Below are 1153433 nucleotides of genomic sequence, written 5' to 3'. Positions count from 1 at the left end.
GCAAAGCACTGTTCTAAGCGCTGGGGAGGTTACAAGGTGATCAGGTTGTCCCACGGGGGGCTCACAGTCTTAATCCCCATTTTACAGATGAGGGAACTGAGGCGCAGAGAAGTGAAGTGACTTACCCAAAGTCACACAGCTGACAATTGGTGGAGCCGGGATTCGAACCCATGACCTCTGACTCCAAAGCCCGGGCTCTTTCCACTGAGCCACGCTGCTTCTCTAAGTGCTTATTTGCTAAGCACTTACTATGTGCCAGGCACTGTACTATGCACTGGGATAGATACAAGCCAATTGGGTTGGACACATTCCCGCCCATGAGGGGTTCCCAGTCTCAATCCCCATTTTACAGATGAGGTCACTGAGGCACAGAGAAGTGAAGTGACTTGCCCAAGGTCACACAGCTGACAATTGGTGGAGCCGGGATTCGAACCCATGACCTCTGACTTCAAAGCCCGGGCTCTTTCCACAGAGCCACGCTGCTTCTCTAAGTGCTTATTTGCTAAGCACTTACTATGTGCCAGGCACTGTACTATGCACTGGGATATCTACAAACCAATCGGGTTGGACACAGTCCCTGCCCACGAGGGGTTCCCAGTCTCAATCCCCATTTTACAGATGAGGTCACTGAGGCACAGGGAAGTAAAGTGATTTGCCCAAGGTCACACAGCAGACAAGTGGCAGAGTACGTATTTATTCTAATTATTTTATTTTGTTAATATGTTTTGTTTTGTTCTCTGTCTCCTCCTTCTAGACTGTGAGCCCGTTGTTGGGTAGGGACCGTCTCTATATGTTGCCAACTTGCACTTCCCAAGCGCTTAGTACAGTGCTCTGCACACAGCAAGCGCTCAATAAATACAATTGAATGAATGAATGGATGAGTGATTAGAGCCCATGACCTAACTCCTAGGCCCATGCGCTATCCACTACGCCATAATGGTGATGATGGAATTTGTTAAGTGCTTAATTATGTGTCAGGCACTGTAAGCAGCGTGGCTCAGTGGAAAGAGCCCGGGCTTTGGAGTCAGAGATCGTAGGTTCGAATCCCGGCTCCGCCACGCCTGCTGTGTGACCTTGGGTAAGTCACTTAACTTCTCTGAGCCTTAGTTACCTCATCTGTAAAATGGGGATTAAGACTGTGAGCCCCACGTGGGACAACCTCGTTACCTTGTTTCCCCTCCCCAGCGCTTAGAACGGTGCTTTGCACATAGTAAGCGCTTAACAAATGCCATTATTATTATTATTATTATTATTATTACTAAGCGCTACTACCCATAAACTGACCACAGAACAAAGTGGTGCCGCTGCTGTCCCAGTCACTCTCTCCCCTCTCCCACTTTAATGATTTCAGGAAGCCCCTTTGGCAATGTGGCCTAGTGGAAAGAGCATCATCATCATCATCATCATCATCAATCGTATTTATTGAGCGCTTACTATGTGCAGAGCACTGTACTAAGCGCTTGGGAAGTACAAATTGGCAACATATAGAGACGGTCCCTACCCAACAGAGGGCTCACAGTCTAAAAGAGCACAGGCCTCGAGGCAGGAGTTGGAGGCTTTGGGTTCTAAACCTGGCTCTGCTACTTGTCCACTGCCTTGGGCAAGTCACTTAATTTCTCTGTGCCTCAGTTACCTCATCCGTAAAATGACGATTAAGACACGAACCGTGTCCAGCTTGAAAAGCTTGAACCTCGCCCGGCGCTTAGTACGGTGCCTGGCCCACAGTAAACGCTTAACAAATATGTTATATGTTGCCAACTTGTACTTCCCAAGCACTTAGTACAGTGCTCTGCACACAGTAAGCGCTCAATAAATACGATTGATTGATTAACAAATATAATTTGAGGGGAAAAAAAAAAAAGGCCCTGCCCCAATGCAAACTCCTGGATCCTACGGACCAGCCCCACTCCTGAACTGTAGCATTAAAGGAGAGAAAAGCATCTACTTTCAAATAATTTCCACCAGAAGAGCTGTCCCGGCGCTAATTATTTTAGCACATCATGCCAATTTGTACTTCCCAAGCGCTTAGTACAGTGCTCTGCACATAGTAAGCGCTCAATAAATACGATTGATGATGATGATGCAGCTCTGGCTTACTTTGGCCACTGATCTGTGCTGGCCAGGCAGGCGTCCAAAAAACAGCAGGAGGCCAAAGAGCCTCCTCAGGGTTCCCTATGAAGTTGGCAGTGTGATTTTTTTTCCTCCAGAAAGTTCGATTGCTTTACGATCTTTCCGAAAGACTGCTAATAATCATCATCATCATCAACCGTATTTACTGAGCGCTTACTATGTACAGAGCACTGTACTAAGCGCTTGGGAAGTACAAATTGGCAACATATAGAGACAGTCCCTACCCAATAATAATAACGATGGCATTTATTAAGCGCTTACTATGTGCCAAGCACCATTCTAAGCGCTGGGGAGGATACAAGGCGATCAGGTTGCCCCACGGGGGGCTCACAGTCTTCATCCCCATTTTCCAGATGAGGTCACTGAGGCCCGGAGAAGTGAAGCGACTTGCCCAAAGTCACCCATTTGACAAGTGGCGGGGGCGGGATTTGAACCCCTGACCTCCGACTCCAAAGCCCGGGCTCTTTCCACTGAGCCACGCTGCTTCTCCGCTAATGAATCCGAAAAGTATGTTTTAAATTGGAATCCACAGAAAATCATTCTTAGGGACCCACTTTCTAGACTGTGAGCCCACTGTTGGGTAGGGACCGTCTCTAGATGTTGCCGACTTGTACTTCCCAAGCGCTTAGTACAGTGCTCTGCACACAGTAAGTGCTCAATAAATACGATTGATTGATTAGGGACCTAATAATAATGATGGTATTTGTTAAGCGCTTACCATATGCGAAGCACTGTTCTAAGCGCTGGACTGGTGTTCTGTGCACGTGCGGCAAAGCAAACTAAATATTATTTTGTGATGGTGTGAGGGGAGTCACTTCTAGTGCTTAGACTATAGTAATAATAATAATGACAATAATAATGATGACAGTATTTGTTAAGCGATTGCTATGTGTCAAACACTGTTCTAAGCATTGGGGTAGATACAGGGTAATCAGGTTGTCCTACGTGGGGCTCACAGTCTTAATCCCCATTTTGCAGATGAGGTAACTGAGGCCCACAGAAGTGAAATTTATTGCTCTACTTATTTTATTTTACTTGTACATATTTATTCCATTTATTTTATTTTGTTAATATGTTTTGTCGTCTGTCTCCCCCTTCTAGACTGCGAGCCCGCTGTCGGGTAGGGACCGTCTCTATCAATTGCCAACTTGTACTTCCCAAGCGCTCAGTACAGTGCTCTGCACACAGCAAGCGCTCAATAAATACGATTGAATGAATGAATGAATGTTTTGTTTTGTCATCTGTCTCCCCCTTCTATCAATCAATCAATCGTATTTATTGAGCACTTCCTATGTGCAGAGCACTGTACTAAGCGCTTGGGAAGTACAAATTGGCAACACATAGAGACAGTCCCTACCCAACAGTGGGCTCACAGTCTAAAAGGGGGAGACAGAGAACAAAACCAAACACACTAACAAAATAAAATAAATAGAATAGATATGTACAAGTAAAATAAATAGAGTAATAAATATGTACAAACATATGTACATATATACAGGTGCTGTGGGGAAGGGAAGGAGGTAAGATGGACTAGACTGTGACACTAGACTGTGAGCCCGCTGTTGGGTAGGGACCATCTCTGTGTGTTGCCAACCTGTACTTCCTAAGCGCTTAGTACAGTGCTCTGCACAAAGTAAGCGCTCAATGAATACGATTGAATGAATGAATATATATATTTGTACGTATTTATTACTCTATTTTATTTGTACATATTTATTCTATTTATTTTGTTAATATGTTTTGTTTTGTTCTCTGTCTCCCCCTTCTAGACTGTGAGCCCGTTGCTGGGGAGGGACCGTCTCTATGTGTTGCCAACTTGTACTTCCCAAGCGCTTAGTACAGTGCTCTGCACACTCAATAAATACAATTGAATGAATGAATGAAATGACTTGTTCAAAGCCACACAGCTGCAGCGTGGCTCAGTGGAAAGAGCACGGGCTTTGGAGTCAGAGGTCATGGGTTCGAATCCCTCCTCCACCACGTCTGCTGTGTGACCCTGGGCAAGTCGCTTCACTTCTCTGAGCCTCAGTGACCTCATCTGTAAAATGGGGATGAAGACTGTGAGCCCCACGTGGGACAACTTGATCACCTTGTATTCCCCCAGCGCTTAGAACAGTGCTCTCCACATAGTAAGCACTTAACAAATGCCATTATTATTATTATTATTAAGTGGCAGAGCCGGGATTAGAAGCACTTAGACAGTGCTAAGCGCTTAGTACAGTGCTCTGCACACAGTAAGCGCTCAATAAATACGATTGATTGATTAGAACCCACGACCACTAACTCCCAAGCCCAGGCTCTTCCCACTAAGCCATACTGCTTCTATGATTCCAGGTCATCCTGAAGCAGCTCCAACTTCTAATCTCACGTTTCCTGACTTCGGGGTGTGATCCATGAAAAAGGCAAAATTTTTAATAAATGAAGGGGAAAGTCAACAAAATGACTCAGGTAATAACGGGTATTAGTTTGTCAAAAGGCCAAGGGCACCACAAGACTCCCTGCCCAGTCAGTTAGACTGTGAGCCCACTGTTGGGTAGGGACTGTCTCTATATGTTGCCAACTTGGACTTCCCAAGCGCTTAGTACAGTGCTCTGCACATAGTAAGCGCTCAATAAATACGATTGATGATGATGATGATGCCCATCTCATAGCAGCAGGTAGCGAAGCGAAGAGCCAATAAATCAGCCTCTAGCAGCCCCAGGAGAGTCAGCCCACTGTTGGGTAGGGACCGTCTCTATATGTTGCCAACTTGTCCTTCCCAAGCGCTTAGTACAGTGCTCTGCACACGGTAAGCGCTCAATAAATACGATTGAATGAATGAACATTGCATGACTTTATTTCACCAAGGGATGCGGCAATGCTCATGCTAGTAGTTAAGACTCTTTTGGACAGACTCCTAAGTGTCATTCAACCAATCAATCGATGGTGCTTGAGGGTCTATTAATAATAATAATAATAATAATAATAATGATGACATTTATTAAGCACTTACTATGTGCCAAGCACTGTTCTAAGCGCTGGGGAGGTTACAAGGTGTTCAGGTGGTCCCACAGGGGGCTCACAGTCTTAACCCCCATTTTACGGATGAGGGAACCGAGAATAATAATAATAATGATGGCATTTATTAAGCGCTTACTATGTGCCAAGCACTGTTTTAAGCGCTGGGGAGCTTGTCTATTGCGTGCGAAACTTAGAGAAGCAGCGTGGCTCACTGGAAAGAGCCCGGGGTTCGGAGTCTGAGGTCATGGGTTCAAATCCCGGCTCCGCCAATTGTCAGCTGTGTGGCTTTGGGCAAGTTATTTCACTTCTCTGGGCCTCAGTTCCCTCATCTGTAAAATGGGGATTAAGACTGTGAGCCCCCATGGGGGACAACCTGATCACCTTGTAACCCTCAGTTCCCTCATCTGTAAAATGGGGATGAAGACTGTGAGCCCCATGGGGGCAACCTCATCACCTTGTATCCCTCAGTTCCCTCATCTGTAAAATGGGGATTAAGACTGTGAGCCCCCCGTGGGGGACAACCTCATCACCTTGTATCCCTCAGTTCCCTCATCTGTAAAATGGGGATTAAGACTGTGAGCCCCCCATGGGGGACAACCTGATCACCTTGTATCCCTCAGTTCCCTCATCTGTAAAATGGGGATTAAGACTGTGAGCCCCATGGGGGACAACCTCATCACCTTGTATCCCTCAATTCCCTCATCTGTAAAATGGGGATTAAGACTGTGAGCCCCCCCATGGGGGACAACCTCATCACCTTGTATCCCTCAGTTCCCTCATCTGTAAAATGGGGATTAAGACTGTGAGCCCCCCATGGGGGACAACCTAATCAACTTGTATCCCTCAGTTTCCTCATCTGTAAAATGGGGATTAAGACTGTGAGCCCCCCCATGGGGGACAACCTGATCACCTTGCATCCCCCCAGCACTTAGAACAGTGCTTCACACACAATAAGCGTTTAACAAATGCCATCCTTTATTATTAGTAATTGCTTGGGAGAGTACAGCTTAGTACAGTACTTTGCATGCAGTATGAGAAGCAGCATGGCTCAGTGGGAAGAGCATGGGCTTTGGAGTCAGAGGTCATGGGTTCAAATCCCAGCTCCGCCACTTGTCAGCTGTGTGACTTTGGGCAAGTCACTTCAATTCTCTGGGCCTCAGTTACCTCATCTGGAAAATGGGGATGAGCCCCCTGTGGGACAACCTGATCACCTTGTATCCCCCCAGCACTTAGAACAGTGCTTTGCACATAGTAAGCGCTTAATAAATGCCATTATTACTATTATTATTACTACACAATCCTTGCTTACGAGGAGCTTACAGTCTAGCGGGGAGGTAGACGAAATAAATTACATTATAGACGAACCACCGGAGTATAAGGCTGTGTACATTAAGTACTGTAGGGACAGGTGCCATAGAGCCCACTGTTGGGTAGGGACCGTCTCTATATGTTGCCAATTTGTACTTCCCAAGCGCTTAGTACAGTACTCTGCACACAGTAAGTGCTCAATAAATACGATTGATTGATTGATTAGCAGCATGGCATAGTGGATAGAGGTGCCAGGCCAACTCAGCCACTTTTCTGCTGGGTGACCTTGGGCAAGTCACTTCATTTCTCTGTGCCTCAGTTTCCTCATCTGTAAAAAGGAGGTTGAGACTGTGAGCCCCACGTGGGACAGAGACTGTATACAACCCGATTTGCTTGTATCCACTCCTGCCTTTAGTACATTGCTTCTAGACCGCGAGCCTGCTGTTGGGTAGGGACCGTCTCTATATGTTGCCAACTTGTACTTCCCAAGCGCTTAGTACAGTGCTCTGCACAAAGTAAGCGCTCAATAAACACGATGGAATGAATGAATTGCTTGGCGCAGAGTAAGCACTTCACAAATACAGTTATTACTATCATTATTGGTGGACACAGGTGTACCCTCAATGAGCAAACAGCTCATTGAAGAGCTCTCTGAAATCAGTCAATTGTATTTACTGAGTGCTGTATGCAGGGCACTATACTAAGCGCCTGGGAGGGTTCAACTTGTACTTCCCAAGCGCTTCGTACAGTGCTCTGCACACAGCAAGCGCTCAATAAATACGATTGATTGATTGCAATATAACCATATAACAGTACATAGTGCTTAGTACAGTGCTCTGCACACAGTAAGCGCTCAATAAATACGATTGATGATTGATTGATTGATATAACAGACACATTCCCTGCCCACAACGACCTTACAGTCTAGAGGAGAGACAGCCATTAATATGAATAAATAAATTATAGGTAGACTGTGAGCCCGCTGTTGGGTAGGGACCGTCTCTATATGTTGCCAGCTTGTACTTCCCATGCGCTTAGCACAGTGCTCTGCACACAGTAAGCACTCAATAAATACGATTGATGTATATAAGCACTGTGGGGCTGGGGGCGGGGAGGAATGCATGAAGGGAGAGGGAGTAGAGGAAAGGAGGGCTTAGATAGGAAAGGCCCCCTCCTTCCTCTCCCCCTCGGCCCCCTCTCCATTCCCCCCATCTTACCTACTTCCCTTCCCCACAGCACCTGTATATATGGATATATGTTTGTACACATTTATTACTCTATTTTATTTGTACATATCTATTCTATTTATTTTATTTTGTTAGTATGTTTGGTTCTGTTCTCTGTCTCCCCCTTTTAGACTCTGAGCCCACTGTTGGGTAGGGACTGTCTCTGTATGTTGCCAATTTGTACTTCCCAAGTGCTTAGTACAGTGCTCTGCACACAGTAAGCGCTCAATAAATACGATTGATGTATATAAGCACTGTGGGGCTGGGGGCGGGGAGGAATGCATGAAGGGAGAGGGAGTAGAGGAAAGGAGGGCTTAGATAGGAAAGGCCCCCTCCTTCCTCTCCCCCTTGTCCCCCTCTCCATTCCCCCCGTCTTACCTCCTTCCCTTCCCCACAGCACCTGTATATATGTATATATGTTTGTACATATTTATTACTCTATTTTACTTGTACATATCTGTTCTATTTATTTTATTTTGTTACTATGTTTGGTTTTGTTGTCTGTCTCCCCCTTCTAGACCGTGAGCCCGCTGTTGGGTAGGGGCTGTCTCTATATGTTGCCAACTTGGACTTCCCAAGCGCTTAGTACAGTGCTCTGCACACAGTAAGCGCTCAATAAATACGATTGATTGACTGAGGAGGGGCTCACTCCCTCACCCTTACTTTGCCCTTCTCTCCATCATTTCCCCACCTTCTCCTCCCTCACTCCCCTCGTGCCCCCCGAACCACCAGCAGCCGTGACTTGGCCGCGGGCAGGAAAGTGCCAGGGCAGGGGGTGAGTTCATCCATTGGGGGAGAATGGCGTCTACACTACTCCCAGGCCCCCAGGCACAGTCGCCTGGGAACAGCGGGAGCAGAGCGGCTGCATGGATGGAGCACAGGCCCGCGAGTCAGGAGGAGCTGGGTTCTAATCCCGGCTCCGCCAACTGTCAGCTGTGTGACTTTGGGCATTCATTCATTCAGTCGTATTTATTGAGCGCTTACTGTGTGCAGAGCACTGTACTAAGCACTTGGGAAGTACAAGTTGGCAACAGATAAGAGACGGTCCCTACCCAACAGTGGGCTCGCCGTCTAGAAGGGGGAGGCAGACGACAAAACATATTAACAAAATGAAATAAATGGAATAAATATGTACAAGTAAAATAAATAGGTAGAGTAATAAATATGCACAAACATATATTCATTCATTCAATCATATTTATTGAGCCCGCACTGTGTGCAGAGCGCTGTACTAAGCACTTGGGAAGTACAAGTTGGCAACAGATAAGAGACGGTCCCTACCCAACAGCAGGCTCGCGGTCTAGAAGGGGGAGACAGACGACAAAACAGATTAGCAAAATGAAATAAATGGAATAAATATGTACAAGTAAAATAAATAAGTAGAGTAATAAATATGCACAAACATATATTCATTCATTCATTCAATCGTATTTATTGAGCGCTTACTGTGTGCAGAGCACTGGACTCAGCACTTGGGAAGTACAAGTTGCCAACACACAGAGACGGTCCCTACCCAACAGCGGGCTCACAGTCTAGAAGGGGGAAGACAGACGACAAAACTCGATTTATTTATTCATTTTACTTGTACAGATTTATCCTATTTTATTTTCTTAATATGTTTTGTTTTGTCGTCTGTCTCCCCCTTCTAGACTGTGAGCCCGCTGTTGGGTAGGGACCGTCTCTATATGTTGCCGACTTGGACTTCCCCAGCGCTTGGTCCAGTGCTCTGCACGCAGTAGGCGCTCAGTAAATACGATTGAGTGAATGAATGTTGCCGACTTGTACTTCCCAAGCGCTCAGTCCAGTGCTCTGCACACAGTAAGCGCTCAATAAATACGATTGAATGAATGAATGAATATATGTTTGTGCATATTTATTACTCTACTTCTTTTACTTGTACTTCACTGCTCTGTGCCTCAGTTACCTCATCTGGAAAATGGGGATTAAGACTATGAGCCCCACGGGGGACAACTTGATCACCTTGTATCCCCCCCAGCGCTTAGAACAGTGCTTTGCACATAGTAAGCGCTTAACAAATGCCATCATTATTATTATATCCGCTCTGTGACCTTGGGCAAGTCACTGAACTTCTCTGCGCCTCCATTACCTCAACTGTAAAAAAAATGGGGATAAGAGTGTGAGCCCCATGTGGGACAGGGACTGTTTCCAACCTGATTAATTTGTATCTTGTATTTGTATCTATTTGGATTTGTAAGCAATCCCGGCTCCGCCAGTTGTCAGCTGTGTGACTTTGGGCAAGTCACTTCACTTCTCTGGGCCTCAGTGACCTCATCTGGAAAATGGGGATGAAGACTGTGAGCCCCAGGTGGGACAACCTGATCACCTTCAATCCTCCCCAGTGCTTAGAACAGTGCTTTGCACATAGTAAGCGCTTAACAAATGCCATCATTATTATTTTATTATTATTATTATTATTATTATTATTGTTATCTACCCCAGCAGCTTAGGACAGTGCTTGGCAAACAGCAAGCGTTTAACAAGTACCGCAATCATACCATCGCAGCAACATCCAAATTAAGCAGCAACCTTGGTGTTGGCAGGCATGGGGCCTCGCTCATTTCCTATAACCTAGCCGGCTCACATCTCTAACACCAACCTACTCACTGTACTTGGATCTCCTCAAGCGCTTAGTACAGTGCTCTGCACACAGTAAGCGCTCAATAAATACGATTGATTGATTGATGGATCTCATCTTTCTCTCTGTCAAGTCCTCACCTACGTCCTGCCTCTAACTTGGAACTCGCTCCCCCTTCATATCCAACAGACCCTCACCTTCAGAGCCTTATTAAAATCAATCAATTGTATTTATTGAGCGCTTACTGTGTGCAGAGCACTGTACTAAGCGACGAAGCCCTCTCTCCCATTCATTTATTTTACTTGTACATATCTAGTCTATTTATTTGATTTTGTTAATATGTTTTGTTTTGTTGTCTGTCTCCCCCTTCTAGACTGTGAGCCTGCTGTTGGGCAGGGACCGTCTCTATATGTTGCCGACTTGTCCTTCCCAAGCGCTTAGTACAGTGCTCTGCACCTAGTAAGCGCTCAATCAATACGATTGATTGATTGATTGTCCTTCCCAAGCGCTTAGTCCAGTGCTCTGCACACAATAAGCGCTCAATAAATACGATTGACTGATTGATTCTGCACTGCCACTCGGAACTGTACCTTTTTATGCGACGCTGGGCAAGTCACTTCACTTCTCTATGCCTCAGTTCCTTCATCTGTAAAATGGGGATAAAGACTGTGAGCCCCCCGTGGGACAACCAGATCACCTTGTAACCTCCCCAGAGCTTAGAACAGTGCTTTGCTCAGATTAAGTGCTTAATAAATGCCATTATTATTATTATTATTATTTTTAAAAGCACTTGATATTCACCCCAGCCCCACAGCACTTAAATAACATATATATGCGATGTACTTTAACGTCCGTCCCTCTAGGCTGTACACTCCTGTGGGCAGGGAACATGCCTACCGACTCATATTCTGTACTTCCCAAGCGCTTAGTACAGTGCTCTGCACACAGTAAGCGCTCAATAAATACGATTGATGATGATGATGATATTCTCCCAAGCAATCAGTAGAGTGCTCAGCACCCAGTAAGCACTCAAAAATTACAATTGATTGACTGGTTGATTGAAGGAAACAACCAGATGGAAGTCGAGAAGGGGGGATCAGAGCTTCAAGGAGGGTCTCCTCAGCCCCTTTTTGGGACAAAAGGATGAAATGTCCAACCATTTCATGCCCGGATTCTCGCAGTGCTTTTTTCAGGGAAGGCTAAATTAAGTAGGGTACTCATGGTGCCAAATCCCCGGGGTGGTAGCTTCAGATTCACATTCGATTCCAGGATGAGCCACGTCTAATTCACAAGCAATACGTTCTTGACCCAGCCCTTTCCTTTTTCATAATAAAAAATAATAACGATGGTATCTGTTAAGCATTTAACTACGCACCAGGCACTGTACTAAGCGCTGAGGTGGATACAAGCGGATCGGGTTGGACACAGTCAATCAACCAATCAATCAATCGTATTTATTGAGCGCTTACTGAGTGCAGAGCACTGTACTAAGCGCTTGGGAAGTACAAGTTGGCAACATATAGAGACAGTCCCTACCCAACAGTGGGCTCACAGTCTAAAAGGGGAGATAGAGAACAAAACCAAACATACTAACAAAATCAAATAGAATAGATATGTACAAGTTAAATAAATAGAGTAATAAATATTTACAAACATATATACATATATACAGGTGCTGTGGGGTAGGGAAGGAGGTAAGATGGGGAGATGGAGAGGGGGATGAGGGGGAGAGGAAGGAAGGGGCTCAGTCTGGGAAGGCCTCCTGGAGGAGGTGAGCTCTCAAAAGGGCTTTGAAGGGAGGAAGAGAGCTAGCTTGGCAGATGTTGGGAGGAAGGGCATTCCAGGCTCAGGCTCCCGGTCTCAATCCCCATTTTACAGATGAGGTAGCTGATGCCCACAAAAGTGAAGTGACTTGCCCAAGGTCACAAAGCAAACAAGCGGAGGAGCCGGGATTAGAACCCATGACCTTCTCTGACTTCTATATCCACTACGCCATGCGGCTTCTCTACTTCTAACAACTCTTCTTAGTGCCAATACGTATGCTCTCTGTAGGTGTAGTTTCTGCAAGCTCTTACAAGACTCAAAATCAGGAACATATGCAGCCATTTTATTCCATCACAAAAGACTTATTTCATATTTCTTTCATATCTTTTTCAAATATTTGGATGCTTACATATAACCTAGTCAAACAGAAGAGTCTCTTCTTCATTTTCAGCCATTTTCTTCATTTGATCAATCATTTTTTTTCCACTTAATTTCCCCGGTTTTAATCTAATTTTTGTTTTAATCAAAGGCTTTTTTTTTATAAAAAAAAACTTCAGATTTGGTGAACCTGGACTTCGTTTCTGTTACACTCCACTCTAGCCGTTCCATCCCGGGAGAAGGCTTGCTAGAGACTGGTGGATTCCAAGTAAAAATGTTCCCTGCAAATCAAGAGACGCATCATGACCGCTGTATAATATGACAAGAAGATTTTAACAGTGAACACCCCACGTAGGTAATTTTGAAGCAAGGAAAATATACGATACTTCCCTTGCCTGAGGAAGTACCAGCATCTTTGACCCACTAAACGGAAGCACCGAGAGCCAACAAAGGACTTGTTTGTAGGAAATCTGGGCCTGGGAAAATTTGAAGGGAAGAATCACAGAATCACTCAACATGTTATCACCAGGTGAGGACACAGTGGTCCCCTCTAGACTGTAAGTTCATTGGGGGAAGGGACTATATCTGTTTATCATCATAATGTACTATCCCAAGCGCTTAGTACAGTGCTCTGCACACAATAAGGGCTTCATAAATATGACTGAATAAATGAATGAATGGTGGGATGGCAGGCAATCTGACTGCACTCCTTAGAGATGTGGTAGCACTTAAAAATAATAATCAACGAGCCCTTCAGCAGTCAGCCGTAACTCAAAAAGCACTCAAAATCAACACTAATAGTAGCAAAACCATCTTCAATTTACATAGCATCCTTCCTAAATATACATAGGTGTGTACGTATATATATATGTGAATACACACACACACAGTGTGTGTGCATATGTGTTAATTGAAGGCTGCAGGTTTATCTCATGCATGCTCACATCACCCAAGCAAAAGAGAAGGTATTATGCCCTTTTAACCAAAGAAGAAATTGAGGTAAAGAGAGGTTGAAGTGATTCACCCGGGGTCACAATTAATCAAAGTGAAAGCCTATTCCTATATTACACTGCTTTCCTATTAAAGTAGAAATCATATGGTGCCTTACCCTCAGCTACTAAGACATTTTGTAATGCAGTTTCAATTTTAAACGCAAAGCCCCTTTCTCAACTGTTAGTTTTCTCTCTGTTAAATTCGGTACTTTCGTTTCTTCAAAAGAGTTCCAGAATTATTTCTACATTTTAGTTAAGCAAGGAAAGGTGAGAGAATGAGGGGAGGTATGACTCCTTAATAACTGGGGCTCCTTGAGACCCAAGAACTACTTAATGGCAACTGTTTGGTATCTACCAGGGGCTAGATTTTTTTTAAATCTTCTCCCCCCATACCTTTACTTAACAATGACATGAATTTACATTCCAATCGGGAGAATAAATATCTCCAACACGTGGGCTCCTATATATAGCCATGATTACATACTAAAGTCAAAAAGAAGGGAAAATGAAATTAAAACTTTTAAATTGTGGTTCTCCAAATGGGAATGCTCTCTTAAAAACATATTAAGAGTAGGATTTCTTTTTTTTAAAGTGCATTCCACGCTGATAAGCACAAGATGAAAAGCCTTACCACCATTCCCAACTTAAAATACTAGTTTGTTTTAGGTTTTTGGCTTTCTTCATGCCTTCTGAACACTTAACAGTAATATGTTTAACAGCTATCCAACATCTATGGACAGATCGTAAGCCCTTGGTGGGTAAGGATTGAGTCTTTTGCTCCCGGTGTATACTCTCCAAACACTTTATACATTGCTCTGCACCCAGTAATAATAATGATGGCATTTATTAAGCGCTTACTATGTGCAAAGCCTTAGGCACTAAAAAAATAGCATTGATGTTAATCAGGTCAAACTGATTAAAGCTACACAAACTTCTTGCAACATTATTAAATGACATTTATTTGTCTTCAAAATAATGCTTTTTCTTAAGAAGGATATCCCATTAAGGAGTTTATTATAAATCATTCTATTGGCTGGATTAGAGTATATTCTTGATATTCTAACCTGCCCATTAAAAAAAAAACCAACTGCACGCAGTTAAGACACCTTTTCCACAGCCACAGTGCAGGTGAAATAAATAAAGCCCCTTTGACATTGTAAACATTTTTTTAAAGGTGGCAAAAAGTTATCTGGTTTTAGATATTTTCTCTCCAAAAACTTGCCACTCAGTGCTTTTTCCAGTAGGAAAACTGTTTCCTAAATAGTTCAGAGAGAATTCAGGTTTTTCTACAGAATACACTGAAATAATGTGTGAGAAGATTTCATCATGGCAATTTCACTGAAGCTTTATTGCCTCCGTTTGCAGGATGACAGGGATTGTCCGAAATCACAGTTGACTTTACAGAGATATGCAGGTGATGATATTCACTAAAGATATTCTTGATCTTAAGTATTTTTATATGTGGGCACTTCTAATTTTATACACTGAAGTATTTGAAAGCATTACAATTCACGTGTGTACCTCTGGCGTTTGGCAAAAAGAAAATGGTACCTTTTGGGACAGTTTGAAAAACAAAAATTATGGGGTGTTTATTGTCAGACAAGGACTGCAGCAGTTATGAATGAAAGCAATCTTAGTTTTAACTCATGCGCACACACATACACACACCGCACTAACACACGACCATGTAAGTGAGCACTTTTCCATACAAAATATTCCCCGTAACCAGGCCTTGATCTCTAAAATAACCACACCACCTTAGATCAATCTTGCAATTTCAACGTAATGGCCGTGTTAAATTCTTATGTGCCACCACTGCTTCAACAATCTTAACTCTTCTGCTACATCGTTATTCAAAGATTTAAGTATTTTTCTTTTATAATTACACAGTAATTATAAATGTTTAGTACCACACTGATGACAAACACTAGTTTGTTGTAAAGGTCTCACGTTCAAAAAGAAAAATCTTTAAAACACCAAGGCACTGGGCCACTAACCAATATCAGACTTTTATGAAAGACAAAATCTATATTGGAATAAAAATTAATGTGATCTTATTTCAAAAACAGCATTCTTGAATTAATCAATCTGAAACTGTACCAAAACTCAAAAACCCTCAAGACGAGAAACAAACCAGCACACCGATATACCATAAAAGTTTTCATAATTCAAGTCCCCATTCATATTTACAAAAAACGAAAAATGAAACACTGAAAGCAGCAAAATTCAATTTCTGGCATAGCCAATTCCAGTAGCTTGAGTAGAGATTTGCAACCCTTTTTCGGTACGACTGTATTCTTGAAATAAAGGTGTGACTGGATTATTAAAGCACCACTGCCACCTATGAGAGAAGTCTTTTAGTCAATTTCAAAGCATGTGTGTAAAAAAAAAGCAGTTTAATGTCATTTTTTCCTAAAAATTTTTTCAGCAACTGCATAAAAATGAACTGCACGCTCTATTTACTAATTACATTGCAAATTATGACCTTAACAAGAGATTGCCTGGATTTACCAAACATAATAAATTTCTATCCCTCGGACACTAGTAATTTAACATTTGAAATTTTATATTTTTAAACCTGCTTTTTGAAAAACACTTTATTTCAAGAAAACAATAGCCCCTTCTCCCATCAATAACTGAACATTGAAATTACCGTTTTCAGCGAGAAAGCAACTGTGTCTTGCAATGTAAACATACAAGATGAAATTCTGCTTTTAAGTGAAAACAGTCCTAATTAGCCTGCATTGAGACGAATAAAAGTAGTGGAACAACTAAATAATTTAAGGAAATAAAAGAAGCCAGTGTGGTATTCTGCATCTAATCTGTGACTGCTTGAAAAACTTTACTTCTGAAATATTTGGCAACCACAATCAACTGTAGTTATTTACACAAATGTTCAATAGAAGTCATCGAAAGCAGGCTTTTTTTTTTTTTGAAACAGTAGTACCTATGTGTTATAAAGATTGAACTTTAATGACCCATCTCAACCACTTCAGGTATTAGATTCACATTAGACTCTCCAAGTTTTCATAAATTAGGGGTAGCTCCTTGCTGTCCTATTGTGTCATGACAAAAAAACCTCATGCCTAAATTTAGAATACTGTGTTGTACAGCAATTTAAAACATTCAAAACAAAATTCCAATATCCTAACTTAGTAGACAGGCAGATAAGCATTTCAAAATTGCAATAAAATCCAATTACATATGGCATAATGTAGAGAGCAGTACAGTCTAACATTACGCGAGAAACTTTTTGTCGGCAAAGCACACTGTAGGCCAACTTATATATTAAACGTGGGTAATTAAGTGCGGAGTAGTTCTGTGCTACCTTTGTTTTTCAAACGACGTGGTGAAGGTACAATTAACATTTCAGCGAGGCACCTAGTCGTCCTAATAATGTCTTTATATTTGTTGTTTCTACAACTGTTTTCTTCAGACACTCGAAATCAATTTGGACAATACAAGTGATTTGCCGGGGACGGGAGGGTGGTAAAATGAAAAAAAAAAATCAAACAAACGAACAAAAAAAAAAACACCCCAGAATTGGTACACTTAAATATATCACTTTTTTAGGAAGTGCTATCAGCATAGTCCTTGCAACTAGCCCAAAGCATATACTTAAGGAGTTTTAAATCAAGTGTTTGTGATGCTGATCTATTTAACTCTTATGCCAAACAGTTGTCTGATGATAGCATTTGTGCTTCATGTGACAATGGAAACCTCAAAATAATCACCACAAAGCTTCTAAGATTTATGTTGTGAGAGTAATCTAGGATGGTCCACAGATATAAGATGAAATCCACAATGTTGGAATTATAACTGGCAAAAGTGGCCCAGACTAGAAGACAAGCCCAAACCACCAGTAGAAGAGTGAAATATGACATGGTCCAAGATGTATCCTTAAAGTTTTGTCTCAACCCTCAGCCCTTATTGTGAGGATTGATCTTCAGTTCAGTCCAGCCAGCAGAAATTGACTGTGCAATTTTCCGTTGTATTTATTGTACACACTATGTACATTCTAGAAGGTTCCTTTAGTGCTACACTGTTGTACTTTTTGTCCCAGCAATTTGAGGGCGTGCAAATTCCACAAAGTCATCGATAAGAACGGGCCACGCTCCTAAAAAGGGGAACGGGGGAGAAAGGAACAGAGAGAGAAAAGTGGCATATAAATGTCATAACCGGGTATTTTATTTGTTCCTCGTGAATCAAAATTCAATTATTATTGATTTTCGTTAACAGCATTTCTTAAGCACCAATATTATGAAAAGCACTGCACAAAGCACCGGTGAAACAAGCAAATCCCTGCTCTCGAGTTCACAGTCCAATAGGGAAAACAAGTTCCCGGGGGATCCTGAGAATGGAAACAAACCATAGTAAACAATACTAATGAACGATGAGGCCTGATAAACCGGCTGATGGATCACGACTGAAATTAATCAGGGACTACCTCAAGGGAGTTTTTCAGACGAGCTTTGAGAGTGGGCAAAGGATATGGCTTGTCAAAGCCGAGTATGGAGGGTGGCCCAAAATGGGGGAATTTTCGAGCAGTTGCTCAGAGGCAGGAGAATCGAGTGTGAAAAGCTAGAAAGAGGGCGGATGTCTGCTCGTGTACAACCTTGAAACCAATGGTCAACAACTTTTGTTTTTTGTAGGGAACAACGGGGAACCAATGAATGTTTTTGAAGAGGACAGTAGTGTGCTACGATTGGAATTTTTAAACTATGTTAATAACAGTAATGATGATGATGGTATTTGTTAAGCGCTTAGTATGTGTCAAGAACTGTTCTAAGCGCTGGAATAGATACAAGGTTAATAGGTTGTCCCACTTGGGGCTCACGGTCTTAATCCCCATTTTACATATGAGGTAACGGAGGCCCAGAGAAGTGAAGTGACTTGCCCAAAGTCACGCAGCTGACAATTGGCAGAGCCGGGATTAGAACCCATGACCTCTGACTCTCAAGCCCGCCCTCTTTCTAGACCGTGAGCCCGTTCTAGACTGTGAGCCCGCTGTTGGGTAGGGACTGTCTCTATGTGTTACCGACTTGTACTTCCCAAACACTTAGTACAGTGCTCTGCACACAGTAAGCGCTCAATAAATACGACTGATTGATTGATTGATTTCCACTAAGCCACGCTGCTTCTCGTATGCTTCTCTGCTGCTCGTATGCTTCTTGAATGTTGCTTCTCTGAATGTTCATTCAGTTGCATGTAAACAGGCTGAAATGGGGGGAAGTCAATAAGGAGGCTGTTCCTAAGGTTTGTACTCGGGACAGAAAACCTGAAGAGGAAGGGATCCACGACAGAGTACTAAGAATAGAATGTCTTAGTAAGAGACTGAAAATGGAAGGCAAATAAGAGAGTAATTCAGGACTCTGAACTTCTGGGAGCAGGACAGGAATGATGTATGTAGTCAACGGGTGTTGGGAAGGTGATTTAAGGAAGGACTACGCTTAGTTTAAGGAATTCTAGACTGTGAGCCCCCTTCTAGACTGTGAGCCCACTGTTGGGTAGGGACCGTCTCTATATGCTGCCAACTTGTAGTTCCCAAGCGCTTAGTACAGTGCTCTGCACACGATAAGCACTCAATAAATACGATCGAATTGAATTGAATTGGTGACTAGCCAGAGGAAGCTGCCCACATCTAGGAGAAAAGAATGGAATTTATTTAGCAGGAGAGAAGACAGATGCTCATAGTAATAATGATGGCATTTATTAAGCACTTACTATGTGCAAAGAAAGCATCATCTTCATCATCATCAATCGTATTTATTGAGCGCTTACTATGTGCAGAGCACTGTACTAAGCGCTTGGGAAGTACAAACTGGCAACATATAGAGACAGTCCCTACCCAACAGTGGGCTCACAGTCTAAAAGCACTGTTCTAGGCGCTGGGGATGTTACAAGGTGATCAGGTTGTCCCACCGGGGGCTCAGAGTCTTCAACCCCATTTGACAGATGAGGGAACTGAGGCACAGAGAAGTGAAGTGACTTGCCCAAAGTCACACAGCTGACATTTGGCAGAGCCGGGATTTGAACCCATGACCTCTGACTCCAAAGCCCAGGCTCTTTCCATCCCACGACTGGACAAGGAGGCCCCCACTAAAGCTGGATGGTGATAAGCAGGCACTGTACTAAGCGCTGGGATAGATACAAGCTAATCAGTTTGGACACAGGCCCTGTTCCGCACGGGGCTCCCAGTCTTAATGATGATGATGGCATTTGTTGGGCACTTGCTATGTGCAGGGCACTGTTCTAGGCGCTGGGGAGGATATACAGGTTGTCCCACGTGGGGCTCACAGTTTTAGTTCCCATTTTACAGATGAGGCCCAGAGAGGTGAGGTGACTTGCCCAGGGTCGCACAGCTGACAGTTGGCAGAGCTGGAATCTGAACCCATGACTTCTGACGCTCAGGCCCGGGCTCCTTCCACTGAGCCACGCTGCCTCTCTTAGTCCACATTTTACAGATGAGGGAACTGAGGCACAATGAGGCGACTCGTCCAAGGCCACACAGCAGACCCTTGGCGGAGCTGGGATTAGAACCCAGGTCCTCTGACTCCGAGGCCTGGGCTCGAGCCCCTAGGCCACGCTGCGTCTCCATTCGTGTTAAAGGAGTCCCTTCTAGACTCTGAGCCCACTGTTGGGTAGGGACCGTCTCTATACGTTGACAACTTGTACTTCCCAAGCGCTTAGTACAGTGCTCTGCACACAGTAAGCGCTCAATACAATTGATTGATTGATTGAGTCGGGAGCAGAAAGCGAGTGAGCCATCCCCTCCTCCTCCTTACCTCCTTCCCCTCCCCACAGCACCTGTATATATGTATAGATGTTTGTGCGTATTTATTACCCTATTTTATTTGTCCATATCTATTCTATTTATTTTATTTTGTTAATATGTTTGTTTTGTTGTCTGTCTCCCCCTTCTAGACTGTGAGCCCGCTGTTGGGTAGGGACCGTCTCTAGATGTTGCCAACTTGTACTTCCCAAGTGCTTAGTACAGTGCTCTGCACACAGTACGCGCTCAATATGATTGAATGAATGATAAAAGCCAAAATAAATGAAAGGAAAACATCATCATCATCAATCGTATTTATTGAGCGCTTACTGTGTGCACAGCAGTGTACTAAGCGCTTGGGAAGTACAAGTTGGCAACATATAGAGACAGTCCCTACCCAACAGTGGGCTCACAGTCTAAAAGGGGGAGACAGAGAACAAAACCAAACATACTAACAAAATAAAATAAATAGAATGGATCTGTACAAGCAAAATAAATAGAGTAACAAATATGTACAAACATATATACATATATACGGGTGCTGTGGGGAAGGGAAGGAGGTAAGATGGGAAAAAACATTTCTTCACATAGCAGGTGGCAAGCCCGTGGAATTCACGAGCACCAAAAGTTGTGCCGGACAAAAACATCAGCAGGTTCAAGAGGGGTTTGGATACACTTATGGACAGTACCTCAATATGGGGTTACTATAGGAAAAATCAGGGATTCTAAATGATAGGATGGATGTCAAGGAAGGCAATCATCACACAGTTCTTCGAAACAATCCTACGGTCACTTTCAGAGATAGAATATGAAACGAGCCGGACCACAGGTCTGAGCCAGAAGTAGCATTTCCTGCATTCTTCTGATAAAGGACACAGAGAGGAATAGATGCCAGCAAAATAAACTGAAGGGTGGTCAGGGGTAGAATGAGAACCAAGTGGGATGTCCACAAAAACGAAGACCAGAGAGAATTTCAATTGAGGGAAGGATGGGGAACTGTACTACAAAACAGCAAGAGGTGGAGGAGGGGAAAGAAGAGGCACCGGGCACTGAGCTAGGGGGAGGATATCGGAAACTCTAGTGAGCGTAGTCTCGCTGAAACAAGCAAAGTTCAGATTGTCAGGGTTCTTAAACTCAGGCAGAAAGAGGAAGGAGTGGAGATAATCGGTATGTACAGTCCATTCAAGGAGGGAGGACCTTTGCTCCACCGGAGTGGTCTGCAGACAATAAACTTAAGAAACACTGCAAAGGTCACTGAAGAATTCTGCTCGGTGACAAATAAATGGTCAATACTCTAAATCTGTGGGGTGGCCCCAATAATCACAATAACCTTGCTGTTGCCAGCATCGACTGGGTCATCGGGATGAGGAGAGAGGGAGATTACTTAGGTTGAAAGTCTATGACCTTGGTCCTTTCTCTAGCACTGATTCCCAGATATTATGGAGAATGGTAGACCAAAACGCTAACCCTTCCTTATTTAGTGCCATCTAGTTGCTGTGAGCTTGTTGTGGGCAAGGAATGTGTCTGGTTACTGTCATACTGTACTCTCCCAAGCGCTTAGTACAGTTCTCTGTACACAGTAAGCACTCAATAAATATGACTGACAGCGAGTAAAAAAAGTATCAGCCTACTGAAGAGATACCTGTAAAATGGGTATTACCAGTCACACAATGTGTCTGGTTACTGTCATATTGTACTCTCCCAAGCGCTTAGTACAGTTCTCTGTACACAGTAAGCACTCAATAAATATGATTGACAGTGAGTAAAAAAAGTATCAACCTACTGAAGAGATACCTGTAAAATGGTTATTACCAGTCACACAATGTAGCTCCTTAACATTACAGAATTGTTTAGAAAAGATGCCTCTACTAACAAAGAAAACCAGAGAAAAATATTTACCTTCTTCATCATAATTAGACATATCATCTGCTATCATTGTACTGAAGTCTAAAAGAAGATTCCAAGTATCTTTAGGTATTGATCTTTTATGATGTTCCTATTGGAGGGGGAAAAAAAAGATTCTTAGAGGATGAAAGGAATACCTGAAAACGTTTAAGTGTATGGCAATACTAAAATACCTTCTGAGCCTAGCCACAAGGTCCTAACAGTCAGTTTTCTCTTCTAAAAACAACATAATATTCTACACAATGCCTGAATGAGCCTTCGCGACTTTAAACACATGTACTTCAAGGAAAAACCGATGACTTAGCTAGTACAAACAGAAAACTGCATCCTGTTACAAAGTGTAAAACTTACCAACAAAAATTTGTTCCACAAGTCTAGGAATTTAAATCTTCCATTAAGTACTAAATTCCAGTAGGCAATGGCCATTTCTAGATCTGCAATATTGAAATATATTACAAATTTAGATACCCGAACCACCTGTTTCAACACGTAGTCTTATAAAATCCATAGGGACAAGCAAAAGTTCCTGGCACGAAAACCAGAAGTTTTCTAATACATATATATATACTCAAAAGATTTTCATTTGTGAAAAGTTAATACCATGTTGATAACATTTCTCTACCAGACCTAGATCCCCAAATGCTCTTAGATATCCTAAACTTCCAGTACGGCTTGAGAAAATGAGAGTTCTAAAATTCTGAGACGATAAAGGGCAACTGGGTTAACAATGATGACTAGAATTAGCAGATGGTCAAGGAATTTAACTCCTTTTTCCAACAAAATCAAGTTTAACGAACGTATACATTTTTTAGTGTTTGAATCTTACCACTAGACAAGAATTTTTTAATAAGGCATTTGCCATTCCCTGTGAAATCAGCACTTGTCATTTGTAATGCTGTACTGAGTTCCAATGGAAGACAAGTCACAATAATACCTGAATTTGTTCCCTGTTATTATCTCAAACGACAGCCTTGTTTGGCACTTCTTTGCTTTCATTTTAAATCTTTTGGGGACATAATCCATGTTTTAGCCAGAGACAAACCAACACAAAATAAACTCGTGGAAAGGTATGGAGCCCTGCTGGGGACCTGGTCTGACTCTCTGGAGACCCACTTCTGACGTCACCTAAGGCATTCCCGGTAAACATCAAATCTCCAGCATCCGTGTTCAATCGGTATTTGTGGAATTGGGGGTGGGGTGGGGGATGTGATGGGGTTAGGAGGGTATGACACCCGCGTAGTGCAGTCCCATGGGCTAGGAAAATCCCTCTGCTAGGGAACCTTTAAAGTCCCACCACGGCCACCCGCAGATGCAAGCTTATCATGCACGTGCGGTTGTTTTCCCGCCTTCCACAGAGCAATGGGGTTCAAAACCAGGGAGAGAACGCTCCACTGGAGCTCCAGTGCAGCCATCCACATCCATTATATTTAAATGCACATGGCCCAAGGTGGGCCACAAACCAGTCACCCTCATAAGCCTCACATTCCTAAGACTGTGCTGAACCAAGTCCAACCACCCTCACTTGGGAATTTCAGGCTGAGGGGGGTCCAGTTAGTCAGCTGGGTGCTGCTGGCCCACAACAAGCTCAAAATGAATAGGAAATGGCCCATTCCTCGCTTCCAAAAGGCCTGGTCATATACGTGTGGATACTCTGGCCGAAAGGACTCAACTACTCAACAGCCCCAAAGGGACTTTGGCACTTGGGACATTGCTTTCAAATAGCACTTGGGACATTGCTTTCAAATACACAGCAGCCGCCCCAAGCCACGAGAACTGACTACTCTCAGTTCGGCCTAAGCTAGCTTCTAATCAGGCATGGATTGCGACTGAACTCGGATGTTGAAGTCAAAGACCCCGCTTTGGCCAGGTGGTTTGCATAAAATAAACTGGAAGGGGTTTTTCTGGAGGAAATAGAAACTCCGAGAAAGGGGGGAAAAATAACCCAGAAAATCCGGTAGTCAGTACAAGCTAATTTGAAAAGTGCACTCCGACATTTACTGGTAATGTACGCCTACGATTACGTACATCTTTGCTTACCAAACCCAAACAAGCAATGTTTCATTTTACTGGCACCAAAATATAATCAAAATTACTACCTAATCCTTTTTGTCCTGGATTCTTTGCGAAGTTGAAAGTAAACTGGTAAAAATCCTTAAATCGTCCCGGCTCTTTCAACTCTTGTTCCATCTTGGGTAGCTGGGCCTTTAGTTTTTCTATGCTGTCACATCTGTATTTTGAAAATTGACGTTAATCCAAGCATTACTCCTTTTTATACTATGAATTCAGAATTTAGCATTTATTCCTGTGAAATCGAACTTTTATTATGAAGGAAGTAACTGATATCGCAGATGGAATTTCACCCTTCCATTAGCTACGGCAAGTATTAAGCTGAATTCTCCCCCCTTGCCACTCCAGAGAGATAGAGGGGAGACCAACCTTCCTCCGCTCTCTCCTCTCCCATATTATCCACTTGAATCACACCGAGCATTGGTGGTCAGGAAACAAGGCACTCATCATACATTTGCACCACTGAGAATTATACAGGAGGAGAAAAAACACAGAGCACCTGCTATTCCACCCCCTCAAAACACAATTACCTGGAGTATGCATTAGAGTATGCATCAATCGTAAATACGATTGATGATTAGAGCTGCATAGGCGCGTACCATGAGTAATGTCTAAGTGCTATGCAGGAGAGGAATGGAGGACACGCCTCTCATAGGCAACTACCCACTAAGGATTTATGACATCATTAACCAATTTCTCAACTGCTTATTATGTATCGGCCAGACGATACACCCTCCAATACACATTCAGAGCCGGACTCCGTATGTAATTATGCAACATCCTGATTCCAAGGTGTATAAAGGCTGGAAGAGCGGAGTACAAAGGTGCTATTCCATGAGGCTTCCAAAATGTTAGCAGGCCATAACAATTTTTACCAAGCTATTTTAACTTATACCTCCAATATTCCCTTGCATAACTTCCCTCCCCAAGCTTCTTCCGAGATTGAGGTTTTCTGTTTCAGAATTCGGCAAAATTCTTATTGCACGTTAATTACATGTTGTTTTGCTGCCACTTTATGTATGTGGGGACGGTAGAAAAACGTTGCGTTTTCTGAAATTCTAATCAAATTTCCCAACTTGTAAAGTGGAAAACTGCAATGATGGGCCCTAAATTTATATATGGCCCAACAAAAGCTTTCCTTTCTCCCTCTGCCTTTCCCCACCCTTTTTCAGGGGCTTGACTGTGAATGGTGTAAGTTGTTTAAATTCTCTCTCCCAGTGGCTGCTGCCGCTGCTTCTGCCTGGGAGTCAGAAGGACCTGGGTTCTAATGTTGACTCCGCGACTTAACTGCTGTGTCTGAGTGACTGTGTGACTTTGGGCAAACCACTTCACTTCTCTGTGCCTCAGTTACCTCAGCTGTCCAATGGGGATTACGACTGTGAGCCCCATATGGGACAGAATCCGATTCGCTTGCATTGCTCTCAGCGCTCAGTACAGTGCCTGGCACAAAGTAAGAGCTTATCAAATACCACCATCATCATTATCGTTTTTATAAAGGCTTGGTATTGCTTTATACAGAGTTATATACTTAGTTTCGTAGGTCACTTGTATACTTACCCTAGTTCTGTCATCCCATCCATGAACTCCTGCTTTGAGAACTCACACTGTGTTGCCGCTCTGAATTTCCACGCAATGATGAGTACACTGATGCTGGCTGGGTCAAGTGCCAAGTCGTCACAAAACTGCTGTATACCATCTATACCAATCTTATTCTCATCCTGAGGATCTTTGGAGCACAAGAAAAATTACGAAATACAAAGAATAACGAAACAGTCTCACTCCTTTTGCTACTATCTCCCCAGGACCACACCACATCAGCAATTGTATTTTTAAATAGCGCCTGATTTTTCCTGGAACTGACTTTCTAGGATAAATTAACACTTTGAGGGGACGGGGGCATGAACATTTTCAGACCTCTAGGGGACTAGATCAGTGCACCGCTACAGCTTATGTGCCATGTAAATAATATGACGATGGAGTCTCCCGTCGTAAATGATGATTTAAGCCCTGATCCAGTCATGAAAACTCTGGGACCAAGAACCTGCACAAAGGAATTGATTATACTACAGGTGGTTTGCGTGGCACCAGTTGCCCTCTTTCATCCTTTGCCGATCACGTGGCCACTGGCGGTGCACTAAGTGGGCAACACGTAAAAAAACGCGCTACACAAACCTCTGATAGCTCAGTTAGGTTCAAGGCTCCGTCTTTCTGTAGTTCATTTTCAAACGGTCCAAAAACATGAAGACAAGGCAGCATTATGCCATTAAAACACTTCCCGTCCTATATCATTTAAGAGAGCCCCCTAAACAGCACCCTGAAGAAGTTTTGAATCTTGTGGAGGCCGAGCACTTAGTGATGACTGTTACTACATTTCTGGGAAGCACTTCCGTGCAAAAGTATGGCTTATTAAAAAGCCACGAGCCTTTAAATGGGGGCATGTGCCTCTAATTTACAAGCAAAACCTCTACATACAGTAGTCCCTGGGCACTGGCGGATTGTTTTTGTTTGCCGTTTCAACCATTCGTGGTTAGCCAGACCCATACTCAGTTGCGGCAGCAGGCCCTGCCCCGGCTTCCGCTGGTGGGGTGTCTCTGGCCACCAGTAACGTGGCCCTGATGCTTCAGGGACTGGATGGCCACCCCAGAAAGTCCCACTGGCCCAGAGTTGTTGAATGAACCTTCGCCGTCCGACTGCAGATGGAATCCAGGATTTCACCTCATTAGTGGGGGTTGGGGGGTTCGTGCGGAAATCAATCTTCCGTGAACACTGAGAGACTACTGTATATTTAAGTTTAAACTGTTAGTCCAAATGCCAATGTTCTTCTCTCAAGCATAACCATCAAAAAATAAAAGATTCCTCCGCTGATCACATTGGCATTTCAACTCCTAACCGGAAGACATCATTAACACGAAGACAAACTGCGGTTTTAAACAGCGTTCCTCAGGAAAAAAATCCGGTCAAATTAAACAGGCGCTACTTGCCGGCATTCTTTGAAAATCGGGAAGGAATAAAGGAAGGCGGTGCAGGTCGTCTAGAATTTTTTCTAAAAGGCAAAATGGGTTATATACGCCACTTTCCTTGAGGAGGTCAATGCAAATGATTCAGTACCTGGCCTGATGATAATTCATTCATTCATTCATTCAATCGTATTTATTGAGCGCTTACTGTGTGCAGAGCACTGTACTAAGCGCTTGGGAAGTACAAGTTGGCAACACATAGAGACGGTCCCTACCCAACAGTGGGCTCGTGGTCTAGATGGCCACCCAATCAAAAGAAACTTCCTTACAAAGGCCAAAAATCTCAGCTTGGCCCAATCCAGGTCTAGGAGCTTGGGACAGGGCAAAACAGATTCAAAAAGCAGTCGGGGTCTCCTTTGACGGTAGGGATGCCAGGACCACTACTAGCAAGAATAGCAGGCCCTGGGGAAGGGAAAGACTTAAAAGACCAATAGTCCATCTTAAAAATTTCTTCCCTTCTCCATAGCAACCCCCTCCAAACACAACCAGGGCAAGCATGACATCATTGTCTTCCCATCCCTCCTGACGTGATTCCTCCAGGAATTCCCTAACTCCACACCTTCGGGGGCCCTAAATCTCCCAATGTGAGCGTCCCCAGACAGCTGCTACCACTCACTGTCCAGGGCTCTGTCAAAAAGGCGGTGACAGTGGGGCACGGAGGCGGTGGGAGAATGTCCGTCTGAAGGTGGTGGGTCACGGCAGAAAAGGTTAGAGCAGGAGAGAAGATTTAGAGAGTAGAACTACTTCTCCTCCCTAGACCAACCCTTCGCTGCCACTTTTCCTAAGTCCTTCAAGTGAGCAGGATTCTGGAAAGCACTGTGGTCCGGGAAGCTGGGGAGTTGGGGAAGATGGGGGGAAAATGGGAGTCCCAAGGATATGAAGGGCAACTGCTCCCACTCTCCTGTAGGGATAAGGTTTTTAGACTGTGAGCCCACTGTTGGGTAGGGACTGCCTCTATATGTTGCCAATTTGTACTTCCCAAGAGCTTAGTGCAGTGCTCTGCACATAGTAAGCGCTCAATAAATACGATTGATGATGATGATGATAAGGTTCTAATCTCTAATTAGTCTGCTGCGCGACCTTGGGCAAATCACTTAACTTCTCTGTGCCTCAGTTACCTCATCTATAAAAGAGGGATTAATACTTTTGAGTTCCATCAATTGATCAAGCAACATACTGATTGAGTGCTTACTATGTGCAGAGCACTGTACTAAGGACTTGGGCGAGTACAATAACTTGGGAGAGTACAACACAACAGAATTAGCAGACACGTTCCCTGCCCATAACGAACTTACAGTCTAGTGGGATTTGGACTGTGTCCAATCTGATTATCTTGCATTTGCCCCAGTGCTTAGTTCATTGCCTGGCACTTAGTAAGCACTTAATACTGTTAAAAAACCAACCAGGAGATGTCCAGTGGTTCCCTAGGGCTACAGCCCAGAACAACTACCCTGATGGGCCCTTCGCTGTGGATGCCCCTTGACCCTTCACAAATAATGATCTTTGAGGGCTGTGGGATGCCCACTTTGGCCTACCTCTCTGAACCTCATTGGCCCTATACAAGGAAGGAATCTGGGCCTGGCTAAAATCCAGAGGAATTCTTTTTTGGCCCGACCCAACGAATGAGCGAGATAACTTCAGGACCGGTGGGCTACCTCAATCTCTGCGGGGGGTTCTACCATCCAAAACACAAGCACCACCACTATGGGAAGCCGCTTGGTGTAGTGGACAGAGCAAGGGCCTGGAGTCAGAAGGTCATGGGTTCTAATCCCAGCTCTGCCACTTGTCTGCATTCATTCATTCAATCGTATTTATTGAGCGCTTACTGTGTGCAGAGCATTGTACTAACTGCTTGGAAAGTACAATTTGGCAACAAATAGACACAGTCCCTACCCAACAAGGGGCTCACAGTCTAGAAGGGGAAGACAGACAACAAAACAAGTAGACAGGCATCCAGAGCATTAAAATAAACAGAATTATAGACATACACAAATCATTAATAAAATAAATAGAATAATAAATATGTACAAACATACACAAGTGCTGTGGGGCGGGGAAGGGGGTACAGCAGAGGGAAGGAGTGGGGCAATGGGGAGGGGAGGAGCAGCAGAGGTAAAGGGGCATCTTGGGCAAGTCACCTCACTTCTTTGGGCCTCAGTTCCCTCATCTGTACAATGGGGATTAAGACTGAGAGCCCAGTGTGGGACAGCGACTGTGTTCAACCTGATTTGCTTGTATCCACCCCAGCACTTGGTACAGTGCCTGGCACATAGTAAGCGCTTAACGAATACCACAATTATTATTCTTAGGATTGCAAGAAAAAAAAATGGGGTCAACACTTTTTTATAAATGCCAGGGATAAAGTACAAGCAGACACTAATCCTCTCAAAGTTCCTCCTGACCCCATATGAGAAACCAAGAGGAAAGGAACAAAAGCGAGTCCACAAAAAGATCGTGGTATGTCCTTTGAAAAGAAAAAAACTCTAACTTGTCAAATACTAAAAGCAAACTAGGAAAAGAGAGGCATGTAGAACTGCTCAATACAATATCAAAATCTCTAGGCTAAATCTTCATATGTGGGTAGAATCTGTTCACAGCCTTCTATGAATTATCAATGCCAGATTAATGTTTCCCGATTGAGATGCACAAATTCAAATTACACAGGAAAAAGAGATCGACAAAGGAATAGAAAACTCACCTTTGTATCTATTGTATAGCTGTTCTAACTTCTTTCTGTCCAGTGATCCTTTAACGCTCTCTCGAATATAAAGCTCAGGATTTTGAAAAAAATTGTCTGTGGCAACATCTAACTTCCAGTCATTTTGAGACAGACAACTCACTGCAGTCTTTTCGCTAGATTGTGTGAAGATCATAAACTGACGAACTTTATCCTTCTGCGAAGATTTCAACTTGTTCTATTGAAATCAAGGGGAAAAGAGGCTGAAACAACACCCAGAACTTCTTCGAACTGAGCACAACTGTTGCGGTCTCCCATTCCAAGCAAAACTCCCTTCTTAATAAGAAGCTAGAATGAGTTATTTTAGATACAGAAAACACTGCTTTATCATCACCAATCGTATTTATTGAGCGCTTACTATGTGCAGAGCACATATCCAACGTTCTGCACAGAGAAAGGTTATTTTCTTCAGTTGGAAACTTCTTTCTGCAGTCACATCGATACCGAACAACGCAGCATATAGAATCTCAGGCTGGCGACTGTATTTAACAAGAGAATTTAAGGGTACGCAGCATTGAACAGCTGGCGGCAAAACATCAAAACACACGGATGCACCCGTGCGTCCATCATAGGCATCTAAAAGATTACATCACTGTAGGCAGGATGTCACGGTCACATGGTCTTGTGAGAGAAATATCCATGTTGTCTGATCATCATCTTGTGGCCAACAGTACGAGACCTGAGCTGATACTGTCAAGACACCATCATCGTAAGCCACCTATAAAGAAGATCAACGCGTGAGCTTTGGCTCTGGCAACCAAACATTGCGAGCTAGTCAACAGAATGCACCGGGCTCCTGGCTCCTTCTCAACATCCTGACAGCCCAGGTCTCGATACCACATGGTCGGTATTCAAGGGCGCCGGCTGTAGATGGTCTGGAATTCACCAAGAGAAAAGACCACGACTGAGTCGATGAGAATGGGCGTTAAGACCGAGCAGCTGGAAACCGTGGATAATCATCAACGTCGACGGCAATTGCGCGGAGGGAAAAAAGTGGCCTTTTAGCTCACTAAGCAGCTGTCACATGCCTGACGACGCCAGTTGGAGGAGAAGCAGTGGGTGACAAAAAAAAAAACAACTTAAGGAGCTGCAAGCAGCAGCTAACTGCAAACAGGGCAAGAAGATTTTTTACTGAGTTACACAAAGTCTACAGACCAAGATCCGCTGGGGCTAATCCCATCCTAAACGCTGACAATCACAACTATTCATTCATTCATTCATTCAATCGTATTTATTGAGCGCTTACTGTGTGAAAAGCACTGCACTACGCGCTTGGGAAGTACAAGTCGGCGACATATAGAGACGGTCCCTACCCAACAACGGGCTCACAGTCTAGAAGGGGGAGACAGACAACAAAACAAAACATGTGGGCAGGTGTCATCAGAATAAATAGAAGTAAAGCTAGATGCACAGCAATAACAAAATAAATAGAATAGTAAATATGTACGAGTAAAATAGAGTAATAAATCTGTACAAACATATATACTGGTGCTGTGGGGAGGGGAATCAATCAATCAATCATATTTATTGAGCGCTTACTATGTGCAGAGCACTGTACTAAGTGCTTGGGAAGTACAAATTGGCAACATATAGAGACAGTCCCTACCCAACAGTGGGCTCACAGTCTAAATGGGGGAGACAGAGAACAAAACCAAACCTACTAACAAAATAAAATAAATAGAATAGATATGTACAAGTAAAATAAATAAATAAATAGAGTAATAAATATGTACAAACATATATACATATATACAGGTGCTGTGGGGAAGGGAAGGAGGTAAGATGGGGGGGATGGAGAGGTAGGGCAGAGGGAGGGATGGGGAGGGGGACGCATCGCTCCCACTGCCCGGCTGCGTTAGCGGGCTGATCGCTTCAACAAAGTTCTCAATTGACCATCAACAGTCTCGGGTGCAGCTCTGCTCCAGAGAGTGCAGAAGGATAAAGTTCGTCAATTTATGATCTTCACACAATCTAGTGAAAAGACTGCAGTGAGTTGTCTGTCTCAATTCAATCAACCACCGTGCATTTCTGCCCTCTAGATCAGAAGAACCGAAGGCCAATACGTTGGGCTTCAGACAGAAGAGCCATCGGCCGGTGGCATTCCTGCAGAGGTGAACAAGCGTGGAGGACGTGAGCTCACCTGAGGGCAGGGGATGTGTCTGCTTATTGTTATATTGTACTCTCCCAAGCGCTTAGTACAGTGCTCCACACCCAGTAAGCACTCAATAAATACGATTCAATGAGGGCTTACTGATTGGGAAGGGAAGGAAGTTCCACAGGCGCCACACAGGAAGGGCAATTCGTTGTGTCTTATGTGCCTTATGGGACACGGATAACCATCCCGCTGATGGAAAAATCACTTCCCGTAAACCGGCGAAGCTTTCAATCCAGAAACTACACACGGCGAGACAGCTGCAGGAGAAATGCAGAGAAAGAACAGGACCCGGAACAAGGTTTCCATTAACCTCCCAAAGGCTTACGACTTTAACTAAATTGGAGGGCCATCCTCTGTAAGCTTGGGGGTCCGGAAAGGCTTGACGACAGCTTATGGTCACTCAAAATGTGTGGCCTAGTGGAAAGACCACGGGCCCGGGAGTCGGACGGCCATGGGTTCTAATCCCAGCTCCAGCTCCTGTGTGACCTTGAGCCAGTCACTTCACTTCTCCGTGCCTCAGTTACCTCATCTGCAAAATGAGGATTGAGACTGTGAACCCCACATGGGACAGGGACTGTGTCCAACTTGATTTGCTTGTAACTGCCCCGGCGCTTAGTACAGTGCCTGGCACGTAGTAAGCGCTTAACAAATACCATTATTATTATTATTAAAATTGAACGACAGTCACAGGTCTAGGTCAAGGCTGGGTTACAGTCAACCCTTCACTATGACAAATGTTGTCAAGCAAGGACTGTGTTCCTGCACTACTGCGTTTCACAACAATTTTTTTAAAATAGCATTTATTAAGCGATTACTATGTGCAAAGCACTGTTCTATGCGCTGGGGAGGTAACAAGGTGATCAGGTTGTCCCACGGGGGGCTCACAGTCTTAATCCCCATTTTCCAGATGAGGTAACTGAGGCCCAGAGAAGTGACTTGCCCAAAGTCACCCAGCCGATAACTGGCAGAGCCGGGATTTGAACCCATGCCCTCTGACTCCAAAGCCTGGGCTCTTTCCACTGAGCCACGCTGCAATGTACTTATCTCTGCTGGATGATTTAATCACGCATGGTATTTGTTACACACCTTACTGAGGGCTGCTGGGTGTACACTCAGGGCAAAATGCACGCGCGCACACAAACACACACACACAAATCCAGACAATCTTCATCACAGTGACACATTCGAAGGCACGGAATGTGGGGTCTGCAGGCAATGTTGTCTGTACAGTGGACTGCAGCAACTTCAGGCAAAAAAAAAAAGGTGGCAAAGGCTTTCATCTTTGAGCTATTTGCTGATAGTTGCACACTGCAACTCAGCACTCCGCAAGAGTTTAAATTGTTCGCTACCATTTTACACGTGCTCAGAGTCAGTCGGGAAAAGACCCAGGGTCATGTTTCCATCCAAGCCCAATTCCACAGACCCTGCTTCAGTGATATCCAACGGTGCATGGTTTAAAGTTGATTAAAAATTCTGCTACTTAGGCAGGCTGGTTTCACAAATTAGTTACTGACGATGACATCTCGAGATGCACTGGCGAGGTCAACAGAGCACCCGGAAAACTGAAAACTTGACTCCAGAAAGGAAGGGGAAGCAGCCTAAAATCAAAGGTCGACAGTAGCGTGGCCTACGACGGCACGGGCTTGGGAGTCAGAGGTCATGGGTTCTAATCCCGGCTCTGTCTCTTGTCAGCTGAGTGGCTTTGGGCAAGTCACTGAACTTCTCCGTGCCTCAGTTACCTCATCTGTAAAATGGGGATTAAGACTGTGAGCCCTGCTTCGGACAACCTGATAACCTTGTATCTTCCCCCAGCGCTTGGAACGGTACTTGGCACATAGTAAGCGCTGAACAAATCCCAACATTATTCTTATTATTTTCTACTGTGCTGTTGCCATTACGGCTGGGAAGGTGGACATCGCGGAGACGGCATATACAACACCTTGGCCCTTTCCATCTGGCTGAGGTGGAGCCCACAAAAAAGGGGACAACTGTACCCCAAACTGTGGAGTCAGGTGACATTGTGGGATCACAGGCCCTGAGTGATGATGATGATGATCAGAGACAGGAATGGATGACAAAAGGATTCTCAAGATGACGTTTCACGAAGAGCTCAACGCTGAAACACACTCCACCGGTGATGGGAGGAAAGTGTACAAAAACAAACTGAGGGCGACTCCCAGGCTGTGCTCCTCTGCTACCAGCGCTGGGGACTGCAAGGACTGGGACAAGGCCTCTTGGCATAAGATTTTCAGGACTTTAAGGACAAACACCTTGCTGCAGCTGAGGAGAAATGGGCAAGGTGAAAAGAGGCTTTAAACACCAAAGAATAACTAGTGCTGAATTTCTCATTCAGAATTCGGACGTGACAGGCCTGAGGCAGGTCTGTCGTTCTTGATGGGAGATTATTATTGTTTTTATGCCATTCGTTAAGTACTTACAATGTGCCAGGCACTGTACTAAGCACCCAGTCCATGTCCCACATGGGGTTCACAGTCTTAATCCCTATTTTACAGATAAGGCAAGTGAGGCCCAGAGAAGTTAAGTGACTTGCCTAAGGTCACACGACAAGTGGCAGAGCCAGAATTAGAACCCAGGTCCCCTGTCTCCTAGGCCTGTGCTCTTTCCACTAGGCCATTCATTCATTCAATCGTATTTATTGAGTGCTTACTGTGTGCAGAGCACTGTACTAAGCGCTTGGGAAGTACAAGTTGGCAACATCTAGAGACGGTCCCTACTCAACAACGGGCTCACAGTCTAGAAGGGGGAGACAGACAACAAAACAAAACATGTGGACAGGTGCCAAGTCATCAGAATAACTGCTTCCCCATCGTAACCCCCACTTATCTGTATTTGGATTTGTATCTGGATTACCGCATCAGCCTCCTCTCTGATCTCCCATCCTCCTGTCTCTCCCCACTTCAGTCTATACTTCACGCCGCTGCCCGGATCATCTTTGTGCAGAAACGCTCTGGGCATGTTACTCCCCTCCTCAAAAATCTCCAGTGGCTGCCAGTCAACCTACGCATCAGGCAAAAACTCTTCACTGTCGGCTTCAAGGCTCTCCATCACCTCACCTCCCTTCTCTCCTTCTCCAGCCCAGCCCACACCCTCCGCTCCTCTGCCGCTAACCTCCACACTGTACCTCGTTCTCGCCTGTCCCGCCGTCGACCCCCGGCCCACGTCCTCCCCCTGGCCTGGAATGCCCTCCCTCCGCACATCCGCCAAGCTAGCTCTCTTCCTCCCTTCAAAGCCCTACTGAGAGCTCACCTCCTCCAGGAGGCCTTCCCACACTGAGCCCCCTCCTTCCTCTCCCCCTCCCCAATCACCATCATTATCACGAGTCTAGTTGCTGCCGTTACTGAAGGCTGCTGAGTTTGGTCACCTTATTCCAAACCAAAGGGGTAGAGGGGGACGGGAGCAGGGGAAGGAGATGAAGCGTTGTTTTGGCATCCTGATTCTATGTCGCTGTATATGAGACCATTTACATTTACATCTTTATATATTTTGTACATCTGTAACCATTCTGGATATATGAGTTGGTCTGTATTTTGGACAGGTAGAAGGGACTGATTAATATTTTGAAAGTACCTTTTTCTTTCACAAAAGCAAATTGTAAATCCAAATTATTTTCATAAAACACAATAGGATACTACAAAGAAAGATAAAATGATTGCTGTTTTAAATTGCTGGAGATGCATATAAGCATGAGATTCAGTAAGAGTATCCATTAAGCCCTTGTTTACAGAGCCCTATATTAAGCACTGGGAAAGAATATATCGGTGGGAATTAGACACGCAACTGTCCTTCGAGGGACACAGAATCTATGAAGGCCAAGTTTATTCATTCAATCATATTTTACTGAGCACTTACTGTGTGCAAAGCACTGTTCTACGCACTCGGGACAGTACAATGTAACAACAGTCATTCCTGCCCACAATGAGCTTACAGTTTATGTGACTGAGAAACAGCATGGCCTAATGGAAAAACATGGGCTTGGAAGTCAGAGGACAGGGGTTCTAATCCCACCTCTGTTAGTTGCTTGCTTGGTGACCTTGGAAAGTCACTTCTCTGTGCCTCAGTTTCCTCCACCGTAAATGGGGGAATAAATACCTGCTCTCTCTCCTATTTAGACTATGAGCCCCATGTGGGGCAGGGACTGAGTCCCACCTGATTAACTACCCTAGCACTCAGAACATAGTACGTGCTTATCAATATAATGATAATAATAATAATGTGACATCACTATGACCCCTTAACTTCCAAGTGTTAGAAATCACTTAATCCATTGAACTAAAAAGGCCTGTGTACACACGCATTCACATACACACAGGGCCCACCTACAATGCATCTCTACAATGTTCAATTTACCAATCACTGCTATTTACTTAGCACCTACTGCGTGCAGAGTACTGTAATAAGCACTTGGAAGAGTGTAATACAATAAAATTGGCAAATATGCTCCTTATCCATAACAAATTTACAGTCTAGTGGGGTATGGTAACAATAATGTGTGGCTTTTGTTAAGCACGTAATTAGTAAGTACCAAACATCGTCTCAGGGTCACACCTGGAGAGTTTCTAGTACTCTACCAGTCTCAGCTATGGAAGGGAGAGTCAAAGAGAGGCCTACCCATTCCATTCCTAGTTTGGCCAGCGGCTAGCGAGTGGAAGGCAATCTGCTACAAGTCAAAACTCAACCATGCTGGGCAGCAGCGGCGTGGGAGAGAGTCGAGGGCGGAGACTTGAGTTTACTGCATGGAAGGCGACCATGGTAAGCCACTTCTGTATTTTGACCGAAAAAACTCTGTGGATACACTACCAGAAGGATTGCGGATGGACAGCGGGGCGTTCTGGGATAGATGTGTCCGTGGGATCCCTATGGGTCGGAAACGACTCGAAGGCACGTACCAAGAATGGGCTGATTCACGATCATCAGGTCCCGTATGGGGCTCACAGTCTGTGTAGGAAGGAGATCATTTTGCAGATGGGGGAACTGAGGCACCGAGAAGTCAAGGGCTGTATCCACGGTCACAAAGTGCGCAAGTGGCAGACCCAGGATTTGAACCCAGGTCCTCTGACTCTCTGGCCCGTCCTTTTTCCGCTGCTTCTCTGAACACGGGCTTCTATCACCGCATTACGGCAGACACTCCTGTACTTACTTTCAGCTACCACAGTTTCAGTGTGGTTGGGAAAGAGGGATTCTCCTACTTCTGCATGAGTCAAGGTTTCGCTACTAGATTTGTGACTTCCTGGCAGAAAATAGGACGTAAAAAGAATACCGGGACTGCAGGGGTGAGAAAATGCTTTAAATGAATTTTTCAGACAAGAGGGGTAGGAAGGCAAGGGACAAATACCAGGGCACCATAATAGCATTCAAAAAAGGGTGTGCCGGATATACTAATTACTTTAAACAGGTTCACCTATCATTTTGAAGCTATGGGGGGAATCTCAATAACAACTTAAAATATTTTACAAATGTTTTTAAAGCGTTTAAGGGTAGGGCTGCATTGTCAATATCTCCCGCCCATCTCCCTTGGGCATCTAAAAAATGCCTAGGAGGGAAACTGACAAGTTTCAGGAACCAGATTTACAAAAATAGGGAAGTGCCACTTTCTATCACTTCCATGAGCTCTCTCTGCTGGTTCTTAAATCATGCCCAGGGGCAAGGGAGCACTTATCAATTGCTTCCCATTGTTGAGGCTGGAGCCGATCCCCCAACTTCAGTAAACCTGGGGTTGACAAGTTTTACCTGACTTCCAAATCCTCCATCCCACGAAGGCATTATGGCTTGGCTTCAGGAACCTCAGAGAATTACAGCTTGCCACCCTGGTTCTCCCATTTAATATGAAGGGGTGGGGGGAAACATCCATCACTGATTTCTCCAATCCCAGTGAGGGCAGAAGATAATCAAAAGAGAGCATAATAATAATAATAATAATAATTGCGGTATTTGTTAAGTGCTTACTATGCCAACGTGAAGAGAAGCAGCGTGGCTCAGTGAAAAAGAGCACGGGCTATGGAGTCAGAGGTCATGGGTTCAAATCCTGCCTCTGCCAATTGTCAGCTGTGTGACTTTGGGCAAGTCACTTCACTTTGCCTCAGTTACCTCATCTGTCATATGGGGATTAATATTGTGAGCCCCACATGGGGCAACCTGATCACCTTGTATCTTCCCCAGCATTTAGAACAGTGCTTTGCACATAGTAAGCACTTTAAAAAATACCAAAATTATTATTATTATTATTATTATTATTATTATTATTATTATTATTATCTGGGCCTCAGTTACCTCATCTGTAAGATGGGGATGAAGACTGTGACGTGGGACAAGCTGATCATCTTGTAACTTCCCCAGCGCTTAGAACAGTGCTTTGCACATAGTAAGCACTTAATAAATGCCATCATTATTATTATTATTATTATGCCAGGCACTGTATTAAGCAGAGCATTAAAGCTAATCAGGTTGGACACAGTCCAAGTCCCACAGGAGGCTCACAGTCTTAATCCCCATTTTACAGATGAGGTGACTGAGGCACAGAGAAGTTCAAGTGACTTATCCAAAGCCACACAGCAGACGAGTGGCAGAGCCAGAATTAGAACCCAGGTTCTTCTGACACCCGGGCCCATGCTCTATTCATTCATTCAGTCAGTCGTATTTACTGAGCGCTTACTGTGTGCAGAGCACTGCACTAAGCGCTTGGGAAGTACAAGTCGGCAACATATAGAGACGGTCCCTACCCAACAACGGGCTCACAGCTCTATCCACCAGGCCATGCTGCTTCTCCAGAATTACGATCACCTTAATGGTGCACGCAGGTGAGTACTGGAGCCCACTGTTGGGTAGGGACTGTCTCTATATGTTGCCAGCTTGTACTTCCCAAGCGCTTAGTACAGTGCTCTGCACACAGTAAGTGCTCAATAAATATGATTGATTGATTGATTGATTGGAGTCCACATATCTCTTATCCTAAAAAACAAAAAACCCTCCCTCGATCCCACTGCCCCTTCCAGCACCGGCCCCATCTCTCTGCCCCGGCCAAACTCCTTGAACAAATGTTTACTCCAACTGCCCCTACTTCCTCTCCTCCAACTTAGTCAATCAATTGATTTATTGAGTACTTGCTGTGTACAGAGCCTTATACTAAGCACTTGGGAGAGCACTACACAACAGCCTTGGTGTGTCCATGCTCTCCTCCAAATGAAACTGCTCTCTCCAAAGTCAAAGACGACTTTGCCAAATCGAAGGGATTCTGTTCCATCTTGATTGTCCTTGTCCCGTCAGCTGCCTTTGACACTATGCCCGTACCCCTTGGTTCTGGAAACTCTAGCAAACCTCGTTTCACTGACACGGTCCTCTCTCCTAGTTCTCCAAGGTCTCTGGCTGCTTCTTTCTGATCTCTTGCCAACTTCTCTTCTGTCTCCTACCCTCTCATTGCGGGGGTCCCGCTAAACTCCATCCTAGGTCCCCCCTACTCATTTTCCCTTAGTTCCCACAGTTTCCTACCAAGCAGCTTGGCTCAGTGGATAGAGCACCAGCTTTGGAGTCATCATCATCAATCGTATTTATTGAGCGCTTACTGTGTGCAGAGCACTGTACTAAGCGCTTGGGAAGTACAAGTTGGCAACATACAGAGACAGTCCCTACCCAATAGTGGGCTCACAGTCTAAAAGGGGGAGACAGAGAACAAAACCAAACATACTAACAAAATAAATAAAATTGATATGTACAAGTAAAATAAATAAATAAATAAATAAATAGAGTAATAAATATGTACAAACATATACATTTATACAGGTGCTATGGGGAAGGGAAGGAGGTAAGGGGGGGGGATGGAGAGGGGGACGAAGGGGAGAGGAAGGAAGGGGCTCAGTCTGGGAAGGCCTCCTGGAGGAGGTGAGCTCTCAGTAGGGCCTTGAAGGGAGGAAGAGAGCTAGCTTGGCGGATGGGCAGAGGGAGGGCATTCCAGGCCTGGGGGAGGACGTGGGCCGGGGGTCAATGACGGGACAGGCGAGAATGAGGTACGGTGAGGAGATTAGCAGCAGAGGAGCGGAGGGTGCGGGCTGGGCTGGAGAAGGAGAGAAGGGAGGTGAGGTAGGAGGGGGCGAGGGGATGGACAGACAGCCTTGAAGCCCAGGGGGAGGAGTTTCTGCCTGATGCGCAGATTGATTGGCAGCCACTGGAGATTTTTGAGGAGGGGAGTGATATATGCCCAGAGTGTTTCTGGACAAAGACAATCCGGGCAGCAGCATGAAGTATGGATTGAAGTGGGGAGAGACCCGAGGATGGGAGATCGGAGAGAAGGCTGATGCAGTAGTCCAGACGGGATAGGATGAGAGCTTGAATGAGCAGGGTAGCGGTTGGGATGGAGAGGAAAGGGCGGATCTTGGCAATGTTGCGGAGCTGAGACCGGCAGGTTTTGGTGACGGCTTGGATGTGAGGGGTGAATGAGAGAGCCGAGTCGCGGATGACACCAAGGTTGCGGGCTTGTGAGACGGGAAGGATGGTAGTGCCGTCAACAGAGATGGGAAAGTCAGGGAGAGGGCAGGGTTTGGGAGGGAAGACAAGGAGTTCAGTCTTGGACATGCTGAGCTTTAGGTGGCGGGCAGACATCCAGGTGGAGATGTCCTGAAGGCAGGAGGAGATGCGAGCCTGGAGGGAGGGGGAGAGAGCAGGGGCAGAGATAGAGATCTGGGTGTCATCAGCGTAGAGATGATAGTTGAAGCCGTGGGAGCGAATGAGGTCACCAAGGGAGTGCGTGTAGATCGAGAACAGAAGGGGACCAAGCACTGAACCTTGGGGAACCCCCACAGTAAGGGGATGGGAGGGGGAGGAGGAGCCTGCAAAAGAGACTGAGAATGAATGACCGGAGAGATAAGAGGAGAACCAGGAGAGGACGGAGTCTGAGGTCATGGGTTCAAATTCCGGCTCCGCCAACTGTCAGCTGTGTGACTTTGGGCAAGTCACTTCACTTCTCTGGGCCTCGGTTCCCTCATCTGTAAAATGGGGATTAAGACTGTGAGCCCCCCGTGGGACAACCTGATCACCTTGTAACCTCCTCAGTGCTTAGAACAGTGCTTTGCACATAGTAAGCGCTCAATAAATGCCATTATTATTATTATTATTATTATATCTACACCCATGATTCCCAAATCTATATATCTTCTCTAGGAAGCCTTTCCCCACATCTTATTTTCCCTCCCTCCTGCCTCACTCAGGCTAAGCACTTAGGCACTTAAGTTCATATCCATAAACTCCATTGTTTGTCCTTATGTGTGATGTATTAACATCTATATCACTGATATAAACTAATTCTTTGAGGACAGAGATTACATCCACCAACTATACTGTACTCTCCAAGCACTCAGTAATCAATTAATGCGTGACTCACATTTACTGAGAGCGTACTCTGTGCAGAGCACTGTATTAAGAGCATGGAAGAGCATAAGAGTTGGCAGACACATTTAAGAGTTAGTAGACACGTTCCCTGCCCACAGGTTTCCAGTGTTTAGGGGAACACAGAGATTAAAAAAAATAAATCACAGATAGGTTTATAAGTGTTGTGGAGCAGAGGTAGGGTGAATAAAGGGAGCAAATCCAAGTGCAAGGGTGACACAGAAGGGAGGGGGAGAAGAGGAAAGGAGGGTTTAGTTGAGGAAAGCCTCTTGTGTAAGGCTTTAGAGGTGGGGAGAGCCTGTCGGACATTAATGGGGAGGAAGTTTCAGGCCACAGGCAGGACATGGGTTGGTTTTAGAGGAGTGCAGTGTGTGGGCTGGATTGTAGGAAATTAGCGTGAAATAGGTGGGGACAAGGTGACTGCGGGCTTTAAAGTCAATGGAAAGGTGTTTCTGCTTGATATGGGCGTGGACGGGTAACCACTGAAGGTTCTTGAGGAAAGGTTTTGTAGAAAAATGATTTAAGGCAGCTTAGTGATGTCTGGTCCGAAAGGGGGGAGAGACAGGAGGCAGGAAGGTCAGCAAGGAGGCTGGTGAGTAATCCAGGCAAAATAGGATAAACGCTTGGATTAATGTGGTAGCAGTTTAGATGGAGAGGGAAGGGCAGACTAACCACGTGAAGGTTGAACCGACAGAATTTGGTGACAGACTGAATATGTGGGTTGAATGAGAGAGATGAGCAAAGGATAACGTCAAGGTTACAGCCTTGTGGGATGGGGCGGATGGTAAGCGCTTAGTACAGTGCTCTGCGCACAGTAAGCACTCAATAAATTCGACTGAATGAATGAAGGAAGGGTGTTGTATACAGTGATGGGGAAGTCAGGGGGAGAACAGGGTTTGGGTGGGAATATGAGTTCTGTTTTGGACATGTTAAATCTGAAGTTTCAGCGGGACATTCAAGTAGAGATGCCCTGAAGACAGGAAGAAATATGAGATTATGGGGTTTATCCAATTTGGTATTTGGGGTATTGAGATCATTTTCCCAAAAGAGGATGGGATTTGAAGAGGGATTTAAAGACGGGGAGGGCTGTGGGGTGGCAAATTTAGAGGGAGGGAGGGTCCAGGCAGGGGGAAAAGTGTGAGCGAGAGGGGTCATTCACTCATTCAATCATATTTATTGAGCGCTTACTGTATGCAGAGCACTGTACTAAGCGCTTGATTACTTTAATGTATTAGAGTAACGAGACGTGTGCCGAACAGTGTTTCAGGAAGTTGACCTAGGCAGCAGTGGGTAATAATAATGATGACGGTATTTGTTAAATGCTTACTAGGTGCCAAGCACTGTTCAAAGCACTGGGGGGATACAAGGGAATCAGGTTGTCCCACGTGGGGCTCACAGTCTTAATCCCCATTTTACAAATGAGATAACTGAGGCCCAGAGAAGTGAAGTGACCTGCCTAAAGTCACACAGTTGACAAATGGCAGAGCCGGGATTAGAACCCATGACCTCTGACTCCCAAGCCTGGGCTCCTTCCACTGAGCCATGCTGCTTCTCTGGGTAGTGCAGAGTGGGTAGTATTGACTGAAGGGGCAGAGGTTAAAGGCTGGGAGACCACTGAAAAAAGGTTAATAGTCCAATCAAATAGTCAACCAATAATGGGATTAATTGAGGTCTTACAATAGGCAGAGCACTGTACTAGGCGCTTGGGAGATTACAGTATAACAGAGTTGGTAGACACGATCCCTGCCCATGTGGAGCTTACACATTTTAGAGGAGAGCTACATTATCAAGAAGCAGTGTGGCTTAGTGGAAAGAACACAGACTTGGGAGTCAGAGGTCGTGGGTTCTAATCCTGGCTCCGCCACCTGTCAGCTGTGTGACTTTGTGCAAGTCACTTCACTTCAATCAATCAATCGTATTTATTGAGCACTTACTGTGTGCAGAGCACTGTACTAAGCACTTGGGAAGTACAAGTTGGCAACATATAGAGACAGTCCCTACCCAACAGTGGGCTCACAGTCTAAAAGGGGGAGACAGAGAACAAAACCAAACATACTAACAAAATAAAATGAATAGAATAGATATGTACAAGTAAAATAAATACATAAATAGAGTAATAAATGTGTACAAACATATATACATATATACAGGTGCTGTGGGGAAGGGAAGGAGGTAAGATGGGGGGATGGAGAGGGGGACGAGGGGGAGAGGAAGGAAGGGGCTCAGTTTGGGAAGGCCTCTTGGAGGAGGTGAGCTCTCAGTAGGGCCTTGAAGGGAGGAAGAGAGCTAGCTTGGCGGATGGGCAGAGGGAGGGCATTCCAGGCCCGGGGGATGACGTGGGCCGGGGGTCGATGGCGGGACAGGCGAGAACGAGGTACGGTGAGGAGATTAGCGGCGGAGGAGCGGAGGGTGCGGGCTGGGCTGGGGAAGGAGAGAAGGAAGGTGAGGTAGGAGGGGGCGAGGGGATGGACAGCCTTGAAGCCCAGGGTGAGGAGTTTCTGCCTGATGTGCAGATTGATTGGTAGCCATTGGAGGTTTTTGAGGAGGGGAGCAATATGCCCAGAGCGTTTCTGGACAAAGATAATCCGGGCAGCAGCATGAAGTATGGATTGAAGTGGAGAGAGACACGAGGATGGGAGATCAGAGAGAAGGCTGGTGCAGTAGTCCAGACGGGATAGGATGAGAGCTTGAATGAGCAGGGTAGCGGTTTGGATGGAGAGGAAAGGGCGGATCTTGGCAATATTGCGCAGCTGAGACCGGCAGGTTTTGGTGACGGCTTGGATGTGAGGGGTGAATGAGAGAGCGGAGTCGAGGATGACACCAAGGTTGCGGGCTTGTGAGACGGGAAGGATGGTAGTGCCGTCAACAGAGATGGGAAAGTCAGGGAGAGGACAAGGTTTGGGAGGGAAGACAAGGAGCTCAGTCTTCGACATGTTGAGCTTTAGGTGGCGGGCGGACATCCAGGTGGAGATATCCTGAAGGCAGGAGGAGATGCGAGCCTGGAGAGAGGGGAAGAGAGCAGGGGCAGAGATGTAGATCTGGGTGTCATCAGCGTAGAGATGATAGTTGAAGCCGTGGGAGCGAATGAGGTCACCAAGGGAGTGCGTGTAGATTGAGAACAGAAGGGGACCAAGAACTGACCCTTGGGGAACCCCCACAGTAAGAGGATGGGAGGGGGAGGAGCAGCCTGCAAAAGAGACTGAGAAAGAACGACTGGAGAGATAAGAGGAGAACCAGGAGAGGAGGGAGTCTGTGAAGCCAAGGTCAGATAGCGTGTTGAGGAGAAGGGGGGTTGAGGAGAAGGGGACAAGGAGTTCAGTCTTGGATATATTGAGTTTTAGGTGGCAGGCAGACATCCAGATGGAGATGTCCTGAAGGCAGGAGGCGATGCGAGCCTGGAGAGAAGGGGAGAGAGCAGGGGCAGAGATGTAGATCTGTGCGTCATCAGCGTAGAGATGATAGTTGAAGCTGTGGGAGCGAATGAGGTCACCAAGGGAGTGCGTTTAGATCGAGAACAGAAGGGGACGAAGCACTGAACCTTGGGGAACCCCCACAGTAAGGGGATGGGAGGGGGAGGGGGAGCCTGCAAAAGAGACTGAGAATGAAAGACCGGAGAGATAAGAGGAGAACCAGGAGAGGACGGAGTCTGTGAAGACAAGGTCAGATAGCGTGTTGATCGCAAAGGCGATCAGAGTTTAACCAGGAAGGTGATGGAGGCACTAGGTGCTACAAAAGGGAGTTAGAGGTTTGGGCTAGTTAGTAGGGGCTGCATAAGTGGGAGTGGCTGACGGAGAACTATATGCATCCTCGAATTTATCTGAACTTCTCTTGAAATTACGTTCAGTCTGCACAACATCATGCAGTTGAAATATTCCATATGACTAGGACAGGCATATTTTGGTGAGGATCAGGGAGAGGAAGAAGAGAAATACTGATTTTTCTTCAAAAAAATCAAAACCAAGTCCGAGCCTAAAGACAGTCTCTGAGACAGTCTCTCACACCTATGAAAGTTCAATCAATTCAAATCTAATACCAAGTGCCTTGACCATACAGTCTACTTGCTTTGCACTAGGCAGCTGTTAAATTAGATTTGACAATCACAAACAGTCGTTCTCTCCTCTCCCGCCTCCGTTCCCTTGACCACACTGTTCCCCCAGCCTGGAACTCCCCTCCCATTGCAAACCCAACACACCCCAGGGCTCCAAATTCAAAGGTCTCCTGAAATATAACCCGCTACAACAAGTCTTCCTCGGCATCCCAAGTCATATAAACCCATCAGCTATCTCCAGCACTTCCAGTCCTGAGCGTTTTGGGATGCATGCTATTCAGTCGTGCATTTGATTGCTTTATTTGTAAATATTTTCATGCCGGGTTCCCCTTGAAAGTCTAGGTTCTTTGTGGGCAGGAAAGGTGCTGATTGCTTATGTGCTACTTCCTGTGCACTGAACCCAGTGGGAGGTTGTAAATACTATTATTACTTCTACAGAAATTGGAAAGGTTATGGAAAATGTCAGAGTAAGGTACATATTAATTCAATCATATTTACTGAGTGCTTACTGTGTGCAGAGCACTGTAATAAGCGCTTGGGAAGTACAAGTCGGCAACATATAAAGCAGCGTGGCTCAGTGGTAAGAGCAGGGGCTTTGGAGTCAGAGGTCACGGGTTCAAATCCCGGCTCTGCCAGTTGTCAGCTGTGTGACTTTGGGCAAGTCACTTAACTTCTCTGGGCCTCAGTTACCTCATCTGTAAAATGGGGATTAAGACTGTGAGCCCCCGTGGGACAACCGGATCACCTTGTATCTACCCCAGCACTTAGAACAGTGCTTTGCACATAGTAAGCGCTTAATAAATGCCATCAGGATCATTATTATTATTATTATTATAACCCAAGGCCGGCAACATATATAACCCAGGGCCTCAACTATCGCTTGTTACTAAGAAAATAAACTCTTCTTGCCAACAGTAATAGAAATATTAAATTCAGTACTGAAAACCAAACTACTATTATAATTTGGACACCTGAAAAGGTACACCTACCTACACAACAAAAACATACATACGCCTGCACAATAATAGTAGACAGTCTATTTTAGTTTCTATTCATTTAACATCTAACTGGTATTTTTTGAAAGTTCTATTCAAGAAATAAGCACAGGGTTTAAAGTAAGTTCAGTTTAACACCTTGAATATTAGTTAAATATGGCATTTCACAATGTTTTAACATCAAACACGAGAAGTAATTTTTCTTACACTAGCCTAGAGAAGTATTCGTATATCTCTTAATTTTCCAGGTTATCACTAGTTTCTTCCTTGTCCCCATTCCTAGTCTCTAAAGCACATACAAACAATACCCACAGTACAATGGTCCTAAAGATAAAAGGTGTCTGTTAAGTGCTTCAGCAGCCCAGCCAGAAGTCTTTAGAATGCAAAGACCAGAAAAGGTGATTCTGATGAAAACCAACATACTAATTCAGTCTAAAACAACATTAAAAATGATTTAACTTTCACATCTTTCCATTTGAGTTTTCCTAGAGCAGAAGTTTTCTCTGGACGTCCCACTGACACCTCAAACTTAACCCGTCCAAATCAGAACTCATCTGCCCCCCACAAACCCTGTTTTCCCGCTGACTTTCCCATCACTGTAAACCGCATTACCATCCTCCGGGGATGGAACCTTGGCATCATCCTTGACTCATCTCTCATTCGATCCACATGTCAATCTGCCACCAAATCCCGCCTCTTCTAACTTCACAACATTGCTAAATTCCACCGTTTCCTCACCATCCAATCTATAACTACACTGATCCAAGCACTTATCTTATCCCACTTCACCTACTGCATCAGTATCCTTGTTGACCTCCCTGCCCGCTGTCTCTCCCCAGCAGCTTCACTCTGTTACCTGGATCATTTTTCTAAAAAAAAACAAAACAAAAGCAAAACAAAAATTCCCCATTCAAGAAACTCCAGTGTTTCCCCAACCACCTCCACATTAAACAGAAAGTCCTTCCACTGGCTTCGAAGCACTCAGTCAGCTTTCCCCCCACCCTCGCACCATCTTATCTCACTGATTTTCTACCACAACCCTGACGTTCACCTTCTTTCCTCTAACACCAACCTACGCACTGTACCACGATCTCATCTATCTCGTCAACCCCTTGCCCACATCCTCCCTCTGGCCTGGAACTCCCTACCCCTTCATATCCAACAGACCATCACACTCCCTACCTTCAAAGCCTAATTAAAATCACAAGTCATCCAAGAGGAAATCAAAAGTCATTCAAGAGGAAATTACAAATCAGCCAAGAGGCCTTCCAGGGTTAGGCCCTCATTTCCCCTACTCCCTCCGCTTGCAGTTGGATATGTACCCTTTAAGCACTTGATTTTCACCCACCCTCAGCCCCGTATCACTTCTGTACATATATGTAATTTATTTTAATGTACTTCTCCCCCTCTAGACTGTAAACGCCTTTTGGGCAGCAAACAGGTCTACAGACTCTGATGTACTGTACTCTCCCAAGCACTTAGTACCTCACTCTACACACATTAAGCACTCAATGTCATTGATTATTTTCGTTTATAGTAATTTTATATGACTATCCCAGTTCATCTCAAATTACTTCCCCCCAGGTGAATCTGACTCCCCTCCCCCAACCCACCACCACCAAAAAAGCCCAACATTATAATTTTAAATGTGACAAAAACACTTATTAAATTGCTAAGATTTAAATTTACTTCAACTGAAATTCTGGTTGGAGAGGAGTTTGCCCAGATAGGAAAATATCACCTCCCCGACTCCAGCCAACAGATAAAACTGCAAATGAGGTTGGTGCGGGTCTCATCTCATGATTAATAATAATAGTTTTGGTACCTGTTAAGCGCCTACTATGTGCCAAAACACTGTTCTAAGCGCTGGGGGAGATACAAGGTAATCAGGTTGTCCCACATGGGGCTCACACAGTCTTAATCTCCATTTTCCAGATGAGGTAACAGGCACCGAGAAGTGAAGTGACTTGTCCAAAGCCACACAGCTGACAAGTGGCGGAGCCAGGATTAGAACCCATGACCTCTGACTCCCAAGCCCATGCTTTTTCCACTGAGTCACGCTGGAGAAGCAATTTTTTTCTATTCAATATTTTTAATATTCAAATATTCAGTTGCTCTAACAAGCCTCACAGCTGCACACTCAGCCCTGATCACTCAAAGGGGACTTTCTCCCCTGAACCCCAAAGGCGGAAAAGGATCCCGCCTTGGGAACGCCAAGGTCGTCTTTCATAGTCAGAAGCCCCAATTTTGAAGTTTAAAACCTTTCAGCTTCTTTTTTATAGAAATTAGAAGAGAACTTTTTACACTCCTCAAATAAAAATGACGCTTTCATCCTAAATTTCCAACTGAGAAAAACATATTTAGACTTTGAGTTGAAAGAATGGCTTTGAGTAATGACACGGCACTTGCTCTACTTTAAAAAGGAAGATTAGAATACTTTTTAGGTAAATGCATAAAATCAAATGGTATTTTACCGTGGCTTGCAGTTTTAAAAAGTGCAGGGCTGTTAAGAGGCTGCAAACTGAGGCTTTAAAAGTGAAAAAAGAGATTGGCAAAGGGCAATATCATAAAAGAGTTCTCAAGACTCTAACAGGGATATCTGGAGAAAAAAATACAATTATGATTTCAAAGTATATGAAATTGTGTACAACATGAGTGACAGTATTTTGTTACTAAAAACGATTACTTTCTCTTTTCTTTGTGGCACGCACCTACTTGCTTTTCATTCATTCAGAATTTTCTGAATAATACTTAAATTTAATTCTGCTTTTAGAAACGCATTTAATTGTTACTAGAAGCCAGACAGGCAATACAGAGACTATATAATTAAAGCAAAGAGAGCGCATAATGGGAATCTACCTGGGGAATAATGACTTCACTAGACACACAAATGAGCTTCGTTATAGTGTTTTCTATTCCATTTCTGATTTCTACTCCATACGCTTTCAAAGAAGGAATTAGCAGACGCGCTCCCTGCCCACAACGAGCTTACAGTCTAGACAAAAAACACAAAATTTGATTTTAAGGAAGGTACTCAAGGATTTCCCTCTCAGCACCTGGAGAGTTTCCAGTCTCGGCTATGGGAGGGGGAGTCCAGCGGAGAGTCATCCCTGTTCTGTTACTAGACTGGGCAGTGGCTCGCGAGTGGCAGGAAATCTGCTACAAGTCAAAACTCAAAACTCACCCATGCTGGGCAGCGGCATCGGAAAGAGTGGAGGGCAGAGACTCAAGTTTATTGCGCGGAAGGCGGCAATAGTAAACCACTTCCATATCTTTACCGGAAAAACTCTCCGGATCCACGACAGTGCTCTGCACACCGTAAGCGCTCAATAAATACGATTAATTGATTGATTGATTGATAAGAATGAATGCAGATGGAGAGCGGGCCGTTCTGGGAGAGACGTGTCTGTAGCGTCGCCACGGGTCGGAAACGACTCGATGGCATAAGGCAAGACTCAAGGATTGCTTGTGATAACACACACCCGCTGAATCCTATTTGAAACTACGCCAACAAATTTCATACCCAAACCCACTACGACCAGAAATACAAACCCAATTAGGAAAGAATGCTTTTTTCAATATTTTCTTCACGTCTGGAACTCACTGATCAGGCCCTTAATCAATCAATCAATCAATCGTATTTATTGAGCGCTTACTGTGTGCAGAGCACTGTACTACGCGCTTGGGAAGTACAAGTTGGCAACATCTAGAGACGGTCCCTACCCAAAAGTGGGCTCACAGTCTAGAAGAGAGAGAAGAGAGAACAAAACAAAACATATTGGTATCTAGTTTCATAACTTGACCTTTCAGTTCACTCATTCCCCTCCGATGTGGGGGACGTATAATAATAATAATAATTTTGGTATTTGTTAAGCGCTTACTATGTGCAAAGCACTGTTCTAAGCCCTGGGGAGGATACAAGGTGATCAGGTTGCCCCATGTTGGGCTCAGAATCTTAATCCCCATTTTACAGATGAGGTAACTGAGGCCCAGAGAAGTGAAGTGACTTCCCCAAAGTCACACAGCTGACAATTGGCGGAGCCGGGATTTGAATAATAATAATAATAATAATAATAATAGCATTTATTAAGCTCTTACTATGTGCAAAGCACTGTTCTAAGCACTGGGGGGATACAAAGTGATCAGGTTGTCCCACGTGGGGCTCACAGTCTTAATCCCCATTTTACAGATGGGGTAACTGAGGCTCAGAGAAGTTAAGTGACTTGCCCAAGGTCACACAGCAGACATGTGGTGGAGTCGGGATTCGAACCCATGACCTCTGACTCCAAAGCCCAGGCTGTTTCCACTGAGCCACGCTGCTAAGTGAAGTGACTCGCCCAAAGTCACACAGCTGACAATTGGCGGAGCCGGGATTTGAAGAATAATAATAATAATGATGGCATTTATTAAGCACTTACTACGTACAAAGCACTGTTCTAAGCGCTGGGGAGGTTACAAGGTGATCAGGTTGTCCCACGGGGGGCTCACAGTCTTAATCCCCATTTTACAGATGAGGTAACTGAGGCCCAGAGAAGTGAAGTGACTTGCCCAAAGCCACACAGCTGACAATTGGCGGAGCCGGGATTTGAATAATAATAATAATAATAATAATGGCATTTATTAAGCGCTTACTATGTGCAAAGCACTGTTCTAAGCACTGGGGGGATACAAAGTGATCAGGTTGTCCCACGTGGGGCTCACAGTCTTAATCCCCATTTTACAGATGGGGTAACTGAGGCTCAGAGAAGTTAAGTGCCTTGCCCAAGGTCACACAGCAGACATGTGGTGGAGTCGGGATTCGAACCCATGACCTCTGACTCCAAAGCCCGGGCTGTTTCCACTGAGCCACGCTGCTAAGTGAAGTGACTTGCCCAAAGTCACACAGCTGACAATTGGCGGAGCCGGGATTTGAATAATAATAATAATAATAATGATGGCATTTATTAAGCACTTACTATGTACAAAGCACTGTTCTAAGCGCTGGGGAGGTTACAAGGTGATCAGGTTGCCCCATGGGGGGGCTCACAGTCTTAATCCCCATTTTACAGATGAGGTAACTGAGGCACAGAGAAGTTAAGTGACTTGCCCAAAGTCACACAGCTGACAATTGGCGGAGCCGGGATTTGAACCCATGACCTTTTCATTCATTCATTCATTCAATCGTATTTATTGAGCGCTTACTGTGTGCAGGGCACTGGACTGAGCGCTTGGGAAGTACAAGTTGGCAACATATAGAGACGGTCCCTACCCAACAGCGGGCTCCCAGTCTAGACAGTCCATAGTCTTGGACCTCTGACTCCAAAGCCCGGGCTCTTTCCACTGAGCCACGCTGCTTCTCGGTACTTAAAGAAAAGCTTGTGGTGGAGTCCGGGTGGAAGTAAGACAGAATGGCCCGGAACGGGACCCTGGAAAAACAGTGCCAGGGTGCCGACTGAATTATTAGAAGCAGCGTGGCTCAGTGGGAAGAGCGCGGGCTTGGGAGTCAGAGGTCATGGGTTCGAATCCCGCCTCCCCCACTTGCCAGCTGTGTGACCTTGGGCAAGTCACTTCACTTCTCTGTGCCTCAGTTCCCTCATCTTCTAGACTGTGAGCCCGCTGTTGGGTAGGGACTGTCTCTATGTGCTGCCGACTTGTACTTCCCAAGCGCTTAGTACAGTGCTCTGCACACAGTAAGCGCTCAATAAATACGATTGACTGATTGATAAAATGGGGGATTAAGACTGCGAGCCCCGCATGGGACAACCTCATCTCCTTGTGTTCCCCCCCAGTGCTTAGAACAGTGCTTTGCACATAGTAAGCGCTTAGCAAATACCAACATTATTATTATTATTATTATTATTATTATTAGAAAGCGGGCCTCTGCCGCGGCACGGGGGCTGGACCACCCCACGGACTTAAGCGCTTAGTACAGTGCTCTGCACATAGTAAGCGCTCAATAAATACGACTGATGATGACCAGGAGCGGATGGAGCCCAGACGCCTCTCCGGTTTCTAGCCGAGATGGCCACCTGGGGCCAAGCTGCCCGTTGGCCGGCAGCGGTGCCAACTCCCGCGGCGGGTGGGCACAGGGTGCAGGGAGCGCGGGAGCCGTTCCAGCGTCCGAAAGCCAGTTTAGGCAGAACATCCCGTCGGGGTCCCGTCATCTCCACCGGGCTGCAGGGTGAATTGGAATCACGGCCGTAGTCTGAAATGCCTTGCTTCTTCCCCTCTTGTCCCCACGCGCCTGGTCTGGTCAGAAAGGCCGGGAACCTTTAAATGCCTCGGCCCAATATAAATCCATTTATCGCTTCAGCTTTGGTTGCGGAATTCGCCCCGTAATCGATGCCGCGAGCATTCCCAAAACGGGTTCTTCCGCCCCCCCGTCGCGTTGTATCCTGGCGGATGCTCGTTACTGGGAGGACGGTCCCTTTGGTGCTGCCATTTTCTAGCCAAAACATGTAGTGGTAGCACAGGTTCTGGCAGAATGGAGTGTACAGTCAGATTTTATTTCAGAACGTTTAAACTAAATGAACCACTTGGAGAAAGTGTAGGTCAAGTAATTTGGGGGTACAATTATTACATAACCAAAGCTAGGCACCATTCCAATGAGCTGAGAAACAAATTACACCGAAGCCCGCCTAGGACATCAGAGCTATTGGAAGGGCATCCAGGAGACTATATTTTCTGAGCACGAATTTTAGACTATATATTATAAATCTGCATTCAAAACACCTCCTATCAAGAAGATCAATTTTTGCTGGAATAGCAAGTGATCTATCTGCTTTAGTTGGTTTTAATGTAGTTTCTTCCCTAAGTACAATGGTTCTACATTAATTAATTAATGATGGCATTTGTTAAGAGCTTACTATGTGCAAAGCACTGTTCTAATACATACGAACAGTTATGAAAATTATTTTTTAAATTCTACACACACTGAAAAAATAAACGGTCATCAACTAGGTATGCCAAGAAGTTGGCTTGATTCTTTTTTGCCTTTTAAAGCATTTCATGATTCTCAAAAGTATTTCCAACTTACTAGCAAGCATTTTCTATAGTATATGAAAATCCTATTTATTGCTCCATTGCAGCCTTTTGACATGAGAAGGCTAATGATTATGATCGGCAGGTGAAATGAAGGTCCTATAGTCTTAGAAGAGATCAAGTCAACTAGAAAAAAAATTACTGTTATCCACAACACTGTATCGGGACACCAGTGGACAAGGTGAGAGAATGACCAAATCCATCCAACAGAATTCACTCATTCATTCAATCCTATTTACTGAGCGCTTACTGTGTGCAGAGCACTGTACTACGCGCTTCACGAAATACAATGTTGGAAAAAATGGTATCACGCATGAGCATGGCATCCGGCGAGGCAGTAGAAACTAAACTTTAATTTTCCTTAAAGTGGAGATTGCCAAGAACCTAAACTCCATGTAATAGGAGGGTTATATGCATTTATTTCCTTCAGAGAATAAAGGTTTTTGTCAAGAACATAACCCCCACATTATAGGAGGGTTAACTGTATTTATTTCCTTCAAAAAACAAAGGTTTCTGTTAACATTTTAGCTATTAAGACCTTAGATGCTAAGCCTCTTTGTAAAATTTTGGTTTAGATTTAAAAACATATATATATGAATATATATGAACACATATATACATATATTTATTAATACACATGTATATATATACACACACAATATATATAAATATACACACACACAACATGAAAACAACCTAAATCTACAGAGCATGGTGTTATTATGCATTATTCCACCCTTCCATGTGTCCAAAAAAATTAACATTCTATTACAGTCAGAACACCCTCAAATTCAAAGGATACCTGACCAGACTAAAACGTGTTTGTACCTAATATATACAAACAAAATAACTGACCATCACATCCCCTAAGCTTGATGCTTCATTCACCGCAATCGTAAACCCCTTGATTTCTACAGTCTTTATCCTTCACAACAGCACACAAAAGCCAACAAACTTTTCGGATTGCTGTTTTTTAACCACAAAAGTAAGGTTACTGAATAGTTTTTAATTGGAATGGTTCTAATTTAAATAGAGTCTTTCTTAAACAGAACATTTTAGTTTTACTAAGCCTGGAGCATCTCTTAAGGAAAAAGGAAGTGACTTAAACCAATTAATTTCTGACTATGAAACAATGGGATGACACATCTCGCAATATCAGATTTGGGTACACTGTACCTTCACATCGTAAAGCAATAGTACTTTATCAAGTACTGTCATTTGCTGTGTTTTCCTAAGTCTTCCTCTAGACTGTAATTCCCTTATATGCTCCTTGTGGGTTGGGAACAAGTCTGTTTTACAGTATATTCTCCCAAATGCTTAGAACAGTGCTCTGCAATCAGCACTCAAATACGATTGAGTACACTGTACTGATGCATAATAATAATAAAAATAATAATAATAATAATGGTATTTGTTAAAAGCTTACTATGTGCCAAGTACTGTTCAAAGCAACAATATTTATCGAGCACCATGCATGCACTCTATTAAACTCTCGGGGAGAGTACAACAGACAAGATTCCTGCCCTCAAGGCGCTTACAATCTAGCAGTTTTAGTGTGATTATTTGGAGTACCATGTCCTAACGGACAGAGCACAGGCCTGAGGGTCAGAAGGATCTGGATTCAAGTCCGGGCTCTGTCACTTGCCTGCTGGGTGACCTTGGGCAAATCACTTCACTTCTCTGGGCCTCGGTTACCTCATCTGTCAAGTGGGAATTAAGACTGTGAGCCCCACTCTATTTGTTGCAAACGTGTACTTCCCAAGCGCTTAGTACAGTGCTCTGCACACAGTAAGCGCTCAATAAATATGACTGAATGAATGAATCTAGCTTTACCTCTATTTATTCTGATAATTATATCAGAATATCACCTGTCCTCATGTTATGTTTTGCCGTCTGTCTTCCCCTTCTAGACTGTGAGCCCGTTGTTGGGTAGGGACCCTCTCTATATGTTGCCAACTTGTACTTCCCAAGCGCTTAGTACAGTGCTCTGCACACAGTAAGCTCTCAATAAATACGATTGAATGAATGAATGAAAAGTGGCTTGCCCAAGGTCACACAGCAGGCTATTCTATTTATTTTGTTAATGATGTGCATCTAGATTGTAAGCCCGCTGTTGGGTAGGGACCGTCTCTAGCTGTTGCAAACTTGTACTTCCCAAGCGCTTAGTACAGTGCTCTGCACACAGTAAGCGCTCAATAAATACGATTGAATGAATGAATGAACGTGGGACATGGGCTATGATCAACTCGATGTGCTTGTATCAATCCCAGCACTTTGTGCAGTGCCTGACACGCAGGAAGCGCCTAATACCATTAATAATATCATTATTATGATTATTGAGTATTCTGTGTGGTGCGCTGAACGAGGCACGTGTGAAGTACAGATCAAAAATATTTTGCTACAAGACAGGAGAAATTAGCAAAGTTGGTGCCTAAGTAACGGTGTGTAATAATGTAAGTGCTACCCACGGTTTGGGGTAGTAGGGCGCTGGGATACAGCAATTAACACAAACAGGTTGAGAAATGAAAAACTCTTAAGTTACATGACTCATTTACAGAACTGGAATTTCAAAAAACCCCACACATTTTAAGTATAAAGAATATCTGGAATGAATATGAAATTTAAAGGCAGGAAACGGCACTGAACATAAAAATTACCTAGTAATTTACATCAACGCCCGGACGATATTAAGCGATAACTTTCAAAAGGTTTAGTGTGCTTGAAGAGACTATGCTGAGAGTATACTTTCCTTAAAATTCAAGGAAAATGTTTGGGAGCTTATCTTCAAAATAGAGATTTAAGGTTACATTCAGAATGGCGTCACAGGCACGTAGGGATGCTGAGAGTAAAGCGCAGACTATATTCTCTCTAGACTGTCAGCCCGCTGTTGGGTAGGGACCGTCTCTATATGTTGCCAACTTGTACTTCCCGAGCGCTTAGTACAGTGCTCTGCATACAGTAAGCGCTCAAGAAATACGATTGAATGAATGAATGAATCTGTGTTTGCTGTAAGTGTGTGTGACATAAGGGGAAACTTGGTTTGCTGAGCTACTTTTAAAATGCGTTCTTATGTTCACCAAGGGAACAGCTCAAATATGTGTATAACTGTACCTATCTATTACTCTATTTTATTTTATTGATGTGTACATAGCTATAATTCTATTTATTCTGATGGTATTGACACCCATCTACTTGTTTTGTTTCGTTGTCTGTCTCCCCCATCTAGACTGTGAGCCCACTGTTGGGTAGGGACCGTCTCTATACATTGCCAACTTGTACTTCCCAAGTGCTTAGTACAGTGCTCTGCACATAGTAAGCGCTCAATAAATACGATTGATTGAATGAATGAATCTGTGTTTGCTGTAAGTGTGTGTGACATAAAGGGAAACTTGGTTTGCTAAGCTACTTTTAAAATGCATTCTTATGTTCACCAAGGGAACAGCTCAAATTTGTGTATAACTGTACATATCTATTACTCTATTTTATTTTATTGATGTGTAGATAGCTATAATTCTATTTATTCTAATGGTATTGACACCTGTCTACTTGTTTTGTTTCGTTGTCTGTCTCCCCCACCTAGACTGGGAGCCCGCTGTCGGGTAGGGACCGTCTCTATACGTTGCCAACTTGTACTTCCCGAGCGCTTAGTACAGTGCTCTGCACACAGTAGGCGCTCAATAAATACGATTGATTGAATGAATGAATGAATCTGTGTTTGCTGTAAGTGTGTGTGACATAAAGGGAAACTTGGTTTGCTGAGCTACTTTAAAAATGCGTTCTTATGTTCACCAAGGGAACAGCTCAAATTTGTGTATAACTGTACATATCTATTACTCTATTTTATTTTATTGATGTGTAGATAGCTATAATTCTATTTATTCTGATGGTATTGACACCCGTCTACTTGTTTTGTTTCGTTCTCTGTCTCCCCCACCTAGACTGTGAGCCCGCTGTCGGGTAGGGACCGTCTCTATACGTTGCCAACTTGTACTTCCCGAGCGCTTAGTACGGTGCTCTGCACACAGTAAGCGCTCAATAAATACGATTGATTGAATGAATGAATGAATGAATCTGTGTTTGCTGTAAGTGTGTGTGACATAAAGGGAAACTTGGTTTGCTGAGCTAATTTAAAAATGCGTTCTTATGTTCACCAAGGGAACAGCTCAAATATGTGTATAACTGTACCTATTACTCTATTTTATTTTATTGATGTGTACATAGCTATAATTCTATTTATTCTGATGGTACTGACACCCGTCTACTTGTTTTGTTTCGTTGTGTGTCTCCCCCACCTAGACTGTGAGCCCGCTGTCGGGTAGGGACCGTCTCTATACGTTGCCAACTTGTACTTCCCGAGTGCTTAGTATAGTGCTCTGCACACAGTAAGCGCTCAGTAAATACGATAACGAATGAATGAATTAGGAGACACTTTAAATGTCAAGAGAATTGAAATGCAAAAGCTTAACTGTACTGTACAATTTGTACTGTTTCTAAAAGCTGCGACTCTGAAGGTGCTTCTCATAATCAGGACATCCTTCAGAGTGGCCATACATCAGTCTCACCGTTTAACATCACAAACCGTTCTCAAGTATCTCAGAGATTGAACCGTGTGGCATTCATTCATTCAGTCGCATTTATTGAGCGCTTACTGTGTGCAGAGCACTGTACTAAGCGCCTGAGCACCGTACTGAGCATTCTAGCAACAGTCGAAAACAATGAGTGGGTGAATGAGATTGATGTGCGCGGGCCCCTGAATTTAAGACGTGGAGGAGGCTTGAAGACATCAATCAATCGTATTTATTGGGCGCTTACTGTGTGCAGAGCACTGTACTAAGCGCTTGGGAAGGACAAGTCGGCGACACATAGAGACGGTCCCAACTGCGGGCTCACAGTCTAGAATACATGTGCAGCAGCGTGGCTTAGTGGCAAGATCACGGGGTTGGGAGTCGGAGGGCGTGGGTTCTAATCCCACCACCGCCACCTGACTGCTGTGTGACCATGGGCAAGTCGCTTCACTTCTCTGTGCCTCGGTTACCTCATCTGCAGAATGGGGATTAAGACTCTCTGAGTCCCACCTGGGACAACCTGATTACCTCCTATCTGCCCCTGTGCTCTGAACCGTGGTTGGCACGTAGTAGGCGCTTAATAAACACCGTAATTATTATTAGTCATTAGGGACAAATGAACCGCTTTCTAATCCCAGTAAATTGCGGCCACGTCTAGGGCCCAAGTGTGCGTTCAGCGTGAATGAACCAGTGTGGCTCAGTGGAAAGAGCCCGGGCTTTGGAGTCAGAGGTCATGGGTTCGAATTCCGGGTCTGCCACATGTCTGCTGTGTGACCTTGGAGCAAGTCACTTCACTTCCCTGGGCCTCAGTTCCCTCATCTGGAAAATGGGGATGAAGACTGTGAGCCCCACGTGGGACAACCTGATGACCTTGTATACCCCCGGGCGCTTAGAACAGTGCTTTGCACATAGTAAGCGCTTAACAAATGCCATTATTATTATTAAGTTTGCACAAAGATATGGGGGTATTTTTCTCATCCTTTCTAAAACTCCTTCTATTGGCCCTGGACACATGGACCATTATTCTTTGTCTCTTCCAAGGTTAACTACATAACACTGTAGAAACATTGTTGGCTTAGTGGAAAGAGGCTTGGAAGTCAGAGGACATGGGTTCCCATCCCGCCTCTGCAACTTGTGTGCTGTGTGACCTTGGGCAAGTCACTTCACTTCTCTGTGCCTCAGTTACCTCATCTGTAAAACGGAGATTAAAAGGGTGTGCCCCACGTGGGACAACCTGATTAACCTGTATCCATCCCAGCACTTAGAACAGTGCCTGGCACATAGTAAGCGCTTAACAAATACCAACATTATTATTATTATTATTATTATTATTATTATTATTATTATTAACGTGCATTCATACATCTTTGCACGGTTATGCAAGTCACTTCACTTCTCTGTGCCTCAGTTACCTCATCTGTATAATGGAGATTAAAAGTGTGCACCCCACATGGGACATCCTGATTAACCTGTATCCAACCCAGCACTTAGAACAGTGCCTGGCACATAGTAAGCGCTTAACAAATACCAACATTATTATTATTATTATTATTATTATTAACGTGCATTCATACATCTTTGCGCGGTTATGCGAGTCACTTCACTTCTCTGTGCCTCAGTTACCTCATCTGTATAATGGAGATTAAAAGTGTGCACCCCACGTGGGACATCCTGATTAACCTGTATCCATCCCAGCACTTAGAACAGTGCTTGGCACATAGTAAGCGCTTAACAAATACCAACATTATTATTATTATTTAACGTGCATTCATACATCGTTGCGCGGTTATGCAAGTCACTTCACTTCTCTGTGCCTCAGTCACCTCATCTGTATAATGGAGATTAAAAGGGTGCACCCCACGTGGGACAACCTGATTAACCTGTATCCATCCCAGGACTTAGAACAGTGCTTGGCACATAGTAAGCACTTAACAAATACCAACATTATTATTATTATTAACGTGCATTCATATATCGTTGCGCGGTTATGCAAGTCACTTCACTTCTCTGTGCCTCAGTCACCTCATCTGTATAATGGAGATTAAAAGTGTGCACCCCACGTGGGACAACCTGATTAACCTGTATCCATTCCAGCACTTAGAACAGTGCCTGGCACATAGTATGCGCTTAACAAATACCAACATTGTTATTATTATTTAATGTGCATTCATACAACGTTGTGCGGTTATGCAAGTCACTTCATTTCTCCGTGCCTCAGTTACCTCATCTGTATAATGGAGATTAAAAGTGTGCACTTAAAACAGTGCTTGGCATGTGGTAAGGGCTTTAAGAAATACCATCATCACTATTATTGTTACTATGCCAAAACTCTTCTTTGAAAAAAATAAATTATCTATCCCATGAATAGGGTCCACGGTTCATTTCGGCGGAGACTTGTCAATGGATACCTATCTACTCGTTTTGCTGTATCCCTAAACTGTGAGCCCGTTGTGGGGTAGGGATTGTCTCTCTCACCGAATTGTACTTTCCAAGCGCTTAGTACAGAGCTCTGCATAGTGAGCACTCAGTAAATATGACTGAAGGAATGAATAAGAGTTTTGCCCCCCCATGCCATGACGTTTGTAGGCTTAAAACAAACAAACCACCACCAAAATGGGCCCAGTGAGACAGAGAAACTTCAACTTGTACTTCCCAAGCGCTTAGTACAGTGCTCTGCACACAGTAAGTGCTCAATAAATACGACTGATTGATTGATTGATTCAACCAGCCCTTCATCTGTTGTTACAATATAACAACTGACCCCACAGCATCTTCACAGAGAAGCAGACTCTGTGAAGGTTCTCTGACCCCACAGAAAAGCAGCGTGGCTCAGTGGAAAGAGCCCGGGCTTAGGAGTCAGAGGTCGTGGGTTCAAATCCCGGCTCCGCCGCTTGTCAGCTGTGGGACTTTGGGCAAGTCACTTCACTTGTCTGGGCCTCAGTTCCCTCATCTGCAAAATGGGGATGAAGACTGTGAGCCCCCCGTGGGACAACCTGATCACCTTGTATCCTCCCCAGCTCTTAGAACAGTGCTTTGTACATAGTAAGCGCTTAACAAATGCCATCATTATGATTCATTCATTCATTCAATCGTATTTACTGAGCGCTTACTGTGTGCAGAGCACTGTACTAAGCACTTGGGAAGTACAAACGGGCAACATCTAGAGATGGTCCCTACCCAACAACGGGCTCACAGTCTAGAAGGGAGAGACGGACAACAAAACAAAACATGTAGACAGATGTCAAAATCGTCAGAACAAATACACAAAGCTATATGCACATCATTAACTTCTCTGGGCCTCAGTTCCCTCATCTGCAAAATGGGGATGAAGACCGTGAGCCCCCCGTGGTACCACCTCATCACCTTGTAGCCTCCCCAGCGCTTAGAACGGCGCTTGGCACAGAGTAGGCGCTTAACAAATGCCATCATTATTAGTATTATCATCTTCACACCCTGGGGAAAAAGCAACACAAACCAAAACACAAAACAGCGTGGCTCAGTGGAAAGAGCCCAGGATTGGGAGCCAGAAGTCATGGGTTCTAATCCCGCTCCGCCACTTGTCAGCTGTGTGACTTTGGGCAAGTCACGTCCATTCTCTGGTCCTCAGTTCCCTCATCTGTAAAATGGGGATGGTGACCGTGAGCCCCCCCGTGGGACCACCTCATCACCTTGTATCCTCCCCAGCGCTTAGAACAGTGCTTGGCACAGAGTAAGCGCTTAACAAATGCCATCATTATTATTATTATGATCTTCACACCCTGGGGAAAAAGCAACACAAACCAAAACAAACAAACACAAAACAGCGTGGCTCAGTGGAAAGAGCCCGGGTTTGGGAACCAGAAGTCACGGGTTCTAATCCCGGCTCCGCCACTTGTCAGCTGTGTGACTCTGGGCAAGTCACATCCCTTCTCTGGGCCTCAGTTCCCTCATCTGCAAAATGGGGATGAAGACCGTGAGCCCCCCTGTGGGACCACCTCATCACCTTATATCCTCCCCGGTGCTTAGAACAGTGCTTTGTACATAGTAAGCGCTTAACAAATGCCATCATTATTCCTATCTTCACACCGTGGGAGAAAAGCAACACAAACCCAAACAAGCCACAAAACAAACAAACAAAAAAGCCCACCACGTGCTCCAAAAGTGGCAAAACCCCGTGTTTCTGGAGAGGCTGACAGGAGGGTCCGGCCCACCTCCCCGGGCGGTGCCCACCTTTCTCAATTTTTGCTGGAATAGCAAGTGATCTATCTGCTTTAGTTGGTTTTAATGTAGTTTCTTCCCTAAGTACAATGGTTCTACATTAATTAATTAATATGATGGCATTTGTTAAGCGCTTACTATGTGCAAGGCACTGCTCTAATACATGCGAGCAGTTATGGAAATTCGTTCATTCATTCAATCGTATTTATGGAGCGCTTACTGTGTGCAGAGCACTGGACTAAGTGCTTGGGAAGTACAAGTTCATTCATTCATTCAATAGTACTTATCGAGCGCTTACGGTGTGCAGAGCACCGGACTAAGTGCTTGGGAAGTACAAGTTCATTCATTCATTCAACCGTGTTTATTGAGCACTTACTATGTGCAGAGCACTGGACTGAGCGCTTGGGAAGTACAAGTTCATTCATTCATTCAGTCGTATTCATTGAGCGCTTACTGTGTGCAGAGCACTGGACTAAGCGCTTGGGAAGTACAAGTTCATTCATTCATTCAATCGTGTTTATTGAGCACTTACTATGTGCAGAGCACTGGACTAAGCGCTTGGGAAGTACAAGTTCATTCATTCAGTCATATTTATTAAGCACTTACTGTGTGCGGAGCACTGGACTAAGTGCTTGGGAAGTACAAGTCCATTCATTCATTCATTCAATCGTGTCTATTGAGCACTTACTATGTGCAGAGCACTGGACTGAGCGCTTGGGAAGCACAAGTTCATTCATTCATTCAGTCGTATTTATTGAGCGCTTACTGTGTGCAGGGCACTGGACTAAGCGCTTGGGAAGTACAAGTTCATTCATTCATTCATTCAATCGTGTCTATTGAGCACTTACTATGTGCAGAGCACTGGACTAAGCGCTTGGGAAGTACAAGTTCATTCATTCATTGTCGTATTTATTGAGCGCTTACTGTGTGCAGAGCACTGGACTAAGCGCTTGGGAAGTACAAGTTCATTCATTCATTCAATCGTGTCTATTGAGCACTTACTATGTGCAGAGCACTGGACTGAGCGCTTGGGAAGTACAAGTTCATTCATTCATTGTCATATTTATTGAGCGCTTACTGTGTGCAGAGCACTGGACTAAGCGCTTGGGAAGTACAAGTTCATTCATTCATTCATTCGTGTCTATTGAGCACTTACTATGTGCAGAGCACTGGACTGAGCGCTTGGGAAGTATAAGTACATTCATTCATTCATTCAGTTGTATTTACTGAGAGCTTACTGTGTGCACAGCACTGGACTAAGCGCTTGGGAAGTACAAGTTCAGTCATTCATTCATTCAATCGTACTTATTGAGCGCTTACGGTGTGCAGAGCACCGGACTAAGCGCTTGGGAAGTACAAGTTCAGTCATTCATTCAACCGTGTTTATTGAGCACTTACTATGTGCAGAGCACTGGACTGAGCGCTTGGGAAGCACAAGTTCATTCATTCATTCAGTCGTATTTATTGAGCGCTTACTGTGTGCAGAGCACTGGACTAAGCGCTTGGGAAGTACAAGTTCATTCATTCATTCATTCAATCGTGTCTATTGAGCACTTACTATGTGCAGAGCACTGGACTGAGCGCTTGGGAAGTACAAGTTCATTCATTCATTCAGTTGTATTTACTGAGCGCTTACTGTGTGCAGAGCACTGGACTAAGCGCTTGGGAAGTACAAGTTCATTCATTCATTCAATCATGTCTATTGAGCACTTACTATGTGCAGAGCACTGGACTGAGCGCTTGGGAAGTACAAGTTCATTCATTCATTCATTCAGTCGTGTTTACTGAGCGCTTACTGTGTGCAGAGCATTGGACTAAGCGCTTGGGAAGTACAAGTTCATTCATTCATTTATTCAATCAGTTGTATTTATTGAGCGCTTACTGTGTGCAGAGGACTGGACTAAGCGCTTGGGAAGTACAAGTTCATTTATTCATTCAACCGTGTTTATTGAGCGCTTACTGTGTGCAGAGCACTGGACTGAGCGCTTGGGAAGCAGCGTGGCTCAGGGGAAAGAGCCCGGGCTTTGGAGTCAGAGGTCACGGGTTCAAATCCCGGCTCCGCCAATTGTCAGCTGTGTGACTTCGGGCAAGTCACTTCACTTCTCTGGGCCTCAGTTCCCTCATCTGTAAAATGGGGATGAAGACTGTGAGCCCCACCGTGGGACAACCTGATCACCTTGTACCTCCCGAGTGCTTAGAACAGTGCTCTGCACAGAGTAAGCGCTTAATAAATGCCATTATTATTATTAGTAGTAGTAGTAGTAGTAGTACAAGTTGGCAACATCGAGAAGCAGCGTGGCTCAGTGGAAAGAGCACGGGCTTTGGAGTCAGAGGTCATGGGTTCGAGTCCCGACTCTGCCACATGTCTGCTGTGTGACCTTGGGCAAGTCATTTAACTTCTCTGAGCCTCGGTTACCTCATCTGTGAAATGGGGATTAAGACTGGGAGCCCCACGTGGGACACACGTGGCTCAACGGAAAGAGCACTGGCTTTGGAGTCAGAGGTCATGGGTTCAAATCTCGGCTCTGCCAATTGTCAGCTGTGTGACTTTGGGCAAGTCACTTCACTTCTCTGTGCCTCAGTTCTTTCATCTGTAAAATGGGGATTAAGACTGTGGGCCCCCCGTGGGACAACCTGATCACCTTGTAGCCTCCCCAGCGCTTAGAACAGTGCTCTGCACAGAGTAAGTGCTTAATAAATGCCATTATTATTATTATTATTATAAGTACAAATTGGTAACATCTAGAGACGGTCCCTACCCAACAGCGGGCTGAAAATTATTTTTTGAATTCTACCCTCAAACCACACACACATTCATTCATTCATTCGTGGCTCAGTGGCAAGAGCCCGGGCTTTGGAGTCAGAGGTCATGGGTTCAAATCCCGGCTCCGCCAACTGTCAGCTGGGTGAATTTGGGCAAGTTACTTCACTTCTCCGTGCCTCAGTTACCTCATCTGTAAAATGGGGATTAAAACTGTGAGCCCCCTGTGGGATATATTTTTTTTTTTTAAGAGAAGCAGCGTGGCTCAGTGGAAAGAGCCCGGACTTTGGAGTCAGAGGTCATGGGTTCGAGTCCCGACTCTGCCACATGTCTGCTGTGTGACCTTGGGCAAGTCATTTAACTTCTCTGAACCTCAGTTACCTCATCTATAAAATGGGGATTAAAACTGTGAGCGCCCTGTGGGATTTTTTTCTTAGGAGAAGCAGCGTGGCTCAGTGGAAAGAGCCCGGGCTTTGGAGTCAGAGATCATAAGTTCGAATCCCGGCTCCGCCACATGTCTGCTGTGTGACCTTGGGTAAGTCACTTAACTTCTCTGAGCCTCCGTTACCTCATCTGTAAAATGGGGATTAAGACTGTGAGCCCCACATGGAACAACCTCATTACCTTGTTTCCCCTCCCCAGCGCTTAGAACAGTGCTTTGCACATAGCAAGTGCTTAACAAATGCCATTATTATTATTATTATTATTCATTCAATCGTATTTATTGAGCGCTTACTGTGTGCAGAGCACCGGACTAAGCGCTTGGGAAGTACAAGTACATATTTATTCTATTTATTTTATTTTGTTAATATGTTTTGTTTTGTTGTCTGTCTCCCCCTTCTAGACTGTGAGCCCGCTGTTGGGTAGGGACCGTCTCTATATGTTGCCATCTTGTCGTTCCCAAGTGCTTAGTACAGTGCCCTGCACACAGTAAATGCTCAATAAATATGATTGAATGAATGAATGTTGGGTAGGAACCGTCTCTATATGTTGCCAACCTGTACTTCCCAAGCGTCCTTCCCAATCGTCCAGTGCTCTGCACAGTAAACGCTCAATAAATATGATTGAATGAATGAATGAATGTTGGGGAGGGACTGTCTCTAGATGTTGCCGACTTGGACTTCCCAAGCGCTTAGTCCAGTGCTCTGCACACAGTCAGCGCTCAATAAAAACGATTGAATGAATGAATGAATGTTGGGTAGGGACCGTCTCTAGATGTTGCCAACCTGTACTTCCCAAGTGCTTAGTCCAGTGCTCTGCACACAGTAAACGCTCAATAAATACAATTGAATGAATGAATGAATGTTGGGTAGGGACCGTCCCTATATGTTGCCGACTTGGACTTCCCGAGCGCTTAGTCCAGTGCTCTGCACACAGTCAGCGCTCAATAAATACGATTGAATGAATGAATGAATGTTGGGTAGGGACTGTCTCTAGATGTTGCCGACTTGGACTTCCCGAGCGCTTAGTCCAGTGCTCTGCCCTCAGTAAGCGCTCAATAAATACGATTGAATGAATGAAGTTGGCAACATCTAGCGACGGTCCCTACCCAACAGCGGGCTGAAAATTATTTTTTGAATTCTACCCTCAAACCACACACACACATTCAATAGTATTTATTGAGCGCTTAACTCTGTGCAGAGCACTGGACTAAGCGCTTGGGAAGTCCAAGTTGGCAACGTATATTCATTCATTCAATTCAATCACATTTATTCAGCGCTTACTGTGTGCAGAGCACTGTACTAAGCGCTTGGGAAGTCCAAGTTGGCAACGTATATTCATTCATTCAATTCAATCGCATTTATTGAGCGCTTACTGTGTGCAGAGCACTGTACTAAGCGCTTGGGAAGTCCAAGTTGGCAACATCTAGAGACGGTCCCTACCCGACAGTGGGCTCACAGTCTAGAAGGGGGAGACAAGACAACAGAACAAAACATATTAACAAAATAAAAGAAATAGAATAGTAAATATTTACAGGTAAAATAAATAGGGTAATAAATCTGTACAAACATATATACAGGTGCTGTGGGGAGGGGAAGGAGGTAGGGCGGGGGGGATATTTGTCTGAGGCATATATAGAGATGGTCCCTACCCAACAGCGGGCTGAAAATTATTTTTTGAATTCTACCCTCAAACCCCACACACATTCATTCGTTCATTCAATCGTGTTTATTGAGCGCTTACTGTGTGCAGAGCGCTGGACTAAGCACTTGTTGGCAACATATAGAGACAGTCCCTAACATTCATTCATTCAATCATATTTATTGGGTGCTTACTGTGTGCAGAGCGCTGGACTAAGCACTTGTTGGCAACATTTAGAGACAGTCCCTACCCAACATTCATTCATTCATTTGATCGCATTTATTGAGCGCTTACTGTGTGCAGAGCGCTGGACTAAGCGTTTGGGAAGTCCAAGTTGGCAACATCTAGAGACGGTCCCTAAACAACAGCGGGCTGAAAATTATTTTTTGAATAATTCTACCCTCAAACCCCACACACATTCATTCGTTCATTCAATCGTATTTATTGGGCGCTTACTGTGTGCTGAGCACTGGACTAAGCACTTGTTGGCAACATCTAGAGACAGTCCCTACTCAACATTCATTCATTCATTCAATCGTATTTACTGAGCGTTACTGTGCGCAGAGTGCTGGACTAAGCACTTGGGAAGTACAAGTTGGCAACATATAGAGACGGTCCCTAACCAACATTTATTCATTCATTCACTCATATTTATTGAGCACAGCAGGCTGAAACTTATTTTTTGAATTCTACCCTCAAACCACACACACATTCGTTCGTTCATTCAATCGTGTTTATTGGGCGCTTACTGTGTGCAGAGCACTGGACTAAGCGCTTGGGAAGTCCAAGATGGCAACATATAGAGACGGTCCCTACCCAACAGCGGGCTGAAAATTATTTTTTGAATTCTACCCTCAAACCCCACACACATTCACTCATTCATTCAATCGTATTTATTGGGCGCTTACTGTGTGCAGAGCACTGGACTAAGCGCTTGTTGGCAACATCTAGAGACAGTCCCTACCCAACATTCATTCATTCATTCGTTCATTCAATCGTATTTATTGGGCGCTTACTGTGTGCAAAGCACTGGACTAAGCGCTTGGGAAGTCCAAGATGGCAACATATAGAGACGGTCCCTACCCAACAGCGGGCTGAAAATTATTTTTTGAATTCTACCCTCAAACCCCACACACATTCATTCACTCATTCATTCAATAGTATTTATTGAGCGCTTACTGTGTGCGGAGCACTGTACTAAGCGCTTGGGAAGTCCAGGTTGGCAACATCTAGAGACGGACGGGCCCTACCCAAAAGCGGGCTGAAAATTATTTTTTGAATTCTACCCTCAAATCACACACATTCATTCATTCATTCATTCATTCATTCAATAGTATTTATTGAGCGCTTACTGTGTGCAGAGCGCTGTACTAAGCGCTTGGGAAGTCCAAGTGGGCAACATACAGAGACGGTTCCTACCCAACAGCTGGCTGGAAATTATTTTTTTAATTCTACCCTCAAACCACGCACACATTCATTCATTCAATAGTATTTATTGAGCGCTTACTGTGTGCAGAGCACTGTACTAAGCGCTTGGGAAGTCCAAGTGGGCAACATCTAGAGACGGTCCCTACCCAACAGCGGGCTGAAAATTATTTTTTGAATTCTACCCTCAAACCCCACACACATTCATTCACTCATTCATTCAATAGTATTTATTGAGCGCTTACTGTGTGCGGAGCACTGTACTAAGCGCTTGGGAAGTCCAGGTTGGCAACATCTAGAGACGGACGGGCCCTACCCAAAAGCGGGCTGAAAATTATTTTTTGAATTCTACCCTCAAATCACACACATTCATTCATTCATTCATTCATTCATTCAATAGTATTTATTGAGCGCTTACTGTGTGCAGAGCGCTGTACTAAGCGCTTGGGAAGTCCAAGTGGGCAACATACAGAGACGGTTCCTACCCAACAGCTGGCTGGAAATTATTTTTTTAATTCTACCCTCAAACCACGCACACATTCATTCATTCAATAGTATTTATTGAGCGCTTACTGTGTGCAGAGCACTGTACTAAGCGCTTGGGAAGTCCAAGTGGGCAACATCTAGAGACGGTCCCTACCCAACAGCGGGCTGAAAATTATTTTTTGAATTCTACCCTCAAACCCCACACACATTCATTCACTCATTCATTCAATAGTATTTATTGAGCGCTTACTGTGTGCGGAGCACTGTACTAAGCGCTTGGGAAGTCCAGGTTGGCAACATCTAGAGACGGACGGGCCCTACCCAAAAGCGGGCTGAAAATTATTTTTTGAATTCTACCCTCAAATCACACACATTCATTCATTCATTCATTCATTCATTCAATAGTATTTATTGAGCGCTTACTGTGTGCAGAGCGCTGTACTAAGCGCTTGGGAAGTCCAAGTGGGCAACATACAGAGACGGTTCCTACCCAACAGCTGGCTGGAAATTATTTTTTTAATTCTACCCTCAAACCACGCACACATTCATTCATTCAATAGTATTTATTGAGCGCTTACTGTGTGCAGAGCACTGTACTAAGCGCTTGGGAAGTCCAAGTGGGCAACATCTAGAGACGGTCCCTACCCAACAGCGGGCTGAAAATTATTTTTTGAATTCTACCCTCAAACCACACACACATTCATTCGTTCACTCAATAGTTATTATTGAGCGCTTACTGTGTGCAGAGCACTGGACTAAGCACCTGCTGGCAACATATAGAGACAGTCCCTACCCAACATTCATTTATTCAATCGTATTTATTGAGTGCTTACTGTGTGCAGAGCACTGTACCAAGCGCTTGGGAAGTACAAGTTGGCAACATAGAGAGATGGTCCCTACCCAACAGCAGGCTGAAAATTATTTTTTGAATTCTACCCTCAAACCCCACACACATTCATTCATTCATTCAATAGTATTTATTGAGCGATTACTGTGTGCAGAGCACTGGACTAAGCACTTGCTGGCAACACATAGAGACAGTCCCTACCCAACATTCATTCATTCAATCGTACTTATTGAGCGCTTACTGTGTGCAGAGCACTATACTAAGCGTTTGGGAAGTCCAAGTTGGCAACATCTAGAGACGGTCCCTACCCAACAGCGGGCTGAAAATTATTTTTTGAATTCTACCCTCAAACCACACACACACTCATTCATTCGATCGTATTTATTGAGCGCTTACTGTGTGCAGAGCACTGTACTAAGAGCTTGGGAAGTACAAGCTGGCAACATCTAGAGACGGTCCCTACCCAACAGCGGGCCGAAAATTATTTTTTGAATTCTGCCCTCAAACCACGCACACATTCATTCATTCATTCAATCGTATTTATTGAGCGCTTACTGTGTGCAGAGCACTGGACTAAGCACTTGTTGGCAACACATACAGTCCCTACCCAACATTCATTCATTCAATCGTATTTATTGAGCGCTTACTGTGTGCAGAGCGCTATACTAAGCGTTTGGGAAGTCCAAGTGGGCAACATCTAGAGACGGTCCCTGCCCAACAGCGGGCTGAAAATTATTTTTTGAGTTCTACCCTCAAACCACGCACACATTCATTCATTCGATCGTATTTATTGAGCGCTTACTGTGTGCAGAGCACTGTACTAAGAGCTTGGGAAGTACAAGCTGGCAACATCTAGAGGCGGTCCCTACCCAACAGCGGGCCGAAAATTATTTTTTGAATTCTGCCCTCAAACCACACACACATTTATTCATTCAATAGTATTTATTGAGCGCTTACTGTGTGCAGAGCACTGTACTAAGCGCTCGGGAAGTCCAAGCTGGTGACATCTAGAGACGGTCCCTACACTACAGCGGGCTGAAAATTATTTTTTGACTTCTACCCTCAAACCACGCACACATTCATTCATTCATTCAATCAATCGTATTGATTGAGCGCTTACTATGTGCAGAGCACTGTACTAAGCGCTCGGGAAGTCCGAGCTGGCAACCTCTAGAGACGGTCCCTGCCCAACAGCGGGCTCAGAGTGTAGCGCAAAGCTCGCACAATCAATCAATCAATCAATCAATCGTATTTATTGAGCGCTTCCTATGTGCAGAGCACTGGACTAAGCGCTTGGGAAGTACAAATTGGCAACACATAGAGACAGTCCCGACCCAACAGTGGGCTCGCAGTCTAAAAGGGAACAAACACACACACACACACACACACACCGAGACAAAATGCGAAGCGGGGGGGGGGGGTCGGGGGTCAGAGGTCAGGCGGAGGGCCCGTGTGTCGTCCCCCCCCCCCCGGTGTCGGGGGGTCATTCATTCTATAGTATTTACTGAGCGCTTACTGTGTGCAGGGCACTGTACTAGGCGCTGGGGAAGTCCAAGTGGGCACCACGTAGAGCCGGTCCCTCCCCCACAGCGGGCTCGCAGTGTAGACGGACCAGAAAACACCACCTATAAATACCGACTCACTGTGTGCAAACGGGGTGAATGGTGGGGGTGGTGTCCGTGTGGGGGGGGGGGCACAATGGCGGGGGGGGGGGGGGGGTCCTTCCCGCCGGGCCCGGCCCGGCCCCACGACTAGGCCCGACTCCGGTGTCGCGTAGTCCCCGTGGCCGCCGAGGGCGCAGGGCCGGCGGGAACGACACGGCGGCGTTGGCGGAGCAAGGACCCCCCCCGACCGACCGACCGACCGACCGAGCGAGCGCGCGAGCTTGTGTCCCCCGTCCCCTCACCATGTTGGTGTCCTCCAGGCCTCTCTCCTCCTGCTCCTCCTGCTCCTCCTCCTGCCGCTGGTGCCGCCGTCGCCCCCCTCCCGCTCCTCCTCCTCCTCCTCCTCCCCGGCCCCGCAGCGAATGGAGGACGAGTTGGCGTCGGCGTCGGCGTTGGCGGGCTCCCGGTGGTGTCCCCCGCTCCCGGCGGTGTCCCCGCTCCCGGTCGTGTCCCCGCTCCCGGTCCCCCCGCCGCCGCCGCCGCCGCCGCCGGCCTCCCCCGTCACGGGCTCTTCCTGCTCATGCGCAGTCGGGGGCTGCCGGTCGGCCGGCCGGACTGCCGGCCGGACTGCCGGCTGGCTGGGCCGCGAACGGGGCCGGGCCCGGCGGCGGCGGCGGCGGCGGGCTCCCCTTGGCTGCCCTTCAGGCCCCCTTCACTCAGCCTCCCCTCAGGCCCCCCTCGGCTTCCCCCAGGCCCCTCCTTAGCCTCCCCTCAGCCCCCCGCCGCCCCCGGCTTCCCCTCAGGTCCCTCCTTAGCTTCCCCTCAGGTCCCCCCCCAGCCTCCCCTCAGGCCCCCCTGAGGCCCTCCTCAGTTTCCCCCAGGCCCCTCCTTAGCCTCTCCTCAGCGCCCCACCCGCCCCAGCTTCCCCTCAGGTCCCTCCTTAGCCTCCCCTCGCCCCTCCCACCTTAGCCTCCCCTCAGTCCCTCTCCTCAGGCTCCCCTCAGGCCCTCCTCAGTTTCCCCCAGGCCCCTTCTTAGCCTCCCCCCACCCCCAGCTTCCTCTCAGCCTCCCCTCAGGCCCATCTGAGCCTCCCCTGAGGCCCCCCTGAGGCCCTCCTCAGCTTCCCCCAGGCCCCTTCTTAGCCTCCCCTCAGCCCCCCCACCTCAACCTCCCCTCAGCCCCCCCACCTCAACCTCCCCTCAGGCCCCCCCCACAGCCTCCCCTCAGGCCCCCCTGAGGCCCTCCTCAGTTTCCCCCAGGCCCCTCCTTAGCCTCCCCTCAGCGCCCCCCCCCCCCCGCGCCCCAGCTTCCCCTCAGCCACCCTCCCAGCCTCCCCTCAGGTCCTCCTCAGTTTCCCCCAGGCCCCTCCTTAGCCTCCCCCCACCCCCAGCTTCCTCTCAGCCTCCCCTCAGGCCCCCCTGAGGCCCTCCTCAGCTTCCCCCAGGCCCCTTCTTAGCCTCCCCTCAGCCCCCCCACCTCAACCTCCCCTCAGGCCCCTCTTAGCCTCCCCTCAGGCCCCCCCCAGCCTCCCCTCAGGCCCCTCTTAGCCTCCCCTCTTAGCCTCCCCCCAGACCCCCCTCAGCCTCCCCTCGGGCCCCCCCCAGGCCTCCCCTCGGGCCCCTCCCCAGGCCCCTCTTAGCCTCCCCTCAAGCCCCTCTTAGCCTCCCCCCAGCCTCCCCTCGCCCCCCCCCCCAGCCTCCCCTCGGGCCCCCCCTGAGCCTCCCCTCAGGCCCTCCCCTCAGGCGCTCCCCTGAGGCCCTCCTCGGCTTCCCCCAGGCCCCTTCTTAGCCTCCCCTCAGCCCCCCCACCCACCTCAGCTTCCCCTACCCACCTCAGCTTCCCCTCAGGTCCCCCCTAAGCCTCCCCTCAGGTCCCCCTCAGCCTCCCCTCGGACCCATCTCAGCCTCCCCTCAGGCCCCTCTTAGCCTCCCCTCGCCCCCCCCCCCCCCCTTAGCCTCCCCTCAGGCCCCGCCATCAGCCTCCCCTCAGTCCCTCTCCTCAGGCTCCCCTCAGGCCCTCCTCAGCTTCCCCCAGGCATCTTCTTAGCTTCCCCTCAGGCCTCCCCCCAGCCTCCCCTCAGGCCCTCCCTTAGCCCCCCCCCCCCCCCCAGCCTCCCCTCAACTCCTCCTCAGCCTCCCCTCATTCACTCATTCATTCCGTCGTATCTATTGAGCGCTTACTGTGTGCAGAGCACTGTACTAAGCGCTTGGAAAGTACAATTCAACGAGACAGATGGAGCCGGTCCCTCCCCAACAACGGGCTCACAGTGTAGAAGGGGGTGGGCAGACCACCAAACAGAACAAGTGGAGGCCCAGGGCCGGGCCCAGGACCAGCCAAGGCCAAGGAGGAGGGCACGGCCCGGTCAGCGCCTTCCTCCCGGAACCCCCGGCCTCCCCTTCCCTGCCCACGATGGCGCCTCACCTCAGGGGGAGCCCCCCGACCCCCACCTTGGCTCCCTTCCCTCTCCCCATCCCTCAGCACTCAACCTGGCAGCTGGCAAAGCGCTCAATAAATACCAATGAATGAATTTGATTCATTTCTATTGATGGCTGTTTATTTCTATGGATGTCTGTCTCCCCCGGGCCCCCTAGACTGTAAGCCCACTGTGGGCAGGGATTGTCTCCCTTTACCGCCGTATTGTACTTTCCAAGCGCTTAGGATAGTGCTGGGCACACAGTAAGCGCCCAAAACAATTACGGTTGTACAGTTACAATACAGTTCAAGACTGTGAGCCCGTTGTTGAGTAGGGATTGTCTCTATCTGTTGCCGAATTGTACTTTTCAAGCGTTTAGTACAGTGCTCTGCACACAGTAAGTGCTCAATTAATACAGTTGAATGAATGAATGAAGCGTGGCTCAGTGGCAAGAGCCCGGGCTCTGGAGTCAGAGGTCATGGGTTCAAATCCCGGCTCCGCCAACTGTCAGCTGTGTGACTTTGGGCAAGTCACTTCACTTCTCTGGGCCTGCTACCTCATCTGTCAAATGGGGATTAAAACTGTGAGCCCCCCGTGGGACAACCTGATCACTTTATAACCTCCCCAGCGCTTAGAACAGTGCTTTGCACATAGTAAGCGCTTAACAAATACCATCATTATTATTATTACACACACACACACACACTCTCATTCACTCCAGCCACCACCCTTTAACTCACCCCCCAAATATAATAATAATAATAATAATAATAATAATAATGGCATTTATTAAGCACTTACTGTGTGCAAAGCACTGTTCTAAGCGCTGGGGAGACAAGGCAATCAGGTTGTCCCATGGGGGGCTCACAGTCTTAATCTCCATTTTACAGATGAGGGAACTGAGGCACAGAGAAGTGAAGTGACTTGCCCAAAGTCACACAGCTGACAATTGGCGGAGCTGGGATTTGAATCCATGACCTCGGACTCCAAAGCCCGAGCCCTTTCCACTGATCCACGCTGCTTCTCTATGTCCTGGCCAAGTGTTCAAGACCAAAAAGAAAATAAATAATTGCCTGTTTGGTTGTTGGGGTTTTTTTAGTAAAATAAAAGAAGTTTCCCTTCACTCTCCATCTGCCCATGAATCCCCATTTTACAGGTGAGGTCACTGAGGCACAGAGAATTAAGTGACCCATCCAGGGTCACACGTCGGACAAGTGACGGAGTGAGCCCGCTGTCGGGTAGGGACCGTCTCTATATGTTGCCAACTTGTACTTCCCAAGCGCTTAGTACAGTGCTCTGCACACAGTAAGCGCTCAATAAATACGATTGATTGATTGGGATTAGAACACAGGTCTTTCTCCTCCCAGGAGTAATTTATTTTGTTCCTGAACCAGCAATTGCTCAGTGCTGAGCACTGTACTAGGCATTTGAGGAGAGCACAATAGAGCTGATACACACAATCCATGCCCTCAAGAACACCTTCTAGACTGTAAGCCCATTGTTGGGTAGGGACCGTCCCTATTTGTTGCCGACTTGTACTTCCCAAGCGCTTAGTACAGTGCTCTGCACACAGTAGGCTTTCAATAAATACGATTGAATGAATGAGTGAATATAATCTAGCAGAGAGAGACAGACTAAAATTAAAGGAAAAGATTCTAAAGATCTATTTATTCATTCAATTCAGTCGTATTTATTGAGCGCTTACTGTGTGCAGAGCACTGGACTAAGCGCTTGGGAAGTCCAAGTTGGCAACATATAGGGACGGTCACTACCCAACAGCGGGCTCACAGTCTAGAAGGAGGAGACGGACAACAAAACAAAACATATTAGCAAAATAAAATAAATGAAATAAATAAATAGAGTGATAAATATGTACAAACATACATCATCAATCATATTTATTGAGCGCTTACTGTGTGCAGAGCACTGTACTAAGCGCTTATACACACATACATACAGGTGCTGTGGGGAGGGGAAGGAGGTAAGGCGGGGGGGGTGGGGAGGGGAAGGAGGGACTCAGTCTGGGAAGGCCTCCTGGAGGAGGCGAGCTCTCAGTAGGGCTTTGAAGGGATAATAATAAATTCATTCCTTCATTCAATCGTATTTATTGAGCGCTGACTGTGTGCAGAGCACTGTACTAAGCGCTTGGGAAGTCCAAGTTGGCAACATATAGAGACGGTCCCTACCCAACAGCGGGCTTACAGTCTAGAAGGGGAAGACGGACAACAAAACAAAACATATTAACAAAATAAAATAAATAGAATAAATAAATAGAGTAATAAATATGTACAAACATACATATATACAGGTGCTGTGGGGAGGGGAAGAGGAAGGAGGGGGGCTCAGTCTGGGAAGGCCAGAAGCAGCGTGGCTCAGTGGAAAAAGCCTGGGCTTTGGAGTCAGAGGTCATGGGTTCAAATCCCGGCTCCGCCAACTGTCCGCTGTGTGACTTTGGGCAAGTCACTTCACTTCTCTGGGCCTCAGTTGCATCGTCTGTAAAATGGGGATGAAGACTGTGCACCCCATGTGGGACAACCTAATCATCTTGTATCCGCCCCAGCGCTTAGAACAGTGCTTTGCACATAGTAAGCGCTTAATACATGCCATCAAAGAAAAAAAGGCCTCCTGGAGGAGGTGAGCTCTCAGTAAGCACTTAGTCCAGTGCTGTGCACACAGTAGGCGCTCGATCGACAGGATGGAATGAATGAATGAATGGGGGGAGAGGAAGGAGGTGAGGTAGGAGGGGGCGAGGGGATGGGCGGCTTTGAGGCCGAGAGGGAGGAATTTTTGTTGGATAGGCCGGGGCAGGCCAAGGCCGGGGCAGGCCAAGGCCGCTGGGGCTGGGGCATCTATATGTAAGTGCTATGAGGGGATTGGGAGTGGAGGTTACAGAAATAATAATTATGGGATTTGTTAAGCGCTTACCATGTGCCAGGCGCCATACTAAGCACTGGGGTGGATATAAGGAAATCAGGTTGAACACAGCCCCTGTCCCACGCGGGGCTCACAATCTCCACCCCTCATTTTACAGATGAGGAAACTGAGGCACAGAGAAGTGAAGTTACTGCCCAAGGTAACACAGCAGACAAGTGACAGAATTAGAACCCATGACCTTCTGACTCCTAGGCTTGTGCTCTAGCCACTAGGCCACAATGCTTCTCTACTACATGAAAGGAAGGAAGGAAGGAAGGAAGGAAGGAAGGAAGGAAGGAAGGAAGGAAGGAAGGAAGGAAGGAAAAGGAAAGAAGGAAGGAAGAAAAAGGAAGGAAAGAAGGAAGGAAGGAAGAAAGAAAGAAAGGAAAGGAAAAGAAAGAAAGATAGAAAAAGAAAGAAAGAAAGAAAGAAAGAAGGAAGGAAGGAAGAAAAGAAAGAAAGGAAGGGAGGAAGGAAGAAAAGAGGAAGGGAGGAAAGAAGGAAGGAAGAAAGAAAGAAAGAAAGAAAGAAAGAAAGAAAGAAAGAAAGAAAGAAAGGAAGGAAGGAAGGAAGGAAGGAAGGGAGGAGGAAGGGAGGAAGGGAGGAAAGGAGGAAAGAAGGAAGGAAAGGAGGAAAGAAAGAAAGAAAGAAAGAAAGAGAAAGAAAGAAAGAAAGAAAGAAAGAAAGAAAGAAAGAAAGAAAGAAAGAAAGAAAGAAAGAAAGAAAGATAGAAAAAGAAAGAAAGAGAAAAAAGCAAGAAAGAAAGAAAGAAGGAAAGGAAGGAAGAAAAGAGGAAGGGAGGAAAGAAGGAAGGAAGAAAGAAAGAAAGAAAGAAAGAAAGAAAGAAAGAAAGAAAGAAAGAAAGAAAGAAAGAAAGAAAGAAAGAAAGAAAGATAGAAAAAGAAAGAAAGAGAAAAAAGCAAGAAAGAAAGAAAGAAAGAAAGAAGGAAAGGAAGGAAGAAAAGAAAGAAAGGAAGAAAAAAGAAAGGAAGAAAGAAAGAGAAAAAGAAAGGAAGGAAGGAAGGAAAGAAAGAAAGAAGAAAGAAAGAAAGAAAGAGAGAGAGAGAGAAAGAAAGAAAGAAAGAAAGAAAGAAAGAAAGAAAGAAAGAAAGAAAGAAAGAGAAAGAAAGAAAAGAGGAAGGAAGGATACCAATAATTGGTTGAGCACTCAAGTGCATAAGTAAGGAAGTGAGCAACTAATCAGGAGAAGCCCCTGGGGAAGATTTGTTTTGGAAGGTCTTTAAAAATCGGGAGAGCAGTAGTTTTCTGGATCTGAAGGAAGTTCTGGGAAGAAGGAAAAAGGAAGGATGTGAGCAACAGATTAACAGTCGACAATGAGGCACAATGAGAAGATTACCTTGGGAGGAGCAAAGAATGGTATGTTGTGGGAGAAGGGAGTGGATAGATTCCGTATATATATAATAATAATGATGATGGCATTTATTAAGCGCTTACTATGTGCAAAGCACTGTTCTAAGCGCTGAATATATATGTTCATATATGTAAATATACACACACACACATATATATATATATACACGTATATATATGTGTATATATATATATATAAATATATATACGTATATATGGCTTTCATACTTAAAGAAGACACCATTGAGTGTGACTGTCCACCCACAGTCCTGACCACACTGTGCACACAAAGAATGTCGATTTTGGGACTTTAATATATCCCATCTAGACTGTAACCTCCTTGTGGGCAGGGAATGCGTCTACCAACTCTGTTGTACAATACTCACCCAAGCACATTGTACTCTCCCAAGTGCTCAATGCAGTGCTCTGCACACAGTAAGAGCAATAATAAATGTTATTGATGGCTTAGTGGATGAAACACGGACCTGGGAATAGGAAGGACATTCATTCGTTTTTATTCAATTGTTCTCATTGCGCACTTACTGTGTGCAGAGCACTGTACTAAGCGCTTGGGAAGTTCTAAAAGCAGCGTGGCTCAGTGGAAAGAGCCCGGGCTTTGGAGTCAGTGGTTGTGGGTTCAAATCCTGGCTCTGCCAATTGTCTGCTGTGTGACCTTGGGCAAGTCACTCTGGGGCTCAGTTACCTCATCTGTTAAATGGGGGTTGACTGTGAGCCCCCCGTGGGACAACCTGATCACTTTGTATCCCCCCCCAGCGCTTAGAACAGTGCTTTGCACATAGTAAGCGCTTAATAAATGCTATTATTATTATTATTATTATTATTATTATTACAAATCGGCCACATATAGAGACGGGCTCACAGTCTAGAAAGTTTTAGAGTTCTAATTAGCTCTAATTCCGGCTCCACCACACAGTCTGCTCTGTGACCTTGGGCGAGTCACTTCTCTGGGCCTCAGTTACGTCATCCGTAAAATGGAGATTAAGAGTGTGAGCCCCAGGTGGAACAGAGATTGTGTCCAATCTGCTTAAATTATAGCTACCCCAGCGATTTGGACGGTGCTTGGCATATAGTAAGTGCTTAACACGTACCATTTTTACTACTGTTATCATCATCGTCATCAATCGTATTTATTGAGCGCTTACTGTGTGCAGAGCACTGTACTAAGCGCTTGGGAAGTACAAATTGGCAACATATAGAGACAGTCCCTACCCAACAGTGGGCTTACAGTCTAAAAGGGGGAGACAAAACCAAACATACTAACAAAATAAAATAAATAGAATAAATATGTACAAGTAAAATAAATAAATGGAGTAATAAATACTATAATATAATGAATAAATACTGTCAACATTGTTTATTGATGTTAACACAGAACAAAGGAGGGTTAATAACCCCTGAGCAGCGTGGCTCAGTGGAAAGAGCCTGGGCTTTGGAATCAGAGGTCATTCAAATGACCAGGTTCAAATCCTGGCTTGTCAGCTGTGTGACTTTGGGCAAGACACTTCACTTCTCTGGGCCTCAGTGACCTCATCTGTAAAATGGGGATGAAGACTGTGAGCCCCACATGGGACAACCTGATGACCTTATATTCCCCCCCCAGCACTTAGAACAGTGCTTTGCACATAGTAAGTGCTTAATAAATGCCATTTTTTTAAATAGAAGCATAAAAAATTTTTTTAGGAAAACTTAGGAAGGCTTAACTCTAACTCAAATATTAGAATTGAGGTTGGGGAGTTCCAGCAACAAAAAAAGGCATTTAAAAATGACATACATATCTTTATTCGTTCTTTATCCCATTTCACATTTATAGAGTGATTATTGCCACGTTCTTTTCTTCACAAGAAACATAGGAGCAGTATGGTGGAGTGGATACAGCATGGGCCTAAAAGTCAGAAGGTCGTGGGTTCTAATCCCAGCTCTGCCACTTGTCCGCTGTGGGACCTTAGGCAAGGTACTTTACTTCTCTGTGCCTCAGTTACCTCATCTGTAAAATGGGAATTGAGACTGTGAGCCCCACGAGGGACAGGGACTGTGTCCAACCTGATTGGCTTGTATCCATCCCAGCGCTTAGTCCAGTGCCTGGCACATGGTAAGCGCTTGTCAAAAACCATTATTACTAGTATATATGTAAGTATATGTGTATATATGTTTGTACATATTTATTACTCTATTTATTTATTTAGTTATTTTACTTGTACATATCTATTCTATTTATTTTATTTTGTTAGTATGTTTGGTTTTGTTCTCCGTCTTCCCCTTTTAGACTGTGAGCCCACTGTTGGGTAGGGACTGTCTCTATATGTTGCCAACTTGTACTTCCCAAGCGCTTAGTACAGTGCTCTGCACACAGTAAGCGCTCAATAAATACGATTGATTGATTGATTGATAGTATATCATGTGGAAAATAGGAACCCTCTCTTCAGTGCGTTAATGTAGAATTCCTGTCATACTTTTGTTTAGGGCATATCCTTCCATTGTGGCTTTTGGTATTTTTTGCCAAGTTTGAGTTTGGGCTTTGGAAAACACACCAGATTCCAGGCAACGATTGCATTCGACATCCTGTTGCTCCTTGTTGGCAGCAAGCACTCAATTCATTCATTCAATCGTACTTATTGAGCACTTACTGTGTGCAGAGCACTGTACTAAGCGCTTGGGAAGTACAAGTTGGCTCAATACACTAGTTGTGGGCAGGGAATGTGTCTAATATTATAATGTGTCCTCCCAAGTGTTCCATACAGTACAGCAAGTGCTCAATAAATATGATTAATAATAAAACTAATCAATACCATTAATTCTTATGTTTAAATACTATGTGGGCATGCAAATTCTTGAAGCGGTTTATATTTTTTTGTAATTTTATTTATTTGTACTGATACCTGTCTCCCCCCCCTCTAGACTGTGAGCTCCTTGTGGGCAGGAAATGTCACTGTTTATTGTTGTATTGCACTTTCCCAAGCGCTTAGTATAGTGCTCTGCGCACAGAAAGTACTCAATAAATGCAATTGAATGAATGAATGTTTGTTAAGCACTTACTATATCCTTTCTCCCTTCCTCTCTTTCTCCCTTCAAAGCCCTACTGAGAGCTCACCTCCTCCAGGAGGCCTTCCCTGACTGAGCCCCCATCTTTTCCTCTCCTCCTCCTCCCCTCCCCATCACTCCCCTTCCCCCCTCTGCCCTACCCTCTTCCCCTCCCTATAGTACTTGTATATATTTGTACATATTTTTTACTCTATTTTATTTGTACGTATTTACTATATCAATTTTATTAATGATGTGTATATAGCTATAATTCTATTTATTCTGATGGTGTTGACACCTATTTGTTTTGTTTTTTTTGTCTGTCTCCCCCCTTCTAGACTGTGAGCCCATTGTTGGATAGGAACCATCTCTATGTACTTCCCAAGCACTTAGTACAGTGCCCTGCACACAGGAAGCGCTCAATAAATATTCATTCATTCAATCATATTTATTGAGCACTTACTGTGTGCAGAGCACTGTGTGAATGAATGAATGAATATGTCAAGCACTGTACTAACCCCCGAGGTAGGTACAAGACAGTGCTCTGCACACAGAAAGCGCTCAATAAATACGATTGAATGAATGAATAATTGTCAATTGATCATATTCATCGTGTGATTTCCATGTGCAGAGCGCTATACTGTTTGGAGGGGAGTAGAGTGCAAAAATATAACAGACCCATTCCCTGCTCACAGTGAATTTACAGTTTAGAGGGGGATTACAGTCTAGAGGGGTGCAGTCCATGTCCAAGATGGAAATCCCAGGCTGAAGGAGAACAGGTTTACAATTCCCAAGTTACAGGTGAGGAAACTGAGGCACAGGAAGTTAACTGACTTAGCAAAGGTCACACAGCAGGCAGATGATGATAATGGCATTTGTTAAGCACTTACTATGCGCAAAGCACTGTTCTAAGTGCTGGGTGGGGGATGAGTGGAGCAATGGGAGATACAGGAAAAAGCCACTGGGATAAGATGAGAAATGGGGAATATTCATTCATTCGTTCATTCAAGTTTATTTATTGAGCGCTTACTGTGTGCGGAGCACTGTACTAAGTGCTTGGGAAGTATAATTAATAATAATATAATAATATGATGGCATTTATTAAGCAGTTACTATGTGCAAAGCACTGTACTAAGCGCTGCGGAGGTTACAAGGTGATCAGGTGGTCCCATGCCGGGGGGGGGGGAGGGGGGGCTCAGTCTTAATCCCCATTTTACAGATGCGGTAACTGAGGCCCAGAGAAGTGAAGTGACTTGCCCAAAGTCACACAGCTGACAGGTGGTGGAGCCGGGATTTGAACCCATGACCTCTGACTCCAAGCAGAGTGGCTCAGTGGAAAGAGCACAGGCTGGGGAGCCAGAGGTCGTGGGTTCTAATTCCGGCTCCACCACTTGTCAGCTGTGTGACCTTGGGCAAGTCACTTACCTTGGATTATAAAACCGAAGTCTCCTGACTCTTGGTCCTGTGCTCTTTCCACTCGCCCTCCCTGCATTTCCCAATCTTTGAAATGTAGTCATTCATTCATTCAATCGGATTTATTGAGCGCTTACAGTGTGCAGAGCACTGTACTAAGCGCTTGAACATATAAAAGACTAGCTTTCTAAATATTCCAAGACTGGAGGGATGGAGCAGGGGGGGAATGGGGACAAGGAAGAGCATCTTGGTGGGAGTGGGGGAGGAAGAGACTTTCCTGCAAAAGTGGTGGGAAATAAGCAGAATTAAAACTGTTCCTTTCCCACCTTAAACCATTTCCCCACTACGGCTGAATCAGGTTTTTTTCTAGGCCTCTATATTTAATATAGATTGAGACAGACATCCTGTCTAATGTTGTGTTCTGAGCGGTTTCAATAATTTCTTCTATAAAACTGAAGTATGATTAATACAATAAATAGTATTTTATTAACATTATTAGATAGATTAACACCAAGTATATCCTACAACTTCTTTGGGTCCAAGGCTCACCAGTCCCAGTTTGTTTGTTTTTTTTGAACACCGCCCAAGATATATGTTTGTACGTATTTATTACTCTATTTATTTATTTTACTTGTACATATCTATTCTATTTATTTTATTTTGTTAATATGTTTTGTTTTGTTCTCTGTCTCCCCCTTCTAGACTGTGAGCCCGCTGTTGGGTAGGGACCGTCTCTAGATGTTGCCAACTTGTACTTCCCAAGCGCTTAGTACAGTGCTCTGCACACAGTAAGCGCTCAATAAATACGATTGATTGATATAAATTGTCATCAGTGTCTACAGGACTTCTAAATCACAAAGACTAGCACTAGTAAAATATGAACTCACCCAGTCAACCAGTGGCATTTATTGAGCACTTACACTCAGCGCTTGGGAAAGTACAATACGTGTTTCATAAAATTTTTCTTTGGAGAATTTGTCTCATGTTTTCAGTACATGTGTAGAATCTGTAGACTCAGAAGGGGCATATATTTCAAATGTTGGCACTTTTTTTCCCCTTTAAAAATTAATTTGTATTCCCAATCATTTCAAGAAAGATCAGCTTTTCCATTTGACATTTGTCCAAAATACAGGCTAGGTGACTATCTCTGATTCTGCATTTAAGTTGTACTGAAACCCATGTACATGGATAGTTGTTTTTTAGGCATTTATTTTAAAATTTTGCTTTTAAACTTGGTGCGTATTATAATTGCGACTGATTATGCCCACAGTTTTACCTTCTGACTTTTATCACTCCCCAGAACGTATCGTGTTTTATACGTGCCTGTCTATTAGACCCAGGCAACTATATCCCAGACTGAGCCCCCTTTTTCCTCTCCTCCTCCCCATCCCCCCACCCGCCCTACCTCCTTCCCCTCCCCACAGCATTTATATATATTTGTACAGATTTATTGCTCTATTTATTTTACTTGTACATATTCACTATTCTATTTATTTTGTTAATGACGTGCATATAGCTATAATTCTATTTGTTCTGACGATTTTGACACCTGTCTACATGTTTTGTTTTGTTGTCTGTCTCCCCCTTCTAGACTGTGAGCCCATTGTTGGGTAGGGACCAACAAGCGCTTAATAAATATTGAATGAATGAATGAATGAATAAAACAGAGTGGGTCAAATGGGATCCCTGCCCACAAGGAGCTTACAATCTATAGGACCTCACAGAGCTTGCCAGGCCTAACAAATCTTGGCTAAGGTGAGCCATCTCCACCTTAGTTATAGGTAAGGAGTCCTTGGAGAATCGACTGAGGAAATCATCCAAGCCTCTCTCTACTTCTCACCTTGTAACATTTATTCATTCATTCAGTCGTATTTATTGAGCACGTACTGTGTGCAGAGCACTGTACTAAGCGGTTGGGAAGTACAAGTCGGCAACATATAGAGACGGTCCCTACCCAACAGCGGGCTCACGGTCGAGAAGGGGGAGACAGACAACGAAACAAAACATGTGGACAGGTGTCAAAATCGTCAGAACGTAATGCAAGATGAACAATTGGGGTTCCCTTCACAACCCTCCTTCCCCTCCCCACAGCACCTGTATATATGTTTGTACAGATTTATTACTCTATTTTACTTGTACATATTTACTATTCTATCTATTTTATTAATGATGTGTATCTAGCTTTATTTCTATTTATTCTGATGACTTGACACCTGTCCACATGTTTTGTTTTGTTGCCGTCTCCCCCTTCTAGACTGTGAGCCCGTTGTTGGGTAGGGACCGTCTCTATGTGTTGCCGACTTGTACTTCCTAAGTGCTTAGTACAGTGCTCTGCACACAGTAAGCGCTCAATAAAAACAATTGAATGAATGAATGAATTGGGGTCAATTTCTAAGCAGACTTTTCCTCTGGGGAAAGAAGTATCTTTAAGGTGGGGGGAGGAAAGCAAATGGAGGGAAAGGGGCTGTGCTAATTATGGGCAAGTAATGTGTCTCTTTTTATTTTTATATTGTCCTCTCCCAAGGACTTAGTACAGTGCTTTGCACAAAGTAAGCGCTCAATAAATACGATTGAATGAATGAATGAATGTTTTGTTTTGTCATCTGTCTCCCCCTTCTAGACTGTGAGCCCGCTGTTGGGTAGGGACCGTCTCTATATGTTGCCAACCTGTACTTCCCAAGCGCTTAGTACAGTGCTCTGCACACAGTAAGTGCTCAATAAATACGATTGAATGAATGAATATTTATTACTCTATTCATTTGACTTGTACATATTTACTATTCTATTTATGTTATTGTGTTAATATGTTTTGTTTTGTCGTCTGGCTCCCCCTTCTAGACTGTGAGCCCGCTGTTGGGTAGGGACCGTCTCTATATGTTGCCAACCTGTACTTCCCAAGAGCTTAGTACAGTGCTCTGCACACAGTAAGCGCTCAATAAATACCATTGAATGAATGAATGAATGAATGAAAAGTAAGTGCTCAATAAAAACGGCTGAATCAATGAAGTTCTGCCTCTGTCCTGGAGCACCCTCCCTCTTCAAATCGGACAATTACCCTCCCCTGCTTCAAAGCTTTTTTGAGGGCCCTTCTCCTCCAAGAGGCCTTTCCAGACTAAAATCCTCCTTTCCTCTTCTCCCACTCCCTTCTGCGTCACCCTGACTTGCTCCATCTTCTTCCCCCCTCCCAGCCCCACAGCACTTAAGTACAGATCTGTCATTTGTTTGTCTGTCCCCCCCAGCCCCCTCTACCCCAGACTGTAAGCTCATTGTGGGCAGGGAACGTGTCTGTTTATTGTTGTATTGTACTCTCCCAAGCGCTTAGTACAGTGTTCTGCACACAGTAAGCACTCAATAAATCTGATTGAATGAATGAATGCTGTTCCACTGTGCATCACTGAGCCATCCCTTTGGGAGCACATGTGAGTCTATAAATCCTGGGTCAGTACCACAAGGAACCTGGCCTCCTGAAGGACTTTCAGGCTAAAAAATAGACTTTATTAACCACACCAGATCAATTTAAATTATTTAGTCATACCTGGTCCATTTCCTCCCCCTCCAGGAATTAGGTAAAACACTACGTGCCAAGCACTGTACTAAACGGGCTGGGCCAGAGCAAATCCAGATCAAAAAATCACTTCAGTATGTCGGCCACTGAATGTGACATCATCATCATCAATCGTATTTATTGAGCGCTTACTGTGTGCAGAGAGGATCGTTTCCTGATGTTTTTCAACTTAAGGCCGGCTTAGTGTTCGAGTTTGTAATTCAAGAGGAAGTACCTGCTTATTTCTGAAGTACCTGCTTATTTCCTACCCTATATTTCCATGCCTTGGAGGCTTGGAGTTTATTTATTTTTTGAATCATTGAGCGTGCATTTTAAAATAATCTTCCTGTTTAGTTCACTTCAAGTTAACCATAGCTCCGCCAAGGGAATGGAAAATGTGATTTGTGGGCAATAGTCCTCGTCTGCCAAACTCCGCTGCTCTTGTTACTGGGGGAAAAGGAGGCTCAAGTGTTAGTCTGTAAAGTCACCTCTTCTTTTTTCAAAATGGTAGTTCATCAGCATCATCAATCATATTTATTGAGCGCTTACTATGTGCAGAGCACTGTACTAAGCGCTTGGGAAGTACAAATTGGCAGCATATAGAGACAGTCATATAGAGAGGTAGTTGAGTGCTTACTTTGTGCCAGGCACTGTACTAAGCACTGGTGTACCTACAAGATGACTGTGAGCCCCAAGTGGGACAACCTGATCACCTTGTACACCCCCCAGCACTTAGAACAGTGCTTTGCACATAATAATAATACTAATAATGGCATTTATTAAGCGCTTACTACGTGCAAAGCACTGTTCTAAGTGCTGGGGAGGTTACAAGATGATCAGGTTGTCCCACGGGGGGCTCACAGTCTTAATCCCCATTTTACAGATGAGGTAACTGAGGCACAGAGAAGTTAAGTGGCTTTCATTCATTCATTCAATAGTATTTATTGAGCGCTTACTGTGTGCAGAGCACTGTACTAAGCGCTATTACTCTATTTATTACTCTATTTATTCTACTAGCACATATCTATTCTATTTATTTTATTTTGTTAATATGTTTTGTTTTGTTCTCTGTCTCCCCCTTCTAGACTGTGAGCCCACTGTTGGGTAGGGACCGTCTCTATATGTTGCCAACTTGTACTTCCCAAGCACTTAGTACAGTGCTCACAGTAAGCGCTCAATAAATACAATTGATTGATTGATTGATTGATTGGGAAGTATAACTTGGCAACATATGGAGACGGTCCCTACCCAAACAGCGGGCTCACAGTCTAGAAGGGGGAGACAGACAACAAGACAAAACATATTAACAAAATAAATAAATAGAATAAATATGTACAAATAAAATAGAGTAATAAATACGTACAAACATATATACATATATACAGGTGCTGTGGGGAGGGGAAGGAGGTAAGGTGGGGGGGGATGGGGACTTGCCCAAGGTCACACAGCTGACAATTGACAGAGCCGGTATTTGAACCTATAATAATAATAATAATAATAATAATAATAATAATCATAATAATGACATTTATTAAGCACTTACTATGTGCAAAGCACTGTTCTAAGCGCTGTGGAGGTTACAAGGTGATCAGGTTGTCCCACGGGGGGCTCACAGTCTTCATCCCCATTTTACAGATGAGGTACCTGAGGCCCAGAGAAGTTAAGTGACTTGCCCAAAGTCACACAGCTGACAAGTGGCAGAGCCGGGATTTGAACCCATGACCTCTGACTCCAAAGCCCGGGCTCTTTCCACTGAGCCACGCTGCTTCCCCCAAGCAGCGTGCTTAACACATAGTACATAACAGCACATAGTAAGTGCTTAACAATACCATCATTACCTGATTATATATATATGTTGCCAACTTGTACTTCCCAAGCGCTTAGTACAGTGCTCTGCACACAGTAAGCAGTAAGTGCTCAATAAATATGACTGATTGATTGATTGATTGATTATTGTAATCAGATTGGACCCAGTCCCTGTCCTTTACGAGGCTCACAGCCTAAATCAGAGAGAGGATGATTTAATCCCCATTCTACAAATGAGGTAACTGAGGAACGGAGAAGTTAAGCGACTTGCCAAAGGTCACTCAGCGGACAACGGGTAGAAACCTTCCCCTTCCTTTCATCAGTTGTACTTTCACAATGTAACGGAATGTGAGGAGGACCTGCCTCCCTTCAGAAACTCTGTACTGTGCAATCCACAAAGGAGGGCAGGGCAATAGCAACCGAGAAGCAGTGTGACCTAGTAGACTGAGCACAGGCCTTGGAGTCAAAAGCACCCGGGTTCTAATCCGGGTTTTGCCACCTGTCGGCTGTGTGACCTTGGGCAAGTCATTTCACTTCTCTGGGCCTCAGTTACCTCATCTGGAAAATGGGGATTAAGATTGTGAACCCCATGTGGGATGTGCATCAGCCTTCTCTCTGATCTCCCATCCTTGTGTCTCTCCCCACTTCAATCCATACTTCATGCCGCTTCCTGGATTGTCTTTGTGCAGAAGCGCTCTGGGCCTGTTACTCCCCTCCTCAAAAATCTCCAGTGGTTACCAATTAATCTGCGCATCAGGCAGAAACTCCTCACCCTCTGTTTCAAGGCTGTCCATCCCCTCGCCCCCTCCTACCTCACCTCCCTTCTCTCCTTCTCCAGCCCAAATAGCCCGCACCCTCCGCTCCTCTGCCGCTAATCTCCTCACCGTACCTCGTTCTCGCCTGTCCCGCCGTCGACCCCCGGCCCACGTCCTCCCCCGGGCCTGGAATGCCCTCCCTCTGCCCATCCGCCAAGCTAGCTCTCTTCCTCCCTTCAAGGCCCTACTGAGAGCTCACCTCCTCCAGGAGGCCTTCCCAGACTGAGCCCCTCCCTTCCTCTCCCCCTCGTCCCCCTCTCCATCCCCCCATCTTACCTCCTTCCCTTCCCCACAGCACCTGTATATATGTATATATGTTTGTACATATTTATTACTCTATTTATATTTTACTTGTACCTATCTATTCTATTTATTTTATTTTGTTAGTATGTTTGGTTTTGTTCTCTGTCTTCCCCTTTTAGACTGTAAGCCCACTGTTGGGTAGGGACTGTCTCTATATGTTGCCAACTTGTACTTCCCAAGCGCTTAGTACAGTGCTCTGCACACACTGAGCGCTCAATAAATACAATTGATTGATTGATTGATTGATGTGAACCATGTGTGACCTGATTAGCTTGTATCTACCCCAGCGCTTTGTACAGTGCCTGCCGCATAATAACAATGATGGCATTTGTTAAGCACTTACTATGTGCAGAGCACTGTTCTAAGTGCTGGGGCGGGGGGGGGATACAAGGTGATCAGGTTGTCCCACGTGGGGCTCACAGTCTTAATCCCCATTTTACAGGTGAGGTAACTGAGGCTCTGAGAAGTTAATTGACTTGCCGAAGGTCACACAGCAGATATGTGGCGGAGCCGGGATTTGAACCCATGACCTCTGACTCCAAAGCCCATGCTCTTTCCACCGAGCCACATCCCATTTTAAAGATTAGGGAACTGAGGCTCAGAGAAGGTAAGTGACTTGCCCAAGGTCACACAGCAGACATTTATTTATTTTATTTGTGCATATTTATTCTGTTGATTTTATTTTGTTAATATGTTTTGTTTTGTTCTCTGTCTCCCCTTTCTATACCGTGAGCCCACTGTTGGGTAGGGACCGTCTCCATATGTTGCCAACTTGTACTTCCCAAGCGCTTAGTCCAGTGCTCTGCACACAGTAAGCGCTCAATAAATACGATTGAATGAATGAATAAATGAATGTGACGGAGCCAGGATTAGAACCCATGACCTCTGACTCCCAAGCCCGGGCTCTTTCCACTGAGCCACACTGCATCTCTAGTAAGAAGTATGTGAGCCCGTTGTTGGGTGGGGACCGTCTCTATATGCTGCCAACTTGTACTTCCCAAGTGCTTAGTACAGTGCTCTGCACACAGGAAGCGCTCAATAAATACGATTGAATGAATGAATGAATGAAGGAAGAAAGGAAGTACGCACTTAACAAATACCATAAAAAAAGACAATGTGGTTATCCTTACTTCTGAAGAATAAGAAGTTGTAGATTACTTCCTAAACAACATTTAGAGGGAAGTACCTCTATTAAAAATTTTATACTAAAATTAAAAAAAAAATAAAATTTACCCCAAGGAAAGCCACGTGGCCCAGTGGATAGAGCATGGGCTTGGGAGTCAGGAGGACCTGGATTCTAATCCCTCCTCTGCCACTTGTCTGCCGCATGACCTTTGGCAAGTCACCTAACTTCTCTGGGCCTCAGTTCCCTCATCTGAATAATGGGAATTAATGCTGTGAGCCCCGAGTGGGACATGGACTGTGTCCAACCCGATTTGCTTGTATCTACCCCAGCACTTAGTACAGTGCCTGGCTCAAAATAAGAGCTTAACAAATGCCATGAAAAAAAAACCCATAAAAATAAGGTACATCAAATATGTCGTGGACATGAAAATACTCACCAGAGCCTGTCTCTACCTTGAAATATATGGGGTTTTTTAGCTGCTTTTCAGAGGAATGGTTTTCTAAAAGCTAAAAGGATTGATGAGCCTCCAGGGACTAGATATGATACTAAATCATCCATGATAATGAAACTAATCAGATTGTGATTGAAGGAACATGGCATTACTGGCTATACCTTGCTTCCTTGGTCTTATTCACAAACACTATAAAATGAGAAAAACCTCAACTAGTGTCCTGAAGTAATAACGCTAGAAAATTAAAGATAGTGGATTGAAACCCAATTTATAATATGTACTTATGCACCTTTGTCCCTCTGTCAATCTCACACTACCAACCCTCAAGTCCTGGATCCTCCTCACATCTCCATCACATCACATCTCACATCTTCTAGACTGTTGGGTAGGGACTGTCTCTATATGTTGCCAACTTGTACTTCCCAAGCGCTTAGTACAGTGCTTTGCACACAGTATGCGCTCAATAAATACAATTGATTGATTGATTGATCTCTGTCCATTGTGCTACAGAATGCTGTTGGTGACCTTGTCCATCTCAACTTCATCCTCACTTACTTCAACTCTTCCCTTTTCTCTGCTTAGCAACACTACTTCTCTCACATTGACTCACATATCGACTCACAGCCCACATCAATTATTCCAGACTTTTCGCTCCTAAAATGCCTCCCACTTCCTCCTCTCTCACCCAACTACTTTGCCTTCTACTTCAGTGACAAAACTGAAACCATCAAGTGTGAAACCCCCACCCCCACCCCCCAGATCTCCACTTCATCAGATTCCCCTTTCTCTACTCTACTGTTTCGTCTTTCCTGGCCATCTCCCGAGAGGAGATCACCTGCTGGCTTTCAAAATCCACCTCTACCACCTGCACCTCCAACCCCATCCCTTCACACCTTATAAAAACAACTTACAGGAGCAGCCTCAGGACACCAAACACCGTCTCGCCCTAAAACTCATCCCCAAAAGCTTACCTCTAGACCATAAGCTTGTCGTGAGCAGGGAACATGTCTTCCAACTCCATTATACTCTCTCAAGCCCTTAGTACAGTGTTCTTTACACAGTAAGCATTCAATAAATTTGATTGATTGAACTTACATCCATTCTTTTTCCCTCCTTGATTGACGTCTTCAATCACTCACTATATGATATAGTGTATATATGTATATATACGTATATATATAACTGTATATATGTATATATGTTTGTACGCATTTATTACTCTGTTTATTTATTTATTTTACTTGTACATATCTATTCTATTTATTTCATTTTGTTAGTATGTTTGGTTTTGTTCTCTGTCTCCCCCTTTTAGACTGTGAGCCCACTGTTGGGTAGGGACTGTCTCTATATGTTGCCAATTTGTACTTCCCAAGCGCTTAGTCCAGTGCTCTGCACATAGTAAGCGCTCAATAAATACGATTGATGATGATGATGACGATGATAGTTCATTTTCCTCTATTTTAAAACTTGCCCATGTGTCCCTTACCCTGAAGAAACCCCATCTTTACCGCTCCACCATCAGCTTGTGCCCAATTTCTCTCTTTCCATTTGTGTCCGCAAAATCCTCTAATGGGCTTACGATGGCTGTCTCTACTTCCTCCCCTCTTTGACACAACAATCAGGGTTCTGCCCCATCCACTCCACTGAAACTGCTCTCTCCAAGGTTTCCAATGACCTCCTTCTTGCCAAACCTGATGGACTTTACTCCGCCCTTGACCTTTTGACTGTCTTCAACACCCTAGACCACCCCTCTCTCCTGGAAACACTATCTAAACACTTGGTTTCTCTGCTACTGTCCTCTTCTGGTTCTCCTACCTACAATCCAGCCACTCCTTCTCAGTCTTTTTCACCACCTCTTTCTCAGCCTCCCTCAAGGCTCAGTTCTGGATTTCCTCTTCTCAGTCTACCCTCACTCCCCTGGAGAACTCATCCACTCTCCTGGCTTCAACTACCACCTCTGTGCAGATAACTCCCCCATATCCTTCACTAGCCCCGATTTCTCTCCTTTTATGCAATCTTGCATCTCCTTCTGCCTTCAGAATATCTCTGCCCCTTCCACCCAAATCCTGCCCTCCTCCTAACTTTCCCAACACTACCGACAACACCCCCACCCTCCTGTTCTTTCATACCCGCAAAACTTGGCATTGTCATTGACTCCTCTCTCTCAACCAGCCCACAGAGTCATTCTCCAGACCCTAATGACATATGGAGAAGCAGCGTGGCTCAGTGGGAAGAGCCCGGGCTTTGGAGTCAGAGGTCATGGGTTCAAATCCCCGCTCCGGCAATTGTCAGCTGTGTGACTTTGGGCAAGTCACTTAACTTCTCTGTGCTTCAGTTACCTCATCTGTAAAAATGGGGATTAAGACTGTGAGCCCCCCGTGGGACAAACGCCTCGTAACCTCCCCAGCGCTTAGAACAGTGCTTTGCATATAGTAAGCGCTTAATAAATGCCATCATTATTATTATTATATTCTTCAAAACAACTCCAGAATTGACCCCTTCCTCCCCATCCCCTTCGTCTACACTGCCACTATGCGGCACAACTACTTTTCGTACTTGGACTCAATTACTACACCCCCATTCATCCAGGCCCCCCCCCTCTCCAGTCCATCCTTCCAACCTGCTTCTTCGGTCATTTTTCTAAAATTGTTTTGCACAATCTCCACATTTCTCAAAAACCTCTAATAATAATGGCATTTATTAAGCACCTACTATGTGCACAGCACTGTTCTAATTCCTCTCTGCATCAAGCATTGGTTTTAAAGTAATCTATTAGTTTTCTCCCGCTGAAAGTGCCGACCTTACGGTCAATGTCTATCAGCCTGTAGTGGTTGTCAGTGATTGCCATCAATAATAATAATAATAATAACGCTATTTCTTAAGCGCTTACTATGTGCCAAGCACTGTTCTAAACTCTGGGGTAGATACAAGGTTATCAAGTTGGATGCAGTCCCTGTCCCAGGTGGAGCTCCCAGTCTTAATCCCCATTTTACAGTTGAGGTAACTGAGGCACAGAGAAGCCAAGTGACTTGCACAGTAGACAAGTGGCGAAGCCGGGATTGGAACCCAGATCCTTCTGGCTCCCAGGCCCGTGAGCTACCCACTATGCCATGGAGTCAAAACTTTTTGTTACTCAGGGTGCTGGTTTCCTTAAGGCTGACACTGTTTTAATAGAAATTGAACGTTTTATTTTCTGGAGACAATATTCATCTACCAAAGACAAAATTTCATCTCACTAGAAAATTGTTTGTATAATGATAAACACTCAATGGGCTATGGATTGAAAATAATATCATCCTATGTGCTATGCCTATACAGCTCACAATGCAAGCAGAACCGATAAAAAATTGACGGCATCCAAAAATGCTTTGCAAGTCATTTAGAGACCACCGGTAGTTTTGACTGGTGTTATGCAATTAATGAATTGAATAATTTTTCTTTGAAGTAAAATAACAGAAGACAGCGCAGTACATAAGAGCAGGAAAGGGCTTTGTGAGAGGCTAGAGTGTTGAGAAGGGATTTGAAAAGGGAAGGGAAGTCTATAACTCAAACCGTTAAAGAGAGGTTCTGAACGTCCAGGGTAGTGAAGGAAGGGAGTGAAAGGAACAAAGAGGAGAATGTTACAGAAAGGAGAAAAGCAATGAAAGCTTTGAAGAGCCTCAGTTTGCTGTGGAAGACAAGGTGAAATCAGTAATACCAAATGAGGTGACTTTGGCTAAAGCATTTTCAATCAACTGGAGATGAAAATGATGAAAGGCAGAAAAGAGAAGACTGAATCAGTGATGTGAGAAATGAGTAGAACGAGGGTGACTATTTTAACCAAGAAGTGAAGGAGACAAGGGATGGATTTTAGCGATCAGGCTGAGGAACGAGAACATTCGATTAAAAAAAAACCTTAATGCGTGGAAGGTAGGGTAAGAAAAGAAGAAATCAAAGATGGCTCCATGACTGTATACCTGAGGAATGGAAAAGATAGTAAAGTTATCAAAAGTGAAACTAAATTTGAAGTGATGGTACGATTTCAGGGAGGGGCTGTTGAAAGACTATCACAGTGGATCTGGGTTAAAACAAAAAGTCAATCAGAGAGAATAGGAGAGGCAGTTACTCTAATAATAATTGTTAATCAATCAATCAATCAATCAATCGCATTTATTGAACGCTTACTGTGTGCATAACTTTGTACTAATAGCTTGGGAGGAGAGTTGTTAGACATGTTCCTGCCTGAAATGAGTTTACAGTCTAGAGGGGGAGACAGACATTAATATAAATAAATTATGGATATGGACATAAGTGCTGTGGGGCTGAGGGAGGGGTGAATAAAGGATGCAAATACAAGTGCAGGGATGGCATAGAAACGGTAAGCACTTATTATGAGCCATGCATTGTACAAAGCACTGGAGCAGATACAAGATAATCAAGTAGGGCCCAATCACTGTTCCATACAGGTCTCAGAGTGTATATCAGGAGGACATTCAATATCTCCATTTTTACAGATGAGGCACAGAGAACTGAAGTTATCTGCTCTTGGGGTCACACAGCAGGCAAGGGGCAGAGCCAGGATTATAAACCAGGTCCTCTGACACCCAACTCTATGTTCCTTCCACTAGGCCACAATGTTTCTCATGCTGCTAGTCCACTTGGGACATGCTTGTTGGTGATCGCAGTCTCCCATCATAAATGTGGTTCATTCAATTGTATTTATTAAGCATTTACAGTACGTAGAACACAGTACTAAGCGTTTGGGAAAGTACAATACAACAATAAACAGTGACATTCCCGGCCCACAACCAGCTCACAGTCTAGAGGGAGGGGAGACAGACATGAATCCAAATAAATAAATCAAATGACAGATGTGGGGCTGGGAAGGGGGAAGAGCAAAGGGAGCAAGTAGTGTGACGCAGAAGGGAGTGGGAGAAGAGGAAAAGTGGGGCTTGGTTTGGGAAGGCCTCTTGGAGATGATGTGCCTTCAGTAAGGCTTTGAAAGGGGGGAGAGTAATTGTGCGGCAGATTTGAGGAGGGAGGGGATTCCAGCCAGTGGCAGGACGTGGGCGAGGGGTCGGCTGCGAGACACGTGAGATGGAGACACAGTGAGAAGGTGAGCACTAGGGTTGCAAAGTGTGCGGGCTGGGTTGTAGAAGGAGAGAAGTGATGCGAGGTAGGAGGGGGCAAGGTGATGGAGCGCTTTAAAACCAATGGTGAGGAGTTTTTGTATGATATGGAGGTGAATGGGTAACCACTGGAGTTTTTTGAGGAGTGGGGTGACGTGTTCTGAAATATGACCCGGTCAGAGAAGGGAAATATGGATTGGAGGGGGCAGAGACAGGAGGCTGGGAACTCAGCAAGGAGGATGATGCAGTAATCCAGGCGGGATAGGAGGAGTGACTGTATTAACGTGGTAGCAGTTTGGATGGAGAGGAAAGGGCAGATTTTGGTTAAGTCATCATCATCATCATCATCATCAATCGTATTTATTGAGCGCTTACTATGTGCAGAGCACTGTACTAAGCGCTTGGGAAGTACAAATTGGCAACATATAGAGACAGACCCTACCCAACAGTGGGCAAACAGTAGCACTGTACTAAGCGCTTGGGAAGTACAAATTGGCAACATGTAGAGACAGTCCCTACCCAGCAGTGGGCTCACAGTCTAAAAGGGGGAGACAGAGAACAAAACCAAACATACTAACAAAATAAAATAAATAGGATAGATATGTACAAGTTAAATAAATAAATAAATAGAGTAATAAATATGTACAACCATATATACATATATACAGGTGCCGTGGGGAAGGGAAGGAGGTAAGATGGTGGGGATGGAGAGGGGGACGAGGGGGAGAGGAAGGAAGGGGCTCAGTCCTTGATGATGGAATCACCTAACAGATAATAATAATAATTGTGTTACTTGTTAAGTGCTTACTATGTGCCAGGCACTATAGAGAAGCAGCATGGCTCAGTGGAAAGAGCACGGGCTTTGGAGTCAGAGGTCATGGGTTCGAATCCCGGCTCCACCACAAGTCTGCTGTGTGACCTTGGGCAAGTCACTTAACTTCTCTGAACCTCAGTTCCCTCATCTGTAAAAAATGGGGACTAAGACTGTGAGCCCCAGGTGGGACAACTTGATCACATTGTATCCCCCCCCAGCGCTTAGAACAGTGCTTTGCACATAGTAAGCGCTTAACAAATGCCATCGTTATTATTATTATTACTAAGCCCTGGGGTGGATACGGGCAAATCGGGATGAACACAGCCCCTGCCTCACATGGGGCTCACAGCCTTAATCCCTATGAGGTAACTGAGGCACAGAGAAGTTAACTCACCCAAAGTCACCCAGCGGACAACTGGCGGAGCCAGAATTAGAACCCAGGTCCTTCTGACCCCTAGGCCCGTGTTTTATACACTAGGTCAAGCTGCTCCTCAACAGATGAGCCTTGGTCTAGTCGCAAGGATTTGGAGGCCAAAAACCTGCAAGGAGGAATTGATTACAGTGATAAGTGGTTTGTGCATTCTCTCATCCTGGTCAGTTGTGTTTCCACTGGAACGGAAGGCAACGGACAGACAGCCAAGCAAGGGTGGACAGCTCTCAAAGGGCATGCAAGAACTGTATTTTTTGTCCATTTTTTGTCCAAAGTATAGTGTCACTGCTATGCTGTAATAGCATAGCCAAGCAGGCAGCTCTATAGGGTAACAACCTATATATATATATGTGTGTGTGTGTGTGTGTATATGTGTGTGTATATATGTATTCTACATATATATGTATATATATGTATTCTACATAGACATATATTCTGTACATGTATATAAATGTACATATATGTATATGTGTATACATGCATATATATGTATATATATGTATTCTGTACATATATTCTATACATGTATATATTCTGCATATACATGTATATATTCTACATATTCAATCAAATGAATACATATATATATGTATATTATATATGTATTCATTTGATTGATCATGGCCTACATATATATGCATATGTTTGTATGACTTTATTAATCTATTTTATTTGTGCATATTCATTCTATTTATTTTATTTTGTTAATCTGTTTTGTTTTGTTCTCCGCCTCCCCCTTCTAGACTGTGAGCCCACTGTTGGGTAGGGACCGTCTCTATATGTTGCCAACTTGGATTTCCCAAGCGCTTAGTCCAGTGCTCCGCACACAGTAAGCGCTCAATAAATACGATTGAATGAATGAATGGACCTAGCTGAGGTAAGGGTAAGGGAATTAAGGGAATTAAGGGTAAGGGAAGAGAAGCAGCGTGGCTCAGTGGAAAGAGCCCGGGCTTTGGAGTCAGAGGTCATGGGTTCAAATCCTGGCTCCTCCAACTGTCAGCTGTGTGACTTTGGGCAAGTCACTTAACTTCTCTGTGCCTCAGTTACCTCATCTGTAAAATGGGGATGAAGACTGTGAGCCCCCTGTGGGACAACCTGATCACTTTGTAATCTCCCCAGCGCTTAGAACAGTGCTTTGCACATAGTAAGTGCTTAATAAATGCCATTAAAAAAAAAATTACTCCCTTAGATTGGGCAGGTTTCCCCATAGCAGAATGAGGCTTGAAACCAAAGAAGGATGTTTTGTTTCTTCTCAAGAGGGTATGGGCTGGGGATGGAAAATTATTTTGAAACCAACTGATCAATAGAGATTAAAAACAGAATCACTATTTGGTAATAGAACGGGTGTATTCAGTTCTTTTTTTCAATCTTCTAAATTTGTCCCTGTCCACTTTCAGGCGCATTGAATGATTTTGTAGTTTCACTACTTTAATCAGTGTTGTAAAATACTCGATGAAGTCAGGATTTCGGACTTCAGTTGAAATGGGAGGGTCTGCTTCTAGACTGAGAGCAGAAAATGCAACTCGTTTGTTTCGTTTACAGCCAGTCTCAGTTTCGATTTGAGCTGCCCGCAGAGGAACTGGGAAAGCAGAACCATTTTGGGTGTTTTTAAGAGCAGTAATAGCACTTGATTTGGTTTTAAGCTTAGGAAAGTAACTGAAGAGAGGAAATATCAGATCATCTAGAGCAAGAACATCCTTCACCCTCATATTTTCAGCCACAAGAAAACCAGCCCAATTCATCATATTCCCCCTCCCTCAAACTCAGCCCCACAGCACTTTTGTACATATATTTATCCTTACCCTATTTATTTATATTGATACCTGTCTCCCCCCTCTAGACCGTAAGCTCGGTGTGAGCAGGGGACGAGTCTAGCAACTCTGTTTTATTGTACTATCCCAGGCGTTTAGTACAGTGCTGTATTTTTGTCCATTTTTTGTCCAAAGTATAGTGTCACTGCTATGCTGTAATAGCATAGCCAAGCAGGCAGTTCTATAGGGTAACAACCTATACATATATATCATCATCATCATCAATCGTATTTATTGAGCGCTTACTGTGTGCACAGCACTGTACTAAGCGCTTGGGAAGTCCAAGTTGGCAACATATAGAGACGGTCCCTACCCAACAGTGGGCTCACAGTCTAAAAGGGGGAGACAAAGAACAAAACCAAACATACTAACAAAATAAAATAAATAGAATAGATATGTACAAGTACATATGTACTTACTATGTACGTACTTACTATGTACATATGCACATAGATATGTACAAGTAAGTATATGTATATATGTATATGTTTGTATTAATTTATTACTCTATTTTATTTGTGCATATTTATTCTATTTATTTTATTTTGTTAATATGTTTTGTTTTGTTCTCTGTCTCCCCCTTCTAGACTGTGAACCGGCTGTTGGGTAGGGACCGTCTCTAGATGTCGCCAACTTGGACTTCCCAAGCGCTCAGAGAAGCAGCGTGGCTCAATGGAAAGAGTAGGGGCTTTGGAGTCCGAGGTCATGGGTTCGAATCCCAGCTCTGCCACACGTCTGCTGTGTGACCTTGGGCAAGTCACTTCTCTGAGCCTCAGTTCCCTCATCTATAAAATGGGGATAAAGACTGTGAGCCCCACGTGGGACAACTTGATCACCTTGTATCCCCCCCCAGCGCTTACAACAGTGCTCTGCACATAGTAAGCACTTAACAAATGCCATCATTATTATTATTAATAACAAATACTATTGACTGATTGATTGACCATGGCCTAGTAGATAGAACATGGCTGTGGGAGTCACAAGGAGCTGGCTTCTAATCCTCGCTCCGCCACTTGTGTGACCGTGGGCAAGTCACTTCACTTCTCTTTGCCTCAGTTACCTCATCTGTAAAATAGGGATGAAAACTGTGAGCCCCATGTGGGACAGGGACTGTGTTCAACCTGATTAGCTTTTATCTACCCAGTTCATAGTACTGTCTCTTCAAAGCCTTACTGAAGGCACATCTCCTTCAAGAGGCCTTCCCCAGCTAAGCACCCTTTTCCTTTTCTTCCCCTCCCTTCCACATCGCCCTGACTTGCTCCCTTCATTCATCCCCTCCTCCCAGCCCCGTAATCAATCAATCAATCAATCGTATTTATTGAGCGCTTACTGTGTGCAGAGCGCTGTACTAAGCGCTTGGGAACTACAAGTTGGCAACATATAGAGACAGTCCCTACCCAACAGCGGGCTCACAGTCTAAAAACATATACTATGTTTATATATGTTTATAATATATGTTATTAAATACAATATAATTAAATACAATCAAATTAAATTTATATTATATTACAATTTACATTATAAATTAATATAAATCATCATGTAATTTATATTATTATGAATATTATATTACAATATTTATAACATATTATATTATATTTATATTATGTTGTGCATTTATTATATAAATTGATATAAATTAAATATAATTAAACATAAACTATGTTTATATATGTTTATATGCTATAAAACATATACCATAATATTTATAGCATATTATATTATATTTATATAATGTTGTGTATTTATTATATAAATTAATATAAATTAAATATAATTAAATATAAACTATGCTTATATATGTTTTATATGCTATAAAAACATATACTATATACCATAACATTAATAATAATAATAATAATAATAATAATAATAATAATAATAATGGCATTTGTTAAGCACTTACTATGTGCAAAGCACTGTTTTAAGCGCTGGGGGGGTATAACATGATCAAGTTGTCCCACGTGGGGCTCCCAGTCAATCCCCATTTTACAGACGAGGTAACTGAGGCTCAGAGAAGTTAAGTGACTTGCCCAAGGTCACACAGCAGACATGTGGCAAAGCCGGAATTCGAACCCATGACCTCTGACTCCAAAGCCCGTGCTCCTTCCACTGAGCCACACTGCTTCTCACTTATGTACATATCTGTCACTTTATTTATTTATGTTAATGTCTGTTCCCCCTCTAGACTGTAAGCTCACTGTGGGCAGGTAATAATAATAATAATAATAATAATGGCATTTATTAAGCGCTTACTATGTGCAGAGCACTGTTCTAAGCGCTGGGGAATTTAAAAGGTGATCAGGTTGTCCCACGTGGGGCTCACAGTCTTCATCCCCATTTTACAGATGAGGGAATTGAGGCCCAGAGAAGTTAAGTGACTTGCCCAAAGTCACACAGTTGACAAGTGGTGGAGCCGGGATTTGAACCCATGACCTCTGACTCCAAAGCCCGGGCTTTTTCCACTGAGCCACGCTGCTTCGCTATACTGTTACACACTGTACTCTCTCAAGCCCTCCCTTCCACATCACCCTGACTTGCTCCCTTCATTCATCCCCTCCTCCCAGCCCCATAACACTTATGTACATATCTGTCATTTTATTTATTTATGTTAATGTCTGTTCCCCCTCTAGACTGTAAGCTCACTGTGGGCAGGGAATGTGTTCGCTATATTGTTACACTGTACTCTCCCAAGCCTTCCCTTCCACATCACCCTGACTTGCTCTCTTCATTCATCCCCTCCTCCCAGCCCATAACACTTAAGTACATATCTGTCATTTTATTTATTTATATTAATGTCTGTTCCCCCTCTAGACTGTAAGCTCACTGTGGGCAGGGAATGTGTTCGCTATATTGTTACACTGTACTCCCCCAAGCCCTCCCTTCCACATCACCCTGACTTGCTCCCTTCATTCATCCCCTCCTCCCAGCCCATAACACTTATGTACATATGTCATTTTATTTATTTATGTTAATCAATCAATCAATCAATCGCATTTATTGAGCGCTTACTGCGGGCAGAGCACTGTACTAAGCACTTGGGAAGTACAAGTTGGCAACATCTAGAGACGGTCCCTACCCAACAGCGGGCTCACAGTCTAAAAGGGGGAGACAGAGAACAAAACAAAACATATTAACAAAATAAAATAGAGTAGATATGTACAAGTAAGATAAATAAATAAAGTTAATGTCTGTTCCCCCTCTAGACCGTAAGCTCACTGTGGGCAGGGAATGTGTTAGCTATATTATTACGCTGTACTCTCCCAAGCCTTCCCTTCCACATCACCCTGACTTGCTCCCTTCATTCATCCCCTCCTCCCAGCCCCATAACACTTATGTACATTATCTGTCATTTTATTTATTTATATTAATGTCTGTTCCCCCTCTAGACTGTAAGCTCACTGTAGGCAGGGAATGCCTCCCCCTCGTCCCCCTCTCCATCCCCCCCATCTTACCTCCTTCCCTTCCCCACAGCACCTGTATATATGTATTTATGTTTGTACATATTTATTACTCTATTTATTTATTTATTTATTTATTTTACTTGTACATATCTATTCTATTGATTTTATTTTGTTAGTATGTTTGGTTTTGTTCTCTGTCTCCCCCTTCTAGACTGTGAGCCCGCTGTTGGGTAGGGACTGTCTCTATATGTTGCCAACTTGGACTTCCCAAGCGCTTAGGACAGTGCTCTGCCCACAGTAAGCGCTCAATAAATACGATTGATTGATTGAATGTGTTTGTTATATTGTTACACCTCCCAAGCCCTTAGTACAGTGCTCTGCACACAGTAAGCGCTCAATAAATACGATTGATTGATTAATGGATTGAATGTGTTCGTTCTATTGTTACACCTCCCAAGCCCTTAGTACAGTGCTCTGCACACAGTAAGCGCTCAATAAGTACGATTGATTGATTGACTGAATGTGTTCATTATATTGTTACACCTCCCAAGCCCTTAGTACAGTGCTCTGCACACAGTAACAACTCAATAAATACGATTGATTGATTGATGGATTGAATGTGTTCGTTCTATTGTTACACCTCCCAAGCCCTTAGTACAGTGCTCTGCACATAGTAAGCGCTCAATAAGTACGATTGATTGATTGATTGAATGTGTTCGTTCTATTGTTACACCTCCCAAGCCCTTAGTACAGTGCTCTGCACACAGTAAGCGCTCAATAAGTACGATTGATTGATTGAATGTGTTCATTCTATTGTTACACCTCCCAAACCCTTAGTACAGTGCTCTGCACACAGTAAGCGCTCAATAAGTACGATTGATTGATTGATCGAATGTGTTCGTTCTATTGTTACACCTCCCAAGCCCTTAGTACAGTGCTCTGCACACAGTAAGCCCTCAATAAGTACGATTGATTGATTGATTGAATGTGTTCGTTCTATTGTTACACCTCCCAAACCCTTAGTACAGTGCTCTGCACACAGTAAGCGCTCAATAAGTACGATTGATTGATTGATCGAATGTGTTCGTTCTATTGTTACATCTCCCAAGCCCTTAGTACAGTGCTCTGCACACAGTAAGCGCTCAATAAATACGATTGATTGATTGATGGATTGAATGTGTTCGTTCTATTGTTACACCTCCCAAGCCCTTAGTACACTGCTCTGCACACAGGAAGTGCTCGAAAATACAATTGACTGACTGCCCAACTGGCGCATAGTAAGCGCTTAATAAATACCATTAAAAAACAAAAATCTCCTTCCAAAGGAGGAGGTCAGTAAGAGAGAAGGCTCTCAGTAGGCGGTGGAGAAATAATAGCAGCAGGATGCTGAGCCCATCCTATCTCTCCCCCAAAATAAACTCGCTGAGGTCATATGACCTGGCTATGCTCTTCCTTATCTGGGCCATATTGTGCCCAATGAAGGCGTGGTCAGTGGACACAAACAGCCCTGTCCTTATATAATAATAATAATAATAATAATAATAACAACAACAATAATAATAATAATAATGGCATTTATTAAGCGCTTACTACGTGCAGAGCACTGTTCTAAGCCCTGGGGAATTTACACGGTGATCAGGTTGTCCCCCGTGGGGCTCACAGCGTTAATCCCCATTTTCCAGATGAGGGAACTGAGGCCCAGAGAAGTGAAGTGACTTGCCCAAAGTCACACAGCTGACGAGCGGTGGAGCCGGGATTTGAACCCAAGCCAGGCACATAGGAAGCGCTTAACAGACTGAGCCCCCTCTTTCCTCTCCCCCTCCCCATCCCTCCCTCTGCCCTACCTCCTTCCCCTCCCCACGGCACCTGTATATATGTTTGTACAGATTTATCACTCCATTTTACTTGTACATATTTTACTCTTCTATTTATTTTGTTAATGATGTGCATCTAGCTTTACTTCTATTTATTCTGACGACTTGACACCCGTCCACATTCATTCAATCGTATTTATTGAGCGCTTACTGTGTGCAGAGCACTGTACTGAGCACTTTGGAAGTACAAGTTGGCAACATCTAGAGACGGTCCCTACCCAACAGCGGGCTCACAGTCTAGAAGACTGTTGTGTCCACATGTTTTGTTTCGTTGTCTGTCTCCCCCTTCTAGACGGTGAGCCCGTTGTTGGGTAGGGACCGTCTCTAGATGTTGCCGACTTGCACTTCCCAAGCGCTCAGTACAGTGCCCTGCACACAGTAAGCGCTCAATAAATACAATTGAATGAATGAATATTAGTGATAGTACATGGCTGACCATACTGTAGGCTGGAAGCTCCTTGTGGGCAGGGATTATGGCTACCAACTCTGTGTATTACAGTTCTAACTCTGTATTAGTTTCCCAAATCCCTGCTCTGCCAATTGTCAGCTGTGTGACTTTGGGCGAGTCACTTCACTTCTCTGGGCCTCAGTTCCCTCATCTGGAAAATGGGGATTAAGATTGTGAACCCCACATGGGACAACCTGATCACCTTGTAGCCTCCCCAGCGCTTAGAACAGGGCTTTGCACATAGTAAGTGCTTAACAAATACCAAAATGATGATGATGATAATATTTAGTAATAATAATAACAATCAATTAATCATATTTATTGGACTGAGCCCCTTCCTTCCTCTCCCCCTCATCCCCCTCTCCATCCCCCCGATCTTACCTCCTTCCCTTCCCCACAGCACCTGTATATATGTATATATGTTTGTACATATTTATTACTCTATTTATTTATTTATTTTACTTGTACCTATCTATTCTATTTATTTTATTTTGTTAGTATGTTTGGTTTTGTCTCCCCCTTTTAGACTGTGAGCCCACCGTTGGGTAGGGACTGTCTCTGTATGTTGCCAATTTGTACTTCCCAAGCGCTTAGTACAGTGCTCTGCACACAGTAAGCGCTCAATAAATACGATTGATGATGATGATATTTATTGAGCGCTTACTGTGTGCAGAGTGTGGCGGACCCACGGGCCAATATGGTACTGTGTGCAAATAATGGTATTTGTTGAGCACTTACTACATGCCAGACACTGTATCAAGCGCAGGGGTCCCCGTCCCATGTGGGGCTCACAGTCTCGACCCCCTTTTTATACAGATGAGGTAGCTGAGTCTCAGAGAAGTGAAATGACTTGTCCAAGGTCACACGGCAGGCAAGTGGCGGAGCCGGGATTAGAATCAATGAGTTTTTTTACTCCCAGGCCATGCAGTGCCCCAGTGCTCAATAAATTCCACCGATTGATTGATCAATGTAAGGAAGTAATGGTTCTCCTCTGCCTAAATTCCTGCGTTCCCTAACACTTGTCCTTCTTCAATTTCACCCTTTATTTGATCATCACACCTTCTAGACTGTGAGCCCGATGTTGGGTAGGGACCGTCTCTATCTGTTGCCAACTTGTACTTCCCAAGCGCTTAGTACAGTGTTCTGCACACAGTAAGCGCTCAATAAATACGATTGATTGATTGATCATCCTTTCTCTAATTTAGCAAGCAGAGGCTTGGGAATCAGAGAAACTTGATTCTAAACCCAGCTCCACCACTTGTCTGCTATTCATTCAATCGTCTTGATTGAGTGCTGACTGTGTGCACAGCACTGTACTAAGCGCTTGGGAAGTACAAGTGGGCAACATATAGAGACGGTCCCTACCCAACAGTGGGCTTACAGTCTAGAAGGGGGTGACGGACAACAAGACAAAACATGTGGACAGGTGTCAAGTCGTCAGAACAAATAGAATTAAAGCTAAATGCACAAGCGTGGCTCAGTGGAAAGAGCACGGGCTTTGGAGTCAGTGGTCGTGGGTTCAAATCGTCAGCTGTGTGACCTTGGGCAAGTCGCTTCACTTCTCTGGGCCTCAGTTACCTCATCTGTAAAATGGGGGTTGACTGTGAGCCCCCTGTGGGACAACCTGATCACCTTGTATCCCCCAGCACTTAGAACAGTGCTTTGCACATAGTAAGCGCTTAATAAATGCCATTATTATTATTATTATCATCATTAACAAAATAAATAGAATAGTAAATATGTACAATAATAATAATAATAATGGCATTTATTAAACACTTACTATGTGCAAAGCACTGTTCTAAGCGCTGGGGAGGTTACAAGGTGATCAGGTTGTCCCGCGGGGGGCTCACAGTCTTCATCCCGATTTTCCAGATGAGGTAACTGAGGCCCTGAGAAGTGAAGTGACTTGCCCAAAGTCACACAGCTGACAATTGGCGGAGTAGGATTTGAACCCATGACCTCTGACTCTAAAACCCATGCTCTTTCCACTGAGCCACGCTGCAAGTAAAATAGAGTAATAGATCTGTCTGCTATGTGACCTTGGGCAAGTTACTTCACTTTGTTTGGCGCCTCAGTTACCTCATCTGGAAAACGGGAATTAAGACTGTAAACCCCATGTGGGACAGAGACTGTGTCCAACCAGATTATTTTATAATTACCTGAGCCCTCAGTACAGTGTCTGGCGAATGGTAAGCACTTAACAAATACCGCTAAAAAACTTACTTCAAATTTTATTCCTATCCCACCTAATTCTGTTCTTACATCAGTCAATCAGTGGTATTTATTTAGGACTCACTGTGTGCAGAACATTGTTCTAAGCACTTGGGAGAGTTCAGTGCAACATAGTTGGTAGACACAGTCCCTGCCCACAAGGAGCTTACAATATTACAGTACTGACAGCCGTGTTCAATTGGTTGCATCAGGACAGACATATTTCTGTACATATGTCTGTACATATTTATTACTCTATTTATTTATTTTACTTGTACATATCCATTCTATTTATTTTATTTTGTTAGTATGTTTGGTTTTGTTCTCTGTCTCCCGCTTTTAGACTGTAAGCCCACTGTTGGGTAGGGACCGTCTCTATATGTTGCCATCTTGGACTTCCCAAGCGCTCTGCACACAGTAAGCGCTCAATAAATACGATTGATTGATTGATTGATTGATTGACATCGAAAGGCAGCATGGCCTAGTGGAAAGAGCACGGGCCTGGGAATCAGAGGACTTTGGTTCTAATCCCAGCTCTGCCAATTGCTTGCTGTGTGACCTTGGGCAAGTCACTTAACTTCTCTGCGCCGCAGTTGCCTCAACTGTAAAATGGGGATTAAATACCTGTTCTCCCTCCTTCTTTTACCGTGATCCTTGTGTAGGACTGGGGCTTTGTCCGACCTAATTAATTTATACCTACCCCAGTGCTTAGAACAGTGTTTGACACATAGTAAGCGCTTAACAAATGCTGTAAAAGAAAGGGATGTGGCTGTTTGAGTCCATTCATTCATTCAATCATATTTATTGAGCACTTACTGTGTGCAGAGCACTGTACTAAGCGCTTGGGAAGTACAAGTCGGCAACTTGTAGAGACGGTCCCTACCCAACAGTGGGCAGTCCACTAGCCATGCCTGCACTGAGCCCAGATAATAAAGGAAAGACAGAAATTAAAATACATAAATAAATTCTGGATCTGTAAAATAGGTGTACACGCTACTTAGAAAAGCAGCGTGGCTCAGTGGAAAGAGCCCGGGCCTTGGAGTCGGAGGTCATGGGTTCAAATCCCGGCTCCACCACGTGTCAGCTGCGTGACTTTGGGCAAATCAATCAATCAATCAATCAATCGTATTTATTGAGCGCTTACTGTGTGCAGAGCACTGGACTAAGCGCTTGGGAAGTACAAGTTGGCAACATATAGAGACAGTCATCATCATCATCATCATCATCAATCGTATTTATTGAGCGCTTACTATGTGCAGAGCGCTGTACTAAGCGCTTGGGAAGTACTAGTTGGCAACATATAGAGACAGTCCCTACCCAACAGTGGGCTCACAGTCTAAAAGACACTTCACTTCTCTGGGCCTCAGTTCCCTCATCTGGAAAATGGGGATTAAGACTGTGAGCCCCCCGTGGGACAACCTGATCACTCCCCAGTGCTTAGAACAGTGCTTGGCACATAGTAAGCGCTTAATAAATGGCATCATTATTATTATTATGGGTGCTGTGAGGCTGAGGGTGGGACGAATACCAAGTGCTTAAAGGGTGCATAGGCAGGGCACAAGGGATAAGAGGGTTTAATCAGGGAAGGCTTCTCAGAGGCGATGTGATTTTAAAAAGGTTTCGAAGGTAGGGAGAGAGGTGTTCTGTCATATATGGCAGACTGTGAGCCCACTGCTGGGTAGGGACTCTCTCTATATGTTGCCAACTTGTACTTCCCAAGCGCTTAGTACAGTGCTCTGCACACAGTAAGCGCTCAATAAATACGATTGATGATGATGATGATGATATGGAGAGGGAAGGAGTTCCATTCACTCTGCTGCCGAGATCATTTTTCTACCAAAATGTTCAGGACATGTTTCCCCATTCCTCAAAAAACTCCAGGGGTTGTCCGTCCACTTTGGCATCAAACAAAACCTCCTCAACATTGGCTTTAAAGCTCTCCGTCACCTTGCTGTCTCCTAGTGGAAAGAGCCCGGGCTTTGGAGTCAGAGGTCATGGATTCAAATCCCGGCTCCGCCAATTGTCAGCTGTGTGACTTTGGTCAAGTCACTTCACTTCCCTGGGCCTCAGTTCCCTCATCTGTAAAATGGGGATGAAGACTGTGAGCCCCCCGTGGGACAACCTGATCGCCTTGTAACCTCCCCAGCGCTTAGAACAGTGCTTTGCACATAGTAAGCGCTTAATAAATGCCACTATTATTATTATTCTACAACCCAGCCCACAAACTTTGCTAGCCTTCTCAATGTGCTTCAGTCTTGCCTATCTCGAGAAGCAGCGTGGCCCAGTGGAAAGAGCCCGGGCTTTGGAGTCAGAGGTCATGGGTTCGAATCCCGACTCCAATTGTCAGCTGTGTGACTTTGGGCAAGTCACTTCATTGCTCTGGGCCTCAGTTACCTCAATCTGTAAAATGGGGATGAAGACTGTGAGCCCCCCCGTGGGACAACCTGATCACCTTGTAACCTCCCCGGCGCTTAGAACAGTGCTTTGTAAGCAAGTAAGTGCTTAATAAATGCCATTATTATTATTATTATTGTTATTATTAACCCCTCGCCCACATCTTGCCTCTGTCTTGGAATGCCCTCCCTCTTCAAATCTGACAGACAATGACTCTCCCCTCTTTCAAAGCCTTATTGAAGGCCCATCTTCTCGAGGAGCCTTCCCTGACAAAACCCCGTTCCCCTTTCCTCTTCTCCCACTCCCTTCTGTGTCACCCTGACTTGTTCACTTTGTTCATCTCCCCTCCCAGCCCCACGGCACTTCTTCATTCATTCATTCAATCGTATTTATTGAGCGCTTACTGTGTGCAGAGCACTGTACTAAGCACGCTTGGTGTCCAGATCTGTCATTTATTTATTTATATTAACGTCTGTCTCCCCCTCAGACTGTCAGTTCGTTGTGGGCAGGGAACGTGTGTGTTTATGGTTGTATTGGGAGCTCACTGTGGGCAGGGAATGTCACTGTTTAGAGTTGTATTGTACTTTTCCAAGCGCTTAGTATAGTGCTCTATACACAGTAAGTGCTTACTAAATATGATTGACAGTGTGGTTTAGTGGAAAGAGCAAGGGCTTTGGAGTCAGAGGTCGTGAGTTCTAATCCTGGCTCCACCGCTTGTCAGCTGTGTGACTTTGGGCAAGTCACTTCACTTCTCTGTGCCTCCGTTCCCTCATCTGTAAAATGAACCCCCTCCTTCCTCTCCCCCTCGTCCCCCTCCCCATCCCCCCGCCTTACCTCCTTCCCCTCCCCACAGCACCTGCATATATGTATATATGTTTGTATGTATTTATTACTCTATTAATTTATTTTATTTGTACGTATTCATTCTATTTATTTTATTTTGTTAATATGTTTTGTTTTGTTCTCTGTCTCCCCCTTTCTAGACTGTGAGACCGCTCTTTGGTAGGGACCGTCTCTACATGCTGCCAATGTGTACTTCCCAAGTGCTTAGTACAGTGCTCTGCATACAGTAAGTGCTCAATAAATACGACTGAATGAATGAATGAATGAATGAATAAAATGGGGATTAAGACTGTGAGCCCTGATTACCTTGTATCTACCCCAGCGCTTAAAACAGTGCATGGCACATAAATAAAAAATAAATGATAGCATTTATTAAACACTTACTATGTGCAAAGCACTGTTCTAAGCACTGGCGAGGTTACAAGGTGATGAGGTTGTCCCACGGGGGGTTCACAGTGTTCATCCCCATTTTACAGTTGAGGGAACTGAGGCCCAGAGAAGTTAAGTGACTTGCCCAATGTCACACAGCTGACAAGTGGCAGAGCAGAGATTTGAACCCATGACCTCTGACTCCAAAGCCCGGGCTCTTTCCACTGAGCCACGCTGCTTCTCCAAGCATAGTAAGCACTTAACAAATATCAACATTATTATTATTATTATTATTATTACTGCACTCTCCCAAGTGGTTAGCACAGTGCTCTGCATACAGTAAGCGCTCAATACACTCGAATGACTGATGTGGACAGGGAATCGGCAAGGGGGCAAGAGAGAAGAGATTAAGGCAAAGTGAGCAAGCAGGTGATAGAGGAGAAATGTGTTCGAAGTTGTAATAGGCAAATCATCCAGGAAAGGTAGGAGAGGAACAAGCTAATTCAGTGCTTTAAAACTGATGGTAAGGAGTTTCAGGTTGATAATAAGCTCCTTGAGAGCAGGGACCATGTCTGCTACTCATACTCTTAGACTTTTCCACCAGTGAAATTCTTTCCCACTGTTTAGTTCACTGCTTTTGCACACAGGAATGCTGGAAAATACTACTACTATTTATACTTCCAGGAACCTAGTTCAGGGCTTTGTTCATAGAAGGCATGCTCTCTCGTTCACACCTCACATCCAATCCGTCACCAAAACCTGCCGGTCTCAGCTCCGCAACATCGCCAAGATCCGCCCTTTCCTCTCCATCCAAACCGCTACCCTGCTCGTTCAAGCTCTCATCCTATCCCGTCTGGACTACTGCATCAGCCTTCTCTCTGATCTCCCATCCTCGTGTCTCTCCCCACTTCAATCCATACTTCATGCTGCTGCCCGGGTTGTCTTTGTCCAGAATCGCTCTGGGCAGGTTACTCCCCTCCTCAAAAATCTCCAGTGGCTACCAATCAACCTGCGCATCAGGCAGAAACTCCTCACCCTGGGCTTCAAGGCCGTCCATCCCCTCGCCCCCTCCTACCTCACCTCCCTTCTGTCCTTCTCCAGCCCAGCCCGCACCCTCCGCTCCTCCGCCGCTAATCTCCTCACCGTGCCTCGTTCTCACCTGTCCCGCCATCGACCCCCGGCCCACGTCATCCCCCGGGCCTGGAATGGCCTCCCTCCGTCCATCCGCCAAGCTAGCTCTCTTCCTCCCTTCAAAGCCCTACTGAGAGCTCACCTCCTCCAGGAGGCCTTCCCAGACTGAGCCCCCTCAATCCTTTCCCCGTCCCGCCTGCCCCATCTCCTTCCCCTCCCCACAGCACCTGTATATATGTCTGTACAGATTTATTACTCTATTTATTTTACCTGTACATATTTACTATTCTATTTATTTTATTTTGTTAATAAGTGTTGTTTTGTTGTCTGTCTCCCCCTTCTGGACTTGAGCCCGCTATTGGGTAGGGACCGTCTCTATACGTTGCCAACTTGTACTTCCCAAGTGCTTAATACAGTGCTTTCACGCAGTAAGCACTCAATAAATACAATTGAATGAATAATAATAATAATGGCATTTATTAAGCGCTTACTAAGTGCAAAGCACTGTTCTAAGCGCTGGGGAGGTTACAAGGTGATCAGGTTGTCCCACCGGGGGCTCACAGTCTTCATCCCCATTTTACAGATGAGGTAACTGAGGCCCAGAGAAGTTAAGTGACTTGCCCAAAGTCACACAGCTGACAATTGGCGGAGCTGGGATTTGAACCCTTGACCTCTGACTCCAAAGCCTGGGCTCTTTCCACTGAGCCACGCTGCTCAATGAATGAATGAATTGAATGAATTCAATGAATTCTATTGAATGAATAAATGAGTGAATTCAAGAGAAATCCACAGACAATGAATAGACTTTCAATCAATCAGTCGTATTTATTGAGCGCTTACTGTGTGCAGAGCACTGTACTAAGCACTTGGGAAGTACAAGTTGGCAACATCTAGGGACGGTCCCTACCCAACAGTGGGCTCACAGTCTAGAAGGGGGAGACAGACAACAAAACCAAACAGATTAACAAAATCCTTCATCCAAGTCACCGATAAGAACACTGAATCCAGAACAGCAGGATCGGAGGAATAAATTCAGTTATTCTACAGGAAATCATGGACAGCTAGAGGAAAGAGCCCAGAACTAAGAGTCAGGACACCTTGGACCAGCCTGCTGTGTGATTTTAAGCAAGTCATTTAGCCTCTCTCGGTTTCCTCAACTGGAAAATATATTGTGAGCCCCTGTGGCCCTGGGACTGAATCCAGCCTCAAATCTACCCCAACAGTTAACAGAGTAAGTGCTAAGTAAATGCCATAATCATTATAATAGTCTACCAAATGAAAGAGGAGTCCTGAGTTAGGAAAAAGCAATGGAAGAATAATAATAATCATATTCATGATGATTTTTGTTAAGCGCTCACTAAGCGCCAACCACTGTTCTGAGCACTGGTGTTGATACAAGGTGATCAGGTTGTCCCATGTGGGGCTCACAGTCTTAGTCCCCATTTTACAGATGAGGTAACTGAGGCACAGAGAAGTTAAGTGACTTGTTCAAAGTCACGCAGCTGAGTTAGGAATGTTCTAAAATGGAACAACCCAAACACAACTTCCATCCAAGGGCTTAGTACAGTGCTAGGTGCTTAGTACAGTGCTTGGAACACAGTAAGTGCTCAATAAATACGACTGAATGAATCTAAGACTAAGCCCTTCCTTCTTTTCCTTTCCTCTTCTCCTACTCCCTTTGTTCTTCCCCCCTCCCAGCCCCAGAGCACTTATCAATCAATCAATCAATCAATCATATTTATTGAGCGCTTACTGCGTGCAGAGCATTGTACTAAGCGCTTGGGAAGTACAACTTGGCAACGTATAGAGACAGTCCTACTCAACAGTGGGCTCACAGTCTTAAAGGGGGAGACAGAGAACAAAACCAAACATACTAACAATCTGTCATTTATTTATTTGTATCGATATCTGTCTCCCCCACTCCAGGCTGTAAGCTCCTTGTGGGCAGGGAATACGTCTGTTTTTGTTGTCAATCAATTGTATTTATTGAGCACTTACTCTGTGCAGAGCACTGTACTAAGCGCTTGGGAAGTACAAGTTGGCAACAAATAGAGGCCCAACAGTGGGCTCACAGTCTAACACTGTACTCTCCCAATCGCTTAGTACAGTACTCTGCACACAGTAAGCGCTCAATGCTCTATTTATTTTACTTGTACATATCTATTCTATTTATTTTATTTTGTTAATATGTTTGGTTTTGTTCTCTGTCTTCCCCTTCTAGACTGTGAGCCCACAGTTGGGTAGGGACCGTCTCTATGTGTTGCCAACTTGTACTTCTCAAGCGCTTATTACAGTGCTCTGCACACAGTAAGCGCTCAATGCTCTATTTATTTTACTTGTACATATCTATTCTATTTATTTTATTTTGTTAATATGTTTGGTTTTGTTCTCTGTCTCCCCCTTCTAGACTGTGAGCCCACAGTTGGGTAGGGACCGTCTCTATATGTTGCCAACTTGTACTTCCCAAGCGCTTAGTACAGTGCTCTGCACACAGTAAGCGCTCAATAAATACAATTGATTGATTGATGGATTTGCTTGTACATATTTACTATTCTATTTATTTTATTTTGTTAATCTGTTTGGTTTTGTTGTCTGTCTCCCCCTTCTAGACTGTGAGCCCGCTGTTGGGGAGGGACCGTCTCTATATGTTGCCAACTTGTACTTCCCAAGTGCTTAGTACAGTGCTCTGCACACAGCAAGCACTTAATAAATACGATTGATTGATTGATTGATTTACTTGTACACATTTACTATTCTATTTATTTTATTTTGTTAATATGTTTTGTTTTGTTGTCTGTCTCCCCCTTCTAGACTGTGAGCCCGCTGTTGGGTAGGGACTGTCTCTAGATGTTGCCAACTTGTACTTCCCAATTGCTTAGTACAGTGCTCTGCACACAGTAAGCGCTCAATAAATACGATTGAATGAATGAAAATGTTGCCAACTTGTACTTCCCAAGCGCGTAGTACAGTGCTCTGCACACAGTAAGTGCTCAATACATACGATTGAATGAATGAAAATGTTGCCAACTTGTACTTCCCAAGCACTTAGTACAGTGCTCTGCACACAGTAAACGCTCAATAAATACGATTGAATGAATGAAAATGTTGCCAACTTGTACTTCCCAAGCGCTTAGTCCAGTGCTCTGCACACAGTAAGCGCTCAATAAATACGAATGAATGAATGAAAATGTTGCCAACTTGTACTTCCCAAGCGCTTAGTACAGTGCTCTGCAGAGAAGCAGCGTGGCTCAGTGGAAAGAGCACGGGCTATGGAGTCAGGGGTCATGGGTTCAAATCCTGACTCCGTCACACATCTGCTGTGTGATCTTGGGCAGGTCACTTAACTTCTCTGAGCTTCAGTTCCCTCACCTGTAAAATGGGGATTACCGACTGGGAGCCCCACTTGGGACAACCTGATCACCTTGTATCCCCCCAGCACTTAGAACAGTGCTTTGCACATAGCAAGCGCTTAACAAATGCTATTATCAATCAATCAATCAATCGTATTTATTGAGCGCTTACTGTGTGCAGAGCACTGTACTATGTTCTTGGGAAGTACAAGTTGGAACATTTTCATTCATTCAATCGTATTTATTGAACGCTTACTGTGTGCAGAGCACTGTACTACGTTCTTGGGAAGTACAAGTTGGCAACATTTTCATTCATTCAATCGCATTTATTGAGCGCTTACTGTGTGCAGAGCACTGTACTAAGTGCTTGGGAAGTACAAGTCGGCAATATATAGAGACGGTCCCTACCCAACAGCGGGCTCACAGTCTAGAAGGGGGAGACAGACAACAAAACAAAACATTATAATATTATTACTACTACTAATAATTAATTCTTAATTCTTAATAATTAATAATTAATTATTGATAATTAATATTATTATTGAAAATGCTATTGAATGAATGAATGAATCTAAATTTGCAAGCCATTTTACACGAATGTGATTAGAAGCATGGCAATAACTAGAAAGGTGGATCGAATGGGAGGTACGACTTACAACAGGGGAGAGACAAGAGTGTCTTTGTGTCATTTTTTTGGCACTGATGATCGGTCTCCTAATAAGGAAATATATGGCAGAGCGACTGATTGTTCATTGCACAGACTTGAAAAATTCGAAGCTAAAGCTCTTTTAATACATTAGTAGCAGACACAGAGAGATTAAAACGCTGATGTCAGAGAACCGGGCAGGGGAGTGCAGTTTGGGCAGATGTTCAAAAGTAGCAGGACCCAGATGAAGTCAGAGCAACAGCCTGGGGAGATGGGAAGAAAGGAGAGATTTCATTCATTCATTCATTCAATCGTATTTATTGAGCGCTTACTGTGTGCAGAGCACTGGACTAAGCGCTTGGGCAGTCCAAGTTGGCAGCACATAGAGACGGTCCCTACCCAGCAGCGGGCTCACAGTCTAGGAGGGGGAGACAGACGACAAAACAAAACATATTAACAAAATAAAATAAACAGAATAAATATGTACAAATAAAATATAGTAATATGTACAAACATATATATTCATTCATTCATTCAATCATATTTATTGAGCGCATACTGTGTGCAGAGCACTGTACTAAGCACTTGGGAAGTACAAATCGGAAACATTTAGAGAGGGTCCCTACCCAACAGTGGGCTCACAGTCTAGAAGGGGGAGCCAGATGACAAAACAAAACATATTAACAAAATAAAATAAATAGAATATGTACAAATAAAATAGAGTAATAAATATGTACAAACATATATATTCATTCATTCATTCATTCAATCGTATTTATTGAGAGCGTACTGTGTGCAGAGCACTGTACTAAGCACTTAGGAAGTACAAGTTGGAAACATTTAGAGACAGTCCCTACCCAACAGCGGGCTCACAGTCTAGAAGGGGGAGACAGACGACAAAACAAAACATATTAACAAAATAAAATAAATAGAATCTGTACAAATAAAATAGAGTAATAAATACGTACAAACATATATATTCATTCAACTGCTGGTAAAGTAGAAAAAGGGTTTAGGAAGGTTCTTAATGTATTTTGGAAACAACAGAGGTGGGAAGGTAAAGTGGGAAGGAAAATGGGGTGGGAAAGGGAGGGCAGGGAATAGGCAAGGATGAGTCACAATAACTCCAATGAAAGCTGTTCTTCAACAGGATGGGCCTCTGATTTGTGCTTTTTAAAAGGCAGATTTTTCTCCATTGGCTGCCACCAACAGGATTTGAACTTTTCCGTGGGCAGGGAATTCATAATAATAATAATGATGATGGTATTTGTTAAGCGCTTACTAAGTGCAAAGCGCTGGGGGGGATACAAGGTGATCAGGCTGTCCCACGTGGGGCTCACAATCTTAATCCCCATTTTCCAGATGAGGTAACGGAGGCCCAGAGAAGTGAAGTGACTTGCCCAGAGTCACCCAGCTGACAATTGGCGGAGCGGGGATTTGAACCCATGACCTCTGACTCCAAAGCCCGGGCTCTTTCCACTGAGCCACGCTGATTCATGTTTTTACCAACTCTGTCCCAAGTGCTTAACTACAGTACTCTGTACAAAGTAAGAGCTCAATAAATACGATTGATTGATTAAGAGTTCAAAAATAGGATTGATTTCTCATTTTGTTGGGGAAATATTGTAAAGTAAAATAAAATAAAAAAACCTTCTCTGAACCCCACTGCACCACCCATCATCCCATCTCACACTTGCCGTGCCTGCCCAAACTTCAAGCAGGTTGTATACAGTCGCTGCTGCCACTTCCAGTCATTCAACCGTGAGCCCGTTGTTGGGTTGGGACCGTCTCTATATGTTGCCAACTTGGACTTCCCAAGCGCTCAGTACAGTGCTCTGCACACAGTAAGTGCTCAATAAATACAATTGAATGAATGAATGAATGAATTCAACTCCTCCTTGGCCCTCTACAATCCAGCTTTCATCCCACTGAGACTTCTCTCTCCAAAGCCACCAATGATCTTCTTTATTGAGCGCTTAGTACAGTGCTCTGCACACAGTAAGCGCTCAATAAATACGAATGAATGAATGAAAATGTTGCCAACTTGTACTTCCCAAGCGCTTAGTACAGTGCTCTGCAGAGAAGCAGCGTGGCTCAGTGGAAAGAGCACGGGCTATGGAGTCAGGGGTCATGGGTTCAAATCCTGACTCCGTCACACATCTGCTGTGTGATCTTGGGCAGGTCACTTAACTTCTCTGAGCTTCAGTTCCCTCACCTGTAAAATGGGGATTACCGACTGGGAGCCCCACTTGGGACAACCTGATCACCTTGTATCCCCCCAGCACTTAGAACAGTGCTTTGCACATAGCAAGCGCTTAACAAATGCTATTATCAATCAATCAATCAATCGTATTTATTGAGCGCTTACTGTGTGCAGAGCACTGTACTATGTTCTTGGGAAGTACAAGTTGGAACATTTTCATTCATTCAATCGTATTTATTGAACGCTTACTGTGTGCAGAGCACTGTACTACGTTCTTGGGAAGTACAAGTTGGCAACACTTTCATTCATTCAATCGCATTTATTGAGCGCTTACTGTGTGCAGAGCACTGTACTAAGTGCTTGGGAAGTACAAGTCGGCAATATATAGAGACGGTCCCTACCCAACAGCGGGCTCACAGTCTAGAAGGGGGAGACAGACAACAAAACAAAACATTATAATATTATTACTACTACTAATAATTAATAATTAATAAATTCTTAATTCTTAATAATTGATAATTAATATTATTATTATTAAAAATGCGATTGAATGAATGAATGAATCTAAATTTGTAAGCCATTTTACACGAAAGTGATTAGAAGCATGGCAATAACTAGAAAGGTGGATCGAATGGGAGGTACGACTTACAACAGGGGAGAGACAAGAGTGTCTTTGTGTCATTTTTTTGGCACTGATGATCGGTCTCCTAATAAGGAAATATATGGCAGAGCGACTGATTGTTCATTGCACAGACTTGAAAAATTCGAAGCTAAAGCTCTTTTAATACATTAGTAGCAGACACAGAGAGATTAAAACGCTGATGTCAGAGAACCGGGCAGGGGAGTGCAGTTTGGGCAGATGTTCAAAAGTAGCAGGACCCAGATGAAGTCAGAGCAACAGCCTGGGGAGATGGGAAGAAAGGAGAGATTTCATTCATTCATTCATTCAATCGTATTTATTGAGCGCTTACTGTGTGCAGAGCACTGGACTAAGCGCTTGGGCAGTCCAAGTTGGCAGCACATAGAGACGGTCCCTACCCAGCAGCGGGCTCACAGTCTAGAAGGGGGACACAGATGACAAAACAAAGCATATTAACAAAATAAAATAAACAGAATAAATATGTACAAATAAAATCAATAGAGTAACAAATACGTACAAACATATATATTCATTCATTCATTCATTCAATCGTATTTATTGAGCGCGTACTGTGTGCAGAGCACTGGACTAAGCGCTTGGGAAGTACAAGTTGGCAACACATAGAGACAGTCCTTACCCAACAGCGGGCTCACAGTCTAAAAGGGGGAGACAGACGACAAAACAAAACATATTAACAAAATAAAATAAACAGAATAAATATGTACAAATAAAATATAGTAATACGTACAAACATATATATTCATTCATTCATTCAATCGTATTTATTGAGCGCATACTGTGTGCAGAGCACTGTACTAAGCACTTAGGAAGTACAAGTCGGAAACATTTAGAGACAGTCCCTACCCAACAGTGGGCTCACAGTCTAGAAGGGGGAGCCAGATGACAAAACAAAACATATTAACAAAATAAAATAAATAGAATCTGTACAAATAAAATAGAGTAATAAATACCTACAAACATATACATTCATTCAACTGCTGGTAAAGTAGAAAGAGGGTTTAAGAAGGTTCTTAATGTATTTTGGAAACAGAGGTGGGAAGGTAAAGTGGGAAGGAAAACAGGGTGGGAAAGGGAGGGCAGGGAATAGGCAAGGATGAGTCACAACAACTCCAATGAAAGCTGTTCTTCAACAGGATGGGCCTCTGATTTGTGCTTTTTAAAAGGCAGATTTTTCTCCATTGGCTGCCACCAACAGGATTTGAACTTTTCCGTGGGCAGGGAATTCATAATAATAATAATGATGATGGTATTTGTTAAGCGCTTACTAAGTGCAAAGCGCTGGGGGGGATACAAGGTGATCAGGCTGTCCCACGTGGGGCTCACAATCTTAATCCCCATTTTCCAGATGAGGTAACGGAGGCCCAGAGAAGTGAAGTGACTTGCCCAGAGTCACCCAGCTGACAATTGGCGGAGCGGGGATTTGAACCCATGACCTCTGACTCCAAAGCCCGCGCTCTTTCCACTGAGCCACGCTGATTCATGTTTTTACCAACTCTGTCCCAAGTGCTTAACTACTGTACTCTGTACACAATAAGAGCTCAATAAATACGATTGATTGATTAAGAGTTCAAAAATAGGATTGATTTCTCATTTTGTTGGGGAAATATTGTAAAATAAAATAAAATAAAAAAACCTTCTCTGAACCCCACTGCACCACCCATCATCCCATCTCACACTTGCCGTGCCTGCCCAAACTTCAAGCAAGTTGTATACAGTCGCTGCTGCCACTTCCTGTTGTTCAACCGTGAGCCCGTTGTTGGGTAGGGACCGTCTCTATATGTTGCCAACTTGGACTTCCCAAGCGCTCAGTACAGTGCTCTGCACACAGTAAGTGCTCAATAAATACGACTGAATGAATGAATGAATTCAACTCCTCCTTGGCCCTCTACAATCCAGTTTTCATCCCACTGAGACTTCTCTCTCCAAAGCCACCAATGATCTCCTTTATTGAGCGCGTAGTACAGTGCTCTGCACACAGTAAGCGCTCAATAAATACGATTGATGATTGATGATGATGAGCACTGCCTGTGTGCAGAGCACTGTACTGAGCATTCGGGAGAATACAACACAACAGACTTAGTAGGCAAGTTGCCTGTCCACATTGAGAAGCAGTGCAGTCTAGCGGCTAGAGAATGGGCTTTGGAGTCTGAAGGAGTTGGGTTCTAATTCTGCCTCTGCCACTTGTCTGCTGTGTGGCCTTGGGCAAGTCACTTCACTTCTCTGTGCCTCAATTACCTCATCTATAAAATGGGGATTTAAGACTGTGAGCCTCATGTGGGACATAGAGTGCATCCAAGCTGATTGGTTTGTATCTACCCTAGGTCTTTAATAATAATAATAATAATAATAATGTTGGTATTTGTTAAGCGCTTACTATGTGCAAAGCACTGTTCTAAGCACTGGGGAGGTTACGGGGTGATCCAGTTGTCCCACGGGGGGTTCACAGTCTTAATCCCCATTTTACAGATGAGGTAACTGAGGCCCAGAGAAGTGAAGTGACTTGCCCAAAGTCACACAGCTGTCAGTTGGTGGAGTCGGGATTTGAACCCATGACCTCTGACTCCAAAGCCCGGGCTCTTTCCACTGAGCCACGCTGCTTCTCCACTCTGCTTTTACATAGTAAGGACTTAAAAATTCCATAAAAAAGAGCTTACAGTCTAGGGGCGGATACAGACATTAATGTAAAGAAATAAATTATGGATATGTACATAAATGCTGTAGAGCTGAGGGGAGGGTGGATAAAGTGTCCAAATCCTAATTCAGGAGCAAAGCAGAAGGAATCAATCAATCAATGGTATTTATTGAGCGCTTACTGTGTGCAGAGCACTGTACTAAGCGCTTGGGAAGTGCAAGTTGGCAACGTATAGAGACGGTCCCTACCCAACAGTGGGCAAGAAGGAAGTGGGAGGAGAGGAAATGAGGGCTTAGTTGGGGAAGGCCTCTTGGAGGAGATGTGCTTTTAATAAGATTTTGAAGGTGGGAAGAGTGATTATCTGTCAGATATGACATTCAGTCATTCAGTCGTATTTATTGAGCGCTTACAGTGTGCAGAGCACTGTACTAAGTGCTTGGGAAGTACAAGTTGGCAACATATAGAGACGGTCCCTACCCAACAATGGGCTCACACTCATTCATTCATTCAGTCATATTTATTGAGTGCTTACTGTGTGCAGAGCACTGTACTAAGCGCTTGGGAAGCCAACTTGTACTATCACCTATCCCCCTTCTACTTCATCTCTCTATTCTCCTACAATCCAACCCGCACACTTTGCTCTTTTAATGCCAACCTTCTCCCTGTGCCTCAATCTCATAATAATAATAATGACATTTATTAAGCGCTTACTATGTGCAAAACACTGTTCTAAGCGCTGGGGAGGTTACAAGGTGATCAGGTTGTCCCGGGGAGGCGGGGGGGGGGCTCACAGTTTTAATTCCCATTTTACAGATGAGGTAACTGAGGCCAGGTAACTGAGGCCCAGAGAAGTGAAGTGACTTGCCCAAAGTCACACAGCTGACAATTGGCGGAGCCGGGATTTGAACCCATGACCTCTGGCTCCAAAGCCCAGGCTCTTTCAACTGTGCCGTGATCTCATCTATCTGGCCACTGACCTCTCACTCACAACCTGCCTCTGGCCTGGAATGCCCTCCCTCTTCAAACTCTGTTCTAAATGCCGAGCACTGGTCTGCAAATCAATCAATCAATCAATCAATCAATCGTATTTATTGAGCGCTTACTGTGTGCAGAGCACTGTACTAAGCGCTTGGGAAGTACAAGTCGGCAACATATAGAGACAGTCCCTACCCAACAGTGGGCTCACAGTCTAAAAGGGGGAGACAGAGAACAAAATCAAACATACAAACAAAATAAAATAAATAGAATAGATATGTACAAGTAAAATAAATAAATAAATAAATAGAGTAATAAATATGTACAAACGTATATACATATATACAGGTGCTGTGGGGAGGGGAAGGAGGTAAGATGGGGGGATGGAGAGGGGGACGAGGGGGAGAGGGGGCTGCAAATACCGTCAACTGCCCGAAAAACAAACAAATGGAATTTGGGGCAAATTTTAAGCCAACAAGGCCTTTAGAAGGCCAATCAATCAATCAATCAATAAATAAATCGTATTTATTGAGCGCTTACTGTGTGCAGAGCACTGTACTAAGCGCTTGGGAAGTACAAGCTGGCAACATATACAGTCCCTACCCAACAGTGGGCTCACAGTCTAAATGGGGGAGACAGAGAACAAAACCAAACATACGAACAAAATAAAATAAATAGAATAGATATGTACAAGTAAAATAAATAAATAAATAGAGTAATAAATCTGTACAAACATATATACAGGTGCTGTGGGGAAGGGAAGGAGGTAAGATGGGGGGATGGAGAGGGGGACGAGGGGGAGAGGGGGTTGCAAATACTGTCAACTGCCCGAAAAACAAACAAATGGAATTTGGGGCAAATTTTAAGCCAACGAGGCCTTTAGAAGGCCAAATGACTCCACTTGGATTATCATATTTTTGACACATAATCAGGAGGACTAATTCCCTGGAGAAGACAGTAATGCTAGGAAAGGTCCAGGGGAAACGTGGAAGAGACCGACTGGTGGCTAGGGACCAGAACGATGATAACGGAGAAAGGTTGTGGATCATAAGAACGATAACGGAAGAACCATTAGAGAGGTTGCGGATCCCTTCCCCACAGCACCTGTATATATGTATATATGTTTGTACATATTTATTACTCTATTTATTTATTTATTTATCTTACTTGTACATATCTATTCTATTTATTTTATTTTGTTAGTATGTTTGGTTTTGTTCTCTGTCTCCCCCTTCTAGACTGTGAGCCCGCTGTTGGGTAGGGACTTTCTCTAAGTGTTGCCGACTTGTACTTCCCAAGCACTTAGTACAGTGCTCTGCACACAGTAAGTGCTCAATAAATATGATTGATTGATTGATTGACAGGATGTTCTGGAGAGAGTATATCCATGGAGTCGCTATGAATCAGAAATGATTCGACGGCACTTTGTAATCATCATCATCATCATCATCAATCGCATTTATTGAGCGCTTACTGTGTGCAGAGCACTGTACTAAGCGCTTGGGAAGTACAAATTGGCAACGTATAGAGACAGTCCCTACCCAACAGTGGGCTCACAGTCTAAAAGGGGGAGACAAAACCAAACATACTAACAAAGTAAAATAAATAGAATATGTACAAGTAAAATAAATAAATAAATAAATAGAGTAATAAATATCTACAAACATATATACAGGTGCTGTGGGGAAGAGAAGGAGGTAAGGCGGGGGGGATGGAGACCCCTTCTGCGCTGTCTATGTAATAGTAGTAATAATAATAATAATAGCATTTGTTAAGCACTTACTAGGTGCCAAGTATTGTTCTAAGCTCTGGGGTAGGTACAAAGTAATCAGGTTGTCCCACGTGGGGCTCACAGTTTTAATCCCCATTTTACAGATGAGGTAATTTAGGCCCAGAGAAGGGAAGTGGCCTGCCCAAAGTCACACAGCTGACAAGTGACGGATCTGGGATTAGAACCCATGACCTCTGACTCCCAAGCCCGTGTTCTTTCCACTAAGTCACGCAGCTTCTCAAGGATTTGTAATAATAATCATTCATGCATTCATTCATTCAGTCGTATTTATTGAGCGCTTACTGTGTGCAGAGCACTGTACTAAGCACTTGGGAAGTACAATCAATCAATCAATCATATTTATTGAGCGCTTACTGCGTGCAGACCACTGTACTAAGCGCTTGGGAAGCTGGCAACACATAGAGACGGTCCCTACCCAACAGTGGGCTCATTGTCGAAAGCCCTGGGGTAGATACAAGTAATCAGGTTGTCCCACGTGGGACTCAAGGTCTTCATCCCCATTTGACAGATGAGGTAACTGAGGCACAGAGAAGTTAAGTAGCTTGCCCAAGGTCACACAGCCGACAAGTGGCGGATGCGGGATTAGAACCCAAGACCTCTGACTCCCATGCCGGTGCTCTTTCCACTAAGCGACGCTGCTTTCTACCCTTTAAGCCCTTGATAGTCACCCCATCATCAGCCCCACGACGTTTATGTCCATGTCTGTAATTTATTTTAATTTGTTTCCCTCTCGAAACTGTAAGGTCCTCGAGGGCAGGGGATGTGTCTCCCACCTCTGCTGCATTCTCTCGAGTGCTTAGTAAAGTGCTCGGCACAAAGCGCTCAGTAAATACCATTGATTGATGGATAGACCTGGAAAATACCAAGTGCTCAGTAAATACCATTGATTGATGGATAGACCTGGAAAATACCATTTTCCAGGGTTTACGGCCCCAGAAACAGACAGGCCCTGATGAGGATTCCCTCTTAGGGGGTTGGGAGAGGGAGGGTAATATGAAGAGCGCTTACTGGATGATTCTGAGTTACACTGAAAGCAGAAGAAGCTTCAGAAAGGACTGAAGAAGGTGTCTAGCAAGTAGTATGTAACTGTTTCTATGACTAAAGCGGAGGGGAGAATTGAGGCATTCTTAAACAAATCCCACTTTTACCCCAATTATTAGGGAAATTGAGGCAGGTGAAAGTTTTCTGCCTCAATCACTTGAATAATTGCCTTAATTTCTGCCTTTCTCGATGCAGAGATCCAGCTGCCTGTGCAATTGGGGGTGGGGAGGGGGGGCGGTAAATTTTGGTGCTAATTGAAAGATAGCAAGCCAGCTCAATCAAGGGAATTGGGCAGGCACGATCATCCCATCTGAGGACAGGGCCCACATCTGGCTGGATTGTCATTTCAGGAACGTTTTCATAATAATAATAATAATAATATTAATGGCATTTATTAAGCACTTACTATGTGCAGAGCACTGTTCTAAGTGCTGGGGAGGTTACAAGGTGATCAGGTTGTCCCACGAGGGGCTCACAGCCTTAATCCCCATTTTACGGATGAGGTAACAGGCCCAGAGAAGTGAAGTGACTTGCCCAGAGTCACACAGCTGGCAATTGGCAGAGCCGGGATTTGAACCCATGACCTCTGACTCCAAAGCCCAGGCTCTCTCTACTGGGCCACGCTGTTTTAGCAAGAGTAACCGCATCTCAGTGTTAGGTAATTCCGTTTGGCCAGAGGAAAAGTCTCCGGTCAACCAGTTGGAGAAGGGTGAGTTGCATTTTGTTCCATTCTGCAAATTGGGATTGTCCTGGAAGTGTAGGAAGCGGGCTTCGGAAGTCTGCCGGGCATAGGCTTTGATAAACGCTCTCTGGCAGCAGTTTCTCATGCAGTCGGTCAGCATGAATTTACCGAGTGCCCCGAGGAGGAATAATGCTCTATAGTACTAGACAGTTGTTCTTGGGAACAAGAAAAACAAGACAAATACGAACGGCGGGAGAGATGTGAAGAAAGGAGAAAGGATTTGGAGGGTAAAGGAACTGCTCGGATTCCTGGAGAACGATAGGCATGTCTTTGAGAAAGTTAACATGCAATGAGTCAGGTTTTTATGATTCCGCATGCAGAGTTGTGGGATTCGATTGTGTATTGTAGTTCTTCATTTATATGTTGGGTAGGGACCGTCTCTATATGTTGCCAACTTGTACTTCCCAAGCGCTTAGTACAGTGCTCTGCACACAGTAAGCACTCAATAAATACGATTGATGATGATGATGATGATGATGTCTCTCTCCCCCTCGTCCCCCTCTCCATCCCCCCATCTTACCTCCTTCCCTTCCCCACAGCACCTGTATATATGTATATATGTTTGTACATATTTATTACTCTATTTATTTATTTTACTTGTACATATCTATTCTATTTATTTTATTTTGTTAGTATGTTTGGTTTTGTTCTCTGTCTCCCCCTTTTAGACTGTGAGCCCACTGTTGGGTAGGGACTGTCTCTATATGTTGCCTATTTATACTTCCCAAGCGCTTAGTACAGTGCTCTGCACATAGTAAGCGCTCAATAAATACGATTGATGATGATGATGATGATGTCGCAGTGAAAACACGGTCCATTGTAAAAACGTGCTCGGTTCAGTTTCGGAACTGAAACTGCAAAAATCAGCCCATGGATTGCTTGAAAGTAAAAGTAGAGGGGAATAATATGTGGTATTGGTTAAGTGCTTCTGGGCTTAAGTTCTGGGGTTGTTACAAGAGAATCAGGTCCCATAGTCTAAGTAAAGAAACGACAGAGGGCATGTTGATAGGCATTTTCTACACAGCCGATTTGAAAATATAAAATTAAACTTAATGGCTCCTGCCTGTTTCCTGAATTAGCGGCTTTATTTCAGAGTAATTAAAGTGGGTCTGGGAATTAGCATTTCTTTCTGCATGCTAGTCCGGTACTTGCCACATCCTGACGACAATTGCATCAGCCATCCTCGCTGATTTCCCTTCCTCCAAGCTTTCCCCTCTCCAGTCCTTACGTCACTCTGCTGCCTAGATGGTTTTCCTAAAAAAATCATTCTGCGTATATCAATCATATTTACTGAGCTCCTACTGTGTGTAAAGCACCGTACTAAGCATCTGGGAGAGTCCAATATAACACTTCCAACATTCCTTTGGCAAAAATAAATACGATTGATGAAAAATAAAAAATTCCTGACCGTTGACTTTAAAGAACTCAATCATCATCATCATCATCATCATCAATCGTATTTATTGAGCGCTTACTATGTGCAGAGCACTGTACTAAGCGCTTGGGAAGTACAAATTGGCAACATATAGAGACAGTCCCTACCCAACAGTGGGCTCACAGTCTAAAAGGGGGAGACAGAGAACAAAACCAAACATACTAACAAAATAAAATAAATAGAATAGATATGTACAAATAAAATAAATAGAGTAAAAAAATCAATCAATCAATCAATCAATTGTATTTATTGAGCGCTTACCTGTGTGCAGAGCACTCAATCAGCTCTCTCCTCTAAACTTATCTTTGCGCCTTTCCCTCTGTAACACACCTCGCTAGCTTTCTTACTCTCAGCCAACCAACTCAGGGTGCCTTCATTCATTCATTCATTCAATCGTATTTATTGAGCGCTTACTGTGTGCAGAGCACTGTACTAAGCACTTGGGAAGTACAAGTCGGCAACATATAGAGGCGGTCCCTACCCAACAATGGGATCACAGTCTAGAAGGGGGAGACAGACAACAAAACAAAAACAAAACATGGAGACACGTGTCGAAATCATCAGAACAAATAGAATTATGGCTATAATAATGATAATAATGGCATTTATTAAGCGCTTACTATGTGCAAGGCACTGTTCTAAGCGCTGGGGGTATACGAGGTGATCAGGTTGTCCCACAGGGGGCTCACAGTCTTCATCCCCCCGGGGTTTGGAGTCGGAGGTCATGGGTTCAAATCCCAGCTCCGCCACTTGTCAGCTGTGTGACTTTGGGCAAGTCACTTCACTTCTCTGTGCCTCAGTTCCCTCATCTGTAAAATGGGGATTAAGACTGTGAGCCCTCTGTGAGACAACCTGATCACCTTGTAACCTCTCCAGCGCTTATAACAGTGCTTTGCACGTAGTAAGCGCTTAATAAATGCCATTATTATTATTATTTTACAGATGAGGGAACTGAGGCCCAGAGAAGGGAAGTGACTTGCCCAAAGTCACACAGCTGACAAGTGGCAGGGTGGACAGTGGCAGAAGTTGAGGCTATATGCACATCAGTAACAAAATAAATAGAATAGTAAATATGTGCAAGTAAAATAGGGGATGGGGAGGAGGAGAGGAAAAGGGGGGCTCAGTGTGGGAAGGCCTCCTGGAGGAGGTGAGCTCTCAGTAGGGCCTTGAAGGGAGGAAGAGAGCTAGCTTGGCGGATGTGCGGAGGGAGGGCATTCCAGGCCCGGGGGAGGACGTGGGCCGGGGGTCGATGGCGGGACAGGCGAGAGCGAGGTACGGTGAGGAGATTAGCGGCGGAGGAGCGGAGGGTGCGGGCTATTTGGGCTGGAGAAGGAGAGAAGGGAGGTGAGGTAGGAGGGGGTGAGGGGATGGACAGCCTTGAAGCCGAGAGTGAGGAGTTTTTGCTTCATGCGTAGGTTGACTGGCAGCCACTGGAGACCTGCAGACCATCTTCAAGGTCATTTTGGAATCACATCTCCTTCAGGAAGTCTTCCCTGATTTAATCTCTTATCTCCACAGCCTATATGCACTCCAACTGCCACTTCAGCATGTCTGAATCACCTGCATGTTTGGGCATTCACCCTTCCCACCACACCGAAGCACTTTTTCTACAAAGCTTCATACTCTACTGCTTCCTTCTATCTGCCTCCTGGGTATTTTATGGTATTACGGTTTATGGTATTTGTTAAGCAGTTACTATGCGCCAAGCACAGGGGTAGACACATGTTCAGCAGGGTAGACTCAGACACTGCCCCTCATGTAGGAGCGGGAACTGTGGCGTTCATCATGGACTCCAAACATAATTTCTACTTCATGGAGATGAACACCAGGTTGCAAGTGGAGCATCCAGTCACCGAGATGGTCACGGGGACTGATTTAGTGGAATGGCAGCTTAGGGTGAGACAGCTCATCTGCTGTATTAATGAATGTTCTGCCGGTTTCTTTCCCGTATCCATCCATGGGGTCTGAAGGCTAAGTGGAGACCCAGCGGAAAGGAATGATGAACTGATGATCGGCAGAGGCAGGCCTCTCCTTTAGCCCCTAGCTCTCTCCTTAGGATTTCTCTTTCAGCTTAAAGGGGAAGCAGACACACAGTAGGTGCAATCAATCAATCAGTCGTATTTATTGAGCGCTTACTGTGTGCAGAGCACTGTACTAAGGTGCAATCGGTAGGGAGGTGGCTGCAGTGGCTCTGGAGCAGCACAAGTCGAGGTTTCTGACCGAAGAACCACTTCCGGACTGACTCAGCAACGATCCTGAAAATAGCTGGCTGACTTGGGCGGCCAAGTCGGTTAATATATCGCATTTGTGTAGAGGCAAAGACCAGGGCAGTCATCCTGGGCCACCTGCTGATCTCTGGTGCTCCGGCACCAGAGAACATCAATCGTATTTATTGAGCGCTTACTATGTGCGGAGCACTGTACTAAGCGCTTGGGAAGTACAAATTGGCAACATATAGAGACAGTCCCTACCCAACAGTGGGCTCACAGTCTCCTCTCCCCCTCCTCCTCCTCCACCTCTCCATCCCCCCGACCTTGCCTCCTTCCCCTCCCCACAGCACCTGTATATATGTATGTATTTATTACTCTATTTATTTATTTATTTTATTTGTACATATTTATGCTATTTATTTTATTTTGTTAATAGGTTTTATTCTGTCTCCCCCTTCTAGACCGTGAGCCCGCTGTTGGGTAGGGACCGTCCCTCTATGTTGCCAACTTGGACTTCCCAAGCGCTTAGTACAGTGCTCTGCACACAGTAGCGCTCAATAAATACGATTGAATTGAATGAATGAATGAATAGATCTTTACACTCTTTTAATTTTAGTGTCTGTCTCCCTCCGCTAGATTATATTCATTCATTCATTTGAAAAGGTAACATAACTGGGTTGGGAAAGCATGCTCACTCAGAAAGCTTACTTGAGCCCGCTGTTGGGTAGGGACCATCTCTATAAGTTGCCGACTTGTACTTCCCAAGCGCTTAGTACAGTGCTCTGCACACCGTAAGCGCTCAGTAAATATGATTGAATGAATGAATGAATGGGGTTCACAGTCTAAGTAGAAGCAGCGTGGCTCAGTCGGAAAGAGCCCGGGCTTTGAAGTCAGAGGTCATGGGTTCAAATCCCAGCTTCGCCACTCGTCAGCTGTGTGACTTTGGGCAAGTCACTTCACTTCTCTGGGCCTCAGTTCCCTCATCTGTAAAATGGGGATGAAGACTGTGAGCCTCCCGTGGGACACCGTGATCACCTTGTAACCTTCCCAGTGCTTAGAACAGTGCTTTGCACATAGTAAGTGCTTAATAAATGCTATCACTATTATTATTATAAGTAGGATTTAATCCCCATTGTAGTTGAGAAAACTGAGGTACAGAAAAGTCAGGCGTCTTGCTCAAGGATACGGGCTTTGGAGTCAGAGGTCATGGATTCAAATCCCAGCTCCGCCACATGTCTGCTGTGTGACCTTGGGCAAGTCACTTCACTTCTCTGTGCCTCAGTTCCCTCATCTGTAAAATGGGGATTAAAGACTGTGAGCCCTGTGTGGGAGAACCTGATCACCTTGTATCCCCCCAGTGCTTAGAACAGTGCTTTGCACATAGTAAGCGCTTAACAAATACCATTATTATTATTATTATTATCAAGAAATTAGCAAACAGGATTAGAACCCAGGTCCTCTGACTCACAGGCCTGTGCTCTTCCTACTAAGCCATGCTGCTTCTCTTCATTGTTCAATCTATTTCCCCAAATCTGAGGAGCAGTAGTAGTAGTTATACTACTCCGCTCTCTCATTCAACCCACATATCCAATCCGTCACCAAATCCTGTCTGCTGTGTGATCTTGGGCAAGTCACTTAACTTCTCTGGGCCTCAGTTCCCCCATCTGTAAAATGGGGATTAAGGCTGTGAGCCCCACGTGGGACAACCTGATCACCCTGTATCCTCCCCAGCGCTTAGAACAGTGCTTTGCACATAGTAAGCGCTTAACAAATGCCAATTATTATTATTATTAAATCCTGTCAGTCTTACCTTCACATCGCCCAGATCCGCCCTTTCTTCTTCATGCAAACCTCTACCACATTAGCAAGATCACTCATCCTATCCTGACTGGATTACTGCATCAGCCGCTTTTCTGATCTCCCAACCTCCTGCCTCTCTCCACTGTAGTCAATCAATCAATCAGTCGATCGTATTTACTGAGCGCTTACTCTGTGCAGAACACTGTACTAAGTGCTTGGGAAGTACAAGTTGGCAACATATAGAGACAGTTCCTACCCAACAGTGGGCTCAGTCCAGACTTCACTTCGCTGCCGGGATTATTTTTCCAAAGAAACACTCTGGGCACGTCATCTCCCTCCTCAAAAATCTCCTACTGAGAGCTCACCTCCTCCAGGAGGCCTGCCCAGACTGAGCCCCCCCCTTTTTTCCTCTCCTCCTCCCCTCCCCATCGCCCCCGCCACTATCCCCTTCTTCCCCTCCCCACAGCACTTGTCTATATTTGTACAGATTTATTACTCTATTTTACTTGTCCATATTTACTACTGTATTTACTTTATTAATGATGTGCATATAGCTATTCTATTTATTCGGACGGTTTTGACACCTGTCTACGTGTTTTGCTTTGTTGTCTGTCTCCCCTTTCTAGACTGTGAGCCGGTTGTTGGGTAGGGATTGTCTCTATATGTTGCCGACTTGTACTTCCCAAGCGCTTACTACAGTGCTCTGCACACAGTAAGCGCTCAATAAATACAATTGAATGAATGAATGAATGAAACACTCTGGGCATGTTACTCCCCTCCTCAAAAATCTCCAGTGGCTACCAGTCAACCTACGCATCAGGCAAAAACTCCTCACCCTGGGCTTCCAGGCTGTCCATCCCCTGGCCCCCTCCTACCTCACCTCCCTTCTCTCCTTCTCCAGCCCAAATAGCCCGCACCCTCCGCTCCTCCGCCGCTCACCTCCTCACGATGCCTCGTTCTCGCCTGTCCCGCCGTCGACCCCCGGCCCATGTCATCCCCCTGGCCTGGAATGCCCTCCCTCCGCACATCGGCCAAACTGTCTCTCTTCCTCCCTTCAAAGCCCTACTCAGAGCTCACCTCCTCCAGGAGGCCTTCCCACACTGAGCCCCCTTTTTCCTCTCCCCCTCCCCATCCCCCCACCCTACCTCCTTCCCGTCCCCACAGCACCTGTATATATGTCTGTACAGATTTATTACTCTATTTATTTTACTTGTCCATATTTACTATTCTATTTATTTTGTTAATGATGTGCATTTAGCTTTAATTCTTTTTGTTCTGCTGACTTGACACCAGTCCACATGTTCTGTTTTGTTGTCCGTCTCCCCCTTCTAGACTGTGAGCCCGTTGTTGGGTAGGGACCGTCTCTATATGTTGCCAACTTGTACTTCCCAAGCGCTTACTACAGTGCTCTGCACACAGTAAGCGCTCAATCAATACGATTGAATGAATGAATGAATGAATTGTGCCTCCATCTTACCTGTCTTGCCGCCGACCCCTGGCTCACGTCCTAATAATAATAATGATGATGCATTTATTAAGCGCTTACTATGTGGGGGGAATACAAGGCGATCAGGTTGTCCCACATGGGGCTCACGGTCTTAATCCCCATTTTACAGATGAGGGAACTGAGGCACAGAGAAGTTAAGTGACTTGCCCAAAGTCACACAGTCCTACCCCTGGCCTGGAACGCCCTCCCTCCTTAAATCTGCCAGACAATCAGTCTCCCCCCTTTCAACGCCCTACTGAAGGTGCACCTCCTCCAAGAGGCCTTCCCAGACTGAGCCTCTTCCTTCCTCTCCCCCTCGTCTCCCTCTCCATCCCCCCATCTTACCTCCTTCCCTTCCCCACAGCACCTGTATATATGTATGTACATATTTATTACTCTATTTATTTATTTTACTTGTACCTATCTATTCTATTTATTTTATTTTGTTAGTATGTTTGGTTTTGTTCTCTGTCTCCTCCTTTTAGACTGTGAGCCCACTGTTGGGCAGGGACCGTCTCTATATGTTGCCAACTTGTACTTCCCAAGCGCTTAGTACAGTGTTCTGTACACAGTAAGCGCTCAATAAATACGATTGATTGATTCTCATCATTATTATATCATTATTATTCCCAGGCTAAGCTTCATCTCCCACTCCCTTCTGCATCACCTTGACTCACTTCCTTTGCTCTTTCTGCCTCACAGCACTTATGCATATATTTATATAGCTATCATTTTATTTATTTATATTGCTATCTGTTTACGTGTAATGATGTCGGTCTCCCCCCTCTAGACTGTGAGCTCCTTATGGACAGGGATTTTCTCCCTCCATTTCTTTACTGCATACTTTCCAAGCGCTTAGTACAGTTCTCGCCTCATAGTAAGTGCTCAATAAATATGATTGAATGACTATCTCATGTTTCTGTGCTTTGTTCTAAGTGAAAATGCTTAAATGCTTGTTTTAACTGGATTGCACTCAGAGGGCACTTAATAATAATGACGATGGCATTTATTAAGCGCTTACTATGTGCAAAGCACTGTTCTAAGCGCTGGGGGAATACAAGGTGATCAGGTTGTAATAATAATGACGATGATGATGATGATGAGAGTGGTATTTAAGCACTTACTTTGTGCCAGGCACTCTACTAAGCATGGGACGGATACAAGATAATTGGTTTGGACAAAGTCCCTGTCCTACCTGGGGCTCACAGTCTCAATCCCCATTTTATAGGTGAGGAAACTGAGGCACAGAGAAGTGAAGTGACTAGCCCAAGACCTGGGATTCGAACCCACGTCCTCTGACTCCCAAGCCCTTGCTCTTTCCATTAGGCCACGCGTGACAATTACTACTAGTTTTCCCAAGTGCTCAAAACAGTGCACTGGGCTCAATTAATACCTTGACTGTTTACTTACTACCACCACCATTCATTCATTCATTCAAGCATATTTATTGAGCGCTTACTGCTCAATTAATACCTTGACTATTTACTTACTACCACCACCACCATTCATTCATCATTCCAGCATATTTATTGAGCGCTTACTGCTCAATTAATACCTTGACTATTTACTTACTACTACCACCACCATTCATTCATCATTCAAGCATATTTATTGAGCGCTTACTGCTCAATACCTTGACTATTTACTTAGTACCACCACCATTCATTCATTCAATCATATTTATTGAGCGCTTACTGTGTGCAGAGCACTGTACTAAGCGCTTGACCACCACTACCCCTCCTTTCCTTCAACCCTCCGCAGCAACCAACATGGCAGAGAACATTTCTACCAACGCTATTGAATTGCACTCTCTGGTGTGCTTAGCACAATGCTCTGCATGTAGTAAGCACTCAAATACCATTCATTCATTCATTCAATCGCATTTATTGAGCGCTTACTGTGTGCAGAGCACTTTCTTTCAATCGTATTTATTGAGCACTTACTGTGTGCAGAGCACTTTCAATCGTATTTATTGAGCGCTTACTGTGTGCAGAGCACTTTTTTTCAATCGTATTTATTGAGCGCTTACTGTGTGCGGAGCACTTTCTTTCAATCGTATTTATTGAGCGCTTACTGTGTGCGGAGCACTTTCAATCGTATTTGTTGAGCGCTTACTGTGTGTGGAGCACTTTCTTTCAATCGTATTTATTGAGCGCTTACTGTGTGCGGAGCACTTTCTTTCAATCGTATTTATTGAGCACTTACTGTGTGCAGAGCACTTTCTTTCAATCGTATTTATTGAGCGCTTACTGTGTGCAGAGCACTTTCAATCGTATTTATTGAGTGCTTACTGTGTACGGAGCACTTTCTTTCAATCGTATTTATTGGGCGCTTACTGTGTGCGGAGCACTTTCTTTCAATCGTATTTATTGAGCGCTTACTGTGTGCAGAGCACTTTCTTTCAATCGTATTTATTGAGCACTTACTGTGTGCAGAGCACTTTTTTTCAATCGTATTTATTGAGCACTTACTGTGTGCGGAGCACTTTCTTTCAATCGTATTTATTGAGCGCTTACTGTGTGCGGAGCACTTTCTTTCAATCGTATTTATTGAGCGCTTACTGTGTGCGGAGCACTTTCAATCGTATTTATTGAGCGCTTACTGTGTGCGGAGCACTTTCTTTCAATCGTATTTATTGAGCACTTACTGTGTGCAGAGCACTTTCTTTCAATCGTATTTATTGAGCGCTTACTGTGTGCAGAGCACTTTCAATCGTATTTATTGAGTGCTTACTGTGTGCGGAGCACTTTCTTTCAATCGTATTTATTGGGCGCTTACTGTGTGCGGAGCACTTTCTTTCAATCGTATTTATTGAGCGCTTACTGTGTGCGGAGCACTTTCTTTCAATTGCATTTATTGAGCACTTACTGTGTGCAGAGCACTTTCTTTCAATTGGATTTACTGAGCACTTACTGTGTGCACAGCACTTTCTTTCAATCGTATTTATTGAGCACTTACTGTGTACGGAGCCCTTTCTTTCAATCGTATTTATTGAGCGCTTACTGTGTGCGGAGCACTTTCTTTCAATCGTATTTATTGAGCGCTTACTGTGTGCGGAGCACTTTCTTTCAATCGTATTTATTGAGCGCTTACTGTGTGCAGAGCACTTTCTTTCTTTCAATCGTATTTATTGAAGCAGCACGGTTCAGTGGAAAGAGCCCGGGCTTTGGAGTCAGAGGTGAGGGGTTCAAATCCCGGCTCCGCCAATTGTCAGCTGTGTGACTTTGGGCAAGTCACTTCACTTCTCTGGGCCTCAGTTCCCTCATCTGTAAAACGGGGATTAAGACTATGAGCCCCACATGGGAAAACCAGATCACCTTGAATCTCCCCAGTGCTTAGAACAGTGCTTTGCATGTAGTAAGCGCTTAACAAATACTATCATTATTATTACTGTGTGCAGAGTACTTTCTTTCAATCGTATTTATTGAGCGCTTACTGTGTGCAGAGCACTTTCTTTCTTTCAATTGTATTTATTGCGCACTAACTGTGTGCAGAGCACTTTCTTTCAATCGTATTTATTGAGCACTTACTGTGTGCAGAGCACTGTACTAAGCGCTTGGTAAGTACAAGTTGGCAACATATAGAGACGGTCCCTACCCAACAACGGGCTCACGGTCTGGGAAACCACAATTGACGGACCCCTTTGGCCAAACCAAAGGCTCCCAGTCATTCATTCATTCAATCGTATTTATTGAGCGCTAACTGTGTGCAGAGCACTGTACTAAGCGCTTGGGAAATACAAGGTGGCAACATATAGAGACGGTCCCTACCCAACAACGGGCTCACAGTCTAGAAACCACGATTGACGGACCCCTTTGGCCAAACCAAAGGCTCCCATTCATTCAATCGTATTTATTGAGCGCTTACTGTGTGCAGAGCACTGTACTAAGCGCTTGGGAAGTACAAGTTGGCAATATATAGAGATGGTCCCTACCCAACAGTGGGCTCACAGTTTAGAAGGCTCCCACTAACCCGTGCTTGGCTGTTGCCCCTTAGGACACTGACTCTGAGCCCACTGTCGGGTAGGGACCGTCTCTATATGTTGCCAACTTGTACTTCCCAAGCGCTTAGTACAGTGCTCCGCACACAGTAAGCGCTCAATAAATACGATTGATTGATTGATTGACTCTGGGTAAAATTTGTGTGAGACTATCTGAGTGACGTAGTATGTATATATAAGGGAGGTGCCTGAGGTAAATATGGGAATGCATGTCCAGCTAGGGACAGTGCTCTGCACACAGTAAGCGCTCAATAAATACGATTGATGATGACCATGCCCAATCTGATTACCTTATATCTACCCAGCGCTTAGCACAGTGCCTGGCACACAGTAAGCGCCACAAAAAAAAAGTTTCAGCTCTGTGTAAAATGCAATAGCGATGCCACCCTATCCCTGTCTCTTTAATCCTGGATGTAGCCAAACAATCCCTCAGATTGAGAAGCAGCGTGGCTCATTGGAAAGAGCACGGGCTTTGGAGTCGGAGGTCATGGGTTCAAATCCCGGCTCCGCCACATGTCCGCTGTGTGACCTTGGGCAAGTCACTTAACTTCTCTGAGCCTCAGTTCCCTCATCTGTAAAATGGGACTTAAGACTGTGAGCCCCACGTGGGACAACTTGATCACCTTGTATCCCCCCAGCGCTTAGAACGGTGCTCTGCACATAGTAAGCGCTTAACAAATGCCATCATTATTATTATTATTATTCTACCAAAATTTAACCTGGAGTTTAATAGGAGAAGCAGCGTGGCTCAGTGGAAAGAGCCCGGGCTTTGGAGTCAGAGGTCATGGGTTCAAATCCTGACTCCGCCAATTGTCAGCTGTCATCATCATCATCATCAATCGTATTTATTGAGCGCTTACTATGTACAGAGCACTGTACTAAGCACTTGGGAAGTACCAATTGTCAGTCACTTCGCTTCTCTTCAGATGTAAAATGGGGATTAAGACTGTGAGCCCCCAGTGGGACAACTTGCTCACCTCGTAACCTCCCCAGCGCTTAGAACAGTGCTTTGCACAGAGTAAGCGCTTAATAAAATGCCATCATCATTATTATTATTATTATTATTATTATTATTATTATTATTATTATCTGCTTTGTGCAAGCAGCTCCAATTGAGCTCTGGATATACTAGCCAAGTTTCTAGAATAAACAGTCGTAGATTTTCGAGACTGCGGATTCCGGTCTGCTGAGAACTTTAAAAAGGCAAACAGGCTGGAAAAGAAACAAAAAACTAAGGCGCAAAATGATAAGAGAAGCAGCGTGGCTCAGTGGGAAGAGCCCGGGCTTTGGAGTCAAGAGGTCGTGGGTTCAAATCCCGGCTCCGCCACGTGTCAGCTGGGTGACTTTGGGCAAGTCACTTCACTTCTCTGGGCCTCAGTTCCCTCATCTGGAAAATGGGAATGAAGACTGGGAGCCCCATGTGGGACAACCTGATTACCTTGTGTCTACCCCAGCGCTTAGAACAGTGCTTGGCACATAGTAAGCGCTTAACAATTACCAACATTATTATTTATTATTTATAAGAGCAATAAGAAGTGAGATACATTTTTTGCTAAGGGGGGTTTTTGGAATTTCACTGCTCTGGCAAGGTCCATCACAACACTGTCATAGCCGGTCCAGTACAGCAACCACTGGGACGGTATTCGGCCGCTCTTTTTCAATGGCTTCTTCCACCCTGCTTTCGGAAACGCTCACGTATCTTCTATCCTAAGTAAACTCTCCCTTGCCCCCCACCTCCCAAGCGCTTAGTACAGTGCTCTGCACACAGTAAGCGCTCAATAAATACGATTGATTGATTGACTGATCTCCCTCCTACCATTCCTCTCCAAACTCTTCCAGTGAGTTGCCTATAACCCACTGCTTCCACTTAATAATAATAATGATGGCATTTGTTAAGCGCTTACTCTGTGCAGAGCACTGTTCTGAGCGCTGGGGGGGATACAAGGTGATCAGGTTGCCCCACGTGGGGCTCCCAATCAATCCCCATTTTACAGATGAGGGAACTGAGGCTCAGAGAAGTTAAGTGACTTGCCCAAGGTCACACAGCCGTCATGTGGTGGAGTCGGGATTCGAACCCATGACCTCTGACCCCAAAGCCCGGGCTCTTTTCACTGAGCCACGCTGTAATTCTCTCCTTGACCCCCTCCAATCTGGCATCCCCTTCACTCCATGGAAACGGCCTGTCGTATCCTATGTTCTCTACTCATTCATTCATATTTATTGAGCGCTTACTGTGTCCGGCTCACGGTCTAGAAACAGTGCCTGGCACATAGTAAGCGTTTAATAAATGTCATCATTATGATCAATCAATCAATCGTATTTATTGAGCGCTTACTGTGTGCGGTGCACTGTACTAAGCGCTTGGGAAGTACAAGTCGGCAACATCTAGAGACGGTCCCTACCCAACAACGGGCTCACAGTCTACAAGGGGGGAGACACACAACCAAACAAAACAAGTAGGCAGGTGTCAATACCATAAGAATAAATGGAATTATCTACCCCAGCGTCTAGAACATTCATTCAATCGTATTTATTCAGCGCTTACTGTGTGCAGAGCACTGTACTAAGCACTTGCAAAGTATAATTCGGCAACAGATAGAGACAGTCCCTACCCAACAACGGGCTCACGGTCTAGAAACAGTGCTTGGCACATAGTAAGAGTTTAATAAATGTCACCATCATGATCAATCAATCGTATTTATTGAGTGCTTACTAATAATAATCGCATTTGTTAAGCACTTACTATGTGCAGGGCACCGTTCTAAGCGCTGGGGGTGGATACAAGGTGATCAAGTCGTCCCACGTGGGGCTCACAGTCTTAATCCTCATTTTACAGATGAGGTAACTGAGGCTCAGAGAAGTGAAGTGACTTGCCCAAGGTCACACAGCAGACATGTGGCAGAGCTGGGATTTGAACCCATGACCTCTGACTCCAAAGGCCGGGCTCTTTCCACCGTGCCATGCTGCTTACTGTGTGCAGAGCACTGTACTAAGCGCTTGGGAAGTAAAAGTTGGCAACACATAGAGACGGTCCCTACCCAACAGTGGGCTCACAGTCTGAAAGGGGGAGACAGAGAACAAAACAAAACATACTAACAAAATAAAATAAATAGAATAGATATGTACAAGTTAAATAAATAAATAGAGTAATAAATACGTACAAACATATATACATATATACAGGTGCTGTGGGGAAGGGAAGGAGGTAAGGCGGGGGGGGATGGAGAGGGGTTCCACTAATAATAAGAATATTATGGTATTGTTAAGGGCTAATTATGTGCCAGACACTGATCTAAGCACTGGAGTAGATAGAAGATAATCCATCCCTGTCCAACATGGGTCTCACAAAGTAGGAGGAAGAACTTGACCTCAACACCTATTTATTTTATTTTGTTAGCATGTTTGGTTTTGTTCTGTCTCCCCCTTTTAGACTGTGAGCCCACTGTTGGGTAGGGACTGTCTCTAGATGTTGCCAACTTGTACTTCCCAAGCGCTTAGTACAGTGCTCTGCACATAGTAAGCGCTCAATAAATACGATTGATGATGATGATACAAGATCAGCAGGTCTCCCCCTCCTCCCCCTCCCCATCCCCACCGCTTTACCTGTTTCCCCTCTGCACAGCACCTGTCTATTCTATTTATTTTATTTTGTTAGTATGTTTGGTTTTGTTCTCTGTCTCCCCCTTTTAGGCTGTGAGCCCACTGTTGGGTAGGGTCTGTCTCTATATGTTGCCAATTTGTACTTCCCAAGCGCTTAGTACAGTGCTCTGCACATAGTAAGCGCTCAATAGATACGATTGATGATGATCATCTCTAGTCGCTCTACCCTCCCCAACTCTCATACTGCTTACAGAAGCAGCGTGGCTCAGTGGCAAGAGCCCGGGCTTTGGAGTCAGAGGTCATGGGTTCGAATCCCGGCTCTGCCACTTGTCAGCTGTGTGACTTTGGGCAGTCACTTCACTTCTCTGGGCCTCAGTTACCTCATCTGTAAAATGGGGATGAAGACCGTGAGCCCCCCGTGGGACAACCTGATTACCTTGTAATCTTCCCAGCGCTTAGAACAGTGCTTTGCACATAGTAAGCGCTTAATAAATGCCATTATTATTATTATTATAAATCCCTCTATTCAACCACCACCTCCTCTACTGACTTCTCCCACACAGATCTGTCCTGAGCCCCCCGAGAGACGTCTGGTCTTTTGACCCTTTTGGATTTTCTAAAGTCATCCTGCCTGATTTCACCTCCATACACAAACTACTCTTCTTGATGCACAAATCGACACCGTTAACACTGCCCTTGCTTCACATAATAATAATAATAATAATAATAATAATAATAATAATAATAATGGCATTTATCAAGCGCTTACTACGTGCAAAGCACTGTTCTAAGCGCTGGGGAGGTTACAATAGTGATGGCATTTAATAAGCACTTACTACGTGTAAAGCACTGTTCTAAGCGCTGGGGAGGTTACAATAGTGATGGCATTTAATAAGCGCTTACTACGTGCAAAGCACTGTTCTAAGCACTGGGGAGGTTACAATAGTGATGGCATTTATTAAGCGCTTACTATGTGGAAAGCACTGTTCTAAGCGCTGGGGAGGTTACAAGGTGATCAGGTTGTCCCAAGGGGGGGGCTCACAATCTTAATCCCCACTTGACAGATGAGGTAACTGAGGCCCAGAGAAGTGAAGTGACTTGCCCAAAGTCACACAGCTGACAAGCGGCGGAGCTGGGATTTGAACGCATGACCTCTGACTCCAAAGCACGGGCTCTTTCCACTGAGCCACACGGGGGGCTCTCAGTCTTCATCCCCATTTGACAGATGAGGTAACTGAGGCCCAGAGAAGTGAAGCGAGTTGCCCAAAGTCACACAGCTGATAAGTGGCGGAGCTGGGATTTGAACCCATGACCTCTGACTCCAAAGCCCGGGCTCTTTCCACTGAGCCACACGGGGGGCTCACAGTCTTCATCCCCATTTGACAGATGAGGTAACTGAGGTCCAGAGAAGTGAAGCGACTGGCCCAAAGTCACACAGCTGACAAGCGGCGGAGCCGGGAGTTGAACCCATGACCTCTGGCTCCAAAGCCCGGGCTCTTTCCACTGAACCACGCTGCTTCTGTGATTCCTTCCAGTAACACCCACTCCTGCAACTTGGGACAGCAACAATTTGGTTCAGAACAGTGTTCGGACAAAGAGAAAGGGGCAGTTTCCAAATATACTTCGCATCCCTGCGCCGGTCTCGTACCACTAACCCGCAACCCTGCATCACCTCCACAGGATATTTCCTCCGCTCCTGGGCTCAAGCACAGCTGGTGGAAATCCGGATACCTGGCCGACCTCATTCGTCTGAACTTCACCCTCACCTGCTTTAATTCTGCCCTCTCCTCTGCCCGACAACCACACTTCTTCATCCTTATTGACTCCTGTTGTGCCGTGGGGCTGAGGATGGGGTCAATAAAGGGTGCGAATCCACGGGCAAGGGCCATGAGAAGCAGCGGGGCTCAGTGGAAAGAGCAGGGGCTTTGGAGTCAGAGGTCATGGGTTCTAATCCCGGCTCCGCCGCTTGGCAGCTGTGTGACTTTGGGCAAGTCACGTCGCTTCTCTGGGCCTCGGTTCCCTCGTCTGGAAAATGGGGATGAAGACTGTGAGCCCCCCGTGGGACAACCTGGTCACCTTGTAACCTCCCCAGCGCTTAGAACAGTGCTTAATAAATGCCATCATTATTATTATGCAGAAGGGAGAGGGAATAGGAGACCTTCAAGGCCCTACTGAGAGCTCACCTCCTCCAGGAGGCCTTCCCAGACTGAGCCCCCTCCTTCCCCTCTCCATCCCCCACACCACCTGTATATATGTATATATGTTTGCACGTATTTATTACTCTATTTTACTTGTACATATTTATTCTACTTATTTTATTTTGTTAATATGTTTTGTTTTGTTCTCTGTCTCCCCCTTCTAGACTGTGAGCCCACTGTTCAGCAGGGACCGTCTCTATAAGTTGCCAACTTGTACTTCCCAAGCGCTTAGTACAGTGCTCTGCACACAGTAAGCGCTCAATAAATACGATTGATTGATTGTACTTCCCAAGCCCTTAGTACAGTGCTCTGCACACAGTAAGCGCTCAATAAATACGATTGAATGAATGACACATGAGTGCTTAGTTGGGGAAGGCCTCTTGGAGATGTGATTTTAGTAAGACTCTGAAGACGGGGAGATATTTATTCAGGGCTTACTACGAACGGAGCACTGTACTAAGCGCTTGGGAGAGTACACTACAATAGAACTAGCAAACATGTTCCCAGCCCACATCGAGCTTACGGCCTAGAATTCCAGGCCAGAGACAGGATACGGGCAAGGGGTTGGCAGACTGTGAGCCCACTGTTGGGTCGGGACCGTCTCTATTCGTCGCCAACTTGGCCTTCCTAAGCGCTTAGTCCAGTGTCTGCACACAGTAAGCGCTCAATAAATACGATTGAATGAATGAATGACTAGACAAAATCAAGGTACAGTGAGTTGGTTTTAGAGGAAAGAAGTGAATGTACTGGGTTGCAGTAGGGGAGTAGTGAGGTGAGGTAGGAGGGGACAAGGTGATTGAAGGCTTTAAGGCCAATCAATCAATCAATCATTCGTACTTATTGAGCGCTTACTGTGTGCAGAGCACTGGACTAAGCGCTTGGGAAGTACAAGTTGGCAACATATAGAGACGGTCTCTACCCAACAGTGGGCTCACAGTCTAGAAGATGGTAAGGAGAAGGTGTTTGCCGAGGTGGACAGCTAATAGCTCCTTCCTCTCCCTCTCCTCTCCCTTTCCATCCCCCCAGCACCTGTATATATATATGTTTGTACATATTTATTACTCTATTTATTTTACTTGTACATGTCTATTCTATTTAGTTTATTTTGTTAATATGCTTTGTTTTGTTCTCTGTCTCCCCCCCTAGACTGTGAGCCCACTGTTGGGTACGGACCATCTCTATGTGTTGCCAACTTGTACTTCCCAAGCGCTTAGTCCAGTGCTCTGCACACAGTAAGTGCTCAATAAATATGATTGATTGATTGATTGATTGGAGCCACCCAGAAGCTGTATGAAGGTTGCAGGCTTGGACCATGCGTAGTGGATAATAATAATGATGGTGTTTGTTAAGCGCTTACTATGTGCAAAGCACTATTCTAAACGCTGGGGGGGGATTAAAGTCCATCAGGTTGTCCCACGTGGGGCTCACAGTCTTCATCCCCATTTTCCAGATGAGGTAACTGAGGCACAGAGAAGTTGAGTGACTTGCCCAAAGTCACACAGCTGACAAGTGGCGGAGCTGGCATTTGAACCCAGTGGATAGAGCAGGGGCCCGGGAGTCCGAAGGTCGTGGGTTCATTCATTCATTCATTCAATCGTATTTATTGAGCGCTTACTGTGTGCAGAGCACTGGACTAAGTGCTTGGGAAGTACAAGTTGGCAACATATAGAGACAGTCCCAACAGTGGGCTCATAGTCTAGAAGGGGGAGACAGAGAACAAAACAAAACATATTAACAAAATAAAATAGAGCAAATATGTACAAATAAAATAGAGTAATAAATACGTACAAACATATATACATATATACAGGTGCTGTGGGGAGGGGAAGGAGGTAAGGTGGGGGGGATGGGGAAGGGGAGAGGGGGAGAGGGAGAGGGTTCTAATCCTGGCTCCGCCATTTGCCTGCTGTGTGACCTTGGGCAAGTCACATCAGTCCCTGTGCCTCAGTTTCCTCATCTGTAAAAAGGGGATTGAGACTGGACCCCACGTGGGACAGGAACAGGATCTGTATAATAATAATAATGATGGTATTTATTAAGCTCTTACTATGTGCAAAGAACTGTTCTAAGCGCTGGGGAGGTTATAAGGTGATCAGGTTGTCCCACGGGGGGCTCACAGTCTTCATCCCCATTTTACAGATGAGGGAACCGAGGCCGAGAGAAGTCAAGTGACTTGTCCAAAGTCACACAGCTGACAATTGGCAGAGTTGAAATTTGAACCCATGACCTCTGAATCCAAAGCCCGGGCTCTTTCCACTGAGCCACGCTGCTTCTCTATCCAACCCGATTTGCTTGTATCCACCCCAGCGCTCAGTACAGTGCCTGGCAAACAGTAAGCGCTTTAACAAATCCAGAATTATTTTTATTATTGTTTTTGATCAGTAGCATTTATTGAGCACTTACAATATGCAGAGGACTGTAGTAAGATCTCGTAAGACTTCAGTACAACAGAGGTCCCTGCCCTCAAGTAGCTTACAGTCTAGTGAGGGAGACAGACTTTCAAATATATTACAGATAAGGGAAGTGGTAGAGTATATGGATATGGACACAAGTTCTGTGGGGCGAGTACCACAGTGCTTAATCAATCAATCAATCAATCGTATTTATTGAGCGCTTACTATGTGCAGAGCACTGTACTAAGCGCTTGGGAAGTACAAATTGGCAACACATAGATACAGTCCCTACCCAACAGTGGGCTCACAGTCTAACAGACTGTGCTTAAGCGGTACAGATTTAACTGTATAGGCAACGCAGAGGGTAGAACTGTAGTCATATACAAATCACTTTTAAATTACAAGTTTATATTCTGTGCATAAAAATGTGTCATGTTTAGTTCTATTTTCCTGTCTAGAAAGAACAAAATTCTATATATCAAGATCATTAACCATCATTAGATACAGTCAGCCATTCTTGGAGACGTGTTTGACACGTGGGATGTCAGTCTCATTTTTCTCCTTGAAATAGTGTTTAAACAGAAAGTTACAGGCAGACCACCCGAAGATAATATTCCAGATCATGAAGACAAAATGTAAATAACATTCTTAGATGTAAGATAAATGGCATATTGCACGTTAAGGCAACGAGCCGCCTGGGGAAGCGGTCCTATCAATCTGTTACTGAAGTGATTATTGCCATCAGGTCGAGACAAGGCCATAGCCGGCCATTCTGGACATTTCATTGGTAAAAAGCTCCTGTTTCTCTTCCCCCTGACCAAATCTCTGCCCCTTATGAATCAATCGTATTTATTGAGCGCTTACTGTGTGCAGAGCACTGTACTAAGCGCTTGGGAAGTACAAGTTGGCAACATATAGAGACAGTCCCTAACCAACAGTGGGTTCACAGTCTAGAAAGAAAGAGTGAAAAGGGTTGGATCCAAAGAGTGGACACACATTACTTACGTGATCAGTCTTTACAAAAGTGTTTTAAACCTGGTTTCGGAAGAATTTACCACATTTAGGTCACAAGTGCTCTCTTGTACCTGTAACAGAGTGGAAGGACTGTAATGGGATTGACCATTATTTATGAAACTGCTGCTCATTAGGATTCCCAGAGAACCACGAAGGCACTTTCTTAATTGGTAGACAGGGAAGAAAGAGGTCGTTGAGTTCAATTTTTATTCCGATTTTTCTGTTTCTTCCTCCACAAACTCCACCAGCTGAGCATGCCGGTTGGCCTGAGAACCTTCTTCGTAGAAAACCTTCCTTATTGTGCCTTTTTGGGGAGCCTTTATGGTATGCTGCAAAGAAATAAAATCATTCAGTTGACCTGGCAGTCAATTAAATGTTAACTACCACTGAACCCAAGTAAAATAAAAATGATTTAACAAACTCTTTGTCAGGCTAGTCTCTGTTTATTGAACCAGGGATCATTTTAGTGTTCATCCAAACATAAATTTAGGGAAATTAGTGTTTATCTTTATCTTTATAATTGATTTTTGTTCCACAAATACTACTTTATTCCTTTAAATTAAAACTTGGAAATTCTTGGTTTGCTATACATTAAGTTCTGCCAAGATACTACACATTTTGGATAGGACATTGTGAGGATGCCAGAAAAGGTTCTTCTGACCTGTAGCGTCTGTTGAGTTACAGCAAACTGCGATACTGGAAGATCGGTGTGTGTGCACGGAATCGGTGACTATTATGGTGTAAAGTTTCCAAGAACCCGACCCTTCCATCACACAAGAACTGGGAGTACTGAAAGACCCTAGCTAGTGCTTCTAATTAGTTAAGTGAAAATATAAGGTTAAGCAAAAACTCATCAAAAAAGATATAGCTTTCTAGAAGAAATAATGCAAAATGGATTAATATTCCCAAGACCCCCCCCAACCACAATTGACCAAAATAATAACAATTTTAAGCAAAGGAGAGCCAATATATAGTAAGTACTATTTTTTAACTTACATGATTCAAGAGCCAGGTGAATATCCATTTATCCCTTCTATCTGTAAATTATTTTTGTCAGTTTCCCACACTAGGACTGTAGGCTCCTAACTTTATTGCACTCTCCCAAGTTCAGTGCTCTGCGCGCAGAAGATGCTCGATAAATACTACTGCCTGATCAACTACGTACTGACAATAAATTATGAATTTTAACACTTACATGTTTAAAGTCTGTGCACATAAAAAAACAAAGTTGTGCTCACAGCTGACTCCACCATATTTTTACACCCCTCAATTTGTAGCTCCCTTCGATCCAAATACTTCAGCGCGTACAACTGAACAAGCTGTTTGCTATTGCAGAATAGATGCTGTCTCAGACAGCTCCCTGATTATGGATCAGTCACACTTACTGAGTACTTGCTATGTGCAGAGCACTGTACTAAGTGCTTGGTAGAGTGCAATAATGATAATAGGGGTATTTGTTACGCGTGTACTAAGTGCCAGGCACTGTACTAAGCGCTGGAGTGGATACAAGCGAATCGGGTTGGACACAGTCTCTGTCTCACATGGGGCTCGTTGTCTTAAATCCCCATCTACAGATGAGGTAACTGAGGCCCGGAGAACTGGAAGAGACTGGCCCAAGGCCACACAGCAGACAAGGGGCAGAGCTTGGAATAGAGTACAATATAATTTAACATTCCCCGCCCACGACAAGTTTGCAGTCTAGAGGACGAGCCAGAGGATGGCTGTTTATCCCTGTTGCTTCTCTGAAAAGTGCTACTGTGTTGTCCTTTTGATACCGGCTTCGAGGTCATGATGGCTTGTAATATAATTCTCTGAGTAGCAGCAGTTGTGTGTGTTAGTGCTGGCACAATTACGTGAGCTCAGATGTGTCCGAAAAACAGGGCATGAGTCCGGTGCTCAAAGCACTGTAGGGAAACGCGACCACCAGGGAATACTGGCATTAAAATTCAATAGTTCAATTGTGCAAAAGACCTAAAGGAAGAGCTCAGGCTGTGAACCCCAGGGCGGTCAGGGACAACACGACAATAACATTTTAGTAAAACGGCAAGTCCCAAGTCTGAGCAGGTCAAAAGTCCTTAATTTTTCTGGGAAATTGTCTACCAACTCAGCTGTATTGTTTCCTCCCAAGCACTTAATACCGTGCTCTGCACATAGTAATCACTCAAATAGGACTGACATCAAAAGTCTTTGAATCTCACCTCCATTTTCATTGCTATCATGACCATCAGAGGGTCTCCCGGCTGAACTCTGTCCCCAGCTTTCACAAATACCTAAAACATAAAGTTAGCAAGTTAAGTACATGCAGTTCTTCCACAATTGGCATTTTCACCGCACATTTTAGATAGGGCTCTGTCAGTTCCCTAAGAGCACCTTCTAAACTATAACCTCCCTCTAGGCTGCAAGCTCGATGCGGGCAGCAAACAATCAATCAATCATATTTATTGAGCGCTTACTATGTGCAGAGCACTGTACTAAGCGCTTGGGAAGTACAAATTGGCAGCATATAGAGACAGTCCCTACCCAACATTGGGCTCACAGTCTAAAAGGGGGAGACAGAGAAAAAAAAACAAACAACATACTAACAAAATAAAATAAATAGAATAGATATGTACAAGTAAAATAAATAAATAAATAGAGTAATAAATATGTACAAACATATATACATATATACAGGTGCTGTGGGGAAGGGAAGGAGGTAAGATGGGGGGATGGAGAGGGGGACGAGGGGGAGAGGAAGGAAGGGGCTCAGTCTGGGAAGGCCTCCTGGAGGAGGTGAGCTCTCAGCAGGGCCTTGAAGGGAGGAAGAGAGCTAGCTTGGCGGATGGGCAGAGGGAGGGCATTCCAGGCCAGGGGGATGACGTGAGCCGGGGGTCGATGGCGGGACAGGCGAGAACGAGGTATGGTGAGGAGATTAGCGGCGGAGGAGCGGAGGGTGCGGGCTGGGCTGGAGAAGGAGAGAAGGGAGGTGAGGTAGGAGGGGGCGAGGTGATGGACAGCCTTGAAGCCCAGGGTGAGGAGTTTCTGCCTGATGCGCAGATTGATTGGTAGCCACTGGAGATTTTTGAGGAGGGGAGTAATATGCCCAGAGCGTTTCTGGACAAAGATAATCCGGGCAGCAGCATGAAGTATGGATTGAAGTGGAGAGAGACACGAGGATGGGAGATCAGAGAGAAGGCTGATGCAGTAGTCCAGACGGGATAGGATGAGAGCTTGAACGAGAAGGGTAGCAGTGTGGATGGAGAGGAAAGGGCGGATCTTGGCAATGTTGCGGAGCTGAGACCGGCAGGTTTTGGTGACGGCTTGGATGTGAGGGGTGAATGAGAGAGCGGAGTCGAGGATGACACCAAGGTTGCGGGCTTGTGAGACGGGAAGGATGGTAGTGCCGTCAACAGAGATGGGAAAGTCAGGGAGAGGGCAAGGTTTGGGAGGGAAGACAAGGAGTTCAGTCTGTGGCGGGCAGACATCCAGATGGAGATGTCCTGAAGGCAGGAGGAGATGCGAGCCTGGAGGGAGGGGGAGAGAGCAGAGGCAGAGATGTAGATCTGGGTGTCATCAGCGTAGAGATGATAATGGAAGCCGTGGGAGCGAATGAGGTCACCAAGGGAGTGAGTGTAGATCGAGAACAGAAGGGGACCAAGCACTGAACCTTGGGGAACCCCCACAGTAAGAAGATGGGAGGGGGAGGAGGAGGCTGCAAAAGAGACTGAGAAACAGCGATTGGAGAGATAAGAGGAGAACCAGGAGAGGACGGAGTCTGTGAAGCCAAGGTCAGATAGCGTGTTGAGGAGCAGGGGGTGGTCCACAGTGTCAAAGGCAGCTGAGAGGTCGAGGAGGATTAGGACAGAGTAGGAGCCGTTGGATTTGGCAAGCAGGAGGCCATTGGTGACCTTTGAGAGGGCAGTTTCCGTGGAATGTAGGGGACGGAAGCCAGACTGGAGGGGGTCGAGGAGAGAGTTGTTGTTGAGGAATTCTAGGCAGCGTGTGTAGACAACTCGTTCAAGTTGGTAGAACAAGTCTACCAACTATGTTGAATTGTACTCTCCCAAGTGCCTAGTACAGTGCTGTGCACACAGGTAAGTGCTCAATGAATACCACAGCTTGATTTCTGGAATTAGGGGCTGTTCCTCTGACCATGTGATGTGATGTCGGAACAAAATGGTTGTGCACTGACATATGGCGTTGGCCTAGGTACGCGTACTGAGTTTTTTCCTCAATACAAGTAATCTCCGTAATATTAGGAGAACGGAATATCGTTTTAAATTTCAGTAAAAACACGTCATTAAAACGCTAATTCCATTCCATGGTTTGGATATCCACATGTCCATTTGTAAAAGAAATACAGGTGAGGCTACATCTCCCCTTCCTCGACCAAGGGAAAGGTCGGCAAATATCTGCCGGTACAAAACTGTCCTAACTACCAAGTAAGAAAAAAGAAAGAACTACTTTGCTTACAAAGCCCTCATTATCTTTTCTACCACTCCCTTCTGCATCGCCCTTACACTTAGATTTGCACCCTTTATTCACCCCACCCTCAGCCCCACAGCATTTATGTACATATCCATAATTTATTTATAATAATAACAACTGTGGTATTTGTTAAGAGCTTACTATGTCCCAAGCACTGTTCTAAACATTGGCGTAGCCCGGTCTCTAGACTGTAAGCCCGGTGTCGGCAGGGATTGTCTCCCTTTATTGTGAACTGTACTTTCCTAGCTCTTAGTACAGTGCTCTGCACACAGTAAGCGCTCAATAAATAAAATTGAATGAATGAATGAATGGTAATCAGGTTCCACACAGTCCCTGTCCCACCTGAGGCTCACAGTCTTAATCCTCATTTTACGGATGAAGTAACTGAGGTCCAGAGAAATGAAGTGCCTTTTTTTTAATGGCATTTGTTAAGCACTTACTATGTGCCAAGCACTGTTCTAAGCGCTGGGATAGATACAAGGTTAACGGGTTGTCCCACTAAATAATAATAATAATAATAAGGTTGGCATTTGTTAAGCGTTTACTATGTGCAAAGCACTGTTCTAAGCGCTGGGGGGATACAAAGTGATCAGGTTGTCCCACGTGGGGCTCACAGTCTTAATCCCCATTTTACAGATGAGGTAACTGAGGCTCAGAGAAGTTAAATGACTTGCCCAAGGTCACACAGCAGACATGTGGCGGAGCCGGGATTCGAACCCACGACCTCTGACTCCCAAGCCCGGGCTCTTTCCACTGAGCCACGCTGCTTCTCTATGTGCCAAGCACTGTCCTAAGCGCTGGGATAGATACAAGGTTATCAGGGTGTTCCACGTGGGGCTCACAGTAACTGAGGCCCAGAGAAGTGGAGTGACTTGCTCGAGGTTACACAGCAGACAAGCGGCAGAGTCATCATCATCATCATCAATCGTATTTATTGAGCGCTTACTATGTGCAAGGCACTGTACTAAGCGCTTGGAAAGTACAAATTGGCAACATATAGAGACAGTCCCTACCCAACAGTGGGCTCACAGTCTAAAAGGGGGAGACAGAGAACAAAACCAAACATACCAACAAAATAAAATAAATAGAACAGATATGTACAAGTAAAATAAATAAATAAATAGAGTAATAAATATGTGCAAACATATATACATATATACAGGTGCTGTGGGGAAGGGAAGGAGGTAAGATGGGGGGGAAGGAGAGGGGGATGAGAGGGAGAGGAAGGAAGGGGCTCAGTCTGGGAAGGCCTCCTGGAGGAGGTGAGCTCTCAGTAGGGTCTGAGTAAAGTAAATATATTAATCAGTCATTGGTATTTATTGAGGGCTTACAATGTGCAAAGCACTATGCTAAATATTTGGAAGAGGACAATATAAGTGCATGTAAATTGCAGAAGTAAGGAGGAGTAGGGAAATGGGGATAGAGTGGTAGACCCTTAGATCAATCAATCAATCAATCAATCGTATTTATTGAGCGCTTACTATGTGCAGAGCACTGTACTAAGCACTTGGGAAGTACAAATTGGCATCACATAGAGACAGTCCCTACCCAACAGTGGGCTCACAGTCTAAAAGTCGGATTAGAGTCGGGATTAGAACCCATGACCATCTGACTCCCAAGCCTGTGCCCTTTCCACTAGACCATGCTGTTTCCCTTATATTCCTGTCCATCTCCCTGTCTAGACTGTAAACTCGTTGTGGGCAGGGAATGTGTCTACCAACTCGTTTACATTGTACCCTCTCAAGCAGCGCAGCGTGGCTCAGTGGAAGCAGCCTGGCTCAGTGGAAAGAGCCCGGGCTTTGGAGTCAGAGTTCATGGGTTCGAATCCCGGCTCTGCCCATTGTCAGCTGTGTGACTTTGGGCAAGTCACTTAACTTCTCTGGGCCTCGGTTACCTCATCTGTAAAATGGGGATGAAGACTGTGAGCCCCCCGTGGGACAACCTGATCACCTTGTAACCTCCCCAGCGCTTAGAACAGTGCTTTGCACATAGTAAGTGCTTAATAAATGCCATTATTATTATTATTATTATAAGTGCTTAGTACAGTAATCTGCACCCAGTAAGCGCTCAGTTAATACCACTGATTGACTGCTCAAATTAACTACATGGGCTATGTTAGCCATAAATTAATAGAATAATATAATTAACCCACTTTCTTCCCAGGTTGACACTGGACACCTCATCCCAGCCCCACAGCACTTATGCATATATCTAAGAGCCCGGGCTTTGGAGTCAGTGGTCATGGGTTCAAATCCCGGCTCTGCCAATTGTCAGCTGTGTGACTTTGGGCAAGTCACTTCACTTCTCTGGGCCTCAGTTACCTCATCTGTAAAATGGGGATTAAGACTGTGAGCCCCACATGGGACAACCTGATCACCTTGTATCATACCCAGCGCTTAGAACAGTGCTTTGCACATAGTAAGCGCTTAACAAATACCAACATTATTATTATCTGTAACTTTATTTGATGACTGTCTCCCCCACTTAGACTTGTGAGCTCATTGTGGGCAGGGAATAATAATAATAATAGCATTTGTTAAGCGCTTACTATGTGCAGAGCACTGTTCTAAGCGCTGGGGGGGATACAAGGTGATCAAGTTGTCCCATGTGGGGCTCACAGTCTTAATCCCCATTTTACAGATGTGGTAACTGAGGCTCAGAGAAGTTAAGTGACTTGCCCAAGGTCACACAGCAGACGTGGTGGAGCAGGGATTCGAACCCATGACCTCTGACTCCAAAGCCCATGCTCTTTCCAATCAATCAATTGTATTTATTGAGCGCTTACTGTGTGCAAAGCACTGTACTAAGCGCTTGGGAAGTACAAGTTGGCAACATATAGAGACGGTCCCTACGCAACAGTGGGCTCACAGTCTTTTCCACTGAGCCATGCTGCTTCTCTATGTCACTGTTTATTGTTGGACTATACTTTCCCAAGCACTTAGTACAGTGCTCTGCACACAGTAAGCATTCAATAAATAAGACTGAATGAATGAATGACTGAATTCGAAGTATTTCAGCACTTAGAACAGTGCTTTGCACATAGTAAGCGCTTAATAAATGCCATCATTATTTATTTGCACCAGTTCCCTCATGCAGGGACAACTGGGCATCTTAGCAAAATATGCCTGCGTCTCCACACACATAAATAATAATAAAAAAAGCCCACTGTTGGGTAGGGACCGTCTCTATATGTTGCCAACTTGTACTTCCCAAGCACTTAGTACAGTGCTCTGCACACAGTAAGCGCTCAATAAATACGATTGATTGATTGATTAATTATGTTATTTGTTAAGTGCTTAATATGTGTCAGACACCATTCTAAGGACTGAGGTAGATACAAGAGAATAGGGTAGGACACAGTCCCTGTCTCCCATAGGGCTCACGTCTTAATCCCCATTTTACAGATGAGGGAACTGAAGTACAGAGAAGTGATGTGCCTTTCCTAAGGTCACACAGCAGACAAGTGGGGGAGCCGGGATTCAAACTCATGCCCTTCTGACTCCGAGGCCCGTGCTAAGCCACGTCAACATAAAACGGTCCCACTGTTTAATTCTTTCTCGTACCCTATTAAAGTTACACTTGTATAGTCTAAAAGCAACCCAGGAAGAGCCCAGGAAAGGAAAAGGTTAAAAAAAAGGAGGGGAGGGAAATGGCTAAATAGGATTGCTAATAGCCCCCTTCGTTCCTCTCATGGCTCACTGAGAAGTGAGCCTCCTCCAGGAGGCCTTCCCAGACTGAGCCCCTTCCTTCCTCTCCCCCTCGTCCCCCTCTCCATCCCCCCCATCTTACCTCCTTCCCTTCCCCACAGCACCTGTATAGATGTATATGTGTTTGTACGGATTTATTACGCTATTTATTTATTTATTTATTTATTTATTTTACTTGTACATATCTATTCTATTTATTTTATTTTGTTAGTATGTTTGGTTTTGTTCTCTGTCTCCCCCTTTTAGACTGTGAGCCCACTGTTGGGTAGGGACTGTCTCTATATGTTGCCAATTTGTACTTCCCAAGCGCTTAGTACAGTGCTCTGCACACAGTAAGCACTCAATAAATACGATTGATGATGATGATGATGATGAAGTGTCCACTTCCCCACTTCTTTAGGACCGGGGATCTGAAACACAAGGGGGCTAGCTGCCCTGGTGGCTATTTAAGAATGGCTGTCAGCATCTCTGGGAGCAGAAGCAGTTCTGTAGGGTAAATCAATCAATCAATCAATCGTATTTATTGAGCGCTTACTGTGTGCAGAGCACTGTACAAAGCACTTAGGAAGTACAAGTTGGCAACATATAGAGACGGTCCCTAACCAACAGCGGGCTCACAGTCTAGAGGAGGGGACAGAGAACAAAACCAAACATATTAACAAAATAAAATAAATAGAATAGATATGTACAAGTAAAATAAATAGAGTAATAAATCTGTACAAACATATATACATATATACAGGTGCTGTGGGGAAGGGAAGGAGGTAAGATGAGGGGGATGGAGAGGGGGACGAGGGGGAGAGGAAGGAGGGGGCTCAGTGTGGGAAGGCCTCCTGGAGGAGGTGAGATCTCAGTAGGCTTTGAAGGGAGGAAGAGAACTAGCTTGGCAGATGGGCAGAGGGGGGGCATTCCAGGCCAGGGGGAGAACGTGGGCCGGGGGTCGACGGCGGGACAGGCGAGAACGAGGTACAGTGAGGAGATTAGCGGCGGAGGAGCGGAGGGTGCGGGCTATTTGGGCTGGAGAAGGAGAGAAGGGAGGTGAGGTAGGAGGGGGCGAGGGGATGGACAGCCTTGAAGCCCAGGGGGAGGAGTTTCTGCCTGATGCGCAGGTTGATTGGTAGCCACTGGAGATTTTTGAGGAGGGAAGTAACATGCCCAGAGTATAGGGGGTAAAACAAAGATGCAGCATGGCCAAGTTGACAAACCACAAGCCTGGGGGTCAGAGGACCCGAGTTCTAATCCCCCTCTGCCACTTGCCTGTGGCGTGACCTAGGGCAAATCACTTAACTTCTCCGTGCCTCCGTTTCCTCAACTGTAAAAATGGGGATTCAAAACCAGTTCTCCCTCCTACTTAGACCCTGAGCCCCATGTGGGCCAGGGACTGTGTTTGACCCGTTTAACTTGTACCTACCCCAGTGCTTAGAACAGCGCTTGGCACATAGTAAACATGTAAAAAAAATCCCATTTAAAAAAAAATCATAAAGAGGTCAACTCTGAAGATACAATAATATAATATTTCTCATCACAAATCCTGGAATACTGTCTTGTTTCTCATTGTGAATACCGGACGTTTTGTCAGAAATACTTATTTTAAAATAGAAGATATGTGGCAGTGGAAATCAATATTCCAGGATAGTGCCTACTGTTTTATTGTTCCTATTATGCCTATATTGAAAAAAGAAAGTTGGGTCTATTTTCCACCCTGTGGAGATCAAAAATGATCCAAAATACCATCTTCAGCATGTTTTCCTTTCCTAGTAAAAATACATCTTCAGCCACAGGATAATTTGGGTAAGAGTTACAAATTCATTCATTCATTCATTCAGTCGTATTTATTGAGCGCTTACTGTGTGCAGAGCACTGTACTAAGCGCTTGGGAAGTCCAAGTTGGCAACATCTAGAGATGGTCCCTACCCAACAGCGGGCTCAAATAAGTTTTCTGAGTGAGCACGCTTTCCCAATCCAGTTATGTTACCTTTTCGATCGTCCCCGTCATCGGTGCAATGGCCCCTCCCTGAGCTGCTGAAGTGCTCACGCCAGAAAGGTATTTCGGTACTGGGATGCCAATCTGAGCACTGCCTTTCTAAGAAGGAAAAACGAAAAGCAAAATGGAATCAGTTCAAGGTTCCTGTTGATATTCCAATTAACCTGGCATAGGTCACTATTCCTCTTAAACCCACTTATATAACCACTATTGCTCATTTCTAATTTCTATTAGCAAGTCAGTTTAGGCAACTCAAGAGAAAAAACCTTCTTTAAAATAATAATGGTATTTATTAAGTGCTTACTATGTGCAGAGCACTGTTCTACAAGGGGATCAAGTTGTCCCACGTGGGGCTCACAGTCTTAATCCCCATTTTACAGATGAGGGAACTGAGGCTCAGAGAAGTTAAGTGACTTGCCCAAGGTCACGCAACAGACATGTGGCAGAGCCGGGATTCGAACCCATGACCTCTGACTCCAAAGCCCGGGCTTTAAAAGGATATAAGAATAATAATAATGGCATTTATTAAGTGCTTACTATGTGCAAAGCACTGCTCTAAGCGCTGGGGAGATTACAAGGTGATCAGGTTGTCCCACGGAGGGCTCACAATCTAATCCCCATTTTACAGACGAGGGAACTGAGGCCCAGAGAAGTGAAGCGACTTGCCCAAAGTCACACAGCTGACACTTGGCAGAGCCGGAATTTGAACCCATGACCTCTGACTCCAAAGCCCGGGCTCTTTCCCCTCAACCACGCTGCTTCTCTTGCCAAGGCACTGAGAGAAGTTGAATTTATCATTTCGTGTGCGTGTGTTGTCCCTTTAATCACCAAGGAGAAGCCCTTGGGGTGACAGAATAAATCATACAATTATTTATAATAATAATAATATGATTATTTACCATCAATAAATACGACTGATGATGATGATGAGAATATAAACTGCACAGAACCAGGTTTAGAAGAGGAATTTCAAATAGGAAAGGAAGGAAGCTACAATAGAAGAACAGCAGATAGTAATGACTTCCTGTCTCCTGGTAGGAAGTGTAATATCTCTTGCTGAATGATTAAATCATTGAGCAGAAAATTATGCTCAGTTCACAAAGTTGAAGTGCACATAAGATCACATATGAAACCAAAAGACCTGGACATTTTTTTCCTCTCCACTCCAGCAGTGATTTTCACAAAGAAATAAGATTACCATTGAAAAGAGGTAGATGGTGTTTTCCGTGATGATGACTTTAGATTTACAAGTAATTCCATTTACAGAACATTTCAGGAAAGTACAATCTCTCTCATTATGAAGGTCTCCATGAACATGAAACGTTTTGTCTTCGATCTGAAATACAGTACAGATACGCACAAAATGCCTAATAAATAAACTTGAATAAATAGCAATAGTATTCATGTAAAGGTATGGATAACTGGTAATTTTTTTTACTGAAATAAATTATCTGCTTACAGATGGCTCAACTAATCTCAATACATTTTTAAAGGTTACATTGAAACGTTTAATTCTCGAATATTTTGGAAAAAGGTCTCCATGAACATGAAATGTTTTGTCTTCGATCTGAAATACAGTACAGATACGCACAAAATGCCTAATAAATAAACTTGAATAAATAACAATAGTATTCATGTAAAGGTATGGATAACTGGTCATTTTTTTTACTGAAATAAATTATCTGCTTACAGATGGCTCAACTAATCTCAATACATTTTTAAAAGTTATATCGAAATGTTTAATTCTTGAATATTTTGGAAAATATAAACAATCGGTGTGGGTGGGAGAGAGGTAATTTAGTACACAATTCATGCATTTCCAACCCTTTAGCTACACCGTTTAGTAGAGCTGAATTTGAGCACCCTTCAAAATACAAGAAAATCAAACTCAATTATTCTGCATTCATGTTTTCTGGTGTAAATAATTACTCCATCATACTTTTTCCCAATTTTCCCATGTGAAGACTACAAAAAGACTAGACAACTGTGAGGCTTATAGATTGTGAACCCCTCACAGGACACGGTTCTTGTCTAAGTCTCACTTTATAGCGCTTAATATAGTGCTCTGCATGCAATAAGCACTTAATAAAAACTATGACTAGGAGAAGGACCATTAAAGTACAAAGCTAAAAAGTACATAGTGAACCCAACTCTTTTTTATGGTATTTGTTAAACACTTATTATGTGCCAGGAACTGCACTAGGCGCTCGTGCAGATACAACTTAATCAGGTTGGACACAGCCCATGTCCATCCTGGAGGCATGGGGCTCACAGTATTAATCCCCATTTTACAGATGAGATAACTGAGGTTCAGAGAAGTTAAGTGACTTGCCCAAGGTCACGCAGCACACTATAGGCGGAGCTAGGATTAGAACCCAGGTCCTTCTGACTTCCAGGCCTGTGCTCTAATAATAATAATAACAATGTTATTAATAATAATGGCATGTGTTCAGTGCTTACTATATGCAAAGCACTATTCTAAGCGCTGGGGGGATACAAGATGATCAGGTTGGCCCACATGGGGTTCACAGTCTTAATCCCCATTTTACAGATGAGGTCGCTGAGGCTCAGAGAAGTTAGGTGACTTGCCCAAGGTCACACAGCAGACATGTGAGAAGCAGCATGGCTTAGTGGAAAGAGCATGGGGTTTGCAGTCACAGGTCATGGGTTCAAATCCCAGTTCCGCCAAATGTCAGCTGTGTGACTTTGGGCAAGTCACTTCACTTCTCTGGGCCTCAGTTACCTCATCTAGAAAATGGGGATTCAGAATGTGAGCCCCCCGTGGGACAACTTGATCACCTTGTAACCTCCCCAGCGCTTAGAACAGTGCTTTGCACATAGTAAGCGTGTAACAAGTACCATTATTATTATTATCATGTGGAGGAGCTGGGATTCGAACCCATGACCACCGACTCCAAAGCCCGTGCTCTTTCCACTGAGCCACACTGTTTCTCTAAGCCACTACGCCATGCGGCTTGTATTTGTGTGTGCGCATGTGTGTGTGCTGGTGGGGGGAATGGATGGATGGCGGGGGTAGGATGGGTTATTGCGGTGTTCTTTGTAGCTTTTATCAGAAGGGAAGAATACACATTCCTTGTAAGCTAAAAATATGGGATACATACATATTCATGTCCAAAACAGAGCTCCTTATCTTCCCTCCCAAACCCTGTCCTCTCCCGAACTTTCCCATCACTGTAGATGGCACAACCATCCTTCCCGTCTCACAAGCCAGTAACCTTGGCATCGTCCTTGACTCCGCTCTCTCACTCAACCCATAAATCCAATCGGTCACCAAATCCTGTCAGTCTCACCTTCATGACGTCACTAAAATCCACTCCTCTCCATCCAACCACATTAGTACATATCTATCTACATAACTACATATCTATCCTATTTATTACATATCTATCCTATTTATTTTATTTTGTTAGTATGTTTGGTTTTGTTCTCTGTCTCCCCCTTTTAGACTGTGAGCCCACTGTTGGGTAGGGACTGTCTCTAGATGTTGCCAATTTGTACTTCCCAAGCGCTTAGTACAGTGCTCTGCACATAGTAAGCGCTCAATAAATATGATTGATGATGATGATTAGTACAATCACTCAGTATCCACCTTAGATGACTGTATCAGCCTCCTTTCTGACCCCCCAACCTCTTGCCTCTCCCCACTCCAGTCCATACTTCACTCCGCTGCCTAGATTATCTTTCTACAGAAACATTCAGGACATATCACGTCCCCTCCTCAAAAATCTCCAGTGGTTGCCTATCCACCTCCATAACAAAATCTCCTCACCATTGGCTTTTTGAAGCTTTCCATCACTTTGTCCCCTCTTACCTCACCTCCCTTCTCTCTTTTCACAACCCAGGCCGCACACTCCGCTCCTCTGGTGCTAACCTTCTCACTGTCCCTCCATCTCCCCCCTGGCCCAAGTCCTACTCTGGCCTGGAACCCCCTCCCTCCTCAAATCCGCCAGACAATTACTCTCCCCCTGCTTCAAAGCCTTACTGAAGGCACATCTCCTCCACAATCAATCAATCAATCGTATTTATTGAGCGCTTACTGTGTGCAGAGCACTGTACTAAGCGTTTGGGAAGTACAAATCGGCAACATACAGAGACGGTCCCTACCCAACAGTGGGCTCACAGTCTAGAAGGGGGAGACAGACAAAAAAAAACAACAAAACAAGTAGACAGGTGTCAATACCAACAGAATAAATAGCATTATAGCTATATACACATCATTAATAAAATAAATAGAGTAATAAATATGTACCAATATACACAACTGCTTTGGGGAGGAGAAGGGGGAAGGGCGGGGGGATGGGGAGGGGAGGAGAAGGAGGAGAGGAAAAAGGTGGGGGAGTATTTGTTGGAGCACTTACGATGCGCCAGGCACTGTACTAAGCACTGGGGTGGACACAAGCAAAGCGGGTTGGACACAGTCCCTGTCCCACGTGGGGCTCCCAGTCTCAATCCCCATTTTACAGATGAGAGAACTGAGGCCCAGGGAAGTTTGGTGACTTGCCCGCGGTCACACAGAAGACAAGGTCTTCCCAGACTAAACCCCACTTTTCCTCATCTCCCACTCCCTTCCGCATCACCCTGACTCACTCCCTTTGCTCTTCCCCCCTTGCTCCGCCCCAAAGCACTTATGTATATCGCTTTCATTTTATTTATATTGATGTCTGCTTGTATTGATGTCTGTTTCCCCCTCCTCTAGACTCTGAGCTCATTGTGGGCAGGGATTGCCTCTATTCCTGTACTGTAATAATAATAATGGCATTTATTAAGATCTTACTATGTGCAAAGCACTGTTCTAAGCACTGGGGAGGTTACAAGGTGATCAGGTTGCCCCACGGGGGGCTCACAGTCTTCATCCCAATTTTACAGATGAGGTAACTGAGGCACAGAGAAGTGAAGTGACTTGCCCAAAGTCACACAGCTGACAAGTGGCGGAGCTGGATTTTGAACCCATTACCTCTGACTCCAAAGCCCGGGCTCTTTCTACTTTTAGACTGTGAGCACACTGTTGGGTAGGGACTGTCTCTATATTTTGCCATCTTGTGCTTCCCAAGCGCTTAGTACACTGCTCTGCACACAGTAAGCGCTCAATAAATACGATTGATTGATTGATTTCTACTGAGCCATGCTGCTTCTACAATAATGATGACATTTATTAAGCAGTTACTATGTGCAAAGCACTGTTCTAAGCGCTGGGGAGGTTACAAGGTGATCAGGTTGCCCCACGTGGGGCTCACAGTCTTCATCCCAATTTTACAGATGAGGTAACTGAGGCACAGGGAAGTTGTGACTTGCCCAAAGTCACACAGCTGAAAAGTGGTGGAGCCGGATTTTGAACCCATGACCTCTGACTCCAAAGCCCGGGCTTTTTCCACTGAGCCACGCTTAGTACAGTGCTCTGCACATGGTAAGCACTCAAATACGATTAAAATTTTTTTTCTCAGACTATAGGTAGGAGCATTCTCTTTAAATAGCAGTGTATGTACAGTGTGCCAAAGAGATGAGGAGGTACAAAAATGCTGAGGTGATATGTTTGTACATATTTATTACTCTATTTATTTATTTATTTTACTTGTACATATCTATCCTATTTATTTCATTTTGTTAGTATGTTTGGTTTTGTTCTCTGTCTCCCCCTTTTAGACTGTGAGCCCACTGCTGGGTAGGCACTGTCTCTATATGTTGCCAATTTGTACTTCCCAAGCGCTTAGTACAGTGCTCTGCAAATAGTAAGCGCTCAATAAATACGATTGATGATGATGATGATGATGATAGTTGGAAGGATGTAATAAGGGGATATTATAATAATAAGTAATCTGGTAACTGAGAAGCAGATAACACAGAGAAGCAGCGTGGCTCAGTGGACTGAGCACGGGCTTTGGAGTCAGAGGTCATGGGTTCAAATCCCGGCTTCACCAAGTGTCAGTTGTGTGACTTTGGGCAAGTCACTTAACTTGTCTGTGCCTCAGTTCCCTCATCTGTAAAATGGGGATGAAGACTGTGAGCCCCCCGTGGGACAACCTGATTACCTTGTAACCTCCCCAGCGCTTAGAACAGTGCTTTGCACATAGTAAGCGCTTAATAAATGCCATTATTATTATTATTATTATACAAATTACTACTTGGGAAAAACTTTTTTTGAGGAAGGCTTTGAGATAGAAAATGCCGAGGTTTGGCAGTTTGAATTGGGAGAGAGTTCCAGACGGGAGGAACAGCGGGAGCCACTGGTCAGGATTTCTTTAATTAGGGCACTTGTTTACTATGTGCCAAGCACTGTTCTAAGCACTGGGGTAGATACAAGTTAATCAGGTTGGACACAGTTCCTGTCCCACATGAGGCTCACACTCTTAGAGAAGCAGCATGGTGTAGTGGATAGAGCAGGGGCCTGGGAATCAGAAGGTCATGGGTTCTAATTCCAGCTCCACCGCTTGTCTGCTGAGTGGCCTTGCGCAAGTCACTTCACTTCTCTGTGCCTCAGTTACCTCATCTGTAAAATACGGATTGAGACTCTGAGCCCCACATGGGACAGGGACTGTGTCCAACACGAGTGGCCTTGTGCAAGCCACTTAACTTCTCTGTGCCTCAGTTCCCTCATCTGTAAAAAGGGGATTAAGACTGGGAGCCCCATGTGGGACAACCTGATGACCTTGTATTCTCCCCAGCGCTTAGAACAGTGCTTTGCACATAGTAAGCGCTTAACATATGCCATTATTATTATTATTATCTATGCCAGCGCTTAGAACAGTCCCTGGCACATAGTAAGCGCTTAACAAATACCACAATACTAATAATAATGATTATTAAGTCCCAATTTTCCAGATGAGGTAACTGAGGTACAGAGAAGTTAAGTGACTTGCCCAAGGTCACACAGCAGACATGTGGCAGAGCTGGCTTTAGAACCCAGCTCCTTCTGACTCCCAGACTTGTGCTCTACCCACTAAGCCACGGGACCGTGTCTTCCAACTCCATTATAGTAAACTCTCCCAAGTGCTCAGAACCATGCTCTGCACACAGTGAGCACTCATTAAATCAATAAATACAAGCTCTTTATTGATTGATTGGCTAGGGTTTTGAAGGTTGGAGAGATGTGAGCAGAACAACAGCTTAGAAGGGTGACCAAGCAAGCCTTACTGAAGGCACATTCATTCATTTATTCATTCAATCATATTTATTGAGTGTTTACTGTGTGCAGAGCACTGTACTAAGCACTTGGGAAGTACAAGTTGGCAACATATAGAGACGGTCCCTACCCAACAGTGGGCTCACAGTCTAGAAGGGGGAGACAGACAACAAAACATATTAACAAAATAAAATAAGTAGAATAAATATGTACAAGTAAAATAAATAGAGTAATAAATATGTACAAACATATATACATATATACAGGTGCTGTGGGGAGGGGAAGGAGGTAAGGTGGGGGGATGGGGAGGGGGAGGAAGGAGGGGGCTCAGTGTGGGAAGGCCTCCTGGAGGAGGTGAGCTCTCAGTAGGGCTTTGAAGGGAGGAAGAGAGCTAGCTTGGCGGATGGGCAGAGGGAGGGCATTCCAGGCCAGGGGGATGACAAGGGCCGGGGGTCGACGGTGGGACAGGCGAGAGCGAGGCCTAACGGTGAGGAGATTAGCGGCGGCAGAGGAGTGGAGGGTGTGGGCTGGGCTGGAGAAGGAGAGAAGGGAGGTGAGGTAGGAGGGGGCGAGGGGATGGACAACCTTGAAGCCCAGGGTGAGGAGTTTATGCCTGAAGCTTAGGTTGATTGGTAGCCACTGGAGATTTTTGAGGAGGGGAGTAACAGGCCCAGAGCGCTTCTGCACAAAGACGATCTGGGCAATGGTGTGAAGTATAGACTGAAGTGGGGAGAGACAGGAGGATGGGAGATCAGAGAGGAGGCTGATGCAGTAATCCAGTCGGGACAGGATGAGAGATTGAACAAGCAGGGTAGCAGTTTGGATGGAGAGGAAAGGGCAGATCTTGGCGATGTTGCGGAGGTGAGACCGGCAGGTTTTGGTGATGGATTGGATGTGAGGGGTGAACGAGAGAGCGGAGTCGAGGATGACACCAAGGTTGCAGGCTTGTGAGATGGGAAGGATGATAGTGCCATCAACAGTTACGGGAAAGTCAGGGAGGGAAGGGAAGATAAGGAGTTCAGTCTTGGACATGTTGAATTTTAGATGGCGGGCAGACATCCAGATGGAGATGTCCTGAAGGCAGGAGCAGATGCGAGCCTGGAGGGAGGGGGAGAGAGCAGGGGCAGAGATGTAGATCTGGGTGTCATCAGCGTAGAGATGATAGTTCAAGCCGTGGGAGCGAATGAGGTCACCAAGGTAGTGAGTGTAGATCAAGAACAGAAGGGGACCAAGCACCGAACCTTGGGGAACCCCCACAGTAAGGGGATGGGAGGGGGAGGAGGAGCCCGCAAAAGAGACTGAGAAAGAACGACCGGAGAGATAAGAGGAGAACCAGGAGAGGACAGAGTCTGTGAAGCCAAGGTTGGATAGCATGTTGAGGAGAAGGGGGTGGTCCACAGTGTCAAAGGCAGCTGAGAGGTCGAGGAGGATTAGGATAGAGTAGGAGCCGTTGGATTTGGCAAGCAGGAGGTCACTGGTGACCTTTGAGAGGGCAGTTTCCGTGGAATGTAGGGGACGGAAGCCAGACTGGAGGGGGTCGAGGAGAGAGTTGGTGTTGAGGAATTCAAGGCAGCGCGTGTAGATGACTCATTCAAGGAGTTTGGAAAGGAATGGTAGGAGGGAGATGGGGCGATAACTAGAAGGTGAGGTGGGGTCAAGAGAGGGTTTTTTTAGGATTGGAGAGACGTGGGCATGTTTGAAGGCAGAGGGGAAGGAACCAGTGGAGAGTGAGCGGTTGAAGATGGAAATTAAGGAGGGGAGAAGGGACAGAGCGAGAGATTTCATAAGATGAAAGGGAATGGGGTCAGAAGCACAGGTGGCCGGAGTAGCACTCGAGAGGAGGGAGGAGAGCTCCTCTGAGGATACTGCTGGGAAGGATGGGAGAGTAGCGGAGAGGGTTGAGAGCCGGGGGGTTGCAGAAGGGCGGGGAGTGACTTTGGAGAGTTCAGACCTGATGGATTTAATTTTATCAATGAAGTAGGAGGCCAGATCGTTGGGGGTGAGGGAAGGAGGAGGGGGAGGAACCGGGGGCCTGAGAAGGGAGTTGAGTGTACGGAAGAGCTGGCGGGGGTGATGGGCATGGGTGTCAATAAGGGAGGAGAAATAGTTTTGTCTGGCAGAGGAGAGGGTAGAGTTAAGGCAGGAAAGGATAAACTTGAAGGATAAACATCTCCTCTTGCCTTCTCTCAAAATCCAACCCCTCCACCTGCACATCTGACCCCATTCCTTTGTACCTTATCAGAATACTACTCCCTTATTCCCTCCCTAACAGCCATCTTCAACTGTTTGCTCTCCAATCAATGGCTTCTTTCCCACTGCTTTCAAACACACTCCCCTATCCTAAAAAAACCCTCCTTTGACCCCACGGCTCCCTCCAGTTATTGCCCCACCTTCCTCCTACCATTCCTCTCCAAACTCCTCTTGCTCTACCACTTGTTGGCTGTGTGACTCTGGGTAAATCTTTTAAATTATCTAGGCCTCAATGACCTCATCTGTGCAACGCGGATTAAAACTGTGAGCCCCAGGTGGGACATGGACTGTGTCCAATCTGATTAGCTTTTACTTACGCCAGTGCTTTTCCCCTCTCAGGGTCACACCTAGAGAGTTTCCAGTAGTCTACCAGTCGCGACTACGGGAGGGAGAGTCCAGCAGATGCCTGTCTATTCCATTCCTAGCTGGGAAGGCAATCTGCTACAAGTCAAAACTCACCCAGGCTGGGCAGCAGCAGCCTGAGAGAGAATCGAGGCTGGAGACTCGAGTCGACACAGAAGGAGGCAATGGTAAATCATTTCAGTATTTTTTACCACGAAAACTCTATGGCTCCACTACCAGAACGACTGCAGATGGAGGCGGGGCGTTCTGGGAGAGATGTGTCCATGGGATAGCTATGGGTCAGAGACAATATAATAATAATAATAATAATAATGGGATTTATTAAGCGCTTACTATGTGAAAAGCACTGTTCTAAGCGCTGGGGAGGTTACAAGGTGATCAGGTTGTCCCACGGGGGGGCTCACAGTCTTAATCCCCATTTTACAGATGCGGTAACTGAGGCACAGAGAAGTGAAGTGACTTGCCCAAAGTCACACAGCTGACACTTGGCGGAGCCGGGGTTTGAACCCATGACCTCTGACTCCAAAGCCCGGGCTCTTTCCACTGAGCCATGCTGCTATGACTCGACGGCATAAGACAAGACAAGACAAACATCCCCTTCCCACTTGCAACACAACTCTTCTCCCTCTATCTGAAGCCAGCAGTCTTGGCATTCTCTTTGACCCCTCCTCCTGCCCTTTCAGCTCTCATACCCTGCCAGTTTTTCCTCTACATTTCCCAAATCCTCCTCTTCATCTGAACCATTATCACCTTGTCCCAGGTCCTTGTCATGTCCCGGCTAAACCGATTTTTAAATGGTATTTGTTAAGAACTTGCTATGTACCAGGCACTGTCCTAAGAACAGGGGTCTCCAACCTAGAGCGATGCCATGGATACATCCCTCCCAGAACGCTCCACCTCCACCTGCAATCCTTCTGGTAGTGTATCCATAGAGTTTTACTGGTCAAAATACAGAAGTGGTTTACCATCGTCTCCTTCCGTGCAGTAAACTCAAGTCTCCGCCCTCGACTCTCTCCCAGGCTGCTGCTGCACGTGAGTTTTGACTTGTAGCAGATTGCCTTCCAAGATAGGAATGGAATAGACAGGCATCTGCTGGACTCTCCTTCCCGTAGTCAAGACTGGTAGAGTACTGGAAACTCTCCACGTGTGACCCCGAGAGCGGATGGGGATGTTAGGCAGAGGTCAAATCTGACAGACAATGACTCTTGCCCTCTTCAAAGCCTTATTGAAGGCGCATCTCCAAGAGGCCCCCTGGCTAAGTCCCCCCTTTCCTCTTCTCACACTCAATCAATCAATCGTATTTATTAAGCGCTTACTGTGTGCAGAGCACTGTATTAAGCGCTTGGGAAGTACAAGTTGGCAACAAGTTGAACACTCCCTTCTACAGCGCCCTGACTTGCTCCCTTTGTTCTCCCCACGCCCAGCCCCATGGCACTTATGTACATAGCTGTCATTTATTTGTTAATATTAATGTCTGTCTCCCGGGCTCTAGCCTGCAAGCTCTTTAAGGGCAGGGAACGTGTCTGTTTATTGTTGTATTGTACCCTCCCAAGTGCTTAGTAGAGTGCTCTGCTCAGATTAAGCACTCAATAAATACAAACTGAATGAATGAGAAGATTTAGGTGGGAAGATGAGGAGTCTGGTTTTCAACACACCGTGCTTAAGGAGTCAGGGGGACATTCATGTGGCGGAAAAACAGGTGTTGGCAGAAGATTTTGTTTACTCCTCAAAAGCTAAAGATGGTGTTTGGTAGAGCCCTTAGGAGCTCATACCTGAAAATACAGCCAAATGCAAATACAAATAAAGCCAAAAGGATCTTTGCTACCACACTGTTTTAGTAGCATCTGTTCTAAAGAACTGTTCTAAAAGAAACAAACCACAAAAGAAAACCTAAGAGACAAATTTAAGAGAATATATCTTGACTGAATGCATGCTATTTGAGTAACTTTTGGGCTTCTGAAATTGCTTAGCCATCCTTTCTACAGTGCTTCTCTGAGGTTAACAAGTGTGAACATACTTTGAATAGTATAGGACTATGTTTTTCTATTCTGAGATACGGTGAACGTCCTGGGTTTACCACTGCTGTTTTCCTAGTACAGGCCCAACATTTTAAGTTCTCCTAGGAAAGTAGAGAATCATAGCAGAACTTAAAACAACAGCAGGAAATGTCTTCTGGGTTCAATTACCCACTCTGCCACTTGTCTGTTGTGTGACCTTGGGCAAGTCACTTAACTTCTCTGTGCCTCAGTTACCTCACCTATAAAATGGGGATTAAGACTGTGAGCCCCCCGTGGGACAACCTGATAACCATGTATCCCCCCCCAGTGCTTAAAACAGTGCTTTGCACATAGTAAGCACTTAAAAAATGCCATCATTATTATTAATTACGTACACAATAGCGCCCTGATTTACATGGACAACCCCAATCAATGTATTTGTATGTTGAGAGGTCGATTTAAATCCTTCCATGTCAAGTGCTCATATTTTCAGTTCTATCTACAGTAACATAAATTGAAGACTGATCTAAATTTCCTCAAGCCATGAGAGATGAGGTCAAAGAACAAATGACATATTTAATGGATTTTTTTCATTGTTTTCTCACTTGACTTTTTTTCTTAGTCACAGAGGATTAACTTGGCTCTTCTAACTTCCTTTTCCACTGTGAGTTACATTATCTCAGAGCAGAAATCCTTTAGTTGTTCCATTACACTGAATGAGGTGAAATGAGTCTTCTAGACTGTGAGCCCACTGTTGGGTAGGGACTGTCTCTATATGTTGCCAACTTGTACTTCCCAAGCACTTAGTACAGTGCTCTGCACACAGTAAGTGCTCAATAAATACGATTGATTGATTGATTGATTGAAAGGACACAGTAACACGGCTTTGATTCTTTCCCATTTCAAAGTGTGTGTAAAATCTGGTTCATGGGATTCTGTGGGACAAACCGGTAGCACACTACAGCCTTGTGATGAATTTCACAATCTGACTGAGCTGAACTAGCACAGCCTTCAGATGTAAGGAAGAACCAGGCTCCAAACTGTTCATTGTTCCTTAGCCATTCTTGATTAAAGATGAAACTATAAATGAGAACTCTCTTATCTGGTCTTCTCCAGAACAGCATGTTTTCTTGGAAGAAAACATTTCAATAGGAGGCTTTGTTTTAGCTACAATTAACATTCTGGGCAAGACTGATGCTTCTTGTCTGATGCTAACAGCATCATCTCTACTCACTGAACAACTCCAACTTCACCAACACTTAAATTCCACTAAGCGACCTGCGTTCTCTCCCATAACCCTCTCCCTGTAAATCCGTCCTGCTTCCCCATAGAGACCTCCAAGCTTTTGACCCTCTCTAATTCCTGGAATGCCCTCCCTCCTCAAACCCGACAATTACTCTCTCCCCGTTCAAAGCCTTAAGGCACATCTCTTCCAAGAAGCCTTCCCAGACTAAGCCCACCTTTCCTCATCTCCCGTTCCCTTTTGTGTCACCCTGACGTGCTCCCTTTGATCTTCCCCCCTCCCAGCCCCACAGCACTTATGTACATATCTTCGTATTGATGTCTGTCATCATCATCATCATCAATCGTATTTATTGAGCGCTTACTATGTGCAGAGCACTGTACTAAGCGCTCTGTCTCCCCCCTTTTAGACTGTGAACTTGTGGGCAGGGAATGTGTCTGTTCATTGTCGTATTGTACTCTCCCAAGGGCTTGGTACAGTGCTCTGAACACAGTAAGCGCTCAAAAAATATGACTGAATGAATGCATGAATGAGTGAATGAACTCAACTTCCTTGCTCCCCTGTCCTTCTTCAGACCTTGCAACGTTTATTCATTCATTCAATTGTATTTACTGATTTATTTATTGATTGGTAGCCACTGGAGATTTTTGAGGAGGGGAGTAACATGCCCAGAGAGTTTCTGGACAAAGACGATCCAGGCAGCAGCGTGAAGGATAGACTGAAGTGGGGAAAGACAGGAGGATGGGAGATCAGAGAGGAGGCTGATGCAGTAATCCAGTCGGGATAGGATGAGAGATTGAACCAGCGGGGTAGCAGTTTGGATGGAGAGGAAAGGGCGGATCTTGGTGATGTTGCAGAGGTGAGACCGGCAGGTTTTGGTGAAGGATTGGACGTGAGGGGTGAACAAGAGAGCAGAGTCGAGGATGACACCAAGGTTGCAGGCTTGTGAGACGGGAAGGATGGCAGGGCCGTCGACAGTGATGGGAAAGTCAGGGAGAGGGCAGGGTTTGGGAGGGAAGATAAGGAGTAAGATAAGGAAGATACGAACACAAACCCACAGCCACGGGTCACCTCCACAATTCACTTCTACCGCTCCTGTGCTTGAGCTGTGGAACGCTGTGGAAAACCAGACACCAAACCAACCTCATCCACCTCATAGCCATCCTCGCCAGCTTTCATTCTGCCTCTCATCTGGCTGGCATCAATACTTCTCCATCCTCATCGACTCCCATGCTTATTGCATGGGGCAGCTGTTTCAGACTTTAAATTCCCTTTTCAAACCTTGTCCCTCAGCCCTTTCCATATCTTGATCCTGATGACCTCACCGCATACTTCGTTGATAAAATTGAAACCATTAGGCATGATTTCCCTAAAATCTCTCCTGTTCCTCTGCAGTTCCTCTCTCCTCCTGTCCCTTCTTTGACTCTCCCATCTTTCCCGGTGGTATCTCAAGAGGAGCTCTCCCATCTCCTCTCAAATTCTACCCTCTCCACCTGCCCCTGTGACCCCAAACCTTTACACCTGATCACAGAGACTGTGTCTAATCTGACTGTAATGTATCTGCCTGGTATTTAGCCCAGTGCTTGGCACAAAGGTGCTTAAAAATACGAAAAATATCATTATTATTATTGATGTAATAACACTAAAAGATAGATCCATTTTACAAGACTGAGACTAACCTCTTGTTCTTACTGATCAATACACTGTCCGGATTCAAATCTCTTCCTGTTTATTTCCCATTTATAATATATAATAATAATAATAATAATGGATGATGGTATTTGTTAAGTGCTTACTATGTACCAAGCACTGTTCTAAGCACTGGGGTAGATACAAGGTAATGAGGTTGTCCCAGGTGGAGCTCACAGTCTTAATCCCCATTTTACAGATGAGGTAACTGAGGCCCAGAGAAGTGAAGTGACTTGCCCAAAGTCACACAGCTGATAAGTGCAGGAACTGGGATTAGAACCCATGACCTCAGACTCCCAAGCACAAGCTCTTTCCACAAAGCCACGCTGCTTCTCGTGTATATATGTGTGTATACCCACACATATTTGCACATATATACACACACACATATATATATGTTTAGCAGTTTAACTTTCAGAAAGAAATGCTCTTCTTGCAGATCATAAAACCATAAGCAATCATATGCTTACCTCCTTGTCATCACCTCCAGGATTTGATTACAATAACTAGTGCACCTGAACATTTGATTTCATTGAATTTTAATTCAGAAAAGAATATAGTAAATGCAAAAAAATGACATTATGCAGTAGATAATTAACAAAATTGTCCTAGAATGTAAACTCATGACTTAGTTATAACTGATGATGTCATGATACTTCCCAAGCGCTTAGTACAGTGCTCTGCACACAGTAAGCGCTCAATAAATACGATTGATGATGATGATGATACTTGAGGCTGACAGAAGATGGGGGGTAAAAAAAAGATATGCATGAAAGAAACCAAATTCAGTTTGAATAATTTGACAAACCTTGTTACACTTACCTGCATGCTATAGGATCCATCTCGGTTGTAATTCACAACTACGACCACATCTGTTAAAAAATAGATATTCACTTAGAGAAAATTTTTAGGAGAAATTTACAGCTGTGAGAGTTAGAGAGCTATTTCTCCAAGAAACTAACTTTTTCTGCCTGCCGACTGTGAGAAGTCAAAACCGATCAAGGTAAAGTTTCCTTTACATTTCTAAGTTTCTAATGGAGGTTCATTCATTCGATTGTATTTATTGAGCATTTACTGCGTGCAGAACACTCTACTAAACACTTGGGAGAGGACAACAATAAACAGATATATTCTCTGCCCACAATGAGTATACAGTCTAGACATGCGTGAGGGCCTTTCCTTTTTCTGTCATACATTGAATAACGGAGTCTTTCTGGATTATTTTTGGATGAAAAAAATACATATTTCATGAAAGATAACACAAATGGAAAGACCTGTATTGAATCCTTAGAATTTTTTTTCTTTTTAGTGAAGGTAATTGGGGACTGGACGGTCTAAGTTTCTCCCACAGCTTGTTACTGTGCCCCAGCCCTTACCAAAAAGGGTAACTGTTTTAGGAGTCAGTTTGGTTTCACTCCCTTATTTACAAAGGTTTGAAAAATACTGAACCAGCAGAATAGGAAACACATGTTTAGATTGTCAACTCCAAAGTTTGTCCTTCTGGAACTATTCTCTCCACCTAATTCACTCATTCATTCATATTTATTGAGCACTTTGTGCAAAGCACTGTACCAAGCGCTTGGGAGAGTACAATACAACACTACACAAGACACATTCCTTGCCCACAGTGAACTCACAGTCTAATGCATGCCCTCCCTCACGGAACCATAAAGACGTTTGCTTTTTTGGATCCAAACATAGGACACTGTGGAGCTAGCAAGGTGTTATCTAGTCCCACAGCCATTATTTTTCAAGTCTTCAGAATCTCGGTTGAGATTGCTAAAGGGTGGATTTATTTCATGTCAATAATGAACCTTATGGCCCCTGGAGGTTTTTTTTTTGACTCAACCACCCCATTGCCAAAGGAATCTGCTGATGAACACAATTTTATGGTATTTGATAGGTGTTTACTATATGCCAACGCTGTAAGAGGCAATCAAGTTGGAGACGGTCTATATCCCACACGGCGTTCACACACTTAACCCCCATCTTACAGATGAGGTAACTGAGGCAGGCCTGTGTGCTTTCCATTGGGCCACATTGCTTCTCAATCAATCAATCAATCGTATTTATTGAGCGCTTACTGTGTGCAGAGCTGCTCCTTAAGCTTATTGTGGGCAGGGAACATATCTAACAACCCTATGGCACTGTATTCTCCCAAGCGCTTAGTTCAGTGCTCTGCGCCCAGGAAGCACTCAATAAATATGATATATTGATCTTATTTATTTGCAAGAAGCCTTGGAAAATCAATTCTAGAGGGTGTCAAATCAATTTGGAACACTGGAGTTCTCTACCTCTAGTTACTTAATAATGATGGCATTTATTAAGCACTTACTATGTGCAAAGCACTGTTCTAAGAGCTTGGGAGGTTACAAGGTGATCAGGTTGTCCCTCGGGGGGGGCTCACAGTCTTAATCCCCATTTTCCAGATGAGGGAACTGAGGCCCAGAGAAGCGAAGTGACTTGCCCAAAGTCACACAGCTGACAAGTTGCGGAGCCGGGATTTGAACCCATGACCTCTGACTCCAAAGCCCGTGCTCTTTCCACTGAGCCACGCTGCTTTCTCCATGAATATCAGCATCTGCATTTATTGAGCTCCAACTATATCCACAGCACTAAAATAGGCGCTTTAGAGCAAGTAATAAAAGTAGAAGACACAGCCCACACCCTCAAGAACTTATGTTGCCAGCTTGTACTTCCCAAGCACTTAGTACAGTGCTCTGCACACAGTAAGCGCTCAATACGATTGATTGATTGATTACCCTTATTTTTCAACCACAGAAGGGGCCAAAAGTAAAATCAGTAATCATAATGGCTATCTAACTCATACAGCTCAAACCTTTCTCAAATAATAATAATAATAAGAATGATGGTATTTGTTAAGCACTTACTATGTACAAAGCACTGTTCCAAGTGCTGGGGAGGTTACAAGGTGATCAGGTTGTCCCGGGGGGCTCACAGTTTTAATCCCCATTTTACAGATGAGGTAACTGAGGCCCAGAGAAGTGAAGCGACTTGCCCAAAGTCACACAGCTGACAGTTGGCAGAGCCGGGATTTGAACCCATAACCTCTGACTCCAAAGCCCATGCTCTTTCCACTGAGCCACGCTGCTTCAAAGAATATCTGGTAGGGATTGCTGACGGATACCAAAGCTCATGTGGAACTGCAGCGGATCTTTTGAACATCTTGCTTAATTTAAAATTAAATGATCACACACACTTAACTGCCACTAAATACTTACCTTCTTTTCCATCCCTGAGAGTCAGATTTCTGCTATAAGTGACATTTAACCTTCTGCCGCTGCTGGACGCAAATGGGGAGAACTGGTCTGGAAAGTGAAAGAAAGATGAAAACTTAAGACCGGCTAATAGTTGAGGACGTGGGTTCTAATCCCAGCTCCGCCACTTGTCTGCTGGGTGACCTTGGGCAAGACTGATAAGATAATCAGGTCCCCCACGGGGCTCATAGTCTTTATGTAGCCAACTTGTACTTCCCAAGCGCTTAGTACAGTGCTCTGCACACAGTAAGCGCTCAATAAATATGATTGAATGTAGGAGAGGGAACAGGTGCTGAGTCCCCATTTGGCAGATGAGGAAACTGAGGCCAGAGGAGTGAAGTGACTTGCACAAGGTCACACAGCAGACAAGTGGCACAGCTGGGATTAGAACCCCGGTCCTCTGACCCTCGGGCCCGAACTCCTTCCACTAGGCAATAGCTGCAGTGCATTTGACGTCACAAAAATGATGCAAATGAGAGAGGGAGGAATGAAATCCTTACCCTTCGTATGAACTCTGAAATCATCTGTCGCAGCTTTCTCCTTCAGGATGAGGCCCAGAGCTGCCTGACATAAAATATCTCTGGTGGTCGCTGTTTGAGGAGGAAACAGTTCACTGTAGTGTTGTGGGATGAAATCGGTGTGCACATTTCCAGCCGCAAACTCAGGGTGGCCCGACAGGTTAAGTAAGAAATTGATGTTGGTGTTCAGTCCTGTGATCTGCCAAGGAAAGAGGAAAAAAAAGACTTCAAATATGGTAAAGTTTTCTAGACACTTAATATAAAACAGTGAATTTGAGTTCATCAGTAGTGTTTATAGAGTGTTTAATCCACGCAGAGCACTGAATTACGACCTTGGGACAGTACAAAAGAAGCAGCACTGCTTATTGGATAGAGCACGGGCCTGGGAGTTAAAAAGACAAGATGAAGACAAAAAGCTTCAGAAACCGAAGCATACATTCATTCAATCGTATTTATTGAGTGCTTACTGTGTGCAGAGCACTGTACTAAGCGCTTGGGAAGTACAAGTTGGCAACGTATAGAGACAGTCCCTACCCAACAATGGGCTCACAGTCTAGAAGGGGGAGACAGACAACAGAACAAAACATGTGGACAGGTGTCAAGTCATCAGAATAAATAGAAATAAAGCTAGATGCACATCATTGACAAAATAAATAGAATAGTAAATATGTACAAGTAAAATAGAGTAATAAATCTGTACAAATATATATACAGGTGCTGTGGGGAGGGGAAGGAGGTAGGGTCGGGGGGAGGAAAAAGGGGGCTGAGTCTGGGAAGGCCTCCTGGAGGAGGTGAGCTCTCAGCAGGGCCTTGAAGGGAGGAAGAGAGCTAGCTTGGCGGATGTGGGGAGGGAGGGCATTCCAGGCCAGGGGGAGGACGTGGGCCGGGGGTCGATGGTGGGGCAGGCGAGAACGAAGCACAGTGAGGAGGTCAGCGGCAGAGGAGCGGAGGGTGCGGGCTATTTGGGCTGGAGAAGGAGAAAAGGGCAGTAAGGTAGGAGGGGGCGAGGTGATGGATAGCCTTAAAGCCGAGACTGAGGAGTTTTTGCCTGATGCGTAGGTTGACTGGTAGCCACTGGAGATTTTTGAGGAGGGGAGTAACGTGCCCAGAGTGCTTCTGCACAAAGATGATCCAGGCAGCAGCGTGAAGTATAGACTGAAGTGGGGAGAGAAGGGGGAAGGGAGATCAGAGAGGAGGCTGATGCAGTAATCCAGTTGGGATAGGATGAGAGATTGAACCAGCAAGGTAGCGGTTTGGATGGAGAGGAAAGGGCGGATCTTGGTGATGCTGCGGAGGTGAGACCGGCAGGCTTTGGTGACGGATTGGATGTGAGGGGTGAACGAGAGAGCGGAGTCGAGGATGACACTAAGGTTGCGGGCTTGTGAGATGGGAAGGATGGTAGTGCTGTCAACAGAGATGGGAAAGTCAGGGAGAGGACAAGGTTTGGGAGGGAAGACAAGGAGTTCAGTCTTCGACATGTTGAGCTTTAGGTGGCGGGCAGACATCCAGATGGAGAGGTCCTGAAGGCAGGAGGAGACCAGAGCCTGAAGGGAGGGAGAGAGAGCAGGGGCAAAGGTGTAGATTTGGGTGTCATCAGCGTAGAGATGACAGTTGAAGCCGATGACTTAAGCAGTCATCAGCAGATGACGTAAGTGATGGCTTCATATTAGATAAGGACGATCGACAGATGTTCTCCGGATAAAATAAGGGAACTGGGGGCTCATTTCCACTATCTGGAAGGTGGATTAAAGATATCATTTTCTGGCGTGAAAGATTTTGGTTAAGGTAAGCTTTTGAAGGGAGTCTTTATTTGCAGTGAGGCCTAGGAGGGAAGCAGTGTGGCTTAGTGGAAAGAGCCTGGGCCTGGGTTCTAATCCCTGCTCTGCCACTTCAATGCCCCTGCTGTGTGTGACCTAGGACAAGTCCCTTCACTCCTCTGTGCCTCAGTTCCTTTATCTGCACAATTTTACAGATGAGGTAACTGAGGCGCAGAGAGGTTAGGTGACTTGCCCAAGGTCACAGAGCAGACACGAGAAGCAGCGTGGCTCAGTGGAAAGAGCCCGGGCTTTGGAGCCAGAGGTCAGGGGTTCAAATCCTGGCTCCGCCAACTGTCAGCTGTGTGACTTTGGGCAAGTCAAGGCCCTGCTGAGAGCTCACCTCCTCCAGGAGGCCTTCCCAGACTGAGCCCCTTCCTTCCTGTCTCCCTCGTCCCGCTCTCCATCCCCCCATCTTACCTCCTTCCCTTCCCCACAGCACCTGTATATATGTATATATGTTTGTACATATTTATTACTCTATTTATTTATTTATTTTATTTGTACATGTCTATTCTATTTATTTTATTTTGTTAGTATGTTTGGTTTTGTTCTCTGTCTCCCCCTTTTAGACTGTGAGCCCACTGTTGGGTAGGGACTGTCTCTATATGTTGCCAATTTGTACTTCCCAAGCGCTTAGTACAGTGCTCTGCACATAGTAAGCGCTCAATAATGATGATGATGATGAAGTCACTTAACTTCTCTGTGCATACGTTTCCTCATCTGTAAAATGGGGATTAAGACTGTGAGCCCCATGTGGGACAACTGGATCATCTTGTATCTCCCCAGCGCTTAGAACAGTGCTTTGCACATAGTAAGAGCTTAACAAATACTATTATTATTATTATTATTATCATTATTATTATGTGGAGGAGCCAGGATTAGAACCTGGGTCCTTCTGGCTCCCAGGCCTGTGCTCTATTATTGCACAACGGCTAGTCACGATCCCTGCCCTGAAGGAGTTTACAATCCAGTGGGGAAGACGGACAATACAACAAATTACAGGGAGAGTGAAGCCCAGAACTTAAAGATGTGTATTTAAATGGTGGGTGCAGGGCTGTACCTTAGTACTAAGGTGAAGCAGAAGTAGTGAAATAGTAGTAGGTGGGGGAATAGGGAGGGGAGATTAATCCAGGAAGGTCTTCTGGAGGAGGTGTGATTTTAGAAGGGGTTTATAGATGGAGACAAAAGTAGGCAATACACGAAGGGGGATGCAGTTCCTACAGTGTGCTGGGAACTGCATTAAGGGCTTGACAGGAGCACAGTCAAAATTAGAAGAAATAATTCCTTCCCTCAAAGAGTTTATAATCTATCAGCCAAGAAAGACATCTTCTCCAAGAGGCCTTCCCAGACTAAGCCCCACTTTTCCTCATCTCCCACTCCCTTCTGCGTCGCCCTGACTTGTTTCCTTTGCTCTTCCCCCCTCCCAGCCCCATAGCACTTACGTATGTTTCTCTCATTTTTATTTATTTATATTGATGCCCGTCTCCTTCCACTCTGGACTGTGAACTCGTTGTGGGCAGGGAATGCCACTGTTTATTGTTGTACTGTACTTTCCCAAGCGCTTAGTATGCATTCATTGATTCATTCAGTCGTATTTACTGAGAACTTACTGTGTGCAGAGCACTGTGCTAAACGCTCAGGAAGTACAATTCAGCAACAAATAGGGACAAATCCTGCCCACAACGGGCTCACGGTCTAGAAGGGGGGGAGGAAGACATCAAAACAAGTAATCGGGCATTAGCAGCATCAATACAAACAGAATTATATATATGTATACATATCAATCAATCGTGTTTATTGAGTGCTTACTGTGTGCAGAGCACTGTACTAAGTGCTTGGGAAGTACAAGTTGGCAACATATATATATATCATTAATAAAAATAAATAGAATTATAATTATATATGTACATATATACACAAGTGCTGTGGGGCAGGGGGATAGAAAAAAAGGGAGCAAGTCGGGCAATAGGGAGGGGAGGGGGAGCAGAGGAAAAGGGAGGCTTTGTCTGGGAAGGCCTCCTGGAGGAGGTGAGCTTTCAGTAGGGCTGTGAAGGGGGGAAGTGTGCTAGTTTGGCAGATTTGAGGAGGGAGGGCATTCCAGGCCAGAGATAGGACATGGGCCGGGGTCGATGGCAGGACGGGCGAGGACGACACACAGTGAGGAGGTTAGCACCAGAGGAGCAGAGTGTGCAGGCCGGGATGTAGAAGGAGAGAAGGGAGGTGAGGTAAGAAGGGGCAGGGTGACAATAATTATGATATTTATAGTGAGGAGTTTTTGCTCTGCACACAGTAAGCGCTCAATAAATATGACTGAGTGAATCAATGAATGCATAAAATAATTTATAGATGGGAGGAAGAAGGAAAAGGGGCCAGATACATGAGTTAACGCTTAAGTAATCTAGTACGGAAGATACGCACCTAAGTGCTGTGTACGTTCGTGAGCCCACCCATGTTCTGGTGGCCCAGAAGTGCTGAAGTGGAAGTTGAGGAATATAATCAGAGATTACACATTAAGTCGGGAAGGCCTCCCGAAGGAGCTGGGATTTCAGAAGGGCTTTGAAGATGGAGAAAACAGCCATCTGTTACGTATGACGAGGGAGGATCGGCTTCCAGGCAGGAGAGAGGGTTCAAACGAAAGATCGATAACGGAGGAGATGATAAAGAGGCATGGGAGAGTTCAGATTAAAAACACATTCAGACTTGAGCAGAGGCCATGGCTTCCACTCCCAGCTCTGCCACTCGTCTGCTGTGTGACCTTAACCTCCCTTTTCTTTTTTAAAATGGTATTTGTGCCAAGCACTGTTCTGAGCGCTGGGATGGATGCATATTAATCAGGTCGAATGCAGTTCCTGTCCCAACTGGGGCTCACACTAAAAGCAGGAGGGAGAACAGGTAATGAATCTCCATTGTGCAGTTGAGGAAACTGTGCTTAGTGCAGTCCTCTGCACATAGTAAGAGCTCAATAAATACGATTGAATGAATGATGCACAGAGAAGTTAAGTTACTCGCACAAGATCATCAGTCGTATTTATTGAGCGCTTACTGTGTGCAGAGCACTGTACTAAGCGCTTAAGTATGGCTTAGTCCATACTGTACTAAGCGCTTAAGATCACTGAGCAGGCTGGTGGTGGATCGGGGATTAGACCTCAGATCCTCTGGCTCCTAGGCCTGCGTTCATCTGCTGCTTCCAGAGCATGCCACTCTGTGCCAGTCTTCTCATCTGTAAAATGGGAATAAAATTCCTGCTCTCCCTCCTTCTTAGACTGTGAGACAGGACTGTGTCCAATCTGTGTATATTTTATCTACTCCAGCACTTAGTTCAGTGCTTGGCACACAATAAGCAGTTAACAAATACCGCAATTATTATTAGAAGTAGTATTATACAAAGGCAAAAAATGGGATGAAGCAAGAAATCAAAGTGAATGTGGAAAATTTCCATAATGTGCTTGTAAACACTGACTGAGTATCCACTGTGCAAGTAGAATGAACTTCCTTAGATGGCTCATGTAGAAAAATTGGTTGCCTTGCTCCTCAAAACTGTCCTGGAATGTAGGGAGAAACTGAGGTACAAAAAAACCTCAAGTGGTTTGCCCTTAAGTCAGTGTGAGCCCGCTGTTGGGTAGGGACCGTCTCTATATATTGCCAACTTGTACTTCCCAAGCGCTTAGTACAGTGCTCTGCACACAGTAAGTGTTCAATAAATACAATTTAATGAATGAATGGTGGAACGATGCTGAAACCCTGGTGGCCTTTTAGTCTCCTTAGAATCCCCAAAGTAGCACACAGAAACCACCAGGCCAATAAATTTGTTTTCGGTGGGCAGGGATTGTGACTATTTTTTGTTATGTTATGTCCCAAGCACTTGGTACAGTGCTCTGCACACAGTACGCACTTAAAAGCGCTCAATAAATACGACTGAATGAATGAATGACTGAATGAATGAATCAATGGAAGTCGAGTCAATGCAAGACCCATCAGAAAAATCGTGGGTTTTTAGAAAAATTAAGAGAAACTCCTCCAGGCTGCATGACCTGGTGGAAAGAACGTGGGCCTGGGAACCAGCAGACCTGGTTTTAATCCTGGACCTGTCATTTGCCTGCCATGCGACCTTGGGCAAGTCATTAACTTCTCTGTGCCTCAGTCTCCTCGTCAGAAAAATGGGGGTTAAATAGTTGTTTTCCCTCCTCCTGTATCTGCCCCCTGTGGAACAGAGAGTATACCAAATCTGATTTTTTTTTTTATTTCCCCACTGTTTGGCCCACAGTGGGCATGAAGCAAATACCATAATTATTATCAATAGTATTATTTTGGATACAACAGTTTGTACTTCACATATGTGCAACTCTATTTTCAACTGGTAGTGCTTTTTCGTGAATTTCAATGAGATACTCAATTTCTTCCCAAAATGATAATTCTGTTTCTAGAACATTTCTTCTCCAAGGTCTCAGAATATCAACTACCCAAGTTGCTTCAGTTTCAAAGCCTTCTAATAATAATCATAGTAATGGCATTTATTAAGCGCTTACTACGTGCAAAGCATGGTTCCAAGCGCTGGGGAGGTTACAAGGTGATCAGTTTGTCCCACATGGGGCTCACAGTCTTCATCCCCATTTGACAGATGAGGGAACTGAGGCCCAGAGAAGTTAAGTGACTAGCCCAAAGTCACACAGCTGACAAGTGGCAGAGCCGGGATTTGAACCCATGACCTCTGACTACAAAGCCCGGGCTCTTTCCACTGAGCCGCTTCCGTGATTCCTTCCAGTAACACCCACTTCTGCAACTTGGGACAGCAATAATTTGGTTCAGGACAGTGTTTGGACAAATAGAAAGGTGCAGTTTCCAAATATACTCAGCTGCCAAATTTAGCTGATACTGCACTACCAACTCACTCACATTGTACTGGCGCAGGCTGTACCTCAGTTTCCTCAATGCGGCCTGACGGTCCGCAGCCCAGACGACGAGTTTGGCGATCATGGGATCATAGTGTACGGACACTTCATCGCCTGTAGTGTAGACACCAAAGCAAGACTTGAGAGTCCAACACACGGAAAGTGCTGCAGTCACCCGAGGAGCTCTTACAGATGGTGAAAACTTCTAAGTCCGCCTGCCTAACTCGGTAGTGGTTTGTTGTGCAGCCCTACCATCGACTTCTAAATGGACTACCGAATGTGATGCCGAACAGTGTTTAATGAGGATTATTTCTGTTAATCAACCAATGGCATTTATTAAGCGCTTACTGTGTGTACAGTACTTTACTAAGCACTTGGGAGGGTACAATACAGCAGAGTTAGTAGACACGTTCCCTGTCCAGGAGCTTACAGTAAAAAGGGCAAGACAGGCATTAATTTAAGTAAATTAGAACTTGTACAGAAGTGCAGGGGGGCTGAGGGTGGGGTGAATATCAATTTTACCTAGCTTATCTAATTTTACTCAGTTAAATTTAATCCTTCTTGTCTGTGGCCTAGTGTGGAAAAAGCACAGGTCTGGGAGCCATAACGCCTGAATTTTAATCTCAGCTCCCGTCACTTTCCTGCTGGGTGACCTCGGGCAAGTCATTTAACTTTTCGGTGCCTCGTTTTTCTCCCCTTTCTTCATTCAATCGTATTTATTGAGCGCTTACTATGTGCAGAGCACTGTACTAAGCGCCTGAGCGACCAAAGGACCTGTAATTGATTTAATGAGCCATTCGCAGTTTCACTGTACCGGCTGTGCGTACTTAGACGTGCATGGCTTAATCTTTGAGACAATCATATGCTACTGGCGGGATCAACCAGGTAAATCGACCGTGAGCATCACTGTGGGACAGAGACTGTGTCTGATCTGATTAGGCCTTAACAGAGTGCTTGGCATATAGAAAAGTGCTTAACAAACACCACAATTATTATTATCATCATCATCATTTTGTTAAAGGCAGGCAGCATGGTCACGTGGAAAGAGCCAGAGGAGCTTATTTAGCCCTAGCTCTATCACTGGCCTGCTCGGTAACACTGGGCAAGTCGCTCAACTTCTCCGCGCCTCAGTTTCCTCATCTGCAAAAAGCGGGTAACAATACTTCCTTCTCCCTCCCTACCCCACAGGGGTGTTGTGAGGATAAATAACTGATAAAGGCCCTACTGAGAGCTCACCTCCTCCAGGAGGCCTTCCCAGACTGAGCCCCTTCCTTCCTCTCCCCCTCGAACCTCCTTCCCTTCCCCACAGCACCTGTTTATATGTATATATGTTTGTACATATTTGTTACTCTATTTATTTATTTATTTTACTTGTACATATCTATTCTATTTATTTTATTTTGTTAATATGTTTGGTTTTGTTCTCTGTCTCCCCCTTTTAGACTGTGAGCCCACTGTTGGGTAGGGACTGTCTCTATATGTTGCCAACTTGTACTTCCCAAGCGCTTAGTACAGCGCTCTGCACACAGTAAGTGCTCAATAAATATGATTGATGATGATGATGATAAAGCCAGAACATTACAATTTAAGACAAAGCCCATGAGAAGAGTAATGTATTTGTTAAGCGCTTACTATGTGCAAAGCACTGTTCTAAGAGCTGAAGAAAAAGAACCCCCCCAGGTTCACAAAAAGCAGTGTTGTTTGAAAATAAAAAGAATCATTTAAGGGACCTCAGGCCGAATACACGACGTAAATTCATTCTTTCAGTCGTATTTATCGAGCGCTTAACTGTGTGCAAAGCCCTGTCCCTTAGTAGGGAGATCTGCCCTATTCCGGCCACTGGATAGCTTTTTATTGAACAGTTTTCAGAATTTCGCCTATACTGGAAAAAAGCGGTTCAATTAGTATCCTACTAAGGTCTGTCCACCTCAAGACTCGATATGGCCATTGCAGTACTCTATGGGGCTTAAGAAGCAGCTTTTTTCACTTATTTTCTTCATTTTTCAAGTAGAACAAATGCGGGTCTCCTACTGAGTGCTCACCTCCTCCAGGAGGCCTTCCCAGACTGAGCCCCCTCCTTCCTATCTGCCCGGCCTTACCTCTTTCCCCTCCCCACAGCATGTTTATATATATATATATATATATATATATATATATATATATATATATGTTTGTACGCATTTATTACTCTATTTTACTTGTAGATATATATTCCATTCATTTTATTTTGTTAATACGTTTTGTTTTGTCATCTGTCTCCCCCTTCTAGACTGTGAGCCCGCTGTTGGGCAGGGACCGTCTCTATACGTTGCCGACTTTTACTTCCCAAGCGCTTAGTACAGTGCTCTGCACACAGTAAGTGCTCAATAAATACGACTGATTGATTGATCAACCGTTCCATCTTTACCAGCAGCAACACTGCAAGAATGATCAAATTCTTTAGTTTTTTTTAACTCACAGAGATGGGGCCTACCTCCCAGAGCGTTAGAGAAAGTTTACCTTGCCTAACTCCAGTTTCTATCCTGACTGAGTTGGTTGGTGCCGGTGTAGACAAGTGCACCAGGGGTCCAGCCCCGGGCATGAACTGATTGTCAGGATCTTCTGCATAAATTCGAGCTTCGAAAGCATGGCCCTTTAATGTAATTTCTTCTTGGCTCAGGGGAATCTTCTCTCCTGCTGCAATCTGAAAAAAAAAAATAAGAGCGGTTTTCCTCTTCCAAAAATCCACTTTGGAACAACTGAAGGCAAGGCGATTAGCATGGAAGCACTAAACTCTCATTTTTTCAAGACTGCATTCATTGTCTACAGTATTACTAGAAGCAGCCTAGCCGAGTGGATGGAGCACAAGCCTCGGAGTCAGAAGGTCATGGGTTCTAATCCCGGCTCCACCGCTGGTCTGCTGTGTGACTTTGGGCAAGTCGCTTCACTGGGCTTCACTGACCTCATCTATAAAATGGGGATTGAGACTGTGAGCCCCATGTGGGACAACCCAGTTTGCTTGTACCCACTCGAGCGCTTAGTACAGTGCCTGGCACATAGTAAGCCCTTAACAAAAGTCATCATCATTATTATTATTATTATTATTATTATTATTATTATTATTACTAGGAATTATTTTACAGCCTTATCTATACACTGGAGTAAGCTAAAATGGTTGTTTTTGGATAGGGAACGGGCAAAATTGCGAACTAAACCAGGAGCGCAAAAATAATGGTTGCTTCAGCAGCGTGGCTCGGTGGAAAGAGTGCGGGCTTTCGAGTCAGAGGTCACGGGTTCAAATCCCGGCTTCGCCAATTGTCAGCTGTGTGACTTCGGGTAAGTCACTTAACTTCTCTGTGCCTCAGTTACCTCATCTGTAAAATGGGGATTAAGACTGTGAGCCCCCCGTGGGACAACCTGATCACCTTGTAATCTCCCCAGCACTTAGAACAGTGCTTCGCACACAGTAAGCACTTAATAAATGTCATTATTATTAAAAATATCAAAATCAATCAAATTTATTGAGTGCTTACTGTGTACAGAGCACTGTACTGAAGTGCTTGAAAGAGTACAATATAACAGAATTGGTACCCACATTCCCTGCCCATAATGAGTTTACAGTCTGTGGGGGAAAGAGAGATTAATATAAGTAAATCATAGACATAAATAATAATAATGATGGCATTTATTATGCGCTTACTACGTGCAAAGCACCGTTCTAAGTGCTAGGGAGTTTACAAGGTGATCAGGTTGTCCCATGTGGGGCTCACAGCTTAATCCCCATTTTACAGATGAGGTAACTGAGGTCCAGAGAAGTGAAGTGACTTGCCCAAAGTCACACAGCCGAAACGTGGTGGAGCCGGGATTTGAACCCATGACCTCTGACTCCAAAGCCTGGGCTCTTTCCACTGAGCCACGTCTCCGGGAATGACCATGCTGACTGTTGCTTTCTCCATCAATCTGCCTTCCCCAAGCTCGTTAATTACCATAGCGATAGACTCTTCTTGAAATATATGGGTTCTGGTTGGTCCCAACTCCGCCACATGTCAGCTGTGTGACCTTGGGCAAGTCACTTAACTTCTCAGAGCCTCAGTTACCTCACCCGTAAAATGGGGATGATGACTGTGAGCCCCACGCGGGACAACCTGATCACCTTGTATCCCCTCCAGCGCTTAGAACAGTGCTTTGCGCGTAGTAAGCGCTTAACAAATGCCATCATCATCATCGTCTTAGCCACGCTGCTTCTCATCAATCAATCAATCGCATTTATTGAGCGCTTACTGTGTGCAGAGCACTGTACTAAGCGCTTGGGAAGTACAAGTTGGCAACATCTAGAGACAGTCCCTACCCAATAGTGGGCTCTCAGTCTAAAAGGGGGAGACAGGGGGGGGAGACAGGGAACAAAACAAAACATACTAACAAAATAAAATAAATAGAATAGATATGTACAAGTAAAATAAATAAATAGAGTAATAAATATGTACAAACATATACTGGTGCTGTGGGGAAGGGAAGGAGGTAAGATGGGGGGAAGGAGAGGGGAGGAAGGAAGGGGCTCAGTCTGGGAAAGCCTCCTGGAGGAGGTGGAAAGGTGCTGTGGGAGGGGGTGGAAAACAGGGAGCAAATCCATGTGCAAGGGTGACGCAGAAGGGAGTGGGAGAAAAAGACATGATGGATTAGTTGAGGAAGGCCTCTTGGAGGAGGTGTGCCTTCAATAAGACTTTAAAGGTTGGGGAGAATAATCGTCTTTTGGATATGAAGAGGGAGGGCGTTCCAGCCCAATGGCAGGATGCGGGCAAGCGGTCGGCGGCGAGATAGATGAGATCGAGGTCCAGTGATTAGGTCGGCATTAGAGGACCCAAGTGTGAGGGCTGGGTTGTAGTGGGAGAGCAGCAAGGTAAGGAAGGAGGGGGCAAGGTGATTGACTACTTTAAAGCCAAGGATAAGGAATTTTTGTTTGATGTGGTGAGCCCACTGTTGGGTAGGGACCGTCTCTATATGTTGCCAACTTGTACTTCCCAAGCGCTTAGTACTGTGCTCTGCACACAGTAAGCGCTCAATCAATACGACTGAATGAATGCGGAGGTGGACAGACAACCACTGGAGGTTCTTGAAGACGGGGGAAACCTGGAACCAATCACTGGAAAATTACTGAATCCTTACTGTGTGCACAGCAATCAATCAATCAATCGTATTTAATTGAGCGCTTACTGTGTGCAGAGCACTGTACTAAGCGCTTGGGAAGTACAAGTCGGCAACACATAGAGACAGTCCCTACCCAACAGCGGGCTCCCAGTCTAGAAGCACACAGCGCTGTACTAAGCGCTAGAGAAAGTACAATCCAGCAGAGTTGATGGGCCTGGAACGTGTCTACACGCAGATTATAGTCTAGACAGGGAGACGGACGTAAAAATAAATTAGAGATATGAACATAAATGCCCTGAAGCTGAGGATGGGGTGAATATTAAAAAGCAGCATGGCCTAGTGGCAGGAGCACCAGCTTGGGAGTCAGAGGACACAGGTTCTAATCCCGGCTCTGCCACTTGTCTGTTGTGTGACCTTGGGCGAGTCATTTACCTTCTCTGTGCCTCAGTTACTTCATCCGTAAAATGGGGATTAAGACTGTGAGCCCCATGCGGCACAACCTAATTACCTTGTATCTACCCCAGTGCTCAGAACAGTGCTTGGCACATAGTAAGCGCTTAACAAATACCATCATCATTACTATTATCATCAAGTATTTAAAGGACGGATGCAACGAGTAGCCAAGAAGAGGCGCGACACACTTCACGGTGCATGCAAAAATCTGATGTCTAAAATTCATTTCTGCCCCAAGTATCCGGCCCAAAGTATCTGTTGATGATTCATTCATTCAATCATATTTATTGAGGGCTTACTGTGCGCAGAGCACTGTACTAAGTGCTTGGGAAGTACAAGTCAGCAACTTATAGAGACGGTCCCTACCCAACAGTGGGCTCACAGTCTAGAAGGGGGAGACGGAGAACAAAACAAAACATATTAACAAAATAAAATAAGTAGCATCAATATGTACAAATAAAATAAATAAATAGAGTAATAAATACATACATATATACAGGTGCTGTGGGGAGGGGAAGGAGGTAAGGCGGGGGGGATGGAGAGGGGGAGGAGGGGGAGAGGAAGGAGGGATCTCTGGTGGCAGAGCACCAGAGATCAGCAGGTGGCCCAGGATGACTGCCCTGGTCTTTGCCTCTACACAAATGCGATATATTAACCGACTTGGCCGCCCAAGTCAGCCAGCTATTTTCAGGATCGTTGCTGAGTCAGTCCGGAAGTGGTTCTTCGGTCAGAAACCTCCACTTGTGCTGCTCCAGAGCCACTGCAGCCACCTCCCTACCGATTGCACCTTAGTACAGTGCTCTGCACACAGTAAGCGTTCAATAAATACGACTGATTGATTGATTGCACCTACTGTGTGTCTGCTTCCCCTTTAAGCTGAAAGAGAAATCCTAAGGAGAGAGCTAGGGGCTAAAGGAGAGGCCTGCCTCTGCCGATCATCAGTTCATCATTCCTTTCCGCTGGGTCTCCACTTAGACTTCAGACCCCACGGATGGATACGGGAAAGAAACCAGTAGAACATTCATTAATACAGCAGATGAGCTGTCTCACCCTAAGCTGCCATTCCACTAAATCAGTCCCCGTGACCATCTCGGTGACTGGATGCTCCACTTGCAACCTGGTGTTCATCTCCATGAAGTAGAAATTATGCTTGGAGTCCATGATGAACTCCACAGTTCCTAAAAAAATGGAATAATAAGGTCGGTGTCAGAGAAAAGTCACACGACAGACGTCTGAATCAAAACCGTCAGAGGAGATCGGACCAGATGAAATTTTTTTGGCACAAGTCTGCATTCAATGCCAATAATCTGTAGTTTACAATTAGTGCCGCAGTCTAGCTAACTCAATCTAGGATATATGTAACATTAGAATCGTTATCTTTGAGGTAGACCACAAACTAAGGAAGTTTCCACCTCAGCATTTTTGTGTTACCTGTGCACCTAGGTACTCAACCCTTAGCATGCAAATATATCACGTAGCTTTAAACTGTTGATTTTATTATCTGACTCCCCTGCCAGATTGTCAGCTTCTTGAGGGCACGGATCATGTCTCTTAACTCTACTGCGTGCTCCCAAGTGCTTAATACACAGAGTAAGTGCTCAATAAACAGTATTGATTGCTATCCATTCGGAAAGCCACGGCTGAAGTTTGTGTGTCTGTCTCGATACAGACAAGTGACATCTCTGAAGCAAACAAAATGTTTTACCACAATTGTGGTGCTTAAGTTTCTAAGTAGCATCCTATACCCGGCACAGCAATTTGGCCTATCGGCTAAAGCGCGGCCTCGGACCTGAGTTCCAATCCCAGCTCTGCCACTTGCCTTCTGCGTGACTTTGGTCAAGTCACTCCGCTTCTCGGCGGCTACGTATCCTCAACTGCAAAATGGGGATTCAATACCTGTTCTCCCTCCTACTTAGACTACGAGCCTCATAGGGGACAGGGACCTTATCCGGGCTGACGATCCTCTATATTTAGCGCTTAGGACAGCGCTTGACACACAGAAAGTGCTTAACAAATACCATGACAGGACCCAGCTCCAAACCAAAAAATATATTACCACCGGGCTATCACTTAAAATCTAAATTGGTGCATTTTGTGAGGCACAATAAAATGCTCCAAATGATTCTTGTATTTTCCTAAAAGCTATTGGATCCCCAACTTTATTCTCCAACAAACTCAGGAGTAAAACTCCTACATACCCGCTCCTACGTAGTTTACCGCTTTGGCAGCTTTGACTGCTGCTTCTCCAAGTTTTCTTCTTACTTCTGGTTCAATTCCAGGCTATGAACATTAAAAAAAAAGAAAAGGCTACCGTTAGCCACAAAGCCTGCACTGGACCATCCTTTATGTCACTTGGCTCTCATGGGGAATATGGCAGGTAGCTTAATAAACTATTCTTCCCTATAGTTTGAGCGGCATGGTGTAGCATGAGTCCGGGAATCAGAAGGTCACGGGTTCTAATTCCGGCCCTGCCACCTGTGTTGTCTGTGACCTTGGCCAAGGCACTTCACTAGCCTGGGAGACGAAGGACCTGCGTTCTAATCCTGCCATCACCACTTGTCTGCTGTGTGACCTTGAGCAACTCACTTCCGTGCCTCAAGTTCTCTGTGCCTCAGTTACTTCACCTGTAAAATGGGCATTGAGACTCAGACCCACGTGGGACAGGGACCGTGCCCAACCCAATTTGCTTGTATTCACCCCAGTACTTAGTACAGTGTCTGGCACATGTAAGTGCTTAACAAATACCATTATTATTATTATTTAGCAATGTCCATTAGCTCAGGACTATAGAATTCCAAACCACTACTGCAGCATTAATTCTTTCAAGCCACTACAGTAACTTTCTATGGCCATTACTGCAGGTATTTCAGCAGCTTGTAAGTAAATGTCCCTCCCTAAGCACCCAAATACCACTGATTTTGGGACTAGGAGGATTAGAACCTTCTGTGTCAGAGAACTGCAATACCACCTCTAGTTATCCCACGTATATAATCCAGTTCTATAAAAGATTTTGAATTTTCACTCGGGAATTGCTTCTTCAGATGTAGATAATGGCTTATCCATTCCCCAACAGTCAGAAAAAAAGTGCTATTGATGCCTGTCTACTTGTTTTCTTGTCTGTCTCCCCCTTCTAGACTGTGAGCCCGTTGTTGGATAGCGATTGTCTCTACTTGTTGCCGAATTGTACTTTCCAGGAGCTTAGTACAGTGCACTGCACCCAGTAAGCGCTCAATAAATACAACTGAATGAATGGATGAATTTTTGTGAATAAAGGAGTTAACACTTTATGAGTTTCATTTTAAGTATCGATGACACAAAGTTAAGGAAATCTTCACCAGCCCATTTTGCTACAGTAATCCAGTTTTATGGATAGAAAATATTACAGCACTTCAGTAGCTATTAGATAATTCCTAGGAAGAGGGTTTTGGCTGTAGATTCTTTTAGGAACTGGCTTTGGGAATTAAGAAGTGAAAACTGGTTAACACTGTACTTTGTAATAAAGCTTATTAACTTTTATGTATGTATATATACATATATATATTCCTGTATATATATATATCACCTGTATATATGTATATCACCTGTATATATGTATATATGTTTGTACATATTTATTACTCTATTTATTTTACTTGTACATATCTATTCTATTTATTTTATTTTGTTAATATGTTTGGTTTTGTTCTCCATCTCCCCCTTCTAGACTGTGAGCCCACTGTTGGGTAGGGACTGTCTCTATATGTTGCCAACTTGTACTTCCCAAGTGCTTAGTACAGTGCTCTGCACACAGTAAGCGCTCAATGAATACAATTGATTGATCGATTGATTTAAAACTTCACTTACCCCGGGGGCCTCTTCAATGATTTTCTGATGTCTTCTCTGCACACTACAGTCTCTTTCAAACAAATACACTGCATTGCCGTATTGATCACCAAACACCTGTACTTCGATGTGCCTATTTGAAAGCAAACATGCAAGTTACCATACATCCCTTAAGATTGTTCCTACAACATTCATTATTCCAAACTTCAGGTAATGGTAACATGGTAAGTCTCCTCCAACTTCCTTGAATCAGATTTGGCATCAACGTAAAGGAGATTGAAAGATGTATTATCAGAAACTTCTCTAGTTTTACACTGCTAAAAACCAGAGTGGAAATTATAGGTTTTTTTCATTCTTCTGGCTCTTCCTATTTATTAATATGTAAAATACTATATATTATATACATATATACACTTTGCACATAGTAAGTGCTTAATAAATGCCATTACTATTATTATTATTAATATAAGCTTTACTGTAAATAAGAGATTATGTTGAATAGGCCTCTTGCAGTCTTTTGTAGTGGTCCCCTTTTAGACTGTGAGCCCAATGTTGGGTAGGGACTGTCTCTATATGTTGCCAATTTGTACTTCCCAAGCGCTTAGTACAGTGCTCTGCACATAGTAAGCGCTCAATAAATACGATTGATGATGATAATGATGGTCCCAGGATAAGAACTTGGAAAAATTTGATTTGGGAAATTATAGAGCTGAAGGGGCATCTGTTCTTTTCCTTATCATTAGAATCCTTTATTGATCTTAGGTGAACTATATATATTTTTCAGGCCTAGCTAACTCTTTCTGTTGTGTCAACTCATAATTTTAGAAACCCTAACAGTCAAAGCGCTAAATTCATTCTCTGAACCAAAAGAATGAATAGGACCTATAGCAGGCTGTAGATCAGCTTCCTACTTCTATCCATCCAAGACTGACATCTATCCAAGTCTTGTTGATATTCACTCTATCAACTTGTTTTATTAGTTTAACCAGCTGGTGTTTTTTTCCTTCTCGATGGCAGCGATAAGACATCAGTCACCAAGGCTATGGGTCATATTTTGAATTTATTTTAAAATTACTGACTGCCAGCGGTTTCGTTTCTTTTAGGATTGATCTAATTTCCTTCAGACCTTGAGGCAACCTACACTAAAAAGAGAAGCAGATTATAACAATATTTGAGGAACTGACAAATTATCCAGCTGAGGCCGGGTGTTGTACCCAGAGAGATAACACCCTAGGGCATGAATCCTCAGATAATTCTCTGGGACTAAGATGCATAAAAGCATCATTGTTATGCAATGTGTTTTTATACCTAGGGTCTAATATATTAGCAAATATACCCCCAGAAAGAGATCGGAGGAGCAATAATTCATTGAAAATGGAAAGATTAAAATCCAAAATGCTGAAATATTGCTGTCCTTCCCAAAACTTAAAAATCAATTTTATTCTTGTAGACTGTGAGCCCGTTGTTGGCTAGGGACCGTCTTTATCTGTTGCCAACTTGTACTTCCCAAGCGCTTGGTACAGTGCTCTGCACACAGTAGGCGCTCAATCAATACAATTGAATAAATGAATGAATGAATTGGTACCTGCATAACTGATTAGCATTGGGAAAAAGTGCTCCGATATAGAATTTTTCTAAAAATTCAGTTTGGGTTTAGGAATTTGGGTTTTCAATATTTTTGTTACAGGGCCTCAGAGATGCATCGCCATCAAACTCCTCCTTATTTCAAGTTTCGTTTTTCACTCATCACTCCTGTTACTTCATTGTACTTGATCAGCTTTATGAGACTGAAGCAAAGAAAATATTAAGAGTCTTTGCCTTTCCCCATTCCCCTGAAAGGCTGCCAATATTTTCTCTTGATCCTATTCTATACAAAATGTACTACAAATTTGCAAACACTGCTATTCTAATCAACCAGTAGGATTTAATAAGTGTTTCCTCTGTACCGGGCACTGTATTAAGCACTTGGGAGAATACAATGGAGTCAGGAATGATCCCTGTCCTATAGGAATTTACAATCTAGCGGGAGAGACAGACACTAAAATAAATAACAATTAGGGGGAAGCCACAGGATATGAAAGTATGTACATGAGTTCTCGGGGCAGGGGCGGGGAAAGTGCTTAGATGACACAGAAGGGATGGGGAGATAAGAGATTAATCAGGGAAGGCTTTCTGGAGGAGATGCAATTTCAGAGAGGCTCTGGAGATGGGCAGTGTGGTCTGTTGGAGGTCAAGTGGAAAGCACTTCTAGGCAGAAGTAAGAGTATGATGAAAAAGTAGGGGGTGAAAACAGGCACTGTGAGTAGGCTGGGCTTGAAACTCCTCTTGAGTTTTTTTTTTGTATCAACTCTTGGCTAATTGACCAAAGAACAGTTTCATAGCTTCATATCTCCCTGGTCAGTAAACTTCCTTTTCCAAGTCTGTTCCACAGCCCAAAGCAATTAATGAATTTAACCAGGGGGCTGGGTCTGCTGTTCTACTAATATGATTAGCAAACAGTCCTCTCCTAACAACTTTAACCAATTATCTCCTAATTTGATCAGCAAACCTTCCTTGGGTACTGTGTGATTCTTCAAAACTCAGGGCTGGTTGGCCCTGATTCTTACTGACTAGGACAACAAAGTGTTTACTGTATATCCCACTTTGATTACAATCACTTGAAACAAGTTTTCCCAAATATTACACCCTGCCTGCTTAGATAACAGATCCCTCTGTATCAACAAACCACTGCTTAACTGCTATTAAATGTCACAGGTGCCAACATCAACTTTTCTTCACATGGTACGGAGATTTTAATTCCTCCTATATTTTTATCACCTTGGAGTGTCCACAAACTTCTCAATCAGCATAGAGTCATCATTGAACGACTTCTTGGCTTCTCTTCTGGCTGATTCTAATTGTTCCTGAAATTCTTTTTCTGATTTAGCAATTCTCATGCCCTAAGACAGAACAGAACATGGTTCAAATACGATTTATTTTTTTTTTTTGGTGTGTTTAAATCAAATGCCCAGTAGAAGAATCAGACACATATTTATTCTTACTTTTCCTCCCCCACCACGAACTGCTTTAATCATTACGGGATACCCAATTCTTCCAGCATTTTCTTTTAGGCATCGGTCCGACTGATCCTCACCATGATATCCTTCAACAACTGGAACCCCAGCAGCAGACATTATAGTCTTCGATGTGCTTAGAAAAAAATGAGAGAAATTGATATTATTAACCCCTACACAGGGTCCAATCTTAATTGATCACAATCTGTAAATACAACACCAAGATAAAATATTTATAAGCAGTAAAGATTCATCTGTTTCCTCATTAATGAAGGTGTACAATTTGGATGCCCCTCTAGATTGTAAACTCCTCGAGGGCAGGGAGTGTGTCTGTTTATTGTTGTATTGTACTCTCCCAAGCGCTTAGTACAGTGGTCTGCACACAGTAAGCGCTCAATATGACTGAATAATGAATATTCTTTTCTAGAATAGCTCTCCACATTACAAATCAAGCCTCCTTCGTTTTACCTCAGACATTACACAAGTGATATGTCAAGACAAAAGCCTAACAAATACAGAGTCCAGACATTAGCCTCTGAAATATTTTGGAAATTTCTGAAAAGTTATGAGCACAAACTTCCTATGTTTTTTACATACGCCTATTAAGGTTTTTTTTTAAATCCCAAAATTAGTTCTTTGAAATCTGGTTATGTGTATAAAAAGACATTGATAGAAATTTACCTCTTAATACCCATGTCTCTAATAGCAGATGAGGGAGGACCTATGAAAATTATTCCCTCATGTTTACATAATTCTGCAAACTCTGTGTTTTCTGAGAGAAAGCCATAACCGGGATGAATAGCCTGAGAATAAAAAAATAAAAAGCATCAGCATTCTGCAATTACAGCCACACAGGATGAAATTTCACAAATTCCCCCCAAAAAGGCTTTTGGGTGATTGGCCATTTTCTAGCATTTGCGTTTTTTGTATTGTAGTTCAACTGTATTTCTCATGGGGTGTTCAAATTATTTCTGTACTTTCACAGAAGCAGCGTGGCTCAGTGGGAAGAGCATGGGCTTTGGAGTCAGAGGTCATGGGTTCAAATCCCAACTCCGCCAATTGTCAGCTGTGTGACTTTGGGCAAGTCACTTAATTTCTCTGTGCTTCAGTTCCCTCATCTGTAAAATGGGGATTAAGACTGTGAGCCCCCCGTGGGACAACCTGATCACCTTGTAACCTCCCCAGCGCTTAGAACAGTGCTTTGCACATAGTAAGTGCTTAATAAATGCCACCATTATTATTATTATTATTATAAAGATGGACGGCATGTTCCCGGATGTTAGACAGTTTCTGTCCTCTAGTACCTTAGATCATCATCATCATCAATCGTATTTATTGAGCGCTTACTATGTGCAGAGCACTGTACTAAGTGCTTGGGAAGTACAAATTGGCAACATACAGAGACAGTCCCTACCCAACAGTGGGCTCACAGTCTAGAAGGGGGAGACAGAGAACAAAACCAAACATAGTAACAAAATAAAATAGAATAGATATGTAAAATAAACAGAATAGATATGTAAAATAAATAGAATAGATATGTAAAATAAATAGAATAGATATGTAAAATAAATAGAATAGATACGTATAGAATATATAGAAATATATATAGATATAAATATCTATATATCTGTATATAGATATAGAATAGATATTTCCTTAGATGGAAATAGACACATAAGTAAACATAAGCAACATAACAGAGCAATTACACACAAGAAGCGATAAACTAAAAAGTGGTTTTCATACTATACACGTGTAATAATAATAAGCAGCTCTTCACCTGGGCTCCTGACATTTTGGCCACTTGAATGATTTTCTCCATGGAGAGGTAGCTCTGCTGAGAGGCAGCTGGACCAATGGAATACGCCTCATCTGCCTGTTTCGGAAACATTTGACGGGTTTGTTTTTTTTTTAATCGAACCAGTTGCGGGTGAACTAAAAAGACTTTCTAGAACTCCTCGAATCAGAAATGCAGTGATTCTACAACAGACCTTCTCAACTACCAAATGAGAACAATCATCATCATCATCAATCGTATTTATTGAGCGCTTACTATGCGCAGAGCACTGTACTAAGCGCTTGGGAAGTACAAATTGGTAACATATAGAGACAGTCCCTACCCAACAGTGGGCTCACAGTCTAAAAGGGGGAGACAGAGAACAAAACCAAACATACTAACAATAATCCTCAGTGTGGTTTGAGAGAGCACGGGAACACGACTGCTCCTTCTGCTGCATTTTACTCTCCCAAGCGCCTAGTACTGTGCGCTCTGCACATAGTAAGGGCTCAATAAATGCCATTAATTGACTGGCTGTGAGCGAGGCGACCTGAGTTCATCATCATCATCATCATCATCAATCGTATTTATTGAGCGCTTACTATGAGCAGACCACTGTACTAAGCGCTTGGGAAGTACAAGCACTTGGGAGTTCTAGTGCTGGCTCCGCCACTTGCCTGCTGTGTGACCTTGGGCAAGTCACTTACTACTCTGTGCCTCTGTTATCCTCATCTGCGAAAAAAACAAGATAAAAGAACCAACTCTTCCTCGCTTAGCAAGTGAGCCCCATTACGGAAAGGGATTGTGTCTGATACACTTAGCTTGTATCCTAGTGCTTGGTGCATAATTAGCATTTCCTAAAAGCCATCATCTACATCACCATTATTACAGTGCTTAGAACAGTGCTGGGCAAAGAGTAAGCGCTTAACAAATGCCATTATTATCACTGTTATTAATCAATCAATCAATCAATCGTATTTATTGAGCGCTTACTGTGTGCAGAGCCCTGTACTAAGCGCTTGGGAAGTAGAAGTTGGCAACATATAGAGACGGTCCCTACCCAACAGTGGGCTCACAGTCTAAAAGGGGGAGACAGAGAACAACACCAAACATACTAACAAAATAAAATAAATAGAATAGATATGTACAAGTAAATATTATATTATATATATATAATATTATAATTATTATTAAAGTTTTGCAGCAATTTCCAAAATGCTTTTGTGATATGGACATAGGCCTCCAGGAGACAAGAACCCCCACACCATTAAATACCCATAAGGAGAAACCTTTTAAATAAACAGTTTAGCAATTTAAAAAGTACATGCTTAACACATTCGCAAGTTAATAAAACAAATGGATAAGCTACATAATTAAAGCCAATGCGCCTCCCACCCCGCAAACCTTTTTGTACAACATACCATGGCTACATGCATGGAGCCCTTGTCCGCTTCACTGTACACTGCCACGGACTGCACGCCCATTTTTCTGGCTGTCCGCATCACCCGGCAGGCAATTTCTCCTCTGTTTGCAATGAGGACCTTGGCAATCTTGTTTCCTTCTTTTAAGAAGCAAATTAATAAGACCCAAAAATTTTTCTCATGACCCTTAGATATACATGCACATAAGCAAAGGTCTACGACACTAGACGTAGAAAAAAATGTCCTCTGGCCTAACAAAAATAGACTTTTCCCAACTGTACACGTCTACTTTTCTGGGAGTTCAAACAAAAGGCTCACCGTTAGCACAGACTTTGAAATTCCTGTTAGCTTTCACGTTTTAGGAGAAACAAACCAAAATAATTAATGAGTGACATAAGGTCTTCTTTCATAATCACAAAAAAGATGAAAGCTCTTTCGATATTTATCAAAATAATTTTCCCACGAAAAACATGATTCATTCATACATTTCAATCGCATTTATTAAGGGAAGCAGCGTGGCTCAGTGGAAAGAGCCCGGGCTTTGGAGTCAGAGGTCACGGGTTCAAATCCCGGCTCCACCAATTGTCAGCTGGGTGACTTTGGGCAAGTCACTTCACTTCTCTGGGCCTCAGTTACCTCATCTGGAAAATGGGGATTAAGACTGTGAACCCCACGTGGGACAACCTGCTCACCTTGTAACCTCCCCAGTGCTTAGAACAGTGCTTTGCACATAGTAAGCGCTTAAAGAAGGCCATTATTATTATTATTATTATTATTATTATTATTATCTATCGCAGCAGGTAGAACAGTGCTACACATATCTATTCTATTTATTTTAGTTTGTTAATATGTTTGGTTTTGTTCTCTGTCTCCCCCTTCTAGACTGTGAGCCCACTGTTGGGTAGGGACCGTCTCTATATGCTGCCAACTTGTACTTCCCAAGCGCTTAGTACAGTGCTCTGCACACAGTAAGCGCTCAATCAATACGACTGATTGATTGATTAACAAATACCATAAAAGAACAACAAAAATGCCGAGCAACAGAGCAGGGCGGTTCACTTACTGTGAGCAGGGCACGTGCCTGCTAATTCTGCTGCACGCTTCCAAATGCTTAGCACAGTGCTCCGCACCTAGTAAGCGCTCAAGAAATACCACTGATGGACTGACTGAATGATGGCTGCGATAGTCCTTTCTCCGTGCCTCCAGAGAAATCCTTTTAGGAGCACAGGGCCTAATCGATGAGGAGGCTTTTCCGGTTTTTCCACTCCACCAGGTTTGTTGCTTTGCCCGCTGCCGGGCGAGGGAAGTTTAGGCCAGCCACTAAGCTCCGAGCAGGACGGGACAGACAGAGGAGCGGCACGGTTGCCAATATCCCCAAGACAAGGACTATGAATTGCGTGAACTCCCGGGCCAATCAGGGGGACATAAAAATCACGGCAAAGCGGGAGTCCAGCCTAACGCCAAGCAGATCCGCTGTTTTTATTGTAACCCAGGTCTCCTTTTGTTAAATTGGAAACGAAGCTGCTAAAATCTGAGCTCTGGTCACCCCTCACCCAAGTCCTGCCCCTGGCCTTCCATATCTGACAATTATTCTCCCCCCCGCCCGACCCCCTTCAAAGCCTTATTGAAGGCCCATCTCCTCCAGGAGGCCTTCCCTGACTAATCAATCAATCAATCAATCGTATTTATTGAGCGCTCACTGTGTGCAGAGCACTGTACTAACCGCTTGGGAAGTACAACCTGGTAACAATGGTATCTGTTAACAGTAACAATGGTATCTGTTAAGCACTTAACTACGCGCCAGGCACTGTACTAAGCGCTGAGGTGGATACAAGCAGATCGGGTTGGACACAGTCAATCAATCAATCAATCAATCGTATTGATTGAGCGCTTACTGAGTGCAGAGCACTGTACTAAGCGCTTGGGAAGTACAAGCTGGCAACATATAGAGACAGTCCCTACCCAACAGTGGGCTCACAGTCTAGTAGGGGGAGACAGAGAACAAAACCAAACATACTAACAAAATAAAATAAATAGTATAGATAGGTACAAGTAAAATAAATAGAGTAATAACTATGTACAAACATATATACATATATACATGTATACCGGTGCTGAGCGGAAGGGACTAAGGAGGACTAAGCCCTCCTTTCCTCTTCTCCCACTCCCTTCTGCCTTGCCCTGACCTGCCCAAGGTCCCAGCCTCGCGGCACTTCTGTATTCACCTGCTATTTATTATTATTAATGTCTACCTCCCCCTCCAAACTGTAAGCTCGCTGTGGGCACAGGATCTGTCTATTTAATAATGTACTCTCCCAAGCGCTTAGTACAGTGCCCTGCATAAGGGCTCAGCAGATACGACTGAATGAATTATTTTTAATGCTGGCCAATTTGTCTCCTGCAGATTCATTCAACCGTACTGAGTGCTTACTGTGGGCAAAACGTTTGGTTTTGTCTCCCCCTTTTAGACTGTGAGCCCACTGTTGGGTAGGGACTGTCTCTATATGCTGCCAACTTATACTTCCCAAGCACTTAGTACAGTGCTCTGCACACAGTAAGCGCTCAATAAATACGATTGATGATGATGATGATATATTCAAAAATATATTCAAAGAGTTAGGTGTGAGCTATAACTCATTTCAGTAGCAGACTATAAAGCTCTAATACAAAGGGCTTCTTCATAGTAATGATGGCATTTATTAAGCGCTTACTATGCGCAAAGCACTTCATAGTTCTCATATGTGGCTTATTCATTCATTCATTCATTCAATCGTATCTATTGAGCGCTTACTGTGTGCAGAGCACTGTACTAAGCGCTTGGGAAGTACAAGTTGGCAACGTACAGAGGCGGCCCCTATCCAACAACGGGCTCCCAGTCTAGAAGGGGGAGACGGACAACAAAGCGAAACATGTGGACAGGTGGCAAGTCGTCAGAACAAATAGAATTCATTCATTCAATCGTATTTATTGAGCGCTTACTGTGTGCAGAGCACTGTACTAAACACTCGGGAAGTACAAGTTGGCAACGTATAGAGACGGTCCCTACCCAACAACGGGCTCACAGTCTAGAAGGGGGAGATGGACAACAAAACGAAACGTGGACAGGTGTCAAGTCATCAGAACAAATAGAATTCATTCATTCAATCGTATTTATTGAGCGCTTACTGTGTGCAGAGCACTGTACTAAGCCCTTGGGAAGTACAAGTTGGCAACAAGAGACTAGACAGAATAGAATGCACATCATTAACAAAATAAATAGAATACTAAATATGTACGAGTAAAATAAATAGAGTAATAGAGCTGTACAAACATATATACAGGTGCTGTAGACTGCAAGCTCACTGTGGGCAGGGAATGTGTCTAGCAACTCTGTTGTACTGAACTCTCCCAGGCACCTAGTACAATGCTCTGCAACCAGTAAGCGCTCAATAAATACCACTGATGATCCAGAGAGATTTTAGGTGGGGGAGGGGTAGATTATAGAAGAGGAATCAACGTTTTCTGGAAAAATAGTTAAATAACTTTCAGGGGATTTATAAACTCTTTATTCTTTCCAACAGTGCCGATTAAAGGACGAGAATTTGCCGCATAACATTATTGGAACCGTAAATGACGCCAACGAAAAAAGCATTTCAGTACCTGCTGTTGCTGCGTACTTCTGAACTGTTTGGCTCCATGTTAATCTGTAATTTAAAAAAAAAAAAGGACTGTAAGAAAGAACCAGAAAACTACTGATAGTGAAGTTGTTGCTCCTTCAGGTCAAATTGTCCCCAAACAACTTAGAAACATTTTACGATTTTTTTCTTAAAAAGCTGGGCATGTTTTAATTAACTTGGCTTATCAGTGTTTAGGGGAAGGCCAGTTCATTAAAAAAGTGGATAATTAAACAAATTTGGCATCCCTCTTTTCCCGACAGCCAAACCGAATTACAGTACGCTTGGTTACCCGATCTCTGTTTAAGGAACAGAGAACAGAGTCCTAATGAATACCATCATCATCATCATCAATCGTATTTATTGAGCGCTTACTATGTGCAGGGCACTGTACTAAGCGCTTGGGAAGTACAAATTGGCAACACATAGAGACAGTCCCTACCCAACAGTGGGCTCACAGTCTAAAAGGGGGAGACAGAGAACAAAACCAAACATACTAACAAAATAAAATAAATAGAATAGATATGTACAAATAAAATAAATAAATAAATAAATAGAGTAATAAATATGTACAAATACCAGAACAGGCCAGAAGCCTTTCGGGGTTTTTTCTGGTCCTGTGATTGCATTTATTAAGAAATGGCCATTACACGTCAGCAAATAAGATTACCTGGGACAAAATTCCTACTTGTCCTTTCCTTTCCTTGGATCTGGGACACCAGATCAGATCTAAAGAGCACTCCACACACGGATGAGCCATAAGCAAGGATAATGTTGCCAACTTGTAATATGTTGCCAACTTGTAATATGTTGCCAACTTGTACTTCCCAAGCGCTTAGAACAGTGCTCTGCACACAGTAAGCGCTCAATAAATACGATTGATTGATTGATTAATAATACTTTCAGATTTTTTTTTTCTTTAGCCAACCCAAATAACAGACGAGCCTCAGTCTTGACTGTTCAGGCCCAAGAACGCAATGGGTGGAGTTGATGGCAGTGTCAGTGATTTGTGCTACGCCTCACTCCCATTCAATTGGATTTACTGAGCACCTACTGTGTGCACAGCACTATACACTCTCTCTTCCCCACTAGACGCACTCCTGCTGGAGCACAACGACAAAAGTAATGAGCAGGACTCATTTATTCACTCATATTTATTGAGCGCTTACTGTGGGCAGAGCACTGTACCAAGCGCTTGGGTTGCAACCCATCTCGAAGTGCGCACAAACTTTTTTTTTTTTTTTTAACACACAGGTCCTGTTTACAGCCCAAGAAATGTCTACTACGGCTCCGCCGCTTGTCAGCTGTGTGACTTTGGGCAAGTCACTTTAAGTTCTCTGGGCCTCGGTTCCCTCATCTGGAAAATGGGGATAAAGACTGTGAGCCCCCCGAGGGACAACCTGATCACCTTGTAACCTCCCCAGCGCTTAGAACAGTGCTTTGCACATAGTAAGTGCTTAATAAATGCCATCATTATTATTATTATTATTATTACTACAGCCCAGCCCACACACTCTGCTTACTCACCGCGTCCCCATCTCGTCTATCTCGCCGCCATCCCCTTTCCCACGTCCTTCCCCCTTCATATACGCCAGACCATCACTCTACCCACCTTCAAATTATTATTAATAATAATTAACACTTCCTCCAAGGGGCCTTTCCCGATTAAGTCCTCTTTTCCCCAGCTCGCTCTCCCTTCTGTATCCTCTTTGCACTTGGGTCTGAGACCTCAGTGACCTTACGGCACTTAACATTCACCCCACCCCAACCCCATAGCATTTATATAATTCTATATTATACATCACTTATTTATTCATATTGTCTGTCTCCCCCTCTAGACTGTAAACTCGTTACGGGCTGGGAACACACCTGCTAATTCTGATGTATCGTACGCTCCCAAGCACTTAGTACAGTGCTCTGTACATGGTAAGCACTCAATAAATGCCACCGATGGATTGATTAGAAAGACATAACCCAGAAGGTGGTTGCCTTGGTCCTCTGCTGTCTTCACCGTCCACAATAAACAGCTTTTTCAGCTCTTCTTGCTGGGCCTATCCACCTTGTAATATAATGATGGTATTAGTTAAGCGCTTACTAAGTGCCAGGCACTGTTTCGAAGGAGGGTGCCCTATAAATATTCTTCGGTCAGAAGCTTTCCTGGTGTTGCCAGAGCCCCTGCGGGAATTCCCTTGTAAAGCCAGAACTATAACTCAGTTCTCCTGATTCCCAGAATCATGGTCTCTCTACTAAGCCAACACCATGGCTGCGTTAGTTAAATAAGATTAAGAACAATTAATGCACTGTATATGGATTCAAAGGCCCATAAAAGCCAACGACAGTCGGGATGGATTTTCTTGGGAACCACTGAATGAAAACCAATGATTTCATCTTTTGTAAACTGGAACATAGTGAGACTATCCAAATATACAAAAAAAAATGTACACAATGGACTCAAAGTATAATCTTTAAGTACTCAAAAAGTGCTCTATACACTAAAGTTATTGAAAAGTGAATGTAAGTACTCAAAAAGTGCTCTACACATTAAAGTTATTAAACGGTGAATGTGCTTTTTCATTCTAGCAACAGCACAATTTTCATTAACTGCAGACTTTATTCTTCTGTCTGTATTCCAGCCAATACAAGTTTGGGACTAGATAATAATAATATTAATTGTGGTATTTGTTGAGTGCTTACTATGTGTCAGGCACTGTACTAAGCGCTGGGTTGGATACAAGCAAGTCAGGTTGGACACAGTCCCTGTCCCATGTGGGGTTTTACAGTCTCAATCCCCGTTTTATTCATCATCATCATCATCAATCGTATTTATTGAGCGCTTACTGTGTGCAGAGCACTGTACTAAGTGCTTGGGAAGTATAAGTTGGCAACATATATTCATTCATTCATTCAGTCGTATTTATTGAGCGCTTACTGTAGGCAGAGCACTGTACTGAGCGCTTGGGAAGTACAAGTCGGCCACATAGAGAGACGGCCCCTACCTAACAACGGGCTCACAGTCTAGAGGGGGGAGACGGACAACAAAACATGTAGATGGGTGTCAAAATCATCAGAACAAATAGAATTATAGCTATATGCACATCATTAACAAAATAAACAGTAAACATGCACAAGTGAAATAAATAGAATTATAGCTATATGCACATCATTAACAAAATAAACAGTAAATATGGACAAGTGAAATAGAATTATAGCTATATGCACATCATTAACAAAATAAACAGTAAATATGGACAAGTGAAATAGAGTTATAGCTATATGCACATCATTAACAAAATAAACAGTAAATATGGACAAGTGAAATAAATAGAATTATAGCTATAGGCACATCATTAACAAAATAAACAGTAAATATGCACAAGTGAAATAAATAGAATTATAGCTATATGCACATCATTAACAAAATAAATAGTAAATATGCACAAGTGAAATAGAATTATAGCTATATACACATCATTAACAAAACAAACAGTAAATATGCACAAGTGAAATAAATAGAATTATAGCTATAGGCACATCATTAACAAAATAAATAGTAAATATGGACAAGTGAAATAAATAGAATTATAGCTATATGCACATCATTAACAAAATAAACAGTAAATATGCACAAGTGAAATAAATAGAATTATAGCTATATGCACATCATTAACGAAATAAACAGTAAATATGGACAAGTGAAATAAATAGAATTATAGCTATATGCACATCATTAACAAAATAAATAGTAAATATGAACAAGTGAAATAAATAGAATTATAGCTATATGCACATCATTAACGAAATAAACAGTAAATATCGACAAGTGAAATAGAGTTATAGCTATATGCACATCATTAACGAAATAAACAGTAAATATGGACAAGTGAAATAGAGTAATAAATCTGTACAAACATATACAAATGCTGTGGGGAGGGAAATGAGGTAGGGCGGAGGGGGATGGGGAGGAGGAGAGGAAAAAGGGGGCCCAGTCTGGAAACACCTGTAATTGACTGAACAGCTTGGATCTAAGTTGTCTCCCCTCCTAGACTGTAAGCTCCTTGTGGGCAGGGAAAGTGTGTGTCCACCAACTCCGTTACATTGTACTCTCCCAAGCACTTGATTACAATACTTGGATTGATTGCGAGCCCACCTTCTAGACTGCGAGCCCACTGTTGGGTAGGGACCGTCTCTAGATGTTGCCAACTTGTACTTCCCAAGCGCCTAGTACAGTGCTGTGCACACAGTAAGCGCTCAATAAATACGATTGAACGACTACAGATCAGGTCTCAACTGAGGCACAGAGAAGTGAAGCGACTTGACTGCACCAAGCGGGCACTCAATAAATCATCATCATCCATCGATAATGTCAATATCGACTGACATCAATGTCAATAACGTCAATATCGTGACATCAATAAATGTCACGGCTAGTATCTATTAGCAGCATGGCTTAGTGGCTAGAGCCCGGGCATGGGAGTCAGAAAAGGTCACAGGTTCAAATCCCGGCTCTGCCACTCCTCTGCTGTATGACCTTGAGCAAGTCACTTCAACTCTCTGGGACTCAGTTCCCTCATCTGTAAAATGGGGATTAAAACTGTGAGGCCTGTGTGGGACAGGGACTGTGTCCAACCCAATTATCCTGTATCTACCCCAGGGCTTAGAGCAGTGCCTGGCACGTAGTAAGCAGTTAACAAATACCACAATTATTATTATTATTATTATTATTATTACGGGCCCTGCAGAGACTCCTCAGGGTGGCAAGGAAGTGGATTTGTATATCTGCACTTGGATTTGCATTTGGATATATTTGCACAGATTTATTACTCTATTTATTTTACTTGTACATAGTTACTATTCTATTTATTTTGTTAACGTACACATAGCTATACTTCTATTTGTTCTGACGGCTTTGACACCTGTCTAACACGCTTTGTTTTGTTGTCTGTCTCCCCCTTCTAGACTGTGAGCCCGTTGTCGGGTAGGGACCGTCTCTAGATGTTGCCGACTTGGACTTCCCAAGCGCTTAGTACAGTCTTTTAGACTGTGAGCCCACTGTTGGGTAGGGACTGTCTCTATATGTTGCCATCTTGTACTTCCCAAGCGCTTAGTACAGTGCTCTGCACACAGTAAGCGCTCAATAAACACAATTGACTGATTGCTCTGCACACAGTAAGCGCTCAATAAATATGAGTGAATGATTGAATGAATGGATTAGGGTTTGAAAAAGCCTCAAGTACTCTATGAATTACCAAGACATGACGTTGTGGGCAGGGAACGTGTCTACTAACTCGATTGTTATGCTGTACTCTCCCAAGCACTTAGTACAGTGTTCTGCACATAGTAAGCGCTCACTAAATAGGACTGAGATTGATTGACGATGTCTGGGCCCCCAGTGCTGGCTGTGAGACAGGAATCTGGAAAATTTGCACCCAGCTCCAAAGGTATTAATTAACTCCCATGGGGTGTGTTGTTCCTCTGGTGAATACACAACTAACTCTGACAGTTTGATTTGCCCTGTACAGATTTGACTTAGAACTTTACATTTCCACAAATGAGTATTTTCTAAGGAACCGGCCGGGTTTTTCCCAAGCACTTAGTACAGTGTTCTGCACATAGTAAGCGCTCACTAAATACGACTGATTGATTGACGACGTCTGGGCCCCCAGTGCTGGCTGTGAGACAGGAATCTGGAAAATTTGCACCCAGCTCCAAAGGTATTAACTCCCATGGGGTGTGTTGTTCCTCTGGTGACTACACAACTAACTCTGACAGTTTGATTTGCCCTGTACAGATTTGACTTAGAACTTTACATTTCCACAAATGAGTATTTTCTAAGAAACCGACTGGGTTTTGGGTTTTTTTTTTTTTGCCAGAACTTGGCTTGTGATGATAGACTGCAAATACTGCCCACTTGCACCTAAAGTACACCTAAAGAATTGGGTCCAAACATACAGGCATTTACGTGGGAAAATGCAGCAGAAAAAACAAATGCAGGAAGCAACAGTTTGGACGGAAATATCTCTGTTAACATAATTTTGGGGGTCTTTATGGGTTTACCCGAAGCAATGAAGAGTGGGCATTTAAACCAGCCGAGGGACATTCACTCTTGCAGCGTGGCTCAGTGGAAAGAGCCCGGGCTTTGGAGTCAGAGGTCATGGGTTCAAATCCCGGCTCTGCCAATAGCCAGCTGTGTGACTCTGGGCAAGTCACTTAACTTCTCTGGGCCTCAGTTACCTCATCTGGAAAATGGGGATTAAGACTGTGAGCCCCCCGTGGGACAACCTGATCACCCTGTAACCTCCCCAGCGCTTAGAACAGTGCTTTGCACCTAGTAAGCGCTTAATAAATGCTATTATTATCTTGCCAGCCGTCCGGGAGGTTGGAAGGAGGGGAGGGATAGATCCTATCCAGGCCTGGGTTCTAATCCCTGCTCTGTCACTCAATAATAATCAAAAGACTATTTGATAAGCACTTACTCCATAACAGACACAATACTAAGCGCCGGGGTGGATACAAGCAAATCGGACTGGACGCACCATGGGGCTCACGGTCTCAATCCCCATTTTACAGATGAGGGAACTGAGGCACAGAAGTGAAGTGATCTGCCCAAGGTCACGCTGCGGACAAGCTGCGGAGCCGAGATTAGAACACGAGACCGACCTTCTGATTCCCATGCCAGTGCTCTACCCGCTATAACAGGCACTTGTCTCCTGTGTGACCTTGGGCAAATCACTTAACTTTTCTGGGCCTCCATACCCTAACCTGTAAAATGGGGATTAAGACTGGGAGCCCCATGTGGGACGGGGACTGTGTCCAACCCGATTTGCTGGGCATCCACTCCAGCACTTAGTACAGTGTCTGGCACATAGTATGTGATTAATAAATACCACAATTATTATTATTATAGAGGAACACACAGGAAGACTGAAAAAGCCTGGACCGGTCCAGGAGCCCCAGATCAAACATTCGTCCCCTTCTCTCCCTAAAACCATCAACACAAGCTCATCTCTCAGACTGTAAACTCACTGTGTGCAGGGAATGTGTCTACCAGTTCACAGTGTCTGGCACAAAGTAAGTGCTTAACAAATACCACAATTATTATTATTATTATAGAGGAACACACAGGCAGACTGAAAAGGCCTGGACAGATCCAGGAGCCCCAGGTCAAACATTCGTCCCCTTCTCTCCCTAAAACCATCAACACAAGCTCATCTTTCAGACTGAAAACTCACTGTGTGCAGGGAATGTGTCTACCAATTCACAGTGTCTGGCACATAGTAAGTGCTTAACAAATACCCCAATTATTATTATTATAGAGGAACACACAGGCAGACTGAAAAAGCCTGGACCGGTCCAGGAGCCCCAGATCAAACATTCGTCCCCTTCTCTCCCTAAAACCATCAACACAAGCTCATCTCTCAGACTGTAAACTCACTGTGTGCAGGGAATGTGTCTACCAGTTCACAGTGTCTGGCACAAAGTAAGTGCTTAACAAATACCACAATTATTATTATTATTATTATAGAGGAACACACAGGCAGACTGAAAAGGCCTGGACAGATCCAGGAGCCCCAGATCAAACATTCGTCCCCTTCTCTCCCTAAAACCATCAACACAAGCTCATCTCTCAGACTGTAAACTCACTGTGTGCAGGGAATGTGTCTACCAGTTCACAGTGTCTGGCACAAAGTAAGTGCTTAACAAATACCACAATTATTATTATTATTATAGAGGAACACACAGGCAGACTGAAAAGGCCTGGACCGATCCAGGAGCCCCAGGTCAAACATTCGTCCCCTTCTCTCCCTAAAACCATCAACACAAGCTCATCTTTCAGACTGAAAACTCACTGTGTGCAGGGAATGTGTCTACCAATTCACAGTGTCTGGCACATAGTAAGTGCTTAACAAATACCACAATTATTATTATTATAGAGGAACAGGCAGACTGAAAAAGCCTGGACCGGTCCAGGAGCCCCAGATCAAACACTCGTCCCCATCTCTCCCTAAAACCATCAACACAAGCTCATCTCTCAGACTGAAAACTCACTGTGTGCAGGGAATGTGCCTACCAATTAATAGTTTTTGGCACATAGTAAGTGCTTAACAAACACCGCAATTATTATTATTATAGAGGAACATACAGGCAGACTGAAAAAGCAACCGGTCCAGGAGCCCCAGATCAAACATTCGTCCCCTTCTCTCCCTAAAACCATCAACACAAGCTCATCTCTCAGACTGCAAACTCACTGTGTGCAGGGAATGTGCCTACCAATTAATAGTGTCTGGCACACAGTAAGTGCTTAACAAATACCACAATTATTATTATTATAGAGGAACACACAGGCAGACTGAAAAAGCAACCGGTCCAGGAGCCCCAGATCAAACATTTGTCCCCTTCTCTCTCTAAAACCATCAACACAAGCTCATCTCTCCGACTGAAAACTCACTGTGTGTAGGGAATGTGTCTACCAATTCTGTTATATTGTACTCTCCTAAGTGCTTAGTACAGTGCACACAGGTACGTGCTCATTAAATATGACTGATTGATCGATTATTCCCATGAGCAAAGTGCCAAAGAACTTGATAACTGGCCTTGAGGAGATAATAATAATAATAATAATAATAATAATAATAATAATAATGATACCATTTGTTAAGCACTTACTATGCACAGAGCACCGTTCTAAGCGCTGGAGGGGATACAAGGTGATCAGGTTGTCCCACGTGGGGCTCACAGTTTTAATCCCCATTTTCCAGATGAGGCAACTGAGGCCCAGAGAAGTGAAGTGACTTGCCCAAAGTCACCCAGCGGACAATTGGCAGAGCCGGGATTTGAACCCATGACCTCTGACTCCAAAGCCCGGGCTCTTTCCACTGAGCCACGCTGCTTCTCTAAAGATAAAGTGGTTGGGAAGACAAACATTCAAATGAATGACAGAGAGGTGAAGCAGCAAAGTATAATGATACGTACAGAAGTGAAGGGGGCATTTGTTGAGTAGCAAGGTGCTCAAGGAGTAATAACCGATTTGTACTTCCCAAGCGCTCAGTACAGTGCTCTGAACACAGTAAGTGCTCAATAATTAACAATAATAATAATAATAATAATGTTGGTATTTGTTAACAGTTTGCCAAGCACTGTTCTAAGGGCTGGGGTAGATGCAAGGTAATCAGGTTGTCCCGCGTAGGGCTCACAGTCTTCATCCCCATTTTACAGATGAGGGAACTGAGGCACATAGAAGTGACCTGCTCAATAAATATGACTGAATGAATAATAATTATGATACTTGTTAAGTGCTTTGTGCCAGGCACCGTTCTAAGCGCTGATCCCCCTCCTTCCTCTCCCCCTCCTCCTCCTCCCCATCCTACCTCCTTCTCCTCCCCACAGCACCTGTATATATGTTTGTACAGATTTATTACTCTATTTATTTTACGTGTCCAGATTTACTATTCTATTTATTTTATTTTGTTAATATGTTTTGTTTTGTTGTCTGTCTCCCCCTTCTTGACTGGGAGCCCGCTGCTGGGTAGGGACCGTCTCTATATGTTGCCAACTTGTACTTCCCAAGCACTTAGTACAGTGCTCTGCACACAGTAAGCGCTCAATATATCCGATTGAATGAATGAATGAATGTTGCCAATTTGTACTTCCCAAGCGCTTTGTACAGTGCTCTGCACACAGTAAGCGCTCAATAAATACGACTGAATGAATCAATGAATGTTCTACTAGACTGTAAACTCCTTCTGGGCAGGGAATCCATTCATTCTTATTATTTGAGCGCTTACTGTGTGCAAAGCACTGTACTAAGCGCTTGACAGAGTACAATATAGCAATAAACAGACATGTTCCCTACTCAAAACAAGCCCACAGTCCACTCTGTGAGAAGCAGCACTGTACTAAGCACTTGGGAAAATACAATATAGCAATAAAGAGAGACAATGCCTGCCCGCAAGGAGCTCACAGTCTACAGGGGGGAGACAGACATCAGTACGAATTCAGTTGCATTGCTCTCTCCCAAGCACTTAGTACAGTGCTCTGCACCCAGTGAGCGCTCAATAAATAAATGGAGAAACAGCATGGCAGAGTGGATAGAGCTCGTCAGGAGCTGATGGGCTCTAATGCCGGCTCCGCCACTTGTCTGCTGTGTGACCTTGGACAAGTCACTTCACTTGTCTGTGCCTCAGTTACCTCATCTATAAAATGGGGATTGAGACTGTGAGCCCTATGTGGGACAAGGATTGGGTCCAACCTGATTTCCTTGTATCTACCCCAGCGCTTAGTACGGCGCCTGGCACAGAGTAACCGCTTGACAAATACCATAATTATTATCATTCATTCATTCATTCAATCAATAGTATTTTTGTGTGCAGAGCATTCATTCAATCGTATTTGTTGAGCGCTTACTGTGTGCAGAGCACTGTACTATGCGCTTGGGAAAGTACAATACAGCAATAGAGACAATCCCTGCCCACAACAGGTTAACAGTCTAGAAGGGGAAGACAGATGTCAATACAAATTCTGCTGCAACCATAGCTCTCTCCCGAGCGCTTAGTACAGTGCTCTACACCGAGTGAGCGCTCAATAAATAGCAGTGACTTCCTGGACATCGGTCCTAGGGGCTAAAACCTGGTTCCCGTCTCTGTGTATTTCCCCCAGCGCTTAGAACAGTGAAGCAGCGTGTCTCAGTGGAAAGAGCCCGGGCTTGGGAGTCAGAGGTCATGGGTTCGAATCCCTGCTCTGCCACTTGTCAGCTGTGTGACCTTGGGCAACCCACTTCACTTCTCCGTGCCTTAGTTACCTCATCTGTAAAATGGGGATTCATTCATTCATTCAATCGTACTTACTGAGCGCTTCCTGTGTGCAGAGCACTGTACTAAGCGCTTGGGAAGCACAAAGTGGCGACATATAGAGAAGCAGCGGGGGTCAGTTTAAAGAGCTCGGGCTTTGGAGTCAGAGGTCAGGGGTTCAAATCCCGGCTCCACCAGTTGTCAGCTGTGTGACTTTGGGCAAGTCACTTCACTTCTCTGTGCTTCCGTTACCTCATCTGCAAAAGGGGGATGAGGACTGTGAGCCCCCCATGCGACAACCTGATCACCTTGTAACCTTCCCAGCACTTGGAACAGTGCTTTGCACACAGTAAGCGCTTACTAAATGCCATCATCATAATAATAATAATATAGAGACGGTCCCTACCCAACAATGGGCTCACAGTCTAGAAGGGGGAGACAGACCACTAAAGAAAACATGCGGACAGGTGTCAAGTTGTCAGAATTTGTGAGCCCCCCGTGGGACAACCTGATCACCATGTAACCTTCCCGGAGCTTGGAACAGTGCTTTGCACACAGTAAGCGCTTAATAAATGTCATCATCATCAAAATACTAATAATATAGAGATGGTCCCTACCCAACAATGGGTTCACAATCTAGAAGGGGGAGACAGACCACAGAAGAAAATATGCGGACAGGTGTCAAGTCGTCAGATTTTGTGAGCCCCCCGTGGGACAACCTGATCACCTTGGATCCCCCAAGTGCTTAGAACAGTGCTTTGCACACAGTAAGCGCTTAATAAATGCCATAATAATAATAATATAGAGACGGTCCCTACCCAACAACGGGCTCACAGTCTAGAAGGGGGAGACAGACAACAAAACATGCGGACAGCTGTCAAGTCGTCAGAATTTGTGAGCCCCATGTGGGACAACCTGATCACCTTGGATCCCCCAAGCGCTTAGAACAGTGCTTTCAATTCATTCATTCATTCAATCATATTTATTGAGCGCTTACTGTGTGCAGAGCACTGTACTAAGCGCTTGGGAAGGACAAGTTGGCAACTTATAGAGACGGTCCCTACCCAACAGTGGGCTCACAGTCTAGAAGGGGGAGACCTAAGAGGGGGAAGCCCGAAGTACAGTCCCATAGAGGGTTCAGTTCTTCACTCATAACCTTGGAGGGTGGGTGACAATAATAATAACGATGCTAATCAATCAATCATATTTACTGAGCGCTTACTGTGTGCAGAGCACTGTACTAAGCGCTTGAGCACTGTACTAAGCGCTTGGCACTGTACTAATAATGATTAAGTGCTTACTGTGTGTCATGCACTGCACTAGGCGCAGGGGCAGATTCAAGTACACAGTAAGTGCTTAATAAATGCCATAACAATGAAGCAGCGTGGCTCAGTGGAAAGAGCCTGGGCTTTGGAGTCAGAGGTCACGGGTTCAAATGCCGGCTCCACCACTCGTCAGCTGTGTGACTTTGGGCAAGTCACTTAACTTCTCTGAGCCTCAGTTACCTCATCTGTAAAATGGGGATTAAGACTGTGAGCCCCACATGGGGCAACCTGATCACCTTGTAAATTCCCCAGCACTCAGAACAGTGCTCTGCACATAGTAAGCGCTTAATAAATGCCAATATTATTATAATAATAATATAGACACGGTCCCTACCCAACAACGGGCTCACAGTCTAGAAGGGGAAGTCAGACCACAAAACATGTGGACAGGTGTCAAGTCGTCAGAATTTGTGAGCCCCATGTGGGACAACCTGATCACCTTGGATCTCCCAAGCGCTTAGAACAGTGTTTTGCACACAGTAAGCGCTTAATAAATGCCATCATAATAATAATAACATAGAGACGGTCCCTACCCAACAACGGACTCACAGCCTAGAAGGGGGGGACAGACCACAAAAGAAAACATGTGGACGGGTGTCAAGTCTTCTATGTTGCCAACTTGTACTTCCCAAGCGCTTAGTCCAGTGCTCTGCACACAGTAAGCGCTCACTAAATACTACTGAATGAATGAATGAAGTTGTCAGAATTTGTGAGCCCCCTGTGGGACAACCTGATCACCTTGGATCCCCCAAGCGCTTAGAACAGTGCTTTGCACACAGTAAGCGCTTAATAAATGCCATCATCATAATAATAACATAGAGACGGCCCCTACCCAACAACGGGCTCACAGTCTAGAAGGGGGAGACAGACCACAAAACATGGAGACAGGTGTCAAGTCGTCAGAATCTGTGAGCCCCATGTGGGACAACCTGATCACCCTGGATGCCCCGAGCGCTTAGAACAGTGCTTTGCACACAGGAAGCGCTTAATAAATGCCATCATCATAATAATAACATAGAGACGGTCCCCCAATCTCTGTTTACAAAACAGAGAACAGAGTCCTAATGAATACCAGAACAGGCCAGAAGCCTTTCAGGGTTTTTTCTGGCCCTGTGATTGTATTTATTAAGAAATGGCCATTACGCTTCAACAAATAAGATTACCTGGGGCAAAATTCCTACTTGTCCTTTTCTTTCCTTGGATCTGGGACACCAGATCAGATCTAAAGAGCACTCCACACACGGATGAGCCACAAGCAAGGATAATGTTGCCAACTTGTACTTCCCAAGCGCTTAGTCCAGTGCTCTGCACACAGTAAGCGCTCAATAAATACTATTGATTGAATGAATGAATGAAGTTGTTAGAATCTGTGAGCCCCATGTGGGACAACCTGATCACCCTGGATGCCCCAAGCGCTTAGAACAGTGCCTTGCACACAGTAAGCGCTTAATAAATGCCATCATCATAATAATAACATAGAGACGGTCCCTACCCAACAACGGGCTTACAGTCTAGAAAGGGGAGACAGACCACAAAACATGGAGACAGGTGTCAAGTCGTCAGAATCTGTGAGCCCCATGTGGGACAACCTGATCACCTTGGATGCCCCGAGCGCTTAGAACAGTGCTTTGTCCACAGGAAGCGCTTAATAAATGCCATCATCATAATAATAAGATAGAGATGGTCCCTACCCAACAACGGGTTCGCAGTCTAGAAGGGGGAGACAGACCACAAAACATGGAGACAGGTGTCAAGTCGTCAGACCTTGTGAGCCCCATGTGGGACAACCTGATCACCTTGGATGCCCCAAGCGCTTAGAACAGTGCTTTGCACACAGTAAGCGCTTAATAAATGCCATCATCATAATAATAATAATAAGAGACGGTCCCTACCCAACCACAGGCTCACAGTCTAGAAGGGGGAGACAGACCACAAAACATGGAGACAGATGCCAAGTCGTCAGACCTTGTGAGCCCCATGTGGGACAACCTGATCACCTTGGATGCCCCAAGCGCTTAATAAAAGCCATTATTATCATTATTATTAAGAAATAGCAGCCTTCTTATGCTGGTTACGTTACCGAGGAGGCTGCAGCAGGCGCAGACAGACAGCAGGCCGCAATGGCCGGGGGCTGAGGGGCAGCAGCAGCCCCGCCGTCCCGGCAGCCTCCGCGGCAGCCACCATGGCCATCCTCGCCGCCGCCATGTTTGCCCCGTCTTCCCTCCCTCCCTCCCTGAGGCGCCCCTCCGCCCGCCAGCCAATAGGAAGAGGGCTCGCGAGGGGGCGTCTCCGCGTCAGCCAATGAGCGCCCGTCCAGCCGGCGGACGGAGCCAATCAGCTGCGCCCCCCCCCCCCCCCCAGGCTGAGGCGGCCGCGTGGGCAGGCCTGGTCTCTGTCTTCCTCAGAGGCCGCCCCTGGCCATCACCCATCAATCAATTCAGTCAGTCCTATTTATTGAGCGCTTACCAATCAGTCAGTCGTATTTATTGAGCGCTTACTGTGTGCAGAGCACTGTACTAAGCGCTTGGGAAGTACAAGTTGGCAACATATAGAGACGGTCCCACCCAACAGTGGGCTCGTCTGCAGAGCACTGTATTAAGCTCAATAAGAGCTAATCATTCATTCAGTCGTATTTATTGAGCGCCTACTGTGTGCAGAGCACTGTATGAAGCGCTTGGGAAGTACAGGTTGGCAACATCAATCAATCAATCGTATTTATTGAGCACTTACTGTGTGCAGAGCACTGTACTAAGCGCTTGGGAAGTACAATCAATCAATCAATTGTATTTATTGAGCGCTTACTGTGTGCAGAGCACTGTACTAAGCGCTTGGGAAGTGCAAGTTGGCAACATATAGAGACAGTCCCTCCCCAACAGTGGGCTCACAGTCTAGAAGGGGGAGACAGAGAACAAAACCAAACATATTAACAAAATAAAATAAATAGAATAGATACGTACAAGTAAAATAAATTAATAGAGTAATAAACATGTACAATATGTATTTATTGAGCGCTTACCGTGTGCAGAGCACTGTATTAAGCTGAATAAGAGCTAATCCTTCATTCAATCATTTATTGCTTACCGTGTGCAGAGCACTGTATTAAGCGCTTGGGAAGGACAGGTTGGCAACCTATAGAGACGGTCCCTACACAACAGTGGGCTCACAGTCTAGAATACGAATCATCTAGAATGAATGAATGAAAAGCTCAATAAGAGCTAATCATTCATTCAATCATATTTACTGAGCGCTCACTGAGTGCTGAGCACTGTATTAAGCTCAATAAGAGCTAATCATTCATTCAGTCCTATTTATGGAGCGCTTACCGTGTGTAGAGCACTGTGCTAAGCTCAATAAGAGCTAATCATTCATTCCATCATATTTATTGAGCGCTTACCATGTGTAGAGCACTGTATTAAGCTCAATAAGAGCTAATCATTCATTCAATCCTATTTATTGAGTGCTTACCGTGTGTAGAGCACTGTATTAAGCTCAATAAGAGCTAATCATTCATTCAATCCTATTTATTGAGTGCTTACCGTGTGTAGAGCACTGTATTAAGCTCAATAAGAGCTAATCATTCATTCAATCATATTTATTGAGCGCTTACCGTATGCAGAGCACTGTATTAAGCGCTTGGGAAGTATAGGTTGGCAACCTATAGAGATGGTCCCTACCCAACAGTGGGCTCACAGTCTAGAAGATGAATCATCTAGAATGAATGAATGAAAAGCTCAATAAGAGCTAATCATTCATTCAATCGTATTTATTGAGCGCTTACTGAGTGCAGAGCACTGTACTAAGCTCAATCAGAGCTAATCGTTCATTCAATCCTATTTATTGAGCGCTTACCGTGTGTAGAGCACTGTATTAAGCTCAATAAGAGCTAATCATTCATTCAGTCTTAATTATTGAGCGCTTACCGTGTGCAGAGCACTGTATTAAGCTCAATAAGAGCAAATCATTCATTCCATCATATTTATTGAGCGCTTACCGTGTGCAGAGCACTGTATTAAGCTCAATAAGAGCTAATCATTCATTCAATCCTATTTATTGAGTGCTTACCATGTGTAGAGCACTGTATTAAGCTCAATAAGAGCTAATCATTCATTCAATCCTATTTATTGAGTGCTTACCGTGTGTAGAGCACTGTATTAAGCTCAATAAGAGCTAATCATTCATTCAATCATATTTATTGAGCGCTTACCGTATGCAGAGCACTGTATTAAGCGCTTGGGAAGTATAGGTTGGCAACCTATAGAGATGGTCCCTACCCAACAGTGGGCTCACAGTCTAGAAGATGAATCATCTAGAATGAATGAATGAAAAGCTCAATAAGAGCTAATCGTTCATTCAATCGTATTTATTGAGCGCTTACTGAGTGCAGAGCACTGTACTAAGCTCAATCAGAGCTAATCGTTCATTCAATCCTATTTATTGAGCGCTTACCGTGTGTAGAGCACTGTATTAAGCTCAATAAGAGCTAATCATTCATTCAGTCTTAATTATTGAGCGCTTACCGTGTGCAGAGCACTGTATTAAGCTCAATAAGAGCAAATCATTCATTCCATCATATTTATTGAGCGCTTACCGTGTGCAGAGCACTGTATTAAGCTCAATAAGAGCTAATCATTCATTCAATCATATTTATTGAGCGCTTACTGTGTGCGGAGCACTGTACTAAGTGCTTGGGAAGTACAAGTTGGCAACATCGAGAGACGGTCCCTACCCAACAGCGGGCTCACAGTCTAGAAGGCGGAGACAGAGAACAAAACAAAACAGATTAACAAAATAAAATAAACAGAATAAGTATGTACAAATAAAATAAATAAAGAGTAATAAATACGTACAAACATATATACATATATACAGGTGCTGTGGGGAGGGGAAGGAGGGGGAGGGGGTCTCACAAGTAGCGGTCTCAACAAATGCAGGTGACATCTCATTCAATCGTATTTATTGAGCGCTTACTGTGTGCAGAGCACTGTATTAAGCGCTTGGGAAGTACAGGTTGGCAACCTATAGAGACGGTCCCTACCCAACAGTGGGCTCACAGTCTAGAAGACTAATCATCTTGAAGGAATGAATGAAAAGCTCAATAAGAGCTAATCGTATTTATTAAGCGCTCACCATGTGCAGAGCACTGTGTTAAGCTATATAAGAGCTAATCATTCATTCAATCATATTTATTGAGCGCTTACCGTGTGTAGAGCCCTGAATTAAGCTCAAAAAGAGCTAATCATTCATTCAATCGTATTTATTGAGCGCTTACCGTGTGTAGAGCACTGTATTAAGCCCAATCAGAGCTAATCATTCAATCCTATTTATTGAGCGCTTGCCATGTGCAGAGCACTGTATTAAGCTATATAAAAGCTAATTATTCATTCAATCATATTTATTGAGCACTTACCGTGTGTAGAGCACTGTATTAAGCTCAATAAGAGTTAATCATTCATTCAATCATATTTATTGAGCGCTTACCGTGTGTAGAGCACTGTATTAAGCTCAATAAGAGCTAATCATTCATTCAATCGTATTTATTGAGCGCTCACCGAGTGCAGAGCACTGTATTAAGCTCAATAAAAGCTAATCATTCATTCAATCATATTTATTGAGCACTTACCATGTGCATAGCACTGTATTAAGCTCAATAAGGGCTAATCATTCATTCAGTCATATTTATTGAGCACCTACTGTGTGCAGAGCACTGTATTAAGCGCTTGGGAAGTACAGGTTGGCAACATCAGTCAATCAATCAATTGTATTTATTGAGCGCTTACTGTGTGCAGAGCACTGTACCAAGCGCTTGGGAAGTACAAGTTGGCAACACATAGAGACGGTCCCTACCCAACAGTGGGCTCACAGTCTAGAAGGGGGAGACAGAGAACAAAACCAAACATATTAACAAAATAAAATAAATAGAATAGATATGTACAAGTAAAATAAATAAATAGAATAATAAATATGTACAATATGTATTTATTGAGCACTTACAGTGTGCGGAGCACTGCATTAAGCTCAATAAGAGCTAATCGTTCATTCAATCGTAGTTATTGAGCACTTACTGTGCAAAGCACTGTATTAAGCGCTTGGGAAGTATAGGTTGGCAACATATAGAGATGGTCCCTACCCAATAGTGGGCTCACAGTCTAGAAGACAAATCATCTAGAATGAATGAATGAAAAGCTCAATAAGAGCTAATCATTCATTCAATCATATTTATTGAGCATTTACTGAGTGCAGAACACTGTATTAAGCTCAATAAGAGCTAATCATTCATTCAATCGTATTTATTGAGCGCTTACTGAATGCAGAACACTGTATTAAGCTCAATAAGAGCTAATCATTCATTCAATCGTATTTATTGAGCGCTTACTGAATGCAGAACACTGTATTAAGCTCAATAAGAGCTAATCATTCATTCAATTGTATTTATTAAGCGCTTATGGAGTGCAGAACACTGTATTAAGCTCAATAAGAGCTAATCATTCATTCAACCATATTTATTGAGTGCTTACTGTGTGCAGAGCGCTGTATTAAGCGCTTGGGAAGTACAGGTTGGCAACCTATAGAGACGGTCCCTACCCAACAGTGGGCTCACAGGCTAGAAGACTAATCATCTTGAATGAATGAATGAAAAGCTCAATAAGAGCTAATCATTCATTCAATGAATGAATTGAGCGCTTACTGTGTTCAGAGCACTGTATTAAGCGCTTGGGAAGTACAGGTTGGCAACATATAGTGATGGTCCGTACCCAACAGTGGGCTCACAGTCTAAATCCCTGCTCCACCAATTATCAGCTGTGTGACTTTGGGCCAGTCACTTCACTTCCCTGGGCCTCAGTTCCCTCATCTGTAAAATGGGGATGAAGACTGTGAGCCCCCTGTGTGACGACCTGATCACCTTGTAACCTCCCCAGCGCTTAGAACAGTGCTTTGCACATAGTAAGCGCTTAATAAATTCCATCATGATTATTATTATTATTCTGCGTCACCCTGACTTTTCTCCTTTGTTCATTCACTCATTCATTCATTCATTCAATCGTATTTATTGAGCACTTACTGTGTGCAGAGCACTGTACTAAGCGCTTGGGAAGTCCAAGTTGGCAACATATAGAGACGGTCCCTACCCAACAGTGAGCTCACAGTCTAGAACGGGGAGACAGACAACAAAACAGAAGCAGCGTGGCTCAGTGGAAAGAGCCCGGGCTTTGGAGTCAGAGGTCACCGGTTCACATCCCGGCTCCGCCACTTGTCAGCTGGGTGACTTTGGGCCAGTCACTTCACTTCTCTGGGCCTCAGTTCCCTCATCTGTATAATGGGGATGAAAACTGTGAGCCCCCCGTGGGACGACCTGATCACCTTGTCAAACTCCCCAGTGCTTAGAACAGTGCTTTGCACATAGTAAGCGCTTAATAAATGTCATTATTATTATTATATTAACAAAATAAAAGAAATAGAATAGTAAATATGTACAAGTAAAATAAATAGAGTAATAAATCTGTACAAACATATATACAGGGGCTGTGGGGAGGGGAAGGAGGTAGGGCGGGGGGGTGGATTTGTGGGTTCTTCCCTCCCCCCAGCCCCACAGCACTTATGTACATATCTGTCATTTCTTTATTTATATTAATACCTGTCTTCCCCACACACACACACCCCAGACGGTAAGCTCGTTGTGGGCAGGGAATGTGTGTGTTTATTGTTGTATTGCATTCTCCCAAGCGCTCAGTACAGTGCTCTACACACAGTAAGCGCTTAATACTCTGCTCCTCCTCCCCTCCCCATCGCCCCTACTCCCTTCCTCTGCTCTACCCCCTTCTCCAACCCACAGCATTTGTGTATATTTGTACATATTTATTATTCTATCTATTTTATCAATGATGTGTTTATATCTATAACTCTAATCTATTTTGATCATCATCACCATCAATCGTATTTATTGAGCACTTACTGTGTGCAGAGCACTGTACTAAGCGCTTGGGAAGTACAAGTTGGCAACGTATAGAAACAGTCCCTACCCAACAGTGGGCTCACAGTCTTAAGGGGGGAGACGGAGAACAAAACCAAACATACTAACAAAATAAAATAAATAGAGTAGATATGTACAAGTAAAATAAATAAATAAATAAATAGAGTAACAAATATGTACAAACATATATACATATATACAGGTGCTGTGGGGAAGGGAAGGAGGTAAGATGGAGGGGGATGGAGAGAGGGATGATATTATTATTATTTTGTTTTGTTGTCTGTTTCCCCCTTCTAGACTGTGAGCCCGTTGTTGGGCAGGGATTGTCTCTATCTGTTGCTGAATTGTACTTTCCAAGCGCTTAGTACAGTGCTCTGCACATAGTAAGTGCTCAATAAATACGATTGACTGAATGAATGAACCCATGACCTCTGACTCCAAAGCCTGTGCTCTTCCCACGGAGCCCCATTGCTTCTAGACTGCGAGCCCATTGTTGGGTAGGGATTGTCTCTATTTGTTGCCAAATTGTACTTTCCAAGCGCTTAGTACAGTGCTCTGCACACAGTAAGCGCTCAATAAATACGATTTAATTAATGAATAATGAATGAATGAATGAATAATAGATGGGATTGAATTGAACAGAATTAGCCCTGCCCGTAACGACCTTAGACATGCCCACCCAAACCTTCTTCCCTGCCCTCAACTACCCACCCACCCCACATTTCCTTCCCATCATCTGTCAGAACTTTAGGGGGTCTCCCAGCGGCCCTGCTAATAATAATAATAATAATAATAATAATAATAATAATAATAATAATAATAACAATGGCATTTATTAAGCACTTACTATGTGCAAAGCACTATTCCAGCCCTGCTCAGGCTCCAGAAGTGTTTCTTTCTTAAGAAAATTGGTCAACGTTTTGGAGTTTTCACCCGAAAATGGCAGAGGAGGTAGTCAGGGTGAGAATGAATATACTAATCGTGGTATTTATTGAGCACTTACTGTGTGATTATCACTATACTAAGCGCCGGGGTGGATGCAAGCAAATTCCTTCATTCAATCGTATTTATTGAGCGCTTACTGTGTGCCTATCACTATACTAAATGCCGGGGTGGATGCAAGCAAATTCCTTCATTCAATCGTATTTATTGAGCGCTTACTGTGTGCCTATCACTATACTAAATGCCGGGGTGGATGCAAGCAAATTCATTCATTCAATCGTATTTATTGAGCGCTTACTGTGTGCCTATCACTATACTAAGCGCCGGGGTGGATGCAAGCAAATTCATTCATTCAATCGTATTTATTGAGCGCTTACTGTGTGCCTATCACTATGCTAAGCGCCGGGGTGGATACAAGCAAATTCATTCATTCAATTGTATTTATTGAACGCTTACTGTGTGCCTATCACTATGCTAAGCGTCGGGGTGGATGCAAGCAAATTCATTCATTCAATCGTATTTATTGAGTGCTTACAGTGTGCCTATCACTATACTAAGTGCCAGGGTGGATGCAAGCAAATTCATTCATTCAATCATATTTATTGAACGCTTATTGTGTGCAGAGCACTGTACTAAGTGCTTGGGAAGTACAAGTAGGCAACCTATAGAGACTGTGAGCCCATTGTTGGGTACGGACCCTCTCCATATGTTGCCAACTTGTACTTCTCAAGCGCTTAGTACAGTGCTCTGCACACAGTAAGCGCTCAATAAATACGATTGAATGAATGAATATAGAGACGGTCCCTACCTGACAATGGGCTCACAGTCTAGAAGGGGGACACAGACAACAAAACGAAACAAAACATGTAGACAGATGATGATGTGTCCAAATCAGTTTGGACGAAGTCCCTGTCCCACACGGGGCTCACAGTTTTAATCCCCATTTTACAGATGAGGTAACTGAGGCATGGAGAAGTTAAATGACTTGTCCGAGGTCACACAGCAACCATGTAGGGGAGGCGGCATTAGAACCCAGGTCCTTCTGACTCCCAAGCCCGTGCTCTACTCTCTCCCAGAGATACATGATCGTGAACTTGTTTCTAAAGTTTGTCATGGAAAAGTGGCTTGGGGTAAATAGTCTGATAGTGCAATTCCACATGGCTCAGTGGAAAGAGCCCGGGCTTGGGAGTCAGAGGTCACGGGTTCTAATCCTGGCTCCGCCACTTGTCAGCTGTGTGACTTTGGGCAAGTCACTTAACTTCTCTGTGCCTCAGTTACCTCATCTGTAAGATGGGGATTAAAACCGTGAGCCCCCCGTGGGACAACCTGATCACCTTGTAACCTCCCCAGCACTTAGAACAGTGCTTTGCACATAGTAAGCACTTAACAAATGCTCCTGTTATTATCATTACCTAAAAATAGCCCCTGATTTCCCTATGCTTTGGTCTATCCATACGTCCAAAAGTCAGCATAGGCCTAGAATTTTCTAAAGTGACCTGGAGGAATTTTACCAATATGATACTTTGTACACACACACATGCTGGATTAGAGAAGCAGCATGGCTCAGTGGAAAGAGCTCTGTCTTTGGAGTCAGAGGTCATGGGTTCAAGTCCCAGCTCCACCAATTGTCAGCTGTGTGACTTTGGGCAAGTCACTTAACTTCTCTGGGCCTCAGTCACCTCATCTGTAAAATGGGAATTAAGACTGTGAGCCCCCTGTGGGACAACCTGATCACCTCGTAACCTTCCCAGCACTTAGAACAGTGCTTTGCACATAGTAAGCGCTTAACAAATGCTTTTATTATTATTACCTAAAAATAGCCCCTGATTTCCCTATGCTTTGGTCTATCCATCCGTCCAAAAGTTAGCGTAGGCCTAGAATTTTCTAAAGTGACCTGGAGGAATTTTACGAATATGATATTTTGTACATACACACATACACACATCCTGGATTTGTGATTGTTACCGCTAATCAATCAGTTTGCCTTACACAAACCTCCAAATATTTTGCTCACGTTGAATGTTCAGGTTTTGAAAACAAATACCATAAAAAACGAATCTTCATTTTGCACATGAGGAAACTGAGACACAGGGAAAGTGAAATGACTTGCCCAAGATCACACAACAGGCAGGTGACAGAGTAGGGATTGGAACCCAGGTCCTCTGACTCCCAAACCTATGTTCTTTCCACTAAGACATGCTGCTTCCCAGCTTGGATTATCGTGGTAGCGGTCTGGAAGGAGAAGAAAGGGGGGATTTTAGGAATGTGAACATTGAACCTCCCGGATTTGGCGGCAGATTGGATTTGTGGGTTGAATGAGAGAGATGAGTCGAGGATAAAACTCCCCATCACCTTGCCCCCTTCTACCTCACCTCCCTTCAGCATGGCTCAATGGAAAGAGCCCGGGCTTTGGAGTCAGAGGTCATGGGTTCAAATCCCTGCTTCACCAATTGTCAGTTGTGTGACTTTGGGCAAGCCACTTAACTTCTCCGGGCCTCAGTTACCTCATCTGTAAAATGGGGATGAAGACTGTGAGCCCCCTGTGGGACAACCTGATCACCTTGTAACCCCCCCAGCGCTTAGAACAGTGCTTTGCACATAGTAAGTGCTTAACAAATGCCATCATTATTATTATTATTATTATTCTCCAGCCCAGCCCGCACCCTCCGCTCCTCTGCCGCTAACCTCCTCACTGGGCCTCGTTCTCGCCTGTTCCACCATCGACCCCGGTCTATGTCCTTCCCCTGGCCTGGAATGCCCTCCCTCCTCAAATCCACCAAACAATCACACTTCCCCCCTACAAAGCCCTACTGAAGGCTCACCTCCTCCAGGAGGCCTTCCCTGACTGGCCCCCCCTTTTCCTCTCCTCTTCCTCCCCTCCCCATCACCCCCACTCCCTTCCTCTGCCCTACCCACTTCCCCTCCCCACAGCACTTGTGTATATTTGTACATATTTATGACTCTATTTTTTTAATGATGTGTATCTAGCTATAATTCTATTTATTCTGATGGTACTGACTCCTGTCTACTTGTTTTGTTTTGTTGTCTGTCTCCCCCTTCTAGACTGTGAAGCCGTTGTTGGGTTGTGACCGTCTCTAGATGTTGCTGATTTGTACTTCATTCCCCTGCCCACAAGGCGCTTACAATCTAGAGAAGACAGACACAATGATGTGATCTGATCTTCCTCCACCCACAAGATATGGTAGAAGCATGCAATACCGGTTGAAAAGAAGGATTCCTGCAGAAAAGACATATCCTTTATTTATTTGTACAACTGTATACTTATTCTGAGGCTAATTTAATATCATCATCATCATCATCAATCGTATTTATTGAGCGTTTACTGTGTGCAGAGCACTGTACTAAGCGCTTGGGAAGTACAAGTTGGCAACATATAGAGACAGTCCCTACCCAACAGTGGGCTCACAGTCTAAAAGGGGGAGACAGAGAACAAAACCAAACATACTAACAAAATAAAATAAATAGAATAGATATATACAAGATAAATAAATAAATAGAGTAACAAATATGTACAAACATATATACATATATACAGGTAATAGTATTATTAATAGTATTAATTAATAATATTATTGAATTCCTACTCTATGCAGAACACTGTACTAACATACAAGAAAAAGCAACATGTATATATATGCATATATATGTTTGTACATATTTATTACTCTATTTATTTTAGTTATACAAATATCTATTCTATTTATTTTATTTTGTTAGTATGTTTGGTTTTGTTCTCTGTCTCCCCCTTTTAGACTGTGAGCCCACTGTTGGGTAGGGACTGTCTCTAGATGTTGCCAACTTGTACTTCCCAAGTGCTTAGTACAGTGCTCTGCACACAGTAAGCGCTCAATAAATATGATTGATTGATTCATTCATTCATTCATTTAATCATATTTATTGAGGGATGGTAATGCTGTCTACAATGATGGGAAAGTCAGAGAGAGGGCAGGGTTTGGGAGGGAAGTTAAGGAGTTCAGTCTTACAGTGCTCTGCAAACAGTAAGCGCTCAATAAATACCATTGAATGAATGAATGAATGAATGAATGAATGAATGCGAGCTTACAGGCTTGTGAGACAGGGAGGATAGGTGGTGCTGTCTTCAGCAATGAGAAAATCAGGAGGATGATATCGTTTGGATGGGAAGATGAGGAGTTCTGTTTTGGACTTGTTAAATTTGAGGTGTCAGTGGGATATTCAAGTAGAATCATCCTGAAGGCAGGAGGAAATATGAAATTACAGAGAAGGAGAGAGATCAGGGCTGGACTTAAAGATTTGGGAATCTTCTTCATAGAGATGGTAGTTGAAGCCATGGGAGTGAATGAGTTCTCCAAGGGAGTGGGTGTAGATGGAGATTAGAAGACCTATTGTGTCACCTCTCAATTATCCGCATTAGCCAAAAAATATCTCTTATCCACATGCTCTCTCTGCTCACCTGTTCATACAAACTTGGAGGAAAGAGAACAGGGAATGGGAGTCAGGAAACCCAGGTTCTAGTTCCGGTTCCCCCACTTACTTACTATAAGACCCTGGGCAAATCGCAACCTCTTGGCCTCAGTTTCTTCAGCTGTAAAATAGGGATGAGGTACTGGCTCTCCCCCTACCCTGTCATCTGCTCTTAAACAGTGAACTTTGTGTGAGGCAGGGACTTTGCTTGATCTGACTATCTTGCCCAATAATAATCATGGTATTTGTTTAACATTTACTATGTGGCAGGCACTGTTGGAAGCGCTGGGGTAGAGACAGGAAAATCAGTTTGGACACAGTCGCTTGCCCTCACGTGGGGCTCACAGTCTCGATCCTCATTTTATGGATGAGGTGACTTGACCATAGAAATAAAGTGACTTGCCCAAGGTCACACAGCAGACCAAATGGCAGAGGTGGACTTAGAACCCATGACCTTCTGACTCTGAGGCCTAGCATGGCTCAGAGCACAGGCTTTGGAGTCAGAGGTCATGGGTTCAAACCCCGGCTCCGCCAATTGTCAGCTGTGTGATTTTGGGCAAGTCACTTAACTTCTCTGTGCCTCAGTTACCTCATCTGTCAAATGGGGATTAAGACTGTAAGCCCCCCACGGGACAACCTGATCACCCAGTGCTTAGAACAGCGCTTTACACATAGTAAGTGCTTAATAAATGTTCGTCATTATTATAGAAGCAGCATGGCTCAGTGGAAAGAGCCCGGGCTTTGGAATCAGAGGTCATGGGTTCGAATCTCGACTCCACCACATGTCTGCTGTGTGATCTTGGGCAAATCACTTAATTTCTCTGGGCCTCAGTTCCCTCATCTGTAAAATGGGGATTAAGACTGTGAGCCCCACGTCGGACAACCTGATCACCCTGTATCCTCCCCAGCACTTAGAACAGTGCTTTGCACGTAGTAAGTGCTTAACAAATGCCAATTATTATTAGTATTATTATTAGACTTTACTCACCACACCATCTTGTAACTAGACCAACTTAGAATAGCATTTGTCACATAGCAAGTGCTTAATAGATGTCATTATGACAAGGTGAGGAAATTCCTTCAGAGGCTGATGGGGAAAACACCACATTCTGCAGCTGGTCCCGTGTTGAAAAGCAAGAGAATACTTCTGCAGGTTCACTATCAATCATTCATTCATTCAATCGTATTTATTGAGTGCTTACTGTGTGCAGAGCACTGTACTAAGCGCTTGGGAAGTACAAGTTGGCAACATATAGAGACGGTCCCTACCCAACAGCGGGCTCACAGTCTAGAAGTTTTGTTGCCAACTTGTACTTCCCAAGTGCTTAGTGCAGTGCTCTGCACACAGTAAGCGCTCAATAAATACGATTGAATGAAGGAATGAATGAATAAATACGATTGAATGAATGAATAGAAGCGGTAGACAGACAACAAAACAAAACAAAACATATTAACAAAATAAAATAGAATAGTAAATATATCATTATCTGCAGGTTCACTTATCCCTATTTTATCATTGCTAAAGCTGATTGATGTGTCTGTAAGCAGGAAATGTGTCCACCAACTTTGTTATAATGTACTCTCCCAAGTGCTTATCACAGTGCTCTACACACAGTAAACACTCAATAAATCCAATTGATTGATAGATTGACTGAGAATCAAAGGAGATTTGGATTTTTGTCCCAGATCCTCTTTCGACTTTCAGGGAATCTCCGAACAAGCCAGCTAACCCCTTGGGATTAAATTTCCTTATTTTCAAATTGGAGTAATATTTGAAGATATATAAGAAACAAGTTTTGTGAACTGCATGTAGTCCCTTGGAAGAAAGAACAGTGACTACTATGACAAGAATCCAAATTTGTCATAGGCTACGTAGGTTTGCTTTTGGCAAGGCATCCTTGATTTATTTATTTTACTTGTACATATCTATTCTGTTTATTTTATTCTGTTAATATGTTTGGTTTTGTTCTCTGTCTCCCCCTTCTAGACTGTGAGCCCATTGTTGGGTAGGTACTGTCTGTATGTGTTGCCAACTTGTACTTCCCAAGTGCTTAGTACAGTGCTCTGCACACAGTAAGCGCTCAATAAATATGATTGATTGATTGATTGAGAGGAAATTTGATGGAGGAAAAATTTCAATAGCATGCATCTATTCAAATAAGAATTAAGGGTTCAGATCCCAGAATATTATAAGTTCCAACATGGGTCTTTATTACACCCAGTGTGGGCAGCGATTGCCTCTCTTTATTGCTGTATTGTACTTTCCAAGCTCTTAGTACAGTGCTCTGTATACATTAGCGCTCAATAAATGCGATTGAATGAATTATGCAAACTCACAACTGAATACAAATCTAAAATGATATAATAAAGTCATCAGATCACCTGGAGGATTTAAAAAAAAGTTGTCGCAAATGTGTCCTTTTGGAACCTTTCTCAGTTTATCCTTAGACATCATTTAGTACCTCAGAAGGGGTCTCAGGGAATGTTTCGTTGCCCTGTTTTACTTTCCACTTTAAAAATAAAAACAGGAAGAAGGAAGTAACACTTGACACCCCGGGAAACTAGATCTAAGCAAATAGATGGTTTTATGGTGGAACAAGGGCAGAGTCCAGTCGCAACAGAGAATCAATCAATCAATCAATCAATCAATTGTATTTATTGAGCGCTTACTGTGGGCAGAGCACTTTACTAAGCGCTTGGGAAGTACAAGTTGACCATCTATTTGCCTTAGACCTCGTTTCCTGGCGTGTCAAGTGTTACTTCCTTCTTCCTGTTTTCATTTTTAAAGTGGAAAGTAAAACAGGGCAACAAAACATTCCCTGAGAGCCCTTTTGAAGTACTAAGTGATGTTTAAGGATAAAGTTGTTAAGGAAAATTTGAAGAAAAAAGTCTCCATTGAAATATTATAGAAATGGAGGGAGATGGTCAAATAAAGCGTTTGTCAAAGTTAGCGTCACAACCGACAGCAAAATTTCCCACAATGTCTAGGATTAATTAAGATGTAGAGAGCCCTACTTCCCTTAACTGTTGTAAGAATAATAATAATAATAATGGCATTTTTTCAATCAATCAATCATATTTATTGAGCGCTTACTGTGTGCAGAGCACTGTACTAAGCACTTGGGAAGTACAAGTTGGCAACATATAGAGATGGTCCCTACCCAACAGTGGGCTCACAGTCTAGAAGGGGGAGACAGAGAGCAAAACAAAACATATTAACAAAATAAAATAAATAGAATAGATATGTACAAGTAAAATAAATAAATAGAGTAATAAATACGGACAAACATATATATATATATACAGGTGCTGTGGGGAAGGGAAGGAGGTAAGGCGGGGGGATGGGAAGGTGGAGGAGGGGGAGAAGAAGGAGGGGGCTGAGTCTGGGAAGGCCTCCTGAAGGAGGTGAGCTCTCAGTAGGGCCTTGAAGGGAGGAAGAGAGCTTTATTAAGCGCTTACTTTGTGCAATGCACTGTTCTAAGCGCTGAGGAGGTTACAAGGCGATCAGGTTGTCCCACGGAGGGCTCACAGTCTTCATCCCCATTTTCCAGATGAGGTAACTGAGGTCCAGAGAAGTGAAGTGACTTGCCCAAAGTCACACAGGTGACAATTGGCGGAGCCGGAATTTGAACCCATGACCTCTGACTCCAAAGCCCGGGCTCTTTCCACTGAGCCACACGTACTTGTTAGGCACTATGTGCCAAGCACTGTGATACGATTGAATGAATGAATACGCCCTGGGGTAGATACAAGATAGTCAATGTTGTCCACTAGCGGCCTTGACATGACTGACTCCATTTTGTGCATACTGACAGTAACCCTCCATTTTGTGCAGGCCGAGAGAACAACTCCTTCTTGTATTTTATGCAAGGCTCAACAACGGAATGTCTTCAGGCCCGTAACAGGTAACGCCTGTCTATGCAAGGTCGTAGGGTAGATAACAAGTAACTCCCGTCTGTACAAGGCTGTGAGAACAGAGACTAAAGTCTCTATATGTTGCCAACTTGTACCTCCCAAGCGCTTAGTACAGTGCTCTGCACACAGTAAGCGCTCAATAAATACGATTGATGGATCCTGTCGGTATTAATTGGTTCCCTAAAGTTCCCATTGCTCACTCCCGTATTGCTGTAACTCAATAAAAGAAACAGTGGGAATGGGATCGGGGCTGCTTGTCACTCTCGTACCTCTCTCGGGAGGTGAACGGGCAGGTGGTCAACCTTCCTACCTTTCCTGCTCTATCTGAACTCATGTCTCCGGGTCATTTTTCCTATCTGCGTTACCACCTTGGGTTCTCGAACCCTGCGGCCGATTTACACCGGCTAACCTATTTTGCACCCTACTTTTCGATAACAGTGAAGTCCCACAAAGGGCTCGCGGTCTAAGTAGGAGGGGGGATCAGGTGTTGAATCTCCAGTTTTCAGATGAAGGAACTGAAGCCCAGAGAAGTGAAGTGAGCTGCCCAAGGTCACACAGCAGACAAGAGGCAGAGTCAGGATTAGAACTCAGGTCCTCCGACTCCCATGCTCATGCTCTTTCCGCTAGGCCATGCTGCTTCTTCCCTTACTGTTGCCAACTTGTACTTCCCAAGTGCTTAGTACAGTGCTCTGCACACTGTAAGCACTCAGTAAATACGATTGACTGATTGATTGATTACTGGTAACGTTTCTGTCACTTGAGAGGGATGGAACACCCTTTGAAGTCATCATTCCTGGTTTTTATGATGCCATATTCTTAATAATAATAATAATACTGGTATTTATTAAGTGCTTACTATGTGTCGAGCACTGTTCTAAACGCTGGGATAGATACAAGGTGATCAGGTTGTCCCACGGGGGGCTCACAGTCAATCCCCATTTTACAGAGGAGGTAACTGAGGCCCAGAGAAGTTAAGTGACTTGCCCAAGGTCACACAGCTGATAAATGGCAGATCGGGATTAGAACCCATGACCTCTGACTCCCAAGCTCGTGCTCTTTCCACTAAGCCACGCTATATATTGTTTAACCGGTCTTCAAGCAGGACTTTCACTGACACTGATGAACTGTATTGGTTGGCAGGAGAAATGAAGGGATTCCACTAGCTCTACAAGGCTCCAGCAAGCTGGAAACGGCAACTAAATTTGTGCTGCTCTTTTCTTTTTTTTTTATAATGGCATTTATTAAGCGCTTACTATGTGCAAAGCACTGTACTAAGCGCTGGGGAGATTACAAGGAGATCAGGTTGTCCCACGGGGGGCTCACAGTCTTAATCCCCATTTTACAGATGAGGGAACTGAGGCCCAGAGAAGTTAAGTGACTTGCCCCAAGTCACACAGCTGACAATTGGCAGAGCTGGGATTTGAACCCATGACCCCTGACTCCAAAGCCCGGGCTCTTTCCACTGAGCCACACTGCTTTTCTTTCTTCAGAGCTGTTGAGAGCAAGGGGCTGGGCTCTGGAGAGCTTTAAGCACAGAGTGGGGGCAGAAGCAGGGAGTGGGAAAGCAGAGACAGCACTGCACATTAGGCATAATTTATTTACCTTTAGAAATATAATTGATTTAATCTCATTGATGGCTATAATTGAATTATATACAATTGAAGCAGCGTGGCTCAGTGGAAAGAGCCCGGGCTTTGGAGTCAGAGGTCATGGGTTCGAATCCCAACTCCGCCACATGTCTGCTGTGTGATCTTGGGCAAGTCACTTAACTTCTCTGGGCCTCAGCTACCTCATCTGTAAAATGGGGATTAAGACTGTGAGCCCCATGTGGGACAACCTGATCACCCTGTATCCTCCCCAGCCCTTAGAACAGTGCTTTGCACATAGTAAGCGCTTAACAAATGCCTATTATTATTATTATTATTATTATTATTATAATTTAACAGAGTTGGTAAAAATACCCCAGGGCCACGTGGAAGGGAGTGGAAGAGACGGAAAAGAGGCGGAAAAGGCATAGTGGGAGAAGGCCCCTTGTTGGAGATTTGCTTTTAATAAGGCTCTGAAGGTGGGAAGTTATCCCGCCCACCGTGGGACAGCCTGATCACCTTGCAACCTTCCCCAGTGCTTAGAACAGTGCTTTGCACATAGTAAGCGCTTAATAAATGCCATCACCATCATCATCATCGTCATTCAAAGCATTCCACCACCGTGTCCCCTCCTGCCTCACTTCACTCCTCTGGTCTGGGCCAACCCCCCTCCTCAAATCCAACAGACAATGACTTTCCCCCTCTTCAAAGCCTTATTAAAGGCCCATCTCCTCCAAGATGCCTTCCCAGACTACGCCCCACCTTTCCTCATCTCCCACTCCCTTTTGCTTCGCCCTGACTTTCTCCCATTTGCTCTTCCCCTTCTCTTAGCCCCACAACACTTATGTACATATCTGTCATTTTATTTATTTGCATTGATGTCCGTCTCCCCCCCACAGCTAGACTGTAAGCTTGTTGTGGGCAGGGAATGGTGTCTGTTCATTGTTGTATCGTACTCTCCCAAGCGCTTAGTAGAGTGCTCTGCACACATTAAGAGCTCAATAAATGAAAGTGGTATTTATTGAGAGCTTACTTTAAGCGCTTAGTATGTGCAAAGCACTGTTCTAAGTGCTGGGGAGGTTACAAGGTGATCAGGTTGTCCCACACGGGGCTCACAGTCTTAATCCCCATTTTACAGATGAGGTAACTGAGGCCCAGAGAAGTGAAGTGACTTGCCCAAAGTCACACAGCTGACAATTGGCAGAGCCGGGATTTGAACCCCCGACCTCTGACTCCAAAGCCTGGGCTCTTTCCACTGAGCCACGCTGCTTCTCTAATAATGATGGCATTTATTAAGCGCGTACTATGTGCAAAGCACTGTTCTAAGCGCTGGGGAGGTTACAAGGTGATCAGGTTGTCCCACGGGGGGCACACAGTCTTCATCCCCGTTTTACAGATGAGGTCACTGGGGCCCAGAGAAGTGAAGTGATTTGCCCAAAGTCACACAGCTGACAGTTGGAGGAGTCAGGATTAGAACCCATGACCTCTGACTCCCAAGCCCGTGCTCTTTCCACTGAGCCACGCTGCTTCGCTTAACTTCTCTGTGCCTCAGTTCCCTCATCTGTAAAATGGGGGTTAAAACTCTGAGCCTCCCGTGGGACAACCTGATCACCTTGTAACCTCCCCAGTACTTAGAACAGGGCTTTGCACATAGTAAGCGCTTAACAAATACCATCATTATTATTATTTTGGGCTTGGCTTTAGTTCCATTCTTCTTTGTATTGCCCCCAAGCACCGGGTTCTGCACTGCACAGGTTATAGGCTCTCTATAAATACTGTTGCCTATAGAATATTCCTGTCTGAATGTCAGGATATGGATTAGACCAGTATATTTTTGGTTATTTCTCTCACAGTCCAGTGAAAGAAAGATAAAATTCTAAGAAGAAGACAACCACAGGCCCACATTTAAACCAGCCATGCAGACGAAAATCCTTCCTGGATGATTCCTCAATCCCCACACCCCAACACTCCTTTCTGGAAATTCTTTCTGAAATCCTGGATAATAATAATAATAATAATGGCATTTTTTAAGCACTTACTATGTGCAAAGCACTGCTCTAAGCGCTGGAGAGGTTACAAGGTGATCAGGTTGTCCCACGGGGGGCTCACAGTCTTCATCCCCATTTTACAGAAGAGGTAACTGAGGCACAGAGAAGTTAAGTGACTTGCCCAAAGTCACACAGCTAATTGGCGGAGCTGGGATTTGAACCCATGACCTCTGACTCCAAAGCCCGTGCTCTTTCCCACTGAGCCACGCTGCTTCTCTAATTCTGCTTCTCTGGATATTTTGTTTTGTTTTTTTTTGTGCTATTTTTTCCTAAGGGAATCCATTTGAGCTTCTTAGACCTCATATAATAATAATGATGATGGCATTTGGTAAGCGCTTACTATGTGCAAAGCACTGTTCTAAGCTCTGGAAGGGGATACAAGGTGATCAGATTGTCCCACGTGGGGCTCACAGTCTTAATCCCCATTTTACAGATGAGGGAACTGAGGCACAGAGAAGTGAACTGCCCAAGGTCACGCAGCGGACAATTGGTGGAGCGGGGATTTGAACCCATGACCTCTGACTCCCAAGCCCACACTCTTTCCATTGAGCCACGCTGCTTCATATGTTGAGGAAGGGAGGATGACTAGTGGAAAGCGCACAGGCCTAGAAGTCAGAGGAACTGGGTTCTAATGCTGCTGTATTACTTGTCTGTTGTGTGACCTTGGGCAAGTCACTTAACATCTCTGTACCTCGGTTCCCTCATAAGCAAAATGTGGATTTGATACCTCCTCCTACTTAGACTGGGTGCCCCACTGGGACCTGATTGTCCTGTATCTATCCCAGCGCTTAGTACAGCGCTTGACATATTGCAAGCATTTAACAAATGCTACAATTATTAGAAGCAGCCAAGGTCGAGTGGAAAGAGCAGGCTCCTGGGTGTGAAGAGACCTGGGTTCCAATTCCAGCTCTGCCACTTGTCCTCTGTGTGACCTTGGGCATTCATATCTCTGCCACTTGTCAGCTGTGTGACTTTGGGCAAGTCACTTCACTTCTCTGGGCCTCAGTTCCCTCATCTGTAAAATGGGGATTGAGACTGTGAGCCCCCCGTGGGACAACCGGATCACTTTGTAACCTCCCCAGCGTTTAGGACAGTGCTTTGCACATAGTAAGGGCTTAATAAATGCCATTATTATTATTAAGCAGCGTAGCTTAGTGGAGAAGCAGCATGATTTAGTAGAAAGAGCACGGGTTTAGGAATCAGAGGTCACGGGTTCTAATCCTCTCTCTGCCACTTGTCAGCTGTGTGACTTTGGGCAAGTCACTGAACTTCTCGGGGCCTCAGTTCCCTCATCTGTAAAATGGGGATTAAGACTGTGAACCCCACGTGGGACAACCCGATTACCTTATATCTACTCCAGCGCTTTGAACAGTGCTTGGCACACAGTAAGTGCTTAACACATACCATCATCATCATCATTATCCTGAGTCCCAGGCCCGTGCTATCTGTCCACTACACCATGCTGCTTCTCAACAAATATTGTAAAAAGTATTACTGCTTATTAAATGTATTTATTGAGCGCTTACTGTGTGCAAAGCACTGTGCTAAGCATTTGGGAGAGTACACTATAACATCAAACACATTACCTGCTCACAATGAGTTCACAGTCTAGAGGGGAGACAGATATTAATATAAATAAATAGATAAATAAATAAATAAATAGATAAATAAATAACAGATATATACAGATATATACATAAAAGCACTCTCCCAAGTGCTTAGTACAGTACTCTGCCCATAGCAAGTACTCAGTAAGTACCAGCGTGGCTTAGTGGCAGAAGCAGGGGCTTGGGAGTCAGAGGTCATGGGTTCTAATCCAGTCTCTGCCACTTGTCAGCTGTGTGACTTTGGGCAAGTCACTTAATTTCTCTGTGCCTCAGTTCCCTCATCTGCAAAATGGGGATTAAGACTGTGAGCCCCACGTGGGACAACCTGATTATGCTGTATCTACCCCAGCACTTAGAACAGTGTGGCTTAGTGGAAAGAGCCTGGGCTTGGGAGTCAGAGGTCATGGGTTCTAATCAAACTCTGCCACTTATCTGCTGTGTGACCTTGGGCAAGTCACTTCACTTCTCTGTGCCTCAGTTCCCTCATCTGTAAAATGGGGATTAATAATAATAATAATGTTGGCATTTGTTAAGCACTTACTATGTGCAAAGCACTGTTCTAAGCGCTGGGGGGGTTACAAAGTGATCAGGTTGTCCCACGTGGGGCTCACAGTCTTAATCCCCAGTTTACAGATGAGGTAACTGAGGCTCAGAGAAGTGAAGTGACTTGCCCAAGGTCACACAGCAGACATGTGGCAGAGCCAGGATTCAAACCCATGACCTCTGACTCCAAAGCCTGTGCTCTTTCCACCAAGCCACGTAAGACTGTGAGCCCCATGTGGGACAACTTGGTTACTTTGTATCTACCCCAGCGCTTAGAACAGTGCTTGACACATAGTCAGCGCTTAACAAATACCATTATTATTATTATTATTATTATTATTATTATTATTATTATTATCCCTTTTCTGTGCCTTGGTTCCCTCCTCTGAAAATGGGGATTCAGTACCTGTTCTCCCTCCTATTTAGACTGTGAGCCCCATGTGGGAATTAATTATCCTGTATTTCCCTCAGCAAGTAGTACAGTGCTTAGCATATAGCAAGCATTTAACAAATACCACTATTATTATTATTATTATTATTATTAGGGGTTTAATCAATCAATCAATCAATCAATCGTATTTATTGAGCGCTTACTGTGTGCAGAGCACTGTACTAAGCGCTTGGGAAGTACAAGTTGGCAACATATAAAGACAGTCCCTACCCAACAGTGGGCTCACAGTCTAAAAAGGACAGGGAACAAAACCAAACATACTAACAAAATAAAATAAATAGAATAGATATGTACAGGTAAAATAAATAAATAAATAAATAAATAGAGTAATAAATATGTACAAACATATATACATACATACAGGTATATATACATATATACAGGTAATAAATATCAACAATCAGCAGGAGAGCCAGAGAACTGGAGGGAGCATGTCTGTCAACTGTGTGGTACTCTCCCAAGTGTTTAGTCTAGTGCTCTGCACACAGTAAGAACTCAATAAATACCATGATTGATTGATTGACTGGACACGATGAGTTGATGTGTGTTCTTGTCTAAACATTTTTCACAGGCTCCCAGCTTCGGTCTTCAGAAACCAAACCCGAGGACTTTGTATTTACAGCAACCTGTCTCCTGTTTTAGAATGTAAGCTCCTTGTGGGCAGAGTTGTATTGTATTTTCCCAAACGCTTAGTACAGTGCTCTGCACACAGTATTTAATAAGTACTATTGACTGATTGCTTGACTGATTCCACACATATTTAATCCAACCTCTCCTATGGTAGTTTAAGCCCCTTTCACTTGATGCTGGGGATTTTGCTGACACTTGGGCCAATCTTATGTCATTTTACTTACATACACACTCTCTCTTTCTCTCTCTCTCTCTCGACTTGGGGAATTGCTGGGTTTTTTTATGGCATTTATTAAGCGCTTACTATGTGCAAAGCACTGTTCTATGCGCTGGGAGGATACAAGGTGATGAGGTTGTCCCACGTGGGGCTCACAGTCTTCATCCCCATTTTACAGATGAGGGAACTGAGGCCCAGAGAAGTTAAGTGACTTGCCCAAAGTCACACAGCTGACAAGTGGTGGAGCCGGGATTTGAACCCATGACCTCTGACTCCAAAGCCCGGGCTCTTTCCCACTGAGCCACACTGCTTCTCTATGTGGATGTTCCAAAACTAAAAGTAACCTTCAAATGACTCTCTCACAAGGTATAATTTGTTTAGCATCTTTACTTCACTAAAAAAAAAAGAAAATACAAGTAACAAGAGCAACAGATCTATTTTTGCCACTTGGTGGTGCAGGTAATTTTCCACAGCTTCAGTTTCATTACCGCTTCTCCAAAGACAAAAACCTCACTCAGTTTTACGGGGGAAGGGGAGACATGCTTAAAGACAGGAAAGGGGACAGAAAGAAAAAAAAACATTCATGTGCACGACTTTCATTGTTTGCTGAGAGTTTAATTCACTCGGCTGGGTCTGATCATGCCACTGTTACTCAAAATACTCAGTAATGTGTATGTTGAATTTATTTTATGTGAGTTTGGATCGCACAAGGCAAAATCAGCTTTTTAAAAGGAATTTTCCAATTTTTTTGGCCTGGAATCCACATGGAACAAACCTAATGGTAGGTACCAGGAACTGTGAATTGTTTTTGTCCACCTTCCCAAGAAGGCTAATGCTTTTTGAGTCCACTCTGGGAGACCTGATATAGCCTGTCCACTGTTACCAGAGTTCAAAGCACAGGGTTCCTAGCGTGCCTTCCTTTCTATTGGAAGGTAGCTTGGCATTGTAGAAGAGCTTAGGTCTGTGAGTCAAGAGATCTGAGTTCTAATCCCACTCTGTCGCCTTCCTGCTGTGTGACTGTGGGCAAGTCTCGTAACTTCTCTGAGCTTTAGTTTCCTCATCTGTAAATTGGAGCTGTGTGGGCAGGGAATGTCACTGTTTATTTCTGTATTGTACTTTCCCAAACTCGTAGTACAGTGCTCTGCAAGTGCTTAATAAATACGATCGAACGAATCTTTTTTCCTCTCCTCTTTAGATTGTGAGTCCTGTTTGGGGTAGGGACTGTGATAAGATTATCTGGTATCTACTTCAGTGCTGGGCACCTAGTAAGCACTTTATAAATACTATCATTTTTATTATCATCACTAGTCCCAGGCACCTGAGTGAGACTGCGGTAACATCCACTTGACTGATGGACTGACAGGGCATTTGAGGCTTTTACAGCCTCTCAGCCCCGTGTCTTTCCTTTTTTTGAAAGTATTTTGAAGGTACCGCAGAAATACTAAGCTCTGCGGTAGCTACAAACTCATCAGTTTGGATACAGTCCACGTTCCTTGTGGGACTCACAGTCATAATCCCCGTTTTCCAGACGAGGTGACTGAGGCAGAGAGAAGTGAAGTGACTTGCCCACGGTCACACAACAGACAAGTGGCGGACCAGGATTAAAACCCGGGCCCTCTGACCCTCAGGCCTGAGCTCTATCCATTAGGCCACGCTGCTTCTCATCTGTCCTTCTCCTTGCTGGGCCGGGGTATCTCAGGGTAGCCTTCAGAGTGCAGAAAGATTGGCACCAATTTAAGGGGTAAAGCCCCAAACCACCAGCATTCCCCGGGCAGAGCTACCGCTCAGGAGGCCTGCACAGAAGAAGCAGTCTCAGGGCAAAAATGTTTTCTGCACCTTTCTCATCTGCAAACTCATCCCTCCATCATTAATCATCATCATCATCATCAATCATATTTATTGAGCGCTTACTATGTGCAGAGCACTGTACTATGCACTTGGGAAGTACAAATTGGCAACATATAGAGACAGTCCCTACCCAACAGTGGGCTCACAGTCTTTGAATCGCTAACTTATACTCTGTACGTCAGTCGAGAGAGCCTTTGCTCAACAGTGGATAAACTGGATCCGTGCCACAGGAAGGCAATAACCAGGGTGAGCTATTTTTCTTTCAGGGGGGAGCGATGTCGCCTAGTGGAAAGAACACGGGCCTGGAGTTAAAGGACCTGGTTCTAGCAATTATAATAATTGTGATATTCGGTAAGCACTTACTATATACCAGGCACTGTACTAAGCACTGGGGTGGATACAGGCAAATCGGGTTGGACGCACTTCCTGTTCCAGGTGGGGCTCGTAGTCTCAGTCTATATAGATGAGGTAACTGAGGCCCAGAGAAGTGAAGTGACTCACCCAAGGTCACACAGCAGACAGGTGGTGGAGTCAGGATTAGAAGCCAGGACCCACGGAGAAGAAGCGTGGTTCAGTGGAAAGAGTCAGAGGTCAGGGGTTCAAATCCTGGCTCTGCCAATTGTCAACTGTGTGACTTCGGGCAAGTCACTTCTCTATGCCTCAGTTACCTCATCTGTAAAATGGGGATTAAGCCTGAGCCCCGCATGGGACAACCTGATCACCCTGTAACCTCCCCAGTGCTTAGAACAGTGCTTTGCACATAGTAAGCGCTTAATAAATGCCATCATTATTATGACCATCTAACTCCCAGGCCCATGCTTTATCCACTGTGCCTTGCTACTTCTCTAATCCCAGCTTTACCACATCTCTTCTGGGTGACCTTGAGCAAGTCATTTAACTACGCTTTAACTCGGTTCCCTCCCCTGAAAAAAAGGTGATTCGATATCTACTTCCCAACCTACTTAGATGGTGAGTCCAGTGTGGAACATGATCATCTTGTATCTTCCTCAGTGCTTAGTACAGTGCTCGGTACGTAGTAAGCACAAGTACCACAGTCATTATTTTCTTATGAATCCTTCCATCAGCCTGACCCTGAAAAGGAAGACTGCCGCTCCTTTCTTCCTAAGAGGGGTGTTGAAGGGCCTGGACTTTTATAGTTTTGGGGTGTTTAATTTTTTTGTACTCCACTCCTTCACTCCACGAGTCACTTCCATTTTGTATTACCTTCTAATCTGGGATATGGAGGGGCACAAGAAGAGTCGGCTACAGCCCAGAATATGGTGTCCCTTTTAAGACATAGGATGTCCAGGAGCAGAATAGATTTCCCCCAGCTGTGTCTGATGAAGGATGAAGGAGGAAAGAAGTATGGATGGCTCAAGGAGATGGGTGCTTTGCACACCTTGTTTTAGAGAGAGCTCTTTCCTCTATCCACAATCTATTTATTTATATTAACATTTGACTCCTCCTCTAGACTGTCTAAGCTCGCTGTAGGCAGGGAATGTGTCTATTCTATTTATTTTATTTTGTTAGTGTGTTTGGTTTTGTTCTCTGTCTCCCCCTTTTAGACTGTGAGCCCACTGTTGGGTAGGGACTGTCTCTATATGTTGCAAACTTGTACTTCCCAAGCGCTTAGTACAGTGCTCTGCACACAGTAAGGGCTTAATAAATACGATTGATGATGATGATGATGATGTTCCCTGCCGTATTGTACTCTTCCAAGCACTTAGTACAGTGCTGAGCACACAGTAAGCGCTCAATAAATATGACTGACTGATCGACTCTATGGAACAGTGGCTATGGAGGGTGGTTGCACAGTTGGACAATTGCAGGGAACAGTACATCCAAATATTCCCAGAGGCAGAAGCTGCTCTATGGCATCACTTCGTTCATTCATTCAATTGTATTTATTGAGCGTTTACTGCGTGCAAAGTGAGTGCTTGGAAAGTACAATTCGGCAACAGAGACAATCTCTACCCAAAAACGAGCTCGCAGCCTAGAAGGGGGAGACAGGCAACAAAACAAAGTAAGTATTCCCCCTAGAATAACCACCTTTTCCTGCCTGTGCACCTGCCATTTTCCAACTCCGGTCTATCTAGATGAATCGAGGAAAACTCTATATTTATTTGTTGCCACTGTTCAGCTTCGGGTTTGGTGATTTTGCAAGAAGGAGGAAAAGACTCTCTTGACCCTTACTGAGACGCTCCCTATCTCACACTCAGATATAACTTATGAAACAGGTGAGGGCAGAGAGGTGTCTGCCGCTTTTGAGGTCTCAGAAATATTCTGTTCTGTGGCCGCAGACTGTATCAGTTCTCCCGACAAGTAGGACATAAGGGTTCTGGGCAAGAGAAAATGGCTGGCTCAGTCCAAACTCCCACAGCTTCTGCAGATACAACTCAAGCACTAGTCTTGTTGGTGGGAAGACATACCTTTCTCCTCAACCTCTTTTTTTTTGATGATATTAGTTAAGCACTTACTAAGCACTGGAGTAGAAACTGAGCCCATTGTTGGGTAGAGATTGTCTCTATTTGTTGCTGAATTATACTTTCCAATCGTTTAGTATAGTGCTCTGCAGACAGTAAGCACTCGGTAAATATGAATGAATGAATGAATACAAGTCGATTAGGTTTGATACGGTCCCTGTCCCACATAGGGCTCACAGTCTTAATCTCCATTTTACAGTTGAGGGAACAGGTACAGAGAAGTTAAGTGACTTGCCCAAGGTTACACATAGAAAACTGGAGGAGTCAGGATTCACACCCAAGTCTTTCTGACTTGCAGGAGGCCAAGCTGCCTCTCAACTGGTGTCTGAGCAGTGCTCAGCGGGGATGACTATGAGAAAGAAAATGTACACGACCGTATTTTCTTGGGCGCGTTGTGAAAGTGATTCTCAGCTGTGAGTGACACACATACTCAGGGATACAATTTCACTATCAGTAATGTCGTCTTTGAACCGAAGCACAATTCTAGAGGGAACAGCTCCTAATGACATTTTTAAGTTAAACATGCTGGACTTTGACAAAAAAGACCCCAAAACTATGAACTACTGTGAGCATTAGCACTAACGTGCTTGGTAATTAAATCGTTAATGATTGGAATTCTATTGACTTTGCTCCAATCTACTTTTAGGGTTTCCCCATGTAGACATTGACTCATGGTCCATAGTGTGGTCAGATGTGGAATAAATTTCACTACTCTGGATGTGGTTGGTTGTAAGGATAATTAATATATAAGTAGCACACACATTTTAACAAAGCAAAAGGGAATCACCTCCAAAAGCTGTCCTCCTGTACTGAACATTAGCTGCAAGGAAATAAGCAAAATGCTTGCATTTTCCAAAAGAGATATAGGCCATGGAGATTTTCACTTTAAGGCCTTGCTTTAAAAGAAGCTTTCCACATGCTGGAAACGCTTCAGCAATTAATTCTCCCAACACCATTCTTTTTATTCCACGAATTTACCATACCACCTAGATTCTCTGGTATCCAGATGATTTACGTTTCAGGCGGATTCCATAAAAAATCAAACCCAAAATGCTGATGGCAACCACGATCAAGCCAATCAGAGGGATTACGATATTGTAGTCACGTGAGCACTCGTCCACTAAAAGAAAAAAAATAGAAAAATATTCAGTATAGTAACTTATTTAATGAAGAAAGTTAGCAGCATGGCCTAATGGAAAGAGCGTGGATCTGGGAATCAGAGGACCTTTCTCCTTCTAGACTGTAAGCTCATTGTTGTCAGGGAACATGTCTACCAACTCTAGATTGTAAGCTTGTTGTGGGCAGGGAATGTGCCTACTGTTGTATTGTTCTCTCCCAAGTGCTTAGTATTGTGCTCTGCACCCAGTAAGTGCTCAGTAAATGCGATTGAATGAATGAACTATGTTATCTTGCCCTCTCCCAAGTGCTTAGTATAGCCCTGCACACAATAAGCGTTCAATAAATGCTGTAGATTGATTGATGGACTGATTGACCTGGGTTCTAATCCCAGTTTTGCCACGTACGTGCTTTGTGACCTTGGACAAGTCACTTAACTGCTCTGTGCCTTGGTGCCCTGATTTGCAAAATGGGGATTCAAAACCCATTCTCCCTCATACGTAGACCGCGAGCTTCATTGGGACCTGGTGATCTTTTATCTACCCCCAACAGTGCTTGACACATAATAAACACATAATACACAAAATAATACACATAATAAATACCACAATCTTCTAGACTATGAGGCCGCTGTTGGGTACGAACCGTCTCTATATGTTACCAACTTGTACTTCCCAAGTGGTTAGTACAGTGCTCTGCACACAGTAAGTGCTCAATAAATATGATTGAATGAATGAATGAATGAATCATTATGTTAATAATAACAATAATTGTGGTATTTGTTAAGCTCTTACTATGTGCCAAACACTGTACTAAGCACTGGGGTGGATACAAGCAGGTTGGACACAGTCCCTGTCCCACATAGGGCTCACACTCTCAGTCCTCATTTTACAGATGAGGTAACTGAGGCCCAGAGAACCGAAGTGACTTGCCTAAGGTCACGCAGCAGACATGTGGAGGAGCTAGGATTAGAACTCATGACCTTCTGACTTCCGGGTCCGTGCTCTATCCACTAAGCCATGCTGCTTCTCAACTGAATCCTTTGTGCAAGAGCATCCTTTGTGGAGAAGCAGCGTGGCTCACTGGAAAGAGCCCAGGCTTTGGAGTCAGAGTTCATGGGTTTAAATCCCAGCTCCCACCAATTGTCAGCTGTGTGACTTTGGGCAAGTCATTTAACTTCTCTGTGCCTCAGTTACCTCATCTGTAAAATGGGGGTTAAGACTGTGAGCCCCCCGTGACACAACCTGATCACCTTGTAACCTCCCCAGCACTTAGAACAGTGCTTTGCACATAGTTAGCACTTAATAAATGCCATTATTATTATTATTGTAAGGAATGCCATTTCAGTCAGGCCACTGGCCCATCCAGGGTGAGTACTGCTTCCAAAATCAGGGTAAAAACGCACTTGGACAGCTGAGGGTTTCTCTCCTTAATATTACTACTACTACTAATAATAATTATGATACTTGTTAAGCACTTACTATGTGCACTGTTCTAAGCACTGGGGTAGTTACAAGTTAATCAGATTGGGCACAGTCCCCGTCCCACAAGGGGCTGACACACTTATCCCCATTTTTCAGATGAGGTAACTGAGGCACAGAGAAGTGAAGTGACTTGTCCAAGGCCACACAGCAGACATGCGGTGGAGCTGGGATTAGAACCCAGGTCCTTCTGACTCCCCCGGCCTGTGCTCTGACTAGGGCTGGATCCCCTAATGTCCACCACCTTCCTTTCTAATCATCAGCCTGTCTCCCATGGGTCCATGTAAACTCCTGGATCCTTACAAATCAACTGCCCCATGAATTATTCCAAACCCTTTTTGAGCCTATTGATATTTTCTGCCTGTTAGACTTCCCGGGGACACATGCATAATGACAATAACAACAACAACAACAATAATACTAAAAATAATAATAACTGTGGTATTTGTTAAGTGCTTACTACGTGCCAAGCACGGTTCTAAATGCTGGGATGTATATGCCCTCGTCCCCCTCTCCATCCCCCTCATCTTACCTCCTTCCCTTCCCCACAGCACCTATATATATGTGTATATGTTTGTACATATTTATTACTCTATTTATTTATTTATTTATTTTACTTGTACATATCTATTCTATTTATTTTATTTTGTTAGTATGGTTTTGTTCTCTCCCCCTTTTAGACTGTGAGCCCACTGTTGGGTAGGGACTGTCTCTATATGTTGCCAACTTGTACTTCCCAAGCGCTTAGTACAGTGCTCTGCACACAGTAAGCGCTCAATAAATACGACATTGATTGATTGATTGATGAGCAAATCAAGGTTGACATAGGCCCTGACTCACATGGGGTTCCCAGTCTTAATCCCCATTTTACAGATGAGGTAACTGAGGCACAGGGAAGTGAAGTGACTTGTCCAAAGTCACATATCTGACAAGTGGTGGAGCCGAGATTAGAACCCAGTTCCTTCTGACTTTCAGGCCCGTGCTCTTTCCACTGGGTGACCATCAAGAGATGACTTGCTTTACAAAGAGAAATAATTTCAGGATCAGACCAGCTTGCAAGTTCTACAAGATCTGTAGTCCATGCTCTAAGAATATTGGTGAAGTTACTTCTAACACTTTCAAAACCTCAGGCCACCAAGAACTCCTTGCTTAAACAAAAAGTGTTAGATAACCTCCCTTCACTTTCAAGAAAGCTAAAGGGATGATGGTAATTATAGGGGAGAATACTAATACTAAGGAAAGAGAATTCTGGAGTCATCATTTGAGGGAAAGAGGTCCTCCCCATCCCCCTCCCACCCTACCTCCTTCCCCTCCCCACAGCACTTGTATATATTTGTACAGATTTATGACTCGATTTATTTTACTTTTACATATTCACTATTCTATTTATTTTGTTAATGATGTGCATATAGCTACAATTCTATTTGTTCTGATGATTTTGACACCTGTCTACTTATTTTTTGTTATTGTCTGTCTCCCCCTTCTAGACCGTGAGCCCGTTGTTAGGTAGGGACCGTCTCTATGTGTTGCCGAATTGTACTTCCCAATCACTTAATACGGTGCTCTGCACACACTAAGCGCTCAATAAGTATGATTGAGTGAATGAATGAATCCGATGAGTCTTGCTGCCCAAGAGCTCCACTGCACCAGAATCTGGGCCTCCCCTAACTCTAATCTTTGCACTAAAACATTCTCAGCAACCTCTCAAAGGGTTCTGATCTCCAAGTTGAGAATTAGATTAGACATAAATAGGTCTGGATTGGCTCTGAAATCATTACTGGGCCATTCAAAAGTGGCCAGGAGAAAAGGCAGTCAAATGTATTTACTGAGTGCTTACTGTGTGCAGGGTACTTTACTAAGCACTGGGGAGAGTGCAATACAACAATAAATGGACAATTTTCCTGCCCACAATGAGCTTACAATCTAGAGACGATTGAAGTCTAGAGACAGGCGGGCAGAGAGGACTCCGGCAGAGAAAGAAAAGAGGTTAAAGGAGTGGACATTATTCTACTTTTGTGCCCTGCTCCACTAACTAATTCCAATAATGTCCTTGCTCGCTCCAAATTCCAAGCAAGGAAGGAAGCACTCAGTCAATCAATCAATCAATCGATCAATCAATAGTATTTCCTGAACTTTTGCTGTATACAGAGCATTATACTTCATTCATTCAATCGTATTTATTGAGCGCTTGTGTGCAGAGCACTGTACTATTCATTCATTCAATCATATTTATTGAGCGCTTACTGTGTACAGAGCACTGTACTATTCATTCATTCAATCGTATTTATTGAGCGCTTACTGTGTGCAGAGCACTGTACTATTCATTCATTCAATCGTATTTATTGAGCGCTTACTGTGTGCAGAGCACTGTACTAAGCGCTTGGGAAGTACAAATTGGCAACATATCGAGACGGTCCCTGCCCAACAGCGGGCTGACAGTCTAGAAGGGGGAGACAGACAATAAAACAAAACATATTAACAAAATGAAATAAATAGAATAGTAAATATGTACAAGTAAAATAAATAGAGTAATAAATCTGTACAAACATATATATACAGGTGCTGTGGGGAGGGGAAGGAGGTAGGGCCGGGGGGATGGGGAGGGGGAGAGTAATGGAGGGGCTCAGTCTGGGAAGGCCTCTGCTTTAGCATTTGGAAGAGTACAATGCAATAGAGTTGGTAGATATAATCGCTGCCCTCAAGGAGCCACTTAGTAAGTACTTAACGAATACTTTTATTAGAAGTAGTAGTAAGGCACACACAGTAAATTTAAATACAGGATAGGAAAATGGAAGAGTGTAAGGATATGGACATAACCACTGTGGGGTTGGAGTCCTCTAAACTCTAATCATCTTGTGGGCAGGGAACTCGGTTATGTTGTATGTTATGTTGTTTGCTCCAAAGTTCTTAGTGCAGTGCTCTGCACACAATAAATATGACGGATTGATTGACTGATGGATTGATTGGAGGTGGGGTGAATATCAAAATGCTTAGAGAAGCAGCGTGGCTCAGTGGAAAGAGCTCGGGCTTTGGAGTCAGAGGTCATGGGTTCGAATCCCAGCTCCTCCACGTGTCTGCTGTGTGACCTTGGGCAAGTCACTTAACTTCTCTGCGCCTCAGTTACCTCATCTGTAAAATGGGGATAAAGGCTGTGAGCCCCACGTGGGACAACCTGATCACCTTGCATCCCCCTCAGCGCTTAGAACAGTGCTTTGCACATAGTAAGCACTTAACAAATGCCATCATTATTATTGTTATTATCATTATTAAGGAGTCCAGACCCAAGTGTATAAGCAACAGTGAAGGGAGAGTGGGGGGTGGTTAGTCGGAGGTCCTGGCCTGAAGGAAGATATGGTCAGACAGACAAGACTAAGGCATGATGAGTTGGTTCGCCTTAAACGAGACAAATGTGTGGGCTGGGTTGTAGTGCTTAGAACAGTGCTTGGCACATAGTAAGTGTTTAAAGAATACCATAATTAATAGGTGATTAGCAAGGTTAGGTAGGGAGAACTGATCGAGTCCCTCAAGGTTGGTTTGTGAAGAGTGAGATGTGGATTGAATGGATTTTTATAACAATGATCTGGGAAGCAGGGCGAAGTATGGATTAAAGAAGGGAAAGACGGTAAGTAGGCAGAGAGGTCTATGGAGTTGTCAAGGTGGGCTACAATTAGTGCTTGGATCAGTAAAGTTGAAGAGGAAGAAACTGGTTCTAGAGATGTGGTGGACGTAGAACTGCCAGGTTTGGTGACAGACCTAATAAGCAGGTTGAATGAAAGAGATGAGAGATGGATACTGCTCCAGAAAGATCCTGACAGGCCGTGGACCTCGGGTTTTTTTTCCCAGTATCCCGGTGAGTTAGTCTTGTATTGCATACTTCTTCACACAGAATGATTAGCTTGGAACAGGCTAATGAAAGAAGTCATGAAATAATAATAATAATAATAATAATGATGGCATTTATTAAGCGCTTACTATGTGCAAAGCACTGTTCTAAGCACTGGGGGGGTTACAATGGGATCAAGTTGTCCCACGTGGGGCTCACAGTCTTAATCCCCATTTTTACAGATGAGGTAACTGAGGCTCAGAGAAGTTAAGTGACTTGCCCAAGGTCACACAGCAGACTTGTGGCGGAGCCAGGATTCGAACCCACGACCTCTGAGTCCAAAGTCCGGGCTCTTTCCACTGAGCCACGCTGCTTCTCTGTGAAATCATAATCTTTGGCGAGCTCTAAAAATACGAGGGAGCTGAGCCAGATGGTTTTGAAGTTACTTTCAGCACCGTGATACTATAATCCAATCAATCAAACAAGCGATGGCATCTTTTGAGTGCTTGCCGTGTACAGAGAGCTGTACTAGCTGTGTGTGTGGCTCAGTGGAAAGAGCATGGGCTTTGGAGTCAGAGGTCACGGGTTCAAATCCCACCTCTGACAATTGCCAGCTGTGTGACTTTGGGCAAGTCACTTAACTTCTCTGTGCCTCAGTTACCTCACCTGTAAAATGGGGATTAAAATTGTGAGCCCCATGTGGGAGAACCTGATCACCTTGTAACCTCCCCAGTGCTTAGAACAGTGCTTTGCACATAGTAAGCGCTTAATAAATGCCATCATTATAGAGAAGCAGTGTGGCTCAGTGGAAAGAGCACGGGCTTTGGAGTCAGAGGTCATGGGTTCGAATCTCGACTCTGCCACATGTCTGCTGTGTGATCTTGGGCAAGTCACTTAACTTCTCTGGGCCTCAGTTACCTCATCTGTAAAATGGTGATTAAGACTGTGAGACCCCCGTGGGACAACCTGATCACCCTGTATCCTCCCCAGCGCTTAGAACAGTGCTTTGCACATAGTAAGCGCTTAATAAATGCCAATTATTATTATTATTATTACTAAGCACTTGTGGGAATGAGGCATGTTCCCTGCCCATAACTGTCCAAGGTGTTTGTTCGTGGGAAGACGTGGCTATTCTGTTCTTATTCAAAAACTGAAACTTGTACCGAAGAATGAATGTATAGCCATAGAGAAGCAGCCCAACCTGGTGGAAAGAGTATGGGCCTGGAAGCTAGAGGACTTGGCTTCTCCAGCTCCGCCACTTGCCTGCTGTGTGACCTTGGATAAGTCACTTAAGTTTTCTAGGCCTCACTTTCTTCATCTGTAAAATGGGGATTCAATACCCAATCCCACAGGGGTGGGACAGGGACTGTGTCTGACCTATTTTTTTTTCATTTTTTCATTTCAATCATATTTATTAAGTTCTTACTGAGCGCAGAGCACTGTATTAAGTGCTTGGGAAAGTACAATCCAAAAATAAAGAGTGACAATCCCTGCCCACAACAAGTTCACAGCTCATTTCCTCCAGGAGGCCTTCCCAGACTGAGCCCCCTTTTTCCTCTCCTCCTCCCCATCCCCGCAGCCCTACCTCCTTCCCCTCCCCACAGCACCTGTATATGTTTGTACAGATTTATTACTCTATTTATTTTACTTGTACATATTTACTATTCTATTTATTTTCTTAATGTTGTGCATATAGCTTTATTTCTATTTATTCTGATGACTTGACACCTGTCCACATGTTTCGTTTTGTTGTCTGTCACCCCCTTCTAGACTGTGAACCTGTTGTTGAGTAGGGACCGTCTCTATATGTTGCCAACTTGTACTTCCCAAGCGCTTAGTACAGTGCTCTGCACGCAGTAAGCACTCAATAAATACAATTGAATGAATGAATGAATGCATGTTGGGTAGGGACCATCTCTATATGTTGCCAACTTGTACTTCCCAAGCGCTTAGTATAGTGCTCTGCACACAGTAAGTGCTCAATAAATACGATTGAATGAATGAATGAATGAATGTTGGGTAGGGACCGTCTCTACATGTTGCCAACTTGTACTTCCCAAGCGCTTAGTACAGTGCTCTGCACACAGTAAGCGCTCAATAAATACAATTGAATGAATGAATGGACGGAGTGGGGGAGACAGAACTAATTAACATGTAGGCAACCCAAATGTTTAGAACAATGCTTGACCACACAATAACTGCTTAACAAATGCCATGATAGTCTTCTTATTATTATTACTGCACAGAGGGCCTGGTATTTACAAAACAGAAACTCAAATGGTGTTGATGATGAGTCTATCGGGGGATATAGTGATCTTTCATATTAGGAGACTCCAATGCTGGTGAATTCTACCTATGAGTTTGTGTGTGGCTGAAAAGGCCTCCAGTGGACTCATAGCCCGGGCCCCTTTGTGTAACCAGACTGTATTGGTGTTAACTTGCGTAACTGGAAAGAACCAGAGTCTTCTTATGTTCTGAAAGAGGAACAAGGTTATGGTGATACTGGATGGCTAGGAGAAAAATTGGGGAAACCCTAGATTCATTGTAAATTACCATTGAGACTCTAAGCTCCTGTGGGCAGGGAATGTGTCTGTTTATCATTATATTGTACTCTCCCAAGCGTTTAGTACAGTGCTTTCACACGGTAAGTGTTCAATAAATACGATTGGATGAATGAATGACTGAAATGTGAGACAAAGAGCTGGAACCATGTGAATAGTTTCACATCTAGACTGTTTCACATCTAGACTGTGAGCCCACTGTTGGGTAGGGACCGTCTCTATATGTTGCCAACTTGCACTTCCCAAGCGCTTGGTACAGTGCTCTGCACACCATAAGCGCTCAATAAATGCGATTGAATGAATGAATGAATGAATTTTTTGTGGCTAGTGAAAATGAGGGGACGAGATAGCCCCAAATGGGTGGAGATGACAGTGAATTTGGGGGCTCTATCGCAGGTCAGAGTATTAAGGTCTCACCGTTGGCTGGGATGGCAGCCAAGTACTCCAAAGACCCCCAGCTGCAGAGGTATAAAGTGATAGACTTGTGGCATTCATTCGATCATATTTATTGAGCGCTTACTGCGTGCAGAGCGCTGTCTAAGTGCTTGGTACACTCTCCTCTTCCTTTTTCCCCTCCTCCCCTCTCTGCCTGGCATCTAGAAATCAAATCACCTAAGGTAACCAAGGGCCTACCTGAGGATAAGGGAAAACAACTCCCCACCTCCGGTTTTACCCACTTCCAGCCTGTACTTCACTATGCCGCTCGGATCATTTTCCTAAAACAATCTCCTCACATCTCCTCCCTCAAAAATCTCTAATGAGACCCATTCCTCTCTTGATCAAGCAGGAATTCTTCTTGACTATTGACTTTTAAGGCACCCAATCAACCCTAACTCCCTCTCTGTTTACCCACTCTCACTCCCACTACACCCCAGCTCCCACTTGTCCTCTCAAGCTACCCCATTTACTTGTGCCTGTTCTTGTCTCTCTTGCCTCCAACCTCATACTCCCTTTGTTTCTTCTATCTGGACTCCTCCCCCTTCATCATCATCATCAATCATATTTATTGAGCGCTTACTGTGTGCAGAGCACTGTACTAAGCGCTTGGGAAGTACAAGTTGGCAACAATCATATCCACCAAACTACAGCTCACTCTATCTTCAAAGTCTGAAATCTCATCTCTTCCAGGAGCCTTCATTTCTCAATTTCTTCATTTGTTCATTTTCCTTTTTCATCCGCAGCTAATATATGGAACTAATTTTTTTTATCAATCAGTCAAATTGATTGAGTGCTTACTGTGTGCACAGCACTGTAGTAAACACTTGGGAGAGTATAATACAACAGAGATGGTAGACACATTCCCTGTCCACAGTGACCTGAATTCTGTTTTTAGATACCACACTTTGCTTTTCATTAACCTTGGAAACTGCAGTTATACTTTTCAGCAACATTAAGGAAGGGCTCTTATGCTGGTTTCCTCAAATGTTACAGCTTGAGTTTTTTAGAGACCGCAGCATGGCTCAGTGGAAAGAGCCTGGGATTTGGAGTCAGAGGTCATGGGTTCAAATCCCAGCTCCGCCACGTGTCTGCTGTGTGACCTTGGGCAAGTCACTTGACTTCTCTGAGCCTCAGTTCTCTCAACTGTAAAATGGGAATGAAGACTGTTGTCCCATGTGGGACAACCTGATCACCTTCTATCCCCCCAGCGCTTAGAACAGGGCTTTGAACATAGTAAGCGTTTAACAAATGCCATGATTATTATTATTATTATTATTATTATTATTTAAGGTCTTGCAATTACCCCTTCTTTGGTCCCTACCAAACTTCTTTATCCAGAAGTTTACTCACAGAATAAGACACTCTATGCTGAAATCAGAGTAAGGTCTTGAGAGGTTTTGAGAGAAGCAGTGTGGCTCAGTGGAAAGAGCACGGGCTTGGGAATCAGAGGTCATGGGTTCTAATCCCGGCTCAGCCACTTGTCAGCTGTGTGACTTCAGGCAAGTCACTTAACTTCCTTGAGTCTCAGTTACCTCATCTGTAAAATGGGGATTAAGACTGTAAACCCCACATGGGGCAACCTGATCACCTTGTATCCACCCCAGCACTTAGATCAGTGCTTCGCACGTAGTAAGTGCTTAAAAAAATGCCATCATTATTATTATTATTTTGATGTCTGTCTTCCCGTTTCTAGACTGCGAGCCAGTTGTGGGCAGGGATTGTCTCTCTTTGTTGCTGAATTGTACTTTCCATGCTCTTTGAAAAGTGCTCTGCACACAGTAAGTGCTCAATAAATATGACTGAATGAATGAAAAGATTGAATTTAAGGTAGAAAGAGATTAAACAGTGAATAGAGTGACAAGTGGTGGACCAACAAAGTCTGAGATTCAGAGTACTTTTGGATACAAAACAATTTACATCATCTCCCAGCAAAGTAAGCTCTCTGAGGACAGGTATTATATCTACTGATCCTATTGTACTCTCTCAGACTCTTAATAGTTTACCCTGCACACGGTAAGTGCTCAATAAATAATAATAATAATAATGGTATTTGTTAAGCACTTACTATTCATTCATTCAGTCTGTTCTAAGCGCTGATAATATGGTATTTGTTAAGCACTTTGTGTCAGACACCATACTAACTACTGGGTGGATACAAGCAAATCGGGTTGGACACAGTCCCTGTCCCATGTAGGGCTCACAGCCTCAATTCCCATTTTACAGATGAGGGAACTGAGGCCCAGAGAAGTGAAGTGACTTGCCCAAAGCCTCACAGCAGACAAATGGCAGAAGCTGGATTAGAACCCAAGACCTTCTGACTCTCGGGACCATCCTCTATCCGCTGTGCCATGCTGGCTAATCCCACCGATTGGGGAAAGAACATTAATCCTTCACCAGAACATTAATCCCAGAGAGGTGATTTGCAGACAAATGCAGCTCTGTGTAGGGACTGTCTCTATATGTTGCCAGCTTGTACTTCCCAAGCACTTAGTACAGTGCTCTGCACACAGTAAGCGCTCAATAAATACGATTGATTGATTGATTGATTGGGGGCTGCTCCTCTGCCTCGCACAGCCTCCCGCTTCCACCCAAACCAGACTGGAGGCCTTCCCAGACTGAGCCCCTTCCTTCCTCTTCCCCTCGTCCCCCTCATCTTACCTCCTTCCCTTCCCCACAGCACCTGTATATATGTTTGTACATATTTATTACTCTAATTATTTTACTTGTACATATCTATTATATTTTATTTTGTTAGTATGTTTGGTTTTGTTCTCTGTCTCCCCCTTTTAGACTGTGAGTCCACTGTTGGGTAGGGACTGTCTCTATATGTTGCCAACTTGGACTTCCCAAGCGCTTAGTACAGTGCTCTGCACACAGTAAGCGCTCAATAAATATGATTAATTGATTTTCATTCATTTTTAGCCTTCATTTGAAAGAATCAAATAAGGATCACCAAGTAGGATGGGCTCAGGAAGCTGCCTGTATCATTTCATTCATTCAGTCGTATTTACTGAGCACTTGCTGTGTGCAAAACACTGTACTAAGCACTTGAAAGAGTACAATAAAACAATAAACAGACACATTTCCCCACTTTCCTCCACTTCCCCCCCCACATCTCCCCACTGGCAGGGATCGTGTCTACGAACTCTGAACAGTGCTTTGCACATAGTAAGCACTTAATAAATGCCATAAAAAACCCTCTATTGTATTGTACTCTCCTAATCAATCAATCAATCGTATTTATTGAGCACTTACTGTGTGCAGAGCACTGTACTAAGCGCTTGGGAAGTACAAGTTGTCAACAAAGTACAGTGCTCTGTGCACAATAAGCACTCAATAAATAGCCATCGACTGATTGATTCCTCAGACATCCGCTCATATACGTTGGAACACGCAGCAAACCATGACACAATTTAAAAGACCTGTTTCAGTCAAAGATGTCCTTCTGCTCATAACATTTTCAATGATGGATTATGGAAGAAAGATTGACATCTCTCTACAGAGCTCCATCTCTTTCTGTATTGGTTTGATCTTTTCTCCCTCTCTACCCCTGGTAGTTCCCAATATTTTGAGTTTGTTCAAAAACTGTGTTGTTGAATCACAGACCAAATCTGTCACCCTCCTAAAATTCTACCAGATTATATGCTCGGTTTGAAAATGTTGGCGGCGTAAATCCAGAATGTGTGTTTACTGGTTATTATTAATTATTATGGTATTTGCTAGACTGTGAGCCCGCTGTTGGGTAGGGACCGTCTCTATATGTTGCCAACTTGTCCTTCCCAAGCGCTTAGTACAGTGCTCTGCACACAGTAAGCGCTCAATAAATACGATTGAATGAATGAATGTTAAGTACTTACTATGTGCCAAGCACTGTTCTAAACACTGGGGTAGATGCAAGGTTATTAGGTTGGACACAGTACTTATCCCACATAGGGCTCACTGTCAATCCCCATTTTACAGATGAGAGAACTGAGTCCCAAAGAAGTGAAGTGACTTGCCCAAGATCATATTAGAACCCAGCCCCGTGCTCTACCCACTATGTCAATGCTGATTCCCTCTGCAGCCTGCCTAGCCAAGGCAACCCTTGGAGCCCGGGCTTTGGAGTCAGAGGTCCTGGGTTCAAATCCCAGCCCCACCAACAGTCAGCTGTGTCACTTTGGGCAAGTCACTTCACTCCTCTGGGCCTCAGTTCCCTCATCTGTACAATGGGGGTGAAGACTTTGAGCCCCTCGTGGGACAACTTGATCACCTTGTATCTTCCCCAGCGCATAGAACAGTGCTTTGCACATAGTAAGCGCTTTGAGCCCACTGTTGGGTAGGGACCGGCTCTATATGTTGCCAACTTATACTTCCCAAGTGCTTAGTACAGTGCTCTGCACACAGTAAGCGCTCAATAAATACGATTGAATGAATGAATGAATGAATTTACTATTCTATTTATTTTGTTAATTTGTGCTGTTTTGTTGTCTGTCTCCCCCTTCTAGACTGTGAGCCCGCTAATGGGTGGGGACCGTCTCTACATGTTGCCAACTTGTACTTCCCACGTGCTTAGTACAGTGCTCTGCACACAGTAAGCGCTCAATAAATACTATTGAATGAATGAATGAACCCTTCTTTATGTAAGATTGGCAAGGAAAGGGGGCAGGAACCTTTATTTTGTAATTGCCCCCACCGGCAGGGATAGAGCTTGGTGGGCACCGATGACAGCTACTGGTTCTGTTGTCCCTGTCACCTCAGCGGTCATCATCATCAATCGTATTTATTGAGCACTTACTATGTGCAGAGCACTGTACTAAGCGCTTGGGAAGTACAAATTGGCAACATATAGAGACAGTCCCTACCCAACAGTGGGCTCACAGTCTAAAAGGGGGAGACAGAGAACATCTGGACGTTTTCTAAGGTCCCACCCAATTAAAACTGCCATTTTGGGGAAGGCAAAAAGCGAAAACCATCATCTCTTGCCGAAAGTCCCAAGGCCCTTATACTTGCTACGCACATTTTGAAGAAGGTGGGAACTTTAGATGCGTTCATATCCTCTAGCAGGGCTTTTTCTGGTCACCAGGCAGGTAACAAGCAAAACCACAAACAATCCTGTGATACTCAGGCTCACAGCCACAGGGATTGCTCTCCTGTTCCTGTCACTGAAGCATTCATCTGCTGTAATTGAAGTAAAGTATGAAGTGTTATGCCCAAGAAGCCAAATCCAGAAGAGTCGTTAAAGTAGAAACACATCCACCTGGACTTTACCAGGAGAAGAAAAGCACAGTAAAGGTTTTGGGGGTATTTTTAATGGTATTTGTTAAGTGCTTATGATGTTCATTCATTCATTCAACCGTATTTATTGAGCACTTACTGTGTGCAGAGCACTGTACTAAGCATTTGGGAAGTACATGTGCTAGGGAAGTAGTGGTGTAGATAAAAGCTAATCAGGTTGGACGCAGTCTATGTCCTACATGGGGCTCACATTCTTCATCCCCATTTTACAGGTGAGGTCATCGGGCATAGAAAAGTGAAGTGACCTGTCCAAAGTCATATAGCAGACTTATAACAGAGCCGGGATTAGAACACAGGTCCTTCTGACTCTTTCCACCAGGTCACACCGAAGACTAAAGGTGAAACAACTTCCTCCAGGTCAGCTTGTGGGCATGGACTGTACGTTTAGTTTCTATTATGCTTTCCCAAGTGCTTAATACAGTTTGTTGTTCCCAATAGACACTCAATACACATCTTTACTTCTAGAGGAACCAGGACTGGAAATGATTTATCTGCTTCCCAACTCAGGACTCTTCCACCCTAAAACGACACAGTCCTCTAGACTGTGAGCCCACGGTTGGGTAGGGACCGTCTCTATATGTTGCCAACTTGTACTTCCCAAGCACAAGTTGCACACAGTAAGTGCTCAATAAATACGATTGATTGATTGACTGACAAGTTTTTGACCTTCTTGAATTCATCCATTCCCACATTAATAACAATAATAATAACTGTGGTATTTGTTAAGCATTTATTATGTGCCAAGCACTGTTCTAATTGCTGGGGTGGATTCAGGGTAATCAGGTTGTCCCACGTGAGGCTCACAGTCTTAATCCCCGTTTTACAGATGAGGTAACTGAAGCAAGGAGAAGTTAAGTGACTTGCCCAAGGCCACACAGCAGACAAGTGGAGGAGGTGGGATTAGAACCCACATCTTCTGACTCCCAAACCCAGGCTCTTTCCACTGGGCCATGCTGCCTCTCTGGACTGTCTCTATATGTTGCCAACTTGTACTTCCAAAGCACTTAGTACAGTGCTCTGCACACAGTAAGCGCTCAATAAATACGATTGATTGATTGATTGACTCCCGGCCACATAGGACTCACAGTCTTAATCCCCATTTTAAAGATGAGATAACTGAGTAAAATGACTTGCCCTAGGTTACCCAGCAGACAAGCTGCAGAGCTGGAATCAGAACCCAGGTCCTCCTGCCACTTAGGCCCGTGCTCTATCTGCTAGGCCATGCTGCTTCTTAGTATAGATAAAACTGCTTCTTGTTACCAATAAAACCTCCCATTCACCTTGCGGGGATCACACATTCATTTAATCATATTTATTGAGCGTTTACCGTGTGCAGAGCACTGTACTAAGCACTTACACATGCCAATCACTGTTTGAACTTTTTTTTTCTAATCTTATTTGACAAGTGCTGTCTATGTGCCAAGCTCTGTTCTAAACACTGGGGTAGATACAAGTTAATCAGATTGGCCATAGTCTCTTTCCCACATGGGACTCACAGTCAGAGGAAGGGAAATAATTCCCATTTTATAGATGAGGTAACTGGGGGACAGAGACGTTAAGTCAGTGGCCCAGATTCACACACAGCAGACCAAAGGATTAGAACCCAGGTCCTCTGACTCCTAAATCTGTGCTGTTTCCATTAGGCCACACTGTGCAACTCTGATCCCCCTCAGCACTGAAGGAGATCTTAAAGGTCAGGAGTGAAGGGGTGAGTAGGAGAAGAAAGTAGAGGAAATTGGCTCTATCAATAGCCTCCAGTTTACCAAGGACTTTGCAATTCCCCTGGGAATTCCCCCTTTGGACACTGCACCAACCTAAGGGGTCCCTCTTTAGTAAGAATTATTACTTATTATTATTATGACCAACCTAAGGGGTCCCTCTTCCGTAAGAATTATTACTTATTATTATTATAACCAACCTAAGGGGTCCCTCTTTAGTAAGAATTATCATTTATTATTATTATGTCCAACCTAAGGGGTCCCTCTTTAGTAAGAATTACTGCTTATTATTATTATGACCAACCTAAGGGGTCCTTCTTTAGTAAGAATTATTACTTATTATTATTATGACCAACCTAAGGGGTCCCTCTTTAGTAGGAATTATTACTTATTATTATTATGACCAACCTAAGGGGCCCTCTTTAGTAAGAAATATTACTTATTATCATTATGACCAACCTAAGGGGTCCCTCTTTAGTAAGAATTATTACTTATTATTATTATTATGACCAACCTAAGCGTTCCCTCTTTAGTAAGAATTATTGGGATATTCCACCTGGCAGGATGGGACTCTCCGACAATTACTTCCTGGGCACATTCAGTTTGAGGTTTTGGGTTTTTTTAAAAAAGGGTATTTTTTAAGTGCTTACTATGTGCCAGGCACTGTACTAAATGGTGGCATAGATACAGTCCGTGTCCCACATGAGGCTCACAATCTTAATCTCCATTTTACAGATGAGGTAATTGGAGTACAGAGAAATGAAATAATAATAATAATAATGGCATTTATTAAACACTTACTATGTGCAAAGCACTGTTCTAAGTGCCGGGGAGGTTACAAGGTGATCAGGTTGTCCCACAGAGGAATGAGGGAACTGAGGCCCAGAGAAGTGAAGTGACTTGCTCAAGGTCACACAGCAGGTAAGTGGCGGAGTCGGGATTTGAACCCATGACCTCTGACTCCAAAGCCCGTGCTCTTTCCACTGAGCCACGCTGCTTCTCTAAACTTGCCCAAGGTCACACAGTAGACAAGTGGCCGAGCCAGAATTAGAACCCAGGTTCCTCTGCTCCCAGACTCGTGCTCTATCCATTAGTCCATATTGCCTGGCTACCTAGCATAAAATACAAGTCCAGATTGCTGGTGGTTCTGAGCATACCTTTCCATTCATTTGCTATTTTAAACACAATGATTGATGATTAAATGATTGTGTTTAATAATAACGGTATTTATTAAGTGCTTACTAAGTGCAGAGAACTATTCTAAGCACTGGGGGAGATACAAGGTGATCAGGTTGTCCCACGGGGGGCTCACAGTCAATCCCCATTTTACAGATGAGGTAACTGAGGCCCAGAGAAGTTAAGTGACTTGCCCAAAGTCACACAACTGACAACTCGCGGAGTCAGGATTTGAACCCATGAACTCTGACTCCTAAGCCCATGCTCTTTCCATTGAGCCACACTGCTTCTTTAATCCTTTTCATTCATTCAATCGTATTTATTGAGCGCTTACTGTGTGCAGAACACTGTACTAAGCGCTTGGGAAGTACAAGCTGACAACATTTAGAGAAGATCCCTACCCAACAGCGGGCTCACAGTCTAGAAGGGGGAGACAGAGAACAAAACCAAACATATTAACAAAATAAAATAAATAGAATAAATATGTACAAATAAAATACATAGAATAATAAATACATACAAACATATATACATATATACAGGTGCTTTGGGGAGGGGAAGGAGGTAAGGCGGGGGGATGGGGAGAGGAAGGAGGGGGCTCAGTCTGGGAAGGCCTCCTGGAGGAGGTGAGCTCTCAGTAGTTTTAAATGAAACAATGAAGAAAGTAGAGAAAATGAAGTCAGACTTCCATCATCTCCCTGGAGAGCATTTTGAGATGTGAGGGACTTTTGACTCAGAGAGAAGCTAGAGGGAAACAGAAACCACTGAATAAGAAACACCACCTAAACCAGGAGAAGCAGGGCTCAAGTTCCAAAGCAGTTTTTTGTCTTCAGGAGTAAAGGTGAGCCTAAATACCTAGTCGCACTATACGGCTCCTCATCGCACTGCTATCCCCTGATACTCCCTTTTTACTTTTCCAACAACCTCTCAAAAGGGGTGTCTCCCTACCCCCGGACTACTTATGTACATATCCCTCTCTAGACTGTAAGCTTGTTGTGGGCAGGAAACATGTCAAGTGCTTAGTACAGTGCTCTGCACACAGTAAGTGCTCAATAAATATGATTGAATGAATGAATGTCTACCAACTCTTTTATATTGTACTCTCCCAAGCGCTTAGTACAGCGCTCTGCATAAATATGACTGATATCTTTATACCCCCTCCCCATTTTCCCCAACTGAAATTTATTTTAATATCTCTCTCCCCCTTTAAATTAATTAACCTGTTGTGGGCATGGATTGTCTCTATTGCGGAATTGTACTTTTCAAGGGCTTAGTACAATGCTCTGCACACAGTAAGCATACAATCAATAAAATTGAATGGATGAATGAATAATAATAATAATAATTGTGGTATTTGTTAAGCGCTTATTATATGCCAGGCACTGTAGTAAGCACTGGGGTAGATACAAGGAAATCAGGTTGGATGCAGTCCCTGTCCCACGTGAGGCTCACAGTCTCAATCCCCATTATACAGATAACTGAGGCACAGAGAAGTAAAGTGACTTGCCTATTCACTACGCCATGCTATAAATTGTAAGTTTGTTGTGGGCAGGGATTGTGTCTATCAACTCTATTGTATTGCAATAATAATAATAATAATGGTATTCGTTAAGCACTAACTGTGCTCGGCACTATATTGTACTCTCCTAAGAGTTTAGTACAGTGCTCTGCACATAATAAGCACTCAATAAATAAGCATCGACTGATTGATCCCCAGACATCTGTTCATGCATGCATCTATATTGGAACACAAAGTAATAGTAATAGTAATGATGGCATTTGTTAAGCGCTTACTATGTGCAAAGCACTGTTCTAAGCGCTGGGGGGATACAAGGTGATCAGGTTGTCCCACGTGGGGCTCACAGGCTTAATCCCCATTTTACAGATGAGGGAACTGAGGCACAGAGAAGTGAAGTGACTTGCCCAAGGTCACACAGCAGACAAAGCAAACCATGTCACACGAGCTCCAGTTCTACGTCCCAGCTCTGCTACAGATGCAGTTTATTTCCAACTGTTACAAAACCTGTTCACTTCCTATGACATAGGGCAGATTTTTTTTGCTGCTTTTTGGGGTGGATACAAGATAATCAGGTTGGACACAGTCCAGGTTCCATATCACAGTCTCAATCCCCATTTTACAGATGAGGTAACTGAGGCCCAGAGAAGTTAAGTGACTTGCCCAAGGCCACACAACTGACAAGTGGCAGAGCCAGGATTAGAAGCCAGGTCCTCTGACTCCCAGAACAGTCTCTTTCCACTAGGCCACAGGGCTTCTCAATTGTGAAGATGAATCAGAAAACAGTCATAAAGGGTTTTGAGTTATTAAGAGAAAAGACTCCTAAAGATCGGAATTCTCTGCCCAAAGTGTTGTGCAATTTATCTGAAGTGGGTAGTCTTCCTGGCAGGCGGTGAAGGGGAAGTCTTGGAACTTGAGAGATCTTTTGAGAAGTCACAATAGGTACTTCACAAGCACATTCCCTGAAATATAGTTAGTGGCTAGTCAAGTTCCCCATCTTTAGCGATTAAACCTCCAAGCAGAAGTTGGAGGGCAGCCACTTGGCTTTTAGGTTTTGTTGGTTAGGTATAGGAGCGCGGTGAGAAAAAATGGACTGAACTTTTGATCACTGCTGTTTGGATTCATTCCTGTTTCTCTAATGAGATCTCTGGCCACTGTACTGTCAGTTCTATAATGTGCAGTCCCAAAGAATTAACTCACTTTACATTAAACTCACTTTATAGTACTTTACAGCGCTTATGTTCACACCCATAATTTATGTTAAGTCAGTCTCCCCCTCTAGACTCTAAACTCCTTGTGTATCCAGACATGATGGATTATCGGACATAATCCACACATATCACATATCACACATATCACAGTCTTTTAGACTGTGAGCCCACTGTTGGGTAGGGACTGTCTCTATATGTTGCCAACTTGTACTTCCCAAGCGCTTAGTACAGTGCTCTGCACACAGTAAGCGCTCAATAAATACGATTGATTGATTGATGGGAAGAACACTCTCTAACTCAATAATCTGCCACCTGAAACTTGTAATTAAGCAGGCTGCAGGAGAACTGACTGCACACTTAAGACAATTATTAGCCGGGTTTAATAATTAAAACTCAAGATTGTGCTCATGATAATTCAGTGCTCTGCACCTCATAAGTGCTCTATAGATACCGTTGATTGATTGTTGATGATGGCACTGATTATGCCAACTTGTTATGCCAACATGTTGCCAACTTGTACTTCCCAAGCACTTAGTACAGTGCTGTGCACACAATAAGCGCTCAATAAATTCGATTGATTGATTGATTGATTAAGGTTCTATTATGTGCTAAGCATTGGGATAGCTACGAGATAATTAGACGAGATAGAGTCCATAGGAGAACAGGCATTTTACAGATAATCAAGGGATATCCAAAAATAATTCTTATGTGTGTCTGTGTTATGTGTCCATGTCATGAGCGTCTGCATCAATGTGTCAAGATAGTTGGTAGAGTGTTGGGAAAAAAAGAAAATTTGTGTTTTTCCATGAATGGGTTTGTCACTGCGATTTGAAGAGTGTGGGCTTTCTCTGTACACGTACATGCCTGTAAATCTGGGCAAGAGGGTGGACAGGAGTGAGTGTAGGCCAAGGTTTTTTGTTGAAGGAGCTGTTGATACTGTTTTAAATGAATGCCCCTGTTCCCAAGGGAGCTACTGGGCCTGCTTTAGCGGTAAAACAGAGCTGTCACTGTTTCCAAAATGGAGAGCTTATGAACCCCTGGAGTCAAAGCTTACCGTTCCCAAACTGGTCTCTTGTAATGTCGAATGCTTGGAGTTGGACATTGACTGTTTGCAGCTGCAGGTCATTCCCAAGTTGAACACTCTGGGTGCTGAGGCACTGGAAAGAATGCCCAACCAATGTCTTAAACCACTGAACATCCTTTTTCACTCCATGGTGATCCATTCCTGCAAATTAGAAGACGAGATGTTGAGGTGAATTGCGTTGGATTTTACCCTCACAAGTGTTTAGTACAGTCCTATGCACAGAGTAAGCGCTCAATAAATATCACTGATGTAGATGATGAGGTCTTCTAGACTGTGAACCCACTGTTGGGTAGGGACTGTCTCTATATGTTGCCAACTTGTACTTCCCAAGCGCTTAGTACAGTGCTCTGCACACAGTAAGCGCTCCAATAAATACGATTGTTTGATTGGTAGATAGGAATTCACTATCCCCAAGTTCTAGGTTTTTACCCTCTGCCTAACCTAGACTCTGCAACTTCCTCTAGCCCCAGAATAAATTCATCAGTTGTATTCATTAAGAAGCTACTCAATCAACTGTATTTATTGAGTGCTTACTTTTTTATGGTATTTGTTAAGCCCTTACTATGTGCCAGACACTGTACTAAGCACTAGGGTAGATACAAGATAGCTGGACACGGTCTTAATCCCACTGTTACAGATGAAGAAACTGAGGCCCAGAGAAGTGAAGTGACTTGCCCAAGTTTGCACAGCAGACAAGTGACAGAGCCGGAATCAGAACCCAGGTCCTTCTGACTCTCAGGCCGGTGCTCTATCCACTAGGCCACACAGCTTCTCAGGCTATAGTGTTTACAGTCATTCATTCAATTCATTCATTCATATTTACTGAGCGCTTACTGTGTGCAGAGCACCGTATTAAACACTTGGAAAGTACAGTTCCGCAACAAATACAGACAATCCCTACCCAACAACAGGCTCACCATCTAGAAGGGGGGAGACAGACATCAAAACAAGTAAACAGGCATCAATAACATCAATATAAATAGAATTATAGATATATACACATAATTAATAAAATAAATGGAATAATAAATATGTACATATTCATTCATTCATTCAATCATATTTATTGAGGGCTTACTGTGTACAGAGCACTGTACTTGGGAAGTACAAGTTGGCAACATATAGAGACGGTCCCTACCCAACAACGGGATCACATATATACACAGGTGCTGTGGGGCGGAAAGGAGGGTAGCGCGGAGGGAGAGAGTCAGGCTGATGGGGAGGGGAGGAGGAGCAGAGGAAACTTAGTCTGGGAAGGCCTTCTGGAGCAGGTGAGCTTTCAGTAGGGCTTTGAAGGGGGGAAGAGAGCTAGTTTGGCAAATGTGAGGAGGAAGGGCAATCCAGGCCAGAGGTAGGATGTGGACCAGGGGTCGACGGTGGGACAAGCGAGCATGAGGCCCAGTGAGGAGGTTAGCGGCAGAGGAGCAGAGGGTGCGGGCTGGGCTTGAGAAGGAGAGAAGGGAGGTGAGGTAAGAGGGGGCAAGGTGATGGAGAGCTTTGAAGCCAATAGTGAGGAGTTTTTGCTTCATGCGAAGGTTGATAGGCAACCACTGGAGATTTTTGAGGAGGGGGTGACATGCCCAGAGAGTTTCTGTAGAAAGATAAACTGGGCAGCAGAGTGAAGTATAGACTGAAGCGGGGAGAGACAGGAGGCTGGGAGATCAGAAAGGAGGCTGATACCGTAATCCAGTTGGGATACTGTATTAAGGGCTTGGGAGAATACAATCTAACAGAGTTGGTAAACACATTCCCTCCCTACAAGGAGCTTACAGTCAAAAGAGGGAGATGTGCGCTGAGCAGTGTACTAAATGCTCGGGTAAGCACAGTAGAAGTCAAAGACGTTGCCTCTGATTTCAAGGCACTTATAGTCTTATGGGAGACTGGCAGACACAGGTTATTTATCCACAGTGGGAACAAGAGGAAAGATAAAAATACACCTGGAGTAGCAAAAGTAAGGAAAGGTGGATTGGGGAATAATAATAATAATGATAATAATAGTAATGGTATTTGTTAAATGCTTACCATGTGCCAGGCACTGTACTAAGCACTGACACTGTACTAAGTGCTGATGCTGAATCAAGAAATAGCATATATACCCTAGTGGGGAATCTGTGTGAAGTTTATTGGAAATAATAATTACGGTATTTGTTAAGCGCTTGTTATGTGCCAAATGCTGTTCTAAGCACCAAGGTAGATGCAAGGTAATCAGGTTGTCCCACGTGGGGCTCACAGTCTTAACCCCCATTTTACAGATGAGGTAAATGAGGCACAGAGAAGTTTAGTGGCTTGCCTAAGATCACACAGCAGAAAAGTGGAGGAGGTGGGATTAGAACCCGTGTCCTCTGACTCCCAATCCTGGTCTCTTTCCACGAAGCCACGCTGCTTCCCTAAAAAAAGGGGACCACACAGCATAAGAGTTAGCTCTTTAAAGTTCTCTCTCATTTCAATAGCCACCCTAGGCACCAACTCCTCCGGGTGAATCTCCCCCACAGATTTCTTAGTCGGACTTCCAGCCTTGCTCATCCCAGGTCTTTGCCAAGATTTCAGATTGTAAACCGTCGTGGGACAAGGACCGTGTTTAATTCCCACTTGGGTATTTTCTCCCACCACTTGGCACGGTGCTCTGCACACAGTAAGGGCTTAATAAATACTATTTCCATTACTACTCCCTGAGAATTCCGAGTGAGGGCTGAAAAATCCCAAGATGGGAGTCTTCCTGGGCTATTAGTTCGCTGAAGCCTGTCTCCTTTTGGTCAACGTCCCCTCTGAAATCCCTGCCTCTTAATAATGGTATTTGTTAAGCGCTTACTGTATGCCAAACACTGTTGTAGATACAAGGTTGGATACAGTCCCTGTCCCACAGGGAGCTCACAGTTTTAATCCCCATTTTTCAGATGAGGGAGGGGGCACAGAGAAGTGAAGTGACTTACTCAAGGTCACACATCAGACAAGTGGAAGAGCTGGGATTAGAACCCATGAGCTTTTGACTCCTAGGCCCATGCTCTAACCACTAGACCACACTGCTTTTCAGATGAAAAGTGAAAAGTTGGCACCTCTAGGTGTCTGAAAGAAGCCAGTGAGGGTGGTGGGGAGGTGAGAGGTCTATGGAAACTCACAGACTCCTTTAAAACCTCCTAGTAATCGTGAGATGGAACTTTTAACTCATACTGAAAATGCAGCCAAAATGATCTCTAGCAACTCAATCATTCAGTCACTTATTTATGATCCCAGCTGTAACAAGTTTCCAGATAAGGTAAAGATTAAAGCTGCCAATAGGCTAAAGAGTGAACATAACTAGGCATTGAAATATAAAATCCATTAAGTTGCATGCTTACTTGGAGACGAGACAGTCAAACGTGCTTCTATTGAGCTGATATAATATGAGCCTCCATCCTGTAAAAGAACAGATAAACACCTTCAGTTGAACCCTGTCAAGGGTGAAGGACCTTTTTTGAAGTTTTTTTAAAAAATAGTATTCGTTCATTTATCAATGTTGTATATTGGGCACTTACTGTGTGCAGAACACTATGATGATGGTGATGATGGCATTTGTTAAGCGCTTACTATGTGCCAAGCACTGTTCTAAGCTCTGGGGTAGATACAAGGTAATCAAGTTGTCCCACGTGGGGTTCACAGTCTTAATTCCCATTTTACAGCTGAGGTAACTGAGGCATAGAGAAGTTAAGTGACTTGCCCAAAGTCACACAGCTGACCAGTGGCGGAGCTGGGATTAGAACCCATGACCTCTACTCCCAAGCCTGGGCTCTTTCCACTAAGCCATGTTATACTAATCACTTGGGAGAGTACTTTTTATGCTGTTTGTTGAGAAGCAGCATGCTGTAATGGATAGAGTACAGTCCTGGGAGTCAGAAGGTCATGGGTTCTAATTCTGGCTCCACCACTTGTCTGTTGTGTGACCTTGGGAGTCACTTCACTTCTTTGGGCCTCAGTTTCCTCGTCTGTAAAATGGGGATAGAGACTGTGAGCTCCACATGGGACAGGGACTATGTCCAGCCTGATTAGCTTTCATCCACCCCAGTGCTTAGTACAGTGCCTGATCCACAGTAAGTGCTTAACAAATGCCATAATAATAATAACTATCGCAATTATTATTATCATTATGTGTCAAGTGCTGCTCTAAATGTTGGGGTAGATACAATTAAATCAGGTAGGACACAGTCCCTGTCCCCATGGGGCTCACGGTCTAGGTAGGAGGTAGTCGAGGTATTGAATCCCAATTTTATAGTTGAAGAAACTGTTACAGAGAAGTTAAGTGCATTGCCCAAAGTCACACAGTAGGATTAGAACCCAGGTCCTCTAACTTCCAGACCTGAGCTTTATCCACAGACTTCGAGGACCTGCAGACTTCAGTCTGGTAGCATCCCACTGGAGTCCAAATCTGGCTTCTTTTCTAAGTGTGCTCAGGCAGAGGTGTCTGGAAAATGCATCCTTATTTGGCAGAGAAAACAACCTGTATCTGTGTTTTTTGTTTGCTTTTATTTTGTTTTGGTTTCTTTGGAGGGGTAACTAATAAAGCTCTAGTGGTTTGAGGTGGGTGCTTTAAAGGTGGAAACTTGAAAACACCATTAAAACAGGCAGGCGATACAGAAAGAGAGAATGGTCATCTTCGCAAATGAAAATGAAATAACATTCTTTTTTAAAAAAATGTGTATTCAATCTAGAACTGGCACCTCTATTCTTGGCTTTGGCACAGGAACCTATGAATAATCAAATCTGAAGACAATTAAAACTTAATCATTTGTGGCAGTTCAGCTCAGGGGATCTCACTAACAAAACGAGAGCGAGGCCTATTGAGAAGACTAGGGCAAATCAAAAGATTTTGCCGTGTATTGAGCTGTAAACTGCTTAATTTAAGTGAAGCAGCAAGGCCTAATAGGAAGAACATGAGCCCGGGAGACAGAGCATCTGGGTTCTAATCCAGGCTCTGCCTCTTGTCTGCTGGATGACCTTGGGTGAGTCACTTAACTTCTCTGGACCTCAATGACCTAATCTGTAAAACGGGAATTAAATCCTATCCCCTTCTACCTAGACTATGAACCAACCCCAAGTGAGACAGGGACTGTGTAAACCTTGATAACCTTCTATAATAATAAATAATGATGACATTTATTAAGCTCTATGTGCAAAGCACTGTTTGAAGCGCTGGGGAGGTTACAAATTGATCAGGTTGTCCCACGTGGGGCTCACAGTCTTAATCCCCATTTTCCAGATGAGGTAACTGAGGCACAGAGAAGTGAAGTGACTTGCCCAAAGTCACACAGCTGACAATTGGCAGAGCCGGGATTTGAACCCATGACCTCTGACTCCAAAGCCCATGCCGTTTCCATTGAGCTACACTGCTTCTATCCACCCCAGTGCTGAGAACAGAGCTTGGCACATAGTTTCGACAATAAAACGTGGGCCTAGAAACCAGAGGACCAGGTTTCTAATCTCAGATCCCCCACTTGCCTGTTGTGTGACCTTGGACAGGTCACTTACCTTCTGTGTGTCTCAGTTTCCTCATTTGTAAAATGGGGATTCAATGCCGGTTCTCCCTCTTACTTAGACTGTAAACCCCATGTGCTCAGAGATTGAATCAAGACGGATTAATTTGTGCCTATCCCAGTACTCAGAAAAGTGCTTGACACATAGTAAGGGATTAACAAATACTATTAAAAAGCCATGATCATTTTTAATAAAAGTGCCTTTCTAAACAGTCATCTTTGAACCAAAGGACAACTCTGCAGGGAAGCAGCATGGCTTAGTGGAAAGAGCACTGGCCTGGGAATCCAAGGACCTGGGTTCTAATCCTAGTTTTAATAATAATAATAATAACTGTGGTATTTGGTAAGTGCTTACTATGTGCAAAGCACTGTTCTAAGCCCTGGGGAGGGTACAAGGTGATCAGGTTGTCTCATGTGGTGCTCACAATCCTAATCCCCGTTTTACAGATGAGGTAACTGAGGCACAGAGAAGTGAAGTGATTTGCCCAAAATCACACAGCTGACAAGCAGTGGAGCAGGGATTTGAACTCATGACCTCTGATTCCCAAGCCCGTGCTCTGCTTGCCACTTGTCTGCTGTGTGACCTTGAGCAAGTCACTTAACTTCCCCGTATCTCAGTTACCTGATCTTTAAAATGGGGATTAAGACTGTGAGCCCCATGTGGGACATGACTGTGTTTAATCTGATTAACTTCTATCTACCCCAGTGCTTAATACAGTTCCTGACTTGAAGTAAGCACTTACCAAACACCATTAAAAAAATCCCCCAAAACTCTTCTGCTATTACCACAACTCAGAACTGTTGAATTACCAGAAATGTTTGCTTTAGATATGTCATTAGGAATTTAAAGTGTTGGTTTCCCTTTCCTTCCTATGATTTAGCTTGCATCACACCTGGAATCTCATTGAAATCAACTAGTACTGGGGGAGGCTGAGCAGGAAATTAATAAGGGAATTAATTAATTAATTAATTAGAGAAGCAGCGTGGCTCAGTGGAAAGAGCACGGGCTTTGGAGTCAGAGGTTGTGGGTTCAAATCCTGTCTCCGCCACTCATCAACTGTGTAACTTCTGGGCAAGTCACTTCACTTCTCTGTGCCTCAGTTACCTCATCTGGAAAATGGGGCTCACTTGGGACAACCTGATCACCTTGTATCCCCCCCAGTGCTTAGAGCAGTGCTTTGCACATAGTAAGTGCTTAATAAATGCCATTAAAAAAAGGGGAAATACTCCGGAATTTTTGCCAAAAGTTTTTAAAGGACTTCTATCCCTGTACAGTGAATCCAAGGAGCAAGAAATTACCCAGAAAACAAAACCAAATATCATGCAGTAGTTTAAGCAGAACAGCTTCAAATTAGTGAAGCACTCCATATTTTTCCCTTTGCTCTTCCTCCTCCCAGCCACACAGCACTATGCACCTATCTGTAATTTCATTTATTTGTATTGATGTCTGTGTCCCTCCCTCTAGACTATAAGCTCATTGTGGGCAGGGAATATCACTGTTTATCATTGTACTGTACTTTCCCAAGCGCTTCGTACAATGTTCTGCATACAACAAGCGCTCAATAAATATGATTGAATGAATGAATGAGCTTCAATTTTAGGACTTTGATGAATTTTCAGTTTCTGCCCAGAATTTTGATCTGCAGTTTTGGACTGTTTAATCAGTTGTATTTACTGAGCACTTACTGCATGCAGAGCACTGTACTGAGTGCTTACTGTGTGCAGAGCACTGTACTGAGTGCTTGGGAGAGTTCAACAGAGTTGGTAGACATGTTCTCTGCCCATGGTCTCTTCTTTACTATTTCTATTCATTGATTCATTCAATTGTATTTATTGAGTGCTTACTGTGTGCAGAGCACTGTACTAAGCACTTGGGAAGTACAGATTGGCAACATATAGAGACGGTCCCTACCCAACAATGTGCTCACAGTCTAGAAGGGGGAGACAGACAACAAAACAAAACATGTGGACAGGTGTCATCAGAATAAATAGAATTACATTCCTAGTCCCAACCTAAATCAGCAATAAATTTTGAGATTCAGAGTCCTGATATGGGCATTTTCAGGGTGTTTGGCGAGAGATGTTCTAAACAGAATTCAGATAAAAAACAGGAACTTCTGGGCTTAAGAAGAGACTCGCAACTGGCAGGTGTGCAGTAGAAAGGAACTACTTAGTACAAGTGTCACACAATCTCTCTAGTTGGGAGAAGAGATAGTTGTATTAACCATATAGGGGTAATGTGACTTTCGGTTGATGCCTTAACCAAATTACGCAGCAGAAAGTGTTTCGGCTTTTAAAAACGAAATCTGAACTAAGGGGAAGAAAATCTGGGCCCCAAATCCTCACTTCGTGTGAGACGGAGTTCTGTTGGAGGTGACACTTGGTTTTTTTTTTCCATTTTCAGAAGGAACCAGGGCTGGCTTAAATAAAATGGATTTGGCTTTCTAATGCTCTGGGTGCTTTTAATAGTAGTCATTCATTCATTCAATCATATTTATTGAGGGCTTACTGTGTGCAGAGCACTGTACTAAGTGCTTGGGAAGTACAAGTCGGCAACATATAGAGACGGTCCCTACCCAACAACGGGCTCACAGTCTAGAAAGGGGAGACAGACAACAAGACAAAACATGTGGACAGGTGTCATCATCAGAATAAATAGAAATAAAGCTAGATGAACATCATTAGCACAATAAATAGAATAGTAAATATGTACAAGTGAAATAGAGTAATTAATCTGTACAAACATATATACAGGTGCTGTGGGGAGGGGAAGGAGGTAGGGTGGGGGGGATGGGGAGGAGGAGAGGAAAAAGGGGGCTCAGTGTGGGAAGGCCTCCTGGAGGAGGTGAGCTCTCAGTAGGGCTTTGAAGGGAGGAAGAGAGCTAGTTTGGTGGATGTGCGGAGGGAGGGCATTCCAGGCCAGGGGGAGTCATCAATCAATCAATCAATCAATCGTATTTATTGAGCGCTTACTGTGTGCAGAGCACTGTATTAAGCGCTTGGGAAGTACAAGTTGGCAACATATAGAGACAGTCCCTACCCAACAGTGGGCTCACAGTCTAAAAGGGGGAGACAGAGAACAAAACCAAACATACTAACAAAATAAAATAAATAGAAAAATATGGAACGCTTCACGATTTTATTCAATCGTATTTATTGAGCGCTTACTGTGTGCAGAGCACTTCATTAAGTATGATCTAGTAGGACCTGAATTCTAATTCCTGCTCCACCACTTGCCCTCTGGGTGATCTTGGGCAAGTCACTTTACTTCTCTGTGCCTCAGTTACTTCATCTGTAAAATGGGGATTAAGACCGTGAGCCCCATGTGGGACAGGGACCATATTCAAACATTATCTTGTAACTATCCCAGCATCTAGTACAGTATCCTGCACCTAGCAAGCACTTAATTAATACCATGAAAAAAAAAACCCACTGTGCAGAACCCTGTACTAAGGACTGGGAAAGAATACACAGGTGGGAAGCAGCATGGCTCAGTGGCTAGAGCACGGCCCTGGTCATGGGTTCTAATCCCGGCTCTGCCACTTATCTGCTGTGTGACCTTGGGCAAGTCATTTCACATCTCTGGGCCTCAGTCACCTCATCTGTAAAATGGGGATTGAGACTGAGTCCCACGTGGGACAAGGACTGTGTCCAACCTGATTTGTTTGTGTCCATCCCAGCAGTTAGTACAGGGCCTGGCACATAGTAAGCGCTTAACAAATACCACAATTATTATTAATTAGACATAGTCCCTGTCCCTCAGCGGGCTCACAAGCTAGATTTGCTTTTGACCAGAGCCAAGGAATTCATTCATTCATTCATTCATTCAGTCGTATTTATTGAGTGCTTACTGTGTGCAGAGCAATGTACTAAGCACTTGAGAAGTCCAAGTCGACAACACATAGAGACGGTCCCTACCCAACAACAGGCTCGCAGTCTAGAAGGGGGAGACAGACAACAAAACAAAACATTCATTCATTTAATCATATTTATTGAGTGCTTACTGTGTGCAGAGCACTGTACCAAGCGCTTGGGAAGTACAAGTCGGCCACATATAGAGAACAGTTTCTGAATTTGAATAATTAGTACCAGGTTTGACATTTTGTATTTTTCACTGGATGATAAAACACTTGCTGCCTCGGGGAATTCGAGGGCTTGTTTGTCTGCACCACTTCCTCCTTCAATCCTCATGAAAAAAGCCACGGTGCTTTTAAGCTCCTAAAAACCAAATGTACCTAAGCGGTATCAAGATTTCTTCACCCCACACAAGAGTGAAGGCTGAAAGAGGGAAGAAAGAAAAGCAAACAAAAAAAATGTTGCAACTTTCTCCATGCCTCATTCCCCACCCTTTCCTCCACAATCCCTAGTGCTTATTAGTTAAGCTTTCACAGGGCCAAGGGATCTGGCACTTATTAAGGTTATGATGGAGAGTGGCAGGATTACACAATGTTCCAAAGTAAATCTCATCATTGTAGATGAGAAGAAAATCACAGACGTATCCCCTGAAGCCCTCAAATAAGCTAAACTTTACCTTTGTAAAATTGAAATTCACAAATCCACTACTGAAAGTCAGGAGAAGATTAACTTTGCAAGTTCCACAGTCCCCAGTCGCCTTGGTGGCATTGGGGTCAATATTGAAGTAGCCCTGTGAGGGGAAAGAAATGATAGACTTTAAAATACATTTCGATACAGTCCTAACACGAGCATCCACAGCGAATATACGGACCTCCCATGTAGTTCAGACAATCCAGAGGAAAAGAAAAAATCGGGCGAGAAGCAGAAGCCCCCACAACTCCCTCTTCAATTCCATTCAAGGGTAAGCAGCATGGTCTAGTGGTTCGAAAATGGGCTGGAAGTCAGAAAGACCTGGGTTCTGATTCCAGCTCTGCCTCTTGTCTGCTGCGAGACCTTGGGCAAGTCACACAACTTCTCTGTGCTTCAGTTCCCTCCTCGGTAAAGTGGGGTTGAAAACTGCGAGCCCCATTTGGGACAGGGACTGTGTCCAACCTGATTACCTGGTATCTATCCCAGTGCTTAGTACAGTGCTCTGCACACAGTGAGCAGTATAGTTGATAGATCGATGGCCAGATTTCGATATAATATATAGCATTTTTCAGAAAGAGCATTACCTCAAAATGTTACCTCAAAAAATTTCAATCTTTATAATGGAGGAAGTTGGAGAACGCTTCCCTATTGAGACATGATGCGGGCAGGGACTGTGTCTGCCAGCATGTTATACTGTACTCTCCCAAGCGTTTAGTATAGTGCTCTGCCTGCAGTAAACACTCAATAAATGCAATTGATTGACCAAAGATATCTAAATTTACTGAAAAGAACCCCCCACCATTTACCCGGTCTTACCTTCTGTTGATCTTGAACAATCAACTGAATACCCATCACCGCCTTAACGCACATCCTCGATCCATTGGAAACCCGATAGGTCCCAACTGTGGGGGAAGAAGGTCGGGGGGCGAGGGTGGGTCCGGCCGGGGTTGTTGTTAGCCAGGTCGTTTGTGTGACGTTGTGGGCTTCTGATGTTGTTGTTATGGCGTGGGTGGTTTTTGTAACTGTGTGATTGCTCGTGCTGTTAGCAGTCGGGGCGGCTGTCACCGTCTGACTGACGGCCGATTCTGTCCCCGTGATTCCATTAGTTGTGTAACTGACCGTTGGTGGAGTTGTTACAATCGCACACGGCGTTAGGGTGGTCGGCCGTCCGGCTCCGGGTGTGGTGGATGTCGGCCGAGTTGTGAGCGTGGTAGTGACTGTGGCCGTGCGGGCTGCGGAGGTTGTCTGTGTGACGCTGTGGGTAGTTGTGGTTATTCTCCCAGCATAGGTTGCTGGTTTGCTTTTTACAGTTGTTGGGAAGGCTGTCGGGTTGGCCTTTAAAGTTGTGTGACTTGTTTGAGTGCTGGGGGAAGTGTTTGAGGCTGCTCTTTGTGTTGTCTGGTTGTCTGGCTGGCACAGGGAGGTTTTCGCAGGTGTCTGTGTGGCTGATGTTCTGGCCAGTAACTGTAGTTTTATTTTTGGAAATGTATCTGTTGGAGGTCTATAATAGCAGAAAATTGCTGGAAAAGAGGAGATGGTAATGGTAAAACAAAGAGGTGAATCCATTGTTTCTTAGATGATTACCACCCCTGACCCCAGAGAAGCAGCATGGCTTAGTGGAAAGAACACGGGTTTGGGAATCAGAGGTTCTAATCCTGGCTCCTCCACTTGTCTGCTGTGTGACCTTGGGCAAACCACTTCACTTCTCTGTGCTTCAGTTACCTCATCCATAAAATGGGGATTAAGACTGTGAGCCCCTTGTGGGACAACCTGATTACCTTGTATCTACCCCAGTGCTTAGAACAGTGCTTGGCATATAGTAAGCACCTAAAATACCATAATTATTATGATTTTTAACACAAAATCCCAAGCTTCTTAAAGGAGGGAAAAACAGAGCAAAAAATGAGGAGAAGTGAAGGAACGGGAAGGAAGGGGAAGGGTTGCCGGGCCTCAGAGTGGTGTAAGATCCTTATCTTGAAGGAGAGCCAGACCTAGGGAGCAGAGCACTTCCTGTTTCCTGTTATTACTATTACTACTACTACTACTACTACTACTACTACTACTACTACTAATAATAATAATAATAATAATAATAACAATGATAGCGGTACTTGTTAAGCACTTACCTTGTGCTAAGCACTGTTCTAAGCGCTAGGGTAGATACAAGAAAGGCAATCCTTGTCTCACATAGGGCTCACACTCTTAATCCCCATTTTACAGATGAAGTAACTGAAGGCCAGAGAAGTGAAGTGACTAGGATTAGAACCCATGACCCGTGACCTTCTGACTCTCAGGCCATGGCTCTATCCACTGACCCACCTTGCTTCACTGTTCTTCTCCCTCTGCCTGCACCAAAGTGGGGAACTCAGTGGCCGGAGCCACCATATCTGACTTCGGGCCCAGTTCCACTCCTGAGAGAACTCTGAGAAACCACAGTTGTTTCCTTAGTGCTGGTTCAATCTCTCATCCTATCCTGACTGGATTACTGCATCAGGCTCCTCTCTGATCTCCCATCCTCCTGTCTCTCCCCACTTCAGTCTGTACTTGATTTTGCTCCCTGGGTCATCTTTGTGCAGAAACACTCTGGGCATGTTACACCCCTCCTCAAAAATCTCCAGTGGCTGTCTGTCAACCTACGTATCAAGAAGAAACTCCTCACTCTCGGCTTCAAGGCTGTCCATCACCTCACCGCCTCCTACCTCAACTCCCTTCTCTCCTTCTCCAGCCCAGCCCGCACCCTCGGTTCCTCTGCTGCCGCTAACCTCCTCACTGGGCCTTGTTCTCGCCTGTCCTGCCATCAAACCCCGGCCCACGTCCTTCCCCTGGCCTGGAATGCCCTCCCTCCACAAATCCGCCAAGCTAGCTCTCTTCCTCCCTTCAAAGCCCTACTGAGAGCTCACCTCCTCCAAGAGGCCTTTCCAGACTGAGCCCCCTTTTTCCTCTCCTCCTCCCCATCCCCTCCACCCTACCTTCTTCCCCTCCCCACAGCACCTGTATATATGCTTGTACAGATTTATTACTCTATTTTACTTGTACATATTTACTATTCTATTTATTTTGTTAATGATGTGCATTTAGCTTTAATTCTATTTGTTCTGACCACTTTGACACCTTTCTACATGTTTTGTTTTATTGTCTGTCTCCCCCTTCTAGACTGTGAGCCCGTTGTTGGGTAGGGACCGTCTCCATATGTTGCCAACTTGTACTTCCCAAGCGCTTAGTCCAGTGCTCTGCACACAGTAAGTGCTCAGTAAATACGATTGAATGAACTGAATGAATGAAAGTAAGGGGAGGAGGCTGTAATCTTGACTGTAAACTCGTTGTGAGCAGGGAGCGCCTCTACCAATTCTCTTATATTGTGCTCTTCCAAGCGCTTAGAACAGTGGTCTGCGCACAGTAAGTGCTCAGTAAATGCCACTGATGGATCAAGACCCAGTCCTTTCAGCTAATTGCAACCCAGGAGATGGCTATGAGCCAATCAAAGCATAATCATTTAATCAATTGTATTTATTGAGTGCTTACTGTGTGCATAGCACTATACTAAGAACAAAATAATGATAATAATGGCATTTGTTAAGCATTTACTATGTTCCAAGCACTGTTCTAAGTGCTGGAGAAGATACAAGGTTATCAGGTTGGACTGCACTGATTGCACTGTCTCACAAGGGGCTCACAGTCTTAATCCCTATTTTACAAATGAGGTAACTGAGGCACAGAGATGTGAAGTGACTTACCCAAGGTCACACATCAGGCAAGTGGCAGAGCCAGGATTAGAACCTAGGTCTTCTGAGTATAATAATAACAGAGTTGGTAGACATATTCCCTCCCCACAAGGAGCTTACAGACTAGTAGTAATAATAATGATGATAATAATAGCAATAATAATATTTGTTAAGTACATATTATGATGCAAGTACTGTACTAAGCACTGGAATAGATATAAGGTAATCAGGTCAGAAACAGACCCTGTGACACATGGGGCTAACAGTCTGAGGGGGTGAAGTGGCAGCATTCAGCTTTTATGTACACACACGCCTACATATTTAATAATAATAATTATTATTATATTTGTTAAGCTCTTACTATGTGCCAAGCACTGTTGTAAGTGCTGGGATAGACACAAGATAATCAGGCTGTCCCACATGGGGCTCATAGTCTTCATCCCTATTTTGCAGATGAGGTAACTGAGGCACAGAGAAGGTAAGTGGTTTACCCAAAGTCACCCAGCAGACAAGTGGCAGAGCTCAGATTAAAACACACATCCTCTGACTCCCAAGCCTGGGCTCTTTCCACTAAGCCACGGAGGAAGCGTCAGCAGGAGGAGAGCTATTTCAGGGCATACTGGGTTGGTTCCCCAGATTCTTCAGGATGTCATCACATAATGCAGGTGGGATGTGGCGGTGGGGAGAGGAGTTGGAGGGGCCGATCTCGTAGGAGGAGATGCTGAGGTTCTCAAAGGCCTAGAGGCAACATTAGACTTCATGGAATCTTGATTGCCAGCCTTAGTTTTCAAGCCATCATCATCAGTGGTATTTACTGAGTGCTTACTGTATGCAGACCGATCAATCAATCACATTTATTGAGCTCTTATTGTGTACAGAGCACTGTACCAAGCATTTGGGAGAATACAGTATAAAAGAGTTGGTAGAAACGCTCCCTGCCCACTGCCCTTGGGAGAGTACAATACAACAGTGTTGGTAGACATGTTCCCTGGCCACAACGAGCTTACACTCTAGGGGAGTTCCTCCTTCAGAGTCACCTTCTTGTCTCCTCCACAACTTTCTCCTTTCCAGCTCCAGAGGCCACCACTTTCCCTCTCCACCTCTGCATCTCAGACCCCAAGCGCTCTGGTCCCCTTCTTTCACTCCTTCCCTAACACTCCTTTCCTCTAGACTGTGAGCTTGTTTTGGTCAGGGAATGAGCCTATTTGTAGCTGTAGTCTCCCAAGTCCTTAGTATAGTGCCTTGCACACAGCCTTGCTCAATAAGTACGATTGAATGAATGAACATCTTAAGATTTCTCCGTCAAAGCAGGGCTCTTCGTCGGGGGCAGAATCTGCTGCTCCCAGAGATGCCAGATTAGGCGGGTGGGGGAAGGGGAATTTGACTGTGGAGCAAAGGGGCAGTGGGAAATGCTGGAAAGAACGACACAGCTGCTATGAGATCCCTGACCAATAACCCATTTCTGGTCCCCTAAGGCACACCAGATGCCCAGCAAAGCACTGAAACAGGAAGCATACCCGGCCAGGGGAGAGGCCAGTGGGACCTACCCACTTTTCTCCTTACCCACAAAACTTGTTCTGAGTTGGGTGCTGTCTTTCAGCCCTGAAAGAATTTTCCTTTCCATCGCAGCACCCAGCTGGGCACAACTCTGCTGGCAAAAGTTTAAACACCATGCCAACCTCGTTCACTTCAAGTTTATCCTTTCCTGCCTTAACTCTGCCCTCTCCTCTGCCAGGCAAAACTATTTCTCCTCCCTAATTGACACCCATGCCCATCATCCCCGTCAGCTCTTCCGTACATTTAACTCCCTTCTCAGGCCCCCGGTTCCTCCTCCACCTCCTTCCCTCACCCCCAACGATCTGGCCTCCTACTTCATTAATAAAATTAAATCCATCAGGTCTGATCTCCCCAAAGTCAATCCCCCTGCCCTTCTCCAACCCCCCGGCTCTCAATGCTCTCTGCTACTCTCCCATCCTTCCCAGCAGTATCCTCAGAGGAGCTCTCCTCCCTTCTCTCAAGTGCTACTCTGGCCACCTGTGATTCTGACCCCATTTCCTCTCATCTTATGAAATCTCTCGCTCCATCCCTCCTCTCCTCCTTAACTTCCATCTTCAACCACTCACTCTCCACAGGTCCACAGGTCCCTTCCCCTCTGCCTTCAAACATGCCCACGTCTCTCCCATCCCAAAAAAACCCTCTCTTGACCCCACCTCACCTTCTAGTTATTGCCCCATCTCCCTCCTACCATTCCTTTCCAAACTCCTTGAATGAGTCATCTACACATGCTGCCTCGAATTCCTCAACGCCAACTTTCTCCTCGACCCCCTCCAGTCTGGCTTCCACCCCCTACATTACATGGAAACTGCCCTCTCAAAGGTCACCAATGACCTCCTGCTTGCCAAATCCAATGGTTCTTACTCTATCCTAATCCTCCTTGACCTCTCAGCTGCCTTCGACACTGTGGACCACCCCCTTCTCCTTAACATGCTATCCAACCTCGGCTTCACAGACTCTGTCCTCTCCTGGTTCTCCTCATCTCTCCGGCCGTTCATTCTCGGTCTCTTCTGCGGGCTGCTCCTCCCCCTCCCATCCCCTTACTGTAGGGGTTCCTCAAGGGTCAGTTCTTGGTCCCCTTCTGTTCTTGATCTACACGCACTCCTTTGGTGAACTAATTTGCTCCCACGGCTTCAACTATCATCTCTACGCTGATGACACCCAAATCTACATCTCTGCCCCTGCTCTCTCTCCCTCCCTCCAGGCTCGTATCTCCTCCTGCCTTCAGGACATCTCCATCTAGATGTCTGCCCGCCATCTAAAACTCAACATGTCCAAGACTGAACTCCTTATCTTCCCTCCCAAACCCTGCTCTCTCCCTGACTTTCCCATCACTGTTGACGGCACTACCAGCCTTCCCGTCTCACAAGCCTGCAACCTTGGTGTCATCCTCGACTCCGATCCCTCATTCACCCTTCACATCCAATCCATCACCAAAACCTGCCAGTCTCATCTCCGCAACATCGCCAAGATCCGCCCTTTCCTCTCCATCCAAACTGCTACCCTGCTTGTTCAATCTCTCATCCTATCCCGACTGGATTTCTGCATCAGCCTCCTCTCTGATCTCCCATCCTCTTGTTTCTCCCCACTTCAATCGATACTTCACGCCGCTGCCCGGATCATCTTTGTGCAGAAATGCTCTGGGCATGTTACTCCCCTCCTCAAAAATCTCCAGTGGCTGCCAATCAACCTATGCATCAGGCAAAAACTCCTCACCCTCAGCTTCAAGTCTGTCCATCACCTCACCCCCTCCAACCTCACCTCCCTTCTCTCCTTCTTCAGCCCAGCCTGCACCCTCCGCTCCTCTGCCGCTAACCTCCTCACTGGGCCTCGTTCTCGCCTGACCTGCCGTCGACCCCCGGCCCACATCATCCCCCTGGCCTGGAATGCCCTCCCTCCGCACATCCGCCAAACTAGCTCTCTTCCTCCCTTCAAAGCCCCACTGAGAGCTCACCTGCTCCAGGAGGCCTTCCCAGACTGAGCCCCCTCCTTCATCTCTCCTTCATCCCCCTCCCCTCCCCATCCCTCCCGCCTTACCTCCTTCCCCTCCCCACACCACCTGTATATATGTACATATGTTTGTACATATTTATTACTCTATTTATTTATTTTACTTGTACATATTTATTCTATTTATTTTATTTTGTTAGTATGTTTTGTTTTGTTGCCTGTCTCCCCCTTCTAGACTGTGAGCCCGCTGTTGGGTAGGTACTGTCTGTATATGTTGCCGACTTGTACTTCCCATGCGTTTAGTACAGTGCTCTGCGCACAGTAATCGCTCAGTAAATACAATTGAATGAATGAATGAACTCAGCCTAGGCCCAGAATCCTTGCCCAGGCAGGTGGCAGGTTGGCATCTAAAGTCATTCTCGTAAAAGCTGACACACTGTGTTCATTAAGTTAAGCTCAGTATCAATGTTTTGACCAAAGGAATAATAATGATGGTATTTGTTAAGTGCTTGCTATATGCCAGACACCGTTCTAAGCACTGAAGAGTCTTATCCATCTTTCCCACTAAAACTCAAGTAGGGAAAATTGAATTTTGAAAATTGCTTCACCCTCTCTTTTCTTTTAGATTAAATCTAATATTTAATTAGATTAAAGATTAAATCTAATCTTTAGAGAAGCAGCGTGGCTCAATGGAAAGAGCCCGGGCTTTGGAGTCAGAGGTCATGGGTTCAAATCCCGGCTCTGCCAATTGTCTGCTGTGTGACTCTGGGCAAGTCACTTCACTTCTCTGTGCCTCAGTTACCTCATCTGTAAAATGGAGATTAAGACTGTGAGCCCTCCCGTGGGGCAACTTGATCACGTTGTAACCTCCCCAGCGCTTAGAACAGTGCTTTGCACATAGTAAGCACTTAATAAATGCCATTATTATTATTATTATTTAACTAATCTAAAGTTAGTTTAGATTCAACTAAACTTAAATCTTTAAAGATTTCCTTTAACTAAAGTTTATATTTGGAGTAGGGGAACTGGTACATTAGTAATCTCGGCAAGGATGAATAGATAGATGGATAATATAGTTCTTCAGGGGAGTATGAAATCCATCAATCAATGGTATCTATTGAGCACTTACCGTGTGTAGAGCACTGTAGTAAGCACTTGGGAGAGTACAATGCAACAGAGTTGGTAGATTTGTTTCCTCCCTAGGGTGAGTTTTGTTTTGTTTTATGCCGTTGAGTCGTCTCCGACCCATAGTGACACCACGGACGCGTCTCTCCCAGAACGCCCTGTCTCCATCTGCAATCGTTCTGGAAGCGCATCCGTAGAGTTTTCTTGGTAAAAATACAGAATTGGTTTACAATTGCCTCTCTCTGCGCAGTAAACTTGAGTCTCTCCCTTCAACTCTCTCCGAAGCCACTGCTGCCCAGCACAGGTGAGTTTACTGTCAAGATAATTTGAGACCATATGGATTGAGGAGAAGCTTGTCTTTTTTCTCACATCGAGTGTCAGGAGAAACTCTTGGCAAGATCCATTGTTTTTAGTAGAGGTGTAGTGCCAAAATAAAGCTTTGTAACTGAATAAAAGCCCCTTGATGTTGTTGTAATTGGTAACCTCCCCAGCCCTTAGAACAATGCTTTGCATATAGTAAGCGCTTAATAAATGCCATTATTATTATTATTATTATTGTTCATTTTATTAATGATGAGTATATATCTATAATTATATGTATCTATTTTGATGCTACTGATGCCTGTCTCCTCATTTTGTTTTGTGGTCTGTCTCCCCCTTCTACACTGTGAGCCTGTTGTTGGGTAGGGACCGTCCTTATATGTTGCCAATTTGTACTTCCCAAGCGCTTAGTACAGTGCTCTGCACACAATAAGTGTTCAATAAATGCGATTGAACGAATGAATGAAAGAAAATGTGGGAAAGTGAGGAGAGAAAATACTGGTGGGATCATTCATTCAATCATATTTATTAAGCGCTTACTGTGTGCACAGCATTGTACTAAGTGCTTGGAAAGTACAATTCAGCAACAAATAGAGACAATCCCTACCCAAAATGGGCTCTATCTGTTGATCTATCTATATCTGTTGATCTATCTATCTATTGAGGTACCTCTTTGTTTTTAAATTATTTTTCTGGGCCCACTGAAGGTACCCTATATTAACTGATCACTGCCAAAACCAGATTGAAGGGAAACCAATCAATCACTGGTATTTATTGAGTGCTTGCAGTGCCCAGGATGCTGTACTAAATGTTTGGAGAGTACGATAAAGCAGTTGGAAAGGCACACAAGGCACTTACAGACATACAAATAAATTTCAAATGTATACAACAGTGCTATGGGGCTGAGGGTAGGGCAAATATTAAGTGCTTATAGGATACAGAGCCAAGGGCATAGGTGACATAGAAGGGAGAGGGAGTAAAGGAAATGAGGGCTTAGCTGGGGAGGCCTCTTGGAGGAGATGGATTTTAACAAAGCTTTGAAGGTGGGGAGTGTGGTGATCTTTCTGATATGAACTGGGAGGGAGTTTCAGGCCTGAGGGAGGATGTGGGCAAGGGGTAGATGGTAAATCCTCTCAAACTCTATTTCCTCTTTTTGCCTCCTTAGCAGCCTTCCCCTCAGTCAATAATAATAATAATAATAATAATGTTGGTATTTGTTAAGCCCTTACTATGTGCCAAGCACTGTTCAAAGCACTGGGGTAGGTACAAGGTAATCAGGTTATCCCAAGTGGGACTCACAGACTTCATCCCCATTTTTGTTTCCAAAGTGATTATCTTGTATCTACCCAGTGCTTAGTACAGTGCCTACTACAAAGTAAGCACTTACCATTAAAAACAAACAAACAAAAAACTTCGGACACTCTAAATTTAATAATAATGATGGCATTTATTAAGCACTTACTATGTGCAAAGCACTGTTCTAAGCGCTGGGGAGGTTACAAGGTGATCAGGTTGTCCCTTGGGGGGCTCACAGTCTTAATCCCTATTTTACAGATGAGGTAACTGAGGCACAGAGAAGTTAAGTGACTTGCCCAAAGTCACACAGCTGGCAATTGGTGGAGCCGGGGTTTGAACCCATGACCTCTGACTCCAAAGCCCATGCTCTTTTCACTGAGCCATGCTGCTTCTGATTTATTTTTTCTTGTTCCAGTCCTGCCCTATTTTTAATAAAGCAATACTTCTATTCTCCCCTCATCGACTCCCTTGCTCAGAGTTGCCTCCTCTTACTTCATGTCTCCGACTCCTACAACTTCCAATATCGCTAATCAAAAAGAGAGAGGCAATTAGATAAAAGCCCTTCCAAATCCTTCTCTTCCAAAAACCTGTTTCCAGATATTTTCCAGGAGATTCCCAACCCTTGAACGTTAACCCCTCTCTACGTATTTTTGACTCTACTCCCAAGACCATCTTAAAAATCCTTCAGTACTGTCCTTGGTGGCCGCAGAAAAAATATTTCTGAAGGGACTATTTGCTTCATAGAGCATTATCCCTGTTGCTTGGTATGTACAATTGAAGTAAAAGACCCAAGTTCCTGCCCTCAAGGGGCTTACAGTTTTAAGAAGAGAAGCAGCATGGACTAGTGAAAGAACCTGGACATCAGAGGACCTGGGTTCTAATCCCAGCTCTGCCAGTTGCTTGCTGCATGACCTTGGGTGAGTTATTTAACTTCCCTTTGCCTCAGTTTCCTCAACTGTAAAATGAGAATTAAATACCTGTTCTCCCTCCTACCTCGACTATGAACCGCATGCGGGACAGGGACTTTGTCTGACCTAATTAACTTGTACTGCCTCAGTTGCCTCATCTGTAAAATGGGATTAAGACTGTGAGCCCCATGTGGGGCAGGGACTGGGTCCAACCTGATAATCTTATACCTATTGCAACACTGAGAACAGTGCTTAACACATAGTAAGCGCTTAACAAATACCATCATCACCACCATCAATGTCTGCGATGTGCCTTACCCAAGGCATGATCTTGCTCTCCACTTCCCTTACTCTTGTCCCTCTTTATTTTTTTCAAACAAATTACATACATCCGCTGCCTCCCCTTCCTCTCCTGCTAAATCATGTCTTGACCCTTTATTATCTGGATTTTACCTGCTTTATTGAAACTAATCTCCACAGTTTCCAATTATCTCTTCTGGTGAAATCTAGCAATTTATTCACTATTCTTATCCTCCTTGGATGCTTTCTATATGTCTCCATCCTGTCCTAGAAATTCTTTCCAGTCCTATTTTTCAGACTCAGTACTGTCCGGATTTTCTTCCCCTCTCTGACTGCTCCTTCTCAGTTTCCTTTACTAGTTTCTGTTCCTCATCTAACCTTTCAGCTAAGGGTGTCCCTTAGGATTCAGTTCGGTCTTCTTCTGACACCCATGCTCTCTGCCCCCGCCAGTTGTTCAAGATGTTTAAGTCCCTCCTCAATGCCCCAGTCCTCCCACCTCCCCCATCTCTTGCCGCTAATGACCTGGCCACCTACTTATTGAGAAAATAGGAACTATTAGGCATAATCTCCCTAATACCTCCCCTCCCCAGGCCCTCTGTCCTCCTGCCCCTTCTTCAACTCTTCCATCTTTCCCAGCAGTATTTCAAGAGGAGATCTGCCTTCTCCCAAAATCCTCCCTCTCCCCCTGCAAATCCGATCCCCTCCCTTCTTCCCTCCCTAATTGCCATCTTCAACTATTAGATCTCCAATGGCTTCTTCCCCACTGCTTTCAAACATGCTTCTGTCTCTCATATCCTAAAAAAACCCTCCCTTGACCCCATGACTCCTCCAGTTATTGCCCCATCTCCCTCCTATCATTCCTCTCTACACACCTTGAGCGTATTGTCTAAACCTGCTGTTTCAAGTTCCTCTCCTCCAAATCTCTCCTTGACCCCATCCAATCCTGGCTGACTGAAGTGATCTCCTTCACTCCACAGAAACCACTCTCTCAAAGGCCACCAATGATCACCTTCTTGTCAAATCCAAGGGCCTCTACTCCATCTAAATTCTCCTTCATTCTTCATTCATTCAATTGTATTTATTGAGCACTTACTGTGTGCAGAGTGCTGTACTAAGTGTTTGGGAAGTACAAGTTGGAAACATATAGAGACAGTCCCTACCCAACAACGGGCTCACAGTTTAGAAGGGGGAGACAGACAACAAAACAAAACATGTGGACAGGTGTCAAGTCATCAGGATAAATAGAAGTAAAACTAGATGCCCATCATTAACAAATTAAATAGAATAGTAAATATGTACAAGTAAAATAAATAGAGTAATAAATCTGTACAAACATATATACGGGTGATGTGGGGAGGGGAAGGAGGTAAGACAGGGGGATGGAGAGGAGAGGAAAAAGGGGGCTCAGTGTGGGAAGGCATCCTGGAAGAGGTGAGCTCTCAGTAGGGCTTTGAAGGGAGGAAGAGAGCTAGCTTGGCGGATGTGCGGAAGGAGGGCATTCCAGGCCAGGGGGAGGACGTGGGCCGGGGGTCAACGGTGGGACAGGCGAGAACGAGGTATGGTGAGGCGGTTAGCGGCAGAGGAGCGGAGGGTGCGGGCTGGGCTGGAGAAGGAGAGAAGGGAGGTGAGGTAGGAGGGGGTGAGGTGATGGACAGCCTTGAAGCTGAGAGTGAGGAGTTTTTCCTTGATGCGTAGGTTGCCTGGTAGCCACTGAAGATTTTCAAGGAGGGGAGTAACATGCCCAGAACTCCTTGACCGCACAGCTGCCTTCGACACTATTGACCACCCCATTCTTCTGGAGAAGTCCTACTAGGGCTTCACTGACACTGTCCTCTCCTGGTTTTCCTTCTATCTCTCTGGCCGCTCATTCTCAGTCTCTTTCGAGGGCTCTTCCCCTGCCTCCCACCCACTAACTCTGAGTGTCCCTCAAGGTTCAGGTCTGGAACCCCTTCTAAACACCCACTCCCTTGGAGAGCTCATTTGGTCCATGGCTTCAACTACCGCTTCTATGTGGATGATTCCCAAATCTACATCTCCTTCCCTGATCTCTCTCCCTCTCTGCAGTTTCACATTTCCTCCTGCCTTCAGGACATCTTTACTTGGATATCCTGCCATCACCACAAATTTAACAAGTCCAAAAAGGGCTCCTTATCTTCCCACCCAACCCCTCCCCTTCCCCTGACTTTCCTATTGCTGTAGACAGCACCTCCATCTTTCCTATTCACAAGCCCGTAATCTTGGCCTTATCCTTGGCTCCTCTCTCTCATTCAACCCACATATTCATTCTTGTGGCTTAGTGGAAAGGAGTTGAAGGGTTGGGACTCAGAGGTCGTGAGTTCTAATCCCGGCTCCACCACTTATCAGCCGTGTGACTTTGGGCAAGTCACTTAACTTCTCTTTCACTCAGTTACCTCATCCATAAAATGGGGATTAAGACTGTGAGCCCCGGGTGGGACAACCTGATTACCTTGTAACTTTTTGGCATTCCGGTGTTCTCCAGAAAGCCCAGCCCACACACTCCACTCTTCTGGCGCTAACCTACTCACCGTGTCTTGATCTCCCCTGTCCCCCTGTCGACCCCTGGCCCACGTCCTACCTCTGTCCTAGAATGCTCTCCCTCCTCAAATCTGCCAAAAGATTACTCTTCCCCCCTTCAAAGCCCTACTGAAGCCTCACCTCCTCCAAGAGGCCTTCCCAGACTAAGCCCCCCTTTTCCTCAGCTCCCCCTCCCATCTGCATCACCTCTACTCACTCCCTTTGCTCTTCCCCCCTCTCCCTACCATACAGCACTTATGCATTTATGTATCTATGTATAACTCTATTTATATTGATGCTTGTATACTTGTTTTGATGTGTACGTATCTATAATTTTATTTATTTATATTGATGCCTGTTTACTTGTTTTATGTCCGTCTTCCCCCTTCTAGACCGTAAGCCCTGTGTGGGCAGGGATTGTCTCTCAATTGCTGAACTGTAGCTTCCAAGCACTTAGTACAGTGCTCTGCACATAGTAAGTGCTCAATAAATACAATTGAACGAATGAATGTAACTACCCCAGTGCTTAGAACTGTGCTTTGTACATAGTAAGTGCTTAACAAATACCATCATCATCATCATCATCTATCATTAAATCCTGTCGGTTCAACCTTCACACCATTGCTAAAATTCATCCCTTCCTCTCTATCCAAAGTGCCCCTACTTTAATCCAAATATTTATCCTATCCCACCTTGATTACTGTATCAACCTCCTTGCTGACTTCCCTGACTCCTGTCTCTCTCCTCACTATCCATACTTCACCCTGCTGCCTGGATTATTTTTCTACAAAAAACGTTTAGTTCGTGTTTCCCCGCTCCACAAGAACCTCCAGTGATTGTCCCTCCACCTCCACATCAAAGAGAAATGTTTTTAAAGCCCTCAATCACCTTGCCCCCTCCTACCTCACCCTCATTTCTCTTCTACTATAACCCAACCCACACATTTTACTCCTCTAATGCTAACCTACTCACGTAAATTGATCTCATCTATTTTACCACCAACCTCTCACTCACATCTGCTTCTGACCTGCAGCACCCTCCCTCTTCATATCCTACAATTACTCTCTGCTCCTCCTCCAAGAGGGCTTCCCTAACTAGTCCTCTTTTCATTTTTTCCCACTCCCTTCTGCATTGCCCTGACTTACTTCCTTTATTCATCCTCCGTCTCAGCCCCACCACATTTATCCGAACTTCATTTACACGAATGTTTTTCTCCCCTCTAGACAGTAAGCGCAGTGTGGGTAGGGAATGCATTGGAAGCAGCGTGGCTCAGTGGAAAGAGCCCGGGCTTGGGAGCCAGAGGTCATGGGTTCTAATCCCGACTCCACCACTTAGCTGTGTGACTTTGGGCAAGTCACTTAACTTCTCTGTGCCTCAGTTACCTCATCTGTAAAATGGGGATTAAGACTGTGAGCCCCCTGTGGGACAACCTGATCATCTTGTAACCTCCCCAGCTCTTAGAACCATGCTTTGCACATAGTAAGTGCTTAATAATGCCATTATTATTATTATTATCATATTGTTATAGTGCACTCTCCAAAGTGCTTAACACAGTGATCTCTCCACAGCATGTGTTCAATAAGTACGATAGACTGATTATGCTCATCTCATGCTATATTTCTTCTCTTAGGGAGCTCATCGATCACATAGTTTCAACTGCTATCTCTTTGAAAAGACCTCCCAGATAAATGGATCCAAACTTGACTTCTCTATTCCTTCAAACTCCCCTCCTTTTAAGGTATTTCTACCTGCAGGATCTACCAAATGGGGATTAAGACTGTGAGCTCCCGTGGGACAACCTGATCACCTTGTAACCTCCCCAGCACTTAGAACAGTGCTTTGCACATAGTAAGTGCTTAATAAATGCTATTATTATTATTATTATTATTATTACCACCACCTTGAACACAATACATCCCAAACTGAAATTCTCATCTACCTAACTTTCCCGTCATTTTTGCCCGTCATCCTCCCTGTCTCAACAACTTCCAACCTTGATGTTGTCCTTGACTCGCCTCCCTCCTCTACCTTTGATAGACTTTCTGATTCCAGGATCCCCTTGGTTTTCCTTCAAAGGTATTCACTGAAAAGTTCAAAGATCCCACCTTGTCTCTTGTCCCCTTACAACCTCCACTTTAGTTCAAGGCTCCATCACTTTTCATTTAGATTATGGTTACCACCTTTGTCACTGGTCTAACTATAGCTTCTCATCTTTTAAGCATAACATACATCTGCCTGCATTACCTTCCCAAATGCCAGTTGGAACACATTACTCATTTCTTCAAAAGCCCCTAACATGTGCCCGTGGCCAATAATAGTAAGAACGATGATTTGTTTAGTGCTTACTATGTGCCAAGCACTGTTCTAAGCACTGAGGTAGATACAAGGTAATCAGGTTGTCCCATGTGGGGTTTACAGTCTTAATCCCCATTTTACAGGTGAGGTAGCTGAGTCAAAGAGAAGTTAAGTGATTTGCCCAAAGTCACACAGCTGACAAGTGGTGGAGCTTCTCAATAATAATAATAATAATGATGGCATTTGTTATGTGCTTACTATGTGCCAAGCACTGTCCTAAGCACTACGGTAGATACAAGGTAATCAGGTTGTCCCATGTGGGGCTCACAGTCTTAATTCCCATTTTACAGATGAGGTAACTGAGTCAAAGAGAAGTTGTGACTTGCCCAAAGTCACACAGCTGATAAGTGGCGGAACTTATCAATAATAATAATAATAATAATAACGGCATTTGTTAAGTGCTTACTATGTGCCAAGTACTGTTCTAAGCACTGCGGTAGATACAAGGTAATCAGGTTGTCCCATGTGGGGCTCACAGTCTTAATCCCCATTTTACAGATGAGGTAACTGAGTCAAAGAGAAGTTGTGACTTGCCCAAAGTCACATAGCTGATAAGTGGCAGAGCTGGGATTAGAATCCACGACGCCTGACTCCCAAGCCCGTGATCTTTCCCCTAAGTCACGCTGCTTCTCAATGGTGTAAAACCAAAGCTCTACATTGTTAATTCTAGGAATATATAATAGTTTCCCTTTTTTCCCACTCCATGGCACTCTCTCCCCCATTTTCTTCTCCCATAATACCTCAACCCCATTCCCACCTCTGTCCATTGAATCCACATCCAATGAGCATGAGAAGCAGCACGGCGTAGCAAAAAGAGCAAGGGCCTGGCAGTCAGGTCATGGGTTCTAATCCTATCACCGTCACAGGTCTGCTGCGTGACCTTGGGCAAGTCACTTCAATTCTCTGTGCCTCAGTTCCCTCATCTGTAAAATGGGGATGGAGACTGTGAGCCCCACATGGGACAGGGACTGTGTCCAACCCAAATTGCTTGTATCCACTCCAGTGCTTAGAACAGTGTCTGGCACATAGTAAGCACTTAACAAATTCCATTATTATTATAATTTCTGTTATTATGTTATTTCCCTCACTGAATATGACCTCTTCCTTCAGCTTTGCCAACCTCCAATCCTCCCCTCCTTCAAATGTTTTCTAAAGAGCCACCTCCTCCATTCAATGCTGAGAGCTCACCTCCTCCAGGAGGCCTTCCCAGACTGAGCCCCTTCCTTCCTCTCCCCCTCGTCCCCCTCTCCATCCCCCCATCTTACCTCCTTCGCTTCCCCACAGCACCTGTATATATGTATATATGGTTGTACATATTTATTACTCTATTTATTTATTTATTTATTTATTTTACTTGTACATTTCTATCCTATTTATTTTATTTTGTTGGTATGTTTGGTTCTGTTCTCTGTCTCCCCCTTTTAGACTGTGAGCCCACTGTTGGGTAGGGACTGTCTCTATGTGTTGCCAATTTGTACTTCCCAAGCGCTTAGTACAGTGCTCTGCACATAGTAAGCGCTCAATAAATGCGATTGATTGATTGATTGATTGATTGATTGATTGACACCTTCCCTGATTAATCCTCCCACTATCCCAGCCATGCCAGGCTCTCAGGACTCATGTATTCCCTTGAGTTTATTTACCAAATGGTGCTTATTATTTTCACCACATCTCTAATTCTCTCAATTCCTGGCTGTTTGTATCCTATGTGTGTTTATCTTCTCTATTAGATTGTAAACCCCTGAAAGCTAGAATCGAGATTTTAACTCTTCTGCATATTCCCTGAAACTCTAGTAAAATGCTTTGCGTGTCACAAGCTCAATAAGCACTTGTGTATGCACTCACTTGATGTAAAGTCTCAGGGGCCAATTTTGGGAAAAGACTTGAGTTTTCAACCTGCAACTCTTGCAGATTGGTAATCTTCCTCTAAAGAACACATGTGTTCCTTGGTTGGAGAAAGATTTGCTTAGCTACTCTCGGTGTGGGCTGGAACTAGAACAGAAAGAGGAAACCCTCATCTTACACTTTCGTTTGGTGAAGAATTGCAAAACTAAAGTTTCTTAAAACCAAGAGAAAAACATTTCTCCACAGCAGCATTCTTTCAGTGCACTAGATAAACATTATGATATGTTTTTAAATTGATCAAGGCTATTTATTGCATGCTTCCTTGGGCAGAGCACTGTACTAAGTGCTTTGGAGAATAGCCAGTCAGTCAGTCAATTGTATTTATTGAGCACTTACTGTGTGCAGAGCACTATACTAAGCACTTGTACACTATTACAATATAGCAGACACATTCAAAACAATAATACAAAACTGAGCCGGTTGTTAGGTAGAGACTGTCTCTATATGTTGCTGATTTGTACTTCTCAAGTGCTTAGTACAGTGCTCTGCACACAGTAAGCTCTCAATAAATGTGATAGAATGAATGAATGAATAAATATGATTGAATGAATGAATGGAGTTGGTAGACATGATCCTTCCCTTCAAGGGGCTTACAATTTAGTGGTTTATTTACAGATTTTAAGAGAAAGGATGCCATGTGAATCCCTAATAGGCCACAAACTCACTTGAAACTTTATTCCTCTCTCCCTCAGCCCCACAGCATTTATGCACATATCCATAAGTTATTTATTTTTGTCAATGTCTGTCTCCCCGTCTAGACTGCAAGCTCGTTGAGGGCAGGGGATGTGTCTTCCAACTCCTTTATATTGTACTCTTCCAAGCACTTAGTACAGTGCTCTGCACACGGCAAGCGCTCAATAAATACGATTGATTGATGGTAGTAGCCACTCGTGTTCTCTCTATAGAAGACGTGAGTGGCCTCTACTATATCAAATTTGGTATTTGATATACCAAATTTGGTATTTGGTATTTGAACCTCCATTTTACATTTAATGAGGTTCAGAGACTTGGCCAAAGATGTGTTAGAAATGATTCTGCATACAGGTTTCTTAGCCTCATGTCTCACTGGATTGAATCTCCTGTGTAACATTTGAATTATAAGAAGATATTGAGCTCTTTGGAATAAAGGAAGAAATCTAAGGTACTGTGTTTATCTTTATGGGGAAGCAGTGTGGCTTAGTAGAAGGAGCACGGGTTTGGGAGTCAGAGGTCGTGGGTTCTAATCCCGGCTCTGCCACTTGTCAGCTGTGTGACTTTGGGCAAGTCATTTCACTTCTCTGTGCCTCATTTCCTTCATCTGTAAAAGCGGGATTAAAACTGTGAGCCCCACGTGGGACAACCTGATAGCCTTGTATCTACCCCAGCACTTAGAGCAGTGCTTGGCATGTAGTAAGTGCTTAACAAATACCATTATTATTATCAGAGGAAAGAGCATGGGCTTGAGTGTCAGAGGTCATGGGTTCTAATCCCTGCTCCACCACGTGTCGGCTGTGTGACTTGGGGCAAGTCACTTAACTTCTCTGTGGCTCAGTTCCCTCATCTGGAAAATGGGGATTAAGACTGTGAGCCCCATGTGGGACAACCTGATTACCTTGTATCCCCCAGTGCTTAGAACAGTGCTTGGCACATAGTAAACACAACAAATGCTATTATTATTATTACATAAGCTGAAATTAATTTTCAGCTTTGTTTCCATGGATTCGGCTCTTATTTCCTTGTATTATTCTGTCAGATAGTAGGTTTTATAATACAGATTCTTAATCACTATCTTATTCATTCATTAATTCAATCATATTTATTGAGTGCTTGCTGTGTGCAGAGCACTGTACTAAGCTCTTGGAAAGTACCATTTGGCAACAGATAGAGACAATCCCTACCCAACAACGGGCTCACAGTCTAGAAGGGAGAGAACACTGAGGCAAAGAAAGAGACAAGGTGTTTTGCCCAAGGTTGTCGGACTCTCCCAACCTGACTCTAATGCCAGCTCATTTGTTTCACATAAGTTACCCCAACTCTTCTAGTGAGTCAGTATTACTGAAAGGCTTGGGTCTATGGGAAAGTATCAGAAGCAACATGGCCTACTGGAAAGAACACAGGCCTGAGAGTCAGAAGAACATGGGTTCTAATTCCAGCTCTGCCTCTTGTCTGCTCTGGTTGTGACCTTGAGTCATAGAGAAGTTACGTGGCTTGCCCAGTTACCTCATCTGTAAAATGGGGAATAAGATAGTCCCATGTGGGATATGGACCGTGTCCAACTTGATTAGCTTATATCTAGCCCAGAGCTTAGTTCAGTGCCTGGCACATAGTAAGCACTTAACAAACACTATTAAAAAGAAAAAAAAAAAAAACCCTCCCAGGATGTGGGAGGAATTGGCCAAACCCTGAAATCCCAGGGGAAACAGCTTTTAGATTCCTCCTTTCCACATCCCTGTGAAGAAGCCACCTGAAAATTTGAGATTCATTCATTCAGTCAGTCAGTCGTATTTATTGAGCGCTTATTGTGTGCGCTTGGGAAGTACAATTTGTCATCCTGAGAGTCCGTCCACCGACCCATCATCCCTGGTTCAAACTTTGGAGAGGCACAAGAGTAAGAAAGCAAGATGCCAGCAGACAGGCCAGGGGAGCTTTGACCACAGTGCACGTTAAGTGCTCATAAGTGAAACTCACCCACAAAGATCACGGAGAGCACGACCACTGCCGAAACCCGTCGCTTCATGACTTCGGGTGACTCCTCTGCCTCGGGTTAGCGGCTGGGATGGCTATTCCTCTCTGTGGTGCTGGGTGGAAGGAATCGATCTGCACCCCTCCGGTTACAACTTCTGAACCGCATCCATCTGGCCCCCAGGCAGTCACATGAACAGAGGGAGGAGGAGGCAGCTCTTTGCACTGTTGAGGTGCGAGAGGGAAACTCTAAGTCACTTGCTGATGAGAAACAGCTGGGGAAAGTGAAAAAGACCAACGGACCTTCTCTCTAGGTGTGCTGATGACCTCTTAAGGGAGGAACCCTTCTTGAGTGGCTGCGTGACGGAGTCTGAGAACAACGAGTGACCCTTGAGGGAAGAAACCACTTTACTCTCCGGCTTTAGTGTTTGCGAGAGGTGCCAAGCCCATCTCTTCCAAAGCTGGAGAAACTGTGTAAAACACTGGGAAGAGAGATCCCAGATGGGGGCTGTGCCTGGTAGCTTATGTTTCTTCTCCGGGCTCCCTGCACCTGAGGAGATTTTTCCAGTTGGGTGGAATCTTAAACGAGAAGCTATCGAGAAAGAGTGTGGCCCAGTGGAAAGCAGAGAGGCCTGGGACAGGCAACCTGAGTTTTAATCCCAACGCTGGTATTTACCTGCAGCGTGTTCTGAGGCAAGTCACTTAACTTTTCTGTGCCTCACTTTCTAGATCTGAAAAAGAGGGGTAAAATACCTGTCCTCCCTCCACCTTAGACTCTGAATCCCGTACAGAAGAGGGACTGTGTCTGATCTGAGAAGACTGTGTCCGAGAAGGACTATAGCAAAGTGAAAAGAGAACGAGCCTGGGAGACAGAAGGACTTGGGTCCTAATCCTGGCTCTGTGCGTGACCTCGGGGAAGTCACTTCACTCCTCTGTGCTTCAGTTACCTCATCTGTGAAATGGAGATTAAGACTGTGAGCCCTTTGTGGGGCCGGGACTGTGTCCAACTAGATTATCTTGCATCTACCCCAGTGCTTGGCACATAGTAAGTGCTTAAAAATACCACAATTATTGTTACTGTTATGTGATCATCCTGTATCTGAGAGCTCACCTCCTCCAGGAGGCCTTCCCAGATTGAACCCCCTTGTTCCTCTCCTCCTCCCCATCCCCCCACCCTACCTCCTTCCCCTCCTCACAGCACCTGTATATATGTTTGTACAGATTTATTACTCTACTCCACTTGTACATATTTACTATTCTATTTATTTTGTTAATGATGTGCATCTAGCTTTACTTCTATTTATTCTGATGACTTGACACCTGTCCACATGTTTTGTTTTGTTGTCCGTCTCCCCCTTCTAGACTGTGAGCCCATTGTTGGGTAGGGACCTTCGCTATATGTTGCTAAATTGTACTTCCCAAGCGCTTAGTACAGTGCTCTGCACACAGTAGGCCCTCAATAAATATGATTGAACGAATGAATGAATGAATTGTATCTGCCCCAGTGCTTGGCAGAGAGTAAGTGTTTAACACATGCCAGTATAACCATTGTTGCTGGTGGAATGATTCAATCAGGGAAGCCTTCCTTAAGGAACTTGCCTGTATGAAGCAAGCACGTTTTGAGGAAATAAAAGTTTTTTGGGGGGAAAATATAATTCTGGGCAAGTCTAACACAAAGGACAAGCTGAAAAGCATCCATCCATGCACAGTACACAACACAAGCATTTGGGACTTTGATGCCAACCACCTGCTTGGGGGACTCAGAACACTGACGCTTTTCCATCTCACAATCCCGGCCCCTCTCTCACTCATCCATTCATTCAGTAGCATTTGTTGAACCCCTACTGTATCCAAAGCACTGTACTAAGCACTGGGACAAGTACTAGAAAACTAATTCAGACTTGCTCTCTGGACGTCAGGGGGGCTCCCAGGACAAAGGGGAAGGGAGGGCTGATGACAGACCCATAAAGAAAGATTAAAATGGTAAAAACAGCAGCACTACAAAGGGAAACAAGAAGAGCTAAATAGTTGCAGGCTCTTTACCACTCCAGCTAATTGGTCTTCTTTTTGTGTGTGTAGTATTTGTTAAGCTCTTACTATGTGCCAAGTACTGTACTAAGCACTGGGGTAGATACAACATAATCAGGTTGGACACAATTCATGTCATTCATTCATTCAATCGTATTTATTGGGTGCTTACTGTGTGCAGAGCACTGTACTAAGCGCTTGGAAAGTACAAGGCGGCAACATATAGAGACAGTCCCTGTGCAACAACGGGCTCACAGTCTAGAAAGGGGAGACAGACAACAAAACAAAACATGTAGACAGGTGTCAAAATCATTAGAACAAATAGAATTAAAGCTATATGCACATCATTAACAAAATAAATAGAATAGTAAATATGTACAAGTAAAATAAATAGAGTAATAAATCTGTACAAATATATACAAGTGCTGTAGCGAGGGGAAAGATGTAGGGCGGGGGGATGGGGAGAAGGAGAGGAAAAAGGGGGCTCAGTCTGGGAAGGCCTCCTGGAGGAGGTGACCTCTCATAGGGCTCACAGTTTTAATCCCCATTTTATAAATGAGGTAACTGAGGCCCAGAGAAGTTCAGTGACTTGTCCGAGGTCACACAGCAGACAAGTGGTGGAGCCGGGAGTAGAACCCAGCTCCTCTGAGTCCCAGGCCTGTGTTCTTTCCCCTAGGACACACTCTCCAGATTATAAGAGACACAACATCACAACAATATTTTTGGAGTTTGACAGGTTTGGCAGGTATGGATGCTACTTCTCCTGCTTTATGGGTCTCAAAGCAGTAGGGCTTGGTGAAAAGAGGTCAGGCCTTGACATCAGATCATGATCATGATCATGATCATCATCAATGACATTTATTGAGCACTTACTATGTGCAGAGTATTGTACTAAGCACTTGGGAGAGTACAGTGCAGCAGAATTAGCAGAACACATTCCCTGCCCACAACGATTTTACAGTCTGGTGGCATGATCTGGATTCTAATCCCACCTTGGTCACTTCCCTGCTGTGTGATTTTGGGCAAGTCACTTAGCTTCCCCGTGCCTCATTTTCCTTATCTGCAAAATGGGAAATAAATACCCGTTCTACAACCACTTTAATCCAAGTACTTATCCAATCCTGCCTTGATTACTGTATTGGCCTCTTTGTTGGTCACCCTGCCTCCTGTCTCTCCCCACTCCGGTCCATACTTCACTCTGCAGCTCATGTCGTATTTCTACAAAAATGTTCAGTCCGTGTTTCCCCCACTCCTCAAGAACCTCCGGTGGTTTTCCATCCACCTCTGCATCAAACAGAAACTCCTTACCTTTGGCTTTCAACCTTGGTACAGTGCTCTGCACACAGTAAGCTCTGAATAGATACAATTGACTGACTGACAGTAGGCACTCAATAAACACCACGATTGATTGATTAATGATTGTTATGAGACCAAGGGGTCCAACACTTACCTCCTTAGTGCAGCGCGGTTTTCTCATCTACAAAGAAGAGTCAAGGCCCTGGGCGGGGATTTGGAGTGACCATCCCACTGTTGGGTAGGGACTGTCTCTATATGTTGCCAACTTGTACTTCCCAAGCGCTTAGTACAGTGCTCTGCACACAGTAAGCGCTCAATAAATACGATTGATTGATTGATTGATTGACCACCCAGCCCACTGGGAGCTAGGTGGGGAGGGATATGGCTCCCCGTGGCTCGTCTCTAAAATTTAAAGTAAATTCTCTGGAATTTCCCCAGGGGCCAGTTCCTTCTCGGGAACTTTCCTCTCAGAGACAGGTTTCGACTGGGAAAATCCTAGAAACAAACCACAGAACATGGTGTCCGCCCGTCGGGTTCCCAGCCTCCACTGAGGAGGTGTAGGTCGGGACTTCTGGCCGATAACTTGCCTGGGATTCACCCACTTAAGAGCCCAGGCTTGGGAGTCAGAGGTCGTGGGTTTTAATCCCGCCTCTGCCACTCGTCAGCTGTGTGACCTTGGGCAAGTCGTTTAACTTCTCTGTGCCTCAGTTACCTCATCTGTAAAGTGGGGATTAATACTGTGAGCCCCACATGGGACAACTTTATATCTACCCCAGTGCTTAGAACAGCGCTTGGCACATAGTAAGCGCTTAACAAATGTCATCATCATTATTATTATTACAGTGCCTGGCACATAGTAATCACTTAATCAATCAATCAGTTTTATTTATTGAGCGCTTACTGTGTGCAGAGCACTGTACTAAGCGCTTGGGAAGTACAAGTTGGCAACATATAGAGACAGTCCCTACCCAACAGTAGGCTCACAGTCTACAAGGGGGAGACAGAGAACAAAACCAAACATACTAACAAAATAAAATAAATAGAATAGATATGTACAAGTAAAATAAATAAATAAATAAATAAATAGAGTAATAAATATGTACAAACATATATACAGGTAACTATATATACACAGGTATACACTTAACAAATACCATCATTATTACTCCACAGGTCCCAGCACTTAGAACAGTGCTTGGCACATAGTAAGTGCTTAACAAGCACCATTGTTATTATTATTATTATTATTATGTGGAAGCAGTATGGCTCAGTGAAAAGAGCACGGGTTTGGGAGTCAGAGGTCATGGGTTCAAATTCCGGCTCCGCCAATTGTCAGCTGTGTGACTTTGGGCAAGTCACTTCACTTCTCTGTGCCTCAGTTACCTCATCTGTAAAATGGGGATTAAAACTGTGAGCCCCACGTGGGACAACCTGATCACCTTGTATCCTCCCCAGCGCTTAGAACAGTGCTTTGCACGTAGTAAGCGCTTTACAAATGCCATTATCATTATTATTATTATTATTATTATTAGCAAAAGGTAGGGCCAAGGTGGACGGAGGTGCCAGGTTTTGTGCTTTTACATTTTCCCCAGCCTTTTTCTGACCCTAGACGCCTTCATGGCGCCCTAACTCAGTGCCAGTCTGTACAATTCAGTTCACTTTCTGGAGCAGGTTGGTTTCAGCCTTGTTTATTGGGAGAAACACTGCACAGTTGGGGCCAAAAACTAAGTTTTCCCTCCTCTGGCTCTATCTTTCTTACTGACTCATTGCTCTGGAGTAAAGAGAATCCCAAAAAGAGCCTGGGGCTCGGATGATCAGAGAATTTGATTTTTGGATGAGTCCTGGACATCAACAGGATCTTATGAAAGGGTCAATTCAGGCTTCGATAAGGGGTTCTAACTTTTTTAATATTTACTGTATGAGCTATAATACTCTTTCATAATAACTCAGCTTCATTGTATTCTCCCAAGTCTTTAGTACAGTACTCTGCACACAGTAAGTGTTCAGTCAGTCAATCATATTTACTGAGCACTTACTATGTGTGGAGCACTGTACTAAATGCTTGGGAGAGTAAAATACAACAGAGTTGGTAGATATGTTCCCTGCCCACAGTGAGCTTACAGTCTGCAGCATGACCTAATGCAAAAAGCAGGCCTAGAAATCAAAGGTCCTAGGTTCTAATCCTAGTTCCACCACTTGTCTGCTGTGTGACCTTGGGAAAGTCACTTAACTTCTCTGTGCCTCAGTTTCCTCATTTGTAAAAAGGGGGCTTAAATCCTACTCCCTCCTACCTAGACTGCCAGCCCCTCTCCATCCCCCCACCTTACCTCCTTCCCTTCCCCACAGCACCTGTATATATGTATATATGTTTGTACATATTTATTACTCTATTTATTTATTAATTTTACTTGTACATATTTATTCTACTTATTTTATTTTGTTAACATATTTTGTTTTACTCTCTGTCTCCCCCTTCTAGACTGTGAGCCCACTGTTGGGTAGGGACCGTCTCTATATGTTGCCAACTTGTACTTCCCAAGCGCTTAGTCCAGTGCTCTGCACACAGTAAGCGCTCAATAAATACGATTGAATGAATGAATGAATTGTGTCCCAACTGATAACCTTCTATCTACCCCAGAGTTTAGAACAGTGCTTGGCACATAGCAAGTGCTTAACAGATACCATAATTAATTATTAATTATTAGAGGGGGATACAGACATTAATATAAATAAATAAATTATGGATATGTATGTAAGCAGTATAGGGCTTCGGGAGGGGCGAATAAAGGGAGAAAAAGCTAACTGCAAGGGTGATGCAGAGGGGAGTGGGAGAAGAGGAGGTGAGGGTTTAGTCAAGGAAGACCTCTTGAAGACTATTCTAGACTGTGAGCCCACTGTTGGGTAGGGACCGTCTCTATGTGTTGTCAACTTGTACTTCCCAAGCGCTTAGTACAGTGCTCTGCACACAGTAAGCACTCAAAAATTACGATTGATTGATTGATTGAAGGAGCTGTGCCTTCAATAAGACTCTGAAGAGGGGGAAAGGGATTGTCTGTCTGAAATAAAGAGGGAGGGCATTCCAGGCCATAGGCTGGGTGTGGGCGAGAGGTCAGTGGCAAGATAGAGGAAATCGAGATTCAGTGAGTAGATAATAATACAAGGCCCTACTGAGAGCTCACCTCCTCCAGGAGGCCTTCCCAGACTGAGCCCCTTCCTTCCTCTCCCCCTCGTCTCCTCTCCATCCCCCCATCTTACCTCCTTCCCTTCCCCACAGCACCTGTATATGTGTATATATGTTTATACATATTTATTACTCTATTTATTTATTTATTTATTTATTTTACTTGTACACATCTATTCTATTTTATTTTGTTAGTATGCTTGGTTTTGTTCTCTGTCTCCCCCTTTTAGACTGTGAGCCCACTGTTGGGTAGGGACCGTCTCTATATGTTGCCAATTTGTACTTCCCAAGCGCTTAGTACAGTGCTCTGCACATAGTAAGCGCTCAATAAATACGATTGATGATGATGATGATAATAATCGGTACTTAAAATGTACGTGCCACATTGTAATTGGGAGAGTACGATGGAGTTAGTAGAGATGATCCCTGGCCTCAAGGAGCTTGCAGTCCATCTCGGGGCATAGACACTAAAATAAATTACCAGTAGAGCAAAGCAACGTAGTAAAAATATACAACAAGTGCTACAGGGGAGAAAAAGGGGAAGTCCGCAAGTGTTCGATAATGCAGAAGTGCTGTAGGGGCTAAATAGGGAGAGGAGGGGAATGACTAATCAGGACTAATCAGGCTTGCTGGAGGAGATGTGATTTTAGAAGGACTTTCAGGATGGAGGGAGCATTGACCAGCCAGATGGGAAGCGGGAGGGAGTTCCAAGCATAAAGGAGGGTGTGACCAAGGGGTTGACAGCCATCCAGCAAGCTAGCTCTCTTCCTCCCTTCAAGGCCCTACTGAGCGCTCACCTCCTCCAGGAGGCCTTCCCAGACTGAGCCCCTTCCTTCCTCCCCTCCTCGTCCCCCTCTCCATCCCCCTCATCTTACCTCCTTCCCTTCCCCACAGCACCTGTATATATGTATATATGTTTGTACGTATTTATTACTCTATTTATTTTACTTGTACATATCTATTCTATTCATTTTATTTTGTTAGTGTGTTTGGTTTTGTTCTCTGTCTCTCCCTTTTAGAATGTGAGCCCACTGTTGGGTAGAGGCTGTCTCTATATGTTGCCAACTTGTACTTCCCAAGTGCTTAGTACAGTACTCTGCACACAGTAAGCGCTCAATAAATGCAATTGATTGATTGATTGATTGATTGACTCAGGTAGAGCGAGTGGGGCAGAGTGCGGGAGTTGGGTTGTAGTGGGAGAGGAAAGAGAATAAACCTAGGGGAGAAAGCTGATGGAGTGATGCGGAGTTGGTGGTTGAGGTCCTCCTTGATCCTGAGAGAAATGGGAGGCCTCACGGCCGCTGCCCCCCACTCACCCATCCCTGGCCTGGTATTTATTGAGCGCTCACTCGTGAAAAAAGCCTGTATGAGGTGACTGAGTGAGAAGAATTAAAAGAGCAGTCATGATCCTGTCCTCGAGGCGTTTGCAGTCCTAGCCATGGTTGAAATACTGGCAGCAGAAAAGAGGTAGAGCAGAGGGGAGAGGCTGCTTATCCTCTCCTACGGTAAACCAGAGCCCATGCCTTCGCCGCCTTCATTCATTCATTCATTCAATCGTATTTATTGAGCGCTTACTGTGTGCAGAGCACTGGACTAAGCGCTTGGGAAGTACAAGTCGGCAACATATAGAGACGGTCCCCACCCAACAACGGGCTCGCAGTCTAGAAAGGGGAGATAGACAACAAAACAAAACATGTGGACGGGTGTCAAGTCGTCAGAACAAATAGAATTAAAGCGAAATGCACATCATTAACAAAATAAATAGAATAGGAAATGTGTGCAAGTAAAATAGAGTAATAGATCTGTACAAACATGTATACAGGTGTGTGCTTCATCACATTACTGTGGCTGGACTGACCTCTTCGGGGCAAGAATGAGGGTTTCTAGTGCTGACCTGAGCGGTATAGCCTAGTGGAAAGAGCACAAGCCCAGGAGCCAGACGATCTGGTTCAGTGGAAAGAGCACGAGCTTTGGAGTCAGAGGTCATGGGTTCAAATCCTGGCTCCGCCACTTGTCAGCTGTGTGACTTTGGGCAACTCACTTAACTTCTCTGTGCCTCAGTTCCCTCAAAAATGGGGATTAAGACTGTGAGCCCCACGTGGGACAACCTGAGCACCTTGTAACCTCCCCAGTGCTTAGAACAGTGCTTTGCACATAGTAAGCGCTTAATAAATGCCATCATCATCATCATCGTACCCAGCTCTGCCACTTCATTCATTCATTCATTCAATCATATTTATTGAGCGCTTACTGTGTGCAGAGCACTGTACCAAGTGCTTGGGAAGTACAAGTTGGTAAAATATAGAGACGGTCCCTTGCCTGCTGTGTGACTTTGGGCAAGTCGCTTCACTTCTCTGTGCTTCAGTTTCCTCATCCATAAAATAGGGATTCAATACCTGTTCTCCCTCCTACTGTGAGCCCTGTATGGGGACTGACCTGATGAACTTGTATCTAGCCAAAGCTTTGAACAGTGCTTGACACACAATAAGTGCGTAATAAATTCCATTAAAAATATTTTTTTTCATCTATGGCAGAACGTCTCATCAAATCCCAGAAGGGTCTTCTCTGTTACTACTACTACTACTACTACTACTACTACTACTACTACTACTACTACTACTACTACTACTCCTCCTCAGTGGAAAGAGCCCGGGCTTTGGAGTCAGAGGTCGTGGGTTCAAATCCCGGCTCCGCCACCGGTCAGCTGTGTGACCTTGGGCAAGTCACTTAACTTCTCTGGGCCTCAGTTCCCTCATCTGGAAAATGGGGATGAAGACTGTGAGCCCCACGTGGGACAACCTGATTATCTACCCCAGCGCTTAGAACAGTGCTTGGCACATAGTAAGTGCTTAACAAATACCAACATTATTATTATTATTATTACTACTACTACTACTACTACTACTACTACTACTACTACTACTACTGTTCTAAGCACTGGGGGAGATACAAGGTAATCAGGCTGACCCACGTAGGGCTCACAATCTTAATCCCCATTTTACAGATGAGGTAACTGAGGCACAGAGAGGTTAAGTGACTTACTCAAAGTCGCACAGCTGATAAGTGGCATAGTCGGGATTAGAACTCACGACATCCAAGTCCCAAGACCGTTACTGTATGCAGAGCACTGTACTAAGTGCTTGGAAAGTACAATTCAGCAACAAAGAGAGACAATCCCTGCCCACAATGGGCTCACAGTCTGGAATGGGGGTGACAGACATCAAAACAAATAAACAGGCAAAAAAACCTTCTAATTTGCCACAGAACTGTAGAAGCAATGTGGAGTTCCACTAAGTGACTTTACATTAAGCCACGCTGCTTCTCATGCAGCCTACTGTTCATTCATTTATTCAATCATATTTACTGAACACTCACTGTGTGCAGAGCACCGTACTAAGCGCTTGGAAAGTACGTCAGCAACATATAGAGACGGTCTCTACCCAACAACGAGTTCACAGTCTAGAAGGGGGAGACAGACAACAAAACCAGTAGACAGGTGTCAATACAGTCAGAAAAAATAGAATTATAGCTATATACACATCATTAATAAGAGTAGTAAATATGTACAAAGAAAATAGAGTAATAAATATGTAGAATATATATATATAAGTGCTGAGGGGAGGGGAGGGGGGTAGGGCAGAGGGAGGGAGGGGGGCAACAAGGAAAGGAGGAGGAGGAGGAGAGGAAAAAAGGGAGGCTCAGCCTGGGAAGGCCTCCTGGAGGATTTATTTATTTTATTTGTACATATTTATTCTATTCATTTTATTTTGTTAATAAGTTTTGTTTTGTTCTCTGTCTCCCCCTTCTAGACTGTGAGCCCACTGTTGGGTAGGGACTGTCTCTATATGTTGCCAACTTGTACTTCCCAAGCGCTTAGTAGAGTGCTCTGCACACAGTAAGTGCTCAATAAATACGATAGAATGAATGAATGAATGTGAGCTCTCAGTAGGGCAACAACTATTATACTACTACTACTACTATTACTACTACTACTACTACTACTACTACTACTACTACTACTACTACTACTACTACTACTACTACTACTTACTACTAGCAACTTGGCTCCCAAGCCAGCAGAACTGCTGGGTTAGGCTGATAGCCAAAAGCAAGGAAGTTAAAAGAAGACAACGACGTTAGCTTAGAACAGCGCTCTGCACATAGTACAAACTGATGCTGTTGAACAATCTTGCTTTGGGCAAGTCACTTAACTTCTCTGTGCCTCAGTTACCTCATCTGTAAAATGGGGACTAAGACTGTGAGCCCCACGTGGGACAACCTTGATTACCTTGTATCCCCCCAGCGCTTAGAACAGTGCTTGGTACAGTGCTCTGCACATAGTAAGTGCTCAATAAATACGATTGATGATGATGATGCTTGGCACATAGTAAGCGCTTAAGAGAAGCAGCATGGCTCAATGGAAAGAGCACGGGCTTGGGAGTCAGAGACCATGGGTTCGAATCCCGGTTCCCCCACTTGTCAGCTGTGTGACTTTGGGCAAGCCACTTAACTTCTCTGTGCCTCAGTTACCTCATCTGTAAAATGGGGATTAAGACTTTGAGCCCCACGTGGAACAACCTGATCATCTTGTATCCCCCCAGAGCTTAGAACAGTGCTTTGCACATAATAAGCGCTTAACAAATATTATTATTATTATTAAATACCAACATTATTATTATTATTATTACTACGGTCTGCTAGGATCTACCTCCCCCTAGTGGATAATGAGAAACGTTGCAAACCAGGTAGCCGCAACTAAATCCAGAAAAATCCCTGATCACTTGTTAACTCTTCTTTTATAATAAAAATAATTGTGATACCCGTTAGGCTCTTACAATGTTACAAGCACTGTGTTAATCCCCGGCCTCCAAGATCAATCAATCAATCATATTTATTGAGAGCTTACTGGGGGCACATCAGACACAGCCCTTGTCCTGTATGAGGGTCATGGTAAATAGAAGGGCAAACAGGTATAATAATAATAATAATAATGATGGCATTTGTTAAGCGCTAACTATGTGCAAAGCACTGTCCTAAGCGCTGGGGGAGAATACAAGGTGATCAGGTTGTCCCACGTGGGGCTCACAGTCTTCATCCCCATTTTACGGCTGAGGTACCTGAGGCCCAGAGAAGTGAAGTGACTTACCCAAAGTCACACAGCTGACAATTGTCAGAGGCGGGATTAGAACCCATCACGTGTGACTCCCAAGCCTGTGCTCTTTCCACTGAGCCATGCTGCTTCTACCCCATTTTACAGTTGAAGAAACTGAGGCACAGAGAAGTCTAGTGACCTGCCCAAGTCTGAGCCGGGTTTAGAGCCAAGGTGTCCTGTGTTATGTACTTAGGTACACTTAGATACAAGTCTCCCCCTCTAGACTGTAAACTCACTGTAGGCAGGGACCGTATTTACCAACTCTGTTGTACTGCACTCTCCCAAGCAGCGTGGCTCAGTGGAAAGAGCTCGGGCTTTAGAGTCAGAGATCATAGGTTCGAATCCTGGCTCTGCCACATGTCTGCTGTGTGACCTTGGGTAAGTCACTTAACTTCTCTGAGCCTCAGTTACCTCATCTGTAAAATGGGGATTAAGACTGTGAGCCCCACATGGGACAACCTCATTACCTTGTTTCCCCTCCCCAGCACTTAGAACAGTGCTTTGCACATAGTAAGCGCTTAACAAATGCCATTATTATTATTATTAGTACAGTGTTCCGCACACAGTAAGCGCTCAATAAATGCCATGGATGATGATCCAGATTCCCAGGCCCATGTCCTTTCCACTGCTCCACATTGCTTCCACAGTTCTGTGGCAAATCAGGAAGGTGTTTTTTTTTGCCTGTTTACTTGTTTTGATGTCTTTCTCCCTCCCTTCTAGACTGTGAGCCCATTGTGGACAGGGATTGTCTCTATTGCTGAATTGTACTTTCCAAGCGTTTAGTACGGTGCTCTGCATACAGTAACCTCTCGATAAATATGACTGAATGAATCGTTTTGCTGAAAGAGTAAGAATACTAAATTCCTTTTTTCCCTCCTCACAATCCGTCCGTTTACATTCATTACATAATGATAATAATAATGATAGCATTTAATAAGCGCTATGTGCAAAGCACTGTTCTAAGCGCTGGGGAGGTTACAAGGTGATCAGGTTGTCCCACGGGGGGCTCACAGTCTTAATCCCCATTTTACAGATGAGGTAACTGAGGCCCAGAGAAGTGAAGTGACTTGCCCAAAGCCACACAGCTGACAATTGGTGGAGCTGGGATTTGAACCCAAGACCTCTGACTCCAAAGACCGGGCTTTTTCCATTGAGCCACACTGCTTCTCTAATAATTACATCATTTATATTTTCTCTTCAGAATGGCGTCATCTTAGAAAATGGACAAGCATCATCTGGTGGCTCAGTGGAAATAGCACAGGCTTTGTAGTCAGAGGTCATGGGTTCAAATCCCGGCTCTGCCAATTGTCAGCTGTGTGACTTTGGGCAAGTCACTTAACTTCTCTGTGCCTCAGTTACCTCATCTGTAAAAATGGGGGTTAAGACTGTGAGCCCAGGGTGGGACAACCTGATCTCCTTGTAACCTCCCCAGCACTTAGAACAGTGCTTTGCACATAGTAAGCGCTTAATGAATGACATTATTATTATTATTATTATTATTACTATTATTATTATTATTATATTTATTGACTACCCACTGTGTGAAGAGCGTTATAGATAAGGATTTTAGGCCCATGTTCCAGACTTCAAGACAACAACTCTGGGAATCACAGATGACACTGGGGTTTTGTCATCTGCTCCAGACAATTGACTACACAGGGTTTACTTGTTTGGCAGGTTTAATCAGGTGAAAAAAAAATCACACAGGGATGTAGTATTTATAATTTTTATAAAGTTCAAACAAAGTGTGGTCTTACACATTTCATTATGGCATATTTACAGAAAATTCAGCCTCACACAGTTTTTTTTTTTTTTGAAAATATAAACTCATACATTCAATCCTGACTGAAATAACCCACCCCGAAAAATCAGGCAACTTAGCAGAATTCTGTGAAATTTCTCCTTGTCTGATGATCTCTTACTCAAACAACATAGAAATTACTTCATCATTCAACATGGAGAATAGGTAGGAATTATAAACGGCCTCAAGTTTTATCTGGATCAAAAGAAACTTCAGAGCCATGGGGACTCTGGCCGCTGGCGGGAGGAAATACATCATTTGGCTGTTTTAAATACTTTGTCGAATTGATCAATTTCAATGCACATCCTAAAGCTTCCTTGATCCTTCTAATCTGTAGCAGTGTTTCAAATCTTGGAGAATTTTAGAAGAAAAGGTCAGTGTTTGTTGGCTCTCCCCTCCTAGGCTATTGAGCTATTTACTGAGCTATTTACACTAGCATTTGCTGAGGCCAGCTTGCACAACTTGTGGATCCTAATGCACAATGTTCACAATTCCCTGTTTCCCAGAAGATTAACACCCTGAAAGATTGTCCTATCAAATGCCAAAGTCAGGAGAGGCGGAAGACGGAAAACTAGCAGTTTCTTCTTGCCTCCTCTCCGCTCCTTGTTTTTTTAAATTTTTTTATTTTTTAGGTCACAGCTGAAAACTACTTCCATTTTCCCCCCAGGAAGTTCTGTGGGAGACCCAAGAAGTATTCATTATTTAAACTCAATCTCCTTTCCAGAATGAAAACAAGCATCGTTAGGAAGATGGGGATAAGTAGCGCGGCTCAGTGGAAAGGGCACGGGCTTTGGAGTCAGAGGTCATGGGTTCAAATTCCGACTCCTCCAACTGTCAGCTGTGTGACTTTAGGTAAGTCACTTCTCTGTGCCTCAGTTCCCTCATCTGTAAAATGGGGATTAAAACTGTGAGCCCTCCGTGGGACAACCTGTGCTTAGTACAGTGCTCTGCACACAGTAAGCGCTCAATAAATACGACTGATTGATTGATTAATTGTAACCTCCCCAGCGCTTAGAACAGTGCTCTGCACATAGTAAGCGCTCAATAAATACGATTGATGATGCTCTCTACATAGTAAGCGCTTAACAAATACCATCATTATTATTATAATTATTATTATAAGTAGCTGGTACGATGGGAATGGAAGGCCCACTCTCGACCATAAACTCCATACAGACAGAGATCGTGTCTATCAACTCTACTGTAGTGTACTCTCCCAAGCGCTTAGTACAGTGTTCTGGACAAAGAAAGCACTCGATGAATTGATTGATGGATTGACTGATTGACTGAATCCGGGTACCCAATCTACTCTGCTCCCCAATTGATACGTCTGTGGGGAGTACTGAAAACAACAAGCCGGGCAGCAACAGGAAGAACCCCGTAATATTTTCTTTGAAAAAAATTACAATTCTGGACTTACTCATCTGGGCAATGGCCGCCAAAAAATTTAGATATATGTGGAAACGAGAGACAAATAAGAAAAAGGCAACCCACCCCGAACTCTGCTAAAAATAGAAGCATTTTGGTGGGAAAATGCTTTGAGATTGCAGAATCAGTCTTAGTGAAGAAGAAAGTGCAAACCTCCTGCTGCTTAGAAATAATAGCAGAAGGCTCATTAGACAGCAATAGGTCCATGCATTAGAAAAGGTTAATAACCCGTGGCTAATTACAATGGAAATCCCATAGAATTACATAGGACGTTCATTGGATACAGGAGGGTTGAAACGAATACAATTGATTTTAAACATTTCTTTAAAGCTCCCATTTCTAATTAACTTTACGTCTTTATCCTTGGGAATTCAGAAGAAGCTGTTTTAGTCAACAGGTATTCAAGTTCCCTAAAAAGGTGCAGGGAAGGGGAAGGAGGATAACAAAGGAATAAAGGAGTGTTAAATCACCAGCATTCCGTGGTTGAAAGGATCGTAAAACAGTTAAAGTAGATCATTGCTCCACAGGGCAAGCAATGGGGTGTGGGGGAAAAAAAAATCCAATCATTTCTGGGAGTTAGATGATGCTTTCTAATCTAGAGCATCACAGCTTCTAGAGAACTTCAGAGGAGAGTCCTGATAAAACTTTTGACCTTTACTCGAGATAAAACCCAAAATACATGTTTTAGCACTTAGTGGTCCCACATTCCCAGAGAGAACTTGTTTTTGAACACAGATAAGTAGGAATACCTCTCTGAAAAGCAAAAGGGCTACATTCATTCATTCATTCATTCATTCATTCAATCGTATTAATTAAGCACTTACTGTGCGCAGAGCACTGTACTAAGCGCTTTGGAAGTACAAGTTGGCAACAATATAGAGACGGTCCCTACCCAACAGCAGGCTCATCATCGTGGCCTTATACCACTTGCCTGCTGCGTTACTTTGGCCAAGTCTCTGAATGTCTCTGGGCCTCGGTTTCCTCATCTGTAAAGTGGGGATTAAATGCTTGTTCACCCTCCCTCTTAGTCTGTGAACCCCATGTGGGACAGGGACTGATTATCTTGTATCTGCCATAGTGCTTGGCAGAGAGTAGATATTAAGATAGTTAAGTGTTCACTTAACAGATGCCATTATTATTTTTAGTTTCATGCGAGTGGGATACTTGAAGAATATTAAACTCTGGGGATCTTATCCTTCCACTGGATAGATTCCCCCTACTATGAAATTCTTATGAAAACATCCAATGTTGAGATGATGAGAATCTTTCTCCAGGCTTAGAATTGAATTTAGGGCTTTCAAATAAAGTCCCATCATCATCATCATCAATCGTATTTATTGAGCGCTTACTATGTGCAGAGCACTGTACTAAGCACTTGGGAAGTACAAATTGGCAACATATTCAGTTGCCATGAAATTCAGTTTCGCTATCTACTATGGATAATTCTGGAGGATAGAGGATAAAAACACCTCATTAAAATTCAAATGTTAGGCTCGTTTAAAAACTGGAATTTATGGAGGGGTTACATCAGAATTATCTACTACGGGGTTTGAAGAAACACAATTCATATATGTAGCTTCCTTCTTAAAAACTTATGAAAACCCAATTATCAGGGATCCAGAAATAAACTTTATAGCTAAAGGTGAATTAATATTCAAATCATTTCCCTTTGTTAATATATGACGGTACCTATAAAAGAATTATCCATCTCACTAGTGTTCATTACCTTTGGAACTGATGAGATTCATTTATTTCTTTTGAAACAGTTTGGTTTTAAGCCTTGAATACAGTCCACTATTAACCTCGACATCTCCCAGAACATCAGTTTTGGATGAGACATTCGCCTGGGGAAATTTTTGTTTTGATTGTGTGTCCTCTGGGAGCAGTTAACTGTTTACTTCTTAAATCATTCCAAATTGGTTAGCAGCTTTTTCGTAGGGCTGAAAACTTCAGTTAGCCGCCTTGTCCGTGGCTCAGTGGAAAGAGCACGGGCTTGGGAATCAGAGGCCATGGGTCAAATCCCTGCTCCGCCGCTTGTCAGGTGTGTGACTCTGGGCAAGTCACTTCACTTCTCTGTGCCTCAGTTACCTCATCTGTAAAATGGGGATTAAGACAGTGAGCCCCTCGTGGGACAACCTGATCAACTTGTATCCTCCCCGGCGCGTGGAACAGTGCTTTGCACATGGCAAGCGCTTAATAAATGCCATTATTATTATTAATTCTCTAATCTGACCTCTCAAGCTTGATCTAGATAGACAAAAGCTTGCTAACTTGGTGGACTCCTTAGTAACTTTTCCCTTCTAGATGAGACTGGCACCGTGCCGAATAAATACACAGTCTTCATTCGCTCCGGCCTCTAGAAAGGCCTCCTCCAGCCTCTAGAAATTAGGTTGAACTGTGGTCTGGGGCAGGATTCCCGCCTTGTCCCTGAGCATAGCAATAAACATACGGCATGCAATCTGCTCAAGGGATGTTTATTGAATTGGGGATGCACAGAGTTCGGAGCAACGAACGGGAAGTGGATAAAGTCCCAGAACGGGAAGGACGACAGGAACTTCTGCCACCGGCCAACCTGACCCTCGGTGACAGAAATCACAGCAAGTCCCCCGAATAATTAGCCACAGGTTATCCATGTCATCTTGCCATAGTCCCGTACACAAGATCTTCATCTGCTGAGAGGTGGGATAAGTGTTCTACCTTCCTCCCTGGCTGCTCTACCCGCTGAAGGTTTCACTCGATTGTCCCAGGACAGAGTTAGAACAGGATTAGGATAGATTCAGGGCAGGTGTTTCCTACCTATTCCATCCTGTCTGCTGCTTCCCGAGCAGCGCACCGCTGTTAAACAGCAGGAAGCAATGAGACACTGATCTAAGCAGGGCGTGCTCCTCCTCTAGGATGTAAGCTCCTTGTGGGCAGGGAACATGCTAACCGGCTCGATTATATTCTACTCCCCCCCCTCAAGTGCTTATTATAGCGCTCTGCACATGGTAAGCACTCAATAAAATACGATCGATTGGTTGGTTGAAGGAGAAGGCACGGCAGCAGGGTCAAACACACGCGCAGAAGCCTTGGGTGGCCTTCTGATTATCTGCCACACCAGATGGACTTTCCTTCAGAGGTCCCGCTGTCCAAATGGCACGACACAGAGCAGGCGTCCGGCCAGTTGTCGCTTTGCGGTCGACCTAATTTAGGCCACCTACCTCAAATGGTTCAATTAATAATGCGATGAGCATTTTTATTTTCAACTCTGAGGATGTCTCTGTTTCCAAACTCAGAAACCCCTTCTGCTTGTCAGATGAATCCATCATTTCACGGGAATCCAGGTGTTTGGAGCTCCCAAGAGGCAGGTCCAGATCCAGCATCCGGTGAAAATTAGGAACCAAAACGAACAAACAAACAAAAAAAGGAGATGGTGGAGGTCTGAGGGAGACCCGGGGCTCAGCTCCCAGCCTTCTGCTCGGCTGCTAGGCTTCTTGCAACTTCACTTTCTTTCATTTCAGAGTCAGCCAGCTCTGGGTCGCAGGTGTCGCCGTACGTTTCTGCAACACAAATATGGGCATGAGCGTGGCAGAAACCCAATCCTTTAAAACTGAAATGTTGTATTTCCAAGGTGCAGAGTTATTTTTTTAAAAAAACGTGGCGTGGAGGGACACAAGTGATAATCATCCAAGGGCTGGGAGGGGTCTGGATAGCTGCCAGGCAAGAAATTTCATTCTCACACTACAGATCCTTGAGGAGGTTTATGAATAGCCTGCTTTCTAGCTGGGTCCCACCTACCCAAGGCTAATTGGCCAAATTAGGCCTATGAAGACTCCTTGCTCTACCCCGCTAAACCCAAGCTAAGGGCAACTTTGGGATCTCTGGGACTGGTGAGTTGGTCAATCAATCAGTGGTGTATGTTGGACGCTTACTCTGTACAGAGAGCTGTAATAATAATAATAATAATAATGGCATTTGTTAAGCGCTTACTATGTGCCAAGCACTGTTCTAAGGGCTGGGGTAGATACAAGGTAATGAGGTTGTCCCCCGTGGAGCTCACAGTCTTAATCCCCATTTTACAGATGAGGGAACTGAGGCTCAGAGAAGTGAAGTGACTTGCCCAAGGTCACGCAGCAGACAAGTGGCAGAGCCGGGATTAGAACCCATGACCTCTGACTCCCAAGCCCGGGCTCTTTCCACTAAAGTATCATAAACACTTAGGACCCAGGGCAACCCTGGGGGAGCTTGTTCTGACCCCTCATTCATTCAATCGTATTACTGAGCACTTGCTGTGTGCAGAGCACCCAACTAAGTAATAATAATAATAATAATGATAGCATTTATTAAGCACTTACTATTTGCAAAGCACTGTTCGAAGCGCTGGGGAGGTTACAAGGTGATCAGGTTGTCCCACGGGGGGCTCACAGTGCTTGGGAGAGTACAATACAACAATAAACAGACACATTCCCTGTATATATGTATATGTGTTTGTACATATTTATTACTCTATTTATTTAACTCGTACATATCTATTCTATTTATTTAATTTTGTTAGTATGCTTGGTTTTGTTCTCTGTCTCCCCCTCCTAGACTGTGAGCCCACTGTTGGGTAGGGACTGTCTCTATATGTTGCCAACTTGTACTTCCCAAGCGCTTAGTAGATTGCTCTTCACACAGTAAGTGCTCAATAAATACGATTGATTGATTGATTGATTCCCTGCCCACAACGAGTTTACGGTCTAGAGGGAGTCTCAGTGTTTCCCGTCCCACTCTGCCTAGCTGGAGGAAATCCTTTAACACCAACCTACTACCTGCGCCTTGACCTACGCCCTGATCAATCGATCAATCAATCAATCGTATTTATTGAGCGCTTACTGTGTGCAGAGCACTGTACTAAGCACCTGGGAAGTACAAGTTGGCAACATATAGAGACAGTCCCTACCCAACAGTGGGCTCACAGTCTAGAAGATCACACCCTTCCTCCTGCCTGGAGCCCCCTCCCTCTTCATATATGACACAGCATGGCCTAGTGGAAAGAGGATGGGTTTGGGAATCTGAGGACCTGAGTTCTAATCCTGGCTCCGCCACTTGTCTGCTGTGTGACCTTGGGCAAGTCACTTCACTTCTCTGTGACTCAGTTACCTCATCCAAAAAATGGGGATTAAGACTGTGAGCCCACGTGGGACAATCTGATTACCTTGTGTCTACCCCAGCGCTTAGAACAGGGCTTGGCACATAGTAAGCACTTGACAAATATCATAATTATTATTATCCAACAGACCACCACTCTCCCACTCTTTAAATCCCTACTAATATCACATCTCCTCCAGGAAGCCTTCCCTGTCTAATCGCTCTGTATCACTTAGGCCCTTAAATCCTATACCCCTTAAGCACTTTTATACTCACTCCACCCACATCCCCACATCAATTGCATATATCTCTTTCCTCTTTGTTACTGCCCTTATCTGTAATTTATGCTAACGTCTTTTCCCCCAACTAGATTATAAACTCCTGAGGGCAGGATTCATGTCTACCAATTCTACCGTATTCTCCCAAGTGCTTAGTACAGTGCTGCACACATGGTGCATGCTCCCCCTCCCCCTCCTCCCCCTCTCCATCCCCCCCGCCTTACCTCCTTCCCCTCCCCACAGCACCTGTATATATGTATATATGTTTGTACGTATTTATTACTCTATTTATTTATTTGATTTGTACATATTTATTCTATTTATTTTATTTTGTTAATATGTTTTGTTTTGTTCTCTGTCTCCCCCTTCTAGACTGTGAGCTCACTGTTGGGTGGGGACCGTCTCTAGATGTTGCCAACTTGTACTTCCCAAGCGCTTAGTACAATGCTCTGCACACAGTAAGCGCTCAATAAATACGATTGAATGAATGAATGAATGAATGTTTTGTTTTGTCGTCTGTCTCCCCCTTCTAGACTGTGAGCCCACTGTTGGGTAGGAACCATCTCGAGATGTTGCCGACTTATACTTCCCAAGTGCTTAGTACAGTGCTCTGCACACAGTAAGCGCTCAATAAATACGATTGAATGAATGAATGAATGAATGCTTTGTTTTGTTGTCTGTCTCCCCCTTCTAGACTGTGAGCCCACTATTGGGTAGGGACTGTCTCTATATGTTGCCAACTTGTACTTCCCAAGCACTCAAGTAAGCAGTAAGCGCTCAATAAATACGATTGAATGAATGAATGAATGGTTAGTACTTAATTTTTTTATGGTATTTTTTTAAGCACTTTACGACAGGCACCGTACTAAGCACTGGGGTAGATACAAGAAAATTGGGTTGGACACCCATCTTTAATCCCCATTTTGCAGATGAGGAAACCGAGGCACAGAGAGGTTAAATTACCTGCCCAGCGTCACACAGCACACAAGGGGCAGAGTTAGGATAGGAATCCAGGTCCTCGGACTCTCAGGCCTGAGCTCTTTCCACGGATCCCACTGACTGAAGGAGCTCGTTGTGAGCTGGGAACGTGTCTGCCAAGTCTGTTATACAATACTCTCCCAAGTGCCTAGAAGGGTGCTCTGAACCCAGTAGGTGCTCAATAAATACGATCGATTGATTGAGCTAGCAGTCACTTCTGGGGGCAAATGGAGGCCTTACCAGAATGACTATTTGGTATTTCCACACACTTTCGAAGAACTCCTGCTACCACGAGCCACCGCTGTTCGGAGAAGGTTGCTTGAAAGCAGGAGGACAGAGTATATTACCTTTTAAGATCCTTTTCAAAAGGAAATAGGTCAAAATATGCCTACTTTATGGATTCTTGAGACCCCACCCATGCGGCATGTTTGCATGGATTCTTGAGCCCCCACTCACGTGGCGTGTTTTCATGTTGGCTTAAAATAGCAATTTTTACTTCGAGGCAAACCTTAGGAAGGTTTTCATGGTGCTTGGCACATAGTAAGTGTTTAATAATAATAATAATAATAATGGCATTTATTAAGCGCTTACTATGTGCAAAGCACTGGTCTAAGCGCTGGGGAGGTTACAGGTGATCAGGTTGTCCCACGGGGGGCTCACAGTCTTCATCCCCATTTTTACAGATGAGGGAACTGAGGCCCAGAGAAGTGAAGTGACTTGCCCAAAGTCACACAGCTGACAATTGGTGGAGCCGGGGTTTGAACCCACGACCTCTGACTCCAAAGCCCGGGCTCTTTTCCACTGAGCCACGCTGCTTCTCCAATAATAATACCATTATTATAATTAATATTTATTATTAATGGTATAATAATACCATTATTATGATATTAATAATGAATATAACAGTGATAATTAATATTATATAATCATTGATAACAAGGTTTGTCAATGCAATTCAAGAGTACTAGGTGTTGCCGATGTGGGCCCACATTGTCATTTGTCAATCAATCAGTCAATCGCATTTATTGAGCGCTTACTGTGTGCAGAGCACTGTACTAAGAGCTTGGGAAGTACAAGATGGCAACATATAGAGACGGTCCCTACCCAACAGTGGGCTCACAGTAATAGAGTTAATAATAATAGTAATAATTGTGATTTTTTTAAGTACTTATGATGTGCCAGGCACTGTAGTAAGCACTGGGGTGGATACAAGCAAATCAGGTTGGACACAGTCCCTGTCTCACAGTCTCAATCCCCAATTTACAGATGAGGTCTCTGAGGCCCAGAGAAGTGAAGTGACTTGCCCAAGGCGACACAGCAGACAAGTGGTGAAGCAGGGATTATTATTAACAATAATAATAATAATAACAACAATAATGATGGTATTTGTTAAGCACTTACTATGTGCCACGCACCGTTCTAAGCACTGGGATAGATACAAGATAATCAGGTTGTCCCACGGGGGGCTCACAGTCTTAATCCCCATTTTACAGATGAGGTAACTGAGGCACAGAGAATAATAATGATGGTATTTATTAAGTGCTTACTATGTGCAAAGCACTGTTCTAAGCACTGGGAAGGTTACAAGGTGATCAGGTTGTCCCACGAGGGGCTCACGGTTTTAATCCCCATTTTACAGATGAGGTAACTGAGTCACAGAGAATAATGATGGTATTTATTAAGCGCTTACTATGTGCAAAGCACTGTTCTAAGCGCTGGGAAGGTTACAAGGTGATCAGGTTGTCCCACAGGGGGCTCACAGTCTTAATCCCCATTTTACAGATGAGGTAACTGAGGCACAGAGAATAATAATGATGGTATTTATTAAGCGCTTACTATGTGCAAAGCACTGTTCTAAGCGATGGGGAGGTTACAAGGTGATCAGGTTGTCCCACGGGGGGCTCACGGTTTTAATCCCCATTTTCCAGATGAGGTAACTGAGGCCCAGAGAAGTGAAGTGACTTGCCCAAAGTCACCCAGCTGACAATTGGCGGAGCCGGGGTTTGAACCCACGACCTCTGACTCCAAAGGCCGGGCTCTTCCCACTGAGCCACGCTGCTTCTCTCAAGTTAAGTGACTTGCCCAAGGTCACACAGCAGACAAGCAGCAGAGCAGGGATTAGAACCCATGACTTCATGACTCCCAGGACTGTGCTCTAGCCACTCCGCCATGCTGCTTCTCATTCTCTAGAGACCGGTTCCACCCTGGTTTCCGTGGCCTCCAAATCCGGGTTTTGGGGAGAAGCAGCATGGCTCAGTGGAAAGAGCCCGGGCTTGGGAGTCAGCGGTCATGGGTTCGAATCCCGGCTCTGCCACCTGTCTGCTGTGTGACCTTGGGCAAGTCACTTAACTTCTCTGAGCCTCAGTTCCCTCATCTGTAAAATGGGGATGAAGACTGTGAGCCCCACGTGGGACAACCTGATCACCTTGTATCCCCCCAGCGCTTAGAACAGTGCTTTGCACATAGTAAGCGCTTAACAAATGCCATTTAAAAAGAAAAAAAAAGAGGTCCATTCCTACGTGCAACTACGGGGCACTGTGGGCCGATGAGGATGCAAGAGACGAGAGAAGCTTCTAGTGCCGTTTGGGCAATACTTACTTCCACATCTTTTGAAGCCTTTAGGTCTGTGCTGTGGGGATCATCATCATCATCAATCGTATTTATTGAGCGCTTACTATGTGCAGAGCACTGTGCTAAGCGCTTGGGAAGTACAAATTGGCAACATATAGAGACAGTCCCTACCCAACAGTGGGCTCACAGTCTAAAAGGGGGAGACGGAGAACAAAACCAAACATACTAACAAAATAAAATAAATAGAATAGATATGTACAAATAAAATAAATAAATAAATAGAGTAATAAATATGTACAAACATATATACATATATACAGGTGCCGTGGGGAAGGGAAGGAGGTAAGATGGGGGGGATGGAGACGGGGACGAGGGGGAGAGGAAGGAAGGGGCTCAGTCTGGGAAGGCCTCCTGGAGGAGGTGAGCTCTCAGCAGGGCCTTGAAGGGAGGAAGAGAGCTAGCTTGGCGGAGGGGCAGAGGGAGGGCATTCCGGGCCCGGGGGATGACGTGGGCCGGGGGTCGATGGCGGGACAGGCGAGAGCGAGGGACAGTGAGGAGATTAGCGGTGGAGGAGCGGAGGGTGCGGGCTGGGCTGGAGAAGGAGAGAAGGGAGGTGAGGTAGGAGGGGGTGAGGGGATGGACAGCCTTGAAGCCCAGGGTGAGGAGTTTCTGCCTGATGTGCAGATTGATTGGTAGCCACTGGAGATTTTTGAGGATGAGGGCTAGGTCTTGGTGGAACTTCCCTTTGAGCCCGAGGACGGCATGGCAGAGGCCAAAGTTGTCTAACACAATGCCTAGAAACTGTATACTGACCTGCATTGTTGGTCTGAATCTGGTTACTGTCTCTGCCTGCGGGGTGCAGTAAGCTGGAAGGCACCCAATCACTTTTCTCTGAAATCAGTTTCTTCACTAACCTAGAGGCCCAAAAGACACATTCAGAGGAAATCACGCACAGCGAGTTGCCCCTTTTCTTCCTGCTCCTGTACTTCCCTGTCTTTATACTCACCATTGTCCGTTTTCTCCCTCCTGAACGAACTGCACCAAGTCACCGTCCTCTGGAGCGAGAGAATCGGGGGAGCAAGTCTCACAGCTGCCTTCCACCCGGAAGAGGCCGGACACCTAGATGAACGGAACAATTGAAGTCAACACAGTAGGACGGAAGGGACGGCGGGGCTGCTACTAATTCTCTGGCACGGGGACATGCTTGTGTGGCAGTTCAATTATATTCATCGATAATCAGAGATACAGTGACAAATCACGAAAGATGATGATGATGATGGCATTTATTAAGCGCTTACTATGTGCAAAGCACTGTTCTAAGCGCTAGGGAGTTTACAAGGTGATGTTTTCCTTCATGGGTTATCTCAGCTTTCCTTTCTAGCTGATGACTTGCCTATTGTCTCAGGCGTTTTAAGGGATGACATGCAAATTCGTGAAGCATTCCATATTTGTGTCCCGCCGTCGACCCCCGGCCCACGTCCTTCCCCTGGCCTGGCATGCCCTCCCTCCACACATCCACCAAGCTAGCTCTCTTCCTCCCTTCAAAGCCCTACTGAGAGCTCACCTCCTCCAGGAGGCCTTCCCAGACTGAGCCCCCTTTTTCCTCTCCTCCACCCCATCCCCCCCGCTCTACCTCCTTCCCCTCCCTGTAGCATTTATATTTGTACAGATTTATTAATCTATTCATTTAACTTGTACATATTGACTATTCTATTAATTTTGTTAATGATGTGCATATAGCTTTAATTCTATTTGTTCTGATGACTTTGACACCTGTCTACATGTTTTGTTTTGGTGTCTGCCTCCCCCTTCTAGATTGTGAGAAGCAGCGTGGCTCAGTGGAAAGAGCCCGGGCTTTGGAGTCAGAGGTCATGGGTTCGAATCCCGGCTCCGCCAATTGTCAGCTGTGTGACTTTGGGCAAGTCCCTTTACTTCTCTGTGCCTCAGTTCCCTCATCTGGAAAATGGGGATTAAGACTGTGAGCCCCCCATGGGACAACCTGATCACCTTGTATCCTCCCCAGCTCTTAGAACAGTGCTTTGCACATAGTAAGTGCTTAATAAATGTCATTATTATTATTATTATTATTATTATTGTGAGCCCGTTGTCGGGTTGGGACCATCTCTATATGTTGCCGACTTGTACTTCCCAAGTGCTTAGTTCAGTGCTCTGCACACAGTAAGCACTCAATAAATATGATTGAATGAATGAATGAATGAAGCTGGGACTCACTACAAAATGAGAAGCCGTGTTGCCTAGGGGAAAGAACCAGGCCTGGGAATCCAAAGGACCTGGGTTCTAATCCCGACTCCGCCACATGTCTGCTGTGGGACCTCAGACAAGTTACTTCACTTGACTTTACCTCATCCCTTTATGTGTAAAATGGGGATTAAGACTGTAAGCCCAACCTTGGAAAGGGACTGTGTCCACCCTGATTATCTTGTATCTTTCCAAACCCTTAGTTCAGTGCCTGGAACAGAGGAAACACTTAACAAATGCCTTAAAAAAAAAGTCCACCAGACACCAATCTCTCAGGACTGTGGGAGGTATTTGTCCAGTCCAAAGGCTGTTCTCTGCCCAAGAAGTTCCATACTAGTGGGGAATTTCTGAAATATTTGGATGAAAAAATATTTCATGGATACAGCAGAGGCAGCTGGCAGGGAGAATTTTTTCTGGGATGAAGAAGTCTACTGCTCAGGAATCGTCTCCCCTACTAAGTTGGTCTTACTTTGGCCGTGCGGACTCGCTGCAAAGTGATAATAAGTAAACAGATAAAATTTAGGTCTTTCTTCAGACAATCCCAGGGAAGAAGCAAAGTAAGTGGAAAGAAATGAGGTCTAGGAGTTGGAGGACCCAGAAACTAGTCCCAGCTCTGAAGCTGACTTTGGGTAAGTCACTTCATCTCTCCAAACCTCAGTTTACCTTTCCCTACTTCACAGGGATGTTGTGAGGACAAATATCACTGTGGACGGGGAACGTATCTCCCAACTCTGTTGTACAGTTCTCTCCTAAGTGCTTAGTACAGTACTCTGCACACAGTAAGCACTTAATAAATGCCACTGATTGAAAAATGAGATGAGTAGCGAGCAACCACTTTGGGGATTAAAAAAACATATAAAAATCAAGGCATTTCCATTATTATTACAACTTCCACACTAATTATTATTTTCACAATAACCCAGTGATCGTGATACGAGAAATTAAGGGATTTGTTATTTATTTTACGTCTGTCTCCCCATTAGATTGTCAGCTCCTTGAGGGAAAGAAACATATTTGCTGAATCTATCACATGCTCCAAAGCATTTAATGGAGAGCCAGCACACAATATAGGTAGTCCATAAATACTGTCGGTTAATTCATTGGTTGATTTTCCTAAGATACATAGTTATACCCATGGAAGACCTCTTGCCCCACTGACCAAGGATGCTTTGCCTTATGGATACCCCGGGCAGAAAAAAAGGTGGGGTTTCATTCTGGCTTGATGCTACTAGACTGTAAATACCTTGAGGGTACAGATCGTTTCTACCAACTCTATTTTATTGTGTCTTCCAAGTGCTTAGTAGAGTGCTCTGCACACACTAAACACTCAATAAATACCATCAGTTGATTGACTGATTGACAGAGCCAGCCCCTAGACCTCCCATCTTCTCAGACAGCTCTTTTCTAGATTATATTGCTTCCATAACGGGTAGCATTTGGGAGTCTGGGTGAAACTGGCTATAAGAGTTTGGAACCTGAAAAGTTGTCAGAAAATTCCCTCTAGCTGTAAGCTCACTGTGGGCAAGGGAACATGTCTACCAACTCTGTTATATTGCACTCTCCCAAGCATTTTAGACTGTGAGCCCACTCTTTTAGACTGTGAGCCCACTGTTGGGTAGGGACTATATATGTTGCCAACTTGTACTTCCCAAGCACTTAGTACAGTGCTCTGCACACAGTAAGCGCTCAATAAATACGATTGATTGATTGATTTAGTACAGTGCTCTGCACATAGTGAGCACTCAATAAATACGACTGATTGAAAAAAATACCCCCTAAGGTCTGGGACTCGTAAAAGTCGAATGTTATAAGGACATCAATCAGTGGTACTTACTGATCCCTCCCCATTTGATATTTAAACTGACTGGTTGGTGCAAACTTGGCTATACCAAGTACAGTGAGTGAGACCCTTCTGCCTCTGAAGCCGAACATTAAACTAATGTCCCAGAGATTCAACAGATAAAGTCAAACTTTATCTTCTGGTTGGATTTCTGTGGCTACCAGATTTCTGCAATAGACCAGTCTCCTAAGGGTGACAGGGAAGAGGGTTAAAACTGTTTGTTCCGGAGGAAAGGGAGAGTACATTTTGGGTGCTGGCCTCTTCTTCCATATCTGAAGAGTTGGAGAGTTCATCAGTACTGGAGGGGATGATCTCAAAATCCTCAAAGGTATCCAGGGATGGAAGCTGTCTGCTAGGCCACCCTTGAGAAAGAAGAGCAAAGAAGCAGGTTTAAATAGTTGCACAGAAACCACTGATAATGGGCAGTGTAGGTGTCCAGATCACTCTCCCCAACCTAAACATGCCCCACCCAGCCTCCCAGATTCTAATTCCACTTCTGCCACTTGTCTGCTATTCGACCTTGGGCAAGTAACTTAATTTTTCTGGGCTTCACCTACCTCATCTGTAAAATGGGGATTAAGATTGTAGGCCCTGCAGGGACTGTGCCCAACCTGATTATCTTGTATCTACCCGAGTGCTTAGGACAGTGAGCCCACTGTTGGGTAGGGACTGTCTCTATATGTTGCCAACTTGTACTTCCCAAGCGCTTAGTACAGTGCTCTGCACACAGTAAGCGCTCAATAAATACGATTGATGATGATGATGATGGTGCATAGTAAGCACCTAAGAAATAACATTAAAAAAGAAGCCAGCCTGCTTCTGGCATCCTTCTGGGGGATCCAGCTGATCTTTTACGCTGCAAGGAAAACCTTAAGAGACTTTAGTCCCACATGGCTCCAGTTACTCTCCATCCTTTCAGATTTTCCATTTACTTAGACCATATTGTTTACATCTTTTTACAGTTTCATCTGGTTTTATATTTATTTCTGTCACCTGTCTTTCTGTGCATTCTTGTTCTTTTCCTGATTGAGTATGGGTATCAACACTATTTAAGGAGCCCCTGTGGCAAGCAGAGAACTGTTTTAGGTGCTTGGGGAACATAAAGAAGAAAAATATGTGCTTCCTTGAATTATAAACTCTTCCCGTGGACTCCTTGAGGGCAGAAACCCTTCTTCCCTTAGAGCCCTACTACAGTGTTCAATACCACTGGAAAGAGAACAGGCCTGAGAGTCAGAGGCCCTGGGTTCTAATCTTGGCTCTGCCATCTGCTGTCTGAGTGACCTTGGGTAAGTCATTTAAATTCTTTGTGTACCAGTTACCTCATCTGTAAAATGGGGGTAAGATACCTGTTCTCCCAACCCTTTGGACTGTAAGCTTCATAAGGGTCAAGAACTGTATCTGACCCGCTTATCTATCTGCATCTCCCCAGACTTTGGCACAGTGCTTAGCATATACTAAGCACTTAAGACATACCGCAGTTATTATTTCATGGTGACTTTTTTAAATGGTATTTGTTAGGGGCTTTTTATGTGCCAGGCACTGTACTAAGCACTGGACTGATTGATCATTCAAGTAGCAATTTAATAGAAACGTTTGCTGCAGGATGAAAATGCTGTCAGAGAAAATAACTGGCAGTAGTGGTCAGCCCCAAAATAACAATGACTACTAATTATAGTATGTGTTTTGTGCTTACTATGTGTCAAGCACTGTTCTAAGGGCTGGGGTAGATGCAACTTTATCAGGTCGGACATAGTCCCTGTCCTACATGGTGCTCACGATCTAAATAGGAGGGAGAACATTAGTTACATTAGTTATGCGACCCCCCCCCCGCCGAAATCTCACCTGTCTCGTTGCCGACGTCCCTCCCTCCTAAATAATGCCCTCCCTCCTAAATAATAATGATGGTATTTGTTAAGCGCTTACTATGTGCTGTTCTAAGTACTGGGGGTATACAAGGTAATCAGGTTGTCCCACGTGTGTACTTGTACTTCCCAAGCACTTAGTACAGTGCTCTGCACACAGTAAGCGCTCAATAAATACGATTGATGATGATGGTGGGGCTTATGGTCTTAATCCCCATTTTACAGATGAGGGAACTGAGGCACAGAGTAGTTAAGTGGTTTGCCCAAAGTCACACAGCTGACAAGTGGCAGAGCTAAATCTGCCAGACAATCACTCTCCCCTCCTTCAAAGCCCTACTGAAGGCACACCTCCTCCAAGAGGCCTTCCCAGACTAAGCCTCACTTTTCCTCAGCTCCCACTCCCTTCGGCATCACCCTGACTTGCTCCCTTTGCTCTTCCCCCCTCTCCTCACCCCATGGCACTTATGAATATATGTATATTATGTATATATATGTATATATCTATAATTCTATCTATCTATTTATAATGATGATGATGGCATTTATTAAGCGCTTACTATGTGCAAAGCACTGTTCTATGCACTGGGGAGGTTACAAGGTGATCAGGTTGTCCCACGTGGGGCTTACAGTCTTAATCCCCATTTTACAGATGAGGGAACTGAGGCACAAAGAATTGAAGTGACTTGCCCAAAGTCACGCAGCTGACAAGCGGCGGAGCCTGGATTTGAACCCATGACATCTGACTCCAAAGCCCAGGCTCTTTCCACGGAGCCACGCTGCTTCCGATGCCTGTTTACTTGTATTGATGTCTGGTAATTCTATTTGTTCTGTCGATTTTGACACCTGTCTACATGTTTTGTTTTGTTTTGTTGTCTGTCTCCCCCTTCTAGACTGTGAGCCCATTGTTGGGTAGGGACCGTCTCTATATGTTACTGACTTGTACTTCCCAAGCGCTTAGTACAGTGCTCTGCACACAGTAAGCACTCAATAAATATGATTGAATGTCTGTCTCCCCCACTCTAGCCTGTTGTGGGCTGGGATTATCTCTCTTTATTGCTGTATTGTACTTTCAAAATGCTTAGTTGCTCTGCACACAGTAAGCCCTCAATAAAAACAACTGAATGAATGAATGTATTGAATCCCATTTAAAAGATGAGGAACCTGAGGCACAGAGAAGTTAAGTGACTTTCCCTAGGCCACACAGCAGCTATATGGCAGAGTCAGGATTAGAACCCAGGTCTTTCTGCCTCATTCATTCATTCATTCAATCATATTTATTGAGCGCTTACTATGTGCAGAGCACTGTACTAAGCACTTGGGAAGTACAAGTTGGCAACATATAGAGACGGTCCCTACCCAACAGTGGGCTCACAGTCTAGAAGGGGGAGACAGAGAACAAAACAAAACATATTAGCAAAATAAAATAAACAGAATAAACATGTACAAATAAAATAAATAGAGTAATAAATACGTACAAACATATATACATAACAAACATATATACAAGCTGGTGCTCTTGCCACTAAGCCACATTGCTGTGAGCCCACTGTTGGGTAGGGACCGTCTCCATATGTTGCCAACTTGTACTTCCCAAGCGCTTAGTACAGTGCTCTGCACACAGTAAGCGCTCAATAAATACGATTGATTGATTGATTGATTCCCAGATGTATAGGCAGGGACAGCTTAAACGCAGCAGAGCCCTAGCCCACATCCTGCTTCTGGCCTGGAACGCCCGCCCTGCTCAAATCATTTACGGACATTTACAGTAATTTACTCTTCCCCACCTTAAAAGCCTAACTGAGACAAGCAGCGTGGCTCAATGGAAAGAGCATGGGCTTTGGAGTCAGAGGTCATGGGTTCAAATCCCGGCTCCACCAATTGTCAGCTGTGTGACTCTGGGCAAGTCACTTAACTTCTCTCGGCCTCAGTGACCTCATCTGTAAAATGGGGATTAAGACTGTGAGCCCTCCGTGGGACAACCTGATCACCTTGTAACCTCTCCAGCGCTTAGAACAGTGCTTTGCACATAGTAAGCGCTTAATAAATGCCATTAAAAAAAAAGGCCCAACTCCTCTAAGAGGCCTTCCCAGACTAAGCCCCACTTTTCTCCTCTCCCACTCCTTTCTGCAAACCCCCGAATTGCTCCCTTTGCTCTTCCCCCCTCCCAGCCCCACAGCACTTATGTACGTATCGGTCATTTTATTTATTTGTCATGATGTCTGTCTCACCCCCACTAGACTGTGAGCCCGATGTGGGCAGGGATTGTCTCTCTTTATTTGGTGTATTTTACTTTCCAAGCGCTTAGTACAATGCTGTGCACATGGAAAGAGCCCGGGCTTTGTAGTCAGAGGTCATGGGTTCAAACCCCAGCTCTGCCAATTGTCAGCTGGGTGACTTTGGGAAGGCACTTAATAATAATAATAATAATGATGGCATTTATTACGCGCTTACTCTGTGCAAAACACTGTTCTAAGCGCTGGGGTAGATACAAGGTAATCAAGTTGTCCCACGTGGGGCTCACAGACTTAATCCCCATTTTCCAGATGAGGTAAATGAGGCCCAGAGAAGTGAAGTGACTTGCCCAAAGTCACACAACTGACAAGTGACGGAGCCGGGATTTGAACCCATGACCTCTGACTCCAAAGCCTGGGCTCTTTCCACTGAGCCACGCTGCTTCTCTACTTAACTTCTCTGTGCCTCAGTTACCTCATCTGTGAAATGGGGATGACGACTGTGAGCCCCCCATGGGACAACCTGATCACCTTGTAACCTCCCCGACGCTTAGAACAGTGCTTTGCACATTTTAAGGGCTTAATAAATGCCATCATCAAGTGTTCAATAAATACGACTGAATGAATGCTCTGCACACAGTAAGCGCTCAATAAATATGATTGATTGATTGATTGATTGATTGACTGATTGATTGAATGAATAAACATTCTCAGCTTCAGGGGTTGGAAAGGTTGCAGTGGGTGAACTGCTTTGTAGTTTTGCAGCTCCCAGCTGTGCAGTTTTTGAAATTTTTTTTTCCTTTCAAGGCAAATAGAAAACATTCTCTAGGGAATGATTCACCTTCTGATTTACTGAATAGGCCCAATACTACAAAGAGTTAATTCTAGTTTAATTACATGTTCGAATCCTTCCCTTTGTTTCCCACTGGTCTTCAGGGCTTTCAGATGCAAACTATTCAGTGGAAAAACATCGTCTTCAGTAGACAGAAAATAAAAGCCTGCGGAACTTGGTATCTCCCTACCAACAAAAAGCAACTTTTTCTGGGCTTAATGGATAGAGCATGGGCTTGGGAATAAGAAGGATCTGGGTTCTAATCCCAATTCTGCTACATTATAACAATAATAATAATAATGGTATTTGTTAAGCATTTACTGTGTGCCAAGAATTGTTCTAAGCACTGGGGAAGGTTCATTCATTCATTCAGTTGTATTTATTGAACATTTACTGTATGCAGAGCATTGCACTAAGTGTTTGGGAAGTACAGGGCGGCAACATATAGAGACGGTCCCTACCCAACAACAGGCTCACAGTCTAGAAGGTACAAATTAAAGAGGTTGGACACAGTCCCTGTCCCACATGGGGCTCACACTCTTAATCCCCATTTTACAAATGAAGGAACTGAGGCCCAGAGAAGTTAAGTGATTTGCCCAAGGTCACACAGCAGATACGTGGCAGAGCCAGGACTAGAACCCAGGTACTTCTGATTCCCAGGCCGGTTGATCCACTGAGCCATGCTGCTTGCCGCAAGTCATGTGACCCTGGGCAAGTCACTTAACTTCTCTGTGCTTCAGCTCCCTCATCTGTAAAATGGGGATAAGAGTGTGAGCCCCATGTGGGACAAGGACTGCATCCAACCTCCTTAACGTGAATCAATCCCAGTGCTTAAAACAGTGTTTGGGTGTCCCCTTCCCATTTGATATTCAGATTGGCTGGATGAGAACTGGGGAATTCTTCTAATTCATCCTCAACTCTGATCTCTCATTCATCCCTCACATCCAATCCGTCACCAAAACCTACTGGTCTCACCTCCACAACATCATCAAGATCCGCCCTTTCCTCTCCATCCAAACTGCTACCTTGTTGGTTCAATCTCTCATCCTATCCCGACTGGATTACTGCATCAGCCTCCTCTCTGATCTCCCATCCTCCTGTCTCTCCCCACTTCAGTCTATACTTCACGCTGCTGCCTGGATCATCTTTGTGCAGAAACGCTCTGGGCATGTTACTCCCCTCCTCAAAAATCTCCAGTGGCTGCCTGTCAACCCATGCATCAGGCAAAAACTCCTCACTCTTGGCTTCAAGGCTGTCCATCCCCTCGCCCCCTCCTACCTCACCTCCCTTCTCTCCTTCTCCAGTCCAGTCCAGCCCGCACCCTCCGCTCCTCTGCCGCCAATCTCCTCACTGTGCCTCGTTCTCACCTGTCCCGCCATCAACCCCTGGCCCACGTCCTCCTCCTCCTGGCCCGGAATGCCCTCCCTCCGCACATCAGCCAAGCTAGCTCTCTTCCTCCCTTCAAAGCCCTACTGAGAGCTCACCACCTCCAAGATGCCTTCCCAAACTGAGCCCCCTTTTTCCTCTCCTCCTCCCCATCCCCCCGCCCTACCTCCTTCCCCTCCCCACAGCACCTGTATATATGTTTGTACAGATTTATTACTCTATTTATTTTACTGGTACATATTTACTATTCTATTGTGTTAATGATGTGCATTTAGCTTTAATTCTATTTGTTCTGGCATCTTGACACCTGTCCACTTGTTTTGTTTTGTTGTCTATCTCCCCCTTCTAGACTGTGAGCCCGTTGTTGGGTAGGGACCATCTCTATATGTTGCCAACTTATACTTCCCAAGTGCTTAGTACAGTGCTCTGCACACAGTAAGCGCTCAATAAATACGATTGAATGAATGAATGAATGAATGAATAATACCCTTCATTAGCCACATCCAAGGGTGGATGTGAGGGTCAGAGAAACCCATTTTCTCATTAGTATATTTTCACTCTTGTTGTCCAAGTGGAGTTTGACTCCCCAAAGACAGGCAGAAAGGATCCTGGATGTAAAGTGCCCTGGGCTTGAAGCATACAAAAATATTGATTTTTGTCTGCCTGAAGTTCTTCAGATATTCAGGGATTTTTTTTATGGTATTTGCCAGGCAGTGTACTAAGCACTGGGGTAGATTCAAGCTAAATAGGTTGGACACAGTCCATATCCCACCTGCGGCTCAAAGTCTTAATCCCCATTTTACAGATGAGGTAACTGAGACACAGAGAAGTCAAGTGACTTTCCCTAGGTCACAGAGCAGCTATATGGCAGAGTCAGGATTAGAACCCAGGTCTTTCTGCCTCATTCATTCAATTATATTTATTGAGCGCTTACTGTGTGCAGAGCACTGTACTAAGCGCTTGGGAAGTACAAGTTGGCAACATATAGAGACGGTCCCTACCCAACAACGGGCTCACAGTCTAGAAGGGGGAGACAGACAATAAAACAAAACAAGTGGACAGATGTCAACTCATCAGAATAAATAGAAATAAAGCTATATGCACATCATTAACAAAATAAATAGAATAGTAAATATGTACAAGTAAAATAAATAGAGTAATAAATCTGTACAAACATACATACAGGTGCTGTGGGGAGGGGAAGGAGGTAGGGCGGGGGGGATGGGGAGGAAAAAAGGGGGCTCAGTTTGGGAAGGCCTCCTGGAGGAGGTGAGCTCTCAATAGGGCTTTGAAGGGAGGAAGAGGGCTAGCTTGGCGGATGTGCGGAGGGAGGGCATTCCAGGCCAGGGGGAGGACGTGGGCCGGGGGTCGACAGTTGGACGAGTGAGAATGAGGTACAGTGAGGGAACAAGGTGCAATGAGTAGGCCCCCCAAGACCTATGCTCTTCCCACTAGACCATGTTGCTTCTCAAATAGTTCTGAGGCAGCAAATCCCAACACAATTCATTTCACGTCCCTTCAGAACTGCAGTTCTTGCCCTCCTCCTCCCCAGCTCTGTCCCACCCTGCTAGTGTCCAGGATGAGGGATTTAGTCCATTATCAGTCAGTAGAGAAGAGGGACCAGGGTCTTGGCCAAGCTAAACCTAAGAAAATTATTTGCCTGGCATGCTACATGGCAACCATCAAAGGCCCACCTGGGCTCAGTTGGATACATTTCTTCTCAGTTAGAGAGACGCATGGGAAGCTGACTGAACACTCAGGTTTTATTCTATAGGGATTTTGAAGGGGGTGGATGGGAGAGGAAAAGGGAATGATGAAAGATGGAGAAAGCTAAGGGGGAGAGGAAGAGGAAGAAAGGGAAAACAGGAGGGAAAGGAAAAGAAAAGGGGAAAGGGAAATCTAAAAAGGAAAGAGTCTAGGATTTGAAAGTAGAACCATCCCAAGAGTAGTATCCCAAACCCACAGACCTTTCCACATGAAACGGGGGGTGGAACTGTATCTAGTCAGGGTCACTTGGACACTTTTTTTCCTTTGTGATTTCCTCAAAAGGCAGCTTTCTCAGTTGTACCTAATCCAGCAGACTGAATAATAAGATGGCACGGCATTTCTTGTGCCAAACAATAATAATAATGTTGGTATTCGTTAAGCGCTTACTATGGGCCAAGCACTGTTCTAAGCGCTGCGGGAGGGATACACGGTAATCAAGGTTGTCCCACGTGGGGCTCACAGTCTTAATCCCCATTTTACAGATGAGGGAACTGAGGCACAGAGAAGTTAAATGACTTGCCCAAAGTCACACAGCTAAGTGGCGGAGCCGGGATTAGAACCCATGATCTCTGACTCCCAAGCCCGGGCTTCTTCCACTGACCCACACTGCTTCTCAATACAGACCAGGAACAGATAAAAGGGAGGAAATTTCCATTACCTCATCCAACTCTGGGATGATGAACTGGGAATGAAGCCGTGAGTGTGAGCAGTTTTGTTTTGTTTAAACTTTTTAATGGTATTTGTTAAGTGCTTACTATGTGCTGGGCATCATACTAAGCATTGGGGTAGATACAAGACAGGTTGGATACAATCCATGTCCTACATAGAACATATAGTCAATCCCCATTTTAAACTGAAATGCAGAGAAGAGAATTACTTGCCCAAGGTCACATAGGAGACAAGTAACGGAATCAGGATTAGAACTCAGGTCCTTCTGGCTCCCTGGCCCTTACTCTATTCACTAGGCCACACTGCTTCTCTCTGCTCTCTCCCCCTCTCTCCAGGCTCGCATCTCCTCCTGCCTTCAGGACATCTCCATCTGGATGTCTGCCCCCCACCTAAAACTCAACATGTCCAAGACTGAACTCCTTGTCTTCCTTCCCAAACCCTGCCCTCTCCCTGAATTTCCCATCTCTGTTGACAGCACTACCATCCTTCCCATCTCACAAGCCCGCAACCTTGGTGTCATCCTCGACTCTGCTCTCTCGTTCACCCCTCACATCCAAGCCGTCACCAAAACCTGCCAGTCTCAGCTCCTCAACATTGCCAAGATCCGCCCTTTCCTCTCCATCCCAACCGCTACCCTGCTCATTCAAGCTCTCATCCTATCCCGTCTGGACTACTGCATCAGCCTTCTCTCCGATCTCCCATCCTTGGGTCTCTCCCCACTTCAATCCATACTTCATGCTGCTGCCCGGATTGTCTTTGTCCAGAAACGCTCTGGGCATGTTACTCCCCTCCTCAAAAATCTCCAGTGGCTACCAATCAATCTGCGCATCAGGCAGAAACTCCTCACCCTGGGCTTCAAGGCTGTCCATCCCCTCGCCCCCTCCTACCTCACCTCCCTTCTCTCCTTCTACAGCCCACCGCGCACCCTCCGCTCCTCTGCCACTAATCTCCTCACCGTGCCTCGTTCTCACCTGTCCCACCATCGACTCCCGGCCCATGTCATCCCCTGGGCCTGGAATGCCCTTCCTCTGCCCATCCGCCAAGCTAGCTCTCTTCCTCCCTTCAAGGCCCTGCTGAGAGCTCACCTCCTCCAGGAGGTCTTCCCAGACTGAGCCCCTTCCTTCCTCTCCCCCTCGTCCCCCTCTCCATCCCCCCATCTTACCTCCTTCCCTTCCCCACAGCACCTGTATATATGTATATATGCCTGTACATATTTATTACTCTATTTATTTATTTATTTATTTTACTTGTACATATCTATTCTATTTATTTTATTTTGTTAGTACGTTTGGTTTTGTTCTCTGTCTCCCCCTTTTAGACTGTGAGCCCACTGTTGGGTAGGGACTGTCTCTATATGTTAACTTGTACTTCCCAAGCGCTTAGTACAGTGCTCTGCACACAGTAAGTGCTCAATAAATACGATTGATTGATTGATTGATTAATTCTCAATCCTAAGTGCTTCATACAGTGCTTGGCACACAGTAAACTCCGAATAAATATGACTGAATGAACAAATGAATCATCAACCACTCAATCAGTGATTGATGATTCACTGAGTCACTCAGTCAGGATTCACTTCCTCATTCACTCAATCAGGAAGCAGTGTGGCTCTGTGGAAAGAGCATGGGCTTTGGAGTCAGAAGTCAGGGGTTTAAATTCCAGCCACGCCAATTGTCAGCTGTGTGACTTTGGGCAAGTCACTTCACTTCTCTGGGCCTCAGTTACCTCATCTGGAAAATGGGGATTAAGACTGTGAGCCCTCTGTGGGACAACCTGATCACCTTGTAACCTCCCCAGCCCTTAGAACAGTGCTTTGCACATAGTAAGTGCTTAATACATGCCATTATTATTATTATTATTAATCAGTGGCATTTCTTGAAAGCTTACCATGCGTAGAGTACTGTACTGCTTGGAGAAAGTACAATACAGCAGAGTTGGCAGACAAGGTCCCTTTCCACAAGGAATTTTACAGTTTACAGGAGGAGACAGACATCAGAGCAAAGTTAAGGGAAATAGTAAGGTATAAGAATATTTACATAAGTGCTGCTGGGGTGAGTATCAAGGTACTTAAGGGGTACACAGCCAAGTGCATGGTCTATGCTGAGGGGAGGGTGGGTAGAGGAAATAAGGACTTATTCAGGGAAATCTTCACACAACTTTCGCAGGCAGAGAAATCCACTCAATTTGGCCTAAGTTGGCTGAACTGAGGGTGTCTCTCCAGTGTACTCAGACCCCCCGGGTTGCTTCAGAGACTTTGAATTCTGCCCCTGCTCTCTCCCCCTCTCTCCAGGCTCGCATCTCCTCCTGCCTTCAGGACATCTCCATCTGGATGTCTGCCCCCCACCTAAAACTCAACATGTCCAAGACTGAACTCCTTGTCTTCCCTCCCAAACCCTGCCCTCTCCCTGACTTTCCCATCACTGTTGACAGCACTACCACCCTTCCCGTCTCACAAGCCCGCAACCTTGGTGTCATCCTCGACTCTGCTCTCTCGTTCACCCCTCACATCCAATCCATCACAAAAACCTGCCGGCCTCACCTCCGCAACATTGCCAAGATCCACCCTTTCCTCTCCATCCAAACCGCTACCCTGCTCGTTCAAGCTCTCATCCTATTCCGTCTGGATTACTGTATCAGCCTCCTCTCCGATCTCCCATCCTCCTGTCTCTCCCCACTTCAATCCATACTTCATGCCGCTGCCCAGATTGTCTTTGTCCAGAAACGCTCTGGGCATGATACTCCCCTCCTCAAAAATCTCCAGTGGCTACCAATCAACCTACGCATCAGGCAGAAACTCCTCACCCTCGGCTTCTAGGCTGTCCATCACCTCGCCCCCTCCTACCTCACCTCCCTTCTCTCCTTCTCCAGCCCAGCCCACACCCTCCTCTCCTCTGCCGCTAACCTCCTCACTGTGCCTCGTTCTCGCCTGCCCCATCCTGTCCTGGAATGCCCTCCTTCCGCACATCCGCCAAGCTAGCTCTCGTCCTCCCTTCAAAGCCCTACTGAGAGCTCACCTCCTCCAGGAGGCCTTCCCACACTGAGCTCCCTTTTTCCTCTCCCCTTCCCCATCCCCCCCGCCCTACCTCCTTCCCCTCCCCACAGCACCTGTATATATGTTTGTACAGATTTATTACTCTATTTGTTCTACTTGTACATACTATTCTATTTATTTTGTCAGTGATGTGCATCTAGCTTTACTTCTATTTATTCTGATGACTTGACACCTGTCCACATGTTTTGTTTTGTTGTCCGTCTCCCCATTCTAGACTGTGAGCCCGTTGTTGGGTAGGGACCATCTCTATATGTCACAGACTTGTACTTCCCAAGCGCTTAGTACAGTGCTCTGCACACAGTAAGCGCTCAATAAATATGATTGAATAATTGAATGAACGAATGAACAACACTTACCTGTCTGTGAAGCTGATCTAGGGACTGTTCTTGTGGTGGAGCCTTCAGTACAATTAGCCTGGGCCAATATGGAATTCTCAAAAGCATCTGTGAGAGGAAAGAGACTTCATTTCTTCCTGATATCCTTTAAAAATAACCCCCAACCAAGCACACAGTCTCAGCAAAATACAGTTTTTTTACCACCATCTTTTCAGGTTGCATTTGATTTTTTTACCAACAGTCACAACTACTGTCCCACAGTAAACATACACGATGTATGGATAAACAAGTTTTAAAGAAATGTACATGCCAACCCTTACCAGAAATGCACAACATTGGGTAAAAAGATAATGTTCCTTCTCCTTACTCTAAATGGATAACTATTCTTCAAAGATGGGGTTCAAAGTATACTACTGTATAATTTTGATAATTATTAATATGGAATGTTTTCTTTTTTCACGGACTGGTGAAATTTGAAAATAATTAATCTTAACAGGGGCCTCAACATTGCCTAAGTCAAAAACAAACAAAACAACCAAGCATGTCCTCAATAAAACCGGTTAGCGGTAAATTCAAGGATGGAAGAAGTGGTAAATAAAGGTACTATTTAGCTGTAATTTCCACTTTTCCTATTTTTGCCCCGTTGATGGCAGAACAAAAATCATCTGGAGTTATACCTTATCAAATGCACACCTAAATAAATACATCCTATTTTCTATTTTCCAGGACAATTTTCAATCTGATAAGATTCATTTTTATTCAACAGTGGTGGTAACTACTACTCTAGTGATAAAATTTTTTTAAAAAAAGGATTCCCAAAATTCGGATTGAAAATAAAAGAATTCTACATCTCTCAACTGGGCTAGTCTTCTCTTGACGCAGGGCACATGTGACATGGTATTATAGATGTCTGATCACTTTGGGAGGGATGGGGTGGGGACAAAGAGAGGGGAAGAGGAAAAAGCATTGATGCAAAGGTGGGGAATGAGAAAAGGAATTTAAAGGGGGAGAAGGGAGCAAGTATACTGTCACTTCTGTCTTCTGCCGAGTGGAGACAGCTGGAGTGTCCTGGCCTAGCATGGGACAGTTGAGCCGACTAGACTGCCAGTGTTGTTATCATTTCTGCTTGGATGGCAGTGTGGCTCAGTGGAAAGAGCATTGTTTTGGAGTCAGAGGTCATGGGTTCAAATCCCGGCTCCACCAATTGTCACCTGTGTGACTTTGGGCAAGTCACTTAACTTCTCTGGGCCTCAGTTCCCTCATCTATAAAATGGGGATTAAGACTGTGAGCCCCCTGTGGGACAACCTGATCACCTTGTAACCTCCCCAGGGCTTAGAACAGTGCTTTGCACATAGTAAGCACTTAATAAATGCCATCATTATTATTATTAGTAGTAGTATGGCGGCAGCGAATGATGGGTCAACTGACCCCTTCAGGGTGGCACTACCAGAGAGCATCCGCCCAGAGATGGTAGCAGCAACTCCAGGGATCTGGTTTTAGCTTGGGCTAACTGAGCTGGCCCTGCCTTCCTCTGCTGCTATTTCCCAGGTAGTACTCGTGGCTCAGTGGAAAGAGCCCGGGCTTTGGAGTCAGAGGTCAAGGGTTCAAATCCCAGCTCCGCCACTTGTCAGCTGTGTGACTTTGGGCAAGTCACTTCACTTCTCCTTCACTTCACCTCAGTTACCTGTAAAATGGGGATTAAGACTGTGGGCCCCCCGTGGGACAACCTGATCACCTTGTAACCTCCCCAGCACTTAGAACAGTGCTTTGAACATAGTAAGTGCTTAATAAATGCTATCATTATTATTATTACTACTACAGGCCCATCCTACCTCAGCAGGCCCATTCTTCTGCTGGCTGTCGCCAGCTTTGGGACAACCACTGGAGCAGAACCAACAGCTCTCCTAGCTGTTGCTCTGGTTCCTGTTATGTCAAGAGCCATGTATGAAATGGAGTTTCTCTTGTGGCTAGAAACATATCATTTTGGTTGTGCAAGAAACCCTCATTGTGCACAGGCCCAAGGCAGACTGCTTTCAGTGGGTAAGCAATGTGAGTGGTGGTAACAGTGGTAGCACAATGATAGCTGCTGCTGCTGCTTAAAAGGAGGATGAGGAGGCCGGGCAAGCTGCCTCTTCCCTAGTGCTGTGTTGTGATAGTCCTCCCGGAAAGTAAAGAGGGCATCCTCTTCTGCCAACTCAGCTGAAGGTAGGGTCCTTCTGGGGAGGCAGAAAGGAACTCTGAATATCGTGACAGACAACACATTAATCAATCGTATTTACTGAGTGCTTAATATGTGCAGAGCACCGCTTGGGAGGGTAATAATAATAATAATGGCATTTATTAAGCACTTACTACGGACCAAGCACCGTTCTAAGCGCTGGGGAGGTTACAAGATGATCAGGTTGTCCCACGGAAGGCTCACAGTCTTCAACCCCATTTGACAGATAAGAGAACTGAGGCCCAGAGAAGTGAAGTGACTTGCCCAAAGTCACACAACTGACAAACGGCAGTCAGGATTTGAACCCGTGACCTCTGACTCCAAAGCCCGGGCTCTTTCCACTGAGCCACGCTGCTTCCCTAACAGAGTTGGTAGACATGTTCCCTGCCCACAAGGAGCTTGCAGTCTAGGGGGTATTTTCAACATATTATATCAGTGGATTTGCTGTTGGGCATTCATTTATTCGACTGTATGTACTGAGCGCTTACTGCCTGCAAAGCACTGTACTAAGTGCAGTGAAGAGATACTGGAATGCACCGGGGTGACTGAATGTTCAGCCTTTGTCTTAGGTAGAGAAGTGCCAATTAGCATAGGCACAGATTGCTACATTGCCAAGGATGAGAATTTCAAAACCCTATTAAAGACAAGAGGTGGGTGTAAATTATCTAGGAATCAGTGTGACCTAATGGAAAGAATGTGGGCCTGGGTTTTAAAGCTGGCTACGCTACTTGCCTGCTTTGTAATCTTGGGCAAGTCACTAAACTTGTCTGTGCCTCACTCTACTCATCTGTAAAATAGGGAGTCAATGCCTGTTCTCCCTCCTTCTTAAACTGTGAACCCCATGTGGGACAGGGACTGCGTCTGACCTGATTCTCTTGTAGTTCTCTGTGCCTCAGTTACCTCACCTGTAAAATGAGGATTAAAACTGTGAGCCCTATAAGAGACAGGGACTGTGTTCAACTCAATTACCTTGTATCCACCACAGTGTTTGAAATAGTGCTTGTCACATAGAAAGCGCTTAATACCATAAAAAAGGACTTGATACAAAGAAGATGCTTAACAAATATCACAATTACATTGCTATTATTATTATTGTTATTACCTGATACAACTCTGGAATGGTTTTTAGATTTCAGAGAAATTGCTTTAGAGATGATCAGGGAAGAATGGTAGTAAACCCCTCTAAGGTGAAGAAATGAAAATGAAACACCACAAAACCAGCACAACACAAACACAGAAAGAGCAGGTAAAGTAGCTTAACAAAATTGATTAAAGAGGCCCAAATCACAGCAACCCTTCCTGGTGCTAAATAAATGTGAGGGGCTGATGGCAAAGAAGAGTCATGCATTTTTCAAGATGATAATCCAGTGGCTATGGGAGAGATTCCATGCAGCATAACAATGTGTACCTTCGAACCCCAAGGGAGTTGGATCACTCTTTATCTCATGCCTCTTGACTTTTACAGCAGGACGGAGAGGACCTACATGAAGTTTACAGATGCAGAGGAGTTTAATACAATTGTATTGTTTCCATGTTCCAATAACAGGTAACTATGTAGGAAATACCTTTCTCTCTAAAGAGTTCAAGGAGAAGCAGTGTGGCCTAGTGAAAAGAGCACAGGCCTGGGATTCAGAGGACCTGGGTTCTAGTCCTAGCTCTGCCACTTTCCTGCTGTGTGAGCTTGGGCCAATCGCTTCACTTCTCTGTGCTTCAGTTTCCGCATCCATAGAAGATGGGCTCACTATGAGTTCTCACCCATACTTAGACTGCGAGTCTCATGTAGGGAGGAACTGTGTCTGACTTGATTTTCTTGTATCTATTCCAACCCTTCGTACAGTGCTTGGCACAGAGTAAGTGCTCAACAAATACTACAATTATTATTGGTGAAAAATTGGTGAAAAGAAGGGCCGGGGGAGACTGGCTAGGCATTGTACATCATTCAGCTAGTAAAAGAACAAAGATTACAACCCAGGTCTCCTAATTTCCACAAAAACTCTAAGGTTTTGTGATTTTGCTTTCTCGGCCTTTACCTAGTGACATCCCTTAATAGAGGAACCACAGCTGGCAAAGTGCTAGAAGTCTCAGCAGATGCACAAAATCACTGCCATATTAAGAAAGAACAAATCTCCAGAGGGTTAGTGATTTATAGACTTCTCCACAGCTCTAATCTCACCACCAAACCATTTCTATGTAGTAGGAAGGGGACAGATATTGTCACTTAACTTCTCTGTGCTTCAGTTACCTCATCTGTGAAATGAGGATTAAGACTGTGAGTCCTCCATGGGACAACCTGATCACCTTGTAACCTCCCCAGCACTTAGAACAGTGCTTTGCACACAGTAAGCGCTTAATAAATGCCATCATCATTATTATTACTATTCCCATAATAAGAAGCAGCGTGGCTTATTGGATAGATATATGTTGCCAATTTGTACTTCCCAAGCACTTAATACAGTGCTCTGCACATAGTAAGCACTCAATAAATACGATTGATGATGATGATGATATAGCACAGGCCTGGGGGTCAGAAGGACCTGGGTTCTAACCCCGGTTCCACCACGTCTGCTGTGTGACCTTGGGCAAGTCCCTTAACTTCTCTGGGCCTCAGTTACCTCATCTGTAAAATGGGATTAAGAATGTGAGCCCCATGTGAGACAGGGACTGTGCCCACCTGATTAACTTGTATCTACCCCCGTGCTTAGAACGGTGCTTGGCACATAGTAAGAGCTTAACAAGTACCATCATTATTTATTCATCATCCTTTACTAAGGTATCATAATCGTCAACGTAATGTGAGCAGAGTTGGAGTTCGAACCCAAGTTTTCTGATTCCGGGTCCTGTCCTGCAGCAATTAAATTGTGCTACCCCTGTCTTCATAGGGTGTTTCTTCTAAGACCAAATTCGTCCCTTTAAATAATACAATACATATGTGGCACTCCAGAATTGGCAAAGCGAGAGCAATGAAGGACCTGCCATGTATCTTAAGCAGAAGTCTTTTCCCGTATGTATTATAAATTTGAGCTTAATCTTTACTAGCCTAAGAATATGGATCCTTTTTGTCATTTCTCCCAAGGCACCGGGAAGCAGTCAAAGCAACTATTCAGCATGACTGCAGTCTGAGGCAACCAAATTACTGAGAAAAACCCAAGTTACAGGAATAGGTCTTGACGATTTTCACCGAAACAGTCCTTAGCCACCCTTTTAGCCGGAAAGCTTGTCCCTTTGGGGAATTTATTCTTAATTGTTACTTCTCTTTGTCACCAGGTCCTTTTGGCACAAGAGCGATCCAAGCAGCGCCTGGGGCAGAAGCAGCTTGTAGTTCTATGATACTGGGAAAGAGTCCCCCAAAGGACATCTTGAGGTCAGTGGGCAAGGGAAAGCAGTTGGGAGCAGAGAGCAGATAGGTACCTTTGTTTAGCGCAGATGTGGTGGCTGTTGTGCTGAGGGAAGAGGCTAAGGAAAAGCGGCGGGTGACGTCCTTCTCCTTAGGTTCAGGATCTGGTGAGGCAGAGATGCGGGGGATGGCAGGGTCAGCAGTCAGAAAGCAGACGAGGGGAAGTTATCTCACAGCAACGAAGGAGGGTCAGAGAAATGGAAATGTCCAAAGGGAGCATGCCCTGAAATCACTTAGACTGTGAGCCCCCTGATTATCTCGTATCTACGCCCGCGCGTAGGACACTGCTTGACTGTCAGTAATCGCTGAACAAATATATTATTCTTATTAATGGTTGTGTATTAATGGTTGAATTAATATTCTTATTAATGGTTATTCTTATTATATGGTTGTACATATTTATTACTCTATTTATTTATTTATTTATTTTACTTGTACATATCTATCCTATTTATTTTATTTTGTTGGTATGTTTGGTTTTGTTTTCTGTCTCCCCCTTTTAGACTGTGAGCCCACTGTTGGGTAGGGACTGTCTCTATGTGTTGCCAATTTGTACTTCCCAAGTGCTTAGTACAGTGCTCTGCACATAGTAAGCGCTCAATAAATACGATTGATGATGATGATGATGATGATTAATGAGGGGCCACTTACCCAGGGTGAACTTCTCACCATGGGGCAATTTAACACTTACAAGGCCTCCAGAGCCTGTGTAATGATACTCTTATATATACTGTATATATGTATATATGTTTGTACATATTTATTACTCTATTTATTTATTTATTTTACTTGTACATATCTATTCTATTTATTTTATTTTGTTAGTGTGCTTGGTTTTGTCCTCTGTCTCCCCCCTTTTAGACTGTGAGCCCACTGTTGGGTAGGGACTGTCTCTATATGTTGCCAACTTGTACTTCCCAAGCACTTAGTACAGTGCTCTGCACACAGTAAGCGCTCAATAAATACAATTGATGATGATGATGATGATGATGATGATGATACTCTTCAACCTCACACCTCTTTGGATAGAGCTGCTGGTCAAAGGTTTGGAGGGAGGCTCACATTGTGGAATGTGTTTGCAGGGTGATTTAATGAGAGGGAAAAAATGAATGAATGAAGGAATGAATGAATGGTGAGTAGCATTCTGGTGTCTTGGAGGGGTTAATCTCCTTCCTAGAGGTCTAGAAAAACAAAAGGCAAAGTAATCTGTTCATTTTCTCAAGTGAGTTGACTCACCCTGGCTCATGACAGGATCAAATCGCGGAACGAGAACTTCCAGTTTCTCGTAATTTACGTTCCCAAGGCCCTTGGGTCAATCCGACTACGAAAAATTCTTAGTCTTTGAAGAAATCTTTTCATAGACTGTGAGCCCACTGTTGGGTAGGGACTGTCTCTATATGTTGCCAACTTGTACTTCCCAAGCGCTTAGTACAGTGCTCTGCACACAGTAAGCGCTCAATACGATTGATTGATTGATTGATTGATCTGTCAAAGTAGCAGGTTTGATCACCTACTGGGGGCCTGGGAAGAGCATCGCCTCTATCCAGGACCCTCAAATGTGGCTTAGTGGCAAGCACAAGGGCTTGGGAGTCAGAGGTCTTGGGTTCTAATCCCGGCCCCGCCACTTGTTAGCTGTGTGACTTTGGGCAAGTCACTTAACTTCTCAGTGCCTCAGTTACCTCATCTGTAAAATGGGGATGAAGACTGTGAGTCCCACGTGGGACAACCTGATTACCTTGTATCTACCCCGGAGTTTAGAAGAGAGCTAGGCACATAGTAAACATTTAACAAATACCATCATTATTGCCTAGTATCTTTCAGTCAGAGCAGGCAGTAACCCTTTTGCATCTCAGCCATTTCGAGGCTCAGGAAAGAATCTGAGCACGCTGGAAAGCAGCGTGGCTCAGTGGAAAGAGCACGGGCTTTGGAGTCCGAGGTCATGGGTTCAAATCCCAGCTCCGCCACTTGTCAGCTGTGTGACTTTGGGCAAGTCACTCCACTTATCTGGGCCTCAGTTTCCTCATCTGTAAAATGGGGATTAAGACTGTGAGCCCCACGTGGGACAACCTGATCAACTTGTAACCTCCCCAGCGCTTAGAACAGTGCTTTGCACATAGTAAGCACTTAATAAATGCCATTAAAAAAAATATAATCCACCAGTGCTCTGCTTGGGGAGGGGAAACAGAAGGTGGAATTTCACCCATCTCTCCAGAGGCTTGAGAACTCTTGGGACTAAAGCCCTTGTTGACCAATCTGCCCAACACTATAAGCTGCCTGTTCAGCCTGTTCTCTCAAACAGGAAATACATCTGGTTGGTGCCCGGTTCTGGCTGGCCTCAGAAGATAGGCATTCTCCTAAAATAAAGTTTGGTCAGAGGATCAACGCTGATTTGTTTTCTGACATGGCTGGAGAACACTCACTAGAAAGGAATTACAAATACAAGCCCATTTACTGCAAGCCAGTCTTGCAATAAATAGGCCAAGAAGTGCCCTGACCAGCAAACATTTCTTCTTGTCTTGTCTTGTCTTATGCCGTCGAGTCGTTTCCGATTCATAGCGACACCATGGACACATTTCTTCCAGAATGCCCCCCTCTCCATCTGCAACTAGCCCCCTCCTTATGTAAATCATCCTTCTCCCCAAAATACTCCCTACCCCTAAACATCCTCCAACTTTATTATCACTCTAATAATAATAATAATAATGATGATGGCATTTATTAAGCTCTCACTATGTGCAAACCACTGTTCTAAGCGCTGGGGAGGTTACAAGGTGATCAGGTTGTCCCACAGTGGGGGCTCACAGTCTTAATCCCCATTTTCCAGATGAGGTAACTGAGGCCCAGGGAAGTTAAGTGACTTGCCCAAAGTCACACAGCTGACCATTGGCGGAGGCGGGATTTGAACCCGTGACCTCTGACTCCAAAGCCTGTGCTCTTTCCACAGAGCCACGCTGCTTCTCAAGAGACCCACTGCTTCTCTCTAAGAGAACCTAAAGGTTTGTCTCTGTCAGAGGTCACACACAAACACACATTCTTAAAATTCAATCCAAGGGAAATAGAAAGGGGAGGCAGAGCTAAAGAGCTTTCAGGATTATCTAAACTTTTTAAGCCTTGGGCGGGTGCCAATTCGCCTGAAAGTTTTACCTTCCATTGGTTCATTGTTTTGCCTCGATTGTCAGAGCACCATCTATGACCCCTAAAGTGTTGAAAATTCCGCATAATCCATTTTTGCTTATTTCTCAATCTTCCACTTTGCCCAAACCTTTGAGGAATTTCACTGTTTAAAAGTCAATCCCAGTTCATTCATTTATTCGATCATATTTATTAAGCACTTACTGTGTGCAGAGCACTGTACTAAGCATTTGGGAAAGTATAATACAGCAGGAAAAATTGAGAATCCCTGCCCACAATGAGATCACAGTCTACAGGGGGGGAGACAGACATCAATACAAATAAACAGACATCAATATAAATAAATAAAATTACAGATATATACTTAACTCCTGCGGGGCACCGACTGATGCCTGACTATAAAAAGAATGCTCAACAAATGTGAAATCCATCCACAGACAAACAAAAGGTGAATGGAGATTCTGGAGTTAAGGACACAGCCGCTGCTACTATCTTTTTTCTTTCTCCCCAAGAACCTGAAGAACTAGTTTCCTCTGAGATGACGGATTGAGGAGGTGAATACTAACGGCTATTTTTACTATCAGGGTCCCGAAAAAAAAATTTTTTTGATTACCCTAGTGCTTAGGTGTTAAACTGTCCTGGAGACACCATTCACACTTGATTTGAGAAGCAACACAGCCTTGGGAGTCAGAGGACACCCCGGTTCTACTCCCACCTCCACCACTTGTCTGCTGTGTGACCTTGGGCAAGTCACTTCACTTCTCTGTGCCTCAGTTTCCTCATCTGTAAAATGGGGATTAAGACTCTGAGTCCTTCATGGGACAACCTGATTACCTGGCATCTACCCCAGTGCTTCTAGACTGTGAGCCCGCTGTTGGGTAGGGACTGTCTCTATGTGTTGCCAACTTGTACTTCCCAAGAGCTTAGTACAGTGCTCTGCACACAGTAAGCGCTCAATAAATATGATTGATCGATTGATTGCTTAGAACCATGCTTGACATATAGTAAGCATTTCACAAATACCATAATTATTACTATTATTATTATTATTTGAGCTTAAATTTCCACATTTAAGGACTGGTTTTTCAATACCCAGGATGGGAAAAAAAGCAGAAGTGTGTCACACTGATGGAGAACTGGCTTTGAGCTAGGGCATATCTTAAAGGGAGGGTGAGTCAGGCTCGAGATCAGGCCAACAGCTTTTGCAGGCCCCTCAAGTCAGGCTCTCTCACGCTCCTCCCCCAGCATGAAGCTCTGGGTTCTCTTTCAGTCCAGACACTACCACCCTTGCCCTGTTGTCCCTGGAAAATGACAAAATCCAGCCTAAAGCCGCCACAGAGCCCAGTCACCCTCTCTCGGACTATGACCCCCCTCCCATTCCCATTCCATCCCAGCACCACACCTTCCCTCTTGTTACCTTCCCACTTCAGTACCTCAACAGGCTGAATGCATGGGACCAATGTCTCTCCCTTTTTCTGTCTCTGTCTCTGTCATTTCCTGTGCTCCAGTTTCTTAGAGGCCCCGGGGCTGAACCTAATAGAAGGTCTTCTTTGTGAGCTCCACTTTTGAGAGAGACAAAATTATTGTCATGGGTTCTAATTCCGGCTCTGTCACTTCATCATCATCATCATCAATCATATTTATTGAGCACTTACTATGTGCAGAGCACTGTACTAAGCGCTTGGGAAGTACAAATTGGCAACATATAGAGACAGTCCCTACCCAACAGTGGGCTCACAGTCTAAAAGGGGGAGACAGAGAACAAACCAAACATACTAACAAAATAAAATAAATAGAATAGATATGTACAAATAAAATAAATGAATAAATAGAGTAATAAATATGTACAAACATATATACATATATACAGGTGCTGTGGGGAAGGGAATGAGGTAAGATGGGGGGGATGGAGAGAGGGACGAGGGGGAGAGGAAGGAAGGGGCTCAGTCAGGGAAGGCCTCCTGGAGGAGGTGAGCTCTCAGCAGGGCCTTATGAGATGAATGTCTCTCCCTTTCTCTTTCTCTGTCTCTGTCATTTCCTGTGCTCCAGTTTCCTAGAGGCCCCGGGGCTGAACCTAATAGAAGGTCTTCTTTGTGAGCTCCACTTTTGAGAGAGACAAAATTATTGTCATGGGTTCTAATTCCGGCTCTGTCACTTGTCTGCTATGTGACCTTGGGCAGGGCACTTCACATTTTATTTTGTTAGTATGTCTGGTTTTGTTCTCTGTCCCCCCCTTTTAGACTGTGAGCCCACTGTTGGGTAGGGACTGTCTCTATGTGTTGCCAACTTGCACTTCCCAAGTGCTTAGTACAGTGCTCTGCACACAGTAAGCGCTCAATAAATACGATTGATGATGATGATGATCTCTGGGCCTCAGATACCTCATCTGGAAAATGGGGATTGAGCCTGTGAGCCCCACGTGGGACAGGGAATGTGTCCAACCTGATTTGCTGGTAACCACCCCAAAGCTTAGAACAGTGCCTGGCACATAGTAAACACTAAACAAATTACATTATTATTATTAATACTATTATTATTATCATTAATAATAATAAAAAAGAATCAACATGAAACACAATAAATAATGGGAAGGGATTAATTCTGAGCAATCTGGAGGTTGAGGAGAAAAAAATCTATTTTGTTTTTTTTTTCCTCTCCTCCTCCCCAACCCCCCGCCCTACCTCCTTCCCCTCCCCACAACACCTGTACATATATTTGTACAGATTTGTTACTCTATTTATTTTACTTGTACATATTTACTTTTCTATTTATTTTGTTAACGATGTCCATCTAGCTTTACTTCTATTTATTCTGACAACTTGACACCTGTCCACATGCTTTGTTTTGTCATCTGTCTCCCCCTTCTTGACTGTGAGCCCGTTTTTGGGTAGGGACCATCTCTATATGTTGCCAACTTGTACTTCCCAAGCACTTAGTACAGTGCCCTGCACACAGTAAGCGCTCAATAAATACGATTGAATGGATGAATGAACATCCATGGGTGCTTGAAGGAAGTCCAGTCTGCAAGTTGGGAGACTAAGTAAGGGTTGGTTGGGGAAGGCTTTGCTTTTACTAATTTGAGCCAGGTTAAAATATTTGCTGGTCATAACCTCGCTTCAGTAGATAATTGACTTGTGACAGGAGATGGGAGGACTCTAGCTTCAGGCAGTGCATCCCTTGGTGGATTTATGGCTGTGTCTCATTTTGGTAAGCACACCTAAACAAGCTTAAAGGAGGGGAGGAGAAGGAAAAGGAGCATGTTCTAGTGGAAAGAGGCAGGAATGGGGAATCAAGAGACTCAGGTTCTAACCTCGGCTTTGCCATTTGCCTGTTGTGTGACCTTGGGCAAATCCCTTGACTTTTCCTGGCCTAAGTTTTTACATCTGTAAAAAGAGGATGCTCTCCTCTTGGAGTGTGAGCCCTGTGTGGGATAGAGACTGTGTCTGCTCTGATCATTTTGTATCTACCACAGTGGCTGGTGCATAATAAATGCTTACCAAATACCAGAGTTATTGGGGACAATACACCATGTCCTTGAGTGAGACAGTAACTTGAGCACAAATCTCACTGTTTAGGAGCATGCTTGGGAGGGGGCAGCAGGAGCTCATTACCAGCAATTTCATCAACACAATTAGGGCTGCCCTGTTTCTTCATGACCCCTATGCAATGGGCTTTGAATGGAAAATAAAGGAAAGACAGAGAGGGGTTACAGGAGAAGCCAGCCACGAATGTATAAGGCTATCTATTCATCTCTATGCTGATGACGCCCAAATCTACATCTCTGCCCCTGCTCTCTCTCCCTCCCTTCAGGCTTGGGTCTCTTCCTGCCTTCAGGACATATCCATCTGGATGTCTGCCCACCATCTAAAACTCAACATGTCCAAGACTGAACTCCTTATCTTCCCTTCCAAACCCTGCCCTCTCCCTGACTTTCCTGTCACTGTAGATGGCACTACCATCCTTCCCGTCTCACAGGCCCGCAACCTTGGTGTCATCCTCGACTCCGCTCTCTCGTTCGCCCCTCACATCTAATCTGTCACCAAAAAGTGCTGGTCTCACCTCCACAATATCACCAAGATCCACCCTTTCCTCTCCATCCAAACTGCTACCTTTCTGGTTCAGTCTCTTATCCTATCCTGACTGGATTACTGCATCAGCCTCCTCTCTGATCTCCCATCCTCCTGTCTCTCCCCACTTCAGTCTAAACTTCATGCTCATGCCTGGATCATCTTTGGGCAGAAACGCTCTGGGCATGTTACTCCCCTCCTCAAAAATCTCCAGTGGCTACCAGTCAACCTATGCATCAGGCAAAAACTGCTCACTCTCGGCTTCAAGGCTGTCCATCACCTCGCCCCCTCCCACCTCACCTATCTTCTTTCCTTCTACAGCCCAGCCAGCACCCTCCACTCCTCTGCTGCTAACCTCCTCAACGTGCCTCATTCTCACCTGTCCTGCCATCAACCCCTGGCCCACATCCTCCCCTTGGCCTGGCATGCCCTCCCTCCACACATCTGCCAAGCTAGCTCTCTTCCTCCCTTCAAAGCCCTACTGAGAGCTCACCTCCTCCAGGAGGCCTTCCCACACTGAGCCCCCTCTTTCCTCTCCCCCTCCCCACCCCCGCCCTACCTCCTTTCCCTCCCCACAGCACCTGTATATATGTTTGTACAGATTTATTACTCTATTTATTTTACTTGTACATATTTACTATTCTATTTATTTTGTTAATGATGTGCATCTAGCTTTACTTCTATTTATTCTGATGACTTGACACCTGCCATATGTTTTGTTTTGTTGCCTGTCTCCCCCTTCTAGACTGTGAGCCCATTGATGGGTAGGGACTGTCTCTATATGTTGCCGACTTGTACTTCCCAAGCGCTTAGTACAGTGCTCTGCACACAGTAAGTGCTCAATAAATACGACTGAATGAATGAATAAGGCCAGTGCTGGAAGTGAGCCAGAACCGGACCCAACTCTGCCCCAGGATAAGAAGAAGGGGATTCTCGGTCACCTAGGGCTGAGCCAAGGAGGGGCATACTGTTTCTGGTGGCCTGCAGGCCCAGTTCCACTTACTCCATTTGCCTCTGCCCTGAGGCCCTGGGCTGTGTACCCGATTGTATTCTTCTGTGGTGACTGGCTGGCTGGCTCCTCCCCACACTCCAGAAAGCCTACTCACATCAATCAATCAATGGTATTTATTGAGCACTTAATGAGTGCAGAGCACCGTACTAGCTACTTGAGAGGGTAAAATACAACAGAGTTGGTAGACATGTTCCCTACCCACTCAGTTGCCACTGTGGCTCTCTCTGCCACCCTTCTCCCCAAAGTGGACATATTAACTTGTACATATTTACTATCCTATTTATTTTGTTAATGACGTGCATCTAGCTTTATTTCTATTTTATTCTGATGACCTGACACCTGTCCACATGTTTTGCTTTGTTGCCTGTCTCCCCTTTCTAGACTGTGAGCCCACTGTTGGGTAGGGACCGTCTCTATATGTCGCCAACTTGTACTTCCCAAGCGCTTAGTACAGTGCTCTGCACACAGTAAGCACTCAATAAATACAATTGAATGAATGAATGAAAGAGAGCCTACTCATCACTACCCCACCCTTCCCAACCCTTGCTCCCGTAAACTCACTTGATCCTGGGATGGTGGTGGCCACTGCAGTGGTGATGGCCACTGGGATGATGGTGGCCACCTTAAATTTATTTTGTCTGTTTATTTTTATATTGTACTTTCCCAAGTGCTCAGTACAGTGCTCTGCACACAGTAAGAGCTCAATAACTACAAATGAATGAATGAATGGATGGTGATGGCCACAGTGATGGTGGCGGCCACTGGGATGGTGGTGGCCATAGGGATGGCGGTAGCCACAGGGATAGTGGTGGCAACTGGGATGGTGGTAGCCACAGGGATAGTGGTGACCACAGGGATAGTGGTGGCTACAGGGATGGTAGTGGCCACAGGGATGGTGGTGATCACTGGGATGGCGGTGGGCTGCAGCATTCCATTTTATACTTTCAGCATTGGATGAGACCATTACCAACATTTTACATTTCCAAACTCATACTATTTAGATTATCTGCTACCTCGTCTCCCTATCAATCTTATTAGCTCTATTGTTACTGGACATTTAACAGATGGGGAACCTGAGGCTTAAAAATCTTAAGTAATGGTTCCCAAAGTCACCCAATGGGCCCAGAGCAGAACCAGGATGAGTTTCAATCAATCAGTTCATGATATTATTGAGCGCTTTCTGAGTGCAAAGCATTTTCTTAATTTCTCTTGGCTTGTGACTGAAGAAACTGACCCCCTCAATCTGACTCTCGAAAGGAAGAGTAGTTCTCTGGGAGACTTTCTGAGGATGCACTTGGGAATGTGATCTTTGGGCATTTGATATTTGCCTCATCCTCAACCCCACAGAATTTATGTATATCTCCATAAATTATATATTATAAATTACTTATATTAATATCTATCTCCCCCTCTAGACTGTAAGCTCAGTTTGGGCAGGGAACGTGTCTACCAACTCTCTGTATTGTACTCTCCCAAGTACTCACACACTGCTCTGCACACAGTATGTGCTCCATAAATACCATTGATTGATTGATGAACATTTGAACGCTTTGGGGTGCAAATCCTACTGACAAAGCAATCTTGAACTGTAAGTGAGAATGGCAACACTGGGGCCCGCTCAATGTGGAAAGGAAAAATGGACCCTAACTGGGCTATCTGGTTTGCAGAGATGAGGTGCACACCTTATTTTTTCTTTCTTTCAAGCTCACACTGAGCTTTTGAATGTGTCTCAAGGGAAACCAGAATTTCAAGCGAAACTCGGGCTCTTTCAAAAGCCGGGTCCGTAGTTTCAGGTAGGATTAAAGTGGAGGATATTTGCCCCAATTTCTCTTTTGTTGGTGAGGCTGAGGTAGAAGGGGGCTGGTGGGTAGTGTGAGGGAAGGGAGTTGCAGCCTTTCCTTTTTTGGAGCCCAGGTGGGAACCAGACTCCGGCCACGGCCCTTCACAGCAAGAACTTCCCTGTTGTGGCCCAAAAGGGACTGAAACTTGGCTCGAGTTCACCAATCTGCCGGCAGGTTTCACGCTGGTAATCAAAACCCAGATTCAGGCTGGGCTTTGTCCCAGAAGAATGCCCTGTTCTCACAGAAAATGTCTGAGAGATCAAAATGTTAACTCTGAAAAGGAGACACAATAAGGTAGGTGAATCAATATCTGATAGGCCGTGGAGAGTTGTTTCTTTTTCTTTAATTCCTGCTTTGCAAATGTAGTCCCTGGGCACATACACCGTATTTTCCAGGCTACAAATTCTGCCTTGGGAAAGCCAGTCACCATTCCAAATGATTTGAATGAGGGTTGCTCATCTTTACTGAAAAGTAGCCTGGATTACGGATTTTCGTGAAAATTTGCATGAGCACAATGGTAGAGGGAGCATCCTTGACTCTTCCTCTTCTAAAAATCCCACAAAATCAACGGCAGCTGCGTTTATTGAGAGCCTACCAGGTGCAGATAATGATAAGCAGGATGGAGTACAGAGAAGCATCATGGCTTAGAACATGGGCTTGGGAGTCAGAAGGTCATGGGTTCTAATCCCAGCTTCGCCACTTGTCTGTTTTGTGACCTTGTGCAAATCACTTCACTTCTCTGGGCCTCAGTTACCTCATCTGTAAAATGGGGGTTGAGACTGTGAGCCCTTTGTGGGACCTGGACTGTATCTAACCTGATTTACTTGTATCCACCCCAGCGCTTAGTAAACTGCCTGGCACATAGTAAGTGTTTAGCAAATACCATTATTATCATTATTATTATGGGAACAGAGAATAGAAGTAAAAGTCTCTCTGTACAATGGAACTAGTAATTATTATTGTACTGGTATTTATAGAATGTAGACTGGAAGCTCATGGTGGGCAGGGAAATTGGCTACCAACTCTGCTAATATTGTACTCTCCAAGCACTTAGTACAGTGCTCTACATAAGGAAGTGCTCAATAAACACGATTGATTGGTATTTATTAAGTACATTAGTCTATACCTATTTGGTTTCTGTAGATGCTGTCAATGGTATCTGTGCTTAACACCGGCGAAATAGAAGATTATCGGATTGCAACACAGTTCATCCTTTCCTCCCACTCCCCTCTTTACATGCAATTATTCCTTACTCCCCCAGTCTGCCTTTCCTCCTCCATGTATTCCGGCTCCCTGATATGGTTCACAACCTCTCCCAATTTTCTCCCTTTCCTAATCCCACATACCTACCTTAATCCACTTCTTGCTACTGGTTTAGGGGAAATGCCATCTGTAGGCAACTAACCAGTTGCAACTAAGATCAATCATATTTATTGAGTGCTTACTATATGCAGAGTACTGTACTGAATGCTGGGGAGAGTCAGCGCTTAGAACAGTGCTTTGCACACAGTAAGCACTTAATAAATGCCGTCATTATTATTATTATTATTACAATATATTACAGAGTTGGTAGGCACGATCCCTGCCCACAGTGAGCTTCCGTCTAGAGTGGGGAGATTATCTAAGATAAACTAAGATAATCATATTCATAATTTATTTACAGATAATTATTACAGTTTGTCTCCCCCTCTACAACTGTCGGTTGGAACCATGTCAACATACGCTGTTGTGTGGCTAGTGGCTATTGTGTGTGGCTAGTGGTTAGAGCACAGGCCTGGGAGTTGGAGGACCTGAGTTCTAATCCCTGCTCTGCGACTTTCATTCATTCATTCATTCAATCATATTTATTGAGCGCTTACTGTGTGCAGAGCACTGCACTAAGCGCTTGGGAAGTACAAGTTGGCTTGCCTGCTATGTGAACTTGGGCAAGTCACTTATCTGTGTTTCAGTTACCTCATCCGTAAAATGGGGATTAAGAGTTTGAGCCCTGTGTTGTTACAGGAACTGTGTTTATCTGAATTTCCTTCTACCTCAGGATTTAGAAACAGTGCTTGACACATAATAAATGTGTAACAAATACCATTTTTTAAAAAGTATAGTGCTCTGCACACAATAAGTGCTCAGTAAATACCACTGCTATGTATCAGCGTGTACTTTGTATGTAATAATGTAGTACGCGACAATGGAGCTGCCCCCATTTGATAAACCACGTGATAGGGCTCCAGGAGGAAATACATCTCTTCCCTTCATCAGTTGCACGGTTAAGCTAGGCTTATGGAGAAACTTACAGAGAAGTGAAGTGACTTGTCCAAGGTCACACAGTAGGCAGGTGGCAGAGCTGGGATTAGAACTCAGGACCTCTGATTTCCAGGTCCATGCTCTTGCCACCAGACCACACTGCTTTTCCCCTAATGTCTAGGCAAGGCTCCTTAAGCCTCGAAGATGTCTCCGGGTGGCTCTGTGGTAGGCTCTGGAATGGGTGGTTAGTACATAGACTTGGCTGCCTTGGCTTCTTCGATTCTTGGATCAGGAATAGCCCTGTGAAATGTGGTCTGGTCCTCCAGCTCTTTCTCCTGTTGTGAGGGGGTTAAATGTCCACTTCCCAGACAGAAGGAGGAACTAAAGCTCTGTTCTTCTACTCCCAAAAAGGGGTCACGGGCTGCAGGTCCCCAGACAATAGGGGGAAGCAGTATGGTCTAGTGGAAAGAGCATGGGACTAGAAGTCAAAGGACCTGGGTTCGAATCCCAGCTCCGCCACTTGCTTGTTGTATGACCCTGGGCAAATCACTTCAAATCTCTGGGCCTCAGTTTCCTCATCTGTGAAATGGGAATTAAGACTGAGCCCCATGTGAGGACATGGACTGTGTCCAAACTGATTAACCTGTATCTACCCCAGCGCCAGTACAGTGCCTGACCGAGAGTAAAAACTTAATATCATTAAAAAATTAAAAAAAAACTTATCTGTGCCTCTGTTACCTCATCTTGAATCATGGGAATTCAATCTTCCTCCTGCTGATTTAGACCATGAGCCTGATGTGGGACAGGGACTACGATCAATCTATCATGGTATGGTGCTTGGCACATAGTAAGCACAATAATAACTGCTGGATGATCAGCAAAGTAGTCCCACCTAACGCTGTCAGTAATGATGCAGGTTCTTCACAGCACAGAATGCTCTGTTAATCAACAGCCGCTTTCAGAAATCGACACCTTAGCTCAGCCTTCATTCTTAACCCAGCCCAGTCCTCTCTCCGACCATTTTGCCTATGGTTTATTTCTAGCTACTAGGCAAATGAAGAAGGCCAATCTGTATACTCAATTGAATCATTAATTACTTACTCAGCAATCTCACCTTGGTCTATTTGTGTTACTCGATTATAACCTTGCTTTTCCTCTTGTTCCCACCATTAAAAAATAAGTTGAGTCTGCCTGAATCTCAAAGCAGACTCAAGGAGTGCCTCGAGGAGTGGCAGCGTGCCTCAGTGGAAAGAGCACGGTCTTTGGAGTCAGAGGTCACTGGTTCAAATCCCGGCTCTGCCAATAGTCAGCTGTGTGACTTTGAGCAAGTCACTTCCCTTCTCTGTGCCTCAGTTACCTCATCTGTAAAATGGGGATGAAGACTGTGAGCCCCCCATGGGACAACCTGATCACCTTGTAACGTCCCCCGTGCTTAGAACAGTGTTTTGCACATAGTAAGCGCTTAATAAATGCCATCATTATTATTATTATCTCCCATTATACTTTTAGTACTTAGAGGGCAGGAACTGGATCATTTGGTCTGGAGTAGTCTGCCAAGTGATTAGTAAATCTGTTACTCAAGACATCAACTCTGCCCTCCCCTGTTCTTCTATCTCATACTACCAACCCCCAGCCCCGGGTCATGGCCCCACACTTCGTTCATTCATTCATTCATTCAATCATATTTATTGAGCACTTACTGTGTGCAGAGCACTGTACTAAGCACTTGGGAAGTACAAGTTGGCAACATATAGAGATGGCCCCTACCCAACAGCGGGCTCACAGTCTAGTCCCCACTCCGCACCCTCCGCTCCTCTGCCGCTAATCTCCTCACCGTGCCTCGTTCTCGCCTGTCCCGCCATCGACCCCCGGCCCACGTCATCCCCTGGGCCTGGAATACCCTCCCTCCGCCCATCCGCCAAGCTAGCTCTCTTCCTCCCTTCAAGGCCCTACTGAGAGCTCACCTCCTCCAGGAGGCCTTCCCAGACTGAACCCCTTCCTTCCTCTCCCCCTCGTCCCCCCTCCATCCCCCCATCTTACCTCCTTCCCTTCCCCACAGCACCTGTATATATGTATATATGTTTGTACATATTTATTATTCTATTTATTTATTTATTTATTTTACTTGTACATATCTATTCTATTTATTTTATTTTGTTAGTATGTTTGGTTTTGTTCTCTGTCTCCCCCTTTTAGACTGTGAGCCCACTGTTGGGTAGGGACTGTCTCTATATGTTGCCAACTTGTACTTCCCAAGCGCTTAGTACAGTGCTCTGCACACAGTCAGTGCTCAATAAATACGATTGATTGATTGACTGATTGATAGAAGGGGGAGACAGACAACAAAACAAAACATAACTTCACTTCCTCCACTCCTGCACTCGTGTCACGGAGCACTGTTGGCCGAAATCTGAGCACCAGCCCAATCTCGCCCCTCTCAAACTCATCCTCACCCACTATAACTCTGCCTTCTTTATTGACTCCCCTGCCCTTTGCCCATGACAATTCTTCCAGACCTTTACCTCCTTCCTGAAACTCCCAGAGTCCACACCTCCTCCATCACCCGTGAAGACATGCCAACCACCTCATTGATAAGATCAAAACCATTTGGTGTCTCTCGACTTAGACTGAGAGCCCCACATGGGACAGGGACAGCATCCAACCTGATTATCTTAGATTTACACCAGCAGTTAGGACAGGGCATTGTCCACAGTAAGTGCTTAACATTTATAATAATCATAATCATACTAATGTGTGACCTCACCCAAATCTCCTTTTCACCTTCCCAGCTTCCTCCTACCCCTGAAAAACCTCCTCAGCCTTCTTGGCTGTTGGAGCGCTCCCATCTCCTTTCAAAATCTATCCCCTCTATCGGCACTTCTGACCCAATTCCTTCACAGGTTATAAAAACACTTACATCCAACCTTCTTTCTTCCCTGTACACCATCTTCAACTGCTCAGTTTGTGATACTCCCTTCCCTGCTGCCTTCAAAAACACTTACCAATGAATCGTCAATGGAATTTATTGAACATTCACTATGTGCAGGGCATTGTACTTGAAACTTGGGACAGTGTAAAACAACAGAGTTGGTAGAAGTTATCCTTGTCCACAAGGAGTTTATAGTCTTACTGGAGAAGAGTCTCCCAATCCTAAAAAAAGCCCAACAACCCTTGTCTGTACCCCAATTCGCCACCCAGTTATTACCCCCACTCTGTCTTACCATTCCTGTCCAAACTACTTAAATGAGGCCTTCTGCCTCCACTTTCTCTCCTCCAACCTCTTTCTAGATACTTTACAACCTGGCTTCCTCCCTGCATCCTCCCACTGAGATTTCTTTGTTCCACGATAACCCTCCAAATCTAACACACTGCATACTGTCCTATTCTTCCTCAAACTTGTGGCTTCCTTTGACACTGTGGACCAGCCCCTTCTCCCAGAAATACTCTCTAATTTTGGTTTTCCTGACACAGTCCTCTCACGGTTCTTCTCTTAATTCTCTGGCTGCTTCTTCTCATTCTCCTTTGACAGCTCTGCCTCTCCCTCTCTTACTATGGTATCCCTCAGCACTCAGTTCTTGGTTCCTTCTAAGTCTCAATCTATGATCACTTCTCTAGGGTGTTCATCCTCTTTTGTTTTTTTTTTGTTTGTTTGTTTTTGTTTTTTTGGTATTTGTTAAGCATTCACTACGTGCCAGGCACTGTACTAAGTGCTGGGGTAGATACAAACTAATGAGATTGGATACAGTCCATGTTCCACCATGGACTCCGTCTTCATTCCCATTTTACAGATGCGGTAACTGAGCCTAGAGAAGTTAAGTGACTTGTCCAGGGTCACACAGAAGATAAGTAGGGAGCTGGGATTAGAATCCAGGGACAGAGAAGCAGCGTGGCTCAGTGTAAAGAGCACGGGCTTGGGAGTCAGAGGTCTGGGGTTTGAATCCCGCCTCCCTCACATGTCTGCTGTGTGACCTTGGGCAAGTAACTTAACTTCTCTGTGCCTCAGTTCCCTCATCTGTAAAATGGGGATTAAGACTGTGAGCCCCACGTGGGACAACCTCATCACCTTGTATTCCCCCCAGCGCTTAGAACAGTGCTTCGCACATAGTAAGAGCTTAACAAATACCAACATTATCATTATTATCATTCTGACTTCCAGTCCATATTTCATTCTGCTCCCATGGTCCTTTTTGTACACTCCTCAAAAACCTCCAATGGCTGGCCATTGCTCTTCGCCTCAAGATAAACCAATCATCAGCTATTTTACCACTACTTATCTTCGCACTTCTCCTGCCTCACCCCAGTTCACATGCTTCATTCTTAAACCCACCCATTAGTTGCGCCTTTATTCTGGTTTCTCCTTCCACCTCTGGCTCAGGCCCTTTCTTTTGCCCTTGAACTCCCTCCCTCTTGACATCCAGATCACTACTTTCTCTATCTTTGAGGTCCGCCAAGCTAGCTCTCTTCCTCCCTTCAAGGCCCTACTGAGAGCTCACCTCCTCCAGGAGGCCTTCCAGACTGAGCCCCCTCCTTCCTCTCCCCCTCACCCCCTCTCCATCCCCCCATCTTACCTCCTTCCCTTCCCCACAGCACCTGCATATATGTATATATGCTTGTACATATTTATTACTCTATTTATTTATTTATTTATTTATTTATTTTACTTGTACATATCTATTCTATTTATTTGATTTTGTTAGTATGTTTGGTTTTGTTCTCTGTCTCCCCCTTTTAGACTGTGAGCCCACTGTTGGGTAGGGACCGTCTCTATATGTTGCCAACTTGTACTTCCCAAGCGCTTAGTACAGTGCTCTGCACACAGTAAGCGCTCAATAAATACGATTGATGATGATGATGATTTCCTTCAGAAGATCTTCCCTGATTAATCTCTCATCTCCTCACCCTCTTACCCCCACAGCTGCTTTTTCAGCACTTCTGGATCACCTAGGCATTTGGGCACTCAACACACCCTTCCCCTTCTGGTACTTATGTACGTATCTTTATTCTCTATTGCTTCCTCTCACCCGTAACGGTTTTAATGGTATTTGTTAAGTATTTACTATGCGCCAGGCACTGTACCTCAAGCTGGGGTAGAGCCAATATAATCAGGTTGGGCACAGTCCCTGACCCACATAAGGCTCATAGTCTTAATCCCCATTTTACGGATGAGGTAACTGAGGCATGGAGACGTTAAATGACTGGCCCAAGGTCACACAGAAGACAAGGGGAAGACTGTGATTAGAACTCAGGTCCTCTAACTTCCAGGCCTGTACTCTTTCTATTAGGCCACAGGACTTCTCTAGACTTTGCTGCTTCACTAACTAATTGTAGTGCCTGTCTCCCCTGCTAGATCCTAAATTTCTTGAGGGCAAGGTCCTTGTCGACTTACTCTAATGTATTCTCCCAGGCACTTAGTATAGTGCTGTGCACACAATAAGCACTCAATAAGTAGTAGCGTGGCTCAGTGGAAAGAGCACGGGCTTTGGAGTCAGAGGTCATGGGTTCGAATCCCGGCTCCACCACATGTCTGCTATGTGACCTTGGGCCAGTCACTTAACTTCTCTGAGCCTTAGTTACCTCATCTGTAAAATGGGGATTAAGACTGTGAGCCCCACGGGGGACAACCTGATCACGTTGTATTATCCCCCCCAGCGCTTAGAACAGTGCTTTGCATATAGTAAGCGCTTAATCAATCAATCAATCGTATTTATTGAGCGCTTACTGTGTGCAGAGCATTGTACTAAGCGCTTGGGAAGTACAAGTTGGCAACATATAGAGACAGTCCCTACCCAACAGTGGGCTCACAGTCTAAAAGGGGGAGACAGAGAACAAAACCAAACATACTAACAAAATAAAATAAATAGAATTTATTAACAAATTAACAAATGCCATCATTATTATTAGTAGTAGTAGTAGGTAGTCAAAATATATCACCGATGATTTACAGTGTGCTTTCCTCACGTGACTTTAATACATTTTCATTGTTTTATTAACATATCGGATTCAGTTGTTTTCTTTCTAAGATGAAAAATGGTAATCTGGTTGTTTAGAAAATTGACTATATCAATGAATGGTATTTATTGAGCGCTTACTGTGTGCAGAGCACTGTACTAAAGTGCTCTGTTGTGATTTGCATTCATTCATTCAATCGTATTTATTGAGCGCTTACTGTGTGCAGAGCACTGTACTAAACGCTTGGAAAGTACAATTCGGCAACAGATACAGACAATCCCTACCCAACAACGGGCTCACAGTCCATAAGGAGGAGACAGACAACAAAACAAAACAAGTAGATGGGCATTAATGCGGTCCAGGATGATAATTAACCAGAAGGAAAATTAAAATTCATTGTATTACAATAATTTCCATCTTGGCTCTAGAGTGACAGTATTATATCTGCACCCACGCCTTGCTGTTGGTCTGATGGGGAGGAGCCTGGCTTTGGATCTCAAGATCTCAAGAGACCTGAATCTAGTCCGGGTTCTGCCCTGTTGCATTGTATTGTACTACTATACTTTCCCAAGTGCTTAGTACAGTGCTTTGCACACAGTAAGCACTCAGAGGAGCAGCATGGCCTTGTGGCAAGAGCCCGGGCTTGGGAGTCGGAGGTCATGGGTTCTAATCCCGGCTCCGCCCCTTGTCTGCTGTGTGACCTTGGGCCAGTCACTTAACTTCTCTGTGCCCCAATTACCTCATCGGTTAAATGGGGCTTGAGACTGTGAGCCCCACGTGGGACAATCTGATTACCCTGTATTTACCCCAGAGCCTAGAACAGCGCTTGGCACATATAAGCGCTTAACAAATACCATAATTAGTATTATTATTATTAAATGTGATTGAATGAATGAATGAATGAAAGTCCTTTGGAGCCATACCTTCAGTGATGAAAGCTGAATACTACTACTACTACTAATAATAATAATAATAGTAATTATGGTATTTTTAAGTGCTTACTATGTTCCAGGCAACGTTCTAAGCGCTGGGATGGATACAGGCAAATTGGGTTGGACACAGTCCCTGTCATTCATTCATTCAATTGTATTTATTGAGCGCTTACTGTGTGCAGAGAACTGTACTAAGCGCTTGGGAAGTCCAAGTTGGCAACATATAGAGACAGTCCCTACCCAACAACGGGCTCACAGTCTAGAAGGGGGGACGTTGGGCTCATAATCTCAATCCCCATTTTACAGATGAAGTAACTGAGGCCCAGAGAAGTGAAGTGGCTTGCCCAAGGTCACACAGCAGACAAGTGGCAGAGCCAGGATAAGAACCCATGATTGTCAGACTCCCAAGACCGTGCTCTATCCACTAGTTCATGCTACTTCCCTGCAAGCCATCTGTGAGCCCGCTGTTGGGCAGGGACCGTCTCTATATGTTGCCAACTTGTACTTCCCAAGCGCTTAGTACAGTGCTCTGCACACAGTAAGCGCTCAATAAATACGATTGAATGAATGAATGAATGAACTTTGCTTCCCTGCTTCAGACCGCAGGATCAACTAGGGCATTCGGCATGCCCATTCAGCAGGAATCAATCAATCAATCATATTTATTGAGTGCTTACTGGGTACAGAGAACTGTACTAAGCACTCGAGAAAGTAAAACATAATAGATGTGATTCCTGCCCACAAGGAGTTTACGGTCTACAGGGGGAGACAAACACTAAAATAAATTTCAGATAGGAAAAATAGTGGAGTATAAGGATATTTTTGTAAGTGCTGTGGGCCTGGAGTGAGTAGCAAAGTGCTTAAGGGATCCACAGACAAGTGCATAGTGGTCAATGAAGGGAGGGTGGATAGGGAAAATGAGAACTTAGTAAGGGAAATCCTGACAAAACCTGAAAAATGGCTAATGTGGGTCGAAAAGATCGCAGCTGCTACCAAGTTATTAAGTTAACAATAATAAAAACTGTGGTATTTGCTAAGTGCTTACTATGAACCAGGCACCATACTAAGTGCTGGGGTGGATACAAGCCAATCAGGTTGGACACAGTCCCTGTCCCGTGTAGTGTTCACCATCTTCAGCTCCATTTTACAGATGAGGCAACTGAGGCCCAGAGAAGTGACGTGCCTTGCCCAAGGTCACACAGCAGACAAGTAGTGGAGCTCGGATTAGAACCCACGACCTTCTGACTCCCTAGCTGGGCTCTATCTGCTCTGCCACACTGCTTCCCCTGCTTAGGCTAAGGTGCTACGGCACTGAATCAGCACTTTGGCCGTTAAATAGGTCCTCAATAAACTCTTCAACGTGCTGGACCCTTCCTACCCACCTACTCCGTTAAGTCTGCGGCTGGCAGAAATGGGATTGTCAGGGAAGGGAGAATGTGTAAGCCACCCACAAGCCTCTAGCAGGATAATTAATTTCTCTGCGCTGGTTCTCAGTCCTTAAATTTCCACTGGGAGACCCCCATCACCACCGTCATCGCATCATCTGTAGCTAATGATCACTCCTATATCCTGGCAGGTGGATGAGAAAATTTCTATATGTCTCTCTTAGAATATCTTCTTCAACTAGGTTGTCTGACCAAAAGTACATTCAACATTTTATCTGCCTTACACAGGTCCTCCAAAATAGGGTAGTTCTGAGGCAGAGAGAGGGGGCATGGATGGGCCATATTCATTTCAGTTCACTAGATAACCAGAGATGGTTTATTCTTCCTTCCTCTCCCCCTCGTCCCCCTCTCCATCCCCGCCGTCTTACCTCCTTCCCTTCCCCACAGCACCTGTATATATGTATATATGGTTGTACATATTTATTACTCTATTTATTTATTTATTTATTTTACTTGTACATATCTATCCTATTTATTTTATTTTGTTAGTATGTTTGGTTTTGTTCTCTGTCTCCCCCTTTTAGACTGTGAGCCCACTGTTGGGTAGGGACTGTCTCTATATGTTGCCAATTTGTACTTCCCAAGCGCTTAGTACAGTGCTCTGCACATAGTAAGCGCTCAATAAATAAGATTGATGATGATGATGATGATGATAAGGGGAAACTGAGGCTCAAGGAGGCTAAATACCGGGCCCAAAGTTACCTAGCAAGCTTGTGGTAGGGCTAAAATGAGTATTCTGAATGAGCATGGGCCTGGGAGCTAGAGGACGTGGGTTCTACTCCCAGTTCTGCCACGTACCTGCTGTGTGACCTTGGGCAAGTCACTTAACTTCTCTGTTTCTGGATTTCCTCACCTGCAAAAAGGAGATTCAATGCCTCCTATTTAGGCTGTGAGTCCCGTGTTGGACCTCATTATCTTGTATCAATCCCAGAGCTTAGTACATTGCTTGTAAATAGTCAACTTGGCAAATACTACAGTCATTATTTATTATTATTATGAAATTCCTGATTTATAGTAACACCCACCGTTTCCCTAAATGGATTGCTTTATGATGTGGAAACCTTATTTTTATGACTTTGAGTCCATTAGTGAGGAACTGCACGGGCACCATCTGCTCTTTGTAAGTCAAATAATTAAACGCATACATCTTATTATACAAGTCTAAGGAATTTATCAAGAATGTGTATTAAGCAATGAGGTTCCGACCATTCTACCTTCTACTGTTGAAGAGGTTATGAAAATTGGTCATGCCTGGAAATACTTGAAGGCAAGAATGATTAAAAAAGGTTACAGAATGTATTTTCCCCATTATGGTGAAGTATCTGTGCCAGTGAACCCTAGAAAATTAAGTCCCTACTCTTGCTAAACAAACCGGGGTACTCAGAATATGATTAATTGGTAACTTTCAGGCACCACCACTGCTGGTTTATCTCTATTTGACTCTGATTCTTTCAGAGCTTGCTGACTGCCAAACAAGAATGACATGAATAAGATGATCTGAACCACAAACAAAAAGAACTTTTCTTTCAAATGCCAGACTCCTTACATTAGACTGGTCAAGGAATTACTTGATAGCACTCCAGTGCGGGATTCACTCATTCATTCAATCGTATATTACATATTTACTATTCTGTTTATTTTATGTTGTTAATATGTTTTCTTTTGTTGTCCGTCCTCCCCTTCTAGACTGTGAGCCCGCTGTTGGGTAGGGATCGTCTCTATATGTTACCAACTTGTACTTCCAAAGCGCTTAGTACAGTGCTCTGCACACAGTAAACGCTCAATAAATACGATTGATTGAATGAATGAATGAATGAATGCCCCCTTCAAAGCAGCATGGCTCAGTGGAAAGAGCCCGGGCTTTGGAGTCAGAGACAATGAGTTCAAATCCCGGCTCTGCCAATTGTCAGCTGTGTGACTTTGGGCAAGTCACTTCACTTCCCTGTGCCTCAGTTATCTCATCTGTAAAATGGGGATTAAGACTGTAAGCCCCCTGTGGGACAACCTGATCACCTTGTAACCTCCCCAGTGCTTAGAACAGTGCTTTGCACATAGTAAGCGCTTAATAAATGCCATCATTATTATTCAAAAAGGTTGATGTGTCAGATGCTTTCCGTGGGTAAGGTAAAGGACGAACATCAAGCAACGTAGTGAGTTTCCTTTAAGCGTCTCGCTTTGCAGTGCTAACATTTTGAGTTGCTCAATGGCTTCCGTTCATAGTGACCTTCAGGAACTGGTGCTAAATATATCACGCAGCTATTTCCTCCTTCCTCCTTCCCTTCCCTACAGCACCTGTATATATGTATATATGTTTGTACATATTTATTACTCTATTTATTTATTTTACTTGTACATATCTATTCTATTTATTTTATTTTGTTAGTATGTTTGGTTTTGTTCTCTGTCTCCCCCTTTTAGACTGTGAGCCCACTATTGGGTAGGGACTGTCTCTATATGTTGCCAATTTGTACTTCCCAAGCGCTTAGTACAGTGCTCTGCACACAGTAAGCACTCAATAAATATGATTGATGATGATGATGATGATGATTTCCCAGGCAACTGAAAAATGTCTAGAGTGTCAGGCCATTCTTCAAATTTTTAGATCACTGAGGAGCTTGCAAAAGAATCTCCTGGAAATCAAGTTCTTAAGAGGTGTGATTAGCAGGACCCAAGTAAATCCCGCATTTTATTAACACTATCATATAAACTGTGAGAAGCGGCATGGCCTAGTGGATAGAGTACGGGCCTGAGCGTCAGAAGGACCTGGGTTCTAATTTCTGCTCTGCCACTGGGGGACCTTGGGCAAGTCACTTCACTCCTCTGTGCCCCAGCTACCTCATCTGTAAAACGGGGATTAAGACTGTGACACCCACTTGGGACATGGATTGTGTCCAACCTGATTAGCTTGTATCTACCCCAGCACTTAGCACAGTGCCTGACACATAGTAAGCGCTTAACCAATACCATTACAAAAACCACAAACCAAAGACTGTTGTTGCTGCTGCTGTTGTGAATTCTGCTGGAACTCTGATTGAGGAAAGTACTCTGTAAAAATTTTAGACCAGCAAGACCACGCCTTAGGCTTGCAGTCTGCAGGAAGGAGGTGAGGAGGACAGGACAAGAAAATGCAGTGGATTAATGGATGAAGGCATGACGGCAGGGGACATGGATGTGAACGGTGTCCTGAACACTGATGGCTGGACACTCACTGAATGCCATGAGGGATTATTTTACCTTTGGGAGGAGCTCTGCGGTTGGAAAGACCCTGCAGAGTGAATCGCTTTCTAGCAAGAGCTGAGCGCTCAAGGTTAAGATTGGCAGAAGCGTCGGCTAGGAAAGAGAGAGGCAGAGGGGAAAGAAATAAGGCAAATCTTGAAGTTCATGATAAAAGAAGGATTTTCGCCTCCTGACAGTTAAAAACACACCATCTCTCTCTCTCTCTCTCTCTCTCTCTCTCTCTCTCTCTCTCTCTCACACACACACACACACACACACACACACACAATCCCAATTTCAAATAAATATCAAGCAGGCAGTATAGATGAAGAATACAAGGCAAGTTTACCAGATATATTTCACATCAGAGGAGAGAGATAAAAATAATATATCTTAATCTACTGGCATGTTCCAAGAGAGAATACAAAGAGAAAAAAGAAAGGGAAGGATTTTATATTTGCAAAGCACTATTAAGAATTAGACTGTGAGATCTTTGAGAGCAGGGATCATCATCATCATCAATCGTATTTATTGAGCACTTACTATGTGCAGAGCACTGTACTAAGCGCTTGGGAAGTACAAATTGGCAACATATAGAGACAGTCCCTACCCAACAGTGGGCTCACAGGGATCATGTCTAATTAGTCTTCTGTCCTCTACCAAGCACTTAATGAATACCTATTGATTGATAAAACACTTGGAAGCTCCTTTATTCCAAGCTCTTTATACATCTAGAAGCACTGTGCCTAGTGGAAAGAGCATGGCCTTGGAGTCAGAGGACTTGGGTTCTAATCCTGGATCCTCCTCTTGTCTGTTGTTTGACTTTGGGCATGTCACTTAACTTCTCTGTGCCTCAGTTGCCTCATCTGTAAAATGGGGATTAAAACTACGGGCCCTGTGTGGGACAGGAACTGTGCCCAACCCAATTTTCTTGTAATTACCCAAGCACTTAATACAGTATCTGGCATATAGTAAGTGCTTAAATATCATTATTATTATTCTTACCCTGAGCAAGTAGCACAGTGCTCTGCAGTATAGTAATTTCTCAATAAATTACACTGATTGATTCACAGTAAGCACTCAATAAATATGATTGCTTGATTCTCCCAGAGATGCAAGTTCTCCATGATCCCTTAGACTGTAAACTCTTATGGGCAGGGAATGTGTCTACTAATTCTGTTGTGTTGTATTCTCTCTCAAGCTCTTTGTATGGAGATCTGCACGTAGTAAGCACTTAATAAATACGATTGATTGAGAGTGATTGATTGCAAATACTGCATAACTCTTTGAGGACACTAAGTTTCAATTTAATATTACAGTTTCAGTATATTGAATCGTAGTACCTAGTTTGTGACTGAATATCTCTCCCAAAGCCTTATAACTCAGATAATTTAGAACCAGGAGAAGCTTAATTTCGGGAGTGTGACTCATTGTTAGATTCATCCCCCAATATCTATGGGGGCTAGGGAGAGCATAGGTATCATCATCCCAAATTGGTAGTGAGGAAACTATCAAAAAGAGAGAAAATGCTTGTCTGGCTCACCAGCAAGCTCTTGAAAAAGAAAAAAAAACCAAAAATGCTGTTTGGGTCCACTGAAGATTGCCAAACTGATTTCCAGAGGTAGCTAGAGCAAGTGATTCAGACAGATCGCAAAGCATTTCAAATGGTGCAGGTAAAACACAGGATAGCAAGCATTTTGGGATTTTGCAGATAGCTGTTCTTGCCAAACTCCTTAAAAGAAAATTTGTAAGAGGATCCATAGTCCCATCTGATGCAGAAGGAATTTTTCCAGATTTTACATTTCAATGTTCTCCTTCCGCCCACTCCCCTAACTTTTCAGGATGTGAAGTAACTATGTGACTAGACTTGCCCAGGTGAATCATCTCTATCTCCAAATAGGGCTCATTTTTGAAGGTGCCATGCCTTTAGCACACCTGGTAGTAAAATAAAAACAAATGGATTGGATTTATTGTATTTCAGATAAGAAAACATGGGAAAAGTTAAATGGATTAGGACTTTGTCTTCTTACCCCTGGTATTCACTGTGAGAGTTGCATAGAGTGGACAGAGCATGTGCCCGGGAGTCAGAAGGTCGTGGGTTCTAATACTGGCTCTGCCGCTTGTCTGCTTGGGCAAATCACAACCTCCTGCTCCATCCCACCTCCCCCATCCACCAACTTGGACACACACTCGATCTCATCATCTCTAACTGCTGCACAATCTCTACCCTCACCACCTCTGAAATCCCTCACTCTGACCACAATCGTCTTACTTGTCTTCTCTCCCAAATTCCTCTCCATAAATCTGTTCTACTCCCCCACAGAGACCTCCATTCTCTCTGCCCCATCCATCTCTCTCAATGCATCACACTCCACCTCGCCTCCACACCCATTCTACCCACTCTTGGTGACCAAATAGATGCTCTCAACACCACTCTGTCTACTCAACTCAACTTACTCATTCCCCTATCCCTTTGTTACTCTCGCACCACTAACCCACAGCCCTGAATCAGTACTGTCTGCCTCCTTTGCTTTTTATGCTTTTATGTTGAATGCTGCTGGTGGAAATCTACACACCTGGCTGACCTTGTCCAATTCAAGTTTGTCCTTTCTTGCTTTAACTCTGCCCGGCAAAACTATATCTCTTGCCAACTTGTACTTCCCAAGCGCTTAGTACAGTGCTCTGCACACAGTAAGCACTCAATAAATATGATTGATTGATTGATTGATTGATTGATCTCTTCCCTATTGACACCCCTCACACTCATCAGTTGTTCCGGACATTTAACTCACTTCTCAAACCCCCTGTCCCCTCAATCCCTCTCCCTCCCATATCCCTCACCCCCAGTGATCTGGCCACCTATTTCATTAAGAAAATTAACACCATTAGGTCTGAGCTCCCCCAAATCACCCCTCCCACTCCTCCATCCCCCCCAACTCATTCAACTTTCTCATCCTTCCCAGCAGTATCTTCAGAAGCAATCTCTGCCTCCTCTCAAGTGCCACCCCTTCCACATGCACATCGGCCCCCATTCTTTTACACCTTATAAAAAAAACTGTAGCCCCTTCCCACCTTCCCTCCTTAACTACCATCTTCAACCACTCACTCTCCAATGGCTTCTTCCCCTCTGCCTTCAAACATGCCCACGTCACCCCCGTCTTTAATAAACCCTCCCTTGACCCCACTGCCCCTCCAGTTATCTCCCCATCTCCCTCCTACCCTTCCATTCCAAACTCCTCAAGCTAGTCATCTATATTTGCTGCCTCGAATTCCTCTCCTCTAACTCTCTCCTGGACCCTCTCCAATCTGGCTTCCATCCCCTCTGCTCCACCAAAATCGCCCTCTCAAAGGTCACCAATGACCTCCTTCTTGCCAAATCCAACAGCTCCTACTCTATCCTAATCCTCTTCGACCTCTCAGTTGCCTTTGACACTGTGGACCATCCCCTTCTCCTCAATACATTATCCAACCTTGGCTTCACTGACTTCGTCCTCTCCTGCTTCTCCTCTTATGTCTCTGGCTGTTCATTCTCAGTTTCCTTCATGGGCTCCTCCTTCCCCTCCCATCACCTAACTGTAGGGGTACCTCAAGGTTCAGTTCTTGGTCCCCATCTATTCTCCATCTACACTCACTCTCTTGGAGAACACTCACTCTCTTGGAGAACTCATTCGCTCCCACACTTCAGCTATCATCTCTATGTGGATGACACCCAAATCTATATCTCCTCCTCTGTTCTCTCTCCCTCCCTCCAGGCTCACATCTCAACCTGCCTTCAGGTCATCTCCACCTGGATGTCCTCCTGCCACCCTCCCAAACCTCCACCTGAATGTCCTCTCCTTGACTTTCCTGTCACTGTGGATGGCACTATCATCCTTCCTGTCTCACAAGCCCACAACCTTGGTGTCATCCTTGACTCCGCTCTCTCATTCACTCCACACATCCAGTCCATCACCAAAGCCTGCTGGTCTCAGCTTCACAACATCACCAAGACCCGCCCTTTCCTCTTCATCCAAACTGCTAGCACGTTAGTACAATCACTCATCCTATCCCAACTGGATTACTGCATCAGCATCCTTTCTGATCTTCCAACCTCCTGTCTCTCCCCATTTCAGTCTACACTTCACTCTGCTGCCCAGATTATCTTTCTACAGAAACGTTCTGGGCATGTCACCCTCCCCTCTCAAAAATCTCCAGTGGTTACCTGTCAAACTCTGTATCAAGCAAAACCTCCTCACAGTCAGCTTCAAAGCTCTCCATCACCTTGCCCCCTCTTCCCTCGCCTCCCTTCCCACCCTACACACTCCTCTCTTTTGTTGCTAACCTTTTCACTGGGCCTCATTCTCGCCTGTCCCTCCATTGACCCCTGACCCACATCCTACCTCTGGCCTGGAATGCCCTCCCTCCTCAAATCCGCTAAATAATCACTCTTCCCCCTTCAAAGACCTACTGAAGGCTCATCTCTTCTTGTCACATCACCTCGACTAGCTCCCTTTGCTCTTCTCCCCCTCCCCACCCCACAGCACTTATGTATATATATATAATTCCACTTATTTATATGGATACCTATCTACTTGTTTTGATGTGTATATATCTATAATTCTATTTATTTGAATTGATGCCTATTTCCTTGTCTTGATGTCTGTCTCCCCCTTCTAGACTGTAAACCCGGTGTGGGCAGGGATTGTCTCTCTTTATTGCTGAATTGTACTTTCCAAGCACTTCGCACAGTGCTCTGCGTGCAGTAAGTGCTCAATAAATATGCTTGAATGAATGAATGAACTTAACTTCTCTGGACCTCAGTTACCTCATCTCTAAAAGGGGATCAAGACTGTGAATCCTATATGGGACAAGGACTCAATTTGTCCAACTCAATTTGCTTGTATCCACCCCAGGGCTTAACACAGTGCCTGGCACATAGTAAGAGATTAACAAATACTATAATTATTATTATTATAACTCATGAAAGATAATGCAGCCAGAAGGAATTTGCAGGCATCTTTCATATCCTTGAGAAATATATTTTCCCAGATAACATTATAATGAACTGAAGACTTAGTCTGAGGCAGTAGTTTTTGTTTTTTTCGAACGGCATTTGTTAATCACTTACTCTGTGTCAAGCACTGTTCTAAGCACTGGGGTAAACACAAGTTAATTAGGTCCCACATGGGGCTCACCATCTAAGTAGGAGGGAGAATGGTATTTAATTCCCATTTTGCAATTGAGAAAACTGAGGCCCAATGAAGTTAAGTGACTTGCCCAAGGTCATACGGCAGATCAGTGACAGAGTCCGGATTAGAACCAGTTCATCTGTACATATCGTGTACATATTTACTATTCTATTTATTTCATTTTATTAATATGTTTTGTTTTGTTGTCTGTCTCCCCCTTCTAGACTGTGTGCCCGTTGTTGGGTAGGGACTGTCTCTATATGTTGCCAACTTGTACTTCCCAAGCGCTTAGTACAGTGCTCTGCACACAGTAAGCGCTCAATAAATACGATTGAATGAATGAATGAATGAATCTGGCTACCATGCTGGTGCCTTGTCTACTAGGCCACTCTGCTTCCCAAGTAGTTCTCAATTTACCTTTCCCCTTCAATGCCCACTTGCCATATTTATATTCAAAGTGTAGCCGTGAACTTAAATATGACTTGTGGATTGTTCCATTTAAAGAATACTTTGTTAATAATCAGTGCAAAATGATATCCAATATCTTCAAAATCTATCAAACTTTGAGAAGCTGTTCCTAATTACAACTGAAATTTAATGAGAAGCCCGTGTGACCTTGGGCAAGTCACTTAACTTCTCTGCACCTCAATTTCCTCAACTGTAAAGTAGGAATACCTGTTCTTCCTCATCCTTAAATTGTGAGTCCCATGCAGGACAGGGATGGTGTCCGACCTAATTAATTTGTACCTACTCCAGCGCTTAGAACAGCGTTTGACACATAGTAAGTATTTACCAAATACCGTTAAAAAAGTCTCTGAGTTTGAGGGATGAGAGAAAAAAGGGCAGGGGCCTGGGGGAGGAAGAGAGTGAGGGAAAAAGAGAATAGGGGATTGGATATTGGGGGGAAATAAGAAGAACACTGATTGATTATCAGGATTATAAGTAAAATATACACCAATTACAAATAAAGGATTGTAATAACGATAATATTTTATTTATTCAACTCTTACTATGGGTAGAGCACTCTTCTAAGTGCTGGGAGGGAATGCATGGATGGGAATTAGCGTGGCTCAATGGAAAGAGCCTGTGTTTTGCAGTCAGAGGTCGTGGGTTCAAATCCCGGCTCCGCCAATTGCCAGCTGTGTGACTTTGGGCAAGTCACTTAACTTCTCTGGGCCTCAGCTACCTCATCTGTAAAATGGGGATTACGATTGTGAGCCCCACGTGGGACAAGCTGATCACTTTGTACCTCCCCAGAGCTTAGAACAGTGCTTTGCACATAGTAAGCGCTTAATAAATGCCATTATTATTATTATTATTATCTTTCAGAAGGCTCACAATCTCACATTGTCCTTATGTTGTTCAAAGTTCATTTGTTTAGGACAAGAAGACTAAAGCAATTTCCCTTCTTTTCCCGGCCCCTCCCATCCCATGAACAGGGCTGCAAAAATCAAAAGGCAACTTTGGCTAGTCACAAGAAAGTATGGTTTTCCAATGACAGACTACCTAGAGACCAGGCGTGAATGACCTCCTCTGACGCCTGTCTACTTGTTTTGCTTTGTTGTCTGTCTCCCCGCTTCTAGACCGTGAGCCCGTTGTTGGGTAGGGATTGTGTCTGTTGCCAAATTGTACTTTCCAAACACTTAGTACAGTGCTCTGCACACAGTAAGCGCTCAGTAAATATGATTGAATGAATGAATGAATGAATGAGAAGACTGGTTTAATTTTCAGGGTACCAGACCAATAGAAGAAGACAAATTTTAAAAGGGTGTAATTAACTTCATAAACTAGAAAGACCAACCTTGCAGCTTCCCTAAATATATAAGCCACCAAAACCTTCACTTCCTCCCACTCCCATTCCCACCCTCTCCCTCACTCCCAGGCTCTTCACCTTCCCCCCATTGCTAGCCAGAAACCAGACTTTTCCCCACCCCATAGTCACCCCCTTCTCCTAACCATTCTTCCTAGCCACCTCTTTGCCCATGAAACAGCAAATTTACTTCCTTTCCCAAAGGCATTAACAGCTGGAGGAGCAAAGAGAGACCCCAGGAGTCAGATTGTTAATTGAAGGGACACTTTGGATTAATCTATTTTCTTTGCTCCCCACTAAGGTTCAGAGGCTCATATCGGGTATGGCAAGCCCTTTCCCATTTTCTGTCCTTCCCTGGATGGCTCTTGTGTCTGCCTTTTTCATTCCCTTTCCACTTGCTCACTGTACTCCATGTTCCACCAAGAAACAACCAGCACACAGTGTGTGTCTGTGTGTGCTGCAAAATAAACCACTGTGTATGGTGCAAAATAAACCACTATCACTATAATCAATTTCTTCATGCACATTCTTGTTCCCAAAGTCTCAGGACTGAGATTCATTTACCATTCCTGACTGAAGACTCCATCATGCCTTGGTCATCTTTCTACCTTTCTTTCCTTTTTCTCTTCCTCCTCCCAGCTCTGTCTCTATTTTTCTTTTTGGTGCCTTATTTACCAATTCTTGGAACGATCTACACAAAATCATGTTGCGGCCTTTTGGTAACATCTGAGACTTTGTAGTATGTACTAGAGAGTCCTGGAAATGCTCAGGAAAACTCAAAGTAACACCCAGATCCTGAGAGACTAAGAAAGGATTGGGTCGGCAAAAAGCTGAACCCAGTTGGCCTTGGGCCAGGTTTAGAGAAAGAAAGAGATAGATAGATAGATAGATAGATAGATAGATAGATAGAGAGAGAGATAGAGAGAGAGAGAGAGAGAGAGAGAGAGTGTGTGAATGTGTGTAGGTGGAGAGGGATGGGAAATGTTGCAGTGACATCAAACCAGAAGTGGCTCAACAATCACTTCCTGGGGACTTGAGAAATATCAGCAACTTTTTTAAAAAAAATTTATGATATTTGTTACGGGTTTACTATGTATCAAGCACTGTTCTAAGTGTTGGAGTAGATGCAAGTCTGTCAGGTTGGGCACAGTTCCTGTCCCACTTGGGACTCACAGTCCAAGTTGTAGGGCGGCATATTGAATCCTCATTTTGCAGATGAGGTAACTGAGGTACAGAGAAGTTAAATAACCTGCCCAAGGTCACACAGCAAGCCATAGACAGAGTCAGGATTAGAATCTAGGTCCTCTGACTCCAGGCCTCTGCTCTTTACACTAGGCCCTGCTGCTTCTCTACCTATTGTGGGCCTGTGTGAATCAGGGTGAATCTTAAACTCTTTGGTCTCAGTTGCCTCACATTTTTGTAGCACATTCATTCAATTCAATCATATTTATTGAGCGCTTACTGTGTGCAGAACACTGTACTATTTGGGAGAGTACAAAACAACAGTAAACAGACACATTCCCTGCCCATAACGGGGTCACGGTCTAGAGGGGGAGGCAGATATTAATATAAATAAATAAACTATAGATACACATAAGTGCTGTGGGGCTGGCGGGGGGATGGAGGTGTGAATAAAGGGAGCAAGTCAGGGTGACGCAGAAGGGAATGGGAGAAGAGGAAAGGAGGGCTGTCAGGGAAGACCTCTTGCAGGAGATGTGACTAAGATGTGACTAAGATGACTAAGATGTTGTAAACTTGTACTTCCCAAGCACTTAGTACAGTGCTCTGCACACAGTAAGCACTCAATAAATACAACTGATTGATTGATTGATTCAATAAGGCTTTGAAAGGGTGGGGAGAGTCATTGTGAGATTTGAGGAGGCAGGGCATTCCAGGCCAGAGGCCGGATGTGCCGGAGGGGTGGGTGACGAGACGGATGAGGTCAGGGTATAGTGAGAAGATTACTTCCTCCTCCTATTTTTGCAGTAGAAACTCAAAAGGTCTAAACTCAAAAATTCAGATTGATCTGCAAAGCACACTCAAGCTTTTGGAGCTACAGAGAAGGTTAGCATTTCCTAAAGCTAGAGTGTGCTTTCCAGATCAATTTGAATTTTTGAGCTTAGCCCTTCCCAGTTTCTACTGTAAAGATAGGAGGAGGAACATGTTTTATGAACAATTATGTAATTCCCTGGTCTTTCACCACCCAGTTGCTATGAGATACCCTGCCCTGGAATGAGGGCATGGGGCAAGATCTGATTCGGTTTACAATTGCTTGTTTCAGCAGATATTTTATTAGGGGAAATATTAGGTCATGAAGTGAAGCTTGTTCCTGGACAGAAGCGGCTTTGTCGAAGGTTTCCCTAGGTGACCATCTCAGATGAAATTCATAAAAGAAATTTCTCCTTGCTTTGGTTCATCATCATTCTCTCAGTCTACATTTTTGAGAAAAAATTTTTTGAGAAATCTCAGACTTAACTATTCCCTCATTTTTTAAAGGGAGCTCCACATTTTCCCTGTTCACTAAACCACCCTGGATTAGGAACACGGGAATGATACAATAATTATAATTTACTAAAATTTTTTGAGATTTCCCCAGACCAAAAATGCTTCACCAACCAGAAACTAGCAGAGCAATTAACCTTCGAATTGTCTTTGAGATGGATGTATTGTTGTCACTATATGAGGAGGAGTCTGAAAACTATGGGGGTAAAGTAGTTTGCCAAGACCCCCTAGAAATCTAGTACAGTGCTAAGCACTTAGTACAGTGTTCTGCACACAGTGAGTGCTCAGTAAATACGATTGAACGAATGAAGTCTGGGGCAAATCTGTGCTTCTGCTGCTGGGTTCAGACATGAAGCTAAGCTCACACCATACCATTGGGTGCCTGTTTTCCCTAGACTTGTTCACCGGTCGATAAATCGATGGCATTTATTGAGCCCTTACTGCATTGTACAAGCACTGGGGAGAGTACCATACAACGAGGTTGGTAGACACAATGAGTTTACAGTCTAGAGGCTGGCCTTTTTTGATGTGCATATGAACAAAACACTTTCTATTTTCCACTGGCTTTAAGTCAGCAGTAGGCCATGTAAGTGCTATTACTATGATTCTTTTTTTATTGTGGCCATTACTCTGGAAGGAACTTTCTCTCTGGCTGCAGATACCAGCAAACGGAGTTCGTATCGAGATGAACACCTGTTCTGGGGTACTATGAGGGGTCTCTATTTCATTCATTCAGCTGTATTTATTGAGAGCTTACTGTGTGCACAGCACTGTACTAAGCGCTTCAGGAGGTAGACATTCATTCATTCAATCATATTTATTGAGCGCTTACTGTGTGCAGAGCGCTGTACTAAGCACTTGAGAAGTACAAGTTGGCAACAAATAGAGACGGTCCCTACCCAACAGCAGGCTCACTAGGGCAGAGAAGCAGCATGGCTCAGTGGAAAGAGCACGGGCTTTGGAGTCAGAGGTCATGGGTTCAAATCCCAGCTCTGCCACCTGTCAGCTGTGTGACTTTGGGCAAGTCACTTAACTTCTCTGGGCCTCAGGCACCTCATCTGTAAAATGGGGATTAAAACTGTGAGCCCCCCTGGGACAACCTGATCACCTTGTAACCTCCCCAGCACTTAGAACAGTGCTTTGCACATAGTAAGTGCTTAGCAAATACCATTATTATTATTATTGTTGTTATCTGACTCCCTTTGTCTGAGCCGGTGGCAGGCAGGGACAGGGGTGGGATTTCTTGTGGAGGCTTCTGGGATTTTATTGTTCTAAATGATGGGTGAATTAAGAGAAGGGGCCACAGAGTGGGCAGTGGAGGGATTTGGCATCCTTGCCTCTATTCACACACGCTGACTTGGACCAGGATGCCTCAAAAGCCACGGATCTTTTGATGCTAGCCTCACACCTCCAGGACTACGTCATCATTTAGAGCCCTGTTTTCATGATCCTTCTGTTCCTGTCGCACTTCCTTTTCCAGTTCCTTCCTATCAACGGATGGCTACCTCGGAGAGAATTCTATTCCCTGCTTCATTTGTAGAAAATGAGAGGATCTCGGACTTTATCCACTAACCTCCGATAGAACCCTCTTTCTTTACCCTGGGATTTGAAAATAAAAACCACTCACACCTAAACACAACTCTAAATACCAAGTACCTTCCAAAACTTTCTCTTAATTGATATGTTCTGGTTTATCCCCTGCATTTGATATTCCTCAATTTTAGAATTCTGTGCAGGTGAGCATGTGCATACAATGCCCCCAAACACTGACTAGGTAAAGTGCTGTGTTTCCACTTCAAAAATGATTTCACTCCCCCACCATGATATTATTTATTATGTTTGCTATAAATACAGGACAAATGAAGCACAGACTGGTTATGGTGCAAAGAATTCAAGATCACACAGCTAATCAGAGGAAATGCTCTCTCTGCTCTCCGTATTTAATACGGAGTCCAGGAATTTGTGTACCACCAGCTGGGAACAATATTACAACTACCTTTTTGGAACTAGTTCTGGCCTTTAGGTACTCAGGACTCCAAATGGGATCTGGGCCTCTTCATCTTCTCTAGACTGTGAGCCCGCTGTTGAGTAGGGACCATCTCTAGATGTTGCCAACTTGTACTTCCCAAGCACTTAGTGCAGTGCTCTGCACACAGTAAGTGCTCAATAAATATGATTGAATGAATGAATGAATCTGCATGTGCAAATAATTTAATTTTGAATACCTTACGCCCACATCCTACTTCTGGCCTGGAATGCCCTCCCTCCTCATAATCAGACAGACAATTGCTCTCCCCCACTTCAAAGCCTTATTGAAAGTACATCTCCTCCAGGAAGCCTTCCCTGACTGAGCCCTCCTCTCCTTTTCTCCCACTCCCTTCTACACCGCTCACACTTGCTCCTTCATTCATCCTCTCTCCCTTCCCCACGCCACATATGTATATATCTGTGTACATGTTGATTCTATTTATTTTATTTTGTTAATATACTTTATTTTGTTGTCTGTCTCCCCCTTCTAGACTGTGAGCCCACTGTTGGGTAGGGACCGTCTCTATATGTTGCCAACTTGTACTTCCCAAGCGCTTAGTACAGTGCTCTGCACACAGTAAGCACTCAATAAATATGATTGAATGAATGAATATCTGTAATTTATTTATTGATTGATTATTTATATTAATGTCTGTCTCTCCCTCTAGACTGTGAGCTTGTTGCGGGCAGGGGATGTGTTTGACGTTACATTGTACTCTCTCAAGCACTTAATACAGTGCTTTGCACACAGTAAGCACTCAAATACAATTATTATTATTGTTGTTACTATTATGAATAATAATATCATGTTTTTCTTACATTTATCTGTCACTGAACAATGATGAACCTCCTAAAAGTAGGCAGGGAAAACAAGGATATATTACCAGACTTCAAACCTATTGGGAGTAGATAATACAGCCACTGATTAGCTCCAGTAATTCAATTTGTATTGACTTAAATGTTTGAAATAAGCAACAGATGGAGCTCAAGTGCCAATAGAGCCCTTTTTGGCTAAGATCAAGTACAGTGTGTTTGTGTAGTGTGTATAGAACACGATTCCCCAGTCATTGTGACTTCATAGTTTCCCACGTGCCCTTCAGGGCCTTTTTTTTTCTCTAGTTCTCCCAAGCATTTCCTTGGATTTCTCTGCAAGTCCTACCCCCACTCTGGGATTTGACAAATGGATTTTTTTCTCCAGATATATGATCACAATCAATTCCCTTCAGTGGTGACTTTTCTGTGGAGCAATGTGCCACGGTGCTTGAGGACAGGAACAGCTTTGCTGGGATGGGGACAAGGCCGGTGAGGTGAGAGGAGGAAGCTCAGGGATCGGAGCCATTCATTCATTGGACAGGAAATCATTGCAAGAGTGGTAGTTTGTAAACTCGTTGTGGGCAGGGAATGTGTCTGTTTATTGCTCTATTGTACTCTCCCAGGGGCTCAGTACAGTGCCCTGCACACGGTGAGTGCTCAATAAATACAATCGACTGAGCAGGTCTAAACTCCTGTCCTGCCTGACTGTGGTCCCCCTCTTAGCCTCTTTGACACAATCCTCCCTTCCCCTACACCTGCTCACTTCCTTCTTTGGGTCAGGAATTGCCACTTATTTAAATCTGGCAGTATCAGAGGCATTTATGACTTTTCAGGAAATTTGGGGAAGAACAGGGGAGAGTTTCTTCTTCTTGAACAGCAGCAGGCATCACCCATTGTATTATGTGCGACTAAGCTTTCATCAAGAAGTTTTCTGCCAAAATCTAGGATGTGTTTCTAGGGGATGGTTCAGAGGCCGCAGAGACGTTCAAACCACTGCCCCAAATTCCTCCCACACTTCAGGTCAGGCTTCTGGCCCAAGCGGTGCTTCATGTGGTGGCAAATGTGGCATGCTAGTCTTTTCAAATCCCAAACCCATGCCAAGATGGTTTATCGTCCATTCAATTTTTTTAAAAAAATTCAGTCATTGCCAGGAAAGGAGAAGGTATAAAAAGAAGGGAAGAATATCGGAGGGGATGGTAGAAGGGAAAGGGGAGAAGAAAAAGGAAAGAGGGGTGAGGAGGCATAAAAGGAGGAAAAAGTTGGGGAGGAAAAGGAGAAGACTGGGTTGAGAGTGAAAGAAAAGGGGGGAGGGAGAACAAATGGGCAAGAGGAGAGAAGAGAAGAAGGGAAAGGGAGGCCAGGTAATAATAATTAATAATAATAATTATGGTACTTATTAAGCACTTAGTATGTGCCAGGCACTGTACTAAGTGCTGGGATGGATATAAGCAAATCGGGTTGGACACAGTCCCCGTCCCACGATGGGCTCACAATCTCAATCCCCGCTTTAGTGATGAGGTAACTGAGGCACAGAGAAGTGAAGCGACTTGCCCAAGGCCATACAGCATACAAGTAGCAGAGCCGGGATTAGATCCCATGACCTTCTGGCTCCTAGACCTGTGCTCCATCGACTATGCCAGGCTGCTTCCCCTAAGCAGTAAAATGTGCCTGCGATGTTATATTGTCCTCTTCCCAAGTGCTCAGTATAGTGCTCAGCACACAGTAAGCACTCAATAAATAGGATTGACTGGCTCAAGAGGCTCCTGTCTTCCCCAGGCCTGGAGACCGCTGGGAACGAGCCACATGCCGGCTTCATCCCGGGCACGGCCAAGGCAGCGTTGGGGCATAGGTAGGTATTGGCAGTTGCTGTGGCAATTGGGTACCAACCAGGTCCAGCCAGTACAGCCAAACAGTTCCTCTTTCTGCCAACAGTGCTCCAGTGCTTAGAACAGTGCTTTGCACATAGTAAGCGCTTAATAAATGCCATTATTATTATTATCACCGCCCAAGCGGAAGCTGCAGTGACTCTCCCCCGCTTCAAAGCCTTATTGAAGGCACATCTCCTCCAAGAGGCCTTCCCTGACTAAACCCTCCTTTACTTATAATAATAATGATGGCATTTATTAAGCGCTTACTATGTGCAAAGCACCGTTCTAAGCGCTGGGGGGATACAAGGTGATCAGGTTGTCCACGTGGGGCTCACACTCTTCATCCCCATTTTACAGATGAGGTAACTGAGGCACAGAGAAGTTAAGTGACTTGCCCAAAGTCACACAGCTGACAAGTGGGGGAGCTAGGATTTGAACCCACGACCTTTGACTCCAAAGCCCGGGCTCTTGTCACTGAGCCACGCTGCTTCTACCTGCCGATGCTACCTCTTTTCCCACTCCCTTCTTTGTCATTCTGAGTTGCTCCCTTTATTCATCCTCCCTCCCAGCCCCACAGCACTTATGTACATATCTGTGTATATGTTGCCAACTTGTACTTCCCAAGCGCTTAGTACAGTGCTCTGCACACAGTAAGCGCTCAATAAATATGATTGAATGAATAAATCTGTACATTCATGTTGCCGACTTGTACTTCCCAAGTGCTTAGTACAGTGCTCTGCACACAGTAAGCGCTCAATAAATACGATAGAATATCTGTCATTTATTTATACTAATGTCTGTCTCCCCCCCTAGACTGTAAGCATGTTCAGGGCAGGGAATGTGTCTGTTTATTGTTATATCGTACTCTCCCAAGTGCTTAGTACAGTGCTCTACACACAGTAAATGCACAATAAACATTAGAGAAGCAGCGTGGCTCAGTGGAAAGAGCCCGGGCTTGGGAGTCCGAGGTCATGGGTTCGAATTCCGACTCTGCCACATGTCTGCTGTGTGACCTTGGGCAAGTCACTTAACTTCTCTGAGCCTCAGTTCCCTCATCTGTAAAATGGGGATTAAGACTGTGAGCCCCTAGTGGGACAACCTGATGACCTTGTATCCCCCCCAGCGCTTAGAACAGTGCTTTGCACATAGTAAGCGCTTAACAAATGCCATTATTACATGACTGACTGACTGACCCGGCTTGGCCGGCCTAGTGGTGGTTGGGGGGTGGTGGGTGGTGGAGGGAAGTTCCCCCCTTCCCTTAGCTCTCTGTCCTCCATCCCTTTCCCCCTCTTTCCTTTCTTTTCTCTTTTTCTTCCCCCGACCCTTATTCTCCTTTTTCCCTTTCTCCTTACCTCCCTCTTCTTACAACGCCCCGGCTCCAACCCGAGTTCACTCTCACACCCCAAAATGAAGAGGGGGCACCCCCTGCCCCCCGGCAGCCCTCTCCCTCAGGTTTCCTACCTCTTATTTGTCTCGTGCCGGGACTTGAATTTCTGTTCCGGTGAGTGGAGGTTTCCAGGCCTGAAGACTCGGTCTTGTTTTCGTGGCCACTTCCCGATCTCCTGCTGTGTCTTTAATGGGACAAAATAGATCAGGTATCGCTCGGCAGAATAATAATGGAACTTTTCCTCTCCTTCCCCGTCAATCATCCCTGGGGAGAATTTCCTCTCTGAATTTGTCTTGTGGGAGCTATGGAGTGCAGCTCTAGCCTTTCCCCTTTGCCTCAGAAGTTATGCAAGTATTACTAGGTATTGAGCACCTACTAAATTCAATGCGGGTAGGGACCGTCTCTTGTACTTCCCAAGCACTTAGTACAGTGCTCTGCACACAGTAAGTGCTCAGTAAATATGACTGAATGAATGAATGCACCATACTAAGCAGTTGGGAAGTACAACAGAAGCACAAAACACGTTTCCTGAGAACAGCGTGGCTCAATGGAAAGAGCCTGGGCTTGGGAGCCAGAGGTCATGGGTTCTAATCCCGACTCTGCCACTTGTCAGCTGTGTGACTATGGGCAAGTCACTTCACTTCTCTGGGCCTCAGTTCCCTCATCTGTAAAATGGGGATTAAAACTGTGAGCCCCACGTGGGACAACCTGATCACCTTGTATCTACTCCAGCGCTTAGAACAGTGCTTTGCACATAGTAAGCGCTTAACAAATGCCATCATCATCATCATCATCATCATTCCTGCCCTCAAGGTGATTATACTCTGCTGGGGGAAGTGAAAGTGGAAATATTCATAAACAGTGGGATCATATAAAATAAAAGGAAATGTTCAATTGAATATATATACATATATATGCATATATCTATATATTTATATAAATATACTTCTAGGTGCTGAGGATAGGCGAAAATGAATAAAAACGTTAGTGCCAGAGGCAGATTAAGGAGCCATGCCAATCCAGCATAAAAGGATTAGCAAAGGCTAAATGTCCTAAGAGTAAAGGGAGAGAGAATTTGGGAAGGAGTAAACCCCACCTAAGGCTATTCAACAGAGCATTGTGCAATCAATCAATTGATCAGTGGTATTTATTTATTTATTTATTAAGAGAAGCAGCGTGGCTCAATGGAAAGAGCCCGGGCTTTGGAGTCAGAGGTCATGGGTTCAAATCCCGGCTCCACCAATTGTCAGCTGTGTGACTTTGGGCAAGTCACTTAACTTCTCTGTGCCTCAGTTACCTCATCTGTAAAATGGGGATTAAAATTGTGAACCCCCATGGGACAACCTGACCACCTTGTAACCTCCCCAGTGCTTAGAACAGTGCTTTGCACATAGTAAGTGCTTAATAAATGCCATTATTATTATTATTATTTATTGAGCACTTACTGTGTGCAGAGCACTGTACTAGGCACTTTGAAGAGTACAACAGAGCCGGTAGACACTTTTCCCTGTCCTCAAGGAGCTTATATCTAGAGCAGAAACACCCCAACAAATAACCCTCATTCAGAGAACTCTGCTATTCCTCCAGAACTGGGAGCCCTATGGTTATAGTGCTTCCAGTCCAGTTACAGCCAGTACCACCAGTATAACAACTTTCTTACTGGTCTCCCACTATTTATTGAGCACTTTACAGAGACAGAGCCCTGAACTAAGACTATAATATAGTTACTGGCCATGGTTCCCTGCTCTCAAAGGCCTAGAACAGTTCTTGGCACATAGTAAGTGCTTAACAAATACCATCATTATTATAATCTGGTGGGGGAGATAGACACTAAAATGAATTATAGACAGGAGGAAGAAAGAAAGGGGGATCAGTACATGAATTAGTGCTTAAGTAAAAGGGTATATAAGATATTCATTCATTCAATCATATTTATTGAGCACTTACTGTGTGCAGAGCACTGTACTAAGCAGTTGGGAAGTACAAGTTGGCAACATATAGGGACGGTCCCTACCCAACAGTGGGCTCACAGTCTGGAAGGGGGAGACAGACAACAAGACATGTGGACAGGTGTCAAGTCATCAGAATAAATAGAAGTAAAGCTATGTACATGCTGTTATGGTGCTTCGGTTTGTGAAGCAGATGGTTATAGACTGTGAGCCCGTTGGGTAGGGACCGTCTCTATATGTTGCCAACTTGTACTTCCCAAGTGCTTAGCACAGTGCTCTGCACACAGTAAGTGCTCAATAAATACGATTGAATGAATGAATGAATCAAAAGTGATTATTTATTTATTTATTAAGCAATTTATTTATTTATATTAATGTCTATCTCCCCCTCCAGACTGCGAGCTCCTTGTGGGCAGGGAATGTGCCTGTTGTTGTACTATCCTCTCCCAAGCACTTAATACAGTGCTTTGCACACAGTAAGTGCTCAATAGATACGACTGAATGAATGAATAACTGGGTGTTTGAACTGCTTTGAGCTAATCATGCCCCAGACATTTAGAGCAATTATTTGGAAGTATTACAGGCAATAGATTAATTATGTCATTAATGTAGATTAACTATAGCAATTCCCTTTATTCCATTTTTTATGGTATTTTCATTCATTCATTCATTCAATTGTATTTATTGAGCGCTTACTGTGTGCAGAGCACTGTACTAACTGCTTGGGAAGTACAAGTTGGCAACATATAGAGACGGTCCCTACCCAACGGCGGGCTCACAGTCTAGAAGGGGGAGACAGAGAACACAACAAAACATGTTGACAAAATAAAATAAATAGAATATGCGCAAATAAGAGTAATAAATCCGTACAGACATATATACATATATACAGGTGCTGTGGGGAGGGGAAGGAGGTAAGGTGGGGGGGATGGGGAGGGGGAGGAGGACTATTTGTTAAATGCTTATGACGTGCCAGGCACTGTACTAAGCGCTGGGGTCGATACAAGTGAATTAGTTTGGACACAGTCCATGTCCCACAGAGGGCTCACAGTCTTAATTCCCATTTTACAGATGAGGGAACTGAGGCCCAGAGAAGTGAAGTGACTTGTCCAAGGTCACCCAGCAGACAAGTGGCAGAGCCGGGATAAGAACCCAGTTTCTTCTGATTCCCAGGCCTGTGCTCTAGCCACTAGACAACATTGCTTCTCATTTTTTTTTCCTCCCCCGATAGGTTCAGATGGTGACTCAGTGACTGGATAGGAGAAAAAATAAATTTGTGGAGAATGGGTAGGAAAAAAAAGAAAATGAAAATAATGAGCAAGTAAAATTCACCCCAGAAAATGCACACAATTCCTCAATGGGAATGGTTTAAAAGGTGGGATTCAAAGGAAGAGATAGAAGATTCTTCCAAAAGAAGACAGTAGAGAAAAAATATATCAAACCAACAGTAAGAGAGGGCTTTAAACAAGTTAGCATCACAAGATTTCAAATATGATCCCTCCATTTGGTTGATACAGTGCTCTGCACACAGTAAGTGCTCAATAAATGATTGAATGAATACTGCAATTAAGGGATAAAAACAAATATATATATATATATCTATCTGGTTATGGCATGGGAAGAGAAGTGATTCACAATTTATTTTTAATCATTAAAACACTTGTAGTAAGGTTAATATTGAATTCATCAAAATGAATTGAAGTAATCACATGGCATTACTAGTTTAAGAAACACCCGGGTGGAGAGACAAGATAAAATAAAATAACTCAGGGAAGCAATAACAATGAGTAAAGAGGAAGAAAAGAAAAAGTAATTGTAAAGTATAATGAATGGGATGCAAACCTAAATTAACCCCTGTTTCCCAGTCATGCTCCATATTATCTTTTGGTTCCCACAAAGCCATAAATCTGGTGCCAAATTATTGTTCAACTGTCATAGTATGCCGCCAAGTCAAATACGATAGCAGGCTATTTTTTAGAGGACTTTTTTTCAAGTCAAGACAATTTTCTGATTCCTAACACCCACTAAAGAAGTTTAAACAATGCCAAATTGGCCTTCTACTTGGAACACCAGGGGACTTTCTGGTAGACAAGGAATTTGCCCTCACATGTGAGACATCTGAGCATATTGCATCAGATGAGGGTGATCTTTCCTCAGAAGCTTAAGACAGACTTCCAGGAACAATTAACGGAACTTCTGTTCTGGGGAAGCACGAGTGTAGCTTGGGGCTAAAGGCCTCAAAAACAGAAGTTAAAAGTATCTGGGAGAGTGCTGGAAGGCGGAAAGAGGGAAAAGGGAAAGGTAATCTAAACTGCAACAGCTGAACAGTCTCCAAGGGGTACCAACTCAGGAAAAGAATGCCTCTCTTCAATTAATCAGTGGTATTTTTTGAGCACTTACTGTATGCAGAGCATTGTACTAGACACTTGGGAAAGTAAAAGACAATAATAATAATAACTGTGGTACTTAGGTGCTTTTTTTATGATGGCATTTATTAAGCACTTACTATGTGCAAAGCACTGTTCTAAGTGCTGGGGGGGGAATGCAAGGTGATCAGGTTGTCCCACGTGGGGCTCACAGTCGTCATCCCCATTTTACAGATGAGGTAACTGAGGCTCTGAGAAGTTAAGTGACTTGCCCAAGGTCACACAGCAGACATGTGGCGGAGCCAGGATTCAAACCCATGACCTCTGAGTCCAAAGCCCGGGCTCTTTCCACTGAGCCACGCTGCTTACTATGGGCCAGGCACTATGTGGACTGTGAGCCCACTGTTGGGTAGGGGCTGTCTCTATATGTTGCCAACTTGTACTTCCCAAGCGCTTAGTACAGTGCTCTGCACACAGTAAGCGCTCAATAAATACGATTGATTGATTGATTGATTAAGCGCCGGGGTAGATACAAGAACATCGGTTTGGACACCGTCCGTGTCCCACGTGGGATTCACAATCTTAATCCCCATTCTGCAGATGAGGTAACTGCAGCCCAGAGAAGTGAAGCGACTTGCCCCAGGTCACACAGCAGACAAATGGCAGAGCCGGGATTAGAACCAGGATCTTCTGACTCTCTGGCCTGTGCTCTAGCCACCGCGCCATGCTGCTTCTCAGATTTAAATATAACGGATTTAGCAGACACTATCCCTGCCCACAATGAGTTTACAGTCTATAGGTGAGTTTACAATCTACGGTGGGCCTGTGTACATGTCCTACTATCGCTGCGTCCTCCTCAATGATGCTTGTCCTCTAGACTGAAAGCTCTTTGTGGGCAGGGAACATGCCTACCAACTATATTGTACTGTACGCTCCCAAGTGCTTAGCACAGTGCTCTGCACACAATGAACACTCAGTAAATGGCTTTGATGATGAGGTGAGACCGGTGAGACCCTGTCATCTGAGCAGTGTGACTGAAAAGACTGATGCGTCGTCATCATCATCATCATCATCATAATAACAGCCTTCTAGACTGTGAGCCCATTGTTGGGAAGGGACCGTCTCTAGATGTTGCCAACTTGTACTTCCCAAGCGCTTAGTACAGTGCTCTGCACACAGTAAGTGCTCAATAAATACGATTGAATGAATGAACAGTGGGATTTAGGAGTTTGGTAATAGTGAGAAGCATCTCAGTCTAGTAGACAAGAACATGAGCTTGGGAGTTAGGGAACCTGGGGTTCTAAATCGGGCACCATCACTTGCCCGCTGTGTGGTCTTGGGCAAGTCACTTAACTGCTCGGTGCCTCAGTTTCTTCATCTGTTAAATGCGGACTAAATTTCTTATTTCCCTCCTCCTTAAAACTGTGAGCTTTAAGTGGGTCAGTATTGTGTCTGACCTGATTATCTCGAATCTACCTCAGTACTTAATACAAAGCAAGAACATAAATACTATTATCATTATTATTTTATTAATAATAATGGCAAGCATTTACTATGTGCCAAGCAATGTACTAAGTGCCGGGGAGGTACGATGTAATTAAATCAGATGTAATCTGTGTCCCTCATGAGGCTCACAATCTAAGCAGGAGGAAGAACAGGCATTAAATCCCCATTTTACAAATGAGAAAACAGACACAGAAAAGTTAAGTGACTTGCCCAAGGTCACACAGCAGGCAAAAGACAGAGCCAAAATTAGAACCCAGGTCCTCTGATTCCCAGGCCCATTTTAATAATAATAATGGCATTTGTTAAGCGCTTACTATGTGCAAAGCACTGTTCTAAGCACTGGGGAGGATACAAGGTGATTAAGTTGTCCCACGTGGGGCTCACAGTCAATCCCCATTTTACAGATGAGGTAACTGAGGCTCAGAGAAGTTAAGTGACTTGCCCAAAGTCACACAGCAGACAGTTGGCGGAGCTGGGATTCGAACCCGTGACCTCTGACTCCAAAGCCCGGGCTCTTTCCACTGAGCCACGCTGCTTCACATTTTCTTTCCACTAGATCCCACTGATCCTTTTGCAATTGACAATCCATTCCAAACTGTGTACCAAAGTAGCCTATTATCTCTGTTTTCAAATCTAGGTCTTGAGATCACAATCTTCCTGAATAATCTGTTTTTGAAAAATTATCCTCTCCCCTCCCCACCCCCAAGTATTGTTGGTTTCTCTCCTCAAAACTGACAAACAATTCCTTGCCCCTAGATTCAAAGCCTTACTGAAGGAATATCTCTTCCAAGAGGTTTTCCCTGACAAAACCCCCCTTCCCCCTTCTCCCACTCCCTTCTGTGTCACCCTGACTTGCTCCCCTTATTCATCCCCTCTCTCAAGCCCACATCACTTATGAACATATCTGTAATTTATTTATTTATATCAATGCCTGTCTCCCCCTCTAAACTGTAAGCTTGTTGTGGGAAGGGAATGTGTCTGTATATTGTTATAATGTACTCTCCCAAGCTCTTAGTACAGTGCTCTGCACACAGTAAACGCTCAATAAATATGATTGAATGAATGAAAGCTGTTGTCTTCCAGCAGTTCATTCATTCATTCAATCATATTTATTGAGCGCTTACTGTGTCCCGCCTTCGACCCCCGGCTCACGTCCTCCCCCGGGCCTGGAATGCCCTCCCTCCGCACATTCGCCAAACTAGCTCTCTTCCTCCCATCAAAGCCCTACTGAGAGCTTACCTCCTCCAGGAAGCCTTCCCAGACTGAGCCCCCTTTTTCCTCTCCCCCCCATCCCCTTGCCCTACCTCCTTCCCCTCCCCACAGCACCTGTATACATGTTTGTACAGAGTTTTTTACTCTATTTATTCTATTTGTACATATTTACTATTCTATTTATTTTGTCAATGATGTGCATCTAGCTTTACTTCTATTTATTCTGATGACTTGACACCTGTCCACATGTTTTGTTTGGTTGTCTGTCTCCCCCTTCTAGCCTGTCAGCCCGTTGTTGGGTGGGGACTGTCTCTATATGTTGCCAACTTGTACTTCCCAAGCGCTTAGTACAGTGCTCTGCACACAGTAAGTGCTCAATAAATACGATTGAATGAATGCAGAGCACTGTACTAAGCGCTTGGGAGAGTATCCTAAACAGACACATTCCCTGCCCATAACAAGCTTACAGTTCACAGCTATTAAATAATTAGAAACTATATTTGACTATGTCTCTGAAGTGATTGGTCTGTCCTCTCTCCTTGCTTATTCTGCATTTCAATCAATTCATCAGTGGCATTTAAAAAGCCTCCTGTAATGCTTACAATCACTATAAAGCACTCAATCACCTCACCCCCTCTCCTACCTCACCTCATTACATTCCAACTACAACCCTGAACACTTCACTCCTCTAATATCAACCTACTCACTGCACCTCACCGTAGAGAAGCAGCGTGGCTCAGTGGAAAATAGCCCGGGCTTTGGAGTCAGAGGTCATGGGTTCAAATCCCGGCTCTGCCAATTGTCAGCTGTGTGACTTTGGGCAAGTCACTTCAATTACCTGGGCCTCAGTTCCCTCATCTGTAAAATGGGGATGAAGACTGTGAGCCCACCATTGGACAACCTGATCACCTTGTAACATCCCCAGCGCTTAGAACAGTGCTTTGCACATAGTAAGCGCTTAATAAATGCTATTATTATTATTACCTCCATTTTGTCTATCTTACCTCTTGCCCTCCTTCTGCCACTGGCCTGGAACGCCCTCAAATTTCATAGTCCAGGGACAATGACTTTCCCCACCTTCAAAGCCTTATTGAAGGCACATCTCCTCCAAGAGGTTTTCCCCGACTGAGCCTTCATTTACTTTTTTCCCCCACTCCTTTCTGGGCACCCTGACTTGCTCCCTTTATTCACCGCCCCCCAGCCTCACAGCACTTATGTATATCTCTGTCATTTCTTTCTTTACATTAATGTCTGTCTCCCCTCTAGACTGTAAGCTTGTTTGGGCAGGAAATGTGCCTGTTACATAGTTGTGTGGTACTCTTGCAAGCACTTAGTACAGTGCTCTGCACAGAGTAAGCACTCAATAAATATGATCGATTGACTGGTTGATTGATACTGCATCCCGACTGAAAATTGGGAGTCAGTTGCTGCAGACAGACATGAATGGCATACTAATATCAAGAAAGAAGTGACTCTCTTTGAATTAAAAATTCACAGAAAGAAAAGCAAGGAAGCCAAAGGGAAGACAGTAACATGTAGTGCAAATATTGAACACAAAAACACAACCTGAGCAATCTTTCTGTATGCTTAGTGTGACCAGGGCTGGGGAGCACAAAAACACAACCTGAGCAATCTTTTTGTATGCTTAGTGTGACCAGGGCTGGGGATTCCACATTTTAGCTTCACACACACCCTCTCACATAGCTAGAGCACAGGCCTGGGAATCAGAAGGACCTGGATTCTAATTCTGGCTCTGCCACTTGTCTGCTGAGTGACTTCGGGCAAGTCACTGAACTTCTCTGTGCCTCAGTTACCTCATCTGTAAAATGGGGATTAAGACAGTGAAATCCATGTGCGACAGGGACTGTGACCAATCTGATTTGTTTGTATCCGCTCAGTGCTTAGCATAGTGCCTGGCATATAGTGAGTGCTGAACAAATGCTCAGTTATTATTATCATGAGATCAGTGATAACTTCTTCAAATCCCAAGAATAACTATACATGTATTGAGTACTGACTGTGTGCAGAACACTGTTCTAAGTGTTTGGGTGGGAAGGTGACTGTTTATTGTGGTATTGTACTCTCCCAAGCACTTAGTACAGTGCTCTGCACACAGTAAGTGCTCAATAATAAGACTGAATGAATGGGAGAGTATAATAGGGTGGATAGACATGACTCCTGTTCTCAAGGATTTAACAGTCTAATGAGGGAGACAGACATTAAATTATAGATAGAGGAAGCAAAAACGTATAGGGAAACATACAAAAGTGCTGAGGCAGAGGGATGGGGGTTTGGGATGAGTAACAGAGAATTTAGGCGTGGAGATTTAGGTGCATAGGTGACGCAGAGGGGAGGAAGAATAGGTTGGGGAGACGAAAGGTTCATTAGGCAAGTCTTCCTGGAGGAGATGCAAATTTAGTAGGGCTTTGAAGATGGGGAGAGTGGTGGTGGTCTGTCAGATATGAAAGAGGAGGGAGTTCCAGGGAGGGTGGAGGGCATGAGCCAGAGGTCAATGGTGAGAGGGATTTTGTTAATGATATGCTTTTAGCTTTAATTCTATTTGTTCTGATGACTTTGACACCTGTCTACATGTTTTGTTTTGTAGTCTGTCTCCCCCTTTTACACTGTGAGCCCACTGTTGGTTAGGGACTGTCTCTATATGTTGCCAATTTGTACTTCCCAAGCGCTTAGTACAGTGCTCTGCACATAGTAAGCGCTCAATAAATATGATTGATGATGATGTTGATGATGATGGAGACACAGTCGGTGGGTTGGGGCTAGAGGTCCCAACCAAGAGCAGATCGGAGTACTGGAGCCGACTGGACAGAAGAAGCTCTACCACGTGTCTGCTGTGTGACTTTAGACAAGTCACTTCACTTCTCTATGCCTCAGTTACCTCATCTGTAAAATGGGGATTAAGACTGTGAGCCCCATGGGGGACAGAGATTGTGTTCAACCTGATTACCACAGTGCTTACAACAGTGCTTGGCACATAATAAGTGTTTAACAAATACCATCATCATTACTCTCGGCTTCAAGGCTCTCCATCACCTTGCTCCCTCCTACCTCACCTCCCTTCTCTCCTTCTACAGCTTAGCTTGCACCCTCCGCTCCTCTACTGTTAACCTCTTCACTGTGCCTTGTTCTTGCCTGTCCTGCCATCGACCCCTGGCCCACGTCCTTCCCCTGGCCTGGAATGCCCTCCCTCCGCACATCCACCAAACTAGCTTTCTTCCTCCCTCAAAGCCCTACTGAAAGCTCACCTCCTCCAGGAGGCCTTCCCAGACTCAGCCCCTTTTCCTCTCCTTCTCCCCATCCCCCCCGCCCTACCTCCTTCCCCTCCCCACAGCACTTGTATATATATTTGTACAGAATTATTACTCTATTTTACTTGTACATATTTACTCTTCTATTTATTTTGTTAATGATATGCTTTTAGCTTTAATTCTATTTGTTCTGATGACTTTGACACCTGTCTATATGTTTTGTTGTGTTGTCTGTTTCCCCCTTCTAGACTGTGAGCCCGTTGTTGGGTAGGGACCGTCTCTATATGTTGCCGACTTGTACTTCCCAAGTGCTTAGTACAGGGCTCTGCACACAGTAAGCGCTCAATAAATACAATTGAATGAATACATATTATTATTTTGATTATTTCCTGCAACATATCCTTGCTCTTCCTTCTGCCATCATTTGTAAATCATTTTTACTTGCCTCTCCCATTGATAAAAATAACAATAATTATGGTATTTGTTAAGTGCTTACTATGTGCCAAGCACTGTTCAGGAGCTGGGGTAGATATAAGGTAATCAGGTTGTTCCGCATGGGGCTCACTGACTTAATCCCCATTTTACAGGTGAGGTAACTGAGGCAAAGAGAAGTGAAGTGACTTGCCCAAAGTCACACAGCTGACAAGTGGCAGAGCCAGGATTAGAACCCACAACCTCTGACTCCCACGCCAGTGCTCTTTCCACTGAGCCACACTACTTCTCATTAAGGAGCAAGCTCCTTGAAGACAGGGAATACATATCTTCCTTCTGTAGCACTCTTTCCCCAGGTACATCGCTTTGACTCAGAGAGCTTTCAATAAATGCCATTGATTGACATTGGTTACCAAGTCCTTAATTATTATTACTTTAATAACAATTTGCTTGGAAGTTATCAGCGTCCAGGACTGCTGATAGTATCAAGGTTTTAAAAAGTCACACTATATAGAGATTTTGTTTTGCTCTCTGCGTGTGGCGAAGAGCATAATAATTCCACCTTGCTCATGTATTTCCTGTGTCTGGCCCAAAACTCATGCCTCTAGACTGTAAACTCATCGTGGGCAGGGAACGTGTCTGCCAACTCTTTTGTACTGTACTCTCCCAAGGGCTTAGTACAGTGTTCAGCACATAGTAAAGTGTAGTAATAATAATAATAGTAATATTAACGCTGTGTGCCCTTGGGCAAGTCACTTCACTTCTCTGTGCCTGTTACCTTATCTGTAAAATAAGGATTAAGAGTGTGAGACCCATGGGGGACAGGGACTGTGTTCCACCTGATTGCCTTGTATCTACCCCAGCATTGAGAACGGTTCTTGGCTTTGTGTAAATGCTTAACAAATACCGTAATTATTAATATCAACAAATCCCAATGATGATGATGATGCACCCTCCACCCTCAAATTTGCCAACTCAGGTCCCTCCCAACTGATTGATCCTAATCCTCCTGGCCATGCCAACTTCTCAGCCACCTCAGCAGCTCAGGTGGAAATCTTCACTCTCTCTGCCTCTCTGCTTTTCTTCTCAGGCCTCGGGCGATCATCTCACCAGAACATCCTCCTTGACAGGGATCTGCAGTCTTCCAAAGTGCTGAAGTAGTGTGAATAATAGTGGTTCTTGTTAAGCGCTTACTCCGCTCTAAGCACGGGGGAAGTTTCAAGTTAAATAGGTTGGACTCAGTCCCTGACCCACATTAGGCTCACACTCTTAATCCTCACTTTACAGATGAAGGAACTGAAGGCCCAGAGAAGTGAAGCGACTTGCCCAAGGTCACCCAGCAGATATGCGGCAGAGCCAGGATTAGAACCCCGGTCCTTCTGATTCCCAGGCCCGTGCTCTATCCACTAGGCCATGATGCTTCTCAGTGTGAGCCTGAGGCTGTACTGATTCTTCAGAAATGGTTTCCCTACCTTGGACAATCACTCTGAGCCTCAATTTCTGCATCTATAAAAAGGGGGATAAAATGCTTGTTCTTCTCCTTGGACTGTGAATGGCACGTGGGAACCACGTCCTATATGCTTACATTGTTCCTATCCCTGTGCTTAGTACAATGCTTGGCACAAAGTTAAGTGCTTAACAAATATCAATTATCATTATTATTACAGCTATTAGAGATACATAGAGGCCTTCATTTGGAGGTAGCCCACATAGCTTTCTTTATAATAATAATAATCATAATGATGGTATTTGTTAAGCATAGACTATGTGCCAAGCACTGTTTTAAGCATTGAGGAGGTTACAAGGTGATTAGATTGTCTCATGGGGGGCTCACAGTTTTAATCCCCATTTTACAGGGGAGGTAACTTGAGGCCAAGAGAAGTTAAGTGACTTGCCCAAAGTCACACAGCTGACAGAGCCAGAATTTGAATCCATGACCTCAGACTCCAAAGCCCATGCTCTTTCCACTGAGCCACGCTGCGTATCCTGCCACTGATCTGCAAGCCCTACTGAAGGCCTGCATAGGCCTCCTTTTTGTCATGGTCCAGAGAAGCTGCAGAGTTTGTCTTGCTTTTTTCCTAGTAGCGCTTTCATCTGCCAGTCACCACCACATAACCAATCTTGGTTCTTACTCACATAACATTATTTCTTTAGTGAATGTCCCACTTTTCTGGTTCTAGAATTTCTCTCTTTATTTCACTTTCCATACTTGCTCCATTCATTAATTCATTCGATCATATTTACTGAGAGCTTGCTTTGGGCAGAACAGTGTACTAAGCACTTAGGAGAGGACACTATAACAATAAACAGACGCATTCCCTGCCCACAATGAGCTCGGTGATCATCCATTGATTAAATAAGGTAAGCCTTGGGCTCAGCTGTCCAGGATTTGGTTTTATGGGCTGGAAACACAGCACCACACAGTTGGAGCTACTTTCCAAACGACCTTCTCCACCTGCTATTTATGGAGCCCTTACTCTGGTCTGTCCTATTCTCCTTCCACCTTGAATGTGAGCCCTGCCCAGTGTAGGACATGGACTGTGTTCAACCTGATTATCATGTATCTCCCCCGGTGCTTTGTACTGGGCTTGGCACATACTAAGTGCTTAACAAATACAATTATAATAACTTTGACTTCTTCACCTCCCATCCAACACCCTGCATGCACTCATTTCTTAAGCCACAGCCAGTCCAATTAAAGACTGGGCATACACGATTCCCTGGGAATAGGCCTTGTGTCCTGGCAGCTGCTCCAGCTCACAGTTGGAAGAGTGACTCTAGAGGAAGATGAGCTATTTGGAGGCTTCAGTGTTATAGGTGATCCACTCTTTCCTCTCCATCCAAACTGCTACCTTGCTGGTTCAATCTCTCATCCTATCCCAACTGGATTACTGCATCAGCCTCCTCTCTAATCTCTTATCCTCCTGTCTCTCCCCACTTCAGTCTATACTTTACGCTGCTGCCCGGATCATCTTTGTGCAGAAACGCTCTGGGCATGTTACTCCCCTCCTCAAAAATCTCCAGTGGCTGCCAGTCAACCTACGCATCTAGCAAAAACTCCTCACTCTCGGCTTCAAGGCTGTCCATCACTTAGCCCCCTCCTACCTCACCTCCCTTTTCTTCTTCAGCCCAGCCCGCACCCTCCACTCCTCTGCAGCTGCTAACCTCCTCACTGTGCCTCGTTCTCATCTGTCCCGCCGTCGACCCCCGGCCCACATCCTCCCCCTGGCCTGGAATGCCCTCCCTCCACACATCCACCAAGCTAGTTTCTTCCTCCCTTCAAAGCCCTACTGAGAGTTCACCTCCTCCAGGAGGCCTTCCCAAACTGAACACCCTCCTTCCTCTCCCCCTCCCCATCCCCCCACCCTACCTCCTTCCCCTCCCCACAGCACCTGTATATGTTTGTACAGATTTATTACTCTATTTTACTTGTACATACCTACTATTCTATTTATTCTGTTAATGATGTGCATCTAGCTTTATTTCTATTTATTCTGATGACTTGACACCTGTCCACATGTTTTGTTATCTGTCTCCCCCTTCTAGACTGTGAGCCCATTGTTGGGTAGGAACCGTCTCTATATGTTGCTGACTTGTACTTCCCAAGCACTTAGTACAGTGCTCTGCACACAGTAAGCACTCAATAAATACAATTGAATGAATGAATAGGTGTCATTACCTTGTGGAGTTGGATGTATCCATTGGGGCATGGTAGACACTCTCTGTGATCCTTTGGTGTAGCTGGCTTGCTTCTGTTAAAATAGAAAGAAAAAAGACCACATCCTTAAGACTTAATATTTTGACAATTCATCAATTAGAGGAGGAAGAGGTGGGTACTAAGAGAAATCAGGTGTGGCCATTCGGAAAGCAGCATGGGTTAGTGGAAAGAGTACACATCTGGGAATCAGAGGATCTGGGATCTAATCCCAGCTCGGTCACATGCCTATTGTGTGACCTTTGGCAAGTCACTTAACTTCTTTGTGCCTCAGCTTCCTCATCTGTAAAATGGGGATAAACACCAGTTGTCCCTCCCCCTTAGATTGTGAGTCCCACATGGGGCAGGGACCATGTCTGATCTGATTGTCTCATATCTATCCTGGTGTTTGGTGTATTGTAATCACTTTACAAATGCTATTATTACTATGTTGAACTGAAGATTTTATTAATAATAATAATTATGGTACTTGTTAAGCGCTTACTATGTGTCAAATACTATTCTAAGTGCTGAGTTAGATGCAAATTAATCAGGTTGGACCTAGTCCCTGTCCCAAGTTGGGCTCGCACTCTTAATCCCCATTTTTTAAAGCTGAGGTAACTGAGGCCCAGATAGCTGAAGTGACTTGCCCAAGGTCACACAGCAGACAATTGGCAGAACCGGGATTGGAACCCCTGATCTTCTGACTCTCAGTCCTGTGCTCTTTCCACTGCACCATGCTGCTTCTCCAATCCAAACATTCCTCCCTTAACTTATAAGTCCCCCACTCAAAATACTCTAATACAATGGAACCAACTTCAAGCAAGCCCTAATTAAAATAACAGGTTCTTATCTTCATCTCTGAGTAAGGCAGGGTGTAATGCCAACTTTCCATTTTGTATGAGGGATGGATGATGGCTGAATTCAAAACCCTTCGCTTCTAAGCTTCTTGCATCAACTCACGTACCCCCGGCCCTGCCCTGCCATCCTGTTTGAATTAATCACTCAATTAGTGGTATTTATTGAGCATTTACTACGTGCAGAGCACTGTACTAAGCGCTTGGGAGAGTAGAATACAACAGAATTAGAAGACTTGTTCCCCACCCATAATAAGCTTACAGTATAAAGGAAGAAAATAGATCAGCACAAATATAATTGAATGAATGAACCCAACTACCCCTCCAGCTTTCCAACTGTCGTTTTCCAACTTAAGTCAGGGAGACAAGGGTTTTTTTTTTTTATCTGTGAGGGGGTTTCTTGCTTCCAATCAGCAGTGCTGATTCAGGCATTTTTCCAACCCAAGCATCTGGTTTGGTGCCCAGAGCCACAAGTTTCCCTCCCTTCGCAAGATAGCTTGCAGATTTGTACTGGTAGATTTTCCCTGTCTTTGGCAAGTGAGCAGAAGCGGGCAGCTCTCTCTCAGCTTGCTACCCACACAGCGTTGGGCAATTGCCCCTTGGGACTAGAAACCTGCAAAACCCTAACAGGTCCTGAGCCTCTAGTCTGGTAGAATTGGCAAAGCATCATCCCCGACAGCGAACAATCAAAGACACTAAGTGAAAGATAATAATGATGGTATTTTTAAGTGCTTACTACGTGCCAACCACTGTACTAAGAGCTGGGGTGGATACAAGCAAATCGGGTTGGACACAGTCCCTGTCCCATGTGGGGCTTACGGTCTCAACCCCCATTTTACAGATGAGGTAACTGAGGCACGGAGAGTGAAGTGATTTGCCAAGGTCACACAGCAGACGAGTGGTGGAGCAGGGATTAGAACCCATGACTTTCTGATTCCCAGGCCTACGCTCTATCGAATCACTCAATCAACCAATCAATCATATTTATTGAGCGCTTACTGTGTGCAGAGCACTGTACTAAGCGCTTGGGAAGTACAAGCTGGCAACATATAGAGATGGTCCCTACCCCACAGTGGGCTCACAGTCTAGAAGGGGGAGACAGAGAACAAAACCAACCATGCTGCCACTGAACCATGCTTCCTGTTCTGATGTCAACAAGGTTTTGGGCTTTTGGGATGGGGAAGATAGTGGTGCTGTTGACGGAGATGGGGAAATGGGAGGAAGAATTAGTTCAGTTTTAGATCGGTGAAATTTAAGACGCCGGTGAGGCAGCCATGGGAAGAAGGTCTGGAGGAAGAGGAAATGTGAAATTGCATAACAGAAGTTGAGACAGTCATCAGTCATATTTACTGAGTGCTTATTGCGTGCGGAGCACTTTACTAAGAGCTTGGGAGAGTACAAGAAGAGAAGCAGCGTGGCTCAGTGGAAAGAGCCCGGGCTTTGGAGTCAGAGGTCACGGGTTCAAATCCCGGCTCCGCCACTTTTCAGCTGTGTGACCTTGGGCAAGTCACTTAACTTCTCTGTGCCTCAGCTACCTCATCTGTAAAATGGGGGTTGAGACTGTGAGCCCCACATGGGACAACCTGATCACCTTGTATCCCCTTCAATGCTTAGAACAGTGCTTTGCACATAGTAAGCGCTTAACAAATGCCATCATTATTATTATTATTATTACAAAACAACAATATAACAGAGTTGGTAGACATCTTCCCTGCCCACAGTGAGCTTACGGTCTAGAGGACGTGCTTACGTAGTCAAGTTAGAGAAGCAGCATTGTGTAGTGGAGCAGCAGGAGCCTGGGGTTCAGAAGGTCATGGGTTCTAATCCTGGCTCCGCCACTTGTCTGTTGTGTGGCCTTGGGCAAGTCACTTCACTTTTCTGGGCCCCAGTTACCTCATCTGTAAAATGGGGATCGAGACTGTGAGCCCCACGTAGGACAGGGACTGTGCCCAACCCGATTTGCTTGTATCTACCCCAGCGCTTAATACAGTGTCTGATGGTGTTGTGGATAGAGCAGAGGCCTGAGAGTCAGAAGGTTGTGGGTTCTAATCCCAGCTCTGATATTTATTCGCTGTGTAACCTTGGGGGAAGTCACTTCGCTGCTCTGGGCCTCAGTTATCTCATCTGTAAAATGGGGATTGAGACTGTGAGCCCCATGGGGGACAGGGACTGTGTCCAACGTAATTTGCTTTGTATCCACCCCAGCTCTTAGTACAATCAATCAATCAATCGTATTTATTGAGCGCTTACTATGTGCAGAGCACTGTACTAAGCGCTTGGGAAGTACAGGTTGGCAACATATAGAGACAGTCCCTACCCAACAGTGGGGTCACAGTCTAGAAGGGGGAGACAGAGAACAAAAACCAAACATATTAACAAAATAAAATAAATAGAATAGATATGTACAAGTAATTTTTTTTGCATTTATTAAGCGCTTACTATGTGCAAAGCATTGTTCTAAGTGCTGGGGAGGTTACAAGGTGATCAGGGTGTCCCACGGGGGGCTCACAGTCTTAATCCCCATTTTACAGATGAGGCCACTGAGGCACAGAGAAGTTAAGTGACTTGCCCAAAGTCACACAGCTGCCAACTGATGGAGCCGGGATATGAACCCATGACCTCTGACTCCAAAGTCCGTGCTCTTTCCACTGAGCCATGCTGCTTCTCTATTGAACAGAGTGAATAAATAAATAATAAATAAATAAATAATAAATAAATAAATAATGAATAGAGTAATAAATATGTCTAAACATATATACAGTACAGTGTCTGGCACCTAGTAAGTGCTTAACAAATACCATCATCATCATCATCATCATCAATCGTATTTATTGAGGGCTTACTGTGTGCAGAGCACTGTACTAAGCGATTGGGAAGTACAAATTGGCAACATATAGAGACAGTCCCTACCCAACAGTGGGCTCAACAATACCACAGTTATTATTATAATTAAGTTGCTTGGAGAGACATTGACACTGAGGGGATAGCCATGCAAGGTGAAGAAAACCCTGAGGAAAGCGTGTAGGAGAGAGCTCCAGGGTCCAGGCTGATCAGTGGGGAATGGGGAGACAGGCCTCATCCCCCCATTCCCTGTCAGAAGCGGCCTCGCCATCCCCAATCCAGTGGTGGAAACTTGACCCTCACAGCCTTTCCTCCTCCTCTCTGTCCCCTGGAGTCAGGTCAGCCCAGGGGGCCTGGGGATACAGAGGGAGAGTTGGGCCAGAACCACCTTGGTTTGGGAATCATCATCAATCGTATTTATTGAGCGCTTACTGTGTGCAGAGCACTGTACTAAGCGCTTGGGAAGTACAATTTGGCAACATATAGAGACGGTCCCTACCCAACAGTGGGCTCACAGTCTAAAAGGGGGAGACAGAAGAAACCACGTGCTAGAGTAATCCCGTTGGACCATCCGCCCCCTGAACGTATGACCCCCAGTCTGGCCCTTCGCCGGCACCACCACTGGCCTGAAGATCAAGTGACCTGGTAATTTAAAACATGGAGATGATCGGCCCTTATAAACCACTTATTTACCATATCGCTTTGAAGGATTTCGCCCGACAAATGGGTGCTAGTGCCAATCCGTCGTGGAACCAGTAGGAAAAGTGAGGGACCCAGACAGAGCCCCTGGGGACACCTCCAATTAGTCAGTTAGTCAATCGTATTTATTCAGTGCTTACTGTGTGCAGAGCACTGTACTAAGCCCTTGGTAAAGTGCAATAGAACAATTCACAGACACATTATTACTCTTTATTTTACTTGTACATATCTATCCTATTTATTTTATTTTGTTAGTATGTTTGGTTTTGTTCTCTGTCTCCCCCTTTCAGACTGTGAGCCCACTGTTGGGTAGGGACTGTCTCTATGTGTTGCCAATTTGTACTTCCCAAGCGCTTAGTACAGTGCTCTGCACATAGTAAGCGCTCAATAAATACGATTGATGATGATGATGATGATGATGATTCCCTGACCACAACAAGCTTACAGTCTAGAGAGGAGCTGAGGAGACTAGAAGTGGAGAAGGAGGAGGACGGGTATTTTGGTGTTTTGAGGGCTAGACTGTGAGCCCACTGTTGGGTAGGGACCGTCTCTGTCGCCGACTTGTACTTCCCAAGTGCTTCGTACAGTGCTCTGCACACAGTAAGCGCTCAATAAATAAGATTGATTGATTAATTATAATTATGGTATTTGTTAAGCACTTACTATGTGTCAAGCCCTGTACTAAGCACTGGGGTGGATACAGCAAATTCGGTTGGACACAGTCCCTGTCCCACGTGGGGCTCACTGTCTCAATTTCCATTTTGCAGATGAGGTAACTGAGGCACAGAGAAGTTAAGTGCCCAAGATCAGTCAGCAGACAAGTGGTGAGGCTGGGATTAGAACCCATGGACCTTCTGACTCTTGGGCCCGTGCTCTACCCACTATGCCATCTTTCAAAGCGATAGTTCAAGACCATTGGGGGTTTGGAGCATATGATGTGACGGTTCTCTCCCAAGCGCTTAGCACACAGTAAGTGCTCAATAAGTACGCTTGAATGAGTGAATGCACCATTCTATCGACCCATGAATGAGGGGATCTGTACACCTTTCAGATATACCCATTCATTGTGCATGTTAGGGTGTTGCTGTTTGCAATTCTTGTTTCAACAGAGCTTCTGTGATGTCGCTATGTATTACAGAAGAACGGATTACGATTTGAGCGATGGATTGCCTAACACGCCTTGCTTCCCTTGAGATTTGGGGTCATTAGACAAAGGTACTGTAAATAATTTCATCGACTTTTTAATCTGTAACTGGGCACCTGTAATTCTTGGAAGGTATTCAGTTACGTGTTCCAAGAAGAAGCAAAACTGACCGGAAATAACTCAGCCCGGCATGCCTGTTATGGGACTATAATGACAGAATTCAAATAAAATTGACTTTGTCTTCCCTTCTCCAGAAGTGCCAAGTTATTCAAGTTGTCAAATCCGACAGTTGCCACAATTAGCAGGAAATATCACTCACTAGAAGCAGACCAGAGACCTTGAGGAGGGAGATCCATGGTTTTAAAGACATGTCAAAGACTGAGCTCCTTGTCTTCCCTCCCAAACCTTGTCCTCTCCCTGACTTTCCCATCTCTGTTGACGGCACTACCATTCTTCCTGTCTCACAAGCCCGCAACCTTGGTGTCATCCTCAACACCGCTCTCTCATTCACCCCTCACATCCAAGCCGTCACCAAAACCTGCCGGTCTCAGCTCCGCAACATTGCCAAGATCCGCCCTTTCTTCTCCATCCAAACCGCTACCCTGCTCATTCAAGCTCTCATCCTATCCCGTCTGGACTACTGCACCAGCCTTCTCTCTGATCTCCCATCCTCGTGTCTCTCTCCACTTCAATCCATACTTCATGCTGCTGCCCAGATTATCTTTGTCCAGAAACGCTCTGGGCATATTACTCCCCTCCTCAAAAACCTCCAATGGCTACCGATCAATCTGCGCATCAGGCAGAAACTCCTCACCCTGGGCTTCAAGGCTGTCCATCACCTCGCCCCCTCCTACCTCACCTCCCTTCTCTCCTTCTCCAGCCCAAATAGCCCGCACCCTCCGCTCCTCCGCCGCTAATCTCCTCACCGTACCTCGTTCTCGCCTGTCCCGCCATCGACCCCCGGCCCACGTCATCCCCCGAGCCTGGAATGGCCTCCCTCTGCCCATCCGCCAAGCTAGCTCTCTCCCTCCCTTCAAGGCCCTGCTGAGAGCTCACCTCCTCCAGGAGGCCTTCCCAGACTGAGCCCCTTCCTTCCTCTCCCCCTCGTCCCCCTCTCCATCACCCCATCTTACCTCCTTCCCTTCCCCACAGCACCTGTATGTATGTATATATGGTTGTACATATTTATTACTCTATTTATTTATTTATTTATTTTACTTGTACATTTCTATCCTATTTATCTTATTTTGTTGGTATGTTTGGTTTTGTTCTCTGTCTCCCCCTTTTAGACTGTGAGCCCACTGTTGGGTAGGGACTGTCTCTATGTGTTGCCAATTTGTACTTCCCAAGCACTTAGTACAGTGCTCTGCACATAGTAAGCGGTCAATAAATACGACATTGATTTTAAAGAGTCTTAGTCTCTGTTTTATACTGGTGGAATAATTTAGCTCAGCTTCCCTTCAGACATCATCCGCAGCAGAGACATGTTAAATACTTTGAACTCCTCAGCAGCAACTAGGGTTCCCTTTGAAAGCATGTACACAAATTCTTTACAAATTTTCTTTACAAATTCAACTTCTCTTATCGTTCATTACTGATACTCTGCTGACTAAAGCAACTAAGAATTTCATAGCATGACCATCAACTAAGGCAAACAGCAGGGCCTAGTGGAAAGAGCCTGAGAGTCAAAGGACCTGGGTTCTAATCCTGACTCTTCCACTTGTCCACTGTGTGACCTTGGGCAAGTCACTTAACTTCCCTGTGCCTCAGTTATCTCATCTGCAAAAGGGGGATTAAGACTATGAGCCCAGTGTGGGACATGGATGGTATCCAACCTTGTATGTACCCCAGCACTTAGTATAGTGCCTGGCACATAATAAGCATTTAAATACCATTTTTTTTTAAAGGCAAATACCAAGAAAAAGTTCTAGGAGCCTCTTGAATGCAAGTTCCTGGTGGGCAGGGAATGTGGAGTTTGGGGGCTTTTTTTTTTTCTTCTATTGCACTCTCCCAAGTGATAAGTATAGTATATCACTACAGAAGAGCAGCCCGGTCTACTGGAAAGAGCACGGGCCCCATAAAAATGGGGATTAAGACTGTGAGCCCCACGTGGGACAACTTTCATTCATTCATTCATTCAATCATATTTATTGAGCGCTTACTGCGTGCAGAGCACTGTACTAAGTGCTTGGGAAGTACAAGTTGGCAACATATAGAGACGGACCCTACCCAACAGCAGGCTCACAGTCTAGAAGGGGGAGACAGACAACAAAACAAAACATATTAAAATAAAATAAATAGAATAAATATGAAGAAATTTGTATCCCCCTCAGTACTTAGCACTTAGAACAGTGCTTTGCACATAGTAAGCACTTAAATGCCATTATTATTATTATTATTATTAGTGCTTGACAAATACCAAAAAAAAAAAAAGGGAACAGAAAGAGACAGAAGAGGGGAAAGGAGAGTACAAAAGGCGAAATCAGGAGGGTAGACTAGGGAAAAGAGGAAAGGGAATAGGAGAGAGAGAGAGAGAGAAGGAGGTGAGAGACTGGGGGAAATTACTACACTTTTGCAACTGGCCACTGCCAACTGCCACCATTGCCCACGGTTGGCCTGTAGGAAATGTGATGCATACCTGGGTGTCTGCGGCTCACTCTGATCCAGCGCTTAGAACAGTGCCCAGCGCTTAGAACAGTGCTTCGCACATAGTAAGCGCTTAACAAATACCAAAATTATTATTATTATTATCTGCCCAGGGGTGGAGGTGGTAGGGGGAAGGGTCCCTGTTGGCATGGCTCGGGGGGCCGCAGCGGCAGCGACAAGGCAGGGCATCTGGAGGGGAAATGCGGGGGCGGATTCCACCAGCAGAGCCGCTGCACCTCAAAGTCCTTCTGGAGTTCCAGCTCAACACGGCCGAGGTGAAAATCTCTGGGACACACGCCATCACTCTAGCTACGGAGTACACAATGGTGACCTTAAAGGGCCTTCCCTTCCCAGGGAGTGGGGGGACTGGACAGAGACTCCATCACACGGGGCAGAGAAGGGAAGATAGGAAGAGTGGTGCGGACCTGCTTCCTCAAGTGGCAGTTATCCTGCAGAATCCCTCTCTTGTGGGCAGGGATTGTGTCTGTTTACTGTGGTGTGCTCTCCCAAGCGCTTAGTACAGTGCTCTGTACACAGCCAGCACTCAATAAATACCACTAAGTGAATGAATAAATAAAGGGGCAGGTGGTATAGCGGAAGCAGCATGGCATAATGGACACAGCATGGGCCCGGGAATCATCCTGGGAATCAGGAGGCAATGGGTTCTAATCCCGGCTCTGCCACCTGTCTGCTGAGTGACTATGGGCAAGTCATTTCACTGCTCTGGGCCTCAGTTACTTCATCTTTAAAATGGGGATGGAGGCTGTGAACCCCACCTAGGACAGGCACTGCGTCCAACCCGATTTGCTTGTATCCACCCCAGCGCTTGGTACAGTGCCTGACATATACAAATACCATTATCATTATTATCATTATTATTATTAAAGGTTGGAGTGGAGAAGGGGGTGGGGGCATTAGATGAGAGGTTGAGGGAAGAAAGGCTCACTGCATCCGGGCAAACCTGGAAACAGAAGATTCCTGGGCTCAGATTTAAAGTTCTAAGAAAAGATGCAAAGAAATCTAAAGAGAGGTTTTCAGGGTTCTGACCTCAGTTTTTTTACTGTCATCCGTGAAATTTTCATTGTGAAGAAAAGTGGCCACCTACCTCTGCAAGCTTCCAATTGTCCTGTCAAAACTTTTCTGATCTCTGACACCCAGAGGTTTTTCAACTCCACCGAGGATGCCTGCAATGATAGCCAGGATATGTTAAGAGGTTCTGAATAAAGTGGTTACTAAACATTTGCTTCCCTAAGGTTGGTTAAATGTGCTTTTGTTATTCTTGTGTCTGGTTTTCAGCTCTAGGGAAGATCATTTCTGAAGCACTTTAAAAAAGATAACATCATTTCTCAACATGCTTTTTATTTCTCTAGGTAAACTTACATGTAGACTTCGTAGATTGACTAAGTATAAGGGGAAGGGTCACTTTAAATAATGGGCAAAATGGATAGTTAAGGGTCTCCATCTCAGTGCTCACAGGACACTGGCTATAAACATCTTCTCCCCACATTTGCCACTCGTCTCTATCACAGACCACACAGAAAAAATTCACCAAAACCCCCCAAAACTAAACAAAAACTAAACAGAAAAGAAAAATGCACCAGAAGTGATGGGGAAAGAGAAGGATGGACATGGCATTTTCCACGGAGAGAGTGATTCTGTGATAGAGACATGTTACCCAACAGTCCTCAGGGCCTTTAACAAAGGGTTTGCTATTCTGATAAGCACGCGGGGTATTTAGAACTTGCTAAAAGGCCACAGTGCCAGTGTCCTTTTTGACTGGAAGTCTTCAAACACAAGTGGTTTTTCAAGTTTCATTGAATGAGATGAGAGCAGCTGCAGTCCCTTGGGCAGGGAGTGAATCGCTGCTAACTGTCCCGCCATTCACTCAGATCATGAGTAACTCTTTTTTCCAGCCACCGTTCAGTTCTCTATCTGGGGCTGCCAGGATCGGTCAGGAAACAGAGTTCAAGTAGCATTGGCCCAAGACTTAGAATGGGGTATGAATTTTACCTGAATGATATAAACTTCTTCTCGTCCATTATACCAAATTTCAAACTTCTTGTTGTCCCCCTTCACATTTTCAGTGATGCCAACTGTGCTCATCTGTTGCAAAAAGAGAAACGTGAATATGTTGGAATGGCTCTGATCACAATAACCTGCTTGGAAAATTTCCTGTCCCATCATTTCATTCCCTCTGCCTCCACCTATCCTTAAATTTTCTTCCTATAATTCCTTCTTTCCTCCTCCATTTACCAAAAGCCCAAGAAACACGTATATAATTTTTAGTGAAAAATATGCCAGTCATGTGAACTTATTCATGTGTGTATAGGGAGGACAGGTGTAAGTGTTTGTGTATGTATACACACACGCACATCTGTCTCTCTTGGAAATCCAGTTTCTTTAAGACCAGAATCATGTCTTTTTATGTTTTGAGTCTAGCTCACAAAATGTTTTGAAATGATACCATGAACAATCACAACAAGAATTATATATTGTGAAATTGTAGGATGATAATGATGATGATAATAATAACATTGAAGTGTTTACTATATTCCAAGCACTGTACTAAGCAGTATGGTAGATTCAAGGTAATCAGGGTGGGCACAGCCCTTGTCCCATCAGGGGTTCACAGTCTAAGTAGGAGGGAGTTGAATTTAATCCCTATTTTACAGGTGAGGAAACTGAGGCACAGAGAAGATAAGTAACATGTCCAAGGTCATATAGCAGACCAACGGTGGAATAGTGATTAGAACTCAGGTCCTCTGATTTTCAGACCCATGCTTTTTCCACTAGACCAGTAGTGTGATTGTTTTCTTTTCCGACTTTACCACTAAAATGTTACAGTCTTTAGAAAAAGTAAACATTTAATATTCCCCTTTTCTGTGGGGCTGAGCAAATTATAATGAAGAATGTTTCCTATTTAAGACAGTAATTACAGCACCTAAAAATTACAATTTTCAGCAATAGCCATATGGAAGAGGATGTTTTCATTTCTCAGACATTCAGGCACACAGAAACATGAGCTCAGTATTTACAGAGCATTAGAATTCCTGTAATAGAAGGCTTGTTTTAATTAAATATTATTAAATCATTAATGTTAAATCACTTAAAAAAAGGTACAGAGAGAATTATGGCTTAGTGGAAAGAGCACGGGCCTGGAAATCAGGGCACCTGGATTCTAATCCCAGCTCTGTCATGTGTCAGCTGTGTGGCCTTGGGCAAGTTACTTAACTTCTCTCTGTCTCAGTTTCCTCGTCTGTAAAAAGGTGATCGAATGCCTGTTCTCTTTCCTAGACTTCATGCTTCATGAGAAGCAGCGTGGCTCAATGGAAAGAGCATGGGCTTGGGAGACAAGAGGTCATGGGTTCAAATCCCTGCTCCGCCAATTGTCAGCTGTGTGACTTTGGGCAAGTCACTTCACTTTTCTGTGCCTCAGTTACCTCATCTGTAAAATGGGGATTAAGACTGTGAGCCCCACGTGGGACAACCTAATCACCTTGTATCCTCCCCAGCGCTTAGAACAGTGCTTTGCACATAGTAAGCGCTTAACAAAAACCATCATTATTATTATTATTATTATTACACTGTGAGCCCCATGTGGGGCAGGGACTGTATTTGATTTGATCATCTTGTGTTTACCCCAGAGCTTAGTACAGTGCTTGGCACATAATAAGCGCTTGATGAATACCACAGTTATTATTATAAGGAATAGTCTTTCATGGGTTTGGGTCAGTCCAAACATCACGAACCCCAAATCCCACAGATTGGATGCCCGCTGTTGGGTAGGGACCATCTCTCTACGTTACCAACTTGTACTTCCCAAGCGCTTAGTCCAGTGCTCTGCACACAGTAAGCGCTCAATAAATACGACCGAATGAATGAATAAAAAAGACCCCTTAGGTGTATTCCATTCTTGAACAGTTTAGGGCTATGAAGCAGTGCTCTATTTTTCCCTCTATTTTTGGAGCACCCAAAATTGGCAGTTTGGCACCTCTCCCAGGGTGGAAGTAAACTCCTCACAGAAGGTTTGAGGGTGCAGGAGGGTGGAGGAGGAAAAGAGGAGAGATGGTAGTAAGGGAGGGAAGGATGAAGGTGATGGAAGACCTGAAGTTTTGGTATATCATCTACCATGACCATTCTCTTATTCCTTATCCCCCCAACCGTAGTGGTCCCCAATCAGGACTCCCCTTGGGCCTCACTAGGCTCCTCCCCAGGGACCCCACAGCCCCATAATTGGTACCTCATCTCTCCCAACTGGTCTGGGGCTGAACCCCAGGCAAGCGCTTTGCACTCCTATGCTTTGTACAGTGCTCTGCACACAGTAAGTGCTCAATAAATATGATGGACTGACTGACTCCTTCCTTAAATCGCCCTCATTCCCTCCGGAAACAGATTTATAAATAGTCCCTCTCTAATAATTATAATTACAACTATGGTATTTGTTAAGTGCTTACTAGGTGTCAGGCACTGAACCAAGTGTTGGGGTGGAAACAACAATTCCTGTCACATGGGGGGCTCACAGTCTCAACCTCCATTTTATAGATGAGGTAACTGAGGCCCAGAGAACTTAAATGACTTGCCCAAGGTCACACAGCAGACAAGTGGTGGAGCGGGATTAGAATCTTCGACCTTCTCAGTCACCTCATCTGTAAAATGGGGATTAGGTCTGTGAGCCCCACATGGGACAACCTTGTATCTACCCCAGCTCTTAGAACAGTGCTTGGCACATAGTAAATGCTTAACAAATACCAAGATTATTATTCTGACTCTCAGGCCTGTGTTCTAACCACTAGACCATGCTACTTCTCTAGGCCCAGGTGGCCAACGCAAATTTTAGGTGGCAGTAATATTTACCTTTGCCATGCTGTTCTCCTTTCCCCTCTCCTCCCCGACTGCAGTCCTGAAAGGGGACTACATCTCCCCTCAGCACTGGTCGGTACTTCCTTCAAGAGCTCTTCTCCCACCTAAGTTCCGCAAACTCTGGACTTCCCCAGTGTCTGATAAGAGCAGTGGGCTAGGGGTGGAAAATTTGGACAATCACAACTGTTTCCTCCATTCCCCCCTCCCCCCAGAATATAATAATAATAGTATTTGTTAAGCGCTTACTATGTGCAAAGCGCTGTTCTAAGTGCTGGGGGGATACAAGGTGATCAGATTGTCCCACGTGGGGCTCACAGTCTTAATCCCCATTTTACAGTTGAGGTAACTGAGGCACAGTGAAGTTAAGTGACTTCCCCAAGGTCACACAGCCGATAAGTGGCGGAGCCGGGATTTGAACCCATGACCTCTGACTCCCAAGCCCGTGCTCTTTCCACTGAGCCATGCTGCGCCTCCAATATCCTTTCCTCCTTATCTGCTTTCCTGCAAGCAGATTTCTGCAACTAGGAAAGCCCTCTGATCTGAATGAACCCCCCAGGGCCTCTCTCCAGTTAGTTGTCTCCAGGCACTGGTGTGGTTTGAAAAACAGCTTATTAGGATTGCAAAATTAGTTTTCTAGTTCTCACATCAAGCCTGACTCAGGCTCATCTCCTCCCAGAGGTCTTCCCTGACTAAGCCCTTGTTTTCTTTTCTCCCACTCCCTTCTGCATCACCCTGACTTGCTCCCTTTATTCATCCCCCCGACCCCAGCCCCACAGCAAGTACGTACATATCTGTAATGTATGTACTTATATTAATGGCTGTCTCTTCCTCTCGACTGTAAGCTCGCTGTGGGAGAGTTTACTGTCTAGAGGTGTCTGGAAAACACTTATGTTATCATCTACAGAATGGAAGATCATAGAAAAAAGGATCATGGTTTTATACTCCATACGTCTGTAGGCCCCATTTACCTTCAAAGAATTTTTAAAGCTGTACAAAGGAGACTTCTCGTGTCCATCGGCATTATCTTCCCGCTTCTTACAGAAGAGCAAGAGTTTGGCATACAAGAAGAGGTGTCGCTGCATGGGTTTGAACCTGGCTAAATCCTTCACCTTGTTGTGACCTTTCTTGTGGTCAGTCCATACATTGAAAGAGCCCTGCATCAGCAGTTTTCCCAGGTCCTGGAGATCTCCCTTGGGAACACGCAGATACAAAAGAAAAATACGTTAAATTCCTTGAATACGTGAGAAACTTTTTTTTTTAATGGTACTTGTTAAGCATTTACTATGTTCCAGGAACTGTATTTAAGCACTGGCGTAAATACAAGCCAGTCAGGTTGGACCCAATCTATGTTCCACATGGGGCTCACAGACTTAATCCCTGTTTTACAACTGAGGTAACTGAAGCACAGAAAGTGGAGTGACTTGCCCGAGGTCACACAGCAGACAAGTGGCAGAGCCAGGATTAGAGCCCAGGTCGTCTGGGGACCGATTTTCTGACTTCCAACCATGCTTTTGGCTGCAAAATTTGAAAAGGCTTAAATCACACTGTTTTATGACTGGGGTTAGGCGTTATTTTCCAAAGCACCAGTTTTATTAACTGTTCTCTGGATACGGTATTGTGCAAGGCCTGAACAAACCAAATGGAAACAGACAAGAACCTTCTTCCCTCATTGCCTGAGGTGAGGCCAAACCACGTTAAAAAAAGAGAAAAATCAAAGAATATTCCAACGTACAGGAAACTGTACACACTTCAGTAAATAACCACAATAATTACAGAGTTGAGGCATTTTTTTACATTCCTATGCTGAGCCTAGCTCATTGTCAGCATTCAATAAATGTTAAATCACTTGAGAAATCTGTTGAAGTTGATAAGGGAGTAGTTTTCTACTGCTCAAAGTCTCGGTCATCGGGGGGCCAAATGCATTCTTTGGAAACAAATTTCTTCAGACGGAAGTTCTATTGTGTTACTTAAAAATGTGTTGTTTTTTAATACAGTACAGGAATTCCGTTTTCTACCATCCACTTTTGAAGTGTCTTCTAAAAACAGGAATCAAAACAGATAGGTATAAAGACTCATATCTGATTTAGTCTAGCAAAAAATCATGTGTTTAAGTGATTTTCAAGTGACGATGCATCCGGAAAAGTTTGGTTTATGTAGCAAACTTCAGGTGAAAGTTTCAAGGGGAGAGATTCAACGGGGGGGAGGGGTTGACTATGATTGCATGCAAATTAAAACTTGAAAGCAAGACGCGATCCTTTTCAAAATGTGGTACATCTTTTGTCCCAAGATGTCCGAGTATTTGGTTAATGTTACCTCGATTGGACAACCGTATTATTGAGGGTCTAAATGCATTCAGAATACTGAACTACGTGCTTCAAAGAGTGCGGTAAAAGTCCTTCAGGAGCTTCAATCTAATGGAGAAGCTTAGCAACTGTGACAATTATTTGTCATCCCTAAATACCAGACTTTTCCTCGGCTATGCTGTCTACCTGCCTCTATGAGCACATGCCCAAAGTAATCTACCCTTGTCTTCTCTTATGCTGTCATGTCATTTCCGACTCTTAGCGACGCCATGTCCCCACCTCCATCTGCAATCGTTCTGGTAGAGTATTCATAGAGCTTTCTTGGTAAAAATATGGAAGCGGTTTTCCATTGCCTCTTTCCATGTAGTAAACTTAAGTCTCCGTCCTCAACTCTCTCCTACGCCAGGAGAGTTTTGACTTGTATCAGATTGCCTTCCATTCAGTCGTATTTATTGAGTGCTTACTGTGTGCAGAGCACTGTACTACACGCTTGGAAAGTACAAGTCGGCAACATAAAGAGACGGTCCCTACCCAATAATGGGCTCACAGCCTAGAAGGGGAAGACAGACAACAAAACAAAGCATGTAGACAATGTCAAAACTGTCAGAATAAATAGAATTATAGCTATAAAATAATAATAATGATGGCATTTATTAAGTGCTTACTATGTGCACAGCACTGTTCTAAGTGCTGGGGAGGTTACAAGGTGATTAGGTTGCCCCTCGTGGGGCTCACTGTCTTCATCCCCATTTTACAGATGAGGTCACTGAGGCACAGAGAAGTTAAGTGACTTGCCCAAAATCACAGAGCTGACAGTTGGCAGAGCCAGCATTTGAACCCATGACCTCTGACTCCAAAGCCCAGGCTCTTTCTATATGCACATCATTAACAAAACAAATAGAATAGTAAATATGTACAAGTGAAATAGAGTAATAAATCTGTTCAAATATACACAAGTGCTGTGGGGAGGGGAAGGAGGTAGGGTGGGGGGGGATGTTGAGGAGGAGAGGAAAATGGGGGCTCAGTCTGGGAAGGCCTCCTGGAGGAGGTGAGCTCTCAGTAGGGCTTTGAAGGGAGGAAGAGAGCTAGTTTGGCAGATGTGTGGAGGGAGGGCATTCCAGGCCAGGGGAAGGATGTGGGCCGGGGGTCGATGGTGGAACAGGCGAGAATGAGGCACAGTGCACTGTCCCAGCTGGGAATGCAATGGATGTACTTTCCAAGTGGTTAGTACAGTGCTCTGCACACAGTAAGCGCTCAATAAATAGGATTGAATGAATGAATATGCCTCTGCTTGATTCCCCCTCCAGTAGTCGAGACGGATAGAATCCTGGAAACCCTCTAGGTGTAAAACTGAGAGGGTAATCAGACCTTTAAGCATCAGAACTTAAGCAACGCCATTAGTGGACATCGCCATTACTGGATCAGACCAATAGTCCATCCATTCCAGGGGCTTCTACCAAAGGATACTTGGAAGGTTACCCTTTGACACCCTCCTCGCGGGTTTGGATGCATAATTAACATCCCTAAATTTTCCCTCTACATCCCTAATATTTCTTCTGGTAACCCAGCAGCCTGACCTCTGTCCTTCTCTCCTGTCTCACATTTTATCACGCCAACACTTCAAACTAAACACGTCCGAAACAGAACTCCTCTTCTTACCCAAACCCTGTCCTCTCCACATCTTTCCATCACTGTAGATTGCACCACTATCCTCCCTATTTATCAAGGGATAATGCCATAACCTTGACCTTATCCTTGACGAATTGCTCTCATTCAACCCACATATTCAATCTGTCACCAAATTCCGCCAGTTCAACCTTCACGACATTGCTAAATTCCACCTTTTCTGCTCCATCCACAATGCTACCATATCAATCCAAACACTTATCCTATCCCACCTTGATTACTGCATCAGCCTCCTTGCTGACCTCCCTTGCCTCCTGTCTCTCAGTCAGTCAATCATTCATATTTATTGAGAGCTATGTGCAGGGCACTATATTAAGTGCTTGGCAGCGTGGCTTAGTGGAACGAGCACGGGCTTGGGAATCAGAGGTCGTGGGTTCTAATTCTGACTCTGCCAAGTGTCAGCTGGGTGACTTTGGGTAAGTCACTTAACTTGTCTGTGTTTCAGTTACCTCATTTGTAAAATGGGGATTAAGACTATGAGCCCCACTTGGGACAACCTGATAACCTTGTATCCCAGTGCTTAAAACAGTGCTTGGCACATAGTAAGGGCTTAACAAATACCATTATAAAAAAATACAATATAACTCCTAAAGAATCTCCACTGGTTGGCCATCCATCTTCACATTAAACAGATACTCCTTACCATCGGCTTTAAAATGCTCATTCAGCTTCCCCCTACTACAACCTCACATCGCTGATCTAGAGCTCAGACTGCACACTATGCTCCTCTAATACCAACTTACTTACTGTACCTCAGTATCATCTATTTTGCCACCAACCCCTCGTCCAAGTCCTCCCTTTTACCTGGAACTCCCTCCCCACCTCCATATATGACAGACGACCACTCTCCCCATCTTCAAGGCTAGACTGTGACCGCGTTGTTGTGTAGGGACCGTCTCTAAATGTTGCCAACTTGTACTTCCCAAGCGCTTAATACAGTGCTCTGCACACAGTAAGCACTCAATAAATACGATTGAATGAATGAATGAATTCAAAGCACATCTTCTCCAAGAGGCCTTCCCTGATTAAGCCCTCTTTTCCTCTGTTCCTTTTCCTTGCATTTGTTTCTGCACTATTAAAGTATTTGACATTCACCCCATCCTCAGCACTTATTTGCATTTCATAACCTATTTATTTATTTAAATTTTTGTCTCCCCCCTCTAGACTGAAAGCTCCTTGTGGGCAGAGAACATGTCGATCATTTCTATTAGACTGTACTCTCCCAAAAGCTCTGTACACAGCAAGCAAGCGCTTAATAATAGCCAGCTTCCTGCTATTAATTGATTTAGCATTACTGTGGCAGAACATTGTACTAACTGCTTGGGAGAGTACAGTGAGATAGAGTTGGCAGTCAAGATCCCTGCCCACAAAGAGCTTCCCGTCTCAAGCGTACCATCACTTGTCAGCTCTGTGACGTTGGGCAAGTCATTTAACTTCTCGGTGTCTCAGTTTCCCCATTTGTATAATGGGAATTCAATCCTACTCCCTTGAACCCTATGCGGCTTCCCTAGAGAAGCAGCGTGGCAAAGTGGAAAAGTGCCCGGGCTTTGGAGTCAGAGATCATGGGTTCAAATCCCAGCTCTGCCAACTGTCAGCTGTGTGACTTTGGGCAAATCACTTAACTTCTCTGTGCCTCAGTTCCCTCATCTGGAAAATGGGGATGAAGACTGTGAGCACCCCTGTGGAACGACCTGATCACCTTGTAACCTCCCCAGCGCTTAAAACAGTGCTTTGCACATAGTAAGCACTTAATAAATGCCATTATTATTATTATTATTATTATTATGTGGGACAGGGATTATAGCCAACCTGATAACCTTGTACCTACCCCAGTGCTTAGAACACTGCATGGCATATAGTTATTGAATAACAAGTACATAAGTATAATAATAATTATTATTATTAGACAGGGAGACAAATACTTAATTAAATTTGGATATGCTGTGGGGCTGAGGGTGGGGTGAATATCACATGCTTAAAGGGTACACATCCAACACGTTCACCCTGGATGGGGCATATAACAATAATAATAATAATAATAATAATAAAAATAATAATAATAATCTTTTAAGTGCTTACTATGTGTCAAACACTGTTCTAAGCACTGGGGTAGATACAAGCTAATCAGGTTGGACACAGTCCCTGTCCCACATAGTCCCTGTCCCCTGTTCCCCTCCTCCAGTAACTGAGGCACAGAAAAATTAAGTGATTTGCCCAAGGTCTCACAGAAGACATTTGGCAGTGCTAGTACTAGAACTCATGTCCTTTGAGTCCTAGGCCTGGGCTCTTTCCACTAAGTAATGCTGGATCCCCAAATAACCACTATATGGAGACTTGAACTGGGGAAACTGAAAACCAGGGGAGGAGAGGAAACATTTTAAGGACATGGTAAAACAAACCTCAGGCAATGCTACATTCCCCACCTAGAAACTGAGGGACACTCACTGATGACGAACCAACACAGCCATAAAATGGCATACTGTAATCAAGAAAGGAGCAGCTCTTTTTGAGCAAAATATTTGTAAGGGACAGGAGATATGGAGACAGAAGTGAAAATAGCAGCAGGTGCTACAAACATCAACCATGTCAACATAGGGAAAGCCTTTTGATGTGTGCGAAGGTGAGGGAAATGAAGATTTGCATTAGCTTTGTCAGCCACACATGCATAGATGAATTTTACAGTCAGTAGCATTCTCTTTTAAGACAATTACAAATCGTCTAACAACTTGGTCTATAAGACCTGTGTCATTACCACAGTGTGATCCGATTCCTCCTCTCTGCTACAAAAAAACAATTGGGTGTTGAACTCTCTAATCTTCTTGTGCCAACACCCAAATGTAGAATATTTTTAACTCCTCAGCAATCTCTTTTTTGCCTTCTGTTCACTGATAATTAAACGGTTTGTGCATTCCCTAACCAGCATCCTGCCATTAATATACCACTACAGTATAACTTAGTGGAAAGAGCCCAGGCTTGGGAGTGAGAGGTCATGGGTTCTAATTCCGGCTCCACCACTTATCAGCCGCTTGATTTTGGGCAAGTCACTTAACTTCTCTGTACCTCAGTTCCCTCATCTGTAAAATGGGGATGAAGACTGTGAGCCCTACGAGGGACAACCTGATTACCTTGTATCTACCCCAGTGCTTAGGATAGCGCTTGGCACATAGTAAGCATTTAACAAATACCGTCATTATTATTATTATAATATCTGAAGGATATTAGAAGTACTGCCACATTTGGTAAAATGATCTTCAAATTTCTGTTGACACCTTATTTTGTGGACACGTGAACTGCCTATCTTTTAGATTGTATATCTTGTGTGCAGCAGAGACTGCACTTATCTGATGGTCTTATACTTCTGCACGGCTTGAGACATAGGAGGTGATGATGATGACGATCCTTTCCAGAGCAATAGAATGAATCTTGATTCTGAAACTGGGGGAGGAAGAGAATGGCTAGAGTGCTAGCGATTTGTTCAGCAACACTTGCATTCTCTTGCTCCATGCCAGTTTTGGGGTTTGTTTGTTTTTTCCCCAGAGCACGGAGTGTGAGTTGAGTCAGTGTTTAAATGGTATTGATTAAGTGCTTACTATGTGTCAGGCACTATACTAAGCACTGAAGTAGTTATAAGTCAATCAGGTTGGACACAGTCCAGATCTCACCTTATTTTGTTGTCTGTCTCCCCCTTTTAGACTGTGAGCCCATTGTTGGGTAGGGACCGTCTTTATGTGTTGCCGACTTGTACTTCCCAAGCGCTTAGTACAGTGCTCTGCACACAGTAAGCGCTCAATAAATACAATTGATTGAATGAATGAATGAATATGGGTCTTTACTCCCCTTTTACAGATGAGGGAAGTGAGTCACAGAGAATTTAAGTGACTTTCCCAAGGTCACACACAGCAGACAAGTGGCAGAGCCAGTATTAGAACCCAGGTCCTTCTGACTCCCAATCCCAAACTCTATCCACTAAGCCAAGCTGCTTCAAAAGGTGCAGCACACTGAAAAATGCACACATAGTTTTTTAATGGGCAGGACATTTCTTTAGCTGAAGGGGCTGCAGCAAAGAAACAATGCAGTTTAATAATAATACTATTATTATATTTGTTAAGCGCTTACTGTCAGGCATTGTTCTCAATCCTAGGCTGAGAAAAGTTAAGTAGGTTTGGCAGAGTCCCTGCCCCACATGGAGCTCACAGCATAAGTAGGAGGGGAACAGCGATTGAACTTTTCAGATGAGGGGAAACTGAGGTACAGATAAGAGAAGTGACTTGCCCAAGGCCACACAAAATTCTAAATAGGCAGGTTGGACCCTGGACCATGAGGGCTGTGAACTCCAGTTTCATAAAATAGGCTCAACTTGGTGATGGACAGCCATACAAAACCCACCGCACAGAGAAATCTACTGACTAATCACCCTCTCACAAAAGTCCACCACTGAAAATTCAAGAATAAGTTCTTATCATCTAAACACAATATCAGGAGAAAGCATGAACGCAGTCATAGTAAGCGGTTGCTTTAGTAGCTCTATCAGTCTTCATGGCCCTCATTAGCTAGTGATTTTCCAGGATTCCTGATCAGCCTTTCCACCTTGTGGAGGGCTTTTTGGTCAGAAAGCTTCGTTACTGATGGCAGAAACCCAGAAGCAAATTATCTAGTGCAAATTAAACCAGGTCTCCCAATCAATTCCCTGAGTTGTACTCTTACCACTGGAACACTAGAACGGACTGTGAGCCCATTGTTGGAAAGGGACCATCTCTATATGTTGCCGACGTGTACTTCCCAAGCGCTTAGTACAGTGCTCTGCACACAGTAAGCACTCAATAAATATGATTGAATGAATGAACAACAAACCGCAGGGCTGTTGGCACGTAATAATTGCTTGAATGAATACAATAGTCACTGCTATTTTAACATCATTTCCATTCTCACTTGCTTAAGTTTTCCATTTTTTAAAGGCTGACTCTTTCTGACGACACCTTTTAAAATTACAGCATTTGTTAAGCGCTTACTATGTGCCAAGCACTGTACTAAATGTTGGGGTGGATGATGATGATGACATTTGTTAAGCGCTTACTCTGTGCAGAGCACTGTTCTAAGCGCTGGGGGGGATACAAGGTGATCAAGTTGTCCCACGTGGGGCTCACAGTCTTAATCCCCATTTGACAGATGAGGGAACTGAGGCCCAGAGAAGTGAAGTGACTTGCCCAAGGTCACACAGCAGGCATGTGGTGGAGTCGGGATTTGAACCCATGACCTCTGACTCCAAAGCCTGGGCTTTTTCCACTGAGCCACGCTGCTGCTCAGTGGATGTGAGCAGATTGGGTTGGACACAGTCCTTGTTCCATGTGGAGCTCCCAGTCTCAATCCCCATTTTACAGATGGGGGAACTGAGGCCCAGAGAAGTGAAGTGACTTGCCCAAGGTCACACAGCAGACAAGTGTCCTGGGAGTCCCGGCTCTACCCACTACGCCATGCATTTTTCTTGCAAGTTAGCCACATAGGATTTCTGTTTGACTCCCAGTTTCTTTTTGTTTCGTTGTGTTTTCGTTGTCCCCATTTTAGCAAGGTCTCTAAATAGAGAAACACATGGCTTTGTGGAAAGAGCATGAGCCTGCAAGTCAGAGGACCTGGGTTCTAATCCCAGCTCTGTCACTGCCCTGCTGTGTGACCTTGGGGAAGTCATTTAAACTTCTCTATGCCTCAGTAATATGATCTGTAAAATGAAGATGAAATACCTGCTCTCCCTCCCTCTTGGACTGTGAGCTCCATGTGGAATAGGGACTGTGTCCAACCTGATTATCTTGTGCTTACCCTACTGCTTAGTATAGTGCTTGGCACATAGTAAGCACTTAACAAACACCACTTTTATTATTATATGGTGATTCATAACCACCATAATATTTTGTGGCCATTACATACTCCTTTTAACTTTTACTTACTTTTAACTTACTCCATTTATATTTTTGCTATTAAAGGTTCTCTTTTTGACATAGCTCAGTTTTCTAAAAATTAAGATCTTTAGGTTGGCTTTATCTCCCCTCCACTAGGTCACACTGCTTCTTAATAATAATAATAATAATGATAATGGCATTTATTAAGCACTTATGTGCAAATCACTGTTCTAAGCACTGGGGAGGATACAAGGTGATCAGGTTGTCCCACAGGGGGCTAATTATTATTGTATTTGTTAAGCACTTATTATGTGTCCAGCACTATTCTAAGTGTGGGGAAGGTACAAGTTATTTAGGTTGGACACAGTCCCTATCGGCCATGGGGCTCATAGTCTTAGTAGGAGGGAGAACAGGTATTGAATCCCCATTTTACAGTTGAGGAAACTGAGGCAAAGAGAAGTGAAGTGATTTGCCCAAGGTCACAGAGCAAGCAATTGGCAGAGCTGGGATTAGAACCCACCTTCCAAGATTTATTGAAGGCACATCTCCTCCAAGAGGCCTTCCCTGACTAAGCCCTCAATTCCTCTTTCATTCATTCAATCATAATTATTAGGCATTTACAGTGTTCAGAGCACTGTACTAAGCACTTGGGAAAGTACAATACAGCAATATAGAGTGACAATACCTGCCCACAATGAGCTCACAGTCTAGAGAAGCAGCATGGCTCAGTGGAAAGAGCACAGGCTTTGGAGTCAGAGGTCATGGGTTCAAATCCCAGCTCCACCAATTGTCAGCTGTGTGACTTTGGGCAAATCACTTAACTTCTCCGTGCCTCAGTTACCTCATCTGTAAAATAGGGATTAAAACTGTGAGCCCCCCGTGGGACAACCTGATAATCATCATCAATCGTATCTATTGAGCGCTTACTGTGTGCAGAGCACTGTACTAAGCACTTGGGAAGTACAAGTTGGCAACATATAGAGACAGTCCCTACTCAACAGTGGGCTCAACCTCCCCAGCACTTAGAACAGTGCTTTGCACATAGTAAGTGCTTAATAAATGCCATTATTATTATTATTATCATTATTAGAGAGATAAGTGGGGAGACAAACATCAATATAAATGAATAAAATTACAGATATATGCATAAGTGCTGTGGGGCAGGGAAGGTGGGGGTAAGAGCAAAGAAAGCATGTCAGGGTGACACAGAAGGGAGTGGGAGATGAGGAAAAGTGGGGCTTAGTCCGGGAAGGCCTCTTGGAGGAGATGCGCCTTCAGTGAGGCTTTGAATGGGAGGATAGTAATTGTCTGGCGGATTTGAGGAGGGAGGGCGTTCCAGGCCAGAGGGAGGTCGTAGGCCAGGGGTCAGCTGCGAGACAGACGAGATCGAGGCACAATGAGAAGGTTAGCACCAGAGGACTGAAGTGTGAGGGCTGGGTTGTAGAAGGAGAGAAGCGAGGCGAGGTAGGAGGGGCAAGGTGATGGAGTTCTTTAAAGTCAATGGTGAGGAGTTTTTGTTTAATTTGGAGGTGGATAGGCAATCACTGGAGATTTTTGAGGAGGGGTGTGATATGTCCTGAATGTTTCTGTAGAAAGACGATCAGGCAGTGGAGTGAAGTATGGACTGGAGTGAAGAGAGGTAGGAGCTTGGGAAGTGAGCAAGGAGGCTGATGCATTATTCTAGGTGGGACTGGGATGAGTGATTGAATTAATGTAGTAGCAGTTTGGATGGGGGGAAAGGGCGGATTTTAGTGATGTTGTGAAGGTGGGATCAACAGGATTTGGTGACGGATTGAATATGTGGGTTGAATGAGAGGAGTCAAGGATAACTCCAAGGTTACAGGCTTGTGAGATGGGAAGGATGGAGGTGCCATCTACAGTGATGGGGAAGTGCGGGAGAGGACAGGGTTTGGGTGGGAAGATAAGGAGCTCTGTTTTGGACATGTTCAGTTTGAGGTGACAGGAGGACATCCAAGTAGAGATGTCTTGAAGGCAGGAGGAGAAGTCAGCCTGGAGAAAGGGAGAGAGATCGGGGGAGGAGATGTAGATTTGGGTATCATCTGAATAGAGATGGTAGCTGAAGCCTTGGGAGTGAATGAGTTCTCCAGTAATAATAATATTTGTTAAGAACTTACTATGTGCAAAACACTGTTCTAAGTGCTGGGGGGATACAAGGTGATCAGTTTGTCCCACGTGGGGCTCACAGTCGTATTCCCCATTTTACAGATGAGGGAACTGAGGCATGGAGAAGTTAAGTGACTTGCCCAAAGTCACACAGCTGACAATTGGCAGAGCCGGGATTTGAACCCATGACCTCTGACTCCAAAGCTCATGCTCTTTCCACTGAGCCACGCTCCTTCTCCAAGGAAATGAGAATAGATGGAGAATAGAAGGGGACCCAGAACTGAACCTTGAGGGACCCCCAAAATTAGGGGATGGGAGGCAGAGGAGGAGCCTGCAAAGGAGACTGAGAATGAATGGTCACTCCCTTCTGCATTGCCCTTGAACTTGGATTTGCTCCCTTTATTCACCCCTCCCTCAACCTCACAGCACTTAACAGTGCTTTGCACATAATAAGCACTTAACAAATGCCATCATTATTATTATTACATATTTGTAATTAATTTATATTAATGTCTGTCTTCCCCTCTAGACTGTAAGCTCATTGTGGACTGGGAACATGTCTGTTCATTGTTATATTGTACTCTCCCAAGCGATTAGTACAGTGCTCTGTGCACAGTAAACACTCAATAAATATGATTGATTGATTGATTGTTTGAACCCAAGACCTCTGATTCAATCAATCAATCAATCGATCATATTTATTGAGCGCTTACTGTGTGCAGAGCACTGTACTAAGTGCTTGGGAAGTACAAGTCGATTCCTAGGCCTGGGCTCTTTCCACTAGGCCAGGCTGCTTCACTCTGAGAAATGAGGCTGAATACTAGACTATAAGCCTGTTGTGGGCAGGTATTGTCTCTCTTTATTGCTATAGTGTACTTTCCAAGTACAGTACAGTGCTCTGCACACAGTAAGCGCTCAATAATTGAGACTGAATGAATACTAAATTTCAGTCTCATGTGAAAGACCAGTTCTAGGTACAATGTTAGATTGTGTAGGGAAGATTTATGAATCCCACTTTCTTACTGGATTATTCATAAACCTGGCTTGTGAAAAAAGGAAGATGGGAGGGAAGGAAGGAGCAGGGATGTGAGAGAAGTGTCTTGGTGTATTTTAGCCTTTTTCTGTGCTCCTACTTGAACGTGTAGCTGAGTTGAAAGTAGGACAACAAAGGCGGCTGCAGTCCTGGAGATAAGAGAACAACAGAGAGGCAAGGCAGAGGCAGAGTGTTCAAGGTGCCTCTAATAATAATAATAATAATTAAAATGGTATTTTTTAAGAACTTGCTATGTGCCAAGTACTGTTCGAAGCACTGGGGTAGATCCAAGGTAATCAGGTTGCACCCAATCCCTGTCCCACATGGGGCTCACAGTCTTAATCCCCATTTTACAGATGAAGTGAAGTGACTTGCCCAAGGTCACACAGCAGACAAGTGGTAGAGCCGGGATTAGAACGCCTCTCCACGGCAGCCAAGCAAAGCATCATTATTGTTAATTAATCGATCATTTGGTCATATTTATTGAGCACTTACTGTGGGCAGAGCACTGTACTAAGCGCTTGGGAGAGTACAATATAACCAAATTAATAATAATAATAATAAAGATTGTGGTATTTGTTAAGTGCTTACTTTGTGCCAAGCACTGTTGTAAGCCCTGTGGTAATCAGGTTGGACACAGTCCCTGTCTCACGTGGGGCTCACAGTCTTAATCCTCATTTTACAGATGAGGCAACTGAGGAATAGAGAAGTTAAGTGACTTGCCCAAGGTCACACAGCAGACATGTTGTAGAGCCAGGATAAAAACCAATGTTCACTGATTCCCAGGCCCATCCTCTTTCCTCTAGGTCTTGTAGACAAGTTTCCTGCCCACAATGAGCTTACAGTGTAATTATTAGAGTATACTTTTTCAAAATAAGCAGTACCTACTTTCTCTTTAGCTAAATAATATTATGCTGCTTTCCTGTTTACTTGTGGTTCACAATCCCAAATATTCCTTGTTGACTTTTCTGAAGAGGAGGTAGGAATCTAGTCTCCACTACCCAAAAAAAAAAGGAAGCATGGAACTTTGTGGTGGTGCTCTGCTAATATGGAACAAGCAAAGAAGAATTTTTAATGGTCAAAATATTACTTCTTGTCTTAAAATAAAAATATTTATTTTTAATGGTATCTGCTAAGTGCTTACTATGTGTCAAGCACTGTTCTATGGGCTGGGGTAGATACAGGGTCAGACACAGTCCCTGTCCCACACTGGGCTCACAGCTCAAGTAGGAGGGAGAACAGGTATTGAATCCCCATTTGCAACTGAGGAAACTGAGGCCCAGAGGAGTTAAGTGACTTGTCCAAGGTCACCCAGGAAGCAAGTGGCAGAGCCAAGATAAGAAACCAGTTCCTCCGGCTTCCAGGCCTGTGCTTTACCCACTAGGCCATGCTGCTTCTCACTGTCCACATACTGCAAGGAACAAATAATGATCTCAACCGACTTACTCTTATACAACAATTTGGAACAGCTCTGCTTGTCTGCAGGGGAAAGGCCAGATACCTTCTCAGGAGCCCTTCCATTCTTCCATTCCCTTCTAGACTGTGAGCCCATTGTTGGGTAAGGACTGTCTCTATATGTTGCCAACTTGTACTTCCCAAGAGCTTAGTACAGTGCTCTGCACACAGTAAGCGCTCAATAAATACAATTGAATGAATGAATGGTAAGTATATAAAAAGCCTCAGGGAAAATCCTTCTTTTGGGTCTATTATTAGACACTCTTATTGGCTCTTGGGTAACTGTAGTGACTCTTCTGTCCTGCATTACGTAAATGTTTGCTCTCACTATCTGCTATATCTTCTTGTTCAGTACTACCAAACACAGCTCTACTCAGCCAGATAAGATTCTTCTCTAATAACAAATAAGGCCATTAATTACACTTAGCAAATGGCAAGCAGCCAGGAATTAATTGGTTCTAAAAGCTGTATGTGCTCCTTTCATTTCTGATCCATCTGAGGCACCAACTAGTCTCCCATTAATGCTTTTTTTGGTTGCATAAAGGGCTACCACTTCACACTCTTCTGCACGGAAATTGGAAGCATGCTTGCACTCTTCCTGATTCAAAAGAAACGAACCCTGGTTCCAGTGGAACTGTACTGAGATCCTGTTCTCCCAACATAGTTATGGCTGACCACAGGCCTATCGAAATTCATTCCTGTGAATGGGCCATAGATATTGTATGTATACACTTTTGGTCACAGGTCACTTTAAAAATAGATCTTTTGTGAAAATTTCAGCATCCAAACCATTATCATTGTTTTCAAAATCACCATCATTACATAGAATGAACGAAATTGAACTAGTAAACCAAGCTATGGCTTACTACACTCGTGATGAGCAGGGAACGTTTCTACTGACACTGCTGCATTGTACTCTCTCAAGTGCTCAACAGTACTTTGTCTACAATAAGCCCTCAATAACTATCACTGATTGATTTTACTTCCTTTAAGAGGGATGGGACTCTGAAGGAGCAGGAATAGGGAAGAGAAAAAGGTTGGAAAGGAAAGGAAGAGTCAGAGGAAGGGAAGAGTCAGAAACAGTGTCAGACAGAAGACAGACACAGAGCCAGAGAGACACAGAGAGGGAGACACTAGAAAATGAAAGTAATGTATGAAGATAGAAAAACACATCTTTCCCTTTCTCAGAACACTCTCTCACCACATTCATCCAAACGATTTCCTCTCAGCCCACTTTGACAGGAGCAGCAGTGGCAATTAGCAGGAGAAATTGGGGCAGAGAGCATCTCTCCGCAAGATGGGTTCAGCCGACTGGCTCTTTGCTTTAGGCTGGAGGGGCTGTTGAGGCTGACAGAAAGAAAAGCACCTGGAAATTCTGCAAGAGCAGCCTCCCTCTAGCACAGGGTGGGAACCAGGAGCTCAGCAGCAAGAAGCGACGGTAATAATAACGATGATGATTGCATTTATTAAGCACTTACTATGTGCAAAGCACTGTTCGAAGCGCTGGAGAGGTTACAAGGTGATCAGGTTGTCCCACGGGGGGCTCACAGTCTTAATCCTCATTTTACAGATGAGGTAACTGAGGCCCAGAGAAGTGAAGTGACTTGCCCAAAGTCACACAGCTGACAGGTGGCGGAGTTGGGTTTTGAACCCATGACCTCTGACTCCAAAGCCCGTGCTCTTTCCACTGAGCCACGCTGCTTCTCTAGTAGTAGTGCAGACCTAAGTTGTAGGTAGTGCAGACCTAAGTTGTCTACCTCTTTAAGCCATAAGTGTCTGAGAGTTGCTCAGAATCTTGGGATTCCTTTCTTGAGCAATTCCTGGGCCCCAGCTTTGGTGTCTAACAGAGCTTGGGGGCCAGGCCCACCCTAGCTTGAGCTGGCCCTTGGGGGAGATAGGTCCCTCTAGACTGTAAGCTCTCTGTGGTCAGGGAATGTGTCGGTTTATTGGTGTTCATTTATTGTTAAATTGTCTTCCAAGTGCTTAGTACAGTGCTCTGCAGACAGTAAGAACTCAATAAATACTATCAAATGAATGAACAGCCAAGATCTCACAGAGTTTCCTGGGCCAGAGGGAGAGGAGAACTCTGCTAGTAGGTCAGGGAGGAGACTTTCACGCTCTCCCAGGTCATGCCAGACAGCTCTCCATGGAGAGCAGGTAGACGAGGAAGTGAGCACCATTAGAGTGAAAGCTCCTCAAGGGCAGGGACATCTTCCGGTAGTCTTGTTGGATTCACTGGCTTCCCCTCTGGACTGTAAGCTCGTTGTGGGCAGGGAATGCATCTGTTATATTGTGCTCTCCCAAGCGCTTGGTGCAGTCCTCCACACACAATAAGCACTCAGTAAATACAACTCACCCAAGCCCCTAATAATAATAAAGAATAGTTACAGTATTTATTAAGCGCTTGGCCTGATAATAACACTAATAATTATAATTATGGTATTTATTAAGCACTTACTATGTGCCAAGCACTGTACTAAGCACTGGGGTGGATACAATCAAATAGGGTTGGACACAGTCCTTGTTCCACGTGGGGCTCGCAGTCTCAATCCCCATTTTACAGAGGAGGTAACCGAGGCCCAGAGAAGTGAAGTGATTTTCCCTAGGCCACACAGCAGAAAAGTGTTGGAGCCGAGATGAGAACCCATCACCTCCAGACTACCAGGCACTAGCTCTATCCACTATGCCAAACTGCTTCTGCCCATAATCAGACTGGACATGGGCTTAGTCCCACAGCGGAACTCATGGTCTAAGGTGGGAAAGCAGAGTTCCTATCCCCTTTTTTTAGGTGGGCCAGGTGAGGTCCAGAGAGGCAAAGTGAGTTGCCCAAGGTCACACAGCAGGCCAGAGGCAGAGCTGAGATCAAGTTACCTGACTCTGTGCTCTGAGCACTTGCCTCTAAGCCATGCCTCTTCCCTCCTACACACAGTAAATAATGTTGCTGCTGCTATTGGTGATCATTCAATGGTATTTATTAAGTGCTTACTGTGTGCAGTAATCAATGACCTCCTGCTTGCCAAATCCAACTGCTCCTACTCTATCCTAATCCTCTACCTCTCAGCTGCCTTCGACACTGTGGACCACCCCCTTCTTCTCAACACACTATCCAACCTAGGCTTCACAGACTCTGTCTGCTCCTGGTTCTCCTCTTATCTCTCTGGCCATTCATTCTCAGTCTCTTTTGCGGGCTCCTCCTCTCCCTCCCATCCCCTTACTGTAGGGGTTCCTCAAGGGTCAGTTCTCGGTCCCCTTCTGTTCTCTATCTACACTCACTCCCTTGGTGAACTCATTTGCTCCCATGGCTTCAACTATCATCTCTACGCTGATGACACCCAAATCTACATCTCTGCCCCTGCTCTCTCTCCCTCCCTTCAGGCTCAGGTCTCCTCCTGCCTTCAAGACATCTCCACCTGGGTGTCTGCCCACCATCTACCTCAATATGTCCAAGACTGAACTCCTTATCTTCCCTCCCAAACCCTGCCCTCTCCCTGACTTTCCCATCGCTGTTGATGGCACTATCATCCTTTCCGTCTCACAAGCCCGCAACCTTGGTGTCATCCTTGACTCTACTCTCTCGTTCGCCCCTCACATCCAATCCATCTCCAAAAACTGCCAGTCTCACCTCCACAACATCACCAAGATCTGCCCTTTCCTCTCCATCCAAACCACTACCCTGCTGGTTCAATCTCTCATCCTATCCCAACTGGACTACTGCATCAGCCTCCTCTCTAATCTCCCATCCTCCTGTCTCTCCCCACTTCAATTTATACTTCAAGCTGCTGCCCGGATTGTCTTTGTCCAGAAATGCTCTGGGCATGTTACTCCCCTCCTCAAAAATCTCCAGTGGCTACCAATCAACCTGTGCATCAGGCAAAAACTCCTCACTCCCGACTTCAAGGCTGTCCATCCCCTTGCACCCTCCTACCTCACCTCCCTTCTTTCCTTCTCCAGTCCAGCCTGCACCCTCCTCTCCTCTCCTGCTAACCTCCTCACTGTGCCTCGTTCTCACCCGTCCCACCATCGAGTTCTGGCCCACGTCCTCCTCCTGGCCTGGAATGCCCTCCCTTCGCACAGTCACCAAGCTAGCTCCCTTCCTTCAAAGCCCTACTGAGAGCCCACCTCCTCCCGGAGGCCTTCCCAAACTGAGCGCCCTTTTCCCTCTCCCCCTCCCCATCCCTCCCACCCTACCTCCTTCCCCTCCCCACAGCACCTGTATATATGTTTGTACAGATTTATTACTCTATTTATTTTACTTGTACATATTTACTACTCTATTTATTTTATTTTGTTAATAGGTTTTGTTTTGTTGTCTGTCCCCACCTTCTAGACTGTGAGCCCACTGTTGGGTAGGGACCGTCTCTATATGTTGCCAACTTGTACTTCCCAAGCACTTAGTACAGTGCTCTGCACACAGTAAGCGCTCAATAAATATGATTGAATGAACGAATGAATGCAAAGCCCCGTGCTGGCTGTGTGGAAGAGAATAACGTAACAGAGTTGATAGTTATGTTCCCTTTCTATAGGAGGTCACATTTGAGAGTATTGTTTGATTCTTGCATAATCCCAAAGAAAATCCAGCAGCAAATGAGGCTTGAAACCGCTTCAGGCAGCGAAGCCAAAGCAGCACGCAGGAATCGTTGCCGGTTGTGGGGTAGGGGCAGGCTACCACAGTGAGTGGGACCTTGCCTAGTGGACAGAGAATGAGCCTGGGAGTTAGAAGGACCTGGGTTCTAATTCCACCTCTGCCATTTGTCTGCTGTGTGACCGTGGGCAAGTCACTTCACTTTCATTCACTCAATCTTATTTATTGAGCGCTTACTGTGTGCAGAACACTGTACTAAGCACTTGGAAAGTACAATTCGGCAACAGATAGAGACAATCCCTACCCAACAGCAGTTCACTTCTCTGTGCCTCATCTGTAAAATGTGGATTAAGACTGTGAACCCTGTACGGGACAGGGACTGTACTCAACATGATTACTTTGTATCTATGCAGCATTTAGAACAGTGCCTGGCACATAGTAAATGCTTAACAAATACATTAAAAAAAAAAACCCAAATCCCTAAAAGCGGCTTGGATGTGATCTGTGGATTTGACATTCATTCATTCATTCATTCAATCGTATTTATTGAGCGCTTACTGTGTGCAGAGCACTGTACTAAGCGCTTGGGAAGTACAAGTTGGCAACATATAGAGACGGTCCCTACCCAACAGTGGGCTCACAGTCTAGAAGACATCCCTGGATGGTCAGATTTCTCTACTAAAGACTTCACTTGCTTCCTGATCAAACAGAAGAGTAGAGCCTATGTTTACTTCCACACCCTATAGACTCTAAACTTGTGGTGGGCAGGGAATGTATCTACCAACTTTGTTCTATTGTATTCTCTTAAGTGCTTAGTACTCATGCTTAGTACTTAGTGATAAGTACTCTCTTAGTGCTAAGAGAGTGCTTAGTACTCTCTTAAGTACTTAGTACTTGCAGTACTCATTAAATAGATAAGAAGCAGAAAATGTTATTCATTATATTGGGCTGCATCCAAACTTGAGCCTTTTCACTGTATATTGAAGTGACCAAAGGATTTCAAATGATGATAGTGACCAAGCTCAGAAATTGAAATTTGGTATTTTACTTCTTACTTCAACCTGCCCAAAGGTATCTACATTTTATGCCAGTCCCCTCTCACCACTTTCATACTTAAACTGTGAGTCTCCGTTAGGCTGTAAGCTCATTGTGGGCAGGGAGCATGTCTGCCAACTCTGCTGTCTTGTATTCTCCCAAATGCTTAGTACAGTGCTCGGCACATTGTAAGCGACCAATAAATACTACTGATTGAGTCTGTCTCTAATTCCCACCCATGTACTCATTCCCAATCAATCATAGTAAATCTTGAGTGCTTACTGTGTGTAGAGCACTGTACTAAGCACATGAGAGTGTTTATTAATGATAATAATAATAACAATAATTAATAATTATGACATTTGTTAAGTGCTTACTATATGCCAAACACTGTTCAAAGCTTTGGGGTAGTTACAAGGTAATCAGGCTGGACACAGTCCCTGTCCTACATAAGGCTCACAGTCTTAATGCCCATTTTACTGAGGCACAGAAAGGTGAAGTGGCTTGCTCAATGTCACACAGCAGACAAGTGGCAGAGCCAGGATTAGAAGCCAGGTCCTTCTGACACCCAGGCCCGGGCTCCATCCACTAGACCATGCTGCTTCTCAAATATAACATATAATATCATATAACAGAGTTGGTAGAAACATCCCCTTTCCACAATGAGCTTGCTTCGAATCATACCTTGCCCAAAGTAAGAAGTCAACAAAATACTTTTCCTACTACTTGGACCATATTTGGGAGCATTATCCCACCACTCTGGGATTCCCTAGCATCTGGGTTTTAGCCATGGCTCCAGGAGTGGCCCAGGATTGAACAGCAGCCACAAATGAGCAGAGAGGAAGCAGCAGACAAAGCAGCTTCTTCCACAGTCCACTTCCTGGAGTTTTCCAGTGCACTGGAATTGTATGCAAAGCAGCAGCAGCAGAATCCACCAGGAAGAGTCTCCAGCTATTTGCAGCTCTGGAGTAGGATGGTGGAGGCAGAGGCCATGGATAGAGAACAAGCGTGGTATAGTGGAAAGAGCATGGACCCGGCTGTCAGAGGACCTGGATTCAGATCCTGACCTTGCCAACTGCTTGCTTAGTGACCTTGGATGAGTCACTTAACTCTCTGTGCCTCGTTTTCCTCAACTGTGAAAAATGGGGATTCCCTTATATTTGGACTGTGAGCCTCAAGTGGGACATGGACTGTGTCCAACTTGATTAACTTTTAATCTATTCCAGCTCTCAAAACGGTGGTTAACACATAGGAAGTGCTTAACAAACACCACGAGTAGCGTGCTAGTGTGTGCTCATTCTCTCTGTCTCTCTGTGTTTGTGTACATTCATCGCCTCTGTCTCCCCATCTTTCTCTCTTTCACTCTCTACATGTCCATCTCTATTCCTTCTTCCCCTTTCTTTGTCTCCCTTGTTTTCTACTTCTGCTTTGCTCTCTGTTATTCTCTCTCTTTCCTTCCCTCCCTCTTTCTCTCTCTCCTTCTCTCTTTCTTCCTTTGTCTCTCTCATTCCTTCTCTTTCTTTCTCTCCCTCCTTCGGTCTCTCGCCCTTTCTCTCCCTCCCTCCTCAACTTCCCCTTTCCCTCTCTCTCCCTCTCTTTCTCCCTCTCTCTTTCTTGACCTCTCCCTTCCTTTTTCTTTCAACCACATCCACTGGACACCTCACGCTCCCCCACCCAAGGTCCTAGGGATTCCTGCCTCTGCCAGTGAGCAACAACCTGGAATGCTGCTTCAAAGTGACTGTGTGGGACTGCTTGAGTTGGGATAAGCAAGAAGTGGCAGCAAGGAAGAGTGCAGAGGAACTGGAGGCAGAGAAGAAGGTGGGGATGAGTTATGCCTGGTTGGCCAGGGTCCACGGGCCAGCTCTGGTGGCATTGGGAAGTCTGGGGAGCTGCCAGCTGGGAGAAGGAGGCGGGAAAGGGAGCAAGCGGTGAAGGAAAGGGCTGTTTAGGAGTTGGGGGAGAGTTTGCCACAAGCCGAAAGCCCTGGGAGAAAAGGGATAAGGTGTACAGTGTGAAAAACACAAACACGGCTATTGACTGTGGGCAGGAGCAGACTGAGGAAGAGCAGCCAAAGTGGGAAAATCCCAGAATAAACTAGCAAAAGTCTTTGGAAAAAAATGTACCATGGCTGCTGGGTTCTAGTTTGTTAAATGTATTTTACTTTACATGTGCTTTCCCTCAGGGCTGTCTTCTTTCAATAATCAATTTCTTAAGGGTAAAAACTGAGGGTTTTTATTTAATCAATCAATCAATCAAAGTTATTTATGAGCACTTACTTTGTGCAGGTCACTATTCTAAGCACTTGGAAAAGTATAATAAAGTTGGTAGGCCCAATTCCTGCCATCGAGGAGCATTCAGTCTGAAGGAGGAGATGGGGCATTAAAATAAATTATGGAGCTTTACAAAAATGGTGTGGGATGAATATCAAGTGCTTAAGAAATCAGATCCAATGAAAAGGCAAAGCAGAAGGGAGAGAGGACAGGGGAAATATGGGACTTAGTCAGGGAAGCCCTCTTGGAAGAGATGTGACCTTACTTAATAAGGCTTTAAAGATGGGAGATTGGTGGTCTGTCAGATATGAAGAGAGGTAGTTCCATGCCAGAGGGAGGACATGGGCAAGGGTCAGCAGAGAAATATATAGGATTGAGGTACAGTGAATAAATTGGTGTTGGAGGAGTGAAACATGCGGGCTATGTTGTAGGACGAAATCAGCAAGATAAGGTAGGAGGAACAAGTTAGGAGTGGTTGGAGGCCAATGATAAAGAGTTTCAGTTTGATAATCAATCAATCAATCAATCAATCGTATTTATTGAGCGCTTACTATGTGCAGAGCACTGTACTAAGCGCTTGGGAAGTACAAATTGGCATCACATAGAGACAGTCCCTACCCGATAGTGGGCTCACAGTCTAAAAGGGGGAGACAGAGAACAGAACCAAACATACCAACAAAATAAAATAAGTAGGATAGAAATGTACAAGTAAAATAAATAAATAAATAAATAAACAGAGTAATAAATATGTACAACCATATATACATATATACAGGTGCTGTGGGGAGGGGAAGGCGGTAAGGCGGGGGGATGGAGAGGGGGACGAGGGGGAGAGGAAAGAAGGGGCTCAATCTGGGAAGGCCTCCTGGAGGAGGTGAGCTCTCAGCAGGGCCTTGAAGGGAGGAAGAGAGCTAGCTTGGCGGATGGGCAGAGGGAGGGCATTCCAGGCCCGGGGGATGACGTGGGCCGGGGGTCGATGGCGGGACAGGCGAGAGCGAGGTACAGTGAGGAGATTAGTGGTGGAGGAGCGGAGGGTGCGGGCTGGGCAGTAGAAGGAGAGAAGGGAGGTGAGGTAGGAGGGGGCGAGGTGATGGAGAGCCTTGAAGCCCAGGGTGAGGAGTTTCTGCCTGATGCGCAGATTGATCAGTAGCCATTGGAGGTTTTTGAGGAGGGGAGTGATATGTCCAGAGCGTTTCTGGACAAAGATAATCCAGGCAGCAGCATGAAGTATGGATTGAAGTGGAGAGAGACACGAGGATGGGAGATCAGAGAGAAGGCTAGTGCAGTAGTCCAGACGGGATAGGATGAGAGCTTGAATTAGCAGGGTAGCGGTTTGGATGGAGAGGAAAGGGCGGATCTTGGCAATGTTGCGGAGCTGAGACCGGCAGGTTTTGGTGACGGCTTGGATGTGAGGGGTGAATGAGAGAGCGGAGTCGAGGATGACACCAAGGTTGCGGGCTTGTGAGACGGGAAGGATGGTAGTGCCGTCAACAGAGATGGGAAAGTCAGGGAGAGGACAAGGTTTGGGAGGGAAGACAAGGAGCTCAGTCTTCGACATGTTGAGCTTTAGGTGGCGGGCGGACATCCAGATGGAGATGTCCTGAAGGCAGGAGGAGATGCGAGCCTGGAGGGAGGGGGAGAGAGCAGGGGCAGAGATGTAGATCTGGGTGTCATCAGCGTAGAGGTGATAGTTGAAGCCGTGGGAGCGAATGAGGTCACCAAGGGAGTGAGTGTAGATTGAGAACAGAAGGGGACCAAGCACTGAACCTTGGGGAACTCCCACAGTAAGAGGATGGGAGGGGGAGGAGGAGCCTGCAAAAGAGACTGAGAAAGAACGACCGGAGAGATAAGAGGAGAACCAGGAGAGGACGGAGTCTGTGAAGCCAAGGTCAGATAACGTGTTGAGGAGAAGGGGGTGGTCCACAGTGTCAAAGGCAGCTGAGAGGTCGAGGAGGATTAGGACAGAGTATGAGCCGTTGGATTTGGCAAGCAGGAGGTCATTGGTGACCTTTGAGAGCGCAGTTTCCGTGGAATGAAGGGGACGGAAGCCAGACTGGAGGGGGTCGAGGAGAGAGTTGTTGTTGAGGAATTCTAGGCAGCGCGTGTAGACAACTCGTTCAAGGAGTTTGGAAAGGAATGGTAGGAGGGATATGGGACGATAACTAGAAGGTGAGGTGGGGTCAAGAGAGGGTTTTTTTAGGATGGGAGAGACATGGGCATGTTTGAAGGCAGAGGGGAAGGAACCAGTGGAGAGTGAGCGGTTGAAGATGGAAGTTAAGGAGGGGAGAAGGGATGGAGCGAGAGATTTCATAAGATGAGAGGGAATGGGGTCAGAAGCATAGGTGGCCGGAGTAGCACTTGAGAGGAGGGAGGAAAGTTCCTCTGAGGATACCACTGGGAAGGATGGGAGAGTAGCAGAGAATGTTGAGAGCCGGGGGGTTGGAGAAAGGGGGGAAGAGACTTTGGGGAGGTCGGACCTGATGGATTTAATTTTGTTAATGAAGTAGGAGGCCAGATCGTTGGGGGTGAGGGAAGGAGGAGGGGGAGGAACCGGGGGCCTGAGAAGGGAGTTGAATGTACGGAAGAGCTGGCGGGGGTGATCGGCATGGGTGTCAATAAGGGAGGAGAAATAGTTTTGTCTGGCAGAAGAGAGGGCTGAGTTAAGGCAGGAAAGGATAAACTTGAAGTGAACGAGGTTGGCATGGTGTTTAGACTTTCGCCAGCAGCGTTCGGCAGCTCGAGCATAAGAGCGAAGGAGGCGGACAGTGGCAGTGATCCAGGGCTGTGGGTTAGTGGTGCGAGAGCGGCGAAGGGAAAGGGGAGCGAGCGAGTCTAGCTGAGTAGAAAGGGTAGAGTTGAGAGCAGTAATCTGATCATCAAGACTGGGTAGAGAGGAGAGGGCGGCGAGGTGGGGTGTGAGGCGTTCCGAAAGATGGGTGGGGTCCAGAGAGCGGAGATCTCTGTGAGGGAGTAATACGGAGTTACAGGGGAAAGGAGTGTGAGTGAGGAGGCAGGTGAGAAGATTATGATCAGAGAGAGGGATCACAGAGTTGGTGAGGGTGGACACAGTGCAGCGGTAGGAGATGATGAGGTCGAGGGTATGACCAAGTTGGTGAGTGGGTGAGGTGGGGTGGAGGAAGAGGTTGGCAGCGTCAAGGAGAGATAGAAGGCGGGCGGCAGAGGAGTCGTTAGGGATATCCATGTGGATATTGAAGTCTCCAAGGATCAGAGTGGGCATGGAGAAGGAGAGAAGGAATGTGAGGAAGGGGTCAAAGTCGTTAAAGAAGTTGGAAGTGGGGCCCGGAGGGCGGTAGATGACGGCTACAAGAATCTGGAGGGGGTGGTAGAGGCGAATAATGTGGGCTTCAAAGGAGGGGAAGGAAAGGGAAGGGGGAGGAGGGATAGTGCGAAAGCGACATTGGGGGGCGAGAAGGAAACCGACACCTCCTCCTTTTCCAGTGAGTCTGGGGGAGTGGGAGAAGAAGAGGCCTGCACTGCAGAGAGCAGCAGAAGAGACCGTGTCGTCCGACGACAGCCATGTTTCAGTTAGGGCGAGGAGGAGTAGAGAACTGGAAAGGAAAAGGTCCAGGATGAAAGGAATCTTACTTGATAACATGGGTGGATGTGCAACTACTGGAGGTTCTTGAGAAAAATGATCTGAGCAGCAGAGTGAAGTATGGCCTGGAGTGGGAAGAGACAGGACTCAGTGAGGAGGCTGATGCAGTAATCAAGACGGGATAGGATAAGTGCTGAGGTCAAGGCGATGGCAGTTTGGATGGAGAGGAAAGGGCGGATTTTAACAATGTCGTGAAGGCAGAACAGAAAGGATTTGGTGACAGACGGAATATGTGAGTTCAGTGTGAGGAATGAGTCATGGGTGACGCCAGATTATGGGTTTGTGAGACAGGAAGACTAGTGATGTTTTCTACAGTGATGGGAAACTACAGAACTGAACTTTATATCATGTGATATAAACCCGGATTTTTAGTAACTTTGATGATAAATTTATAAAAAGATTGAGTCTCTTTAAAAAAGTTCCTCAACCAAAAGTTCAATTTGTTCCAGAAATCTGAGCAGCTACAAAATGTTAGATATTCAAGTTTTGCAGGGAAAATAATAATAATAATAATAATAATAGCATTTATTAAGCGCTTACTATGTGCAAAGCACTGTTCTAAGTGCTGGGAGGTTACAAGGTGATCAGGTTATCCCATGGGGGCTCACAGTTTTAATCCCCATTTTACAGATGAGGTAACTGAGGCACAGAGAAGTTAAGTGACTTGCCCAAAGTCACACAGCTGGCAATTGGCGGAGCTGGGATTTGAACCCATGACCTCTTACTCCAAAGCCTGTGCTCTTTCCACTGAGCCACACTGCTTAACAACAAGATGATTAATGATTAACAACAAGAATTGAGGTCAATTACTCAACTAAAAAATATCTGAATATCAGGAACATAAGTGGCTGAAATTGCAGCAGAGTTTAATCAATAACTTTTTTTATTTAAAAAAAATCTGCTGACCGGCTAGGTAAGTGAACAATTATTGCCATATTAACAGTTTTTTATGCAAGTAATTCATGTAAATAATTTATAAAATGGTTAGATAAAAATATTTCTATTAACTATTAAAAACAAAGGCTTAATGAAAAGAACATGGGCTTGAGAGTCAGAGGACCTGGGTTTTAATCCTGGCCCTGCCACTTGACTGCTGCGTGACCTCAGGGAAAACAAAACAACAAACCATAAAAACCATAAAAACAAAAGCACTTAACTTTTGTGTGCTTCAGTTACCAGTAAAATGTGAATCAATATCTTTGTTTATGGTATTTGTTAAGCGCTTACTACCTGCTAGGTACTGTTAAATAATAATAATAATAATGATGGCATTTATTAAGCTCTTACTATGTGCAAAGCACTGTTCTAAGTGCTGGGGAGGTTACAAGGTGATCAGGTTGTCCCACGGGGAGCTCACAGTCTTCATCCCCATTTTACAGATGAGGTAACTGAGGCACAGAGAAGTGAAGTGACTTGCCCAAAGTCACACAGCTGACAAGTGGCAGAGCCGGGATTTGAACCCATGACCTCTGGCTCCCAAGCCTGTGCTCTTTCCACTGAGCCACGCTGCTTCTAAGCACTGGGGTAGATACAAGGTAATCAGGTTGGACACACAGTTCCTGTCCCACATAGAGCGTACAGTCTTAATCCTCATTTTACAGATGAGGTAACTGAGGCCCAGAGAAGTGAAGTGACTTGTCCAAGGTCACCCGGCAAGCAAGTGGTGAAGCTGGAATTAGAACCCAGTTCCTTCTGACTCCCAGGACCACCATATTGTGCTGCCTCTCTTCTCCTCTGACTGTGAACCCAGTGTGGGATAGGGACTATGCCTGACACAATGGTCTATCCCAACTCATAATTAGCCTTAAATATCATAATTATCATTGCTCTTCATTCATGCTTGCCAGCATCTGAAGTGGGGCCTGCTGAGAATATACTGAATCGGATAAAAATAATCAGTTGGACACAGCCAATGGCCCACATGGGGCTCACCATCTTAATCCCCATTTTAAAGACAAGGGAACTGAGGCACAAAGAAATAAAGTAACTTGTTCAAGGAAACAGAGCAGGTCCTATGACTCCTAGGCTCACGCTCTTTCCATTAGGCCAAGCTGCTTCTCTAACTCTAGCTTCTTCTAACTGTACCAAACACTTAGTACAGTACACTGCAGAGTAAACACTAATTAAATACTACTGACTGAACTGTAGTAAGTGCTTGGGAAAGGTCAACAGAAGTCCCAAGGAGGTTTCCTGCCCAAAAAGAGCTAGCACTGTACTGGGGGATACAGGTGCAGATATTTACAAATAGGGAAATTCATTTATTCAATCATTTATTGAGCGCTTTCTGTGTGCAGAGCACTGTACTAAGCGCTCAAGTGTGGGTCATAGGCAGGAGTCTAGCCTCATGCCATGTAATGTCCTCATTGCCAAAATGCATTTCCACTCACCTTTCATTCAGTCATATTTACTGAGCACTTACTGTGTGCAGAGCACTGTACTAAGCACTTGGGAGAGTAAAATACGATTATAAGCAGGCACATTCCCTGCTCACAGTGAATTTACAATCTAGAGGGAGACAGACATTAATATAAATCATAAATTATAGATATGTACATAAGTGCTGTGGGGCTGGGACGGGGGGATTGAATAAAGGGAGCCGGTCAGGACGACACAGAAGGGAGTGGGAAAAGTGGAAAAGAGGGCTTAATCAAGGAAGGCCTCTTGGAGGAGATGTACTATCAATAAGGCTTTGGAGGCGGGAAGAGTAATTGTCTGTTGGATTTGGGAAGGGAGGGTGTTCCAGGCCGGTGGCGGGACGTGGGCGAGGGGTCAGCGGCGAGATAGACAGGATCGAGGCATAGTGAGATGGTTGGCATTAGAGGAGTGAGGTGTACAGACTGGGCTGTAGTAGGAGAGTAGCAAGGTGAGGTAAGAGGGGGCAAGGTAAGCGCTTAGTACAGTGCTCTGCACACAGTAAGTGCTCAATAAATACGATTGAATAAAAGGTGAGTGCTTTGAAGTCAGCGGAAACGCATTTTGGCAATGAGGACATGACATGGCATGAGGCTAGACTCCTGCCTGTGACCCACACTTGAGCGCTTAGTACAATGCTCTGCACACAGTAAGCGCTCAATAAATACGACTGAATGAATGTTGGAGCTTTACTGTTCCTGTGACAAAAAGGTCAATATAAGGATCCACGTTTTCTTTTTCCCTTCAGCCCCTTTTTGTGATGCAAGTGGGCTTGGGTACCTGTATTTGTAGTCGATGCCGTTTGTGTCATACTAAAAACATTCCTAAACCTGGAGAAGCATCTAATTAGGGAATCAGTGTGGCCTGGTGGAAAATGAAGGGCCTTAGGAAGTCAGAGGATCTAGGTTCTAATTCCGGCTCTGCTACTTAGCGTGACTTTGGCTGAATCTCTTAACTTCTCTGTCACAGTTTAAATAGGGATTTAATCCTATTTGTTCTCCTTCCTACTAAAACTGTGAGCTCCATGTGGGACAGGAACTGTGCGTCTGACTCGATTAACTTGTACCTACCCCAGTGCTTAATACCACAGGAAGACTGGTAAGGAACGCAAAAGATAACTGGAAAAGTTTAATAAGCAATTTGAATCATGAAGCACTCATGCTTTGAGCTAAACTGCATATCCCAAGGAAAATGTCTTTATCACGAAATGTGTCTTTTTAACCATGCCTCTACATTCTCCCCGATCGCTCTGTTTTGTTCCATACGATGGGACTTGCTAAAGCACATACCTCATATCCAGTGATCGCTATCTGATGCATGGAGTCATTCGCAGATTTGATGATATCCAGGACAGTGGCCAGGGCTTCTTCAAGTTCAGCCGTGCCCTCGGAATTCTTGCTACATTTTAACATTTCCTGCACAAAGCAGTTAAAGATGAATTAAAGGCCAACCAAATCTGGTCATTGTCATTGTTGTTTTCCCTTTTAAATGCAATAAAAATTAATCTTGTAATTACTGCTCATTCTAGCAAGAGCATCAGTGGGAAGGCCAAAAGTGGTAATGAAAATGAATGAAAACAGAAACTCCTTACCACAGGCTTTGGGGCACTCAATTACCTTGTCCCCTTTTATGTTACCTTGCTGCTCTCCTACTACAATCTATCCCATGAACATCTGTCTTTTAATGCCAATCTACTCACCGCACCTCAATCTCATCTCTCTTCCCGCTGACCTCTCACTCACTTCCTGCCTCTGGTCTGGCACATCCTCCTTATTCATATCCGACAGACAATTACTCTCCCCACCATCAAAGCCTTATTAAAAGCACATCTCCTCATTTCCTCTTTTCCCACTTCCTTCCATGTTGCTCTTGTACTTGGATTTGCCTGTCTATACATGTTTTGTTTTGTTGTCTGTTTCCTCCTTCGAGGCTGTGAGCCCGTTGTTGGGTAGGGACCGTCTCTATATGTTGCCAACTTGTACTTTCCAAGTGCTTAGTACAGTGCTCTGCACACAGTAAGCGCTCAATAAATGATTGAATGAATGAATGAATTTGCACCCTTTATTCACCCCCCCACCACAAAATTTATGCACATATCCATAATTTATTCACTTATATTAATACCTGTATCCCCCTCTAGACTGTGAGCTTGTTGTGGTGAGGGAACACGTCTATCAACTCTGTTATAGTGTTCTGTCTTAAACACTTAGTACAATTCTTTACACAAAGCAAATGTTCGATAAATACAATTGACTGATTGATAACCCTTACACTTTCCTTCACTGAAAATATGGGGCAGAGGGATTTGGGGAGATAGGGGAGAACTAAAATACAGAAAAAATTCAGTTTGACCTAGTGGATATAGCACACACCTGGGAGTCAGAAGGACCTGGATTCTAATCCCGGTTCTGCCACTTGTCTTCTCTGTGACCTTGGGCAAGATGCTTAACTTCTCTGGGCCTCAGTTACCTCATCCATAAAATGGGGATTAAGACAGTAAATCCTATGTGGGACAGGGACTGTGTCCAACCCGACTAACTTGCATCGAGTCCAGAGTTTAGTACAGTGCCTGGCCCATAGTAAGCACTTCGTAAGTCTGGCAAACCCATTTCTTAAGTCCATTAAAACACAAGTGAAAGATAACATTCCTAAATTTGCATGAGAGTTATGGTTTTATTATCTGTTCACTCCTGAAGCATAGCACAAAGCAATGGCCCTCGAAACTCATTAATCAATGATCCCCCGGTTGGCTTCCATGACCGCTCATGTTCCCATCATCTCAAAGACCAGAAAAGTGGGATCCAGGTGGTTAAAGAGGCGGTCAGCAAGAATAACGTTGTTCAGAAAGGAAAGATCACCAGTGATAGAAGGCATAGAAGCAGGTGATGATGGGAGATGGTTTATGAGAGAGATGCTGCCATGTGGAGCTGAAGGGTTGCCCCCACTGCTAAATACAGGCCCAGAAAAACTGACAGACAGAAAATGTTCCATCACTTGGTAACACACATTTTAAAAGGCTGCATTTGCCATCAGACGTTTGGTTCCTTTGATTTTATTTTAAAGCCAGCTTTTCCTCTTCCTTTCACTATTCCCTGCTAGAGTAGAAAGCAATTTGTAACTTGTCAGTTCTAAGAATAATAGCAGCTGCTGTATAAAGAAGACAAAAAAGTTTCAGTGACTTAATAATAATAATAATGGCATTTGTTAAGTGCTTACTATGTGCAAAGAAAGCACTGTTCTAAGCGCTGGGGAGGTTACAAGGTGATCAGGTGGTCCCACGGGGGGCTCACAGTCTTAATCCCCATTTTTACAGATGAGGTAACTGAGGCACAGAGAAGTTAAGTGGCTTGCCCAAAGTCACACAGCTGACAATTAGCAGAGCTGGGATTTGAACCCATGACCTCTGACTCCCAAGACCGTACTCTTTCCACTGAGCCACACTGCTTCTCATTATTACCTTATACTTGTGACACTATAGGCTTATCTTTGTCTTTTGTTTTCCCTTAAATGGCTATTTTGGGGCACTGTTCATCTTTTTGCCTAGGAAATATGTGAAGGTTCTAATTTCTTGCTTGATTTCAAACCAGTCCTATAAAGATAGATTGCTTTTTATACTCTGAATAGAGAGTTTTCAGTACTCTACCAGTCTCGACTATAGGAAAAAGAGCCCAGCAGAGGCATACCCACTCCATTCGTAGATGACCAGTGGATAGAGAGTGGAAGGTAATCTGCTACAAGTCAAGAATCCCCTATGCTGGGCAGTAGTGGAATGGGAGAGAGTTGACGGAGGGGACTCAAGTTCACCATGCGGAAGATGGCAGTGGTAAACCACTTCTGTATTTTTACCAAGAAAACTCTATGGATACACTACCAGAACAATTGCAGATGGAGGTGGGACATTCTGGAAAGAGATGTGTCCATGGGGTCGCTATGGGTCGGAGACGATGCAACAGCATAAGGCAAGATAAGACAAGTCAGCACAAGTCTTTGTACTCCATAGCACAAATACTGCCAGAGGCTTTTCTTTTTTCTTACTTCCTGGGTGCACACTGGCTGTTGTTAGTCTTGGTTTCAACGAAACAAATGATAGTGCTTGTGAGGGGAATAGGTCACGTGGTTCCCCTAAACAATACTGGACAAATTCTTTCCTCATGCGTGAGTAACATCCTCCAGTTCTGTTGGAGTTCATTTTTATTTCCCCATTGGCAGTTTGAAAAGCCACTTGTTTCCACTCCATGGTTTTTTGAAGTGAGAGCCTAAAACCTCTCCAATCTCCAGTCATGGGGTCCTGAGGATCCTAGGTATTTTCTGAAATACTATTCTGCCCTTTTACACTGCAGATTTTTAACAGTTAGGGTTTCACACCAATGGGGTTCATTTCCCTCGGTTGGTCTTTCCTGAAATACGCTCACAGTGGGCAGGGAACATATCTACCAACTCTTGTACTGAACTCTCCCAAGGGTTTAGAACTATACTCTCCTCACTGTAAGTGCTCAATAAATACCACTGATGGATTAGATTTACTTGTGAAGGGGAAAAAAAAAACTCTGAGCATTTCTTAAGGCCCCTTTTTTCCCCTGGGGCCCAATACATAATTAAGGTCTCCTTTTCCACCAAAACTCTTAGCCACCTGGGGTCTTTCTACCCTTGTAGTTTCAGGAAAAGAGCTGTTCAAGAGTGATATTTGGAGCTCTCTCCCCGGAGGGATTGAGATTGCAATTCTCACTTTGCTCTCAAATTTCCCCAAAGCAACGGGAATGTGTAAAACAAGTCTGACTTGATTTGGTTCCCGGTTCCTTGGAGTCTTTTGTGGAATCTTTCGCAGTGATCCTATCTCTTCCTTTTATTACTATGCCTCTAATGGAATCATGGTATTCTTTTTCTCTAAAGATTTAAAGATGCATTGCCTTTGGTTTTCTCCCTTCTGCCCCACCCATGATGATAACATTGGTGGGTCCAACTATGGGTCAAATTTTCATTTTGGGTGTGGGGATAAATTTGGGGTTGGACTCTCAGGGGCCAGCTCTTCCAAGGTATATATGAAAGCAGATTGGCCTAGTGGAAAGAGTATGGGCCTGGAAGTTGGAAGACCTGAGTTCCAATCCTGGCTCTGCCACATGTTTGCTGTTTACTTCGACCCTTACTTTCTTTGTGCCTCAGTTACCTCATCTTTAAATCAGGGATTAAGACTGTGAGCCCCATGTGGGACACGGACTGTGTCATCTTGTAACTTCCCAAGCACTTAGTACAGTGCTCTGCACACAGTAAGCTCTATTTATTACTCTATTTATGTATTTATTTTACTTGTACATATTTATTCTATTTTTTTTTGTTAATATGTTTTGTTTTGTTCTCTGTCTCCCCCTTCTAGACTGTGAGCCCACTGTTGGGTAGGGACCATCTCTATGTGTTGCCAACTTGTACTTCCCAAGCGCTTAGTACAGTGCTCTGCACACAATAAGTGCTCAATAAATACGATTGAATGAAAGTAAGCGCTCAATAAATACAACTGAATGAATGAATGACCTATCCCAGCGCTTAGTACGCCTGATACATACTAAGCGGTTACCAAATACCATAAAAAAGACAGCATTTCACCTAGAACCAAAGACTCAAGACCATAGCACAAGAGCCAAAAACGCTATTTTAACCAAAGACTCAAGACCATAGCACAAGAGCCAAAAACGCTATTTTTCTCTCAATTTAAGTTAGGGTTTCTTCCACCTTGGTCTATAAGGTCCTCAAGGGTAGGGATTGTTTCTTATACTTCCAAATGGTCCAGAAGTGCCTAGTACAGTGCTCTACCCATGGACCCATGGAAAGAGCATGGGCTTGGGAGTCAGAAGTTGTGGGTTCTAATCCTGGCTCTGCCACATGTCTGCTGTGTGACCTTGGGCAAGTCACTTCACTTCTCTGTGCCTCAGTTACCTCATCTGTAAAATAGGGGTCAAGATTGTGAGCCCCATGAGGGACAAGGGCTGTGCCCAACCTGATTACCTTGTATCTCCTCAGTGCTTAGAACAGTGCTTGGCACATAGTAAGCACTTAACAAATACCACAATAACATTATTATTATTGCTAAGTACCATTGTGAAAGATGATGAACTTCTGGAAGCTGTAGTAACACTTAAGTCGGTAGAGTAATATTGGCAAAGAAGATATTATTTCTAGATGGTACTCCAGCAGAAGAGCTTATCAATCAATCAATGGTATTTGAGTCCTCACAATGTGCCGAGTATACCAGAGTGGCGCTTGGGAGAGTATACCACAACAGAGTTGGTAAATACATTCCCTGCCCAAAATGAACTTATAGTTTAGAGGGAGAGACAGATATTAAAACAAATAATATATAATTAATAAACAGAGTCAGTAATCTGGAGCTAATGCAGATTAATGCAGGTAGAGTTGATGTGAAAAATAGAAGGTGAAATATTTCAGGTTTTGTGAAATACTTCAGGTTTTGAAACATTTTGGCTCACTAAAACTCACAAGTAAACAGGCATTTTCCTCCATGTTTCATATTATAAGCCCTTACCTCACTATTACATGAAATTTCAAACTGCCTACATAGTATTTGGATAGTGTCCATATATATTAGGTAGAAAAAGGCAGTGAAGTGTTGCCTAATATATAATAATATATAATAATGTATATATTAATATATAATAATGATGGCATTTATTAAGTGCTTACTATGTGCAAAGCACTGTTCTAAGCACTGGGGAGGTTACAAGGTGATCAGGTGATCAGCCCACAGCGGGCTCACAGTCTTAATCCCCATTTTACAGATGAGGGAACTGAGGCACAGAGAAGTCAAGTGACTTGCCCAAAGTCATACAGCTGACAACTGGAAGAGCTGGGATTTGAACCCATGACCTCTGACTCCAAAGCCCATGCTCTTTCCACTGAGCCACGCTGCTTCCCCGTATATGCTGTACCTAGTTCCTACACCCATTATGTATTCACCAAAGATTCAAAATTTGGGTAAAAGTGCTGCCCAGCATACCCAAATTAATTCTGTGTAATTTAATAAGCATAAATTTGGCTTAATTTCTGCAGGAGCATCTGGGGGCATATCCTCGACACCAGCAAGAACAATCAATCAATCCATGGTATTTGAGCGCTTCTTTTGTGCAGAGTGCTAAGTGCTTGGGGGAGTAAAGTACACAGAGTTGGTAGACACGTTCCCTGCCCTAGAGGAGCTTATAGTCTAGAGGGCCAGATGTTAATATAAATTAAGTTCTGTGGGGCTGTGAGGGTGGGGTGACTATCAAATGCTTAAAGGTTACAGATCCAAATGCATAGGCAATACAGAAGGGAGAGAAAGTAGGGGGAAAGAGGGCTTAATCTTGGAGATGTAGTATTAGTAAGGCTTTAAAGGTGGGGAGAGTGGTGGTATGGTGTATATGGAAGGAGGTGGGAGTTCTAAAATATTTCTTTTAGACTGTGAGCCCACTGTTGGGTAGGGACTGTCTCTATATGTTGCCAACTTGTACTTCCCAAGCACTTAGTACAGTGCTCTGCACACAGTAAGCACTCAATAAATACGATTGATTGATTGATTCTGGGATGGAGGGAGGGAATACTAAAGGGGTTGGTGGCATGGTTGATGAGAAAGAAGTACAGTGAGGAGTCAAATGTGCAGGCTGGAAATCAGTGAAGTAAGGTAAAAGGGGGAAGCTGACTGAGTGCTTTAAAGCTAATGGTAAGGAGATTGGTGTGAAGGTAGATGGGCAACCACTGGAGGTTCTTGAGGAGTGGAGAGACAAGGAATGAAACTTCTTTGTTTTAGAGAAATGATCCAGGCAGCAGAGTGAAGTACGGACTGGAGTGGGGAGAGACAGCGGGCAGGGAGTTTAGAAAGGAGGCTGATGTAAATGTCAAGGCAGGCTAGATAAGTGCTTGGATCAGTGTAGTAGCAGTTTGGGTGGAGGGGAAAGGGCAGATCTTAGAGATGTAGTGAAAGTACAACTGATAGGATTTGGTGACAGATTAAGAATGTGAGTTGAATGAAAGAGATGAGTTGAAGATAAGGTCAAGGTTAAGGGATTGCGAGATAGGGAGGATAGGGGTGCTATCTACAGTGATGGAGAGGACAGGGTTGGTTAGGAAAACGAGGTGTTCTGTTTTGACATATTGAGTTTGGGGTGTAAGTGGGACATCCAGGTAAAGATATCCTGAAGGCAGGAGGAAGTTTGAGATTGCAGAGGAGAGAAGTCAACTTTGGATAGGTAAATTTGGGAATCATCTGTATAAAGATAGTAGTTGATGCCATGGGAGAGAGTGAGTTCTCCAACGGAGTGGGTGTAGATGAAGAATAGAAGGAAACACAGAACTAAACCTTGAGGGACCCCCACTATCAGACAATGGGAGGCAGAGGAGGAGACTGCCAAAGAGACTGAAAAGGAGCAGTCAAAAAGATAGGAAGAGAAACAAAAAAGGACAGTGTCAGTGAAATAAGGTTGGATAATATTTCAAGGAGAAGTGGATGGTCCACAGTGTCGAGGGAGCTGAGAGGTCAAAGGAGGATAAGGATGGAGTGGAAGCCATTGGATTTTGGAAGAAGGAAGTCACTGGTAACCTCAGAGATGGCAGTTTCTGTTGAGTGCAGGGGACAGAAATGAAATTAGAGGGAATCAAGGAAAGAATTGGAGGAGAGGAAGTGGAGGCAGTGGATGTAGACAACTCACTTAAGGAGTTTAGAGAGGAATAGTAGGAGGGAGGTGGGGTGAAAACAGGAGGAGCCATGGAGTCATAGGAGAGTTCTCTAAGGATAGGGGATACGTAAGCGTCTTTGAAAGCAGTGGGGAAGAGCCATTGGAAAGTGAATGGTTGAAGATGGTTGCCAGGCAAGGAAGAAGGGAGGGGTTTGATAAGGAATAAAATGATGGGGACAGAGGTGCAGGTGGAAGGGGTACATTTGATAGGAGGTGAGAGATCTCCTCTTGAGATACTTCTGGGAAAACCGGGAGAGTCAAAGAGAGTGCAGGAACAGGAAGAGGGAGGGACCAGAAAAGAGGAGAGGGGATTTTAGAAAGATAACATAAGATGTTCACAATTTTGTCAAGAAAGAATATGGAAAAATGCCAGAATTGTCCACCTTCGGGTGCAGGGGTGCCTCTCCCTTCTCCTTGTGATCTCCATACTCCGTCCCACCATGTCAGAAGTGGAACAGTAGAAGTTGTGCCAGCAGCTAGCACTCTGCCACCTCTTCAAGATCTAATGAAGTGCTGACCATACGGATCCAAACCCTGGAGCTTAGCTCTTAAAGGAAGGGCCCACACACCCATTATTTGGTTTTTAACATACATAATTATTGGTTTGCTTCATTTACCTTTAAGAGCAACTGGTACTTTGTGATTCTTTGTACTGGCTTTAGGAGATAGGCATCTAGAGCGAGCTTATGGTCCAGTTTGCGTTGACATTCCTTTAAAAGCCATTAGAAGGGGGAAGAGAAAAAAAGAGAGAAAATTAAGATCTGTAGAAATGGAAGAGGGCCACACAGTTTGTTGAAGAAGATAACTGCAGTATTAATCATTCTCAAAATTCAAATATATGAGTAAAAAAGGTATTTACATGTCACTTGGAGCCTGAGGGAAAAATGGACTTTGAAAATGATTCCACACTAACCGTTTCCATGTGACAATTTTGACTCAGTACTAGGCTGTAAAGCCCAGGAGCAGAAGAACCGTGGCCTAGAGGAAAAAACGGGTCTGAGTTCTAATCCTGACTCTCTCTTTTGCCTGTTGTTTGACCTTAGGCAAGCCACTCGGCTTCTCTTTGCCTCAGTTTCCTCATCTGTAATATGGAGATTAAATACCTGGTCTCCCTCCCCCTTTGACTGTGATCCCCATTTGGGACAGGGACTATGCCCAACCTAATTATCTTGTATCTATCTACTGCTTGGCATAGAGTAAATGCTTAACAAATACCACTGTTATTAGCATGATTATATTATTGATGATGAGGGCTTATGTGTATAAGAACATTTTATGTTCTTACTTCAAAATGCACTAATTTTTGCCCTTTAGGGTAGTCCTTTATGAGCCAAAGTTCACACCTACTGAGGCTAACAAGAAGCAAGCAGTTAGTACTTGAACACAGTACGCTGCACACAGTAAGTGCTCAATAAATACGATTGAATGAATGAATGAATGAAGGCTCACAGCTTGAGGACCTCAAAACAGTGGACCCAAAGTTAGAGTATATTTTCATATCTATTTGTTCCTCCAGAAGTGAGTGCACATTTTTTAATCTATTGAAATGTACACAGTCTTGAGTCAGACATTTCTCTCAAGGACTCCCAATTCTTGCATTTTTATAATAATAATAATAGTATCTGTTAAGTACTTACTATGTCAAGCACTGATCTACGTGTCTGGGGAAGTACAAGTTAATCGTTGGACACAGTTTCTTTCTCACATGGGAGTCACAGTCTAAGAAGGATGCAGAGCCGGGATTCAAGCCCCGTTTCATAGATGAGGAAATTGAGGCACAGAGAAGTTAACTGACTTGTTCAAAGTCATAAGGGAGGTAGGTGGTAGAGCAGGATTAGAACCCAGGTCCTCTGGCTCCCAGTCCCCTGCTCCTTCCTCTAGGTCCTGCTGCTTAAAAAAAAATGCCCATACTTAATTAACACTTTCTAGGCAGAATATGGTACTATTATTCCTTTGTCATCAGCATCATCTACAGCTCTTTTGGGTGTCTTTTGGACATTTTATTAGGACTTTGGGGAATGTAAAATAAACATGAAAGACCTTTACTTGTCCTCAAAGAGCAAGTAGCCTATGAACTCTTACCTGGAAGAAGAGGCTATCTCCACATTGTCTCCAGAGAGCTTCAGAACGGGGCTTATTCTGACAGTATTTTTCATAGACCTGAAGATCCTCTTTCTTAAAAAGAGCATACATATTTCAGTCAGTCAATAGCAATTACTGAGTTCCAAATATGCCCTATGCACTGTATTAAGTACTTGGCAAAATCCAATAGAATTAGCTGATAGCAATCAATCACTGGCATTTTTTGAGTGCTTACTGTGTGCAGAGCACTGGTCTAAGCATTTGGAAGAGTAAAATATAACAGAGTTGATAGACGTGTTCCCTGCCCACAGTGATTTTACAGTCTAGAGGAGGAAACATAAATTAATAATAATAATAATAATAATGGCATTTATTAAGTGCATACTATGTGCAACAAACTGTTCTAAGTGCTGGGGGGGGGGGGAATACAAGGTGATCAGGTTGTCCCACGTGGGGCTCACAGTCTTAATCTCCATTTTACAGATGAGGTAGCTGAGGCACAGAGAAGTTAAGTGACTTGCCCAAAGTCACACAGCTGACAGGTGGCGGAGCTGGGATTTGAACCCATGACCTCCGACTCCAAAGCCCGTGCTCTTTCCACTGAGCCACACTACTTCTCTAATATATTTGTATATTTATATTTATTAATATTATTTATATTTATTATTATAAATACATAATTTATCATATATGATCCCTGCACTCAAGGAATTTACCATCTAGCAGGGGTGATCATGGTTAAAATAAATTGCTGATAAGAGGATGAGGGAAAAGAGGCTATGGACAAAAGCTAGGGTTTAATTAAAAAGAGTGTATAAGATATGTATATGAGTGCTGTGGCATTTGTGAGTACTTAGGTGGTGCGGAATTGCTCTAATGGCAGCTAGGGGATATAAATTAGGGATATTATAAGTTAATTGGGAAAGACCTATGTATTTAAATTGATGCTATTGATGCCTGTTTACTTGTTTCGTTGTATGTCTCCCCACTTCTAGACTATGAGTCTGTTGTGGGCAGGGATTGTCTCTATTTGTTGCTGAATTGTACTTTCCAAGCACTTGGTACAGTACTCTGCACACAGTAAGCGCTCAATAAATATGCCTGAATGAATAGATACAAACCTAACAAATCAGAACCAGTGTCTATACAACATGAGGCTCACAATCTAAGAGGAAAGTAGAGCAGGTATTTATCATGACATCAACAGGTGAGAAATGGGGGCACAGAGAGGTTAAGTGACTTGCCCAAAGTCACCTAGCAGACAAATGGCATAACAGGGATTCAAAACATGGATCTCCCAACTCGCCTGACAGCGGAACAGTGTTGCCTAATGGACAGAGCATGGGCCTGCTAGTTGGAAAGACATGGCTTCTAATCCTGGGTCTGCCATCTGTCAGCTGTCTTTGGGCAAGTTACTTCACTTCTCTGTACCCCAGTTACCTCATCTGTAAAATGGGGTTTAGGACTGTGAGCCCTGCGTGGGACAGGAATCAATCAATCAATCAATCAATCAATCAATCAATCCATTGTATTTATTGAGCGCTTGCTGTGTGCAGAGCACTGTACTAAGCATTTGGGAAGTACAAGTTGGCAACATATAGAGACGGTCCCTACCCAACAGTGGGCTCACAGTCTAAAAGGGGGAGACAGAGAACAAAACCAAGCATATTAACAAAATAAAATAAATAGAATAGACATGTACAAGTAAAATAAATAAATAAATAGAGTAAGAAATATGTACAAACATATATACATATATACAGGTGCTGTGGGGAAGGGAAGGAGGTAAGACAGGGGGGATGGAGAGGGGGATGAGGGGGAGAGGAAGGAAGGGGCTCAGTGTGGGAAGGCCTCCTGGAGGAGGTGAGCTCTCAGCAGGGCCTTGAAGGGAGGAAGAGAGCTAGCTTGGCGGATGGGCAGAGAGAGGGCATTCCAGGCCCGGGGGATGACGTGGGCCGGGGGTCAATGGAGGGACAGGAACTGTGACCAACCTGATTAACTTGTATCCACCCCAGGATTTAGTACAATGCCTGGCACACAGAGCTTAACAAATAACAGAATTAATACTATTACTTATTATTATTATTATTATTATCAATAATAATATTCTTATATTCCTTCCTTTAGGTCAAACTGCCTATTCTTATTTCCTGCTAGTTGAATTTGCCAACTACTCAGTGACTAATAAGTACCATAATGAAAAACACAGGAAAAGAAGACAATGTAGAATTTTAATGGTTTATGTGTGTGTTTACAAGGAAAATTATGCAATAAAAACAGAGGAATGAAATAGGTATTGCTGTTGATTAACATGTTGCATTTTTAAAAAAATATTTGTTAAACACTTACTATGTGCTAAGCAAGCACTGCGGTAAACAGAAGATATTGGGCACCATCTCTGCCTCACATGGGGCTCACAATCTAAATCAGATGGAGGAGAATTAAATCTCCATTTTACAGATGAGGTAACTGAGGCACAGAGAAGTGACCTGCCCAAGGTCACACAGCAGACAAATGGTGGTGCTTGGATTAGAACCCAGGTCCTCTGACTCCGAGGCCCTTGACTGTTAGCAAGTGGTTACCAAGATGGGTGGGAAGGATATATTCTTTACATGCAGATCAGTCAATCAATCAATCAATGTATTTATTGAGCACTTACTATGTGCAAAGCACTGTACTGAGTGCTTGGGAGAATACAACAGAGTTAGCAGACATATTCCCTGCCCGCACTCTTAGGTCTTGTGAGAACCAGTGGGAGGCTGCTGCCTGCAAAGCTGACCAAGAAGCAGTGTGGCTTAGTGGAGAGAGCATAGGCCTTGGAGTCTGAGGACCTGGGTTCTAATCCTGCCCTGCCACCTGTCTGCATGTTACCTTGGGTAAGTCACTTAACTTTTCTGGGGCCCAGCTACCTCAACTGTAAAATGGGAATTGACTGTGAGCCCTGTGTGGGATATGGTCTGTGTCCAACCTGTCTTGTATCTACCCAGTGCTTAGTACAGTGCCTGGCACAGAATAAACACGTAACAAGTACCATAAAAAAAGTCCATCAGATGTTGGACTGTGCATTTCATTCTTCTTCCCCTATCCAGAGAACGAAGCACTGGCCTGCTAACCTGGACATTTTAGGTCCTATTGCTGCCTTATTTTCTCTTCCCCTTTGGCTTCCAACAATAGAAAGTAGGAATAGACCCGCCAGCGAAAATAGTGTGGTTCAGGCCTTTCTCCAGCTACCCCTGTAAGCAGAGCATGGTTCCTTCCACCAGAATAATACTACTACTCCTGGGGTCCTGGGAGCCCTAAATAATAATAATAATAATAATATTATGGTTCTTGTTAAGTACTTACTATGTGCCAAGCCTTGTTCTTGGCACTGGGACAGAAACAAGTTTGTCAGGTTGGAAACGGTCCCTATCCCACATGGGACTCACATTCTTAATCCCCATTTTACTAATGACAGAACTGAGGACCAGAGAAGTAAAATGACTTGCCCAAGGTCACACAGCAGACAAGTGGCAGAGCCAAGATTAGAACTCATGTCCTTCTGATTCCCAGGCCCAAGCTCTATAATAATAATAATAATGGCATTTATTGAGCACTTACTATGTGCAAAGCACTGTTCTAAGTGCTGGGGAGGTTACAAAGTGATCAGGTTGTCCCATGGGGGGCTCATAGTCATAATCTCCATTTTACAGATGAGGTAATTGAGGCCCAGAGAAGTTAAGCAACTTGCCCAAAGTCACACAGCTGACAAGTGGGGAGCCAGGATTTGAACCCATGACCTCTGACTCCAAAGCCCAGGCTCGTTCCACTGAGCCATGCTGCTTCTCTCTATCCACTAGGCCACACTGTTTCTCCTGGGATCACTGACAGCATGGCATCTTTTGGGTCTCTACTGAGAGACCAGGATAAGTGGATTTTAGACTCTGCCCTTTCTTCCTGGAAACCTCAGGCCAAGAGATTCTAGCCCACCCACTTTCTCTGATGCCCACCTGGCCTGAAGTTCTTCCATCCCTCTGGCCATTCCTTCTCAGTCTCTTTCAATCAATCAATCAATCAATCAATCCATTGATCATATTTACTGAGCTCTTACTGTGTGCAGAGCACATACTAAGCCCTTGGGAGACTGCAATACAACAATATAACAGAAACGATCCCTGTCCACAACAAGATTACAGTCTAGAGGGAGAGACAGACATTAATATTCATTCATTCATTCATTCATTCAATCGTATTTATTGACATGTTAAATTTGAGTCGATGGCAGGACATCCAAGTTGAAATGTCTTGATGGCAGGAGGAAATGTGACATTTCAGACAGGGAGAGAGATCAGGGCTGGAGATGTAGATTTGGGAACCATCTGCATAGAGGTGGTAGTTGAAGTCATGGAAGCAAATGAGTTCTCCCAGGGAGTGGGTATAAATGGAAAATAGAAGGGGACCCAGAACTGAACCCTGAGGGACACCCCAAGTTAGGGGTTGGGAGGCAGAGGAGGAGCCTGTGAAAGAGACTGAGAATGAGCAGCCAGAGAGATAGGAGGAGAATCAGGCGAAGGCAATGTCAGTGAAGCCAAGGTTGGAGGATGTTTTCAGGAGAAGGGGGTGGTCGACAGTGTCAAAACCAGCTGAGAGGTATAGAAGGGTTAGGATAGAGTAGAGGATGATGGATTTGGCAAGAAAGAGATCACTAGTGACCTTTGAGAGGGCAGTTTCTGTGGAGTGAAGAGTAAGGAAGTCAGGTTGGTGGGGGTCAAGGAGAAAATTGTAGGAGAGGAACTTGAGACAACAAATGTAGACAACTCGCTCAAGAAGTTTGGAGAGGAATGGTAGGAGGGAGATGGGGTAATAACTGAAGGGAGCCCTTGGGGTCAAGGGGGTGGTATTTTTAGGATGGGGGAGAGGTAAACATGTTTGAAAGCAGTGGGAAAGAAGCCATTGTAGAGTGAACAATTGAAAATGGCAGTCAGAGAGGGAAGAAGGGAGGGAGCAAGTGCTTTGATAAGTTGCAAAGGGATGGGGTTGGATGCACAGGTGGAGGGGTTGGATTCTGAAAGAAGGCAGGAGATCTCCTCTTGAGATTCTGCTGGGAAAGATGGGAGAGTTGAAGAGGGGGCGGGAGCAGAGAGGGACTGGGGAGGGGCAGGGGAGATTTTAGGGATATCCCACCTCATCTTTCTGAGATCTTTCATAGGCTCCTCCTCTGCCTCCCACCTCTTAACTATGGGAGTCCCACAAGACTCATTTCCGGGTCTCTCTCTATTCTCCATCTACACCCACTCCCTTGGAGAACTTATTTACTCCCATGACTTCAACTACTATCTCTCTACAGATGACTTCCAAATCTACATCTCAGTCCTGATCTCATTCCTTCTCTGCTGTCTTGCATTTCCTCCTTCCTCCTCTAACCTCTCAAACATAACATGCCCAAAACAGAACTCCTTATCTTTCTACCCAAACTCTGTCCTCCCTGTGACTTTCCCATTACTGTAGACAGCACCACCACTCTCCCTGTCTCATAAGCCCATAACCTTGGCATTATCCTCTACTCGGCTCTCTCATTCAACCCACATATTCAATCTACCACTAAATTCTGTCCATTCAATCTTCACAGCATCACTAAAATCCACCCTTTCCTCTACTGCCACATTTATCCAGGCGCTTATCCTAACTCACCTTGATTATAGTATCAGCCTCTTTGCTGACCTTCCTGCCTCCTGTCTATCTCCACTGCAGTCCATACTTCACTCGGCTGCCTTAATCATTTTTCTACAAAACCTTTCAGTCGGCGTCTCCCTATTCCTCAAGTACTTCCAGTAGTTGTTTATCCACCTCCTCATCAAACAGAAACTCCTCAGCTTTAAAGCACTCAATCACCTTGTCCCCTCCTATCTTATTTCACAGCTTACTTACTACAACCCAACCTGTACACTTTGCTCTTCTAATGATGCCAGCCTACTCACTGTTCTTTAGTCTCGTCTATCTCTCCACTGACCTCTTGCTCACATCTTGCCTCTGGCCTGGAATGCCCTCTCTCTTCTTATCCGACAGACAATCACTCTCCCCACCTTCCAAGCGCTGGAAATACTATAATCATAGTATTTGTTGAGCATTTACCATGTGAGCCCGTTGTTGGGTAGGGACTGTCTCTATACGTTTCCGACTTGTACTTCCCAAGCGCTTAGTACAGTGCTCTACACACAGTAGGTGCTCAATTAATATGATTGAATGAATGACTGTGCCAGGCACTGTGCTAAGCACTGGAGTGGGTACAAGCAAATTGGGCTGGACTGAGCCCCTGTCCCATATGGGGCTCACAGTCTCAAACCCCATTTTACTGATGAGGTAACTGAGGTCCAGAGAAGTGAAGTGACTTGCTCAAGGTCACACAGCAGATGTGTGGCAGAGCTGGGATTAGAACACATGACCTTCTGGTTCCAAGGCCTGTGCTCTATCCACTATGCCATGCTGCTTCTCTATTGTGCCTTATTAATAACACATCTCTTCCGTGAGGCCTTCCCCAACTAAGCCCTCATTTCCTCTTCTATCACTGCCTTCTGCATCGTCCTTGCATTTCATTCATTCAATTGTATTTATTGAGCACTTACTGTGCGCAGAGCACTGTACTAAGTGCTTGGGAAGTGCAAGTTGGCAACATATAGAGATGGTCCCTACCCAACAGTGGGCTCACAGTCTAGAAGGGGGAGACAGAGAACAAAACAAAACATATTAACAAAATAAAATAAATAGAATAGATATGCACAAGTAAAATAAATAAATAGAGTAGTAAATACGTACAAACATATATACATATATACAAGTGCTGTGGGGAAGGGAAGGAGGTAAGGCAGGGGGGATGGAGAGAGGTAGGAGGGGGAGAGGAAGGAGGGGCCTCAGTCTGGGAAGGCCTCCAGGAGGAGGTGAGCTCTCAGTAGGGCCTTGAAAGGAGGAAGAGAGCTAGCTTGGCAGATGGGCAGAGGGAGGGCATTCCAGGCCCGGGGGAGGACGTGGGCCAGGGGTCAATGGCGGGACAGGCGAGAACGAGGCACGGTGAGGAGATTAGCGGCAGAGGAGTGGAAGGTGCAGGCTATTTGGGCTGGAGAAGGAGAGAAGGGAGGTGAGGTAGGAGGGGTCAAGGTGATGAAGAGCCTTGAAGCTGAGGATGAGGAGTTTCTGCCTGATGCGTAGGTTGATTGGTAGGCACTGGAGATTTTTGAGGAGGGATTAACATGCCCAGAGCGTTTCTGGACAAAGACAATCTGGGCAGCGGCGTGAAGTATGGATTGAAGTGGGGAGAGACACGAGGATGGAAGATCAGAGGAGGCTGATACAGTAATGCAGATGGGATAGGATGAGAGCTTGAACGAGCAGGGTAGTGGTTTGGATGGAGAGAAAAGGGCGGATCTTGGCAATGTTGCGGAGGTGAGACTGGCAGGTTTTGGTGATGGCTTGGATGTGAGGGGTGAATGAGAGAGCGGAGTCGAGGATGACACCAAGGTTGTGGGCCTGTGAGATGGGAAGGATGGTAGTGCCATCTACAGTGATGGGAAAGTCAGGGAGAGGGCAGGGTTTGGGAGGGAAGACAAGGAGTTCAGTCTTGGACATGTTGAGTTTTAGGTGGCGGGCAGACATCCAGATGGAGATGTCCTGAAGGCAGGAGGAGATGCGAGCCTGGAGGGAGGGAGAGAGAGCAGGGGCAGAGAGGTAGATTTGGGTGTCATCAGCGTAGAGATGATAGTTGAAGCTGTGGGAGCGAAAGAGGTCACCAAGGGAGTGAGTGTACATCGAGAACAGAAGGGGACCAAGAACTGAAACTTAAGGAACCCCTACAGTAAGGGGATGGGAGGGGGAGGAGGAGCCCGCAAAAGAGACTAAGAATGAATGACCGGAGAGATAAGAGGAGAACCAGGAGAGGACAGAGTCTGTGAAGCCAAGGTCGGACAGCGTGTTGAGGAGAATGGGGTGGTCCACAGTGTCGAAGGCAGTTGAGAGGTCGAGGAGGATTAGGATAGAGTATGAGCCATTGGATTTGGCAAGCAGGAGGTCATTGGTGACCTTTGAGAGGGCAGTTTCCGTGGAATGTAGGGGACAGAAGCCAGACTGGAGGGGGTCGAGGAGAGAGTTGGTGTTGAGGAATTCGAGGCAGCGCGTGTAGACGACTCACTCAAGGAGTTTGGAAAGGAATGGTAGGAGGGATATGGGGCGATAACTAGAAGGTGAGGTGGGGTCAAGAGAGGGTTTTTTTTTAGGATGGAAGAGACATGGGCATGTTTGAAGGCAGAGGAGAAGGAACCAGTGGAGAGTGAGCAGTTGAAGATGGAAGTTAAGGAGGGGAGAAGGGACAGAGCGAGAGATTTCATGAGATGAGAGGGAATGGGGTCAGAAGCACAGGTGGCTGGAGTAGCACTTGAGAGGAAGGAGGAGAGCTCCTCTGAGGAGCTTCTCTTCTGGGAAGGATGGAAGAGTAGTGGAGAGCGTTGAGAGCCGGGGGGTTGGAGAAGGTTGGGGGAGTGGCTTTGGGGAGGTCAGACCTGATGGATTTAATTTTATTAACGAAGTAGGAGGCCAAATCGTTGGGGGTGAGGGAAGGGGGAGCGGGAGGAACCGGGGGCCTGAGAAGGGAGTTGAATGTACGGAAGAGCTGACGGGGATCATGGGCATGGGTGTCAATTAGGGAGGAGAAATAGTTTTGTCTGGCAGAGGAGAGGGCTGAGTTAAGGCGGGAAAGGATAAACTTGAAGTGAATGAGGTTGGCATGGTGTTTAGACTTTCGCCAGCAGCATTCGGCAGCTCGAGCATAAGAGCGAAGGAGGCGGACAGTGGCAGTGATCCAGGGCTGTGGGTTAGTGGTACGAGAGCGGCGAAGGGAAAGGGGAATGAGTGAGTCTTGCTGCGTAGAAAGGGTAGAGTTGAGAGCAGTAATCTGATCATCAAGACTGGGTAGAGAGGAAAGGCAGGCGAGGTGGGGTGTGAGGCGCTCAGAAAGATGGATGGGGTCAAGACAGCGGAGATCTCTGTGGGGGAGTAATATGGATTTACAGGGGAAAGGAGTGTGAGTGGGGAGGCAGGTGAGAAGATTATGATCATTTGGATTTTCTCCCTTCATTCACCCCTCCCTCAACCCCACAGCACTTATGTACATATTTGTAATTCATTTATATTAATGTCTGTCCCCCCCTCTAGACTGTAAGTTCATTGTGGGGCAGGGAAGTGTCTACCAACTTTCTTATATTGTACTCTTCCAACTGTACAGTGCTGTGCACACAGTAAGGGCTCAAGAGAGTCTCAGGGAGAGGACCAGGGGAGACCCTGAAGGGATTTAGCTCTTGGGAGAGAAAGGTCTCGTAGTCTCCTTCCCATTCAACATTTACCATCTGCTGTTCTATTAACTACCATGAACTTGGGCTATATGAGCAGCGCTGCCACACCCAGCTGGAATTCTAGAAGGAGTGCAAAGTGCACCCTTCACATGATTCCTCCACCTTCCTGACAAAGTACAGTCCACAGTCCATATCAAACATTCACAACAAACAGAAACTCCCTACCATCAGCTTAAAAGCACTCAATCAGCCCACCCTTTCCTACCTTCACCTGCTGCTCTTCTACTACAACCCAGTCTGCACACTTCACTTCCCTTTCATTCAATCATATTTATTGAGTGCTTACTGTGTGCATAGCACTGTACGACTACTACTACTAATAATAATGACATTTATTAAACACTTACTATGTGTAAAGCACTGTTCTAAGCACTGGGGAGGTTACAAGGTGATCAGGTCATCCTACGGTGGGCTCACAGTTTTAATCCCCATTTTACAGCTGAGGTCACTGAGGCACAGAGAAGTTAAGTGACTTGCCCAAAGTCACACAGCTGACAAGTGGCAGAGTCGGGATTTGAACGCATGAACTGTGACTCCAAAGCCCGGGCTCTTTCCACTGTGCCACGCTGCTTCTGTACTAAACAAACAGACATATTCCCTGTCCACAACGAGCTCAGCACCAGCCCACTCACTCCACCTCCATCTCGTTCATCTCGCTGCCGATCCCTTTTCCATATTCTTCCTCTGGTCTGGAACTCCCTTCTCCCGCCTCTCTATTTATCTATCTATCTAGCTAGCTAGATACCAGACCACCACTCTCCCCACCTTTAAAATCTTATTAAGGTCACATCTCCTCCAAGAGGCCTTCCCTGATTAAGCCCTCTTTTCCTCGACTCCCTCTCCCTTCTGCATCATATGCACATGGATTTGTACTCTTTAGCCATGGTATTCACCCTACCCTCAACTATTATGTACATATCTGTAACATTCATATGAATGCCTTTCTCCCGGTCCAGACTGTAAGCTCACTGTGAGTAGAGAACGTGTCTACCAACTCTGTTGTATTATACTCTCCCAATCACTTTATACGATGTTCTGCACACAGTAAGTGCTCAATAAATGCCCTTGATTGGTAAAGTGTCAGAGCTTCATCCATCCCATCCTGCCTCCATGCCACCCTTGCTAAACTGCCGGTCCCTGGAGTGGCATGGTCAGAGGCCTGGGACCATACTCTTGGCTAAGATATGTACCCCAGAATGGCACTATCCATCTACCCCTTTCAGTTCCCCAGCTCTGGCTCTGCAACTCTCTGCTCCCATATCATCTGCCTCACTTTCCAAACTCGGTTTTGCCCACAAACCACAGCATCCACCTATTCAGCTGCATATTGGCGCACCAGCCAGGAGCAAACTCAATGTTCTGTGGACCAATGCTTGAATGAGTTTGATGCCTTTCAGTGCCACAGGGAGGGCAGAGAAGGCGATGGGAGGGTAGGAGCCAGGTGTACGTGTGTATGTGTGTGTTTTGGGCATGAAATGGAGGGGAGGGAGCGGATGAACCAATTTATCAGGGAGTGAGTGACTCGACAAGGAAATTTTATTTCCAAGCCTGATTTAACCAAACAATTTTGAAGAAAATCTGTCAGGAACAAGGAAACTCTAGTCTGAATATGGGCTTGAATCCCATGCTCTTGATGCCCCTCCTGTGGAGGGGGCCTCACGGCAGGGGCTTGCAGGTACAGTAGTCCAGAGATCTCTGCCAAACAGAGGGCAAACATCTCCTTGCCTCCTTGTCTCATGAGTCGCCAGTCTGACTATATTAACACAGAGAGGACTCATGTACCAAGTCAAAGAAACAGGCTGTCTTACAGAAACTGTGGTTGAGCTGGCTCAGTGAGTTCTATTTACAGAGGATTACATTACAATCCATCATAAAAAGAAGAACAGGGCAAAGTTATGTTACACAGAATTACCTCGAGCAAAGGTTACCAATTTGCATGGACATTGACATTTCTCTTCCTCGCTCTCGTAGTTAAACGTTTTGCTGAGGCATAAAACCACCAAAACAACATTTGTTTCTTTCCAGCTACAGTGCTCTGCACACAGTAAGAGCTCAATAAATACGACTGAATGAATGAATGAATGAATCACCCTGAATAGTTGCAACTAAAATGTCTCACCTGGGCCAAACCAAACACATCCATCACTATAGTGGCCAGTCAGAAAAAAGCCTTCTCAGTCCAAGGGATCAGAGAGACCAGCCAAGTCCCCAGAGGTACAAGCCTGCTGTTGATCACTACCAGGGCCGGACAGGCCAAAATGACAGCATTTCTATGGCTAATAATAATAATTGTGGCATTTGTGAAACACTTATTATGGGCCAAGCACTGTATCAAGTGCTAGGGTAGACACCAGAATATCTGTGAGCTCCACATGGGACAGGGACTGTGTTCAACCTGATACACTTCCAATGTTTGGAACAGTGTTGGACATAATAACTGCCTAAAAAATACCATAAAACAAACAAACACAGTCCATGTCCTACATGAGGTTCAAAGTCTAAGGAGGGTGAAGAACAGAAGTTGAATCCCCATTTTACAGATGAGGAAACTGAAGCACGGAGAGTAAAGTGACTTGCACAAGGTCACAGCATACAAGTGGCAGAGACGGGATCAGTGACCCAGGAGAAAGACCACCAACCTGGGAGTCAGAGGACCTGGGTTCTAATCCCGGCTCCTTCACTTGTGTGACTTTGGGCAAGTCGCTTCACTTCTCTATGCCTCAGTTTCCTAGTCTGCAAAATGGGCATTCAATATCTGTTCTCCTTCCTACTTAGATTGTGAGCCCTGTGTGGGACAGTGATTGTGTCTGAACCGATTATCTTGTATCTTTCCCCAGCTTTTAGAACAGTGCTCGACACATAGTAAGTGCTTAACAAATACCACAACTATTATTATTCATCATCAATCATATTATTGAGTGCTTACTATGTGCAGAACACTGTACTAAGCGCTTGGGAAGTACAAATTGGCAACATATAGAGACAGTCCCTACCCAACAGTGGGCTCACAGTCTAAAAGGGGGAGACAGAGAACAAAACCAAACATACTAACAAAATAAAATAGAACAGATATGTACAAATAAAATAAATAAATAAATAAATAGAGTAAAAAATATGTACAAACATATATACATATATACAGGTGCTGTGGGGAAGGGAAGGAGGTAAGATGGGGGGATGGAGAGGGGGACGAGGGGGAGAGGAAGGAAGGGGCTCAGTCCAGAGATCTTATTATTATTATTATAATTATTATTATTATTAGGTCCTCTGGCTCCAAAGCCTAAGCTCTTTCCACTAAGTAGGCCTTGCTGCTTCTTAGCTAAGCTATGGTAATTCCCTGTGAAAATAATACAGTAGTAGAGACAAAGACTCTTATCAAAAGAGAGTCAACATCCTGGGAAGAGAGTTTTGACATCCTGGGAAGAGAGTCGACATCCTGGAAAGGCTGTCATTTAACTAAATGGGTCCTAGTAAATGGGTTCACTGCTTCCACTTCCTCTCCTTCAACTCCCTCCTCCATTATTTCGTTATTGACCTTGGAGAAAGCCATCTCAATGCTTTTCTCTTTGCCAAGTCTAACAGGCCCTTACTTTATTTAATTTTCTTCAACTCCTTGGCTGTCTTTAACACTGTGACGGTATGCTTCTTCTTTAAACATACCGAACCTTAGTTTTTATGACAATTCTCTCCTGGTTCTACCTCTCCATTTCCTTTGCTCTCTCTTCTTCTGCCTCCCACATCCTAATAAAGCTTAGTTCCAGATTCCCATATCTTCTCAATTGACACTCATTCCCCTGGGGAAAATATTTGCTCCCATGGATTCAACTCCCACCTTTATGTTGATATGTTTTAAGCATTTTATGTTAAGTGCTTAGTACAGTGATCTGCACACAGTAAGCGCTCAATAAATATGATTGAATGAATGAATGATATCTCCCAAATCTATCCTGCTAAACTTGTTCGCTCACCTCAACAATCTCCTATTCCGGCTGGCAGCACCTCAAGCTCAATAAGTTTAAAACCGAACGGATTTTCTCTTCCAAATCCTCTGCTTCACACCACCAACCTCCCCATCTCTTAAGCCTGTGATCTTGTTCACTGACTTCTATTTTTTCAACCTCCTTGTTTAGTCTGTAACAAAATCCTGTCAGCTTTTCCAGACTCCATTTTTCCTCTCCATCCAAACTGCCACCATGCTGGTCCAGGCACCCGTCACTGCCTGGTTTAACTGATGCACCAACCTTCTCGCTGGCCTCCCTGCCTCCAGTCTCTCCCCACGCCAGTCCATACTTCACTCTTCTGCCCAGATCATTTTTTAAAACACTGCTTTGCACGCATCTCCCCAATTTTCTGAAACCTTCGATGGTTGCCCACTTCTCTCTGCATCAAGCAGACACTCCTAGCCACTGGCTTCAAAGGCGCTGAATGAGCTCTGTACCTCCTACTCATCCTCTCTGTTCTCCCACTAAACACTTCATTCCTCTCATTCCAACCTCCTCCCTATGCATCACTCTCAGCTTTCCACTCTTTACCTCCAACCAGGTACTCTGATCCAACATATACTGCACTCTCCCAAGAGCTTAGTACAGTTCTGTGCACACAGTAAGCGCTCAATAAATGACTGATTGAGTTCGAGAATGGGGGTTGAAATAGAGGGAGGAACCAATGATAGTGCCACAGTGGTGAGCTTTTCAGACAGGGAAGAAGGTGGTAGTCTCAACTGTAGTGGGAAAGTTAGGTGGAAGAAAGGATTGGGAGACTCAGGAGAGCATATTTACTATTCTATTTATTTTATTTTGTTAATATGTTTTATTTTGTTGTCTGTCTCCCCCTTCTAGACTGTGAGCCCGTTGTTGGGTAGGGACTGTCTCTATATGTTGCCGACTTGTACTTCCCAAGCGCTTAGTACAGTGCTCTGCACACAGTAAGCGCTCAATAAATATGATTGATGATGATGATGATGATGATGATATGACTGCTCTCCTCATCTTCCAAGCCTAGCTGAAATCACATTTCCTCAAGGAGACCTTCTTCATTCATTCAATCAATCTTATTTATTGAGCGCTTACTTTGTGCAGAGCACTGTACTAAGCACTTGGGAAGTACAAGTCGGTAACATATAGAGATGGTTCCTACCCAATAATGGGCTCACGGTCTAGAAGTGGGAGACAAACAACAAAACAAAACATGTAGACAGGTGATGTGTGATTAGTGTGATTAGTCTCTCATCTCCCCCACCAAATTCCACTTCACCCAAGAACTTGGGAACTCAGAACACTCTGTATTGTCTATTACTTCCTCCTTTTTGCAATTTATTTTACCGTTTGTCTCCCCAAGTTGAGTGCAAGCTTCTTAAGGTAGCTTACATGCCTACAAACTCTACTATAAACCCCCAAGCACTTAGTACAGTGTTCTGCACAGAATAAGGTCTAATCATTTCAGATAATGACTGTGGCATTTATGAAGCAGTGTGGTCTAATGGAAAGAGTTTAAGACAGGGAGTCAAGAGCCTGGGACTGTAATCACAGTCCTGCCACTTGTGTGTTGTATGACCTTGGGCAAGTCACTTAACTTTTCAGGGCCTTAGATTCCTGTCTGTAAAATGGGAAATAAGCACTAGTTTTCCCTTCCCCTTAGACTGTGAATCCCATGTGGGGCACGGAATATGCTTGGTATGGTAACATATGCAGATACCCAGTGGACAGAATATAGTAAGTGCATAACAAATCTGCAATTATAATTATTATTTGTTAAGCACTGGGGTGGATACAAAATTATGAAATCATATACGGTCTTTGTCACACATGGGGCTCAATTTAATTTACTCCTGTTTTACAGATTATCATTATCAATGGTATTCATTGAGCACTTACTATGTACAGCGCACCGTACTAAGCACTTGGGAGAGTACAGTACAGCAGAATTGATAAACACGTTCTCTGCCTGAAATGAGTCTAGAGAGGGAGAAAGACATGAATAGAAATAATTTATAATATGTAATTTAAAAATACACACAGAAGTGCTTTGGGGCTGGGATGAATATCAAATGCCCCCATGTCACAGATCCAAGAGCACAGATAATGTACAAGGGGGAAGATTGCCCTCTAGACTGTGAGTTTGTTGTGGGCAGGGCATGTGTCTGTTTATTGTTGTACTCTCCCAAGTGCTTAGTAAAGTGCTCAACAAATATGGTTCAATGAATGAATGAGAGGGAGCTGGGAGGGGGGAGAGGGCTTAATCAGAGAAGGTCTCTTGGAGGTGATGCAACCTTATTAAAGCTTTGAAGGTAGGGACAGTGGTGGTCTGGCATATATGGAGAGGGAAGAGAATTCCAGGGTAAGGGGAGGATGTGGAAAAAGGGGTGAGAGGCAAGATATACAAGACCGGGGCACAGTAAGAGAAGCAAAGTGGGGGTGCTGGGCTGTAGGAGGAGATTGGTGAGGTAAGGTAAGAGGTGATTGAGTGTTTTAAAGCCAATCCATCAATCAATCAATGACATTTATTGAGCATGTACTATGTGCAGAGCACTGTTCTAAGTGCTTGGGAAAGTAACAATATAACAGAATTAGCAGACACACTCCCTGCCCATAATGAGCTCACAGTCTAGAGGGAAGTGTAGGCAAGGAGTTTCTTTTTGATGCGGAGGTGGATTGGAAACCACTGGAGGTTCTTAAGGAGTGGGAAGACATGGACTGAATGCTTTTGGAGAAAAATGATCCGTGCAGCAGATTAAAGTATGGACCAGAGTGGGGAGAGATAGGAGATAGAGAGACCAGTGAGGAGACAGGTGCTATAGTCAAGATAGATAATGAACTTGAAGTGCAGAGGGGTAAATAGGTTAAGTGAGTTGCCCAAGGTCCCACAGCAAGCAAGTGGAGCTGGGATTCAAACTCAGGCTTTCTGGTTCCCAGTGCTACAGTCTTTCCACAAACTATGCTGCTCAGTAAATGATACTGATTGATTTTCTTGGAACTCATTCTACCAAGAGCATTACCTAGAACAATCTGCATTAAGAGGAAGAAGGCAAGGCCCCCATTCAAAGAGCTCAGGCCTGGTAATCAGTGGACCTAGGTTCTATTCCCAGCTCGGCCACTTATCTGTTGTGTGACCTTCGGCAAATCACTTCAGTTCCCTGTGCCTCTGTTACCTCATCTGTAAAATGGGGATTGTATCCTCTTCCCTGCTACCTGGATCATGAGCCCCATGTGGGACGGAGACTGTACCCAAACTGATTATTTTGTATCTACTCCAGCGCTTAGTAAAGTGTCTGACAAATAATAAGCACATAACAAGTACTAAGTGGGGTCATTACAAGAGAAACAGCAGCTTCCCACATATCCAGTATCTAATACTAATACCTATTATCTAATACTAGATGTTTGGGAAGCTGGAACTTTTTCCTCCTACATCTGGGAGATTTTTGAACTTCTATATATTGTGATATTTAACCTCTAGGCTAAGACAGAAAACATATATCATTGGCTTTCTACCTGCATCTTCATCCCTACTCTCTCTTTCTGGACCCCTGCCTCAGAAAACAAACAAAAAAAGAAAACAACAAAAAACCCTAAAAAATAACATTAGATTGCCAGAGCTGTAGGTGGTAAGAAATTTCATTGAATTTTTTAGAAGGCATCTTTTCTAAACCTATATAATTGTGCAAAACAAAAGCAGAGATAAAACAGCATAAATGTGAGTTTATTCTCTTCAACACGTGAGTTTCTACGGTACAGGTAGACTAAATACACTTTAAATGACCTTGGCTTACTGACTTGACTCATGAGTAGAAATTGATTTTTTCTATAACTTTGAGGTTGAAACCACATATTGACCTAATTGGTACATTTCTGTATTTGTCTTCCTACTACTTTCATTACTACATCCTTTTCTGAATTAGTCTGCTTTTCTGAGTTCTTTTTTTTTTGTAGCTGTGCTAACTTTCCTTATCTGTCCTGGTTTGCATATATGCTTCTCCAATATACGGAACTTACATGTTTTCAGTTTTCACTTCTAGTAAATGCAGCATAACTCCATTTGCCAAACGTCAACAAACTGACTGCTAAAGCTTTAAAGCCTGGGGTGACACAGACTTTTGTCATCCAAAGGGTTATACTCACCAGATCTGTGAAACCTACCTCACCTGTAGACTATCTATATTCTGATTTATAAATCTCCAGCAAAAAAATACTAATTTGGATTAAAAAGCTGGCCAACCTTTTCCTACTTTGTTCATTTCATCCTCTTAAACACCACCAAAGTAATTCGACAAGGATGATGGTTGTTATCTGAAACTCTTATCCATGTGTCAAGAATTTCTGACAAATCAACATTCCTCCTGCTAATTTAGTTCTTTTCCCACACCCTGAGAGCAAGTCAGAGTGATATAGAGGGAAGTGGGAGAAGAAGAAAGGAGGGCTTAGTCAGGGAAGACCTTTTGGAGGAGATGTGCCTTCAGTAACCATTTTTGAAGGCAGGGAGTGTAATTGTCTCTCAGGTGTGAGGAGGGAGGGTGTTCCAGACCAGAGACAGGATGTGTTTGAGAGGTTGGAGGTGAAATTCATTCGTTCATTCAATCAATCATATTTATTGAGTGCTTACTGTGTGCAGAGCATTGTACTAAGTGTTTGGGAAGTACAAGTCGGCAACATATAGAGACGGTCCCTACCCAACAATGGGCTCACATTCTAGAAGGGGGAGACAGACAACAAAACATGTAGACAGGTGTCAAAACCATCAGAATAAATAGAATTATAGCTATATGCTCATCATTAACAAAATAAATAGAATAGTAAATATGCACAAGTAAAATAAATATAGTAATAAATCTGTACAAATATATGCAACTACTGTAAGGAGGGGATGGAGGTAGGGTGGGGGGTGTTGAGGAGGAGAGGAAAAAGGGGGCTCAGTCTGTGAAGGAGACTGAGCAACTTAGCATTACAGGAGCAAAGTGTGCAGACTGAGTTGTAGGAGGAGAGTAGGATGGGGCAAGGTGATTGCACTAAGTGCTTGGAAGAGTACAACAAAACAGATTTAGCAGACATGTTCCCTACCCCTAACAAGCTTATGCATCTCCATCTTTCATACTCCCATTGTTGGATGAGATCCTTATATTTGTTTAAACAACATCACTTTCCCATTTCTCCTCGTTTTGCTTCTTTTTGGTTTTTCCCTTTTTTTGTTCTCTCTTTTCATTTATTTTTCTTCCTCTCACTGGTAGTAATAGTATTTATTCAAACCCTCCCCCCTCCCCTCCTACGCCTCCCTACACACACAATGGATGTATTGTACTGTACAAAGTGCTTAGGAAGTATAAAAAAAGTGTCCACAAAGAGCTTAAATTCTAATGGGGGACGGCAGACGAAAATATGTTTAAAAACAGAGTAATAAAGATAAACGGTTGAATGTACAATTGAATATATATATATATATATATATATATATATGCGTGCTGAGGATGAGAAAAAGTAGACATAATAAATCAGTTGTATTTATTGAGTGCTTACTGTGTGCAGAGGATTGTGCTAAGCACTGGAGGAGTGGAATATAACAGAATTGGTAGCCAAGTTCCCTGCCCACAACAGAGGGGAATATATAAGTGCTAGACATTGATCTGGAGAGTAGGAAATTTTTTTAAAAAAAAAGGATTCCAAAATTTTAACCATTAAAAGGTGAATTGCCGGTCCATGCCTATCCAACATATCCCTTAGACCTGGCTCAGTGGAAAGAGTGCGGGCTTTGGAGCCAGAGGTCATGGGTTCAAATCCCAGCTCTGCCAATTGTCAGCTGTGTGACTTTGGGAAAGTCACCTAACTTCTCTGTGCCTCAGTTACCTCACCTGTAAAATGGGGACTAAGTCTTCTGTGAGCCCCCCTTGGGAGAATCTGATCACCTTGTAACCTCCCCAGCGCTGAGAACGGTGCTTTGCACATAGTAAGCACTTAATAAGTGCCATTACTATTATTATTATTATTATTATTTAGCATATTTATTGTGTTTGCATTTTGTAAGTCTATATATATATATTCTGACTTTAGCACTTCAGAAAAATTAATTTCCAACTCAATATTAGAAATAAATATGCCTGCTTGTCTGACCAATTAAATTCCAATTTAGCTATGTCATTCAATTTAGTAAAGAAATGTGTTTTTTGGTAATGCAGCACCTTCTCAAAGATTTGGAGGCATTCAATAGAAATGACAGTACTAAGGATAGCTCCTGTGGGTTTCAATAACCGTGTTTATCTGATTATAAGATTTCATTAGATTACAATTCAGTATTATCTATCTTTTGCTCCACTAACCCACAGAATGACTGATGAACTGGTAATAAAATTAGAAAAACTTGGGAAAAAGCTGTCTCCCCTAAGATGTTGGTACCCTACCTATCCCATTTCCTACCTCCAAATAATTTTTTTAAACCTGAATATTTCATTTTCATTGGAATTTTGTATAATTATATTTTAAAAATACATCATAGCTTTAATTCCATGAGTGATATAACATAAAGATGAATACTTGAATGCTGTTTCTGATTTTGAAGGTTCTACAGAAAACAGTTGATCCCACAGTAGAGGTGAGGTTCCTGATATTTTTCAAATTTCTTTGCTGTCTTTTTCAAATTCCATTTTCTGCCAAATCACATTTATTCATTTTGAAAAATGACTGTTGCACCTGCAGAATTTACAGTAAAACTAACGAAAACAATTCCCCCCAGAACACACTACAAGCCAGCTCCGGTTCTAGGTAGCAATCTAATCCTGATCCATTTTGATCTTTGTTTTCTTTATAAATGTTGGACTATTCAGCTCCTCTAGCCTCTTGACAGTGTCCCTTTCTGAGAGAAGAGTCACTGAACAGGTGTTAAAGTGGCCGTTGACATTCGCTACAGATCCCGGATACTGAAGCATACTTGACAAGTGCGAGTGTAGCACAATAAGATTGAACAGTATAAATTTAGAATGCTTTTTGAAAGGAGTTCCCTATCCTCTCCCTACCTTGTGTTCCAATCAATCCATCAATTAGTGGTATTTATTGAGTGCTTACTGTGTACAGAGTGCTGTATTAAGTGCTTGGGAGGGTACAATATTAGCAGAATTGGTAGACAAGTTCCCGGCCCACAACAAGCTTACAGTCTAGAGGGGGAGATGGACATTAATGTAAATAAATAAATTACGAATATGTACAGAAAGGCTGTGGGGCTGAGGGAGGGGTGAATAAAGGTCGGCGGTGAGATGGAAGGGATCACGGTATAGAGAATAGGTTGGCGCCAGAAGAGCAATTTTTGCCTGCTGGTTTGCAGTAGGATAGTAGCGAGGTGAAGTAGAGAAGCAGCATGGCTCAGTGGAAAGAGCACGGGCTTTGGAGTCAGGCATCATGGGTTCAAATCCTGGCTCCACCCATTGTCAGCTGTGTGACTTTGGGTAAGTCACTTAACTTCTCTGTGCCTCAGTTACCTCATCTGTAAAATGGGGATTGACTGTGAGCCCCTGTGGGACAACCTGATCACCTTGTAACCTCCCCAGCGCTTAGAACAGTGCTTTGTACATACTAAGCGCTTAATAAATGCCATCATTATTATTATTAAGAGGGTGCAACGTGATTCATTGCTTTAAAGCCAACAGTGAGGGGTTTCTGTTTGAACAAGAGGATGTTGGGCAATGACTGGAGTTTCCCTCTTAGGTATTTCCTTTTCAGATCCCTGTGAACACAGAAACCACATCTGAGCTATGGGATTTGATGACAATGTGTAAGCTGAGGGAGGGTGGTAAAAATGGAGATCATAAAGGCATCTGGAGTTCATACCACATAGGGGACAGACCAGCTGAAAACCTGACTCCCTGGTATGAATCTGGAGGAATGCCTCCTTTAGCAGATATGAAATTTCGAGTTTGTGGTATCAGATTAGTTGGTTGCTGTTGATGTCGATGGTTTGGTACAAGAATGTCACCACCAAAGGTAAGTTATTTTAATGTCAGTTTATGGTTGAAGTTGGAAAGTCTGAGAATGAGCTCAGATTGGAATGAGTTCTACAGCTTCCCTGCTTGACTGTAACTGGAAAGCCGAATGGCTTCTGCACTTACTTATATTCATCCTGAGCACTTTCAAATACATACTATTCAGATGAACATTCAATTATTTTGATTAGTTTATTTGTAAATATTATCATGGCTAATTCTCCCATTAGAGCATAAGCTCCTTATGGGCAGGGAACCAAGAATTTAAACAGTGTAGTTCACTCAGTGGAAGCTCAATAAATACTGTTACTATTACCAAGACATTGCTTGGATGAAAAGGATTCAGTCAATCAGTCAGTCGTATTTATTAAGCACTTTCTGGGTACGGAGCACGGTACTCAGTACTTGATAGAGTACAATACAACAATATGACAGGTTTTCTGCCCACAAGGAGCGGTCTTTGTCAACAGTCAACAGTCTAAAAGTGATTCCTTCAGTCACGTTCACTAGCAAGTCCGGTGAGTCATTTCTGTGCTTTTGTTTGAGGGTAGCCAGCCTAGAGAAGCATGACCCCAAAAGAGTTTCAGCCAGCTAAGGGTCTGTGGTGACTCAGATCAAGAAACCTACACTGAATTGCGGAGAGCCTGAATATCCAGCGGGGACGAGGCTGCAAGGAGAGAAAAGAATCTGAAAGGGGATAAAGGAGTAAAAAGTCATTCATTGAACTTTTACAATGCTTTCTCCATGGCATTCTGGAACCTTGCAAATAAGCGAGAAAAATGAATTAACTCACCACATAATTTTGACCAATGACAATAGACAGCAGTTTAGCCACTCTTCAGTTCAAAGTTCTCACTACCATTAGTTGGATTTCATCCGTTTTTGGTTGTTTTTTTTTTTTTGTGTGTGTAGTGTGTGTGTGTGCGTAGTGTGTGTTTTAGAGAAGCAGCGTGGCTCAGTGGAAAGATCATGGGCTTGGGAATCAGAGGTCATGGGTTCAAATCCCGACTCTATTGCTTGTTAACTGTGTGACTTTGGGCAAGTCACAACATCTCTGTGCCTCAGTTACCTCATCTGAAAATGTGGATTAAGACTGTGAGCCCCACGTGGGACAACCTGATCACCTTGTATCCTCTCCGGTGCTTAGAACAGTGTTTTGCACGTAGTAAGCGCTTAATAAATGCCATTATTATTATTACTATTATTATTATTTTGTGTGGCTGGAAAGAGATTTGCACAGCAATCGGTGGGATTTACGGAGAAGCTGCATGGCCTAATGGTTAGAGCATGGGCTTGGGAGACAGAAGGACCTGGGTTCTAATTCCAGCCTAGCTACTTGTCTGCTGTGTGACCTTGGACAAGCCACTCAATTTCTCTGGGCCTCAGTTACCACATCTGTTAAACAGGGCTTAAGACTGAGAACCCTATATGGATCAGGCCAACCAACCCAATTATCCTAAATGTACCCTAGTGCTTAGGAAAGTGCTGGCATCTAGTAAGTGGTGAACAAATATCATTATTATTATTATTAAGCACTGTGTGCAGAGCACTGCATGAAGCACTTGGGAGAGAACAATAGAACAGAGTTGGTAGACACATTCCCTGCTCACAAGGAGCTTACCGTCTAGAGGACGAGTTTACCAATGGTGAGGCCGCACCAATAATGTTGAATGTCTTTGAGAGAGAATCCCTTACACACTTACGCATTTTGTCCTTGAAAATTGGCTCCTTGCTATTCAGGTGTGAATCGCTCAGACGCCAATGGCTAAGAATGGAAAGGTCTGTTCTATGGTCAGTGGGATGTGCAGTTTGATTTACAGATGCAGTGGTGGTGAGGGTTTGCACTCAATCCCTCCACCCCAGCAAATTCTCTCACGCAATTCCCATATGCCCAGTGCTTCACACTGCAGGCCAGCCGGAAGGGAGATCCAGTGTAATAATATTAATAATGATGGTATTTACTATGTGCCAGGCACTGTGCTAAGTGCTGGGGTGGATCCAAGTAAATCAGGTTGGACACAGTCCCTGTCCCAAGGGGCGCTCACGCTCTTAATTCCCATTTTACAGATGAGGTAACTGAGGCCCATAGAAGCAGAGTGGCTCACTGGAAAGAGCCTGGGCTTGGGAGTCAGAGGTCGTGGATTCTAATCCCAGCTCCACCACTGATCAGCTTTGTGACTTTGGGCAAGTCACTTGACTTCTCTGGGCCTCAGTTACCTCATCTTTAACATGGGATGAAGACTGTAAGCCCCACACAGGACAACCTGCTGACCTTGTAACATCCCCAGCGTTTCAAACAGTGCTCAACAAATAGTAAGCGCTTAACAAATGCCATTATTATTATTATTATTATTATTATCAGTATTATATAGTGCTTAAAGGATACAGATCCAAGTGCATGCACAGGAGAGAGGAAGTAAGGAAAAAGAGGGCTTAGTCAGGGAAGGCCTCTTGAAGGAGATGAGCAAACAGCTGTAGCAGAGTGAAAATAAAACAACAATAGAATACTGCGTAAAGAAACAGAGTAGTCTAGAGGAAAGTGCATGGGCCTGGGAATCAGAAGACCTGGGTTCTAATCCCAGTATTGCCATTTGCCTGCTATATGACTTTGAGTAGGTTTCTTAACTCCTCCATACTTTGGTTTCCTCACATAAAATGGCGATTAAGTGCCTGATCTCCCTCCTACTTAGACGGTGAACCCCATGTGGGACACGAACTGTCTTACCTAGTTTGAGTGTATCTACCTCAGCACTTAATACAGTGCTTAACATATACCACTGGTTCTATTAGAATCCAATCATTGTGGAACTCATCTCTTAAAATAGTACATTGCTACTTCACGGCATATTAAAAAACCTCCAGCAAGAAACATATCATAGCTAGGAAATGTCCTTTCCCTTCAGATACAAGAGACCACCACTCTCCACAACTTCAAAGCCTTATTCAAAATACATCTCCTTCAAGAGGCCTTCCCTGACTAAGCAAGGCCTGAGAAGCAGCGTGGCTCAGTGGAAAGAGCCTGGGCTTTGAAGTCAGAGGTCACGGGTTTGAATCCTGGCTCCGCCAATTGTCAGCTGTGTGACTTTGGGCAAGTCACTTAACTTCTCTGGGCCTCAGTTACCTCATCTGTAAAATGGGGATTAAGACTGTGAGCCTCCCGAGGGACACCCTGATCACCTTGTAACCTCCCCAGTGCTTAGAACAATGCTTTGCACATAGTAAGCACTTAATAAATGCCATTATTATTATTATTACTAAGCCCTCCTTTCCCCTATTCCCTCTCCCTTCTGTGTCAACTATGTATTTGGATCTGTACCCTTTAAGCACTTGATATTCACCCCACCCTCCACCCTATAACACTAACTTACATGACTGTAATTTACTTTGGTGCCTAGCTCCCACTCTAGACTGTAAGCTCCTTGTGGGCAATGAATATGTCTACCAACTCTGTTGTAATGTACTTTTCCAAATGCTTAATACAGAGCTCTGCACACAGTAAGCTCTCAATAAATACCATTGGTAAATTGATTGATCAATAATTCCCCCTTCTAGACTGTAAGCCCACTGTTGGGTAGGGACCGTCTCTATATGTTGCCAACTTGGACTTCCCAAGCACTTAGTACAGTGCTTTGCACACAGTAAGCACTCAATAAATATGATTGATTGATTGATTAATTGTAAAGAATGCTCTTTAGTCAATATTGGCACTTTAATAATACTGATGGCATTTGTTAAGCGCTTACTATGTGCAAAGCACTGTTCTAAGCACTGGGGGGATACAAGGTGATCAGGTTGTCCCACGCGGGGCTCACAGTCTTAATCCCCATTTTACAGATGAGGTAACTGAGGCTCAGAGAAGTTAAGTGACTTGCCCAAGATCACACAGCAGACATGTGGCAGAGCCAGAATTCGAACCCATGACCTCTGACTCCAAAGCCCGTGCTCTTTCCACTGAGCCATGCTGCTTCTCTAAAAATAAAAAACATACAAAATGGTACTTTTCATCGGCAGACCATTAATTAATTTGATAAAACCTCTTCCAGATAGGACATCAACCTTCTACTGATTACTCTGGTTTAAAGATGATCAAATACTTACTCTTTTAAGAAAGCATTTTCCAAGTAATTCAGGGTTTTCAATGCAGTTTTCCAGTTCTTTAAGAAAAATTCTAGGAAACAAAGAATATTATTTTTAATGTTTGTATATACAGTATAGTAAAGCTTGGGGAGGAGACTAAGAGAGTCAATAGTGTTCCTTGTCCTAAGCAGTCTTATCATCTTGGTCACATGGTGATTGGTGAGGAAAACATGGTTGAGTTATTCCAGGAAGACCTCACAATTATATTTTCAGCTTTGCTTTTTCACCAAAGCCCTTCAGATAGCTTTGATTGGGTTTGGGGGCCAAAGCAAAACTATAGCTCTGAGCAGTTCTCTTATTAACCCCTCACCCGCAGAAGCATGGCCTAGAGAAGCAGTGTGGCCTAATCAATCAATCAATCAATCGTATTTATTGAGCGCTTACTATGTGCAGAGCACTGTACTAAGCGCTTGGGGAGTACAAATTGGCATCACATAGAGACAGTCATAATAGATAGACTAATAATATTTAATAGATAGACAGCCTAATAGATAGAGCCCAGGCCTCGGAGTCAGAAGGACCTACATTCTAATCCCCGCTCCATTTGTCTGCTGTGTGACCTTAGGTGAGTCATTTCACTTCTCTGTGCCTCAATTCCCTCATCTACAAAATGGGGATTAAGACTATGAGTCCCAAATGTGACATGGACTGTGTCCAACTTGATTAAACTCGTTTTTGGGTAGGAAACGTATCAGCTCATTCTGTTGTATTGTACTCTCCCAAGTGCTTAGTACAGTGCTCAGTGCATAGTAGTGCTCAATAAATATGATTGAATGATTGACTAGTTTGTATTTACCCCAGTGCCTAGTTCAGTCCTGGTACATAGTAAGCGTTTAACAGATACCATAAAGAAAATGCACCAGGGCCTCATTTAATATTTCATAGGAGCAGAAATTTCATCTCTCACGTGGCGGCTCTCCACCTTACAATTCTGATTCCATCGGAACTGTCGAGGATTGTCGAAGTGAGATGAGCCCTCTTTGAGTCTCGTTGCTAAGAGCAGACTCTTTTCTTCTGATCTCAGTCCCTCCCTAAAACTGCTAGTGAAACATCGATAGACCGAGGCAAGACCCCAAAATAACACTATGGTTTAGTTTCATCTAAACAATCCCTAGCATAAAGAAGAGATGGCAGTGAGGGGAGTAAATTTGTGTCTTCAATTCTATGAGGGTGGGTGATGGGAGGGGGGGAGCACGTGGAGGACTCCTGACCAAATTAGGACCAGTTCTTCATGTCCACTGTGGTCTAAATAAAAGGAAATTGGCTTCAATTAAAGCAAGAGTGATTGTGTTTGGATAGACCTAGGTTCCTGCCAACCAGGGTGATGAAACACTAGGTAGGCCACAAAAGTAGCCCAAGGCATGTTCAGTCCTAAATCAATCAATCAATCAATCAATCGTATTTATTGAGCGCTTACTATGTGCAGAGCACTGTACTAAGCGCTTGGGAAGTACAAATTGGCATCACATAGAGACAGTCCCTGCCCAACAGTGGGCTCACAGTCTAAAAGGGGGAGACAGAGAACAGAACCAAACATACCAACAAAATAAAATAAGTAGGCTAGAAATGTACAAGTAAAATAAATAAATAAATAAATAAATAGAGTAATAAATATGTACAACCATATATACATATATACAGGTGCTGTGGGGAAGGGAAGGAGGTAAGATGGGGGGATGGAGAGGGGGACGAGGGGGACAGGAAAGAAGGGGCTCAGTCTGGGAAGGCCTCCTGGAGGAGGTGAGCTCTCAGCAGGGCCTTGAAGGGAGGAAGAGAGCTAGCTTGGCGGATGGGCAGAGGGAGGGCATTCCAGGCCCGGGGGGATGACGTGGGCCGGGGGGTCGACGGCGGGACAGGCGAGAGCGAGGTACAGTGAGGAGATTAGTGGTGGAGGAGCGGAGGGTGCGGGCTGGGCAGTAGAAGGAGAGAAGGGAGGTGAGGTAGGAGGGGGCGAGGGGATGGACAGCCTTGAAGCCCAGGGTGAGGAGTTTCTGCCTCATTGGAGGTTTTTGAGGAGGGGAGTAATATGTCCAGAGCGTTTCTGGACAAAGATAATCCGGGCAGCAGCATGAAGTATGGATTGAACTGGAGAGAGACACGAGGATGGGAGATCAGAGAGAAGGCTAGTGCAGTAGTCCAGACGGGATAGGATGAGAGAAAGATATGTAAAAAACCCCAATAGCCACCCACATACCTGCAAGGGGGGAAGGGGGGCAGTTAAAATATTTTTCATCCGCATGGAGACAGAGACAAGTTGATTTCTTGGGGCCCCTTCCAGTTCTATTATTTTAGGATATTTTAAAATAAGATCACTTTAACATGGGTTTATCATTCCTAGCTCCCAATAAAAACCCAATCAAAGTCTTCTAGACTGTGAGCCGGCTGTTGGGCAGGGACCGTCTCTATATGTTACAAACTTGTACTTCCCAAGTGCTTAGTACAGTGCTCTGCACACAGTAAGCGCTCAATAAATACAATTGAATGAAAACCACAATGTTGTGGTTTTTTAAAACGACTACCTCCAACCCTGAGTTGCAGCTATCAAAATCATATTTTAAAATATCTTTATAGAATGAGGATGATTCCATCTTAACCCTATTTCAATCATAAGAGCACCTAATAAAAATCATATGACTTGTCTCTATCAAAATTATATTTTAAAATATCTTCATAGAATGAGGATGATTCCATCTTAACCCTATTTCAATCATAATAGCACCTAATAAAAATCATATGACTTTTCTCTATCAAAATTATATTTTAAAATATCTTTACAGAATGAGGATGATTCCACCTTAACTATTTCAATCATAATAGTGCCTAATAAAAATCATATGAGTTGCATCTATCAAAATTATATTTTAAAATATCTTTACAGAATGAGGATGATTCTACCTTAGCTCTATTTCAGTCATAACAGTGCCTAATAAAAATCATATGATACCTCCTCAGGTTATGAAAACTTTATCTAAAGGGATGCTGAAACCTAAGTCCTAAGTACTTTATTGCTTCTGGTAAATGATTTCAATACTAAGGTTCAATTTACACTCAAAATGCATCATGGTTTCCCCCTGTAACCAGAGGGATGAAATAGAACCAAAATTCTATTGGTTTATTCTATCAACCAAAGATGCACCAAGTGAAATAAGAAACTTGTAGGCATGTGAACTTATTAGAATGTTCAGACGAGTTTAGCCAGCAGCAAAATAATCTCTCTGCCAAATTAATGAGTTAGGTTAATAGTTTGGGGGGTTTCATTCCATGAAATGATCACATTCACATTTGTTATTACATCCTTTTTCCCCCCATCATTCTCTTCTTTAAAAATTCCAGTGTAAAAACATTCTGAAAATTTGATTATTGACTCCGGGCTCAGTGTCCATTGTAGCCGTTTAGGTGGACTCTCCAGCTTCCTGGCTCCAAATCCTTCTGAGAATGCTGTTTTTTCCAGTTGCCCTACCACCTCTCTTTAAGGCTTTTGCCACCTCTACCACCCCTGCAAACCCGTACTTGCTCAGAAGGGCTCCTCGAAGGGTTCACAGAGTTACCTATGAGCTGTTTGTTTAGTGAAGTCCTCCAAGTCGTTTAGATAAACTACCACTGCGTCATCCACTGTCTAAGAGGTGTAAACTACCTCAGTCACTGGGCGAGCAACCAAGGGGAAGAACTGGGGAAGAGGGAGGAGGGATAGTCTGGAAAACCCGGATTCTACCCTCTCCATAGCTACCATCACCACCCCCTCCTCCCACCTTCCCCGGACAGGAGGATTATGATGCTTGTGTGGTAGCATCAGTGGCGGCTACGAGGAGATGAGTGTGGAAAGGTGACAGGACTGGGGATGGGGACAAATGCTTATTTTGATTTTTCAGAACTATTTTCTCTGTCTCTCTCTAGATCTCTTCATCCCACTCTGAATTCAGTGTATCAGATCTTCCAATCAATCAGATCCTATCCGCAGGAACCAATCAGAGCCTGTGGCTAATGAGGAGTGGGCAGGGATTGTCTCTCTTTATTGCTGAACTGTACTTTCCAAGCGCTTAGTACAGTGCTCTGCACACAGTAGGCACTCAATAAATATGATTTAATGAATGAATGAGGGTGCCATAAATCAACCCCTTCAACTGATGGAGAATGAGCAGATAACAGCACCCGGAGATGCCTGTATAGTAATTCAGTCAAGTGTATCTTAGACAAAATACACTTGTATTGTGTAGCCCTTGGAGAAGTGGGTACATCGACCAACCAGGAGGCAGACACCAAAGCAGTTTCTAAGAGATGATAATCCCTCTAGTTCTGATTCTGCAGTTACTATTTGTCATGGGACCAAACAGATTTTAACCAATCCTCACCCTATTCAGAGGTGTTGGGCTTCTCAAACATTTGGATATAGTCTTTACAGATAAACTGATAACTGGAAATCCTGCTGATTTTTTTTTAGTTGACTTTAGATCTCACTTGTGTCCCTGGTAATGCATGCTTTACTATGATAAAGAACCATTTGAGGGTTTGTAATCTGCTTCAGAGAGCGATGGAGCCCCTAGTCCAGAATGATAGATGACCCTCGTGCTTCAGGGAGTCAGTTGTTTCAGTTAGGACAGGTCATCAACACTGCTGCTAAAGTCATAATATGAATTTTCAATCAGATATAAGAGGAGGCAAGGCTACTGTTTCTTTTTTTCCTCATTCTGCCCAAAGGATACCTTTAAAAATAACCGTGTAAAATGGAGGGTGCAACTATTGCTGGAAATAGCTGTTGTGAAAAACATACCTGTCATGAAATTCATGAATTTCACGGAGGTTCCCAAAGAGAATTTCCTTTTTGTTCTGAAGAGGAGCTGGGATCAGGTGATTTAGCTCAGGATTGTCCATTTCTGCAGCATAACCCTGTTGGGAATGAAAACCTGGTGGGTTTCACCAAAGGAACCGTGGCAGAACCAAACCAATAAAGTAAAACCTGGGGTCAGGCACATTAAACGGGTTGACAGTTGGGTACCACAGATGATCCCAACAGTATGCTTTCTGTTAATGGCATTAGCATTGATCTCCCATCTTTTGAGCTAAGCAGCGTGGCCTAGTGGGAAAAAAATTGGGCCTGGGAGTCAGAGGACCTGGGTTCTAATCCTGGCTCTGCCACTTGTCTGCTGTATGGCCTTGGGCAAATCACTAACTTCTCTGTGCCTCAGATACCTCAACTATAAAATGGGGATTAAGATTATTATACCCATGTGGACTGTGTCCAACATGACTGCCTTGTATTTACTCCAGCACTTAAAGCAGTGTTTGACGTGCTGTGATGATGATGATAGTACTTTGATAATTAATGCCTATGTTGTTTCAGCCTGAAGGCTCCTTTGGATTTTACTGTGGTTATTCCAACCATAAAGAAAGATAATTTCACTAGTTTCTGGAGTCAGAAATTGTATAAGATGCTCGACAGCTGCATAACCCTTCACAAATTAGACAAGGAATTAAAGGAGAAATCCACATCAAATCAGAACTTCAGGGGATTTTGAGTGGGTGGGACAAAGCATAATTAATTAGACAAAATGGAATTTAGCCAAGAGACTGGCTTTTCCAAGATTGCAGGTAATGTACTTAAAGTCTCAGGAGAATTTAAAGGCTTGTCCAACGTGTTAAGCCTCTCTTTCTTCATTTCTTCATTTTCATAATACTGTTGAGTTTTACAATAATGGCAGGAATTAGGTTGTTAACCTCGCGATAAGGAGAAACTGTGTTACAGTACCCATAGTGTGACCATTTCTTCTGACACTGGATCACATTCCTGCCAGGACAGACCAGGTTGTGGAAAAAACGTTCCCTAATCCTTCAATAGTGTTCTATCCAAATCTCATAATGGGAACATGTGTTATGGCAGAGCTGATTTTACAGTACAGTACAGCGAAGTAGCATGGCGTAGTGTTTAGATCACAGGCCTGGGAGTTAGAAGGATCTGAATTCTAATTCCGGCTCTGCCGCTTTTCTGCTGTGTGACCTTAGGCAAGTCACTTCACTTCCCTGGGCTTCAGTTACCTCATCTGTAAAATGGTGATTAAGCCTGTGAGCCCCATGTGGGACAGGGACTGTGTCCAACCCAATTATCTTGTATCTACCCCAGTGCTTTGAACTGTGCTTGATCCATAGTAAGCACTTAAAAATACCATTATTATTATTATTACAGTGGAATCCTTTCTTATAAAGTTTCATCATAAAATGCGTTCAATGTTTAGATCCAACCAATTTGTCCATAATTTCTCTTCCTAAAATTTTTTCTCTCTTCTTGTCTTGTCTTATGCGGTTGAATCATTTCCGACCCATAGAGCTCTCCATCTGCAATTGTTCTGGTAGTGTATCCATAGAGTTTTCTTGGTAAAAATACGGAAGTGGTTTACCATTGCCTCCTTCCGTGCAGCAAACTTAAGTCTACACCTTCGACTCTTTCCCATGCTGCTGCTGCCCAGCGTGGGTGAGTTTCGACTTGTCGCAGGTGGCCTTCCACTCGCTAGCCACTGGCCAAGCTAGGAATGGAATGGGTAAGCCTCTGCTTGACTCTCCCTCCCATAGCTGAAACTGGTAGAGTAGAGAAAACTCTCCAGGTACAACCCTGAGAGGGGTTTTCTCTATTTAAAAGGTCATAATACCCTTGAAGTTCATTTTGTGAGGATTTTACTATACTGGATTTGATAAAGCAGGAAATGCTTTCGATTAAATAATAGAAGTCCTACTTTCTGAAAACAATTACTATAATGCTTTCCATTACTTGCATTTGCATTAAATTTGAATCACACTTACACTTGAAATACATCAACATTATTTACCCATATGAAAAAGAACAGGACAGGGAAGAGGAGAGTCTTTTTGTAAGGCCTCAAAATTTGTCAGGGACAGGATCTAGGCAAGATTAATGATAAGAAATCAGACTTCTACAAAACAAATGATATATCAAGACTGCTCTCTGTACTGCTTTCTTCAGTAGCTAAAGCGATGGGTCATAGTGGAAAGAGCATGGGCTTTGGAGTCAGAGGTCATGGGTTCGAATCCTGGCTCTGCCACATGTCTGCTGTGTGACCTTGGGCAAGTCACTTAATTTCTCGGAGCCTCAGTTACCTCATCTGTAAAATAGGGATGAAGACTGTGAGCCCCACATGGGACAACCTGATCACTTTGTATTCCCCCCAGCACTTAGAACAGTGCTTTGCACACAGTAAGCACTTAACAAATGCCATTATTATTATTATTATTATCATTATTATGACTGACAAGTAAAGCAGCATGGCTTAGTAGATAGAACACAGACCCAGGAGTCAGAAGGACCCGGGATCCAATTCCGGCTCTGCCACTTATCAGCTATGTGACCTTGGGCAAGTCAATTAACTTCTCTGTGCCTCAGTTACCTCATCTGTAAAATGGGTATTAAGTCTGTGAGCTCCATGACAACCTGATTACCTTGTATCTACCCCAGTGCTTAGAACAGTACTTGGTACACAGTAAGAGCTTAACAAATGCACTTAATAAATACCATAAAAAAGATATTATATATAGCTTTACTTTGAGTTTGAACTTGTTCCTGCTACTCCATGAGGTATTTTCCACATATGCAGAAATGAGTATAAAAAGCCATTTGGGAACAACAATCCAGTCCATGTCATACAACTGTAAAGTTGTCCTCAGCTGTAATGGTCATTTTGCTATCTAGCATGCCTATATCTATTTTCATCTCTTCATAGCCAGATCTTTCTGAAACCTCCACTCAACAGCTCCCCTTCTACAGATTATTATGCCTCCACCTTTTCTGTCTGTTGCTCTTGTTTCCAAAGAGTCCACTGCAGTCTGATTCATGATTTTTTTAATGGCATTTAAGATCTTATTATGGCACTCTACTAACCTCTGGGCTAGATACTAACTAATCTAGTATCTTTTAAACTGTGAGCCCACTGTTGGGTAGGGACTGTCTCTATATGTTGCCAACTTGTACTTCCCAAGCGCTTTGTACATTGCTCTGCACACAGTAAGCGCTCAATAAATACGATTGATGATGATGATGATGATCAGGTTGAACGCAATCTGCATGCAGCATGGGGCTCACAGTCTTAATCCCCATTTTACAGATGAGGTAACAGGCACAGAGAAGTTAAGTGACTTGCCCATGGTCACACAGCAGGCAAAGGTTCAAGCTGGGATAATAATAATTGTGGCATTTGTTAAGCACTTACTATGTGCCGGGCACTTTACCAAGCGCTGGCGTGGATACAGGCAAATCAGGTTGGACACAGTCCCTGTTCCAAATGGGGCTCTCAATCTCAATCCCCATTTTAGGGACGAGGTAACTAAGGTGAAGTGACTTGCCCAAGGTCACACAGCAGACAAGTGGCAGAGTCGGGATTAGAACCCATCACCTTCTGATTCCCAGGCCCATGCTCTAGCCACTAGGCCACCTGCTTCTCTGATCTCAGTTGAGGTTGTTGTCCGTGCATGTTCCAGGACTTCTAAGAAGTCTGTCTCCTCCTAGCATAAAAATTCTGCAGTAAAGCCATCAGATTTACCATCCTTCAAAGCTTTGATTGCAAGAAAGACTTTATCAAGAGTTGAAACAAGGGCCATATGTTCACATTTTGGCAAGACTGCTATGCTTTGTATGGCCTCACCTTCGTTGATTAAAGGTGTATTTAAAAGATCATTACCATGCTATTGCCATCTCTGTAGATTCCGTCCTTTCCGGGATAAATGTGGAGGCTTATGGTTCAACATCAGTGGTATTTATCAAGCACTTACTGTATTAAGCACTTGGGAGAGAACAATGTATCAGAATTGGTAAACACCTTCCCTTCACTGTGTTGCTAGGGTAGTGTGCATGGGATCGTATAGGTTCTTTGGAAATGATACAAGCCTTTGGCTTGGCTCTGGGCAGCAAAGCCATGGATTGCATCAGCCTTGTTTTCCTACCACCAGTCATGTCTGATCTGCGTATCACATTGTACACACTTGTAGACCTCTCCTTTGTCATGATCATAAGGAGCTGCAAGACCCTGAAGTTTTTCTTGCTTTCCTGCAAGCACTGTAAATGCTTAGTTTTTTTTTTAATCAAACCAGATTTGGTGATGATGCCTCGCAATTCCCCAATTATTATGGAGGTAACGTGGATTAGTGGATAAAGCACAGGCCTGGGAGTTGGAAGGACCTGGGTTCTAATCTTGGGTCCACCACATGTCTGCTGTGTTACCTAGGGCAAGTCACTTAACTTCTCTGGGCTTCAGTTACCACATCTGTAAAATGGGGATTAAGAGTGTGAGCCTCTTGTGAGACGGGGACCGTGTCCAACCTCATTAACTTGTATCTACCCCAGAGCTTAGAACAGTGCTTGGCACATAGTAAGCTCCTAACAAGAACCATAATTATTATTATTAGCCACTCCTTGTAGTCAGAGCATGTGTCTATCAACTCTGTTTTATTGTTGTACTTTACTACCTCAAGTGCTTAATACACAGTAAATACTGCACACGGTAAGCATTCAATAAATACGATTGCTTGTTTCATTCATTCGCTCATATTTATTAAGTGCTTATGGTGCGCAGAACATTAAATAATAAACAGTGACATTCCCTACCCACAATGAGTTTATGGTCTAGAAGGGAGGGAGATAGACAACAGTACAAATAAATAAAATTACAGCTATGTACATAAGTGCTGTGGGGCTGTGAGCAGGGAAGAGCAAAGTGGAGGCTGACTAAAAACTCCTTAGAGGCAAAAACTCTCTTCTCCTCCTACATCTCCCACTCCCAGAGCCCGGGAAGGTGCCTTGGTTCCAGCAGACATCAGTGACTGGAATCGATGGTGTCAGAGTTCAATCAATCAATCAATCAATCGTATTTATTGAGCGCTTACTGTGTGCAGAGCACTGTACTAAGTGCATGGGAAGTACAAGTTGGCAACATATAGAGATGGTCCCTACCCAACAGTGGGCTCACAGTCTAGAAGGGGGAGACAGAGAACAAAACCAAACATATTAACAAAATAAAATAAATAGAATAGATATGTACAAGTAAAATACATAAATAGAGTAATGATAAATAAATAGAGTAATGGTTAGAGCATGGTTAGAGCACATAATTCTAGAACAGTACCTGACAGGCAATAAGCGCTTAACAAATACCACTAAAAACAAATAATAAAAGCGGAAAGATGTTCCTTCGGGAAAACTCTTGCAATAATAGGCTGTCTTGTCTTATGCCGTCGAGTTGTCTCCGACCCATAATGATGTCGTGTTCGCATCTCTCCCAGAAGGCCCCACCTCAATTTGCAATCGCTTTGGTAGTGTATCCATAGGGTTTTTTGGGTCGAAATACGGAAGTGGTTTACCATTGCCTTCTTCTGCGCAATAAACTAGTTTGTCACTCTGTGACCTTTGGACGTTTGAAATTTGTCCCACCCTCAACCCCACAGCTCTTATGTACATATCTTTAAATTATATATTATAAATTACTGATACTACTCTCCCTCTAGGCTACAAGCTTGTTGCGGGCAGGAAATGTGTCTACTAACTCTGTTGTATTTGCACTCTCCCAAGTGCTTAGAAGAGTGCTCTGCACATAGTAATGCTCAATAAATACTACTAGTTGATTGACTCTGATGGCTGCTATTATTGCTAAGGAATGTTTTGATTCTTCATATCACAAGAGTTATTTGGATTTTTTAGCTTTCGAATGGTTTGGGTATCACAAAGTCAAGACCCACCAGATAATAATAATAATAATAATTAATAATTATGATATTTGTTAAGCACTTACTATGTGCCAAGCACTCTTCTAAGCACTGGGGTAGATACGAGGTAATCAGGTTGGACCCAATCCCTGTCCCACATGGGACTCACAGGCTTAATCCCCATTTTACAAATGAGGCAACTGAGGCACAGAGAAGTTAAGTGATTTGCCCAAGGTCACACAGCAGAGAAGTGGCAGAGCCGGGATTAGAACCCACATCTTCCGACTCCCAAACCCGTGCTCTTTCCACTAGGCCACACTGCTTCTCGTGGCCTAGTCCACTGTCCACTGGTGAGCCAGGCTTGCCGGAATAAAGGAAGCAATTTTAGGATTTCCTTTTCTACCACCTTCCCCATTCAGGCTGAGCAGAAAATTCCTGAATAAGACTGTTCCGATTCCACAGGCTGCCAACAGTCATATAATGGATATTCTGCCCCGCTTGTTTGTAGGGGACTTGTTTTAGGAGAAAGAAAGGAATATCCCTACCTAAGAAGAATGTGCTCTTGACTGGTTTTTCACATAGTGATAAGGTTTGTACTAGAATATTCATACACTCTTCTCTGGTTCCTTTATTAAGTTCTGAGTTATAAGACAGGTGACCAGCAATAAAGAGGGCAGTTTTAGGCCACAGAACCTGATATTTCTACCAGCTCCTACTACCTGACTGTTGCATCCTCCTCTCTTTATTATAATAATAATGATGGCATTTGTTAAGCGCTTACTATGTGCAAAGCACTGTTCTAAGCGCTGGATGACACTGTTGTATTTAGCACTCCCGTTAAGAACTGCAAGAATCTTTGCACTTTCTAGTGTGGAGGGAAGTTGCAAAAATAAAACCTAGGGAGTGGTAATTCCTAGGGACAAAGCTACTAATAATTGTAATTCTCACTGTATAATTAAAAATTCAATAGGTCAGCAGCATGTACAGTACTTACCATGATGATACTTTGAAGCTCTTCAACATAAACCCGTTCTGTTTCTATCAGTTCATGTATTATGTGACTGTCAGAGACAAAGAGAATAAGAGACAATTGTGAAAAAGTGAAATTAAGATTTAATAATAATAATAATAGTAATAATGGCATTTATTAAGCATTTACTATGTGCAAAGCACTGTTCTTAGCGCTGGGGAGGTTACAAGGTGATCAGGTTGTCCCACGGGGGGCTCACAGTCTTAATCCCCATTTTACAGATGAGGTAACTGAGGCCCAGAGAAGTTAAGTGACTTGCCCAAAGTCACACAGCTGACAATTGGCAGAGCTGGGATTTGAACCCATGAGCTCTTACTCCAAAGCCCGTGCTCTTCCCCCTGAGCCACACTGCTTCTCTAAAGATTTCTAAAGAAAGATTTCTTTCAAAAGCCAAGATAATTAGACAGTGCTCTGCACATAGTAAGCGCTCAATAAATACGATTGATTGATATTATCAAATTTATGTCCAAAAACTCACACTAGTTGAGGGGCATACTCAATCACTTCATCAGCCAATGAAAGAAAAAATAACCTTCTTTTCATACTCCTATTCTTACTCTGGGATCGCTAGTTGTTTCCATGGCGATTTTCACCTCCCAAATAATTCATCTAATCATAGCCCACCTCAACTTTTTCATCAGCCTCCTTGCTGAGATCCCTGACTCCAGCCTCTCCCATCTCCAGTCCATATTTCATTTGGCTGACTGGATCATTTTTCTAAAAATATTTCTGCATGTCTCCCCATTCCTTAAAAAAACCCATATCTGCATCGGGCAGAAACTCCTCATCTGTGGCTTTAAGAAACTTGATAATTGTGGTATTTTCATTCATTCATTCAGTCGTATTTACTGAGTACTTACTGTGTGCAGAGCACTGTTTTAACATCAATCGTATTTATTTAGTGCTTACTGTGTGCAGAGCACTGTACTAAGCGCTTGGGAAGTAAAGCACTTGGAAAGTACAAAACAGCAATAGAGATAATCCCTGGCTACAGAGGGCTTACAGTCTTGTTAAATGTGTACCATGTACCAAGCACTGTAACGAAGAGCAGGGTTAGATTCAAGATAATAAGGTTCTACCTGGGGCTCACAGTCTAAGTAAGAGGGAGAACAGGTATTGAATCCCCATTTTGCAGATGAGGGAACTGAGGCACAGAGGAGTTAACTGACTTGACCAAGGTCACACAGCAGATAAATGATGGAACCTGCATTAGAACCCAGGTCATTCATTCATTCATTCATTCATTCATTCATTCATTCAATCGTATTTATTCAGCGCTTACTGTGTGCAGAGCACTGTACTAAGCGCTTGGGAAGTACAAGTTGGCAACATATAGAGATGGTCCCTACCCAACAGCGGGCTCACAGTCTAGAAGGGGGAGACAGAGAACAAAACAAAACATATTAACAAAATAAAATAAATAGAATAAATATGTACAAATTAAATAAATAATTAAATAGAGTAATAAATACATACAAACATATATACATATATCCAGGTGCTGTGGGGAGGGGAAGGAGTTAAGGCAGGGGGGATGGAGAGGGGGAAGAAGGGGAGAGGAAGGAGGGGGCTCAGTCCTTCTGACAGGTCTGTGCTCTATCTACTAGGCTTCTTTCAGTTTGTTACTACACAACTGTTTGGGTACCCTGTTTTTGCAATATGTTTTGCCAGGAGGAAGGCATTGCTATGAGCGTTGTTTCCAGGCTGACGAGCTGATTGTATTACAAGACTTCATTGTTCAGAAGCAGCACTAACTGCCAGACATTGTACTAAGAGCTGGGGTGGATACAAGTAAATCGGGTGGGACACAGTCCCAGGCCCACGTGGGGCTCGCAGTCTCAATCCCCATTTTACACAGTAAGCGCTCAGTAAATGCGATTGATTGATTCATCCCCATTTTACAGATGAGGGAACTGAGGCTCAGAGAAGTTAAGTGACTTGCCCAAGATCACACAGCAGACATGGGGCGGAGCCGGGATAGGACACGTATTAGGACACGTTTCCAGCCTTGTAAAACTTGCAAGGCCCCGAGGGTGACTCCTTAGACCTTTTTCTGGTATTTGATAAGTGCTTATTATGCGTCAAACATGGTTGTAAGCACTGGGTTAGGTGTAAGGTGATTAGGTCAGACACAGTCCCTGTCCTGTGTGGAACTCATGGTCTTAGTAGGAGGGATAACAGTCTTCTAGACTGTGAGCCCACTGTTGGGTAGGGACTGTCTCTATATGTTGCCAACTTGTACTTCCCAAGCGCTTAGTACAGTGCTCTGCACACAGTAAGCGCTCAATAAATACGATTGATTGATTACAGATGAGGTAACTAAGGCATAGAGAAGTTACGTCACTTGCCCAAGATTACACTGCAGACAAGTGGTGGAGCTGGGATTAGAACCCATGACCTTCTGACTCTTAGGCCCTTGCTCTATTCACTACACCCCACTGCTTCTATCTCTCCGTCTAGAGTGTAAACTCCTTGTGGGCAGGGAACATGTCTACCAACTCTGTTGCACTGTACCAAGTTTTTAGGTCACTGCTCTACACAGTAAGTGCTCAGTACATACCACTGATTGATTGATTGACTGAAGGCACAATCTGGGGACTTTCCGCAACTAAGCCCTCATTTCCTCTTCTCTCACTCCCTCTGCTTCACCATTGCCCTTGGATTTGCACCCTTTATTCAGTCACTCTCAGCCCCACAACACTTATGTATAATAATAATATATAAATAATATAATATTAAATAAACATATATAATGACACTACATAAATAATACATTATTAAATAAATATGTATTATTATAATATATAATATAATATAATATAATATATAATATAATATAAATAATATGATATATAATATATATTAGGGAAGCAGCATGGCTCAGTGGAAAGAGTCCGGGCTTTGGAGTCAGAGGTCATGGGTTCAAATCCCGGCTCCGCCACTTGTCGGCTGTGTGACTTTGGGCAAGTCATTTAACTTCTCTGGACCTCAGTTACCTCATCTGTAAAATGGGGATTAAGACTGTGAGCCCCGCGTGGGACAACCTGATCACCTTGTAAACTCCCCAGCGCTTAGAACAGTGCTTTGCACATAGTAAGCGCTTAATAAATGTCATTATTATTTATTATTATTATTATATAATAAATGAATTATAATTCATTTATTTGGATTATGGTCTGCCTCCCCCTATAGACTATAAGCTCTTTGCGGGCAGGGAACAGGTCTACGAACTCTGCTACATTGTATTCTCTCAATGAGCCCACTGTTGGGTAGGGACTGTCTCTATATGTTGCCACCTTGTACTTCCTAAGCGCTTAGTACAGTGCTCTGCACACAGTAAGTGCTCAATAAATACGATTGATTGATTGATTGATTGTATTGATATATATATACACACACACACACAGCTTAATATAGTGCTGTAATCTGCACACAGTAAGTGCTCAATAAATACCACTGATTGATTGATTGTTTGGGACAAAGGATGCACAGAAAGCATATCTGAAGGTTTAAATCGCATTAATATGATCATCTTCATTTCACAGAATAAGCAATACGGTCATCCTAAATTTATTCCTTTAATTTCTCTTGGTAAGCATGTGCCTTCCTGTACACGTTCTGTATGCATGAATGTCTATTTTAAGTCATGTATTCGATGATATGCTGTGACAGCAGAGCTTTTTTTTTCCTGTTATCAGTTGGTCAGGCAAGTGACCCGATGATGAAGGCAAATGTGACATCACCTCACTGAACTGCCCATGTGGCAAAGAAGGGAGCAGTCTCTGGGGACATTTTTTATTTTCATTGGAATTTATTACTATGTGCCAGGCACTGTACTAAGCTCTGGGGAGGATACGAGATAATCGGGTTGTACAAAGTCCATGTACCACATAGGGCTCCCAGTCTTGTTCTGGTCCTGGTCAGGATTTCACTACCCTAAGGTCCTCAAGAGGATGGGGTACGGCCGGTGCCAGGCCGTGGGGCTGAAAGTGGACACTCCAAAGGGCCGCGAGACAAAGATGGCTCTTGGAGCTCGGAGGGGTGGCTACCACATACCAACCCCACTCATTAATGGATAAAACACAGGCCTGGGAGTCTGAAGGTCTGAAGGGAGTCCCTTCAAAGCCCAACTGAGAGCTCATCTCCTCCAGGAGGCCTTCCCAGACTGACCCCCCCTTCCTCACCTCCTCTTCCCCCACCCCATCCCCCCCGCCTTACCTCCTTCCCCTCCCCACAGCACCTGTATATATGTATAAATGTTTGTACGTATTTATTTATTTATTTATTTTGTTTGTACATATTTATTCTATTTATTTTATTTTGCTAATATGTTTTGTTTTGTTCTCTGTCTCCCCCTTCTAGGCTGTGAGCCCACTGTTGGGTAGGGACCGTCTCTATATGTTGCCAACTTGTACTTCCCAAGCGATTAGTAGAGTGCTCTGCACACAGTAAGCGCTCAGTAAATACGATTGAATGAATGAATGAATAATCTGCTGTGTGACCATGGGCAAATCACTTAATTTCTCTGCATCTCTGTTCCCTTATCTGTAAAATGGGGATTTAAGCCATGAGCTTCATGGGGGACATGGACTGGGTCTAATCTGATTAGTTTGAATCTACCCCAGTGCTTAGTACAGTAGCCGGCACGTAGTAAGCACTTAACAAATACCATTAAAAAGTACGAGGAAGTAAGAAGGTCTATAGGATATGTACATAAGTATTTCTGTCTCCCCTACTAGACTGTTAGCTCATTGTGGGTATAGAATGTGTCTGCCAACTTTGTTGTATTGTACTCTCCCAAGAATTTAGTATGGTGCTCTGCAAATAGTAATCGCTCAATAAATGCCACTGATGATGATGCCTCTTAGGAGGTTGTGCTTAGGTAGCATGAAAGGGCTGAGGTAAGCAGTTGGGAAAACAAGGTGGGTGGGAAGATTAGAAATGTTTTGAGGGAGGAGCGGGAAGGGGCGGGCAGCTTGCTTTAGCTGCTCCACTCTGCGCTTAGCTGGTCTATCTCCCTCCCTTCTTCCTCTCCCCTCATCTTTCCCTCTCCCTCCTTAATTTTTTCCCTGTTCCCTTCCCATTTTCTACCCCCTTTTCCTCCCCCTCAATCTTTCCTTCATCCCACTACTCTAAATGCCCCAATCTCTTAAATTTCCACCTCAGTTCATCCCTTTTGCCCAAATTGCCCAGAATGATTCTGAGCTCTCAGGTCACCAATCAGTGACATCAGCTCTATCAAACCAGCAGACTATCAGCCCTCTTAGCTTAGCCACTAGTTTTGGTAGGCAGAACAAGAAGAGATAATAATGATAATAATAAATGTGTTATTTGTTAAGTGCTTACTATGTGCCAGGCACTGTAATAATAATAATAATAATGGCATTTATTAAGCACTTACTATGTGCAAAGCACTGTTCTAAGTGCTGGGGAGGTTACAAGGTGATCAGGTTGTCCCACGGGTGGCTCACAGACTTAATCCCCATTTTACCGATGAAGTAACTGAGGCTCAGAGAAGTGAAGTGACTTGCCCAAAGTCACACAGCTGACAATTGGCAGAGCTGGGGTTTGAACCCATGACCTCCGACTCCGAAGCCCGTGCTCTTTCCACTGAGCCACGCTGTATGGATACAAACAAATTGGGTTGCAAACAGCCCCTGTTCCACGTGGGGCTCACAATCTTAATCCCCATTTTACAGATAACTGAGGCCCAGAGAAGTTAAGTGACTTGCCCAAAGTCACACAGCTGACAATTGGCAGAGCTGGGGTTTGAACCCATGACCTCTGACTCCGAAGCCCGTGCTCTTTCCACTGAGCCACGCTGCATGGATACAAACAAATTGGGTTGCAAACTGTCCCTGTTCCACGTGGGGCTCACAATCTTAATCCCCATTTTACAGATAACTGAGGCCCAGAGAAGTTAAGTGACTTGCCCAAAGTCACACAGCTGACAATTGGCAGAGCTGGGGTTTGAACCCATGACCTCCGACTCCGAAGCCCGTGCTCTTTCCACTGAGCCACGCTGTATGGATACAAACAAATTGGGTTGCAAACAGCCCCTGTTCCACGTGGGGCTCACAATCTTAATCCCCATTTTACAGATAACTGAGGCCCGGAGAAGTTAAGTGATTTGCCCAAGGTCACAGAGCAGCTATGTGGTGGAGCTAGGATTAGAACACAGGTCCTTCTGACTCCAAGGGGCGTGCTCTATCCACTAGGCCATGGATGCTGTAGCCAGCCCGCTCGACGTAGAAGCCAGACGGGTGGCTGGAAGTGAAGCCATGCCACCATTGTATTTTTGTCCCTTCCTGGCAGGCTGTGGTTCTGACGGCCCGGTGGGTCCAGCCAACCCCGCGGGTGCTGTGGGATCGAGGTGTGTGCCCAGCTCAGAATCCGCTGCAGCAGTTCTGCCAACCTAGCAGGGCCCGGGGGCCAACGCCATCAGGCTCCCAGATGGCAGGGCTGGGGCCACAGTCCTCTGCAGCTGCCTCCTGAGCAGTAGTGGCCCCGGCTCTCCTGACCCTTCTCAGACTGCCACATGGCTCGGGGTGGTGGCGGCACCTCTCTTATCCCCTCTCTTATCTCCCTCTTCTCCCTCCCATTTTGTTCTTTCTTCCATTTCCCCTACTCCCTCTCTTCTGCATTGCCTATTCACTTGGAATGACTTCTCTGTACCTCATTCATTCATTCATTACCCTTTTAGCACTTGATTTAAGCACTTTAAGCACTTGGAATGAATGTACCCTTTAAGCACTTGATATTCACTCCACCCTGAGCCCCACAAGCACTTCAGTCACTCAATCGTATTTATTGTGCACTTACCATGTACAGAGCACTGTACTAGGCACTTGGAGTACAACACAACAACAAACAAGACACATTCTCTGCCCACAATGAGCTTATACTCTAGGGACAAGCTTACAGTCTAGAGTAGATACATATATTTATTTTAATGTTTCTCTCCCCATCTTGTCTGTAAGGTCTTTTGGGGCAAGTATCATCTATACCTACTCTTTGTATTGTACTCTGCCAAGTGCTTGGTACAGTGACCTGAACACAGTAAACATTCAATTCTTCTAGACTGTGAGCCCGTCTTCTAGATTGTGAGTCCATTGTTGGGTAGGGACTGTCTCTGTATGTTGCCAACTTGTACTTCCCAAGCACTTAGTACAGTGTTCTGCACACAGTAAGCACTCAATAAATACAATTGAATGAATGAATGAATGAATTCAATAAATACCATTGATTGATTGATTTTCCCCCTCCCCTCTGAACTTTCCCCCTCCCTCTGACCACTCTCTTCTCTTTTGTCCTGTGGTCCCATCCACTTTAGGCTTTACCTCCCCATAGCCCGCCCCACCCTTGCTCCAGCCAAGCAGTTTCAGAGGGTTCAGAGGCGAGACGGGTGTCTGTCTAGTCATACATAGTCTCCTGATCCCACATAGGGCTCACATTCTAAAATACTGACATCTCAGCATGGCTCAGTGGAAAGAGCACGGGCTTGGGAGCCAGAGGTCAAGGGTTCTAATCCTGCCTTGACCACTTAGCTGTGTAACTTTGGGCAAGTCACTTAACTTCTCTGGGCCTCAGTTACCTCACCTGTAAAATGGGGATCGAGACTGTGAGCGCCACGCGGGACAACCTGATCACCTGGTATTCGCCCCCCTCAGTGCTTAGAACAGTGCTTCACCCATAGTAAGCACTTAACAAATGCCATTATTATTATTATTATCTCCACATCTTTGGGGGTCATCTGCACTTTCTTTAGTCCAAACAGCTTTCACTTTCTTATCTCCTCTATTCTACTTCTCTCTCAAATACTTGGGAGGAATGTCACTTGGTTGTTTTTGAAGCGGCACAAATTTTGCTCAGCCGACTAGCACAAGTTCTGGGGAAGTTCTGAGGACAAGTTTTGGTTCCTCTTCCTGGCCCTGAGCCTGGCAGGGCCTCTGCGGGCAAGATGGAAGCTCCTCCTGCCTCTGAGGGCTCTGGAGTCCAGGTGAGCTTTGGTGCTAGCCATGATGGCCAGTCTCTCTTCTTCACCAGTCCCCACAGCCAGCCAGAGGCTTTTTGAGTTACCAATCACTAAAGGCTGGAGGGAGGGCTTCAACCCCAGAAGATTTCCGTCAAATTCACTTTTAAGTTCCAAACTGCTTGATGTACGAGGGGTAGGTGCTATGTTTAATTTCCACCTATGTAGTCTCTCCCAGCACTTAGTATAGTGCTCTGCAAACAGTCAGCACTTTGTAAATAAAAAATAAAAGTAAAAATGAAAAATTGGGTCCCCTGCCAGAAGTGGTGACAGGCGGAGTGCCGCTGAAAAGAATTTCCATGTATTCTCTGTAGTAGCAGATAGACGCTTCCCTGGAGAATCCATCACCTCACGTTTCATTTAATTTTAATTAAGCTCAGTTCTTCCTGCAAACACTTTCAAACACCCTCTTCAGAATCAAATGATGATTTCAGATCAATTAATCAATCAATCGTATTTATTGAGTGCTTACTGTGTGCAGAGCACTGTACTAAGTGCTTGGGAAGTACAAGTTGGCAACATATAGAGACAGTCCCTACCCAACAGTGGGCTCACAGTCAAGAAGGGGGAGACAGAGAACAAAACCAAACACACTAACAAAATAAAATAAATAGAATAGATATGTTCAAGTAAAATAAATAAATAAATAAATAGAGTAATAAATGTGTACAAACATATATACATATATACAGGTGCTGTGGGGAAGGGAAAGAGGTAAGATGGTGGGGATGGAGAGGGGGGCGAGAGGGAGAGGAAGGAAGGGGCTCAGCTTGGGAAGGCCTCTTGGAGGAGGTGAGCTCTCAGGAGGGCCTTGAAGGGAGGAAGAGAGCTAGCTTGGCGGATGGGCAGAGCGAGGGCATTCCAGGCCTGGGGGATAATGCCCATATTTTCAACAGGAGATTTCCTCAAGCCTGGACACAGAATTTGTGTCTGTTCAAAAACAGCCAAGTAGCATTCCTCCTAACTATTTGAATGAGAAGTGGAATAGAGGAGTTAAGAAAGTGAAAGGTGTCTGGACTAAAGAAATTGCAGATGGCCCCCAAAGATGTGGAGATGGCAGTCTTTTAGACTGTGAGCCCCATATGGGACAGGTGACTATGTCTGACCTGATTATTTTGTATCTACCCCAGTCTTAGCATAGTCCTTGGCACATAGTAAGCAAAATTACCATTACTATAATGGTCCTTATCACCATGGTTATTATTATTATTATTCAATGCCCCCCAGAAATGGAGAGATATCAGAATAATAAATCCAAAGCTTGAGAGAACTCTGTCATTGCATTTACTGAAGCCGCCTATCCATAATAAAAATAACGGTGGCATCTGGTAAGAACATACTATGGGTTAATAATAATAATAATGATCAATCTGTGTGCAGAGCACTGTACTAAGTGCTTGGGAGAGTACAGCATAGCAATATAACAGACACATTCCTTGCCAACGACAAGCTTATTTATTAAGCACTTACTACGTGGACACAGTCCCTGTCCTAACAGGGCTCGTTGTCTAAGTAGGATGGAGAACAAGTACTTAATTCCCATTTAACAGAAACGGAGACACAGAAAAGTAAAGGATTTGTCCAATGATTCACAGATGGCAAGTGATGGAGCTCTGTGCTCTTTCCACTATACCATGCTGCCTCTCATTTAGGTCACTAACAATCTTTGATTACTCACCACTGACGGGATGGTCAATCAACCAATCATATTTATTGAGCTCCTATTGAGTGCAGAGCACTGTACTAAGTGCTAGGGAAAGTGCAATAAAACAGAGTTGGGAGACACATTTCCTGCCCACAAGGAGCTTACAGTTTAGAGGGAGCTTACACAAATAAAGGATTCCAGACAGGGCTCATGCAGCCTTGGCTTCTTTCTCAAAGAAGCCTTTTCCATAACATTTATGAGCCCAAAAGAAGAGGTTGATAAATATAACCTATGTCAGAGGCTGGATTTCAAGTAACACATCTTTTGCCAGAATGTAACCTTAGTTTAGAGTTACCACAAAAGAATCACCAACTGCTCTTTCCCTGTTCTTTGGCCAGAGTGATATAAATAGAAGCATGAGCAAGGCTAGGTAATGGCTTCAGCTACAAACACAGTAACACTTAACTGGAAATGATGACAAGGACTCATAGATATTGCTGATTCAGGTTGGGGGTATTCCCCATCTATTAAAACTTTAGATGCAAAAGCATACAACTCAGAGTGGAAATGAAATTCTAGAAGAGAGAAACTTAGTTGCAAATGCAATACTTCCCTCTAAATTTTTTTCCACTCAATCAGTCAAGTTTACTGAGTGCTTACTATATGCAGGGCACTGTACTAAGCACTTGGGAGAGTACAACATAGAAATATTTCCTGCCCAAAATGAGCTTACAATCAAGAGAGACTTAGAGTCTGTTTTCAGAAAAATACTCCCAAATTTCTAATCCAGAAATGGTCAAAAGTTCATTCCAATCCTTTAACATTTTTACTAAATTCTGGGGTATTTGGCAGTTTTGTTTTATGGTATTTAACTGCTTACTTTGTGTCATGTTGCCAACTTGTACTTCCCAAGCACTTAGTACAGTGCTCTGCACACAGTAAGCGCTTAATAAATACGATTGATGATGATGATGTCAGGCACTGTTCTGAGTGCTGGAGTAGATACAAGTTAATCAGGTTGGCCATAGCCCCTATCCCACAGTCTAAATAGGAGGGAGAATAGGTAGCAAATCCCCATTTAACACATGAGGGAAATGAGCTGCATACAGGTGATGTGACTTACCCAAGGTCACACAGCAAGCAATTGGCTTTATTGACTCTGTCCTCTCCTGGTACTCTTCTTACCTCTCTGGCCATTCATTCTCAGTTTCCTCTGTGGTCTCCTCCTCTTCCTCCCACCCCTTAACTGTGAGGGTCCCTCAAGGTTCAGTTCTCGGTCCCCTTCTATTTCCATCTACATTCATTCCCTTGGAGAACTCATTAGCTCCCATCGCTTCAACTACCATCGCTATGCAGATGACACCCAAATCTACATCTCCTCCCCTGATCTCTCTCCCTCTCTTCAGGCTCGCACCTCCCCATGACTTCGAGACTTTTCTACTTGGATGTCCTCCCATCACCTCAAACTTAATATGTCCAAAATAAAGTTCCTTATCTTCTCACTGAAACCCTGTCCTCTCCCAGACTTTCCTGTCACTGTAGATGGCACCGCCAACCTTCCATCACAAACCTGTAACCTTAGTATTCTTGATTCCGCTCTCTCATTCAACCCACAAATCCAATCCGTCACCAAATTCTGCCGGTCTCACCTTGACAACATCACCAACATCCACCCTTTCCTCTCCATCCAAACTGCTACCACGTGAGTACCCTAGGTTAATTCCACCTAGGTTAATACATCAGCCTCCTTTCTGAACTCCCAATCTCCTGCCTCTCCCCACTCCAGTCTATATTTCACTCCACTGCCATAATTATCTTTCTACATAAACAAACACTCAGGGCATTCACCATCCTCCTCAAAAATCTCAGTGGTTGCCTATCAACCTTCGCATCAAACAAGAACTCATCATTGGCTTTAAAGCACTTCCTCACCTTGCTCCCCTCCTACCTCACCACACTTTTCTCCTTCTACAACCCAACCTGCACACTTTGCTCCTCAGGAGCTAATCTTCTCAATGTGCCTCAATCTCACCTGTCTCGCTGCCAACCCCTGGCCCATGTCTTACCTCTGGCCTAGAATGCTCTCCCTCCTCAAATCCAAAAGACAATTAGTCTCCCCACGTGTCAAAGCCTTACTGAAGACACGTCTCCTTCAAGAGGCCTTCCCAGACTAAGCCCCATTTTTCCTCATCTTCCACTCCCTCCTGCATTGCCTTGACTTGTTCCTTTTGCTCTTCCTCCCCACCCCCAACCCCGCAGCACTTATGCATAGATCTGTAATTTTATTTATTTATATTGATGTCTGCTTACTTGTATTGATGTCTGTCTCCCCCTCTCTAGATTGTGATCTCACTGTGAGCAGGGATTGCCTCTTTATTTGTGTATTTTACTTTCCCAAGTGCTTAGTACAGTGCTCTGCACACAGTAAGTGCTCAATAAATATGACTGATTGATTTGCAGAAGTGGAATTAGAACCCAGGTCCTCTGACTCACAGGCCAAAGCTCCTTCCACTGGTAGGTTTTTTTCTTCAGGGGGAAGACTTTGGAGTTTTTAAAGATCTGAGAATGAGGTCAAAGCTGCAAGGTATGTTGAACAAAGAATTGAATCACCATAGTTGGGTTGATGGTAGAGCCTCCAGGGGACGTGGCCAGGAAAGGGAGGTGGGGAGCAAGAGAGAAGGGGAATCAATCAATCATATTTATTGAGCGCTTACTGTGTGCAGAGCACTGTACTAAGCGCTTGGGAAGTACAAGTTGGCAACATATAGAGACAGTCCCTACCCAACAGTGGGCTCACAGTCTAGAAGAAGGGGAAGAAGAAGAAGAAGGGGAAGGAGGGGAAAGGAGAAGAGAGTGGAACAAAAGGGAGAGAGAGGGAATCAGCCATTCAATTGTATTAATTGAGCGCTTACTGTGTGCAGAGCATTGTACTAAACACCATCCCCTTGCCCCGTCCTACCTCACCTCCCTTCTCTCTTTCTCCAGCCCATCCCGCACCCTCCCCTCCTCTGCCACTGACCTCCTCACTGGGCCTCGTTCTCTCTTGTCCCACCGTCAACACCGGCCCACTTCCTCCTCCTGGCCTGGAATGCCCTCCCTCTGCACATCTGCCAAGCTAGCTCTCTTCCTCCTTCAAAGCCCTACTGAGAGCTCACCTCCTCCAGGAGGCCTTCCCAGACTGAGCCCCCTTTTTTCCTCTCCTCCTCCCCATCCCCTCCACCCTACCTCTTTCCCCTCCCCACCCCCTCCACCCTACCTCCTTCCCCTCCCCACAGCACCTGTATATATGTTTACACAGATGTATTACTCTATTTATTTTACTTGTAACATATTTACTATTCTATTTATTTTATTAATGATGTGCATCTAGCTTTATTTCTACTTATTCTGATGACTGGACACCTGTCCACATGTTTTGTTTTGTTGTCTGTCTCCCCCTTCTAGACTGTGAACCCGTTGTTGGGTAGGACCATCTCTATATGTTGCCAACTTGTACTTCCCAAGCGCTTAGTACTGTGTGCTCTGCACACAGTAAGCGCAAAAGAAATACAATTGAATGAATGAACTTCAGTGATAAGAATGTTATTTCCCTTGGAAAAAGGACCTCTTTTTTTCAGGAGAACACTGATAACCTATAGCTAAGTCCAAATTTTCTCTTAAATTTCCCAACACTCTTGTTGTTTTTGTCATTTTGGGATCATCTTCATCACTTCCTCTACTTCCTTTTCATTCCAGATTTTTCAGTTTCCCTAAGTTTAAACAATGGTGATGTATGCTTAACAAATACTACCATTATTATTATTATTATTACTATACTATTTTTTCCATTTCTATTTACTTTCATAGTAGCATATACACTTGTTTGTCACAAAAAGAAATGTAAAGGACAGGCCCTACTTCCCAAAAGCTCAATAACTAAATGATCAAAGTGAGGTGTACCATATATGCAATAAACTAGGATAAGTGGAATACCCGGAAAACAGTTAACTAGCAGAAAATCTCCATCAGATACACCATTAGGGCAAAAAAAGGCATAGGATCCTTAAAATGCAGTCAATCCTATTTATTAAGTGCTTAATCTGTGCAGCACTGTACTAAACACTTAGGAAAGTATAATATAACAGTGATATTCCCTGTCCTTAAATGATTTGCAATTTGGTCAGATCTACAAATTCTAAATGAAGAGTTACTTATCTGGTTAATTTTACTCATAGAAATACCCGCACAAATAATTACAAAAAAAATAAAATATTTGGGGGAACCTAATTGTTCAGTCGGGTTGTCTACATGGATCAATTTGACTACATAAAATGCCAATTTACCACTTTATTTATATGCTCTATCAACCCAACTACAGTGAGTCAGAATTTAAACACAGAGTCCTGGACTCCTAACCCAGTGCTGCATCCAACTGGTCACTTCGGCTGCCACAAAAGACTTTCTAAGTAAAGAGTATGGAAAAAAAGTAGTCCTATAAAATAAATAGTCCTATTTAGTAATCAAGCCCAGGAGACTGGATGTGGAGCCGACCAAATCCTGACATAACAGGAAATTCCTTTTTCTCACATGCAAGTGATGGAAATTTGTGCTCAGAGAGCATCCTGTTGCTTGCGCACTGTGGATAAAGACTAAATTGCCACCCAACGCTTTTATTCTAGTGTTTAAATTTGAGCTAAAGTGTAGTAAAGAAGCAACCTTCACCTCCAGACTCAGTCATTTTCCCTCCATCTACCTCGTCTCCATTCACCTCGTCTCCATTCATTTCATGCTCACTCAAGCTGGATTTGCAAAGGGATAAGAATTTTTTTTAAAAAAATCAGAAAACAGGTCACTGATGCATTATCCCATTTGGTATGTGAATCCTCCCATTGTCCTTCTATTCCCAGGGATTTTGATTTTTTCTTCCATTTCCAGGGCAAACATACACAATTAAATTATGAAATGTGAAAATTGACAGTAAAACTTATCATTGACATTTTCCTGTGTGTTCTGTTGCTTAAAATAATAATGTATTTCTTAAACTACAAATCAATTCCAACTCTAGTAATTTGGGGATTTTGCTTTTCCATTTAAATGATTAGGGTCAGAAGAAGCAATTCAGCCACTTCTCCCTTTCACTAAAATACACAAAAACACCCCCAGACAGCTCCTGATCTTTGTTCGTGGGCGTGCCAACCTCATTCTTTCCAGATAATTTCAATCACATCTAAAATGCATGATTCTTTCTATGCATGCCAAGCACACCTGCTTTGTTGAAGTCCTCACATTTCCATTTGTTTTGGCAAAGAACGGAGAGCCAACACGGTTACCGTAACTGGCAGTGTTCCTATTCTATTCTGTGAAGCCACGTAGAAATATGTGTAGAACAGGAAGCATAAAATGCCCCTCAAACTATTCCCTTGTATAATGCTTAGGGAGGCACATTAACTTTTTCACATCACCAAGGTATCCTTTAGTGAATTACTACACTTATCCTTAAGCTCCAATTCATGGCTAAAGCTTTAAGAGGCTTGAAAGAGTTATTAACCTTTGGCTCCATCCCCCATTAATTACCAGGAATGACTCAGGCATGGCAGAGTGTTAAAAAAGAAGGAAAGGGAGAGAGGAACATTTTTTTGTTATTGTTGTTGCTCACCTTTTATAAAAGCAAGGCCTTATCCTTGACTGAACTCAGTATTGCCAATACAGATAATTACACCACAGCCAGGCATCCTGCATTACATTAAGTACACTAATAGACTACTTAACGCCCCTCATGCCTTCCCAAGGTACTTCTTTCCTCCCTTCCTTTCCACTATCACATCCCAGAAGGATTACCATTACATTCAGGTGGAACTATTAACATCTCTGCTAGCGGGGTTACTGGATTACTGTGGCAAAGTCAAATACGACTCAGCTGGATACATTCATTCATTCATTCAATTATATTTATTAAGTGCTTACTGTGTGCAGAGCACTGTACTAAGCATTTGGCAAAGTGCAATACAACAATAAACAGTGACATTCCCTGCCCACGATGAGCTCACAACCTAGATGGGGGGAGACAAACATCAATATAAATAAATAAAATGACAGATACGTACGTAACAGCTGGGGGGCTGGCCGGGAGAAGAGCAAAGGAAGCAAGTCAGGGCGACACAGAAGCGAGTGGGAGATGAGGAAGAGTGGGGCTTAGACTGGGAAGGCCTCTTGGAGGAGATGCGCCTTCAAAAAGGCTTTGAAGAGTGGGGAGAGCAATAGTCTGGTGTATTTGAGGAGGGAGGGCATGCCAGGCCAGAGGCAGGATGTGGGCCAGGGCACAGTGAAAAGGTTAGCACTAGCGGAGTGAAGTTTGTGGGCTGGGTTGTAGGAGAGAAGTGAGGTGAGGTAGGAGGGGGCGAGGTGATGGACAGTTTTATAGCTAATGGTGAGGACTCTTAATCCCCATTTCCCACTCTTTTAGACTGTGAGCCCACTGTTGGGCAGGGACTGTCTCTATATGTTGCCAACTTGTACTTCCCAAGCGCTTAGTACAGTGCTCTGCACACAGTAAGAGCTCAATAAATACGATTGATGATCTCGTCTATCTTGCAGCTGAATCCTTTTCCATGTCCTCCCACTAGCCTGAAACTCCCTCCCCCTCCATATATGCCGGACCACCACTCTCTCCACCTTCAAATCCAGCGCTTAGAACAGTGCTCCAGCACTTAGAACAGTGCTTCTCACATAGTAGGCACTTAACAAATACCATCATTATTATTATTGTTATTATTATTAAGGTCACATCTTCTCCAAGAGACCTTCCCAGATTAAGTCCTTTTTACCCCAGATTGTTCTCCTTTCTGCATCATCTAAGCCCTTGGATATATTGTCCCAGGGAATATATCTGCTAATTCTGTTGTATTGTACTCTCCCAAGGGCTTAGTATAGTGCTCTGTACATAAGTGCTCAATAAATATCATTGATTGATTGATTGGTTGGTGAACTTTGAGAGGGCAATGTTGTGGAGTGAAGGAAGTCGAAGCCAGATTGGAGGGGGTCAAGGAGAGAACTGGAGGAGAGGAAGTGGAGGTAGTGGGTGTAGACAACCTGAGCAAGGAGTTTGGAGAGGAACAGTCGGAGGGAGAGGGGATGATAACTGGAGGGAATTGTAGGGTCAAGGGAAGGGTTTTTTTTAGGACAGGGGTTACATAAGAATGTTTGAAAGCAGTGGGGAAGAAGCCATTGGAGAGTGAACTATTAAAGGTGGCAGTCAGGGAGGGAAGAAGGGAGAAGGCAACTTTTTTGATAAGATGTGAAGGAATGAGCTTGGAGGGGATAGAATTTGAGAAGAGGCAGACGATCTCTTCTTCAATCAGTTACATCTACTGAGCATTTCCTGTGTACAGAGCACTGTATTATGCACTTGGGGAACTACAATATAACAGAGAGGTAGAAACGTTTCCTGCCCACAATGAGGGAGGAGACAGACATTAAAATAAATCACGGATATGTACGTAGGTGCTGTGGGGCTGAGGATGAGGTCAGTAAAGGGTACAAATCCAAGTGCCAGGTTGGAGGGAATAGAGATTGGGCTGGGAAAGATGAGAGAGTCGATGAGGAGGAAGGAGGGATTGGAGAGGAGAAGGAGAGATTTTAGGAGATCATGCCTGATGATTTCAGTTTTATCAATAGCGTATGTGGCCAAGTCATGAAGAGCAAGAGACGGGGACTGGAGGGGAAAGAGGGCCTGAGGAGGAAGTTAAAAATCTGAAAGAGCTGGGTGTTTTTTTAACAGTATTTGTTAAGCACTCACTATGTGCCAAGCACTATACTAAGCACTGGGGTAGATACAAGATGATCAGGTTAGACACAGTCCAGGTCCCACATGGGGCTCACAGTCTTAATCCCATTTTACAGATAAGGTAACAAGCACAGAGAGGTTAAGTAACTTGTCTGAGGTCACTCAGCAGACAAGTGAAAAAGTCAGGCTTAGAATCCAACTCCTTCTGAGTCCCAGGCCTGTTTTCTATCTACTAGGCCATGCTGCTTCTCTTGTTGGAATGGGCATGGGAGTTAATAAAGATAATGTTGCTGAACGGAGAAAAGAGACTGCTCTAGAACTAAGAGCCTTTCCTCTGACTGGAGAAGAGAATGTCAAGATAATTACAGTGGTTTGGGCTTTTGCTGAAACAGGGAGCAAGAGAAAATCCATACTTACCTTAAGGTCGGGAATGAAGACTCTGATCAGGAGAAAGGTTTACAGAAGGCCACAACTGGCCTTTGCCAAATCTTGCCTTATGCCATTCCCAGAAAGATTTTGCTCCATCATGACTGGAGAGGTAATGTCCAGATTCATTCATTCAATCGTATTTATTAAGCGCTTACTGTGTGCAGAGCACTGTATTAAGTGCTTGGGAAGTACAAGTTGGCAACATATAGAGATGGTCCCTACCCAACAACGGGCTCACAGTCTAGAAGGGGGAGACGGACAACAAAACAAAACATGTGGACAGGTGTCAAGTCATCAGAATAAACAGAAATAAAGCTAGATGCACATCATTAACAAAATAGAATAGTAAATATGTACAAGTAAAATACAGTAATCAATCTGTACAAACATATATTCAGGTGCTGTGGGGAGGGGAAGGAGGTAGGGCGGGGGGGATGGGGAGGAGGAGAGGAAAAAGGGGGCTCAGTCTGGGAAGGCCTCCTGGAGGAGGTGAGCTCTCAGGAGGGCTTTGAAGCCCAAGTGGACCAGAAGGGCGCAGTACAATCATGTCTGTGCGATTGGCCCTGTTAGGAATTACACTTTCCATGGGCACAACCTCATACGTTCACAAGCTACTGGGCGCATGGCTCCACTAATATTCATTCATTCAATCATATTTTTTGAGCCCTTACTGTGTGTGGAGCACTGTACTAAGAGCTTAGCACTGTACTAATAGTAATAGAGAAGCAGCATGGCTCAGTGGAAAGAGCCTGGGCTTGGGAGTCAGAGGCTGTGGGTTCTAATCCCGACTCTGCCACTTGTCAGCTGTGTGACTTTGGGCAAGTCACTTAACTTCTCTGTGCCTCAGTTACCTCATCTGTCAAATGGGGATTAAGACTGTGAGCCCCACGTGGGACAACCTGATCACCTTGTATCCCCCCAGTGCTTAGAACAGTGCTTTGCACATAGTAAGCGATTAACAAATGCCATCATTTTTATTATTATTATTAATAGTATACCACAATTATTATTTGGCCTGGTCTTTACATGGAATCCATATTACCATGAGGACTGCTCTGAGTTTCTGCAAGGCTCTAACCGAAATTGCAGCATCATTGCCTGGGAATGTCTCTGAGAATGGAGGTGGACAGGAGACACTCCTTTCTCCCCTTTTGTGGTATATGTATAGGTAAAGCAAACATGCTTTAAATTTACTTCAAACTTCATTCTCCTGGGGCTGACAGTAGTCAATTTGCATTTCTGTATATACTCAGCCTATTTTCATCAAGCTGACAAAGTACTGGAAGCAAAGAATTCTCCTGAGAACTGCCAACCCCCAGGAGCAGAAGTGGTGAAGGGGTTGCTTGTGCTTTCAGTTTAAACTTTACTTTTCATCCCTTGCTATTGCTCCTGAGAAGTATACTAATTCCACCAGTACTTCTCAGAAGAAGAAAGTCCATCAGCCGCATGTCCTTAAAATAATCCAGGACACCTTCAGAATGAAAGGGCTTCATGAAATCTCTAAATCCAATGTGGTGTCGGAATTCAAATCCAGGGATTGACTAGCGTAAAGCCTCTGTCTTCACAGAATCAGATCCGTCAGGGAGAAATCTTTAGTTTTGCTTGCCCTGCACCTCGTAATAATAATAATAATGATGGTATTTGTTAAGCACTTACTATGTGCAAAGCACTGTTCTAAGCGCTGGGGAGGTTACAACGTGATCAGGTTGTCCCATGGGGGGCTCACAGTTTTCATCCCCATTTTACAGATTAGGGAACTGAGGCATAGGGAAGTTAAGTGACTTGTCCAAAGTCATACAGCTGACCGTTGGCAGAGCCGGGATTTGAACCCATGACCTCTGACTCCAAAGCCTGGGCTCTTTCCACCAAGCCACGCTGCTTCTCTGTAGTAAGGGTAGGGTGGCTAGAAACTGAGGCCTTGACAGAGTTCTGGGTTTTGGCTCTCTCAATCTTGCTTCAGTGGAAACAGGTTCTCCAGGCCCTGCCTGGTCTCTGGACTCAGGTGAGAATGGAGTGTTAGGCCCTGAGACCTGGCTGAGGCCTCAGAAAAGAACAGGTGCCCTGGGTCCCGCCTGATCCTATCCTCCACGGAGAATGGGCATCCTAGACCCTGCACACCCCAGCCTTTGTGAGGAATAAGACTAATAATATTATTTGGTAAGTATTTGCAATATGCCAAGCACTGGGATTGACACAGGATAACCAGGTCCTACATGGGGCTCACAGTCTAAGTAGGAGGGAGAACGTGTACTGAATCCCCATTTTGAGGTTGAGGAAACTGAGGCACAGGGAACTTATTTGACCAAGGTTACACAGCGGACAGACGGCAGAGCCAGGGCCCAGATCTTCTGACTCTTAGGCCCATGCTGTTTCCCCCTTTTAGACTGTGAGCCCACTGTTGGGTAGGGACTGTCTCTATATGTTGCCAATTTGTACTTCCCAAGTGCTTAGTACAGTGCTCTGCACATAGTAAGCGCTCAATAAATACGATTGATGATGATGATGATGATGAAGATGCCTGTCAAGCCCAACACACAATTTGTTGTGTGTCCCCCCGACCCCGGGTGGATGTTCATTCATTCATTCATTCAATCGTATTTATTGAGCACTTACTGTGTGCAGAGCACTGTACTAAGCGCTTGGGAAGGACAATTCAGCAACAAAGAGAGACCCTCCCTGCCCACAACAGGCTCACAGTCTAGAAGGCATTCATTCAATTCATTCAATCGTATTTATTGAGCGCTAACTGTGTGCAGAGCACTGTACTAAGCACTCAGGAAGTACAAGGCGGCAACATATACAGACGGTCCCTACCCAACAACGGACTCACAATCTAGGAGGGGAAGACTGACAACAAAACAAAACGTGTGTTTAGAGCTCCAGCTACTGGTGTGTATGTGTGTGTGTGTGTATTTGTGTATGTGTGTGTGGTCTTTGGACTGTATCTTTGTCTGTGTTGCCCAAAGCAGCATGACACTGTGGGTAGATCACGGGCCTGGGGGTCGGAAGATCATCGGTTCTAATCCTGACTCCTCCACTCGTCTGTTGTGTAGTTTTGGGCAAATCAGCTTCACTTCTTTGTGCCTCAGTTACCTCATCTGTAAAATGGGGATTAAAACTGTGAGCCCTATGCGGTACAGGGACTGTGTCCAACCCAGTTTGCTTGTATCCACTCCAGAGCTTAGTACCGTGCCTGGCACATACTAAATGTTTAAGAAATACCATTATTATTATTATCAATTATGTGTCTGTATGTCCCCTTCCCTAATCCAATGAAAATCTCCATTTCCCTCTTCAAAGCCCCCTATGTCTCATTTCCCAGCCTTGCTCATTGGATATCTATCCCACACTCAAAATACAAAGTTGATATCCTGGTGCGGTGGAAGTAAACTAGAAGTAAACTGGAATACAAACTGTTATACAGTATTTAGAAATATATCAGACAGGAGTAGACTGCAGGGAGCAACTCAGAAATAACAAGAATCTGGTAGCCAGAGACCATTCTCAAATGCCAGCAAGATCCTGTTTCTCCTCCTTTCTCTAACTATGATCTTCTCTTCAATCAAAAAGGTAGTGTGGCCCAGTGGAACGAACCTGGGTTTGAGAATCAGAGGACCTGGGTTCAAATCCCAGCTTGGCCGCATTGCTGTGTGACCTGTGTGACTTCTCTGTGCCTCAGTACCTGTTCTGTCCCCTTCTTGTACACTTAGCCCCATGTTGGACAGGTATTGCGTCTGACCTGATTAACTTGTAACTCCCCCAGTGTTTTGGGTTTTTTTTTTAACCAGCACTATTATTATCTTTCTCTTTTCTCTCTACTCCCATCTCCAAGTCCAGTAGGCCTGGTTACCTTTCTTGATGGTTCTGACCTCTCCCCTTCTCATACCCCCCACCCAATTTCAATCAATCAATCAATCAATCAATCTCATTTACTGAGCACATACCATGTGCAGAGCACTGTACCACTGCCATCCTCACCTCTCTCAAACGCTGGAGGGACAAGCAATCATAATTTTAATTGAAATTCCACTAAGAGCTGATTTGTAAATTATCAAGAGTTTTGCAGTGACATTTCATCCAGCGTCAATTTCCCACCCACTTAATCCTTTTTAATAGTCTATTGTTGATCCAAAGGGATTTTCTAATCTTTCTAAATTATTTGAAAAATCATTATCTCCTTTAAGTTTGGCAACTATCTTTTCATAGTCTTCATTTGGGCCTCCCCCCCCCCCCCCACCCTTTAAAGCCCTACTTAAGGCTCACCTCCTCCAAGGGGCCTTCCCAGACTAAGCCCCCCTTTTCCTCAGCTCCCCCTCTCTTGAAAGTCACTTCAACTCGCTCCCTTTGCCATTCCTCCCATCCCTGCCCTTCTTCCCCCTTCCCACCCCACAGCACTTATATACATATACATATATTTGTATATATGTATGTATCTATAATTCTATTTATCAATGCCTGTTTACTTGTTTTGATGTGTACATATTTATATATCTATAATTCTATTTATCGATGCCCATTTACTTGTTTTGATGTGTATATATCTATAATTCTATTTATCGATGCCTGTTTACTTGTTTTGATGTGTACAGTTCTATAATTCTATTTATCAATGCCTGTTTACTTGTTTTGATGTGTACATATCTATAATTCTATTTATCAATGCCTGTTTACTTGCTTTGATGTGTACGGTTCTATAATTCTATTTATCGATGCCTGTTTATTTGTTTTGATGGGTACAGTTCTATAATTCTATTTATCGATGCCTGTTTACTTGTTTTGATGTGTACAGTTCTATAATTCTATTTATCGATGCCTGTTTGCTTGTTTTGATGTGTACAGTTCTATAATTCTATTTATCGATGCCTGTTTACTTGTTTTGATGTGTACAGTTCTATAATTCTATTTCTATTGATGACTGTTTACTTATTCTGATGTGTATAATCCATAATTCCATTTGTTTACGTTGATGCCGGTTTACTTGTTTTGACGTCTTGACTCCCTCCTTCTAGCCTGCAAGCCCAGTGTGGGCAGGGATTGCCTGTCTCCCTCCTTCTAGACTGTAAACCCGGTGTGGGCAGGGATTGTCTGTCTTTATTGCCAAACGTACTCTTCCAAGCGCTTGGTACAGTGCTCTGCGCACAGTTAGGGCGCCCTAAATACGGTCATCATCATCAATCGTATTTATTGAGCGCTTACTGTGTGCAGAGCACTGTACTAAGCGCTTGGGAAGTACAAGTTGGCAACATATAGAGACAGTCCCTACCCAATAGTGGGCTCCCAGTCTAAAAGGTCGAAGGCATGAAAAACGAAAAGCCAAACGGAGTGCCCTCCCTTTTTGAACCCTCTGATCAGACAGGACAAAAACCCACCCTCAAATTCGACTTTGGCTCTGGAAAATAGAGGCGGCTAGTGACTTCTTTGGAACAGGAGGAAAACAGATGGGCCATTTCTGGGCTCGGTGGGGTGTTGAGAGTCGGTGTAGAAGCAGAGTGGGGGTGAGACTTTAACTGCAAGTAATAGACGCCCCCAAAAGAAGGGGGGGGGGTGAAAATGCAAATAGTGGGAGGAGGGTGGAAATGCATCTGCCGTGGGTGTGACCTTCCTCCTTGGGTAAACAGCTCGGGGCCGGGACAAAGACACAATCAGTCGTGAGGGCTGGGAGGGAGCAGGCCTGCTTGGGGAAAGTGCGGAACTTTGCGGTTAACGTGCTGCTCCTCCTCCCCCTTTTGGGGGGAGCCTGCCTCTGATTGGTGTGACTCTCTTCAATTCAGTTCCCTCCCAAGGCAGCTAGGCCGGGACTGGTCAGACCGCCTGCAAGGGCGCCTTTTAGGCTCCCTTTGGGGCTCCCTTTTGGACTCCTATTTTGGCCGCCCCCTCCCCAGGTGAAGGAGGGAAAGCGGCTGCCGGTTGTGGAGCATGAGGACTTCCAGCGGGTGAGTTGGACTGCCGGGGCCGGCCTGAAATCTGGTTTTGAAAACTCCCCAAACGGGGTTTCAGAGTGTGGATTTTAAAAGTAACGTTCTGGGTCTCCGTGGGATTTGAGAAGGGGCAACAAACACAGTGCTCTGCCCACAGTGAGCGCTCAATAAATACGATTGACTGAAATGGGATTTTTTTTTTCCTTTTTAAAGGACCCCCACCCCGAAGTAAGTGGCCCTGACTCCGATTTATTCGCCAATTCAGTATCTCCTTTGTTAGTTGGGCTGGTTCGGCCTTTTAAACTAAACCCGTTCCGTCGCCTTTTTAGTTTTAAGTTATTATTTTGAAACCGAACTAGGAAGGCTTCTGTTTATTCCCCCGAATGGAGGAGCGAATCCGGCTTCACCCGTTTTTAATGAACGTATTAGTAAGCCACGCTCTAATTAATACATGACCCTGATCTGCCAAGAAATGGTTATTTTTCAGTAGTCCTTTTTTTTAAAAAAAAAAAAACACAAAAACCACAACTTCACGGCCATTCCGTTCTCCCCTCCCCCAGCCCCTCGGATAATTCTGCTGGAAAAAAGCTCATTCAAACGTCCCTTACTCCACCCTCATTCTTGAGTCTCTTCTCCCTCGTTAGTAACTTTTCTTTCCCCCCCCCGATCAGTTCTGCTGTTCCCCCATCTCGGCTCGGGGATCCATTCGTTCAGTCGTATTTATTGAGCGCTTACTGTGTGCAGAACGCTGTACTAAGCGCTCAGGGGGGGGGGGCTGCAAAGTCAGTTCGGCCCTAGACCCAAGCCACCCCTCCTCCGCCCTCCATTAATTGTTCACCTTCCCCACCACTCCTTCGTCGTCCTGCGGATAAAGTGGCTAACTGAGTTCGGTGTGTTCATCCTTTTTTTTTTCCCAAAAACAAAAAAAGAGAGAGAGCATAGGGTCAGCGATTTTCCAGTTTTCCCACACCAGGTTTGGGATGAAATCCAGCGTGGAGATGAGATGGGTGTACAAGAAAGCAGAATGTAAGCTAGGGTTTGCAATGTTAGGCCGCCCGGTGTGTGTGTAGTTGTGTTTTATTCGGTTGTGGAGAGGCCGGATGGCTGGTTGCATCTGTGGGGGTGAGGGGTGGGTTGCCCACCGTGCCCCTTCCTTTGTCCTTGGTGGCCCACGAGCTCCTTTCCCTCGCCCAGATGCCGGGCATCCCCGACTGGTCCTCTGTACAGGGCACTGCGGCCCTGGCCATCACCTACTGTGAAAAGTCAGCGTGAGAGGCCTTGGTGTTCACCCTCTCAGGTCTGAAACACCGGGGTTTCCCCCAAAAAACCTGTCTTTTAGAGCCTGCCCACCTCCTTTTTTATCGGGCGAGGGATGGAGATGGGACAGCACATAAAGACTGGGCCATAATCTCACCAGATTATGCCTTCTTCCCAAAACTCTCAAAAGAGCTGAAGAAGGTCACGCAAAATACCGGCCTATAGTCGAATCCCCCGCCCCCATCCCCATTTGTGAAAATAGCTGTTTTCTTCCTCGTGCTCTCACTACTTGTATTCATTTCCCCTTGGCCTTTCTCCCCTTTTAGGGTGCAACCTGTAGACTGTAAAGTCTTTGTGGGCAGGGAGTGTGTCTTCCCCCACTGTTGATCACACAGTGTTCAACCAATACGCTTCATTGAAAACTTTCTTTTCCCCTTTCTCACACAATCGGTGGCATTTTGTTTCCTCTTCCCCTAATTTCCTGGTCTCGCTATGTCTTTTTTTTTCTCCCCCTTAGGGGTTGTGCAGGAAGGGGTTGTGCAGAAAGACTGTGAGCCCACTGTTGGGTAGGGACTGTCGCTATATGTTGCCAATTTGTACTTCCCAAGCGCTTAGTACAGTGCTCTGCACATAGTAAGCGCTCAGTAATTACGATTGACGATGATGATGATGAAAGGAGAATTAGGCCAGGCAGATCACCTCAACCTCTTTAAAGTGCAAGGTCTTTAAAATGATCTTTTACCTATTCTTTCTAGGCTGAATTGCATTTGGTTTAAGTCAAGGTCTGCAACTTATTTTGTGCAGGAGCGGTTAACAAATTGAAATCTTTGACCAGTTGGTGCACAAAGAACCAATCATAATTTGAACCTATTAGTGTAGTTACATCACTGAGAAGATAAATTTTAAATGCCCCCTTGATTGCTGGAATCACCCACACCTGCAGGAAATCAATTAATGATATTTATTGAGCAGTCACAGTGTACAGAGCACTCTACTAAGCGCCTGGGAAAGTACTATACAACAGACTTGGTAGACATGTTCCTTGCCCATAAAGAGGTTACAGTCTAGAGGGAGCGACAGACATTCATTCATTGTCGTATTTATTGAGCGCTTACTGTGTGCAGAGCACTGTACTGTACTAAGCACTTGGAAAGTAAAATTTGGCAACAAATAGAGGCAATCCGTACCCAACAACGGGCTCACAGCCTAGACATTAATTTAAATAAGTTGTAGATGTCAATAAGTGCTGTGAAGCTGAGGCAGGGTGGAATAAAAGGAGCAGAAAAACTGCCTGTTAAGACTTCCCCTTCCCTCTTGCCCCGGTAGCAATAACCAGACCAAACCCAGCAGCCTGGGACAACTGCTATAATGTTCAGATAGTTTGAACAGAGATGCCCTATAATGTAATGGCACTGCATGTTATGGGATATAGGGCCATCATCCCCTCCACTGGGCTGCAGCCACATTTGGTTCCAAAAAATAACCAGATATGACGCCCACAGGCTGCAGACTTCCAGTATTAGAAGCATCTATTGATCACTTACTGTGGGCAGGGCACTGTACTAAGTGCTGGAAAGGAATAAACAGGTGGGAATTAGACACAAGTCCTTTCAGGGGGCTCACCATCTAATAGGAAGGGAAAAGAGGCAATGACAGACACTTAGTGGGAAAAGAAACAACTGCAAAGTGTTCCTGTAAGTGATTGCAGTGAATTAATTACAAGTGGACTTGCTAATTTAATGACTCATTGCAGTGATGAGCAGCTATCTGTGCTGGTTTCTGGGGGGTGTGTTTAAATTGTGGAGACTGCCATTTTTAGGAGGGAGGAAAAAAAGATAAACTTCTAGATTAATTGTAACTGCCTGGAAAGTGAAAGATGCCCTAAATCTGGAGACTTTAAGATCTTTTATTTGCATTCATGCCTGTCTCCCCTTGTAGACTGTAAGCTCATCGTGGGTACAGAATATGTCTTCCAACTCCGTCGTACTCTCCCAAGTGTTTAGTATAGTCCTCTGCATGCAGTAAGGGCTCAGTAAATGCCATCGATTGATTGTTACCATGTCTAGTCACCCAGTATTTTTGATATTTACTAAGCACTGGGGTAGATACAAGATAACCAGGTTTCACTTGGGGCTCACAGTAGGAGGGAGAACAGTTACTGAATCCCCATTTTGCAGATGAGGCAAGTGAGGCACAGAGAAGTAAAGAGACTTTCCCAAGAACACACAGCAGACAAGTGGCAGAGCTGGGATTAGAACCCAGGTCCTCCGATTCCCAGGCCCATGCTTTTTCCATTAGGCCATGCTGCTTCTCTTCTACTATGTGCAGAGCACTGTAGTAAGCACTAGTAAGCATTGTGCTTAGTAAGTACAATACAAGAGAATTAGACGTGTTCCCAGTTCATATCGAGCTTACAGTCTAGAAGGGGAGACAGACATTAATATAAATAAATTATGGCTATGTACATAATTAACACAATTCTAAATGTGTCCCCCAGAGGAACCTGCCCATTAATAACGTGTAAACCAGTGCTTGCTTTATCGGGGGAAGTTTCTGTACCAGGTGCCCATCTAACATTGCTGCTACTGAGTAAAAAGGGTGGGTGGGCAATTCTTTACCCAGCTAGGGCAGTACCCACTGATTATAGAGAAGACAGATGGCCTTCTTGCCAACTGGGTTATACCTAAAATAAGGAAAAGATTTCTAATGATAATAGATATATAAGCATGCCAAACACTATGTCAAGTGCTGGGGTAGATACAAGATCATTCATTCAGTCGTATTTATTGAGTGCTTACTGTGTGCAGAGCACTGTACTAAGCGCTTGGGAAGTACAAGTTGGCAACATATAGAGACGGTCCCTGCCCAACAATGGGCTCACCGTCTAGAAGGGAGAGACAGACAACAAAACATGTGGACAGATGTCAAGTCATCAGAATAAGTAGAAATAAAGGTAGATGCACATCATTAACAAAATAAATAGAAGAGTAATAATCTGTACAAACATATACAGGTGGTGTGGGGAAGGGAAGGAGGTAGGGTGGGGAGGGGAGAGGAAAAAGGGGGCTCAGTCTGGGAAGGCCTCCTGGAGGAGGTGAGCTCTCAGTAGGGCTTTGAAGGGAGGAAGAGAGATAATCAGGTTGGACACAGTCCCTGACCCACACAGGGCTCACACTCTATGGGGAAGGGAGAACAGACATTTTATCCCCATTTTACAGGAGAGGAAACAGGCACAGAATCATTAAGTTGCTTGACTCAGGTCACATCACAGGCAAGTGGCAGAGTATATTTTAATCTGGATATATTTTAAAAAGTAGAGGATTATTATCTGTGGTTGTGACAAACTTCTACTCTGTAAGAAAACATTATTAACTTAGCAAACATTAATTTAGCAAAGCACATCAGTGGTATTTGAGTGCCTACTCTGCGTAGAGCACTGTACCAAGTGCTTGGGAGAGTACAGTACAAATGAGTTGGTAGATGTGCTCCCTGCTGCCAACAAGTTTACAGTTTAGAAGGGAAGGCAGCCATAAATGTAAATAAATAAATTATGGATATGAACAGAAGTACTGTTGGGGGATTTCTGCCTATCAACATCCAGTGGCAAAAACTAGGAATCTTTGGAGAGGAAGAAGGAGAGTGGTGTTTTGTTTTTTAATGGTTTTTGTTAAGTTCTTACAATGTGCCAGGCACTGTCCTAAGCACTGAGGTAGATATAAGCTAATCAGGTTGGACATAGTCCATCTCCCATATGAGGCTCACTGTCTTAATCCCCATTTTACAGATGAGGTGATTGAGGCATAGAGAAGTTAAGTGATTTGTCCAAGGTCCACAGAAGACAAGTGGTGGAGCCAGGGTTAGAACTCAGGTCCTTCTGATTCTGAGACTTCTCTGAAACAGGGATGAGTTTCTCACTGCTTCAGAATTTCCCTATGCTAAAGCTCTGCTTCCTGCCATTTAACAGCAATTTACGCTAGTGAGTCATTAAACCTCTTAGTATACTGTCTTTTTGTATTACCCTAGGTCTGAAGCCATTACTCTCAGCAGCCCTATCCAAAACATTCTCCCCTCCTCACCCAGATAAAAAAGTCATGTTTATTCAAATTATTGCTGAGATCCTTGTGCCAGTTACAAGTAACAAAGAATTAAGAAAGTGATAAGTCACTATCTAGGGATGTAATTGGTAAAAAAATAATTTTCACAAACACAATCATTCCTCTGTGCAATAAGATTTAGAAATAGTAATCTAGTTTTGTTCAGTGTTACCTCTCCAACCGTCAGACATAGATTTAGGCTTGTTCTCTTATCAATTCCTCCTCAAGGCAAGCAATCTCTTCTGCAATTTATTGTATCTAATCCAATTTATAGCAGTGTAAAATCATATAATTTAGCCCAACACGCCCAATTCATCACTGTGGGCAGCATACTATACTAAGCACTGGGGAGAGTACAGTATAACACAGTTGGTATACACATTCCTTGCCCACAGGGAGTTTACAATTTAGAGGGGCGAGATAGAAATTAAAATAAATTCCAGACAGGTATGTAAGTGCTGTGGGACTGATGGTAGGCTGAATATCAAATGCTTAAACAGTGCAGTCAGTTGCATTTATTGTGTGCAAAGCACTGTACTAAGTGCTTGAGAGAGTACAATATAACACATTTCCTGCCCACAACGAGCTTAAGGTCTAGAGGGGGAGATGGACATTAATATAAATATAATTACAGATATGTTCATAAGTGTGGTGGGGCTGGGAGGGGCCATGAATAAAGGGAGTAAGTCAAAGTGATGCCGATGATCGTGGGTGAAGAGGAAAGGTGGGCATAGTCAGTGAAGGCCTCTTGGAGGAGGATGTGCCTTCAATAAGGCTTTGAAGGTGGGGGGAGTAATTGTCTGTCGGATATGAAGAGGGAGGGCATTTTAGGCCAGAGGCAGGATGTGGGCAAGAGGTTAGCGGTGAGTTAGACAAGATGGAGGAACATTGAGAAGGTTGGCAGTAGAGGAGTGAAGTCTGTGGGCTGGATTGTAGAAGGAGGGAATGAGGTGATTGAGTGTTTTAAAGCCGACATTAAGGAGTTTCTATGGGAAGCGGAGGTGGGTGGGCAACCATTGGAGGTTCTTGAGGAGTGGGGAAACATGGCCTGAATGTTTGTTTGTGAAGAAAACTGATCTGAGTGAAGGATGGACTGGAGTGGGGAGAGGCAGGAGGCTGATACAGTAATCAAGGCAGGATAGTAAAAGTGCTTGGGTTAACGTGGTAGCGGTTTGGAGATGTGGTAACGGGTTAGCGATGTTGTGAAGGTCGAACCAACAGGACTTAGTGATGGATTGAATATGCAGGTTGAATGAAAAAGGAGCCCAGGTAATGGGTTTCTGAGACAGGAAGGATGGTGGTGCCATCTACAGTGATGGGTAAGTGAGCGGGAGGACAGGGTTTGGGTGGGAAGATAAGGGGTTCTATTTTGGACATGTTAAGCTTGAGGTGACGGCGGAATGTCCAAGTAGAGATGTTTTGAAGGCAGATCCAAGTGTATAGAAGACACGGAAGCTAGAGGAAGTAGGGGAATGAGGACTTAGTTCGGCAGGGCCTTTTGGAGGAGATGTGACCTTAATAATGCTTTGAAGGTGGGGAGAGTGGAGGTCTGTCATATACGAAGGGGGAGGGAGTTCCGGGCCAGCGAGAGGACTTGGGCAAGTGGTCAGTGGTGAGATTGAGATGGAGGTACAGTGATAAGCTTGGTGTTACAGGAGCGAAGTGTGCACACTGTGTTGTAGCGGGAAATCGGCAAGAGAAAGTAGAAGGAGGGTGAACTGATTGTGCTTTAAAGCCAACGGTGGTAAGGAGTTTCATTCAATTGTATTGAGCGCTTATCATGTGCAAAGCACTGTACTAAGCACTTGGAAAGTACAATTTGGCAACAGATAGAGACAATCCCTATCCAACAAGGGGCTCTTTTGTTCGATGTGGAGGAAAGAACAGTGATCTAGTCAGTAGAGTGAAGTAAGTACTGGAGTGAGGAGAGACGGGAAGCAGGGAGGTCAGCAAAGAGGCATATACAGGAGGCAAAGCAGGCTATAAGTGCTTGGATCAGCATGACAGCAGTTTGGATGGAGAGGAAGGGGTGGGTTTTAGCAGTTGTGAAGGCAGAACTCACAGGATGTTGTGACAGGTTGAATATGTGGATTGTGTAAGAGAGATGAGTCAAAGATAATGCCAAGGTTAGGGCTTGAGATGGAGGATATTGTCTACATTGATGGGAAAGACAGGTGAGGACAAGGTTCGGGTGGGAAGATGGGGAGTTCTGTTTTGGACATGTTAAGATTAAGGTGTTGATGGGACACCAAAGTAGAGATGTCCTGAAGGTAAGCGGAAATGTGAGACTTCAGAGAAATAGAGAGGGCAGGGCTGGAGAGGTAGACTTGGGAATCGTCCAGGTAGCAGTGGTTGTAGGTGTGAATGACTTCTCCGAAGGGAATGAGTGAAGCTGGAGAATAGGGGACCCAGAATTGAGTCTTGAGGGAGTGCCTCAGAATGTGGGAGACAGAAGACCCTGATTAGAGATCCTGAGGAGTTCCAGGACTTGTTTGCTCTGTGACCCTCATTCATTCAATCGTATTTATTGAGTGCTTACTGTGTGCAGAGCACTGTACTAAGCACTTGGAAAATACAATTCAATACCTTGGTCGTCACTTTTCTGTGCCTTTCACTACATCTGTAAAATAATAATAATAATAGTGGTATTTAAGTGCTTACTATGTGCCACACACTATACTAAGCACTGGGGTGAATACAAGCAAATCAGGTTGGAACTGCTCACCTCCAGGCCCAAGCTCTATCCACTATGCCATGCTGCTTCTCTATGGGGGTTGAGACTGTGAGCCCCACGTGGGACAGGGACTGTGTCCAGCCCAATTTGCTTTTATCCACCCCAGTACTTAGTACAGTGTCTGGAACATAGTAAGTGCTTAACTAATATTGTTGTGGGCGGGTACAGTTTTATTCTCCGCTCCCCAACTCGGGGATTCAGTAAATTTGCTAGCAATGATGTATTTTCTTCAACTCTCCCACTTGTCCCAGCAGTACCTCAAGAGATCTGCCTCTCCTCAAAATCTAGCCCTTCCACCTGCTCATCCAACCTCATCCCTTCGCACATTATCAAAGCGCTCGCCTCCTTCCTTCTTCCCTCCCTGACCACCATCTTCAACTGTTAGCTCTCCAGTGGCTTCTTCCCTACTGCTTTCAAACATACTTATGTCTCCCCTATCCTAAAAAAAACCCCTCCCTGACTCCATGGCTTCCTCCAGCTATCATCCCATCTATCTCCTACCATTTCTCTCCAAACTCCTCGAGCGAGTTGTCTACACCTACTGTCTTCACTTCCTCTCCTCCAATTCTCTCCTTGACCCACTTCAATCTGGCTTCCACCCCCTTCACTCCACAGAAACTGCCCTCTCAAATGTGACCAATGATCATCTTCCTGCCAAATTCAGTGGCTCTACTCCATCGTAATGCTCCTTGACTCTCTGCTGCCTTCGACACGCTCGACCACCCCCTTCTCCTGGAAACATTTTCTAACGTGGGCTTCGCTGACCCTGTTCTCTCCTGGTTCTCCTCCTATCTCTTCAACCATTCTCAGTCTCTTTCACAAGCTCCTCCTCCTGCCTCCCACCCCCTAAATGTGGGAGTCTAAGGCTCAGTTCTGGGTCCCCTTCTATTCTCCATCTACACCCCCTCCCTTGGAGAATTCATTCGCTCCCGTGGCTTCAATGACCATCTTTATGCAGATGACACATCCGCCAAGCTAGCTCTTTTCCTCCATTCAAAGCCCTACTGAGAGCTCACCTCCTCCAGAAGGCCTTCCCAGACTGAGCCCCCTTTTTCCTCTCCTCCTTCCCCTCCCCACAACACCTGTATATGTATTTGTACAGATTTATTACTCTATTTTACTTGTACATATTTACTATTTATTTTGTTAATGATGTGCATCTAGCTTTAATTCTATTTGTTCTGATGATTTTGACACCTGTCTACATATTTTGTTTTGTTGTCTGTCTCCCCCTTCTAGACTGTGAGCCCATTGTTGGGTGGGGACCATATCTATATGTTGCCGACTAGTACTTCCCAAGTGCTTAGTACAGTGCTCTGCACACAGTAAGCGCTCAATAAATACGATTGAATGAATGAATGAATGACACCCAAATCTACATCCCGAGCCCTGATCTCTCCCTTTTTCTGCATTCTCACATTTCCTCCTGCCTTCAGGACATTTATTCATTCAGTGGTATTTATTGGTGTGCAGAGCACTGTACTAAGGGCTTGGGAAAGTACAATACAGCAATAAAGGACATCTCTACTTGGCTGTCCCCCGACATCTCAAATGCAACATGTCCAGAACAGAACTCCTTATCTTCTCACCCAAATCCTGTCCTTTCCATGTGTTTCCCATCACTGTGGACAGCACCACCATCCTTTCTGCCTCACAAGCCATAACCTTCACTACACAAGCCATTACTCTCGACTCCTCTCATTCAACCCACATATTCAAACTGTCACCAATTCCTGTCAATTCAACCGTCACAAAATCTACCCTTTCCTCTCCACCCAGGCTGCTACCACATTAATCCAAGCACCCATCCCATCTTGATTACTGCATCCTTGATGACCTTCTTGCCTCCTGTCTCTCCCACTCCAGTCCTTATTTCACTCTGCTCCCCAGATCATTTTTCTTCAAAACCGTTCAGTCCATGTTTCTGCACTCCTCAAGAACCTCCAGTGGTTGCCCATCCACCTCCACTTCACACATACTCCTTACCATAGGTTTTAAAGCACTCAGTCACCTTGCCGCCTCCTACCATACATCACAGGTTTAATAATGATAGCATTTACTAAGCGCTTACTATGTGCAAAGCACTGTTCTAAGTGCTGGGAAGGTTACAAGGTGATCAGGTTGTCCCATGGGGGGCCCACAGTCTTAATCCCCATTTTACAGGTGAGGTAACTGAGGCCCAGAGAAGTGAAGTGTCTTGCCCAGAGTCACACAGCTGACAACTGGGGGAGCTGGGATTTGAACCCATGACCTCTGACTCCAAAGCCTGTGCCCTTTCCATTGAACCACGCTGCTTCTTAGCAGCCTCTACTATAACCTAGCCTGCACATTTCACTCACTGTTCCTTGATCTCATCTATCCTGCTGCCGACCCCTTGCCAATATCCTGCCTCTGGCCTGGATATTAGCAGTCCCTCTCAATAGCCCACAGGTGATCTCCACATTCAAAACCTTATTAAAAGCACATCTCCTCCAAGAAGCTGTCCCCAACAAAGCCCTCATTTCCTCTTCTCCCACTCCCTTCTGCATTGTCCTTGCACTTGGATTTGCATCATTTATTCACCTCATCCCTCAGCCCCAAAGCACTTGTGAACATAGCCATTTTTGTATATTAATAATAATTATGGTATTTAAGCACTTACTATGTGCCAGGCGCTGTACTAACCGCTGGGGTGGATACAATCAAATTGGGTTGGACATAGTCCATGTGCCTCTCTAGGCTCAGTCTCCATCCCCATTTTGCAGATGAGATAACTGAGGCATAGAGAAGTAAAATGACTTGCCCAGGGTCACACAGCAGACAAGTAGTGGAGCCAGGATTAGAACCCATAACCTTCTGACTTCTAGGCCTGTGGTCTATCCATTCCACCATACTGCTTGTCAATGTCTGTTTTTCCCCACTCTAGACTGTAGGGACCATCTCTATATTTTGCCAGCTTGTACTTCCCAAGCGCTTAGTACAGTGCTCTGCACACAGTAAGCGCTCAATAAATACGATTGATTGATTGTAGGCTCTCCAGGGAGGGGGAAGCAACAGAGCTTAAAGATAATAATAATGATGGCATTTGTTAAGTGCTTACTATGTGCAAAGCACTGTTCTAAGCACTGGAGAGGATACAAGGTAATCAAATTGTCCCACGTGGGGCTCACAGTCTTAAACCCCATTTTACAGATGAGGTAACTGAGGCACAGAGAAGTTAAGTGACTTGCCCAAGGTCCCACAGCTGCCAATAATAATAATAATAATAATAATGGCATTTGTTAACTGCTTACTATGTGCAAAACACTGTTCTAAGCGCTGGGGAGGATACGAGGTGATCAGGTTGTCCCACGGGGGGCTCACAGTCTTAATCCCCATTTTACAGATGAGGTAACTGAGGTGCAGAGAAGTTAAGTGACTTACCCAAAGTCACACAGCTGACAATTGGCGAAGGCTGGATTTGAACACATGACCTCTGACTCCCAAGCCCGTGCTCTTTCCATTGAGCCACGCTGTACTTAGTGCCTCTTCTTCTCCCTCACCCTCCAGTACATAAAACCTCTGCTATGAGAAGCAGCGTGGCTCAGTGGAAAGAGCATAGGCTTTGGAATCAGGGGTCATGGGTTCGAATCCTGGCTCTGCCAATTGTCAGCTGTGTGACTTTGGGCAAGTCACTTAACTTCTCTGTGCCTCAGTTCCATCATCTGTAAAACGGGGATTAACACTGTAAGCCCCCCGCGGGACAACCTGATCTCCTTGCAACCTCCCCAGCACTTAGAACAGTGCTTTGCACATAGTAAGTACTTTATAAATACCATTATTATTATTATTATTAGAGGGATGAACACTGCAGGCTGGGTTGCAGTGGGAGAGGAGTGAGGAAATGTTCGAGCTGATTGAGTGAGTGCCTTAAAGCCAAAGTGAGGTGTTTTCTGCCTGATGCAGAGAGAAGTGAGCAACGATTGGAGATTTTTAAGGCACATGAAGTGTGCAGAATTGTGTTTTAGAATATACATTCATTCATTCAATCGTATTGAGCGCTTACTGTGTGCAGAGCACTGTACTAAGCGCTTGGGAAGTACAAGTTGGCAACATATAGAGACGGTCCCTACCCAACAGCGGGTTCACAGGCTAGAAGGCGGGCTCACAGTCGCTAGTCTGGGTCCAATAGGAGGAAAACATTAGAGTATTTCATTCATTCAATTGTATTGAGCACTTACTGTGTGCAGAGCACTTTACTAAGCACTTGGAAGGTACAATTCGGCAACAGCTACAGTCCCTACCCAACAATGGCCTGACAGTCTGGAAGGCTCACGGCTATCATTTTCCAGCAATAGATCACACTAATTCGATGGAAACTGCATGAATCACCAGAGTGTTTCATTCATTCAATTGTATTGAGCGCTTACTGTGTGCAGAGCACTTTACTAAGCACTTGGAAGGTACAATTTGGCAACAGATACAGTCCCTATCCAACAACAGCCTCACAGTCTGGAAGGCTCACGGCTATCATTTTCCAGCAATAGATCACACTAATTCGATGGAAACTGCATGAATCACCAGCTGATGAAATTTAATGTCATACTGAGATGTGATGATTGATGATTCTTCACCTTAATGTAAGTAGCTCGTCATTCAATCGGTTTATCTATGCTTAGTGCCTACCCCCGAGAGTGAAGGAACTCAAGAATAACTTACTCTGAAGTTTTCAGTTAGACATTTTTATTTATAGACTAAGTGGGATAACTCCTCAGGTGGGGGTAGTAGAATTGAAGATTGCAAATGGAATTTTCTGGCTTTACATCTAATGTAGTGTTTATTCCAAGTACTGTTAATATGTTTTGTTTTGTTGTCTGTCTCCCCCTTCTATCATCATCATCAATCATATTTATTGAGCACTAACTGTGTGCAGAGCACTGCACTAAGCGCTTGGGAATTACAAATTGGCAACATATAGAGACAGTCCCTACCCAACAGTGGGCTCACAGTCTAAAAGGGGGAGACAGAGAACAAAACCAAACATACTAACAAAATAAAATAAATAGAATAGACACGTACAAGTAAAATAAATAGAGTAATAAATATGTACAAACATATATACATATATACAGGTGCTGTGGGGAAGGGAAGGAGGTAGGATGGAGGGGATGGAGAGGGGGACGAAGGGGTGACTGTGAGCCCGCTGTTGGGTAGGGACCGTCTCTATATGTTGCCAACTTGTACTTCCAAAGCGCTTAGTACAGTGCTCTGCACACAGTAAGCGCTCAATAAATATGATTGAATGAATATTAGATTTGACATTTTAATTCATTCATTCAGTCGTATTTATTGAGCGCTTACGGTGTGCAGAGACTACTAAGTGCTTGGGAAGTACAAACAAAATTCAAAATGACTGGTAAAATGAGTCTTGTTTGCCCTCCCCCCACTTTTTTTGGTTGCTGTTTCTTTTGCCACCGATTTCCTTTATCTAAAAAAGAGATATTTCTAGGTGAAGAAAAGAAACCCTCTACCCCAAGTCTGACCATTATATACAAGATTTGAAATTTGATATTAAAGAAATAGTAAGATTTCAGAGAAAGGAAGGCTGTAACAAACCAAATAATTACATTTTAAAGTAAGAAATACCCTCACCTTGGTGAAGGCAACCTAGGGGAAATGGGATTTTTAGGAGGGCTTTTGAAAATGAAGAGAGTTGGGTCCTGGTGGACCATGGGGGTTTGTAGGCTGGGGAAACTGAGGAATAGTGGACAGAAGAGAGGAGAGTAAGGTAAGTTAAATGAGCTGAGGAATAGCAAGTGAAAAGAACCAAAGTGGAAGAAATTGGAGCATCTTGAAGAAGTAAGGCATTTCTGCTTGATAGAGGGAGATGCTATGGAAGAATCTAGATTTTGTAACTATTTTAAATTATTATTTTTATGTTCTCTACCCTGCAAACTCCTCCTCTAGACATTTAAGCTCCTTGTGGGCAGGAAACACATCTACCCAATCTATTATACTGTAATCTCCCAATTGCTTAATACAGTACAGTACAGAAGCAGCGTGGCTCAATGGAAAGAGCACGGGCTTTGGAGTCAGAGGTCGTGGGTTCAAATCTCGGCTCCGCCAATTGTCAGCTGTGTGTCTTTGGGCAAGTCACTTCACTTCTCTGGGCCTCAGTTCCCTCATCTGTAAAATGGGAATTAAGACTGTGAGCACCCCGTGGGACAACCTGATCACTTTGTAACCTCCTTAGAACAGTGCTTTGCACATAGTAAGCGCTTAATAAATGCCATTATTATTATTATTACTCTGCACACAGTAAATGCTCAATAAATACAATGGATTGATTGGCTTTTAGGGAGAAGAGAGATGTACTGTGCATCACACCAAATAGGAGCTTTGTAAAGGCTGCTATTACTACTGCTTCCCATATTAGACAGCAAGCTTCTTGAAGAGTACTGGTATTGGTTGAGCGCCAGCAGGGTGCTATAGTAAGTGCTTGGGAAGTACAAAACAATGAAGTAAGGAGCTCCTGTTCACAAGCATGTTGCATTCTAATGCAGAAGACATAAAATACTAACAAATAGAATAGTTGAGGGAAATGATTGAATGTAAAAGCAATCACTGGTATCTATTGCGTGCTTACTAAGTGCTTGGGAAAGTACACTGCAGTAGAGGTGGTAGACATCCCTGCCTACAAGTTTTCAGTCTAGAGGAAGAGACAATAAAATAAATTACAGACAAGGGAAATGCAGAGTGTGAGGTCATATACACAAGTACAGGGGCTGAGGCGGGGGTGGTGTGAATATCTGGGCCTGGGAGTTAGAGGACCTGGGTTCTAATCCCCGCTCTGCTAACTGCTTGCTGTGTGACCTTGGGCAAATCACTTAACTTCTCTGTGTTTCAGTTTCCTCATCTGTCAAATGGAGATTAAATACTTGTTCTCCCCCCCCTACTCAGACTGTGAGCCCAATGCGGGACAGGGACTTCGTCCGAACTAATTAGCTTGTAGTCCGTCAATAATATTTATTGTGCGCTTATTGTGTGCTGAGCACTTGGGAGAGTACAATATAAAATAAACAGGCACATTCCCTGCCCACAACCAGCTTTCAGTCTAGAATAGGGGACAGATTACAAAAGTGCACCTAAGTGCTGTGGGCCTGGGAGTGGAGGGATGAATAAAGGGAGTAAGTCAGGGCAATGCAGACGGGAGTAGGAGAATCAATCAATCGATCGTATTGAGTGCTTACTGTGTGCAGAGCACTGTACTAAGCGCCTGGGAAGTACAGGTTGGCAATACATAGAGACGGTCCCTACCCAACAGTGGGCTCACAGTCTAGGGTTTAGGATTGAAGGCCTGCGCTTAGAACAGTGTTTGACACATAGTAAGTGCTTAACATATGCCATAAAATAAATATGTAGAGAAATATATATATCTAAATTTACCTGTCAAGTGCATAAGGGGTACAGATTCATTCATTCAGTGTATTTATTGAGCGCTTACTGTGTGCAGAGCACTGTACTAGGTACTTGGAAAGTACAGTTCAGCAATAAAGAGAGACCATCTCTGCCCACACCGGACTTACAATCTAGAAGCAGCGTGGCTCAGTGGAAAGAGCCTGGGCTTGGAAGTCAGAGGATGTGGGTTCTAATCCCGGCTCCACCACTTGTCAGCCGTGTGACCGTGGGCAAGTCCTTGGGCAAGTCACTTAACTTCTCTGTGCCTCAGTTACCTCATCTGTCAAATGGGGATTAAGACTGTGAGCCCCACGTGGGACAACCTGATCACCTTGTATCCCTCCCAGCGCTTAGAACAGTGCATCACACATAGTGCTTAACAAATACCATCATTATTATTATTATTAGAAGGGGGAGACAGGCATCAAAACAAGTAAACAGGCATCTCTCTATATATGTGTATATATATAAATAGAATAATAGATATATGCATATATATATATATATATATAAAAGTGCTGTGAAGCAGGAGAGTAGGTTAGAGCAAAGGGAGTGAGTCAAGGTGACGCGGAGGGGAGGGGAAGCTGAGGAAAAAGGAGGCTTAATCTGGGCAGGCCTCTTGGAGGAGGTGAGCCTTCATTAGGGCTTTGAAGAGGGGAAGAGTGATTGTTTGGCAGATTTGAGGAGGGAGGGCATTGTAGGATGTGGGACAGGCGAGAATGAGGCCCAGTGAGAAGGCTAGCACCAGAGGAGCGGAGTGTGCTGGCTGGGATGTAGAAGGAGAGAAGGGAGGTGAGGTAAGAAGGGATGAGGTGATGGAAAGCTTTGAAGCCAATAGTGAGGAGTTTTTGGTTGATATGGAGGTTGATAGGGAGCCACTGGATATTTTTGAGGACAGGGTGACATACCCAGAACGTTTCTGTTCAAAGATAATCTGGGCAGCAGAATGAAGTATGGACTGAAGTGGGGAGAGACAGGAGATTGGGAGGGCAGAAGGGAGGCTGACGCAGTAATCCCATCAAGATAGGATGAGTGATTGCACTAATATAGTAGCCGTTTGGATGGAGAGGAAAGGGCAGATCTTGGCGATTTTGTGAAGGTAAAACCGACAAGCTTTGCTGACGGATTGGATATGTGGGGTGAATGAGAGAGCAGAGTCAAGGATGACACAAGGTTGTGGGCTTGTGTGACGGGAAGGAAGGTTGTACCGTCTACAGTGATGGGAAAGTGAGGGAGAGGAAAGGGTTTGGGAGGGAAGATAAGGAGCTCTGACTTGGACATGTTGAGTTTTAGGTGGCGGGAGGACATCCCAGTAAAGATGTCGTGAAGGCAGGAGGAGATGCGAGTTTGGAGGGAGGGAGAGAGAACAGGGGAGGAGGTGGAGATTTAGGTGTCATCTGCATAGAGATGATAGTTGAAGCTGTAGGAGAGAATGGGGTTCAGCCCCAAGTGCTCGTCTGTCCTGCTTCAGAAAGGGTTTACCACAGGAATCCCCTCCCTCTTCATATCTGACAAACATTCTCTCTCCCCAACTTCAAAGCCTTATTAAAACCAAATCCCCTCCAAGAGGCCTTCCCTGACTAGACCCTCCTTTCCTTTCCTCCCATTTCCTTGAAGTAGGATTTACATCCCTTTCTCACCCTCCCTCAGCTCCGTAGCATTTCTGTACAGTTTGAATTTTATTTATATTAATATCCATCTCCCCCACTGGACCATAAGCTCCCCGTGGGCAGGGAACGAGTCTACCAACTCTGTGACATGACCCTGTCCCACATAGGGCTCACAGTCTCAATCCCCATTTCTGTCCTCCAAGTCGGTTTGTTATATTGTACACTCCCAAGCGCTTAGTACAGTGCTCTGCACCCAGTAAGCGCTCAATAAATACGATTGATGAATAAATACAACTGATTGGTTGGTAGAGGAGTTGTTGGATTGCCAGGGAGTCCAGCACAGCTCCGGGAGGAAGTGAGGGGGCAGGGCAGGAAGCCCACCCACCCACTGCTGTCTCTGCCACAGCAGCCCTCTGTCAGACAGGCCAGCAGGATGTGGTTGCTGCCTTGGATCGGGGATCAGTTCTCTCCCAGGCTATCCCCCCACTCCCTCTTTCTCAGTGCGTGCGACATCTGCAGCTGCGATCGCAGTGGCCCAAGTTTCCAACCTCTGGGAGCTTCAGCAAGAAGGAGAGCGGGGCTCAGTGGAAAGAGCCCGGGCTTGGGAGTCAGATGGCGTGGGTTCTAATCCTGGCTCCGCCACTTGTCTGCTGTGTGACCTTGGGGAAGTCACTTACCTTCTCTGTGCTTCAGTTCCCTCATCTGTAAAATGGGGATTAAGACTGAGCCCCATGTGGGACAACCTGATTACCTTGTAACCTCCCCAGCGCTTAGAACAGTGCTTTGCACATAGTAAGAACTTAATAAATATTATTATTATTATTATATCTACCCCAGCGCTTAGAACAGTGCTTTGCACATAGTAAGCACTTAATAAATACTATTATTATTATTATTATTATTATTGTTATATCTACCCCAGCGCTTAGAACAGTGCTTTGCACATAGTAAGCACTTAATAAATGCTATTATTATTATTATTATTATTATATCTACCCCAGCGCTTAGAACAGTGCTTGGGAAATAGTAAGCACTTAACAAATACCACCATTATTAGTATTAAGAGCCTAATCTCACCCATGTTGCTCGGGGTGGAGGAAGAAACGGCAACCAGATATTAAAAAAAAAAAAAATGGGGTAACTTTCAAAACTGAAAAGAGAGGTGACCACCACTTTTCACATTTTTAAAATTTTTCTCCTTTTCGCACTTAGCCCTTTGTGGGATAGCTGGTGGTGGTTATTTTCGTCCTTTTGTGTACTGATGATTAGCATAGTTTCTCCTAAACACTTGAAATGATGATGACAAACAGAGAGAGATTAAATCTCCGCTTTTCCCAAGCCCTATGTGGATGCGTACTAGATCCTGAAAGCATCAGTAGACAAGCTGGTACAGTGTTTTGCTGGGATTTTTTAGTTTTTCTCTAGGCAAATGTATACTAGAGCCATTCCTTGAGTAGGTGACTGGATTTATTCACTTTGTCCTATCACTACACTTTTACTAGCCCCTAAATATTACTGACTGGCTAGATGATGCACTCCTTACAAGCAGGGAACATGTATAGCAATTCTAATGTACTTTCCCAAGCATTTAATACAGTGCTTTACACACAGTAAGAGCTCAGTAGATATCTTAATATACAGAGGTACAAATTAAGGTAGCCAGCCTAACAGGAATGTATATATGCATACCCTCCCATGACTATAGAATAATTATGGTATTTGTTAAGCACTTACTATGCGCTAAGCACTATACATTGTGTGCAAATATTTTTTAAAATCCCAAACCATAAAATAGAGTCCTTTGAAGATGGGTGGTTGTCTTTCAGATGAGAAAGAGGGAGGGAGTTCCAGGAAGGAGCGGGGCTCAGTGGAAAGAGCACGGGCTTTGGAGTCAGAGGTTATGGATTCAAATCCCGGCTCCGCCACTTGTCAGCTGTGTGACTTTGGTCAAGTCACTTCTCTGTACCTCAGTTACCTCATCTGTAAAATGGGGATTAAGTCTGTGAGCCCCATGTGGGACAACCTGATCACCTTGTAACCTCCCCAGTGCTTAGAACAGTGCTTTGCACATAGTAAGCGCTTAATAAATGTCATTATTATTATTATTATTATAAGGATGGAGGATACGGGCTAGGGATGGAGAGTGAGAAAGATGACATCGTGACATAACGAGTAGGTTTGCATTAGAGTTCGGTCAGTCAGTCGTATTTATTGAGCACTGATTGTGTGCAGAGCACTGTTCTAAGCACTTGGGAAAGTGCAATATAACAATAGACGAATTCCCTGCCCACAGCAAGCTTACAGTTTAGAAGGGGAGACAGACATTGATATAAATACATAAATAAATGACAGATATTTACATAAGTGCCGTGGGGCTTAGTGGGGAGGGGATGAATAAGGGAGCGAGTCAGGGTGATGCAGAAGGGAGTGGGAGAAGAGGAAGGAGGACTTAATCAGGGAAGGCCTCTTGGAGGAGATGTGCCTTCAGTAAGATTTTGAAATGGGGGAGAATAAACATTGACTGTGAAGAAGGGTGTTCTAGGTAAGAGGCAGTACACGGTCAAGACGTTGTTGGGGACATAGACGTGATTGAGGTATTTTATTTTATTTTATTTTTATTTTGTTAGTATGTTTGGCTTTGTTCTCTGTGTCCCCCTTTTAGACTGTGAGCCCACTGTTGGGTAGGGACTGTCTCTATATGTTGCCAACTTGTACTTCCCAAGCGCTTAGTACAGTGCTCTGCACACAGTAAGTGCTCAATAAATACGATTGATTGATTGATTAGAGGAGCAATGTGTGCAGGCTGGATTGTTGTAGGAGAGTAGCAAGGTGAGGTAGGAGGGGGCAAGGGGATTGAGTGTTTTAAAGCCAATAATGGGGAGGAGTTTTTGTTTGATCTCAGGGTAGATGTTTTTGAGGAGAGGGGAAACATGGCCCAAATGTTTTTGTAAAAAAATGATCTGGGCAGCATTGTGAAGATTGGACTGGAGTTGGGAGAGACAGGAGGCTGAGAGGTCTGCAAGGAAGCCCATAACAGTAATCAGAGCGGGATAGGATAAGTGATTGGATTAGACTCTTGACTGTGAGCCTGTTGTGGTCAGGAATTGTCCCTCTATTGCTGTATTATAGTTTACCAAGCACTTAGTACAATGCTGTCCTCACAGTAAGTGTTCAAAAAATACAACTGAATTGAATGAATGAACAGTTTGGAGAGAAAAGGACAGATTTTAGCAACGTTGTGAAGGCTGAACCAACAGAATTTAGTGATGGATTAAATATGTGGGTTGAATAACAGAGAGGAGTCAAGAATAACACCGAGGTTAAAGGGCTTATGATAATGATGGCATTTATTAAGCGCTTACTATGTGCAAAGCTCTGTTCTAAGCGCTGACGAGACAGGAAGGTTGGTGGTGCAATCTATAGTGATGGGAAAGGCAGGGGGAGGACAGGGTTTGGGTGGGAAGATAAGTTCTGTTTTAGACATGTTAAGTTTGAGGTGAAGGGGGGGACATCCAAGTAGAGATGTCTTGAAGGCAGGAGGAAATGAGAGACTGTAGAGAGAGAGAGAGTGATAGTTCAGGGCTGGAGATGTAGATTTGGGTAAGTGAATGAATAGTGGAAGGTGTTAGATCACTGCTGTAATTTTAGCCCTCTGTAGTGAAGAGCTTTGCAAAATAGTGGTGCTTTTCAAACTGAGGGAGGCAAAAACAGATCAACCATATTAAGTGCTTATTGTGTGCAGAGAAAGTACTAAGCGCTTGTGAAAGTAATAATAATAATAATAATGGCATTTATTAAGCGCTTACTATGTGTAAAGCACTGTTCTAAGTGCTGGGGTGGTTACAAGGTGATCAGGTTGTCCCAAGGGGGCTCACAGTCTTAATCCCCATTTTACAAGTGAGGTAACTGAGGCCCAGAGGAGCTAAGTGACTTGCCCAAAGTCACACAGCTGACAAGTGGCGGAGCTGGGATTTGAACCCATGACCTCTGACTCCAAAGCCTGTGCTCTTTCCATTGAGCCACGCTGCTTCTCTACAAGCAGCGCTGGACTTACTGTGGGCAGAGTTGTTAGACAAAATCTCTGCCCACAAGGAGTTTACAGTCTACATGGGTAGACATTAAGACATTAAGAGACTGAGAGCTCACCTCCTCCAGGAGGCCTTCCCAGACTGAGCCCCTTCCTTCCTCTCCCCCTCGTCCCCCTCTCCATCCCCCCCATCTTACCTCCTTCCCTTCCCCACAGCACCTGTATATATGTATATATGGTTGTACATATTTATTACTCTATTTATTTATTTATTTATTTTATTTGTACATATCTATTCTATTTATTTTATTTTGTTAGTATGTTTGGTTTTGTTCTCTGTCTCCCCCTTTTAGACTGTGAGCCCACTGTTGGGTAGGGACTGTCTCTATATGTTGCCAATTTGTACTTCCCAAGTGCTTAGTACAGTGCTCTGCACATAGTAAGCGCTCAATAAATACGATTGATTGATTAAAATATCAGTCAGTGGTATTTACTGAGCACTTGCTGTGCGCTAAGCGCTTGAAATAGATTAGCAACGGGGAAATAAGAGTATAAGAATATTTACATAACTGTTGTGAGGCTGGAATATCAATTGTAGATTTAGAGAATATTCTTTACATGCATTCTAAAATAACTTCTTGAGCTTCAGGTACTATGGACAACCCAAAAGCTTCACCTAGAATATTTTTAGCAGGTTTCTTCTTATAGCTCATTCCCTTCCACCTCTTCCCTTCAGTTCTCAACTTACCTGTAAAACTAAATTGCATTTTCTGTTATTTAAAAGAGATGTATTTAGATCTGTGATCCTGTGACCTTTATTCACCACCCCACCGCCCTTATGTACTTATGTACATATCTATAACATTTATATTAATGGCTGTCTCTCCCTCTAGAATTTAAGCTCACTGTGGGCAAAGAACATGTCTGTCTGTTATATTGTACTCCCCTAAGCACTTAGTTCAGCTCCCTGCACACAGTAAGAGCTCAAAATACCATGGACTGACTGACTCTGGGGATTTAATATTCACCCCACCCTCAGCACCATAGCGTTTATGTATATAGAAATTATAGATTATAAATTTTTTATGTTAATGTCTGTCTCCCCTGTAGACTGTAAACTCCGGGGCAGGGAACATGTGTACCAATTCTGTTGTACTTTCCCAAGAGGTTAATTACAATGCTCTGCACTTAGTAAGCACTCAATAAATTCCACTTATGATGATATGTTCTACAAACAGCTTAGTGATCATGCAACGTGTCAGAAATGTTCTTGTATTTTACAACATTTGAGGTTTCCAGTCTGTTCATTACCTATTCAACAAAGCCACAGTAAAGCAGAAGTAAGCTTACAGCAACTTTTAACAGCTGCTGATCATTGCATTCACTGTTGTGATGCAGTTTTATTTGAAGCTCAGCATTTTCTTTGATCAAATTAAGCAGGGTTTTCTTTTTAAGGTAACCCAGTTGCGGAAATAAATATCTACAGGCAAACCTCTTTTTGCTGGCAAAGCTCTGCTAGAAGGGTGATCTATTTGTGAGGTAGGGAAATACTCCCCAATGTAGTAACTCTAGGGATCTAAGACTATATGTGTTATATAATTAGGAGTTGTGGGAAGCAACCCCTTTTCTCGTAAGAGGAGCTTGATGTATCCAAACACTCGGAATATTAAAAAAACAAGTAAATCCTGCAAACACTTATTCCTTAGGTTAGCCTTATCAATGTGGTACATGTTTGAATACCTATTCAAATCCCTGAGCTGAAATGCTTCTCCGGAAGAACTCCTGACCACCCATCAGGCTTAACCCAGAGCTACTGAATTCTCTTTTCAGGTCAGTGTTCTGCTGTTGTACATCAGGCACAGCTTCAAGAAAAGTCTTCCAGAATGCAAAAGATTACATTAGACTCCCTGCTGACTTCCCTGCCTCCTGTCTCTCCCCTCTCCAGGCTATACTTCACTCTGCTGCCGGGGTCATGGTCTACAAAAACATCCAGACCATGTTTCCCCATGCCTCAGGAACCTCCAGTGGATGCCCATCCACCTCCACATAATAATAATAATGGCATTTATTAAGTGCTTACTGTATGGAAAGCACTGTTCTAAGCACTGGTGGGGGGATACAAGGTGATCAGGTTGTCCCATGTGGGGCTCACAGTCTTCATCCCCATTTTACAGATGAGGTAACTGAGGCACAGGGAAGTTAAGTGGCTTGCCCAAGGTCACGCAGCTGACAAGTGGCAGAGTCGGAATTTGAACCCATAACCGCTGACTCCAAAGCCCATGCTCTTTCCACTGAACCAAAACAGAAACACCTCATCTTTGGAGTGTTTTAAAGCATTAGTCACCTTGCCTCCTCCTACGTCACCACTCTCTTACTACAACCCAGCGTAATTACTTTGCTCCTCTGATACTAACCTTCTCACTGTACTTCAGTCTCGAATATCTCACCGCCGACCTCTAGTCCACATCCTGCCTCTGGCCTGGAATGCGCTCCCTCCTCATATCTGACAACTACCCTCCTCCCCTTCAAATTGAAGGCCCATCTCCTCCAAGAGGCCTTCCCTGACTAAGCCCTCCTTTCCTCTTTTCCCACTCCCTTCTGAGTCACCCTGACTTGCTCCCTTTATTCATCCCCTTCCAGCCCCACAGCAGTTAGGCACATATGTGGAATTTATTTTTATTAATGTCTGTCTCTCCCTTTAAACTGTAAGCTCATTGTGGGAATGTGCCTATTTACTGTTATATTGTATTCTGCTAAGTACTTAGTACAGTGCTCTGCACACATAAACCACTCCAGTTGACTAATTGACTAGCGAGTGGCAATGTTCAGTCAGGCCAAAGCTCATTTCCTCCAGTAAACTACCACCGGCAAGGTTACCCTAAGGATTTCAGTTAATTCCTTTCAAAAGTTTTGATCTCTGTGTGTGAATCAAACAGCCGAATAGAATAAACACATGAAAGCCTGCTTTCACCAATGAATTCTCACCACCCCAAGTTTTATAAACCCATTGGTTGTCTCTAACACTTTATGTACTCATCTACCCGTCCTCAGCGATTCTGTTGATCTATTCAGCTGTGCTTTCAATTTCCTTTTTTGCTTTCTCTATAAATATTTTTAAGTCTGTCTCCCTCCTCTGCCCAACTGTTGATGCTTGTAAGATGACAGGGGGCCGGGGATGTCACTTAGTTTTTAAACTTCCCAAGAATTTAGTACCGTGCATCCCACCTTTTGGGTGTGCCGTAAATGCTATTGATCATTCAATTGTATTGATCGCTTACTGTGTGCAGGGTACTGTACAAAGCACATGCAATATAACAATAAACGGACACATTCCGTGCCCACTATGCTTAGTCTTGAGGGCGGGGAGACTCACATTATTATAAATAAATTACAGATGTGGACATAAGTGCCGTGGGACAGGGAGGGAAGATGAATAAAGGGAGCGAGTCAGGACGATGTGAAAAGGAGAGCTTAGTCAGGGAAGGCCTCTTGGAGGAGAACTGAGACGTAGTGAACTCAATTACTCCACAGGGAAACTTAATTGCTGTTAATATTGAAGACCGGCATCTCCTTACAAAAGTGTCGTTGGTATCGCCTTAAAATACTTCTGAGCGATTCTCAGATGAGAAAGCCGGAGTAGGTACTGCTAGTGTGCACTGTTGATTTGGCAGATTTCTTACCGTGATGGAGTGTCCTGTTGAATAATACTGTCCTGAGACTTTAAGACTGAGACCTTGGGAGAAGGAATTGATTATAGTGAGGATGGCTTGCACAGAGCTACTCTTGTCCCTGCCAGCTTTGTACCCACGGAAGTATCAGGGCTGGCGTCAGATGGTAAAGGTGCCCCTTTGGGGCAGCCGGGGAGACACTGGCAGTTTTAAAATATTAAAGTGCCCAGTCCAAGTCAGAAGTAGCAGCTCTGTGAACAGTAATCCAGAAGGAGAATTCAGTGGCTCTGGAATAAAGTTTGGGGTGGTCAAGAGTTCTTCCAGAGACCCAATTGGATAGAGCACAAGACAGGCCTCAGAAGGACTTGGATTCTAATCCTGGCTCCGCCGCTTGTCTGCTGTATGACAAGGCACAAGTCACTTCACTTCTTTGTGCCTCAGTTACCTCAGCTGTAAAATGGGGATTAAGAACGTGAGCCTTATGTGGGATAGGGACTGTGTCCAACCTGATTACCTTGTGTCTACCCCAGAGCTTAGAACAGTGCTTGGTACATTCGTTCAATTGTATTTATTGAGCGCTTACTGTGTGCAGAGCACTGTACTAAGCACTTGGGAAGTACAAGTTGGCAACATATAGAGACGGTCCCTACCCAACAGTGGGCTCACAGTCTAGAAGGGGGAGACAGAGAACGAAACAAAACATATTAACACAATAAAATAAATAGAATAAATATGTACAAATAAAACAAATACAGTAATAAATACGTAGTAAGTGCTTAACAGATACCACAATTATTATTATTAGTATGGTGCCTGGAATATAGTAAGCACTTAAACAAATAACCTAATTAATGAATACCAAAATTCAGGCATTTGGAAAGATTCCTGTATAAATATGTTGCACTGTGTGCAGGGTAATAGAATGGTATTCTGAAGAATGGCAAGGGGTAACTTTCTCCCTCAAGACCCTCAAATGCCTGTGGCCTACTGGATATAACACAGGTGTGGGAGTTAAAGTGCTTAGAACAGTGCTCAGCACTTAGAACAGTGCCTGGCACATAGTAAGCGCTTAACAAATGCTATTATTATTGTTATTGTTATTATTATTATTATAAGGACCTGGGTTCTAATCCCAGCTCCGCCACTTGTCGGCTGTGTGACGCTGGTCAAGTCAAGAAACTTTTCTGTGCCTCAGTTACCTCATCTATAAAATGGGGATTATGACTGTGAGCCCCAGATGGGACATGGACTGTGTCCAACCTGATTAGCTTGTATCTGTCCCAGCGCTTAGTACAGGGCCTGGCACATAGTAAGTGCTTAGCAAATACTGTTAAAAAATCAGTATCTGCTCTGTGGGTGACGGAGTTCAGCGGGCAAGTAGGTGGGTGGGAACGCTGTACATATGAAGTGTACTTAAAGGCTTTTCATCAGTCAGTGGTACTTGAGCACTTAGTGTGTGTAGAGCACTCCACTAAGCACTTGAGTACAATCTAATAGAATTGATAGACAAGCAGCGTGGCTTAGTGGGAAGAGCACAGACTTGGGAGTCAGAGGTCATGGGTTCTAATCCCGCCTCTGCCGCGTGTCAGCCGTGTGACTCTGGGCAAGTCACTTCTCTGTACCTGTTACCTCATCTGAAAATGGGGATTAAGACTGTGAGCCCCTGTGTGGGACAACCTGATCACCTTGTATCTACCTCAGTGGTTACAACAGTGCTTGGCACATAGTAAGCGCTTAACAAATACCATGATTATGATTATGTTCCCTGCCCGCAAGGAGCTCATAATCTAAAGAGGGAGACAGGCATTGAATTACATTACAGATAGTGGAAATGTCATGGTTTAAGGATATGTTCTAAATGTTGTGGATTGAGGTGGGCTAACCAGTGCTTAAAGGGTACGTACAGATCCAGGTGCATAGGTAGCACAAGAAGCAGTGTGGCCTAGTGGATAGAACACGATCCTGGGAATCAGGAGGACCTGGTTTTAATCCTGGCTGTGCCACTTGCCTGCTGTGTGACCTTGGGCAAGTCACTTAACTTCTCTGTGCCTCTGCTGCCTCATGTAAAATGGGGATTAAGACTGAGCCCCATGTGGGACAGGGACTGTTTCCAAACTGATAAGCTTGTAGCTGCCCCAGTGCTTAGAGCAGTGCTTGACACGTAGTAAGCGCTTAACAGATGGCATCATTATTATTAGGTAGTAGGGGAAATTCCTTCATTCATTCAATCGTATTTATTGAGCGCTTACTGTGTGCAGAGCACTGTACTAAGCGCTTGGGAAGTACAAGTTGGCAACATATAGAGACGGTCCCTACCCAACAGTGGGCTCATAATGATGATAATAATGATGGCATTTGTTAAGCACTTACTATGTGCAAAGCACTGTTCTGTCCCAAGTGGGGCTCACAGTCTTAATCTCCATTTTACAGATGAGGGAACTGAGGCCCAGAGAAGTTAAGTGACTTGCCCAAAGTCACACAGCTGACAAGTGTGGAGTCAGGATTTGAACCCATGACCTCTGACTCCCAAGCCCGGGCTCTTTCCACTGAGCCACGCTGCTTGAGTGTGTATTTAGGGAACAGAAGGTGTGATTTTTTTTTTTTTTTTAGGGGGGCTTTGGAGTGGAGAGTGGTGGTCTGTAAGTTATGAAGGACTGATATGACATGTTCAAAATGGAATTCCATACCTTCCCATCCAAATTCTGTCCACCCGATGTCTTTCCCATCACTGTGGGCAATACCACTATCCTTCCATAACCTTGGTGTTTTCCCTAACTCATTTCTCTCACATATTCAATCTGTCACCAAACCTGTTGGTTCTGTCTTTACAGCAATGCTAAAATCTGTCACATCTCCTCCAAGAGGCCTTCCCCAATTAAGCCCTCTTTCCCCCACCTCGCCCTTCCTTAATAATAATAATAATAATAATAATAATAAATAATAATGGCATTTATTAAACGCTTACTGTGTGCAGAGCACTGTACTAGGCGCTTGGGAAGTACAAGTCGGCAACATCTAGAGAGAAGCAGCATGGCTCAGTGGAAAGAGCCCGGGCTTTGGAGTCAGAGGTCATGTGTTCAAATGCCGCCTCTGCCACTTGTCAGCTGTGTGACTTTGGGCAAGTCACTTCACTTCTCTGGGCCTCAGTTCCCTCATCTGGAAAATGGGGATTAAGACTGTGAGCCCCACATGGGACAACCTGATCACCTTGTAACCTCACCAGCGCTTAGAACAGTGCTTTGCACATAGTAAGCGCTTAATAAATGCTATCATTATTATTATCTAGAGGCGGTTCCTACCCAACAGTGGGCTCACAGTCTCTTCATTCATTCATTCATATTTATTGAGCGCTTACTGTGTGCAGAGCACTGTACTAAGCACTTAGGAAGTACAAGTTGGGAACATATAGAGACGGTCCCTACCCAACAGCGGGCTCACAGTCTCTTCATTCATTCATTCATTCATTCAATCGTATTTATTGAGCGCTTACTGTGTGCAGAGCACTGTACTAAGCCCTTGGGAAGTACAAGTTGGGAACATATAGAGACGGTCCCTACCCAACAGTGGGCTCACAGTCTAGAAGGGGAGACAGAGAACAAAACAAAGCATATTAACAAAATAAAATAAATGGAATAAATATGTACACATAAAATAAATAAATAGAGTAATAAATATGTACAAGCATATATACATATATACAGGTGCTGTGGGGAGGGGGAGCGCTTACTACAGTGCTGTGCACTCAGTAAGCACTCACTGTGAGCCCACTGTTGGGTAGGGACTGTCTCTATATGTTGCCCACTTGTACTTCCCAAGTGCGTAGTACAGTGCTCTGCACACAGTAAGTGCTCAATCAATACAATTGAATGAATACATAGTAAGCGCTTAACAAATGTCATTATTATTATTATTATTATTATTATTATTATTATTATTATTATTATTAGGCCGTCCCAGACTGAGCCTCCTCCTTCCTCTCCCCCTCCTCCCCCTCTCCATCCCCCCCTGCCTTACCTCCTTCCCTTCCCCACATCACCTGAATATATGTATATATGTTTGTACGTATTTATTACTCTATTTATTTATTTTACTTGTACATATTTATTCTATTCATTTTATTTTGTTAATATGTTTTGTTTTGTTCTCTATCTCCCCCTTCTAGACTGTGAGCCCGCTGTTGGGTAGGGACCATCTCTATATTTTGCCAACTTGTACTTCCCAAGCGCTTAGTACAGTGCTCTGCACACAGTAAGCGCTCAATCAATACGATTGAATGAATGAATACATAGTAAGCGCTTAACAAATGCCATTTCCTCGCCCGCTCGTCTTCCTGCTTCTGACCAAGCTGGGGGGGGCGGGGTACTCGAGGTGGGCAGAGGAGGAGGAGACGGCAGCCGTGGCGGCTGGGCCTCTTGTAGATGGAACAGGGTGTGAACCGTATTTGCTTAGCACCTCCAACTTGTGTGTTTGTGTGTGTGTGTGTGTGTGGGGGGGCGGGGGGGGACAGTGTCATTTCCATTCGCAGTCCTTGCTGGGTGGCATCTTGTGGGCACTGTTGTCTAGAGAGCAGGGACTGGGGGCTGCGGCCCTCTTCCTGGCATCATCTCCGTAACCAAACTCCCAAAGAGTGGGAGGACGGGGCCCGGCTCAGGAGCTCACAGCCTTCACCCCCTCCCCTCCACCTTAGCTAGGAGCAGCTCCCCTCCAGCCCCCTGACCCCGACTGGAACCCAAAGCCTCTGTGATGCCAGCCCCGAACCTGCCCGGGGCCAAGCCCTGGGTGGGCCTAGGGGAGTTGGGGCTTAGATGTCTCTAGTCAGCCTGGGGGGTGGCTGACCTGAGAATGGGGAGCCACGGGGCCAGAATCCTTTTAGACTGTGAGCCCAATGTTGGGTAGGGACCGTCTCTATATGTTGCCAATTTGTACTTCCCAAGCGCTTAGTACAGTGCTCTGCACATAGTAAGCGCTCAATAAATACGATTGATGATGATGATGATGATGATGATGATAATGATGATGATGATGATTATTAGGCCTTCCCAGACTGAGACCCCTCCTTCCTCTCCCCCTCCTCCCCCTCTCCCCCCCCCTTACCTCCTTCCCTTCCCCAAAGCACCTGTATATATGTATATATGTTTGTACAGATTTATTACTCTATTTTACTTGTAAGTATTCTATTTATTTTATTTTGGTAATATGTTTTGTTTTGTTCTCTGTCTCCCCCTTCTAGACTGTGAGCCCGCTGTTGTGTAGGGACCGTCTCTCTATGTTGCCAACTTGTACTTCCCAAGCGCTTAGTACAGTGCTCTGCACACAGTAAGCGCTCAATCAATACGATTGAATGAATGAATACATAGGAAGCACTTAACAAATGCTATTATTTTATTATTAGGCCTTCCCAGACTGAGCCCCCTCCTTCCTCTCCCCCTCCTCCCCCTCTGCATTCCCCCCCCCCCGACTCACCTCCTTCCCTTCCCCACAACACCTGTATATATGTAATATGTTTGTACGTATTTATCACTCTATTTTATTTGTACAAATTTACTCTTTTATTTTGTTAATCTGCTTTATTTTGTTGTCTGTCTCCCCCTTCTAGCCTGTGAGCCCGCTGTTGGGTAGGGACCGTCTCTATATGTTGCCAACTTGTACTTCCCAAGCGCTTAGTACAGTGCTCTGCACACAGTAAGCGCTCAATCAATACGATTGAATGAATTATTATTATTATTATTATTAGGCCTTCCCAGACTGAGTCCCCTCCCTCCTCTCCCCCTCCTCCCCCTCTCCATCCCCCTGCCTTACCTCCTTCCCTTCCCCATAGCACCTGTATATATGTTTGTACGTATTTATTACTCTATTTATTTTATTTGTACAAATTTACTCTTTTGTTAATATGTTTTGTTTTGTTCTCTGTCTCCCCCTTCTAGCCTGTGAGCCCGCTGTTGGGTAGGGGCCGTCTCTCTATGTTGCCCACTTGGACTTCTCAAGCGCTTAGTACAGTGCTCTGCACACAGTCAGCACTCAATCAATACGATTGAATGAATTATTATTATTAATGTTATTAGGCCTTCCCAGACTGAGTCCCCTCCTTCCTCTCCCCCTCCTCCCCCCTCCATCCCCCCATCTTACCTCCTTCCCTTCCCCACATCACCTGTATATATGTTTGTACATATTTATTACTCTATTTATTTATTTATTTATTTTACTTATATATATCTATTCTATTTATTTTATTTTGTTAATATTTGTGGTTTTGTTCTCTGTCTCCCCCTTCTAGACTGTGAGCCCTCTGTTGGGTAGGGACCATCTCTCTATGTTGCCCACTTGGACTTCCCAAGTGCTTGGCACAGTGCTCTGCACACAGTAAACGCTCAATTAATACGATTGATTGATTGACTTCCCAAGCGCTTAGTACAGTGCTCTGCACACAGTAAGCACTCAATCAATATGAGTGAATGACTGACTGGAGGCCTTCCCAGACTGAGCCCCCTCCTTCCTCTCCCCTTCGTCCCCCTCTCCATCCCCCCCCTTACCTCCTTCCCTTCCCCACAGCACCTGTACATATGTATATATGTTTGTACATATTAATTACTCTATTTATTTATTTTACTTGTACATAATTATTCTATTTATTTTATTTTGTTAATCTGTTTCGTATTGTCATCTGTCTCCCCCTTCTAGCCTGTGAGCCCTCTGTTGGGTAGGGGCCGTCTCTCTATGTTGCCCACTTGGACTTCCCAAGCGCTTAGTACAGTGCTCTGCACACAGTAAGCACTCAATCAATACGATTGATTGACTTCCCAAACGCTTAGTACAGTGCTCTGCACACAGTAAGCGCACAATCAATACGATTGAATGACTGACTGGAGGCCTTCCCAGACTGAGCCCCCTCCTTCCTCTCCCCTTCGTCCCCCTCTCCATCCCCCCCCTTACCTCCTTCCCTTCCCCACAGCACCTGTACATATGTATATATGTTTGTACATATTTATTACTCTATTTATTTTACTTGTACTTCCCAAGCGCTTAGTACAGTGCTCTGCGCACAGTAAGCGCTCAATCAATAGGATTGAATGACTGACTGACTGACTGATTGGAGGCCTTCCCAGACTGAGCCCCCTCCTTCCTCTCCCCTTCGTCCCCCTCTCCATCCCCCCCGTACATATGTATATATGTTTGTACATATATGTTACTCTATTTTACTTGTACATATCTATTCTAGTTTATTTTGTTAATACGTTTGGTTTTGTTCTCTGTCTCCCCCTTCTAGCCCGTGAGCCCTCTGTTGGGTAGGGACCGTCTCTCTACGTTGTCCACTTGTCCTTCCCAAGCTCTTAGTACAGTGCTGTGCACACAGTAAACGCTCAATCAATACGATTGATTGATTGACTTCCCAAGCGCTTAGTACAGTGCTCTGCACACAGTAAGCGCTCAATCAATACGATTGAATGACTGACTGACTGGAGGCCTTCCCAGACTGAGCCCCCTCCTTCCTCTCCACCCCCCCCTTACCTCCTTCCCTTCCCCACAGCACCTGTACATATGTATATATGTTTGTACATATATACTACTCCATTTATTTTACTTGTACATATTTATTCCATTTATTTTATTTTGTTAATCTGTTTTGCATTGTCATCCGTCTCCCCCTTCTAGCCCGTGAGCCCTCTGTTGGGTAGGGGCCGTCTCTCTACGTTGCCCACTTGTCCTTCCCAAGCTCTTAGTATAGTGCTGTGCACACAGTAAACGCTCAGTCAATACGATTGATTGATTGACTTCCCAAGCGCTTAGTACAGTGCTCTGCACACAGTAAGCGCTCAATCAATACGATTGAATGACTGACTGACTGGAGGCCTTCCCAGACTGAGCCCCCTCCTTCCTCTCCACCCCCCCCTTACCTCCTTCCCTTCCCCACAGCACCTGTACATATGTATATATGTTTGTACATATATACTACTCCATTTATTTTACTTGTACATATTTATTCCATTTATTTTATTTTGTTAATCTGTTTTGCATTGTCATCCGTCTCCCCCTTCTAGCCTGTGAGCCCTCTGTTGGGTAGGGGCCGTCTCTCTCTGTTGCCCACTTGGACTTCCCAAGCGCTTAGTACAGTGCCCTGCGCACATTAACCCTCAATCAATACGATTGATTGACTTCCCAAGCGCTTAGTACAGTGCTCTGCACACAGTAAGCGCTCAATCAATAGGATTGACTGACTGACTGACAGGGGTTCGCTCGGCGGGGACTGTGAGGGGCCGCGCGCATGCGCGCTGCGGCGGGGCGGGAGAGTGGAGGCCGAGGTGGAGAAGGAGCAATGGCGGATAGGGGCCCTGAGGGGAAGCCCTGAGGGGACGCCCCAACGGCCCCCCACAGCTCCCCAACCGCCCCACTCCCTCCTCCAATGTCTCCCAACTGCTTTGCACATCGTAAGCGTCTACTAAATCCCACCATCACCATCCTTCTCCCTCCCCTTCGACCCGAGGGTGGCAGAGAGGGAAGACCCCGGCCTTCCCTTCCTCCCAAAGCCTCTGGACCTCCTTTCACAGGAGAATCAATCAATCAACCGTATTGATTGGGCGCTTACTGTGTGCAGAACACTGTACTAAGCGCTTGGGAAGTACAAGTCGGTAACGTAGAGAGACGGTCCCTACCCAACAGCGGGCTCACAGTCGAAAAGGAGAAGCAGTGTGGCTCAGTGGAAGGAGTCAGAGGTCATGGGTTCAAATCCCGGCCCCGCCACTTGCCGGCTGTGTGGGCAAGTCACTTCTCTGGGCCTCAGTGACCTCATCTGGAAAATGGGGGTGAAGACTGTGAGCCCCCCGTGGGACAACCTGATCGCCTTGTAACCTCCCCGGCGCTTCGAGCATAGTAAGCGCTTAGCAAATACCGTTATTAGGAGAAGCAGTGGAAAGAGCCCGGGCTTTGGAGTCAGAGGTCATGGGTTCAAATCCCGGCTCCACCAGTTGTCGGCTGTGTGGGCAAGTCACTTCTCTGGGCCTCAGTTACCTCATCTGGAAAATGGGGATGAAGACTGTGAGCCCCCCGTGGGACAACCTGATCACCTTGTAACCTCCCCAGCGCTTCGAACAGTGCTTTGCGCATAGTAAGCGCTTAACAAATACCGTTATTATTAAGAGAAGCAGCGAGGAGCAGTGGAAAGAGCCCGGGCTTTGGAGTCAGAGGTCATGGGTTCAAATCATGCCTCCGCCACTTGTCAGCTGTGTGACTTTGGGCAAGTCACTTCTCTGGGCCTCAGTTACCTCATCTGGAAAATGGGGATGAAAACTGTGAGCCGCCCCCGTGGGACAACCTGATCGCCTTGTAACCTCCCCAGCGCTTCGAACAGTGCTTTGCACATAGTAAGCGCTTAACAAATACCGTTATTATTAAGAGAAGCAGTGAGGCGCAGTGGAAAGAGCCCGGGCTTTGGAGTCAGAGGTCATGGGTTCAAATTGTGGCTCCGCCAGTTGTCAGCTGTGTGACTTTGGGCAAGTCACTTCTCTGGGCCTCAGTTCCCTCATCTGAAAAATGGGGGTGAAGACTGTGAGCCCCCCGTGGGACAACCTGATTGCCTTGTAACCTCCCCAGCGCTTCGAACAGTGCTTTGCACATAGTAAGCGCTTAACAAATACCGTTGTTATTAAGAGGAGCAGTGTGGCACAGTGGAAAGGGCTCGGGCTTTGGAGTCATAGATCCTGGGTTCAAATCATAGCTCCGCCACTTGTCAGCTGCGTGACTTCGGGCTAGTCACTTCTCTGGGCCTCAGTTACCTCATCTGGAAAATGGGGATGAAGACTGTGAGCCCCCCCATGGGACAACCTGATCGCCTTGTAACCTCCCCAGCGCTTCGAACAGTGCTTTGCACATAGTAAGCGCGTAACAAATACCGTTGTTATTAAGAGGAGCAGCGTGGCGCAGTGGAAAGGGCTCGGGCTTTGGAGTCATAGATCATGGGTTCAAATTGTGGCTCCGCCAGTTGTCAGCTGTGTGACCTTAGGCAAGTCACTTCTCTGGGCTTCAGTTATCTCATCTGGAAAATGGGGATGAAAACTGTGAGCCGCCCCTGTGGGACAACCTGATGACCTTGTAACCTCCCCAGCGCTTCGAACAGTGCTTTACACATAGTAAGCGCTTAACAAATACCGTTATTATTAAGAGGAGCAGCATGGCGCAGTGGAAAGAGCCCGGGCTTTGGAGTCAGAGGTCATGGGTTCAAATCGTGGCTCCGCCAGTTGTCAGCTGTGTGACTTCGGGCAAGTCACTTCTCTGGGCCTCAGTTACCTCATCTGGAAAATGGGGATGAAAACTGTGAGCTTCCCCCCACCCCGTGGGACAACCTGATCACCTTGTAACCTCCCCAGCGCTTCGAACAGTGCTTTGCACATAGTAAGCACTTAACAAATACCATTGTTATTAAGAGGAGCAGCGTGGCACAGTGGATAGAGCTCGGGCTTTGGAGTCATAGATCATGGGTTCAAATCGTGGCTCCGCCAGTTGTCAGCTGTGTGACTTCGGGCAAGTCACTTCTCTGGGCCTCAGTTACCTCATCTGGAAAATGGGGATGAAAACTGTGAGCCGCCCCCGTGGGACAACCTGATTACCTTGTAACCTCCCCAGTGCTTCGAACAGTGCTTTGCACATAGTAAGCGCTTAACAAATACCGTTATTCTTAAGAGAAGCAGTGTGGTGCAGTGGAAAGAGCCCGGGCTTTGGAGTCAGAGGTCATGGGTTCAAATCCTGGCTCCGCTACTTGTCAGCTGTGTGACTTTGGGGCCTCAGTCACCTCATCTGGAAAATGGGGATTAAAACTGTGAAACCTCCCTGTGAGACAACCTGATCACCTTGTAACCTCCCCAGTGCATCAAACAGTGCTGTGCACATAGTAAGCGCTTAACAAATACCATTATTATTATTAAGAGAAGCAGCATGGCGCAGTGGAAAGAGCTCAGGCTTTGGAGTCAGAGGTCATGGGTTCAATTCCTGACCACCACTTGTCAGCTGCGTGACTTTGGGCAAGTCACTTCACTTCTCTGGGCCTCAGTTCCCTCATCTGGAAAATGGGGATTAAAACTGTGTGCCCCCCGTGGGACAACGTGATCACCTTGTAACCTCCCCAGCGCTTAGAACAGTACTTTGCACATAGTAAGTGCTTAACAAATGCCATTATTATTATTAAGAGAAGCAGCATGGCGCAGTGGGAAAAGCTCGGGCTTTGGAGTCAGAGGTCATGGGTTCAAATCCTGACTCCACCACTTGTCAGCTGTGTGACTTTGGGCAAGTCATTGCACGTCTCTGGGCCTCAGTTCCCTCATCTGGAAAATGGGGATTAGAACTGTGAGCCCCTCCATGGGACAACTTGATCACCCTCTAGATTGTGAGCTGTTGGGTAGGGACCGTATCTATATGTTGCCAACTTGGACTTCCCAAGCGCTTAGTACAGTGCTCTGCACACAGTAAGCGCTCAATATGAATCTATAAAATGGGGATGAAGACTGTGAGCCCCCCATGGGACAACCTGATCACCTTGTAACCTCCCCAGTGCTTAGAACAGTGGTTTGCACATAGTAAGCGCTTAACAAATACCATTATTATTGTTAAGAGAAACAGCGTGGCACAGTGGAAAGAGCTCGTGCTTTGGAGTCAGGGGTCATGAGTTCAAATCCTGGCTCCGCCACTTGTCAGCTGTGTGACTTTGGGCAAGTCACTTCACTTCTCTGGGCCTCAGTTACCTCATCTGGAAAATGGGGATTAAAACTGTGAGCACCCCCCCGTGAGACAACCTGATCACCTTCTAGACTGTGAGCCCGCTGTTGGGTAGGGACTGTCTCTATATGTTGCCAACTTGGACTTCCCAAGCGCGTAGTACAGTGCTCTGCACACAGTAAGCGCTCAATAAATACGATTGAATGAATGAATCTGTAAAATGGGGATTAAAACTGTGAGCCCCCCGTGGGACAACCTGATCACCTTGTAACCTCCCCAGCGCTTAGAACAGTGCTTTGCACATAGTAAGCACTTAACAAATACCATTATTATTATTATTAAGAGAAGAAGCATGGCGCAGTGGAAAGAGCCCGGGCTTTGGAGTCAGAGGTCATGGGGTCAAATCCCAGCTCCGCCAGTTGTCAGCTGTGTGACTTTGGGCAAGTCACTTCACTTCACTGGGCCTCAGTTACCTCATCTGTAAAATGGGGATGAAAACTGTGAGCCCCCTCTGGGACAACCTGATCACCTTGTAACCTCCTCAGCTCTTAGAACAGTATTTTGCACATAGGAAGCGCTTAATAAATGCCATTATTATTATTATTATTATTATCATCATCATACCTCTCCCTCCCCTCAGAGTCGGGGAACGCAGAAAGGGAAGACTCCGGCCTTCCCTTCCTCCCAAAGCCCGTCTCTGGAACTGCCCTTCCCACTTCCAGGAGGCAACGCCCCCTGACAGGGGAGTTCGCCCAAGAGTTGGAGAAGCAGCAGGGAGAGCCCGGGCTTTGGAGTCAGAGGTCATGGTTTCGAATCCTAGCTCGGCCACATGTCTGCTGTGTGACCTTGGGCAAGTCACTTACCTTCTCTGAGCCTCGGTTACCTCATCTGTAAAATGGGGATTAAGACTGTGAGCCCTACGTGGGACAACTTGATCCCATGGTATCCCCCGCAGCGCCTAGAACAGTGCTTTGCACATAGTAAGCGCTTAACAAATGCCATTATTATTATTATTCTCTGGCCCTCAGGTATCTGTAAAATAGGGATGAAGACTGTGAGCACCCCGTGGGACAACCTGATCACTTTGTAACCTCCCCTGCGCTTAGAACAGTGCTTTGCACATAGTAAGCGCTTAATAAATGCCATTATTATTATTATTATTATTATTACAGTGGTAGTGGTTCACCTTGTAACCTCCCCAGCTCTTGGAACAGTGCTGTTTTTAAGGGCTCACTAGGTGCCAGCCACTGTACTAAGCGCCTGGGTGGATATGAGCAATTCGGGTCAGATAAGTCCCTTGTGGGACTTGCGGTCTCCATCCCCATTTTACAGATGATGTAACCAAGGCCTGCAGAAGCGACTTGCCCAAGGTCACACAGCAGATTAGTGTAACCGAGGCCCGCAGAAGGGACTTACCCAAGGTCACACAGCATATTAGTGTAACCGAGGCCCGCAGAAGCGACTTACCCAAGGTCACTCAGCAGATAAAGTGGCAGAGGCAGGATTAGAACCCATCACCTTCTGACTCCAGTGCTCTAGCCACTTTGCCACGAGGCCGATGTGACTGAAAAGGACAAGGCCGGATCCATTGTCCTGGCCCCATTGTGCGGGCTCCCACCCAAAGATTGTCTCTTGCTCCCGCAGTCTTTGTTTTATCTCATTAACGCTTCAATTTGCCTCGTGCATTTTGACAGGTCTCCTTCAAAATTCAGATGAGCTGATGGACGAGCTGCGTGAAGCCCGTTGCTGAATTCTGTGAAAAATGCCAGTGCATAGACGTTCCGAGGTGCAACAAACGTTCCTCTTTAATGCCATCTGTTCCATCGCTTTCCCAGACCAACGTTATTTAAAAGAAGAGCACTTGTGAAGGAAGGGTGCCCATCAAATATATAACGCTGAGAAGACTATGCGCCTCAGTGGACATCTAACCTAAAGAGCCTTTGGCGAAGGGGAAAGCCAGAATGTTTTAAAAAGAGATCCTAAACTGGAATAAACTAAGCAGCAGAATGTTTGTGAGTGGCCGGCGAGTAAGAAAATGGCAGTTTTTGCAGTTATTTGCCACTTGCTTCATCTTGTGTGTCATGATTTTTTGGGAACCGCTCGATAATCACATCGTGAGCCACATGAAGTCTTACTCTTATAGATACCTCATCAACAGCTATAACTTCGTGAACGACAGCCTGTCTCTCAGACACAACATGGACGGAGTTGCCAGTTACCCGTACTTGATTAACCACGAAGAGAAATGTCAGGCTGAAGATGTTTTCCTTTTGCTGTTTGTGAAGACCTCTCCCGAAAACCAAAATCGCCGGGATGCAATCAGAGAAACCTGGGGCAATGAACGATATGTGCGAACTCAACTCAACGCCAAAATCAAAACCATATTTGCTTTAGGGCGACCCGCAAATCCTCCGCACAGAGAAAGTCTACAAAGAAAGCTTCAGATGGAAGATCAGAAGCACAGTGATATAATTCAGCAAGACTTCGCCGATACTTTCCACAATCTCACGCTTAAACTGCTTATGCAGTTCAGATGGGTAAACAGATACTGTCCTCATGCTAAATTCATTATGTCTGCAGATGATGATATATTTATCCATATGCCAAATCTTGTCACTTACCTTCAGAGTTTGGAACAAATTGGTGTTCAAGATTTCTGGGTTGGACGTGTACACCGTGGCTCCCCTCCCATAAGGGATAAGACCAGCAAATACTACGTTCCGTATGAAATGTACCATTGGCCCGCGTACCCTGACTATACAGCCGGAGCAGCATACGTAATATCGAATGATGTAGCCGCCAAGGTATACGAAGCATCACAGACGCTTAATTCTAGCCTTTACATCGATGACGTTTTCATGGGTCTCTGTGCCAATAAAATGGGATTAGTGCCGCAGTACCACTTGTTTTTTTCTGGGGAAGGAAAAGCTCCCTATCATCCTTGCATTTATAAAAGAATGATGACGTCTCATGGACACACGGAAGACCTTCACCGACTTTGGAAGGAGGCAACGGATCCCAAAGTCAAAAGTATTTACAACAGCATTTTTGGAAGACTGTATTGTAGAATGGTTAATATTATGCTGCTCTGCAAATTCCATTATATGGACACTTATCCCTGCATAGCGGCATTATCCTAGAAGTACTTGAACATCTGCGCCAATTCACTGAGCCAGGCCAGCAGGAAAATGTCAAACTGCTTATTCAAACCCCCTGTGAAGGTAAAAGCTGACAAAGTCGCATTCACCAAAATGTTGCTTTGTTTCTGAAGTCTACTTAAGTAGTAACTCTCTTCTTTCGGCCTATTCTATATTTTAATCTGAGCGATTCAAGCCTCAGCTAGATCGAAAGTATTGTCAGTGAAGCAAAAATTACAAAATGAGGTTCGGGTACTCAGTGGCTTGTGAAAAGTGTTCAGTAAGTACATTTGAGACCAGATATGCTTTTTCAAGAGTTCTTGTGCTTGTATGTACTTTGGAAAGTGGCATTTCAGAAAAAGGCATTCAGTCTCTTGTACCAGTAAAACCAGCTATCTCAAAAAAAAAAAAGAAGGCTTTTGGAATGGGGAAGGAAGGGAAGGGAATTTATACCACTGATCCATTTGAAGGCAGTTTTTGAAAACTTTTCACAACACTGCAGAAATTCTCTAAATGGTATGTAGCCAAAAATCCATTCACTTTCTTAAAGCAGATTAGCCTATAAAATGGGAAATGGGTGTGCTATCCCTACTTTTGTACTTGGTACTTTTCAAGGGTGTAAGCATGTTCTGTTTGGAATAGAAAGAATGCTTCCTAAAGCGTGCGTGGTCACCATGCTATCCAAGCTCACCAATCTAAGGAGACAGTGCAGCACTGAAGTTTTAACTTTAGATGGACATGATTTTGAAATTTTAAATGTTTATTACAACAGAATTTTGAATGTAATAATAGTGTTAGCATTTAACGTGTCAGAGCTTTTTCTCAGATATTCTTCGGTTATAACTGTCTTCCGATTGATCATTTTTAAAATGGCCAAGGTGATGTGGGGGAAGAGCACTTTATGATCTAGAAGGGGGAAAATCCAAAAGGAAAGTTAAAAAAAACAAGCTTTGTGTTTTTCCTCATTTAAGTCATATATGTTAGCATGTATAAACTATAGGGGTTTTTAGGAGGGGTCAAAAAGTGAAAGGGGGATGAGAAAATTAAGTGCACAAAACAGATGGGGTGGGGAATTGATGCCAGCTGCAAGGATTTTTGAAAAAAAGCTCTAAATTCTTTCCCCCAAATCTAAATATAAGTAGTTGTCTACGCTTTCAGATGTCACTTTTAGAATACTTTTGGCTAGGAAACAGTGAGGTAAAGCCCAAGCTTACATAGAAAATTGGCATAGCTAGAGAGACCCGTTATACCAAATCTGAAAAAATGTACTTGAAAATACTAGGATTAAGATTTCGTATTCAAAATGTTTGATAGGAAGTGTTACAAGATGGGAAAGGTAGGAGAAGAAAATCAAGGGGGCTGGCTTGTTTTTAATGTACCTGAGCATCTCTTGCAAACTTTTTTTTTTAAGTAAGGCAGGCTTAAGTTTGGCACCAAGATATTTCCTGCTTTACATAGAGAATGACTGAAGTGGTGGTTCCTTAATATGAAAGAATAAAGAATTCTCATAAAACAATTGGACCTGGTCAGTGCAAATTTAGGAGTTCTGAAATTCCACTCTGAACTGGATTTCTGAACAGTGTGGTTTCCCCGGTAAAATTAAGCCTGGAATATTCAAGAATAAACCCCCCATCTATACTGCTGGATAAGTAAGATTTAGCAAGTAACAACTTATACGGAAAAATCTAGTAACTTTTTTTTCTATTCCAAACAGCATCATTTACATTGCTCTGGTAGCAATTTAGTTTTAAGCAAAGTGGTACAGTTAAACATTACAAGTTATCTTATTCCAGGAGTAGATCTAAAATATACTGTAGGGATCTTTTTAGCTGGAGGACCAAACTTTCCACATTACTGCAAGTCATATACACCAAAAATTGATACTTTGTGATGAATCTGTGCAGTTTTGTTTGAAACACTCATTCAAATCTCAAATGTATTTCGTGCTCTAATTAGTAACTGTTTAAGTTTGACATTAGTGAAGATTATTCCTGTCTGTCTTTATTGCGGTGCTTTTGTTTACAGCAGGTCTGTATTGGCTACAGCAGGTCTGTTTTTGTTAAACAATTATTTATTTTGAAAGGGTTTTTTCAGGGCCTTATTTGCTCACATTTTTATTTCTGCTTCAGAGTAGAGAAGAGGAAGTTTTGAATTTGGAGAAAATATGATGGCATTCTTTAACATGGGAATTGCTGGAAACTTTCTTAAACTCAAAACATTAATGGTGTAGAATTTCCAAATGAATAGATTCCGACCTTTTCGAAAGGAAGGATAAAAACTGCTAGTGCACCAATGCAGGGCAGTGAAGTTCTTACAGAACCAAGCCCGGATGGTCACTTGTAACAGTTTGGAGGTGGTTGTTCAACAGTATTAATGAAGCTTTTTACATTTGCATCTTTACCCTTTATTATGGATTTTGTACAGAAATGTTCAACTATTTATATTCTTGAATTTGTTCTAATGCAAAAAGAATCTTTTTGTAAAGCCTTTCCAGACTGTCCAATAAATAATTTAAAACTGGTAGCCAAATGTCTATCTTTCCAAGACTTGTGTCTTTCCAAGACATGGTGGAACAGGGATTGCTTATTTCAGCTTATTGATTTGTTTAACTGGAAAACATTTACATTTAAAGCTTTTTCGTCCCAACTTCTGCCCAAGCATGCTATAATGACCAGAAAAGAAGCCTCTTAAAATCTGCCATTTGGTAATGTTACATGCCATTCTGTTGCTTGTGAAAATATCATATTTGTCTATTCCATGCACTTCAGTGTTTCAGAATTTGTGGAGGAAAATGCTTGTGCTTGCCAACAGGTTTCCTGAAACGATTCTGCTTTTTTAAAAAAGTGCAGATGACCTCTTTAATTCTGTGGGGAGGATTTTCGCTAGATTTTTAAATCGTCTCTAATCCCTAAATTCCTGGCTATTTCCCATGCTTTCTCTATTGAAAGATTCATTCAATCGTATTTACTGAGCGCTTACTGTGTGCCGAGCACTGTACTTTAGTGCTTGGAAAGTGCAATTCGGCACAGAGACAATTCCTATTGAACAACAGGCTCCCAGTCTAAAAGGGGGAGACAGACAACAAAACAATAACATCAAAATAGATTAATAGAATTATGTATACACGTTATTAATAAGATAAATAGAATAATAAATATGTACAAATATACACTGAAGGTTTGATGCTTCCCGCTTCTCCCTTTTCTCCTGATGATAATGATGGTATTTGTTAAGCGCTTACTATGTGCCAAGCACTGTTCTAAGCACTGGGGGAGATGCAAAGTTATCTGGTTGTCCCAGGTGGGGCTCACAATGTTAATCTTCATTTTACAGATGAGGTAACTGAGGCACAGAAAAGTTAAATGACTTGCCTAAAGTCACAAAGCTGACAAGTGGCAGAGCCGGGATTAGAACCCATAACCTGACTCCCAAGCCCCAATTCTTTCCACTAAGCCATTCTGCTTCTCCTGATCCCCTTTCCTCCTGGAAGTAAGAAAACTAAAACACGATATATTTTTGGTAAAGATAAATTTAAGCATGTCCACTCCTGAAAGCCCTTGGTATGAGCGAGAGGTGAACCTTCTGGGAGAGTTTTTTAAAAGCGTTATCTCATTCTGGGTACAGCCTCCCCTCCACCTGCTCCAGAAACCATTTTTCCTTAGAGGTATCACCAAAATATTTTCCTATTAATTGGAGACATTAGTATTGGACTGTTCACATTCGTTATCCTCCTCACCTCCATCATCTGCCATATCACTGGCTTCTCTAGTGTCAAGAACCACTCGCTTGCATGTATTCCTTAGGGAAGGAAAGCAGTTTACCAATTTTCATTAAAATCTGCTTACACTCTAATACTGGGCCATCCCCTTATGAAATTGCACAACAGAGCATGCTACGTTTCTTTTTACGGTGTTAAGTGTTTACTATGTGCCAGTTACTGTACTAAGCAGTGGGGTAGATATTCATTCATTCATTCTCGTATTTACTGAGCACTTACTGGGTGCCTAGCACTGGACTAAGTGCTTGGGAGAGTACAAGATGATGATAAAAAAGATAATCAGATACAAGATAATCAGGTGGGACACAGTCCATATTCATTCATCCACTCAATCGTATTTATTGAGCGCTTACTGTGCGCAGAGCACTGTACTAAGCACTTGGGAAGTACAAGTTGGGGCTCACAGTCCTAATCCCCATTTTACTGATGAGGTAGCTGAAGCACAGAGAACATTAGTGACTTGCCCAAAGTCAAACGTCAGATAAGAGGTGGAGCAGGGATTAGAACCCAGATCCCTCTGACTCCCAGGCATGTGCTCTATTAATCAATCAATCAATCAATCGTATTTATTGAGCGCTTACTGTGTGCAGAGCACTGTACTAAGCGTTTGGGAAGTACAAGTTGGCAACATATAGAGACGGTCCCTACCCAACAGTGGGCTCACAGTCTAGAAGGGGGAGACAGAGAACAAAACCAAACATACTAACAAAATAAAAGAGTAGATATGTACAAGTAAAATAGAGTAATAAATATGAAAAAACATATATACAGGTGCTGTGGGGAAGGGAAGGAGGTAAGGTGGGGGGGGTGGAGAGGGGGAGGAGGGGGAGAAGAAGGAGGGGGCTCAGTCTGGGAAGGCCTCCTGGAGGAAGTGAGCTCTCACTATTAGGCGACACTGTTCATTACTTACTTTGTACGTAATCAGGCAACCAGTTTACTTCAAAACTGGTCTTTGACAAACGTTTCTACTTCCTCATGGATGCCAACTTAATTTGGACCAAAGCAGGCTCAGCTTTGCCCTACAGACACTTCTGGACAAGGTGGGCAGCCTTAGCCGCCTCAACCCATCCTGCCCAGTGCAACTGGAGGAGGTCAGAGGTAGAACCAAAGTATTGGCTTTATTTTTGCCCCCTTGCTGTGACTATATAGCAATTTTTCCTTGCTTTACCCCACACTGGGACGTGACCTGTGGGAACGAGTGAAGGCTTCGATGGGGCCTCAGGATCTTGGCGGGGGCAGTGGAAGAAACTGTGGTGGTGGCAACAACTGTGCAAGCAGGGTTCTAGAAAACCTTTATCTTTCTCTCTATTTCCTCTCCATTGTTTTTCTCTCCCTTCCTCCTTTTTACCCTTTCCTCTTCAAACTTCACTCCCTGGATGCTCCACCCTTCACCACTATTTCATCCACAGCTCCAAAAGAAAAATTTCCTTGGAGCCATAATAAAAATGGCTTAGGAAAGCCCAATGGACAATGTTGCCAAAGGAAACAGGCCTGTGAGGCCTGTGGTGGCTCAGAGGGAGAGTAACAGCCTTGAAAGTTTGGAGGCCTAGGTTCTAATCCCCCGTCTGGTATGAGAGTTGAAAAAAGATTGTAAATACCTAGGAGGGTTTAGAATAGATCACCTAAGAGTGCTGAGATAAAATTTTCTTTTAGACTGTGAGCCCACTGTTGGGTAGGGACTGTCTCTATATGTTGCCAATTTGTACTTCCCAAGCGCTTAGTACAGTGCTCTGCACATAGTAAGCGCTCAATAAATACAATTGATGATGATGAAAACACCCTGAAAAACGTGTGAAGGGGCAATCCTATCTAGCAACAGTCATCCCTGGATCCCCGCGCCCTGGGGGGACCCATACACAACACTGGAGTATAATTAATAAAATGGATTTTCAAGCATTCAATGATAATTATTACATATCAGAGTTCCAGCTCCACCTGCGTAAGACTTGCATGCTGTGAGAACATATTTTTGACCAGAAAGGGGGAACTTCTTGGAGCTCTCAATTAGGGTAATAGATTTAAAACCCTCAAAGGTTTTACTTTTTAGCCATTCCTCCTAGAGGTTAGAGCCACATGAACCTCAACTTATGAGAGGAATCAATGGTAAGTATTACACAGCTTTTAAAAAGATGATTCTCTTCAATCTATCTGGGCCAGTCTCTGTTTCCTCCTCTTCCGCAGTCTCCTGGAAAGACAACTACGTGATTGAGCTCCTGAAGGGTCAGGATGGGAATGCCTAAAACTTTTAAAGCACTCGGCCCAAACTGGAAATTGTCCTTGGGTGAACCAGGTCCTCAGAAGGGAATTCAAGAATGGGGAGTTGGGATTTCCCTTTGAGGAACATTTGAAGGGTGTGACATCATTATGTTGTATGCAGCCCCCTTAATGTAATGCCATCGTATGGAATGGATAAGGAGGAGGGCATACAGTTTTCACAGTCTTCTAGACTGTGAGCCCGTTGTTGGGTAGGGACCGTCTCTATATGTTGCCAACTTGTACTTCCCAAGTGCTTAGTACAGTGCTCTGCACACAGTAAATGCTCAATAAATACGATTGAATGAATTGAATGGATTTTTCCCTGTCTCACTGCCAAATATCTGAAGCCATCCTGTTTTCTCATACATCTTTAATCCCACTTAAATCCCACCACATGCCTCCTCTTTTTGGATTTTTAGAATCAACTTCTTAAAATGTCACATTTTGAAAACTGCTTGGATATAACTGATTCACGTAAAACTTAATTTAGTCATTATTTCCAATAACTCTTGGGTTTTGGACCAAATTTCCCATGTTAGTACCGATTTCCATGAACTTTTTCGTTAGACACTAACATACCTTCCACTGAATAAATAGAATGAAAGTTAATGACTTGACGGCATAAAACAAGACAAGAACTCATCCCCATGTCAGCAATCGATGTATGCAAGAGAGATAGCTGATACATTGGAATGCCCCCTCACACTCTACTTTCATCCCAACCAAAAACGAAATGAGAAAAGTTTGACAAATACCAAGTCATTACTTCAATCTTACCTCCTCCGGGTGGAAAGATTCTCCTCACTTTCACTCGTCACCAGAATTCTGCTCGTCCCTCCTTGGCTGGCCTCATGCATCACCTCGATCTAAAAATAAAGACACTTTGTTAAATTCTAGGGGCCATTTTAAGAGTTGGGCTTTTCTTTGAAAATGTATTAGAATGTGTGTATATATACATACATATATATATATATTTTTTTTTAATTAAAGTGTACTAGTGTAAGCAACGTGGCTCAGTGGAAAGACCGCAGGCTTGGGAGTCAGAGGTCACTGGGTTCTAATCCTGGCTCTGCCACATCAATCAGTCAATCAATCAATTGTATTTATTGAGCTCTTACTGTGTGCAGAGCACTGTACTAAGCGCTTGGAAAGTACAAGTTGGCAACATATAGAGACAGTCCCTACCCAACAGTGGGCTCACAGTCTAGAAGGGGGAGACAGAGAACAAAACCAAACATATTAACAAAATAAAATAAATAGAATAGATATGGACAAGTAAAATAGAGTAATAAATATGTACAAACATATATACATAAATAAATAGAGTAATATGTACAAACATATACAGGTGCTGTGGGGAAGGGAAGGAGGTAAGACGGTGGGGATGGAGAGGGGGACAAGGGTGAAAGGGAGGAGGGGGCTGAGTCTGGGAAGGCACATTCCTGGCCACATGTCTGCTGTGTGACCTTGGACAAGTCACTTCACTTCTCTGAGCCTCAGTTACCTCATCTGTAAAATGGGGATTAAGACTGTGAGCCCCATGTGGGACAACCCGATCACCTTGTATCCCTCCAGCATTTAGAACAGCGTTTTGCACATAGTAAGCGCTTAACAAATGCCATTATTATTATTATTATTTGTTAAGCACTTTCTATGTGTCAAGCACTGTTGTAACCAGTACGGTAGATATAAATTAATCAGGTCAGTTACTTTCCCTGTCCCACATGGGGCTCACAGTCTGTGCTGTCTTGCTCCTCTGCTTTTCTTGGCTGCCTTACCCACTTTGTGGGTCTACTGCTTACTGCAGCCTTCATCCTTTGCAGATTTGAATATCGCTACCTTGCTTTTGTATAGTAATGAATTGTTCCAAAGACCTTTCCCTTCAGTTATCTTCTTTTATCCTCCCAATATCCATGTGAAGTAGAGAGAGGGGCACCTTTTCCAGGTGAGGAGACAAAGGCAAAGAGAGGTGAGGGTGATTTTTTTTTCCAGTGTTACAGAGCAGGCCAGCGGCAAAACTGAAGTTTCCTGTCCCCTAAAACGCTGTGCTTTCCAGTAGGCACGTTTGCTGGGAATTCCCAGCTTCTTCACCTAATGGGGGAAGCCATGTGTAGTGGCTTTTTGACCCTTAAATGACAGGTGGTACTTCACAATCAATCAATCAATCACATATATATATATATATATATATTTTTTTTTTTTTTTTAATGGTGTTCTTTCTAGCTGGTCCTGTGCTAAATTAAGCTAGCAATACTTTAATTGGAAGAATCCCAATCTTTCCCTAAATCTGTTTGTTTAGAGAAGCAGCGTGGCTCAGTGGAAAGAGCCCGGGCTTGGGTTCGAATCCCGGCTCTGCCACTTGTCTGCTGTGTGACCTTGGGCAAGTCACTTCACTTCTCTGAGTCTCAGTTACCTCATCTGTAAAATGGGGACTGGGGAGCCCCACATGGGACAACCTGATCACCTTGTATCCCCCCCAGCGCTTAGAACAGTGCTTTGCACGTAGTAAGCGCTTAACAAAATGCCATCATTTGGTGCCAGTGAAACAAGGCAGCAGATTAAAGTGGTGTTGAAAGAACAAGGAAAATAAGCTATTGATATGTGCAGTCATTGGTACGAAAAGCAACATGGCCTAGTGGAAAGAGCATGGGTCTGGGAGTAAGAGGGCCTGAGTTCTAATCCTGGATCCACCCTGTACCTGTTGTGTGACCTTGGGTAAGTCACTTAACTCCTCTGTGCTTCAGTTCCCTCATCTGCAAAATGGGAATTCAATATCTGGTCTCCTTCCTATTTAGAGTGTGAGCTTCATGTGAGACCTGTTTCCACCCTAGCACTTAGTACAGTGCTTGCCATATAGGAAGCAGTTAACACATACCACAGTTATTATTATTATAATTCTTAGATCCAAGGCCAAAACGCTTAACCTATCTTGCCTGTTTTAAAAGTTCTGATAAAAATTAGATGCCATTAGGAAGCACTGTAGAATTTGTCTATCTGGAGAGAATGTGGTATGATTTCTGGAGAAATGGTTGCACGCATGCACGCTCTGACAACCATATTGAGGGTACTGTAACACCCATTTTGTTAAGAGAGTGACCTCCTCACTATAGAACCAATCAATCGTATTTATTGAGCGCTTACTGTATGCAGAATACTGTACTAAGCGCTTGGGAAGTGAATGACACTCCAAAAGCTTTATGATAAGAATAATAATAATAATGATGGTATTTGTCAAGCGCTTACTATATGCCAAGCACTGTTCTAAGCACTGGGGGCATACAAGGAAATCAGGTTGTCCTACATGGGGAAATCAGGTTGTCAATCAATCAATCAATCGTATTTATTGAGCGCTTACTGTGTGCAGAGCACTGTACTAAGCGCTTGGGAAGTACAAGTTGGCAACAGATAGAGACAGTCCCTACCCAACAGTGGACTCACAGTCTAGAAGGGCGAGACAGAAAAACAAAACCAAACATATTAACAAAATAAAATAGAATAGATATGTACAAGTAAAATAAATAGAGTAATAAATCCGTACAAACATATATACATATATACAGGTGCTGTGGGGAAGGGAAGGAGGTAAAGGGGGGGGATGGAGGGGGGAGGAGGGGGAGAGGAAGGAGAAGAAGGCTCCCTGACCTCTTGCCATTGAGGCGCTTGAGTTTGATGTATTTAGCAATTACTATGTGCAGAGCACTGTACTAAGAGCTTAGGACAGTACTCAGCGTGGCTCAATGGAAAGAGCCCGGGCTTTGGAGTCAGAGGTCATGGGTTCAAATCCTGGCTCTGCCAATTGTCAGCTGTGTGACTTTGGGCAAGTCACTTCTCTGGGCCTCAGTGACCTCATTTATAAAATGGGGATTAAGACTGTGAGCCCCCCGTGGGACAACCTGATTACCTTGTATCCCCCCCCCCCCAGTGCTTAGAACAGTGCTTTGCACATAGTAAGCGCTTAATAAATGCCATTATTATTATAGAGAAGTAGCGTGGCTCAGTGGGAAAAGCACAGGCTTTGGAGTCAGAGGTCACGGGTTCAAATCCCGGCTCCGCCAATTGTCATCTGTGTGACCTTGGGCAAGTCACTTCCCTTCTCTGTGCCTCAGTTACCTCATCTGTAAAATGGGGATGAAGACTATGAGCCCCCCGTGGGGCAACCCGTTGACCCTGTAACCTCCCCAGCATCTAGAACAGTACTTCGCACATAGCGCTTAATAAATGCCATCATTATTTATTATTTATTTACTCTGCACAGTAATGATGCTGGTTTACACAGAACCATCCCTTTCGATTGGTTTGCTGTGCCCAGAGGATGAATGTCCTACGTGGGGCTCACACTTTTAATCCCCATTTTACAGATGAGGTAACTGAGGCACAGAGAAGTTAAGTGACTTGCCCAAAGTCACACAGTTGACAAGTGGCGGAGCCGGGATTAGAATCCATGACCCAAGTCCGTGCTCTTTCCACTGAGCCATGCTGCTTCCCAAATGTTTAGTACAGTGCTCTGTGCACAATAAGTGCTCAGTAAAAACAACTGATTGATTGAGCTCCTTGGGAGGAGTGCTGTATTTATGTGAATGCATATCCCTAATACTAATCCCAGTTCCACCATTTGTCAGCTGTGTGATATCGGGCAAGTCACTTAACTTCTCTATGCCTCAGTTACCTCATCTGTAAAATGGGGATGGACTGTGAGCCCCATGTGTGACAACCTGATCACCTTGTATCCCCCCCAGCGCTTAGAACAGTGCTTTGCACATAGTAAGTGCTTAACAAATCAATCAATCAATCAATCGTATTTATTGAGCGCTTACTGTGTGCAGAGCACTGTACTAAGCGCTTGGGAAATACAAGTTGGCAACATATAGAGACAGTCCCTACCCAAGAGTGGGCTAACAAATGCCATTGTTATTATTATTAAGTGAAGGTCAAGAGGATTCTTCAAAGGGCTTGAAGGTAAAATATTTTATTTTAATAATTTAATCATTTTATGCACTTCAATGTGATTTATAACCATTTTAATTGGCTATTTGTCCCTTTCACAGGTGAGAGGCTCTCAGGGCTCTATGATCCCACCCATAGGAATGTCTGGAACCACAAGGACAAATTTGTGACTTGAACGCTTTCACCGTCCATTAGTGAACCCTGATGTCAATTAGGACATAATCTCATGGCAAAAATACCTGGCCTCCACAAATTCAATCAGTGGTATTTATCAAGTACTTACTAGCTGCAAAGCATTGTTCTAAACTCTTGGGAGACTATGCAGCTTAGAGAAGCAGTGTGGGCTAGTGGATAGAGCATTCATTCATTGGAATCATATTCACTGATAAGCACCATTAATAATAATAATAAATAATAAGAATGGCATTTGTTAAGCGCTTACTATGTGTGAAGCACTGTTCTAAGTGCTGGGGGGGGGGATACAAGGGGATCAGGATGTCTCCTTTTACAGATGAGGGAACTGAGGCTCAGATAGGTTAAGTGACTAGCCCAAGGTCACACAGCAGACGTAGTGGAGCCGGGATTAGAACCCATGACCTCTGACTCCCAAACCCGGGCTCTTTCCACTGAGCCACGCTGCCTCTCCTATTAGACCTCTCTATACTGTAAGCTCACTGTGGACAAGGAACACGTCTAACAACTCTGTTGTACTGTACTCTCCCAAGCGCTTAATACCTTGTTCTGCACACAGTAAGCACTCATTAAATACGATTAATTGATCGATCCTAAATTGATCCTAAAGCTTATGCCATATTATTTTTAATTTTTTTTAAATCTAGAACATTTTTCCTCATCTAGGAACAATTCCGAATCTAGAACAGGATTTTGCCCGTAGTTTCATGTTAATGTATATGGCCCTCTTAGTCTTTGTACATAAACTCAAATCAATCCCTAAATAACAATATGAAATCTTTGAAAAACTGAAATAATGTTTTCATCAAATTAAACTCATATCAATCCATTTTAAAAACAAGCCTTTTAATGAAGCATTTTGATTTAATACATTTATGAAATAACCTAATGGGAGAGACAGATATTAAAATAATAATAATAAGCCTGGTATTTGTTAAGGGCTTACTATGTGCCAAGCACTGTTCTAAAGCGCTAGGGTAGGTACAAGGTAATCATGTTGGACACAGTCTGTGTCCCTCGTGGGGCTCACAGTCTCGATCTCCATTTTACAGCTGAGGTAACTGAGGCACAGAGAAGTTAAGTGACTTGCCCGAGGCCACACAGCAGACGTGTGGCAGAGCTGGGATTAAGACCCACAACCTCTTGACTCCCAGGGGCACGATCTTTCCACTAAGCTATGCTGCTTCTGAAAATACATGAAGAGAAAGATACAGAGGCAAAGTATAAGCATAAGAGGGTAGGGTAGTGTTAGTATCAAAGTCTGTGGGTTGCCGATTTAAGTGCAGAGGTGAAGCAGAAGGAAGACATAATATTGTCTGGAGATGAGAGGTTAGTCAGAGAAGGCTTCTTGCAGGAGATGTGATTTTAGTAGGGCACTGAATATGGGGGGAATGATGGTCAGTTATACTGTACTCTCACAAGTGCTTAGTACAGTGATCTGCCCACAAGAAGCCTTTGGAAAATAATAATAATTATGGTATTTTTAAAGCACTTATTATGTGCTAGCGCTGGGGTAGATCAGGCCTTCCCAGACTGAGTCCCCTCCTTTCTCTCCCCCTCCCCATCCCCCCCGCCTTACCTCCTTCCCCTCCCCACAGCACCTGTATATATGTTTGTACATATTACTCTATTTTTATTTATTTTATTTGTACATATTCATTCTGTTTATTTTATTTTGTTAATATGTTTTGTTTCGTCGTCTGTCTCCCCCTTCCAGACTGTGAGCCCGCTGTTGGGTAGGGACCGTCTCTATACGTTGCCAACTTGTACTTCCCGAGCGCTTAGTACAGTGCTCTGCACCCAGTCAGTGCTCAATAAATACGATTGAATGAATGAATGAATCCAGGGTAATCAGGTTGTCCCACGTGGGGCTCACAGTCTTAATCCCCATTTTACAGATGAGGGAACTGAGGCTGGGAAAAGTTAAGTGGCTTGCCCAGCGTCACATAGCAGACAAGTGGCAGAGCAGGATTCGAACCCATGTTCTCTGACTCCCAAGCCCGTGCTCTTTCCATTAAGCCACACTGCTTTTTGATTGATTGATAGGAAGGGGGAAGGAGTTCTATATGGTTGGGCGTGGGGGGATAATGGCAAGAGAGGTGAGATTGAGACATAGAAAATAGGTTGATGGTGGAAAAATGAAGAAGTATGCAGGCTGGGTTGTAGTAATTGCATAAGAGTTATGTAATAAATATGACCGAATGAATGAATAATTAATGAATTGTAATTCAATAAAACTATTAGTGATGGAACACTTAACAGATGCTGTCTATGTATTTTAACAGAACCAACAATAGCCTACACGTTAGTTGACCCTAATAAATATAATCAATCGTATTTACTGAGCATTGTACTAAGCACTGGGGAGAGTACAATATAACAGAGCTGGAAGGCACATTTCTGCCACAATGAGTTTATGAAAGAAAAGGTGCAGTTACTTTCTGATCAAAAATCTGCTTTCAGACACATTTCCCGGAGATTCTCGAGTTGGCACCGCAGCAGCAAGCTTGAAGCATTTTCCTTGAAGGATCTTTTTAAAAGGAATACAAACAGAGCTTCCCTTTCTAAACAAGCAGTGACTCATTTCATTGAGAAAACAGGACAGGAGAAGGATACCGCGGGGTTTTAAGCAGAGCGGGCAGGGTGACAAACAAGGAAATGGCAAGCAGGTGACCCAGGATTGGAGCTAGTTCTTGCATTCGTCAACTTATTGGAAAAACAACCTGGTCAGCGTGCTGAGTGTTTGAAGCCTGGCTCCTCTCCATTCCAGCTAAGCACACGGTGCCAAATTAGCTTCATAAGGAGCCTACTGTAGGGTCAATAGGGCCTTGTTTCCTCTCTGAAGGCCAGCTCTTACGGAGCCACTGTCTTTCCCAGAGGGTCCCGGTCATCCACGGCGGCTAGCTTGGTCGGCGACCTCCCTGGGCATCTCAAATGGCACTGGCCTCGTCCATTTCTACACCCCGCTACCTGCACCCTCCGAAAAAGCATCAGATCTTGTGATCTGATGTTGTGACGCCTTGTTGTGACGCCTTGACACCCGTCTGCATGTTTTGTTTTGTCGTCCGTCTCCCCTCTTCTAGACTGTGAGCCCGTTGTTGGGACAGATGTAGTCTGGTGGAAAGCTTCCCTTCAAGGCCCTACTGAGAGCTCACCTCCTCCAGGAGGCCTTCCCACACTGAGCCCCCTCCTTCCTCTCCCCCTCTTCCCCCTTTCCATCCCCCCCCGTCTTACCTCCTTCCCTTCCCCACGGCACCTGTATATATGTTTGTACATATTTATTACTCTATTTATTTTACTTGTACATATCTATTCTATTTATTTTATTTTGTTAATATGTTTGGTTTTGTTCTCTGTCTCCCCCTTCTAGACCGTGAGCCCACTGTTGGGTAGGGACCATCTCTATATGCTGCCAGCTTGTACTTCCCAAGCGCTTAGTACAGTGCTCTGCACACAGTAAGCGCTCAATAAATATGATTGATTGATTGATTCATCTGAGAGATCGCCTACAATTTCAGCTTTCAATCAATGGTATTTATTGAGCACTTCCTGTGTGCAGAGCAATCAATCAATCAATCAGTCGTATTTATTGAGCGCTTACTGTGTGCAGAGCATGGTGCCAAGCGCTTGGGAAGTACAAGTTGGCAACATATAGAGACGGTCCCTACCCAACAGTGGGCTCACAGTCTAGAAACACTGCACTAAGTACCTGGGAGAGTACAATATGACAGACTTGGGAGACACATTCCCAGTTCTGCCAGTAGCCTGTTGTGTGATCTTGGGCAAGTCACAGGCCTGGAGTCAAAGGACCTGGGTTCTTATCCTGCTTCCTCCACTTACCCACTGTGTGATCTCGGGAAGGTCCCTTAACTGAGCCCCCTCCTTCCTCTCCCCCTCCTCCCCCTCTTCATCCCCTCCACCTTACCTCCTTCCCTTCCCCACAGCACCTGTATATCATCATCATCATCATCAATCATATTTATTGAGCACTTACTATGTGCAGAGCACTGTACTAAGCGTTTGGGAAGTACAAATTGGCAAAACATAGAGACAGTCCCTACCCAACAGTGGGCTCACAGTCTAAAAGGGGGAGACAGAGAACAAAACCAAACATACCAACAAAATAAAATAAATTGGATAGATATGTACAAGTAAAACAAATAAATAAATAGAGTAATAAATATGTACAACCATATATACATATATACAGGTGCTGTGAGGAAGGGAAGGAGGTAAGATGGGGGGGATGGAGAGGGGGACGAGGGGGAGAGGAAGGAAGGGGCTCAGCCTGGGAAGGCCTCCTGGAGGAGGTGAGCTCTCAGCAGGGCCTTGAAGGGAGGAAGAGAGCTAGCTTGGCGGATGGGCAGAGGGAGGGCATTCCAGGCCCGGGGGATGACGTGGGCAGGGGGTCGATGGCGGGACAGGCGAGAACGAGGTACAGTGAGGAGATTAGCGGTGGAGGAGAATATGTGTATATATGTATATATGTTGGTACGCATTTATTACTCTATTTATTTATTTATTTTACTTGTACATATTTATTCTACTTGTTTTGTTAATATGTTTTGTTTTGTTGTCTGTCTCCCCCTTCTAGACTGTGAGCCCACTGTTTGGGTAGGGACCGTCTCTATATGTTGCCAACTTGTAGCTCCCAAGCTCTTAGTACAGTGCTCTGCACACAGTAAGCGCTCAATAAATATGATTGAATGAATGAATGAATGGACTTCTTAGAACAGTGCTTTGTACATAGTAAGCGCTTAATAGATGCCATCATTATTGTTATTCTCTGTGCTGCAGTTGCCTCATCTGTAAAATTATTCATATTAATGTCTGTCTCCCCCTCTAGGCTGGAAGCTCAGTAGGGGCAGGGAACGTGCCTGAAAATTCTGTTGTACTTTCCCAAGCACTTAGTTCAGTGCTCTGCACATAGTAAATGCTCAATAAATACCACTGATCGATTGAAGTGGGACAGCCTAATTAGCTGGAACCATATTTTTTACCAAGAAAAGCCCATGAATACACTACCAGACTGAGAAGCAGCGTGGCTCAGTGGAAAGAGCCCAGGCTTTGGAGTCAGAGGTCATGGGTTCAAATCCCGCTCCGCCAATTGTCCGCTGTGTGACTTTGGGCAAGTCATTTAACTTCTCTGGGCCTCAGTTACCTCATCTGTAAAATGGGGATTAGGGCTGTGAGCCCCCGCGTGGGACAACTTGATGGCCTTGTAACCTCCCCAGCACTTAGAACAGTGCTTTGCACATAGTAAGTGCTTAATAAATGCCATTATTATTATTATTATTTATTATTGCAGATGGAGGTGGGGTGTTCCGGGAAAGATATGTCCATGGAGCTGCTACAGGTCAGACTTAGCAGCAAAAGACATCGCTGACCTTGTCACTCCATTAGCTCTCTCCCCTGAAACTAATCCACTCTTTTTTACTACTACACCCCAGCTCTTCATTCTTCTGAAGCGCTCATTACATCAATCAATCAATCGTATTTATTGAGCGCTTACTAGGTTTAGGGTACTGAACTAAGAGCTTGGGTGAGTATGACAGAATTAGCAGACATATTCCCTGCCCACAACAAGTTTACAGTCTAGATGGGGAGAGAGACATTAATATCATTGTTTGATTGCTTTTCTCCAGACCGGGGCGGGGTGAAGGAATTGAGGCAGGAGGGATTTGGGAGGCGATTCCCTTGCCATCCCTATCCTACCATTATCCATTCTGGTGCCCACAGCTGTCAGTATGATGAAATTAAATTCATATATAATAATAATGGCATTTATTAAGCACTTACTATGTGCAAAACACTGTTCTAAGCGCTGGGGAGGTTACAAGGTGATCAGGTTGTCCCATGGGGGGCTCACAGTCTTCATCCCCATTTTACAGATGAGGTAACTGAGGCCCAGAGAAGTGAAGTGACTTGCCCAAAGTCACAGAGCTGACATTTGGCGGAGCTGGGATTTGAACCCATGACCTCTGACTCCAAAGCCTGGGCTCTTTCCACTGAGCCATGCTGCTTCTCCAACTGAGTAGAATTTGATACTATATTGTATTGCATTGTAATATTCTATAATATAATATATATATTATATAATGTAATATGAGAAGTAGCGTGGCTCAACGGAAAGAGCATGGGCTTGGGAGTCAGAGGTCATGGGTTCTAATCCTGGCTCCTTTTGCCACTTGTCAGCTGTGTGACTTTGGGCAAGTCACTTCACTTCTCTGTGCCTCGGTTCCCTCATCTGTAAAATGGGGATGAAGACTGTGAGCCCCACGTGGGACAACCTGAGTACTTTGTATCTTTCCCAGTGCTTAGAACAGTGCTTGGCACATAGTAAGAACTTAACAAATACTGGCATTATTATTATAATTATTATATATTATACTGTATTATAATATACAATATATACAATAATATATTGTATTACATTATATTGTATTATAATATATAATATCAAATTCTCTTTCACCCAACCAAGTTGTATATCAGGAACAAATAGGTGTGCTTACCTTTATTCCACCTTTGGGCTTCTTGATATTTTTCTTTTTTGATAAATCCGTTTCAGTGATGGTCTTGGGAATATAGGGAGTATCCGATATTCTCTTATTGGTAACTGAAAAGATCAAGAGAAACTTCCATGAAAATGCTCGAAAAGTATAAATTGCTCTGCAATACTTACAGATGATATAGATTCCTAAATTGATATAATAGAGTTTGAAGGAGTCTGAGCATTTCTTGGTTAGAATGAGCCCCCCCAAGGCCTAGGGGATGGAAAACAGGCCTGGGAGACAGATGCCCTGGGTTCTAATCCCTGCTCTGCCAACTGCTTGCTGGATGATGCTGGGCAAGTCACTTAACTTCTCTGTGCCTCAGTTTCCTCAACTTTAAAATGGGGATTAAATACCTGTTCCTCCCCCCTGCTTAGACTGTGAGCCCTATGTGGGATAGGGACTGTGTCCGACCTAATTATATCTACTCCAGTGCTTAGACCAGTGTTTGACGCTCGGTAAGTGCTTAATGAATACTATTAAAAAAGGGATCCAATTTCTCTCTGTATCCTTTTTTTAAAGTTCATTTGCATAAAAGGAAAAGCATAAAAGGCCCGGTGGGATTGGGGGTGTTAGAAAAGTGTGAAATTGCTTGATTGAACAGACCTCCCAAATATTTGCTAAAAGGCAAAATCTATTGAGCGACTACAGCAAGGGTCCAGGAAATCTCCATGATTTCAAGGAACACCTAAGGTCACTTAAGTAAGGTCTAAGAAATTCACCAGAACTTCTCTGCCTTAAATCTCACTCTTCCTTTGACCTCATTTCCACTGGAGCTTTGACAAAGAAACACCCTTGTATGCAGGTACCTAACTGAATTTCTTTGAAGATTTGGTTTTAGATCTTTTAAACTTAGACACCCCACCCCCCCACACACCTGCATTGTAAATAACATCAGGAAGAGATATGCGGAGATAGTGAGATGAAGCAGAGGGATGCTACAAAGGGATCCTCCAATTACTTAAGAAGATTGCCAGAGATGAATTATAATTAAAGTATTCAAAGATAATTCAGTTGAACCCATGTGAGACAGGGACTGTGTTTGGCCTGATTTTCTTATATCTACCCCAGTGCCTTACTAAGCACAGATGAATTATAATTAAATTATTCAAAGATAATTCAGTTGAACCCATGTGAGACAGGGACTGTGTTTGGCCTGATTATTTTATATCTACCCCAGTGCCTCACTAAGCACCGTGCTTTTTTTATAGTATTATTATGGTACTATTCGTTATGTATTTGTTAAGCATCTACTATATGTCAAGCACTGTTCTAACTGCTACAAGCTGATCAGGTGGGACACAGTTCCTGTCTCACATGGGCCTCTCAGTCTAAATAGGAGGGAGAATGAGTGTTTAATCTGCATTTTACAGTTGGATTAAGACTGTAAAGACTGATGGCATTTATTAAGCACTTGCTATGTGCAAAGTACTGTTGTAAGCGCTGGGGAGGCTACAAGGTGATCAAGTTGCAGAGGTTAAGTGACTTGCCCGAAGTCACACAGCAAGTCCTCTGACTCCCAGCCTATGCTCTTTCTACTAGGCCACGCTTCCACGGTGTTGGTAAACACATACCCTGTTCACAGGAAGCTTACAGTCTAAAAAGGGACAAAAACTCCTCACTATTGGCTTTAACCCTTCCTACCTCACCTCCCTTCTCTCCTTCTACAACTCAGCCCACACATTTCGCACCTCTGGTGTTAACCTTCTCACTGTGCCTCCATCTCACCTGTCTCACAGCAGACCCCCGGCCCACATCCTGCCTCTGGTCTGAAATGCTCTTCCTCCTCAAATCTGCCAGAAAATTACTCCCTCCACCCTCCCTCCCCGGTTTCAAAACCTTACTGAAGGCACATCTCCTCCAAGCAGTCTTCCCAGACTAAGCCCCACTTTTCTTCATCTCCCACTCCCTTTTGTGTCACCCTGACGTGCTCTTTTTGCTCTCCCCACCACCCCCATAGCACTTATGTAATAATAATAATAATAATGACGGCATTTGTTAAGCGCTTACTATGTGCAAAGCACTGTTCTAAGCGCTGGGGAGGATACAAGGTAATCAGATCGTCCCACGTGGGGCTCACAGTCTTAATCCCCATTTTACAAGTGGCGGAGTCGGGATTTGAACCCATGACCTCTGACTCCAAAGCCCGGGCTCTTTCCACTGAGCCACGCTGCTTCTCTACATGTATATGCTTCTCTCTATGTATATATTTGTAATTTATTTCCAGCACTTAGTAAAGTGCCTGGCACATAGTTTAACAAATACCAACATCATTATTATTATTGTATGAGAAGCAGCATGGCTCAGTGGAAAGAGCCCGGGTTTTGGAGTCAGAGGTCATGGGTTCAAATCCCGGCTCTGCCAATTGTCAGCTGTGTGACTTTGGGCAAGTCACTTAACTTCTCTGGGCCACAGTTACCTCATTTGTAAAATAGGGGTTAAGACTGTGAGCCCCCCATGGGACAACCTGATCACCTTGTAACCTCCCAGCACTTAGAACAGTGTTTTGCACATAGTAAGCGCTTAATAAATGCCATTATTATTATTATTATTGTATTGATTTCTTTTTATTTGTATTGATGTCTGTCTCCCCCTCCTCTAGACTGTGAGCTCGTTGTGGGCAGGGACTGTCATTCTGGATTGTTGCATTGTACTTTCCCAAGCGCTTAATAATAATAATAATAATAATAATAATAATAATAATAATGATAATAATGATAGCATTTATTAAGCGCTTACTAAGTGCAAGGCACTGTTCTAAGCGCTGGGGAGGTTACAAGGTGATGAGGTTGTCCCACGGGGGGCTCACAGTCTTCATCCCCATTTTACAGATGAGGGAACTGAGGCCCAGAGAAGTTAAGTGACTTGCCCAAAGTCACCCAGCTGACAATTGGCGGAGCCAGGATTTGAACCCATGACTCCTGACTCCAAAGCCCGGGCTCTTTCCACTGAGCCATGCTGCTTCTCGTGCTCTGTGCACAGTAAGCACTTAATAAATACAATTGAATGAATGAATTAAAGTAAATTACAGAGAGAGTAGAGTATACAGAGAGGTACATTTTTGCAATGAGTCTGGAGTGAGTCGCAGAGCATGGCTCAGTGGAAAGAGCCCGGGCTTTGGAGTCAGTGGTCATGGGTTCAAATCCCGGGTCTGCCAGTTGTCAGCTTGTCAGCTGTGTGACTTTGGGCAAGTCACTTAACTTCTCTGTGCCTCAGTTACCTCATCTGTAAAATGGGGATTGACTGTGAGGCCCCAGGGGACAACCTGATCATCTTGTAGCCTCCCCAGTGCTTAGAACAGTACTTTGCACATAGTAAGTGCTTAATAAATGTCATCATTATTATTATTATTACCCAAGTGCATAGGTGATGCAGAGGGGAGAGGCGGGTATGGGGAATGTGGGTTTAATCAGGGAAGATGCTTTGAGAAAATATAGTTTTAGTAGGGTTTGCAGGGGGAAAGAGTGGTGGTCTGTCAGAAATGAACTGGTAGGGAGTTCCAGGTCAGAGGGAGGATAGGAGGAGTGGTTAGCAGTAAAATAGTTGAGATCAAGGTAGTGAGTACCTCCATCCCTTCTCCCACTGGGATTCCCCAAAGCCATGATGATGGTGGCATTTATTAAGTGCTTACTGTGTGCAAAGCACTTAGAACAGTGCCCAGCGCTTAGAACAGTGTTTTGCATACAATAAGCACTTAATAAATGCTATTATTATTATTATTATTATTATTATTATTATTATTATTATTATTCTAAGTGCTGGGGAGGTTACAAGGTGATGAGGTTGTCCCATGTGGGGCTCACAGTCTTAATCCCCATTTTACAGATGAGGGAACTGAGGCACAGAGAAGTTAAGTGACTTACCCAAAGTCACACACCTGACAAGTGGCAGAGCTGGGATTTGAACCCATGACCTCTGGCTCCAAAGCTCGTGCTCTTTCCACTGAGCCACACTGCTTCTCTATAATGACGGCATTTGTTGAGCGCTTACTATGTGCCAAGCACTGTTGTAAGCGCTGGGGGGATACAAGGTGATCAGGTTGTCCCACGTGGGGCTCACAGTCTTAATCCCCATCTTATAGATGAGGTAGCTGAGGCACAGAGAAGTTAAGTGACTTGTCCAAGGTCGCACAGCTGGCAATTGGTGGAGCCGGGATTTGAACCCATGACCTCTGACTCTCAAGCCCGGGCTCTTTCAATTGAGCCACAAAGCAAGGACAGGACTGCGCAGAGGGACTCCTTTAGACTGTGAGTCCATTGTTGGGTAGGGACTGTCTCTATATGTTGCCAACTTGTACTTCCCAAGCGCTTAGTACAGTGCTCTGCACACAGTAAGTGCTCAATAAATACAATTGATTGATTGATTGATTGATTGATTGACTCTTGGGGGAGGACAAATGCCCTCCCCCAACACCTCTCCCACCCCAGTCCCACCCCCATCATTCCCAGGGCAGGGAGAATGGGCATGGAGAGAAGTGGGGTCTGAGAGTCAGAAGGACCTGGGTTCTAATCCCGGCTCTGCCACTTGTCTGTTGTGTGGCCCTGGGCAAGTCATTTCACTTCTTTGGGCCTCAGTTACCTCATCTGCCAAATGAACATAAAGACTGTGAGCCCCTCGTGGGACAGGGACCTGATTTGTTTAGGTCATGGGTTCAAATCCCGGCTCCGCCAACTGTCAGCTGTGTGACTTTGGGCAAGTCACTTCACTTCTCTGGGCCTCAGTTCCCTCGTCTGTAAAATGGGGGTTAAAACTGTGAGCCCCCTGGGGGACAACCTGATCACCTTGTCACCTCCCCAGTACTTAAAACAGTGCTTTGCACATAGACTGTGAGCCCACTGTTGGGTAGGGACTGTCTCTATATGTTGCCAACTTGTACTTCCTAAGCGCTTAGTACAGTCCTCTGCACACAGTAAGCGCTCAATAAATACGATTGATTGATAGTAAGCGCTTAATAAGTGCCATCATTATTATTATATTATATTATTATTATTATTATTATTACCCCAGTGCTTAATACAGTGCCTGGCATATAGAAAGCACTTAACAAATACAATTATTATTATTATTATTATTATTATTATTATTATTATTATTATTATTGAGGGTGCTCTAAGGGACTGTGAGGCAGGGAAGGGACAGCATGACTACAGTCTGGCAAGTTCCTTTTTTCTGATAATTAAGGGATGGTTAATGGCCCAAGAAGGGACTGGAGAGAGGACTAAGTGTCAGTGGTGGCTGGATTTGGGTTTACAGGTCCAAAGGACACAGGGAAGCTAGGGAGGAGGAAGGGAAGACTGAAAAAACAAAGATAAATGGGTCGCCTGGGTGACAGCTAGTCCAGAACTGATTGCCATTTGGACTTGCACGGGAGAGGAAGTAAAAAATACTCTGACGTTTACCTTCCGAAACTTCAATCACTCAGCTCATCCAGCTCACACAAGTCCCACTGTGTTCAGGAATCAAGCCTCACCGCATTCTCAAAGCCCTTACTATGTGCGGAGCACTGTTCTAAGCGCTGGAGGGGGATACAAGGTGATCAGGTTGTCCCACGTAGGGCTCACAATCTTAATCCCCATTTTACAGATGAGGTAACTGAGGCTCAGAGAAGTGAAGTGACTTGCCCAAAGTCACACAGCTGACAAGTGGCCTTCTGACTCTCAGACCTGGGCTCTATCCACTAAGCCACAGACCGCCTAGACCCAGCCCCCTTTCCGGCTCAGCAGGAGGACGAAGCGGCAAAGTAGGGCCCTTCTGACTTTCCAAACACTGGGAAACCTGCAGCTGCAACCTCCCAGCGCTGTGAGAATCTCCTTGTCTGGGAGAGCAGGGATGAACAGGCACTGAGTCCCACGGGGCTCAGTGTCCACTGAAAAATGGGGCTCCAGGCTCTATCCCTGGCTAGACTCCCTCGCTCCCCTTTCCCTTCGCCGCTCTCGTACAACTAACCCACAGCCCTGAATCACTGCCACTGTCTGCTTCCTTCGCTCTTATGCTCGAGCTGCCGAACGCTGCTGGCGAAAGTCTAAACCCCATGCCAACCTCGTTCACTTCAAGTTTATCCTTTCCTGCCTTAACTCTGCCCTCTCCTCTGCCAGACAAAACTACTTCTCCTCCCTTATTGACACCCATGCCCATCATCCCCGCCAGCTCTTCCGTACATTTAACTCCCTTCTCAGGCCCCCGGTTCCTCCCGGGCCCTCCTCCTTCCCTCACCCCCAACAATCTGGCCTCCTACTTCATTAATAAAATTAAATCCATCAGGTCCGACCTCCCCAAAGCCACTCCCCCGGCTTCTCCAACCCCCCAGCTCTCAACACTCTCTGCTACTCTCCCATCCTTCCCAGCAGTATCCTCAGAGGAGCTCTCCTCCCTCCTCTCAGTGCTACTCCGGCCACCTGTGCTTCTGACCCCATTCCCTCTCATCTCATGAAATCTCTCGCTCCGTCCCTTCTCCCCTCCTTAACTTCCATCTTCAGCTGCTCACTCTCCACTGGTTCCTTCCCCTCTGCCTTCAAACATGCCCGTGTCTCTCCCATCCTAAAAAAACCCTCTCTTGACCCCACCTCACCTTCTAGTTATCGCCCCATCTCCCTCCTACCATTCCTTTCCAAACTCCTTGAATGAGTCGTCTACACGCGCTGCCTCGAATTCCTCAACACCAACTCTCTCCTCGACCCCCTCCAGTCTGGCTTCCGTCCCCTACATTCCATGAAAACCGCCCTCTCAAAGGTCACCAATGACCTCCTGCTTGCCAAATCCAACGGCTCATACTCTATCCTAATCCTCCTTGACCTCTCAGCTGCCTTCGACACTGTGGACCACCCGCTTCTCCTCAACATACTATCCAACCTTGGCTTCACAGACTCCGTCCTCTCCTGGTTCTCCTCATCTCTCTGGTCGTTCATTCTCAGTCTCTTTTTCAGGCTCCTCCTCCCCCTCCCATCCCCTTACAGTGGGGGTTCCTCAAGGGTCAGTTCTTGGTCCCCTTCTGTTCTCAATCTACACTCACTCCCTTGGTGACCTCATTTGCTCCCACGGCTTCAAATATCATCTCTATGCTGATGACACCCAGATCTACATCTCTGCCCCTGCTCTCTCCCCCTCTCTCCAGGCTCGCATCTTCTCCTGCCTTCAGGACACCTCCATCTGGATGTCTGCCCGCCACCTAAAACTCAACATGTCCAAGACTGAACTCCTTGTCTTCCCTCCCAAACCCTGCCCTCTCCCTGACTTTCCTGTCACTGTTGACGGCACTACCATCCTTCCAGTCTCACAGGCCCGCAACCTTGGTGTCATCCTTGACTCTGCTGTCTCGTTCACCCCTCACATCCAAGCTGTCACCAAAACCTGCCGGTCTCAGCTCCGCAACATTGCCAAGATCCGCCCTTTCCTCTCCATCCAAACTGCTACCCTGCTTGTTCAAGCTCTCATCCTATCCCTTCTGGACTACTGCATCAGCCTGCTCTCTGATCTCCCATCCTCGTGTCTCTCCCCACTTCCATACTTCATGCTGCTGCCCGGATCGTCTTTGTCCAGAAACGGTGTGGGCATTTACTCCCCTCCTCAAAAATCTCCGGTGGCTACCCATCAATCTGCGCATCAGGCAGAAACTCCTCACCCTGGGCTTCAAGGCTGTCCATCACCTCGCCCCCTCCTACCTCACCTCCCTTCTCTCCTTCTCCAGCCCAGCCCGCACCCTCCGCTCCTCCGCCGCTAATCTCCTCACCGTACCTCGTTCTCGCCTGTCCCGCCATCGACCCCTGGCCCACGTCATCCCCCGGGCCTGGAATGCCCTCCCTCTGCCCATCCGCCAAGCTAGCTCTCTTCCTCCCTTCAAGGCCCTGCTGAGAGCTCACCTCCTCCAGGAGGCCTTCCCAGACTGAGCCCCTTCCTTCCTCTCCCCCTCGGCCCCCTCTCGATCCCCCCCGCCTTACCTCCTTCCGTTCCCCACAGCACCTGTATATATGTATATATGTTTGTACATATTTATTGCTCTATTTATTTTACTTGTACATATCTATTCTATTTTATTTTGTTAATATGTTTGGTTTTGTTGTCTGTCTCCCCCTTCTAGACTGTGAGCCCACTGTTGGGTAGGGACCGTCTCTATATGTTGCCAACTTGTACTTCCCAAGTGCTTAGTACAGTGCTCTGCACACAGCAAGCACTCAATAAATACGACTGATTGATTGATTGATTGACCAGCATCCCCCAGCACCTTAGGGTACTCTGCACCAGAAGACTTATTCTCTGCAGGACACGGGGTGGGCAGGGGCTGAGTTAATCAATCAGTGGCATTTATTGAGTGCTTATTGTGTGCAGAGCACTGTATTAAGAGCTTGGGAGAGTATAATACAACAGAGACACATCCCTTGCCCACATTCCCTCCCTAACCAATCAATCAATTGTATTTGATGGTCAACCACCATCTTCAACTGTTCACTCTCCAGCCCCACAACACTTGTATACATATCTGTAATTTATTTACTTAATATTAATGTCTGGCTCCCCCTCTAGACTGTAAGCTCTTGTGACTAGGTAGTGTGCCTGTTATATCGTTATATTGTACCCTCCCAAGTGCTTAGTATAGTGCTCTTCACACAGTAAGATATTAATAAATATAATTGACAAAGACCTTTTTGTTTTGTCTTGTTTTAATGGTATTTATTAAGCACTTACTAAGTGCCAGACACTATACTAAGTGATGGAGAAAATGCAAGATAATCAGGTTGGACACAGTCTATGTCCCACAAGGGGCTCACAGTTTTAATTCTCATTTTGCAAATGAAGTAACTGAAGCACAGAGAAATTAAGTGACTTGCTCAAGATCCCACAGCAAAGAAGTAGCAGTGGTAGAATTAGAACCCAGGTCCTACTGACTCCCAGGCCTGTAATAATATTAATAATAACTGTGGTATTTGTTAAGCACTTACTATGTGCCAGGCACTGTACTAAGTGCTGGGGTGGATACAACCAAATTTTCCCACGTGGGGTTCACAGTCTTAATTCCAATTTTACAGATGAGGTAACTGAGGCACAGAGAAGTGAAGTGATTTAGCCAAGGCCACACAGCAGATTAGTGGCAGAGCTAAGATTAGAACTCAGGTCCTTCTGACTCCAAGGTCCTGGAATGCCCTCCCTCTTCATATCAGACAAATAATTGCTCTCCCCCCACTTCAAAACCGTATTGAAGGTACATCTCCTTCAAGAAGCCTTCCCTGACTAAGCCCTCCCTTTTCTCCCACTCCCTGATGCACCGCTCTTATTTGCTCCTTCATTCATCCTCCCTCCTATCCCCACAGCACATGTATAAATATATATATATTTGTAATTTATGTATTTAATAATAATAATAACAACAATAATGGTATTTGTTAAGCACTTACTATGTGCCAGGCACTGTACTAAGCACTGGGGTAGATACAAGCAAAAGAAGTTGGACACAGTCCCTGTCCTGTGTGGTGCTCACAGTCTCAATCCCCATTTTATAGATGAGGGAACTGAGGCACAGAGAAATGAAGCGACTTGCCAAAGGTCACACAGCAAACAAGTGGCAGAGTCAGGATTAGAACCCATGACCTAATGACTTCCAGGCCAGTGCTCTATATTTAGACAAGATCATCATCCCCCCGGCCTTACCTCCTTCCCCTCCCCACAGCACCTGTATATATATATATATATATATATATATATATATATATATATATATATATATATGTTTGTACATGTTTATTACTCTATTTTACTTGTACATATTTATTCTATTTATTTTATTTTGTTAATCTGTTTTGTTTTGTTGTCTGTCTCCCCCTTCTAGACTGTGAGCCCACTGTTGGGTAGGGACCGTCTCTATATGTTGCCAACTTGTATTTTCCAAGCGCTTAGTACAGTGCTCCGCACACAATAAGCGCTCAATAAATACGATTGAATGAATGAATGAATGAATTTATCTCAATCTGTTTATTCATTTATATTAATGTCTTTCTCCTCCTCTAGACTGTGAGCTGGCTGTGGGAAGGAATGTGTCTGTTGTTATCTGTTGTCTCTCCCAAGTGCTTAGAACAGTGATTTGCACAGAGTAAGTGCTCAATAAATAAGACTGAAAGACTGCCTTCCTTGAAGAGAGATGCCAGTTTTTCACTTTCGGTAGTCCACCACCTCTGCCAGGATCGGGAGCTGAGCCAGGGCAAGAGAAAGCTTTAAATCCCACCCCCCGCAGCCCTGACCCACCATGCAGCCGCCCCACACTGGGTGGTTTGACTGAGCTGAAAGTGAGATGAGGCTGAGCAGCTTCTTGGGGGAAATCAGACATTGGGGTGGCCGGGAAGCCCGAGACGGTTGAATTGTAGTTTTGGTTTCCCCTCCCCAATGCCCTTTCGCCACGATTGCCCCAACTACCTGTTCCAGAACCAAAATAAAAGCATTTTTTTTTGTATTTGAGAACATTCTGTCAGTGTACAATTTTCGTAATCAATCGTATTTATCGAGCACTTGGGAGAGTACAGAATAACAGAGTTAGCAGACACATTCCCTGCCCACCATGAGCTGTTCTTCAAAGGCAGAGACTGCGTTTTAACTTCTATTGCAAGTTTCCAGGAGCCCAGTACAGTGTTCTGCATTCAGCAGGCACTCAATAAATACTGTAGCTCCTGCTTCTGCTATATGTGAGGAATCAGTAAAGAAAAAGAAGCAGCAATTCCCTTCCCACGTTGGACCCTTGACACCACAGGCTTTCTCCTGGGAATGGAATGAAAGGCCTGGGGTCTCCATCCTAAAGTTAATTACTTTTTATCTCAGAGATAAAACTCTTGCCACATACAAGTACATTGAAGATTTGTTATCTTGCATTTTTCAAAGTCAGGCGGAGTCAGGTACTGGTAGAAGCAAATAAGCATTCGAAATAACCAGCAGGCAACCTGTTCCTTGGTAATATCAGGGAATAATGGATCTGAACTGACCGATTATTCAAGTTCTGTGACCTGGGAACATATCCAGGCCGTGTCCCTGGATCTGAAACCCACATCTCCATCCTCAGAATTCTTAGTCCTAAATCCCAACCATAAAACCAAGATCGTCTCTGCAGTCTGCTTTTTTAAGGGAAAATTAGGATGATGTCAAGTGGGGGCAACTTTCTTGCTCCAGAGAATCTGTGGTATCCATGATTAACAGTAGCTGAGAACCTATGATTTTCAAAAATCTTTCTCTATTTAAAAGACCACCCATCCAAAGGCCTCAATCTTTCTGATATGCTCTTTTTTTCTGTGTAGACATATACTTACTGAAATACCTTTCTAAGCAGAGTGATTGTTGGCCCAAGTATCCCAAGTCTTATCTCAGTCAAGGGGAGATGTCAATAATAATAATAAAAATGATAATTATTATTATTATCATTATATTTATCATGTGTTATATGCCAAGATCTGTGCTAAGTACTGGGGTATATACAAGATAACCAGGTCTGACACAGTCCTGTCCCACATGGGACTCATAGTCTAAGTAGAAACAACGTAATTCCCAGATATTAGAGAGTCTGTTTGAGTCTGGTGTTTACTAGTTTAGATATAGAGTAGCGGCGTTGCCCAGTGGATAGAGCACAGGCCCAGGAGTCGGAAGGCCATGGGTTCTAGTCCTGACTCTGCCACTTGTCTGCTGCGTGACCTCGGGCAAGTCACTTCAGTGCTTAGTACAGTGCCTGGCACATAGGAAGCGCTTAACAAATCCTATTATTATTATTATTCTCTGGGCCTCAGTTCCCTCATCTGTAAAATGGGGATTAAGACTGTGAGCGCTATGTTGGACAGGAGCTGTGTCCAACCCGATCTGCTTGTATCCACTCCAGCACTTAGAACAGTGCCTGGCACATAGTAAGCGCTTAACAAATACAATTATTACAATGATTTGGATTAGTTTCCCTGAGAACTCAGAAGCATCTCATGACGAGAGAGGCGATTCCCAAGAAGTTCCATGTTTCCTTCTAAGACTCGCAGCCAACCCAGAGCCCCTGGGGAATTTCCGGAGTCGCTCACTTAATGTGGAGGGCCGATTGGTCTTTGGCGACGCCCGCTTTGGCGAGGACTCCGGATGCGGGGCGACGGGTTGCACTGGCCGAGTTTGTTTGGCCGCCAGCTTCTTCAGACTCACTTGTCTCTTATCAAACATCTCCTGTACATCTCCCAGCTTCTGCAGGATTTTCTGGGCCTTGACCTGCGGAGTCAATAAGCAGGTAGTGAGCAGGGAATTCCGGTGGCAATTCCAGGGTCAAGCACTTACTGCCCACTAAGCACGTGCTAGATAACAATAATAATAATAATAATGATGGCATTTATTGAGCACTTATTACGTGCAAAGCACTGTTCTAAGCGCTGGGGAGGTTACAGGGTGATCAGGTTGTCCCATGGGGGGCTCACAATCTTAATCTCCATTTTACAAATGAAGTAACTGAGGCCCAGAGAAGTTAAGTGACTTGCCCAAAGTCACACAGCTGACAATTAGAGGAGCCGGGATTCGAACCCATGAACTCTGACTCCAAAGCTCGGGCTCTTTCCACTGTGATCAATTACCAGTACAATTTGCAAGCCCTGACCTGGGAAACATGGTCTCTGGAAAGGGCAATGGACAACCCAGTCCAAGGAAATAATCCTTCATGAGGCCTGCAAAATGGCTGCTGTTTTTCTCAACAAGCTTTGCAGTTGGGAACATAAAAGTGCTGATAGTGGGTCAGTTAGACATACTAAACGTAACAGATCAGATACCTGTCTGGACTAGAAAAGCCAAAAGTCATCTTGGCAATATGGGGAGGGTTACGTAAATCATTAACAGAGCAGTGTTGAGTTTATTCATAGACATTTCAGCTTTTGCTTCCATCTGAATGGACACCAGTGATGGAACACACATGCCAGATTGCACCTTGGCAAATGAATATTTATGACTTTCTATTTTGCTGGTCATCAAAGCATAACAGATATTTTTTAAAAATGGAAACACAACTCTCAAAAAATGGTTATCTGTGGGTACAAAAATTCCCCTATGGCTTTGGTGGGTGCAGTGGTGCAACTTAATCTAATCACTTTGCTTTTCTACCCAGAGAGTCTGAGGGGAACAGGAAAAGAAACTCTCTGCTGCACCCACTTATTGGGTCCAGGGAGCAGATATTTAGAGGCTGATCGGCTTCTTGCACCCCTTCTACAGCATCGGGAAGGGCTAGGGCCTGGGGAAGAACTTGGAAGTCAACATTCCTTACCCACATGCAGGGCCTTCCGACAATCACCTATCCCAGGTCAATACAACTGAACACCGTTCATCTCCAGCCCAAGGTGTGAAAACCCCAAAGACAATACCTTTATTTCAGGCGTGAGAATCATATCAAACTGGTTGTAAAATTCCTTTGGGTTGGACAGCTGGTGCTCCTTGGCTGTGCCCAGGAACTTCTCGATGTCACACAGAGCGGTTTCGGCTCCCTCTTGGGACTGGCACTTGTCCACGGCTTGGGAAGCTAAGAGATAGATTCCAGCTTCACACCACTGACTGGCCTGTGGAAAGGAAATTCAGCAGATAAACTGTCAGCCAAAGCAGGGCCACGGACAAGCTCACAGACCCAGGACTGGATTTTGATTCCAAACTCCCACTGGAATCCTGGGGTCCAGACGAAAGGGCTTGCATCCTCCATTCCCCCCAGCCAATGCATGCATCTTCTCGCCTGCATGTGCCTTCTTCCCCCCGGCTATTTTTTTATGCAGTTTGTTAAGCTCTTACTAGGTGCCAGATAATGTACTAAGCATGGGGGTAGATATAAACTAATCTACAAGCCACACTGGGCACACAGTCTTAATCCCCATTTTACAGATGAGGTAACTGAGGCCCAGAGAAATGAAGCAGCTTGCCTAAGATCACACAGCAGACAAGTGAGAGAGCTAGGATTAGAACCCAAGTCCTTCTGACTGCCGGGCCGGTATTCTACCCCCCTAGGATGCTCTGCTTCTCTTGCCAGTGCATGCATCTTCTCATCTTCATGTGTCTCCCCCCAATCAACACACACATTTCCTTCCCCCCGACTCTGTCAATGCATGCATCTCCTTGTCTGCATTTGCCTTCTCCCCCAGCGATGCATGTATCTTCCTGTCTGCATGTCTTCACCATCCCTCTCCCTGACACCAATGCATGCATTCCCTTGCTCTGCATGGATCTTTGCTTCCCCAGCTCTTTTACTGACTGAGAGGCAACTTCTGCGAGATAAAATGGTTTCCAGGCCTGAACCCTTCTGGGGATTTAGGCCCAGCCAATTCATTCTGGCTTTCTCAGGCCCCAAGTAAAACTCTAAAGATATTAAAGTCTAGCACTGCAAGAGGAAGCACACTGCAGAAAATCATTAAAAGCCAAATAAAATCATATGGGACAAGGAAGTGGCCAAGGGCAAGAGCAAAATGTTAGCACCAACTCTCCTCACCTTTAAAGTCACTCTAAAATCATGCCTTTTTCAAGAAGCCTTCTCTAAGGTCTCACTTTTCCTTCACGTGGTCTATGCACTCAGATCTGTACCACTTAAATATTGGAAATTCACTCCACTCTCGGCCCTACACACACTCTCACCATTTCCTCTAGATGTAACCTAACGTCACTCTTCCTTTACCGTGAAGAGGAGCTAATTAAACCGCACCACTGCTCTGTACTGTAATTTTGGTCAACTTGGTGAGCTTAATCACCACTGGGTGATTACATGAGATCAAACTCAAGGGTGAGAATGCCTGCATCTTGGTTCCAAGTGTGGATTATAGCCCGCAACAGTGGCACAGCGTGTTAATGTCTGTGAAGGCACGATTACTGACACTTTTAGAAACCACGTTAATGTAGCCATTCTGGGAAGCACATAGGGAAATTGGGACAGCTGGGACTTAATAATAGGGGGCAAAATTACAGAAAGCATTGCGGCCAAGTGGATAGACCACAGGCCTAGGAGTCAGACAGACCTCGATTCGAATCCTATCTCTCCTAATTTTTTTAAAACAATAGTATTTGCTAAGCACTTACTGTGTGCCACACACTGTTCTAAGAGCTACGGTAGATATAAAATAATGAGACTGGACACAGTACACATCCCACATGGGGCTCACAGTCTTAATCCCCATTTTACAGATGAGGTAACTGAGTCACAGAGAAGTCAAGTACCTTGCCCAAGGTCACTCAGCAGACAAGCGGCAGAGCCGGGATTAGAGCTCAGGTCCTTCTGACTCCCTAGGCCACACTGCTTCTCTGCTGGTTGCCCTTGGGCAAACCACTTCATTTGTCTGTTACATCTGTAAAATTGGGATTATGACTGTGAGCCCCATGTGGGACATGGACTGTGTCCAACCTGATTAGCTTGTATCTACCCCAGTGCTTAGTACAGTATGAGAAGCAGCCTGGCTCAGTGGAAAGAGAACGGGCTTTGGAGTCAGAGGTCATGGGTTCAAATCCTGGCTCCGCCACTTGTCAGCTGTGTGACTCCGGGCAAGTCACTTACCTTCTCTGTGCCTCAGTGACCTCATCTGTAAAATGGGGATTAAGACTGTGAGCCCCACGTGGGACAACCTGATCACCTTGTAACCTCCCCAGCGCTTAGAACAGTGCTTTGCACATAGTAAGCTCTTAATAAATGCCATCATTAATAACTAATAATAATTACAGTGCCTGGCACATAGTAAGCACTCAACAAATACCATAAAAAACCCTCTTCAGTGAAAGCAAAACCGATCCATTTTGGAATCCAACATGAGAACAAGCATTTCCTCTCTGAGCAGTCCAGGATGAAATTCTTCTACAGGCATATACACCAGATTCTGCTCAAAATGGAAAACAGAAGGGAAACTGCTACTGGCCTGGATTAGAACCCAGTAGGTCAGTCGGTTACTCAATCAATCGTATTTATTAATACTACCACTACTAATAATAATGGCATTTATTAAGCGCTTACTATGTGCAAAGCAATGCTCTAAGCACTGGGGAGGGAGGTGATCAGGTTGTCCCACGGGGGGCTCACAGTCTAAATCCCCATTTTCCAGATGAGGTAACTGAGGCCCAGAGAAGTTAAGCGACTTGCCCAAAGTCACACAGCTGACCAGTGGTGGAGCTGGGATTAGAACCCACAACCTCTGACCCCCCAAGACCATGCTCTTTTCACTGAGCCACGCTGCCACTTACTGTGTGCAGGGCACTGTACTAAGCACTTGAGAGAGTACAATACAACAATAAACAGACACATTCCCTCCCCACAGCAAGCTCACAGTCTTCAGTAGGAAAGAGCATGGGCTTTGGAGTCAGAGGTCATGGGTTCCAATCCCGGCTCCGCCAATTGTCAGCTGTGTGACTTTGGGCAAGTCACTTCACTTCTCTGGGCCTCAGTTCCCTCATCTGGAAAATGGGGATTAAATCTGTGAGCCCCACGAGGGACAACCTGATCACCTTGTAACCTCCCCAGCGCTTAGAACAGTGCTTTGCACATAGTAAGCGCTTAATAAATGCCATCATTATTATTATTTTTAGAGGGGAATTTACATACATCAAACCACTGTGGAAGACACTGAGCCTCACTGCTTACGAGTCCATTCCAGCCACTGAACTAACATTGCGAAGAGGGGACAGAAATTCGATAAAGAAAACACACACACGCCTCGGTAGAAGGGAACACCATACTCTGCCATGCCCTGGAGGGTCCCTTTCCAGCTTGACCAGCTATATTTCATCCCCTTAGAAACTGTCAGAATGGTGACCTTGGCCACGGTGACGGCCCTGAAGAGAGACAGGCACATGATACAGCTGCTTTCCTGAAAGACGCTGATTCATGTCTCTGTGTAATAATGCCGTAACCAGCTGCTCTCCCAGACGCCAAAACTAATGAGGATTTAAGCTGATAATTGCTTAGTGCAAGCCAGGACCAAAATATCCCTTCGGACCTTACACCTGATACTTCTAAGTCCACAGCCTTAATTGATTAAGCGCTTACTATGCGCTTACTATGCGCTTAATATAATTAATTATGCTCAACCTTAGGCAGTCAGGGCTTTCATCATCATCATCATCATCATAATAATAGTGGCATTTGTTAAGTGCTTACTATGTGCAAAGCACTGTTCTAAGCGCTGGGGGAGGTTACAAGGTGATCAGGATGTCCCCCGGGGGACTCACAGTTTTAACCCCCATTTTCCAGATGAGGAAACTGAGGCCCAGAGAAGTGAAGCGACTTGCCCAAAGTCACCCAGCTGACAAGTGGCGGAGCCGGGACTTGAACCCGTGACCTCTGACTCCAAAGCCCGGGCTCTTTCCACTGAGCCAATCTGCTTCTCTGGGGGGGGCCCAGAACCGAACCCCGAGGGACCCCCACAGCACCTGTATATATGTATATATGTTTGTACATATTTATTACTCTATTTATTTATTTATTTTACTTGTACATATCTATTCTATTTTATTTTGTTAGTATGTTTGGTTTTATTCTCTATCTCCCCCTTTTAGACTGTGAGCCCACTGTTGGGTAGGGACTGTCTCTATATGTTGCCAACTTGTACTTCCCAAGCGCTTAGTACAGTGCTCTGCACACAGTAAGTGCTCAATAAATACGATTGATCATCATCAATGGTACTTAATCAGTCATATTTATTCATTCATTCATTTATTCATGTTTGTACATATTTATTACTCTATTTATTTTACTTGTGCATATCTATTCTATTTATTTTATTTTGTTAGTATGTTTGGTTTTGTTCTCGGTCTCCCCCTTTTAGACTGTGAGCCCACTGTTGGGTAGGGACTGTCTTTAGATGTTGCCAACTTGTACTTCCCAAGTGCTTAGTCCAGTGCTCTGCATCATCATCATCATCATCATCATCATCATCAATCGTATTTATTGAGCGCTTACTGTGTGCATTCAACTGTATTTATTGAGCGCTTACTGTGTGCAGTGCACTGTACTAGTCGCTTGGGAAGTACAAGTTGGCAACATATAGAGACGGTCTCTACCCAACAGTGGGCTCACAGTCTAGAAGGAGGAGACAGAGAACAAAACAAAATATATTAACAAAACAAAATAAATAGAATATGTACAAGTAAAAAAAATAAATAAATAAATAGAGTAATAAATACGTACAAACATGTATACATATATACAGGTGCTGTGGGGAAGGGAAGGAGGTAAGCCGGGGGGGATGGAGATGGGGAGGAGTGTATACTGTGCACAGAGCACTGTGCTAAGCATTTGGGAGGGTACAATATAACAAAAAACAGATCCATTCCCTGCCCACAATGAGCTTACGGTCTAGAGCGGGGGAGAACATTAATATAAATAAATTACAGATATGAACACAAGTGCTATGGGGCTGGGAGGGGGGATGAATAAAGGGAGCAAGTCAGGGTGATGCAGAAGGGAGTGGGAGAAGAGGAAAGGAGGGCTTAGTTAGGGAAGGCTTTGAAGGTGGGGGAGAATAATTGTCGGTTTGTCGCTCATGAGGAGGGAGGGAGTTCCAAGCCAGAGGCAGGATGTGGTGGAGAGGTCGGCGGTGAGATAGATGAGATCGAGGTAAAGTGAGAAGCTTAGCATTAGCAGAGTGAAGTGTTAGGGCTGGGTTGTAGCAGAAAAGCAGTTAGGTGAGAGTGGAGGGGGCAAGGTGATTGACTGCTTTAAAGCCTACGGGCTCTGTTTGATGCAGAGGTGGTGGGCAACCACTGGAGTGCACCTACCTTGTGCAGAGCACTGTAATAATAACAATAATTATGGTATTTGTTAAGCATTTACTATGTGCCAAGCACTGTTCTAAGCACTAGGGTAGATAGACTATCATTGGGTTGGACACAGTCCCTGTCCCACACGGGGCTCACAGTCTTAATCCCCATTTTAGCGATGTGGGAATTGAGGCCCAGAGAAGTGAAGTGGTTTGCCCAAGTTCACACAGCAGACGAGTGATGGAACCGGGATTAGACTCCTGGGCCTGTGCTCTACCCACTAGGCCATGCTGCTTCTCAAGCGCTGGGGATATACACCACAACAGAGACATCCTGCTGCTTCTGGAAGCTCTCTCCAGTGTACAAGCAGTGTGAAGCACCGTGGGTCAGTGGAAGGAGCACAAGCTTTGGAGTCAGAGGTCACGGGTTCAAATCCCGGCTCCACTGCTTGTCAGCTGTGTGACTTTGGGCAAGTCACTTAACTTCTCTGGGCCTCAGTTACCACATCTGTAAAATGGGGATAAAGACTGTGAGCCCCACGTGGGACAACCTGATCACCTTGTAACCTCCCCAGTGCTTAGAACAGTGCTTTGCACATAGTAAGCGCTTAATAAGTGCCATCATTATTATTATTATTACAAATTGCCTAGCTTCTGAGAGACGTGGTGGCGTCTCAGAAAAAACAAACCAAGAAGGGAAGGGGACACAGCAGGCACTCTGGTTTCTAGAAATGCAGCTAAAGGGCCTAGCTCTAGTTGAATTTATTTTTGCTCCACTTGCTTTTCAAAAGCAAGTATCTGCTTTAGTATTTGCTTTATTATCTGCGGGTGCTCAATAAATTAAAAAAAGGAGAACTTCAAAGAAAGAGTTCCATTTTGGTGTCATTCTCAAAATTAGGAACCGCACAAGAAGCATTTACTATTTGGACCCTTGTGCTTTTGAGAAAAAGTGAGAAATGAAGCACAGGATTGAAACTAAAATTTATGGTCAAGTCTAACCCATGATAATATTAGTAATGCTTTGTTCATGTGATTTGGCTTCAAGTTAAACGTTGCAAGCTAAATGCACCCTTCCCACTCCTCTTCTACTAATTATCTGATCTGGTTTATGGACATTTTTCATGCAAGTCTGGACAGAAAATTTGCTTTCATTCTACAGACAATGGGGCCAAACATGACATTAGCAGTGCTGCAGTTGGAAGACGCTTTTGGACCTGAATGCCCATGACATCACATATGTATGATGGGCACTGAGGATAATAATAATAATACTAATGGTATTTATTAAGCGCTTACTATGTGCCAAGCACCGTTCTAAGCACTGGGGTAGATACAAGGTAATCATGCTGTCCCATATGGGGCTCACAGTTTTAATCCCCATTTTACAGATGAGGTTACTGAGGCCCAGAGAAGTTAAGTGACTTGCCCAAAGTCACACAGCAGACAAGTGGCGGAGCCAGGATTAGAACCCACATCCTCTGACTCCTAATCTCATCTTCTTGCCACTAGGCCATAGTGCTTTGAAGATAATAATTGTGGTATTTGTTGATGCCATGGGAAAGAGCCAAACACCTCTCTTACCCTCCTCCGGCTGCTTTACGGGCAACAAAACCCTCCAGAAATGAGCCAAGATCCTTCTCTCCCTCCCTTCCCTGTCCTCCCTGGCACCTAGAGTGATTCTCAATCAATCAATCAATCAATCGTATTTATTGAGCGCTTACTGTGTGCAGAGCACTGTACTAAGCGCTTGGGAAGTACAAGTTGGCAACATATAGAGACAGTCCCTACCCAACAGTGGGCTCACAGTCTAAAAGGGGGAGACAGAGAACAAAACCAAACATACTAACAAAATAAAATAAATAGAATAGATGTGCACAGGTAAAATAAATAAATAAATAAATAAATAGAGTAATAAATAAGTGCAAACATATATACATATATACAGGTGCTGTGGGGAAGGGAAGGAGGTTCCCCACAGCCCATGAGAGTACGGGCCTGCAGTTCCAGACACATGAGGGCAATGGAGTTGGGCTGGCCCTTCCCACTAGGAACTGACATCTCCTTCTTCCTCCTGCTCCTCCTCCTCCCTGACGCGTCCTCCCCCGTCCCCCAGCAGAAGCGATGGTGGTGACAGCAGCGACAAGAGGATAGGAGCAACGGACATTGAAAGGAGGGAAGGAGGGAAGGAGCGAGTCATAACCACTGCCTCTTTCTCCTTGGAAACCGGGCCTGGGGCAGCCCAGTGACCTGCAGAGAAGGGGAGACTGAGGCTGGGGATGCCGTGCTGGCTGGACTGGGCTGGGCTGGTTTGGCTGGGCCATGAATTCCCTGGAATTCCCAGCAATTCCCTGGTGGTGATTGCTTCCCAGGAGATCCGAATGGAGGCCAGCCCACTGACAACCTTCGGCCTTCTTACCCTTTTCCGGAGCCCGGTTTCTGTCTTTCCTTGATGTCCAGTGTGGATGGGTGTCACAGTCACTATCTGGCCCTAGAGTGCTCCTCCACCCAGATTGATAGCTAATGCTGGACTATAAGCTTCTTGCAGGCAGGGAACATGTCTACCAACTCTTTTGTACTGTACTCTCCAAAGCACTTAGTACAGTGCCCTGCACACAGTAAGCACTCCATAAATACGATCGACCGAGTGATCCATGCCGCCGCCACCACCGAACGATAGTCCTAGTCGGCCTTGTGGTTCCCAGAATTTCCTTTAAAGCAGAGCCAAATTCTGGTCTGTCCCCCTTACTTCGAGCACTGGCTCCATTCATTCATTCAATTGTATTTATTGAGCGCTTACTGTGTGCAGAGCACTGGACTAAGCGCTTGGGAAGTACAAGTTGGCAGCATATAGAGACATCCCTACCCAACAGTGGGCTCACAGTCTAGAAGGGGGAGACAGACAACAAGACAAAACATATTAACAAAATAAAATAAATAGAATAAATATATACAAATAAAATAGAGTAATAAATATGTATAAACATTTATACATTCATTCAATCGTATTTATTGAGCGCTTACTGTGTGCAGAGCACTGTATTAAGAGCTTGGGAAGTACAAGTTGGCAACATATAGAGATGGTCCCTACCCAACAGTGGGCTCAGTCTAGAAGGGGGAGACAGACAACAAGACAAAACATATTAACAAAATAAAATAAATAGAATAAATATGTACAAATAAAATAAATAAATAGAGTAATAAATATGTACAAACATATATACAGGTGGTGTGGGGAGGGGAAGGAGGTAAGGCGGGGGGGATGGGGAGGGGGAGAGGAAGGAGGGGGCTCAGTCTGGGAAGGCCCCAGCCTCGGAAGTAAGCTTCTCAACCTTAAAATAGGGAGCAAAATTTCTGCAAATCTCAGACCCTTGTTATTCCTTTATGTCGAGAGCAATTATAAACGGCTGTGGCTGTACTCACCTTATCCAACTGCTTATGCAGTTCCAGAGACTTTCCTAAAATATCGTATTTTTTCTTGGTCTCATTGGTGAAATCATCACAAATACGTCGGAGTTCCACACACTTAGGCCTGATGGAATCCACTGCATAGTGATTATTTTGGATAAGCTGGTCTCCATGCAGCGCAAGTGACTGAGCCTTTTCCAGGGGCTCCTGTGGGATGAAAATCACAATTCGAACATCAGAAAAGGAGAATAAATCTCACATGGACTCAGTCGCAGAGAGACAAATGGTTACTTGCCAGCTCACTCTAGGCTGGATCTGACCATCATTCATTCATTCATTCAATCATATTTATTGAGCGCTTCTGTGTGCAGAGCACTGAACTAAGCGCTTGGGAAGTACAAGTCAGCAACAGATAGAGACAGTCCCTACCCAATAACAGGCTCACAGTCTAGAAGGGGGAGACAGACAACAAAACAAAACATAGACAGGTGTCAAAATCAATCAACCAATTAGTAAATAGCTTGCTGCATACTTATTCTGTGTAGAGCAGTATACTAAGTAGTACTACTAAAAATAATTACGGTATTTGTGAAGCACTTACTGTGTTCCACGTGCTGTATCCCTGGGGTGGATACAAACAAATCAGGTTGGACACGGTCCCTGTCCCACGTGAGGCTCACAGTCTCAATCCCCATTTGACAGATGAGGTAACTGAGGCCCAGGGAAGTGAAGTGTCATTATTATTATTGTATTTGTTAAGTACTTACTATGCGCCAAGCACTGTTCTAAGCGCTGGAGTAGACACAAGGTAATCAGGTTGTCCCATGTGGACTTGCCCAAGGTCACACAGCAGACAAGTGGCAGAGCCAGGATGAGAACCCATGATCTTCTGATTCCCAGCCCCGAGCTCTATCCACTATGCCATACTGCTCCTCATACAATAATGACAATAATAATAATAATTGTGGTATTTGTTAAGTGCTTAATATGTGTCAGGCACAAATAACCATATCAGACACATACGTATTTATGTAGCCAGTCAGTCAGTCATATTTATTGAACACTTACTGGGTGTAAAGCACTGTACGAAGCACTTGGGAAAGAACAGTAGAACAAGATAACAGACATATTCCCTGCCCACAACGAGTTTCCAGTCTAGAGGGGGAAACAGACATTAATCAATCAGTCAGTCAATTGCATACAGTCTTTTAGACTGTATACAGTCTTTTAGACTGTGAGCCCACTGTTGGGTAGGGACTGTCTCTATATGTTGCCAATTTGTACTTCCCAAGCGCTTAGTACAGTGCTCTGCACATAGTAAGCGCTCAATAAATACGATTGATGATACAGTGCTCTGCACATAGTAAGCGCTCAATAAATATGATTGATGATTTATTATAATTATGGTGTTTATTAAGTTCTTATTATATTCCAGGCACTGTACTGAGCGCTGGGGTGGATACAAGCAAATTGGGGTGGACGCAGTCCCTCTCCCACATGGGGCTCACAGTCTCAATCCTCATCCTGTGGGTAAAATGAATGTAAAATGACAAGTCGCTGTACGTGTCCATAGTCTATTTATATTAATGCCTGCTTCCCCCTCAAGACTGTAAGCTCGCTGTGGGCAGGGAATGTGTCTACCAACTCTGTTATAGAGTACTCTCCTAGCGCTTAGTACAGTGGTCTGCAACTAATAAGTGCTCAATAAATACAACTGATTGACTGAGACACAGTCTCTGTCCCCACTGATTTGTATAATTATAAATTATAATTATATAATTATAACATCACAGTTATTGCTAGTATTATCATAAGGAGGGCCAATTTGGCCAAGGCTTCCGGAGCCGTCCTTCAGCCTTCCTTGAGTAGGTCCAGCCCGGAACCAGGGTAACCAGCACACCTAAGGTAACGAAGCCTTGAAAAGCAGCGTGGCGTGGTGGAAAGAGCACGAGCTTGGGAGTCAGAGGTCATGGGTTCGAATTGTCAGCTGTGTGACTTGGGGAAAGTCACTTAACTTCTCTGGGCCTCATCATCATCATCATCAATCGTATTTATTGAGCGCTTACTGTGTGCAGAGCACTGCACTAAGCTCTTGGGAAGTACAAGTTGGCAACATATAGACAGTCCCTACCCAACAGTGGGCTCACAGTCTAAAAGGGGGAGACAGAGAACAAAACCAAACATACTAACAAAATAAAATAAATAAAATAGATATGTACAAGCAAAATAAATAAATAAATAAATAGAATAACAAATATGTACAAACATATCATCTGTAAAATGGGGATTAAGATTGGGAGCCCCACGTGGGACAACCTGTTAATCTTATATCCACCCCAGCACTCAGAACAGTGCTCAGCATAAAGGAAGCGCTTAACAAATACCATTATTCTTCTTATTATCATTATTCCTGTGGTCTGTTATTAGAGCGCTGTACTCTCCCAAGAGCTTAGTATAGTGCCCTGCACATAGTAAGCAGTATGGCCTAGGGGGATAAAGCAAAGGACTTGGAGTCAGAAGGACCTGGGTTCTGCCATTTGTGTGTTTTGTGACTTTAGGCTGTGGATACTCACATAATTTCTCTGTGCCTCAGTTCCTTCCTCTGTAAAAATGGGGATTAAGACTGTAAGCCCCATGTGGGACAGGGACTGTGTCTAACCTGATTAGCTTGTATCTACCCCAGCACTTAGAACAGTGCTTAACAAATACCAGAGTTAGTAGTAGTAGTAGCAATAGTATTTATTAAGCATTAACTGTGTGCAGAGCACTGCACTAAGCACTGGGAGAGAATACACAGGTGGGAATTATTACTGTCATTATTAGTAAGTGCTCAATAAATACAATTGATTGATTGATAACATGAAGTCAAATCTGAACCACTTTTCCCATCCACACTTCCTGCCTCTAGAGCATTTTCTATTCCCTTTCAAGGTGAATGCGTCATTATTCTTTCTCTGTGGTCTGCAATTCCCCTATTGGAACTGGGATGCTGCCAAACTCAACCCTCTCCAAACAACCCCAATTTGCAGTTGGTGTTCAATAAATGTTAACGAAGGGGTGGTGTGACCCATGTGAATGACAGAATTGGGAGCAATAGAGCAATAGAGCCTATCTGCTAAGGGAGGTTTCTTCTGAGATGGGTAAATCTTACATTGTTAATTACCCAGGCTCTGGGGGTAATGAGTGGACACAATCTCAATTAAAAGCCAGAACCAGAAGCTACCATTTTTTTATTTTTTAGGATTACAGAACCCGGGGGCTTAAGTGGATATCCCTGACTAATTCCCAGCAGACCAAATCATAGCGACAGCCCCTTCAATACTAATTTATTGAAATCCATCATCGGCATCGTAAGTTCAACTGTGTATTCAAGTCATTATTCTGATATTTCATCCTGGAGTATTTGTCCTACTTCTTATGTGATCCTTGGTCTTCCTACTTCTCCCACTATTTTCCATTATTTTGTCTTCCCCATTAGATTGTAACTCCTTACAATGGGCAGAGAACGTGTGTTTTTTTCTGGTCTACTTTCCTGGGTGCTGAGTACCATATAGTTCACTCACCAGGAGCTCAATAAATTCCACTACTATTGCTATGATTGCTGAAATAATAATTCCTCCTGTCAGGGCTCCAGTCAGGGCTGCAACGAAGTTGGTTGCAAAAACACTACCACTAGGATACCTGCAGCTTCCTGTGCTATCGGCAGAAGTCTAGCACAGTTCTGAGACGAATCAATCAATCAGTGGTATTTAGTGAGCACTTATTGTGTGCAAGCACTGTGTTAAGTGCTTGGAGAGTTCAATGCATCAGAGTTTGTAGACCCATTCCCTTCCCACAACAAGTTTACAGTCTAAAGGGGGAGGCAGATATTACTATAAATAAATAATGTACAGATATGTAATAATAATAATAATAATGCTAATAATGGCATTTGTTAAGCACTTACTATGTGCCAGGCACTGTACTAAGTGCTGGGATGGATACAGCAAATCGGGTTGGACACGGTCCCTGTCCCACGTGGGGCTCACAGTCTCAATCCCCATTTTACAGATAAGGGAACTGAGGTCCAGAGAAGTGAAATGACTTGCCCAAGGTCTCGCAGCGGACAAGTGGTAGGGCCGGGATTAGAGTTCATGATCTACTGTCTTCCAGACCCATGCTCTATCCAATTCGCTGTGGTGCTTCATGTACATTATGTATGTTCAGATATGTAGATATATAAGTGCGTGCTGTGGGGCTGAGGTGGGGTGAATATCAAGTGTCCAAATGGTACAGATGCTGAGATTATCCAGGAGGCACGGGGTCAGAGGTGCATGGGGTTTGGATAGCCAGTGAAAAAAATTGAGTTTACTATAATAATAATAAGAATAAATAATAAGAATAATGGCATTTATTAAGCGCTTACTATATGCAAAGCACTGTTCTAAGTGCTGGGGAGTTTACAAGGTGATCAGGTTGTCCCATGTGGGGCTTACAGTCCTAATCCCCATTTTATAGATGAGGTAACAGGCCCAGAGAATTTATGACTTGCCCAAAGTCACACAGCTGACAGTTGGCAGGAAGCAGCATGGCTCAGTGGAAAGAGCCCGGGCTTTAGAGTCAGAGGTCATGGGTTCAAATCCCGGCTCTGCCACTTGTCAGCTGTGTGACTTTGGGCAAGTCACTTCACTTCTCTTTGCCTCAGTAACCTCATCTGTAAAATGGGGATTAAGACTGTGAGCCCCATGTGGGACAACCTGATCACCTTGTAACCTCCCAACGCTTAGAACAGTGCTTTGCACATAGTAAGCACTTAGTAAATGCCATCATTATTATTATTATTAGAGCCGGGATTTGAACCCATGCCCTTTGACTCCAAAGCCCTGGCTCTTTTCACTGAGCCACACTGCTCCTCTAATAATGAACAGGTAGCTGTCTACTGGATTCAGAAACAGTTCCAAAACAACAACCCTTGAGCAAAAAGGTTATATTTCCCTGTTGAACACTACTGCATTTACAGTTCACTATGGTTTATAAACTAAATTGAAAGCCTAGCTGTGAGTGTTGGGAAACTTTTCTACTGCTTTACAGCTTCAGGTGTAAGCACTAAACTGTAAGCTCCCTGTGGGCAGGAAGCATGTCTTCCAAATCTTTCATACCTTATTCTCTCAAGTGCTTAGTTCAGTGCTCTGCATACAATAAGCATTCCAGAAATATGGATTAAGAGTATTTTATTGCCATTATTAAATCAAAGGGGAATTATGATATTGGAATAGGGTTCCTCTGGTCAAGCTCAGAATAAACAAGGAAGGTAATAATGATAGTAATAGTAGTAATAGTAATGGTATTTCATTAAGTCGATTCACCTGTGCTGGGTAGCAGTGGCGTGGGAAAGAGTCAAGACAGATGATCAAGTAATCAAAACTCTGATCAAAGACAACAGCAGAGACTCAAGTTTTTACTGCGCGGAAGAAAACTCTACCAAGAAAACTCTAAGAAAACTCTAAGGGTGCACAGACCAGAACGACTTTATCACAGCAGATGGGAAGCTCTGAAGAGGGTGTATCCATGGAGCCACTAAGGGTTGGAAACGATTCAGTGGCATTTGAGGAATATTCATTAAGCACTTCCCATGTGCCATGCACTGTACTAAATATTGGATTTTCAGATCCAGGATAATCGGGTTGGACAGAGCCCCTCAACCACATGGGGCTCATAGGGAGAACAGGTATTGAATCCTCATTTTTCATTTGAGGAAACTGAGACACAGAGAAATTAAGTGACTTGATCCAGGTCACACGGTTGGCAAGTGGCGGAGCTGGATCCTCTCCATCCCCCCATCTTACCTCCTTCCCTTCCCCACAGCACCTGTATATATGTGTATTTGTTTGTACATATTTATTACTCTATTTATTTATTTATTTTATTTGTACATATCTATTCTATTTATTTTATTTTGTTAGTATGTTTGGTTTTGTTCTCTGTCTCCCCCTTTTAGACTGCGAGCCCACTGCTGGGTAGGGACTGTCTCTATACGTTGCCAACTTGTAATTCCCAAGCGCTTAGTACAGTGCTCTGCACACAGTAAGCGCTCAATAAATACGATTGATGATGATGATGATGGACGTAGAACCCAGGTCCTCTCACCCCCAGGCCCATGTTCTTTCCATTACGTCACACTGCTTCTCGTAAATGGATTCAAATGAAACCAATTTCTGAGCCTGGAGTATGAGAGTTTGGAATCTGCTAATTCTGAAATAACAACAATGACAATAACGACAAACAGTTCCCTTTCCTCAGGGATGTTTAGAGTTGGAGGGGAAGCAGTGTGACAGCTGTTTATGTTTGTTTTGAAATAATAGTATTTGTTAAGTAGCTTACTAGGTGGCAAGCAGTGTACTAAGCAGAGGGGTAAACACATGATAATCAGGCTGGATGCAGTTCTCTGCCCCACATGGGGCTCACAGTCTAAGCAGGAGGGAGAACAGGTATGGACTCCCCATTTTACAGATGAGGGAACTGAGGCACAGAGAAGTAAAACGACTTGCCTTGGGTCACACAGCAGACAAGTGGAGGAGACAGGATTAGAACCCAGGTCCTCTGACTCCCAGACCGAGGCTCTATCCACTGGACCACGTTGCTGTTGTCACCAGAGCTGAAGTGGGAACAAGGACTGTTGTCCCACTCCAAAATGGCACTTGTTGAAAAGGTTGGTGTAATACTGTCATTGCTTCCTACTCTTCTAAGCACTGGCTCTAATGTTCTTATAACCATTCACTAAGGATTACAGAAATTAACAACATATTTATTTTTAGGCAGGTGTGTGTGTGTTTCTGTCAGTGTATATTCATTCAATCATATTTATTGAGTACTTACTGTGTGCAGAGCACTGCACTAAGCGCTTGGGAAGTACAAGTTGGCAACATATTAAGATGGTCCCTACCCAACAGTGGGCTTACAGTCTAGAAATGTATTTGGGGGGAAGAAATTGTGGCCTAGTACCAAAAACATGTGAAGCACATCTATATGTATATATGTTTGTACATATTTATTATTCTATTTATTTATTTATTTATTTTACTTGTACATATCTATTCTATTTATTTTATTTTGTTAGTATGTTTGGTTTTGTTGTCTGTCTCCCCCTTTTAGACTGTCAGCCCACTGTTGGGTAGGGACTGTCTCTGTATGTTGCCAACTTGTACTTCCCAAGTGCTTAGTACAGTGCTCTGCACACAGTAAGCACTCAATAAATTTGATTGATTGATTGATTTTGTTAATATGTTTGGTTTTGTTCTCTCTCTCCCCCTTCTAGACTGTGAGCCCACTGTTGGGTAGGGACTGTCTCTATATGTTGCCAACTTGTACTTCCCAAGCGCTTAGTACAGTGCTCTGCACACAGTAAGCGCTCAATAAATACAATTGATTGATTGATTGATGTATATATGTTTGTACGTATTTATTACTCTATTTTACTTGTACATACCTATTCTATTTATTTTATTTTGTTAATATGTTTTGTTTTGTTCTCTGTCTCCCCCTTCTAGACTGTGAGCCCACTGTTGGGTAGGGACCGTCTCTATATGTTGCCAACTTGTACTTCCCAAGCGCTTAGTACAGTGCTCTGCACACAGTAAGCGCTCAATAAATACGATTGATTGATTGATTGATCTTGGCCTAGTGAATAGAGTATGGGCTGAGGAGTAAGAAGGATTTGTGTTCTAATCCCACCTCTGCCACTTGTTTCTGTGTGACCTTAAGCAAGTCACTTCACTTCTCTGGGCCTCAGTTCCCTCATCTGTTAAATGGGGATTAAGACTGTTAGGCCCATGAGGGACATGGACTGTATATCAATCAATCGTATTTATTGAGCGCTTACTATGTGCAGAGCACTGTACTAAGCGCTTGGGAAGTACAAATTGGCAACACATAGAGACCGTCCCTACCCAGCAGTGGGCTCACAGTCTAAAAGGGGGAGACAGAGAACAGAACCAAACATACCAACAGAATAAAATAAATAGGATAGAAATGTACAAGTAAAATAAATAAATAAATAAATAAATAGAGTAATAAATATGTACAACCATATATACATATATACAGGTGCTGTGGGGAAGGGAAGGAGGTAAGATGGGGGGATGGAGAGGGGGACGAGGGGGAGAGGAAGGAAGGGGCTCAGTCTGGGTAAGGCCTCCTGGAGGAGGTGAGCTCTCAGCAGGGTCTTGAAGGGAGGAAGAGAGCTAGCTTGGCGGAGGGGCAGAGGGAGGGCATTCCAGGCCCGGGGGATGATGTATATCCAATCTGATTAGCTTTGTAACTACCCCCAGTGCTTAATACAGTGTCTGGCACATAGTAAGTGCTTAACAAATAAATATCATTAAGAAAAAAAAAGGTGTGGCTGAGAATTTCCGACAGGAACCTTATACAAGCCAGAGAAAAAAGTGCACAAACTGATAAAGTACAGAAACTTCGAAGAACGTAATGATAAAGCCTCAAACTCCTACTGTGATTTACAGAAGCAAGTTAGATCGCGTCACTGGCTACCAGGGACAAACTCTAACCAGGATCAGGAAGCCACCATTAAAAAGACCTCCCTCTGGGCAGGAAGCCCCAGGGATATTTTCCACCACAAAACCTAACAAACTTTGCTGTTTCTCTGCTTGTAACTAAGCAGACAACACTTGGACTAAATTTGCTTGAATTTGGTTGGTTATTGGCATAAGCACGGAGGTAATGAAGAAAATACTTGATAGTCCAGCTGCCTCTATTTAATTACAATTAACTGTACATTCAGGAAAATTCCAAGGTGAACATTTCCTTGGTGTCTTTAAATGAGGACTGAGAACAAAAAATGGTGAGGAGGGAGTCAAAAACAACAACAAACTGCTAACCGTGGTTTAGGGAGTTACTGTTCAACACCTGGAAGCAGTTACAAACATTACTACAATATTAAACACTTGAGAAAAAGTGTGCCGAATGGATAGAGCCTGGGCGTCAGAAGGATCTGGGTTCCAATCTCTACTCCACCACTCTTCTTTAATAATAATAATAATAATAATAATGGTATTTGTTAAGTGCCTACTATGTGCAAAGCACTGTTCTAAGCGCTGGGGGGATACAAGGTGATCAGGTTGTCCCACATGGGGCTCACAGTTTTAATCCCCATTTTACAGATGAGGTAACTGAGGCCCAGAGAAGTGAAGTGACTTGCCCAAAGTCACACAGCTGACAATTGGCGGAGCTGGGATTTGAACCCATGACCTCTGACTCCAAAGCCCGTGCTTTTTCCACTGAACCACGCTGCTTCTCTTTAATTTTAATTAAATTAATTTCTCTTTAATTTCTCTTTGAATTATCTTTAAACTATATAGCAGACAGAGAACAGCCTGGGAGTCAGAAGAACCTGGGTTCTAATCCCAGCTTTGCCACTTGTCTGCTGTGTGATCTTGAGCAAGTTACTTCACTTCTCTGTGCCTGTTACCTCAGCTAAAATTCATTGATTGAATCACTTCAGTATAACTCTGTCACTTCACTTCTCTGGGCCTCAGTTCCCTCATCTGTAAAATGAGGATTAATGCTGTGAACCCCATGTGGGACAGGGACTGTGTCCAACCTGAATATTTTGTATCTACCCCAGTACTTAGAACAATGCCTGGAAAATGCCATAAAAAATTATAAATAATTTATTCATATTAACATCAGTCTCCAGTTCTAGACCATAAGATAATTATGGGCAGAGAACACTTCTGCTAATTGTGTTGTATTGTACTCTCCCAAGTGCTTTGTACAGTGCTCTGCACATAGTAAGTACTCAATAAATACCATTGACTGATGGATTGATTGCTTTATGACCTGGGGCACATGACTTAAGTTCTCTGTGCCTCAGTTACCCCATCTGTAAAATGGGGATTAGGACTGTGAGCCCCATATGGGATCTGGACTGCATCCAACCTGACTAACTTGTATGTATCCCAGCACTTAGTACTGTGCCTGGCACATAGTAAGCACTTAAGACCGTTAGCTCATTCTGGACGGGGAACATGTCTGCTTAACTCTATGATATTTTACTCTCCCACGCACTTAATACGGTGCTCTGCACATAGTAAGAACACAAATACCACTGATCGACTGATCAATTAACAGGCACCACAAAAAACTGTAATTGGAAAAAATTCCATACAATCAATATAAAAGTATGTTAGAACATAAGAAGATATGTCCATCCCCACTGGAGTTTTAGACTGTGAGCCCACTGTTGGGTAGGGACTGCTATATGTTGCCAACTTGTACTTCCCAAGTGCTTAGTACAGTGCTCTGCACACAGTAAGCGCTCAATAAATACAATTGATTGATTGATTGGAGTAGAATATCCAATTACAATTAACCAAATACCCACAAAACTTCTGAAGTTCAAACAAAGGAACGAAGAGAGACAGATGGCCAAGATACCCAGCTAGGACCCCATATTCTATGGGACATTTGAGGCAGGCAATATGAATTCTTGGAGGCTTTATCCAAGCTGACACTAGGGATCTGAATTTTATTACACACAGGATAGCTTTTACAACAAAGGTAATGAGAGACAAATGTAGAAAGCACAAAGGAAAAGAGAAAGGAAATATTGATGCAGATTCCTTTAGGGAAGCTGAAGCCACATAATAATAATAATGATATTTGTTAATAATAATTAACAAATGAACAGCAGACAATAATAATAATAATAATAATAATGATATTTGTTAAGCACTTACAGTGTGCAATGCATTGTTCTAAGTGCTGGGGGGGATACAAAGTGATCAGGTTGTCCCACGTGGGGCTCACAGTCTTAATCCCCAGGCTTGGCCATATCTTCTAGATTGTGAGCCCACCGTTAGGTAGGGACCGTCTCTATATGTTGCAAACTTGTACTTCCCAAGCGCTTAGTACAGTTCTCTGCACACAGTAAGTGCTCAATAAATACGATTGAATGAATGAATGACTGAAATGCATACTGGCAGTCCTCGGACTAATTATCCAAATGGTTCCCGAAAACTGTATTTTCTACAGAAACATTGTAAGTCGGACTCAATTTCTCATAGGAATGATGTTATAAATAGAAGATAGGTTCCTGAACCACTTGAATATCCAATTTTTACCAGTCTACATTAATAATAAATAATAATAATAATAATGGCATTTGTTAAGCACTTACTATCATCATCATCATCATCATCATCATCAATCGTATTTATTGAGCGCTTACTATGTGCAGAGCACTGTACTAAGCGCTTGGGAAGTACAAATTGGCAACATATAGAGACAGTCCCTACCCAACAGTGGGCTCACAGTCTAAAGGACTGTCTTAGAACAGTTCTAAAGCTTACTATGTGCAGAGCACTGTTCTAAGCACTGTGGGGGGGGATACAAGGTGATCAAGTTGTCTCACGTGGGGCTCACAGTCTTATTCCCCATACATTGAGGGCAGGGAACGTGTCTACCAACTCTGTTATATTGTACACTCCCAAGTGCTTAGTACACTGCTCTATACACAGTAAGCACTCAATAAATATGATTGATTGATCAACGGATCAATCAAAACATTAGGGGCTGTAAGCTCCTTGTGGGCAGGGAATGAGCCTACCAACTGTCATACTGTACTCTCCCAAGTGCTCAATGAAGTGCTCTTCACATAGCAAGTGCTCAATAAACAGATTAATTGATTGATAGTGGGAAATTACCATCTCCAATTAAAAAGTTGAGACTTCAGAGATCCCTAACGCCTGAGATCACTGGAGGAAAGAATACAGGACTGATCACAGGAAGAACTCATTTATTCAGCATGGTTTGGGTGGTGGTTGATGAGTTGTCAGATCTGTTAAAGAAACCTATCCACAGCTCGGAAGCTGGAAACAATGACAGAGAGGATGCATGGGTGTGCTGGGGAGTGTGCTAATTAACGCACTGTAAATAATGAGGAAATGGATTCTCATCACATCATACGTCCCCATTCTTTTGTTCTAAGACTAAAAGGCTTTCAAAGAATGAAGTCTTCAGGGGAGGGGGAACTTGAAAATAGTTCAGGTTATGCAGAGGTGACTTTACTGTTGAGAGGAATGGAAATAATGATACTGCAACAATCGAAATATACTGGACTAGGTGTGGCATAACACAGGTAGCTCAGAATGACATCTCCTACCTAGACTAGTAGGTGATGGGATATGTTTTATTTTATGTAAATGAGTTTTGGCAACAAAAGGCAATAACAACTATTAAACACTGGTGAAGAGAATAAATTCTAACTCTGGAAAGAGAATACAGGAAGAACAGATAGGATAATGGAATTGTGGGATGATGTATACACGCATATGTTTGTACTTGTATGAATGTACAAATACATGTGGGTATATGTCATCCCACAATTCCTTTATCCTATATATGTGGCCATTCACAGAAGAATTGAGCTCATGCTAATGAAGGATAAAGACTGATGTATATTTGGATTACACACCTCACATTTGCAGGGGGTCATCTCTATCCCCCAAAATGGAATGAATGCAAGTAGCCAGTTGTGGAAAATGCTGCGGCATTGGTTTATAAAGTGGGAGCCGCTTGGCTCCCTAGAAACAAAAGCGGAGGAAGATATTTGTCTTGTCTTATGCTGTCGAATCATTTCCCATCCATAGCGACCCCATGGACACATCTCCCCCAGAACGCCCCACCTCCATCTGCAATCATTCTGCTAGTGTATCCATAGCGGGGTTTTTTGGTAAAAATACAGAAGTCATTTACAATTGCCTTCTTCCGTGCAGTAAACCTGACTCTCCGCCCGCGACTCTCTCCCCTTCTGCTGCTGCCCAACACAGGTGAGTTTTGGACTGTACCAGATTGCCTTCCAATCACTAGCCACTGCCCAAGCTAGGAATGGAATGAATATGCCTCTGCTTGACTCTCCCTCTCGTAGCCAAGACTGGTAGAGTACTGGGAACTCTCCCGGTGCGATCCTGAGAGGAGGAAGATATTTAGAGAAAGGCTAAACGAATCTCTCCCTGAGAAAAGATGCTCTAAAGAGACAAACATACCAACAAACAGACAAACATACAGCCCACCCAGCCCATGACTTCCATCTGTGGCAGTGACTCCAAAGGGTTCCAATAGGAAGAGTGGGCTAGAGGTACCCACCTTACTAATAATAATGGTAATAATAATTATTATTACTATGGTACTTATTAAGCACTTACTATAGGCCAAGCACTGTTCTAAGCACTGGGATAGATACAAGTTAATCAGGTTAGACATAGTCGCTGTCCCACATGGGGCGCACCCTCTTAACCCTCATTTTACAGATGAGGGAACTGAGGCCCAGAGAAGTGAAGCAATTTGCCTACGGTCATACAGCGGACATGTGGTGGGACCAGGACATCTATCATCACATGGGTATGCCTTCTAATTAAAATAGCCCATGGCACACCTACTCTTCAAAATGTTTTTTGCCTACGAACTTGCCTAACCTTTTTTGAACACAGTGATATTTTCTGCCTGCACAATTGATCTGTGGTAATGCAAGTCACCTCTCCTATGAATCGGCGCCTTATCGTGACAGGAGAGTTTGCATCTGCTGATGAAGCTTAGAGTTATACCACATAGGGTTACCCATAATGATCAAAGACAACGGCAGAGACTCAAGTTTTTACTGAAAGGAAGAAGGCCTGGAATGCCCTCCCTCCACACATCTGCCAAGCTAGCTCTCTTCTTCCCTTCAAATCCCTACTGAGAGCTCACCTCTTCCAGGAGGCCTTCCCAGACTGAGCCCCCTCTTTCCTCTCTTCCTCCTCATCCCCCAGCCCTACCTCCTTCCCCTCCCCACATCACTTGTATATATATTTGTTCATATTTATTACTATAGTAGTACATATCTACTATTTAGTTTATTAATGATGTGCATATAGCTTTAATTGTATTTGTTCTGATAATTTTGACACCTGTCTACATGTTTTTTGTTGTCTGTCTCCCCCTTCTAGACTGTGAGCCCGTTGTTGGGTAGGGACCATCTCTATACGTTGCCAACGTGTAATTTCCAAGCGCTTAGTATAGTACTTTGCACACAGTAAGCGCTCAATAAATATGATTGAATGAATGAGTGAATGAATAGACCATTTCTATATCTTTACCAAGAAAACTCTATGGATACACATGCCAGAATGACTTTATGACAGAAGATGGGATGTTCTGAAGATGGTGTGTCCATGGAGTCAGAAACGGCTTGATGGCATTTGAAGAAGAATGCAAGTCACTGGCTTACTATCTGCTATGTGAGGAACCTACTTCTTTCCATCCTTCCAAGCTTCAAATGGAGATTGTTTTACCTGGTAATGTACAAGTTGATGAACCATAATCATTAATAATAATTGTGGTATTTGTTAAGTGCTTACTCTGTGCCAAGCACTGTTCTAAGTGCTGGGGGAGATATAAGCTTATCAGGTTGCCCAGGTGGGGTTCACAGGGTTGGATTAGAACCCACAACCTCTGACTCCCAAACCCTTGTTCTTTCCATTAACCCACGCTGCTTCTCTAAAGGGAAGGGAGAGCCTGTATTTACCCCCCTCTCTTTTTACAGATGAGGAAACAGTCCCAGAGAAGTTAAGTGATTTGCCCAAGCTCACAAAGCAGACAAGTGTCAGAGACACAGTTGGAACCCAGGTCTTCTGACTCCCAGACTCAGGCTCTTCTCAGTAGGCCATACCGCTTCTCATGATCCTGTGTTTATCTTGTCCATAATCCTCATTATTTTGTAGACTCAAAATCATGTCCTCTCTTATCTAGTGTCTTTCTAGATTGAAGAGTCTTAATTGTTTCCTCTAAATTTATAGAGAAGCTGCTCAATCCCCCCAGCAATTTGACTGTACCTTCTCCTGAGCCTCTCCTTTTCCTCCCTTCTTAGGATGGGAAACAACATAGAAACTTAAAAAATACCACAATTATTATTTATACAATGGTATAACAAGGTCCCATGGTTTCATGTTGTGACAAAGCTATGCTTTGGTTTTGTTTGACATCCTTCTTGATGATACCATTTTTCTGACCTTCTTGGTCTCAGGTACCCATTTTGGAGTCAGTGATTTTCAGGAGCAATAACTCCAAATCAGGAGCGGTGACAGGTGTCTTAGAGTATTTTCCTACAGAGATCATTTGAATTATTCTTCCATAGACATTTTGTTTGCTCTTGTTGAAGCTCCTGTGTCATTTTTGTTTCCAATCACTCACTGCTTATGAGCCCATTCTGTTTATCCCCGTTTGCATGGCATTCTACCATCCAAAAGAACTTGGTGTCATTTTAAACTCTGAAATTTCCCTATCCACTTTCTTCTCTCGTTCATTTATGAAAACATTAACAAGATCAGTCCTGAGATGGAATCCAGTGAGATTCCATTTCTTACACCTCTCCATCTAGAAAAGTGGCTGTTTACAGAGACATCTTTTTGCCAGTTTTCTACCCATGACAGACAAGTCCCTTCAATTCCAGGATTTCTCTGGTTTGAAACTTTGCCAAAGGTTTGGTTTTTTTAGAATCTAAATATATTATATCCATTAGTTACTTTCTATCCACCTGCTTATTGCCCTCATCAGAGAACTCTAGGAGATTAGTGAGGCATGCATGAGATGCAAAACAAAATGCCTTTCAAATGAGATTTATCTAAAACTACTAGAAATACCAGTTCGCTGCCAAGTTCCAACCATTCGTTTTGCCGGAATGAACAATCATTTTCAAGGTTGATTCCCCCACTTGTTTTCAGATGTGCCAAAGTAGTGTGGTATGATCATACTCTGTGCCTGAGGAGAGGCTTCAAAGCGTCCTGGCTTCCATTCTGCCGAGAGGCGGAGAATTGGCTACCACTTTTAATGACAAACCAATAAGCGCACTGAGAAGGCAGAGTCTCTCCCTAACGACGGTCTCTTCATTCCTATTATTCAAAGCATCGAAGAACATACCCGGCCTTGTTCCTCCAGCTGTTTCCTCTCCTTCAGGAGTTGTTCCACGTGAACCACACTGTCTCCGACGTCAGTAAATCCCGCCTGCACTTCCACCAGGTTATCCAAGGCCAGCTTCACCTACAAGAGTCAAAATGTATAATGTCATAAATCACCTGCTCTTCTAGGCAGAATGCCCCACGGCTCTTTTATTTATCATCCTTGACAATCAGTGAATCAATCAAGCATATTCACTGTGTGCAGGCCACTGAAATAATAATAATGATAATGGTATTTATTCAGCACTTACTATGTGCCAAGCACTGTTGTAAGTGCTGGATAATGGTAGTTGGTAAGTGCTTCCTATGTGTCAAGGACTGTACTAAATGCTGGGGTGAATAATAGTAATAATAATAATGATGATGGCATTTATTAAGTGCTTTCTATGTGCAAAGCACTGTTCTAAGCACCAGGGAGGTTACAAGGTGATCAGGTTGTCCCACGGGGGGCTCACAGTCTTAATCCCCATTTTACTGATGAGGTAACTGAGGCACAGGGAAGTTAAGTGACTCGCCCAAAGTCACACAGCTGACATGTGGTGGAGCCGGGATTTGAATACAAGGAAGTCCAATCCCTGTCCCAAGTGGGGCTCACAGTCTCAATCCCCATTTTACAGTTGAGGTGACTGAGGCCTGGAGAAGTGAAGTGACTTGCCCAAGTTCACACAGACAACAAGTGATGGAGCCAGGATTAGAACCCATGACCTTCTGAGACCCAGGCCCGTGCTCTATTCACTAAGCCATGCCACTTCTCTACTAAGCTCTTGGAAGAGTTTTATGTAATGGGATTGGTAATAATAATGATGATGGTATTTATTAAACGCTTACTATGTGTCAAGCACTGTTCTAAGTGCTGGGGTAGAAACAAGCTAATGAGTTTGGACAGAGTCCCCATCCCACATAGGGCTTACAATCTTAATCCCCATTTTACAGATGAGGTAACTGAGGCACAGAGAGCTGAAGTGATTTGCCCAAGGTCACACAGCAGACAAGTGGTAGAGCTGTGATTAGAACCCAGCTCCTTTTTAATATGTTTTGTTTTGTTGTCTGTCTCCCCCTTCTAGACTGTGAGCCCACTGTTGGGTAGGGACTGTCTCTATATGTTGCCAACTTGTACTTCCCAAGCGCTTAGTACAGTGCTCTGCACACAGTGAGTGCTCAATAAATGCAATTGCATGAATGAATGAATGAATGAATGAATGACTCCCAGGACCATGCTCTATCCACTACGCCACGCTGCAGGTAAAAATGTTCCCTGCCAACAAGAAGTTTAAAGTCTAGAGGGGGACTCATGAATATTATGTTGTTATGGTATCATCTTTCTGCCAACTTGTACTTCCCAAGTGCTTAGTACAGTGCTCTGCACACAGTAAACGCTCAATAAATACGATTGAATGAGTGAATGAATGAATCTTTCCCTGTGGATCTGTACCTTTGGGGTATGTAATCCCATCCCCCCAGCCCTACCTCCTTCCCCTTCCCACAGCACTTGTATATATATTTGTACAGATTTATTACTCTATTTTACTTGTATATATTTACTATTCTATTTATTTTGTTAATGATATGCATATAGCTTAAATTCTATTTGTTCTGACAATTTTGACACCTGTCTACACGTTTTGTTTTGCTGTCTGTTCCCCCTTCTAGACTGTGAGCCCGTTACTGGGTAGGGACCATTTCTATATGTTGCCAACTTGTACTTCCCAAGCGCTTAGTACAGTGCTCTACACACAGTAAGTGCTCAATAAACACGATTGAATGAATGAATGAATTTAATATTCACTCCACCCTCAGCCCCACAGCACTTACATACATATCCACAAATTATTTACTTATATTAACGTCTGTCTCTCCCTCTAGACTATAAGCTCATTGTGAGCACGAAACGTGTCTACCAACTCTGTCTCATTGCACTCTCCCAAATGCTTAACACTGTGTTCTGCATACAGTAAGCACTCAATAAATACCATTGACTGATGGATTGATTATGTGTACATCATCAACCTCCTCTTCCCTGATTATCCTTAGATGGTGAGCCTCATGGGGGTGAGGAATCATGTCAAATTCTCATCCATGTAGTTTTTTCCCCAGGGCCCAGTACAGAGCTTAATGCAATTGCATCAATACAGTAGCACAGAACAGTAGGTGCTTAACACCATTACTGCTACTACTAAAATTACTACTACTATTACAACACCATGTTTTGAAGAAGCAGCATGGCCTAATGAAAAGAGCATGGGCCTAGGAATCGAAGGAATCTAAGAAGTTAAGTGACTTTCCCACGGTCACACAGCAGATGTTGGGGAGCCAGGATTAGAACCCACTAAGCCACACTGCCCAGAGCATGGTCCAGGGGGTCAAAGGACCTGGGTTCTAATCCTAGCTCTGCCAATAACCTGCTGTGTGACCTTGGGTAAGTCATTTAATTTATCTGTACCTCAAATGCTTCATCTGTAAAGCAGGGGTTGAATTCTTTCATTCATGTGAGCCCACTGTCGGGTAGAGACCGTCTCCATATGTTGCCAACTTGTACTTCCCAAGAGCTTAGTACAGTGCTCTGCACACAGTAAGTGCTCAATAAATACGATTGATTGATTGATTTAATCGTGTGGAGTTTTTTTGAGGAGCAGGGTTCCGTGTCCTGAATGCTTTTGTAGAAAAATGTCCAGGCAGCAGAGTGAAGTGTGGACTGGAGTAGGGAGAGACAGGAGGTTTGGAGGTCAGCACGGAGGCTGATGCAGTAATCCAGAAGGGATAGGATGAGTGACTGTATTAATGTGGTAGCAGTTTGGGTAGAGAGGAAAGGGCAGATTTTAGCGATATTGTGAAGGTGGGACCAACAGGATTTAGTGATGGATTGAATATGTGGGTTGAATGACAGAGAGGAGTAAAAGATAGTGCCAAAGTTGTTCTTCCTCCTACTTAGATTGTGAGCCCCATGTGGGACAAATGATTGACTTTTATCTGCCCCAACAGTTAGAACAGTGCTTGACATACAGGAATCACTTAACAAACACCATAAAAAGAAATCTGTTGACTAGGGAGCCTAAAAGACAATAATAATATTATAAAATAAAAGACAAAAATAATATTATAAGGGCTCTCTGCTCAGACGCCCACGCCGACCCCAAATAATAATAATAATAATATTATTAATATTACTATTCTGTGAGTTCTCCAAATACCACATTATTATTACTATTATTATGGTATTTGTTAAGTGCTTACTATGTGTCAATCACTGTTCTAAGTGCTGGGCTAGATACAAGATATCTTGTATCCCCCTCCCCGCCGCCTTACCTTCCTCCCCTCAGCACCTGTATATATGTATATGTTTGTATGAATTTATTACTCTATTTATTTTATTTGTGCATATTTATTCTATTTATTTTATTTTGTTAATATGTTTTATTTTATTGTCTGTATCCCCCTTCTATACTGTGAGCCCACTGTTGGGTAGGGACCGTCTCTATATGTTGCCAACTTGTACTTCCCAAGTGCTTAGAACAGTGGTCTGCACACAGTACGTGCTCAATAAATATGATTGAATGAATGAATGAATGAAGATAATCAGGTTGTCCCACATGGGGCTCACAGTCTTAATCCTCATTTTACAGATGAGGTAACTGAGGCCCAGAGAAGTTAAGTGGCTTGCCCAAGGTCACACAGCAGACTAATCAATCAATCAATCAATCGTATTTATTGAGCACTTACTGTGTGCAGAGCACTGTACTAAGCGCTTGGGAAGTACAAGTTGGCAACATATAGAGACAGTCCCTACCCAACATTGGGCTCACAGTCTAGAAGGGGGAGACAGAGAACAAAACAAAACATATTAACAAAATAAAATAAACAGAATAGATGTGTACAAGTAAAATAAATAAATAAATAGAGCAATAAATATGTACAAACATATATACATATATACCGGTGCTGTGGGGAAGGGAAGGAGGTAAGACGGGAGGGATGGAGAGGGGGACGAGGGGGAGAGGAAGGAGGGGGCTCAGTCTGGGAAGGCCTCCTGGAGGAGGTGAGCTCTCAGTAGGGCCTTGAAGGGAGGAAGAGAGCTAGCTTGGCGGATGGGCAGAGGGAGGGCATTCCAGGGGGTCGACAGCGGGACAGGCGAGAACGAGGCACAGTGAGGAGATTAGCAGCAGAGGAGCGGAGGGTGCGGGCTGGGCTGGAGAAGGAGAGAAGGGAGGTGAGGTAGGAGGGGGCGAGGTGATGAACAGCCTTGAAGCCCAGGGTGAGGAGTTTCTGCCTGATGCGCAGATTGATTGGTAGCCACTGGAGATTTTTGATGAGGGGAGTAGCATGCCCAGAGCATTTCTGGACAAAAACAATCTGGGCAGCAGCGTGAAGTATGGATTGAAGTGGGGAGAGACACGAGGATGGGAGATCAGAGAGGAGGCTGATGCAGTAGTCCAGATGGGATAGGATGAGAGCTTGAACGAGCAGGGTAGCGGTTTGGATAGAGAGGAAAGGGCGGATCTTGGCAATGTTGCGGAGCTGAGACCGGCAGGTTTTGGTGGCGGCTTGGATGTGAGGGGTGAACGAGAGAGCGGAGTCGAGGATGACACCAAGGTTGCGGGCTTGTGAGACGGGAAGGATGGTAGTGCCATTAACAGTGATGGGAAAGTCAGGGAGAGGGCAAGGTTTGAGAGGGAAGACAAGGAGTTCAGTCTTGGACATGTTGAGTTTTAGGTGGCAGGCAGACATCCAGATGGAGATGTCCTAAAGGCAGGAGGAGATGCGAGCCTGGAGAGAGGGGGAGAGAGCAGGGGTAGAAATGTAGCTCTGGGTGTCATCAGCGTAGAGATGATAGTTGAAGCCGTGGGTGGAGCTGGGATTAGAACCTACATCCTCTGACTCCCAAGCCTGAACACTTACCACTAAGCCACACTGCTTCTCCAATTATCATACTTGTTAAGCATTTACTATGTGCCAAGTACTGTTCTGTTCTAAATCCTGGGGTAGATACAAGTTTATCAGGTTAGACAAAGTCCCTGGCCCACATGGGGCTCACACTCTTAATCCCCATTTTACAGATGGGGGAAGCAGGATTTACCAAGGTCACACAGCAGACATGTGACGGAATCAGGACTAGAACCCAGAACCTTCTGAATCCCAGGCCCATGATCTATCCACTAAGCCACGCTGCTTCAGAACATCTGCTCTTTCATGGTCTCTGATTACTCCCTAGATAAGCTGAATTTCACCCACATGGGACCCCTAGACTCAGCATTATGCCATGGCTTTATGAAACCCAGGTCAAAAGGACCAGGGTTCTAATTGCAGCTCTGCCCCTTATCTGCTGTGTGACCATGGGAAAGTCACTTCACTTCTCTGTGCCTCAGTTTCCTCATCTGTAAAATAATAATAAAAATGATGGCATTTGTTAAGCACTTACTATGTGCAAAGCACTGTTCTAAGCACTGGTGGGATACAAGGTGATCAGGTTGTCCCAAGGGGCGCTCACAGTCTTCATCCCCATTTTACAGATGAGGTAACTGAGGCTCCGAGAAGTTAAGTGACATGCCCAAGGTCACACAGCAGACATGTGGCAGAGCTGGAATTCAAACCCAGGACCTCTGACTCCAAAGCCCGTGCTCTTTCCTCTGAGCCACAGAAATGGGGATTAAAATTGTGAGTCCCATGTGAGACATGGAAGCTGCCAAACCTGATTAGCTTGGATCTACCCCAGCCCTTAGTACACTGCCTGGCACATAGTAAGCACTTAACAAATGCCATAAACTTGAAAAACAAAAGGCCTTGGCAGAATTTCTCAGTTTGAACTCCACTGTCCCACTGAGGGCTCTATTCCTGAATGGAGGCAGGAAAAGGTGGCACGAAGTGGGTAGAAATCAATATTAAAAAACCCTAAGGAGAAGTCAGAGATGTTTAACCTCAGACAGCAAAGCAGTTGTCTAGTTCGAGACTGAAATGAAAAATAGCACTGTACCTCTCGAAAATCATGTTCAAAATGTCGCAGCTGCAGACACTGGTCGAGCTTCAGGTAATGCCTGGACCAAAACTGATCGAATGCTTTTTCTGTTTCATCCAACTGAGCCAATAACCTATCAAGAAATGAATAGGAAGGTGAAAAAAGCATGCTTAATTTCATCTTCACTGAAATACCCCTGGGCAAGGTGATAAAATGTGCCTTTGCCTCCTCTTAGTCAGGGTACATGTCTGCCAACTCTATAATAGTGTATGCTCCCAAGTGCTTAGTACACTACTCTGCCCATAGTAATCAATCGTATTTATTGAGCACTTACCATGTGCAGAGCACTGTACTAAGCGCTTAGCACTGTACTAAGCGCTTAGCACTGTACTAAGCACTTAAGCACTCAGTACATACCATTGAATGAGATTATAAATTGCAGATGTCCTCTAAGTAAACTGTTGAAAGAGCAAAGGCCTGGGAATCAGAAGGACCTGGGTTCTAATCCCAGCTCCTCCACTTGTTTGCTGTGTGACCTTGGGTAAGCCACTTCACTTCTACGCACTTTAACTCCCTCATCTGTAAAATGGGGATTAAGACTGCGAGCCCCATGTGGCACAGGGACTGTGTCCATTGCGATTTGCTCATATCCAGCCCAGCGCTTAGTACAAAAGCTGGTGAACAGTAAATGCTTAACAAATATCACAATTATCATTATCATTATTATCATGGTTGATACTTTTCATTTTAGGATTCCCATTCTCTGCACTTAAATAAGAATCCCGTCAGCCAATGAAGAAACCAGTCCCCTTACTTTTCCATGGGTCTTAACTGCAGGTTGTACCTACAATAAGTAGCCAACAGCAGTCAGATGGAAAGAAGTTAAACAAACAGCACACGCTGATCCAGCCCAAGCGGACTTGGTTAACAGTATTTTTTTTGTTGCCAGATTAAAGGTAAGAGTAATGCAGTGAGTCACCTTAATATATAATTTTATCTACCCGGACCAAAGACCGTGACTATAATGTGGCATTGGGCTTCAGGTTCACCACTGTATAGAATTATGACTGTAATAAAAGTGCCTTTTAAAAATTCCAGTTGGAACTGGTTTGGTCTCTAACGTAAGCATGACGCGTGTGCGTTTATATTCATGTGAATTTTAATTTTTGAAGAAAAGTATTCCTTAAGGAACAGTTTTATTTCTCAGTTTAATTCTTTCCTGATGATTTTTCACACTCATCTTTTCACATCAGGATATTAACGGCCATTAATCATCTCTTTTCGATAACAAAATCTTCTGGTGATATGTCACGGAGTTAAGGCGTTGGACTCGAAATCCAGTGGAGTTTCCCTGCACAGGTTTGCATCCTGTTCGTGATGGCTGCTGCTGTAACATTTTTTTTATGCATTCAATCATATTTATTGAGTGCTTACTGTGTGCAGAGCACTGTACTAAGTGCTTTTTAGAGAAGCAGCATGGCTTGGTGGATAGAGCAAAGACCTGGGAGATAGAGGGTGATGGGTTCTAAATCCAGCTCCACCACTTATCTGCTATGTGACCTTGGTCAAGTCACTTCACTTCTCTGTGCCTCAGTTACCTCATCTGTAAAATAATAATAATAATAATAATAATAATAATGGCATTTATTAAGTGCTTACTATGTGCACTGGGATTTGAAGCAGCGTGGCTCAGTGAAAAGAGCCCAGGCTTTGGAGTCAGAGGTCATGGGCTCAAATCCCGGCTCCACCACTTGTCAGCTGTGTGACTTTGGGCAAGTCACTTAACTTCTCTGGGCCTCAGTTACCTCATCTGTAAAATGGGGACTAAAACTGTGAGCCCCCTGTGGGACAACCTGATCAACTTGTGACCTCCCTAGCTCTTAGAACAGTGCTTTGCACATAGTAAGGGCTTAACAAATACCATTATTATTATTATTATTATTATTATTATTATTATTATTATTATTATTTTAACCCATGACCTCTGACTCCAAAGCCCGTGCTCTTTCCACTGAGCCATGCTGCTTCTCATGGGGATTGAGGATTGAGACTGTGAGCCTCACGTGGGACAGGGACTGTGTCCAACTGGATTTGCTGGTATCCACCCCAGCACTTAGTACAGTGCCTGGCACATAGTAAGAGCTTAACAAATACCATAATAATGATTATGTTATAATAATTATAATTACTATTTTATAATAATTATTATAATATTGTAGCATTATTATTAATAATTATTATTATTATTCATGTTCAAAATGTCACGGCTGCAGGCACTGGTCGAGCTTCAGATAATGCTTGGAGTAATAATAATGCTTTTTAGAGTAATAAATATTACTCCATTTTATTTGTACATATTCTATTTATTTTATTTTGCTAATATGTTTTGTTTTCTTGTCTGTCTCCCCCTTCTAGACTGTGAGCCTGCTGTTGGGTAGGGACCATCTCTATACGTTGCCAATGTGTACTTCCCAAGCGCTTAGTACAGTGCTCTGCACACAGTAAGCGCTCAATAAATACGATTGAATGAATGAATGAATGAATATTATTATTATTCCTGGCGAAGCAGTGAGCCTTAGTGAATAAAGCACAAGCCTGGGAGTCAGGGGCCCTGGATTCTAATCCCAGCTCTGCCAACTGCTTGTTGCGTGACCTTGGTCAAGTCACATAACCTTCTCCATGCCTCAGTTTCCTCAACTGTAAAACTGGGCATTAAATACCTGTTTTCCCTTCTACTTAGACTGTGAGCTCCATGAGGGACAGAAACCTTGTCTGACATAATTAGAACAGTGTTTGACACAGAGTAAGCACTTAACAAATACCATAGAAAAAGAAATTACTGCCTTCTTTATCAAGGCCATTGTACGTTGATAGAGTCTCCCATCAGGAATGATGGTAGCAGGACTGTAAAGAGGCCTCGGGACTGAGACCCTTTCAGGATTTAGGGATGGCAGTGCTAGTGATGTGTGTAGGATCACCCCACTCTCTCGCTCCTTCCAGTCGTATATCTGCTGGGGCACGGACTGCAGCGAGTGAGTCGGTGGGCAGAAGTGAAGCACACGCCAAAGGGAACGTGCCGTCCTCATCCGTGTTAGCCAGCTCCAAGCAGAAGTGTTATACTGTACTCTCCCAAGTGCTTAGTACAGTGCTCTGCATGCAGTAAATGCTCAATCAATATGATTGACTGACTGACTGAATGACCGAAACCCAGGTCTCCTGATTTCCAGAGCGACGCTCTCTCCACCGAAGCAGGGCAGGACTTGAAGCTATCACTTGAAGTGTCACTAGATCTTCTTCTTATTATTATTATCAAGTACTGTCGAGTCGTTTCCAATTCATAGCGGCTCTATGGATATATTTTCTCCAGAACATCCCGTCTTCTGCCATGCTCCGTTACCTTGCTAACGGTTTTTCCGTTATCGCTGTTATGGCTTCTATCCATCTAGCTGCTGGTCTGCCTCTCCACGTTTTCCCTGGAAGCTTCCTAGCATTAGTGTCTTCTCCAGAGACTTAGTCCTCCTGATGATGTGTCCAAAATACGCTAATCTAAGTCGTCATTTGACCTTCCAAAGACCACTTTGGCTCACTTTGCTCCAAAACTCATTTGTTTGTTTTTCGGGCTGTCCATGGTATTCATAAAAGCCTTCTTCAAGACCACATTTCAAAAGAATCAATGCCTTTTCTATCCTGTTTTTTCACTGTCCAGCTTTCAGATCCATACATTGTCACTGGAAATACCAAAGAATTGACAATTTGTATTTTTGTGGAAATTGTTACATCAGCACATTTCATGACTTTTTGCAGGCTCTTCATAGCAAATCTTTGTTACAATCTTCCGTGTGTTTCTTGACTACTACTTCCTTTATTATTGATTATTGATCACAGGAGAAAAAATTGTCAACTATTTCAATCCTCTCTCCATCCGCTATAAATGTGTTAAAACTTCCAGTTGTCGTGATCTTTGTTTTCTTGACATTCATTCATTCTTTCAATCATATTTATTGAGCGCTTACTGTGTGCAGAGCACTGTACTGAGCGCTTGGGAAGTACAAATCAGCAACATATAGAGATGGTCCCTACCTCTTCGCTCTGCTCCTTCACTTTTAATACTAAGCCCTTCAAATCTTCTTCACTTTCTGCTAGTGGTAGTATCATCGGCAAAATTCAGTCTTCATTCAATCGAATTTATTGCTCACTTACTGTGTGCAAAGCACTGTACTAAGCACTTGGGAAAGTACAATACAGCAATAAAGACAGACAAACCCTGCCCACAATGAGCTCACAGTCTAGACAGACATCAATACAAATAAACAGACATCAATGTAAGTAAAAAAAAATTACAGATATATACATAAGTGCCATGAGGTGGGGAGAGGGAGGAAGAGCAAAGGGATCAAGTCAGGGTGACTCGGAAGGGAGTGGGAGATGAGGAAAAGTGGGGCTTAATCTGGGAAGTCCTCTTGGAAGAGATGTGCCTTCAGTAAAGCTTTGAAGGGCACAAAGAGTAACTGTCTGAAGGATTTGAGGAGGGAGGGCATTCCAAGCCAGATGTAGGAAGTGGGCTAGGGGTGGCGGGTGAGATAGGTGAGATCAAAGAATAGTGAGAATTTATTAGCACCAGAGGAGCCAAGTGTGTGGGCTGGGTTGTAGGAGAGAAACGAGGTGAGGGTTGTAGAAGGGGGCAAGGTGATGGAGTGCCTTAAAGCCAATGGTGAGGCAACCACTGGAGATTTTTGGTTCTATTCCTTCCTCCAATCTTTACTCCCCATTCATCTTCATCCAGTCCAGCTTCTCTCATTATGTATTTGGCATAAAGACGAACAGATAAGGCATTAAGGTACATCCTTGTCTTACACCCTTACTAATGGGAAACCAATCAGTTTCCCCATATTTGTTCTTATTGTAGCCTCCTGTCTGGGATACAAGCTCTGTAGTATTGCAATTAAATGGTCCAGCATGTCCATTTTCGACAGGTTCCGTAGTATTGCAATTAAATGGTCCAGCATGCCCATTTTCCTTAATGTGCTCCAGAGCTTCACATGATCCATGCAGTCAAAGGCCTTATCATAATCAATAAAGCACATGCTGACTTCCTTTTGATATTCTCTTGTCCTTTCAATTATCCAGCAGACATCAGCAATAATATCTCACGTTCCTCATCCTTTCTGGAATCCCGCTTGAATTTACATTCCACATAGGTCTCCATTCAATGCTGTATAACGTGTAGCAATACCTTGCTGGCATGCAAGATCAAGGAAATTGTATGATAATTGTCGCATTTAGTTGTATCTCCTTTCTTCAGTATTGGAACATAAACTGATCTCTACCAATCCGATGGCTATTGAGTGGTTATCCATACTTGCTGACATAATTTGGTAAGGACTTTAACCGACTCTTCTTCAGCTGCTTGAAACACCTCAGTAGGAAGCCTATCAAATCCAGGTGTCTTATTTTTGGCAAGACAAAGCAAAGCTGGTCTAACTTCGCTTTCCACGATAAGGAACTTCTTCAAATACTGTATATTGCTATCCTGCTGGCACAGTTCCTGTGTGTATTCTTTCCACCTCTGTTTGATTCCACTGGCATCATTTATCATCAGTCCACCTTTGTTTGTGACAAAGCCAATCTGAGTATGAAATATTCCCTTAATATCCTTAATCTTCTGAAATAATATGTCCACCCACATTTGTTTCTGACTTCCATTTTTTTACATATGCTGCTATAATATTCCTGTTTGTCCTGTCTCACAGAGTGCTGGAATTCTCATCTCAGTTCTTTAACCAGATCCTTTTGTCCTCTGATTTTTGCTTCCTTCCTGTATCTGGTTACTTCCAGAGTTATGTTTGACACCTATTTTGGCTTCTTCCACTTCCTGAATTTTTGCAATACTATGTCACTTTCTTCCTTGATTACATTTTTAATCTCCATCCACATTTTCTCTAGTCCCTTGCCTGTGAGATTAAGCACCTCAAATTGATTTACTTAATAAAGATGTTACATTAACATTTGCAGAACTGCCATAGTCAGTGAAATGTTAATTCATTTTGTTTTAATATTCTTCAGTCACTACACTTATTTCAGCTCCCTGATTACACACACTGTTCTTGAAATATTTCTGTCCTGAGGAAACAATAATGCCAATAAATTCCACTGTTTTAAGTTAACCAAACAATTAAATAGAGAAAGAGCAATACCTAGGGGAAAGGCCATGGACCTGGGTTTCAGGGGATTTGGGTTCTAATCCTGACTGCCATTTGCCTGCTGTGAGAACTTGGGCATGCCATTTAACTTCTCTGTGCCTCAGTTTCCTTATCTGTTAAATGGAGATTAAATACCTGCTTTTCCTCCCTCTTAGACTGTGAGCCCCATGTGTGTCAGAGACTGCCTGACCTGATTATCTTGTATCAAGCCCAGTATTTAGCAAGTGCTTGGCACAGTGCTTCCTGCTGAGTGCACAATTATTATTTTTGTATTATTACTAATGATAATAATCATTATATTGGGTATTTTAGGCAAATTTTGGTGATAATGTCTCTTTCCCAAATATCTCACTCTATATAGCCTCAAAAACTTATCCTGGATCACAAACATTCAATAATGGCTACAGTGAAATTTCTTAGTCCACTATTACATAAATTCCCACTGCAGAAACCACTAATCTCTTTGAAATCGAACAAGCGATCAATCAATGGCATTTATTGAACACTTACTGTGTGCAGAGCACTGTACTAAGTGCTTTGGAGAGTACAATACAGCAGAGTTGGTTGACATGTTCCCTCACCACACTGAGTTTACAATGTAGAGGGGGAGACAGAGATGAATATAAGTAATTAAATATAGATTTATATTCATTTATTCTTTCAATAGTATTTATTGAGTGCTTGCTAAGTGCTGTGATTCTGAGGGGGAGGTGACAGTCAATCAATCAATCAATGGTATCAAGTTCTTAAAGGGAAGAGAGCCAAATGCATTAATGACACAGAAGGGAGAGGGAGTTGGGGGAAAAAAGGGCTAAATTGGGGAAAGCTTCTTGGAGAAAATGTGACATTAGTAAAATTTTGAAGGTGGGTAGAGTGGTGGTCGGTCAGATATGGTGGGGGGGAGGGAGTTTCAGGCCAGAGGCGGGACATGGGCAAGAGGCTGGCAATGTGATAAATGAGATTGAGGTACAGTGACTAAGTTGGCATTAGGGGAATGTAGTGAGCATGCTGGGCTTTTGAAGAAATCAGCAGAGTAAGATAGGAGAGGGCAAGGTGATTGAGTGATTTAAAGCCAATGGTAAGGCGTTTCTGTTTGATGCAGAGGTGGATAGGCAACCACTGGAGCTTCTTGAGAAGCAGCATGGATTTTGGGGAGAAATGGTAGGAGTAAGATGGGATGATCACTGGAGGGAGTAGAGGGTAAAGGGTGGGTTTATTTAGGATAGAAGATACATGAGCCTATTTGAAAACAGTGTGGAAGAAGTCATTGATAAGTGAAGATGGTGGTCAGGGAGGGAGGAAGGGAGGGGACGAGTGTTTTGATAAGGAGCAAAGGGATGGGGCCAGAGGCGCAGGTTGCGGGGAGGTGAATTTTAAGAGCAGGTGAGAGATCTCCTCTTGAGATACTGCTGGGTAAGATGGGAGAGTTGAAGAAGGGGCAGGAGGAGAGAGGGACTGGAAAAGAGCAGGGGGGATTTGAAGGAGATCATGTCTGTTTGTTTCAATTTCTCCGAAAGAGTATATGTTGCCAGGTTATCGTTCATTCATTGATTTGTTCATTCAATCCTATTTATTGAGTGCTTATTCTGTGCAAAGCTCTGTACTAAGCGCTTGGGAGAGTACATTACAACAAGCAGACACATTTCCTGCCCGCAACAAGCTCACAGTAGGGTTAAGAGTTAGGAGAGGCAGGTGAGACAAGGGGCTTGAGGAGGAGCTAAATGCCTGAGACAACTGGCAAGGGCCATGGGCATGGGAATCAAGAGGAATGGAGAAATAATGTTGCCGGGCACAGGGGAGGACAGAGTTAAAGCAGGCAAGGATGAATTATTATGATAATCAACCCAGTGTGTGCTCATCATTCAAAGCCAAATTAAAAACAAACAGAATCCAGATGCTTCTAATTCCATTCCTGGTGGATAAACTACACAAAAAATATACATTTACTGTTGTGAATAGCTGTGAATAGTCTTGTTTCGTTTGCCACCTCAAGCGGAACTCTTCCCAGACTGAGCCCCTTCCTTCCTCTCCCCCTCCTCCCCCTCCCCATCCCCCCCACCTTGCCTCCTTCCCCTCCCCACAGCACCTGTATATATGTATATATGTTTGTACGTATTTATTACTCTATTTATTTATTTTATTTGTATATATTTATTCTATTTATTTTATTTTGTTAATATGTTATGTTTTGTTGTCTGTCTCCCCCTTCTAGACTGTGAGCCCGCTGTTGGGTAGGGACCGTCTCTATATGTTGCCAACTTGTACTTCCCAAGCGCTTAGTCCAGTGCTCTGCACACAGTAAGCGCTCAATAAATACCATTGAATGAATGAATGAATGAACTCTTGTTTCCCCAAAATGTTCGCTACCAGTGTCATTTTCTCAAGTTTGGTCTTCTGGCTACCCTAGCACACATTTCCTTGAGATTATAGATATACATACATATCATCAATCATCAATCGTATTTATTGAGCGCTTACCATGTGCAGAGCACTGTACTAAGCGCTTGGGAAGTACAAATTGGCAACATATAGAGACAGTCCCTACCCAACAGTGGGCTCACACTCTAAAAGGGGGAGACAGAGAACAAAACCAAACATACTAACAAAATAAAATAAATAGGATAGATATGTACAAGTAAAATAAATAGAGTAATAAATATGTACAAACATATATACATATATACAGGTGCTGTGGGGAAGGGAAGGAGGTAAGATGGGGGGATGGAGAGGGGGACGAGGGGGAGAGGAAGGAAGGGGCTCAGTCTGGGAAGGCCTCCTGGAGGAGGTGAGCTCTCAGCAGGGCCTTGAAGGGAGGAAGAGAGCTAGCTTGGCGGATGGGCAGAGGGAGGCCATTCCTACATACATATATATATATACATATATATTTCATAGTGTTTTTATTTCCAAGGCACTTTCACATGACTTAAGTCTTTTCATTCCTCACAACATCTCTGCTTGGTAGGTAAAGGCAAGCATTAGGACTCAACACTTCACATGTGTAAACTCCACCCCATTCATATAGTACTTACCCTCACTGCTCCTTAGGACTTTTCAAAACATGCCAAATTGTGTGCTGATGGTGTAGCATTTGGAGGGCACCATGCTCTGACCCTATCTCGGCCTGCTGGTTAATCAATGAATCAGTGGCATTTATTGTGCGCTTACTGTGTGCAGAACACTGTACTACGTGGTTGGCAGAGTACAATCAGTATAAAATAGTAGGTAGATATGTTCCCTGACTACAGACGAGCTTGAAGTCTAAGAAAAGGAGAGGGGAACGGGGAATATTGTTGACGAATGTCAAAATGGTGAGGTTGGGTGAGAGGGGTATTGTAATCAAACAGTCAAGCAACTTGAGGAGGAAGGAAGCCAGGATAAAATGGTCTCATGGCCATTCTTGCTGCTTGGCCATTAAAGAAGCCGCATGGCTCAGTGGAAAGAGCCCGGGCTTTGGAGTCAGAAGTCATGGGTTCAAATCCCAGCTCCGCCACTTGTCAGCTGTGTGACTTTGGGCAAGTCACTTAACTTCTCTGTGCCTCAGTTCCCTCATCTGTAAAACGGGGATTAAGACTGTGATCCCCCGTGGGACAACTTGATCACCTTGTAACCTCCCCAGCGCTTAGAACAGTAAGCACTTAATAAATCCTATTATTCCATCTGGCTCCACACTCAGTTCAGCAATTCCTGCTGGGTCACACACCTTGTGGAGGTTTAGATGTTGACTGGTTTTGACAATGGTCCAGGGGCCTGACTGACACAGGATGTTCGACCCATTAGAGGTCATGTCAAGTGCTTAGTACAGTGCTCTGCACATAGTAAGCACTCAATAAATACGATTGATAGTACTTTATTGTATTTTCCCAAGCAATAGATGGTATTTATTGAGTGCTTACTGTGTGCAGAGCACTGAACCAAGTGCTTTTTTATTATGGTATTTGTTAAGCTTTTACTATGTGCCAGACACTGTACTAAGCCCTGGGGTAGATACAAACTAATCAGGTTGGACCTACCAAGGCTCACATCCTTAATCCCCACTTTACAGATGAGGTAACTGAGGCACAGAGATGTTTAATGACTTGCAAGTCCTTCTGACTCTCAGGCCTGTGCTCTATCCACTGGGCCACACTGCTTCTTGCTTGCAAGGGTGCAGTACAATAGCGGTGGTAGACATAATCCCTGCCCTCAAGAAGCTTACAGTCTAGCTGGGGAGACAAACATTAAAATAAATTTCAGCTAGGGGAAGTGGCAGGGTATAAGAATATGTACATAAGTGCAGTCGGGCTGGGCGGGTGAGGTGTAAGGCCGTGACTTTCACAGAGTAAGTGTTCAGTAAATATTCATTCAATCATATTTATTGAGCACTTACTGTGTGCAGTAATATGACTGATTGATAACTAGACAGAGTCCTTATGACTTGGCCTCATACCTATTTCCAGTGTTTTAAGTTAATCAAACAGCAGAATATTCTGTTGGCCAGAATTTTATATCGCTGAGCCTCTTCTGTTTTATTTCACCTTATCCATAAATTCAAGTCTAGTAAACAGAAGAAAGAAAGAGGTTGGGTTTTTTTTGTTTGTTTGTTTTACGACTAAAGCCTGATTCAAAGTTCATTTGCTCTTACAGTTCGAATTCCTGTCTGGTTTGTCCTCTCCTAAGGCTGCTAACTGGGCAGACAGGCAAGACTCCTTACCTCTCTACGGTTGCTACATTCTCCAGTTCATCAGGATTGAGTTTGGTCGTGGGACTTTTGGTTGCTGGTTCTCGGATGCAGGACAGCAAAGTGGCTCCTTGCTTCCCAGCTAGTTTCAGCTCATCCTAGAGAGAAAAAAACAACATGCTTGGTGGAAGGAGTTTCTTAAGAAAACAGAAGCCGTTAATGGAATTTTGATTGATGCCAACTAGTGAGGTTATTGGCAAGGAAATTGGCCAGCCAAACAGTAGTCTCATTTGAGACGGGGTCACGCCGTCGACCCCCGGCCCACGTCATCCCCCTGGCCTGGAATGCCCTCCCTCCCCACATCTGCCAAGCTAGCTCTCTTCCTCCCTTCAAGGCCCTACTGAGAGCTCACCTCCTCCAGGAGGCCTTCCCAGACTGAGTCCCATCCTTCCTCTCCCCCTCCTCCTCCTCTCCATCCCCCCCGCCTTACCTCCTTCCCTTCCCCACAGCACCTGTATATATGTATATATGTTTGTACGTATTTATTACTCTATTTATTTATTTTACTTTTACATATCTATTCCATTTATTTTATTTTGTTAATATGTTTTGTTTTGTTCTCTGCCTCCCCCTTCTAGACTTCAAGCCCACTGTTGGGTAGGGACCGTCTCTGTATGTTGCCAACTTGTACTTCCCAAGCGCTTAGTACAGTGCTCTGCACATAGTAAGTGCACAATAAATATGATTGATTGATTGATTTGAGTGATTAAATGCTGAAGTGAAACTGAGGTATTTGGCAGACTCTGAAACTAATGCAAATCAGGTTTCAATCTGTCATCAAGTTATGTGACTAAAACAGATAAAACCGGAAACGGCAACTCCCTTTTGTAATATCCATGCACCTTTAGGTTAACCACATTTCTTAAGTGATGTCAACATACTTATCTTCCTGCCCGCTCTGTCACTCACCCACCTAAGAGCAAAGAGCAGCAGGAGATTGTGTTAGGAACAGCTTGGGTAGGGTCAGGGAGGGGCAGAGTTGACAGAGACAAGGGAGGGGCAGAGCTCATCGTTTATAATAATTATGATACCTGTTAAGCACTTCTTATGTGCCAATCACTGTTCTAAGCACTGGGGTAAACACAAGTAAACACAAATTAACCAGGTTGGACCCAGCCCCTGTCCCACAAAGGGCTCACACTCTTAATCCCCAGTTTACAGAGGAGTGAACTGAGGTCCAGAGAAGTAAAGTGATTTGCCCAAGGTCACACAGCAGAAGACACGTGGCGGAGCCCGGATTAGAACCCAGGTCCTTCTGTCTCCCAGAAGCAGAGAAGCAGCGTGGCTCAGTGGAAAGAGCATGGGCTTTGGAGTCAGAGGTCAGGGGTTCAAATCCCGGCTTCGCCACTTGTCAGCTGTGTGACTTTGGGCAAGTCACTTCACTTCTCTGTGCCTCAGTTCCCTCATCTGGAAAATGGGGATTAATACTGTGAGCCCCCCGTGGGACAAACATCACCTTGTAGCTTCCCTAGCGCTTAGAACAGTGCTTTGCACATAGTAAACACTTAATAAATGACATTATTATTATTATTACTCCAGTGCTTAGAACTGTGCTTGACACATAGTAAGCGCTTAACAAATGCCATCATTATTATCATGTATTCACCTACTGCCTCCACTTCCTCTCTAATAGTTCTCGTCTTGATCCATGTAATATAGGTTTCATCCCCTTCACTTCACAGAAATCACACTTGCCAGACTTATCTATGGGCCCCTCATAATTTCATATCTAATGGGCTCTACTGTGTCCTCCTTGGCCTTTCTGTTCCCGTGGACACTATTGCGATCACTTCTTACTCCTAGAAAGATTTTGACTGCGAACCCCTCAAGAGACAGGGACAGTTGTCCAACCTGATTTGCTTGTATCCACCCCAGCCCTAGTATAGTGACTGGCACATGTAAGCACTTAGCAAATGCCATAATAATAATAATTGTAATAATAATTATTATTATTATTTTGGATTGGAAGCACCTGAGGGACAGGGGCTGTGTCTAATTCTCATCTGTATGTTCTTTCTAAGCGCTTAGTATCATGTTGTACCCACATTAAGCACTTATTATTATTATTAATAATAATAAATATGACTGAATGAATGAGTATTTATTAAATACTACTACCATTCGTTCACTCATTCATTCAGTCATTTATTAATAATAATAATAATGTTGGCATTTTATTAAGCGCTCACTATGTGCAAAGCACTGTTTTAAGTGCTGGGGAGGTTACAAGGTGATCAGGTTGTCCCATGGGGGGCTCACAGTCTTCATCCCCATTTTACAGATGAGGTAACTGAGGCCCAGACAGGTGCTGGGGGTAGAAACAAGATAATCGGGTCCCACACGGCGCTCACAGTCTAAGTAGGAGGAAGAATAGGTATTGAATCCCCATTTTGCAAATGATGATGATAATGATATTTGTTAAGCACTTACTGTGTGCCAAGCAGTGTTCTAAGCGCCGGGGGAGATACAAGGCGACCAGGTTGTTCCAGGTGGGGCTCACAGTCTTAATCCCCATTTTACAGATGAGGTAACTGAGGCACAGAGGAGTGAAGTGACTTGCTCAAAGTCACACAGCTGATCAGTGGCAGAGCCAGGATTAGAACCCAGGTCCTCTGACTCCCGGGCCCATTCTTTTTCTACTAGGCCATGTTGCTTCTGACTCTATACTCAATTTTTCAGGGAGCTTACCTGTTCCCCCAACTTCAACTGCTTCTCTGCCACTGATTCCCAAATCTACCTCAGCAGCCCCAAACCTTCCCTTGCTATACAATCTCCTCCCCTTTCCTCTTGTTCCCAAGACAGCATCACCTTAAACTTACCTTTACCTTAAACTTAACATGTCCACAACTGAACTCTTCACCTACTTCCTCTTAATTTCCCAAACTGTCAGCAACCCCCCCATTTCAAATGTCATCTTGCTGTCATCTGTGACTCCTCCCTATCTTTTAATCCTTTTATTCAGTCTGTCATTAAATCCTGCCACTTCTTTTCCGCATCTCTCAGAGTCACTCCATTTCAATCCAAACACCAACAACATGCACGGCCTGATGGAAAGAGCATGGGCTTGGGAGTCAGAGGATCTGGGTTTTAATCCCAGCTCCACCACTTACAAGGTGTGTGACCTTGGGCAAGTCACTTAACTTCTCTGGGCCTCAGGTCTCTCATCAACAAAACTGGGATTCGATATCTGTTCTTCCTCCTACTTGGGCTGTATATTTAATCTACCCTAGTGCTTAGTACAGGGCTTGGCACATAGTAAGTACTTTCATTCATTCAATCGTATTTATTGAGCGCTTACTGTGTGCAGAGCACTGTACTAAGCACTTGGGAAGTACAAGTCGGCAACATATAGAGACGGTCCCTACCCAACAATGGGCTCACAATCTAGGAGAGGGAGACAGACAACAAGATAAAACATGTAGACAGGTGTCAAAATCATCAGAACAAATAAAATTATAGCTATATGCACATCATTAACAAAATAAATAGAAGAGTAAATATGTACAAGCAAAATAAATAGAGTAATAAATCTGTACAAACATATATAGAGGTGCTGTGGGGAGGGGAAGGAGGTAGAGCGAGGGCGGATGGGGAGGAGGAGAGGGAAAAGGGGGCTCAGTCTGGGATGGCCTCCTGGAGGAGGTGAGCTCTCAGTAGGGCTTTGAAGGGAAGAAGAGACCTAGCATGGCAGATGTGAGTCCGCTGTTGGGTAGGGACCATCTCTATATGTTGCCAACTTGTACTTCCCAAGCACTTAGTACAGTGCTCTGCACACAGTAAGCGCTCAATAAATATGATTGAATTGAATGAACGTGTGGAGGGAGGGCATTGCAGCCAGGGGAAGGACGTGGGCCGGGGGTCGATGGCGGGACCGTTAAGTACTTTGTTAAGTACTTAACAAATATAATTATTATCATCATCCTCATTATCATTATTTCTCCCCTGGCTTAATTTCTTGTCACCTCCTAATTAGGATACCATGGCAATCTTCTCATTGGTCTCCAAGCCTCCATCAGTCTTCTTTGCAGTATGAAATAGACTCCATAGTCCAGGTCATCACCCAAAAGCCAAATTCTACACACATTTTTCTCCTCCTCAAAAACGTCCAGGGATTATCCATTTCCCTGTGCATCAAGCAAAAACTGCTGACCATTGCGGACTATTACTGACCATCCCCTTTCTACCTCATGTCACTACTCTCCAACTACAACCCCAGCCCACACATTTTGCTCTTCTAATGCTAACCTTCTCATTGTACCTCCATCTTCTCTATCTCTATCTCACCGCCGACCTCTCCCTCACATCCTGCCTCTGGCCTGGAATGCCCTCCCTCCTCAAACCAACAGACAATTACTGTCCCCACCTTCAGAGCTTTGTTGAAGGCACATCTCCTCCAAGAAGCCTTCCCTGATTAAGCCCTCCGTTCCTCTTCTCCCTCCCCCTTCCGTGTTGCCCTGACTTGCTCCCTTTATCCATCCCCTTCACCCAGTCCCACAGCACTTATGGACATATCTGGAATCTCTATATTTATAGTAATGTCAGTCTTCCCCTCTAGACTGTAAGCTTGATGCAGGCAGGGAATGTGTCTATTATTATATTGTACATTCCCAAGCGCTTAGTACAGTGTTCTGCATATAGCACAGTGCCCAGAGCTTAGAACAGTGCTTTGCACATAGTAAGCACTTAATAAATGCTATCATTATTATTATTATATAGTAAGTGCTCAATAAATGTCTGAATGAATGGCTTCTAAGCTCTTCAACAGCTCTCTCCTTACTGATTTGCCCTTTTCACCTGCTCATCCCCATTCCCGTCATAAGCTCTCCTCAAGCAAACCTTGCTGACCCTTCCTCCTTCCCCAACTCTGTGTCTCCTCATCCACATCTTCTTTCTTTTTCAAATCCACCAGCCCACAGATCTCCCTCTCTTCAAAGCCCTCCTGCAATCCCTCCTTCTCCAGCAGGACTTCCCCAGTTAATTTTCTTCTCTTCAGATCCTAGCCTCATAACAACCACCTCAGAAATCTTTGTACTTTCTGCCCTCATGGCATTTATGTGCTCTACTGTTTATTCACTTACTTATTCTTTCAGTTGTCTTATTATAAACAATGAATATCTCTCCTTTCCTCCTAACTATAAGTATGTTTGTGTCTTCCCCCATTAGACTGCAGGTTCCTTAAGGACTATGTTATTGAATTCTTTCAATCAATCAATTAATCAATGGTATTTACCGAGCACTTACCATGTGCAGAACACTGTACTAAATGTGGAGTACAAGCACTTTCAAGTACTTAGTACAGTGCTCTTCACACAGCGGGTGATTCAATTAATCTCACTGATTGTCTGAGACTGCATCTCTAGGGATGGTGATGATAGTGGTGATGATGATGATGATATTGTTAAGCAGTTATTATTGGCCAAGCACTGTACTAAATGCTGAGGTAGATACAAAAGAATCGGGTCAAAAAGAAATCCTGCTCCTCATCAAACTCACAGTCTGAGGAGGTGGGGGAGAGAACAGATATTGGACCCTCATTTTCCAGAGGAGGAAACTAAGGCACAGAGAAGTTAAGTAACTCACCCAAGGTCACTCAGGAGGCAAGTGGTAGAGACAAGATTAGAACCTGGGTCCTCTTCTTCCCAGGCCCATGCTCTTTCCACTAGGCAACCCTACTTCTGGGGTTAACAGCCACACAGCAATAGGGAAGTAAGTTATGAGTTACATACAAATTACTAATTTGAATTAATGTCTACCTCCCCCTCTAGCCTATGAGCTCATTACGTGTCTGCTAATGCTGTTATTCGGCACTCTCCTGAGCACTTAGTACAGTGCTCTGCACATAATAAGCGCTCAATAAATGCCAATTGACGGATAGATAGCTGGCTCAGAGGTGGTGTGGAGAACTCGTGCAATATTCTAGATCTCGGCACAGGGGGAGAGCGAGTATTCTTTCAAAGTCAGAGGGCATTCAGGCCCTCTGGAGAAAGCCCCTCTTTACGATAACTACAGGCCTACTGGGAAGAACATGGGCCTAGGGGTCAGTGGTCCTGGGTCCTAATCCCATTTTCCTGCTCTGTGACTTTGGGCAAGGCATTTTTTTAAGATATTTGTTAAGCATTTACTATGAACCAGGCACTGCACTAAGCACTGGGGTAGATACAAGCTAATCAAGTTGGACACTGTAAACTCACTGTGGGAAGGGAATGAAGAGAAGCAGCATGGCTCAAGAGTGGCTACCAATCAATCTGCGCATCAGGCAGAAACTCCTCCCCCTGGGCTTCAAGGCTGTCCATCCCCTCGCCCCCTCCTACCTCACCTCCCTTCTCTCCTTCTCCAGCCCAGTCTGCACCCTCCGCTCCTCCACCGCTGATCTCCTCACCGTACCTCGCTCTCACCTGTCCCGCCATCGACCCCCGGCCCACGTCATCCCCCGGGCCTGGAATGCCCTCCCTCTGCCCATCCGCCAAGCTAGCTCTCTTCCTCCCTTCAAGGCCCTGCTGAGAGCTCACCTCCTCCAGGAGGCCTTCCCAGACTGAGCCCCCTTCCTTCCTCTCCCCCTCGTCCCCCTCTCCATCCCCCCATCTTACCTCCCTCCCTTCCCCACAGCACCTGTATATATGTATATATGTTTGTACATATTTTTTTACTCTATTTATTTATTTATTTAATTTATTTGTACATATCTATTCTATTTATTTTATTTTGTTAGTATGTTTGGTTTTGTTCTCTGTTTCCCCCTTTTAGACTGTGAGCCCACTGTTGGGTAGGGACTGTCTCTATATGTTGCCGATTTGTACTTCCCAAGCGCTTAGTACAGTGCTCTGCACATAGTAAGCACTCAATAAATACGATTGATGATGATGATGATGAAGAGACGCAGCGTGGCTCAGTGGAAAGAACACAGGCTTGGGAGTCCGAGGTCATGGGTTCTAATCCCAGCTCTGCCAATTGTCAGCTGTGTGACTTGGGGCAAGTCACTTAACTTCTCTGAGCCTCAGTGACCTCATTTGTAAAATGGGGCTGAAGACTGTGAGCCCCCCGTGGGGCAATCTGATCACCTTGTAACCTCCCCAGCGCTTAGAACAGTGCTTTGCACATAGTAAGTGCTTAATAAATGCCATTATAATGTGCTTGTTATATTGTTGCATTGTACTCTCCCAAGAGCTTAGTAGAGTGCTCTGCACACAGTAAGCACTCAATAAATATGACTGGCTGTTGGGTAGGGACCGTCTCTATATGTTGCCAATTTGTACTTCCCAAGCACTTAGTACAATGCTCTGCACACAGTAAGCGCTCAATAAATATGATTGATTGATTGATTGATTGACTGACTGACCCACATGGGCTCACAGTCTTATTCCCCATTTTACAGGTGAGGTTAACTGAGGCCAAGAGAAGTTCAGTGACTAGCCCAAGCTCACACAGCAGAGAAGTGGCAGAGCCAGGATTAGAACCCAAATCCTCCTCAGTTTCCTCATCTGTAAAATGGGGATTAAATACCCATTCTCTCTCCCACTAAGGCTGTCAGCCTGATGTTAGATAGGGACTGAGTTCAACTTGATTACCTTGCATCTAGCCCAGTACTTAGTACAGTGCATAGCACAGAGGAAGTGCTTAAAAAATACCACAGTCATTATTATCATGATTATTATTTTTATTATTATTTAGACTCAAGAATATCTCTACCCCCATGACGTTCACAAGGCGAAAGCTCTGCTGGCCAGTTCAGTTTGAATTCTTTCGGGGCTAAGGATTCTGACACAGAGCTTGGGGCAGTCCCAAAACAGGCTTCCAACAGGCTCTAGCTCGCGATGATGCTGACAACAACTAGAGCGTGAAATTACACTGAAGTATGTCACACACTCTGGGGAATTTCCCCCAAATAGCATTAGTCACCAATTCAGAAATCACGATTTTGTAATCTTTCTGAAAGGTTTTTCCGGTTCCTGCTCTGCATTCTCTCTACATCCTGTTAGAATCAATCATCAGCATCATCAATCGTATTTATTGAGCGCTTACTGTGTGCAGAGCACTGTGCTAAGCGCTTGGGAAGTACAAGTTGGCAACATATAGAGACAGTCCCTACCCAACAGTGGGCTCACAGTCTAAAAGATTGATCAATCAATCAATTACTGGTATTTATTGACTGCTTTCTGTGTGCAGACAGAGCACTGTGCTAAGTTCTTGGGAGAGTACAATACAACAGAGTTGGTAGACCTGTTCCTTGACAAGCGCTTAATACAGTGCTCTGCACACAGTAAGCACTCAATAAATACGATTGAATGAATGAATGAAAGACGGTTACAGCCTAGAGAGGACTTTATAGTCTTTTGCTAGCAATTTTTGCCCCGCTTCTCTCCTAGGACCTCCCCCTTTCTCCTCCACAAGGAGCTTAGACTCTATGGGAGGAGAAAGACATTATAATATTATTTCATTTGATCATATTTATTGACGCTTACACTGTACTAAGCATTGGGAAAGTACAAAACAACAATAAATGGACATGTAACCTGCCCACAACAAGCCTACAGTCTATAGGGGGAGCTTAAAGTCTAGAGATGCTCTTAACACAGTGCTCTGCACACAGTAAGCATTCAATAAATACAGTTGATTGATCGATTGATTGATTACAGATAGGGGAAATGGGATGGTATAAAAATATGCATGTGTGTGGCCAGGGCTGGAGAGAGACTCCTTTTGATTATTTAATGTCTGTTTTCCTCTCTAGACTGTAAGCTCGTAGTGGGCAAGGAACATGTCTGCAAACTCTGTTGCACTCTTCCAAGCGCTTAGTGCAGTGCCCTGCACATAGTAAGTGCTCAATAAATATCATTAAGTGGTTGAGAGTCCGCAGGAAAGAAAAAGAAAAAGGAGCAAGGGTTAGAAGAACAGAAAAAGAGGAAGGGAGTTTAAGTAAGACTCATTATGGACAGGGAACATGACTGCTAATTCTGCTGTATTGAACTCTCCCAAATGCTTAGTACAATGCTCTGTACGTAGTAACTGCTCGATAAATACCAGTGATTGATTGAGTAATCACCTAAAGAACTGCCACATCATAAGGCAGGGCCATGCCTCACCATCCTAGATGATATCACTCTCTCTCCTGTACCCCACAGTTGGAGACACATCAATCTTCTCCAGGAACAAATTCCCATATTCTTCTGTCAAAAAATTCTTCTTCTGATTTTTTTTAGTGGTATTTTATTTTTAATGGTATTTCAATGGCATTTAATTAATGCTTTTAATGGTATTTGCTAAGCACTTTCTGTGTACCCGGAGAAACAGCGTGGCTCAGTGGAAAGAGCCCGGGCTTTGGAGTCAGAGGTCATGGGTTCAAATCCCGGCTCCACCACTTGTCAGCTGTGTGACTTTGGGCAAGTCACTTCACTTTTCTGGGCCTCAGTTACCTCATCTGTAAAATGGGGATGAAGACTGTGAGCCCCCCACGGGACAACCTGATCACTTTGTAACATCCCTAGCGCTTAGAACAGTGCTTTGCACATAGTAAGCGCTTAATAAATGCTATTATTATTATTATTATTATTATTATTACCAGGCACTCTACTAAGCACAATGGTAGATAAAAGCTACTCAGGTTGTACACAGTCCCTGTCCCACATAGGGCTCATAATCTTAATTCCCCTTTTACAGATGAGGGAACTGAGGTCCAGAGAAGTGAAGTGACTTGTCCAAGGTCACACAGCAGACAAGCAGCGGAGCTGGGATTAGTAAACAGGTCCTTCTGACTCCCAGTTCTGTGCTCTATCCACTAGACCATGCTGCTTCTTCAGTTGATTCCTGTTGCTACAATTTATGCCCATTTCCTCATGTTCTGAAATATGTGGAGGTGAAGAGGAGCTAGCTGGTTTCTGTTCTCCACATGCTGTCTAGACCTTCCATATTCTATATTTGAAACTTTCTATTCAGGCTAAACAGTCTTAGTTCCCTTAACCTTTCCTCTCCAAATTTTCCACATTTCTTGTAAACGGTGGTGCTCAGCACTGAGCACTGCCTTATATCTTTTTTGCCAGGCTTCAAAGTAATCAGCGTATTATTATTTGTTACTATAATAACTACTTCCTTACCGTGTCTCAGATGATAAGCATCACAAATAAAAGGTCAGATTTTGCAAAGGCATTTTCAGGAAAGTTTCAAACTGCTTCTCCAAAGTCTCCCAGAAGACAGTGGTATGCCAGAACCCGTCTCAGCGTGATCGCAGGAGCAAACTGCTCACCAAGCTGGAATTAATTCATTCTTTCTGGGAGTTAGCTACTTAGAAAAGATCATTTATCTACTGCTTTCTGGTTTTCTTGGGGGAGATATTTATCTCCTCTATAGTGTCTTTTTCTCATATTGGCCCCTAGACCACAACTCTCCTCAATCAAAGATCAATCCATCAATCAATGGTATTTGATTTTAGACTGTGAGCCCACTACTGGGTAGGGACTGCCTCTATATGTTGCCAACTTGTACTTCCCAAGCGCTTAGTACAGTGGTCTGCACACAGTAAGCGCTCAATAAATACGATTGATGATGATGATGATGGTATTTATTGAACACTTACTACTGCAGAGCACTGTTCTAAGTGCTCGGGAGAGTACAATACAAGAGAATTAGCCAAGTTCCCTGCCCATAATGAGTTTACAGTCAAGAGGGGGTGACAGACATTAATAAAGCCTTCTTTCAAAGCCTTTCTGAAACCCCATTTCCTCCAGGAGGCCTTCCCTGATTTCTTTTTTTTGTCGCTCTCTACTACTGCCTAAGCACCTAAACGTATGTCCTCACAAGCACCTGGAGCACTTTCTACATATGGCCTTACGTACTTTTCTATTTAAGCACACTCTCCACATATCCATATCTTCATTCTCTTCTCACCCCTGTTGGTAAATTATTCTGTTTCTATTTCCCAAGTGCTTAACACAGTGCTCTGTAGACAGCAGGTACTCAATGAATACTATTGATTGACTCACTGGGTTTTGAAAAAAACATCTAGGAGGGTTAAAAATTGGAGGTTTCAGAGGGCTCGTGTGTTTTTCTTTTTTTCAGACTTATTCTTAAAAAAACACAACACAAGCCTCTTGGTCCATATATATTCTAGACCTTGATGGGTGCTGCAAGTGTTTAGTCTCATCAAACTTTATATCAGCCTATAATTTCTGCCTTTGGACTTCCGGGGCTTACCACTCCATCCCCCCAGGGAAGGCAGGCAAGGGTCAGAGCTGCAACTGCAGTGCCCAACTGTAGTGAATGAAACTGAGCTAACAGCAGGGTTGACTATTTCCCTTATCTGTCATCTGTTTTAACGTTTTGTCTTCCCCTGCAGACTGTAAACTCCTTGTGGGCAGGGATCATGTCTGCCAATTCTGCTGAAGAGCAGCTTGACCTAATGGAAAGAGCACAGGCCTGGCAGTGAGAGAACCTGGGTTCTCACCCTGGCTCCACCACGGGCCTGTTGTGAGACCCCGGGCTAGTGACTTTTCTGGGCCTCAGTTACCTCATCTGTAAAATGGGGATTAAGAATGTGAGCCGTGTCCAACCTGATTACCTTGTGTCTACCCCAGTGTGCAGAACAGTGCTTGACACATAGTAAGGGCTTAATGAATACCATCATTAATGATCAGACTGTGACCCTGTGTGGGCCCTGATTATCGGTATCTTTCCCAGCGCTTAGAATACTTGACGCTTAGAACAGTGGGACCCACAGTAAGTGCTTAACAAATGCGACAATTGTTATTGTTGTTCTTATTGTATTGCACTTTCCCAAGTGCTTAGTACAGTGCTCTGCACACAGTAAGCGCTCAACAAATAACACTGACTGATTAAATGAGGCAACCACCTCAAGCACCAGCTAGAAAGGATGCTACCTCCTATCTGCCTCATCACTCAGCCTGGGCCCTGAAGATCCCTTATCATTTAACCAGCTGAAGTTACTTTGACAAGTCCCACTAGATAGCAAATAAATGCTGATGAAAACGTGATGATGACAAGATCCCAACTAACAACTCCTACAAAGCTGGGGAGTTCTAAAGCCACCCCGCAATAAGGAAATTGCACTGCAGACAATCAAAAAAGAGATCTGGAACACAAGGATGATTGGATACATGCCCCTTTCCTCTACAGGAACAGCACAGGGATTGACAAAACTTGACTCTGGGCAGACTACCTTAAATCCTTGGAACCTACACCTTTGTTTGGAGGATGTGATAGAAGGATATTTAACCAAAAAGAGAAGAGTATGATCTGGGACCATTTCAGTTTGTTTGGTTTGTTTTGTTTATGGTATTTGCTAAGCACTTACTGCCTGTCAAGCACTGTTCTAAACACTGGGGTAAGTAATCAATCAATCAATCATATTTATTGAGCGCTTACTGTGTGCAGAGCACTGTACTAAGCGCTTGGGAAGTACAAGTCGGCAACACATAGAGACAGTTAAGTACAAGTTAATTAGATCAGACACAGTCCCTGTCCCTCATGGGGCTCAAAGTCTAAGCAGGAGGGAGAACAAGTATTTAATCCTTGGCCAAGGTCACATAGGGCAAACATTTGACAGAGCCGGGATTAGCACCCAGGTCCTCCAACTCCCAGGCCTATGCATGTTCCACAGGTCACACTAATAATAATAATGTTGGTATTTGTTAAGCGCTTACTATGTGCAAAGTACTGTTCTAAGCGCTGGGGTAGATACAAGGTAATCAGGTTGTCCCACAAGGAGCTCACAGTCTTCATCCCCATTTTACAGATGAGGGAACTGAGGCCCAGAGAAGTGAAATGACTTGCCCAAAGTCACACAGCTGACAAGTGGCGGAGACGGGACTTGAACCCATGACTTCTGACTGCAAAGCCCGTGCTCCTTCCACTGAGCCACACTACTTTTGGCTATTAAAGTTTCATTTGCTCTCCCCACATCCAGTTCCATTACCACCTTCCCACTTGATGGACTGAACTACTGGATTATAAGGGAGGTGGGACAAGTAGATTTCTATCAGTACACTCTGTTTACCTACTTTCTTCAAGGACAGATTCACCACAACCCCTCCGCAACTAACACATGGCAGCTAACCCCAGCGAACAAGGACGTGTCTCTGGATCATTCTCCAGCGCAATTATCTTTACTGGCAGGGATGGGAGTAATCACTGTTGGTAGAGTCACTGGAGAAGAGATGAGGCGCACACTTTATTTTTAACTCACTGACCAACTTTCTTAGAAGGATGAGTCACTGAAAGTCAATAGCTCATCTAGAAGGTCTCTTCAGCTTATTCCAGTTTCATGTTTCTTTCTTTCCTCCAAGATTGTTCTGCCATGATCCAAATTTCCACATTTCGCAAACTTAGATCGGCCGCTACCAATTTTTCCCGAATCTTCCCCACTACTCTACCTGTCCTTTGGAATAATCTTTGTTTCTCTTTCTATCATTTATTCATTCATTCTTTCAATTGATTTTTTTGAGCACTTACTGTGTGCAGTGCACTGTACTAAGTGCTTGAGAGAAAACAATAGACACATCCCCTGCCCACAATGAGCTTACAGTCTAGAAGGGGTGACAGACATTAATATAAATAAATTACATGTGATTTAGATCTCTTAGTTTATTCATCCTTTCCCCAGCCCCATGGCATATCCATAGTTTATGTATTTATATTTATTGTCTCTCTCCACCTCTACACTGTGAGCTCGTTGTGGGCAGGGAACGTGTCTACCAAGTCTGGTTTGTTTGGGGCTTTTTTGGTATTTGTTAAGCGCGTACTATGTGCCAAGCACTGTTCTAAGGGCTGGGCTAGATACAAGGTTATCAGGTTGCCTCACGTGGGGCTCACAGCCTTAGTCCTGATTGTACAGATGAGGTAACTGAAGCACAGAGAAGTTAAGTGACTTGCCCAAAGTCACACAGCTGACAAGTGGTGGAGCTGGAATTAGAGCCCATTACTTCTGACTCCAAAGCCCGTGCTCTTTCCACCAAGCCATGCTGTAATAATAATAATAATTATAGTATTTGTTAAGTATTTGCTATGTGCCAAGCACTGTTCTAAGTGCTGGGGTACGTACAAAATCTCCAGTGGCTACCAATCAACCTACACATCAGACAAAAACTCCTCACCCTAGGCTTCAAGGCTGTCCATCACCTCGGCCCCTCCTACCTCACCTCCCTTCTTTCCTTCTCCAGCCCAGCCCGCACCCTCCGCTCCTCCGCCACTAACCTCCTCACTGGGCCTCGTTCTCGCCTGTCCCACCGGCGACCACTGGCCCACATCCTCCCCCTGGCCTGGAATGCCCTCCCTCCGCACATCCGCCAAACTAGCTCTCTTCCTCCCTTCATAGCCCTACTGAGAGCTCACCTCCTCCAGGAGGCCTTCCAGACTGAGCCCCCTCCTTCCTCTCCCCCTCGCCCCCTTCTCCATCCCCCCTGCCTTACCTCCTTTCCTTCCCCACAGCACCTGTATATATGTATATATGTTTGTACGTATTTATTACTCTATTTATTTATTTTATGTGTACATATTTATTCTATTCATTTTATTTTGTTAATATGTTTTGTTTTGTTCTCTGTCTCCCCCTTCTAGACTGTGAGCCCACTGTTGGGTAGGGACTGTCTCTATATGTTGCCAACTTGTACTTCCCAAGCACTTAGTACAGTGCTCTGCACACAGTAAGTGCTCAGTAAATACGATTGAATGAATGAATGAATACAAGGTAATCAGGTTGTCCCCCGTGGGGTTCACAGTCTTAATCCCCATTTTACAGAGGAGGTAACTGAAGCACAGAGAAGTTTAAGTGACTTGTCCAAAGTCACACAGCTGATAAGTGGTGGAGCCAGCATTAGAACCCACGACTTCTGACTCCCAAGCCTGGACTCTTTCCACTGAGCCACGCTGCTTCTTCAAGCACTGTACTCTCCCAAGCATTTAGTATAGTGTTTTGCACACAGTGAGCACTCAATAAATACCATTGATTGTTTACTGTTAAAGTCTTTATCTGAGTGCATCTCTTATTCCCCTTCAGACAGCACATTTTTCAGGGCAGGAACACCTCTCCACAGTGCCTAGTCCAGGGCTCAGTCAGTCAGTCAATTGCATTAACTTAGAGCTTACTGTCTGAAGAGCACTGTACTAAGTGCTTCGGAGAGTACAATCTAACAACATAACAAGGCACATGACCTGCACACAGTGAGTTTACAGTCTAGAGGGGAGGACACACCTTAATATAAGTAAATAAATTGCGGATATGTACGGAAGTGCCATGGGGCTGGGAGGGGGGCAGAATAAAGGGTGCGAGTCAGGGCAATGCAGAAGGGAGTGGAAGAAAAGGAAAAGAGGGCTTAGTCAGGGAAGGCTTCTGGGAGGAGAGGTGCCTTCAGTAAGGTTTTGAAGGGGGAGAGAGTGATTGTCTGTTGGACATGAGGAGGGAGGACATTTCAGGCCAGAGGGTGGATGTGGGCAAGAGGTCAACGAGGAGCAGTGTGACCGAGTGGATAGAGCATGGCTCAGTGGAAAGAGCCCGGGCTCTGGAGTCAGAGGTCATGGGTTCAAATTCCTACTGAGAGCTTACCTCCTCCAGGAGGCCTTCCCAGACCGAGCCCCCTCCTTCCTCTCCCCCTCCTCCCCCTCCCCATCCTTCCCCCTACCTCCTTCCCCTCCCCACAGCACCTGTATATATGTTTGTATGTATTTATTACTCTATTTTATTTGTACATATTTATTCTATTTATTTTATTTTGTTAATATGTTTTGTTTTGTCCTCTGTTTCCCCCTTCTAGACTGTGAGCCCGCTGTTGGGTAGGGACCGTCTCTATATGTTGCCAACTTGTACTTCCCAAGGGCTTAGTACAGTGCTCTGCACACAGTAAGTGCTTAATAAATACGATTGAATGAATGACTTCCCAAGCGCTTAGTACAGTGCTCTGCACACAGTAAGTGCTCAATAAATACGATTGATTGATTGAATGAATGAAAAATCCCAGCTCTTGTCAGCTGTGTGACTTTGGGCAAGTCACTTAACTTATCCGAGGGCCTCAGTTACCTCATCTGTAAAATGGGGATTAAGACTGTGAGCCCCCCGTGGAACAAGCTGGTCACCTTGTAACCTCCCCAACACTTAGAACAGTGCTTTGCACATAGTAAGCGCTTAATAAATTCCATTATTATTATTATTATTGTTATTATTATTATTATTATGGTTCTGGGAGTCAGAAAGACCTGGGTTCTTGGTCTGGCTCCACCACTGGTCTGAAGGGTGACCTTGGGCAAATCACTTCACTCCCCTGGGCCTCCATTATGCCATCCATATAGTGGGGATTATGACGGTGAGCCCCATAGGGAACATGAACTATGCCCAACCTGATTTCCTTGTATCTACCCCAGCGCTTAGGACAGTGCCTGGCACATAGTAAGCACTTAACAAGCACCATTAAAAAAAAGGACGGCCGCGAGATGGGATGACTGGGCTCCACACCTAACTGTGGGCTGAGGGAGGCCATAAGCTCATTTTGGGCAGGGAATGTGTCTGTTTATTCTTATATTGTACTCCCCCAAGTGCTTAGTACAGTGTTCTGCAAAGAGTAAGTGCTCAATAAGCATGACTGAATGAATGAATGAATGAAGTATTTGGTGGGCCCCTGCCTCAGTAAACGCTGCTGAGTGAATGAGGGCAGACCGTGAATGAGTGATTCCCATTGCCGCGGGATCCCTGGGCGGGGGTGAGAGGGGGCATTCACCTTCAGCTTGCCGTGCTGCTTCCTGTGAGACTCAAGAAGCTCCTCTGTGCTCTGCACATCATTGGGCAGCTCCGTCTCTGCCAACTCCGTCCCGAACGTCTGCAGCATCTGTGCCGTGGTCTTCACCGTGAGGGCAAAATTTTCAATGGCCTGGGAGGGCAAAGGAAACAGAGTCCTGCAGTCACTGCATTTTGTACTTTTCCAGGAAGGGCTGGAAACACCCTGCCGATTCAAATCCATGGTGGTCAGAGCTTTCCGGGAAACCCATCTCCTCCAGGAACCCTCCCCTGATTAATCGCCGGCAATAATAACCCAAGGATTGCCTTTAGCACTAGGGCTTAGTGGAAAGAGCACAGGCTGGGAGTCAGAGGACCTGGGTTCTAATCTCAAGTCTGCAACTTGTCTGCTGTGTGACCTTGGGCAAGTCACTTCTCAGCGCCTCAGTAACCTCATCTGTAAAATGGGGATTAAATCCTACTTGCTCCGACCTAGACTGTATACCCCATGTGGGACTGGAGGGATTGTGTCCAACCTGATAACCTTAGAGCTACCCCAGTGCTTAGAACAGTGCTCGGCATATAGTAAGTACTTAATGAATACCATTATTACTACTATTATTATTATTGTATTTGTTAAGCGCTTACTGTGTGCCAGGCACTGTATTAAACACTGGGGTGGATACAAGCAAATAGGGTTGGACACAGTCCCTGTCCCGCACTGGGCTCACAGTCTCATTATTATACCTCTCCTATGCATTTATGAATATCTCCAGGAATCAACCCTTGTTCATCTTACCATACTCCCACGATAAGCAGTTATCCTGGGATGATTATAGTTCTCTCATTATTTATAAATAATGCATGTCTTTGGGTCTCTTCCATTACATTGTATGCTCCTTAGGGTCAGGGATAGTGATTTCTTCCTTCCTTAACTTCCCCAAGTTCCAGTTACAGTGCTCTGCATGCAATAGGCACACTGCAAATACTATTGATTGATTGACTGATTGATCTATTAGCAACCATGACTCTAAAGCCTCCTTGGGTAGGTGCCTAAAGAATTCAGCCCCTTTCGTTGTTCGACGGACCCATTCGTCTACAATATATACTCAATATTGAAGAGTCCAAAGGATCTGGGTTCAAATCCTGACTGCACCACTTGTCTGCCCTGTAACCTTGATTGGGCGAGTCACTTCTCTGTGTCTCAGTTATCTCATTTGTAAAATGGGGATTAAGACTATGAGCCCCATGTGAGAAGCAACGTGGCTCAGTGGAAAGAGCATGGGCTTGGGAGTCAGAGGTCATGGGTTTGAATCCTGACTCCACCACAGGTCTGCTGTATGACCTTGGGCAAGTCACTTAACTTCGCCTCAGATACCTCATCTGTAAAATGGGGATTAAAACTGTGAGCCCCACTTGGGACGACCTGATCACCTCGTATCCCCTCCAGCGCTCTGAACAGTGCTTTGCACGTAGTAAGCGCTTAACAAATGCCATCATTATTATTATTATTATTATTATTATTATTATTATGTCGGACAGGGACTGTGTCCAGCCTGATTACCTTGTATCCACCCCAGAGCTTAGTACAGTGTTTGGCACATAGTAAGTGCTTAACAAATACAATTATTATTGTTGTTATTATTATTATTACCTTCTTTAATTATCCCAAGCTCACATCTCAAAGACAAAACCGGAAGGGACTCAGCTGAACTTTTTATAGGCCACGTGCTCTGAGTTGAATGCATGAGGCTAGCACTACTCTCCGACATCATCATCATCAATCGTATTTATTGAGCGCTTACTGTGTGCAGAGCACTGTACTAAGCGCTTGGGAAGTACAAATTGGCAACATATAGAGACAGTCCCTACCCAACAGTGGGCTCACAGTCTAAAAGGGGGAGACAGAGAACAAAACCAAACATACTAACAAAATAAAATAAATAGGATAGATATATACAAGTAAAATAAATAAATAAATAGAGTAATAAATATGTACAACCATATATACATATATACAGACTGTAGGAAGTTAACACTGGAGCAATCCAGACTGCCCCCAGCTTGCTCAATGCTGGCTTAAAGCCAGCACTGCTGCTGTCATTCATAGGAAAGGCTTTAAAAAAAGTCATTTGACTGCGCCACACTAAACCCATATGCTGTTCTGTGAGAGATGCACTGACTAATGTTAATCTTATAGCACCATTCTTCCAAAGAACAGGAAGCATTCTGTAGATGTGATGGAATTTGCTTCTAATGATCCAGGCAGGGGGATGAGGAACAGGTACTGTTATCAACCTTCTGACCGCGGGGACGTCTGAGAACACGGAAAGATTAAGCGTACCTATTTTGTTTTTAAATGAACAGAATGTTGGCTGTGTATTCCCTTATCCCCTAGACGGAGTGGGGCAGGGGGGCATAGGGGGAATTTGGGGACAGGAGAGAAATCACTACACCTAGTGCTTTCCTCAAAAGAGCTGACACTCTCAACCTGCACTGGTCCAATGGGGGCTGGTCTTTGGTTTCAGAGAAATTAACCTTCTGAGAGGTAGAGAAAAAATGAGAAAAAAAAGATGTAAAAGCTGCTGGAATCTGCCCTATTGACGGGAAACCTTTGTAGAAGATGATAAGAATGGACTATTTCAATGACTCAACCTCCTTTCTGTATTCTGTTACAGGAAACTACCGTTATTCCTCCAGTTATTCTTTGTTGGCTTTTACATCTCACGGCTCTGGTCAATAGTACTGACATTTGGTCTGGGGCAAAGGGGGAAAATATGAGGAGCTCAAACAGTGTGAGTTTGTTCTCTCTCTCCCCTTGCAAGAAAGCATCATTCTCAGAGTTCGGGACTGAATCAAGGGACAGAATAAACATCCAGGCCGCTGGTCAGAAAGCTCTATGGATTGAGGATTTGTGGAATACTAATAACAGGAGGAGTTGTGGAGTTATTTTGTTAGTATGTTTGGTTTTGTTCTCTGTCTCCCCCTTCTAGACTGTGAGCCCGCTGTTGGGTAGGGACTGTCTCTATACGTTGCCAACTTATACTTCCCAAGTGCTTAGTACAGTGCTCTACACACAGTAAGCGCTCAATAAATATGATTGATTGATTGATTGATTGTGGGAGGAGCCTGCAGACCTAGTAGAGAAATATGTGCTTCTTCTCCCAACCATTGGCTTCCACAGGTTTCTCCCAGGACTATGGACAAGACTTTGCCCAAATCTGGCTTCTCTCTACCCACTTCCTACCTCTCCCTAGTTCCTTGGGACAAAGTGGATAGGTTCCAGATGGTAATACTCACAGTTCGATGGTGTATCCACTGACTGTGGCCATATTCCAGAGTTCCCCCCAAATCCCGAGTCAGCTCTGTCTTGTCAATATAGCCATGAAGATCAGAAACAGAGTTTAACATGATGATCTGCAAAGACAAACACCAAACCCCCACATAATTGGGACATGCCTCTCCAGATAATCAAATAGCAATTTGCTTTATTCTATTTTTATAACGGCACCACTACCCACTAGTTATCATTATTCTAGTCCCTTTCACCAAATCAGCCTCTGAGTTTTTTTTTTAAATGTTCTTCCATATATGAATGAAGAAGCAAGAGCGCTGAGTTATGTAAAGTTTCAAAATAAATTGGTGATCCAGAACAGGGAAGCTGGTTCTCAGCTTGCCTGTTTTACGGTTTTAGAAAGCACTGAGAAAAAGTCACTGAGAAAAAATTGGGCATTTCTGCATTGAGCTTCTAATCAAGAAACACAAACGTATGTCTACTGCTACCCAGAATCATATAAGAAGGTAACATGAAAAACATGCAAAGAGGAGATGCTGGGGATGGTAGACTTGTAATTGAAATGAGGAAATATGTTTTTTCTACTGACCTTAAGATTTTTAAAAAAAGATGGATTTATTCTTCACCCTTTGGAATCAGTCGTCACACTATTTTTCTATTCATCATTTGGGAACAGAGAGGGTAAGCATACTGTTGAACACTAGCGGCCCTGACAGTCAAAACTCACTTAGGCCTACTGAATCCTTCCAGAATTCAGCAGGACAGGGCAAGGTGAAAATAGTGGGCTGTTCCCCAAACTTCAGCCTTCCATTATTGGAACATGACTCTACCACCTTCTCTGGTCCATATTTCACTCTGTCACACTGATCATTTTCCTAAAAAAGAAATAGTGCCCCGCATATCTCCCCATTCTTCAGGTGCCTCTAATGGCTGCCCACCCATCTCTGCATCGAGCAGAAACTCTTTACCAATGGATTCGAGGCTTTCCACCAGCTCTCTCCCCTTACTCGCACTCACTCGTCTCCCACTACTACCCAGCCTGTACACTTTGCTCCTCTGACATCAACCTATTCACTGTCCCACACCCTCACCTCAATCCCTGGCTTGTGTCTTCCATCCTGACTTGACCTTTCTCCCCCTACATATCTGACAGACCAGAAATCTCCCATTTTCAAAGCCCTATCTCCTCATATAATAATAATAATAATAATAATAATAATCGTATTTGTTAAGCACTTACTATGTGCAAAGCACTGCTCTAAGCTCTAGGGGGATACAAAGTGATCAGATTGTCGCACATGGAGCTAAGTCTTCATCCCCATTTTACACATGAGGAAACCGAGGCACAGAGAAGTTAAGTGACTTGCCCAAAGTCACACAGCTGACAATTGGCAGAGCCGGGATCAGATCTTATTTCTTCGAAGAAGCCTATTTTCCCTCCCTACTGCCTCTCCCATGATCCCATCCTCAAGACCCCACAGAACTGATGTACATATTCTTTACTTGCTTGCTTCCTCTCACCCCTGTCCTGACTCTGGCCTGGAATGCCCTCCCTCTTCATATCCAACAGACCTTTCCCCACTTTCTCCACCTTCAAACCCTTATTAAAAGCACATCTCCTCCAAGAGGCTTTCCCCTACTAAGTCCTCATTTCCTCTTCTCCCGCTCCCTTTTGCATCATCGTATTCACCCCTTTCTCAGCCCCATAGCACTTACGCACATATCCGTGATGCGCTTATTTATATTAATGTCTTTTTTCCCCATTATTCCTTGAGGGCAGAGATCATGTTTACCAACCGTATTGGACTCTCCCAAGATCTTAGTAGAGTATTTTATAATAATCGTGGTATTTGTTAAGTGCTTACTATGTGCCAGGCACTGTACTAAGCACTGGGATAGATGCAAGGTAATCAGGTTGGGCACAGTCCCTGTCCCACATAGGGATCATAATCTTAATCCCATTCATTCATTCATTCATTCAATTGTATTTATTGAGTACTTACTGTGTGCAGAGCACTGTACTAAGCGCTTGGGAAGTACAAGTTGGCAACATATAGAGAGGGTCCCTACTCAACAGTGGGCTCACATTCATTCGTTCATTCAATCGTATTTATAGAGTGCTTACTGTGTGCAGAGCATTGTACTAAGCGCTTGGGTAGTCCAAGTTGGCAACATATAGAGATGGTCCCTACCCAACAGCGGGCTCACAGTCTAGAAGGGGGAGGCAGACAACGAAACAAAGCATATTAACAAAATAAAATAAATAGAATAAATATGTACAAATAAAATAAATAAATGCATTCATTCATTCCATTGTATTTATTGAGCGCTTACTGTGTGCAGAGCACTGTACTAAGCGCTTGGGAAGTACAAGTTGGCAACATATAGAGACAGTCTAGAAGGGGGAGGCAGACAACGAAACAAAACATATTAACAAAATAAAATTAATAGAATAAATATGTACAAATAAAATAAATAAATTCATTCAATCGCATTTATTGAGGTAACCGAAGTACGAAGAAATTAAGTGAGTTGCCCAAGGTCACCCAGCAGACAAGTGGCAGAGCTGGGATTAGAACCCAGGTCCTTCTGATTCCCAGGTCCGTGCTGTATCCGCTAGGCCATTCTATCTCTATACAAAAAGTGCTCAATAAATACCACTGACTGATTCATCGATAGTTTCCAGGCCTCTACTCCACGTGAATGTACAAACCCATCCACTCTGGGTTTACAGGAAGGTTAATCAATTCCTAAGAAAGATTCCAACCAAATCTTGGATGATTCCCTCACCATCCATACTGAAGAAGCATGGCCTAGTGGAAAGAGAACGGGCCTATGAGTCAGGAGAGCTAAATTCTAATCCCCACTTCTGCCATGTGTCTACCGTGTGACTTTGGGCAAGTCACTTAACTTCTCTGTGCCTCGGTTTCTTCATCTGTAAAGCAGTGATCAAATACCTGTACTTCCTCCTTACATGGTGAACCCCGTGTGGGACAGGGACTTTATCAGCTGTGTGACTTTGGGCCAGTCACTTCACTTCTCTGTGCCTCAGTTACCTCGTCTGTAAAATGGGGATTAAGACTTGTGAGCCCCACATGGGACAACCTGATTACCTTGTATCTACCCCAGTACTTAGAATAGTGCTTGGCACATAGTGAGCGCTTAACAAATGCCATTATTATTTATTCAACCCGATTATCGTGTATCTTCCCCAGCTCTTAGTACAGTACATAATAAGTACCTAGAAATAAGCACTTAAATACCACAATTACTAGTACTATCATCAAACTTTGCTTTCATTCATTCATTCAATCGTATTTATTGAGCGCTTACTGTGTGCAGAGCACTGTACTAAGCACTTTAATTCTGACCGAGGGAAAAGATGCCTAAGATACCCTTTAGCTCCAGGATCCTCTCTCATCCCAATCCTATCGGATTAGTAGTTTTCCTCTTATGCAAAGGAAAATTGTAAATACACAGAATGAAACTGGTCTTCCTACTCTTCTCACCCCCCAAAATTATGCTTCAAATACTTTCCAGGATCACTTTTTTTCTCGGCCTAAAAGTATGAGCATCGTGCAGGTGACAGCATGTTGATGACTCTATTCCAAAAATGAATTATGCATTTAGCCAAGAGAATGCTACATAATAGTTGCTATGGTAACTCCCTGTGGACTGGGATTTTGAGGCGGGACAGTGACTAACCAAGGATTCTTGTGAGGCTGTTGCACATATTCAGGGAGGAGCTAGAGCTCTGACTACCAAAAAACCCTTTCCCCATGTGACAAATCTGTACTCTTGCTCCATCTGGTATCCCTTGTATGGTTTTAAAGGATCGAGAGGGATTCTGATGTGGAAGGTACAAATGGGAGTTAAAATTAGAAATGGATGAGTTTTGCCAGAGGCTCTTCATTCCCATTAATCCCCAAGGGATTCGGAGCTTAGATCTCCAAGCTGAAATAGCCAAAGCCTGTACAACGTTAAAACAAAGGGAGGGAAAGGCAAAAAAACATTCAGTCAGCAGAATGGTTGCTACTCATTCAAAGAAAACCTGGATTACAGTAATACGGCCCACTTTGAGTTCCCCATTAACCAGAGACAGGAACATTTTCTTTTAGCCTTCTAATATACATACGGGATTTTGATTTTAGTTTGTTCATGATGATGAAACTGCTTTCTACAGAAATATTGCTTTACTAACTTAAAATTGTTTTTAAACTTATGAAACTCTTGTCCTATTAGCAGCAGCAATCATAACAGTTTAAATGGGAGCCCACTTTTAGACTGTGAGTCCTCTGTTGGGTAGGGACTGTCGCTAAATGTTGCCAATTTGTACTTCTCAAGCGCTTAATACAGTGCTCTGCACACAGAAAGCGCTCAATAAATACGATTGATTGATTTAAATACTAGCAATATAAATAATGAGCCCTCTTTCCCCAATTCCCTCTCCTTTCTGTGTTGTCTACGCACTTGAATCTGTACCCTTTGGGTACTTGATATTCACTTGTACTTCCCACACAGTAAGCGCTCAATAAATACAATTGAATGAATGAATGAACTCACTCTCAGCTCCACAGCACTTATATACATATCTGTAATTTATTTATTTGTATTGATTACTGTCTCCCCCTCTAGACCATAAGGTCGTTGTTTGCAAGGAAAGTGTCTACCAATTCAGTTGTATTGTACTCTCCCAAGTGCTTAGTATAGGGCTCTGCACACTCAATAGTGAGCGCTCAGTAAATACCACTGACTGATATGAATAATACTAATAATGATAGTAATGAATATAGCTTTTTTATTTCTTTGCTAAATTTTACATAGGTTACACTCAATTCTTGAGGTGAGATAGGATGAAGAGGAATTCCTGGAATATTATAAGATGCCCTGCTTTAGACGGAACAGTCATGAATTTGGGGGTTCTAGCCCCTTACCCAGAAAGCTTCTAGTGCCTGTAATGGCCACTGTCAGCATTTTCTGGAGGTTTCCAGCATGGTAGCTTTGATTATGTCGATTAAGTCTTTCCTCATACATGATGGATGATGCTTGATCCAGGCATGAAGACTTTGGGACTAAGAATCTGATCATTCATTCATTCAATCATATTTACTGAGCGCTTACTGTGTGCAGAGCACTGTCCTAAGCGCTTGGGAACTACAAGTTGGCAACATATAGAGATGGTCCCTGCCCAACAGCGGGCTCACGGTCCAGAAGACTAAGCGCTTGGGAAGTACAATTCAGCAACAAAAAGAGACAATCTCTGTCCACATGGGCTCATTGTCTATAAGAGGGGAGATACACGTCAAAACAGGTAAACAGGCATTAATTAGAGTTATAGAGTTAACCCTGCTCCACCAATTGTCAGCTGTGTGACTTTGGGCAAGTCACTTCACTTCTCTGGGCCTCAGTTCCCTCATCTGTAAAATGGGGATTAAGACTGTGAGGCCCCTGTGGGACAACCTGATATTTTGAGAAGTAGCGTGACTCAGTGGAAAGAGCACGGACTTTGGAGTCGGGGGTCATGGGTTCAAATCCCGGCTCTTCCAAATGTCAGCTGTGTGACCTTGGGCAAGTCACTTCACTTCTCTGGGCCTCAGTTACCTCATCTGTAAAATGGGGATTAAGACTGTGAGCCCCCCGTGGGACAACCTGATCACTTTGTAACCTCCCCAGCGCTTAGAACAGTGCTTTGCACATAGTAAGCGCTTAATAAATGCCATTATTATTATTATTATTGTTATTATAGATATGTACATGCAAGTGTTGCGGAACGGGGCGGGGAGGGGTGTTGGACAAGGGAGCAAGTCAAGGCGATGAGGAAGGGAGGGGGAGCTGAGGAAAAATGCGGGGCTTAGCCTGGGATCCACAGCCTTGAGTCTTACAATGAGGTTCCTCAGCTGTTCGCAACAGGAGAATTCAGCTCCAACATCACCGTGACCTCGGAAGAGTAAAGCAGAAATGAAAGCCACAGCTCCTGCCCCCAAGAAATGTGCCACTCAGTGACAATCACTGTGGTTCAAAGATACTGCTTTTAGTGCTAGTGGTTTGCCGGTGCCACTTGCATTTTTTCATACCAGATCGTGTTCCCCTGGGGTAGTGGTACAATAAGCAAACAATGGTATTTATTGAGCGCTTATTGTGTGCAGGTACAATATAACAGAGTTGGAAGACATGTGTTGTTGGGTAGGGACCGTCTCTATATGTTCCCCAGCGCTTAGTACAGTGCTCTGCACACAGTAAGTGCTGAGTAAATACGATTGAATGAATAAATGAGCTTAATAATAATAATAATAATAATGATGATATTTATTAAGTGCTTACTCTGTGCCAAACACTGTTCTAAGCGCTGGGGTAGATACAAGGTCATTCATTCATTCATTCAATCGTATTTATGGAGCGCTTACTGTGTGCAGAGCACTGTACTAAGCGCTTGGGAAGTACAAGTTGGCAATATATAGAGACGGTCCCCACCCAACAGTGGGCTCACAGTCTAGAAGTCACTTAGGTAATCAGGTTGTCCCACATGAGCTCACGGTCTCAATCCCCATTTTACAGATGAGGTAACTGAGGCACAGCGAAGTTAAGTGACTTACCCAACATCACACACCTGACAAGTGTGTACTTGTCAAGTGTGTACTGTGCTTCCCAAGCGCTTAGTACAGTGCTCTGCACACAGTAAGCGCTCAATAAATACGATTGATGATGATGATGACAAGAGGTGGAGCTGAGATTAGAACCCATGACCTCTGACTCCCATGCCCATCCGTGCTCTTTCCACTAAGCCACACTGCTTCTCACTCCTATCTTCTTAAGCAGATAGACAATCAGAGGTGCGGCGCTTTGTGACATGCCAGCAGGAATTTTATGAAGAAAAGTGCATTTATGCCAACGTGACCTCAGCGGAGTGCAGCTGCTTCTGTACCCCAGTGCCAAAGCCCAGCAGGTGCCTGCCAATGTAGCCACCGCGATAGTTGCTTTGGTCTTTGCTGCCCACTTTAGCTGGCCATTTTCAGGATTCCTGCTGAATCTGTCTCCCCAATAATAATAATAATAATAATAATAGCATTTCTTAAGTGCCTACTATGTGCAAAGCACTGTTCTAAGTGCTGGGGAGGTTACAAGGTGATCAGGTTGTCCCACAGGGGCCTCACAATCTTAATCCCCATTTTACAGATGATGTAACTGAGGCACAGAGAAGTTAAGTGACTTGCCCAAAGTCACACAGCTGACAATTGGCGGAGCCGGGATTTGAACCTATGACCTCTGACTCCAAAGCCTGTGCTCTTTCCAATGAGCCATGCTGGAGAGATTACAAGGTGATCAGGTTGTCCCACAGGGGCCTCACAATCTTAATCCCCATTTTCCAGATGAGGTAACTGAGGCCCAGGGAAGTTAAGTGACTTGCCCAAAGTCACACAGCTGACAATTGGCGGAGCCGGGATTTGAACCCATGACCTCTGACTCCAAAGCCTGTGCTCTTTCCAATGAGCCACGCTGTTTCTCATAAGACACATTAAGTGGTTCAGAAACCTTTGCCACTCTGAGGGCATAGTGTCCAGAAGCATTCTCCTGCTGATCATACCCACTGTTACATTTGAAGGTAGGAATCATGCCTTTTTCTTCTGCTGAATATTCCAAACCCTGGGCAGAGTGATCTGCACACAGTCGGTGCTCAGGAAATTCTGCAGCTGCTAATGTTGGGGTTCTGTGCCGAAAACCCCCGGATTACCTCTCCCAGCGGGGGTAGCCCTGCCGGCCAGGCTCGGAGGCCAGTAGTGGTTGTGGGACTGTGAGCCCGCTGTTGGGTAGGGACCATCTCTATATGTTTCCAACTTGTACTTCCCAAGTGCTTAGTACCACAGTAAGCGCTCAATAAATACGATTGAATGAATGAATGAATGTCAGATCACACCATGCATTCATTCATATTAGTCACTCATTCAATCGTATTTATTAAGTGTTTACTGTTTACAGAGCACTGTACCTAGTGCTTGTGGAAACACAATACAACACTAAACAGTGATAATCCCTGACCACAACGAGTTCACAGTCTAGAGAAGTCTTGAGAAGCAACGTGGCTCAGTGGAAAGAGCCCGGGCTTTGGAGTCAGATGTCACGGGTTCAAATCCCCGCTCCGCCACTTGTCAGCTGTGTGACTTTGGGCAAGTCACTTAACTTCTCTGGGTCTCAGTTACCTCATCTGTAAAATGGGGATTAAGACTGTGAGCCCCACGTGGGACAACCTGATCACCTTGAACGACCTTGAACAAGTTGTCAACACGCGCTGCCTCGAATTCCTCAGCACCAACTCTCTCCTCAACCCCCTCCAGTCTGGCTTCCATCCCCTACATTCCACGGAAACTGCCCTCTCATAGGTCACCAATGACCTCCTGCTTGCCAAATCCAACGGCTCATACTCTGTCCTAATCCTCGACCTCTCAGCTGCCTTCGACACTGTGGACCACCCCCTTCTCCTCAATACGCTTTCTGACCTTGGCTTCACAGACTCCGTCCTCTCCTGGTTCTCCTCTTACCTCTCCAGTCGTTCATTCTCAGTCTCTTTTGCAGGCTCCTCCTCCCCCTCCCATCCCCTTACTGTGGGGGTTCCCCAAGGTTCAGTGCTTGGTCCCCTTCTGTTCTCGATCTACACACACTCCCTTGGTGACCTCATTCACTCCCACGGCTTCAACTATCACATCTATGCTGATGACACCCAGATCTACATCTCTGCCCCTGCTCTCTCCCCCTCCCTCCAGGCTCGCATCACCTCCTGTCTTCAGGACATCTCCATTTGGATGTCTGCCCACCACCTAAACCTCAACATGTCCAAGACTGAACTCCTTGTCTTCCCTCCCAAACCCTGCCCTCTCCCTGACTTTCCAATCTCTGTTGACGGCACTACCATCCTTCACATCTCACAAGCCCGCAACCTTGGTGTCATCCTCAACTCCGCTCTCTCGTTCACCCCTCACATCCAAGCCGTCACCAAAACCTGCCGGTCTCAGCTCTGCAACATTGCCAAGATCCGCCCTTTCCTCTCCATCCATACCGCTACCCTGCTCATTCAAGCTCTCATCCTATCCCGTCTGGACTACTGCATCAACCTTCTCTCTGATCTCCCATCCTCGTGTCTCTCCCCACTTCAATCCATACTTCATGCTGCTGCCCGGATCATCTTTGTCTAGAAACACTGTGGGCATGTTACTCCCCTCCTCAAAAATCTCCGGTGGCTACCAATCAATCTGCGCATCAGGCAGAAACTCCTCACCCTGGGCTTCAAGGCTGTCCATCCATCCCCCCGCCCCCTCCTACCTCACCTCCGTTCTCTCCTTCTCCAGCCCAGTCCACACCCTCCGCTCCTCTACCGCTAATCTCCTCACCGTACCTCGCTCTCGCCTGTCCCGCCATCGACCCCCGGCCCACGTCATCCCCCGGGCCTGGAATGGCCTCCCTCTGCCCATCCGCCAAGCTAGCTCTCTTCCTCCCTTCAAGGCCCTACTGAGAGCTCACCTCCTCCAGGAGGCCTTCCCAGACTGAGCCCCTTCCTTCCTCTCCCCCTTGTCCCCTTCTCCATCCCCCCATCTTACCTCCTTCCCTTCTCCACAGCACCTGTATATATGTATATATGTTTGTACATATTTATTACTCTATTTATTTATCTTACTTATACATATCTATTCTATTTATTTTATTTTGTTAGTATGTTTGGTTTTGTTCTCTGTCTCCCCCTTTTAGACTGTGAGCCCACTGTTGGGTAGGGACTGTCTCTATATGTTGCCAACTTGTACTTCCCAAGCGCTTAGTACAGTGCTCTGCACACAGTAAACACTCAATAAATACAATTGATTGATTGATTGTAACCTCCTCAGCACTTAGAACAGTGCTTTGCACATAGTAAGTGCTTAATGCATGCCATTATTAGAGGGGGTGCTTAATGTGTGCAAAGCACTGTACTAAGTGCTTGGGAAGATACACTACAACACCAAACAAGACACATCCCCTTCCCACAATGAGTTCGTAATCTAGAGGGGGCAGGGGGGCTCAAGCTGCTACTGTCAGTGAGCCCACTGTTGGGTAGGGACCGTCTCTATATGCTGCCAACTTGTACTTCCCAAGCGCTTAGTACAGTGCTCTGCACACAGTAAGTGCTCAATAAATACGATTGATTGATAGCAACAGAAATCGGGAAAGGGGTGGGCAGGGTAAGACTTCCATGCTCTGTGTGTGTCTGTGTTGACCTTTTCTTATGGTATTTGTTAAGCACTACTATGTGCCAGGCACTACACTAAGCACTGGGGTTGTTGTTGTTGTCTTATGCTGTCAAGTTGTGTAAGACCCGTAGCGACACCATCTCTTCCAGAACGTCCCACTTCCATCTGCAATCGTTCTGGTAGCATATCCATAGAGTTTTCTCGGTAAAAATAAGGAAGTGGTTTACAGTTGCATCCTTCCGGGCAGTGAACGAGTCTCTGCCCTCGACTATTTATTTATTTATTTATTTATTTATTTATTTATTTTTATTATTTTATTTATTTATTTATTTATTCTATGTATTCTATTTATTTGTTTATTTATTTTATTTGTACATATCTATTCTATTTTATTTTGTTTGTATGTTTGGTTTTGTTCTCTGTCTCCCCCTTTTAGACTGTGAGCCCACTGTTTGGTAGGGACTGTCTCTATATGTTGCCAACTTGTACTTCCCAAGCGCTTAGTACAGTGCTCTGCACACATTAAGTGCTCAATAAATACGATTGATTGATTGACTCCTCCCATGCCGCTGCTGCCCAGCATGGGTGAGTTTTGACTTGTAGCAGATTGCCTTCCACTCACTAGCCACTGGCCAAGCTAGGAATGAAATGAAATGGAGTGGGTAAGCCCCTGCTTGACTCTCCCTCCCCTAGTCGTGACCGGTAGAGTACTGGAAACAGAGAAGCAGCATGGCTTAGTGGAAAGAGCCCGGGCTTGGGAGTCAGTGGTCATGGGTTCTAATCCCGGCTCCACCACTGGTCAGCTGTGTGACTTTGGGCAAGTGACTTCACTTCTCTGGGCCTCAGTTACCTCATCTGGAAAATGGGGATTATGATTGTGAGCCCCATGTGGGACAACCTGATTATCTTGTATCTACCCCAGCGTTTAGAACAGTGCTTGGCACATAGTAAGCGCTTAACAAATACCTCATTATCTACAGGTGCGACCCTGAGAGGGGAAACACTGGGGTAAATACAAGATAATTGAGTTGGACACAGCCTCTGTTTCATATAGGGCTAACAATCTTAATCGTCATTTGACAGATAAGGTAACTGAGGCCCACAGAAGTGAATTGACTTGCCCAAGGTCACACAGCAGACAAGTGGTGGAGCCAGGATTAGAACCCAAGTCCTTTGGACTCCCAGGCCACTGCTCTATCCACTAGGCCATACGGCTTCTTCTTGTGTGAGTGTGTACACATGCCTGTCTATAAGCCCTGACTACACATCTCTGTCCCTTCTTTATATATCATTTTTTCCTCTTCTTCTCTTTTGCGTTTCCTGCTTTGTAGCCCCACCTCTTGGTCACCTCCCCTTGACCCTCTCTGAACTCCCCAAAACACAGTCACCAGAGCCTGAAATAATTTTCCTACTTCTGAGTGACTTGGAAATCATCTGCAAACAAACCAACTCCATTTAAGCTATCTAACTTCCTTATTTCTCCAACCAAAGCCATATAAAAGCTCACTGTGGGCAGGGAGTGTGTCTGTTTATTATTATATTGTACTCTCCCAAGGGCTTGGTACAGTGTTCTGCACACAGTAAGTGCTCAATAAATACAACTGACTAACTGCACTGCCTCTTCCTAGGATTCAAGCACTGATTATACCACCCTCGGACTTGCATTGGGCCTCCAAGGAGTTGACCAGGACCCCATTAATTTTAGGATGGGCATCAGGATGGCCTTGGGATGTCTAAAGATTAAATCAATCAATCAATCAATCAATCGTATTTATTGAGCGCTTACTGTGTGCACAGCACTGTACTAAGCGCTTGGGAAGTACAAGTTGGCAACTTATAAAACATATTAAAGGTTATGAAGGAGCATGGCCTAGTGGTAAAAACACTAAAACTGTATTCTGATTGTCAAAGCTGACAGGGAGATCTGCTAGCTTTAGAGCATTGTCTATTATTGATGCCAATCACTGCAGTGAATGGGATCGTTAAAGGAAATATTTAGTTTAGGATTTGATGAATTTGGATTTACTGGTGCTCAAATTTAGTGGAGGTAGAGAGAGCATCTCCTATGAATAAGGGAGAGTAGTAGCTAGGGAAAGCAAACAAACAAACAAAATCAGTCAATCGGTGGTAGTACAATACAGTTGGTAGACATAATCCCTGCCCTCATAGTCCCTGTCCTCTACGGTCTAGTGGGGAAGACACACATTAAAATAGGTTACAGACAAGGGGAGCAGCAGAACATAATGGTATGGATATCGGTGCTCATGGGGTGAGGGAGGACTGAATGAATTTATCAAAGTACTTAGGAGGTGCAGACCCAAGTACAACAGAGGAGAGAGATTAGTAGGGTAGGGAGACAAGATGAGGGTGATTCCTTACAACCTTCTGGGGAAATGTCTTCAAAAGAAAGAAATTGGAAAAGATACATATTTCTATACAGGAATAAATATTTGGGTGGGGGCTGCTTTCTCTAAGTGAGAATAATAATAATAACAATGATGGCATTTATTAAGCACTTACTATGTGCAGAGCACTGTTCTAAGTGCTGGGGAGGTTACAAGGTGATCAGGTTGTCCCATGGGGAGTTCACAGTCTTAATCCCCATTTGACAAATGAGGTAACTGAGGCACAGAGAAGTTTAGTGACTTGCCCAAAGTCACACAGCTAACAATTGGCAGAGAGTCGGGATTTGAACCCATGACCTCTGACTCCAAAGCCTGTGTTCTTTCCACTGAGCCATGCTGCTAATAAGAAAACAGTGCTGAGCTCTTAGTACAGTGCTCTGCAGACAGTAGGCGCTTAACAAAATATGACTGAATGAATGAAAAGGCTCTTTCCTATAGGCCATTTGGCTAATAATTAACATACCAAACTCCAAACTTTTGATTTTAAGAATATTAAATCAGGACAACAGCCACTATTCTGTTTCTAAGGGGAAAAAAATGCTTAACTGATTTATGAGAAGTCTCATAGGCTCAGATGAACACAGGCCTAAGATCAAATTGCTCTTTCAAAATCAAGTTCTGCCACGATGAATGCAAATGAATTAGAATTATTACACTCTAGATTATAAACTCCCTGTGGGCAGGAAACATGTCTGCTAATTCCGTCGTATTGTGCTTTCCCAAGTGCTTAGTACATTGCTCTGCACATAGTAAGTGCTCAATAAATACTACCAATTGATTGATTGATTGACTGAATACATAGTTGACAGGAGTTAAAAATAAAGGAAATATTTATTGGGACAGAAAAGGAAGTAAGGAAAATACATTTTAGACATTGACTAAAGGGGGAAGAGAGGTTACAGAACAGGATTAAACCCCAGTTGCCCAGACATACATATCTCTAGTCAAGTGGCTCGTCACTTGCCAGCTGTGTGACTTCGGGCAAGTCACTTAACTTCTTTGGGCCTCAGTTACCTCATCCTGTAAAATGGGGATTAAGACTTCTAGACTGTGAGCCCGCTGTTGGATAGGGACCGTCTGTATATGTTGCCAACTTGTACTTCCCAAGCGCTTAGTACAGTGCTCTGCATGCAATAAGCGCTCAATAAATACAATTGAATGAATGAATGAATGAAAGACTGTGAGTCCCACGTGGGACACGGACTGTGTCCAACTAGATTAGCCTGTATCTATCCCAGTGCTTAGTACAGTGCCTCGGACAGTGCTCAGCAGTTAGAACAGTGCTCAGTACTTAGAACAGTGCTTGACACATAGTAAATGCTTAACAAATACCATCATTATTATAAGCACTTCACAAATACCATAAAAAAGAAAGCACTTTCAAAATTAAAGTTGCCGTGTTACAGTTCTACGGACTCTGTTTAGTTCTGAGAGCAGCGAGGCTATTCAGCTCCGTCTTCTGGGGCTAGCAGGGCAGAAGACTACGGCCATAAACAAAACCACGAGCACCAAAACGAGAGAACTTCGCTGTGAAAGAAAGAGGCGGATGTCACGACAGAGAGAATGCAGGATGAAAGGCCACGCTTACCGGTACCTTCATTTTAAAGTCATCTCGATAGAGTTTAATGCCGATGTCAGCGATTGTCCTCTGGATGAAGCGGGATGGCCTCAGGACAAATACAAGCTGCAGGTTGCCTGGAAATGCACCCTAGAAGGATCAGGAGAGTGTTAGGGAGGGAAGAAATGTCGCATCCATTCAGGGTCCCCGGGCAACCCATGTCCTGCTTGCTTGGCAACTCTTTGATCCCCCAAACCAAGCGTGGCCTAGAAAAGGGAGAGAAATGCGACCCCACAAAGTGACTAATACTCCCTGAGCACCACCCGGGAAACAAGCAGTGTATGCGGATCACTTGGATCTGTCTGTGTCCCCCATGACACTGGAATCTCCTTGAGGGCAAGAAACATGTGTTTTCCTCCTATTACGCTCTCCCTACTCATTCATTCATTCTATTGTAATAACAATAATGATGATGGCATTTGTTAAGCGCTTACTATGTGCAAAGCACTGTTCTAAGTGCTGGGGGGGAATACAAGGTGATCAGGTTGTCCCACGTGGGGCTTACAGTCATCATCCCCATTTTACAGATGAGGTAACTGAGGCCCCGAGAAGTTAAGTGACTTGCCCAAGGTCACACAGCAGACATGTGGCGGGGCCGGGACTCGAACCCATGACCTCTGACTCCAAAGCCCGTGCTCTTTCCACTGAGCCACGCTTACCATGCCCAGGGCACTTGGGAAAGTACAATACAACAGTGGACATTCCCTGCCCACAACGAGCTCACAATCTACTGCTTAGAGAAGCAGCGTGGCTCTGTGGAAAGAGCCCGGGTTTTGGAGTCAGAGGTCATGGGTTCAAATCCTGGCTCCACCAATTGTCAGCTGTGTGACTTTAGGCAAGTCACTTCACTTCTCTTTGCCTCAGTTACCTCATCTGTAAAAATGGGGATTAAGACTGTGAGCCCCCGTGGGTCAACCTGATCACCTTGTAACCTCCCCAGTGCTTAGAACAGTGCTTTGCACATAGTAAGTGCTTAATAAATGCCATCATCATCATCATTACCTTGTATCTACCCCAGCGCTTAGAACAGTGCTTTGCACATAGTAAGCACTTAATAAATGCCATTATTATTATTATTACTGCTCAGTACAGTAAGCGCTCAATAAAAACTATCAGTTGATTGATTGATTCGCAATCAGATCTATGACCTTTGGACATTTTCTACCCACCCCACCCTCAACCCCACAGCACTTACGTACATATCTTTAAATGATATATTGTAAATTATTTATTTATAGTGATGTCTGTCTCCTCATCTAGACTGTAAACTTGCTGAGGGCAGGGAATGTGTCTGCCAACTCTGTCATCCAGGTTGCTTCCAAGTCCTTAGTACAGTGCTCTGCACATAGTAAGCCCTCAATAAGGACCTGAGTTCTAATCCTAGGTCTGCCGCATGTCTGCTGTGTGACCTTGGACAAGTCACTTCACTTCTCTGGGCCTCAGTTACCTCATCTGTAAAATCAATCAATCGTATTTATTAAGCGCTTACTGTGTGCAGAGCACTGTACTAAGCGCTTGAGAAGTACAAGATGGCAACATATAGAGACAGTCCCTACCCAACAGTGGGCTCACAGTCTAAAAATGAGGATTAAGAGTGTGAGCCCCTTGTGGGATAAGGACTGTGTCCAACCTGATTACCTTGTATCTACCCCAGTGCTTAGAACAGTGCCTGGCACATGATAAGTGCTTAACAAATACTACAATTGTTATAATTATTATTATTATTATTATCTCAACATGATGTGAAATTGCCTTGCTCTCACTCAGAAAAACAATCAGCCTTCAGAGTGTTCATAAACTTGACTTTTTATAAAAGATGAAAATATCCTAGTTGCTCAACGATCACCCAAAACCCTTTATTTTCATGAACACTATGTATGATCATACACACTACATACACACTCATACATACACACTACGTATGTTTGTAAGAGAAGCAGCGTGGCTCAGTGGAAAGAGCCCGGGTTTTGGAGTCATGGGTTCAAATCCCAGCTCCGCCAATTGTCAGATGTGTGACTTTGGGCAAGTCACTTCACTTCTCTGTGCCTCAGTTCCCTCATCTGTAAAATGGGGATTAAGACTGTGAGCCCCTGTGGGACAACCTGATCACCTTATTACCTCACCAGGGCTTAGAACAGTGCTTTGCACATAGTAAGCGCTTAATAAATGCCATCATTATTATTATTATTATTATGTTCACTACATTTCCAATGGACTTGGGTACCTCTCTTTCAAAGAGGGAGTGTGCCTGCCTGAATTTGCATTTGAAATGAGACTCAGGACTGTTTGGCTTTTAACAGCCCGTGTCTTAGCAGGACAGGGGATTTCAACAGTCTTTATCCCACATTCAGCCATTCCTTCCTTCCTGAAGACCGAAGCCTTCGGCGGGCACAGAGTGGGGGAGGAAAGAGGAAGAGAGGGAGGGGTGGAAAACATCCTGCAAAACAGAAAGGATGAGCCCCGAGCTTATTCAGTCTTAGAGGATTTCGACTTTCCCAGCGGCAAATGGAAGGCAAGCCAAAATCCCGGGTACTTACTGCTATGCGAGTCAAGGATGCCTTTACGGAGCTCCATTTGTCTCTTCGTCTGTCAATAACGATGATGAATCCAATGCTAGCAGCTTCCAGACTGCAAAAGAGACGAGATGAGCGTACAGGGTTACATGGAGATGCCCCGGTTCTGAGCACTTGGTGAAGCGGGCCACAGCCTCCATATCACTCCAAGCTCATTATTTGAACGCCCAGGGCTGGGAGACTGAATAATTCTCTCTGATGGCCAAGCAAGGCAAGGCAATTTCTTTTTTCTAAGCCTTAGCTTAGGAGCCTCAACAGAACATGAATATTTTATCCTTTTCTGCTCGGCTGCTTTGGTACAAGCTGGCAAATAGATTGGAACGGTCTGAATTGAGGGAACCAACATAGCTTGGCCAATTCTTTGATTAGGGAACTGCTTTGGTGCCTATCCCGAAAACTCCAAAATGTCCCTGGCACGTTCTTTTCTTTCGCCAGAAGCCACATCACAGCAGGGTTAGGAGGCAGTGCGTCGACTGCTAAATCTGAGCCGCCCAACCGGGGGGATTAAAAAAAAAAAAAGAAAACAAGAAAAAAAAAAGCCCATCTCCTTAAGATCTGACATAGACAACAGGCACAAAAGGAAACAGCGATGAGTCAGGAACTGGTGGATTTTTTAGACACATTTTCCTTCGTATTTAAAGGTACACACTACTGCTGCTGCATAATTTTTTTCCCTCTAAATCCTTTTGAAATATATAATTTAACCGAGGTCCTTTCTGTTTCATCCAACAAGGGCCCTGCTGACCACATTGAAGTAATATGGACTCCACTGTGCTCCAGGGGAAGGAAGGGTAGTGAGGCCGTAGCTCAGAGTCCCTGGCCCAAAGATAATGTTTCCTGGCTTCCAGCCCCTCACTCTGTTTTGGGAACAGCTGACCAAGCTGTTTTGGTGCAACAGCATCTTAAAATGCCCAGGGCCAACTTCGTTAGTCAAGAGGCGAACCCCTGGCCTACATCAATCAATCAATCAATCAATCGTATTTATTGAGCGCTTACTATGTGCAGAGCACTGTACTAAGCGCTTGGGAAGTACAAATTGGCAACACATAGAGACAGTTCCTACCCAACAGGGGGCTCACAGTCTAAAAGGGGGAGACAGAGAACAGAACCAAACATACCAACAAAATAAAATAAATAGGATAGAAATGTACAAGTAAAATAAATAAATAAATAAATAAATAGAGTAATAAACATGTACAACCATATATACATATATACAGGTGCTGTGGGGAAGGGAAGGAGGTAAGATGGGGGGATGGAGAGGGGGAGAGGAAGGAGGGGGCTCAGTCTGGGAAGGCCTCCTGGAGGAGGTGAGCTCTCAGCAGGGCTTGAAGGGAGGAAGAGAGCTAGCTTGGCGGAGGGAGGGCATTCCAGGCCCGGGGGATGACGTGGGCCGGGGGTCGACGGCGGGACAGGCGAGAACGAGGTACAGTGAGGAGATTAGCGGTGGAGGAGCGGAGGGTGCGGGCTGGGCTGGAGAAGGAGAGAAGGGAGGTGAGGTAGGAGGGGGCGAGGGGATGGACAGCCTTGAAGCCCAGGGTGAGGAGTTTCTGCCTGATGTGAAGATTGATTGGTAGCCACTGGAGATTTTTGAGGAGGGGAGTAATATGCCCAGAGCGTTTCTGGACAAAGATAATCCGGGCAGCAGCATGAAGTATGGATTGAAGTGGAGAGAGACACGAGGATGGGAGATCAGAGAGAAGGCTGGTACAGTAGTCCAGACGGGATAGGATGAGAGCCTACATCATGCCTCTGTCCTGGACGCCTTCCCTCCTCAAATCCGACAATTACTCTCCCCCTCTTCAAAGCCTTATTGAAGGAACATCTCCTCCAAGAGGCCTTCCCAGACTAAGCCCCCGCTTTCCTCTTCTCCACTTGCTCCCTTTGTTCTTCCCCACTCCCAACACCACGTGCTTATGTACATTTCTGTCATTTATTTATTTGCATTGATGCCTGTATCCCCCCCTCCACCCCTCCACCCCCGTCTAGACTGTAAGCTCATAGTGGGCAGGGACTGTGTCTGTTTATTGTTGTATTTGTACTTTCCCAATAATAATAATAATAATAATAATAATAATAATAGCATTTATTAAGCGCTTACTATGTGCAAAGCACTGTTCTAAGCGCTGGGGAGTTTACAAGGTGATCAGGTTGTCCCACGGGGGGCTCACATTCTTAATCCCCATTTTACAGATGAGGGAACTGAGGCCCAGAGAAGTCAAGTGACTTGCCCAAAGTCACACAGCTGGTAAGTGGTGGAGCTGGGATTTGAACCGATGACCTCTGACTCCAAAGCCCGGGCTCTTTCCACTGAGCCACGCTGCTTCCCCGTACTTGTACTTTCCCAAGTGCTTAATACAGTGCTCTGCACACAATAAGCGCTCAATAAATATCCCTGAATGACTGAATGAACAGGTGATGGTCTCAATTTCATGTTGTCAATACAGCTATTTAGCCGTGTGTACAGTTTCCCTGCTGCAGGTAGTTACCATTACCTTACTCTGTGCAAAGTTCATTCAATCGTATTTGTTGAGTGCTTAGGGTGTGCAGAGCACTGTACTAAGTGCTCAATAAATACGATTGAATGAATGGATAGAGCATAGCGGTCAAGGTGTCTGATGTGCCATCGGGAGAGTATCCGGGCATCACAGCCAGAGAAGCAGCGTGGCATAATAATAATAATAATAATAGCACTTATTAAGCTCTTACTATATGCAAAGCACTGTTCTAAGCGCTGGGGAGGTTACAAGGTGATGAGGTTGTCCCACGGGGGGCTCACAGTCTTCATCCCCATTTTACAGATGAGGTAACTGAGGCCCAGAGAAGTTAAGTGACTTGCCCAAGGTCACACAGCTGACATAGTGGATACAGAACAGGGCTGGGAGTCAGAAGGACCTGGGTTCTAGTCCCTGCTCTGCTACTTGTCCGCTGTGCGACCTGGGGGATGAGGAGTGGCGTGGCTCAGTGGCAAGAGCCTGGGCTTGGGAGTCAGAGGTCGTGGGTTCTAATCCTGACTCCACCACTTGTCAGCTGTGTGACTTTGGGCAAGTCACTTAGCTTCTCTGTGCCTCAGTTACCTCATCTGTAAAATGGGGATTAAAACTGTGAGCCCCACGTGGGACAACCTGATCAACTTGTATTCCCCCAGCGCTTGGAACAGTGCTTTACACATAGTAAGCGCTTAACAAATACCATCATTATTATTGTTATTATTTAGCTTCTCTGGGCCTCAGTTACCTTATCTATAAAATAGGGATTAAGACTGTGAGCCCACGTGGGACAGGGATTTTGTCCAACCTGATTAGTTTGTATCTACAAGAGCTTAGTACAGTGCTCTGCACACAGTAAGCGCTCAGTAAATACGATTGATTGATTGATTGATTGATCTACCCCAGCGCTTAGTACAGTGCCTGGCACATAGTAAGCAGTTAACAAACACTGTTTAAGAAAAAAAAACAACGTATTAACCCTGTTTGCCCGCTACTCTCCAGCTTGCAGTCTTCATCCTCCCCATTTTGCCTTCTAAATGGTTACCATCTTTCAACTCTCTTGTCTCAGACCCTACAAAAATGTTGTTCTCCAGCCAGGATGTCCAACCCCTCCAAAATGTGACAGACCTCCCCTATCTCCAACTCAAAGCCCTCCCAAAATGCCACCTCTTTCGGGAAGCCTTCCCCTATTACTTCTCCTCAAACCAGTCACGTCAACCCAACACCATTCCTAGAATTTGTATATTTTATTCCTTTCCTCAATGCTTGTGGGCAGAGATACATTTTCATTTGTATATTCATCTGAATATTCATGATAGGCTGATATTCGACAGTATTGTTCTTCCTCTTACACTATTTGCAAATAATTTTTTCTGTTTGTACAGCCCAAATTGAAAGTTCCTGGATGCGGTGATCATGGGTTTTGCTTCTGTTGTCCTCTCCTAGGTGTTTGATTTGGTACTTCACCACAGTTAAATGCAAGTTCCTTCAATCAATCGATCAATCAATAGCATTTATTGAGCACTTATCGTGTGCAGAGCACTATACTAAGTTTGGGAGAGTATGGTACAATCGAGTTAGTAGACTTTAAATGTTGCCCAGCAACGATCAGTCAATTGATCGATCATATTTATCGAGCGCTAACTGTGTGCAAAGCACTGTATTAAGTGCTTCGGAGAGTTCAACACAGCAATATAAGGGACACACTGCCTGCCCACAGAGCACTAACAGTCTAGAGGGGATGATTCAGGGCTAATCTTCTATATCTATACAATCTGCACTGGGCCCTCATCTTGGCCTGTACATGAACCTCACTGGAATGAAGCCGAGAAACCGAGGAGTAGTGTGGCCTAATGGGTAGAGCATGGGATAGAGAACCGAAGGACGTGGGTTCTAATTCCGGCTCCACCATGTGTCTGCTGTATGATCTTGGGGAAGTCATTTCACTTCTCTGGGCCACAGTTACCTCATCTGTAAAATGGGGTTTAAGACTGTGAGCTCCATGTAGGACAGGGACTGTGTCCAACCCGATTAGCTTGTAACCAACATAGCCCTTAGTATGTGCCTGGCACATAGTAAGTGCTTAAAAATTCCACAATTATTATTATTATTATCATTAAAAAGGTAATGGGACTGATGTCAAATCAGTTAATCAATCAATGGCATTTATTGAGTGCCTACTGAATGTAGAGCACTCTACTAAGTGGTGAGGAGTGTTTATTGTTGTCTTGTACTCTCCCCGGGGCTTAGTACAGTGCTCTGCACATAGTAAGCACTCAATAAATGTGATTGAATGAATGAATCCACTAGAATTAGTAGACAAGATCAATGCCCTCAAGGAGCTGGCAGCCACTGAGCAGGGGAGACAGTAAAATAAATAACAAATAGAAGGAAGAAGGAAAGGGGGTTCTGTAGACATGTTAGTGCCTAAAGAAGAGAATATACTACATAACTGCACCAGTCTTTTGCAGAATTTTTACAAAGGGGATGGGATATTACATGGGGAATTAAGTGGCAATTAGAGAAAGGGGAGTGAACAGAGAAGAAAAAAAGGAGGAGAGGGGAGATAATGTCTGCTTACTTTATTTTACTCTTAAGGGTTTAGTACAGTGCTCTGCACAGAGTAAGGGTTCAGTAAATACTACTGATGGATTGATTGAAGGGAGAAGTAAAGGAATGGTAAGTGGGCCCTTGAGGCTGCATCACCTATTTTTCATTCATTCATTCAATTGTATTTATTGAGTGCTTACTGTGTGCAGAGCACTGTACTAAGCGCTTGGGTGAGCACAATACAACAATACATAGGCACCTTCCCCTACCCACAACGAACTGACAGTCTAGCGGGGGAAGACAAACGTTAATATAAATGAATAAATTACAGATACTGAGGGGCAGGGAGAGGGGAAGAACACAGGGAGTGAGTCAGGGTGACGCAGAAGGGAGTGGGAGAAGAGGAAAGGGGGTGCTTAGTCAGGGAATCAATCAATCAATCAATCAATTGTATTTATTTAGTGCTTACTGTGTGCACAGCACTGTACTAAGTGCTTGGGAAGTATAAGCTGGCAACACATAGAGACAGTCCCTACTGGAGGAGATGGGCCTTCAATAAGGCTTTGGAGGGGTGGGAAGAGTAATTGTCTGTCAGATTTGAGGAGTGAAGCAGCATGGCTCAGTGGAAAGAGCACAGGCTTTGGAGTCAGAGGTCATGGGTTTGAATCCTGGCTCCGCCACATGTCTGCTGTGTGATCTTGGGCAAGTCACTTAACTTCTCTGAGCCTCAGTTCCCTCATCTGTAAAATGGGGATTAAGACTGTGAGCCCCGAGTGGGACAACCTGATCACTTTGTATCCCCCCCAGCTCTTAGAACAGTGCTTTGCACATAGTAAGCGCTTAATAAATGCCATTAAAAAAAAAAGCACTGTTCCCCACCCTCCCATCTCATCCTCCCCACCAACCGTGGTCTTTTCAGAGAAGAAGCTCCCTATCTCCTTCCGCAAGCCTGTGCCAAGGATTTTTTCACTTTCAGACCCTTCTTCTCTTCCACCGTGTGTGAGCTTGCTTCTTTTGATTATGGTGGAATAATACTGAGATCCCATGGCACTTCTGTAGTGTCACTGTCTAAATAGGTGTGCAGCCAAAAATATGCTCTAGTCTTCTGCTATACCCTAGCCTTCTGCTGTGTTCTAGCCCCTCACTATGTTCTTACTATCTTCTTACTATGTTCTAGCCTCTTACTATGTACCCTCATCTGTAAAATGGGGATGAAGACTGCGAGCCCCACATGGGACAAGCTGATTACCTTGTATCTACCCCAGCGCTTAGAACAGTGCTTGGCATATAGTGAGCGCTTAACAAATACCATCATTTTTATTACTATGTTCTAGCCTCCTGCTGTGCTCTAGATTCCTAGTTATGTTCTAGCCTCATGCTACGTTCTAGCCTCTTGCTATACTTTAGTCTACAATGCTCTAGCCTCCTTCTATTCTGTGCATCCTGAAGGTGATCAAAACTACCTGTTGAGGATAAGGCAACAACAGCAAAGTAAAGCATCTCAATTCCCTTTCTGGGTTAAGATGGAAGATTAAAAAGACGGGTTAACAAACTTCCTTAGCTCATAAATGAGATTTTACAAGAAGGTAAATTTAGACTCAAAATAATAATAATAATAATGGCATTTATTAAGCACTTACTATGTGCAAAGCACCGTTCTAAGCACTGGGGAGGTTACAAGGTGATCAGGTTGTCCCACCGGGGTCTCACAGTCTTAATCCCCATTTTACAGATGAGGTAACTGAGGACCAGAGATGTTAAGTGACTTGCCCAAAGTCACACAGCTGACAACTGGTGGAGCCGGGATTTGAACCTATGACCCCATGAACCCGTGACCAAAACTCTTCAGGGCATAGGTTACCAAGTCCTATCTATTAGGTATCATATCTATTGAGTATCCCCCATCTTGCCCAGCAAAATTTCAAGAGATTTCCCAGGTCTTCTTAAAATCTACTCCCTCCACCCGGGTCTCCAATCTCATCCTTTCTCACCTTATTAAAACACTTGCCCCCTTCCTTCTTCCTTCCCTGACCGTCATCTTCAAGTGTGCTCTCTCCAGTGGCCCTTACTCTACTTCTTCTTAATAAATAATGGCCCTTACTTCTCCAAGAGGTCTTCCCCAACCAAGCCTTCATTTTCGTCTTTCCTCTTCCCTCATTTCCTCTTCTCCCCACTCCCTTCTGTGCCGCCCTTTGCACTTGGATTTTCACCCTTTATTCACCTCTCCCTCAGCCGCACAGCACGTACATACAGATATGTAATAATACAATAATTCAATAAATACAATTGAATCCACAGTGTAGTGGATAGAGCACCGACCTGGGAAACAGAAGGTCATGGGTTCTAATCCCGGCTCCCTCCCTTGTCTGCTGTGGTACCCTGGGCAAGTCACTTTGCTTCTCTCTGCCTCAGTTGCCTCCTCTGTAAAATGGGGATTGAGACTGTGAGCCCTATGTGGGACAGGGACTGTGTCCAATCTGATTATCTTGTATCCACCCCAGCGCTTAGTACAGTGCCTGGCACATAGAAAGCACTTAACAAATCCATCATCATCATCATCGTATCCATAATTATTTACATTAATGCCTGTCTTTCCTCTAGGCTGTAAGCTTATCATGGGCAGGGAACATGTCTACCAACTCTGTTATATTGTCTCTCCCAAGTGCTTAATAATAATAATAATGATGGCATTTATTAAGTGTTTACTATGCGCAAAGCACTGTTGTAAGCGCTGGGGAGGTTACAAGGTGATCAGGTTGTCCCTCATGGGGCTCACAGTCTTAATCCCCATTTTACAGATAAGGTAACTGAGGCCCAGAGAAGTTAAATGACTTGCCCAAGGTCACACAGCTGACAATTGGCAGAGTAGGGATTTGAACCCATGACCTCTGACTCCCAAGCCCGGGCTCTTTCCATTGAGCCACGCTGCTTCTTTTAAGTGCTCTGCAACCAATAAGTGCTCAATAAATATGATCGATTGACTGATTGATAATCCCTTCATGTTCAGATTTACTGCTTTGGAAAAGATAACACTTTATGTTCCAATTAACCAGTAGAAAGGCCCAGTTCCAAGCTGAATGATTGTCATTCATTTACCTTGTCTCTCAGTGCTGCTCTTTCCTCTCCATCTCCCTCTTCCTCAACCACTGGAGGATGATACGAAAAACTTCTCCTCAAAATCAATCAATCAATCAATCAATCAATCGTATTTATTGAGCGCTTACTATGTGCAGAGCACTGTACTAAGCGCTTGGGAAGTACAAATTGGCAACATATAGAGACAGTCCCTACCCAACAGTGGGCTCACAGTCTAAAAGGGGGAGACAGAGAATAAAAACCAAACATACTAACAAAATAAAATAAATAGGATAGGTATGTACAAGTAAAATAAATAAATAAATAAATAAATAGAGTAATAAATATGTACAAGCATATATACATATATACAGGTGCTGTGGGGAAGGGAAGGAGGTAAGATGGGGGGGATGGAGAGGGGGACGAGGGGGAGAGGAAGGAAGGGGCTCAGTCTGGGAAACCAAAACTCTTCACCATTGCTTCTAAAGCAGTCCACCACCTTGCCCCCTCCTACATCACCTAATTACTATCCTACAACCCAGCCAGCACACTTCGCTCCTCTAGTGCTAACCTTCTCACTATGCCTCCATCTCACCTACCTCACCGGCAGCCCTTCACCCACATCCTGTCTCTTCTTGGAACACCCTCCCTCCTCAAATCCGACAGACAATTACTCTCCCTGCCTTCAAAGCTTTATTGAAGGCACATCTCCTCCAAGAGGCCTTCCCAGACTAAGCCCCTCTTTCCTCTTCTCCCACTCCCTTCTGCCTTACCCTGTCTTGCTCCGTTTGTTCTTCCCCCCTCCCAGCTCCACAGCACTTATGTACATGAGCCCGTTGTTGGGTACGGACCATCTCTATATGTTGCCAACTTGTACTTCCCAAATGCTTAGTACAGCACTCTGCACACAGTAAGCGCTCAATAAATATGATTGAATGAATGAATGAATATCTGTCATTTATTCATTTGTATTGATGTCTGTCTCCCCAACTCTAGACGTAAGCTTGTGGTGGGCAGGGAATGTCTCTGTTTATCATTGTCGTATTGTAATCACATCTCTGCCCCTGCTCTCTCTCCCTCCCTCCAGGCTCGCATCTCCTCCTGCCTTCAGGACATCTCCATCTGGATGTCTGCCCGCCACCTAAAACTCAACATGTCCAAGATGGAACTCCTTGTCTTCCCTCCCAAACCCTGCCCTCTCCCTGACTTTCCCATCTCTGTTGACGGCACTACCATCCTTCCCGTCTCACAAGCCCGCAACCTTGGTGTCATCCTCGACTCCACTCTCTCGTTCACCGCTCACATCCAAGCCGTCACCAAAACCTGCCGGTCTCAGCTCCGCAACATTGCCAAGATCCGCCCTTTCCTCTCCATCCAAACCGCTACCCTGCTCGTTCAAGCTCTCATCCTATCCCGTCTGGATTACTGTATCAGCCTCCTCTCCGATCTCCCATCCTCGTGTCTCTCCCCACTTCAATCCATACTTCATGCCGCTGCCCGGATTGTCTTTGTCCAGAAACACTCTGGGCATGTTACTCCCCTCCTCAAAAATCTCCAGTGGCTACCAATCAACCTACGCATCAGGCAGAAACTCCTCACCCTGGGCTTCAAGGCTGTTCATCCCGTCGCCCCCTCCTACCTCACCTCCCTTCTCTCCTTCTACTGCCCAGCCCGCACCCTCTGCTCCTCCGCCGCTAATCTCCTCACTGTGCCTCATTCTCGCCTGTCCCGCCATCGACCCCCGGCCCACGTCCTCCTCCGGGCCTGGAATGCCCTCCCTCTGCCCATCCACCAAGCTAGCTCTCTTCCTCCCTTCAAGGCCCTGCTGAGAGCTCACCTCCTCCAGGAGGCCTTCCCAGACTGAGCCCCCTCCTTCCTCTCCCCCTCCTCCCCCTCTCTATCCCCCCTGCCTTACCTCCTTCCCTTCCCCACAACACCTGCATATATGTATATATGTTTGTACATATTTATTACCCTATTTGTTTATTTTACTTGTACATATTTATTCTACTTATTTTATTTTGTTAATATGTTTTGTTTTGTTCTCTGTCTCCCCCTTCTAGACTGTGAGCCTGCTGCTGGGTAGGGACCATCTCTATATGTTGCCAACTTGTACTTCCCAAGCGCTTAGTACAGTGCTCTGCACACAGTAAGCACTCAATAAATACAACAGAATGAATGAATTAATTTATTTATATTGATGTCTGTCTCCGCAACTCTAGACAGTAAGCTTGTGGTGGGCAGGGAATGTGTCTGTTTAACATTGTTGTATTGTAATAATAATAATGAATACTTATGGTATTTGTTAAATGCTTACTTTGTGCAAAGCACTGTTCTAAGTGCTGGGGTAGATACAAGTTAATCAGGTGGGACACAGTCCCAGTCCCACATGGGGCTCACAGTCTCAGTCCCCATTTTACAGATGAAGTAACTGAGGCACAGAGAATAATAATAATAAGAAGAAGAAGAATGATAGCATTTATTAAGCACTTACCACGTGCAAAGCACTGTTCTAAGTGCTGGGGAGGTTACAAGGTGATCAGGTTGTCCCACGGGGGGCTCACAGTCTTCACCCCCATTTTACAGAGGAGGTAATTGAGGCACAGAGAAGTAAAGTGACTTGCCCAAAGTCACACAGCTGACAAGTGGCGGAGTTGGGATTTGAACCCATGACCTCTGACTCCAAAGCCCAAGCTCTTTCCACTGAGCCAAGTGGAGAAGTGAAGTGACTTGCACAAGGTCACACAGCAGGCAAGTGGCAGAGCTGGGATAGAACCCATTACCTCTGACCCGCAAACCAGTGCTCTTGCCACTAAGCCTCTCCCAAATGCTTAGTACAGTGCTCTGCACAGAGTAAATGCTCAATAAATACAACTGAATGAATGATGACTCCACGGTTCCCCCACACCATCAATCCATTAGCTGTAAACCTCGGCGAGGATGCTCGGAGAGAGAGGTTGCCTCTTCCACTTAGCTGGGATGGAGGGAATAGGGGGAGAAGGGGAAAACAGTGGCATAAAAGAATGCACTCTACAGGCAGCGCGGGAGCTGATTTGTAGAAGCGTGCGGAGCAGCTTTTTCTGTTTCTCTGTGAGCACACTTTGTGCTGCTTTTAATTATGACTGTGTTAATGCCTCAGTAGTATGGATAATTGAAGAGTTTACTGTAAAGTCGATGAATGGCCTGGAAGACTCACAGGGTAATGCTTATGCTTAATGCTTAATGCTTATGAAGACTGTGATCCCCACATGGGATTGGGACTGTGTCCAACCTGATTGGCTTGTATCAACCCCAACACTTAGAACTTTGCTTAGTACATAGCATGCACTTAACAAGTATTATTATTATTATTATTATTAATAATAAAAGAAAGAAGTGCCCATTCAAAACACCACCATCATCACTGAGAACTTTTTGCTTGCAGAGAACTGCACTAGGTGCTTGGGAACATACAGTAGAAGTAAATGTCACGGCCTCCAGCCCTTGAGCTCTTAACCTCTTAAGAATAAGAACGGCAATATGACGCGTAAAAACTAAAGGAGATGATTACATTAATGAAACAAATCAATATGCATGGCAAGGGTAATAATAATAACTGTGGTATTTATTCAGCACTTACTGTGTTCCAATCATTGTACTAAGTACCGGGTCGATTTTTCTGTGGCATTTGCTAAGTACTTACTGTGTGCCAGACACTGTACTAAGCACTGGGGTAGATGAAAGCTAATCAGTCCCAGTCTCAGTCTCACGATCTCAATCCCCATTTTACAGATGAGGTACCTGAGGCCCAGAGAAGTGAGGCAACTTGCCCAAGGTCACACAGCGGGCAAGTGGCAGAGCCAAGATTAGAACCCAGGCCCTCTAACTCCTAGGCCCGTGCTCTTTCTGCTAGCCCACACTGCTTCCTAATCAGGTCAGACTCAGTCCTGGCTACTCAAGGGACTCACACTATAAATAGGGGGGAGATCAGGTATTGAAAACCCACTTTACAGTTGAGGAAACTGAGGTGTAGAGAAGTTAAGCGACTTGCCCAAGATCCCGTAGCAAGCCTGCTAGACTGTGAGCCCGCTGTTGGGTAGGGACCATCTCTATATCAGTCAATCAATCACATTTATTGAGTGCTTACTGTGTGCAGAGCACTGTACTAAGTGCTTGGGAAGTACAAGTTGGCAACATATAGAGACGGTCCCAACCCAACAGTGGGCTCACAGTCTATATGCACATAGTAAGCGCTTAACAAATACCATTATTATGATTGCTATTATCCCCATTTTCCAGATGTGGTAACTGAGGCCCAGAGAAGTGATATGACATGCCCAAGGTCACGCAGCAGACACGTGACAGAGCCGGAATTAGAACCCAGGTCCTTCCGACTCCCTGACCTGTGTTTTATCCACTAAGCCATCAAATTTAAAATGAAATTAGATGCCTCCCACTTTAGGACTCCCGATATTCTTATGAATTCTGGAGTTTAAGGCTCCGCGTCTAATTGCAGAGGACTGTTCTTTGGCGGCACGAGAAGAATGGTCTTCGGCATCGTTGGTTTTGAAGGGCCTATTCTCAGGCATTGACCAGAGCCCCTTCACAGGAGAAGACCCCATGGTCTTCTCCACGGAGACACTAGGGAAGTACCTACAAGGAAAGCAGAGGCAAGGATAGAGGAAGTTCTACAGCAGTACCATCAATGTCACCTGCGTCACATAGCAAGACAGACTCACAAATACAGAAGGATCAGGATTCTAGTTAACTTCTCTGGGCCTCAGTTACCTCATCTGTCAAATAGGGATTAAGACTGTGAGCCCCATTTGGGACGGGGACTGTGTCCAACCTGATTAACTTGTACCTACCTTAGTGCTTAGAACAGTGCTTAGCACATAATAAGTGCTTAACAAGTACCATAATTATTAGTAGTAGTATTATTAGTTCCATATCTGCACTGACCTACCGGGTGACTTTGGGCAAGTCCCTTAATGTCTCTGCACCTAGTTTCTGCACTTGTAAAATGGGGATAAATCAATAGATGGATTTATCCCAGCAGTATCTTCAGATGAGATCTCCTCCCTCCTCTCAAGGACCACCCCACCCACCTGTGCTTTGGACCCCATTCCCTCTCATCTTACAAAAACTCTCAACCCTTCCTTCCTCCCCTCCTTAACTTCCATCTTCAACCACTCACTCTCCAATGGTTTCTTCCCCTCTGCCTTCAAACATTCCCATGTCTCCCCCATCCTAAAAAAACCCTCTCTTGACCCCACTGCCCCTTCCAACTATCACCCTATCTCCCTCCTATCCTTCCTTTCCAAACTTCTGGAACGAGTAGTCTACACTTGCTGCCTAGAATTCCTCAACTCCAACTCTCTCCTAGACCCTCTCCAATCTGGCTTCCGTCTCCTACACTCCACCAAAACTGCCCTCTCAAAGGTCATCAATAACCTCCTTCTTGCCATATCCAATGGCTCCTACTCTATCCTAATCCTCCTCAACCTCACAGCTGCCTTTGACACTTCGGACCATCCCCTTCTCCTCAACACATTACCCAACCTTGGCTTCATGGACTCCATCCTCTCCTGGTTCTCCTCTTACCTCTCTGGCTGTACATTCTCAGTCTCCTTCGCAGGCTCCTCCTCCCCGCCCCATCCCCTTACTGTAGGGGTTCCTCAAGGGTCAGTTCTTCCTCCCCTTCTGTTCTCCATCTACACTCACTTCCTTGTTGAACACATTGGCTCCCACGGCTTCAACTATCATCTTTACATAGATGACACATACATCTACATCTCCTTCCCTGTTCTCTCTCCCTCCCTCCAGGCTCATATCTCTTCCTGCCTTCAGTACCTCTCCACCTGGATGTCCGCCGGCCCCCTAAAGCTCAACATGTCCAAGATTGAGCTCCTTATCTACCCTTCCAAACCCTGTCCTCTCCCTGACTTTCCTGTCACTGTGGATGGCACTACCATACTTCCCATCTCACAAGCCCACAACCTTGGTGTCATCCTTGACTCCGCTCTCTCATTCACCCCACACATCCAATCCATCACCAAAACCTGTCAGTCTTACCTTCACAACATCGCCAAGATCCACCCTTTCCTCTCCATCCAAACCACTACCTTGTTGGTTCTATCTCTCATCCTATTCTGACTGGATTACTGCATCAGCCTCCTTTCTGATCTCCCATCCTCCTGTCTCTCCCTACTTCAGTCTATACTTCACTCTGCTGCCCAGATTACCTTTCTTCAGAAATGTTCTGGGCATGTCACTCCCCTCCTCAAAAATCTCCAGTGGCTACCAGTCAACCTACGCATCAAGCAAAAACTCCTCACTCTCTGTTTCAAGGCTCTCCATCACCTCGCCTCCTCCTACCTCACCTCCCTTCTTTCAATCAATCAATCAATCAATAATATGTATTGAGCGCTTACTGTGTGCAGAGCACTGTACTAAGCACTTGGGAAGTACAAGTTGCCAACATATAGAGACAGTCCCTACCCAACAGTGGGCTCACAGTCTAAAAGGAGGAGACAGAGAACAAAACCAAACATAGTAACAAAATAAAATAAATAGAATAGATATGTACAAGTAAAATAAATAAATAAATAAATAGAGTAATAAATATGTACAAACGTGTATGCATATATACAGGTGCTGTGGGGAAGGGAAGGAGGTAAGATGGGGGGGATGGAGAGGGGGACGAGGGGGAGAGGAAGGAAGGGGCTCAGTTTGGAAAGGCATCCTTTCCTTCTACAGCCCAGCCCACAACCTCCACTCCTGTGCTGCTAACCTCCTCACCGTGCCTTGTTCTTGCCTGTCCTGCCATCGACCCCTGGCCCATGTCCTTCCCCTGGCCTGGAATGCCCACCCTCCATATATCCACCAAACTAGCTCTCTTTCTCTCTTCAAAGTCCAACTGAGAGCTCACCTCTTCCAGGAGGCCTTCCCAGACTGAGCCCCCCCTTTTCCTCTGCTCCTTCTCCCCTCCCCATTGCCCCTATTCCCTCTGCCCTACCTCCTTCCCCTCCCCTTACTTTATTTATTTCATTACTAATGTGTATATATCTATAATTCTATTTATCTATTCTGGTGGTATTGACATCTGTCCACATGTTTTGTTTTGTTGTCTGTGTCCCCCTTCTAGACTGTGAGCCCGTTGTTGGGTAGGGACTATCTCTATCTGTTGTCGAACTGTACTGTCCAAGCACTTAGTACAGTGCTCTACACACAGTAAGTGCTCAATAAATACGATTGGATTGAATGAATGAATGAATGAATGAATAATGGGATAGCAGCCGGGTTGCCTTTGGCAGACCGGAGGCAGGAAATTATAAATCAATCAATCAATCATATTTATTGAGCGCTTACTATGTGCAGAGCACTGTAACACAAATAGTAAGTTATGGTAATTTGAACACTTGTTTTGGCCTACTCTATATTAAACCAAAAAGCACCAACTTGGGCCTTACGCCAGTTTGAGAAGTGCCAACCTGTGAGAGACAGTGTTACAAAATAAAAAACACGGGAATGCAGTCTTATAGTATTTGATCATTCACTCATTCAGTCGTATTTATTGAGTGTTTACTGTGTGCAGAGCACTGTACTAAGTGCTTGGGAAGTACAAGTTGGCAACATATAGAGACGGTCCCTACCCAACAATGGGCTTACAGTCTAGAAGGGGGAGACAGACAACGAAACAAAACATATTAACAAAATAAAATAAATAGAATAGTAAATATGTACAAGTAAAATAAATAGAGTAATAAATCTGTACAAACATACATACAGGTGCTGTGGGGAGGGGAAGGAGGTAGGGCGGGGGAAATGGAGGGGGAGAGGAAGGAGGGGGCTCAGTCTGGGAAGGCCTCTTGGAGGAGGTGAGCTCTCAGTAGGGCTTTGAAGGGAGGAAGAGAGCTAGCTTGGTGGAGGGCATTCCAGGCCAGGGGAAGGACGTGGGCCGGGGGTCGACGGCGGGACAGGTGAGAACGAGGCACAGTGAGGAGGTTAGCGGCAGAGGAGCGGAAGGTGCAGGCTGGGCTGGAGAAGGAAAGAAGGGAGGTGAGGTAGGAGGGGGCGAGGTGATGGACAGCCTTGAAGCCGAGGGTGAGGAGTTTTTGCCTGATGCACAGATTGATTGGTAGCCACTGGAGATTTTTGAAGAGGGAAGTAACATGCCCAAAGTGTTTCTACAGAAAGATGATCTGGGCAGCAGCGTGAAGTATAGACTGAAGTGGGGAAGTAGTAGTTTAGTGCTTATACTATGTGCCAGGCGCTGTCCTAAGTGCCGGGCACTGTTCTAAGCTATCCTTAGAATGCTTCAATTTCTGTCAGTGAGGCAACTCTTCTAGCCAAACGTAATACATCAATCAATCAATCAATCAGTGGTATTTACTGAACATTTACTATGCAGAATGATAATAATGATAATAATGATGGTATTTGTTAAGCACTTACTATGTGCCAAGCACTGTACTAAGCACTGGGGGAGATACAAGGTAATCAGGTTGTCTCACGTGGGGCTCACAGTCTTAATCCCCATTTTACAGATGAGGTAACTGAGGCACAGAGAAGTTAAATGACTTGCCTAAAGTCACACAGCCGACAAATGTCAGAGCTGGGATTAGAACCCATGACCTCTGCCTCCCAAATCCGTGCTTTCTCCACTAAGCAACGCTGCTCCTATGATGCAATGGCGGTCATGAATTGAAGTCTGCACAAAGCAGATGCAGCAGCTTTGGCGTAATTTTGAGACGATGATCTAGAACCCAGGTCTCTCGACTCAATCACTGCTATTTATTGAGCATTCACTGTGTGCAGAACACTGTACTAATCAATCAATCAATCGTATTTATTGAGCACTTACTGTGTGCAGAGCACTGTACTAAGCGCTTGGGAAGTACATGTTGGCAACATATAGAGACAGTCCCTACCCAACAGTGGGCTCACAGTCTAGAAAGAATTATGGCATTTGTTAAGCGCTTACTATGTGCAAAGCGCTGTTCTAAGTGCTGGGGAGGATACAAGGTTGTCCTATGTGGCGCTTACAGTCTTCATCCCCATTTTACAGATGAGGTAACTGAGGCACAGAGAAGGAAGTTAAGTGACTTGCCCAAAATCACACAGTTGACAATTGGCGGAGACTGGATTTGAAGTCATGACCTCAGACTCCAAAGCCCGTGCTCTTTCCACTGAACCACGCTGCTTCAGTACTAAATGCTTGGGAGAGTAGAATACATCAGAGTTAGTAGCCATGTCCCTTGCCCACAACGAGCTTACTGTCTAGAGGTGGAAACAGACATAAATGGCATAAAGAAATAAATTACGCATACGTACGTAAGTGCTGCGGGCCTGAGGGTGCGGTGAATACCAAGAGCTCAAAGGGTACACATTAAAGTGTACAGGTGATGCAGAAGTGAGAGGGAGTAGGGGGAAAATGGGAACGGGCTCAGTTGTGATCAGCCATTGCTACTTATTTTTTTAGATTGTGTGCCCCTCCACTTGCCGACCTCAGCCCAAGGGATAGGGACCATGTTTAATTCCCACCTGTGAATTCTTTCCAGGCCCTTAGCACAATGCTCTGCACAAAGTGCTAAATAAATACTACTACTACTACATACGGAGTGCTTACTCTGTGCAGATAGTACAACAGACTAGTCAACCTGATCCCTGTCCACAACCTAGTGGCGCTCAGTCCTGTTCTCTTCGCACTGTGCTCAGCTTTTCCTGGAGGTGCTACAAAAACTGGGCTCTCAAATATTCTCTTGGCCAATCAGGCAATTAATCAATCATGTTTACTGAGCGTTTATTGTATGCAAAGTTCTTAGGAGAGTACCACCTAACAGAATTGGTAGACACAGTCCCTGCCCAGAGCTTCTAATAATAATAACAATAATAATGGTATTTGTTAAGCGCTCACTATGTACAAAGCACTGTTCTAAGCACTGGGGGGTTACAAGGTGATCCAGCGGAATCGCCTCTGCACAACCTCGTCTTCTGAACCGGTACGCAGAGATACTTCTGCTGCATTCTCAGAGCGTCCCCGCATCCGGGGGCCTCCCACGCCCCTGGAGGGACCGCCTAGCGGGACGGCGACCGGACAGGTGGCATCCAGGCCTAAACCCAGCACTCCCTGTTTGGCATCTCAGTCTTCTCCAGAAAGGTAGAATCGGGGATGGTGGAGCTGAGCCTCGGCCACGTGGCGGACACGCCGATCGGGAGCCGTGCGACCAGAGGCGTTTCTAATGGCGAACGGCATCCCGTGTCCTTTGCGGCCCAACTCCTCCGGGATCCAACCCAGCCTGCACCCTCAGCTCCTCTGCTGCTAATCTCCTCACCGTGCCTCGTTCTCGCCTGTCCCGCCATCGACCACTGGCCCACGTCATCCCCTGGGTCTGGAATGCCATCCCTCCGCACATCCGCCAAGCTAGCTCTCTTCCTCCATTCAAGGCCCTACTGAGAGCTCACCTTCTCCAGGAGGCCTTCCCAGACTGAGCCCCCTCCTTCCTCTCCCCCTCATCCTCCTCTCCATCCCCCCGTCTTACCTCCTTCCCTTCCCCACAGCACCTGTATATATGTATATATGTTTGTACATATTTATTACTGTATTTATTTATTTATTTTACTTGTACATATCTATTCTATTTATTTTATTTTGTTACTATCTTTGGTTTTGTTCTCTGTCTCCCCCTTCTAGACTGTGAGCACACTGTTGGGTAGGGACTGTAACTATATGTTGCCAACTTGTACTTCCCAAGCGCTTAGTACAGTGCTCTGCACACAGTAAGCACTCAATGAATACAACTGATTGATTTGGGCAAGTCACTTCAGTTCTCTGGGCCTCAGTTCCAACTGTAAAATGGGGATGAAGACTGAGCCCAGCATGGGGCAACCTGATCACCTTGTAACCCCCCAGCGCTTAGAACAGTACTTCATTCATTCATTCATTCCGTCGTATTTATATAGCACTTACTGTGGGCAGAGCACTGTACTAAGCGCATGGGAAGTTGGGAAGCAGCATGGCTCAGTGGAAAGAGCCCGGGCTTTGAAGTCAGAGGTCATCGGTTCAAATCCTGGCTCTGCCACTTGTCAGCTGTGTGACTTTGGGTAAGTCACTTCACTTCTCTGGGCCTCAGTTACCTCCTCTGTAAAATGGGGACTAAGACGGTGAGCCCCACATGGGACAACCTGGTCACCTTGTAAGTTCCCCAGCGCTTAGAACAGTGCTTTGCACATAGTAAGCACTTAATAAATGCCATTATTATCATTATTATTATTATTATTATTATTATTATTATTATTATTATCAGGTTGTCTCACGTTGGGCTCACACTCTTAATCCCCATTTTACAGATGAGGTAACCGAGGCACAGAGAAGTTAAGTGACTTGCCCAAAGTCACACAGCTGACAATTGGCGGAGCCGGGATTTGAACCCATGACCTCTGACTCCAAAGCCCGGGCTCTTTCCACTGAGCCATGCTGCTTCTAGACTGTGAGCCCGTTGTTGGGTAGGGACCATCTCTATATGTTGCCGACTTGTACTTCCCAAGCGCTTGGTACAGTGCTCTGCACACAGTAAGCGCTCAATAAATACGATTGAATGAATGAATGAAGGCCCACAACGAGCTTACAATCTAGAGGCCAACAATCCTACATCTGCATGCTTCTTTGCCCATTGTTCACCTAGCCGAAAGCACCTTGCCAATGAAAAAGGAACTTTCAAGGTGCAGGCGGGCGACTGTGAGACGATAAACAAGGGTGCCACACAACTTATATTGCCAACTTGTACTTCCCAAGCACTTAGTACAGTGCTCTGCACACAGTAAGTGCTCAATAAATACGATTGAATGAATAAATGAATGAACTCCCACCCGTCACAGTGATGGGAGTGGGGTCCTGTTTGCTTTGACACTCATGGAAAATAGGAAAGATGGGTGGCCAAAAGCAAAACTCAAATTCTCCTTTCAGGTTTGGAAAAGGGGTTTGGAAAAGGGCTGGAAAGGGGAACTGAGGAAAGAGAGGAGGTCAGAGATAAGGAAACCATGTGACCAGACTGTAAGCTAGACTGTAAGCTCATTGTGGGCAGGGAATGTGTCTGTTTATTATTATATTGTACTCTCCCAAGAGCTTAGTACAGTGCTCTGCACACAATAAGTGCTCAGTAAATACGATTGAATGAATGATAAATACAACTGAATGAATGAATGAATGTGTCAGGCCCTGCTATTTTCTCCCCAGAGAGAGGTAAGAAGGAGTCAGAATCAGGATAGGAAACACCTCCAAACTCAAAGGAAGGATGTAAATTTCAAACAAAATCAAATCCAAGCAGAACAGTAGATATTCATTTTGAATATTTTCCATCTTCAGATGGAGATAATAATGCATGCCTCCCCCTCCATGTGAGGCATAAGGAACTACATAATACTGTGCGGTGCAAATTTTTCCATTTTTTCCTGGGAAGCAGTAAGGTCTAGTGGAAAGAGCCTGGGTTTGGGAGCCAGAGGACCTGGGTTCTAATAATGGCTCCTCCTCTTGTCTTCTGTGTGACCTGGTGTAAGCCTCTTAACTTCTCTGTTCCTCAGTTACAACATCCATAAAATGAATATTAAGATTGTGAGCCCCATGTGGGACAGGGACCGTGCCCAACCTTGCATCTACTCCAGTGCTTAGTACAGTGCTTGGCACACAGTAAGTGCTTATCAAATACCACTAAAAAAAAGTAAAAACAGACATGCAAATTAGAATACACTCTCAGGTCTGGGCCTTAAGAAAATTAGGCAAAGAGCCTGAAATAGGTTGCATACATAGAGAGACAGCATGGCTTAGTGGAAAGAGCACAGGCTTGGGACTCAGAGGTCATGAGTTCTAATTCTGACTCCACTTCTTGTCAGCCCTGTGACTTTGGTCAAGTCACTTAACTTCTCTGGGCCTCCGTTACCTCATCTGTAAAATGGGGATTATGACTATGAGCCCCACGTGGGACAACCTGATTACCCTGCGTCTCCCCCAGTGCTGAAAACAGTGCTTGGCACATAGTAAGCACTTAACAAATCCCATCATTATTATTATTTAGCTTTTTCTCTCTGTTCCTTTGTAGTCCTGTTTTCACTGAAAATGTTTGCACTGGAGGTCAGGGAGTCGATTCACACAATTTATTTTATTCATATTAATGCCTGTTTCATTCATATTAATGTCTGTTTGCCTCTCTAGCCTGTAAGCTCATTATGGGCAGGGAATGTGTCTGCTTATTCTCTTGTACTGTACTCTCCCAAGCACTTAGAACAGTTATCTGTACATAGTAAGCACTCGATAAATACCACTGATTGATGCCCTGATCACAGACTAGGATGTCAAGATTTTACCACAGATTTGGCTCCCATTCCAGCACTCTGCTTTTAAAGGTAACTACCATCCACTTTCCTCCCGACCATTCAATCAACCAGTGGCACTTATTGAGCACTTGGTGTGTGCCGAACACTTTGGAAGAGCACAACAGAGTAGGTAGACATGCTCCCTGCCCTCAGAGAGCTTCCAGTCTAGCAGGGGAGTGAACAAATTAGCTGGAGACCTCGGTGGGCCACGTCAGTGGGAAGGGCCCGAGGAGGCCACAGCATCCCAGGGAGGAGCAGAAGAGTCACTGCCTGCATCTTGCGTGGGCTCCTCATCACAAGGTACTGAGTTTGAATCCCTTTAGCCCCAAGTTTCCCCGCTGCATTAGAAATAATGGGGCCTAATCTTTTCAGTTGATCCCGTGCAGATCTGCTCTATAATCCTGACCTCATTACCTTCCCCAGATCTGTTATTCCTTCCTTCGAAGGGGAGGTGACCACTCCATCCACCACTCCTTGTGAGTGTATGCCTGTGTTGTATTAATTGTATTAACACTAAAATTCCTTTATTCCTTGTAACAATAATGATAATAATTGTAGTGTTTAAGTGTTAATTCTGTGTCAGGCACTGTAATTCACCTGTCTATTATTTGTTCCGTTTTGTTGTCTGTCTCCCCCTTCTAGGCTGTGAGCCCATTGTTGGGTAGGGACCATCTCTGTATATTGCTGATTTGTACTTCCCAAGCACTTAGTACAGTGCTCTGCACACAGTAAGCACTCAATGAATTTGATTGAATGAATGGAGACCAGAGAGTCCCACTAGCTAACAGGCTGAAAGGATTCTCTGAGTGATGCTCATAAGGAAAAGTTCCTAAGAGAGAAAGGTAGACATGGCATATTTCAGGAGCCTGGGTTGGATTTCCCAGGAAATCATATAGAGGCTGAGCCCATCATGCAGCAAACTGAGGAAGACGGGTCGGAGATGGAGTAGAGGGTGAGAGAGAGAAAAAAAATTCCAGGAGGCCTCTAATAATTATGGTATCTGTAAAGTGCTTACTATGTGCCAAACACTATAGCAAAGCACAGGAGTATATACAATAACATAAACAGGTCAGGTCAAGTCCCTGTCCCACAAGGGGCTTGCAGACTAAGTAGGAGGGAGAATAGGTGTAGAATCCCCATTGTACAGTTGAAGAAACTGAGACACAGAGATGTGAAGTATACACATCTGTATACACACAGATATGTATATAGATACAGATATATATACACATCTATATACACCTGTATGTATGTACATATGTTTGTACATATTTATTACTCTATTTATTTATTTATTTTACTTGTACATATCTATTCTATTTATTTTATTTTGTTAATATGTTTGGTTTTGTTCTCTGTCTCCCCCTTCTAGACTGTGAGCCCACTATTGGGTAGGGACTGTCTCTATGTGCTGCCAACTTGTACTTCCCAAGCGCTTAGTACAGTGCTCTGCACATAGTAAGTGCTCAATAAATACGACTGATTGATTGAAGTGACTTGCTCAAGGTCACACAGCAGGTGAGTGGTGGAGCGGGGATTAGAACCCAGGTCCCCTGATGCTCAGACTCATGGGCTTACCATTGGGCAACACTTCATTGCTCAATAAATACGATTGAATGAATGAACTTCTCCCCTTACCCCTTGTCCTCTTTAATCAGTGATACTTAATGAGCACTTACCATGTGCAGAGAACTGCACTAAGTGCTTGGGAGATTATTCATTCATTCATTCAATCATATTTATTAAGCGCTTACTGTATGCAGATCACTGTACTAAGCGCTTGGAAAATACAATTCAGCAACAGATGGAGACAATCCCTTCCCAACAAGGGGCTCACGGTCCAGAAGGGGGAGAGTACAATGCAACAGAATTGGTAGACATGTTCCCTGCTCACAGAGAGCTTCCAGTCTAGAGAGGAGTTTACAGTCTTTAGCAAACAACTTTTGGCACCCTTCTCTCCTAGGACCTCCTTCATTTTCTCCTCCTATCCGCGCCCCCCACAAAAAAAAAGTTAAACATAAACAACAGGAGAAAGAAAACTGCCCTGATAAGAATGGGAAAAGGATGTCAGGAGACTAAATGGAGAGAAAATGGAAGGAGAAAAAGAAGGCAGCTTTCTACCACCGCTTAGCTCTATTCATTCAATCGTATTTATTCATTCATCCAATCGTATTTATTGAGCGCTTACTGTGTGCAGAGCACTGTACTAAGCCCTTGGGAAGTACAAGTTAGCAACATATAGAGACAGTCCCTACCCAACAGTGGGCTCACAGTCTAGAAGGAGGAGACAGCCAACAAAACAAAACATATTAACAAAATAAAATAGAATAAATATGTACAAGTAAAATAAATATTTATTGAGTGCTTACTGTGTGCAGAGCACTGTACTAAGCACTTGGGAAGTACAAGTTAGCAATATATGAAGGCATTATGGTTTGGCTTCAGGAACCTCAGAGAGTTATAGCTTGCCACCCTGGTTCTCCCATTTAATATGAGGGAATGGGGGAAAACATCCATCATTGATTTCTCCAATCCCAGTGAGGGTAGAGGATAATTAAAAGAGAACATAATAATAATAATAATTTTGGTATTTGTTAAATGCTTACTATATGCCGGGCACTCTATTAAGCTGAGGGTTAAATAAAGCTAATCAGGTTGGACACAGTCCAAGTCCCACATGAGGCTCACCATCTTAATCCCCATTTTACTGGTATCTGTGTTTTAGGGAGAGGGAAAGGGAGAGGGAGAAAGAGAGAGAGAGGGAAAGGGAGGAGTAGAAACCCTGTGGTCAGGGTTAGGAGGAAGCTGCGGAGAAGGCTGGGAGCTCAGCCAACTAACTACAGTGTATGTACGAGCGTTAAGGAACCTTTCTCCCCACATAAATCAACAGTACCACATTTGAAACGATTTCCTCCCAAACCACATTTTCTAATCAGATTTAAATGGTTTTGGTGCATGCGCTCTTCCTACAAATATTGCAAATTAGAAGAAGGTGGAGTGGTCTAGCAAAGGCAGAGGGGGTTTAGGGGTGAGGGCGGGGGAGAGAGGCAAGAGCCAGCAAGCAAACGCAAGGGTCAGAAGCTGAAACTCAGCCCAGGCAAGGAGGTAAATTGCAAAGATCCTGTGTGCAATACTGTGGCAGGTGGGACAATGCAACCTGTTAAAATATTTATGCAGTACTGTAGCTCGAGGCCCAATTCTGTACATCCAGTGACAAAAAGTGGGGGCCGGATTGGGTGTTGGATTAGAGGGCAATCTGGTTGTGTGTAAATAGTCCTACACCAGCCCAGAGAGTGGGGAGTCCAGGGGTGAAAAGAACAGCAGCATCACAGACCCTAAAAAAAGCATCTGCTCCTCCAGCCAACAGTTCTCTCTTTCTTCCCTTACGGAGGGATCACATCTCAACATGGCTAGTGGAAAGAGCGTGGCTTGTGAGTCAGAAGACCTGGGTTCTAATCCCAGCTCCATCACATATCTGCTGTGTGACCTTGGGCAAATCACTTAACTTCTCTGTGCCTCAGTTATGTCATTCATTCAATCGTATTTATTGAGCGCTTACTGTGTGCAGAGCACTGCACTAAGCATTTATGGGGATTGAGACTGTGAGCCCCATGTGGGACACGGACTGTATCTAACCTGATCAGCTTTTATCTACCCCAGTGGTTAGAACAGTGCTCGACATATACTACTAATAATAATGATAATGATGCTATTTGTTAAGCGCTTACTATTGCCAAGCACTGTTCTAAGCACTGGGGTAGATACAGGGTCATCAGGTCGTCTCACGTGGGGCTCACAGTCTTAATCCCTATTTTACAGATGAGGGAACTGAGGCACAGAAAAGTTAAGTGACTTGCACAAAGTCACACAGCTGACAAGTGGCAGAGCTGGGATTAGAACCCACGACTTCTGACTCCCAAGCCTGTGATCAATCAATCAATCGTATTTATGGAGCACTTACTGTGTGCAGAGCACTGTACTAAGCGCTTGGGAAGTACAAGTCGGCAACACATAGAGACAGTCCCTACCCAATAGCGGACTCACAGTCTAGAAGGGGGAGACAGAGAACAAAACCAAACATACTAACAAAATAAAATAAATAGAATAGATATGTACAAGTAAGATAAATAAATAAATAAATAGAGTAATAGTGATCTTTCCACTAAGCCATGCTGCTTCTCTAGTGCTCAACAAATGCCACAGTTATTATTGTCTACTGTTGTACTGCATTTTCCCAAGTGCTTAGTAAGTACAGAGCTCTGCACAAAGTAAGTGCTCAATAAATATCACTGATTGAGGCCCACAACTGGAGGAGTGAACACTCAGATTCATCCTGAAGAGCGTGGCCTAGTGGATAGAGCCCGGGCCTGGGATTCAGAAGGACCTGGGTTCGAATCCCGGCTCCGCCATTTGTCTGCTGTGTGACCTTGGGCAAATCGCCTCAATCTCTGGGCCTCAGTTACCTCATCTATAAAATGGGGATTGAGACTGGGAGCCTTAGGTGGGAGAGGGACTGTATCTAATTCGATTAGCTTGTTGTGGGAAGGGAACACACCTGTTTACTGTTGTATTGTACTGTCCCAAGTGCTTAGTACAGTGCTGTGCCCACAGTAAGTGCTCAATAAATACGACTGAATGAATCTTGTAGTTACCCCAGGGCTTAGTACAGTGCCTGGCACATAGTAAGCACTTAACAAATGCCAGAATTATTATTATTCAGGGAAAGAAAAGAAGAGTTGCACCCCAGCCCATCCCAAGCTCCAACAACTACTTCCCCTCTTCCCTCTCCATGACTCTGAACACTTTATAATAATAATAATAATAATGGCATTTTATTAAGCGCTTACTATGTGCAGTTCTAAGTGGTGGGGAGGTTACAAGGTGATCGGTTGTTCCACAGTCTTAATCCCCATTTTACAGATGAGGCAACCGAGGCACAGAGAAGTTAAGCACTTGGGAGAGTACAGTACAACAAAGTTGGTTGACTCGTTCCCTGCCCATAATGAGTTTACAGTCGAGAGGGGATAATAATAATAATGGTGGCATTTAAGAGCTTACTCTGTGCCAAGCACTGTTCTAAGCCCTGGATAATAATTATGGTATTTGTTAAAGCGCTTACTATGTGCCAAGCACTGTTCTGGGCGCTGGGTTAGATGCAAGGTGATCGGGTTGTCCCACTTGGGGCTCACGGTCTTCGTCCCCATTTTCCAGATGAGGTAGCTGAGGCAAAGCGAAGTTGAGTGGTTTGCCCAAGGTCACACAGCGGAGAAGTGGCAGAGAATAGGGATTAGAACTCATGTCCTCTGACTCCCAACCCCGTGTTCTTGTCACTAGCCCATGCTGCTCCTCTGTGTGTCTGTTTGTTGTACTTTTAAGCGCTAAGTACAATGCTCTGCACACAGTTTGTGCTCAGTAAATACGATTGATTGAATGAATGAATGAGTAATAATAGGTCCCATTTTAAAGTCCCATAGATTGTGATGCCTCAATATCATGTAGATTTGTTATGGCGATGCGTTATATTTGTACTGTAGTTCTGTGATTGCACATAAGACTCTTTTATAATCCCGCCTACCCTCCCCCTTTTTATCCCCCATGTTCATTTTCTCCTTTCTCCTTTTTCTCTAGTTTCCTACTTGCTTGACTGTGCCCCTTCTCCACCACTTCCCCTTTCCCTTCTACCCCGAGTCCCGATTCCCTGGCCCCCATCATTACGTTTTCTTCCTGACTGCTATTCTCTCACCCTCTGGACCCACCTGTTCCGTTGTTTCCACTCCCTCCTATCTCACTAAGTGGCAGGCTGCAGAAATCGGTGTATTCTAGAGCTTTGCGGAGGAGAAAGGCATCGGCAAATTCAGAGAGAAGCACGGTGATTAATTGGGTGACAGTCTAAACCAAACTTAATACTATTGTTAGGATTTCGTCAAGCCCTTCTTTTTTTATTTGAAATGGTATTTGTTAAGCAGGTACCTCTGTCTCCCAGGCAGCCTCTCAGCATCCCCCACACACCTTTCATTTAGTTGGGGGAGTTTTGATTACAGCAGAGATCTTTTATCTCACATCCCTTACTTCATCTTTCTCTCTCGTTTGCTGGCAGTGACATATGTCTACGATACGACTTCTAGACTGTGAGCCCGCTGTTGGGTAGGGACTGTATATGTTGCCGCCTTGTACTTCCCAAGTGCTTAGTACAGTGCTCTGCACACAGTAAGTGCTCAATAAATACGATTGATTGATTGATAAGAAATAAAGCCAGCAGGAGGTTAAAAATCACTGGGAATGAAACAGGCTGCCATCCTTGTTGTCTGTCTTTGTTCTTTACTGCCTCTCCCTCTCTCTCCTCGCCTACTCTACCAGCAATCGTAAGGTTGCGAGATGCCAGGCTCCCCCTCGCTTGTTGTCACCTCTTCCTGCCCTCCCTTCCAACCCTTCTTCCCACCCCCCACACATGCCTCATCGCCAGTCAATTGTACAGTTTCCATTAGGTTGCATGCTCTGTGTTTCTGCCCCACCTACACAGTTTCTATGTATGTACTGAGATACTTACTTGCCTCTTTAGAATATAAGATCATTTTGGGCAGGGAATTTGTCTGGTTATTGTTATATCGTACTCTCCCAAGCGCTTAGCACGGTGCTCTCCACAAAGTAAGTGCTCAATAACTATGATTGAGTGACTGGCCTGGATGCGTATTGTCATTCACAAAACCATACCGACAGGGACCTACCGGGCAGAAACCAAAGTTTGGATAACTGAATTTTCTAAAGTAAATAGTTAAACTCAAATAGATTGTGCGGTGTGAAATCAGATGATATTCTTACCCCTCAGCCCAGAGAAAGGAAGCATAATTAACCCCTGTAAGGAAAATAGACACTTAATGTGATGGTCCTGCAACATTTTTAGATTTCTGATTGGTCATACCCTTGACTAAGGGTATGAGCCCACTGTTGGGTAGGGACTGTCGCTATATGTTGCCAACTTGTACTTCCCAAGCACTTAGTACATTGCTCTGCAGACAGTAAGCGCTCAATAAATATGATTGATTGATTGATTGATTGACTATACGCTTCTGGCTTCCTGTCCCTGCCCGCTCCAACCCAGATGGAGGATTCTGACAACGGTCCAATAATCCCCTGCAGCAATAATATTTATTAAGTGCTTCTTATGTACAGAGCACTGTGCTAAATGCTTGGAAAGACAACATAGATGGGAGTTAAACATGACCCCTGTCCTCTGGAGGGCTCACAATCTAAAAAGCCTTCACAAGCCTAATGGTTACCACAGTAAATAGTGACCGTTTTCAGTAAACAAAATCTGGGCAATACCTTTCATCTAATGTTGTAAAAGAAGTTGACATCATACAACAAAACTCATCTATTCAGACCTAGCATATGTAGAAAATTCAGTTATCCAAACTTTTGTTCTTGTTTGTAGATTCCCTGATTGATGTACTCTAGTTCTGTTCATTGGTGCTTTGTATTTATAAAAATGTGGAGAAAGTAAATTTGTGTGGTCTTTCAAAGAGGTGACTCAATCAGTGGTATTTTTTGACTTCTTATGTACAGTGAACTATAATAGGCTTTTGGAAGACTACAGTACATCAGAGTTGGTAGACAAAGTGCTACTATTTTACTATTCTATTTATTTTGTTAATTCAATCATATTTACTGAGCGCTTACTGTGTGCAGAGCACTGTACTAAGCGCTTGGGAAGTCCAAGTTGGCAACATATAGAGACGGTCCCTACCCAACAGCGGGCTCACAGTCTAGAAGATGGGAGACATGTCTACAAACTCTGTTACAGTGTTCTCTCCCAAGTGCTTAGTACGGTGCTCTTCATACAGTAAGCACTCAGTAAATACCAATGATTGATCGTCATCAATAAATACTGTTAACGATGATGATGACGATGACCATTGAGCTCTCTCCCTCTAGACTAAGGTCCCTGTGGGCAGGGACCGTGTCTACCAACTCTGTGTATTATACTCTCCCGAGTGCTTAGTATATTGCTCTGCACACAGTAAGTGCTCAATAAATAATAATAATAATGATGGCATTTCTTAAGCGCTTACTATGTGCCCAGCACTGTTCTAAGAGCTGGGGGAGATACAAGGTAATCAGGTTGTCCCACATGGGGCTCACAGTCTTAATCCCCATTTTACAGATGAGGTAACTGAGGCACAGAGAAGTTAGGTGCCTTGCCAAAGTCACACAGTTGACAAGTAACGGAGCCGGGGTTAGAACCCACAATAAACGCAACTGATCAACCGATTTGGTGGAATTTTAGAGAAGTAGCCTGGCCGAGTGGAAACAGCACAGGACCGGGCATCAGCGTGGCTCAGTGGAAAGAGCCCGGGCTTTGGAGTCAGAGGTCATGGGTTCAAATCCCGGCTCCGGCAACAGCCAGCTGTGTGACTTTGGGCAAGACATTTAACTTCTCTGTGCCTCAGTTACCTCATCTGTCAAATGGGGATTAAGATTGTGAGCCCCACGAGGGACAACCTGATCACCTTGTAACCTCCAGAGCGCTTAGAATAGTGCTTTGCGCCTAGTAAGCGCTTAACAAATACCAGCACTATTATTATTATCAGGAAACCCAGGTCCTAATCCCAGCTCTGCCACTGGCTTGTTGGGTGACCTCAGGGAAGTCACTTAACTCTCCATGCCTCAGTTTCCTCCTCTGCAAAATGGGGATTAAACAGCAGCTCCCCCTCCTCCTGAAACTGTAAGTGCTACTTGGGACAGGGACTGTGTCCAATCTATTTGTATTTTATCTATCCCAGTGCTTAGCGTAACACTTGGCTCATAGGAAGTAAGCACTTAGCAAATACCACGGTCATCATTTTTATTATTACCTTCTGAATGTCGGTTTGGTTTGAAGTCATGTTCCAGAGAGGAAGCTTCCTCCCACGTCCCCCACCAACCCCTGGGGTTGGAATTTGCACTATTCATGCCCTTGTGGTTTGGTAAAAGTAACAATAATTCTGGAATTTGTTAAGCGCTTACTGTGTGTGAGGCGCTGTACTATGTACTGGGGTGGATACAAGCAAATAATAATAATAATAATGGCATTTGTTAAGCGCTTACTATGTGCGAAGCACTGTTCTAAGCGCTGGGGAGGATACAAGATTATCAGGTTGTCCCACGTGGGGCTCACAGTCTTAATCCCCATTTTACAGATGTGCAAAGCACTGTTCTAAGCGCTGGGGAGGATACAAGATTATCAGGTTGTCCCACGTGGGGCTCACAGTCTTAATCCCCATTTTACAGATGTGCAAAGCACTGTTCTAAGCACTGGGGAGGATACAAGATTATCAGGTTGTCCCACGTGGGGCTCACAGTCTTAATCCCCATTTTACAGATGTGCAAAGCACTGTTCTAAGCACTGGGGAGGATACAAGATTATCAGGTTGCCCCACGTGGGGCTCACTGTCTCAATCCCCATTTTACAGATATGCAGAGCACTGTTCTAAGCGCTGGGGAGGATACAAGATTATCAGGTTGTCCCACGTGGGGCTCACAGTCTTAATCCCCATTTTACAGATGAGGTAACTGAGGCACAGAGAATCAATCAATCAATCAATCAATCGTATTTATTGAGCACTTACTTTGTGCAGAGCACTGTACTAAGCTCTTGGGAAGTACAAGTTGGTAACATATAGAGACAGTCCCTACCCAACAGTGGGCTCACAGTCTAAAAGGGGGAGACAGGGAACAAAACCAAACATACTAACAAAATAAAATAAATAGAATAGATATGTACAAGTAAAATAAATAAATAGAGTAATAGTAAAATAAATAAATAAATAAACAAATAGAGTAACAAATAGAGTAATAATAAATAAAATAGAGAATTGAAGTGACTTGCCCAAGGTCACACAGCTGACAAATGGCGGAGCCGGGATTTGAACCCATGACCTCTGACTCCAAAGCCTGGGTTCTTTCTCCTGAGCCACGCTGCTACTCGAGGTAATGAGGATCATCATCATCATCATCATCAATCGTATTTATTGAGCGCTTACTATGTGCAGAGCACTGTACTAAGCGCTTGGGAAGTACAAGTTGGCAACATATAGAGACAGATCATCCCAGAGATGGTTATATATCACACTCTTCCAAGTGCTTAGTACAGTCCTCTGCACACAGTAAGCGCTCAATAAATACCAGTGACTGATTGATTGACTGGGAGGGGCTCAGTCAGTGAGTCAGTCAATCAGTTGTATTTATTGGGCGCTTACTGTCTGCAGAGCACCGTACTGAGCACTGGAGAGGGTACAATGCAACAATAAATGGGCACATTCCCTGCCCACAGTGAGCTTACCCAAAGGCCAGGTTTCCTTTGTGTTACACGGGGCACCTGGGGGGCCAAATGGGCTTTCTTTTTGGTTAAATTCCCTCAGTAAATAGGCCCACAGGGGCCTCCCAGGGTTCTTCTCTAGACTGTGTAGACTCCTTGTGGGCAGGGAACGTATCCATGGAAACAGCGTGGCTTAGAGAAGCAGCGTGACTCCGTGGAAAGAGCCCGGGTTTTGGAGTCAGAGGTCATGGGCTCAAATCCCCACTCCACCAATTGTCAGCTGTGTGACTTTGGGCAAGTCACTTCACTTCTCTGGGCCTCAGTTACCTCATCTGTAAAATGGGGATTAAGTCTGTGAGCCCTCCATGGGACAACCTGATCACCTTGTAACTGCACCAGTGCTTAGAACAGTGCTTTGCACATAGTAAGCGCTCAATCAATGCCATTATTATTATTAGTGGCAAGAGCATGGGCTTTGGAGTCAGAGGTCATGGGTTCAAATCCCTGCTCGGTCACTTAGCTGTGTGACCTTGGGCAAGTCACTTAACTTCTCTGTGCCTCAGTTACCTCATCTGGAAAATGGGTATTAAAACTGTCTCCCCCGTTTAGACTGTGAGCCCACTGTTGGGTAAGGACTGTCTCTATATGTTGCCAACTTGTACTTCCCAAGTACTTAGTACAGTGCTCTGCACACAATAAGCACTCAATAAATATGATTGATTGATTGATTGACTGATTGATTGACTGTGAGCCCCATGTGGGACAACCTGATCACCTTGAAACCTCCCCTCTGTGCCTCAGTTACCTCATCTGTAAAATGGGTATTAAGACTGTGAGCCCCATGTGGGACAACCTGATCACCTTGAAACCTCCCCTCTGTGCCTCAGTTACCTCAACTGTAAAATGGGTATTAAGACTGTGAGCCCCATGTGGGACAACCTGATCACCTTGTAACCTCCCCAGTGCTTAGAAAAGTGCTTTGCACATAGTAAGCGCTTAATAAATGCCATCATTCATTCATTCATTCATTTATTCAATCGTATTTATTGAGCACTTACCGTGTGCAAAGCACTGTACTAAGTGCTTGGGAAGTACAAGTTGGCAACATATAGAGACGGTCCCTACCCAACAGTGGGCTCACAGTCTAGAAGGGGGAGACAGACAACAAAACAAAACACATTAACAAAATAAAATAACTAGAATAAATATGTACAAATAAAATAAATAAATAAGTAAATAGAGTAATAAATATGTACAAACATATATACATATATACAGGTGCTGTGGGGAGGAGAAGGAGGTAAGGCGGGGGGGATGGGGAGGGGGAAGCGAGGGAGAGGAAGGAGGGGGCTCAGTCTGGGAAGGCCTCCTATTATTATTATTATTATTATTACTATTATCATTATTATTATTATTATTATTAGTGGCAAGGGCACAGGCTTGGGAGTCAGGGGACGTTGGCCCCCAGTCCTGGCTCTGCCACTTGTCTGCTGTGTGACCTTGGGCAAGCTGCTTAACTTCTCTGTGCCTCAGTTACCTCATATGCAAAATGGGGATTAAGAGCGTGAGTCCCACGTGGGACAACCTGATTACCCCAGCTCTTAGAACAGTGCTTGACACATAGTAAGCACTTAACATATCATAATAACAATAATAATAATGTTGCTATTATTATTATTACTCTCCCAAGAGCTTAGTACAGTGCTTCACGCACAGTAAGCACTCATTGATGATGATTCCAAGTGCAATTCCTCCCAGCCCTTCAAACGGGGCTCAGGTAACATTCTCCTGTTGATGATTCTGTTCCTGAACAGATAAATCTGCATTTCATTCATTCATTCATTCAATCGTATTTATTGAGCACTTACTGTGTGCAGAGCACTGTACTAAGCGCTTGGGAAGTACAAGTTGGCAACATATAGAGACGGTCCCTACCCAACAGTGGGCTCACCGTCTCGAAGAGTGGGCTCTGCATGCGTTCTTTTGCTGGCTGAGGTGCCTTATCTCATCTTTCAACCCTATCCAGGAAAAATGCCCAGTCGATCAGTCAATCAATAGTATAAACTGAGCACTTACGGGTGTGCAGAACAATCAATCAATCGTATTTTTTTATCAATCAAACATATTAATTGAGCGCTTACTGTGTGCGGAGCACTGTACTAAGTGCTTGGGAAGTACAAGTTGGCAACATACAGAGACAGTCCCTACCGAACAGTGGGCTCACAGTCTAAAATAACACTGTACTAAGTGCTTGGGAAAGTACAACATAATAGAATCGGTGAACACCACTCCTACCTACAAGGAGCTTATAGTCTGCAAGGAGAGACCAATATTAAGAGGAGAAGCAGCATGGCCTAGTGGAAAGAGTACAGGCTTGGGAGTCAATCAATCAATCGTATTTATTGAGCATTTACTGTGTGCAGAGCACTGTACCTTAGTACAGCGCTTGGGAAGTACAAGTTGGCAACACATAGAGACAGTCCCTACCCAACAGTGGGCTCACAGTCTAGAAAGGGGAGACAGAGAACAAAACCAAACATACTAACAAAATAAAATAAATAGAATAGATATGTACAAGTAAAATAAATAGAGTAATAAATATGTACAAACATTTATACAGGTGCTGTGGGGAAGGGAAGGAGGTAAGATGGGGGGGATGGAGAGGGGGACGAGGGGGAGAGGAAGGAAGGGGCTCAGTCTGGGAAAGCCCCCTGGAGGAGGTGAGTTCTCAATAGGTCCTTGAAGGGAGGAAGAGAGCTAGCTTGGCGAATGGGCAGAGGGAGGCCATTCCAGGCCCAGGGGAGGACGTGCGCCGGAGGTCGATGGCGGGACAGGCGAGAACGAGGTACGGTGAGGAGATTAGCGGCAGAGGAGCGGAGGGTGCGGGCTGGGCTGGAGAAGGAGAGAAGGGAGGTGAGGTAGGAGGGGGCGAGGGGATGGACAGCCTTGAAGCCCAGGGTGAGGAGTTTCTGCCTGATGCGCAGATTGATTGGTAGCCACTGGAGATTTTTGAGGGGAGTAACATGCCCAGAGCGTTTCTGGACAAAGACAATCCGAGCAGCAGCGTGAAGTATGGATTGAAGTGGGGAGAGACACGAGGATGGAAGATCGGAGAGAAGGCTGATGCAGTAGTCCAGATGGGATAGAATGAGAGCTTGAACGAGGAGGGTAGCAGTATGGATGGAGAGGAAAGGGCGGATCTTGGCAATGTTGAGGAGCGGAGACCAGCAGGTTTTGGTGACGGCTTGGATGTGAGGGGTGAACAAGAGAGCGGAGTCGAGGATGACACCAAGGTTGCGGGCTTGTGAGATGGGAAGGATGGTAGTGTTGTCAACAGAGATGGGAAAGTCAGGGAGAGGGCAGGGTTTGGGAGGGAAGACAAGAAGTTCAGTCTTGGACAGACTGAAGTCTGTCCAAGTGGAGTCAGAGGTCACGGGTTCTAATCCTGACTCCACCACTTATCAGCTATGTGACTTTGGGCCAGTCACTTAACTTCTCCGTGCCTCAGTTACCTCATCTGTAAAATGGGGATTAAGTCTGTGAGCCCCACGTGGGACAAGCTGATTACCTTATAACTACCCTAGTGGCACATAGTAAGTGCTTAACAAATATTATTATTATTAATAGAAGTTAAAAAAAGGGGAACTAGTAGAGTGAGAGGATCTATACTTAACTGATTACACGGGCTAGAGAAAAAAATGCAACATGTCTTAGATCCTGACTTACCTAGGTATGCTGGTCAAATAGGTAACAACATTCAGGAAATCCTCATCTGGGATGTCACCAAACCCGGCAAATTCTGGAAAGGTTATGATTGGGGCTCCATCTTTCCCACGGCCTCCTGCAACAAGAATAGACATACAATATTAAGATAGTTTTGGCATTAACCACCACAAGATTATCTTCACTTGGCTTCATTGTGGTATTTGTTAAGCACTTACTATGTGCCAGGCACTGTTCTACAGTGCTGGGGTAGATGAAAGATGATCAGATTGGACACAGTCCCTGTCCCACATGAGGCTCACACTCTTAGTCATTCATTCATTCATTCAATCGTATTTATTGAGCGCTTACTGTGTGCAGGGCACTGTACTAAGCGCTTGGGAAGTACAAATCGGCAACATTTAGAGATGGTCCCTACCCAACAACGGGCTCACAGTCTAGAAGAGTCTGATGTAGAGACGCACAGGAATCCAGGAACGTGTCTACCAACTCTGTTGCACTGTACTCTCCCAAATGCTTAGTACAGTGCTCTGCACACAGTAAACACTCAATAAATACCATTGATGATGATGAGACGAGGGCTGAGTGATGTGTCACGTCCATCCACCGATGTCTAGGATAAGAGGTCGGAGGACCTGAAGGAGGTTAATGAAACAGTCTAGCAGTGGCAAGACCAGAGTATTAATCCAGGGTCGTAGCAGTTTAGGGGGAAAGGAAGAGGAAGATCCCCCAGAGATGTTGTGCAAAAAGAACCGGCAGGATCCAACAGGAGGCTGGACAACAGTTAAGAGTCACAGCTGACACCAAGATAGTCCCTATTTTACAGATGAGGGAACTGAGGCATAGGGAAATGAAGTAACTTGCCCAAGGTCACAGAGCAGACGATTGGCCGAGGCAGAATTAGAACCCAGATCCTTCTGACTCCCAAGCCTGTGCTCTATCCACTAGGCAACACTGTGACCTTCCTTGATAATAATAATAATGATGGCATTCATTACAGAGAAGCAGCGTGGCTCAGTGGAAAGAGGCCGGGCTTTGGAGTCAGAGGTCACGGGTTCAAATCCCGGCTCCGCCAACTGTCAGCTGTGTGACTTTGGGCAAGTCACTTCACTTCTCTGCGCCTCAGTTCCCTCATCTGTAAAATGGGGGTTAAGACTGTGAGGCCCCCATGGGACAACCTGATCACCTTGTAACCTCCCTGGTGCTTAGAACAGTGCTTTGCACATAGTAAGCGCTTAATAAATGCCATTATTATTATTATTACACGCTTACTAAGTGTCAAGCACTGTTCTAAGAGCTGGGTTAGAAACAAGCAAATCAGATTGAACATGGACATGGGGCTCAGAGTCTTAATCCCCATTTTACAGATAAGGTAACTTGAGGCATAAAGAAGTGAAGTACACTTCTGGGAGCCAGGAGATTTTGAGTTTAATCCTGGCTCCACCACTTGCCTGCTAGTGACCTTGGGCAAGTCATTTAACTTCTCTGGACCTCAGTTTCCTCAGGTGTAAAATAGGTCTTGAAAGCCTGTTTTCCCTTTGATGGTGAGCCCCAGTTGGGATGGGGATTTTGTCTGACCAGAGTGTATTGAATCTACCACAGCACAGTGCTTGTCATATACTAAAAACTGAACCAATACCACTATTACTATTAGTAGTCATTAAAATGAGCAGCATCTCTGGTTGGAAAATAGACCCAAGTTCTGTTCCATTGACAAGGACTTTATTTTTTTTTTACTTGTACATATTTACTATTCTATTTATTTTATTTTGTTAATATATTTTGTTTTGTTGTCTGTCTCTCCCTTCTAGTCTGTGAGCCTGTTGTTGGGTAGGGACTGTCTCTATATGTTGCCAACTTGTTCTTCCCAAACGCTTAGTCCAGTGCTCTGCACACAGTAAGCGCTCAATAAATACGATTGAATGAAAGAACTGTGCCCCTAGCCATGTCTTATTTCCCCAAATGTCAATATGAATTGAAGTTTCTGTAATCTGACTTCTTCCCTTTATTCATCCCCCCTTCCAGCCCCACAGCACTTATGTATATGTCTGTCTCCCCTCCCTAGACTGTGAGCTAACCGTGGGCAGAGAATGCGTCTGTTTTATTGTATTCTCCCAAGCGCTTACTACAGTGCTTTGCCCACAGTAAGTGCTCAACAAAAACAATTGAACAAATGAATGAACTTAGTACAGTGCTCTAGAAGCAGCGTGGCTCAGTGGAAAGAGCGTGGGCTTTGGAGTCAGAGGTCATGGGTTCAAATCCCGGCTCCACCAATTGTCAGCTGTGTGACTTTGGGCAAGTCACTTAATAAATCAATCGTATTTAATGAGCGCTTACTGTGTGCAGAGCACTGTACTAAGCGCTTGGGAAGTACAAATTGGCAACATATACAGTCCCTCCCCAACAGTGGGCTCAGAGTCTAAAAGGGGGAGACAGAGAACAAAACCAAACATACGAACGAAATAAAATAAATAGAATAGATATGTACAAGTAAAATAAATAAATAAATAAATAGAGTAATAAATATGTACAAATATATATTAACTTCTCTGTGCCTCAGTTACCTCATCTGTAAAATGGGGATTGAGACTGTGAGCCCCCCGTGGGACAACTTGATCACCTTGTAACCTTCCCAGGGCTTAGGACAGTGCTTTGCACATAGTAAGCGCTTAATAAATGCCATTATTATTATTATTATTATTATTATTACGTTCGATTGACTGTTAGTGTCCGGGATCTGTTGGCGATCTATATTCATAAAATCCAGCCCAGGAAATGGTACACTATCTTTGGAGCCTTGGCAGCAGTCAGAGCTACTCCAACCATACAATCAGGCCTGGTTCTAGGATGGGCCAGGGCCTGAGGCCCAGAGTGGGCTAGCTCAGGAGACGCTCCTCTGCCGCTAACCTCCTCACTGTACCTCGTTCTCGCCTGTCCTGCCATCTACCCCCAGCCCACGTCCTCCCCCTGGCCTGGAATGCCCTCCCTCTGCCCATCCACCAAGCTAGCTCTCTTCCTCCCTTCAAGGCCCTACTGAGAGCTCACCTCCTCCAGGAGGCCTTCCCAGACTGAGCCCCCTCCTTCCTCTCCCCCTCCACCCCCTCCCCATTCCCCCGCCTTACCTCCTTCCCCTCCCCACAGCACCTGTATATATATATATATATATATATATATATATATATATATATATATATATATACAGAGACAGAGACAGAGATCCGCCAAGCTAGCTCTCTTCCTCCCTTCAAAGCCTTACTGAGAGCTCACCTCCTCCAGGAGGCCTTCCCAGACTGAGCCCCCTCCTTCCTCTCCCCCTCCTTCCCCTCCCCACAGCACCTGTATATATGTTGGTACATATTTATTACTCTATTCGTTTTACTTGTACATATTTACTATTCTATTTATTTTATTTTGTTAATATGTTTTGTTTTGTTGTCTGTCTCCCCCTTCTAGACTGTGAGCCCCCTGTTGGGTAGGGACCGTCCCTATATGTTGCCAACTTGTACTTCCCAAGCGCTTAGTACAGTGTTCTGCACACAGTAAATGCTCAATAAATACGATTGAATGAATGAATAAATGCGACTGATTGACTGACCAAACAGGCCCAGAAAATATTGAGCTCTGGGAAGGGTTTGAAGCACCGGCATCTAGGAGGCCTCCTGCAGCTGCTTGTTTCCCTGCCCTGTGGCTGCTCCACTCTGGCTCTACCCTGGATATGTTTCTTAAGGTTGAAGGGGAAAAACTGCCAGGGAGCAGGAGGTGGAGGGAGACTGAGAAAGGGGGACTCACCAGGGCCAACCCTGCCCCATTCCAGGGCCCTGCTTCATGAGCATCCCAGGGCTCTCTGTCCCATTCCTTCCTGTTCCCTTTCCGCTTCCCTCAACCTCCTAGTGGATATAGCACACTCCTGGGACTCAGAAGGACATGGCTTCTAATCCCAACTCCTGCACTGGTCTGCTCTGTGACCTTGGTCGAATCACTTTACCTCTCTGTGCCTCAGTTACCTCATCTGTAAAATGAGGATTAGGCCTGTGAGCCCCATCATCATCATCATCAATCGTATTTATTGAGCGCTTACTGTGTGCAGAGCACTGTACTAAGCGCTTGGGAAGTACAAGTTGGCAACATATAGAGACAGTCCCTACCCAGAAGTGGGCTCACAGTCTAAAAGGGGGAGACAGAGAACAAAACCAAACATACTAACAAAATAAAATAGAATAGATAAGTACAGGTAAAATAAATAAATAAATACGGGGACTGTGTCCAACCTGATAATCTTGAATCTACCTCAGTGCTTTGAACAGTGCCTGGCACAAAGTAAGCACTTAACAAATACCATTAAAAAATTCATCTACCTATTATTACTGTTGTCATTATTAATGATAATAGTATTTGTCAAGTGCTTATGTGCCAAACTCTGTACTAAACGCTGGGGTAGATACGAGATAAAGAGGAGGGACACAGTCCATGTCCCACGTGGGGTTCAGTCTATTACAGTGTTGACTTCCAAGGACTCCCAAGAGCTTGACCAATTTGTGGGAAACGGCATCTGAGGTCAAAAAGACTTACTGTTTTATCTTCTCAGATAAATGGTGAGCTCTGTGAGATGTTCATGATCATGAAATGAGCACAAACATGTTGACACCATGTAGCAAACTGAAAATTGACTCTTTCAGCTGTGGCACACAGTAGTCTGCTTTTCTGCACCTTGTGGGCATATCAGATCAATTGGCTTGTCTAAAAAAAATTCAGGTCTAAATAACTCCAGGTGAACAGTCCCTAACCTCCCATAACTGTTTCCCTCATCTCTCCCCTGCTCCCTCTCTGCCTGTTCCTTTCATTTCTTATTTTCTCTTTGTAGAGAAAGAGGAAACTTACCACAGAGACTATTAACAAGACGGTCTTCAAGAAAGGCTTAGTTGCTATAATTTAATTAGTTCATTAGATTAAGATGTGACTGCCAACTCTGTTGTACTGAGCTCGCCCAAGCACTTAGTTCAGTGCTCTGCACAGAGTAGGCATCAATAAACACCCTTGATGATAATGACGATGATACCGTTTCTTACCTTCCCAAATTACATCCCTGTGATTAGGACCCAGGCTATCTCTTCTCCCATAAACTATGTAAAGTTGTAATAAAGGTACTTGGACGGTGACCTTTTTTTTAATGTTTCTTACTCCATTTGTTTTACCCCAGCTAGAAAAGGCAGAAGTGTAAAATGAATAATGCTGAATTTGGATAGAGTCACTCGCATTGTTCCGCTAATTAGGACTCCACTGATGACGAGTTATTTAGTGCCGTCTTGTGGGATAGTATGGGAATGTAACCAACAAGAAAGAAAAACGGAATTCAAAGAGAAGAAAAGCAAAATTGAGCCATTTGGGCAATACAGAAGAATATAGAATATAGTATACAGAAGATTATAGAGAAGCAGCATGGCCTAGTGGAAAGAGCCCAGGCTTGGGAGTCAGAGGTCATGGGTTCTAATCCCAGCTCTGCGGCTTGTCAGCTGTGTGACTTTGGGCAAGTCACTTCACTTCTCTGGGCCTCAGTTACCTCATCTGTAAAATGGGAATTAAGACTGTGAGCCCCGTATGGGACAAACTGAACACCCTGTAACCCCTCCCAGTGCTTAGAACAGTGCTTCGCACATTGTAAGCACTTAACAAATACCATCATTATTATACAGATTGTGGGGGGTGTTTGTTTTGGGGGGTTCTTTTAAAGGCCATTTTTTAAAAAATGGTTTAAGAGTTTAAAGACTACTGATATTCTTCATTCCTTCCTGAATTTTAAAACCCCAATCAATTAAAGGTATTTATGGAGTGTTTGCTGCTTGCAGTGCACTTTTGCTAAGCATTTAGGAAGAAATAATGGAGTAGGTAGACATGATTCCTACCCTCAAGGACTTTATAATCTAGAATAATGACTGTAGTAGTTTGTTAAGTATTTACTATGGGCTAAGCAGTTGCTAAGCACTGGGGTAGATGTAATACAATCAGATCAGACCGAGCCTCAGTTTCACTCAGGGCTCACAGTCTAATGAGGAGGAAGAAGGGTATTTAGAATACATTTTATGGATGAGGAAGAAGAAACAGAGGAGTCATTTGACATGCCCCAGGTCACACAGCGCACAAAGAGCAGAGGCAGAATCAGAACCCAGTTCTCCTGACACCCAATCCCGTGCTCTTTCCACTAGGCTATATGTGTTGCATTCTCCGGCCTTGTGTTTATTGTGTGAATGGAAGCAATCTCACATCCCCCTCTCATTTTGTGGGTGGTACCTAATATAAAACTTGTTCATTTACAGTGAAAGACAAGGGGAAGGTAAGAGACAAAGCGGGTTTTCAAATCTAGGAAATTTTCCAGGGTGGAAATTCCCCCTTTGACATGAGGGTGACCCTGAATAGTCCCCACTGGTGTTCTTTGCAGGTTGCATGGCTGCAATGGGGAGAGAAACCTTTTTGTTTAATGTTATTTTTTTAGAACTTACTATGTACCGGGAACTGTACTAAGCACTGGGGTAGATAGATACAAGATCATCAGGTTGGACACAGCACATGACCCACATTCATTCATTCATTCAATCGTATTTATTGAGCGCTTACTGTGTGCAGAGCACTGTACTAAGCGCTTGGGAAGTACAAGTTGGCAACATATGGAGACGGTCCCTACCCAACAGTGGGCTTACAGTCTAGAAGGGGGAGACACAGTCTAGAAGGGGGACTTACAGTCTTAATTCCCATTTTACAGATGCGGTAACTGAGGCCCAGAGAAGTGAAATGACTTGACCAAGGTCACGCAGCAGATAAATGGCAGAGCCGGGATTAGAACCCATGTCCTTCTGAATCCAGGCCTGAGCTCTATCGACTAGGCCACAAGAAAACTGGGGATTTTCTGAATAGGAGAGGAAGCTGCAAAATTGTCCTGGGAGCAAGCGGGACTTTAATGTTCTCCTTTAAAAATGGAGGTGTGGCCTTCTCTAAATTATCTAAATTATTGAGAAGCAGCGTGGCTCGGTGGAAAGAGCCCGGGCTTGAGAGTCAGAGGATGTGGGGTCTAATCCCAGCTCCACCACTTGTCAGCTGTGTGACCTTGGGTGAAACACTTAACTTCTCCATGCCTCAGTTACCTCATCTGTAAAATGGGGATGAAGACTGTGAGCCCCATGTGGGACAACCTGATTACCTTGTATCTCCCCAGCGCTTAGAACAGTGCTTGGCACATAAGAAGCACTTAACAACTGCCATTATTATTATTATTATTGTTATCTCTAGAAAAGAGGAGAGAGAGAGACCATTTTTGAATCTTCAGGGACTTTCCTTATGTGTATCTGTGTTAACTGCACAAGGCCATGGGAAAGGCACCGCCTCAAATACAACAGGAATGGCATAGAACACAAATTGGGAGAAAATGCCAGAAGTTCACGGGTATTTGAATTCAATTGGAAACTCCTCGAAGATAGGGATCGTGTATGCTCCCAAGCATCTAGGACAGTGCATTCAGTAGAAGCTCTATAAATGCTGATAATCCTGACAATGATTATTAAACTGGGGCCCAGAGAAGTTGGGTGACCTGACCAAGGTCACACAGCTGACAAGTGGCGGAGCCAGGATTAGAACCCACAAACTCCCAAGCCCAGGCTCTTTTCATTCATTCATTCAATCGTATTTATTGAGCGCTTACTGGGTGCAGAGCACTGTACTAAGCGCTTGGGAAGTACAAGTTGGCAACATAAGTACAAGTGGCTCTTTCCACTGAGCCACGCTGCCTCTCTCTAATAGTATGTTTCTCTAACACTCCTCTGAGACTCAGGGAACACCAACACCTCGTGGCTTATATCCAACTGTCATTCCTAACAAGTACCACTCCTGCCTGTTTACATGTACCTGTTTTGATATGTTGTCTGTCTCCTGCTTGTGGACTGTGAGCCCTTTGTTGGGTAGGGATTGCCTCCATTTGCTGCTGAATTGTATTTTCCAAGTGCTTAGTCCAGTGCTCTGCACACAGTAAGTGCTCAATAAATACAATTGAATGAATGAATGAATGAGTTGGCACCAACCAGGATGCCAGTCTGCAAAGTACCTCCAGCCTACCGCCACCACGGTTCAAGGATGCCTCATAGAACATGAACTAGAACAGAATTAGGGCTTATGGGATCAGCTTCCAAAATCCACTCTAGGACGACTGTGATGGCCCAGTCTGGGTTTGGAGTGACAGCCAACTCTTGCGAGAGCTCTCCCCTAACGTCCCATCATGAAGTGAGCCATCATCATCATCATCAATCGTATTTATTGAGCGCTTACTATGTGCAGAGCACTGTACTAAGCTTGGGAAGTACAAATTGGCAACATAATTTGCCAATTATGGAGCCAGAAACCTTACAGGACACTACCATTAACTCATTTAGTTCTGGATCCCCACCCCACAACCTGGGAACTATTGCACGTTTGTTTGTTGTTGCTGTTTTATAATATTTGTTCAGTGCTCACTCTGTGCCACATACTGTTCTTATAAGTCCTGGGATAGGTAATTAGGTCAGGCGCAGTCCCTGTCCAAAATGGGGCTCACAGACTAAGTAGGAAGAAGAAAGCTTTTGAATCCCTGCTTTACAGTTGACAAAATTGAGACACAGATAATTTTTGTGACTTGTCCAAGTTGGCTTGGGCCAGCATTTTCACAGTCTTCCCAGGCAGCACCTGTAATGATGAGTTGGTCTGGCTTAGAACAGGTAGAACAGTACAGTATGTGAGTGATGGTCCCATCTCTCCGACTCTGTGGAGCATTTTTCTTTTTCCAAAGCACTTGGAGATCATCATCATCATCATCATCAATCGTATTTATTGAGTGCTTACTGTGTGCAGAGCGCTGTACTAAGCGCTTGGGATGTACAAGTTGGCAACATATAGAGACGGTCCCTACCCAACAGTGGGCTCACAGTCTAAAAGGGGGAGACAGAGAACAAAACCAAACATACTAACAAAATAAAATAAATAGAATAGATATGTACAAGTAAAATAAAGAAATAAATAGAGTAACAAATATGTACAAACATATATACATATATACAGGTGCAGTGGGGAAGGGAAGGAGGTAATATGGGATCTCATTTGGTCCCTCATTTGCTGTGTGCAGAGCCCTGTACTAACTAGGGAGAGTATGCTATAACAATAGAACAGACACATTCCCCAGCCCACAGTGAGCTTACAGTCTAGATAGGGAGACAGGCACTAATATAAAATAATTAATTATGGACATATTATGGATATAATTATAATAATGGCATATATTAAGCGCTTACTACATGCAAAGCACTGTTCTAAGTGCTGAGGAGGTTATAAGGTGATCAGTTTGTCCCATGGAGGGGCTCACAGTCTTAATCTCCCCCTTCTAGACTGTGAGCCCACTGTTGGGTAGGGACTGTCTCTATATGTTGCCAACTTGTATTTCCCAAGCGCTTAGTACAGTGCTCTGCACACAGTAAGCGCTCAATGAATACGACTGATTGATTGATTGATTAATCCCCATTTTACAGATGAGGTAATTGAGGCCCAGAGAAGAAGTTGAGGTCATGGGTTCAAATCCCGGCTCCACCACTTGTCAGCTGTGTGACTTTGGGCAGGTCATTTAACTTCTCTGGGCCTCAGTTACCTCATCTGTAAAATGGGGATAAAGACTGTGAGCCCCACGTGGGACAACCTGATCACCTTGTAACCTCCCCAGCGCTTAGAACAGTGCTTTGCACATAGTAAGCACTTAATAAATGCCATTATTATTATTATTATTATTATTATTAAGTGACTTGCCCAAAGTCACACAGCTGACAATTGGCGGAGCCGGGGTTTGAACCCATGACCTCTGACTCATTCATTCATTCATTCAACCGTATTTATTGAGCGCTTACTGTGTGCAGAGCACTGTACCTAGCGCTTGGGAAGTACAAGTTGGCAACGTATAGAGACGGTCCCTACCCAACAGCGGGTTCACACTCCAAAGCCCGTGCTCTTTCCACTGAGCCACGCTCCTTCTCTGTACGGAAGTGCTGTGGGGCTGGCAGGTGGGGAGGGAATGAATAAAGGGAGCGAGTCAGGGTGATGGAGAAGGGAGTGGAAGAAAAGGAAAGGAGGACTTAGTCAGGGAAGGCCTCGTGGAGGAGATGTGCCTTCAATAAGGCTTTGAAGTGGGGGAGAGTAATTATCTATTGGCTATGAAGAGAGAGGCTGTTCCAGGCCAGGGGCAGGATATGAGTGTGAGAGGTCGGCAGTGAGATAGACGAGATTGAGGTACAGTTGGTTGGCATATATGTTTGTACATATTCATTACTCTATTTATTTACTCTATTTTCCTTGTACATATCTATTCTATTCTATTTATTTTATTTTGTTAGTATGTTTGGTTTTGTTCTCTGTCTCCCCCTTTTAGACTGTGAGCCCACTGTTGGGTAGGGACTGTCTCTATGTGTTGCCAATTTGCACTTCCCAAGCGCTTAGTATAGTGCTCTGCACACAGTAAGCACTCAATAAATACGATTGATTGATTAAAGAAGCAAAGTGTGTGGGCTGGGTTATATCAGGAGAGCAGTGAGGTTAGGTAGGAGGGGGCAAGGTGATTGACTTGCTTTAATCCTGATTGCAGGAGTTTCTCTTTGATGTAGAGGTGGATGGGCAACCACTGGAGGTTCTCTGAGGAGTGGGGAAACATGGACTGAATGTTTTTGTAGAAAAAACATTAGAGAAGCAGCGTGGCTCAGTGGAAAGAGCCCGGGCTTTGGAGTCAGAGGTCATGGGTTCAAATCCTGGCTCCACCAATTGTCAGCTGTGTGACTTTGGGCAAGTCACTTCACTTCTCTGGGCCTCAGTTACCTCATCTGTCATCATCATCATCATCAATCGTATTTATTGAATGCTTACTATGTGCAGAGCACTGTACTAAGCTCTTGGGAAGTACAAATTGGCAACATATAGAGACAGTCCCTACCCAACAGTGGGTAGTCAAATGGGGATTAAGACTGTGAGCCCCACGTGGGACAATCTGATCACCTTGTATCCGCCCCCCCCGCACTTAGAACAGTGCTTTGCACATAGTAGGCGCTTAACAAATACCATTATTATTATTATTATTATTATTATTATTATTAAAAATGTTCTGGGCAGCAGAGTGAACCATGGACTGGAGTGGGGAGATACAGGAGGCAGGGACTTCAGCAAGCAGCCTCATGCACTAATCAAGGCAGGCTAGGATAAGTGCTTCTAGTCTTCTAGGCTGTGAGCCCACTGTTGGGTAGGGACTGTCTCTATTTGTTGCCAACTTGTACTTCCCAAGCGCTTAGTACAGTGCTCTGCACACAGTAAGCGCTCAATAAATACGATTGATTGATTGATTGATTGATTGCTTGGAGTTGTCAAAGGAACCAGACTCAAGGAGATTTCCTTCCCCGGAATGGGTGTTCTGGTCTCCGTATGGAGGCATGGGTTCAAATCCCACTTCTGACACATTACATTTTTGAGAAGCAGTGTGGCTCAGTGGAAAGAGCACGGGCATGGGAGTCAGAGGTCATGGGTTCTAATCCCGACTCTGCCACTTGTCAGCTGTGTGACTCTGGGCAAGTCACTTAACTTCTCTGGGCCTCAGTTCCCTCATCTGTAAAATGGGGATTAAGACTGTGAGCCCCACGTGGGACAACCTTGTATACCTTGTAGCCCCACCCCCAGCGCTTAGAACAGTGCTTGGCACATAGTAAGCACTTAAGAAATACCACGATTATTATTATTATTATATATGTGGTAGCAGTTTGAAAGGAGAGGAAAGGACGGATTAGACTCCCTTTGCATGTCGGGAAATTCTATATATTTGTATTGATGTTTGTCTCCCCCCATCTAGACTGTAAGCTCATTGTGAGCAGGAAATGTCACTGTTTATTTTTGTATTGTACTTTCCCAAGCACTTAGTACAGTGCTCTGCACACAGTAAATGCTCAATACATATGATTGAATGAATGAATGGGTGTTGACCCATTCCTCTTATTCATCTTCTAGACTGTGAGCCCGTTGTTGGGTAGGGACCGTCTCTATATGTTGCCAACTTGTACTTCCCAAGCGCTTAGTACAGTGCTCTGCACAGAGTAAGCGCTCAATAAATACTATTGAATGAGTGAATGAATTAAAGTGCAATGCGTCAATCGATGCTTATTCTTAACATTTATTAATTTGATGGGTGTTTACACCTTGGCACCCTCAGGCCTACCATACTAATCAATCAATGGTATTTATTGAGCACTTACTACAATAATAATAATAATTCTGGTATTTGTTAAGTGCTTACTAGGCACTGGGGTGGATATAAGCAAATCGGGGTATGGATGGGGTAAACGAATTCAGTCATTCAATTCAGTCTGATTCCTGTTTCCAGCAATAGCTGAGACTTTGATGTTTCCAAGAGTCGGTAGATTAGTAGTAATAACGACTGTGATATTTGTGATAATGATGACGATGGATAATGACTGTGCCAAGCACTGTACTAAACACTGGGGTAAAAACAAGATCATCTGATTGGACACGGTCTTTATCCCACATGGGGCTCAAAGTCTAAGTAGTCATTCATTCATTCAATCATATTCATTGAGCGCTTACTGTGTGCAGAGCACTGTACTAAGCGCTTGGGAAGTACAAATAGGCAACATATAGAGACGGTCTCTATCCAACAACAGGCTCACAGTCTAGAAGGGGGAGAAGGGAGAACAGATCTTGAATCCCCATCTTACAGATGAGGAACCTGAGGCACTGCAAAGTTATGTGACTTGCCCAAGATCCCACAGCAGGCAAGAGGCAGAGCCAGAATTAGAACCCAGGTCCCTGACTTCCAAGCCCAGGCTTTTCCTGCTAGGCCAAAGCAAAATTAACCAGATCAGCAGTCCAGTAATGTAAAGCTGGGTGTCACAAACCAAACTGAAAATATCCTAAAACCCAGTGGGGGAGTCTATTCAGACCATCAATGGCAGAGGTGAACGTTTTCCTTCACGTGAGGTTCATTTATTAGTTTTCAATCAATCAATCAATCATATTTATTGAGCGCTTACTGTGTGCAGAGCACTGTACTAAGCGCTTGGGAAGTACAAGTTGGCAACATAAGTTTTCAACATTAAGGACCAGAAGAAAATGAAAACCCTACAGTTATTTGATTTTTTTTCCTATTTCAAAATTAATTGTAAAAATGCTAACTTGCACAATACAATCCGACTTCAAGATCACATGATCCAAACTAAAATTAGCTTGGTCCTAGAGACGTAATGGGGCTAAATGATCAATAAACCAATTTTCCAGGCAATCTTACTAGCTCAAATGCTTGGGCTTCCTTTAAGCTTATTTTTTTTTTCCTTCCTCCTAAATTGGACAAGGCTGCTCAGATTTTTATGCAAATTTCTGCAGAAACTAAGACATACAGCTTATTAAATCTTGAGCCACGGATATTTCCTGGGTCACCATCTCAGTGCTGCTCCAGCTCAATGTTCTACAAAAATTGAAGATTAACATTGAGTTTTAAACCCCTCCTGGGCTGTAGATATATATATATATATAGATATCTATCTATATAATATCTATATAGATAGATATCTATCTAGATAGATATCTATATATATATCTATATATATAAGGTACTGGATGCTGGAAAAATTACCGTGCTAATGGCTGCCTGCTGCTTATTCCTGGAAGATTCTCCAATACATGCTGATGCCACAAATCCAGAAAAAAAACTATAAAAATGAAGCAGGCATTAATAAATGACTGAATCAATCAATGGTATTTACTGAGCGTTTACTAAGAGCTTGGCAGGGTACAATACAACAGAATTAGCAGACATGCTTCCTGCCCATAAGGAAATTACACAATATCCTCTCTCGGTCTCTAGAGAAGCAGCGTGGCTCAGTGGAAAGAACACGGACTATGGAGTCAGGGGTCATGGTTTCGAATTCTGGTTCTGCCACTTGTCAGCTGTGTGACTTTGGGCAAGTCACTTAACTCCTCTGGGCCTCAGTTACCTCATCTATAACATGGGGATGAAGACTGTAAGCCCCCTGTGGGACAAACTGATCACCTTGTATACCCCCCAGCGCTTTGAACAGTGCCTTGCACATAGTAAGCGCTTAATAAATGCCATCATTATTATTATTATTATTAAATGTCCCAACCCTCCGGGCCAGAAGTGGGAGCAGAAGACATGAATCCCCATCCTGGGAGAGTGGGACTGCAAGAACTGGTGAAGAAAATCCCTGTCACAGTCCCTTTTAGACTGTGAGCCCACTGTTGGGTAGGGACTGTCTCTATACGTTGCCAACTTGTACTTCCCAAGCGCTTAGTACAGTGCTCTGCACACAGTAAGCGCTTAATAAATACGATTGATTGATTGATTGATTGATTGTCACTAACAGCCAAACTGAACATCTGCCCTCCTTTCCTCTTCTCCCACTCCCTTCTGCGTCACCCTGACTTGCTCCCTTTATTCATCCCCCATCCCAGTCCCACGGCACTTATAATAATAATAATGGCATCTATTAAGCGCTTACTATGTGCAAAGCTCTGTTCTAAGCGCTGGGGTGGTTACAAGGTGATCACGTTGTCCCACAGGGGGCTCACAGTCTTAATCCCCATTTTACAGATGAGGTAACTGAGGCACAGAGAAGTTAAGTGACTTGCCCAGTCACACAACTGACAATTGGCAGAGCTGGGATTTGAACCCATGACCTCTGACTCCAAAGCCCAGGCTTTTTCCGCTGAGCCACGCTGCTTCTCCTAAGATATGTACTTATGTACATATCTGTCATTTATTTATTTCTATTAATTTCTGTCTCCCCCGCTAGACTGTAAGCTCGTTGTGGGCAGGGAGGGTGCCTGTTATATTGCTGTACTGTGCTCTCCCAAGTGCTAGTATAATGATGACGATGATGATGATGGCATTTATTAAGCACTTACTATGTGCAAAGCACTGTTCTAAGTACTGGGGAGGTTATAAGGTGATCAGGTTGTCCCACAGGGGGCTCACAGTCTTAATCATTCATTCATTCATTCAATCGTATTCATTGAGCACTTAGTGTGTGCAGAGCACTGTACTAAGCGCTTGGGAAGTACAAGTTGGCAACATATAGTGATGGTCCCTACCCAACACAGAGCTCACAGTCTAGAAGGGGGAGATAGACAACAAAACAAAACATGTGGACAGGTGTCAAGTCATCAGAATAAACAGAAATAAAATCCCCATTTTACAGATGAGGGAACTGAGGCCCAGAGAAGTTAAGTGACTTGCCCCAGGTCACACAGCTGACAGGTGGTGGAGCCAAGATTTGAACCCGCAACCTCTGACTCCAAAGCCCGGGCTCTTTCCACTGAGCCACGCTGCTCTGCACACAGTAAGCGCTCAGTAAATACAGTTGACTGACTGACTATCATTATCCTCGGGAAGTGTGTCTGTCATACTGATATACTGTACTCTCCCCAGCGCCTAGTACAGTGCTCTGCACACAACAAGGGTTCAATAATAACTGACTCGCCTAGAAGATGCCAGGTTAAAAATAGTCTGGATATGACTGACTCTTTTAGACTGTGAGCCCACTGTTGGGTAGGGTATGTTGCCAATTTGTACTTCCCAAGCGCTTAGTACAGTGCCCTGCACACAGTAAGCGCTCAATAAATACGATTGATGATTATCCTCGGGAAGTATGTCTGTCATACTGATCGACCCCCGGCCCACGTCATCCCCCGGGCCTGGAATGCCCTCCCTCTGCCCATCCGCCAAGCTAGCTCTCTTCCTCCCTTCAAGGTCCTGCTGAGAGCTCACCTCCTCCAGGAGGCCTTCCCACACTGAGCCCCTTCCTTCCTCTCCCCCTCGTCCCCCCTCCAGCCCCTCCATCTTACCTCCTTCCCTTCCCCACTGCACCTGTATATATGTATATATGTTTGTACATATTTATTACTCTATTTATTTTACTTGTACATATCTATTCTATTTATTTTATTTTGTTAGTATGTTTGGTTTTGTTCTCTGGCTCCCCCTTCTAGACTGTGAGCCCACTGTTGGGTAGGGACTGTCTCTATACGTTGCCAACTTGTACTTCCCAAGCGCTTAGTACAGTGCTCTGCACACAGTAAGCACTCAATAAATATGATTGATTGATTGATACTGTACTCTCCCCAGCACCTAGTACAGTGCTCTGCACACAATAAGGATTCAATAATAACTGACTGACTCGCCTAGAAGATGCCAGGTTAAAAATATTCTGAGTATGACTGACTAACATCATCCTCTGGAAGTGTGTCTGTCATATTGTTATACTGTACTCTCCCCAGCGCCTAGTACAGTGCTCTGCACACAATAAGGATTCAATAATAACTGACTGACTCGCCTAGAAGATGCCAGGTTAAAAATATTCTGAGTATGACTGACTAACATCATCCTCTGGAAGTGTGTCTGTCATATTGTTATACTGTACTCTCCCCAGCGCCTAGTACAGTGCTCTGCACACAATAAGGGTTCAATAATAATTGACTGACTCGCCTAGAAGATGCCAGGTTAAAAATAGTTTGAGTATGACTGACTAACATCATCCTCGGGAAGTGTGTCTGTCATATTGTTATACTGTACTCTCCCCAGCACCTGGTACAGTGCTCTGCACACAATAGGGTTCAATAATAACTGACTGACTCGCCTAGAAGATGCCAGGTTAAAAATAGTCTGAGTGTGACTGACTGACATCATCCTCGGGAAGTATGTCTGTCATACTGATACACTGTACTCTCCCCAGCACCTAGTACAGTGCTCTGCACACAAATAAGGTTCAATAATAACTGACTGACTCGCCTAGAAGATGCCAGGTTAAAAATAGTCTGAGTGTGACTGACTGACATCATCCTCGGGAAGTGTGTCTGTCATATGGTTATACTGTAGTCTCCCCAGCGTCTAGTACAGTGCTCTGCACACCATAAGGGTTCAATAATAACTAAATGACTCGCCTAGAAGATGCCACGTTAAAAATAGTCTGAATTAAATCTGGAAATGGGAGAAATGGCTGTGATCAGGCAGCAGGTGGCGCTCTACATACACGCTGTATCCTTCCAGAGCCATGGCATTCATTCATTCATTCATTCATTCATTCATTCATTCATTCATTCATTCACTCACTCACTCATTTATTCATTCAATCGTATTTATTGAGCGCTTACTGTGTGCAGAGCACTGTACTAAGCGCTTGGGAAGTACAAGTTGGCAACATACAGAGACGGTCCCTACCCAACAGCGGGCTCACAATCGCATACATTAATGATGATGGCATTTATTAAGCGCTTACTATGTGCAAAGCACTGTTCTAAGCGCTGGGGAGGTTCCAAGGTGATCAGGTTGTCCCACGTGGGGCTCACAGTCTTCATCCCCATTTTACAGATGAGGGAACTGTGAGGCCCGGAGAAGTGAAGTGACTTGCCCAAAGTAGTGAAGTGACTTGCCCAAAGTCACACAGCTGACAAGTGGTGGAGCCGGGATTTGAACCCATGACCTCTGACTCCAAAACCCGGGCTCTTTCCACTGAGCCACGCTGCTTGTTAGCGTGTATTGTATTGTATTGAGCACTTACTGTGTGCAGAGCACTGTACTAAGCACTTGGATTTATAATAATCATAACAATAATTATTATGGTATTTGTTAAGCCCTTACTGTGTGTCAGACACTGTACTAAGTGCTGGGATAGCTACAATCAAATGGGGTTGGACACAGTCCCTGTCCCACACGGGGCTCACAGTCTCAACCCCCATTTTACAGATGAGGTAACTGAGGCATGGAGAAGTGAAGTGACTTACCCAAGGTCACACAGCGGACAAGTGTTGGAGATAGGATTAGAACCCATGACCTTCTGATTCCCAGGCCCACGCTCTAGCTACTACGCCACCAGGGGTCTGATTTATTGAGCGCCTACTATGTGCAGTGAGCCCACTGTTGGGTAGGGACTGTCTCTATATGTTGCCAATTTGTACTTCCCAAGTGCTTAGTACAGTGCTCTGCACAAAGTAAGCGCTCAATAAATACGATTGATGATGATGATGCAGAGTACTGTAATAATAATAATGGTATTTGTTAAGCACTTACTATCTGCCAATCACAGTTCTAAGCACTGATAATAATGATGGTATTAAGTGCTTACTACGTGCCAAGCACTGTTCTAAGCACTGGGGAGGATACAAGGTCATCAGGTTGTCCCACGTGGGGCTCACAGTCTTCATCCCTGTTTTACAGATGATGTAACTGAGGCCCAGAGAAGTGAAGTGACTTCCCCAAAGTCACCCAGCTGACAAGTGGTGGAGGTGGGATTAGAACCCATGACCTCTGACTCCCAAGCCCGTGCTCTTTCCACTGAGCCACGCTGCTTCAAGCGCTTGGGAGAGTACAATACAATAATAAACAGACACATTCCCTGCCCACAGTGAGCTTATGGTCTAGAGTGAGAGGAGACTGACATCAGTACAAAGAAATTACCATTATTGACATAAGTGCTGTCCCCTTATGCCTTGACTGAGCTGCAGCAAACTCCATTGTCTGATCAATCAGTGGTATTTATTTATTTATTTATTAATGGTATCTGTTAAGCACTTACAATGTGCAAAGCACTATTCTAAGCGCTGGGGAGGTTACAAGGTGATCAGGTTGTCCCACGGGGGGCTCACAGTCTTAATCCCCATTTTACAGATGAGGGAACTAAGGCCCTGAGAAGTGAAGTGACTTGCCCAAAGTCGCCCAGCTGACAGTTGGCGGAGCCGGGATTTGAACCCCCGACCTCTGACTCCAAAGCCCGGGCTCTTTGCACTGAGCCACGCTGCTTGTGCACTACTATGTGCAGAGCAGTATTCTAAGCCCTTGGGTGAGTACAATAATAATAATAATAATAATAATGGTGGCATTTATTAAGCGCTTACTATGTGCAAAGCACTGTTCTAAGCGCTGGGGAGGTTACAAGGTGATCAAGTTGTCCCAAAGGGGGCTCACAGTCTTAATCCTCATTTTACAGATGAGGTAACTGAGGCACAGAGAAGTTAAGTGACTTGCCCAAAGTCACACTGCTGACAATTGGCAGAGCCGGGATTTGAACCCATGACCTCTGACTCCAAAGCCCGGGCTCTTTCCACTGAGCCACGCTGCTTCAATACATGTAGCAGACATGTTAATGAGCTTACAGTTTAGAGGAGGAGACCAACATCAATATAAATAAATGATTTATAATACATAATTTATTGTTACAATACAAACTTCTAGACTGTGAGCCCACTGTTGGGTAGGGACCGTCTCTATATGTTGCCAACTTGTACTTCCCAAGCGCTTAGTACAGTGCTCTGCACACAGTAAGCGCTCAATAAATACGATTGATTGATTGATTGATTGATATAATTTAGAGATTAGGTACCTCAGTGAGGTGGGGATGCGGGTGAGGCAAATATCAAATGCCTATAGTACAGTGCTCTGCACACAGTAAGCGCTCAATAAATACGATTGATTATAGGATACAGCACTTAGAACAGTGCTTTGCACATAGTAAGCGCTTAACAAATGCCATTATTGTTATTATTATTATTATTACTATTATTATTATTATTATTATTATTATTATTATTTTATTATTACAGATCCAAGCAGTGGGGTCTAGTGGATAGAGTGTGGGCCTCGGAGTCAGAAGGACCTGGGTTCTAATCCCACTCTGCTGTATGACCCTGGGCAAGTCACTTCACTTCTCTGTGCCTCAGCTACCTCATCTATAAAATGGGGACTAAAACCGTGAGCCCCATTTCTGTGTCCAGTCTGATTACTTTGTTCTCTAATCCAGGACCTAGAACAGAGCCTGGCATATAGTAAGTGCTTAACAAATACCATTTTTAAAAAAGCATTAGCACAGGAATTAGTTTAGAATGGGTTCAGCAGTCCCCTTGAAAAGTCCCTCTTTAAGAAAGCTCCTTATTAGCAAGGGTGGCATTTGAGAACTGTTATTTTATCATCATCATCATCATCATCAATCGTATTTATTGAGTGCTTACTATGTGCAGAGCACTGTACTAAGCGCTTGAGAAGTACAAATTGGCAACATATAGAGACAGTCCCTACCCAACAGTGGGCTCACAGTCTAAAAGGGGGAGACAGAGAACAAAACCAAACATACTAACAAAATAAAATAAAATTTTAGTAGGAAAGACGGCGAACTCCACGTGGGGCATGGACTGTGTCCAACCCAATTAGCTTGTATCTACCCCAGGGCTTAGTACAGTGCCTGGTACTTAGTAAGCGCTTAACTAATACCATTTTTTTAAAAAAAAACAGGAAATCAAGGGAAGATCGCAGTCCTCTCCAACTAACTCCCAATTGCCCCAATGAGTCACGAGATGAACACCAGCTTCCTTGACACAGTACAGTTGTTTTTAGGTGTGCTGAACATCGAAATGCAATACGTACCGTAAAGCAAACACAATCTACTGGAAAATAAACACAGATCATTCTAAGCTCTCTCTTTATTTGATGATCGCTCGTCCAGTCACGTACGTCAAGGAGACAATCTTGGGCCATAACAGCGGTGCCAGACACTACAATACTTGCCCTTTTTTCAAATGTACTGATTCGCCCTTTAGCTTCAAAAATCTATGCAAATTCTTGACACTTGTTCATTTTTACATTAAAAAGTAAACTGCTCAAACGTGAAAATGGCAGTATAAACACCAGTTTATCCGAGGGGCTACGGACTGCAGAGCTAACACAGTGTCCAAGAAAAATTTTCAATGTGACCAGTTATGTTCTTTTTATTATCACTATTATTGTATTTGTTTGTATTGTATATATATCGAGCACCGCTCTACATACTGGGACACAAGTTATTCAGATTAGACACAGTCCCTGTCCCACTCTGGGCCCACAGTCTAAGCACTTAATTCCCATTTTACACCTGACAAAACTGAAGCCCAGAGAGGTTAAGTGACTTACCCAAGGTCACACAACAAGCAGTTGACAGAGTCTGAATTAGAACCCATGTCCTCCGACTCAGCCAATTTTATTTATTGAGAGCTTACTGTGTGCAGAGCACTATACTTAGAGCTTGGGACAGAACAATATAACAGATACTTTCCCTGACCACAATAATAATAATAATGGCATTTGTTAAGCGCTTACTAGGTGCACAGTCTTTTAGACTGTGAGCCCACTGTTGGGTAGGGACTGTCTCTATATGTTGCCAAATTGTACTTCCTAAGCGCTTAGTACAGTGCTCTGCACACAGTAAGCGCTCAATAAATACGATTGATGATGATGATGATGACGCAGAGCACTGTTCTAAGCACTGATAATGGCATTTGTTAAGCGCTTACTATGTGCAAAGCACTGTTCTAAGCGCTGGGGGGGGATACAAGGTGATCAGGTTGCCCCGCGTGGGGCTCACAGTCATCATCCCCATTTTACAGATGAGGTAACTGAGGCTCCGAGAAGTTAAGTGACTTGCCCAAGGTCACACAGCAGACATGTGGGGGAGTCGGGATTCGAACCCATGACCTCTGACTCCAAAGCCCGGGCTCTTTCCACTGAGCCACGCTGCACATCTACAATGAGTTTACAGTCTAAATGCCAAGGTAGGAGCGCTTTCCTCTAGGCCATATTGCTTTGCATTCAGCAATAATATGCCCAGAAAGACAGTCAGATAAACCATAATGCATAGCATGTAAAAAGCAATATTTATGACCGTCATTAGATAATATTTACTGAGCACCAGAGGGTAGATGTTTCCAGGATGTACCAAATCCACGATCTCTGCCCTCCAATAAGAAGTTGAGAGCATCCACATTCAGGGAATGAGGAGCACCCAAGGTTCTCGGAAGAATCAATCAATCAATCGATCAATTGTATTTATTGAGTGCTTACTGTGTGCAGAGCTCTGTACTAAGCGTTTGGGAAGTACAAGTCGGCAACACATAGAGCAACACATTCTGGAAGAAGCCAGAATGGTGAGAGGAAATAGCCTTGCTCTATGGTTGCTATCTCCCCGTGTCACTGGGAAGGTCTAGCAGGTGATGACCGGCAGTTAATCATAATAATTCTGGTATTTGTTAAGCACTTATTATGTGCCAGCTGCTGTTCTGAGTGTTGAGGTAGATACACGATAGTTGAATTGGACACCGTCTCTGTCCCATGTGGGACTCTCAATCTTATTCCCCATTTGACAGCTGAGGGAACTGAGGCAGTGAGGTGACTTGGCCAAGGTCACAGAGCAGACACGTGGCAGAGCCAGGATTAGAACTCAGGTCCTTCTGACTCCCAGAACCGTGCTCTTATCCACTAGGCCATGCTGATTCTCTACTTCAGGACTTACCTGATCTCCAAGGAAACCTAGTCTAATTCACTGAAGAAACTGAAGGGAAGCAACGCATAGCCTAGTTGGTAAAACCTGGGCCTGGGAGCTGGAGGACCTGGGTTCTAATCCCGTCTCTGCCACTTCCTGCTGTGTGACCTTCGGAAAGTCACTTAAGTTCTCTGTGCCTCAGTTTCCTCAACTGCAAAATGGAGATTCAATATCTGCTCTCCCTCCTACTTAGACTGTGAGGAGTTCCCTTTAGGACAGGGATGGTATTCGGCCTGATTAACTTGTATCTGCCCCAGTGCTGAGAACAGTGCTCAACACGTAGTAAGCGTTTAACAAATGCCATAAAACACACACACAAACACACACAAACACACACACACACACACACACACACACACACAAATCTCTAAACTGTAAGCTCCTTGTGGGCAGGGATCATGTCAAGCCAGTTATAGTGAATTCTCCCAAGTGCTTAGTACAATGCTCTGCACACGGTAAGTGCTCAATAAATACAACTGATTGATTGATCACACTACCTAAAAGGATGTATTAATTTTTAAAAGAACAAATTGCATGTGCCCGGAGTCCAGAAATGGTACTAATTGAGTGGCACTATTTTGTTTGCTTTTTTTCCTCCTAAAGTAAAGGCTCTTTCCAGGTTCTCCTCTCCTTTCCTGGATTTTTTTTTTATGGCATTTGTTCAGCACTTACTATCAATCAGTTGATGATATTTATTGAGTGCTTACTCTGCCTAGAGCACTGTACTAAGCGCTTGAGAGAGTGCAGGAAAGCTGATAGACACTTTTCCTGCCCACAAGGAGCTCAGTATGTTCATTCAATCATATTTATTGAGCGCTTACTGTGTGCAGATCACTGTACTAAGCGCTTGAGAGAGTACAGCAAAGCTGATGGACACTTTTCCGGCCCACGAGAAGCTCAGTATGTTCGTTCAATCATATGTATTGAGTGCTCACTGTGTGCAGATCACTGTACTAAGCGCTCGAGAGAGAACAATGCATCAATAAACAGACACACGTGCCATGGACCATACTAAACACTGGTGTAGATGTGAGTTAATCAGGTTGGATAAGACACTGTCCCACTTGGGGCTCACAGTGTAAGTGGGAAGGATATGTATTGTATCCTCATCTTACAGATGAAGAAACTGAGGCACAGAGAAGTTAAAGTGGCCTGCCCAAGGTCACCCGGCAGGCAAGTGGCAGAGCCAAGATTAGAAGCCAGGGCTTCTGACTCCCAAGCTTGTGTTCTTTCCACTAGGCCACATAGAGAAGCAGCGTGCCTCAGTGGAAAGAGCCTGGGCTTGGGAGTCAGAGGTCATGGGTTCTAATCCTGGCTCCACCACTTGTCAGCAGTGTGACTTTGGGCAAGTCACTTACCATCTCTTCAAGGCCCTACCGAGAGCTCACCTCCTCCAGGAGGCCTTCCCAGACTGAACCCCTTCCTTCCTCTCCCCCTCATCCCCCTCTCCATCCCCCCATCTTACCTCCTTCCCTTCCCCACAGCACCTGTATATATGTATATATGTTTGTACTTATTTATTACTCTATTTATTTATTTATTTATTTATTTATTTATTTTACCTGTACATATCTATTCTATTTATGTTATTTTGTTAGTATGTTTGGTTTTGTTCTCTGTCTCCCCCTTTTAGACTGTGAGCCCACTGTTGGGTAGGGACTGTCTCTATATGTTGCCAACTTGTACTTCCCAAGCGCTTAGTACAGTGCTCTGCACACAGTAAGTGCTCAATAAATACAATTGATTGATTGATTGATCTCTGTGCCTCAGTTCCCTCATCTGCAAAATGGGGTTTAAGACTGTGAGCCCCACATGGGACAACCTGATCACCTTGTATCCCCCCCCCAGCACTTAGAACAGTGCTTGGCACATAGTAAGCGCTTAATACCATTATTATTATTATTATTACTGCTTCTCAGCAAGGTCGCCCCCAAAGAGATGCACAGGGTCTCTCAACCCCTTCCCGTCAAGGGATAAGACTCTTCTTCCTCGTATCAGTTTCACCGCTAACCCCAAAATCTTAATTATCGTAACATCTTGAAGCAAATGAGTTAGGAATGGTCTCTTTCTTCCTGTCTTCCATCTGTCTCCAGATCTGGAGGTCCTAATTTCGCCACTCCTCCAAATTAGATATGCTCCTTGGCTGACATTTAAAAAAAAAAAAGGCGGGGGGGCAGGGGGAGTCATCAAATTCTCCCATGACTCCCTCTTTCTCTCTCCCTCTTTCCTTTGCTATGATTTGCAACACCCACCGCTTTTATCCAAAACCATATTTTCTCCTCTCTCGAGTGTCCTTGGTTTATGCCAAGCCGCCTCAAGAACCTCAACTTTAAAATTATTCACTCAGTGTCTTCCCATTTTCTTTCCAGAAGGGTTGTTAGGTGTCAAAAGGATGCAGGAGACAGCTTCAAAGACATCCTTTGAAGGTACCTACGTCACTTCATAGCTACTTCATGGGTATTTGGGGGTAGTAGATCATTCTTAAATCCATAAAACTGAACTCCAACACGCTGCTCCAATCCCTTAAATCTTCCAATCCATGTAAACTATCTAAACTATTGCAAACAAAGAGTAGAAATTAAAGGATACTTTTCAGGATGGAGAAGAGTAGAAATAGGAGCCCGCATGGGGTTCGGGGAATTTTTTTGAATGGGATTTTCCAGGAGAAAATGCATTTTTTGATCTAAGTCAACAAAGAGAAAACCTAAGTTGGTACACGATGCTAGCTGGAACACTGAACATCCATGCAGACAAGGCTAATGGGGTCTAGTGGAGAGAATGAAGGCTTGAGAGTCAGAAGGACCCAAGTTCTGATACTATCTCCGCCACTTGCCTGCTGGGTGAACTTGGGCAAGTCACTTCATTCATTCAATCATATTTATTGAGCACTTACTGTGTGCAGAGCACTGTATTAAGTTCTTGGAAAGTACAATCCGGCAACAAATAGAGACAATCCCTACCCAACAACGGGCTCACAGTCTAGAACAGGGAGACAGACAACAAATCAAAACAACTAGACAGGCATCAATAGCATCAATATAAAAAATAGCATTATAGATATCTACACATCATTAATAAAATAAATGGAATAATAAATATGAACATATATACACAAGTGCTGTGGGGCGAGCAGAGGGAGGGGGTAGTGGTGATGGGCAGGGGAAGAGGAACAGAGGAAAAGGGGGGCTCAGTCTGGGAAGGCCTCCTGGAGGAGGTGAGCTCTCAGTAGGGCTTTGAAGGGAGGAAGAGAGCTAGCTTGGCAGATGTACGGAGGGACGGCATTCCAGGCCAGAGGTAGGATGTGGGCCAGGGGCCGACGGCGGGACAGGTGAGAACGAGGCACAGTGAAGAGGTTAGCGACAGAGGAGCGGAGGGTGCGGGCTGGGCTGGAGAAGGAGAGAAGGGAGGTGAGGTAGGAGGGGGCCAGGGGATGGAGAGCTTAGAAGCCAATAGTGAGGAGTTTTTGCTTCATACAAAGGTTGACAGGCAATGACTGGAGATTTTTGAGGCGTGGGGTGACATGCTCAGAGCATTTGAAAGCCACCTCTATGCCTTGCTTACCTCATTAATAAAATGGGGATTGAGACATTGAGCCCTGTGTGGAACCGGGACTGTGTCCAACCTGATTTGACCCGATTTGCCTGTATCCACCCCAGTGCTTAGTACAGTGGGTGTAATGTTATTATAATTATTAATAATAATGTTCCCGGGGTCAACAAGTTTCTTTAGTTGCAGCTCAGGCTTGGTCCCACATTCACTTTAATGACATCACACTTGGGATTTTCCAGACCCTCAGCTGAATCTGTCTTTCGTTTTGTTATCTGTCTTTTGTTTTGTTATCTGTCTCCCCCTTCTAGACTGTAAGCCTGTTGTTGGGTAGGGACCGTCTCTATATGCTGCCGACTTGTACTTCCCAAGTCCAAGACTGAACTCCATATCTTCCCTCCCAAACCCTGCCCTCTCCCTGATGTTCCCGGCACTGTAGACGGCACTACCAGCCTTCCCAACTCACAAGCCCGCAAACTTGGTGTCATCCTTGACTCCGCTCTCTCGTTCACCTCACACATCCAATCCGTCACCAGAACCTGCCGGTCTCACCTCCACAACATCGCCAAGATCCGCCCTTTCTTCTCCATCCAAACAGCTACCTTGCTGGTTCAATCTCTCATCCTATCCCGACTGAATTACTGCATCAGCCTGCGCTCTGATCTCCCATCCTCCTGTCTCTGCCCACTTCAGTCTATACTTCAGTCTGCTGTCTGGATTATCCTTGTTCAGAAATGCTCTGGGCATGATACTCTCCTCCTCAAAAATCTCCAGTGGCTGCGTGTCAACCTATGAATCAAGCAAAAACTCCTCACCCTGGGCTTCAAGGCTGTCCATCACCTCGCCCGGCCCTACCTCACCTCCCTTCTCTCCTTCTACAGCTCAGCCCACACCTTCCGCTCCTCTGCCGCAGCTCACCTCCTCACTGTGCCTCGTTCTCGCCTGTCCCACCATCGACCCCCAGCCCACGTCCTCCCCCTGGCCTGAAATGTCCTCCCTCCACCAAGCTAGGTCTCTTCCTCCTTTCAAAGCCCTACTGAGAGCTCACCTCCTCCAGGAGGCCTTCCCAGAGTGAGCCTCCTTTTTCCTCTCCTCCTCCCCATCCCCCCTGCTCTACCTCCTTCCCCTTCTCACAGCACTTGTATGCATTTGTACAGATTTATTACTCTATTTATTTTACTTGTACTTATTTACTATTCTATTTATTTTGTTAATGATGTGCATAGAGCTTTAATTCTATTTGTTCTGACGGTTTTGATACCTGTCTATATGTTTTGTTTTGTTGTCTGTCTCCCCCTTCTATTCTGTGAGCCCATTGTTGGGTTGCTGACTTGTACTTCCCAAGCGCTTAGAACAGTGCTCTGCATACAGTAAGTGCTCAATAAATATGATTGAATAAATGAATGAATACAGTGCTCTGCCTACAGTAAGTGCTCAATAAATGGGATTGAATGAATGAATGAAGTGGCAGAGCCAGGATTAGAACCTATGACCTTCTGACTAACTCCAAGGGCTGTGCTCTAACCCTATTTCATGCTGCTTCCATTTCATCAATCATATTTATTGAGCGCTTACTATGTGCAGAGCACTGTACTAAGCACTTGAACTAAGTGCTTAGTACAAATGCTTGTACTAAGCATTTGACCACATTATGTGTCCTAGTGGATAGAGCACGGCCTAGGAGTCAAAAGGACCTCGGTTCTGATCCCAGCTCTGCCACTTATCTGCTGTGTGACATAAGGCAAGTCACTTCACTTCCCCGTGCCTCAGTTCCCTCATCTGTAAAATGGGGATTACGACTGTGAGCCCCATGTGGGACAAGGGACTCTGTCCAACCTGATTCACTTGTATCCACCCCAGCGCTTAGTACAGTGCCTGTCACATAATAAATGCTTAACAAATACCACAATTATTATTAAAGTGATTATTCCCTGAAGCAGGACCACTTTGGCTCTATTCCAAACCTAACAGTGAACAGGTGGTGGGGTGGGGAGCGGGGTGGGATGGGGAGGAGGGGGTGGGGCAGAGAGGGGGGACAGAGTCCTATCTCCTGGTGGACTCCAAATACCAAAAGTTGATCAAAAACCTTTCATTTTCCAGGGAACTATTGCCAAAGGCAAGGCTGTAATGTATATGAGATAATAATGCCTGCTACTTCTGAGCAGTGTGGTTCAGTGGAAAGAGCCCGGGCTTTGGAGTCAGAGGTCATGGGTTCAAATCCCGGCTCCGCCACTTGTCAGCTGTGTGACTTTGGGCAAGTCACTTCACTTCTCTGTGCCTCGGTTACCTCATCTGTAAAGTGGGGATTAAGTCTGTGAGCCCCACATGGGACAACCTGATCACCTTGTATCCCCCCCAGTGCTTAGAACAGTGCTTTGCACATAGTAAGCGCTTAATAAATACCATTATTATTATTATTATTATAGGGAGGTAATAATAATAATAGTGGAATTTGTTAAGCCTCCTCTCAGGGTCACACCTGGAGAGTTTCCAGTACTCTACCAGTCTCGACTACAGGAGGGAGAGTCAAGCAGAGGCCTACCCATTCCATTCCTAGCTTGGGCAGTGGCTAGCGAGTGGAAGGAAATCTGCTACAAGTCAAAATGAAAGAGTGTCGAGGGTAGAAGGCGGCAATGGTAAACCGTATTTTTCCATATTTTTACAAAGAAAACTCTCTGGATACACTACCAGAACAATTAGAGGTGGAGGTGGGGCGTTCTGGGAGAGATGTGTCCATGGTGTTGCTATGAGTTGGAGACGACTCAACAGCATAAGACAAGACAAAAAAATTGTTAAGCGCTTACTATGCACCAAGCACTTTATTAAGCGCTGGGGTAGACACAAGCGAATCAGTTTAGACACAGTGCTTGTCCCACATGGGGCTCCCAGTCTCAATCCCCATTTTACAGATGAGGGAACTGAGGCACAGAGAAGTGAAGTGACTTTCCCAAAGTCACTCAGAGACCCGTGTCCTCGTTAAGCTCCTGCTTAATAAGTCACGTCGAAGAGCCTTCAGAATTGTGGGCAGGGAACGTGACTGCTTATTGTTGTAATGTACTCTCCCAAGTGCTCTGCATACAATAAGTGCTCAATAAATACGATTGAATGAACGAATGGAGAAGCAACATGGTCTAGTAACAAGAGCATGGGCTTGGGACTCTAAGGTCATGGGTTCTAATCCTGATTTCATCACTTGTCTGCTGTGTGACCTTAGGTAAGTCACTTCACTTCTCTGGGCCTCAGTTACCTCCCCTGTGAAATGGGGATTGAAACTGTGAACCCCATGTGGGAAAGGACAGGACAGGGTCCAAGCTGATTGCCTTGTATCTACTCCAGCGCTTAGAACAGTGTTTAGCACATAGTAAGCACTTAAATACCATAATTATTATTGCTATTATTATTATTAAAATGCTCTAAAAATTCCGGTTTGAGCACCGCATCAGCTTTCTCATGGGTCTCTGACCATGCCGTCCCTTCTCTTTCCAGCCCACATGTTACTCCGCTGCCCAGATCATTTTTGCTAAAATGTCATTCTGCGCACGTTTCCCCACTCCTCAAAACTCTTCAATGGTTACCCATTTCTCTCTCCAAAAAGCAGAAACTCCCGACCATCGGCTTCAATGTGCTCAGTCAGTTCTCTCCCCGCTCCTTATCCCCACTTTTTCCACTACACCAGACTCTCATTCTCCATTCCTCTCAACATCACCTCCTCACTGAGCCTTGCTCTCTTCACTCCAACCTCCAACCTCTCGCTCATATCTTTCTTCCTCCCAAGAACTCTCTTCCCTTCATATGCCCCACACCATAGCTTTCTCCATCTGTTTTTAATGGTATTTGTTAAACACTGACTATGTGCCAGGCACTGTGCGGAGCGCTGGAGAAGATACAAGCTAATCGGGTTGGACACGGTCCCTGTTCCAACATGGGGCTCACAGTCTTAATCCCCATTTTACAGATGAGGTAACTGAGGCCCAGAGAAGTGAAGTGACTTGCTCAGGGTCTCAAAACAAGCAGTTGGCAGAGCCAAGATTGAAACCAGGTCCTTCTGATTCCCAGGCCCGTGCTCTATCCACTAGGCCACGCTGCTTCTCTACCCCTTGAAGATCTGTAACCTTTAGGAACTTGATTTTCTTCACATCCCCAGCCCCACAGCATTTATGTGCATATCCTCATACTCTCCTTCTGAATCCCGGGCCTGTGTTCTTTCCCTTAGTTCCAGGCTGCTTTTCTAAACATCCTCAAAACACTCCCAAAATTACATCTTCTCCAGGGGGACTTCACCAATTAATTTCTCCTCCCCTTAGATTGTATCCCCTGTTGGATAGGGACTGTCTCTATATGTTGCCAACTTGTACTTCCCAAGCGCTTAGTACAGTGCTCTGCACACAGTAAGTGCTCAATAAATACGATTGATTGATTTAGCCCTTCACAACCACCTATAGCACTTACATATACAACGACTTATAAACTCAACTTAGTCTGTGAGCCCCATTTGGGACACAGACTGTATCTGACTGATTATCTTGATTCTACCTCACCCCTTAGTACAGTGTGTAGCGCACAATATATGCTTTAACAAATAATAATAATAATAACTGTGGTATTTGTAAGCACTTACTATGTGTCAGGTGCTGTACTAAGCTCAATAAATACGATTGATTGATTGATTGATTAAGCACTGGGTGGATACAAGCAAATGGGGATAATAATAATAATAATAATAATAGCATTTATTAAGTGCTTACGATGTGCAAAGCACTGTGCTAAGCGCTGGGGAGGTTACAAAGTGATCAGGTTGTCCCACGGGGGAGCTCACAGTCTTAATCCCCATTTTACAGATGCAGTAACTGAGGCCCAGAGATGTGAAGTGACTTGCCCAAAGTCACACAGCTGACAATTGGTGGAGCTGGGATTTGAACCCATGACCTTCAACTCCAAAGCCCGAGCTCTTTCCACTGCCCCACGTCCCGCGTGGGGCTCACAGTCTCAATCCCCATTTTAGAGATGAGGTAACTGAGGCACAGAGAAGTGAAGTGATTTGCCCAAGGTCACACATCAGACAAGTGGCAGAAATAAGATTAGAACCTATGACCTATTAACTTCCAGGCCTGTGCTCTAACCACTATGCCATGCTGCTTCTCAATACCGCAATAAATATTATTATTATCATTTTACTACACAATTTAAACACTCAGTAATCAGAATATCACATTTGCATTCTCCTACCTGTAAACTATGTACCAGTCGGTCTCCCCTACTAGTTTGTAAGTTCCTTTCATCAATCGTATTTATTGAGCGCTTACTGTGTGCAGAGCACTGTACTAAGCGCTTGGGAAGTACAAGTTGGCAACATATAGAGACAGTCCCTACCCAACAGTGGGCTTTGTGTCTACTACTCAATCAAATTTACTGAGTGCTTACTGTGGACAGAGTAATGTACTAAGCGCTTGGGACAGTCCAATATAACAGATCTGGTACACGTTCCCTGCCCACAACTGGTTTACAGTCTAGAGGGGGAGGCTAACTTTATTGAACTCTCTCCCAAGCTTTTAGTACAGTGCTATTAAGTACTATCAATAACTCTCCCCATAGAAAAAAAAGCCCAGTCTGTCCAGTCTCAACCTAATGATTTTCAGTCTGAATTGGTCTAGCTCAGGATGGGGAAAATGTTGCTTTTAGACTGTAAGCTTCACTGCGAGCACTTAGTATAATGCTCTGCACACAGTGATGTGGTGAGCCCACAGCCAGCTGCCTTACCAGTGACTGTTTGTGATCTCCTGAACAACAACAATCAATCAATCACATTTATTGAGCGCTTACTGTGTGCAAAGCACTGTACTAAGCGCTTGGGAAGTACAAGTTGGCAACACATAGAGACAGTCCCTACCCAACAGTGGGCTCACAGTCTAAAAGGGGGAGACAGAGAACAAAACCAAACATACTAACAAAATAAAATAAATAGGATAGATATGTACCAGTAAAATAAATAAATAAATAGAGTAATAAATATGTACAAACATATATACATATATACAGGTGATGTGGGGAAGGGAAGGAGGTAAGGTGGGGGGATGGATAGGGGGACGAGGGGGAGAGGAAGGAAGGGGCTCAGTCTGGGAAGGCCTCCTGGAGGAGGTGAGCTCTCAGTAGGGCCTTGAAGGGAGGAAGAGAGCTAGCTTGGCGGATGGGCAGAGGGAGGGCATTCCAGGCCCGGGGGATGACGTGGGTCGGGGACAAGGAGGAACAGCAAGGAGGAAGAGATTTTGTGAAGGCACTGATGGGCTCTATTTAAGGCAGGGGCAGAGCATAGAGGGAGGAAGGGTTTTCTCTCCCTATTCTACCCAGTAATGGATCTGCACCAATCAGTGACTGCTAAGTACCGCCCCAACTGCCACGCCTAAGCCAGATAAAAGGTACTCAAAAAGGGGGCACCTGGAAGTGATGATGATGATGGTATTTGTTTTACTCGTACATATCTATTCTATTTATTTTATGTTGTTAATATGTTTGGTTTTGTTCTCTGTCTCCCCCTTCTAGACTGTGAGCCCACTGTTGGGTAGGGACCGTCTCTATGTGTTGTCAGCTTGTGCTTCCCAAGCACTTAGTACAGCACTCTGCACACAGTAAGTGCTCAATAAATACGATTGATTGATTGATTGATTGTTGGGTAGGGACCATCTCTATGTGCTGCCAACTTGCGCTTCCCAAGCACTTAGTACAGCGCTCTGCACACAGTAAGTACTCAATAAATACGATTGATTGATTGATTGTTGAGTAGGGACCATCTCTATGTGCTGCCAACTTGTGCTTCCCAAGCACTTAGTACAGCGCTCTGCACACAGTAAGTGCTCATTAAATATGATTGATTGATTGATTAAGTGCTTACTATGTGCCAAGCACTGTTCTAAGCATTGGGGTAGATACAAGGTCATCAAGTCGTCCCCCTTGGGGCTCACATTCCTAATCCCCATTATACAGATGAGGTAATTGAGGCCCACAGAAGTTAAGTGACTTGCCCAAAAGTCGCACAGCTGACAAGTGGCGGAGCCAGGATTAGAACCCATGACCTCTGTCGCCCAAGCCCGGGCTCTTTCCATTAAGCCACGCTGCTTCGCAGCAGGTAGCATGAGAAGTATGAAAGTAGGCATGCTGAGATGCAGAGAGAAGCAAGCATTGAAGCAGCAGGAGAGCAGTACTCGAAAGCAGCAGAAGGAAGCAGCGCTTAGAAGCAGAAAGAAGAAACACTGGCAAAGTGGGCTCCTTTGACCACAGACTGGTATTGGACCCTTGGCAAAATGGGCTCCTTTGATCACAGACTGGTTTTGGACCCTTGGCAAAATGGGTTCCTTTGACCACAGACTGGTATTGGACCCTTGGCAAAATGGGCTCCTTTTACCACAGACTGTTACTGGACCCTTGGTAAAATGAGCTCCTTTGACCACAGACTGGTATTGGACCTTTGGGTGGTGGAGTGAGTGAATGTATGTATGTATGTGTCACTCTCTTGCATGTTGGTAAAACTAAGTAAAAAAAACTCTTCACATTAACCTTGGTGATCAGAGGGTTAGGGTTTGACTTCTGCTATGTGTCACTAAGGCTCTCCTGGCCCAGGAAGGTCCTGGTTGGTACTAACTGGGTAGGCTTGTGATAAGTGTTTGATAATAATAATAATAATGATGGCATTTCTTAAGCGCTTATTATGTGTGAAGCATTGTTCTAAGCGCTGGGGAGGGTTCAAGGTGATCATGTTGTCCCACATGGGGCTCACAGTCTTAATCCCCATTTTACAGATGAGGTAACTGAGCCTCAAAGAAGTTAAGTGACTTACCCAAGGTCACACAGCAGACACGCCCTCCCTCCGCACATCCGCCAAGCTAGCTCTCTTCCTCCCTTCAAGGCCCTACTGAGAGCTCACCTCATCATCAGTCGTATTTATTGAGCACTTACTGTGTGCAGAGCACTGTACTAAGCACTTGGGAAGTACAAGTTGGCAACAAGTTGGCCTCCAGGAGGCCTTCCCAGGCTGAGCCCCTTCCTTCCTCTCCCCCTCGTCCCCCTCTCCATCCCCCCATCTTACCTCCTTCCCTTCCCCACAGCACCTGTATATATGTATATATGTTTGTACATATTTATTACTCTATTTATTTATTTATTTATTTTACTTGTACATATCTACTCTATTTTATTTCGTTAATATGTTTGGTTTTGTTCTCTGTCTCACCCTTCTAGACTGTGAGCCCACTGTTGGATAGGGACTGTCTCTACATGTTGCCAACTTGTACTTCCCAAGCGCTTAGTACAGTGCTCTGCACACAGTAAGCGCTCAATAAATACGATTGATTGATTGACCATGTTGTCCCACGTGGGGCTCACAGTCTTAATCCCCATTTTACAGATGAGGTATCTGAGGCTCAGAGAAGTTAAGTGACTTACCCAAGGTCACACAGCAGACATGCCCTCCCTCCGCACATCCGCCAAGCTAGCTCTCTTCCTCCCTTCAAGGCCCTACTGAGAGCTCACCTCCTCCAGGAGGCCTTCCCAGACTGAGCCCCTTCCTTCCTCTCCCCCGTATCCCCCTCTCCATCCCCCCCATCTTACCTCCTTCCCTTCCCCACAGCACCTGTATATATGTATATATGTTTGTACATATTTATTACTCTATTTATTTATTTTACTTGTACATATCTATTCTATTTATTTTATTTTGTTAATATGTTTGGTTTTGTTCTCTATCTCCCCCTTCTAGACTGTGAGCCCACTGTTGGGTAGGGACTGTCTCTATATGTTGGCCAACTTGTACTTCCCAAGCACTTAGTACAGTGCTCTGCACACAGTAAGTGCTCAATAAATATGATTGATTGATTGATTGATGTGGGGAAGCTGGAATTAGAACTCATGACCTCTGACTCCCAAGCCTGTGCTCTTTCCACTGAGCCACGCTGCTTCTCTAGATCTCTAATCTAATGATGATGGCATTTGTTAAGTGCTTACCATGTGCCAAGCAATAAATACCCGTGACTGATCAAACTGAATCTGTCCAGAGAGACAGCATTGGCATAATGGATAAATCGCGGGCCTGGGAATCGAAGATCATGGGTTCTAATCCCAGTTCTGTCCTTCACTTCTCTCCGCCTCAGTCACCTCATCTGTAAAATGGGGATGGAGACCGTGAGCCCCATGTGGGACAGGGACTGTGTCCAACCTTATTTGCTTGTATACACCCCAGCACCTAGTGCCTGGCACACAGTAAGTGCTTAACAAATAACACAATTATCATTATTGTCATTATTATTAAATTCACTCCGGCCTATGAGATTTGGTTCATGCCTGCCAATTACTCGGGGTGCATCCGATTACTCGGAGAAGCAGCATGGCTCGGTGGAAAGAGCATGGACTTTGGAGTCAGAAGCAGTGTGGCTCAATGGAAAGAGCACGGGCTTTGGAGTCAGAGGTCATGGGTTCGAATCCCGCTCTGCCACATGTCTGCTGTGTGACCTTGGGCAAGTCACTTAACTTCTCTGAGCCTCAGTTACCTCATCTGTAAAATGGGTATTAAGACTGTGAACCCCACATGGGACAACCTGATCACTTTGTATCCCCCCCAGTGCTTAGAACAGTGCTTTGCACATAGTAAGCGCTTAACAAATGCCAACATTATTATTATTATTATTATTCAAATCCTGGCTCTGACAATTGTTGGCTGTGTGATTTTGGGCAAGTCACTTAACTTCTCTGGGACTCAGTTACCTCATCTGTAAAAATGTAGATTAAGACTGTGAGCCCTCCCGTGGGACCAACTGATAACCTTGTAACCTCCCCAGTGCTTAGAACAGTGCTTTTCACATGGTAAGTGCTTAACTATTATTATAGTATTATTATTACTATTATTATCATTATCCATGAGTGGGGAGGAAGGGAATGGAGAAATGACAGGTTAGCTTGGAGACCGGCTGAATCCGACTGGGCAGAAATATAGGTGCTTCCGATTCTTAAATCCTCAATGTCCTCTTCTCCACTTCAGCATTTAGTTTTTCCCACATAAAAGAGGGGCTAGAACTTCCTATTGTCAACTGTCTCCCAGGAATGCTATGAGGATGAACGAGTTGGCAAATTGGAAAGGACGGTAATATTAGAATTTGTAGTTCTTTATCATTGCAAAGGATCTTGGAATTCACCCAGAAAACAAGGCGGCAGAAAATTGAGGGGAAAAAATAAGCTACAGCGAACTGCAATCAAAACCTAGTTCTTCTATAATTACATCCCATTCATCTTCACAATTAAATCCTAGAAGCGCACATATGAAAAGCGTTAATTGGTGAGATATTGAAAATTGGGGGGAGTCATCCAAAGATACTTCTTAAAACCCAGTTGCCATCATAGGCTGGTGGAAAGAGCACCCATGATGGAGTCACGAGACCTGGGTTCTAACCCTGACTCGGCCACTTGGCCTGCTTTGAGCTTGGACAGGTCATTTAACTTCTCCGTGCCTCAGTTTTCTCATCTGTAAAATGGAAATTAAATACCTGCCCGCCCTCCCTCCCTCTGAGACTGTGAGCCCCATTTAGAGAAGCAGCGTGGCTCAGTGGAAAGAGCCCGGGCTTGGGAGTCAGAGCTCATGGGTTCTAATCCCAGCTCCGCCACTTAATAATAATAATGGTATTTGTTAAGCGCTTACTGTGTGCAAGGCACTGTTCTAAGCGCTGGGGAGGTTACATGGTGATCAGGTTATCCTGGGGGGTGCTCACAGTTTTAATCCCCATTTTACAGATGAGGTAACTGAGGGACAGAGAAGTTAAGTGACTTGCCCAAAGTCACACAGCTGACAGTTGGCAGAGCCGGGATTTAACCCATGACCTCTGACTCCAAAGCCCGTGCTCTTTCCACTGAGCCACACTGCTTTTCCACTTGTCAGCTGTGTGACTTTGGGCAAGTTACTTAACTTCTCTGTGCCTCAGTTACCTAACTGTAAAATGGGGATTAAGACTGTGAGCCCCACGTGGGACAACCAGATCACCTTGTATTCCCCCCCCCCAGCACTTAGAATAGTGCTTTGCACATAGTAAGCGCTTAACAAATGCCATCATCATTATTATCATCATCATATAGGACAGGGACTGCGCCTGATCTGATTCTCTTGAATCTTTAAGCCCAGAATTTATGTAATCAGCATTTTATAAATACCACATCATATTAGTTTCCACCTCAAATTCAGGCCTCCAAATACATCGTTGTTAACTGCTACAAGAAGGATTCAATTTCAAGGAGTCCGTGAACACTTGAAGCAACATGGAGCAAACAGAGAAGCAGAATGCCCTAGTGGATAGAGCACCGGTCTGGAGTCAGAAGGACCTGGGTTCTAATCCTGACTCCACCACTTGTCTGCTGTGTGACTTCGGGCAAGTCACTTAACTTCTCTGGGCCTTAGTTTCCTCATCCGCAAAATGGGGAATGAATACCTGATCCAGTCACCACAGCCCCTTCCACTGTATATATGTTTGTACGTATTTATTACTCCATTTATTTATTTTACTTGTACACATTCTATTTTATTTGGTTTATATGTTTTGTCGTCTGTTTCGCCCTTCTAGACTGTGGGCCCGCTGTTGGGTAGGGACCGCCTCTATACGTTGCCAGCTTGTACTTCCCAAGCGCTTAGTACAGTGCTCTGCACACAGTAAGCGCTCAATGGGTGCGACTGAATGAATGAATGAATCCCCCCCGCCTTACCTCCTTCCCTTCCCCACAGCACATGTATATATGTTTGTATGCATTTATTACTCCATTTATTTATTTTACTTGTACACATTCTATTTTATTTGGTTTATATGTTTTGTTTTGTCATCTGTCTCCCCCTTCTAGACTGTGGGCCTGCTGTTGGGTAGGGATCGCCTCTATACGTTGCCAACTTGTACTTCCCAAATGCTTAGTACAGTGCTCTGCACACAGTAAGTGCTCAATAAATACGATTGAATGAATGAATGAATATATGTTGCAAACTTGTACTTCCCAAGCGCTTAGTACAGTGCTCTTCACACAGTAAGCGCTCAATGGGTGCAATTGAATGAATGAATGAAAGAATTCCCCCAGCCTTACCTCCTTCCCTTCCCCACAGCACCTGTATATATGTTTGTACGTATTTATTACTCTATTTATTTTACTTGTACATATTCTATTTATTTTATTTGGTTTATATGCTTTGTTTTGTCATCTGTCTCCCCCTTCTAGACTGTGAGCCCGCTATTGGGTAGGGACTATCTCTATATGTTGCCAACTTGTACTTCCCAAGTGCTTAGTACAGTGCTCTGCACACAGTAAGCGCTTAATAAATATGATTGAATGAATGAATGAATGAATACCCCCGCTTTACCTCCTTCCCTTCCCCACAGCACCTGTATATATGTTTGTACGTATTTATTACTCCATTTATTTATTTTACTTGTACACATTCTATTTCATTTGGTTTATATGTTTTGTTTTGTCATCTGTCTCCCTCTTCTAGACTGTGAGCCCGCTGTTGGGTAGGGACTGTCTCTCTATGTTGCCAACTTGTACTTCCCAAGCGCTTAGTACAGTGCTCTGCACACAGTAAGCGCTCAATAAATATGATTAATGAATGAATGAATGAATGAATGAATTCCCTGAAGAGGCTTGGGCGAAGAAGGGGGTCTGGGCTCATCCTCATAACCTCGCTGGGCTCCAGGGTCCTCTGGTCTGGCCCCGAAGCCCATGGGAGGACAATAAGTGGAAACAACACATCTGCTATGTGACCTTGGGCAAGTCACTTCACTTCTCTGGGCCTCAGTTACCTCATCTGTAAAAGGGGATTAAGACTGTAAGCTCCACATGGGACATTGACGGTCTCCAACCTGATTTGCTTGTATCTAACCCAGCGCTTAGTACAGTGCCTGGCAAATAGTAAGCACTTAAATACCATTATAAAGAAAAAAAAAACTCTTCCTGACAAGGGTAAAAACCTTCTTCTATTGCAACTGATTACTCTGATGAGATATTCATAGAGGGCTTTTCTCATGGATTCCTAAGGTATTATGGTATGCCTGTTTTTAAATAAAAAAATCCAGGCACTTTAACATGTGTTTGGGCAGAGTAACCTTTCTGGGTCTGATCCCACAGCGAGCCAGGGTGAAAAATTTTCCTCTTGGATTGAGTTGTTCCACTTTAGGAGGAAATGACCTCATTCAGGGCACTAAATAGGCCTGAATTATGGGAATACAGAGTAAGCAATAATAATAATAATTATATATATTAATTTCTTATTATTCATCCAGCACGAGGGTAGAACACGATCATCAGATCAGAACTAGCCGGATCCACAAGGGGCTCACAGCCTAGGAGGAAAACATAACAGTTCTGCAGGTATTGAAATGATCCCTGTGTTTCTATTTCAGTGTTTAGGACAGTGTTTGCCATCAAATAAGTACTTAACGAATGCCATTATTATTATTAACAGATATTTTCCCCCATTTTACAGATGAGGAAATTGAAGCACAGAGAATAATAATAATATTAATGGCATTTATTAAGCGTTTACTATGTGTAGAGCACTGTTCTAAGTGCTGGGGAGGTTACAAGGTGATCAGGTTGTCCCACAGGGGGCTCACAGTCAATCCCCATTTTACAGATGAGGTAACTGAGGCACAGAGAAGTTAAGTGACTTGCCCAAAGTCACACAGCTGACAATTGGCGGAGCCGGGATTTAAACCTATCACCACTGACTCCAAAGCCCGTGTTCTCTCCACTGGGCCACACAGTTTCTCTTAGAGAGAGAGAGAAATAAAATGACTTATCCAAGGTCATATAGCAGGTAAATAGCAGAGCTGGGAGTATAACCCAGGTCTCCTGACACCCAGGCCCATGCTCCTTCCATTAGGCCGTGCTTCCCAGGGGACCTGGGTTCTAATCCCAGTTCCACCACTTGTCTGCTGTGTGACCTTGGGCAAGACACTTAACTTCTCTGGGCCTCATCTGTAAAATGATGAATCCCTGTTCTCCCTCCTGCTTAGAATGTGAGTCTCATGTGGGACAGGGACTGTATCCGACATGATTAACTTGTATCTACCCCAGTGCTAGACATACAGTACGCCTTAACAAATACTACAATTATTATTCGTTCATCTGGATTTTTCTACCGAGGCAGTTGTCTTGATAGAGGATCTTGGAGATAAAGGGGAAAGTCTTTGCAGGGTCACATTAACTGAAGTTCGGGAGGGGTCGGGGAGAGGAGCAATCATCCAGTGGACACCCCCCCCCGATGCATACACACACACATGACGCTCGATGATAATGATTATAACATTTGTTTAGCGCTTACTGTGTGCCAAGCATTGCTCTAAGCGCCGAGGTAGATACAAGTTAATCAGGTTGGACACAATCCCTGTCCCACATAGGGCTCACACTCTTATCCCCATTTTACAGATGAGGTAACTGAGGCCCAGAGAAATGAAATGACTTGCCCAAGGTCACACAGCAGACATGTGGCAGAACTGGGATTAGAAGCCAGGTCCTCCTGATGATGTCATTTCAGCCCCGCCAGCCAGAGTGGTGGCAGGGATGTTAGGGAATTATGAGTGGTCTTGGCAGTTGGAGCTTTGGCCTTTAATCCTGGTGGTACTTCCTAATGCACCTCCCCTCCTCCCTTCCTTTTCATGCTTCTTTCCTGTGACTTGCTCTTCTGGAAGTGAAGGCAACTACACAAGGGTCATTGGGGAAGAAGAGATCCCCCTTTCTTCCCCCTCCCAGTCTGAATGACACCCCGCAACACAGCAGGGTGGCACCCCAGGAGTAAATACCCATCCACAGTGGGCATGCAAGTAACCTCTGCTCCAGGAAACTGCTAAAGGAGATGCCACCAAATCCCAGAACTGCCTCTTAAACACACTTTTCCCCTGTCTCTTCATTGTCGGCTTAATGACTCTCCAACCATGAGTTTAGATCAGGATAAGTTGCCAACTTGTACTTCCCAAGCACTTAGTACAGTGCTCTGCATACAGTAAGCGCTCAATAAATATGATTGAATGAATGAATAAGCATCAGGCATCATCACCTATTGGCCTTTATCACTTCCAGTGGGTTTACTGAGATGGCACCGTACCTCGTTCTCGCCTGTCCCACCATCGACCCCCGGCCCACGTCATCCCCCGGGCCTGGAATGCCCTCCCTCTGCCCATCCGCCAAGCTAGCTCTCTTCCTCCCTTCAAGGCCCTGCTGAGAGCTCACCTCCTCCAGGAGGCCTTCCCAGACTGAGCCCCTTCCTTCCTCTCCCCCTCGTCCCCCTCTCCATCCCCCCCATCTTACCTCCTTCCCTTCCCCACAGCACCTGTATATATGTATATATGTATATATGTTTGTACATATTTATTACTCTATTTATTTATTTATTTATTTATTTATTTTACTTGTACATATCTATCCTATTTATTTTATTTCGTTAGTATGTTTGGTTTTGTTCTCTGTCTCCCCCTTTTAGACTGTGAGCCCACTGTTGGGTAGGGACTGTCTCTATATGTTGCCAATTTGTACTTCCCAAGTGCTTAGTACAGTGCTCTGCATATAGTAAGCGCTCAATAAATGCGATTGATGATGATGATGATGAGGCTGTGTGGATTTTAAAGGAACAATCCCAGTATATATTGCTCTTGCTCTCTCTCCCCTCTTCTCTTCTCCCCCGACCCTCCCAGCCCCTTCCCATTCCCTGCAATTTACAGAGGAGCATTCCCTGAAGAGCTGGATGTGAAGATTTGGGCTAATCCATAATGCTCCAAACAGCTGCTATGTTGGTAAGGTCAAGAGGGGATCAGTCAATCAGTCAATTGTATTTACTGAGCGCTTACTGTGTGCAGAGCGCTGTACCAGCCCTTGGGAGAGTACAAAATAACCGAGATGGTAGACCTGTTCCTTTGCCCATGATGAGTTTAGACAGGGGGAGACAGGCATTAATATAAACGAATAAATTACAGCTATGTGCAGAAGTGCTATGGGAACAAGACAGAGGGTGAATAAAGAGAGCCAATTCAAATACAAGGATGAAGACGAAGGGAGTGGGAGAAGAAGATGAGGGCCTAACCAGTATTCTAAAATCACTGTGGTTAGGGAATGCGTCTACTAACTCTGCTATCTACCAACTCTGCTATACTGTTATACTGTACTCTCCAAAGAGCTTAGTAATAATGATAATAATAATAACTATGGCTTTGGTTAAGCGCTTACTATGTGCCAGGCACTGTACTATGTGTTAGGGTGGATACAAGCAAATTTGGACACAGTCCCTGTCCCATATGGGCTTACAGTCTTAATCCCCATTTTACAGCTGAGGTAACTGAGGCAAAGAGAAATGAAATGGCTTCCCCAAGGTCACACAGCAGACAAGTGGTAGAGCCGGAATTAGATTCCATGACCCTCTGACTCTCAGGCCTGTGCTCCATCCAGTATGCCACGCTGCTTCTCAGTACAGTGCTCTGCACAGAAAGTGCTCAATAAATACGATTGATCGATTGATTGGAAGGCCTCTTGGAGGAGATGTGCCTTCAGTGAGGCTTTGAAGGTGGGGGGAGTGATGGTCTGTCGGATAATGAAGAGGGAGGGCATTTCAGGCCAGAGGGAGGATGTGGGTGAGAGGTCAGCAAAGCTAATAAGGGGGTCGGCTGGGCTCCCTATAAGACTGAGGCCTTAGGTTTACACCCTGGTAGCCTCTGCCTTAATATGGCCCTGAATCTTGGGAGCAGTCAAATAGCACCAACAGAGGAAAGAGCAGTAAAATTGTCTAGATCCAGCGACAGAAGCACAACAGGGGTGAGCGTGGGACCACCGAACTAGATTTTCAGGCACATACACTTTGGTCTCCCATCACACCTAGCATTGGGATCACTCAAAATCAACCCAGCATCCGCTCTAGCCCCATCAGGAAAAAGAGGACATTCCTCCCACCTCAGCCTGCACTGAAAAGTCTAAAGAGGTGGGCAGGGACTGTGTTAGAAGGCCCCCAACAAAGCTCGTGTAGCAATTATAATTATTATGATGTTTGTTAAACACTCATTCTGTGTCCATCACCGTTCTAAGTGCTGGGGTAGATAAAAGTTAACCAGGTCGGACACAGTCCCTGTCCTACGTGGGGCTCACTGTCTCAGTAGGAGGGAGAACGGCTATTGGATCCGCACTTTTCAGAGGAGGAAACTGAAGCCCAGATAAGTGACATACCCAGGGTCACACAGCAGGCAAGCGGCAGAGCTAGGATTAAAACCCAGGTCCTCTGGCCTGTGTTTTTTCCACTAGCCCACACTGTTCCTAGTGTACAGCAAGAGCCACCCAGAGAAGCAGCATGGACTAGTGGAAAAAACACGGGCCTGGGAGTTAGAGGACATGGTTGTAATACTGGCCCTGACCCATATCTTCTGTGTGACCATGGACAAGTCACTTAACTTCTCTGTGCCTCGGTTCCCTCGCCTACAAAATGGGGATCCAACCTACCTCACCTCCCTTCTCTCCCTCTACAGCCAGCCCACACCCTCTGCTCCTCTGCCGCTAATCTCCTCACCGTGCCTCGTTCTCGCCTGTCCCGCCATCGACCCCCGTCCCACGTCATCCCCCTGGCCTGGAATGCCCGCCCTCTGCACATCTGCCAAGCTAGCTCTCTTCCTCCCTTCAAGGCCCTACTGAGCGCTCACCTCCTCCAGGAGGCCTTCCCACACTGAGCCCCCTCCTTCCTCTCCTCCTCCTCCCCCTCTCCATCCCTCCTGCCTTACCTCCTTCCCTTCCCCACAGCACCTGTATATATGTATAAATGTTTGTATGTATTTATTACTCTATTTATTTTACTTGTACATTTTTATTCTACTTATTTTATTTTGTTAATATGTTTTGTTTTGTTCTCTGTCTCCCCCTTCTAGACTGTGAGCCCACTGTTGGGTAGGGACCGTCTCTATATGTTGCCAACTTGTACTTCCCAAGCGCTTAATACGGTGCTCTGCACACAGTAAGTGCTCAATAAATAAATGAATGAAATGAATGTTCTCCCTCCTACTTGGGCTGTGAGCCCCATGTGGGACCTGATTGTTCTGTATCTGCCCTAGCACTTAGAATAGAGCTTGGAACCTAGTAAGCACTTAACAAATATTATTACAATTATTATTAAATCCAAATCCTGACATTAGCCAGCGTGCCAGGGCTCTGGAACCACTGCACGCTGAGCTGCGGAGCCAGATGGCTTTCATCTAGCCCGAACCAGGGCACCAGTTGACTGAGCCACCCAATTAGCTGCTGGCAGACACCACACCGAGCTTTGCAGGGAGGGATGCTATTACCTCACTGTCTAAGTCTTTTTCTGCTTTTCTTGTTTGTCTGGTGACTGGCTCTTCCCTGAGCTTATTTCTAGACTGTGAGCCCGCTGTTGGGTAGGGACCGTCTCTATATGTTGCCGACTTGTACTTCCCAAGCTCTTAGTACAGTGCTCTGCACACAGTAAGTGCTCAATAAATACGATTGAATGAATTAGCATCTCTTCACTTTTCAGACTGTGGTCTTTTTTGGAGATCAAGAACTCTCCTGTTGGGTCTTTAACCCACTGGTCTGTAGCAGATGCTGAATGTTAAGGTAACCTGCCAGTCTTGTGAATATAAAGAAACTACACAAACTAAACAAGCTCGCCACCGACTCTCCTTTTTTTCCATATTGGCAGCCCTCACCCACTACACTTCAGCGTGGCTATGAGAAGCAGCATGGCTCAGTGGAAAGAACATGGGCTTGGGAGCCAGAGGTCACGGGTTCTAATCCTGGCTCCACCACTTGTTAGCTGTGTAACTTTGGGCAAGTCACTTCACTTCTATGGGCCTCAGTTACCTAATCTATCAAATGGGGACTAAGACTGTGAGCCCCATGTGGGACAACCTGATCACCTTGTATCCCCCCAGCGCTTAGAATCAATCAATCAATTATATTTATTGAGTGCTTACTGTGTGCAGAGCACTGTACTAAGCGCTTAATAATAATGGCATTTGGTAAGCGCTTACTATGTGCAAAGTACTGTTCTAAGCGCTGGGGGGGATACAAGATGATCAGGTTGTCCCATGTGGGGCTCACAGTCTTTATCCCCATTTTACAGATGAGTTAACTGAGGCTCAGAGAAGTTAAGTGACTCACCCAAAGTCACACAGCTGACAATTAGTGGAGCCTGGATTTGAACCCATGACCTCTGACTCCAAAGCCCGTGCTCTTTCCACTGAGCCACACTGCTTCTAACAGAACAGTGCTTTGCACATAGTCCACGTGTTTTGTTTTGTCTTCTGTCTCCCCTTTCTAGACCGTGAGCCCATTGTTGGGTGGGGACCATCTCTATATGTTGCCAACTTGTACTTCCCAAGCACTTGGTACAGTGCACACAGTAAGCGCTCAATAAATACAACTGAATGAATGAATGAACAAATGCCATCATTATTATTATTATTATCATCCCACTTTCTTGGTTTTCTTCCAACCAAGCTTTTAACTGCACCTCACCCTCAACTCTCTGGCCTCAGGTCCTTGCTCATGCTGTTCTCCAGATGGGGACTCCCTCAGCCTCACCTCTGCCGAATCTGATGGTCCACAGCTCCCCTAACCACTTTTAAAATCCCACTCTGTCCAACAAGCCTTCCCCAATTAATTCCCAGCACCCCTAGTGGGGTGCCAACAGGCACCCCCATCATACAGTTATTTCTACTATCAGTCAGTGTAGCTTCGTGGCTAGAACATGGGCCTGGGAATCAGAAGGACCTGGGTTCTAATCCCACCTCCACCCCATGTCTGCTGGGTGACTCTGGGCAAGATCATTTCACTTCTCTGGGACTCAGGTACCACATCTGTAAAACGGGGATTAAGAGTGTGAGCCCCATGTGGGACATGGACTGTGTCCAACCTGTTAACTTGTACCTACCCCAGTGCTTAGAGTAGTGCTTGACACATAGTAAGCACTTTGCAAACACTGTAATTATCAATTATTATTAATAATAATCATATCTAGTGCTTACAATGTGCAGAGCACTGTACTAAGCACTCGGGAGAGTACGCTATAGCTCATGGTGGGTGGCGAACGTGTCGACCAACTCTGTTAAAATGCACTCCCCCAAGTGCATAGTACAGTGCTCTGCACACAGTAAGCACTCAATAAGTATGATTGATTGATCCTCAGCCCTCAAGGATCTCATAACATTGAGGGGGAGTCAGGTATTTTGTATAAATGGATACTCAATTGTATACTCAATTTTTTTAGGGTATTTGTTGAGCACTTACAATATGTCAGGCACTTTATTAAGCGCTGGGATAGATACAAGTAAATCAAGGTGAACACAGTCTATGTCCTTTATGGGTCTCATTTTACAGATTAGGTAACTGGGGCACAATGGAGTTAAGTGACTTGTCCAAGGTCACAAAGCAGACAAGTGGCAGAGCTTGGATTAGAACCCAGATCCTCTGACTCTCTGGCTCATGATCTTTCCATTATTCATTCATTCCGATTATTCTATTTTTTATTATTATGATGCCTATCTCCCCCATTAGAGTATATGCCTTAGTGGGCAGGGAATATATCTCTTGCTTCTACTGTACTTTCCCGAGGGTTTAGTACAGTTCACTGAAATCAGTAAGTTTGTTTGCTTTATGGAATTTGCTAAGCGCTTACAATGTGTCCAACATTGTTCTAAGAGCTGGAGTAGATATAAGTCAATTAGGTTGGACACAGTGAGTGTTTAATAAGTGGCATTATTACTAATAATAAATAATAATTACGGTATTTGTTCAGCACTTACTATGTGCCAGACACTGCTCTAAGCACTTCTAGACTGTGAGCCCACTGTTGGGTAGGGACCGTCACTATATGTTGCCAACTTGTTCTTCCCAAGCGCTTAGTACGGTGCTCTGCACACAGTAAGTGCTCAATAAATATGATTGATTGATTGGGGTAGCAGCCTAGCTCAGTGGAAAGAGAACGGGCTTTGGAGTCAGAGGTCATGGGTTCAAATCCCAGCTCCGCCAACTGTCAGCTGTGTGACTTTGGGCAAGTTACTTAACTTCTCTGTGCTTCAGTTACCTCATCTGTAAAATGGGGATTTAGACTGTGAGCCCCACGTGGGACAACCTGATCACCTTGTAAGCTCCCTAGTGCTTAGAACAGTGCTTTGCACATAGTAAGCGCTTAATAAATGCCATTAGTAGTAGTAGTAGCAGTAGTGCCACCTCGACTCTGCTCAGTGCAAAAGGTTTATCTAGACGCCAGCTTTCTCTAGGTTTTCCAGCCTGTCTGGGTCACCACTGGACAGGAGACAATGCTCATTTCTAATGACTTGGCAAGCATCATGTTAGCTCAACAGCAACTGTCTGGGAGTCACTACACTCTCAGCACAGAAACAAAATTACAAGATTAATTTCAAGTAGAAAATAAAACTGCTTTTTCATCATAAACCACCCCCTAAAGCTGGATCCATGAAAGAATGTAGAGGACTGGAGCACTCCTCCTCTTTGCCACATTTTGGAAATAGTTGTTTCCCCCACTTAACCCCTTTTCTCTCGGTTTATTGCACCTCAAATACATGTATTCCTTAAGAAAAGCCCAACTTGTTCCTAGCTTCAGAGAAACGTCATTCGTTAATTCTCACTTTCTCCTTTATTTGGATAGAAACACGTTCCAGTCCCTGCTGTGAACAGACAGTGGAAATGCACATGGCTGTGAGTTCTTACCAGAGAGGATGGCAAATTGCCTGTGAAGTTGTTCTATGATGTCCACGGCCACCAGTGGCCTGATCTCCCTCTGCATGATTTCATCTGCATGAAAAGAACACAAAAATCATTGCCAAAACCAATGAGTTAAGTCCTCATAAACAACATTAAAAACAAAACAACAACAAAAAACCCCCCCAAAACACAGGGTTTATCACGCTCGGGTATTATTAATGCATCATTTTCTTGGGGCTTTACTCTATTTCTCACTTCAGCTTGGCCACTTCCCTCTGAGAAGCACAGTTTCAGTGCTTTGGGGAGCTGAGGACCTTGTACAAAAGCCATCCAGAGCTTTTCCCCTCCCTCTCAGACCAGAACAACAATTTCTAGATTAAAACCATCCCCTCCCCTCAGCTTCTTTTGTAAGGAAGAAAATTAAACACAAAAAATTAGGAGGTGCATAGATTTCTTTTACATTTTAAAAATTAAATTAGAAGAAAGTCTGCTCTTCTTGGGGGCCAGGAGGCAAAAAGGAGAAAAAAAGAAGAGATCAAAACATAAATTACAGTGGAAACGCAATCACATGCCATACGGTCGACTATGTGTTTTTTTTAAAGATTGAACGTTAAATCCAACCTTTTTTTCTCTACTCAAGTAATGGCAATTAACTAAATGAGGGGATTTGTTTGACCCTCACCATTCTGGAGGGCAGGGTCAGCATTTACAGAAATTAAGGCTGGAACCTGGAGTTGATCTACAAGGATTTTTAATAAAACACTATGAAGTCACTATGTGTGAAGGCAATTCCACAGCAGGGGGCCGGAGGGTTGGAAGAATCTGAGGTATAGATTGCTTTAAAGAAAACTAATCTCTAAAGCCAATTTTAGGACTGGCTGCTACTTCCCTTCTTCCTCCTCAGTACTATCACAGCTGATTTTTAAGAAACTTGGCTGACTGAAATGTTGCATTACTCTAAAGGAGCTGGAATCGTTAGCTCCCTGCTCCAGCTGCATGGATAGAAGTGGGAGAAATGAAACACGTGCAGAATCTGATATCACCGCAGTCAGAGGAGAGAAAACATTTCCGATACCACAGAAATGTCTCTGGTGAGAAGCTGCAATCCGCTTGGGAAGGAAAGACTGCCTGCGTGAGCTAAATAACCCTTTTCTGGCCAGAGTCTCCATTCTTCTTCTTCATAGTTTACACGGGTCTGAGGCTGTAGGACTATATATCCCAGGAATCCCCCTGGAGCTCAGTAATGGCTCACCTCTTGTTCAGCTGTGAAAATCAGAGCAGAGGCAGGGTTCGCTGCCTGCCCAGGGAAAAAACTGTTGACAAAAATATCAGGTTGGCAAGAAAATAAGCAGAAACCAGTTACTGTTTTAAGTAAACTCTGTGAAGTTCAGCAGTCTGGAGTCTTCTTCTATTTGTACAACTGCCAGGCTAACGTTCTAGCTGTACCTCATTCTCAACTCTCCTGTCTCCATCCTCTTGATTATGAGAAGCAGCATGGCTTAGTGGAAAGAGCACCAGCTTGGGAGTCAGAGGTTGTGGGTTCCAATCCTAGCTCTGCCACTTATCAGCTGTGTGACTCTGGGCAAGTCACTTAACTTCTCTGTGCCTCAGTTACCTCCTCTGTAAAATGGGGATTAAGACTGTGAGCCCCACAGGGGACAACCTGATAACCTTGTATCTCCCCCAGTGCTTAGAACAGCGTTTAGCACATAGTAAGTGCGTAACAAATACCAGCATCATCATTATGCTGTTCTCCCTCACTGTAGACTCTCCTAATAATAATAATTGTAATATTTGTTAAGCACTTACAATGTGCCAGGCACTGTACTAAGTGCTGGGGTGGATATAAGCAAATCGGGTTGGAATGGGGCTCACAGTCTTAATTCCCATTTTACAGCTGAGGTAAGTTATGCATTCATTAATTCATTCAATCGTATTTATTGAGTGCTTACTGTGTGCAAAGACTGTACTAAATGCTTGGAAGAGTACAATATAACAACAGACATTACTGTCCCCAGCAAGCTCAAACTCTAGAGGGGAAGACAGATATTAATATAAATAGATAAATAAATTATGGATATATACATATGTGCTGCGGGGATGGGAGGGAGGATGATTGAAGGAGCAAGTAAGAGCGGCGCAGAAGGGAGTGGGAGAAAAGGAGAAGGAGGGCTTAGTCAGGGAAGGCTTCTTGGGGGAGATGTGTCTTCACTAAGGTTTTGAAGTGGGGGAGAGCAATTATCTGCTATAAGGAGGGAGGGCATTCCCAGCACAGAGAAGTGAAGTGACCAGCCCAAGGTCACACAACAGACAAGTGGAAGTGCTGGGATTAGAACCCAGGTCCTTCTGATTCTAGCCACTAAGCCACCTTGCTTCCCCTTCTCCATCCCCTCGCTCCTGCTGTTCCCCCCACTCTTGATCCTCCTCTCTCCATCCTCTCGCTCATGCTGGTGCCCCTCTCTCTCAACTTCCCTGTTTCCATCCCCTCCCTCATGATTTCCCCCTCGCTCTCGATGCCCTCGACTTTCCTGTCTCCATCCCCTCACTCATGCTGTTCTTCCTTTTGACTCTCCTGTTTCCATCTCCTCGCTCATGATTTCCCCCCTCGCTCTTGATGCCATCCCCTCTCCCATTTTTGGCCCCTCACTCTTGCTGTTCACCAGCATGGGACTCCCTCCCTCCCCCCATCAGCTCTGCCACAACTCCCCATGTTTAAAGTCCCCCACTAAAATCTCCTTTCTTGGGCCTTCCCCAATTAACTACCCAAATAATAATGATGGCATTTATTAAGTGCTTACTATGTGCAAAGCACTGTTCTAAACACTGGGGAGATTATAAGGTGATCACAGTCTTAATCCCCATTTTACAGATGAGGTAACTGAGGCCTAGAGAAGTGAAGTGACTTGCCCATAATCACACAGCTGACAATTGGCAGAGCCGGCATTTGAATCCATGACCTCTGACTCCAAAGCCCGGGCTCTTTCCACTGAGCCACGCTGCTTCTCCAAGTCACATTAACCTATCAGCCACATCTAGCACTTTAATATTTATTTATGCCCTCCCTCTGCATTTATGTACGTGTCTGATTAACTCAGTCATTCATTCAGTCGTATTTAATGAGCACTTACTGCGTGCAGAGCACTGTACTCAGCACTTGGGAGAGAACAATATAACAATAAACAGACACATTCCCTGCCCACAACGAGGTTAAAGTCTGGAGGGGGAGACAGATGTTAATATAAATAAATAAATGACAAATATGTGCATAAGTGCTGTGGGGCTGGGAAGGGGGATGAATAAAAGGAGCAAGTCAGGGTGATGCAGAAGGGAGTGGGAGAAAAGAGAAGGAGAGAAACAGCATGGCTAAGTGGAAAGAGCATGGGCTTTGGAGTCCGAGGTCATGGGTTCAAATCCCGGCTGTGTGACTTTGGGCAAGTCACTTCACTTCTCTGGGCCTCACTTCCCTCATCTGTAAAATGGGGGTGAAGACTGTGAGCCCCCCGTGGGACAACCTGATCACCTTGTAACCTCCCCAGTACTTAGAACAGTGCTTTGCACACAGTAAGAGCCTAATAAATGCTATCATTATTATTATTATTATTATAATCAGGGGCAGCCTGTTCGGTCAACTTATTTATTCTGGTTACTCCATTTGCAATCATGCTTAGGTCTGCTTCCCCTGTCAGAGTGTAAGCTCCTTGTAGGCAGAGAACCTGTCTCACTCTTATTGTACTTTTCCAAATGTCGACTAGAATGCATTGCACTCAATGGGAGCTCAATAAATATCTTTATTACTACTACCACCTCTGGGAAAACTGAGATAACTGCCTGGGATCTCCTCTGGGTTTTAGGGGAACCCTCTAAAATGCTAGGGGGCCCTACCCTCCTACTTTCTGTGAGCCCCATGTGGACCTGATTATCTTGTATGTAACCCAGTGCTTAGTACAATGCTTGGCATATAGTAAGTGCTGAACAAATACCATTATTATTATTACGTACCGTACTATAGTTCTGCGGTCCACAATGCCAGTTTCTTGCAAATCAATCAATCGATCAATCAATCATATTTATTGAGCGCTTACTGTGTGCAGGGCACTGTACTAAGCACTTGGGAAGTACAAATTGGCGACATATACAGACAGTCCCTACCCAACAGTGGGCTCACAGTCTAGAAGGGGACAGAGAACAAAACCAAACATATTAACAAAGTAAAATAAATAGAATAGATATGTACAAGTAAAATAAATAGAGTGAAAATATGTACAAACATATATACATAGATACAGGTGCTGTGGGGAAGGGAAGGAGGTAAGACAGGGGGAATGGAAAGGGGGGTGAGGGGGAGAGGAAGGAAGGGGCTCAGTCTGGGAAGGCCTCCTGGAGGAGGTGAGCTCTCAGCAGGGCCTTGAAGGGAGGAAGAGAAGGTTATTAAGATTGTGAACCCCACGTGGGACGGGGACTGGTTCCAATCCGATTATGTTGTAACTACCCAAGCACTTAGTACAGTGCCTGACACATAGTAAGTGATTATCAAGTAATATCATCATCATTATCATCTGGAAAATGGGGATTAGGGCTGTGAGCTCGTGTGGGTTATGGACTGTGTCCCTCCCTAGAATTTAGAAAATTGCCCGGCACCTTGTAAGTGCTTAACGATACCATAAAAAAAGAAAAGAATGGCCACTGTGGTCAGGGAAGGGGGTGGAGGCTGGGAGGTCAGTGAAGGGTGAGGAGAGAGAGAAGAGACGGGGGGAGATCAGTGCAGAGGGAGAGGGCTAGGAAACATCTCAGGGGTCCGCTGGCAGGGAAGACGGAGAGGGCTTTTGTCCTAGAGGAACGGACACCCTCACAAGAACCCTCCCCAGGGCGGCCTACATGTCCTCAGCATGGCCCGGAAAATGCGCGCATACGAGATCAGGAAGGAGAGTAAGGAGATCAAACCCAAGCCTGAACCAATGACATCACTGACATCGATGACAAGGTGGTTTCCAGAACAAGAGGCATTCACCAGGGAGCAGACATCACCGAAAAACTGTTAGACCTCGTGGAGTCTGCAGAAGCCCAAGGAGACCGTTCCGACCATGTACATCACTCCAAACATTCCCGCGCTGAGGCAGGAGGAGGCAGCCATTTTTAGGCAGGCCCCTCGGTTGACGATGACCCCATAGCGCAGGGGGTTGCAGATGGCCACGTAGCGGTCGTAGGACCGCAAATAAGTTCATTGTGGGCCGGGAATGTCACTGTTAACTGCTTTATTGTACTTCCAAGTGCTTAGTACAGTGCTCTGCACATAGTAAGCACTCAATAAATACAACTGAATGAATATTTATTGAGCACTTACTGTGTGCACAACACTGTAACCAAGCGCTTGGGAGAGTATGATACAACAACAAATAAACACACTCCCTGTCCACAAATATGATTGTCTGGTTAATATGTGATGTGGGATTGAGTTCTAGTGTTCTGCCATAGCAGGAGAGTGTTCTGCCATAGGGGGAGAGCAGACAGTGCCCAGGAGTCTCATTCGGGGAAAAGGGGCCTGAAGGTAGCCAGACCAGGATGGAGAAGGAAGAGGAACTAAAGAAAGAGCCTGCCAGTGATAATAATAATATGATGATGATGGTATTTCTTAAGCGCTTACTATGTGCAAAGCACTGTTCTAAGCACTGGGGAAGTTACAAGGTGATCAGGTTGTCCCACAGGGGCCTCATAGTTTTAATCCCCATTTTACAGATGAGGTAACAGGCACAGAGAAGTGAAGTGACTCGCCCAAAGTCACACTGCTGACAGTTGGCAGAGCCGGGATTTGAACCCATGACCTCTGACTCCAAAGCCCGGACTCTTTCCATTGAGCCACGCATGCAATTCCAGCCTTCCCTACCTGAAGTCACTGATTCTAGGCAATCAATCAATCAATCAATCGTATTTATTGAGCGCTTACTGTGTGCAGAGCACTGTACTAAGCACTTGGGAAGTACAAGTTGGCAACATATAGAGACAGTCCCTACCCAACAGTGGGCTCACAGTCTAAAAGTTGGCAAGGGTCCCAACTGCTGAGATGGACTTGTACAAACGATATTACTGCTGAGATGGACATCTACAAACGATATAGAGAAAGTACTGACTTGCAAACTTTTTTATGCAATTGGGTATCAGTCGGAGAGATCATCTATTTGTCCCATAGTTAGGCCTAAGTGGCCAGTGCCCAGAAAACAGGGGTAGAGCTGTGCAGGGAGGGAGCACCATCCCAGGCACTGTGGGGAGAGAGAGCCAGAGGGAGAAACCACAGCTGGTGAAGAAAATGCAGCTCCCCAATTCCTGTCTTCATCCTTGCCTCCTCCAGCCACAGTGTCCTCCAAAGGCAGCCTCTGACCCCCTCTCCTTCAAGGAAATGGATCTGGGGTTGGGAAGAAAATGTACTAAGGATGAGAGGGGAGGGGGATCCAGGAGGAGATGTAGGCAAGGATGAGAAAGAGGAGAGAAGGGAAGGGAGGAGGAGAAAGTGGGAGGGGGAGAGATTTGAGGTAGAGGGAGGAGAAAAAGTGAAGTGGGGAGGAGGGGAAATGAGAAGGAAGGGAAGAAAGAAAGAAACAAAAGGGGAAAGGGACAGTTGGCTAGCCCAGTCTCTGAGAAACAGCGTGGCTTAGCAGAACAAGCGCAGGCCTGAGAATCAGAGAATCTGGGTTCTAATTTTGGCCCTAAAGTTGCCTGCTGTGGGACCATGGGCAAGTCACTTAACATCTCTTGGCCTCAGTTTCCTCATTTTTAAAATGGGGATTTGATGTCCATTTTCCCTTCAAAAACTGCGCGTCCCACGTGAAACTGGGACTGTGACCAAACTGACTACTTACAACATAGTAAGCACTTTACAAATATAATAATTCTTGAGTGGACAAGTTTGCCCAGCCTTTTTAAGAGACTGAGTACATTGCAGTTTGATGCTCGACTTTATCCCAGAGAATGGGATTTTTACCACCTTGGTTTTATGATTCAGGAATAAGGAAAAAGCCATAGGAAAGAGGAGATCATCCCAGTTTTGCACAGAATGGAAAACAGTGTCAAATAAACTCTTTGTTTAACCAATAAATCAATCAAAAATATTTACTGAGCACCTACTGTGTGCAGAGCACTAAAGGAGTTCGTTGTGGGCATGGAATATGTCTGTTTATTGTTGTATTGTACTCTCCCAAGTGCTTAGTACATTGTTCTTGTTCTACAGACAGTAAGTGCTCAATAAATATGCTCGAATGAATGAATACAAATGGAGAGGGGGATCCAAGTAAGGGGGAAGTCACGAGCAAGAAAGCGGGGTGACATCTTGGAGACTGACAACCAGTCTCCACACAGATAGGCCTCAACAAGCCTGTTTGTCAGTCACAAAGGAGGGAGATTGGAGATCTTATACTCTATACCTTCTAGACATCCCCAGAGGAAAAGAAAACCTTAGTCAAACAAGTGCTTTCCAAAAATAACCCTTCTTCCCTTCTGCTTGCTCTAAAAGTAAGGCTATGCCCCATCAAGGGAAAATTGGAGCAAACTTCCCTTTCATTTTATTCAATCGTATCTTTTGAGTGCTTATTGTGTTCAAAGCACTCCCTCCCGGTGAGATTGTAACCTCTCGAGAGCAGGGATCAGGTCTACCAATTTTACTGGGTTCTCCCAGACACTTAGTCAAGTTAGACACTCAACAAATACTGCTGGTTCTATTGGTGACTGATTGACTGGTTCCCACCTCCCTATAACAATAATAATAATGGCATTTGTTAAGCGCTTACTATGTGCATCACACTGTTCTAAGCGCTGGGGAGGATACAAGGTGATCAGGCCTTGTACAGCAGTATAGCAGGCCTTTTGAGTACCTCCTTGCCGGAGAGTCCACCTGTTTTCTTGACAGTATCTTCTATTTTAATGGTATTTGTTGAGCGCTTACTATTCATTCATTCATTCAATCGTATTTATTGAGCGCTTACTGTATGCAGAGCACTGTACTAAGCGCTTGGGAAGTACAAGTCGGCAACAAATAGAGACAGTCCCTACTCAACAGTGGGCTCACAGCCTAGAAGGAGGAGACAGACAACAAAACAAAACATGTAGACAGGTGTCAAAATCATCAGAACAAATAGAATTATAGCCATATGCACATCATTAACAAAATAAATAGAATAGTAAATACATACAAGTAAAATGTGCCGGGCACTGTACTAAGCACTGGGGAGAGATACAAGATCATCAGGTTGGACACAGTGCATGTCCGACACAGGGCTCCCAGTCTTAATCCCCATTTTACAGATGAGGTAACTGAGGCATAGAGAAGTTAAGTGACTTGCCCAAGGTCACACAGCAGATGAGTGACTGAGCCAGGGCTAGAACCTTGGTCCTCTTACTCGCAGGCACGTGCTCTAACCACCAGCCCACACTGCTTCTCTGCTAGTGATAGTATCTGCTAGTGATTAATGCTTTCACAAAGGAGATAGGGACCAGATTGAGATGCCCTTCCCCACCCAAGCTATCAATCGTATTTATTGCATGCTCAGGACAGTGCTTCACACACATATTGGGAAAGTACAATATAAAAACTATCAGACACATTCCTGCCCACAACAAGCTCACAGTCTAGAGGGGGAGACAGACATTAATATAAATAAATAAATATATTTATAAATAAATTACAGGCATATAATAATGATAGTATTTGTTAAGCACTTACTATGTGCCAAGCACTGTTCTAAGCACTGGATATATACATCCACTCTCACTTGGTCATCCCAATAATGGAGCAACTTCCTCTGCTGGCTTCTTCCAATATCAGAGTCACTTCCCTAGCCAGCCCCCGAGACCTTTAATGTATTCTGCTTCCCTTTGCCTCAAAAGCCACCCACACCACCAGCTGTTAGTGACTTCTGAGATCCGCTCTTCAGATGTGGCCTTGATAAACCAACTCTGTTGAGAGGGAAGTCAGGAGAGGAAATTTCATTCTATTTTTTTAATCAAGTCATTTCTAAACTAGCCCACAGTTTGTTTGTTTGTTTTTTTAATTTTACCTGTTTTGCTTCCTTGGTAGGAGGCCCAACTTCCTTTAGTCCCCAGATGGATGCATTTGAACTACAGAAACAGTCCTTTGACTTGAATGAACTGAATGTACTTCTAATGCAATTCATTAGCAGCTCCCAATAACCAAGTTCCTGAATTCCAAGTTGCAAAACTAGATCTGGGAGAAGTAGAACAACCAGTTACACTTCTTCCCTTTGCCTTAACCAATCGATACAATTGATCCACGGCACATCCACGGACATTCCCTAGAGAGAATACCACTGTTGTTGCCTCAGAAGATGGAAATCTGGTTGCCATTTCTTAGTTTCACCCTGTCTCATCTGTTTGTTCTTCAGCACTGCATCTTTCACAGTAGGGCCTTTTTTCAACAGAAAAGGAAAAAAATGCTACTCCTTCCTTCCACAGCTTTTATGCATTTAGTTACAATACAGTCAATTGCTCTCCCCTACTTCAAAGCCTTACTGAAGGCAAATCTCCTCCAAGAAGCCTTCCCTGACTAAGCCCTCCTCTGCTCTTCTCCCACTCCCTTCTGTGCTGCCCTTACTTGCGCCTTCATTTATCCTCCCTCCCATCCCCACAGCACATATGTACGTGAGCTCCCTCTCTCCAGGCTCGTATCTCCTCCTGCCTACAGGACATCTCCATCTGGATGTCTGCCCGCCATCTAAAACTCAACATGTCCAAGGCTGAGCTCCTTATCTTCCCTCCCAAACCCTGTCCTCTCCCTGACTTTCCCGTCACTGTAGATGACACTATCTCATAAGCCCACAAACTTGGTATCATCTTCGACTCCGCTCTCTCATTCACCCCACACATCCAATCCGTCACCAAAACCTGCCGATCTCACCTCCACAACATCGCCAAGATCCGCCCTTTCCTCTCCATCCAAACCCTTACCTCGCTGGCTCAATCTCTCATCCTATTATGACTGGATTACTGCATCAGCCTCCTCTCTGATCTCCCATCCTCCTGTCTCTCCCCACTTCAGTCTATACTTTACTCTGCAGCCCAGATTATCTTTGTAAAGAAATGTTCTGGGCATGTTACTCCCCTACTCAAAAATCTCCAGTGGGGAGATGTGATCTACCAGCCCCTCGGCCGTCTCAGGGGTGTCTGATCACATGAAGAACGTCTCTCTGATGACCATCATCAACGGTGATATATACTGAGCGCTTACTAGGAACAGATCACTCTACTTAGTGCTTGGGAGATCAGGATACACAAAGTTAGCAGAAACGTTCCTTGCCCAAAAGGAGCTTACAGTCTAGTGGACCCAGAGCAAGGACCCTGTCGTAAAATCCCATGACCTCCAAAGCCGTCCCTGGCCAACGGCGGACTCTGCCTCGAGTCCGTTCGGGAAATTTTCAGTAAAGCTGGCAAAGCCTTAAATAAAAGGAGGTAAAAATTTGGGGCCTGGGTCTGTGCCCCCAAAATCCACTGTGGGGTTCGTGCCCCCACCTGCCTAACACCTAAGTGGCTTAGTGGAAAGAGCCCGGGCTTGGGAGTCAGAGGTCGTGGGTTCAAATCCCGCCTCCGCCACTTGTCAGCTGTGTGACCTTGGACAAGTCACTTAACTTCTCTGGTGCCTCAGTTACCTCATCTGTAAAATGGGGATTAAGACTGTGAGCCCCACATGGGACAACCTGATCACCTTGTATCCTCCCCAGCGCTTAGAACCATGCTTTGCACATAGTAACAAATACCAAAATAGTTATTATTATTATACTTCAGTCAGCTGGCACTCTCTTTGAGTCCTCCCAAGTTTCCCTCTGCCTTTTTTAACAGGAAAAAAGTCCTCTAGACTTTAAGCTCCTTATGAGAGGGGAACAGGTCTACTAACTCCCTTGTATTGCATTCTCCCAAGCGCTTAGATCTGCACACAGTAAGCACTCCATAAATACAATTGATTGATTGATTGATTGCTCAGGAGGTATCCTCAGATGGCTTCTAGGCACAGACAGAACCTGGTCCTACTCACTGTATCTCGATCTCCCCCTTCTCTCTGTCTCAGCACTCTTTATTTTCATGGTTAAGTGCTTACTGGGTATCAGACACTCTGCTAAGTGCTGAGGTAGATACAGGCTAATCAGGTTCTAAGGAGTCCATGTCCCATGTGCGTTCCACAGCCTCAATCCCCATTTTATAGATGAGGTAACTGAGAATCAGAGAAGTGACTTACCCAAGGTCACACAACAGACAAGTGGTGGATCTGGGATTAGAATCCAGGTGCTTCTGACTCCCAACCCCATGCTTTATCCACTAAGCCATGCTGCTTCTATACCCTTTAGGATCTGTACCCTTTTGGAACTGGATATTCCCTGCTCCCCAGCCCCACAGCATTCAGCACTTAGAACAGTGCTTTGCACAAAGTAAGAGCTTAATAAATACCATTATTATTATGTCCATTATCCCCATACTCTCCCATTTCCCTGTCAGTAATTTATTTTAATGTCTGCCTCCTACCTACTCTAGACTGTGAGGTCCTGTGAAGTCTGAAATGCCCTCCCTCTGCACATCCGCCAAGCTAGCTCTCTTCCTTCCTTCAGAGCCCTACTGAGAGCTCACCTCCTCCAGGAGGCCTTCCCAGACTGAGCCTCCTCCTTCCTCTCCCCTTCTTCCCCCTCCCCATCCCTCTGCCTTACCTCCTTCTCCTCCCCACAGCACCTGTATATATATATATATATATATATATATATATATATATATATATTTATATGTATATATGTTTGCACATATTTATTACTCTATTTATTTTACTTGTACATGTTTATGCTATTTATTTTATTTTGTTAATATGTTTTGTTTTGTTGTCTGTCTCCCCCTTCTAGACTGTGAGCCCGCTGTTGGGTAGGGACCATCTCTATATGTTGCCAACTTGTACTTCCCAAGCGCTTAGTACAGTGCTCTGCACACAGTAAGCGCTCAATAAATACGATTGAATGAATGAATGAATGAAGTCCTTATGTGAAGTCCTTATCTACCAACTCTACTGTATTGTTCTCTTTCCAAGCACCAAGGTGCTCAGCACATAGTAAGCACTCAATAAAAACCACTGCTTGATTACAAAAATAGTTGAAGTAAAAACAGCATTTCTTTCTTGAGTTCTGGTGAAAGGATTAAATAACACTAATGGATTTTACAGACAGTGAGAATTGGGGATTTTTTTTCCTTTGACATATTTCTGTTGAAAGAATAATTTTTTTTCTTTGGCAAAGGTTTTATTTTTCCTTTTGGGGGAAAAGAAATATTGTATGAGGAGGGAACAAAAGAAATGCAAAAATAAGAGAAAAGAAAAAAATCTTATTATTATTATTAGTAATAATAATAATTGCATTTCTTAGGTGTTTATGATATGCCAAGCACTATATCTTGGGGAGAAGTAAACTGGGAGAGGTGAGAAGTGAGGAGTGAGAGATAATAATAATAATAATGATGGCATTTATTAAGCACTTACTATGTGTAAAGCACTGTTCTAAGCACTGGGGAGGTTACAAGGTGATCAGGTTGTCCCATGGGGGGCTCACAGTCTTAATCCCCATTTTACAGATGAGGTAACTGAGGTACAGAGAAGTGAAGTGACTTGCCCAAAGTCACACAGCTGACAATTAGTGGAGCTGGGATTTGAACCCATGACCTCTGACTCCAAAGCCCGGGCTCTTTCCACTGAGTCACGCTGCTTCTCTGAGAAGCAGCATAGCCTAATGGATAGAGCACAGGCTTGGGAGTCAGAAGGACCTGGGTTCTAATCCCAGCTCCACTACGTGTCTGCTTTGTGACCTTGGGCAAGTCACTTAACAATAATAATAATAATTATGGACTTTGTTAAGCGCTTACTATGTCCCAGGCTAAGTGCTGGGGTGGATATAAGCTAATCGGGTTGGATGCCGTCCCTGCCCAACATGGGGCTCACAGTCTTGAGCCCCATTTTATGGGTGGGATAACTGAGGTCCAGAGAAGTGAAGTGATTTGCCCAAGGTCACCCAACAGACAAGTGGCAGAGGAGGCATTAGAACCCATGACGTTCTGATTCCCAGGCCTGTGCTCTATCATCATCATCATTATCAATCGTATTTATTGAGCGTTTACTGTGTGCAGAGCACTGTACTAAGCGCTTGGGAAGTACAGATTGGCAACATATAGAGACAGTCCCTACCCAACAGTGGGCTCACAGTCTAAAAGGGGGAGACAGAGAACAAAACCAAACATACTAACAAAATAAAATAAATAAAATAGATATGTACAAGTAAAATAAATAAATAGAGTAATAAATATGTACAAACATATATACAGGTGCTGTGGGGAAGGGAAGGAGGTAAGATGGGGGGATGGAGAGGGGGAGAGGAAGGAAGGGGCTCAGTCTGGGAAGGCCTCCTGGAGGAGGTGAGCTCTCAGTAGGGCCTTGAAGGGAGGAAGAGAGCTAGCCATGCTGCTTCTCTGGGCCTCAGTTACCCCATCTGAAAAATGGGGATTAAGACTGTGTCCCCCTGTGGGACAGGGACTGTGTCCAACCTGCTTAATTGTATGTACCCCAGTGCTTAGTTCCTTAGTGTCTGGCACATAGTAAGGGCTTAACAGATACCATTAAAAAATGGGACTGTGTTAACTGGCAACCATGAAAGGACATCAAACTGCAGGAGCCTCCCTGCCCCTTCTTGAGCCAGCCCCCCATGGGAGGGGGCACTACCTGATGCCACCCCTTCCACAACCCCATAGTCCGGGGGACTCAAAACTCCTGGTCCGGGAATTTCGCTTCTATCAGAGGCGAGTTTGGGTGTTTCTGGCTTCTTCCAGCACTGGTTACTTCATTCACTCATTCAATAGTATTTATTGAGCGCTTACTGTGTGCAGAGCACTGTACTAAACACTTGGAAAGTTAATGAGAACTTCAGAACCCTAAGGAAGCTGAACCTCCTGATTTACTCCCAAATCTGAATAAATACCAATAAATGATTACTGTGGTTAAAAATGGGGGAGAAACAGACAAACTGCAGCAATCAGCAATTCAGGCACCATGCTTTCTTTCTATTTGATCATCATCATCATCATCAATCGTATTTATTGAGCACTTACTATGTGCAGAGCACTGTACTAAGCGCTTGGGAAGTACAAGTTGGCAACATATAGAGACAGTCCCTACCCAACAGTGGGCTCACAGTCTAAAAGGGGGAGACAGAGAACAAAACCAAACATACTAACAAAATAGAATAGATATGTACAAATAAATTAAATAAATAAATAAATAGAGTAAAAAAATATGTACAAACATATATACATATATACAGGTGCTGTGGGGAAGGGAGGGAGGTAAGATGGGGGTAAGATAACATTGATCATGCATCAATTGTTTAACAATAATAATAATAATAATTGTATTTCTTTAAGTGCTATATGTCAATAGCTATTCTAAACGCTGGGGTGAATACAAACAAATTGGGTTGGACACAGAATCTGTCCCACTAGGGGCTCACAGTCTCAATCCCCATTTTACAAATGAGATAACTGATACACAGAGAACTGAAATGACTTGCCCAGGGTCACACAAAAGACAGGTGGCAGAGCTGGGATTAGAACCCAGGTCCTTCTCACTTCCAGGACCAGGTTCTATCCACTGTACTGTGCCATTTAGCTCCCTGGTGCTTCTATGTCATCATCTGTGACATGGATATAAATTTATGAATTTGCTTTATAGTCTTAGGACTGATGAACAAGAAATTAAACAATGACGACAGACTATACCAAAACTAGGACTCCTAGAAAAGGAAGAGAAGGCGAAGAAAGAGGAGGAGGAAAAAGAAGAAAAGGAAGAGAAAGGAGAGGAGAAAAAGAAGGAAGAAAAGGAAGAGAAAGGGGAAAAAGAAGGACAAAAGGAAGAGAAAGGGAAGACAGAAGAGAAAAGAAGGAAGAAAAGAAAAAGGGAAGAAAGAAAAGGAGAAAGAAGGAAAAAAGGAAGAAGGGTGAGAGGAAGGAGGAGAAGGAAAAGAGAGGAGGTGGAGGACTATGAAAAAAATGGAGGTGGTAGGAGGATGAGGACTAGGAAGAGAAAGAGAGGAAAGAAAAGGAGGAGAAACAGAAAGAAGAAGAGGAGGTGAAGGTTTAGGAGGGGAGGGAAAGAATGAGGAGGAGGAAGATGGGGGAGAAAAGGAGGAAGAGAACTAAAAGGAGCAGGGGGAAGAGGAGAAGGACAGGATGAGGAGGGTAGTAGGGAGGAAAATTTTCTTTTTTCACCCAGTGTTTCAAAGATTTCAGGGAAGGTATCAATCAATTGTATTTATTCAGCACTTACTGTGTGCAGAGCACTGTACTAAGCGCTTGGAGGAGTACAATGTAACAATATAACAGACATATTCCCTGGTCACAATGAACTTACATTTTTAATCACAGCCATCGTGGCTCAGTGGAAAGAGCCCGGGCTTTGGAGTCAGAGGTCATGGGCTCAAATCCCAGTTCCGTCACTTGTCAGCTGTGTGACTTTGGGCAAGTCACTTAACTTCTCTGAGCCTCAGTTACCTTATCTGTAAAATGGGGATGAAGACTGTGAGCCCCCTGTGGGATAACCTGATCACCTTGTAACCTCCCCAGTGCTTAGAATAGTGCTTTGCACATAGTAAGCACTTAATAAATGCCATTATTATTATTATTATTATTATTATAACCATCAACAGTTACTCGACCTTCGACATCTGCATCACCTATAAATCATAGCTAAAGTCAAATGGCACGTTCAGATCAACCACAATGAGTCCAGGAAATACAGTCACCTCACCAACATTTAGATATTTCCCTTCACAGCACAGCCTTGCTGCATGAAACATGTCAGCAGGATCTGTTGTGTGAACTTGGGCAAGTCACTTACCTCTGTGCCTCAGCTTTCTCATCTGTAAAATGGGAATTCAATCCTACTCCCTCCTATTTAGATGTGAGCCCCATGTGGGACAGGGACTGTGCCCAACTCGAATATCTTGAATTTTCCCCAGTGCTTGGCACATAGTAAGCGCTTAAAAAACATAATAATAATAATGAAATATGATAGCAGAATACTCAAGCAGCTGAAATTAGGCTTATAATAATAATAATAATGGCATTTATTAAGCACTTACTATTTGCAAAGCACTGTTCTAAGCACTGGGGAGATTACAAGGTGATCATGAAAAGGAATCAATGCTTAAAAACACATCATGAAACAAGTCTCAAATAAATTGGTATTGCAGGAGAATACAAGGTGATCATGAAAAGGAATCAATGCTTAAAAACACATCATGAAACAAGTCTCAAATAAATTGGTATTGCAGTGACAGTTGGGAGAGCACAGCAGCTCAAAGGCCAGTTTGGCCTAAGAAAAAGTGTTGCCCTCTTGAGTTTAGGCTTTGAAAAAGAAGGGGCGGTCATGAACAATAAACATTATTAATGGAAAATTTTAGCAGCATAGGAAAGGACTGTCTTGGAGAACTCATTTGCTCCCACAGCTTTGACTACCATTTCTACAGGGATGATTCCCAAGTCTACCTCTCCAGGCCAGACTGCTCTTCTTCTCTGATGATTTGCATTTCTTCCTTCCTTCAGGACATCTCTAGTTGGTTGCACTGGCGACACCTCAAATTCAACATATACAAAACAGAACTCCTCATCTTCCTGCCCAAACTCTGACCTCCCCCTGTCTTTTAATCACTGTAGACAACACCGCTATTCTCCTTCTCTCAAGCTGATAACCTTGGCATTATCCTTGACACATCTCTCTTTCAGACTGTGAGCCCATTGTTGGGTAGGGACTGTCTCTATACGTTGCCAATTTGTACTTCCCAAGCGCTTAGTACAGTGCTCTGCACATAGTAAGCGCTCAATAAATACGATTGATGATGATGATGATCTCTCTCATTCAACCCTCATATTCGGTCTGTCACCGAATCGTGTCAGTTCAACCTTTGCAACATCTCTGGAATCCACCCTTTCCTCTCTATCCAAACTGCTATAATACTGATCCAACTATCAATCAATCAATCAATCAATGAGAAGCAGCGTGGCTCAGTGGAAAGAGCCCGGACTTTGGAGTCAGAGGTCATGGGTTCAAATCGCAGCTTCGCCAAATGTCAGCTGTTTGACTTTGGGCAAGTCACTTCATTTCTCTGGGCCTCAGTTCCCTCATCTATAAAATGGGGATGAAGACTGTGAACCCCCCGTGGCACAACCTGATCACCTTGTAACCTCCCCAGAGCTTACTTTGTACATAGTAAGTGCTTAATAAATGCCATCATTATTATTATTATTTACTGAGCACTTTGTACGTGCAGAGCACAGTACTAAGCATTTGGAAGAGTGCAACACAGCAATAATAATAATAATGATGGCATTTGTTAAGTGCTTACTATGTGCAAAGCACTGTTCTAAGCGCTGGGGGGATACATGGTGATCAGGTTGTCCCACGGTGGGCTCACAGTCTTAATCCCCATTTTATAGATGAGGTCACTGAGGCACAGAGAAGTTAAGTGACTTGCCTAAAGTCACACAGCTGACAGTTGGCAGAGCTGGGATTTGAACCCATGACCTCTGACTCCAAAGCCCGGGCTCTTTCCCACTGAGCCACGGTGCTTCTCCACAGACACATTCCCTGCCCACAACTAGCTTTCAAAGGATAGATATCAATATAAATAAATAAATTACAGATCTGTACATAAGGGCTGTGGGGCTGGGAGAGGGTGATGGTGAATAAAGAGAGCAAGGGCGTGGGAAAAGAGGAAATGAGGGCTTAATCGGGGAAGGCCTCTTGGAGGAGGTGTTCCTTCAGTATGCTTGGAGAATAGGGAGAGTAAATATTTGGTAGATATGAGGAGGGAGGGCATTCCAGCCCAGAGACAGGACCTGGGCGAGAGGTCAGTGGTGAGATAGACCAAGAAACATTGAGAAGTTTGGCATTAGAGGAGCAAAGTGGGCAGGCTGAGTTATAGTAGGAGAGTAGAGAGGTGAGGTAAGAAGGAGCTTAGAACAGTGCTTTGCACATAGTAAGTGCTTAATAAATGCCATTAAAAAAAAGGAGCAAGGTGATTGAGTGCTTTAAAGTTGGTTACAGAGTTTCTGTTTGGCGCAGAGGTAGTCGGGCAACCACTGGAAGCTCTTGAGAAATGCAGAAACATGGACTGAATGTTTTTATAGAAAAATGATCCGGGAAGCAGAGTGAAGTGGGGACTGCAGTGGGGAGAGACAGGAGGCAGGGAGGGCAGCAAGGAGGCTGATGCAGTAAACAAGGCAGGATAGGATAATTGCTTGGATTAAGGTGGTTAGCAGTTTGGATGGAGAGGAAAGGGCAAATTTTAGTGGTGTGAAGGCTGAACGGACAGATTCTAGTGATCGATTGAATATGTGAATATTCATATTCATATTCATATGAATATCCCCCTTCTAGACTGTGAGCCCGTTGTTGGGTAGGGACCGTCTCTATATGTTGCCAACTTGTACTTCCCAAGCGCTTAGTACAGTGCTCTGCACACAGTAAGTGTTCAATAAATATGATTGAATGAATGTGGATTGAATGAAAGAGAGGAGTCAAGGGCAGCTCTAAGGTCATGGGCTTGTGAAGCCGAAAGGATGGTGGTGCTGTTTACAGTAGGAAAGTGAGGGGGAGGACAGGGTTTGGGTGGGAAGATAAGGAGTTCTGTTTTGGACATGTTAAGTTCAAGATGACGGGAGGACCTCCAAGTAGAGATGTCTTGAGGGCAGGAGGAAATGCGAGACTGCAGAGAGGGAGAGAGATCAGGGCTGGAGAGGTAGATTTGGAAATCATCCACAGAGAGGTGTTGGTTGAAGCCATGGGAGTGAATGAGTTCACTAAGGGAGTGGGTGTAGATGGATAATAGAAGGGAACTCAGAACTGAACCGTGAGGGGCCTCCAAAGTTAGGGGGGCAGAGGCAGAAGAGGAGCCCATGAGACAGACTACTAATCATAGCCCACCTTGGCTATTGCATCAACCTGTTCCTTGACCTCCCTGCCTTCTGTCTCTCCCAATGCCAGTCATACTTCATTCTCCTGACTGGTCCATTCTTCTAAAAAACCCTCAGTCCATGTCGTCCCAACAGTTGCCCATTAGTTTCTGCATCAAGCTCATACTACTTTCCGTCGTCTTTAAGTCACTCAATCAGCTCTCCCTCTCCTATTTTACCCTGTCAATCTCGTACTACAACCCAGCCCACACAATTGGCTTCTTCATTCATCCATTCATTCATTCAATCGTATTTATTGAGCACTTACTGTGTGCAGAGCACTGTACTAAGCGCTTGGGAAAGTACCACACAAAAATAGTGACATTCCCTGCCTACAGTGAGCTTACAGTTTAGAGTACTGTAAGCTTAACCTTCTTATTGTACCTTGATCTCAGCTGTGAGCCCACTGTTGGGTAGGGACTGTCTCTATTTGTTGCCAACTTGTACTTCCCAAGCGCTTAGTACAGTGCTCTGCACACAGTAAGCGCTCAATAAATACGATTGATTGATTGATTGATTGATTGCCGCCAACCCCTTAAAAGTGTCCTCCTTCTAGCCTGGAACTCCCCTACACCCCCAAAAGAAGCAGCGTGGCTCAGTGGAAAGAGCCCAGGCTTTAAAGTCAGAGGCCATGGGTTCAAATCCCGGCTCCGCCAATTGTCAGCTGTGGAACTTTGGGCAAGTCACTTAACTTCTCTGTGCCTCAGTTCCCTCATCTGTAAAATGGGGATTAAGACTGTGAGCCCCCTGTGGGATAATCTGATCACCTTGTAACCTCCCCAGCGCTTAGAACAGTGCTTTGCACATAGTAAGCACTAATAAATGCCATTCTTATCATTATTATTCTCCATGCCTCAGGTACCTCATCCATAAAATGGGGATTCAAACTGTGAGCCCCACGTGGGACAGGGACTGCGTCCAACCCGATTTGCTGGTATCCACCCCAGTGTTTAGTACAGTGCCTGGCACATAGTAAGTGAGAGACAGAGAGACAGAGAGAGACAGTGAGAAAGAGAGAGAGAAACATATGACAAATTCTAGACTTGTCCCACAGCATGTAAAATTTTACCTAAACCCTTAACTAAATGGTCTATACCTATTACATGGAATTCAAGCAGAAATTTCTGACCATCAGCTTTTGGTCACTAAATAAGCTTGATCTCAGCAAGAGAGAAACAGCACAGCGTAGCGGCTAGAGCAGGGGCCTGGGAATCAGAAGGTCATGGTTTCTAATCTCAGCTCCATTCCTTGTCTGCTGTGTGACCTTGGGCAAATCACTTCACTTCCCTGGGCCTCAGTTACCTCATCTGTAAAATAGGGATTGAGACTATGAGCCCGTTGTGCAACAAGGACTGTGTCCAGCCTGTTTTGCTTGTATCAACCCCAGTGCTTAGTACAGTGCCTGGCACATAGTAAGTGTTTAATAAATACCATAATAATAATAAGCTCTGTCCCCATTACCTATCTTCTCTCCTCTCCCACTATACCCAACTCACACACTTCCCTCTGCTTATGTCAACCTTCCAGCTGTGAGGTGTTTATTGTTGTGTGGCATTTATTAAGCGCTTACTATGTGCAAAGCACTGTTGTAAGCACTGGGGAGGTTACAAGGTGATGAGGTTGTCCCACGGGGGGCTCACAGTCTTAATCCCCGTTTTACAGATGAGGTAACTGAGGCACAGAGAAGTGAAGCGACTTGCCCAAGGTCACACAGCTGACAATTTGCCGAGTGGAATTTGAACCCATGACCTCTGACTCCAAAGCCCGTGCTCTTTCCACTGAGCCATGCTGCTTCTCTTCTGAGAGAACTGAGAGAGTTGTTCTCTCATCTCTCATCTCTCTCACTGCCAATCTCTTTGCTCATGCCCCGTCTTCTGGCTGGTCTGCCTCCACATTTGACAAACCACTATTCTCTCCATCTTCAAAGTCCTCCAGAAATCACATCTCCAGGAGGTTTTTTTTCTTGATTAATCTATCTCCAAACCTTATTTCCACCCCTTCCCACCTCTTCAGCCATTTCACATCTTCTAAGCCCTTGGAGACTCACTCTCCCCAAAACCCCAGTAATAACCCAGTAGCACTATGTACATATAACAATCATGATAATAATAATAATGGTATTTGTTAAAACACTTACTGTGTGTCAAGCATTGTTCAAAGCGCTGGGGTAGATACAAGCTAATCAGGTTGGACAATCCCTGTACTACATGGGGCTCACAGTCTTAATCCCCATTTTACAGATGAGGTAACTGAGGCATAGAGAAGATAAATGACTTGCCCAAGGTCACACAGCAGAAAAATGGTGGGGCCAGGCTATCGTTAAACTACGATGCTTCCTCCTACTTATCATTTATTTTAGCATCTGCTTCCCGACTATATTGCAAGCTATTTGAGGGCAGAGATCATGTCTCTTAACTCTACTGTACTCTCTTGAGGGCTTAGTACGGTGCTCTGGATAGAATAAGTGCTCAGTAAGTAAGTGCTCCTGATGGACTCTAAACCAGTCTCTTAGCAGCTGACTGCTTTCTAGAATAAATTTCCCTAAACATTTATCACAGCATACTTCCACGGCACCCAAATCTTCAGATTTTAAAAATCCATAATAATAAAAAAATAATAATAATTTTGAGGTTTGTTAATTAGTTATTATGTGCCAAGCACTGTACTCAACACTAGGGTAGAAACAATTTAAGAAGGTCAGGCTCAGCCTCTGTCCTACATGGAGCCTGCAGTCTAAGGGGGAGGGAGAACATTTTCATTTTACATATGAGGAAACTGAGACACGGGAAAGTTAAATGATTCGCACAAGATCACACAGCAGGCAAGTCGCAGAGCCGGGATTAGAGAAGCAGTGTGGCTCAGTGGAAAGAGCCCGGGCTTTGGAGTCAGAGGTCATGGGTTCAAATCCCAGCTCTGCCAATTGTCAGCTATGTGACTTTGGGCAAGTCACTTAACTTCTCTGTGCCTCAGTTCCCTCACCTATAAAATGGGGATTAAAACTGTGAGCCCCCATGGGACAACCTGATCAACTTATAACCCTCCCAGAGGTTAGAACAGTGCTTCGCACATAGTAAGCGCTTAATAAATGCCATAAAAAAACCCCACCTCTCTTTACTCTACAACCCATGCACTCTCCACTAAGCCACACTGCTTCTCAGAATAGAAGGAAAAGTCAGAGACAGCTGGATTCCGAAGTACTGACCATGGTTACCTTTTATCAATCAGTGGTATTTATTGAGCACCTAATGTGTACAGAGTACTGTACTTAGCGCTTGGGAGAGTACAATACAACAGATTTGATAATAATTGTGTTTGGTATTGAACTAAATGCTGGGGTAGATACAAGATAAGCATGGGCTAGTGGATAGAGCGAGGGCAAGGGGATCAGAAAAACCTGGCTTCTAATCTCAGCTCCACCAATTGTCTGTTTTGTGACCTTGGGCATGTCACTTCTCTTCTCTGTGCCTCAGTTCCCTCACCTGTAAAATGGGAATTAACACTCTTACTGCTGCTCAATCTCCACCCTCACCAACTCTGAAATCCCTCTCTCTGACCACAACCTTCTCACTTGCCTCCTTTCCCACACTCCTCCTCCCCATAAATCTGTACTACTCCCCTACAGAGACCTCCGCTCTCTTGACCCCATCCATCTCTCTCAGCGCATCACACCCCACATAGCCTCTATACCCATACTACCCACTCCTGATGACCAAGTGGATGCTCTCAACTCCACCCTCTTTATTCAACTCAACTCATTCGCTCCCCTATCCCTTCATCACTCTTGCACCACCAATCCACAGCCCTGGATCCCAGACTGAGCCCCCTCCTTCCTCCCCCCTTCCTCCCACTCCCCACCCCCCGCACCTTACCTCCTTCCCCTCCCCGCAGCACCTGTATATATGTATATATGTTTGTACGTATTTATTACTGTATTTTATTTGTACACATTTATTCTAATCATTTTATTTTGTTAGTATGTTTTGTTTTGTTCTCTGTCTCCCCCTTCTAGACTGTGAGCCCACTGTTGGGTAGGGACCATCTCTATATGTTGCCAACTTGTACTTCCCAAGTGCTTAGTACAGTGCTCTGCACACAGTAAGTGCTCAATAAATATGATTGAATGAATGAATGAATGAATGGATCACCTCCACTGTCCACTTCCTTCACTCTTATACTCGAGCTGCTGAACGCTGCTGGTGAAAGTCTAAACACCAAGCCAACCTTGTTCACTGTAAGTTTGTCCTTTCTTTGTCTTAACTCTGCCCTCTCCTCTGCCTGGCAAAACTATTTCTCTTTCGTTATTGACACCCATGCCCATCACCCTCATCGGTTGTTCTGAACATTTAACTCCTTCCTCAGACCCCCTGCCCCTCCCCCCACCCCATCCCTCACCCCCAACGATCTGGTCACCTACTGCATTAAGAAAATTAACACCATCAGGTTTGAGATCCCCAAAATCACCCCTCCCCATCCTCCATCCCCCCTCCTCTCAGGCCCTTTTTCAACTTTCCCATCCTTCGCAGCAGTATCTTCAGAGGTGATCTCCTTCCTCCTCTCAAGCGCCACATGCACATCGGACCCCATTCCCTTGCAACTTATAAAAATTCTTGCCCCTTCCCTCCTCCCCTCCTAAACTTCCATATTCAACCACTCACTCTCCAATGGCTTCTTCCCCTCTGCTTTCAAACATGCCCACGTCTTCCCCATCCTAAAAACACCCTCCCTTGATCCCACAACCCCCTCCAGTTACCACTCCATCTCCATCCTACCAAACTCCTGGAGCGAGTCATCTATACTCGCTGCCTCAAATTCCTCTCCTCCAACTCTCTCCTGGACCCCATCCAATCTGGCTTCCACCCCCTCAACTCCACTGAAACTGTCTTCTCAAAAGTCACCATTGGCCTCCTACTTGCCAAATCCAATGGCTCCTATTCTATCCTAATCCTTCTCGACCTCTCAGCTGCCTTCGACACTGCGGACCACCCCCTTCTCCTCAACATGCTATCCAACCCAGGCTTCACTGACTTCGTCCTCTCCTGGTTCACCTCTTATCTCTCTGGCCGTTCATTTTCAGTCTACTTTGCAGGCTCCTCCTCCCCCTCCCATCCCCTATAGGGGGTCCTCAAGGGACTATTCTTGGTCATTCATTCATTCAATCGTATTTATTGAGCGCTTACTGTGTGCAGAGCACTGTACTATGCACTTGGGAAGTACAAGTTGGCAACATATAGAGATGATCCCTACCCAACAATGGTCCCCTTCTATTCTTCATTTACACTCACTCCCTTGGTGAACTCATTCGTTCCCATGGCTTCAACTATCATCTCTATGCGGATGACATCCAAATCTCTATCTCCTCCCCTGTTCTCTCTTGTGCCTTGTTCTTGCCTGTCCCACCATCGACCCCTGGCCCACATCCTACCTCTGGCCTGGAATGCCCTTCCTCCTCAAATCTTCCAATCACACTTCCCCCCTTCGAAGAGCGACTGAAGGGTCACCTCCTCCAAGAGGCCTTCCAGACTAAGCCCCCCTTTTCCTCAGCTCCCCCTCCCCTCTGCATCACCTCGACTTGCTCCCTTTGCTCTACCCCCCCTCCCTGCCCCACAACACTTTTGTATAGATGTACATATCTATAAATCTATTTAGTTTGATGCCTGTTAACTTGTTTTGATGTGTACATATCTATAACTCTATTTATTTTGATGACTTTTTACTTGTTTTGATGCCTGCCTCCCCCCTTCTAGGCTGTAAGCCCAGTGGGGCAGGGATTGTCTCTCTTTATTGCTGAATTGTGTTTTCCAAGTGCTTAGTACAGTGCTCCGCACACAGTAAGCACTCAATAAATATGATTGAAGGAATAAATGAATGAATGACTGTGAGCCCTCTGTGGGACACGAACTGTGTCCTACCCAATTATCTTGTATCTACCCCAGTGCTTAGAACACTGCCTGGCACATAATAAGTACTTAAAAATGCCACTATTATTATTATTATTATTATTATATGAGATGCACAGTCTAATTGGGAGGGAGAACAGGTACTGAATCTCCATTTTGCAGATGAGGGAACTGAGACATAGAGAAGTTGTGACCTGCCCACGGTCACACAGCAGACAAGTGGCAGAGCCCACATTAGAACCCAGGTCCTCTGACCACCAGGCCAGTAGTCTTTCCACTAGACCACGTTCCTTCTCAACATGTGTGATAGACATGTTCCCTGCCCACAAGGAGCTTGTAGTCTTTTTAAAATGTCAAAATGGCATGCTCTTCATCCCACTCGCTGCCCTTTCCTTATCCCAAAAATGCAATCCTGTTAACCTAAACAGTCATTTTCCCTGCTCTGACATTCCAGGGATTCTATCATTCACAAAGTGAGATGCTATATTAGCAGCACATCATAGAATAGGTAAGTAGATCACTGAACTGTGAGCTCCTTGAGAGTGGGGAACTATACTTTACTATTGTTATACTCTCCCCAAGCACTAACCACTGTGCCAAACACTCAGAAGACACTCAATGAATAGTACTGATTAATTAGTGTAGGTGGGGTGTTGAAAACAAAAAATAAAACCTTTCCTATCAAGCACATCACCACTCATAACATCTAGGAACACAGAAACATGTGGCCTGGGAAGAAGAGAAAATACAGCCCAGAATTTTAATCTGAAAGCTAAATTTTTGCCTCTAAGTATCATATCCCTCCCTTCCACATCACCCAGACTCATTCCCTTTGCTCTTCTCCCCTCCCCCTGCCACTTAGCGCATATATATATAATTATATTTATTTATATTGATGCCTGTTTACTTGTACTGTTGTCTGTCTCTCCCCCTCTAATAATAATAATAATAATGATGATGATGGTATTTGTTAAGTGCTTACTATGTGCAAAGCACTGTTCTAAGCGCTGGGGAGGTTACACGGTGATCAGGTTGTCCCATGGGGGGCTCACAGTTTTAATCCCCATTTTACAGATGAGGTAACTGAGGCCCAGAGAAGTTAAGTGACTTGCCCAAAGTCACACAGCTGACAGTTGGCGGAGCCGGGATTGGAATCCATGACCTCTGACTCCAAAGCCCGTGCTCTTTCCACTGAGCCACGCTGCTTCTGTTGTGGGCAGGGATTGTCTCTATTGCTATAGTGTACTTTCCAAGTGCTTAGTACAGTGCTCTGCATACAGTAATAAATACAACTTAATGAATGAATACCCCTTCACTCTCCTCATCTATTTTCCTTTAATCTTGTACTTCGAAATCCCCAAACTCTTCTTTGGTTCTTCCTACAAATACCACTTTTCCTCTCATTAGAACTACTCTCACTGCCTCTCCCCTTTCCCCTCGATAAAATACAAGCAAACTAAAGCCTTACTGGGAATCAGTGAACTTGCATAGGGTAAGCAAGGCTGTTCATCACTCCATTTTGAAATATTTTTATGTCCATCTACCACATTAAAGTGAAAGCTCCTTCTGGGCGGGGTACATTCCTGCTTCTATTGTATTATCCCAAACACTCAGTAGAATGCATCCTGCCCACAGGGCATGCAATAAAACCCATTACTACCTATGCCTGACCTTCCTCACCTGGCTTTGGGGAGACCCTCTCCTGTCTGATAATAATAATAATAATGATGGCATTTCTTAAGTGCTTACTATGTACAAAGCACTGTTCTAAGCGCTGGGGGGGATACAAGGTGATCAGGTTGTCCCACATGGGGATAATGGTCTTCATCCTGGCCCTTTGTCCGAATTGCAGGAGGTAGTCCATGTGCCTTGACTGATTTTACTTTCCTGTCACTCTGGTCCTCATTACAAAAGGGAGACTTTTCTTTTCTTTTTCTATGTGCCTTCCTGTGCCAGGCTAGGAGTTGGCACCAGGGGAAGGTGAAAAAGGAGTTGGGTGGACTCGGAACTGTCCAGCTTTTAAGGGGTCATGGTACTGTGAAGCAGCGTGGCTCAGTGGAAAGTGTGGAGTCAGAGGTCATGGGTTCAAATCCCAGCTCTGCCTTGGTGTCATCCTCGACTCCGCTTTCTCGTTCACCCCTCATATCCAAGCCATCACCAAAACCTTCCGGTCTCAGCTCCGCAACATTGCCAAGATCCGCCCTTTCCTCTCCATCCAAACCGCTACCCTGCTCATTCAAGCTCCCAACCTATCCTGTCTGGACTACTGTATCAGCCTCCTCTCCGATCTCCCATCCTCTTGTCTCTCCCCACTTCAATCCATACTTCACGGCGCTGCCTGGATTGTCTTTGTCTAGAAACACTCTGGGCATGTTACTCCCCTCCTCAAAAATCTCCAGTGGCTACCAATCAACCTACGCATCAGGCAGAAACTCCTCACCCTGTGCTTCAAGGCTGTCCATCACCTCGCTCCCTCCTACCTCACCTCCCTTCTGTCCTTCTCCAGCCCAGCCCGCACCCTCCGCTCCACTGCCGCTAATCTCACCGTGCCTTGTTATCGCCTGTCCCGCCATCGACCCCCAGCCCATGTCATCCCCTGGCCTGGAATGCTCTCCCTCCACACATCCGCCAAGCTAGCTCTCTTCCTCCCTTCAAGGCCCTACTGAGAGCTCACCTCCTCCAGGAGGCCTTCCCAGACTGAGCCCCCTCCTTCCTCTCCCCCTGCCCCACTTCGTCCCCCCGCCTTACCTCCTTCCCTTCCCCACAGCACCTGTATATATGTATATATGTTTGCACATATTTATTATTCTATTTATTTATTTATTTTACTTGTACATATTTATTCTATTTATTTTATTTTCTTAATATGTTTTGTTTTGTTCTCTGTCTCCCCCTTCTAGACTGTGAGCCCACTGTTGGGTAGGGACCGTCTCTATATGTTCCCAACTTGTACTTTCCAAGCACTTAGTACAGTGCTCTGCACACAGTAAATGCTCAATAAATACGATTGATTGATTGATTGATTCATCCCCATTCTACAGATGAGGTAACTGAGGCCCAGAGAAGTGAAGTAACTTGCCCAAAGTCACACAACTTACATGTGGCAGAGCCGGGATTTGAACCCATGACCTCTGGCTCCCAAGCCCGGGCATTTAATCGCCACTTACAGAGTTCAGCAACACTGAGGGATTGGGATCAAAAGTTTCCCTAACACATAATCTCTGGGCCGTCAGCATGGCCTAGTGGATAGAACACGAGCCTAGAAGTCAGAAGGACCTGGGTTCTAATCCCGGATCTGCCACTTGTCTGCTGTTTGATCTTGGGCAAGTCACTTCACTTCTCTGGGCCTCAGTTACCTCATCTGTCAAATGGGGATTAAGACTGTGAGCCCCATATGGGACAGAGACTGTGTCCAACCCGATTAGCTTGCATCTACTGCAGTGGTTAGAACAGTGCATGACACATAGTAAGCGCTTAACAAATACCATCATTATTATTATTACCTTGATGGACAAAGGGTGCGTGATCTGACTTTTTGGGCAATCGTGCCAAATAAGCAAAATGCACGAATGTAACTATTTCCCCTCTCATTCTCCGGGATGTGAAACTGAACTTGCTGTATGTGTTAGCAGAAAAAAATGGCTAATTAATGGGCAGCACAAAGGCAGTGTGCATGATTAAAAGACAGCACTGTGTAAAGTGGGGCTAATGGAGTCATTCCCCTTTGCCTCTGTGAGCTGGGTGATGCCAGTAAGTGTCAGACATTGGGAATTCTTTCTTCAAGTGTCTGAGTACTATTCATTCATTCATTCAATCGTATTTATTGAGCGCTTACTGTGTGCAGAGCACTGTACTAAGCACTTGGGAAGTCCAAGTCGGCAATATATAGAGAGGGTCCCTACCCAACAACAGGTTCACAGTCTAGAAGGGGGAGACAGACAACAAAACAAAACATGTAGACAGGTGTCAAAATCATCAGAACAAATAGAATTTAAGCTACATGCACATCATTAACAAAATAAATAGAATCGTAAATATGTACAAGTAAAATAGAGTAAAAAATCTGTACAAATATATACAAGTGCTGTGGGGAGGGGAAGGAGGTAGGGCTGGGGGGATGGGGAGGAGGAGAGCAACCCTTGCTGCCTCTCTTGTGCAGTAGCAAACTAGAAATCTCCTGCATCCTTTTCCTGAACACAATTTCATGTTTTTAACTACAAAACGTTCAAGCTCTTGGCGTTTCCGATTGTTGTGAAAAAAAGCATTGAGAAAGAAAGGCTCTGCTGGTGGCGTTTCCATCTTAACTGAAACCAGGAAGCGCTCAAAATAAGTATGTGGAAAGGGCGTTTCCTATGATCTTGAGCCCAATCCCCCAGATCAAAGAGTTTCTGATAAGGGTCTCAGTGTCCGAGAGGCTTTTGGACAGTTATCAAAACTGAACCTCCGGGCCGCTGGGACATTTCCCTGTCACTTTCCAAAGAAAACATCCCCAAGCAGGAAGGGATACCCAGCCTCTTTGCAAAGCCAAGTTGAAGAAGCAGAATAGAGGCTTTAAAATGCGAAGGCCGGAAATGGCAATACCAAGATAAAGGTCATCGATGACCAGGATCTCATCCCACTTAGCCCATGAGAGACCCCTCCAACTCCTAGGTCTCTAGGGAAGACTTCAAAGATGTAGAGCTTCTTAGATACACATCTCTGAGGGTCAGGACCCCTTGAACTCCCTTGACTTTCTGATCCCTTGTGAATCTGTTACATATGCCCATGGGAAACCTAACTCCAATTACCCAGGAAAAAAACTACCCTGTTAATCAATCAATCAATCAATCGTATTTATTGAGTGCTTACTGTGTGCAGAGCACTGTACTAAGCGCTTGGGAAGTACAAGTTGGCAACATATAGAGACGGTCCCTACCCAACAGTGGGTTCACAGTCTGGAAGGGGGAGACAGACAACAAAACAAAACGTATTAACAAAATAAAATCAATAGAATAGATATGTACAAGTAAAATAAATAAATAAATAGAGTAATAAATATGTACAAACATATATACATATATACAGGTGCTGTGGGGAAGGGAAGGAGGTAAGGCTGGGGGGGAAGGAGAGGGGGAGGGGGGGAGAGGAAAGAGGGGGCTCAGTCTGGGAAGGCCTCCTGGAGGAAGTGAGCTCTCAGTAGGGTCTTGAAGGGAGGAAGAGAGCTAGCTTGGCGGTTGTGCGGAGGGAGGGCATTCCAGGCCAGGGGGATGACGTGGGCCGGGGGTCGATGGCGGGACAGGCGGAAATGAGGCCCGGTGAGGAGATTAGCAGCAGAGGAGTGGAGGATGAGGGCTGAGCTGGAGAAGGAGAGAAGGGAGGTGAGGTAGGAGGGGGCAAGGTGATAGACAGCCTTGAAGCCGAGGGTGAGGAATTTCTGCCTGATGCATTGGTTGGTAGCCACAGGAGATTTTTGAGGAGGGGAGTAACATGCCCAGAACATTTCTGGACAAAGACAATCCGGGCAGCGGCGTGAAGTATGGATTGAAGTGGGGAGAGACAAGAGGATGGGAGATAAGAGAGGAGGCTGATAGGCAATTATTCATTCATTCATTCAATTGTATTTATTAAGCACGTACTATGTGCAAGGCACTGTACTAAGCACTTGGGGAAGTAGACTATAACAGTAAACATATTCTCAATCAGTCATTCAATGGTATTTATTGAGCACTTTCTGTGTGCAGAACATGGTACTAAGCTCTTGGGAGAGTAGAATATAACACAGTTGGTAGGCCCATTCCCTGCTCACAAGGAGCTTCAAGTCTAGATGGCCTATGACAATGGCAATTTTCCATGGTAAAGTTTCAGTTCCCTAACAAAAGAGTTCTGAGCTGTTGATAATACAGGGTGTCAGCTTTCATTTTATTTGCCGTATTCATTTAATGTCCAAATGCCCAGAACTCTTCCCGGTCTTTGTCTTTGCTCTTTTCTTCTAATACCTTCCCCCTCACCTCCCCACCGTCCACTCTCATCCCTCCTCTTCCCTTCCAGAGCACACCAGCCCTTACTCTCTTCTAGCTGATGCCTCCCAGGGCCCGCTGTGACCCCGAGGTGCATAAAATCTCGTGGAATCATTCTCCCCACCTTCAAAGCCCTACTAAAATCACACCTCCTCCAAGAGACCTGTGACTTAGGCCCTCTTTTCTTCGATTCATCCACTCTTCTATGTTCATTCAATTGTATTCATTGAATGCTTACTGTGTGCAGTGCACTGTACTAAGCGCTTAATGTTGCCTATGTGCTTGGCTCTGTGCCCCCTAGGCAGGTGATATTCATCCCATCCCCAGACCTATAACACACTTATGTACACATCCTTAGAGTCTGCTATTCCCTCTCCAATAATATATTTTAATGTCTGCTTCTCCCTCAGGACCATGAGCTCCTTGTGGGCAGATAAGATATCTCCCAATTCAACTAGACTGTTCTCTCCCAAGCATCTAGTACAGTCTCAACACACAGTAATAACTACATAAATTTCATTGATTGACTGATTGATTGATACACTGATCATATTCATTCATTCACTCATTCAATCGTATTTACTGAGCCCTTACTTTCATTCATTCACTCAGTCGTATCTACTGAGCACTTACTGTGTGCAGAGCACTGTACCAAGCACTTGGGGAAGTGTAATATATGAGTTAACAGTGGCATAGAGTCTGGGTGGCGGTGGGGTGGAGGAGGAGAGAGGCAGACATCAATACAAACTAATAAATAAAATTCCAGATATGTACATAAGTGCTGTGGGGCTGGGAGGAGGGAAGGGCATAGGGAGAAAGTCAGGGCAATGCAAAATGGGGTGGGAGATAAGGAAAAGTTGGGCTTAGTCCGGGAAGGCCCCTTGGTCAATTTGTACTTCCCAAGCGCTAAGTACAGTGCTCTGCACATAGTAAGCACTCAATAAATATGATTGAATGAATGAATGAATGAGGAGATGTGCCTTCATTAAGGCTTTGAAGCGGGGGAGAGTAATTGTCTGTCAGACTTGAGAAGGGAAGGCATTTCAGGCCAGAGGCAAGACGTGGGCTAAGGGTTGGCAGTGAGGCAGGTGAGAGCCAGACATATGCTGCATAGGTTGGCTGCCCAAAACCATCTGTGCTTTTTCTCTAAATTTCCTAGCATTTCCATTTCTCCAGACCAAGGAATGGGTGACCTCCCATTACAGGGTATTTGCTAAATTCCTAGCACGGTGCTCTTCACATAGTAAGCAATTTGCTGTTGACAAACTGTGACCCAGTGAGAAGCAGCGTGACCTAGTGGATACAGCACAGTCCGGGGAGTCCGAAGGACCTGGGTTCTAATCCCGGCTCCACCCTTTGTCTGCTGTGCCACCTTGGGCAAATCACTTCACTTCTCAGTGCCTCGGTTACCTCATCTGTAAAATGGGGATTAAGAGTGTGAGTCCCAGGTGGGACAGTGACTGTGTCCAACCTGATTAGCTTGTATCTATTCCAGTGCTTGGCACATAGTAAACATCTAACAAATACCATAAAAAAAGACAACTGTGGGCAGGGAACGTGTCTACCAACTCTGTTGAATTGTACTCTCCCAACTGCATTGTACAGTGCTCTGCCCACAGTGAGCGCTCAGTAAATACCACTGATAACGATGATAAGATGAAACCAAATCACCATGATTATGGCATATGTTAAATCTTTGGGAAAATACACAATAATCATATTGGACATAGTTCCTCTCCCATTAGGGGCTCTAGTAACTAGTTTACCACCATTTTGCCGATAAGGAAACAATGGCATTTGAAGGTAAGTGACTTGCCCAAGGCCACTCATCATACAAGTGGCACAGTAAGGACTACAACTTGGGTCCCCTGAGTCCCAGGCCCATGCTCCTTCCACGAGGCCACCGGACTGCCTTTGGATAAGCAGGACATAATTATGCTGCTCCTGGACAAATGCTCTACTTGTTAGGATGTGTGTGTGTTTTCAACAGGCCAGCTGTGAAAAGGCTCCGGCACAGATTCTCCCTTTTATCAAAATTAAAAATAGCTTCAGTCACTTTTTCCATATAAACTGGTCCTCATGGAGTGGTCCTCGAGTGGCCCGTTCCACAGAAGAAAACCATAAGGGATCAAATACAATGCTTTTCCCTAAACCCCAGGGCACAGCAAAAAAAGTACTGCTCTTTGGGGGACCTCCAAAAGCTGTCAATTATCCGAAAGTTCATTTGGCTTTCAGCACTGGCCCAGCTATCACACATGCGCTGAAACATATTCCCTGTGTTAGACAATGCCTGAATTTTTCATCCCAGGCTTTGTATGCAGCTGCTCTTCTTTCCAAACATACTTGCTAGTTCAGACAGTAAATCAGCACACTGTAAGCCAGCTGCAGAACTGTGAATTGCCTAGCTGTACATTTTTTTCTATTGTGGGCTTTTAGGCCACATAACATTCTACTTCATGTTTCTCCGATCAGGTGACAAAAAGCAAAACATCAGGTTCTGAGGTTTTAGAGTAATTACAGCCCAAACTGACCATATATCCCGCTCCCCCCAAGTCATGAAAAATCACCCCACTTCAGCGTACAAAGAAAGCTTCCTTCATTCATTAGCATTCAGCAACCTGAAACTGGAGTTACTCTGAAAGAGCAGCAGTTCCCAAAATGAGCATGGGGAAAGTAATTTAAATTACAAGCACAGGGAATTTATCTGGCTGATTTAAAACCCACTTTGGGTTGACAAGAAAATCATTGCTCTCATTGTAAAGTCCTTTGCTCTCCTAAATACTAAAGGGGATATTTCATTTCTCTCTTTGGAGCCGTTTAGCCATCTCACCTAGGAAAAGACAGGGATAAATGATGCTATAATCTTTTTTAATACAATCTTGCTAAGTTCATTACGAAAGGCAGAACTCTGCCTACAACCCACATGAAATCACTAAACCCATGACTGCACGCTGCCTCATTATTCTGGCTCCCAGACAACAGGCCTGTTGGCAAAGTCTCAGCCGGTGAAGGCAATTCCAAACCATTTCCAAATCTTTCCAGCCACTCATTTTCCAGTTAGAACGATAGCTCCGCAAATCGGAACTGCCGCCCTGTACTCTGACTCCCCTCCCTGCCTCTCTCCGCCCTGTAATCGTATCCCTGTTTTTCACCAAACTCCTTTGGGAGGCTGATATAAACACCCTCGTCCTTCACTTCTAGAAAGACTCAGAGACGTCGGCCGCCCCCTTGGAAATGGCTGAGACCCCCCAAGGTAGATCATTACGGCACCCACCTGTCTGCTGTTGAATGGGCAGCCACACACCCCCTCTTCTCTTCCAGACGGCCGCCACCATCGTATTTCATGGAGACAAGGCTCTCCTCAGAACGGCCAGATACTTGCTAGCAGGCGGGTGGCTAAAGAATGACTGTGCTGAGGAGTTTCCAGCGGGCCGAGGGGAGCGGTCAGAGAGAAGCCGTCCCTCTGCGAGGGGCAGCCATGGGCCGGGTCCCTTCAGGACGGCACTAAGCGGCTGAGGACGGCAGGACCGGCTGCTTGAGTTTGTTTAATAACTCCTGCCAGGCGTGAAAGACACCAGGATGGAATGAGGGGCGGAGGGGTGTGAGATGTTAGGCTGTATTTAAATCGAAAACAACTCAGATACTGGATCCAGTGTGCTGGTGTCTTAATAATATAATAATGGTACTTGTTAATTTCTATGTGGCAAGCACTATTCTAAGCCCTGGGGTAGATGCAAGTTAATCAGGTTGGACACAGTCCCTGTTCCACATGGGGCTCACACTCTTAATCCCCATTTTACAGATCAGGTAAAACTCTACGGATCGCCTACCAGAAGGATTGCAGATGGAGGTGGGGCGTTCTGGGAGAGATGTGTCCACGGCATCGCTGTGGGTCGGAGATGACTCGATGGCATAAGACAGTTGAGACCAGAGAAGTGACTTCCCCAAGGTCACACAGCAGGCATATGGCAGAACTGGAATTTGAACCCAGGTCCTTCAGACACCCAGACCCATGCTTTAATAATAATAATGATGATGGCATTTGTTAAGCACTTACTATGTGCCAAGCACTGTTCTAAGCACTGAGGGGGATACAAGGTAGTCAGGTTGTCCCACATGGGGCTCACAGTCTTCTTCCCCATTTTACAGATGAGGTAACTGAGGCCCAGAGAAGTGAAGTGACTTGCCCAAAGCCATACAGCTGACAAGTAACTGAGGCCCAGAGAAGTGAAGTGACTTGCTGACAAGTGGCGGAGCCGGGATTAGAACCCATGACCTCTGATTCCCAAGCCCAGGCTTTATCCACCAAGCCACACCGCTTCTTCCCTGACTTTTAACTTTTACAAAGGGGATAATGCTTAAAAATGCAAGGAAACTGGTAGCATTTCTTACTCTCCTGGATCTGCTTTCTAACAACATGGTCTATACCCTCACTCTGTAGGCAAAATTATCCAAATATTATCCAAGTATTTAAGAGGCAAGGATCACTCCTCTTAAATATTCTGAGAAGCATCATGGCCTAGTGGATAGAGCATGGGCCCGGGGACCTGGGTCCTAATCCCGGATCTGCCACTTGTCTGCTGTGTAACCTTGGACAAGTCACTTCACTTCTCTGTGCCTCAGTTACCTCAGCTATAAAATGGGGATTAAGATTGTGAGCTCCAGGCGGGACAGAGACCTTGTCCCACCCGATTTGCTTGTATCTACCCTAGCACTTACTATGGTGCCTGGCAAATAGTAAGCGCTTAACAGATACCACAATTAGTAATTAATTTCTGCTCTGTGCCTTCTCCCTCTTTGGATGGGGATTGTAATAATAATAATAATAATAATAATAATAATAATGGTTATAATTATAGTCATCATTGAGAGCTTATTATGTGCCAAGCACTTTAGTGCTAGGGTAGATACATGTTAATCAGCTTGGACACAGTCCCTGTCCCACACGGGGCTCACACTCTTAATCCCCATTTTCCAGATGAGGTAACTGAGGCCCAGAGAATTGAAGTGATTTACCCTAGGTCACACAGTAGACATGTGGCAGAGTGGGAATTAGAACCCAGGTCCTTCACACTCCCAGGCCTGGGCCACGCTGCTTCTCAGATCCTATTGCTACTGGGGAGATACCTTCTTTTCCCAGGTTGTTACCTATTCTGAACTCAATCCTAGTCTCCTCTATTCTTCCTTTTTCTTTGAAGGGAAGCCCAGCTCAACTGCTTCTGTTCAGGGGTCTTGCACGGCCTTGGGCAGTAAATAGTTTTCCCAAAATCCTCCGCTTCAACTGGTACCTTCCCTTACTGGTGGGATGTACAATAATTGAGTGTGATATTTTGTCAGCACCTCCCACGGTACGGTGAACGGGAGTTTCACAACTAAATTCTTAAATCATCAGCAGCCAAAATTTACCAAAGACAAAAGAAGGCTGAAAGCAGGAAATTCCCCTGGATAAGCAAATTCTCTCATAAACCTTATCTTATTCAAACCTTGAAAGGGAATATATTCCTATTCTGTGAACCCCAGGAAGCTGGCATTTCCGTACAAAATCTGTGTGAACTCTATCAAGTCCCGGCAGATTGAAACCTTCTACAACTCAATCTGTGAAAGAAGAAAAACAACCCACATCACCTCTGGTACCACTAAAGGGAAGAGGGCCACCGGAGGATGTGGGAAACTTTAAGTTGTTCTCTCTTTACTTTAAAGGAAGACAACAAAGGAAGGAAGAGTTCCACGGAAGAGTTTTTCTACTGAGCAAGGCTCCTGCTCAGAAGACCATCTTAATTTTTCCCTCATACTTTCAAAACCTTGACTGCTGTCTTACCTCACTGCTCACAAGGGCAATGTTTGGGACCCTGTAGTATTGTGGGATGATCCTGGTGCCATTTTATATAGGTTGCAGCATCAATCAGTCAATCCACCTACCAATCAGAACATCATCAGTCATCATCAATGGTATTTGCTGAGCGCTCACTACGTGCAGAGCATTGTACTAAGAACTTGGGGGACTACAATACAACAGAGTTGAGATATATGCATTTCCTGCCCACAACGAGCTTACACTGAACTAATCATTCATTCATTCACTCATTCTCATCTATCTCACCGCTGACCTCTCACCCACATCCTACTTCAGTCCTGGAAAGTCCTCCCTCCTCATATCAGACAAATAATTGCTCTCCCCCACTTCAAAACCTTATTGAAGGCACATCTCCTCCAAGAAGCCTTCCCTAAGCCCTCCTATTCTCTTCTTCCACTCCCTTCTGTGCCTCTCTTATTTGCTCCTTCATTCATCCTCCCTCCCATTCCCACAGCACTTATGTACATATCTGTATATATTTGTAATTTATTTATTTATTTATTTATTTATTTATTCATATTATTGACTGTCTCCCCCTCTAAACTGTGAGCTCTTTGTGGGCAGAAATGTGTCTATTTGCTATTATATTGTACTATCCCAAGCACTTAGTACAGGGCTTTGCACACAGTAAGCACTCAATCAATACAAATGAATGAATTAATGAAGTAATCACTTGGGAGAGTACAACGGAAGCAAACCCTGCCCTTGAGGAACTTACAATATAATGGTTTTGAAGTGGGAGAGAGCAATTATCTTCTGATATGAGGAGGGAGGGAGGGAGGCCAGAGGTAGGATGTGGGTGAGAGGTCAGTCGTGAGATAGACTCAGCGGTGAGATAGATGAGAATGAATGATGATGGCATTTATTAAGCGCTTACTATTTGAAAAGCACTGTTCTAAGCGCTGGGGAGGTTACAAGGTGATCAAGTTGTCCCACGGGGGGCTCCCAGTCTTCATCCCCATTTTACAGATGAGGTGACTAAGGCACAGAGGAGTTAAGTGACTTGCCCAAAGTCACAGAGCTGACAATTGGCTGAGCCGGGATTTGAACCCATGACCTCTGACTCCAAAGCCCACACTCTTTTCCACTGAGCCATGCTGCTTCGATGATTAGCTCAGTGTAAGCTCACTGTGGGCAGGAAACATATGTACCAACTCTGTTGTACTGTATTCTCCGAAGTTCTTTCTACTATGCTCTGCACATAGTAAGCACTCAATAAATACTATTGATGATGACTGATGATGTTCTGATTGGTAGAGGAAAGTGAAGGAGAAAAGAGGTCATGGTACAAATACATCAGGATGAAATACCATAATTGCATGTATTATTGAATATTCATGTATTCATAAGGGCTGAGAATGGCGTATCATCATGAATGACGGATGGGCCTAGGTCCTGAGAATTCAGGTGCAAGAATGTGAGCAGAGGAACTGATTGTAATAATAATGATGGCATTTATTAAGTACTTAGTATGTGTAAAGCACTGTTCTAAGTGCTGGGGAGGATACAAGATTAACAGGTTGTCCCACGTGGGGCTCACAGTCTTCATCCCCATTTTACAGATGAGGCCCAGAGAAGTGAAGTGATTTGCCCAAGATCATACAGCTGACAAGCGGCAGAGCCGGGATTAGAAACCATGACCTCTGACTCCCAAGCCCAGGCTCTTTCCACTGAGCCACGCTGCTTCTCAGCATGTAGTAGATTGTAGTAGCAGTGATTTATGTAATGCCATTTGCATTTGCTCTTCTCTGCCAGTCATGATCCTCCTGGGGCACAGAGTGCCACGAGTAAGTATGAGGGCAGGGGTGTGACATATTGCAAAGTGCATATGAGGGTTTTTCACCTGCAGGACTCATTCCTAAGCAACACTGGTAGCTGCTCCAATCTCCACTATCCACATTAGCCAGCTATTTTTCAGGATTTCCACTGCACCTTTCAGAATGGGTTTCGGTTAGACACCTTCGCCGCTGATCGTGCCTAAGCAGCGTGGCTCAGTGGAAACAGCCCAGGCTTTGGAGTCAGAGGCCATGGGTTCAAATCCCAGCTCCGCCAATTGTCAGCTGTGTGACTTTGGGCAAGTCACTTAACTTCTCTGGGCCTCAGTTCCCTCATCTGTAAAATGGGGATTAAGACTGTGAGCCCCCGTGGGACAACCTGATCACCTTGTTATCTCCCCAGCGCTTAGAACAGTGCTTTGCACATCATAAGTGCTTAATAAATGCCATCATTATTATTATTACTAACTCTTGTACTCTCCCAAGTACTTAGGACAGTGCTCCAACCAGAGTAAATGCTCAATAAATACTTTTGACTGATTGACTGGTGGCACAGCCCCAACAGGCAGAACTGGGACTAGAATTTGGATCTCTTAATTCCCAGAGTAGTGTTCTTTCCCCTGGGCTATTAGAAAGGATGGATATAATTCATTTATTCATTCATTCAATCAATCGTATTTACTGAGAGCTTACTGTGTGCAGAGCACTGTACTATGCGCTTGGAAAGTACAATTTGGCATCAAATAGAATCAATCAATCAATCAACCGTATTGAGCGCTTACTGTGTGCAGAGCACTGTACTAAGCGCTTGGGAAGTACAAGCTGGCAATATATAGAGACGGTCCCTACCTAACAGTGGGCTCACAGTCTAGAAGAAACAATCCCTAAGGATGGTTGGTAGGTTGATATTACTCAGGGTACTGGGAAGTAATCGAAGAAGGCTTCTTAGAGGAAGTGGGATGTTTAGGAATTCTCTGAAGAAGAGTGGGGTTGTGGTAGGGTGGATTTGTGGGGGATGAGGGAGTTCCAGATTCGGGAATCAGTGTGAGTAAGGAAGGGTCAGAGTCGTAGGAGAGCTGAAAGTGAGGTATAGTAAAAATCAAGCTTGGGAGAAGCCAATCATTTCATCAACAATAATAATAATAATAGTGTTTGTTAAGTGCTTACTATGTGCCAAGCACTGTTCTAAGCACTGGGGTAGATACAAGGTAATCAGCATGTTCCCCGTGGGGCTTACAGTCTTAATCCCCATTTTCCAGCTGAGGTAACTGAGGCACAGAGAATCAATCAATCAATTGTATTTATTTAGCGCTTACTATGTGCAGAGCACTGTACTAAGCACTTGGGAAGTACAAGTTGGCAACACATAGAGACGGTCCCTACCCAACAGTGGGCTCACAGTCTAGAAGACTAGAAGAGAAGTGAAGTGACTTGTCCAAAGTCACACAGCTGACAAGTGGCAGAGCCAGGATTAGAACTCACAACCTCTGACTCCCAAGCCCGGGCTCTTTCCACTGTCACATTGCTTCTCTGTAGCCAGTATCTGTTTATTCTGTGCAGAGCACAGTACTACCCATTTGAGGGAGTACAGAAGAGTTGGTAAACATCATCATCATCATCATCAATCATATTTATTGAGCGCTTACTGTGTGCAGAGCACTGGACTAAGCGCTTGGGAAGTACAAGTTGGCAACATATAGAGACAGTCCCTACCCAACAGTAGGCTCACAGTCTAAAAGGGGGAGACAGAGAACAAAACCAAGCATACTAACAAAATACAATAAATAGAATAGATATGTACAAGTAAAATAAATAAATAGAAAATAGAGTAATAAATATGTACAAACATATATACATGATCCCCGTACTCCAGGAACTTACAATTTGGCAAAGAGTGGGAGCTAGGGGAATAGTTGGGAAGCAGCATGGCCTAGAGGATAAAATACATGCCTGGGAGTCAGAAGGACCTGGGTTCTAATGCCGGTTCCACCACTTTCTGCCATGTGACCGTGGGGAAGTCACTTCACTTCTCTGGGCCTCAGTTACCTCATCTGTAAAATGGGGATTAAGACTGTGAGCCCCAGGTGGGACAGGGACTGTGTCCAACCTGATTAGCTTGTTTCTACCCCTGTGCTTGGAACAGTGCTTGGCACACCATTATTATTATAGTTGGTGAGGACACAAACAAGGAGATATAGTACGACATGGTCCCTCCCTTTCTTCCCCAGTTCTATTCTGTTATGTTGTACACCTGCAAGCACTTAGTAAACTGCTTTGCACACAGTAAGTGATCAATAAATACAACTGATTGATCGATCGACAAACAGGGTGTTTGTTTTGACCTCAGAGAAAAAAGTCTGGGCACTAAGGTGCTCATTGTCCAGTGTAATTGTATTTTGCAGCTTCTGCCTAGATTTTCTACCCAGCACACCCTTAAATAAGGAATTCTTAAATCAATCAATCAATCAATCGTATTTATTGAGCGCTTACTGTGTGCAGAGCACTGTACTAAGCGCTTGGGAAGTACAAGCTGGCAACATATAGAGACGGTCCCTACCCCACAGTGGGCTCACAGTCTAAAATTTCTATGTTGGATATTTGATTGGCAAAAAGGGATGGCTTGGAACCATGCGTCAGTGGCAAGGACAATCAATCAGTCAATCAATGGTTTTGTGTGCTTACTGTGTGCAGAGCACTCTACAAAGGACAGAGTTGGGAGACACATTCACTGCCAACAGTTCTAGAGGGAAGAATTGGACACTTGACTCCATTCCCAGTGGTATTTATTGTGTGCTTACTGTGTGCAGAGCACTCTACAAAGGACCGAGTTGGGAGACACATTCACTGCCAACAGTTCTAGAGGGAAGAATTGGACACTTGACTCCATTCCCAACTCCCTCCAGGAAGCTACCTCAAAGCCTGGAAAACAACCAGAAGACAGACATACTGCAGCAATGGGAGCTGGATGGTGCAGAGACATTGACTTAATTCTTGAGTTAATTTCCCCGTGTTTGCATTTGGTCTGATCCAATCATAACGTCCCTAACGAAGGACCTTTCTAATTCCGTTAGTGTGCTGGATTCACTACTCCTGACCTAAAAGGAAAGGAAAAATTCCGACTGTCCTTCAAGGTCACCTGAATGTTTATAGAGTAAGATGTTAAAGGTGACATGGGGAAGCAGCGTGGACTACTGGAAAAGGCACAGCCCCGGGACTATAATCTTGGCTCCGCTGCTTGCCTGATGTGCGAACTTGGGTAAGTCACTTAACTTCTCTGTGCCTAAATTTTTTCAACGGGGAAATAGGGTTCAATACCTGAGTATTTTATTTTGTTAGTATGTTTGGTTTTGTTCTCTGTCTCCCCCTTTTAGACTGTGAGCCCACTGTTGGGTAGGGGCTGTCTCTATATGTTGCCAATTTGTACTTCCCAAGCGCTTAGTACAGTGCTCTGCACATAGTAAGCGCTCAATAAATACGACTGATGATGATGATGATGATGAACTCCTTCCTGCTTAGATTGTGTGGGACAGGGACTGTGTCCTACTTCATTAACTTAGCGCTTAGAACAGCGCTTTGCACATAGTAAGCGCTTAACCATCATCATCATCATCATCATCAATCGTATTTATTGAGCGCTTACTATGTGCAGAGCGCTGTACTAAGCGCTTGGGAAGTACAAATTGGCAACATATAGAGACAGTCCCTACCTAACAGTGGGCTCACAGTCTAAAAGGGGGAGACAGAGAACAAAACCAAACATACTAACAAAATAAAATAGAATAGATATGTAGAAATAAATTAAATAAATAAATAAATAGAGTAAAAAAATAACCAATACTATCATTATTATCATTATTATTATTATTAACTTGTATCTACCCCAGTGCTTAAAACACTGTCACATAGTAAGTACTTAACCCCTACCATTTTTTAATGGTATTTGTTAAGCACTTACTATGTGCTAGGCACTGTAATAATAATAATGATAGCATTTATTAAGCGCTTACTATGTGCAGAGCACTGTTCTAAGCACTGGGGAGGTTAACAAGGTGATCAGGTTGTCCCACGGGGGGTTCACAGTCTTAATCCCCATTTTACAGATGAGGTAACTGAGGCCCAGAGAAGTGAAGTGACTTGCCCAAAGTCACACAGCTGACACACTGTACTAAGTGCTAGGGTAGGTACAAGCTAATCAGGTTGGCCACAGTCCCTGTTCCACATGGGGCTCAAAGCAGAGAAGCAGCATGGCATAGTGGAGACAGCCCAGGCCTAGAAGTCATGGGTTCTAATTCCGGCTCCGCCACTTGTCCGTTGCGTGACCTTGGGCAAGTCACTTCACTTCTCTGGGCCCTAGCCATCTCATCTGGAAAATGGAGGTTGAGACTGTGAGCCTCAAATGGGTCAATGTCCGACTCGATTTGCTTGTATCCACCCCAGCACCTAGTACAGTGCCCGACATATAGTAAGCGCTTAACAAATAGTACAATTATTATTATTATTATTAATCCCCATTTTGCAGATGAGGGAACTGAGGCCCGGAGAAGTGAAGTGAGTTGCCCAACGTCACACAGCAGACAAGCGGCGCAGTCAGAATTAGAACCCAGGTCCTTCTGACTCCCAGCCCCGTGCTCTATCCACTAGGCCATGCTGCCTCTTCTAATTATCATTATTATTTTGATGATGATGCACAGATAGTTATTGAGGTAATCAAAGCAGTGAGCCAAACCCTCCAAATGATTATGTCTCTAAAATAGCCAGTCACTGCACTTCTCTGGGCCTCAGTTACCTCATCTGTAAAATGGGGATTGAGACTGTGAGCTCCATGTGGGACAGGGACTGTGTCCAACCTGATTAGCTTGTTTCTACCCCAGTGCTTAGAACAGTGCTTGACACATAGTAAGCGCTTAATACATAGTATTATTATTATAGTTCGTGAGGACACAAATGAAGCAGCAGATATAGTACGACATGCTCCCTCCCTTTCTTCCCCAGTACTATTCTGTTATATTGTATAGAGAAGCAGTGAGGCTCAGTGGAAAGAGCCAGGGCTTTGGAGTCAGAGGTCATCATCATCATCATCAATTGTATTTATTGAGCGCTTACTATGTGCAGAGCACTGTACTAAGTGCTTGGGAAGTACAAGTTGGCAACATATAGAGACAGTCCCTACCCAACAGTGGGCTCACAGTCTAAAAGGGGGAGACAGAGAACAAAACCAAACATACTAACAAAATACAATAAATAGAATAGATATGGACAAGTAAAATAAATAAATAAATAAACAGAGTAATAAATAGGTACAAACATATATACATATATACAGGTGCTGTGGGGAAGGGAAGGAGGTAAGATGGGGGGATGGAGAGGGGGACAAGGGGGAGAGGAAGGAAGGGGCTCAGTCTGGGAAGGCCTCCTGGAGGAGGTGAGCTCTCAGTAGGGCCTTACTGGGTATTTGTTAAGCACTTACTATGGGTCAGGGGTTCAAATCCCGGCTCTGCCAACTATCAGCTGTGTGACTTCGGGCAAGTCACTTAACTTCTCTGGGCCTCAGTTACCTCATCTGTAAAATGGGGATGAAGACTGTGAGCCCCACGTGGGACAACCTGATCACCTTGTAACCTCCCCAGCACTTGGAACAGTGCTTTGCGCATAGTAAGCGCTTAATAAATGCCATTATTATTATTATTATTGTGTACCTGCAAGCGCTTAGTAAATTGCTTTGCACACAGTAAGTGCTCAATAAATATGACTGACTGATTGATCAACAAACAGGGTGTTCGTTCTGACCTCAGAGAAAAATGTCTGGGCATTAAGGTGCTTATTATTCAATGTAATTGTATTTTGCTGCTTATAGCCCACCCTGAATAAATGCTCAGAGCCTCTAGGCACCACCAGATACGGGGCAGCTAAGCGGCAACCCTGATTCATTCGGGCTCAGTGGAAAGAGCACGAGCTTTGGAGTCAGAGGTCGTGGGTTCAAATCCCGGCTCCGCCACTTGTCAGCTGTGCGACCTTGGGCAAGTCACTTCACTTCTCTGGGCCTCAGTTCCCTCATCTGTAAAATGGGGATTAAGATTGTGAGCCCCCGCTGGGACAACTTGATCACCTTGTATCCCCCCCCATCGCTTAGAACAGTGCTCTGCACATAGTAAGCGCTTAACAAATACCATCATTGTTCAGCGCTTAGAACAGTGCTTTGCACATAGTAAGCGCTAAACAAATGCTATTATTATTATTATTATTATAACCAGATGAGATGGTTTCCGTCTTTAAGAAAGCAGCTGGAATAAAAGTGAAAGCCCCACCAGATAAGTGGCCTTGGGTGGTTCAGTTTAAGGCTCTGGTGGGCTCCCTGACTGAAAGCCAAACTCATTGCCTTACGCTCCCTGTTGCACATAGATCCGTCATCCGCACATTCTCCCCTCTGGCCCTCCCAGACTTATTTCCAGTCCAGAGCAGTGGCCATAGAGCAGGTTTAGGAAACTGTTGCTTCAACAGGAAACCGTTAATCTTCCCCATTCAGAGTGATGGGAGACTCCAGGTCAAAGTCATAGAGGCACAAATCTTCTTCTCGCCAGGGTCGGAAATCATCCAAGCCACCAGGTTCCAGTTCTTTTCCATCTAAGGATCAGGTACTCAGGCCACAGTAAACCAGCCCTACAGGGATTTCTTGGGATACCTCATCATCATCATCATCAATCGTATTTATTGAGCGCTTACTGTGTGCAGAGCACTGTACTAAGCGCTTGGGAAGTACAAGTTGGCAACATACAGAGACAGTCCCTACCCAACGGTGGGCTCACAGTCTAAAAGGGGGAGACAGAGAACAAAACCAAACATACTAACAAAATAAAATAAATAGAATAGATATGTACAAGTAAAATAAATAAATAAATAAATAGAGTAACAAATATGTACAAACATATATACATATATACAGGTGTACATATATACAGGTAGACATGGATGTGGGGAGGGAGGGTATTCCTAAAAAAGACCTTTTTATATCCCGCTAGCTGAATCCAAAGGAAAAGCATTAGTAGATAAAGCCTGAGCCTTGGAGTCAAAAGGACCTGGGTTCCAATCCCAGCTCCACTGCTTGGCTGCTGGGTGACCTTGAGGGAGGCATGCACTGTTCTAAGCGCTGGGGAGGTTACAAGGTGATCAGGTTGTCCCTCGTGGGGCTCACAGTCTTCATCCCCATTTTACAGATGAGGGAACTGAGGCCCAGAGAAGTGAAGTGACTTGCCCAAAGTCACCCAGCTGACAAGTGGTGGAGCTGGGATTTGAACTCATGACCTCTGACTCCAAAGCCCAGGCTCTTTCCACTGAGCCACGCTGCTTCTCTGTGTATATATATATATATATATATATATATATATATATATATGTTTGTACATATTTATTACTCTATTTATTTTAATTGTACATATTTATTCTATTTATTTTATTTTGTTAATTTGTTTTGTCATCTGTCTCCCCCTTCTAGACTGTGAGCCCGCTGTTGGGTAGGGACCGTCTCTATATGTTGCCATCTTGGACTTCCCAAGCGCTTAGTACAGTGCTCTGCACACAGTAAGCGCTCCATAAATACGATTGAATGAATGAATGAATGAACGTAACTTCTGTGGGCTTCAGTTTCCTCATCTGTAAAACGGGAATTGAGAGTGTGAGCCCCATGTGGGACAGGGACTGTGTCCAGTCCTATTTGTAATCCAGCATTTAGTACAGTACCTGGCACATAGTAAATGCTTAACAAATACCACCATTAATGTTGTTACCATTATTATTATTAACAATTTAGAAAATGTGGTCTAGAGCCTAAGGGTGAAAACTCTCAAGAATTCCAGTCCTACTAGTCACCCTAAATCTGGGTGAGAGAGTCAATAAGAGGGTCAAGAACCACAAGAAATACAAATTAGATGGCCATTTGTACTCCCCAGTGTGACACACACAGTAAGCACGTGGCAGGTAGGATTAGAACTCAGGTCCTCTGACTCCGAGGCACATGCTCTTTCCACGAGGCCATGCTGCCTATCCCCTATTGCAACTTATTCTCCCTATTTTAACACCTGGTAGTCGAAGCTATAGATGTATTTAGTCACTAGGACCAGGGGCCATATTTAGGAAAATGGGAGAAAGGAGGCCAGGTCTGATTTGAACAGTCTTTATTCATTCATTCATTCAATCGTATTTATTGAGCACTTACTGTGCGCACAGCAATTTACTAAGTGCTTGGAAAGTACACTTCAGCAACGAATAGAGACGGTCCCTACCCAACAACGGGCTCACAGTCTAGAAGGGGGGAGGCAGACATCAAAACAAGTAAACAGTCTACTCTGCCATGAAGAAACGTGCAAATGACTGAAAATCGACTTGAATTTCCACTCTTTTATTATCCAGAAAAGAAGGCTAGAGTTAAACCTTGGTCACAGTGCCGTCCTCGGGTTTTCTGGTAATTAGAGCGAGAAAAATCAGAGCCCTGAGAAAAAAGGCATTTCCAGGGTATTGTGATTCGGCATAATCTGAGGAAATAGTCCACTGAGGAGACAAAAAAGTTGTTTGAAAACGTTTTCTCTCTTGAATCTTATCCAAACGTCTGCTTCCTTCACTTACCCACCATCAAGGTTTTCTTTGGTGGATGATTTATTAAAGCCCCTTCCTTTTTCAGCTGCAGCCCACCCAAAGACTTGGCCCAGATATTTTGCACTTATTTCAGCTACTCTCCCCCCAGGTATCATGAACAAATGTTTACCCTCCTTTCAGACCCGAAGATTTGTGCTTCCTTACTCTCAAAAAGAAGATAGTTGGGTTTTCTACTGGAGAAAAGGGAGACCCATACCACTCGGATTGTAAACTTCTGGAGGGCAGGGAATGGATCTTGTACTTCTATTGTACCTTCCCAAGTATTTAGTACAGCACTCTGCATACTGAATAAAACTCCGCAAATACTACTGACTGATTGACTAGGTAAAGAGCTCAGGACTCCCAACTCCCAGTTAGAAACTTTAACCACCAGCTTCTGTGTTATCTTTCCACTAAAGCAAGAAATAAGCACTAAACTACAGGAAGGAGCTTAAATATTCTGAATGTCCTCTTAGAGTGTGGCCTAGTGGATTGAGTGGATTTAGAGACATTATTTTATTTTGTTAGTATGTTTGGTTTTGTTCTCTGTCTCCCCCCTTTTAGACTGTGAGCCCACTGTTGGGTAGGGACTGTCTCTATATGTTGCCAATTTGTACTTCCCAAGCGCTTAGTACAGTGCTCTGCACATAGTAAGCGCTCAATAAATACGATTGATGATGATGATGATTGAGCACGGGCTTGGTAGTCGGAAGGACCTGGGTTCTAATTCCGGCTCCACCACTCGTCGGCAGGATGACTTTGGGCAAGTCACTTCACTTCTCTGTGCCTCAGGTTCCTCACCTGTAAAATGGGGATTAATGCTGTGAGCCTTATGTGGGACACAGATGGTGTCCAACCTTTTTACCTCACATCTCCCCCAGCGCTTAGAACAGTGCTTGACATAGTAAGTGCTTAACAAACACCATCATATTATTAGTCTCACTATTTATCTTCTTTTGCCGACTTCATAACAACATCTGGGGTGCCTAGCCATAATGGTAACCAAAGGGATGTGTGCTAGAGGCTCAGAGCTTTCATTGCCCTTCACTCCTTCAAACAGTTAGTACAAGGAGTTATTCAAAGGAATGTCTCCATTCCATATTTTTCCCTATTGTTCCAACCCCACAGTGTCACCCTGGGAAACGGAGGCGTTTCTATGCTACTCTTGTTGCTAAGGAAGGGATTTCCCTTGTTCCCTAGCAACTGTAGTCATGAAAAAGCTCTCACCTACCATCCTCCTTGCTTCGAGGGGTGGATGCAGGAACCATGAATTCTGACATGAAGCAGCCTGAATAAAGAAGTTGCCATTAACCTTAAGAAGGCAAAGAAACATCTGTGGAAATGCCTAATTGTCAGAGATACACTTTGCTACCTGACACTTCTGTTTGTTTCTGATTTCTTTTATGACATTTGTTAGTAATAATAATAATAATGGCACTTATTAAGTGCTTACTATGTGCAAAGCACCGTTCTAAGTGCTGAGGAGGTTACAAGGTGATCAGATTGTCCCATGGGGGGCTCACAGTCTTAATCCCTCAATTACAGATGAGGTAATTGAGGCCCAGAGAAGTTAAGTGACTTGCCCAAAGTCGCACAGCTGACAAGTGGCAGAGCCGGAATTTGAACCCATGACCTCTGACTCCAAAGCCCGGGCTCTTTCCACTGGTGGAGCTCCGGGAAAAACTTCCCAGGTGAGTCTCTCTCTCGCTCACTTGCATGGTCACGAAAGTCGGGGGAGGAATATGGGGGATGAGGATGATCAGGGTAGAGCTGACTTCAGATGGTATGTGAAGTCAGGGAGGCATTTTATGGAACCTCCCCAAAATGGTGCCCGTACGGGACCTTCCAAAGATGGCAACTACCAGGACTGTTCAAAGATGATGACCGCACATGTCTCTCAGGTTTCCCACCATTCATTCATTCAATCGTACTTATTGAGCACTTACTGTGTGCAGAGCACTGTACTAAGCGCTTGGGAAGTACAGGTTGGCTACATACGGAGATGGTCCCTACCCAACAATGGGCTCACAGTCTAGAAGGGGGAGACGGACGACAAAACAAACCATATTAACACAATAAAATAAATAGAATAAATATGTACAAAAAAAATAAATAAATAAATAGAGTAATAAATACGTGCAAACATATATATTCATGCGTTCATTCAATCGTATTTATTGAGCGCTTACTGTGTGCAGAGCACTGTACTAAGTGCTTGGGAAGTACAAGTTGGCAACACATAGAGACGGTCCCTACCCAACAGCGGGCTCACAGTCTAGAAGGGGGAGACAGATGACAAAACAAAACATTCATTCATTCATTCATTCATTCATTCAATAGTATTTATTGAGTGCTTACTGTGTGCAGAGCACTGTAATAAGCACTGCCCGCCACAAAGATAGTCGCAGGACAAACAAGATTTTCTAGAGAGAGGTAGGTCGGGATCTCAGAGCCAAGCTGCCGGTGTCATTCAGTAGCAAGCTGGCTACAGAAACACGCTCTTCCAAACAATATTCATTCATTCATTCAATTGTATTTATTAAGCACTTACTGTGTGCAGAGCACTGTACTAAGCGCTTGGGAAGTACAAGTTGACAACATATAGAGACGGTCCCTACCCAACAGTGGGCTCACAGTCTAGAAGGGGGGACTCACAGTCATATAATGTCATTATGTCATATTATATGCATGCACAATCATTCAATCAATCAATCAATCGTATATATTGAGCACTTACCATGGGTAGAGCACAGTACTAAGCACTTGGGAGAGTACAATATAACAGAGTTGGTAGACAAATTCCCTGCCCACAGCAAGCTTACAGTCTACTACACAATGCGACATAATAGCATCATATTTTAGACTGTGAGCCCACTGTTGGGTAGGGACTGTCTCTATATGTTGCCAATTTGTACTTCCCAAGCGCTTAGTACAGTGCTCTGCACATAGTAAGCGCTCAATAAATACGATTGATGATGATGATCATATGGAACAGGGGCAACTGATATTTCACCACCTCATTTCGGGGAATGATATGTGGTAACCATCAGCTGTCCCATCAGTTTTAAGTCAGTCAATCAGCTCTCTTCCCCCTACTTACCCTCACTCCTCTCCCACTACAACTCCTGCCCAAATCAATCAATAGCATTTATTGAGCACTTATTGTACACAGTGCACTGTACTAAGCAATTAAGAGCATCCAATGTAATAATAATAATAATAATAATAATGGTATTAAGTACGAACTATGTGCAAAGCACCGTTCTAAGCGTTGGGGGGAATACAAGGTGATCATGTTGTCCCACATGGGGCTCACAGTCTTAATCCCCATCTTGCAGATGAGGTAACTGAGGCACAGAGAAGTTAAGTGGCTTGCCCAAGGTCACACAGCTGACACGTGGCAGAGCGGGGATTCGAACCCATGACCTCTACCTCCCAAGCCCACGCTCTTTCCACTGAACCACACTGCTTCTCTGATGATGATGATGATGATGGCATTTGTTAAGCGCTTACTACATGCAAAGCACTGTTCTAAGCGCTGGGGCAGATACAAGGGGATCAGGTTGTCCCACATGGGGCTTACAGTCTTAATCCCCATTTTACAGATGAGGCAACTGAGGCACAGAGAAGTTAAGTGACTTACCCAAGGTCACACAGCTGCCAATTGGCAGAGCCGGGATTTGAACCCACATCCTCTGACTCCCAAGCCCATGCTCTTTCCACTGAGCCACGCTGCTTCTCCGATAAAGTCGGTACACATGATCTCTGCCCATAAGGAGCTTATAGTCTAATAGGGGAGATAGATTAAAATAATTTACAGATAAGGGAAATGGCAATGTATAAGGAGATCAATCAATCAATCGTATTTGTTGAGCGCTTACTGTGTGCAGAGCACTGTACTAAGCGCTTAAGTACTTACCCAAGTGTACAGGCAATGCAGAGGGGAAGCCTCTTGGAGGTGATATGATTTGAATAGTTTATGGGTGGAGAAAGTGGTGCTCAGCTGAGTTCCAGGCCCCAGAGGGAGGATGTGGACATGGGGTGGGCAAAGAGTGGTGAAATTGAAGAACTGTAAATAAATTGGCATTAGAGGAGCGGAGTGTGTGGGTTGGTTTATAGTAGATTAGCGAGTTAGTCCTCTCTCTTGCCATCAACCTCTTGCTTACTTCCTTCCCCCGGCCTGGAGCTCCCTCCCCCTTCACACCCAAGCACTTAGTACAGTGCTCTGCATTTCATTCATTCATTCAATCGTATTTATTGAGCACTTACTGTGTGCAGAGCACTGTATTAAGCGCTTGGGAAGTACAAGTTGGCAACATATAGAGATGGTCCCTACCCAACAGTGGGCTCACAGTCGAGCACACGGTAAGAGCTCAAGAAATACGATTGAATAAATGAATGAATGAATCCAACAGACCATCACCCTCCCCATCTTCAAAGCCCTCCTAAAATCACATCCCCTTCAGAAAACTTTCCCTGACTAATCTCTTATCTCTCTCTCCCCAATTTCTGCATCATGGCCTAGTAAGGAGCATTCGTTCATTCATTCAATCATATTTATTGAGCGCTTACTGTGTGCAGAGCACTGTACTAAGCACTTGGGAAGTACAAGTTGGCAACATATAGAGATGGTTCCTACCCAACAGCGGGCTCACAGTCTAGAAGGGGGAGGCAATCAATCAATCAATAGTATTTATTGAGCGCTTACTGTGTGCAGAGCACTGTACTAAGCACTTGGGAAGTACAAGTTGGGGCAGACAGCAGAACAAAACACATTAACAAAATAAAATAAATAAAATAAATAGAACATACAGAGCACAGGCCTGGGGGTCAGAAGGACCCGGGTTCTAATCCCAGTTCCGCCACTTGTCTGCTGGGTGACCTTGGGGCAGTCACTTCACTTCTCTGGGCCTCACTTCCCTCATCTGTAAAATGGGGATTGAGACTGTGAGCCCCATGTGGGACAGGGACTGTGTCCATCCCGATTTGCTTGTATCTACCCCAGCGCTTAGTACAGTGCCTTGCACAGAGTAAGCACTTAACAGATACTACAATTATTATTATTATCACCCATACACCCTAAGCGCTTAGGTATCAACCCCAACCTCATCCCCTCCACAGCACTTATGCATGCGCCTTTTTCCTCAGCTGTTTCCCCTTCCTGTGACATATGTAATGTCTGTCCCCTCACTAGACTGTAAATCAGGGATTGGGTTTACTAACCCTATTGTCCTCTACCAAACGCTTAGTACAGTGCGCTGCCCAGAATAATAGCTCAACAAATACCACTGATGGACTGTAACATGATACACTGTTGGGTAGGGACTGTCTCTATACGTTGCCAACTTGTACTTCCCAAGCGCTTAGTACAGTGCTCTGCACACAGTAAGCGCTCAATAAATATGATTGATTGATTGATTGATTGATTTAGGCACACCTGCTGTTATTTTGCCATACCGTACTTTCCCAAGCACTTAGTACAGTGCTCGGCACACAGGAAGCGGTCAGTAAATACGACTGACTGGCTGACTGCAGTAGGGAAGTGAAATCTCACCTCCCCACCCTGGTGTTCGTCATCCGAGAAAGTGGAAGAGGCCTCGTTTGAGATGCAGTGCTCCGGACAGCTAGCACTACATTCTTCACTACAGCGCTCTGCACACAGTAAGCGCTCAATAAATACGATTGATTGATTCTTCTCACTTGGTTTGAAATGCTGTCCAACTACCACGTTGGACTCTCTCGCTACAGCTCTCCACCGACCTTCCTCCAACTTCTTTTCAACAGAAAGTGCTTAGTACAGTGCTCTGCATACAGTAAGCGCTCAATAAATACGATTGAATGAATGAACAGAAGCCTCTAGACAGGAAGCTCGCTGTGGGCCGGGAATGTGTCTGTTTATTGTTGTATTGTACTCTCCCAAGCAATTAATACAGTGCTCTGCACACAGTAATAATAATAATAATAATATTTGTTAAGCATTTACTGTGAGCAGGCACTGAGCGCTAGAGTTGGATACAAGCAAATCAGGATGGATACAGCCCCTGTCCCATGTGGGGCTCACAGTCTCGATCCCCATTTTACAGATGAGGTAACTGAGGCACAGAGAAGTGAAGTGACGTACCCAAGGTCACACCACAGGCAAGTGGGAGAGCCAGGATTAGAACTCATAACCTTCTGACCCCCAGGCCCGTGGTCTATCCATTACACCATGCTGTAAGTGCTCAATAATTACGATTGAATGAATGAACGAATGAAATCACAACCATTTGCCAGTAGCGAGAAAGGGTTAAATGAAGTGTGAGGTCTCAGCGGGGCAGAATCTGTGCCCCGACATTTTCAGCTGGTTGGTTGTTTGTGACAAAAACTGAACTGATTTTAAAATCGTTCAAATTCGCCTTTGTTGCAACCTTCTAAGTGGTGCTCCTCAGCTCTCAGAGCTGGGTTTTCCCAGTGTTATTGTCATTCAGAATATCCTCATCATAATTCCACTCACATATCCCAATAGGATTCCCCTCTCCAATAAATTCAGACAACCCAGCGGCTTCATCCTTTCCAGCCGGCACAGAGTCGGGTACTACTACCAGCTTACAGCCTACTGGTTTGTAAAAAGCTCAGCGATTGCTTGTGATTAAAGGACAGTCAGTGGGAATCAGCACTAGAGGACAACAGAATAGGTAGATAGCATCCCTGCCCTCGAGAAGCTTACATTCTCGTGAAGAAAAAAAAATCACATCTTCTGCAGGCCTTGCCTCATTTCTACTCTCAGATACTGCATGTGCCTTTTATCCTTATTTTCAAGGAACAAGGATAAATGATCATTTGGCTGGCATAGGCTACCACTAAAAATTGCAGTAGTTAAATGAAAGATAATGATGGAGAGGAAGGGAATCAAAAGGTATTTATAATAAATACATATTTCCTCTTTCCTTGCGGAACAATGTGAAAATAAAATGGGTACAAACATTGACTGATGCAGCAACAAAATGCCAGCAATGTTCCTGTAATTAACAACTACTTTTTGGTTAGAAGGAAAATAAGCTTGATGATTCTTTGGGTTTATCAATTAAAAATTCTATCTGTTCTTTCTTTTTGTTGTCCCATCTATCTCCTGCGTTGTTCTTCCCTACTTTCTACCCCTTCTCTTCTTTCAGATGGTCTTTCTATTGGAAAATATTTTTGCGAACAATATTCGGTTACAACTCCCTAGAAAATAACGTGGTTCTTACTGCCTTCCATTTCTCAGTTCATAGACTAGGGTCTCATTTTGAAAGAATAAGAATGTGGACGTATATTTTACCATATTAGTTCTATGTGTAGCGTACTGTACTCTTGTACTCTCTCGAGTCCCCTCAGGTGTACTATAGCATTCCGCACACAGTAAGTGCTCAATAAATAGCATTGTTTGGCAATAATTGTGGTATACAGCTCCCCTTCTAGACTGTAGCCTCCCTGTGGGCAGGGAATGTCTCTACCATTCATTCATTCATTCATTCAATCGTATTTATTAAGCACTTACTATGTGCAGAGCACTGTACTAAACGCTTGGGAAGTACAAGTCGGCAACATATAGTGATGGTCCCTACCCACCAATTCATTCATTCATTCATTCATTCAATCATATTTATTGAGTGTTTACTGTGTGCAGAGCACTGTACTAAGCGCTTGGGAAGCACAAGTCGGCAACATATAGAGACGGTCCCTACCCAACAATGGGCTCACACTCTAGAAGGGGGAGACAGACAACAAGACAAAACATGTAGACAGGTGTCAAAACCACCAGAATAAATAGAATTATGGCTATATGCACAGCATTAATAAAATATAGCAAATATGTGCAAGTAAAACAAATATAGTAATAAATATGTACAAATATACGCAAGTGCTGTGGGGAGGGGAAAGAGGTAGGGTGGGGGGGGGCGATGGGGAGGAGGAGAGGAAGGCCTCCTGGAGGAGGTGAGCTCTCAGTAGGGCTTTGAAGGGAGGAAGAGACCTAATTGGTGGATGTGTGGAGGAAGGGCATTCCAGGTCCAGATGCAGAGAACAAAATATGAATAAAAATCTACTGTACTGTTCCAATTTTGTTATATCGTACTCTCCCCACCACTTCATTTTTTGAAAGTAGTTTTGGGTAGAAAATTCCATCTGAGGTCATGAGTTCAAATCCCGGCTCCGCCACATGTCTGCTGTGTGACCTTGGGCAAGTCACTTAACTTCTCTGAGCCTCAGTTACCTCATCTGTAAAATGGGGATTAAGACTGTGAGCCCCACGTGGGACAACTTGATCCCCTTGTATCCACCCCCAGTGCTTAGAACAGTGCTCTGCACATAGTAAATGCTTAACAAATGCCATTATTATTATTATTATTATTATTATTTTATTATCTGAGGCCAAATTCTGATTGGAGAAAAATCCAATGTTCACTGAAATCACAGTGGGCAGACAGAATTAATTTTTGGGGGGGGACCGCCTGCCATTAGTCCCACTTCAAAACCCAGACCAAGAACCTTGGCATCTGTACCTCTACTTTTCCATCTCTCTCACCCCACCTCATAACCTACGGTACCCGGAGAACAGAAGAAGGGATTCAAGGCTCTGCCACTTGGCTGCCGAGTGACCTTGGGCTAATCACTTAACTCTTCTGGGCCTTAGTTTCCTCATCTGTAAAATGGGGATTAAATACCTGTTCTCCCTCCCACTTAGACTGCGAGCTTCATATCATCATCATCATCATCAATCGTATTTATTGAGCGCTTACTATGTGCAGAGCACTGTACTAAGTGCTTGGGAAGTACAAATTGGCAACATATAGAGACAGTCCCTACCCAACAGTGGGCTCACAGTCTAAAAGGGGGGAGACAGAGAACAAAACCAAACATACTAACAAAATAAAATAAATAGAATAGATATGTACAAATAAAATAAATAAATAGAGTAATAAATATGTACAAACATATATACATATATACAGGTGCTGTGGGGAAGGGAAGGAGGTAAGATGGGGGGGGATGGAGGGGGGACAAGGGGGAGAGGAAGGAAGGGGCTCAGTCTGGGAAGGCCTCCTGGAGGAGGTGAGTTCTCAGCAGGGCCTTGAGCTCTCAGCAGGGCCTTGCCCTGCATGTGGACAGAGATTGTGTCCACCCTGGTTTTGTTGTATCTATTTATTTATTTATTTATTTATTTATTTTACTTGTACATATCTATTCTATTTATTTTATTTTGTTAGTATGTTTGTTTTGTTCTCTGTCTCCCCCTTCTAGACTGTGAGCCCGCTGTTGGGTAGGGACTGTCTCTATGTGTTGCCGACTTGTACTTCCCAAGCGCTTAGTACAGTGCTCTGCACACAGTAAGCGCTCAATAAATACGATTGATTGATTGATTGATCTACCCTAGTGCTTAGTCAAGTGCTTGGCACATAAGTGCTTTTCATCAATTGTATTTATTGAGCTCTTACTGTGTGCACAGCACTGTATTAAGTAGTTGGGAGAGTACAATATAATAATAATTATTATAATGATGATACTTGTTTAGTGTTTACTCTGTGCCAGGCACTGTACTAAGCACTGGGGTGGATACGAGCAAATCAAGTTGGACACAGTCCCTGTCCCACGTGGGGCTCACAGTCTCGATCCCCATTTTACAGATGAGGTAACTGAGGCATAGAAAAGTGAAGTGACTTGCCCAAGGCCACACAACAAACAAGCTGAGCCAGGACTAGAACCCATGACCTTCTGACTCCCAGATTCATGCTCTTTCCACTGTGCCATGCTGCTTCTCCATTCCCTGCCCACAAGGAGCTTACAGTCTAGAGGGAGGTATCACAATTATTATTACTATAATAATAATAATGGCATTTATTAAGTGCTTACTATGTGCAAAGCCCTGTTCTAAGCGCTGGGGAGGTTACAACGTGATCAGGTTGCCCCATGGGGGGCTCAAAGTCTTAATCCCCATTTTACAGATGAGGTAACTGAGGCACAGAGAATAATAATGATGGTATTTATTAAGCGCTTACTATGTGCAAAGCACTAAGTGCTGGGGAGGTTACAAGGTGATCAGGTTGTCCCACGGAGGGCTCACAGTCTTAATCCCCATTTTACAGATGAGGTAAGTGAGGCCCAGAGAAGTTAAGTGACTTGCCCAAAGTCACACAGCTGACAATTGGCGGAGCAGGGATTTGAACCCATGACCTCTGACTCCAAAGCCCGGGCTCTTTCCACTGAGCTATGCTGCTTCTCTTATAACCATTTAGTTCTGAAAAGTCGCCACCCTAGTGATTGAATTAGCATGGTAGAAATGTTAGGACTCATTTTACATGTCCCCTCAATTTCTTCTATAACCTGTTTTCTGGGTCTAGGTGACTCATTTTCTGTACATGCGCCTCAGTTTACACAGGTGAACACACTCCCCCAATTGAGGGAAAGATATGAACCCCATTCCCCATTTCCTCCCGAAACCCCGCTTGCTTCAACCTGCTTCAAAATGGGCCCCCTTTTCTCCAATCTCATATTTATTCTTTTCATTCTGATTTATTTCCCCTTTCAGCATGGTTTTGCTGATTTTGCCTGTGTTTTTTTATGAAAAACATTAGGATGTAATGAGTGGAGAAAGAGAGTTTTAGACAGGATATCCAGTCACCTGCCTTCTATTTTTGGCTCCAAGATTGACTTTGAAATCACTTGCACTGAATGACTTTGAACATAAGGAACAAATTAAGCCATCATGGGTTAGATCAGGTGTCCATCCAGTTCACGATTTTGTGTTTTTCAAGGATACCAAAGGACATTTGGAGGATCAGTGTAATAGTTGCCTTCTTTATAACTATTTTCACTGTTAGATAGACACCTTTTAACATTCTCAACTTGAGTCATGGCAAAATACCCAATTTCAAACTCCGGTGAGGGTTTCAGTTTCATATCCTCCCCTAGTGGCAACAGCACGGGCTTGGGAGTCAGAGGAAGTGGGTTCTAATCCTGGCTCTGCCACTTGTCTCCTGTGTGACCTCGGGCAAGTCACTTCACTTCTCTGGGCCTCAGTTCCCTCATCTGCAAAATGGGAATTAAGACTGTGAGCCCCATGTGAGACACGGACTATGTCCAACCTGATGACCTTATATCTACCCCAGTGCTTGGCACATAGTAAGTGCTTAACAAATAGTATTATATATTTGTGTATTTACATATACTAATATCTCCCCCTTCTAGACTGTGAGCCCACGGTTGGGTAGGGACTGTCTCTATATGTTGCCAACTTGTACTTCCCAAGCGCTTAGTACAGTGCTCTGCACAAAATAAGCACTCAATAAATATGATTGATTGATTGATTGATTTACACAATGTGTATATTTACATATACACATATTTACAAATACATATACTATGTATTTACACAAATATATCTATATCTATATATATAAACATTCTCTCAGATCCCAAAGAAACTATGGGCAAGGCAAAGATGTGAGAATGTGCATAACCATATTGGTCACAGTCTCTGTCCCACATGGGACTCACTGTGAAGAGTAAAATAGAGAACGGGTATTTTATCACCGTTTTACAGAAGAGGAGACGGGTATTGAAAAGTTAGGTGACTTGCCCAAGGTCACACAGCGGGTAAGTGGTGGAGCCAGCACTAGAACCCAGTTCTCCTGAATTATAGTGCCATGTTCTTTCTTACTACACCACACGGCCGCCTTTTGAAGTAGTGATGGGAGTCAGAGCTGAGCCCTGTACTGCCAGCCTATTTTCCACCCCTCCCTCAAGAAGCTCCAGTGGTTGCTGATCTAATTTCACATCAAACGAAAGCTCTTCACCATTGGTTTTAAAGCAGTCCACCACCTTGCCCCCTCCTACCTCACCTCACTACCCTCTTATTACACCCCAGCCCGCACACTTGGCTCCTCTAATGCTAACCTTCTCACTATGCTGCGATCTCTTCTCCCTCACCATTGACCCCCTCACCCACATCCTGCCTCTAGCCTGTAGTGTCCTCCCTCTTCAAATCGAACAGACAATTACTCTCCCCCTTTCAAAGACTTACTGAGGGCACATCTTCTCCAAGAGGCCTTCCCTGACTAACCCACACCCCCCTTTCCTCTTCTCCCACTGCATCATCCTGGCTTGCTCTCTTTGTTCAACCCCCTTCCCAGCACCACAACACTTACAGACATATCTGTAATTTATGTATATTAACATCCGTCTCCCCCGACTCTAGACTATAAGCTCGTTGTGGGCAGGGAATGTGTCTGTTTATTGTTGTACTCTTCCTAGCACTTAGTATAGTGCTCTGCACACAGTAAGCGCTCAATAAACACGCCTGAATGAAATACAATTGAATATAGAGGTGGATAGAGAGAGAGAGTTGAAGAAAGTGCCTTGGGGGGCATCCCCAGGACAGCACGCCCAGATCCCTGACCTCTGCATTGATTTTCCCCACAGCACCTGTGTATATGTATATATGGTTGTACATATTTATTACTCTATTTATTTATTTATTTATTTATTTTACTTGTACATTTCTATCCTACTTATTTTATTTTGTTGGTATGTTTGGTTCTGTTCTCTGTCTCCCCCTTTTAGACTGTGAGCCCACTGTTGGGTAGGGACTGTCTCTATGTGATGCCAATTTGTACTTCCCAAGCGCTTAGTACAGTGCTCTGCACATAGTAAGCGCTCAATAAATACGATTGATTGATTGATTGATTGATTCTAGCTGTCACAACTGTTGCTGCCATTGCAGATATTTGCTTTCCCCCACTCCAAAACCTTAAGGAAGGCACATCTCCTCCAATAAGCCTTCCCTAAGCCCTCCTCTCCTTTTCTCCCACTCCCTTCTGTTCCACTCTTACTTGCTCCTCCATTCATTCTCCCTCCCATCCCCACAGCACATATGTATATATCTGTACATATCTATAATTAATTTATTTATCTATTCATTTATTTATACGAATGTCTGTCTCCCCCTCTGGACTGTGAGCTCCTTGTGGGAAGGAATGTGTGAAGGAATCTGTCTGTTTGTGGTTATATTGTACTCTCTCAAGTGCTTAGTACAGTGCTTTGCACACAGTAAGTGCTCAATAAATATGATTGAATGAATACATTTCAGGACGACACTGCAGGAGCCCTATTGTGGCAGTGTCCACTGAGGCTGGGGCCAGTGCAGTGCAGAACTGTGGGGAGCTAAGCCTCCGCTGTGGTGCTTTTTTGGACCCAAATTGACCAAGGGATCTGCTCTCCGGGGTCTTCCCTGTACCCAGGGGCCTGCGCCCAGGGGTCTCCAAGGACCCAGTTACTCGGGCTGCCATTTGTTGGAGGGAGCAAGCGGGGCAGTTGACTTCAGCAATTGACTCTACTTCAGCGGTCCCCTGATTTGCAAATTAGAGGACATTAGTTTTGAGAGACAAGTAAGAAAAGAAGCATATTCTCTCAAATGCACAGCACAGTGCTTTGCACACAGTAAGCCCTCAATAAATACCACTGATTGACATCTAGTACCACCAGCCTGTTAGGTGTGGGCATTCACTTCTTCTATGTTGGGCCCACAGTTGGCTAATGCCAGTCCTCCTAGTGACATCTGCTCACCCTCTTCAATTCCGTGATTGCCCTGAGAAGGGAATTAGGGTTTAAAATGGAAGGAGGGGGCAATCCCGGGATCTGATGTTAGAGACAGGAGGGTTAGGACGGAGGCTGAGGAAGAAGGTTTGCTCCAGTGGATCTATCCCACAACTCCTTCTAACTCTTACTCCCTGCTCCTCCTCATCTTGGGTTTCCTCATTTGTAAAATGGGGTCAGGAGGATTACCTGCCAATCCACCTCTGGGATTAATATCTGCAAACCACATTCAATAACTGGGCAGATACATAAGTCAAGATGAAGAGATATGCTAGGTAAGTAGTGAAATCAAGAGGACAAGTACTGCACAGAATGGCTGAGGGGGGTAATTAGAAGGGTATGACTTGGGAAGAAGGGTTTCTGCTGTGTGATCTTGGACAAGTCATTTCATTTCTGTGTCCTTGTTACCTCGCCTGTAAAATGTGGAATTAAACTGTGAACCTCATGTGGGACATAGACTGTGCCCAACTGATTAGCTTCTATCTACCCCAGAGTTTAAGACAGTGCCTGGCACAAAGTAAGAGCTTAACAAATACCATTTTAAAACAAAAGGAAAAGAATAATTTATCATGGAGTGCCTCCTGGAGGTGGTGGGATTTCAGAATGGCTTTGAAAGACTTCAATTCTGGTGGATTTGACTTGTGGGGGTGAGGGGCAGCAGAAATCAATCAATCAAATCGTGTTTATTGAGCGCTTACTATGTGCAGAGCACTGTACTAAGTGCTTGGGAAGTACAGGTTGGCAACATATAGGGACGGTCCCAACCCAACAGTGGGCTCACAGTCTAGAAGGGGGAGACAGAGAACAAAACCAAACATACTAACAAAATAAAATAAATAGAATAGATATGTACAAGTAAGATAAATAAATAAATAGAGTAATAAATATGTACAAACATATATACATATATACAGGTGCTGGAGGGGGACGAGGGGGAGAGGAAGGAAGGGGCTCAGTCTGGGAAGGCCTCCTGGAGGAGGGTGTTAGCAGAAAGGGTGTTAGCAAGGGGTTGGAGGTGAAAGAGCTGAGAAGGAGACCTGGAGAGGAACAAAGAATGCAAGTTGGGGTGTACTGGGAGAAGAGCGTGGATCAGAGAGAGAGAGTTCTCAAAATATTGAAACATCATTAATTCTCAGCCTCACCCAAGAGACAGATACTACAGCAGTTGTGCAAATTATTTTTAAAAAACATCATCCCCACCTGTCTCTTCTCACCCTGGAGGCGGAGGACTGCAAAGACTTCAGAAATCCAGGGTGGAGAAGGAAACATGGGGATATAGAGCCAATCTGGGAAAAGCAGTTCTTGGGGAGAGCAAGGAAATCCACAGAAGAAAAGAACCCGGTTACCCTTTAAGCTTGTAGATGGCCACTTACTTGGCAAATAATCAATCAACTGATGATATTTATTGAGTGCTTACTGTGTGCAGAGCACTGTTCTAAGAGCTTGGGAGAGTACAATATGACAATAAATACTTCCCAAGTGCTTAGTACACTGCTCTGCATCCAGTAAGCATTGAATAAATATGACTGTCTGAATGAATTAATAATAATAATAATAATAATGGCATTTATTAAGTGCTTATTATGTGCCAAACACTGTTCTAAGCACTGGGGTAGATACAAGGTGTTCAGGTTGTCCCACGTGGGGCTCACAGTCTTAATCACCATTTTACAGATGAGGTAACTGGGGCACAAAGAAGTTAAGTGACTTGTCCAAAGTCACACAGCTGATAATAATAGTAATGATGGTATTTGTTAAGCACTTACCATGGGCCAAGCACTGTTCTAAGCTGGGGTAGATACAAGGTAATCAGGTCATCCCACGTGGGGCTCACAGTCTTAATCCCCATTTTACAGATGAGTTAACTGAGGCCCAGGGAAGTTAAGTGACTTGCCCAAGGTCACACAGTAGACAATTGGAGGAGCCGGAATTAGAACCCACGACCTCTGACTCCCACATTCCCTGTCCCCGAGGAGCTGTCTGTAATGATATGACTCACTACCTACCCCTTCCAGATGGCACGCTAAGGCTTACGAGGACCGCAAAATAGTAAATAAGATTCCTGGTTCCTAGTGACACCCAACAGCTATTTTAATATCATGTCAACCCTCGTTCTCATTTAAATCCTACTCTCACTAAGCTTCCCAAATCCCATTCAACTAAGAAGAGGACTATAATTCAGCTCCTGATGGATCTGCAGATTTGGACTTCTTTCCCTCCCAGCAAGCAAAAGCAACATTTGACACCTCATTGTCCTCCAGAACCCAAATCTATAATCATCTCCGTCGCATAATGGGAAATGCCTTGGATTTGGCTTGACTACTCCCCTGTTCCCTCCATGCTATGAATTCCAAATTCTGGATCCTTTTACCTCTCCTCCTCTCCATTGGGAAATGTTTTTTTCAAGCTATTAACAAGCGACTCGAAGCAGCTTCGGAAGAGGAAATGAGAAGTAGGTCTCCTTCGCAAAAAATTAAAGGGAACCCCTGAATGTGACTGTCATCCACTGAACAAACTTTTCAGAGAGAAAGCAGCGCACCCACCATACCTTTCCTCGCTGTAGTTTCCAGCCTGCAGCATCGTCCTAGGAAATGATGATACGTCTTCATTTCTGCCTCCGTTATCCTGACAAGCGTGTAAGGCAAATGATTGAGGCCCCTGCTGCCCATGCTGTTAGAGCCAAGCAGTCATTGCTCCCCGAGAAAATGCTACCAAACTGTGGATTGTTCCATCCTGTCCGCATCAAATTCAGCTCCAAGCCTTCAATCCTTTCTCCGGGCTTATCCCTTTTTAAGTTTATTCAAGGTCGGCTTAATGTGCAGAGAGCTCACCCCTGCAATTGGTGGAGAGCTGAGGCTTATTGACGGGAAGAGGGGCTGCCTTAGCGATCAGGTTACCTAATTTCCCAATTTGAAAATAAAAGTAAAATCAAGGGGTAAAACCGTATTAGAAAACCGTATTAGGAATGAATCACACATTTTTGCAAAGCAGCAGGGGGGAGACTTCTTAATAAAACAGCAGGACTCAAGGCATTTTTCAGATGAATATCTGCTTGCTGTTTTGACGTTGACCGGCTGTTAACCTTTAGGAGGAGAAGCAAAATCCACCTTTTTTTATCGTCTTCTCAGATTAAGGATGCTACGATTCAGATGGTGTATAATTTTAGTTTGGGGGTTCTTCCTTGGGAGAGAGGGAGTCTAAGCTGCTTTCTGATTTAAATAAACAGAAATCCTGTATATGTTGGAGTTTACAGATTGTTGTGATTTCTGCTCGTTTTAAAATATGTTCAATTTCCTCTGATGGTGCTCTGAGGCTTTTTTTGCAGCAGTCAGGAAAAAATGGATTTGCTGTTACAGATTTGCACTTGTTTATTCTAAAATGGAGGGTCGCTGTTGACCAAGTTGTTGGCTCTTCATACAATTCTACTTATGGTAGGTGCTTTGATTTCATATTGCCACCACCTCTGGTGATACCATTTGATTCAGTTATTAGTAAGAGATTTGGCAGTTTTGTCATAAAAAAATATGGTAAAATTAAGTGCCTTGGGAATTAAAACTGGAAATGAAAAAAGAAAAACCTTGTATGGAACATACAGATATCACTATTGGTGGTGGGGCGGGGAGTGGGGTGGGGGTGATGTTGCTATTCAGTGCCTAGATTGACTGTATGCCTCTAAACTGTGAGTTCCTTGTGGTCGGGGCAAGTTGTACTGTAATAATAATAATAATAATGATGGTATTCGTTAAGCACTTACTATGTGCAAAGCACTGTTCTAAGCGCTGGGGAGGTTACAAGGTAATCAGGTTGTCCCACGGGGGCCTCACAGTTTTAATCCCCATTTTACAGATGAGGTAACTGAGGCACAGAGAAGTTGAGTGACTTGCCCAAAGTCACACTTTCCCAAGCGCTTAGTACAGTGCTTTGCATACGATAAGTGTTTAGTAAATACCACTGATTGATTGGTAGTAAATTAGATAGTTTGGGAGGGGCACAAGCCAATAAGGGACTGTTGAATGCATTGTTGTAGTATATATGAGAGAAGCAGCGTGGCTCAGTGGAAAGAGCACGGGATTTGGAGTCAGAGGTCATGGGTTCGAATCCTGACTCCACCACATGTCTGCTGTGTGATCTTGGGCAAGTCAGTTAACTTCTCTGGGCCTCAGTTACCTCATCTGTAAAATGGGGATTAAGACTGTGAGCCCCACTTGGGACAACCTGATCAGCCTGTATCCTCCCCAGCGCTTAGAACAGTGCTTTGCACATAGTAAGCGCTTAACAAATGCCTATTATTATTATTATTATTATTATTTGGAAAATAAGCTCAATGTCTGCAACAATTCACAAAAGGGTCCTCTGGTGATTCCCTATTCTGCTCCTCTCATCTCTGCCTCTTGTTCATTCATTCATTCATTCATTCATTCATTCAATCGTATTTATTGAGCACTTACTGTGTGCAGAGCACTGTACTAAGCGCTTGGGAAGTACAAGTTGGCAACATATAGAGACGGTCCCTACCCAACAACGGGCTCACAGTCTAGAGGGGGGAGACAGACAACAAAACAAAACATGTAGACAGGTGTCCACGTTGTCAGAACAAATAGAATTAAAGCTAAATCATCATCATCATCATCATCAATAATATTTATTGAGCGCTTACTATGTGCAGAGCACTGTACTAAGCGCTTGGGAAGTACAAATTGGCAACATATAGAGACAGTCCCTACCCAACAGTGGGCTCACAGTCTAAAAGGGGGAGACAGAGAACAAAACCAAACATACTAACAAAATAAAATAAATAGAATAGATATGTACAAATAAAATAAATAAATAAATAAATAAATAAATAAATAAATAAATAAATTTATTTAAATGCACATCATTAACCAAATAAACAGAATAGTAAATATGTACAAGTAAAATAGAGTAATAAATCTGTACAAATATATATACAAGTGCTGTGGGTAGGGGAAAGAGGTAGGGTCAGGGGGGTGGGGAGGAGGAGAGGGAAAAGGGGGCTCTTGTCTCTCCCCTCTCTCCAGTTCATACTTCACACTACTGCCAGGTTCATTTTTCTAAAAAAATGTTTCACTCCAGGTCTCCCCACTCCTCAAAAACCTTCAATGGTTGCCCAGCCCCTCGATATCAAACAAAAATTCCTTCACGGCAGTCAATCAGCATTCTCCCTCCTAACCTTGCCCCTACTACAACCCAAACCCCGCAGTCTGATCCTCTAACACCAACCTTTTCTCTGTACCTTGATCCCCTATAGCCCTCCCCCAACCCCTTATCCACATTCTCCCTCAGGCCAGCAGACAAGTGGTGGAGCTGGATTAGAACCCATGACCTTCTGACTCCCATCTGTGCTCTACCCAACTGCACCTACTGTTTCTGATTAATGTGTTCAGTAACACTTAATGTCATTCCACATTGTTGCCAAAGTGATTCGTAATTATCTGGCTTTGTCACTGTGAATATGACTTAAGAGCACAGTCATCAGCCTATAGCGTGACTGTCTCAGGCCGTTTTGAAGGCGATGAAAGCATAAACTGGAAAAGTTTCCTGGATTATTGGAAGCTTATGATTTTCAGACTGGTCTTTGCAGCCACAAACACAGTAGTTTAGAACAGATCGGTCCCACTTAACTGATCGGTGAAGGAGACTGGTAGGGCACCTTCGATCAATCAATTGTATTTATTGAGCGCTTACTGTGTGCAGAGCACTGTACTAAGCACCTGGGAGAGTACAATATGAAAGAGTTGGTAGATACATTCCCTGCCCACAGTGAACTTACAGTCTAGAGGGAGCTTATACTCTAGAGAGAAACTGACAACTGACTATACTGTCATGAAGTAGCCTAAGAATCTTGATTAATTTCTCAGGGACATAATAATAATAATAATGGCATTTATTAAGCGCTTACTATGTGCAAAGCACTGTTCTAACCTGGTGATCAGGTTGTCCCACGGGGGGCTCATAGGCTTCATCCACATTTTACAGATGAGGGAACTGAGGCACAAAAAAGTTGTGACTTGCCCAAGGTCACACAGCAGACATGCGAGGGAGCCGGGATTTGAACCCATGACCTCTGACTCCAAAGCCCGTGCTCTTTCCACTGAGCCACGCTGCTTCTCCAATTTACTTGGCAACCAATAGTCTGTTTATTGAGTGATCACGACAAGGGATTTTTTTAAAGTCAAAGAGGTTTTAGTATTGCTCTGTGTTAAACCCACAGCACTTACGTACATATTGTTATACTCAATTGGTTCCCCTACCTGTATTTTAAATTCTTTCACCCACCAGATCCTTAAGAGTAGGATTTGTGTCTATTTACCGTATTGCACTCTCTCTTGTCCCCTCTCAGGATCACACCTGGAGAGTTTCCAGTCCTCAACCAGTCTCTGCTATGGGAGGGAGAGTCAAGCAGAGGCCTAACCATTCCATTCCTAGTTTGGCCAGTGGTTAGAGAGTGGAAGGCAATCTGCTACAAGTCAAAACTCCCCTGTGCTGGGCAGCAGCAGCACGGGAGAGAGTCGAGAGCGGAGAGTCAGGTTTACTGCACAGGAGAAGGCAACGGTAAACCACTTCCATATTTTTACTAAGAAAACTCTATGGATCCACTACCAGTATGATTGCAGATGGAGGTGGGGCACTCTGAGAGAGATAATAATAATAATAATAGCATTTACTGAGCACTTACTATTTGCAAAGCACTGTTCTAAGCACTGGGGAGGTTACAAGGTGATCAGGTTGTCCCACAGGGGGCTCACAGTCTTAATCCCAATTTTACAGATGAGGTAACAGAGGCCCAGAGAAGTTAAGTGACTTGCCCAAAGTCACACAGCTGGCTATTGGCAGAGTCGGGATTTGAACCCACGATGTCTGACTCCAAAGCCCGGGCTCTTTCCACTGAGCCACGCTGCTTCTCTGTAACACAGAGAACACAGAGATGTGTCCATGGAGTCGCTATGGGTTGGAAACGACTTGACAGCATAAGACAAGACTCTCCCTTGTGTTTACTAAAGGGCTCCACATACAGTAAGTACTAACTAAACACTGTTGATCAATTGCTCGTTACTTTTCCATTAAGTCTGAAGAAATCCAAATTTAATAGTAGCGCACACTGAGCAAACCCAAATACAATCAAATATTGTTTATCACCAACTCAGAACTAAGTTCTATTGCTAATTCTATCACTATTACTATCATATCTATCACTATGAGAAGCAGCGTGGCTCACTGGAAAGAGTCCGGGCTTTGGAGTCAGAGGTCATGGGTTCAAATCCGAGCTCTGCTAATTGTCAGCTGTGTGACTTTGGGCAAGTCACTTAACTTCTTTGGGCCTCAGTTCCCTCATCTGTAAAGTGGGGATGAAGACTGTGAGCCCCCCGTGGGAGAACCGGATCACTTTGTAACCTCCCCAGTGCTTAGAACAGTGCTTTGCACATAGTAAGCACTTAATAAATGCCATTATTATAATATAATAATTATATAATTAATATAATAATTAATAATAATAATTAATAATTATTAATTCTGCTATCTAGACAGTCCAATGCCAAATGAATTCATTCATTCATTCATTCATTCATATTTATTGAGTGCTTACTGTGTGCAGAGCACTGTACTAAGCACTTGAGAAGTACAAGTTGGCAACACATAGAGGCGGTCCCTACACAACAGTAGACTCACAATCTAGAAGGAGGAGACAGACAACAAAACAAAACATATTAACAAAATAAAATAAATAGACTAGTAATAGAATGAATGGACAAAGTAGGAAACAATAAAAAAGACCAGCATGGCTTTTGGCAGATTGGCATTCACAATGTGGCAGTCATGAGGTATCAAACACCCTACCATGTTGAAAATTTATATACACTATTGTGGTCTCCATCCTTTAATATGACCATTAGACTTTGACCTGAGAGCAGCAGCCGCAGACTTTGAGAAGTTGTATGGCCTAATGGATAGGGAACGGGCCAGGGAATCAGAAGGACCTGGGTTCTATTCCTAGACCTGCAACTTGTCTGCTGTGTGACCTTGGACAAGTCACTTCACTTCTCTGTGCCTCAGTTATCTCATCTGTAAAATGGGGATTAAGACTGAGAGCCCCATGTGGGGCATGTACTGTGTCCAACCTGATTAGCTTGTACCTATCCCAGGGCTTAGAACAGGGCCTGGCACAGAGTAAGCGCTTCTCAAATCCCATTAAAAACAAACTGTGAGCCCTGTATGGGATGGGGACTATGTTTGATCTGATTTTCTTGTACCTACCCCAGTGCTCAGTACAGTGCTTGTCATTCAATAAGCGCTTAACAAGTTCCAAAGAAACAAAATGCCTCTACCACTACAGAACCACAGACACTCCCAGATTCTGGAGAAGTTTCTCCCAACTCTTCCATGAATGATATACGGCATCAAATGGAAGAACAAGATCACCAAAAAACAAGGCCTTGGATAGGACCTAGAGGAAACAGCAGGATACCAAGTATGGGGAAATGGAAGAGGGAGTAGACCCATGCAAGGAGAGCTATTTAGAGATACTATTTAGAGATACAGTGAGACATAACCTCGATCGATCAATCAATCAATCGATAGTGTTTACTAAGCACCCACTGTGAGCATAGCGCTGTATTAAGCACTTGGGATAGTCCATAGGAACACTTACTGCCTAACGAGGGAGGCCAATCAATCTATTAATCATATTTGTTGAGCACTTACTGTGTGCACAGCACTGTACTAAGCGCTTGGGAGAGTACAATATAACAGAGTTGGTAGACGCGTTCCCAGCTCACAATGAACTTACTATCTAGAGAGGGACAAAGACATCCACACAAATAAATAAATTATGGATATATACATAAGTGCTGAGGGGCTGAGGGAGGGATGAATAAAGTGGAATATCCAAGTGCGAGGGCCATGTAGAAGGGAATGGGAAAAGAGAAAATGAGGGCATGGGTTCTAATTCGGGCCCCGCCACTTGTCTGCTTTGTGACCTTGGGCAAGCCACTTCACTTCTCTATGCCTCAGTTCCATAATCTGTAAAGTGGGGATTAAGAGAAGCAGCATGGCTCAGTGGAAAGAGCCCAGGCTTTGGAGTCAGAGGTCCCGGATTTCAATTCCAACTGCCAATTGTCAGCTGTGTGACTTTGGGCAAGTCACTTAACTTCTCTGTGCCTCAGTTCCCTCCTCTGTAAAATGGGGATTAAGATTGTGAGCCCCCTGTGAGACAACCTGATCACCTTGTAACCTCCCCAGTGCTTAGAACAGTGCTTTGCACATAGTAAGTGCTTAATAAATGTCATTATTATTATTATTATTATTATTATTATTCTCCATGCCTCAGGTACCTCATCCATAAAATGGGGATTCAAACTGTGAGCCCCATGTGGGACAGGGACTGTGTCCAACTCGATTTGCTTGTATCCACCCCAGTGTTTAGTACAGTGCCTGGCACATAGTAAGTGCTTAACAAATACCATTATTACTATTAGAGACAGAGATGGACAATAAAATAAATTTCAAATAGGAGAAAATAATAGTGGATTACTGGAAGATTGCTGCAGAAGACAGACCAACCCAGAAGTCTGCAAAAGGGACAAGGTTTGCTCTCCCTGAGCTAAGACTTTGTGAAAATTGGGATCCCATGAAACCATCTCAAAAATGGATAGATGCCTTGTTTAGCACCTAAATTGGACAAATATATTAGTGCAATATGGAACTAGTCTTACATTCCCATAATTCATTCATTCACTCACTCATTCAATCGTATTTATTGAGTGCTTACTGTGTGCAGAGCACTGTACTAAGCACTTGGGAAGTACAAGTGAGGAAGGAAGGGAGTGTCTGGTGGTTATACACCAATCTTCTCAGTCACTCATGGAGAGGTAGCACCATCTCCAAATACAAAGGGAAGATATCAGTACATATATACTATTGTGATCATTGTTATCATTATTATTAATATACAACATTAATGATTATACCCAAGAGCAAGAGAGCAATCTAAAAATTTCAGTACTCCCTCAGAATCAAACTGATTGATTGGTCCAAAAGTCTTTGGGAGGGGGTGATACAATTTGGGTATTGTGAATTAATCAAGGAATGCTTCTTGGAGGAGGTGGGATTTTTAGGAAATTTTGATGGAGGAAGAAATTCCCCTATTGTTTAGCCATGAAATCTTTCTTCAGATGCCAGATTTTAGTTGGCAGCAATACTGGAGAGGATTCAACAGTTATTATCCTCCTCAGGATCTGCTATAAAGTCTTACTTTCCCCAGGTCACCTTCTTCTTTGCCTACTCTTTCTCCAAATGTGTAACCAAAAAGATCGAAGCAACAGTGATGGCTTTGAAATCTGGGACGTGTTACAGCAGTTTTCTCCCAGGGGAAAGAACACTCCCAATGAACAGGACAGATTCACAATTTTCTGCACCAAACCCTGGTCTCTACTCTCCCATTTCCCCCATTTGAACATGTGTGTGTTATTTGATTAATAGCACCCTTATTCAGATCAGTTCTGGAGTGTGTCTGGAAGATGAGGAGTCCCCACCGTCTTACCTCCTTCCCTTCCCCACAGCACCTGTCTATATGTATATATGTTTGTACATATTTATTACTCTATTTATTTATTTATTTTACTTGTACATATCTATTCTGTTTATTTTATTTTGTTAATATGTTTGGTTTTGTTCTCTGTCTCCCCCTTTTAGACTGTGAGCCCACTATTGGGTAGGGACTGTCTCTATATGTTGCCAACTTGTACTTCCCAAGCGCTTAGTACAGTGCTCTGCACACAGTAAGCACTCAATAAATACGATTGATTGATTGATGAGATTTGTACAGAAGCCTTGCTTTAAAGAGTGCTATTTCTTTATCATCCCTGCTCCTTCATCCTTTCCCGCTGGGAATTGAACTCTTCAAGAAATAGTACAGCCATTTTTCGATCATCTCTGAAAGTGGAAGGCAAAGATCACATGGATAATTGTCAGCCGATTAATTAATCAGTAGTATTTATTGAACGCTTACTGGGTACAGAGGACTGGGCTAAGAGCTTAGGAGAGCACGGCAGAGTTATCAAGCTCGTTGCAGGCAGGGAATGTGTCTGTTTATTGTTGTACTGTACTCCCCCAAATGCATAGTACAGTGCTCTGCACACAGTAAGCGCACAATAAATGCGATTAAATGAATGAATAAATGAATCCGACAGGTCCCTGCCCTCACAGGACTTTCAGTCTAGCTGGGAAAACAGAGCCAAGCTCTTCCCACTTTTAGGGCTCTGCACTAAATGGAAACATCTAGTAACAGCCAGGAAGGAAAGGCCACTTGACTAGCAAGATATATTAGCCTTGAGGCAACAGTGCTAGACAGAAGGGGGCTCAAGGAGATTGGAGCTGGTAGACTCAGAGGAGAGGGGTAAGTGGCTATGAAATCCAGGATTCAAGAGAACTTTCATCTCTTAACTTAAAAAGAAACAGACAGAAAAAGATTTGTCCCTGTTTACTTCTCCTGCTGCAGATCTAGGTTAGGGCTTTGGAGTAGGGAAGGAACCCACCAAACGTTTTAAAAGTCTAGAAAATGAAATTAAGTTGAGTCCTCTTGGATTACCTGTCCTCTTTTTCTCTGGACAGCCCCCTGAGTTCAGTTCCTAGAAAATGTTTGAGACCCAGATTCGGTTTTGAACGAAACTGAATACAGAACTGAAAAAATAAATCCCTTATGAAAGCATTTGATGCCATCAGTCGATCTGGTTATTAATAATTATAATAATAATTGTGGCATTTTTAAATGCTTACTATGTGCCAGGCACTGTACTGAACAACGTGGTGGGCATAAGCAAATCGGGTTGGACGCAGTTCCTGTACCACATGGGGCTCACAGTTTTAATTCCCATTTTGCAGTTGAGGTAACTGAGATTGGAGAAGTTAAGTGACTTGTCCAAGGTCACCCAAAAGATGAGTGCAGAGCCAGGATTGGAACCCAGGTCCTTTTGACAACCAGGCCTGAGCTCTCTCCACTAGGCCCTGCTTACTTTGCCCATTTGGCTACCTTGAAGAGGTCACTAAGGTTTTGAGACTCCTGTTCATACTCCTACCTAGACTGTGTCCAACCTGATGAGCTTGTATCTACCCCAGCGCTTAAGACGGTGCCTAGCACAAAGTAAGTGCTTTACAAACACCATAAAAAACCTCAAAATACTTTGAGCATCATCCAACATTCTTGAGACAGTCTCCCAAGAACTTAGTACAGTGTTCTGCATATAGTAAGCACTCAATAAATACTATTAATTAATTGCTTGATTTGGACAATTGCATCAGGAATTTTTTATGTTCTCATTCAGCAGTGTAGATAAATCAGGATCTTCCAATTTACAGATGAGGAAACTGAGCCAAACATAATTTAGTACATTGCTTGGTATGTAGTAAGTCCTTAACAAATACAATTATTATTTTTCAGTCTATTTCACTAATGCCATAATTATCAGAATGAGACCCACTAATCTACAAAACCCATGCTAACTTTGAAAGAAACAGTTTTGGAATAAGTCTACATCTTACTGGCCAAGCACATTTTGTAGTTCCCCAAATAGCAACATTTCAACACCTCTTCCAAGTTAACTCCTTTTTCCTCTTTTCCCAAAACTTTCCTTTCTCAAGGTAGCACACTGCATTGTTAGTGACAGCTAGTACAGTGCTTTCCAATCTCTTTCATCAGGGCATCTTGGATCTGGCTGCTGCCATCTTTAATTTCCCCAAACTTTCATTCATTCAATTGTATTTATTGAGCACTTACTGCATGCAGAGCACTGTAAGTGCTTGGAGAGTACAATTCAGCAACAAATAGAGACAATCCATACCAAACAACGGGCTCACAGTCTAAAAGGGGGGAGACAGATAATAAAACAAAGCAAACCAAGTAGACACGCATCAATATCATCAATATAAATAAACAGAATTATAGATATATACACATCATTAATAAAATAGCCGCTCTCAGGTTGCGGAAGCCTGCCCATGAATCTGAAGCTAAAGATGGTGGCAACACCCTGCGAAATGGAGGCATTCAAGTTATTTTTGTCTAGACTGATGATGACATGATTCTGGGGTACTCTTTGGGGGAGCAGTGTGGCCTGGGAGCCAGAGGACCTGTATTCTAACCACAGTCTGCCAATTGCTTGCTTTCTGTGTGATCTTGGACTGCTCTGTGCCTCAGTTTCCTCAATTGTAAAATGAGGGTTCAATACCTTTTCCCCTCCTACCTGGACCATGAACCTCATATGGGACAGGGACTGTGTCTCACCTGATTAATTTGTATCTACCCCAGTGATTAGAATAGTTCTTGACACTAAGTGCTTAGCAAACATAACAATAATAATAGTAATAATGATAATAATAATACTACATCTGTAAGCTTCTTAGAATGCACTGGCGAGGCACACCAGTTAGGGGCAGAGTTTAGAAAATTTCTTGTTCTGAAAAAGTGAATCTTATGGCTTAGTAAGTATGGAGTTGTTATTGTAGAGAAAGTGCAGTGTGGCCTAGAGAAAAGAACATGGGCCTGGGACTTAGAGGACCTGGGTTTTAATCCCAGCTCTGCCATTTGCCCTCTGTGAGACCTTGGGAAAGTCATGTAACTTCTCTGTGCCTCAGTTTCCTCACCTGTAAGATGGAGATTCAACACCTGTTCTCCTTTCTGCTTGGAATGTGTGCCTCATGTGGGACAAAGACTGTAATCAACCTTGTATCTATCCCAAATAACATAAATGTTATTTATTATCATTATTAACATTAATAATTAATAATATTAATAATAATAACGTGGAGCCCTACATTATATTTGATGACAAGAGAAAGGAAGAGAACCTAGCTCAAAGTTTGGTTTTAGGTAATGAAGAAGCCTGGACATCAGGGGCTTGAAAGTCACGTGACCAGAGTTCATTTTATGAATCAAAGCTACCCTTAGGTTGTTCCTTCCCACCGAGGTTATGTAAAATACCTCACTGCCCCCTCATTTCTGTTAGAGATAGTGCCTCACAAAAACTCCAGGTTCAAGATCCAAAACTCCAATACCACAATTGTTATTATTATTAGTTCTTTTTTTAACGGTATTTGTTAAGTGCTTACTATGTGCCAGGCACTGCACTAAGCGCTGAAGTAGATACAAACTAATCAGGTTGGACACAGTCCGTGTCCCATGTGGGGCTCACAGTCTTAATCCCCATTTTACAGATGAGGTAACTGAAGCACAGAGAAATGAAGTGACTTGTCCAAGGTCACACAGAAAACTCGTGATGGGGCTGGGATTATAACCGAGTCCTCTGACACCTAGGCTCATGCTCTTTCGACTCAGTCAAGCTGCTTCTCATTGTGGGCAGGGAACATATCTACCAACTCTTTTGTATTGTACTTTCTGAAGTTTTCAGTACAGAGGTCAGGACACAGTAAGCACTCAATAAATGCCATTATTTGTTTGACGGATTGATTGACCTGAACTGTTGAATTCTGAAAGCTCACACCCTCCATGCCTCCTATCCATTTTGTGAAAGCAGAGTGGCACTTCCTGGCAAGCTTCACATGGACGACCTTTGTTTAGGGAAATTTGGGCGTCATTAACATGACATCTGGCTTGCTTATTTGTAATGGATGGCTCTCTCTAGAGATAAGTATGTAGATATAATTAAGGGAGAGAATTGCAGCCAGTAAAAAGCAATCATTTGTCTTTCTGATTCCCATCTGTTCTGATTTCCCTCATGTGACCTCATTCTAATCCTTGCGCTTGCAGTCACACAAGGTGTCAAGTGTGTGTGGAGTCACAATCACATTGAGGATGTTGTTAGGAAGAACATTATGATCCTTGGTTCAAAAGCAAACGTCTCTTTCTGGTGGAGAGCAATCTAGACTCTGCTTTCTTGCCTTTATATGTGAATAAAGTCACAGGATAGCAACCCTATTTTAAAGGCTTTTTTTTTTTTTGTATTTGGTAAGTGCTTACTATATGTGCCAGGCACTGTACTGAGTGCTACGGTCTACTAGAAACAAGTTAATCAAGTTGTACACAGTCTATGTTCCACATGGGGCTCCCAGCTTTAATCCCCAGTTTGCAAATGAGGTAACTGAGGCATAGAGATATTAGATGATTTGCCCAAAGTCGCGCAGCAGACAAGTAGCAGAGCAGGGATCAGAACCCAGATTCTTTTATAATAATAATAATAATAATAATAATAATAATAATAATGGCATTTGTTAAGCACTTACTATGTGCAGAGCACTGTTCTAAACGCTGGGGGGGATACAAGGTGATCAAGTTGTCCCACATGGGGCTCAGAGTCTTAATCCCCATTTTACAGATGAGGTAACTGAGGTTCAGAGAAGTTAAGTGACTTGCCCAAGGTCACATAGCAGACATGTGGTGGAGCCAGGATTCAAACCCATGATCTCTGACTCCAAAGCCTGTGCTCTTTCCACTGAGCCACGAGCTAGCTCTCTTCCTCCCTTCAAGGCCCTACTGAGAGCTCACCTCCTCCAGGAGGCCTTCCCAGACTGAGCCCCTTCCTTCCTCTCCCCCTCGCCCCCTCTCCATCCCCCCCATCTTACCTCCTTCCCTTCCCCACAGCACCTGTATATATGTATATACGTTTGTACATATTTACTACTCTATTTATTTTACTTGTACATATCTATTCTATTTATTTTATTTTGTTAGTATGTTTGGTTTTGTTCTGTGTCTCCCCCTTTTAGACTGTGAGCCCACTGCTGGGTAGGGACTGTCTCTATATGTTGCCAACTTGTACTTCCCAAGCGCTTAGTACAGTGCTCTGCACATAATAAGCGCTCAATAAATACGATTGATGATGATGATGATGATGACTTCAAGTCCTGTGCTCTACCCATGGCAATGAGCCATGTTACCATTCGGTAGGATCACAATACGAAATCCAGGGTTGGACCACATTTCTGCTCACAAATTATGGCCTAGAGCAGTCCTTGGTCTATTTTTTTTTTTCATTTTGCTTTTGAAGCCTTTCGTAAATTCCCTTAGACTCCAGTTAACGTAAGCTGATCACCTAGATTCAAGAATAACACTCATCTGAATTCAGGAATCATCTAGATTCAAGAATCCTCACTCTTAGATGATAAAATCAAAGAGCATAGAGCTATTAGTAAATAGAATTTCAACAATGTCATCAAGCTAAGGAATAGAATGCTTATTTCTGAAGTACTGAATTCTTCCATCCAAGAGAACTTCCCAAAAAAGTCCCCTTTTCCTCTTCTCCTACTCCCTCCTGCATCACCCTGACTTGCTCCCTTTGTTCTTCCTCCCTCCCAGCCCCACAGCACTTATGTACATATTTATAATTTATTTGTACTTATGCCTGCTCCCCACCACCCTAGACTCTAAGTTCATTGTGGGCAGGGAATATGTCTGTTTATTGTTGTATTGTACTCTCCCAAAAGCTTAGTACAGTGCTCTGCACACTGCAAGCACTCAATAGATGCAATTGAGTGAATGAAAGAATGAATACAAAGCAGATTTAGAAGAATGGCAGGAATAGTTTAAGGTCACATTTGAAGTCGAAGCATAGGCTGTAAACACAATTTACTACATCACCAAGGGCTAAAACAATGTAAGAGCCGAAGGACAAAAGGAAATGTGAAATCCCAAGGTGATCTGACCCCAGTGCTTAAAAAGTGTTTCCTTTAGATAATGACTTCTTAAATTACACTTCATTCAAAAATGTCCTATGCCACAAAAACATTCACCTGATTCAGCCTTGAATGGTTTTACCAGCCAGAAAATGAAACACATGTGAACATATTTTGGTCCGTTAGCCTTTCAGGAGGAAAGAGATGTGTAGCAGGCAGCTCCAGAAGGGACAGAGTCTGCCACCCTATCCAGTCTGGGTAGAATCAGAGTCAGGTGGTGAAATTTACCATCTCAACCCAGAACCATCTGTTAAAGTCTGAAATCCCATTACCCTGATCTGCCTGAAGGGCTAGCTCCCCCTTATCCACCTCCATCCCCCGTCTCTTCTGCAGCAGACAGGGATTTTTAGGGCCACAATTGGGGTGGGATTTGTAAGTAGAAGGGAAATGGAGCAATTAAGAGATTTTGTGAACCTTATCAAACCAATCTGTACAAGACTTACAACCCCTCCCTGTGTGGATGTGAAGGCTTCCAACCCAAAGTGTTGACAGAATGGAGAGAAAATACACCCTGCAAGTGGAGACGAAGCGTGGCTGAAGGCACGTCTCCTCCAAGAGGCCTTCCTAGACTAAGCCCCACTTTTCCTCTTCCCCACCCCCTTCTGCATCCCCCTGACTTGCTCCCTTTGCTCTTCTCCCTTCCCAACCCCACAGCACTTATGTATATATCTGTCACTTTATGTATTTGTATTGATGTCTGTCTCCCCACCTCTAGACTCTAAGTCCAACGTGGGCAGGGAATGTGTCTGCTTATCGCGGCACTGTACTCCCCATGAGCATTCAATAAATATGATCGAATGAATGAATGAATTATTTAATGGAAAGAGCACGGGCCTAGGAGTCAGAGGACCTGGATTCTAATCCTGGCTTTGCCAACTGCTTGCTGTGTGACTTTGGACAAGTTGCTTCACTTTTCTGGACCTCAGTTTCTTCAACTTTAAAACGGGGGTTAAATCCTACACCCTCTTACTTAGACTGTGATCCCCATGTGGGACAGGGACTGTGTCCAAACTGATAAACTTCTATCTACCCCAACACTAAGAACAATTTTTGACACATAGTAAGGGCCAACCAAATATCATTAAAAAAAAAAACTGGCCGGGGGTCAGTTTGCTCCCCATTATCTAACAATAATAATGGCATTTATTAAGCACTTACTATGTGCAAAGCACTGTTCATTCATTCAATCATATTTATTGAGCACTTACTGTGTGCAGAGCACTGTACTAAGTGCTTGGGAAGTACAAGTTGGCCACATATAGAGACGGTCCCTACCCAACAATGGGCTCACAGTCTAGAAAGGGGAAACAGACAACAAAAGAAAACATGTAGACAGGTGTCAAAATCGTCAGAAGAAATAGAATTAAAGCTCTATGCACATCATTAACAAAATAAATAGAATAGTAAATCTGTACAAGTAAAATAAATAGAGCAATAAATCCGTACAAATATATACAAGTGCTGTGGGGAGGGGAAGGAGGTGAGGGGGTGGGGAGGAGGAGAGGAAAAAGGGGGCTCAGTCTGGGAAGGCCTCCTGGAGGAGGTGAGCTCTCAGTAGGGCCTTGAAGGGAGGAAGAGAGCTAGCTTGGCGGATGGGCAGGAGGAGGGCATTCCAGGCCAGGGGGAGGACGTGGGCCAGGGGTCGATGGCGGGACAGGCGAGAACGAGGTACAGTGAGGAGATTAGCGGCAGAGGAGTGGAGGGTGCAGGCTGGGCTGTAGAAGGAGAGAAGGGAGGTGAGGTAAAAGGGGGTGAGGTGACAGTAATTTGATTATTTTATATTAATATCTGTCTCCCCTTCTAGACCATAAGCACGCTGTGGGCAGGAAATGTATCTGTTATATTGTAAGCACTTAATACAGTGCTCTGCCCTCAGTAAGCACTCAATAAATACAATTGAATGAATGAATATATTTTTACATTGTACTCTCCCAAAGGTTTACAGTAAGTGCTCAATAAATATGACTGACAGGCTGACTCCCTGGGATACCTCAGCATCTGGGGCTAGTGGTGGGGATGAAGCTAAACTTCAGATGGATTGATTACTGTCCTCTATATATTTTGAAAGGGGACGTATTGTGAGATGGGGTGGGTTATTCACATAGAAATCAATCAACTACTATAGCTCAGTAGGTCATGGGTTCTAATTTCCCGGCTTCCCCACTTGCTGAGTGACCTTGGGCAAGTCACTTCACTTTTCTTTGTCTCATTTACCTCATCTGTAAAATGGGGATTGAGATTGTGAGCCCTATATGGGGCAGGGAAAGTGTCCAACCTGTTTAACCTTTATCTACTCCATTGTTAAGAACAGTGCTTGGCACAAAGAGTCTCACAGATACCATTATTATTATTATTATTATTATTCCCATATTCGAGAGAAGGAAGCTAGAAGAGTCACTCCATGGTGCCCATCAGAGCCAGTCAAAGAGAAGGATTATGGAGGAAGTAGGGGATCCAGAGAATGGAAGCGGAAGACCCTCAGCTATCTTGGAGGCAAGCTGTGTGCCTGGGAGAACAGGACATCGGGAACATTCGTGCTGTGATCCTGGACAGATTCAGGGCACAGGCAGGGATCAAGAGGATCAGGGTTTGGATACTCTGGAAATTTGGGGTCCAGCAGCTACAACCCTAGGTAGGCTTCTACCCCTGATGGGGAGAAAGGCCATCCTGAGACTGAACAACTTGGAGCAAGTGAGACCGGAACCTGGGATGACCTGAAAGAAGACGAAGAAGGACCAGAGCCCTGGGACACCTGGTTGGTTATCCTAAAATTTTGGAGGATGGTGGCTAGGGTTCTGGAAGAGTGAGGCTCTTTCCCCTGACGGGGAGGAAAATGTGAGCCCCAGATAGCCTACATGGACATCCCGGAGGATCCAGGAAGGGGGAAGTAGTAGATCCAGGGAAAAACCGGTTTGTTGTTATTTCATTCATTCATTCATTCATTCATTCATTCATTCATTCATTCAATCGTATTTATTGAACACTTACTGTGTGCAGAACACTGTACTAAGCGCTTGGGAAGTACAAGTTGGCAACATATAGAGACAGTCCCTACCCAACAGTGGGCTCACAGTCTAGAAGGGGGAGACAGAGAACAAAACAAAATGTATTAACAAAATAAAATAAATAGAAAAAATATGTACAAATAAAATAAATAAATAGAGTAATAAATATGCACAAACATATATACATATATACATATATACAGGCATATACATATATAAGGTATATACATATATATACCTTATATATGTGTATGTATATATATATATATATATATATATATATATATATATATATATATAGTCTTTTAGACTGTGAGCCCACTGTTGGGTAGGGACTGTCTCTATATGTCGCCAACTTGTACTTCTCAAGCGCTTAGTACAGTGCTGTGCACACAGTAAGCGCTCAATAAATACAATTGATTGATACGTATATACAGGCATATATACATATATACACTTGTTAAGCACTTACTATGTGCCCAGCACTGTTCTAAGCTCTGGGGTAATAATTACAATAATAATAATGGCATTTGTTAAGCACTTACTATGTGCCAAGCACCGTTCTAAGTTCTGGGGTAATAATAATAGTATTATTATTAATAACAAATTATTATTATTTGTTATTAAGAACCTATTAAATTTTGCTGAGATCTCGGATCTTGGTGTCTGCCTGTGGTAGGAGCTGGAGATACAGGAGCTCCAGGTGTCAGGGAGATACACGGACCTGGGGAGCCGTGGGAGGGGAAAGGAGTGGGAGAAGCACGCTCCTTGTAGCCGATCCCAGGAGAGAGGTGGTGGGCTACTTCCCGATGACCCGTAAGCCTCGGGAAAACTTGGTGGCTCATTGGTGGTGGCAATAGAGGGGCAGCTATTTGGGGAGCACTGAACAGGATACCCCCAACATGTGCTATAAGAATGTGAGATATGGGGGCTTTAGGACTCAGCGGAGGTAACCGGGTCCTGTCGCTCACCAAATCATCAATCGTATTTATTGAGAGCTTACTGTGTGCAGAACACTGTACTAAGCGCTTGGGAAGTACAAGTTGGCAACATATAAAGCCCCAAATGACCAGCGTGGAGCTTGGGTTGGGAGAGGAAGAGGGTATCTTTCTACCAGAATTTAAGACGGAAAACCCCTGGTACCATCACCAGGGGAAGCAGCATGGCTTAGTGGAAAGAGCCCGGGCTTGGGAGTCAGAGGTCATAGGTTCTAATCCCGCTTCTGCCACTTGTCAGCTGTGTGACTTTGGGCAAGTCACTTTACTTCTCTGGGCCTCAGTTACCCCGTCTGTAAAATGGGGATGAAGTCTGTGTGCCCTACGTGGGACACCCTGATTACCTTGCACTACCCCACCACTTAGAACAGTGGTTTGCACATAGTAAGCGCTTAACAAATTCCATCATTATTATTATTATTATTATTATTGTTATCACAATAATACAGTTAGTAGACATGAACCCTGCCGTAAAAGATCATATAATCCAGCAGACACTAAAATAAATTATGACTTGAGAGACGCAATAAAGTATAAAACAATAAAGCTGTACCTGTGTTTCAGTCCTGATCCCCTTCATACCCTTACCAGATTTACGGTAGCCATACCTTACAGTGGTTTTAAAACATTAAAATAATCCGTGTGAATACCTCCAATTGCTTAAGTGCTATTCTGGAGTTTAGAGCATCATCATCAATCACATTTATTGAGCGCTTACTGTGTACAGAGCACTGTACTAAGCACTTGGGAAGTACAAGTTGGCAACATATAGAGACGGTCCCTACCCAACAGTGGGCTCACAGTCTAAAAGGGGGAGACAGAGAACAAAACCAAACATACTAACAAAATAAAATAAATAGAATAGATATGTACAGAGCAGAGTCTGGAAACTTGACTGGTTTTAAACTCAGCCTTCGGTTGGACCTGATCTGATTTCTAGAAGATAGGTCAGGGTTGCTCAAATGTGCTATAGGGCACAGATGGGGTTGATGGGTCCCCGTGACCTGCTAGGATTTCTATTCCCCGTGGGCATACATTAACCTCCTCTATGCTTTGCTCCAGTTATTGGACTGAGTGGATTTGCTATTTTCCCAGTTCAGCACACTAAGCCAGGTCTTGTCTTATGCCATCGAGTCATTTCCGACTGATAGGGACACCAAGGACGCATCTCTACCAGAACGCACCGCTCTCCATCTGCAATCATTCTGGTAGTAGATCCAGAGTTTTCTTGGTAAAAATTAAAAAGTAGTTTACCATTGCCACCTCCTATGCAGTAAACCTGAGCCTCCACCCTCGATTCTCTCCCATGACTCTGCAGCCCAGAATGGGTGAGTTTGGACCTTAGGGTCTAGGGAACTAACTTGGGTTGGGACTTTTTCAGTCAGGGATGAGTCGGGTAAATAATAATTATGATACTTGTTAAGCACCTACTATGTGCCAAGCCCTGTTCTAAGCGCTGGTGTAGATTCCAGTTAGGTTGGACACAGTCCCTGTCATTCATTCATTCATTCAATCGCATTTATTGAGCGCTTATTGTGTGCAGAGCACTGTACTAAGTACAAGTTGGCAACATATAGAGACGGTCCCTACCCAACAATGGCTCACAGTCTAGAAGGGGGAGACAGACAACAAAACAAAACATGTGGCCAGGTGTCAAGTCATCAGAATAAATAGAAGTAAAGATAGATGCACATCATAACAAAATAAATAGAATAGTAAATATGTACAAGTAAAATAAATAGAGTAATCAATCAATCAATCGTATTTATTGAGCGCTTACTGTGTGCAGAGCACTGTACTAAGCGCTTGGGAAGTACAAGTAGGCAACATATAGAGACAGTCCCTACCCAACAGTGGGCTCACAGTCTAAAAGAGTAATAAAAGAGTAATAAAACCGAACGAACATATATGCAGGTGCTGTGGGGAGGGGAAGGAGGTAGGGCAGGGGGGATGGGGAGGGGGAGAGGAAGGAGGGGGCTCAGTAGAGCTCATACTCGTAATCCCCATTTTACAGATGAGGTAACTGAGGCCCAGAGAAGTGAAGGGACTTGCCCAGGGTCACACAGAAGGCATGCGGCGGAGCCAGGATTAGGGTAAATAATTCCCTAAAATCTCTCCCACCTCTGGGTCCCTCTCACACATTCCAGACATTCCCAAATCCAAATTCCCAGCCTCTCTTTGCTCCTGCTTCATCCACCTGAAAGGGCAGCAGAGTCCCTGGGAGCCCAGGGCCTGTCCAGACTGCCATCAGGAGGGCTGAGGAAACCACAGTATCAGTTTCCTCACACCACCCCTCCCAACAGGACACCATGGCCTACTGGATAGACCAGGAGCCTGGGAGTCAGAAGGGTCTGGGTTCTAATCCCAGCTCCACCACATGTCTGCTGCGTGATCTTGGGTGTGTCAAAGCAGCGTGGCTCAGTGGAAACAGCGAGGCTTGGGAGTCAGAGGTCATGGGTTTGAATCCCAGCTCTGCCAGTTGTCAGCTGTGTGACCTTGGACAAGCCACTTAACTTCTCTATGCCTCAGTTACCTCATCTGTAAAATGGGGATTAAGACTGTGAGCCCCAAGTGGGACAACCTGATCACCTTGTATCCCCCCGCAGTGCTTAGAACAGTGCTTTGCACGTAGTAAGTGCTTAACAAATACCACCATTATTATTATTATTACTCTGGACCTCAGTTACCTCATCAGTAAAATGGAGATGAAGACTGTGAGCCCACGTGGGACAGGGACTCTGTCCAACCTGGTTAATGTTTATCTACTCCAGTGCTTAGAACAGTGCTTGATACATAATAAGTGCTTAACAAATACCATCATCATCATCATCAAAATTCCAGGTTTTAAGTCTAAGGAAGCCCATCTTCTGCAAGTAGAAGTCTGAAGAATTGACACAGGACAGCAAAACAGGGGAGAGCATGGAGGGTCCAGGGATTCAGGCTCAGGTGAGTAGCTGCTCCTGCTCTCCCCCAACTGTCCCTCATGGCTGCAGGAATGATCATCACCATGATAAATATGGTATTTGTTGAGCACTTACTATGTACCAGGCACCGTAGTAAGCACTGGGGTAGGTACAAGCTAATCAAGTTGAAGACGGCCCCTGTTCCACACAGGGCTCCCATTCTAAATCTTCATTTTCCAACGAAGTAACTGAGGCACAGAGAAGGGAAGTGACTTGCCCGTGGTCACACAGCAGACAAGTGTCGGAGCTGGGATTAGAACCCAGATCTTCTGAATCCCAGACTCTAAGCCACGTGGGAGTACACAAGTTTAGGAGATGCAGGGTTCTCAAGGTGCAGGACCCAGAGGAATTGTTCAAATTGGATGAAACTCAGGGGCAGCGGGGTAGAGGAATGGGCATGGTGAAAAGTTGGAAAAGTGCAATGCTCCCAGACTGGGAGTCAGAAGGGCATGGGTTCTAATCTTGGCTCCACCACTCGCCTGCTGTGTGAACTTGGGAAGTCATTTCACTTCTCTGGGCCTCAGTTACCTCATCTGTAAAATAGGGATTGAGACTCTGAGCCCCATGTAGGACAGGAACTGTGTCCACCTCGATTTGCTTGTAATAATAATGATGGCATTTATTAAGCACTTACTATGTGCAAAGCACTGTTCTAAGCGCTGGGGAGGATACAAGGTGATCAGGTTGTGCCACGTGGGGCTCACAGTCTTAAACCCCATTTTACAGATGAGGTAACTGAGGCCCAGAGAAGTGAAGTGACTTGCCCAAAGTCACACAGCTGACAAGTGACGGAGCCGGGATTTGAACCGATGACCTCTGACTCCAAAGCCCGGGCTCTTTCCACTGAGCCACGCTGCTTCCCAACCACCCCAATGCTTAGTATAGTGCCTGGCACATATAAGTGCTTAACAAATACCATAAATTTTATTATTATCAAATATTATTTGGAGTTTCCCAGGGAAGGATCAGGAAAAATGAGGATTGCCTCTCTCGTGGATTATTGTACCTACAAAGCCTTTAACATTGCTTAAATACTGGGTATCAAATGGAATTATGGCTAAAAAGAGGCTTCCTATTCTTTTTCTTTCATAGTATTTGTTAAGTCATCTCTCAGGGTCACACCTGGAGAGTTTCCAGTATTCTACCAGTCTCAACTACGGGAGGGAGAGTCAAGCATAGGCCTACCCATTCCATTCCTTGCTTGGGCAGTGGCTAGTGAGTAGAGGGAAATCTGCTACAAGGCAAAACTCTCCTGTGCCGGACAGCAGCAGCATGGGAGAGAGTTGAGTGCGGAGACTCGAGTTAACTGCACAGAAGGAGGCAATGGTAAACCACTTCTGTATTTTTACCAAGAAAACTCTATGGATCAACTACCAGAACGACTGCAGATGGAGGTGGGGCGTTCTGGGAGAGATGTGTCCATGGCGTCGCTATGGGTTGGACATGACTCGACAGCATAAGACAACAATAACAATAGCATCATCATCATCATCATCATCATCAATCGCATTTATTGAGCGCTTACTATGTGCAGAGCACTGTACTAAGCGCTTGGGAAGTACAAATTGGCAACATATAGAGACAGTCCCTACCCAACAGTGGGCTCACAGTCTAAAAGGGGGAGACAGAGAACAAAACCAAACATACTAACAAAATAAAATAAATAGAATAGATATGTACAAGTAAAATAAATAAATAGGGTAATGAACATGTACAAACATATATACATATATACAGGTGCTGTGGGGAAGGGAAGGGGGTAAGATGGGGGGGATGGAGAGGGGGACGAGGGGGAGAGGAAGGAAGGGGCTCAGTCTGGGAAGGCCTCCTGGAGGAGGTGGGCTCTCAGCAGGGCCTTATGCTGGCATTTATTAAGCGCTTACTATGTGCAAAGCACTGTTCTAAGAGCTGGGGAGGTTACAAGGAGATCAGGTTGTCCCACGTGGGGCTGACAGTCTTAATCCCCATTTTACAGATGAGGGAACTGAGGCTCAGAGAAGTGAAGTGACTTGCCCAAGGTCACACAGCAGACATGTGGTGGAGCCGGGATTCGAACCCATGACCTCTGACTCCAAAGCCCGGGCTCTTCTCCACTGAGCCACGCTGCTCCTCTAGCAATTTGTTAACACTGTACTAAGCGCTGGGGTAGATACAAGCTAATCAGGTTGGACACATTCCCTGTCCCATGTGGAGCTGTCAGTCTTAATCCCCATTTTACAGATGAGATAACTGAAGCACAGGGAAGTTAAGTGACGCCCAAAGTCACACAGCAGACAAGTAGTGAAGCCAGGTTTAGAACCCAGGTCCTTCTGACTCTCAGGCCAGTGATAATATTATAATAATAATAATAATAATAATAATAACAATGATTTTGGCATTTGATAAGCACTTACTAAGTGCCACGCACTGTGTAAGCGCTTGGGGAGATACAAGGTAATCAGGTTGTACCATGTGGGGCGCACAGTCTTAATCCCCATTTTCCGGATGAGGTAACTGAGGCAAAGAGAAGTTAAGTGACTTGCCCAAAGTCACACAGCTGATAAGTGGTGGAGTCAGGATTAGAACCCATGACCTCTGACTCCCAAGCCCGCGCTCTTTCCACTGAGCCACGCTGCTCAGTGATCTATCCACTAGGCCACGGGGCTTCTCAGTCCTACTGAAACAATCCCAGCTTTTTGTTTGGAGCTAACTAAGGTGCAGCACCACAATTCTTTTACTCCTGTCTAAGATGTTTGCTCTGCTTTCAAATTCCACTGGAAGATTTCTACTCATTTTAGGGTCCAGTCACCAAGTCACTTAAAAATATGATAAACAAATAACATTTTGTTTTAAATAATTGCTTGTTTTTCTTTGGAAAAAAATCCTTTCAAGTGATTTATAATAGGATTAGAATTTACCCAGGAGACAGAAGCTTTCCAGCCCAAAGCGCAGCAAGCTGCCATTAAGTTAAAAAAAAAAAAAACACCCAAAAAACTCCATTAGTGACTCATCTATTATTTATTCACTTATTATTCTGAATGCTATCTATATCTCCAAATCCTCTGGGCCAGGGAATGACATGATGGAAGCGATAGCTTGGAAGATCTGAATTTACTTATCTTCAAGAAAGCATTAATGGGATTCTTCCCCGACCCCCCTCCTCCACCCTGCTACTGACATGTTATAATAATAATAATAATGATGGCATTTGTTAAGTGCTTACTATGTGCAAAGCACTGTTCAAAGCACTGGGGGGGATACAAGGTGATCAGGTTGTCCCACGTTGGGCTCACAGTCTTACTCCCCATTTTACAGATGAGGTAACTGAGGCTCAGAGAAGTTAAGTGACTAGCCCAAGGTGACACAGCAAACATGCGGCGGAGCCGGAATTCGAACCCATGACCTCTGACTCCAAAGCCCGTGCTCTTTCCACTGAGCCACGCTGCTTCGTATCTGAGCTAAATGCTTTCTGTCCATCCCCTTTCAAAAGAAAAATGGTGCTAACTTTTTTTTAGGGTCCAGATTAAAGACCCTGGGAGATTTCCATCTAATACCAGCACTGCTTTCAATCAATCAATCAATCAATCAATCGTATTTATTGAGCGCTTACTGTGTGCAGAGCACTGTACTAAGCGCTTGGGAAGTACAAGTTGGCAACATATAGAGACAGTCCCTACCCAACAGTGGGCTCACAGTCTAGAAGCAGTTTCGAAGCAGAGCGTCGAGTCTTCCTGCTGTCTCAAGCACGGACTTAATCATCATCATCATCATCATCAATCGTATTTATTGAGCGCTTACTGTGTGCAGAGCACTGTACTAAGCACTTGGGAAGTACAAATTGGCAACATATAGAGACAGTCCCTGCCCAACAGTGGGCTCACAGTCTAAAACGGGGAGACAGAGAACAAAACCAAACATACTAACAAAATAAAATAAATAGAATAGATATGTACAGGTAAAATAAATAAATAAATAAATAGAGTAATAAATATGTACAAACATATATACATATATACAATGGGAATGAATGGGAAGGGGGAAATGTGTGACGGCTGGCACGTCATTTAAGCAAGTGACTACATCCTGAGGTTGCCGTGGTTGGTGGACTGACACTCCAAATTCATTCAATTGGGTTTACTGATTGCTTACTTTGTGCAAAGCACTGTACTAAACACTTGCCTTAATCACTCAGTATTCACAAGAGCAGCAGCGGATATGGGGAACTTCATTCCGGGGACAGGAAATGAGGGAGCTATTGATGAAATGTCCCCATGGACTGCCTCCCATACTCACTGGTTTAGGAAGAGGCAAGAAAGGATGAGATAGATGAAAATAATATAGGCAGTAGCTTCCTGGAAGATCATCCTCAGAGATGATTACTGTGTGGGCTTCAGAGCCCAAGCTGGTGACGAAATCTTCTTGGACTCCCAGAAGTGGTAAAATCCGAGGAAGCAAATCTTGGAGACAGGAATCAGGGTCTTGATCTAGAAAAGCCTTTGAATTTCTGTTTTTTTAACGGTATTTGTTAGGCGCTTACTACGTGCCAGGTACTGTAATAAGCGCAGGGGTAGGTACAAGCTAACAGGCTCCACACAGACCATGTCCCAAATGGGGCTCACACTAAACTGTGAGCCTGTTGTTGGGTAGGGATCATCTCTTTCTGTTGCTGAATTGTGCTTTTCAAGCACTTAGTACAGTGCTCTGCACACAATAAGCTCTCATATGATTAAATGAATTTTACAGATGAGGTAATTGTGGCACAGAAAAGTTAAGTGACTTGCCCAAGGTCACACAGCAGACAAATGGCAGAGCCAGGATTAGAACCCAAGTCCTTCTGGTTTCCTGCCCCATGCTCTATCCACTAGGCCATGCTGCTTTTTATTCTTTGGGAAGCCCTCACATTCCAGGAGGTGGTGTTTCTATTCACTTCTATTAAAAATAGTACCCTCAGGTTTTCTTCCCATGATACATAGAAATCTCTTCTCTAGTGGAAAGAACATGGGCCTGACAGTCAGAGGGCCTGGGTTCTAATTCCGCTCCACAACTTGTCTGCTGTGTGACCCTGGGTGAGTCGCATAACTTCTCTGTGCCTCAGTTCCCTCATTTGAAAAATGAGGATTAAGACTATGAACCTCATGTGGTTTAGGGACTGAATCCAACCTGATTATCTAGTATCCATCCCAGTGATTAGTACAGTGCCTGGCACACAGTAAGCACTTAACAAATACCATTTTTAAGAGCAGCGTGGCTCACTGGAAAGAGCCCAGGCTTTGGAGTCAGAGGTTGTGGGTTCAAATCCTGGCTCCGCCAACTGCCAGCTGTGTGACTGTGGGCAGGTCACTTCACTTCTCTGTGCCTCAGTTACCTCATCTGTAAAATGAGGATGGAGACTGTGAGCCCCCTGTGGGATAACCTGATCATCTTGTAACCTCCCCAGCGCTTAGAACAGTGCTTCGCACATAGTAAGCGCTTAATAAATGCCATCATTATTATTATTATTATTATTATTATTATTATTATTATTTAGGTATCCATTTTTTTTTGCAAGGAAATAACTGCACACTTAAATGACAAATGCAAAGACTCGGGTCCACCAGGTCTTCCCCCTTCACAAGAGAATCAAATGATGGAGAAGGAGGCAGCAGAACTGTAAAGTATGACAGTTTGGCAAAGTGCTTTTTCAATCTGCATGTCCATATGTGTAACAACTCTAGCTCTTTTCCACTAACACCTCTAAAGAGCTTCCCTGGGAATGGCCCAAACCTTCCTCTCCACCACATTTTCTTGGATACCGTTTGGGAAGAATAAAAAAGCAGCAAAACAAGAGCGCATGAAAGGCACTCACAAATAATTAAATATACCCGATTCTTCCAGACCAAGTGTTTGCACTTTGCATTTTGGATAGAACGTGACAGCAGAATTAGAAAAACGTTCTTTTGACAACAAGTGCCTGTCTGCATAAAGAGTGACAGAGGATTGGAAGAAAGAGTTGCACATATGTACCCTGAATCAGATGCATAACGAGTACTATGATGCAAGTTTTCCTTAACATGGGATTCTGCAAAAATCCATCCCCTGAATTATAGAAGACTGAAGGTAATAAAAATAAACAAGTCGTTAGTTATACATAGTAACTGAGCCTTAATGAAGAAGTGATGATACACAACATGATACTGGGTATATACTGAAAATATAGTACAAATTGGTTTATAAAACAGGATTACATATCTAGCTATGGATTAGCTAAAAGTACTAAAGGCTTTAAAATCAACTGTAAATGCTGAAAATGGCTGAAAAAAATGTATGCAGAAGTTAAAGTCGACTGAATCTAAAAAAAATAACTTTCAGAAGGCACCCATGTTCCCAGCTATGATAGATGACCAAATGGATTTAATGCTTAGTAGTTTTAATCTAAGAGAGGCTGAGTAGAGCGGTAACCTGAGATTATCAGAACTACTATTTCCCAAAGGATAATTAGACAGTTGAAAGATTTAAGTTTTAGGTAAGAGATCAGAAAAGGAAATTTGTGCCATCTAAAGGGCTACAGAATTTAAGCCAAAGCTGCAATTTTGAGATCCTAGTAGATTCTGTCATTAGAGATCAAATCAAGACAGAAATAAGACATGAGGATATATGGGAAAAGTGCCCAGAAGTGAAGGAACTGAATTTAAACAAAATATGTCAAGCAGCTGAAGTGAATATACTACATATGCAGTTGGTGGGAAACAACCATAGACGATATTATCTGGCAGAGAATAACCAGAATTTGGTTGAGAATGAACAAATAAAAAAAGTAGCAATACCATGAGACTGAAAATTACATTAAATAGCAAAGACTGTAGTAGAGGTCTTTAAAAATATCCTGCATTCAAAAAAAAGCTGTTTCTACTGCAATAGCCTCATTTTAAATCAGTATATCCCATTAAAAGGAATACAGGAACCGAGAAGCAGCAAGTACTTCAATCAAAAGTGACAGCAGCATATTTGAGCAACATATAGGTGCAGAAAAAAGAAGTCAATTGTGAATTTGCAAAGGTAGACTTGATGATTAGAAGCAGACCATCTTGGCGAAGAAAGATAAATAAAGGTTTGTCCAGGAGAGACACTTTTCTTGACCATTTCAGAGGGCTAAACTGCCTTCCGACAGTCCTTCAAATGTCATTTTTCTAACTTGGCAAAGGGGTGACCGACAAGGATGACCAACAGAATCGCGCCCCGGGGAAAAACCGAAAGCAACACCAGGCATTAAATATATTCAAATGAGAAGCGAGGTAACCTGAGATTATCAGAACTACTATTTCCCAAAGGATAATTAGACGGTTGAAAGATTTAAGTTTTAGGTAAGAGATCAGAAAATGAAATTTGTGCCATCTAAAAGGGCTGCAGAATTTAAAGCCAAAGTTTAAGAGACATTAAATTAAATACAGACATTAAATACAACAACATGAGGGTGGCCTAATGAAAAGAGCACAGGTCTAGGAGTCAGAGGACCTAAGTTCTAATGTCGTCTCTGCCATTTGCCTGCTGTGTGGCCTTGGGCAAGTCACTAACTTCTCTAGGCCTCAGTTTCCTCAACTGTAAAACAGGGATTCAATACATAGACTGTGACCCCCGTGTGCAATAGGGACTTAATACAGGGCTCTGCACGCAGTAAGCACTCGATAACTACAATTGAATGAACAAATACCATTTAAACTTTGTGCGCACATTACTGTTAGGGCTGTGGACCCTGCGTTGTTCTTTTCAGACACAGGTGCATTCACAAGTGACCTTCACTGTCAGAAGTGTCTTATAATAATAATAATAATAATAATAATAATAATAATAATAACAATAATAATGGCATTCATTAAGCGCTTACTATGTGCAAAGCACTGTTCTAAGTGCTGGGGGGGTTACAAGGTGATCAGGTTGTCCCACGGGGGAGCTCACAGTCTTCATCCCCATTTTACAGATGAGGTAACTGAGGCACAGAGAAGTTAAGGGACTTGTCCAAAGTCACACAGCTGACAACTGGTGCAGGAGGGATTTGAACCCCTGACCTCTGACTCCAAAGCCCGTGCTCTTCCCTTTGAGCCACGCTGCTTCTCCATATAAAGGAAACTGTATAAGAAACTTTATAACGAAACTTTATAAGAAGCAGCGTGGCTCAGCGGAAAGAACCCGGGCTTTGGAGTCAGAGGTCATGGGTTCAAATCTCAGCTCTGCCGCTTGTCAGCTGTGTGACTTTGGGCAAGTCACTTAAATTCTCTGGGCCTCAGTTATTTGTTCAACTTGTACTTCCCAAGCGCTTAGTACAGTGCTCTGCACACAGTAAGCACTCAATAAATACGATTGAATGAATGAATGAATGAATGAATGAATGAAACTACACACACACATAAGAAAAAACCCTGGGCCCTGGCTCCCATCTTCATAGCTTCTAACCTTCACCACTAATAGTAATAATAATTACGGTATTTGTTAATCAATCAATCAATCAATCGTATTTATTGAGAGCTTACTGTGTGCAGAGCACTGTACTAAGTGCTTGGGAAGTACAAGTTAAATGCTTATTGTATGCTGGGCACTCTTCTAAAGCACAGGGTTGGACACAAGCAAATCAGGTTGGACACAGTCCCTGTCCCTCATGGGGCTCACACTCTCAATTCCCATTTTACAGATGAGGTAACTGAGGCCCAGAGAAGTGAAGTGACACAGCAGACAAGTGGCAGAGCTGGGATTAGAACCCATGACCTGCTGACTCCCAGGGCTCTCTCCACTACATCAAGCTACTTCTCGTTATCTCACAATCAATCAAGCTGAGAAGCAGTGTGGCTTAGTGGATAGAGCATGGGTTGGGGAACTGGAGGTCATGGGTTCTAATCCTGGCTCCACCACGTGTCAGCTGTATGACTTTAGGCAAGTCACTTAACTTCTCTGGGCCTCAGTGACCTCATCTGTAAAATGGGGATTAAGACTGTGCGCCCCACATGGGACAACCTGATTACCTGGTATCTACCCAGCGTGGCTCAGTGGAAAGAGCACAGGCTTTGGAGTCAGAGGTCATGGGTTCAAATCCCGGCTCCACCACTTGTCAGCTGTGTGACCTTGGGCAAGTCACTTCACTTCTCTGGGCCTCAGTTGCCTCATCTGGAAAATGGGGATTAAGACTGTGAGCCCCACATGGGACAACCTCATCTCCTTGTGTTCCCCCCAGTGCTTAGAACAGTGCTTTGCACATAGTAAGTGCTTAACAAATACCAACATCATTATTATTATTCTTATTCTCTGGGCCTCAGTTGCCTCATCTGTAAAATGGGGATTAAAACTGTGAGCCCCCATGGGACAGCCTAATCAACTTGTAACCTCCCCAGTGCTTAGAACAGTGCTTTGCACATAGTAAGCACTTAACAAATATCATTATTATTATTATTATTATTATTATTATTATTACCCGAGCGTTTAGACCAGTGCTTGGCACATAATAAGTGCTTAACAAATACCATTATCTTCATCATCTTCAGTTACCTCATCTGTAAAATGGGGATGAAGACTGTGCGCCCCACGTGGGACAACCTGATTACCTTGTATCTACCCCAGCGTTTGGACCATTGCTTGGCACACAGTAAGTGCTTAACAAATACCGTTATCGTCATCATCTTCAGTTACCTCATCTGTAAAATGGGGATGAAGACTGTGAGCCTTATGTGGGACAGGGACTGTGTCCAACCCGATCTGCCTGTATCCACCCCAGCGCTTAGTACTATGCCAGGCACATAGTACTCTCTCAACAAATACCACTATTATTATTACTATAACAATAGTAGTATTTGCATTTATTAATAATAATAATATTTATTGAGCTCTTACTGTGTGCAGAGCTCTGTACTAAACACTTGGGAGAGTACAGCACAACAATATAACAGACACGTTTCTTGCCCACAATGAATTTAGAGTCTGAGGGCGGGGAGATAGATATTAATAGTATCTATGAAGCAAAAACTCACCTTGGGCTTCAAAGCTCTCCTTCACCTTGCCCCTTCTTATATCACCTCCCTTCTCTCCTTCTCCATCCTGTCCACACACTCCGTTCCTCTGGTGCTAACCTTCTCACTGGGCCTCAATCTTGCCTGTCTCGCTGCCGACCCCTGGCCCATGTTCATCATCATCATCAACTGTATTTATTGAGTGCTTACTGTGTGCAGAGCACATGTTCTACCTCTGGCCTGGAATGCCCTCCCTCCTCACATCTGCCAAACAATTAAATTTGCCCCCTTCAAAGCCCTACTGAAGGCTCATCTCCTCCTGGAGGCCTTCCCAGACTAAGCCCCCCTTTTCCTCTGCTCCCCCTCCCCTCCCCATCACTCCGACTCACTCCCTTTGCTCTACCCCCAAACCCCCCACAGCACTTGTGTATATGTGTACATATTTGTAATTCTATTTATTTATATTAATGATGTGTATATATCTATAATTCAATTCATTTTTATTGATGCTATTGATGCCTGTTTATTTGTTTTGATGCCTGTCTCCCCCCTTCTAGACTGTGAGCCCATTGTGAACAAGGATTGCATCTATTGGTTGCTGAATTGTGCTTTCCAAGTGGTCAGTACACAGTAAGCGCTCAGTAAATACAATTGAATGAATAATAATACATTGGTTTGCTATGGTGTTTTAATTACCAAAGTGCTCTCATGTTAATTAGTTCATTTTCATCCCTCACAAAAAACCTGTGAGGTAAGGGAACAAGGCAGGTATTATTATCCCCATTTTACAGATGTACAGTCCAAGCTGTGTTGTTCATCTGATGTGTGACTATGGGCGAGTCACTTAACTTCCCTGTACTTCAGTTTCCCCAAGTGATCACCCATAGTCACACCTCAGACAAACAGCACAGCTCGGACTCGAACCCAGGTCCTCCGGCTTCTAGACCGGCAACCTGCCGCTTCGCCACACTGCTCGTCCTGTCTCTCCCTAATCCAGTCCACCCTTCACTCTGCTGCCAGGATCATTTTTCTACAAAAACGTTCAGAACGTGTCACCCTGCTCCTCAAAAAACTGCAGTCGTTGCCCATTCACCTCCATATCAAACAGAAACTCCTCACCACTGGCTTTAAAACACTCCATCATCTTTCCCCCCTCCTACTTCACCTCACTTCTCTCCTTTTAAAACCCAGCCCACACACTTTGCTCCTCTGGTGCCAATCTTCTCACTGTGCCTCCATCTCTCTTGTCTCACCGACAATCCTTGACCCACGTCCTACCTCTGGCCTGAACGCCCTCCCTCCTCAAATCTGCCAATTACTCTTCCCTCCCCTTCAAAGTTTTCCTGAAGGCCCATCTCCTCCAAGAGGCCTTCCCAGACTAAGTCCCACATTTCCTCATCTCCCACTCCCTTCCATGGGGAGGGAGCGTCTCTATATGTTGCCAACTTTTACTTCCCAAGCGCTTAGTACAGTGCTCTGCACACAGTAAGCGCTCAATAAATCTAATTGATGATGATGATGATGACTTGCTCCCTTTGCTCTTCCCACTCCGAGTCCCCAAACCACTTACCTACATATCTGTAATTTTATTTATTTGTATTGCTGTCTGTCTCCCCCACTCCAGACTGTAAGCCCATTGTGGGCAGGGAATGTGACTGTTGCTGCATTGTGCTCTCCCAAATGCTTAGTACAGTGCTCTGCATACAGTAAGCACTCAATAAATACAATTGAATAGTAATATAAATAAATAAATGACAGATATATCTACATAAGTTCTGTGGACCTGGGGAACATGGTGATGAATAAAACAGTGTCTTTGCACATAGTAAGCGCTTAATAAATGCCATTATAAAAAAAAAGCAAGCAAATCAGGGTGACGGGGAAGGGAGTGGGAGAAAAGAGGAAATGAAGGCTTAGGGAAGGCCTCTTGGAGGAGATGTGCCTTCAGTAAGGCTTTGAAGCAGGGGACAGAAATTGTCTGTCGAATTTGAGGAGGGAAGGCATTCCAGGCCAGAGGAGAATGAGGTGATTGGTAGGCAGCAAGATAGACAAGATAGGACTTATGGATATTAATCAATTGTATTTATTAAGTGCTTACTGTGTGGAAAGGATGTTACCCTATACTCTTTTACTTCCTTTATCTTAAAATAAATTTCTCTCCTTCTCATTCATTCATTCAATCGTATTTATTGAGCGCTTACTGTGTGCAGAGCACTGCACTAAGCGCTTGGGAAGTCCAAGTTGGCCACATATAGAGACGGCCCCTACCGAACGGCGGGCTCACAGTCTAGAAGGGGGAGACAGACAACGAAACAAATTAACAAAATAAAATAAATAGAATAAATATGTACAAGTAAAATAGAGTAATAAACATGTACAAACATATATACATATACACATATATACAGATGCTGTGGGGAGGGGAAGGAGGTAAGGCAGGGGAGATGGGGAGGGGGAGGAGGGGGAGAGGAAGGAGGGGGCTTGTATCCCCCCCAGTGCTTAGAACAGTGCTTGGCACATAGCAAGTGCTCAATAAATGCCATCATCACCACTATCATTATTCTCTGAGCCTCAGGTTCCCCCATCTGTAAAATGGGGATGAAGACCGTGAGCCCCCAGGGGACAACTTGATCACCTTGTATCTCCCCCACGGGCTTCTGGGCGGTGATTGTTTCTATCAACTCTATTGCATTGTATTTTCCCACATGCTTAGAACAATGCTCTACACAGAGAAAGTGCTCAATAAATACCACTGATTGATTGATACTACTAAAAAAGTAACAGTAAAAAAGCATTTTGATATTAATCAATCAATGGCATTCATTGAGTGCTTCCTGAGTGTGGAGGCAGGGAACGTGTCTTTCAACTCTGTTATATTGTTATATTTGATCATTTTATGGAGGGTTTATTTGGAAAATAATAATTTCCTGGCAGCTAGAACCCAAGCAATCAATAGCAATAGTACTAATAATAATGATAACAGTGGCATTTTAAAGTGCTTACCGTATGCCAAGCACTGTACTAAGCGCTGGTGTAGATACAGGATAATCAGGTCCCACATGGGGCTCCCAGACTAAGGAGGAGGAAAACAGGTATTGATTCCCCATTTTGCAGATGAGGGAACTGAGGCACAGAGATGTTAAATGACTTGCCTAAAATCACACAGCAGACAAGTGACCGGCCAAGGATTAGAACCCAGGTTCTGTGACTCCCAACCCTTGCCCTTCCCAATAGGCCATTCTGCTACCTTTAATGGTATTTACTGAACGCCTACCTCTGAACACAGCTGAATCCCGTGGATCTTGTAAAAAGATGACCAAATTAGCATTTAGCAGGGAATAAGGGCAAGAGGAGCTACCTGATCTGTGGGGAGATTATCTGTGGCCCTTAATTCCAACCCTTGACTATCTCCCACCTCTCTCCTCAGGCAAGTAGCACTGAGTGAACATCAATTGCTCTCTGCAGCCCCGGCTTGCTTTTAAAATTTGCAAAACAGCACAAACTAATTGTTTAAAGTGTGGTGAAATAAAGCATAATTGCTATTTTGTCTCCCAGGGCTTTGTAATTTCATCCTCCTGAGAGTTCCTCCTAATTATAACTCTCCCTGATTTGAGAGGCTAAGCCCCTTCATCGGGGGCACTACAGTTGGCTCGGATGAGAAGCCAAGCGTGGAATGAGCCTGGTGCCTTAACTCTCCATGTGTTAACATGAAAAGGCAACAGAAGTTCGATATAGAGGAATTGCCATTACTTCCAAACTGACTTCGCTGTCTAGCAAGGATATAGCATTCCCCATGTCAGGCAAATATGGTTGTGACACATTAACAATAATCACTATAAAAACTGTGGTATTTGTTATGTGCTTACTATGTGCCAGGCACCGTATTAAGCGCCGGATGGATACAGGACAATTCATTCGATCGTATTCATTCAATCATATTTATTGAGCGCTTACTGTGTGCAGAGCACTGTACTAAGCACTTGGGAAGTACAAATCGGCAACATATAGAGACGGTCCCTACCCAACAACAGGCTCACAGTCTAGAAGGAGGAGACAGACAATAAAACAAAACAATTGGGTTGACGCAGTCCCTGACCAACACTGGGCTCACAGTCATAATACTCATTTTACAGACGAGGTAACTGAGCCACTGGGCCCCACTGCTTCCCCTAACTGCACCCTAGGACTTGGTTCGAAAACCAATCCTAAAAAACTGTCCAGCTCCTGTGAGTCTGCTTGTCTCCCTCCTCCTCCTCTTCTTCCACACACCCACACTGTACTTTCACTGTACATAGAGAAGCAGCATGGCTCAGTGGAAAGAACCCAGGCTTTGGAGTCAATGGTCATGAATTTAAATCCTGGCTCCGCCACTTGTCAGCTGTGTGACTTTGGACAAGTCACTTCACTTCTCTGTGCCTGTTCCCTCATCTGTAAAATGGGGATTGACTGTGAGCCCCCCGTGGGACAACCTGATCACCTTGTAGCCTCTCCAGAGCTTAGAACAGTGCTTTGCACATAGTAAGTGCTTAACAAATGCCATCATTATTATTGTTATTATTATTACTTTCCACTATTTTTCAGTCACAATTCTTATTTCAATAGTCTGGGCATATTGCCAGATTTTACTCCGCACATCCACCAAGCTAGCTCTCTTCCTCCCTTCAAAGCCCTACTGAGAGCTCACCTCCTCCAGGAGGCCTTCCCACACTGAGCCCCCTTCTTCCTCTCCCCCTCCTCCCCATCCCCATCCCCCCTGCCTTACCTCCTTCCCCTCCCCACAGCACCTGTATATATGTATATGTGTTTGTACGTATTTATTACTCTATTTATTGATTTATTTTATCTGTACATATTTATTCTATTTAATTTATTTTGTTAATATGTTTTGTTTTGTTCTCTGTCTCCCCCTTCTAGACTGTGAACCCACTGTTGGGTAGGGACCGTCTCTATATGTTGTCAACTTGTACTTCCCAAGCGCTTAGTACAGTGCTCTGCACACAGTAAGCGCTCAATAAATACGGTTGAATGAATGAATACACCTTACTCCCCCGTGGGTCAGCAGAAGACAGGTCGCCAGACTGTTGAGAGTAATAATAACTGTGGCATTTGTTAAGTGTGTTCTATGAGCCAGGCGTCATGGTGGAGAAGAGATAATCAGTTCAGACAGGGAGGCTCACATGGAGATTGTAGGGCTTTAGGGGAGGGGGAGAAACAGAGATTTTATCCCCTTTGTACAGATGAGGAAACAGGGGCACAGAGATGTTAAGTGACTAGTCTGAGGTCACACAGCAGGCAAGTGGCAGAGTCAGGATTAAAACCCAGGTCCTCTAACTCCCAGGCCTGTGCTCTTTCCAATAGGCCACGCTGCTTCTCAATAGGATCAAGGAAACACCACGGGGTTGGAAGAAACCTTGCTAGATCAACTAGACTTTCCCCTTACTTTGGACTGGAAGCTTGTTATGGGCAGGGAACATATAGGCTAATTCTACTGCAGTAATAATAATAATAATTATGGTATTTTTTAAGCACTTGCTATGTACCAAGCACTGTTTTACGCACTGGGGTAGATACAAGATAATCAGGTTGTCCCACGTGGGGGTGCACAGAGAAGCAGTGTGGCTCAGTGGAAAGAGCCCGGGCTTTGGAGTCAGAGGTCATGGGTTCAAATCCCAGCTCCACCAATTGTCAGCTGTGTGACTTTGGGGAAGTCATTTAACTTCTCTGGGCCTCAGTTATCTCATCTGTAAAATGGAGATCAAGACTGTGAGCCCCCCGTGGGACAACCAGATCATCACCTTGTAATCCCCCCGAGTGCCCCCCAGTGCTTAGAACAGTGCTTTGCACATAGCAAGCACTTAATAAATACCATTATTATTATGATGATGATGATTATTAATCCCCATTTCACAGATGAAGTAACTGAGGTGCAGAAAAGTTAAGTGACTTGCCCAAGCTCACACAGCAGATAAGTGTGGAGCTGGGATTAGAACCCATGACCTTCTGACTCCCACGCTCCTGCTCTTTCCACTAGGCCATGTTGTATTGTATGTACTCTCCCAAGTGCTTAGTACAGTGCTCTGCATATAGTAAGTGCTCAGTAAATACCATTGATTGATTGATTGATTGATTGATTGATTACCCAAACCATACAAGTAGTCATTCATTCAGACTTCATTCATTCAGAGAAGCAGCATGGCTCAGTGGAAAGAGCACGGGTTATGGGTTCAAATCCCGGCTCTGCCACTTGTCAGCTGTGTGACTTTGGGCAAGTTACTTAACTTCTCTGTGCCTCAGTTACCTCATCTGTAAAGTGGGGATTAAGACTGTGAGTCCCCCAGGGGACAACCTGATCACCCTGTAACCTCCCCAGCGCTTAGAACAGTGCTTTGCACATAGTAAGCACTTAATAAATGCTATCATTATTATTATTATTCAATTGCATTTTGAGCTCTTAGTGGGTTCAGAGTGCTGCACTAATGCTTGGAAAGTACAATTCAGCAATAAAGAGAAACAATCCCTGTCCAAACCAGGTTTACAGTCTAGAAAGGGGGAGACAGATCAAAACAAGTAAACAGGCATCAATATAAATAAATAGGATTATAGATATATACACATTGAAACAAGTTAACAGGCATTAATAGAAATAAATAGAATTATAGATATGTACATTTATACACAAGCGCTGTGGGATGGGGGGCAGGGAGAGCAAAGGGAGCGAGTCAAGGTGACGCAGAAGGGAGAGGGGCAGAGGAAAAGAGGGGCTTAGTCTGGGAAGGCCTCTTGAAGGAGGTGAGCCTTCAGTAGGGCTTTGAAGTGGGAAGTGTGATTGTTTGGCCGATGTGAGGAGGGAGGACATCCCAGGCCAGAGGTAGGACATGGGCCAGGGGTTGACAGCGGGACAGGCGAGAACGAGGCACAGTGAGAAGGTTAGCACCAGAGGAGCAGAGTACCTGGGCTGGGGTGTAGAAGGAGAGAAGAGAGGTGAGGTAAGAGGGGGCAAGGAGATGGAGAGCTTTGAAGCCAATATTGAGGAGTTTTTGCTTGATAAGGAGATTGATTGATAGGCAACCACTGGAGATTTTTTAAGAGGAAGGGTGACATGCCCAGAACATTTCTGTAGACAGATAATCCGGGCAGCGGAGTGAATGAAGTATGGACTGAAGTGGGGAGAGAAAGGAGGTTGGGAGATCAGAAGGGAAGCTAATGCAGTAATCCAGTTGGGATAGAATGAGTGATTGTACTAATGTGGTAGCGGTTTGGATGGAGAGGAAAGGGCAGATCTTGGAGATGTTGTGAAGGTGAGACTGACAGGTTTTGGTGATGGATTGGATATGTGGGGTGAATGAGAGATCGGAGTCAAAGATGACACCAAGCTTGTGGGCTTGTGAGACGGGAAGGATGGTTGTGCCGTCCACAGTGACAGGAAAGTCAGGGAGAGGACAGAGTTTGGGATGGAAGACAAGGAGCTCTGTCTTGAATGTGTTGAGATCTAGGTGGCGGGAGGACATCCAAGTGGAGATGTCCTGAAGCCAGGAGGAGATGTGAGCCTGGAGGGAGGGAGAGAGAACGGGGAGGAGATATAGATTTGGGTGTCATCTGCATAGAGATGATAGTTGAAGCCATGGGAGCAAATGAGTTCACCAAGGGACTGAGTGTAGATGGAGAATAGAAGGGGACCAAGAACTGATCCTTGAGAAGCCCTAGAGTTAGGGGTTGGGAGGAGGAGGAGGAGCCCTCCAAGGGCACTGAGAATGAATGGCCAGAGGGATGAGGAGAACCAGGAGAGGACACAGTCAGTGAAGCCTAGGTTGGATAATGTGTTGGGGAGAAGGGGATGGTCCACAGTGTAAAGGCAGCTGAGAGGTCGAGGAGGATTAGGATAGAGTAGGAGATATAGGATTTGGCAAGAAGGAGGTCATTGGTGACCTTAGAGTGGTTTCAGTGGAGTGGAGGGGGTCGAAGCCAGATTGGAGGGGGTCCAGGAGAGAGTTGGAAGAGAGGAATTCGGGTCAGAGAGTGTAGATGACTCGCTCCAGGAGTTTGGAAAGGAAGGGTAGGAGGGAGATGGGGCAATAACTGGAGGGGGCTTTGGGGTTAAGGGAAGGTTTTTTTAGGATGGGGGAGACATGGGCATGGTTGAAGGCAGAAGGGAAGAAGCCATTGGAGAGTGAGTAGTTGAAGATGGAAGTTAAGGAGGGGAAGAGGAAAAAGGCGAGAGTTTTTATAAGTATGCCTCCTCTGTGTGATTACAGAACAACATATACAAAATTCTCCACAAAAGATGCTCTGCAGACACTTACCTATAGTACTTTATATCGGCTGACATGGGTGGACTCGGGTATCATAAACCTGAATTTAAGTCTTATATCTTTGTGCTTTTCAAGAGAGGGGTGCCTCAGTAGTATAGCAGATGGTCCTATAAGCCCTGCAATCTCCATTAATCAATCCCATTTATTGAGCGCTCACTGCATGCAGAGCATTGTACAAAGCACTTGGGAGAGTACAACATGACAATATATCAGATGCATTCCCAACCCACAACGAGCCTACAGTCTAAAGCGGCAGATGTTGAAAAAAGCTCCATTCTGGGGCAGTTCTTTCTCTAGCAATCTAGAGATCTGGTACTGCACCCCCACCCTAGATCCCACTCTAGACTAGTTGTAGACTGCAAACTCATTACACACAAGGAAAATGTCTACCAACTCTGTTATGTGGTACTCCCCCAAGAGCTTAGGACAAAGTGCTCGATAAATGTGATTGATCGATTGATTGATTGGTTGGTTCCGCTCCTGCCTCACAAGGAAGTCTTCTCTCACTGTACAACATTCTGAATCATACACTCATTCACCATGTCACCGGCCTGGGAAATCAGATGCCCTGGGTTCTAATCCCCTCTCCTTGGGCAGGTCACTTAACTTCTCTGTGCCACAGTTCCCTCATCTGCAAAAAGGAGATTCGATACCTATTCTTCCTCCTACTTGGGCCTATTATCTTATATCTACCACTGTACTTTGTACAGTGCTTGGCACTAAGTGCTTAACAAATATTACAATTATAATATATTTCATTTTAAATTGAAATGGAATGCATTGATTTCAATTCAGATGAGACATTGTTTAAACACCAAACCAAATCCTCCAACCAAAGGGCTTTTCCATCAGTAATCTTCCTCCAATTCAATTGCATTTAAATGTGGAGAATGTAAAAAGGGACTAGTTGGTAGTGCTCAGAAACAACGCTATGCGAATATTCTGATGAATACATTTGCATTAATTTCCTTCTAAATTTAATGTATACTAGTCTGACAACCACTTATGCCACTCTTTTTGCACTCTGAACACTTAGCTTTCCTGCACACCAACAATGTCATCTTTAAATGGATGAATTTAAATGCAAGTCGTCAGTGCAAGCCAAAAAAAATGTCCAAGGAGTACACCATGACCGATGGTCTTGGTTCTTAGACTTTGTATCAGAGCATCTTAGTGGGAATATTCCTCATCATTACCATCATCATCATCATCAATGGTATTTACTGAGCCTTAGTGCTTGGCACAGAGTAAGCGCTTAATAAATACCATCATCACTACAGAGCACTGTACTAAGAGTTGGCAGGCATATTCCCTGACTTCAACAAGCTAGCAGCCTAGAGGGTGAGACAGACATTAAGATGAAAAACATTTTAGTACATAATTTAAAGATATGGACATATGTACACATTCCTGAGGTATAATGTGCAGCTCTTAGCACAGATCACTTGTAAAATTTTTAAAAAACAAATATTTCATGCTTTTAAACATCGCTCAATCGAAACTGCTAGTTACTAAAAAGAAGTCATTACTATTATAGTCAACGCTGAGAGGAGCCGCTACTCGTACAAAAGTGATTTTGTAATTCATTCAATTGTATCTATTGAGCGCTTACTGTGTGCAGAGCACTGTACTAAATGCTTGGGAAGTACAAGTCGGCAACATATAGAGACGGTCCCTATCCAACAACGGGCTCACAGTCTCTGAAGAGGCATTTCTGTGGAATCCGGTTTAAGCAGTGAAATGCGGAAAACGCAGGTGAGAGTTGAGAAGACAAATAAATGCTTGAGTTCAGCAAAGAGGTGAGAGAATCTGTTAGGAGGGAAGCATAACTGTGGATGCTTTTAAGCTACTTAGTAGGAGTGGCATTTATTAAGCCCTTACTGTGTGCAGGGCCCTGGGAGAGAATCCACAGTCCCTGTCCTTCAGAGGGCTCACAGTGCAGGCTAGTGGCTGGGTCCCTGGGGCCTGGAAATCAGAAGGACCTGGGTTCTGATCACTTGACTGCTTTGTGACCTTGGGCAAGTCACTTCACTTCTCTGGGCCTCAATTAACTCATTTGTTAAGTGGAGAGAAAGCCTGCGAGCCCCACGTGGGATAGGGGCCGTTTCCAAACCAATTTACTAGTATCCATCCCAGCGCTTGGTACAGTGCCTAGCACATAGTAAGCACTTAACAAATATCACAATTATTAATAAATACCACAATTATGATTATTACATGTGGGTACGGATCTTGTCCTTTTCTAGTGTACTCTCCTAAGTGCTTGATATCATGATCTGCACAAAGTAGGTGCTCAATTAACACTACTGATTGATCGATTTGCACTGTAGTATTGTAATAATAATAAGAAGAATGACATTTGTTAAGTGCTTACTATGTGCCAGACACTGTACTAAGTGCTGGCGTTGATACAAGCAAATCAGGTTGAACACAGGCCCTAACCCACGTGGGGCTAACAATCTCAATCTCCATTTTACAGATGAGGTAACTGAGAAGTTAAGTTACTTGCCCAGGGTCACACAGTGACAAGTGGCTGAGCCAGGATTACAACTCCCAGGGACTGTACTCTCCCAAGAGCTTAGGACAGTTTAGACTGTAAACTCGTTGTGGGCAGGGAATATGTATACAAACTTAGTTACACTGTATTCTGTCCTAATCCTCCTCGACCTCTCAGCTGCCTTTGACACTGTGGACCACCCCCTTCTCCTCAACACGCTATCTGACCTTGGCTTCACAGACTCCGTCCTCTCCTGGTTCTCCTCTTATCTCTCCCGTCGTTCTTTATCAGTCTCTTTTGCAGGCTCCTCCTCCCCCTCCCATCCCCTTACTGTGGGGGTTCCCCAAGGTTCAGTGCTTGGTCCCCTTCTGTTCTCAATCTACACTCACTCCCTTGGTGACCTCATTCGCTCCCATGGCTTCAACTATCACCTCTACGCTGATGACACCCAGATCTACATCTCTGCCCCTGCTCTCTCCCCCTCCCTCCAGGCTCGCATCTCCTCCTGCCTTCAGGACATCTCCATCTGGATGTCCGCCCGCCACCTAAAGCTCAACATGTCGAAGACTGAGCTCCTTGTCTTCCCTCCCAAACCTTGTCCTCTCCCTGACTTTCCCATCTCTGTTGACGGCACTACCATCCTTCCCGTCTCACAAGCCCGCAACCTTGGTGTCATCCTCGACTCCGCTCTCTCATTCACCCCTCACATCCAAGCCGTCACCAAAACCTGCCGGTCTCAGCTCCGCAACATTGCCAAGATCCGCCCTTTCCTCTCCATCCAAACTGCTACCCTGCTCATTCAAGCTCTCATCCTATCCCGTCTGGACTACTGCACCAGCCTTCTCTCTGATCTCCCATCCTCGTGTCTCTCTCCACTTCAATCCATACTTCATGCTGCTGCCCGGATTATCTTTGTCCAGAAACGCTCTGGGCATATTACTCCCCTCCTCAAAAATCTCCAGTGGCTACCAATCAATCTGCGCATCAGGCAGAAACTCCTCACCCTGGGCTTCAAGGCTGTCCATCACCTCGCCCCCTCCTACCTCACCTCCCTTCTCTCCTTCTACTGCCCAGCCTGCAACCTCTGCTCCTCCACCGCTAATCTCCTCACTGTACCTCGTTCTCGCCTGTCCCGCCGTCGACCCCCGGCCCACGTCATCCCCCTGGCCTGGAATGCCCTCCCTCTGCCCCTCCGCCAAGCTAGCTCTCTTCCTCCCTTCAAGGCCCTGCTGAGAGCTCACCTCCTCCAGGAGGCCTTCCCAGACTGAGCCCCTTCCTTCCTCTCCCCCTCGTCCCCCTCTCCATCCCCCCATCTTACCTCCTTCCCTTCCCCATAGCACCTGTATATATGTATATATGGTTGTACATATTTATTACTCTATTTATTTATTTACTTATTTATTTTACTTGTACATTTCTATCCTATTTTATTTTGTTGGTATGTTTGGTTTTGTTCTCTGTCTCCCCCTTTTAGACTGTGAGCCCACTGTTGGGTAGGGACTGTCTCTATGTGTTGCCAATTTGTACTTCCCAAGCGCTTAGTACAGTGCTCTGCACATAGTAAGCGCTCAATAAATACGATTGATTGATTGATTGATTGATTCCCCAAGCACTCAGTACAATTGATTTCAATTCAATTGATTTCAATTCAGATGAGACATTGGTTAAACACCAAACCAAATCCTCCAACTGAAGGGCTTTTCCATCAGTAATTTTCCTCCAATTCAATTGCATTTAAATGTGGAGAATATATAAAGGGACTAGCTTGTAGTGCTCAGAAACAACTCCTTGCGAATATCCTGATGAATATATTTGTATTAATTTCCTTCCAAATTTAATTTATACAAGGCTGACAACCACTTATGCCACTCTTTTTGCACTCATAGCAAGCACTCTGCACTGTGTGTAATTACTGCACACAGTAAGCACTCAGTAAATACCATTGATTGATTTCCTGTCTCTCGGTGACACCCAAGACTTCTGAGATCATCGTGGCCAAAGAATTTCCATTTATTGTTATATCGTACTCTCCCAAGCGCTTAGTACAGTGTTCTGCACCCAGTAAGTGCTCAATAATACAACTGACTACCTGACTGACTGAGAGACAAAGGGTGATGGGTGCAGATCTTAAGTGATCTTCAAAGATAGCTCACTAGATAGTGAGAAAGCCTTTCGCCAAGCTTGGAAATGAACTTGAACTTGTGTTGCTATGGATTCAAGTTCCTCCATTCTCTGGCAAAACACCAAAAAGATCAAGTTGAAAAGCTTGTAACTGCTGCTTGTAGGAGAAACAATACAGTCAGTTCTTCTGAAACAATGTCCTGATTAGGGAAGTAAACTTAGTTCAAAACAGGAAGAAGTCTCTGGTGAAATATCTACATGTTTAAAAGCCCACCCGATAAGGCATCAAGGAAAGAAAATAAACCTACCCAAAAGATTTTGCATTAGAGAAGCAGCGTGGCTCAGTGAAAAGAGCCAGGGCTTGGGAGCCAGAGGTATGGGTTCTAATCCCAGCTACACCACTTGTCAGCTGTGTGACTTTGGGCAAGTCACTTCACTTCTCTGGGCCTCATCTGTAAAATGGGGATAAAGACTGTGAGCCCCACCATGGGACAACCTGATGACTTTGTATCCCCACCAGTGCTTAGAACAGTGTTTGGCACATAGTAAGCGTTTAACAAATGCTATTATTATTTTCAAGGAGATGTGATTCTCTCCCTTCTTGCTATGGATAGGGGAAATTAGGACAAACTGCAAAGGAAAAGTACTTAAAGCTAGTTCATGCTTCAGAAGTAATTTCTCTAGAATTGGAAGAGTACTTACCACTAGTTTGTGCTTCAGCTGTAACTTCTTGAGAATTGGAAGATTTGGAGAACAGCTTCCTGAGGGAACTTCCCATGGCTGCTTCGACAGGATGGGACTGCACAACCTCACACAAGAGCGGCCCGGGCTTCCAGGCTCCCCTGCGGGCTGAGCCCTTCCCGGTGAAAACCCTAATTCTCCGCCAAAAGTCCAACGCTGTCTCCAAAGAAAACGATCTCGCCACTAACCAAGTCGAGTCGAAGCAGTGTGAGGGCGCATCTCCATGTGGCCTCGAGTACGTCGGGTGGAATTTAGTTCACCCCTACTGATAAAATATTTGCCAAGCCAACTGGGCACTCACCCCACCTCCAAAATACATGTCTTCTGAAATCCTCGAACTGCTCTCTCCCTCTTATTTTCCAGCCTCGTCTCTCGCTTGGGTATTCCGAAGGAACTTGGGCGGGGACCTGCCCATTTGTGTCAGAGGGAGTGTTATTCCAGACTTCCTCAGTCAGCTTAATGTATTACAGAGTCACATCCAGCTCCACACTGTTTCCTCAACCTCAGCTAGTTCTAGGGCACACATGCCGGTTCATACCCTCTATAGCATTTCTCCTTTCTGGCTAAGCTGATATTGGCACCAATCCTACCTCCTGCAGACAGAATGCAGAAAGGAACTATACATGCCCCATACTTGTGTCTAAATCTTTGCCTTTGTAAAAAAGTAAGATCCCACTTTTAGGACGGCAGTTTCCGACAATACGTGTTACTCGGAGAGATCACGTACTCAGGAAGAGAGTCGATGCAGACTGCTCTCCTAGTAAACTATTGTGTTTCTCAGGAGAGCTCTTCAAGTAGCCACTCGGATATCAGGTCTTCAGGACTGGGAGATTTTGAGAACTGCTGTTAGTAGTAACTGCTGAAGAGTTAAAGCAATTCATTTTATGGAAAATATCTATAGTCACATAATGTCTTTCTTCAAGAACCTCAAGGCTGTGCCAGATAGAGATTTCTCCCTGCCCTGGTACTAGGTAGACAAAATGTGAAATTATTACATCTCCCCCTGCTTCAGTCTCAGTTTTACAGATGAGGAAAGACAAGAGACTAACCCAATCTTTAGTTCCTGGAGATCGAGGCAATGTCAAATCCAAAAATTGCCTTTGGATCAAAGAATGTAGTGTCTATACCTAAGCAATCAGCCCATTCGAATGAGAATGTGAATGGAACTATAAGATCCTTTCGAAAGGCAAATACCTGGCTTTAATTAGCCATTCTCTAGACCAGATTCCTTATATTATAATCAGGGCCCCAAAAGTAGGAAAGAGTAGTTTACAACATTGTTTTCTCCCATATTTGGGGAAGTAGCTTTGCCTAATGGAAAGAGCACAGGCCTGGGAATCAGAAGACCTGGTCAGGAGCAGTGTGGCTCAGTGGAAAAGAGCAGGGGATTTGGAGTCAAAGGTCATGGGTTCAAATCCTGACTCCACCAATTGTCAGCTGTGTGACTTTGGGCAAGTCACTTAACTTCTCTGTGCCTGTTACTTCATCTGTAAAATGGGGATGAAGACTGTGAGCCCTCCGTGGGACAACCTGATCACCTTGTAACCTCCCCAGCACTTGGAACAGTGCTTTGCACATAGTAAGTGCTTAATAAAGGCCATTAAAAAAAACACAAAAAAAACTTCTCTGTGCCTTGGTTACCTCATCTGTAAAATGGGTATTAAGACTGTGAGCCCCACATGGGGCAACCTGTTTACCTTGTACCTGTCCCAGTGCTTGGAACAGTGCTTGGCACATAGTAAATGCTTAACAAATACCATTGCTATTGATGCCTGTTTACTTGTTAAGCGCTTAGTACAGTGCTCTGCACACAGTAAGCGCTCAATAAATACAACTAAATGAAGACCTGGATTCTAATCCCAGCTCTGCCACATATTTTTTTAATAGTATTTGTTAAGCACTTACTATGTGCCAGGCACTGAATTAAGCACTGGAATAGATACAAGCTAATCAGGCTGGACACAGTCCATGTCCCACATGGGGTTCACTGCTTTAGTCCCCATTTTAAATCAATCAATCAATCAATCATATTTGTTGAGCACTTACTGTGTGCAGAGCACTGTACTAAGCGCTTGGGAAGTACAAGTTGGCAACATACAGAGACAGTCCCTACCCAACAGAAAGATGAAGTAAGCGAGGCCCAGAGTAGCATTTAACCAATAAAATAGAAAGTGACATTAAGCGGGAAATGGCCTATTGCTCCTTATAAACTATAGATGCTCCCTTTCTGAATTAAAAAAAAAAAAGGAAAGCAGAGGCTTTATGGGTATGCTGAGTCCGCAGACTTGAGCAAGTGGCTTATTGCTTGTTATTCTTATGGGCCCAGAGGTTACTTCTGATCCATTTCCCACTAGGGAATTCCACCCTGCAGGGCAGTGACCATCTGTGGTGACCAGCTGGCTTGCCCAAGGTCACACGGCAGACAAGTGGCAGGCCCTGGATTAGAACCCAGGTCCTTCTGACTCCCAGGTTGATATTCTACCCAGTAGGCCAAACTGCTTCACTTGTCTGCTGTGTGACCATGGACAAGTCACTTAAAACGTCTCTGCTCCCCCATTTTCCTCATCTTTAAAATAGGAATTAAATCCTTCACCAGCCTCCTTAGACTGTGAGCCCCATGTGGGGCAAACCCTGGGCCCCACCTAATCAATCAATCAACTGTATTTATTGAGTGCTTACTGTGTGCAGAGCACTGTACTAAGTGCTTGGGAAGTACAAGTTGGCAACACATAGAGACAGTCCCTACCCAACAGTGGGCTCACAGTCTAGAAGGGGGAGACAGAGAACAAAACAAAACATATTAACAAAATAAAATAAATAGAATAGATATGTACAAGTAAAATAAATAAATAGAGTAATAAATACATACAAATATATATACATATATACAGGTGCTGTGGGGAGGGGTTATATTCATTCATTCAATCGTATTTATTGAGCGCTTACTGCATGCATCTACCCCAGTGCTTAGTACAGTACTTGGCACACAGTAAGTGCTTAATAAACATGATCATTATGTATTGAGTATATCTCCCACATGTGCTGTAGAAGTTTTGTGCGTTGTCATGTTCGGTTTTATTAGCACATATAGGTCCTGCTTCCAGGAGCCAGAAACAACTGGTTTAAAGAACCAATTGAGAGACAGGAGTTTGTCTTCTCTTGGTGACAGATTTGGAACCAATCCAGCAACTTTCCTTCACACTTAATCTCACTAAAATGTCCAGTCAAAACTTTTATTCAGTAAGGCTAAAGACTCTGTGGCAACTATGGGCATTTAGCGGCCAAAGAGCCTGAAATCTTTCAGTCACCTGGAAGAGAGAGGCCTGTTTGTATGACCACTTTCCAAAATACCTGGCCTGATGTCGTTTGAATAATTTGCCAGCACATTAACTCGGAACTATGATTTTTATCCATGGAAACGGCTGTTTCTGAAGTGAAGGGAAGCCAGCGGTACTCCACTCCCTGCTAAAATTTGGAGATCGTTAAAGTTTCATTTTACAATTAACACGCCTCCTCCTGAAAGTTTCCTACCTGTGGATTGTTACCCTGCTTAGGCTAATGAACTCTTCGGGCTTTGTCAAGGGCAGCCAGGATAAGGCATTATTTTGTTGGTCCGGGTGATAAACTAGAAATTGTTTAGAGCATCAGAATTGTTATTGAGAAACAGTGTGGCCTAGCACGGGCCTCGAAGTCAAACGCTTCTAGTTCCGGCTCTGCCGCCTGTCTGCTGTGTGACCTTGGACAAATCACTTAACTTCTCTATGCCTCAGTTACCTCATCTGTAAAATGGGGATTAAGACTGTGACCCCCATGAGTGTCAGGGACTGAGAAGAACCTGAATAGCTTAGGCATAGAACAGTGCCTGGCATATGGTAAGTCCTTAACAAATACTATTATTATTACCACGATTATTTGAAAGCATATCCAATCCCTGGGGTAAATAGATTAAGCAGTTACTGTGTGCAGAGCACTGTACTACGCACTTCGGAGGGCACAATACAATAGAATTGTTGGACACGATCCCTCCCTGCAAGGAGCTTACGGTCCAGAGAGGATCTTGGAGTCTAACCAGTACCCAGCACTGTACTAAGTGATGGGGTAGGTACAAGATACAGACTATTTGTTGAATTTTCCACCTGCACATTGGAAATTCATTCATTCATTCGTTCATTCAATCATATTTATTGAGCGCCTACTGTGTGCAGAGCACTGTACTAAGCGCTTGGTAAGTACAAGTTGGCAACATATAGAGACGGTCCCTACCCAACAATGGGCTCACAGTCTAGAAGGGGCAGACGGACAACAAAACAAAACATGTGGACAGGTGTCAAGTCATCAGAACAAATAGAAATAAAGCTAGATGCACATCATTAACAAAATAAATAGAATAGTAAATATGTACACGTAAAATAAATAGAGTAATAAATCTGTACAAATATATATACAAGTGTTGTGGGGAGGGGAAGGAGGTAGGGCGGGGGGATGGGGAGGAGAAGAGGAAAAAGAGGGCTCAGTCTGGGAAGGCCTCCTGGAGGAAGTGAGCTCTCAGTAGGGCTTTGAAGGGAGGAAGAGAGCTAGCTTGGCGGATTTGGGGAGGGAGGGCATTCCAGGCCAGGGGGGAGGACGTGGGCCAGGGATTGACAGCGGGACAGGCGAGAATGAGGTACGGTGAGGAGGTTAGTGGCAGAGGAGTGGAGGGTGCGGGCTGGGCTGAAGAAGGAGAGAAGGGAGGTGAGGTAGGAGGGGGGGATAATGAAATGTCTTCTCAGCTGGCAGTAGTAAGATCATGTTTTTAAATCAGAGTCCCAGTCTGTAAGCAGGCCGTCAAAGTTGACACCTCATGCCAAGTGAAATCCAAACCTAGCTGTTAGGTTCTTCCTCTAAACAATTATATTCAATCACTGTAAAGCAGAACATGGGGGTGTATACTACGTTGAAAGACCCTGTCAAGACAGCAGCCACAACAATGAGAAAGGTGAGGGACTAATAACAATAAATTGTGGTATTTGTTAGGCACTTATTATGTGCCAAGCACTGCGGTAGATAAAACAAGCAGGGTGGCTCAGTGGAAAGAGCACGGGCTTTGGAGTCAGAGGCCATGGGTTCAAATCCTGACTCCGCCAACTGTCAGGTGTGTGACTTTGGGCAAGTAACAACTTCTCTGTGCCTCAGTTACCTCATCTGTAAAATAGGGATTAAAACTGTGAGCCCCCCATGGAATAACCTGATCACCTCCTAACCTTCCCAGAGCTTAGAACAGTGCTTTGCACATAGAAAGTGCTTAACAAAACACATCATTATTATTATTATAAAAGATACTCAGGGCCCACCTAGGGCTCACATTCTAAGTAAGAAGGAGAAGAGGTATGGAATCCCCATTTTGAGGATGAAGGGATTGAGGCTCAGAGAAGTTAAGTGACTTGCCCAAAGTCACACAGCAGGTAAGAGACAGAGCCAGGATTCGAAGCCAGGTCCTCTGAGTCCCACCATGCTCTTTCCACTAAGCCATGCTGCTTCCCTAAGGGAAGAGAAGGAAGAAGACAGAAGAGAAAGGAAAGGCGGGGAGTCAGAGTCGAGTGGTCCTTGTTATTCATTCATTCTTTCATGCAATCGTATTTATTGAGCACTTAAAGAGTGCAGAGCACTATATTAAGAGCTTGGGAAGTACAAGTTGGCAACATATAGAGATAGTCCCTACCCAACAATGGGCTCACAGTCTAGAAGGGGGAGACAGACAGCAAAACAAAACCTGTAGACAGGTGTTAAAACCATCAGAATAAACAGAATTACAGCTATATGCACATCATTAACAAAATAAATAAAATAGTAAATATGTACAAGTAAAATAAACAGAGTAATAAATCTGTATAAATATATGCAAGTGCTGTGAAGAGGGGAAGGAGGTAGGGTGGGGGTGATGGGGAGGAGGAGAGGAAAAAGTAATGTAGCTAAACCTTCACAGTAAACTTACAGTTTGATTGGAAGGAGAGTGTGGAGTGCATTTATGAGTTCTAAACATATATAAATATATGTTATCCTTCGCACTCAACTACGAAAGCACTGACAATGAAGTTTAATGATGGGTGTGTGGGTGGCTGAAAATACCATTATGGGTCTGTTATTCTTTCTGTGAAACAAAAAAAAAAACCCAACAATAAGAACAAATAGAACAGCAAATGGTTTAGGAAGAGCTGTGAGACAAAGCAAGTCACACAGAGGTAGAGAAAACATGCTCAACATTTTTTTTAGCGTAATGACTGGCTCCGGTTCAGCTGGTCACCACAGATGGTCACTGCCCTGCAGGGTGGAATTCCCTAGTGGGAAATGAATCAGAAGTAACCTCTGGGCCCATCAGACTAACAAGCAATAAACCACTTGCTCATGTCTGCGGACTCAGCATCCCCCATAAAGCTTCTGCTTTCCTTTTTTTAAAATTCAGAAAGGGAGCATCTATAGTTTGTAAGGAGCAAAAGGCCATTTCCCCCTTAATGTCACTTTCTATTTTATTTGTTAAATGCTACTCTGTACCAAGCACTGAACTGAGCATTGGGGTAGAGCCAAGATAATCAGGTCGGATACAGTCCCTGTCCTGCAAGGGGCTCACGGTCTAAGTAGGAGGGAATACAGGTTTTGAGTCCCCATTTTACAGATGAGAAAACTGAGGCATAAAATGAATTTGGGGGTGGGGAGGTGATATATCTGAGAAGCAGCACGGTTTAGTGTAAAGAGCCCAGGCCTGAGAGTCAGAGGACCTGGGTTCTAATCCCGATTCCACCCCTTGCTGCTGTGTGACCTTGGGCATGACACTTAACTTCTAGGTACCTCACTTACCTCATCTGTAAAATGGAGATTAAATCTGACTCCGCCTACTTAGACAAGGACGGTGTCCAACCTGATGATCTTGTATCTGCCCCAGGATTTAGCACAGCTCATAATAAGTGCTTAACAAGTAGTATTGAAGAATAGAAGATGAGGAACCTAAGGCATAGAGAAATTAAGTGTCTTTCCCAAGGTCACAGTCTGTGGCTTGGCAATGAACAAATGCCAACCTTCTTTCAGAAGCTTGTTGCAACCTACATCCTAATCCTCCCAAGGATTCCCAGTCTCAGGTCCCAATCATTCCCATCCTCGTGACCATTCGTACTCTTGTCTACTACACACTCACACCTGGAATCCTGGACTCCTGGTCTCCTTGTCTGAGAATTCAAGGACTCCTGGTTCTGGAAGTACAGCTCTGCACACAGTAAGCACTCAATAAACACGATTGAATGAATGAATGAATGAATGAATAAATAAATAAATGAAAAATTAAGTTCCCTCTAGTGGTCCCTCTAATCTTGGACCACACCTATCCCAACCCTGCACTGATTTAACAATGAGGAATTTCAAAATCCAGTTTTGCACAGAAGTAGGATGGGAGAGGTGAAGGCAGAAAGATGAAGCCACCCCACAGAACTCTGAAAATCATCACAGCTCTAGGGAAAGACAACAATATCAAGAACACACTTAGACAAAAATAAGAAATCCTCAACTTTACACTCATAGACACCTGTAGTCCCATTAAACAAGGTACCATGAAGAAATAATACACTTTAAAAATTTAAGTATTTTTAAAGGCTGTCTCACCTAAGACCTCCAGTTGTTATTGCTCATTTCTGATGCGTTATCATACTCAGCCCCAGTGTGTTTGAAAATGCCACAAGTTAACAAAGATAATAATAATAATGGCATTTATTAAGCACTTACTATGTGCAAAGCACTGTTCTAAGAGCTGGGGAGGTAACAAGGTGATCAGGTTGTCCCACTTGGGGCTCACAGTCTTAATCCCCATTTTACAGATGAGGTAACTGAGGCCCAGAGAAGTGAAGGGACTTGCCCAAAGTCACACAGCTGACAATTGGCAGAGCCGGGATTTGAACCTATGACCTATGACTCCAAAGCCCGGGCTCTTTCCACTGAGCCACGCCGCTAATGTTTGGGAAGAGACCCTATTTTAGACTGCTGGAGGGAACTTAATTTTTCATTCATTCAATTGTATTTATTAAGCGCTGACTGTGTGCAGAGCAGTACTTCCAGAACCAGGAGTCCTCAATTCCCAGTCAAGGAGACCAAACGCCCTTAGGGCCTAACTTCCAGTGGGGAGGTGGTGGGGGGGACCTTTTAAACCAGGCTCCATTTGATGAAATGTGGCTTTCCTTAAGGCCTTTTGAAATAGTCCTGCAAGTAGAAACAATTCAAATAGGAAGAATATTGTGAAGCCTGGCCTATCTGGACTGACTGGAAGACAGGGAAGCAGCAGGTCAACAACTACTTCCTTTGTGCCTCTCAACAGGAGAGGGCCAGAGTAAGGAGAGATCAGGCTGCCCATGGGAAGTCTTCTAATGCCTTAGCTGCAGCAGAGATTGGAGGGAGGGGTGTGGGAGCAACAAGATCACTCAGATACGAGGAGAGAGTGAAAAATAAGGGGGAAAGGATCTTTCCTTGTGCTCTGGATGGAATAATAACAAAGCAGTAGCCCTAGTGACTCGGGACAGTGAAAGTGTCTTCGTGAGAACGCCGAGCAGCAGGAAGTAATGAAAAGGAAGTTATACATGTTTGGAAACAAGGTAATATCAGTCATCCTGTTTTCTACCTAATGAAAGGAAGCTCGGCAGCTAATCTTTGTGCATACCGCAATCCAAATCATGAAACCTGGGAATGAACGTGTGAAGCACATGAAGGTAGCAGAGAGTAAGGAAACCGGATTCAGGGTGGAAAAGTCAGAAAAGCCACCAGGGCCAGTGAGAGGCCGCTGCAGGCTGCGGGGTCCCTCAAAATGTTGTCTACGTGGAACAGTCAAAGTTAACGTTAATGCTCCATGGAGAAATAATACAGAAAAACCTGCTGCTGCAGTGATTTGTAGGCAAAACCATCGATGCTCGAAATATCGTCCAGGTTCCTGCCTCCTGTGACAGGCTTTCTAGCAACTACTACCTCTCAATCTGTCAGTCAGTAATAGTGATGATGGTATTTGTTAAGTGCCAAGCACTAAGTGCTGAAGTCAGTCAATTGTACTTACTGAGTGCTTACTGTGCATAGAGCACTGTACTAAGCACTTGGGAGAGTACAATATAACAATAAACACATTCCCTGCCCACAACAAGCTTACAGTCTAGAAGGGAGACAGACATTAACATAAATAAAGATATGTATGTAAGTACTAATGATAATAATGATGGTATTTGTTAAGCGCTTTCTATGGGTGAAGCACTGTTCTAAGTGATGGGGTAGACACAAGGTAATAAGGTTGGACATAGTCCCTGTCGCACATTGGATTCACAGTCTTAATTCCCATTTTACAGATGAGGTAACCGAAGCACGAGAAGTTAAGTGACTTGCCCGAGGTCACACAACAGACAAGTGGTGGAGCCAGGATTAGAACCCAGGGTCTTCTGATTCACAGGCCCATGCTCTATCCAGTAGGACATGCTGCTTCTGCTGTGGGGTTGGGAGGGGAGATGAATAAAAGGAGAAAGTCGGGGTGACACGGAACCGAGAGGGAGAAGAGGAAAGGAAAATTTAGTCAGGGAAGGCCTCTTGGAGGAAATGTGCCTTCAATAAGGTTTTGAAGCAGGGGAGAGTAATTCTCTGTCTGATATGGGGAGGGATTGTGCTCCAGGTCAGAGGAGGAACATGGTGAGGGGTCAGTGGTGAGAAAGATGAGATTGCAGTACAGTGAGAAGGTTAGCATTAGAGGAGCGAAGTGTGCGGACTGGATTATAGTAGGAGAGTAATGAGGTGAGGTAGGAGGGGGCAAAGGGATTGAGTGCTTTAAAGCCAAAGGTAAGGAGTTTCTGTTTAATGTGGAGGTGGACAAGTAACCACTGGAGTTTCTTGAGGAGTGGTTTGAACATTTTTTATAATAATAATAATAATAATAATGGTATTTATTAAGCACTTACTATGTGCAAAGTACTGTTCTGTGAAGTCTGTGTCTGTGTCTGAAGTCTGTGAAGCCAAGGTTGGATAGCGTGTTGGGAGAAGGGGGTGGTTCACAGTGTCAAAGGCAGCTGAGAGGTCGAGGAGGATTAAGATAGAGTATGAGCCGTTGGATTTGGCAAGCAGGAGGTCATTGGTGACCTTTGAGAGGGCAGTTTCCGTGGAATGTAGGGGAAGGAAGCCAGACTGGAGGGGGTCGAGGAGAGAGTTGGTGTTGAGGAATTCGAGGCAGCGCGTGTAGACGACTCGTTCAAGGAGTTTGGAAAGGAATGGTAGGAGGGAGAGGGGGCGATAACTAGAAGGTGAGGTGGGGTCAAGAGAGGGTTTTTTTAGGATGGGAGAGACATGGGCATGTTTGAAGGCTGAGGGGAAGGAACCAGTGGACAGTGAGCGGTTGAAGATGGAAATTAAGGCGGGGAGAAGGGACGGAGCAAGAGATTTCATGAGATCTACTGCCAGTCATATGTACCATTGCTTTCCTGATAAGGGATTGGTTTTCCCTTTTCTCCAATTAATGTTGTAGCTGATACCCCTAATGGAGGCAGAAAAAGAATATGTAACAGGAGCAAGCAACCTAAAATAAGAGTGTTCTCTTCAGAAGAACATGCATGACTGAAGAAGAACAATTGTGGTATCTGTTAAACTCTTACTATGCATCAAGCACTGTTCTAAGCTCTGGAGAAGATCATCAAATCAGACATAATAATAATAATAATAATGGCATTTATTAAGTGCTTACTATGTGCAAAGTACTGTTCTAAATGCTGGGGAGGTTACAAGGTGATCAGGTTGTCCCACGTGGGGCTCACAATCTTAATCCTCATTTTACAGATGAGGTAACTGGGGCACAGAGAAGTGAAGTGACTTGCCCAAGGCCACACAGCAGACAGGTGGCAGAGCCAGGATTAGAACCCATGACTTCTTGACTCTCAAGCCCATGCTCTATCCACTCCACCATGCTGCTTCCAGAAATAGCCACACCTCTGGCCTGACCTAACCCTTCACCATAGTAATGTCACATGGGACACGACCATGGAACAGTCTTCATCCCCATTTTACAGATGAGGTAACTGAGGCACAGAGAAGTTAAGTGACTTGCCCAAAGTCACACAGCTGTCCTTCTAGACTGTGAGCCCACTGTTGGGTAGGGACCGTCTCTATATGTTGCCAACTTGTACTTCCCAAGCAGTTAGTACAGTGCTCTGCACACAGTAAGCGCTCAATAAATACGATTGATTGATTGATTGATTGATTGATTGACCAAGCTCCTCAAACTCTGCTTCTGGAAGCTCAGCCCAGGGGGCTGGATTGGTGGAATTTGCCCTGACTACTTGGGGGAGGTAGTCCAACCCTACTCAATACCTTTTGGTTGCCCTAACTAGATGTTTCACTTCCACATGAATTTTCGCCTGGTAACTCCAAACTCAATGGCAGATAAATTAAATTGCACCCATTTTTTATGGTATTTGTTAAGTGCTGATTGCATTGGGGTAGATACAATAATAATAATAATAATAATAATGGCATTTATTAAGCACTTACTATGTGCAAAGCACTGTTCTAAGCGCTGGGGAGGTTACAAGGTGATCAGGTTGTCCCACGGGGGGCTCACAGTCTTTATCCCCATTTTACAGATGAGGTAGCTGAGGCACAGAGAAGTTCATTCATTCATTCAATCATATTTATTGAGCGCTTACTGTGTGCAGAGCACTGTACTAAGCACTTGGGAAGTACAAGTTGGCAACATATAGAGATGGTCCCTACCCAACAGCAGGCTCACAGTCTAGAAGTTAAGTGACTTGCTCAAAGTCACACAGCTGACAGTTGGCGGAGCCGGGATTTGAACCCATGACCTCTGACTCCAAAGCCCATTCTCTTTCTCCCAAAGCCCACTGAGCCATGCTGCAAGCCAGTCAGATGGAAACAGTCCAGGTCCCCCTTGGGGTTTACAGTCTTAATCCCCATTTTACAGATGAGGTCACTGAGGCAAAGAGAAGTGAAATGACTTGTCCAAGGTCACCCAGCAGACAAGTGGTGGAGCCAGGTTAAAAAATCCAGATCCTTCTGACTCCCAGGCTCTACCCATTAGGCCATACAGCTTCACCCTGCCTTCCCAGGGCCTCACCCACTTCCTACGGCCTACCCTACAAACAGAGGGAAAATTAAGAGGGTTGGCCAAATTAGCCAGAAGTCAGGTTCAGATCCAGTCAATCAGTGATATTTATTGAGCACTTACTGTGTGCAGAGCACTGAACTAAGTACACAAGAGAGTATAATACAACACAGTTTGAGGGGTTCTTTGTTTAATGGCATTTATTGAGTACTTACTATGTGTCAGGCACTGTACTAAGCACTGTGGTAGACGCAAGCTAATTAGATTGGACACAGTCCCTGTCCCGCTTGAGCCTCACAGTCTTGATCCCTACTTTACAGTTGAGGCAGCTGAGGCACAGAGAAGTTAAGTGACTCGCCCACGGTCACACAGCAGACAAGTGGCAGAGCAGGAATTAGAACCCAGCTCCTTATGACGCCCAGGCCCTTGCTCTATCCACTAGGTCAGAACGCTTCTCATGTGTCAGTAATAATAATAATAATAATAATAATAATAATAATAATAATAATAATAATAATAATAATGGCATTTATTAAACGCTTACTATGTGCAGAGCACTGTTCTAAGCGCTGGGGAATTTACAAGGTGATCAGGTTTTCCCATGTGGGGCTCACAGTCTTAATCCCCATTTTACAGATGAGATAACTGAGGCCCAGAGAAGTTAAGTGACTTGCCCAAAGTCACACAGCTGACGAGTGGCGGAGCCGGGATTTGAACCCATGACCTCTGACTCCAAAGCCTGGGCTCGTTCCACTGAGCCACACTGCTTCTCTGTCCATCTTCTAGGCAATCAATCAATATTTATTGAGGGTTTACTTTGTGCAGAGCACTGTAGTAAGTGCTTGGGAAAGTAGAGTTGGTAGATACATTCTCCACAATCATTCAGTGGTATTTACTGAGCGTCTACTGTGTGCAGAACACTAGACGAAGCACCTGCTAGACCTGTGGGAGAGGCAGGGGCTTTGACTATAATTATTATTATGATGATGGTATTTGTTAAGCGCTTACTACGTGTCAAACACTGCGGTAGATACAAGCTAATCAAGTTGGACACAGTCCCTGTCTCACATGGGACTCACGGTCTTCATCCCCATTTTACAGATGAAGGAACTGAGGCCCAGAGAAGTAGACATAAACCCCACCCTCAAGGAGCTTACGGTCCAGAGGACAGACATTAAAATAAATTACAAATCGGGGATATATACATAAATGCTGTGGGGCTGGAGGAAAATACCCAAGTGCTTAAGGGATACAGACCCAAGTGTATAGGCTACTACTGACGGGAACACGAATAGAGTGGGGAAATGAGGAGTTAGTCAAGGAAGACCTCTTGGAGGAAATGTGATTTTAGTAAGGTTTGAAGGTGAGGAGAGTGGTGGTCTTTAGATATGAAGGATGAGCAAGTTCCAGATCAGAAGGGGGACATGAGCAAATGTCAGAGAACTGAGACTAGAAGCACAATCCCCATTCTGACTAGTCGAGATCTATAACTCACTTGGTTGTCATGTGGTCCCTATGGGAATGAAACCTTACAACTGGTGCCCAGACTAACACTTGATCCAGATCCCCAAGAGGGGATTTAGAAGGTTACTTGGCCTAGTAATGATAATAATAATAATAATTATAATAATAATGGTATTTGTTAAGCACTTACTATTTGCCAAGCACTGGTCTAAGCGCTGGGGTAGATACAGGGTAATCAGGTTGCCCCACATGGGGCTCACACTTTTAATCCCTGTTTAATTTACAGATGAGGTAACTGAGGCACAGAGAAGTTAAATGACTTGCCCAAGGACCTACAACAGACAAGGAGCAGAGGGGGGATTAGAACCCATGTCCTCTGACTTCCAAGCCTGCACTCTTTCCACTAAGCCACGGTGCTTCTTCCTTCCCCAGTCAGAGAACAGCAGCAGTGCCATCCATGCCTCTGAAGCAGCATGGTGTAGCGGACAGAGAATGGTCCTGGGATCTATATCTAAATCTATATTTATATCTAAATCATATATCTAAATCTATATCTAAATCATGGGTTCTAATCCAGGCTCCACCACTTGTCAGCTGTGTGACTTTGGGCAAGTCACTTCACTTCTCTGGGCCTCAGTTCCCTCATCTATAAAATGGGGATTGAGCCTGGGAGCCCCATGTGGGACACGTACTGTGTCCAACCCGATTCACTTGCATCCACCCCAGTGCTTAGTAATAATAATGATAATAATAATAATAATGGTATTTGTTAAGCACTTACTATGTGCCAAGCACTGTTCTAAGCATTGGGGAATGTACAAGGTAATCAATGCTGGGCACATAGTGCTTAATGAAATACCACTATTATTATTATTGCTCTTGCCAAGACTCCACTCCTGAACTTTTGGGTTTTCCAGGAGAAACAGAGAAGTACACGCTCAAACCGAGAAAAAAGCATAGAGACTGGAGAGGACACCTCTATTGAATCTCTCCTCCTTTCGTTCATCTGCCCCCCTCAACTCCAATGGGACCGTAGTTTTCACATTTCATTCAATCGTATTTATTGAGTGCTTACTGTGTGCAGAGCACTGTTGTTTGCCAGTACCTGAATTTACCTTATTACCAGAGTTTTTCTTCTTTGCAATCATCTTAAAGAGAGAATCATCTTTCTACAACCCAACATCACCAACGAAACATTTAGTTTATCGAAGAGCATGTGCACAGCTATATGTCAGACATTTCCATTTCTAAAAATGGAAACTATCAAAGAAATGTTGGATCCATTCACCGATTTACTGAAACAGTAAAAAAAGCTTCATCTGACACGAAGCAGAATTGCCAATAGTGACTAAGCCGCTTTGGAGAGCCGACTCACAGCCTAATATTCTGCTACGTGACTCCAGTCCCCAAACCCTGCAAGCACACTGCAGGAAGGTGGGAGGGTGAGAGTGCAGAGTGGTAGCAGAGAGATGGAAGAAATAGTATGAGAGGAGTTCCATAACTGAAGTTACACAACCTAGGTTCAATTTTGCTTCCTACCCCTCATCAGCTAAGACAGCGCGGCCTCCTAAGGTGGTTCACTTAACCATCAACTCCAAAGAGACCTGCCCCTCCTAACAAACTACAGGAGAAGGGGCAGGGGGCAGAAGAGAAGAGATTTTCTGTGACCTCAGGTATCAATCAATCAATCAATCAATCAATCAATTGTATTTATTGAGCGCTTACTGTGTGCAGAGCACTACACTAAGAGCTTGGGAAGCACAAGTTGGCAACATATAGAGACCGTCCCTACCCAACAGTGGGCTCACAGTCTAAAAGGGGGAGACAGAGAACAAAACCAAACATACTAACAAAATAAAATAAATAGAACAGATATGTACAAGTAAAATAAATAAATAGAGTAATAAATATGTACAAACATATACACATATATACAGGTACTGTGGGGAAGGGAAGGAGGTAAGATGAGGGGGATGGAGAGGGGGAAGGGGGGAGAGGAAGGAAGGAAGGAAGGTATGTTGGTCTGTTTCTAGGGGAGTCACAGCTTTAGCTCTAAAATGGAAATGACATTGCTGACCTGAAGAATGCTTAAAAACGGGACGGGGGATGAACTCAATCAGACACCGAAAAATTGTAACTCTTTTGAATAACAGCTACGGTTCTGAATCTTATCGAGATTTGAAACACTGGTCCTAGGGAACCAGACCCCCAAGACCTTGCCGGCTAATCATCTCCACTAATGAGAACTCTGCGGCACAAAGACTGATGGTAAAATGCCCCTAGGAAACCGATGATCGTAATCCTCTGAACGACAGCCAATTTCACTGTATTGCTGGTCAATTTGGTCCTCATGAGGTCGATGACCTATGTTGATGACATTTGGTCTTTCGGTTTTCTCCTCACCCACCCCCCATCCCCGTCACAGAATCGACCTCCATTTTCTGTGACAAATAAAACACACAATTTGTCTACCAGTGTTTACTGTGCTTCATCTGTTAAATCAACAGGCCTTAATAATATCTAAGCAGCTATTCGGCATTGGATCGACCTCTATTTTCTGTGACAAATAAAACACACAATTTGTCTACCAGTGTTTACTGTGCTTCATCTGTTAAATCAACAGGCCTTAATAATATCTAAGCAGCTATTCAGCATTGGAAGTTCTCCTGTCGGGGAGCTGGTCTCTGGTGTGCAGGTGATGCATCCAGCTGTGTGAAGAAAGAACCCTCCATCTCTGTCCCCAGATGTTAACCACAGAGATAGCTGGTGAACATCTCAATTAGGGAGAAAACAGCAGGACAACAACCAGTGCTCCAGGAAATATGACCACAAAGAACAGAAGGAGAATGGGTACTCCCATCCCACCCCATATTGAGCTTCTGTGCATACCTTTACGCTCTGTGGCTTCCTCCTATCTGTAATTTAATTTTACCGTCTCCTCTGCTAGATTTGCTTTTAGGGCAGGAATAATGTCATTTAATTCTCCTGAACTCTCCCAAAGGCTCTGCACAGAGTAAGTGTTCAATAAATTATATTGATTGATTTAAACATAACTCTAGCAGCCTGAATGAAGTTTGTGCATGTCCCTATCCACCTGTTGGGACTACAAGTCTCAGCAATCCACAAGGACAACTGTGTGGGCACAACCTATGACTTTTTTTTTTTAATTTAGTTCCTCGAATTGAGGAGGTGCTGAATTAATTCCAGCACTACTGTAACTACTACATTTATGCTCCATCACCAGAAAGGAGCAGATCAGGTCAGGACAGGATTTATATACAGGACAACTTGGCCAGGTTGAAGCCACAAACTCCAGAGGTTCAGTTTAGGTAGGGCCAGCATCTCCACAGGCACCTGTTCCACGGTGAAACAATCTCAGGTAATCCAGTCCAGAGCAGGGACCTCCTCCCAAGTGAGCCCCTTGTTCGGTAGGGACCATCTCTATATGTTGCCAACTTGTACTTCCCAAGCGCTTAGTACAGTGCTCTGCACACAGTAAGCGCTCAATAAATACAATAAATAAATACGATTGAATGAATGAATGAACTGGTCTCCATTTCAGGGCCTGCTATGAAACCTAGTGCTCTCCAGACTGGAGTTTTGGTGGTTAATCCAATCACTTATCCCATCCTATCGCGATTACTATATCAACCTCCTCCCTGACCTCCCTGCCTTCTGTCTCTCCCCACTTCAGTCCATACTTCACACCACTGCCTGGATCATTTTGCTACAAAACCGCTTAGTCCACATTTCCCCACTCCTCAAGAACGTCCGCTGGTTGCCCCTCTACCCCCACATCAAACAGAAACTCATTATTATTATTAAGTGCCATCGAGTCGTTTCTGATTCATAGCGACTCCACGGATATACTTTCTCCAGAACGTCCTGTCCTCCGCCATAATCTGAAACCTTTCTAACGGTTCTTCCATTATCGTTGTTATGGTCTCTATCCCTCTAGCTGCTGGTCTGCCTTTTCCACGTTTTCCCTGGAATTTTCCTAGCATTAGTGTCTTCTCCTTTACCTTACCATTGGCTTTAGAGCATTCAGTCACCTTGACCCTTTGATCTTACTTTGCTGATTTGCTACTACAACCCAGGAATCTCTCTGTTCTTCGAAAACCAACCTACTCGCTGTACCTCATTCTTATCTATCTTGCCACCAAGTCTTCAAGCTCTGGCCTATGTTCTGCCTCTGCCCTTCATATCACTCTCCCTACCTCAAAGCCTTTTAAAATCCTTCCCTGATTAAGCCCTCATTTCCTCTTTTCCCACCCCCTTCTGCATCTCCCTTGCACGCGGATTTGCACCATTAGTAATAATAATAATAATAGTGATAATTATGGCATTTTTTAAGCAGTTACTATGTGCTAGGCACTGAACTTACTAAGTGCTAGAGTGGATACAAGCAAATGAGGTTGGACACAGTCCATGTCCCATGTGGGGCTCACAGTCTCAATGAATCCCCATTTTACAAATGAGGTAACTGAGGCCTAGAGAAATGAAGTGACTTGTCCAAGGTCACGCAGTAGACTAGTGGCTGAACTGGGATTAGAACCCACGACCTTCCAACTCCCAGGCCTGTGCTGTATCCACTCCACCATGCTGCTTTACTCGCCCCTTTATTCACCCTTTCCTCAGCTCCACAGCACTTATGCATTTATCCTTAATGTATTTACTTATGTTAATGTCCATCTTCCCCTCAGGACTGTAAACTCATTGTGGGCAGGGAGCCTGACTACCAACTCTGTGATATGGTACTCTCCCAAGCACTTAGTACAGTGCTCTGCATATAGTAAGAGCTCAATAAATCCCATTAATTGATTGATTGATTGATTGAGCAGGTGGAATTTGAATCCATCATGGGATCCGTACCCACAACGAGCTTACAGTGTACAGTGAGAAGCAGCGTGACTCAGTGGAAAGAGCACGGGCTTCGGAGTCAGAGGCCATGGGTTCAAATCCCGGCCCCGCCACTTGTCAGCTGTGTGACTTTGGGCAAGTCACTTAGTTCCCTCACCTGTAAAATGGGGATGAAGACTGTGAGCCCCTCGTGGGACAACCTGATTACCTTGTATCTACCCCAGCGCTTAGAACAGTGCTTTGCACATAATAAGCACTTAACAAATACCAACATTATTATTATTATTATTATCCCAGAAATGACTTGCCCTACAGGGGGCTTCTCTCTGGATTCAGCCCATATATATTGGTATTTGTATATTGGTATATTGTCCATGCCTCTCTAGGGCAGCCACACCCCCAGGTCTGCCCCGAGCTGATAGCTGCATCAGGAAGGAGGATGGAGGTGGCTTAGTGGAGAAGCAGTGTGGCTTGTGGCTTGTTGCCAACTTGTACTTCCCAAGCACTTAGTACAGTGCTCTGCACACAGTAAGCACTCAATAAATACGATTGATTGTGGAAAGAACACAGGCTTGGGGATCAGAGGCCATGGGTTCTAATCCCGGCTCCACCACCCATCAGCTGTGTGACTTTGGGCAAGTCACTTGACTTCTCTGTGCCTCAGTTACCTCATCTGTAAAGTGGGGATTAAGACTGTGAGCCCCACGTGACACAACCTGATTACCTTGTATCTCCCCCAGTACTTAGAACAGTGCTTGGTACATAGTAAGCACTTAACAAATGCCATCATTATCATTATTATTTCATTCTCTCCTCTCCCCGCTTTCATTATTGTTGACATTCATTCATTCATTCATTCAATCGTATTTACTATTTATTGAGCGCTTACTGTGTGTGCAGAGCACTGGTTAGGTGCTTGGGAAGTACAAGTCGGCAACATATAGAGATGGTCCCGACTAAACAACGGGCTCACAGTCCAGATATATTTCCAACAAAATAGAAGGCATTATGGGTGGCAAGGGTGACCCCTCACCCATCCACAAGGAAGTCTTTTCAGGGAGACCTTTCAAAGAGATTTGCTACAGAAATGGGATCCTATGCCTCTCTTTTGGGCAAGGCCCTGAGGGACTAGTTCAATTGGTCCTAGAAACCTGGATCAAGAGGTACAAATCCACTGCTAATTAAATTATTGTTGTAAATAGAGACCCTAAATTGAATCATATCACTCTCCCTACCTCAAAGCCTTTTAAAATCCTTCCCTGATTAAGCCCTCATTTCCTCTTTTCCCACCCACTTCTGCATCTCCCAAATGATATGAAGGCCAGAGGCAGGACATAGGCCAGAGAAAGGAACATGAATCCTTTGGGCTTTGCATAAGCAAGAATGAAGGCAGTCAGTCAGTTGAATCTATTTATTCATTCATTCGATTGTATTTATTGAGCGCTTACTGTGTGCAGAGCACTGTACTAAGCGCTTGGGAAGTACAAGTTGGCAACATATAGAGACGGTCCCTACCCAACAATGGGCTCAGTCTAGAAGGGGGAGACAGATAACAAAACAAAACATGTGGACAGGTGTCAAGTCGTCAAAACAAATAGAATTAAAACTAAATGCACATCATTAACAAAATAAACAGAATAGTAACTATGTACAAGTAAAATAAATAGAGTAATAAATCTGTACAACCATATAAGTGCTTAGTACAGTGCTCTGCACACAGTAAACACTCAATAAATACTATTGAATGAATATACAGCTGTGGGGAGGGGAAGGAGGTAGGGCAGGGAGATGGGGAGGAGGAGAGGAAAAAGGGGGCTCAGTCTGGGAAGGCCTCCTGGAGGAGGTGAGCTCTCAGTAGAAGCTCACCTATTGAGCTTATTGAGCACATATTGAGCACTTAATGTGTGCAGAGCACTGTACTAACATGGGCGAGTACAATATAACAATAAACCGACACATTCCCCACCCACAGTGAGCTTACAGTCTAGAGGGGGAGACAGACATTAATAGAAATAAATAAATGTTTTGGGTCTGTTGAAATAGGACACTTTAGGTGTCTGTCATTTATTTTAAGGTCCATCACCCCCACTAGATTGAAAGCTCCTTGAAGCCAGAGACCATTTCTACCAACTCTATTGTATTGTACTCTCCCAAGTGCTTACTACAGCACTCTGTACATGGTAAGCATTCAATAACTTCCATCCTTAATTAGAAAAGGAACAATTAAGGGAAGGCTTTTGCACCCAGATTGAACAGCCTCCACAGTCTGAAGAAACTCCTCGCAATTCTTCCCCCCAGGCTTCAAATCCAATCTAATCACATTGGCAAAGAAACAATCTGTCCAATAAAACATGTTTGCCTTTAAGCCTAAGACAATGTGTAGGAGTGGACAACATGAACAGCTTTATATGTTTTGTGGGGGGGATTGTGGTTATACTTTGCCTTTATTTTTTTGCAGGTTTCTAATATCACTGCTCATGGATAAAGGGTAAGAGACACAGAGGACCACAAATTAAAGGAAAAAAATACTGGAAATCACACCAAGAAACGGTGTCCTGAAGACCAACAATCACTCTTACTACACTTCAAAAGTTGCAGATGTGGAAAATCTGATTTTGCATAGTCCAGGATAGTCCATAAGTCTTATTAGTCATTATTATTAGAATCTAGTGTTTCCTTGACAAAGCTGTAATAGTTTTATTTATTTTGAAAGACTTTACAAGGAGTCTAAACTAAAACTGTCAGAGAGCTGGGAATACTGGGGAAGGAGGACAAAGGAAAATCAAAATGAAAGAGCCAGAGATAAAACCTAGCTAACCTAATTTCTCTCTTCTACATGTCCACCACTGACTTCAGCTTCTCTCTAGAAAGACCTGAATACCACATAAAAAGAAAATTTAGGCAGTTGTTATTGAGAAGCAGTGTGGACTAACCATCAGTTAATAAATTATATTCATTGAGTGCTCACTGCGTGCAGAGCATTGTACTAAGGGCTTGGGAGAGTATGATATAACAGAGTTGGCAGATACATGCCCTGCCCACAGTGAGCTTACAATCTAGAGGGGGAGACAGACATTCAAACAGATAAATTACGGATATGTAATAATAATGATAATAATAATGATGGCATTAAACACCTACTTGTGCAAAACACTGTTCTAAGCACTGGGGGGATACAAGGTGATCAGGTTGTCCCACGAGGAGCTCACAGTCTTCATCCCCATTTTACAGATGAGGTAACTGAGGCCCAGGGAAGTTGTGACTTGCCCAAAGTCACACAGCTGACAAGTGACAGAGGTGGGATTAGAACCCATGACCTCTGGCTCCCAAGCCCATGCTCCTTTCACTGAGCCATGCTGTACATAAGTGCTGTGGGGCTGAGGGAGGGGGGAATAAAGGGTGCAAATCCAAATGCAAGGGCGACGCAGAAGGGAGCGGGAGAAGAGGAAATGAGGGATCGGTTTAGTTAAAAGAACACAGGCTTGGGAGTCAAGGGACCTGGGTTCTAATCCCAGCTCTGCCACTTGCCAGCTGTGTGATCTTAACGTCTCGGTTTTCCTCATCCGTAAAATGGGGATTAAATACATGTTCTCCCTCCCCTTTATTCATTCATTCATTCATTCATTCAATCGTATTTATTGAGTGCTTACTGTGTGCAGAGCACTGTACTAAGCGCTTGGGAAGTACAAGTTGGCAACATATATAGAGACGGTCCCTACCCAACAGCGGGCTCACAGTCTAGAAGGGGGAGACAGACAACAAAACAAAACATATTAACAGAATAAAATAAATAGAATAAACATGTACAAATAAAATAAATAAATAAATAGCGTAATAAATCCGTACAAACATATATACATATATACAGGTGCTGTTGGGAGGGGAAGGAGGTAAGGCGGGGGGGATGGGGAGGGGGAGGAGGGGGAGAGGAAGGAGGGGGCTCAGTCTGGGTGAGGGGGCTCAGTCAGTTCTCAAGTTCAGCCTGATTCGACGCCAAATTTTCGGAATCCAACCCTGCGTAAGTAAAAGATGGATGAGCCTTGTTTTAGAGCAGCATGTGCAGCGCCCATAGCTCTAGCCCCAGGACTCTCAATCAATCAATCGCGATCTCATCTGTCTCTCCACCGACCCCTTTGCCCACATCCTCCATCTGGCTTGGAACTCCCTCCCCCCTCAAATCCGACATACCACACCACTCTCCCCGCTTTCCAAGCCCTACTAAAATTACATCTCCTGCACGAGGCCTTCCCTGACTAAACACCCGCTTTCCCTATTTACCCCCCCATTCAGCGTCACCTATGGCCATGGGTCCCACTCCTTATTCACTCTGATATTCACCCTTTCCGGCCCCAGGGCAGTTGCTATGTACATGTCCTTGTTCTCTGTCACTTTCCGCATCCGTCATTTATTTTAATGGCCATCTCCTCCTCTAGTCTGTACACTTCTCATGGTCTGGGATCATGACTACCAATTCTATCGCATTGTACTCTCCCGAGCACTCAGTACAGTGCTCTGCACATAGTAAGTGCTAAATAAATATCGTTCATGGACTGACTGATTATTTGAAAATAGATTCATGGATCAGAAACAAGACCAATCCACAGATCGACCTTGCCCACCTTAGAATGACGAACCCACTTTGTATTCAAGAGTGTTCTCTCCTCCATGCCCCCCAACTCAGGCATCCCCAGAGCTACTATACACCCACCATCTTCAGAGCACCAATGCCTGAGAGCTGCTCAAAGCAGAGGTTTCTATTCTCTACTTATTCACTTCTATGGGTGGCAACAGCTTACTGTGCGTGGTGGCAGTGATGAGGAGAGAGTAACAACAACACAAGTCTCCTCACCTCCCACTCCATTTTAGCAGGGTCACTTAGGAATCAAAGGACCTGATTTCTAATCCTAGCTCTGACACTTGCTTGCTAGATGACCTTGAGCAAGTCGTTTCACTTCTCTGTGCCTCAGTTTCCTCACCTGCAAAATGGGGATTCAATATGAGTTCTCCTTCCTGCTTAGACTGTAAACCCCACGTGGGACTGAGGCTGTGTTTCACCTGATTATTGTTGTATCTGCCCCAGTTCATAGTACAGCGCTTGGCACATAATAAGCACATAACAGATGCCACCATTATCATTAATGTTCTTCCATTGTTCTATCCCTGCAATATCAGAGCAGGTCTGAGCTAGTAAAACAAAGGGACTGTACCGAGAGAAGCTTCTATTCTCTTTGGACCCTCTTTCCAATCCTAATTAGAAACCGCCATTCATGGTAATACATAAAAAAATTCAAAGTGTACTTTTCCCAGTGAAGGTCTAAAGGCAGCAGACAGATTTTAATGAAAAGTGTTTAAATCAAAGCTTCGAAAGCTTAGAAAAACAAGGTGAGCACAAGGTGAGCAAGGCTACACTGATCTATTCCTGGGAAAATTCTCCACCTAGATAGAGAAGCAGCGTGGCTCAATGGAAAGAGCACGGGCTTTGGAGTCAGAGGTCATGGGTTCAAATCCCGGCTCCACCAATTGTCAGCTGTGTGACTTTGGGCAAGTCACTTAACTTCTCTGTGCCTCAGTTCCCCCATCTGTAAAAATGGGGATTAAGACTGTGAGCCACACGTGGGACAACCTGATCACCTTGTAACCTCCCCAGTGCTTAGAACAGTGCTTTGCACATAGTAAGCACTTAATAAATGCCATTATTATTTTTATTATTATATTACCTCTACACTAGGGAAAATGAACTGGACCACTAAGGCAATTATCTATGTAGCTTATGCAAGAAAACATTTTGCTTACATTTTCTGGCTAAACCAAAACTTCTCTTCTGGGAAGAGGGCAAGGAGGAAGAAGGGAGAGGCAGAAAGCCTGGCTGGACTGAACTATCGAGATTTTAGTTGCCTTTTGTTTTCTCCATTTCATTTGCCTAGTGAAAACTTGAGATTTTAGAATTTTAGCAGGATGATTTTAAAATGATCCGTATATAGTGGGTGGTTTTGCTTTCACCTCTCATCCACAAAGGACCGCAAACACTGCTCAAGATTAGATTCTACATCCTATATGTGGATTCTATTTGGTAAAGGGTTATGTCTGGACCACTGTCCAGGGCAAGAGAAACAATGTGGCCTGCTGGGCAGAGCATGGGCCTGGGAATCAGGAGAACCTGGGTTCTAATCCCGACTCCCCGGTACTTGCCAGCTGGGTGACCTTGAGCAAGGCATTTCACTTCTCTGTGCCTCACTTCCTTCAGCTGTAATTATGGGGATCAAGACTGTTAGACCCATGCGGGGCATGGACTGTGTCCAACTTGATTTGCTTGTATTTGTTCATTCATTCAATCGCATTAATTGAGCGCTTACTGTGTGCAGAGCGCCATACTAAGTGCTTGAGAAAGGACAATATGGCAATAAAGAGAGACGATCCCACCCACAATGAGCTCACAATCTGGGGGGTCGGGGGGATAGAGTGGGAGACAGACATTAATCCAAATAAACAGACATCAGTATAAATAAATATAATGTATCAGATACATACATAAATGCTGTGGGGTGGGGAGAAGGGGGAACAGCAAAGGGAGCAAGTCGGGGCGATGCAGAAGGGAGGGGGAGATGAGGAAAAGTGGGGCTTAGTTTGGGAAGGCCTCTTGGAGGAGGTATGCCTTCATTCATTCATTCATTCAATCGTATTTATTGAACCCTTACGGTGTGCAGAGCACTGTACTAAGCGCCTTCAGAAAGGCTCTGAAGTGGACAGAGTAATTGTCTGTCAGATTTGAGGAGGGAGGGCGTTACAGGCCAGAGGTAGGATGTGGGCCAGGGGTCGGGGGTGAGACAGGCGAGATGGAGGAACAGCGAGACGGTTAGTGCTTAGTACAGTGCCTGGCACATAGTAAGCGCATAACAAACACCATTAAAAAGGCGGAGGGGGATGGGAGGGCTGGCCCTCACTGGTCCCTATTTTTTATGGACCGGTAATTTTCCTCATTCTGTAAGTCTGTAAAATTCTCAGATGGAGACCCTGAAGCTAAAATAATCAGGAAGGGGCCTGAGCATCGCTCTCCAGCAGCAGCCCCAGAACCTCTCCTCTCCGGGGGCTGGACCTTTCTAGCCCGATTAGCCCCTCCGAGTTGGAAATTACTGATGTGTAAATATCAATAATTCTATTTCTATTGATGCTGTTGACACCTTCCTACTTGTTTCCTTTTGTGGTCCGTCTCCCTCCCTTCTAGACCGTGCGCCCGTTGTTGGATGGGGACCGTCTCTTATCTGTGGCCGAACTGTTCTTTCCAAGCGCTTAGCACAGTGCTCTGCACACAGTAGGGCTCAGGAAACACGGTTGAATGAATGAAAGAATGACCCTGGAACCCAAAGGACACCCGAGGGGCCCCTGGGCCCTGCTGGGCCAGAGTCAGGGGGTACAAAGGGGTTGGGGGAAGAAGGGCACAGGGGTCTTGGGGAAGGGGTCTCTCTGTCTCTATCTCTCTCTCTCCACACACACACACTCCCCTCCAAAAGAAGCATCTCTTACCGACATGAGTGATGACCGTGGCCAGTCGTTGGCTGAGCTCCTGATGGGACATTTCTTCTTCTTTTAACCAAAACAGCATGGCCCAGAAGACCTTCTCGGCGGCCAGAAACGATGCAGAATTAAAGATTTAAAAAAAAAAAAAAAAAAAAGGAAAAAGAAAAATGGCTAAGGATAAAAAAAGAAGTGGTCCCGAAACCCGACTGTGTCCGTCACACGCCCGGAGCTGGACGGGCACGCATATGCACACACACACACAAACACACACACACACGCTCACCGGGAGGGGCACACACGCGCGTGCGCACACACACACACACATACACACACACAGAGAGAGAAATATATATATAAAAGCTGACAATAAAAAGAAGTGGTCCCTAAACCCGAATGTGTCTGTCACACGCAGGGAGGCAGGCACACACACCCATACGCATGCACACCTGAAGGCGCGTACACACACACACACACACACGCGTGTGCACACACATACAAAAAAAAAAGGCTGACAATAAGAAGTGGTCCCCAAAACCCGAGTGTGTCTGCCCCCCGCACGGAGGCAGACGGGCACAAACACTCATGCACATCACATGCACACCTGGAGGAGCGCACACACACACACACACACACACACACACACACACACACATATAAAGACGACAGGCTAACAATAAAAAGAAGTGGTCCCTAAAGCCGAGTGTGCCTGTCCCCCGCATGGAGGCAGGCACATGCACATGGGCAGGTGCACAAGCACACACACACACACACACACACACACACACACACACGCAGACAGGCAGAGGAAGGGGCGTGGGTCCAGCAGCCCTGTTTTGGGAGTCCCTTCCGTGGGGGGGGGGGGTCCTCTGGAAGGTGGGGGGGGGTCTCTGGAGGGTTTAGAGGGTCCGCAGAGGCTCCCGGGGAAGGAGGGTTTGAGCAGGTTACACACACACACACACACACACACACACACACACACACACACGCATACACACCCCGGAAGGATGGAGAGATGAAGGTTGGGATGCTCGCGCTCTGGGCTGGGAGCCGGGGGAGGGGGGATGGAGGGATGGAGAGAGGGATACAGGGATGAAGGGATGAAGGGATGAAGGGATGGAGGGAAGGAGGGAGGGAAGGAGGGAAGGAAGGATGGAGGGAGGGATGGAGGGAGGGATGGAGGGAGGGGAGGAGGGTGGGAGGGATGCAGGGAGGGATGCAGGGAGGGATACAGGGATGGAGGGAAGGAGGGAGGGAGGGAGGGGAGGGAGGAGGGAGGGATGCAGGGAGGGATACAGGGATGGAGGGAAGGAGGGAGGGAGGGAGGGATGCAGGGAGGGATACAGGGATGGAGGGAAGGAGGGAGGGAGGGAGGGGAGGAGGGAGGGAGGGATGAAGGGAGGGATACAGGGATAGAGGGATGGATGGAGGGAGGGATGGAGGGAGGGATGGAGGGATGGAGGGAGGGATGGAGGGAGAGATGGAGGGAGGGATGGAGAGATGGAGGGAGGGAGGGAGGGAGGGGTGCTGGGGACCGGGGAGCGGGGGAGTTGGAGGGGGGGATGGAGGGAGGGAGAAAGGGAGGGATGGAAGGCCAGGGTGGCCGGGGCCCGGACGCTGGGCTGTCCGGCACACGGAGGCCCCGGACTGGGGGACAAAGGGTGGGGGAGGTTTCCGGGGTGATTGCGGTGAGGCAGGGGCGGGGACAGGGACAGGGGCAGGGGCCGGGGCAGGGGCAGGGGCCGGGGCCGGGGCAGGGGCAGGGACAGGGGCCGGAGAGCGGGCGGTCCCCCTGACCTGGCATGTGCCCCCAGCCCGCTCCGCTCCGCTCCGGCCTGGCGCCTCGGGCTTCTCCCTTGTCCCCGGCCCGGCCCTCGGCTCCTGGGGAGGGGGCCGCCACCGGGCGGGGAGGGGCCGGCCGGCCGCACAACATGCGGCTTTTCCGGGCCCGCCCCGCCTTGACAGTTAATCGTAATGCTAATAATCACCGTATCTTTGTTAAGCGCTTCCGATTTGCTTACTATGGGCCCGCCACTGTGTGCCAGGCAGGGCGGATCCGGGCGAATCGGGTTGGACACGGTCCCTGTCCCCCGGGGTGGGGGGGGGGGGGGGCTCACTGTCTCAATCCCCATTTTACAGACGAGGGAACTGACCCCCAGAGAAGTCAAGCCACTTGCCCAAGGTGACCCAGCAGACGAGCGGTAGAGCCAGGGTTAGGACCCAGGACCTTCTGACTGCCAAGCCCTGGCTGTAGCCACTCAGCCATGGTGGCTAATGCTTCTCCCATTGTTTCAGAGGACGTGCACAAACACACCACACCACACACACACACACACACACACACACACACACACACACACACACACACACACACACACACACACACACACACACACACACACACACACACACCCCTCCTCTCCCTAGCTGGAGGACTTTTCCCCTTGCCACTTGGTCAAGGAGAGATGGAGGGTGGCAACGGTGACCTTGATGGTCCCAGCTTGGATGCGGTGGTCAACCGGGTGGGCTCAGCTGCTTCCTGACCCTGGCGACAAAGAGCCAATCAATCAATCAATCGTATTTATTGAGCGCTTACTGTGTGCAGAGCACTGGACTAAGCGCTTGGGAAGTACAAGTTGGCAACATATAGAGACGGCCCCTACCCAACAGTGGGCTCACAGTCGAAGAGGGGGAGACAGAGAAGAAAACCAAACATACTAACAAAATAAAATAAATAGAATAGATATGTACAAGTAAAATAAATAAATAGAGTAATAAATACGTACAAACATATATACATATATACAGGTGTCGGGGCAGCGGAGCCCCCAGGGCAGCCCACAATTTTTGCTCCAGCTGTTTCCACGGGGCCCAGGGGAGTAGAGGCCTTTGTAACCTTCAGCCCATCAAGCCTTTGTCATTTCCCTTCAGACTGTAAGCCTGGTGTGGGCAGGAATTGTCTCTCTTTATTGCTAAAGTGTACTTTCCAAGCGCTTAGTACAGCACTCTGCACACAGTAAGCGCTCGACAAATTATAATGATGATGGCATTTGTTAATCGCATACTATGTGCAACACCCTGTTCTAAGCACTGGGGAGGGATACAAGGTGATCAGGTTGTCAATCAATCAATCAATCAATCGTATTTATTGAGCGCTTACTGTGTGCAGAGCACTGGACTAAGCGCTCGGGAAGTACAAGTTGGCAACATAAAGAGACGGTCCCTACCCAACAGTGGGCTCACAGTCTAAAAGGGGGAGACAGAGAACAAAACCAAACATGCTAACAAAATGAAATAAATAGAATAGATACGTACAAGTAAAATAAATAAATAAATAAATATGTACAAACATATATACATATATACAGGTATATACATATATACAGGTCCCACATGGAGCTCAGTCTTAATCCCCATTTTACAGGTGAGGGAACTGAGGCCCAGAGAAGTTAAGTGACTTCCCCAAAGTCACACAGCTGATGAGGTGGTGGAGCTAGGATTAGAACCCATGACCTCTGGCTCTCAAGCCCGGGCTCTTTCCACTGAGCCACGAAATACGACTGAATGAATGAATTTCCAGCTGCTGATATCGTTGGAAACTGGGGAAGCTGGTAGAGCTGAGAACTGGGCTGCTGTGGGCACCATCTCTCTGGGGGGCAGAGAAGGACTGAGTCTTGCTCCTCCATGACTTTCCAGCTGTGGGAGAAGATAGTGCTTTCGCCCCCACAACTTTAATTGTTATTATTATTATCATTCCTGCATTCGCTCATATTTATTGAGCGCTTACTGGGGGCAGAGCACTGTACTAAGTGCTTGGGTGAGTAAGAGAAGCAGCGTGGTTCAATGGAAGGAGCACAAGCTTGGGAGTCAGAGGTCTTTCTTTTCTTTTAATGGCATTTGTTAAGCGCTTACTATGTGCAGAGCACTGTTCTAAGCGCTGGGGGTGGGTACAAGGTGATCAAGTTGTCCCACATGGGGCTCACATTTTACATTTTACAGATGAGGTAGCTGAGGCTCAGAGAAGTTAAGTGACTTGCCCAAGGTCACACAGCAGACATGTGGTGGAGCCAGGATTCGAACCCATGACCTCTGACTCCAAAGCCCGTGCTCTTCTCCACTGAGCCACGCTGCTCCTCATGGGTTCAAACTCTGGCTCCGCCACTTGTCAGCCGTGTGACTTTGGGCAAGTCACTTCACTTCTCTGGGCCTCAGTTACCTCATCTGTAAAATGGGGATTAAGACTGTGAGTCCCTTGGGACAACCTGATAACCTCCCCAATGCTTAGAACAGTGCTTTGCACATAGTAAGTGCTTAATAAATGCTATTATCATTATTATTATTACAACAACAGTAAGCAGACACATTCCTTGCCCACGATGAGCTGACAGTCTAGAGTGGGTGGTGAGGTAGATATTGTTGCTGAATTGTACTTTCCAAGAGCTTAGTACAGTGCTCTGCACTCAGGAAGAGCTCAATAAATATGATTGAATAAATGAATGTTAAAAAATGACAGATTTGTACAGAAATGCTATGGGACTGGGAAGGGGGAAAGGACAAAGGGACCATCTTTATATATTGCCAATTTGTACTTCCCAAGCGTTTAGTACAGTGCTCTGCACAGAGTAAGCACTCAATAAATATGATCGAATGAATGAACAAAGCGAGCAAGTCAGGGCAATGCATAAGGGAGTGGGATAATGCAGAAGGAAGTGGGATATTATTATCAGTAATAGTAATGATAATAAGACTTGTTAAGTGCTTCTTCTTCTATAACCGTCTGAGTCATTTCCGACAGAGTCCATAGAGTTTTCTTGGTATAAATAATAATAATAATGATGGCATTTGTTAAGGGCTTACTATGTGCGAAGCACTGTTCTAAGCGCTGGGGGGATACAAGGTGATCAGGTTGTCCCACGTGGAGCACACAGTCTTCATCCCTATTTTACAGATGAGGTAACTGAGGCTCAGAGAAGTTGAGTGACTTGCCCAAGGCCACACAGCAGACAGGTGGTGGAGCTGGGATTAGAACCCACGACCTCTGACTCCCAAGCCTGTGCTCTTTCCACTGAGCCACGCTGCTTCTCTGTAGCATAGCTACAGAAGTGTTTTAACATCGCCTTCTTATGCTCAGTAGAGCAGCGGCGTGGCTCAGTGGAAAGAGCCCGGGCTTGAGAGTCAGAGGTCTTGGGTTCAAATCCCAACTCCACCGTTTGTCAGCTGTGTGACTTTGGGCAAGTCACTTAACTTCTCTGTGCCTCAATTACCACCTCTGTAAAGTCACTTAATTTCTCTGTGCCTCAGTTACCTCATCTGTAAAATGGGGATTAAGATTGTGAGCCCCACACGGGACAACCTGATCACCTTGTATCCTCCCCAGTGCTCAGAACAGTGCTTTGCACATAGTAAGCACTTAACAAATACCAAAATTAGAGGAGCAGCGTGGCTCAGTAGAAAGAGCCTGGGCTTTGGAGTCAGAGGTCATGGGTTCAAATCCCAGCTCTCCCACTTATCAGCTGTGTGACTTTTGGCAAGTCACATCAATCAATCAATTAATCAATCAATCAATCAATCGTATTTATTGAGCGCTTACTGTGTGCAGAGCACTGTACTAAGCGCTTGGGAAGTACAAGTCGGCAACACATAGAGACAGTCCCTACCCAATAGTGGGCTCACAGTCTAGAAGGGAGAGACAGAGAACAAAGCCAAACATACTAACAAAATAAAATACTTCACTACTTCACTACTTCACTACTCTGTGCCTCAGTTACCTCATCTGGAAAATGGAGATTCAGACTGTGAGCCCCCCGTGGGACAATCTGATCGCCTTGTAACCTTCCCAGGGCTTAGAACAGTGCTTTGCACATAGTAAGAGCTTAGTAAATGCCAGAATAGTAATAATGAAAACCTAAGTCTCTGCCGTTGTGTTTTTTTGATCAACATTTTGATCACTTGATCATCCGCCTTTGACTCTTTCCCATGGCACTGCTGCCCAGCGCAGATTAGTACAGTGCTCTGCACACAGTAAGCGCTCAATAAATACGATTGATTGATCGATGAATCAGCTTGGTCTGATGCTTCGGTTTAGACCTTTCGATTACAGGTAACCCTGACCAAGTATCTCTTAATGGCAGAGCTCCACACTTTCTTAAGTGCTAACTGGGTGCCAAACCCTACCAAGTACTGAGGTAGATCCAAGATAGGTTGGAAGAAGTGCCTGGCCCACATAATAATAATAATAATAATAATAATAATAATAATAATAGGCATTTGTTAAGCGCTTACTATGTGCAAAGCACTGTTCTAAGCGCTGGGGAGGATACAAGGTGATCAGGTTGTCCCACGTGGGGCTCACAGCCTTAATCCCCATTTACAGATGAGGGAACTGAGGCCCAGAGAAGTTAAGTGACTTGCCCAAGATCACACAGCGGACATGTGGCAGAGTCAGGATTCGAACCCATGACCTCTGACTCCAAAGACCGGGCTCTTTCCACTGAGCCACGTTGCTTCTCTACACTCCACATGGAGTTCACCCAGTGGGTGGGGAAAAAAACCAGGTATTGAAGACTGTAAACTGTAAGACTGTAACCCCATTATAGGCAGAGAATATGTCTATCAACTCCGGTATATTGTATTCTCCCGATTGCTTAGTACAGTGCTCTGTACATTCATTCAATCACTTTTATTGAGTGCTTACTGTGTACTAAGAGAAGCAGCGTGGCTCAGTGGAAAGAGCCCGGGCTTTGGAGTCAAGAGGTCGTGGGTTCAAATCCCGGCTCCGCCACTTGTCAGCTCGGTGACTTTGGGCAAGTCACTTCACTTCTCTGGGCCTCAGTTCCCTCATCTGTAAAATGGGGATGAAGACTGTGAGCCCCACGTGGGACAACCTGATTACCTTGTATCTACCCCAGCGCTTAGAACAGTGCTTTGCACATAGTAAGCGCTTAACAAATACCAATATTATTATTATTATTATTACTAAGCTCTTGGGAAAGTGCAAAACAGCAATAGAGAGACAATCCCTGCCCACAACGAGCTCACAGTCTAGACAGACATCAATACAAAGATAAAGAATTAGAGATAAATAGAATATTTATACTATTATAGAATTATAAATAGAATAAATAAATAGAATTATAGATATATATGTATGCGTAAGTGCTATGTGGTGAGGCGTTCCATTCATTCATTCAATCATATTTATTGAGCGCTTACTGTGGGCAGAGCACTGGACTAAGCGTTCCAGGCCAGGGGTAGGACGTGGGCCAGGGGTCGATGATGAGATAGGCGAGATGGAGGCCCAGTGAGAAGGTTAGCACCAGAGGAGCGGAGTGTTCAGGCTGGGATGGAGAAGAAGAGAAGGGAGGTGAGGTAAGAAGGGGCAAGGTGATGGAGACTTTGAAGCCGATAGTGAAGAGTTTCTGTTGGATATGGAGGTGGATAGGCAACCGCCGGAGATTTTAGAGGAGCGGGGTGAAATGCCCTGAAGGCTTTTATAGAAAGATAATCCGGGCAGCTGAGTGAAGTATGGACTGAAGTGGGGAGAGATAGGAGGTTGGGAGGTCAGAAAGAAGGCTGATGCAGTCATCCAGTGGGGATAGGATGAGTGGCTGTACTAACGTGGTAGCGGTTTGGATGGAGAGGAAAGGACAGATACTGGCAATGTCGTGAAGGTGAGAGTGACAGGATTTGATGACGGATTGGATGTGTTGGTTAATAGTAATAATAATAATAATGGTATTTGTTAAGCACTTACTATGTCCCAATCACTGTTTCGGGCACTGGGGTGGATACAAGATAACTGGGGTAGATGCAAGGTAGTGAATGAGAGAGCGGAGTTAAGGATGACACCAAGATTACGGGCTCGTGAGAGAGGGAGGATTGTTGGGCTATCTACAGTGACCGGAAAGTTTGGGAGAGGACAGAGTTTTGGAGGAAGGATAAGCATTTGAATTGTTTATCTATTGATGGCATTTGTTAAGTGCTTACTATGAGTCAAACACTGTTCTAAGCCCTGGAGTAGATATAGCTTAATTTTTTCATTCATTCAGTCGTATTTATTGAGCGCTTACTGTGTGCAGAGCACTGTACTAAGCGCTTGGGAAGTACAAATCGGCAACATATAGAGACGGTCCCTACCCAACAACGGGCTGATCAGGTTGGACACTGCCCCGTCCCACGTGGGGCTCACGGACTTAATCCCCATTTTACAGATAAGGTCATTGAGGCACAGAAAAGTTAAGCGGCTTGCTCAAGGTCACACAGCAGGGAGGTGGTGGAGCTGGGATTAGAACTCAGGCCCTCGGACTCTCGGGCTTGTGCTCTTTCCATTAGGCCATTAAGTAAAAGTAGGCTGTGATTCACCATGGTTTCAGAGGGGGACTGGAGGGTAGAGCCTGGTTCTCTGCATTTCACTGAGCATTCTGCATGTGCTTCAGTTCTTTCCTTGAAATCATGCTGGGAGGAATAACTAAATGAGGAGAATGCTCTAGAAATATGGAGAAGCACTCAGTATTGAAATATTGACCATTTGACCTACCTCAAGTCTAAAAATCAAGTTCTCTTACTCACTGGTCGTTATTTTTTTCAAGTGTGCTGTATTAGAGTCACTAGATTGTGAACTCCTTATTAGATGGCCAACCAGTGCTTAGAACAGTGCCCAGTGCTTAGAACAGTGCTTTGCACATAGTCAGCGCTTAATAAATGCCATTAAAAAAAAAACCTCCTTGAGGACAGGGATTCAGCGTGGCTTTGTGGATAGAGCACAGGCCTGGGAGTCAGAAGATCCTGAGTTCTAATAATAATAATAATAATAATAATAATAATAATAATAATATTGGTATTTGTTAAGTGCTTACTATGTGCCAAGCACTGTTCTAAGAGCTGGGGTAGATACAAGGTAATCAGGTTGTCCCACATGGGGCTCACAGTCTCCTCCTCCCCCTCCCATCCCCTTACTGCAGGAGTTCCTCAAGGTTCAGTTCTTGGTCCCCTTCTGTTCTCAATCTACACTCACTCCCTTGGTGACCTCATTCGCTCCCACGGCTTCAACTATCATCTCTCCGCTGATGACACCCAAATCTACATCTCTGCCCCTGCTCTCTCTCCCTCCCTCCAGGCTCGCATCTCCTCCTGCCTTCAGGACATCTCCGTCTGGATGTCTGCCCACCACCTAAAACTCAACATGTCCAATACTGAACTCCTTGTCTTCCCTCCCAAACCCTGCCCTCTCTCTGACTTTCCCATCACTGTTGACGGCATTACCATCCTTCCCGTCTCACAAGCCCGCAACCTTGGTGTCATCTTCGACTCCGCTCTCTCGTTCACCCCTCACATCAAGCCGTCACCAAAACCTGCCGGTCTCAGCTCCGCAACATTGCTAAGATCCGCCCTTTCCTCTCCATCCAAACTGCTACCCTACTCGTTCAAGTTCTCATCCTAACCCGTCTGGACTACTGTATCAGCCTCCTCTCCGATCTCCCATCCTTGTGTCTCTCCCCACTTCAATCCATACTTCATTCTGCTGCCCAGATTGTCTTTGTCCAGAAACGCTCTGGGCATGTTACTCCCCTCCTCAAAAATCTCCAGTGGCTACCAATCAATCTGCGCATCAGGCAGAAACTCCTTACCCTCGGCTTCAAGGCTGTCCATCCCCTCGCCCCCTCCTACCTCACCTCCCTTCTCTCCTTCTCCAGCCCAAATAGCCCGCACCCTCCGCTCCTCTGCCGCTGACCTCCTCACCGTACCTCGTTCTCACCTGTCCCGCCGTCGACCCCCGGCCCACGTCCTCCCCCGGGCCTGGAATGCCCTCCCTCTGCCCATCCGCCAAGCTAGCTCTCTTCCTCCCTTCAAGGCCCTACTGAGAGCTCACCTCCTCCAGGAGGCCTTCCCACACTGAGCCCCCTCCTTCCTCTCCCCTCATCCCCCCTCCATCCCCCCGCCTTACCTCCTTCCCTTCCCCACAGCACCTGTATATATATATATATATATATATATATATATATATATGTTTGTACATATTTATTACTCTTTTTATTTATTTATTTTACTTGTACATATCTATTCTATTTATTCTATTTTGTTAATATGTTTTGTTTTGTTGTCTGTCTCCCCCTTCTAGACTGTGAGCCTGACAAGCGGTGGAGCGGGATTAGAACCCACGACCCTTGACTCTCACGCCCATGCTCTTTCCACTAAGCAACCCTGCTTCTCTATCACTTCTAAACCACTTATCTGCTGTGTGACCTTGGGCAAGTCACTTCACTTCTCTGGGCCTCAATCACCTCATCTGTAAAATGGGGATTAAGACTGTGAGCCCCAATGTAGGACAGGAACTGTACCCAACCATATTTCCTTGTAATCATACCAGTGCCTAGTACAGTGCCTGACACATAGTAAGTGCTTAACAAGTGCCATAATTATTCAGTGTTTAGTACAGTGCCTGGCAGTACACTCTTACAGTGTAAGAGTGTAACAAATAACATAATAATAATAATTATTATTATTATTCATTCATTCAATTGCATTTATTGAGCACTTACTTTGTACAAAGCACTGTATTAAAAGAGAGTAAAATGGGAAAGCACAATGTGGCAAACAGACACATTCCCTGCCCACAAGGAGGGATCAATCAATCAATCAATCAATGGTATTTATTGAGATTGAGCACTTACTGTGTGAGAGTGCATGGCTTAGAGGAAAGAGCACGGGCTTGGGAATCAGAGGACATGGGTTCTAATCCAGGCTCTGCCACCTGTCATCTGTGTGACCTTGGGCAAGTCACTTAACTATCTCTGTGCCTCAGTTCCCTCAGCTGTAAAATGGGGATTAAGACCATGAGCCCCATGTGGGGCAACCTGATTACCTCGTATCTACCCCTGTGCTTTGAACAGTGCTTGGCACATAGTAAGTGCTTAATAAATACCGTACTTATTATTATTATCATTATTATTATTACTAAGCACTAGGGAGAGTACTCTATTAACAGAGTTGGTAGACACATTCCCTGCCCACAACGAGTTTATCGTGCACTTGGTTGTTCTCTCCCAAGATGCTCTGCACCGAGTAAGCATTCAATAAATACCTTTGATTATAAAGGAAAATTACCCGGAAACATAGACCAATTGCTTTACACTCTAAGAAGAACAACCTGAGTAGTGCTGTGCTGATCTCCTTTCCTTACTCCTATTAGAGAAGCAGCGTGGCTCAGTGGAAAGAGCCCGGGCTTTGGAGTCAGGGGTCATGGGTTCAAATCCTGGTTCCACCAACTGTCAGCTGTGTGACTTTGGGCAAGTCACTTAACTTCTCTGGGCCGCAGTTCCCTCATCTATAAAATGGGGATTGAAACTGTGAGCCCCCGTGGGACAACCTGATCACTTTGTAACCTCCCCAGCGCTTAAAACAAACAGGGCTTTGCACATAGTAAGTGCTTAATAAATGCTATTATTATTATTATTATTATTATTATTATTATTATTATTAATCCTGGTTTCGCTGAGGCAGGGAACCAGAGGGCCGAGGGCATTTACCCAGGAAAGCTGCAGTTCTCAGCCATCGATTCCAGGGCTGCTATTGTTGCCGCTGTCATTCCAGGCCCAGCCAGTTTGGTCTGAGAAGCAGAGCTGAGTGAAATAATAATAATAATAATAATAATAATAATAATAATAATGGCATTTGTTATGCACTTACTATGTGCAAAGCATTGTTCTAAGCACTGGGGGGATACAAGGTGATCAGGTTGTCCCACGTGGGGCTCACAGTCTTAATCCCCATTTTACAGGTGACGGAACTGAGGCTCAGAGAACTTAAGTGACTTGCCCAAGGTCACACAGCAGACATGTGGCGGAGCTGGAATTCGAACCCATGACCTCTGACTCCAAAGCCCATGCTCATCTTAGTGGGCAATGAGCTGGCCTGTCCCAAATTTAGCCCTTTGGCGAGATTACACGTACGCATCCTGTCAGTGGCAGATGGATGGTGTGTGTGCCAGAAGCTGTGTGGCTCAGTGGAAAGAGCCCGGGCTTTGGAGTTAGAGGTCATGGGTTCAAATCCCAGCTCCAGCAATTGTCAGCTGTGTGACTTTGGACAAGTCACTTCACTTCTCTGTACCTCAGTTACCTCATCTGGAAAATGGGGATTAAGACTGTGAGACCACCGTGGTACCTCCCCAGCGCTTAGAACAGTGCTTTGCACATATTAAGTGCTTAATAAATGCCATCATCATTAAAGGCCCGGGCCTTTCTCTTTCCTGCTAATCTCTACTTGGGGCTAACCCTTGAATCGCCCTATTGTAGAACCGCGCGGAGTCAGGGCACCAAGAAATCCAGGGTTTGCTCCGGCATTCTTAGTACTGCCAAGATGTTTCCCCCACTGATGGATGAAGTATCTATCATTTTTCTAAAAAAAAGTTCAACCCATGCTTCCTGACTATTTCAAGTGGTTGCCCATCCACCTATCAAACAGAAACTCTTTACCATTGACTTTAAGCCTCTCAATCAACTGGCCCCCTCCTACCTTATAATAATAATAATAATGGCATTTGTTAAGTGGTATGTGCCAGGCACTGTACTAAGCGCTGGGGTGGATACATGCAAATTGGGTTGGACACCGTCCCTGTCCCACACGGGGCTCACTGTCTTAATCCTCTTTTGACAGATGATGAGGGAACTGAGGCACAGAGAAATGAAGTGACTTGACCAAAGTCACACAGCAGACAAGTGGCAGAGCCGGGATTAGAACATTACCTTGCTCATCTCCAACTACAACCCAGTCCACATACTCTCTTCCTCTAACGTCCCTTCCTCTGCTCAGTTTACCTCAGTGTTGTCTTCCCCACCAATCAATCGTATTTATTGAGCACTTACTGTGTGCAGAACACTGTACTAAGCGCTTGGGAAGTACAAGTTGGCAACATATAGAGACAGTCCCTACCCAACAGTGGGCTCACAGTTCTCCCTCTGGCCTGGAACCCTTATTAAAATCACATCTCTTCCAAGAGGCCTTCCCTGATTAAACCATCTTTTCCCCTATTCCCTCTCCCTTCCGCATCATCTACGCACTTAGGACTGGATCCTTGAAGCATTCGATATTCACCCCGCCCTTAATTTATAGATTTATTTTAATATCCATCTCCTTGTCTACCGTGAGCTCCTTGTGGGCAGGGAGCATATCTATCCGCTCGGTTGTATTGTACTCTCCCAAGTATTTAGTTCAGTGCTCTGCACATAATAAATGCTCAATAAATACAATCGAATGATTGATCATAACCTGCCTTGATTTCTGCCTCGGCCTCCTTGCTGACCTCCCTGCCTCCCGGCTTTCTCCTCTCCAGTCCATATTTCACTCTGCTGCCTGGATCATGTTAAAAAAATAATTGAGTCCATACCATGATACTTTTTTTAAGGACTTACTATGCGCCACACACTGTACTAAGCACTGGAATATACAAGATAATCAGGTTGGACATTGTCCCTGTCCCACATGGGGTTCGTAGTCTGCTCCTCAAAAACCTTCAGTGGTTGCCCATCTAGCCCTGCATTAAACAGAAACTCCCTACCATCAGCCCCCCTCATCTTACCTCCTTCCCTTCCCCACTGCACCTGTATATATGTATATATGTTTGTACAGATTTATTACTCTATTTATTTATTTATTTATTTTACTTGTACATATCTATTCTATTTATTTTATTTTGTTAGTATGTTTGGTTTTGTTCTCTGTCTCCCCCTTTTAGACTGTGAGCCCACTGTTGGGTAGGGACTGTCTCTATATGTTGCCAACTTGTACTTCCCAAGCGCTTAGTACAATGCTGTGCACACAGTAAGCGCTCAATAAACACGATTGATTGATTGATTGATTGATTAAGGCACTCAATCAGCTCTCTCCCTGCTACCTTACCTTGCTAATTTTCTACAGGAAATCAACACAAACGTTTTGCTCCTCTAAAGCCAATTTATTCTCTGTAACTTGATCTCGTCTGTGTCGCCACCAACCCCTTGTCCATATCATCATCATCAATCGTATTTATTGAGCGCTTACTATGTGCAGAGCACTGTACTAAGTGCTTGGGAAGTACAAATTGGCAACATATAGAGACAGTCCCTACCCAACAGTGGGCTCACAGTCCATATCCTCCCTCTTGCCTGAAACTCCATCCCCTTGTATATCCAACAGACAAGAGGTGTGGCTTAGTGGAAATAGTCCGACCTTGGGAGTCAGAGGGCATGGGTTCTAATCCCGGCCCCGCCACTTGTCTGCTGTGTGACCTTGGGCAAGTCACTTCACTTCTCTGAGCCTGTTACTTCAACTGTAAAATGGGGATTAAAACTGTGAGCCCCATGTGGGACAACTTGATTACGTTGTATCTACTCCAGCACTTAGAACAGTGCTTGCCACATAGTAAGTGCTTAACAAATACCATAATTACTATTATTATTATTATTACCACCACTCTCCCCCCCTTCAAAGCCCTACTGAAATCGTATCTCATTCTGGGGGTCCTCCCTGACTAACCCCTCATTTCCTCACCCTAATTGCCCTGGTCTTTCTGCTTTCTATGATCTTAGGTGTGTACTCCTTATAGGGCACTTTGAAACTTGCCCTATAGCCCTTACATTCCTATCCTTACACTCTACCATTTCCCTTATCCGTAATTTATCTGTAATTCTCTTGTCTGTAATAATAATAATAATAATAATAATAATAATAATAATGGCATTTATTAAGCACTTACTATGTGCAAAGCACTGTTCTAAGTGCTAGGGAGGTTACAAGGTGATCCAGTTGTCCCACGGGGGGCTCACAGTCTTAATCCCCATTTTACAGATGAGGTAACTGAGGCCCAGAGAAGTTAAGTGACTTGCCCAAAGTCACACAGCTGACAATTGGCAGAGCCGGGATTTGAACCCATGACCTCTGACTCCAAAGCCCGTGCTCTTTTCATTAAGCCATGCTGCTTCTGCTTATCTCTCTCTCCCTGTAGACTGTAAGCTTCTTTTGGTCAGGGATTGTACCTACCCACTCTATTGTATTTTAGTCTCCCAAGTGCTTAGCACAGTGCTCTGCACACAGTAAACGTTCAATAAATATCATCGATTGATTCATTAATTACCTAATGTTTCCAAGTAAGGGAAACGACAAGAATGATTAGGTGGGAAATAGGTTATGTTGTCAACTTGTACTTCCCAAGCGCTTAGTACAGTGCTCTGCCCACAGTAAGTGCTCAATAAATATGATTGAATGAATGACTGAAATAGGTTATGAAGGAGAGGGTGTTAATGTCTCGCTTTGATAGCAGTATGAATTAAGTGTTGCGGGATTGGAGAACTATGTAGTGGGAAAGACTTTCATTCATTCATTCAACCAATCATATTTATTGAGCGCTTACTGTGTGAAGAGCACTGTACAAAGCACTTGGGAAGTACAACTTGGCAACATATAGAGACGGTCCCTACCCAACAGCGGGCTCACAGTCTAGAAGGGGGAGACTGACAACAAAACAAAACATATCAACAAAATTAAATAAATAGAATAAATATGTACAAGTAAAATAGAGTAATAAATACGTACAAACATATATACGTAGTGACTTGAATATAAATAGCACACCCCTTTAAATGATATATACATAGAGACTTGAATATAAATAGCACAAATATGTACAAATAAAATAAATAGAGTAATAAATCCGCACAAACATATATACATATATACAGGAGCTGTGGGGAGGGGAAGGAGGTAAGATGGGGGGGATGGAGAGGGGGACGAGGGGGAGAGGAAGGAAGGGGCTCAGTCTGGGAAGGCCTCCTGGAGGAGGTGAGCCCTCAGTAGGGTTTCGAAGGGAGAATGGATAAGTGGTAATGAGAAAGCTGGTCGAGGGCCTTTTTTTATGATATTTAAACATTTACTATGTGCCAGACACTGTACTGAGCACTGGGGTAGATACAAGGTAATCAGGTTGGGCATGGTCTCTGTTCCACAGGAGGCTCACTGTCTTAATCCCCATTTTCCAGATGAGATAACTGAGGCACAGAGAAGTTCAGTGACTTGCCCAAGGTCACACAGCAGACAAGCGTTGAAGCCAGGATCACAACCCATACTTCACTCTGCTGCCCAGATCGTTTTCTACAAAAACGTCAGGATATGTCACCCCACTTCTCCAGGAGTTGCCCATCTACCTCTGCATCAAACAACAATTTGAGTCCCTCCTTAAATCTGACAGACAGTTACTCTCCTGGCCTTCAAAACCTTATTGAAGACACATCTCCTCCAGGAGGCCTTCCTTGATTGAGCTCCCTCCCCTTTCCTCCTTTCCCATTCCCTTCTGCACTGCTCACTTGCTTCCTCTGTTTTTCCCCTCCCAGCCCCACAGCACTTATGTACATATCTGTGAGCCCACTGTTGGGTAGGGACCGTCTCCATATGTTGCCAACTTGTACTTCCCAAGCGCTTAGTACAGTGCTCTGCACACAGTAAGTGCTCAATAAATACAATTGATGATGATATCTGTTTTTTTTTTTATATTAATGTCTGTCTCCCCCCCTCCCCTACCCAGACTGTGAGCTCATTGTGGGCAGGGACTGCGTCTGTTTATTGTTATACTGAACTCTCCCAAGTGCGTAGTACAGTGCTCTGCACATAGTAAGCACTCAATAAATACAATTGAATGAATGAATGAATAGACCCATGTCCTTTCGACTCCCAAGCCCCAGGCTCTATCCAGCAGGCTACTCTGTTTCCATAGCCTAGAAGACTGAAAGAGACAAATAATAGAGAGGGAGAAAGAGACAGGGATCCCCCCCACCATACACAACCATTCACTCAGAAAGTTTTCCCCTAAGATTCATTCATTCAGTCATTCAATCGTATTTATTGAGCGCTTACTGTGTGCAGAGCACTGTACTAAGCGCTTGGGAAGTACAAGTTGGCAACATAAGATGGTAAGGACAGTAGTATTGGGTCCAGAGGAGGCAGAGCACACCCTCCTCCAGGAGGAGGGGAGAAGCAGCATAATGCAGTGGAAAGAAATCAGAAGGTTTGGGGTTCTAATCCCAGCTTCACCACTTGTCTGTTGTTTGACCTTAGGCAAGTAATTCATCGAATCGTATTTATTGAGCGCTTACTGTGTGCAGAGCACTGGACTAAGCACTTGGGAAGTACTAATCGGCAACATATAGAGACGGTCCCTGCCCAACAACGGGCTCATGGTCTAGAAGGGGGAGACAGAAAAAAAGAGAAAATGAGTATTATTGATAATAATAACAATGATAATTGTGGTATTTGTTAATCAATCAATTAATCATATTTATTGAGCATTTACCGTGTGCAGAGAAGCAGTACGGCCTAGTGGAGAGAGTGCAGGCCCAGATCTGCCCCTTGTCTGCTGTGTGACCTTAGGCAAGTCACTTCACTTCTCTGTGCCTCAGCTACCCCATTGGTAAGAGGGGGATGAAGACTGTGAGCCCCATGTGGGACATGAACTGGGTCCAACTTGATTATCTTGTATCTACCCCAGCGTTTAGTACAGTGCCTGGAATATAGTAACCGCTTAACAAATACCATAAAGAAAAAAAGAACATTGCACTAAGCTCTTACGAGACTGCAATATAACAATACAACAGATAAATTCCCTGCCCACAACAAGCTTGTGGTCTAGAGTCTAAATTGCATATCGGCAAAATAACAGAACAGAAGGGTATGTGCATAAGTGCTGTTAAGCTACTATGTACTATCATCTCATATCAACTATCATCTCTACGCTGATGACACCCAGATCTCCATCTCTGCCCCTGCTCTCTCCCCCTCCCTCCAGGCTCGCATCTCCTCCTGCCTTCAGGACATCTCCGTCTGGATGTCCGCCCGCCACCTAAAGCTCAACATGTCGAAGACTGAGCTCCTTGTCTTCCCTCCCAAACCTTGTCCTCTCCCTGACTTTCCCATCTCTGTTGACGGCACTACCATCCTTCCGTCTCACAAGCCCGCAACCTTGGTGTCATCCTCGACTCCGCTCTCTCATTCACCCCTCACATCCAAGCCGTCACCAAAACCTGCCGGTCTCAGCTCCGCAACATTGCCAAGATCCGCCCTTTCCTCTCCGTCCAAACCGCTACCCTGCTAATTCAAGCTCTCATCCTATCCCGTCTGGACTACTGCACTAGCCTTCTCTCTGATCTCCCATCCTCGTGTCTCTCTCCACTTCAATCCATACTTCATGCTGCTGCCCGGATTATCTTTGTCCAGAAACGCTCTGGACATATTACTCCCCTCCTCAAAAACCTCAAAAACCTCCAATGGCTACCGATCAATCTGCGCATCAGGCAGAAACTCCTCACCCTGGGCTTCAAGGCTGTCCATCACCTCGCCCCCTCCTACCTCACCTCCCTTCTCTCCTTCTACTGCCCAGCCCGCACCCTCCGCTCCTCTGCCGCTAATCTCCTCACCGTACCTCGCTCTCGCCTGTCCCGCCATCGACCCCCGGCCCACGTCATCCCCCGGGCCTGGAATGCCCTCCCTCTGCCCATCCGCCAAGCTAGCTCTCTTCCTCCCTTCAAGGCCCTGCTGAGAGCTCACCTCCTCCAGGAGGCCTTCCCAGACTGAGCCCCTTCTTTCCTCTCCCCCTCGTCCCCCTCTCCATCCCCCCGTCTTACCTCCTTCCCTTCCCCACAGCACCTGTATATATGTATATATGGTTGTACATATTTATTACTCTTTATTTATTTTACTTGTACATTTCTATCCTACTTATTTTATTTTGTTGGTATGTTTGGTTCTGTTCTCTGTCTCCCCCTTTTAGACTGTGAGCCCACTGTTGGGTAGGGACTGTCTCTATGTGATGCCAATTTGTACTTCCCAAGCGCTTAGTACAGTGCTCTGCACATAGTAAGCGCTCAATAAATACAATTGATTGATTGATTGATGTACCAGACATTGTACTAAGCGCTGGGGTAGATAAAGATAAGCGGGATGGACACAGTCCCTGTCCCACAAGGTGCTCACAGTCACTTCACTTCTCTGTGCCTCAGTTACCTCATCTGTAAAATGGGGATGGAGACTGCGAGCCACACATTGGCCAGAGACGGTGTCCAACCCAATCTGCTTGTATCCACCCCAGCGCTTAGTACAGTGCCTGGCACAGAGTAAGCACTTAACAAATACCACAGTTATTATTATTCCGTGTTTGCCAAGGCAGACATTGCTCACCACTCTCCTACTACTAATAATAATGATGGCATTTCTTAAGCGCTTACTATGTGCGAAGCACTGTTCTAAGTGCTGGGGAGGTTACGAGGTGATCAGGTTGTCCCATGGGGGGCTCACAGTCTTAATCCCCATTCTACAGATGAGGTAACTGAGGCACAGAGAAGTTAAGAAGCACCGTGGCTCAGTGGAAAGAACACGGGCTTTGGAGTCAGAGGTCATGGGTTCGAATCCCGGCTCCGCCACATGTCTGCTGTGTGACCTTGGGCAAATCACTTAACTTCTCTGGGCCTCAGCTACCTCATCTGGAAAAAGGATTAAAACCGTGAGCCCCCCGTGGGACAACCTGATCACCTTGTAACCTCCCCAGCGCTTAGAACAGTGCTTGGCACGTAGTAAGCGCTTAACAAATACCAACATTACTATTAAGTGACTTGCCCATGCTCTTTCCACTGAGCCACGCTGCTGCCCAGCATGGCTCAGTGGAAAGAGCATGGGCTGGGGCGCCAGAGGTCATGGGTTCAAATCCCGGCTCTGCCACTTGTCAGCTGTGTGACCTTGGTCAAGTCACTTAACTTCTCTGTGCCTCAGTTACCTCATCTGTAAAATAGGGATTAGGACTGTGAGCCCCATGTGGGACAACCTGATCACCTTGTAACCTCCCCAGCACTTAGAACAGCGCTTTGCACACAGTAAGTGCTTAATAAATGCCATTAAAAAAAAAAACCTAGCCCCGACACTTCGCTCCTCTAATGCTAACCGTCTCACTGAACCTCGGTCTCTTCTGTCTGGCCACTTCAGGCCAGACTGAAGTCTTAATGAACCAAAGCAAGAGAAAACCTAGTTTTGTAAATTAAGACTTCAGGACTGTGGTGAAGCAGGCACAAATGGAACAAAATAAGGTTCTCCACTACAATCAGAATATTGGAATGATAATTAAAATAGATTTAGTCAACCCGACAGGGAAAGTAGTTATGCAACATAACAATAACTACTAATTTTAATTTCTGAGTGAAAGTGACAGCAAAATAATGCGGGTGCGTATCCAAGTCCTAACTTCATGTATTTCAGTTCTGTACTGTAAATGGCAGAAAGGTTTTAACTGCTGCTTAGCAACAGGAAAATTGCATTTTATTCTATAACCCAACAGATTGAAGTTCTCATAATGCACTTCAGCTTTTAATTTAATTTGGTTTCTAATTCTATTCTTTACCTATCTGGTATGTGTATTTTAATTCTATTCCTAGCATCTATTACTCATGAAGACATTCATAAAGTTTTAAAAATGGATTGCGAAGAATGGAAGAAAAAAATAGACCTTGTCATAAAGTAACATTTACTGAGCTCCCACAGTGTTCTAGGGATTACTGAGAACATAAATAAAAGTTCCTACTTCAATTCTCTTACATTCTAAAGTTGTGTTTATTAAAAAAAATTATAGCTAGGTAGGGTTTCTTTGGGTTTTTTGCAGAGTTCTCCCATATTGCGAGAGTGACAGCTTGGGTTACAGTCTTTCCCCTGGAGAAAAAAAAACCAGATCACATAAATCATTTTTAGGAAGAATAATATGTGAAGATAGAATTTTAATAATTGATTTCTCAAAATGAGAAAAATTCAAGTTTTGTTTCTCGTGAAGGGATTTTTATAAATGATATTCTTCCATTATGTATTATCAAAATGAACCTTTGAGAAGTCAGTTGATATATAAGGCAGGCAATTGTGCTCAAAACACTTATTCTAATGTTAAATCCCATTCAACCCCCATTGCTTTAAACTATCAGATATTCTCATATAGCTCTAAAAAAACCAGAAACCATCAAAGAAGCTGTCTATGACCAATTCATGACTTCAAAAAAAAACAATAACACGGTAAAACTGGAAGCTTTTGAGAAGTGGGGAGACACCGGCAGAACAAATCAATCAATCAATCAATCAATCAACAATCAACAAATCAATCAATCAACAAATTGATCAATCAATCAATCAACAAATACCAAAGGAGATGTCCTCAGAGCAGAGCAGCCATAACAGGAAAAGGTACATGGAAGAAAAGCTGACTTTGAAGCCACTTCCGTAACCATCACTATTGGTAAGCCAGATTTTCAAGTGGGCTTCAGCTTATGGGAGGGGACTGTGATCTCGTGGAAGTCATGCTTTATCTTTTATTTCTATTTTTTAATAGCATTTGTTAAACACATACTATGGCACTGTACTAAGCGCTGGGGTAGATACGAGATAATCAGATCCCACAGGGGGAATCACAGTCTTCATCCCCATTTTACAGATGAGGTCATTGAGGCCCCGAGAAGTGAAGTGATTTAACCAAGGCCACACAGCAGACACCGAGTGGAGCCGAGATTAGAACCCAGGTCCTCTGACCCCTAGGCCCGTGCCCTTTCCAGTAGACAACACCACTTACTGTTATTATACTCTCTGCATTTACACAGCCCTCCCTGTCAATGACCACTTAGCCTCACTACAACACCTGTAGCTAGCAACTAGCAAAGCGCTAGACACAGCCAATCAATCAATCAATCAATTGTATTTATTGAGCACTTACTGTGTGCCGAGCACTGTACTAAGCGCTTGGGAAGTACAAGCTGGCAACATATAGAGACAGTCCCTATCCAACAGTGGGCTCACAGTCTAGAAGGGGGAGACAGAGAACTAAACCAAACATACTAACAAAATAAAATAAGTAGAATAGATAGGTACAAGTAAAATAAATAAATAAATAGATAGAGTAATAAATATGTACAAACATATATACATATATACAGGTGCTGTGGGGAAGGGAAGGAGGTAAGATGCGGGGGGTTCCATTTACATACAGAGAGAGGTAGTCTTCGTGTTTAAATACAAAACAAGGCATTCTGTAAAATAAGGGAAAGGACGTAGACTCTCCGAAAAGGAGTTCGATAAAAACGCCCAACCAAATCTTACTCTTTCGGACATGCCAAGGATGCAAAATGAGTTTCTCGGAACAGTTAAGTAGTCACGGAAACCCTGAATAATATAGTCAGAAAGGACTCGGAGAAAGCAGCTAGTCGGATCCCTCACTGCCTTACAGCAGCTCAAACAGCAAAGAAAAGCTGCCTAAACCAATCCAGATTGGTGAGGTTTCACACCCAAAGAGTCTCACGACATCCACAGTTAACTCTTCTGTGTCAATAAATGATTCTTTTTGCTTACTAATCCCATTCAGAACTAGTGGCCGACATATAGTACGCTAGGGTAGGGACTGTCTCTATATGTTGCCAGCTTGTACTTCCCAAGCACTTAGTACAGTGCTCTGCACACAGTAAGTGCACAATAAATACGATTGATTGATTGATCAATCAGGGGTACTGAGTTTGCTCTGTGCAGAGCACTGTACTAAGCACTGGGGAGAGACAGTAAAGTAGATACAATCCCTATTCTCAAGAATCTCAAGTCTAGCCGCAGAAATGGACATTAAAATAAATTACAGGTAACAATAATGCTTAGAACAGTGCTCAGGGCTTAGAACAGTGCTTTGCACAGAGCACTTAATATATGCCATCATGATTATTAATAATATTAACGGTATTTATTAAATGCTTATCATGGGCCAGGCACTGACTTCTAGACTGTGAACCCATTGTTGCCCAGGGATTGTCTCTATCTGTTGCTGAATTGTACTTTCCAAGTGCTTACTACAGTGTTCTGCACACAGTAAGTGCTCAATAAATACGATTGAAGGAATGAATGAAAAGCACTGTACTAAGCGCTGGGGTAGATATGAGAGCATCAGTTCTCCCTAGAGACGGTCCCTACCCAACAACGGGCTCACAGTCTAGAAGACATTATGTAATATATTATATATATTATAATATTATATATTATATTACATCATTATCCCACTGTTGGGTAGGGACTGTCTCTATATGTTGCCAACTTGTACTTCCCAAGCTCTTAGTACAGTGCTCTGCCCACAGTAAGCGCTCAATAAATGCAATTGATCGATTGATTGATTGATTATCCTTATAATTAGTAGGAGATGAGCAAGAACAAGTCATGGGGAGAGAGCTGATTGCGTGTCTTGATTCTGACAGTGAGGAATTTCGGCTCGATGCGTAGGTGGATGAGCAACTATTGGAGGTACTTCACGGGCAGGAAGATTTGCACAGAATGAGTTTTTTAGAGAAAACATCAGGTCAGCAAGGTGAAACGTGGAGAGACTGGAAGCAGGGAAGTCAGCAAGGAGGCTGATGAAATAGTCAAGACGGGATAAGACAAGTGCTTCAATCTATTTGGTAGTAGCATGAATGGAGAGGAAGGAGCAAATTCTGGAAATGTGCGGATAAAATCAACAAGATTGAATATGTGGGTGGAGGGAGAGAGATGACAGAAGGAAAATGCCATGATTGCAGGCTTGTTAGATGGGGAGGATGGTGGTATTACCTAAATTAAATTTGAAATAGCGTGGCACAGTGGAAAGAACACCGGGTTGGGAGACAGAGGTCATGGGTTCTAATCCCGGCTCCGCCACCTATCAGGTGTGGGACTTTAGGCAAGTCACTTAACTTTTTTGTGCCTCAGTTCCCTCATCTGTAAGATGGGAATTAAGACTGTGAGCCCCACCTGGGACAACCTGATTACCTTGTATCTAGCTTAGATACAGCGCTTAGAACAGTAATTGGCACATAGTAAGCGCTTAACAAATACCATTATTATTATATTATTATTAAATAAAACTACACCCAGATGTTCGATATTAGTTACAAGTAGATATCCTCCAATGGTTGTCTACCCATTACCATACCTCGTTCTCGCCTGTCCCGCCGTTGACCCCCGGCCCACGTCATCCCCCGGGCCTGGAATGCCCTCCCTCTGCCCATCCGCCAAGCTAGCTCTCTTTCTCCCTTCAAGGCCCTACTGAGAGCTCACCTCCTCCAGGAGGCCTTCCCAGACTGAGCCCCCTCCTTCCTCTCCCCCTCGTCCCCCTCTCCATCCCCCATCTTACCTCCTTTCCTTCCCCACAGCACCTGTATATATGTATATATGTTTGTACATATTTGTTACTCTATTTATTTATTTATTTATTTTGCTTGTACATATCTATTCTATTTATTCTATTTTGTTAGTATGTTTGGTTTTTTTCCTCTGTCTCCCCCTTCTAGACTGTGAGCCCACTGTTGGGTAGGGACTGTCTCTATATGTTGCCAACTTGTACTTCCCAAGCGCTTAGTACAGTGCTCTGCACACAGTAAGCGCTCAATAAATACGATTGATGATGATGATGATATCAAGCAGAAACTCTTTTCCATTGGCTTTAGGGCACTGCCCCAAGGTGACGCTGCCCGGATCATCTTTGTGCAGAAACGCTCTGGGCATGTTACTCCCCTCCTCAAAAACCTCCAATGGCTACCGATCAATCTGCGCATCAGGCAGAAACTCCTCACCCTGGGCTTCAAGGCTGTCCATCCCCTCGCCCCCTCCTACCTCACCTCCCTTCTCTCCTTCTCTGGCCCAGCCCGCACCCTCCGCTCCTCTGCCACTAATCTCCTCACCGTGCCTTGTTCTCGCTTGTCCCCACCATTGACCCCCGGCCCACGTCCTCCCCCTGGCCTGGAATGCCCTCCCTCCGCACATCCGCCAAGCTAGCTCTCTTCCTCCCTTCAAAGCCCTACTGCGAACTCACCTCCTCCAGGAGGCCTTCCCAGACTGAGCCTCCTCCTTCCTCTCCCCCTCCTCCTCCTCCCCATCCCCCCCGACTTACCTCCTTCCCCTCCCCACAGCACCTGTATATATGTATATATGTTCATACGTATTTATTACTCCATTTATTTATTTATTTTATTTGTACATATTTATTCTATTGATTTTATTTTGTTAATATGTTTTGTTTTGTTGTCTGTCTCCCCCTTCTAGACTGTGAGCCCACTGTTGGCTAGGGACCGTCTCTGTATGTTGCCAACTTGTACTTCCCATGTGCTTAGTACAGTGCTCTGTGCACAGTAAGTGCTCAATAAATACGATTGATTGAATGAATGAATGACGCTGGGGTACTGGCCAACTCAAGGTCAAATACTATCTTGTGACCACCTGAGCCAGCAGGCGGAACTCGGAAGTGAGGGTGGGATAACGCTTCCACGACCAAATCTGCTAGATTGACAGCCCAAGCCGGGAATACAGAAGGTGTCCCTCGCCCCCGTGCCAATCAAATTAAGTATGGAGGAGGGCAGAGGGCAGAGATCGGATAGACTGAGGCCTGGAATGGCCTAGGGGCATAAATACCTGTCGCCTCTGACCTTTGGGGTCAAACACCAAGACACGCAGCAGCAGGAGGAGCTGCAGCGGCAGCAGCCCACTTGTCTTTCTCTGCCCAGAAGGCCAGATGATAATAATAATAATAATAATAATAATAATAATAATAATAATAATGGCATTTGTTAAGCGCTTACTACGTGCAGAGCACTGTTCTAAGCACTGGAATCCCGCTCTGCAACCAGAACCAGACACTAAGGCAAGGGCCGCGGGATGGGTGAGTGTCTCATGGGTGGGCCCCAGGTGCCCCGCTGCGGATGGGGATCATCATCATCATCATCATCAATCGTATTTATTGAGCGCTTACTGCGTGCAGAGCACTGTACTAAGCGCTTGGGAAGTACAAATTGGCAACATTTTGAATCATAAATGGATTCCTCCCACGTAGGTAGAGGGCAAGGTGAGAACAGGCTAGCCGCCCACCACGTGCGCGGGGAATGGAATGAATTCTTCCCATGCGGGAAAGTAAGTGGATTCTTCCCGAGTGGGAAGTGCACATGGGTGAGAGCGAGCCACCTCACCCACGCGCGATTAACGTATGACTGTGTTCCTCCCGTTAGGGAAGCTCGAATATTGCTAATTGATTACATCCCTCCCAAAAAGGAAGCTCAATCCATTGTGCCCAAACAACTAAATAATTCAATTTGCCTCACGGAATAAATTTTATATAAAACTCAGGCTCTCCATCCCCAGCCTCTCTCTCTCTCGCCTCACCGATCGCTGAACGAACCCGTCCCCGGACGACAGGTGACAGGCACCCACTCAGTTCTCTCCCTCTTATTCGTTTATTCAATCATATTTATTGAGAGCTTACTGTGTGAAGAGCACTGTACTAAGCGCTCGGAGAGTACAAATCGATCTACTCTTGCGCCACTTTAACACCAGCTTGCTTAACAATGATAATGATGATATTTGTTAAGCGCTTACGATGTGCCAAGCACTGCTCTAAGCATGGGGATAGAGAAAAGGTAATCACATGGGGCTCACAGTCTCCCGTTTTACAGATGAGGAGACTGAGGCACAGAGAAGTGAAGTGGCTCGCCCAAGGTCACACAGCAGACAAGTGGGATTAGAACCCACGTCCTCTGACTCCCGAGCCCATGTGGTCTTGCTGCTTCTCACACTTTGCCTCAATCTTGTCTTTCTCACGCTAACCCCCTTGTTTGTGCCCTTCCTCTTGCCTGGAACTCCCTCCACCTTTTTATGCAACAGACTACTGCTCTCTCCATCTTTAAGACCCTTTAAAATGATATCTCCTCCAGAAAGCCTTCCCTGATTGATCCCCCAACCCCATTCTCTAGTCTTCTTCCCTTCTGCCTTGCCTTTGCGCTTATGTCCGTATTTCCATCGATACCCATTCTACCCCCACAGCCTTGTCTTGCCTTACGCCGCGGAGTTGTCTCTGATCCACAGCGATTTCACAGACACATAGAGAAGCGGCGTGGCTTGGTGGAAAGAGCCCGGGCTTTGGAGTCGGAGGTCATGGGTTCGAATCCCGGCTCTGCCGCCTAGCTGTGTGACTTTGGGCAAGTCACTTCACTTCTCTGGGCCTCAGTTCCCTCATCTGTAAAATGAGGATGAAGACTGCGAGCCCCACGTGGGACAACCTGACGACCTTGTATCCCCCCAGCGCTTAGAACAGTGCTTTGCACAGAGTAAGCGCTTAATAAATGCCATCATCATCATCGTCATCTCTCCCAGAACACCCGTCCTCATTTGCAATCATTCTGGTAGTGCATCCAGAGAGTTTTCTTGGTAAAATTGGAGTAAGCGCTTAATAAATGCCATTATTCTTATTATTATTATTATTATTATTATTATTATTAAAATATTGCCAACTTCCACACAGTGAACTCGAGTCTCCGCCCTCGACTCTTTCCCATACTGCTGCTGCCCAACACAGGTGAGTTTTGATTTACATATCCTCATACTCTGTTTTTTCTAATCTGTAATAAATAATAATAATAATAATGGCATTTATTAAGCACTTACTATGTGCAAAGCATCATTCTAAGCACTGGGGAGGTTACAAGGTGATCAGGTTGTCCCACGGGGGCCTCACAGTCTTAATCCCCATTTTCCAGATGAGGGAACTGAGGCCCTGAGAAGTGAAGTGACTTGCCCAAAGTCACACAGCTGATGAGTGGTGGAGCTGGGATTTGAACCCGTGACCTCTGACTCCAAAGCCTGTGCTCTTTCCACTGAGCCATGCTGCTCTGTCTCCCAAACTAGTTTGTAGGCAGGGATCATAATAATAATAATAATAATAATAATAATAATAATAATGGCATTTATTAAGCACTTACTATGTGCAAAGCACTGTTCTAAGCAGTGGGGAGGTTACAAGGTGATCAGGTTGTCCCACGGGGGCCTCACAGTCTTAATCCCCATTTTCCAGATGAGGTAATTGAGGCCCAGAGAAGTGAAGTGACTTGCCCAAAGTCACACAGCTGACGAATGGCAGATCCGGGATTTGAACCCATGACCTCTGACTCCAAAGCCCGGGCTCTTTCCACTGAGCCACGCTGCTTCTGTCTCCCAAACTAGATTGTAGGCAGGGATCATGCCTACCAACTCTATTGAACTTTCCCCAGTGCTTAGTAATCAATCAATCAATCAATTGTATTTATTGAGCGCTTACTGTGTGCAGAGCACTGTACTAAGCGCTTGGGAAGTACAAGTTGGCAATATATAGAGACAGTCCCTACCCAACAGTGGGCTCACAGTCTAAAAGTACAGTGCTCTGCCATCAATCCATCAATGGTATTTATTGAGTGCTTACTGGGTGCCAGGCACTGTACTAATTACAGTATTACAGAGTTGGTAAACACATTCCCTACCCACAAGGAGCAGTGTTGCCTAATTCATTCATTCATTCAATCGTATTTATTGAGCGCTTACTGTGTGCAGAGCACTGTACTAAGCGCTTGGGAAGTACAAGTTGGCAAAATATAGAGACGGTCCCTACCCAACAGTGGGCTCACAGTCTAGAAGGGGGAGACAGAGAACAAAACAAAACATATTAACAAAATAAAATGAATAGAATAAATATGTACAAATAAAATAAATAAATAGAGTAATAAATATGTACAAACATATATACATATATACAGGCGCTGTGGGGAGGGGAAGGAGGTAATGGGGCAGAAGGGGAGGGTTACAAAGGTAACGTATGTGTTCGTATCTCCAATTTAGAATAAGCCTAATTGGTAAGGCACAGGCCTGGGCGTCAGAAAGACCTGGGTTCTAACCCCAGCTATGCCACTTGTCTGCTGTGTGACCTTGGGCAAGTCACTTGACTTCTCTGTACCTCGGTTACCTCATCTGGAAAATGGGGATTAAGACTGTGAGCCCCACGTGGGCCATGGACTGTGTCCAACCCAACTGGCTTCTATCTACCGCAGTGCTTAGTACAGTGCCTGGCACATAGTAAGTGCTGAACAAATACTATTTAAAAAAAAAAGAAGATGCTGGGGAGCAGCATGCCTTAGTGGAAAGAGCATGGGCTTGGGAGTCAGAGGCTGTGGGTTCTAATCCCGGCTCCGCCGCTTGTCAGCTGTGTGACTTTGGGCGGGTCACTTTACTCTTCTGTGCCTCAGTTCCCTCATCTGTAAAATAGGGATTAAGACTGTGAGTCCCGCATGGGACAACCTGATTACCTTATATCTACCCCAGCGCTTAGAACAGTGCTTTGCACATAGTAAGCACTTAACAAATACCATTATTGTTATTATTATTCTAGAGTGGGAGAGAGCTCACAATATAAGCGCTCTGTAAATGCTATTGATTGATTGATTGATTTTCTACCTTTAGTCTTTAATGTGAATCATTTGGCTGGGTGTTAGAATCCAAAGGAGAACCAAGAGGGTAAATTTTTTCCTTGGACTGACTTGGAAGTGCTCTGCTTTGCACATAGTAAGCACTTAACAAATACTATTATTATTATTATTATTATTATTATTATTATTATAGAGTGGGAGACAGCTCACAATATAAGGGCTAAGTAAATGCTATTGATTGATTGATTGATTTTCTACCTTTAGTCCTTAATGTGAATCATTTGGCTGGGTGTTAGAATCCAAAGGAGAACTAAGAGAGTAAATTTTTTCCTTGGACTGACTTGGAAGTGCTTTGCTTTGCACATAGTAAGCACTTAACAAATACCATTATTATTATTATTATTATTTATTATTATTATTATTATTATTATTATTCTAGAGTGGGAGACAGCTCACAACATAAGCGCTCAGTAAACGCTATTGATTGACTGATTGATTTTCTACCTTAAGTCTTTAATGTGAATCATTTGGCTGGGTGTTAGAATCCAAAGGAGAACTAAGAGAGTAAATTTTTTCCTTGGACTGACTTGGAAGTGCTTTGCTTTGCACATAGTAAGCACTTAACAAATACTATTATTATTATTATTATTATTATTATTATTATTATTATTATTATTCTAGAGTGGGAGACAGCTCACAATATAAGCGCTCAGTAAATGCTATTGATTGACTGATTGATTTTCTACCTTTAGTCTTTAATGTGAATCATTTGGCTGGGTGTTAGAATCCAAAGGAGAACTAAGAGAGTAAATTTTTTCCTTGGACTGACTTGGAAGTGCTTTGCTTTGCACATAGTAAGCACTTAACAAATACCATTATTATTATTATTATTATTATTATTATTCTAGAGTGGGAGACAGCTCACAGTATAAGCGCTCAGTAAATGCTATTGATTGATTGATTGATTTTCTACCTTTAGTCTTTAATGTGAATCATTTGGCTGGGTGTTAGAATCCAAAGGAGAACTAAGAGAGTAAATTTTTTCCTTGGACTGACTTGGAAGTGCTTTGCTTTGCACATAGTAAGCACTTAACAAATACCATTATTATTATTATTATTATTATTATTATTATTATTGTTATTATTATTATTATTATTATTATTCTAGAGTGGGAGACAGCTCACAATATAAGGGCTAAGTAAATGCTATTGATTGATTGATTGATTGATTTTCTACCTTTAGTCCTTAATGTGAATCATTTGGCTGGGTGTTAGAATCCAAAGGAGAACTAAGAGAGTAAATTTTTTCCTTGGACTGACTTGGAAGTGCTTTGCTTTGCACATAGTAAGCACTTAACAAATACCATTATTATTATTATTATTATTATCATTCTAGAGTGGGAGACAACTCACAATATAAGGGCTAAGTAAATGCTATTGATTGATTGATTGATTTTCTACCTTTAGTCTTTAATGTGAATCATTTGGCTGGGTGTTAGAATCCAAAGGAGAACTAAGAGAGTAAATTTTTTCCTTGGACTGACTTGGAAGTGCTTTGCTTTGCACATAGTAAGCACTTAACAAATACCATTATTATTATTATTATTATTATCATTCTAGAGTGGGAGACAACTCACAATATAAGGGCTAAGTAAATGCTATTGATTGATTGATTGATTTTCTACCTTTAGTCTTTAATGTGAATCATTTGGCTGGGTGTTAGAATCCAAAGGAGAACTAAGAGAGTAAATTTTTTCCTTGGACTAACTTGGAAGTGCTTTGCTTTGCACATAGTAAGCACTTAACAAATACCATTATTATTATTATTATTATTATTATTATCATTCTAGAGTGGGAGACAGCTCACAATATAAGGGCTAAGTAAATGCTATTGATTGACTGATTTTCTACCTCTAGTCTTTAATGTGAATCATTTGGCTGGGTGTTAGAATCCAAAGGAGAACCAAGAGGGTAAATTTTTTCCTTGGACTGACTTGGAAGTGCTCTGCTTTGCACATAGTAAGCACTTAACAAATACCATTATTATTATTATTATTATTATTATCATTCTAGAGTGGGAGACAGCTCACAATATAAGGGCTAAGTAAATGCTATTGATTGACTGATTGATTTTCTACCTTTAGTCTTTAATGTGAATCATTTGGCTGGGTGTTAGAATCCAAAGGAGAGCTAAGAGAGTGAATTTTTTCCTTGGACTGACTTGGAAGTGCTTTGCTTTGCACATAGTAAGCACTTAACAAATACCATTATTATTATTATTCTAGAGTGGGAGACAGCTCACAATATAAGCGCTCAGTAAATGCTATTGATTGATTGATTGATTTTCTACCTTTAGTCTTTAATGTGAATCATTTGGCTGGGTGTTAGAATCCAAAGGAGAACTAAGAGTAAATTTTTTCCTTGGACTGACTTGGAAGTGCTTTGCTTTGCACATAGTAAGCACTTAACAAATAACATCATTATTATTATTATTATTATTATTATTATTATTATTATTATTATCATTCTAGAGTGGGAGACAGCTCACAGTATAAGCACTCAGTAAATGCTATTGATTGATTGATTTTCTACCTTTAGTCTTTAATGTGAATCATTTGGCTGGGTGTTAGAATCCAAAGGAGAACTAAGAGTAAATTTTTTCCTTGGACTGACTTGGAAGTGCTTTGCTTTGCACATAGTAAGCACTTAACAAATACCATTATTATTATTATTATTATTATTATTATTATTATTATTATTATTATCATTCTAGAGTGGGAGACAGCTCACAGTATAAGCACTCAGTAAATGCTATTGATTGATTGATTTTCTACCTTTAGTCTTTAATGTGAATCATTTGGCTGGGTGTTAGAATCCAAAGGAGAACTAAGAGTAAATTTTTTCCTTGGACTGACTTGGAAGTGCTTTGCTTTGCACATAGTAAGCACTTAACAAATACCATTATTATTATTATTATTATTATTATTATTATTATTATTATTATTATTATTATTCTAGAGTGGGAGACAGCTCACAATATAAGCGCTCAGTAAATGCTATTGATTGACTGATTGATTTTCTACCTTTAGTCCTTAATGTGAATCATTTGGCTGGGTGTTAGAATCCAAAGGAGAGCTAAGATAGTGAATTTTTTCCTTGGACTGACTTGGAAGTGTTTCGCTACATGCCACTGAACTAAAGCTAACAGGATTGACCATCCCAAAGTGAAAACCATCCAAGGCAGGAAAGGACTTGAGCCCTCCCTCACCACTCCTGAATCGAGCTATATAAATCTAGATGCCGTGATTGCCTGCACCCACCAAGGAAAGAGAAACAAACAGGATTTAATTTAGAGCATAGAGGGAATCAAACACAGAGAATCAACGGCAAGGTCATTCGTTCATTCATTCAATCGTATTTATTGAGCGCTTACTGTGTGCAGAGCACTGTACTAAGCGCTTGGGAAGTACAAGGCAGCAAAACATATTAACAAAATAAAATTTATTCATTCAGTCGTCTTTATTGAGCGCTCACTGCGTGCAGAGTACTGGACTACGCGCTTGGGAAGTACAAGTTGGCAACAGAGCATATGGAGAAAATAAAATTCATTCATTCATTCAGTCATCTTTATTGAGCGCTTACTGCGTGCAGAGCACTGGACTAAGCGCTTGGGAAGTAGCAGTGCGGCCTGGTGGATACTGCGTGGGCCTGGGCCCAGGTTCGAATTCCGCCTCTACCGCTCGTCTGCTGTGCGACCTTTGGCAAGTCACTTTACTTCTCTGGGCCTCAGTTATCTCATCTGCTAAAGAGGAATTAAGATTGTGAACCCTATGTGGGCTAAAGACTTTATCCAACCTGAGTAGCTTTTATCTACCACAGTGCTTAGTACAATGCCTGGCACGTAGTAAATGCTTAACTAATACCATAAAGAAAGAAAAAAGTATAATTGTCTACTGCTCTGGAAGGAGCGTGGCTCAGTGGAAAGAGCCCGGGCTTCGGAGTCAGAGGTCATGGGTTCTAATCCTGGCTCTGCCACATGTCTGCTGTGTGACCTTGGGCAAGTCATTTCACTTCTCTGAGCCTCAGTTCCCTCATCTGTAAAATGGGGATTAAAGACTGTGAGCCCCACGTGGGACAACCTGATCACCTTTATCCCCCCCAGCGCTTAGAACAGTGCTTCACACATAGTAAGTGCTTAACAAATGCCATCATTATTATTATTGTTAATTAAAAGACTATCTACCTAGAAATCAGTCCTAATGCACTGGCTATTTAGATTGTTTGAGCTGCTAGAGAAGCAGCGTGGCTCAGTGGAAAGAGCACGGGCTTTGGAATCAGAGGTCATGGGTTCGAATCCCGGCTCTGCCACATGTCTGCTGTGTGACCTTGGGCAAGTCACTTAACTTCTCTGAGCCTCAGTTACCTCATCTGTAAAATGAGGATTAAGACTGTGAGCCCCACATGGGACAACTTGATCCCATTGTATCCCCCCAGCGCTTAGAACAGTGCTTTGCACATAGTCAGCGCTTAACAAATGCCATCATTATTATTATTATTATTAATGCTCTGCAATCAGTGATATTTACTGAGTGCTTAGTGTGTGTGAATCACTGTATTAAACACTTGGAAAAGTAAAGCACAGTAGAATAGGTAGCTGTAATCCCTGTCCACACAGGGAGATTGACATTAAAATAGAATGCAGATAGGGGAAATAGAGTATAAGGATATGAGTAGAGTGTAAGCATGCGTCATAAGCGATGGATGCAGAGAGGAGGTAGTATATGGCCAAGAAATACCATATCCCCGTGTGCCCTTCTCGAGTCAGAGCAATTTTTAATTAATAATTCAATTTAAAAATTTAATTTTTCACTCACCTCGGATCAGGAGCTGAACGTGATTTAGCGTTAATATCATTGCCTATTAGGAAGATGATCAATCTTGGGGTCTTAAACCCCAGTGTAAACTACAATTATCCACCAATGATGTTTATAATCTAGTTCGCCCACACCAACCTTCCTTTCTCTCAGCTGTATCTTGGAGAGAGATCGTTTGGAGAAGCAGCATGGCTCAGTGCAAAGAGCCTGGGCTTTGGAGTCAGAGGTCATGGGTTCAAATCCCGGTCCGCCAACTGTCAGCTGTGTGACTTCGGGCAAGTCACTTAACTTCTCTGCGCCTCAGTTACCTCATCTGTAAAATGGGGATTAAGCCTGTGAGCTCCCCGTGGGACAACCTGATCACATTGTAACCTCCCCAGCGCTTAGAACACTGCTTTGCACATAGTAAGCGCTTAATAAATGCTATTATTATTATCATTATTATCATTATTATTATTATCATTATTATTATTATTATTTGCCATACGTGGTGTGAAGTAGTTCTGCCACCTCCCAGGGCAGGAATCATTCACAGCTCCCACACAGAGAGGTGTAAATTTTCTTTCTCTTTCCCCACCAGAGATCAGGTCCATTCTCCACCCCAGAAATGGGGGGCTGAGGGAAAGAGGGGTGGGGCCTTTTCACCCTATGGACTAAGGGCCAGTTCCTCGGTGTGTGACCTTGGGCAAGTCACTTAATTTCTCTGTGCCTCAGTTACCTCATCTGTAAAATGGGGATGAAGACTGTGAGCCCCACGTGGGACAACCTGATTACCTTGTATCTACCCCAGCGCTTAGAACGGTGTTTGGCACATAATAAGCACTTAAAAAATACAAGCATTATTATTATTACTCCTTTCCAAACCATCCGCCTTTTTTTAATGGTATTGGTTAATAATAATAATGACGGCATTTATTAAGCGCTTACTATGTGCAAAGCACTGTTCTAAGCGCTGGAGAGGTTACAAGGCGATCAAGTTGTCCCACGTGGGGCTCACAGCCTTAATCCCCATTTTACAGATGAGGTAACTGAGGGTCAGAGAAGTTAAGTGACTTGCCCAGGGTCACACAGCAGACATGTGGTGGAGTTGGGATTCGAACCCATAACCTCTTACTCCAAAGCCCGGGCTCTTTCCACTGAGCCACGCTGCTTCTCTCAGCGCTTAGAACAGTGCTTTGACGCTAGGAAGCACTTAACAAATACCATCATTATTATTACATGCCAAGCATTGTTCTAAGTGCTGGGGTAGATACAAGCTAATCAGGCTGGACAGCGTCCCTGTCCCACATGGGGCTTACACTCTTAATCCCCATTTTACAGATGAGGGAACTGAGGCACGGAGAAATAATGATAGTTGTGGTGTTTGTTAAGTGCTTACCATGTGCCAGCCTAAGCGCTGCAAATCGGGTTGGGCCCAGTCTCTATCCCACACGGAGCTCGCAGTCTCGATCCCCATTTTACAGATGAGGTAACTGAGGCCCAGAGAAGTGAAGTGTGTTGTCTAAGGTCGCACAGCAGACAAGTGGAAGAGCCGGGATTAGAACCTCGGTCCTTCTGACATCCAGTCCTGTGCTGTATCCACTAGACCACACTGCTTCTACCCTGGAGAAGTGTGGGGGGTGGAGAAGGAGAGTACCAGCGTTTAGAACAGTGCTTTGCACCTAGTAAGTGCCATTATTATTACCATCACCCTGGCGGCTATTTGTGGGCCCAGCTAACACAGAGTCAGGGATTGTCTCTCTTGATTGCCGAATTGTACTTTTCCAAGCGCTTAGTACTGTGCTCTAAGCAGAATAAGCAGCGTGGCTCAGTGGAAAGAGCCCGGGCTTGGGAGTCAGAGGTCATGGGTTCGAATCCCGGCTCTGCCACTTGTCAGCTGGGTGACCTTGGGCAAGTCACTTCACTTCTCTGGGCCTCAGTTACCTCATCTGGAAAATGGGGATGAAGACTGTGAGCCTCACGGGGGACATCCTGATCACCTTGTATCCCCCCAGTGCTTAGAACAGTGCTTGGTACATAGAAAGCGCTTAATAAATGCCATTATTATCATTATTATTATTAATAAGCACTCAATAAATACGACTGAATGAATGACTGAATGAATGAATTCAGTGGGCCAGGCAGACCATGCATTTGGTATATATGTTTGTACATATTTATTACTCTATTTATTCATTTATTTATTTTATTTGTACATATCTATTCTATTTATTTTATTTTGTAAGTATGTTTGGTTTTGTTCTCTGTCTCCCCCTTTTAAACTGTGAGCCCACTGTTGGGTAGGGACTGTCTCTATATGTTGCCAATTTGTACTTCCCAAGCGCTTGGTCCAGTGTTCTGCACATAGTAAGCGCTCAATAAATACGATTGATGATGATGATGATGATATTAGAACTGGAAAAGGTGGGAAAGGAGAGAGGGATGATGTGCTTTGGCAAGGTGTGGCTCCAGAAGCACTGGTGGTGGTAGAAGGCTTCTCTTCCATTATTGGAAGCAGGACGGGGGCATGAAGCAGAGCTCACTGAATGGGCCCGTGGGAGGCAGGGAAGGGCGTGACATGGGGATTGATGGGGAGAGGGGCCGGGACTGACAGAGGCACAGTTGAGGAGTAGGAGGTAAGGGGACATTGGATGATCTCCTCTAAATCCCGCTGTTGGGTAAGGACCATCTCCATATGTTGCCAGCTTGTACTTCCCAAGCCCTTAGTACAGTGCTCTGCACACAGTAAGCGCTCAATAAATACGATTGAATGAATGAATGAAGGGTATTTGTCAAGTGCTTACTTGACATCACCCTGGTGGCCATTTGTGGGCCTAGCTGTGGGCCTAGCTAACACAGAGTCAGGGATTGTCTCTCTTGATTGCCAAATTGTACAATCAAATTATACAATTGTCCAAAAATGGATTGGACTGGATTACTGCATCAGCCTCCTCTCTGATCTCCCATCCTCCTGTCTCTCCCCACTTCAATCCATACTTCACGCCGCAACCTGGATCGTCATTGTGCAGAAATGCTCTGGGCATGTTACTCCCCTCCTCAAATATCTCCAGTGGCTACCAATCATCCTATGCATCAGGCAGAAACTCCTCACCCTGGGCTTCAAGGCTGTCCATCCCCTCGCCCCCTCCTACCTCACCTCCCTTCTCTCCTTCTCCAGCCCAGACCGCACCCTCCGCTCCTCTGTCGCTAATCTCCTCACCGTACCTCGTTCTCACCTGTCCCGCTGTTAACCCCTGGCCCACGTTCTCCCCCTGGCCTGGAATGCCCTCCCTCCCAACATCTGCCAAGCTAGCTCCCTTCCTCCCTTCAAAGCCCTACTGAGAGCTCACCTCCCCCAGGAGGCCTTCCCACACTGAGCCCCCTCCTTCCTCTCCCCCTGCCTTACCTCCTTCCCCTCCCCACAGCACCTGTATATATGTATATACATATATGTATATGTATATATATATATGTATATGTTTGTACGTATTTATTACTCTATTTGTTTATTTATTCATTTTATTTGTACATATTTATTCTATTTATTTTATTTTGTTAATGTGTTTTGTTTTGTTGTCTGTCTCCCCCTTCTAGACTGGGAGCCCACTGTTGGGTAGGGACCGTCTCTATGTGTTGCCGACTTGCACTTCCCAAGCACTTAGTACAGTGCTCTGCACACAGTAAGCGCTCAATAAATACGACTGAATGAATGACTGAATAGTGCCAAGAACTATTCTAAGCACTGGGGTAGGTACAAGGTATTCATTCAATCGTATTTATTGAGTGCTTACTGTGTACAGAGCACTGTACTAAGCGCTTGGGAAGTACATAGCAACATATAGAGACGGTCCCTACCCAACAACGGGCTCACAGTCTAGAAGGGGGAGACAGACATCAAAACAAAACAAGTAGACAGGCTTCTTGGAGGAGCTGGGCCTTCAATAAGGCTTTGAAGTGGGGGAGAGCAATTATCTGTCTGATATGAGGAGGGAGGGCATTCCAGGACAGAGATTGGATATGGGTGAGAGGTTGGTGGCGAGATAGACGAGATCGAGGTACAGTGAGGTTATTCAGGTTGTCCCACATGGGGCTCACAGTCTTAATCCCCATTTTACAGATGAGGGAACTGAGGCACAGAGAAGTTAAGTGACTTGCCCAAGGTCACACAGCAGACGAGTGGCGGAGCAGGGATTAGAACCCACGACCTCTGACTTCCAAGCCCGTGCTCTTTCCACAAAGCCACACTGCTTCTCTAGGCCGTAAGCTCTCTGTGGGCCAGAAATGTGTCTGTTTATTGTTGAATTGTACTCTCCCAAGAGCTTAGTACAGTGCTGTGCACACAGTAAGCGTTCAATAAATACAAATTGAATGCGAATGAGCTCCAAAAGCCCAGGGTGGATGGAGAGACATGGAAGCGATGGATAGCAGCAGAGAGGAAAGCAGGGTCAGGGGATGCAGGGGGGAGGGCGGGCAAGAGGAAAGGAAAGATGGAGAGACGTTCTGGCAGGACAGGGGGCTGAGACTCACACACACACCCTCCACAATCACCTCCATCACAGTATTCATTCTCTCATTCATTCATTCAGAGGCATTTATTGTGCACTGAATGTGTGCAGAGCACTTTACTAAGTGCTTGGGAAAGTACAATCCTGTCCGTCCCACCTTCACCACATCACTAAATTTCACCCTTTCCTCCCCATCAAACTCCTTCCAAATTAGTACAATCTCTCATCCTATCACTTCTGGATCACCGCCTCAGCCTCCTTTCTGACCTCCCAACCTCCTGTCCCTCCCTATTCCAGTCCATACTTCACTCTGCTGTGCGGATCGTTTTTCAATTAATCGTATTTCATTCAATCGTATTTATTAAGTGCTTACTGTGTGCAGAGCACTGTACTAAGCACTTGGAAAGTACAATTCGGCAACAGATGGAGACAATCCCTACCTGACAACAGGCTCACAGTCTAGAAGGGGGGGAGACAGACAACTAAACAAAACAGACGGGCATCAATACCCTCAAAATAGATAAATAGAAATCTAGATACCTATACACAATCATCTGAATCATCCTCGGGGAAGCCAGACAGCTGGCACCCCCCCACCCTCCCCTTCCTTCCTCTCCCCCTCGTCCGCCTCTCCATCCCCCTCATCTTACCTCCTTCCCTTCCCCACAGCACCTGTTTATATGTATATATGTTTGTACATATTTGTTACTCTATTTATTTATTTATTTTACTTGTACATATCTATTTATTTTATTTTGTTCCTATGTTCGGTTTTGTTCTCTGTCTCCCCCTCTTAGACTGTGAGCCCACTGTTGGGTAGGGACTGTCTCTATATGTTGCCAACTTGTACTTCCCAAGCGCTTAGTACAGTGCTCTGCACACAGTAAGCGCTCAATAAATACGATTGATGTTGATGATGATGATGATAACGGCCTCCGAGATCCTCGAGCCCGGCAAACGTTCTGGACACGTCTCCTTGCTCCTCAAAAAAAAATTCCAATCGTGGCCCATTGTTATCAAAAAATAGGGTGCAAAATAGGTTAACCGGTGTAAATCGGCCGCAGGGTTCGAGAACCCAAGGTGGTGACGCAGATAGGAAAAACGATTCGGAGACGTAAGTTCAGATAGAGCAGGAAAGGTAGGAAGGTTGACCACCTGCCCGTTCACCTCCCGAGAGAGGTACGAGTGGCAAGCAGCCCCGCTCCCATCCGCTTCTTCCTCTTTTATTTGATTCCCGATCCCAGCTACACATAGGATTCCCTCGTACGTGCCGCACGTGAAACCTTGGCATTCCTGGATCCTGAGTTAAATTACAACCCTTTGTTTGTCATGGTTTGGTTAATGTCAAAATCCCTGTTATCAGGATGTTATCGGGACGGTCAGCGCAGGATGGGGACATCCCAAACAGAGAGGAGCCACTTTGCTTAACGTAGCTTTGCGCACGCTGGAGTGCTTTCGGTCTGCACAAAATTGGAGGGTTACTGTATGCACAAGATGGAGTCAGTCATGCCAAGTCTGCTGGCAGACAGCACCCATCCAACTCCATATCAGACAAAAATTCCTCACCATCATCATCATCATCAATCGTATTTATTGAGCGCTTACTATGTGCAGAGCACTGTACTAAGCGCTTGGGAAGTACAAATTGGCAACATGTAGAGACAGTCCCTACCCAACATTGGCTATAAAGCACTTAAGCACCTTGCGCCCTCCTACCTCACCTCACTTCTCTCCTTCTCCAACGCAGCCAGCACCCTACACTCCTCTAGTGCAAACCTTCTCACTGGGCCTCCATCTCATCTATCTCGCCACCGACCTCTCACCATATCCAACCTCTGGCCTGGAACGCCCTCCCTCCTCATATCAGACGGATAATTGCTCTCCCCCACTTCAGTTGAAGGCACGTCTCCTCCAGGAAGTCTTCCCTGACCACGCTCTCCTCTCCTCTTTTCCCACCCCTTCCTGCCCCACTCATACTTGCTCCTTCATTCATCCTCCCTCCCCTCCCCATGGCACATATTCATTCTAGACTGTGAGCCCACTGTTGGGTAGGGACCGTCTCTCTATGTTGCCAACTTGTACTTCCCAAGCGCTTAGTCCAGTGCTCCGCACACAGTAAGCGCTCAATAAATACGATCGAATGAATGAATGAATTCAATCGCATTTATTGAGCACTTACTGTGTGCGGAGCACTGGACTAAGCCCTTGGGAAGTACAAGTCGGCAACATAAACGGTCCAGCCCCACAACCCTTATTAATATACATTACAGATAAATTACAGATATGCACATAAGTGATTCCCCCTTCCAGCCCAACCCTTATGCATATGTCTGTAATTTATTTATTTATTCATTATCTATTTATTCATTTATATTAATGTCTGCCTTCCCCTCGAGACTTTAAGCTTGTTGTGGTTAAGGAATGTGTTTGATGTTATAGTGTACTCAATCAATCAATCGTATTTATTGAGTGCTTACTGTGTGCAGAGCACTGTCCTAAGTGCTTACAAGTGCTTAATACAGTGCTTTGCACACAGCAAGCACTCAATAAAGATGATTATTATTAATAATAGTAATAATAGTGATCATATAAAGCACTCCATCACCTTGCCCTCCTCACTACTCTCCTACTACAATCCAGCCCGCACATTTTGCTCTCTAAACTTCTCACTAGGCCTCTATCTCCCCCTTTCTCATTGCCAAACCCTAGCCCAAGTCCTGCCTCTGGCCGGGAATGCCCTCCCTCCTGAAATCTGACAAGGAATTACTCTCCCCTGCTTCAAAGTCTTACTGAAGACACATCTCCTCCAAGTGGCCTTCCCAAACGAAGCCCCCATTTCCTCTTCTCCCACTCCCTTCTTGCCCTGACTTGCTCCCTTTGTTCCCATTCCCCCAGCCCTCCAACACTTTTATCTATAACTGTAATTTATTTATTTGCATTGATGTTTTTCCCTCCTGCCCCCTCTATAAGCTCGTTGGGGGCAGGGAATGTGTCTGTTTATTGTTGTAGTGGACTGTAAGCCCGCTATTGGGTAGGGACCATCTCTATATGTGGCCAACTTGTAATTCATGTTGGTATTTGTTCAGTGCTTACTACGTGCCAAGCACTGTTCTAAGCGCTGGGGTAGATACAAGGTAATCAGGTTGTCCCACGAGGGGCTCACAGTCTTCATCCCCATTTTACAGATGAGGGAACTGAGGCCCAGAGAAGTGAAGTGACTTGCCCAAAGTCACACAGCTGACAAGTAGCGGAGCTGGGATTTGAACCCATGACCTCTGACTCCAAAGCCCGTGCTCTTTCCACTGAGCCACGCTGGTACTTCCCAAGCGCTTTGTCCAGTGCTCTGCACACAGTAAGCACTCAATAAATATGATTGATTGCATGAATGAATGAATATTGTACTGTGTGTTGTTGTTATATTCTCCCAAGTGCTTAGTACAGTGCTTTGCACACAGTAAGCGCTCAATAAATACGATTGAATGAATGAATACAATATAACAATAAAGACACTCCCTGTCTACGAAGAATTTACAGTCTAGATTATCACAGTAACACACAGGCTAGCACATGTACATAATAATGCTAATAACTAATAATGATAATAATGATAATAACTAATAATAATGGTATTTTGTTAAGCGCTTACTATGTGCCAAGCACTGTTCTAAGCGCTGAGGTAGAAACAAGGTAATCAGGTTGCCCCACGTGGGGCTCACAGTCATAATCCCCATTTTACAGATGAGGTAACTGAGGCACAGAGAAGTGAAGTGACTTGCTCGAGGTCACACAGCAGACTTGTGGCAGAGCCAGGATTAGAACCCATAATAATAATAATAATAATGGCATTTGTTAAGCGCTTACTATGTGCAAAGCACTGTTCTAAGTGCTGGGGAGGTTACAAGGTGATCAGGTTGTCCCACGTAGGGCTCACAATCTTAATCCCCATTTTCCAGATGAGGTCACTGAGGCTCAGAGAAGTTAAGTGACTTGCCCAAGGTCACACAGAAGACTTGTGGCGGAGCCGGGATTAGAACCCATGACCTCTGACTCCCAAGCCAGTGCTCTTTCCACTGAGCCACGCTGTTCTAGCCTTCACAAATCACAGCATACAGATAGCACAAAACTCAAAAATAACATTCAAATGTAAACATGCACATAAGGCACAGACACACAAAAACACACACTCCGGCAAACACAAAAATCCTTTGATTGCATTATGGTCTCGGCTTATTATGATTCTACTTCTTCAGAATCCCTTTCTAAATTCATAACCTCTTTAAACAGCTGGATCATAAATAGGGTGATCCTTCCAGTTGGGAACAGAGAGACGATGCTTTGAAAATTCAAATCCTACTGCCGCATAATCAATCAATCAATCAATCGCATTTATTGAGCGCTTACTGTGTGCAGAGCACTGTACTAAGCGCTTGGGAAGTACAAGTTGGCAACATATAGGGACAGTCCCTACCCAACAGTGGGCATATATTTAGCAAAAGGATGACAAACAGAGAAGCATAAAATTGAGGGGATCAACGAAAACATTCTCCAAGATTTCCATTTTGGATCAGTGGTTCTTCAGGAATTTCAGGAATCTTTCGAGTATTTCTGCATAGTGTTTTGTTAAGGATTAGGCGCCATTAGCAAATTACAGGTGGTGTAATTTTATGTTGCAAATGGAGAACAAATTGCATTTGACATTCATTCAGGCAGCCACGGCATGTCAGTGAATTTATGTTCATTATTGGAAATTGAGGGAGAGCTGGGCTTCGACAGTCGGCCTCCCGGGTACTGTTTTTGCCCCTTCAGAGGGATTAACTTCTCTTCAATCAATCAATCAATCAATCAATCAATCGTATTTATTGAGTGCTTACTATGTGCAGAGCACTGGACTAAGCGCTTGGGAAGTACAAATTGGCAACATATAGAGACAGTCCCTACCCAACAGCGGGCTCACAGTCTAAAAGGGGGAGACAGAGAACAAAACCAAACATACTAACAAAATAAAATAAATAGAATAGATATGTACAAGTAAAATAAATAAATAGAGTAATAAATATGTACAAACATATATACACATATACAGGTGCTGTGGGGAAGGGAAGGAGGTAAGATGGGGGGGATGGAGAGGGGGATGAGGGGGAGAGGAAGGAAGGGGCTCAGTCTGGGAAGGCCTCCTGGAGGAGGTGAGCTCTCAGTAGGGCCTAGAGATCATTCTGGCTGCCAACCAAAGGACCTGGATTTCATCAAATTTAATAGCAGATGTACTGACCAAGATAGCAGGGGAAAAGATTTATTTTATACTGTCCGGATCAAATAATACTCTTCCATTCCTTGTTGAGTGATGTAATTTAGGCTTAGTGCCTCTCACTCAGCTTCTTTTCTGAATCGGCACTCTTGTTGCTATAGAAACCATTTGCAGGTCTGTGTTGTCACAGTAGTCTTAAACTCACTTTTCTCCCCAAACAATTAATGCTATTTGCCACTTGATAATAATAATCATGGCATTTATTAAGCACTTATTATGTGCAAAGCACTGTTCTAAGTGCTTCTCCATCCCCCATCTTACCTCCTTCCCTTCCCCACAGAACCTGTATATATGTATATATGTTTATACATATTTATTACTCTATTTATTTATTTTACTTGTACATATCTATTCTATTTATTTTATTTTGTTAGTACGTTTGGTTTTGTTCTCTGTCTCCCCCTTTTAGACTGTGAGCCCACTGTTGGGTAGGGACCGTCTCTATATGTTGCCAACTTGTACTTCCCAAGCGTTTAGTACAGTGCTCTGCACACAGTAAGCGCTCAATAAATACGATTGATTGATTGATTGATTGGGGAGGTTACAAGGTGATCAGGTTGTCCCACGGGGGGCTCACAGTCTTAATTCCCATTTTACAGATGAGGGAACTAAGGCCCAGAGAAGTGAAGTGACTTACCCAAAGTCACACAGCTGACAAATGGCGGGGCCAGGATTTGAACCCCTGACCTCTGACTCCAAAGCCTGGGCGGGCTATTTCCACCGAGCCATGCTGCTATTTGATCCACTGGGAATAATAATAATAATAAGGGCATTTATTAAGCGCTTACTATGTGCAAAGCACTGTTCTAAGCGCTAGGGAGGATACAAGATGATCAGGTTGTCCCACGGGGGGCTCACAGTCTTAACCCCCATTTTACAGATGAGGGAACTGAGGCACAGAGATGTTAAGTGACTTGCCCAAAGTCACACAGCTGATAATTGGCGGAGCCGGGATTTGAACCCGTGACCTCTGACTCCAAAGCCCGGGCTCTTTCCACTGTCCTGTCCCCTCTGCCTCAGCATGTGTTTTACCCTGTATGTTGTAAGAATAACAACAATAATAATAATTACAATAATAGTAATAATAACAATAGTGGCATTTGTTAAGCACTTACTATAGGCCAACCATTCATTCATTCATTCAATCGTATTTATTGAGCGCTTACTGTGTGCAGAGCACTGTACTAAGCGCTTGGGAAGTACAAGTTGGTAACATATAGAGACGGTCCCTACACAACAGTGGGCTCACAGTCTAGAAGGGGGAGACAGAGAACAAAACAAAACATATTAAAAAAATTAAATAAATAGAATAAATATGTACAAATAAAATAAATGGAGTAATAAATACGTACAAACAAATATACATATATACAGGTGCTGTGGGGAGGGGTGGGGGAGGAGGGGGAGAGCAAGGAGGGGGCTCATTGAATGAATGAACAACCTGATTACTTTGTAACCTCCCCAGTGCTTAGAACAGTGCTTTGCACATAGTAAGCGCTTAATAAATGCCATTATTACTATTATTATTACTTCAGAGCCCAAGGTCAAACAGCAGATTAGTAAGTAGCAGATGGGACCTGGGAGAAACTTTAAAGCTCAGCCTAAGCCTGGACCAAATCACTCAAACACACCAAAATAAAATGGATCTAGTTCCTCTAAATAGTAAGAGTCAGTTTTTAAAGGGGTACAGGCATGTAAAGGCCCGTTTCTCCCCAGCCTAAAACCCCCCACCCGTGGGACAACCTGATCGCCTTGTAACCTCCTCAGTGCTTAGAACAGTGCTTTGCACATAGTAAGCACTTAATAAATGCCAGTATTATTATTATTATTATTCTCTGTGCCTCAGTTCCCTCATCTGTAAAATGGGGATGAAGACTGTGAGCCCCACGTGGGACAACCTGATCACCTTGTAACCTCCCCAGCGCTTAGAACAGTGCTTTGAACATAGTAAGCGCTTAATAAATGCCATTATTATTATATTATTCTCTGTGCCTCAGTTCCCTCATCTGTAAAATGGGGATGAAGACTGTGAGCCCCCCGTGGGACAATCTGATCACCTTGTAACCTCCCCAGCGCTTAGAACAGTGCTTTGCACATAATAAGTGCTTAATAAATGCCATCATTATAATTATTATTATTCTCTGTTCCTCAGTTCCCTCATCTGTAAAACGGGGATGAAGACTGTGAGCCCCCCGTGGGACAACCTGATCACCTTGCAACCTCCCCAGCGCTTAGAACAGTGCTTTGCACATAGTAAGTGCTTAATAAATGCCATTATTATTATTATTATTCTCTGTGCCTCAGTTCCCTCATCTGTAAAATGGGGATGAAGGCTGTGAGCCCCCCGTGGGACAACCTGATCACTTTGCAACCTCCCCAGCGCTTAGAACAGTGCTCTGCACGTAGTAAGCGCTTAATAAAAGCCATTACTATTATTATTCTTGCAGGCCATCAGCCCGCCCGGCTGCGCGACCTTCGCAGCACCAGGAGGGGGCGTGCGCGTCCGGAGCATGCGCAAACCGCCCCTCTGACGCCGGCCACAGAAGGGCAGCCGAGAACGCGCGTCGTCGTCCCGACCGCGGCATCCATATTTGAGAAGGGCGGACCCTACCAAGTGCCAAGGAGGGGGAGGCGACACGGGGTAACGCGTCGGAAAAGCCGGAATACTATCCGTACCATCTATGAAACCCCAGTGAAAGGGATATAATTCTAATAATGTAAAGGTTATATGTCTTATATCCGAACTAGTTCCCTGATTTAATGAAAATAGAAATCGGAAAGAGGTCTGGGCTCCCCCTCCGTGGTGAAGTGGATCATCCCTGAGGCGGAAATGACGTCATGGGATTCCAGGCGCGGTGGCGGGAAATGTGGCGCTGAATGTAAGTGCTGGGCCTCTTCCCCATCCTTGGATTGTCTTTTCCTTCTCTCCCGGGAAGTGCGGAATTCCCACCTCTCACCTCCTCCAGGAGGCCTTCCCAGACTGTACTTGTATATATATTTGTACGTATTTATTACTCTTTCACTTGTACATATTTATTCTATTTATTTTATTTTGTTATTTATTTATTTTACTTGTACATATTTATTGTATTTATTTTCTTTTGTTATTTATTTATTTTACTTGTGCATATTTATCCCATTTATTTTATTTTGTTATTTATTTATTTTACTTGTACATATTTATTGTATTTATTTTATTTTGTTATTTATTTATTTTACTTGTGCATATTTATCCCATTTATTTTATTTTGTTATTTATTTATTTTACTTGTACATATTTATTGTATTTATTTTATTTTGTTATTTATTTATTTTACTTGTGCATATTTATTCCATTTATTTTATTTTGTTATTTATTTATTTTACTTGTACATATTTAATCTATTTATTTTATTTTGTTAATATGTTTTGTTTTGTTCTCTGTCTCCCCCTTCTAGACTGTGAGCCCACTGTTGGGTAGGGACTGTCTCTGTATGTTGCCAACTTGTACTTCCCAAGCGCTTAGTACAGTGCTCTGCACACAGTAAGCGCTCAATAAATACGATTCAATGAATGAATGAGTGACAAAGTGACCTGTTCAAAGTACCTGGCAAACCTGGGACTGGAATCCCACCGCGTTGGAGACCCCAGAGCCGTTCATTCATGTAATCATTTATTGAGCGCTTATTGTGTGCAAAGAACTGTAATAATAATAATAATAATAATAATAATGGCATTTATTAAGAGCTTACTGTGTGCAAAGCACTGTTCTAAGCTCTGGGGGGATACAAGGTGATCAGGTTGTCCCCATTGGGAGCTCACAGTCAATCCCCATTTTCCAGATGAGGTACCTGAGGCCCAGCGAAGTGACTTGCCCAAGGTCACACAGCTGACAATCGGAGGAGCCGGGATTTGAACCCACGACCACTGACTCCAAAGCCCGGGCTCTTTCCACTGAGCCACGCTGCTTCACCCACCGTCTCTATATGTTGCCAACTTGTACTTCCCAAGCACTTAGTACAGTGCTCTGCACACAGTAAGCGCTCAATAAATACGATTGATTGATTGATTGATTACTAAGCACTTGGAAGAGTAGAGTATATACAATATACCCTTCTCACTGGACTCCCCTGCTTCCTAAACTAAGCCACTCAAGTCTGCCCAGATTGACTTTTTGTTTTTTCCCCGGGAAGCCGAGGGGGTCATGAGTGGAAGAGATGCATATTTATACATATTTATTACTCTATTTATTTATTTATTTATTTATTTTACTTGTACATTTCTATCCTATTTATTTTATTTTGTTGGTATGTTTGGTTCTGTTCTCTGTCTCCCCCTTTTAGACTGTGAGCCCACTGTTGGGTAGGGTCCGTCTCTATGTTTTGCCAATTTGTACTTCCCAAGCGCTTAGTACAGTGCTCTGCACATAGTAAGCGCTCAATAAATACGATTGATTGATTGATTGATGCATGGGTAGTTGCATTTACCGTCCCCCGCCCCCTCCATTATTACCAAAGTAGGCTTTTGTTCACTTATTCATTCATTCAGTCATATTTATTGAGCGCTTACTGTTTTATGTCTGATTCCAGGTGAAGAAAGAAATAAAATAAGTAAAATAGAGTAATAAATATGTACATACATATATACAGGTGCTGTGGGGAGGGGGAGGGGGTTGGCGAGGGGATAGTGATGGTATTTGTTCATTCATTCAGTGGTATTTATTGAGCACTTACTGTGTGCAGAGCAGTGGACTAAGCGCTTGGGAAGTACAAGTTGGCAACGTATAGAGACGGTCCCTACCCAACAGCGGGCTCACAGTCTAGAAGGGGGAGACAGACAACGAAACAAAACATATTAACAGAATAAAATAAGTAGAATAAATATGTACAAGTAAAATAAATAGAGTAATAAATCATCATCATCATCATCAATCGTATTTATTGAGCGCTTACTATGTGCAGAGCACTGTACTAAGCACTTGGGAAGTACAAATTGGCAACACATAGAGACAGTCCCTACCCAACAGTGGGCTCACAGTCTAAAAGGGGGAGACAGAGAACAAAACCAAACATACTATCCATAAATGCATAAATATCCATATTTACATCCATAAATGCATACAAACATACATACGTACATACAGGTGCTGTGGGGAGGGGAAGGAGGTAAGGCGGGGGGGATGGGGAGGGGATAATGATGTTATTTGTTCATTCATTCAGTCGTATTTATTGAGTGCTTACTGTTTTATGTCTGATTCCAGGTGGAGAAAGAAATAAAATAAGTAAAATAAATAGAGTGATAAATCTGTACAAACATATATACATATATACAGGTGCTGTGGGGAGGGGAAGGAGGTAAGGCGGGGGGATGGCGAGGGGATAATGATGGTATTTGTTCATTCATTCATTCAATTGTATTTATTGAGCGCTTACTGTGCGCAGGGCACTGTACTAAGCGCTTGGGAAGTCCAAGTCGGCAACATATAGAGACGGTCCCTCCCCAACAGCGGGCTCACATTCTAGAAGGGGGAGACAGACAACAAAACAAAACAGATTAACAAAATAAAATAAGTAGAATAAATGTGTACAAGTAAAATTAAATAGAGTAATAAGTCTGTACAAACATATATGCAGGTGCTGTGGGGAGGGGAAGGAGGTAAGGCGGTGGGGATGGTGAGGGGATAATGATGGTATTTGTTCATTCATTCATTCAATTGTATTTATTGAGCACTTACTGTGTGCAGAGCACTGTACTAAGCACTTGGGAAGTACAAGTTGGCAACATCTAGAGACAGTCCCTACCCAACAGCGGGCTCACAGTCTAGAAGGGGGAGACAGAGAACAAAACAAAACAGATTAACAAAATAAAATAAGTAGAATAAATATGAACAAGTAAAATAAATAAATAGAGTAATAAATATGTACAAACATATATACAGGTGCTGTGGGGAGGGGAAGGAGGTAAGGCGGGGGAGATGGGGAGGGGATGATGGTATTTGTTCATTCATTCATTCAATCATATTTATTGAGCGCTTACTGTGTGCAGGTCACTGTACTAAGCGCTTGGGAAGTACAAGTCGGCAACATATAGAGACAGTCCCTACCCAACAGTGGGCTCACAGTCTAGAAGGGGGAGACAGACAACAAAACAAAACATATTAAAATAAAATAAGTAGAATAATCGATCAATCATATTTATTGAGCGCTTACTGTGTGCAGAGCATTGTACTAAGCGCTTGGGAAGTACAAGTTGGCAACATATACAGTCCTTACCCAACAGTGGGCCCAATAAATATGTACAAGTAAAATAAATAGAGTAATAAATATGTACAAACATATATACATATATACAGGTGCTGTGGGGAGGGGAAGGAGGTAAGGCGGCGGGGGATGGGGCGGGGATAATGTTATTTGTTCATTCAATTGTATTTATTGAGCGCTTACTGTTTTATGTCTGATTCCAGGTGAAGAAAGAAATAAAATAAGTAAAATAAATAAATAGAGTAATAAGTGTGTACAAACATATATACATATATACAGGTGCTGTGGGGAGGGGAAGGAGGTAAGGCCGGGAGCTGGCGAGGGGATAATGATGGTATTTGTTCATTCATTCATTCAATTGTATTTATTGAGCACTTACTGTGTGCAGAGCACTGGACTAAGTGCTTGGGAAGTCCAAGTTGGCAACACCTAGAGACGGTCCCTACCCAACAGCGGGCTAACAGTCTAGAAGGGGGAGACAGACAATGAAACAAAACATATTAACAAAATAAAATAAGTAGAATAAATATGTACAAGTAAAATAAATAGAGTAATAAATATGTACAAACATATATACATATATACAGGTGCTGGGGGAAGGGGATGGAGGTAAGGCGGAGGGGATGGCGAGGGGATAATGATGTTATTTGTTTGTTCATTCATTCAATCGTATTTATTGAGCACTTACTGTTTTATGTCTGATTCCAGGTGAAGAAATAAAATAAGTAAAATAAATAGAGTAATAAATATGTACAAACATATACAGGTGCTGTGGGGAGGGGAAGGAGGGATGGCGAGGGGATAATGATGGTATTTGTTCATTCATTCATTCAATTGTATTTATTGAGCACTTACTGTGTGCAGAGCACTGGACTAAGCGCTTGGGAAGTACAAGTTGGCAACATATAGAGACGGTCCCTCCCCAACCGCGGGCTCACAGTCTAGAAGGGGGAGACAGACAACAAAACAGATTAACAAAATAAAATAAGTAGAGTAAATATGTACAAGTAAAATAAATAAATAGAGTAATAAATCTGTACAAACATATATACAGGTGCTGTGGGGAGGGGAAGGAGGTAAGGCGGAGGGATGGCAAGGGGATAATGATGGCATTTGTTCATTCATTCATTCAGTTGTATTTATTGAGCACTTACTGTGTGCAGAGCACTGGACTAAGCGCTTGGGAAGTACAAGTTGGCAACACCTAGAGACGGTCCCTACCCAACAGCGGGCTCACAGTCGAGAAGGGGGAGACAGACAACAAAACAAAACATATTAACGAAATAAAATAAGTAGAATAAATATGTATAAGTAAAATTAAATAGAGTAATCTGTACAAACATATTTACAGGTGCTGTGGGGAGGGGAAGGAGGTAAAGCCGGGGGGGATGGGGAGGGGATAATGATGGTATTTGTTCATTCATTCATTCAATTGTATTGAGCGCTTACTGTGTGCAGAGCACTGTACTAAGCGCTTGGGAAGGACAAGTTGGCAACATATAGAGACGGTCCCTACCCAACAGTGGGCTCACAGTCTAGAAAGGGGAGACAGACAACAAAACATATTACCAAAATAAAATAAGTAGAATAAATATGTACAAGTAAAATAAAGAAATAGAGTAATAAATATGTACAAACATATATACATATATACAGGTGCTGTGGGGAGGGGAAGGAGGTAAGGCGGGGGGGGATGGGGCAGGGATAATGATGTTATTTGTTCATTCATTCATTCAATCGTATTTATTGAGCGCTTACTGTTTTATGTCTGATTCCAGGTGAAGAAAGGAATAACCATGCAGGCATTTCTGAAGGGCCCTTCCATCATCAGCACCAAACCACCGCAGACCAAGGAGCGGGGATCGGCTGCTGCCGCAGGAAGCAGCGGAGAAAACAAGAGAGTCAAGCCTGTTCCCTGGGTGGAGAAATAGTAAGATCGAATTCGCTTGGATTTCAAAATGGGGGACACGGTTCACCCGTCTGACCTCTGACCATGCGGTTTTATTTTAAATTGGAAGCGTTTCGTTGTGTTGTAGAAGCCACTGGCCGTTCGGGAGTTTAAAAGATTGTAACGTTTATAGAACCACCGAAACCAGCAGGTGTTAGAGCATTCATTCATTCAATCGTATTTATCGAGCGCTTACTGTGTGCAGAGCACTGTACTAAGCGCTTGGGAAGTACAACATGCCACGTTCACAACAGCTGACTTGACCACGTTTAAAACCACCATTTGTTTTGGGTTTTGTTGACCGAACATGGATTTTCAGTAGCAGAAACTACACTGAGAAATATTCAGTAAAACAGATGTCGTGGGGTGTTTTTTTTTCTTTTTCAGCCGTCCAAAATGCGTAGATGAAGTTGCTTTCCAGGAGGAAGTGGTTGCGGTACTCAAAAAGTCCCTGGAAGGAGCTGATGTGAGTACCTGCCTGATACCTAAATCATTAGTTCGAGGCCTAAATTATCAATCAATCGTATTTATTGAGCACTTACTGTGTGCAGAGCACTGTACTAAGCGCTTGGGAAGTACAAGTTGGCAACTTATAGAGACAGTCCCTACCCAACAGTGGGCTCACAGTCTAGAAGAAATTATCCTACAATTAGTGAGAATTAGGCACCGTGGCATGCGCCTGGCTTTCCATACCTACCACTAAATGTTAGAAATACTTTTTCCAGGTACACGAGCGTGCGGGAAATGAGGGAGCATGTAAGAGGTAGAGAGAACATTCTCCATGCGTCCCGCTCTCTCCCCCCTGTTTTCCCCTTTAATCCTGGCTCGGAAGCAGAATCCCTCCTGGCTCTCATCTGTCCATCAAAAGTTTTGAGACTATTTCAGCGTGTGTTAGAATGATTTTTTCTTGCGACATAAAGGTGGAATTCCTTGCTGGCACAATTGTGAAGTACATATTGTTCAAAATATTTCATCCTTTCACCTACCTTGATTTAAAAAAATAATCTGAGTTTCAAAAAAAATGTATAGGGCTACACTTAAAGCCTCTCTGATGTATATTTTGCAGGTTACCACAGAATGCCCAGGTGTTTAGTGTGAAAAATAGAATCAGTAAATAGGAATGTTCTTGAGCATCTTCAATATTTCCATCCCTTTGATGACCTATTATTGGCTCTGTAGCAGGTGTTACACTGAGAAATAGTGCGTATTACCCTGGTGATCATTAGACATTGAGTCCTTTTCACCCAACTGTCACCTGTTTCAGCTTCCTCACTGGTCTCCCTGCTTCCATATATACTGTTGCTTAGCCAAGGTCTCTCCAATCAGCGATATTTACTGAGCACTCTTACTGTGTGTAGAGCCCTGATCTAAGTCCTTCTCCACTCTTTAGAAACCTCCTGCAACTATCCAATTCCCTCCATCAAGCAGAAACTCTTAACCATCGGTTCAACTACTAACTTACATAGTGGCTCTCTTCTCCCACTACTAATTCGCGTTATTCATCCAGCCTGAAACTCCCTAACCCTTCAATTATGCTAGGCAAAGTTCTCCCATCTTCAAAGCCCCTCAGAAATCAGCCGCACAATCTCTATTCAAAAGATTCAATTTTTTTTTTTTATTGTTGCTTGGTCAGGCATATGATGCTCCTTCAACCGATGCAACAACAAAAAAAGTCACATGATATGATACCTGGCTACTCTTATTTCTGTTCACAGGTGATTAAAACTCCTCATCATAGGCTTTAAAGCGCTAAGTACAGTGCTCTGCACACAGTAAGCGCTCAATAAATACGATTGATTTAAAGCACTCAATCACCTAGCTCCCTCATTATCTCCCTGATTTTCTACTATAATCCAGCCTGTACACTTAACTCTTCTACTGCCAATTTACAATACCTTGATTTCATCTTTCTTGCCCACATCCTCCTCTGTCCTGGAACTTCTTCCCCCTTCGTATTTGACGGAGGATAACTCTCCTCACTTCCATAGCTTTATTGAAGACCCATCTTCAAGAGACTTTATCTGACTAAGCCCTCATTTCCTCTTCTCCCGCTCCCTTCTGCGTCAGCCTTGCACTGGGATTTGCACTCTTGACTCACCCTGTCCCTCATTTCCACAGCACTTTTGTACATATCTGTAATTTATTTATTCATATTAATGTCTGTTCCCCCTCTAGACTGTAAGCTCGTTGTGGACAGGGAATGTGTCTGTTTATTGTTACAGTGTACTCTCCCAAGTGCTTAGTACAGTACTCTGTACTAAATACGATTGAACGAATACTCTCCCTAGCACTTAGTACAGAGCTCTGCACACAGTAAGGGCTCAATAAATATGATTGATTGATTAAATAACAGACTGTTGGATTAAGTTTAAAAAGCCTTGATTTGGAGACCATTTTACAATGCAAATACGCCTATTTCTTTTTGGCTATTAGTCTGTGTATATGCCTAAATTCATAATCAAGTACATCCGTATCTGATCCATCATGAGAAGCAGCGTGGCTCAGTGGAAAGAGCCCGGGCTTTGGAGTCAGAGGTCATGGGTTCAAATCCCGGCTCCGCCAGTTGTCAGCTGTGTGACTTTGGGCAAGTCACTTAACTTCTCTGTGCCTCAGTTCCCTCATCTGTAAAATGGGGATTAAGACTGTGAGCCCCACGCGGGACAACCTGATCACCTTGTATCCCCCCAGCGCTTAGAACAGTGCTTTGCACATAGTAAGCGCTTAACAAATACCATCATCATTATTATTATTATTATCAGTCATTTTCCAACAATTCTAAAAATTAGCTATGATTTTTTTTTATTTCATGGTATTTGTTAAGTGCTTAATATGTGTCAGTCCCTGTCCAAAGCCCTGGAATAAATACAGGCTAATTAGGTTGGACACAGTCCCTTTCCCACTTGAGCCTCACAGTCTTAATCCCTATTCTACAGATGAGGAAACTGAGGCACAGAGAAGTGAAGCGACTTGCCCAAGGTCACACAGCAGCAAAGGGTGGAGCGGGATTAGAACCCTGGCCTGCGCGCTGTCCACTAGGCCACGCTTCTTCAATTAGTTTGCAATGCAAATACGCCTATTTCTTTTTGGCTGTCTGTGTGTATGCCTAAATTCGTAATCAGGTACGTCCATACCTGATCCAATCTTTGCAATTATTTATTAAATAATGGAAATGTGCCTGGATTTAGATTAGGCATGAGCCCTGCCGAGGGTGAGTTGGACAGAACAAGCCCAGCCAATTTGTTTGCAGTAGCATTTGCCCTGGACTTTGGACTAAATATGGCCAAAACTTAATTCCCCACAGCTTCCTAATCTCTTGTTTTATGGGCCACCTGGAACCGGGAAAACCTCCACTATTTTGGCAGCAGCCAGGGAACTTTATGGGTAAGTTGGAGTCTCATCACATTTTTGTTAAAGTGGGGCAAAAAGGCAAACACACACCAGGTGGGTGGGTCTCTTCTTCCTGGTGTATAAAGCTGGAAAGGATCAATATTTAGAATTGCCTGTTTGGAAATTTAGAACAGTGCTTTGCACATAGTAAGTGCTTAATAAATGCCATTATTATTATTATTTCTTAGCAAACCAAGAGTTTTTCTAGTAAAACATACAGTCCCTTTTGGGCTTTTTTTTTTTTTGGTTTTGTTTTTAAACCTCATTCGTAAAATCTAGGCTTGTTGAGAGCTTTTAAGCGGAAACCCATCTCTGAATGTGTTGTGCCTTCTGAATTGCCTAAGGATATTTTGGTATTGATGTTATACGTTTGAAGGAAAACAGAAGACATTTAATTGCACCGCTTTTGATATTCTGCAGAAGTTTTTCCATTTTTTCAAGATTCCTTTGGATCTTGGAGAGCAACTGAATCAGTGTATGCGAGGTTTTCTCTTTTATAATGTTAATACTTTGCTATGTACTGTACTGTACTGATTCTATATTCCTTAACAAGGAGATTGTGTTTACATTAGTCAAAAGAGTCTCCTCCCCCACAGCCCTTCAAATTCTGTATATGTTCTAAAAAACCCAAGTTATATGAAAAATCTTCCTTTCACTCATTCAATCGTATTTATTGAGCGCTTACTGTGTGCAGAGCACTGTACTAAACACTTGGGAAGTACAAGTTGGCAACATATAGAGACGGTCCCTACCCAACAGCGGGCTCACAGTCTAGAGGGGGGAGACAGAAAACAAAATAAAATAAATAGTATAGGAAATATGTACAAGTAAAATAACTAGAGTAATAAAACTGTACAAACATATATACAGGTGCTGTGGGAGGGGGAATGAGGTAAGGCGGGAGGATGGGGAGGAGGAGGAGAGGAAGAAGGGGGCTCAGTCTGGGAAGGCCTCCTGGAGGAGGTGAGCTCTCAGTAGGGCTTTGAAGGGAGGAAGAGAGCTAGCTTGGTGGATGGGGGGGGGGGAGGCCATTCCAGGCCCGGGGAAGGACGTGGGCCAGGGGTCGACGGCGGGACAGGCGAGAGCGAGGTACGGTGAGGAGATCAGCGGTAAAGGAGCGGAGGGTGCGGGCTGGGCTGGAGAAGGAGAGAAGGGAGGTGAGGTAGGAGGGGGCGAGGGGATGGACAGCCTTGAAGCCCAGGGTTAGGAGTTTCTGCCTGGTGCGTAGGTTAATCGGTAGCCATTGGAGATTTTTGAGGAGGGGAGTAACATGCCCAGAACGTTTCTGCACAAAGATATCCGGGCAGCGGCGTGAAGTATAGACTGAAGCGGGGAGAGACAGGCGAATGGTAGATCAGAGAGGAGGCTGATGCAGTAATCCAGTCAGGATAGGATGAGAGATTGAATCAGCAGGGTAGCGGCTTGGATAGAGAGGAAAGGGCGGATGTTGGTGATGTTGCAGAGGTGAGACCGGCAGGTTTTGATGACAGATTAGATGTGAGGGGTAAACAAGAGAGCAGAATTGAGGATGACACCAAGGTTGCGGGCTTGTGAGACAGGAAGGATGGTAGTGCCGTCAACAGTGATGGGAAAGTCAGGGAGAGGGCAGGGTTTGGGAGGGAAGACAAGGAGTTCATTCTTGGACTTGTTGAGTTTTAGATGGCGGGCAGACATCCAGATGGAGATGTCTTGAAGGCAGGAGGAGACACGAGCCTGAAGGGAGGGAGAGAGAGCAGGGGCAGAAATGTAGATTTGGGAGTAATCAGCGTAGAGATGATAGTTAAAGCCGTGGGAGTGAATGAGTTCACCAAGGGAGTAAATGTAGATAGAGAACAGAAGGGGACCAAGAACTGACCCTTGAAGAACCCTTACAGTAAGGGGATGGGAGGGGGAGGAGGAGCCCGCGAAAGAGACTGAGAATGAACGGTTGGAGAGATGAGGAGAACCAGGAGAGGAAAGAGTCTGTGAAGCCAAGGTTGGATAGCGTGTTGAGGAGAAGGGGGTGGTCCGCAGTGTCGAAGGCAGCTGAGAGGTCGAGGAGGATTAGGATAGAGTAGGAGCCGTTGGATTTGGCAAGCAGGAGGTCATTGGTGACCTTTGAGAGGGCAGTTTGCGTGGAATGTAGGGGACCGGAGGGGGTCGAGGAGAGAGTTGGCAATGAGGAATTTGAGGCAGCACATGTAGATGACTTGTTCAAGGAGTTTGGAAAGGAAGGAGATAGGTCAATAACTAGAAGATGAGGTGGGGTCAAGAGAGGGTTTTTTTAGGATGGGAGAGACGGGGGTATGTTTGAAAGCAGAGGGGAAGGAACCAGTGGAGAGTGAGCGGTTGAAGATGGAAGTTAAAGAGGGGAGGAGGGACGGAGCGAGAGATTTCATAAGATGAGAGGGAATGGGGTCGGAAGCACAGGTGGCCGGAGTAGCACTTGAGAGGAGGGAGGAGATCTCATCTGAAGGTACTGCCGGGAAGGATGGGAGAATAGCGGAGAGCGTTGAGAGCCGGGGGGTTGGAGAAGGGGGAGGAGTGACTTTGGGGAGCTCAGACCTGATGGATTTAATTTTATTAATGAAGTAGTAGGCCAGATCTTTGGGGGTGAGGGAAGGAGGAGAGGGAGGAACAAGGGGCCCGAGAAGGGAGTTGAATGTACGGAAGAGCTGATGGGGATGGTGGGCATGGGTGTCAATAAGGGAGGAGAAATAGTTTTGTCTGGCGGGGAGAGGGCAGAGTTAAGGCAGGAAAGGATAAACTTGAAGTGAACGAGGTTGGCATGGTGTTTAGACTTTCGCCAGCAGCGTTCGGCAGCTCGAGCATAAGAACGAAGGAGGCGGACAGTGGCAGTGATCCAGGGCTGTGGGTTAGTGGTACGAGAGCGGCGAAGGGAAAGGGGAGCGAGCAAGTTGAGTAGAGAGGGTAGAGTTGAGAGCAGTAATCTGGTCATCAAGATTGGGTAGAGAGGAAAGGGAGGCGAGGTGGGGTGCGAGGCGCTCAGAAAGATGGATCGGGTTGAGAGAGTGGAGGTCTCTGTGAGGTAGTAATATAGATTTACAGGGGAGAGGAGTATGGGTGAGGAGGCAGGTGAGAAGGTTATGATCAGAGAGAGGGATTTCAGAGTTGGTGAGGGTAGAGATAGTGCAGCGGTAGGAGATGATGAGTTCACTTCCTAACCAGTGAACTCTGACTCTCAGGTGTCACTTGGGAATTGTCTGTGAATTTTGAGATTTATATACTAAATAAGAATTTTTGTATATAAATCCCTCAAATTTGGGATTTTTTAAAATAAAATGTGGAAACTCGTAGGCATATTTTCTCTCATTTTCAAGGCCCTTCTTTGCCAAGTATATTTTATAAAACCACATATTCTTAATACATTACAGGCCAGAACTTTTCCGCCAAAGAGTTCTTGAGTTGAATGCATCGGATGAACGTGGAATACAAGTAGTTCGAGAAAAAGTGAAGACTTTTGCCCAGCTAACTGTATCAGGAAGCCGTTCAGAGTAAGTAAACAGGCTGTAGCTATAGCATGTCACAGTTGGGATTCAAGAACCCAAGATTCTGTTTCAAATATGAGACGGTATTCCCTCTAAATCCTGTTCAACTCCCGATCCCAGTTTAATAAGAATTAAAACCAGAGATCTATTCTGCCCTGAGGAGGACACAAAGGATATTGTGCTACCTTCTTACTGCATCCAATTGCTTTATAAAGCCAGCTTATGCTCTATTTTGGGCAACTCACTTCACTTCTCTGGGCCTCAGTTCCTCATCTGTAAAATGGGGACAAAGTCACGCAGCTGACAAGTGGAGGAGCTGGAATTAGAACCCATGACCTCTGACTCCCAAGCCCGGGCTCTTTCCACTGTACTAAGCACTTGGGAAAATACAGCAATAAACAGTGATATTCCCTACCCACAGTGAGCCCCACGTAGGACAACCTGATCACTTTGTATTCCCCCCCAGCGCTTAGAACAGTGCTTTGCTCATAGTAAGCGCTTAAATACCATCATTATTATTATTATTATAGTGTTTTGCACACAGTAAGCACTTAATAAATCCAGTTGAATGAATGAATGTGGATGGCTAAGAACAACCAACGCTGGAAAACAACTCCAGTGCATGTCTTACCAACGGTGGAATTCCTGCTACATAAATCAGAGTTTTCTGCCAATGTGCTACTCAGGGTATTGGTCACTGCAGAAGTCACACTAACCAGCGCTTAGAACAGTGCTTGGCACATAGGAAGCGCTTAACAAATACCATCATCATTATTATTATTCAGCAACATCTTGGACATCTAGCAATCCTATTTAAGAATGCACTGGGTGCTTTGAGTAGGGAAGGGAATGAGAGAGAGGGTCTCCGAAAAAATGGCCTACTTCATCCAGCCAAGTCAGACGCACCAGAAGACCGCATCTGGTGAACTTTATTCTTAAGCCAAAATCTGTGAAAAAGAACATAACCTTAAGAAAGCGGCCGTCACATCAAGGACATGATCTCGTCAGGTTGGGCAGTCTCACGTTGATCTTTTTCAGCCCATCTCACCCCTTGAAGTGTGAGTGGTGTCACTGGTGTCGGCCTGTCGCATGAGGAAAAAAATATACGGGTATAATTCATTCATTCAATCGTATTTATTGAGCACTTACTGTGTGCAGAGCACTGTACTAAGCACTTGGGAAGTACAAGTTAGAAACGTATAGAGACAGTCCCTACCCAGCAACGGGCTCACAGTCTAGAAGGGGGAGACAAACAACAAAACAAAACATGTGGACAGGTGTCAAGTCATCAATCAATCAATCAATCATATTTATTGAGCGCTTGCTATGTGCAGAGCACTGTACTAAGCGCTAATTCTGTGAAGCTACTTTTGGTCATGTTTTCTCACACGAGCGCGCGGATATGTTCGTATTCAGAAATCGTACCTCTTTTCCGACCAAAGGCGGGTTGGCGATTGCTTCATACGGTAAATGATTCCACCGTCAATTTTTTGAAAACCAAAACAATGAGTCTCCTATTAATTCGTGTTTCAGAGTTGAAGTATTTGGACAGACAACTCGCAGTTGGCACAGCTCAGGGCTGCCTTCCCGCCAGGCTCGTCAGGTCACTAAAACGGAAATTCAGAACTCGTAATTGGTGGTGGTGGAGCGGTCCAAGCCTTCTGTACCTGAGCTCATCAGTGCCAGATTCATTCATTCATTCAGTCGTATTTATTGAGTGCTTACTGTGTGCAGAGCACTGTACTATGCACTTGGGAGGTACAAATCGGCAACATAGAGTCGGTCCCTACCCAACAACGGGCTCACAGTCTAGAAGGGGGAGACAGACAACAAAACAAAACAAGTAGACAGGCATCAATACCATCAGATCATCATCAATCGTCATCATCAATCGTATTTATTGAGCGCTTACTGTGTGCAGAGCACTGTACTAAGCGCTTGGGAAGTACAAATTGGCAACATATATAGTCCCTACCCAACAGTGGGCTCACAGTCTAAAAGGAGGAGACAGAGAACAAAACCAAACATACTAACAAAATAAAATAAATAGAATAGATATGTACAAGTAAAATAAATAAATAAATAGAGTAATATGTACAAACATATATAAATATATACAGGTGCTGTGGGGAAGGGAAGGAGGTAAGATGGGGGGGATGGAGAGGGGGACGAGGGGGAGAGGAAGGAAGGGGCTCACTGTGACTCTTTCCACTAGGCCACACTGCTTCTCTGTATGGAGGGAATGTCTCACTTTATTTTGTACTTTCCACGTGCTCAGTTCAGTGTACCATTCATTCATTCATTCAATCATATTTATTGAGCACTTACTGTGTGCAGAGCACTGTACTAAGCGCTTGGGAAGTATCAGTTGGCAACATATAGAGACGGTCCCTACCCATCAGTGAGCTCACAGTCTAGAAGACTTGCCACCCCAGGGCAGCACACAATAAATGCTATCCCTACTCCAACAGTTCTTTCCCGTATCCTGATTGATAGCTCAGAACCTATTATTGTATCAGTGTAATTTAGCATTTTGTTTTTGAATCTAGGAGCATTATTTATTCATTCATTCAGTCGTATTTATTGAGCGCTTACTGTGTGCAGAGCACTGGACTAAGCGCTTGGAAAGGACAATCTAAGCAAACGTGGCTTATTTTGAATTGGCAGCTCTCAGCTCTGAGGGCTTCTGCAGTTAATCAATCGTATTGAGCGCTTACTGTGTGCAGAGCACTGTACTAAGCGCTTGGGAAGTACAAGTTGGCAACATATAGAGACAGTCCCTACCCAACAGTGGGCTCAAAATCTAGACGTTTATATTTGCATCTGCCAGATATTTTACCACTCAGAAGTACTTATCATCTTCATACTTGCAGGTCAGATTGTGAGCCCCTGAGAAGCAGCATGGCCTAGTAAAGTATGGGCCTAATAATAATAATAATAATAATGGTATTTGTTAAGCGCTTACTATGTGCAAAGCACTGTTCTAAGCACTGGTGGGGGATACAAAGTGATCAGGTTGTCCCACGTGGGGCTCACTGTGGGCAGGGAATATCACTGTTGGTTGCTGTATTTTCCCAAGTGCTTAGTAGGAGTCAGAGGACCTGGGTTCTAATCCTACATCTGCCACATGTCTGCTGTGTCACCTTGGGCAAGTCACTTCACTTCTTCGTGCCTCAGTTACAACATCTGTCGAATGGGAATTAAGACTGTGAGTTCCAAGTGGGACATGAGCTGCGTCCAACCTATTCACACTTGTGGGAAGCAGCATGGCGTCTCCCACTTTTAGACTGTGAGCCCGTTGTTGGGTAGGGATTGTCTCTGTATGTTGCTGACTTGTACTTCCCAAGCGCTTAGTACAGTGCTCTGCACACAGTCAGCACTCAATAAATGCGATTGATTGATTGGTTAGAGCCTGGGCCTGGGACTCAGAAGGTCATGGATTCTAATCCTGCCTCCGCCACTTATCTGCTGTGTGTCCTTGGGCAAGTCACACAGCGTGGCTTAGTGGAAAGAGCACAGGCTTGGGAGTCAGAGGTCATGGGTTCTAATCCCACCCCTGCCACTTGTCAGCTGTGTGACTTTGGGCAAGTCACTTGGGACAGCCTGATCACCGTGTATCTACTCCAGCGCTTGGAACAGTGCTGGGCACAGAGTAAGCGCTTAACAAATGCCATCATTACTATTATTATTCTCTGGGCCTCAGTTACCTCATCTGTAAAGTGGGGATTGAGACTGTGAACCCCATGTGGGACAGGGACTCTGTCCAATCTGATTTACTGGTATCTACCCCAGCACAGAAGGGTACAGTGCCTGACACATAATGAGCGCTTAACAAATATCATTATTATTATCAATATTTACCCCAACAGCTTAGTACAGTGTTTTTTGGTATTCGTTAAATGCTTACTATATGTACTAAGAGAGCATATAGAGAAGCAGCAAGGCATAGCAGATAGAACACGGGCCTGGGAACCAGAAGGTCATGGGTTCTAATCCCGGCTCCGCCACTTGTCTGCTGTGTGACTCTGGGCAAGTCACGTCACTGCTCTGTGCCTCAGTTACCTCATCTGTAAAACGGGGATGGAGGCTGTGAGCCCCATGTGGGACAGGGGCTCTGTCCAACCTGATTTGTTCTTAGTATAGTGCCTGGCACATAGTAAGCCCTTAACAAATACCACGATTATTTTTATCATTGTGTCAGGCTCTAGACTGTAGCTCGTTGTGAGCAGGGAATGTGTCCGTTTATTTTTATAATGTACTTTCCCAAGCGCTTAGTGCAGTGCTCTGCACGCAGTAAGTGCTCAATAAATATGATTGGCCGACTTTGGGAATTACACTGGTAGTCAAACAGTCCTCTGGTACAGTGGCTGCATTGTAAACTCTTTGAGGGCAAGGACCGTGTCTACCAACTTTGTGTTTCGTAATAATAATAATAATAATAATAATAATAATAATGTTGGTATTTGTTAAGCGCTTACTATGTGCCAAACACTGTTTTAAGCGTTGGGGTATATACAGTGTAATCAGGTTGTCCCATGTGGTGCTCACAGTCTTAATCCCCATTTTTCAGATGAGGTAACGGAGGCACAGAGAAGTTAAGTGACTTTTTTTAAAATGGCATTTATTAAGTGCTTACTATGTGCAAAGCTCTGTTCTAAGTGCTGGGGAAGTTACGAGGTGATCAGGCTGTCCCACGTGGGGCTCACAATCTTAATCCCCATTTTTCAGATGAGGTAACTGAGGCACTGAGAAGTTGTGACTTTTTTTAAATGGCATTTATTAAGCACTTACTATGTGCAAAGCACTGTTCTAAGCGCTGGGGAAGTTACAAGGTGATCGGGTTGTCCCATGTGGGGCTCACAGTCTTAATCCCCATTTTCCAGATGAGGTAACTGAGGCCCAGAGAAGTTAAGTGACTTGCCCAAAGTCACACAGCTGACGAGTGGCAGAGCCGGGATTCGAACCCACGACCTCCGACTCCAAAGCCCGGGCTCTTTCCACGGAGCCACGTTGCCCAAAGTCACACAGCTGGCGAGTGGCAGAGCCGGGATTCGAACCCACGACCTCCGACTCCAAAGCCCGGGCTCTTTCCACGGAGCCACGTTGCCCAAAGTCACACAGCGGGCGAGTGGCAGAGCCGGGATTCGCACCCACGACCTCTGACTCCCAAGCCCGGGCTCTTTCCGCTAAGCCAGAGGCTTAGTACAGTGTTCTGCCCCACTGTTGGGTAGGGACCGTCTCTATGTGTTGCCAATTTGTGCTTCCCAAGCGCTTAGTACAGTGCTCTGCACGTAGTAAGCGCTCAATAAATACGATTGATGATGATGATTATGATGCCCCGAGCAAGTGCTCAATAAAGACCATTGATTGTAGTGAGCAGCTCCTGTTGGCAGGTAATGAATAGCCCACAGCTCCTGCAGGATCTAGGCCAGAATCTCATTTTAGCCAATCGCACTGTGGCAGCAATCAATCAATCAGTCGTATTTTTTGAGCGCTTACTGTGTGCGTGTACTAAGCGCTTGGGAAGTCCAAGTTGGCAACATCTAGAGACAGTCCCTACCCAACAGTGGGCTCACAGTCTAGAAGGGGGAGACAGACGACAAAGCAAAACATATTAACAAAGTAAAATAAATAGAATACTGAACTTCATCCTATGTGCGTGCTCGTATGAGGGATGAGATCGGGGAGGAGGGACATGGGAGATGAGGGTTAAGCACATAGTCCAGTGCTCTGCACACAGTAAGCGCTCAATAAATACGATTGAGTGAATGAGAACCGAGAAGTACATAATCCAGGGGAAAACAAGAAAGAAACCCGAAAGAAAGAAACCCGGTCAACCCAATTCGCGTGTTTTACAAGTTGCTCTCGAGAAGAACTATCTAGTATAAAACAAAAATGAACGGAGGCTGTTGTTCAAGAGTCGTTTGCTTCTTTCCGCGGTGCGTTAGCGGGAAGCCGTGTCCGCCCTTTAAGATCGTGATTCTGGACGAAGCAGACTCCATGACCTCAGCGGCCCAAGCGGCTTTAAGACGCACGATGGAGAAAGAGTCTAAAACTACTCGTTTTTGCCTGATCTGTAATTACGTCAGCCGGTAGGTATGCCGTTACCGTCCACGCTCCTAGTATAATAATGATGGCATTTATTAAGCGCTTGCTGTAATAATAATGTTGGTATTTGTTAAGCGCTTACCATACCTCCCCATCCCCCCCATCTTACCTCCTTCCCTTCCCCACAGCACCTGTATATATGTATATATATTTATTTATTTTACTTGTACATTTCTATCCTATTTATTTTATTTTGTTGGTATGTTTGGTTCTGTTCTCTGTCTCCCCCTTTTAGACTGTGAGCCCACTGTTGGGTAGGGACTGTCTCTATGTGTTGCCAATTTTTACTTCCCAAGCGCTTAGTACAGTGCTCTGCACATAGTAAGCGCTCAATAAATACGATTGATTGATTGATTGATATATGTTTGTACATATTTATTACTCTATTTATTTCTTTTACTTGTACTTATCTATTCTATTTATTTTATTTTGTTAGTATGTTTGGTTTTGTTCTCTGTCTCCCCCTTTTAGACTGTGAGCCCACTGTTGGGTAGGGACTGTCTCTATATGTTGCCAATTTGTACTTCCCAAGCGCTTAGTACAGTGCTCTGCACACAGTAAGCGCTCAATAAATACGATTGATGATGATGATGATGTGCAAGGCACTGTTCTAAGCGCTGGGGTAAATACAAGGTAATCAGGTTGTCCCACGTGGGACTCACAGCCTTCATCCCCACTTTACAGATGAGGGAACTGAGGCCCGGAGAAGTGAAGTGACTTGCCCAAAGTCGCACAGCTGACAAGTGGCAGAGCCGGGATTTGAACCCACGACCTCTGACTCCAAAGCCCGGGCTCTTTCCACGGAGCCACGCTGCTTCTCCCGTGCTTGCTATGTGCAAAGCACTGTTCTAAGCGCTGGGGAGGTTACAAGGTGACCAGGTTGTCCCACGGGGGGCTCACAGTCTTCATCCCCATTTTCCAGATGAGGTAACCGAGGCACAGAGAAGTGAAGCGACTTGCCCAAAGTCACACAGCTGACAAGTGGTGGAGCCGGGATTTGAACCCATGACCTTTGACTCCAAAGCCCGGGCTCTTTCCACTGAGCCACGCTCCTAGTATCGCATTTTGATGCCCCCCTTTGTTTTCTGATTGGTTTAGGGAATAAAATCTAAATTATCATACAGTCATCCAGTTTTTCTTGGGGAAGTGGTACTGCGTACTCTTAAATTAAATTAGAGAAGCAGCGTGGCTCAGTGGAAAGAGCCCGGGCTTTGGAGTCAGAGGTCATGGGTTCAAATCCCGGCTCCGCCAACTGTCAGCTGTGTGACTTTGGGCAAGTCACATAACTTCTCTGTGCCTCAGCTACCTCATCTGTAAAATGGGGATGAAGACTGTGAGCCCCCCGTGGGACAACCTGATCACCTTGTAACCACCCCAGCGCTTAGAACAGTGCTTTGCACATAGTAAGCGCTTAATAAATGCCATTATTATTATTATTATTCTTCACTAGCCTGGTTGTTGCCTACTCCGGGAAAGTTTCTCCGTCTCTGAAGTTTCTCTTCACTGTTTTCTCTCAACATGATTCTTTCTTTCTCTTACAGGATAATTGAGCCCTTAACTTCCCGATGCTCAAAATTCCGCTTCAAGCCTCTGTCGGATAAAATCCAACACCAGAGATTACTAGATATCTCAGAGAAGGAAAAAGTAAAGATCAGCAATGAGGTAGCTTGGGTTTTGTTTTGGAAATTTCCCTCCCCGAAGGAACTTTTCCTCTGCAAGGTGTATTGGTTTCGTTGGCTCTACTGCACATAAAATTCCCATCTGGGTAGCAACTTGAATGTGCAGGACCCGTAAAAATAATAATTTTAAATTATCAGTGCAGTATAATTTTTTAAATGGTATTTTTTAAGCACGTACCGTGTGCCTTGGGTTTTGTTTTTGAAATTTCCCTCCCCGATGGAACTTTTCCTCTGCAAGGTGTATTGGTTTCGTTGGCTCTACTGCACATAAAATTTCCATCTGGGTAGCAACTTGAATGTGCAGGACCCGTAAAAATAACAATTTTAAATGATCAATGCAGAATAATTTTTTAAATGGTATTTTTTAAGCACGTACCGTGTGCCTTGGGTTTTCTTTTTGAAATTTCCCTCCCCGTAGGAACTTTTCCTCTGCAAGGTGTATTGTTTTCGTTGGCTCTACTGCACATAAAATTTCCATCTGGGTAGCAACTTGAATGTGCAGGACCCGTAAAAATAATAATTTTAAATTATCAATGCAGAATAATTTTTTAAATGGTATTTTTTAAGCACGTACCGTGTGCCTTGGGTTTTGTTTCTGAAACTTCCCTCCCCGATGGAACTTTTCCTCTGCAAGGTGTATTGGTTTCGTTGGCTCTACTGCACATAAAATTCCCATCTGGGTAGCAACTTGAATGTGCAGGACCCGTAAAAATAATAATTTTAAATTATCAATGCAGAATAATTTTTTAAATGGTATTTTTTAAGCACGTACCGTGTGCCTTGGGTTTTGTTTTTGAAATTTCCCTCCCCGATGGAACTTTTCCTCTGCAAGGTGTATTGGTTTCGTTGGCTCTACTGCACATAAAATTCCCATCTGGGTAGCAACTTGAATGTGCAGGACCCGTAAAAATAATAATTTTAAATTATCAGTGCAGAATAATTTTTTAAATGGCATTTTTTAAGCACGTACCGTGTGCCTTGGGTTTTGTTTTTGAAATTTCCCTCCCCGAAGGAACTTTTCCTCTGCAAGGTGTATTGGTTTCGTTGGCTCTACTGCACATAAAATTCCCATCTGGGTAGCAACTTGAATGTGCAGGACCCGTAAAAATAATAATTTTAAATTATCAATGCAGAATAATTTTTAAATGGTATTTTTTAAGCACGCACCGTGTGCCTTGGGTTTTGTTTTTGAAATTTCCCTCCCTGAAGGAACTTTTCCTCTGCAAGGTGTATTGGTTTCATTGGCTCTACTGCACGTAAAATTTCCATCTGGGTAGCAACTTGAATGTGCAGGAACCGTAAAAATAATAATAATTTTAAATTATCAGTGCAGAATAATTTTTTAAATGGTATTTTTTAAGCACATACTATGTGCCGACACTGTGTTAAGTGCTGGTTTAGATACAAGCTGGTCAGGTTGGAAGCAGGTCATGTTCCACCTGGGGCTCGCAGTCTTAATTCCCATTTTACAGATGAAGTAACTGAGGCACAGAAAAGTGAAGTGACTTACCAAAGGTCACCCAGCAGATTAGTGGTAGGTCTGGGATTAGAACCCAGTTCCTTCTGTCTCCCAGGCCCATGCTCTGTCATTCATTCATTCAATAAATACAATTGATTGATTCATTCATTCAATCGTATTTATTGAGCGCTTACTGTGTGCAGAGCACTGTACTAAGCGCTTGGGAAGTACAAGTTGGCAACATGTAGAGATGGTCCCTGCCCAACAACGGGCTCACAGTCTAGAAGCCACTAGGCCAGGCTGCTTCTCTTCTAGTTGGTATAGACATTCCTTTAATAATCCTTTAAATGATTTAAATTTAAATAATAATTTAAATAATAAATTCATTTAAATACTCATTATTATTATATCTGTTAAGTGTTTACTATGTGCCAGATTTAAACTTAAATAATAATTTAAAAAATAAATTCATTTAAATACTCATTATTATTATTATATTTGTTAAGTGCTTACTATGTGCCAGATTTAAACTTAAATAATAATTTAAAAAATAAATTCATTTAAATACTCATTATTATTATTATATTTAAGTGCTTACTATGTGCCAGATTTCAATTTAAATATTAATTTAAAAAATAAATTCATTTAAAAACTCATTATTATTATTATATTTGTTAAGTGCTTACTATGTGCCAGATTTAAACTTAAATAATTTAAAAAATAAATTCATTTAAATACTCATTATTATTATTATATTTGTTAAGTGCTTACTATGTGCCAGATTTCAATTTAAATAATAATTTAAATAATAAATTCATTTAAATACTCATTATTATTATTATTATATTTGTTAAGTGCTTACTATGTGCCAGGCACTGTACGAAGCACTGGGGATGAATAGAAGCCAATCGGTTTGGGTACAGTCCTTTGGCCCACATGGGGCTCACAGTTTCAATCCCCATTTTACAAATGAAGTAACTGAGGCCCGGAGAAGCGACTTGCCCAAGGTCACACAGCAGGCAAGTGCTTAGAACAGTGCTTCAGCGCTTAGAACAGTGCTCTGCACATAGTAAGCGCTTAATAAATGCCATTATTAAAAAAAAAAAAAGTGACCGAGCCAGGATCAGAACCCATGACCTTCCGTCCCCCAGGCCCGGGCTCCGTCCACCACGCCGTGAAATGTTAAAGGAATCCTTTCGACTGGAAAAGGGGTTTTCTGAAATATTTTTTTTTTAAAAAAAGATATGCTGTGATACTCATGAGAGCCTTCATTTAATCGTATTTATTGCTGTTCTGGAGAAGTGGCAAGCAGCAGCAGCCAACCGAGTGACAAAAGAAAGCCACTCGTAGGCTGAGCCATTTGTATGTATTTATTACTCTATTTTACTTGTACATATTTATTCTATTTATTTTATTTTGTTATTTATTTATTTTACTTGTACATATTTATTGTATTTATTTTATTTTGTTTTTATTTATTTTACTTGTGCATATTTATTCTATTTATTTTATTTTGTTTTTTATTTATTTTACTTGTACATATTTATTGTATTTATTTTATTTTGTTATTTATTTATTTTACTTGTACATATTCTATTTATTCTGTTAATATGTTCGGGTTTGTTCTCTGTCCCCCCCCCCAGACTGTGAGCCCACTGCTGGGTAGGGACCGTCTCTAGATGTTGCCAACTTGTACTTCCCAAGCGCTTAGTCCGGTGCTCTGCACACAGTAAGCGCTCAATAAATACAATTGATTGATTGAATAAATGTTGGGTAGGGACCGTCTCTGTATGTTGCCAACTTGTACTTCCCAAGCGCTTAGTACAGTGCTCTGCACGCAGTAATGCTCAATAAATACGATTGAATGAATGAATGAATGTTGTGTAGGGACCGTCTCTATATGTTGCCAACCTGGACCTCCCAAGCGCTTAGTACAGTGCTCTGCACACAGTAAGCGCTCAATAAATACGCTTGAATGAATGAATGAATGAATGAATTAAAGCACCCCCCCCTTTTCCCATCCGTCGTGCTGCTTTTGGGTGCTGAGCGTCTTGGACTTCCCATTATTGGTCCCCACTATCTGCCGTAATGACTCTCCCACCTAACGAACGGTGTGTTGGGGTTTGGGGGATTATGGAACTTTTAAGCCCAATTTGCCAAGCACTGTACTGAGGACTGGGGTTTATATATACTAGATAATCAGGTTGTATCATCATCATCAATCGTATTTATTGAGCGCTTAATGTGTGCAGAGCACTGTACTAAGGGCTGGGGTTTATATATACTAGATAATCAGGTTGTATCATCATCATCAATCGTATTTATTGAGCGCTTACTGTGTGCAGAGCACTACTAAGGGCTGGGGTTTATATATACTAGATAATCAGGTTGTATCATCATCATCAATCGTATTTATTGAGCGCTTACTGTGTGCAGAGCACTGTACTAAGCGCTCGGGAAGTACAAGTTGGCAACATATAGAGACGGTCCCTGCCCAACAGTGGGCTCACAGTCTAAAAGGAAAGTGAAGAAAAGTGAAGAAAAGGTTGTACCCACAGTCGCAGGCCCACCTGGGGCTCACGTAAAAGGGAGCAGGATTCAATCCCCATTTTGCAGATGAGGAAGCTGAGGCACAAGACAGATTAAGTGACTTGCCCAGTAGCGCAGCCAGGATCGGATTCCAGGTCCTCAGACTCCCTGGCTTGAATTCTTTCTACTAGCCCACGTAGCTTTCTACTAGCCCACGTTGAGCGCTTCGCTTGCTGACCCATTTGGGGGTTAGAGCATTATCAATCAATCGTATTTATTGAGTGCTTACTGTGTGCAGAGCACTGTACTAGGCGCTTGGGAAGTCCAAGTTGGCAACATAGAGAGACAGTCCCTACCCAACAGTGGGCTCAGTATTCCAAGACTGTGAGTATTCTAGACTGTGAGCCCACCCTCTAGACTGTGAGCCCACTGTTGGGTAGGGACCGTCTCTATATGTTGCCAACTTGGATTTCCCAAGCGCTTAGTACAGTGCTCTGCACACAGTAGGCGCTCAATAAATACGATTGATTGATTGATTCCAACTGTGCATTTCTGTGAGCCCACTGTTGGGGAGGGACCGTCTCTATATGTTGCCAACTTGTACTTCCCAAGCGCTTAGTACAGTGCTCTGCACATAGTAAGCGCTCAATAAATACGATTGAATGAATGAATGAATGGTAGTCCGTATTCTCGGATGTGGACGTTCCTAAGTGTCGCCCACCCTAAAACGTTTGCCAGCTGTCTAAAGCATATGTGGGCCCCACCCAATGTGTGATTTTCTATCATGGTACCTATTTAAATCAGTGTCCCGCTCCTAATCAATCAGTCAATCAATCAATCAATAATGGTATTTGAGTGCTAAGAATTTGCAGCGCACTAAACACTTGCGATAGTACAACGGCATTAGCAGGCATGATTCCTGTCCTTGAGACGCTAAACTCGTGAGTGGGGAGACGCATTAAAATAAATGACAGGTAGTAAGAAGCAACAGAGTTTAAAGATGTGCACATTAATCATTTTGGTACTTTAATGGCATTTATTAAGCGCTTACTATGTGCAAAGCACTGTTCCAAGCGCCTGGGGAGGTTACAAGGTGATCAAGTTGTCCCACGGGGGGGGTCACAGTTTTAATCCCCATTTTAATAATAATAATAATAATAATAATAATGATGGCATTTATGAAGCGCTTACTATGTGCAAAGCACTGTTCTAAGCACTGTGGGGGGTTACGAGGTGATCAGGTTGTTCCACGGGGGGTCACAGTTTTAATCCCCATTTTAATAATAATAATAATGATGGCATTTATGAAACGCTTACTATGTGCAAAGCACTGTTCTAAGCGCTGGGGGGGTTACAAGGTGATCAAGTTGTACCACGGGGGATCACAGTTTTAATCCCCATTTTAATAATAATAATAATGATGGCATTTATGAAGCGCTTACTATGTGCAAAGCACTGTTCTAAGCGCTGGGGGGGTTACAAGGTGATCAGGTTGTCCCATGGGGGGTCACAGTTTTAATCCCCATTTTAATAATAATAATAATGATGGCATTTATTAAGCACTTACTACGTACAAAGCACTGTTCTAAGCGCTGGGGGGGTTACAAGGTGATCAGGTTGTCCCACGGGGGTCACAGTTTTAATCCCCATTTTAATAATAATAATAATAATGATGGCATTTATGAAGCGCTTACTATGTGCAAAGCACTGTTCCAAGCGCCTAGGGGGGTTACAAGGTGATCAGGTTGTCCCACGGGGGGGGGGGTGTCACAGTTTTAATCCCCATTTTAATAATAATAATAATGATGGCATTTATGAAGCGCTTACTATGTGGAAAGCACTGTTCTAAGCGCTGGGGGGGGTTACATGGTGATCAGGTTGTCCCACGGGGGGCGGCTCACAGTCTTCATCCCCGTTTTACAGATGAGGTAACTGAGGCACAGAGCTCTGTGCCAAGCACTGTTCTAAGCTCAACATGTCGAAGACTGAACTCCTTGTCTTCCCTCCCAAACCTTGTCCTCTCCCTGACTTTCCCATCTCTGTTGACGGCACTACCATCCTTCCCGTCTCACAGGCCCGCAACCTTGGTGTCGTCCTCGACTCCGCTCTCTCATTCACCCCTCACATCCAAGCCGTCACCAAAACCTGCCGGTCTCAGCTCCGCAACATTGCCAAGCTCCGCCCTTTCCTCTCCATCCAAACCGCTACCCTGCTCATTCAAGCTCTCATCCTATCCCGTCTGGACTACTGCACCAGCCTTCTCTCTGATCTCCCATCCTCGTGTCTCTCTCCACTTCAATCCATACTTCATGCTGCTGCCCAAATTATCTTTGTCCAGAAACGCTCTGGGCATATTACTGCCCTCCTCAAAAATCTCCAGTGGCTACCAATCAATCTGCGCATCAGGCAGAAACTCCTCCCCCTGGGCTTCAAGGCTGTCCATCCCCTCGCCCCCTCCTACCTCACCTCCCTTCTCTCCTTCTACAGCCCAAATAGCCCTCACCCTCCGCTCCTCTGCCGCTGACCTCCTCACCGTACCTCGTTCTCGCCTGTCCCGCCGTCAACCCCCGGCCCACGTCATCCCCCGGGCCTGGAATGGCCTCCCTCTGCCCCTCCGCCAAGCTAGCTCTCTTCCTCCCTTCAAGGCCCTACTGAGAGCTCACCTCCTCCAGGAGGCCTTCCCAGACTGAGCCCCTTCCTTCCTCTCCCCCTCGTCCCCCTCTCCATCCCCCCATCTTACCTCCCTCCCTTCCCCACAGCACCTGTATATATGTATATATGTTTGTACATATTTTTTTACTCTATTTATTTATTTATTTAATTTATTTGTACATATCCTATTTATTTTATTTTGTTAGTATGTTTGGTTTTGTTCTCTGTCTCCCCCTTTTAGACTGTGAGCCCACTGTTGGGTAGGGACTGTCTCTATGTGTTGCCAATTTGTACTTCCCAAGCGCTTAGTACAGTGCTCTGCACATAGTAAGCGCTCAATAAATACGATTGATGATGATGATGATGGTAGATACAGGTTAATCAGGTTGGACACAGTCCTGCAGACACTGTTACCGATGCGGGGAGGTGTAGGTGATTTGGAAATGCTGATTTTGCATTAGGAAGGGAAATAGGGTGGGAAGATGAGCGATTCATCAGCCGAGTTCCCTAGAGGGGATCAATCAATTGTATTTATTGATTGGGGATCTAATCACTAAGCTTTCTCCCCTATTCCCAGCCACCTTTCAACACTCCTGCCGCACCCATGTTCAACCACTTCCTCCCCTGGCCTCCTAGTCCTCTTCCCTGCTCGCCAGCAATTTGTTTTAATAATAACAATGGCATTTATTAAGTGCTTACCCTGTGCAAAGCACTGTTCTAAGCGCTGGGGAAGATTACAAGGTGATCAGGTTGTCCCACGGGGGGCTCACAGTCTTCATCCCCATTTTACAGATGAGGGAACTGAGGCTCAGAGAAGTTAGATGACTTGCCCAAGGTCACACAGCAGACATGTGGCGGAGCCGGGATTCGAACCCATAACCTCTGACTCCAAAGCCTGAGCTCTTTCCACTGAGCCACGCTGCTTCTTCCAGTTCTTGGTTTGATCTTTAATCATAGCATCAGTTGCTTTTGTGGGTGCAGTGATGCTGGTGGTGACCTCGGCAGCAATAATAGTAATAATAATAATAATAATAATAATAATAATAATAATAATAATAAGATCTGTTAAGCGCTTACTATGTGCCAGGCACTGTACTTGGATACCAGCCAGGCGGGTTGGACACAGTCCCTGGCCCACCTGGGGCTCACAGCCTCAGTCCCCATTTTACAGATGAGGGAACTCAGAAGTAGCTTTACTAAGAAGTAAAGCGACTTGCCCAAGGTCACACAGCAGACAAGTGAAGCAGCATGGCTCAGTGGAAAAGAGCATGGGCTTTGGAGTCAGAGGTCATGGGTTCAAATCCTGGCTCCGCCACTTGTCAGCTGTGTGACTTTGGGCAAGTCACTTCACTTCTCTGGGCCTCAGTTCCCTCATCTGGAAAATGGGGATGAAGACTGTGAGCCCCATGTGGGACAACCTGATCACCTTGTATCCCCTCCCCCCCAGCGCTTAGAACAGTGCTTTGCACATAGTAAGCGCTTAATAAATGCCATTATGATTATTATTATTATGGGTTCAAATCCCAGCTCTGCCAATTGTCAGCTGTGTGACTTTGGGCAAATCACTTCCCTTCTCTGGGCCTCAGTTCCCTCATCTGGAAAATGGGGATTAAGACTGTGAGCCCCTCGTGGGACAACCTGATCACCTTGTAACCCCCCTAGGCGCTTGGAACAGTGCTTTGTACATAGTAAGTGCTAAATAAATGCCATCATTATTATTATTATTAAAATGGGGATTAAAACTGTGACACCCCAGTGGGACAACCTGATCACCTTGTAACCTCCCCAGTGCTTAGAACAGTGCTTGGCACGTAGTAAGCGCTTAATAAATGCCATTCTCATCATCATTATTATTATTATTAAGTGGCAGAGCCAGGATTAGAACTCATGACCTTCTGATTCCGAGGCCCAGGCTGTAATAATAATAATAATAATGATGGCGTTTATTAAGCGCTTACTATGTGCAAAGCACTGTTCTAAGCACTGGGTTGTAGCCACTACATGCAGGGAGTGGCCATCACATTAGCCTGGGACGGAATGGTACCTAACTACTGGCATATAAAACTATGGGAAGAATTAGTCCACGATTCTGGAGGAGCGTAACCTGGTTGTGCCCTGATGAGTGATGCCATAGTTTGAAATGTCTTCGTTCCCGTTTTTTTTTTTTAAATGGCATTTAATAAGTGCTTGCCATGTGCAAAGCACTGTTCTAAGCACTCGGAAGGTTACAAGGTGATCAGGTTGTCCCACGGGGGGCTCACGGTCTTAATCCCCATTTTCCAGATGAGGTATCTGAGGCCCAGAGAAGTGAAGTGACTGGCCCAAAGTCACACAGCTGCCAATTTGTACTTCCCAAGCGCTTAGTACAGTGCTCTGCACATAGTAAGCGCTCAATAAATACGATTGATGATGATGATGATGATGAATTGGCGGAGCCGGGATTTGAACCCATGACCTCTGACTCCAAAGCCTGTTCTCCTTCCACTGAGCCACGCTGCTTGTTGCTTACTTTAAATAATTCCTGCAAAATTAATAGAAACGATAGAACAGGAATATGTATCCTCTGACTTTGGGAAACAAGGGGTCTTTAACCTGTCATCTCCAGCCTTCCATTCGTCCCTCTGCCTCTCATCATCTTAGTTCATATTCTCATCAACTTCTCTAATTTTAAAAGCTTCAGAATAAAGATATTCAATTCTTTCATCTTTATCGTTTCCCATTATTTTAGTTAAGCAATCCTGTCTCCATGTATACAGGTAAAAGAATGCTATGGTCACAAATGAAAATTTTTTTAAAAAGTGCGTTTCGATCTGAAATTTTTGCAAAGGAAACAACGTAGCTTAGTGGAAAGAGCTTGGGCTTGGGAGTCGGAGGGCATGGGTTCGAACCCTGGCTCCGCTACATGTCTGCTGTGTGACCTTGGGAAGACACTTAACTTCTCAGTTCCCTCATCTGTAAAATGGGGATTAAGACTGTGAGCCCCACGTGGGACAACCTGATTACCCTGTATCTACCCCAGCGCTTAGAACAGTGCTTGGCATGTAGGAAGATCTTAACAAATACCATAATGATGTGATTTCTGTATTTTTGCTTTAATTATTGTGTTCCAAATTTTATTCTTCATAGTTCAATATAACTCCCCCTCTCCACTGTAAGCTCAATGTGGGTAGGGAACATGCCCTCCAACTCTGTTACATTGTATTCTCCCAAGCGCTTTCTGCATTCATTCATTCATTCAAACATATTTATTGAGCGCTTAGTGTGTGCAGAGCACTGTACTACGCGCTTGGGAAGTACAAGTTGGCAACATCTAGAGACGGTCCCTACCCAACAGCAGGTCACAGTCTGGAAGGGGGAGAGAGGCAACAAAACAAAAAATAATAACAAAATAAAATAAATATAATAAATATTGCTCTATTTATTTATTTATTTATTTATTTTACTTGTACATATCTATTCTATTTATTTTATTTTGTTTGGTTCTGTTCTCTGTCTCCCCCTTTTAGACTGTGAGCCCACTGTTGGGTAGGGACTGTCTCTATGTGTTGCCAACTTGTACTTCCCAAGCGCTTAGTACAGTGCTCTGCATACAGTAAGCGCTCAATAAATATGATTGATGACGATGATGAATAAATATGTACAAGTAAAATAAATAAATATAGTAATAAATATGTACAAACATATATACATATATACAGGTGCTGTGGGGAGGGGAAGGAGGTAAGGCGGGGGGGATGGGGAGGGGGATGAGAGGGAGAATAATAATAATAAAGACCATATAAAGATATGACTTGAGATTTTTCATTTTATAAACCAAAGATAGCATCTGAATTACATTATTAAAATATGACCCTGCAACAAATTCTTGGGGCTTTTGTCTATCTTCTCTAGGTTCTGGGACTGTCAGTGACTATCCACATGCGTGTAAGCGCTCTGCACTCAGTAAGCGTTCAATAAAGACGACTGATTGGACTCTCATTTTATTTCCCCCTCAGGGAATCGCTTACCTCGTTCAGGTATCAGAAGGAGACTTACGAAAAGCCATCACATTTCTTCAAAGTGCTACCCGTTTAACAGGTGGGAAAGAGGTCACGGAGAAGGTAATAACAGAGATTGCCGGGGTAAGTCATCTCACCGATATATTTATTCCTGCTTTGTCTACACAGCTTGGACTGTGTTTAACTGTTGCTAAATTAAGCCCTGCTCATGGATACAGGGGGAATGCACTCTATTAATGCTTCTGGAGAGGAAATGATCGAACCTGCTTAGAACTGCCATTTGCGTGCAATGTTGATAATTCCGAGTATGGATATAAGTTGACTGTGAAAGAACAACTGAATTACTCTCCTCTTCTGCTACATAAGTTTTACCTAAAGGTCCCTATCATTTTCTGCTTCCCTTTCCCGAGCCGTCAGTGTCTTTGCTTCATGATAAGCCACTGATTTGACATTTTAATTCATGGGCCTTTCCAATTTCCGACAGTGGGATGCAAACCTGTCCGTTTAAAGAACTGTAAGGAAGATGAAGAAATTAAAACTGCAATCGTCCCTTATATTTAAAGACTACAGCAAACCTCAGTTTAGCCTGCGAATCTTGAGACTTCAAAGTTCAATTTGTGAAGCCCCGCGATTATGACAACCTTAGGGAAAAGTTAGACTTTTTCTTACGCTGCTCTTCTACCAGTATCGTACCGTAATCAAGTAATACTAAAGATCCCTTGTCGGTTTTTATTCTTTCATATCCTTAAGGTGGTATTCTGATTGTTGTTGGTTTTTTGGGGCGGGGGCACCAAGGTGGACATAGTTTTTGATGGTGAAGCGTAGTTGGAGCCAACTGAGATTAAATTATCTTGAAAATTTTCCTGTGTTTTTAGGTAGTGCCTGCTGAGACTATCGATGGTATATTCTCTGCCTGTCAGAGTGGTTCTTTTGAAAAACTGGAAACAGTAGTGAAGGTAATGATAATTGTGGTAGTTAAGTGCTTACTATGTGCCCATTTCTAGGTGCTGGGGAAAATGTGGTCGGATGTAGTCCTTGTCCCACATAGGGCACAGTCTAAGTTGGAGGTAGACCAGGTATTTTACTCCTCACTTTACAGATGAAGAAACAGGGACAGAGAAGTTAATAATAATAATAATAATAATAATGGCGTTTGTTAAGCGCTTACTATGTGCAAAGCACTGTTCTAAGCGCTGGGGGGATACAAGGTGATCAGGTTGTCCCACGTGGGGCTCACAGTCTTAATCCCCATTTTACAGATGAGGGAAATGAGGGTCAGAGAAGTTAAGTGACTTGCCCGATGTCACACAGCAAATGTGGCAGAGCCGGGGTTCGAACCCATGACCTCTGACTCCAAAGCCCGGGCTCTTTCCACTGAGCCACACTGCTTCTCTTAAGTGACTTGACCAGTGTCACATCGCAGGCAAGCGGAAGAACCAGAATTAGAACCCAGGTCCTCTGACTCCCGTGCCATAGTTCTTTCTAATATGCCACACTGCATCTCAGGTACATTTCTTAGAAGCCAAAAGCTTTGAGTCTTTCCAAGGAGTCAGGTTTTGTAAGATTGTAATGGTTGAATTTTTGTTTTTCTTCTTCCCTAAAGGAAAAAAATATTGTCCTTCATATTCATGTTTTTTTAAGTTTCAGTTTTCTTCCTTTCAGCTAGATGGATATATAATCCAGTCCCTAATAGAAGCTTTGAGTCTTTCCGAGCAGTCAGGTTTTGTAAGATTGTAACGGTTGAATTTTTGTTTTTCTTCTTCCCTAAAGGAAAAAAATATTGTCCTTCATATTCATGTTTTTTTAAGTTTCAGTTTTCCGCCTTTCAGCTAGATGGATATATAATCCAGTCTCTAATAAAAGCTTTGAGTCTTTCCGAGGAGTCAGGTTTTGTAAGATTGTAATGGTTGAATTTTTGTTTTTCTTCTTCCCTAAAGGAAAAAATATTGTCCTTCATATTCATGTTTTTTCAAGTTTCAGTTTTCTGCCTTTCAGCTAGATGGATATGTAATCCAGTCTCTAGTAAAAGCTTTGAGTCTTTCCGAGGAGTCAGGTTTTGTAAGATTGTAATGGTTGAATTTTTGTTTCTCTTCTTCCCTAAAGGAAAAAATATTGTCCTTCATATTCATGTTTTTTTGAGTTTCAGTTTTCTGCCTTTCAGCTAGATGGATATATAATCCAGTCCCTAATAAAAGCTTTGAGTCTTTCCAAGGAGGCAGGTTTTGTAAGATTGTAATGGTTGAATTTTTGTTTCTCTTCTTCCCTAAAGGAAAAAATATTGTCCTTCATAGTCATGTTTTTTTTGAGTTTCAGTTTTCTGCCTTTCAGCTAGATGGATATATAATCCAGTCTCTAATTAACCCTTCTCATTGTACTACATTAGCTCTTGTGTTCAAATCTGCAGTGCGCTGGGCAGTTGTGGACAATGAGATCGACATCAGAAAAACTGATTGACCTGGGGAGTCACAGACTAGGATGTGGTTTCTGTAATAACAATAATAATAATAATAATAATGGTATTTATTAAGCGCTTACTATGTGCAAAGCACTGTTCTAAGCGCTGGGGAGCTTACAAGGTGATCAGGTTGTCCCACGGGAGGCTCACAATCTTAATCCCCACTTTACAGATGAGGTAACTGAGGCACAGAGAAGTGAAGTGACTTGCCCAAAGTCACACCGCTGACAATTGGCAGAGCCGGGATTTGAACCCATAACCTCTGACTCCAAAGCCCGGGCTCTTTCCACTGAGCCACGCTGCTTCTCTATTCTTTGCTTCTTCTGTATTCTTTGGTGTATTCTGTATTTCACGCTGCTTCTGTATTCTTTGGTGTCAAAAGAGTAACTCTGTTGATCAGCACTTTGGTTATTTTTCCCATCAAATAGTATTTGTTATTCCACCAGTAGATTTATTTTTTATACCTATAATGGCATTTGTTAAGCACTTACTATGGGCAAAGCACTGTTAAAGCACTTAACTAGGTGCCAGGCACTGTACTAAGCTCTGGGGGAGATCCAAGCTAATTAGGTTGGATCCAGTCCATCGCCCATACAAAGGCTCACAGTCTTAATCCCCATTTTACAGATGAGGGAACTGAGGCACAGAAAAATGCCTCACTGTGCCCAGGGTCACACAGTAGACAAGTTGTGGAGCTGGGATTAGAACCCAGGTCCCTCCCAGGTTGGGACTCCCAGGCTCATTCATTCAGTCGTATTTATTGAGCGCTTACTGTGTGCAGGGCACTGTACTAAGCGCTTGGGCAGTACATAGCTGGATGAATCTTTGAAAATTACAAAAATTAACACAGGATTCATACAACTTACAGGAATTTTTCCTACACTAGTCACACTACACTTACGGTTTTTCTACTAGGCCACGCTGCTTCCCAATTTCTAAACTATAGTGACGAGGGAGGCCCTGAAACCTAAATATGACAGAATTGATCCCTTTTAGACTGTGAGCCCACTGTTGGGTAGGGACCGTCTCTATATGTTGCCAACTTGTACTTCCCAAGCGCTTAGTACAGTGCTCTGCACACAGTAAGCGCTCAATAAATACGATTGATTTTGATGTGAAATTCACGCTGACGGTGTGTCCACTTGAATGCAAGACACAAAAATTACCAAGAAGATCAAGAATGTCTTTGTGCTGACGTCTCATAGAGAAGCAGCGTGGCTCAGTGGAAAGAGCCCGGGCTTTGGAGTCAGAGGTCCTGGGTTCAAATCCCGGCTCCGCCAATTAGCTGTGTGACTTTAGGCAAGTCACTTCACTTCTCTGGGCCTCAGTTACCTCATCTGGGGGTGAAGGCTGTGAGCCCCACGTGGGACAACCTGATCACCTTGTAACCTCCCCAGTGCTTAGAACAGTGCTTTGAACATAGTAAGCGCTTAATAAATGTCATTATTATTATTATCATTATTATTATAGTTGGAATACGATATCTCGAAACTTTACCCGTAATAACCTCAGAAGAGGACTGTGAAGCCACAGGCAAAATTCTGTGCACAGTAGATGCTCAGTAGATATTATCATCATCATCATCATCATCAACATCAATCGTATTTATTGAGCGCTTACTGTGTGCAGAGCACTGTACTAAGCGCTTGGGAAGTACAAGTTGGCAACATATAGAGACAGTCCCTACCCAACAGTGGGCTCACAGTCTAAAAGTGGGCTCACAGTCTAATTGATTCTGTAGTTGGTATGAAGAAGTCAGTCCTCTCAACAAATACTTTCACTGTGCATTTTAGATAAAGCACTGTTGGGAATTTAGGAAACATTCTTCTAACAACATGCACCTGTCTGGATAGAAAGCAATGTTGGGAAATGGTTGTACGTGGAATATTGCACAGGTTTTCCTTAACACCGAGTTCTTAAGACCGTCCCTCACCGTATCAGAGAACTGACTATAAAGTCTCTAACGCTAGTAAAATTACTGCTATATAATAGTATTGTGAGGGGGTTTTGTTTCCTCAATTTAAAAGATTGTTTCTAGGAACTTAAAAGTTCTCAAGATATACTGGAGCGTGACCTCATTGCTGATTCAGTTTTGGGCACAGCCCTGATTATAACAAGATGCTGCAGGTTTAGGTATTTTTGTTTTGAGATATCATACAGGGAGTTTATCCTCCCCTTTGTCTTTCTTCTTCCTTTCAAAGATCTCAAAGTAAATGTGATCAAATGGTGGCTTAGAAATGGTACTTTTTGGGTATCGACGAAATATTTACCTAAAGAGCTTATCTTTCTGCTAGAAGTAAGTGCTTACTGTGTGCAGAGCACTGGAAAAGAATTCACAGGTGAGAGTTAGACATGGTCTCTGTCCCTTGGAGGCTCTTTTTTTTTTTTAATTGAGCGCTTACTGTGTGCAGAGCACTGTACTAAGCGCTTGGGAAATACAAGTCGGCAACATATAGAGACAGTCCCTACCCAACAGTGGGCTCACAGTCTGGAAGGGAGAGACAGAGAACAAAACATCATCAATCGTATTTATTGAGCGCTTATGATGTGCAGAGCACTGTACTAAGCTCTTGGGAAGTACAAATTGGCAACGTATAGAGACAGTCCCTACCCAACAGTGGGCTCACAGTCTAAAAGGGGGAGACAGAGAACAGAACCAAACATACTAACAAAATAAATAGAATAGATATGTACAAGTAAAATAAATAGAGTAATAAATATGTACAAACATATATACAGGTGCTGTGCAAAACATTAACAGAATAGAATAAATATGTACAAGTAAAATAAATAGAGTAAGTATTTCAATTTAATTTAATTGAAAAGTAATTTCATCTAAGTTCTGACATAGTCACCACTTTCTCGTTCACGCTCTAGGATTTGATAAATGAGGGTCACGCGGCTACTCAGCTTGTGAATCAGCTTCACGATGTGGTCGTGGAAAAAGCTGACCTCAGTGACAAGCAGAAATCCATCATCACAGAGAAACTCGCTGTAAGTCCGTCGATCAGATTGCCCCCGACAGCCAAATATGTGCGCTGTGCTTTTACGTGTTTTCTCGAGTCCACCGGACGTGAAACCCCTGCTTGTGATTTACATCACTTACCAGGTCTGTTGGGCGTGTGTATGTTGGCTTTTTTAACTGAGCCAAGGAATCTGGTATTGGAAAAGGGAAGAAGAAAAGAGGGCGAAGGCCCTCATGTTGAGGCTGGACAAGTGTCACCACTAGGACCAGTGATAATAATTATAATTATGGTATTCGTTAAGCGCTTACTATGTGCCAGACACTGTACCCCACTTTCTGGCCTTTTAATGGTTTTCCTGCTCTTCAGCATGTCTTGAGGGAAAACAAAAGTATGCCGAAGTACAGGCAACTCGGGTTGGACACAGTCCCTGTCCCACGTGGGGCTCCCAGTCTCCGTCTCCATTTGACAGAGGAGGTAACTGAGGCACAGAGAAGTGAAGTGACTTGCCAAGGTCACACAGCAGACAAGTGGCGGAGCCAGAGGTCGAACCCATGACCTTCTGATTCCCAGGGCCGTGCTCTAGCCACCACGCCATGCTGTTTCTCTAAGTACTGCGTTCAGCCAACTTGGTATCGTTGGCAGTAAGGGCCAGGGGGAGGAATAGGTCACCTGTGGACATGTTTTGTTTTGTTGTGTCTCCCCCTTCTAGACTGTGAGCCCGTTGTTGGGTAGGGACCGTCTCTAGATGTTGCCAACTTGGACTTCCCAGGCGCTTAGTACAGTGCTCTGCACACAGTAAGCGCTCAATAAATACGATTGAATTCATTCCTTCATTCAGTTGTATTTATTGAGCGCTTACTGTGTGCAGAGCACTGGACTAAGCGCTTGGGAAGTACAAGCTGGGAATATATAGAGACGGTCCCTACCCAACAGTGGGCTCACAGTCTAGTCATTGAATGAATGAATGAATGATTAGGTGGTTCAAATCCAAAGGCCCAATTCCGGTTCATTCATTCAATCGTATTTATTGAGCGCTTACTGTGTGCAGAGCACTGTACTAAGCACTTTGAAAGTACAGTTCGGCAACAGAGACGAAGTGTCTCACAGTCTAGAAGTGTGGCTCAGCGCACTTGGGGAAGCAGCGTGGCTCAGTGGAAAGAGCCCGGGCTTTGGAGTCAGAGGTCATGGGTTCAAATCCCGGCTCCGCCACCTGTCAGCTGTGTGACTATGGGCAAGTCACTTCACTTCTCTGGGCCTCAGTTCCCTCATCTGGAAAATGGGGATGAAGACTGTGAGCCCCCCGTGGGACAACCTGATCACCTTGTAAACTCCCCAGCGCGTAGAACAGTGATTTGCACATAGTAAGCGCTTAATAAATGCCATCATTATTATTATTATTATTAAGTCCCTTCCCCACAGCACCTGTATATATGTATATATGTTTGTACGTATTTATTACTCTATTTTACTTGTACATATTTATTTTATTTTGTTATGTTTTGTCGTCCGTCTCCCCCTTCTAGACTGTGAGCCCGCTGTTGGGTAGGGACCGTCTCTATATGTTGCCCACTTGTACTTCCCAAGCGCTTAGTACAGTGCTCTGCACACAGTAAGCGCTCAATAAATACAATTGATTGATTGATTGAGACAGACAACCAAATGAGTAGACAGGCATCAGTATAAATAAATAGAATCATAGTTACGTACATATTCTTCTCCACCGGTTACTTTTGTTTTCCCTCTAGACATGCTGAAGAGCAGGAAAACCATATGTATATATGTTTGTACATATTTATTACTCCATTATTTATTTATTTTACTTGTACATATCTATTCTATTTATTTTATTTTGTTAATATGTTTGGTTTTGTTCTCTGTCTCCCCCTTCCAGACTGTGAGCCCACTGTTGGGTAGGGACTGTCTCTATATGTTGCCAACTTGTACTTCCCAAGCGCTTAGTCTAGTGCTCTGCACACAGTAAGTGCTCAATAAATACGATTGATTGATTGTACTTCCCAACCGCTTAGTCCAGTGCTCTGCACACAGTAAGCGCTCAATAAATATGATTGATTGATTGATTGATTGAGACAGACAACCAAATGAGTAGACAGGCATCAGTATAAATAAATAGAATCATAGTTACGTACATATTCTTCTCCACCGGTTACTTTTGTTTTCCCTCTAGACATGCTGAAGAGCAGGAAAACCATATGTATATATGTTTGTACATATTTATTACTCTATTTACTCATTTATTTTACTTGTACATATCTATTCTATTTATTTTATTTTGTTAGTATGTTTGGTTTTGTTCTCTGTCTCCCCCTTTTAGACTGTGAGCCCGCTGTTGGGTAGGGACTGGCTCTATATGTCGCCAACTTGTACTTCCCATGCGCTTAGTACAGTGCTCTGCACACAGTAAGCGCTCAATAAATATGATTGATTGATTGATTGGGCTTTTATGTGCCACAGCTGGATACCCAAGGGGCTGCAACAGTTAGGAGGGCTGGGGGAGCCATCCCTTTGAGGCTGGCGACTGCAACACTTCCACCCTCCCAATTTTCTCCAATTGGAAAATTAAGTGGGCCAGTGGGGAGGTAGAACGTAGTAGACGGCTCTTGCAAGCCGTAGGATCCAGGTCCTCCTCAATCCCTAAAGCAGTTTGGTGCCACCTCACTGTATCCACAGTCTTAGGGAAGTGTGGAGGATGAGGTGCTTTTCTTTGGTAACTAATACAGGCAGCAGGGGATAATCGGGCATAATAAGAATGATGGCATTTATTAAGCGCTTACTAGGTGCAAATCACTGTTCTAAGCACTGAGGAGGTTACAAGGTTGCCCATGGGGGGCTCACAGTCTTCATCCCCATTTTCCAGATGAGGGAACTGAGGCCCAGAGAAGTGAAGTGAAGCAGCGTGGCTCGGTGGAAAGAGCCCGGGCTTTGGAGTCGGACGTCATGGGTTCAAATGACTTTTAGACTGTGAGCCCACTGTTGGGTAGGGACTGTCTCTATATGTTGCCAACTTGTACTTCCCAAGCGCTTAGTACAGTGCTCTGCACACAGTAAGCGCTCAATAAATACGATTGATTGATTCAAATCCCAGCTCCGCCACTTGTCAGCTGTGTGACTTGGGGCAAGCCACTTCTCTGGGCCTCAGTTCCCTCATCTGGAAAATGGGGATTATGACTATGAGCCCCCCAGTGGGACAACCTGATCACCTTGTAACCTCCCCAGCGCTTAGAACAGTGCTTTGCACGTAGTAAGCGCTTAACAAATACCATCATTATTATATTATTAAGTGACTTGCCCAAAGTCACACAGCTGACAAGTGGCGGAGCCGGGATTTGAACCCATGACTTCTGACTCCAAAGCCCGTGAGAAGAATAATGTATTAAGCGCTTACTATGTGCAAAGCACTGTCCTAAGCGCTGAAGAAAAAGAACCCCCGAGGTTCACAAAAAGCAGTGTTGTTTGAAAATAAAAAGAATCATTTAAGGGACCTCATGCTGAATACATGACGTAAATTCATTCTTTCAGTCGTATTTATCGAGCGCTTAACTGTGTGCAAAGCCCCGTCCTAAGTGCTTAGGAGATCTGCCCTATTCCGGCCACTGGATAGCTCTTTATTGAACAGTTTTCAGAATTTCGCCTATACTGGAAAAAAGCGGTTAAATTATTCATTCAATTGTATTTATTGAGTGCTTACTGTGTGCAGAGCACTGTTCTAAGCGCTTGGGAATTACAAGTTCGCAACATATAGAGACGGTCCTTACCCAACAACGGGCTCACAGTCTAGAAGGGGGAGACAGACAACAAAAGAAAACATGTGGACAAGTGTCAAGTCATCAGAACAAATAGAAATAAAGCTAGATGCACATCATTAACAAAATGGAATAGTAAATATGTGCAAGTAAAATAGAGTAATAAATCTGTACAGACATATATATAGGTACACACACAAACACACACACACACACACGAGAGGAGGAACCTCCAACCAAGTAGTCACAAGCCTGAGAAACCTTAAGAAAACCTGTTAGCAGTCATTTCCCAAATCCACTCAATCAATGGTACTTATTGAGAAATTACTGGGTGCACAGCACTATACTAAGCGCTTGAGAGAGTACAACACAAATAATAATAAAAATGATGGTATTTGTTAAGCGCTTACTATGTGCAAAGCACTGTTCTAAGCACTGGGAGGGGATACCAGGTTGTCCCACGTGGGGCTCAGTTTTAATCCCCATTTGACAGGTGAGGTGGCTGAGGCCCAGAGAAGCGAAGTGACTTGCCCAAAGTCACACAGCTGACTACTGGCAGGGCCGGGATTTGAACCCACGACCTCTGACTCCCAAGCCCGGGCTCTTTCCACTGAGCCACGCTGCTTCTCTAAAAGAATTAGAGGACACGCTCCCTGCCCCTCACAAGCTTATCAAAATTAGTATCCTACTAAGGTCTGTCTACCTCAAGACTCGGTATGGCCATTGCAGTATTATATGGGGCTTAAGAAGCAGCTTTTTTCACTTATTTTCTTCGTTTTGCAAGTAGAACAAACGCGGGTCTCCTACTGAGCGCTCACCTCCTCCAGGAGGCCTTCCCAGACTGAGCCCCCTCCTTCCTCCCCCCCCCCTCCCCATCCCCCCGGCCTTACCTCCTTCCCCTCCCCACAGCATCTGTTTATCTGTATATATGTTTGTACGTATTTATTACTCTGTTTTACTTGTACATATTTATTTTATTTTGTTATGTTTTGTTTTGTCGTCCGTCTCCCCCTCCTAGACTGTGAGCCCGCTGTCGGGTAGGGACCGTCTCTATATGTTGCTGACTTGTACTTCCCCAGCGCTTAGTCCAGTGCTCTGCACACAGTAAGCGCTCAATAAATACAATTGATTGATTGATCTCTCCCTACCAAGTTTGTCCCGCGCGCAGTTGGCATGGATGGTTCCGATGGGCTCAGACGTCACCGTACTTACGCCCAGTAGAGGAAATAGTGCAGTGAGATTGACTTTTTAGACTGTGAGCCCACTGTTGGGTAGGGACTGTCTCTATATGTTGCCAACTTGTACTTCCCAAGCGCTTAGTACAGTGCTCGGCACACAGTAAGCGCTCAATAAATACGATTGATTGATTGATTGATCAGTGGCCCTCTGGAAGTGTAGTGAGATCGACTTCCTTGTACTTTCTTGATCGACGGGTCGCCTGAGCCCAACTGTTGTCTTGAGAATGGCCCTTTTTTCCTTTCTTTGCCTGTTCCTCTTCCTGCTCCCGTGATGTCAAGAAAAAATAATGGGCCGCCTTTCGTTTGTGAGCACGACAGTTAAGCCCTTACTATGTGTCAAGCGCTGTTCTAAGCGTGGAGGTAGATACGAGGCAATCAGGTTGTCCCATGTGGGGCTCACGGTCTTCATCCCCATTTTACAGATGAGGTAACTGAGGCACAGAGAAGCTAAGTGACTTGCCCAAAGTCACACAGCAGATAGGTGTTGGAGCCAGGATTATGAAGCCCCCTCCTTCCTCTCCCCCTCCTCCCCATCCCCTCCCTTACCTCCTTCCCCTCCCCACAGCACCTGTATATATGTATATATGTACGTATTTATTACTGTATTGTATTTGTACGTATTCTATTTATTTCATTTTGTTAATCTGTTTTGTTTTGTTCTCTGTCTCCCCCTTCTAGACTGTGAGCCTGCTGTTGGGTAGGGACTGTCTCTAGATGTTGCCAACTTGTACTTCCCAAGCGCTTAGTACAGTGCCCTGCACACAGTAAGCGCCCAATAAATACGACTGAATGAATGAATGTATATATGTTTGTACGTATTTATTACTCTATTTTATTTGTACATATTCTATTTTATTTTATTTTGTTAATATATTTTGTTTTGTTCTCTGTCTCCCCCTTCTAGACTGTGAGCCCGCTGTTGGGTAGGGACCGTCTCTAGATGTTGCCAACTTGGACTTCCCAAGCGCTGTATATATGTATATATGTTTGTACGTATTTATGACTCTATTTTATTTGTACATATTCTATTTTATTTTATTTTGTTAATATGTTTTGTTTTGTTCTCTGTCTCCCCCTTCTAGACTGTGAGCCCCTTGTTGGGTAGGGACCGTCTCTATATGTTGCCAACTTGTACTTCCCAAGAGCTTAGTACCGTGCTCTGCACACAGTAAGCGCTCAATAAATACGATTGATTGAATGAATATGTTTGTACGTATTTATTACTCTATTCTATTTGTACATATTTTATTTTATTTTGTTAATATGTTTGGTTTTGTTCTCTGTCTCCCCCTTCTAGACTGTGAGCCCGCTGTTGGGTAGGGACCGTCTCTAGATGTTGCCAACTTGGACTTCCCAAGCGCTGTATATATGTATATATGTTTGTACGTATTTATGACTGTATTTTATTTGTACATATTCTATTTATTTTATTTTGTTAATATGTTTTGTTTTGTTGTCTGTCTCCCCCTTCTAGACTGTGAGCCCACTGTTGGGTAGGGACCGTCTCTATATGTTGCCAACTTGTACTTCCCAAGCACTTAGTACAGTGCTCTGCACACAGTAAGCGCTCAATAAATACGAATGAATGAATGAATGTATATATGTTTGTACGTATTTATTACTCTATTTTATTTGTACATATTCTATTTTATTTTGTTAATATGTTTTGTTTTGTTCTCTGTCTCCCCCTTCTAGACTGTGAGCCCACTGTTGGGTAGGGACCGTCGCTATATGTTGCCAACTTGCACTTCCCAAGCGCTGTATATATGTATATATGTTTGTATGTATTTATTACTCTATTTTATTTGTACATATTCTGTTTATTTTGTTAGTATGTTTTGTTTTGTTCTCTGTCTCCCCCTTCTAGACTGTGAGCCCACTGTTGGGTAGGGAACCGTCTCTAAATGTTGCCAACTTGGACTTCCCAAGTGCTTAGTACAGTGCTCTGCACACAGTAAGCGCTCAATAAATATGATTGAATGGATGAATGAATGTATATATGTTTGTACGTATTTATTACTCTATTTTATTTGTACATATTCTATTTTATTTTATTTTGTTAATATGTTTTGTTTTGTTCTCTGTCTCCCCCTTCTAGACAGTGAGCCCACTGTTGGGTAGGGACCGTCTCTATATGTTGCCAACTTGGACTTCCCAAGAGCTGTATATATGTTTATACGTATTTTATTTGTACATATTCTATTTTATTTTGTTAGTATATTTGGTTTTGTTCTCTGTCTCCCCCATCTAGACTGTGAGCCCACTGTTGGGTAGGGACTGTCTCTAGATGTTGCCAACTTGGACTTCTCAAGTGCTGTATATATATATATATATATATATGTATATATATATATATATATATGTTTGCATGTATTTATTATTCTATTTTATTTGTACATATTCTATTTATTTCATTTTGTTAATGTTTTGTTTTGTTCGCTGTCTCCCCCTTCTAGACTGTGAGCCCGCTGTTGGGTAGGTACCGTCTCCATATGTTGCCAACTTGGACTTCCCAAGCGCTTAGTACAGTGCTCTGCATACAGTAAGCGCTCAATAAATACGATTGATTGAATGAATGAATGTATATGTTTGTATGTATTTATTACTCTTTTATTTGTACATATTCTATTTTATTTTGTTAATGTTTGGTTTTGTTCTCTGTCTCCCTGTTCTAGACTGTGAGCCCACTGTTGGGTAGGGACCGTCTCTAGATGTTGCCAACCTGGACTTCCCAAGCGCTTAGTCCAGTGCTCTGCACACAGTAAGCGCTCAATAAATACGATTGAATGAATGAATGGCGGGCTCATCCGTGGTCCCGGAAGCCCTCTGAAAGTTTAGGAACAGAGCACAGAATCAATCAATCAATCAATCATATTTATTGAGCGCTTACTGTGTGCAGAGCACTGTACTGAGCAGTTGGGAAGTACAAGTTGGCAACATATAGAGACAGTCCCTACCCAACAGTGGGCTCACAGTCTAAAAGGGGGAGACAGAGAACAAAACCAAACATACTAACAAAATAAAATAAATAGAATAGATATGTACAAGTAAAATAAATAGTAATAAATATGTACAAACATATATACAGGTGCTGTGGGGAAGGGAAGCTGGTCTTCTTTTCGTGCTCCTTCCCAGAAGCTACAGCCTCCCTCTTTAGCCGCCTCTTACGAGTTGGGGCTATGCGGCGCTCAGTGCTTGGCACAAAGTAAGGGTTTAACAAATAGATAATTATTATTATCTGCATTCCTCCTTTTTTTTTTTTTTTAATTTCTTGCAGGAAGCAGATAAATGTTTGGCCGACGGAGCGGATGAGCACCTGCAGTTGATCAGTCTCTGTGCTACAGTGATGCAGCAGTTAACCCAGAACGTCTAACGGGAAAAGCCTGGAGATTGCTTCACCAAAAGCCGTTGCCGTGTTTGTGTAGCTGTTTTGCCAATTAAAGCAAAATATCACCAGCCTGTGAGTGATCTTTATTTGGGGAATGAAATGAAAGCCATAATTCCAGTCTCTCCAAGAAGTGGGGAAAGCAGAATCCACGCTACTTTCCACTTCAATCAGTCAATCGTATTTATTGAGCGCTCACTGTGTGCAGAGCACTGTACTAAGCGCTTGGGAAGTCCAAGTTGGCAACATATAGAGACGGTCCCTACCCAACAGCGGGCTCACAGTCTAAAAGACACTTCACCCTAATCAATCAATCAATCAATCAATCGTATTTATTGAGCGCTTACTATGTGCAGAGCACTGTACTAAGCGCTTGGGAAGTACAAATTGGCAACACATAGAGACAGTCCCTACCCAACAGTGGGCTCACAGTCTAAAAGGGGGAGACAGAGAACAGAACCAAACATACCAACAAAATAAAATAAATAGGATAGAAATGTACAAGTAAAATAAATAAATAAATAAATAAATAGAGTAATAAATATGTACAACCATATATACATATATACAGGTGCTGTGGGGAAGGGAAGGAGGTAAGATGGGGGGATGGAGAGGGGGACGAGTGGGAGAGGAGGGAAGGGGCTCAGTCTGGGAAGGCCTCCTGGAGGAGGTGAGCTCTCAGCAGGGCCTTGAAGGGAGGAAGAGAGCATTTGACTCAATGGCATTTGAGTGTGTTTGCAGGGAACACAGCCTCCTTAAGACAGGCGTTTACTAAATGAGCCTGAGAGAGCTTAATAAAGCAGCGTGGCTCAGTGGAAAGAGGCCGGGCTTTGGAGTCAGAGGTCATGGGTTCAAATCCCCTCTCCGCCAACTGTCAGCTGGGTGATTTCGGGCAAGTCACTTCACTTCTCTGGGCCTCAGTTCCCTCATCTGGAAAGTGGGGATTAAAACTGTGAGCCCCCCCCGTGGGACAACCTGATCACCTTGTAACCTCCCCAGCGCTTAGAACAGTGCTTTGCACATAGTGAGCACTTAACAAATGCCATCATTATTATTATTATTAAAATGGGGATTAAAACTGTGAGCCTCCTGTGGGGCAACCTGATCACCTTGTAACCTCCCCAGCGCTTAGCACAGTGCTTGGCACATAGTAAGCACTTAACAAATGCCATCATTATTATTATTAAAGTGGGGATTAAAACTGTGAGCCTCCCGTGGGACAACCTGATCACCTTGTAACCTCCCCAGCGCTTAGAACAGTGCTTTGCACATAGTGAGCGCTTAACAAATACCATCATTACTATTATTAAAATGGGGATTAAAACTGACCCTGCTGTGGAACAACCGGATCACCTTGTAACCTCCCCAGCACTTAGAACAGTGCTTTGCACATAGTAAGTGTTTAACAAATACCATCATTATTATTATTAAAATGGGGATTAAAACTGTGAGCCCCTTGTGGGACAACCTGATCACCTTTTAACCTCCCCAGTGCTTAGAACAGTGCTTTGCACATAGTAGGCGCTTAAATACCATCATTATTATTATTATTAAAATGGGGATTAAAACTGTGAGCCCCCCATGGGTCAACCTGATCACCTTGTAACCTCCCCAGCGCTTAGAACAGTGCTTTGCACATAGTAAGTGCTTAACAAATGCCATATTATTATTATTAAAATGGGGATTAAAACTGTGAGCCCCCCATGGGACAACCTGATCACCTTGTAACCTCCCCAGTGCTTCGAACAGTGCTTGCACATAGTAAGTGCTTAACAAATGCCATATTATTATTATTAAAATGGGGATTAAAACTGAGCCCCCCGTGGGACAACCTGATCACCTTGTAACCTCCCCAGCGCTTAGAACAGTGCTTTGCACATAGTAAGCGCTTAACAAATGCCATCATTATTATTATTATTAAAATGGGGATTAAAACTGTGAGCCTCCTGTGGGGCAACCTGATCACCTTGTAACCTCCCCAGCGCTTAGAACAGAGCTTTTAGACTGTGAGCCCACTGTTGGGTAGGGACTGTCTATATGTTTCCAACTTGTACTTCCCAAGCGCTTAGTACAGTGCTCTGCACACAGTAAGCGCTCAATAAATACGATTGATTGATTGATTGATTGGCACATAGTAAGCACCTAACAAATACCATCATTATTATTATTATTATTATTAAAATGGGGATTAAAACTGTGAGCCTCCTGTGGGGCAACCTGATCATCTTGTAACCTCCCCAGCACTTAGAACAGTGCTTGGCACATAGTAAGCACTTAATACCATCATTATTATTATTAAAATGGGGATTAAAACTGAGCCCCCCGTGGGACAACCCGATCACCTTGTAACCTCCCCAGCACTTAGAACAGTGCTTGGCACATAGTAAGCGCTTAACAAATACCATCTTACTATTATTAAAATGGGGATTAAAACTGTGAGCCACTTGTGGGACAACCTGATCACCTTGTAACCTCCCCAGCGCTTCGAACAGTGCTTTGCACATAGTAAGCGCTTAACAAATACCATCATTATTATTATTAAAATGGGGATTAAAACTGTGAGCCTCCTGTGGGGCAACCTGATCACCTTGTAACCTCCCCAGCGCTTAGAACAGTGCTTTGTACATAGTAAGCGCTTAACAAATACCATCATTATTATTATTAAAATGGGGATTAAAACCGTGACCCTCCGTGGGACAACCTGATCACCTTGTAACCTCCCCAGCGCTTAGAACAGTGCTGCCAGCCCCACAGCACTTGTGTATATCTGCCATTTTATTTATTTGTATTAATAATAATAACAATAATGGCATTTATTAAGCGCTTACTATGTGCAAAGCACTGTTATAAGCGCTGGGGAGGTTGCAAAGTGATGAAGTTGTCCCACGGGGGGCTCACAGTCTTAATCCCCCATTTTACAGATGAGGTAACTGAGGCCCAGAGAAGTGAAGTGACTCACCCAAAGTCACGCAGCTGACAATCGGCGGAGCTGGAATTTGAACCCAAGACTTCTGACTCCAAAGCCCGGGCTCTTTCCACTGAGCCACGCTCCTTCTCCTAATGTCATGGGTTCAAATCCCAGCTCTGCCAATTGTCAGCTGTGTGACTTTGGGTGAGTCACTTCACTTCTCTGGGCCTCAGTTCCCTCATCTGTAAAACGGGGGGTGAAGACTGTGAGCCCCACGTGGGACAACCTGATCACCTTGTATCCTCCCCAGCGCTTAGAACAGTGCTTTGCACATAGTAAGTGTTTAACAAATGCCATCATTATTATTATTATTATGTCTCAAAGTGTAGACTGAGCTCGTTGTGGGTAGGGAATGTCAGTTTACTGTTGTATCGGACTTTCCTATGCACTTAGCATCCCAACTCTGCCACTTGTCAATCAATCAATCAATTGTATTTATTGAGCGCTTACTGTGTGCAGAGCACTGTACTAAGCGCTTGGGAAGTACAAGTTGGCAACATATGGAGACAGTCCCTACCCAACAGTGGGCTCACAGCTGTGTGACTTTGGGCAAATCCCTTAGCTTCTCTGTGTGTGCCTCAGTTCCCTCATCTGTAAAATGGGGATTAAGACCGTGAGCCCTATGTGGGACAACCTGATCACCTTGTATCCCCCCCCCCCCGCAGTGCTTAGAACAGTGTTTCACACATAGTAACAAATGCCATCATTATTATTAATAATAATAAATACAAATGAATAAAACACCTTCCCTGCCCACAACAGGCTTAGCCTAGAGGAGGGGACAGACATTAATACATTGATGACAGACATTCATTCATTCAATGGTATTTTTGAGCACTGTATGCAGAGTATATATGTTGCCAACTTGTACTTCCCAAGTGCTCAGTCCAGTGCTCTGCACACAGTAAGCGCTCAATAAATACAATTGAATGAATGAATGAATTGTGCTAATCAATTAGGAAAGTACAAAACAGCAATAAAGCAGCGTGGCTCAGTGGAAAGAGCCCGGGCTTTGGAGTCAGAGGTCATGGGTTCAAATCCCAGCTCCACCACTTGTCAGCTGTGTGACTTTGGGCAAGGCACTTCATTCGCTCATTCAATCGTATTTACTGAGCGCTTACTGTGTGCAGAGCACTGTACTAAGCGCTTGGGAAGTACAAGTTGGCAACATCTAGAGACGGTCCCTACCCAACAGTGGGCTCACAGTCTAGAAGGGGGAGACAGACAACAAAACAAATTAACAAAATAAAATAAATAGAATAAATATGCACAAGTAAAATAGAGTAATAAATATGTCCAAACATATATACATATATACAGGTGCTGTGGGGAAGGGAAGGAGGTAAGGGGGAGGATGGGGATGGGGTGGAGGGGGAGAGGAAAGAGGGGGCTTCATAATCCGGGCTCCAACACCTGTCAGCTGTGTGACTTTGGGCAAGTCACTTCACTTCTCTGTGCCTCAGTGACCTCATCTGTAAAATGGGGATGAAGACTGTGATCCCCCCCGTGGGACAACCTGTTCACCTTGTAACCTCCCCAGCGCTTAGAACAGTGCTTTGCATATAGTAAGCGCTTTATAAATGTCATCATTATTATTATTATTATTATTATAAAGGGACTATCCTTGCCCACAGCAAGCTTACAGTGTGGGGTGGTGGGGGACACGACGACGACACGGCAGCTATGTACTTACGTGCTGCGGGGCTGTGAGGACTGTGAGCCCGTTGTTGGGTAGGGACCGTCTCAATATGTTGCCGCCTTGGACTTCCCAAGCGCTTAGTACAGTGCTCTGCACACAGGAAGCGCTCAATGAATATGATGGAATGAATGAATGAGGATGAATTCAGGGAGCAAGTCAGGCCAATGCAGAAGGGAGATGAGGAAAAGTGGGGCTTAGGAAGGAAGAAGGTGATTTCCGTTTGAGAAACAATAGGAATTCAGTTTCTTTGGGTTTTCTTTATAAGTGTTTAAAGATGTGAATAAAACCAACCAATAACCCATTTCATTAAAATACAAACCTTACGTGAGCCCACTGTTGGGTAGGGACCGTCTCTATGTGTTGCCAACTTGGACTTCCCAAGCGCTTAGTACAGTGCTCTGCACACAGTAAGCGCTCAATAAATACGACTGAATGAATGAATGCATGTTTGTACATATTTATTACTCTATTTTATTTGTACATATTCTATTTTGTTAATGTTTTGTTTTGTTCTCTGTCTTCCCCTTCTAGACTGTGAGCTCGCTGTTGGGTAGGGACCGTCGCTATATGTTGCCAACTTGCACTTCCCAAGTGCTTAGTACAGTGCTCTGCACACAGTAAGCGCTCAATAAATACGATTGAATGAATCAAGGCATTATGAAGGTATTCATCAAAACAATACTGAAATTCCTTTCTCATTCACCAGATATAACGCTCATTTGAAACAAGAAGGGGCAAGTCTGCACCCCCAATCAATCAACCGTATTTATTGAGCGCTTACTGTGTGCAGAGCACTGTACTAAGCGCTTGGGAAGTACAAGTTGGCAACATATAGGCCCATGGGCCCCAGGCCCATAAAACTGCTGCACTTAGCCAGTTTCCCTTGAGACAACTTGGGAGTCAGAGGTTGTGGGTTCTAATCATTCATTCATTCATTCAAGCATATTTATTGAGCGCTTACTGTGTGCAGAGCACTGTACTAAGCGCTTGGGAAGTGCAAGTTGGCAACATATAGCAACGGTCCCTACCCAACAACGGGGTCACAGTCGAGAAGGGGGAGACGGACAACAAAACAAAACATATTAACAAAATAAAATAGAATATGTACAAATAAAATAGAATAATAAATACATACATATATACATTCATTCATTCAATCGTATTTATTGAGTGCTTACTGTGTGCAGAGCATTGGACTAAGCACTTGGAAAGTCCAAATTGGCAACATATAGAGACGGTCCCTACCCAACAGCGGGCTCACAGTCTAGAAGGGGGAGACAGAGAACAAAACAAAACATATTAACAAAATAAAATGGAATATGTACAAATAAAATAGAGTAATAAATACGTACAAACATATACACATTCATTCATTCATTCAATCATATTTATTGATTACTTACTGTGTGCAGAGCACTGTACTAAGCACTTGGGAAGTCCAAGTTGGCAACACATAGAGACGGTCCCTACCCAACAGTTGGCTCACAGTCTAGAAGGGGGTGACAGACAACAAAACAAAACATATTAACAAAACAGAATATGTACAAATAAAATAGAGTAATAAATACGTACATATGTACATTCATTCATTCATTCAATCAATCAATCGTATTGAGTGCTTACTGTGTGCAGAGCGCTGGACTAAGCGCTTGGGAAGTACAAGTCGGCAACATATAGAGACGGTCCCAAACCAAAAGCGGGCTCACAGTCTAGAAGGGGGAGACAGACAACAAAACAAAACATAGTAACAAAATAAAATAAATAGAATACGTACAAATAAAAGAGAGTAATAAATGCGTACAAACACATACACATATATACAGGTGCTGTGGGGAGGGGAAGGAGGTAAGGGATTGGAGGGGAGAGGAAGGAGGGGGCTTCATAATCCCGGCTCCAACACCTGTCTGCTATGTGACTTTGGGCAAGTCACTTAGCTTCTCTGTGCCTCAGTTCCCTCATCTGTAAAATGGGGATGAAGACTGTGAGCCCCACATGGGACAACCTGATTGCCTTGTATCTACCTCAGCGCTTAGAACAGTGCTTGACACACAGTAAGCGCTTAACAGTTGTGCTCACAAACGAAAGGCTGCCCATTATTTTTTCTTGACGTCACGGGAGCAGGAAGAGGAACAGGGAACAGGCAAAGAAAGAAAAACAAAAGCCATTCTCAATCAGTCATATTTATTGAGCGCTTACTGTGTGCAGAGCACTGTACTAAGCGCTTTGGAAGTACAAGTTGGCAACATCTAGAGACGGTCCCTACTCAACAGTGGGCTCACAGTCTAGAAGCTTCTGGAGAAGCAGCGTGGCTCAGTGGAAAGAGCCCGGGCTTTGGAGTCGGAGGTCATGGGTTCAAATCCCGGTTCCGCCCCTTGTCAGCTGTGTGACTTTGGGCAAGTCACTTCACTTCTCTGGGCCTCAGTTACCTCATCTGCAAAATGGGGATTAAGACTGTGAGCCCCTTGGGACAACCTGATCACTTTGTAACCTCCCCGGCGCTTAGAACAGTGTTTTGCACATAGTAAGCGCTTAATAAATGCCATTATTATTATTATTATTATAAGGGGGAGACAGACAACGAAACAAAATATACTAACAAAATAAAATAAATAGACCCCTTCAGTGGGTCCAGGGCCCAGACCTCCCCAAGAGTGAAGCAGCGTGGCTCCGTGACAAGAGCCCGGGCTTCCGAATCAGAGGTCGTGGGTTCTAATCCCTTCTCTGCCACTTGTCAGCTGTGTGACCTTGGACAAGTCACTTCACTTCTCTGTGCCTCAGCTACCTCACCCGTAAAACGGGAATGAAGACTGGGAGCCCCACGTGGGACAACCTGATGACCTTGTATCTACCCCAGTACTTAGAACAGTGTTTGGCACATAGTAAGCACTAAATACCAACATTATTATTATTCAATAAGGTTTTCAAGGCAGGGGGAGAAGGGTGTAACTCCCAGATATGAAAGAGCATTCCAGGCGAGGCAGGACAGTCGGCAGTTAAGATACTTAAATTCATTCATTCAATCGTATTTACCAAGCACTTACTGTGTGCAGAGCACTGTACTAAGCGCTTGGGAAGTACAAGTTGGCAACATAGACGGTCCCTATGCAACAGCAGGCTCACATACTAGAAGGGGGAGACAGACAACAAAATATATTAAAATAAACAGGATATGTACAATAAATGGTGACTGGCTCTCAACACCATAAAGAATTGGTCTTAATAATTATGGTATTTCTGTTAAGCGCTTCCATGCCAAGCACTGGGGTAGATGGCAGGTAACCACATCCCACATGGGGCTGCCTTAATCCCCATTTTACAGATGAGGTAATGGAGGCGGAGGTTAATTGGCTTGCCCAAGGTCACACACACACAGCACAGGTGGCAGAGCCAGTACCCATGTCCTCCCGGCAAAGTCTTTGGTATTTTAGCTCAAAGCTAAAGCTCACTATCCTATTCCTTGTGCATCAGCCTAAACGATGCTACCCTTTTGGACTGAGCCCACTGTTGGGTAGGAACTGCCTTTTTGTTGCCAACTTGTACTTCCCAAGCGCTTAGTACAGTGCTCTGCACACAGTAAGTGCTCAATACAATTGATTGATTGATTACCCTTTCTGCCATCTTGCCTTGTGCAGTTTCCAACCCAGTGATGCCATGGATGCATCTCTCCCACAATGCCCCACCTCCATAATAATAATGGCGTTTATTAAGCACTTACTATGTGCAAAGCACTGGGATAGCTACAAGGTGATCAGATTGTCCCTCAGGGGGCTGTCTTAATCCCCATTCTACAGATGAGGTAACTGAGGCCCAGAGAAGTGAAGTGACCTGCCCAAAGTCCCACAGCAGACAATTGGCAGAGGCAGGATTTGAACCCATGACCTGACTCCAAAACCCGGGCTCTTTCCACTGAGCCACGCTGCTTCTCTCGCTCCATCTCCAACCTTTCCGGGAGTGGATCCAGTTCTCAAACTTAAAAGTCCGATTTTAAACTGTGTCATTTCTTGGGATTAGGCTAAAAAAAAAGCACTTTTTCTCCATGTGAGATGTTTTAAACACAATGAATGTTTTAAGGAAAACAAAACGCACAAAAACCCCCACCAAAGCTTAAGATGCAACTTAGAATCTTGTTACTTATCTTTGCAACATTAGAGCTGTTATACTGTAATAGAAGTGTTCATAATATATTCTACTGTATGCTGTTTTTGCATGCCAAAATGTGGATTCAGGGAAATTTAGTTTTAAGCCTTAAACCTCCCAACTCTGCCCAATTTATTTCAAACACTTTCCCTTCAGGGAGCTTCCTGGATTTAGTTTCTCCCCACCCTTTCCCTGGGTCACTAGGACCTCAGGGCTACTTACTGCACAGATGCTTTCCTATCCTTCCCCGCAACCACTAGCTCATTGTGAGCAGGGAATGTCCATTTGTTGTTGCATTGTACTGTCACAGGTGCTCAGTACAGTGCTCTGCACACAGTAAGCGCTCAATAAGCTCACCCCCACCGATGAGTGACTGCATCCTTGGGGAAAAAGGTGTGCGCTGCTCTTGTACCAAGTGGGACAAATGACTGACCATTTCCAATTGCATTTATAAGTAAGTCATTTATTGAACATTCAAACCTCATTAAGACATGTGCAATATGGCAATTTGACTGGGTTTAACCCTCTATCTAGGCTGATTTGCTTGCTGGGGGTTGAGCAACAGGGTCCAGTTCACACCTAGCAATAATTACTTTATTCGATTGAATAAATACAATACCGAACAAAACGCACTGAAGATGCTTATTCTAAAAAAGAGATTTCCTAACCGGGCTAATGACAACACAGTAAGGGCAGATAGGCTAGTTTAACATAATTGGCTGATTTTATACAGCACTTATATCTTTTAGTCCACAAGTAAATTATTAAGTGATAGAGAACATCTAAGACCACCAACTCCAATGAACTAGGGAACGGGTTTCTAACAAAGAAAGATTTTACAGACCCCATCTTCTCTACCCACCCCAACAGTCTAACTCTAACGAGGAAAAGGCCAGCAGCTTTCCCCACAAGAGCTCACGGCCAGAGTCGCTCCGCTATCCACAAAAATCTGAAATTCTGATCCGTTGAGCATCGAGACGAGGTTCAGTGTATTTCCCCAAAGAAGCACAATGCACGTTGTGAAATCGCCTCATTCAGCAACAGCGAGCACTGCATTCGAAACCACCTCATCCCGGGGACTAAATAAGATCAGCCACATTCATTGGCATCTCCTCCACGGTAGTATTGTAGAAAGTCTCAATGTCACGGAGAATCCGCTTGTCTTCTTCGGTGACAAAGTTGATCGCCACGCCTTTCCTGCCGAAGCGACCGCCTCTGCCAATTCTGCGAAGGAGAAAACACCGACCGCTATTATGGCGTGCCGCTCGGGTTTTAGGATGACGAAGATCCCCTTTGGCTGATTTTTTTTGCCAGTTATGGTGCTTGCATTTGGAGCGCTAGCTAATTAAAGTTGCCTAGACCAGGAAGAAGTTTCATCAGCAGCCAAGTGCCCAACGGAGTTGTAAAAGGCCTTGTTGTGTCTGGCAGCAGAGTGTGAGATCTTATGGTCTGGAGCGTTATATGCCTTAAAAAGCAGTACTGTCTGGTGGGGAGGGGGGGGGAAAAATCAAGCAATAAGCCTCTGAAATTCCCTCACCCCCGAATGGGCAGAGAGCGATGTCATCCTGGGACAGATGTAAATGCCAGGGATAATAAAACGAAAAGAACGGAACAGTTACGCACTCCATTTCGCCGCGCTTCAGGAACCATCAACTGTAAACACAAATGACTGCCAAGTTAACTTTATCTACGACTTACAATTGATGTTTTGCCGTCGGGGGGGGGGCTGGGGGCGGGGAGGGGGGAGAATCATCGCCTATCATTTGGAAGGGAAACCCAAGCCTCATCAAACTGTTCTTTTTCGGTCACACGACGGCAACCGTGTGCGTTTTCGTTTCCCACAAAAGCTCTGACTTCCTTTCACAACAAGCGAGACAAGAAGCACCTAGGTACAAAAGCTAATAATGTACAGAGAGGCCTGGCTAGGGCGATCAAGGACATCAAAGAATCATGACAAAAGAAAAACAAATATAAATACCGACTCGCTCTTTACTCAAACAGTGTGCTGTTTCGCTTATGAATCCACGTCCTAAATTACGCCAGCGCCGTTTCTGAGCACCATCTCACGTCATCAACTGCTGTTAGCGACTCCTGTATTTTTTAAAAAGTCTTTTTTACATCAAGTAACAAAAGCACAGTTGAATTTATTCGGGGACAAAGCCGCTACAACTAGGCCAGGGAACCAGCTAAGTGCTACAAGAACACCAGAGTCCCACTAGAGAATCACCAAGGAGGCATGAGACAAGCAACACGAGAGCAAGACTCTTTAAAAAAGGAGTCCAGGAAATCAGACCGAACAACAAATCTCGCCCGGTGGCAAATTTGTGGCTGGTCTTCATTTTTCCTTCAGTTAAGCATCTGAAGAAGCTCCAAGCAACATCGGCACGTTGCTAGGGCTGTGACTGACACAACCGCACATGGCTCACTATAAAATGACCTTATTGGGCCGTAATTCCCCAGTGACAACTGACAACCCCATAAGAAACTGGCACAATCCAACTCTATTTGGGACGCTACACAAAGACTTTCACATTTAAGACTGGCTGGGTTGACCAAAGCATCCCATGGAAGACCGAGGCCAGTAACTGACTGCACTGGAAACAAAAGCAACATTAGTCGACCGGGTCAAACTGGGAGGGTGCGGACTCACCTGTGAATGTAGTTTTCACGATTGGTAGGCAAGTCATAGTTTATAACCAGAGAAACTTGTTGCACGTCAATCCCACGAGCCTAGAAACCGAACAAGGAGAGTTCCCAATTACGCCGAGCAATTACGGGCACCCGGTTCTGTCGGCCACGTTAGAGTAATGAACTACAACTGTATGTATAGTCCACTGTGGAGTGTGGTCTTTTCTTTTCCAAATAGCCTGACCCCGGTGAAGGCTGTTCATGGCCTTTACCAGAACGTCAGCTTTTGGAAATCTCCCGTGAGGGACCGACGAAAACAACTTACCAACAAGTCGGTAGTGATGAGAACTCGGCTTGAGCCCGACCTGAACTCCCTCATGATAACATCCCGCTCCTTCTGGTCCATGTCCCCATGCTGCAAAGCAAGTCACAGGGCGGCCAAGGATTACAAACTTGGCCCATCATCTTATACTCAGTCATCCAAAAGACAAGAGCCGGCATGTTTGAAACCAAGCGTCCCTGGCTGCCGGAGTAAATCAAAGCAGACAGAGATAGAAAGAGACAAGCTTTGCTTTTCGCAGGGGGAACGACAACACGGCACTACGCAGCCACGTTGTAACTAGTTCCTGCGTCAGATCTGGGCAATGGCCATTTCGGGGGGCGCGTCCGACCGCACGTTCTTCGGGGTGAATACCGCTTTCCTTCTTACCAGAGCGGAAACGGTGAAATCCCTGGCGTGCATTTTTTCGGTGAGCCAATCCACCTTTCTTCTCGTATTCAGGAAAATGACGGCTTGAGTAATGGTGAGGGTCTCATACAAGTCACAGAGAGTATCCAGCTTCCATTCCTTAGGGAGAAAAAAAACCACCACACATTGTCAAGGCATTACCTGTTAAAATGGACACGCAGATTGTGAGGATCAATACTGTTCCTTCTCAGCACTGCCGCGACAACGCAACAAGGACGTGTCACCGCAATCTATTCAAATCTCATCCTGGGTATTATCGCACCTAATCGTCAGACACAGGACACTGGACATTAAGAAAGAGGTCCACCCAAGTCTCTTTAGATGAGGTGCATTTTACTCTTCTTCCTGTGTGTACTCTGCTAGCATTATCACAAAAACCAAGACAATTCCTAGTTTCTGTGATTTTAGCACAGCGCTTATGACAAGAAGCACTACTCGGACTTTCGAAACGCCCAGGGAGAACACATTACCTCTCTTTCAACGTTAATGTAGAATTGCTTGATTCCCTCCAGAGTCAATTCTTCCTTCTTCACTAAAATACGAATAGGATCCCTCATGAACTTTTTGGTCACCTCCAGAACATCTGTTGGCATTGTAGCGGAAAGCAACACAACCTTCAAAAAAAAAAAAAAGGGGGGGGTGGCAAGAGATGCATTTTAGAAGTCATGAACCATTCTGATCTTCCTGGTGGTACTTCAGCAACAAAGATCGGGCCATGTTTGAAACCAAGCGTCCCTGTCTTACCACAATCATCTAGGTAGACAGGGATAGTATGAAACAATTTTTACTTTGAGCAGGGGGAACGACAATACAGCACTTTGCAGCTACATTGTAACTAGAACCTGCAACGTTGAACTGCATTCCCCCCCCCACGTCTTTCCATGGTCCGTTACCTGAATATTTGTACTCAGCTTCTGGAAAATCTCATAGATCTGATCCTTAAACCCCCGGCTCAGCATCTCATCGGCTTCATCCAGAACGAACATCTTGATCCATTTGGGAGCTGTTCAAGAGAGCTCACGTTACTGGTTTTGCTTCGGCACTCAGAACATTTCCTCTTCAAGAAAGGAGGGCGATCAGAGATACATGTTTATCATCAGTCCCACATCAGTCCCGAAAGATGGTAAAACATGAAATCATCATTTCCCTTCGAATACCTTTACGAGGTAAATGAATCAACGCTCAACTCTATTGCAAGTTTAACCCCCTGCCCCCACCACCCAAAGAGGTTACCGACTTACAGAGATAGCGCCTGTTGAGCATGTCGAACACGCGCCCTGGCGTCCCGACGACAATATGAGGCGCTTCAGCCTGGAGTTTTTGCATCTCGTTTCGAACATTGGTCCCCCCAATGCAGGCATGGCAGGTTGCTCCCATATAGTCTCCAAGGGCCAGGATGACCTTTTGGATCTAAAGATGAGACTTCGATCAGTATTCCTTCGGGAAGAGACAACCGCTACCAGCAAACGCTTCACGCCCCAGCTTACTTTACCTCGGCAACCTGACATTTTCTCAATTTTTGATGCAGCGCCAAATGGGAGACACAAATGACTCAGCCTGGCAAAGCAGCTCATGAACGCACATCATGCAATATAGCCGTTTTTCAAGGCCCCCAAATCCTTTGTTCTAGAAACATCAAATCCACTCAAAACACTCTACGTATGTGTTGATCGATTTGTACTATCAAGAGACATCAAGATGGCTTCGCAATGTTCCAGGAAGGAATTCTGAATCAGTTAAGTCTGGCTAAACTGGCAGGAAAAAATAAATACCGTGGGCCCCTTGAATGTTAATTCTAAGGCTATTAACGATTGTGAGGTTATCTAAGGTGCACTACTGTAGGGTTGACCTTGGTGGAAGCAAATTCTCACACGTGCATTTAGGTAGACAATCAAAACTGTGGTCTCCTGGCTGATGATGAGACCACTATCTGAAGCCAAGAAATGGTGAGCTAGCCTGGATCTCGTTGAAGCCTGCAGCTATTACGGAGGAAAGCTTTACTTGGATGCCAACACAGCGGAAAAGCCTGGAGGGCAATTAACATGCAACAACGGTCACAGATAATGCATCACAAAACTACAAAGACAGCGAACTGGTCACATGTGCACTGCAGTTTTCATGTTGCACAACTGCACGGGTCTGATGATCTCCCAAGATCGGAGCTCTTCAGAGATCACTCGTGTGTAACGGATTCCTTTAAGTCTCACAACAAGTTCTCCCACCTGCTGGGACGTGGCCCTGCACAATGTAACTTCCACCTGGTACCCAGGCCCAGCTCAACTCCAAATAAAGCACCAATAAGCTCCCTACGTGGACACAGAAAACCAGAGGAACTCCAAATACAACTTGCTTTCCCATTAAAAGGATGGTTCTTTAATGGGTCAGGTTCAGCACGGGGCGTCCTTCAGTTGTGAAACGTGAAACCTACGCAACACGCAAGCAGTTTTTCTTTTTAATCTACACTATCAATACCTGTTGAGCCAGTTCTCTGGTGGGGGCCAATACTAGTGCTTGGGTCTCCTTGAGATCAATCTCCAACTGTTGCAGGATGGAAATAGCAAATGTGGCTGTCTTGCCAGTACCTGACTGAGCTTGAGCAATCACATCATACCCTAAAAAAAGTAGGAAACATATTTACTGTTCCCACACTCGTCATTCGTCAGTTTACACCACGTATGCCTTCTGGTCGACGACTTACGCCCGAGGAAATAAGTGATCAGCAGAAGGCTTTTTATCTCCATTTCAGGTCAGCCCCGAAAGATGGTATGCCATCACGTCACTTTAAGGAACGCCGCTGGGCCCCGGAGAGGTCACTGTCTCGGGCGGGGAGGGTCGGAATGGGGACCGGGCGCCCTGGACGGCCTTACCTTTGATGCAGGGGATGATGGCTCTCTGCTGAATAGCGGAAGGTTTCTCAAAACCGTAAGCATAGATACCCCGAAGCAGAGACTCTTTCAGGTTCATATCATCAAAGTTATCCACAATCTCATTCCAGTTGCTCTGCAGGGCGAGAAAGGGCAATCAGCGGGCTGATCGGGGGCCCCTCAACCGGCTGGTCCGGCCCTCTACTCGGTCCTTACCTCGATGACGCCTTCGGGGTCCATTCCCTCCGGGCCGCCATGGTCTCTGCTGGAAGGACAAAGCGCGTTATGGAGGATCATCCTGTGCCCGGATCGCCTCGCAACCACTTCGGCCCGGGACCGGCTCGGCCCCTTATCTGCTGTGTGACCTTGGCCGAGTCACCTCGCCTCTCGGGGTCCTCTTCCGTCAAAGGGGGGATCGAGCCCGAGCCCCACGTGGGGTCGGACACCAGCGTTTACGACAGTGCCTGGCACAGAGCGAAGCAGCGTGGCTCAGTGGCACGTAACCGGGCTTGGGAGGCAGAGGTCGTGGGTTCTAATCCCAGCTCCGCCACTTAATAAAAATAATGATGGTACTTGTTAAGCGCTTACTATGTCCAAAGCACTGTTCTAAACGCTGGGGAGGAAACAAGGTATTCAGGTTGTCCCACTTGGGACTTCATCCCCGTTTTCCAGATGAGGGAACTGAGGCCCAGAAGTGAAGTGACTTGCCCAAAGCCAAACAGCTGACAGCCGGCGGAGCCAGGATTTGAGCCCATGACCTGACTCCCAAGCCCGGGCTCTTTCCACTGAGCCACGCTGCCCACTTGTCCAGCTGGGTGACTTCGGGCAAGTCACTTTGCATTTTGGGGCCTCAATGATCTCATCTGTCAAATGGGGATCAATCAATCAATCAATCGTATTTATTGAGCACCTACTATGTGCAGAGCACTGTACTAAGCGCATATAGAGACAGTCCCTACCCAACAGTGGGCTCACAGTCTAAAAGACGACCTGATAACAATGGCATTTAGTAAGTGCTTACTATGTGCAAAGCACTATTCTAAGCACTGGGGAGGTTACAAGGGATCAGGTTGTCCCACGTGGGGCTGTCTTAATCCCCATTTTCCAGATGAGGTAACTGAGGCCCGGAGAAGTGAAGCGAATTGCCCAAGGTCACAAAGCTGACAAAGAGTCGGGATTTGAACCCACGACCTCTGAATCCAAAGCACCTACTCTTTCCTCTGGGCCACGCTGCTTCTCTTATCTCTCCCCGCGCTTACAACAGTCCTTGGCACCTCGTAAGCGCTTCGCAAATACCATCATCATCGTCTGTCTCCCCCCTTCTAGACTGTGAGCCCGCTGTTGGGTAGGGACCGTCTCTAGATGTTGCCCACTTGTCCATCCCAAGCGCTTAGCCCAGTGCTCTGCACACAGTAAGCGCTCAATACGACTGAATGAATGAATAGGGACCGTCTCTCTCTTGCCGACTTGTACATCCCAAGCTCTTAGTCCAGTGGTCTGCACACACAGTAAGCGCTCACTAAATACGAGTGAATGAATGAAAGGAGGCGCTCGCTAAATATGGAATGAATGCACAGGGACCATCTCTGCTGCCGACTTGTCCATCCCAAGCGCTCAGTCCAGTGCTCTGCACAATCAGCGCTCAGTAAACACGATTGAATGAATGAAAGGAGGCGCTCACCAAATACCATGGAGTGAATGAATGAATAGGGACCGTATCTCTGTTGCCGACTTGTACATCCCAAACGCTTAGTCCAGTCCTCTGCACACAGTAAGAGCTCAATACATACGATTGAATGAGTGAAAGGAGGCGCCCACTAAATACGATGGAGTGAATGAATGAATAGGGACCGTCTCTGTTGCCGACTTGTCCATCCCAAGCACTCAGTCCAGTGCTCTGCACATAGTAAGCGCTGTCTAGTGCTCTGCATACAGTAAGCGCTCAGTACATACGATTGAATGAGTGAAAGGAGGCGCTCACTAAATACGACTGAATGAATAGGGACCGTCAGTATGGCCGACTTGTTCATCCCAAGCGCTCAGTTCAGTGCTCTGCACATAGTTAGCGCTCAATAAATACGATTGAATGAATAGGGACCGTCTGTGTTGCCGACATGTCCATCCCAAGCACTCAGTCCAGTCCTCTGCACACAGTAAGCGCTCAATACATACGACTGAATGAATGAAAGGAGGCGCTCACTAAATACGATTGAATGAATGAATGAATAGGGACCGTCTTTCTGTTGCCCACTTGTCCATCCCAAGCACTTAGTCCAGTCCTCTGCAGAGTAAGAGCTCAATACATACTTATTTATTTTATTTGTACATATCTATTCTATTCATTTTATTTTGTTAGTATGTTTGGTTTTGTTCTGTCTCCCCCTTTTAGACTGTGAGCCCGTTGTTGGGTAGGGACTGTCTCTATATGTTGCCAATTTGTACTTCCCAAGCGCTTAGTACAGTGCTCTGCACATAGTAAGCGCTCAATAAATACGATTGATGATGATGACTATTACTATAGGGACCGTCAGTGTGGCCGACTTGTCCACCCCAAGCGCTCAGCCCAGTCCTCTGCCCACCGTCAGCGCTCAATACACACTAAATACGATGGAATGACTTCTAGACTGTGAGCCCACCGTTGGGTAGGGACTGTCTCTATATGTTGCCAATTTGCACTTCCCAAGCGCTTAGTACCGTGCTCTGCACATAGTAAGCGCTCAATAAATACGATTGATGATGATGAGTGACTGAACAAAGCAAAGGAGGCGCTCGCTAAATACGACGGAATGAAAGCCCACTGTTGGGTAGGGACCGTCTATGATGCCAACTTGTACTTCCCAAGCGCTTAGTACAGTGCTCTGCACACAGTAAGCGCTCAATAAATACGATTGATTGATTGATCGGCGCCCATTGGCACGTACCCTACGGTAGGTGGCGCCCCTCCTGTTGCCATCGACTTGGCGAGTGCGGGTCACCTCCAGGTGCGCGCGACGTCCGTTGGGGGGCGCTCGCCGCCAACCGTCACGGGCGCGCGCGCCCTCTAAATCTCGCGAGACCGCCCCTCGCCCTTCCGCGCATGCGCACGGTGGCCTCAGGCAACCCCCCCCCAAGGTTGGCCGTGCCGCAAAGCCGCGCGCCATTCATTCATTCATTCAATCGTACTTATTGAGCGCCTACTGTGTCCAGAGCACTGCCAAGCCGCACATATTTATCACTCTATTTATCTACTTATTTTACTCGTACATATATAATCTATTTATTGTATTTTGTTAATATGTTTGGTTCTGTTCTCTGTCTCCCCCTTTTAGACTGTGAGCCCACTGTTGGGTAGGGACCGTATATGTTGCCCACTTGGACTTCCCAAGCGCTTAGTACAGTGCTCTGCACACAATAAGCGCTCAATAAATACGATTGATTGATTGCCAACATGGCTTACACGGGGGGGGGATTGAAGGCACCACGAGTGAGGGCTTTTCGCACACAATTCATAAAGCTAAAATCAATCAATACGACTGATGATGATGAAATCAATCAATCGTACCTATTGAGCGCTTGCTGTGTGCAGAGCACTGTACTAAGCGCTTGGGAAGTACAAGTTGGCAACATAGAGAGAGGCAGTCCCTACCCAACAGTGGGCTCACAGTCTAAAACAGGCCACCAGCGGGGCTGCGCCACGGAAAACTGCCCCCCCTCCGCCCGTCCCAAGCGCTTAGTACAGTGCCCTGCATCATCATCATCAATCGTATTTATTGAGCGCTTACTATGTGCAGAGCACTGTACTAATTGGGGAAGTACAAATTGGCAACCTATAGAGACAGTCCCTCCCCAACAGTGGGCTCGCAGTCTAGAAGGGGGAGACAGAGAACAAAACCAAACATACTAACAAACTAAAATAAATAGAATAGATATGTATTAAGTAAATAAATAGAGTAATGGCGCTCAATCCCTAGGACTGATTGACCCGCCCTCCTACCTGCCGTAGTCCGCGGAGCCGCCTGACATGGTCGCTCGCCGCCCGCCCGAAAAGGCAGCGCGGGGTCGGCCGGCGCCTTTTATAGACGCGCGGCCGGAACTCCTTCGCCGCCGCGGAGGGATCCGCGCCTCGGTGCTTCGCCCGAGGCCTGAAAAGGCCGTGGGGGGAGGGGTGGGGGTGGGAGGAGATCCCCCCACACACATAGGGACGGGGGGCGTCTACTCCAGCACCGTTGGGGGGCGGGGGATCCCCGGGGCGTCTCCCCCACAGGGGGCGGGACGGGAGGACTCTTTTGTCTCCGGCGGAGGGATATTGCAGCAGTGCGCGTGACGCGTCCCCCTCTCGCTCCCGCCTTTTTTTACCTCAGCGCCCCCCCCCCCCGTCGCCCTCAGCTGCCTCCCCTCACGACGCCCCTTTTAAAACCATAATAAATAATAATTCTATGTTGCCAACTTGTCCTTCCCAAGCGCTCAGTGCAGTGTTCTGCACACAGTAAGCGCTCAATAAAGACGATTGATTGATTGATTGACTGATTGATGCCATTTATTAAGCGCTTACTATGGGCCAAGCACTGGTCTAAGCGCTGGGGAGGTTACAAGGTCATCAAGGTTGTCCCCCGGGGGGCTCACAGTCTTATAATATTAATTATAAGAACTATGACATATTATTATATTATATGTATAATATTTATATTATTATAAGAATTATAAGACTCTATTTATAATATTAATGATGGCATTTATTAAGCGCTTACTATGGGCCAAGCACTGGTCTAAGCGCTGGGGAGGTTACAAGGTCATCAAGTTTGCCCCCCGGGGGGCTCACGGTCTTATAATATTAATTATAAGAATTATAAGACATATTATTATATGTATAATATATATTATTATATTATTATAATAAGAATTATGACTCCATTTATAATATTAATGATGGCATTTATTAAGCGCTTACTATGGGCCAAGCACTGTTCTGAGCGCTGGGGAGGTTACAAGGTGATCAAGGTTGGCCCCCGGGGGGCTCACAGTCTTATAATATTAATATTATACTATAATATACTATATATACTATATATATAGTGTATATATACTATATATACTATAATATACTATATATTATACTATATATTATACTATAATATACTATACATATTATACTATATATTATACTATAATATTATAGTATAATATTACTTAAATTAATAATTTTAATAATCTTGATGATATTATTATATTAAATTATAATATTGATTATGAGACATAAGAATTATAAGACTTATATTATTATTATTATAGTATATATGATGTATATTATAATATCATTATTATACGAATTATTATATTACATTATATTATATTATATTATATATTATTATAAGAATTATCATAAGAATTATAAGACTCTATAATATTAATGATGGCATTTATTAAGCACTTACTGTGTGCCAAGCACTGTTCTAAGCACGGGGGGGGGGGGGGGCAGGGGTGCGAGGTGATCAAGGTTGGCCCACGGGGGGCTCACAGTCTTCATCCCCATTTTGCAAATGAGGGAACTGAGGCCCAGAGAAGTGAAGTGACTTGCCCAAGGTCACACAGCTGACAAGTGGACCTGGGATTCGAACCCATGACCTCTGACTCCCAAGCCGGTGCTCTTTCCAATCAATCAATCAATCAATCGTATTCATTGAGCGCTTACTGTGTGCAGAGCACTGTACTAAGCGCTTGGGAAGTACAAGTTGGCAACATAGAGAGACAGTCCCTATCCAGCAGTGGGCTCACAGTCTAAAAGGGGGAGACAGACAACAAAACCAAACATGCTAACAAAATGAAATAAATAGAATAGATATGTACAAGTAAAATAGAGTAATAAATATGTACAAACATATATACATATATACAGGTAAATAAATAAATGCAATTGATTAATTGATTAATAATGAGGCAAGAGGCCTTCCCAGACTGACCCCCCTCCTTCCTCTCCCCCTCGTCCCCCTGTCCATCCCCCCACCCCGCCGTCTTGCCTCCTTCCCTTCCCCACAGCACCTGTATATATGTATATATGTTTGTACATATTTATTACTCTATTTATTTATTTATTTTACTTGTACATATCTATTCTATTTATTTTATTTCGTCAGTATGTTTGGTTTTGTTCTCTGTCTCCCCCTTTTAGACTGTGAGCCCACTGTTGGGTAGGGGCCGTCTCTATATGTTGCCAACTAGTACTTCCCAAGTGCTTAGTACAGTGCTCTGCACACAGTAAGCGCTCAATAAATACGATTGATTGATTGATTAATAATAATAAGAGGCCTTCCCAGACTGAGCCCCCTCCTTCCTCTCCCCCTCGTCCCCCTTTCCATCCCCCCATCTTGCCTCCTTCCCTTCCCCACAGCACCTGTATATATGTTTGTACATATTTATTACTCTATTTATTTATTTATTTTGCTTGTACATATCTATTCTATTTATTTTGTTTTGTTAATATGTTTGGTTTTGTTCTCCGTCTCCCCCTTCTAGACTGTGAGCCCGCTGTTGGGTAGGGACTGTCTCTACATGTTGCCAACTTAGGCTTCCCAAGCGCTTAGTCCAGTGCTCTGCACACAGTAAGTGCTCACTAAATACAATTGATTGATTGATTGATTAATAATAATAATAATAACGGCATTTATTAAGCGCTTACTACATGCAAAGCACCGTTCTATGCGCTGGCGATCAGGTTGTCCCACAGGGGACTCACAGTCTTCATCCTTATTTATAATAATGATGGCATTTATTAAGCCATCATAAAAATTAGGGTATTTGTTAAGTGCTTACTATGTGCAAAGCACTGTTCTAAGCGCTGGGGAGGTTACCAGGTGACCAGGTTGTCCCCCGGGAGTCTTCATCCCGATTTATAACAATAATAACAGCATTTATTGAGGGCTTACTGCATGCAAAGCACTGTTCTAAGCGCTGGGGAGGTTACAAGGTGATCAGGTTGTCCCACAGGGGACTCACAGTCTTCATCCCCATTTATAATAATAATAACGGCATTTATTAAGCGCTTACTATGTGCAAAGCACTGTTCTAAGCGCTGGGGAGATTACAAGGCGATCAGGTTTTCCCCGGGGGGGCTCACAGTCTTCATCCCTCTATTTATTTATTGATTTTACTTGCACAAATTTATTCTATTTATTTTATTTGGTTTATATGTTTTGTTTTGTTGTCTGTCTCCCCCTTCTAGACTGTGAGCCCGCTGTTGGGTAGGGACCGTCTCTATATGTTGCCAACTTGGACTTCCCAAGCGCTTAGTACAGTGCTGTACACACAGTAAGCGCTCAATCAATACGATTGAATGAATGAATAATAATGATGGCATTTATTGAGCGCTTACTATATGCAAAGCACTGTTCTAAGTGCTGGGGAGGTTACAAGGCGACCAGGTGATCCCCCGGGGGGTTCACCATTTATAATAATAATGGTGGCATTTATTAAGCGCTTACTGTGTGCAAAGCACTGTTCTAAGCGCTGGGAGGTTACAAGGCAACCAGGTGGTCCCCGGGGGGCTCACAGTCTTTATCCCCATTTATCCCTTCTCCCCTCCTTAACTTCCATCTTCAACCACTCACTCTCCACTGGTTCCTTCCCCTCTGCCTTCAAACATGCCCATGTCTCTCCCATCCTAAAAAAACCCTCTCTTGACCCCACCTCACCTTCGAGTTATCGTCCCATCTCCCTCCTACCATTCCTTTCCAAACTCCTTGAACGAGTTGTCTACATGCTCTGCCTAGAATTCCTCAACGACAACTCTCTCCTCGACCCCCTCCAGTCTGGCTTCCGTCCCCTTCATTCCACGGAAACTGCGCTCTCAAAGGTCACCAATGACCTCCTGCTTGCCAAATCCAACGGCTCATACTCTGTCCTAATCCTCCTCGACCTCTCAGCTGCCTTTGACACTGTGGACCACCCCCTTCTCCTCAGCACGCTATCCGACCTTGGCTTCACAGACTCCGTCCTCTCCTGGTTCTCCTCTTATCTCTCCGGTCATTCTTTCTCAGTCTCTTTTGCAGGCTCCTCCTCCCCCACCCATCCTCTTACTGTGGGGGTTCCCCAAGGTTCAGTGCTTGGTCCCCTTCTGTTCTCAATGTACACTCACTCCCTTGGCGACCTCATTCGCTCCCACGGCTTCAACTATCATCTCTACACTGATGACACCGAGATCTACATCTCTGCCCCTGCTCTCTCCCCCTCCCTCCAGGCTCGCATCTCCTCCTGCCTTCAGGACATCTCCATCTGGATGTCCGCCCGCCACCTAAAGCTCAACATGTCGAAGACTGAGCTCCTTGTCTTCCCTCCCAAACCTTGTCCTCTCCCTGACTTTCCCATCTCTGTTGACGGCACTACCATCCTTCCCGTCTCACAAGCCCGCAACCTTGGTGTCATCCTCGACTTCGCTCTCTCGTTCACCCCTCACATCCAAGCCGTCACCAAAACCTGCCGGTCTCAGCTCCGCAACATTGCCAAGATCCGCCCTTTCCTCTCCATCCCAACTGCTACCCTGCTCGTTCAAGCTCTCATCCTATCCCTTCTGGACTACTGCACCAGCCTTCTCTCTGATCTCCCATCCTCGTGTCTCTCCCCACTTCAATCCATACTTCACGCCGCTGCCCGGATTGTCTTTGTCCAGAAACACTCTGGGCATGTTACTCCCCTCCTCAAAAATCTCCAGTGGCTACCGATCAATCTGCGCATCAGGCAGAAACTCCTCCCCCTGGGCTTCAAGGCTGTCCATCCCCTCGCCCCCTCCTACCTCACCTCCCTTCTCTCCTTCTCCAGCCCAGCCCGCACCCTCCGCTCCTCTGCCGCTAATCTCCTCCCCGTGCCTCGTTCTCGCCTGTCCCGCCATCGACCCCCGGCCCACGTCCTCCCCCTGGCCTGGAATGCCCTCCCTCCGCACAACCGCCACGCTAGCTCTCTTCCTCCCTTCAAGGCCCTGCTGAGAGCTCACCTCCTCCAGGAGGCCTTCCCAGACTGAGCCCCTTCCTTCCTCTCCCCCTCGTCCCCCTCTCCATCCCCCCATCTTACCTCCCTCCCTTCTCCACAGCACCTGTATATATGTATATATGGTTGCACATATTTATTACTCTATTTATTTATTTATTTATTTATTTTACTTGTACATTTCTATCCTATTTATTTTATTTTGTTGGTATGTTTGGTTTTGTTCTCTGTCTCCCCCTTTTAGACTGTGAGCCCACTGTTGGGTAGGGACTGTCTCTATGTGTTGCCACTTTGTACTTCCCAAGCGCTTAGTACAGTGCTCTGCACATAGTAAGCGCTCAATAAATATGATTGATTGATTGATTGATTGATTGATTGATTGATCTCCCCCTTCTAGACTGTGAGCCCACTGTTGGGTAGGGACTGTCTCTATATGTTGCCAACTTGTACTTCCCAAGCGCTTAGTACAGTGCTCTGCACAAAGTAAGTGCTCAATAAATACGATTAAATGAATGAATGAATGTTGGGTAGGGACCGTCTCTATAAGTTGCCAACTTGGACTTCCCAAGCGCTTAGTACAGTGCTCTGCACACAGTAAGTGCTCAATAAATACGAATAAATGAATGAATGAATGAATGTTGGGTAGGGACCGTCTCTATATGTTGCCAACTTGGACTTCCCAAGCGCTTAGTCCAGTGCTCTGCACACAGTAAGCGCTCAATCAATACAATTGAATGAATGAATGAATGAATGAATGTTGGGTAGGGACCGTCTCTCTATGTTGCCAACTTGTACTTCCCAAGCGCTTAGTACAGTGCTCTGCACAAAGTAAGTGCTCAATAAATACGATTAAATGAATGAATGAATGTTGGGTAGGGACCGTCTCTATAAGTTGCCAACTTGGACTTCCCAAGCGCTTAGTACAGTGCTCTGCACACAGTAAGTGCTCAATAAATACGAATAAATGAATGAATGAATGAATGTTGGGTAGGGACCGTCTCTATATGTTGCCAACTTGGACTTCCCAAGCGCTTAGTACAGTGCTCTGCACACAGTCAGCGCTCAATAAATACGATTGAATGAATGAATGAATGGGAAGGGACGGTCTCTAGATGTTCATTCATTCAGTTCATTCAGTCGTATTTCATTCATTCATTCATTCATTCATTCATTCACATACATTCAGTTCATTCATCATCATCATCATCAATCGTATTTATTGAGCGCTTACTATGTGCAGAGCACTGTACTAAGCGCTTGGGAAGTACAAGTCGGCAACATATAGAGACAGTCCCTACCCAACAGTGGGCTCACAGTCTAAAAGGGGGAGACAGAGAACAAAACCAAACATACCAACAAAATAAAATAAATAGGATAGATATGCACAAGTAAAATAAATAAATAAATAGAGTAATAAATACGTACAAACATATATACATATATACATATATACAGGTGCTGTGGGGAAGGGAAGGAGGTAAGATGGGGGGATGGACATTCAGTCATCATCATCATCAGTCGTATTTATTGAGCGCTTACTGTGTGCAGAGCACTGTACTAAGCGCTTGGGAAGTACAAGTTGGCATTCATTCACCCATTCATTCAATCGTATTTATTGAGCGCTTACTGAGGGCAGAGCACTGGACGAAGTGCTCGGGAAGGATAAGTCGGCAACATCTAGAGACGTTGTCTATATGTTCATTCAATTTATTCAATCATATTTATTGAGCGCTTACTGAGGGCAGAGCACTGTACTAAGCGCTTGGGAAGGACAAGGCAAAATCTATTCATTCATTCATTCAATCGTATTTATTGAGCGCTTACTGTGTGCAGAGCACTGTACTAAGCGCTTGGGAAGGACAAGTAGGCAACATCTGGAGATGGTCCGTTCATTCATGCAATTCATTCAATCATATTGAGAGATTACTGTGGGCAGAGCACTGTACTAAGCGCTTGGGAAGTACAAATAGGCAACATATACAGACGGTCTCCATTCATTCAATTCATTCAATCATATTTACTGAGCGATTACCGTGGGCAGAGCACTGTACTAAGCGCTTGGGAAGCACAAGTCGGCAACATCTAGAGACGATCTCTATATGTTCATTCATTCAGTTCATTCAATCATATTGAGCGATTACTGTGGGCAGAGCACTGTACTAAGCGCTTGGGGAGTACAAGTTGGCAACATCTAGAGACCGTCTCTGTTCATTCAATTCACTCAATCGTATTTATTGAGTGCTTACTGTGTGCAGAGCACTGTGCCAAGCACTTTGGAAGGACAAGTCGGCAACATATAGAGACGGTCTCTGTTCATTCAATTCATTCAATCGTATTTATTGAGGGCTTACTGTGTGCAGGAGCACTGTACTAAGCGCTTGGGAAGTACAAGTTGGCAACGTATACAGACGGTCTCCATTCAGTCACTTCATTCAATCATATTTATTGAGCGATTACTGTGGGCAGAGCACTGTACTAAGCGCTTGGGAAGGACAAGTTGGCAACATATAGAGACAGTCTATATGTTCATTCAATTTATTCAGTCATATTTATTTAGCACTTACTGAGGGCAGAGCTCTGTACTAAGCGCTTGGGAAGTACAAGTCGGCAACATCTAGAGACGGTCTCTATATGTTCATTCATTCAATTCATTCAATCGTATTTATTGAGCGCTTACTGTGTGCAGAGCACTGTACTAAGCGCTTGGGAAGTCCAAGTCGGCAACATCTAGAGACAGTCTCTGTTCATTCAATTCATTCAATCGTATTTATTGAGGGCTTACTGTGTGCAGAACACTGTACTAAGCGCTGGGTAGGACAAGTCGGCAAAATCTATTCGTTCACTCATTCAGTCGTATTTATTGAGCGCTTACTGTGTGCAGAGAACTGTACTAAGCGCTTTGGAAGGACAAGTCGGCAACATATAGAGACGGTTTCTATATGTTCATTCATTCAATTCATTCAATCGTATTTATTGAGCGCTTACTGAGGGCAGAGCACTGGACTAAGCGCTTGGGAAGTCCAAGTCGACAACATCTAGAGACGGTCTATATATGTTCATTCATTCAATTGTATTTATTGAGCTCTTACTGAGGGCAGAGCACTGTACTAAGCGCTTGGGAAGGACAAGTCGGCAACTTCTAGAGACGGTCCCTACCCAACAACGGGCTCACAGTCTGGAAGGGGGAGACAGACAACAACACAAACCATGTAGACAGGTGTCAAAACCGCCAGAACAAGTAGAATTAAAACTATATGCACATCATTAACAAAATAAATAGAATAGTAAATATGTACAGGTAAAATAAATAGACTAATATAGATGTACAACTGCTGTGGGGAGGGGAAGGAAAGAAGGAAGAGACGGTGTCCGGACAATCTGCTTGTATCCACCCCAGCGCTTAGTACAGTGCCTGGCACAGAATAAGCACTTAATAAATACCACAGTTATTATTATTCCATGTTTGCCAAGGCAGACGTTGCTCACCCCTCTCCTACTAATAATAATAACGATGGCATTTGTTAAGCACTTACTATGTGCAAAGCACTGTTCTAAGCGCTGGGGAGGTTGCGAGGTGATCAGGTTGTCCCACGGGGGGATCACAGTCTTCATCCCCATTTTAATAATAATAACGATGGTTATTCATTCATTCAATTGTATTTATAATAAATAAATAATAATGGCATTTATTAAGCACTTACTATGTGCAAAGCACTGTTCTAAGCACTGGGGAGGATACAAGGTGATCAGGTTGGCCCACGGGGGGATCACAGTCTTCATCCCCATTTTAATAATAATAACGATGGTTATTCATTCATTCAATCGTATTTATAATCAATAAATAATAATGGCATTTATTAAGCACTTACTATGTGCAAAGCACTGTTCTAAGCGCTGGGGAGGATGCAAGGTGATCAGGTTGTCCCACGGGGGGATCACAGTCTTCATCCCCATTTTAATAATAATAACGATGGTTATTCATTCATTCAATCGTATTTATAATCAATAAATAATAATGGCATTTATTAAGCACTTACTATGTGCAAAGCACTGTTCTAAGCGCTGGGGAGGATGCAAGGTGATCAGGTTGTCCCACGGGGGGCTCACAGTCTTCATCCCCATTTTAATAATAATAGCGATGGTTATTCATTCATTCAATCGTATTTATAATCAATAAATAATAATGGCATTTATTAAGCACTTACTATGTGCAAAGCACTGTTCTAAGCGCTGGGGAGGATGCAAGGTGATCAGGTTGTCCCACGGGGGGCTCACAGTCTTCATCCCCATTTTACAGATGAGGGAACAGGGGCCCAGAGAAGTGAAGTGACTTGCCCAAAGCCACACAGCTGACAAGCGTCGGAGCCAGAATTAGAACCCGTGACCTCTGACTCCCAAGCCTGTGTTCTTATAATAGTAATAGTTGTGGTATTTGTTAAGCGCTTACTATGTGCCAAGCACTGTTCTAAGCATTGGGGTAGATACAAGATGATCAGGTTGTCCCACGTGGGGCTCACCGTCTTAATCCCCATTTTACAGATGAGGTAACTGAGGCACAGAGAAGTGAAGTGATTTGCCCAAGGTCACCCAGATGACAAGTGGCAAAGCCGGTAGTAGAACCCACGATCTCTGACCCCCAATCCCAGGCTCTTTCCACTAAGCCACGCTGCTTCTCATATAGCTATAAACACATCATTAATAAAATAAAGTAAAAAATATGTACAAATATACACAAATGCTGTGGGGAGGGGAAGGGGGGAGGGCAGAGGGTGGGAGGGGGGTGATGAGGAGGGGAGAATCAGTCAATCGCATTTATTGAGCGCTGACTGTGTGCAGAGCACTGTACTAAGCGCTTGGGAAGTACAAGTTGGCAACATATAGAGACGGTCCCTACCCACCAGTGGGCTCGCAGTCTAGAAAAGGAGCAGAGGAAAAGAGGGAGCTCAGTCAGGGAAGGCTTCCTGGAGGAGGTGACGGAATCCGTCTGTCTTTCACGGAGAAGCAGCGTGGCTTCTCCGTGTTAGACTGTGAGCCCACTGTTGGGTAGGGACCGTCTCTATATGTTGCCAACTTGTACTTCCCAAGCGCTTAGTACAGTGCTCTGCACACAGTAAGCGCTCAATAAATACGATTGATGATGGAATAGCACGGGCTTTGGAGTCAGAGGTCATGGGTTCGACTCCTGGGTCTGCCACTTGTCAGCTGTGTGACTTTGGGCAAGTCACTTAAGTTCTCTGGGCCTCGGTTCCCTCATCTGGAAAATGGGGATAAAGACTGTGAGCCCCCCGAGGGACAACCTGATCACCTTGTAACCTCCCCAGCGCTTAGAACAGTGCTTTGCACACGGTAAGCGCTTAATAAATGCCATTATCATTATTATTATTATTTCACTCCATTCATTCATTCATTCATTCAATCATATTTATTGAGCACTTCCTGTGTGCAGAGCACTGTACTAAGCGCTTGGGAAGTACGTCGGCAACATATAGAGACGGTCCCTACCCAACAGTCATATTTCTTGAGTGCTATGTGCAGAGCACTGTACTAAGTGCTTGGAAAGTACAATTCGGCCACACATAGAGACAATCCCTGCCCACAATGGGCTCACAGTCTAGAAGAGGGGAGACAGACAACAAAACAAAACAAGTAGACAGGCATCTATAGCATCAATACAAATAAATAGAATTATAGATCTGTATGCATCATTTAAAAATAGAATAAATAATAATAATAATAATAATAATAATAATAATAATAATAATGGCATCTGTTAAACATTTACTATGTGCAATGCACTGTTCATTCATTTATTCATTCAATTGTATTTATTGAGTGCCTACTGTGTGCAGAGCACTGTACTAAGCGCTTGGGAAGTACAAGTTGGCAACATATAGAGACGGTCCCTACCCAAAAGCGGGCTCACAGTCTAGAAGCACTGGGGTGGATGCAAGGTGATCAGGTTGTCCCACGTGGGGCTCACAGTCTTAGTCCCCATTTTCCAGATGAGGTAACTGAGGCCCAGAGAAGTTAAGTGACTTGCCCAAGGTCACACAGCTAAGTGGCAGGATTAGAACCCATGACCTCTGACTCCCGCGCCCAGGCTCTTTCCACTGAGCCACGCTGCTTCTCTAGTGCTGTGGGGCGGGAAGGGGAGCAGAGGGAGGGACTCAGGACGAGGGGGAGGGGAGGAGGAGTTTAGGAAAAAGGGGTCTCAGTCTGGGAATAATAATAAAATAATAATAATAATAATAATAATATCATTTATTAAGCGCTTACTATGTGCAAAGCACTGTTCTAAGCGCTGGGGAGGTTACAAGGTGATCAGGTTGTCCCACGGGGGGCTCACAGTCTTAATCCCCATTTTACAGATGAGGGCACTGAGGCCCAGAGAAGTGAAGTGACTTGCCCAAAGTCACACAGTGGGCAATTGGCGGAGCCGGGATTTGAACCCATGACCCCTGACTCCAAAGCCCATGCTCTTTCCGCTAAGCCATGCTGGGAAGGCCTCCTGGAGGAGGTGAGCTCTCAGAAGGGCTTTGAGGGCATTGAATGAATGAATGAATGAATGAATGAATGAGAGGGGAATGTGCTAGTTGGTCCCCCTTCTCCCTCCCAAATAATACAGTTGGGGAAATTGATTTTGAGAATACATCGTTATCATCATCAATCGTATTTATTGAGCGCTTACTGTGTGCAGAGCACTGTACTAAGCGCTTGGGAAGTACAAGTTGGTAACATATATTAATTAATTATATGTATTAAACATATAATACATATGTTTCAGGGATTGGTTGAGGGCTTACCGTGGGCCAGGCACTGGATAATAATAATAATAATTAATAATAATGATGGTATTTGTAAAGCGCCTACTATGTGCCAAGCATTGTTCTAAGTGCTGGGGTAGATACAAGGCAATCAGGATGGATACAATCCCCGTCCCTCACGGGGTTCACAGTCTCAATCCCCGTTTTACAGATGAGGCAACCGAGGCCCAGAGAAGTGAAGTGACTTGCCCAAGATCACATCCCAGCTCCACCACTTGTCAGCTGTGTGACTTTGGGCAAGTCACTTCACTTCTCTGGGCCTCAGTTACCTCGTCTGGAAAATGGGGATTAATTCTGTGAGCCCCACATGGGACAGCTTGATTACCTTGTATCTACCCCGGCGCTTAGAACAGCGCTTTGCACATAGTAAGCGCTTAATAAATGCCATCATTATTATAGCAGGTAAGTGGCGGAGCAGGATTAGAACCCACGACCTCTGATTCCCAAGACCTCGCTCTTGCCATTAAAGCACCAGGCCATGCTGCTTCTCCATTTTTACCAAGAAAACTCTCTGGACCCACTACCAGAACTATTGTAGATGGAAAGGGGGGCGTTATGGGAGAGAGTCATTCATTCATTAATCCTATTTATTGAGCGCTAAATGTGTGCAGAGCACTGTACTAAGCGCTTGGGAAGGACAAGTTGGCAACATATAGAGACGGTCCCTATCCAACAACGGGCTCATTCATTCATTCAATTGCATTTATTGAGCGATTACTGTGTGCAGAGCACTGGACTAAGCGCTTGGGAAGGACAAGTTGGCAACATATAGAGACGGTCCCTACCCAACAGCGGGCTCACGGTCTAGAAGGGGGAGACAGACAACAAAACCAAACATATTAACAAAATAAAATAAATAGAATAGTAAATATGTACAAGTAAAATAGAGTGATAAATCCGTACAAATATATATACAGGTGCTGTGGGGAGGGGAAGGAGGTAGGGCGGGGGGGATGGGGAGGGGGAGAGGAATGGGGGGCTCAGTCTGGGAAGGCCTCCTGGAGGAGGTGAGCTCTCAGTAAGGCTTTGAAGGGAGGAAGAGAGATGTGTCCATGGAGTCACTATGGGTCGGAAAGGACTCCACAGCATAAGACAAGACTTAATGAACTCATTCATTCACTCATTCAATCACTGTTGGGTAGGGACCGTCTCTATATGTTGCCAACTTGTACTTCCCAAGTGCTTAATACAGTGCTCTGCACACAGTAAGCGCTCAATAAATACGATTGAATGAATGAATGAATGAAATTCAATCGTATTTATTGAGCGCTTACTGTGTGCAGAGCACTGTACTTAGCGCTTGGGAAGTCCAAGTCGGCAACATATAGAGACGGTCCCTACCCAACAGCGGGCTCACAGTCTAGAAGGGGGAGACACAACAAAACGAAACAAGTAGACAGGTGTCAAAACCGTCAGAACAAATAGAATTAAAGGGATGTGCACATCATTAACAAAATAAATAGAATAGAAAATGTGTACAAGCAAAATAAATAGAGTAATAAATCCATACAAATATATACAAGTGCTGTGGGGAGGGGAAGGAGGTAGGGCGGGGGGGATGGGGAGGAGGAGAGGAAAAAGGGGGCTCAGTCTTGGCAAGGCCTCCATATAATAATAATAATAATAATAATGATAGCATTTATTAAGCACTTACTCTGCGGAAAACACTGTTCTAAGCGCTGGGGAGGTTACAAGGTGATCAGGTTGTCCCACAGGGGGCTCACAGTCTTCATCCCCATTTTACAGATGAGGGAACTGAGGCCCAGAGAAGTGAAGCGACTTGCCCAGAGTCACACAGCTGGCAATGGGAAGAGCCGGGATTTGAACCCCTGACCTCGGACTCCAAAACCCGTGCTCCTTCCACGGAGCCACGCTGCTTCTCTAATATCCTATATTTACATTCAGTTACACACTTGCTAGGTGACAACCGCCGTGCTCAGCACTGGGATAAATATAAGCTAATTAGGGCTCGGTCTAGGAGGTAGGAAGAGGGAGGATTTTATCCCCATTTTATTAAATTGAGGAAAACGGGGGACTGAAAAATTCCACAACCTGCGGAAGGTCGTCCAGCACGTCAACTGAGTGATTGGCTGAAAATTCACTTCATCACTTCATCAGTGCTGGCTGAAAATTCACTTCATCACTTCATCACTTCATCAATCAATCAATGATATTTACTGAGTGCTTACTATGTGCAGAGTGCTGTGCTGAGCACTTGGGAGAGGTCAGTGCAACAAAATTAGCAGACACATTCCCTACCCTTAACGAGCTTACGGTCCAGACTAAAAGGCTTGGTATTTTGAGTCTGTGGATTCACCTACCGTCTACTACGCCCTCCTTTTTCTCTGACCTACCTATTCTTTCAATCACTAGCAAGGCTTTTCTGCCCTTCCCTGCACTCCAAACTCCAACTTGTACTTCCCAAGCGCTTAGTACAGTGCTCTGCACCCAGTAAGCGCTCAATAAATACGATTGAATGAATGAATGAATTCTCCCCTTCTCTCTCTCTTTTTTTTAATGGTATTTGTTAAGGTGATTGGTATTTATTGAGCGCTTACTGGGTGCAGAGCACTGTACTAAATGCTTGGAAGAATATAAGAGACGTGGTTGGCCCATGCCCTGCCCATAATGAGCTTACAGTCTAGAGCTTATTATAATGATGATGATGGTATTTGTTAAGCGCTTACTATGTGCAAAACACTGTTCTAAGCGCTGGGGAGGTTACAAGGTGATCAGGTTGTCCCATGGGGGGCTCACAGTATGTGCCCAGCACTGTATTAATAATAATATGAAGGTATTTATTAAGCGCTTACTATGTGCAAAGCACTGTTCTGAGTGCTGGGGAGGTTACAAGGTGATCAGGTTGTCCCATGGGGGGCTCCCAGTATGTACCCAGCACTGTAATAATAATAATATGAAGGCATTTATTAAGCGCTTACTATGTGCAAAGCACTGTTCTAAGAGCTGGGGAGGATACAAGGTGATCAGGTTGTCCCACGTGGGGCTCACAGTCTCCAACCCCATTTTACAGATAAGGTAACTGAGGCCCAGAGAAGTGAAGTGACTTGCCCAAAGTCACACAGCTGACAAGTGGCGGAGCCGGGATTTGAACCCATGACCTCTGACTCCCAAGCCCGGGCTCTTTCCACTGATGCTGCTTCTCTACTGAACACCGGGGTAGAGGCAAGATAATGAGGTTGAACCCAGTACCTGTCCCACATAATAATAATAACAACAATAATAATAATAATGACATTTGTTAAGCGCTTAACAAGTGCCAAGCACTGTTCTAAGCACTGGGGGAGATACAAGGTAATCAGGTTGTCCCACGTGGGGCTCACAGTCTCAATTCCCTACAGATGAGGTAACCGAAGCACAGAGAAGTTAAGTGACTTGCCCAAGGTCACACAGCAGACAAGTGACGGAACCGGAATTAGAACCCACTCCCTCTGGCTCCCACGCCTATATTCTTGCCACTAGGCCATGCTGCTTCTCAAGGGGCTCCCGGTCTTAATTCCCATTTCCCAGATGAGGTAACTGAGGCCCAGAGAAGTGAAGCGACTTGGCCAAGGTCGCACAGCGGACAAGTGGTGGATCCGGGATTAAGATTGAGAAGCAGCGCGGCTCAGTGGAAAGAGCCCGGGCTTTGGAGGCCGAGGTCATGGGTTCAAATCCCGGCCCCACCAATTGTCAGCTGGGTGGCTTTGGGCAAGTCACTTCACTTCTCTGGGCCTCAGTTACCTCATCTGGAAAATGGGGATGAAGACTGTGAGCCCGCCGTGGGACAGCCTGATCACCTTGTAACCTTCCCAGCGCTTAGAACAGTGCTTTGCACATAGTAAGCGCTTAATAAATGCTATCATTATTATCATTATTATTATTAAAACCCAGATCCTTTTGAATCCCAGACCTGTGCTTTACCCATTGGGCCATGCTGCTTCTCTTTATCCACAGCTCCCCCCCATTCCCTCATGCTTTCCTCCCCCTTCCCCACTCCCTGTAAAGGTTCAGAATTTATAACAGTCATATTTTTTTTTAAAAAAAAAGCAACCTTTTTTTAAAACTAAGCAGCGGTATCACATTTTCTCCACGGCCGGCCCAATCCCGGCCTTCCTTTTATTCTTGGAATCACAGGAATAGGTTTGAGCCTGGATTAGAAGTCGTAGCTATAAGAGTGCCAAAATTGCAAAATGCTCCGAAAACATCCAAATTAAAGCCTAGAACGAACCTGAAATCTTGCATATCGGTGCTTTGCCCAGACGCGGCTCTGAACTGGAAGCCCACGGGTCGGGATGAGCCAAGGAAAGACGTCGGACGCTTCCTGCCCAAACCGGGATGGGATGGGGGCCTAATGAGAAGCAGCGCGGCTCAGTGGAAAGAGCCCGGGCTTTGGAGTCGGAGGTCGTGGGTTCAAATCCCGCCTCCGCCAATTGTCAGCTGGGTGACTTTGGGCAAGTCAGCTTCTCTGGGCCTCAGTTGCCTCGTCTGTAAAATGAGGGTGAAGACTGTGAGCCCCACGTGGGGCAACCTGATCACCTTGTAACCTCCCCAGCGCTTAGAACAGTGCTTTGCACGTATCATCAATCGTATTTATTGAGCGCTTACTGTGGGCAGAGCACTGTACTAAGCGCTTAACAAATACCATCATTATTATTATTAATGGTGCCGGGCAGGAGGGAAGGGAGGCACCCCCTCACCCGCCTCCATCCCCAGCCACCTGCTTCAGCAGACAGACCCAGGAGGCAGGGGCGGCCCAGGCTAAGGAGGGAAAGAGGGGGCGGCAGCAGGGCCATTGCTAAATTTAAGTTACGGAGACCGAAGAGGAGGCGAGTTGAGAGTGTGGAGAAGTTGTGAGAAGCGGCGAGGAGGCAGGAGGGGGAAAAAAGCCCATCCTGGAGCCTTAAAGAGCAGGGAGGGAAAGGAGGTAAGGGACAAGACCACCCGTAGCTCACGTCAACCAGATCATCATCATCATCATCAATCGTATTTATTGAGTGCTTACTGTGTGCAGAGCGCTGGACTAAGCACTTGGGAAGTACAAATTGGCAACATATAGAGACAGTCCCTACCCAACAGTGGGCTCACAGTCTAAAAGGGGGAGACAGAGAAAAAAACCAAACATACTAACAAAATAAAATGAATAGATATGTACAAGTAAAATAAATAAATAAATAAATAGAGTAATAAATGTGTACAAACATATATACATATCTACAGGTGCTGTGGGGAAGGGAAGGAGGTGAGATGGGGGGGATGGAGAGGGGGACGAGGGGGAGAGTCTATCTCGCCGCTAAGCTCTCGCCCACATCCTTCCTCTGGCCCAGGTCGCCCTCCCTCCTCATGTTGGACAGACAATTGCTCTCCCCCACTTCAAAGCCTTATTGAAGGCCCATCCCCTCCACGAAGCCTTCCCTGATTAAGGCCTCCTCTCCTCTTCTCCCACTCCCTTCTGCGTTGCCCTTCCCCACAGCACCTGTATATATGTATATATGCTTGTACATATTTATTACTCTATTTATTTATTTATTTATTTTACTTGTACATATCTATTCTATTTATTTTATTTTGTTAGTATGTTTGGTTTTGTTCTCTGTCTCCCCCTTTTCGACTGTGAGCCCACTGTTGGGTAGGGACTGGCTCTATATGTTGCCAACTTGTACTTCCCAAGCGCTTAGTACAGTGTTCTGCACACAGTAAGAGTTCAATAAATACGATTGATGATGATGACTTGCTCCCTTCATTCATCCTCCCTCTTATCTCCACAACACAAGGTTTTGTTCTCTGTCTCCCCCTTTTAGACTGTGAGCCCACTGTTGGGTAGGGACCGTCTCTATATGTTGCCAATTTGTACTACCCAAGTGCTTAGTACAGTGCTCTGCACATAGTAAGCGCTCAATAAATACGATTGATGATGATGATGATATAATAATAATAATAATGATGGCATTTATTAAGAGCTTACTATGTGCAAAGCACTGTTCTAAGTGCTGGGGGGATACAAGGTTATGAGGTTGTCCCACATGGGGCTCACAGTCTTCATCCCCATTTTACAGATGAGGGAACTGAGGCCCAAAGAAGTGAAGTGACTTGCCCAAAGTCACCCAGCTGGCAAGTGCGGGAACCAGGATTTGAACCCATGACCTCTGACTCCGAAGCCCGGGCTCTTTTCCACTGAGCCACGCTGCTTCTCCATATATATATATAGATATATATCTATATCTATCTATCTATATATATATTAGCCCACTGTTGGGTAGGGACCATCTCTACAAGTTGCCAACTTGTACTTCCCAAGCGCTTAGTACAGTGCTCTGCACACAGTAAGTGCTCAATAAATACGATTGAATGAATGAATGAATATATATCTGTATAATAATCATGGCATTTATTAAGTGCTTACTGTGTGCAAAGCACTGTTCTAAGCACTGGGGAGGCTACAAGATGATCAGGTTGTCCTACGGAGGGCTCACAGTCTTAATCCCCATTTTACAGATGAGGGAACTGAGGCCCAGAGAAGTGAAGTGACTTCCCCAAAGTCACACAGCTGACAGTTGGCAGAGCTGGGATTTGAACCCACGACCTCTGACTCCAATGCCCCGGCTCTTTCCACTGAGCCACGCTGCTTCCCTATATATCTGTAATTTATTTATTTATGACTATTAATATCTGTCTCCCCCTCCAGACTGTGAGCTCGCTGTGGGCAGGGAATGTGTCTATTTGTTGTTATAGTGTACTCTCCCAAGTGCTTAGTACAGTGCTCTGCACACAGTAAGTGCTCAATAAATAAGATTGATTGATTGATTGATTGATTTGCACACATTAAGCTCTCAATTAATGTAATTGAATGAATGTAATGCCTAATAACGGTATCATACTTCCCAAACACTTAGCACAGTACTAAGCCCTTGGAAGAGTACAGTATAACAGATTTGGAAGACAAATTCCCTGACCACAATCAGCTTATATTCTAGCGGGGGAGACAGAGTGTGTCTGTTGTTATAGTGTTCTCTCCCAAGTGCTTAGTGCAGTGGTCTGCACACAGTAAGCGCTCAATAAATACGATTGATTGATTGATTGATTTGCACACATTAAGCTCTCAATTAATGTAATTGAATGAATGTAATGCCTAATAACGGCATCATACTTCCCAAACACTTTGCACAATACTAAGCCCTTGGGAGAGTACAGTATAGCAGAGTTGGGAGACAAATTCCCTGACCACAATCAGCTTACATTCTAGCGGGGGAGACAGACATTAATATTGATTGATTGGGAGAAGGTTTGAGCTAAGTGAATGGTGGGGCAGAAGGAAATAACAGCCAGAGTTTAAGCTTCCCCCTCTCCGTCCCCTAGCTCCTGACCCTACCTCCCAGGCATCTTTTTTAAAAATTTTTTCCTATTAATGGTATTTGTTAAGCGCTCATTACGTCACTGTATCCAACCTGATTACCTTGTATTTACTCCAGCTCTTAGAACAGTGCTTGGCACTTAGTAAGCACTTAATAAATGCCATTACTGTATGTTGAGCATTGCTCTAAGTGCTGGGGTAGACACAAGTTAATCAGGCCAGATACAGTCCCCGTCCCATATGGGGCTCACAATAATAATAATAATAATAATAATAATAATAATAATAATAGCATCTATTAAGCACTTACTATGTGCAAAGCACTCTAGGTAATAATAATAATAATGATGATGGTATTTGTTAAATGCTTATTATGCACCAAGCACTGTTCTAAGCGCTGGGGAGGTTACAAGGTGATCAGGTTGTCCCACGGGGGGCTCACAATCTTCATCCCCATTTTACAGATGAGGGAACTGAGGCACAGAGAAGTCAAGTATAACTATTCTATTTATTTTATTTTGTTAATATGTTTTGTTTTGTGGTCTGTCTCCCCCTTCTAGACTGTGAGCCCGCTGTTGGGTAGGGACTGTCTCTATATGTTTCCTACTTGTATTTCCCAAGCGCTTAGTACAGTGCTCTGCACACAGTAAGCACTCAATAAATACGATTGAATGAATGAATGAATGAAGTGACTTGCCTAAAGTCACACAGCTGACACATGGCAGAGGGGGGCCACGGCTCCCAAGGAGATAAAAGGTTCTTTTCTGCCCCATCAGGTCCTTACTTTTGCGCTCTCCTCTCTCTATTCTCTTCCTCAAGCACTTAGTACAGCGCTTTGCCCAGAGTAAATGCTCAATCAATACTACTGATTGATTCATTGATTCCGGTTTTGTTTTGTTCTCTGTCTCCCCCTTCTAAACTGTGAGCCCGCTGTTGGGTAGGGACCGTCTCTATATGTTTCCTACTTGTATTTCCCAAGCGCTTAGTACAGTGCTCTGCACACAGTAAGCGCTCAATAAATACGATTGAATAAATGAGGTGACTTGCCTAAAGTCACACAGCTGACAAATGGCAGAGTGGGGCCACGGCTCCCAAGGAGATAAAAGGTTCTTTTCTGCCCCATCAGGTCCTTACTTTTGTGCTCTCCTCCCTCTATTCTCTTCTCCCAAGCACTTAGTACAGCGCTTTGCCCAGAGTAAATGCTCAATAAATACTACTGATTGATTAATTGATTCTGGTTTTATTTTGTGGTCTGTCTCCCCCTTCTCGACTGTGAGCCCGATGTTGGGTAGGGACCGTCTCTATATGTTTCCTACTTGTATTTCCCAAGCGCTTAGTACAGTGCTCTGCACACAGTAAGTGCTCAATAAATACGATTGAATGAATGAATGAATGAAGTGACTTGCCTAAAGTCACACAGCTGACAAATGGCAGAGTGGGGCCACGGCTCCCAAGGAGATAAAAGGTTCTTTTCTGCCCCATCAGGTCCTTACTTTTGTGCTCTTCTCCCTCTATTCTCTTCTTCCAAGCACGTAGTACAGCGTTTTGCCCAGAGTAAATGCTCAATAAATACTACTGATTGATTAATTGATTCTGGACCTCCTCCAGGAGGCCTTCACCTCCTCCAGGAAGCCTTCCTGGCCTAAGCCCCCCTTTTTCTCCGCTCCCCCTCTCCTCCCCATCACCCCCACTCACTCTCTCTGCTCTACCCCCCTCCCCGCCCCACAACACTTGTGACTGTGATCCAGTTGTTGGGTAGAGACCGTCTCTATATGTTGCCGACTTGTACTTCCCAAGCGCTTAGTACAGTGCTCTGCACACAGTGAGCGCTCAATAAATACGATTGAATGAATGAATATGTACATATTTATAATTCTATTTATTTTATTAATGATGTGCACGCATCCATATTTCTGTTCATTTATATTGATGGTATTGATACCTGGTTACTTGTTTTGATGTCTGCCTCCCCTCTTCTAGACTGTGAGCCCGTTGTGGGCAGGGATTGTCTCTCTTTGTTGCTGAGTTGTACTTTCCAAGCACTTAGTACAGTGCTCTGCACACAGTAAGCGCTCAATAAATACGATTGAATGAATGAATGAGGTGAGTTGATGATGATGGCATTTATTAAGTGCTTACTATGCGCAAAGCACTGTTCTAAGCACTGGGGAGGTTACGAGGTGATCAGGTTGTCCCATGGGGGGCTCACAGTCTTAGTCCCCATTTTACAGATGAGGTAACCGAGGCCCAGAGAAGTGAAGTGACTTGCCCAAAGTCACACAGCTGACAATTGGCAGAGCCGGGATTTGAACCCATGACCTCTGACTCCAAAGCCCGGGCCCTTTCCACTGAGCCACACTGCTTCTCCAAGTCGGCAAGTGGACAGGAGAGGCCTAAGGGTGGGGACTTTCGGGAAAGTATCCTGGCCCTGCCTCTTGTCCGTTGTGTGACCTTGGGCAAGCCACTTAGCTGCTCTGTGCCTCAGTTACCTCACCTGTAAAATGGGGAATAAAGTCTGTGAGCCCCACGTGGGACAGGGACTGTGTCCAACCTGCTAAACTTGTATCTGACCCAGTATTTAGTTCAGTGCCTGACACGTAGCAAGCACTTAACAAATACCACTAAAAAAATCAATCTTCTGATACTAATATTGATTGCTTTATAAACCACTTATGGAAAGCCTCCCAATATAGAAAAGGCCGACATCAAGATTTCTGTAAATAATAATGATGGTATTTGTTAAGCCCTTAATATGTGCCAAGCACTGTTCTAAACACTGGAATAGGTTCTGTCCCCCCATCTCCTTGAGGCCTTCCCAGCACGAGAAATTCAGATTTTCCCTGCACTTCACCCTACATAAACACTATTACCCTGCTCCACTCCCAACCAACCATATGCTTTTATACCTATGTGGATTTATTTCATTATTATTATTATTATTGCTATTAAAAATATTATTTGTTAAGCATTTACTATCTATCAGGATTAGAACCCAAGCCCTATTGAGAGCTCACCTCCTCTAGGAGGTCTTCCCAGACTGAGCCCCCTCCTTCCTCTCCCCATCTTCCCCCTCTCCATCCCCCCGTCTTACCTCCTTCCCCTCCCCACAGCACCTGTATATATGTATATATGTTAGTACATATTTATTACTCTATTTATTTATTTATTTTATTTGTACATTTTATTCTATTTAGTTTATTTTGTTAATATCTTTTTTTTTTTAGTTCTCTGTCTCCCCCTTCTAGACTGTGAGCCCACTGTTGGGTAGGGACTATCTCTATATGTTGCCAATTTGTACTTCCCAAGCACTTAGTACAGTGCTCTGCACATAGTAAGTGCTCAATAAATACGATTGATGATGATGATTAATGTAAATAAATACATGAATTACAGATACGTACATAAGTGCTGTGGGGTGTTCTGTTGGATTTGAGCAGGGACAAAGAGAGGAGGATGTGGGCAAAGGTCATCATGGTACAGTGAATAAGTTGGTGTTAGAAGTTGGATTCATTCAATCGTATTAATTGAGCGCTTACTGTGTGCAGAGCACTGTACTAAGCGCTTGGGAAGTACAAGTTGGCAATTGTAGATCAGCGAGGCACGATAGGAGGGGGAGAGCTGACTGAGTCCTTTAAAACTGATGAGATTAGAAACCTGTCTATAAGGAGGAGGTGGCTGGGCAACCTCCTTCCCTTCCCCACAGCACCTGTATATATGTATATATGCTTGTACATATTTATTACTCTATTTATTTATTTTACTTGTACATATCTATTCTATTCATTTTATTTTGTTAGTATGTTTGGTTTTGTTCTCTGTCTCCCCCTTTTAGACTGTGAGCCCACTGTTGGGTAGGGACTGTCTCTATATGTTGCCAACTTGTACTTCCCAAGCGCTTAGTACGGTGCTCTGCACACAGTAAGCGCTCAATAAATCCGATTGATGACGATGATGATTGGAGGTTCTTGAACAATGGGAGACGTGGACTGAACTTATTTTTAGAAAAATGATCTGGGCAGTAGCAAGAAGTAAGGATTGGAGTAGGGAGAGACAGAAGGCAGGGAGGTCAGTGAAGAGGCTTCCGCGATAGTCAGCAAGATAGACAAGAGCTGAGGCTCGGTGAGAAGGTTAGCATCACAGGACCGTGGTGTGCGGACTGGGTTGTAGTAGGAGAGGAGAGAGATGAGGTGGAAGAGAGCAAGGCGATTAAGTGCTTTAAAGTCAGTGATGAGGAGTTTTTGTTTGATGCAGAGGTGGATGGGTAACCACTGGAGTTTTGGGGGAGTGGGGAAATGTGTCCCGAATGCTTCTGTAGAAAAATGATCCGGGCAGCAGAGTGAAGTATAGCCTGGAGTGGGAAGAGAAAAGAGGCTGGGAGTTCAGCAAGGAGGCTGAAACCATAGGATGAGTGATTGTAAGAACAGGGTAGCAGTTTGGATGGAGAGGAAAGGGTGGATTTTAGCGACGTCGTGAAGGTGGGATGACAGGATTTAGCGATGGGTTGGCAAGTATCAGGATGGACACAAGATAATAAGATCAGATGTAGTCTAAGGGGAGGAAAATGGGTGATTTCATCTTCAACTTACTGAGGAGGAAACTGAGGCACAGAGAAGTTGTGGGCCATGGCCCATGGCCACACAACAGTCAGTTGCTGAGCTGGTACAAGAACCTACTCCCAGTTCCACGCTCTTTCCACTACTGCAAGGAACAGCTAATGCTCATGAAAAGTGGTGTCTTTTTTATGAGTCTTTTGACAAGACTTTAACCCTTCTGTCAAGAAAAGACTTCTAAGAACAACAGGTATCATTCATTCATTCAATCGTATTTATTGAGAGCTTACTGCGTGCAGAGCACCGTACTAAGCGCTTGGGAAGTACAAGTCCCTAGAGAATCCAATGGCATGCTAGTAATTGTGGCTAATTTATAGAAAGAAATTGGTGGCCCATCTGGCCCTAGGCAATTCTCAGGGGATCAGGGAGAGCGCAATAAATCTGCAGATAATTCTCATTTAACTGCAAATAATTGCCGCCTTCTTCCCGGAGCTGCTAGTTAAAAAAGAGCCAGAGTGTTTTAAGTTTGATTTTATTTTTCATCTGTGCCCTCCCTCTAGTGGAAGTGCTGAGGCAAGGACTGGTAGAAAAAAAGAGCCCAAACACTCAGATCTAAAGATAATCTGTCAGTCAATCGTATTTATTGAGCGTTTACTGTGTGCAGAGCACTGTACTAAGCACCTAGGAGAGTACAGTATGGCGGTATACTAGATACAGTCCCTGCCCACAACGAGCTTACAGTCCCCAGACTGACTTTGAGCCGCTGAATAAGAAGCAGCGTGGCTCAGTGGAAAGAGCCCGGCCTTGGGAGTCAGAGGTCATGGGTTCTAATCCCGACTCCGCCACTTGTCTGCTATGTGACCTTGGGCAAGTCACTTAACTTCTCTGAGCCTCAGTTCCCTCATATGGGGATTAAGACTGTGAGCCCCACCTGATCACCTTGATTCCCCCCCAGTGCTTAGAACTGTGCTTTGCACATAGTAAGGGATTAACAAATGCCATTATTATTATTATTATTATTATTATCCAAAAGATCATGTGGAGAAATGCTGTATAAAAGGGAACTTATGACTATAATTTGAGATAATGAGCTATTTTGTTGTTATTAATAGTGGCATTTACTAAACACTATATACCAAACACGTTACTAAGTGCTGGGGTAGATAAAAGACTCATTCATTCATTGAATCACATTTATTGAGCGCTTACTGTGTGCAGAGCACTGTACTAAGCACTAAGGAAGTACAAGTTGGCAACATATAGAGACAGTCCCTACCCAACAACGGGCTCACAGTCTAGAAGGGGGAGACAGACAACAAAACAAAATATGTGGACATGTCCCACGTGGGACACACAGTCTAGTGGGGAGGGAAAATAGGCAATCCTGGCTCTGCCACATATCTGCTGTGTGACCTTGGGTGAGTCACTTCACTTCTCTGGGCCTCAGTTACCTCACCTATAAAATGGGGATTAAGAGTGTGAGCCCTATGTGGGACAGGGACTGTATCCAACATGCTTACCTTGTATCTACCCCAGTGCTTAGAACAGTGCTTGGCACATAATAAGCACTTAACAAGTACCATTATTATTATTAGCACAGAGAAGTTGTGTCTTATCCAAACTGGGATTAGAACTCAGATCCCCTGACTCCAGGCCTGTGCTCTTTCCACAAGACAAGACTGTTACTGATGACGTGAGTTCCTTGAGGAGAGGGATTGTGTCTTCTAATTCTTTTATATTCTGAATGCATTGCCTGTACTGTAGACTAGACTGTAAATCTAGTCCTCTAGAACATAAAGTCCTTATAAGCAGGGAATATGTCTACCAACTCTGCTCCATTGTACTCTCCCAAGTGCTTAGGTCAGTGCGCTGCGCACAGTAAATACTCAGTGAACAGACTGAATGATTGATTGCACACCGAAGGTGTTCAATACATTCATTCAATCGTATTTATTGATCCCCTACTGTGTGCAAAGCACTGTGCTAAGCGTTTGGGAACGTATGCTGTAACAGACACATTCCTGCCCACAATGAGTTCACACGTTATTGTAGTGCTGTCTACAGTGATGGGAAAGTCAGGGAGAGGACAGGGTTTGGGAGGGAAGGGAAGGAAAATACAGAAGTGGTTTACCATTGACTCCTTCCATGCAGTAAACTTGAGTCTCCACCCTTGACTCTCTCCAATGCCGCTGCTGCCCAGCACGGGTGAGTTTTGACTTGTAGCAGATTGTCTTCCACTCGCTAGCCACTGGCCAAGCTAGAAATGGAATGGGTAGGCCTCTTCTTGACTCTTCCTCCTGTTGCCAAGACCGGCAGAGTACTGGAAACTGGTAGGGACCGTCTCTATACGTTGCCAACTTGTACTTCCCAAGCACTTAGTGCGGTGCTCAGCACACAGTAAGCGCTCAATAAATACGATTAAATTCCTGCAGGTATGTGGAATTTCAAGATGGATGATGAATTGTAACTGTATTGAATTTGCTTGCTTGAAGAATTGCAACCTGGAGGCCTTCGTGTGTGTGTGTGTGTGTGTGTGTGTGTGTGTGTGTGTGTGTGTGTTTTCAACATTAGATGGCCTTCTGCATTTAGGAACAGCGTGGATCAGTTGTGAAGAGCGTGGACTTGAGAGTCAGAGGTCATGGGTTCGAATTCCGGCTCCGCCACTTGTCGGCTGTGTGACTTTGGGCAAGTCACTTCACTTCTCTGTGCCTCAGTTACCTCATCTGGAAAATGGGGATTAAGACGGTGAGCCCCACGTGGGACAACCTGTATCCCACCCAGCGCTTAGAACAGTGCTTCGCACATAGTAAACACTTAAGAAATACCAACATTATTTAGAAGTGCAGGCTTCCGCTTGCAGAAGGCCTGCCAATAAAATGCTATCTGCCCTCTCTGTTCTTCTGAAAAATCTGCTCAGATGTTGTTAAATCTGAAGCAGCTAGGCCTAATGGATAGAGCCTGGGCCCGGAAATTAGAAGGACCTGGGTTCTAATTTGTGGCTTAATGGCAAGTGCTTGGGAGTCACAGGTTGTGGATTCTAATCCCAGCTCTGCCACTTGTCTGCTGTATGACTTTGGGCAAGTCACTTAACTTCTCTCAGGTCCGACCTCCCCAAAGTCTCTTCCCCCCTTTCTCCATCCCCCCAGCTCTCAACACTCTCTGCTACTCTCCCATCCTTCCCAGCGGTATCCTCAGAGGAACTCTCCTCCCTCCTCTCAAGTGCTACTCCGGCCACCTGTGCTTCTGACCCCATTCCCTCTCATCTCATGAAATCTCTTGCTCCATCCCTTCTCCCCTCCTTAACTTCCATCTTCAACCGCTCACTCTCCACTGGTTCCTTCCCCTCTGCCTTCAAACATGCCCATGTCTCTCCCATCCTAAAAAAACCCTCTCTTGACCCCACCTCACCTTCTAGTTATCGTCCCATATCCCTCCTACCATTCCTTTCCAAACTCCTTGAACGAGTTGTCTACACGCGCTGCCTAGAATTCCTCAACAACAACTCTCTCCTCGACCCCCTCCAGTCTGGCTTCCGTCCCCTTCATTCCACGGAAACTGCCCTCTCAAAGGTCACCAATGACCTCCTGCTTGCCAAATCCAACGGCTCATATTCTGTCCTAATCCTCCTCAACCTCTCAGCTGCCTTTGACACTGTGGACCACCCCCTTCTCCTCAACACGCTATCTGACCTTGGCTTCACAGACTCCGTCCTCTCCTGGTTCTCCTCTTATCTCTCCGGTCATTCTTTCTCGGTCTCTTTTGCAGGCTCCTCCTCCCCCTCCCATTCTCTCACTGTGGGGGTTCCCCAAGGTTCAGTGCTTGGTCCCCTTCTGTTCTCAATCTACACTCACTCCCTTGGTGACCTCATTCGCTCCCATGGCTTCAACTATCATCTCTACGCTGATGACACCCAGATCTACATCTCTGCCCCTGCTCTCTCCCCCTCCCTCCGGGCTCGCATCTCCTCCTGCCTTCAGGACATCTCCATCTGGATGTCCGCCCGCCACCTAAAGCTCAACATGTCGAAGACTGAGCTCCTTGTCTTCCCTCCCAAACCTTGTCCTCTCCCTGACTTTCCCATCTCTGTTGACGGAACTACCATCCTTCCCGTCTCACAAGCCCGCAACCTTGGTGTCATCCTCGACTCCGCTCTCTCATTCACCCCTCACATCCAAGCCGTCACCAAAACCTGCCGGTCTCAGCTCCGCAACATTGCCAAGATCCGCCCTTTCCTCTCCATCCAAACTGCTACCCTGCTCATTCAAGCTCTCATCCTATCCCGTCTGGACTACTGCACCAGCCTTCTCTCTGATCTCCCATCCTCGTGTCTCTCTCCACTTCAATCCATACTTCATGCTGCTGCCCGGATTATCTTTGTCCAGAAACGCTCTGGGCATATTACTCCCCTCCTCAAAAATCTCCAGTGGCTACCAATCAATCTGCGCATCAGGCAGAAACTCCTCACCCTGGGCTTCAAGGCTGTCCATCCCCTCGCCCCCTCCTACCTCACCTCCCTTCTCTCCTTCTACTGCCCAGCCCGCAACCTCTGCTCCTCCACCGCTAATCTCCTCACTGTACCTCGTTCTCGCCTGTCCCGCCGTCGACCCCCGGCCCACGTCATCCCCCGGGCCTGGAATGCCCTCCCTCTGCCCCTCCGCCAAGCTAGCTCTCTTCCTCCCTTCAAGGCCCTGCTGAGAGCTCACCTCCTCCAGGAGGCCTTCCCAGACTGAGCCCCTTCCCTCCTCTCCCCCTCGTCCCCCTCTCCATCCGCCCATCTTACCTCCTTCCCTTCCCCACAGCACCTGTATATATGTATATATGGTTGTACATATTTATTACTCTATTTATTTATTTATGTATTTATTTTACTTGTACATTTCTATCCTATTTATTTTATTTTGTTGGTATGTTTGGTTCTGTTCTCTGTCTCCCCCTTTTAGACTGTGAGCCCACTGTTGGGTAGGGACTGTCTCTATGTGTTGCCAATTTGTACTTCCCAAGCGCTTAGTACAGTGCTCTGCACATAGTAAGCGCTCAATAAATACGATTGATTGATTGATTGATTCTCTGTGCCTCAGTTACCTCATTTGTAAAATGGGGGTTAAGACTGTGAGCCCCACATGGGACAACTGATCACCTTGTATCTGTTCCAGCGCTCAGAACAGTGCTTGGCACATACCACGCGTTTAACAAACACCATCATTATTATTTATTATTATTATAGTTCTGGCTCCACCACTTATCCTCTGGGTGACTTTGGGCAAGTCACTTACCTTCTCCGTGCCTCAGCTGCCTCATCCGTAAGAGGGGATTAAGGCTGCGAGAGACCTATATGGGACGCGGATTGTGTCCAGCTTGATTAGCTTGTAACTACTCTAGCACTTAGAACAGTGCTTGGCACATAGTAGCACTTAACAAATACCATAAAAAAATCTGAGAGTTCACCAGAGACCAGATCATTAGTCTTATTATTATTAGTCATCTCCTCCAAGAGGCCTTCCCTGACTAAGCCTTCCTTTCCTCTTCTCCCACTCCCTCCTGCATCACTCCCTTCACTCATCCCTCCTCCAAAACCCATGGTACTTGTGTATATATTTGTAATTTATTAATTTACATTAATATCTGTTCCCCCTCTTGACTGTAAGCTCGTTGTGGGCAGAGAATGTGTCTGTTTATTGTTGTATTGTACTCTCCCAAGCGCTTCATACAGTGCTCTGCAAACAGTAAACTCTCAATAAATATGATTGAATGAATGAATGAACTTTATTGCTTGCAGGTAGGGCAAGGAGCTGTAACGTAAGCTTCATTCCGTTTTTCTTTTATCTTCTACTTATTGGCTGCTGGCAGAGAGGGACGTTTTGGGTTGGTGTTTGGAGGTGGAAGTGTGAGCCATCCGTGCTTGATGTCAGGAAGGTTCACCTTTACCTTCTGGCTCCTCTGCTTCCTTCAGAGGTTCAGTCTGTTGTACACACATCCAGGAGCGCCTCTGTAGATACAATAACACCCATGGTTAGGCCTTAGCTATCAGTCAATCAGTGGTATTTATTGATCAATCAATCATATTTATTGAGCACTTACTGTGTGCAGAACATGGGACTAAGCACTTGGGAAGTACAAGTCGGCAATACATAGAGACAGTCCCTACCCAACAGCGGGCTCACAGTCTAGAAGGGGGAGACGGAGAACCAAACCAAACACACTAACAAAATAAAATAAATAGAATAGATATGTACAAGTAAGATAAATAAATAAATAGAGTAATAAATATGTTCAAACATATATACATATATACAGGTGCTGTGGGGAGGGGAAGGAGGTAAGGCGGGGGGGATGGAGAGGGGGACGAGGGCTTACTCTGTGCAGATCGCCGTATTAAGAGCTTGGGAGAGTGCAGTTTAACATGACAGACATGTTCCCTGCCCATAACGAGCTGACATTATCTGAATTAAGGGTCGGAGAAGCAGAGTGGCTCAGTGGAAAGAGCATGGGCTTTGGAGTCAGAGGTGATGGGTTCAAATCCTAGCTCTGACAATTGTCAGCTGTGTGACTTTGGGCAAGTCACTTCACTTCTCTGTGTCTCAGTTACCTCATCTGTAAAAATGGAGATTAAGACTTTGAGCCCCACGTGGGACAACCTGATCAATCAATCAATCAATCAATCGTATTTATTGAGCACTTACTGTGTGCAGAGCACTGTACTAAGCGCTTGGGATCTACAAGTTGGCAACATATAGAGACGGTCCCTACCCAACAGTGGGCTCACAGTCTAGAAGGGGGAGACAGAGAACAAAACCAAACATATTAACAAAATAAAATAAATAGAATAGATATGTACAAGTAAAATAAATAAATAGAGTAATAAATACGTACAAACATATATACACATATACAGGTGCTATGGGAAAGGGAAGGAGGTAAGATGGGGGGGATGGAGAGGGGGAGGAGGGAAAGAGGAAGGAGGGGGCTGAGTCTGGGAAGGCCTCCTGGAGGAGGTGAGCTTTCAGCAGGGCCTTGAAGGGAGGAAGAGAGCTAGCTTGGCGGATGGGCAGAGGGAGGGCATTCCAGGCCCAGGGGATGACGTGGGCCGGGGGTCGATGGCGGGACAGGCGAGAACGAGGTACGGTGAGGAGATTAGTGGTGGAGGAGCGGAGGGTGCGGGGTGTGCTGGAGAAGGACAGAAGGGAGGTGAGGTAGGAGGGGGCGAGGGGATGGACAGCCTTGAAGCCCAGGGTGAGGAGTTTCTGCCTGATGCGCAGATTGATCGGTAGCCATTGGAGGTTTTTGAGGAGGGGAGTAATATGCCCAGAGTGTTTCTGGACAAAGATAATCCGGGCAGCAGCATGAAGTATGGATTGAAGTGGAGAGAGACACGAGGATGGGAGATCAGAGAGAAGGCTGATGCAGTAGTCCAGATGGGATAGGATGAGAGCTTGAACGAGCAGGGTAGCGGTTGGGATGGAGAGGAAAGGGCGGATCTTGGCAATGTTGCGGAGCTGAGACCGGCAGGTTTTGGTGACGGCTTGGATGTGAGGGGTGAATGAGAGAGCGGAGTCGAGGATGACACCAAGGTTGCGGGCTTGTGAGATGGGAAGGATGGTAGTGCCGTCAACAGAGATGGGAAAGTCAGGGAGAGGGCAAGGTTTGGGAGGGAAGACAAGGAGTTCAGTCTTCGACGTGTTGAGCTTTAGGTGGCGGGCAGACATCCAGATGGAGATGTCCTGAAGGCAGGAGGAGATGCGAGCCTGGAGAGACAGGGAGAGAGCAGGGGCAGAGATGTAGATCTGGGTGTCATCAGCATAGAGATGATAGTTGAAGCTGTGGGAGCGAATGAGGTCACCAAGGGAGTGAGTGTAGATCGAGAACAGAAGGGGACCAAGCACTGACCCTTGGGGAACCCCCACAGTAAGAGGATGGGAGGGGGAGGAGGAGCCTGCAAAAGAGACTGAGAAAGAACGATCGGAGAGGTAAGAGGAGAACCAGGAGAGGACGGAGTCTGTGAAGCCAAGGTCAGATAGCGTGTTGAGAAGAAGGGGGTGGTCCACAGTGTCAAAGGCAGCTGAGAGGTCGAGGAGGATTAGGACAGAGTAGGAGCCGTTGGATTTGGCAAGCAGGAGGTCATTGGTGACCTTTGAGAGCGCAGTTTCCGTGGAATGTAGGGGACGGAAGCCAGACTGTAGGGGGTCGAGGAGAGAGTTGTTGTTGAGGAATTCTAGGCAGCGAGTGTAGACAACTCGTTCAAGGAGTTTGGAAAGGAATGGTAGGAGGGATATGGGGCGATAACTAGATACACCTGATCTTTTTGGGAAAGCAAGAGTGAAAGAAAGGGCCTCAAATAGAACTGAATTTACAAGATGAAATAGATAAGCATGAGAGGTTTTAGCCATGCCACAATAGAGTCTCCCCGTTACTCCCTTCTTCTCTTGATTTCTCTTTTTTATCTTATCTGTTAAGCGCTTACTTGTGCCAGGCACTGTGCTAAGCTCTGGGGAAGATACAAAACAATCAGGTTGGACCCAGTCCATCGTGTCCTACGTGGGGTTTTCAGTCTTAATCTTTATTTTGCAGATGAAGTAACGGAAGCACAGAGAAGTTAAGTGACTTGTCCAAGGTGGGCAAGAAAAGTGGTAGAGTCAGGATTAGAATCCAGGTCCTCTGATTCCTGGGCTCGTGCTCTTTCCCCTTAGGCCATGTTGCTTTTTTCTTCAAGAAAGACTGTGCCCAGACCCATATCCCTTCTCTCACTGGCATCATCAACCTCTCCCTTTCTTCTGTCTTCAAATAAGCTCAAGCACCCCCTATTCTGGAAGAAAAAACCCCAACAACCCCAAACCAAACATTTCTCGACCCAACTCCCAGGTAGTATTAGCCCTTCCCTCATTGCAAGCAGCCTGGCTTAGTGGAAAGATCACGGGCCTTGGAGTCAGAGGACGTGGGTTCTAATCCTGGCTCTGCCACTTGTCAGCTGTGTGACCTTGGGCAACTCATTTCACTTCTCCGGGCTTCAGTTACCTCATCTGTAAAATGGGGATTAAGACTGTGAGCCCCACATGGGACAAACTGATTACCTTGTATCTGTCCCAGTACTTAGAACAGTGCTTGGCATATAGTAAGCACTTGACAAACACTATTATTATTGTTATTATTATTATTATTATTATTATTATTATTATTATTATTAAACCCCTTGAATGCCCTGTCCACTACTGAGCCTGCCCCCGCTCTTCTCTACCAACTTTCTCCTGACTTTAGCCATCTTCCCCTAGTTGCCCTCAGTAGGAACTTTTCCTCTTTCTGCCTCTAAATGGTGGGCGCCCTTTAAGCCTCGGTTCCTTCATTCATTCATTCAATCGTATTTATTGAGCGCTTACTGTGTGCAGAGCACTGTACTAAGCGATTGGGAAGTACAAGTTTGCAACATCTATTCATTCATTCATTCAATCATATTTATTGAGTGCTAACTCTATGCAAAGCACTATACTAAGCTCCGGGAGAGTACAATAATAATAATAATGATGGTATTTGTTAAGCGCTTACTATGTGCAAAGCACTGTTCTAAACGCTGGGGGTATTCAAGGTGATCAGGTTGCCCCACGTGGGGCTCACAGTCTTAGTCCCCATTGTACAGATGATGGAACTGAGGCACAGAGAAGTGAAGTGACTTGGCCAAAGTCACACAGCTGACAATTGGCGGAGATGGAATTTGAACCCACGACCTCTGACTCCCAAGCCCGGGCTCTTGCCACTGAGCCACACTGCTTCTCGATATAAAAATAAACAGACACATACCCTGTCCACAATGAGCTTAAAGTCTAGAGGGGGAAACAGACATTAATAGAAATAAATAAATTCCAGATATGCACATAAGTGCTGTGGGACTTGAGCGGGTGGTGGGGATTCATTCATTCATTCAATCGTATTTATTGAGTGCTTACTGTGTGCAGAGCACTGTACTAAGCGCTTGGGAAGTACAAGTCGGCAACATATAGAAGCAGTCCCTACCCAACAACGGGCTCACAGTCTAGAAGGGAGAGACAGACAACAAAACAAAACATGTGGACAGGTGTCAAGTTGTCAGAACAAATAGAATTAAAGCTAAATGCACATCATTAACAAAATAAATAGAATAGTAAATATGCACAAGTAAAATAGAGTAATGAATCTGTGCAAACATATATACAGGTGCTGTGGAGAGGGGAAGGAGGTAGGGTGGGGGGGGTGGAGAAGAGGAGCAAGTCGGGATGAGAGAGAAGTGAGAGGGAGATGAGGGCTCAGTGATTCTACTCTTCTGACTTTTTATTCACTCTTTTGAGGAAAAGATTTGCTCACTTGATATCAACTACCATCTAATGATAATAATAATAATAATAATAATAATTCTCATGTTTGTTTATGCACTTACTGTGTTCCAAGCACTGGGGTAGATGCAGATTATCGGGTTGGACACAAGTCCATGTCCCAAATTAGTTTACAAGCCTAAGAAACAGCATGGCCGCCTAGTAATAATAATAATAACTGTGGTATTGGTTAAGTACTTACTAAGTGCCATTCATTCATTCATTCATTCAGTCATATTAATTGAGCACTTACTGTGTGCAAAGCACTGTACTAAGTGCTTGGGAGAGTACAATATAACAAGAAACGATACATTCCTGCCCTTGACGAGCTCACAGGCACTGTATTAAGCGCTGGGGTGGTTACAAGCAAATCGGGTTGGACACAGTCCCTGTCCCACTTAGGGCTCACGTTCTGAACCCCCATTTCCCACATGAGGTAACTGAGGCCCAGAGAAGTGAAGTAATCTTCCCAAGGCCACATAACAAAGGAACAGAGCTGGGATTTGGACCCATGACTTTCCGATTCCCTGGCCCATGTTCTATCCACTATGGCATGCTGTTTCCCCAGTGGATAGATCATTGGCCCGGGATTCAGCAGGACTTGGGTTCTTAATCTTGGCTTCTCTATTTGTCTGCTGTGTGACCTTGGGCAAGTCCCTTAACTTCTCTGTGCCTCAGTTACCTCACCTGTAAAATTGGGGTTAAGATTATGAGCCCCACGTGGGACAGGGTCTGTGTCCAACTTGATTATCTTGTATGTACCGGAGACGACTCCATGTCATAAAACAAGACAAGAACCCAGCCGGGATTAGAACCCAGGTCCTTCTGATAACCAGGCCCATGCTCTCTCCATTAGGCCATACTTCTTGAAACGAGATGAGCGTCTAATAAATAGCACAATAATTATACCACAATTACCATCATCATTAGAAATACCCTCAGGTTGTAGGTAACAGAGATAGCCCTCTTTTTCATTCATTCATTCATTCATTCATTCATTCATTCATTCATTCAGTCAGTCATATTTACTGAGTGCTTACTGTGTGCAGAGCACTGTACTAAGCGCTTGGAAAGTACAATTCGGCAACAGAGACAGTCCCTACCCAAAAATGGGCTCACAGTCTAGAAGGGGGAGACAAACAAAACAAAACAAGTAGACAGGTGTCAATGCCATCAAAATAGATAAATAGAATTATAGATATATACACATCATTAATAAAATAAAGAGTAATAAATATGTACAAATATACACAAGTGCTGTGGGGAGGGGAAGAGGTGATGGGGAGGGGAAGAGGAGCAGAGGAAAAAGGGGGGGCTCAGTTTTCCTTAAACATACCCCCTTTCCCAACACTTTTATATCCATCCAAGGTAAACTTACTAAGGGTAGAAATGCAAAATGCTCCAGTAAAACGGGGCTGGGGAGGGATGTGAGTATCCAAGTGTTTAGATGATGATATAGAAGTCCTGAGAGAGCAGTCTGGGAGAAATATAGGGTAGGGAGATGAGAGATTAAACATTATTAAACAATATTAAACACCTCCTGGAGGAGGTGTGATTTCAAAAGACCTTGAAGATGGGGACAGCAGTGACCTGCTGAATGGGAAAGGGAAGGGAGTGCAGAAGGAAGACATGAGTCATGAGGTCAGGGGTGAGAGAGACTGAAACAAGGCCCAGGGACTAAGTTAGCTTGAAAGGAATGACATGATCTGGCGTTTAGGTGAGAAAGGAGTGAAGATAAGTGGGGGAAGAGAGCTGATGGAGTGACAGAGTTGATGGTCAGAGGTTTCTGTTTGTCACAGAAAGGGATGGATAAGCACTGGAAGTGTTTGAGGAATGGGGGGATATGTGGAAAATCAATCAATTGTATTTATTGAGCACTTACTGTGTGCAGAGCACTGTACTAAGTGCTTGGGAAGTACAAGCGCGCAACATATAGAGACGGTCTCTACCCAACAGTGGGCTCACAGTCTAGAAAATGATATTCTAGAAAAATAATCTAAGCAGCAAAAGAATGAAATACGGACTAGAGAAGGGAGATTAGGAGATCAGGCAGTTCCTTCCCACTTGGTGTTCCCAATATGTCATATATTCATTTTTCAGATCAGGAAACTGAAGCCCAGAGAGGTTAAGTAACTTGACCAAGGTCACACAGCAGGACAGTAGTGGAGCTGGACTCAAACCTGGGCCTCCTGACTCTCAGTCCTGTGCTCTTCCCACTAGGCAGCACTGCCTCCTGTTCTTTCCTCCTTCTCCTTCTCTTCCCCTTCTTCCTCCTCCTCCTCCTCCTCCTCATTTACAGTCTATCTGCAGCAAGAGTCATCTTTCTCAAGCATCCCCTCAGAAGCCCACATGGCAGCTCAGATCAAGCAAAATTAATTTTTAAACTCAAGTTTTCAAACTCCTCCCCGCAATCCCCAGGTCCTTCAGACATTTTTCTCTGCCTGGAATGCTCTCTCTCTCTCCCTCTCCACATACACACCCTCTCCCTCTTTCTCCCTTCTCCAAACCAGATCCTTTCCTTCTTCACATTCCACAAAATGCCTCCCTCTATGCTGTGTTTGCAGATTAACATGCTCATCTCTATCATATCAGTAACCCCTTAATCACTTACATATCTCTCTGTAAATTTTGTTTCTGTTTGTTCAGTTCCTATTCATTATTTATATTTGTATGCTATTGACACTTGGATTTTATATCTGTTGCTAAGTTTACATATGTGTGTTTGTTCCAGACGAACACTGGGCACCTTCAGGAAGAGCATAGAAAACAGAACAGAAGCCATGGCTTGCTACTGTGCAAAACCAGACAATGCTCGCATCTTGTGATATTCTGTGCAATTCTGGTTGCCATATCTTAGGAAGGACATAATAGGAGAAGGCACAGAGAAAAGGGACCAAGATAGTCAGGGGAGGAAAGTTGCTTCCTTCTCTGTCCAGACTGACAGGGATATGGCTGTCCAGATTGGAAAGCCTCAGCCTAAAGAGGAATAAAAACAAAGCCCACAAAATCAGAACAAATGGGAGCAGCGCAAAACGCAGAATTATTGTTTGCCAAACCTCTCAACAACAGAGTCAGGGTGAGGATCCCCTCTGAAACTTGAAGGTGATAGGTTAAAACAAACAAAACAAACGAAAGGAAACACTTCCTCATATGGCGGGTGTTGAACATATGGGATTTCATTCTACAGGAGGTTGTATTGCCAAAAGTATCTGGAGGTTGCAATGTTAGAGGGAAAGTTTGGGATGTTAGGAAAGACAGATGCTATATTCCTAAACAATGTGATGGACATTAAGGAGGGCAATAAGCACAATATTCCTTCAAATGTCCTGCTGCACTAAGACAGAATGATGGACCATTGGTATGACCTAGTAATAGCTTGGCTTATGCTATTATTATTATTATTACTATTATTATTATTATTATTATTATTAAGGTATTTGTTAAGCGCTTACTATGTGCCAGGCACTGTTCTGAGTGCTGGGGTAGATACAAGATAGGTTGGAGGTTTATTGTTGTATTGTGCTATCCCAATTCCTTAGTAAAGTGCTCTGGGGGCTCCCAGACTGAGCCCCCTTTTTCCTCTCCTCCTCCCAATCCCCCCGCCCTACCTCCTTCCCCTCCCCACAGCATTTGTATATATATATTTGTACAGATTTAGTGCTCTATTTTACTCGTCCATATTTACTATTCTATTTATTTTGTTAATGATGTGCATATAGCTTTAATTCTATTTGTTCTGACAACTTTGACACCTGTCTACATGTTTTGGTTTGTTGTCTGTCTCCCCCTATCAGACTGTGAGCCCATTGTTGGGTAGGGACCGTCTCCATATGTTGCCAACTTGTACTTCCCAAGCACTTAGCACAGTGCTCTGCACACAGTAAGTGCCCAATAAATGCAACTGAATGAATGAATGAATGCTCTGCAAACAGTAAGCACTCAATAAATATGATTGACTGACTGACTGACTGGCTACAAGCTAGTCAGGTTGAATACAGTCCATGTCCCACATGGGGCTCACAGTCTTACCTCCCATTATACAGATGAGGTAACTGAGGCCCAGAAAAGTGAAGTGACTTTCCCAAGGTCCCACAGCAGAGACGTGGTGGAGCTGGAATTAGAACCCAGGTCCTTCGGACTCCCAAACCTGTGCTCTGTCCACTAGGCCTTACTGCTTCTCACTCACTCCACATCCCTCCCCTTTTAGACTGTGAGCCCACTGTTGGGTAGGGACTGTTTCCATATGTTGCCAACTTGTACTTCCCAAGGGCTTAGTACAGTGCTCTGCACATAGTAAGCGCTCAATAAATACGATTGATTGATTGATCCCTCATTCATCCTTCCTTGTTCCTCACTTAAGCCCCACTTTCACTCACCCCACTTATTTTCCTAGTGAGAAAGCAGCCCCAGAGCAAGTTGGGTCATGGTGGTGTTTTTTGTTGCATGGAACCAGATTTTGACAGCCCCTGAAGCAGGAGGAAATTGCAATCCAGCACAGCTGGCCTGGCGTGCATCATCATGTAAGAACAATTAATAATGATTATGGCATTTGTTAAGTGCTTGATATGTGTCAGGCACTGTATTAAGCGCTGGGGTGGACACCAGCAAATCAGGTTGGACCCGGTCCCTGTCTCCAGTGGGGCTCACAGTCTCATTCCCCATTTTACAGATGAGGGAACTGAGGACCAGAGAAGTTAAGTGACCTGCCCAAGGTCACATAACAGACAAGTGGCAGAGATGGGATTAGAACCTATGATATTCTGATTCCCAGGCCCGTGCTCTATCCACTATGCTATGCTGCTTCTTCGTTATTCATTCAATAGTATTTATTAAGCATTTACTGTGTGTACTAAGCACTGGGGAAAGGACAATATAACAATAAACAGTGACAATCAATCCAGGGGTTGTGGGCTGAGTGGAGGCACAAATGCCACCAAACCACGCTAACAGGAGAATAATAATAATGGCATTTATTAAGCACTCACTATGTGCAAAGCACTGTTCTAAGTGCTGGGGGCATTACATGGTGATCAGGTTGTCCCATGGGGGGCTCACAGTCTTAATCCCCATTTTCCAGATGAGGGAACTGAGGCACAGAGATGTTAAATGACTTGCCCAAAGTCAGCTGACAATTGGCAGAGCTGGGATTTGAACCCATGACCTCTGACTCCAAAGCCCGGGCTCTTTCCACTGAGCCACGCTGCTTCTCAAGGAGAAGGAGCAGGAGAAGGAATCACACCCTTCTAAATGATCAAAGCGGCTCTTCGGTGATGGGAAAGAAGACAGGAAAAGGTAGGGGAAGAGGGGGCGAGGAGGGAAAAGGAAGCCCGTCTTACCTTTAGGATGCCCTCGGGACCAAAGGCCATTGCCCCCTCTCCCCCTCTTCCCCTCTCCATCCCCCCCGCCTTACCTCCATCCCTTCCCCACAGCACCTGTATATATTTATATATGTTTGTACATATTTATTACTCTATTTATTTATTTATTTTACTTGTACATATCTATTCTATTTATTTTATTTTGTTAATATGTTTGGTTTTGTTCTCTGTCTCCCCCTTCTAGACTGTGAGCCCACTATATGTTGCCAACTTGTACTTCCCAAGCACTTAGTACAATGCTCTGCACACAGTAAGCGCTCAATAAATACGATTGATTGATTGATTGATTGATTGATTGATTGGAATCATTTCAGGAAATGGGCACTCTTCCAGAACTTTTTGGAGAAGCACAGATTCCTCTCAGCCCGGCCGCAGGGCCGACTTGGGACAGTGACAGGGACAGGTGCCTGCCTCAGATCACTCCAACCGGGAGATGGGGGCGGGCGGGAAGGCTGTGGCCCCCGAAAACTCCCGAACACCTAGCCTGACTCCTCCCTGGTCAGAAGAGAAGCGCAATGGCTCTCAAACAGGGGTGTGGGGCTGGGGGTTGCCCCAAAGAGATCCTAAGGGTTGCGGGTTTGGGTGGACATGGGTGGACTTTGGCATGATATGGTCACGTGCCGCTGTGTGCACAGCTTAGGTGGTGCCCTCAGTGATCCGGGCTAAGGGTAGATTATCTTTGTCCAGAAACGCTCTGGACATATTACTCCCCTCCTCAAAAACCTCCAATGGCTACCGATCAATCTGCGCATCAGGCAGAAACTCCTCACCCTGGGCTTCAAGGCTGTCCATCACCTCACCCCCTCCTACCTCACCTCCCTTCTCTCCTTCTCCAGCCCAGCCCGCACCCTCCGCTCCTCCACCACTAATCTCCTCACCGTACCTCGCTCTCGCCTGTCCCGCCATCGACCCCCGGCCCACGTCATCCCCCGGGCCTGGAATGCCCTCCCTCTGCCCATCCGCCAAGCTAGCTCTCTTCCTCCCTTCAAGGCCCTGCTGAGAGCTCACCTCCTCCAGGAGGCCTTCCCAGACTGAGCCCCTTCTTTCCTCTCCCCCTCGTCCCCCTCTCCACCCCCCCGTCTTACCTCCTTCCCTTCCCCACAGCACCTGTATATATGTATATATGGTTGTACATATTTATTACTCTATTTATTTATTTATTTATTTATTTTACTTGTACATTTCTATCCTACTTATTTTATTTTGTTGGTATGTTTGGTTCTGTTCTCTGTCTCCCCCTTTTAGACTGTGAGCCCACTGTTGGGTAGGGACTGTCTCTATGTGATGCCAATTTGTACTTCCCAAGCGCTTAGTACAGTGCTCTGCATATAGTAAGCGCTCAATAAATACGATTGATTGATTGATTGATTGATAGAGGCTACCAGAACCAGTTCAGGGCAAGCCTGGACTAAACCTGGAGAAGCCTAGGCCACTCAGGGCCTAGTTGACTCTGCCTGTGGGACTCCTGAGGCCTGGCCACTTCGAGGGGTCTCCTGAGCTAAGACAGGTTCGGGAGAGGCCAGGATTGGGAGTAGGGAGGGCACTGGTTTAGTCCGGACCCTTCAGCCTCTCCAAACCATCAGAAGCGGTGTGGCCTAATGGGTTCAAATCCCAGCTCCTCCACTTTCCTGCTGCGTGACCTTGGGCAAGTCACTTCTCTGGGTCTCAGTTTCCTCCCCCGTTAAATAAGGATTCGACACTGTTATCCCTCCCTCTCAGGCTGTGAGCCCCATGTGGTTCTGTTCTCTGTCTCCCCCTTTTAGATTGTGAGCCCACTGTTGGGTAGGGACTGTCTCTATGTGTTGCCAATTTGTATTTCCCAAGCGCTTAGTACAGTGCTCTGCACATAGTAAGCGCTCAATAAATACGATTGATTGATTGATTGATTGACAGAGACTGACTGGGCCTGACCTGATGATCTTGTTTCTACCTCAACGATTAGTAAAGTGCTTGGCACATAGTAAGCACTCAACAAAAGCCACAATTATTATGATAATTAGTCTGTGAAGTTTCCCTGGCCAGAAGGAGAGGAGCTTCTCCAGGGGGCCAGCCCAGAGCAGGTCTCCTAAAGCAGCCATGAGATCAGTCAATTAATCATATTTACTGAGCGCTTACTGTGTGCAGAGCACTGTACTAAGCACTTGGGAAGTCCAAGTTGGCAACATATAGAGACAGTCCCTACCCAACAGTGGGCTCACAGTCTAAAAGGGGGAGACAGAGAACAAAACCAAACATATTAACAAAATAAAATAAATAGATTAGATATGTACAAGTAAAATAAATAAATAAATAGAGTAATAAATATGTACAAACATATATACATCTATACATGTGCTGTGGGGAAGGGAAGGAGGTAAGATGAGGGGGATGGAGAGGGGGATGAGGGGGAGAGGAAGGAAGGGGCTCTGTGAGCCCGTTGTTGGGTAGGGTTGGTCTCTGTGTGTTGCTGAGTAGGACTTCCCAAGCACTTAATACAGTGCTCTGCACACAGTAAGCGCTCCATAAATACGATTGAATGAATGAATGACCCTCCTCACCTGAGCGGGCAGGTTTCAGGGCCCTGGAAGGCTCCCTCGTGGTCAGCAACCTCATTCCAGCCTTCAGACCATCATCCTTCAGCTGGGTCTTTCCATGGTGTCATAATGCCGCGGTTCTCCAAGAAGCCTCAGGGACAAGCTGATTGTGGCTCACAGAGTCGTAGGGATACAGCGGGGCTTAGAGAAGGAATTTGGCTTAGTGGATAGAGCACAGGCCTGGAAATCAGGAGGACCAGGCTTCTAATCTTGGCTCAGCCACATAATAATAATAATAATAATAATAATGGCATTTATTAAGCGCTTACTATGTGCAAAGCACTGTTCTAAGCGCTGGGGAGGTTACAAGGTGATCTTGTTGTCCCACGGGGGGCTCACAGTCTTAATCCCCATTTTACAGATGAGGTAACTGGGGCCCGGAGAAGTGAAGTGACTTGCCCAAAGTCACACAGCTGACAAGTGGCGGATCTGGGATTTGAACCCCTGACCTCTGACTCCAAAGCCAGGACTCTTTCCACTGAGCCAAGCTGCTTCTCAACATGTCTGCTGTGAGACCTTGGTCGATTCCCCAGAGCTCTAAGTCCTCGCCGGGCGGGGTGGCCAGTGACGGCACGTAAGGAGACCGGCCCCCGACCGAAGCTAATGCGGTACTGGGAGCGTCACACCAGATCCAGAACATACCGTTAGTCCGTCATACCGTCCATCCGAACGCCATCCTCTGGCTTTGGAATCAGAGGTCATGGGTTCAAATCCCGGCTCCGCCAATTGTCAGCTGTGTGACTTTGGACAAGTCACTTCACTTCTCTGGGCCTCAGTTCCCTCATCTGGAAAATGGGGATGAAGACTGTGAGCCCCCCGCGGGACAACCTGATCACCTTGTCACCTCCCCAGCGCTTAGAACAGTGCTTGGCACATAGTAAGCGCTTAATAAATGCCATCAGCGTCATCATCGGAACGCATGAGTGTCTCCCTGCTGGAGACTTGCTCCAGAGCCCTTGCCTCCCAGGTGCTTCTGACTACAGGCGCCACTTCCGAACGGCAGATTAGGAAGGCTGGAAGCTGAAAATGAGAATACTGGAGGCCATAAAGGCAGCCATTGCCATATCTAAGCGCTTAGTGCAGTGCTCTGCACGCAGTAAGCGCTCAATAAATATGATTGAATGATAGAACAAATATCCATGCTCTGCACACGGTAAGCGCTCAATAAATACAATTGATGGTGATGATATGATGTCTCTACCCTATTGTCTACCCTACTGTCTATTTATAAGTAAATAAATTTACTTATTTATTTTACTTGTACCTTATCTATTCTATTTATTTTATTTTGTTAGTATGTTTGGTTTTGTTCTCTGTCTCCCCCTTCTAGACTGTGAGCCCGCTGTTGGGTAGGGACTGTCTCTGTATGTTGCCAACTTGGACTTCCCAAGCGCTTAGTACAGTGCTCTGCACACAGTAAGCGCTCAATAAATACGATTGATGATGATGATCCATACCGGGCAGGGGCAGATCAGCCGAAGGCGGGATGTAGGATAGAAAACCAGAAAAATGGTCAGCTTATACCAAGAGGTCCAAAAAGAAGATCAATAAAATAGAAGCTGAGAAAAAAAGAAACTGCTACTACCTCTAGCAAGCCACAGTCACAGAAATAGCACGGCCTAGTGGATAGAGCATGGGCCTGGGAATAAGAAGGACCTGGGTTCTAATCCCACCACCACCACCTGTCTGCTGGGTGACCTTGGGCAAGTCACTTCACTTCTCCGGGCCTCAGTTACTGCATCTGTAAAATGGGGATTAAGACTGTGAGCTCCACGTGGGACAGGGACTGCATCAAACCTGATTAACTTGTGTCCACCCCAGCGCTTAATACTGTGCCTGGCACAGAATGAATGCTTAACAAATGCAAAGAAAAAAAAAAAGACCACTCCTTCTCGCATCCTGAATTCACTTTTTTAAACGGCATTTATTAAGTGCTTATTATGTGCAAAGCACTGTTCTAAGCGCTGGGGAGGTTACAAGGTGATCAGGTTGTCCCACTGGGGGGCTCACAGTCTTAATCCCCATTTTATAGATGAGGGAACTGAGGCACAGAGAAGTGAAGTGACTTGCCCAAAGTCACACAGCTGACAAGTGGTGGAGCTGGGATTTGAACCCATGACCTCTGACTCCAAAGCCCGGGCTCTTTCCACTGAGCCACGCTGCTTCTCTACCCCCACCCTCTTCATGTCTCCACAACACCTCCTGCTCAACGGCTGCCAACACAAACACACCATTGCTTTAAGGCCCTACTGAGAGCTCACCTCCTCCAGGAGGCCTTCCCAAACTGAGCCCCTTCCTTCCTCTCCCCCTCGTCCCCCTCTCCATCCCCCCCATCTTACCTCCTTCCCTTCCCCACAGCATCTGTATATATGCTTGTACATATTTATTACTCTATTTATTTATTTTACTTGTACATATCTATTCTATTTATTTTATTTTGTTAGTATGTTTGGTTTTGTTCTCCGTCTCCCCCATTTAGACTGTGAGCCCACTGTTGGGTAGGGACTGTTTCTATATTTTGTCAACTTGTACTTCCCAAGCGCTTAGTACAGTGCTCTGCACACAGTAAGCGCTCAATAAATATGATTGATTGATTGATTGATTGCTTTTCCAGTAGCCTTTCTTATTTTTAGGCTTAGTGCCAGCCCCCATCACCAGGGAAACAACATGGCGTAGCAGATAAACCACAGGCCTGACAGTCAGAAGGTCATGGGTTCCAATCCTGGCTCCGCCACTTGTCTGCTGGGTGACCTTCAGCAAGTCACTTCATTTCTCTGGGCCTCAGTTCCCTCATCTGGAAAATGGGGATTGAGACTGTGAGCCCTGCTTGGGACAGGGACTGAGTCCAATCCGATTTGCTTGTAACCACTGCAAACGTTAGTACAGTGCCTGACACATAGTAAGCACCTAACAAATACCAGAATTATTATTGCTGGGTCCTTCCCCAGCGTATGCATCTCCCTCCATTTGAGACTGCCTATCCGGGAGTCGGGACTGACCCAGGATGGGAGGGAGGGATAATACTACTACTACTACTACTAATAATAATAATAATGGCATTTATTAAGTGCTAACTTTGTGCAAAGCACTGTTCTAAGCGCTGGGGAGGTTACAAGATGACCAGGTCATCCCACGGGGGGCTCACAGTCTTCATCCCCATTTTACAGATGAGGGAACTGAGGCACGGAGAAGTTAAGTGACTTGCCTGGGAGCGACGAGGGAGGAAACCTTGGAGGACGCAGTCTTTGCTCAGCTATCTCCCCCCGACCAGCCCTATTCATTCATTCATTCAATCATATTTATTGAGCGCTTACTATGTGCAAAGCACTATCACCACCCCCTGTCCCTTTCCCCATCTCGCCCCTGTCCTGTGACGGGTTCAGCCCTGTCCCCCGATTTGGCAATCCCTGGAGGTGAGAACTGCAGTGATGGTAAGCACAGTGTCAGGTTTTAAACAAAAGAAAAAGAGTTCAAAGTGAAAAAAACACTGCATGGGGGGAAGTAGGAGATGGTAGATTGTGAAAATGGAGTTGGGGCTGGGGGCGGGAGGGGGTCTTTCGGTGTGCAGGTCGGAAGGATGGGAAAGTGAACGCCACTTCATCCAGAAGTGAAAATTCACCCACTAATTGTGGACCTGGGAAAGTAAATAAGGGAAGGAGCCCCTTCGAGCAAATCCTGAAGCTACTGCATTTCCCTCCGTGTCAGTCTTGATTAATGGCAACTTACAATCTCAAACCACCTCTCAAAAGGTTTTGCATTCTTTTTTATTTCTGTTACATATCTTTTAGATCATGCGGGGAATACGCTGCCCTAGTCGTTATAAGCTGGACAATCCACAAAATGCTACTGAACACAAAAAGTTTCAGCGGGGCTCCTGGGACTCAGCAGCTTCAAATCACTACACTTCAGTACATTTTTGGAAAAAGCCCATGAGAGAACAGAACTCGAGGCCCAATTTAGAGTTCTGCCATTAACTTTCGGGTCCTCTATCGGGGCTCATAATGCTTATATTGGGAGGTGCCCTCTTTCTTCCCAGGTCGTTTTGAGGTTTTGCCTTTCCTAATCACTGATATTGGGAATTTTGGATTTGTTCAGAGGGATGGAGAAGGCCCCAGAGAAGCCTAATAGCTGTAGAAATTATTCTGCAGCATCCGAGAGATCGAAGTCATCAAACTGTGTCTCTTCTGTGGCAATGTCCATCCCCTTAATTGGTTTCCAGGGGCGCCCGGGACATTTCTGGGGGGGAGGTTCTGGAAAATCTAATAATCCAAGGGAAAAGTCCTTGGGTTCACTTTGGATTTCAGGGAAAAGATCTCCATCAGAGGAGGGTAATGCGATCGGAGGCGTATCGGGCAAAAGGAGATCTGAATCTTGAAAATATGAAAAAGTAACAGCTCTCTCTAGCTGGGGTTGGTGGGTAGGTGTCAAAATAGGCGGCAGAGTCTCCGGTTCCTCGGGATTTATCTGTTCCGGTTGGGAAGGATTAGTATTGTCTTCCGGACAGTTTTTTTTCCAACCATTGTGCTTTCCTCTGGGCTTGTCCTTATTTTTGTGTTTTCCCTGGCCACGATTGCACTCGGGTCTCCGTTCGAGGTCATGGGCTTTTTTACATCCATGGCCACGACCATGGCCCAGCCTGTGGCCATGACCATTGTCATGGCCAAGGGCGTGTCCACGTCTTTTTCCCGGAGCCTGCTCTTCATCTTGATCAGGTGCCTGTGGAGGTTGGGGAGGACTTACATTTGTTCCTTCTGTAGCGGACATCTGTACTGATCGGAAAGGAGAAAATCCCGGTGGTCTTTTCAGGAATGAAGTCTAAACAGAAATATGAAATATTTAGACGAATGCATTGCCTCACTCTCTTTGCCAAGAGAAATCCAATTTGACTAAGGTCTTGCGGTACTACGTGGATTTGTTTTAGTATTAGCATCTCGGAAAAACTGAAACTGAAAGTGCTTTCCCTGTCGACTGGCAGTTTAGAAGATTTTGGAATTTACAAAGTATGATTTTCTTAATGAGATCTATAAGCTTATAAAGCTAGGGAGTCATTAAAATGCTTGATTTCTATCAATAATAACAATGATAATAAGCCCGTCGTGGGCAGGGATTGTCTCTCTTTATTGCTGTATTGTACTTGTCAAGCACTTAGTACGGTGCTCTGCACACAGTTAGTGCTCAATAAATGCAATTGAATGAATGAATTACCATTTGACAACAGTGTTAGAGAAGCAGCATGGTGAAGTGGATAGAGTATGTGCTTGGGAGTCAGAAGGTCACAGGTTCTAATTCCGACTCCGATGCTTATCAGCTGTGTGACCTTGGGCAAGTCATTTTACTTCTCTGGGCCTCAGTTACCTCATCTGTAAAATGGGGATTGAAACTGCGAGCCTCGCATAGAACAGGGACTGTGTCCAGCTCAACTTCCTTGTGTCCACCCCAGCGCTTAGTACAATGTCTGGCACATAGTAAGCACTTAACAAATACCATGATTATTATTGTTATTACTGCTATTATAGCTAGTCCTGCTGCCATAGCTATTTCCTCTCAAACAACATTATTATTATTAGTAGTAGTAATAATAATAACAATAATAATAATAATGGCATTTGTTAAGCACTTATTATTTGCTGATGCTGTGCTAAGTGTGCTGGGGTAGAAAAAAGATAATCAGCTCAGACACAACCCCTGTCCTACATGGGGCTCATAGTCTAAGGGAAAGAGAGAACAGGTACTTAACCCCGATTTTACAGATGAAGAAACAGAGACACAGAGACATTAAGTGACTTGCCCTAGATCACACAGCAGGTCAGTGGAGGAGCTGAGATTAGCACACAGGTGTCCCGATTTCTAGTTCTGTACCCTTTCTACTAGGCCACAAGCCTTCTTAAGGGGCTTTATTCCAAGGGTTTTTATAGATGTAATATACAGCGTGGCTCAGTGGAAAGAGCACGGGCTTGGGAGTCAAAGGTCAAGGGTTCAAATCCCGGCTCTGCCACTTGTCTGCTGTGTGACCTTGGGCAAACCACTTAACTTCTCTGTGCCTCAGTTACCTCATCTGTAAAATGGGGATGAAGACTGTGAGCCCCACGTGGGACAACCTGATCACCTTGGATCCCCCCAGTGCTTGGAACAGTGCTTCACACATAGTCAGCGCTTAACAAATGCCATTCTTCTTCTTCTTATTATTATTATTATTATTCAGAGCATTCATGCATCCACAATCTTGATGGGATCTGGGTTCTAATCCTAACTCCTCTTCTTGCCCATTTCCCTTCCTCTAGACTGTGAGCCCCATGTGGGACAGGGACTGGGTCCAACCTTACTATCTTATATCTACCCCAGTACTTAGAACAGTACTTTACAAATACTGAAATTATTATCATTACTATTATTGATAGAAATGAAGCATACAATTCAGCACAGTAGGATAAATTCTAAAGATTAACTGTGATCGCATAAACATATACGTGGGCTTAGGTCCCCATAATAAACCCTAACCAAAGAAATTTAGAGAAGAAAATATTTTAGGAATCAAGATTTATGTTGTTTCCTCTCATTTCTCCACACTGACAACCCTGAATCTGTGTGCCCTGATTCTACTTAGACCATGAACTCCATGTGGAACAGAGACTATGTCCGACCTGATTAACTTGTATCTACCGCAGCACTTAGGATGGAGTAATAATGATAATAACAATAATAATTCTGATATTTGTTAAGCACTTACTATGTGCTGAGCTCTATTCTAAGCGCTGGGGTAGATGCAAAGTAATCAGATTGTCCCAAGTGGGGCTCACTGTTTAATCCCCATTTTATAGATGAGGTAACTGAGGCACAGAGAAATTAAGTGGTTTGCCCAAGGTCACACAACAGACAAGTGGTGGAGCCGGGATTAGAACCCATAACCTTCTGACTCCCCGGCTCGAACTCATGACAAGTAAGCACTTGACAAATGCCATAATGATGATGATGATGATAATAATATTAATTATGGCATTTGTTAAGCGCTTACTATGTGCTGGGCAAAGTACTAAGAGCTGGGGAAGATAGAAGCAAATGGGGTCAGACACAGTCCCTGTCCCATGTTGGGCTCACAGTCTCAATCCCCATTTTACAGATGAAGGTACTGAGGCCCAGAGAAGTAAAGTGACTTGCCCAAGGTCACAAGGCAGACAAGTGGCGGAGTCGGGATTAGAACTCATAACCTTCTGACTCTCAGGCCTGGGCTCTATCCACTATGCCATGCTGCTTCTGATTATAAGAACCTCATAAAAATCATAATAACAATAATAGGTAGGAGCCAGATAATGCCAAAGGTGTGTCAATGGGAAACTGTCATAACAATAATAATAATGATGGCATTTATTAAGCGCTTACTATGTGCAAAGCACTGTTCTAAGCGCTGGGGAGGTTACAAGGTGATTGGGTTGTCCCACATGGGGCTCACAGTCTTCATCCCCATTTTATAGATAAGGTAACTGAGGCACAGAGAAGTTAAGTGGTTTGCCGAAGGTCCCACAGCAGACAAGTGGCAGAGCTGGGATTAGAACCCATAATCTTCTGATTCCCAGGCCTGAGCTCATGACAAGTAAGCACTTGACAGTGCTTTGCACATAGTAAGTGCTTAATAAATGCAGTTATTATTATTATTATTATTATTAAATCCCATAATGATGATGATGATGATGATAATAATAATAATAATAATTATTATTATTATTATGGCATTTGTTAAGCGCTTACTATGTGCTGGGCAAAGTACTAAGAGCTGGGGAAGATAGAAGCAAATGGGGTCGGACACAGTCCCTGTCCCATGTGGGGCTCACAGTCTCAATCCCCATTTTACAGATGAAGGTACTGAGGCCCAGAGAACTAAAGTGACTTGCCCAAGGTCACACAGCAGGCAAGTGGCAGAGTCAGGATTAGAACTCATACCCTTCTGACTCTCAGGCCTGGGCTCTATCCACTATTCCATGCTGCTTCTGATTATAATAATCTCATAAAAATAATAGTAACAATAATAGGTAGGAGCCAGATAATGCCAAAGGTGTGTCAATGGGAAACTGTCATAATAATAATAATAATGATGGCATTTATTAAGCGCTTACTATGTGCAAAGCACTGTTCTAAGCACTGGAGAGGTTACGAGGTGATTGGGTTGTCCCACGTGGGGCTTGCAGTCTTCATCCCCATTTTATAGATAAGGTAACTGAGGCACAGAGAAGTTAAGTGGTTTGCCCAAGGTCCCACAGCAGACAAGTGGCGGACCCGGGATTAGAACCCATAACCTTCTGATTCCCAGGCCTGAGCTCATGACAAGTAAGCACTTGACAAATACCATAATGATGATGATGATGATAATAATAATAATAATTATGGCATTTGTTAAGCGCTTACTATGTGCTGGGCAAAGTTACTCTATTTATTTATTTATTTTACTTGTACATATCTATTCTATTTATTTTATTTTGTTAGTATGTTTGGTTTTGTTCTCTGTCTCCACCTTTTAGACTGTGAGCCCACTGTTGGGTAGGGACTGTCTCTATATGTTGCCAACTTGTACTTCCCAAGTGCTTAGTACAGTGCTCTGCACACAGTAAGCGCTCAATAAATACGATTGATTGATTGATTGATAGAAGCAAATGGGGTCAGACACAGTCCCTGTCCAATGTGGGGCTCACAGTCTCAATCCCCATTTTACAGATGAAGGTACTGAGGCCCAGAGAAGTAAAGTGACTTGCCCAAGGTCACACAGCAGGCAAGTGGCCGAGTCGGGATTAGAACCCTTCTGACTCTCAGGCCTGGGCTCTATCCACTATTCCATGCTGCTTCTGATTACAATAATCTTATAAAAATAATAATAATAATAGGTAGGAGCCAGATAATGCCAAAGTTGTGTCAACGGGAAACTGTCATGGCAGTCTCCGCCCTGCTGCTGCTATAAGCGCACAGTGAGGCCTTAGGAAAGCTGATTTTTGCTTTCCCCCTCCAGACTGTAAGCTCACTGTGGGCAGGGAATGTGCCTGTTATATTGTTACATGATAGTACACGCCCAAGAGGTTAGTACATTGCTCTGCACGTAGTAAGCGCTCAATAAATACGATTGACTGACTGACTTTCACCATACAAATGGACAACGGTGGCAAGGAAAAGTGCAGGGGGAGACTGTGGAAGGTGACTGGACAGGGCAGATATAGCCCCACCCAGGCCTCACGGAGGGGAAAGAGACCTGAGCAATTCTTTTCTCCATCATCATCATCATCAATCGTATTTATTGAGCGCTTACTGTGTGCAGAGCACTGTACTAAGCGCTTGGGAAGTACAAGTTGGCAACATATAGAGACAGTCCCTACCCAATAGTGGGCTCACGGTCTCCACTAGCCCATTGGCTGAGAGTTCGGTGGGAAGATAGGAGAACTTGTGTCAGATAATAATAATAATAATTTTGGTATTTGTTAAGCGCTTACTATGTGCCAAGCACTGTTCTAAGCGCCGGGATAGATACAAGGTAATCAGGTTGTCCCACGTGGGGCTCACAGTCTTCATCCCCCTTTTACAGATGAGGGAACTGATTCACAGAGAAGTTAAGTGACTTGCCCAAGGTCACACAGCTGACAGGCGGTGGAACGGGATTAGAACCCACGACCTCTGACTCCCAAGCCCGCGTTCTTTCCACTAAGCCACCCTGCTTCTCTATATAATAATAATAATGGCATTTGTTAAGCGCTTACTATGTGCAAAGCACTGTTCTAAGCGCTTGGGGGGATACAAAGTGATCAGGTTGTCCCACATGGGGCTCACAGTCTTAATCCCCATTTTACAGATGAGGTAACCGAGGCTCAGAGAAGTTAAGTGACTCACCCAAGGTCACACAGCAGATATGTGGCAGAGCCGGGATTCGAACCCATGACCTCTGACTCCAAAGCCCGGGCTCTTTCCACTGAGCCACGCTGCTTCTCTCTATATGGAAAATCATCGTTGAAGTGGCCCAGTGGAATTTTATGTTCCTAATCCCGTTTAGCTGGGGATAGAGTCGATGTCACGAACGGTCAGAATAATGATTTTATACTTTGAAAAGGTAGAGCTTTAAACAACATACCATTCCATGCTCCTCGCACGTGACAGTGGGATACACTTTATTCTCCCAAGGCACGATGTTAACCACAGCACTGCAGTTTAAAACTTTCTGTTGAAAAAACAAGAACACTTAGAGTCATTCATAAGCAAAGAGAATCAATCAATCAATCAATTGTATTTATTGAGCGCTTACTGTCTGCAGAGCACTGGACTAAGCATTTGGGAAGTACAAGTTGGCAACATATAGAGACGGTCCCTACCCAACAGTGGGCTCACAGTCTAGAAGGGGGAGACAGAGAACAAAACCAAACATATTAACAAAATAAAATAAATAGAATAGATATGTACAAGTAAAATAAATAAATAAATAAATAAATAAATAGAGTAATAAATATGTACAAACATATATACATGTATACAGGTGCTGTGGGGAAGGGAAGGAGGTAAGGCGGGGGGGGAGAACTGAGAACAAATCAATTCAAGAATAACAAAATAGTCTTTCAATGCCTATTTTAGCCTTGTTGTGTCTTGACATTTTATCTGGATAGACATAAATTCCTAATGTCCTTTAGACGTAACACAATATCTTTCTGAGAAACAAACTCTACATAAGTTTATTCAATCAATCGATCGATAGTACTTAGTTCCTAATGTATGCAGAGCACTATTCTAAGCATATGAAACAGTACAGTAGAGTAAAAGGACATAATCTAGATATAATAATAATAATAATAATAATGGCATTTATTAAGCGCTTACTATGTGCAGAGCACTGTTCTAAGCACTGGGGAGGATGCAAGGTGATCAGGTTGTCCCACGGAGGGCAGGGAATATGGCAGGGAATACAGGTGCTAAAATAATTTACTGAAAGGAGGAAGAAGCAAAAGGGGGTATGTACAGGAATTAGTGCTTAAGTAATAGACTGGCCAAGTTATAATAATAATAATGGCATTTATTAAGTGCCTACTATGTGCAAAGCACTGTTCTAAGCACTGGGGAGGTTACAAGGTGATCAGATTGTCCCACCGGCGGCTCACCATCTTAATCCCCATTTTACAGATGAGGTAATTGAGGCACAGAGAAGTTAAGCGAGTTGTCCAAAGTCACACAGCTGACAATGGGCAGAGCCGGGATTTGAACCCCTGACCTCTGACTCCAAAGCCCGGGCTCTTTTTCACTGAACCACGCTGCTTCTCTATGCACATAAGTGCTCTGGGAAGTTGTGAATAGAAATTCTTTAGTGTTAGGAGGGGAAGAGTAAAGATTAATTGGGGAAGGTTTCTGGAGGAGATATGATTTCATAAGGGCTCTGAAGATGCTGAGATCTGGAGAAACTGAATGGCCTAGAGGATAGAGTGTGGGCTAGGGGTCAGAGGACTTGTGCTTTAACCCTCGCTCCACCATCTGTCTGCTGTGTGACCTCAGGCAAGTCATTTAACTGCTCTGTGCCTCAGTTTCCTCATCTCAGTATTCAATCATATTTGTTGAGCGCTTACTGTGTGCAGAGCACTGTACTAAGCGCTTGGGAAGGACAAATTGGTAACATATAGAGACGGTCCCTACCCAATAGCGGGCTCACAGTCTAGAAGGGGGAGACAGGCAACAAAACAACACATATTAACAAAATAAAATAAATAGAAACATGTACAAGTAAAAAATCTACGAAAGGATTTATGGAGCTTGCAATTTGAGGTTGATTCTGCTTCTCTGATAAGGGCAAGGATGGCCAACCAACAACATTCACTTTAGGAGCATGTGGAACTACTTTGAAAATACAAGCAGAAACTGAACTGGGTGAGGGAACAGTCCTTGGACTTGGGACAGTTGATTCCTGAAAACCACATCTTAAACCAAAATGGTTTAAGTCTGAACTAACTTGCTCATAGAAGCAGTCTTATATATTAGGGATTGGCCCATGAACCCAGATTGGATACTGCACTACTGCGAAACTTGCCCAAAACTGCATACTCAATTATAGAGGAGTAACAGAACTTGGCTACTACATCAGACTCCTTGATGACCTCCCTGCCGCCTGTCTTTCCCCACTTCAGCCCACACTTTCATTCATTCATTCAATCGGATCTATCGAGCGCTTACTGTGTGCAGAGCACTGGACTAAGCGCTTGGGAAGTACAAGTCGGCAACAGATAGAGACGGTCCCTACCCGACGACGGGCTCACAGTCTAGAAGGGGGAGGCGGACAACGAGACAAAACATGGAGACAGGTGTCAAAATCGCCTGTAAAATGGGGAACAAATCCTACTCCTTCCTACTTAGAATGTGAGCTCTAACTGGGACAGAGTTTGTGTCGGATCTGATTGTCTTAGTACAGTGATTGGTACATTGTAAGCACTGAAGGACTATAGCTTTATTATTAATTATTAATTTGTCAGATTTGAAGTGGGACGCAGTTCAAGGAAGGGGAAAAGTATGATCAAGAGATATGTGGCAAGAAAGATGAGAACCAGGTACAGTGATAAGCTTCAGAGGAAAAAAGAGCTGGGGTGTAGGGGGAGAAGAGGAGAGTGGATAGGTAGTAGAAGGAGGAAGAGAAAGAGGAGAAGGAGAAGTAATAATAATGATGGCATTTATTAAGCGCTTACTATGTGCCAAGCACTGTTCTAAGAGCTGGATAATTGTGATATTTGTTAAGCGCTTACTATGTGCCAAGCACTGTTCTAAGCGTTGAGGGGGAATACAAGGTAACCAGGTTGTCCCACGTGGGGCTCACAGTCTCAATTCCCATTTTACAGATGAGGGAACTGGAGCATAGAGAAATGAAGTGACTTGCCCAAAGTCTCACAGCTGACAAGTGGCGGAGCCGGGATTAGAACCCACGACCTCTGACTCCCAAGCCCGGGCTCTTTATGTAGAGAAGCAGCATGGCCTAGTGGAAAGAGCATGCGCCTGGGAGCCAGAGGATCTGGGTTCTAATCCCGACTCTGCCATATGTCTACTGTGTGACCTTGGACAAGTCACTTCACTTCTCTATGCCTCAATTCCCTCAACTGCAAAATCGGGATGTAATACTTGTTCTCCCTTCTACTTAGACTGTGAGTCCCATGTAGGACCTGCATTAGTAATAATAATAATGGCATTTATTAAGCACTTACTATGTGCAAAGCACTGTTCTAAGCACAGGGGAGGTTACAAGGTGATCAGGTTGTCCCACAGGGGGCTCACACTCAATCCCCATTTTACAGATGAGATAACTGAGGCCCAGAGAAGTGAAGTGACTTGCCCCAAATCACACAGCTGACAAGTGGTGGAGCCGGGATTTGAACCCATGACCTCTGACTCCAAAGCCCGGGCTCTTTCCACCGAGTCACACCGCTTCTCTACAGTGCTTGACACATGGTAAGCAGTTAACATATACCACAACCACTTTTAGTGGCAAACACTGTGCTAGAGCAGCGTGGTTCAACAGAAAGAGCTGGGGCTTTGGAGTCAGAGGTCATGGGTTCAAATCCCTTCTCCGCCAATTGTCAGCTGGGTGACTTTGGGCAAGTCACTTCACTTCTCTGTGCCTCAGTTACCTCATCTGTGAAATGGGGGTTAAGACTGTGAGCCCAACGTGGGACAACCCGATCACCTTGTAACCTCCCCAGTGCTTAGAACAGTGCTCTGCACATAGTAAGCGCTTAATAAATGCCATTCAAAAAAAAAAGGACAGACGAAGTAGAGTGACAGGTTTCTGGCCACAAGGAGCTTTCACGCTAACGGGGAGGCCAAGAAGGGAGAGAATTGAGTGTGTGCCTTAAAAACCACGGTCGGAAGTTTCTGATTGAAATGAAGAGGAACGGACAAGCACTGGAAATTTTTAATGAGAGGGGGAATGTGAGCAAATCAACATTTTAGACCTATGATCTAGGCGACAGACTGGGGAAACGAGAGGTGAGAGACCAGGAGACCAGTGAGGAGGCTGAACCTATTGTCGACTTGGGATACATCAAGTGCCTAGACCAGCATGAGGCCATTTGGTTGGAGAGGAAGAGGAGGATGCTGAAATGTGGAGGAAAAATTGATTTGATTTGATAAGAGACTGAATGTGGGGAATGAAAGAAAGGAAGGAGTCAATCATTTGAGCATTTACGGTGCTAAGCGCTAGGGAGAGTACAAAATAACAGAGTTGATCAACGCTTTCTCTGCCCAGAATTGTGAAGTCAACTGCAATGGGAATGTTAAATTGTATTGTACTCTCCCAAGTGCTTTCCTCAGGGCTCTGCCACAGGAAGTGCTCAATAATAATAATAATGTTGGCATTTGTTAAGCACTTACTTACTTTGTTTGCTTTGTTAAGCAAAGTACTGTTCTAAGCGCTTGGGGGATACAAAGTGATCAGGTTGTCCCACGTGGGGCTCACAGTCTTAATCCCCATTTTACAGATGAGGTAACTGAGGCTCAGAGAAGTTAAGTGATTTGCCCAAGGTTACACAGCAGACATGTGGCGGAGCCGGGATTCTAACCCATGACCTCTGACTCCAAAGCCCGTGCTCTTTCCAGTGAGCCATACTGCTTCTCAATAAACACCACTGTCTGAATGATTGATTAGGGGGAGAAGAAGATTCGGGAGGGAAAATGAGAAGTTCAGTTTGGGGCAAAGAATAATAATAATAATAATAATAATAATAATAATAATAATAATAATGGCATTCGTTAAGCACTTACTAGGTGCAAAGCACTGTTCTAAGCTTTGGGGGGATACAAGGTGATCAGGTTGTCCCACGTGGGGCTCATAGTCTTAATCCCCATTTTACAGATGAGGGAACTGAGTCTCAGAGAAGTTAAGTGGCTTGGGTGCCAGTGGAATACATCAACCAAGAGACACGCTGGAGGCTGGCGAAAATAGGGAGGAGGAGAGGTCGGAACTTGTGAGGTAAATCTGGGATTCAAATATAGAGGTGGTAGTTGAAATCACGGCTGCTGAGCAGCTCAAAGGAAGGTTTGAACCTGCCAACATTCATGTTTATCAGATCACAGTTCATCTTTAGAATTTATCCTACTGTGCTGAATTGTATGCTTGATTTCTATCAACAATAAGGGGTGGGAGGAAGAGGGAGGAAGTCAGGGTCAAGAGACCAAGAAGAAATGGCCAGACAAGGAAGAGGAAAACCTGGACAGGCCTATGTCACGGAAGCCAAGGCTATATAGTGTTTAGAGTATCATGAAATATTGAAAATACCTGTTAAGAAACTAATTTGCAGAGAGCTAGTCATTTTTAGGTATGTGCAATTCATTACCCTTAATGGAAAAATCTGAAGAAGTCTGAAATGTCATTTTAAAGTCCAAGTCAACATTCCTGATTCTAATATTAATGTCTTATTATTTTAAAACTGGAGACCTGCATAGAAAAGTCTATGTAAAGGTGTATGCTGAATCCTGAAGTGATGCAGGCTTGGGGTTACTTTGGAAAGGAAGTTCCTCTAGACTGTAAGCTCACTGCGGGCAGGGACCGTGTCTACCAGTTCTGTTATATCATACTCTCCCAAGTGCTTAGTACAGACCCTGCAATAATAATAATAATAATTATGGTATTTGTTAAGCACTTACTATGTGCCAAGCACTGTTCTAAGTGCAGAAGCGCTGGGCTGGATACACAGTTGTCAGGTTGGATATAGTCCCTATCCTACCTGGGGCTGACAGTCTTAATTTCCATTTTACAGATGAGGTAACTAAGGCACAAATAAGTTAATTGATTTGTCCAAGGTCACCCAGCAGGCAAGTCACCCATAGCTGGGATTAGAACTCAGGTCCTTATGGATCCCAGGCCCGTGCTCTATCCATTAGACCACACCGCTCCTTTGGAATGCAGTCATTTTATGTGAAATGCACTTACCAGCTGGGTACCAGCTAACCTATCGAATATAAAGACTTCCACTTACTCCATCATTGTTAGGCTCACAGTCTTCGGGCATCTTTTCATTGTCTTCCTTGGAGCATTTGGTCTGCCTGACAAGAAACTCAATCGAAAATTTTTCTCCGGCCACCACCTGGAAAAATGATTAAAGTTACTTAGGTTTGGAATTAACGATTTTAGAGGGAGTGCTCTGAAAGCGAAATAGTGAAACGAGTGAAATAGTGGTGGCACGCATGGCTCAGTGGAAAGAGCCCAGGCTTTGGAGTCAGAGGTCAGGGGTTCGAATCCCGGCTCTGCCAGTTGTCAGCTGTGTGACTTTGGGCAAGTCACTTCACTTCTCTGGGCCACAGTTACCTCATCTGTAAAATGGGGATTAAGACTGTCAGCCCCACGTGGGACAACCTGATCACCTTGTAACCTCCCCAGTGCTTAGAACAGTGCTTTGCACATAGTAAGCGCTTAATAAATGCCATTATTATTATTGGATTTTGCCCACAAACATAAATCTGAGGCAGGAAGATGTTAGGTTTTTTGTTTGTTTTTTAAAAAATCATATTTATTAAGCACTTCATATTTATTAAGCACTTACTATGTGCCAGGCACTGTACTAAGTTCTGGGATAGATACAAGACATTCACGTTGGATACAGACCATGTCCCACATAGGGCTCACAGTCTTAATCCCCATTTTACAGATGAGATAACTGAGGCACAGAGAAGTTAAGTGACTTGCCCAAGTTCACACAGAAGGCAAGTGGCAGAACTGGAATTCGAAGCCAAGTCCTCTGACTCCCAGCCCTGTGCCCTTTCCACTAGCCCACGTGGCTTCTTTGTTGATATTTCTGCCTATCTTGGCCTTGTCTATCCCACAGAGTGTGATCATTTTAGCAAACAGATGAGGTGGGCTCTCTGGTAATAGTTTTGAACAGCCGAAGCGATTTGACTGGCAATAACAGATAAAGTCATTAAAGTCTATTTTAAATTTAGTGAAATCTGAGGGGACAGGGAAAAGAAGGAAAACTAAAAAAAAAATCTTTTTCTTTTAGATATGTCTGTTTGTATCGCCCACCTCGAAGGCCAGGACTGTAATTATTTAGAAGCAGTCCTGGAAATGATATTGCTCAATTATTGATCTGGGAATATCTGTGATTGGGGTTGGGTTCATGCTCAGTGCTCGGGGAGTACAAATAATAATAATAATAATTACAATATTTATTAAGCACTTACTATATGCAAAGCACTGTACTAAGCACTGGAGTGAATACAAGGAAAGCGGGTGGGACACAATCCCTGTCCCACATGGGGCTCACAGCATTAATCCCCATTTTACAGATGAGGTAACTGAGGCCCAGAGAAGTGAATTGAATTGCTCAAAGTCCCACAGCAGACAAGTGGCAGAGCCAGGATTAGAACCCAGGACATTCTGACTCCCATGTCTGTGCTCTATCCAATAAACATAATGCTAAAATATTGAAACCGGCGTACTGTGGCTTTATAAGCATGACATTCGGTACCCAGGATGGTGAGGAATGGTTAACAGGGGAAAATGGCCAATTAGGACAAAGAAAAATAAAAGAAAATATTAAAAGTGCCTTTCATTCCAGAATCTCAAAATGCTTCCTTTGCACCAAGCAAAAAGAAGTTGAAGCCATTTACTGGGGGGTTATTTTTGCCACTCACTGTACTAAGTGCTGGGGTAACTGATAAGCTAATCAGTTTGGACGCAGTCCATGTCTCACGTGGGGCTCACAGTCCTCAATCCCATTTTACTGATGAGGTAAATGAGGCTCAGAGAAGTTAAGTGACTTGCCCAAGGTCACCCAGCAGACAAGTGGTAGAGCCTGCATTAGAACCCAGGACCTTTTTTCCTCCCGGGCCCGTGCTCTATCCACTAGACCACACTGCGTCTCTTCTGAATGTGAAGTCTAGTAGTTCAGGATATTTTTCAGTCAAGATGGCTGATGCCCTGAAGATTGGATATTGAGTACTGAAATATAAATTACAGAAAAAAAATCTGCACGGGGAAAAGATTTAGGATCATACTATCCACCTTTTATATTAAAAAATTATTTGTTCAGTTCTCCGTAGATATTAAAAACTATCCATCAGAGGGAGGTGGAGAGGAACACTAAGATCATACATTTGAAGCGCTAAGCGCTCTGTAAATGCAAGGTAATATTTTTGATTTATAGTTCTTATATATATCTAATAAGGTGAGGACTTTTCCCCCTCTGCCCTGCAGATATTAGATGCTTCTTGGTCACTGGAGTTATTTGTTTTCTCAAGGAAGGATTATTGGTTCAATTTAAAAATCCAAACCCCCAGAAAATTTATTGGACCTTCTGCATACACGCTGGTTAAACTTCTAAAGACTCTAAAGGGGTCAGTCTTAATAAATAAAAGCTTTCCCAACTCTCGTAGTAATGATAAATACCCGATTAATAGAAGAGCGATCAGATGAAGCAAGCAGACATAGGTTAGGGTACTGGTCTTAAGAAAAAAAGAGTTTATAAAAGACGAAAGTCAATTACAAACCTGGAATGTAGCCTTTGTGACCTTTTCCACCTTGAAATAGAATGTGTAATTATTCGCCGAATTCACTGCTTCGAGGGAATGTTTCAGCGGCTCCTTCAGTTCGGGGCTGTTGACCGGTAGATGTCGGGGGCAACCGGGGCAATCTAAGACAGGTGGTGGAATCCATCCCAGTCCTTTAAAAATATCAGGCTTCAGATTACTCTAAAGGGAGGCCTGAAGTCCAGACACTACTAGAGCACAACATTTCATTTCCACCCGACTTCATTAGAACAGCGAGTGACACTACTTCTCTCTGCCCTTAGAAGCTTTGTGTCCTTAAAGGGGCATTCTTTGTTTCCTCAAGGTCAGAGACAGTATTTTGCTTTTATCCTGACACAGGGTGGCCAAATATGATTTAATGAACAGCTGAGAATGATTTTTACAAACAGCATGAATAAAAACGGCCAACTTTCCCACTTTTTGGCTGACATCAAAAGCGGAGCGAGGCAGGTGGTGGCTGGACTCAAGGAGAAGCCGGCTGAATTTGGGATGAACTCTGTTCAAATCGTTCTCAGAAACTGGCAGTCCTGACCTAATCTGGCCATCCCACCTCACCATGCCGTGTTCCTCTCTCCCCTCTCGCCCTGGACCTGGGCTCCCCTTATCTGAAGGTTGACCTACACTCCACAGCAGCATGGTGAAGCGGTAGAGCACAGGTCTGGGAATCAGAAGATCATGGGTTATAATCCCAGCTCCGCCTCTCGTCTGCTGGGTGACCTCGGGCAAGTCATTTCACTTCTCTGTGCCTCGGTTAACTCATCTGTAAAATGGGGATTGAGACTGTGAGACCCACGTGGGACAGAGACTGTGTCCAGCCTGATTTGTTTTTATCCACCCCAGCACTTAATTCAGTGCCTGGCACTTCGTAAGTGCCTAACAATACCATTATTATAATTTTTTGTTATTATAATTAGGTGTGAGGGATGCCCTGAGAGGCAGGTTTTGAGCTGCTACCATGAGGGATGGAGAGAGACTGGACCAGAACAGACCCTGGTCCCTGGATCAAAAGTGAGTGACTTGATAATAGGACATTAAATTCCTATGGTTAGGGGGTGTGTCTGTTATAATGTTGTACTGCATATTCCCAAACAGTATAGTGCCCTGCACATGGTAACTGCTCAATAAATCCTATGGACTGACTAATAATAATTGTGGCATTTATTAAATGCTTACTATGTGTCAAACACTGTTTTAAGGACAGGGGAAGTAGTGTGGCTTAATGCATCACACCCCACCTCGCCTCCCTATCCTCTCTACCCACTCTTGATGACCAGATTACTGCTCTCAACTCCACCCTCTCTACTCAAATCAACTCGCTTGCTCCCCTTTCCCTTGCCGCTCTCGCACCACTAACCCACAGCCTTGGATCACTGTCACTGTTCACCTCCTTTGCTCTTGTGCTCAAGCTGTTGAATGCTGCTGGTGAAAGTCTAAACACCAAGCCAACTTTGTTCACTCTAAATTTAACCTTTCCTGCCTTAACTCTGCCCTCTCCTCTGCCAGGCAAAACTACTTTTCTTCCCTTATTGACACCCATGTCCATCACCCCCGTCAGCTGTTCCAGACATTTAACTCCCTCCTCAGGCCCCTGTTCCTCCCATTCCTCCATCACTCACCCCCAATGATCTGGCCACCTACTTCATTAGGAAAATTAACACCACCAGGTCTGAGCTCCCCAAAGTCACCCCTCCCCCTTCTCCATCCCCCCCAGCTCTCAACCCTCTCCACTGCTCTCCCATCCTTCCCAGCAATATCTTCAGATGAGATCTCCTCCCTCATCTCAAGTGCCACCCCATCCACCTGTGCTTTGGACCCCATTCCTTCTCATCTTATGAAAACTCTCGCCCCTTCCCGCCTCTCCTCCTTAACTTCCACCTTCAACCACTCACTCTCCACTCGTTTCTTCCCCTCTGCCTTCAAACATGCCCACGTCTCCCCCATTCTAAAAAAAAACCCTCTCTTGAACTCTCTGCCCCTTTTAGTTGTCGCCCTATCTCCCTCCTACCCTTCCTTTCCAAACTCCTAGAATGAGTCGTCTACACTCGCTGCCTCGAATTCCTCAACTCCAACTCTCTCCTTAGACTCCCTCCAGTCTGGCTTCCATCCCCTACACACCACCGAAACTGCCCTCTCAAAGGTCACCAATGACCTCCTTCTTGCCAAATCCAATGGCTCCTACTCTATCCCAATCCTCCTCGACCTCTCAGCTGCCATCAACTCTGCGGACCATCCCCTTCTCTTCAACACACTATCTAATCTTGGCTTCACAGACCCCATCCTCTCCAGGTTCTCCTCTTATCTCTCTGGCCATTCATTCATGGACTCCTTCGGGGGCTCCTCCCCCCCCCCCCCCCCATCCTCTTACTGTAGGGGCTCCTCAAGGGTCAGTTCTTGGTCCTCTTGTATTCTCCATCTACACTCACTCCCTGGGTGAACTCATTTGCTCCCATGGCTTCAACTATCATCTCTACGCTGATGATGTCCAAATCTACATCTCCACCCTTGTTCTCTCTCCCTCCCTCCAGGCTCATCTCTCCTTCTGCCTTCAGGACATTTCCATCTGGGTGTCTGCCCACCATCTAAAACTCAAAATGGCCAAGACTGAGCTCCTTATCTTCCCTCCCAAACCCTGTCCTCTCCCTGATTTTTCTGTCACTGTAGACGGCACTACCATCCTTCCCGTCTCAAGCCCACAACCTTGGAGTCTTCCTTGACTGCACTCTCTCATTCACCCCACACATCCAACCTGCCACCAAAACCTGCCGGTCTCACCTCCATAACACCGCCAAGACCCTCCCTTTCCTCTCCATCCAAACTGCTACCTTGCTGGTTCAACCTCTCATCCTATCCCGACTGGATTACTGCATCAGCCTCCTTTCTGACCTCCCATCCTCCTGTCTCTCCCTGTTTCAGTCTATACTTCCCTTTGCTGCCCAGATTATCTTTTTATAGAAATGCTCTGGACATGTCACTCCCCTCCTCAAAAATCTCCAGTGGTTGCCTGTCAACCTACGAAACAAGCAAAAACTCCTCACCCTGGGCTTCAAGGCTGTCCATCACCTCGCTCCCTCCTACCTCACCTCCCTTCTCTCCTTCTACAGCCCAACCCGCACACTTCGCTCCTCTGCCGCTAACCTACTCACTGTGCCTCGTTCTCGCCTATCCTGCCGTTGACCCCTGGCCCACGTCCTACCTCTGGCCTGGAATGCCCTCCCTCCACACATCTGCCAAACTAGCCTCCTTCCTCCATTCAAAGCTCTACTGAGACCTCGCCTCCTCCAGGAAGCCTTCCCAGACTGAGCCCCCTCTTTTTCCTTTCCTCCTCCCCTCCCTATAGCCCCTCTGCCCTACCCTTTTCCCCTCCCCACAACACTTCAATGTGTTTTTACATATTTATTACTCTATTTATTTTATTAATGATGTGTATATAGCTATAATTCTATTTATTCTGATGGCATTAACACCTGTCTACTTGTTTTGTTTTGTTGTCTGTCTCCTCCTTCTACACTGTGAGCCTGTTGTTGGGTAGGGACCGTCTCTATATGCTGCTGATTTGTACTTCCCAAGCGCTTAGACCAGTGCTCTGCACACAGTAAGCACTCAATAAATAAAACTGAATGAAAGAAACACCAGGCTCTAAGTGGCAGAAGTGGCCTTTTGTTTCCGAGGGGCTGGAGTTGGATGTGATTTTATTGCTGGGGGCAGGATAGCATAGGTGGTCTTTCACTCAGCCGGGCTATGGGCTGAGCCAGAGAATCAGTCAGCCAGTAGTATTTATGGAGTTCTTACTGTGTGCAGAGCACTGTACTAAGCACTTGGTAAAGTCCGCTTTAAAAGAGTTGATGGATATTTTCCCTGCCCATGATGAGCTTTCAGTCTGGAAGGGGAGACAGTCATTCATATAAGTAAATGTTATGAATATGAACATAACTACTGTGGGGTTGAGGGTGAGGGTGAGTAATAATGATAATAATAATAATAATTATGGTATTTGTTAAATACTTACTATGTTCCAGGTACTGTACTAAGCACTGGGGTGGATACAAGCAAATGGGGTCGGACACAGTCCCTGCCCCATGTGAGGCTCACAGTCTCAATCCCTATTTTATAGATGAGGTAACTGAGGCACAGAGAAGTGAAATGACTTACCCAAGGTCACACAGCAGACAAGTGATGGAGCTGGAATGAGAATCCATGGCTTTCTGTCTCCCTAGCCCATGCTCTATCCACTATGTAGGGATTCTCTACCCCATCTCAGCAAGAGTTTAAGGGCCCTGGGGTGAGACAGATTATTATTATTATTATTATTATTATTATTATTATTATTATTATTATTATTATTATTATTCTCTGGGCTTCAGTTACCTCCTCTGTAAAATGGGGTTAAGAGTGTGAACCCCATATGGGCCAGGGACTGTGTCCAACCTGATTAATTTATATCTGCCCCGTGCTTAGAATGGTGCTTGGCATATAGTAAGCGCTTAACAAGTACTAATTATTATTATTATTATTATTATTATTATTATTATTATTATCATAATGGCTACAGAGAGGAACGTTACGGGAGCTCTCGGCTACCAGGGACAGGTTTTCCCATAACGCTGTATATGGCTGAGGCAAGAGTTTCTCTTGCCTCAAGTGGCCTCCCCCAACAGGGAATCTTTATGCCACTGTCAGATGCCATGTCAGGGACCTTTCTCTCTTTAATCAGAGCTGGGAGCCACAGGCAGGTTTGTGAATCCCATGGATGTTGATGGAGGGAAGAAGGATTACTCCTTGTGGGAAACAAGCTCCCTTGAAGTCATGACAACTGAACAGGACCTCCCCTGCCCCCGAGTTCAGAATCAAGCTTCTCTTCTTCCCAGCAGACTGGAGATGGTTTGGTAGCAACCAAATTTTCAGTTCTGTTACTCAATTTTCACACCTGATGCTTCTTTCTCTCTTTGATCCATTCATTTAACTTGATGCTTCCAAACTCCAAACTTCCTTCACGCTGATCCAAGCACCCATCATAGCTCTACTCCATAACCACATCACTTGCCTTACTGACCTCCCAGCCTCCAGCTTTGCCCTCTCCACTCTGCTGCCCTGATCATTTTTCGTAGGCATCATTTTGCAAGTTTTCCCACACTTCAAATGCCTCCGATGCTTACCCATTCATTTGCACGTCAAGCAGAAAGTCTTGATCATTTACTTCAAAGCACTCGATCAACTCTCTCCCTGCTATTTATCCTCACTCCTCTCTGGCTACACCCCAAATTGCACACTTCACTTCTCTCCACACAACCTACTCACCATGACTCATTCTCTCCATTCTGTTATTGACCTCTTGTGATGTACTTCTTGATAATGGCATTTATTAAGTGCTTACTATGTGCAAAGCACTGTTCTATTGTTTGGAGCCCCCTCTCCCTTCACATCTGGCAGACCACTACTTTTTTTTTTTTACATGGTAACTGTTAAGCTCTTACTATGTGCCACGCATGTACTAAGTGCAGAGGTAGTTGCAAGCTAATAATGATAATAATAATAATAATGGCATTTATTAAGCACTTACTATGTGCACAGCACTGTTCTAAGCGCTGGGGAGGTTACAAGGTGATCAGGTTGTCCCACGGGGGACTCATAGTCTTAATTCCCATTTTACAGATGAGGTAACTGAAGCACAGAGAAGTGAAGTGACTTGCCCAAAGTCACACAGCTGACAAGTGGTGGAGCCGGAATTTGAACCCATGACCTCTGACTCCAAAGCCCGGGCTCTTTCCGGGCTCTGTCTCCCCCTTCTAGACTGTGAGCCCACTACTGGGTAGGGACCGTCTCTATATGTTGCCAACTTGTACTTCCCAAGCACTTAGTACAGTGCTCTGCACACAGTAAGTGCTCAATAAATACGATAGTTTGATTGATTGATTTCCACTGAGCCATGCTGCTACTCAGATCAAACACAGTCTATGTTCCACATGGGGCTCAATGTCTTAATCCCTTTTTTACAGATGAGGTAACTGAGGCCCAGAGAATTGAAGCAACTTGTCCAAGGTCACACAGCAGACATGTGGCGGAGCTGGGATTAGAACCCAGGTCCTTTTTACTCCCAGACCCATGTGCTCTTTCCACTAGGCAACAATGCTTCGCTACTCTATCTTCAAAGCCCTTTTGAAATCATATCTGTTCCACATCTTCCAGATTAATCTCTCACCTTCCCACTCTATTTCTCCCTCTACTGCCACTTCAGCATTCTCTCCCCCTTTCCCTCCCCTTTTCCATCCCTTTAGCTTTACACCCATATCTTTAAATTCTATTTCAATTTCCGTTACTTGTCATTTATTTTTGTGTCTGTCTGCCCCTTGAGATTATATGCTCATTGAGAGCAGAGATTAGGTCTACCAATTTTGAGGCCTATGTGGGATATGCATATATCTTTATTTATTTACTTATTTATGTGTATTAATATCTGTCTCTCCCCTCTAGACTGTGAGATCGTTGTGGGCAGAGAATGTCTCTGTTTGTTGCTATATTGTACTCTCCCAAGAGCATAGTACAGTGCTTTGCACACAGTAAACACTCAATAAATATGATTGAGTGAATGAATGAATTAATTAATTAATAGGGATTGTGACTGATTGTGATTGTCTCTAATCTACCCCGTCGCTTAACATAGTGTTCAGCACAGAGTGCTTACAAATATCACAATTACTATGATTCATTCATTCATTTAATTGCATTTATTGAGCACTTACTGTGCGCAGAGCATTGTACTAAGCACTTGGGAGAGTACAATACAACAATAAGCAGACACATTCCCTGCCCACAGCAAGCTCACAGTCTGAAGGAGACAGACATCAATACAAATAAATAAATTACAAATAGGTACATAAGTGCAGTGGGGCTGGGTGTCAGGGGGAAAAAGGGAGCAGATCAGGGTGACACAGAAGGGAATGGGAGAAGAGGAAAGGGGACAAAGAGACTGGGAAGGCCTTTAGGAGGAGGTGTGCCTTCAATAAGGCTTTGAAGCAGGGGAGAGTACTACTCTTTAAGTGCTTAATACAGTACTCGGCACAGAGTAAATGTTCACTAAATGCTATTAATTGCTTGACTGATTATTTAGAATCAGATCATTTGTTTCCTGCAATTAGACTTTGTTCTTGTAGGCCTGAGGTAAGAAAGCATCTGGCTTCCAGTTCTTTTTGAGATCAATCAATCAGTGGGCATTTATTGAGCATTTGCTATGTGAAGAGCACTGTACTAAGCACTTGGGAGAGTACAGTAGAGTTGGTAGACATGATCCCTTCTCAGAAGGAGCTTCCAATCTGGAGGAGAGAGTCATTTTAATTAAATTTAAATTTCATACTCTTCTTCCCCTGCAGCCAATACCTGAAGTTCTAACAAGACCACCTGCCCTGGAATTCTAGTTACCAGCTTAAGTTATCACATACCTGGAAAAAGCTCACAATTCTGTACAAAGCCTGTAATTTTCATTTGAGGATCCACAAATGCTCTATCACTGCATTCACCAGTATCCTGAAAAAAAATATACCAAAATTATGTCTTTTGAGGTTTGGGGTAGGAAATGATTTAAAAAGTAAAACTCCATCTGAAACCCCTTTGTGCTAAGAGAAAGTTGAAGCCATGTGGACTGATGTAAGAACTGGTGAACAGAGCACAATCAACATCAATACAGCAATACAACAATAAGCAGGCACATTCCCTGCCCACAACAAGCTTACAGCCCAGAGGGAGAGACAGGCATTAATATAAATAAATAAATTACAGATTCATTTATTCATTCTTGACTGTGAGCCCACTGTTGGGTAGGGACCGTCTCTATATATTCCCAACTTGTACTTCCCAAGCGCTAAGTACAGTGCTCTGCACACAGTAAGCGCTCAATAAATATGATTGAATGAATGAATGAATTCAATAGTATTTATTGAGTGCTTACTGTGTGCAGAGCCCTGTACTAAGCGCTTGGAAAGTACAATTCAGCAGCAAAGAGAGACAATCCCTACCCACAATGGGCTCACAGTCTAGAATGGGGGGAGACACATCAAAACAAGTAAAGAGGCATCAGTAGCATCAATATAAATTAATAGAATTAGATATATATATATATATATATATATACATATATATACACATCAGAACAAGTAAAACAGGCATTAATATAAATAAATAGAATTATAGATATATACATATATACACAAGTGGTGTGGGGCAGATTGGGGGTAGAGTAATGAGAGTGAGTCAGGGTGATGGAGAGGGGAGGAGGAGCTGAGGAAAAAGGGGGGCTTAGTCTGGGAAGGCCTCCTGAAGGAGGTGAGCCTTCAGTAGGGCTTTGAAGGGGGGAAGTGTACTAGTTTGGCAGATGTGAGGAGGGAGGGCATTCCAGGCCAGAGGTAGAAGGTAGGCCAGGGGTTGATGGCAGATTAGGTGAGAACGAGGCCCAGTGAGAAGGTTAGCACCAGAGGAGTGGAGTGTTGCAGACTGGGATGGAGAAGGAGAGAAGGGAGGTGAGGTAAGAAGAGGCAAGGTGATGCAGAGCTTTGAGGCCAATAGTGAGGAGTTTTTGCTTGATATGGAGGTTGATAGGCAACCACTGGAGATTTTTGAGGAGGGGGTGGTGACATGTCCAGAATGATTCTGTAGAAAGATAATCTGGGCAGCAGAGTGAAGTATAGACTGAACTGGGGAGAGACAGGAGGTTGGGAGATCAGAAAGCATGCTGATGCAGTCATCTAGTCGGGATAGGATGAGAGATTGTACTAATGTGGTAGCGGTTTGGATGGAGAGGAAAGGGCGATGATGTGAAGGTGAAACTGGCAGGCTTTGGTGTTGGGATGGATGTGTGAGATGAATGAGAGATAAGAGTGAAGGATGACACCAAGGTTGCGGGCTTGTGAGACGGGAAGGATGGTTGTGCTGTCCACACTGATGGGAAAATCAAGGAGAGGACAGGGTTTGGAAGGGAAGATAAGGAGCGCTGTCTTGGATATGTTGAGTTTTAGGTGGCAGGCAGACATCCAGGTGGAGATGTCCTGAAGGCAGGAGGAGATGCGAGCCTGGAGGGAGGGAGAGAGAACAGCGGAGTAGATATAGATTTGGGTATCATCCACATAGAAATGATATCTGAAGCCGTGGGAGTGAATGAGCTCTCCAAGAGAGTGACTTTAGATGGATAATAGAAGGGGACCAAGAACTGACCCTTGAGGAACCCCTACAGTTAGGGAATGGGAGGGGGAGGAGGAGCCCACGAGGGAGACTGAGAATGAAGATGAGAACCAGGACAGGACGGAGTCAGTGAAGCCAAGGTTGGATAATGTGTTGAGGAGAAAGGGATGATCCACAGTGTCAAAGGCAGCTGAGAGATTCTAGTATTGGCAAGAAAGAGGTAATTGGTGACCTTTGAGAGGGGGGTTTCAATGGAGTGGAGAGGATGGAAGCCAGAAGATTGGAGGTTTCTGTAAAAAACTGGGCTAAAAGGACCAATAATCTGAAAATGCCATTTCCAAAAGTGCTGCTGGGTTTCACAGACAGATCTACAGTTTGAATGTCTCCAGTTGGCTGGGCAAGTTTTGATGCCATAAAATGTATGGGTTGACATCCACATATATAGAGAAGCAGCATTTCTCAGTGGAAATAGCCCGGGCTTGGGAGTCAGAGGTCATGGGTTCTAATCCCAGCTCCACCACTTGTCAGCTCTGTGACTTTGGGCAAGTCACTTCATTTCTCTGGGCCTCAGTTTCCATCATCTGTAAAATGGGGATGAAGACTGTGAGCCTCCCGTGTGACAACCTGATCACCTTGCATCCTCCCCAGCACTTAGAATAGTGCTTTGCACATAGTAAGCACTTCACAAATGCCATCATCATTATTATATATAAATATGTAGAGAGAGGATGGGCAGGGAAGAAGGGGGGGGAAGAAAGAGAGAGACATAGCCTGAGAATAAGACAAAGAGACAGCCAGAGACAGTCAGGGAGAGAGAAAGAGAGAGAGAGTCAGAGTTAGAGTGAACAAGAGACAATTTTGTACCCTGGTAGATTTTTTAAAGATCTATGTGAGGTGGATCCTATGTTCAGGTTATAAAACATATTCTCAATAAATATTATTGATTATTATTATGTGTTTTACACATTAGGTTACATATTCTCTTCAACTTCCCTTCTGTCACATTGGGTAAGTCACTCAACTTCTCTGTGCCTCAGTTACCTCATCTGGAAAATGGGAATTGACTGTGAGCCCCATGTGGAACAGGGACTGTATCCAACCTGATTAGCTTATAATTACCCCAGCACTTATAACAGTGCCTGGAACATAGTAAGCATTAAAAAATACCTTTAAAAAAACCTATTTGGCGGATGCCATCACTTTCCAGTGATTTGCTTAATTCAGCTTAATAATATCTAGCTCACTATCTTGCTCTAATAATTTGTTCTAAAATATCCTATCCGGTGACTACAATTTTATCCTCTTCCTCAGACCTGAATTCTATCAGTCTGTCATTCAATTTTCTTAGACTATGAGTCCCATGCAGGGCAGGGACTGTGTCCAACCTGATTAACTTGTGTCTATTGCAGCACTTAGAACGGTGCTTGACCCATAGGAATTTGCTTAAACAATACAATAATAATAACAATAATGATATAAAAATCAATGGTATATATTGAGTCTGAAATAAGGAAATCACTGAGCCTCCTAATTATTTCCTCTTCATTTTAAGTGAATTTTTTAATCTCATGATTGCCCACGATCCCACCCATCCCTCACCCCGCAGATTCACTATCTGGTTTTTGGACTTTGACAGGGGAAGCAGCATGGCTTTGTGGCAAGAGGATGGGCTTGGAAGTTAGAGGACTTGGGCTCTAATCCCGGCTCTGCCACTTGTCTGCTCTGTCACCTCGGGAAAGTCACTCAACTTCTCTGGTCCTCAGTTACCTCATCTGTAAAATGGGGATTAAGACTGTGAGCCCCATGTGGAACAGGGACTGTGTCCAACCTGATTACCTTGTATCTACCCCAGCACTTAGAATGGTGCTTGGCACCTAGTAAGTGCTTAACAAATACTATTATTATTATTAAATAATGTTTTGTTATTATCCTTGATATCTTTCACGATGTGCTCTTCAAACTAATTTCCCTTTGGCCCCTAATCTGCCACTCTTTATGAGATTTCCTGTACTCCTCCTCCCGTGAATGTTTTCAATTTTGAAAGGCTGCTCTCCTGATGTTGGCCAATTTTAATAATAATAATAATAATAATGGCATTTATTAAGCGCTTACTATGTGCAAAGTACTGTTCTAAGCGCTGGTGAGGTTACAAGGTGATCAGGTTGTCCCATGGGGGGCTCACAGTCTTAATCCCCATTTTACAGATGAGGTAACTGAGGCACAGAGAAGTTAAGTGACTTGCCCAAAGTCACACAGCTGACAGTTGGCGGAGCCAGAATTTGAACCCATGACCTCTGACTCCAAAGCCCGGGCTCTTTTCCACTGGGCCCTCACAGAGTCTCCGTTTCATCACATCCACAGAAGCTTTGAAAAGAATGGTTCAAAGCTCAAAAATAAAAAGTGTCAACCACTATTTGATTAAATAACATTCATAGTAATAATACTGATTGTGGTATTTGTTAAGCACTTACTATGTGCCAGGCACTGTATTAATCAATTAATCAATCAATCAATCGTATTTATTGAGCGCTTACTGTGTGCAGAGCACTGTACTAAGCACTTGAGAAGTACAAGTTGGCAACATATAGAGACAGTCCCTACCCAACAGTGGGCTTACAGTCTAGAAGGGGGAGACAGAGAACAAAACCAAACATACTAACAAAATAAAATAAATAGAATAGATATGTACAAGTAAAATAAATAAATAAATAAATAGAGTAATAAATATGTATGAACATATATACATATATAGAGGTATATTAAGCACTGGGGTAGACCTAAGTTAATCAGGTCTCACACGGGGCTCACAGTCTAAGTAGGAGGGAGAAGAAGCATTAAATCCCCATTTTGCAGATGAAGGAACTGAGGCACAGAGAAGTTAAGTGACTTGACCAAGGTCACATAGCAAATACGTGGTGGAGCCAGAATTAGAACCTGGTCCTCTAACTCCCAGGCCCATCCTCTTTCCACTAGGCCATGCTTACTATTTCACTTGGCCATGAAGCTTGCATTTATTTTTCCGTCGGACTTCCAGAAAAATCACAACACACCAAGATCACCTGAGCTCCATATTTGGATGAGCTCTTCAAATCTATCCCAAACCGGCTAAGGTATTTTACTTTTAAAATCCTTATTTTATTAGTAGCGTCTTTAGTCAGGATCAACTTGTAAATATGTGTTTTATCATGTTTGATAATATTTTGTAAAAGCAGCGTGGCCTAGTTGAAAGAGCACAGGCTTGGGAATCAGAGGTTGTGGGTTCTAATCCCAGCTCTGCCACATGTCTGCTGTGTGACTTTGGGCAAGTCACTTAATTTCTCTGTGCTTCAGTTACCTTATCTGTAAAATGGGGATCAAGATTGTGAACCCCATGAGGGACATGGATTGTGTCCAACCTGATTACCTTTTATCTACCCCAGCGATTAGAACAGTGCTTGGCATTTATTCATTCAATCATATTTATTGAGCGCTTACTGTGTGCAGAGCACTGTAGTAAGCACTTAACAAATACAATTATTATTATTATACTATTTTAAACTACTCACAGGTTGCTGTTGTTTCTTCCTCTTTCAACAAATCTATTCTGCCTTTGGAGATTGATTTGGAAGGTAGCACCATGTTGCAGTTTTATAGGGAAGAGAAAATTAGCTCTAAAAACTGGGGCTGTCCATCTCTTCAGATGCTCTCCAATCTGAAGTAACTCAAATGCTCCAGTCTTACTATAAAGGAAGGGTTGTTGGTCCTGAAAAATCCTGCATTAAGCAGTGCTTACTGACGCTAAGCACTTATGCGCAAGCCAAAAAGATTTCTTCCACAACCACAGAGCACTGTATTCAAATAGGCTTGCGTTATTAGAGAAAATTTCTAATTTCTTAACTCTGTTTTTTAAAATGGTATTTGTTAAGCACTTACTATGGGTCAAACACATAGGCACAAGTTAATTAGGTCAAGCACAGTCCCTGTCCCACTTGGACTTTACAAAGTAGGAGGGAGAACAGGTATGGAATCCCCATTTAACAGTTGAGGAAGCTGAGGCAAGGAGAAGTTAAGTGACCTGCCCAAGGTCACCCAGCAAGCAATTGGCAAAAACAGAATTAGAACTCAGGTCCTCTGAGTCCAAGGCCTGTTCTCTTTCCTCTAGGCCATGTTGTATTCTATCTAAAAAAGTCAGTGAAACCATACAAAGTACACAACTGATCACTGTGGGCAGGGAATGTGTCTGTTGTATTCTTATATTTTATTCTACCAAAGGCTTAGTACAGTGCTCTGCATACAGTAAATACTTAATAAGCACTTAGTACAGTGCTGTGTACACAGTACGTGCATAATAAATATGATTGAATGAATAAATAACAATTGATTGATTGATCTGAGTGCATTTCATCATATTCATTCATTCATTCAATCGTATTTATTGAGCGCTTACTGTGTGCAGAGCACTGTACTAAGCGCTTGGGAAGTACAAGTTGGCAACATCTAGAGACGGTCCCTACCCAACAGTGGGCTCACAGTCTAGAAGGTGGGCTCACAGTCTAGAAGATCATTATCATGATCATTATCATGATCTAGAAGATCATGATCCTTAATCACATGACTAATGCCATTAATAACATAAAGATGTTCCTGCCCTATATGTTAGAAATGCCTTTTTCTTTTTCTGAGCCATTCAATCAATCAATCAATCAATCATATTTATTGAGCCCTTACTGTGTGCAGAGCACTGTACTAAGCGCTTGGGAAGTACAAGTCGGCAACGCATAGAGACAGTCCCTACCCAACAGCGGGCTCACGGTTTAGAAGGGGAAGACAGAGAATAAAACCAAACATACTAACAAAATAAAATAAATAGAATAGATATGTACAAGTAAGATAAATAAATAAATAGAGTAATAAATATGTACAAATATATATACATATATACAGGTATATATGTTCAGAGCTCTGCCAACATGCTACTGCAGTTTGCTCTCAGTTAACCAGGTGTGGTTTTTCCGTGTGGTGTATTAAATTTATCAGTGCCTCAGTTACCTTATCTGTGAACTGGGGATTAAGACTATGAGCCCCAAGTGAGACATGGACTGCATCCAACCCGATTAACTCATATCTACCCCAGTGCAGTGTGGCCCGGAGGATAAGGCAGAGGCCCAGGAGTAAGAAGGACCTGAGTTCTAGTCCCGGCTCTGCCACTTGTCTGCTGTGTGACCTTAGACAAGTCACTTCACTTCTCTGTGCCTCAGTTCCCTCATCTGCAGAATGGGAATTCAATACTTGTTCTCCCTCCTGCTTAGATTTTGCGCCCCATGTGGGAACTGATTATCTCCTGTCTAATCCAACACTTAGTACAGTGCGTGGCTCATAGTAAGCGCTTAACAATTACTGTAATTATTACAGTGCCTGGGACACAGTAAGTGCTTAACAAATGCCCTAAAACTCCTGCATGAAACTATCCTTTTCCCACAGTACGGCTCAGGTATCTTGCCCACACAGCTGACGTGCCCAAGCCAGAAATTTCTGGCTTTCAACAAGCTGGCAGCATTGAGCCCAGGGTTCAGAGCTTGGGGTGTTGAGCCTCATTTCCCGCTCTGATTTTCCTCCAGAGATCGAAAGGTCTCTGGCTCGGGAACAAGGCCCTGCTCACTGCTTGATGGCAAGCCTAGGCTCGGCGGTTTTTATTTTATAAAATATTTATATTTATAAATTATATTTATATAAAATATATTTATATAAAATATAATAATATATTGTATAATATATTATATTATATATGTTATATATACAAATATATTTATATAAAATAAATTATATTTATATTTATATGTTATAATATAATATTTATAAATAAAATATTTTATTGTATATTTTATGTACATTTATCTAGACCGTAAGCTCGATGTGGGCAGGGAATGTGTCTGATTATTGTTATATTGTACTCTCCCAAGCACTTAGTGCGGTGTTCTGCACATAGTAAGTGCTCAATAAATGTGATTGAATTGAACGAACGGAAGGTTCTCACTCTTGCGGGGAAGTTTGGAAGGCTTTTGGGCATAGTGGCTTACCCTAGCTGTGGATGTCATGTTGTACACGAGCCAAAGAACTTACCACCTGCCCTACGAAGGTCAAAACCTTTCAACTTGAGAGCTCACCCCAGTTGGGGAAGCACTATCCTTTGTACCAAACAGCATGTTCAATGATTCCTCCTTGGCACTTCTCTACTTCACTTGAGCCACAGGTTAGGCTGCAGTACTCCCCAAGCGCTTAGTACAGTGCTCGGCCCACAGTAAGCGCTCAATAAATACGATTGAATGAATAATCTAGAGTGCACTGTATTTGGCTTACCTTTCTGATACTGCTGGGAGGCAGGTAAGAGAAAAAGTAACATTAGTCTTCATTTTAGAAACAGCGTGGCTTAGTGGAAAGAGCACAGGCCTGGAAGTCAAAAGGACCTGGTTTCTTTTTCCGGCTCTGCTACATGTCTACTGTGTGACCTTGGGCAAGTCACTTAACCTTTCTGTGTCTCAGTTCCCTCATCTGTAAAATGGGGATAAGAGCGTGAGCCCCATGTGAGACAGGGACTGTGTCCAACCCAATTCTCTTGTATCTACCGTGCTTATTACAGTGCTTGGCATATATATATAGCTTTAACAAATACCATTATCAGCAGCAGCAGCAGCAGCAGCAGCAACTCATCATCATCCAAAGCAACTAACAATAAGTAGTGATAATAATAGTATTTATTAAGCACTTACCATATGCCAAGCACTGTTCTAAGCGCTGAGATAGATACGAGGTAATCAGATTGGACACAGTCCCTGTCCCACGGGGGCTCACATTCGTATCCCCATTTTACGGATGAGGTAACTTAGGCACAGAGTAGTGATGTGACTTGCCCATGGTCACGCAGCAGACGTGTGGCCGAGCCGGATTGGAACCCATAAGCTCTGACCCCCAGGGCCAAGCTCTCTCCTTTAGACCATGCTGATTCTCTAGGTGTAAGTGTAGTAGTTGTGATAGTTTGGACTACTTTTCTAAACTCTCCTGCCTTCCTAAATCACTCATGAAATCCCACACGATCCCTGTAATAATAATAATAATAATGATAATAATGATGATGGCATTTGTTAAGCGCTTACTATGTGCAAAGCACTGTTCTGAGCGCTGGGGGGATACAAGGTGATAAGGTTGTCCCATGTGGGGCTCACAGTCTTAATCCCCATTTTACAGGTGAGGGAACTGAGGCTCAGAGAACTTAAGTGACTTGCCCAAGGTCACACAGCAGACATGTGGTGGAGTCAGGATTTGAACCCATGACCTCTGACTCCAAAGCCCGAGCTCTTTTCACTGAGCCACGCTGCTTCTCTAATATGGTTCAGCAGCCTCAGGCATAAATAATCTTTATCATCTGTAATAGATGGAGCGGAGGGTCACCCACTGAGGCTTGCTGGTGACGTAGCCTAAGAAACAAAAGCCAACCCTTCTTCATGCAGCATGCAATTCATTACCAAGTCAAGTGATGCAGGCTGAAAGTATGAACAGGTTCAAGAGGGATTTGAAGACGTTCCTGGACAAGAAGCCCAAAATAGTTTGCCACAGTGAAAGTTAACGATAGAGAGGGAAAACGATGGGATTTTTAGAGAGGGAGCAAGGCTATCTCCCAGATGAATTTGATAAAACAGATATTCATTCAGCTTTGAAGGTGAAAACAAGTGATTTTTTGCTCCTATGCTAGTTAGTAAGCTCAAGGTCAAGTCTTAACTCGACTTGACCAGAGTTGTCTGCTTTAGCGTTTGCACATCCAGAGCAACGACCTTCTTACCTCACCTCCCTTCTCTCCTTCTACATCCCCCTCTGGTGCTAACCTTCTCACTCTGCCTGTTCTTGCCTGTCCCGCCGTCGACCCCTGGCCCAAGTCTTACCTCTGGCCTGGAATGCCCTCCCTCCTCAAATCCACCAGACAATCAGTCTTCCCCCCTTCAAAGCCCTACTGATGGTTCACTTCCTCCAAGAGACCTTCCCAGATTAAGCCCACCTTTTCCTCAGCTCCCCGTCCCTTCCGCATTGCCTCGACTCACTCCCTTTTCTCTCCCCCCATCCCTGCACCACAGCCCTTACGTATATATGTATATATCTATAATTCTATGTATTGATATTGATGCCTGTTTACTTGTTTTGATGTCTGTCTCCCCCCTTCTAGGCTGTAAGCCTGGTGTGGGCAGCGAATGTCTCTCTTTATTGCTGAATTGTACTTTCCAAGTGCTTAGTACAGTGCTCTGCACACAATAAGCACTCAGTAAATACAATTGAATAAATAAATGAATGTTTTTAAGGGCATGTTTGATCTATTTTGTCTCATACGCAATACATGGAAAAGAGTGTTGATGACATTTAGGTTGAATACTTACACCACCAGCCAAGGGTTTGCACTCTGGAAGCATCTCTCTGTACTCCTTCTTGGAACAATTAGTTTGTATAACCGTGTAGTGAACATTAAAGTTCCATCCAGCCACCACCTGAAATAATTTCATTACTCGTTAATTCATAAGTAGCTTCAATCATTCAATCGAATGCTTATGGTGCATTCATTCATTCATTCAATCGTATTTATTGAGTGCTTACTGTGTGCAGAGCACTGTACTAAGCCTTGGGAAGTGCAAGTTGGCAACATATAGAGACGGTCCCTACCCAACAACGGGCTCTCAGTCTAGAAGGGGAAGACAGACAACAAAACAAAACATATTAACATATTAGTATACAGTATAGTATTAGCTTACAGTGTGCAGAGCACTGTACTAAGTTGGTAACATATAGAGATGGTCCCTACCCAATAATGGGCTCACAGTCTAGAAGGGGGAGACAGACAACAAAACAGAACGTGTGGACAAGTGTCAAGTCATCAGAACAAATAGAATTAAAGCTAAATGCACATCATTAACAAAATGAATAGAATAATAAATATGTGCAAGTAAAATAAATAGAGTAATAAATCTGTGCAAACATATATACAGGTCCTGTGGGGAGGGGAAGGAGGTAGGGTGGGGGTGGGTGGGGAGGAGGAGAGGAAAAAGGGGGCTCAGTCTGGGAAGGCCTCTTGGAGGAGGTGAGCTCTCAGTAGGGCTTTGAAGGGAGGAAGAGAGCTGTATAAAGGGCTAGGTAATGTACAGTAGAGTCCAGTACACATGATCCCTGCAGTCCAGGAATTGACAATTGTGGTACTTATTGAGCACGCACTGTGTGCAGAACACTATACTAAGCGCTTGGAAGAGTACCGTATAACAGAGGGAGGAGCTAGGGAGAAGCTCACAGTTTAGTTTCAACAAATTTGGATTCTTAAACAACCCCGGGGCTCTTATTTGCAGCGCTTTTGTTATACAACAAAAAGCACTGATCTCATTTTAGGTTCTCGACAATGCGGTGTCTCAGGAGGGACTAATTGTGTCATTCACTTAGTACAGGGCTAAGCAGTTAGTACAGTGCTTTGCACACATCAAGTGTTCCATAAGTACAATTGAATGAATGAATGAATTCCCACTTTGTCTTCTGGCTCGATTGAGTCATTCTGGTTAAGTGCTGGGGTAGATACAAGAGAAGCAGCATCATCTAGTGGATTGTACAGATTTAGGAGTCAAAGGACCTGGGTTCTAATCCCAGCTCCGCCACTTGTCTTCTGTGTGGCCTTGGGCAAGTTGCTTCACTTCTCTGTGCTTCAATTACCTAATCTGCAAAATGGGGATTAAGACTGTGAGCCCCATGTGGGACAGGGACTGTAAGCAACCCAATTACCTTTTATCTACCTCAACACTTAGAACAGTGTCTGGCACACAGCACTTAACAAATAGCACACTTATTATTAATAAACACCATAAAAAGTAGATAGGAATGGATAGAGCACAGGCCTGGGAATCAGAAGGACCTGGGTTTTAATCCCGGCTCCTCCTCTTGTCTGCTGAGTGGTCTTGGGCAAGTTACTTAGCTTCTCTGGGCCTCAGTTACCTCAACTGAAAGATGGGGATTAAGACTGTAAGCCCCACTTGGGACAAGGACTGTGTCCAACCTGAATTGCTTGTAATTGCCCCTGTGCTTAGTACTATGGGGCCTGGCACATAGTAAACATTTAACAAATACCACAATTATTTTTACTACTGTTATTCCAGCACAAAATGGTCATTGCTTTTACAATTTAATATAACAGAGAAGGGCAGTAATGAAGATAGGAGCCAACACAAATTTTGACAGAGGTTTATTTTATTTTTAACCATATATGTCAAATGAAAGAGCGGAGAAGCAGCGTGGCTCAGTGGAAAGAGCCCGGGTTTTGGAGTCAGAGGTCATGGATTCTAATCCCAGCTCTACCAATTGTCAGCTGTGTGACTTTGGGCAAGTCATTTCACTTCTCTGTGCCTCAGTTCCTTATCTGTAAAATGGGGATGAAGACTGTGAACCCCCCGGGGGACAACCTGATCAGCTGGTAACCTCCCCAGCACTTAGAACAGTGCTTTGCACATAGTAAGTGCTTAACAAATATCATCATTATTACATTCTTCCAAGCGCTTAGTACAGTACTCTGTACCTAGTAAGCACTCAATGAATATGACTGGATTGATCGCCTGTCATTTACTAAGTGCTCACTCTATGCAGAGCATGGTCAGAAGTACCTAGGAGAGTACAATTAAGTAGACATAATCCCTGCCCTCAGGAAGCTTTGAGTCTAAGGGGAGAGAGAGTGATTAAAATAATAAAATAATAAAATAATAAATAAATAAATAAATAAATAAATAAATAAATAATAAAAAATAAATTACAGGTAGGAAAGGCAGCCGCATATAAGGATATGCTTTCTTTGTGCCTCTGCGCTTAAAGCGAAAAGTTGGCACTTAGTAGTATTGGTATTTAAGCACTTATTTTGGGCACAACACTGAGATTTTAACTGAGTTTTTACCCAAACAGGGTAAAATGAAATACTGCAGCAGCTTGACATAGTAAATAGAGCAGGGACCTGGGATTCAGAAGGTCATGATGATGATGATGACGGCATTTGTTAAGTGCTTACTCTTTGCCAAGCACTGTTCTAAGTGCTGCGAGGGGTGGATACAAGGTGATCAGGTTGTCCCAAGTGGGACAGTCTTAATCCCCATTTTATAGATGAGGTAACTGAGGCACAGAGAAGTTAAGTGACTTGTCCAAAGTCACACAGCTGGCAAGTGGCAGAGTCGGAATTAGAACCCAGGACCTCTGGCTCCCAAGCCCGTGCTCTTTCCACTGAGCCACGCTGCTTCACTGAGCCAAGCTGCTTCCTGGGTTCTAATCCCAGCTCCACCACCTGTCTGCTATTCATTCATTCATTCATTCATTCATTCATTCATTCATTCATATTTATTGAGTGCTTACTGTGTGCAGAGCACTGTACTAAGCGCTTGGGAAGTACAAGTTGGCCACATATAGAGACGGTCCCTACCCAAGAGTGGGCTCACAGTCTAGAAGGGGGAGACAGACAACAAAACAAAACATATTAACAAAATAAAATAAATAGAATAGTAAATATGTACAAGTAAAATAGAGTAATAAATCTGTACAAACATATATACAGGTGCTGTGGGGAGGGGAAGGAGGTAAGGCGGGGGGATGGGGGGAGGAGGGGGAAAGGAAGGAGGGGACTCAGTCTGGGAAGGCCTCCTGGAGGAGGTGAGCTAGACCTTGGGCAAGTCACTTCACTTCTCTCTGCTTCAGTTACCTTGTCTGTGAAATGGGGATTTAAACTGTGAGCCCTATGTGGGACAGGGACCGTGACCAACTTGATTAACTTGAATTTGCTACAGTGCTCAGATCAGTGCTTGACACATAGTAAGCGCTTAACAAGTAGGGACTGTCTCTATATGTTGCCAGCTTGTACTTCCCAAGCGCTTAGTACAGTGCTCTGCACACAGTAAGTGCTCAATAAATATGATTGATTGATTGATTGATTGATTATTAACACTAATGTGTGTGTGGACATAACACAACTATCAATCAAGCGACAGTATTTATTCATTAATTCATTCAATCATACTTACTGAGCACTTACTGTGTGCGGAGCACTGTACTAAGCGCTTGGTAAGTACAAGTTGGCAACGTATAGAGATGGTTCCTACCCAACAATGGGCTCACACTCTAGAATGGGGAGACAGACAACAAAACAAAACATGTGGACAGGTGTCAGGTCATCAGAATAAATACAAATAAAGCTAGATACACATTTTTAACAAAATAAATAGAATAGTAAATAGTTTATTGAGTGTTTACTGTGTGCATAACACTGCACTAAGGGTTTGGGAGAATACAGCTGAGCTAGTAGATTGGGAGAGGCAACTGAATTTAAGGTAGGTATATAAAGTGCTGTGATTTGGGATGGGGTGAATATATAAGTGCTTGGAAAGTGGTGTGGCCTTGTGGAAAGAGCACAGGCCTGGGGGTGGGAGGACCTGGGTTCTAATCCCAGCTCTGCCACTCGTCTGTTGTGTGACCTTAAGCAAGTCACTTAATTTCTCTAGACCTCAGTTTCCCCATCTGCCAAATGGGGACTCAACACCCATTCTCCCTCCTACTTAGACTGTGAGCCCCATGTTGTTGTCAAACACCGAGTCATTTCTGATTCATAGCGACGCTAGGGATATATTTTCGCCAGAAGGCCCTATCTTCACTACATCTATAGTTGTTCTGGTATATATATCCATAGAGTTTTCTTGGTAAAAATATGCAAGTGGCTTACCATTGTCTTCTTCTAAACTTTTTTATAAATTCTAAATCCTAAATGCTGCCGCTGGGCAAAAGTGGGAAGATAAGGGGAATGGAGGTCTTTTGTCCTGCAGAGACGATAATACGTATACCTCTTTTTTCTATAATCCAGACGATGCATTCTTACCAAACCATCTCTGGTGTGTACTGCGTGCAAGCAGGCTCACTCTGTCAGACAAGCCTTCCCTAATTCCCTAACAACATTCCAGCTAAAATGCACAGTAAAAATGCACCATGTGGAAAAACCAACTGTACAGTCCTCTAGACTGTAAGCTCGTTGTGGGCAGACAACGTGTTTACCAACTCAGTTGTAGTGTACTCTCCTTAGTGCTTAGTATAGTGCTCTGCACACATTAAGTGCTCCATAAATACCATCGATTGACAGACTGACTATGAGAATCAGAAACAGAAGATGCCAGAGAATTCAAAAGTTCATCACTAATTATCCTTGTCTGTTTACAGGATAATCAGCGGCACAGAAATAGGGCAAAAAGCAGTTTTAATTAAGAGCATTTTGGGGAACTGAAATTTCTGGGTGGGCTGGTTTGTGAGGCAAATGAATCAGTTGCTCAGTCCTCCAAGAGCCATACGTTAGGCAGGCCCCAGCAATTCTCCGTCACCTAGAGAATACCTCTGCCTCCAATAACGCTTTCCCTTTAATGTGAAAATCTCACGTATATAAAGAAAACTTAGACAATTAATTTTTTTATGTGAAATGAAGAAAAATATTTGATACTAACCTGTCTTTGGGCCTTTTTCACTTGGTTAACTTGGAAGAGGAAAGTATGATCACTTTTGTTGTTGAAATACTGAAGGGCGTGTTTCAAGATTGGAATTAAGTCTGTGCTGGCAGGGGAGATAGGATGTAGACATCCAAAGCATTCGTAATGCGATTTAATCACTGGGCCTTCAGCTGAAAGGGACAGTCGGACAAACGGATGTGACTTAGACAAGTTGAATAAAAACAGACTCAGTCCTGAAAGAATGAAGTAGGAGCCATGTAAAGCCCACACTGCTGCCATGAAAATCCCACTATTTGGTTAGAAAATTTAGGAATGAAAGAAATAGTACCTTAGTCCCATTCTAGGGTATGGATTTTTTTGTGTAGAGGATAACTCTGGGATAATTAGCGGCTTTTATTGCCATTTCTTAGAATGATGCTATGCATCAAAATCATTCAATAGGCACTATTTATTGAGTGTTCATTCTGTGCAGAGAATCAACCAATCGTGTTTATTGAGCGCTTACTGTGTGCAGAGCACTGTACTAAGCGCTTGGGAAGTACAAGTTGGCAACATATATATACAGAGAACTGTAATAATAATTGTGGTATTTGTTAAGAACTAACTATGTACCGGGCAGTGTACTAAGCACTGGGGTTGGACACAGTCCCTGTCCCATGTGGGGCTCACAGTCTCAATCCCCAATTTACAGATGAGGTAACTGAGGCACAGAGAAGTGAAGTGACTAGCCCAAGGTCACACAGCAGACATGAGGTAGAGCCGGGGTGAGTACAATACAACAATATAACAGACATGATCCCTGCCCTCAAGAAGCTTACAAGCTAGTGGGGGACACAAACACAAAAATAAATCACAGGTAAGGGAAAGCAACGAAGGTTAAAGGAAGGTATTTAGGTGTTGTTGGGGGAGGAAAGTAAGATGAGTATTTAGGAGGTTTGGGTTTAAGTGCATAGGTGACTTAGTAGAGCAGGAGATAGGGTGGAGAGATGAGAGATTATTCAGAAAATAATTCAGAAATTATTAAATAATTAAAAGAAATAAGAATAAATAAAAGAAATTATTCAGAGGAGGAGATATGATTTTAGTGGGTACTAAAAATGGGGAAAGTAATGATAAGTAATGAGAGTAGAAACAGCTTGGCATGGTGGATAGGCTTCGGAGTCAGAAGGTCACGGGTCTAATCCCAGCTCCATTAGAGAAGCAGTGTGGCTCAGTGGAAAGAGCCCGGGCTTTGGAGTCAGAGGTCATGGGTTCAAATCCCGGCTCCGCCAACAGTCAGCTGTGTGACTTTGGGCAAGTCACTTCACTTCTCTGGGCCTCAGTTCCCTCATCTGTAAAATGGGGGTTAAGACTGTGAGGCCCCCGTGGGACAACCTGATCACCTTGTATCCTCCCCAGTGCTTAGAACAGGGCTCTGCACATAGTAAGCACTTAATAAATGCCATTATTATTATTATTATTGTCTGCTGTGTGACCTTGGGCAACTCACTTTACTTCTCTGGGCCTCAGTTACCTCATCTGTACATGGGGATTGAGACTGTGAGCCCCTTGGGGGACAGGGACTGTGTCCAACCTGACTTGCTTGTATCCACCTCAGCACTTAGTACAATGCCCAGCATATAGTAAGCGCTTAGCAAATACCATTCTTCTTCTTATTATTATTATTAATGATCTGCCAGATATGAAAAGGGAGGCAGTTCCGGGCAGAGGGGAGGTGTGAGGAAGAGATCAGCAGCAAGAGGGATTAGAACAAGGCACAATGCGTGGTTTAGTGGCTAGAGCACGGGATTGGGAGTCAGAAGGACCTGGGTTCTAATTCAGGCTCCGCCACTTGTCTGCAGTATGACCTTGGGCAAGTCACTTCACTTCTCTGTGCCTCAGTTATCTCATCTGTAAAATGGGGATTAAGAGTGTAAGCACTTAGTACAGTGCTCTGCATACAGTAAGTGCTCAATAATTATGACTGAGTGAATGAATGTGAGATAGGGACTGAGTCCAATCTGATTAACTTGTATCTCCAGACTGTAAGTTTGTTGTGGGTGGGGAATGTGTCTGTTTATTATTATACTGCACACTCTCAAGTGCTTAGTACAGTGCTCTGCACACAGTAAGCACTCAGTAAACACAATTGAATGAATAAACGAGTAAGTAGGCTGATGAGATAAATGAAGCATACGAGCTGGTGTGTGGTGGGAGAGAAATGGGGACAAATAGAGGGAACTGAATTTATGAAGTGCGTTCTAATCCCTGCTCCATCACTAGTCTGCTGTGTGACCTTGGGCAAGTCACTTCACTTCTCTGTGCCTCAGTTACCTCATCTGTAAAATGGGGATTGAGACTGTGAGTTCCAAGTGGGACAGGGACTGTGTCCAACCCGATTCGCTTGTATCCACCCTAGTTCTTAGTACAATGCCCACCACAAAGCGCTTAACAAATACCAGAATTATCATTATTATTATGAAGAGCCTTAAAGCAGGTGCTCAGGAGTTTCTCTTTGATGTGGAAAGGAGTGGGCAACCTTTGAAAGTTTTTGAGGAGGGCAGTGTCATACACAGCGTGATGCTATAGAAAAGTGATCTGGGCAGTAGAGCGTAGAGTGGTCTGGAGAGAAAACTGGAGGCAGGGATGTCTGTGAGGGGCTTAGACAGTTATTGAGTCGGGATACGACAAGTGCCTGGATGTTTGGACAGAGAGATAAGGGTGGATTTTGGAAATGTGAAGAAAGAACTGACAGGATATGGTGAGCGACTGAATGTGGCTATTGAAACAGAGAGAGGAATCAAGGAAAATACCCAGGTTGCGGGCTTGAGAGACCGGGAGGATGATGACAGGGGTGGGAAATTGATTAGGAAGAGAAAATTTGGAGGAAAGATGAGGAGTATGGTTATAGACCCGTCAAGAGCAGAGGCATCCTCAGGACATCCATTTAGAGATGTCCTGGAAGCAGGAGGAGTTGCCAATCTGCGCAGAGGTCGAGAGAGGCTGGGACCAATGAAGTAGATTTGGAAGAGGTGGTAGTAAGAGGTGGTAGTTGAAACAATCAATCGATCAATCTATCAGTCAATCAAGCAGTTAAGCTCCCTAAAGGAATATAGATTGAGACTAGAAAGGAACCCAGAACTGAGCTTTGAGGGACCCCACTGTCAAGGAGTGGAAGGCTGAGGAAGAGCTAGTGAATAAGACAAAGAAGAGAGGTAGGAGGAGAACCAGGAGAGGATTGTGTCATTGAAGCTCGTTGTGGGCAGGGCGTGTGTCTGTTTGTTGTTGTATTGTACTCTCCCAAGTGTTTAGTACAGTGTTTTTCACGCGGTAAGTGCTCAATAAATACAAATGAATGAAACCCACGTTAGATATTCTTATGATATTCTTATGAGAAGCAGCGTGGCTCAGTGGAAAGAGAGTGGGCTTTGGAGTCAGAGGTCATGGGCTCAAATCCCGGCTCCGACAATTGTCAGCTGTGTGACTTTGGGCAAGTCACTTCACTTCTCTGGGCCTCAGTCTCCTCATCTGTAAAATGGGGATTAAGACTGTGAGCCCCCCATGGGACAACTGGATCACTTTGTAACCTCCACAGCACTTAGAACAGTGCTTTGCACATAGTAAGCACTTAATAAATGCCATCATTATTATCATTATTATTCTTTCTAGGAGAAGGTGCTGGCCCACAATGTCAAAGTCTGCAGAGAGTTCAAGAAGAATTATGGCAGAGTTGAGTCTGTTATGTTTGGCGGGGAGGAGGTCATTGGTGATCTTGGAGAGAGCAGCTTCAGTGGAATGAAGGGGGAACAAAGCCAGATGTGGAGGATCAAGGAGAGAGTTGGAGGAAAGGAAGTGGAGGCCTGGTTGTCAACAATCTGTTCTAGTAGTTTGAGCAGGAATGGTTAGACAGAGAGATAGGGCAATAATTGGAAGGAGCAATAGAGTGAAGGGGTGGGGATTAGGATGAGATAAAAATACAATAAGAGACACCCTTCCTTGACTCCTGGGTCCCTACAGTTTTTGCCCCATCTCCCACCTACCATTTCTCTCCAAACTCCTTGAGTGAGTTGTCTACAGCCTCTGTCTCAAATTCCTTTCCATCGATTTTCTACCTGACCCCCTCTAATTTGCCTTTCATCCTCTTCACTCCATAGAAACTGCCCTCTCAAAGGTCACCAACGATCTCCTTCTTGCCAAATTCAACGGCCTCTACTCTATCCTAATCCTCCTCGACCTCTCAGCTGCCTTTGACACTGTCAACCACCCTCTTCTCCTGGAAACATTATCTAACCTTGGCTTCACTGACCCTGTCCTCTCCTGGTTCTTCTCATCTCTCTGGCTGCTCATCCTCAGTCTCCTTCATGGGCTCCTCCTCTGCCTCCCCTAACTGAGGGAGTTCCTCAAGGTTCTGGGTCCCTTTCTATTCTCCAACTACGCCCACTCCCTTGGAGAAATCATTCGCTCCCGTGGCTTCAATTACATCTTCTATGCAGATGACAACTAAATTGACATCTCCAGCCCTGATCTCTCTTAGAGAAGCAGCGTGGCTCAGTGGAAAGAGTACGGGCTTTGGAGTCAGAGGTCATGGGTTCAAATCCCGGCTCTGCCACTTGCCAGCTGTGTGACTTTGGGCAAGTCACTTCACTTCTCTGTGCTTCAGTTATCTCATCTGTAAAATGGGTATTAAGACTGTGAGCCCCCTGTGGGACAACTTGATCACCTTGTAACCTCCCCAGTGCTTAGAACAGTGCTTTGCACACAGTAAGTGCTTAATAAGTGCTATTATTATTATTATTATCTCTCTCCCTCTCTGCAGTCTTGCATTTCCTCCTGCCTTTAAGACATCTCTATTTAGATGCCCTCCTGTACAAAGAGAACTCCTTATCTTTCCTCCCAAACTCTGTCTTCCACTGGGCTTTTCCATCATGATAGATGGCACCACCATCCTTCCTGTCTCACAAACCCTTAACCTTGGCGTTATCCTTGACTCTTTTCTCTCATTCAACTCACATATTCAATCCGTTACTGAATCCTGTCGATCCCACCTTCACAACATCACTAAAACCTGCCCTTTCCTCTCTATTCAAACTGCTACCATGCTAATAAAATCACTTATCCTTCCCCCCTTGATTACCATATCATCCTTCTTGCTGACCACCCAGCCTCCTGTCTCTCCCCACTCCAATCCGTACTTCACTCGGATGCCTGGATCATTTTTCTACAGAGACATTCAGATATGTTTCCCCACCCCTCAAGAAACTCCAGTGGTTGCCTATCCACTTCTGCATCAGACAAAAACTCCTCCTCACTGGCTTTAAAGCACTCAATCCCCTTGCCTCCTCCTACCTCACCTTGCTACTCTCCTATTGCAATCCTTTGTTCCTCTAATACTAACCTTCACACTGTACCTTGATCTCGCCGCCAGCTCCTTGACCACATCCTCCCTCTGGCCTGGAGTGCCCTCCCTCCTCATATCTGACAGATCATTACTCTCCTCATCTTCAGAGCCTTCTTGAAGGCACATCTCCTCCAAGAGGCCTTCCCTAAGCCCTCATCTCCTTTTCTCCCAGTTTCCCTTCTGTGTCGCCTGACTTGCTCCCTTTATTCACTCCCCTACCCCTCAGCCCCACAGCACTTATGTACATTTTTGCAATTAATTTATTTATATTAATTGCCTGCCATCTCCTCTAGACTGTAAGTTCGTGTCCTGGGGAGGGAATGTGTCTGTTTATTGTTATATTGTGTCCTCCCAAGCCCTTAGTACAGTGCTCTGCAATCAGTAAACACTCAATAAATACAAATGAATGAATGAATGAATGAAAAGGCTGTATTTGAAAACAGAGGGGAAGGAGCCACTGGAAAGCGAGCTATTGGAAATGGCCGACAGGGAGGAAAGAAGTGTGGAAGCAAGTGTTTTCATAAGGCGTGGTGAGGACAGATTTCAAAAGCAGGCGTGAGACCTCCTCCTGATATTTGGCTGAGATGTGGCAGAGTCAGGGTTAGGACACAGGACGCAGAAGCGGGAGGGAGAAGAAAAATGGGGGCTTAGTCAGGGAATGCCTCTTGGAGATGTGATTTTTATTAAGACTGAAGGTGGAGAGAGTGATCATCTGTCAGATATGAAGGGGGAGAGAGATCTGTGTCACCGTCACACTGGGATTTGTACCCTTTATTCACACCCCTCCCTCCGCACATCCACCAAGCTAGCTCTCTTCCTCCCTTCAAAGCCCTACTGAAAGCTCACCTCCTCCAGGAGGCCTTCCCAGACTGAGCCCCCTCCTTCCTCTCCCCTTCCTCCCCCTCCCCATCTCCCCCACCTTACCTCCTTCCCCTCCCCACAGCACCTGCATATGTTTGTATGTATTTATTATTCTATTTATTTTACTTGTACATATTTACTATTCTATTTATTTTATTTTGTTAATATGTTTTGTTTTGTTGTCTGTCTCCCCCTTCTAGACTGTGAGCCCGCTGTTGGGAAGGGACCATCTCTATATGTTGCCAACTTGTACTTCTCAAGCGCTTAGCACAGTGCTCTGCACACAGTAAGTGCTCAATAAATACAATTGAACGAACCACTTCAACCCCACAGCACTTATGTACATAACTGTAATTTATTTTGATTCCTGTCTCCTCCTCAAGACTGTGAGCTCCCTGTGGGCAGGGAGCATGTCTACCAACTCCATTCTATTGTACTCTCCCAAGCATTTAGTACAGTGCTCTGCACATAGTAAGTGCTCAATAAATATGATTAATTGATGGAATGGAAATCCCTACCTCTTCATATCTGACAGTCCACCATTTCCCTCACCTTCAAAACCCTTTTCAAATTAAATCTCCTCAAGAGACTTTCCCTAAGTTCTTATTTCTCCTCTCCCACACCTGGTGAGTTGACTATACACTATACACTGTTCCCCTTAAAGAACTTCAATACTCACCTCAGCCCCACAGAACTTATGTAAATACTCTTATACTCTACTATTTCCCCTATCTGCAATTTATTTTAATGCCTGTCTCCACCATCTCCCTTTGTTGTATTATACTTTCCCAGGTGCTTGGTACACTCAATAAAGATCACTGATTGATTGATTGAGTCACCCTCTGGCTTGGAACTCCCTCCCCCTTCATATCCAACAGGCCAGAGAAGCAGCGTGGCCTAGCGGATAGAGCACGGGCCTGGGAATCAGAAGGTCATGGGTTCTAATCCCGGCTCCATCACTTGTCTGCTGTCTGACCTTGGACAAGTCACTTCACTTCTCTGCGCCTCAGTTCCCTCATCTGAAAAATGGGGATTGAGACGATGAGCCCTTTGTGGGACAGGGACTGTGTCCAACTGCTTTGTTTGTATCCACCCCAGGGCTTAGTACAGTGGCTGGCACATAGTGAGCCCTTAACAAATACTATAATTATGATATTGTTACCACCTCTCGCCCCATATTTAAAGCCTTAATTAAACCATATCACCTCCAAGAGGTCTTCCCTAAGTCCTCCTTGTCTATGTAAACCGTCCCTTCTGCATCACCTATGCATTTGCGTTGGTACCCTTTAACCACTTTGATGTTCTCACCTATCCACCATCCCACAACATGTAGGTATATAGCAGTCTTTAATTTACTTTAGTGTCTGTCTCCCCCTCTAGTCTTTAAACTCACTGTATACTGTGTTGTATTGTACTCTACTACTACTACTACTACTACTAATGATAATGATCATAATAGTGCTATTTGTTAGGCACTTACTATGTGCCAGGAACTGTACTAAGTGCTGGGGGAGGTACAAACAAATCGGGTTGGACACAGTCCCACATGGGGCTCACAGTCTTTATCCCCGTTTTACAGACTAGGGAACTGAGGCACAGAGACGTGAAGTGACTTGCCTAAGGTCACACAGCAGACAAGTGGAAAACTGAGGTTAGAACCCAGGTCCTCCTGACGCCCAGGCCCATGCTCTATCCACTAGGCCATGCTGCTTCAGAACACTTAGTACAGTGCTCTGCACAAAGTAAATACTCAATAAATGCCATTGATTGCTTTATCGACTGATTCCCCCTCTTCCATAAACTGGGCAACTGTTTTGCCACTAGAAGTTAATTAATCTTTTTCAGCAGGCATATGTTTGACATACCCGGAGTAATTTGGCAAGTCTGCGTAGTCACTGTGAATTTTTCTTTATTCTTTGTCTTTACTGTAGCTGTGCATTCTCCAGTGGCCTAAAAACGAAGAAGAGACTGTTGACTTTGATCTATTTGACGCAAATGAAACCTATGTAGTTAGTCTTCGGGCGGTGCTTGGAATCAATCCAGTGACACTGTTTCGATAACATTAAAAATGGTGAATGCAGTTCTTTGGAAGAAAGGAACGGGAGTTATCAGGCACACTGATAACCCTCTCTCCTTCCTCACCCCCGACCCCTTTCTGGAATCCGCATGCCACTCTGGGAAACTGGCTTTTCATTCATTCAGTCATATTTATTGAGCACCTACTGTGTGCAAAACACTGTACTAAGCACTTGGGAGAGGACAAATCGGCAACATAGAGAGACGGTCCCTACCCAACAACGGGAGAAGATTGCTCCGGGGCAGGATCCAAATATATATAATATATATTAAAATATAATATATAAAATAAATAAAATAAAATAATATATATTTTCTATATTAAATATATGCAAAATGGCATGCACATCTTGGAAGTGTCAGTGCATGGGCTCTGGATTGAGGTCATGGGTTCAAATCCCGTCTCTGCCAGTTGTCAGCTGTGTGACTTTGGGCAAGTTACTTAATTTCTCTGGGCCTCGGTTTCCTCATCTGTGGAATGGGGATTAAGACTGTGAGCCCCCCGTGGGACAATCTGATCAACTTGTAACCTCCCCAGCACTTAGAACAGTGCTTTGCACATAGTAAATGCTTAATAAATGCTACCATTATTATTATTATTATCTGCAAGGCTCGTAAAGGGCCAGCAGTTCTTTCAGGGACTCTTGGACATGCCACCCCAGACATCTTTCACTTCCCTAAGCGCTCAATAAATACCACAGATTGATTAAAAACCCCTCTGGTTTTGCCGATAAAAGCCCACAGCTGTGGTATAATGCCAGCATCCACAGAACTCACTAAGATCAAGCAGAGAAAGAGAAATCTTCCAAATCAGAGAAGCTAGACTTGCCTCGAGTAACACTGGCAGCTCCCAATATAAGTAGAAAAAATAATCCAAACACCCCCTTGGGTCGCTTTGATTCTGAAGCTGCTGCTGGAAGCAAATCACACCAACTTTCTAGAATTAAAGCTTTTTGTCTCAGCTGGGGACATTGATGAGTGACCATGTCTTTTACATTTATCCACTGAGAAGCAGCGTGGCTCAGTGGAAAGAGCCCGGGCTTTGGAGTCAGAGGTCATGGGTTCAAATCCCACCAAGGCCAATTGTCAGCTGTGTGACTTTGGGCAAGTCACTTGACTTCTCTGTGCCTCAGTTACCTCATCTGTAAAATGGGGATGAAGACTGTGAGCCCACCGTGGGACAACCTGATCACTTTGTAACCTCCCCGGCACTTAGAACAGTGCTTTGCACATAGTAAGTGCTTAATAAATGCCATCATCAATATTATTATTATTATTTAACAATCCCCAGGAAGGACTCTATATTCCATCTCTGATCTCTTAGGCATGCATTCATAATATTTTATACTTCTGCACATATGGAAGTTTCTGTATAAACAAGCGAAATTGCATTAGCCATTCTTCCCCAAAACTAATTTAACAGCGGTACAAGGAAGAAACAAACGAGGTGGAAAGAGTCTAAAAAACTTACAGCTTCTACAGGTTCTCGGTAGTCACAATCTTGCCAGTGTTTGTCTTTTTGGACAGGACAGTCACCTTCCCTTACCTGGTATTTTAATGAGTAAAAGGTATCGGAGTCAACCTGCAGAGAGCAAAGGAAACATTGAGTATTTGCCACATGAGAAGATGGAAAACCCTCTAAGAAACGTGCTGGTCTTAGGTAAATGAGGAGGATGTCTGAGGATGATTGTGACAGTTTTCGTTCAAGTCAGTTCACAGGTGAATCACCGACCTTAGTTTGACAGGGCACATCATAAGCCCCCAGGAAGGACAGCACTTGCTTATTGCTATTAATAATAATAATAATGATGGCATTTGTTAAGCGCTTACTATGTGCAAAGCACTGTTCTAAGTGCTAGGGGGGATACAAGGTGATCAGGTTGTCCCACGTGGGGCTCACAGTCTTCATCCCCATTTTACAGATGAGGGAACTGAGGCTCAGAGAAGTTAAGTGACTTGCCTAAGGTCACACAGCAGACATGTGGCGGAGCTGGGATTCGAACCCATGACATCTGACTCCAAAGCCAAGCCTCTTTCCACTGAGCCAAGCTGCTTCTCTATTGATGCCTGTTTACTTGTTTTGATGTCTCTCTCCCCCCTTCTAGACTGTGAGCCGGTTGTGAGCAGGGATTGTCTCTCTTTTTTGCTGAATTGTACTTTCCAAGGACTTAGTACAGTGCTCTGCACACAGTAAGTGCTCAATAAATATCATCATCAATCGTTCATTCGATCGTTCATCAATTCATTCAAATATGATTGAATGAATGAATGATGGTTCACACCTTGGATGTCAGGAGGACAGTCTCTTGCTATTATTCATATTAATGTCTGTCTCCCCCCTCTAGACTGTTAGCTCCTTGTGGGCAGGGAACATGTCTGCTAATTCTGTTGTATTGTGCTTTCCCCATGTGCTTTGTACAGTGCTCTGTGCATAATCAGCGCTCAATAAATAATAATGATGGTATTTGTTAAGCGCTTACTATGTGCAAAGCACTGTTCTAAGCATTGGGGGGATACAAGGTGATCAGATTGTCCCACGTGGGGTTCACAATCTTAATCCCCATTTTACAGATGAGGGAACTGTGGCCCAGAGAAGTTAATCAATCAATCAATCGTATTTATTGAGCGCTTACTGTGTGCAGAGCACTGTACTAAGCGCTTGGGAAGTACAAGTTGGCAACATATAGAGACAGTCCCTACCCAACAGTGGGTTCACAGTCTAAAAGGGGGAGAAAGAGAACAAAACCAAACATACTAACAAAATAAAATAAATAGAAGTTAAGTGACTTGCCCAAAATCACACCATAGACAAGTGACAGAGTCAGAATTAGAACCCATGACCTCTAACTCCCAAGCCCGGGCTCTTTCCACTGAGCCACGCTGCTTCTGTGATTGATATCAGGGACTTTCTTCTATTTAGTGGTATTTGTTAAGCGCTGACTACGTGCAAAACTCCAGTTTAGCTACAAGCTAATCAGGTTGGACACAGTCCATGTCTCACGTAGGGCTCACAGTCTTAATCCCCATTTTCAGATGAGGAAACTGAGGCCCAGAGAAGTGAAGCGAATTGCCCAATGTCACACCACAGAGAAGTGGCAGAGCCGGGATTAGAGCCTAGGTTCTCTGATTGCTCCTGGGCCACACTGCTTCTGTACTCAGGACTTTTGTTATAATAATAATAATGATGATGGCATTTATTAAGCGCTTACTATGTGCAAAGTACTGGTCTAAGCACTGGGGAGGTTACAACGTGATCTGGTTGTCCCACAGTCTTCATCCCCATTTTACAGATGAGGTGACTGAGGCCCAGAGAAGTTGAGTGACTTACCCAAAGTCACACAGCTGACAATTGGAGGAGCCGGGATTTGAACCCATGGCCTCTGACTCCAAAGCCCGGGCTCTTTCCACTGAGCCACGCTGCTTCTCTATGTAGTCTCCCAAGCGCTGAGTACAGTGCTCTGCACCTATTAAGTGCTCAATAAATACGATTGACTGACTTAGGATCAAACCTGCCAACTGCTCATTGGTTCCATTCCTTACTTCAGCGGGTGCATGGCTGACACGGACGAGAAAGTGGGCATGGCTGGCACTGGGGCTGGTTGTCAGTCCTGAAGGCTGAGGATCGAGGCCCATCCTCTGCGGAGACCGCAACATCGACGGTGTGGAAGGAATGGGGGTCCTCTTGTATTTCTGGGGCTCAAAGTTCCCGAAACACTACCTCCGACCCTGAGTATGCTCTGAAACCTTTGATCCGATTCCACAAACCTGGGAATGCCCGGGGGTGGCAATAGTGGAGCTGGGATCTGGGATAATAATAATAATAATAATGATGGCATTTGTTAAGCGCTGACTATGTGCAAAGCACTAAGCGCTAGAGGGGATACAAGGTGATCAGGTTGTCTCACGCGGGGCTCACAGTCATCACCCCCATTTTGCAGATGAGGGAACTGAGGCTCAGAGAAGTGAAGTGACTTGCCCAAGGTCACACAGCAGACATGTGGCGGAGCCCGGATTCGAACCCATGACCTCTGACTCCAAAGCCCGGGCTCTTTCCATTGAGCCGGATCTGCTTAGAACGGTGCTTGGCACATAGTAAGCGCTTAACAAATAATAATAATAATAATGATGGTATTTGTTAAGCACCTACTATGTGCCAGGCACTGTTCTAAGCACTGGGTGGGGATACAAGGTAATCAGGTTGTCCCACATGGGGCTCACAGTCTTAATCCCCATTTTACAGATGAGGTAACTGAGACACAGAGAAGTTAAGTCACTTGCCCAAAGTCACCCAGCTGACAAGTGGCATAGCCAGGATTAGAACCCATGACCTCTGACTCCCAAGCTCGTGCTCTTTCCACTGAGCCACGTTACCTCTCACCATCATTATTATTATCTGCTCCACAGAAGGGCAGCCCACTTCCATGTCTCTGGAACACCGGGGCAACTCTTCTCCCTGACAGACAGGGACCCTGTAGCGTGGCTCAGTGGAAAGAGCCCAGGCTTGGAAGTCAGAGGTCATGGGTTCTAATCCTGGCCCCACCACTTGTCTGCTGTGTGACTTTGGGCAAGTCACTTAACTTCTCTGGGCCTCAATTACCTCATCTGTAAAATAGGGATTAAGAATGGGAGCCCCATGTGGAACAACCGGATTATCTTGTATCCCCTCCAAGTGCTTAGAGCAGTGCTTGGCACATAATAATGATGGTATTTGTTAAGCGCTTACTATGTGTACAGCACTGTTCTAAGCACTGGGGGGATACAAGGTGATCAGTTTGTCCCACATGGGGCTCACAGTCTTAATCTCCATTTTACAGGTGAGGGAACTGAGGCACAGAGAAGTGAAGTGACTTGCCCAAAGTCACACAGCTGACCAGCGGCGGAGTCAGGATTAGAACTCATAACCTCTGACTCGCAAGCCCGTGCTCTTTCCACTGAGCCACGCTGCTTCTCATTGTAAGCGCTTAACAAATACCATCATTATTATTCCCACCTGTGGCTTCTCTTCCAGTGCTCAGTACAGTGGCCAGCATACAGTAAGCACTTAGTAAATAACCGTACTACTACTGCTTATTAATGTTAATAATACTAATAATGGTATTTGCTAAGCACTTACTATGTGTACTAAATGCAGTGTACTAAGCACTGGGGTGGATACAACCAAATTGGATTGGGCACGGTCCCTGTCCTATGTGGCGTTCACAGTCTCAATCTCCATTTTACAGCTGAGGTAATTGAAACACAGAGAAGTGAAGTGACTTGCCTAAGGTCACACAGCAGACAAGTGGCAGAGTAGACGAGTGGCAGGGCCGGGATTAGAACCCGTGACCTAATCTCGGTTCCACCATTTGTCTGCTGTGTGACCTTGGGCAAGCCTACTCGGTGGACAGTGGGTAACAAATGACTCTAGATCCAGCCCAATCTGTGCTCACCTCCTCAGCTCCTGCATTCTACTTTGGGATTTAATTTTTGCATCAGTAATTAATTCCTTTAATTTATAATTTCACATCCCACTCTAAGTGTGAAAAACAGCAATTTACTTGCTCACCCTTTGGAAAATATTTTCAGTCACTGTCAAACGTATTAGGTTATTCTAATGTCGGACTGGGGGTGCTCGGGAGCTACTGTGTGTTGAGGACTGAGGAAATTTAGGTTTCATCAATCAATCAATCAATCAATCAGTCATATTTATTGAGCACTTACTGTGTGCAGAGCACTGTACTAAGCACTTGGGAAGTCCAAGTTGGCAACATATAGAGATGGTCCCTACCCAACAGTGGGCTCACAGGGTAGAAGGGGGAGACAGAGAACTTGATTTCATAAGTAGTGCTGGGAAGTCAGCAGGATCTGGGTTCCAATCCCGGCTCCACCACTTGTCTGCTGTATGGCCTTGGGCAAGTCACTTCACATCTCTTTGCCTCAGTTACCTCATCTGTAAAATGGGGATGAAGACAGTCCAATCCAATTATCTTGTATCTACTCCAGTACAGTGCCTGGCACATAGTGGGTGCTTAACACCCACTGGATATATATATATATCCATATATATATATATATATATACATATATATATATATATGTATGTATGTTTGTACATATTTATTACTCTATTTATTTATTTATCTTACTTGTACATATCTATTCTATTTATTTTATTTTGTTAGTATGTTTGGTTTTGTTCTCTGTCTCCCCCTTCTAGACCGTGAGCCCGCTGTTGGGTAGGGACTGTCTCTATGTGTTGCCAATTTGTACTTCCCAACCGCTTAGTACAGTGCTCTGCACACAGTAAGCGCTCAATAAATATGATTGATTGATTGATTGATTGATGAACAAATACCACAGTTATTATTATTATTATTACATCATTTTCCAAAAAGTTCTAGAGTAAATCCCATAAGCCTTTTGGTATCAGTGGGTGGGCTGAGCTATTCACATTTACCTGCTTTCCCCACCTCTTGGGTTGTGAGCCCTGTGAGCCCCAAGCACTGTGTCTGATCTGACAATCTTGCATCAACCTCAAAGCTTAGCACAGTGCTTGTCTCACAGTAAGTGCTTAATAATTGCTTAAACTAAGCCAGGTGGAAAAAAAGTGAACCTGGACTGAAATCTGAGAGAGCCATGGTATTGAAAGTGGAATAATTATTGAACTACAAAAGCCTACTTTTGAACACAAGGCACTTAAATCTAGCTATGCTTTCATTCCAGCTGGATAGACCTACAAGGCTGTGATGAAAAGCAGCGTGGCTCAGTGTGGAAAGAGCCCGGGCTCTTAATCTATCAGTGGCATTTGTTGAGCATCTCTGATCTCCCATCCTCGTGTCTCTCCCCACTTCAATCCATACTTCATGCTGCTGCCCGGATTGTCTTTGTCCAGAAACGCTCTGGGCATGTTACTCCCCTCCTCAAAAATCTCCAGTGGCTACCAATCAATCTGCGCATCAGGCAGAAACTCCTCACCCTGGGCTTCAAGGCTGTCCATCCCCTCGCCCCCTCCTACCTCACCTCCCTTCTCTCCTTCTCCAGCCCAGCCCGCACTCTCCGCTCCTCTGCCGCTAATCTCCTCACTGGGCCTCGTTCTCGCCTGTCCCGCCATCGACCCCCGGCCCACGTCATCCCCTGGGCCTGGAATGCCCTCCCTCTGCCCATCCGCCAAGCTAGCTCTCTTCCTCCCTTCAAGGCCCTACTGAGAGCTCACCTCCTCCAGGAGGCCTTCCCAGACTGAGCTCCTTCCTTCTTCTCCCCCTCGTCCCCCTCTCCATCCCCCCATCTTACCTCCTTCCCTTCCCCAAAGCACCTGTATATATGTATGTATGTTTGTACATATTTATTACTCTATTTATTTATTTATTTATTTATTTATTTCTCTTACTTGTACATATCTATTCTATTTATTTTATTTTGTTAGTATGTTTGGTTTTGTTCTCTGTCTCCCCCTTCTAGACTGTGAGCCCACTGTTGGGTAGGTACTGTCTCTATATGTTGCCAACTTGTACTTCCCAAGCACTTAGTACGGTGCTCTGCACACAGTAAGTGCTCAATAAATACGATTGATTGATTGATTGATCCACGTGGTACTCAGTACTGTACGGAACATCTGGGAGAGTGCAATGTTAGCAATGCACAAATTCCCTGTCCTCAGGGAGTTTACAGACTAATTGGCAGACAGACAGATGGGAAGAGTTTACAAACAGTGAAACCAGAGGAAGAATAAGATGAGGGCAGGAATAAGTATAAATAATAATAATAATGATGGCATTATTAAGCGCTTACTATGTGCAAAGCGCCATTCTAAGAGCTGGGGTGGTTATAACATGATCAGGTTGTCTCCCGGGGGGCTCACAGTCTTAATCTTCATTTTCCAGATGAGGTAACTGAGGCACAGAGAAGTGAAGTGACTTGCCCAAAGTCACACAGCTGACAATTGGTGGAGGTGGGATTTGAACCCATGACCTCTGACTCCAAAGCCCGTGCTCTTTCCACTGAGCCATGCTGCTTCTGAGCTGAACAAGTAATGGACAGATAATCCATCAATCAATCAATCAATCATATTTATTGAGCACTTACTGTGTGCAGAGCACTGTACTAAGCACTTGGGAAGTACAAGTTGGAAACATATAGAGACAGGAAATTAATGAATAAAAATACTGATTTGTCCATGAGTGCTGAGGAGTATATAAAGCATTAAGGGTGGTGCTGGCCTGACGCAACTGGGGGGTTGTGAAATAAACCGGGAAGGCTTCCCAGAGGAGGTGGGATCGATAGAGGATTTTAAAGAGGAAGAGAGCTGCAATCTGGTGGATGACGTGGGGGGGTGGAGGTCAAGATTCAAAACCGAGGTACAGTGAATTGGTGGGTTTAGGGGGAGGGAAGAGTTCAAACTGGGGATCAGCAGGTCAAGCCAGCTGGCTGATATATAAAAAGGAGGGTGTGGTGGCGGACCTTGAAACCAGCCCTCATATGATGCTCTGAATCAAAGGAACACTGAAATAATAATAATAATAATAACATTTATTAAGTGCTTACTACGTGCAAAGCACTGTTCTAAGAGCTGAGGAGGTTACAAGGTGATCAGGTTGTCCCACGGGGGGCTCACAGTCTTCATCCCCATTTTGCGGATGAGGGAACTGAGGCCCAGAGAAGTCGAGTGACTTGCCCAAAGTCACACAGCTGACAATTGGCGGAACCGGGATTTGAACCCATGACCTCTGACTCCAAAGCCCAGGCTCTTTCCACTGAGCCACACTGCTTCTCGTTGCTTTACCACCATTTTTTCATTTTAGTCCCATTCTTAGTTCATTTTAGCTTCTATCTTGTTTCCAAGTAAATCAGGCCCTGTCATTTTCTCTACATTTTTCTTATTCATTCATTCATTCAATCATATTTATTGAGCGCTTACAGTGTGCAGAGCACTGTACTAAGCACTTGGGAAGTCCAAGTTGGCAACAAATAGAGACGGTCCCTACCCAACAACGGGCTCACAGTCTAGAAGGGGGAGACAGACAACAAAACAAAACATGTGGACAGGTCTCAAGTCATCAGAATGAATAGAAGTAAAGCTAGAAGCACATCTCCTATACTTTATTTTATTTCCTTTTATTTGCCACTTCATTACTCTGCACTTCCCAGGTGCCTAGTATAGTGCACCACACCAAGTGAACGCTGTATAAATGCTACTATTACTACTAATAGTACTAGTACCACAACAACGATTACTACTGCTGCTGGGGAAGCAGCATGGCTCAGTGGAAAGAGCCCGGGCTTTGGAGTCCGAGGTCGTGGGTTTGAATCCCGGCTCCGCCACATGTCTGCTGTGTGACCTTGGGCAAGTCACTTAACTTCTCTGAGCCTCAGTTACCTCATCTATAAAATGGGGATTAAGACTGTGAGCCCCACGTGGGGCAACCTGATCACCTTGTATCCCCCCAGCGCTTAGAACAGTGCTTTGCACATAGTAAGCACTTAACAAATGCCATTATTATTATTACTACTATTACTACGCTATAAGTTCTTCTAGAACATAAGCACTTAGAACAGTGCTTGGCACATAGTAAGCGCTTAATAAATGCCATTATTATTGTAAGCTCTAGGTGGGCATGGATCACGCCTACGAACTCTGCACACAGTAAGTGCTCAATAAATACGATTGAAAGAACTCTGATACACTGTACTCTCGCAAGAACTTAGTACAGTGCTCTGACACAGTAAGCGCTCAATAAATATGATCAATTGATTACTACTATTATAGTACTACTAATACTACTAGCGGCTCCTCAGGGTCACACCTGGAGAGTTTCCTACACCCTACCAGTCTCGACAGTAAGCTCTCAAAATATGATCAATTGATTAGTACCATTATAGCACTACTAATACTACTACCGGCTCCTCAGGGTCGCACCTGGAGAGTTTCCTACACCCTACCAGTCTGTTTGTACATATTTATTACTCTATTTATTTATTTATCTATTTATTTTACTTGTACATATCTATTCTATTTATTTTATTTTGTTAGCATGTTTGGTTTTGTCTCCCCCTTTTAGACTGTGAGCCCACTGTTGGGTAGGGACTGTCTCTATATGTTGCCAATTTGTACTTCCCAAGCGCTTGGTACAGTGCTCTGCACACAGTAAGCGCTCAATAAATACGATTGATGATGATGACTATGGGAAGGAGAGTCAGGCAGAGGCCTATCCATGCCATTCCTAGCTTGGGCAGTGGCCAGCAAGTGGAAGGCCATCTGCTACAAGTCAAAACTCACCCACGCAGGGCAGCAGCGACATGGGAGAGAGTCGAGGAGGAGACTCGGGTTTAATGCGCGGAATGAGGCCGTGGTAAACCATTTCTTTATTTTTACCAAGAAAACCCCGTGGATACACTATCAGAACAATTGCAGACGGACAGCGGGGCGTTCTGGAAGAGATGTGTCCATGGCGCCGCCGTGGGTTGGACTCGACAGCATAAGACAGCAACAACAACAACAACTACAACAACAACAGAAGCAGCGTGGCTCAGTAGAAACAGCACAGGATTTGGAGTCACAGGTCATGGGTTCAAATGCCGGCTCTGCCAACTGTCAGCTGTGTGACTTTGGGCAAGTCACTTAACTTCTCTGTGCCTCAGTTACCTCATCTGGAAAATGGGGATTAAGACTGTGAGCCTCACATGGGACAACCTGATCACCTTGTAACCTCCCCAGCGCTTAGAACAGTGCTTTGCACATAGTAAGTGCTTAATAAATGCCATCACTACTACTACTAGCATAGCCTAGTAGAAAGAGCACAGGCCTGGGACTCAGAGCACCTGGGTTCTATTTCCAGCACTGCCAACTGCCCGCTGTTTTACCTTGGGCAAGTCACTTAATTTCTCTGTTCCTCGGTTTCCTCGGCTGTAAAAGCAGCGTGGCTCAGTGGAAAGAGCCCGGACTTTGGAGGCAGGGGTCATGGGTTCAAACCCCGGCTCCGCCAATTGTCAGCTGGGTGATTTGGGCCAGTCACTTCACTTCTCTGGGCCTCAGTACCTCATCTGTAAAATGGGGATGAAGACTGTGAGCCCCTCGTGGGACAACCTGATCACCTTGTAACCTACCCAGCGCTTAGAACAGTGCTTTTCACATAGTAAGTGCTTAATAAATGCCATTAGTATTATTATTACTAAAATGGAGGTTCCATGTCTGTTCCCATTCCTACTTAGATTGTGAGCCCCGTATGGGACAGGGACTGATCCAATCTGATTAACTCGGATCTATCCCAGCACTTGGAGCAGAGAGGCAGTATGTCATAGTGGATAGAGCACAAGACTGGGAGTCAGAAGATCATGTGTTCTAATCCTGGCTCTGTCACTTGTCTGCTGTGTAACCTTGGGTAAGTCACTTCACTTTTCTGGGCCTCAGTCACCTCATCTGTAAAAAGGGGGATTGAGATTGTGAGCCCCATGTGGGACAGTGGCTGTGTCCAACCTGATCTGCTTGTGTCCACCGCAATGCTTAGTACAGTGCCTGGCATATAATAAGTGCTTAACAAAATCACAATTATTATTATTCATTCAATCGTATTTATTGAGCGCTTACTGTGTGCAGGGCACTGTACTAAGCGCTTAAGAAGTGCAAGTTGGCAACATATAGAGACGGTCCCTACCCAACAGCGAGCTCACAGTCTAGAAGATAGCATTTGTTAAACGCTTACTAGGTGCCAAACACCATTCTAAGCGCTGGGGGTGGATACAAGGTGATCAGGTTGTCCCACGTGGGGCTCACAGTCTTCATCCCCATTTTCCAGATGAGGTCAATGAGGCCCAGAAAAGTGAAGTGACTTGCCCAAAGTCACACAGCTGACAAGTGGCAGATGGGGATTAGAACCCATGACCTCTGACTCCCAAGTCTGGGCTCTTTCCACTGACTCACGCTGTATGCTTGACTTGTAGTAAGAGCTTAATAAATACCATATTGCTATTTCTATTACTTTTACCATTACTACTATTACAATTATCAGTACTACTTAATAATAATAATGGTATTTGTTAAATGCTTACTATGTGCCAAGCACTGTTCTAAGCGCTGGGGGAGATACAAGGTAATCAGGTTGTCCCACGTGGGGTTCCCAGTCTTCATCCCCATTATACAGATGAAGTAACTGAGGCACAGAGAAGTTAAGTGACTTGCCCAAAGTCACACAACTGATAAGTGGGGGAGCCGGGATTAGAGCCCATTATCTCTGACTCCCAAATCCGGGCTCTTGCCCCTGAGCCACGCTGCTACTACTTAAATTCCTTGTTCGTTTTTACTATTATAATTCACTACATTTTCTTTGAATGTCCAATCAGTAGTTATTAAGTAGTTATCAAGTAGTAGTACTGCACAATCAGTAGTTATCCAGCATTTTTTATATTGAATTATCATCATTCTCTACTTTTTTTTAACGTATGTCTCTGGGCATGTTAGAAACTAAAATTGAGAGCGTATGGGAAAACTATTACAAATACTTCAAATCAGAGAGGATTGATTTCTGACCCTTTAGGTCAGCTCATTTATTTGGTTATAACGCTAAAGAGCGAAAGATTGAAGATTAAGGATTGCGCCTCACAGGCAATTGGATTTTGCGATGTATGAGTGTGGGTGGCTGAATTTTCGAGGTTGCAGAAGCTCTCTAACTATAGGTACAAGGGTGAGGATGGAATCTCCGCTGAATTTCTTGTGAAATGCATGTCCAAATAGGGACAGCTGTTCTCCAAATCGGGACACCTGTTAATTTTTCTCCAAGGAAAATAGGTGGACTCTGGCTTTTACACAGACGAGGGGTCAATATTTGATTCTCAGTGGCCTAGAGAAAAGCATGTGAGATTGGGAGTCAGGGCTTTGCTACTGGCCATTGGCCTGCTCTGACCCTGGTCTGCAGAGTGTCCTTGGGCAAGACATTGAAGTTTCCAGGGCTCTGGTTCCTCTATAACTAAGGGCGAGCACCCTGTTCTCCTTATTTCTTAGATTGTGAGCCTCATGTGGGACAGAGACTTTTTTTGATCTGGTTCTTTTACATCTTCCTCAGTGCTTAGCACAATGCTTGACAAACAGGGCAAATGCTTAATAAATTCTATGTTTTTTCACTTTAGCCTGTAGGATGGAGGAAAATGTTGCTTCTCATCTGTGAAGTGAATAACAGATAGCATATTTCGTAGAAAGTCACCACCGGTTCTACACCAAAGACTAGGGCTCGGTGATGGAAGAGAGAAGGGTTAGTTTTGATGCCTACTAGTATTTTTCCATTTGTCCTCCCTGATGTTGTAAAATCCTTGGGTGCAGGGACCACTTTCAATTTGTTTTTTTTGGATCTCCCCCAATGCCTTGTATAACACTATGGTCAAAATAATCCCAAGTCTTAATGATAAATCCATAATGAATAAGTTACAAATAATCATTCCCTATCTGAGAATGCTGCAGTGGTAGGAGTGGGTGTGGAGGAATCATGACGACCGGAGCCCCCGGATCCCCTAGGTAACGCCAACAACTGTGCAATTAGGAAACAAACCAAGGATTGGGTTAAGGTTGCAAAAATCACTTACCGTCAGCGAGGCTTCGGTTACCCTGTACAACAGAAACTGATTGCCACCTTTTTGGTGTTCGTTATACCACCGCAGGGCCTGGTCCACAGCTTTGAAGACATCAGAATTGTTGCAGTCGACATCTTGAGGTACAGGGTCGGTCCTACTAGGTAGCAGCCTGGAGCCGAGGAATAATAGAACACCTAACAACTTCATCCTTCATGAACGGAGTCCCCTTCCGCTTTCCACCCCGACCCTGTGGACACCCAGGGGCTGATTCGCGGACAAATGAGGGAGTAACTTAGTTGTTGATTTTATAAATCTCTCTCCCTCTCTGCCTTTCCTTTAAAAAAAATGCGCACAAAAAAGCAAACAAAAGCAAAATGTAGTGTCACCACACTGGGTGTAGATGATTGGACTCTGATTTGCGGGACCGTGGACTGCAAACAATCTCTTGGTTTATCCAAACAGATGTCATGAAGAAACCATTGCAACACAGTTGGTTGACCTGTTCCTGAGATCGGGGAGCCCTCTGAGGCCCTGCAAGTTGGGAATGGTTGGGAATGGTCAGCCTATTCCAGAGCAATGCATTGCTCTTTGATAATAAAGGAATGCTTGAATTCCATAAAAGAAGCAGAAACTCAGCTCACTCTCAAGTTGTCAATCAATCATTTATTGTGCGCTTGCTGTGCACACAGTATTCATTCATTCATTCAATTGTATTTATTGAGTGCTTACTGTGTGCAGTGCTCTGTACTAAGTGCTTGGGAAGTACAAGTTGGCAACATATAGAGACGGTCCCTACCCAACAGCAGGCTCACAGTCTAGAAGTGCACACTACTGCACTAAGTGCTTGGGAGAGCACAATATAACAGAGTTGGTAGACACATTCCCTGCCCACCATGAACTTACAGTCTAGAGGGGGAGACAGACATTAATACAAATCAATAAATGATGGGTAGGTACAGAAGTATTGTGGGGCTGAGGGATAGGTGACTAAAGGATGCTAATCCAAATGTGAGGGCCATGCCAAAGGGAGTGGGAGAAGAGGAAATGAGGGCCTAGTCAGGAAAGGTCTCTTGGAGGAGATGTGCCTTCAGTAAGGTTTTGAAGGTGGGGAGGGTGATTGTCTGTCAGATGCGAAGAAGGAGGGCATTTTATGCCAGAGACAGGGCCTGGGCGAGGGGTCGGCGGCAAAATAGATGAGATAGAGGTACAGACAGTAGGTTGGCGTTAGAGGAGCTAAGTGTCGGGCTGGGTTGTAGTAGAGAGCAGCACGGTAAGGTACAAAGGGGAAAGGTGATAGAATGCTTTAAAGGCTACAGTAAGGAGTTTCTGTTTGTTGTGGAGGTGGACACATGTTTTATTCTGTTGTCTGTCTTCCCCTTCTAGACTGTGAGCCCGTTGTTGGATAAGGAACGTCTCTATATGTTGCCAACTTGTACTTCCCAAGTGCTTAGTATAGTGCTCTGCACACAGTAAGCACTCAATCAATATGATTGAATGAATGAATGAACAGATGGACAACTACTGGAGGCTCTGGAGGAGTGGCGAAACATGGCTTGAACAGTTTTATAGAAAAATGATCCAAGCAGCAGAGTGAAGTATGGACTGGAATGGGGAGAGATAGGAAGCAGGGAGGTCAGCAAGGAGGCTGATACAGTAATCAAGGCGGGATAGGATAAGTACTTGGATTAACGTGGTAGCAGTCTGGATGGAGAGGGATTGGTGGATATTAGTGATGTTGTGAAAGTTGAACCAATAGGATGTAGTGATGGATTGAGTATGTGGATTGAATGAGAGAGATGAGTCGAGGATAATACCAAAGTTATGGGCTTTGAGACCAGAAGGGTGGTGGTGCTGTCTACAGTGGTAGGAAAGTCAGGGGGAGGATAGGGTTTGCTTGGGAAGATAAGGAGTTCTGTTTTGGACACATTAAGTTTAAAATATCCTGAAGGCAGGAGGAGATATGAGACTGCAAAGAAGGAAAGAGATCAGTACCAGAGATGTTGGGGTCAGAGGTCATGGGTTCAAATCCCAGCTCCACCAATAGTCAGCTGTGTAACTTTGGGCAAGTCACTTAACTTCTCTGGGCCTCAGTTACCTCATCTGTAAAATGGGGTTTAAGGCTGTGAGCCCCACGTGGGACAACCTGATCACCTTGTAACCTCCCCAGCGCTTAGAACAGTGCTTTGCACATAGTAAGCACTTAATAAATGCCATCATTATTATTATTATTAGAGATGGTAATTGGAACCATGGGAACAAATGTGTTCCAAAGAAGTGGGTATAGATGGAGAAAAAAGGGGATCTAGAACGGAATCTCGAGGGGCTCCCACAGAGGGTGGGTGGCAGAGGAAGAGACCATGAAATCCACTCTGGAAGAACCAGTGGTAATAACAGTCTAATGAAATGTGGCATCTGTGAAAGAACACTTATGTATATCACCCTGCAGAATCTCCAGGGACAAGAAGGAAGAGCTCTCATCAAACTCATTTGATCAGAGGGGAAACTGAGGTAAAGAGAGCATCTTCCCAAGTGCTCTGCACATATTAAGTTACTCCCCCTTTTAGACTGTGAGCCCACTGTGGGGTAGGGACTGTCTCTATATGTTACCAACTTGTACTTCCCAAGCGCTTAGTACAGTGCTCTGCACACAGTAAGCGCTCAATAAATACGATTGATGATGATGATGATGATTAAGTGCTCACTAAATATGATTGATGGATCAGTTTCCTATGCCTCACTTCACTTCTCTGTGCTTCAGTTACCTCATCTGTATAAGGGGATTAAGACACAGAACCCCATGTAGGATAGGGGCTGTGTCCAACCTGATCACCTTGTATCTACCCCAGTGCTGAGAAGAGTGCTTGGCACATAGTAAGCGCTTAACGAATTCCATAATTATTATTATTATTATTATTATCACAAAGAAAAAGAAGAGTGAAGACAGGACTGTAACACAGGTCTTTCTTTTCAATCGCATTTATTGATTGCTTACTGTGTGCAAAACACTGTACTAAGCACTTGGGAGAGTACAGTATAACAGCAGGCACATTGCTGCCCATGATTGTAATCAACTGTATTTATTGGGCCCTTACTGTGTGCAGAGCAATCAATCAATCAATCATATTCATTGAGCGCCGTGGGGAGAGCATTGTACTAAAAATTTGGAAGACTAGAGTACAACAGAATTGGTAGACACCTTCCTTGCCCTCAAGAAGCTTATTGTCCCAGAGGGAGAGACAGGCATCAAATTATGGATACATAAGTGTTGTGGGGCTGAGAGTGAGGTGAATGAAGAGAAGAGATCCAAGTGCAGGACAATACTAAAGGGAGAGAGCGTAGAGGAGATGAGGGTTCAGTTGGGGAAGGCCTCTCGGAGATGTGATTTTCTGTTGCTTTAAAAGGGGAAACATCCTGGGAAATAGGGAGAAATGTGGTCACTTCTTCACTTTAGCAATCGTCGATCGCTGTATTTTTCCGTACACCGTCGGTGCTCAATAAACACTACTGATTGTTTGTTATAACTGTTCTAAAAAACAGCCTTTGTAATCGTGAAGACGTGTTTCAAAATCTTTGAAATTGTTACTAGGGTTATGATCAGACTTTGCAAAGAATAACCTTCCGTAGGAAAAGTCGAGAAGCTCTGTACTGTAAGTTCAGAGCTCTACACTGTAAATTCCCCGTGGCCAGGGAATATGTCTACCAACTCTCATTCAGGCCATGTTTCCCCACTCCTCGAGAGCCTCCGGTGGTTGCCCATCTACCTCCACATCAAACAGAAACTCCTTACCGTCGCCTTTAAAGCATTCTATCACTTTGCCCCTTGCTGCTTACCTTACCTTGCTGCTTCATACTGCAAACCAGCCCGCAACACACTTAACTCCTCTAATCAATCAATCAATCAATCAATCAGTCGTATTTATTGAGCGCTTTCTGTGTGCAGAGCACTGTACTATGTGCTTGGGAAGTACAAGTTGGCAACATATACAGTCCCTACCCAACAGTGGGCTCACAGTCTAAAAGGGGGAGACAGAGAACAAAACCAAACATACTAACAAAATAACATAAATAGAATAGATATGTACAAGTAAAATAAATAAATAAATAGAGTAATAAATACTCTAAGTACTTGATACTCTCTCTCCAACAGTACAGTGCTCTGCACACAGTAAGTGCTCAGTAAATACCATTGATTAATTTGGTGTGACAGAAGTGTTACGTCTTCCTTCTTTAAGGGTTAGGTGAATCTTGTTTTCTGCTATTCATTATTATTGTTCTTTGTATTTGTCCTCGTATCTGCGTAGTCCTTAGATTGTAGGCCCTTTGTGCCTAGGACCACGTTTGAGGTAAGTTATACTTTATTTTTCCTAGTTCTTAGTTCAGTGTACAGTGCACACTGCATGGCTCGGTGGAAAGAGCCTGGCCTTGGGAGTCAGAAGTCATGGGTTCTAATTCCAGCTCTGCCACTTGTCTGCTGTGTGACTTTGGGCAAGTCACGTCACTTCTCTGGGCCTCAGTGACCTCATCTGTAAAATTGGGATGAAGACTTTGAGCCCTGTGTGGGACAACCTGATCACCTTGTATCCACCCCGTGCTTAGAACTGTGCTTTGAACATAGTAAGTGCTTAACAAATACCATTATTATTACTATGTTAAGGGCTATGCTATGATGCCCTTAAATCAATCTATCAAACACTAGTGTTTCAAACAATTTTATTTCAATCAATTATTTCAATGTATCAATTCATTTCTGAGGACATTGCTAATAGCATCGCTGCATACTCCCTAGCTGTGCTCTCTAAAATCCTCCAAGATTTGTGTGAAACTTTGCAATCCCATCAAACACACCTTAGGAAATTAGCCCCCTCATCCCATCCCCCTCCCCCATGTCTGTTTGGATTTGTCCATTTGTCTTTGAGTGGAAGCCTGTTCATCTTTTGCAAACTCCTTAAACTCTGCTCCTGCCTTTGTAAAGTAGGCACTCAGAAGACACTGCTTTACTGACTGCAGTGCATCTTTGAAAATATACGAACACCTAATTTTTTCACAAAGGTCTTACTTCACTGTTTGGATCGAGCACTCTTAAGGAACTAGGGAATGTTTTTCCATCCAAATGCGATGTGATGGACTCAGTATGATGCGATATGGAGAGAAATGGTTTTGTTTATTTTTTATGGTATTTGTTAAGCGCTTACTGTGTGTCGAGCACTGTTCGAATTGCTGGGGTAATTACGAGGGAATTAAGTTGTACACCGTTCCTATCTTGCATGGGACTCACAGTCTAAGTAGGAAGGCAAAAAGGAGAAATGAGACACGGAGAAGTTAAGTGATCTGCCCAAGGTCACACAGCAAGCACTCGGAAGGGCCGGGATTAGAACCCAGGTCCTCTGATTCCCAGGCCCGTTGTCTTTTCACTAGGCCAGGCTGCTTCTGTGTGCAGTGCAGGCCAAACCAGGGGTCCGAAAGGGCGAGGTTACCAAATGTGGGTCCACAAGGAATGAAGAAGAAAGAAAGACCGAGTTGGAGAAAGAATACATGGATAAATATTATACCGGGGCTCTTTTCAGGATCCTATTACAACATGTCCACATTCGAAAAAAAGAGTGATATGTGAGAATTTAGGAAGTCCAGGAAAAAGAGAGCTAGGCATCTGAGTTCTTAGCCAGTCAATCCAAACAATTTATTGGGCTTCTACAGAGAGAGAAACTGAGGCAAAAAGAGTCAAGTGACTTGTTTAAGGTTATACAGTCAATTGGTAACAGAGTCAATATAACACTTTCTTAAATGTGCTTAAGCAAGTAAGTGCATTTTCTGTTCCTCTTTCCAACCCCCACCGCTTCCACCTCCCTCTTTTCTTATTCCCACGATTAGAAGCAAAGACACTGATATTTCATGTGTGATGACTAGAATATCGTATTTGTGATTTCAACTACGGAAAGGTGATTGTTTCCATCAACGACCAGCCTTTGCTTTAGAGGTCTTCACGGCAGAAAGCGTGAAACTGGGCCCTCATACTTGAGTTTCCCCGGACAAGACGTTGAAGGTGACTGTGGGAAGGGCGGAATTTCTGGCCTGTGAGGCTCATCACGTTCCGGTGACGGATAGCGGTGCGGCCTGGGAAAGTTGACTTCCGGAACGGGAAGAACCTCATCCTTCTTCAACGGCGGAAGACGATAGACGTAGCCGAGCTGTTGCCAGGGAGAAAGAAAGCGTCGTCTAAGTGAATGATCTTCTTCCGATGAGTGGGAGTCCTTGTGCTTGTGTTTATCAGAGTGGGAGAGGTGTCTCGGGCGGTGCTTGCCTCCTGACTTTGAAACGTGTCCATTTCTCTGACTTCCCCAAGGAGAAGGAGCGTCTTGATGGAGGGATAAATCATCCCCTTCTTGCTGTTTTCCATCTTGTCCTTCTTGAGGAGCAAGTGGGCCTCCTAAATGGAAGGGGCAGTTTGGGGGAAGGGGACGCTGTTGGTGATTGCGGTGGTGTTGATGACCATGAGGGGATGTTGGATTCCTTTGGTTAGGCTTCACACCTGAAGGAGGCGAGACCGTACAATTCCTGAAACGGTGGTTTTTCTTGTGGTAGGGATGATGGTCTTTTCCACTTCCAGAATTCGTGAGGTACTTCTAGGAGAGAAAACAACGATTTTTAAGCTGAATTATGTACCACCAAAGCAGGAGTTGAAAGTGTCGGGGCTTTAAACTTCAGTTTCCCAACCGTACTCGAGGCAGTACGGCTTTGTCTTCCGAGGCATGTTCAAGTGTGCGATTGCTTCGTACAGCGCTCTGCACATAGTAAGCGCTCAGCAAATACCATTGGTTGATTGAGTATGTGCACATGTAGAGATAAGGAAGCTAATCCTTTCTCGGCCCACCCCATCTCCCTACCATTGACCTCTCTAGGCTGAGGTCCTGCTCGTTCGTTCGTTCAGTGGTATTTATTGAGCACTTACTGAGTGCAGAGCACTGTACTAAGCGCTAGGGAGAGTACAATATTACAAAGTGGGTGGACAACAAGCTTACAGTCTAGAGGGGGGCAATATGGAATGCTTTACGAATTTGCGTGTCATCCATTGAGTGGGGAAGTCCGTTTGACCCCTCTGAACCTAAAACAATTTTCCGGAAGCCCTCTGAGCCGTGCTCACGGCTCCAGAGACATTGCACTTCCCTCCCAGCTCCCTTTTACCATGTGTGGTGGCTTCCACTTGGGCCGGAAGCTCTTACCAATCAATCAATCAATCAATCAATCGTATTTATTGAGTGCTTACTGTGTGCAGAGCACTGTACTAAGCGCTTGGGAAGTACAAGTTGGCAACACATAGAGACAGTCCCTACCCAACAGCGGGCTCACAGTCTAGAACGGGGAGACAGAGAACAAAACCAAACATACTAACAAAATAAAATAAATAGAATAGATATGTACAAGATAAATAAATAAAGTAATAAATATGTACAAACATATACATCATCCATGATGATGATGGTATTTGGTAAGCGCTTACTATGTGCCAACCACTGTTCTAAGCACTGGGGGAGATACAAGGCCATCAGGTTGTCCCACTGTGAGCCCCACAAGGGACAACCTGCTTACCCTGTATTTACCTTAGTGCTTAAAATGGTGCTTGGCACAGTCAACGCTTAATCAATCAATCAATTGTATTTACTGAGTGCTTACTGTGTGCAGAGCACTGTACTAAGCGCTTGGGAAGTACAAGTTACCAGAGCTCTGCACACAGTAAGCGCTCAGTAACCACAATTGAATGAACTGCCTTGGCACCATCTGGTGCTGCCCTAATGCTGCCATAAGTCAGCCCATCAGTCTATCATATTTATTATTACTGTTATTATTAATAATAGTATTTGTTAAGTGCCTACTATATGTCAAGCGCTGTTCTAAGCACTGGGGTAGATACAAGGTTATCAGGTTGGACGCGGTGCCTGTCCCACATGGGGCTCACAGTCTTAATCCCCATTTTATAGGTGAGGTAACTGAGGCCCAGAGAATTTGAGTGACTTGCCCAAAGCCATGTGAGCCCACTGTTGGGTAGGGACCATCTCTATATGTTGCCAACTTCTACTTCCCAAGCGCTTAGTACAGTGCTCTGCACACAGTAAGCGCTCAATAAATACGATTGAATGAATATAGCAGGCAAGAGGCGAAGCCAGGATTAGAACCCAGGTCCTCTGACCCAGGCCCGTGCTTTCCCCACTAAGCCATGCTGCTTTATGTTTTTCGAGCACTTACTGTATGCAGATCACTGTGCCAAGCGCTTGGGAGAGTACATGAAGTACTATGCCACGTAGCAGCATGGCTTAGTTGATAGAGCATGGGCCTGGAAATCGGAAGGTCATGAGTTCTAATCCTGCCTCTGGCACTTGTCTACTGTGTGACCTTGGGCCAGTCTCTTCACTTCTCTGTGCCTCAGTTCCCTCATCTCTAAAATGGGGATTGAGATTGCGAGTCCCATGTGGGGCAGGTATTATATCCAACCCAATTTGCTTGTATCCACCCCAGTGCCTGGCACACAGTAAGCGCTTAATAAATACCACAATAATAATAATAATTACTATTATTATAACCACAAATAGACACATTCCCGGCCCCCAAAGACCTTACCTCCTCCTCATAGGCATTGTCTCCTAAGACATTGCCACCTGAGGTGGTGGTTTACCTTGCTTACAAGGTAAACCACCTTGCCAACTGGTACTTCCCAAGCGCTTAGTACAGTGCTCTGCACACAGAAAGTGCCCAATAAATGCGATTGAATGAAGGAATGAATTGGAGCTGGTCCTCAGCAGGGGAGTGGGTGAAGTGTGAGATAACCTAGTTATCTTGGATTTTTCTATTATTTATTGTTGCTTTGTACTTCACTGTTATTGTGTTTGTTTACTCCAATTTAGATTGTGAGCTCTGTGGCAAAGGGACTGTAACTAATCTGTTTACATTGTAATTTTTTTATGATTTTGCTAAGCACTTATTATATGACAAGAACTGTTGTTAGCACCTGGGGTAGATACAAGTTAATCAGGTTGGACAGAGTCCCTGTTCTGCATGGGGCTCACACGCTATGTTGGAGGGAGGAGGATTTAATGCCCATTTTATAGATGAGGTAACTGAGGTACAGAAAAGTTAAGTGACTTGCCCAAGGTCACTCAGCAAGCAATTGGCGGAGCTGGAATTAGAACCCAGGCCCTCTTACTCCCAGGCTCATGCTCTTTCCAAGAGGCCACACTGCTTCTCTGTCCCAGCGCTTTGTGTATAGGTGTTAAGCACTTGCTATGTGTCAAGCACTGTTCTAAGCACTGGGGCAGATACAAGGTAATCAGTTTACAAGGTAATCAGGTTACAAGGCCCCACGTGGGGTTCACAGTCTTCGTCCCCATTTTACAGAAGAGGTAACTGAGGCACAGAGAAGTTAAGTGACTTGCCCAAAATCACACAGCTGACAAGTGGTGGAGCCGGGATTAGAACCCACGACCTCTGACTCCCAAGCCTGTGCCCATTCCACTAAACCATGCTGCTTATAATAATAATAATAATAATAATAATAATAATGATAATAGTGGCATTTATTAAGTGCTTACAGTGCCAAGCACTGTTCTAAGCGCTGGGGAGGTACAGGGTGATCAGGTTGTCCCGTGGGGGGCTCACAGTCTTCATCCCCATTTTACAGATGAGGTAACTGAGGCACAGAGAAGTTAAGTGACGTGCCCAAAGTCACACAGCTGACAATTGGCGGAGCCTGGATTTGAACCCAAGACCTCTGACTCCAAAGCCCGTACTCTTTCCACTGAGCCATGCTGCTTCTCTAATCATTCTAATCATTGTTAACTTAAAAATCTCAATTAGCAGCATGTAAGAAAAACTTAATCGATTTGCTGATTAGGGCAAAATGTTCAGCCCAACTGCTATGGGTGAAACCAATCAATAATTGGAATTTATTGAGTACTTACTACATGCAGAACACTGCATTAAGTGCTTGGAAGAGTACAAAACAAAAGAAATTAGCAGACACACTCTCTTCCCCACGTGAGCTTTCTAAAACAGATTGGTAAGCAAATCGAGGATTTCTCAGTCTGAATTAAATGGAAAGAGACACTCAGATGTGGCATATAAGACAAATACTTTCAAAAGGTAACACCTAAGCTCAGAGACACTGCCATGCTGAAGGCGGAAAGAATCAACTACAGAGCAGCTAAACTTTGCTGCTCATTAACCTCTGATGCAATGAAGTTGGGACCATCCCAGCTGGAGGTAGATAGTCCGGGGCAATTTCCCAGGTACTCTACACCAAAAAATCTTAAACTTTCCCATTCCATGACCACTTCCAAAGGCTCCTTCATCAGTCATCATCATCAATCGTATTTATTGAGCGCTTACTATGTGCAGAGCACTGTGCTAAGTGCTTGGGAAGTACAAATTGGCAACGTATAGAGACAGTCCCTACCCAACAGTGGGCTCACAGCCTAAAAGGGGGAGACGGAGAACAAAACCAAACATACTAACAAAATAAAATAAATAGAATAGATATGTACAAGTAAAATAAATAAATAAATAAATAAATAGAGTAATAAATATATACAAACATATATACATATATACAGGTGCTGTGGGGAAGGGAAGGAGGTAAGATGGGGGGGATGGAGAGGGGGACGAGGGGGAGAGGAAGGAAGGGGCTCCTTGTTTCCCTCCGTCCCTCGACACCTCCCTAACCAATCCGCCAAGAGAAACGGGCCGCGCACCGTATTGTTGAAGATTTCACAGTTCACTTCAAGATTCTCTGGGTTCTCCAAGTTGGTGACTTCTGCGCTGTATACCAGATCTCCATTGCAGAATCCAACGAACTACAAAGGAAAGAGAATGACTTAGATGTGAGCATGGATGCGGTTGTGTTTGTGTGGGGGTGGGGGGGTGGGGGTGAGTGTATCACCCTATTTATTTTTTTATTTTACTTGTACATATCTATTCTATTTATTTTATTTTGTTAATATGTTTTGTTTTGTTCTCTGTCTCCCCCCTCTAGGCTGTGAGCCCACTGTTGGGCAGGGACCGTCTCTATATGTTGCCAACTTGTACTTCCCAAGCGCTTAGTACAGTGCTCTGCACACAGTAAGTGCTCAATAAATACGATTGATTGATTGATTGGATGCAAGGTCTGTCTTTGCGCTTGGCCAATGAACTCTTGTAAAAAGCTTTGGGCAGTTTAGGGGGGAGTTTCAAGTTTTGAAAATTATATCTTGAATCTTTGCATCAATCAGGAAAACCATCTTTCTAAAATGCTCATTGAAACACATCACCCAACCTTTTCAAACTTGTCCAGTGGTCCTCATTGTTTCTCCTAGAAAAGCTCCTCAAGATGGTAAGCTCATTATATGGGCAATAATAAATAAATAAATAAATAAATGGGCTCAATAAATACGATTGATGATGATGATGATGATGGGCAGGGAACGTGTCTACCAACTCTGTTGTATGGTACTTTCCCAAGGGCTCTGCACATAATAAGATCTCAGTAAGTACCACTGATGATTCAATTGTATTTATTGAGCGCTTACTATATGCAGAGCACTGTACTAAGCGCTTGAGAAGTACAAGTTGGCAACATATAGAGATGGTCCCTACCCAACAGTGGGCTCACAGTCTGGGGGGGGGGGGGGTGGCGGGGGAGGAGGATGATGAGGATGATAGAAAGCAAAACCTCCCAACCAAAGGCTTCAGTGTTTTCTTCAGCTAGGTCCTACTCCTGTTCGACTTGTACTCTTCACTTCTCCCAAGCAATCCTCTTAACCTTCCTTCAGTCTTTCATGCATTCATTCATTCAGTCATATTTATGGAGTGCTTACTCTGTGCAGAGTACCGTACTAAGGACTTGGGCGAGTACAAAAGTAAACAGACACATTCCCTGCCCACAGTGAGCTTACCGTCTAGAGGGAAACTCTCTAGTGAGATTCTCTCCCGAATGAGCTTAGGCCTCTCCCCTGTCCGTAACAGCTGTCCTACAGACCACCCCCTTCTCCCCTCAGCCCCATGTCCCTCCTCCCTTCCTCCAAAACACTTCATTCATTCATTCATTCAATCTTATTTACTGAGCTTTTACTCTGTGCAGAGCACTGTACTAAACATTTGGAACGTACAATACAGCAATGAAGAGAGACAGTCCCTGCCCACAATGGGCTTACAGTCTAGAGGGGAAAAAACACTTCATAAGCACTTAGTGCAGTGCTCTGCCCACAGTAAGCGCTCAGTAGATATGACTGACTGATTGATTGATTGATTCATTCATTCAATTGTATTTATTGAGGGCTTACTGTGTGCAGAGCACTGTACTAAGCGCTTGGGAAGTGCAAGTCGGCAACATATAGAGACGGTCCCTACCCAACAACGGGCTTACAGTCTAGAAGGGGGAGACAGGCAACAAAACAAAACAAGTAGACAGGTGTCAAAATTGACAGAACAAATAGAATTAAAGCTATATTCACATCATTAACAAAATAAATAGTATTGAACAGGAATCTATTCCTGTAGCGTCCCTCCAGGACATTCCATCCCATGCTCAGGGATTTATCTACGGTTTAGCTTTTCACTCGTGTTTATTACATCCATTTTCTCTCTCTTTTACGACTGTACAATCTTCTCTGCTCCCAGGGCCTGTGTTATTTTGGGGGTTTGCTTTTCATCTACCCTGCTGCACTGGAAGGCTGGAAGCAGGTAGAGCAACACGGCCCCCGACTTTGAATAGGCCGTGGCAAGGGCCAAAGCCAGAGAGCGTCCTGGGGCTGGGAACACTGGACTCTGAAGCTGAATCTGAAGCTCAGTGCCTGTAGCCACAGTTCCCTATTACCCTTGTTTTTATTTTATATTTATCTTTGCCCCCTGCCTTTTATGTTGCCTTTGTGCTTCCATTCTCTCACCCCTGGACAGTAAACTCATTGTTCATTCGTTCATATTCACTGAGTGCTGACTGTGTGCAGAGCACTGTACTAAGAGCTTGGAAAGTACAGTTCGGCAAGAGATCGAGACAGTCCCAACCCAACAATGGGCTCACAGTCTAGAGGGGGGAGACAGATAACAAAACATAACAAATAGACAAGTATTGAAACCATCAAAATAGAAAAATAGAATTATAGATATATACACATCATTAATAAAATAGAGTAATAAATATGTACAAATATACACAAGTGCTGTTGGGAGGGGATGGGGGTGATGGGGAGGCGGGGAGGAGCAGATGAAATGGGGGGGCTCAGTCAGGGAAGGCCTTCTGGAGGAGGTGAGCTCTCAGTAGGGCTTTGAAGGGAGGAAGAGAGCTAGTTCGGTGGATGTGTGGAGGGAGGGCATTCCGGGCCAGGGGGAAGACGTGAGCCAGGGGTCGATGGTGGGACAGGTGAGAATGAGGCCCAGTGAGGAGGTTAGCGGCAGCAGAGGAGTGGAGGGTGCGGGCTGGGCTGGAGAAGGAGAGAAGGGAGGTGAGGTAGCAGGGGGCAAGGTGATGGACAGCCTTGAAGCCAAGAGAGAGGAGTTTTTGCTTCATGAGAAGGTTGACAGGCAACCACTGGAGATTTTTGAGGAGGGGAATGACATGCCCAGAGCATTTCTGTAGAAAGATAATCCGGGCAGCAGAGTGAAGTACAGACTGAAGTAGGGAGAGTCAGGAGGATGGGTGATCAGAGAGGAGGCTGATGCAGTAATCCAGTCAGGATAGGATGAGAGATTGAACCAGCAAGGTAGTGGTTTGGATGGAGAGGAAAGGGTGGATTTGGTGATGTTGTGAAGGTGAGACCAGCAGGTTTTGGTGATGGATTGGATGTGTGGGGTGAACAAGAGAGCCGAGTCAAGGATGACACCAAGGTTGTGGGATTGTGAGACGGGAAGGATGGTGATGGGAAAGTCATGGAGAGGACAGGGTTTGGGAAGAAAATAAGGAGCTCGGTCTTGGACATGTTGTGGGAAGGGTATGTGTCTGTTTATTGTTATAGAGTATTCTCCCAAGACCCTAATATGGTGCTTTGCACACAGCAAGCGCTCAATAAATACGATTGAATGGCTGAGTGAATAAACATTTCCTTATATCCCCTCTTCTCCTCTGACTTAGTCTCAGATAGTGAGGTCTTTGAAAGCCAGGGACCGCATATCCTCCAAGAGGCCTTCCCTGACTAAGCCCTCCTTTCCTCTTCTCCCACTCCCTTCTGCATCACCCTGATTTCCTCCCTTTATTCATCCCCCTCACAGCCCCACAACACTTACGTATTAGTACAGTGCTCTGCACATAGTAAGCGCTCAATAAATACGATTGATGATGATGATGATGATCTGTCATTTATTTATTTATAGTGATGTCTATCTCCCCCTCTAGACTTTAAGCTCGTTATGGACAGGGGATATATTTGTTATATGGTTATACTGTACTCTCCCGAGCACTTAGTACAGTGCTCCGTACACAGTAATGCTCAATAAATATGATTGACTGATAGAGAAGCAGCGTGGCTCAGTGGAAAGAGCACGGGCTTGGGAGTTAGAGGTCATGGGTTCTAATCCCGTCTCCACCACGTCAGCTCTGTGACTTTGGGCAAGTTGTTTAACTTCTCTGGGCCTCTGTTACCTCATCTGTAAAATGGGGATGAAGACTGTGAGCCCCATGTGGGACAGCCTAATCACTTTGTATCCCCCCTGCCCCTGCAGTGCTTAGAACAGTGCTATGGACATAGTAAGTGCTTAACAAGCACCATCATCATCTAATTTTCATTCATGTATTCCTTCCTAGTGCTTTGCACATGGTAGGTATTTAAAAACATACTATTACTACTTCCATGTCCGCTGGCTCCTTCACTAAGGCAAAAGTTCCTTAAGGACCAGCCATTTTTTTTTTTACATTTTTCATTCATTCTCCAAGTAGATCAGGACTAGGTAGAGCAGAACCCTTGACAAAGTGGGTGGTTCAGCAAATACACCTGAAATGGACACAAACTGATATTCGAAATCTAAATCCTAATTCTATATTGCAGATTCCAAAGAGTTTCTTTCAACGGTCACAACATCTCACTCAGGTCATTGCTACTTGATCCCATCAAATGGAATCTTCAAGGAAATTGAGGTTGGGTGAGAAAGCCCTCAATAAGTGTCTGGAATAAAAGAAATAATCATATACCTTACCACGGCTCTTCTACATTATAGGTCTCCATTTTTTAATACTAGAAGGAGAAGAATTGAAGGAAGTTTCTAGAGGAGTTTCTAGAGTTTGTCCAACTGCTCCCACCAAAGAATTCAGACTTAATACCCCTGTAGTCAGGTTAGAAAAAGCAGGAAGGGGGGTTCAATAAGATCATCACATCTGTCAATGGTCAGGCAGCTTCCATGGGTCCCTGTTTCTCCATTTGGATTCTGTTAAGTAATAAAGGCAGGGAAACCATTTTATAATAGTAACAATGATGGTATTTGTTAAGCACTTACTATACGCCAAGCACTGTTCCAAGCGCTGGGGTAGATACTAGGCATTCAGGTTGTCCCACGTGGTGCTCACAGTCATAATCCCCATTTTACAGATGAGGCAACTGATGGTGTTTATTGAACACCGTCTCTATATGTTGCCAACTTGTACTTCCCAAGCGCTTAGTACAGTGCTCTGCACACAGTAAGAGCTCAATAAATATGATTGATTGATTGATTGATTGAAGTGACTTGCCCAAAGTCACACAGCAGACAAGTGGCAGAGCCAGGATTAGAACCCATGACCTCTGACCCCCAAGCCCGTTCTCTTTCCACTAAGCCACGCTGCTTCCCGTGTTTTGTTTCCCGAGTTTCTCCAGCCCCTCTATTTTAAAACCATAGCAGGGACCAATTGCTAGGAAATAAACTAAGACAGGAAATAAAACAGCAGAGCTGGAAAATTCCATGGAAGACAATTTAGCTCTGTACATTAAGCGGCTAATTATAGATTTCTTTTCACTATGCATTTTGGATGCAACACAGTGACACAATAAGAGACGTTCTTTTGAGAGAGCACGGTGGATGAATACGATGCGGAGATGGGAGAAATGGTTTTGTGCACGTGCACGGCACTGGTTCCCAGGTGAGTACTGAAATGCAAGTTTTCCTTAATCAATCAGCCAATCGACGGTATTTATCGAATGCTTACTGTGTGCAGAGCACTGTACAAAGCTCTTGGGAAGGTACAACACAACAAATTTTGGTAGATGTAATCCCTGCCCACAACAAATTTACAGTCTGCAAGGGTTAATGCAAGATTCTGCAGGAATACGACCCCTGCCTTAGTGGAGCCGTGGAGATGCTTACTGTATACTTACGTCACAGTGCTTGGGTGAGGGATGCCGGGCGACTCTCTTGGAGCAGCTGGTTATACTGAAGTCCACAAAGTAGGCTGTCCGTTCTCCTCCTCGCTGAAATAATAATAATAATGACGGCATGTATTAAGCGCTTACTATGTGCAAGGCACTGTTCTAAGCTCCGGGGACGTTAAAAGGTAATAAGGTGGTCCCATGGGGGGCTCACAGTCTTAATCCCCATTTTACAGATGAGGTCACTGAGGCCCAGAGAAGTGAAGTGACTTGCCCAAAGTCACACAGCTGACAATGGGCAGAGCCGGGATTTGAACCCATGACCTCTGACTCCAAAGCCACGCTTTGGACCTTTGACTCCAAAGACTCTTTCCACTGAGCCACGCTGCTTCCCTAGATAGAAATAGATAGATCAAATGAGCCTCAGAGAAATAAAATGACAATTTACCAAATATCAATCAATCAATCAATCAGTGTTATTTATTGAGTGTTTACTGTGTGCGGAGCACTGTTCTAATATGCTGAGGGTCATCTCTATTTTAAAGCATGGAAAACATGTGTTTTGAACTGGGATATGGTTCCTTATCGAGGTAGGACTAAGCCCTCCTTTCCTCTTCCCTCACTCCCTTCTGCGTCACCCTGACTTGCTCCCTTTATTCATTCCTCGACCCAGGCCCCAGCACTTACGTACATAACTGTCATTTGTTTATTTATATTAATGTCTGTCTCCCCCTCTAGACTGCAAGCTCGTTATGGACAGGGAATGAGTCTTAGTACAGTGCTCTGCACAGTGTAAGTGCACAATAAATGTGATTGATTGACTGACTGATAGGTATTTCTTAAGTTGCTAGCTGTGTGTCCAGTGCAACTTAAGAAATACCTATCAGTCAGTCAATCAATTACATTTATTGTGCACTTAAGTGCTGAGGTGGAAGCAAGTTCATTCATTCCATCATATTTATTGAGCGCTTACTGTGTGCAGAGCACTGGACTAAGCGCTTGGAAAGAACAATATGGCATGAAAAGTTTATCAGGTCAGATGCAGTTCCTGTCCCACATGGGACTCTCAGTCCAAGTAGAAGGGAGAAGAAGTTAATTGAATCCCTCTTTTATAGATGAGGAAACTGAGGCAACTGGTGGAACCAGGGTAGTATCAACATTTTATGGGGGTGACCTTCTAGATATTCTGGCTTGTTTTTTCTCCTCTTGCTCAGTGTGAAGCAGACTGTTCAGCCGAAAGAGACAGTTTCTCATGTGCAGTCCATGCTCACAGTCACTCTCTAGATTGTTTGCTAGAAAGAGACAATTAGGAATAATAATAATAATAATAATTATGGTATTTGTTAAGCGTTTACTATGTGCCAGGCACTTTACTAAGCACTGGGGTGGATACAAGCAAATTGGGTTGGACACAGTCCCTGGGCTGCATAGGACTCACGGTTTTAATCCCCATTTTACAGAGGAGGTAACAGAGGCACAGAGAAGTGAAATTACTTGCCCAAGGCCACACTGCAGAAAAGTGGCAGAGCAGGATTAGAACCCATGACCTTCTGCCTTCCAAGCCCATGGTCTAGCCACTACGCCATGCAGCACCTCAGCAATTCTCGTGTACAGCCCACCTCCCTCTCATCACCCAAGGGACCCCCTGTTTTCACATAGTAAGCGCTTAACAAATACCATAATTATTAGTAATTATTATTATGAAGCCCCACTGTGCTTTCCAGTTTTCCTCCCAGACTTCAGCTAGCAGGACTCCCACTGAGAAGTAGTGTGGCTTAACGGAAAGAGCACGGGCTTGAGAGTCAGAGGTCGTGGATTCTAATCCCGGCTCTGCCACTTGTCAGCTGTGGGTCTTTGGGCAAGTCACTCAACTTCTCCGGGCCTCAGTTACCTCATCTGGAAAATGGGGATTAAGACTGTGAGCAACCACACGTGGGACAACCTGATTACCTTGTATCTACCCCAGTGCTTAGAACAGTGCTTGGCACATAGTAAGCACTTAACAAATACCATTATTATTATTATTATTATTATTATTATTATAAGACTACCAGAAGTGTCAGTCAGTCAGTCAGTCAAATTTATTGAACGTATACTGTGTGCAGAGCGCTGTACTAAGTGCTTAGGAGAGCACAGTATACCAATATAAAAGACATATTCACTGCCTGGAGAGAGGACAACTGTCTGGAGAGAGCAGCATTCATCTGCCAGGGGGAAAGGGAACCAACTTAGTTCCTGGAAGCTTCTAGTAAGTAGCGGAGAAGCAGCGTGGCTCAGTGGAAAGAGCCCGGACTTTGGAGTCAGAGGTCAGGGGTTTGAATCCCGGCTCCGCCACATGTCTGCTGTGTGACCTTGGGCAAGTCACTTAACTTCTCTGAGCCTCAGTTACCTCATCTGTAAAATGGGGATTGACTGTGAGCCCCATGTGGGACAATTTAATCACCTTGTGTCCTCCCCAGTGCTTAGAACAGTGCTTTGTGCATAGTAAGCGCTTAACAAATGCCATCATTATTATTAAGTAGAGCAATTTTTCTCCTGAGCTTTGGGGTGGGCGGGTTTTTTCCGGTTATCCTTCACTTCTGGGTGAAATAGAAGAGCTAAAACCAAGATAAAAATGTGCTTTGTTTTTTCTCTGAAGCAATGATTTAGCTCAAGTCACCCAAGTAAAAACTTGACCAAATGCAAGCTCCCCCTCTAGAATATAAGTTCGTTTTGGGTAGGGAATGTGTCTACCAAATTTGTTAGGTCTCACTCTCCCACGTGCTTAGTACACTGCTCTGTGCATAGCAAATGCTCAATAAATACCATTGACTGATTGATTGATAGAATCCTTTCGACCCCACTGGCAAAGCTCTCAGACTCTAAGAAAGCCCTGATCCTCTGTATTCTCTTTCTCTCTGCTTGGAGCTCCCTCACTTTTCATAGCCATCTGACCCCCACTCTCCCCATCTTCAAAGCCCTTCTAAAATCACAACTCTTCCAGTAAACCTTTACTGACTAATCTCCCTTTTCTCCACCCTTTTCGCCAATCTTGGGTCCGTAACTCTAAGCACTTTGATACTCACTCCCCCTGAGCTCCACAAAGCTTATGTCCATATTCTTATACTCTCCCATTTCCCTATCTGTAATTGACTTGAATGTCCCTCCCCCCTTAGACAGCAATCTCCTCCAGGGCAGGGATCGTGCCTATGAACTCTTACTGTATTGTACTTCCCCAAACATTAAGTACAATGCTCTGCACACAGTGAGCGCTCAGTAACTAGTAATAATAATAATAATGTCATTTATTAAGCGCTATGTGCAAAGCACTGTTCCAAGTGCTGGGTTGATTGATTGACTGATTGATTGACTAATTCCTCTTTTTTTCCACTCCCAACCTTTTTTTCTTCCACATCTCCAAGAGAAAGTTTATGAAGAAAACATCTCGCGGCCCGGTACGGTACTCTGCGCATAGTAAGCACTCAATAAATATGACTGATTGATTGATAATTGCTGACTTACCACCCTTGCTGCTCTCTCTACTCTGTCCACCTTGAAAAGGGTGGAATGACCACTCTCACTAATGTATTTATCCAGGGCTTTTTCAGCTTGTCCGCTGTATTCCTCTGTATTCTCAAAGTAGTCAATGATCACTGGGGGCGTCGCTCTGGGGTCAGTTAGTGCAGAAGAAACTGTGAAAGCAAGATGTGAACACAAGTGTTGGAAAAATGGTAATAATTATGAGGCTGGGACTGTTTGGTAGCATTCTGGACCGGATGACTATTATTTACTTCATTCCCAAAGTGGATCTACTTTTGGGAAAACTGGAAAGACTGGGCAGGTTCTGAGATATCACCTGAGGAATGCCTAGCTGTTTGGGAACATTATTATTATTATTATTTGCACTTAATAATAATAAAATTTCCCAAACAGACAATAATTATTGATAATATTATATTATTTGTAATAACAAAAAGGGGTATTTATTAAACATCTGCTGTCAGTCAGTTGTATTTATTGAGCATGTACCATGTGCAGCGCACTGTACCAAACTCTTGGGAGAATACAATACAATAATAAACAGACTCAAGACCCTGACCACAACAAGTCCAAGTCTCCAGGGGGAGACAGACGTTAATATAAAAAAATAAGCTACTGATATGTATATAAAGCGCTGTGGGGTTGGGAGAAAGGATGACTAAAAGGAACGAGTAAGGGTGATGCAGAAGGGAATGGGAGAAGAGGAAAGGAGGGCTTAGTCAGGGAAGGCTTCTTGGAAGAGATGTCCCTTCGATATGGCTTTGAAGCAGAGGTGAGTCACTGCAATCTATAATTCTATTTATCTATTTTGATAATAATCTAATAATAATAATGATGGCATTTTTAAGCACTTACTATGTGCAAAGCACTGTTTTAAGCTCCGGGGAGGTTACAAGGTGATCAGGTTGTCCCACAGAGGGCTCACAGTCTTAATCCCCATTTTACAAATGAGGTAACTGAGGCCCAGAGAAGTGAAGTGACTTGCCCATAGTCACCCAGCTGACAACTGGTGGAGCCGGTGTTTGAACCCACGACTTCTGACTCCAAAGCCCCTGCTCTTTCCATTGAGCCACGTTGCTTCTCATAGCATTTTGATGCTATTGACGCCTACTTGTTTTGTTTTGTTGTCTGTCTCCCCCCTTCTAGACTGTATATATGTATATATATATACCTGTATGTATGTAGATACATTTGTATGTATTTATTAATCTATTTATTTATTTATTTTACTTGTACATATCTATTCTATTTATTTTATTTTGCTAATATGTTTTGTTTTGTTCTCTGTCTCCCCCTTCTAGACTGTGAGCCCACTGATGGGTAGGGACCGTCTCTATATGTTGCCAACCTGTACTTCCCAAGTGCTCTGCACACAGTAAACACTCAATAAATACGATTGATTGATTGATTGATAGACTGTGAGCCCATTGTTGGGTAGGGATTGTCTCTATCTGTTGCCAAATTGTACTTTCCAAGCTCTTAGTACAGTGCTCTGCACACAGTAAGCACTCAATAAATACGATTGAATGAATGCCACCATGCTAAGCACTGTGGTAGTTACAAGGTAGTCAGATTGGACCCAGTCCCTGTCTATTCTGGGATGACAGTCTGAGAGAGAGGGAGAATAGGTATTTCAAATCCCCATTTTACAGATGAGGAAACTAAGTCACGGAAAAGTTAAACAACTTGTTCGAGGCCTCACAGCATGCAAGTATTAGAGTTGGGACTAGAACACAGTCCATGAGTCTCCTGGCACCCAGCCCTACACTCTCTCCATTAGGCCACATGCTGTAGGGTGGTCAACCCGCCGAACAGAGTCCTAGCCCCTTCAAGGGTCCCAAAATTGACCCTGATTTTTTCATCTCCGTACTGGGGTGATTTAGGGTCTGATTGGCCCTCCAAAGACAACAGTCTATGGAAACTGACTTTTTGAAATAGCCAATTTGGTAAAAGTAATTGTGGTATTTCTTAATAAATACTTCTGGTATTTGTTAAGTGTTTACTATGTGTCAAACACTGTACTAAGCACTGGGGTGGGTACAAGCAAATTGGGTGGGACCTAGTCCCTGTCCCACGTGGGGCTCGCAGTCTCAGTCCCCGTTTTTACAGATGACGTAACTGAGGCCCAGAGAAGTGTAGTGACTTGCCCAAGGTCATGTAGCAGACAAGTGATTTAGCCGGGATTAGAACCCATGACCTTCTGATTCTCAGGCCTGTGCTCTATCCACTACGCCATGCTGCTTCCCTTAAATGCTTAGAGTGTGCCAAGCACTGTTCAAGACTCTGGGGTTCGTAGCAGATAATCAGGTTGGATACAGTCCTTGTCCCACAGCGGGCTCATGGTCTTGATGATAATAATAATAATAATAATAATAATAATAATAATGATAATGTTACTTGTAAAGTGCTTACAATGTGCCAAACTGTTCTAAGCACTGAGGTAGATACAAGTTAATCAGTTTGGACACAGTCCCTGTCCCAGATGGGGCTCACACTCTTATCGCCATTTTACAGACGAGGTAAATGAGGTACAGAGAAGTGCAGTGACCAGCCCAAGGTCACCCAATAGACATGTGGTGGAGCCGGGATTAGAGCCCAGTTCCTTCTGATTCCCAAACCAGTGCTCTATCTACTAAGACATGCTGTTTCTTCTTTCTAGGAGGAAGAACAGGTATGGAATCACCATTTTACAGATGGAGAAACCAAGGCATAGAAATGGTAAATGACTTGCCTAAGGTCATTCTGCAGGCAAGTGGAGGTTCTAGAGATTAGACCACAGGTTCTCTGATTTCCACCAGGTCAGGCTGCTTCATATGACTGACCTGTTTGGCTTTCAGTTGGCAAGGGGCCATGGCTGAGAAGCAGCATGGCTCAGTGGAAAGAGCACGGGCTTGAGAGTCAGAGGTCATGGGTTTGAATTCCGGCTCTGCCACTTGTCAGCTGTGTGACCTTGGGTAAGTCACTTAACTTCTCTGGGCCTCAGTTCCATCATCTGTAAAATGGGGATGAAGACTGTGAGCCCCACGTGGGACAACCTTGATCACCTTGTATCCCCCCCACAGTGCTTAGAACAGTGCCTGGCACATAGTAAGTGCTTAACAAATACCAACATTATTATTATTATTATGTCTACCAACTCTGTTGTGTTGTAGCTCCCAAGTGCTTAGTGCAGCGCTCTGCACACAGTAAGCACTCAATAAATGCAAATGATTGACCAGTCTGAGAGATTCAGTGAGTTGAATCTTACCTCCTTCCCTTCCCCACAGCACCTGTATATATGTATATATGTTTGTACGTATTTATTACTCTATTTATTTATTTATTTTACTTGTACATATCTATTCTATTTATTTTATTTTGTTAGTATGTTTGGTTTTGTTCTCTGTCACCCCCTTTTAGACTGTGAGCCCACTTTTGGGTAGGGATTGTCTCTATATGTTGCCAACATGTACTTCCCAAGCGCTTAGTACAGTGCTCTGCACACAGTAAGCGCTCAATAAATACGATTGATTGATTAATTGATTGATTGATTGAATAGCTGTTTGGCTCCTGCTCTTTGTTCTGTGTGTGCGCAGCATTGCTGACAGGACTGTGCACTGACACCTTCATCAGCAGGCAAAACCAGCCATCGAATCTCCAGTTTTTCTCTTCATAATAATAATAACAATAGTCATAACTGTGGTATTTGTTAAGCCCTTACTACTACTACTAATAATAATGATGGCATTTATTAAGTTCTTACTCTGTGCAAAGCACTGTTCTAAGCATTGTGGAGGTTACATGGTCATCAGGTTGTCCCGGGTGGGGCTCACATTCTTAATCCCCATTTTACAGATGAGGAAACTGAGGCCCAGAGAAGTTAAGTGACTTGCCCAAGGTCACATGGCTGACAATTGACAGAGCTGGGATTTGAACCTCTGACCTCTGACTCCAAAGCCACTTTTCCACTGAGCCAGGCACTGAGGTGGGGACAAGCAAATTTGGTTGGACACAGCCCCTGCCCCACATGGGGCTCACAGTCTTAATCCCCATTTTACAGATGAGGCAACTGGGGCCCAGAGAAGTTAAGTGACTTGTCCAAGGTCACACAGCAGACAAGTGGTGGAGTCAGGATTAGAACCCAGGTCCTTTTGACTCCTAGCCCTGTGCTCCTTCCACTAGGCCATGCTGCTTGACTTTAGAAGATCACAGCTGAGCGTGGAGATAGAAAACCATCAACCTTGCAGACATTTCAGGTAAAGAACATCGTGATAAGACAGAGTTAGAAGCATTACCTTTCAGCCTTAAAATACAAAGCGTGGCCTACTGGAAAGAGCTCAAGCCTAGGAGTGAGAGGTCCTGGTTTCTAATCCCAGCTCTGCCACACGGCTGCTGTGTGATCTTAGGCAAGTTACTTAACTTCTCTGTGTCTCAGTTACCTCATCTGTAAAATGAGGATTCAGACTGTAAGCCCCACGTGGGACAGGGATTGTGTCCAACCTTATTATCTTATATCTTCCTCAGCGCTCAGAATAGTGCCTGGCACATATTAAGTGCGTGGCTCAGTGGAAAGAGCGTGGGCTTTGGAGTCAGAGGTCATGGGTTCAAATCCCAGCTCCGCCAATTGTCAGCTGTGTGACTTTGGGCAAGTCACTTCACTTCTCTGTGCCTCAATTCCCTCATCTGTCAAATGGGGATTAAGACTGTGAGCCCCCCATGGGACAACCTGGTCACCTTGTAACCTCCCCAGCACTTAGAACAGTGCTTTTCATGTAGTAAGTGCTTAATAAATGCCATTAAAAAAAAAAGTGCTTCATAAGTACCATAAGTCCTGGATTGCTTCCCAACAGGGTTGCTGAGACTGGAGAGGAGGCCTGGGCCAGGCTGCTTCAGTCACAGGAAGGTGAGGTGGGGGCGAAGAGGAGACTGTAAGCTCATCGTGGGCAGGGAATGTGTCTGCTCTTGTTATATTGTACTCTTCCAAGGGCCTAGTATAGTGCTCTGCATCCAGTAAGCACTCAGTAAATGCGATTGAATGAAGGGGAAGGGGCTCCTAGCAGGACGCAATCGACTATCTCCCAGCTCTGCAACACATCACAGATTGATAGGAGAGTAACGGACTCGCTTTTAACTGGACACAGCTGTGCTCCTCTCCCACCTTCCTATAGCCAAAGCAGCACTGCTAAGATGTGCTGGGCTAATCTTCCCCCATCAGTTTAGTCAGAGGGGTGAATCCCAAATGGCAACGATCCAGGAGGAGGCGTTCATCTCGGCTCCAAGTGATCATTTAGAAGGAGAGAATGAGCCCGTCCTAAATCAGAATCCATATTTTATCTGCTAATTTAACGAGGGGTAGTACCAGAACTTGTTGTGCAGTTGTAGCCATTCAGTTTGCCCGCCTCCCGGGACTTGTTCGGGTAAGTTGTAGCTATAACTTTACATTGTCCAATGACCTGGAGGATAAATGTATTGATGTTAGTTTCATAGCTTCCACAGGAGGAGGATGGGGGGAATGAGGAAATATCCCTACTGTAATTTCTTCTATTTTGTGAATAAATCACTCAGATACTCATTTTAGTTTCACCCAAGCCTCTAACTCAACAAATCTGTCTTCAAAACCTGTTTCCTTTGAGAGGCTATTTCAGTGCTTTCATTTGAATTCCACACAAGAAACCATTTGCTGGAATTAAGACGGAAAAATCCCAAGTAGATAATGACCGAATTCCTAACATTTCCAAGGAAGAGCTTCATTTCTTGTCTATGAAAACATCACTTTTCCGGCAAGGAAATATGAAATTGAAGAGGCTGATTTATTTATTCAGAACCAGGTTCCATATTCTTCCCTGTTTCCCTGTCACTGTTAAAAGCTTTCACTGTTGAATGGTTTGGGTCATCGCCTGTTATAAGAGCAGTCTTCACAGAATGGGATCAAACATCAGATTGGCTCAGAATCTAAGGCATACTGTAAAAATGCAAAATGATTCCCAAATATGGGAAATGATATATACTCATCCGTGTATTCCTGAAATCTGCACCAAATCATTAGTCTTGGGAGACGTTTAAGAAGGGAGCTCTTCATTAAAGCTCTCTATATTGTGAGCCCTAAAGAACCCAATGTGAAGCAAAGCAAACAAACTCAGGTATTCCTAGTTCTCCTCAAACAGTGAGGAAGCTGGAGGATAGTATTCCTAAAAGCGAGCAGATGTACCCTTGTTTACTTACTAATTCAGAAGGCCGACGTCTAGAAGATGTTGGTTTACAATCCTTCCAATGTACCCTGGTTAGTACAGAGCAGTCCGATTCAATCACATCTAGGACTAAATAAGAGACTAAGGCAGATTCCTGGAGAGAATCAATCAGACACAAAGTTTGTGACATTTGGTGAACATTCAGCTTCCTTCAGAGAAAGCTATTTATTTATTTTTCATAGTAATAGTTGTAGTAGTTGTTGTACTCCTCCTCTAGACTGTAAGCTCATTATGGGCAGGGAATGTGTCTGCTAACTCTGTTGTATTATATTCTCCCAAGTGCTCAGTACGGTATTCTGCACATAGTAAGTGCTCAATAAATACCACTGATTGATTGCTTGATTAGTAATAGTAGTAGTATTAATAGGATTTACTGAGCACCCAGTTAGTGCAGTGAACTGTTGTAGGTGCTTGGAAAGTAACAGCACAATGAAGTGACATATTCTCAGTCTAGTAGAGTTTACATTCTAATGGTGGAGACAAACATAAATGTATTCACAATTACAGTGGTCAAAAATAAAGGGAACATGTATATATATATATATTATATGTGTGTGTGAGGGGGTATATATATGTATATATACACACAGACACACACATACACATACGAGTATTAAGGAGGGTGTGAAGGAGTTCATATGGCTCAAAGGGAAGATGTGAATCAGATTAGCTTGTATCTACCCCAGGCTAAATGCCGTGCCTGGCACACAGTAAGCATTTAACAAATGCCATTAAAAAAAAGTGCTGCGAAATTTAATCAGAGAAAGTTTGTCGGACGAGAAGGCAGGATTTTCTCTCTGTTGCTGTAGGAGTAGGCCATTTCTGTTTGTGGACACTTTGGTATTAATTAAGCATTTATTGTGTGTGAAAACAGGTTGCTCCTTGTCTAAGAAGAGGAGCTAAAAAGACCATTAGTAAGTACCAAGGCATAGAGAAGCTAAATGACTTGCCCAAAGTCACACAGCTGGAAAGTGGCGGAGCTGGGATTAGAACCCATAACCTCTGATTCCCAAGCCTGTGCTCTTGCCACTAAGCCACACTGCTTCTCTAAATGGAATATGAGTCTAGTATACTCTCCCTAAATGCTAAATATAGCACTTTCAACACTTCCATTTTAAAAAGCAATCGATCGGTGATATTCATTGAGCATTTACAGTGCAGTGCACAATAATCAGCATTTGGGGCAATATGGTAAAGTAGAAATGATAATCATAATAATGATACTTGTGGGATTTGGTAAGGGCTTAATATGCCAAGTACTGAACTGTGGTATAGACAAGATAATCAGGTTAGGCACAGTCTCTCTCCCACTTGGGGCTCAGACTAAGTGGGGAAGGGGAAGACATATTGAACTTCTATTTCACAGGTAAGGCACAGAGAATAATAATAGTAATAACTGTGGTGTTTGTTAAGCACTCACTGCATTCCAGGCACTGTACTAATCACTGAGGTGGATACAAGAAATAGGGTTGGACACAGTCCTTGCCCCACATGGGGCTCACAGCTGGCAGGCAAGGGGCAGAACTGGAATTTGAATTCTGGTCTCTGACTCCCAGTCCTGAGCTCTTTCTACTGGAACACTCGGATTCTCAATCCCCGCTTCACGATCATTGTCCTCCAGGGCCTTCCAATCTAGTCGGGGAGACGGACGTGACGGGAACGTTTAATGGTTTCAGACATTTCCCCGAATGCGTCGAACTGAAAATAGTTTACTTTCCACAAGCTCATCATTTCAATGATTACTCACTGTTTGGTGAACGTGGACATCAGCAACACATAGGAGCTCGAAAAGGAAACCCCTCCTACGGTCTTTATTGATCAGATCCAAAACCTCCTCAGCAACCTCCTCTGAGACATTGCAGTCACCAGGCTCAAGGGAATGGAAATGCTGCAGCAAACTCAAAAACACCACCACTCCCGTGAGCACCCGCATCATCCAAGCTTGGAAACCCCTGCCTCGAGCGGCCCAAGTCGGGAATCTGTCCCCAGACTTTCTCAAAACTGGTCCTCCTGAAATATAATAGATTACGACGTAGGGAGACTTTTTTTATAGATTCCCGTTAGGTAATTCGGCCTGCTAACTTTTGTCCCTGGTTCAAATATCAGCAAATACATAGTAAATGATTAGTTGATGCTACGAAAGTGGAGAGGCTGCGTCAGTGGATGAGATTGTGCTTTGGCATAGGTTTTGGGGGTTACAGGAGGATTATTGGTCCAAAAGATCTTTTCGGCAAGGTCGTGGGGGCAACTGAATGGACAAACGTTTTGTCTAGGGAACCAGATTCACACTTTGGGAGGAGGAGGGAAATGCTCCCTCCTGATATAACTGATATTTTTTTTAAGTGGTATTTGTTAAACACCTACTTTTGGATCCAGCTCTATATTAAGCACTGAGATAGATAAAAGTTAATCATGTTGGACACGGTCCATGCCCCTCATGGGACTCATGATTTTAATCTCCATTTTACAGATGAGGTAACTGAGGCACAGAGAAGTGAAGTGACTTGTCCAAAGTCACGCAGCGGACAAGTGGCAGAGTGGGATTCGAATCCAGATCCTTCTGACCCCCAAGTCCGTGCCCTATCGTCTAGGTCATGCTGCTTCCATTATAACACCCCCATTCAACAACCTCAGTCAGACATGGAAATGGCTGTGGTCTTTGATTCTTGGGAAAAGCTCCTGAATTTAAGCTTTTAGATAAGCAAATCTATCACTATCATGTTGAACTAAGAACCTTAAAGCATTAATTAGTACAGTGCTTTTTAACATTACAAACCTGTCAGGCCACTAACTTTACAAACATTAAAATATTAAAAAAAATGAAAACAGTATATCCATCTAGCTTTCCCCACCAGCTTTAAGATCAGTCAATCAATAAATTGTATTTATTATGATGGTATTTGTTAAGTGCTTACTAAGTGCAAGCACTGTTCTAAGCTCTGGGGAGGTTACAAGGTGATCAGGTTGTCCCAAAGGGGGCTCACAGTTTTAATCCCCATTTTACAGATGAGGTAACTGAGGCACAGAGAAGTTAAGTGACTTGCCCAAAGTCACGCAGCTGACAGTTGGCAGAGCCGGGATTTGAACCCATGACCTCTGACTCTAAAGCCCATGCTCTTTCCACTGAGACATGCTGCTTCTTCTATTTATTGAGCAGTTACTGCATGCAGAGCACTGTTCTAAACTCTTTGGAAAGTACAGTACAACAGAGTTGGTAGACACATTCATTCAATCATTCAATCATATTTATTGAGCGCTTACTGTGTGCAGAGCACTGTACTAAGCGCTTGGGAAGTACAAGTTGGCAACATATAGAGACGGTCTCTGCCCACAACGAGCTCACAGTCTAGAGGGGGAGACAGACATTAATATAAAATAAACAAATTACAAAAATGTATGTAAGTGTTGCGGGGCTGAGGAAGGCCTGAATAAAGGAAGACATTTCATTAAATTTTATTTTTGCACCTTGACCAGTGAATATTGCACCCAGAGAATGAGTTGTATAATGATGGAAAGAGAGGGGAGAGGGATGGAAGAAGAGGTAGAAAAAGTTCACTGGTACTCCTCATCAGGGGTGCCAACATCTCACTGGATGTGCAGGTGTGAAAATGGCACGGAGGTGTTGAGAGGAAGAGGCACAGGTTGGGGTCTGAGAGGGACAGAAAGTCTTTGAAGGGTGTCAGATAGACCCCCATATTGGTTCAGAAACTCTTGGTCTGTGTTGGAGACCTGATGCGAGAGGGGCTTGAGCCCAGTTCAAAAAACCGTTGGTGAAACAGCGGGTTTCTCTCCAACAGCAAGAAACGCTGGGCTGGGGTCTCGGGGTGCGGGGAAGCAGCTTCCATCTCCTCCATGGTGTGGCTGTAAGACGCAGACCACCTGGCCCAAATATCTTGCATAGTTTCTAAATCCCAACTCACAGAGACCCATTCTTTGTATAGCGCTGTATTTAGTCAATTCATTTAATAATAATAATAATAATAATAATAATAATAATAATGTTGGTATTTGTTAAGCGCTTACTATGTGCAAAGCACTTTTCTAAGCGCTGGGGTAGATACAAGGTAATCAGGTTGTCCCACGAGGGGCTCACAGTCTTCATCCCCATTTTACAGATTAGGGAACTGAGGCCCAGAGAAGCGAAGTGACTTGCCCAACGTCACACAGCTGACAAGTGGCGGAGCCGGGATTTGAACCCACGACCTCTGACTCCAAAGCCCGTGCTCTTTCCACTGAGCCACGCTGCTTCTCTATAATAATAATAATAATGGCATTTAATAAGTGCTTACTATGTGCAAAGCACTGTTCTAAGTGCTGGTGAGGTTACAAGGTGATCAGGTTGTCCCCCGTGGGGCTCACGGTCAATCCCCATTTTACAGATGAGGTAACTGAGGCACAGAGAAATTAAGTGACTTGCCCAAGGTCACACAGCTGACAATTATTTGCACTTATTCATTCAGTTGTATTTATTGAGTACTTACTGTGTGCAGGGCACTGTACTAAGTGCTTGGGAGAGTACAGTATAACAATAAACAGACAATTCCCTGCCCACAGTTCTCTTACAATCAATCAATCAATCATATTTATTGAGAGCTTACTATGTGCAGAGCACTGTACTAAGCGCTTGGGAAGTACAAATTGGCAACATATAGAGACAGTCCCTACCCAACATTGGGCTCACAGTCTAAAAGGGGGAGACAGAGAAAAAAAAAAAAACAAAAACAACCAAACATACTAACAAAATAAAATAAATAGAATAGATATGTACAAGTAAAATAAATAAATAAATGGAGTAATAAATATGTACAAACATATATACATATATACAGGTGCTGTGGGGAAGGGAAGGAGGTAAGATGGGGGGGATGGGGAGGGGGACGAGGGGGAGAGGAAGGAAGGGGCTTACAGTCTCAAAGGGGCTTGGTTTATGCTGTCTAGTCAACCCTGAGCCATAGCGATTCCAGGGACAAATTTCTTCCAGAACGCCCCGCTCTCCATCTGGAATCGTTCCGCTAGTGTATCCATAGAGTTTTCCTGGAAAAAATATGGAAGTGGTTGACCATTTCCTCCTTCCGTCTCCGCCCTCGACTCTCTCCCATGCTGCTGCTGCCCAGCACAGGGGAGTTTTGACTTGTCGCAGATTTCCTTCCACTCGCTAGCCACTGCCCAAGCTAAGAATGGGATGGGTAATAATAATAATAATAATAACGGCATTTATTAAGCGCTTACTATGTGCCAAGCACTGTTCTAAGCGCTGGGGTAGATACAAGGTAATCGGGTTGTCCCACGTGGAGCTCACAGTCTTCACCCCCATTTTACAGATGAGATAACTGAGGCACAGAGAAGGTAAGTGACTTGCCCAGAGTCACCCAGCTGACAAGTGGCGGAGTCGGGATTTGAACCCATGACCTCCGACTCCAAAGCCCGGGCTCTTTCCACTGAGCCACGCTGATTCTCAAGGGTAGGCCTCTGCTTGACTCTCCCTCCCAAAACTGAGACTGGTAGAGTCTGGGAAACTCTCCAGGTGCGAACCCGAAAGGGGTCTAGAAGGGGAGACAGACAACAGTATAAATAAATAAATTACGGCTTTATCTAACAGTGCTATGGATTAAGAGTTCACTGTGGGCTGAGGGCTATAAAGAGCATTTGGGAGAGTACAGGAGATTAAGGAGACATAATCCCTGGCCTCAAGGACCTTCCAATTTAGTAGGGAAGGCAGACACTAAAATAAATTATAGGTAGAGGAAACAATGTAGTATAAGGATATATTTTATTTTGTTAGTATGTTTGATTTTGTTCTCTGTCTCCCCCTTTTAGACTGTGAGCCCACTGTTGGGTAGGGACTGTCTCTATATGTTGCCAACTTGTACTTCCCAAGCGCTTAGTACAGTGCTCTGCACACAGTAAGCGCTCAATAAATGCAATTGATTGATTGATTGATTGATTGTGGGCTGTGGGAAGAATGTAAGTTATGGGGAGAGCAGACTCAACTGTGTAGATGATACATTAGAGAGGAAAAAAGGGTGGAGTGATGAGGGATTAATCAGGGAAGCCTTCCTGAAGGAGGTGGGATTTTTAGTAGGATTTTGAAATTAGGGAGAGTTATTTGCAAGGGTAGCATTCTCAAAGACTCTCAAAGAAACCATTTTGAACAGAGGTAGCGTGAAAACTCCAGTGCTATCGACTTCTCCAAGGGACTCATCTTGACGGCACCCAAAGCATTCCGGCCCCAAAGCACGGACAAAATCCACAGTGGCGTCCCTCACGTCAGAGCCGTCTCGGCTCAAGGTTCGGATGAGCGGGAGGATGTGTGCAGTACTGTGGTGGAGAAGAATGTGCCAGGGAAAGAGTGAAATGTCGACTGGAGGATGGAGAGGCCAGAAGCAAGGAGGAGGAGGACCACAGAGGGGGTCTTCTGTATCTAGGAGGGGCTGGGTATGTGGAGGGTGGACTGTCAGAGGGCACGCACAAATTGAAGAGACTCTAGCCTAGCTCCTCAGTAAGATTTTCCCTGCCCAGGGTGTTTCCCTCCATATCCTTCCAGACTGTGAGCCCACTGTTGGATAGGGACCATCTCTATATGTTGCTAAGCACTTAGTACAGTGCTCTGCACACAGTAAGTGCTCAATAAATACGATTGAATGAATGAATGAATGAATGAATACCCCCAAGGCCTCAGATTGCATCATGTGATTGGCAACATAGGGGAGTCAGTGCCATAATGGTTCATAATAATAATATTTGTGGTATTTGTGAAGCGCTTACTATGTGCCAGGCACTATGCTAAACACTGGGTGGATACAGGCAAATCGGGTTGGACACAGTCTCTGTTCCACATGGAGCTCAAAGTCTTAAAGCAGCATGGCGTGGTGGCTACAGCTCAAGTCTGGGAGTTAGAAGGTCATGGGTTCTAATCCCAGCTCTGCCACTTGTCTGCTGGGTGACCTCAGGCAAGTCATTTCAATTCCCTGGGCCTCGCTAACCTCATCTGTAAAATGAGGACTGTGTCTAACCCGCTTTACTTGTGTCCACCCCAGCGCTTAGTAGAGTGCCTGGCATATAGTAAGCACTTAGCAAATACTACAATTATTAATATCATTTTACAGACAAGGAAACTGAGGCCCAGGGAAGTGAAGTGACTTGCCTAAGACCACCCAGCAGACAAATGGCAGAGCCAGGACTAGAACACAGAACCTTCGGACTCCCAGCCCGTGCTCTATCCACTAGGCCATGCTGCTTCTCGTCCTTCAACCCCTTCTACTAGGGATTGGTATTTTATAAAAAATATTTATTTTATTTATTTTATTTATTTATTTTATTTTGTTAGTATGTTTGGTTTTGTCTCCCCCTTTTAGACTGTGAGCCCACTGTTGGGTAGGGACTGTCTCTATATGTTGCCAATTTGTACTTCCCAAGCGCTTAGTACAGTGCTCTGCACACAGTAAGTGCTCAGTAAATACGATTGATGATGATGATGGTAGCTTTGTTAGGTTGTCCAGACACATTCATGATCCATTCACTCATTCAATCATATTTATTGAGCATTTACTGTGTGCCTAGCACTGTATTAAACGCTTGGAAAGTAGAATTCAACAACAAATCCAAACAAATGCCTCTTATATAATCACTTTCCATTGCAGACCAATCCTGAAGAACAGCAGGATGGCGTGAGGTCAGGCCCTTGGGAGCATTCAGTTGAACCCATTGCTGGGTAGGGACCGTCTCTATATGTTGCCAACTTGTACTTCCCAAGCGCTCAGTACAGTGCTCTGCACACAGTAAATGCTCAATAAATACAATTGAATGAATGAATGAATCATGGATGAGCCGCTAAATTGAAGAGATCAATCAAGCATTGGTATTTATTTAGTGCTTACTGTGTGCAGAACGCTGTATTAAGAGCTTGGGAGAGTACAGTGTAACTTGGTGGAAACGTTCCCTGCCCACAAGGCGCGTCTGGTCTCGAGGAGGAGATTACAGTTTAGAGAAATCAGGCCTGATTCTTCATGCATTCTTGCCATAAACCCCTGCCATAAACCTTTTTTTTTATGGCATTTATTAAGCGCTTACTATGTGCAAAGCACTGTTCTAAGCACTGGAGAGGTTACAAGATGATCAGGTTGTCCCACGGAGGGGCTCACAGTCTTCATCCCCATTTTACAGATGAGGTAACTGAGGCTCAGAGAAGTTAAATGACTTGCCCAAAGTCACACAGCTAATTGGTGGAGCCGGGATTTGAACCCATGACCTCTGACTCCAAAGCCCGTGCTCTTTCCCACTGAGCCACGCTGCTTGCTGAGGGGATTGCATTTTAGGGGGGAAAGGTGAAAAGGATCCAATCTCCGGAGAGCAGGAGGAAGAGCGATTGATGTCTGCTTCCTCCTGGGTTTCTTCCATTTCTTCTACTTTCTCAAGAGAGAGAGAAAGCAAGCGTCTCCGGTTGCTTTGCTCTATTTTCTCTCTTTTTCTATTTATAAAATGTTCAAATATTCCTCTGCAGTTTTTCTCAAACACTTCTGATGCACATGGGATTTTCACATCCCTTTCTGAATTTGAATCGGGAAAGAAAGAAAACAAAAAAAGCGGCCAACCTGTCATTTGCTCCAAGCATTGTTTCTAGATTCGGAAACATCTGGCCTTTTCTGCATCCCTAATTTCCGCCAGAAATTTGATCCTATTTCAGCACGGTGGACTCTGCCTGTAAAACTAGGAGAAGCGGCGTGGTGTAATGGCCAGAGTCTGGGCCTGGGACACAGAAGGACCTGGGTTCTAATCCTGACTCTATCGCTTGTCTGCTGTGTGACCTTGGGTAAGTCACTTCACTGCTCTTCACCTCAGTTACCTCATCTGGAAAGTGGGGAGTAAGACCGTGAGTCCCATGTGGGTCACGTACTGTGTCCAACCTGATTAGCTTATATTAATCAATCATATTTGTATTAATCAATCATAGAGTGCAGAGCACGATACTAAGCTCTTGGGAGAGTACAGTATAACAGAGTTGGTAGACACATTCCCTGCTCACAATGAGCTTACAGTTTAGAGAGGGGATGCAGACGTTAATATAAATAAATTACAGATATGTACATAAGTGCTGTGGGGCTGAGAGGCGGGGAATAAATGGTGCAAATCCAAATGCATGAATGACACAGAAGGGAGTTTGAGAAGAAGTGTATCTACTTGAGCACTCAGCACAATGCCTGGCACATAGTAAATGCTTAATAAATACCATTAAAACTCCCCCCAAAAACTAAGCCCTAGCGGAAGTTTTTTGACCTTCCTGCCGGGCATTTCTTTTTAGTGTATATACCATTACTGGTCGCTTTGGCATGAAAGTGATTCAAAGGATCCAGGGTGTTTGCGAGGGGCAGTTCTTGCCCCTCTTGAAGATATCTCCCTTCAAGACGCCACCTTAACCCAAACACAAGTCCACACATAGAGCGTGAAAATGGATTTTATTCTCCAGAACCTAGTCGAAGCGGGAAACCTCCTCGATTCTCTCTGGTCTGAAGCAGGCATCTCGTTGGCCCTTGGCCCGTTCAAGATGGGAGAATCAAGTGGTTGCCTTCCTTGGGGGTCCCCGGGCACCCTTCTGCCCTCTCCTCCGGGAACTGCAGAACGACTGGGTGGTTTTCGGGAAAGTCCTGGTGTCCTGCCTCGGGATGGGACGTCCAGGTCACCTGAACCGGGAATGGAACTTGCTGGGGAGCCTCTCCCGGCTCGCCATCCAAAGCGGGGAGGATCTGAATGGATCCGACCGGCCTCTGGGGCTTCCCGGAGACGTGATGGTGAGGGTGCCCGTGGGGGGGGCTGGGATGGGGTCTGGGGTGGGTATGGTTCTGGTGTTCGGGCCGGTGCCCAGGCCGGTGCCCATGCGGGTGGCCGTGTGGAGGCCCGGGATGGGGCCTGAGGTGGGTTTTGTTCCGGTGTTCGTGCTGGTGCCCAGGCCGGTGCCCATGCGGGTGGTCGTGTGGGGACCCAGGATGGGGCCTGGGGTGGGTTTTGTTCCCGTGTTCATGCTGGTGCCCGGGCCGGTGCCCATGCGGGTGGTCGTGTGGTTGCCCGGGATGGGGCCTGGGGTGGGTTTTGTTTCGATGCCCGTGCCCATGCCCGTCGTGGTGCTCATGCTGGTGCCCAGAGCCATGGCCAGCTCCAGGCCTTTCTTTTCTGGGATCAGAACCCTAATAGAATAATATTATTAATAATAAGAACTATAACAATAATAATGTTTACTATGTGCGAGGCATGGAAATGAAATACAGTCCGATCAAACACAGTCCCTGCCCCACATAGGATTCAGAGCCCGTTGTTGGGTAGGGACCATCTCTGGATGTTGCCAACTTGTACTTACCAAGCGCTTAGTACAGTGCTCTGCACACAGTAAGCGCTCAATAAATACGATTGAATGAATGAATGAATAAAATGACAGTTGGGCAATCGCTTAGAGTATCGACTGAGTGCCCGTGTGTAGAACACTGTCCTAAGCACTTGGCAGAGTTTAGCAGAAGGAAAGGCCCGTTCCCTGCCCCCTACATGCTTACATTCATTCATTCATTCATTCAATCGTATTTATTGAGCGCTTACTGTGTGCAGAGCACTGTACTAAGCGCTTGGGAAGTACAAGTTGGCAACATATAGAGACAGTCCCTACCCAGCAACGGGCTCACAGTCTAGAAGGGGGAGACAGACAACAAAACAAAGCATATTAACAAAATAAAATAAATAGAATAGTAAATATGTACAAGTAAAATAGAGTAATAAATGTGTATAAACTTATATACAGGTGCTGTGGGGAGGGGAAGGACGTAGGGCGGGGGGGATGGGGAGGGGGAGGAGGGGGAGAGGAAGGAGGGGGCTCAGTCTGGGAAGGCCTCCTGGAGAAGGTGAGCTCTCAGTAGGGCTTTGAAGGGAGGAAGAGAGCTAGCTTGGCGGATGTGCGGAGGGAGGGCATTCCAGGCCAGGGGGAGGACGTGGGCCGGGGGTCGACGGCAGGACAGGTGAGAACAAGGCCCAGTGAGGTGGTTAGCGGCAGAGGAGCGGAGGGTGCGGGCTGGGCTGGAGAAGGAAAGAAGGGAGGTGAGGGAGGAGGGGGCGAGGGGATGGACAGCCTTACAATCTGATGGGGGAGGCAGACAGACTCAGATTCTTTCCAAAGATTGGAAGCAGGAGGAAGAACAAAGAAACTGGTAATAGAGAGACTGGTTAGTGAAGCAGTGTGGCCTATTCATTCATTCAATCGGATTTATTCATTCATTCATTCAATAGGATTTATACGATATTGATTGATTGAACGCTTACTGTGCGCAGAGCACTGTACTAAGCGCTTGGGAAGTGCAAGTTGGCAACATATAGAGACGGTCCCTACCCAACAACGGGCTCACAGTCTAGAAGGGGGAGACAGACAACAAAACAAAATGTGGACAGGTGTCAAGTCATCAGAACAAATAGAATTAAAGCTAAATGCACATTTAGTATTACTAAATCTACAAAGTCTTACTAAATTTAGTATTTAATTTAAATTATTAAAATAATTAAATATCATAACAATTAATAATTATTAACATTAATTGATTTTCTGATTAATTAATTAATTATTCTAAATAACTGAATTATTTAAATAATTTAATTTAGTATGACTAAATACTAAGTATTATTTAGTATTTACTAAGCACTTACTTACTTACTCACTTACTAAGCACAAGGCCTTCCCAGACTGAGCCCCTTCCTTCCTCTCCCCCTCGTCCCCCTCTCCATCCCCCTCATTTTACCTCCTTCCCTTCCCCACAGCACCTTTATATATGTATATATGTTTGTACATATTTATTACTCTATTTATTTATTTTAACTTGTACATATCTATTCTATTTATTTTATTTTGTTAGTATGTTTGGTTTTGTTCTCTGTCTCCCCCTTCTAGACTGTAAGCCCACTGTTGTGTAGGGACTGTCTCTATATGTTGCCAACTTGTACTTCCCAAGCACTTAGTATAGTGCTCTGCACACAGTAAGCGCTCAATAAATACGATTGATTGATTGATTGATTGATTACTGAGTGCAAGAGCACTGTTCTAAGTGCTTGGGAAAGTACAATACAGCAATAAAGAATGACAATCGCTGCTCCTAATGAGCTCACAGTCTGGGGGGGGGAGATGGACATCATCATCAATCGTATTTATTGAGCGCTTACTGTGTGCAGAGCACTGTACTAAGCGCTTGGGAAGTACAAATTGGCAACATATAGAGACAGTCCCTACCCAACAGTGGGCTCACAGTCTAAAACATCAACACAAATAGACATCAACATAATTATTATTATATAATAATAAAATTACGTGAGCGCATAAGTGCTGTGGGGTGGGGAGAGGCAGGGGGACGAGCAAAGAGAGCAAGTCAGGGCGATGCAAAAGGGAGTGGGAGATGAGGAAAAGTGGAGCTTAGTTTGGGAAGGCCTCTTGGAGGAGAAGGGCCTTCAGTAAGGCTTTGAAGGGGTTGGGGGCAGTAATTGTTGGTTGGATTTGAGGAAGGACGGAATTCCAGGCCAGAGGTAGGACGTGGGCCAGGGGTCGGTGGTGAGACAGGCGAGATGGAGGCACAGTGAGAAGGTTAGCACCAGAGGAGTGGAGTGTGCGGGTTGAGTTGTAGAAGGAGAAAAGCACGGTGAGGTAGGAGGAGGTAGGAGTAGATGAGGAGAGGTGAGGTACATAGGTATCAATACTATTGACACCTGTCTACTTGTTTTGTTTTGTTGTCCGTCTCCCCCTTCTAGACTGTGAGCCCGCTGTTGGGTAGGGACCGTCTCTATCTGTTGCTGATTTGTACTTCCCAAGCGCTTAGTCCAGTGCTCTGCGCACTGTCAGCGCTCAATCAATACGATTAAATGAATGAGTGAAAGGAGGGCCTTGTTGATAGATCACTGGCCTGGAAGTTAGAAGGACCTGGGTTCTGATTTTGACTTTGTCACGCGTCTGCTCTGTGACCTTGGACAAGTCACTTCACTTCTTTATGCCTCAGTTCCCTCATCAGTAAAACGGGGATTAAGGCTGTGAGTCCCATGTGGGACAGGGACTGTGAACAACCTGCTTAGCTTTTATTTACCCCAGTGCTTAGTACAGAGCCGGCAAATAGTAAGTACTTAACAAATACTATTTTAAAAAAAGTAGCAAGAGTATAGAAAGATTCATATTAATGTCTATCTCCCTCTCTAGAGTATAAGCTCGTTATGGGCAGGTAATTCATTCATTCATTCAATCGTATTTATTGAGCGCTTACTGTGTGCAGAACACTGTACTAAGCATTTGGGAAGTACAAATTGGCAACATATAATAATAATAATAATAATGGTATTTATTAAGTGCTTACTATGTGCAAAGCACTGTTCTAAGCGCTGGGGAGGTTACAAGGTGATCAGGTTGTCCCACATGGGGCTCACAGTCTCAATCCCCATTTTACAGATGAGGTAACTGAGGCACAGAGAAGCGAAGTGACTTGCCCCAAGTCACACAGCTGACAACTGGCGGAGCTGGGATTTGAACCCGTGACCTCTGACTCCAAAGCCCGTACTCTTTCCACTGAGTCACACTGCTTCTCTATAGAAGCAGTCCCTATCCAACAGTGGGCTCACAGTCTAGAAGGGGGAGACAGACGACAAAACGACAGGTAATGTGTCTGCTCATTAATAATTATGGTATTTGTTAAGTGCTTACTATGTGCCAAGCACTGTACTAAACTCTTGGGTAGATACAAGCCAATTGGGTTGGAAACAGTCCCTGTCCCATGTGGGGCTCACAGTCTTAAACCACCATTTTACAGATGAGGTAACTGAGGCACCGAGAAGTTAAGTGACTTACCTAAGGTCACACAGCAAATGAGTGGTGGAGGCGGGATTAGAACCCATTACCTCCTGACTCCCAAGCCCTTTTTCTATCCACTCTCCCAAGCGCTTAGTACAGTGCTCTGAATATAGCAAGTGCTCAATAAATGCCATTGTTTGATCGATTGATGTAAACAGACTCCTAAGTCCTTAGGGTTTCTGCTGAAGGAGGCTGTTGGGATAACGTGACCTGCATGATAGAAAATTTCTCAGGGAAAAGCTTCCTAGAAGAGCTGAAATTTCGGGAGGATTTGGTCTGGAAGATTTGAAAAGGGAGGGTCACCCAGGCAGTGAGGAAGACCATAAGTAATGTTCTTACCGTGTGCAAACAACAGTGCTTTGCACATAGTAAGCGCATAATAAATGCCATTATTATTATTATTAAGTAATGGGTCGAAGGTGAAAGGGTTGAGAGAAAAGCTCAGCTAGAGAAGGATCTATGGTGGAGTGAAGAGTGTGAATTGGGAGTGGCAGTTGAAGAGAGCAGATAAAAATAAAGGAGCAGAAACAGTAACGCAATGGAAAGCTTTGAGTCCACTGATTAGGAGAAAAACGGAGTCAATAGCCATTTCAATCAATCAATGAATGGTATTTACCGTGCGTGGGTTATGGTACTGTGCACTTGGGAGAATACAAGAATAGGGTTGGTAGATGTGATCCCCATTGTCAAGGACCACTTTTAGGGTTTGTTTTTCTTAATAGTATTTGTTAAGCGCTTATTATGTGCCGGGCATTGTCCTAAGCACTGGGATAAATACAAGTTAACGGCATTGGACACAGCCCTTGTCCCATGTAGGACTCTCAGTCTTTAATCACCATTTTATAGATGAGGTGATTGAGGGACAAAGAAGTTGCGACTTGTCCGAGGTCACAGAACAGACAATCAATCAATCAATCAATCGTATTTATTGAGCACTTACTATGTGCAGAGCAGTGTACTAAGCACTTGGGAAGTGCAAATTGGCAACATATAGACACAGTCCCTACCCAACAGTGGGCTCACAGTCTAAAAGGGGGAGACGGAGAACAAAACCAAATATACTAACAAAGTAAAATAAATAGAATAGATATGTACAAGTAAAATAAATAAATAAATAAATAGAGTAATAAATATGTACAAACATATATACATATATATATGACAAGTGGGAAGAATTGTAGCTTAGTAATAATAATGAGAATAATAATAATAATAATAATAATAATAATAATTGTGGTATTTGTTAAGCACTTACTATGTGCCAGGCACTGTTCTAAGCGCTGGAGTAGATACAAAGTAAATCGGGTTGGACGCAGTCCCTGTCCCAACACAGGGCTCACAGTCTTAATCCCCATTTTACAGATGAGGGGACTGAGGCACAGAGAAGTGAAGTGACTTGACCAAGGTCACACAGCAGACAGGTGGATGGTGGTGATCACCTCCCTTTCCAAATGCCCTCTGCCTCCCCTTTTTGCACTCCACTGGGTTTCAAGAGATTATGGCCAGCTTCTCGTAATAAAAATAACAATGCGTCTTTGCAAATGAACAATACCTGTTTTTCGAAGAGATTACAGGAGACTGAGACGGAATTCTCCTCGTCCCTTTTACTCCTCATGGAACCCACACAAAGACCAACAGGCTGAAAAAAAAAAGAAAGAAATGCATTTCAGAAAACCTGGTCATTCAGGAACAGAGCCTAGGAAGAAGCATGAGACTAGGAGTTAGGAGACCAGGGTTTTAATTCCAGTTCTGTCACTTGCCTGCCCTATGAGCTTGGGCAAGTCACTTAACATCTTTATTAGGTCAGTTTATCCATCTGGGGAATGGGGATTAATACTTGTTCTCTCTCCCCGCTTAGACTATAGGTCCCACGTGTCTGATCTGATCTATTGTATCTACCCCAGAGTGGTTGGCCCATTGTAAGCATTTACATTCCACAAATATCACCACTACTACTATTACTACTATAATAATAATAATAATAATGATGGCATTTATTAAGCGCTTACTATGTGCAAAGCACTGTTCTAAGCGCTATATTATCCCAGTGCTCTCTATGCAATATGGGACCTTGGCTTAAAGTGTTTCAACTGTATATTGCTCTGAAATATTCAGGCCCAGAGATTCAGATTTTTTTTGGTAAAAATGCAAGCTCATGATTCTATTTTTGTTGTCTTTGTTCTTCATAATGATTTGCGCTTGTCCCCTTTCCCCATCCCTACATGGATCCTTGGCAATTTCAAAATCCATGTGGTCATTCCAAACAGTCTTCTAGGTGCCCATTTCCTCTTTAACAATAATAATAGACTTTTAGACTGTGAGCCCACTGTTGGGTAGGGATGGACTGTCTCTATGTGTTGCCAATTTGTACTTCCCAAGCGCTTAGTACAGTGCTCTGCACATAGTAAGCGCTCAATAAGTACGATTGATTGATTGATTGATTAATAATAATAATGGTATTTGTTAAGCGCTTACTATGTGCAAAGCACTGTTCTAAGCGCTGGGGAGGTTACAAGGTGATCAGGTTGTCCCACATGGGGCTCACAGTCTGAATCCCATTTTACAGATGAGGGAACTGAGGCACAGAGAAGTTAAGTGACTTGCCCAAAGGCACACAGCTGACAACTGGCGGAGCTGGGATTTGAACCCATGACCTCTGACTCTAAAGCCCGGGATCTTTCCACTGAGCCACACTGCTTCTCTTCTCTAATTACTGTACTGTCCTGTTCCCCAACAGAGACTTCCGATTTCTCGACCCCGTCCAAATTTCCCTTGTCATCACACCTTATTCATCTCCATATTCAACCTACTTTCTCTTGACGACCAAATCCACACCCTCAACTCCATCCTCTCCACTGAACTCAACCCCTTTGCTCCCCTATCTCTCCATCGTTCTTGTACCATAGCCCTGAACCATCTCTACAATATGTCTCCTACTCCACCGTACTCCAGCCTTGGAGCATTTCTGTGGAAATCCAGACATCTGGCCGACCTCGTCTGTCTCAAACTCGTCCTCACCCACGATAAATCTGCTCTCTCTCCCGTCTAGCAACAACACTCTTCCATCCTTATTGACTCCCATGTCTGTTGCCTGTGGAAGCTGTTTCAGACTTTTAACTCCCACCTCAAACCACCTGGCCTCTACCTCCCCATCTCTTGCCCTTAATGACCTTGCCACTTATTTTAGTGAAAAAACTCAAAAACATCAGATGTGGTTTCCCTAGAATCTTTCCTGCATCTGCCCATCCTTCCTCTTCTGCCCTTTTTGTCTCTACTATCCTTCCCAGCAGTATCTCAAGAGGAGATCTCCTTCTTCCTCCCAAAACCTCCCTGAACCCCATTCCTTCACATCTTATTGAAACCACTTTCTCCCTCCTTTTTCCCCTCTGACCATCATCTTCAACTGGTCACTCTCCAATAGTTCCTTTCCGACTGCTTTTGGTGTACAACCCGTAACCTAAACACCCGGACTTTGACCCCACGATTCCCTCCAGCTATCACCCCCTCTCCCTCCTCCCTTTCCATTCCTACCTCCTCAAGTGAGCTGTTTACTTCTGCCCTTCTAGACTGTGAGCCCACTGTTGGGTAGGGACCGTCTCTACATGTTGCCAACTTGTACTTCCCAAGTGCTTAGTACAGTGCTCTTCACACAGTAAGTGCTCAATAAATATGATTGAATGAATGAATACCACCTCCAACTCCACCTCCTCTCCTCCAATTCTCTCCTTGACCCCCCTGCAATCTGACTCTGACCCCTCCATTCCATGAAAACTGCTCTCTCTAAGGTCACCGATGAAATCCTTCTTGTCAATCCAATGGCCTTTATTCCATCTTAATCTTCCTTCACCTCTCAGCTCTCCATGACACTGTGAACCACCCGCTTCTCCTGGAAACATTATCTAACCGTGGCTTCACAGACACCGTCCTCTCCTGGTTCTCCTCCTATCTCTCTGGTGGTTCATTCTCCTTCTTTTCCACAGGCTCCTCCTCTGCCTCCCACCCCTAACCGTGGGGGTCCCTCAAGGCTCAATTCTGGGTCCCCTCCTATTCACCATCTACAGCCACTCCCATGGAGCCCCGCATGTCCAACCCAATTTGCTTGTACCAAACACCAGAGATTAGTACAGTGCCTGGCACATAGTAAGTGCTTAACAAATATCATTATTATTATTATTGCTATTATTATTAGTAGTAGAGAGCTCATTTGCTCCCATGGCTTCAACTACCATCTCTACACAGGATTCCCAAATCTACATCTCCATCCTTGACCTCCCTCCTCTGCAGTCCTTGCCCCCTCCTTCCTCTCCCCCTTCTCCCCCTCCCCATCCCCCCACCTTACCTCCTTCCCCTCCCCACAGCACCTGTATATATGTGCATATTTATTACTTTATTTATTTATTTATTTTATTTGTACATATTTATTCCATTTATTTTATTTTGTTAATATGTTTTGTTTCGTTGTCTGTCTCCCCTTTCTAGACTGTGAGCCTGCTGTTGGGTAGGGACCATCTCTATATGTTGCCAACTTGTACTTCCCAAGCGCTTAGTACAGTGCTCTGCACACGGTAAGCACTCAATAAATACGATTGAATGAATGAATGAATGAATGCAGTCTCTAATTTCCTTCTGCCTTCAAGATATCTCTAATTGGGTATCCTGCTGACACCTCACACTAAACATGTCCAAAACAGAATTCCTCATCTTCCCACCCAAATCCTGTCCTCCCACAAACTTCCCCATACCTGTAGACACCATCCTCCCTGTCTCACAAGGTTATAACCTTGGCATTATCCTCAACTCCCCTCGCTCATTCAACCTACATACTCCAATTTCTCACTAAATCCTGTCTCTTCTACCTTTATAACATTAATAGAATCCATCCCTTCCTCTCCATCTAAACGGCTGTCATGCCGATCCAGTTGTCGTATCCCAACTTGACTTCTTCATCAGCCTCCTCGATGACCTCCCTGCCTCCTATTTCTCCCCTCTCCAGTCTTTACTTCACTCTTTAATCTTTCTCTGCCTTAGTTCCCTTATATGTAAAATGGGGTTGCAATACCTGTTCTCCCTCCTACTTAGACTATGAGCCCCATGCAGGACCTGATGATCTCACGTCAGCCCCAGCGCTTAGTGCAATGCTTGGTACTTAGTAAGCATTCAACAAATACCACAGTTACTCTATGGGAAGCTTCAATCATAGAACTCTGAAAGCACCTGGAAAAAACAAAAACTAAATTTGAGGGGTGTTTTGGTGAGTAGCCTGGTGGAATACACATGCTTTCACCATTACAAATCTCCCTAGACGGTCATTTGTGCTCAGGGATGTTTCAGTCCAGTCTGGAGTTGACCTTCCTCAGGGAGTTAAGCAGTGCCTGAAGTTTGGAGAGTGGCAAGTTCCAGATTTCAACTCTCTCCTCATCAAAAACTCTATCATAATAATAACAATAATAATGATAATAATAATGGCATTTGTTATGTGCTTACTATGTTCAAGGCACTGTTCTAATCACAGATGGATGCAAGATGATCAGGATGGGCACAGCCCCTGTCCCATATGGGGCTCACAATCTTAATCCCCATTTTGCAGATGAGGTAACAGGCCCAGAGTAGTGAAGCGACTTGCCCAAGGTCACACAGCAGAGAAGTGGCAGAGTGGAATTAGAACCCAGGTCCTTCTGACTCATCTATTCATCCTTCAACCACTCATCCTTCTGACTCCCATCATCCATTATTACTTGAGGGCCTCTAGCGTACAACTATGTGTTGTTCTTCCCTTCCAAGGTCCATTATTCCTCCAGGGATCAGCCAACCAGGTTAGGTCTCTTCTCACAGTCTGGGTACCTGAGAACCTTAGGAAGTCATGCTCAATATTTCCATCAATTCACAACATCTCTCCTCCGTCCCGGGGACATTTTGTCATTCTTAGCTTGCTTAAGGCTCTGCAAGGCATGTCTTGCAGTCTGAACTCAGCTGAGTGTGAACTACTTACGTTAGTGTCTTCGAGGTGGAGCAAACAAATGCCAGGATTAGACGGGGAACTGCTGCATGGCAACTCTCCAATCAAATATTCCACAAAGTAGTTAGCACCAAACACCCACTGTTGGATGAAAATGAGAAAGAAAGAAAATCCATCAATCAATGGTACTTATAGAGCGCTTACTAGGAGCAGAGCACAAAGAACACAAATAAGAGATTCATCAGTTAACTCAATCATAATTATTGAGCACTTACTGTATGCAGAGCACTGTACAAGTGCTTGGGAGAGTACAACAATAAACAGACACATTTCCTGCCCTCAATGAACTTACAGTCTAGAAGTGGGGAGATAGACATTAATATAAATAAATAAATGACAGATATGTACATGAGTGATGTGGGGATGGGAGGGGGGAAGGACAAAGGGAGCAAGTCAGAGCAATGGAGAAGGGAGTGGGAGAAGAGGAAAGGGGGGCTTAGTCAGGGAAGGCCTCTTGGAGGAGATGGGCCTTCAATAAGGCCTCAAAAGCAGGGAGAGTAATTTGTCTGTCGGATCTGAGGAGGGAGGACATTCCAGGCCAGATGTGGGTGAGGGATCGGTGGTGAGATAGGCGAGATTGAGGCATAATGGGAGGAGCGAAGTGTGTGGGCTGGATTATAGTGGAAGAGAAGCAAGGTGAGGTAGGAGGGGGCAAGGTGATGGAGCGCTTAAAAGCCAATGGTGAGGAGTTTCTGTTGGATGCAGAGGTGGTTGGGAAACCACTGGAGTTTCTTGAAGGGTGAAGAAACATGTCCTGAATGTTTTTGTAGAAAAATGATCCAGACAGCAGAATAAGTATGGACTGGAGTTGGGAGAGACAGGAGGCTAGGAGGTCGGCAAGAAGGCTGATGCAGTAATCCAGGAGGGATAGGATGAGCGATTGCATTAATGTGATAGCGGTTTGGATGGAGAGGAAAGGATGGATTTTAGCAATGTCCTGATGGTGGGACTGACAGGATTCAGTGATGGATTGAATATGTGGTTTGAATGAAAGAGAGGAGTCAAGGATAACGCCGAGGTAACAGGCTTGTGAGATAGGAAGGATGGTGGTGCCAGCTACTGTGATGGGAAAGTCAGAGGAAGGACAGGGTGTGGGTGGGAAGATAAGAAGTTCCATTCTGGACATGTTAAGCTTGAGGTGATGGCACGACACCCAAGTAGAGATGTCTTGAAGGCAGGAGGAAATATGAGACTGCAGAGAGGGAGGGGGTCAGGGATGGCGATGTAGATTTGGTTATCATCTGCATAGAGGTGAGAAGCCTTGGGAGGGAATGAGTTCTCCAAGGGAGTGGGTGTAGATGGAGAATAGACGGGAACTCAGAAGTGAACCTTGAGGGAACCCTACGGTTAGGGCTTGGGAGGCAGAGGAGAGAGACTAAGAATAAGCATCCAGAGAGATAAGAGGAGAACCAGGAGAGGACAGTGTCAGTGAAGCTAAGTTTGGGTAATGTTTCCAGGAGAAGAAGGTGGTCGATTCCAGGAGAAGGGGGTGGTCGACAGTGTCGAAGGCAGTTGAAAGGTTGAGAAGGATTAGGATGGAGTAGAGGTCATTGGATTTGGCAAGAAGGACCTCATTGGTGAACTTTGAGAGGGCGGTTTCTGTGGTGCGAAGGGAATGGAAGCCAGATTGTAGGGGATCAAGGAAAGAACTGGAGGAGAGGAATTTGAGGCAGAGATAAAAAAAAAAGCCTTTCTTATATGACAGCAGCTGTGAAATCTGCACTTTGGGCCAAAGTGGTTCTAACCCCTCCCCCCATTTCTTAAAGCCCTGGCTGATCCAGATAATAATAATAATAATGATAATAATAATAATAATAATAATAATAATAATGGCATTTGTTAAGCGCTCACTATGTGTGAAGCACTGTTCTAAATGCTGCTCCCTGCCCCAGTCAATCCAACGGACCCTCATTCCATATCCCAGGGCAAGAAGCCGGGGCCCAGGACCCTGTCATTCTCCCCAGAATTGCAGTCTTTGGTGAGCTCTGTCTGCCTTCGATCCCCTCCAGTTGGTCCCATGTGGTGATGGGAGAGTCAGATGGAGATTAGTGTCTGGAGCAGGATACAATGAGGCCGGAGAAAATCACCTTCAGCAACTAGACAATGTTTGGATTGTTTCCCTTAGGAGCTAGGAACCGAACCAAGTATTCATTCATTCATTCAATCATATTCATTGAGCACTTCATTCATTCATTCATTCAATCGTATTTATTGAGCGCTTACTGTGTGCAGAGCACCATACTAAGCACTTGGGAGAGTACAGTATAACAGCAAAAAGACACATTCCTTCCCACCACGAGCTCACAGTCTAGAGGGGGAGACAGACGTTAACATAAATAAATAAATAAATAAATAAATGAATAAATTACAGATATATACAGACAAATACATATGTGCTGTGGGGATGGAAGGGAGGATGAATGAAGGAGCAAGTGAGAGTGGCACAGAAGGGAGTGGGAGAAGAATAGAGGAGGGTCTAGTCAGGGAAGGCTTCTTGTTAGGAGAAGTGCCTTCAATAAGGTTTTGAAGTGGGGATAAAGTAATTTTGTAATCTCTTGCTGACACTGCTCTCTAGCTAGAAGAAGCCCAGCATAGTGGAAAGAGGGCTGGCCTGAGAGTCAGAGGATTTGGGTTCTAATCCAAAACTCCACCACTTGTCTGCTGTGTGACCCTGGGCAAGTCACTTCACTTCTCTTTTTAGACTCCCCCTTTTAGACTGTGAGCCCACTGTTGGGTAGGGACCGTCTCTATATGTTGCCAACTTGTACTTCCCAAACACTTAGTACAGTGCTCTGCACACAGTAAGCGCTCAAGAAATACGATTGATTGATTGATTGATTCTCCGGGCTTCGGTTACCTCATCTGTAAAATGGGGATTAAGACTGTGAGTCCCATGTAGGACAGGGACTGTGCCTAACCTGATCAGATTGCATCTGCCCCTGCACTTAGAACAATGTTTGACACATAGAAAGCACTTAATACCATCATCATTATTATCATCATCATCATCAATCGTATTTATTGAGCGCTTACTATGTGCAGAGCACTGTACTAAGCGCTTGGGAAGTACAAATTGGCAACATATAGAGACAGTCCCTACCCAACAGTGGGCTCACAGTCTAAAAGGGGGAGACAGAGAACGAAACCAAACATACTAACAAAATAAAATAAATAGAATAGATATGTACAAATAAAATAAATAAATAAATAAATAGAGTAATAAATATGTACAAACATATATACATATATACAGGTGCTGTGGGGAAGGGAAGGAGGTAAGATGGGGGGAGATGGAGAGGGGGATGAGGGGGAGAGGAAGGAAGGGAGGGGGAGAGGAATATCATTATTATTATTAATCTACTAGAAATAAAGGAGCATTATTTAAGCACCTCCCTGAGTAAGAATCAAAAACCTTGTGAATGAAAACGATATATCAATGGATTATTTGATGATGATGATAATTATGGTATTTGTTTTGGTTTATTAAACCCATTCCTCTAGACTGCAAGCTCGCTATGAAGCAGGAAACATGTTTATTGATTCTGTTATATTGTGTGCTTCCAAGTGCTTAGCTCAGTGCTCTGCATATAGTAAACCCTCAGTCAATACTATCGATTGATTGATGGTAGGCCAAGCATTGTCCTGGCTAGGGAGAGGTCCCAGCCAGCCCCCACCTCAATCACCTCAGTGTCTCTCTCTCTGGCCCTGAAAGCAGAGTACAGTGTCTGCTAGCTGTCACGTGCAACCACTGCTAAGGTTAATAGGTTATATAGCACCAGAGATGCTCAGTAAGTCAAAAGTCTGCCTTCTTTTGGCAAAAATTTAATTCAACTTATTTGAATAAATGTGTACTTCATAAAAGATCATTGCTCCTTTGGGAAAACTGTATTTACGCACATAAATGACCCATTTTTTACATTACTTTTGCAAACCCTAAACAGAGGAAGGAGGAACTATTATGTGGGGAATTAATAATAATAATAATGATGGCATTTATTAAGCTCTAAATTTAACAATAAGTGGAAAATATAGCAGGGGAAGAGAGAGAAAAAAGAGGAGGAAGTAAGTAGAGGAGAAGGAAGAGAAAGTTAAAGAGAGGCACTCGAGACGGCATCTCTTACACTCCCCCAATTGCTGCAGACCACATCTCTTCCTCTCCTCATCTCATCTAGGAACGTTCATGCTTTCGAAGAGGAGACTCCTGCTGCCCCATCTCTAACCGGGGCATCCGACTGTCCAAGACTGAACTCCTTGTCTTCCCTCCCAAACCCTGCCCTCTCCCTAATTTTCCCATCTCTGTTGACGGCACTACCATCCTTCCCGTCTCACAAGCCCGCAACCTTGGTGTCATCCTCGACTCCGCTCTCTCATTCACCCCTCACATCCAAGCCGTCACCAAAACCTGCCGGTCTCAGCTCCGCAACATTGCCAAGATCCGCCCTTTCCTCTCCATCCACACTGCTACCCTTCTTGTTCAAGCTCTCATCCTATCCCGTCTGGACTACTGCATCAGCCTTTTCTTTGATCTCCCATCCTCGTGTCTCTCCCCACTTCAATCCATACTTCATGCTGCTGCCCGGATTGTCTTTGTCCAGAAACGCTCTGGGCATATCACTCCCCTCCTCAAAAATCTCCAGTGGCTACCAATCAATCTGCGCATCAGGCAGAAACTGCTCACCCTGGGCTTCAAGGCTGTCCATCACCTCGCCCCCTCCTACCTCACCTCCCTTCTCTCCTTCTCCAGCCCAGCCCACACCCTCCGCTCCTCCGCCGCTAATCTCCTCACCGTACCTAGTTCTCGTCTGTCCCGCCATCGACCCCCGGCCCACGTCATCCCCCGGGCCTGGAATGCCCTCCCTCTGCCCATCCGCCAAGCTAGCTCTCTCCCTCCCTTCAAGGCCCTACTGAGAGCTCACCTCCTCCAGGAGGCCTTCCCAGACTGAGCCCCTTCCTTCCTCTCCCCCTCGTCCCCCTCTCCACCCCCCCATCTTACCTCCTTCCCTTTCCCACTGCACCTGTATATATGTATATATGTTTGTACATATTTGTTACTCTATTTATTTATCTATTTTACTTGTACATATCTATGCTATTTATTTTATTTTGTTAGTATGTTTGGTTTTGTTCTCTGTCTCCCCCTTTTAGACGGTGAGCCCACTGTTGGGTAGGGACTGTCTCTATATGTTGCCAACTTGTACTTCCCAAGCGCTTAGTACAGTGCTCTGCACACAGTAAGCACTCAATAAATACGATTGATGATGATGATGATCTGACCCTACCCTAATGCCTAGCAAACAGGCTTGGGAGTTTAGACTGTGAGCCTACTGTTGGGTAGGGACCGTCTCTCTATGTTGCCAACTTGTACTTCCCAAGCGCTTAGTACAGTGCTCTGCACACAGTAAGCGCTCAATAAATATGATTGATTGATTGAGTCAGGAGATGTGGGTTCTAATCTCAGTTCTGCCACTTGCCTCCTGCGTATCCTTGGACAAGTCACTTAACTTCTCGGTGTCCGTTTCCTCATTTGTAAAATGGGGATTCGATCCCTGTTGTCCTTCCTATTTAGACTGTCAGCTCCATGTGGGACATGACCTTTGTCTGAGCTGACTGTAATAATAATAATAATAATGATGATGGCATTTATTAAGCGCTTACTATGTGCAAAGCCCTGTTCTAAGCGCTGGGGAGGTTACAAGGTGATCAGGTTGTCCCATGGGAGGCTCACAGTCTTACTCCCCATTTTACAGATGAGGTAACTGAGGCACAGAGAAGTTAAGTGACTTGCCCAAAGTCACAGCTGAAAAATGGCAGAGCCGGGTTTTGAACCCATGACCTCCGACTCCAAAGCCCGTGATTTTTCCACTGAGAAACGCTGACTGTGCTGTATTTACCCCAGCTCTTAGTATAGTGGCTGACACATGGCAAACGCTTAAGAAGTGCCACGATTATTACGATTATGAGTGTTATTATCCCTGATGTGTGCCGCTCTCACTGCTTACCAAAAGAATCTTTATTTCCTTAAACTGTGAGCCCTGTGTGGGACAGGGACTATGTCTAACCTGATTAACTCATACCTACCCTAGGGCTTAGGACAGTGCTAGTCACGTTTAAAACATTCCACAATTATTATTATTATTTATTCATTCAATCATACTTATCTAGCGCTTACTGTGTGCAGAGGAGTGTTATTACTACCACTTCTCATAATTCAGGGGGTGGGGATTTGTGTGAGTAAAATATGATTGTTCTTATTCCATTGAACTGGAATTGGCTAGGCAGAGTGTAATGAATCAAAATATAATTGAACTAAGGGATCTTGTTTTGGGAAAACATGTTACCTTGGTACCGTGAGTAATTATTTTACAAAGCTTCAGGCAGAGAATAGTATGGGCTAAAAAATCACCTTCTTTCACTCCCCCCAAAGAAAGCAATGCTGTAAAAAATGAAGAAATCTCATTATTGGCCTAGAATTCTACTTCCAATAGTAACAAAGCATGGCTTGAAGGAACAGTGTGATGGTCTTCCTTTCATTCATTCAGTCATATTTATCGAGCACTTATTGTGTGCAGAGGTCTGTACTAAGCACTTGGGAGAGTGTCTCTATATGTCTCTATATGTTGTCACTATGTGTTGCCAATTTGTACTTCCCAAGCGCTTAGTACAGTGCTCTGCACATAGTAAACGCTCAATAAATACGATTGATGATGACGATGAGAGTACAGGACAACAATAAACAGACACATTCCCTGCCCAAAATGAGCTTACAGTCTAGAGGGGGGATTTCCTCTTTGCACTCATCGTCTGAGTTGGGAATGAACCTTTGGGCACCATTATCTTTCCACTAGTTTTTCAACTCACCTCAAAACAATTGAGTCATGGTGGTTGATGATGATGGCATTTGTTAAGTGCTTACTATGTGCAAAGCACTGTTCTAAGCACTGAGTAGATACAAGATGATCAGGTTGTCCCACGGGGGGCTCACAGGCTTCATCCCCATTTTATAGATGAGGTAACTGAGGCCCAGAGAAGTTAAGTGACTTGCCTAAAGTCACACAGCTGACAGTTGGCAGAGCGGGGATTTGAACCCATGACCTCTGACTCCAAAGCCGGGGCTCTTGGCAATTGGCAATCTGTACAAATATATACAAGTGCTGTGGGGAGGGGAAGGAGGTAGGGCAGGGGGGATGGGGAGGAGGAGAGGAAAAAGGGGGCTCAGCCTGGAAAAGCCTCTTGGAGGAGGTGAGCTCTCAGTAGGTTAACAATAATAATAATAATGATGGTATTTATTAAGTGCATACTATGTGCAAAGCACTGTTATAAGCGCCGGGGAGGTTACAAGGTGATCAGGTTGTCCCACCAGGGGCTCACAGTCTTTAATCCCCATTTTACAGATGAGGTAACTGAGGCCCAGAGAAGTTAAGTGACTTGCCCAAAGTCACACAGCTGACATTTGGCAGAGCGGGAATTTGAACCCATGACCTCTGACTCCAAAGCCCGGGCTCTTTCCACTGAGCCACGCTGCTTCTTTATAGAGATTTTCATTTAGGCACTCTGACAAAGACCTTGCAGCATTTCTATTTTCAACCCTACCTGCATCGACGCTTTGGTGATTTTGAGAAGGGAATATTTAGACTTTGTTTCCAAGGCGTTGTATTTGGCAAGCGATTCAGTAGCCGCAGCAATGGCAGAGTTGTCCGTCGTTGAGATGGTGGTTGGGCAGTCAGGACACATAGAGACAATTTTCTTCCGAGAAACTGTTTTTGCAAAATAAATGGGAAAGTTCAAAATCCTGATCCTGATTTCCACATGAACAGTGGAAGTGAACAGTGGATACACATGCTGTGGGGAAGGAAAAAGCTAAATTGCCATATTTCCCAAACATATTAATAACAATTAATAATAATAATTGTGGTATTTACGCACTTACTATGTGCCAAGCACTGTACCAAGTGCTGGGTTGGATATGAGCAACTGGGGTTGGTCACAGTCCCTGTCCCACATGGGGCTCACAGTCTTAATCCCCATTTTACAGATGAGATAACTGAGGCCCAGAGAAGTGAAGTGACTTGCCCAAGGTCACACAGCAGACATGTGGCAGAGCAGGGATTAGAACCCAGGATTTCTGACTCCCAGGTCCAAGCTCTATCATTCATTCATTCATTCAATTGTATTTATTGAGCGCTTACTGTGTGCAGAGCACTGTACTAAGCACTTGGGAAGTACAAGTCGGCAACATATAGAGACGGTCCCTGCTCAACAATGGGCTCACAGTCTAGAAGGGGGAGACAGACAGCAAAACAAAATATGTAGACAGATGTCAAAATCATCAGAACAAATAGAATTAAAGCTATATGCACACCATTAACTAAATAAATAGAATAGTAAATATGTACAAGCAAAATAAATAGAGTAATAAATCTGTACAAATATATACAAGTGCTGTGGGGAGAGGAAGGAGGAAGGAGGTAGGGCAGGGGGGATGGGGAGGAGGAGAGGAAAAAAGGGGCTCAGCCTGGAAAGGCCTCCTGGAGGAGGTGAGCTCTCAGTAGGACTTTAAGAATAATAATAATAATGATGGCATTTATTAAGTGCTTACTATGTGCAAAGCACTGTTACAAGTGCTGGGGAGGTTACAAGGTGATCAGGTTGTCCCACCGGGGGCTCACAGTCTTTAATCCCCATTTTACAGATGAGGAAACTGAGGCCCAGAGAAGTTAAGTGACTTACCCAAAGTCACAGAGCTAACTGGCAGAGCTGGGATTTGAACCCACAACCTCTGACTCCAAAGCCCGGGCTCTTTCCACTGAGCCATGCTGCTTCACTCCTTTGAAGGGAGCAAGAGAGCTAGCTTGGCGGATGTGTGGAGGGAGGGCATTCCTGGCCAGGGGGAGGACGTGGGCTGAGGATCGATGGCGGGACAGGCAAGAATGAGGTACAGTGAGGAGGTTAGCGGCGGCAGAGGAGTGGAGGGTGTGGGCCGGGCTGTAGAAGGAGAGAAGGGAGGTGAGGTAGGAGGGGGTGAGGTGATGGACAGCCTTGAGGCTGAGAGAGAAGTTTTTGCTAGATTCGTAGGTTGACAGGCAGCCACTGGAGATTTTTGAGGAGGGGAGTAACATGCCCAGAGTGTTTCTGCACAAAGATGGTACAGGCAGCGGTGTGAAGTATAGACTGAAGTGGGGAGAGACAGGAGGATGGGAGATCAGAGAGGAGGCTGATGCAGTAATCCAGTCGGGATAGGATGAGAGATTGAACCAGCAAGGTAGCGGTTTGGTTGGAGAGGAAAAGGGGGATCTTGGCGATGTTGTGGAGGTGAGACCGACAGGTTTTGGTGATGGATTGGATGTTTGGGGTGAATGAGAGAGCGGAGTCAAGGATGACACCAAGGTTGTGGGCTTGTGAGACAGGAAGGATGGTAGTGCCATCTACAGTGACAGGAAAGTCAGGGAGAGGGCAGGGTTTGGGAGGGAAGATAAGGAGTTCAGTCTTGGACATGGTGAGTTTCAGATGGCGGGCAGACATCCAGATGGAGATGTCCTGAAGGCAGAAGGAGATATGAGCCTGGAGGGAGGGAGAGAGAGCAGGGCCAGAGATGTAGATATGGGTGTCATCAGCGTAGAGATGATAGTTGAAGCCATGGAAGCAAATGAGTTCACCAAGGGAGTGAGTGTAGATAGAGAACAGAAGGGGACCAAGAACTGACCCTTGAGGAAGCCCTACAGTAAGGGGATGAGAGGGGGAGGAGGAGCCCACAAAGGAGACTGAGAATGAACAGCTGGAGAGATAAGAGGAGAACCAGGAGAGGACGGAGTCTGTGAAGCCAAGGTTGGGTAGCATGTTGAGGAGACGGGGGTGATCCACAGTGCGAAAGACAGCTTAGAGATGGAGGAGGATTAGGATAGAGTAGGAGCCATTGGATTTGGCAAGAAGGAGGTCATTGGTGACTTTTGAGAGGCCAGTTTCAGTGGAGTGTAGGGGACGGAAGCCAGACTGGAGGGGATCTAGGAGAGAGTTGGCATTCAGGAATTCGAGGCAGTGAGTGTAGATGACTCATTCTAGGAGTTTGGAAAGAAGGGTAGGAGGGAGATAGGGCAATAACTAGAAGGGGAGGTGGGGTCAAGAGAGGTTTTTTTAGGATGGGGGAGACATGGGCATGTTTGAAGGCAGAGGGGAAGGAACCAGTGGAGAGTGAGCAGTTGAAGATGGAAGTTAAGGAGGGGAGAGGGAAGGGGCAAGAGTTTTCATAAGATGAGAGGGAATGGAGTCTGAAGCACAGGTGGATGGAGTAGCACTTGAGAGGAGGGAGGAGATCTCATCCAAATATATAGCTAGGAAGGATGGGAGAGTAGTGGAGAGGGTTGAGAGCAGGGGGGATAGAAAAGGGGGAGGGGTGACTTTGGGGAGCTCAGACCTGATGGAGTTAATTTTACTAATGAAGTAAGAGGCCAGATCTTTGGGGGTGAAGGATGGAGGAGGGGGAGGAACAGGGGGCCTGAGAAGGGAGTTAAATGTATGGAAGAGCTGACAGGGACGATGGGCATGGATGTCAATTAGGGAGGAAAAATAGTTTTGCCTGGCAGAGGAGAGGGCAGAGTTCATTCATTCATTCATTCACTCGTATTTATTGAGCACTTACTGTGTGCAGTGCACTGTACTAAGTGCTTGGGAAGTACAAGTTGGCAACATATAGAGATGGTCCCTACCCAACAACGGGATAAACTTAAAGTGAACGATGTTGGCTTGGTGTTCAGACTTTCACCAGCAGCATTCAGCAGCTTGAGCATAAGAGCGAAGGAGGCGGACAATGGCAGTGATCCAAGGCTGTGGATTAGTGGTACGAGAGCGGCGAAGGGAAAGGGGAGCGAGCGAGTTGCATTGAGTAGAGAGGGTGGAGTTAAGAGCAGTAATTTGGTCATCAAGATTGGGTATGTTGCCAACTTGTACTTCCCAAGCACTTGGTACAGTGCTCTGTACACAGTAAGCGCTCAATAAATACGATTGAATGAATGAATGAGGTGCGGTGTGATGCGCCGAGAAAGACGGATGGGGTGGAGAGAGCAGAGGTCTCTGTTGGGGAATGTGAGTGAGTGAGGAGGCAGGTGAGAAGGTTATGGTCAGAGAGAGGGATTTCAGAGCTGGTGAGGGTGGAGATAGTGCAGCGGTAGGAGATGATGAAGTTGAGGTTGTGACCATGTTGGTGAGTGGGCGAGGTGGGGTGGAGCAGGAGGTTGGCAGCGTCAAGGAGAGATAGAAGCTGGGCGGCAGAGGAGTCACCAGGGATATCCATGTGGATGTTGAAGTTTCTGAGGATCAGAGTGGGCATGGAAAAGGAGAGAAGGAAGGTGGGAAAGGCATCAAAATCATTAAAGAAGTTGGAGGTGGGGCTGGGGGGTGGGCGGTAGATGATGGCTACAAGAATCTGGAGAGGGTGGTAGAGGCGAATAATATGGTCTTCAAAGGAGGGGAAGGAAAGGGAAGGGGGAGGAGGGATAGTGTGAAAGTGACGTTGGGGTACGAGAAGGAAGCCAACACCTCATCCTTTTCCGGTGAGTCTGGGGGAGTGGGAGAAGAAGAGGCCTCCGCTGGAGAGAGCAGCAGAAGAGACTGTGTCATCATCAATCATATTTATTGAGCACTTACTGTGTGCAGAGCACTGTACTAAGCGCTTGGGAAGTACAAGTTGGCAACATATAGAGACAGTCCCTACCCAACAGTGGGCTCACAGTGTCATCCGGAGACAACCATGTTTCAGTTAGGGTGAGGAGGAGGAGTAGAGGGCTGGAAAGGAATAGGTCCTGGATGAAAGGGAGCTTACCTATAGTGGAGCAGGGGTTCCAAAGGCCACACTTGGCAGCAGCTATGGAGGGGTGGGTGGGAGGGGGAAGGGTGCGAGGGGTGGGGAGAGTTTGGATTGGGATGAGTTGGTGGGGGCCTAGGCAGGGAGAGTGGGAAGAGGGGTGGCAATGAGAAAGGAGAACTTGGATGGGGTGGGGGTGGGGAGGAGGGGAGGGAGGGGGTTGGAAGGGAGGGGCTGAGGGTTGGTGCTGGTAGAGAGGGATTCTGGGGAGGAGGAAAAGGGAGGAAAAGTGGGAGAGGGGCAGGAGAAGGTGAGGAAGGGGAAGGGCAGTTGGGAGCAGGGGAATTGATAGTTCATGGTGAGGTCAGCAAGGACAGCACAGCGGGTAGTTAACAATTAGCATGCAGTAGCAATAATGCAGTAGCAATAATAAAATAAGTAGATGACATCACAGAGAGTAGTTAACAATTAACATGTGCTGGCAATAATAAAATAAGCAGATGATGACATCACAGAGAGCATTCATTCATTCAATCGTATTTATTGAGTGCTTACTGTGTGCAGAGCACTGGACTAAGCGCTTGGGAAGTACAAGTTGGCAGCATATAGAGACGGTCCCTACCCAACGACGGGCTCACAGTCTAGAAGGGGGAGCCAGACAACAAAACAAAACATATTAATAAAATAAAATAAATAGAACAGTAAGTATACTTACCTAAGTATAATAATAATAAAGAAGGGGAGACAACAAAACAAAACATATTAATAAAATAAAATAAATAGAATAGCAAGTATACAGTTAACAATTAACATGCGATGGCAATTAAATAAGCAGGCAATGACATCACAGAGAGCAGTTAGCAATTAACATGTGATGGCAATAAAATTAGCAGATGACGACATCATTGAGAGCCATTAATTAACATTCGATAGCAATAATAAAATAAGCAGATGATATCACAGAGAGCAGTTAACAATTAACATGCAGAAGCGACCATAGAATAGGCAGATGATGCCCAAAGCAGAAGGATGAATTGACCATGGGTCAGTCAAATCAAATCAAAAAGGCTAATGGCAAGGAGAGTCCAGGGGCTCTTGGCAAAAATGTCTCTGAGGTGGTGGAGGATGGAGGATGAGGTGGGCTGACTAGGTGCGAAGGGGGTTGTTGTTAAAGTAACTCGGTGATAATAAGGGCCTTTTTCCCCGGGGAGGGGAGCGGGGGCCGGGGGGAATTCATTCAGGTCTGGTTCAGGATCCACTAAGCCAAACTGCTTCTCTGTTGCCACTTTTAGCATCCTAAGGTTGGTGGTGCTGTCTACAGTGATGAGAATGTCAGCAGGGAGGGCAAGGGTTTGGGTGAGAAGATAAGGAATTCTGTTTTGGTCTTGCTAAGTTTTTGGTGTCTCTGGGAGGGGAGATGTCCTGAAGGCCGGAGGAAATGTGAGATTGCAGAGGAGAGAGGTCAGGGTAGGAAATGTAGATTTGGAAATCATCAGCATAAAAATAGTAGTTGAAGTCACGGGAGCAAATGAGTTCTCCAAGGGAGAGGGTGTAGCTGGAGAATAGAAGGAAACTCAGAACCGAGTCTTGAGGGATTCCCACAGTTTGCAGGTGGGAGTCAGGTAAGAAGCCCACAAAAGAGACTGAGAAGGAGAGGCCAGAGAGATGGGGGGAGAACCAGGAGAGGACAGTGTCGATGAAGCTAAGGATGGCTAAGGTTTCCAGGAGAAGGAGTGATTGACAGTGTTGAAGGCAGGTGAGAAGGGAGGAGGATTAGGATGGAGTAGAGGCCACTGGATTTGGCAAGAAGGAGATCATTGGTGACTTCTGAGAGGGCAGTTTTTGTGAGTGAAGGGGAAGAAGCCATATTGGAGGGGGTCAAGGAAAGAATTGGAGGAGAGGAAGTGGAGACAGCAGGTACAGACAACTCGCTTAAGGGGTTTGGAGAGGAATGGTAGGAGGGAGATGGGGGAGACTCTTGGGAGAGGAGATTGGTTTTGGATTGGATTGGGTTTGGATTGGGTTTGGATTGGGTTGGAGATTGGAGAGAGGAGGTTTGGAGAGGAATGGTAGGGGGAGATGGGGGAGATGGGGTCAATGGAGAGTTTTTTTTAGGACAGGGGAGACAGGAGCATGCTTGAAAGCAGTGAGGAAGAAGCCATTGGAGAATAAACAATTGAAGCTGGTGGGTCAGGGAGGGAAGAAGGGAGGGGGCAAGCACTTTCATAACGTACAAGGGGATTCCATAATGTTCAGAGGCACAGGTGGAGGGAGTGGATTTTGAGATCTCCTCGAGTTACTGCTGGGAATTATGGGCCAGTTGAAGAATTACTAATTCAGGAGAGGGATGTCTCAATTAGCAAAGAGAGGTTCCAACGACTGGTAATTGGGGGGGTGGGGGGGCTGTGTGTGTGTGTGTGTGTGTGTGTATGTGCGTGCGCACACACACACTATTTGCAGGACTGGAAAGGTCAGAGAGCAGAAACGATATTGACTTTGCATGAATGGCTGAGTGAAAACGTCAGACCACCCGATTCCTGCAGCTTGCCAGGGGTACCAAAGAGATAAGATGTTCTAGGACAAGATACCTGGGTCATATTTTGATTTATTTCCCAACGTGTCTTTATCTTTTAGACAAATATTGCTCTTGGAAATCAACAAGAATTTTGCCTAGAGAAGAGCTTAGCAAGGAGGCAGTGGAGAGGGATAGTCTAGGCTTTAGGTACCATTTTGCTGTCCTTCACTAAAACGACGAAATCTAAAAGCATTCCTTACCAGGGCGGAGGGTGCAGTTATAGGCTAGCAGATTCAGAATTCTTCTTGTCAAGCTAAGGTGAAATATTGCTTTGCACTTGCCATAGACCTAGAAGCAAACAAATCAGCTTTATGCCCATGGGAAAAACGTTTTGACGTATTTTCCTCAACATATCTTGTCATTATAACCAGAGGTCCAGAGGTCAATGAAGCAGCGTGGCTCAGTGGAAAGAGCCCGTGCTTGGGAGTCAGAGGTCCTGAGTTCTAATCCCTGCTCCTCCACATGTCTGCTGTGTGACTATGGGCAAGTCACTTCACTTCTCTGAGCCTCAGTTCCCTCATCTGTAAAATGGGGATGAAGACTGTGAGCCCGACGTGGGACAACCTGATCATCTTGTATCCCCCCCAGGGCTTAGAACAGTGCTTTGCACATAGTAAGCGCTTAACAAATGCTATTATTATTATTATTATTATTAATGATTGAAAATTTATGATAACGAGGCAGAAGATCAACAAAGTGCTTGGTGTGTTTTTTTATGTGGTGATTTTTTTATGTAATTTCCTAGTGGAAAGAGCATGGGGCTGAGAGTCAGAAGGACCTGGGTTTTAATCTCTGCTCTGCCACTAGTCTGCTGTGTGACCTTGGACAAGTCACTTAACTTCTCTGGGCCTCAGTTACCTCATCTGTAAAATGGGGATTAAGACAGTGAGCCCTATATGGGACGGGGACTGTGTCCAACCCAGGTACCTTGTATCTACCCCAGTGCTTAGAACAGCACATGGCACAAAGTAAGCGCTTAACAAACACTACAATTATTATTATTGGTAAGTGGTGTTCTGAAGACCATGTCAGTTCGTGTGCCGCTCCCTCGGGTCCCCCTCAAATAATAATAATAATAATTGCATTTATTAAGCGCTTACTATGTGCAAAGCACTGTTCTAAGCGCTGGGGAGGTTACAAGGTGATTAGGCTGTGCTTGGAAAGTACAATTTGGCAACAGATAGAGATAATCTTCTGGACTGTGAGCCCACTGTTGGGTGGGGACCGTCTCTATGTGTTGCCAACTTGGACTTCCCAAGCGCTTAGTGCAGTGCTCTGCACACAGTAAGCACTCAATAAATATGATTGAATGAATGAATGAGGAGGAGGAGGACCGTCTCTATATGTTGCCAACTTGTACTTCCCAAGTGCTTAGTACAGTGCTCTGCACACAGTAAGCACTCAATAAATACGATTGAATGAATTTCCTTATCACTCTTACATGAATTCAATCACTCAACTAGTTAATATACGTTCCAAAATCACGTCCTCCCATCACTCTAGACCGTAAACTCAATTGTAGGCAGGGAATGTGTCTACCCACTCTGTTGTACTGTACTCTCACAAACACTTAGTACAGTGCCCTGCACACAGTAAGCACTCAATAAATACCAACGATCCATCAATCGACTCAAACTTGTACCTTCATAACCACCTTTAGCACTTTGGTCCATACCAGTTTACCTACTCTACAATTTAAGTACTTCTTTTTCCACGTATTCATCTCCCATCTCTTCCATTTGTAAATGATTTTGGGTCTCCCTGTTAGACTATAAACTCTGTATAAGCTCTTGAGGGTAGAAATGGTCGCTTCTACCTCTATTGTCTTCTCCTAAGTGCTTAGTTGAGTGCTCTGCACAGAGAAGGTAATGATAATAATAGCACACAATAAACACTATTGATTGATTGTCTGTTACTTTCAAGTAATGTGGAATTTGAAGGCACAGATTACTAGTGCTTTTCAGATTCGAGAAGCAGTGTGGCCCAGTGGAAAGGACACAAGCCGGGAGTCAGAGGACCTGAGTTCTAATCCCAGCTTGGCCGCTTGTCTGCTGTGGACCTTAGACAAGTCTCTTAGCTTCTCTGTGCTTCAGTTGTCTCCTCTGTAGAATTATAATGAAAACTGCGAACCTTAGGTGGGAAAGGTACTGTATCCAACCTGATTATCTTGCATCTACTAGAACAGTGCAGGTACATAGCTAAGCTCTTAGATACCATAAAAAGTTGTCTAATGACTATCAAAAATGCCCCATAAAGTTCAGTAGCCTATCTTAAAAACCCACCAAGATCACAGGTGGCTTTTTGGAAATCTTTTACTGGGGAACGGAGACCGTCACTGTAGGGAAAATTTCTCAGCATTTATGTAAACTTTACACATTCTTCATTTTTATTTCTTAAAGAGGAAATTTGAATAGAGTTCTCAGATGTTATTGTTCACAGCACTGAGCACCTACTAGCAGAAGCTATGGTAGGATTAAGATTAAAGTACGATTTTTCAAGCTAGAGGACATTCCTGCTTCCCTCCTTGTACCCCCTGGAAATAAAATACTCACCGATTCATGGAGTCGCCTAGTTTCACAATTTTTCCATGGTTTCCTGCTGAGTACATGACAACGAGTTTCTAACACAGCCATGGTGAGATAGTAGACAGAGCCTCCAAAATCCTAAAGCAGAAGGTATAAATTAATTAGTCTCAGAGAGCACAGAACAATATTTTTGTCACTAAATAAAATTAGCCTGGAGAGCCTAAAAGTTGGTTCCCCCCACCACCCGGAGATAGGTCAAATGCTATTGTGTTCATTAGTCTTTTAACTCCCAATAATAAAATGATTATTCCAATTACCTACAGTTTCCAAATTTCAAAAGGAAATGCATAGAAGGCATAATTCCACTGGCAGAGCTTATTAGAGTAGGAGAAGAAGGCAGGTCTATTATAATTTCCTACATAGTGTCTAGTCCAGGCTCAGGCACAGTTGGGCTTTAAAAAATACTCCTTCAAGATTCAACACTTTAGTTCACATTATTTCTTTGATCCTTGTAGGAAATGAGGTTTCAGATTCGGAAAATTGATCAAGTTTATAGCTTCCTATTCAGGAACAGGACTTCCCAGGCCTATTTTTGATTTAAGAAGAATAGACCTGAGAAAAACTTCAGTCACATCTATTGTATGCTTGTGGCCTAGTTGATAAAACATGGGCCTAGGAGCCAGAAGTACCTGGATTCTAATTCTGGTTCTGCTACTTGTCGGCTGTGTGACCTTGGGCAAGTCACTTCACTTATCTGTGCCTCAGTTACCTCATCTGTAAATGGGGATTATGACTGTGAGTCCCATGTGGGTCAGAGACTGAGTCCAACCTGAATTGCCTGTACTCACCACAGCGCTTAGTACACACCTGTCACATAATAAGTGTTAAACAGATACCACAGTTACTATTATGCAGGTGTGTGAACATGACAGCACATATGCACGGGTGCATTCTTTCAACAAAAGCTCACACTTGTCCTTAAGATCATAAAGCTTGCATGGAAAGTTGTATGCTCAGTTCTCAGTTCTGACAGAGGTAATTTTCACAGTGCCTGGCAATTATTTGCACTAGAACTCTGTAGGCCTAATCTGTTGAAAGAGATTATGCTTCTAAAAAGAAATTTCCATTTTTCATCACCTAGACTATAAGCTTGTTGTGGGGAGGGAACATGTCTACCAACTCTGTTGTATTGTCCTCTCCCAAGTGCTCAGTTCAGTGATGATTATGGTATTTGTTAAGTGCTTACTATGTGCAAAGCACTGTTCTAAGCACTGTATATATGTATATTTGTTTGTACATATTTATTATTCTATTTATTTATTTATTTTACTTGTACATATCTATTCTATTTATTTTATTTTGTTAGTATGTTTGGTTTTGTTCTCTGTCTCCCCCTTTCAGACTGTGAGCCCACTGTTGGGTAGGGACTGTCTCTATATGTTGCCAACTTGTACTTCCCAAGCTCTTAGTACAGTGCTCTGCACACAGTAAGTGCTCAATAAATATGACTGATTGATTGATTGATTGGGGGATACAAAGGAATCAGGTTGTCCCACATGGGGCTCACAGTCTTCATCCCCATTTTACAGATGAGGGAACTGAGGCAGAGAGAAATGAAGTGACTTGCCCAAGGTCACATGGCTGACAAGTGGCGGAGTGGGGATTCAAACCCATGACCTCTGACAGTGCTCTGCACACAGTAATTGTTCAACAAATACCATTGATTGATTGATGGATTGTGAAGCAGCCTGGACTAATGGAAAGAGCAGGAGTCAGAGGTCCTGGGTTCTAATACCGGCTCTGTCATGAACCTGCTGTGTGACCCTGGGCAAGTCATTTAACATCTCTGTGTCTCAGTTCCCTCATAGAAGGCACTTAACAAATACCATGGTTATTATTATTGATTTCTCCCCTCCACTTTCTGACTGGACCAGGATCCTTTCTGATTGAAAGCTGCTTCCCGAGGTCACTGGGGGCTCTTGTTGCCACCCCATTTGGCAACTTGGGCACTCTCTAGGGTTGTAGCGGGAGACAGGGGGTGGAAACCAGGACTGAAAAAGCCAGAAAATGCTACATGATGCCCAGGCCAGGGATATATAGTATGAGGCACCCCTAGATGTTATTTCTGGAAAGCCCTCCCTCCTCAAATCCACCAGACAACTATTCTCCCCCCTTTCAAAGCCTTATTGAAGGCACATCTCCTCCAAGAGGCCTTCCCAGACTAAGCCTCACTTTTCCTCATCTCCCACTCCCTTCTGCGTCTCCCTGACTTGCTTCCGTTGCTCTTCCCTTTTCTCTCCACCCCACAGCACTTGTGTATATAATCTGTAATTTTATTTATTTATATTAATGTCTATTTGTATTGATGTCTGTCTCCCCCTTTCTAGACTGTGAGCTCATTGTGAGCAGGGAATGTCACTCTTTGTTCCTGTATTATACTTTTCTAAGCTCTTTCAGTGCTCTCCACACAGTAAGCACTCAATAAATACGATTGAGTGAATAGAATGAATCAATGAATCCTGTCCACATCATACTCTTCTCTCAAGCACAGGACTTAAGTCAAGGGTTGAATTTGCCCCAGGCAAATTTGCATCGCAGTGGGAATTTCCTACCAGAAAAATCCTCTCCCCCAAAACATACCTGGTACCCTGGTAAGTGAGAAACGTTACTTGCCTGGCGATGTTCATGGACGTTGATGACTTGGTTTAGGCTTAATTCATAGCCCTCTTTTTGGTCAGCGTTAATTTGTTCGAGAGCGAAACCTGCCGCTGCCAAAACCTGGGAATGATTGCAGCCAGGGGAGAGCAACTGAGGCAGCAGCCCTTGGGAGGAAATTGTGGCCCAGCATCCCGAAGCCAGGATGCAGAGCAGCAGAGAAGCAAACCGCCAGCTCATCCTGGATGGAAGAAAACAGAGGAAAAGTGTCTGTTAGTGTGTGCCTAGTAATGATACCAGGCGAGCATGGGAGGCTTTAGAGCGTGTGTTGAACCTTTTTATATTCATTATCTGTATGCTGACCTGCACTGGTCCCATGGTTTTCCATTTGGTTACCTTGAAAGGTACAGTCAGTGGCCATGCAAACACGAGTCAATGATTAGTTCAACGATTGGCAATGTTTTTCTACTAATTCCTCTTTCAAGGTCTGATAGAAAAAGTTCTTTCTCCAATAAAAAATATTTCCAAGAATACTAAGCCTTTTATTAGCACATGCTTTCTG

The 1153433-nt window shown here is 44.4% G+C and overlaps 10 protein-coding genes and 9 non-coding genes across 26 annotated transcripts; 4 read left to right on the top strand and 15 right to left on the bottom strand.

Annotated features, from left to right (window-relative positions):
- Window positions 1-14718: 14718 nt before the first annotated feature.
- Window positions 14719-71812, bottom strand: DCUN1D1 (defective in cullin neddylation 1 domain containing 1). Its single transcript, XM_038743234.1, has 7 exons — window positions 71773-71812; window positions 29854-30070; window positions 25696-25864; window positions 24168-24298; window positions 22423-22505; window positions 22066-22162; window positions 14719-17511 (listed from the first exon to the last, which is right to left on the bottom strand). The coding sequence occupies exons 1-7, from the start codon at window positions 71773-71775 to the stop codon at window positions 17432-17434; spliced, it is 780 nt and encodes a 259-aa protein (XP_038599162.1). The 5' UTR covers window positions 71776-71812; the 3' UTR covers window positions 14719-17431.
- A 74076-nt stretch (window positions 71813-145888) lies between these two features.
- MCCC1 (methylcrotonoyl-CoA carboxylase 1) lies at window positions 145889-214597 on the bottom strand. Of its 2 annotated transcripts, none has more exons than XM_038749816.1 (19): window positions 214515-214597; window positions 200312-200355; window positions 196673-196812; window positions 195255-195350; window positions 194156-194277; window positions 193463-193610; window positions 193239-193360; window positions 190443-190554; window positions 188798-188879; window positions 187650-187777; window positions 183522-183705; window positions 181027-181136; window positions 174299-174515; window positions 173763-173849; window positions 171343-171392; window positions 157039-157176; window positions 155832-155939; window positions 147881-147952; window positions 145889-146011 (listed from the first exon to the last, which is right to left on the bottom strand). In XM_038749816.1, the coding sequence occupies exons 3-19, from the start codon at window positions 196751-196753 to the stop codon at window positions 145889-145891; spliced, it is 1980 nt and encodes a 659-aa protein (XP_038605744.1). In that variant the 5' UTR covers window positions 196754-196812; window positions 200312-200355; window positions 214515-214597. The 2 variants fall into 2 exon arrangements, with proteins under 2 accessions (XP_038605744.1, XP_038605752.1); XM_038749824.1 differs by having other exon boundaries at window positions 196673-196809.
- Window positions 214598-242239: 27642 nt separating this feature from the next.
- Window positions 242240-293271, bottom strand: LAMP3 (lysosomal associated membrane protein 3). Its single transcript, XM_038744807.1, has 7 exons — window positions 293223-293271; window positions 273401-274104; window positions 272571-272684; window positions 265871-265928; window positions 262506-262676; window positions 255553-255713; window positions 242240-242257 (listed from the first exon to the last, which is right to left on the bottom strand). The coding sequence occupies exons 1-6, from the start codon at window positions 293269-293271 to the stop codon at window positions 255574-255576; spliced, it is 1236 nt and encodes a 411-aa protein (XP_038600735.1). The 3' UTR covers window positions 242240-242257; window positions 255553-255573.
- A 17291-nt stretch (window positions 293272-310562) lies between these two features.
- Window positions 310563-801648, bottom strand: MCF2L2 (MCF.2 cell line derived transforming sequence-like 2). Its single transcript, XM_038758478.1, has 34 exons — window positions 801528-801648; window positions 738211-738294; window positions 690548-690662; window positions 655028-655118; window positions 652461-652580; window positions 638262-638378; window positions 634966-635115; window positions 618227-618351; window positions 607355-607469; window positions 601352-601471; window positions 585422-585613; window positions 576653-576844; window positions 575342-575519; window positions 563277-563380; window positions 552403-552491; window positions 482127-482193; window positions 475206-475321; window positions 470399-470468; window positions 444971-445063; window positions 443506-443598; window positions 435461-435586; window positions 406733-406954; window positions 402915-403007; window positions 402010-402088; window positions 392703-392775; window positions 378367-378476; window positions 362735-362830; window positions 338899-338988; window positions 336899-336970; window positions 333293-333379; window positions 321381-321499; window positions 318045-318157; window positions 317852-317952; window positions 310563-311641 (listed from the first exon to the last, which is right to left on the bottom strand). The coding sequence occupies exons 1-34, from the start codon at window positions 801646-801648 to the stop codon at window positions 311541-311543; spliced, it is 3834 nt and encodes a 1277-aa protein (XP_038614406.1). The 3' UTR covers window positions 310563-311540.
- On the bottom strand, window positions 476911-477048 carry LOC119936967. The gene has a single exon (XR_005453890.1). It is a non-coding gene; the product is annotated as a small nucleolar RNA SNORA7 (small nucleolar RNA).
- On the top strand, window positions 505736-545948 carry B3GNT5 (UDP-GlcNAc:betaGal beta-1,3-N-acetylglucosaminyltransferase 5). Of its 2 annotated transcripts, none has more exons than XM_038758291.1 (2): window positions 505736-505963; window positions 544149-545948. In XM_038758291.1, exon 2 carries the CDS (start codon window positions 544461-544463, stop codon window positions 545592-545594), a length of 1134 nt encoding a protein of 377 aa, XP_038614219.1. In that variant the 5' UTR covers window positions 505736-505963; window positions 544149-544460; the 3' UTR covers window positions 545595-545948. The 2 variants fall into 2 exon arrangements, with proteins under 2 accessions (XP_038614219.1, XP_038614291.1); XM_038758363.1 differs by lacking the exon at window positions 505736-505963 and adding an exon at window positions 539152-539177.
- LOC119936988 lies at window positions 598238-598375 on the bottom strand. The gene has a single exon (XR_005453897.1). It is a non-coding gene; the product is annotated as a small nucleolar RNA SNORA7 (small nucleolar RNA).
- Window positions 718952-719089, top strand: LOC119935924. The gene has a single exon (XR_005453526.1). It is a non-coding gene; the product is annotated as a small nucleolar RNA SNORA7 (small nucleolar RNA).
- A 3682-nt stretch (window positions 801649-805330) lies between the features above and the next one.
- Window positions 805331-805468, top strand: LOC119934144. The gene has a single exon (XR_005452868.1). It is a non-coding gene; the product is annotated as a small nucleolar RNA SNORA7 (small nucleolar RNA).
- A 113441-nt stretch (window positions 805469-918909) lies between these two features.
- Window positions 918910-963469, top strand: RFC4 (replication factor C subunit 4). Of its 2 annotated transcripts, XM_038747516.1 has the most exons (11): window positions 918910-918985; window positions 924124-924275; window positions 924681-924759; window positions 927595-927674; window positions 931055-931174; window positions 937117-937260; window positions 938818-938938; window positions 949591-949716; window positions 950469-950549; window positions 954926-955042; window positions 963291-963469. In XM_038747516.1, exons 2-11 carry the CDS (start codon window positions 924142-924144, stop codon window positions 963384-963386), a joined length of 1098 nt encoding a protein of 365 aa, XP_038603444.1. In that variant the 5' UTR covers window positions 918910-918985; window positions 924124-924141; the 3' UTR covers window positions 963387-963469. The 2 variants fall into 2 exon arrangements, with proteins under 2 accessions (XP_038603444.1, XP_038603452.1); XM_038747524.1 differs by lacking the exon at window positions 937117-937260.
- Window positions 963470-972644: 9175 nt separating this feature from the next.
- EIF4A2 (eukaryotic translation initiation factor 4A2) lies at window positions 972645-982468 on the bottom strand. Of its 4 annotated transcripts, XR_005448354.1 has the most exons (12): window positions 981364-981437; window positions 978659-978707; window positions 978446-978578; window positions 978051-978190; window positions 976820-976988; window positions 976472-976581; window positions 976049-976192; window positions 975540-975677; window positions 975156-975245; window positions 974853-974932; window positions 974181-974293; window positions 973354-973426 (listed from the first exon to the last, which is right to left on the bottom strand). XR_005448354.1 is itself a non-coding variant. In XM_038740861.1 (11 exons), exons 1-11 carry the CDS (start codon window positions 982442-982444, stop codon window positions 973282-973284), a joined length of 1227 nt encoding a protein of 408 aa, XP_038596789.1. In that variant the 5' UTR covers window positions 982445-982468; the 3' UTR covers window positions 972645-973281. The 4 variants fall into 4 exon arrangements, 3 of the variants coding, with proteins under 3 accessions (XP_038596789.1, XP_038596797.1, XP_038596779.1); XM_038740861.1 differs by lacking the exons at window positions 974181-974293; window positions 981364-981437 and adding an exon at window positions 982416-982468 and having other exon boundaries at window positions 972645-973426; XM_038740869.1 differs by lacking the exons at window positions 974181-974293; window positions 981364-981437 and adding an exon at window positions 982416-982450 and having other exon boundaries at window positions 972645-973426; window positions 978659-978704.
- On the bottom strand, window positions 975330-975462 carry LOC119934598. The gene has a single exon (XR_005452980.1). It is a non-coding gene; the product is annotated as a small nucleolar RNA SNORA63 (small nucleolar RNA).
- LOC119936158 lies at window positions 975830-976009 on the bottom strand. Its single transcript, XR_005453650.1, has one exon. It is a non-coding gene; the product is annotated as a small nucleolar RNA SNORA81 (small nucleolar RNA).
- On the bottom strand, window positions 976294-976426 carry LOC119934662. Its single transcript, XR_005452994.1, has one exon. It is a non-coding gene; the product is annotated as a small nucleolar RNA SNORA63 (small nucleolar RNA).
- Window positions 976649-976720, bottom strand: LOC119936171. Its single transcript, XR_005453655.1, has one exon. It is a non-coding gene; the product is annotated as a small nucleolar RNA SNORD2 (small nucleolar RNA).
- LOC119936167 lies at window positions 978289-978360 on the bottom strand. Its single transcript, XR_005453654.1, has one exon. It is a non-coding gene; the product is annotated as a small nucleolar RNA SNORD2 (small nucleolar RNA).
- A 29387-nt stretch (window positions 982469-1011855) lies between the features above and the next one.
- On the bottom strand, window positions 1011856-1087713 carry KNG1 (kininogen 1). 2 transcript variants are annotated; one of them, XM_038752683.1, is made up of 11 exons: window positions 1087441-1087712; window positions 1075367-1075477; window positions 1073685-1073769; window positions 1065579-1065751; window positions 1060473-1060580; window positions 1050342-1050426; window positions 1042870-1043042; window positions 1040361-1040468; window positions 1034501-1034587; window positions 1029142-1029216; window positions 1011856-1012102 (listed from the first exon to the last, which is right to left on the bottom strand). In XM_038752683.1, the coding sequence occupies exons 1-11, from the start codon at window positions 1087633-1087635 to the stop codon at window positions 1012022-1012024; spliced, it is 1281 nt and encodes a 426-aa protein (XP_038608611.1). In that variant the 5' UTR covers window positions 1087636-1087712; the 3' UTR covers window positions 1011856-1012021. The 2 variants fall into 2 exon arrangements, with proteins under 2 accessions (XP_038608611.1, XP_038608603.1); XM_038752675.1 differs by lacking the exon at window positions 1011856-1012102 and having other exon boundaries at window positions 1028144-1029216; window positions 1087441-1087713.
- A 5366-nt stretch (window positions 1087714-1093079) lies between these two features.
- HRG (histidine rich glycoprotein) lies at window positions 1093080-1115485 on the bottom strand. Its single transcript, XM_038748145.1, has 7 exons — window positions 1115208-1115485; window positions 1113435-1113554; window positions 1112572-1112665; window positions 1107216-1107385; window positions 1103724-1103816; window positions 1098165-1098266; window positions 1093080-1094048 (listed from the first exon to the last, which is right to left on the bottom strand). The coding sequence occupies exons 1-7, from the start codon at window positions 1115394-1115396 to the stop codon at window positions 1093407-1093409; spliced, it is 1410 nt and encodes a 469-aa protein (XP_038604073.1). The 5' UTR covers window positions 1115397-1115485; the 3' UTR covers window positions 1093080-1093406.
- Window positions 1115486-1122895: 7410 nt separating this feature from the next.
- Window positions 1122896-1153169, bottom strand: FETUB (fetuin B). Its single transcript, XM_038752246.1, has 7 exons — window positions 1152890-1153169; window positions 1150244-1150354; window positions 1147892-1147979; window positions 1140913-1141076; window positions 1133296-1133403; window positions 1128859-1128945; window positions 1122896-1123638 (listed from the first exon to the last, which is right to left on the bottom strand). The coding sequence occupies exons 1-7, from the start codon at window positions 1153109-1153111 to the stop codon at window positions 1122997-1122999; spliced, it is 1422 nt and encodes a 473-aa protein (XP_038608174.1). The 5' UTR covers window positions 1153112-1153169; the 3' UTR covers window positions 1122896-1122996.
- Window positions 1153170-1153433: the final 264 nt, after the last annotated feature.

The sequence above is a fragment of the Tachyglossus aculeatus genome, chromosome 1 (genome assembly GCF_015852505.1).
Source record: "Tachyglossus aculeatus isolate mTacAcu1 chromosome 1, mTacAcu1.pri, whole genome shotgun sequence".
Lineage (NCBI taxonomy): Eukaryota > Metazoa > Chordata > Mammalia > Monotremata > Tachyglossidae > Tachyglossus > Tachyglossus aculeatus.
Note: the sequence above shows the minus strand (reverse complement) of the source record. Positions and strands in the feature narration are given on the sequence as shown.

Coding starts and splice junctions, on each gene's coding strand:
- DCUN1D1 (XM_038743234.1), bottom strand. Junction 25,865..29,853: donor GCTATACAATAGATACAAAG/GTGAGTTTTCTA, acceptor TGTGCTCCAAAG/ATCCTCAGGATGAGAATAAG. Junction 24,299..25,695: donor GATGGGATGACAGAACTAGG/GTAAGTATACAA, acceptor TTCAAAATACAG/ATGTGACAGCATAGAAAAAC.
- MCCC1 (XM_038749816.1), bottom strand. CDS start 196,753: ATGCGGACAGCCAGAAAAATGGGCGTGCAGTCCGTGGCAGTGTACAGT. Junction 193,611..194,155: donor AGAGACATGGGTATTAAGAG/GTAAATTTCTAT, acceptor TTTTTTTCTAAG/CACATCGAAGACTATAATGT. Junction 183,706..187,649: donor TAGTGGAATGGCAGCTTAGG/GTGAGACAGCTC, acceptor TTTTTTTTTCAG/ATTGCAGCAGGAGAGAAGAT.
- LAMP3 (XM_038744807.1), bottom strand. CDS start 293,271: ATGAAGCGACGGGTTTCGGCAGTGGTCGTGCTCTCCGTGATCTTTGTG. Junction 274,105..293,222: donor GCTCTCCGTGATCTTTGTGG/GTGAGTTTCACT, acceptor CCTCTTTTCCAG/CAATTTTCTGCTATTATAGA. Junction 272,685..273,400: donor TTGTTCAAGATCAACAGAAG/GTAAGACCGGGT, acceptor TTCCCCTCACAG/GGCTACTTCAATATTGACCC.
- B3GNT5 (XM_038758291.1), top strand. CDS start 544,461: ATGTTTGTGAGTGGCCGGCGAGTAAGAAAATGGCAGTTTTTGCAGTTA.
- MCF2L2 (XM_038758478.1), bottom strand. CDS start 801,648: ATGGGCAGCAGGGGCCTCAATCATTTGCCTTACACGCTTGTCAGGATA. Junction 338,989..362,734: donor CCGCAGAGCTCCTCCCAAAG/GTAAAATAATCC, acceptor CTGCCTCACCAG/ATCCTGAACCTAAGGAGAAG. Junction 321,500..333,292: donor TAGATCAGCTTCACAGACAG/GTAAGTGTTGTT, acceptor TTCTTTCTCAAG/GGTGGCCTAGCAGACAGCTT.
- RFC4 (XM_038747516.1), top strand. CDS start 924,142: ATGCAGGCATTTCTGAAGGGCCCTTCCATCATCAGCACCAAACCACCG. Junction 931,175..937,116: donor GTATCAGGAAGCCGTTCAGA/GTAAGTAAACAG, acceptor GCGGTGCGTTAG/CGGGAAGCCGTGTCCGCCCT. Junction 955,043..963,290: donor TCATCACAGAGAAACTCGCT/GTAAGTCCGTCG, acceptor AATTTCTTGCAG/GAAGCAGATAAATGTTTGGC.
- EIF4A2 (XM_038740851.1), bottom strand. CDS start 981,395: ATGGCAACAGGAGGGGCGCCACCTACCGTAGG. Junction 975,246..975,539: donor ATTTCACCGTTTCCGCTCTG/GTAAGAAGGAAA, acceptor CTTGCTTTGCAG/CATGGGGACATGGACCAGAA. Junction 974,933..975,155: donor TCATCACTACCGACTTGTTG/GTAAGTTGTTTT, acceptor TTCGGTTTCTAG/GCTCGTGGGATTGACGTGCA.
- KNG1 (XM_038752675.1), bottom strand. CDS start 1,087,635: ATGAAGTTGTTAGGTGTTCTATTATTCCTCGGCTCCAGGCTGCTACCT. Junction 1,075,478..1,087,440: donor TAACCGAAGCCTCGCTGACG/GTAAGTGATTTT, acceptor TGCTCTCTGCAG/GTTGACTCCGATACCTTTTA. Junction 1,050,427..1,060,472: donor GCAAACCCTTGGCTGGTGGT/GTAAGTATTCAA, acceptor ATTTTTTTTCAG/GATACTGGTGAATGCAGTGA.
- HRG (XM_038748145.1), bottom strand. CDS start 1,115,396: ATGATGCGGGTGCTCACGGGAGTGGTGGTGTTTTTGAGTTTGCTGCAG. Junction 1,107,386..1,112,571: donor CAACTGCACAACAAGTTCTG/GTACTACCCCTC, acceptor TTGCTTTCACAG/TTTCTTCTGCACTAACTGAC. Junction 1,103,817..1,107,215: donor TAGAGAGAGCAGCAAGGGTG/GTAAGTCAGCAA, acceptor TTATTATTTCAG/CGAGGAGGAGAACGGACAGC.
- FETUB (XM_038752246.1), bottom strand. CDS start 1,153,111: ATGAGCTGGCGGTTTGCTTCTCTGCTGCTCTGCATCCTGGCTTCGGGA. Junction 1,150,355..1,152,889: donor ACGTCCATGAACATCGCCAG/GCAAGTAACGTT, acceptor CTTCTGCTTTAG/GATTTTGGAGGCTCTGTCTA. Junction 1,147,980..1,150,243: donor CTAGGCGACTCCATGAATCG/GTGAGTATTTTA, acceptor GTTTGCTTCTAG/GTCTATGGCAAGTGCAAAGC.